General features: G+C 42.0%; 19 protein-coding genes and 2 long non-coding RNA genes across 33 annotated transcripts; 10 read left to right on the top strand and 11 right to left on the bottom strand.

Moving 5' to 3' along the window:
* The first annotated feature begins 354 nt into the window (after window positions 1-354).
* LOC134207975 (tRNA dimethylallyltransferase) lies at window positions 355-494,788 on the top strand. The gene is made up of 7 exons (XM_062684077.1): window positions 355-1,009; window positions 42,170-42,307; window positions 99,450-99,988; window positions 471,868-472,006; window positions 491,176-491,279; window positions 491,377-491,632; window positions 491,881-494,788. The coding sequence occupies exons 1-7, from the start codon at window positions 782-784 to the stop codon at window positions 492,175-492,177; spliced, it is 1,701 nt and encodes a 566-aa protein (XP_062540061.1). The 5' UTR covers window positions 355-781; the 3' UTR covers window positions 492,178-494,788.
* On the top strand, window positions 287,225-288,449 carry LOC134218095 (uncharacterized). Of its 3 annotated transcripts, XR_009981258.1 has the most exons (4): window positions 287,225-287,479; window positions 287,538-287,780; window positions 287,834-287,901; window positions 287,966-288,449. XR_009981258.1 is itself a non-coding variant. In XM_062696968.1 (2 exons), exons 1-2 carry the CDS (start codon window positions 287,650-287,652, stop codon window positions 288,264-288,266), a joined length of 564 nt encoding a protein of 187 aa, XP_062552952.1. In that variant the 5' UTR covers window positions 287,225-287,649; the 3' UTR covers window positions 288,267-288,449. The 3 variants fall into 3 exon arrangements, 1 of the variants encoding a protein (XP_062552952.1); XR_009981259.1 differs by having other exon boundaries at window positions 287,538-287,597; window positions 287,660-288,449; XM_062696968.1 differs by having other exon boundaries at window positions 287,225-287,780; window positions 287,834-288,449.
* Window positions 494,789-514,094: 19,306 nt separating the features above from the next.
* Window positions 514,095-521,114, bottom strand: LOC134218090 (sodium-dependent neutral amino acid transporter B(0)AT3). Its single transcript, XM_062696957.1, has 9 exons — window positions 521,022-521,114; window positions 520,253-520,533; window positions 519,592-520,196; window positions 519,284-519,531; window positions 519,112-519,216; window positions 518,654-518,857; window positions 515,043-515,200; window positions 514,716-514,979; window positions 514,095-514,654 (listed from the first exon to the last, which is right to left on the bottom strand). The coding sequence occupies exons 1-9, from the start codon at window positions 521,112-521,114 to the stop codon at window positions 514,453-514,455; spliced, it is 2,160 nt and encodes a 719-aa protein (XP_062552941.1). The 3' UTR covers window positions 514,095-514,452.
* A 34,528-nt stretch (window positions 521,115-555,642) lies between these two features.
* LOC134218079 (methionyl-tRNA formyltransferase, mitochondrial) lies at window positions 555,643-557,510 on the bottom strand. Its single transcript, XM_062696949.1, has 5 exons — window positions 557,229-557,510; window positions 556,952-557,158; window positions 556,663-556,801; window positions 556,446-556,608; window positions 555,643-556,379 (listed from the first exon to the last, which is right to left on the bottom strand). The coding sequence occupies exons 1-5, from the start codon at window positions 557,405-557,407 to the stop codon at window positions 556,030-556,032; spliced, it is 1,038 nt and encodes a 345-aa protein (XP_062552933.1). The 5' UTR covers window positions 557,408-557,510; the 3' UTR covers window positions 555,643-556,029.
* A 15,521-nt stretch (window positions 557,511-573,031) lies between these two features.
* LOC134207974 (uncharacterized) lies at window positions 573,032-576,972 on the top strand. Of its 2 annotated transcripts, XM_062684075.1 has the most exons (5): window positions 573,032-573,339; window positions 574,061-574,178; window positions 574,240-575,151; window positions 575,242-575,886; window positions 575,978-576,116. In XM_062684075.1, the coding sequence occupies exons 1-5, from the start codon at window positions 573,236-573,238 to the stop codon at window positions 575,984-575,986; spliced, it is 1,788 nt and encodes a 595-aa protein (XP_062540059.1). In that variant the 5' UTR covers window positions 573,032-573,235; the 3' UTR covers window positions 575,987-576,116. The 2 variants fall into 2 exon arrangements, with proteins under 2 accessions (XP_062540059.1, XP_062540058.1); XM_062684074.1 differs by having other exon boundaries at window positions 573,033-573,339; window positions 575,242-576,972.
* Window positions 576,973-585,941: 8,969 nt separating this feature from the next.
* On the top strand, window positions 585,942-595,843 carry LOC134218068 (uncharacterized). The gene is made up of 3 exons (XM_062696937.1): window positions 585,942-586,065; window positions 586,751-587,065; window positions 595,204-595,843. Exons 1-3 carry the CDS (start codon window positions 586,010-586,012, stop codon window positions 595,217-595,219), a joined length of 387 nt encoding a protein of 128 aa, XP_062552921.1. The 5' UTR covers window positions 585,942-586,009; the 3' UTR covers window positions 595,220-595,843.
* A 13,220-nt stretch (window positions 595,844-609,063) lies between these two features.
* Window positions 609,064-687,696, bottom strand: LOC134207971 (rab11 family-interacting protein 5). 6 transcript variants are annotated; one of them, XM_062684069.1, is made up of 5 exons: window positions 687,496-687,696; window positions 634,031-634,175; window positions 624,491-626,062; window positions 609,846-609,900; window positions 609,064-609,716 (listed from the first exon to the last, which is right to left on the bottom strand). In XM_062684069.1, the coding sequence occupies exons 1-4, from the start codon at window positions 687,524-687,526 to the stop codon at window positions 609,870-609,872; spliced, it is 1,779 nt and encodes a 592-aa protein (XP_062540053.1). In that variant the 5' UTR covers window positions 687,527-687,696; the 3' UTR covers window positions 609,064-609,716; window positions 609,846-609,869. The 6 variants fall into 6 exon arrangements, with proteins under 6 accessions (XP_062540053.1, XP_062540054.1, XP_062540052.1 ...); XM_062684070.1 differs by having other exon boundaries at window positions 609,854-609,900; XM_062684068.1 differs by having other exon boundaries at window positions 609,864-609,900.
* Window positions 687,697-726,925: 39,229 nt separating this feature from the next.
* On the bottom strand, window positions 726,926-727,962 carry LOC134218037 (uncharacterized). The gene is made up of 3 exons (XM_062696912.1): window positions 727,720-727,962; window positions 727,362-727,628; window positions 726,926-727,290 (listed from the first exon to the last, which is right to left on the bottom strand). The coding sequence occupies exons 1-3, from the start codon at window positions 727,810-727,812 to the stop codon at window positions 727,279-727,281; spliced, it is 372 nt and encodes a 123-aa protein (XP_062552896.1). The 5' UTR covers window positions 727,813-727,962; the 3' UTR covers window positions 726,926-727,278.
* A 3,764-nt stretch (window positions 727,963-731,726) lies between these two features.
* Window positions 731,727-733,735, top strand: LOC134207970 (small ribosomal subunit protein uS11). 2 transcript variants are annotated; one of them, XM_062684065.1, is made up of 3 exons: window positions 731,727-731,826; window positions 732,091-732,342; window positions 733,352-733,735. In XM_062684065.1, exons 2-3 carry the CDS (start codon window positions 732,106-732,108, stop codon window positions 733,568-733,570), a joined length of 456 nt encoding a protein of 151 aa, XP_062540049.1. In that variant the 5' UTR covers window positions 731,727-731,826; window positions 732,091-732,105; the 3' UTR covers window positions 733,571-733,735. The 2 variants fall into 2 exon arrangements, with proteins under 2 accessions (XP_062540049.1, XP_062540050.1); XM_062684066.1 differs by having other exon boundaries at window positions 731,742-731,826; window positions 732,096-732,342.
* A 2-nt stretch (window positions 733,736-733,737) lies between these two features.
* On the bottom strand, window positions 733,738-736,788 carry LOC134207969 (dynactin subunit 4). The gene is made up of 3 exons (XM_062684064.1): window positions 736,551-736,788; window positions 735,291-736,492; window positions 733,738-734,098 (listed from the first exon to the last, which is right to left on the bottom strand). Exons 1-3 carry the CDS (start codon window positions 736,677-736,679, stop codon window positions 733,870-733,872), a joined length of 1,560 nt encoding a protein of 519 aa, XP_062540048.1. The 5' UTR covers window positions 736,680-736,788; the 3' UTR covers window positions 733,738-733,869.
* A 2,233-nt stretch (window positions 736,789-739,021) lies between these two features.
* On the top strand, window positions 739,022-743,924 carry LOC134218029 (uncharacterized). The gene is made up of 3 exons (XR_009981224.1): window positions 739,022-739,123; window positions 739,206-739,315; window positions 743,603-743,924. It is a non-coding gene; the product is annotated as an uncharacterized LOC134218029 (long non-coding RNA).
* A 642-nt stretch (window positions 743,925-744,566) lies between these two features.
* On the top strand, window positions 744,567-750,239 carry LOC134207968 (glucose-induced degradation protein 4 homolog). Its single transcript, XM_062684062.1, has 6 exons — window positions 744,567-744,723; window positions 744,785-745,351; window positions 745,464-745,631; window positions 745,697-745,810; window positions 745,870-745,988; window positions 748,717-750,239. The coding sequence occupies exons 2-6, from the start codon at window positions 745,205-745,207 to the stop codon at window positions 748,778-748,780; spliced, it is 612 nt and encodes a 203-aa protein (XP_062540046.1). The 5' UTR covers window positions 744,567-744,723; window positions 744,785-745,204; the 3' UTR covers window positions 748,781-750,239.
* A 6,481-nt stretch (window positions 750,240-756,720) lies between these two features.
* On the bottom strand, window positions 756,721-760,801 carry LOC134207967 (uncharacterized). The gene is made up of 3 exons (XM_062684061.1): window positions 760,499-760,801; window positions 758,718-760,432; window positions 756,721-758,611 (listed from the first exon to the last, which is right to left on the bottom strand). Exons 1-3 carry the CDS (start codon window positions 760,595-760,597, stop codon window positions 756,754-756,756), a joined length of 3,672 nt encoding a protein of 1,223 aa, XP_062540045.1. The 5' UTR covers window positions 760,598-760,801; the 3' UTR covers window positions 756,721-756,753.
* Window positions 760,802-773,103: 12,302 nt separating this feature from the next.
* Window positions 773,104-857,462, bottom strand: LOC134207973 (protein spitz-like). The gene is made up of 4 exons (XM_062684073.1): window positions 856,835-857,462; window positions 812,207-813,720; window positions 776,377-776,984; window positions 773,104-776,312 (listed from the first exon to the last, which is right to left on the bottom strand). Exons 2-4 carry the CDS (start codon window positions 812,274-812,276, stop codon window positions 776,295-776,297), a joined length of 696 nt encoding a protein of 231 aa, XP_062540057.1. The 5' UTR covers window positions 812,277-813,720; window positions 856,835-857,462; the 3' UTR covers window positions 773,104-776,294.
* A 7,179-nt stretch (window positions 857,463-864,641) lies between these two features.
* Window positions 864,642-875,417, top strand: LOC134207966 (DDB1- and CUL4-associated factor 7). Of its 2 annotated transcripts, none has more exons than XM_062684059.1 (5): window positions 864,642-865,008; window positions 865,083-865,188; window positions 866,549-866,691; window positions 866,841-867,158; window positions 873,064-875,417. In XM_062684059.1, the coding sequence occupies exons 4-5, from the start codon at window positions 866,968-866,970 to the stop codon at window positions 873,905-873,907; spliced, it is 1,035 nt and encodes a 344-aa protein (XP_062540043.1). In that variant the 5' UTR covers window positions 864,642-865,008; window positions 865,083-865,188; window positions 866,549-866,691; window positions 866,841-866,967; the 3' UTR covers window positions 873,908-875,417. The 2 variants fall into 2 exon arrangements, with proteins under 2 accessions (XP_062540043.1, XP_062540044.1); XM_062684060.1 differs by having other exon boundaries at window positions 864,642-865,012.
* An 8,030-nt stretch (window positions 875,418-883,447) lies between these two features.
* LOC134207962 (aminoacylase-1B-like) lies at window positions 883,448-908,726 on the top strand. The gene is made up of 4 exons (XM_062684055.1): window positions 883,448-883,697; window positions 907,389-907,877; window positions 907,937-908,124; window positions 908,247-908,726. Exons 1-4 carry the CDS (start codon window positions 883,580-883,582, stop codon window positions 908,679-908,681), a joined length of 1,230 nt encoding a protein of 409 aa, XP_062540039.1. The 5' UTR covers window positions 883,448-883,579; the 3' UTR covers window positions 908,682-908,726.
* LOC134218024 (uncharacterized) lies at window positions 896,067-896,685 on the bottom strand. Its single transcript, XR_009981221.1, has 3 exons — window positions 896,542-896,685; window positions 896,253-896,467; window positions 896,067-896,189 (listed from the first exon to the last, which is right to left on the bottom strand). It is a non-coding gene; the product is annotated as an uncharacterized LOC134218024 (long non-coding RNA).
* Window positions 908,712-910,373, bottom strand: LOC134207964 (uncharacterized). Its single transcript, XM_062684058.1, has 2 exons — window positions 910,027-910,373; window positions 908,712-909,088 (listed from the first exon to the last, which is right to left on the bottom strand). The coding sequence occupies exons 1-2, from the start codon at window positions 910,213-910,215 to the stop codon at window positions 908,735-908,737; spliced, it is 543 nt and encodes a 180-aa protein (XP_062540042.1). The 5' UTR covers window positions 910,216-910,373; the 3' UTR covers window positions 908,712-908,734.
* A 432-nt stretch (window positions 910,374-910,805) lies between these two features.
* LOC134207963 (max-like protein X) lies at window positions 910,806-912,152 on the top strand. Of its 2 annotated transcripts, none has more exons than XM_062684057.1 (3): window positions 910,806-911,236; window positions 911,307-911,432; window positions 911,496-912,152. In XM_062684057.1, exons 1-3 carry the CDS (start codon window positions 911,227-911,229, stop codon window positions 912,089-912,091), a joined length of 732 nt encoding a protein of 243 aa, XP_062540041.1. In that variant the 5' UTR covers window positions 910,806-911,226; the 3' UTR covers window positions 912,092-912,152. The 2 variants fall into 2 exon arrangements, with proteins under 2 accessions (XP_062540041.1, XP_062540040.1); XM_062684056.1 differs by having other exon boundaries at window positions 910,811-911,236; window positions 911,493-912,152.
* Window positions 912,153-912,601: 449 nt separating this feature from the next.
* LOC134207961 (tRNA:m(4)X modification enzyme TRM13 homolog) lies at window positions 912,602-914,061 on the bottom strand. Its single transcript, XM_062684054.1, has one exon. It carries the CDS (start codon window positions 913,942-913,944, stop codon window positions 912,637-912,639), a length of 1,308 nt encoding a protein of 435 aa, XP_062540038.1. The 5' UTR covers window positions 913,945-914,061; the 3' UTR covers window positions 912,602-912,636.
* A 10,626-nt stretch (window positions 914,062-924,687) lies between these two features.
* On the bottom strand, window positions 924,688-930,914 carry LOC134207960 (actin-5C). Of its 2 annotated transcripts, none has more exons than XM_062684052.1 (2): window positions 930,703-930,914; window positions 924,688-926,095 (listed from the first exon to the last, which is right to left on the bottom strand). In XM_062684052.1, the coding sequence occupies exon 2, from the start codon at window positions 926,085-926,087 to the stop codon at window positions 924,957-924,959; it is 1,131 nt and encodes a 376-aa protein (XP_062540036.1). In that variant the 5' UTR covers window positions 926,088-926,095; window positions 930,703-930,914; the 3' UTR covers window positions 924,688-924,956. The 2 variants fall into 2 exon arrangements, with proteins under 2 accessions (XP_062540036.1, XP_062540037.1); XM_062684053.1 differs by lacking the exon at window positions 930,703-930,914 and adding an exon at window positions 927,591-927,775.
* Window positions 930,915-975,175: the final 44,261 nt, after the last annotated feature.

Here is a 975,175-nt window from a genome sequence, read left to right as displayed (position 1 = left end):
AATATTATGCAACCCATATGAGTTGCAAAATGTTCATTAAAGCATCCATTTCGTTGGTATGGAAAAGTAGGCCGTTTTATCACTCAAAGACGATATCTGGTTTACAAGATATTATGATCCAGAATTGCAAAAAAAATATTATTCCAAGGGTTTCTTTGTTATTTTATCACTTATTATACCAACTGCAATTTATTTTTAGTGTTTTTAGATGTTGCTTTATTTTAGTTATATGATATCTGAATTATGGTGTATTGAATGTTTGAGATACACACTGATCCTATTGTATGACATTTTTAACTGCTGCAAACCTTAAAATGTGCGGAAAACAATCTTACCTAAATATTAGATTTGCGAATGCAAGTTGCATTCATATTTTCCACCTAATCTTTACGAAGCTTAGCTCTTCGTCATAAATTCGCATTCATGGACAACCGGTGACCGTGGCCTACTGTGCCGGTTCACAACAAATCCACGTGCATTTTTCGCAACGGTTTTGTTTTGATTCCTCTTCCAATCTACAGCTACTCCATCGGCGACGCTTGTACTAGGTATATCTTTCTTGCTCGTACACTCGAACCGAAGCCGGTTAACCGTCAACAGAATGAGTTATTTTCTCTCCCGTTTCTCCATCCACGTCGAGGTCTCGAGCATTGGTGCTGTGCATGAGAGCGCTATAGTGATGGCGTCGCAGCTTGCCGCCAGCCAGACCGGCCGGCCGGCTGCCGTGCCGTCGTCGTCCGACGTCGCGGTTTTGACAGTTCCCGCCGCGTGCGAGTAGAGCATGTTGTGGCTACGCGGGGATTTTCGTGCCGTTTTGCGTTCAGGTTTTCCGCTGCGGAGTGCAAATTTTCCGGTGTTTTCCGTCGCGAAGATGGCCACAACGTCCGCGGATACGCGTGTGAAACCGCTGGTGGTGATTCTCGGCTCGACCGGTACGGGAAAGACGAAACTTTCGATCGAGCTGGCGCAGCGCTTCGGTGGGGAAATAATCAGCGCCGACTCGATGCAAGTGAGTATTGTGTTTGTTTGTGTTTTGACTATCAGTTCGCGCGGCGGATGTCTGACTGGACTATAGTCTGGTAGAGATTGGCGGTTTGGTTGGTTATTTCTATGCATGGAATTTGAATTTCATATGTCGTGACCCGCACACTATTGGTGATTCTATGTTGCATGAAGAAGAAGAAAGATGTTATGATAACTTTAAGGGGAAGCAGTGTTTTTATGCACTTAAAAGCTTGAAAATCAGGGCGATTCGCAATGTTCACAATGTCGTATCCCAGCCGAATTAGTTGGACGAATCCGCCATTGAATAGCGCATTGACTTGTAGAGCACACCAACAGCATCCGTTTAAAGGTTGTTGCGATGATTTTTTGCGTTTATAGGGTTATGCGCTAATTCGTCCATGGCGCTAGCATTCGTCATATCAAATTCTAAATCACTAAATACTCGCGAATCGTAAACTAAAATAATGAACTAACCATCTGGCGAGATAGAAAAAAGTGTACACTACGATCTGCATTCATTTAAATTACATTCCGGTGTTACTTACTTGAAATACAGATAAATTTAACTTTGCGGCAGTGACTTTTTCACAATTTCCTACGTTACCCGTGCGACGAAGGAAAATCCAGCTCGTTCACTGCTGCAGAAGACGCGCAACACCGTCACCAAAATCAACTTAATTCACTGCTTTTCACCGCACTTTTTCACATAAATTTCTCACGGCGCACTAAATAAAAGCAATGTTTATTGCTTAAGTGAAAAATAATTGAAAAATAACTACCGGAAGGCGTTCAAATGATCTGTTTTTTCAAACTTTGGAGCGTTTGAAATTTATTTTCTTCGTCGCCTTGTTTATAGTCGAAAAACGCGTTGCCAAACTGGCAGCTTGAACTGAAATAATCTTATGTTACACATCTGATAATACATCATGCAGTCAATAAAAGTGGGTTTTTCAAAAATTTTCCGCTAGTGTAATAAAAGAAAAGTCTTCCAAATAAATATTTTTCATACACACTCGTCATTCACACTAAAATTTTCCACTATTCCAAAAGTTTGAAACAGGAGAAATAATTTCATAACAGAAATCAGTTGGCAGCACTACCCACGTACATGTGAAGCATGTGTGTTAGTTGTTTGACAGACTGAGGCATTTAACTGAATGGCAGCACAATCGAAACCATTTTTATGCGGTCGAAATGGGATTGCAATAGGAAATTTTTGTTAACTGGAACCGAAGTAAACTTTTAAGTTTGACTTTCAAAATTGACCGAAACGAACGTTATTCTGCATAAAGTCACAGATAGGTCGTCCAGTTATCCAAGAAATGGCTTGAGCTCAGGAACAAAGATTTGCAGTCCTGTTTTAAGTATGGTACATGCTCCTTGTGGTACAGAGAAAATATATGGTAGACCTCGTGGTAGACAGCATATGTTCTTGGTCATCCAAGAAATCCCTGGAGTAAGGCCTTTCGATCTACACGTGTAACTGAAGATCAATTTTCCGGTTTCAAATATGGTACATGCTCTCTGTAGTACAAAGAACAGAATGCGTTCACTGCATATGTTCTTGGTCATCCAAGAAATCCCTGGAGTAAGGCCTTTCGATCTACACGCGTAATTGAAGATCACTTTTCCGGTTTCAAATATGGTACATGCTCTCTGTAGTACAAAGAACATAATGCGTTCATTGCATATGTTCTTGGTCATCCAAGAAATCCCTGGAGTAAGGCCTTCCGATCTACACGCGTAACTGAAGATCAATTTTCCGGTTTCAAATATGGTACATGCTCTCTGTAGTACAAAGAACAGAATGCGTTCACTGCATATGTTCTTAGTCATCCAAGAAATCCCTGGAGTAAGGCCTTCCGATCTACACGAGTAACTGAAGATCAATTTTCCGGTTTCAAATATGGTACATGCTCTCTGTAGTACAAAGAATAGAATGCGTTCACTGCATATGTTCTTGGTCATCCAAGAAATCCCTGGAGTAAGGCCTTTCGATCTACACGCGTAATTGAAGATCAATTTTCCGGTTTCAAATATGGTACATGCTCTCTGTAGTACAAAGAATAGAATGCGTTCATTGCATATATTCATGGTCATCCAAGAAAACCCTGAGTAAGGCCTTCCGATCTACACGAGTAACTGAAGATCAATTTTCCGGTTTCAAATATGGTACTTGCTCTCTGTAGTACAAAGAACAGAATGCGTTCACTGCATATGTTCTTGGTCATCCAAGAAATCCCTGGAGTAAGGCCTTCCGATCTACACGCGTAACTGAAGATCAATTTTCCGATTTCAAATATGGTACATGCTCTCTGTAGTACAAAGAACAGAATGCGTTCACTGCATATGTTCTTGGTCATCAAAGAAATCCCTGGAGTAAGGCCTTTCGATCTACACGTGTAACTGAAGATCAATTTTCCGGTTTCAAATATGGTACATGCTCTCTGTAGTACAAAGAACAGAATGCGTTCACTGCATATGTTCTTGGTGATCCAAGAAATCCCTGGAGTAAGGCCTTCCGATCTACACGCGTAACTGAAGATCAATTTTCCGATTTCAAATATGGTACATGCTCTCTGTAGTACAAAGAACAGAATGCGTTCACTGCATATGTTCTTGGTCATCAAAGAAATCCCTGGCGTAAGGCCTTTCGATCTACACGTGTAACTGAAGATCAATTTTCCGGTTTCAAATATGGTACATGCTCTCTGTAGTACAAAGAACAGAATGCGTTCACTGCATATGTTCTTGGTCATCCAAGAAATCCCTGGAGTAAGGCCTTTCGATCTACACGCGTAACTGAAGATCACTTTTCCGGTTTCAAATATGGTACATGCTCTTTGTAGTACAAAGAACAGAATGCGTTCACTGCATATGTTCTTGGTCATCCAAGAAATCCCTGGAGTAAGGCCTTTCGATCTACACGCGTAACTGAAGATCAATTTTCCGGTTTCAAATATGGTACATGCTCTCTGTAGTTCAAAGAACAGAATGCGTTCACTGCATATGTTCTTGGTCATCCAAGAAATCCCTGGAGTAAGGCCTTTTGATCTACACGCGTAACTGAAGATCACTTTTCCGGTTTCAAATATATGGTACATACTCTCTGTAGTACAAAGAACAGAATGCGTTCACTGCATATGTTCTTGGTCATCGAAGAAATCCCTGAAAAAAGGCCTTCCGATCTAAACGCGTAACTGAAGATCAATTTTCCGGTGTCAAATATTGTACATACTCTCTGTAGTACAAAGAACAGAATGCGTTCACTGCATATGTTCTTGGTCATCGAAGAAATCCCTGAAAAAAGGCCTTCCGATCTACACGCGTAACTGAAGATCAAATTTCCGGTTTCAAATATGGTACATGCTCTCTGTAGTACAAAGAACAGAATGCGTTCACTGCATATGTTCTTGGTCATCCAAGAAATCCCTGAAGTAAGGCCTTTCGATCTACACGCGTAACTGAAGATCACTTTTCCGGTTTCAAATATGGTACATGTTCTCTGTAGCACAAAGAACAGAATGCGTTCACTGCATATATTCTTGGTCATCCAAGAAATCCCTGGAGTAAGGCCTTCCGATCTACACGCGTAACTGAAGATCAAATTTCCGGTTTCAAATATGGTACATGCTCTCTGTAGTACAAAGAACAGAATGCGTTCACTGCATATGTTCTTGGTCATCCAAGAAATCCCTGGAGTAAGGCCTTTCGATCTACACGTGTAACTGAAGATCAATTTTCCGGTTTCAAATATGGTACATGCTCTCTGTAGTACAAAGAACAGAATGCGGTCACAACATATGTTCTTGGTCATCCAAGAAATCCCTGGAGTAAGGCCTTCCTATCTACACGCGTAGCTGATGATCAATTTTCCGGTTTCAAATAAGGCAAATGCTCTCTGTAGTACCAATAACAGAATGCCCTCACAGCATATGTTCTTGGTCATTCAAGAAATCCCTGGAATAAGCAATTTGATCTTCACGCGTAGCTGAAGATCAATGTTCCGATTTTAAATATGGTTTATGCTCTCTTCATATTGAATACATTTGTGTTGAACTTGATGTTAAACTTAAAAAACACACAAATAAAGGGATGATTCAAATATGACGTCCACTATTTTTTTAGATTTCTAGACCCCCCTCCCTCCTCTGTCACGCTTTTTTGTATACCTTGTATATGCAGTGTCACAAAATCTTACAAACCCCTGCCCTCCTAAAACCTGTGACATCATTGTTGAACGACCTCAAAGAAAAAAAAAACCCAACTTAGTTCACCGAATAGTGATACTGCCTTTCTCGCATTTAGTCAAGACACCAACCTTATATGTCGCTTATATGGCTCGGTTTAATTTTCGTAATAACTTTCAAACGCGATCAACTAGGCGTTGCCTTCTATCGAATAAAACTTGTTGCGAGAAAATCGGCTAAGGATTGCTATAAGAAAAGTTGTCTAATGTTTTTCTTAGCTTTTGTGCACACATACACACACATACACAAACACATACACACACATACACCACCGGAACTGTCGGACCACCTCTGCAACCCGAAGACGAAGACGGCGCAATGTGCGAAAGCGTCCCCTGCGATAGCCGCCGGTAGTCGGGGCACCATCAGTGCGGAAGTTTCCTTCACCGGAACTGGTGGACCACCCTCGACGCCGGGGGAAGTCAGGAGGATTCGAGTGAGGAAATTTGCGGCACGACCGCCGAGGGATCGAGACAACGTAGAAGTGGATCTCAGCAAGCCAGTCGGCGAACTAGCCTAAGCTAGGGGCCGGGATTTTAGAAGAAGTGCATGAGCACAGCCCCTCCCCCCCCCCCCGAAGTAGTCGCAGCATCCTGTGGTTTCGGGGGGATCGAGGCAAGGAGGATAAGGGACCCGGTTTATCCGGGAGGCACATTTTTAGCAGGTCGGGAGGAGCCCATCCCTGTTCGCCTTCGAGCATAGTGTGGATGCTCGAGGTGTCTGTAGCGCAGATTTTTGAAGGCCTTTAACCCTTGTAAAAAAAAAAATGAAAAATACACACACATACACACATGCATACAGTTCGTTGAGTCGAGTTGATTGGTATATAACACTATGGGTCTCCGGGCCTTCTATAAAAAGTTCGTTCTTGGAGTGAAATGATAGCCTTTCGGTACAACTTTGTTGTATGAGAAAGGCAAAAATAATGGGTACATTATATATTCAAAACAGGCCTTTATATCGTTATTTACGCGTGTCGATCTGAAATGATCCACTTCAGATATTTCTTGGATATCCGCGAACGGCTTTCATGCGCAGATTCTGTTACTGTGAAACCTCTATGAGTCGATATTAAAGGGACCTTACATTTACAAAACCATCTTGTAGATCATTGGTTATGCATGTAGATCTGAAGGCCTCCACTTCAGGTATTTCTTGGATAACCGCGAACGTCTTCCATACGCAGATTCTGTTATATGTACTACAATAGGTACATAACATTTAAAAAACAAGCCTGTAGATCATTGGTTACGCGTGTAGACCTGAAGGCCTTCACTTCAGGTATTTTGTGGATAACCGTGAAGATCTTCCATACGCAGATTTTATTATATGTACCACAATGGGTATATTACATTTACAATGCAGGCCTGTAGATCATTGGTTACGCGTGTAGATCTTAAGACCTCCACTTCAGGTATTTCTTGGATAACCGCGAACGTCTTCGATACGCAGATTATATCATATGTACCACAATGGATATATTACATTTACAAAACAGGCCTGTAGATCATTGGTTACGCGTGTAGACATGACGGCCTTCACTTCAGGGATTTCTTGGATAACCGTGAAGATCTTCCATGCGCAGATTCTGTTATATGTACCACAATGGGTATATTGCATTTACAAAACAGGCCTGTAGATCATTGGATACGCGTGTAGATCTGAAGACCTCCACTTCAGGTATTTCTTGGATAACCGCGAACGTCTTCGATACGCAGATTCTGTTATATGTACCACAATGGGTACATTACATTAACAAAATAGGCCTGTAGATCATTGGTTACGCGTGTAGATCTGAAGGCCTTCACTGCCGGTATTTCTTGGATAACCGCGAACGTCTTCCATACGCAGATGCTGTTATATGTACTACTATGGGTACATTACATTTACAAAACAGGCCTGTAGATCATTGGTTACGCGTGTAGACCTGAAGGCCTTCACTTCAGGAATTTCTTGGATAACCGTGAATATCTTCCATACGCAGATTCTGTTATATGTACCACAATGGGTGTATTACATTTACAAAACAGGCCTGTAGATCATTGGATACGCGTGTAGATCTGAAGACCTCCACTTCAGGTAATTCTTGGATAACCGCGAACGCCTTCGATACGCAGATTCTGTTATATGTACCACAATGGGTACATTACATTAACAAAATAGGCCTGTAGATCATTGGTTACGCGTGTAGATCTGAAGGCCTTCACTGCCGGTATTTCTTGGATAACCGCGAACGTCTTCCATACGCAGATGCTGTTATATGTACTACTATGGGTACATTACATTTACAAAACAGGCCTGTAGATCATTGGTTACGCGTGTAGACCTGAAGGCCTTCACTTCAGAGATTTCTTGGATAACCGTGAAGATCTTCCATATGCAGATTCTGTTATATGTACCACAATGGATATATTACATTTACAAAACAGGCCTGTAGATCATTGGTTACGCGTGTAGACCTGAAGGCCTTCACTTCAGGAATTTCTTGGATAACCGTGAAGATCTTCCATACGCAGATTCTGTTAAATGTATCACAATGGGTATATTACATTTACAAAACAGGTCTGTAGATCATTGGATACGCGTGTAGATCTGAAGACCTCCACTTCAGGTATTTCTTGGATAACCGCGAACGTCTTCTATACGCAGATTCTGTTATATGTACCACAATGGGTACATTACATTAACAAAATAGGCCTGTAGATCATTGGTTACGCGAGTAGATCTGAAGGCCTTCACTGCCGGTATTTCTTGGTTAACCGCGAACGTCTTCCATACGCAGATGCTGTTATATGTACTACTATGGGTACATTACATTTACAAAACAGGCCTGTAGATCATTGGTTACGCGTGTAGACCTGAAGGCCTTCACTTCCGGTATTTCTTGGATAACCGCGAACGTCTTCCATACGCAGATTCTGTTATATATACTATAATGGAAACATTACATTTACAAAACAGGCCTGTAGATCATTGGTTACGCGTGTAGATCTGAAGACCTCCACTTCAGGTATTTCTTGGATAGCCACGAACATCCTCCGTACACATATTCTATTCAATGTTTCACAATGTACACATATCATATTCAGAACAGGCCAATATTAATTGAATTTATGTTATTTTTATTTAACACGGTATGATACCGCATAAAAAACTAATTTGGTGTACTTGTAGAAATCGCACACCAATACCAACAGATTTATTTGACAGCAATCCATCGAGTTTTAGACTGGACGAATGAAAATTCTCATGGACGTAATCAGATTTTCATAAGACAAATTTGTAAAATTTGAAGGGTATTTTTGATTAGTTAGAGTAAGTAGTTGGGCTGGCGTATAAATTAGATTTGAAAACCAAGCACTACCTACTACGACGGAAATTAGCTCACTACCCTATCTCTTGTTAGATTTTTTTTTCAGAATTGGAAATAGCACAAAAACACAAAATTGACTTGAGCCACCTAAAAATGTTATCCGTATTAGCTGAAAAATTGACAGGAGGCTTATTTTAACATAATAATTGTGATTCTGGGGTGACCGGTTGAACTTTTGATACTTTTTGAAAACATGAAGAGGTCTACTAGCTAATACCAATTTAATGTCAATACATTTATCAATGCTTCAAAGGAGATACAATCAGCGAACGATTCTTACTCTAGCGAGTTTTTAGCAATTGATAATTTGGATATGTGATCGCTTGAGAGTATTGTTCATCCTCGGATCAGTTGAAAATTTTATTTTTATCATCCTTCTCAAATTTTGGTCTAAAATTCTCCAGGGTTCGTAATGCTAGTTCAATCTCAGGAGCACAGGATGAACAAAAACGGATTCACCCTGGGCTTGAAAAACACTTGCTTTGTTTGGTCTCATCCTGAGACGAGACTTGCAAAGACGCTGCTTCTTTTCCCTTGTTTTGACACTTGTTCTTTTTTACATCACAGTTGACCATCGAGTTTAAACTGCGTTAAACTTATTTTCATACGGATTTTCATACCAGGAACAAAACATATGTTTATAACTGATATTTGGCTAACCGGATGATTTGGAATACTCGTTAAAAAAATGTAGGGTTGTATACAAGATACGACCCCTCGACGTAAACTACGTAGAACCAAAATTTAATATTTAATATAGTACACTGAACTAATTATTCCGCTCTATATCTATAGAAGAGAAGGAACCATCACACCGACACTACTACCCTGCTTTAGTAGCATCTTCCACTCTGTGCGGGAGTAGGGACCTCACTGTCTAGCAGCTGGGCCACCCCATTCATACACCCCAGTTAAATAATTGATAATACCCTAAAAGTAGGCAATTACCAAGGTTTGGAACGCGCTGTAGAGTAGAGTGGGGCAACCCGGGCAGAAGTCATGAACAGAATAACAAAACATGATATGGACTTGATTGATATAAGAGATAAAAGATCAGACAACAATATCAAAAATTTGCACCGAAATATCATTTAAATAGCAAAATATGCTATGGATAAGAACAAACTAATGGCACATGATATTCATCACTTATTACAAATAGCATAACTTGATATTTAAATGATATTTCAGTGTAAATTTTTGATATTTTTGTCTGATCTTTTATCTCTTATATCAATCATGTCCATATCTCATTTTGCTATCTTATCAACATTTGATATTATTGAGCTATTTTCGTCTACTCGGGAAGAGTGCGCGTGGGGTAAGAGTACGTTTTCGATTTTTTGAAATAAGAAAAAAAGCTGAGCTAGCAGCCCTGCATCAGTTTGACAGGTATTCTGGCCAACTATTATCATGTGTAATTGTAAACGATTTGAATAAACAAGGGAGATATGTAGTTAGATAACTTTTTGGACATTTTGCTAAAAATAATTGGATTTCCGCAACTAGTATTTCATTACCATATATACGTTCAATCAGGTGAACATTATACCATTTCGATAACCTATTGTATAGAGTACTTTATGGTACAGAACACCAATCCGGTTGGTTTTCCAAGAAGTCAAAACCATTACTTGAATATTTTTTGGGTAAAAGTACGCAGGAGCCGGTGGGGCAAGAGTACGCATATGAATCTTCAAGTTATGATGTCAAACCCGTATCTCCGGCCGAAATAAGACTTCTTCCAAAGCGTAAAGATCCACAACTAAGAAAAAAGGGACAGAATTTGAAATTATCACAAGTTTTGAGGATAAGTTGAAGTAATTCGGTAGAACAAAGGACTTAGCGAACAAAGCACTGAAGCGAAATAATGAAATTGTATCAGGACTTGTTGTACACCTAAGCATAGTACGAAAACACAATTTCATCTAAATGATAATTTCATTTAATCAAAAGAAACATTCATAAATTACCAAACGTTTAGCTGGGAGGGGTTGTGAGATGTGTGACGATCCATATAATTTTTAGAGGATTCATACAAATAGTGTAAGAAAGGGGGGGGGGTTGGTTGATGAAATAGCCAAATTTTGCGTTACGTGATTGGTGGACTTTCTTTAAGGAAAATGCCTTTGTATACGCCACGCGAAACCTGATATATATTTTTACCTCTGTATTTTTTTGTATATATTAAAAACAATGGTTTTTCGTATGAAAGTGCACATTTTAGGACCCTCCCCTTTGAGAGTTACGTTATCTTTAAACATTCCCTAATATATGCTCATTAAACATCAATTAAATGTTATTAACTCTTATTTGTGTTAATATATACTTAAAGCACATGATTGGATAAATGCGTACTCTTACTTATTGATGCGCACTCTTACCCCACAGGTGGGGTTTTTCACTTGTCTTGCAATAAGGGTTCTACTAAAACGAATCTCAATAATTTCAATATTATTTCCACTGGGTAACATAAAGGAAGAGTATATGAATCATCGACACTGATTTGATATGCAGAAGCTTGCTTCATAAGGGCCACATGATCGATTGAAAACTAAGTGCGTACTCTTGCCCCACTCTGCTCTATAAGGGATGCATGATGAATGAAAGAACTAAAATTTTCAATAGTTTAGCGTTGATGATCAAAAGTTTCAATACTACTGGCAAATTGGTGGAGAGTTTGCGAATCGATTGATATATAAATCTTCCAAATCCATTGAAAGATAAAGGACCTATTAATGTTACAAATCTTACATGATTTCGTGACGGTCCCCAATTTTGAAATTTTCATTTTACACCCTGCATCCGAATCTTCCCCTTAGACGTAGTTAACGTCAAAAGACTCAGTAAAACAAAAATCATGCGGAATATTTTATTTGAGATACCAATACTTTCACACAAAACGCTGCTGGCTGTCCCGTCTTAGGTCTCATCCTATAGAAAAGTAGAAAACCTGTACATTACATACAGCTACGTAGTTCAACGTCACCTTTGCGTACAACTCGATTGGGGTGCACCTTTTGACGTTTTGACCGGGATATCATTTTTTTTACTTTACAGCCACAGAATTTGAAACTGAGTGTGTAGCATTAGATAACGGACAGGGAATTCAATTCACACAATACCCAGTGGACCAGTGAAAAATTGGTCGCTTTACGAAAAGTTTTCTCCTTACTAGGGTGAATCTCCCTTGGGAAAAAACAATGATTTTTCGATAATTCCGAAATGCAATGTCCGATTGGACCAATTTTTTATAGGAAACAATGGGACTGTATTCCCTCGAATTCTACTTGTTGCGAGTAAATTGGATAATGCTAAGCTTTAACATTAGAATTAGTATTGTTACGGTGTAATTCGTAAATTGGAAACTAGTGAAATTTATGTTTTTCTTTTGAAATCCGTATCTAGAATGCTATCAGGAATCAAGAAGGGAAAGGATCCTTGATTCCAGTTGACGATAAAATTAGCAAAAGCATGCGGATAACATTACTCCTGGCCCAACGCCCATCTTCACCGTAACTAGGGGCACGAAGGAAATATTGATGTGGTACTTAATTAAGAGAGGCCACCGACTTGGCGACACCCCCATAAGTCCAAGGAGTTGGATATTTGGGAAGGTATCCGTTGGATCAGGATTTGCCTGAAGCTGGATATGTGACCATGCATGGTAGATCTTACTCCGTAACACACCACGTTAAGGTGTCTACCCGGTGTTATGGGACGAGTAAATCGGGTAATGCTAAGTTCCAAAAAGTGTGTCTACAAAATTTGTACACATACGCACATACACACACACATACATTCACACATATAGACGTCAGCTGGAGGCAGCAGGGACTTTGTCTTTACGACTCCTCTTCGCGACATCTGTGGGTTAGGGTGCCTGCTTGGTGGGGCTTGGTAGTGGAATCTGTTAAACCTCTGCAAAAAGCTGCATGTGTCCGCAAGCAGGCCCCATCAGAGCGACCGTGTGTCGCTTAAAGCGCACAGGAGCCCAGAGAGTGCCAATTGGCGCATCAGAACAAATATCAGTGAGATCTGATGATTATGATTATGGCATTCTGGTCGTGTGTTAACGGACCTTGTCTTGGATATCGGAATATTGTAAGTGTAAGTGTCAACCCTTGCATGGCATGGAATGGCATGGCATAAGACATGCAAAGATAACCATGGGATCATTAAAGGCGATTACTCCAGTAGGATTCAAGGGCAGCCACAAGGGGAACCCAACTACAATGAGTGAAGTAAAAAAACAATTCTTTTGACGATGCGTTAGGCATGGAGGTGGTAAACCCCTTTGTCAAGAGGGGTTTGGCGAGGTCTCCTCCCAGGGAGGCGGAGAGTGGAGTGACGGAGGCTGCAATCAGCAGCACCGGAGTCTCCCCAGCAGTGATGGGGTATAGCCCTATCAGCATGCTCGGCGGGCCACTACCTGGGATGCGGGTGGTCGTCGAGCAACTCGATGATATCATCGAGTTCGCGAGCGCAAGACAGAACATCAGTAAGGAACTGAAACAGAATCTTCGGACGCTCCGCCAGGCTCTTCGACTCGCAAGATAAGAACAGGGAGCATTTATCAGGCGGGTGGTAGGAAGCGAGAAGGCCGACAAAGGTGCCCAAACTGATGCCTTCTCCTTCCTTGTAGGAGTGACTATTGCCCAAGAGTCGATTGATGTCGCCCTGACGGAAAAAGGAAGAAAAGACTGCGCCTAACCCGAAACGGCACAGGCAGCAATCCAGCGAGGGCGTTCAAAGCAAAGCCAAACGACGTGCGACCATAAAGGCCAAACGACGTGCGACCATAAAGGCCAAACGTCGTCTGGAAAGCAGATCGGGGTGCAGAGGCACCCGAAGGGCGTCGACCCGAGAAGGTGATTTATCGGCCCTAAAAGGCAAAAGGCACCAACCAGGCGCAAGTCGCCGTGCCGCAAAAGGGTACCAGCCGGCCTGTGCCATCGGTACAAACGACCGAAAATCAGTGACAGCTGGTCAGTAGGGCAAAGCAAACTTCGAACGCATCCCGACCCGCAAAGAAAGCTAAGCACAGACACGATGCTTTGTGGGTGAAAACTGATAAGGAAAAGTCCTCAAATCGATGCTGGTGGCCGAAAAACTTTCAGCGCTAGGTCAGGACGTGCGAAGCGTCAGTTGCACCAAGACCGATGGAATGATCTTGGTTCTGAAACTCGGGGCTAAGGCTAGTGGGACTGACTAAGGAAGCTGGCCCAAGAGGTCTTGGGTGATGACGCCGATGTGAAATCATTGGGGCGGAAGTGACCCTCCAGTGCAAGCAACTGGATGAGGTCGCGAACGCGGACGACGTCGTCTATGATGTCAGAGACAAGTGCGGTACTGAGGTCGAGAAGACGAGAGGTGGTCCCTTTGGCACGCAGGTAGCCTACCTTAGGTTATCGGTGGCGGAAGCCAGAAGGGTAATGAAGCGAGGTAAGATGAAGATCGGCTGGTCAGTATGCGCAGTGAGCAAACTCCGGCCGCCTTCAGTGGACAGGTGATATCGCTGCTTAGAGTTGGGACACAAGTCCTACAACTGTAAGGGCCCAGACCGTAGCAACCTGTGTCGTCGTTGTGGTGAGGAAGGGCACAAGGCGCGGGAATCCGATAAGGCACCAAAGTGCCTCATCTACGCCAGCAAAAAGCAAGCCTGTAACCACGTTATGGGTGGATCGGCGAGTAAAATAAGAATAAGCCGTGCAAGTAACACAGCTGAATCTTAACCAACTGCAACTGTCCAGCAGCTGCTGCGGCAGTCGGTCTTGGAGTCGAGGACCGATGTCACCCTTCTATCTGACCCGTACAACGTCCCATATTCTCTCTTCTTACGGGGAAGATGGGCGTGGCCAGTAGCAATATTCCTCATGCTATTGTTATTTTTTATCTTTTCTTGATTTCTGATATTATTCTAGATAAGGATTCCAAAAATAAAATACTAGTTTCCAAGCTACGAACTGTACCGTAACAATGCCAAGTTGCATTGGCATACTGGCATACTTGGTATACTCAATACCCGGTTGAAAACTGCATACAAAAGTCACTATTTGGTCACTTTTTCTGAAAATGAAAGTCACAATTTGGTCGCTTTTTCGTGATTGTTGGTCACTAAAGTCACTATTTTGAATGACATTCATCGCTACCAACCCTGTTTATAATGCTTGAGAGAGGGACCATCACTGCTAGGTGGATTGATCAAGGTTTTTTTTTTAATTCTTGCAATTGCAATTTTTGCTCTTAAAAGTGTTAATTTGTTTATGTTTTGTGGAAAATTCTTATTTGTTTATGGAAATTTTGCATTATTTGTGGAAATTTCATATTTATTTATCGCTCATACCCTGATTTCTTTATTGGTACTTTCTCATTTTTTTATGAGATATTTCTTGATGAGAGAAAATTGTTATTCCGTATTCTCTGCAAATTTGATGTTTAGAGTTGTCACTTGCAAAACATCCAGGAATAGTCATAATTAACGCCGCTTCGACGACAAAAAGTAGGTATAGTAGCCAAGTATGGTTGAAGAAGTCGAAAAACCTGTTGAAAACCGCCAGGAATGCACTTTGGTGTCTTCAAAATAAGGACAATCGTCGCCCACGAATATGTAACGACGCATAATGTGTGCAGGGCTGACTATTATATATCGATGCACTTTGCATGTTACGTTGAGTTGCTGCATGCCAGGTTCCACTGATGCTTCCATAACAACGCAATCGCAGTCGCCCATGAAATTGTGACCCTGAGGTAGAAAACTGAACAGATACCCTATAAGGTAAATTTTTTTCTCTTCGAAAAAAAAAAGAATCTCCAATCTGCTCCCAAACTCGAAGGGACTAATAATAAGATGATGAATTTCATCGCATCCACTTTCTGGACAGGTATCCGCCACCCACCTGATACCCTTCGGTCGCGTTTATATGCAAATAAGGCGATCCAGCTTCCAGAAACATTCCAAAATTTTCCACCCATTTGTTTTGTTTTGTAAGACGAGCCGAGCAGGGAGATATTACGTACGTCGTCAACAACACTCCGGTTGCCGTGGTGATGGATCTAATGGACGCCCGAATCGAATGGACTATCAATCAAGTTAGCCATGGAAATGAATTGATTATCATCTCCATATGTGATGTTTACTCTACATAGAAAGTGGCGTTGCTTTGTTCGATTCCGATTTGATCCCGCATTCGTGGTATCGGCCTTGACGGATGAGATGACTTGGAAAATTGATTATGAGATCTCGTCTGCCGATGAAATTTCTCACGCGTTTCTTCTTTTCAGTCTGCCCACTCGACATTTTTTTTACATAAGTCGAACAAGTTGTAACTATCGAAAGTTCCGACAAGTGTACAATGTACGACCTTAATTCGATCGTTTTGCGATGGGACCGCCCCTTCCGATTGCCGCTCAGCTCATACCAGTCAATTACATACATTGTGCTTCCTTCCGTTTACCGGCGGTTGTAATTTACAAAATAAGCCTACTGTTGTCGCTGCGTGGTCGCATGGAAAGTGCAATTTAATAACCCATTATCACAAATAAATGCTAGCGGGGCGAAAGAATGTCACATAGGCTTTTGTCCATCCGAAGTGTAATTTTGCCGACATCCATCGGAATGATAAGTACCCGACCCGCACCTGTGCAGTCCAACATTAGCGGCCGCATTGTTAGTCAACCAGCTGCCAGCGGAACGATAGGCCACGAAGTTCACACCACAGCTCAAGCGCCGTTGGGAAGTCGCATTTTTTGTCTGAATGAATGAGCAATATTCTGAATGACACGGTTAAAGAATAGAGGTAGTAAACCATTACCTCTATTGGTTATAGCCATCATCAAGCATCAACACCAACGTAGCAGCCCCGGGAAATTGAAAATTAAAATCGTATTTAGTTCTAGTCGCCATCCGCCATTTATAATTTTGTTTATTGGCGGAGCGTCCAACCGCCCGGGCGGTTTGAAAGGTTTTGATATGGGGCCCTAAGCAGGCATCATAAAACGGACGGTTCTCACGACGTGATTCTCGTTAGAACGAATCAACCGTAGTTTATGAATATTAGTATCGATTACGATGAATGGGATTTTGATGGGCGCTTCGGGACCGCCTGGAACGCTTTCCTAAGGCAATTATGATTTTCCTTTGTTCAAATTTATGTGAATCTTGGGAATGTGTGATGAGCTCACACTCTTTGGCTCGAATAAGTTATGAGCCTTTTTTACGATTATTGATTAGGGAGGCAGATTTCCTTTTTCGAGTAGGTACATCACCTTGACTAGGGCCTACCTTCACATAGCAGGAAGCATAAAAATTATTTCCTATCAATTCCAGTTTCTCAAAGCTGCTAGAGCAAAAAAAAGTCGACTGGTCAATTACAAGAATATATAGAAAGTAATATTATTGATTATGTCAGTCTTAAAAACACACTTTAGGAAGCACGCAAATTTAATCTTGGCAGCAATGCTGATAAGGGTGATCCGTACTTACTTCTTACTTCGGGAACTACCTACGGAACTTAGTAAAGTACCCCACTGCAACTTCATGAAAAAATTCTGTAAAAACTTCCTTAGGGTTTTTTGGAAGGATTTCCAAATGAATTCCTAGACTTCCTAGCGACTACGGTGAGAATCCCTGACGAAACTTCCGAAGGAATTCATGGTTGAATTTCTGAAGGATTTCCTGGCAGAACTATCGGAGGAATTCCTGGCGAAACTTTTGGGAGAATTCTTGACGAAACTTCCATAGGAAATCATGGCGGAACTTCCTAGGGAATTCCCGGCGGAACTTCTGGAGGAATCCGTGGTGGAGCTTCCGGAGGAATTTCTGGCTGAACTTCCGAAGGAATATCTGGAGGAACTTCCGGAAGAAATCCTTAGGGAACTTCCGGTGCAATCCTTAACGGAACTTTTGAAGGAATTCCTGACGAAAATTTTAAGGTAATTGCTGACGGAACTTCCGGACAAATTCCTGCCGGAACTTTCGGAGGAATTTCTGAAGGAGCTTCCCGAAAAATTCCTGACGGAATTTGCGAGGGAATTCAAGACGGAACTTATGAATGAATTCCTTACGGAGTTTTTGGAGGAATTCCCGACGGAACATTTAAAGTAATTGCTGACGGAGCTTCCGGAGGAATTCCTCACGGAACTTCCGGAGGAATTCCCGACGGAACATTTAAAGTAATTGCTGACGGAACTTCCGGAGGAATTCCTGATGGAACTTCCGGAGGAATTCCTGACGGAACTTCCGGAGGAATTCCTGACGGAACTTCCGGAGGAATTCTTAACGGAACTTCCGGAGGAATTCCTAACGGAACTTCCGGAGGAATTCCTAACGGAACTTCCGGAGGAATTCCTGACGGAACTTCCGGAGGAATTCCTGACGGAACTTCCGGAGGAATTCCTGACGGAACTTCCGGAGGAATTCCTGACGGAACTTCCGGAGGAATTCCTGACGGAACTTCCGGAGGAATTCCTGACGGAACTTCCGGAGGAATTCCTGACGGAACTTCCGGAGGAATTCCTGACGGAACTTCCGGAGGAATTCCTGACGGAACTTCCGGAGGAATTCCTGACGGAACTTCCGGAGGAATTCCTGACGGAACTTCCGGAGGAATTCCTGACGGAACTTCCGGAGGAATTCCTGACGGAACTTCCGGAGGAATTCCTGACGGAACTTCCGGAGGAATTCCTGACGGAACTTCCGGAGGAATTCCTGACGGAACTTCCGGAGGAATTCCTGACGGACCTTCCGGAGGAATTCCTGACGAAACTTCAGGAGGAATTCCTGATGGAACTTCCGGAGGAATTCCTGACGGAACTTCAGGAGGAATTCCTGACGGAACTTCAGGAGGAATTCCTGACGGAACTTCCGGAGGAATTCCTGACGGAACTTCCGAAGGAATTCCTGACGGAACTTCCGGAAGAATTCCTGACGGAACTTCCGGAGGAATTCCTGACGGAACTTCCGGAGGAATTCCTGACGGAACTTCCGGAGGAATTCCTGACGGAACTTCCGGAGGAATTCCTGACGGAACTTCCAGAGGAATTCCTGACGGAACTTCCGGAGGAATTCCTAACGGAACTTCCGGAGGAATTCCTAACGGAACTTCCGGAGGAATTCCTGACGGAACTTCCGGAGGAATTCCTGACGGAACTTCCGGAGGAATTCCTGACGGAACTTCCGGAGGAATTCCGGACGGAACTTCCGGAGAAATTCCTGACGGAACTTCCGGAGGAATTCCTGATGGAACTTCCGGAAGAATTCCTGATGGAACTTCCGGAGGAATTCCTGACGGAACTTCCGGAGGAATTCCTGACGGAACTTCCGGAGGAATTCCTGACGGAACTTCCGGAGGAATTCCTGACGGAACTTCCGGAGGAATTCCTGACGGAACTTCCGGAGGAATTCCTGACGGAACTTCCGGAGGAATTCCTGACGGAACTTCCGGAGGAATTCCTGACGGAACTTCCGGAGGAATTCCTGACGGAACTTCCTGAGGAATTCCTGACGGAACTTCCGGAGGAATTCCTAACGGAACTTCCGGAGGAATTCCTAACGGAACTTCCGGAGGAATTCCTAACGGAACTTCCGGAGGAATTCCTGACGGAACTTCCGGAGGAATTCCTGACGGAACTTCCGGAGGAATTCCTGACGGAACTTCCGGAGGAATTCCGGACGGAACTTCCGGAGGAATTCCGGACGGAACTTCCGGAGGAATTCCTGATGGAACTTCCGGAGGAATTCCTGATGGAACTTCCGGAAGAATTCCTGATGGAACTTCCGGAAGAATTCCTGACGGAATTTCGGGGGGAAATCCTGACGGAACTTCCGGAGGAATTCCTGATGGAACATCCGGAGGGATTCTTGACGAAACTTCCGGGGGAATTCCTGACGGAACTTCTGAAGCAATACTTAATGGAACCTCCCGAGGGATTCCTGACGAAACTTCTGGAAGTTTTCCTGACGGAACTTCCTGAGGAATTCCTGACGGAACTTCCGGAGAAATTATTGATGAAACTTCCGGAGGAATTCCTGATGGAACTTCCGGAGGAATTCCTAACGGAACTTCCGGAGGAATTCCTGACGGAACTTCCGGAGGAATTCCTGACGGAACTTCCGGAGGAATTCCGGACGGAACTTCCGGAGAAATTCCTGATGGAACTTCAGTAGGAATTACTGATGGAACTTCCGGAAGAATTCCTGATGGAACTTCCGGAGGAATTCCTGACGGAACTTCCGGAGGAATTCCTGACGGAACTTCCGGAGGAATTCCTGACGGAACTTCCGGAGGAATTCCTGACGGAACTTCCGGAGGAATTCCTGACGGAACTTCCGGAGGAATTCCTGACGGAACTTCCGGAGGAATTCCTGACGGAACTTCCGGAGGAATTCCTGACGGAACTTCCGGAGGAATTCCTGACGGAACTTCCGGAGGAATTCCTGACGGAACTTCCGGAGGAATTCCTGACGGAACTTCCGGAGGAATTCCTGACGGAACTTCCGGAGGAATTCCTGACGGAACTTCCGGAGGAATTCCTGACGGAACTTCCGGAGGAATTCCTGACGGAACTTCCGGAGGAATTCCTGACGGAACTTCCGGAGGAATTCCTGACGGAACTTCCGGAGGAATTCCTGGCGGAACTTCCGGAGGAATTCCTGACGGAACTTCCGGAGGAATTCCTGACGGAACTTCCGGAGGAATTCCTGACGGAACTTCCGGAGGAATTCCTGACGGAACTTCCGGAGGAATTCCTGACGAAACTTCCGGAGGAATTCCTGACGGAACTTCCGGAGGAATTCCTGACGGAACTTCCGGAGGAATTCCTGACGGAACTTCCGGAGGAATTCCTGACGGAACTTCCGGAGGAATTCCTGACGGAACCTCCGGAGGAATTCCTGACGGAACCTCCGGAGGAATTCCTGACGGAACTTCCGGAGGAATTCCTGACGGAACTTCCGGAGGAATTCCTGACGGAACTTCCGGAGGAATTCCTGACGGAACTTCCGGAGGAATTCCTGACGGAACTTCCGGAGGAATTCCTGAGGTATTTCTGACGAATTTTCCTGAGGAATTGCTTACGGAACTTACGTAGGAACTCCTGAGGGAACTTCCGGGACTTCCAGAGAAATTCCTGACGGAACTTCCGGAGGAATTCCTGACGGAACTTCCGAAGGAATTCCTGACGGAACTTCCGGAGGAATTCCTGACGGAACTTCCGGAGGAATTCCTGACGGAACTTCCGGAGGAATTCCTGACGGAACTTCCGGAGGAATTCCTGACGGAACTTCCGGAGGAATTCCTGACGGAACTTCCGGAGGAATTCCTGACGGAACTTCCGGAGGAATTCCTGACGGAACTTCCGGAGGAATTCCTGACGGAACTTCCGGAGGAATTCCTGACGGAACTTCCGGAGGAATTCCTGACGGAACTTCCGGAGGAATTCCTGACGGAACTTCCGGAGGAATTCCTGACGGAACTTCCGGAGGGATTCCTGGCGGAACTTCCGGAGGAATTCCTGGCGGAACTGCCGGAGGAATTCCTGGAGGAACTTCCGGAGGAATTCCTGGCGGAACTTCCGGAGGAATTTCTGGCGGAACTTCCGGAGGAATTTCTGGCGGAACTTCCGGAGGAATTTCTGGCGGAACTTCCGGAGGAATTTCTGGCGGAACTTCCGGAGGAATTTCTGGCGGAACTTCCGGAGGAATTTCTGACGGAACTTCCGGAGGAATTTCTGGCGGAACTTCCGGGGGAATTCTTGACGGAACTTCCGGACGAATTCCTGACGGAACTTCCGATGGAACTTCCGGACGAATTCCTGACGGAACTTCCGGAGGAATTCCTGTACGGAACTTCCAGACGAATTCCTGACGGAACTTCCGGAGGAATTCCTGACGGAACTTCCGGAGGAATTCCTGACGGAACTTCCGGAGGAATTCCTGACGGAACTTCCGGAGGAATTCCTGACGGAACTTCCGGAGGAATTCCTGACGGAACTTCCGGAGGAATTCCTGACGGAACTTCCGGAGGAATTCCTGACGGAACTTCCGGAGGAATTCCTGGCGGAGCTTCCGGAGGAATTCCTGGCGGAACTTCCGGAGGAATTCCTGACGGAACTTTCAGAGGAATTGCTGACGGAACTTTCAGAGGAATTGCTGACGGAACTTCTGGAGGAGCTGCTGATAGAACTTCCGGTGGAATTCCTGACGGAACTTCCGGAGGAATTCCTCCGGAAATTCCGTCAGAATTCCTGACGGAACTTCCGGAGGAATTCCTGACGGAACTTCCGGAGGAATTCGTGACGGAACTTCTAGAGGAATTCCTGACGGAACTTCCGGAGGAATTCCTGACGGAATTTCCGGAGGAATTCCTGACGAAACTTCCGGAGGAATTCCTGACGGAACTTCCGGAGGAATTCCTGACGGAACTTCCGGAGGAATTCCTGACGGAACTTCCGGAGGAATTCCTGACGGAACTTCCGGAGGAATTCCTGACGGAACTTCCGGAGGAATTCCTGACGGAACTTGCGGAGGAATTCCTGACGGAACTTCCGGAGGAATTCCTGACGGAACTTCCGGAGGAATTCCTGACGGAACTTCCGGAGGAATTCCTGACGGAACTTCCGGAGGAATTCCTGACGGAACTTCCGGAGGAATTCCTGACGGAACTTCCGGAGGAATTCCTGACGGAACTTCCGGAGGAATTCCTGACGGAACTTCCGTAGGAATTCCTGACGGAACTTCCGGAGGAATTCCTGACGGAACTTCCGGAGGAATTCCTGACGGAACTTCCGGAGGAATTCCTGACGGAACTTCCGGAGGAATTCCTGACGGAACTTCCGGAGGAATTCCTGACGGAACTTCCGGAGGAATTCCTGACGGAACTTCCGGAGGAATTCCTGACGGAACTTCCGGAGGAATTCCTGACGGAACTTCCGGAGGAATTCCTGACGGAACTTCCGGAGGAATTCCTGACGGAACTTCCGGAGGAATTCCTGACGGAACTTCCGGAGGAATTCCTGACGGAACTTCCGGAGGAATTCCTGACGGAACTTCCGGAGGAATTCCTGACGGAACTTCCGGAGGAATTCCTGACGGAACTTCCGGAGGAATTCCTGACGGAACTTCCGGAGGAATTCCTGACGGAACTTCCGGAGGAATTCCTGACGGAACTTCCGGAGGAATTCCTGACGGAACTTCCGGAGGAATTCCTGACGGAACTTCCGGAGGAATTCCTGACGGAACTTCCGGAGGAATTCCTGACGGAACTTCCGGAGGAATTCCTGACGGAACTTCCGGAGGAATTCCTGACGGAACTTCCGGAGGAATTCCTGACGGAACTTCCGGAGGAATTCCTGACGGAACTTCCGGAGGAATTCCTGACGGAACTTCCGGAGGAATTCCTGACGGAACTTCCGGAGGAATTCCTGACGGAACTTCCGGAGGAATTCCTGACGGAACTTCCGGAGGAATTCCTGACGGAACTTCCGGAGGAATTCCTGACGGAACTTCCGGAGGAATTTCTGACGGGACTTCCGGAGGAATTTCTGACGGAACTTCCGGAGGAATTTCTGACGGAACTTCCGGAGGAATTCCTGACGAAACTTCCGGAGCAATTGCTTACGGAGCTTCCGGAGGAATTCCTGTTGGAACTTCTGAAGAAATTCCAGCCGGAACTTCTGAATAAATTCCAGCCGGGATTTCCAATGAAATTCCTAACGAAACTCTTGATTCCTTACGGTATTTCCGAAGAAGTTCCTGACGGAATTTCCGGAGGAATTCCTGACGAAACTTCCGCAGAAATTGCTTAATGAACTTCCGGAGAAATTGCTGACGGAACTTCCGGAGGAATTTCGATGGATCTTCCGGAGAAATTCCTGACTGAATTTTCGAAGGAATTCCTGACGAAACTCCCGGAGGAATTCCTGGCGGATCTTCCGGAGAAATTCCTGAGATATTTTTGACGAATTTTCCTGAGGAATTGCTTACGGAACTTACGTAGGAACTCCTAAGGGAACTTCCGGAGGAAGTCCTGACGGAACTACCGGAGGGGCTTCTGAAGGAACTTCCGGAGGAACTGCTGAAGGAATTTCCGGAGAAACTATTGACGAAACTTCCGGAGGAATTCTTGACGGAACTTCCGGAAGATTTCCCGATGGAACTTCCGGAGAAATTCCTGACGGAACTTCCAGAGGAATTCCTGACGAAACTTCCGGAGCAATTCCTAAGGTATTTCTTACGAATTTTCCTGATGAATTGCCTACGAAACTTACGGAGGAACTCCTGACGGAACTACCGGAGGAACTGCTGACGGAACTTCCGGAAGAACTCCTGACAGAACTTCCGGAGGAGCTCCTGAAGGAACTTCCGGAGGAATTCCTGACGGAACTTCCGGAGGAATTCCTAACGCAACTTCCGGAGGAATTCCTGACAGAACTTCCGCAGGAATTCCTGACGGAACTTGCGGAGGAATTCCTGACGGAACTTCCGGAGGAATTCCTGACGGGACCTCCGGAAGAATTCCTGACGGAACTTCCGGAGAAATTCCTGACGGAACTTCCGGAGGAATTCCTGACGAAACTTCCGGAGCAATTCCCAAGGTATTTCTGACGAATTTTCCTTAGGAATTGCTTACGGAACTTCTGGAGGAACTCCTGGCAGAACTTCCGGAGGGGCTTCTGAAGGAACTTCCGGAAGAACTGCTGAAGGAACTTCCGGAGAAACTGCTGACGAAACTTCCGGAGGAATTCCTGACGGAACTTCCGGAGAAATTCCTGACGGAACTTCCGGAGAAATTCCTGACGGAGCTTCCGGAGGAATTCCTGACGGAACTTCCGGAAGAATTCCTGACGGAGCTTCCGGAGGAATTCCTGACGGAACTTCCGGAAGAATTCCTGACGGAACTTCCGAAGGAATTCCTGACGGAACTTCCGAAGGAATTCCTGACGGAACTTCCGGAGGAATTCCTGACGGAACTTCCGGAGGAATTCCTGATGGAACTTCCGGAGGAATTCCTGACGGAACTTCCGCAGGAATTCCTGACGGAACTCCCGGAGGAATTCCTGACGGAACTTCCGGAGGAATTCCTGACGGAACTTCTGGAGGAATTCCTGACGGAACTTCCGCAGAAATTTCTTAACGAACTTCCGGAGGAATTGTTGACGGTAGTTCCGAAGATATTGCTGACAGAACTTCCGGAGAAATTGCTGACGTAACTGTCGGAGGAATTGCTGACGGAAGTTCTGGAGGAATTGCTGACGGAACACCGGAGGAATTTCTGACGGAACTTCCGGACTAATTCCTGACGAATCTACCGCAGAAATTTCGTAACGAACTTCCAGAGGAAATGCTGACGGTAGTTCCGGAGATATTGCTGACGGAACTTTCGGAGAAATTGCTGACGGAACTTCCGGTGGAATTCCTGACGGAATTATCGGTAGAATTCTTGACGAAGCTTCCAGAGGAGTTCGTGACGGAACTTATTGGGGAATTCCTGACAGAACATCCGGTTGAATTCGTGACGCAACTTCTGAAGGAATTCATGGCCGAACTTCCAGTATAAAATCTCGTCAAGTTCGTCTCTCTGTTGCTTGTGTACGCTGTAGGCTTGAGACGATTTTAATCAGGTAAAGCACAGATTGCTTGTAATTTTTATAATTGTTTAAAAAGTGGTTAGAAGCATCGATTCGCATTATATCGAATCCTTCATCAAAAGTATTTTAGAATTATGTTTGATTATTTCTCACGCCTTAGAAAATAATCGATCTGGTTGATGTATATTGCTAGACAAAAAAAATGAACTACTTTGCACTATTTCACATTCCCAGTCCTTTCGTATCTCATATTGTTGACCCCGAGTCATGAGAATCGCTTAAGGCACAAACCCGAAGCGCAACAGATGGCATCCATTGCGCGCAAGAAGTAATCAAGTTCATCAGCCACCGCAGCCAAGAGGAGAGAAAAAAACGACGTAAAACGGTTGAGCACACAGAACCAAACCCTTGAAATTTTGTTGCCCCGACAGGTGCAAGGCATGAAACTGCATACGTCATTGCCGCCGTTCGGCCCAAGCGGATTGGCTTCTTCATCCATACACCGAGTCATAACGTAAACTGCTGCTCAGGTACCCGAATTCTGCATCCATCCGATCCGCTTATGCTCTATGGAATCTGGTGGTGGGCGATGACTTCCATAATCAAATACGTTCAGAACGATACCGTGATCGAATTCCGGCGTTAAACAGAGCCGATCGAATCTGCATCGTGTGTGCTCCCCGTCGCAACACTTAACCTCAATCTTGCGAGTTGTTGTGCCCCCGGCCCGGTTACCTCGGACTAACTGCACGCGCACGGTACAGCTACAAGAAGAGGAGCCCGAGTCGGGAGACTCAATTGAGCTTAATACGTTTGATTAGAACTTGATTGGGAGATTCGTTTCAGTTAATTTTCCTCTCCCAAGCGAGAGGCAGGAAGGGGGCGGAGAATGGTGATGAAACAAAACGCATGCCTAGTTCTGCGCTGTCTGTGGCCGTGTGTTGTCCGACCGGATAGGAAGCAATTGAGCTTTTGGTTTGAGGAAATTAATCGTGGCGGCGGCAGTCCCCATATTTCATAGTGCCAGCCATACATTTGTTACTGTTATGGGGTTCGCGTTTGGTTTCTTAGATCCCATACCGATCGTCGTCGCGTGGGAATTTTCTTGGTTTTCCCATCGCCTAGAATCTGTCGGGTCCGCGAATTAAATCAACGAACGACTGTAATCAATGGTTGTAAATTTTTAAGAATTGATACTTCGATTCCTGTTTGGGTTCGATCGTTGGAGTTGGCAATTTTGTACCGATCAGGTAAACAAATTGATAGGTGAAGAGATTGCCGAACGAAGTCGAGATGCTTGATTGTGAGATTTTAAATGAGGGGGTCAAACGCAAAGGGGTGTAAGTGACAAAAAGTTGGTTTTGAGAAAAATGGGTGCAAAGTTATTCAATATTTTTTTTTGCTTCATACAAATTGTATGGAAGTTTAAAAAATTACTAATTTTTTGTGAATTTTCACATTTTTTATAAACAAGACGAACTTGGTGGTTTAGTGGCTACCGCTTCTGCCTTATAAGCAAGAGGTCGTGGGTTTAATTCCAGGCTCGTCCCATCCCTACTTTGTTTTTCTATCTTAGTTCTTTCTGTGTTTCACGTTCTACCAAAACGATTCTTACTGTCATAACCTTCCATAGAATCCCTAAACCTCCTGTGGCACCATCGTAGAGTTCTCTGCATCTTTCTTAAGTAGGTGTCCAACTAATCATCCTTCGCCTTCCTCAGCATTCGAAAGGACGTGGCCAGGACAAATCTCGACTATTGGTGAGTACATTGCTTCCATCTTAGAGGTAGTGATTAGTCCCAAATCATTATCTGTAGTAACGGATGAAAGTGATGCTACTCTCGTACAATAGTTTTGGCTTGTACCACCTACGAATTTGTGCGAATGGCTCAATGCTAATGCTAATGCTAATTTTCACATTTTTTATAAACATTGTACAAACTATATCAACATATTGCCGCAAAGCTTGAGAACCAATGTTTTGCTGTAGTGAACTCAATTTTAACCAAAATGTCACTTACATCCCTCTGCTTCTAACCCCCTCAAATATTCACACTATCCACACTATCCAATTTCCTTCACATTGGGTAGTGTCAACTACTACTACTTGTTAACTACAGATACATTTTCTTCATTTTATGCATCTGCAACAAATCGACCTCGAAATCACGAGACCATTCAGAATTTACAATTTTAATTGCATTCTTCAAGAAGTAGTCACATGTACCCATGGATTTTAAACACCAAACTTATGGTCTAGGAGTGTGAAAAAAATGTTGTAGCTCAGAAAAAGGCATTCTTTTGAATGAATAAGTGAAATCAGCATGTTTTTCAAAATTGAAAAACCCAATTAACACAATTTTCTTCTCGTAGTAATTGTGGAGATGCAGACGTATTTTCGGTCTCTAGTGGCAACAATAACTAAACACTGACATTCCTTTCCTTTCCCAACTGACTGTAACGACTTGGCCGGCGCCGATATTGTTCAACAAGCGAGCTGCTGAAATGTGCACTTCGAGAACAGTTGGTAAACCCTAACCACAATTCACTTTGATCGAAGTGCAATTTGCAAAAGTTCTGATCAATAACGGAGTAGCAACCATTGGTATGTACAGTTAGTCTAATTTGTCTTATTTTGTCTGTTTAGTCTTATTTGTCTTATTTGTTTTATTTGTCCTATTTATCTCATATGACTTATTTGTTCTATTTGTCTTTTTTGTATTATTTGTCTTATTTGTCTTGTTTGTTTTATTTGTTTTATTGTTCTTGTTTGTCCTATTTGTCTTATTTGTCTTATTTGTCCTTTTTGTCTTATTTGTCCTATTTGTCTTATTTGTCTTATTTATCTTATATCTCTTATTTATCTTATTTGTCTGATTTGTCTTATTTGTTTTATTTGTCGGTGTTTCTGTGGTAAGTAGGTCCATTCTCCTGGAAAGCCGCATCGAGCTGTACGGTAGTACAGATTTCCACCAACCTCTCGTGGGCATCAAGAGGCGCCGATGTAAATAAGGTAGAGCGGATTAGGAGGAGTACGAGTGCGCTATGCCGTCTGTCTGCGCCAACCAACCTCCCTCGTCGCTTACCGAGTTCACCAGCACGATTCTAGCTGCCGCCTAACAAGCTATCCCCCAACCCTGGTCCCGGTCGTCGAGCACTTAAGTGGTGTACCGAGGAAACTCGGCATGCTGTTAAAGCCAGACGCAAGGCGTCTAAGGAGGCTCAGACCACCCCCTTAGACCTGACGCCCTGGAGTCTTACAAGGAGAAGCATCGGCAATGTAAGATAATCATCAGGGAGGCGAAGTCCAAGCAATGGGAGGATTTCATCGACAGCATCAACCCGTCCCAGACCTCCGCCGAACTTTGGAGGCGGGTAAATGCAATTAGTGGAAAATCGAGGGCGGCTCCCATCCACCTCGATCAGGGCAACCGCACAATTTCTGACCCTGCACAAGTTGCCAATGCTCTCGGTGACTACTTCGCCTCCCTGGTAGCAGTCTCCCAGTACCCAGCCGAATTCCAGAGGACTATCGCTACTCGTAGTCTACAACTCAACACTACCCTTATTCCCGCGGACCACCGGCTGCCTGCTGAACCAGCCTTTTTCAACAGGCGAGGTTGCCCATGCGGGAACTCATCCGAACCTGATGAGTTGGGGTATCCCATGATTGAACGGCTCTTAAGGTCTTTTTCTTAAACTCGTCAACGACATTTGAGAAAACCGCACATTCCCTGGCGAGTTTAAGAAAAGTTTCGTTGTGCCTCTCCCGAAGAGCAGCGTGACTAGCCGTGATGCATGCCAATCTCCCTGACCTCGTGTGCATCCAAAACCGTCGAACGGGTGGTCAATCGGCGACTCAGGGAGAACTAAAAGCCGACGGAAGGTTTGGCTACCGTCAACACGCTTTTCGCCCAGGCTATGGCACCGGCACATAATTCTCCAATATGGGTAGTGTGCTCCAAGAAGCGTATGAGGAAGGCAAGCATGTTGAACTTGTGTCACTCGATATCGCCAAGGCTTTTAACCGGACCCGGACCCCTTTGGTCCTTAGAATACTAGAAAACTGAGGTATCACAGGCAACATGTTTGCTTTCGTAAAAAAATCACAAGTGCTCATTGGTGACACAGCATCGGAGGAGTACCCTGAAGATTCCTCATCCCTATGGACGGAGTTTTCAGCGTTTTACCTGCGAACGTATATATATATTTGTATAGGCCGACGTCATTTTATTGGTCATGGTCGGCAGAACGCCTGGAAGGGCCAAGATTCAGACTCAGACGGCGGTAAGTTCTATCCATCTCTGGGCTTCTTCCGGCGTTGGTTTTGTCATGAACGCCAGTAAGTGTTAACGGGGACACGACTGAAGCGGCTAGCATCAGCTAGCAGGACCCTCCATAATGCTTGACACGGATGCTATCCCCAACCGGAAGGTCGTCCGGGTCGACATCGACCGGAAACTAAACTTTTTACCGCACTTCCAGGCATGTAATCCCTCATTAGCCTCAATAAAACCATCTCGAAAAAACACCGTGCCAATAATAGGAGTACCAGACTGAAAGTCGGGCAAGCTATCGTCGACAGTTGCTTGTTTTACGGCCTTGAGCTAACTTGAGCCGTCTCTTTCGCTGCTGCCACCTCAGGAAATGACACGATCCCTCTCCACAACGAGGCTGATCCTGAGTGACTGAATCTGGTCACATATAAGTTGCAGTAACTTATGTGAAATATGTGTGCTGTTAGGGGGGTTCACTGGCACGGAGCAAAGGGCTGGCTGATGCCTCCTGTTAACATCGACCGCACCATCGCCTCCCGGTTCAAAAGAGGTAATAACACAGATGAACTCCAAAGATCCGTATTGGAACTCAACACGCTTCTGAATTAGCGAGATTCGGTATACCGACGGATCTGTCCCCAGCCTAGGAGTTGGCTTTGGAATCTGCAGCCTAGGAGTTGGCTTTGAAATCTGTGGACCTAATCTGACCAAATCGGAGTGCCTACCTCACCAATGTAACATCTTTTCCGCCTAAGTCGTCGCCGTTTCTGTTGCGGTCACCCAACAGCGAACAAGCCAATCGTGGTTTTCACGGACTCCGCAACTGTGATTTCCACCCTTCAAAGCGAGACTCCAAAACACCCCTGGATCCATATATGGATGAATATAAAAATCCTTCCGGGTATAATCCCCGGTGCCACCTTCGCCTGGACTCTCGGCCCCTGGGGCAGTAGGGGTAATCCCGAAGCCTATGTCCTGGTCAGTGTCGGACACGAGGGACTACCCTAAGCCCGCTTCCTCTCGCTGGCCAACGTTAAGTAATGGACGAAGAGCGTCGTCGGCTCGGACTTGGAGTAATAGCAGATGACTCTTTTTGAGGAAAGAGTCGGCCCCTGGAATGATCCTGTTACTCAAAAAGAACATCAGATTGTATCGAGGCTTCGAACCGGCTATACAAGTGTCTCCCATAACTTCGGTGGAGCCCCGTCCCGGTTCCGCTGTGCGAAATCGAAAACAGTGTGGCGCACTTTATCTGCGGTTTAGGGTCATTTGGCCGAATGCCGTTTGGCCCATGTGTAAAAAGAGAAGTGAATAGTGAGTAGTGAGATATAAGAGAAGGGAGAAGGAAGCGTAGTTGCCACTGCCATTCGTAGTTGCCACTCCGTTATTGACTAGAACTTGCGAAATTGTACAGAGAACGCAATGAATGTGGCTTGGGATTAGCTACCCATTCTCAATGTACACGTTTTGGGAGCTCAAATATTTTAAGTCAATAACGGCGCCGGGTACGTCCTTACGGTTATATAGGAAGGAAAGGATTCACTTTTCATAAGACGAGTTTGTACATTGATTCCACTTAATTACATCATGACAGATACGTATTTCGACCTCAACAGTAAGGCCGTCTTCAGTGTCTCGTACTTGACTCGACTCGACTGACGAAGTCGAGTCAAGTACGAGACACTGAAGACGGCCTTACTGTTGAGGTCGAAATACGTATCTGTCAAGATACAATTAAGTGGTGGAATTCAATGGGATTGTACAAACTCGTCTTATGACAAGTGAAGACATTCCACTAAAAAGCTCAAAATAATTTTCTTAATAAGGAAAGGATGGTTAGTCCGACTCTCGTTGCTACTAGAGACCGAGTATACCTCTGCATCTCCACGATTGTTTTGGGATAGGATATCGTTTTAGTTACAAAGGATGAAGTATCTGGATTCACTTCGGTAAGCGATGCGATCTATGGGATGGGATAAAATACTAATTATTTACTTTTGCTGTCTCGAGACGAGAAAAAAAAACACACTCCGTGGCATATGAAAACTGAGGAGAATCGCGCTTTGTAAGTCCGAAACGACGCGCAATACTAACACACAATTCTCCAAACACCAGCTTATTACCTTCGCTCTCTCGCGATGAGAAAAACCAGTTTAGCATTTAGCACGTCCGGTGGCATATGCAATCTGTGAAGAATCGCGTTTTGGGCGACCGAATCGATCGCGCTTGTCTCAACTGGATCACAGCGCAATAAAAGCGCATTTTCCGCCGAATATCGAAAAGATATTTTTTCTCTTGCTCAGAACGAATAACACACGCACTGCATTCGAAGAAGGAAAAAAAAAAAGGAAAAAGAAAGGAGGAAGAAGAAAGAAGGAAGAAGAAAGAAGGAAGATATAAGAAGGAAGAAATAAGAAGGAAGAAATAAGTAAGAAGAAAGACGGGAGAAAGAATAAAGAAGGGAGATGGAAGAAGAAAGATGTAAGATTAATGAAGAAAAAAGACAGAAAAAATAAGAAAGAAGAAAGAAGAAAAAAGAAGAAATAAGAAAAAATAAAGAAGAAAGAAAGAAAAAGACATTTTCAGGAAGAAGAAGAAGGGGGAAAGAAGGAAGTAAGAAGAAGGAAGGAGGAAGAAGGAAGAAAGAAGAAGGAACAAGGAAGAAGGTGGAATGTAGAAGGAAGAAGGAGAAAGTAGAAAGAAGAAAGAAGGAATATATAAGAAAGAAGAAAGAAGAAAGAGATGGAGAAATTAAGAAGGAATTAATAAGAAAGAGGAAAGAAGGAAATAAGAAGAAGAAAAAAGAATAAAGTAGAAAGAAGACTGAAACAGGAAGAATAGAGAAAGAAGAAGGAATAAGAAGGAAGTAGGAAGAAGTAAGAAAGGATAAAAAAAAACTAAGAAGGAGGAAGAAAGAAGATAGAAGAAGAAAGAAGTGCTCCGTTATCAGTTCTCAGTTCACTTTTCTCTTCCCACTTTTCATTTCTCACTTCTTTCTTCTCATTTCGCACTCTTCACTACTCGTAATCTGAGGTAAATTTTTTAAACTATTCGGCCAAACGGCATTCGGCCAACAACACTAGGCCAAATGGCCTGAGACCTAAGTTGCAGATGTCCCAAGTATGACCACTTCCGAAATATTTATTGGATCCCGGGTAGTATTCGGGGCGCACTGGTAGAGGACGAACCTGCAATGGCGTCCATTTTTTGCTTCTTGAAGAATGCTAGATTGAACAACGAAGTTTAGTTCTCCTATCGGGCCCCTCGATCACAAGGATAAGTTCCTTACCGAAGGCCATCGGACATTTTTTGAATGTAAGTCCCAACCCCCAGTGATCGTCTTCCTTCGAATCAGCGGGGGTGGCATGTCTTGCTATTAGTACCTCCCCAGCTATTTTTCTCTTTCCTTTATGAGAAGGATATCGATTAAAAACCAATCGAGCATATTCAGTCTCCTTCCGATTTTTTCGTATTTCGAACATCGCCCTAAGCTAAAAGAAATTTTCTGACCCAAGCAGCAAGTACAACATTTTTCAAATAGCTGATGGTTCCTAGAAGTTGCAAAGATTCTGTAAATACACTTGCCAGTTTCAGAAACACATAATGTTGCATTTCTGTTACACTGATATCGCATTCTGCCTCTAAAATGACTTCTTGAATGATTAGGAATTGAACATGCGTTGTGCATAATTTAGACCTTTAGTAAGCCACATCATAGCTGCTGTTGCTTATTGAGAAACAAGTGGTGCTGCTTGGGGATCTTTCTCAAAGAAGAAAGGTCGAAAAATCACAGGATTTTCTGTTTTTTGGCAACAAATTTTGGCGTGGATTTTAAGGGTTAGATCGTTACTTCAACTTCGATCCTTCAGAAGCAAATTATGTACGACCGGAGAATAGCGCACAAATAGTATTGTTGCAGGACACCTAACTTTACCATTCCGGGAACCAATGTCTTCCACTACTAGAAAATGCCTACACTGCCAGACAAAACCCCGACTACGTCTTTTTTGTGTTCATTTTATTACTGTTTTGTTTTTTTTTCCTTTTAAAGTTTCGATTATTTTTAAGTGTCTAGATTATGGACGCTGCAATTTTTTGACCGAGCCGCCAAGGCGAGCCGATGAAATAATTTGGCCTTGGGGGTTCATATCCCTCGATTTGTTAGAAGAAAAATACCGTTCAAACCCGTTTGCGTTTGAAAAATTTTGGCTGTGCCGCTGAAATAACATGTACATCAAACCTCTTTTTACGTCACTTATTGGGAGGATGTAAAACGAATAATGATGAGGAAAGAATTTTGGTTCATATTACTTGTTCTTCACTTAATGCATGGATCTTTGGATTCATTTAAATATGATACTACGTTCACTAGTTAAATATGTTACCGCTAATATATTTCATTCAAGATAACCTAAGAATTCCCTGAAGTATAGGCCTTATAGTCTATACGCATAACAAAAGATCAATTGACCTGAAACATGCTCTTAATGATCATTTGAATCAAATTGGTTTTTATTTCATTCCAAAAAATCCAAGAAGTCCAAGAATTGGAGTACAGGCCTTAAAGTCAATACACGTAACGAAAAATCTATCAAATCCTTTTAGAACATGTTCTTCATTTAAATCAAATTCTATATGAATTGAGCTTTCCGGTCAAAAATTTTTATTTGGTTAATCGATTCTTTAATTTTTTTATGATCAACTTTTCCAAAGAATCCATTTTTAACGCTTCTAACTATTTAAAAAAAATTAAAACAAAAATCGGAAAATGCTGTTTTTTAAGTTTGCCCCATCTGGAACCAACATCAGTTTAATTCTTCAGGCCGGTTCATACGTGAAGCACTTTTTCATCTTTTGGTTTCAATTTTTAAAATAGTTAAAAGGTTAAAACAATTTGAGCTCTTGGGAAAAGTTGACCTTAAATAAGTCAAACAATCGACTGAAACAATAAAAACGACACTCCAGGAAGGGTCAAGTGAATTCCTGTTCCATTTCAAGTCAAAATTTTCTAGATTTGGAGTACAAGTATAAAGGCCAATAAATAATAACGAAAGATCTATTTGCATCTTTCAGAAATGAACATTAGGTTAGTGATCTTCTAATTAGCATTACATATCTATATATTACTGGGGCATCACCGACTCGCAGCTTAGTACTCATCAAGCACATCCACAGTTATTAATTTCGAGGTTTCTAAGCCAAGTTATCCTTTTTTGCATTCGTATATGAGGCTGAGACGATAATACTTTCATGCTAAGGAAAGTTGAGAAAACAAAAAAGTTTCCCAGATCAGACAGCAAATCTAACACAGCCACCTTCAGCTTGGTCTTGCTTTATAGCTAGACATCTTACCGCATGGTTAAGGAAGACCTCGCTGTTTGTGATAAATTCAATCAAATAGTATTTGACTTCATATTTACGGCTTATCCAATTAAGTTATATGGATATGGATCATGAAGAGCATGAACCATCTTTAGAAAAAAAAAAAAAATGAAAAAAAGCAGCCAATGTATTATACTCCAAGGAATATCTCAGAGGATCTGGAAAAATATACTTTTTGAGGGCATATCCAATTTGGTTCTATAGATTTTTTTTTGTTGGGGCGTAGAACCACTGCGTCCATTGAGTTGAACTTTTGTGGTATAAAGATTATAGATTATCTATAGATTACAAGGCACATTGATTTCTTAAAACGTGGTACGCTGGAGAGGGTATTAAAAATCCTATAAAACGGTATAAATGTTTCTTTCACTTTTGCGTTTGTAAATTGTGATTGTTTTCGAAAACATCTCGTGGGGTAGGTTGGCCGACTTTTGTGTGGTCTGTTAGGCCGAGTTGAAAATTTAGTAAATACCAATGCTATCAGATTCTTAAGAACTACTCTCAAAGAAGTTTGAAGAATTGCCGCTTTGAGAGTTTGGAAACTTCCTTTTTCCTTAACTCGGTGCAAATCCTCTTAATGCTGCGAAACTTCTTCTTCAGGGATTCTGGGAAACTAATATTACTATAAAACAGGGTTTTTTTTCTGCCTTATGAATTATGGGGAATCCCTTCCCAGTAGTTCTTCGTAGTAGTAGTAGACACCTTCGGATATCATAGAGAATTCTTCCTCCAAGGATTTTTGGAAACTTTGGACTCCATCAGACTGTATTTTTTTCTTGCATTCCGTACAAATTCTTTCTCAGGTATTCTAGAAAATTCCTGTTCCATGAATTCCGGGAAAATGGTTTTCCAATCTTCTTGGTTTTTCCTTTTTAAAAATTCCTCCTCAAGAGTTCTAAGGACTTATCCCATCCGGAATTATGGGAAATTATTGTGTGTGTGTGCGTCATCCTCTACCCCTCACCCAGCTGGGGGTGTTGGTCAAGTAGTACTACGAATAATTTGATCAGATCTCATGCTCCGTAATGGTGCCCTTTTTGTTACGAAGACTAGTACTACAAAAAGGATTCACTTCTGAAGCAGAAAAGGATTCTTCAGAAAGTGTAGGGAATAGGATGTACTAGTCGTCCATAACAGGTACAGCAGAACTTCACAAGGACGCCCTTATTCGTAATAACTACTCAGGGAATAGAAGGTCTAGAAGAGCCACCGTTGCTTACTAAAGCGTGAACCGGATATCTGGGACTCCCACAATATCCGCGGCAATAGCAGCAAACGATGCCCTGTACGTATTTAGTCAATTTATAAAAGCAATTAAACAGTTTAAAAATCAATCAATAAAATGAAGGTAAAGAATTGGAACGTGCTCACCAATTTAGTTCGCCCACTTGCTCCAGTTTTGAATAGGACGTCGACCCACTAAGGATATCCAGGAAGACAACATCATTTTCATGCATTTTGGATTTCTTCTTTTCTTTGCTTTCATCTGCCGCAATGTCCAACCGTGACTAATTTTGCGGCTGTGAAGATTCCCTTGAGGTTCGTATCTATAGATGTACATGCATTGTTGCTGTCGGTGGAGCAGTTGAATTGGTTCATCTCTGCAAATATTTCGGGACGTTTACATTGAGTCTAGTAGTATGAATCTACTCCTCGAAAGAAAATGACTTTACTGAATGACGCTCTTTACAAGTAAACGACATTTGAAGTTTTACAGTGATTTTAAGATATGTATTTTCGATTCATAAATCAAACTTGCAAATGTGAATTTTGATCCTATTAAGTTTTATCGTATTGTTCAGATGCAGAAAGTATATGTCAGAAACAACATTATGAAGTAAAATCTGTTTGTTCAAATTCCACACACTTACATACAAAAATTGCCTTTTTTTTCTAAAGGCAGATTTATACGTTAGAAAAACCTCAATTCCAAACTGCAAATACTAGTTTGTGCAACTAGTTGCAAAAAACTTTTTTTTTCAGCACGAGGTGTACGTTTATCCTACAAGTCTTGGAAAAAGTCGTGTTTTGTAACAAGCCGCATTTTTTTTCATGATGGAAAAGGGAGTTTTAAATCAAAAATCGGAAACAAAACAGTCCAGTCTAATTTACTTTAGATAACTCTACTTGCCAATAATTCAAGGTTGTGCCGAAAACAATAAATATCTATATCATTAATGCACTCATTTCTTTAGTATGTAAAATAGACCATTTTATCACACTGACAAGAAACTGTAAAACCAGGTATTATGATCCGGAACTACAAAATAGTAGATTTTTTTATTTCTCTTTCTAAGGAAAAGGTTGATAGGATAATAAAAATACAAAAAGCATAGTATGAACCTTGTTAAAATATTAAATGGAGTTTCAGATAAAAATATATCTATACGGCCATTACTTTACAATTGGAGGAATCATCCTTCTGGTTTTGAAATTTAGATAGGTTATTATTCGATGCTTTTCAGGGCAAAAAGGATAAATTTTAATGTTAATGTTGTCAATATGTTTGCAATTAATCAGTATGTAAATAAAGGAAAATCATATAAATTCATAATGCGTTAACAAAACATCAAGAACCCCTGTGGTTTTTTTTTCGAAATTGTTATTCCTATTAATAACTGTTCATTGTGTTATTCGGAAAGAAAAACATGTTAAGTATTAATGTGGCAAAATAAATGACTCATATTGGATTGTGGTCACGAAATAAAGTTTTTATTTTTGCTATATAGTGCCATTAGCAATAATTGAACGAACTGGAAAAGGAATTTAAGACGTTGTACAATTAAACTTGCTATTCGCAATGGTGGAATTGTTAGAGATATATCGTGATGTGCCATAGCGCATAATTTAATAGGATTAAGCTGTTCAGCATGATCTAAAATTCTAGAAGAAAATTTGGTGGCATAAAATTTGAAATATTTTCATTCATAATTTACAGTAAAATCAGCCTGTTATTACATTAGCTGGTGAATTATTAAGTGGTTAAGAAAGAGTAAGTAATTAAAAAAGATGCGCGGCTACAAAGCAAAGCCATGCTGAGGGTGGCTGGGTTTGGATTCCCGGTGCCGGTCTAGACACTCTTCGAATTGGAAATTGTCTCGACTTCCTTGGGCATAAAAGTATCATCATGTTAGCCTCATGATATACGAATGCAAAAATGGTAACTTGGCTTAGAAACCTCGCAGTTAATAACTGTGGAAGTGCTTAATGAACACGAGTTGCGAGGCGGCAATGTCCCAGTGGGAGATGTAATGCCAATAAAGAAGAAGAAGAAAGTAATTAAAGCGGAATATTTATATTCCGATCTTTGAAGACATCAAGTTATCACAAATAGAAACAGTTTAAGCTTGCGGATTTTTTTTCCTATCTAGACTTTCGAAAATTTTGATATTCATCATAAAATAATTCAAGCCAAAACGGTAAAAATAATTTCGTGAAATTCATTTGTTTGATGTATCATTTTCAAGAGGAGAAATAACGTCTCAAATTTATGGGATTTCATACGATAGCAACCCAAAATTTGTAAACCAAAAATAATCCCTACTTTAATGAGGAATGTGTTTTCATTATCAAAGGGTCGAAGATTTTTTGAAGATTTGGCAAAGCGAGAAGAGTTTCGTTTGTAGTATTTGTATTATTTTCAGTTTTATCATTCACCGCTATTATTGAGAAAAAAGAAATAGATAGAGAAGATAAAGAAATTAACTAATAGGATATAACATAAAAAATAAAATTGATACTCAATGATTCCTGTAACAATTTCCAATCACGGAAGATCTTGACGAATCGATTGTTTATAATACATCAACTGCAAAATCAATGCATTGCGTTCATCCGTTCTTCTATCCCCGGCGCAGCATCGATTTGTCGAATGGAACTAGTTCTTGCAGGGCATTCAGCATCGGGATGTGAGAATCATGATTGCTTGACCGTCAGATTTTGAATTTTCCCCCATCTCCATCAGCGGATTGCCAACTGTTTGATTTGATGAATGGATCAAATTCAGTTTCACACATTGGCTTGGCTTGGCTTGGTTTACAACTCTGTCTCTGTGGCTTTTGATCAAACTTCCGAAAAATAGTATCAGCCGATTATCATTCGAATATTTGTAAAAATTTTTTATCAGCTCGAAAAAAACGTCAATCGCGCAGCACGGCTTACTGTGCTCTTTTTTCATCCGGAATTATGGGAAATTATTTCACAAAAAAATAAAAACATTGTAGGACTACAGCCTACCTTCTCACATCAAACCAAGTATTCCTTTTTCTTAAATTTCTGTGGAAATCTCCCACCAAGATATGTTGGAGGAATTCTTCTTTAGGAATTATAGGAGCTCGATATACAAGAATTGTGATATATTTGTGCTTTGGAATTTTAGAGAATTTAGTCTTCAGAACTCAGAGAATTTCATCTTACAAGAATTTCTGCTACGAAGATTTTCCGGAATACTCATAGAGAACTTTTGGGGAATGGCCCTTCCAAAAGATCATGCCAATCCCTCTTGCTAGAATTTTTCGAAACCTCTTCCCCAGAAATTAAGAGGAATTTCTCCTTCAGGAATTTGAAAAAATGTATCCTCTTATGTTCCTGGTGAATTTCGCACCATTGGCCAGATAATTCTTCTCTCTGATAACTCTAAGAAATTTCTCCCTCATGAATTATGAAGAAATATTCTCCTATAAATAATAAGAAATTCTTCCGACTTGACTTCTACAAAGTTTCTTACACAAAAAAAATACTTTGATACTCAAGAATTCTAGGGGGCTTTATTCTCCCAGATTTTTTTATTCACTACAATTCCTTTCCTAGGAGTTTTAGGGATTCCCTTATCCAGAAGTTCTGCGGAATGAACACCCGGAAAAGTTCTCAGAAAATGTCTTTGGGATTCTCACGTATGTCCTGCTGACATTTTCTCATCTGAACTTTTTGGTTGGTATTACATTCCCCATTTGAACATCGCCATGTCGAAGCTTAGTGTTTATTAAGAATTTCCACATTTATTAATTGTGAGGTCTCTAAGTAGACTGTTTACTTAGTCACGATTATCGATTACACGATTATCCTCATAGGCACAGGGAAGTACCAAAAAACTTACACCGTACCATGCTTGGCCTTGCTTTGTAGCCGTCAGGCTAAGGAAGCCATAATTCAGATTTTTTGCTAGTGTTCTCACTAGGAATTACACAACCTCCTGGACGAACTATTGAAGAATTAAAAATGAATAAAATTCAAGAAACATTTCTGGATAAATCACTGGAGGAAACCGTAAAGAAATTCCTGAAGAAAGTTTGAGAGAATTTTGAAGGAACCTTAGATGATTCTTCTCATGGTATTCCCGAAGGAGTACTTTACAGCGTATGTACAATATAAACTATGTATACTTATTGCGATTAGGGCACGAAGACCAAATATTTAAAGATGATATTTTCGTCACTCAGCGACGAAATGTTGAAGGATAATTTTGAACCGCGCCGGTCCGAGCCGCCACCGCCGTTAGCAAATTGCGGTCACGCCGCCGCCGGCTCAAAGTAGATCGGCACACAGGTCTATAGGGTGGCCCCTCTGGCCTACCCTTTCCCTTAAATACGTTGTTTCCACTGCATCTTGCGGGACTCTAGGTTGGCCCGCAAAGGAGACTCCTCCAGTTTCCTTCGATCCTAGTGTTGAACTTAATCCAGAATTAAAAAAAGACGTTAATAAAGATTAAAAAAAAAATACCTGAGTCGAAGTCTTTAGGCAGATTTTTTCTTCAATCTTGCAGGAAGTATTCGAATTCATTATTGATAATAAAATTATTTTGAGCTTTTAGTGGAAACTATTCACTTGTCATAAGGTGAGTTTGTAATAACCCGATTTTGTCATTCCCCGATTTTGTCTACCCCCAATTTTGGACCCAAAAAATTTTTGAAAATTTTATTTATTTTTTATTTTTGTAAATAATACCGCAAAAAACAATGATTTTTTCAAAATAACTTCCACCGCCTGTGGTTTATTAAAATCATTTCTGAGTACCTGTAAGCATTTTGTAAGCCCTTTCGACAAAAAAATATGGGTTCCGATTCATATTTGTTTTGGTTAACAAAAATAATGAAAAAAGATTCGCTTTTGTCACATTTTCCATTTTATTACCCAAACATTCTGGATATTACTGTATTCCATAGAATTGCACCACTTTATTGTTCCCGTGACAGATAAATATTTCGACCTCAAACAGTAAGGCTGTCTTCAGTGTCTCGTATTTGACTCGACTTAGTCAATTACGAGACATTGAAGACGGCCTTATTGTTGAGGTCGAAATACGTATTTGTTAAAGGTTCATTAAAATGGTGCAAATAAATGGAATAGTTTGTTATTGATAATTGGCTGGTCGACTAACCATTGACAGACAGAATTGTACATGACTGATTGATAAACAAACGGTACATGATCAATATATTCATTTTTGACTTTTCTTCTAATAAACTATTACTTTCGACTGTGGTTTAATGCTTTAGAGATGGCTTTTCAGTCTTGACAAAAATCAAAAACACTGTTATTTAATCTTGTCCAAGATTTTCTTCTAATATTCTGTTCATATTGTGGTAAATCCGCTTGACAGTTTAACAGGATGCTAATACCGATCGAGCGCAGCAAACATCCAATTCGTTCTAAATGCGTCGTAATCAGCTTGTTATCGGAATCCACCACAGGTGCAGTCAAACTTCTGAAATCCCAGAACCCCAAACCATCACAAGCCCCGGCTTAATTTATTGATAAATCAATTTGGATGAATGAAGGGAAAACCAGATACTTTTCGAAGTAGCTTGACTAGCCAACGACCCCCAATCCAAAGTCCGTGTCAAGTTTCGAACGACGCCGCCAGTAGATTTTCTTTACAGTGCACAATCCAGGCAGGCTATGAATGTGTAATCAAATAGCTCTAAAAATTAACCTGCCCTGCCATTCGTTTCGTTCGGTGTGCCGATCACTTAGTGACGCGATTAACGATTCTCGTGGCATTCTCGCACCCGGCCCCATCATCTATCGTAGACAACCAGTCAGCTAGATTCGACGATGGACCGTCATCATTGAGGCGTTCAACTCTTTACGAGCCTATCAGCCTAACCCTTCTCGAATTTCGTGTATGGCAGCCGGCGATGATGCGATGCCGAAGCCTACTTTGCTGCGCGACACTGAAACGAAAACAATGATTATTTAACGACCCGGAATGATTTGGGTAATCGTTCTGTTTCTTCTTCTTCTTTTTGGTAGAATTTTAATAAATTCCTCTTGTTCTTCTCCGTTCCGTTCGACAGGTTTACCGTGATCTGGACATTGTGACGGCGAAAGCGACCAAAGCGGAGCAATCGCAAGCCCCCCATCACCTGCTGGACGTGACGACGCCGGACCATGCCTTCACGGTGATCCACTTCCGAGAGCGAGCGCTGCCAATTGTATCCTTTTTTTCTCTCTATCTCTATCTGGCAAAGACCTCCGACCGGTAGGTACGGACGAGTAATCGGTTTTAATTCGCGTAAAACAGCGGAAAATGAGCAGCGTTTCATTTCATTCATGAGCGGAGTCGGGCGAGTTTTCGCGTGTCGGGGAGTAATATCAGCTTGTGTGTGGCCGGCTGTTCCGGGGACTGCTGTAAGGTAGGGAAAAGTTTCAATTCAAGCGTTACCGGCTGCATTACTTCGGTCGATGCTTATTTAGTTGTTATTTGGGTAGAACAGACTTGTGCAGAAAGTTTATGGCTTCATGCGAAAATGATATTTGCCTTTTTGATAGGAGGTCCGGAGTGTTGACTTTCATACATCAATTGATTCAGTTCGACGAATTGAGGTGATGTCTGTCTGTGTGTATGTATGTGCGAAAAAACTCACTCACGTTTTAGGCTCTATAATCCTTAACCAATTTACTTGCAACAATTTGCATTCGACGGGGAATCCTGTCCTATTGTTTCCTAATAAAAATTTGCTAGTTCGGACTAGGGGCTTAAAAGTTATGATTAATCAAGCTTTTTTTGTAAGATTGGGAAGCTTTAGTTTTTTTTCAATTTTTTTCAAGTGTTTTACAAATCGGTGAAAAGTTTTCGGAATCGCCTAAATAGACTGAAATTCGACAAATAAAGATTTTAGGTAGATTGGTCTGCAAGTTCATCGGAATATGGCAGACATCCATAATAGGGTAAGCATTTCTTATTCATCAAGTTCCAAGTTTCATCCAACTGCTACCGATGCGAAACGAATCTCGTTTAAATGAAATTGAAAATTTTCAAGGAAAGTGAGTACTCACTGGTTCTTCCTCCGCGCATGCACATCATGCTTGCGAGCATAAGATGGACCATAAGCAACATGTATTTGCATAATACATAAAACAGAGAACATTAACGACGATTCGCCGGCTGTAGCAGCCTGTCGCATTCCTCAAGAACGAAGGATTCAGCGCAAGTTGTCCAAAGGGGGGTGATCGTGTTGGCCTTGACAAAAGAAAATTTATCGATACAGGAATGTGGCTACTTTCGTTGCATAATGTGATGCGCCTACTGCGTGCTGTCGTCCAGGGTTGATGCATTACCACTTTACCACACATGTCACAGTTGGCGTTGATAAATGCCCTGGGCTGAAGTTAGTTTTTGAACGGGCGCTAATTTGATTTCGATCGAGGTGCAACAAATAATTTGGGTTTTTCCTAACTGCTGCCCATGGGCCCCACCGTAGAATGCACAGCATTTACACAACCAATCGTCTGGGGATACGTCGAACATAATCCCCAGTCATGAACCCGGATTGCCAAAATCTACCGCCGTATGTTCAGCGGAAAATATCCATGGCTAACGTCCGAGAAATTGGCGAAATCTGCCCTGCAGAAATGGCGACACTACGACGAAGAGAAAAAAGTAAACAAGTCAAATTTAATTTGAGCTCACTTCTTGCACTATGATGCGAAAGCAAAGCAAAGTGATGGTTGCAGTAGCGAAAAAAACACGGCTAAAGCGTGAAAGGAATTCGCGAAGAAAAAACCCAATCCGCTTACCTGTTGTTGAATTTAGTTGCTTTTTTTTTCTCCTTTACTTCCATTGCTTTGCTGGCCCAAAACAGGAAGCTATCATAATGGAGATTGTTTGATTAAATGGTCCTAATGAAAGAAAAAAAATCGCAATCTTATCACCAGCCTCGGATTTGGGACGCGATTTTGTTGTATTGCGCTACATAGCCTAACAACATTACTTTCAATCGGATGTTGGGAATCAAATATGCTCGTCAAATAATTAATGATTGTACATTTTGAATATAAGCAATCATTCTTTCGATTGATGAAGTGTAATCGTAAAATGTAAATTGATGTTACCTCATTCCGTTGTTTTATTGTTAACGTAGGACTACACAGGGTCGTAGTGAAATGCGCTGTTCGGTGTTTCGTTCCCATTTCATCGCGTGCTCCACACACAGCGGATTGAAAAGAATCGCGCTCCTAGCAGCAAACAGGTGCAATAAATATTGCTGCAACTTATATATGACCAGATTCAGTCACATTCAAGTTACAGCAACTATTTCAACCTCTGGAAACCTTGATCGATGTTCTGCAACTCGATGAAACTTAAAGTCCCTTGAATCTAGCATACTGCGCTCACTCTGTAAGTCAATATCTCCCTTACTCGATATTTTTTAAGTCGAAGCAATTTTCCAGAAACAGTTATATGCACTATAAGTTAGAAGTGAAAAGTGATGAGCGAGAAGTAAGAAATGAGAAGTGAGAAATAAGAAGTCAGATGTGAGAAATGAGAAGTGAGACGTGAAAAGTGAGAAATTAGGAATTAGAAGGGAGAAGTGAAAATTGGAAAGTTGGAAGTCAGAAGTGAAACGGATAAGTGAGAAATGAGAAGCCAGAAGTGAGATGTAAGAAGTTATAAGTGAAAAGTGAGAGGTGAAAAATGAGAAGTGAGAATGATATGTGCGAAATGCGAAGTGAGAAATGAATAGTGAGAAGTGAAAAGTTAAAAGTGAGAAGTAAGAAATTCGAAGTGAGGAGTGAAAGGGAAAAATGAGAAGTGAGAAGTGCGAAGTACGAAGTGAGTAGTGGGAAGTGAGAAATGAGAGGTGAGAAGTTCGAAGTGAGTAGTAAAAATTGAAACGTAAGTGGGAAAAAGTGAGAAGTGAAACGATAGAAGTTATAAGTGAAAAGTGATAAGTAAGAGATGAGAAGTCAGAGGTGAGATATAAGAAGTTATATTCATTCATTTCATTTATTTAGTTAACATCTAAACAGATAACACTGAATCAACAATTTGACGCCACAATGCACGGTTCGAGGCCGCATCTCTCCATCCTCGGATACGCCCCACGCTCGCCAAGTCGTTCTGCACCTGGTCTGCCCATCTCGCTTGCTGCGCTCCACGCCGTCTCGTACCTGCCGGATCGGAAGCGAACACCATCTTTGCAGGGTTGCTGTTCGGCATTCTTGCAATATGTCCTGCCCATCGTACCCTTCCGGCTTTAGCTGCCTTCTGGATACTGGGTTCGCCGTAGAGTTGGGCGAGCTCATGGTTCATTCTTCGCCGCCACACACCGTCTTCTTGCACACCGCCAAAGATGGTCCTAAGCACCCGTCTCTCGAATACTCCGAGTGCTTGCAAGTCCACCTCGAGCATTGTCCATGTTTCATGTCCGTAGAGGGCAACCGGTCTTATAAGCGTCTTGTACATGACACATTTGGTGCGGTGGCGAATCTTTTTCGACCGCAGTTTCTTCTGGAGCCCGTAGTAGGCCCGACTTCCACAAATGATGCGCCTTCGTATTTCACGACTAACGTTGTTGTCAGCCGTTAGCAAAGATCCCCGTCTATCGTAACACTGCTTCCCAGGCGGGCCCTGTCGCGCTCGGTTCCGCCCACAAGCATGTACTTTGTCTTTGACGCATTCACCACCAGTCCAACTTTTATTGCTTCACGTTTCAGGCGGGTGTACAGTTCTGCCACCTTTGCAAATGTTCGGCCGACAATGTCCATGTCATCCGCGAAGCAAATAAATTGACTGGATCTGTTGAAAATCGTACCCCGGCTGTTGATCCCGGCTCTCCGCATGACACCTTCTAGCACAATGTTGAACAACAGGCACGAAAGTCCATCACCTTGTCTTAGTCCCCGGCGCGATTCGAACGAACTGGAGTGTTCGCCCGAAATCTTCACACAGTTTTGCACACCATCCACCGTTGCTTTGATCAGTCTGGTAAGCTTCCCAGGGAAGCTGTTCTCGCCCATAATTTTCCATAGCTCTACGCGGTCTATACTGTCGTATGCCGCCTTGAAATCAACGAACAGATGGTGCGTTGGGACCTGGTATTCACGGCATTTTTGAAGGATTTGCCGTACAGTAAAGATCTGGTCCGTTGTCGAGCGGCCGCCAACGAAGCCGGCTTGATAACTTCCCACGAACTCGTTCACTAATGGTTATTATGAGAAGTTATAAGTGAGAAGTGAAAAATGATAAGTGAGAAGTGAAAATTGATAAGTGAGAAGTGAGATGTGCGAAGTGAGAAGTGAGAAATTAATTGTTAGAAATTAGAAGTGAGTAGTAGAAAAAGAGAGGGGAGAGGAAGCGAGATGTGCGAAGAGGGAAGTGAGAAGTGAGAAATGAAAAGTTAGAAATGGGAAACGAGATTATTCCTCTTTCTTTCTTTCTTCTTCTGTCTTCATTCTTCTTTCTGTCTTATATCTCTCCACTCACTTCTCACTACTCAACATCTCGCTTCTCACATCCTAATTATCATATCTCACTTCTCACTCCTTGCTTCTGTTTCTATCACCACTCACACACCACTTCTCACTTCGCAACTATCACATCTTACTTCTCACCACTTATTTTCCACTACTTATATGTTACTGCACACATCTCACTACTCACTTTCTCATTACTCACTTCTCACTACTCTGTACTAATGTTGAACATCTCATTGCTTACTTCTCAGTTCTCGCTGTTCACTTCACTTAATAAGTAAACAAATTTAAACTTCTCGGCTGAACGGCATTTGGTTGAATATAAATGTGCTCCCCATCTCGATGGTCCCTTCAATATCGAGTAACATTATAATGAAGAGCTTTTCTCTTTCTTTGTTTTTCAAATCATTCGTTTGACTCCAAAGCATTCCAGATTTAATACAAATAATAACAACAAATAATAAATAAATTGTAATCACCACAAATTCCTCCAGGATTTCCTCCGAAAGTTCCTCAAGGAATTCCTCCGGAAGTTCCTCCAGGAAGTTCCTCCGGGAATTCCTCCGGAAGTTCCTCCGGAAGTTGCTTCAGACTAATTCCTGGAGGAACTTCCAGAATAATTCCTCCGGGAATTCCTCCGGAAGTTCTTCCGGGAATTCTTCCGGAAGTTCCTTCGGATATTCGAAGTTCTTGCGGGGATTCCTCCAGAAGTTCCTCTGGGAATTCCTATGGAAATTCCTTCGGGAATTCCTCCGGAAGTTCCTCCGGGAGTTCCTCCAGGAATTTCTCCCGAAGTACCTTCGGAAGTTCTTCCGGTAATTCCTCCGGAAGTTGTTCCAGACTAATTCCTGGAGGAACTTCCGGAGGAATTCCCGAAGGAATTTCCATAGGAATTCCAGGAGGGACTTCTGGAGGAATTCCCGGAAGAACTTCGAATTCTCGAAGGAACTTCCGGAAGAATTCCTGGAGGAACTTCCGGAGGAATTCCCGAATGAACTTCCGGAAGAATTCCCGGAGGAACTTGCGGAGGAATTCCCGGAGCAACTTCCGGAAGAATTCCCGGAAGAACTTTTCTGTGGTGGCTACAATTTATTTATCATTTGTTATTATTATTTGTATTAAATTTGGAATGTTTTTGAGTCAAACGAATGTTTTAAGAAACTAAGATAGAGAAAAACTCTTCATTAAAATGTTACTCGATATTGAAAAGGCCATTGAGATAGGGAGTTTAGCCGAGCAGTTAAAATTTGTTTATTAAGTGAAGTGAGAATCGAGATGCTCGGAGTTAGTAATGAACAGCAAGAACTGAGAAGTGAGAAATGAGATGTTCCTCCAGGAATTCCTTCGGAAGTTCCTTCGGGAATTCCTCCCGAAATTCCTTCTGGTATTCCTCCGGAAATTCCTCCGGAAATTCCTTCAGAAATTCCTCCGGAAGTTCCTCCGGGAATTCCTCCGGAAGTTCCTCCGGAAGTTCCTCCGGAAGTTCCTCCGGGAATTCCTCCGGAAGTTCCGTCAGGATTTTCTCCGGAAGTTCCGTCAGTATGTCCTCCGGAAGTTCTGTCAGTATGTCCTTCGGAAGGTCCGTCAGGAACTCCTCCGGAAGTTCCTTCAGGAATCCCTCTTGAAGTTCCGTTAGGAATTTCTCCGGAAGTTCCGTCAGGAATTCCTCCGGAAGCTCCGTCAGGAATTCCTCCTAAAGTTCCGTCAGAAATCCCTCCGGAAGTTCCGTCAAAATTCCTCCGGAAGTTCCGTCAGGAATTCCTCCGGAAGTTCCGTCAGGAATTCCTCCGGAAGTTCCGTCAGGAATTCCTTCGGAAGTTCCGTCAGGAATTCCTTCGGAAGTTCCGTCAGGAATTCCTCCGGAAGTTCCGTCAGGAATTCCTCCGGAAGTTCCGTCAGGAATTCCTCCGGAAGTTTCGTCAGGAATTCCTCCGGAAGTTCCGTCAGGAATTCCTCCGGAAGTTCCGTCAGGAATTCCTCCGGAAGTTCCGTCAGGAATTCCTCCGGAAGTTCCGTCAGGAATTCCTCCGGAAGTTCCGTCAGGAATTCCTCCGGAAGTTCCGTCAGGAATTCCTCCGGAAGTTCCGTCAGGAATTCCTCCGGAAGTTCCGTCAGGAATTCCTCCGGAAGTTCCGTCAGGAATTCCTCCGGAAGTTCCGTCAGGAATTCCTCCGGAAGTTCCGTCAGGAATTCCTCCGGAAGTTCCGTCAGGAATTCCTCCGGAAGTTCCGTCAGGAATTCCTCCGGAAGTTCCGTCAGGAATTCCTCCGGAAGTTCCGTCAGGAATTCCTCCGGAAGTTCCGTCAGGAATTCCTCCGGCAGTTCCGTCAGGAATTCCTCCGGAAGTTCCGTCAGGAATTCCTCCGGAAGTTCCGTCAGGAATTCCTCCGGAAGTTCCGTCAGGAATTCCTCCGGAAGTTCCGTCAGGAATTCCTCCGGAAGTTCCGTCAGGAATTCCTCCGGAAGTTCCGTCAGGAATTCCTCCGGAAGTTCCGTCAGGAATTCCTCCGGAAGTTCCGTCAGGAATTCCTCCGGAAGTTCCGTCAGGAATTCCTCCGGAAGTTCCGTCAGGAATTCCTCCGGAAGTTCCGTCAGGAATTCCTCCGGAAGTTCCGTCAGGAATTCCTCCGGAAGTTCCGTCAGGAATTCCTCCGGAAGTTCCGTCAGGAATTCCTCCGGAAGTTCCGTCAGGAATTCCTCCGGAAGTTCCGTCAGGAATTCCTCCGGAAGTTCCGTCAGGAATTCCTCCGGAAGTTCCGTCAGGAATTCCTCCGGAAGTTCCGTCAGGAATTCCTCCGGAAGTTCCTCCAGGAATTTTTGCCGGAAGTTCCTTCAGGAATTTCTGCCGAAAGTTCTTCCAGGAATTTCTGCCGGAAATTCCTCCAGAAATTTCTGCCGGAAGTTCCTCAAGGAATTTATGCCGGAAGTTCCTCCAGGAATTTCTGCCGGAAGTTCCTCCAGGAATTTTTGCGGGAAGTTCCTCCTGAAGTTCCTCCTGAAGTTCCGTCAGGAATTCCTCCGAAGCTCCTCCAGGAATTCCTCTTGAAGCTCCTCCAGGAATTTTTCCGGAAGTTTCTCCAGGAATTCCTCCTGAAGTTTCTCCAGAAATTATAAATAAATTAATTTGTGGAATTGATAGGGCTAGAATATTATATTCCACAAATATGTTGCTAATTTATGTATTCACGTCTAGTTATCTATCTACTTAATCTCAAGTTGAAAAATCCTAGGATAAAACTAAGGGAATTCAGAAAGGAAAAATCTGATAAAATTGTGAGTACACTATGCGAATTGTAAAACTAAAGAATTGAAATTGAAATAAATTTGCAGCTAAAGCTGTTCCCATCCAACCTTGAGTTTTGTGGGACCCTAAAAGAAGTCTGCTTCGTTACACTTATTCAACCAGATTGGGTACATATAGATTTTGAGGACATCTTAAAAGCCTTGGTTGATCCGGTAGATACCTTGGGTTGAACTTGAGAACGTTTTGGAGAACCTGGAGCATCCCGATTTCCTGAAAATTGATCACTGTCTAAACGATCTGGATGACTAAACTTGATTGAGTGTTTGGAATTTTCAAACAACGTGGTATAGGATCCAAACATTTCAGATTCGTCTACATGTACTCAGAAGCAAAATCTTCCCAAGGTTTCGAATATCTGGGTCTTCAGGGTACAGTCAAACTTGACCTCCGATACTTTTCTTGGTAAGCTGTCATCCTGATGAACATTTTTGCTGGACAAAGTGGGGTCCTAGTTCTCTTCGGTGACTTTTCATAGCCAATCTGAAATGCTGGGCATGTTTGACCAATCCGTTCCGAAAAGGTTAACTAAAACTTAGTGTTCAACATTTTAATTGACATATCCTTCATCAACATAAAATCCCCTAATTAATTTTTCATGCAGTATCAAATATAGTAATTAAGTTATTGAGTTCGATAACTTATTTGCCATGTCCCTTTTTTCCTTTCTCGTATGCAAAGTATTTAGTAATGGTTTTTAAACAAATTGTCCTCCTTTGTAAACATCCAATTTGGTCACACTACACGGAACTGGCAAAAGACCAAACGAACCCGGGGGTAACAAACAAAGCTCCACCGTAGTTCTACTTCAATCCAGTAATGGTCATGTCTAATACTCAACCCATCGAGCGTGTGTTTTTTTTAGCTGTGCATTGCTCCAACAGATGCCGGCCGGCATCGCGAATTTTTGGCACTGCAGTGCAACGACCCCTCGGTCGCGTTTTCAAATGAAAGAAAGGAAAGGAAACGATTGAACACAGTCAGTCGGAGCTGCACCGCAGTTTGCGAAGTAAAAATCGCTTGTAAAATCGGAAACCCCTACCTGTGCGGTGGGTACGTCCGACAGGGGATGCGCGAACCAAGGGGGGGGGGTTCTATTTTTAGCCCGCGTATGGCTGAGCGAGCGAACGACCAGCTTTCCGATTTTGACCGCGGGAAAGGAGAACATCCGAAAGATGATTGATCACGAAGTTCTACGCAATTAAATACGAGATTCGCTGATTCGCGATTTCGAATGGTTTGAAGCTGGTTGAGTACTTTTTTTTCGATGCTCGTTTGGCTAATCACAGTAAGCCGACTATAGAATTTTATATATCAACGTTTTAATCAAGTTAATGGCCCTAACGCTCGGTAGGCCATGATTCGAAGTATCGTCCCAAACGGTCTTTCAGTGAATTCTTCAACAGCACTAAAACCCATTTTACAATGTAGGTGTTATCGAACCGAACTTGTGCTAAACAGCCCAATTTGAGCTAATTTTCGCGTGTTTTCTGTGCACTTCTCGGTTAACTCTGCGGCGATGATGAGCAACCGCCAAAAACAACGGCAAATCATATAAAAGTTGCTAATCATCACTGTCGATTTAGGCACGGCTGAGCGAGTAAGTGGTCATCATTATTCGGGCGTTTTCGGCCGTCCCAGTAGTGTCGGCAAAAACGAGATCACAGACCGATTAATGGCCCCGAGCTGGTCCAATTCGAGTCGAATGTCCACCGCAGCAAGGGAAAACTGTTCAATCATTCTAAGTGACGAACCTGCCCGAAACAACCGGATGGATGATGAGTTCGCAGCAATCAAAGCAAATGCACAAATTATACCGCGCAAGTGCAAGCGACCGTACCTGGCTGGCTGGCACCGACTCTAAGTAGGTTTAAGGGGCTAAGTAAACATAAACAGACAAAAAAGTCGTATACCGAGTCGGACTTTTGAATTGGTTGAATCAAGCGGACAGCCCGGTACGCAGCATGCCATGAAGTCATCAAAAAGCGGGTGACTGGACTTGGGCATTCCATCCATCCAAGATACCTTGTGGAATTCAAAGTAGTTCCTTTCTTTTTACACGTTTTTTGTACACAAACCGACCGACCAACCAACCGACCGACCGGTTGAACCAATCTGTCTTTGGCGATCGTTATTCGTTCCTTTCTCATTTTTCTTTTTTTTGCGATTGATTTGCGAACGATCGCGCGCCATCACCGTTCGATTGTAAAATATTTCTGGAATTCCCCAACACTGACTGGTTGTTGGTTGGGGCTGTGAACGGTTCGCTCGATAGTTTTTTTTCGCAACTCTTTTCACCGAGGTCTGCACAGTCAGCAAGCGCGCCGCGCCGTGTGTGATTTGCAACGCACTTTTCGCGATAGACGTTTTTAAGGTTTGCGTCCAGTCCATGCCTTTCCTATTGGATCCAAGTAGACTGCGGGTGCTCTGCGGGCCGATTAGAAGCACTAGAACGGCTCGGCCTACTGCTGTTTCGCCGCTATAAAGCCATATGGTATCAATCCAGTTTCGGTGATTTATAGCCTTTGAATTGGAGAGACTGCCGCAGCGCTAATCTGGTCTCACTTCAGTACATCAGCTCGAGGCTTCTTGGCCGTTGATGATGATGTCTGGCACGTTTTACCGGAAGAACCACATGTAGGGCCGGGGTGTTGCTCATTGTGTGTAACTTGCTCATTTTTTTTTATCTCGAATTGTACGATCGGAAGGATAACTGCCACCTAATTTATGATCGTGGTTTACCTCGGTGCCAAGTTGTACTACATGTGTTTCTGAGTAAAATGTGCTTTACTAGATCATGCCATTGTCTGCGATAGATGACATAAAATTTAAGCGGATTCATGCGTCAAGTGAGACATATTTCAATTTTATAATGGGATACTTGGCAGTTGGCATTCAGATCTTATAATGGCAATCATGTTTATGGTGTTGAATGAATGATCATTCATAGTGTGTACTGAACTTACCAACAAAGGCTGACAACATCTAAAATGAAGAAAAATAAAAAATGTAATCCTAATCGATTTCTATTAAAACGATTGAAAAAAAAAATATGCAAAAATATTGAGTTCAATGAAGCACACTTTTGATCGAAAAATTCCAAGCGGATTTTTATATAATTGGATTTAAATTCGATTGCAGTAAGATACTGGTTGCGTTTGAAGTGGATTCCATTCCAATTTGAATGCAGTCACACTGAAAAATATGAAGCATTACAATTTATAAATTTGGATTGGATATGGAATGGATTTGAATTAGTTTAGATTGAATTTTTATTGGATTTGAATTGAATTTGAATTGCATTTGGATTAGATTTGGATTGGATTTGGATTGGATTTGGATTGGATTTGGAATTGGATTGGATTTGGATTGGATTTAGATTGGAATTAGATTGGATTTGGATTGAATTTGGATTGGATTTGGATTGGATTTGGATTGGATTTGGATTGGATTTGGATTGGATTTGGATTGGATTTGGATTGGATTTGGATTGGATTTGGATTGGATTTGGATTGGATTTGGATTGGTTCTGGATTGGATTGGATTTGGATTGGAATTAGATTGGATTTGGATTGAATTTGGATTGGATTTGGATTGGATTTGGATTGGATTTGGATTGGATTTGGATTGGATTTGGATTGGATTTGGATTGGATTTGAATTGGATTTGGATTGGATTGGATTTGGATTGGATTTGGTTTGGATTAGGATTGGATTTGGATTGGATCATTTTGGATTGATTGGATTTGGATTGGTTTGGTTGGAATCAGATTGGACTTGGTTGGTTTGGATTGGATTGGATTTGGATTGGTTTGATTGGTTTGGATTGGTTTGGATTGGTTTGGATTGAATTTGAATTGGTTCGATTGACTTTTATTGGATTTGTTTTGGCTTTGGATTGGTTTGATTGGTTTGGATTGGTTTGAATTAGATTTGGATTGGTTTGGACTGGTTTGAATGGTTTGGTTTGACTGGATTTGGATTGGATTTGTATTGGATTTGGATTGGATTTGGATTGATAAGGATTGAATTTGGATTGGATTGGCTTTGGATTGGATTGGATTTGGATTGGAATCAGATTGGATTTGGATTGGATTTGGATTGGATTTTGATTGGATTTGGATTGGATTTGAATTGGATTTCGATTGGATTTTTATTGGATTTGTATTGGCTTTGGATTGGATTTTGATTGGATTTGGATTAGATTTGGATTTAGATTGGATTTGGATTGGATTTGGATTGGATTTGGATTGGATTTGGATTGGATTTGGATTGGATTTGGATTGGATTTGGATTGGATTTGGATTGGATTTGGATTGGATTTGGATTGGATTTGGATTGGATTTGGATTGGATTTGAATTGGATTGGATTTGGATTGGATTTGGATTGGAATTGGATTGGATTTGGATTGAATTTGGATTGGATTTGGATTGGTTTGATTGAATTTGAATTGGTTTGGATTGGATTTGGATTGGTTTGAATTGTATTTTGGATTGGATTGGATTGGATTTGGATTGGATTTGAATTGGATTTGGAATTGATTGGATTTGGACTGGTTTGGATTGTATTTGGATTGGTTTGGATTGGTTTGGATTGGATTTGAATTGGTTTGGAATTGATTGGATTGGATTGGTTTAGATTGAATTAGATTGGATTTGGATTGAATTTGGATTGCATTTGGATTGGAATTGGTTTGGATTTGGATTGGATTTGGATTGGTTTGGATTGGTTTGAATTGGATTTGATTGGATTTGGTTGGTTTGGATTGGTTCTGGATTGATTGGTTTGGATAGGAATTAGATTGGTTTGGATTGAATTTGGTTGGTTTGGATTGGTTTGGATTGAATTTGGATTGGATTGACTGGATTGATCTTTGGATTGGATTGATTTGGATTGGATTTGGATTGGAATCAGATTGGACTTGGATTGGATTTGGATTGGATTGGATTTGGATTGGATTTGGATTGGATTTGGATTGGATTTGGATTGGATTTGGATTGAATTTGAATTGGATTTCGATTGGATTTTTATTGGATTTGTATTGGCTTTGGATTGGATTTGGATTGGATTTGGATTGGATTTGAATTGGATTTGGATTGGATTTGGATTGGATTTGAATTGGATTTGGATTTGGATTGGATTTGGATTGGATTTGGATTGGATTTGGATTGGATTTGGATTGGATTTGGATTGAATTTGGATTGGATTGGTTTTGGATTGGATTGGATTTCGATTGGATTTGGATTGGAATCAGATTGGATTTGGATTGGATTTGGATTGGATTTGGATTGGATTTGGATTGGATTTCGATTGGATTTTTATTGGATTTGTATTGGCTTTGGATTGGATTTTGATTGGATTTGGATTAGATTTGGATTTGGATTGGATTTGGATTGGATTTGGATTAGATTTGGATTTGGATTGGATTTGGATTGGATTTGGATTGGATTTGGATTGGATTTGGATTGGATTTGGATTGGATTTGGATTGGATTTGGATTGGATTTGGATTGGATTTGGATTGGATTAGGATTGAATTTGAATTGATTTGATTGGATTTGGATTAGTTTTGGATTGGATTGGATTTGGATTGGATTTGGATTGGAATTAGATTGGATTTGGATTGGATTTGGATTGGATTTGGATTGAATTGGATTTGGATTAGATTTGGATTGGATTTGGATTTGGATTGGATTTGGATTGGATTTGGATTGGATTTGGATTGGATTTGGATTGGATTTGGATTGGATTGACTTGGTTTGGATTTGATTGGACTTGAATTGGTTTGGATTGGATTAGGTTGAACCTGAATTGATTTGATTGGTTTGGATTGGTTTTGGATTGGAATTAGATTGGTTTGGATTGGTTTTGACTGATTGAACCTGACTGGATCTGACTGGATTTGACCTGGACTGGATCTGGACTGACCTGACGATCTGGACTGACCTGGACTGGATTTGGCTTGACCTGGACTGACCTGACTGACTAGACCGATCTGGATTGACTAGGACTGGATCGATCTGACCGGATCTGGACTGACCTGGATGACTGAATTTGGACTGGATCTGACTGAACTGATCTGGATCTGGATCTGACTGACTGATCTGGACTGGATCGACTGGACTGGATCTGATTTGATCGACTGACTGGACTGACTGGATGACCTGACTGGACCTGGACTGATCGGACTGATTTGACCTGGACTGGATCTGGACTGATCGATCTGACTGACTTGATCGATCGACTGATCTGACTGACTGACCTGGACTGATCTGACTCGATCGATTTGATCGACTTGGACCTGATCGATTTGACTGACTGACCTGATTGATCTGATCGATCTGATCGATCGGATTGGATCTGACCTGACTGGATCGACCTGGATCTGATCGATCTGACTCGATCTGATCGATCTGACTGGATCGACTGGATCGACTGACTGATCTGATCCACCGATCTGACTGATCGATCTGACCTGACCTGATCGATCGATCTGATCACCCGATCGATCGACCGATCGACTGAACCTGACCTGATCGATCTGATCTGATCGACTGACTGACTGATCTGATCGATCGATCTGATCCTGATCTGATCTGACCTGATCGATCACTGATCGACCTGATCGACCTGACTTGATTGACTTGACTGATTGATTGACTGGATCGATTTGACTTGATTTGACTGATCGAACTTGACTTTGACCGAACTGGATCCAAACCAAACCAAACCAACCGAACCAACCAAACAAAACCAAACCAACCAAACCAACCAAACCAACCAAACCAACCAAACCAATCCAAACCAATCCAAACCAACCAAACCAACCAAACCAATCCAAACCAATCCAAACCAACCAAACCAATCCAAACCAACCAAACCAATCCAAACCAACCAAACCAATCCAAACCAACCAAACCAATCCAAACCAATCCAAACCAATCCAAACCAATCCAAACCAATCCAAACCAATCCAAAGCCAATCCAAACCAAACCAACCAAACCAATCCAAACCAATCCAAACCAATCCAAACCAATCCAAACCAACCAAACGCAATCCAAACCAATCCAAACCAATCCAAACCAATCCAAACCAACCAAACCAACCAAACCAATCCAAACCAACCAAACCAACCAAACCAACCAAACCAATCCAAACCAACCAAACCAACCAAACCAATCCAAACCAATCCAAACCAATCCAAACCAATCCAAACCAATCCAAACCAACCAAACCAATCCAAACCAACCAAACCAATCCAAACCAATCCAAACCAATCCAAACCAACCAAACCAATCCAAACCAACCAAACCAACCAAACCAATCCAAACCAACCAAACCAACCAAACCAATCCAAACCAATCCAAACCAATCCAAACCAACCAAACCAATCCAAACCAATCCAAACCAATCCAAACCAACCAAACCAATCCAAACCAATCCAAACCAACCAAACCAACCAAATCCAAACCAATCCAAACCAATCCAAACCAACCAAACCAATCCAAACCAATCCAAACCAATCCAAACCAATCCAAACCAACCAAACCAATCCAAACCAATCCAAACCAATCCAAACCAATCCAAACCAATCCAAACCAATCCAAACCAATCCAAACCAATCCAAACCAATCCAAACCATCCAAACCATCCAAACCAATCCAAACCAATCCAAACCAACCAAACCAATCCAAACCAATCCAAACCAATCCAAACCAATCCAAACCAATCCAAACCAATCCAAACCAACCAAACCAATCCAAACCAATCCAAACCAATCCAAACCAATCCAAACCAATCCAAACCAACCAAACTAATCCACCAATCCAAACCAATCCAAACCAAACCAAACCAATCCAAACCAACCAAACCAATCCAAACCAATCCAAACCAATCCAAACCAATCCAAACCAATCCAAACCAATCCAAACCAATCCAAACCAATCCGAATCCAATCCAAACCAATCCAAACCAAACCAATCCAAACCAATCTAAACCAATCAAACCAAACCCAAACCAATCCGAAACCCATACAAACCAATCCAAACCAATCCAAACCAATCCAAACCAATCAAACCAACCTAAACCAATCAAACCAACCCAAACCAATCAAACCAATCCAAACCAATCCGAAACCAATCCAAATCAAACCCAAACCAATCCAAACCCCAACCAAACCAATCCAAACCAATCCAAACCAATCCAAACCAATCCAAACCAATCCAAAACCAATCCAAACCAATCCAAACCATCCCAAACCATCCAAACCAATCCAAACCAATCCAAACCAACCAAACCAACCAAACCAATCCAAACCAATCCAAACCAATCCAAACCAATCCAAACCAATCCAAACCAATCCAAACCAATCCAAACCAATCCAAACCAATCCAAACCAATCCAAACCAACCAAACCAATCAAACCAACCAAACCAATCCAAACCAATCCAAACCAATCCAAACCAATCCAAACCGATCCAAACCAATCCAAACCAATCCAAACCAATCCAAACCAATCTAAACCAATCCAAACCAATCCAAACCAATCCAAACCAATCCAAACCAATCCAAACCAATCCAAACCAACCAAACCAATCTAAACCAATCCAAACCAATCCAAACCAATCCAAACCAATCAAACCAACCAAACCAATCCAAATCCAATCCAAATCCAATCAAAATCCAATCCAAATCCATCCCAAATCCAATCCAAATCCAAACCAAATCCAATCCAAATCTAATTCAATTCCAATTCAAATCCAATCCAAATTCAGACCAAATTCAATCCAAATCCAATCCAATTCTAATTCATATCCAATCCAATTTCAGACCAAATTCAGTCCGAATCTAATCCAAAGCCTATCTCACTTAAAATCCATCCCAAAAAAATCAAGGCAAATCGCAACCAAATTCATACCAAATCCAATCCAAATCAAATTTAGATTCATTCCGCACCCAATCCAGATTTAATTCAAATTCAGGTTTAAACAAAATTCAATCGAAATTCTCTCCAATTGGATTTGGGTTATATTTGGTTTGGATTTGGATTTAGATTGGATTTGTTGTGGATTTGTGTTGGATTTGGATTGGGTTTCGATTGGATTTTTGTGTAAAAGAATTTATATGGCATATCAAACATTTAATATGACCTTTGCTTCACGAAGTCAATTTGAAGGTTGATATTAGACAGTTATCTGAAGGTGTTTTAATTTTTTAAATTTAACTAAAGATAAATAATCTTCTTCTTCTTCTTCTTATTGGCATTACATCCCCACACTGGGACAGAGCCGCCTCGCAGCTTAGTGTTCATTAAGCACTTCCACAGTTATTAACTGCGAGGTTTCTAAGCCTAACCATTTTTGCATTTGTATATCATGAGGCTAACACGATGATACTTTTATGCCCAGGGAAGTCGAGACAATTTCCAATCCGAAAATTGCCTAGACCGGCACCGGGAATCGAACCCAGCCACCCTCAGCATGGTCTTGCTTTGTAGCCGCGCGTCTTACCGCACGGCTAAGGAGGGCCCCATAAAGATAAATAATGGTGACCATAATTATTTTCAAATTGGTAGTCTGGAAACATGTTTGGGCATCAGCTTCCATCGATTTTATAACTTACTTCAGCCTTTTGATCAAGAAATTGCAATGGATCGTTTTTGTTGATATAATCGTTATCTATTTGCATTGATAATCAGTTTCATCACAAGTTTTGTATGTTCAATTTACCTTTGGTCTTCTGTCGTTGTTGGGAAGGGTAAATAGGTGCTTCGAATTGAATATCAGATATCCCATTATGGATTATGTGGCAATATCATCTATCAAAGTGATCACCATTAGACAGACAAATTCACGTTTGCAGTGTCATTAGTTTGCCGGAATAACTCCACAAGACAAACTACGAATCAGGAACTAACATCTCGATCCGGCGAAAGCAAGTTGTCTCGGCAATCTTTTCTCCTCCACTTCATCATCGACTTGTCGTCGATCGTCCTTCTCCGATCCAAGTCCAAATACAACGATCGCGATACTTCAGTAAAACTACATGCATTGGGCCCTCTCTGTGTCACCAACAGAGTCGGGCCGCCACCTCCGCCCTAATTATACGCCAGAAAAAAAAGTATGTAATGCGCGTTGCGTTGGGTTGGCTTGGACCCCCTCCCTGTACGCGATCGCGTTGTTGTCGTCATCGCCCGCACGGATAATTGCGGAATTCATATAATGACAGCAGGGGCCGGCGATTGTGGTTTCATTAAATATACACATTTAAGTACGATCCAGTTGTCGGAGCTGTTGAGAAATCGATTTGGAAAGTGATCCGTTTCGTGAATGCGTAACGATCGGTCCGACCTACGGAGAAAGATTGATTAAACCCTGTGACGGGCACATACGTTGTGCGGTTTAATGCAAATCATTCTCATTATCCTGGAGTATACGAACTCAGATAAGAGGGAAGCTTATGATGCTTATAGGAAATCCGTATTTGATCCAAATGCATGATCACATTCTTCTATAACCACAGTAATTCCCTCCAAGAGCGCAGATTGAAATTCACACTTTTGGATCCGGTGTTGGTGCTGATGCCGAGAACCAATCTAAACACAATCATTATCTGTAAATGATTACAAGCCCCCCATAAATACGCCAATTTACCAGATTTCCATTTCAAATCAATTGTTTAATTGCGGGCCACGTACCTCCCTGTTCGCTTTTGGAACTGAGGAAAAACTACGATAATTACGGGATATCAGCCGGGCGGTTTTGGGAGTCTCTGACTCTCCGCGCGCTGCTGGCGGGTCTCCGATCGATATGATTTCATTGTGCCACCGCATCCCATGAGGGCACTCAGAACTGGATCGACAGCTTTGAATAGATATGTATGGAAAAAAGTAGGATTTTCCTACTCATAACCAACATAGGGGCATGCTTCCAGAACGAACACGAGAGGGAATACCGAAAACGATTAATTCGATTCGAAGGTCGTTACATGGCGCTGTGCTGCAAGCGCTATATTTAGGCCGGAAATTTTTCTACAATTTATGGTATTTTGGAGGACGGTGACCCATACAGCCCAGAGGTGAGCTATTAAACGTTAATTCGAACCTTTTCTCGTTGTTTATTCCCTATTCATTATTGTTCTTTTTATCCAGCTGTTATACGTACGTTTGCCGAAAAAAGACGGAAACAAATAAGAAGAACATTCACGTAGATATTATTTGAGTTTTAATTGTTTGTATTTTGTAATGAACAATGATTGAAATTCAAATCAAGAATTGCAGGACCAACGTAGTTGAGAAAATGTATAAAATCCATATAAAGTAATATTTATTTCAATCTTCATGTATCCTAATAGTCACTACAAAGTGCAATGCACGAATAAACGTAATCATGTGTTACATAAACAGCATGAATAACGTGAAATAATATTTTTTCGATTTATTATTTTTGCACCACCGAAAACTCTGCCAACGTCGAAAGTAGTTATCGATTACCTGGACTTTGCGTAATACAATGTCGCTTGAAATCTCGCCGTGGCGATAATTCGAGGTCGTTGACATCGGTTTGACGACGTTGACGGAAAGGGAGGGGTGGTCGGCCGCGCGGGTAAGTGTCTTTATGGATTATGCTAATATATTGATTTTTTCGTCGAATTCCTACGACAGGTTCTCCGACCGTTCTCCTTAGTCTGACTGTTTCTCACGTCGTCGTCTGCGTTGTGTGTACGAATGTCGATGATGTGGTACGATGATGGGTGCGTGTTGGGCGGCATCGCGTAGCGATTTTAACCCGGCTCCGAGCGGTCAAGATGATGATGTTGTATTTGCTTGCGTTGACAACCGAAATTCGGTGCGGTGGGAGATGGGGATAAAATTCGGCGCACGATCAATCATTAATCAAGTGGGCGGTGAAACAACTGAATTAAGAACACCACTGACTGGGAGGATAAGATTTGACCCAGGTTTGGAAAGAAGAGTTAGAGTAGGCGGTGAGGAATTTCATTGACTTTTTCGAGCGTTATTGATTAAACGTCGAGGTCAAAAGTGACCTACTGCGATGTACGGGATTACTTTTCTGTGAAATCTTCATTTTCTTTCATTGGCATCGCTTCTCTCAAATGAGATGTTGCCGCCTCGCAGCTAAGCGTTCATAAGACAATTCCACACTAATTAAAAGCAATATGTACTTCTTTTCAAAGTTACCAAGACGTTTGATTCGCTTTGAAGTCTAGCCACAATTTCAATTTTCTTACCCAATCTGAATAAATAAAACACCTGCAGCCTTAGTTTCGCCGCTGATAAGGAGTAAAACTTCCGCGAAAGAATTACGCACAATAAAGATCATTCATCCATTCAACTGGCTATAATCATTTCAAAATCATCAAAATCATCATGCTTATGAAATTATTGCCATTTTACGTAATGGTAAATTTTCGAGAAATATATCACTGTCAAACCAACGAATTTTTAACCGTCTCCGAGCGTCTCGGAAGAAGTTTTCTGAGCATGTTGAAAGGATGCTTCAGACGAGCCTCTTAACAGAAAGCTTCTGAGTACCTTGAAAGAGGGCTTCCAAGTATCTTGAATTAGGAATTTCACGCCTCATAAAGGAAGGCTTACGAGACTTTTGAAAGGAAGATTCCGAACCCCTTGAAAGGAGACTTCCGAGCCTCTTGAAAGAAGGTTTCCGGGCCTCTTGAAAGGAAGTTTTCGAGCCTCTTGAAGCGAGACTTCCGAGCCTCTTGGAAGGGGGCTTCCGAGCCCCTTGAAAGGAGCCTTCCGAGCCTCTTCAAAGGAGGCTTCCGAGCCTCTTGGAAGGAGGCTTCCGAGCCTCTTGAAAGGAGGCTTCCGAGCCTCTTGAAAGAAGGCTTTCGAGCTTCTTGAAACGAGGCTTCCGAGTCTCTTGAAAGGAGGCTTCCGAGCTTTTTGTAATGAGGCTTCCGAGCCCCTTGAAAAGTGACTTCAGAGTCTCTTCAAGCGTCTTGAAAGGAGGCTTCCGGGCTTCCTGGAAGGAGGCTTTCGATTTTCTTGAAAGGAGGTTTCCGAGCATCTTGAAAGGAGGCTTCCAAGCCCCTTGAAAGAAGATTTCCGAGACTCTTGAAAGGAGGATTCCGAGTCTCTTGAAAGGAGGATTCCGAGCCTCTTGAAAGGAGGCTTCCGTGCCTCTTGAAAGGAGGCTTCCGAGCCTCTTGAAAGGAGGCTTCCGAGCCCCTTGAAAGGAGGCTTCCGAGCCTCTTGAAAGGAGACTTCCGAGCCTCTTGAAAAGGGGTTTCCAAGCCTCTTAAAAGGAGGCTTCCGAGCCTCTTGGAAGGGGGCTTCTGAGCCCCTTGAAAGGAGCCTTCCGAGCCTCTTCAAAGCAGGCTTCCAAGCCTCTTGCAACGAGGCTTCTGAGCCTCTTGAAAGGAGGCTTCCGATCCTCTAGAAGGGAGGCTTCCGAGCCTCTTGAAAGGAGGCTTCCGAGCCTCTTGAAAGGTGGCTTCCGACCCTCTTGAAAGAAGGCTTCCGAGCCTCTTGGAAGGAGGCTTCCGAGCCTCTTGAAAGCAGGCTTCCGAGCCTTTTGAAAGGAGGCTTCCGGACCTCTTAAGAGGTCATTTCATTTCAATTGAAATGAGGCTTCCGAGCCCCTTGAAAGGAGGCTTCCGAGCTTTTTGTAATGAGGCTTGAGCCCTTGAAAGGTGACTTCCGAGCCCCTTGAAAGGAGGCTTCCGAGTCTCTTCAAAGCAGGCTTCCAAGCCTCTTGCAACGAGGCTTCTGAGCCTCTTGGAAGGAGGCTTCCGATCCTCTAGAAGGGAGGCTTCCGAGACTTTTGAAAGGAGGCTTACCAGCCTCTTGGAAGGAGGCTTCCTGACCTCTTGGAAGGAGGCTTCCAAACCTCTTGGAAGGAGGCTTGAGAGCCTCTTGGAAGGAGGCTTGAGCCTCTTGGAAGGAGGCTTCTGAGCCTCTTGGAAGGAGGCTTGAGCCTCTTGGAAGGAGGCTTCTGAGCCTCTTGGAAAGAAGCTTGAGCCTCTTGGAAGGAGGCTTGAGCCTCTTGGAAGGAGGCTTCTGAGCCTCTTGGAAGGAGGCTCTGAGCCTCTTGGAAGGAGGCTTCTGAGCCTCTTGGAAGGAGGCTACTGAGGCCTCTTGAAGGAGGCCTGAGCCTCTTGGAAGGAGGCTTCTGAGCCTCTTGGAAGGAGGCTTCTGAGCCTCTTGGAAGGAGGCCTGAGCCTCTTGGAAGGAGGCTTCTGAGCCTCTTGGAAGGAGGCCTGAGCCTCTTGGAAGGAGGCTTCCAGGCCTCTTGGAAGGAGGCTTCCGATCCTCTTGGAAGGAGGCTGAGCCTCTTGGAAGGAGGCTTCCGAGCCTCTTGAAGGAGGCTTCCTGAGCCTCTTGGAAGGAGGCTCTGAGCCTCTTGGAAGGAGGCCTGAGCCTCTTGGAAGGAGGCTTCTGAGCCTCTTGGAAGGAGGCTTCCAAGCTTCTTGGAAGGAGACTTCCAAGCCTCTTGGGAGGAGGCTTCCAAGCCTCTTGGAAGAAGGCTTCCAAGCCTCTTGGAAGAAGGCTTCCAAGCCTCTTGGAAGGAGGCTTCCAAGCCTCTAGGAAGGAGGTTTCCGAGCCTCTAGGAAGGAGGCTTCCGAGCCTCTTGAAAGGGGGCTTCCGAGCCTCTTGAAAGGAGGCTTCCGAGCCTCTTGGGAGGAGGCTCTGAGGCCTCTTGGAGGAGGCTCTGAGCCTCTTGGAAGGAGGCTTGAGCCTCTTGGAAGGAGGCTCTGAGGCCTCTTGGAAGGAGGCTTCCAGGCCTCTTGGAAGGAGGCTCTGAGGCCTCTTGGAAGGAGGCTTCCAGGAGCCTCTTGGAAGGAGGCTCTGAGCCTCTTGGAAGGAGGCTCTGAGGCCTCTTGGAAGGAGGCCTGAGCCTCTTGGAAGGAGGCTTGAGCCTCTTGGAAGGAGGCTCTGAGCCTCTTGGAAGGAGGCTTGAGGCCTCTTGGAAGGAGGCTTCTGAGCCTCTTGGAAGGAGGCCTGAGCCTCTTGGAAGGAGGCTTCTGAGCCTCTTGGAAGGAGGCTCTGAGCCTCTTGGAAGGAGGCTGGAGCCTCTTGGAAGGAGGCTTCCAGAGCCTCTTGGAAGGAGGCTCTGAGCCTCTTGAAGGAGGCCTGAGCCTCTTGGAAGGAGGCTCTGAGCCTCTTGGAAGGAGGCCTGAGCCTCTTGGAAGGAGGCTCTGAGCCTCTTGGAAGGAGGCTTGAGCCCTCTTGGAGGCTTCAGGCCTCTTGGAAGGAGGCCTGAGCCTCTTGGAAGGAGGCTTCCTGAGCCTCTTGGAAGGAGGCTCTGAGGCCTCTTGAAGGAGGCTTCCTGAGCCTCTTGGAAGGAGGCCTGAGCCTCTTGGAAGGAGGCTCTGAGCTTCTTGGAAGGAGGCCTGAGCCTCTTGGAAGGAGGCTCTGAGCCTCTTGGAAGGAGGCCTGAGCCTCTTGGAAGGAGGCCTGAGGCCTCTTGGAAGGAGGCTTCCGCGCCTCTTGGAAGGAGGCTTCCGAGCCTCTTGGAAGGAGGCTTCCGAGCCTCTTGGAAGGAGGCTTCCGAGCCTCTTGAAAGGAGGCTCCTAGGCTCTTGAAAGGAGGCTTCCAAGCCTCTTAATGGGAAGCTTTCAAGCCTCTAGAAACTAGGTTTTCAAGCCTCTTGAAACGAGGCTTCCAAGCCTCTTGAAAGGAGGCTTCCGATCCTCTTGAAAGAAGGGTTTCTGAAACTTTCGAAAATTATCTGCCGAGCCTCTTGGAAAAAGGCTTCCGAGCATCTTGAAAAGAGGCTTCCGAGCCTCTTGAGAGGAGACTTTCAAACCACTTGGAAGGAGGTTTCCGAGCCTCTTCCGAGGAAGGAGGTTTCCGAGCCTCTTCCGAGGAAGGAGGTTTCCGAGCCTCTTGAAAGGAGGCTTCCGAGCCTGTTGAAAGGAGGCTTCCGAGCCTCTTGAAAGGAGGCTTCCGAACCTCTTGAAAGGAGGCTTCCGAGCCTCTTGAAAGGAGGCTTCCGAGCCTCTTGAAAGGAGGCCTCTGAGCCTCTTGGAAGGAGGCTCTGAGCCTCTTGGAAGGAGGCTTCCTGACCTCTTGGAAGGAGGCTTCCGAGCTCTTGGAAGGAGGCTTCCGAGCCTCTTGGAAAGAGGCTCTGAGCCCTCTTGGAAGGAGGCTTGAGCCTCTTGGAAGGAGGCTTCTGAGCCTCTTGGAAGGAGGCTTCTGAGCCTCTTGAAAGGAGGCTTCTGAGCCTCTTGAAAGGAGGCTTCCGAGCCTCTTGAAAGGAGGCTTCCGAGCCTCTTGAAAGGAGGCTTCCGAGCCTCTTGAAAGGAGGCTTCCGAGCCTCTTGAAAGGAGGCTTCCAAGCCTCTTAAAGGGAAGCTTTCAAGCCTCTAGAAACTAGGCTTTCAAGCCTCTTGAAACGAGGCTTTCAAGCCTCTTGAAACGAGGCTTCCGAGCATCTTGAGAGGAGACTTTCGAACCTCTTGGAAGGAGATTTCCGAGCCTCTTGAAATGAGGCTTCCGAGGAAGGAGGTTTCCAAGCCTCTTGAAAGGAGGCTTCTGAGCCTTTTAAAAGGAGGCTTCCGAACCTCTTGAAAGGAGGATTCCGAACCTTTTGAAAGGAGGCTTCCGAGTCTCTTGAAAGGAGGTTTCCGAGCCTCTTGAAAGGAGGCTTCCGAGCCTCTTGAAAGGAGGCTTCCAAGCCTCTTAAAGGGAAGCTTTCAAGCCTCTAGAAACTAGGCTTTCAAGCCTCTTGAAACGAGGCTTCCAAGCCTCTTGAAAGGAGGCTTCCGATCCTCTTGAAAGAATGGTTTCTGAAACTTTCGAAAATTATCTGCCGAGCCCCTTGGAAAAAGGCTTCCGAGCATCTTGAAAAGAGGCTTCCGAGCCTCTTGAGAGGAAACTTTCAAACCTCTTGGAAGGAGGTTTCCGAGCCTCTTGAAAGGAGGCTTCCGAGGAAGGAGGTTTCCGAGCCTCTTGAAAGGAGGCTTCCGAGCCTCTTGAAACTAGGCTTCCGAGCCTCTTGAAAGGAGGCTTCCCAGCCTCTTGAAAGGAGGCTTCCGAGCCTCTTGAAAGGAGGCTTCCGAACCTCTTGAAAGGAGGTTTCCGAGCCTCTTGAAAGAAGGCTTCCGAGCCTCTTGAAAGGAGGCTCCCGAGCTTCTTGAAAGGAGGCTTCCGAGCCTCTTGAAAGGAGACTTCCGAGCCACTTGAAAGGAGACTTCCGAGACTCTTGAAAGGGGAATTCCGAGCCAACTGAAGGGAGACTTCCGACCCTCTTGAAAGAAGACTTCCGAGCCTCTTGAAAGGAAACTTCCGAGCCTCTTGAAAGAAGGCTCTCAATCCTCTTGAAAGCAGGCTTCCGAACATCTTGAAAGGAGGCTTCCGAAAGGAGTCTTCAAAGATTCTTGAAAGGAGGCTTCTGAGCCTTTTGAAAGGAGGCTCTGAGCCTCTTGAATGGAAGATTCCGAGCTTCTTATAAGGAGGCTTCTGAGCCTCTCGAATGAAGGATTCCGATCTTCTCTAAAGAAGATTTCAAAGCCTATTTTAAGTAGACTTCCGAGCCTCTTGGAAGGAGGCTACCGAGCCTCTTGAAATGAGGCTTCCGAGCCATCTGAAAGGAGACTTCCGAGCCTCTTTAAAGGAGACTTCCGAGCCACTTTAAAAAAAAGCTTCCGAGCCTCTTGAAAGGAGACTTCCGCGCCTCTTGAAAGGAGGCTTTCGAGCCTCTTGAAAGGAGGCTTCCGAGCCTTTTGAAAGGAGGCTTCCAAGCCTTTTGAAAGGAGGCTTCCGAGCCTCTTGAATGGAAGATTCCGAGCCTCTTGAAAGGAGGCTTTCGAGCCTCTTGAAAGAAGGTTTCGAGCTTCTTGAAAGGAGGCTTCCAAGCCTTTTGAAAGGAGGCTTCCGAGCCTTTTGAAAGAGACTTCCCAGTCTCTTGGTAGGAGGCTTCTGATTCACTCGAATGAAAGATTCCGAGCTTCTTGAAAGGAGGCTTCCGAGCCTCTCGAATGGAGGATTCCGATCCTCTCGAAAGGAGTCTTCCAAACCTCTTGAAAGGAGACTTTCGAGCCTCTTGACAGGAGGCTTTACGAACCTCTTGAAAGGAGACTTCCGAGCCTCTTGAAAGGAGACTTCCGAGCCTCTTGAAAGGAGACTTCCGAGCCTCTTGAAAGGAGACTTCCGAGCCTCTTGAATGGAAGATTCCGAGCTTCTTGAAAGGAGGCTTAAGAGCCTCTCGAAAGGAGACTTCAAAGCCACTTGAAAGGAGTCTTCCGAGCCTCTTGAAAGGAGGCTTTACGAGCCTCTTGGAAGGAGGCTTCCTAGCCTCTTAGAAGGAGGCTTGAGGCCTCTTGGAAGGAGGCTTGAGCTTCTTGAAAGGAGGCTTCCAAGCCTCTTGAAAGGAGGCTTCAAAATTCTTGAAAGGAGGCTTCTGAGGCCTCTTGAAAGGAGGCTCTGAGCCTCTTGAAATGAGGCTCTGAGGCCTCTTGAAAGGAGGCTCGAGCCTCTTGAAAGGAGGCTTGAGAGCCTCTTGAAAGGAGGCCTGAGCCTCTTGAAAGGAGGCTCTGAGCCTCTTGAAAGGAGGCTTCTGAGCGTCTTGAAAGGAGGCTTCCCAACTCTTGAAAGGAGGCTTCTGAGCCTCTTGAAAGGAGGTTTCCGAGCCTCTTGAAAGGAGGCTTCCTGGGCGCTTGAGATGAGGCTTACGAGCCTCTTGAAAAAAGGCTTCCGAGCCTCTTGAAAGGAGGCTTCCGAGCCTCTTGAAAGGAGGCTTCCGAGCCTCTTGTAAGGAGACTTCCGAGCCACTTGAAAGGAGACTTCCGAGACTCTTGAAAGTGGAATTCCGAGCCAACTGAAGGGAGACTTCCGACCCTCTTGAAAGGAGGCTTCCGAGCCTCTTGAAAGGAAACTTTCCAACCTCTTGAAAGGTTGCTTCCAAGACTCTTGAAAGAAAGTTTCCGAGCCTCTTGATAGGAGGCTTCCTGGGCGCTTGAGATGAGGCTTACGAGCCTCTTGAAAAAAGGCTTCCGAGCCTCTTGAAAGGAGGCTTCCGAGCCTCTTGAAAGCAGGCTTCCGTACATCTTGAAAGGAGGCTTCCGAACCTTCCGAAAGGAGTCTTCAAAGCCTCTTGAAAGAAGGTTTCCGAGCCTTTTGATAGGAGAGGCATTCCACGGGGCATGTCAGTCGATCCTGAGCGACCATTTCGGAAATATTTGAAACTCTGCACAGTTTTTCAATTTCATCTAAACCGTCATTTTTCGATATCAAATCTTCATATTGAGTCACGACTAACTTTTCAAAAGGGTGTATGTGAAAATGGTTCAAAAATATTTAAAAAGCTGCACAGCAAAAACGGAATGTTCGATTGTTATGATTTTTTCAGCAACTAAATGGTGATTCTTAAGAAAATGTGCACAGTAAAAAAAAAATTTTTTTGCCTTTAAAAATATCATTTTTGTCACAAAAACTCAAATATCTCAAAACCCTATCTTTTTTCGAACGTTATTTTTTTAGGGAAAACGGTCCATTATATTAGCTATCTACCATAAAAATTTGGTGATGGTAAACTAATAAACAAAAAAGTTATGACATTTCAAACATTTCACAATTTTCACATTTAGTAAAAATATTTTTTTTCTGTGTAAGTTATTTTGAGAATTGCAGTTTGATGCAGATTTTATTGTTAAGGGACGTGATTTAAACAAGTTGTTTTCATGATATTTTGATTTAATTATTCATAGCATCTATAAGAAACTTAGACACGATCCAGTGTTGTGATCAAAAGTATTGATAGTGTCATAATTTTCATTGCACGTGACTGGCGAAAAATTCTTTTAATAGTGTTGAAACCTGTTGATAATAACGTTGATAGAAACATATCAGAAATGTTATTTTTAAGACAAAAGCTGCAAAATCAAAGATTTATATACACGTGTACGTCTATAGTTTACCTGCAAAAATATACCTCTTAGAGAATAGACTTTATGATCGGGAGGAAACAGGTATCTTCAACAACAACAAATTCATGATAGGTACATACCATGACAATGCTTCACGAAAAAGCAAAAAAATACTACTACTAAGGTTGTTAAAGATCTTATAGTAATTTTTTTCTTCAGTCAAGCAAATGACACCAAACTAGTCAGTAAAAACTTAAAAGTGATTTTGTTTATTGAAATATTACGAACAACATGAGTAGCCGCTTTCTCAACTGTTGTAGGCCGTTTGATGGAAAAAAGTGTTCAAAAGAGTTACGAAATCTCACCGAAAGCACCATAGATAAACTGAAAGCGACTGGTTATGCTCCAATGTTCACATTGAATACAAATTTACGCATTTGCACGTCCTGCCGTCTAAACTTTGACAAAAGAGCAATCTGTATATCATCGGTTGAGCAGAGCGCAGGAAGTTCGAAAACGACAGCAACTGAGGAATTGCCAGATGTATCGACAACAACTGAGGAATTACCAGAAGTATTAAGTGCTGAGAGCCTTGCCACCGTACCATCAGCGATATCTGTTTCAACAAATCAATCGGAAGATGAGTGTATCCAAAAGATCCACATCGAACGCTTCAGCGAGGGCATAGCTGGGATAAAAGTGACTCCGATTAAATGGAGGAAGATGGACTACGTTTATTACCCGGAGAAAAAATACCGTGAAATAAACGAAGCTGTACGAAGAAACCTCTTCAAATTAGGACCTGAGGATGTGGAAAATACAGACTACGATGAGGTAATTATAAATATGAAGGAATGGTTCTCGAATCCAGCCACGACAAGGAAAGAAAAAATATTGATTTTGTCGAGTTCCTGCCAAGTTCGTGGTCTATTCAGCATGCCATTAATGAGTTCAAAACCAATAGAAATACAGTAAAAGAGGCAAAACAATTGAAGAATAACTGTCTTTCAACCAAAAATACCAGGTCTAGTACTGCATTAACAGATGAGACAAAAGAAATAGTAGTTCAATATTTTGAAGATGATGAAGTAAGTCGAGCTATGCCTGGTCAAAAAGATTATGTATCATTAAAAAAGGATGGAAAGCGTCAAGCAATCCAAAAACGATTAATGATGGCGACTTTGAAAGAAGCGTACACACGCTTCAAGGAAATTCACGATAATATTAAAATAGGTTTTTCCTCATTTGCAAGCCTTCGGCCAAGGCAATGTAAGCTTCTTTCCAATTCAGGAACACATAATGTGTGTGTGTGCACAACCCATGAGAATATTAATCTTATTTTACATAGTTTGAAAAGAATCAATTTAACAAAGGATATTAAAATGTTAACTGGTAGTCTTTTGTGTGAAAATACAACATCAAATTGCTATCTACGATCTTGTTCGGATTGTCCAGATTCTTCATCATTGGAAAATACTTTATTCGCTGAGTTTGAAGAAAAATATATTGATCAGTTATCATTTGAGCAATGGGTGACCACGGATAGGTGTGACATAGAAACTATTGTAAAACCTGTAGATGAGTTTGTGTCATATTTTTGCTTGAAATTAGAAAGTTTAATCCCTCACGATTTCATTAAAACAGAACAATCCAGCTTTTTAAAAATACGAAAAATACATTACAAAATGGTGAATTTTTAATCATTTGTGATTTTTCTGAAAATTACAGCTTTGTATTGCAAGATGAAGTGCAGTCCCATCACTGGAACGTACAACATCATCCATTCGTTATTTATTTTAATGGAAGTACGCAAATTGAACACTTAAGTTTTATTATAATTTCCGAAGATTTAAGACACGATTCAGTATCCGTAAACTTGTTCATTGAAAAAATGATTAACTTTTTACGCGTTGATAAGCATAAAGAAGTCAAAAAGATATATTTCATGTCTGATGGAGCAGCGTCGCAGTACAAAAATCGTAAGAATTTTTCGAGCCTATGTCAATTTAAATCAATGTACGGAATTGATGCAGAATGGCATTTTTGCTACATCACATGGCAAAGGTCCTTGTGATGCTATTGGAGGAACAATAAAGCGCATGGCCACAAGAGCAAGTTTAGCCAAAGAACGTGAGCATCCAATTAAAACTGCGAAAGAACTTTTTGATTGGGCAAATCGTAGAAAAGAAAAGATTTAACCAAATTATCATTTTGTTTTACTACTACTGAAGAGTACGAAATAAAGGCTTCAGAGCTCAGCGAGCAATTTAATAACGCGAAAACGATCCAAGGAACCCAAAAATTTCACTGTTTCATTCCATTGTCGGAAAATAAAATTAAAGCAAAACTATACTCAAACTGTGCTGATAATAATTCAAAAGTGTTCGATATTTTAAAAAATTTGAATAAAATTTTTTTTTTGTTTACTATATGTGAAAATTGTGAAATGTTTGAAATGTCATAACTTTTTTGTTTATTAGTTTACCATCACCAAATTTTTATGGTAGATAGCTAATATAATGGACCGTTTTCCCTAAAAAAATTACGTTCGAAAAAAGATAGGGTTTGGAGATATTTGAGTTTTTGTGACAAAAATGATATTTTTAAAGGCAAAAAAAATTTTTTTTGACTATGCACATTTTCTTAAGAATCACAATTTAGTTGTCTAACTTTGCTGAAAAAATCATAACAATCGAACATTCCGTTTTTGCTGTGCAGCTTTTTAAATATTTTTGAACCATTTTCACATACACCCTTTTGAAAAGTTAGTCGTGACTCAATATGAAGATTTGACATCGAAAAATGACGATTTAGATGAAATTGAAAAACTGTGCAAAGTTTCAACTCAATAGAAAATCATGAATTAAAAATTTTCTTAAATTTTGATGCTGTTGCTTGGAATCGCTCAGGAGGCTTCCGAGCCTCTCGAATGGAAGATTCCGAGCTTCTTAAAAGGAGGCTTCCGAGCCTCTCGAATGGAGGATTCCGATCCTCTCTAAAGAAGATTTCAAAGCCTCTTTTAAGTAGACTTCCGAGCCTCTTGGAAGGAGGCTTCCGAGCCTCTTGAAATGAGGCTTCCGAGCCATCTGAAAGGAGACTTCCGAACCTCTTTAAAGGAGACTTCCGAGCCACTTTAAAAAAATACTTCCGAGCCTCTTGAAAGGAGACTTCCGAGCCTCTTGAAAAGAGGCTTTCGAGCCTCTTGAAAGGGAGCTTCCGAGCCTTTTGAAAGAAGGCTTCCAAGCCTTTTGAAAAATGGCTTCCGAGCCTCTTAAAGGGAGGCTTTCGAGCCTCTTGAAAGGAGGCTTCCGAGCCTCTTGAAAGGAGGCTTCCGAGCCTTTTGAAAGGAGACTTTCGAGCCTCTTGAAAGGAGACTTCCCAGCCTCTTGGAAGGAGGCTTCCGAGCCTCTCGAATGGAAGATTCCGAGCTTCTTGAAAGGAGGCTTCCGAGCCTCTCGAATGGAGGATTCCGATCCTCTCGAAAGGAGACTTCAAAGCCTCTTGAAAGGAGACTTCCGAGCCTCTTGACAGGAGGCTTTACGAACCTCTTGGAAGGAGGCTTCCGAGCCTCTTGAAAGGAGACTTCCGAGCCTCTTGAAAGGAGACTTCCGAGACTCTTGAAAGGAGGCTTCCGAGCCTCTCGAATGAAAGATTCTGAGCTTCTTGAAAGGAGGCTTCCGAACCTTCCGAAAGGAGACTTCAAAGCCTCTTGAAAGGAGGCTTCCGAGCCTCTTGAAAGGAGGCTTCCGAGCCTCTTGGAAGGAGGCTTCCGAGCCTCTTGGAAGGAGGCTTCCGAGCCTCTTGGAAGGAGGCTTCCGAGCTTCTTGAAAGGAGGCTTCCGAGCCTCTTGAAAGGAGGCTTCCGAGCCTCTTGAAAGGAGGCTTCCGAGCCTCTTGAAAGGAGGCTTCCGAGCCTCTTGAAAGGAGGCTTCCGAGCCTCTTGAAAGGAGGCTTCCGAGCCTCTTGAAAGGAGGCTTCCGAGCCTCTTGAAAGGAGGCTTCCGAGCCTTTTGCAAGGAGGCTTCCGAGCCTCTTGAAAGGAGGCTTCCGAGCCTCTTGAAAGGAGGCTTTCGAGCCTCTTGAAAGGAGGCTTTTGAGCCTCTTGAAAGGAGGATTTCGAGCCTCTTGAAAGGAGGCTTTTGAGCCTCTTGAAAGGAGGAAGCTAGGCTTAGGCTGGAGTGAAAGTCCCTGCTGAAATTCAATTTGGCGAATGCTGTGGCCAGAGTGATTTAGGAGTGTATGGCTGAAATGTTTATTTTTAATGAATCCAAAAGATCTAATTAAAATAGTTCATTTTCAATATATTTGTAAATTCATATGTGCTTTTTTTATGTATCCGTATGTATGTGTAAGTAAAGGCTGCTTTTCCACATTTCCAATTCCGAAATACGCTGGAGAATTCTTGATTAAGCTCGATTTTCGCCTCATCTGGAACGAGCTGATCCATTTGACGGGACCGTCAACGGAAAATTAAGACAGTCAAGAATCTGCCATTCATATGTGGGGCGCGCCGTGTCGTGGGAAATTGCTGCGAATTCATTCGTTAATTATACGTTCCTCCACTCAGAGACTGACATTTTCCAACGCCATCCAGTCCATTCAAGAGAACGCTCATCATCGCACGCATAAAGGAGTAAAGAATTCGCCCGCGTCTGAGACAACTTTTACTCCGAACCGCAGACGGCGGCGATGCACAGTGCTCCGAAAGTGCGTGAATGCGAGACAAAAATGGATCTCTTAATATTCGCAAAAACCGTAAAAAATATGAAAGCCTAAATTATAACTAATTTTACTCGGTTCACGTCCCTCGTGAGCCACATTTGAATTATGTATGAATATCAAGGCCGTGATTCCATTGAATTGGGATGGGATGTTTTTTTTTTCTTTCTACATATCCACTGGATGAGTCTTGTGCGACGGTTCTCTGCTCCTTCCGCGAAGATATCTTTCACCTCTCAAGCCTACTAATGCCGAGAGTGCCCCGGGCGTCTTTGGACGACCCCTTTTTGTATGAGTTTTGTTTTTTGTTATGCATGCTCCGAGTAACCTAGTCGCTGAGAACGGGTTCGGCACAGATCCCCTTCTTGCCTCGTTCTTCAACAATATCGCCTGAGGAGCAGAAAATGGCTCAACCAGGAACAGAAACAACGCGACGTAGGGAACAGGCCACCACTTGACGCTGCAATCGGTTTTTTATGCAAATGTGCTCGCGGAACAAGAATTTCTTGGATGTCTTGTTTGGTTGTACGCTGGAGAATTCCCTGTCAACTATGATGGGGCAGAAGATATCGCACCACCATCACCGTAAACACATGTTTGAATATTAATGCGAAATGGCGATACCGAAAAAAAACGGAGTATGCCGTGAAACGGTCTGTTGTTGCTAGGCGACGCGGAATCTAAGCGGTGGCTATAATGGGGAATTAGTGGTGGAATATTACGCAGAATAAAATGAGCATTTAATTAATCGACCTACGATAAAATATCGGGTTGCAAACTTTAAATTACGTGTTTTTATGAAACAGACTGAGTGAGAAATCGAGCGTCACGGTTAGTCAGCTTCTGCAAAAAAAAAATGGTGTCGGGATCCTTTTGCCTTTCTCGTACAATAAGGAGTCAAGTAAGAATCATTGAAGATATCCTTGCTGTTAAGTACGTATCGGTAAAGTTTCAATCAAGTGGTGAAACTATTAGAAATGAAAATGAATTTAGCTTAGCATCAATATTTGCTTCGTTATCCAATATTTTTTTCAATTCTTCTCAACTACGAACTGTGATAATTAGATAGTAAAAGTAAGTAATAGTAAAAGATGCACATAAATGTTGCATGGTTTTATAATAGAAATTTCGCAAAATGGTCACCATCATGCTTTGTGTTTTGTTTCTTGGAAAACGAATATGAAAATAATCTTGAAATTTTCTAAAGTCAAATTCTGTCTGAAAATCGTGGCCAAAAGGATCCCTTGATCACATACATAATATGGTTTCCAACATATATTTATTTCCAAAATCGTAAACAAATCTCTTCAAATCTTAACATCTCTTGATTAGAAGCAAACCTCTTTCAGGAAGGTCTTGTTTAGCCCGTCCTCCTTTCCGTTGAGCTACGCCGAAGACTTTCGATCCGTAACAGTTTTTAAAAAGCACAAATATAATTTGGACCCACATAAAGTCTTTATGGAAACCATAACAAAAGCTCAACCCCTTTCCCTCCGCCGTGCACCCAAGTGATGGGAGCATCTTCGCGTCCTACACGCCAAACCCCCAGTTGCCAGAACGTTCAAGGCCAAGACAGGCGCTTTGCAAAGTTCATTCATTCATGAACGGACCACGAAAATTCTCCCCTCCGCTCGTCACTCAGCACGTTCCCGCACTCCACTCGAGTGGGCTGGGGGGCCTGATGCTTTTGGGTCCAGTGCTCATCAAATTTGATTACCATCCAAATCTAAACGCCCGTGACTGCTGGCGATGATGATGCCGTCGCCGCCGCAGCGCAGCTCGCCAGAGCGGTATCGATGAAGCTCTCCACCTCCGTTCGAGGTACGCCACCACACCGTGGCGCACCGTGTCGCAGAATCGATGAACTGTTTCAACTGAAATCGCGGTCCTCTTCTCGGCACTCTCGTGAAGACTGTTACCTACTGATGGTTCGCACGTTCCTTCGGTTCGAATTCTCGGGTTTTGGAGCCAGTCCGACGCAGAAAAAAAAATTGACTTATTCCCACTTGTTGATTCCCTTCTCGTGCAGCCCACTTTGGCAGAGAGCCAGCGAAGAGTGTTGCACTGCGGACCGGAATTGGGAGTGATGATGAATCAACGCATTTTTGTCTACCGGTTGGCTTGAATTTGCTTCAGCTCGCTGTTGGCAAGTGTTTAGAGAGCGTTTAGCTGTGTGGTGAGATTCGATTTTTTTGGGAAAATTGCAATGCACGGAAATGGGGAGTGGAAGGGAGCAAAAGTGGCGCTATACCCAAAAGGCGGTTCAATATCGTCGAAGGAAGGAATAATTCTTGGATTTCGAAGCTAGCAAAATTGATAGGTGCAAACTATTGAACGTTGCAAATTAGAATGTTACTGATCAACGTCTTCTTGGAAGAACTCTTGGTTGAAGGGTTATTCAATTAGGTATGCAGCGATTGCTCTTCGATCGACTGCGCATTCTCTAACCCAAAGAGATGTTAATTGATTTTAGATTGATTGTTGAATGAACAGGTACACATTTGTTTTGAAATATTTGTGAACGGCAATAATATATCCAATGAGCATGTCGAAGATTGTAATGTACTTTGAGCTATTGTTGAATAACCAATCGGATAGATAGAGACCAAACAGAATCAGGTTTGAGGATGATGGACAAGCTAAAGCTGTTTGAAAGCTTAAAAGCGGTAAGGTGGCTGGGAAGGACGGAATCCCGGCCGAGCTTCTAAGAGTCACGATTGATCGGCTGAACGAAAAAAATCACCTGATGATACAAATGATTTGGAAGGGAGAAGAAATGCCTTTGAGCTGGCTGGATGTCCTCTTATGTCCTATCTGTAAGAAAGGGCACAGACTCGATTGTACTCATTATCCAGGTATAACACTTCTCAATATCGCCTACAAGGTTGTAAGACTCTAAATTTTGTGGCCCCGGAACCGCTCAGTTCCAGAAGGGAACTGGCCTAAACCCCTAGCTGCTGGTCTAGCCACGGCAGCCGTCTAGGGTGGACTCAAAAGGCCTCTTTTGTTCCGGGTCTCAGTGTCACTGATGGTTTGGGAAGGTTTTCGGGAGCGTGAAGGACCTAACCATGAAATTGGATAATACAGGTTTTTATTACAAAAAAAAAACACTTACAAGTGGGTGTTAATAATGCAGCCGTCGGGTGATCGAGCGATGGAGCTGCCGACTAGAGGGCCGGCGGTTGGGTAGCAGGGAGGCTTCCGATCGAATATTCCGCTAGGTGCAGCCGCCGGTACGTCGGCTGCGGAGTAGAAAAGCTATCGGTGTGGCTGGACGGTGACGCCGCAGCAGCAGCGGAAGCAGCTCACGGTTCTACCCAGGCGACGAGGCGACCGACCGAAAATTCGGGGTCAAAAATACACTAACTCGTGGCTTGGGACAATGCTACAAATTACCACTTTTCACCATAAACACCTCTCGTGCTCTCAAAGCCAGAAGACTCACTGTCTAGTCCCTTGCTTTCGTTTTTTTCCTCCAGCCTCTTTTTTTGGTACTCATTTGTCCACAGAAAGCATGCGATCCATATTTCCGCCTTTCAATGTCGTTTCATACTGGGCAAGGCGCTCATTTTTTTGGCTTGCGTTTCGACCACCCAACGCAAGATTTAAACCCACCGTATGGAAGATTAAACAAATCTAACAAAATCTTCACGCTCGAATTAGGGAAAAAAAAGTTCAAATGTTACCCGCCGGTAACAAGGTAATCTCCCGGGTTCTGTTTAGCAGACTACGCCCATTTGCGGAGACCTTTGTCGGCGAGTATCAAAGCGGTTTTCGAGAAGGATGATCAACAACGGACTGTTTGTGGATTTCGAGGCATCGTACGACTCAGTGAAATGGAACGATCTATGGCATATAATGCTAGAACATGGCTTTCCGACAAATCTTATTAGGCTGATTCTTACTACGCTAGATGGATCCGAATCGAGCGTCAGAATATCTGGGTTGTTTGTTTATTTAATTACCGACCTTTTATCCAGTTTGGTCGTTTTGGCCGGAAACGAAAACGGTATTACCAATTATCAATTTCACTGCATTGAGATGCCTAAACGTTAAATACGTCAAATGTGGCATAATCGTATTCAGGAATAGGTTTAGCTTCAGGTCGTGATCCTTCAGAATTCCGAAGAGCACTTCCTGTTCCCCGAAGATTTCTAATAGGTGTTGTCTTTTCGCATTTCGTAGTTCTCCTATTTTTTTTTAAATAAAAGAATGATTTGAGGTTGTTAGTCGTTTGAGTAATACTGGAGCTTTTCTGATGCTGTTTTGTTAACTAAATGCGGGTTTATAGTTAACAGTCTTTAAAAATTGTTTTGTGTTCATCAGGCTCGGGAGCCTCCTTTCAAGAGGCTCGGAAGCCTCCTTTCAAGAGGCTCGGAAGCCTCCTTTCAAGAGGCTCGGAAGCCTCCTTTCAAGAGGCTCGGAAGCCTCCTTTCAAGAGGCACGGAAGCCTCCTTTCAAGAGGCACGGAAGCCCCCTTCAAGAGGCACGGAAGCCTCCTTTCAAGAGGCACAGAAGCCTCCTTTCAAGAGGCACGGAAGCCTCCTTTCAAGAGGCACGGAAGCCTCCTTTCAAGAGGCACGGAAGCCTCCTTTCAAGAGGCACGGAAGCCTCCTTTCAAGAGGCACGGAAGCCTCCTTTCAAGAGGCACGGAAGCCTCCTTTCAAGAGGCACGGAAGCCTCCTTTCAAAAGGCTCGGAAGCCTCCTTTCAAGAGGCTCGGAAGCCTCCTTTCAAGAGGCTCGGAAGCCTCCTTTCAAGAGGCTCGGAAGCCTCCTTTCAAGAGGCTCCAGCCTCCTTTCAAGAGGCCCGGAAGCCTCCTTTCAAGAGGCTCAGGAAGCCTCCTTTCAAGAGGCTCAGGAAGCCTCCTTTCAAGAGGCTCAGAAGCCTCCTTTCAAGAGGCTCAGGAAGCCTCCTTTCAAGAGGCTCAGGCCTCCTTTCAAGAGGCTCGAAAGCCTTCTTTCAAGAGGCTCGGAAGTCGCCTTTCAAGAGGCTCGGAAGCCTTCTTTCAAATGGCTCGGAAGCCATCTTTCAAGAGGCTCAGAAAACTTCTTTCAAGAGGCTCGGAATCCTCCTTTCAAGAGGATCAGAAGCGTCCTTTCAAGAGGATCAGAAGCCTACTTTCAAGAGGCTCGGAAGCCTCCTTTCAAAATGTTCAGAAACATTCTTTCAAGAGGCTCGGAAACCTCCTTTCAAGAGGCTCGGAAGCCTCCTTTCAAGAGGCTCGGAAGCCTCCTTTCAAGAGGCTCGGAAGCCTCCTTTCAAGAGGCTCGGAAGCCTCCTTTCAAGAGGCTCGGAAGCCTTCCTTCAAGAGGCTCGGAAGCCTCCTTCCAAGAGGCTCGGAAGCCTCCTTTCAAGAGGCTCGGAAGCCCCCTTTCAAGAGGCTCGGAAGCCACCTTTCAAGAGGCTCAAAGCCTCCTTTCAAGAGGCTCAGAACCTCCTTTCAAGAGGCTGGAAGCCTCCTTTCAAGAGGCTGGAAGCCTCCTTTCAAGAGGCTCAGCCTCCTTTCAAGAGGCTCAGAAGCCTCCTTTCAAGAGGCTCAGAAGCCTCCTTTCAAGAGGCTCAGAAGCCTCCTTTCAAGAGGCTCAGAAGCCTCCTTTCAAGAGGCTCAGAAGCCTCCTTTCAAGAGGCTCAGAAGCCTCCTTTCAAGAGGCTCAGAAGCCTCCTTTCAAGAGGCTCAGAAGCCTCCTTTCAAGAGGCTCAGAAGCCTCCTTTCAAGAGGCTCAGAAGTCTCCTTTCAAGAGGCTCGGAAGCCTTCTTTCAAGAGGCTCAGAACCTCCTTTCAAGAGGCCTGGAAGCTTCCTTTCAAGAGGCTCGGAAGTCTCCTTTCAAGGGGCTCAGGAAGCCTTCTTTCAAAAGGCTCAGGAAGCCTTCTTCAAGAGGCTCTGAACCTCCTTTCAAGAGGCTCAAGCCTCCTTTCAAGAGGATCAGAAGCCTCCTTTCAAGAGGCTTGGATGCCTCCTTTCAAGAGGCTCGGAAGCCTCCTTTCAAGAGGCTCGGAAGCCTCCTTTCAAGAGGCTCGGAAGCCTCCTTTCAAGAGGCTCGGAAGCCTCCTTTCAAGAGGCTCAGAAGTCTTCTTTCAAGAGGCTCGGAAGCCTCCCTTCAAGAGGCTCGGAAGCCTCCTTTCAAGAGGCTCGGAAGCCTCCTTCCAAGAGGCTCGGAAGCCTCCTTTAAAGAGGCTCGGAAGCCACCTTTCAAGAGGCTCGGAAGCCACCTTTCAAGAGGCTCGGAAGCCTCCTTTCAAGAGGCTCGGAAACCTCCTTTCAAGAGGCTCGGAAGCCTCCTTTCAGAGGCTCGGAAGCCTCCTTTCAAGAGGCTCGGAAGCCTCCTTTCAAGAGGCTCGGAAGCCTCCTTTCAAGAGGCTCGGAAGCCTCCTTTCAAGAGGCGCGGAAGCCTCCGTTCAAGAGGCTCGGAAGCCTCCTTTCAAGAGGCTCGGAAGCCTCCTTTCAAGAGGCTCGGAAGCCTCCTTTCAAGAGGCTCGGAAGCCTCCTTTCAAGAGGATCGGAAGCCTCCTTTCAAGAGGCTCGGAAGCCTCCTTTCAAGAGGCTCGGAAGCCTCCTTTCAAGAGGCTCGGAAGCCTCCTTTCAAGAGGCCTCAAGCCTCCTTTCAAGAGGCTCAAAGCCTCCTTTCAAGAGCCTCAAAGCCTTCCATCAAGATGCTTGGAAGCCTCCTTCAAGAGGCTCGTAGGCCTCCTTTCAAGAGGCTCAGAAGCCTCGTTCAAGAGGCTCAGAAGCCTCGTTTCAAGAGCTGCAGGAGCCTCCTTTCAAGAGGCCTGGAAGCCTCCTTTCAAGAGGCTCAGGAAGCCTCCTTTCAAGAGGCTCAGGCTTTCTTTCAAGAGGCTCAGAAGCCTCCTTTCAAGAGGCTCAGGAAGCCTCCTTTCAAGAGGCTCAGAAGCCTCCTTTCAAGAGGCTCAGAAGCCTCCTTTCAAGAAGCTGGAAGCCTCCTGTCAAGGGGCTCAGGAAGCCTCCTTTCAAGAGGCTCAGGAAGCCTCCTTTCAAGAGGCTCAGAGCCTTCTTTCAAGAGGCCTGGAAGCCTCCTTTCAAGAGGCTCAGGCCTCCTTTCAAGAGGCTCAGGAAGCCTCCTTTCAAGAGGCTCAGAAGCCTCCTTTCAAGAGGCTCAAGCCTCCTTTCAAGAGGCTCAGAAGCCTCGTTTCAAGAGGCTCAGAAGCCTCCTTTCAAGAGGCTCAGAAGCCTCCTTTCAAGAGGCTCAGGAAGCCTCCTTTCAAGAGGCCTGGAAGCCTCCTTTCAAGAGGCTCAAGCCTCCTTTCAAGAGGCTCAAGCCTTCTTTCAAGAGGCTCAGGAAGCCTCCTTTCAAGAGGCTCAGGAAAGCCTCCTTTCAAGAGGCTCGGAAGCCTCCTTTCAAGAGGCTCGGAAGCCTCCTTCAAGAGGCTCAGGCCTCCTTTCAAGAGGCTCAGGAAGCCTCCTTTCAAGAGGCTCAGGCCTCCTTTCAAGAGGCTCAGAAGCCTCCTTTCAAGAGCCTCAGAAGCCTCCTTTCAAGAGGCTCAGAAGCCTCCTTTCAAGAGGCTCGGAAGCCTCCTTTCAAGAGGCTCAAAGCCTCCTTTCAAGAGGCTCCAGGAAGCCTCCTTTCAAGAGGCTCGGAAGCCTCCTTTCAAGAGGCTCAAGCCTCCTTTCAAGAGGCTCAAGCCTCCTTTCAAGAGGCTCAGAAGCCTCCTTTCAAGAGGCTCAGAAGCCTCCTTTCAAGAGGCTCAGAAGCCTCCTTTCAAGAGGCTCAGAAGCCTCCTTTCAAGAGGCCTCGGAAGCCTCCTTTCAAGAGGCTCAGAAGCCTCCTTTCAAGAGGCTCAGAAGCCTCCTTTCAAGAGGCTCAGGAAGCCTCCTTTCAAGAGGCTCCAGCCTCCTTTCAAGAGGCTCGGAAGCCTCCTTTCAAGAGGCTCAGAAGCCTCCTTTCAAGAGGCTCAGGCCTCCTTTCAAGAGGCTCGGAAGCCTCCTTTCAAGAGGCTCAGGAAGCCTCCTTTCAAGAGGCTCAGAAGCCTCCTTTCAAGAGGCTCAGAGCCTCCTTTCAAGAGGCTCGGAAGCCTCCTTTCAAGAGGCTCAGGCCTCCTTTCAAGAGGCTCAGAAGCCTCCTTTCAAGAGGCTCAGAAGCCTCCTTTCAAGAGGCTCAGAGCCTCCTTTCAAGAGGCTCAGAAGCCTCCTTTCAAGAGGCTCGGAAGCCTCCTTTCAAGAGGCTCAGAAGCCTCCTTTCAAGAGGCTCAGGCCTCCTTTCAAGAGCTCAGAAGCCTCCTTTCAAGAGGCTCAGAGCCTCCTTTCAAGAGGCTCAGGAAGCCTCCTTTCAAGAGGCTCAGAAGCCTCCTTTCAAGGCTCAGAAGCCTCCTTTCAAGAGGCTCAGAAGCCTCCTTTCAAGAGGCTCAGGAAGCCTCCTTTCAAGAGGCTCGGAAGCCTCCTTTCAAGAGGCTCAGAAGCCTCCTTTCAAGAGGCTCAGAAGCCTCCTTTCAAGAGGCTCAGAAGCCTCCTTTCAAGAGGCTCAGAAGCCTCCTTTCAAGAGGCTCAGAAGCCTCCTTTCAAGAGGCTCAGAAGCCTCCTTTCAAGAGGCTCAGAGCCTCCTTTCAAGAGGCTCAGAAGCCTCCTTTCAAGAGGCTCGAAGCCTCCTTTCAAGAGGCCCGGAAGCCTCCTTTCAAGAGGCTCAGAGCCTCCTTTCAAGAGGCTCGGAAGCCTCCTTTCAAGAGGCTGGAAGCCTCCTTTCAAGAAGCTCAGGAAGCCTCCTTTCAAGAGGCTCAGAAGCCTCCTTTCAAGAGGCTCAGAAGCCTCCTTTCAAGAGGCTCAGAAGCCTCCTTTCAAGAGGCTCAGAAGCCTCCTTTCAAGAGGCTCAAGCCTCCTTTCAAGAGGCTCAGAAGCCTCCTTTCAAGAGGCTCGGAAGCCTCCTTTCAAGAGGCTCAGAAGCCTCCTTTCAAGAGGCTCAAAGCCTCCTTTCAAGAGGCTCAAGCCTCCTTTCAAGAGGCTCGGAAGCCTCCTTTCAAGAAGCTCAGGAAGCCTCCTTTCAAGAGGATCAGAAGCTTCCTTTCAAAAGGCTCAGAAACCTCTTATCAAGAGGCTCGGAAGCCTGCTTTCAAGAGGCTTGGAAGCCTCCTTTCAAAAGGCTCGGATGCTCCCTTTTGTGAGGCTTGGATGCCTCATTTCAAGAGGGTTGGAAGCTTCCATTCAAGAGGAAGCCTCTATTCCAGTGGCTTTAATGCCATATCCCAAGAGGCTCGAATGTCTCCCTTTTAGCTTAACTTATCCATAATCCAAATAATTTTCACCTCGCATTTTCAAAGGTACCAATCTCAACGAAGAAGTTACGAAGTTACGTCATCTTTTTATTTTAGGTTTGCTGCATAGCAGCAGGCGCAGAATAAAAAGATGACAGCTGACCGTTGCTTCATTATTGAAAGTGGAGACCTTGAAAACGCGAGGTGGAATAAAATTGGATCCAGAAAAGTTCGTTCCTAAGATGCTCGGAAGTTTCCTTTTAAAAGACTGGAAGCTTTCAAGAGGTTCGTAAGCCTCCTTTTAAAGGCTCGGAAGCCTTCAAAAGTCCTCAAAGACTTATAGGACGCTTGATGTAAAAATCTAATTTAAATTGTAAGCTTCACGGAATAACTTTTTGGTGAGCCATATAACCAGTTAGTTTTCTGTCTTTTCTGTCTATGTCTTAAGTAATGCTTATTTTCATTTACAGCAAAAAATACGGGGTACGTCATTGCTCGAAGGAGTACCTCTCATGAAAAAGGTTGAGAACCGCTGCTCTAGCAGCAGCAAAGGTTACAAGTCGCAGACCATTATCGTTGGGAACGGAATGGAGGCTGTCCGTACTAATGACAGGGAGACAGAAACTTTCTCTTCGGATCTGCGCATTTGCATCCCCGATGACAATCTTCACATCGTGTGTTGGGCACTCTCCGTAGGCCTTATCAAGGCTCTCATAGAACTCATCCTTCACGTCATCAGGCTTATCGTTCGTTGGGGCATAGACGCTTATCGGCTTCCACCGGATAACACGCTTCATCTGCTTTCGTGGATAACCATGAAGCCAACTCCTCGTTCTGCTCTGTCACCGCCGCTATAGTAGATGTTGTACTTGAATGAAGTGTTCTATGGGACACTATGGGAACCACCGCCTGGAATTCACTTTCTACATTTATGATTGAATTAACTTATCAAATATAAGGCGTTTTAAGTCCGTCTGGGGCGTTTCTATGTCTATTGGTCATTGGATGTTCAAGTGTTGCACCAGTTTTTGCAAGACCATCTGCCTTTTCATTACCAGGGATGTTTACATGTGCTGGAACCTAGCAAAGTTCTCTGTTGTCTCATTTCTCCTGTAGAATGTTTCTGATGTGATCCACGGGTGGTTTGAATTTTGATTAGCAACAGCTTCCAGTACACTTTTAGAGTCACCTAATATTACGCAAGTTAAAATTTTCCGCGCCGGGATTTCTTTTTAAAAAAGAACAACCTACAACCTCGTTCTGGCGGCTTCCGTTGCCAATTCGATGCGACGGGGTCGTCAGCATTTTTCTAGCGCCCATCGGTTAGCTCCGTTGCTAACTCGCATAAATCTCTTGGAAAACTGTTTATCGCTGTGATTATCGCGAATGCTTTAGCGCTGTGGTCTACAGTAAATTTGTATTCTATTATTTATTTATTCAGACTAAGGCCGAAGTGGCCTGTGCGGTATATAAGAGTCTTCTCCATTCGGCTCGGTCCATGGCTGCACGTCGCCAACCACGCAGTCTACGGAGGGTCCGCAAGTCATCTTCCACCTGATCGATCCACCTTGCCCGCTGCGCACCTCGCCTTCTTGTGCCCGTCGGATCGTTGTCGAGAACCATTTTCACCGGGTTACTGTCCGACATTCTGGCTACGTGCCCGGCCCACCGCAGTCGTCCGATTTTCGCGGTGTGAACGATGGATGGTTCTCCCAACAGCTGATGCAACTCGTGGTTCATTCGCCTCCTCCACGTACCGTCCGCCATCTGCACCTCACCATAGATGGTACGCAACACTTTCCTTTCGAAAACTCCAAGTGCGCGTTGGTCCTCCACGAGCATCGTCCAGGTCTCGTGTCCGTAGAGGACTACCGGTCTAATGAGCGTTTTGTAGATTGTCAGTTTGGTACGGCGGCGAACTCTATTCGATCGGAGCGTCTTGCGGAGTCCAAAGTACGTAGATTTCCAGCCACTATGCGTCACAAATTCTTCTACCACCTCGATTTCGTCACCACCGATGCAAACTCGCGGTGGGTGGCTCACATTGTCTCTCTTGAACCTCTTCCTATCATGCACTTCGTCTTCGACGTGTTGATGACTAGTCCGATCCGCTTAGCTTCCCTCTTCAGTCTGATGTAGGCTTCCTCCATCTTCTCAAAGTTACGTTAAGTTTTTTTTTCTAATAAAGCTTTAAAAAAAAAAGTTACGTGCCATAATATGTCGTCGGCGAAGCCAAATAGCTGAACGGACTTATTGAAAATTGTACCACTCGTGTTAATCCCTGCTCTTCGTATTACCCCTTCCAAAGCGATGTTGAATAGCAGACACGAAAGACCATCACCTTGCCGTAATCCTCTGCGGGTTTCGAAGGGACTCGAGAATGCCCCTGAAACTCGAACTACGCACATCATCCGATCCATCGTCGCTTTGATCAACCGTGTCAGTTTATCCGGAAAACCGTGTTCGTGCATTAGCTGCCATAGTTGGTCCCGATCGATTGTATCATATGCGGCTTTGAAGTCGATGAATAGATGATGTGTGGGCACGTTGTATTCGCGGCATTTCTGCAGTACTTGGCGGATGGCGAACACCTGGTCCGTGGTGGAGCGTTCGCCCATAAAACCCGCCTGGTACTGCCCCACGAACTCCCTTGCAATTGGTGCTAGTCGACGGCATAAAATTTGGGAGAGTACCTTGTAGGCGGCGTTCAGCAATGTGATTGCGCGGTAGTTGCTACAATCCAGCTTATCGCCCTTTTTGTAGATGGCACACACGGCACCTTCCATCCACTCCTGCGGCAAAACTTCCTCCTCCCAAATTTTGGTAATGACCCAGTGCAGCGCTCTAGCTAATTCCTCACCACCGTGTTTAAATTGCTCTCCTGGTAGTTGGTCAACCCCAGGGGCTTTGTAGATCTTCAGCTGGCCAATCTCCTCCTGGATTTCCTGGAGATTCGGAGCCGGTAAGATTATGTCCTGCGCACGTTCTCCCAGATCCATCACCATGCCACCATCTTCGTCTGCCACATCGCCATTCAAGTGTTCTTCGTAGTGCTGCCGCCACCTTTGGATCACCTCACGCTCGTTCGTAAGAAGGTTCCCGTTTATGTCCTTACACATATCAGGCTGTGGCACGTGGCCCTTACGTGAACGGTTCAACTTCTCATAGAACTTTCGTGTGTTATTAGCGCGGTACAGTTGCTCCGTCTCTTCACGGTCTCGATCTTCCTGCTGACGCTTTTTCCTCCGGAAAATCGAGTTTTGTCTGTTCCGCGCCTGTTTATATCGTGCCTCGTTCGCCCTCGTGCGGTGTTGCAGCAATCTCGCCCATGCTGCATTCTTCTCTTCCACTAACTGCTCACATTCGCCGTCATACCAGTCGTTTCTCTGATCCGGGAGCACCGTGCCAGGTGCAGTGGTTGCGGTGCTACCAATGGCGGATCGAACATCTCTCCAGCCATCTTCAAGAGACGCTGCGCCTAGCTACTCTTCCGTTGGGAGTGCCGCTTCCAGCTGCTGCGCGTATTCTTGGGCTAGTCTACCGTCTTGTAGCCGCCCAATGTTAAGCCGCGGCGTCCGACTTCGACGCGTGTTGTACACCGTCAAGAGTTTTGAGCGCAGGCATACTGCAACGAGGTAGTGTCGGATTCAATATTCGCACTGCGGTAAGTGCGGACGTTCGTGATGTCGGAGAAGAATTTACCGTCGATTAGAACGTGGTCGATTTGGTTTTCCGTTTCTTGGTTAGGTGATCTCCATGTGGCCTTGTGGATATTTTTGCGGGGAAAGAAGGTGCTTCGGACTATCCTTCCGCGGGAGGCTGCGAAGATTATCCATAGTTGGCCGTTGTCATTCGATACGGTATGCAGACTATCCGGTCGGATGACCGGTCTATTTATTTCCTCCCTGCCTACCTGAGCTACCTGTCGCCGATGACGATTTTGCCGTCCCGCAGTGGGCATTTATCGTATGTCTGCTCCAGCTGTGCATAGAACGCTTCTTTCTCGTCGTCGGGTTTCCCTTCGTGTGGGCAATGCACGTGGACGCTATAGTTAAAGAAACGGCTCTGCTTGCACATCCTTGCGTTGATTGGCTGCCACCCAATCACACGTTGGCGCATCTTACTCAGCACTATAAGGCCGGTTCCCAGCTCGTTAGTGGTGCCACAGCTTTGGTAGAAGGTAGCCGATTGATGCCCGCTTTTCCACACTTTCTGTCCTGTCCAGTAAATTTCCTGCAGCGCCACGACGTCGAAGTTGCGGGGATGTAATTCATCGTAGATTATCCTGTCGCAACCTGCGAAGCCTAGCGACTTGCAGTTTTATGTTCCAAGCTTTTAATCGTGATCATTTATTTGTCGCCTAGGTTGTCGTTGCCGATTGTATCGAGTCGTATAATCTTCTATGTCGTTCGTAAGGGTTGTTTTTAAAGGCGGCTTATTGGGCCTGCGCAAATCGGAGGGCCGTCGTGTCAGGTATGTTTAGCATCGCACCTAACACCAGGACTTGGGCTTGTGCGCTTTGAGCGGCACACGGTCGCTTTGGTGGGGCCTACTTGCGGATACTTGCAGCTTTTTATAGGAGCTTAACATGGCCGACTTTCAAACCCCACCACATCCTAGGCAGGCATCACAACTCGCAGATGGCCTCGGGAGGGATCGTCAAGCCCTTGGACGTAGTCCCTGCTACCCACACTATGGCAGGCAATTCAATTACACTGTCTTCCAGTTACAACTTCAATGATGCTTTGATGCAACATCTCGGTGTGACAGGCTTCTCCATAATAATTTCAAAGTTCTATCACAACTAATGATAGCACTCAACTTCCCGAGCAGCACACATGTTCTAAACAGATTGCTGCAACTTGTATATGACCAGATTAAGTCACAATCAAGTCGCAGCAACCACATTCTCTTCAATTGTGTTGCTTGGGTTATCACCTCCAGATATTCTGGAAAATTGCTTCATCAAGAGTTCTGGAGTGTGCCTTCTTGTTTAAGTATAGAGAAAATCTTCCATCAAGAATCCTGCAAAATTCCTTCTCTAGCAATTCAGGGAAACTTATACTACAAGAATGCAGAGTTATTCTAAGATTTCTGGGGAATTCTTCCCAGTAGTTCTGAGAATTTACGCCTTCAGGATTTATGAAGAATTTTTGTCCAAGGATTTTGGGGAACCTCGCCCAACTCCAGACGTTAATTTTTCTTGAATTCTGAACAAATACTTCCTTCCGGAATTCCTGTTCCTTGAAACTGGTTTTCCAAGTATTCTGTGTTCTTCCGTCTCTAAGAATTGGGAAATTGCTGGGAAATTGCTTTTTGTTTTAGGATTTTTGGGTAATTTCTCCTTCAGAAGTTCTGGAAAATTCCTCCTTCAAGAATTTTCCTTACAGAAATATTTATTCAGAAATTTTGAAGAATTGCCCCAGGAACTTGGAGGAATCCCAACTCCGGGGATCCGGGCAATTAACCACCTTAGCCTAGATATTCAAGATAATTCCTTTCTCTGTCAACTTTGGGGAATTTCTCCGTCACGAATTATGATTGAATCTTCATCCATAAATTATAGGAAATTTCTTCTCCTTCAGAAGATCTGTCAACAGAACTTCTGAAAAGTGCCTTCTACAAGGATTCCTGTGAAATTCGCACCCAAGAATTCTGTAGGGTTTTATTCTTTCCTGATTTTAAATTCACCCCAAGAATGCCTGATCTAGGAGTCTTAGAGATTTCCTTATCCAGAAGTTCTGAAGAATGGATAGGTAATTGAATTTATGAATGGAAAATCTCTTGAAAAATTTCTTCACCAGTACTTAAAAATATCTGCTGGTATTCTCTCTTCTGTTCTTTTTCGTTGGCATTACATGCACCGTTTGAGAATTACCACATTGCAGCTTAGTGTTCATCACGCACTTCCACTCATTATTCTCATTGGCTCATAGGGGAAGTACTGAAAAAAACTACACAGTACCTGTAATGGAATAATTGTTGAATGCGTATCCAATATGGATCTATGGATCAAAATGGGATGAACCATTTAAAAATAATAATCCTGTATTATCACTATGTTATAGCACTGCTCTCCGGACAAACTGTTGAACAAATTTATGAAAAATTACTGTACAAAACACTGGAGGAAATCGTAATAGAAACTATTGAAGATTTTTTTTAAGTACCCTTAGGTGAAACTTTTAATGGCATTTCTGAAGAAATTCCTAGAGAAATTAAAAAAGAAATCTTGAAGAAGCTCGTAGAGTACGATTTCCGCGGAATTCCTGGAACGATTCTTGGAAAAATTCTTTTAAATTTATGAAAGAAGCTTCCCAGAATTTTCAAGAAAATTGATGATTTTTAGGGAATTTCGGAATTCTCAAAAATTTTGAGATGGAAGAAAGTCTCGAAGAATTTTTTTTTCATATTCATGTAATAATTCATGGTGAATAGTGGAAGTAAATGGAAGAATAATAGTCTTTTAACCTTGTAGCATTTCCTCTAAGACGCTCTAAAATAATTAATCATGTAATAGTAGTTTGTGCAACAAGTTGCAAAAAGATGATTTTTTTAGCACGAGTTGTACGTTTATGTGTGTGTGTGTGTGTGTGTGTGTGTGTGTGTGTGTGTGTGTGTGTGTGTGTGTGTGTGTGTGTGTGTGTGTGTGTGTGTGTGTGTGTGTGTGTGTGTGTGTGTGTGTGTGTGTGTGTGTGTGTGTGTGTGTGTGTGTGTGTGTGTGTGTGTGTGTGTGTGTGTGTGTGTGTGTGTGTGTGTGTGTGTGTGTGTGTGTGTGTGTGTGTGCGCAAAAAATGTCACTCACTTTTCAGGCACTTACCCTTAACCGATTTGCTCGCAACAAGTTGCATTTGACGCAGAATATTGTTCCAATGTTTCCTATTAAAAATTGGTCAGATCGGACTATGGGCTCGGAAGTTATGGCCAAAATACCCCTCTTTTATAGAAAAATTGATTTAAAAATGTCACTCATTTTTCAGGCATTTATCCTTAACCGATTTGCTCGCAACAAGTTGTATTCGACGCAGAATCCTGTCCCATTGTTTCCTATTGAAAATTGGCCAGATCGGACTATGGGATCGGAAGTTAAGGCCAAAATACTTTTTTTTACGGAATAATCGCGTGAAAAAGTGTCACTCATTTTTCGGGCACTTATCCTTAACAGATTTACTCGCAACAAGTTGCATTCGACGCAGAATACTCTCCCATTGTTTCCTATTGAAAATTGGCCAGATCGGACTATGGGCTTAAGAGTAATGGCCAAAATACTATTTTTATAATGCACGAGAAAGGCACCATCACCGCTAGGTGGATTAATCAGGGTTTTTTTGAAACATTTTGCATAATTTCTTGACATATTATGGCGTAGAAATACACAATCCTAGCATCATATAAATAGGATAGTTCTACACTCCGGGCAATGGAATAATAACAATTAATAGGTTAATGATCATTATGATGGGATTAGTTTAAAGTATGACTATTCATACAAAAATCTCTGATAATTAATAATTTAGTAATTAATGGATTTTTCCTTACCGCCATCAGTACACGGGAAATGCAACCATTTGAAAAAGATATTCTTCATCACCCACTGACAAAATGTTTGGTAAATAATGTTAAACCGCCACCGTTAGAAAATTGCAATCACGCTACTGCTTCGTGGTTCAAAGTAGATCGGCGCTCAAATCTCAAATCTCAAATCTTTTAAATTGGTTTCTTTTTTGATCTTTTGTAAACATTTCCAAATTATTTTAAATCTTTTTCAACTTGAGTGCAGTTAATTTCTCCCTACGTTCTTGTTTCAGTTTACTATTTCTATCGAACAATCAAAATTGTTGATAAATTAGTAAGTGTAGGTCTTTGCGAAATGAGGATCGTCTCAGATCAGCGATACATATATTACCCGAGTTCCAAGATGCAAATGAATCGAGCCCTGAGATATAAATTGTCGGAGTTGCGCAAATCGAATTGTTCCGAGAAGTATTTTCTCATGTTTCGATATGAAATTATTCGCGTTCAAAGAATGGATTAAGACTTTTGGTCGAATAGGAAATTTGACCGAATAGGACATTTGGCCGAATAGGTTATTTGGTCGAGAAGGTTATTTTGGCCAAGTAGATCTTTTTGCCGAATAGGTCATTTGGCCCTCCTTAACCGTACGGTAAGACGCGCTGCTACAAAGCAAGACCATGCTGAGGGTGGCTGGGTTCAATTCCCGGTGCCGCTCTAGACAATTTTCGGATTGGAAATTGTGTCGACTTCACTGGGCATAAAAGTATCATCGTATTAGCATCATGATGTACGAATGGAAAAATGGTAACATGGCTTAAACCTTAAACCTCGCAGTTAATAACTGTGGAAGTGCTTAATGAACACTAAGCTACGAGGCGGCTCTGTCCCAGTGTGGGGATGTTATGCCAATAAGAAGAAGAAGGTCATTTGGCCGAATATGTCATTTGGCTGAATAAATCGTTTGGCCGAATAGGTCATTTGGCCGAATAGGACATTTTGACCGAAAACGTAATTTGGCCGAAAAGGTCATTTATCAGAATAGATTATTCGACCGAAAAGGTCATTTGCTCGAATAGGCCGAATGTGTCATTGTACGTCTCACAACTCATTTCTAACTTATAGCTGGAAGTGATGAATGAGAAGGGAGGCTTCTTCCTTTTCACTTTGCTCTTCGCAAAGTGATAAGTGCGAAATGACGAGTGAAAAATTACGAGTGTAAAATGAGAAGTGAGAAATGAGAAGTGAGACATTTCATTTTCCACTCCTCATCTCATGCTTCTCACTGTTAGAAGTGAGTCATTACTCACTTCACGTCCAACTTCTCACTTCGCACTACTCACTTTTCACAGTGAGAAGTGAGAGATGAGGAGTGATAAATGAGTAGTGAAACGTCTCACAACTCACTTCACACTTCTGATTTCTCCATCTCATTGTGAAAAAGGGAGAACTGCAAAATGAGAAGTGCGACGTCTCGCTACTCACCTCGCTCCTCTCACTTTTTACCATAAGAAGTGAGAAGTGAGACGTCTTACTTACCATTCCTCTCTTCTCACTGTAAAAAGTGAGAAGCACGAAGAAAGTAGTGAGATGTCTCATTTTTAACTCCTTATTTATCACTTCTCACTATAAAAAGTGAGAAGTGCGAAATGAGAAGTGAGACGTGTCACTTTGCACCCCTCATTTCTTATTTCTCACTGTGAAAAACGAGAAATGAGGAGTGAGTTGTGAGACGTCTCACTTTTCACAGTGAGAAGTGGCAAATAAGTAGTGAGAAGTGAGATATCTTTTCACACCTCATTTCTTACTTGTCAAATGTCCTATTCGGCCGGATGACCCATTCGGCCAAATTACTTTCGGTTAGATGGGTTTCGGCCGAATGGGTTTTTGGCCAAACGATCCTTCCCCCTATTTTTATAATGGACGAGAAAGGCACAATTACCGCTAGGTGAATTAATCAGGGTTTTTTTTATAATATCAAGTCACACTGAAAAAAACATTTTCAAGGCGAGAAGATCTTGAAAAAACAGATTTACTCCGTTGAATAATTCTAAATCCCTTGTCATAAGACAAGCAAGTACTGTCCCATTTAATTTCACCACTTGATTGTAACTTGACTATACTTTACGTCTTATAACAAGTAAAGACTTTCCATTTCAAAGCTTTAAATACTTTTCTTATCATTTAAAATTATTTCGAATCATTTCTAATTATTTTGGATGATTTAAAAAATGATTCATGTATCTTCCTCCTGTTTTTTTTTTCGGTTGAGGACATGATCCTATCCGTAACTCTATTTATAGCTTCAAGCTCAGCTGTTAGATGACCTATGACCTTTTTGTTGTTAATTTCCATCATATATTACCTTTTTTTCACTTTCCATTAGTGGTAAATTTGCGTGAGAAAAACCCAGCAAACCAACTTATAAAAAAAAACATTACTCATATTCCACAGTCGTTTTTATTCAGCGCCTGTTCGAATCTACGTAGGTAGACGCTTCAATGAATAAACCTTTTCGGTGTGGAGCCTCACGCAATAGCATATTTTACCTTTTTGTACAATTATAGTTACTGAAGGTTATTCCCTCGAAAAGTGATCTCCTGTTTCGATTTTTGAAAGGTAATTTGTCTTATACAAATGTGCCCAACTCGACAGTATGAAACGAAACATTTCAATGATTATAATAAATCGATGAAAAGTTTTTGTTTCGTTGGCCAACTATGAGAAAACCCAATGTACCAGTAGGAGAATTATTCACTTTTTATCAGCAATCTACGGAGCACATATTTCTCCACTTTTGTTGTCATACGACTTCATCACCGTATAACAAAAAACCCCAATTGTAGCAAAAAAAGCATGACCCAGTTCCTTTCACTTTCTAATACATATTTTTTTGTTCCCGACTCACACCGTGCGGAAATTCTAATAAGCTCATTGATTATTTACTGGAAACAGCCCCTTTCTTCCCTGTCTAGTACGGAACCAGTGCGTGCGTTTAAACTCAGAACCGTATCGCCAATGGATGACTATAACCACAGGTACGCAATGCTTCCTTGGGCATTTGTTTCGAATCGTCTTTTTCTTCTTCGTCCGTTGGCTCCTGGATTTGTCCAAGAAACTGGCCAGAACCTTGAAGTTGCCTCTTGTTAACTCAAGAGGAAAGTGTATGCATATTTCAAAATCTACATACAACACCAAGCCATGATTACGCAACCCTGCGAACGAAGGGAGAGAAAATGGCTTCCTGTTTCTTTCGACTTTTTTTTCGCTCTTGAAAAGGTCCAGCAGCAGCGCGGCTTCTGCTCTCGGGTTTCCCATTAGGTTCCCTTCCTTCTTGTGTTTTGCTTTCCTGGAGTATGGGCTATCGATGACCCACTCGATGCAAAGTGGGGCGCTATCCACCGCCCGCCCGGGCGTGATGGAGGGGAACCGTGAAGCAGAACTTAAAGAAGACGGGGAAGAAGCTAAAAGGTGCTTATGTAAACATTAGCATGATGTGATGTTTGGTTTACTGGCGTTGGCCCGTCCGTACTTTGTCCGTCTATCGGAGGGAGAATGAAGGAACATGACCAGTCAGCCGGGGTGCGCGCGGGGTCTGATAAAAACTGTAGCAGAGTGATTATGATTATTCGTTCACCTGTATGCAAAGGCTTTGAAAATGGGCGCGAAGTGATCAGGTGAATGAGAATAGACCTGTTTGACTGACTAATCTTATACCGAGGAATCATATTACAGGGCCTGCCATTTTATGGTAGCACGAGAAAAGATTTTTTTAATGTTAATCGAGCTTTACTTTACTTATGTTTACTCTTTCAGATCTCTAGCAAGCTTCGCGGAATTCCTTTTGGATTTTTTGTTTTGGACCTCCTTGTCCAGGTATTCTAAGAGAGTTTTTTTTACTTCGCACTACCAATTTGGCGTCAAATTTGGTAGGACTTCTAATTTCTCTGAAAGAATCTAACAGACAGAGATGTGGGATCTGAAATTTTCTAACATTATTATAAACTTAACTGCTTCGGTAATTCACGTAACTAAAGTTCCTATTTAGAGGGGCATGGCACCAGTTGGTGAGGGTACGAGTTTCAAAAGTTTTTCTTAAGTTTTTGTTGCTAACTTGTCTTCGTTTTGTTATTCACATCGCAAATTCATGAAAAATAATAACAAGGAAATTCGGATGAATTTCCCAAGGAAATTTGGATGATTTTCCCATGGAAATTCGGATGAAGGATTTTCCCAAGAAAATTCGGATGATTTTCTCAAGGAAATTCGGATGAGTTTCCCAAGAAAATTCGGATGAATTTCCCAAGGAAATTTGGATGAATTTCCTAAGAAAATTCGGATGAATTTCCCAAGAAAATTCGGATGAATTTCCCAAGGAAATTCGGATGAGTTTCCCAATGAAATTCGGATGAATTTCACAAGGAAATTCGGATGAATTTCCCAAGGAAATTCGGATGAATTTCCCAAGGAAATTCGGATGAATTTCCCAAGGAAATTCGGATGAATTTCCCAAGGAAATTCGGATGAATTTCCCAAGGAAATTCGGATGAATTTCCCAAGGAAATTCGGATGAATTTCCCAAGGAAATTCGGATGAATTTCCCAAGGAAATTCATCAATTCATTTCCCAAGGAAATTCGGATGAATTTCCCAAAGAAAATTCGGATGAATTTCCCAAAGAAAATTCGAATGAATTTCCAAAGGGAAATTCGAATGAAATTCCAAAGGGAAATTCGAATGAATTGCCAGAGAAAAATTCGGATGAATTTCCAATTCGGATGAATATCCAAGGGAAATTCTGAAGAATTTCCAAGGGAAATTCTGATGAATTTCCTAGGGAAATTTGGATGAATTTCGCAAGAAAATTCGGATGAATTTCCCAAGGAAATTCGGATGAATTTCCCAAGGAAATTCGGATGAATTTCCCAAGGAAATTCGGATGAATTTCCCAAGGAAATTCGGATGAATTTCCCAAGGAAATTCGGATGAATTTCCCAAGGAAATTCGGATGAATTTCTCAAGGAAATTCGGATGAATTACCCAAATAAATTCGGATGAATTTCCCAAATAAATTCGGATGAATTTCTCAAGGAAATTCGGATGACTTTCCCAAGAAAATTCGGATGAATTTCCCAAGAAAATTCGGATGAATTTCCTAAGAAAATTCGGATGAATTTCCCAAGGAAATTCGGATGAATTTCCCAAGAAAATTCGGATGAATTTCCCAAGGAAATTCGGATGAATTTCCCAAGAAAATTCGGATGAATTTCCCAAGGAAATTCGGATGAATTTCCCAAGGAAATTCGGATGAATTTCCCAAGGAAATTCGGATGAATTTCCCAAGGAAATTCGGATGAATTTCCCAATGAAATTCGGATGAATTTCCCAAGGAAATTCGGATGAATTTCCCAAGGAAATTCGGATGAATTTCCCAAGGAAATTCGGATGAATTTCCCAAGGAAATTCGGATGAATTTCCCAAGGAAATTCGGATGAATTTCCCAAGGAAATTCGGATGAATTTCCCAAGGAAATTCGGATGAATTTCCCAAGGAAATTCGGATTAATTTCCCAAGGAAATTCGGATGAATTTCCCAAGGAAATTCGGATGAATGTCCCAAGGAAATTCGGATGAATTTCCCAAGGAAATTCGGATTAATTTCCCAAGGAAATTCGGATGCATTCCCCAAGGAAATTGTGATGAATTTCCCAAGGAAATTCGAATGAATTTCCCAAGGAAATTCGAATGAATTTCCCAAGGAAATTGTGATCAATTTCCCAAGGAAATTCGAATGAATTTACAAAAGAAATTCGGATGATTTTCCCAAGGAAATTCGAATGAATTTCCCAAGGAAATTCGAATGAATTTCCCAAGGAAATTTGAATGAATTTCCCAAGGAAATTCGAATGAATTTCCCAAAGAAATTCGAATGAATTTCCCAAAGAAATTCGAATGAATTTCCCAAGGAAATTCGAATGAATTTCCCAAGGAAATGCGAATGAATTTCCCAAGGAAATTCGAATGAATTTCCCAAGGAAATTCGAATGAATTTCCCAAGGAAATTCGAATGAATTTCCCAAGGAAATTCGAATGAATTTCCCAAGGAAATTCGAATGAATTTCCCAAGGAAATTCGAATGAATTTCCCAAGGAAATTCGAATGAATTTCCCAAGGAAATTCGAATGAATTTCCCAAGGAAATTCGAATGAATTTCCCAAGGAAATTCGAATGAATTTCCCAAGGAAATTCGAATGAATTTCCCAAGGAAATTCGAATGAATTTCCCAAGGAAATTCGAATGAATTTCCCAAGGAAATTCGAATGAATTTCCCAAGGATATTCGAATGAATTTCCCAAGGAAATTCGAATGAATTTCCCAAGGAAATTCGGATGAATTCCCCAAGGAATCCGGATGAATTCCCCAAGGAATCCGGATGAATTTCCCAAGGAAATTCGGATGAATTTCCCAAGGAAATTCGAATGAATTTCCCAAGGAAATTCGGATGAATTTCCCAAGGAAATTCGGATGAATTTCCCAAGGAAATTCGGATGAATTTCTCAAGGAAATTCGGATGAATTTCTCAAGGAAATTCGGATGAATTTGTCAAGGAAATTCGGATGAATTTGTCAAGGAAATTCTGATGAATTTCTCAAGGAAATTCGGATGAATTTCCCAAGGAATTTCGGATGAATTTCCCAAGGAAATTCGGATGAATTTCCCAAGGAAATTCGGATGAATTTCCCAAGGAAATTCGGATGAATTTCCCAAGGAAATTCGGATGAATTTCCCAAGGAAATTCGGATGAATTTCCCAAAGAAATTCGGATGAATTTCCCAAGGAAGTTCGAATTTCCCAGGGAAGTTCCAATGAATTTCCCAAGGAAATTCGAATGAATTTCCCAAGGAAATTCGAATGAATTTCCCAAGGAAATTCGAATGAATTTCCCAAGGAAATTCGAATGAATTTGAAAAAAGATGAGAAAAGTTTAATCATTTTGCAGGTGAAATGATCGCCGTCCTAAGCTAATTTAAATTCCCTCTTCCTAAACGCAGTAAAGATCTTAACAAGCTCGGGCTCAATCATAAAATAGTCTATTAGGAAGCAGATTTTTGTCCTTGGGCTCTGTTCAAGACTACAAACAACCTCACGTTGACAGTTGAAGGGTCGTAAAATGCTAATTCATAGCCTCACAACTCATTCCTATTCCAATGCCCGTTTGGATGCTTCACGTTCCAGTTTCCCTCTTGAACAGTCCATCACTACGCGGATCTTCACTTTTCCATGCTTTTTTTCGGTTAGAATCGATCCTCATCCAACGAGAATTCGCTTCCTATAGGAACCAATTAGAATTTAAATCAAAACACCAAATTTCCAACAAGAGCATTCGTTTCCATCCATACATATTTTGATTTCCTTCGCTTCCAGCTTTCTATACAAAAAAAGATCCGCGCTGCTTTGTGTTGATGTCCGGATGACCGCCAGAACCTAGATCTCAATCCTCCAGAATAATTTGCGTCTTCGCTTGACTTCTGGTTTGGCTTCCCGCGCGTTCTGCACACGCCTCCCTATCATGGAATTGGAACCGGCAAGAATGTCAATAAACTCGCGCGCGCGAATCACCGGCGCGCTCGGGCAAATGACTTCTGTCAAGGTTATCAAAATTTTAAAATATTCCTCTACCCATCCAATACGACTGCCTTATGTATAGAGGTAGAACACGCCAGACGGAGCGCACCTCCAGAATGAGAATTAGAACTATCGCCCCAATCCAAACGCGAAGCACTGCCAAATTCACACAAACAGTGCGAATAGTGGAACTCAAAACTAGCAACGTAGACACCTACTTGCGCAAAATCCTCCTCAGTAAATAGCGATTTGAGATCGACAGCCGATCGACACGAATACTCAAGCACCTGTTGCTATGGCAGCCACCGGTTACAAACGATCGCATCAACATTCAAAGATTTGCCGGCCGGCACAAGAAACTTTGTTGCGTCGAATGATTGCGTTGTTTGGGTTTGCTTTCTTATAGGATAATCGTTTTTTCTCAACGCTTTACGAGTTAGCTGATTTCCTGTTGACTTGTTCGTATATTAATTAGCGCACGCTGAGAGGGTCACCTGAGAACGGATTTATGATATCGATAAACTATGATTATATCTTTTTTCTTGAGTGTGGTTTCATTGGTGTGATAAACCAAATTTATTCACTTTTTTTTTGCAGCTAGGAAATTTTATTTTTTAATCACCATTCAAAAATACATTTCAAATTCACTGCAATGATCCTTAACCCAAATCACTAGATCGATCGTCTCATGTCAGAAAATCGAATGCCGATCATCGTAGGCGGAACCAATTACTACATCGAAAGTGTCCTCTGGCAGGTGCTGGTCGGAAGCGGGATTCGACAGGAGCGACTCCGTCGACGTCGCCACCACTCTGAGGACGATCCGAAAGCGATCCAATCAGACGAGCATCAACCGGACAAAGTACCAAAAATAACAAACGACGATGAGTCACCGCCATCGTCATCATCCGTCGGTAAACCGGAAGAAAGCAAAAGTTGTGCCGAAAGCGAGAGTGAATCGAAGTCGGCCGCGGAAAAAGTGCGTGCCGCAGCAGAAGAACAACATAAAAGTGAAAATAGTGCCGGCGAAGACACAGCAGTAGTGGGGAAGCATAAGGCGAGCGAGATTACAGCCGATGAGGCGGAACAAGTGTTGCTAATGACAACGCAGCAAATGGAGCAGCTCGAGTCGCGGGCTCTGCACGGTGCGCTGCGACGGGTCGATCCGGTTACAGCCAATCGGTTGCATCCGAACAACAAGCGGAAGATTGTCAGGTGAGTGAGTTGATCGCATTTTGTTGACTTTTTCAGGTTCTAATTGGATGTTGGATGAGATGTGTTAATGGAGTTTGGACCCGGAAATTTCAAAATTTACATTTACCATCCGAAACAATTTCACAAAATGGGTATTATGGGTATCCAAATAAGCGCACCTCTCCGTGTGCGTTCTACTGAGAATCCATCTACAAAAACCTATATTTATAAAAGTTCGATTGGTCTTTGCATACGCGTGTAGATCTTTGGGCCTTCATTTCATTTGTTTAGTTAACATCTAAACAGATAACACTGAATCAACAATTTGACGCCACAATACACGGTTCGAGGCCGCATCTCTCCATCCTCGTTCATCCTCTCCAGTCGTTCTGCACCTGGTCTTACCATCTCGCTCGCTGCGCTCCACGTCGTCTCGTACCTGCCGGATCGGAACCGAAAACCATCTTTGCAGGGTTGCTGTCCGGCATACTTGCAATATGCCCTGCCCATCGTACCCTTCCGGCTTTAGCTACCTTCTGGATACTGGGTTCGCCGTAGAGCTGGGCGAGCTCGTGGTTCATCCTTCGCCGCCACACACCGTCTTCTTGCACACCGCCGGTAGCTGTTCAGTTTCCCAGATTTTGACTATTAATTTGTGCAGGAAAGTCCATCTTGATGAGCTCAGCTACGATACCATCCTTACCACCTGCTTTATTGGTCTTTAGCTGTTGGATGGCATCCTTAACTTCCCTCAAGGTGGGGGCTGGTTGGCTTCCATCTTCCGCTGAACTGACGTAGTCATCTCCTCCGCTGCCTTGACTTTCACTGCCTGTACTCTCAGCGCTATTCAAATGTTCCTCGTAGTGCTGCTTCCAACTTTCGATCACCACACGTTCGTCCGTCAAGATGCTCCCATCCTTATCCCGGCACATTTCGGCTCGCGGCACGAAGCCTTTGCGGGATGCGTTGAGCTTCTGGTAGATCTTGCGTGTTTCTTGAGAACGGCACAGCTGTTCCATTTCCTCGCACTCCGCTTCTTCCAGGCGGCGTTTCTTCTCCTGAAAAAGGCGGGTCTGCTGTCTCCGCTTCTATCTATAACGTTCCACGTTCTGCCTGGTACCTTGTTGCAGCGTGACCGCCCGCGCTGCGTCCTTCTCCTCCAGAATCTGTCTGCACTCTTCGTCGAACCAATCGTTCCATCGACTTTGCCCCATATACCCGACGTTGTTCTCCGCTGCGTCGTTAATGGCTGCTTTACCTGTATTCCAGCAGTCCTCAAGAGGGGCCCCATCGAGCTCACCCACTTCCGGCAACGCTGCCTCGAGATGCTGCGCGTATGCAGTGGCCACATCAGGTTGCTTCAGTCGCTCTAGGTCGTACCGTGGCCGTCGTCCGTACCGAACATTGTTGATGACGGACAATTTTGGACGCAGTTTAACCATCACCAGATAGTGGTCAGAGTCGATGTTAGCGTCACGATATGTCCTGACGTCGATAATGTCGAAGAAGTGCCGTCTATCAATCAGAACGTCGTCGATCTGTGATTCTGTCTGCCAAGGATGTTATCGATCATTTAGTGATTTGCGTTCGATCATTTAGTAGTTTGTGAATAACTCATTACAGAATCTGAATTTCAAAATGTGTCGTATGGTGGACTTCTAGTGCGAAGGTTTCTCTACAACTCTGCCTAATGGATTGTTGTTAGAATTCCACTAATAACGGAGTTATTGCGCTAGTTGCAGTAGCTTAAACTAAATGATTGGAGTTTTGGTATTTATTTAGTCTAAGTTACTGATACTAAAGCTATAACTCGGATTACTAGTAGATTTCAAACAACGAACTATTTGGCAGAGTTGTAGAAAAACCTTCGCACTAGGGGTCCACCATACAACACATTTTGAAATTCCGCTTCTAGAATGAGTTATTCACAAACTACTAAATGATCGAACGCAAAATACTAAATGATCGATAACATCCTTGCTGTCTGCAGTGGTGATCTCCAGGTGTACCGATACGGAAGGCTGTGTTGGAAGTAGGTGCTGCGAATGGCCATATTCTTGGAGGCAGCGAAATCAATTAGTCGTAGTTGTGTGACCTCTTATTGGCATAAATTTGCATCCTAAGCAGTTCTTGTTGTTGTCATGGGTTCTAGGTAGTCGATGAACTCCATAGAGTCAAAATTTTCAGATCAACCTCCGCAACGGTGGCAGTTATTAAAGAATTAACAAATTGATTGGCCTCATAACGATATAAGTTTGCAATCTTAGCAGTTCTTGTTGCTGTCATGCGTTCCAGGTAGTTTACGAACTCCATAGAGTCAAGATCTTCGGATAGACCTCCGTAACGGTGGCAGTTATTGAAGAACTAACAAGTTGATTGGCCTTACAATGAAATACGTTTGCAATCTGAGAAGTTCTTGTTGTTATCATGGGTTCCAGGTAGTCTATAAGCTCCATAGAATTAAGGTCTTCAGATCGATCTCCGTAACGTTAAATTAACAAGTTGTGAGACCTCTTATTGACATAAATTTGCATCATAAGCAGTTCTTGTTGTTGTTTGAGGAAGTCTACGAACTTCTAATGTTGTGTGACACCTTCTTGGAATATGGTTCTGTCACGTTTCCATATAATCATTTTAAGTGTATGCCAAATACGATGATATCTAGCCGAATGCGTGATGAAACCGGGGTAGGCAAAATATGGCCCAAATTTGGCATATACCACATTTGAAACAGGCTGATAGATTTTTTGCTACGCTAGTAGACTGTGAGGCCTCACGTTAGGGATTTTTTTTTGGATAACAAAAGGCATATGCAATATTTGAAACAACTCCACAGATCTCTATGCTTGTAGATCGCACGGTCTTACTCTCGGCATTTCTTGAAGGACATAGACCATCTGCCATGAAAGCATTCTATTTGATGTATCACAAATGACTTGCATCATATTCGGGCTTACTCCAGGCATTTCTTTTTGGGAAACTATGATTTTATGCTAGGAAAAAAAATTATTCTATGCGCCAAAAAGTGCCTTTATCACTTTTAAAACATGCAGATAGATCTTGAGGCATTTTTCCTCGATTTTCATGGATTACCACAAAAATATTATAAAGCCACATTCCATTCTATACACCATAAAGAGCATGTACCACATTTGAAACAGGCCAAAAGATCGCTGGTTACGCGTGTAGATACCAAAGCCTCACTCTATTCTATTCTATGTTCCACAATGGACATGCATAATTTTTCAAACATACCGAAAGACGCGTATAGATCTCCAGGGTTTTTTGGATGTCCACGAGCATATGCAACGGACGCATGATAAGTGATCAGTGGCGGCGGCAAGGCGGCGTGGGTAAGCGTGAACCTGTTTCAAGCGCCGAAAATTTCACCGAAGTATCTTTAGAAAATCTTCAACGAATTCATCAGGAAGCTTCTCCACAAGTTCGCTAGGAAGTTCAAGAAATTCCTTTGGACATTCATCCAGATATTCCTCCGAAAGTACCTCTGGGAAGTTCCTCCAGGAATTCCTCCGGAAGACCCTCCAGGGATTCCTCCCGAAGACCCTCCAGGGATTCCTCCAGAAGACCCACTAGGAATTCTTTAGGAAGTTTCTCCAGAAATTCATCAGGAATTTCTCCGGATATTCTTCCAGGAATTACTCCGAAAGTTCCTCCAGGAATGCCTCAGGAAGCTCCCTCAGGAATTCCTCCGGAAATTCCTCCGGGAATTCCTCCGGAAGTTCCTCCGGGAATTCCTCCGGAAGTTCCTCCGGGAATTCCTCCGGAAGTTCCTCCGGGAATTCCTCCGGAAGTTCCTCCGGGAATTCCTCCGGAAGTTCCTCCGGGAATTCCTCCGGAAGTTCCTCCGGGAATTCCTCCGGAAGTTCCTCCGGGAGTTCCTCCGGGAATTCCTCCGGAAGTTCCTCCGGGAATTCCTCCGGAAGTTCCTCCGGAAGTTCCTCCGGGAGTTCCTCCGGAAGTTCCTCCGGGAATTCCTCCGGAAGTTCCTACGGGAATTCCTCCGGAAGTTCCTCCGGGAATTCCTCCGGAAGTTCCTCCGGGAATTCCTCCGGAAGTTCCTCCGGGAATTCCTCCGGAAGTTCCTCCAGAATTCCTCCGGAAGTTCCTCCGGAATTCCTCCAGGAAATCCTCCGGGAGTTCCTCCGGAAGTTCCTCCGGGAATTCCTCCGGAAGTTCCTCCGAATTCCTCCGGAAGTTCCTCCGGGAATTCCTCCGGAAGTTCCTCCGGGAATTCCTCCGGAAGTTCCTCCGGAATTCCTCGGAAGTTCCTCCGGGAATTCCTCCGGAAGTTCCTCCGAATTCCTCCGGAAGTTCCTTCTGGATTTCCTCCGAAACTTCCTCCGCGAATTCCTCCGGAAGTTCCTCCGGGAATTCCTCCGGAAGTTCCTCCGGGAATTCCTCCGGAAGTTCCTCCGGGAATTCCTCCGGAAGTTCCTCTAGAAGTTCTTCCGAGAATTCCTCCGGAAGTTCCTCCCGGAATTCCTCCGGAATTCCTCCGGAAGTTCCTCCCGGAATTCCTCCGGAAGTTCCTCCGGAATTCCTCCGGAAGTTCCTCCAGAATTCCTCCGGAAGCTCCTCCGGGAATTCCTCCGGAAGTTCCCCCGGGAATTCCTCCGGAAGTTCCCCCGGGAATTCCTCGGGAAGTTCCTCCAGAATTCCTCCGAAGCTCCTCCAGGAATTCCTCCGAAGCTCCTCCGGGAATTCCTCGCGAAGTTCCTCCGGGAGTTCCTCCGGAAGTTCCTCCGCAAGTTCCGCCAGGAATTCCTTCGGGAATTCCTCCGGAAGTTCCTCCGGGAATTCCTCCGGAAGTTCCTCCGCAAGTTCTTCCAGGAATTCCTTCGAAAGTTCCTCCGCAAGTTCCTCCGGGAATTTCTCCGTAAGTTCCTCGGGGAATTCCTCCGTAAGTTCCTCGGGGAATTCCTCCGGAAGTTGCTCCGGGAATTCCTCCGGAAGTTCCCCCGGGAATTCCTCCGAAAGTTCCTCCGGGAATTCCTCCGGAAGTTCCTCCGGGAATTCCTCGGGAAGTTCCTCCGGGAATTCCTCCGGAAGTTCCTCCGGAATTCCTCCGAAGTTCCTCCGGGAATTCCTCCGGAAGTTCCTCCGGGAATTCCTCCGGAAGTTCCTCGGGGAATTCCTCCGAAGTTCCTCCGGAATTCCTCCGGAAGTTCCTCCGGGAATTCCTCCGAAGTTCCTCCGGGAATTCCTCCGAAGTTCCTCCGAATTCCTCCGGAAGTTCCCCCGGAATTCCTCCGGAAGTTCCTCCGGGAATTCCTCCGGAAGTTCCTCCGGGAATTCATCCGGAAGTTCCCCCGGAAGTTCATCCGGAAGTTCCTCCGGGAATTCCTCCGGAAGTTCCTCCTGGAATTCCTCCGAAGCTCCTCCGGGAATTCCTCCGGAAGTTCCTCCGAATTCCTCCGAAATTCCTCCGAATTCCTCCGAATTCCTCCGGAAGTTCCTCCGGAATTCCTCCGGAAGTTCCTCCGGAAGTTCTTCCGAATTCCTCCGGAAGCTCCTCCGGGAATTCCTCCGGAAGTTCCTCCGAATTCCTCCGGAAGTTCCTCCGGAATTCCTCCGGAAGTTCCTCCTGAATTCCTCCGGAAGTTCCTCCGGAATTCCTCCGAAGTTCCTCCGGGAATTCCTCCGGAAGTTCCTCCGGGAATTCCTCCGGAAGTTCCTCCGGGAATTCCTCCGGAAGTTCCTCCGGGAATTCTTCCGGAAGTTCCTCCAAGAATTCCTCCGGAAGTTCCTCCGGGAATTTCTCCGAGAGTTCCTCCGGGAATTCTTCCGGAAGTTCCTCCAAGAATTCCTCCGAGAATTCCTCCGGAAGTTCCTCCGGGAATTCCTCCGGAAGTTCCTCCGGGAATTCCTCCGGAAGTTCCTCCGGGAATTCCTCCGGAAGTTCCTCCGGAATTCCTCCGGAAGTTCCTCCGGAATTCCTCCGGAAGTTCCTCCGGGAATTCCTCCGGAAGTTCCTCCGGGAATTCCTCCGGAAGTTCCTCCGGGAATTCCTCCGGAAGTTCCTCCGGGAATTCCTCCGGAAGTTCCTCCGGGAATTCCTCCGGAAGTTCCTCCGGGAATTCCTCCGGAAGTTCCTCCGGGAATTCCTCCGGAAGTTCCTCCAGGCTTTCCCCCGAAAGTTCCTCCAGGAATTCCTCCGGAAGTTCCTCCGGGAATTCCTCCGAAAATTCCTCCAGGAATTCCTCCGAAAGTTCCTCCAGGCTTTCCCCCGAAAGTTCCTCCAGGAATTCCTCCGTTCCGTTCCGTTCCTTCCGTTCCTCCAGGAATTCCTCCGGAAGTTCCTCCAGGAATTCCTCCGGAAGTTCCTTCAGGAATTTCTCCGGAAGTTCCTCCAGGAGTTCCTCCGGAAGTTCCTCCAGAAGTTCCTCCGGAAGTTCCTCCGGAAGTTCCTCCAGGAATTCCTCCGGAAGTTCCTCCGGGAATTCCTCCGGAAGTTCCTCCAGGAATTCCTTCGGAAGTTCCGTCAGGAATTCCTCCGGAAGTTCCTCCAGGAATTCCTCCGGAAGTTCCTCCAGGAATTCCTCCGGAAGTTCCTCCAGGAATTCCTCCGGAAGTTCCTCCAGGAATTCCTCCGGAAGTTCCTCCAGGAATTCCTCCGGAAGTTCCTCCAGGAATTCCTCCGAAGTTCCTCCAGGAATTCCTCCGAAGTTCCTCCAGCAATTCCTCCGGAAGTTCCTCCGGGAATTCCTCCGGAAGTTCCTCCGGAATTCCTCCGGAAGTTCCTCCGGAATTCCTCCGGAAGTTCCTCCGGGAATTCCTCCGGAAGTTCCTCCGAATTCCTCCGAAGTTCCTCCGGGAATTCCTCCGGAAGTTCCTCCGGGAATTCCTCCGGAAGTTCCTCCAGGCTTTCCCCGGAAGTTCCTCCAGGAATTCCTCCGGAAGTTCCTGCGGAATTCCTCCGAAAATTCCTCCAGGAATTCCTCCGAAAGTTCCTCCAGGCTTTCCCCCGAAAGTTCCTCCAGGAATTCCTCCGTTCCGTTCCGTTCCTTCCGTTCCTCCAGGAATTCCTCCGGAAGTTCCTCCAGGAATTCCTCCTGAAGTTCCTTCAGGAATTTCTCCGGAAGTTCCTCCAGGAGTTCCTCCGGAAGTTCCTCCAGAAGTTCCTCCGGAAGTTCCTACAGAAATTTCCTTGGAAGTTTTTCCAGGAATTCCTCCGGAAGCTCCTCCAGGAATTCCTCAGGAAGTTCCCCCAGGAAATCCTCCGGAAGCTCCTCCAGGAATTCCTCCGAAGTTCCTCCAGGAATTCCTCCGGAAGTTCCTCCAGGAATTCCTCCGGAAGTTCCTCCAGGAATTCCTCCGGAAGTTCCTCCAGGAATTCCTCCGAAGTTCCTCCAGGAATTCCTCCGGAAGTTCCTCCAGGAATTCCTCCGGAAGTTCCTCCAGGAATTCCTCCGGAAGTTCCTCCAGGAATTCCTCCGGAAGTTCCTCCAGGAATTCCTCCGGAAGTTCCTCCAGGAATTCCTCCGGAAGTTCCTCCAGGAATTCCTCCGGAAGTTCCTCCAGGAATTCCTCCGGAAGTTCCTCCAGGAATTCCTCCGGAAGTTCCTCCAGGAATTCCTCCGAAGTTCCTCCAGGAATTCCTCCGGAAGTTCCTCCAGGAATTCCTCGGAAGTTCCTCCAGGAATTCCTCCGGAAGTTCCTCCAGGAATTCCTCCGAAGTTCCTCCAGGAATTCCTCCGGAAGTTCCTCCAGGAATTCCTCCGAAGTTCCTCCAGGAATTCCTCCGGAAGTTCCTCCAGGAATTCCTCCGGAAGTTCCTCCAGGAATTCCTCCGAAGTTCCTCCAGGAATTCCTCGGAAGTTCCTCCAGGAATTCCTCCGGAAGTTCCTCCAGGAATTCCTCCGAAGTTCCTCCAGGAATTCCTCCGGAAGTTCCTCCAGGAATTCCTCCGGAAGTTCCTCCAGGAATTCCTCCGGAAGTTCCTCCAGGAATTCCTCCGGAAGTTCCTCCAGGAATTCCTCCGGAAGTTCCTCAGGAATTCCTCCGGAAGTTCCTCCAGGAATTCCTCGGAAGTTCCTCCAGGAATTCCTCCGGAAGTTCCTCCAGGAATTCCTCCGGAAGTTCCTCCAGGAATTCCTCGGAAGTTCCTCCAGGAATTCCTCCGGAAGTTCCTCCAGGAATTCCTCCGGAAGTTCCTCCAGGAATTCCTCCGGAAGTTCCTCCAGGAATTCCTCCGGAAGTTCCTCCAGGAATTCCTCCGAAGTTCCTCCAGGAATTCCTCCGGAAGTTCCTCCAGGAATTCCTCCGGAAGTTCCTCCAGGAATTCCTCCGGAAGTTCCTCCAGGAATTCCTCCGGAAGTTCCTCCAGGAATTCCTCCGGAAGTTCCTCCAGGAATTCCTCCGGAAGTTCCTCCAGGAATTCCTCCGGAAGTTCCTCCAGGAATTCCTCCGGAAGTTCCTCCAGGAATTCCTCCGGAATTTCCTCCAGGAATTCCTCCGGAATTTCCTCCAGGAATTCCTCCGGAATTTCCTCCAGGAATTCCTCCGGAATTTCCTCCAGGAATTCCTCCGGAATTTCCTCCAGGAATTCCTCCGGAAGTTCCTCCAGGAATTCCTCCGGAAGTTTCTCCAGGAATTCCTCCGGAAGTTCCTCCAGGAATTCCTCCGGAAGTTCCTCCAGGAATTCCTCCGGAAGTTCCTCCGAAAGTTCCTCCAGGAATTCCTCCGGAAGTTCCTCCAGGAATTCCTCCGGAAGTTCCTCCAGTAATTCCTCCGGAAGTTCCTACAGGAATTCCTCCGGAATTTCCTCCAGGAATTCCTCTGCAAGTTCCTTCAGAATTCCTCTGCAAGTTCCTCCAGAATTCCTCTGGAAGATCCTCCAGGATTTCCCCAGGAAGTTCTTCCAGGAATTCCCCAGGAAGTTCCTCCATAAATTCCTCCGGAAGTTCCTCCAGAAGTTCCTTCTTGAATTTCCATAGAAATTTCTCCAGAAGTTATTCCAGGCTCAAAAAGTTCTTCCATGAATTCCCCCAGAAGTTATTCCAGGAATTGCTTAAGAAGTTCCTCCAGGAATCCTTCGGGAATTTTCTCCCGGAATTCCTCGGAAATTCTTTCCAAGAGTTCTTCCCGAAATTCCTAAAAAAGATCCATCCAAATTTATCCAGCAATTTCGCATGAAGTTTTTTCCTGTGGAAGTTCCTCCAAGAATTAGTTTAGAAGTTCCTCCATGAATTATTCGGGAAGCTCCTCCAGGAATTCTTCTGAAGGATATTCCAAGAAATATTCCCGAGAATTCAATATTTGTTTTAATTTGGAAGCTCTGAATAGTTTTTTTTTCCAATTTCTTTCAAACTCAAGAGATTTCTTCAACAATTCTTCCATATTTTTTTTGAGAATCCCTTCAAAAAATTCATTGAGAAATAAATCAGAAATTTCATCGAAACCCCCCCCCCCCCCATGCATTCATTCTTTCCATCCATCTTTCTTCTATTTTTCTGTTACTTGATTCCTCCTTCTTTCTTTTGTTTTGCTTCATTGTGCCTTCTCTCCTTCTTCTTCCTTCCTTCTTCCTCCCTTCTTCTATTTTCCTTTTCTTCCTTCTTCCATCTTCCTTCTTCTTTCTTTCTGTATTCTTTTTTCCTCTTCTGTTTTTTTTCTTTCTTCTTTTCTCTTTCTCAGTATATATGTTTAATCCTTTCTTCTTTCTTCCTTTCCACTTCTTGTTCACATCTCACTTCTTACTTCTCCGTTCCTTACTTCTTACATCACATTTCACATTTGTCACTTCTTACATCCAATTTCTTCCTTTCCACTTCTCGCTTTTCAATTTTCACTTCTCATTTATCTATGCTCACTACTTCCATCTTGCATCTCACTTGTCACTATTCACAACTCCCATCTCATTTCTTGTGTTTTTGTTCTTTCGACCTTTTGTCCTTCCACCTTTTGACCTTTGTCGTTATGACACATATTCGACCTTTTGACCCTTCGACCTATTGTCCATTCGACCTTTTGTCCTTTCGACCTTTTGACCTTCGACCTTTTGACACAGATTCTGTGCGAAAGAATATTTACACTGAGGAGAATTCTATATATCGGAATATCTTGAGTAGTCATACAGCCATACAATAAAAAAGTTATAGCAATTTCAATTTGGGGTCAATTTGACCCCAGAGCACAGACAACGTAAGTTTTTTTGAGCACAGACAGAAGGTTAAGAAATATTTTAGGACTTGTTCCAAAATTAAAAATATTACCTATGAAAAAGTAAAAGAACTGCATCACCTATTTCGGTTAAATCTTCTTCTTCTTCTTATTTCTTCTTATCTTCTTTTTCTTCTCTCCGGTTAAATACTAAGCTGAAAATCGGTTAACGCAACCAGCTTCGAATAATTATGGAGGCAACTGAGATTGATTGATTGTTGCCTAAATATTATTGAAATTTCACAGTAAATGACAATGTCTGCTCGAAGTTATCTTAATTAACCGAGGGACTTCCGGAAGAACTCCCTCAGGAACTTCAGAAGGAATTCTTGGCGAAAGTTACGAAGAAATTCTTGAATAAATTTCCTGAAGAATTTCAATGGAACTTCTGAAGTACATCATGGAGGAACTTTTGGAGGAATTCCTGGAGGAACTTCTGTAAGAACTCCTAAAGAAACTTCTGGAAGAACTCTTAGAGGAACTTCCGAAAAGAAACTCTTGAAGAGGGTTCCTGAGGAATTGCTAGAGGAATTTGAATGGACTTTTGTCTTTCTTGTTTACAAAGTATACGTAAAGGCTATATGTTCACTCCGAAAACGAGCTTTTTATAGGAGGCCTGGAGTAGAGACCTATAGTGTTATATACCGATTGACTCAGCTCGACGAATTGAGGTGATGTCTGTGTGTATGTGTATGCGCAAACTAATCTCACTCATTGTTCAGGCACTTATCCTCAACCGATTTGTTCGCAACAAGTTGCATTCAACGCGGAATCTTGTCCCATTGTTTCGTATTGAAAACTGGACTAATCGAACAGTCCATAGTCGGAGTTATGGTCAAAATATATTTTTTTACAAGAAAAAAAAAATCGGCGGCGTGGGAAATTTCTATGCGGCGACGCGTTGACTCATTTTTGACGGCAGCGGTGGCGTGAGAAGATCAGCGGCGGTACACAGGTCTATACTCCAGCTGTTTCTTGGATCGCCATGAATTAATAAAATGAACGCATTCTATCATATGTATCACATAAAACACAGGTTCAGGCTCTAGGAGGTTGTCGAAAAACTTGAAATACTAGAAAATGCTGATGAACTGCTTATTGTGCGCCGACATATCAACATGAATCTTCATAAGAAAATAATTATGAGCTTTATAGTGGAATGTCTTCACTTGTCATAAGACGAGTTAATACAATCCCATTGAATTCCACCACTTTATTGTATCTTGACAGATACGTATTTCGTGGTGGAATTCAATGGGATTGTATTAACTCGTCTTATGACAAGTGATGAATCTTCAGCACTTATGAATTCGTTGGAAATGCTTGCAGATAAGCTGGTAGATTTGAGGTCTTAACTCCATAACTAATAAAGAAATTGGTAAAAGATACATCTTTAAACTAAAAGTAAGTTTAATATCAAACTTTGCTTTTGCAAACTTTTTTGACTCTCCATTCTGATTAAATTTTCGCACCCCCGTGCACATTTACTTAATTCATCGAGCACTATTTAAAAGTCACCCGGCCTTCGATCGGAAATTAGTTTTGGAATGAATATTAACTCTTTTTGTAACGCTTTGGTGTACACTGGAGTCGGTTTTTACCGTGGGTATACGTGCTACGTAAAAAAACGCGTAATTCCCAAAAAACCGCGTGCATTCCAAAATCCGCGTAAAAAGTGACTCCAATGTACAACAAAAGCAATAATTCTCGAATACTGGACACAGAAAGAGCCACGAGCTCAATCAACTCCACTGCAGATGATAAGGAAAACGGGAAGCGATTTGCACAAGACTGCTAAAGAATTTTTAATATCCGGCAATTGCCATGCACCAACAAGTTGTGTTTGTTCCTCATAAAGCATCAAGTGAGTATTGCCATCTTGCGTTTTTTTTTTCATTGCATTGGAAATACTTTCCAAGAAACCATCGCTTCGTCTGCCACCCAAATGATCCTCTCGCACGACAGATGAAAAGTTGAACCTTCACCCTCTGGTTCGACTACCGTATTATTTTATTTTCCGTAGCTCTCAGTGCTGAGAAATTCCAACTGACAAACCGCCTTTGAAATTCATAACATCACCGGCTTCGGTCGCCTAGTCTGCCCGCCAAGTCGGTGGGATAAGGTTGCATACCTTAATGCGGTAAATGCGTCGCCGTCGTCGAGTCGAAACCACCCACATATCGCCATTTCCATTCCCCCCCGAGGTGATCGGTGAAAGGTGAAAAAAGGGGAACAGACAGCTAGTGCTCTATGCCGCAACTACTACCGATGTCGTCTACTTTCCTATCTTCCGTATACCCTGGGGGAGTTTGTGGGTGGCATGCAGCGGATGAAATGCAGTCACCGTCGTCGTTGTCGTCGTCGCCGGTGAAATGTGCAGCGCATGAACGATCACTACCCCCTGCAATATGTCGGATGCTGCACCAAGTGCGCGCTGTGGGTTCAGCGTCTAACAATTTGGCCAAAACTGATTCTTGGTTTGCAATCGCGCGATTGGTGGAAATTGTGATTCTGGTAAAATAAGACATCGTCACCTCTTGCACTGGTCCACACTGTGCGCGCGTGCCCCGAAGGAGTATAAGAAACGCATAAAAAAGCCATTCACTGCTGCACCGTCATAAAGTCATTCCTCGGGACACCGAACCCCGACGCCAGAGCTGGGACTCGCCTCGGATTCGGGACAGCCGGCAGTCATCCGGGAGGGGTGTGGAGAGTGACGTCCAAACCGGACCCCCAGTCCGTCCGGTCCGTGGAGCAGCGGAGAGCATTTTCGTACGAAATGGTTATTTTGCTCCCGTTCTTCGTCGTCGGTCGCGTCGGTTGGAAAGAGATTTCTTCCCGAGTGAAGAGACTTTTGTGTTCCGGAAAGGTTAATAGCATTTTCCTGCTAGCCGCTGCTGTTGCGGCGAGTGTTTGTCCCTTCTTTTCTACTTTTTGGTTGATGATGGCGCACTGCCAGGCCAGCCAGAGTGCATTTCGTCGGACAGGACGGAAGAGTCTCACGGACGACGTCGCAGTACCTAGTCGTCGTCTGGCGCGCTGACGACGACACGACGACGACGGTGACTGCGCTAAAACCAAACCGAACCGGACAGGCATCTCGGTGAGTGCCGTTTTCTGCACTTTGCACGAACATATCGGACAAATTTATTCATAATAAGGTACAACCTTCCGGGTTGATTTATGGGGTGCTATATTGTAGGGGCAATCGATTTTAGAGGCCAAGGATGGATAGGGTTGAACGGTTTTACAGTATTTCAAATTGATGCTGCATACGAAGGTAACAGCTCTGACAGATATGTAGTTTCCTTACTGCACATCAATTATCACCCATTGCAGTGTTATGCCGTTTTTTTTTAATATTGAATAATTTAGGGACATAACTTCTTCTTCTTCAATAGCTCTACATTCCCAATGGAACTTGGTCTGCTTATCAACTTAGTATTCTGTTAGCATTTCCTCAGTTATTAATTGAAAACCTTTCTATGCCCGCCATTGCATGAATTTATTTTGTGTGGCAAGTACAATGGATACACTATGCCCAGGGAGTCGAGAATGTTTCCCATCCGAAAACACCCGGACCGACCGAGAATCGAACTCGCCATCTCCGGATTGGTAATCCTACGCCTTTGTTCACAAGGCTAACTGGAGACCCCGTTGGCCTTAATGACATAAGGTTTTCAAAATAAATGTTTTTTTAATACTTCATTAGAGTGATTTTTAAGTTTTTTACAAAATTCATCACTTAAAATAAATGTTTCTGTGACGTGGTAGTGTATGATTTTGCTATGATTTTTTAATCGGACTATTACTTACTATTTATCAGATTTACGAAGCTACAGCTACAGTAGGTTACAATTTTTATATAGGCAGTTTAGGGTAATTCTGTTACATTGGGAATGGAATGCTATTTTTTGGATGCCGCACGCAAAATGAAAGCGTTTATGAATTCCGGAAATAACAAGTTCACGGTGTGTTTTTACTCACGGATTCAGAAACAACAGTCACGTTTTCTGGAACGTTCTGGAAAACCTGACTGATGTTCCCTAATCCATGAATTAAATCATGGTGAATTTTTGCAGGCTCACGAATTCGGGAACCATTTTTTTTTCGCATGCATGAAAACAGGGCTGAAATTATTTTGTCATCTGAACAAGCAACATTTTGGTAAAAATTGCTCCGTAAATGTGGTTTAATATTTCTTTTTTCTGGAAGTTACGTCAGGAATTCGCTTAGTTGTTTCGTCAGGAATTCCCTCGGAAGTTCCGCCAGGAATTCCTTCAGAAATTCCGTCAGGAATTCTTCCGGAAGTTCCGTCAGGATTTCCACTGGAAGTTCCGTCAGGAATTCCTCCGGATGTTCCGTCGGGAATCCCCGCGGAGGTTCCGTCAGAAAATCCTAGTGGAATTCTTCCGGAAGTTCTCCCGGGAATTCCTCCAGAAGTTCCTACAGGAATTCCTCCGGAAGTTCCTCCTGAAGTTCCTCCAGGGATTCCACCGGAGGAATTCCGTCAGGAATACCTCCGGAGGTTCCGTTAAGAATTCCTCCGGAAGTTCCGCTCGGATTTTTTCCGGACGTTCCGTCAGGAATTTCTCCGCAAGTTTCGTCAGAAATTCTTCCGGAAGTTTCGTCACGAACTCTTCCGGAAGCTCTGTCAGTGATTCTTTAGGAAGTTCCGTCAAGAATTCTTTCCGAAGTTCCGTCAGAAAGTCCTCTGAAAGTTCTTTCAAGAATTGCTCTGAAAATTCCGTCAAGAATTCCTCCGGAAGTTCCGTCAGGAATTCCTCCAGAAGTTCCGTTAGGAATTCATCCGGAAGTTCTGTCAGGAATTCCTCCGGACGTCAATGATTCCTCCGGAAATTCTGTCAGTTATTCCTCCGGAAGTTTCGTCAGAAAGTTCTCCGGAAGTTGCGTCATGGATTCCTCCGCAAGTTCCGTCAAGAATTCCCAGTTTGGTCAGGAATTGCTTCGGAATATCCGTCAGGGATTCCTTTGGAAGTACCGTCTGGAATTCTTCCGGAAGTTCCGCAAGGAATTCCTCCGGAAGTTCCGTCAAGAATTCCTCCGGAAGTTCCGTCAGGAATTCCCTTGGAAGTTCCGTCTGGAATACCTCCGGAAGTTCCGTCAGGAATTCCTCCGGAAGTTCCGTCAGGAATTCCTCTGGAAGTTACGTCAGGAATGCCTCCGGAAGATCCGTCAGGAATTCCTCCGGAAGCTCCGTCAGGAATTCCTCCGGAAGTTCCGTCAGGAATTCCTCCGGAAGTTCCGTCAGGAATTCCTCCGGAAGTTCCATCAGGAATTCCTCCGGAAGTTCCGTCAGGAATTCCTCCGGAAGTTCCGTCAGGAATTCCTCCGGAAGTTCCGTCAGGAATTCCTCCGGAAGTTCCGTCAGGAATTCCTCCGGAAGTTCCGTCAGGAATTCCTCCGGAAGTTCCGTTAGGAATTCCTTCGGAAGTTCCGTTAGGAATTCCTTCGGAAGTTCCGTCAGAAATTCCTCCGGAAGTTCCGTCAGGAATTCCTCCGGAAGTTCCGTCAGGAATTCCTCCGGAAGCTCCGTCAGGAATTCCTCCGGAAGTTCCGTCAGGAATTCCTCCGGAAGTGCCGTTAGGAATTCCTCCGGAAGTTCCGTCAGGAATTCCTCCGGAAGTTCCGTCAGGAATTCCTCCGGAAGTTCCATCAGGAATTCCTCCGGAAGTTCCGTCAAGAATTCCTCCGGAAGTTCCGTCCGGAATTCCTCCGGAAGTTCCGTCAGGAATTCCTCCGGAAGTTCCGTCTGGAATTCCTCCGGAAGTTCCGTCTGGAATTCCTCCGGAAGTTCCGTCGGGATTTCCTCCGGAAGTTCGGTCGGGAATTCCTCCGGAAGTTCCGTCGGGATTTCCTCCGGAAGTTCCGTCGGGAATTCCTCCGGAAGTTCCGTCAGGAGTTCCTCCGAAAGTTCCGTCAGGAATTCCTCCGGAAGTTCCGTCAAGAATTCCCTTGGAAGTTCCGTCAGGAATTCCTCCGGAAGTTCCGTCAAGAATTCCCTTGGAAGTTCCGTCAGGAATTCCTCCGGAAGTTCCGTTAGGAATTCCTCCGGAAGTTCTTCGTGGTATTCCTCCGGAAGTTCCTCCAGGAATTCCTCCGCGCCACAGCTGATTCCGAGAGAGCATTGTCAGTGTCTGGCAATTTTGCTCTCAGTCTGGCATTGAAGATAATACTTTGAACGTTTTGTGCATTCTGAAAGCCTACTTCATTAATCAATAACTGTTCCCGCGTAGCACAATTTAGACCGATTTGGTTACTACAACTCATATATGAGGGAATTTGGTCGAACATAGGTCACAGTTACTCGTCTATGACAAGTGTGCTGCTTGGGTGTCAAACGTTACCTAATAAATATATATTCGTTTTTTATTTCCATCATATCAAATCGTTATTCTTGTCCAGTCAAAAAAAAACTTAAATTCGTAAGTTCTTGGTGCCAGTACCGGTACTACCCGTACTGTCACTTCCAGTACCGAATTATCGGTTCCCGAAAAAATCAGTCGGTACTATCAACCCTTATTCTAAGCATAGAATCAACAGAAATATTCATCATGCGTGTTTGCGAAGTAAGACCCGCTTTTTCTTCCAATCCTTTGATTATCTTGGCACCCCACTTGTGATTTTGGCCTTCAATTCACCGGGTGCCGTCACGAACCCTATGCTTGCGTCTTGTGAAATAGGGAGTTTCTTGATTTGCCACGGTCACCAAGCTTCCACCCTTCACTTACGCCGTTTTAGTTTTACGCCGTTTTAGTGGAGAGGGGAAAGGTCCGTTCTTCTGGTATTTCTTGAATAATTTCACGCGCCCGAAAGAGGAGTTTTCTGTCAAGCATTAGTCCAATGTAGCGGACCTCGTCGGCCCATTCGATTTCCACGTTCTGCAACCTGATTTTGGTGGACGGTTTCAAACGATCGGAGTTGCGATGAGGGAACACTATCGTCTGTGTTTTGGCTCCATTGACCCGTATCTTCCATTCTGTTAGGTACTTGGTGTACGTATCGAGACCGCATTGCAGTTTCGATACGAGCGTCCGCATGACACGTCCTGTGTAGGTGATAGCTGAATCATCGGCGAAGAGTGATAGAGTGCCTCCACCCGGAAGAGGAGGAATATCTGAGGTGTATAAGTTGTACAGCAAGGGTCCAAGTATGCTTCCTTGGTGGACACCGGCGGTAACCGGATACGGATCCGAGAGTGCGGAGCCAACGGAAACTTGAGAAGATCGACCGTCGAGGTAGTCGGAGATGATTTTCACCAAGTACACTTCATGCCAGACATTGTCTAAAGCCTTTTCAACATCTGGCAGGGCCATGACGGTCGTCTTCAAAATCGCCTTCGCTTGCTTGATGGAGTTTGTCACCCTCTGAAGCTGGTGCATCGTCGAGTGACCACGAAACAGGCTTCCGAAACTGTTCATCCGGGAAGATGTTGTTCGACTCGGTATGGGAGTGAAGTCTGTAGTAGTGAGTTTGTCCCAGATTGTGCGGCCCAGATTGTGCGAAGCCAGAAAGTGTTCAGAAAGAGAGTTTGCTTTTTTCTGCACCGATCAGATAGATTTCATCACCACTTTTCAAAGGGGGATAGGTTTAGGTTTGTTTTTAAGCACCTTGGCTACGCGCCAGAAGGACTTCGAGTAGCTAGGCAAATTACGAATGTCTTTTTGGAATTGCTTGTTCCTGATTTTCTCTACTCTAATCGCAACGATTTTGTTCAATTTTTAATATAAGATTTTCCTACCTAGGTTTTGAGTTCTTTGGAACTGGCGCCGGGTGGCATTACGGAGCGAAATTATTCTTTTCGTTTCTACGTCAAGCTTGGTAAACTTACGTGTGACTGGGGATGTTGGAATGAACCTCGGTGACGCCATCGGTGAGGCAGCGAAGCACGTCGTCGATTTCTTCCGCCGTTGTCAGCGGAGGGTCTTCGGGAATACGGTCCTCGATGAAACGCTGCAACCGTGGCCAGTTCACACGATGGTAATCACGCCGCTGGTGTTGTTGGCGTAGGTTGACTTTCTTATCTAGGTCAAACACCACCGGAAGGTGGCCGGAGGACATGTCGGCCAGGGTTCTCATGACAGAGCAATTGTTCGCCATGTTGGTCAGCACGATGTCGAGGGTGGATCCCGTGCCGGTTGACGAGAAGAACGTCGGTGATTCAGGGTGGATAACAACATAGTGCCCGGCTTGGAGGTCTTCAGCCAGCACCGTGCCATTCTTGTTGTTCCGAGAGTTACCCCAGAGGCCCTTGCGACGATGAATTTTTGTCTCCAGCGGGTCAGCCTCTGGATGTCGTTCTTCAGACGCTCGGAAGATCCATCTGAGTCCCTGTCCTGAACCGGGCAGTATGCAGCAATACAGACGATTGGGCCGTCGACCAGTTCGACACCAGTTCGACACCGTCAGAACACCGTGGACAGATGGAAGTCCGGGAGTATCCTGTACTCCAGACCTCTTTTTATGGCGATGGCTACACAGCCACTGGGTTGGTCGTTGATCCGATCGAGTCGTACGATAGAATGATGCGGGAGACTGAAGTTCTTGGTTGTCTTGAGCTTTGTTTACGTCGGTGTCAATTTTTTCGGTTTGCAGAAAGTCGATAACTTCCGGCTGTTTTTTCGCCACCGAGTTGGCGTTCCAATTAAGGACCTTGAGGGCGAATGTTGCAGCGCATGAAAAATTGCATCATTTGCATGAGCATCTTCTGCATTTCGGTGACGAGAGACGCTAGTTGATTGATGGCCTGCGACAGGCCATCCGGGGGTGGAGGCGCTGGCGATTGAGGTCCTTGCTGGCAAGATGTAGTCGACGGCGGTGCATTGTCCCAAAATCCTGGGGGCGGGCTGGCGAATACTTGCTTCTGAGCTGGCTTGGCTCCTTTGGGTGGGAGTAACTCCAGGAATGAGTCGGGGCCGAGGTCGATGTTGTCTTGCTGCTTCTTCGGGCGACGGTTGTGCTGGTTAGCTTGCTTGTGAAACGCTTCGGGCAGGACCGGCTTTTTGATGAGTATTCCTGGTCGCAGTTCACGCATTTCGTCGCGGTGTCTTCAACAGCGCAGGTGGCCGAAGCGTGATTCTCGCCACAGTTGGAGCAGCGGCTCTGGAGATGGCAGTTTTTGGTCCCATGACCAAAATTCAAGCAGTTTGCGCACTGCGTAACCTCGCGATGCACTGGCTTGTATCGCTCCCACTCGATGATGTGATGAAACAGAGCTCTTTTGCCGTGCAACTCCTTCATCGTCGTTGTTGCCTTCGGGAAGTGAAGCAAGTACAGCTGGTCGCGGTAGTTTTTGTTCACGTTGTGGCGCTTGATCTTGAAGACCTTTTCCGGGTTGAGACCAGCTTCCTTCAGCTCTTCCTCCAGCTTGCTGATTTCCATATCGTCGAGACGCTCAGGATAGCTTTGAAGGGCTTCTCAGCCTCCTTGTCGTGGGTGAAATATTCCACCGACAAACGATTCAGGAGAGTCTCCACAGCACGGTAGTGATTGATGGAGGGGACGGTTATTTTGTAGCCGCCCGTGCACCGGCGGAGAGTGACCTGCAAGCCTCGCTTGACGTTGTAATCAATGTCCGAATACAGCTTCTCCGGAAAGCCTTTCGTATAGAAGGGCGGAAGCCGTTCCTCCTTTTCCACGCTGTCCGTCGCGAGCACCGCGAAACGATTGCTTTTCAATACACGTTTGCTTGTAGGATGGGTGTACCAATTGTCGCCATACATAAGAACAACTATATTTAAAAAAAATAAGTAAAAGACATGTGGGTGGACTTTATATGTCAAGCGAAAGGTTTTACTTCCTGCGCCTTAGAACAGCTGTGAAAACCACAATAAAATTTGTTATTGGCCTCAAAATTGATTAATCCCTAATAGGAACGCTTGCACCAGTTGTGGTACTATTCGTAATTTTGGTTCCTTATTTGGCAAATCCCATTGTTTTCTTATGGGATTGGCCAAATTGGGACCACTAGTGCGAAAACTGATAAATTAATCATATTCCTTGAATCCGACGAGTTGAAAGCGGTAATAAGGCCGTTACAAATATTTAATTAACATTTTGTCCTACTGTTCTCCGAAAGGTCAAGGGGGGATAATAAAAAATAAATATTAAAACGAATAAAATCAAAAAACATCGGATTTGTTAAAGTATGTTTTAAAAATCCTCAAAATTATCCGAATTTTATTTTGTTGCCCCCTCAAAATATTATTTTTGCTAAAAAAATCGAGGGGGGAGACGAAATAGTTTTTAAATATTTGTATCGGCTCAAACACAATAATAAAGCAGATATTGCAAACTTTCATGTCCTGTTACGGAATAAAAATTGGTGAAATTTTTGCAGCATGCCTTCCATTCTTCGCGTTTCAATAGAGAATGAGATATGTTAAACATCGTGTGACATCTCTCATTGAAATTAGGAAATTGCAGTACTGCTCTTAATCACTCACTCACTCTTAGTCTCTCACTCACTCATTCACTCTTGCTCACTCTCTCAATCTTAATCACTTGTTCATTCTTACCACTTACCACTCTTACTCACTCTTATTCACTTACTCACTCTTACTCACTCTTATTTACTCATTCACTCTTACTCACTTACTCGCTCTGACTTACTCATTTTCTATTACTCACTCACTCTAACTCACTCACTTACTCTTACTCACTCACTTACTCTTACTCATTCGCTTACTCACTCTTACTCACTCACTTACTCTTACTCATTCGCTTACTCACTCTTACTCACTCACTCGCTCGCTCCTACTCAATCACTCACTCTTACCCATGCGCTCAGTTACTCTTACTCACTCACCCACTCTCTATTACTCACTCACTCTTACTCTCTCATTTACTTTTACTCATTCGTTCACTCACTCTTACTCACTCACGCACTTTAATTCACTCACTCACTCTAACTCATTCGTTCACTCACTCCTACTGACTCACTTACTCTAACTCACTCACTCATCCACTCACTCATTCACTGTTACTCATTCACTCGCTCTGACTCAATCACTCACTCTTACCCATTCGCTCGGTTATTCAGTTACTCACTTACTTTCTATTACTCACTAACTCCACTCCACTATTACTCACTCACTCACTCTGACTCACTCACTTACTCTTACTCATTCGCTCACTCACTATTACTCACTCACCCACTCTAAATCACTCACTCACTCCTACTTACTCTTACCCATTCACTCACTCTTAGTAATTTCTAACTCACTCCTACTGACTCATCCGGAAACCGGTGCTTTTACTATAGCGACAAAGGAGCAACTTCAACTTTGTTGCCTTTGTAGCCTTGCTGACGTGGACCGCAGTGAATCGCATTGGGTGTAGTTGACCTCCTCAATCGTCAAATCTGAAACACATGCAAGTTGGCGGCCATTACCATTCACGGAAAATTTGATATTTAGTTCTATACTGGGTTGAAACAATTCCAGGTGAAGGGCAAACTATTGTTGATTCATATGAATTCTGAATAAACTTTTTTGAGTAACATTTTTTTCACCGAAATGAAGTATAAACAGGAAATAAGGACTTATTCGGGGTACTGGCTCATTCGGGGTAGTGTCCCATTAAGGGTAATGGTATTCGGGGTAGTGACTCATTTGGGGTAATGACATTCGGGGTAGTGGCCTTCGGGGTAATGGCATTCGGGGTACTGGGGTGGAACCCAAATAACACATCGTCGTTATTTGGTATACTTAACCACGCCTACCAATGCAGTGAGTCAAACTTTGGTTTTGTTGATACACCTCTTGTGATGTAGCTCAAGAAGCTCCCTGTTTCACAAGACGCAAGCATACACTGCCAATATATATATATATATATATATGATATATGTGTCGCCGTTTAAAATTTTTGCAATAGCTCCACCCTAATATAATCGATATAGAACCACACATAAAATAAATATTTGCTAATTCGAGACACACATAAAGTTTATTTGGATATATATTTTATTGCATTCGTTGAGGGGTACTAAACCCATTAGTCATTGAGAATTTGGAGAAGCTGCTTGAACGTAATTCTCAAACTCGTTTAATGAATGTGTACTACCGGTACATGACGTTGGAGGTAGCCCCCTCTTCGGTTTACACCAATCGTGATAACTTCTCTTATTCCCTGTAGTGTTTGATACAACCATGAAACAGGAGCTTCATGAAATATCCGATTCCCATCGTTCGATGGTGATACCTAGAATATTTGCAAACAAGTACGGGCATGTCAGCGCAGACAGAAGGTTTTTCACAGACGGATCAAAATTTGAGGTTTCCAATGGTTTCGGTGTGTACAACAATTTACATAGCGCCTCCTCCAAATTGCAGGAGCCATGTGCAGTACACATTGCTGAACTAGCTGCTATATACTATGCACTGGAGTATATTGCAACACTTCCTGCTGAGCACTTCTTCATTTTCGCCGACAGTCTAAGTGCTCTGGAGGCTGTTCGGTCGATGAAGCCGTATCTCTTAAGAGGGATACGAAAAGCATTGAGTGCTTTATCGGGTCCCTTCTCATTGCTCGATTCCGGGCTAAGGTGGGGGATATGAAAGGCGATATTTACGAGCGGCAAATCGCCTTTGATGATTTTTTTTGCAATAGCTCGTCAGAAGACCTTGATCATTTGGCAGCGGAAATGGAAAAGTGGAAACATGGATAGATGGCTGCATTCTATTCTCCCTCAGGTATCGAAGAGACCATGGTTCAAAGAGTTGAATGTGGGACGTGATTTTATTCGAACCATGTGTAGACTAATGTCTAATCACTACTCGCTAAATGCACATACGTTTCGAATTGGGCTTTCTTGAAGCAATCTCTGTGTCTGCGGCAACTATCAGGATATCGAGCACGTCGTGTGGGGGTGCGTTGAGCATCGTGAAACCAGGTCAGAGCTGACTGAAACTGTTCGGGTCCGAGGAAAACCAATAAAACCCGTTAGGGAAGTGTTGGTGGGCCTTGATTTAGAGTATATGAACTTTATCTATCTTATTTTGAAAGAGATTGATGTTAGAATTTGAATCTTTGTGAGCCCCCTGTATGTAGCATTCCCCCTTAAAAGTATTATTATTTAATCAGACTAAGGCCGAAGTGGCCTGTACGGTATATAAGAGTCTTCTTCATTCGGCTCGGTCCATGGCTACACGTCGCCAACCACGCAGTCTACGGAGGGTCCGCAAGTCATCTTCCACCTGATCGATCCACCTGGCCCGCTGCGCACCTCGCCTTCTTGTGCCCGTCGGATCGTTGTCGAGAACCATTTTCACCGGGTTACTGTCCGACATTCTGGCTACGTGCCCGGCCCATCGCAGTCGTCCGATTTTCGCGGTGTGAACGATGGATGGTTCTCCCAACAGCTGATGCAATTCGTGGTTCATTCGCCTTAAAAGTGTCCTCCTCTTTTCGTTGTCTCCTTTTTTTGTCTCGTCCATTACAGATCAATGCAAAATCCACCATCAAACCAAGTCAACAACATCGTAATCAATAATTTTTATATCCTAAACCCCTCCTTTTCCTATTGATATTGTGTATTTGTAATCCCTAAGCTCGAGTCAGTTGCGAGTACGTCTTCTACCCAAACTAGTTGTAAGAATCGCAAGAATTGTATAAAAAAAAAACATATTTCCGGCTCCGTAACGCCAAATGGCAAATGAGCCTTCTAAATAAACGCAAGATTTAAAAAAACTGTGTTATTAGTAGTTAGCGTGGAGAATTGTTATGTGTGCGTTGTTATACATCATAAGTTAAAACTATGAATTTTTGCCAATCAATATGTGTGGATTTTTAGTAGTGTAGGATTCGTGACGGCACTCGGTGAATTAGGGGCCAAAATCGCGACAAGCAGCAGCAGCTCTCCGGTATCTTTCTGAAGCCAAAAAATTATCTCACATGGGAATATTTTAGTCGCAGAGGAGTTCCCCATCCACTTCGCTATCAAAAGGCGAAGGTGAGCACAACAGCCCCACAACTCCGTATCCTTATCCCCACCCTCCCACTGAAAATTGAATTCTGGTTATAGTGGAAGCACCTCTCCAGCAGCTCTGCTTTCCTTGGGTCATCAAGTTGCAGGAGGTCAACCGTGTTTCAACAACATCCTTAAATCATTCCCAATAGTGGCATTCCGATCTAGACGATGTACTTTTCTTAATACATTTTACAATGCACCACGAAGGTATCATAACATTAGATTCTTTTCTATTTTGAAATGTTTCGGTCAAATTGATAATTTAAGCGAATTGCTTAACACATTTTAAAAATAGCAAAATTTTGGAAAATCGCAGGTATAGCAAAAATGCTACAATAACTGCGAAAGTGCATATGGAATTTTAAGCTACACAATGGCACTCTTTTTCGAAATTTAAGAAATGTTCTAATTCACTACAAAACTAAAAAAAACTTATTAATCCCATCACGGTGCAAAACACTGTCAATCAGTCTGATAATTTTAGTTAATTTTAATGAGTTTAACCATTGCAAACGAGTTGAAGTGGAACTACTGACCGTTATCCGAAAAAAAACCAACATTTGAATCACCTGTAAGCATTTGGGGGAACTGACTATGCTTGACTTGCAACCTTGGCGAGCTGTCAGCACTTTTCAACAATGCTGACACTTTTCCAGCACACGTCAAACGAACGCAACTGGACGACAAGAGCGAACCTTTCTTCCTAATTGTATCCACTCGAGCGCGTTTTAATTGCATTTCGAAAGGAAGCACTCAGTGCACTGATAGCGATCGCACGGCAGACTGCAAAAGGAAGAGGCACAGTCTCTTCCTGAGGTCTCGTGTCCATCCATGATGCAGCTGCAGACTGCAAAGAAAACTCTGTTATCAGACGACTTCTCACGGAAGGAGTTTCCTCCCAGCACGGTCCAACGCGAGGAGGGGCCCAAGGGAGGAGGCATACATACATACAAAGTTACATTCGTAATCGTAGATCGCCCTAACGAGATATACAATTAGCAATCATCAACAGTTTTCACGCTGGCCGTTATTAATGGCAGCGCTATACGATATTGCCGTTCGAATCATTTTTCACTGGAATCGAACTTGGTCTTCACGCCACACAATGCGATGGGGTGCAAAGTTGCTGGCCTTTTTTTCTTTCGCTGCATAAAGTATCACTAGTTTGATTACGAGCCCCATCTTCCCGACGACGACGCACGAAGCAGTCGACGACCACACAGCCACGGAAGGAAGAATTATGAAAGACTTTTAATTAAAGTTAATCAAGTTTTTAAGGTCTTTACCCCGTCTCGCCGTCGACAAACCATCCTTCTGTGCCAAGAGGAGTTCCTTTCTTCCAGACTGATGTGTCTGGTCCCTCTCCCGGGACCGTTGAATATTGAATGTGGAAAAAATGGGCACGATAGGAAATTTATGCTCATGTGAATCCGTGTGTCCGAATAGGGAAATGGTTCCAGTGTTTGACGCACGATGTGACACGTGACCCACTAGATCAAATATTTTCTCTAAAATGTAATTATATACGCCAAAATTGTTCTGAAAAAACTGATTTTTCTAGAATTTCTTAGAGTTACTTTCGATTTTTTTTTTGGAGAAATCTATGAATTTGTTTGGAAATTCTTATAGGTATCCGAAAGTTTTATTGGAAGTTACTTCGTAAATTCCGGTTGTTATGAAATCCTTTTGCAATTTTTTTCGAAAGTCTTTCAGGCTTATCTTCGAAAATTTTAATTCATTGTGAAGTTTTCCCAGGATTTTCTTCGATATTTTTTTTTTGAAAATCCTTCAGAAATTCTTCCCACTCCAGGAATGATTTTGAAAATAACGCCATCAATTTCTTTCTGACATTCCTCCAGGGATTCCTTCGTAAAATCCTCTGAAAAGGTCTTTGTGTATTCATCCAGAAATTCCATTGGTACTTCCTTTTGCTTTTCGTAAAACCATACAAAATTCTCTTGCAGGAATTATTCCGGAAATTTAGTTGAAAGATTTCTTCCGGAAATTTATAAAAGAATAAAATTGAGTTTCTCACCGAAATGTCAACGAAATTCCGAATTTTTGAATGATTCCTAAAAGAATAATTTCTGATAAGATTTTCGAAAGAATTTCTCAAGACATATCCGAAGATATTTCTAATTAAATTTCCAGAGGAATGTCCGAAGGAATTCCTGAAGGAATGTCCGAAGGAATTCCTGAAAGAATGTCCGAAGGAATTCCTGAAGGAATTTTCGATAGAATTCCTGGAATTCTGAAGCTATTCCCAAGGTAAATTTCCAGCGAATTCCAATTCCAATTCCTAATTCAATTTCGGCTGGAATTCCTAAAGCAATTCATGAAACGATTTTTCCTAAAGACATTTAGAAAGATTTTTCTAAAACAATTTCAGTAGATATTCCTCAAGGAATTCCTAAAAGTTTTTCCGAAGGAATTTCTAAAAGAATTTTCAAGAAGAGTTTGTAAAGATTTTTTTGAAATAATCCTTAGGAGAATTTTCGAATTAATTTGGAAAGATGTTTCTGAAAATAATTTTGACTTTCCGAGGAGTTCCTAAGGAAATTTCCAACTTCAGGAGTTGCTTTGGAGGTTCTCCAGTATTCATCCAGGTTTCATAAATTTATCTAAAAGTTTGTTCGGAAAATCATCCAGATATTTTTTTTTGTAAAACGTATTCTCAGGAATTAATTCGGTTAGTCTTCCAGAATTTTATTCTGGCATACCTTCAAAAAATCCTCCAGGAATTCCATCGCAAATTTTGTCTCTCTCCTCAAGGAATTCCTTCAAAAATCCTTCTTAAATGAATCTAGAAATACCTTCAAAAACTCCTTAAGTATTTATTTCGAAAATTCCTTCAAAAATTGTCAAAGCATTCTTTTAGAAACTCCTCCAGAAAGACCTTCAGGAATTCCTTTGACAATACTTCCAGAAATTCTTGCAGAAAATTCCATACCCTCGGCTCCCGTAATTCGACCGGAATTTCTTTCAGGAATTTTTTTTCTTAAAAAAAAAATCTTCACTCCTGGAGGAATTTACGAAATTTCCTTTTTCTGTGCATTGCCTCCAGGGATTCCTTCGGCAAATTCTCCGGAAATTATTTCAGAGATAGATCCAGAAATTCTTTTGGTAATGCATCAAGAATCAAGATAATCCTTCAAAAAATGCTATGGGAAAACCTTTAAAAAATCCTTAAGGATTTTGGTCCTTGAGAATTTCTTAGGAAATTCTTTCCAAGATTTCTTTGGAAATTCCTTTCAAGAATTGCAGCGCAAAAACAACGGGAAATGTTTCAGTAAACTTTCCGAAATTTGCTTAGGAGAATTCCTGCGGCAATTTCTTTATGATTTCTCCTCCGGAAGTTCCTCCGAAAGTTTCTCCAGGAATTCCTCCGGAAGTCCCTCTAGGAATACCTCCAGAAGTTCCTCCAGAGATTCCTCCGGAAGTTCCTCCAGCAATTCCTCCAGTAATTCCTACGGAAGTTCTTCCAGGAATTCCTCCGGAAGTTCCTCCAGAAATTCCTTCGGAAAATCCTCCAGGAATTCCTCCGAAAAATCCTCCGAGAATTCCTCCGCAAAATCCTCCAGGAATTACTCCGGAAGTTCCGTCAGGAATTCCTCCGGAAGTTCCGTCAGGAATTCCTCCGGAAGTTCCGTCAGGAATTCTTCCGGAAGCTCCGTCAAGAATTCCTCCGGAAGTTCCGTCAGGAATTGCTCCGAAAGTTCCGTCAGGAATTCCTCCGAAAGTTCCGTTACGAATTCCTCCGGAAGTTCTTCCAGGAATTTCTCTGGAAGTTCTTCCAGGAATTCCTGCAGTAGTTTTTCCAGGAATTCTTTCAAAAGTTTCTCCAGCAACTCCTTCGAAAGTTCTTTCAGGAATTTCTTCGAAAGTTCTTCCAGGAATTCCTTCAGAAATTCCTCCAAGAATTTCTGCGGTAGTTTTTCCAGGAATTTTTCGGAAGTTCCTCCAGTAATTGCATCGGAAGTTCCAGCAATTAATGCGGAGTTCCTCCAGGATGTACTCCGGAAACTCCTCCAGAAGATCCTCCGAGAATTCCTGCGGAAGTTCATCCGTAAATTCCTCCGGAAGTTCCTCCAGGAATTCCTCCGGAAGTTCCTCCGAGAATTCCTCCGGAAGTTCCTCCGGGAATTCCTCCGGAAGTTCCTCCGGGTATTCCTCAGGAAGTTCCTCCGGGAATTTCTTACGGAAGTTCCTCCGGGAATTTTCCTTTTTGCCAATTCAAAAATTGAAATGCGGTTCAAATAAGATCATCTTGGGCAAAGTAAGAGCTGCGGGATGAGGCGTGAAGAAAAGTAGCGCGACTTTCGTATGAATCTCCGAACAAGCCACCGATCGCTAGAACTGTTCTCATGCGCCGAATAGCATAATAGTAGGTTGAAATCGCTGTTATTTTGCCTGTCTTGGTAAGAGTAGTCACCATGCTACTACCCAAGCCGTTCCTGGGTGGACGTTAGGCAGAATAACAGCGATTTCAACAATGCTTTTCTCACAACTGGCCCTCTACTAAAATTTCAATTTCTGTTCGCTTCATACTCGTCGCTCGCTTGTGACACCTATCCATACTGTTCTTCATTGTTGCGCTCCCTCTTACTTTGAGCTTTAGATGTTGTACTCACCGATAAATGCCAATAAAATCAATAATGATTGAGTCATGTACGGTGATCAAAAAAAAAACTTTCCCAAGTTCCTCCGGAAGTTCCGCCAGGAATTCCTCCGGAAGTTTTGCCAGGAATTCCTCCGGAAGTTCCGCCAGGAATTCCTCCGGAAGTTCCGCCAGGAAGTCCTCCGGAAGTTCCTTCGGGAATTCCTCCGGAAGTTCCTCCGGGAATTCCTCCGGAAGTTCCTCCAGAAATTACCTCGGAAGTTCCTCCGGGAATTCCTCCGGAAGTTCCTCCGGGAATTCCTCCGGAAGTTCCTCCGGAAGTTCCTCCGGGAATTCCTCCGGAAGTTCCTACGGGAATTCCTCCGGAAGTTCCTCCGGGAATTCCTCCGGAAGTTCCTCCGGGAATTCCTCCGGAAGTTCCTCCGGAAGTTCCTCCGGAATTCCTCCGGAAGTTCCTCCGGAATTCCTCCGGAAGTTCCTCCGGAATTCCTCCGGAAGTTCCTCCGGAATTCCTCCGGAAGTTCCTCCGGAATTCCTCCGGAAGTTCCTCCGGAATTCCTCCGGAAGTTCCTCCGGGAATTCCTCCGGAAGTTCCTCCGGGAATTCCTCCGGAAGTTCCTCCGGGAATTCCTCCGGAAGTTCCTCCGGGAATTCCTCCGGAAGTTCCTCCGGGAATTCCTCCGGAAGTTCCTCCGGGAATTCCTCCGGAAGTTCCTCCGGGAATTCCTCCGGAAGTTCCTCCGGAAATTCCTCCGGAAGTTCCTCCGGAAATTCCTCCGGAAATTCCTCCGGAAGTTCCTCCGGAAATTCCTCCGGAAGTTCCTCCGGGAATTCCTCCGGAAGTTCCTCCGGATATTCCTCCCGATCTTCCTCCGGGAATTCCTCCGGAAGTTCCTCCGGGAATTCCTCCGGAAGTTCCTCCGGGAATTCCTCCGGAAGTTCCTCCGGTGATTCCTCCGGATTTTCCTCCGGGAATTCCTCCGGAAGTTCCTCCGGGAATTCCTCCGGAAGTTCCTCCGGGAATTCCTCCGGAAGTTCCTCGGAATTCCTCCGGAAGTTCCCCCGGGAATTCCTCCGGAAGTTCCCCGGTGAATTCCCCCGGAAGTTCCCCCGTGAATTCCTCCGGAAGTTCCCCCGGGAATGCCTCCGGAAGTGCCCCCGGGAATTCCTCCAGAAGTTCCTCCGGAATTCCTCCGAATTCCTCCGAAAGTTCCTCCATGAATTCCTCGGGAAGTTCCTCCAGGAATTCCTCCGGAAGTTCCTCCAGGAATTCCTCCGGAAGTTCCTCCAGGAATTCCTCTGGAAGTTCCTCCAGGAATTCCTTCCCGAAATTTCCCCCTAGAACATTTTTTGGAAGTTTAGTTTGGGGATTCTTCTGGAAGTTTAGTTTGGAAATTCTTCATAAAGTTCCTTCCTGAATTCCTCCGGAAGTTCTTTCCAAAATTTCTCTGGAAGTTTCCCCAGGAGTTCCTCCCTTCAACGAAAGTTCCTCCAGGAATTCCTCCGTTAGTCATTGCTCGGATTTTCCTCTGGGAAGTCTTTCAAAAGTTTCGCCAGAAAATCCGCTAGGAGCTATTCAAGAAATTTTACAAGAGAATTCCTTTAGACTTTTTCACAAACACAAGAACTTTTTATAAATTACTTCTAGAACTCTCCTGAAAGCCATTTAAATTCCTTTCGAAATTCACATGGAATTCCTCTAAACTAACCTCCCATCCAGCTCCTAGAAAATAAACGGAAAATTCCTTTTGGAATTTCTCCCTACATTCCTACACGAGTTCTACTCTAACATCGTCTAAGAATTCTTTAGAAGTTCCTTCAGGGTTTCCTCTTGCCATTTTATAAAAAGTTCCGGAAATTTTTCCGGTTATTCCTACAGAGATTGCCACAATTTTTTTTCGAAATTTCAGGAAACTCATTTTTTTAGAATCCACGCGGAATCACTAGACATTATGTAAGGAAATACTCCCACTGTGATAGCAGCCGTAATAAGTAGCAAATGAGGTTCGACTAAATGAAATATCGGAGCAAAAAACGTATTTGCTACTTATTAAAACTGCTTTAGGCAAAAAAAATCAATCTTAAAAGTGCAACTTCAGTCGTCAACTCCTATATAGCTTCTCCAGAGATTACCGCCAAAAGTCCCCAAAATAATTCTTCAGATACTTCCCCCATATTCCATGAATGGTGTCGGTGTATTCTTCTTTTAGAAGAATTAACGATGAAACTTTTGTAGAAAAATCCAAAGGAGTTCCTAAAGGATTTCACGAAAGAATTCCTGGGGGATTTATTGAAGAAATTTTGTTTCAATCCCTGGATGATTGTTTGATGATTATTGAATGAATGCGTGGATTTCCCAATGGATTTACTGGAGGAATTCTTGGAAAAATCCTGAAAAAATTGTTGAACAAAGTTCTTTCATACAAGTTTCCTGTGGTGCTCTAGAAGCAATTCATCAAATAAAGAACTGAAGAACGATTCCCACATTTTCTGAAACTTTGAGTGTCAGGTGGATTTCAAATTTTGTTTTTTTTAATATATTTTGCCATTGTTTATCAAGGGATCTAGTGACCAAGTTGGCCTTACAAGTCATTTTCCAGCACGGTTTTTGCTATAATTTAGGTAGAAATCAATTCCATCCTAGATGAATACAATTGTTGATAGATTGCCATTTAATAATCTCGATAAAGACTTTCTCGGAAATGAGAATAAAATATTTGTACTTGGAAGTAAATGAAGGGGGTCCAAGATTTTGTGACAGTGCATGTACTAGGTATAAAGAAATGTGTGTCAGAGGTTAGGGGAACGAAAAATCTCAAAAAGTAGTGGCCATCATATTGAAATTGTGTTTTTTTCGGCAAGAACTAGATAAAACTTTTGAAAAAATGTACGAAACCCTACTGCTTCAATAGTCCTTCAATAGCCATCGGCGTGGAAAAAACATACTCGGCGGCGTGGTCAATTTTCAGACGGCGCTGCACAGAAGGACCAATCTTCAAAAAGACGGTCAAAAACCATTTTTTCAAAATGATCCAAATTGGTAACTTGAGTCATGGGTTGTTAGTAGAATACTTGACGATGATGTAAACATAGTTTTGAGTCATTTTATTCGGGTGGATCTTACCTTTACAGTCAATACAAGTTGAAAATGTTGTCGATTTTTAATTCTTTTGAATCTTGTAACATTTATCTTATTGCTTCATTATGTTGGCCACAACGTATACATCGCCCAAACCTATTATATTTGGCACCATTACAAAGTGTAGCTCTAAAACTGGTAAAGCCACGCTTAAACGATCGTAAATTATTTTTGATCGCGCATAAAGTACTCGATCTTTATTATGTATACAATTTTTATTGTATTATCTTTTTGCTGTATTCATCGTAAAATTCAAAAGGGTACCCAACAATGAAATTCACACTGAAGCTTATTTTTTTTTTGTCAGGAATCCAATCCTGAAGAAATTAGGTTCCGCCACCCTCCGCCCACTCAGTTATTTCGGTTTTACTGACGGTGGTTCTTTCGGTCTTGTCAATCAATTTTGATAAGTGCAGCAATGCATAATTTATTTGTTTTCACTTCTCTTTCTACTTCTCATTTGCCCGAATGCAAAGGTCATCAGCTTAAAATTGTCTAGGGGTCGTACACTTATTACGTGAGCATTTTTTCTAGAGTTTTCAACCCCCCCTCTCTCATGTAAGATATCTTTCATACAAATGTTTTTTTTTATTAACATGGTGCGTAAGAAAACGACAGAGGCCACCCCCTCCTCCATAAGTGCTTACGTAATATGTGTACGGCCCCCTAGCACCATTTGTTCTTGTCTCACGCATATTTTTGTTAAAAAAATCCCACGTGATCATTAGTTCTTACAGGCTCCTGCGCTCTGAAATTTTGAAAATATTGATAATAAAAGTAGGATGAACTATCAAGTCATGTTATGTCTAGTCGCAATGGATAATTTCGGTAGAGGATTTTATTTTATCTCTCACTTCTAATTTTCCAAACGTAAGCGCATTTTACACCTCCCGTGAACGTGAACGTGAACAAACTGTTTTTCGATAATAACTTCTTGATACATACTCAAATCGTGAGGGAATCATGTTCAAATGAAAGACAGATGCTGCATTTAGGAGTGAGATGCATAAAAACATGAAAAACATCAATAATATCAGATTTATGAGCATTCCACGGTCATGCCTGTGAAATCATCGTGAAATCGTATCTGCGGTGAACTCATCGCAAGTGTAAACGCGACGGTGAACATGAACGTGGAGCTGTGGTGAATTCAAAAATACAAGGAGAATAGATTGATTTGGATTGGGAGTTCACACCGACCGAGAGTGTTTACTGTTCTCGTTGAATCGGTTTCGGTGGGTTCCTGCTTTGTGTGTCGCTGTCGCTCATTTTAATACTCGTATCGGTTTGGTCGGAAGGAAACTAACTCAGTAGTTTCTCATAAATGAATTGTATTTCTTTTTCATTATTCGGTAATATTATTTTTTCTTTTTAAAAATATTTTTTATTTTAATACTTCAATCATTCGTATATTCAATCGAAAAAATTATATTTTCATAGATAGATTACTTCATTCATAAAAAAGTAATTCATACTTTTTCTTCTTCTTCCTCTTCAATGGCTCTATATTACCACTGAATCTTGGCCTGCTTCTTTACTCAATATTCCATTAACATTTCCACAGTTATTATTTGATGTTTCTATTCTGTACCCGTCTATTGCATGGATATGTGTCTTAGATACTCTATGGCCAGTGAGTCGAGATTGCCGAAAACCCGAAAAAAATCTTTTAGACCGCAACGAAAATCGAGAATACGCCGCCTTTGCCGACAAGGCTAACTAGAAACCATCAGGTATCAGGTATCAGAACGTCGGCTCCAGGGGCACGTTCACCTCAATTTGGGAGATTTGTGCCATCGCCTTCACAGCCTTTTTCATCACACACCTGACGGAAAAGGAAGTGAACAAAAGGAAAGGAATGTGGATGGGAGAACAAAGGGAATGTTTGGAAAAGGGCCCTTGAAGAGGGCATACAACGCATTAGCGTACAAGAGCTTATAGCTCCATAACCCGGAACAACAAAATACTCTGAAGGTTCAGGTTTCTGAAGTCAATTTCACTAAGTAAGTGTTTACCAAATATTTGGAAGCGCAATTGTGCATAGACTGGGCAGTTACATATTAGATGATAAGAAGTTCCATAATCGGATTCACAACTATCACAAACAGATGATTCAACGCGTTGAATATTTGCCATGTGATAGTTCAGTCGGCAGTGACCTGTCAAGGCCTTGACTAAGACACTGCAATTCTGTTTAGACAGATTAGCTAAATAGCTTGCTACTACCGGAGATGGCTCCCGGATGTACAATTTTGTTTGATGACATGAATCCAGACTACTCCAATGCCATTTGTGCTGAGTGACAGCCCAAGAGTTGATCAAAAGCTTCACCCAACACTTGGATATTGGAATAGCTGGCTCAGGACCAATAAAGTCATGCGATGCTCCATTACGAGCTAACTCATCAGCCAATTCGTTTCCAGCTATGGAAGAATGGCCAGGTACCCATATAAGGTGTAAAGTATTTACTGAATTCAGTTCCTCAATTTGAGTTCGACATGCGATTACTAACTTCGACCTTGAGTTGGCCGAGGCGAGAGCTTTAATAGCTGCTTGGCTATCTGAACAGAAGTATATTACTTTGCCCATAATGCGTTGCTGCAGTGCAGATTGCACTCCACACATATTTCCGCTTGAAAGACAGTGCAGTGTGTACCCAGTGAGTGTGACTGTTCCAATCTCAGCTCACGCGAATAGACGCCTGCACCTGCTCTACCTTCGAGGAGGGAGCCGTCAGTGTAACAAACAATGCTGTCCGACATACTTCTCTCCAAATAGCCAGATGTCCACTCATCCCGCGAGGGGAATTGTGTTGAAAATGTCCTATAAGGAAAACTACTAACGTGTGTGAGATCACTTGGAGCAAGGACAATTTTGTCCCAATTAACCATAAGCGGTAACAACGAAGTGTGTGTAGAACTGCGGTTTACAGGATTCTCTTCCATAAAACCGAGTACCCATAGTCGGTAAGTACAAGAAAATGCTTCTTGTTTGAGATGTATGTGTAGTGGGGCCACGTCGAAGAGAACTTCGAGAGCAGCCGTGGGAGTTGAAGAGAACGCACCAGTCATTGCCATTAGGCACATCCTTTGAAGATGGCCTAATTTAGACTGAATTGTCCTCACGTACAACTGTTGTGTAAATCCATTTGATATATTTGGGTTTAAGACCCCAAGTTTTACCAAAGGTTCGTCGGCATTGGCCGAAAGCCATACACGCCTTTTTGATTCTGAACTCAATGTTAGGAGTCCAGGAAAGCTTTGAATCCAAAATTAGACCCACATACTTTACTTGATCAGTTACATTGATTTCAGAACCAAAAAGATGTAATGGACGAATACCATTACGATTACGTTTTTCCGTGAAAAGAACAATAGATGTTTTATTCGGATTGACCGAAAGGCCATATTGGCGACACCAACTTTCAACTACCTGAAGAGCATTTTGCATCAGGTCGAATAAGGTAGTAATGCACAAACCCACTATCAATGTGAGATAGTCGTCGGCAAATCCATAGGTAGGAAAACCGCCATTATTGAGTAACCTCAATAGCGTATCTGCAACGAGATTCCACAAAAGTGGAGATAATACTCCCCCTTGAGGGCATCCGCAGACACTTAATTTCCTAATCGCTGCTTGACGTAATGATTAGGAAATTAAGTGTCTGCGGATGCCCTCAAGGGGGAGTATTATCTCCACTTGCCGACAAGGCTAACTAGAAACCATTGTATTTATTCATAATTTTTTTTATTTATGATTCATATTTGATGTAATGGTTAATTTATATACAAAAGAAATACGACTGGAAGATTTGTTTTTTTATTGGTGTTTTATTTTTATTAAATTATATTAATTTATACGGGTCTCCAGTAAACCTTGCGAGCAAAGGCGTAGGATTCCCAACACAAATGGCGAGTTCGATTCTCGGTCCGGCCTAGAATGTTTGCGGTTGGAAACATTATCGGCTCCCTTCCAGTGTATCTATTTTACTTGCCACACAAGATACATACTTATGCGATTGACAGCTTTCAAATTATTACTCTAGAAGGTAAGCCAAGTTTCAGTGGAATGTAGAGCCAATGCACAATGGGAAAATCCGATTTCGAAGAAGGAAATTTTTTTAACTTTCTTTACGAGCTATTTACAGAAGAAATCAAGGGCTTATTCGAAAGAGAATTTTCCAAGAAAATTCTGTGTGTGCTGTTTCTTTGGACGTGGAACACTTCTGTATGTAGATATTGAGCATGTTTTGCCCCAATGTTCCATATATCACGAGTTTTATATTTTTTCTATATTTTATCTTTAGGAAATTTCTCTAAAATTGTGTTAATCTCTTCACTGTGGATCCATAGAGGTGCACTAAATATGGTAATAATTAGAAATTTAAGGGATTTAGGGGTCAAATAGGCATCAAAGTGCATTTTATGTGAATTTTTAATTTATTCTGTAAAAATAAATAATATTTACAGATAATTGTTGATATTATTGTCTAAATTTATTATTATTTGAGAGTCGATGTGACAATAGATAGGATGAGATCGGAAATATTATTTTCTCATGCCTTCTCGCCCAAATTCCTCTATGCAATTATAAAGCTCAATAATGGTGAGTTAATAGATGATGGAGTAATATTAATTTAATGATAATTTGTCAATTATACTATGAAAATAACAAATATTCGTACATTACATTGGAAAAAAATGATTCCAGGGTTTTTTTTAGGTCAAACAAGCTCAGAAGCTTATTTTATATCAAAAATACATTCACATAAATGCGATTTGATGATTATTTTACCCCGAAAACACTTTCATTTTCAACTTTTGCCAACAAAATATGTATAGTGCTTTTTGAGGATCCACAATGAAGAGGAAAACACAATTTTAGTACAATATTTTAAAGATAAAAGGACGAAAAATATGAAAAAAAAATTGATGTATGGGACATTGGAGTAAAACGAGCTCAATAACTACATACAGTAGTATCCCGCGTCTATAAAAAATCACCCACTGAATTTCTTTGAAATTTTTTTCTAAATAAGCTCTCATTCTCCTCTGTCGTCCGTGAAAAAAGTTATCCTATTTTGTAAAAAAATATATATATATTTAATGAGCTTTTAGACTTGTATGACCCCAAAGTCCCCTATAGTTCAATACATTCAATGAAATATATGATTATTTGTTATTTTCATTATATCATTGGCAAATATCATTTAAATTAATAGTATTTTCAGTTTCGCTGGTAACAAATCGCGTCGATCACTTTTTATGCACCTTTAAAATCGTCGCCAATATCTTCAATTTAAATCTGTGTTAATGCAAAGCCAAATCATTAAAACATGCAAAAAAAAGTACTCAACTTCTGGAAATAATCTGATTATTGAAATCAAACAATTTTGTTCGTAGTTGATCTGACAGATCTTATGGCCATGTTTGCTGGCGACAATTTGCTTTGCGACGATTTCAAATTGACGCGGCCGGAAAATTCAAATAAAATGCATTTTGACGCTTATTAAACACCAAAATCCCTGAATTTTTCAACTTTTTCCAGCAAAATATATGTAGTGCCCTTCTGTCGATCCACAGTGAAGAGATAAACACAATTTTAGAGCAATGTCCTAAAGATAAAATGACAAAAAATATGTAAACTCGTGATGTATGGGACATTGGGACAAAACGAGCCTCATAGCTACATACAGAAGTGTTCCACGTCCTTGATTCTTAAATTCTTTAGAAAATTCCTTTTTGAATAAGCCCTTAATCTCTTCTGTAAGTTGTCCGTAAAGAAAGTTAATATTTTTTCCTCTTTTGAAAGTGGATTACCTAGTGTGCAATGAAGGAAAAAATATATTTTTTTTGTGTATTTTTTACAACACCATCATTATTGTTCATTAATTATAATTTGTTAATTTGCCTATTTATTGAGTCACTGATTTACTAGGTTTCAAAATAAGTTTATTGATTTATTATTTTTTGTTGTTGATATATTAGATTTTTGAGTGATTATATTTATTTTTTTTTATTCAATAATTTATAAATTCATTCATTTCTGAATTTATTAATCTAAAAAATTATCCATTTATTAGTTTTTCAAATCAATAATTTTGTAATTTAATCGATTGTTCATTTTTTAATTTATCAACCCATTAATTTGAAGTCATTTATTTATTTATTAATTCTTTTGTTTATTCAAAGTCTTAGCTACATTAGTTATAAATGCTTGGCATACTTTTTCTGCTTTGCTACTACTGAATCATTTGATATGCTTCCGATATGCTTGTGCATCGTCTCTGTCGTTCACGGTGAACAGATTTTCAGAATGCTTTTGCCATTCGAACGTGAACGAGCTCCGTGGAATTTTTTTACCTGATTTACCAGAGAAAGCTTCTCTCCTCTCTGATATATACACCATATACGCCATATATCCACCACAGCAATACAGGGAGAATGAAGAATCTAACAAGATGTGTAGAATGCCTCTCTATCGTTTTCATCCTGCCTGTCTGTCTGCCCTTGTTTTTTTTGGTACACACATGCTCGTATGCTCTTTGCGTTATGACCATCCACGAGGTACAGATATTAATAATAATTATTATTCAGAATGTTTGTGATTAGGTATACCTATATGAGTTTATTCAATAAAGTTGTTTATTTGAAACAGTTTATGTGAGTAATTTACATAATTTGGATAATGACTATCAACAAAATCTTAGTACAGCAAAAATTATTGAATACATATTAAGACTTTCAATAGTAAACACAACAATTAAATACGGTACGAATATACGATACGTGATCAATTGAATTTTAAACACGAAAACTTGAGCGAAAATTGGGATTTTTATTGGCGAACTGGTAAAATATTCAAACATTAATTAACACTATTCGAACAAATGAATAATAAATTTAAAAAAAAATGAGATGAAGAAAAGTATTAAACAAATGTAAGCCAAAAGAGAAAGTCAAAAATTATATCTAGCAAAAGTAAGAAAAAATTAAATAGCTTCTCATTAAATTAAACTTGTTACTACATGTCAAAATCAATCGTTCAAATGGGATAGAAGTCACTAGAAAATTAGAAGAAATTTCTTCTCTTTTCGTAAATTCGTATTTTCTTAACTATAATTGCATAATTGAACATAATTGTATTAATGTGTGGAATAGAATGAATCAAGTGAATTACATGCTTCGTGGGTAGTTTTGCCAGAACTTCTTTGATGCGAACCAGTCGAAAGATAATATTTGGATTCAGCTCAACTGATCGAACTTGTTAATTCAGCTTTGAACGGTGCCAAATGTATACATTTGGTAGCACAGTTGAAAATTTTCCATTCAGAAATCATTAAGTTATAAGACCTCTTTTCGACCCCGGAACCGCTGGGCTCGATTTCAGAGGGAAATCGGCATCAAACCCCAGGCTGCTGGTCTAGAGCCAACGGCAGCCTCCGGGGCTCTTTTGGCTCCGGGTCTCAGGGGGTATTAACGCTGGGGAAGCTTTCGGAATGCGGAAACCTATCTTTAAAGTTTTTACTTACGGTCAACCCAATACTTTTATTTGTCCTAGTCACACTTCCGTGAGGGCAAAAATAATTCACTGGACTGCGGCTCAGAAGGCCGGATGGCGGCAGCGACGACGGCGGAGTTGGAGACGGAGGTGAAGATGGAGGGCGGTGGCAGGCGGCTTCAATGATCGGTAGCGATTTTCGACGATGCTGGCTGTGTAGCGTGTTGATGGCGTGTGTCCGCCGGGGCGGTTTCGTTGACGGTTTGGAGGTTCTGACGTTGGCACGTGACAGCGGACGACGGCTTCGAAGGTGGCTTGAGGTGTTCTGGTGGTGCGGCTTGCCTTGCTGATCTTCCAGGCGGCGGGAATCTGCGACACGTGGCTTGGTGCTTTGCGGTAATACTTTGCCGGGTTTTCCGGAGCCGAATTCTGACCGGAACGGGTGGATAACTGCCGGCTGTAGACACCAGTCACTTGCAGCAGTGGATTGCTGGTTATTTTCTGCACTACATATTAACACTCCGGGTATTATCCACGAAAAACCGCACGACCAACACTGGATCGGAAACTTGATCCCTCGCACTCGAAGAAAAATGATCTTGACCTCTAGCTTTCGTGACTTCTCAAGCTCTACTGCCTTATGCCTCCCACTCGTACATTGCCTTCCCTATCAGACGACACGACAGTAACTCCCCGAGTCGTTTTTGCTGTTTCCTCCACTTCAGTTCAGTGCCTCCAGTCACCCACCAATCACCCATCTCTTGGCGCAGTTCATTTGCGCGCCTTTATCGACTGCCCATGCGTAGGCATCCAAAATGACCGTTGGGTTTACGCGTCTAACTGTATAAACTTAGTCCCTCATTTTCCGCACTCTAGTGAAAACAACAATCAAATGTTACCCGCCGGTAACAAAGTATATGTCCCTACTGGCTTTTCATAACAAAATTCCCGAACATTTAAACGAAAAGATCATTAAAATTAAACAACTTGATCAACATCGTTCCGTAGATTACCCACTCAAATAATTCATATACATATATGCGACAATATGTTTCATTTTTATTTTCTTCGTTTACTATTGCACACTTACTTGCTGCCTGCATTCGTGGGCAATAATTCAACACTTCCAACTAGACTGGATTGTCCACGACGATGTTCACTGTGAAATTATCGCTTTTTCTCACCTCTTGTTCATGTTCATGTTCACGGGAGGTGTACAGAGGGCTTTACTCTGTAAAAATATCATGAATCGAAATATCAAGTAATAACTTGCGCCTCTACAGCTTTACTTTGTTTTGGGACAAAACAAAACTTATTCCATATGTTTACAATTTCTAACGATGAAATAAATTTTTCGTTGGCACTGTGGTGAGGCGGCTGAAATCGGTAATTAAATACCTGTGAAAATGCTCATAGAAAGAGAACTCTACATTGGCGGCGCCAGCCATTGATACTTGATGGTGGACCATTTGGTGCAAGCACGTTGTCTTAGAGAACTATAGCGTGCTTGCGATGACTGGTGCCCCACCACTAGACCTGTGCGCCGGTCATATAATCAGCGGCGGCGGCGTGGTGGTCACTTTTGCCCCGGCGACGGCGGCGTCACGGCGGCGCGCCGTTGACTTTCATCGGCGGCGGTGGCGGCGGCGGCGGCGTGAGCCGGCGTGGATGAAAAAATCAATGACTGGAAAAATCAATTTTAATGCTTTGGATTGGATTCATGCGGTTTTGATTTACACGGTAGGAATCGCCCTATACAAATCGATTTCAGTGGATTAAAATTGCAATATTCTACGTTTGCCGATCATCAAGCAGCACATTCAAAATAGTCAATTGTCGCCGACACTAATCAAAACATGATTTCAAAATGTTATTTATGTTAAAATGTTATGATCAACATAAATAAAAATAAATACTAGCTGAGTAAAACTGGGGATGACCAACCAAATTGATTTTTTTCCTGAAATTTGGTTAAATATGCCAAAAAAGTTCTTGGTATAGTCCCTGGAGGAATTTCTGGAGGAAACTAGATTTTTTTAATGAAATTTCTACAGACATTTCTTAGTAAACTTCTTAAGGAATTCCTTCGTAAAATTCTATGAGAACTCCTACAGAAATTTGTATAGGTATTCTTTCTAAAATCCATTCACGTTCTCTTTGGGAAATTCCTTTAGTAGAGCTAATCCTGCAGGAATTCATTCGAAAATTTATTCAACAAAAACTAATTTCCGATGGAATTCCTAAAAGAGTTTTCCATAGAAATTTCCAACCGATTTCCTGAAGTAATGTCGGATAAAGTTTTTGAAGGCAATCCGGCAACATTTTTGAAGAAATTTCCGAAAAAAAACTGTTAGAACTGAAGGAATTCCCAAAGAAAAATCAGTAGGAAAATCACAGACATTTTTAAAGTAATTCCTAACAGAATTTCAAATAAATTTTCCAATAAATTTTTAAAGGAGCTTTGAATGAATATCTGAAGGGATCCTTAAAAAATTAAAAGAAATGGAGAACGTCGTGAAGAAATTCCTAAGGAAAATGTCCAAAAATTTCATTCTAAATTTACCAATACCTATGATGGTCGTACACTCCGTGTTGTCCGGAGGAAAACCGAATTTGATTTCTTATTCCAGGTGGCTCGAACCCAGGAAGGGCCGCCGGTCGCCAGTCTCCCTGCACATCGGCTGCACGAGCATCTTCCTCGATTGCACACAGCCACCGAGTGCACCCCGGAGCCAACGTCGTTCGTCTGCGCCATTTACTATTCTCCACCGCGCAGTATTTTCTGCTCAAACACTCCGAGAATTCGATAGTCTGCATCTTTTTGCCAATGGCATTTGGCCGAAAGTTGTTGGGCCGAATATACCATTTTGCCGAGCAGACCATTATGCCGAAAGTCATTTGGGAGCGTCCACAAATTACGTAACGCTTAGAGGGGGGAGGGGGATTGGGCGAAATGTGACGACCCATACATAATTTTTAGATGCTTCATACAAAAAGTTTGACATAGGGGGGAGGGGGGGTTGAAAATGACCAATTTTTGCGATACGTAATTAATGGATCTTCCCTTTGGCCGAAAGGGTCGCTTGGCAGAAAGGGTCATTTGGCCAAAAGGGTCGTTTGGCAGAAAGGGTCATTTGGTCAAAAAGGTTGTTTGGCCGAAAGGGTAATTTGGCCGAAAGGGTCAATTGGCCAAAAGGTCATTTGGCCAAATGGGTCTTTAGGCTAAAATGGTCATTTGGCTGATGGGGTTTGGCCGAATAAGACATTTAGCCGAAAAAGACATTTGGCCTAATAGGTCATTTGACCGAATAGGTTATTTGAAAAGTGAGAAATTAGGAATGAGAAGAGAGACGTCTCAATTCTCATTCCTTATTTCTTACTTCTCACTGTAAAAAGTGCGAAGCATGAGGTGAGTAGTGAGACGTCTCATTACCCACTTCGCACTACTAACTTTTCACAGGGAGAAGTGAGTCGTCTCACGTCTCACTTTCTACAATGAGAAGAGATAAATAAAGAGTGAGAAGTGAGACGTCTCACTATTCTCTTTTTTGTGAAAAGTGAGTTGTACGAAGCGGGTAATGAGACATCTCACTATTCATTTCATGCTTCTCATTTTTTACTACGATAAGTGGTAAATGAGGAGTGAAAAGAGAGACGTCTCAATTCTCACTTTTTACAGGGAACAGTGAGAAATGAAAGTGAGTAGTGAGACGTCTCACTTCTTTTTCTTCATTTTTCTCTTCTCACTGTAGAAATTGAGAAGCGCGAAGTGAATAGTGAGACGTCTCACTGCTCACTTTGCGCTTCTCATTTTTTAGTGAGAAGTGAGACGTCTCATTTCTCACTCCTCATTTCTCTTTACTCACTGTGAATAGTGAGTAGTCCGAAGTGGGTAGTGAGACGTCTCACTACTCACTTCACGCTTCTCTCTTTTTACAGTGAGAAGTGAGAAATGAGGAATGAGAATTGAGACGTCTCTCTTCTCACTCCTAATTTCTCACTTCTCAAATTACCTATTCGGTCAATTGTCTTATACGCTCATATGTCCTATTCGGCAAAACGACCGTTCCGGCCATATGACCCTTCCGGCCAAATTACTCTTTCGACCAAATGACTCTTTTGACTAAATGACAATTTAAGCTAAACGACCCTTTCGGCAAAATGACCCTTTCGGCTAAATTACACTTTTGGTCAAATTACCCTTTCGGCCAAATGACCCGTTCGGCCAAATGACCCGTTCGTCCAAATGACTCGTTCGACCAAATGACTCTTTCGGCCTGATTGGTTTTGGCCTAATGGTTTGTTCGGCCAAGTGGAATTCGCCTTTACAGAGGTAGTTTTGTCAGTGTCTGTAGGTAGCTTCCTAAAGTAACCAAAGAATTTACTGGAGGAATTTTCAAAGGATTATCCGGAAAAAAATCTTCAGAAATTGCCTAAGGTAGATTTGAAAGAATCCCTATGGTAATTTCAGGAAAAATGTCTTGCTAAGGAACCCCTAGAGGAATTTCCAAAAAAAATTCCAAAAAGTATCTTCCGCTGGAATTTCACAATTAATTTTCGAAGAAATTCCTAAGCAAATTTTCAAAACTTGATGAAATTTCCAAAGTAATTCGTAATTGAATTTCTGTAGGAGTTTTTAGAGAATTTTTGGAGGAATTCTGAAACAATTTCCTAAGGAACTCCTCAAACATTTTCCGTAGATATTTCAAAAAGAGTTTGTGAAGGATTTTCAGAAGGTATATCCGTGTTTCTGAACGAAATCTTCCAAAGGAACTTGCGGAGAAATCTAAGAATATCAAAGTTCATTCACGAGTTACTTTGAAAAATCCTTCAGGAGTTTCTTGGATATTCTTTCTGGAACTTTTTCAAGAATTCTTAAGGAAATTTTATCCTAGAACTTTGCAAGGTATACCAAAAGAGTTCTTAGAAGAATTTCGAAGTTTTCAAATAAATATCTCAACGATTTTTCCAAGGTTTTCCTTAATAAATTTCTGAAAGAATGCGTGGATGAATTTCCGAACTAATTCCTCAGGGAAATTCCAAGGAATATCCGAAAGAATCCGAAAGACTTTCTGGAATTCGTTTCCGGATGAGTTTTTGTAGGACTCCCTGAGGCAAATTCCGAGGGAAACTGTTAATTGATTTTCTAAAAAAATTCCAACGGAATTCCTGGATTTATCTAGGAATTATTTCAGACATACCAGAAGGCATTTCCTCTGAAATTCTGTTAGGAATTTATTCATAAATTCCTTCAAAAATACCTTCAGACATTCCTTTATGGATTTCTCTGGAAATTCCTTTAGGAATTATTTGGGAAAGTCTTTTAGAAATACCTCCAAAAACTTTTTTAGCAGTTCCAACGGAAATTATTTTAGAAAATCAATTCAGGCTCTCTTTAAAAAATGCCTTCGAAAATTCATTAGGAAACTCCTGCACCAGGAATTTCTTCAAAAACTTCTTCAAAAATTCATTTGAGAACTCCTTACGATTTTTTCCTTAAATAATCTAAAAAAAATCCGCCAAGAATTCCTTCTGATATTTCTCCATAGATTTTTTTAAAAGTTTCTTCGGAAAGCTTCCAAGGTTCCCTCGTAGATTTCTTAAGAAATTCTTTCGGATTTCGGATTTCTTTCCGGAAATCCTTTGAAAAATAATTAGAGAATGAAATAGTTTTCGATGGAGTTACTAATTGAATTTTCGAAAGAGTAAAACAAAAAAATAAACAATAAACACTGAAAAATTACCAAGGTATTACTGAAAGAATTTCGGAATGAACTCGTGAAAGCATTTTCGGAGGAATTCCTGCAGGAAGCTCTGGAAGGATTCCCGAAGAATTTTTTGAAGGAATTGCTGGTAGAAGTGAAATGTTCTAAGAAATCTTTAATGTAATATCTGGAAGAATTAATTTAAGGAATTCATGGAATAATTGCCGAAAAAATTCATAGGAGAAATTTCCGAAGCAATTCTATAAAAAAATCCGAAGGCATTGCTTAAAAAAAGTGTTGATAAACAATTTCCGAAGAAATTCATTATAGAATTAGGAATTCCTGAAATTTTTTTTTGTATACATTCCATAAGGAATTTCCTAAAGAAATTCGTAAAGGATGTTCTGAAGAAAATCGTAATGTAAATTCTGAAGGAATTTTCGGAGAAAAAAGAATTTTTAAAGTAATTTTCTTAGGTTTTTTTTTTTTTGAAAACTTTGGAGGCATGTACAAGGAAATATACCAAACGGTTTTGTCAATAATATTCAAACATTGATTTCAAAATAAAACATAGTTATATTGGACAAAAATCTAGAAAATCATTCACAGTAGGGATTTAATTATTTTGCTGAATTGGTTTCCCAAATAAGTCAACTGTGCTCATAACACAATAAAAAAAAGAAAAAAAACTGATTAAGTGGCCTGGTTGATTTTAATAAAAAAAAATATTGTCAAGATAATTAATGTGCTAACTTACCTTGAAATTCCTACACTGCAATAAACTGCCTTCACAAATGCCAGATCCTATAAGATTGGGGGTGCTTTGGGCATGTATCCAAGCCTTCCCAAAAGCTTACGTGCCACATCAAACATAATTTGCGAGTCACTTACAGGTTTAGGTGCCCGACTGAATGCCAAAGCCAAGGCTTAGCTTAGACGAATTCCAAAGATCAGTTAAACATTGTATGTGTTATTCCACTTGTTAGAAGAAATCCACTAGATAAAGCCTCATGCAAACTCATAAACTAATCAACCAACATATTTATTAATCCAGACAATGTATTGTCGCGCTTACCTTTTTCTAGACTTTCGCGGCGGTCTTACTCTCGCAGGCTCGACTGCGAAGGTAAACGTCAAGATAGCCGCCGGGTTAAAAGATAGGGAAAATTTTCCCTCTCAAAACAAAACCACGTGCTTTTCGCCAAATGACAGCAGTACTCGATTGTATTAGTGAGAGGCAACCGGAGTCACTGAGTACATGGAGAGTGTTTATCATGACAAGTGCATACGGTGGGTAAGATTTTTATTGACTCTGTCGTGTTTAGTGACTGTGGCGATTACCTGAGAAGCAGCCAGCAGGACGCCGTAGTATTCTATATTTTCTCGAGATGCATAATATTTCACCACACTGACTTAGAGACACCATCTCGTAAGGTAGATTTGAAATTGAATTCTGACGATTTCCACCTTTTCACCATTTATGAACTATCATAAGGCGAGTTTGGTACTATTCCAATAAATTCCACAACGTTGTATTTAAGGCCATTTTCAGTTTGTACTTTACTCGACTCGACTTAGTTAATTGATTTTTTTTATTGCGATTAGTCATCGGCGTGGCAAAATTATGATCGGCGGCGCGCCGAGCCAAAATTGTCGGCGGCGGCGGCGTGTTAAAATCACCGGCGGCGGTGGCGCACAGGTCTACCCACCACTCGCTCCGATAGTTGAACTTTAGCTTACGGGTCGTTGATGCCGAGAAGATAAACCATCTATCCAATGTAAAATCACAATATGTGGCCTGCTAGACCATTTTATTCACTTATAACATTTATGACCGTCTTTTTTGGAATTGGTCCCACCGCGGTGAGCCGATTTATTTTTGACGGCGGTGGCGGCGCAAGAAAATCATCAGCGGCGGCGCATAGGTCTAGTTCAGAACTTCATTAAGGAATTCTTTCGAATTATTTTTAGGACCTCCATCGAACATACCTCTGTCAATTTAAGTAGAATCTCCTTAAGGCCCATCCGATATTCATGTAAATGTTTTTTTGAGAATTACTTCAAAAATTCATTCAGAATTTTTTTGAAAATCATTCGGAAATTACTTTGAGAACTCTTCAGGAAATTTAATCTTGAAATATTCATTAGAAACTATTCAGAAAATTCCTTTCGTATTTCCTTTTTTATTGTTTAAAAATGTCCCAAAAAAATCATCAAACAAAGACATTTCATATGCCTTTATCAAAAGGATTTCCTAAGGATTTCCTGGAGGATGTTGTTTTCATTTCCAAAGAAATTTCTGAAGGATTCCTGTGAGAATCTGAAATAATCCAGAAAGGAACCACCTACCTAGATGCCACGCGTCTTACCTGTCCGCCGGTGTGCAGTCGAAAGTGACAGATTGGCTTGCTGCCTGTGTGAGCCTACTGCGATGACACTCGTGGTGAGTGCCGAGCAGACAGTCGTGAGTAGCGGATGTTAAGCCCGATGTACACCAGAATGTAAGGGCTCTTTCACACCCACACATCCACTTCCCACTACAAAATGAAAAAAGGATACGTTTCGAACGAATTTGGATTCGTTTAAAGTTTCGGTCAATCGTAATCAAGAATTAGGTTCCTAATAAAGTACTAAGAGGAAGACAGCTCTCGAAATGTTTGTGATATCTTTGTTGCTACTGGATTGATCCCACTTTTATTGTATTTTCTTCTCTTCTTCGTATAAATAAACATGTTTTTCATATTAAAATCATGAGTAAAAACTTCCTCCAATGCAGGACAACGTCTGCTGGGTTAATTTGATTATTTTTTTTTCCATTAACGTGCATTTTTAGATTTCATCAGTTATTCACTCATCGAAATTATCAAGGCCGGGACAACAACTTGTATATTATACTTTATTAATCTACTGATAAAAGGTGTTTACGAATAACTGTGTTTAGGACATAAGGTTAGTGATACTTCCTAAGCAGCACACATGTCATAAACGAGTTACTGTGACCCATGTATTACACACAGTTATTTTTTTACACGGGTGGGTTTTAGTCGATTAAGACCTTTAGCGTCGATGTAACTATGAGTCAACCCCACGGAAAACTTCACAAAAAATCAAAGAATATTCAGGTGAGATTCAAAAAGCTGTGAAGGTTCAGAACCGAGAAATTAATAAATACCAACCAAATTCAGTCATATATGAGTTGCTGCAACCAAATCGGTTTAAATTTTAATTTATATGATAATGTGATCCTCAGATTGACATTTTTCCAAAAAAAAGTAGTTATATTACGATTTAATTTAGGGTCAGTAAGATAATCGATTATTGTTCTACAGAACTGAACATATCTGAAAAGATAACCCACAAGTATCGGGAAATGCAACTACTCTCATTGCTCTCACGATCAAGAATTCGAATTTGGGCCAAAATGGATCAAGATCATCTATCTTTGTTGACTGTTCCTCGAGGTGAACGTGAAGTTATCTTAGAAACAAAAAACTATAAGACATTTGGATCAAGGAGTATCCCTTGGGACATTGAAAAATGGAGATAACATCAAACCTTTCCACACGAGTATTTTTTTTTTTCATTTTCGATAATTTGCCGCAGATATCGAGAATCATCAAAAACGTCAGAGTATACAGCTTGGAACAATGTCAAAATTTTGTTGAAGTAACATATGCAGAAACATTAAAAATTCAGCAACGTTTCAAATTATTCAACCTGCGTTTCTTCAGCTTAGCTTAGCTTAGCTTAGACTTCAAACTATTCAACCTGCGTTTCTTTATAGAAAAACGCTTGGATAAAACACGGTGAGGTTCTCAAACTACGATCGAATGCTAAAGGTAACTGCCTACTTCGTAGATTTATCCAACATGTTCGACGAATTTGGGTCCTAAAGCCCTCGCTTATAGTTTCAAACGACAGTGCATAGAATACATGAACCGATGTTATATAAATACTGATAGTCTAAGTCAGTAAAAATGGTATTTTTGAATTTGAGGCTTTTTAAGACATGTTTTAGGCTGAGCAATGTCTGTTGCTGAAAGCATTGCACCAAAATTTCGCCTCTCCGGTTCACATATTGTCGGCGTAGCACCAAGTTAGAATTCGGAAGTCGGGACTTCCAAACCGAACTTTCTTCCGAAGTTTTATTTGTCAAACTAATTGATGCGTTGTTTAGCGCATCTTTATGCGAATCTAGCGCACTACTTCCGAAGTTGGGAAAGTTGCCTGTATCTGGAGAAAAATCCAACTTCGGTATAAAAAGCGGTATAAATTTATTCCGGATAGACAATATTTATCCGTAGCCGAATGACAGCAAGCATTAAATTGTGATTTTCGATTCACATCGTCTCTCCAAGTTGCTAGTACGTTCACAACATGAAATTCATCGGCATGCAGTACCACAGCTGCTGTTGACCATCCTAAGTAGATGCATAAGTATTAGATCGCTAATGGCGCTCCAATTCTTGTGATCACCATGTTTTGTCCAAAGCGGTATTTTATGAGTAGATGTCCTTGTTTTCCATCACCTCAGTCCAATTTCCTTACTGGAGACCGAGCAGACAAAAACAATAAATTTGACATTCAAGGTATCGATTAAACTCTTCATGCAAAATCCGGATTACTATATGGTTGACTCATGTTGATCACGGCCGTAACTTCTGGAGCAAATTTATATCAAAGCTCTCTGTTTTGTTCATGACAGCTACATTTCTTCGTTAGTGCATTTTATTATTGAGGTCCGTTTTCTTTAAAACGAATGCATTGCCGAATTGCACCACACAAAGCGTTCTCCTCAGTATTTGTGTGTTTCTCTACCCGCGCTGTACACCTCGCTGGTCGCTGATTTGGGAACAGCACGATTTCTCCATGCATAACATCATCGGCAAGTCGCTCATGAATGCACCTACCATGACGTCCGTTGGCATTTCAACCCATCAAGAGAATTTTGCTTCGACGAACTCTAGTAGGTACCAAAACGTTCCGAACAGAAGCATTTTGTTCGAGTGCTTGGCATCCATACTCAAGCGCAGAACGATATGGACACGTTACTGACCTGCATTGAATGCTGCCTAAATTCTCGACCCGTAGTTGCATTCAACGATTAACCTACTGATTGCCAACCCCCAACATGACGACAGTTTCTTGTCGAGCCCACATGGACGGCTGTTCCAGACACACGTTTCCACAATAATTTGAAAACATCGGCAATCGGAATATTTATCTACACTTCAAACTCACATGAAGTGGTTCAACTCTTTGGTTGCTACTTTGGTGATACTCCAATTTTCTGGTCTGGCCTAGCAAAGATGACTGCTAGAATCGTAGACATTTATATCTGGTCCCGATGGTACTGTTCGAGAAGAAACCGTACAAACTCCAAACGGTCATTTTCTCGCTATGTGAACAAACTTTGCCGATACTGGCGATACTTTAGATAACGATTTCACTTAGAAGTACAAGAGGATAAAGGCGAATGAATCTACCCAACCATCTGCAACATCTGGATTTGATTCTAAATCTACTGTGTTAGTTCTACACCAACTTCTCGTCATGGCGATGCATTGTTTACTCAAACATGTAACGATTTAGTTATCTAAGCTATCATGTTTTGATCCGCTTCTATAGTAATGTCCTATACGATATATACGACGTTCCGTCCGCATCTTAAATACGCGCGCTTCTTTTTGCTGCACAAAAGCACGCATCTTTGATAAACTTATGTCTCTATTGTTCGTATCTTGCATTCGGGACCTGTTTGTTCATCTCAAATGCGCGACACTTGCATCCGCCGTTTGTTTGCGCGACGCTTGCATCCGCCGTTTGTTTGCGCGACATTTGCTTCGTGAGCTTTACCTCAATATCCGCTTCTGAAATGCGCGACCCACGTGTCCGCTTCTGAAATGCGCGACCCTCGTGTCCGCTTCTGAAATGCGCGACCCTCATGTCCGCTTCTGAAATGCGCGACCTTCGTGTCCGCTTATAAATGCGCCACTTATATGTCCGCTTCTATCATGCGCGGCTTGTATGCCCGCTTCTTGACTGCGCGACTTTTCGTCCGCTATTAAAATGCGCGACACTTTTATCCGCTTTAACCTAGCGCGATACTGCTATCCGCTTTTTTCAGGAGCGCGGTCTGTTACCCGCTTCTTATGCGCGACAACCGTGGTCCGCTCAGTGCGCGATCGTGATAATCCGCATTTTAAGTAGATTTTTGTTCTCTACTATTTTCGCATCGTAAACAGGTGGTTCCTTTCTTTTTTTTAGGTTCTTACTATAATTATGTAATGCGAATACTGGCAGGATCGCCATTGTGAGAATCTGAAATAATCCAGAAAGGAACCACCTACCTAGATGCCACGCGTCTTACCTGTCCGCCGGTGTGCAGTCGAAAGTGACAGATTGGCTTGCTGCCTGTGTGAGCCTACTGCGATGACACTCGTGGTGAGTGCCGAGCAGACAGTCGTGAGTAGCGGATGTTAAGCCCGATGTACACCAGAATGTAAGGGCTCTTTCACACCCACACAATTCCCTGGGCGAATGTTAAAAGTAATTCATGTTGGATTGTCTAAATAATTCCTGGGCGAAGTTCGGGAGGAGTTCTCAAAAGAATTTTTCAAGGATTTTCTCAATGATATTCCGAAGAAATTGTGAAATCAATTTCCCAAGACGTTCTTTCTGTTTCTGTATTTCTGAGGAATATCCGAAGAAGAATTTTTGAAGGAGTTTCTGGATTTATCTCCAAAGTTATTTCCGGAGAAACTCGTGGGGTAATTCAAGAATGTCGAAAATGCCTTCAAGATTTCTCTTATAAATTCCGTCAGGAATTCGTTCGAAAACTCCTGAAGCAATTTTGTCCTACACCCAAACAGCGACTGTTAGATTTTCCTACAATTATGTATGAGAACCTACCATAACCTGTATGAGAACTGGGCATATGCGAAATTGTTAGATTCTCATACAAAAAATATAAGCTCACAAACAAATATTGTAAAAAAGCTTGCAAAATTGTAAGGTCTCATACAATATTTGTATAAGAATCTACACACTTTTTTTTGCCGGGATCTCAGCAAAATGTCAAACTTTTACCGAGAATCGCACAGCCGTGCCCCAGCAAACATGTTTTTGATTTCTGTCAAAACTGCTGATAATCGTCAAATAATTTGCCGAAATCAGCTAACAAACGTCATTTTTGCCGGAATATCTGTTATTTATTTTGCTGGCGCACAGCTGTGCGGAATTTTGCCGAGCTGCAGAAATAAAAACTAAGTGTGTAGTATTTTCGCATATGCCCATTTCTTATACGGGTTGTGGTAGGCTCTTATAAAGAATTGTTGGAAAATTTAACAATCACCTGTTGCGTGTAGAATTGTGAGAAGGATCTTTGCTTGAAATTCTGGAGGAATTACTGGAGAAATTTCCGGGGGAATAAAATTTCCGATTGTATCCAAAGGAATACCTCAAATACATTTCGAATTGGAAGGTTTGGAAAGAACATTCCGAAAAATTCCTAGAAACCTTTTCAATAAGTTAGACAATTAATTCAGAGATAAACCTAATAATAATTAAAAAAGGACTTTAATAAAGATTAAAAATATTAGACGTTTTCAATGCATTTTATAGGAAATGCAATAATGCAATAAATAATAGTAACATTTGGAACAGCCTAAATTTAAATTTAACTCCAATTATAGTTCTTACTACTGACGCCAAATTATAAATGAATCAATTGCGCCAAAAATGCTGGTGCACCACCATTACCCGAGCTCTGGCGACGCCAGTGGCTGTGATAGATTGAAGGACTATCAATCACAAGATTGAATCCATTGTTAAATTTTTGTTTTATTTTTTGTCCGATGTACTATTTTGCAACATTATTGCAAGTTCATTGCAATCTACGGTTGTTTCCATAGGCGCTTTTTAAATTGCAAGAAAGTTATATTTAAAGGCGCATAATCAAAAATTGTTTTTTAGATGGTTGCAACGCAGCTAAATAAACAAGTAGGGAAACAAAGCTTGAGCTTGGGATTAACCGTGAAGTATGAATAGTCGAATAATACCCGTACCAACCCTATTTTGCACTTTCTGCGGTCGTCATGCAAGCACTTCGAACTCACCTGTTGTTGGCAGCAATTGCATTTTACATTCGTGCGATCAATGGGTTCTTCACTGGGTGAAGACGAATGCTTATGGTCTCTCTACTGACTGGGGCGGTGGTACTTACCATAAACGTAATCTTCTCCACTTGACTGACCGCAAGCGTTTCCCCTCCGGTTGGGCCAGGAGCCCGCTTGAATGCGGCGGCCCTGCTCTCCAACCACGACGAGGCGATGAAGTGAGTTCAAGTTTTCACCCTTCAAAGAGTCGCGCAAATAGATTAGGTGCCTCTTCCCCTCGCTGTTGCTCGCCGGTGCCCTTTTCGCTTTCCGGCGGCGTTTAGGCCATTACGTTGCCCAAACATGATATCCATAAATCTGACAATATGACATGTGTTTGCCACGTCTCGCAGCCAAATCAAATAGTTACACATTAGGCGCGGATGGCGGCCGTTTATGTCTTTAGTAAGCCGTTTTTTTGGTGTCCCTTCTACTTACCTCCATCGCCCTTCGACTTCATAGTTGTACTAATCGCACTGTCGGGAGGGTACTTGAAGATGGTGGACAAAATACAGCCTCAATGGTTAATATTCATACTGTGTTCACAAAGTTAGCATTAGTTTTACATAGATTTCCCCGCGATATTGTTTGTCCACCTCAAGTAATAAATTGTACTACAGAAGTTCGGTATTTTAGTTGATCGATTCTTTTTCATACAAAATCTAATCGACTATGATTTTCGATTCAATAATGTCCACCGTCCGTCCCGTAGTACACTGCCAACCGGCAACATTAGTAGTTTCGGTGCGTTCTGTTGACATTCAAAATCGAAAAGGAGACCACTATGGCGAAACAGTGAGAGTAAGTAAGGGAGGGTGCGGATAAACGGCAACCTAACTAAGCTAACAAAAACCCTGTACCGGAAACGGCGCAGACTAAGTCGCGCTTGCAAAATGAGTCGGCGCGACGCGACGGTTAGTATCGATAGTGTGTTACCCCCCAAAATGAAAAAAAAAAGAAAAAAAACGTCTGGTACGACTGTTCCGTTTAGTAAATTTGAAATTATGCGCAACGGTCATGGAAACGTCACTTCTCGAAATCAATGTTGTGTTTAGTTTCCATGCTGCGTGCGTTACTGATGTTCAACATAGGCTGGGTAACCAGCCGGCAGTTTCAGCCTTTTTTATGATTTAGTGTGAACTTTGACGACAGCATGTGAAATGAATTTCAAAATTTCTAAAACGAGCTCATGTGACCGTTTTCGATTGAATAAACGATTTGGATTAGTACCTAGAGTACGTATGGATAAGCTGTTATAGCATTGGTGTAGGGCATTGTTGCTGGAGCATTGTTTTATCTTTAAGTTGCAATTATGAAAAAAGTATCAGAATTAGCAAAGTAAGGATTTGCCTATGACCTACGTGATTTGGCAACGACCGTTGACTTTCTTTTAAAAGTTTGTATTATTTTCTTTCACAGGCACCATTCGATTTTGGCAAAATTCGATTTTGTCAACCCATCAAAACCATTCAATTTTGGCAAGACAGTTTTTATGAAGTGAAGAACTGATGTAATCTTAACAGGAATAAAGAAAAAAACATTTTTTATTCTTGAAATTCCTTCCAATTCGCGTACAAAATGGTTAGCTCCCAAAACAAGCGTACAAAACTTTACGAACGTGTTATAGGACAAAACTTTGAAATCTTGCAAAAAAAAGTATTTAATAATTTTTAAATTTAAAAATCAAGAAAAATAAAAATTTATAAACTAAAATTAAAAAAAAAATAAAATTTAACAATTTTAAAATTTGAGAATTTGAAAAATTAAAATTTTGTAAAATTAAAATTTAAAAATTTAAAACAATTTAAAAACTTTAAAAATTTTCAAAATTTAAAGATAAAAAAATGAAAAATTAAAAAAAAAACTACAATTTTAAAATTTCAAAATTTATAAACTTGAATATTAGATAATTTAAATACTTAAATTTTAATTTTTTTTAATTTAAAAATTTAAAAATTTAAAATTTAAAAATTTTAAAATTTAAAAATTTAAAAATTTGAAAACTTAAAAATTAAAATAAAATTTTAAGATTTAAAAATTTTAAAATTTCAAAATTCAAAAACTTAAAATTTTAAAAATTTAAAATTTTAAAAATTTAAAAATTTGAAAAAATTCAAAATTTGAAAAATTTGAAAACTTAAAAATTTAAAAATTTTGAAATTTAAAAATTAAAAGATTTAAAAACTTAAAAATTTTAAAATTAAAAAATTAAATTTAAAAATTTAAAAATTTAAGAATTGAAAAATTTAAATATTTAAGGACATAGTTGGAAGAGTACCACGATGGCAGCCAATATGGCACCGGACCTTCCACGGGCCAACCCCACACCTCCCGCACTCCTCTCCCACCAACATTCGAATGCATCGAACAGCACCGAACAAAAGTTTAATATTCAAATTACTAACCTGTTCACAGCATATTTCCTTGCTTCCCGTGATAATGAACATGCTTCTTCAATGAATCCTATGTATTCCGGCTCGAATTGTAGCATAAATTAGCAGTTTCGTGCCAATTTAATAGCCGTTCGCGATTTGTTGGGTTCATCACTGCACTTCACTTCTTCTCAAAGGGCATTGGAAAAATCAAGTTTTTACTCATTTCTCCGCACATGAGCAGCCCGAAATGTTGATAGAATGCAAATTAAACACCACTTTTTGATATCAGTCACTTATTTGAACCGAAAACTTAGTATAAACTGCTAGATTTGCCCGAAAAAAAAACGATTAAAAACTGATCGCGGAGCGAATGTAAACACCGCGGTGCACCGGCAGCAGCAAACTAATAAGTAGGGTGGCTCAAAAAATAATTTTGCTTCGTCACGCTCAGTTGATTATGATTTATAAATTGGGTGTCATCCAATGGTTTGGGCTGGTTCGAATAGGCTTACCATGCGCAGGGCGTTTCAGGTTTGTATGACAGTTGATATGGCGAGGTTGAATTTAACATTATACTGATTCTGGCACTACGTCATTGGGCAATGGCGAGGGGGGAGACCATATGACGGGATGAAATAGTTAAGAGCTTCAACTCCATAGACAATCCATATTGAATGGTCGTTCCAATAGTTGGGAGTCGATTTTAATCGAGGTTGCGATTCTTTCGCATGATAATTAGGCTTCTCAGAAGGCATCAGTGAAACGTGCAATTCAACAAAATACCCAGAATTTGTATGTGATATCTATCGCACCAGGGGCAGATACTTCTAGTCTAGTCTAGTCTACACTATCGTACCAGGGGCAGATACTTCATACAAAAAGTGTGACATAAGGGTGAGTGGAGTATAAAATGCTATATTTGCGTTACGTAATCAATGGATCTTTTGGAATGTTGCTTTCAGCTATGTGGGTTCTCTTTTCGCCAGCGTTTGGAGGGAAAGCGCCGTAGTCAGTGTAATAAAAGGTTTAGTTTCCCATTCTAGTTTTCATAAAAACTTGAACCGGATTGCGCTCAACCAGTTTCTGTTCGATTCGGTTTTTTAGGACACTCGGAGCATGGGACGGAATCGAGTGAGCGTGATGGTGCTGGGTCGTTTTTTGAACCACCCTACTAATATTCTTTGTTTTTTTATAAATACAACACCAATACTACTACAGTATATGAAAGTTTTTACTGTACCAATACTATCAAAGCTTCACCTTAAAAATTCTAAAACTTAAAAATTTTAAAATTTTAAAATTCAAAAATTTGAAAAGTTTAAAAATTTAAAAATTTTAAAACTTAGAAATTTAAAATTTTAAAAATTTTAAAAATTAATTCATAATTCATAATTTATTGGCTCGTTGCTTAGGTCTAATTTGATACATTATGTTAACTGAGATTTGGTGGTCCTTTCAGCAGTAATATTGATTCATTGTAATTGACATTATTTTGGGTTCTATAACAAATTTAGCATGTAAGGAAAAATGCTGAGAAAAAAAACCTTATCAATTGCTTTTAGTAGATGGGATAGTTAGAGGAAAATTTTCTTAAGATATAGTATCACAGTAGGCGGGGGATGGTTCGTAGCAATGGATTTTCCGACGAATCGCAGCTACTCCAGAATTTCGGTTCGACACAGTGGATCCAGTTGTCGATTGTGTCGATTCTTGCTAATTTGTGCAGCTCATCTGTTGGGTAGTAGGGGTCCAGATCCAATATCATTTTCAGCACTCGATTCTGCTTTATTTGGAGTTTTCTACGATGGGTCCTGGCGCAATTGCTCCATGCCGGAAAGCCATAAGTGATGGTAGGACGAATTATAGCTTTGTAGAGTAATAGTTTGTTGGTGACGCGCAGGCGAGATCGTCGACATACCAATGGGTATAGGCACTTTATGAGCTTATCACATTTTTTGAGCGTTTTCTAGACGTGCACACTAAACTTCAGTTTCCGGTCTAGGTTTAAACCGAGATACTTGACTTCCGTGGACCAATCCACTTCGTGTCCTCCTGCAATCACGCCGTGTTGGGGAAGGTGTCGTGGGTTACGACGATTGGTGAAAAAAATTCCTTGGGTTTTGGTGGGATTAATTTTCATTTTCCATTTCTGTTGATATCCTTCTAGTGCATTTTGTGCTGCTTGTAATTTGGTGATCACGACTGCAGGATCTGAGTCTGTCGCTATGAATGCAGTATCATCAGCAAATATATAATAAGACCATTACGATATCTGCTGTAAATATGCTGTACAGAGTTGGGCTAAGGACTGAACCCTGAGGGACTCCATAGGGAATGGCTCTTTTAGACGATAATGCACCGTTCACGTTGACTAGAAAGCTTCGGTTTTTAATGAAGGATTGAACGATTTTTGTCAAATGGATCGGAAAGTTCGCACGTGCCATTTTATGCAGTATGGCATCTTGCCATACTGAATCGTATGCTTTCTCAACGTCTAACATTATCATTCCCGATAATTTTTTGTTGGAGAGACCAGTTTTGACATGAGAGACTAGGCGAACTAACTGATGGGTCGTCGAGTGACCTCGTCTAAATCCAAATTGTTCATCGGGGATTAATCGAGCAGTATCCAGGTGCCGTTCTATTCTGGAAAGGATAATGCGCTCTAGTAGCTTGCTAAGAGACGGGAGCAGGCTGATAGGTCGATAGTTCGAAGGGTTGGTAATGTTATTGCCGCGTTTGGGAATTGGTATTATAGCAGCGTGTTTCCAAGCATTAGGGAAGTAACAGAGCTGTAAGCACGCTGTAAATATTTTAGCCAGCACAACAGTAGCCTTTCGCGGTAGGTGTTTCAGAAGTTTATTACAAATTTGGTCACATCCAGGTGCTTTTTTATTTTTCAGCCTAGCGATTAACTGTTTTACTTCCTTCGGTCTGACTAGACAAGTTCCATTCGGGTGATTTGGGGATACGTCAATCAAACATATCGATTCAGCCACTGCTGATGTCGTTGTATTGTCGCTGTCCAATGTATTATTATGTGCTGAAGCAAAGCTGTCGGCGAGTAATTCGGCTTTACTGTACGGAGATGCAATTAGGACTTCGCCGTTCCGCAGAGGGGGAGTAAACTTACAGTTGTTACGAAGTGCTCTACTAATTTTCCACAATTTATCTTCACCAGGAGCTAAGTCACTAATAACATCACCGAACTTATCAAAACGGGACTGCGCGCATTCTTCCCGGATTCTGTTGTTGAGTGCTTCAACGATGACTTTGTAGAGTGGATCTTTTGATCTTATCCACTGACGCCGCCGCACGTTACGGAGGTGGATGAGATTTCTTGTATGGGGCGAAATTTGTGGAATGTCAAATGGACGATCTGGTCGTCATGGAATGGAAATACTTTCAGCATAAAGAACTGTGTTACTGAGAAATGCTATTGGATCATCGACTGAGGCCACATCGTTCCTATTCAGGATGATTGGGGTTGTGAGGTTTATCGAATTGTTGACAATTATCTGGAATCCTGACCAATTTGCTCGAGCGTAACAGTACCGGGTATTTGGTGGTGCAGCTGAAAGGCTGGAATCGACGAAAAAAAACTACCGGCAGCTGGTCGGAGGATAGTTCGTCGATGACTGTTGGTGCTGTCATGTCTACCAAGTTGTTGGAGAGGATAATGTCCAGGGTAGATGGATTTCCTCGGCCGGTGGAATAAAATGTTGGTGATTCTGGAGCGTGAATGAAGCAATTCTCTGTAGTTGCCATCTGACAAAGTTGAGCTCTTTGCTGCTTTGTTTCCTTTCCTGCAGTTCCACAGACGACTTCGCGCATTGAGGTCCCCAATCACAAATGTTGGAAAGTCTCCTGCTGTGCTTGTAGCTTACGATTAGCACATGCACGTTCCTCGATCGATTTCAGGTACGATTTCCTGACTGGGCATGTTTGCGGTGTGATTTCCGCTGCAGTTTGCACATTTAATGTGGTATCGATTTGAGCGATCACTGTTACTAAGCCTTGCTTTCACCGGTAGTTTACACTGGTTAGTCTCGTGTCGTTCACCACATTTAACGTATAGTGGAATCATGTTGCAATTTGTTTTCCCATGGCCAAAACGTTGGCAACGATGGCATTGAACGACATCTGACTTCTTTTTCACATAGGGTCTCCACTTCACGATCACATTGAAAAGTGCCCGGGTCTGCCTAAGGTCTTGTAGCTTTACCGATCCCTTTCGGAAATGCAAGAGATACAGAACACTGTCCTCTACACTGTTCTTTTTCACAGAGAATACTTTCACTTCCAGTGGGTTTACACCGTGATTCTTCAACTCTTCACTCAGATCATTGAGATCAAATAGCGGTAGCCCTGAGAGGATAATCTTCACAGGGACTTCTTCAGCCGGAACATAACTGTAGAACTGAATACCTTCGCGTTTCAGAGCGGAGATAGTTTGTTGAAAGAATTGTTTACTTCCAAGGATGAGTTGGACTCCGTTCTTAGTTGTCTTCATGTGATATTTGTCTTGCGGTATTCTCTGTTCAGCGAAGAATTCGCGAAGATTGTTTGTGCTTTTTCCCACAACAGTAATTGGAGGACACTTGTAGCTTTTGGGTTCATTGGTGTTTGCGGAAGGCGAACGAATATTTGCTGTAGTATCAAAATAATCTTCAGCATTATCAGGTAATTCACTGTAGATGTTATTTTGGAAGGAAGAACTCATGTTCGAGTGACTCATTTTTTGACGTTTTGGGCACTCAGGGTTAGCTTCTTCTTCTATGATTGTATTGACCGAAGTATCATGTGGTTTAGAATAGTCGCATCTTATCTGAATCCTGGACTTTCCGAGGACATTTAGATGAGATTTATTGGCCGAAGGGATTGACTTTTCCAACGCGAGTTATTGGATTGTTTTCTGATAGCAAAAACGCGGAGATTTTCACGTAACAGGCGGACTAGAGAAAACGATTGCAATTTAGAAATTTAAAAATTTGGAAATTTAAAAATATAAAGATTTAAAAACTTAAAAATTTAAAAATTTTAAAAAAAGTTTTATAAATTTGATAAAATTTAAAAATTTAAAATTTCAAAAGAATTTAAAAATTCAAAAATTTAAAGATTTAAAAATTTAAAAGGATTTAAAAATTTAAATTTCTACTTCAAAATTAAAATCTTAAATGATTAAAATATTTCAAAATTTTGAAAATTTTTAAAGTTTTAAAATTGAAAATAAAAAAAAAAAAATTGGTTTTTATTTTTAAATTGCTTTTAATCCACGTAGAAAAAATTGTTAGATCTCAAAGCAAGCGTAAAAACGTTCCGAACGTGTTAAAGGACATAACAAAAAATTAAAATATTTAACAATTGAATAAGGCCGTTTCAAATATTTAATTAACTTTTTGTCCTACTGGTCACCGAAAGGTCAAGGAGGGGGATAATTAAAATAAATACAGTGAAACCTCCATGAGTCGATATTGAAGGGACCATCGACTCAAGGAAATATCGAGATGTGGAATATACAAACCTTGTGATGCTGTTTGAAGGGACCATCGTAGTAACCCAGAAAATATTTTTTAACGTGGAATAATTTGCTTCTATGAGTCGATATCGAGTCATAGAACATCGACTCATGGAGGTTTAACTGTATTAAAATGGAAAACATCAAAAAACTCCTCGGATTTGTTAAAGAATGTTTTGAAAATCCTCAAAATTATTCGAATTTTATTTTGTTGCCCCCTCAAAATATTATTTTTTGGCGAAAAAAAAACGGGGGGGGGAGACAAAATAGTTTTTAAATATTTGTTCCGGCCTAAATTTTGAATTTAAAAATTTAAAATGTTTGAATATTTAGAAAAAATATAAATTTAAAAATTTAAAAGTTTAAAACATTAAAAAAATTAAAAATCTAAAAATTCAATAATTTAAATTCAAAAATGACAGTTTTATGTTTTAAATTGCTTTTAATCTTCGCAGTAAAAATTGTTAGATGCCAAAACAAGCTTAAAAACGTTCCGAACGTGTTATAGGACATAGCCTTGAAATCTTGAAATAAATTAAAATATTTAAAAATTGAAAAAAAAATTTAGTTTAATAAAAACAAAAAATTTCAAAATTTTGAAACTTAAAATATTTAAAAAATTGAAAAATTTAAAAATAAAACTAAAAATTTAAAAATTTAAAAGGTTAAAAATTATGGAAATTTAGGAATCTAAAAATTCAAAAATTCAAAATATTTGAAAAAAATTATAATCCAAAAATTTTAAAATTTTAAAAATTAAAAATTAAAAGTTTTCATTTTTTAAATTGCTTTCAATACACGTAGAAAAAAATGGTTAGATCCTAAAACAAGCGTAAAAACGTCCCGAAGGTGTTATAGGACATACTTGAAATAAATTGAAATATTTTGAAATTGAATAAATTTTAAGTTTAATAAAAATAATTTTTTTTTAAATTTAAAAATTTGAAAATAAAACTAAAGATTTAGGAATTTAAAAGTTTAAAACTTAAGAAAAATTAGGAATCTAAAAATTTAAAAATTTAAAAAATTCAAGATTAAAAGTCGAGTCAATTACGAGACACTGAAGACGGCCTTACGTATCTGTCAAGATACAATTAAGTGGTGGAATTTCAATGAGATTGTACAAACTCGTCTTATGACAAGTGAAGACATTCCACTAAAAAGCTCAAAATAATTTTCTTAAAAAGATTAAAAGTTTTATTTTTTAAATTGCTTTCAATACACGTAGAAAAAAAGGTTAGATCCCTAAACAAGCGTTAAAACGTCCCAAAGGTGTTATAGGACATAACTTTGAAAACTTTCAATAAATTGAAATATTTAAAAATTGAAGAAATTTAAAAATTTAAGAGCTTAAAATTTTACAGTCTTTATTTTTGAAATTGCTTTCAATCCACGTAGAAAAAATTGTTAGATCTCAAAACAAGCGTATAAACGTTCCAAACGTGTTATGAGACATAACTTTGAAATCTTGAAATAAATTGAAATATTTAAAAATTGAATAAATTTTAAATTTAAAAAAATTAAAAATTTAAAAAAATTTAAGATTTAAAATATTTAAAAATTTAAAAAATTTAAAAATTTTAAAATTTAAAAGTTTAAAACTTTAGAAAAAATAGAAATCTAAAATTTTACAAACTTTAAAATTTAAAAATTTATAAAAATAAAAATCTAAAAATTTAAAAATTTAAAAATTTTGAAATTTAGAAATTTAGAAATTTGGAGATTTACGGTTTATATTTTTTAAATTGCTTTCAATCTACGTAGAAAAAAGTGTTAGATCCCAAAACAAGCGTACAAACGTCCCGAACGTGTCTTAATCTTAAAATACATAAATTTTATGAATAAATTTTAAATTTATAAATTAAAAAAATTAAAAATTTAAAAAAATTAAAGAATTTAAAGTTTAATAAATTTAAAAATTTAAAGAAATTAAAAATTTTAAAGTTTAAAACTTTAGAAAAATTAGAAATCTAAAATCTTAAAAATTAAAAAATTTTAGGAATTAAAAATTCAAAAATTAAAATTATTTTCTGATTACCGATTAAATTTTTTTAAATTTTTAAATTTTTAAGATTTTAGATTTCTAATTTTTCTTAAGTTTTAAACTTTGAAAATTTAAAATTTTTAATTTTTTTGATTTTTTTTATTTTTAAATTTTTTAAACTTTTGATTTTTTTATTTTTTTTCATTTTTAAATATTTAATTTTTTAAGTTTTTAAATGTTTTAAATTTATTAAATTTTAAATTTTTTTAAATTTATAAATTTAAAATTTATTCATAAAATTTATTTATTTTAAGATTTCAAAGTTATGTCCTATAACACGTTCGGGACGTTTTTGCGCTTGTTTTGGGATCTAACAAGTTTTCTACGTGGTTTGGAAGCAATTAAAAAAATAAAAACCGTAAATCTTTAAATTTCTAAGTTTTTTAAATCTTTAATTTTTTAAATTTTTAGATTTTTATTTTCTTAAGTTTGTAAAATTGTATATTTCTATTTTTTCTAAAGTTTTAAACTTTTAAATTTTAAAATTTTTAAATTTTTTAAGTTTTTGAATTTCTTAAATTTTTAAATATTTTAAATCTTAATTTTTTTAAAGTTTTAATTTTTTGAAATTTAAAATTTATTCAATTTTTAAATATTTCAATTTATTTCAAGATTTCAAAGTTATGTCTCATAACACGTTTGGAACGTTTTTACGCTTGTTTTGGGATCTAACATTTTTTTCTACGTGCATTGAAAGCGATTTCAAAAATAAAGACTGTAAAATTTTAAATTCCTAAATTTTTAAATCTTTAAATTTTTTAAATTATTAAAGTTTCTAATTTTTCCAGCTTTAAATGTTTCATTTTTTGGATTTTTAGATTTCTAATTTTTCTAAAGTTTTAAACTTTTTTTTATAAATTTTTAAATTTTTAAATATCAAAATTTTTAAATTTTTTAAAGTTTTAAATCTTCTAAATTTTTTTTTATTTTTAGAAATTTTTAAATGGGGGAACAGACGGCTTTGGCAGGTTTTGTTCTATTATTACCAGGGGGTTTTTGTCGACCGAATTTTATGAAATTTTTCCACAATATTCATTGATATGCAAATAATGTTTAGTCCAAATTTGAGCATAATCAGTCATAAAACCCCCCTGACAATAATAGAACAAAAACTGCCAAAGCCGTCATTCCCCCTATCTCATTTTTTTTTTAATTTTTAAATTTAAAATTTATTCAATTTTTAAATATTTCAAGTTTCAAAGTTATGTCCTATAACACCTTCGGGACGTTTTAACGCTTGTTTTGGGATCTAACCATTTTTTTCTACATGTATTGAAAGCAATTTGAAAAATAAAAACTTTTAATTTTTATTTTTTTAAATTTTTAAATGTTTAGATTATTAATTTTTTCAAATATTTTAAATTATCTTTAAGTTTCTTTCTAATTTTCTTTAAGTTTTAAACTTTTAAATTTTTAAATCTTTAGTTTTATTTTTAAATTTTTAAAATTTTTAAATGTTTTAGGCTTTAAAATTTTAAAATTTTTTGTTTTAATTAAACTTAAAATTTATTCAATTTTTAAATATTTTAATTTATTTCAAGATTTCAAAGTTATGTCCTATAACACGGTCGGAACGTTTTTACGCTTGTTTTGGGATCTACAAATTTTTCTACGAGGATTGAAAGCAATTTAAAAAAATAAAAACTGTAAGTTCTTAAATTTTTAAATTTGTAGATTATTAATTGATTCAAATCTCCTAATTTTTTAAATTTTTTAAATTTTTAAATTTTTTAAATTTTTAAATTTTTTAAATTTTTTAAATTTTTTAAATTTTTAAAAAAATTTTTTAACTTAAAATTCATTTAATTTATAAATATTTTAATTTTTTGTTATGTCCTACAACACGTTCGGAACGTTTTCACGCTTGCTTTGAGATACAACAAGTATTAAAATTTTAAAAATTTAATTTTTTTTCTGATTACCGATTAAAAATCTTATAATTTTTAAATTTTCAAATTTTTAAATTTTTAAATTTGTAAATTTAAAAAAAAAATGTATATTATACTTAAAACATGTTTTTTTTTAACTCCTTAATTTTTTAAATTTTTAGATTTTTTTTTGTTTTTAAATTTCTAAAGAAGTTTTGTCGTGTTTTTGTTCTTGTTCGAATCATTCACATCCTGAACACTTAATTTTAATGATGATATGGAAATGCTAATATCATCTTCCAAACTTAGACGTACATGTTCATAATAGAATTAGAGGCGAAAGTATAGAATTGATAGTTCCGTTAGGATACGGCAGGCATGAAGAATGTTTTTATAGAAGTCGATTTGAAAGCGAGCGGAGGGCAATATTTGTGATGGCATATATCGCACGACCTTCCTTCAGCCAAGCTCCCGTATGAAGGGGGAGGGAAGAATATCAGTGTGGAAGCTGATGTATCTCCACTTAATTTTAATTTTTATTTTTTACTTTTATTGTTTTTATAAGTTCGAAATTTTTTTTTCAAATTGCATTGTTTGCATTGTTTACTAAATTTTGAACATTTTGTAAATTTGGAAACGTATTTCGAAAGCTTTTACTGTAGTTTAAGAAATAAGGCATTGATTTATTTTCAATTTCTTTTCGGCTCGGTGATTATTATTTGGAAACAATCTCTTTCACATAGAATTGTCATTCACATTTGAATCCACAATTGAACTTTGAAGGCAAAAGTTCAAACTATACCAAAACTCCCTCAGATAATAAAACAGCAATTAAAATCAAAACAAGTCGTCAATGATAATGTTCGCTGGTCCGTCCATTCCATTTGATAGCCCCGGAGCCGAATCTAAATATTCTAGAGCAAACGAAAAACGTTTGAGCAAACATTCACGTGCACACACTAAAGAAAACTAATTGAAAACAGGCCGCAACGGTCGACAGTCTCACGCATGAAAAGCTGATCCGTTGCCATGGAATAACACTGAATGGTCGCCGGCTACTTAGCAGTCCCTTCAACGTTGCCTAATTCCAGAGCACACAACACACACGGACCGGGGTTCAATCGAGCATTCACGTACACGCACTGAAAATTCCAGTAAAACCCTTTTGATTAATTCATCTTCTGACTGGCAAGGAGAAACTACTTTAATGAAATTTAAAAAAAATCTCTGTTGTAATTTTGTAATAATAACCTTATGAGGAAAAATCACTTTTCCGATAATATATTTCCCAATTGCTGCGATTATTCTTCGGCGAATTTTTGCATTTGTGTAGAACTATGTCATTTAAATTCATTATTATCAAGAGATAACATAAATCTTCACTAAACTCACTTTTATTACCCTACAGTAAAATAGCCCTGAACCTCGCACGTCCTTCAAGAAAAAATATACGCAATGTAAATGAATGAAGATACCTCCAGACATCATTTCCATACAAAATTCAATCTGTTCTTTCATTCTTGGCTTAGGCCTAATGTGCGTCGTCGCAGATCGTGGTCTGATAGCTTCCCAAGGGAATCTACGGCGATAGTCCGAGAAGGTGACGACGGCTTCAGTAACGAATGAAAAAACTCAAAAAATTAGAATTTCAAAATACGTACGCATCACATTTGGGGGTCTGGTTTCTGTTTTCGCTTTGAAGACGACAACACGTAACGAAATTCTGTTCACATTTTTTCACCTACATAAAAAGTTACATTGATTCGTTTTAATCGGAACGATCAACGGCTTCCCAATGCGAATTATTGTTAGTTGGGCTTGTGCCTCCTGGGCAAACGTTTGTCGTCATTAGTATGTCTGATTACCGGTGCTCTCCTAATCTAGGTTATATGTATGTATGACGATTGAATTCGAAACCGATTCCTATGGGGTGGCAGCGGACCGATAATGGATTTTGATTAGCATTTTTTCGTTGTTTCGAGCAAGCTAGGAACCCGGCGAACTATCATTCCAAGGACACTGCGAACGCCGCAGAGGGGTCGTTGCTCCGACAGCGCTGATAGCGTCTAATTGTGATTTCGGATTCTTGTTCTTGCTAAACGGACGAAATGACGACCATCATGACACGTTGTCATATGCTTGAGCAAACAATAAAAGCAAAAACTAACCTCAGACTATCTTCAGGCTGCTTAGAGATAGATAATGGGCGATCGCGGAGTAGACGGACAGGTGCTTCCCGGTCACGACGCAATCGGACTTCTCAGTAACGTGCAAACGCCCGCGGAATCGTTAATTAATCCGGCAAACAATCTCAAATGACCGGCGAGAACCATCCTCCGCTATGTTACCTTCGTCGATGAGATTTTAGTCCAAATACGGAAAACTACGCACGTTTAGATTCTCCAAACCTGGCGATAGTGATCCAAGTAGGCGCTTGAAGCGATTCAGATTTCTTTGGAAACAAGACCTTGGGGCGGTTGATTATCTCACGCTCATGATGGTCGTCAAATATTGGAGCGACATCCTGTAGCAAATATTGGTTTCCGATGGACAGACAGCCCGGTGCCCTTTCGTGACGTTGTGGATTAGCCACTAAGCTGCGAAAAATGATATTCACAAAAATCTGTCTCTATTTGCGGTGTCAATGTTTCAGCATCCAAATCTTCGAGTTTGGAGATGTAAATTTTCGTCTCGGCTTAATTTGCGGACTGGTACGACGCGGCTTGTGCACATAGACATAACGTTTGTACAGCACACATTACTTTCGTAGGTCGTAATCGCAGTTATCCTCGTTGCCATGGCAACCACTAAGCTAACTTTGTTTGGCGTGTGGGAAACCGAGAGTCGGTACGGTGACATAAACTCAAGTGGATTAAGTACAAAATGATGGTGTCTATAGAACTGAAAAGGAATGTCAAAGAATTTTTACTCGCGACCAACCCAGAAAAAAGTGAATTTCCTAGGCGGATCTGGCGCGATACGATTCGGAAGACATCCGAAATTAAAACACAACAAGTGTATAAAAATTAAATGTAAATAAGAAACATCTTGCGCACAACTGTACAGTAGGTAAATTACGCCACGAAATGTCCAATTTTGTTTAATTTTGTTTCAACAATTATCATTATTTAAAACACAGTGTACGATGCACGAAATACATTCACCTAACCAGCGAATGTAAATTTTTCAAACAATTCTGCATAAGAACTGTAACAAAACCTGTATAAGAACTGGGCATATGTGAAATTGTAAATTCTAAACTTCTGTAAAGTGTAAAGGGTAAAAAAATGTAAGGTCTCATCCAATATTTTTTATACAGATTTTGGCACGTTCTTATACAGAATTATAAGAAATCTGACATTCTATTGGGTGTTTCAATTTTCAAGGAAATAATGAAAACATATCAAATAAAAATAAAAAATAATCATGTGGAAACCCGATTATGCATATAGAACTAATATTGAACATTTGATCAGTTTTGGCCACCCTCTGATGAAAAAGCATCCCATTGTACTGCGTTCTGGGGAAACTTCTTCAGCAGAATGCACATAAAAACAAAACATTCGAAATGGATGCCAACATTTTGCGCAAAAAAAAAAGCGAAAGCACTTGTCAAAGGCGAGACGACAGAAACCGAAATGAAGCCATCAGAGAGAGAGAATGCTCGTGTGAAATTTGCATCGTCAACAGCGAAAATAACGTTTATCGCATTTTCCCACGAGTTTCGCGGGTGCGCCCACACGGGATTCGGAATCTGACCTAACTGAATGACGGACCGACTTCCACCAACTGCCATTCGGGATCTGGCGCTCTTAGTAATGATGGTGTTGTAACGGCGAGCGATTGTGGATCGCAGACAGACGAGGGAAAGTCACGTTTCGGTAAGAAGCAATAATTTCCTGTTGATATTAGCGCTGCCAAACTTTTCCTCGGAATCTTTTTATGGAATGCCTAACATTTGTTTGTCCAATAAACATCAATGTAGCACCGCTAGTATTTGCATGGTTTATTTGGCAATTTTGAACATTTTGAAAATTTAAAAATAAGTTTATAATTTATTTATTTTTTAATTTAAAAAATTGAGGGCTCAAAAATTCAAAAATTTAAAAATTTAGTGATTCAAAAATTTAAAGATACAAAATTTTAAAAATTTAAAACTTTAATTTAAAAATTTCAAAATTTAAAGACTTGAAATTTAAAAATTTAAAAATTTAAAAATTAAAACATTTAAAAATTTAAACATTTAAAAATTTTAAAATTTAAAAATTTAAAAATTTAAAAATTTTAGGATTTAAAAATATAGAAATTTAAAAATTTAAAAATTTATAAATAAAAAAAATAAAAAATTTAAAAATTTATAAATAAAAAAAATAAAAAATTTAAAAACCTAAAAAATTTAAAATTTAAAAATTTAAAAATTTAAAGATTTTAAATTTTAATTTTTTTTGATAAAATCAAAAGTTGAAAAGTTAAAAATTTAAAAATGTAAAAATTTAAAAATTTCGAAATTTAGAAATTTTAAAGAATAAAAATCAAAAAAAGTTAAAATTAAAAATATAAAGAGAATTAAAATTTTAAATTAAAAATTTAAAAATTTGAAAATTTAAAGATTTAAAATTTTAGAAAACTGAAAAAATTTAAAACTACAAATTGAAAATTTGAAAAATTAATGATTTAAGAATTTAAAAATTTAATGATTTAAAAATTTAAAAATTTAAAAATTTAAAAATTTAAAAATTTAAAAATAAAAAATTTAAAAACTTAAAAATTTAAAAATTTAAAAATTTAAAAATTTAAAAATTTAAAAATTTAAAAATTTAAAATTTTAAAAATTAAGGATTTAAAAATTTAAAAATTCAAAAATTTAAAAATTTAAAACTTTTAAAATTTAAAAAATCTAAAATTTTAAAGAGTTAAAAATGAAAAAGGTTAGAACGTTTAAAATTTAAATATTTAAAAATTAAACTTAAAAATTTAAAAACATTTAAAATTAAAAATTTAAAATTTAAAAATTTGAAAATTTGAAAATTTAATAAGTTCATAATATTTTTTTTAATTTAAAAAAATTAGAATTTTAAAATTTAAAATTTAAAAACGTAAAATTTTAAAAGTTCAAAAGAAGAAAATTTTAAATTCTAGAAAACTGAAAAAATTAAAACTAAAAAATTGAAAATTAAAAAAATTGAAAATTTGAAAAATTGAAAATTTGAAGCTTTGAAATTTTAAAAATTTTAAATTGAAAAATAAGGTTATATTATAGTTTTTTTTTATTTCAAAAATTGAGAATTTCAAAATTAGAAATTTAAAAACGTAAAATTGAAAAATTCAAAAATTTAAAAATTTAAAACTTTAAAAATTTGATTCAAGAGATTTCAAATTCAAAAGATTCAAAATTTAAAAATAGAAAAATTTTAAAATTAAATTAAAAAATTTAAAAATTTAAAAATTTTAAGATTTAAAAATTTAAAAATTTAAAAATTTCAAAATTTCAAAATTTAAAAATTTCAAAATTTCAAAATTTCAAAATTTCAAAATTTCAAAATTTCAAAATTTCAAAATTTCAAAATTTCAAAAATTAAAAAATTAAAAATTTAAAAATTAAAAATTTGAAAATTAAAAAATTCTAAAATTTAAAAATTTAAAAGTTTAAAAATTTAAAAATTTAAAAATTTAAAAATTTAAAAATTTAAAAATTTAAAAATTTAAAAATTTAAAAACTTAAAAATTTAAAAAGGTAAAAATTAAAAAGGTGAAAAGTTAAAAAAAATTAAAAAATTTAGAGTTTTAAAATTAAAAATTTAAAAACGTAAAATTTTAAAAGTTCAAAAGAAGAAAATTTAAAATTTTAGAAAACTGAAAAAATTTAAAACTAAAAATTGAAAATTAAAGAATTTAAAAATTTTAGGATTTAAAAATATAGAAATTTAAAAATTTAAAAATTTAAAAATTTAAAAATTTAAAAAAATAAAAAATTTAAAAATTTAAAAAAATAAAAAATTTAAAAACCTAAAAAAATTAAAATTTAAAAATTTAAAAATTTAAAAATTTAAAGTTTTTAAATTTTTTTGATAAAATCAAAAGTTGAAAAGTTAAAAATTTAAAACTGTAAAAATTAAAAATTTCAAAATTTAGAAATTTTAAAGAATAAAAATAAAAAAAAGTTAAAATTAAAAATATAAAAAGAATTAAAATTTTAAATTAAAAATTTAAAAATTTGAAAATTTAAAGATTTCAAATTTTAGAAAACTGAAAAAAATTAAAACTACAAATTGAAAATTTGAAAAATTGATGATTTAAGAATTTAAAAATTTATAGATTTAAAAATTTAAAAATTTAAAAATTTAAAAATTTAAAAATTTAAAAATAAAAAATTTAAAAACTTAAAAATTTAAAAATTTAAAAATTTAAAAATTTAAAAATTTAAAAATTTAAAAATTTAAAATTTTAAAAATTAAGGATTTAAAATTTAAAAATTTAAAAATTTAAAATTTAAAAATTTGAAAATTTAAAAATTCTAAAATTTTAAAGAGTTAAAAATGAAAAAGGTTAGAACGTTTAAAATTTAAATATTTAAAAATTAAAATTAAAAACTTAAAAATTTTAAATTTAAATTTAGAATTTTGAAATTTTAAAATTTGAAAATTTCAAAAATAAGTTCATAATATTTTTTTTTAATTTGAAAAATTTTAAATCTCAAAATTAAAAATTTAAAAACGTAAAATTTTAAAAGTTCAAAAGAAGAAAATTTTAAATTCTAGAAAACTGAAAAAATTAAAACTAAAAAATTGAAAATTAAAAAAATTGAAAATTTGAAAAATTGAAAATTTGAAGCTTTGAAATTTTAAAAATTTTAAATTGAAAAATAAGGTTATATTATTTTTTTTTTATTTCAAAAATTGAGAATTTAAAAATTAGAAAATTAGAAAAAATTTAAATCAAAAATTTAAAAATTTAAAACTTTAAAAATTTGATTCAAGAGATTTCAAATTCAAAAGTTTCAAAACTTCAAAACTTAAAAAATAAGTTCATAATATTTTTTTCTAATTTTAAATCTCAAAATTAAAAATTGAAAAACGTAATATTTTAAAAGTTCAAGAGAAGAAAATTTTAAATTTTAGAAAACTGAAAAAATTAAAACTAAAAAATTGAAAATTAAAAAAATTGAAAATTTGAAAAATTGAAAATTTGAAGGTTTGAAATTTTAAAAATTTTAAATTGAAAAATAAGGTTATATTATAGTTTTTTTTAATTAAAAAAATTGAGAATTCAAAAATTAGAAATTTAAAAATGCAAAAGTTGAAAAATTCAAAAATTTAAAAATTTGAAACTTTAAAAATATGATTAAGAGATTTCAAATTCAAAAGATTCAAAATTTAAAATAGAAAAAATTTAAAATTAAAATAAAAAATTAAAAAATTTAAAAATTTTGGAAGGAACAAGGAGGAAAGAAGAAATAAGGAAGAAGAGAGAAGGAAAACGGAATATAGAAGACAGAAGAAGATGAGAGGAAGAAGGTAAAACAAAGAAAAGAAGAAGGAAGAAAGATAACGATAGAAGGAAAAAAGAAAGAAGAAAAAACGGTATATACAAGACAGAAGAAGCTATGGGGAAGAAGGAAGTGGAAAGAAGTAAGAAACAAGATAGATAAGGAAAAAAAAACCATTTCTCACTTACCACTTCTCACTTATATTCTTTTTGTAGTAAAAAATGGGAAATGAGAAGCGAGTAAAGATTAAAAAATAAGAAGCAAAGTAAAGGGCCGCTTAGCCGAAAACCATTCGGATGAATGCCACTTGACTGAAAGTTGTTTAGCCGAACAGATCATTAAACTGAAAATGTCTTTAAGCTGGAGAAGTAATTTGGCCAAATAGGCCGAATGGGCTGAATAGGTCATTTGACCGAATTGGTTATTTGGCCGAATTGGTCATATATTACGTCTCACTTCTCAATAATCATTTATCGCGCGAGGTAAGTAGTGAGACGTCTCATTACTGCGTACAACTCACTTTACACAGTAAAAAGTGAGAAATTAAAAGTCTCTTTTCTCACTTCTCACTCCTTTTTTGTAAAACAATGAGAAGTATAAAAAGTAGAAGAAAGAGGTTAGAAGTGTCAAGTGAAAAGTAATGAGATGGAAGTAAGAAGTGAAAAGTAACAAGCGAGAAGTAAAAACAAAACGAGGAAGGAGAATGCAATGAGAGGCTCGGAAGCCTCCTTTCAAGTGGCTCGGAAACCTCCTTTCAAGAGGCTCGGAAGCCTCCTTTCAAGAGGCTCGGAAGCCTCCTTTCAAGGGGCTCGGAAGTCTCCTTTCAAGAGGCCCAGAAGCCTCCTCTCAAGAAGTTTAGAAGCCTCCTTTCAAGAGGCCCAGAAGCCTCCTTTCAAGAGGCTCAGAAGCCTCCTCTCGAGAGGCCCAGAAGCCTCCTTCCAAAAGGCCCGGAAGCTTCACTTCAAGTGGCCCAGAAGCCTCCTTTCAAGAGGCTCAGAAGCCTCCTTGCAAGAGGCGCAGACGCCTCCTTTCAAGGGGCCCAGAAGCCTCCTTTTAAGACCCCCAGAAGCCTCCTTCCAAGAGGCCCAGAAGCCTCCTTTCAAGAGGCTCAGAAGCCTCCTTTCAAGAGGCCCAGCCTCCTTTCAAGAGGCTCAGAAGCCTCCTTCAAGAGGCCTGGAAGCCTCCTTTCAAGAGGTCTGAAGCCTCCTTTCAAGAGGCCCAGAAGCCTCCTTTCAAGAGGCTCAGAAGCCTCCTTCAAGAGGCCCGAAGCCTCCTTTCAAGAGGTCTGAAGCCTCCTTCAAGAGGCCTGGAAGCCTCCTTTCAAGAGGCCTCGAAGCCCTCCTTCAAGAGGCCTGGAAGCCTCCTTTCAAGAGCCTGGAAGCCTTCTTTCAAGAGGCCTGGAAGCCTCCTTTCAAGAGGCTCGGAAGCCTCCTTTCAAGAGGTCTGGAAGCCTCTTTTCAAGAGACCCAGAAGCCTCCTTCAAGAGGCCCAGAAGCCTCCTTCAAGAGGCTCAGAAGCCTCCTTCAAGAGGCTCAGAAGCCTCCTTCAAGAGGCCCAGAAGCCTCCTTCAAGAGGCTCAGAAGCCTCCTTTCAAGAGGCTCAGAAGCCTCCTTTCAAGAGGCCCGGAAGCCTCCTTTCAAGAGGTCTGGAAGCCTCCTTCAAGAGGCCCGAAAGCCTCCTTCAAGAGGCCTGGAAGCCTCCTTTCAAGAGGCCTGGAAGCCTCCTTTCAAGAGGCCCGGAAGCCTCCTTTCAAGAGGCCCGGAAGCCTCCTTCAAGAGGCCCGGAAGCCTCCTTCAAGAGGCCCGGAAACCTCCTTTCAAGAGGCCCGGAAACCTTCTTTCAAGAGGCCCGGAAGCCTCCTTCCAGAGGCCTGGAAGCCTCCTTTCAAGAGGCCTGGAAGCCTCCTTCAAGAGGCCTGGAAGCCTCCTTTCAAGAGGCTCAAGCCTCCTTCAAGAGGCCTGGAAGCCTCCTTTCAAGAGGCTCAGCCCTCCTTTCAAGAGGCTCAGAAGCCTCCTTTCAAGAGCCTCAGAAGCCTCCTTCAAGAGGCTCAGAAGCCTCCTTTCAAGAGGCTCAGAAGTCTCCTTCAAGAGGCTCAGAAGCCTCCTTTCAAGAGGCTCGGAAGCCTCCTTTCAAGAGGTCTGGAAGCCTCCTTCAAGAGGCTCAGAAGCCTCCTTTCAAGAGGCTCAGAAGCCTCCTTTCAAGAGGCTCAGAAGCCTCCTTTCAAGAGGCTCAGAAGCCTCCTTTCAAGAGGCTCGGAAGCCTCCTTTCAAGAGGCTCGGAAGCCTCCTTTCAAGAGGTTCGGAAGCCGCCTTTCAAGAGGCTCGGAAGCCTCCTTTCAAGAGCTCGGAAGCCTTCTTTCAAGAGGCTCGGAAGCCTCCTTTCAAGAGGTTCGGAAATTTCAAAATTAAAAAATTTAAAGAATTAAAAAATTAAAAATTTAAAAATTTAAAGATTTAAAAATTTAAAAATTTAAAAGTTTAAAAATTTAAAAATTTAAAAGTTTAAAATTTAAAAATTTAAAATTTTAAGGTTTAAAATTTAAAATTTAAAAACTTAGAGTTTCAAAATTAAAAATTTAAAAACGTAAAATTTTAAAAGTTCAAAAGAAGAAAATTTAAAATTTTAGAAAACTGAAAAAATTTAAAACTAAAAATTGAAAATTAAAAAATTTGAAAATTTGAAAATTTAAAAATTTTAAAATTTTAAAATTTTAAAATTTTAAAATTTTAAAATTTTAAAATTTTTAAATTTCGAAGTTTCAAAATTTCAAAATTTAACAATTTTAATTATAAAAAATTTAAAATTTAAAAATTTAAAAATTTAAAAATTTAAAATTTTAAAATTTTAAAATTTAAAAATTTAAAAATTTAAAAATTTAAAAATTTAAAAATTTAAAAATTTAAAAATTTAAAAATTTAAAAATTTAAAAATTTAAAAACCTAAAAATTTAAAAATTTAAAAATTTAAAGATTTGAAAATTTAAAAATTTTAAAACTTAAAAATTTAAAAAGTTAAAAATTAAAACGGTTAAAATGTTAAAAGTTTAAATATTTAAAAATTTAAAAAATTTAAAAATTTAACAATTTAAAAATTTAAAAATTTTAATTTTTTTTTTAATTTTAAAATTTTAAAATTTTTAAATTGTTTAAATCTTGAAAAATTTAAATTTAAAAATTTTAAATTTAAAAATTTAAAAATTTAAAGATTTAAAAATTTAAAAAAATTGTTAATTTTAAATTTTATTATTTGAAATTTTATAAATTTAAAAAATTTAAAATTTAAAACATTTTAAGTTCTTTAATTTATAAGTTATTTTTTAATTTTTAAAAATATGAAAACCTAAAAATTTAAAAATTTCAAGTTTTTTAAATTTTTAAGTTTTTAAATTTTTAAATTTTTAAAATTTAAAATTTAAAAACTCAAAAATTTTAAAATTTGAAAGTTTAAAAAATTTAAATTTTAAATAAGGTACCCCGGGGCAAGTGGGATCTTAAAAAACGCTAGTTCAGCAAAAATTTTAACGCATACTTAGAAAACAGGCATTTTAGAACATTAACCACTGATGCATTATTATATGCTCCCATTTTTGAAGTGTAGAGGTGTTGGAAGCCAGTTGTTCAATTACAAAAAATTTGGTAGTGCAAGAAATAAATTTTCCTTCATGACCCACTTACCCCTTCAAACGGGGCAAGTGAGACCTTTTTTTGTTTTCAACAAATCGAACGAAACTAATTTGAGGAATGTAGATATACTGTTCTTATTATTTCTGAGTATTAATATTTTCAGATCATGGATGGAGATTGGTTGCATGTCGGACTTGCAAGACAACAACCGATTTACTGTTTATTTGGCTGTTGTCTTGTTTTCATTAGCTTACTTTTGTACCAAATGTTTTAGGTGGCAAGGATAAGCAAATCTTTATTCACTTTCGTATGAATAAATATTTCTCTTTTTAGAACACAAATTATTACATAAATCACTACTTCAGAAGAAAAGTTTTCTTTCAGGCGATGCGCAGTTTTTTTTATTATTTATAACAGAACAAAATAGCCAATTTAGGTTTTAAGCACTTTATCTATCTGAAAATCTGATGCGAAGTTTGATTATAACAAAACACAAGTTTGATTATAACAAAAACAAATCCTGTTGACCTATTGTAAAATAAAGAGATTATTGGCACTGTAAATGGAAGAATATCGCATAGTTATAGCCATTGCTCTTCTTCATGCGGGAGATGATTTTCAGAATGTAAAATACACATTTGGTAAATAACTGTACAATACTTTTTAACAACGAAATCAAACTGCATCTGATTCAGACCCATATGATATATGAATGACGAAGTTATTTTTCACTAGACAACCATCTAAAAACAATTAAAATAGCTTTATCGAAAATGTTGTTCAAATATGTCCCACTTGCCCCATGTATGTTAAAACTCAAGGGCAAATGAAAATGGCAGACTTCGGCTTCAATTAAAATTTTTAAATCGTTTTCGATGTCACACAATTATTTATTTGCTCACAATATTCACTTTCCACATCAATGATAAATTTAGAAACGAATATTTAGTTGGAAATCCATTGAATAAAAATATAAATAATAGATTTTCCTGGTAGTCTACAGTCATGATCAAGCAATAGCATTAGTATGGTGCCTTAAATGGTTTTGATTCCAAATATTTTTGTGTCGGGAGAATTCGTTTATAGTTCTGCTTCATCTTCCTAGAACATTGTTACCATTAAAAACGTCCATCAATTCATCTGCAGCGATAGTACCCACTTACCCCGTATTTTCACTTGCCCCGGGGTACCTTATTTGAAAATTTGATAAGTTAAAAATTTAAAAATTTAAAAATTATAAAGCTTAAAAATTACAAATTTACAGAATTAAAACCACCCGTTCGAATAGGTCAGTGAGAAGTGAGACGTCTCACTCCTTACTTCTCATTTTTCACTTCCCACTGTAAACAAGAGGAGCGCGAAGTGAGTAGTGAGACGTCTCACTACTCACTTCGTGCTTCTTAGTTTTTACAGTGAGAAGTGATAAATGAAGAGTGATAAAAGAGACGTCTCACTTCTCACTCTTCATTTTTTGTTTCACTTTTGACAGCGAGAACTGAGAAATGAGGAGTGAGACGTCTTACTGTGAAAAGTGAGTAGACGTCTCACTACCCATTTCGCGCTTTCTCACTTTTTACAGTGAGAAAAAAAAATGAAGAGTGAGAAGTGAAACGTCTCTTTTCTCATTCAAAATTTCTCACTTTTCAAATTTATTCGTCCAAATGTCCTATTCCTTTCGGTCTAATGGCCCTCTCGGTCGAAGGACTCTTTTGACAAAATGACCTTTTTGGCCTAATGACCCTTTCGGCCAAATGAACCGTTCGGCCAAATGACTTTCGGCCAGATGGTTTTCGGCCTAATAGTTTGTTCGGCCTAGTGGCATTCGGCAAAATGGGTTTAGGCTAAACGACCGTTATCAAAGCTTTTTGAAAAGGCAATTCATTGCCGGCTACTTGATTTTGCCGATGAAAACAACATCATGCTCAAGGAACAGTTTGGATTCCGACGCGGTCGATCAACTGTGCACCAAATGACTCGAGTCACCAACATCCTCAGACGGAGCAATTTTGTCTCCAAAACCTCCGCCGCCACAGCGTTGCTCGATGTCGAGAAGGCATTTGACAATATATGGCATGATGGACTGGTGTACAGACTACGTCGCAACAATTTTCCCAGCTACATCGTAAAGATTATCAAAAACTATCTGTCGAAAAGGACATTCCGGGTCACAAACAGCGGCAGGCGTCCCCCAGGGCAGTATCCTCGGTCCCCTGTTGTTCAACCTGTTTACCTCCGACATGCCAGTACTTCCTGAAGACGGCACTTTGTCACTGTTCGCAGATGACACCTCGATCGTCTATAAGGGACGAGTGATCAAAGCCCTTGTGGCTAAGCTCCAACGTGGCCTGGATGTCCTGACAAGCTACCTCACCAACTAGAAGATTTGTATCAACGCGGAGAAGGCCCAGGTCATCATCTCCCCCTACTCCAAATCGCCCAGACTTGTTCCGCCTGGGGATTGTAAACTGCTGACTACCTTGGCTTGACCCTCTACAGCAAGTTTATTTTCCGGCAACAGGTTGACAAGACGGTGACAAAGTGTAACGTTCTGTTAAAACTACTGTACCCTTTGATAAACCACCGGTCGTCATTGTCCCTGAAGAATAAACTTGCTGTCTACAAGCAAATCGCCAATACTGCGCCAATACTCATCATCTGAAACTCCAGCGAGTACAGAAAAAAATCCTGTGGATGATTTTGACAACCTCTCCCAGGACTCGAAATTCTGAGGTCCATCGTCTGGCCGGGATGAAAACAAACGACGAACGCTTTGAGGTGTCGAAGGAGAAGTACACGGTCCCTTGCCAAGCCTCGGAGCAACCCTTGATTCTCGATTTGTTAGGTCATCAAATTTTGTAAATAGAATTATAAGTGTAGGATTAGTTAGGATATCAAATTCATAAAAGCCAGCGTCACTTCAAGACCATTATGAAATATTCAATTTTATCTCAAAGTAATAATTTAGAAATAATTAAAATAAAAACTAGAGCTGAAGGGCCAAATCGGCCTGAACACTCAAAAACCTGCAACGAATAAAATGAATTAAAAAAATGAACCGAGGTAAAGGCATTTTTTTTTTTCAAAGTTTAATCCATAATCGCTTGGCATCGGTGGCAGCACAAGCGATCGTAGGAGGGAGACGCTGCACAAATTTATTCGCATGGATGGCGTCTCAAATCATCGATTGGCTAACGTTGGTGTCAATATCAGTCAACTCTTTAGTGTCTAGATTCTGATTTCGGATTTGGTGCTGTTTATGATTGGAAAGGCGCATTATTGAAACAAATCGGTTATTTTCGAAACCGTCATTTTACACAAGAGAAGGTTTAGCCGAGACAAGTAAGTCCAAAACATAATCGCATGAACAACCGATCAAGATCTTTCCCAACGTTTCGGCAAGTTTTTTTAGGGGGAAAAAACTTGAATGATGAAGGCAACAAAAACTTGTCGAAACGTTGGAACAGATCTTAAACGTTTGTTCTAAAAATATCCAGACTGAAAAGCCAAAACCTCGCAAATAGTTTACCATAAGCAGTCGAACCCTCAATTTACTGCATAATCGCATGGCTACGGCAGATATTTGCCATCGATAGCCGAATCACAAGCGATCATCAAAGGGGGAAAATGCATTCGCATGTCGTTAAATTCCAACGGCAATTCATCAAGTGGCTGACGTTGGCGTCAGTAGAAGTGAAGTGCGATTTTTTTCACAAGATTCTGACTTTGGTTTTGCTTTTAGTTTTAAGAAATGCGCGTTATTCGAAACTAATCGATCCCTTGTTTGGACCGTCAATATATACAAGAGAAAGTTAAATAAATTTTCCTTCAAATTAAAAATCACAACCGCAAAGAATTTATGACGCCCGGAGGAAAATACACATTTTCATTCTCTTATAATGAATGATACAGAAAAGCCGCATGCTACCTACGTCTTATTAAAGCAGTTTAATCACAAAGATGAATTCGATAGTGGCCGCAGCAGCCTAAGATTAGCGTCAGTAAGCATGTTCAGAATTCCAAATTAAATATTTACACTCTACGTAATTCTACGTCCAATTGGCGATCTTATCTCAGATACAACCTTCTACCTTTCCATCAAAATGGGTGTTGGAAACGTACACGGTCGTGTTTTCAATTGAAAGCACAACGATCGCGCGATCATCGAAATGCTTGGTTCTCCTTTGTGTGGGTCAGCAAATTACTGTGACATAACTTCGTACAAAATAACCATTAAGTCGCTTACCAAGGCGATTTCCTATCGATCACCGTTTTATCTAACCAAGTATACCTTTCCCGTGGCGCTCACGGAGATGCAGAGGATTCTTTGGTGTCTTGTAGCAATGAGTGTCGAATCAATTTTCGTCTTCCCTAAATTGACTGTGAGAACGCGCCCGGGAGCGTTATTGGTCTTGAAACTCCAAAGCATGTACAGCGAGAATAATTTTCTAATCCCAAGAAGGCTTTTCAATTGAATTCATAATTTCATAAAAAAAATATTCCCAAATCAACGGTTTATCTCGAATACACTGATCCACTAACGCCCTCATAAAAGTCGTTATTTAAAATATTAAATTGAGTAAATCCCAAGACACATATGGGCACAATTCGTTACAACGCATTTCTTTCCCATTCTCGTCATTTCAATCCCACTTATTCGCAGACAAAGTACGCCACAAAGTTGATCCTCATTGTCGTCTGCTCTGCTCCCAAAGTTAGTGGAAAGCCAGTCGTCGCAGCAAATATTTATTAATGTCAATCATAACTTCTTTCAGCGCACGTTGTGATGTGATGGTGGTGCATTTGCTGTTAATTACCGTCAACTAACAGTCTGCTTATTACTTTTTCTTCTTCCACTTTCCTCGGTTCAATTTATTCCCAGCAACGCCGAGGCCAAAAAGAATATGCCACTTTTCCCTTACTGAGCACTCCTAATAGGGTCAGCTACCCTCTGTGAGAGACAGATATTGAATAAAATCTAGACACGTTTTCTTCACGGTTCGTAAAACCGAATTGAACCACGCGAACTAATTAACGCCATACGGGCACGGGAATGATTCGTGCACTGCTGATACATTGAAGATCGTTGCAGTCTGATACTGCAATCCACAATCACGATGGTGATCGGTCGGAAAAAAGTATCCAAAATGTTGGCAAGTCATAGCATTTCGAACAGTGGCCACCAAATGCAATTTTTCATCATGTCATAGCCGAATTTGATCACCAGCGATTGCTGCTTATTAGCTTTTATTGCGAGCGCACTCGGTACGTCTTTTGGCGCTTAATTTCACCGAGTAGAACATCCGTCAAGTCGTTGGTAAATCCCTCGGACGTGAAAGATGAATCGGATTGGAACAATTTCCGATTCCGGTATGGGCGCTGACTTTTAATTTTGCGAAATTTTTAATTTTGTTCGCTTGGCCAAATTAAGTTTCTTTCAGTTTTCCAGCAACGTCCGGTGGAGCTCAACGGTGATTTTTTGCTGCATCATAAAATTAGATTGTATTTTTTAGCAACATTCCTCCGAATCGGAATTTTAATATTTGTAATTCAAAGTATGTTGCGTCAATCAGTAAATAGCTTTCTTGCCGTTCCATTTTTTTTAATCTCTAGGAAATACAATTCTAAATAAATAATAAGTTTGCCAAATATTTTATTTTTAGTTTATAAACGAAACATGAGAACAGTAATAGTAATATGTGAATGGTAAATATTGATGTAAAATTGAATAACGTAGTAACAGAAGCTGCCAGTTTTGCGCATTTCATTCATCGTAAAGTGCTTCGCGTGGCGGGGGGTCATGGCTGTTCAATAGGAAATGGGAGCATGCATTCATCGATAGGCAACATTGTCAACAAACCGGCAGCCGGGAAGTTTGGTAAACAATTCGCCACACGGGCGGCAAAAATCGTGCTGACTAAATGGCTACACATATTTTTGAAATATGACAAACAGACGACGCGGCCATTACTGAAACCGGGTTACTGGCTGCACCGGGGACTGCAGCGCGCCGAATGGTGAGAAATTAACACGTTTTCATCTGTTTAATAAACAAAACGGAATGCCGGCAGGCGAAAACCCCATAACCGGCATCGTCGTCGTCGTCGTTACTCAAATCATCGTCATTTTTTCTCATGCGCGCAGTTTGAACTCATAAAGTTCAGCACCCACTGACTGACTGACTGAGCTGAACAGAACCGAACTGAATGAATATGCAACTCTGTCGCCACTTGCTGATAACCTTGAACTTGGCGCTACTTTTTCAATATCGCATTGCCACGCTCGCTCCTCGCCACTGCACACACAAAGCACGGCGAAACGAACGAATCATGCCGTCGAAGCCGCATCGCATCGCTATCGTCGTTTGCGGGACCCAAAAAATGCAAGTTCCCTTTTCATAGTAGTGTCGTCGTCGTCGTTGGCGTAGTGGCCATCATCACCATTATCATTAGCATTTTCGATTGTACGGTCATCGCGGAAGCCAACAAAAAATGGAAACGCACTTTGACATCCGCCAGTCGGTTGCTATCACGCTGCATGAGGTTCCAAAAAAGCGCGCGAATTCAAACTGCTTTGGGTGGCGATGCGATCCAAGCAAGCGGAAGCGTTTGGCAAAGCCCACGCTGCAGAGTGTTCGATTTCGTCGATTTCAGGATCAAAATTGAATAACTTTTAAACCGTTGATTTTGGATGTTTGATGTCTTCTACAAGGTTTCTAGAGATGAAAAGACGCATCTTTTGATGTAATGAGTTTGATGATTAATCCATGATTAAATGAATAGAGGATCGATTTGTTTAGAAGAGGTGTAGAGTTGGGTATTACGAGAAACTTTGTAGAACATTTCGAAGCTCTACCTATTATATAGTTATATAAGCGTTGTCTGGAGATGACCCCCTTAAAAACAGTTTTGCCTTTCTCGTATACAAAGTACAAAGTACAAAGCAATATGGTTCGGAGGCTTGGAGACCCATAGTGTAATATACCAATCGACTCAGCTCGACGATTTGAGGTGATGTCTGTTACACTTTTTGAAACTTAGCATTGGCCATATAACTCAGTTCCACTCGACGAAGAATTCTGTCCCAAACAATATTGAAAATTGGACAGATCGGACTGTGGCATCAGAAATTATGGCCAAAATACTTTTTCTTATGCGCAAAACGCGCTGAAAACATTCATGTTTTCAATAATTTCCCACAAGAAAGGCACCAACACCGCTAGGTGGAATAATCAGAGTTTTATCTTCGATATAACTTTTAAACTCGATTTTTTACATTTTTGTAGTCTTTAACAAAGATATTCGGACCAAATACGCATTTTGATTGCTATGGAGAGTTTCTAACTTTTAAACTATCAGATCATTTTTAGCCAGCGTGGATCGGCGTCACACCATTGGTAATCGGCGGTGAAGGCGCGTGACATCTCCCATCAACAATTGTATCTCCTTTTATTGTCTCAGTCGATTCTTTGACTTATTAAAGGTCGACTTTCCCAAAGAACCCATAATTTTTGAAGCCTCTAACTATTTTTAAAATCGAAAGCAAAAACCGAAAAAGTGCTGCACGTGTGAACCGGCCTGGAATGTTCATTCAAATTCGGGCCAATCTTAGAAAAACAACACTTTTCCGATTTTTGTTTCGCATTTTAAAAAAACTTTGAGGCGTCAAAAAATAAGGGTTCATTGGGAAAGTTGACCTTAAATAAGCCAAAGAATCGATTGAGCGAATACATTTTTTTGAAAATCTAGAAGGACCTGCAGGAGGAAATCTTGAAAAACCTTCCGGAGGAATCCATGAAGGAACTTTCAAAGGAAATCCTGAAGGAACTACCGGAGAAAATCTTTGAAACACTTCCGGAAGAATTTCTGGAGGACCTTCTGGAGGAAATCCTTAAGAGACTTCTGTAAGAATTTCTTGAAAAACATCTGGAGGAATTCCTTGAGGAACTTCCAGAGGAATTCGTGAAGGAACTTCCGGAGGTATTCGTGGAGGAACTTCCGAAGAAATTCTTGGAGTAACTTCCGGAGGAATTCCTGGAGGAACTTCCGGAGCAATTGCTGGAGGAATTTCTGGAGGAACTTTCGGAGCAATTGTAAGAAGAAATAACGGAGGAATTTCTAGAGGAACATTATAAGACATTCCAGGAGGAACTTCCGATGGAATTCCTGGAAAAACTTCCAACGGAATTCCTGGAGGAATTTCTGGAGGATGCAACTTTCGGAATAATTCCTGAAGTAACTTTCGGAGGAACTCCTGGAGAAACTTCTGGAGGAATTTCCGGAGGAATTCCTGGAGGAATTCCTGGAGGAACTTCTGGAGGAATTCATGATGGAACTTCCGGAAGTTCCTCCGAAAGTTCCTTCGGGAATTCCTCCGGGAATTCTTTCAGAAGTTCCTCCGGGAATTCCTCCGGAAGTACCTTCAGGAATTTCTACGGGAGTTCCTCCAGGAATTCCTCCGGAAGTTCTTCCGGGAGTTCCTTCGGAAGTTCCTCCAAGAATTCCTTCGGAAGTTCCTACGTGAATTCCTTCAGAAGTACCTTCAGGAATTTCTACGGAAGTTCATCCAGGAATTCCTTCGGAAGTTCCTCCGGGAATTCCTCCAGGAATTCCTACGGAATTTTCTCCAGGAATTCTTACGGGAGTTTCTCTAGGAATTCCTACGGGAGTTCCTCCAGAAATTCCTACGGAAGTTCGAGAGGAATTCCCGGAGGAACTTCCGGAGGAATTCCCGAAGGAACTTCCAGAGGAATTCCCGGAGGAACTTCCGGAGGAATTCCCGGAAAAATTTCCGGAGGAATTCCCGGAGGAACTTCCGGAGGAATTCCGGGAGGAACTTCCGGAGGAATTCCCGGAGAAACTTCCGGAGGAATTCCTACTTCCGGAGGAATTCCCGGAGGAACTTCCGGAGGAATTCGGAGGAACTTCCGGAGGAATTCCCGGAGGAACTTCCGGAGGAATTCCTGGAGGAACTTCCGGAGGAATTCGGAGGAACTTCCGGAGGAATTCCCGGAGGAACTTCGGAGGAATTCCCGGAGGAACTTCCGGAGGAATTCCCGGAGGAACTTCCGGAGGAATTCGGAGGAACTTCCGGAGGAATTCGGAGGAACTTTCGGAGGAATTCCCGGAGGAACTTCCGGAGGAATTCCCGGAGGAACTTCCGGAGGAATTCCCGGATGAACTTCCGGAGGAATTCCCGGATGAACTTCCCGGAAGAACTTCCGGAGGAACTTCCGGAGGAATTCCCGGAGGAACTTCCGGAGGAATTTCCGGGGGAACTTCCGGAGGAATTCCCGGAGGAACTTCCGGAGGAATTCCCGGAGGAACTTCCGGAGGAATTCCCGGAGGAACTTCCGGAGGAATTCCCGGAGGAACTTCCGGAGGAATTCCCGGAGGAACTTCCGGAGGAATTCCCGGAGGAACTTCCGGAGGAATTCCTGGAGGACCTTCGGAGGAATTCCCGGAGGAACTTCCGGAGGAATTCGGAGGAATTCCGGAGGAACTTCCGGAGGAATTCGGAGGAACTTCCGGAGGAATTCCGGAGGAACTTCGGAGGAATTCCGGAGGAACTTCCGGAGGAATTCAGGAGGAACTTCCGAGGAACTTCGGAGGAATTCGGAGGAACTTCCGGAGGAATTCCCGGAGGAACTTCCGGAGGAATTCCCGGAGGAACTTCCGGAGGAATTCCCGGAGGAACTTCCGGAGGAATTCCCGGAGGAACTTCCGGAGGGATTCCCGGAGGAACTTCGGGAGGAATTCCAGGAGGAACTTCCGGAGGAATTCCCGGAGGAACTTCCGGAGGAATTCCCGGAGGAACTTCCGGAGGAATTCCCGGAGGAACTTCCGGAGGAATTCCCGGAGGAACTTCCGGAGGAATTCCCGGAGGAACTTCCGGAGGAATTCCCGGAGGAACTTCCGGAGGAACTTCCGGAGGAATTCCCGGAGGACCTTCCGGAGGAATTCCCGGAGGAACTTCCGGAGGAATTCCCGGAGGAACTTCCGGAGGAATTCCCGGAGGAACTTCCGGAGGAATTCCCTGCGGAACTTCCGGAGGAATTCCCTGCGGAACTTCCGGAGGAATTCCCTGCGGAACTTCCGGAGGAATTCCCTGCGGAACTTCCGGAGGAATTCCCTGCGGAACTTCCGGAGGGAATCCTGTCCGGATTCCGGATTCCGGAGGGAATCCTGTCCGGATTCCGGATTCCGGAGGGAATCCTGTCCGGATTCCGGAGGGAATCCTGTCCGGATTCCGGAGGGAATCCTGTCCGGATTCCGGAGGGAATCCTGTCCGGATTCCGGAGGGAATCCTGTCCGGATTCCGGAGGGAATCCTGTCATTCCGGAGGGAATCTGTCCGATTCCGGAGGGAATCCTGTCCGATTCCGGAGGAATCCTGTCCGGATTCCGGAGGAATCCTGTCCGATTCCGGAGGAATCCTGTCCGGATTCCGGAGGAATCCTGTCCGATTCCGGAGGAATCCTGTCCGGATTCCGGAAGGAATCCTGTCCGATTCCGGAAGGAATCCTGTCCGATTCCGGAGGAATCCTGTCCGGATTCCGGAGGAATCCTGTCCGATTCCGGAGGAATCCTGTCCGATTCCGGAGGAATCCTGTCCGATTCCGGAGGAATCCTGTCCGATTCCGGAGGAATCCTGTCCGGATTCCGGAAGGAATCCTGTCCGGATTCCGGAGGAACCTCCGGAAGGAATCCTGTCCGGATTCCGGAGGGAATCCTGTCCGGATTCCGGAGGGAATCCTGTCCGGATTCCGGAGGGAATCCTGTCCGGATTCCGGAGGGAATCCTGTCCGGATTCCGGAGGGAATCCTGTCCGGATTCCGGAGGGAATCCTGTCCGGGTTCCGGAGGGAATCCTGTCCGGGTTCCGGAGGGAATCCTGTCCGGGTTCCGGAGGGAATCCTGTCCGGGTTCCGGAGGGAATCCTGTCCGGATTCCGGAGGGAATCCTGTCCGGATTCCGGAGGGAATCCTGTCCGGATTCCGGAGGGAATCCTGTCCGGATTCCGGAGGGAATCCTGTCTGGATTCCGGAGGGATTCTCGGAGGAACTTCCGGAGCAACTTCCGGAGGAATCTAAGGAGGAACTTCCGGAGGAATTTCTGGAGGAACTTCCGGAAAAATGAGGAACTTCCGAAGGAACTTAAGGAGGAACTTCCGGAAGAATTTAAGGAGCAACTTCCGGAGGAACTTCCGGAGGAATTTTCGGAAGAACTTCCGGAGTAATTTGCGAAGGAACTTCCGGGGGAATTTCCGGAGGAACTCCGGGAGGAATTTCCGGAGGAATTCCCGGAAGAACTACCAGAGGAATTTCTGGAGGAACTTCCGGAGGAATGAGGAACTTCCGGAGGAATTTAAGGAGGAACTTCCGGAAGAATTTCAGGAGGAACCTTCGGAGGAATTTCCGGAGGAACTTCCGGAAGAAATTCCGGAGGAACTTGCGGAGGAATTTCCGGAGGAACTTGCGGAGGATTTCCCGAAAAACTTTCGTAGGAATTCCCGAAAGAGCTTCCGTAGGAATTCCCGAAAGAACTGGAATTGCCGGAGGAACTTCCGTAGGAATTGCCGGAGGAACTTCCGGAGGAATTCCCGGAGTAACTTACGGAGGAATTCCCGGAGAAACTTCCGGAGGAATTCCCGGAGGAACTTCCGGAGGAATTCTCGGAGGAACTTCCGGAGCAGCTTCCGGAGGAATTTCCGAAGTAACTTTAGGAGTAATTTCCGGAGTAATTTTCGGAGCAACTTCCGGAGTTATTTCCGGAGAAACTTCCGGAGGAATTTCCGGAGCAATTTCCGGAGGAATTTCCGGAGCAACTTCCGGAGGAATTTCCGAAGCAACTTCCGGAGGAATTTCTGGAGCAACTTCCGGAGGAATTTCCGGAGCAACTTCCGGAGGAATTTCCGGAGCAACTTCCGGAGGAATTTCCGGAGCAACTTCCGGAGGAATTTCCGGAGCAACTTCCGGAGGAATTTTCGGAGCAACTTCCGGAGGAATTTCCGGAGCAACTTCCGGAGGAATTTTCGGAGCAACTTCCGGAGGAATTTCCGGAGCAATTTCCGGAGGAATTTCCGGAGCAACTTCCGGAGGAATTTCCGGAGCAACTTCCGGAGGAGTTTCCGGAGCAATTTCCGGAGGAATTTCCGGAGCAACTTCCGGAGGAATTTCCGAAGCAACTTCCGGAGGAATTTCTGGAGCAACTTCCGGAGGAATTTCCGGAGCAACTTCCGGAGGAATTTCCGGAGCAACTTCCGGAGGAATTTCCGGAGCAACTTCCGGAGGAATTTCCGAAGCAATTTCCGGAGGCATTTCCGAAGCAACTTCGGAGGAATTTTCGAGCAACTTCCGGAGGAATTTCCGGAGCAACTTCCGGAGGAATTTTCGGAGCAACTTCCGGAGGCATTTCCGAAGCAACTTCCGGAGGAATTTTCGGAGCAACTTCCGGAGGAATTCTCGGAGCAACTTCCGGAGGAATGTCCGAAGCAACTTCCGGAGGAATTACCGGAGCAACTTCCGGAGGAGTTTCCGGAGGAATTTCCGGAGCAACTTCCGGAGGATTTTCCGGAGCAACTTCCGGAGGAATTTCTGGAGCAACTTCCGGAGGAATTTCCGGAGCAACTTCCTGAGGAATTTCCGGAGGAATTTCAGGAGCATCTTCCGGAGCAACTTCTGGACGAACTGCCGGAGCAACTTCCGGAGGAATTTTCGGAGCAACTTCCGGAGGAATTTCCGAAGCAACTTCCGGAGTAATTTTCGGAGCAACTTCCGGAGGAATTTCTGGAGCAATTTCCGGAGGAATTTCCGGAGCAACTTCCGGAGGAATTTCCGGAGCAACTTCCGGAGGAGTTTCCGGAGCAATTTCCGGAGGAATTTCCGGAGCAACTTCCGGAGGAATTTCCGAAGCAACTTCCGGAGGAATTTCTGGAGCAACTTCCGGAGGAATTTCCGGAGCAACTTCCGGAGGAATTTCCGGAGCAACTTCCGGAGGAATTTCCGGAGCAACTTCCGGAGGAATTTTCGGAGCAACTTCCGGAGGCATTTCCGAAGCAACTTCCGGAGGAATTTTCGGAGCAACTTCCGGAGGAATTTCCGGAGCAACTTCCGGAGGAATTACCGGAGCAACTTCCGGAGGAGTTTCCGGAGCAATTTCCGGAAGAATTTCCGGAGCAACTTCCGGAGGAATTTCCGAAGCAACTTCCGGAGGAATTTCTGGAGCAACTTCCGGAGGAATTTCCGGAGGAACTTCCGGAGGAATTTCCGGAGCAATTTCCGGAGCAACTTCCGGAGGAATTTCCGGAGCAACTTCCGGAGGAATTTTCGGAGCAACTTCCGGAGGAATTTCCGAAGCAACTTCCGGAGGAATTTTCGGAGCAACTTCCGGAGGAATTTCCGGAGCAATTGCCGGAGGAATTTCCGGAGCAACTTCCGGAGGAATTTCCGGAGCAACTTCCGGAGGAGTTTCCGGAGCAATTTCCGGAGGAATTTCCGGAGCAACTTCCGGAGGAATTTCCGGAGCAACTTCCGGAGGAATTTCTGGAGCAACTTCCGGAGGAATTTCCGGAGCAACTTCCGGAGGAATTTCCGGAGCAACTTCCGGAGGAATTTCCGGAGCAACTTCCGGAGGAATTTCCGGAGCAACTTCCGGAGGCACTTCCGAAGCAACTTCCGGAGGAATTTTCGGAGCAACTTCCGGAGCAACTTCCGGAGGAATTTCAGGAGCAACTTCCGGAGGAATTTTCGGAGCAATTTCCGGAGGAATTTTCGGAGCAACTTCCGGAGGAATTTCCGGAGCAACTTCCGGAGGAATTTCTGGAGCAACTTCCGGAGGAACTTCCGCAGCAACTCCCGGTGGAATTTCTGGAGCAACTTCCGGAGGAATTTCCGGAGCAATTTCAGGAGCATCTTCCGGAGCAACTTCCGGAGCAACTTCCGGAGGAATTTTCGGAGCAACTTCCGGAGGAATTTTCGGAGCAACTTCCGGAGGAATTTTCGGAGCAACTTCCGGAGGAATTTTCGGAGCAACTTCCGGAGGAATTTCCGGAGCAACTTCCGGAGGAATTTCCGGAGCAACTTCCGGAGGAACTTCTTAAGGAGCAACTTCCGGAGGAACTTCTTAAGGAGCAACTTCCGGAGGAACTTCTTAAGGAGCAACTTCCGGAGGAACTTCTTAAGGAGCAACTTCCGGAGGAACTTCTTAAGGAGCAACTTCCGGAGGAACTTCTTAAGGAGCTTCCAGAAGAATTCCTGGAGGAACTTTCTAAGGAATTCCCGGAGGAACTTCCGAAAGAATTCTGCCTCAACACACTTGCAACGCTGCACATTTCTTAACTGGAACTGATATTTGATTCGGACGCCTGAAAATTTTATCGTTACTCGTATTGAATCCTTTTTATCCTGGGTTATGTTGCCCATCTTCTATCTCCATTTTTCGTGGTATTTGAGAGGCTTCAGTAAGCTACCTTACCGGGGTCGCGTTACCTACATCGCGATGATGGGGCTGCCACCTTAGGTATAGCTGACGCGATACAGCATTTCGTTAGTCAGCCGCTGGGTACCAGTCAGACGCTGTTTGAGCCGCACCTCCTGGTGAACAGACGCTCGAGGCGTACCTTCTCACTCTAGCTGATGTCAGAAGGACAACACAACCCTTAGCTGGCGGTCTTTTGTCATCGGACGACCCGTGGAAGCGTGAGATAGGGACTTGTGGGGACCAGAGCTCTGTTGGGCGCTCCTTCCTTGATGTCAACCCACCATTTTGCAGCCCACGGACTTCGTAACCAGCTTAAGTCCCGTAGTCTGCAAACGAAAACAAAACTCGCGCTGTATACTACTCTGATTCTTCCGGTGGCTTTATACGGCCATGAGACATGGACGTTAAAGGAGGCTGATCGGAGAGCTCTCGGAGTGTTTGAGCGTAAGGTGCTGCGGACAATACTCGGCGGTAAACAGGAGAACGGTATCTGGCGGCGTCGCATGAATCACGAATTGTACCAGGTGTATAAAGGGCTGGATATTATTGCTTATACAACACGGCAGACTACGGTGGGCTGGTCACGATGTTCGTATGCCGGAAGAACGTCAAGCGAAGATAATAGTTAGTAGAGAACCCGGAAGAGGCCGCAGGCTTCGTGGAAGGCCGCGTACACGATGGCTTTTTGCAGTTGAAGAGGACCTGAGGGCGCTCAATGTTCAGGGCGACTGGAAGCGATTGGCCCAGGATCGAGTCCAGTGGAGAAGGATACTCCATTCGGCGTAGGTTCATCGAAGAGCTGTAGCCCATCAAGTATCAAGTAAGTATGTTGCCCATCAGCCCATGCCAGAGAGAATTTTCTGGTCCAACAATATCCAAATCAAGTGACAATCCAGCCTGTATGAGTGTTGGTTGCATTCCATCGTCAAAGAATGTAAATATCTTCACAATCCACATCTCTCACGTTCCTTTCGAGTATCACTGGCCAATAGTGGAAGAGGCAAAAGTTCAAAGATTTCCACCGCCCGTATAAATCTACCACTTTGAACTGAGGCCAATAAACTACTCTGGTTGTGGAGCTCCTTTCGACTTGTTGATCATACTTATTGCCGACAAGATAGGTTCTCCGCATATTTGAGCCAACATGCCGCAGTGCTGTTGAAGAACGATCTGCAAAGTAATGGCTCATATTGGGATCACCGGAGAATGTAGTCTGTTCACCTGGCATCACTTTTCTCGCTGCTAACCTATAGTGAACACTGATTGGTAGGTACTGATTTACTCTCCCGATTGGCAATGCATTGCGTCCTATTGGTAGCCCCGGATTCAGTCGACGTGAGCCTGCTAAGCCCGCTTGAAAAGACCCACCCCTGAAGAACAAATGACTCCCAATGATGGAAAACATGCTGCAATATACGACACTGAATTCGGATCTGGCACAACGGTTGGTATTGCGGACGCACCCACGAGCGAAGGATGCGTTGTTATTTGTGGGCCGAAGCTACTGATGATGTCCTCCTGCTATGAGAACTTTCGAGCTGTCGGTTGAATACTACTGATCGCTCCGGGGCAAACAACTGTGTCCTCTGCCCTGAGAAGGTCACTTCCTTTAAACTACCGTGTGGCACTGGTGATAAACTGTATTGCAAATGGGTTTTTGGAAAGATATAAACCGGACGGATCGAAACACTTCTTTCTTAGTGAGGCCAATCAATCACTGAATCCGCCCCCAGCAGGCGGGCCATAACTCTCATATCAGACATATTCAAGAAAAAGTCGCAAAGGGTGTAATCCAATGTCTGAAACGCGTTCCTTGACCTACAGAGAAACAAATATTAGAACGCTGAAGTACGATAATCGGACTGCTCCACGGCAAGAGTACCCGACCCAGCTCTTGATAAGCTCTTTATTGACAACTTATCATTTTTCATGAAAAATGTATAATTTTTCATAGGGGACTTTTTATTCTAGTCGCAAAGGACTGAATCATCTCATAGACTTTTCTTATGGAATGAAGTTCAAGTTTATAACTCATACCTGTTTAATAGTCAAATTGTTATCTACATCAAACCAACTCCATGAAATCAATTGGTTAATCATCATCTTACCGTTATCGATTAGGGAGTTTGTTGACAAGGTTGATGCGAACTCTCCTGGATGCAGATGAAATACATTCGTGACACCACACTTTAAAACAAAATAGAATAACGACGTGTTGCGGACAAACACCAACTCCACTAACTCCGCATATGGATAAAAGGAAATATCGACACGAACCAATCATAAACTTCTCCCTTCCCCCGCACCTGTCGCAGAAGGCCATGAGAATCCAAAACGATGAAAGTGGAAAAATTTATGGAAAAAATATTCTCCAATACAGCCGTCGCCTACTGCCTTCGCCCCTTCCCCTTTCTTTAGAGCCTGCTTGAGTGCACGCCGATCCAGCGCCAAGATGATATTTTAATCGCTTTCCTTTCGATACGAAGCGAACTCCGCAAGTTCACCGAGGAAGGTTTCCGTTTTCGCTCACCTAGTTTCCGGTCGGGTTACCGGCGCGGCACCTCCTAGTTTATAAGTTCTGAATACCCCCGCCACAAATAGTACGTATCTGGCGAGTAAAACTAATTAAATTACCTACCAAAGCGAAGAGAATGGAACTTTTTAACGGTTTCGTGTCGAAACTTCACGCTTCTCTTGATCACGTCTCGAGAGGTGCAAACGGAGGTCTCGCTCGGAAACTTAGGGTGAGGTTATAAGTCGGCAATCACGACAACTCCTACCGCGCAACTCACTTTCGTCCGAGCGCGCGGTGCGATGCAAGGAAGATCAGCGGAGGGAAAAGCGAGAAATAAGACATTAATGCTAAAATTGCGGGAAGTTTGTGGTGGATAAATCACCGGGGCCATTGCAGTCCGAATGGGTTTTGTGCGGTTTTCCTTGCGCCGCGGTAACCCACAGGAAGACCGATTGTATTGGTTCTGTTTTGGGGTTTTCATTGAGAAGTCCAACTAATTGAAGTTCCCGCTCAACCGGTAGAACGTTTCGCACAGCTTATCGGTCGGAGCATCTTCGGGTCGACACTAATTAGGCCCCCGAAAAAACCCTTGGGTGATCCATAAATCTCGAGGAAACACCCGACAAACGGGCATACATATTCAATTATGAAGCGCAACGCGGTTACCTTTCCTTGCAGAAACGAAAGGCCATAGAACTTCGACGATAATCGAGTTTCGGTTCAGCGAGCATGGATCGCTGGCGGCTTCTCGGTGCGCTCTTCGACGCGTCGCCGAGGAGCTCAGCTTATCTGCCGAAATTGATCGGAATTTTGATGAACTAATTTCCTTTCACCGTAGCTCGTGCTGTGCCCGGCTTTCGTGACTCATCCCAAATTAGTGATCTGTACGAAAAATTTATTACAGGTGAAGAAGGGCAAAACAGGTAATTAGGGTGCTTTACGAACCTGGTAACATAAGTAAGCAAGTGCGCTAAGTCGGATCGATTGGGCTCATGAATTATTCAACTCCCGGGCAGAGTGGATGGTGTGGCTCGGAAAGATGGCACAGCTTTAAATTTCACTCCGAGAATATTACCATTAATGGACGTCATAAACTTACAAAGTTCTATCACATCGAGAATTCAAGTATTGAGGCCAAGAAAACTTGAGCTTTGAATATGCTCTAATGTATCCACCCAGGTTGGAAGAGAAGGCAAATCTGTTGTGCTATGTTGCCTGCTGAATACCAAGGTACTCAATAGTACAGTACAGTATAACACATCAATACAAATTATTATCTATGCTTAATCACAAAAAGCAGCAGATAAATGTGAGATAATTATACGTTCCAAGCTTTTGACGCAAAACATCGTTGATTAAGGTTTTTTTTTATCAATTGAGCTGCCGTTCAGTTCAAGGTTCATCATATTAGCATCCCAACAAAATGGATATTGTCCTTAACTTATTTTTTGCCCTCTAACAGTGCCAACAGTGGAAACATAATTGAATTCATGAATCGTAAATCACGAAAACTGCCTCCATTATGCTGCCGCCGCCGTGCCGATTTCAACACCTTGGCTGCGATAATCGCCACTCATCGCCCTTCGCACCGCGCTATGTTCGAGTTGATGCTTCCCGTCATCATTGCCAGGCCCAGCCAGCTATAGTTAGCACATCCACCGAAAGTCGATTGACAGTTCATGATGTGAATATTTTTGAGGTCTGGTTTGGCTCAATTGCGTTTGCAGACGTAAATCGAGGTACCGTAAAATAGGGTATTTTTGAATACATTTGTTTTTTAATGCAGTAATATCCCGATTTTATCAACCCTCTGGTTAATTTTTTGGTGATAAAATAGGAAATGTGACAAAATCAGGAAAGAAATATTTTTCACTTTTTTTATATTTATTTCATGTTTTGTTTTTATACCTTGGAAAGGTTATTCCACAAAAATCATCATTGTTTGCGGTGTTATCGACTGAGATTTTCAAAAAAAAAAATTGCGGTGACAAAATCGGGTCGAAAACATGAATCAATCGGGAAGTGATAAAATCGGATCGAAAACGTGATAAAATCGGGGAGTGACAAAATTGGATAAATTTAGTGTTTTCTGAGTCCAGCCGCAGCCCAGTTCCAGCCCAGTCCCAGCTCAATCCAAGCCCAGTCCAAAATCAGTCCCAGTCCAGTTCCAGCCCAGTCCCATCTTAATCCCAGCCCAGTCCAAAATCAGTCCCAGTCCAGTTCCAGCCCCGTCCCAGCCCAGTCCCATCTTAATCCCAGCCCAGTCCAAAATCAGTCCCAGTCCAGTCCCAGCCTAGTCCCAGCTCAGTCCCAGCTCAAGCCCAGCCCAGTCGCAGCTCAAGCCCAGCCCAGTCCAAAATCAGTCCCAGTCCAGTTCCAGCCCAGTCCCATCCCAGACCCAGTCTAGTCCCAGTCCATTCCTAGTCCAATCCCAGTCCTGTCGCAATTCAGTCCCAGCTCAGTCCAGTCCCAGTTCAGTCCTAGTCCAGTCCCAGTTCAGGCCAAGTTTAGTCCCAGTCCCAGTCTAGTCCCAGTCCAGTCCCAGTCCAGTCCCAGTCCATTTCCAGCCCAGTCCCAATCCAGTCCCAATCCAGTCCCAGTCCAGTCCCAGTCCAGTTTCAGCCCAGTCCCATCCCAGATCCAGTCTAGTCCCAGTCCAGTCTCAGTCCAGTCCCAGTTTAGTCTCAGCCCAGACCTAGTCCATTCCCAGTCCAGTCCTTGTCCAAGTCCCGTCCAGTTCCAGCCCAGTCCCATCCCAGACCCAGTCTAGTCCCAGTCCATTCCTAGTCCAGTCCCAGTCCAGTTCCAGCACAGTCCCATCCCAGACCCAGTCTAGTCCCAGTCCATTCCTAGTCCAATCCCAATTCAGTCCCAGTCCTAGTCAAGTCCCAGTTCAGTCCTAGTCCAGTCCCAGTTCAGGCCAAGTTCAGTCCCAGTCCAGTCCCAGTCCAGTCCCAATCCAGTCCCAGTCCATTCCCAGTCCAGTCCCAGTCCAGTTCCAGCCCATTCCCATCCCAGACCCAGTCTAGTCCCAGTCCATTCCTAGTCCAATCCCAGTCCAGTCCCAGTCCAGTCCCAGTCCCAGTCAAGTCCCAGTTCAGTCCTAGTCCAGTGCTAGTCCAGTCCAATTCCAGTCCCAGTCGAAGTCCAGTCCAGTCCCAGTCCAGTCCCAGCCCAGTACCAGTCCAGTCCCAGTCCAGTCCCAGTCCAGTCCGAGTTGAAGTCCAGTCCAGTCCAGTTCCAGCCCAGTCCCATCCCAGACCCATCCCAGTCCCAGTCTAGTCCCCGTCCAGTCCAATCCCAGTCCTGTCCCAATTCAGTCCAGGTCCCAGTCAAGTCCCAGTTCAGTCCCAGTCCAGTGCCAGTCCAGTCCAATTCCAGTCCCAGTCGAAGTCCAGTCCAGTCCCAGTCCAGTCCCAGCCCAGTACCAGTCCAGTCCCAGTCGAAGTCCAGTCCAGTCCAGATCCAGCCCAGTCCCATCCCAGACCCATCCCAGACCCAGTCTAGTCCCAGTCCAGTCCTAGTCCAATCCCAGTCCAGTCCCAGTCCAGTCCCAGTCCAGTCCCAGTCCAGTCCCAATCCAGTCCCAATCCAGTCCCAGTCCAGTCCCAGTCCAGTTCCAGCCCAGTCCCATCCCAGACCCAGTCTAGTCCCAGTCCATTCCTAGTCCAATCCCAGTCCTGTCCCAATTCAGTCCCAGTCCCAGTCAAGTCCCAGTTCAGTCCTAGTCCAGTCCCAGTCCAGTCCTTGTCCAAGTCCCGTCCAGTCCCAGTTTAGCCCCAGCCCAGTCCCAGCTCAATCCCAGCCCAGTCCCAAATCAGTTCTAGTCCAGTGCCAGCCCAGTCCCATCCCAGACCAGACCCAATCCAGTCCCAGGTTAGGCCAAATTCAGTCCCAGTTCAGACCCAGTCCAGTCTTAGCCCTGTCCCAGCACAGTCGCAGCTCAGTCCCAGTTCAGTCCCAATTCAGTCCTAGTCCAGTCCCAGTCCAGTCCAGTCTCAGACCAGTCCAAATCAAGTTCAGCGCCAGTCCAGTCCCAGTCTGCTTTTTTTTGCTGCTAAAAATTATTTAATCATATATTTTTTTGTCTCTATCTTACCGAAAGTTTTCAGAAGATAAAATACTAGCATAGTCCGCATTTCAAGACGTGATTTATGCTGTAATTATTTTATTTTCATTTGCATAACATATTCAAGAACCATCTGACCGGAATCGGGTACTTCACGGTACGAGCTATTGAACCGTTTCTAACGGTGGCCAATGAATTAGCGTAACAAGCCAAATGACCATTAAAGGTTTCGAAATGACGCCTAATGATATGTGTTTTGTTCGGTTCATCTTCCGGGGGGATCCACTTGTGTTCAGCGCCAGCGCAGCAGCGGTTTCATGTGAAGCAGACCTTGGTGATGGCGGGAGATGGGCAAATAGGGGTAAGTACGTACCCATCGTAAACGATCTCCGACAGGGCTAAATGCCAGAAAGAGTACAGCAGCAAAAAAAGGGCTTTCAATTACTCAACAGTCTGTGTCGGAAGAGTTGATTTAATTTGCTGTACGGATAAGGCACGTAATTATTGGTCTTAATTATGGAAATTATATTTTTACTTTTTGTTGTCAAAAATATCGAATGTTGGAGCAAAAGCGTTGATTATCGAGTGGTGTATTAGGATGGAAGATCGAAGTGGACCTGAATGTTTCCTTATGCGTTTTAAAACATTATGAAGTAGGAAGAAGTAGGGATTGTGTACAAATCAAATCCGGCTTCATTTATTAGTCATAATAATTGTGCCTACTTATTTTGAAGTAAATTAAGTTTGAAACTTAAAATTAGAACAAATTGAATAATCTTTTCACGAAACATGGAATGCTTAACTTGACTTTTTATATACAGACTTGACATTGACAATATTCTTTTCATCAAACTTCTCTTCAATATGTACAGTGATTAGTTGGCATGAGCGCTGCTGAACAAAATCAGAAGGGTTTTGCACAAGACACGACCACAAGGTTGGACAACATAAGGCCATCGTTGCGAATGATCTTCCTGTCGTCGAAGAAATTTCTTCTTGGTCTGCTTTCTTTTGTATAGTAAGTGAGTTCTTCGACCCAACTAGGTCCGATAGCGATTCCGGCAATCGGCCAATTCATTCCAGAGTTGGATTTTTTCGACCCAACTAGATCCTAGACCCTCCCTCCTTAGCCGTGCGGTAAGATGCGCGGCTACAAAGCAAGACCATGCTGAGGGTGGCTGGGTTCGATTCCCGGTGCCGGTCTAGGCAATTTTCGGTTTGGAAATTGCCTCGACTTCCCTGGGCATACAAGTATCATCGTGTTAGCCTCATGATATACGAATGCAAAAATGGTAACCTGGCTTAGAAACCTCGCAGTTAATAACTGTGGAAGTGCTTAATGAACACTAAGCTGCGAGGCGGCAATGTCCCAGTGGGGGATGTAATGCCAATGAAGAGAAGAGAGAGAGAGAGAGAGATCCTAGACCATTACGGCCATCGACCAACTCGCCCCAAAGTTGTATTTCTTCGGTCCAACTAAATCCGATGGCGATTCGATCAACTCACTCCAGAGTTGGAGTTCTTCGACCCAACTAGGTCCGATAGCGATTCCGGGTATCAACCAACTCACTCCAGAGTTAGATTTTCTCGACCCAACTAGGTCCGAGGCGATTCCGGCCATCGACCAGCTCGCTCCAGAGTTGGATTTCTTCGGCCCAACTAGGTCCGAGGCGATTCCGGCCATCGACCAACTCACTCCAGAGTTGGATTTTCTCAACCCAACCAGATCCGAGACCATTCCGGCCATTGACCAACTCACTCCAGAGTTGGGTTTCTTCGACCCAACTAGGTCCGATAGCGATTCTGGCCATCGACCAACCCAGACAACCACACATCGCATAAAAATGTACGATTAAAATCGTTTATCGATCCAAATTTCATCAAAATCGCATTGTGGTGCGAAGCTCATCAGTTTATTTATAAACTTTCCCGCATAGTAGGCTATTTTGCGAGTTTATTCCAGCTTCATATGTTGACATCGCATATTCCTGCAAACAAACTCAAACGAAATCTGATTATCTGTCAAACAGAGTTTGTTATCACAGACTACATCGCAATGCATAACGAACAAACTCGCATAAAAATCGTGCATATCGCATACACTGCCGTTCAACGTCGGATAAGAAATACACATATATCGCCTCCAGTTTTGTACGCAAAAAGCGTTTTCGCGACTGCTAAGCGATGAAATTTGTGTGCATAGGCATCGCATAACAGAAAAACAATTCTTTTATGCATGCATTCTGGTTGTCTGGTAACTCACTTCAGAGTTGGATATCTTCGGCCCAACTAGGTTCTATGCGATCAACTCGCTCCAGAGTTGGACTTTTCGACCCAACTAGATCTGAAGCGATTTCGGCCATCGACCAACTCACTCCAGAGTTGGATTTCTTTGACACAATGGTATAATGACTATTTCGGCTATCTACCAACCCTTTCCTGAGTTGTTTTTTTAAACTAATTTGTTCCGATTGCCATACATTTTATACCCTGCTTTTATTTGATTAATACAATTAAACATCAGTGAATCTTTTTGTTAGGAAAATTATTTTGAGCTTTTCTTTCACTTGTCACTTCTTCTTGTTCTTCACTTGTCATAAGACGAGTTTGTACCATCCCTTTTAATTCCACCACTTGATTGTACCTTGACAGATACGCATTTCAACCTGAACAGTAAGGTCGTCTTCAGTGTCTCGTACTTGACTCGACTTCGTCGGTTACAAGCCACATCTCGTCATATCCACATCAGCAGTTATTAATAACTAGCTGACCCGGCAATCGTTGTCATGCATGGTGATCGAGAATGTGTAAACTTCCCATACAAAACTGCTATGCAAGAGAAACATGACTAAACGTCAGCAAGCCTTATAGAATATGTACCAAGTTCCAGATGAAATGTAGAGCCATAGAAGAAGAAAACTATGAGGTGCATATGGAAAACTACTGGAAAATGTTTTATGATCTTAAAATTACAAGACCTTGAGAACATTGGTTTTGGTTAAAATAAATTTAGATTTTTGGTGGTGCTAGTGTAAGACTAACAGTTGAGCTACATATAACGAAATCTGAGAGATAGGGTACTGAGCTAATTCCCGTCGTAGTAGGTAACGCTTGGTTTTCAAATCTAATTTATAAGCTATCCCAACTACTTACTCTAACTAAGTTGTATGTAACACGTATTTTAGAGTTCCTAGTTTTCATTGTGTACTATTGGCGCATTGAACAAATCATAGTTTATTGAGAATCGGCAATCAAAAACACTCTTCAAAATTTTTAAATTTTTCTCATGAAAACCTGTTTACGTCCATGAGAATTTTCATTTGTCCAGTCTAAAATTCGATGGATTGCTGTCAAATAAATCTGTTGGTATTGGTGTGCGATTTCTACAAGTACCGTCGTCGGGGGTGACAATGGGTCAAATGGGGGTGAGAATGGGTCACTGTTTCAACTACTTAGAATGCTTGTAGAATGGATTGAATGTATCTGAGGGCAAGAAGACTAAAATATGATAGACCTTTTTGAACGATTTTGCTCTACGACCTCCAGGCTGCCGGTGAGAGCGATGACCCACCCCAGCAGCACCGTTCTGACCGAATTGGTTTCAGCAACTCTTATATGACTTAATTCGGTTGTATATAAGTTACAGAAACTCATCTATGATAAGTGTGCTGCTCGGGCATTGTCACCCCCCAGACCCATTGTCACCCCCGGATGGCGGTACACCAAATTAGTTTTTTATGCGGTGTCATACCGTGTTAAATAAAAATAACATAAATTCAATTAATATTGGCCTGTTCTGAATATGATATGTGTACATTTTGAAACACAGAATAGAATATGTGTATGGAGCATGTTCGCGGTTATCCAAGAAACACCTGAAGTGGAGGCATTCAGATCTTTACGCGTAACCAATGATCTACAGGCCTGTTTTGTAAATGTAATGTACCCATTGTGGTACAAATATCAAAATCTGCTTATGGAAAATCTTCGTGGTTATCCAAGAAATCCCTGAAGTGAAGGTCATCAGGTATACGGGCATAACCAATGATCTACAGGCCTGTTTTGTAAATGTAATGTACCCATTGTGGTACATATGATAGAACCTGCGTATGGAAGATCTTCACGGTTATCCAAGAAATACCGGAAGTGAAGGCCTTCAGGTCGACACGCGTAACCAATGATCTACAGGCCTGTTTTGTAAATGTAATGTACACATTGTGGTACATATAACAGAATCTTCATATGAAAGCCGTTCGTGGATATCTAAGAAATACCTGAAGTGGAGGCCTTCAGGTCGACACGCGTAACCAACGATCTAAAGGCCTGTTCTGAATATGTAATGTACCCATTATGAAGAGAGCATGTACCATATTTGAAACTGGAAAATTGATCTTTAGTTCCGCGTTTAGATCGAAAGGCCTTACTCCAGGAATTTCTTGGATGACCAAGAACATATGCTGTGAACGCATTCTGTTCTTCGTACTACAGAGAGCATGTGCCATATTTGAAACCGGAAAACCAATCTGAAGTTACGCGTGTAGATCGAAAGGCCTTACTCCAGAGATTTCTTGGATGACCATGAACATATGCTGTGAACGCATTCTGTTCTTTGTACTACAGAGAGCATGTACCATATTTGAAATCGGAAAATTGATCATCTACGTATCCTTTCTCTGTACCACAAGGAACATGTAACATACTTAAAACAGGACTGCAAATCTTTGTTTCTGAGCTCAAGCCATTTCTTGGATAACTGGATGACTTATCTGTGACTTCATGCAGGTTAACTATCATTTCAGTCAATTTTGAAAGCCAAATTTGAAAGTTTATTTCGGTTCCAGTTAACAAAAATTTCCTCGTGCAATCCCATTTCGACCGCATAAAAATGGTTTTGATTGTGCTGCCATTCAGTTAAATGCCTCAGTCTGTCAAACGACACACATGCTTAACATGTACGTGGGTAGTGCTGCAAACAAATTTCTATTATGAAATTATTTCTCCTGTTTCAAACTTTTGGAATAGTAGAAAATTTGAGTATGAATGACGAGTGTGTATGAAAAATATTTATTTGGAAGACTTTGCTTTCATTACGCTAGCGAAAAATAATTGAAAAACCTACTTTTATTGACTGCATGATGTATTATCAGATATGTAACATAAGATTATTTCAGTTCAAACCGCCAGTTTGGCAGCGCGTTTTACGACTATAAACAAGGCGACGAAGGAAATAAATTTCAAACACTCTAAAGTTTGAAAAAACAGATCATTTGAACGCCTTCCGGTAGTTATTTTTCAATTATTTTTCATTTGAGCAATAAACATTGCTTTTATTTAGTGCGCAGTGAGAAATTTATGTGAAAAAGTGCGGTGAAAATCAGTGAATTACGTTGATTTTGGAGACGGTGTTGCGCGTCTTCTATTGCAGTGAACGAACTGGATTTTCCTTCGTCGCACGGATAACATAGGAAATTGTGCAAAAAGTCACAGTCGCAAAGCCAAATTTAACTGTATTTCAAGTAAGTAATTGTGCGTGGCTAAATACCAACGAAAAGGAATCACTCTGGGCCGACACTATTTATGTATAGGGCACTGCACGGAAACTTCTCTTTCTCTTTCGTTCCTCATAAATTTTGACGTTTACTGGCCTTGTTGTTTTCTAATTTCTTTGCAGCGAGAAAGAGACAAAGCAGTCCGTGCAGTGCCCTATACGTCTTGCCTGCTTGACGTTTAGAAACTGATTGAGGTAAGGTAACACATAGATTACTTGGATGATTATGGAGAATCTCACGGTGAGCTAGTACCACACATCCACCTTCCTCTCGAAAAAAGGTGTACGTCACGGTTACAATCTGACATTCATATGAAATTATGTCCTTTTTTTGTGATTCGAAAACCAATTTAGTCAAAATAATAGTCATATGTCCAGCATTCCATTCATAGTTGATCTTCGTTGGATTGCTAATTAAAGATGTATCAATTCGGACCCAGTTCGAAGCACCTCCGAGACTCTCATGATCAACTGTCTCAGGATACACACTCTTTCGTGTATTTACCTGTCCACGGTAACATTCTCGCTAAAAAAAGAGAAACCTATCCAACTTTGCTTTTTTTCCTTGAAGCTGGTCTCCGGCTAAAAAATGCATTGGGCAGATATCCACATGGTTTTTTATCAGCCAATATTTAAAATAGTGTTGAGATTAAATTGCGTTTTATGTGCATAACACTTTCCATCGTCATCTACAAACGATGGTAACATATTAAAAATCATTCGACAGCTGCACAATCCTCTCAACGGTTTAGGGTTATTTGGCCGAATGCCATTTGGCCGAAAGGGTAATTTGGCCGAACGCCATTTGGCCGAATGCCGTTTGGCCGAATAGTTGAAATACGTTTCCTTATGAAGGAAGAAGAAATAAGGAAGAAAGAAGAAGAAAGAAGGAAGGAAGAAGAAAAAGAAGGCAGAAAGAAGAAGAAAGAAGGAAGAAAGAAGAAGAAAGAAGAAAAAAAGAAGAAGAAAGAAGAAGAAAGAAGGAAGAAAGAAGAAGAAAGAAGGAATAATTGTGCAGGAAGAGGGAAGAGGGAAGAAGGAAAAAGGGAAAATAAAGAAGGAATAAGGAATAAGAAGAAGGAAGAAGGAAGAAGGAAGATAGAAGAAGGAAGAAAGAAGAAGAAAGAAGGAAAAAAGAAGAAGAAAGAAGAAGAAAGAAGGAAGAAAGAAGAAGGAAGAGAGAAGAAGGAAGGATGAAGGAAGGATGAAGGAAGAAGGAAAAAGGAAGAAGGAAAAAGGAAGAATAAAGAAAGAAGAAGGAAGATGGAAGATGGAAGAGGTAAGAAGGAAGAAGGAAGAAGGAAGAAGGAAGAAGGAAGAAAGAAGAAGGAAGAAGGAAGAAAGAAGAAGGAAAAGGAAGAAAGAAGAAGGAAGGAAGAAGAAAGAAGAAAGAAGAAAGAAGAAGGAAGAAGGAACAAGGAACAAGGAACAAGGAAGAAGGAAGAAGGAAGAAGGAAGAAGGAAGAAGGAAGAAGGAAGAAGGAAGAAGGAAGAAGGAAGAAGGAAGAAGGAATAAGGAAGAAGGAAGAAGGATGAAGGAAGAAGGAAGAAGGAATAAGGAAGAAGGAAAAAGGAAGAAGGAAGAAGGAAGAAGGAAGAAGGAAGAAGGAAGAAGGAAAAAGGAAGAAGGAAGAAAGAAGAAGGAAGAAGGAAGAAGGAAGAAGGAAGAAAGAAGAAGGAAGAAGGAAGAAGGAAGAAGGAAGAAGGAAGAAAGAAGAAGGAAGAAGGAAGAAGGAAGAAGGAAGAAAGAAGAAAGAAGAAAGATGAAAGAAGTAGGATGAAGGAAGAAGGAAGAAAGAAGAAGGAAGAAGAAGGGAAGAAGGAAGAATAAGGAAGAAGGAAGAAGGGAGAAAGAAGAAGGAAGAAGAAGGAATAAGAAGGGAAGGAAGAAGAATAAGGAAGAAGGAAGAAAGAAGAAAGAAGGAAGAAAGATGAAAGAAGAAGGATGAAGGAAGAAGGAAGAAAGAAGAAGGAAGAAGAAGGGAAGAAGGAAGAATAAGGAAGAAGGAAGAAGGGAGAAAGAAGAAGGAAGAAGAAGGAATAAGAAGGGAAGAAAGAAGAATAAGGAAGAAGGAAGAAAGTAGAAAGAAGGAAGAAAGTAGAAAGAAGATATAGGATGGAAAAAAGAAGAATGAAAAGGGAAGGAAGAAGGAAAAAGCAAGAAGGAAGAAGGAAGAAAGAAGAAGAAAGAAAACGGAAGTAAAGAAGGACCACTCGTAAAATGAGGTCATTTTTTCTAACTATTCGGCCAAACGGCATTCGGCCAAACGACCCGTTCGGCCAAACGGCATTCGGCCAAACGACCCGTTCGGCCAAACGGCATTCGGCCAAATGGCGTTCGGCCAAACGGCATTCGGCCAAATGGCCTGACACCCTCTCAACACACACGTCCTAGACTACGCAGTGCGGGTTTTATAAACACGAAAGTCTAATAATGTGGATTGTGCAGTTTTTTATCTTTGTTTATGTGTTTTTTTATTTCAAATGGACGGTTATCTGGTATACCTTCATCCAAAAGCTCACAATACGGCTTTCTCTAAAATCGCTGACGTTATCTACGAAGAGCGCTGCTGAAGTTCTTCTTTGTCCACAACAGCCAGGTTAGTGTCCCATGTTAGGGACTGCCCCTTATTAGCCCCAATCTTCATGATCCTCATCTCCAGTCATTGACTTTTCTCAGTTTGCAATTCAACTGCCATCCATTTGTCTCAAACGCAATTCCTTCATTTTTCTTGTGGGTCAATAAACAGTCAATTAGCACTACTAAAAACATGAACATGATGTTTCCACTGTTGCTTATTTTCTCTATATTGAGGTTTGTGCTTCGTCCTAATCGACCCGCTCTCTGCGCGGTCCTTATCGACCCGCTATCAGCGCGGTCCTAATCGACCCGCTATCAGCGCGGTCCTTATCGATTTGCAATGAGCGCGGTCCTAACCGACCCGCTATGAGCGCGGTTCTAATCGACCCACTCTCATCGCGGTCTTAATCGACCCGCTATCAGCGCGGTCCTACTCTACCCGCTCTCAGCGAGGTCCTAATCGACCCGCTATCAGCGCGTTCCTAATAGACCCACTCTCAGAGCGGTCCAAATCGACCCATAATGTGCACCGTGCTGACGATCCGCTGATACTGTCGCTCATAAACATTATTTTCAAAATTTTCTATGAATGTTAATTTCATTCAACTCTATTAATCAAACCAAACTTGTCTAAAACTTTATCGCACATCACACTTATAATAACACTTTGGCTCAGAGTGATCTTTTTTCAGTTGCTCATTTTTATTTCTCTAAAGATTCGAAGTTTGAGTTGCTGTCGTAAAAAATGCAACTCCTGGCAGGATCGCCATTGTGCGTGGCTAAATACCAACGAAAAGGAATCACTCTGGGCCGACACTATTTATGTATACGTCTTGCCTGCTTGACGTTTAGAAACTGATTGAGGTAAGGTAACACATAGATTGCTTGGATGATTATGGAGAGTCTCACGGTGAGTGTTCACTCAAGTTATTCATTCATTCATTCCGAGCTAGTACCACACAGTAATACCGGAATGTAATTTAAATGAATGCAGATCGTAGTGTACACTTTACAGTTTACGATTCGCGAGTATTTAGTGATTTATAATTTGATATGACGGATACTAGCGCCATGGACGAATTAGCTTATAACCCTATGGGGAAATTCTATGCTGCGAAGTTTTCGGAAGCCCATCTTGGAATGCACTGACTTACCTATATTTTCTGCTTTTTTCCTTTGGCCTTGAATATACGAACCTGTAAGACCTATGAAGCTATTGACTTGTATATCATTGTTCTGGGATTAAAACAAGTTGTTTAGACAAGTTTGCTTTAGTGAACATAATTGGTTTCTCAAAGGCAACAAATATTCAACAAATAACCTAAGCATTGCATCCTATGATAGATTTTTTTTTTTGCTTTTTCATGAGAGAAGAAGGGGAATGTGAGGTCTGAGTAACATACCTTCAGCGTGTGTTCATAAATTCACTCCTCAACGTGCCGACCAGCGAGCAGCAAGCCATGACTCGGCCTCTTCTTGTCATCATTATTTCGTTCCGGCCATTTAGGGCCACCCAGGAAGGACTTCTGTTATTCAACAGATTCAATAGTTTTAAATGACGAGACTAAACCAAGGCGACATCCCTTCAGGTGTATCCCTTCAGCTTAAAGAATGCACCTTTTACGATGCCTTTTGGACATGGTCATAGGATTCGACCTTGAGTTCCATGTCTTTGTATACCTGGACGACATTGTAAAAGCCACGAATAAATTCAGCGAGCATGTCCGTCTATTGCGCATCGTAGGAGAGATGCTAGCAAAGGCCAACTTAACAATATCTCTCGATAAGAGCAGATTCTGCAGAAAGAGGGTCTCCTGTCTGGGATTCTTACTCACAGATGAAGGAGTATCCATAGATAACGCTCGAGTCGCCCCGATCCTAGATTATGCTCGGCCTAAGAATGTCAAGGACGTCAGACGACTGTTAGGCAGACTGTTAGGAAGTATTCCAGCGTGGGGAAGGAGTGTTTTGGCGTTTTAATAGCGATATAACACTTCCGCCATTTCGAGAGAACTTGGATCCGGGTGGTTACCAACGCCCGCAGCATCTTATAGCTTTTCACGATAGGCGTAGAGACTTGCAATGCAAAACTGTTAAGATAGGCCCTTAAAATACAGTCGTACGACAACTGCACCCACAGTTCCGTGTATTCTGACCAATTTGGTATATAAGACAGTGCTGAGGAAACCACAGGCAAACTGGCGGCCATTACCGCTCGCGGAAAGCTGGATTAGGTTCTGGTGGGCTCTCACCGTCTTCTTGTATGGTGTGGCTGTCAGGTTGAATGGAAGATAGGGTGGACTAGGGATTCTATAATGAGAGATATGCAAATACTTTTCCAGACGATTTAGCAACGCTGTTACTTATGTAAGCAAACGCTGCTAGCACTTTCCGCAGCGCAAAATATTGAAGCTTGTATATAGCTATTTGGTTTCGCCGACGACATAGATATTATGGCACGTAACTTTGAGAAGATGGAGGAAGCCTACATCAGACTGAAGAGGGAAGCTAAGCGGATCGGACTAGTCATCAACACGTCGAAGACGAAGTACATGATAGGAAGAGGTTCAAGAGAAGACAATGTGAGCCACCCACCGCGAGTTTGCATTGGTGGTGACGAAATCGAGGTGGTAGAAGAATTTGTGTACTTGGGCTCACAGGTGACTGCCGAAAATGACACCAGCAGAGAAATTCGGAGACGCATAGTGGCTGGAAATCGTACGTACTTTGGACTCCGCAAGACGCTCCGATCGAATAGAGTTCGCCGCCGTACCAAACTGACAATCTACAAAACGCTCATTAGACCGGTAGTCCTCTACGGACACGAGACCTGGACGATGCTCGTGGAGGACCAACGCGCACTTGGAGTTTTCGAAAGGAAAGTGCTGCGTACCATCTATGGTGGGGTGCAGATGGCGGACGGTACGTGGAGGAGGCGAATGAACCACGAATTGCATCAGCTGTTGTGAGAACCATCCATCGTTCACACCGTGAAAATCGGACGACTGCGATGGGCCGGGCACGTAGCCAGAATGTCGGACAGTAACCCGGTGAAAATGGTTCTCGACAACGATCCGACGGGCACAAGAAGGCGAGGTGCGCAGCGGGCAAGGTGGAAGATGACTTGCGGACCCTCCGTAGACTGCGTGTTTGGCGACGTGTAGCCATGGACCGAGCCGAATGGAGGAGACTCTTATATACCGCACAGGCCACTTCGGTCTTAGTTTGAATAAATAAATAATAATTGTATATAATTTTGCATTTGATGACAATTAAGAATATGTTTGTTTATCTACTAACAGTGTTTAAATGAGCATTGTCACTAAAATAAAAATGCAATATAAATGAATGAAATACGATGCATCAACAAGATTACTTCTACTTGCGAAAGTAAAACTAATTTTTTTTCGATGAAAATTTTCTTAAAATCTATTTCGTAACAATCGCAATACTTCTCAATTTGAAACAATAACAATGTTCATTTGGCTAACACTTTCGACAGTTCTCAATGCTTGATTGGCTCACAATGGCCGCTTTCGCATATCTCTCATTATAGGATCCCTAGGGTGGACCCAATTTGGCACGTTTCGCTGTACGTCGGCTTCAAATTTCGATGTAACTTTCAAAGAATTTGCCGCGGATTTTTCCTCGGAAATTTCGAAGGATTCCCCCTGGGAAATCTAAAAAAATCCTTGCAAATTTGAAGAATTGTCCGTGGTAATTTCGACGAATATCTCGTGGATATTCTAAAGATTTTGCTATGGAAATATGACCCCGGTCTGTTTCTAACTGTTTTCGGCTGTTTTCTCTCTCGTAGAATAAAAAGGATGAAGGACAAAGGAAGAAACAAGAACGAAGGGTAGTGTAAAGGGGGTAGTAGAAGGAAGGAAGGAAAAGTAATAGAGAAGAAGGAAGAAAGGGGAAGGAAGGAGGAAAAAAGAAAATAGATGCGGAAAGAAAAAAGAAATAGGAAGGAAGAAAGCAGGAAAAAGGAAGAATAAGAACGAAGTTCAAAGAACTAAGAAAGAAAAGAATAAGGAACGAACGAAGAAAATCCAATCACATTCATTGCCCAATTATCTTTGTGTTTGTGTATTTTTATAGTTTCGTCGCAGCTTTTCATTTTCACCTTATCGCAGCTTCGTCTTGTCGTATCCTCGTGGCTTCGCCATTTACACCTTTTGCACTTTCAAGTCTTTCGCATCTACGCGGGTAGATCATCAATTTGTTGTGTTTTGTTTTTCTTGAATGCGAAATAGTTGCGTCGCTGCCTTTTGCATTATCATCTCTTCTTTTCTCATGTTTTCATATCTATGACTTTTTGCGTCTTTAACGCCTCTTCACGGCTTTCACGACTCTTAACGTGCCTTTGCGACATGCGTGTTTAGAAACGTCTTTCGTGAATGTTTGTTTTTTATCTCTCCGTTTCTTTACGTCATGATCTTCTCCTCGCGTCTTTTTCTTTGTCTCTGAATTTCACAAGTAAACTCGATATAATTTCTGTGGAAAATCGAAACAATTTTCAGAATTTGAAAGAGTTTTCGAAGTTTAAAATCGTTTCCTTTGGAAACTAAAAAAAAAATCTGATAAAATTCAACATAATTATTTGGATAACAAGAAAACTTTTCCTTGGATAGCAAAATAAATTTTCGTTGTAAATTCAGAAAAACAATTCTTTGAAATCAAATTGCAGTCTGATGAGTTGATGCTTCGCGTGTGACCAAATTGTATGATTAAATGTCATAACTTCCAAGACCAAGACCACAAAGCTCGTTATCATCGCTTCAAAATATTAGTACCGTAACCGGTTCCCCGGATTTTTCGGAATGTGGGACACTTATCATCAGAATCTTCTCATTCATTTTTTTTTAAAGCTTAGTCGTACACTTCCTGAAAGTCTAAAACTTTCCACTGACCTCATTTACGAAACAAATCGCCTATCTCGTTCGTGAATATGAATCTCGCGATTCGTCCTCCCCTTCCCTGCTGAGGGGTATTCTTATTCAACCCCCTGCCCAGATCTCCCATTTCAGCCAAACTAGCATAACAATTCGCATTCGCCACCGCTCAGTCAGAAGCTGAATGACAATGAGAACGTAGTGTGCTGAATGATATTAGATGAAGCACAGCACAAAGGAAGGCGCACTCGGTTCCTATATTCAAATATGCTGATTGTAGTCGAAAATATGTCTGAGCTTCGTCGCCGCACTACACGCCCCAACTTGAACGAAAGCTGACTCGCATATCGGGGCTAAATTTCTGTACGCGCTTCAGCAGTCCGAGCTTCATGCAGACCGAGCCACGGTCGGCTCCGTATGTTTTCCTGTCATTGATTATGTCTGTCCTTGACTTGATAAAATTTATGAACCGTACGAGATTCGGTGTCTGGCCGGGAGATGCCGAGAGACGAGAGGCGAACTAGACGAAGACGCCATTGGGCGGTGGAGCGGAATCTAGACGCGGACGCGGTTCCCCGAAGGAAGAGTGGTCCGATCATTTTTGCTTCTCCTCGCGGGGCGGGAGAAAAGGTTGGTTTCGGGGGGACTCCGGAATCTACATTGTTTGCATGGTCCTCGCATCCCAGATATGATTTTTTTTTTCATTCCGCTCGATAGATTGGAAGGAAACGATGATATGCTCGCACACTTGAAGAGATCTTTTATGCTCTCGCTGCCATTGATTAGAAGCGAGCAGGCGCGGTTCCTTTTATCCAATTTTAGGGTTTCGCTAATCGAATTCTTTGTAAATCGACGCTTCCTTCAAGGCAAAAAAATGACAGGGAGGGAGGTTGCTTAGTAGGCTATGATTAGAGCTGATTAGTGATGCAGGATGTGTGAGCTTTCTTCCTATTTATGAAACCAAGGAAATCTTATATTCTTGTCTGTTCCGCATGCCTTGGGCGGAAAAATTCTAAACCAGATCAGCCACATATTAAACTCGAAAGTCGATATTTACATTGTTTATGGTAAATGGAAGCCATGTATGGTAGAGGGCAACATTTTTGGAATTTTAAAGTGCGATAGTGTCAGAACTAAATAGCTTGATACCAATAGAGTTACATAGTTTGATTTTGATAGTGAGATGAGATTTAAATGCAAAAACTAAAAAAAAATTCTGAACACTGAACATATATTCATCTCATCGCAGAACAAAGAAAAACGGCATCAATTGGGTTGTTTAGCAGAGAAAAATATGAGGTTTTTATAGCTTAACATGAAAAGCATTCTTTCTGATCTCCAACATATTTTTTATTTTGTTTGTAAACCTTTTATTTACATTTTTGTATAGCAAGAAATAAGCCATTTTAATCGATAGAATGACACTAACATTCACTAACAAATGACAGTTGGGCCATGCAACATAAGAACAAATTTTTAGTCTCATATACATTTAAAATGCAAATTGAATTTTTTTTCCGGGGCTCAAAAAATTCTGAAAAATCGAGATTAGGCTCAGTTTTTCATGCAGATTCAGTAGTTGTAATGTATCTTCTTTTCGTCAACATGTGTGTCAACATGCTCACTGCTGAAAAAATCACAAAAATAAGAAATAAATCAAATACTTTTCCATTGCTTTCCATTGTTTTTAGTGGGAAGAATATCGGAGCCATGAGATGAAATCCAGGAGCATATTTACGAATAACCCTATCTACGAATAACAAAATTATATTTACGAAAATAATTAATCCGATCTACAGAGCAAAAAAAAGTGTAATATCACATCCTTAAATAATTCCTTCAGATTCTTTTTTCCAGTAGTTTATTCGGAAGTATCTTCAGAAGTGTCTCCAGAAATTCCTTCAGGAGTTCCTCCGGAAATTTCTCCCGGAATTACTCTCAAAATTCCTCCACGAATTGCTCCGGAAGTTCCTCATTTGCTATACTTAGTTATGAGTCCAAATATTATTCCTGAATTTTCACCGCCTTCAAAAAGTTTCTCCGCTCTCAGGAAACTTCTTCAGGAGATTTTCTGAAAGTTCTTCCAGGAATTCCTAGAAAAACACCTCCAGGAATTCCAGAAAAATGCCCCCCAAAATTCCCCTAGGGTTTTTTTTTTTTAAATCCCTCGGGGGGTTTCTCCGAAAATTCCTCTAGAAGTTGCTCAATCAATTCCTCCAAAAGTTTCTTCAGAAATTCTTCCAGGAGATCCTCCAGCATTTTCACGTCTATAAACACATTTTTCTGAAAATTACTCCAAAAAGTTTTCAAGGAATTCCTCCAGAAGTTTCTCGACAAGTTACTCCGCAAATTCCTCCAGAAGTTCCTCTGAAAAGTCCTCCGGAAACCCTTTTCAGGAAATTCTCCAAAAAAATCGTCCAGATTTAAAAGCTCTTCAGGAAATTCATAAAGCAGTTCCGTCGAAAATTCTTCCAGGAATTTCTTTAGGAGTTCCTCCGAAAATTTATCCAGAAGTTACTTCGGATTTTTTTTCTTTTTCAGCAGTTCTTTTGAAAACTCTTCCATGGGTTTTATCAAAAATTCTTCAAGGTGTTGTTCAAGAAATTTCTCCAGAAGTCTCTTCAGAAATTCCTCCAAGAGCATACCCCGAAATTCCTCCGGGAACTCTTCCAGAAGTTTAGCCGAATATTGCTCCACGTGTTCCCCCAAGAGCTCCTTTGAAAATTCCTCCAGAATTTCATTAGTAAATTCCCTTAGGTGTTTCTCAAAAAGAAATTCCTCAAGAGTTCCCCCGGTTATTCCCCCGAAGTTGCTTAATAAATTACTTCAGGGATTACTTTAGGAATTCTTTTACGGGTTTCTATGAAAATTTCTCAAGAGTTCCTAGGGAAAGTCCGATATAGTTTTCTCCAGAAAGTTCTCTCAAAATTCCTCCCGGAGTTCATCCGGACAGCGCTCCATGAAGTTCCTCCAAGAACTTTCTAATAATTTCTTTGCAAGTTCCTACCGTGATTCCTTCTGAAATTGGTTCAGGAGTTCGCCCAGGAAATCCTCCAGGAATTGTTCGTAGTATTACTCAAAATAATCCTTCGGAAACTTCCCCGCCCTCCGGAGATTCCTCCTGGAGTTTGTCAGGAAATCCATCCAGGAGTTCCTACGAAAATTCATGAAGAAGTTCTTTCAAAAATCATTCCAGAAATTTCATAAGAAATTAGACCAGAAATTCGATGAAAAAAATTTCATCTGGAAAATCCTCTTGAAGTTCCTCCACAGAACCCTCCAGAAGTACTTTTGGAAATTCCTCCAGCAATTCCTTCACATATACCACCTGGAAATCCTTCGAAAATTCTTGTAGGAGTTCCTCCGGAAATACCTTCAAGGGAAGACCGATATAGTTCCTTCAGGAATTCCCAAACAGAATCTCCAAAAATTCCTCCAGGAGTTCCTCCGTCAATTCCTCCAGGAGTCCTCTGGCAGGATGTATCTCCAGGAAGTTCTCATAAGAAAATCCTCTAGAAGATCCTCCGACAGATCCTCCAGAATCTAAAAAAAATTTAACTCAAAAATTAAAAAATATAAAAATTTAAAAATTTGAAAAATTAAAAAATTTAAAATTTTAATTTGACAATCTCAAAGTTTTTAAATTGCATAATTCATAATTTTATTTTAAAAATTTAAAACTTAAAAATTTAAAAATTTAAAAATTTTAAAATTTAAAAATTTAAAAATTTAAAAATCTAAAATTTTAAAAAGGCCGATACAAATATTCGAAAACTATTTTGTCTCCCCCTCGGAATTTTTTTTGCCAAAAAATAATATTTTTAGAGGGCAACAAACTAAAATTCAAATAATTTTGAGCATTTTCAAAACATTCTTTAACAAATCCGAGGAGTTTTTTGATTTTTTTTCACTTTAATGTTTATTTTTTATCAATCCCCTTGGCCTTTCGGAGACGAGTAGGACAAAATGTAAATTAAATATTTGTAACAACCAAATTTAAAAATCTGAAAATTTAAAATTTTAAAATTGAAAAATCTTAAACTCTAAAAGTTTTAAAATAAAAAAAAACAAACAAAAAAATTAAATATAAAAAAATGTGAAAATTTATCAATTTTTGGATTCAAAAATTTTAAAATTATAAAATTAGAAATCTGAAAGTTTTAAAATTTTAAAATTTAAAAATCTAAAAGTTTTAAAATCTTAAAATTAAAAAAAATCAAAAAACATTAAAAAAACTAAAAATTTTAAAGTTAAAAAATTTAATAATCTATTAAATTAAAATATTTTAAATTCAAAAATTTTAAAATTTAAAAAATTTAAAAACTTAAAAATTTAAAAATTGAAAAATTTGAAAATTTAACCATTTAAAAATTTAAAAATTTAAGGATTTTGAAATTCAAAAATCTAAAAATTTAAAAATTAAAAATCTAAATATTTCAAAAGTTGAAAATTCAAAAATTCCAAATTTTAAAAATTTTAAATCTAAAAAAATAGTAAAGTTTAGAATTTGAAAATTTAAAAATTTAAAAAAAATTTAAATATGAGAATTAAAAAATTCAAATATTTGAATATTTGAAAATCTTAAAATTTAAAGATCGGACAATTTAAAAAAAAATAAATTTAAAATCTGCAAAATTAAAAAAATTAAAAATTAAAAAATAAAAATTTTAAAAAATTAAAAAAAAAAATAAAAATAAAAATTTGAAATTCATAAATTTCCGGATTCAAAAACTTTAAAATTTTAAAATTTAAGAACCATAAAAATTTAAAAAAAATCTATAAGTTTGAAAGTTTGGAAATTTGATAATTTATAAATTTTAAAAATTTTAAAATTTAAAATTAAAATTCGGTTTTTACGTTTCATACATTCAATAATTCAACACTTCTGGATCTCAATTAATGAAAAATTAAAAAAACATTAAAAATCTACAAATTTAAAAATTCAAAAATCTAAAAAAATTGAAAAGGAAAAAAATTAAATTTTAAATTTAAAAATTTAATAATTTAAAAATCTAAAAATTTAAAAATTTTAAAATTTTAAAGTTTTAAAATTTAAAAATTTTAAAATTTTAAAATTTAAAGATTTAAAAATTTAAAAGAGTTTAACAATTTAAAAATTTAAAAATTTAAAAATTTAAAAATTTAAAAATTTAAAAATTTAAAAATTTAAAAATTTAAAAATTTAAAAATTTAGACTCAAAGATTTAAAAATTTAAGAATTTAACAATTTAAACTAGTAAAGATTTTAAAATTAAAAATATAAAGAAATTTAAAAATTTAAAATCTAAAAATTTAAAAATCTAAGAATTAAAGAATTTAAAGATTTGAAAATTTGATTATTTAAAAATATAAAAAATTAAAAATTTGAAAAATAGAAATAAAAAATGAAAATTTTAAAACTTAAGAAAATTAAAAATTTTGAGATCAAAAAAATTTAAAAATTTTAATTCAAAAAAATTAAAAATTTTAAATTTTAAAAATTTTAAAAATTAAAAATTTATAAATTGAAAAGTTTAAAAATTTTAGATTTAAAAAATTTAAAAAATTAAAAATTTAAAAAAATATAAATTTAAAAATAAAAAAAAAATTAAAAATTTAAAAATTTTATAAATTTAAAAACTTAAAAAATTGAGAAATTTAAAAATTTCAAAGATTCAAAAATTTAAAAAAATTAAAATTAACTAATAAAAAAAATTAAATATTTAAAAAATTAAAAACTTAAACATTTAAAAATTTCAAAAAATCGATAAATTAAAAAAAAATCTAAAAAACTAAAAAATTCAAATTTAAAAATCTCAAAAACTAAAAAATTAAAAATTTTAGAATCTTTAACCTTCTTCGGATATTAGAAAAAACTTACGAATAAGATGTTGGGGTCATATTGACCCAGAAATGTAAATGCTTATAAAACAGTCAAATTATAACCGAATTACAAATTTTATATACCGTTCGAAAGATAAACTCATCAATTTTGTGACTATGTGGTGATATGCTGGTTCTGGAGACAATGGCCACCGGGAAACGACTTCCATGGGGACCTTAGAAGTCGTTTCAGGGGAGCATAAAAATCGCTCCATATATGCCTTTCGATCGTTAATTCTTCATGAATTCTCTTGAAACGGTAATGTATGGTCCATGAGAGGGCTTCCGATGAAAGTGGCCACTCCTGGTACATGCAAGGTGCCCCCGTGGAACCCGCAGGAAGGGACATTTCCGTTTGAGCACCAAAATATGCCGTGCGGCGGCCCTATCGTCATGAGTTTCCACAAAATAGATGATAATGCGCTCGAAATCGAAAAGTGACCACATTGGCCACTCTTGGAGCCTATGAGGTGCCCCCGGGGAACCCGTAAAAGGGGACATTTCCGTTTAAACACCAAAATATGTCGTGCGACAGCTCTTTCGTCATGATTTTCCACAAAATAGATGATTGTGTGTTCGAAATCGATAATTGACCACATTGGCCACTCTTGGAACCTATAAGGTGCCCTTGGGGAACCCGTAGAAAGGAATATTTCCGTTTAAACTCCAAAATATGCCGTGCGGTGGCTCATTCGTCATGATTTTCCACAAAATAGATGATAATGCGCTCGAAATCGCTAAGTGACCACATTGGCCACTCTTGGAGCCTATGAGGTGCCCTCGGGGAACCCGTAAAAGGGGACATTTCCGTTTTAAGGCCCAAATTACCGTAATCCAATCATTGACAAGAAAACAGCCACGTGCTTGTACCACCCCCAGGAAAAAATCCGCCCACTGAGAAGAAAATGCATTCCCCAGCTGAATCGGGGAAGCACTCTTGTTTTAAAACTGCATCAACATATAGTGGTGACTTCAATACATCCGTGGGATGCTTCATTTGGATGAATTTCGTAATATTATTTGAAAAAACTGCCTTTTGCAGAAAATATTGCAAAGTTGAAACAATATTTTTCCAGGAGGGGAAACCGTCGATTTACTCTCACGCTCTCTTATACTTTGCAGATACTCGAAAATCATCGTTCAGTGTTGCGTGTTGATTTGTTCTATATGTTATGCTTGTTTTCTCGAATTTGTACGTAAACATCAAGCAATAATCTATGAAAATGATGCTTTTCATGCTATATATTGACACTAAATATTAGATGTGAGCTAGAACTGTAAAAACGCAAGCATTCATAAGCAACGCAGGTTATTTATTTTTTCATAATTCAAGTGTTGATAGTGTAATGTAATGCTAAAATAATAATGTAATGCTCAAACGGCAGCACTTTTCATGTACACAGAGAGAAGACCGATCATATGGTCATGTAAACAATCCATTGAATCTGGACGAACATTTGAGAAGGTAGTCAACTGCATCATAATTTTACATTCATGTAAAATGCATGTAGGAAATTGTGTAATTAGGAGAAGGATGCACAACAAATCAATCTCAGATGCATGTTTGAGGTTGTTTATGCGTATCACTATAATCTGTGCGCTGTACAGGTATTGAAAAGGACGTTAATATTTTGTGGAAATATATAGAGTTTGATACCTTTTGAAATGTTTGTGTACTTTGTACAAAATCAGATCTGAGCGAATGAGTAGGCTCTCCGCAAAAAAAGAAGCGAACAGCAAGAAAAAGAAGTCGATTTGATGTATGACATTTGAACCTTAACACCAAAATATGCCGTGTGGCGGCTCTTTTATCATGATTTTCCACCAAACAGATGGTCATGCGCTTGAAATCGATAAATGATCACATTGGCCACTCCTTGTATATGCAAGGTGCCCCCGGGGAACCCGTAGGAGAGGACAATTCCGTTCTGGCGCCAAAATGTGCGGTGCTGCGGCTCTTTCGTCGAAATCGCAAAGTGACCACATTGGCCACTCTTGGAGCCTATGAGGTGCCCTTGGGGAACCCGTAGAAAGGGACATTTCCGTTTGACACCGAAATATGTCGTGCGGCGGCTCTTTCGTCATGATTTTCCACAAAATAGATGATTATGCGCTTGAAATCGATAAGTGACCACATTGGCAACGCTTGGAACCTATGAGGGGCCCCCAGGGAACCCGTAGAATGGAACATTTCCGTTTTAACACCGAAGTATGCCGTGCGGCGACTCTTGCGGTGTGTTTTCTCATCAAAGAGATGGTTATTCAACTCAAAAACGATAAGTGACCACATTGCCTACTCTTGGAGCCTATGAGGTGCCCTCGGGGCATCCGTAAAAGAGGACATTTCCGTTTTAACACCAACATATGACTCTTTTGGTGTGTTTTCCCACCAATGAGATGGTTATTCAGCTCGAAATCGATAATTGACCACATTGGCCACTCTTGGAACCTATGAGGTGCCCCCGGGGAACCCGTAGAAAAGGACATTTCCGTATTAGCACCAAAATATGCCGTGCGGCGGCTCTTTCGTCATAATTTTCCACAGAATAGATTATTATGCGCTTGAAATCGATAAGTGACCACATTAGCCACTCTTGGAACCAATGAGATGCCCACGGGGAACCCGTAGATGGTGACATTTCCGTTTTTATACAGAAATGAATAAGTGACCACATTTTCCATTTTAGAACCTATGAAGTACCGTCGTGGAGCTCATAGGAGAGGACATTTCCGTGCTTACTCTTACTTAGGGCCGATGCCCACGTAGCGTGTTTTCAAGCTGCGTGCACGCCGCGTCCACGCAAGGTACCCGGCATCAAATGTAGTCGTACACACGTTTACGTGCAAGCAACGTGAAAAAACTTTACGTGGACTTCGGCCCTTAAAGACATGCCGTGCAGCGGCTCTTGAAATCTAATATCAACCCGGGGGAACCCCAGACCCAGTTTCGGTAATTGTGGAGTGCCGTGAAGAATCTGTCTGTGCACACAAAATCTCACTCACTTTTTAGGAACTTTTCCTCAACCGAATTACTCGCAGTAAATAGCACTTATGCTCAAAATTTTAGAATGCTAATAAACAAATATTAAAAATAAGAACTATCTACCTATTACTGCTATATTAGACTTTTCTTATATATTTCTCAACCCTTTTGAACGAACGATAAAGGCACCATCACCACTAGGTAGTTTAATCTTGTTTTTTCTTCTATCAAATAGGTCATTCATTCTGAACTTAATATCTACAACCTACAAGGTACCCGCAGGAGTCTCGCAGAAGGAGAGATTTTTTTATATCAAAATGTTGCGTTTTCATATCATTGTCCACGGTGATCGGTGAAAACCTCAAACTTCTATGAGTCGATATTGAAGGGACCATCGACTAATGGTAATATCGAGATGCGGTATAGAAAATCCTTATAGAGCTGTTCGAAGGAATCATCACAGTAGCCCAGAAACTATTTTTTTTAATTTGACTCAGTACTCAATTTCAAATGAAGAACAATTTCAAGCGCATAACCAACTTTTTGAAGACTTGGTGGAAGATACAGCTGCCGCAAGCGGCCAGTACATTTGATATAACCATGAAAATGTCCTCTCCTACGGGTTCGCAGGGCATCTCAAAGATTCCAAGAGTAGTCAATATCACTAATCAACTCAAAGCACATGACCATTGGTAAAAAATAACAAATAGCCACCGCACGGCGAACGAGCCGCCGCATGACATATGTTGGTGTAAAAATGGAAATGTCATCTTCTACGTGTTCTCCGAGGAAGCCTCATAGGTTTCAAATGTAGACAATGTGGTCACTTATTGATTTCGAGCGCACGTCCATCTGCTTGATGGGAACACACCAAAAGAGCCGCCGCACGGCTTATATTGGTGTAAAAATGGAAATGTGGCCAATGTGGTCACTTATCGATTTCAAGCGTATAACTATCTGTTTGATGGAAAATCATGACAAAAGAGCCGCCGCACGGCATATTTTGGTGCTAAAACGGAAATGTTCACTCCTGCGGGTTCCCCGGGGGCACCTTGCATGTACCAGGAGTGTCCAATGTGGTCTTTTATCGATTTCAAGTGCATTATCATCTATTTTGTGGAAAATCATGACGACAGAGCCGCCGCACGGTATATTTTGGTGCTAAAACGGAAATTTCCCCTCCTGCGGATTCCCCGGGGGCACCTTGCATGTACCAGGAGTGGCCAATGTGGTCACTTATCGATTTCAACCGCATAACCATCTGTTTCGTGGAAAATCATGACAAAAGAGCCGCCGCACGGCATATTTTGGTGCTAAAACGGAAATGTCCCCTCCTGCGGGTTCCCCGGGGGCACCTTGTATGTACCAGGAGTGGCCAATGTGGTCACTTATCGATTTCAAGCGCATAACCATCTGTTTGGTGGAAAATCATGACAAAAGAGCCGCCGCACGGTATATTTTGGTGCTAAAACGGAAATGTCCCCTCCTGCGGGTTCCCCGGGGGCACCTTGCATGTACCAGGAGTGGCCACTTTCGTCGGAAGCCCTCTCATGAACCATACATTACCGTTTTAAGAGAATATATGAAGAATTAGCGATCGAATGGCATATATGGAGCGATTTTTATGCTCCCTTTATATGACCGACAAGGTCCCCGTGGAAGTCGTTTCCCGGTGGCCATTGTCTCCAGAACCAGCATATCAGCACATAGCCACAAAATTGATGAGTTTATCTTTCGAACGGTATATAAACTTTGTAATTCGGTTAAAATTTGGCTGTTTTATAAGCATTTACATTTCTGGGTCAATATGACCCTAACATCTTATTCGTAACTTTTTTTGTGGGGTCGTTCCTGTTGCACCTTAAAATACTTTTTTCATGTCAGATGCTTCATTTCCACAAAATATTAAAAGTCAAGAAATTTCAGAACGATCGGATTATCAGGTAAAAAGTTATTCTACTTTGAAGTTTCGTTTTGGGTCATATTGACCCCAACATCTTACTAAGGTTAAAATTTGAAAATTTAAACATTCATAAATTATTTCAATTAAAGGTATACTGCCGCTAACCGCAAGTCGAGCACATCTGTATATGGAGGCCCATATACAGATGTGCTCGACTTGCGGTTAGCGGCAGTATAGGAATTTAGGGTACACAAATTAATAAATATTAAGATTTGGAAATTTATGTATTAAACATTATAAAGGTTGAAAAATTTATAAAATGAGAACCACATTGGAAAAAAAAAATTCAAAACCGATTTTTTTTCAAGAACTGCTGCAATGCATTCAGAAGAAAGCAAATATTCAAATTTACACAAATTTTCACAAATAGCTGAATCTATCTCTCTAAAGTCCAATTTTGACCTCTCCTATGTGCTTTTTTGTAAATCTTATGTGTTTTCTTGTTTTCTAATATACGCGGAAGGCATCATCACCGCTAGGTGGATTATTCTGGGTTTTATAAATTTTATTTGAAAATTTCTATTTCTTTAAATTTGTAAGTTTCAGATCCCAACATTTTTTTATTTTCAAATTTAGTTTTTGATTTTTTTACTTTTAACGTTTTTGTATTTGTCAATTCCATTTCTTCTTTTCAATTTTTAATTTTAATTTATAGGATAGAGAACCATAGGGTAGAGAACCATTTTGTACCCCCTATTCCAGTCAGCAACGTTCATTACTCGAGCGTATTACAACAGAATTACTTGTTTTGTAGTACATGGTTAGTTCATGTCGGTATCTAGTGATGTACAAACAATTAAGCCATTTGGTTGGAACGCGGTCGAGTTATTAACGATGTGGACGGGAAAGGGGGTGCTGCCCAAATGGTCGCGCTCCCTAGTGTCGAATTTTTATTTTTTATTTTTTGTCTGTTTTTAATTTTAATAATACAGTAATATCCCTATTTTATCACCCCCTGGTGAATTTTGGGGTGATAAAACAGGGTATGTGACAAAATTAGAAAAAATATATATTTCCAATTTTTTAATTCATTCCACAAATATGAATCATTTTATGCCTTTGAAAGGCCAAATGCGTGAACAAAACCCGTTATTTCTTCTTGTTCTCGGTATATCAATTGCATACAGAATATTTCCAAGGTACTCTGAAGTCGTTCGTAATAAACTACAGGCGGTGAAAGTTATTTCATGAAAATCAATGTTGTTTGAGGTATTATTTACGAAAATAAAAGGAATGACATTTTTTTTGGGGGGGACAAAATCGGGACGTGATAAAATCGGGTCGAAAACGTGATAAAATCGGGGGTAGACAAAATCGGGGAGTGACAAAATCGGGTCAATACTGTAGTTTAATAATTAACTCTAATTTAAAATTTGTAATTTCGTGTTTTTGAATTTTTAATTTTCAATAGGATAGTTCACCTAATGTTGAATGGCTTATTTTTTCGCCAATTGTTGAACGCACGTGTATTTCTTATGAATGTTCAACATCAGGCAAGAAATTTATCCGTTCAAAATTTGACAATTATTATATTCCTCCAAGTTATTTTTTGTTTATTATTTTAAATTTTTAATTTCTTAATTGAAATAAAATGTTTTCTTTCTAATTTTTAATTAAAAATTTTCAAGTGATAATTTATTTAAAAGTAGTCGACTTGGCGTAGTAGGCGAAAAGCGCATTGTGCCCATGGAAAACTTCCATATGAATCTTAATTTTAGTTTTTCACGATTTACTCAGCTCTACTCGTGATTTTCTCATGAGGAAATATCATAGAAACCCGTCGGATTCGACAACAAACAACAGCCGTTTTCGAGTTATGCGGACACGAACACATACCATTTAATTTTTTGTATATATGGACGAAATAATTATTAAAATTAAACAGCAGACGGTAATTTAATTCTTCTTCGTAATACGCAAGTACAACTAAGCGCTTCATTTGCTGTACCAAATACCAATACGATGTTGGATTTTGACTTTCTCTCATCGGCATTATTTACGTTTAGGTAAGGGAAATAACGGCTTTGCCAGGTTTTGTTTTATTATTGTCAAGGGATTTTTCTATAACTAATCAAATTTGGCCTGAACATTCTTTGCATATTAATGAATATTGTGGCCAAATTTAATAAAATTTGGTCAACAAAAACCCCCCTGACAATAATAGAACAAAATCTGCCGAAGCCGTAATTTCCCTTACCCCTTTATAAGGCAGACGAATCTAAACAATAAATTAACAAAAACCACAATAGGACCAGGCATTGCAAACCATCCCATCATTCGATCTTTTGAGCGAAGATACTGATGAAATGATGGGATATCGATCTTAGTTATCTATCCGCTCAGTAAACAAAGTGCAATGTTCGTCATGGAGAAACATTTTTTCACAGCTTTTGTTGTAGCAACACCTTCGCAACGCGAAGAAACCCCGAACTGCGCTGGCTATCCGGATCAAGATGAATACACCACTAGGTGTTCCAATCTGCCAAATTCACGATTCAGCCATCTTGGATTTTAGTATGGGAGAGCCAGCCGGTTTGTTTATGTTTTGCACCGAAAATGAATTTTTCACCCCCGCCTTCTTCTCGTCCATAAATTGGGCAGACTGCAACACCTAGCTGTGTATTCATCTTGATCCGGATCATCATCAAATGCTCAAATGATAATATCTTTCCAGAGTGCTCTTTGATTAGGGATAATATCCTGTGCTCAGATGATATTGCAATGCCTGAATAGGACTCAGAAACATTGAAAAATTGGTGGCAATATAATTGCCACTGCTTGGCAAGCGAGACAACAGGCAACAACAAAAATAAATAAAAGATTTTTAAAAATTAGGTTTTACGTAAAACCAGTCAAATCAAGGCACGTTCCTTTTTTTTGTGAAGAGTCCTAGTCGGAAAACGCAAACAATTTCGTCAAAAATCCAAAAACAAATATACAGAAAGGCAAAGGTTTTTTTTTCACACTTATCACGTAATAATCTAACACAGGAGATTCAAAATAATTAATACCAACGGGAAAAAATATATGTTTGTCGTTTTTTTAACGAATTATAACTGAAAATCCTTCTTCCACTCGAAACTTACGATCTGTTCGTAAAAACTGTTCTCAAATTGACATTTTAATTTTTTTATGGCTCAAATTTATCTGGGGTGTTACTAGGAAGCAAATAAAGCCACAACATGGGAAATAATAATTAGAGCTCTTGTTGATAAATAGAAAAACATATAATTTGTTGGTGGCAATATAGTTGCCACTGCCTTATAAAGGGTTACAAACTATTTTCCTGTCAGCTAGGATTCTACAGCATCAGCAACAAAACATACACGGAAGAAATAAACTACCCAATAGTGAGTTTAATTCACCCAACCTCGAACATCCGTACGGGAAGCCAAAATTGAGTAAGTAGGGTCGAAGTAGTTTGCCTTTACTCCCATGTTAAAAAAGTACCCACCGGAAAATTTATTTACCCAAATGTAACATTGGCTTCCCGTATTGAACTGGTGTCGTTGGATTGTTTGGCTCTTTTGTTTTTGACAACAAAAGAAAGAGAAGAGAAAAATTAACTCAAAAGTAAGTTTAAAAATACTTAATTTTGAGTACTTTTTTTCTTCCGTGTAAGGAACATGAAAAAACGTCGTGCGGGGCTTCTTTTGACTCCGGGGACTACTTTGGATTTTTGATTTTCTAAAAAAGTTAAACGATAAAAATACCAAATTTTGAACAGAAAGTTGCCATCCAAATATCAGCAAGGTACTCCAATGGCGGTAGGGGCAATTGAGTAGTAAATAACGTTATAATTCTTGTTACAAAATGTCCAAAGTAGCCCCAGATTTGTCAAAAGAAGCCCCGCACGACGGTATTTAGCAAAACCTTCCCAGATCAGTTCTAAAAATCATTCTTCGAGGGTTTTCTCGAACTGGTCCTGGTTCACATTGGTGATCGATTAACCATTTTGTCTCCTCATTCTCTATGTGCTCCACTGGATCCGATATCTGGTTTGATATCATATCGGTTTTTCCTGGCGCCCCGAGCCCATCAATGCGTCTCCCGTATCATGATTGTTAATCCCCCTAAAATCTATTATTACATAACATTATTGGGTACGTTTTGAGAAGTTGCGTCGTGGCATATTAATATAATGTTTTGCTGTGTATGGTGAATTATTTAAATTTTATCATAATCAACAAACAGTTTTTTTTTTTGCGCAAATCTGGAAGTTCCATTCAAATTACCCTGCATGATTCATTCCGAACAATAAAAACTCAATTATTTTGTACAGCGACTCATCTTTCGTTTACCGCAGACTGCCATCTCAATCAAGCAGATTGCACATTTTTGTTCTCCCGTGTGACATGAACATCCGTTTGTGTGGGGCGTTGGTGAGTGGGCATGTTAACAACACCTTCCAGGTATTTATGAAGCAGATTGCACTGCAGCTCGAACGAGGAGGGCCCTTTAGCTGTTGACAGTTCCTATCATACAGGTAGGTAACTTTGTTTGTCAAATTGCTCCTTGTCAGCAGCCTCCTTTGTTTTCGCTTGTTTGTTCGTTTGGCTTGCAAATAAAAAAAAAAACTCCGAAGACAATGTTGTAAGATCCCGAGAGGGTACTTGGGTGGGACCGTCTCAAGTCAGAGAAAGAACATCGCTGGTTTGCTTGCGTGAAGTCTGCACGCCGTCAGTGTCTCTTTCTTTGCATTTAATTTGTACCTTTCGAATGGGAAGATTGTCAGATTGCAAACAGAGCGCGCGGAGGTCACCAAACTGCGTTGTTACTTAAAGGATGTGTCGATCAACGGTGCCCCTCTGGGTTCATCTTAGGGGACCGTGTCAAACGATTCCGCAGCCTTCGGTTGACGAGACGCTTCCTTTGTTTTACTAAGCTGACTGGTGGAGCTTAGCGCGATCGAATGCTCCCAATAGATCAACAACATTAGCGGACGACACCCGTCACTCATCTGCATCGACTGGTCGGTCCAAAAATAACTGACCTGCTTTCGACTCGAACAAAAAAATCCTCCAAACCTCGTCTATTTCTGGGTAAACCGAACCAGCGGACATGAAGTCTTTAAACATTTCGGACGGACAGCATCATCAACTCGAGTTGTCTAAACATCGTCGCAACGCATCAAACCCAAACCCGGGAAGCCGGGCCGCTGCGTCCGAGAGTTCTAGTTCGAGTTCATCACTCCCGGTAGGCAACAAAGATTGGATTACATTCTATACGCAACGGCACACACCGCACGACAAATGGCAAAACTGTTCAATAATCCCGTAACCGACGCACCGCGGAGACCAATGTGGTCAAAATTCGAAAATTTCGAAATGTGACAAAATGCTTAAACACGTATAACAAATCTTCCTCACGTTAATTTTGGAAGTCATCATATTTTTTGGACCATATTTTTCCGGAAAGTGCCCCAATGTGGCCCGGAAAGCTATTTTCAGCATTGGTAACAGGGCCATGGCGGCGATTTTTCCGTAGACAGCAGACAGCAGACGTACAAAAGAAAACGGAACAAATCGAGGGGGCGACTACTGTGTGGATGGATGATATTTGCACCGGCTGGCCGAATCATCTGATCATTCGATGCGTAATCCCGCACGCGCCACTTTTATAGCAAAGTTTCTCCGGATTTTTTTTATTGTATTGTACATACTCCATAAATTCGCAACCTTGAGTGACTCTGTAACGCAAGGTGGTATAGATGCCGAATGTAAACAGACATTTTCAATATGTGCGGATTTCATTCACCCACCTCAGTAGTTAGGCACGTAAAATGTGTGGAAAATCAGCTTGGCAGATTATGGTTTTTCTACTTTGTAAGTGAAACTGATAGTAGCCAACCGTCTTTGCTTTTGTCATTATGGATTTACAGTTATGAATCGCGTTGGACACTATTTCCATTAGCAGAAGCATTGCATGTTGTCTGTCAGGCTCTAAGGTTATTTTTTCCTCGATAAATTTGAAACAGTTATTTGATGGCTCAAGTGTCTGACACTGGGGGATCTTCTTCTAATTTTCAGTACTCACAGAAACAGTTGTAACAGAAATAATAATCCGATTCTGGAAGGACTTGCCTGCCTTAGTTTTGTTGATATTTTTTTTTGCTTAGTTTCAAATTTCAAAAATAGTTTCATTGTTACATTGTCGCCACTTCGCAGTAAGCCTTGCATATCCTCGCGTTGAAACAATAACGATGGTGTTGACGTTTTTTAGTCCACATTCACGTGAACAATCGCTCACTCTGAGTGATTCATTGTTTATCCTCACGATGGATGAACAATTCAACACGTATTCTAAAAGATCCGATAAAAAAGCTAATTCTGTTATATATAAAAATATCCGTACTAATTAGTTAAATAGAAGTTGCATAGATCACTTCGCTTTCCATGGTGAATCCCGATCTATGTTTCTGATTACCCCACCCAACTAACACAAAATCCTTCCCGTGGTAATTATGGAGATCCAGAGGTACTCTCGGTCTCTAGTTGCAACAATAACCACACACTAACCTTCCCTTTCTTTCCATGACAAACAGTCAAGCTGTTGCATAAAAGTTCGTAGAAAACCTCGTGCACAATAACTATTAGGCTATCAAACCTCCTAAGTTCCAAACCGATGTATTTAGTTTTTAATTCTGAGAAATTACTTCAAGGAATTAGATAGTAAAAATTCTAATGTTAAATTTTTATTTTTTTACAGGTGAGTTACTGGCTGGAAAGAGGAGATGATCTACCGAAACATGCATCTAAAAACAGGTAAACGTGATTACCGTGAAAAACACCTTCCTCCTGTGAAGTGGGTTATGATTTTTGAAAAATATTTGTATCGTCCTAGTTGAAAGTAAAAAAAATTTACCTGTCGGGATGACATATATAGCCACTTTCGAAGCATTCATAAAATATTCCGTTCAGACCAAATTTGGGAGAAAAAAAATCTCGCCCTTAGAATTATAGAGGCGTAACTGTATTGATCGATTTCTCCTAAACGATTTCATATTTTGTTAATAACTCAATCGTTTCAAAGACTACTACCGTGATTCTTGGTTCTGGTGCAAGCTGCAATCAACCTTTATCACACTAAACAATAAAATCTTTGCAAAATTGGGATAGTTTGCCTGAGTAATAAAAAGGAAATATCGACGAACAAAAATCGATCAATGTAGTTACGCCCTCCTTAGCCGTGCGGTAAGATGCGCGGCTACAAAGCAAGACCACGCTGAGGGTGGCTGGGTTCGATTCCCGGTGCCGGTTTAGGCAATTTTCGGATTGGAAATTGTCTCGACTTCCCTGGGCATAAAAGTATCATCGTGTTAGCCTCATGATATACGAATGCAAAAATGGTAACTTGGCTCGAAACATCGCAGCTTAACTGTGGAAGTACTAAATGAACACTATGCTGCGAGTCGGCTCTGTCCTAGTTTGGGGATGTAATACCAATAATAAGAAGAAGAAGCAGTTACGCCCCTAAGCGCAAGACATGTATCTATATTAAAGATATGCAATATTATTGTTTTCAATGTCGAATCAAAACTGTTAACTACCAACACTAGGAATCCGTAGTAAAAACTTGGTTTTATGCTCGTTTTATAACACTCTTCAAGAGCAAATTATAGTCTTAAAGAGCGTTTTAAATCTTAAAATGTTATCTAGGACCGGTTCAGTTAAGAACTTTACGTAACGAAATAGATTTGTGTCAGTGGTTATTTCGACTGAAGAATGTCAATGTTTTACGAATCATGTCAATCTATATATGTATCCCAGCAAGTATGTGATAACTGATAACAATGCATGTAGACGCACATAACGACGATTGTTGGTTTTAAATCACTGTCAGTTTTGAAATGGGATTTAGGAAATGAATTCAATCATTATCACTGGCGGATCCAGCGTTCCACTATGGGAAAAGTGGTGGCCAAAAATCGAAAAATTGACTTGCTTTGAATGACTACTTTGAATGCTTTGATTGACGAATAGTTCAAACCTAGATTTCCAAAATTTCATCGCCGCGATTCTATCGTTGGGTGGATGCTGGCAATGTTCCATTTGCGCTTCCATACCAACGACAACAGAATCGCAGTCACCAAGCGATAGAATCACGTCGCGATTGTCTCGTCGCGTGTGTTTGAATGAACCTTAATACCCGCCAGGTGTATTTGATATGCGGCGTGCGCCATTTTGAGAGAACAAAGTGACATTTAGAAAACTCAAACATCCATCTATTAGTTGTACTCTTTGAATGAATTTTATTTAATTGTTAAAAATTGTGAAAAATAAACGAGCAGGTTTTGCAAATTGTGTAGGGCAAAGTTGCGAGATTGATTCTCTCCGTTTCAGATTCTTGTCCATTTCGACCTTTTGTCCCTTTTGACCTTTTGATCTTCTTTTGTTTCTATCGACCTTTTGTCCCGTTCGACGTGTTGTCTTTCGACATTTTGTCTATCGATCTTTTGTCCCTAACCCCTCTTTTTTGAAAATGGTTCATGACTTTTTCAATCCGTAGAATACAACTGTATGCGTCCTCAATAACTGTTTCGTCTTATATCGTTCAGGAATTCCATAGAGTATAGGCTTTAAAGCCTACATGCGTTTCTAGATGGTTCATAGATGATGCAGAAAATTTAAAAAAATCTTCAACGTAATCTACCTAATTTAAAGGTTTGGATGACTCTATTTGAGAGACATAATAGATTCCTTGCAAGAAGCTTGAAAGCTTCCTTCTAGGTATCTCGGAAGTATATTTCCAAAAAGCTCGGAAGCCTCCTTTCAAGAGGCTCGGAAGCCTCCTTTCAAGAGGCTCGGAAGCCTCCTTTCAAGAGGCTCGGAAGCCTCCTTTCAAAAGGCTCGGAAGCCTCTTTTCAAAAGGCTCGGAAGCCTCCTTTCAAGAGGCTCGGAAGCCTCCTTTCAAGAGGCTCGGAAGCCTCCTTTCAAGAGGCTCGGCAGCCTCCTTTCAAGAGGCTCGGCAGCCTCCTTTCAAGAGGCTCGGCAGCCTCCTTTCAAGAGGCTCGGCAGCCTCCTTTCAAGAGGCTCGGCAGCCTCCTTTCAAGAGGCTCGGCAGCCTCCTTTCAAGAGGTTCGGCAGCCTCCTTTCAAGAGGTTCGGCAGCCTCCTTTCAAGAGGCTCGGCAGCCTCCTTTCAAGAGGCTCGGCAGCCTCCTTTCAAGAGGCTCGGAAGCCTCCTTTCAAGAGGCTCGGCAGCCTCCTTTCAAGAGGCTCGGCAGCCTCCTTTCAAGAGGCTCGGCAGCCTCCTTTGAAGGGGCTCGGCAGCCTCCTTCCAAGGGGCTCGGCAGCCTCCTTTCAAGGGGCTCGGCAGCCTCCTTTCAAGGGGCTCGGCAGCCTCCTTTCAAGGGGCTCGGCAGCCTCCTTTCAAGAGGCTCGGCAGCCTCCTTTCAAGAGGCTCGGCAGCCTCCTTTCAAGGGGCTCGGCAGCCTCCTTTCAAGAGGCTCGGCAGCCTCCTTTCAAGAGGCTCGGCAGCCTCCTTTCAAGAGGCTCGGAAGCCTCCTTTGAAGAGGTTCGGAAGCCTCATTTGAAGAGGCTCGGAAGCCTCCTTTCAAGAGGCTCGGAAGCCTCCTTTTAAGAGGCTCGGAAGCCTCCTTTCAAGAGGCTCGGAAGCCTCCTTTCAAGAGGCTCGGAAGCCTCCTTTCAAGAGTCTCAGAAGTCTACCTTCAAGAAGCTCGGAAGCCTCATTTCAATAGGCTCAAAAGCTTCCTTTCAAGTGGCTCGGAAGCCGCCTTTCAAAAGGTTCAGAAGCCTCCTTTCAAGAGGCCCGGAAGCCTCCTTTCAAGAGGCTCAGAAGCCTCCTTTCAAGAGGCTCAAGCCTCCTTTCAAGAGGCTCAGAAGCCTCCTTTCAAGAGGCTCAGGAAAGCCTCCTTTCAAGAGGCTCAGAAGCCTCCTTTCAAGAGGCTCAGGAAGCCTCCTTCAAGAGGCTCGGAAGCCTTCTTTCAAGAGGCTCGGAAGCCTCCTTTCAAGAGGCTCAGAAGCCTCCTTTCAAGAGGCTCAGGCCTCCTTTCAAGAGGCCCGGAAGCCTCCTTTCAAGAGGCTCAGAAGCCTCCTTTCAAGAGGCTCAGGAAGCCTCCTTTCAAGAGGCTCAAAGCCTCCTTTCAAGAGGCTCGGAAGCCTCCTTTCAAGAGGCCTCAAGCCTCCTTTCAAGAGGCTCAGAAGCCTCCTTTCAAGAGGCTCGGAAGCCTCCTTTCAAGAGGCTCAAAGCCTCCTTTCAAGAGGCCCGGAAGCCTCCTTTCAAGAGGCTCAAGCCTCCTTTCAAGAGGCTCGCAAGCCTCCTTTCAAGAGGCTCAGAAGCCTCCTTTCAAGAGGCTCAGAGCCTCCTTTCAAGAGGCTCAAGCCTCCTTTCAAGAGGCCTGGAAGCCTCCTTTCAAGAGGCCCGGAAGCCTCCTTTCAAGAGGCCCGGAAGCCTCCTTTCAAGAGGCTCAGAGCCTCCTTTCAAGAGGCTCAGAAGCCTCCTTTCAAGAGGCTCAAGCCTCCTTTCAAGAGGCTCAGAGCCTCCTTTCAAGAGGCTCAGAAGCCTCCTTTCAAGAGGCTCAGCCTCCTTTCAAGAGGCTCAGAAGCCTCCTTTCAAGAGGCTCAGAAGCCTCCTTTCAAGAGGCTCAGAGCCTCCTTTCAAGAGGCTCAGAAGCCTCCTTTCAAGAGGCTCAAGCCTCCTTTCAAGAGGCTCAGAAGCCTCCTTTCAAGAGGCTCAGAAGCCTCCTTTCAAGAGGCTCGGAAGCCTCCTTTCAAGAGGCTCAAGCCTCCTTTCAAGAGGCCTGGAAGCCTCCTTTCAAGAGGCTCAGAAGCCTCCTTTCAAGAGGCTCGGAAGCCTCCTTTCAAGAGGCTCAGAAGCCTCCTTTCAAGAGGCTCAGAAGCCTCCTTTCAAGAGGCTCAGAAGCCTCCTTTCAAGAGGCCTGGAAGCCTCCTTTCAAGAGGCTCAAGCCTCCTTTCAAGAGGCTCAGAAGCCTCCTTTCAAGAGGCTCGGAAGCCTCCTTTCAAGAGGCTCAAGCCTCCTGTCAAGAGGCCCGGAAGCCTCCTTTCAAGAGGCCTGGAAGCCTTCTTTCAAGAGGCTCAGAAGCCTCGTTTCAAGAGGCTCGGCTTTTCAAGAGGCTCCTTCGGCTTTTCAAGAGGCTCCTTTCAAGAGGCTCGGAAGCCTCCTTTCAAGAGGTTCGGAAGCCTCCTTTGAAGAGGCCCGGAAGCCTCTTTTCAAGAGGCCCGGAAGCCTCCTTTCAAGAGGCCCGGAAGCCTCCTTTCAAGAGGATCAAGCCTCCTTTCAAGAGGCTCAGAAGCCTCCTTCAAGAGGTTCAAGCCTCCTTTCAAGAGGCCTGGAAGCCTCCTTTCAAGAGGCTCAGGAAGCCTCCTTTCAAGAGGCTCAGAAGCCTCCTTTCAAGAGGCCCGGAAGCCTCCTTTCAAGAGGCCCAGGCCTCCTTTCAAGAGGCTCAGAAGCCTCCTTTCAAGAGGCTCGGAAGCCTCCTTTCAAGAGGCTCGGAAGCCTCCTTCAAGAGGCTCAGAAGCCTCCTTCAAGAGGCTCAGGAAGCCTCCTTTCAAGAGGCTCAGGAAGCCTCCTTTCAAGAGGCTCAGAAGCCTCCTTTCAAGAGGCTCAGAAGCCTCCTTTCAAGAGGCTCAGAGCCTCCTTTCAAGAGGCTCAGGAAGCCTCCTTTCAAGAGGCTCAGAAGCCTCCTTTCAAGAGGCTCAGAAGCCTCCTTTCAAGAGGCTCGAAGCCTCCTTTCAAGAGGCTCAGAAGCCTCCTTTCAAGAGGCTCAGGCCTCCTTTCAAGAGGCTCAGAAGCCTCCTTTCAAGAGGCTCAGAAGCCTCCTTTCAAGAGGCTCGAAGCCTCCTTTCAAGAGGCTCAGAAGCCTCCTTTCAAGAGGCCTGGAAGCCTCCTTTCAAGAGGCTCAGAAGCCTCCTTTCAAGAGGCTCAGAAGCCTCCTTTCAAGAGGCTCAAGCCTCCTTTCAAGAGGCCTGGAAGCCTCCTTTCAAGAGGCTCAAGCCTCCTTTCAAGAGGCTCAGAAGCCTCCTTTCAAGAGGCTCAAGCCTCCTTTCAAGAGGCTCAGAAGCCTCCTTTCAAGAGGCTCAAGCCTCCTTTCAAGAGGCTCAGGAAGCCTCCTTTCAAGAGGCTCAGAAGCCTCCTTTCAAGAGGCTCAGAAGCCTCCTTTCAAGAGGCTCAGAAGCCTCCTTTCAAGAGGCTCAGAAGCCTCCTTTCAAGAGGCCTGGAAGCCTCCTTTCAAGAGGCTCAGAAGCCTCCTTTCAAGAGGCTCAAGCCTCCTTTCAAGAGGCTCAAGCCTCCTTTCAAGAGGCCCGGAAGCCTCCTTTCAAGAGGCCTGGAAGCCTCCTTTCAAGAGGCTCGGAAGCCTCCTTTCAAGAGGCTCAGAAGCCTCCTTTCAAGAGGCTCAGGCCTCCTTTCAAGAGGCTCAGGAAGCCTCCTTTCAAGAGGCTCAGAAGCCTCCTTCAAGAGGCTCAGAAGCCTCCTTTCAAGAGGCTCAGAAGCCTCCTTTCAAGAGGCTCGGAAGCCTCCTTTCAAGAGGCTCAGAAGCCTCCTTTCAAGAGGCTCAGAAGCCTCCTTTCAAGAGGCTCTGGAAGCCTCCTTTCAAGAGGCTCAGAAGCCTCCTTTCAAGAGGCTCAGAAGCCTCCTTCAAGAGGCTCAGAAGCCTCCTTTCAAGAGGCTCAGGAAGCCTCCTTTCAAGAGGCTCAGAAGCCTCCTTTCAAGAGGCCTGAAGCCTCCTTTCAAGAGGCCCGCAAGCCTCCTTTCAAGAGGCTCGGAAGCCTCCTTTCAAGAGGCTCGGAAGCCTCCTTTCAAGAGGCTCGAAAGCCTCCTTTCAAGAGGCTCGAAAGCCTCCGTTCAAGAGGTTCGAAAGCCTTCTTTCAAGAGGCTCGGAAGCCTCCTTTCAAGAGGCTCGGAAGCCTCCTTTCAAGAGGCTCGGAAGCCTCCTTTCAAGAGGCACGGCAGCCTCCTTTCAAGAGGCACGGCAGCCTCCTTTCAAAAGGCGCGGCAGCCTCCTTTCAAGAGGCTCGGAAGCCTCCTTTCAAGAGGCTCGGCAGCCTTCTTCAAGAGGCTCGGCAGCCTCCTTTCAAGAGGCTCGGCAGCCTCCTTTCAAGAGGCTCGGCAGCCTCCTTTCAAGAGGCTCGGCAGCCTCCTTTCAAGGCTCGGCAGCCTCCTTCCAAGAGGCTCGGCAGCCTTTTTTCAAGAGGCTCGGCAGCCTCCTTTCAAGAGGCTCGGCAGCCTCATTTCAAGGGGCTCGGCAGCCTCCTTTCAAGGGGCTCGGCAGCCTCCTTTCAAGAGGCTCGAAAGCCTCTTTTCAAGATGCTCGGAAGCTTCCTTTCAAGAGGCTCGGAAGCCTCCTTTCAAGAGGCTTTGAAGAGTCTATGCAGCCTCCTTTAAAGGGGCTCGGAAACCTCTTTTCAGAGGCTTGGAAGCCTCCTTTCAAGAGGCTCGGAAGCCTCCTTTCAAGAGGCTCGGAAGCCTCCTTTCAAGAGGCTCGGAAGCCTCCTTTCAAGAGGCTCGGAAGCCTCCTTTCAAGAGGCTCAGAAGCCTCCTTTAACAGGGTTGGAAGGCTCTCTTAAAGAGGCTCGGAATTATTTTTTCAAGAGGCTCAGAAGCCTCCTTTAAAGCGGCCTGGAAGCCTTCTTTCAAGCAGGTCGGAAGCCTCCTTTCAAGAGGCTCGGAAGCCTCCTTTCAAGAGGCTCGGAAGCCTCCTTTCAAGAGGCTCGGAAGCCTCCTTTCAAGAGGCTCGGAAGCCTCCTTTCAAGAGGCTCGGAAGCCTCCTTTCAAGAAGCTCGGAAGCCTCCTTTAATGAGGCTCAGAACCTTTCTTTAGGCTAGGAAGCCTCTTAAAATCCTCAAAGTCTTGTAGGAAACTTCATGAGTACTGCCGCTAACAGCAAGTCAGTACATTCTGTATATGACATCAGACAGTACACATTTTTTTTAGATCTTTATTATCGGGACTGACTTGTTATTAGTGGCAGTTTAAACTTAATCTGAATTGCAAAATTTCAGACAACGTCTTAGAGAGCCATATATTTCGTTAGGTTTCAGATCCGGGTTTCATTTATTTTATGAGCTACGCTTATTTTCATTTACAGCGAAAAAAATAGTCAATCATCAATCAATTAAACCAAATAAAATATGCCTTCAATAGCTGTTCCCCTCCAGGTGCACCAAGAATCACTGGAATATGGGCCTCAGATCTATACGCGTAACCAAAGGTTTGTGTTTTAATGGTTAAGTTTATGCTTGGAGGCCTGCAAACCCAAGCTCCAGAGAACTCTTGGAAGCCCTAGAACATGTGATAATAACATATCCAATTTGAGTCATTGCATTGCTATGATTATGTATCGTATTGAAAATTATCAAAATATCATTAGTGACAAACTATTAATTTAAGCAAAAAATCTTTTTTCGTCATATTCTTTTTAGCTACCATCATAGCTACCTAAAAACGCCATCTGAAACAGGTCTAATTGATAGCCAGACATCGTACGACTAGTGAAACCAGACAAACGGCGAAAATTAACATTCAGGGTCCATATCGCGTTAATTTACTTATCGCAGACGTATTTCGTCCGAGAGGTATAGAAAGATCGTTTGGGGTACTGAAGCGATAATAGTGCATAAACCGTAATGAATCATGACTCGGTTAATCGCTAACCAGCCATCCAATGTATTTTTTATGTAATAATTTTTCATGAGAGTACCTTTCTCAAGTTACCTGAGAACCCTCGGGACGTCTGCGATAGTTTCGCGTTTACCTGCGGAAATATGCGGTGCTTGTCGAAAGGGTTCACATTCGTTTCCCACCTTAACGATTGGAGTCTACGAGCTGCAACCTAGAAAAAAAATCACTATGCGATAAAAAAAGGTTCAGTAGACAGTTTTATACTCGGTAAAATAGTTGAGGAGAAAACAGTTTTGCAAGTTGCATCAAGTTTCCTGCCGTGCAAACTTAATGTAGCTGTCAATTTTTCTTTTATCTCTATACCTATCCATGATTTTTGTTATACAGTTGCTGACCATTTGCAGGCCGCATACAACTCCAATTTTAGTACGTCAGTACTTCAGTAAGTTCATCATAAGTCATCGTAGGTCAGTAACCTTTCGGATCAAGTAAATTACAAACATTACCAGATCCACCACTGTCCCTGCCTACGATCATGTACCACGTATGAGAACATTGTAACCATTTCTTTACAATTTGCCAGACAACCAAAGAATGACATGGTAACGAATCATCAAATAGACGACTGCGACAGTCATCACCAAATTTCGAGATGATCGAGAACCGCGGAAGCCGAAAGTGTCGCGATCGTAGGTGGATAATTTGGCACCCGGTCTCTACGGACCGCTTATTATTTCTATTGCCATCATTGTGTGAAAGGAGGGCGTTGTTGCGAAAAACTGGCAGATGACTATACACGAAGGCGATTACGCATTCATTTGATCGAGGCCATAAATCGTGGACCACACCACCCCCGGCGTTGACGCTGCTGACGCGATCTGGTCAAGTTGCTGGGCAGCGAAATTCGTGTTTTTTTTTTCTTGCGAATGACCTTCAGACGCGTCGCGGAATTATTGCGGCAAATTTATCACGTTAAAATTAGATCATAGCTTGTGACAGCGCGATATGGCGGGCTTTTGATTTCACTTGGATTAACATGGCACATGGACTGAAATAAAAACGCCTCATAAAAATGTAGAGAATTTTCCATGAAGAACGATCCGCCCACACAGCAGCAACGCGGAAGTTGTACCAAAGCCGTCAATTTGTCATCAAAGCAATCAAATTATGTCGACCGTTTTGTAGATAGCGGATCAAGATAGGAACCGCGCCAGGAAGAAACACGCAAAGGGTGGAGTGAGCCGACGAGCAACGATCGAAATATTTATTGGCCGTTGACCGAAACTATGTGTCAAAAGTCGTAAATTGCCACACCGTCTGTCTGTAGACGCCGCCGCCGCCCGCCATTGAAGAATTAATGCGAATCCCAGCCCCCAGATGCTCATTGCTCATTCATGCGCCCCAAACTGGCCGTTTCGTTTTGTTTCTAGGAGCATATCTTTTTTCGTTTAGCAGTCCATTGGATTTATTCGCACCGCCTGAGTCGGGTCTGGTCCGGCGGATGACAATGTTGTTGATTCGACAAAATTAACGGGATGCGACTAATGAGAGCGAAAGCCGAGCAGGATCATGGTCAGCAGATCGGACGATTGTATCATCCCGTTTTGCAACGGTGGCCTGTGGACAATTATGGTGTTTTTCAAGGTTGTCACGTCCACAGGATAAGCTGATGTTCTATTTGCGAAAAATGAGCAATGGCTTAGATTAGCGTGGAATTTGTATGTACAACCTTGTGCTGTTTCTCAGATTGCGGAGATATGTTCAAGCAGTTCAACCTGAAGGTCGTGGGTTCAAACCCCACCGAAGAAAATTGGTTACCTTCATCATATTATTCGAAATAAATCTTTCACATGCTATGTATGTGAAAGATGCACATCATATCAAGTTTTCAAATACATGAAATTCGTTTCAAAACTCTGGAGGAGTGTGCTTGAGTTTTTACGGTCAATCATTTTGAATGTTCAAAATGTCTTCAAATTGTCAAAACTAATATTCGAATTTTTACTGGAAGTTTGTTGAAATGTTCACACGCAAATAGCTCTAAACTTGTATTATTTTAGATTTAGTATTTTCCCTGATCGTTAAAAATGTAATCGTGGATACATCTTAGAAATTCTGAGCAGAACTTCTTTTGAAATTCAGAAAAAAAAATCAGTTCGAATCTTATTAATTCACAAACAAATTCGTTCATATTTCCACTGGAAATTATTTTGAATGTCCACGTAAAATTCATTCGTAAATCTTTAAATAATGTTCATAATGCGAATAAATTTAATTTCTCGGTTCGGTATGGGCGGATTGCGTTAAAATTTGTATACAAATCGTAGAGCTTTCTGGGGAATGGTGCAATGGTGTCTATGTTCACTGCACGAAGCTGCAGGCCTGGATTATTTGCTGGAGTAGCTTACGGACAAATTCCTGGAGGAACTTCCGTAGGAGTTCCTGAAGGAACTTCCGGGGAAATTCCCGAAGGAACTTCCGGAGGAATTCCCGAAGGAACTTCCGGAGGAATTCCCGAAAGAACTTCCGGAGGAATTCCCGAAGGAACTTCCGGAGGAAAAAACGAAGAAACTTCCGGAGGAATTCCCGAAGGAACTTCCGGAGGAATTCCCGAAGGAACTTCCGGAGGATTTCCCGGAAGAAATTCCAGAGGAATTCCCGATGGAACTTCCAGAGGAATTCCCGAAGGAACTTCCGGAGGAATTCCCGAAGGAACTTCCGGAAGAATTCCCTAAGGAACTTCCGGAGGAATTCCCGAAGGAACTTCCGTAGGAATTCCCGAAGGAACTTCCGTAGGAATTCCTGGAGGAACTTCCGACGGAATTCCTGAAGGAACTTGCGGAGGAATTCTGAAGGAACGGCCGGAGGAATTCCTGAAGGAACTTCCGGAGGAATTCCGAAGGAACTTCCGGAGGAATTCCCGAAGGAACTTCCGGAGGAATTCCTGAAGGAACTTCCGGAGGAATTCCTGAAGGAACTTCCGGAGGAATTCGAAGCAACTTCCGGAGGAATTTGAAGCAACTTCCGGAGGAATTCGAGAGAACTTCCGGAGGAATTCGAAGGAACTTCCGGAGGAATTCTGAAGGAACTTCCGGAGGAATTCGAAGGAACTTCCGGAGGAATTCTTGAAGGAACTTCCGGAGGAATTCTCGAAGGAACTTCCGGAGGAATTCCCGAAGGAACTTCCGGAGGAATTTCCGATGAAACTTCCGGAGGAATTCCCGAAGGAACTGCCGGAGGAACTCCAGAAGGAACTCCGAAGGAATTCCCGAAGGAACTGCCGGAGGAACTTCCGAAGGAACTTCCGGAGGAATTCTCGAAGGAACTTCCTGAGGAATTCCCGAAAGAACTTCCGGAGGAACTTCCGAAGGAACTTCCGGAGGAACTTCCGGAGGAACTTCCGAAGGAACTTCCGGAGGAACTTCCGAAGGAACTTCCGGAGGAACTTCCGAAGGAACTTCCGGAGGAACTTCCGAAGGAACTTCCGGAGGAACTTCCGAAGGAACTTCCGGAGGAACTTCCGAAGGAACTTCCGGAGGAACTTCCGAAGGAACTTCCGGAGGAACTTCCGAAGGAACTTCCGGAGGAACTTCCGAAGGAACTTCCGGAGGAACTTCCGAAGGAACTTCGGAGGAACTTCCGAAGGAACTTCCGGAGGAACTTCCGAAGGAACTTCCGGAGGAACTTCCGAAGGAACTTCCGGAGGAACTTCCGAAGGAACTTCCGGAGGAACTTCCGAAGGAACTTCCGGAGGAACTTCCGAAGGAACTTCCGGAGGAACTTCCGAAGGAACTTCCGGAGGAACTTCCGAAGGAACTTCCGGAGGAACTTCCGAAGGAACTTCCGGAGGAACTTCCGAAGGAACTTCCGGAGGAACTTCCGAAGGAACTTCCGGAGGAACTTCCGAAGGAACTTCCGGAGGAACTTCCGAAGGAACTTCCGGAGGAACTTCCGAAGGAACTTCCGGAGGAACTTCCGAAGGAACTTCCGGAGGAACTTCCGAAGGAACTTCCGGAGGAACTTCCGAAGGAACTTCCGGAGGAACTTCCGAAGGAACTTCCGGAGGAACTTCCGAAGGAACTTCCGAAGGAACTTCCGAAGGAACTTCCGGAGGAACTTCCGAAGGAACTTCCGAAGGAACTTCCGGAGGAACTTCCGAAGGAACTTCCGGAGGAACTTCCGAAGGAACTTCCGGAGGAACTTCCGAAGGAACTTCCGGAGGAACTTCCGAAGGAACTTCCGGAGGAACTTCCGAAGGAGGAACTTCCGAAGGAACTTCCGAAGGAACTTCCGAAGGAACTTCCGAAGGAACTTCCGAAGGAACTTCCGAAGGAACTTCCGAAGGAACTTCCGAAGGAACTTCCGGAGGAACTTCCGAAGGAACTTCCGGAGGAACTTCCGAAGGAACTTCCGGAGGAACTTCCGAAGGAACTTCCGGAGGAACTTCCGAAGGAACTTCCGGAGGAACTTCCGAAGGAACTTCCGGAGGAACTTCCGAAGGAACTTCCGGAGGAACTTCCGAAGGAACTTCCGGAGGAACTTCCGAAGGAACTTCCGGAGGAACTTCCGAAGGAACTTCCGGAGGAACTTCCGAAGGAACTTCCGGAGGAACTTCCGAAGGAACTTCCGAAGGAACTTCCGGAGGAACTTCCGAAGGAACTTCCGGAGGAACTTCCGAAGGAACTTCCGGAGGAACTTCCGAAGGAACTTCCGAAGGAACTTCCGAAGGAACTTCCGAAGGAACTTCCGGAGGAACTTCCGAAGGAACTTCCAGAGGAGCCTGAAGGAACTTCCGGAGGAACTTCCGAAGGAACTTCCAGAGGAGCCTGAAGGAACTTCTGGAGGAATTTCCGTATGAACTTCTGAAGGAACTTCCGGAGGAACCTCCGGAGGAACTTCCGAAGGAACTTCCGGAGGAACTTCCGAAGGAACTTCCGGAGGAACTTCCGAAGGAACTTCCGGAGGAACTTCCGAAGGAACTTCCGGAGGAACTTCCGAAGGAACTTCCGGAGGAACTTTCGAAGGAACTTCCGGAGGAACTTCCGAAGGAACTTCCGGAGGAACTTCCGAAGGAACTTCCGGAGGAACTTCCGAAGGAACTTCCGGAGGAACTTCCGGAGGAACTTCCGTAGGAACTTTCAAAGGAACTTCCGGAGGAATATCCGAAGGAACTTCCGAAGGAACTTCCGGAGGAACTTCCGAAAGAACTTCCAGAGGAACTTCCGAAGGAACTTCCGGAGGAACTTCCGAAAGAACTTCCGGAGGAACTTCCGAAGGAACTTCCGAAGGAACTTCCGAAGGAACTTCCGGAGGAAATTCCGGAGGAACTTTCGAAGGAACTTCCGGAGGAACTGCCGAATAAACTTCCGGAGGATTTTCAAAGGAATTTCCGGAGAAATTCCCAAAGAAACTTCCAGAGGAATTCTCAAAGGAACTTTCTGATTAATTCGTAAAGGAACTTTCTGATTAATTCGTAAAGGAACTTCCGGAAGAATTCCCAAAGGAACTTCCGGAGGAATTCCCAAAGGAACTTCCGGAGGAATTCCCAAAGGAACTTCTGGAGGAATTCCCAAAGGAACTTCCGGAGGAATTCCCAAAGGAACTTCCGGAGGAATTCTCAAAGGAACTTTTTGATGAATTCGCAACGGAACTTCCGGAGGAGTTCTAGAAGGAAAGTCTGGAGGAATTCCCAAAGGAACTTCCGGGGGAATTCCCAAAGGAACTTCCGGGGGAATTTCCAAAGAAATTTTGGAGGAATTCCCAAAACTTCCGGAGAAATTCTCAAAGGAATTTCCGGATGAATTCCCAAAGGAACTTCCGGAGGAATTTCCAAAGGAACTTCCGGAGGAATTTCCAAAGGAACTTCCGGAGGAATTTCCAAAGGAACTTCCGGAGGAATTTCCAAAGGAACTTCCGGAGGAATTCCCAAAGGAACTTCCGGAGGAATTCCCAAAGGAACTTCCGGAGGAATTCCCAAAGGAACTTCCGGAGGAATTCCCAAAGGAACTTCCGGAGGAATTCCCAAAAGAACTTCAGAAGGAATTCCCAAAGGAACTTCCGGAGGAATTCTCAAAGGAACTTTCTGATGAATTCGCAACGGAACTTTCTGATGAATTCGCAACGGAACTTCCGGAGGAATTCCAGAAGGAATTTCCGGAAGAATTTCTGACGGAACATCCGGAGAATTTCCTGATGGAACATCCGGAGAATTTCCTGACGGAACTTCCGGTGGAATTCGCGAAGAAACTTCCGGAGGAATTCCCGAATTAACTTCCGAAGGAACTTCCAGAGGAATTCCTAGAGAACCTTCCGGAGGAATTCCTAGAGAACCTTCCGGAGGAATTCCCGAAGGAAGTTCCGGAGGAATTAACGGAAGTACTTCTGGAGGAATTTCTGGAGGAAATTCCGGAGGTGTTCCTTGAAGAACTTTCAGACGAGACCTGGAGGAACTTCCGGAGCAATACCTGGAGGAACTTCCGGAGGAATTCCCGAAGGAACTTCCGGAGGAATTCCCGAAGGAACTTCCAGAGGAATTCCCGAAGGAACTTCCTGAGGAATTCCCGAAGGAACTTTCGGAGGAAATCCCAAAAGAACTTCCGAAGGAATTCCCGCAGGCACTTTCGGAGGGATTGCCGAAAGAACTTCCGGAGGACTTCCCGAAGGAACTTCTGGAAGAATTCCCAAGGAAATTCTAGATGAATTCCTGAAGGAATTCCCGAAGGAACTTTTAACTGCATATTTTTTATCATGCAACTTCAATGCATCTTTCAAAATTGAATTGTTTGTTTAAATTAAGTTACAGATAAGTTGAGTGTATCTTCATGTTTGGTTTAGCATCGTTCAACGTTTTGACAACTCACAACTTATTCTGGTGATGATGCAATCAAGTAACAGGAAGCGCGAGTGCAAAACTTCTTAATCGTATGGTTGAATGGTGCTGTGGTAGAGTGAAGGACTATCAATCACAAGATCCATAAATCGAATCCTGTTTTATATTTTTATTTTATTTTTTCGCTGTAGTGTTTTGCAACATGATTGCAATTTTACTGCAATCGAAGGATGTTTTCGTAGGCTCCACCCCTTGCGCTTTTTTGATTGCAAGAGAGTTATATTTGATGGCACAAACGCAAAGATTGTTTCTTTCCGAATAGTTGCTACCCAGTGAAATGTTCAGTAGTGAAACAAGTTGTGCTGCTTGAGAAAAGAATGGTTGATTAAAACTCGATGTTTTGCCCAAATTTTTTCGACCTTCAACCTTTTGACCTTCGAGTTTTTGATCTTCAACTTTTTGGCCTTTAACCTTTTGTCCTACAACCGTAATTTCTATCCTGTTCTTTCGACCTTTCATCCTTCGATATTTTTACTTTCGACCTTTTGTTCTTTGACTTTTTTACTTTCGACCTTTGTTCTTTGACTTTTTTACTTTCGACCTTTTGTCTTTCGACATTTAAATTCGGATTTTTTGTTTCGACCTTTTGTCCCTTTGACCTTTTGTCCTTTCGATCTTTTGTCCTTTCGACCTTCGACCCTTTGTCCTTCGACCTTTCGACTCAGATGTTTTGTTTCGACCGTTTGTCCCTTCGACCTTTTGACCCTTCGACCTTTCGACTTTTTGACCTTTGACCTTTTGTCATATGGACTTGAGGGATAGCGGCTACGATTTGTGATCAATTGGTTTTGCTACACGAAAAATTGGACAAAAAACGTGACGTTGAATGAAGTGAGGGCTCGCTATATGCATGAATCCGCCTGATCTAAACATTAGTAATCTATGCAAATTCATTCGATTTTCTATGGAAAATCAATTTTAATTTCTACGAGATATTAGTTTTTAATTCCAAAGGAAAATTCGTTCGAACTTTCAAGAGAACTTGGTTTGAATATCCACTGGAAATTCGTTTGAATTTTCTCGAAAAATTTTCTTTGAACTTTTACGGAAAATCCCTTTTACTATCCATAAAAACAAGTGAATTTACCATTTACAAATTCCTTGACAATATCAATAGCAATATTTAGATAAAATCAAGTTCATAGAAATGGTGCAGACTAGTATTTGACCAAGCATAACAGGTTTCCGAAGTTCTTTAACAGTAAACATATCAAACCCCTTCCAAATACCTTGTTTACAAACAGTTTATAGAAAACACCCCGCTCCTACGAACCGTATCAATGAAATCCAAATCAACCGTAATCAGATGCGTATCTTTGGTCGGCAATTGGATATCAAATGGCATGCAATTCGTTAAATGATTTCTCAAGTAGCTTTCTGTTATTCTTACGCCCCCCAAACCTCACGAACCATAGCAAGCCAAAACGACAACGGACCGGACGCATTAGCAGTGCCCAAGTTGTGCCCATCTCCAATGGCAACGGAAACATCATCGTCACCCACCCCGCCTGCGATTATCCGCCCATCCTTCTTCGCCAGGACCGTGCACGAACAACGACCTCCCATGATTTATGTCGCTTGTCATTTTGTTCTATTGTCGATTTTGGGGTGTCACCCTCATTAGGGGTTGGGGAAGTCGGCAGCAGCGCGGTCGCTGGTTCCATGCGATACTTCCAAAAGGGCTCCAATTATCGAACTGGAGATGTTTATCTTGTTGGCGATTGCCGAATAGGCAATTGTTTAATGGGCCGCGGATAGTTTTTTTGTTATTTTGCGTATTTTAGATTGACCCCTGGACAGTTCAAGGTTTTTTTTTTTCTGTTGGTTCGAAACATTTGGAATGCGACGGTTCAAAGTAGGCGACGAATTTTTAGGAGGCAGTTTTGAAAGGAAAGTGAGAAAGCAATTTCTATGAGTGACAAGATGATGCCTTTTCGGTCGCGGGTATTTCACTCTTGACGTGTTGGCCCATTTCTACTATTTTGGGCGATCGGTTACAGTGCTGGTCTCCTAGAGTTAGGGAAGGCGAATCATTGCTAAGCACTTTATCTGGCGCCCAGTAGGAGGTCTTGTTGATGTGTCCTGATCGTGTTTCGCACAATAATTGAGCTCAACATCGGAGTGACACACAGTAGGCGATTCGGTTTGATCGCAATTCGAGCAGCTTAGCAACACCCCGCTTCCCCTTTTGCTCTCGAGTTCCGCTTAAACGATCGTCAATTTGTGTGAAAATATTAGTTGCTATGCTGCCACATTCTTTCGAATACGATCTTCTATTTAAATAGCATACTTTGAAACGATACAACTCGAAGCAAATTATGTTCCCTAAAATAAATCCAACAGCGATCAGATCGAGGCATCATTAGCCGAATGAGCAAAGAACATTGACCAAAACAGAATTCCCCAAAAATAAAAGCAAAGAACACAGTTAGAGAAAGATCATGCGTACGCAGGGAACAGTTAGGCTCAAAAACTGAGGAACCAGCAAATATGCGTAACGCATTGGATGCGACGATCGACGGCGGTGTTGGCGGTGCGACGGTCGAAGCAGAGAAACCCAAAACAATAACAATGAAACGATGATTATGTCAAAATTACTTTGCGTAGGTTTTTTCGTTCGTTCCGTCGTTTTCGAGATTTCTATAAAACCGTGCCAACCTGTGCGTGTAAAGAAAAATACCTTTGCCGTCCCCATGGAGCACTACCAAGTGCTACCGCTCGAGAACTACTGGAAGGGAATGTCTATAAGGCAATGTCGTTCCCAAGAATGGATCTCTGCTCAGAACGTTCAGTTTTTTTTTTCGATTCTAACTTGTGCGTAGGTTGGCTCTATTCAACCGTGCCTACAACGGAATGGGAATGTGTTTCTTGTTTGTTCTAAATAGCGATCGCCAATAAATCTGCGTCGAGAACTGTTTGTCGCGCGATGTTGTGATGTTGAGTTGGATATCCGATCCCCCCTTCCGATCGCTGTAAATGGCTGACGGTTTGTCACCGCTAACGATGGGCCTAATTAATCTTGCTCAAAGTGTAATTTCGGCGGCTTGTTCCGTGCTTTGGCGTGGGGCTAATGGAAAGGTTCACTTATACTGAAATTTGGGTAAACATAGCCTAAATGCTTCCTGGATTGACGAAGCTAACTGCGCAGGAAGCTTAAGAGGTATGACATTTGATTTTGATTTACAGAAATTTGATAGCCATGTAAAAAATACGAACTACGTAAATTTCCCTACGAATTAATCCGAAATCTGTATGTCATACACCAATTGACTCGGCTCAACAAATTAATTGCTTTGTGTCTGTAAGTGTGTGCGAGATACGAGCTTATTCATATTGGCAGATATTCAGAATAGAAAACCTCAGAAAAAAAAACAGAAGTCAATTTAAGCTCAATTTAAATTTCAAAACTAAATATTTGCGCCAATCGATATCGAACCGCAAAGGAAATTCCACTGATGTTTGTTCTGCCCGATTTTCATGAACGTTTCCCGCAACGTGAAGTCTTTGGCTAATAATCCGTCCGAGATGTACCAAAATACAACATTTTGACCTTTATTTATTGTTGTTTCATAAATTACCTGTCAATCCTTTCCGAGTCCCTGACCAGCTGGCTGTTGCCCGCTGCGACCTGGTCTGGCTCGAGTCATCCGGAGCAAATACACCAAATGTACAGTTCGTCTGTCATCATCAGCCAGCCTCTGGGTATGGCCCTCGCTCGCTCGCTCGCTTGCAACCGACGACGGCGAGGAGTGACGGATGTTGACAGCCAGCAGCGCGGCAGCAGCATCTTCAGCAGACGCGCACTCGTCGTTTGGCCCCAACAACGCAACGGTAGGGGACGACGACAGCGACAATATTTAGGAAGGATGATGTTGGTGTTTGACCTAGAAAGATTATTTTTGGGTTCGAAAACTTTCACGTCGCTTGAGTTTTTCCGTAAGGTATTGAGGGGTGACCATTTTTCTTCGAGCTAAATGATGGGTTGGATCTAGTGTTAATTGCATTTTATCTCTACGAGATTCTCCTCCGAGAATCTTTGCTAGTTAATAGTGATCAAGGGTTGTAAATCACTCAACAACGATCGGATAGAGTGATGAGGGGTTAGTTGGAAGTCTTTACGTTGAATCTCATTTGAAAGCGATTTTTTTATGTAAGAAACAAAATGAAGGCTGTCGAAACTCGTGCAGGAACGTTCCAATGCAGTTTTTTTCTGAAAACATTTGTTTTGATTCGCCCTAAGACCCTAAACTACAAAACATCATTGATCAAAACCTGTGAGCCTATTTTTTCACTAACAAGTTCAACAAGTAGATATCTCTTCTACTACTCCACCATAGCTGAAAAAAATAAATAAAAATCAACGTCTTATTAGCTAAAAAAAATGTAAAAACAATTCTATTTATGTCGTATAAAAATTTCAGCTTGGCATTAGATGCACTATGATTGTACACTGACCATTTTTTGAACGCATCTTGTCAAAGACTCGTCAAAGCCACATAGGCACATAGTTGAAACATTTGAATGTCTTCGCTTGGACCGTCGCTGACTGCCTTTATGCCCTTGCTATGACGCAGAGTGATCATCGATATGCTGCGATTGAACGCTATTTGGCATAGGCAGCTAAAGGGTCGTCCGTTCGATTTTAACTTTGATTAAAAAGTTTTATAATCCAATCAAAATCTGTATCAAATCCAATCAAACTCCAACCAAAAAAAGTTCAAATTCAATATGATCCAAAAACAATCTGAACTAAATCCATTTCAAATCCAATCCATATCCAATCAAAATTCAACCAAAATCCTAATCTAACCCTAATTTAATCATAAATCCATTCCTTATCCAATCCGAATAAAATTTGAATACAATCAAAACATATCTAATCCGAATCTATTTCAAACAAATCTAATCAGAATCCAATCCACATCTAACCCAAATCTAATCCAAATATATCCAATCCGAATCCAATCCATATCAAACCCAAATCCATTCAAAATCAAAATATTCAAATCTAATCCAAAACCAATCCAAATCCAATCCAAATCCAACTCAAATGCAATCCAAATCCAACTCAAATCCAATCTAAATCCAATCCCAATCCAAAACCAATCCAAATCCAACTCAAATCCAATCCAAATCTAAATCCAATCCAAACCAATCCAAATCAAACCAAACCAATCCAAACCAATCCAAACCAATCCAAACCAATCCAAACCAATCCAAACCAATCCAAACCAATCCAAACCAATCCAAACCAATCCAAACCAATCCAAACCAATCCAAACCAATCCAAACCAATCCAAACCAATCCAAACCAACTTAAACCAATCCAAACCAACCCAAACGCAATCCAAACCAACCCAAACCAATCCAAACCAATCCAAACCAATCCAAACCAATCCAAACCAATCCAAACCAATCCAATCCAAACCAATCCAAACCAATCCAAACCAACCAAACCAATCCAAACCAATCCAAACCAATCCAAACCAACCAAACCAATCCAAACCAATCCAAACCAATCCAAACCAATCCAAACCAATCCAAACCAATCCAAACCAATCCAAACCAACCAAACCAACCAAACCAATCCAAACCAATCCAAACCAACCAAACCAATCCAAACGCAATCCAAACCAATCCAATCCAAACCAATCCAAACCAACCAAACCAATCCAAACCAATCCAAACCAATCCAAACCAATCCAAACCAATCCAAACCAATCCAAACCAATCCAAACCAATCCAAACCAATCCAAACCAATCCAAACCAACCAAACCAATCCAAACCAACCAAACCAATCCAAACCAATCCAAACCAATCCAAACCAATCCAAACCAATCCAAACCAACCAAACCAATCCAAACCAACCAAACCAACCAATCCAAACCAATCCAAACCAATCCAAACCAATCCAAACCAATCCAAACCAATCCAAACCAACCAAACCAATCCAAACCAATCCAAACCAATCCAAACCAACCAAACCAATCCAAACCAACCAAACCAATCCAAACCAATCCAAACCAACCAAACCAATCCAAACCAATCCAAACCAATCCAAACCAATCCAAACCAATCCAAATCCAAACCAAACCAATCCAAACCAATTTAAACCAACCAAACCAATCCAAACCAATCCAAACCAATCCAAGTCCAATCCAAACCAATCCAAATTTTATCCAAACCAACCAAACCAATCCAAACCAATCCAAACCAATCCAAACCAATCCAAACCAATCCAAACCAATCCAAACCAATCCAAACCAATCCAAACCAAACCCAAACCAATCCAAACCAATCCAAACCAATCCAAACCAACCAAACCAATCCAAACCAATCCAAACCAACCAAACCAATCCAAACCAATCCAAACCAACCAAACCAACCAAACCAATCCAAACCAATCCAAACCAATCCAAACCAATCCAAACCAACCAAACCAACCAAACCAATCCAAACCAATCCAAACCAACCAAACCAATCCAAACCAATCCAAACCAATCCAAACCAATCCAAACCAACCAAACCAATCCAAACCAATCCAAACCAACCAAACCAATCCAAACCAATCCAAACCAATCCAAACCAATCCAAACCAATCCAAACCAATCCAAACCAATCCAAACCAATCCAAACCAATCCAAACCAATCCAAACCAATCCAAACCAATCCAAACGCAATCCAAATCCATTCCAAATCCAAACCAAACCAATCCAACCAGTCCAAACCAATCCAAATACAATCCAAGTCAAACCAACCAATCCAAACCAATCCAAACCATTCCAAATCCATTCCAAACCAATTCAAACCAATCCAAACCAATCCAAATCCATTCCAAACCATTCCAAATACATTATAAACCAACCAAATGCAATCCAAATCTATTCCAAATCCAATCCAAATCCAATCCAAATTCAGTCCAAATCCAATCCAAATCCGATCCAAATCCAATCACAATCCAATCCAAATCCAATCCAAATCCAATCCAAATCTAATCCAAATCCAATCCAAATCCATTCCAAATCCAATCCAAATCCAATCCAAGTCCAATCCAAATCCAATTCAAATCCAATCCAAATCCAAATTCAAACCAAATCAAAATCCAATCCAAATCCAAACCCAATCCAAATCCACTCAAATCAATCCAAATCCAAATCAAATTCAATTCAAATCCAATCCAGATCCAATTCAAATCCAATACAAATCCAAATCCAATCCAAAACCAATGCAAATCCAATCCAATCCAAGTCCAATCCAAGTCCAATTAAAACCAACCAAACCAATCCAAACCAATCCAAACCAGTCCAAACCAATCCAAACCAATCCAAACCTATTCAAACCATTCCGAAACCAATCCAAACCAATCCAAACCAATCCAAACCAACCAAACCAATCCAAACCAAACCAAATCCAACCAAACCAATCCAAACCAATCCAAACCAAACCAAACCAATCCAAACCAGTCCAAACCAATCCAAACCAATCCAAACCATTCCAAACCAATCCAAACCAATCCAAACCAATCCAAACCAATCCAAATCCATTCCGAAACCAATCCAAACCAATCCGAACCAATCCAAACCAATCCAAACCAACCAAACCAATCCAAACCATTCCAAACCAATCCAAACCAATCCAAACCAATCCAAACACAATCCAAACCATTCCAAACCATTCCAAACCAACCAAACCAATCCAACCAATCCAATCGAATCCAAACCAATCCGAACCAACCGAATCCAACCAAACCAACCAAACCAATCCAAACCAATCCAAACCAATCCAAACACAACCAAACCAATCCAAACCAATCCAACACCAACCAAACCAATCCAAACCAATCCAAACGCAATCCAAACCAACCAAACCAATCCAAACCAAACCAAACCAACCAAACCAACCAAACCAAACCAACCAAACCAACCAAACCAATCCAAACCAATCCAAACCAATCCAAACCAACCAAACCAACCAAACCAATCCAAACCAATCCAAACCAACCAAACCAACCAAACCAACCAAACCAATCCAAACCAATCCAAACCAACCCAAACCAACCAAACCAATCCAAACCAATCCAAACCAACCAAACCAATCCAAACCAACCAAACCAACCAAACCAATCCAAACCAACCAAACCAATCCAAACCAACCAAACCAATCCAAACCAATCCAAACCAACCAAACCAATCCAAACCAATCCAAACCAATCCAAACCAACCAAACCAATCCAAACCAATCCAAACCAACCAAACCAACCAAACCAATCCAAACCAATCCAAACCAACCAAACCAATCCAAACCAACCAAACCAATCCAAACCAATCCAATCCAAATCCAACCGAACCAATCCAAACCAACCAACCAAACCAACCAAACCAATCCAAACCGATCCAAACCAATCCAAACCAACCAACCAATCCAAACCAATCCAAACCAATCCAAACCAATCCAAACCAACCCAAACCATTCCAAACCAATCCAAACCAATCCAAGTCCAATCCAAACCAACCAAACCAATCCAAACCAATCCAAACCAATCCAAACCAATCCAAACCAATCCAAACCAACCAAACCAATCCAAACCAATCCAAACCAATCCAAACCAATCCAAACCAATCCAAACCAATCCAAACCAATCCAAACCAATCCAAACCAATCCAAATCTAATCCAAACCAATCCAAACCAATCCAAACCAATCCAAACCAATCCAAACCAACCCAAATGCAATCCAAACCAACCCAAATCCACCCAACCAATCCAAACCAACCAAACCAATCCAAACCAATCCAAACCAACCAATCCAAACCAATCCAAACCAATCCAAACCAATCCAAACCAATCCAAACCAATCCAAACCAATCCAAACCAACCAAACCAACCAAACCAATCCAAACCAATCCAAACCAATCCAAATCCAATCCAAATACAATCCAGATGCAATCCAAATCCAATCCAATCCAAATCCAATCCAAATCCAAATTCAAACCAAATCAAGATCCAATCCAAATCCAAACCCAATCCAAATCCACTCAAATCAATCCAAACCAAACCAAACTAATTCAAACCAATCCAGATCCAACCAAACCAACACAAACCGAATCCAATCCAAACCAACGCAAACCAATCCAACCAAGTCCAATCCAAACCAATTAAACCAACCAAACCAATCCAAACCAATCCAAACCAGTCCAAACCAATCCAAACCAATCCAAACCTATCCAAACCATTCCGAAACCAATCCAAACCAATCCAAACCAATCCAAACCAATCCAAACCAATCCAAACCAAATCAAACCAACCAAACCAACCAAACCAATCCAAACCAAACCAAACCAATCCAAACCAGTCCAAACCAATCCAAACCAATCCAAACCATTCCAAACCAATCCAAACCAATCCAAACCAATCCAAACCATCCCGAAACCAATCCAAACCAATCCGAACCAATCCAAACCAATCCAAACCAATTCAAACCAATCCAAACCATTCCAAACCAATCCAAACCAATCCAAACCAATCCAAACCAATCCAAACACAATCCAAACCATTCCAAACCATCCCAAACCAATCCAAACCAATCCAACCAACCAACCGAACCAAACCAATCCGAATCCAATCCGAATCCAACCAAACCAATCCAAACCAACCAAACCAATCCAAATCCAATCCAAACGCAACCAAACCAATCCAAACCAACCAACACCAACCAAACCAACCAAACCAATCCAAACCAATCCAAACGCAATCCAAACCAATCCAAACCAACCAAACCAAACCAAACCAACCAAACCAATCCAAACCAAACCAACCAAACCAATCCAAACCAACCAAACCAACCAAACCAACCAAACCAACCAAACCAACCAAACCAACCAAACCAATCCAAACCAACCAAACCAATCCAAACCAATCCAAACCAATCCAAACCAATCCAAACCAACCAAACCAATCCAAACCAACCAAACCAATCCAAACCAATCCAAACCAATCCAAACCAATCCAAACCAATCCAAACCAACCAAACCAATCCAAATCCAACCAAACCAACCAAACCAACCAAACCAATCCAAACCAATCCAAACCAATCCAAACCAACCAAACCAATCCAAACCAATCCAAACCAATCCAAACCAATCCAAACCAATCCAAACCAATCCAAACCAATCAAACCAACCAAAACGCAATCCAAACCAACCAAACCAACCAAACCAAACCAAACCAACCAAACCAATCCAAACCAAACCAACCAAACCAACCAAACCAACCAAACCAACCAAACCAACCAAACCAACCAAACCAACCAAACCAACCAAACCAACCAAACCAACCAAACCAACCAAACCAACCAAACCAACCAAACCAACCAAACCAACCAAACCAACCAAACCAACCAAACCAACCAAACCAACCAAACCAATCCAAACCAACCAAACCAATCCAAACCAACCAAACCAATCCAAACCAATCCAAACCAATCCAAACCAACCAATCCAAACCAACCGAATTCAATCCAAACCAATCCAAACCAACTGAACCAATCCAAACCAATCCAAACCAAACCAAACCAAACCAAATCCAATCCAAGTCCAATCCAAACCAATCCAAACCAAATCAAACCAATCCAAACCAACCAAACCAACCAAACCAACCAAACCAATCCAAACCAATCCAAACCAATCCAAACCAACCAAACCAACCAAACCAACCAAACCAATCCAAACCAATCCAAACCAACCAAACCAATCCAAACCAACCAAACCAATCCAAACCAATCCAAACCAATCCAAACCAATCCAAACCTAATCCAAACCAATCCAAACCAACCAAACCAACCAAACCAATCCAAACCAACCCAAACGCAACCAAACCAACCCAAACCACCCAAACCAACCAAACCAATCCAAACCAATCCAAACCAACCAAACCAATCCAATCCAAACCAATCCAAACCAACCAAATCCAATCCAAACCAACCAAACCAACCAAACCAATCCAAACCAACCAAACCAACCAAACCAATCCAAACCAATCCAAACCAATCCAAACCAATCCAAACCAATCCAAACCAATCCAAACCAATCCAAACCAACCAAACCAACCAAACCAATCCAAACCAATCCAAACGCAATCCAGATGCAATCCAAACCAATCCAATCCAAACCAATCCAAACCAATCCAAACCAATCCAAACCAACCAAACCAATCCAAACCAATCCAAACCAATCCAAACCAACCAAACCAATCCAAACCAACCAAACCAATCCAAACCAATCCAAACCAACCAAACCAATCCAAACCAACCAAACCAATCCAAACCAATCCAAACCAATCCAAACCAATCCAAACCAACCAAACCAATCCAAACCAATCCAAACCAATCCAAACCAACCAAACCAATCCAAACCAACCAAACCAATCCAAACCAATCCAAACCAATCCAAACCAATCCAAACCAATCCAAACCAACACAAACGCAATCCAAACCATCCCAAACCAAACCAAACCAATCCAAATCAAGTCCAAACCAATCCAAATACACCAAACCAATTCAAACGCAATCCAAATCTATTCCAAACCAATCCAAACCAATCCAAACCAGTCCAAACCAATCCAGATCCCATCCAAATCCAATCACAATCCAATCCAAACCAATCCAAACCAATCCAAATCTAATCCAAATCCAATCCAAACCAATCCAAACCATTCCAAACCAATCCAAACCAATCCAAGTCCAATCCAAACCAATCCAAACCAATCCAAACCAAACCAAACCAAATCAAGATCCAATCCAAACCAAACCCAATCCAAATCCACCAAATCAATCCAAACCAAACCAAACCAATCCAAACCAATCCAAACCAATCCAAACCAATACACAAACCGAACCAATCCAAAACCAACGCAAACCAATCCAATCCAAGTCCAATCCAAACCAATTAAAACCAATCCAAACCAACCAAACCAACCAAACCAGTCCAAACCAATCCAAACCAACCAAACCAACCAAACCATCCCGAAACCAACCAAACCAATCCGAATCCAATCCAAACCAATCCAAACCAACCAAACCAACCAAACCAAATCAAACCAACCAAACCAATCCAAACCAAACCAAACCAATCCAAACCAGTCCAAACCAATCCAAACCATCCAAACCAACCAAACCAATCCAAACCAATCCAAACCAATCCAAACCAATCCAAACCAATCCAAACCAATCCAAACCAATCCAAACCAATCCAAACCAATCCAAACCAATCCAAACCATCCCGAAACCAATCCAAACCAATCCGAACCAATCCAAACCAATCCAAACCAATTCAAAACCAATCCAAACCATTCCAAACCATTCCAAACCAATCCAAACCAATCCAAACCAATCCAAACCAATCCAAACACAATCCAAACCATTCCAAACCAATCCAAACCAACCAATCGAATCCAAACCAATCCGAATCCAACCGAACCAACCAAACCAACCAAACCAACCAAACCAATCCAAACCAATCCAAACGCATCCCAAACCAATCCAAACCAACCGAACCAACCAAACCAATCCAAACCAATCCAAACCAATCCAAACCAATCCAAACGCAACCAAACCAATCCAAACCAACCAAACCAATCCAAACCAACCAAACCAATCCAAACCAAACCAACCAAACCAACCAAACCAATCCAAACCAATCCAAACCAACCAAACCAATCCAAACCAATCCAAACCAATCCAAACCAATCCAAACCAATCCAAACCAATCCAAACCAATCCAAACCAATCCAAACCAATCCAAACCAATCCAAACCAACCAAACCAACCAAACCAATCCAAACCAATCCAAACCAATCCAAACCAATCCAAACCAATCCAAACCAACCAAACCAATCCACATCCAATCCAAACCAACCAAACCAATCCAAACCAATCCAAACCAATCCAAACCAATCCAAACCAACCAAACCAATCAAAACCAATCCAAACGCAATCCAAACCAATCCAAACCAATCCAAACCAAACCAAACCAACCAAACCAACCAAACCAAACCAAACCAACCAAACCAATCCAAACCAACCAAACCAATCCAAACCAATCCAAACCAACCAAACCAACCAAACCAATCCAAACCAACCAAACCAATCCAAACCAACCAAACCAACCAAACCAATCCAAACCAATCCAAACCAACCAAACCAACCAAACCAATCCAATCCAAACCAACCGAACCAATCCAAACCAATCCAAACCAACCGAACCAACCAAACCAATCCAAACCAAACCAAACCAAACCAAACCAACCAAGTCCAATCCAAACCAATCCAAACCAAACCAAATCCAACCAAACCAATCCAAACCAATCCAAACCAACCAAACCAATCCAAACCAATCCAAACCAATCCAAACCAATCCAAACCAATCCAAACCAATCCAATCCAAACCAATCCAAACCAATCCAAACCAACCAAGTCCAATCCAAACCAATCCAAACCAATCCAAACCAACCAAGTCCAATCCAAACCAATCAAACCAACCAAGTCCAACCAAACCAACCAAACCAAACCAACCAATCCAAACCAACCGAACCAACCAAACCAATCCAAACCAACCGAACCAATCCAAACCAACCAAACCAAACCAAACCAATCCAAGTCCAATCCAAACCAATCCAAACCAACCAAACCAAACCAAACCAAACCAAACCAACCAAACCAACCAAACCAATCCAAACCAATCCAAACCAATCCAAACCAATCCAAACCAACCAAACCAATCCAATCCAAACCAACCAATCCAAACCAATCCAAACCAATCCAAGTCCAATCCAAACCAATCCAAACCAATCCAAGTCCAATCCAAACCAACCAAACCAATCCAAACCAATCCCAATCCAATCCAAACCAATCCAAACCAAACCAAACCAATCCAAGTCCAATCCAAACCAATCCAAACCAATCCAAACCAACCAAACCAAACCAAACCAATCCAAACGCAACCAAACCAATCCAAACCCCATCCAAACCAACCAAACCAATCCAAACCAATCCAAACCAATCCAAATCCAACACGAACCAACCAAACCAATCCAAACCAATCCAAACCAATCCAAACCAATCCAAACCAATCCAAACCAACCAAACCAATCCAAACCAATCCAAACCAACCAAACCAATCCAAACCAATCCAAACCAACCAAACCAATCCAAACCAATCCAAACCAATCCAAACCATCCAAACCAATCCAAACCAACCAAACCAATCCAAACCAACCAAACCAATCCAAACCAACCAAACCAATCCAAACCAATCCAAACCAACCAAACCAATCCAAACCAATCCAAACCAATCCAAACCAATCCAAACCAATCCAAACCAATCCAAACCAATCCAAACCAATCCAAACCAATCCAAACCAATCCAAACCAACCAAACCAATCCAAACCAATCCAAACCAACCAAACCAATCCAAACCAAACATAATCCAAACATAATCCAAACCAATCCAAATACAATCCAAACCAATCGAACCAATCCAAACCAATCCAAACCAATCTAAATCCAAACCAACCAAACCAATACAAACCAATCCAACCAATCCAAACCGATCCAATCCAAAACCAATCCAAACCAATCCAAACCAATCCAAACCATCCAAACCAATCCAAACCAACCAAACCAACCAAACCAATCCAAACCAATCCAAACCAATCCAAACCAATCCAAACCAACCAAACCAATCCAAACCAATCCAAACCAATCCAATCCAATCCAAACCAACCAAACCAATCCAAATTCAAACATAATCCAAACATAATCCAAACCAATCCAAATACAATCCAAACCAATCGAAACCAATCCAAACCAAACCAATCCAAACCAATCCAAACCAATCCAAACCAACCGAATCCAATCCAAACCAATCCAAATCCAATCCAAATCCAATCTAAATCCAATCCAAAATCCAATTCAAATCCAATACAAATCTAATCCAAATCCAATCCAAATCCAAGCCAATATAAACCTTCTCCTAATACAAACCGAATCTAATCCAAACTCAAATCCAATCCCAAATCTAATTCTAATCCAATCGAATGTAAATTCAAATCCAAACCAATGCAAATTTAATCCAAATTCAATCCAAATAAAGAAATTTGTGATGATATAAAAGGCAAAATGATTATTCAAACATTTTGGATGATGAAATACAGTTTCAAAAGGATTTCACGGAAGAGAAGTGAAAGTTGATTCAATCTTCATATAATCGAATCTCCAGCAAAGTTTCATCAGGTTAATAATCCAATTCCTCATCGAAGGCGCATTATTATCCGCAAATTAAATTAACAGATTCGCTCTGGCGCCCTTCTTGCCTCCACTAAACGACGCCTGCGGTAGCTGTAGTGCGCCCAGAAGAAGATTTCGCTCTATTTTCCTAATTGCTTCTCGGTTAATGGCGTCTGTGCTGGGCCTACCGTGCCGGCCGGACGGGTTTCTAGGGGGCCAAGAGAAAGACAAATATTCTTCCAACTAATTAGCGTTGACGGTCTAATTCACCGCTTGAGCTGAGTTTCGGGATATACGGTTACGTCTCTGTCCATTATCGCTCGCGCACACACGTATCACGCGTCATATTCGGAAACGGCCCATCCCTGATAGTTGGATTCGAAAGCATTCTAATGCCACTCCAGAACTTGACTTTGTGAGATAATCGACGGAGTTCAATATGAGTCACAAATTAAGCTCCAAATTATTTCAGAAAAAAAGAAAGAGTTTGCTTACCAATCATAAGCCCTTCAGAACAGTAACGCAAGAGTTGTCGGAACCATCTGACCGGTTGAGGTTAAAAACCTTACGAATGATGGCATGTCGATGGCAACGAGATACAGTTCCCCGGTACCAAAGTTCAACGGAATTTTTGCTGCTCTCATTTGCTTGAAATAACTTTGTAAGTTAATACTGAATACAGTTACAAAGTTGGACTATTTATTTTGTCTTTCCGACTCAATAGTTTGAATCAGCCAATCTTAATTTTGCTTAACGTGCTTTGTTAATTTGTAGCAGAAAATGTTGAAATAGGAATGTTATAAGTCATTCGACGTTTCCAATTTCTATACAAACAATGAACTAAAGATAAATTCATTACTTCGATTGTAATATCTAATCAATTAATTGTACAAAACCCCGATCGTATGACTCACCCATAAAGCTGCACCTGGTAAAGCCCTTCCCAGACATTGCTCGGTGCGGTAATTTTTGCGTTATCGATAAAAAGATTTGCACGTGTTTTTTTTTCTTCCTAATTTGCGAACAGTGACCGTCATCATGGGTGCGACATCATTCTCGGTAGCCGCGCCATTATCAGCTGTCCAGGGTGCCACTTCTAATCTAAAGTGAGCCACGTTACGCCAATGCTAATTTATGGGCGAAATCGTTTGGCGCCATGACGCCATCTTATCGGCAATTTGTCTAATGTCCGTATTGGTTTTTCCTTCTAATCTAAAGACTTGGTCAGCGAGACTTAATTTTTGCGCCCTGCCCTGATGGTGGTTACGCCTTTACTTCATTACAAGGCCAGATGCAACTGATTAGAATAATAAAAGTGATATTCAGGTAACAGCATTATTGAAATGACGTGGCGTTTGTTGGTTTGGTTTTTGAAATCTGTTTGTTTCCAACATTTGCCAATTTCTTCTGACTCCCAAAAATTTACCATCTCTGATCTAACCGAATTAGCAAAATTACCCAGAAATTAATTCAAACTGTGCTATCTGTAAAAATTCGAACTCACTCCACTGAATTTAAATTTGTTTCTGTTCATAATATTATATCGGTTAATATCCTTAAGTTCAAGTGGCAGAGAACGATCGTTGCAGAAAAGTCGACTCCCAAACACTTCACTGTCCCAAACGACCTATGCCTCAACTAAGTGTAATAAGAACAGCGCATAACCCAAAAACGTTCGTCCTTTATCAGTCGTTGATGCATCGATTGGATGTGGACACATCAGCATGCCCTTTGAGTCATCTATGAATTTGATTTATACTTTTCAGAATTAAGGAAATTTGAAAGAAATTCTCCAAAAGTTTCATTCAAAATTCGAGGAATTTTTTTTTCTCAAAATTCGGAGAAAATTCTTTCGAAAAGCTGATTCAAATTCGGAGAAAATTTCTATTGAATTTTAAAAAGTTACTTTAGAAATTCAGAGAAAAAAAACCTATCAAAATTGGCATAGAATTTCTTTTGATGTTCGGAGAATTTCTTCCGAAATTCGATTTTTTTTTTGCAAACATTGAAGAATTTCTTCCAAAATTCTAAAAATTTTCATTCAAATTCGGAGAATTCCTTCCAAAGTTTAGAGAAATTAATCCTAAATTCTGAAAAATTATTCCGATATTCGGTCTTCTAAATTTCTAAATTAGGAAAATTTCTTCCGAAACTCGAAGATTTTTTTTCCGAACCTCAGAGAATCTCACGGAATTTGTTGAGATATCAAAAAGGATTTCGTTTGAAGTTTGCAAAAAAAAACTTTGAAAGTCGGAGAAAATTTTTTATTGGAAGTGCCAAAAAAATCGAAATTCGAAGAATTTCCTTCAAAATTTTATGAATTTCTCTCGAAATTCAAAAAATTTCTTCCAAAATTTGATTTCTTTTTCAAAATTAGAAGAATATTTTTTGAATTCAAAGGGAAATTGTTCCGAACTTAAATTAGGTTAGAACTCTTTCGAAATTTGAATAGTTTCTAATTCGGAGAGTTTTTTTTCGAAATTTGAAGATAATTTGTTTTAAATTCGGAAAAAAATCTTTCTAAATTCGTATCTTCCACATTTGTAGTTTCTTTTGAAATTGAGAGAATTTCGTCCTTAATTCAAAAGTATCTTTCGAAATTCGAAAAATATCTTCTAAAAATTGGAATTTCGAAATTCGGAGAATTTTTTCCAAAATTCGGAGAGTTCCTTCCAAAGTTTAGAGAAAATAGTCTGAAATTATGAGAAATTATTCAGAAATTTGGTCTTTAGAAATTAGGAAAAGAATTCGAAGAATTCTTCTGAAATTCGAAAAAAAAAATTTCGAGATTCAGAGAATTTTTTTCAAATTTCGCAGAAATTTCAAAATGTCAGAAATTTATTTTGAAATACAAAGAGTTTCTTATTTCTTCCGGAACTTTTTTATAATTTAAAAGGAAATTGTTTCGAAATTTAGTAAGATTTTTTTTGGAAATCAGAAGGAAATTCTTTCGAAATGTGAAGAACAAATCGAAATCGAAGATAATTTCTTTCAAAATTTGAAGAAAATATGTTTCAAATTCGGAAAGAATTTCTTTATAAATTCGTATCTTTCACTATTAGAATTTCTTCCGAAATTCGAAAAATATCTTCCTAGAATTGGAATTCTGAAATTCCGAAAGATTTTTTCCGAAATTTCCGGGAGATTTTTTTTCTAAAACTCGAAGAGTTCCTTCCTATGTTTAGAAAAATTAATCCGAACTTTTGAGAAATTATTCTGAAATTCGGTCTTCCGAAATTAGCAAATGAATTCGAAGAATTCTTCCGAATTTCGTAAAAAAAAATCCGAAATTCAGAGAATTTCTTTCAAATCCGGCAGAAATTTCAAAATTTTGAAATTTGATGAAAATTTGTTTCTAATTTGGAAAGAATTGCTTTTCAAATTTGTATCTTTTACCATTAGAATTTCTTTTAAATTTCGGAGAATTTCTACCGAAATTCGAAAAATATATTCCAAAAATTGGAATTCCTTCCTAAACTATGGAAAAATTAGTCCGAAATTATCAGCACGACCATGCTGAGAGTGGTTGAGTTTGATAGGGGCCCTTCTTAGCATGCCTTTCGGGCCATCTATGGATTTGATTATTAATTTCTAGAATTAAGAAATGCGGAAGAAATTCTCCAAAAGTTTAAAAATATTTTTTTCTAAAGTTCGGAGATTTTTTTTCGTTTTTTATTCCAAAATTTAGAGAAATTTTTTAAATTATTCCGAAATTCGAAGATTTTTTTCCGAAATTTAGAAATTCAGAGCATTTCTCTTCCCTAGCAGCACAAATATTTCACTTAGGTTTCTGCAACTCGTATGTGACCAAATTTAGTCACAAACAAGTTGCTGTAACTGATTTTGTCTGACTTGTGCTGGTCGGGTTGAATCTCGGAAAAAATGGTTGAGATTTTAAATAGATTTTTCTTGAGGTTCGCATAAAAATAACTTCGAAAGTCGGAGAGAATTGGCTTTGTAATTCAAAGAATTTCTTCCGAAATTCGAAGATTTTTTTTTCAAAATTTGAAAAATTTCTTTCACAATTCGAAGCATTTCTTTCGAAATTCGTATATTTTCTTCCGAAATTCGAAGATGTTCTTCCAAAATGAGAGTATTTCTTAGAAAAATTGGGAAAATTTCTTTCAAAATACGAAGAAATTCCTTAGAAATTCGAAAAGTTTCTGCCAAAATTCGGAGAATTTCTACCAAAATTCGAAGAATTTCTTCCGAACTTCGGAGAATTTTTTCCGACATTCGGAAATTAGAAAAAAAAAATCTTTCAAATTTCGAAGCATTTCTTTCAAAATTCGAAGAGTTCCTTTTTTCTTTCGAAAGTCTGAATTTCGATGAATTTCTGTTTTTTTTTTCGAAATTTGTAAAACGATGTGGTGGAACTAAATCGTATATTTCTAAACTCGTCTTTTGACAGTGCATAATTTCTTTCTAAATTCCGAGAGAATTACTTTCAAAGTTGAAGAGCTACTTTCGAAATTCAGAGAAAGTATTTTTCAAAATTAGAGAAGAATTTCTTTTAAAATGCTTCTTCCGAAATTCAAAACATGTCTTCCAAAAATTGGAGATTCGGAGATTTTTTTCTTCCGAACTGCGGAGCATTTTTTCAAAGTTTAGAGAAATTATTCTGAAATTCGGTCTTCAGTTCAGTCTTTCGAAAATAAAAGATTCTTCTCGGAAGGTTTCTTTCAAATCACGGAAAGATTCTTTCGAATCCCAGTTAATTTTATTTTGATTTCAGGAAGAATTTCTTTTAAAGTTTGCAAACAAAACTTCGAAAGTCGAAAGAATTTTTTCTGACATCCGGGAATTCGAAAAATTTCTTTCAAAGTTTGAAGAATTTCTGTTTATTTCGGAGAATTTCTTCTTAAATTGGGAGAATTTCTTCGGAAAATCGGAGATTTTTTTCCGACATTCGGGAAATCGAAACTTTTTTGGGTCTGTTCAAATATTACGTAACGCAATAGGGGGTGGGGGGTTGTTTTATTTTTGTTACGATTTGTTACGCAAAATATAGGGGGTGGGGGTCCTTCGAGAAATTGTTACGCGTAACAATGAGAAAAAATATTTATTTTTTTCAAAAAATAGTTATTGTCTTCAAAATAGCATAAAATACACAAAAAATAATAATTTATTGTATCGTGGTTCAAATTCTACCAAAAACAAGATTTTAAAAAAAAAAATGCATTTGTTACGCGTTACGCATGGGGGTGGGGGTAGCTCAAAATTTTGTTACAAATTGTTACGGGGGGGTGGGGGGTTCTTAAAAAAAGCGTTTTCCGCGTTACGTAATATTTGAACAGACCCTTTTTCAAAATTCAAAACATTTCTTTCGAAACTCAAAGAATTGATTTTTTTTTCGAAGATCCGAAAAATCTTTATCTAAATTTGAGAAATTTCTTCCGAAATTCAAAGAATTTCTTTCAAAATTCTGAAATTCTGTTTTTATATTCAAAAGGTACTTTTTTTAATTTAGGAGATTTTTTTTCAAAATTTGGAGATCATTATTTCGAAGTTAAGAGAAAATTTATTTCAAATTCGAAGAGAATTATTTTTGAAATTTGAAGAGTTTCCAAAAATTAAAGAATTTCTCCGAAATTTGGAGATTTTTTTTCCGAAATTTGGAGAATTCCTTTCAAAGTTCACAAAAAAAATCGTAAATCGGAGAGATTTTTTTCGAAATTCGGAGAAATTCTTTCGAAATTGGGAGATTTGTTTTCATCGGAGAATTTCTTCCGACATTCCGACTTCCGAATTTCTTCTGAAATTGAAAGAATTTCTTCCGAAAATCGAAAAAAAATCCGACATTCGGAAATTGGATTTTTTTAAATTCGGAAAAAATTTGTTTTTGTTCCGAAATTCTGAAAAACAAATCTTTCAGAGAGAATTATTTCAAAATTCAGAAAATTCGCAAAATTTCTTTTTCGGACATTCAGAAATAGTTTAAAAAGTTTAAAAATTGGAATATTTTCCTTAGAAATTCGAAGAATTTCTTTTTTCTTCCAAAATTCGTAGATTCGGCGAAGTTCTTCCAAAATTCATAGAATTTCTTACGAAATTGGGAGAATTTCTTCCAAAAATCAAAGAATTCCTCTCGGATTTCGAAGGATTTTCTTTTTTTTAATTTCAAGAGATTGCTTTCAAAGATTTTTTTTTAAATTCGGAGATTTTCCTCCGGAATTGGGGAAATTTCTTCTATCGGAGAATAGTTTTCGACATTCGACAATTCAATTAGTTTCATTTTTCTTCCTAAATTCAGAAATTAGGAAAATTTATTTCGAAATTCGGAAAATTTATTCCAAAATTCGGAAAATTTCCTCCGACATTAGGAATTTCGAAAAATGTACTTCAAAATGCGAAGATTCTTCTTAGAAATTCGAAGAATTTCTTTTTTCTTCCGAAATTCCGAAAAATTTCTTTCAAAATTTTCTTTCGACATTTCGAAATTCGAACTTTTTCTAAATTCAAAAAATTCCATTAGAAATTCGAATTTTTGTTTCTTACAAGAGAATTTCTTCTGGAAATCCAAAACACGGAGAATATCTTTCGGATTTCGAAGAATTTCTTTTTTCTCGGAATTTCGAAAAAAATCTTTCACAATTCAAAGCATTTATTTCGAAATTCGGAAAATTTCTTCAATTGGAAATTTTTTTTCGTCTTTCGAAATTCGGAGAATTTCTCCCGAAATTGGGAAATTTCTTCCGAAACTTGGAAAATATCTTCAGGTGCTCGTAAAATTTCTCCCGACATTCGGAAAATCAAAAAAAAATATCAAAATTTGAAGAATTTCCTTAGAAATTCCATTAATTTCTTTTCTCTTCCAAAATTCAGAGATTTTTTTCCGAAATTCGGAGAATTACTTCTGAAAGTGGGGGATATTGTTCCGAAAATCGGAGAATTTTTTCCGGCATTCGGAAATTCCAAAGAATTTCTTTAAAATTTCGAACAACTTCTTCCGTAATTCCTCAATAGAAACTAAACTTCACAATTAAGTCCTGCATCCTTCAAGAAGTAGATAGGAGAAAGAGCTGCAGTTTCATTATGAGTATGTGCGTCCTGAATACTGCCCGTCACAGATATCGCAGTTGGACCGAAATGGGCCTTCACCACAGTCCTGGGAGACCCTAGTACGACCGGTCGGGAACCTGGAAATCACGATTTGCTCCTTTGACGGGTCGGGGTGCTCCAAGGACCAATGGACCCATTAATCTTCCTTGAAGTCCCAAAGCGAAGCCCAATCCTGGCCGACGACTTTTTTTGTCCACTTTTTCACTTCGGCCAGCGGAACGGAGTTAGACTAACGTAGTCCTGAGTGTCTGGTACCGGCAGCACGTCGGCAATAACGTTTCCCCTAACGACGCAATGGCCGGAAATCCAGGTGAAGGTGGTACCAGAAATCATACCGTCGAGAATTCCTCACATCCAGGGGTGCTTGGGGTACTCACTTTGGAGAGCCGCAGCTACACTGGCAGAGTCGGAGAAGACATTAGTCGGCGTATTTGCCAGGTGAGTAGCGGCAAAAAAACGGCAGCAGCACGATGCACAGTGGCTAAATTCGTCAGCGCGTTTATTTAATAGTTCCTTTATTATGCCATTTAGCGTAATGGTGTCTTCGAGACATTTTATCAGTAAGTTAATGCGCTTCTTTGGAGGTATTCAACTCACTGATCAATCCCCCTAAAAGTGAGATGAAAAAAATATTTTTTCAACTTCACAACATATAAGGTTTAATTCTTCATAAAAGTTCTCCTGAAAAACTTTGTCGAAGACACCAAGTTCCTAACTCCGTTACTTTTGGAGATTTTTTACGTTTTCTGCCGACAACCCCTTGAAAATAGTTTTTTCATCATATCTTTTTAATTTCATTTCTACATTTTTTGTATGTTCTAGAGTTCTAGATAATATGAAAATACGTCGTTTGGTGGCTATTGTGACTTAAAAAGTTCAAAAATAAAAAAGCTATAACAGTTTTGGGCAAATTGTGTCAGTTAATCTCATACGTATAACAAAGTACAAGTAATGAACTTTAAATTAATACCTGAACTGTAGAGTTGTAAGCGAATGTAAGAAATGTTTCATCAAAAACTATTTCCTACTATGCAAAGCAGAAATCAATAACTCATCACAAGGAGTTGATGAACCAATGCACCATGCGTCTCCATATGCTTGTATGTTTGTACATCGAACATGTTCAAAACTTGTTGGCATAAAGAGCAATAAATCTTTAAAAGTAATGAAATTACGAACTTGGTGTCTTCGACAAAGTTTTTCAGGAGAACTTTTGCTACAACTCTCTCGAAGACGTATACCTTCCATATGTTGTAAAGTGGGAAAAATAAATTTTTCATCTCACTTTTAGGGGGACTGATCGTAAGGCTGAATACCTCCAAAGAAGCGCGTCGACTTACTGATAAAATGTCTCGAAGACGCCATTACGCTAGATCACATAATAAAGGTACTATTAAATAAACGCAAGTGTCTCCATAACGCTTATTCGAGCCTTGCAAGCTACTTTTACAGCCCGGAAGTGTGGCATAAACGTGAGTTTCCAGTCGATGTCGACTCCTAGGATCTGGACGACTTTTCGGTTGGAGATAGCTTCCATGCCAAGCTTTATTGATGGTTCCGCCAACTGATGTCGGCCGCTGCAGATGTAACCCTTACCCTTACCTTGTGACATTTACTGGCGTTCATGATTATGATAAACCCGACGGATGAAGCCCAACGATGATTGGTACTTACCACCGCCTGAGTTATAATCCTGGTCCTTCCAGGCGTCGACCACGACCAAGCGAATGTCGTCTGCAGAGACGAACAGGTATACATTCGCAGGTGAGACGCCAAATACCTCGTCCATAGCAATGAGGAAAAGCCTCACTGCTAGGGCCGTTCCTTGGGGAACGCCTATTTCTTCGGGAAACGTCAGATGCGGTGCCACAAATCAGTACATGGAAGGTACGTCCAATGAGGAAAGTTTTAACGAAAGCAAGCATGTTGGCTGTAATACCACACTCTTGGAGCTTGCCAAGGACCGAGGGTGTCCAGGTCCTGCTAAAGGCCTTTGCTATATCGAGTGACACCAGGTCAACATGCTTGCGTCCTCATATGCTTTTTGAAGCACGCTACCCAGGTTGGTAAAATAGGTGCTAGTGCCGTAACCCGGGCGAAAATCGTATTGACTATGGCCGAACCTTCCGTCGGCTTCCAATTTCTCCCTGACTCACCGGTTGACCATTCTCTCGACGGTTTTAGACGCGCAAGAGGTCAGGGAGATTGTCCTACACTTGGTTGTATTCACGCTGCTCTTCGGGATGGGGACCACGAAGCTTTTCCTTTATTCGTTTGGGAATGTGCGGTTGTCCCGAAATTCGTATACGAGCTTGAGAAAATGCTCATTAGCGGCTGGAGGAAGCCGTTTTAGCATTGGATACTCCAACTCACGCAGGCGAACAATGCGTCTCTCGTCCGTCTATCCGATAGTGTCGGAAGTTGTTCCCCAGTTCCGGTGTGGGTAAGATGTCTTCGTATTTTTTTCGTCCGCTGGATGTCGAGGATAACCCGATCGTTCCGGTTGAGTCTTGATGTCCAATCTACCGGCGCCCCTACGATCCAGTGCTCCACACTTCGATTATACGGCAGCGAGGTAGGGAGATGTACTGGCAATGCTTCTCTTTCCGGCGACTCTAAACCCGAAGGTTTGAGTTGAAACTCTTACTCTGATGGTCGAATTTGCGGTTGATGTACGTTCGGCGTTAATTTTCTTTTTGGTGTAACATCTCCGGAACGGACTGTCTACTTTATGGGGTAAGGAGAGAGGAAGGCGGCGTCAAGGGAGACCTGAGGGTCAACTTGGTAGTCAGCTTTGGCCAAGATCTGAGGGGTGGGTTCGACAGTGGTGAAGAAGTTATCGTAAACGGGGCTAAAGGTGTTCCAAGTTTTTTCTGAAGCAGCTGATTTGTTTTCAGCAGTGCTGAACTGTAATTTATTTACAAGAAACTGTTATTTCTCTGTATCTACCACTACAATCACGCGCAAGCTGTCATGTTGCAGCTATGTTGCGCGTAAGGCCTACTCGACGCTAGGACTGTTCAATGCGGCGTCGCAACACTCCAGCCCGTAACACCCGGCTTTTCCGTATTTACTTAATCTCTAACGCCGCTATGTTTACTACACCTCGTCTTTGTATCTTACCGTCAGCCATCCTTACGTCGGCTTGTCGCACTCGTCCGCTCGTACCTCTGATCACCGCTTCGATGACGCCTCTCCTCCAAGACCTCCGGTTCATCCCGTCTACCACGAATACCAAGTCGCCTTCCTGGAGCGGCTTTTGCTATTCGTCAAATCATTTCGACCGTTGATTAATTGTCGGGAGGCACTCCTTACTCTATCGTTCCCACATTCGCTTTTCGAGCAACTGTGAGCGCTTGTACATTTTCCAGAGTTTTTGCAGGATCTGTTGGCCTCCCGTCCCACTTCACATCCCCGAATAAAATGGTTCGGAGTCATCGTTTCGTCGGAGTCCTGCGGCAAGTAGGTCAGCGGACGCGTGTTGATTATGTCGGCCGCTTCTGCCAGTGTCGTCACCAGGATCTCGTCCGTCAGCTTCCTTCCATCGTCGAGTGCCCGCATTGCCTTTTTCACCGACCGCACCATCCGTTCCCAGCCACTTCCCATGTGTGGGGTTCACGGCGGAATGAAATGCCAGGCGGTTGTCGAGCTGCTTACGGCTTCGGCGCACTCTTCTTTGTCTTCTCCATCTTGATCATCTCATTGTTCGCTCCTCGGAAGCAAGTGGCATTGTCGGATAATATATGACTTGGTCTACCGAAATTGCTTTGGAAACGAGTAATGGCCATTCGACAAGACTCGGTCGTGAGACTGTGCACAACTCCGCACGCACGGCCAAGCAAGTGAAAACCGCCACCCAACGTTTCTCTTTACGCCGTCCAACTGTTACTTCCACCGGACCCAAATAATCGACGCCGACAGAGCTGAATGGCCGACAACGAGGCGTGACTCGTTCGCCAGGAAGTGGAGCCATCATCGGTGAACGTGGCCGACACTTGTTCACTTTACACCAGACGCATTTACTCACTACCTGTTGTATTGCCGGACGCATTTTCGGAATCTGGAACCGCTGCCTCATCTCGTTAAAGACGGTCTCCGAATTGGCGTGTCCGAACTGGTCGTGGTAATAAGTTTGTGTGTGACGTCATGGAACCGTGACAAAATGATCGGGTGCTTCTTGTCGAAGGAACTCTTCGCAGAACGCCGTCGTCGTCCAATACCGGCGAACTTTGTACACCGGGCTCCCCTTTTTCAACCTTTCCATTCGTTCTCCCGGCCGGCGCTTCAGGTTGTTCGTGAACGCACTCATCTCGTCCGGAAAACTATCCCATTGCGCCTGACGCCAGAGAACCGCTTCCGCTTAGTTTACTGCAGTCGTTTCAATCAGCTGCCGCTGCTTCGCCGTAGCTCGTATGGTCACTATCGGCTCTCCTCTCCTCTTTCGTCGGCAGTTGGCGATAAACCGTAATACGCTGGCGGTCACCCGCAACAGTTTCGTCCAGCGGGAAATCGGTTCGGAGTCGATCACCTCGTGGAACAGTACAACCCCTCTCGCTTCTACCTCCGTCTCTTTGGTCTCCGGCTCTTGCGCTGGCCACTCTTCTTGCGGCCGATACAGGAAGAACGGTCCGTTGAACCACTCACCTTCGCTTTGCAACGGCGGACCTGTTTTCCCCCACTTTGTCACGACGTCTGCGATGTTGAGCTGCGTTGGAATCCATCGCCAATCTGCCACCTTCGTCAGCTCTTGGATTTCTCCGACTCTGAAACCAACGAATTGCTTGTATCGGTGTTGGTCGGAATTGAGTCAGCTGCACACGGTGCTGGAATCGGTCCAGAAGACGGTTCGGCTAATATTGTAGGAGTGATTGCCAAGCACGGTTTGGCTCATCCGGCTCCTATCAGCTCCAGACGGGGAATCGACTGACGTTTTATCGGTGCCACCTTTATTGCTCGGAACGTCACCAGACCGCAGCCGTATCCGTGTTCGCTGGCATCGGTGAAGATATGCACCTCCAGCGAATCAACTTCGGCGGAACTCGTGCCACCGAGATAGCATCGGGGGATCCGGATCTCCTCTACTTGCGGCAACAGTTTTGTCCACCGCTTCCACAAATCCCAGGAATCAGAGTACCTACGATTTCCTTGCCCCAGTCACATTTAGAGCGCCAGAGATGCCAGAGATGGGGGCAGCAGGGACAGTAGGGACAGCATGGACCATGTCCAAGGGCTTGACGACCCCTCCCCAGCTGTCTGCGAGTCAGGGAGAACTGCCTAGGGCGTGGTGGGATTTAGCAGTGGGCTCTGCTAAAATCCATTCCAAAAAACCACAAGTGCCCGTAAGCAGACTCTATCAAAGCGACTGTGTGCCGCTTCAAAAGCACAAGCCCAGGGAGTGCCATTGGCACATCAGGATTGATCCCAGTAAGATCCTGATTATGGTATACTGGTTGCATGTTATTGGTCTTGTTTTTGGATATTGAGATATTGTGAACGCCAGGGCTGGTAGTCTGGTTATTCTATTCTCTTAGTAAGGCCGGGTGACGCCGACCTGAAACGGCGAATGGGCTAATGGCCAGGCTGTCTTCCGTCCCTAAAACCGTGGCGGGCCTTGTGGCACGCGGTACAATCCTGTGGCTCAGCTGGTAGCTGAGTGGGAGTAGGCTCAGATGCTCCTTCCTGACTAGCGCTGATCTGGCTCTGAACACGAAAGTGTCAACCCTCGCATGGCCTCCCTGCATGCCGCAAGGTATGTATAGATAATCATGGGATCGCGAAGGCGACTACACCAACAGGATTCGACAGCAGCCGCAAGGGGGACCCAACAAACATGAGTTTCCCATTAAAAATTTCAAAAACGACGAAGGAAGGAGGTGAGGCGAATGGCGACAAGGAGAACCCTTTCGCCAGGCGCAGTGGCCTTGATCGGTCACCCCAAAGATCGCCGGGGGGAGGCGATGGCGGAGCACGTGGTGGGTCGGAAGAGGTGCCGGTGGATGTTAAGATGGACGGCCCCACTCTGACCAAAGTCATTAACTCGGTGATGACTAACCACGGTGAGGATGGAGTCCAGACGATGGAGGTGATTACGGACGTTTCGGACGTAATCATGTCCTTCCTGGACAACCGAGTGAATTATAGTAAGGACTTAAAACAGGCCGTACTAACCCTCTGCGCTCTAGTCGTGGAGGCGAAGTCGGAGTGGAAGTCCTTGCTGGAAGCCAGTAAGGAGGCGGAGCACAAGATCCGTCTTCTTACTGAAGAAAAGGAATTGGCGGTTAGCCAAGCCAAGAAGGCCTCGAAGGAGGGAGAAGCTGGCGGAGAGCCAGACTGCAGAACTTAAACGGCGTATGGCTAACAGCGGAGCAACTCCTAAGCTTAGTAGGGTCACGCAGGAGGCGGACCTGAAAGTAGCTAATAAAGCCTCGGCACGGACCGCAGAAAAGGTCCGAGTGGAGACTGAGAGGAAAATGGTACCTCCACCTAGGAAGATACCAGAGGACCGCCGGGAGGAAGATCTACCATGGACAAAGGTAGTGAATCCTAAAAAGGAGAAAAGAAGCCGCCAGCAGGTCGCAAGGAGTGCGACCAAGGGAAAGGATCCAGCCACCGCCAAGAAGGGTAGAGCCCGTGAGGAAAAGGGTGCGCCTTCTAGTGGGAGTGGCAAGCGGAAGGATAGAGGTGAAGCGATCATTGTCAAGGCTGACGATAAAAGCTACGCCGAAGTCCTAAAGACTATGAGAGGCACTGAGAAGCTCTCTAGTCTAGGAGGGATGTCAACTGCATCCGAAGAACGCGCAAAGGCGAGATGATTCTCGTCTTGAAGCGGGATGCTGCACGGCGGAGTTCCGAGTATAAAAAGTTGACGGAAGAGGTCCTGGGTGACAGGGTCCAGGTTAGAGCCCTGTGCCCAGTCCTGAACATCCAGTGCAAGGGCATGGATGAAATAACCGAAGCCGGAGACCTGGTAGACGCACTGAAGGATCAGTGTAATGTCGAGATCCAGGAATCCGCGATTCGGTTACGCAAAGGCTTTGCGGGAATGCAGGTTGCCTCATTCCAAGTACCTATGGCTGAGGCCAAGAAGGTGCTGGATAAGGTAAAACTGAAGGTGGGTTGGTCGGTGTGCTCGCTGAGCACAAGCCAACCCAATCAGGCCTGCTACAGGTGCCTTGGCCACGGTCATAAGTCCTATGACTGTAAGGGACCTGACCGTAGTAAGCTGTGCCGTAGGTGCGGAGCCGAAAACCACCAGGCTCGCACCTGCCAGGCTGCACCGAGATGCCTGATCTGTCCTACGGGGGCAGACAACAGGCATCTCACTGGTGCGCAGGCCTGTCCGGCCTCTAGAAGGGTCCAGACATGCAAGTAACACAGCTAAACTTGAACCACTGCGAGGCGGCCCAGCTGCTGCTACAACAGTCGGTTATCGAGTGTAAAGCTGATGTAGCCTTGTTGTCCGACCCATACCGCATCCCTGCTGGAAACGGCAGCTGGATTGCGGACAAGTCCGGTATGGTGGGAATCTGGACTTGTGGGCGCTACCCCATCCAGAAGATAATATCTTCGCCTAACGATGAGGGTTTCGTCATAGCAAAGGTAAACGGTGTTTACTTTTGTAGCTGCTACTGTCCTCCTAGATGGAGTATAGAGCAGTACACTAGGGTAGTTGATAGTCTTGCGGCGAAGCTAACTGGCCTTAAACCAGTAGTTGTAGCAGGTGACTTCAATGCGTGGGCAGTGGACTGGGGTTCCCGGTTTACTAACGCTAGAGGTCATATCCTGTTAGAGTCACTAGCGGTATTGAACGTAGTTCTGCTGAACGAAGGTCAAGTGCCAACGTTCAGAGGACCGAGCGGTGATTCATGTATCGATGTCACCTTCTGCAGCGCAGGATGGACTGAAGAACCGAAATGGATGGTCCACGAGGGTCATACTTCTAGCGACCATCAGGAAGTACGTTTTATGGTCGAGTATACCCGGAGAACTACGATGAGAAGAGGTGGTGCATCGGATCCCGGATGGCGCACGTCACAGTTCAATCAAGAGCTGTTGGTGGAGGCACTGCGCTGGGAGAGTAGGACTACAGGACTAAGCGGTAACGACCTGACGGAAGTACTTACACGTGCTTGCGACGTGGCGATGCCAAGGAAGACCCAGCCCCCAGGAAATCGACAACCAGTGTACTGGTGGTCTGACACGATTGCAGATCTTCGTAGAACCTGTCTTAAAGCTAAAGAAGGTTGCGACGTGCTAGAACAGACGCTGAGCGACTCGATAGACGAGGAGTATTCCGGACAGCGAGCAGAGCCCTGAACTACGAGATTAAATGTAGCAAGCGAGCCTGCTTCGAACAGCTGTGCAGGATGGCGAATTACACCCGTGGGGCGATGCATACAGGATAGTGATGTCTAGGACCAATAGCACACCTCCTGAAAGATCCCCAGAGCTGTTAGCCAGTATAGTAGAGGGACTGTTTCCGACACATGAACCATCGGACTGGCCCGCTACACCGTACGAGTCAGTCGACGTGGTACCGCTAGTGACTAACGAAGAGCTTATCGTAGCCGCAAGAAAACTTAAGCTCAATAAGGCGCCAGGCCCGGATGGTATTCCAAACCTGGCCCTTAAACACGCCATTCTTGCCAATCCAGATATGTTCAGGAGCTGCCTCCAGAGATGCATGGACGAAGGAAACTTCCCAGATCGATGGAAACGGCAGAAATTGGTGCTATTACCGAAGCCTGGCAAACAGCCGGGGATCCTTCGGCATACAGACCAATTTGCCTACTCGACACAGCTGGAAAGCTGCTAGAGAGGGTCATTCTGAATAGATTGTCGGCCTATACAGAGTGTGCTGGTGGCTTATCTAGCAACCAGTATGGCTTCCGTAAGGGCCGTTCTACCATCGAAGCAATTCGAGCGGTAACGGATACGGCCAAGATAGCGAGAGGTTTAAACAGAAGAGGTATTAGGTACTGCGCGTTGATTACACTTGATGTAAAAACGCGTTTAACAATGCTAGCTGGGCAGCAATTGCTGACTCCCTGCACCGATTGAGAGTTCCGGATTACCTGTGCAGGATACTGAAAAGCTATTTTCAGAATAGGGTGCTGTTATACGACACTGATGCCGGTCGAAAGTCGATCGTAGTGTCAGCGGGTGTTCCACAGGGATCGATCCTCGGACCGGTTCTGTGGAATATTATGTACGATGGAGTATTACGCCTAAGTCTCCCGGCCGGAGTGAAGATAGAAGGCTTCGCGGATGACGTAATGCTAGAAGTAGCAGGTGACACTCTCGACGAAGTTAGATTGAAGGCTTCATACGCGATTGGCAGAGTGGAGGAATGGCTCAACTCGAGACGGTTATCCCTTGCACACCACAAGACGGAAGTCGTGGTAGTGCATAACCGTCATGGGTTGCAACAGGCTAGGATAAGAGTAGGGACCTGCACAGTTAACTCCGTGAGGTCTCTCAAGCATCTGGGCGTGATGATCGATGATAAGCTCAATTTTACGAGCCACGTCGATTATGCATGTCAGCGGGCTTCATTGGCGATAAAATCTTTATCACGAATGATGTCCAACAGATCGGCGGTGCATAGTCAAGTGCGTAGGCTGATAGCTGGCGTAGCATTGTCTATCATCCCTTAAAGTAAAGAAATTGATCAGAGTACACCGGCTGATGTGCTTACGTGTCGCGAGCGCATATCGCACCATATCATATGAGGCGGTGTGCGTTATAGCTGGAATGATGCCGATCGACACACTCCTAGAGGAGGATGTGGAGTGTTACAACGAAAGGGACTCGGTGCAAGTGCGACGTGTCAAGAGAGCAGCTTCGTTGCTCAAATGGCAAAGAGCATGGGACACCGCAGTCAAAGGTCGTTGGACCCACAGACTGATTCCAGATGTGTCCAACTGGGTTGATAGGAAGCATGGTCAAGTCAACTTCCACCTAACACAGGTGTTGTCTGAACATGGCTGCTTTAAGAAATTCCTACACAGGTTTGGCTTCGCAGATTCTGCGGAGTGTCCTGAATGTGTAGGTGAGGTAGAATCGGCAGAGCATGTGATGTTCGCATGCCCGCGATTCGAGGTAGAACGCAATACCATGCTGCTTATTAGTGGTATGGATACAACCCCGGACAACCTCGTCGAGAGGATGTGCCGGGAAGAAGCTATATGGAATGCGGTGAACACAGCATCTCAACAGATCATGTCGAAACTGCAGCGGTGGTGGCGTCTTGAACAAAACCAACGAGTGCAGTAAGGGCACCTGTGATGCAGTGAACATTTGCTCACCGACAACCAACATGTCGCGGGTGGGCTGCGGGGACCTCAGTATGTAGATATAGAGGTCATTGCGGTTCACGCGCGGTGGTTGTTGTCGGGGTGCTCGTCTCCAACGTGAGATTATGATACGGACCGTTAGGTTACTATCATAGCTTGCGATCGACGGGTGGTGAGGTAGCCACCCTCGAAGTCGATGTTGTGTGTATTGACGTCAAGTGCGTTAGCATAGGCGTGAGCGTTCTCAATAGTCCCCCCCTGATGTATTGCTTAATTGCGGGCCGGGGGTACGGACTGGCGAAAGGGTTTTGGTTTTAGTGGGTCGGGTAAGAGTTACATGACATACCCATCCCAACACTACCTGAGTACCTCCTCAGGTGTCTGGTTGCAGATTTCCGTTTACCCTTGCTCAAGAAAAAAAAAAAAAAAAAGAGATGCTGGATGATGATTTTGCCGTGGATGGTGAACGGCGACAACAGTCCGAGCGGATTAAAAGAAACCCATCACGCAGCTTGCAATGAGTCGTTTCGTATGACGTTTTTCCTCATACAGACACGGCAACAGCAAATTCGTCCATACTCCCAGAACTCTTTCCTTTGACGTCTGTTTATCGCAGCCGAAATGCACCGGCGCCGCCGGTTTTTCCTCTCCCAGACTTCGTAGAACTTCTAGCGAGTTGGACACCTAACTACGGATCTCAAAACCTGTTTTTCGGTGAACTAATCTAACACTTTGTTTGTAGTATTCAGTAGCTGTTATCCAATTCAAAAAGATTTCATCCCTCTAGATATAAATATGTTAACATTGATTATACAAGTATCACACCAATTATACAATTGCAAGTCCCCAATGTGCCCTACAATCCAGTACGGTTTGGAATTGTTATGTTGCACAATCATCATCATGCAGTTTGGTATGGCAACGAGGGTTACTATGGGTAACGACATGAGGTTTCGATAATTGATTTGGTTTGAGAAAACCATAGTTTGAGTTTATTGGCGACTTTTGCAACGCTCGCATCGGCGAACGTCGACACTGTCGAAGTAGTCATCTACGTAGTGTTTGTGAATGATGGCTGCCGACGCTTTGGGGTATTGTGCGGCGAACTTTTCGACATTCCGATTCTTCACAAATTGGGCAGAACAGGGAGAGCTTGTCGATCTGAATGTCGCCACGTCCATGACTTGGTCATGCTTGGTGGATCCTCCGGCGTTTTCCGGAAGATGAACCGCTGCCTCTGCTTGTCCTCTGCGCGTGTCTTAGGCTGGTGGAACATCTCCTTCAAATCTCCTTGGAGGACCTTGATCAGCGGTACGAGCATGTCCGGTCCTGTTAGCAGCTGAGAGTTTAGAGAGACTCCTCGGGAGATAGCACACTTGGTCGCCGGCGACAGTGCCCGCTAATTCCTCAGCAGTAGCGAGATGTGTGTACCCTTTCTGCTGGTATACCTCGATCTGTTGACCTACGTTTTCTCGCAGCTTCGAATTCTTGTCGAGCCGCTTCTCTAGCTGCCTCATTCTCCGCAAGGCCATTGGATAGCTGTCCGAGAACCGTGGGACGTCTGTCTTCCACAGCAACCCGGTCCCGTAGCGATCGCTGATACGTTTAGAAGTGCGTTCACGTATTTCCCGGGCACGTCTTTCCTCTTTCGTTCCTTGCGGTATCATCACCACCAACTCCTCTAGCTCGCAGTGGCGTTTGAGAAGCTTCAACGGCACTATGGTCACCCAGAGCAGCTTCTACAAAGTCTGCTGGACAAGGTGGATCGTTTGGAGCTTCCGAAACCGGACAATCACAGGAGTTTTGTTCCTTGTCTGGTTTTTCGACGGGTCTAAGGGTCCAGTTCATCTGCAGAGTCCCTTGAGTTCAGTTCATCTGCGTTGCTAAAAGGTGCTGGCTATCGATAATTCTGTCGAGCTTGTTCTGTATCTATGCGTTCCTCCGGAGGCTTTCCTCCAATCTGGTTTCGAGTTTCAGGATTCTCCTTCTTTCAGCAAAGAGTGTAGCAATTATCGGTTTTCCTGATCCACTTAACGGCGAGCGCTTCTCAGGCATGCTCTGCGTAACGTTCCTTGTGGAGGCTTCACCTATGTTCGGCAAAAAACGGTTCTCCTCTTTTTTCCAGTTATAAGTTACGTTGAGCTTCGGGGTAAGTACAATCCCGGTTGACCTCTATCCGTTGGACGTTATTTTAAAGTCTATATGCTGGATAGGCTCTACTTCTGTGTTCATGCTGGCCAGTGATACATTTGGAGCAGAAAGGCGTCCACTGCGATCTGGTGAGAACACGAGCACTTCCCACATGTGGCATTGGAGGCTTTGCACCGAGTTTTCATGTGACCAGCAATTAAAGCACTGCATGGGAGACGGATATTACGGTTGAGTCGGGAATCTCAAGAAACCGAAGGAAATATACTCCGGTCCTCAGGTTTCGTTTGATGTTACGACGAGGGCAGGAGGATAGGAAGAGGGCAGGAAATTTCCCTCCGTTCATCAGCGTTGCTTGTGATCCGATGGATCTGTGTCACATTTTGCTCTCTCATTTTCTCTTATCACTGATCCTCAAGGAGGCCGATAACATCTAGACAGTAACTGGTATTGTGAACCGGATGAGGTACCCTGTTTTGAAGTGACCAGAATTTCTCACTTTGAGATCGTATAATCGTTCTCCTTCTTTGGGGAAGACGGAGTCGATATTCGTACCCAGTAATTGATGCACTGTCTTCTTGATTAGAAATGTTGCAGATGGTGAAGATGCTCCATTAACTCCTTTTAATCGAAACATCATCAACTCCTAATATTTAAAAAATATTTTTATTTAAAATTCTTTCCAAATTTTTCGAATTTCGAAAGAAATTCTTCGAATTTTGAAAGAAATTCTTCTAATCTTTAAAGAAATTTTTCAAATTTCGAAAGAAATTCTTTGAATTTCGAAAGAAATTCTTTGAATTTCGAAAGAAATTCTTCGAATTTTGGAAGAAATTCTTCGAAGAAGATATTCTTCTAGAGAAATTCTTTGAATTTCGAAAGAAATTCTACGAATTTCGAAAGAAATTCTACGAATTTCGAAAGAAATTCTACGAATTTCGAAAGAAATTCTACGAATTTCGAAAGAAATTCTACGAATTTCGAAAGAAATTCTACGAATTTCGAAAGAAATTCTACGAATTTCGAAAGAAATTCTACGAATTTCAAAAGGAAATCAACGAATTTCGAAAGAAATTCTACGAATTTCGAAAGAAATTCTACGAACTTCGAAAGAAATTCTACAATTTCGAAAGAAATTCTACGAATTTCGAAAGAAATTCTACGAATTTTGGAAGAAATTCTACGAATTTCGGAAGAAATTCTACGAATTTCGGAAGAAATTCTACGAATTTCGGAAGAAATTCTACGAATTTCGGAAGAAATTCTACGAATTTCGGAAGAAATTCTACAATTTCGAAAGAAATTCTACGAATTTCGAAAGAAATTCTCCGAATTTCGAATTCTCCGAATTTCGAAAGAAATTCTACGAATTTCAAAAGGAATTCTACGAATTTCGAAAGAAATTCTACGAATTTCGAAAGAAATTCTACGAATTTCGGAAGAAATTCTACGAATTTCGGAAGAAATTCTACGAATTTCGGAAGAAATTCTACGAATTTCGGAAGAAATTCTACGAATTTCGGTAGAAATTCTACGAATTTCGGTAGAAATTCTACGAATTTCGGTAGAAATTCTACGAATTTCGGTAGAAATTCTACGAATTTCGGTAGAAATTCTACGAATTTCGGTAGAAATTCTACGAATTTCGGTAGAAATTCTACGAATTTCGGTAGAAATTCTACGAATTTCGGTAGAAATTCTACGAATTTCGGTAGAAATTCTACGAATTTCGGTAGAAATTCTACGAATTTCGGAAGAAATTCTACGAATTTCGGAAGAAATTCTACGAATTTCGGAAGAAATTCTACAATTTCGAAAGAAATTCTACGAATTTCGAAAGAAATTCTACGAATTTCGAAAGAAATTCTATGAATTTCGAAAGAAATTCTACGAATTCCGAAAGAAATTCTACGAATTTCGAAAGAAATTCTACGAATTTCGAAAGAAATTCTACGAATTTCGAAAAAAAATCTACAAATTTCGAAAGAAATTCTACGAATTTCGAAAGAAATTCTTGATTAGAAATGTTGCAGATGGTGAAGATGCTCCATTAACTCCTTTTAATCGAAACATCATCAACTCCTAATATTTAAAAAATATTTTTATTTTAAATTCTTTCCAAATTTTTCGAATTTCGAAAGGAATTCTTCGAATTTTGAAAGAAATTCTTCGAATTTTTAAAGAAATTTTTCGAATTTCGAATAAAATTATTTGAGTTTTGAATGAAATTCTTTGAATTTTGAAAGAAAATCTTCGAATTTTGAAAGAAATTCTTCGAAGAAGATATTCTTCGGAAGAAATTCTACGAATTTCGAAAGAAATTCTACGATTTCGAAAGAAATTCTACAATTTCGAAAGAAATTCTACAATTTCGAAAGAAATTCTACAATTTCGAAAGAAATTCTACGATTTCGGAAGAAATTCTACGAATTTCGGAAGAAATTCTACGAATTTCGGAAGAAATTCTACGAATTTCGGAAGAAATTCTACGAATTTCGGAAGAAATTCTACGAATTTCGGAAGAAATTCTACGAATTTCGGAAGAAATTCTACGAATTTCGGAAGAAATTCTACGAATTTCGGAAGAAATTCTACGAATTTCGGAAGAAATTCTACGAATTTCGGAAGAAATTCTACGAATTTCGGAAGAAATTCTACGAATTTCAGAAGAAATTCTACGAATTTCGAAAGAAATTCTACGAATTTCGAAAGAAATTCTACGAATTTCGAAAGAAATTCTACGAATTTCGAAAGAAATTCTACGAATTTCGAAAGAAATTCTACGAATTTCGAAAGAAATTTTACGAATTTCGAAAAAAATTCTACGAATTTCGAAAGAAATTCTACGAATTTCGAAAGAAATTCTACGAATTTCGAAAGAAATTCTACGAATTTCGAAAGAAATTCTACGAATATCGAAAGAAATTCTACGAATATCGAAAGAAATTCTACGAATTTTGAAAGAAATTTTGAAAGAAATTCACCGAATTTCGAAAGAAATTCTCCGAATTTCGAAAGAAATTCTCCGAATTTCGAAAGAAATTCTCCGAATTTCGAAAGAAATTCTCCGAATTTCGAAAGAAATTCTCCGAATTTCGAAAGAAATTCTCCGAATTTCGAAAGAAATTCTCCCAATTTCGAAAGAAATTCTCCGAATTTCAAAGAAATTCTCCGAATTTCGAAAGAAATTCTCCGAATTTCGAAAGAAATTCTCCGAATTTCGAAAGAAATTCTCCGAATTTCGAAAGAAATTCTCCGAATTTCGAAAGAAATTCTCCGAATTTCGAAAGAAATTCTCCGAATTTCGAAAGAAATTCTCCGAATTTCGAAAGAAATTCTCGAAATTTCGAAAGAAATTCTCCGAATTTCGAAAGAAATTCTCCGAATTTCGAAAGAAATTCTCCGAATTTCGAAAGAAATTCTCCGAATTTCGAAAGAAATTCTCCGATTTCGAAAGAAATTCGAATTTCGAAAGAAATTCTCCGAATTTCGAAAGAAATTTCCGAATTTCGAAGAAATTCTCCGATTTCGAAAGAAATTCTCCGAATTTCGAAAGAAATTCTCCGAATTTCGAAAGAAATTCTCCGAATTTCGAAAGAAATTCTCCGAATTTCGAAAGAAATTCTCCGAATTTCGAAAGAAATTCTCCGAATTTCGAAAGAAATTCTCCGAATTTCGAAAGAAATTCTACGAATTTCGAAAGAAATTCTACGAATTTCGAAAGAAATTCTACGAATTTCGAAAGAAATTCTACGAATTTCGAAAGAAATTCTACGAATTTCGAAAGAAATTCTACGAATTTCGAAAGAAATTCTACGAATTTCGAAAGAAATTCTACGAATTTCGAAAGAAATTCTACGAATTTCGAAAGAAATTCTACGAATTTCGAAAGAAATTCTACGAATTTCGAAAGAAATCTCCGATTTTCGAAAGAGATTCTACGAATTTCGAAAGAAATTCTACGAATTTCGAAAGAAATTCTACGAATTTCGAAAGAAATTCTACGAATTTCGAAAGAAATTCTACGAATTTCGAAAGAAACTCTCCGAATTTCGAAAGAAATTCTCCGAATTTCGAAAGAAATTCTCCGAATTTCGAAAGAAATTCTCCAAATTTCGAAAGAAATTCTCCGAATTTCGAAAGAAATTCTCCAAATTTCGAAAGAAATTCTCCAAATTTCGAAAGAAATTCTCCAAATTTCGAAAGAAATTCTCCAAATTTCGAAAGAAATTCTCCGAATTTCGAAAGATATTCTCCGAATTTCGAAAGAAATTCTCCGAATTTCGAAAGAAATTCTCCGAATTTCAAAAGCAATTCTCCGGAATTAGAAAAAAATTCTTCGTATTGCAAAAGAAATTCTTCGAAATCCGAAAGAAATTCGTAAAAATACTTCAAATTTTGAAAAAATGTCTCCGTCTTTATTCTTTAGAAAGAAATTTTCCTATATCCAAATAAATTTCCCTTATTTTGAAAGAAATTCTCCGAATATCTAAAGAAATTTTCCGAATGAAATTCTTCTCGAACTTCAAAAGAAATTTTGTTCGAATTTCTAATTAAACTCTTTTCAAATTTCGAAAGAAACTCTCCGAAAATAAAAAAAAACAATCATTGAATTTCGAAATATATTCACCGAATGTCGAAGGAAGTTCGTTCGAACGAAATTCTCCAAATTTTAATATAAATTCTCCGAGAAAGACAAGTAAAAAATACGCCTGAACGTTTGGCATATTGTCAGATCTCGATGTTTCCGGAGATTCCCCATTCCGACGAAACGACAAACCATTATAAAGTATCATGACTCATACACCGGAAGATGGTTCCGCGGCTGGACGGACGATTCTTGTTCGCATAAAATTTACTCAGGAGACACCACACAAAAAAAGAATAGTGAAGAATTATCGATATTTTATTGTATGCATTTTAAGTGCCGAACTGCCAGCGATTGGGCCGGCGTTTATGGCCCATCGACAACCGGCATAAGCCGCCAATAAAGCGCTGGAGGACGGTCGGTGTTCCGCTTCCGCTGCGCGACGTAACTCATCAAGATTTGAAAGGTGGCCAATTCTTTCCTTCCCATCATCGCCCAACATTCCGGTATAGGCTTTCGGGCGACGACGAAGAAAACCATGACGACCGAGCACCTTACCTGGCCGGATGTCATACTTTGATCTGATTTGTGTTCATGATGAACGAGCTGCATTAGGGCGAGTTTGGCAGCGCAGTAAAAGCGTCTGAATGACGGAATTATTATTCATGGAGAAGTGGCCAAATTAATTCGATTAGCTGGTTTTTCGCCGGTTGTTCAGGTATCGGACTGACGGTTGAAGCCAATAAAAAAAGTAGACGACCATCAGACGTGAACTCATTTGTGATAAGTGAGGCAAACCTACAAAAAAAACTTTTGGGCGACTAGAAAGTGCATTCGTTATAAAGGCTATGCAAATAACAAACAAAAAACGAGACTGCATATTATTTAAGTTATTTCAGTGGCCTGGTCGTTTAAAAAAAGAGTTAATGGACTAATTTTGGCACACGGAAGCATATCTCATTTAAATGGATTTCGATACTCAGAATTATCATTTTATCGATTTCATATTACTTCTTCTTCTTCTTCTTATTGGCATTACATCCCCACACTGGGACAGAGCCGCCTCGCAGCTTAGTGTTCATTAAGCACTTCCACAGTTATTAACTGCGAGGTTTCTAAGCCACGTTACCATTTTTGCATTCGTATATCACGAGGCTAACACGATGATACTTTTATGCCCAGGGAAGTCGAGACAATTTCCAATCCGAAAATTGCCCAGACCGGCCCGGGAATCGAACCCAGCCACCCTCAGCATGGTCTTGCTTTGTAGCCGCGCGTCTTACCGCACGGCTAAGTAGGGCCCCCGATTTCATATTACATTTTTGTTTAATTTTTTTTTTAAACTTTATTAAGGTGTTTTTTTAATCTACAGACTAAGTTCAACACATTTTTGTTTAAAATTTCATTGGTGTCTTCCAGTTTTTTTAGCTTGTAGAATTTATAATCAATGAATAACACTAAATTTTGGTTAGATATCACATCTTTAATCGCACAGTCGTCAAACAGACTTCGGTCACGAACGTCACAGGGAAGTTTCTTCTAAGTGAGTTCAAAACGAAAACATGACTTCACATCCGGCATCCCTGGTTAGTACCTTCCAACAAGACAACTGCTGCAGATGCTCTCCATCGAATGTTTATATAAATAACCATAGTTACGCGTAGATGGAAACGCCCGCACCACCTCCTACCTCTGCTACTGCACCAACCCATTTACCCTTCATACTTCGCGCACAACCACAGTAGGCCAGGAAGGTGCCGTGGAAGAGAGGATGCAACATTGGGAAATGTTTGAGCACGACTTTCGGTATTTTTTTAACACCCAAGCGCCAGCCCAACACAGCTGATTCCGCAAACAATTAGAGCAACTTTCGGCTTACGACACGTCCGTCTATCAGCTCCCTCTCCTCCATGTTGCGATGCGTAGTGCGTTCCTATGCTGCCTTATTTGATGTTTAACTCGGGCGACAACAACGCCGTTTGTGGGATGGCGTTGATGGAGTTTTGACGGACACGATACGATAGAGTTGATCGGGAGGGGCGCCCTTTTGAACATATCTTCTGCATACCTAGTTTGAATAGGTGGGGATAATGTTAGAAAACCTGAACAAATTTGTTGGTTAGCACTTCTTTCGGAATCGTGCTTATCTTTTTATTGCATCAAAGACAATGCTATGGAAAAACACCACCACCACAGAAGATGGTTACTCCCTTCGCAAATGGCTTGTTTATCAACACATAAATTATGACCCCCGAATGAATGTTTGGCTTTATGTTTCTCAAAATTTATGGGTAATTAAATGAGTGTAATTGTTCATTTGGGACGGTTAACTTGAGAGTGTCATTGGAATGGGGTTCTAATAGAGCCGTCAAGTACTTGGGCATTTAATTTTGACAGAATTGATGTTCAGTCTGCTCATTAGATTGCGTTTGAATATCCATTTTGAATACATTATTTTGAGATTTTTTCTTATTCACTGAGTATTTACAAAACAAACAAATTAATTCACCTTAACCCAAAAACAAATCCTGCAGTTATTGTATAAAATGTTGGCATATACAATTCTGCAAGTTAAAACCAAGAAATGTAAGCTTTTGTTTATACAAACACTGTATTAAAATAATACAAAAATGTAAGATTTCAATACAATGGTTGTAATAAAATCTTCCGAAATTGTATATGCCAAAATTTTATACACTTTCGTTAAGGTTCTTATTCAGAACTGTATCAAAATCTGCCATCCGCTGGTTAGGTGTCAACATTTACTCTTTGGGTTTTTTTTTCAGAAAATACTCTGGTAATTACGTCGTAGATAAATCCAACAATTCCTTTGGAGATTCCTCAAGACATTCTTTTAAAAATTTAAAGAAGCAATTCTAAGAAAATTTCTAAAATTTCTTCGGAAATTCCTTTACGAATTCATTTCGAAATTTCTCAACAGATTCTTTTAGAAATTCCATCCGAAAACCCTTTAAAATTCCTTTGAAAATTACTTCGGAAATACGTTATACGGAAATACGTCGTAAATTCATTTAGTAAAACCATATAAAATTTTTACTGTTCCGGAAATTTTGTCGGAAATTTTTTCTGATTTTTTTAAGAATGAAATAGGAAATACTAAAGGATTTTTCAGAAGAGTTTCTAAAGAAAATTTCAAAGTTTGAACTCCGCGATTGGCTGGAACTCGTGAAATTGAACAAAGAATCAAATGAATTAGGCTTGGGGTAAGGTACCGTGTACTATCGTATACGTTTCGGAAGCTCAAATATTTTCAGATAATAACAGCGCCGGTCACGTCCTTCCGGTCATATAGTAAGGGAATGATTGTTAGTCCGACTGTCGTTGCTACTAGAGACCGAGTATACCTCTGCATCTCCACGATTAACTTGGGATAGGATATTGTATTAGTTACAAAGGATGATTTATCTGGATTCACTTCGGTAAGTGATGCGATCCCATCCCATAGGATATGGTTATGCGCTTTAAGAATATTCTACTCACATTCAGTGCTATTGAACCGGCGTGCTAACCTCAAATACGACCAAAATCGCACTATTAATATATTTATCGCTCGATCGTATCATCGCTCGATTGTTCTACATATTTCTCGAAAACACGAATAAACACGCACTCGATACGAAACACGTTCAATCACAAACTAATTATTTGGCAATCCGATCGCACAAAACAGAACTAAACACCTGGATCCTCGTCTCGTTGAAAGACGAAAACAAGGAAGAAAGTAGAAGGAGGAAAGAAGAAGGAAGAAAGAGAAATGAGGAAGAAGAGAGAAGGAAAATGGAATATATAAGAGAACAGAAGGGGCCCTCCTTAGCCGTGCGGTTAGATGCACAGCTACAAAGCAAGACCATGCTGAGGGTGGCTGGGTTCGATTCCCGGTGCCGGTCTAGGCAATTTTAGGAATGGAAATTGTCTCGACATCCCTGGGCATAAAAGTATCATAGTGTTGTTAGCCTCATGATATACGAATGCATAAATGGTAACTTGGCTTAGAAATCTTGCGGTTAACAACGTCATACACTAAGCTGCGAAGCGGCAATCTCCCAATGGGGGATGTAATGCCAATGAATAAGAAGAAGAAAAAGAAGAAGAAGAGAAGGAAAAAGAAAAAGAAGAAAATAAGAAGAAGAGAAAAGGAGGAAGAAGGTAAAACAAAGAAAGGAAGAAGAAGAAAAAATGGTATATAGAAGACAGAAGAAGGTAGGAGGAAGAAGGAAGGAACAAGATAAAAAAGGAAAGAAAAAACCCATTTCTCACTTACTACTCCTCACTTCTATTTTTTTCATAGTGAGAAATGGGAAATGAGAAGCGAGTAAAGATTAAAAAATAAGAAGTAAGACGTTTCACTTAAACAAAAAAATTCCCAACGGGGAAAGGCCGTTTAGCCGAAAACCATTCGAGTGAAATTTGTTTGGCCGAGAATACCATTTTGCCAAAAAGACCATTAGGACATAAATTCATTTGGCCAAACAGGTTATTTGGCCGAATGGGTCAATTGGCCTAATAGGTCATTTGACCGAATTGGTTATTTGGCCAAAATACTTACTCCTTACTCCTCTTACTCCCTATTTTCACTACTCACTGTGAAAAGTGAATAAAGCGCAAAAGAGGAAGTGAGAGGTCTCACTACTCACTTCGTGCATTTTACTTTACGCAGTGAAAAGTGAGAAATGAATACATAGTAAGTAGTGAGACGTCTTTTTTCTCACTTCGCAGTTTCATCTCTCACTTCGCAACTCTCACTTTTCACAGTTAGAAGTGAGAAATTAGTAGTGCGAGGTGAGAATTCACTTCTTCTCACTTCTCATGAACAATTTTTACTTTTTTCTTTTCACTGTAAAAATGAGAAGTGCGAAGTGAGTAGTGAGACGTCGACTCACTACGCAAAACTCACTTTACACCGTAAGAAGTGAGAAATCTTTGAGAATGAGAAAAGTCTTTGTTCTAACTTCTCACTCCTCTTTGTAAAAAACTGAGGAGTATAAAAAGCAAAACTAAGACGTTAAAAGTGTCAGGTAAAAAGTAATGCGATGGAGTAAGAAGCGAAAAGTTACAAGCGAGAAGTAAGAACAAAACGAGAAAGGGAAATGAAATGAGAGGCTCGGAAGCCTCCTTTAAAGAGGCTCGGAAGCCTCCTTTCAAGAGGCTCGGAAGCCTCCTTTCAAGAGGCTCGGAAGCCTCCTTTCAAGAGGCTCGGAAGCTGTTACAATTTTTGAGATATTGCCGACAAAATGTACAGTAAATTTCCCGGAGTGGACACCGGTCAATAAACGCAGACAGTCGTACGATATCGCCTCTAATCTCTTTCGCACACCGTAAGTTGACCCCTTCAATAATAGCGCACAAAAACACATACACTAATGGCTCGAAGCAAGATAGAACATCTCGCACAATAGCCACATCAGAGTGATTTGATCAACCAAGTGTGAAGTACCTGGATTGAATAGTGCATGCAATCCTGAAAGGTGGCACAGGTTGCGTATTAAGATCCCTCTAAAACCATCACCAGCATCACGTTTTCGAAAACCAGAGGTAAATTAACGAGATTCTGCCTCATTTTTCCATTTCTAATGGGCATGATTCACCATAGGAAAGTGCTTCAAACCACAACCACGTGCAGTCAATCGGTCCGAGAAGCCAACCATAAAAGGTAAAGTGCATATCAATGCCTTTTGATGCATCATACCTAGCTCCAATATTACATGCTTTCAGGCTCGGTTGCATGTCCCGAGCGACTATCCGGCTCGATTGTAAAAGCGCTGACAGGGTCTAGTCCTCCAGATTCGGACACTGCTAAGGGTGACAAACGTAGATGCCAACACATCCGACACAGGTAGTATTCGCACTCTGCTACCTAGAAAGTGGTCATCAACTATCCGTTTACAGATTCCACAATATACGGTTCACACGATTGGCACTCGTTGGCAGCCAAAGACACAGAAGGCCTTCAATAGGTAAGCTCACGATCAATGCAATACCGAGTACAGAAGCTAATTGCGCTCGATGGCCCTTCAATAGAAGGCCTTTTGTTTGCAGCCTTGCATTTGCCGGTGAATCGACATCTGTACGCTCGTCGAGCGAGTATCGCACGGCGATCCCAAGCTGGTGGTGCAACTTTGAGGTGCAGGGAAGTCACGGGTGGTGCAGCAGACGATACGCATTGTGCGACATTGAACCGGGTACGACGCAACAAAAGGTAGTGCGACGGAGAGCGTGCGACATCAAGGAAGTAGCATCGATTTGCAGTGTGCATTCTGCTCGTCCGAGATTGCCAGGTGATGCTTCATGCAACAAAGGCACACTAGCGAATGTGCGCTGATAGCGATAATGACGATGCACCAGATGCAGCAAGGGGCCCCATCGATGCTGATAAACGACGGACGGAGGATGAGAAAATGTATGTACGTTAGGCAAAGTAGCTGTAAGAACATTATGTGAAATGAATACTCAAATGAACCATTATTGCCAATTCTCCATTATTGCCGATTTCATGTTTTCTACTTTGAGTCAATGAGCTGGGGTTTGAGACACAGTAACACTTTGTGCAATTTGTGTAGCTGGTCGGGAAAGAAATTTTGAAGTTTTACAATAGCGAAGAAGATTTGCGGGAAGAGCCGTGTGTCCTACGTTATCGAATGCATTGTGTGCTAAGCCGCGTGACTGAAAATCGTAACAAAGCCTCCTTTCAAGAGGGTCGCAAGCCTCCTTTCAAGAGGCACGGAAACCTCCTTTCAAAGGCTCGCAAGTCTCCTTTCAAGAGGCTCGGAAGTTTCCTTTCAAGAGGCTCGGAAGCCTCATTTCAAAATACTTGAAAGCCTCCTTTCGCAAGGCTCGGAAGCCTCCTTTCACAAGGCTTGGAAGCCTCCTTTCAAAAGGCTTGGAAGCCTTCTTTCAAGAGGCTTGGAAGCCTTTTTTCAAAAGACTTGGAAGCCTCTTTTCAAAAGGCTTGGAAGCCTCCTTTCAAGAGGCTTGGGAGCCTCCTTTCAAGAGGGTCGGAAGCCTCCTTTCAAAGGCTCGCAAGTCTCCTTTCAAGAGGCCTAAAAGCCTCCTTTCAAGAGGCCTGGAAGCCTCCTTTCAAGAGGCTGGAAGCCTCCTTTCAAGAGGCCTGGAAGCCTCCTTACAAGAGGCCTGGAATCCTCCTTTCAAGAGGCCTGTAAACCTTCTTTGAAGAGGCCTGGAAGCCTTCTTTCAAGAGGCCTGGAAGCCTCCATTCAGTATGCCAGGAAGCCTCCATTCAATATGCCTGGAAGCCTTCTTTCATTAGGCCTGGAAGCCTACTTTCATTAGGCCTGGAAGCCTCCTTTCAAGAGGCCTGGAAGCCTCCTTTCAACAGACCTGGAAGCCTCCTTTCAAGAGGCTCGGAAGCCTCCGTTCAAGAGGCTCGGAAGCCTCCGTTCAAGAGGCTCGGAAGCCTCCGTTCAAGAGGCTCGGAAGCCTCCTTTCAAGAGGCTCAGAAGCCTCCTTTCAAGAGGCTCGAAAGCCTCCATTTAAGAGGCTCGGAAGATTTCTTTCAAAAGGCTCGGAAGCCTCCTTTCGAAAGGCTCGGCAGGCTACTGTCAAGAGGCTCAGAAGCCTCCTTTCAAGAGACTCGGAAGGCTTCCTTTGTGAAACTCGGAAGGCTCCTTTCAAGAGGCTCGGAAGCCTCTTTTCAAGAGGCTCGGAAGCCTCCTTTCAAGAGGCTCGGAAGCCTCCTTTCAAGAGGCTCGGAAGCCTCATTTCAAGAGGCTCGGAAGCCTCATTTCAAGAGGCTCGGAAGCCTCCTTTCAAGAGGCTCGGAAGCCTCCTTTTAAGAGGCTCGGAAGCCTCCTTTCAAGAGGCTCGGAAGCCTCCTTTCTAGAGGGTCTTGTTCGGGAAATCCCGGGATTTCTCGAAAATAAAAAATACATGATAACAAAAATATTTAAGATAAATTAATGAATATATGTTCTTCTGCATAATTGCACCGATTCTAGTTTGTTAGCCCATCGGCTTTTATTTTCCCGCATATCTTATGCACACCCATACATACAAACATACACAAACAAGCAATCACAGATATCTTCTCAATTCATCGAGAGAGTGATGAATAACACTATAGGTCTCCTAGCCTTCTGACTATTTTGTTTTTGGAGCGAACATACAGCTGATGAAAATAAGGAATCAGCTTTCCAGATTTCACAATAATCGAAGCGCCATCCGATGTGCGATCAACTGCGGCTACGAAATTGTGTTCAATGTCACAACTCGTTAACAGCTGTTCCACGGATTGCTTTATCTTCTCCGCCGGAAACGATCCGTAAAGCCGAAGTTGTCCCAAGTTGTCGCACCTCGCTATTAATGACGTTCTTCATCGAAGTCCCCAAGTCCAAGACGATTATGTCGGAATAAAAATGTTCAGATAATGATTACGACGATTGTTTCAACGACATCAATGGTAGTGGAAAATCAGATGACGAACTCAATTCGTTCTCATTTGGTAATATCTGAACTTATATTATATTGATTTTCTTAACCAATTGTTGAATTTAATTCAGATTATATAAAACCGATTTTGGAGAAACTTTCAAACGAATCCGAAACATTGTTCGAATTCCAGAGGAAGGATGAAAACCGGTTTAGGGATCAACTTCAACTCGTTCAGGATGTTCTGAAAACTAGTGAACTGTGAAATCGCTCCATAAGAATAAAAGTACGTACATAATCAAAAATTATCTGGATCTGGTTCAATCGATATTCGACGCTCCCCAGCCTGTTGGGGTGATATCGGAGGCGCTGAAGGGTCGTGACGTAATGTTGTTGACTAGACTTTTTGCTATCTGAACTGAATAGACAGCAAAACCCTTCCACTTCGAATTTGCACGATGCAATTCTAAAACGAGTAGATGAGTGTCGAGACATCAAGAGATGAGATGGCTTCAAAGTAAAGAAAGGCAATTTTCGAATTCTGCTGGGCTTTCGATCGCTTCCCGTCACCAGCTGATTAAGTTTGTTTAAGTTCCGATCCACACATCATTTTCTGAATCTGACGGGAACAAGGCTTCATCTCCATAGAAGAGTTGTAAGCTATGGACCAAAAACAGAGAAATGCGTCGTAGCTTGAATAATTTCATCAATAAGGAGCATGCTCTGTTTGAAGTAACTGATGAACTAGTATCGAGTCTGGAGAAGGTTTTCATGGCATTGAAGTCCATTAAAACCACTTCGATTGATATACCCAACCAGCGACTGTTAGATTTTCATACACTTCTGTATAGAACTTACTAAAACCTGTATAAGAACTGGGCATATACAACATTGTTAGATTCTTATACAATATAAGATTACAAACAAAAATTGTAAGAAAAGCTTGCGAAATAGTAAGGTTCATATAATATTTATAAAAGAATCTAGCGTTTTCGCATATGCCCAGTTCTTATACAGGTTTTGGTAGGATCTTATACAGAATTATTTGAAAATCTACCAATCACCGGTTGATCGAGCGGGTGTTCTCTGATTTTAATTCTGAAATAAATAATAAGAATTATTTATTGTCGGATTCAAGCATCAACGCCTTAACATTTATTAAACCGTATTACAAGCAGCCCGGTGGCATTCCGATCTCACACAGTAGGTTTGTTTTACAGCCAACTTTGCGCGACCGTATCCCACCGACAGTTTTGTATCCTGAAGAGAATCATATGTGATGTTAGAAAACAAAACACATACTATCATGAATTTTACACTGAGATGTTGCAAATATGCAAAAACAAAAAGAAAAACATGGCTGCAAAAACATGGCGTCGTGCCACCCACCAGATTGCAAGCGAGTAGACAAGGGGCGAGCCGTTAGTAATTTGACCTGATACATATTTTACCATTCTTAAAAATGTAATAAATACATAAAATTGAAATTTGCAAGTATTTTTATTTTTATCCCGGGATCCCGGGATATCCCGGGATAACGAAAAATTCAATCCCGGATCCCGGGATTTTTTATAGTCCGGGAAACAAGACCCTCTACTCCTTTCAAGAGGCTCGGAAGCCTCCTTTCAAGAGACTCGAAAGCCTCCTTTCAAGAGACTCGGAAGCCTCCTTTCAAGTGGCTCGGAAACCTTCTTTCAAGTGGCTTGGAAGTTTCCGTTCAAGAGGCTCGGAAGCCTCCCGTCAAGAGGTTCGGACGCCTCCTTTCGAGAGGCAGCCTTCTTTAAAGATGCTCGGAAGCCTCCTTTCAAGAGGCTCAGAAGCCTCCTTTCAAGAGGTTCAGAAGCCTCCTTTCAAGAGGCTCGAAAGCCTCCATTTAAGAGGCTCGGAAGCCTCCTTTCAAAAGGCTCGGAAGCCTCCTTTCGAAAGGCTCGGAAGCCTCCTTTCAAGAGGCTCGGAAACCTTCTTTCAAGAAGCTCGGAAGCCTCCTTTCAAGAGGCTCAGAAGCCTCCTTTCAAGAGGCTCAGAAGCCTCCTTTCAAGAGGCTCAAAAGCCTCCTTTCAAGAAGTTCAGAAGCCTCATTTCAAGAGGCTCGAAAGCCTCCATTTAAGAGGCTCGGAAGCCTCCTTTCAAAAGGCTCGGAAGCCTCCTTTCAAGAGGCTCGGAAGCCTCCTTTCAAGAGGCTCGGAAGCCTCCTTTCAAGAGGCTCGGAAGCCTCCTTTCAAGAGGGCTGGAAGCCTCCGTTCAAGAGGCCTGGAAGCCTCCTTTCAAGAGGCTCAGAAGCCTCCTTTCAAGAGGCTCGGAAGCCTCCTTTCAAGAGGTTCAGAAGCCTCCTTTCAAGAGGCCTGAAAGCCTCCATTTAAGAGGCTCAAGCCTCCTTTCAAAAGGCTCAAGCCTCCTTTCAAGAGGCTCAGAAGCCTCCTTTCAAGAGGCTCAGAAGCCTCCTTTCAAGAGGCTCAAGCCTCCTTTCAAGAAGTTCAGAAGCCTCATTTCAAGAGGCCTGAAAGCCTCCATTTAAGAGGCTCGGAAGCCTCCTTTCAAAGGCTCAAGCCTCCTTTCAAGAGGCCTGGAAGCCTCCTTTCAAGAGGCCTGGAAGCCTCCTTTCAAGAGGCTCAGAAGCCTCCTTTCAAGAGGCTCGGAAGCCTCCGTTCAAGAGGCCTGAAGCCTCCTTTCAAGAGGCTCAGAAGCCTCCTTTCAAGAGGCTCAGAAGCCTCCTTCAAGAGCTTCAGAAGCCTCCTTTCAAGAGGCCTGAAAGCCTCCATTTAAGAGGCTCGGAAGCCTCCTTTCAAAGGCTCGGAAGCCTCCTTTCGAAAGGCTCGGAAGCCTCCTTTCAAGAGGCTCGGAAACCTCCTTTCAAGAAGCTCGGAAGCCTCCTTTCAAGAGTCTCAGAAGCCTCCTTGCAAGAGGCTCGGAAGCCTCCTTTCAGGAGGCTCGGAAGCCCCCTTCAAGAGGCATGGAAGCCTCTTTTCAACAGGCCTGGAAGCCTCCTTTCAAGAGGCTCGGAAGCCTCCTTTCAAGCGGCTCGGAAGCCTCCGTTCAACAGGCTCGGAAGCCTCCTTTCAAGAGGCTCGGAAGCCTCCTTTCAAGAGGCTCGGAAGCCTCCTTTCAAGAGGCTCGGAAGCCTCCTTTCAAGAGGCTCGGAAGCCTCCTTTCAAAAGGTTTGAAAGCCTCCTTTCAAGAGGCTCAGAAGCCCTCCTTTCAAAAGGATCGGATGCTTCCCTTCGAGATACTCGAAATTTTCTTTTCAAGAGACTCGGAATTCTTCTTTCAAAAGGGTTGGAAAACTCGAAAAAAATTTGGAGAGCCATATATCCCTCTTAGTGTTCAATACAGAGCATTAGTGATTAATCATAGATTTAAACATAAATAATGAATAATGGGTTATTTAATTATTATTCTTTAATCATAATCATACAAAGAATACAATTCAATCATTATTCACTAATCGTTAATCATAGATTTTTGCATTTAATCATTAATCACTAATCATATTCATGATTGTTTTGAGTTTATTCATTAATCATCAATTTTATTCATTGCATACATCGCTTTTATTCATTAATCTTTAATCATAATCATACAATTTTTATACCTTTAATAACATAATTTGGTAGAAAGGTTATTTGATTATTGATCATTATGCAAATCATTTAATTTGATTATTCATAATCGTTAATCATTAATCATACACATATTGTGTCAACATTTAATCACGATCGGTAATCGTTAATCAAACTTCAAACGTTTTATTCATTAATCATAATCATTAATCATTGTCGAAAATTAATTTAATCGTTAATCATAATCATTAATCATTGTCAAAAATGAATAAATCATTAATCATAGAGTTGAATGATTTAATCATAACAAATTTAATCATTCATTGGAAGCTTTATTCATTAACGCTCTGGTTTCATATACCCTATGAGTGACGATTTTTTTCATTTACAGCTAAAAATTAGTGGTACCTCAATATGCAATAGTTCACAGAGGTACCTCTCAGGAAATAGGTTGAGAAGCGCTGGATTAGATGCTGTCTATTAATCGGATCAATCGATTGGCACGAAAAACATAATCGATTTCTCGCTTAACTTTTCAAAAGGACCTAAGTAACATTTTTTTCATGATTTAATTTGAGTATTGCAATCAAAAGCTTTCATGCTGTTCTGTTGATTGCGCTATTCAAATTAATTCATGAAAAAAATGTTACTTAGGTCCTTTTGAAAAGTTAAGCGAGATTTCTCGATAATAAATTGATTGTACATCCGACATCCATACTCGTCGTTTCTTTTCGCTAACACGGGTGGTCACTACTCAAAAAAAATCAAAAAAAAAAAAAACAAACCAAATTCTTTTTCATTACTTTGTTTTTCATGGGATAGACATGGGAGTTATGAGATGAAGTATCAATCAGTTCCCCTACTTGGACAAAAACTTTTAAATATATCTATTAGCTGAGGGTATCAAAACGAATATTGGTGTTAAAATCACTCCGTACGAAATGATCAAACCAATAAAAATGGTGCGGCCGCACTTTATTTTACTTTGATCAAATTGTACAAGGTGATTTTAACACCAATATCTGTTTTAATACCATCAGTAATTCTTATCAACAGCGGATTTGAAATGTTCCACTCTCAAGGAAAATCTTGACGTAGGTCCTGATAGAAACAACCAACTCAATTGAATTCCATCAATAACGCTGCCGCCTATAGTTCGCCAGTTCCTTCCGGTTCTGATAGTAACCGTCGTCGTCGTCATAATTCAGAACAGACAAATCAATTCTTAGTTCGATGAAGCGGCGGGGTGGCTTCAGCTGAACTGTCAAATACAACCAATCACGCAAATAACGATTTCCTCCATCGTACGCTAGTAGGTACTTGGAAAATTCATGAATGAAGTTGCATTGAGCCGTTGACCAAAGCTCATAGAAAGTGACGCGTGACACGCCATAAACGTCACAAAAGTCGTGTAGCCACCGCAAAATTGCTTAGAATTACCATCCTTCCCCCCTTACAAACAGTCGTCGTCGCCACTATCCTCCCTGTATAAAGTATTCAAATTGGTCAAAGCAGGCCATTGTGTTCCGTTGTTTGTCGGTAGCTTCCTCTCCGTGTCGTCGCTGCCGGTCGGGGGGCTTGCTTGCGCATACTCATTATACCTATGTACCTACTCTGGGTGTTGTCACGGTTCGTTAATCGGCTCGCTTCGAGTATGAGCAGATTTGATAATTGATTTGTGCTTGGCTGGCCCCGCAGCCTTCACATAGCCAGTCGAAACCACAACAAAGTATAGTAAAATAATGTTATCAATGGAAGCAAAAAAAAGAGGGAAAATGTAAATTAAATCCCTCACGCCTTACCTAATTTTTCAGGTCATCATTTTTCGGTTAGCTAATTTTGGTTCCGCTCCTGTGGTTCACCTGCAGTTTATCCCAGGGCTGGCAGTTCGTCCCCTGTTGCATTTTCCCCATTTAGTTATTTGAATTTTCTCTCACGTATTCAAATTAAATACTTTCAAATTGGATTTCATAAATGCGGTGAGCGTGAATCGACTTCGGGGTTGTCAATTTTTACATTGCATCTGTCGTTTGTGCCGATTGATCGTCGGTTTACCGAGTCGAGTTCGAATATATTGTCATATTAGAAAAGATTCGATGATACTGTATTGGGCAATTATGTAATTTGTATTTGACATGTTGTGTAATATTATCCCAATAAAATGTACTGATAATAAATATTCTTACTACCAGCCCTGTCATCGCTGCTTGGGAAGGGAGTGTCCACTCGGCGTACCCACTGTCCAGTCTATCAATGATAGCAGCTCATTTGTCAATTGGTTGGCTGGGTGTTGACCATTCATCACTGCGGGAATTGTTAGAACCTTCCACCAATGCGCGCGCGGCAGATTGATTGATACATTTCAACCAACGGAAAATTGAATCACGAGCCGCGCAATCCCATTGAGCAGCTTGGCTAATTGAGACGTCCCACCGGTTAATTGACATCAAATTACCAAACGAAGCGGTGCAGTGTGAATAAAAAGCAACACTCGTTCGCTGGTGGCTGTGCACCTGTTCGAATGTCCCGCTGCATTCCGGTTTGAATGGAAAGGCGCATTCGATAAGTGGCAGAAGCCGGTGGAGGGCATTTTGCATTCGCGGCATCATAGTAAACCATGAGTATGAATTGGCTTTAAAAATTTCCAAAAAAATCGTAGAAAATACTCAAGACTTTCAAGAAAATTTTGAAACTTCATCGCTAAACCCGATTTTTTTAATCGAAGAGTCTTCTTCTTCTTCAATGGCTCTACATATCTACTAAAATGTGGCCTGCTATTGACCATAATGTTCAATCGACATTTTAACAATAATTATCTATTGATCTCGTTTTGGCAAGCACCAGGGTACACTATGGCCGAAGGCCATAACACATGGTGGTAGAAATACAAGATGCAAAACAGAAACTCAAGATGGCCGTCATAGTTCGATAAAGCATGCAATAAAATTATTACTCGGAAGTCTCCTTTCAAGAGGCTCGGAAGCCTCCTTTCAAGAGGCTCGGAAGCCTCCTTTCAAGAGGCTCGGAAGCCTCCTTTCAAGAGGCTCGGAAGCCTCCTTTCAAGAGGCTCAGAAGTCTCCTTTCAAGAGGCTCAAGCCTCCTTTCAAGAGGCTCAGAGCCTCCTTTCAAGATGAGCCTCCTTGAAAGGAGACTCAGAGCCTCCTTTCAAAGGAGGCTTGAACCTCCTTGAAAGGAGGCTTGAGCCTCCTTTCAAAGGAGGCTTCTGAGCCTCCTTGAAAGGAGGCTGCGAGCCTCTTGAAAGAGGCTCAGAGCCTCTTGAAAGGAGGCTGAGCCTCTTGAAAGGAGGCTCTGAGCCTCTTGAAAGGAGGCTCTGAGCCTCTTGAAAGGAGGCTTCTGAGCCTCTTGAAAGGAGGCTTGAGCCTCTTGAAAGGAGGCTTCTGAGCCTCTTGAAAGGAGGCTTCTGAGCCTCTTGAAAGGAGGCTTCCGAGCCTCTTGAAAGGAGGCTGAGGCCTCTTGAAAGGAGGCTCTGAGGCCTCTTGAAAGGAGGCCTGAGCCTCTTGAAAGGAGGCTGAGCCTCTTGAAAGGAGGCTTCCTGAGCCTCTTGAAAGGAGGCGTCTGAGCCTCTTGAAAGGAGGCTTCCTGAGCCTCTTGAAAGGAGGCTTCTGAGCCTCTTGAAAGGAGGCTTCTGAGCCTCTTGAAAGAAGGCTCTGAGCCTCTTGAAAGGAGGCTCTGAGCCTCTTGAAAGGAGGCTTGAGCCTCTTGAAAGGAGGCTTCTGAGCCTCTTGAAAGGAGGCTTCTGAGCCTCTTGAAAGGAGGCTTCCTGAGCCTCTTGAAAGGAGGCTTCTGAGCCTCTTGAAAGGAGGCCTGAGCCTCTTGAAAGGAGGCCTGAGCCTCTTGAAGGAGGCTTCTGAGCCTCTTGAAAGGAGGCTCTGAGCCTCTTGAAAGGAGGCTCTGAGCCTCTTGAAAGGAGGCTCTGAGCCTCTTGAAAGGAGGCTTCTGAGCCTCTTGAAAGGAGGCTTCCTGAGCCTCTTGAAAGGAGGCTTGAGCCTCTTGAAAGGAGGCTTGAGCCTCTTGAAAGGAGGCTTCTGAGCCTCTTGAAAGGAGGCTCTGAGCCTCTTGAAAGGAGGCTTCTGGGCCTCTTGAAAGGAGGCTTCTGAGCCTCTTGAAGGAGGCCTGAGCCTCTTGAAAGGAGGCTTCTGAGCCTCTTGAAAGGAGGCTCTGAGGCCTCTTGAAAGGAGGCCTGAGCCTCTTGAAAGGAGGCTCTGAGCCTCTTGAAAGGAGGCTTCTGAGCCTCTTGAAAGGAGGCTTCTGAGCCTCTTGAAAGGAGGCTTCTGAGCCTCTTGAAAGGAGGCTGAGCCTCTTGGAAAGGAGGCTTCTGAGCCTCTTGAAAGGAGGCTTCTGAGCCTCTTGAAAGGAGGCCTGAGCCTCTTGAAAGGAGGCTTCCGAGCCTCTTGAAAGGAGGCTTCCGAGCCTCTTGAAAGGAGGCTTCCGAGCCTCTTGAAAGGAGGCTTCCGAGCCTCTTGAAAGGAGGCTTCCGAGCCTCTTGAAAGGAGGCTTCCGAGCCTCTTGAAAGGAGGCTTCCAGGCCTCTTGAAAGGAGGCCTCTTGAAAGGAGGCTTCCAGGCCTCTTGAAAGGAGGCTTCCAGGCCTCTTGAAAGGAGGCTTCCAGGCCTCTTGAAAGGAGGCTTCCAAGCCTCTTGAAAGGAGGCTTCCAAGCCTCTTGAAAGGAGGCTTCCAGGCCTCTTGAAAGGAGGCTTCCAGGCCTCTTGAAAGGAGGCTTCCAGGCCTCTTGAAAGGAGGCTTCCAGGCCTCTTGAAAGGAGGCTTCCAGGCCTCTTGAAAGGAGGCTTCCAGGCCTCTTGAAAGGAGGCTTCCAGGCCTCTTGAAAGGAGGCTTCCAGGCCTCTTGAAAGGAGGCTTCCAGGCCTCTTGAAAGGAGGCTTCCAGGCCTCTTGAAAGGAGGCTTCCAGGCCTCTTGAAAGGAGGCTTCCAGGCCTCTTGAAAGGAGGCTTCCAGGCCTCTTGAAAGGAGGCTTCCAGGCCTCTTGAAAGGAGGCTTCCAGGCCTCTTGAAAGGAGGCCTCTTGAAAGGAGGCCTCTTGAAAGGAGGCTTCCAGGCCTCTTGAAAGGAGGCTTCCAGGCCTCTTGAAAGGAGGCTTCCAGGCCTCTTGAAAGAAGGCCTCTTGAAAGGAGGCTTCCAAGCCTCTTGAAAGGAGGCTTCCAAGCCTCTTGAAAGGAGGCTTCCAAGCCTCTTGAAAGGAGGCTTCCAAGCCTCTTGAAAGGAGGCTTCCAGGCCTCTTGAAAGGAGGCTTCCAGGCCTCTTGAAAGGAGGCTTCCAGGCCTCTTGAAAGGAGGCTTCCAGGCCTCTTGAAAGGAGGCTTCCAGGCCTCTTGAAAGGAGGCTTCCAGGCCTCTTGAAAGGAGGCTTCCAGGCCTCTTGAAAGGAGGCTTCCAGGCCTCTTGAAAGGAGGCTTCCAGGCCTCTTGAAAGGAGGCTTCCAGGCCTCTTGAAAGGAGGCTGGGCCTCTTGAAGGAGGCTTCCAGGGCCTCTTGAAAGGAGGCTTCCAGGCCTCTTGAAAGGAGGCTTCCAGGCCTCTTGAAAGGAGGCTTCCAGGCCTCTTGAAAGGAGGCTTCCAGGCCTCTTGAAAGGAGGCTTCCAGGCCTCTTGAAAGGAGGCTTCCAGGCCTCTTGAAAGGAGGCTTCAGGGCCTCTTGAAAGGAGGCTTCAGGGCCTCTTGAAAGGAGGATTCCGGGCCTGTTGAAGGAGGGTTCCAGGCCTCTTGAAAGGAGGCTTCCAGGCCTCTTGAAAGGAGGCTTCCAGGCCTCTTGAAAGGAGGCTTCCAGGCCTCTTGAAAGGAGGCTTCCAGGCCTCTTGAAAGGAGGCTTCCAGGCCTCTTGAAAGGAGGCTTCCAGGCCTCTTGAAAGGAGGCTTCCAGGCCTCTTGAAAGGAGGCTTCCAGGGCCTCTTGAAAGGAGGCTTCCAGGCCTCTTGAAAGGAGGCTTCCAGGCCTCTTGAAAGGAGGCTTCCAGGCCTCTTGAAAGGAGGCTTCCAGGCCTCTTGAAAGGAGGCTTCCAGGCCTCTTGAAAGGAGGCTTCCAGGCCTCTTGAAAGGAGGCTTCCAGGCCTCTTGAAAGGAGGCTTCGGGGCCTCTTGAAAGGAGGCTTCCAGGCCTCTTGAAAGGAGGCTTCCAGGCCTCTTGAAAGGAGGCTTCCAGGCCTCTTGAAAGGAGGCTTCCAGGCCTCTTGAAAGGAGGCTGGGCCTCTTGAAAGGAGGCTTCCAGGGCCTCTTGAAAGGAGGCTTCCAGGCCTCTTGAAAGGAGGCTTCCAGGCCTCTTGAAAGGAGGCTTCCAGGCCCTCTTGAAACGCGGCTTCCAGGCCTCTTGAAAGGAGGCTTCCAGGCCTCTTGAAAGGAGGCTTCCAGGCCTCTTGAAAGGAGGCTTCCAGGCCTCTTGAAAGGAGGCTTCCAGGCCTCTTGAAAGGAGGCTTCCAGGCCTCTTGAAAGGAGGCTTCCAGGCCTCTTGAAAGGAGGCTTCCAGGCCTCTTGAAAGCAGGCTTCCAGGCCTCTTGAAAGGAGGCTTCCAGGCCTCTTGAAAGGAGGCTTCCAGGCCTCTTGAAAGGAGGCTTCCAGGCCTCTTGAAAGGAGGCTTCCAGGCCTCTTGAAAGGAGGCTTCCAAGCCTCTTGAAAGGAGGCTTCCAAGCCTCTTGAAAGGAGGCTTCCAGGCCTCTTGAAAGGAGGCTTCCAGGCCTCTTGAAAGAAGGCTTCCAGGCCTCTTGAAAGGAGGCTTCCAGGCCTCTTGAAAGGAGGCTTCCAGGCCTCTTGAAAGGAGGCTTCCAGGCCTCTTGAAAGGAGGCTTCCGAGCCTCTTGAAAGGAGGCTTCCGAGCCTCTTGAAAGGAGGCTTCCGAGCCTCTTGAAAGGAGGCTTCCAAATAAAGTTTTCAAAACATTGGGTGTTTGTCAAACGATTTCGATATGCAGAACTCAAAAACTTATGATTTATATCACATGGGAATTAATCCTTCACTTTCCGCATTGCTTTCACTTAACGCTTCTTAACTCATCACTTCTCATTTTTTCTTCTCTTGCTTTTTTCACATCTCATTTCCAACTAATCATTCCCCACTTCTGACATTTAATGTCCTGCATTTACCCTTTCTCGCACTGTTTTTACTACTCGCTTGTTACTTTTTGCTTCTTACTTCCATCTCATTACTTTTCACTAGTAACTTTTCACATCTTAATTTTACTTTTTGTACTTCTCACTTTTTCCCAAAGAGGAGTGAGAAATGAGAATTAAGACGTCTTACTTCTCACCCAGCACCAATTGACTTTTCCGGCTAAATAACCTGTTGGCCAAATGAATGTCGGCCTAACGGTCTATTCGGCTAAATGGTCCAATTAAGTGGTGGAATTAAATGGGATTGTACAAACTCGTCTTATGACAAGCGAAATTATTTCTTTTGCTTTGTGCAGACGATAAATCAATTAAAAGTGCGATTTTGGTCGTATTTGAGGTTAGCACGGTTCAATAGCAAGGAATATGAGTAGAATATTCTACAAGCGCATAACCATATCCTATGGGATGGGATCGCATCCTTTACCGAAGTGAATCCAGATAAATCATCCTTTGTAACTAACACAATATCCTATCCCAAGTTAATCGTGGATATGCAGAGGTATACTCGGTCTCTAGTAGCAACGACAGTCGGACTAACAATCATTCCCTTCCTATATGATCGTAAGGACGTGACCGGCGCCGTTATTATCTGAAAATATTTGAGCTTCCGAGACGTGTACGATAGTACACGGTAGCTAAGCCCAAGCCTCATTTATTTGATTCTCTGTACATTTTCACGAGTTTCAACTACGAACTACGAACGTCGAACAGTTTTGAACGAATAGCCCTTTTTGCCACTTTTTACCATTATTCCAAATTGACTGTGAGAACGTGGTCGGCCTTGCCTTGAATTATTGAAACAGCAAAGCAAGTACAGTGTGATTAGTTTTCCAATCCAAGAATAGGAATAGGCTATACAATGGGTTTGTTGTTTGCGACTAGCCAGTGAAGAGAAAATATTTATATTATAATTAGACCGATCCCCACCAAAGAAGACATCCCGCAAAGAAACTTCTGATACTTCTTCGGAATAATTTTGTAATATTATATCCAATGTTTTCGGCTCCGTAGAGTTTTTTGAGCCCAATAAATAAACGCACTGTAGTTTCTCGGTCAATCACGACTACGAAATGTACCGTCAATCAAACTTAACTAAGCTAAGTTTGTCTCTTCCAGATAGAATTTTCGGCCAAACCGTTTTCGGCCTAAGAATCGTTACGGCAAAACAGCCAATTCGGTCATAAAATGGAATTCCACCAGATGACTTTAGGCACAACGTGTTATTCGTTCAAGTGGTCTTCAGTCAAACAACCATTCTATATATTGAAATGTTGTAAGAAATTTTAATTTTATTTTTAACATATTAGTAAAATGTCTGTTCCTATGCCCATGAAACCTATTTTGCTCAGATTTTGAATTGCTTTTAGTTTTGTGTATAGATACTCCCAAGTAAATATTTAAATCAAACACGCAACCATTTCTGGGGTTTCAAACTGTAAAAGCAGCCCGAAACAATTCATGAGCAACTCTTACTTGGCTTTCATGGCGGGTCAAGTGTCAAAATTGGAACAGAATCTGCTGTTAGTTCCATACAAAATTGAATGTGTGTTTCAATGTATGGTACTCTTATTATAGGACTCTAATGACGAGCACATTCAACAGCGATGCAACGGGGGGTTGCAAAAAAAACCAAAGCTGCAAAAAATAAAATTTGTTTATTGATGAGAGACTGGTTTCAATGCATGCACGCCGAAAAATATTATTCGAAGGCTTTGGATTCGTTAATGCGATTTGAATTATGGATCGTAGTAGTCGAGGTATGGCAAAGCAAACTTGAAGAAATTGCTGGTCCCGAAATTGATTACTTAGCTGATCACTGATCAGGGTTTTTTTAGCGTGTACGTTAAGTGCATGGAGGCGGATTACCAGCAGACGGCAATGGTGATGCACCAGACCAAAATATGGCAGCCACACTTGCCGAATGTGGAATTGGCGGGTGTGAGAGAATACTTCTTTCTGTGTTTGGATAGCAAGTTACATTAGCCGGGGAATCAAATCGGTGAAATATGAATCATGTAGAGGCGTGGGAACAACATTTGAATGTTGATGGTCAAAACGTGAAACAAGTGCATTTAAAACCCATTTGTTCAATTGAGATCGGAGAGTGTTAAGTGAATCATAAAACTATGACGCATTCTCTATTTGTGTAATTTATTGTAATCAACTGTACGAACTCTATGTAAAGAAAGTTTAAAACAATCGTATAGGTGATGAGTATCAGAAGACGTAGTATGGATCGTTTCAAATAGATCTCAGTGTATTTACAACTTTGTTCAAATCGTTACGCAAAATAAAATTCAGTATGCTTCGACAGCAGTATGCTTATAAGATCGCTGTTTCACGAATGCGGAACATTAAGATTTTCCAATGAAGCTTCCTTATTCCATTCACCTTCTCCTGATGACGCAACAAACTTCCCGGAAGGCGAGGAGCAAACCTACGCATGAAGGTTTTTTTTAATGAACATTTCTATCGTACGAAGCAACGGTGACTAATTTTCAACGGCTTCAAGACTCAAAATCACTGACTATAGTAGCAGCAAAGTTGCATCCACTTCCCTTCCCTCGAGTTCAGGAGCCAAAGAGCATTCACATACAGCCAGTTATGTTACGTCACCATGAGACCGGTTCAATATTAACAAAATATTGTACTGAGTCGATTTTTTTGTTAAAATTTACTCATACTAGGTAAGAACATCGTTTTTGGAAAATGTGCATCGATTGTTCTATTTTACATGGAACCAGTCTATTCTCCCTCGTTCCCTACTGGGTTCGCATAAGACATAAGAAAAGGCAGTGGGCAGGCGTCATATGGATTTCCCTTACGCCATCTGAGTATGCCGGCATGTCGCCGGTAACTTGAGCATCGAGTCGTCCTTGAGCGAAGGAAAACTGTTTCAATGAAAATCGATTTTTCACCGCCTGCTGTCACCCTGCCGGATGACGTAAGTGTGCCGGCTTCTATGACGATGAGGAAAGTGTCACAGTGTAGGAAAAGTAGTTTTGACCTGCCGGAACGCTGTAAAGTGCCAAATAATACATCGCCATTCCAATAGGGTAGAATTTCCCATGACACACCACAGGCAATTCTCAAAAGGCAGCTTAATTTCTCGAAAACAGGTTTATTTTTATTCAAGTTTGGAAGTTCTCTGATACACTGATTAACGCCGTCACTGAATATCTTCCAGCTACATCGCCGAACTGAAATAACCACAAAATTAATGAAGCAATCGCACCGGCAACATAAAATTATTGATCGGTTGGTGCTTGGGGTTCTGAACGAGTAAATTTAATCGATCGTTCACCTTGTTTCGAACAGTTTTATGATCTCGTATTTTACAGAATCCGGCAATGACGTTAACACATAAAAATGAAGTAGTGAAACGACTGGTAAAGCGATTACTATATTCGCGATTTAATCACTCGTCACGAAAAAATGGCGTCCGGTCGTTTGGCCGAATAGTTGGAAAAATCTTCTGATTGCGAATAATGCGAAAAGAGAGTAGCGAAAATTACATGAAGCGGACAGCGAAAGGTGATGAATGAGGAATTTCTCACATCTTATGAGAAATAAGACGTGAGAGGTGAAAAGTGATCAGTGAGAAGTGAGATGTAGAAGTGAAGAGTGAGAAGTAACAAGTGAGAAGTAACAAGCAAACATTGAGCAATGAGAAGTAAGAAATTTGAAGTGAGGAGTGAGAATAGAGAAAAGAGAGGTATAAGTGAGAAGTGAAAATTGAAAACTGTAACAAGTGAGAAGTGAGAAGTAACAAGCAAACATTGAGCAGTGAGAAGTAAGAAATTTGAAGTGAGGAGTGAGAAGTGAGAAAAGAGAGGTATAAGTGAGGAGTGAAAATTGAAAACTGGAAAGAAAATGGAAAAAATTAAAGTTAATAGATAAAAATGGAAAGTGATTAGAGAGAATTATGAAGTGAGAAGTAACATGTGAACATTGATAAGTGAGAAGTGAAAAGTGAGAAGTATTATGTGAAAAATGAGAAAGGAGAAGTAAGATGTGAGAATGCAAGGTATGAGGGAAGCTCTTTCGCGGTAGAGCGCTTTTTTCGTACTAAAATGTCTACAACTCCGAATTCGTAACGAATTTCGCTTATCTCAACTGATAATCTCTTTGAAATTTATCAAGGAATACTCCTAGAAAATTTCGTGGACCTATTCTTTTCCAAATTTGAGTTACGCTCTAAATACTGAACTATTGTACAATTGAAATTTTCGCTTCTCCGTATCTCGCTCCGATGATGTGAGGCATAAAGGAACCGAATTTTGTAAAACCCAACTGACACAAGTTTCGAAATTTTACAACAATCATTTTGATGTAATAAAAAGTATATGTGACCGCATTAAATTTTGAAGGAAAGTTTTATTACTTCAGCTAAGTTCCATACAAAAATTATCATTGCTGTAGAGCTGCCAACAGCATACTTTCTTGTGGCGCACGGCAGGAAAGGAGCGATTAGAGGGATGGAAAGTCCGTCAACTTTGTATCTAGCGCAACACTAGAAAAAAGCGTAATTCTATTTGTAAACAAGAAGATACCAAATATATGAAGTGCAATCAAATATAGAATGGGAAGAAATAAATAAATGATAACAAATTAGACAAATAATACAAATAAGACTTATTTGTCAAGACAAATAAGACAAATAAGACATATAAGACTAATAAGAAAAATAAGAAAAATAAGACAAATAAGACAAATAAAACAGACAAATAAGACGAAAAAGACAAATGAGACAAATAATTATGGGAAAATCTTCCGAAGGAATTCCCGGAGAAACTTCCGGAGGAATTCCCGGAGGAACTTCCGGAGGAATTCCCGGAGGAACTTCCGGAGGAATTCCCGGAGGAACTTCCGGAGGAATTCCCGGAGGAACTTCCGGAGGAATTCCCGGAGGAATTCCCGGAGGAACTTCCAGAGGAATTCCCGGAGGAATTCCCGGAGGAACTTCCGGAGGAATTCCCAAAGGAACTTCCGGAGGGATTCCCGGAGGAACTTCCGGAGGAATTCCCGGAGGAACTTCCGGAGGAATTCCCGGAGGAACTTCCGGAGGAACTTCCGGAGGAATTCCCGGAGGAACTTCCGGAGGAATTCCCAGAGGATCTTCCGGAGGAATTCCCGGAGGAACTTCCGGAGGAATTTGGAGGAACTTCCGGAGGAATTCCCGGAGGAACTTCCGGAGGAATTTGGAGGAACTTCCAGAGGAATTCGGAGGAACTTCCGGAGGAATTCGGAGGAACTTCGGAGGAATTCCGGAGGAACTTCCGGAGGAATTCCCGGAGGAACTTCCGGAGGAATTCCCGGAGGAACTTCCGGAGGAATTCGGAGAAACTTCCGGAGAAATTTCTGGAAGAACTTGCGGAGAAATTTCCGGAGAAACTTGCGGAGGAACCTCCGGAGAAATTTCCAGAGAAATTTTCGAAGGAACTTCTGGAAGAATTTCCGAAGGAACTAACGGAGGAATTTCAGGAGGAACTTCTGGATGAATTTCCAGAGGAATCTTCAGAGGAAATTCCGGAGGAATTCCCGGAGGAACTTCCGGAGGAATTCGGAGGAACTTCCGGAGGAATTCCCGGGGGAACTTACGGAGGAATTCCCGGGGGAACTTACGGAGGAATTCCCGGGGGAACTTACGGAGGAATTCCCGGGGGAACTTCCGGAGGAATTCCCGGGGGAACTTCTAGAGGAATTCTCGGGGGAACTTCCAGAGGAATTCCCGGGGGAACTTCCAGAGGAATTCCCGGGGGAACTTCCAGAGGAATTCCCGGGGGAACTTCCAGAGGAATTCCCGGGGGAACTTCCGGAGGAATTCGGAGGAACTTCCGGAGGAATTCCGGAGGAACTTCCGGAGGAATTCCCGGAGGAACTTCGGAGGAATTCGGAGGAACTTCCGGAGGAATTCCCGGAGGAACTTCCGGAGGAATTCCCGGAGGAACTTCCGGAGGAATTCGGAGGAACTTCCGGAGGAATTCCCGGAGGAACTTCGGAGGAATTCGGAGGAACTTCCGGAGGAATTCCGGAGGAACTTCCGGAGGAATTCGGAGGAACTTCGGAGGAATTGGAGGAATTTCCGGAGGAATTCCCGGAGGAACTTCCGGAGGAATTCCCGGAGGAACTTCCGGAAGAATTCCCGGAGGAACTTCCGGAGGAATTGACGGAGGAACTTCGGAGGAATTCGGAGGAACTTCCGGAGGAATTTGGAGGAACTTCCGGAGGAATTCCCGGAGGAACTTCCGGAGGAATTCGGAGGAACTTCCGGAGGAATTCGGAGGAACTTCGGAGGAATTCCGGAGGAATTCCCGGAGGAACTTCGGAGGAATTCTGAAGGAACTTCCGGAGGAATTCGGAGGAACTTCCGGAGGAATTCGGAGGAACTTCCGGAGGAACTTCGGAGGAACTTCCGGAGGAACTTCCGGAGGAATTCGGAGGAACTTCTGGAGGAATTCGGAGGAACTTCCGGAGGAATTCGGAGGAACTGGAGGAACTTCCGGAGGAATTCCCGGAGGAACTTCCGGAGGAATTCCCGGAGGAACTTCCGGAGGAATTCCCGGAGGAACTTCCGGAGGAATTCCCGGAGATACTTGCGGAGGAATTCCCGGAGGAACTTCCGGAGGAACTTCCGGAGGAATTCCCGGAGGAACTTCTGGAGGAACTTTCGGAGGAACTTCCGGAGGAATTCCCGGAGGAACGTTAGAGGTTTTGGCTTTCAGTCTTTTGGGATCAAAACGGGGTTGTACGTTTTCATCCTTAAGGATGGATGAAAACATAAAACCCCGTTTTTGATCCCAAAAGACTGAAAGCCAAAACCTCTAACGTCGCCATCTTAGTCGAATCAATCCCGGAGGAACTTCCGGAGGAATTCCCGGAGGAATTTCCGGAGAATTCCCGGAGAAACTTCCGGAGGAACTTCCGGAGGAATTCCCGGAGGTACTTCCGGAGGAATTCCTGGAGGAAATTCCGGAGGGATTCCCGGAGGAACTTCCGGAGGAATTCCCGAAGGAACTTCCGGAGGAACTTCCGGAGGAACTTCCGGAAGAATTCCCGGAGGAACTTCCAGAGGAATTCCCGGAGGAACTTCCGGAGGAATTCCCGGAGGAACTTCCGGAGGAATTCCCGGAGGAACGTCCGGAGGAATTGGAGGAACTTCCGGAGGAATTCCCGGAGGAACTTCGGAGGAACTTCGGAGGAATTCGGAGGAATTTCCGGAGGAATTCCCGGAGGAACTTCCGGAGGAATTCCCGGAGGAACTTCCGGAGGAATTCCCGGAAGAACTTCCGGAGGAATTCCCAGAGGAACTTTCGGAGGAACTTCCGAAGGAATTCCCGGAGGAGCTTCCGGAGGAATTCCCAGAGGAACTTCCGGAGAGATTCCCTGAGGAACTTCCGGAGGAATTCCCGGAGGAACATCCGAAGGAATTCCCAGAGGAGCTTCCGGAGGAATTCCCAGAGGAACTTCCGGAGGAACTGCCGGAGAGATTCCCGGAGGAACTTCCGGAGGAACATCCGAAGGAATTCCCGGATGAGCTTCCGGAGGAATTCCCGGAGGAGCTTCCGGAGGAATTCCCGGAGGAGCTTCCGGAGGAATTCCCGGAGGAGCTTCCGGAGGAGTTCCCGGAGGAGCTTCCAGAGGAATTCCTGAAGGAACTTCCGGAGGAATTCCTGACTTCCGATGGAATTGCTGGAGGAACTATCGAAGGATTTTCTGGAGAAACTTATCTTATTTGTCTTGTTTTTCTTATTTGTCTTATTTTTCTTATTTTTCTAATTTGACTTATTCTTTTCAAAGCTTATATGAAAACCTTGCACAGAAATTCTCTCACGATACTTTCTAATGTTGTTCTGGAAACAGCTCATGTTTTCATTTACCAAAACCTCATTGCGTGATTGGTCGGCGCTGCTGCTGTTCTTTCGCCGAACCACTACGTGAATGATGTCTTCCCCATTGTTGCCAAATCCTTTTAGTCCTTGTTTACTGCAAATTCTAAAGCATTTGTAAACTGCAATATGATGAAATAATTTTGGCGACAATGATAGCGTCATTTTGGCGGTCTGAATTGGGCGATTTTCTCTCTTAGAGAGTGCTATCACGAGCTTTTTTAACGGAAAACCTTTCCCTTTGACCTTAATATATTCCTTTTCACTACGTTCCCTTTTCTTACTTTTTTCTCTCTTTTTCAATGTACTTTTTTCTTTCATTCATCTTTTTTCTTCTTTCTTCCTACGTCCTTCTTCGTTCTTCCGTTTTCCTTCTTTCTTCTTCCTTCCTCTTCCTTCTTCCTTTTCCTTGCTTTTTTTCTTCTTTCGTTTTTCTTCTTTCACTCTTCTTTCTGCTACCTCCCTCATACTTCCTTCTTTCTTTCCTTTCTCCTTTTTCCTTCTTTCTTCTTTCGTCTTACTCTCTCTTCTCCCTCTTCTTTCTTCCTTCTTCCTTTTTCCTTTTTTTCGTACTTCCTTTTTTCTTCTAACTCTCTTTCTTCTTCCTTCTTTCTTCTAACTCTTTCTTCTTCCTTCTTCTTTCTTCTTTCTACCTTTTGCCTTCTTCCTCTTCCTTCGTCCTTCTTCCTTCTTCCCCCTTTCTTCTTCTTTCTGTCTTCTCCCTTCTTTTTTTTTCGTTTTTCTTATTCTTTTTACTTACTTATTTTGTCCTTCTTCCTTGTTTGTTCTTCGTTTTTCCTTCATCCTTTTTTATCTTTCTTCTTTTTTATTCTTCTCTCCTGTCCTTTCATGTTATTATTATTTCCTTTTTTTCTTCTTGCTTCTTTCTTATTCCTTCTCTTCTTTTCTTCTTTCTTCTCTCTGTTCTATATGTCAAACTAGCTTCTCACTTCTCAACATCTGGCTTCTAACTTACCAATTTTCTGCTCTCACTTCTCATCTTTTTCTCACTACTCCTTTCTACTTCTCACTTTTAAATTATCACATCTCACTCCTCACCATTCACTTCTCATTTCTAATTTTTCACTTCCCACTACTCACTTCTCACTTGTTACTGCACACATATAATTAATCAGTACTTACTTCCATTTCGCATTACTCACTCCTCACTATTTTGTACTCACATCGAAACATCTCACTTTTCACTTCTCTTAATAAGGAATCCAAAAAACTGGACCGTAGAACCTTTTCTCCATTGGTAGGGATGTGATCCACATCCCCATAGAGTGCAGCATTAAGCCTGATGACGTTATCTTGTACAACCGATTTGTTTTTTACACGGGGGATGCGTTCCGTTTGAAAAAAGTTTTCAGTTCAAAATTTGAAAATCCCTGTAAAAAAAAGTTTTTGTATGGGATTTTTTTCACACGGTCGTGTAAAAAAATCCGTGAAAAAACAGAATCGGGTGTACAACTGTAGTACTTTAAGCAGGTACGAGTGAAGTACTGAGTCATATTGTCAGATTTTCTGGATATGATACACACACTGCGCGGCGTTTGTAATGTTCCCAAATGGGTACTTGCACAAAACTTCACGCGGCGAATGACTGTCGAAAGGTACGGCCGCGCCATGAGTCGATATCGATACACCGCAATGCAATTCACCCATAAAAATCAAGTGAACGGGGTGCAGAAAGCGCGGCGGTACCTTTCATGAAGGGTTCGCCGCGTGCAATTTTGAGAAAATCAGGCAATACGCCTACTTATAGTCGATATACGCCAGGCTCAGGTTCCTTTGATTGTGGGTGGCCTGCCCAACAACGACTGCATCAATAATGACCTTATCCTTGCAGCCTCGAGTGTTGCGTCGACATCCCTTTTTTCCACTCACTAACAGAAGCAAAACGAAAGTAAGAATTTGGCAAGAAAATTTGATAATCAATACTTTCAATACAATTGGCGAATTCGTAGAAAGTTTTCGAATTGATTAATTAATAAATCTTAAAAATCTATCGAAAAATTAAGTCGCTATTATCATTTGAAATCTTGCATGATTTCGTGGCTATCCCCAATTTGGAAGTTTTCATTTTGCAGACTATATCCTAGGCTTCCATTCTGCCAAGATCCCGTATGAAGGGGGAGGGAAAAGAAGCTTCCACACTGATATTCTTCCCTCCCCCTTCATACGGGAGCTTGGCAGAAGGAAGGTCGTGTGATATGTGCCATCACAAATATTGCCCTCCGCTCGCTTTCAAATCGACTTCTATAAAAACATTATTCATGCCTGCCGTATCCTAACGGAACTATCAATTCTATACTTTCGCCTCTAATTCTATCATGAACATGTACGTCCAAGTTTGGAAGATGATATTAGCATTTCCGTATTCCGATTAGCGACCACATTGGCCACTCTTGGAACCTGTGAGGAGTCCCAGAAATACCGATAGCTTCCCTTGACGAAATTCATATCGATTCTGGGATTCCTTAACATTATTAATGAATCCCAGAAATAGAAATAAACTCCAACTAAAACTTGGTTCAATTGTTAATTGTTCTAAACATAGAATGTCGAAGTTTATTTAAGTTTGAAATTTTTTTTAAACCTCGAGAATTTTTTTTACTTGATGTAATTTTAACGCTCAAGACCATAGCATGTTTCGACATATCATAGACCTCTAAGCATCAGCTAGTTGGATACAAGCATCTTCTTAATTATTATGAAAAATATTTACTTGGATTTCTGTTCCTGGATCCTTCGATAAGCTTCTAATTCATAATGAATCAAATAACCTATAATCGTCCAAAGCCCAGAACAGAACATAAAACCTTAAATAATCCAGTAGAATACAAATTGGGAAAATCCGACGAGAATCCCCGATCAACAGTTGATTCCCAAACGTATAACTCATTTTGTCTAGCTGCCAATTCTTACATCACAGAGGGGGGCATTGACCCCCAAAACGGGAGCCAAGGGAGTTGCACGCTGCCAAACGATAAAACTGACACAATCCGGTAAGACAGGGCATCCGTGGCAATCTGTCACCTATAAATAACGTGCATTCCCGACAATAGAGTCATGCCGGCTCGGTTGCTGACACACGCACACCCTAGCAACGAAGGTATTGGACGAGAAGACGTTCCCAGCTGCCGGACTATATTTAGAACGGGTCGACAACGCCGGCACATCCCCTCAATCTTACCACCCCGGCCCACCTTGCAGCGGTTACCATCGTTCGACCAGCTTTCCAAATGACAACAGCTTGATCTTTAATTGTGTTCTCATTCTAAACCACATTGTCACAGGAATTAATTTCTTTTCTTCTAGCCCACGATGACGTTGCACACTGGGATGGGAAGCTTTTCTCGTTGGACAAATTATGATACAAACTGTTTCCAGTGGTATCCGTGGAAAAAATAGTAAAGTTTAATCAAATTTATCTCATGGATAATAAGGAATCAACCATTTGAAATATTTATTTTGAAAGGGCAATATTGATTTGAATGAACGATAGTTGAGTTGGTTTAAGTCAACTAAAAAACTCTAAAAAATGTTCAGAATAAAATTTCTTGTAAACAGAAGACTGAAACCTTCAAACGAATCCTATTCTTTCGCTTTTTGAACGATAACAAAATTATGATATTGTTTCCTATGCCGCAAAGTTGTCTAAAGTTTTAGATGTACTAGAATCCAACAATTACAGAGCTTGCACCCAGTGTGCGCCGGTGGGATGGACCTACCACCTCGGCGTAAAACAACGACTTTCTCTGTTGTTGAATCGCCTTCTTACCTCACCCTCGCATTCGCAAGAAGTCACAAATCAAAGCAATCCTCTCGTCGCGCATCATCATCGGACCGAAAGAAAGATCACGTTCTGGCGGACTGCTTGGGTTTGGGCCTTCGTTCATATTGTCAGCGAGGGAGCGCAGCGTGCAGATGCTGCGGCTGGGCGGAAAATTTATCGCTTCATTTGTCGCTGCTTGAGAGTTTTCACGCACATTTCCGCACAACTTCTTCCGCAAGCGCGCGCTCCCCCGGTGGGAGCACCATCGGCACGCAATTTTGAAGTTAAATCAAACGGGAATTGAAATGCATTTGGATCACTGACTGGTAGGTTGCTGGGCAGAGGTCGTTCGTTGCTGGGCGGGCGAAAGCAATCATAAAAATTGTCACTACAGTGTCATCCCGTGTTTGGCAACGATGAGTGAGAGCTTAAATATTTTTTCTGAACGAAGAGTGATCAAGTTTCGGTAATTGTGATCGTGATTCGTGTCAACTGAGGTTCCTATCATTAATTACAAATTTCAAATAAATGGACAACTATCTAATCCGTGAAAGTGACGTAAGCGCCAAATTACAACATTCATGTTTACTATTTTTCTGTTAAACAGCTCGATGAGTACTACTCGTTAACACCATTTTTGTAAAATGGCGTATACGTCACTTTTTCAGATTACGGCAGTGTGACCTCAATTTCTAGTCAATAGTCAATAAACTGTAAACATCGATTTGTCTCATGTAAAACAACGGCTATTATAGACATAGTGATGATGAGATACACTAACCGATAATGCATTTTCGCGGCCATTCGTGTACTGATAAATCTGATTATATACAGGTTTGTTAATAAGCTTCTTGAGGTTGAACGTCAAAGTCAATGCATAGAAACTTGATCAAAACTTCATCAATCTTTTGATTGCAGCTCTGCAAGCAATTGTATTAGTCGGCGAACATTCAGCCTTGCGTTTTTAAACCCCATTACAAGCCCAGTTGCGTGAAAGCGGCAAGTATCGTATCCATGACCGTTACTATTGACGAATGTCATGTTCATAAGAGTAGAGAATCTCGTGCTGATGATTCTTTATTCGTCTGGGAAATCGACCGATAACAATTAGGAAAACAGTTAAATACGGCTTCCAAATGTAATAAAATCTTCTTTAACATGATCACCGTTGATGATGCGCCGCTGTTCTCTTCCGCTATGTATCATTAATAGTAATTTGTGCAACTAGTTGCAAAAAGATGATTTTTTTAAGCACGAGTTGTACGCTGCAGGCAATCTTCAGATTCCATGTTATCGTGCCTCGTGGCATAGCTCGACAATCCACGAAGCGATAGATCAACCTGCATTTGGAGAATGTCAAGTCCAAGATGAATACACCACTAGGTGTTCCAATCTGCCAAATTCACGATTCAGCCATCTTGAATTTTAGTATGGGAGAGCCAGCCGGTTTGTTTATGTTTTGCACCGAAAATGAATTTTCCACCCCCGCCTTCTTCTCGTCCATAAATTTGGCAGATTAAAACACCTAGCTGTGTATTCATCTTGGTCAAGTCCATCAAATTATTTTATTTATTACGCGACGCAAAGCATACACTATTTGAACACACACCTAAGCCAAAATTAGTGCCATGTAACTACTGTTCTCATGTTGATTTTCCATTATAAAAGCACCCAATTGAGTGCTATAATGACTTTCATGCAACTCATTTAAGTTGCATAATGTTCATTAGAGCATCAATTTCATTGGCATGGAAAAGTGGCCGTTTTATCACTCAAACACGAACTATAACGCAAGGTTCCTGCTCCCACCCACTCTTGAAAGGAGGCTTCCGGGCCTCTTGAAAGGAGGCTTCCGGGCCTCTTGAAAGGAGGCTTCCGGGCCTCTTGAAAGGAGGCTTCCGGGCCTCTTGAAAGGAGGCTTCCGGGCCTCTTGAAAGGAGGCTTCCGGGCCTCTTGAAAGGAGGCTTTCGGGCCTCTTGAAAGGAGGCTTCCGGCCTCTTGAAAGGAGGCTTCCGGGCCTCTTGAAAGGAGGCTTCCGGGCCTCTTGAAAGGAGGCTTCTGGGCCTCTTGAAAGGAGGCTTCCGGGCCTCTTGAAAGGAGGCTTCCGGGCCTCTTGAAAGGAGGCTTCCGGGCCTCTTGAAAGGAGGCTTCCGGGCCTCTTGAAAGGAGGCTTCCGGGCCTCTTGAAAGGAGGCTTCCGGGCCTCTTGAAAAGAGGCTTTCGGGCCTCTTGAAAGGAGGCTTCCGGGCCCCATGAAATGAGGCTTCCGGTCCTCTTAAATGGAGACTTTCGGGCCCCATGAAATGAGGCTTCCGGTCCTCTTAAATGGAGACTTTCGGGCCTCTTGAAAGGAGGCTTCCGGGCCTCTTGAGGCTTCCGGGCCTCTTGAAAGGAGGCTTCCGGGCCTCTTAAAAGGAGGCTTCCGGGCCTCTTGAAAGGAGGCTTCCGGGCCTCTTGAAAAGAGGCTTTCGGGCCTCTTGAAAGGAAGCTTCCGGGCCCCATGAAATGAGGCTTCCGGTCCTCTCAAATGGAGACTTTCGGGCCTCTTGGAAGGAGGCTTCCGGGCCCCATGAAATGAGGCCTTCGGTCCTCTCAAATGGAGACCTTAGGGCCTCTTGAAATGAGGCTTCCGGTCCTCTCAAATGGAGACTTTCGGGCCTCTTGGAAGGAGGCTTCCGGGCCCCATGAAATGAGGCTTTCGGTCCTCTCAAATGGAGACTTTAGGGCCTCTTGAAAGGAGGCTTCCGGGCCTTTTGAAAGGAGGCTTCTGGGCCTCTTGAAAGGAGGCTTCTGGGCCTCTTGAAAGGAGGCTTCCGGGCCTCTTGAAAGGAGGCTTCCAGGCCTCTTGAAAGGAGGCTTCCAGGCCTCTTGAAAGGAGGCTTCCAGGCCTCTTGAAAGGAGGCTTCCAGGCCTCTTGAAAGGAGGCTTCCGGGCCTCTTGAAAGGAGGCTTCCGGGCCTCTTGAAAGGAGGCTTCCGGGCCTCTTGAAAGGACGCTTCCGGGCCTCTTGAAAGGACGCTTCCGGGCCTCTTGAAAGGAGGCTTCCGGGCCTCTTGAAAGGAGGCTTCCGGGCCTCTTGAAAGGAGGCTTCCGGGCCTCTTGAAAGGAGGCTTCCGGCCTCTTGAAAGGAGGCTTCCGGGCCTCTTGAAAGGAGGCTTCCGAGCCTCTTGAAAGGAGGCTTCCGGGCCTCTTGAAAGGAGGCTTCCGGGCCTCTTGAAAGGAGGCTTCCGGGCCTCTTGAAAGGAGGCTTCCGGGCCTCTTGAAAGGAGGCTTCCGGGCCTCTTGAAAGGAGGCTTCCGGGCCTCTTGAAAGGAGGCTTCCGGGCCTCTTGAAAGGAGGCTTCCGGGCCTCTTGAAAGGAGGCTTTCGGGCCTTTTGAAAGGAGGCTTCTGGGCTCCATGAAATAAGGCTTCCGGTCCTCTCAAATGGAGACTTTCGGGCCTCTTGAAAGGAGGCTTCCGGGCCCCATGAAATGAGGCTTCCAGTCCTCTCAAATGGAGACTTTAGAGCCTCTTGAAAGGAGGCTTCCGGGCCCCATGAAATGAGGCTTCCGGTCCTCTCAAATGGAGACTTTCGGGCCTCTTGAAAGGAGGCTTCCGGGCCCCATGAAATGAGGCTTTCGGTCCTCTCAAATGGAGACTTTAGGGCCTCTTGAAAGGAGGCTTCCGGGCCTCTTGAAATGAGGCTTCCGGGCCTTTTGAAAGAAGGCTTCTGGGCCTCTTGAAGGGAGGCTTCCGGGCCTCTTGAAAGGAGGCTTTCGATCCTCTTGAATGGAGGCTTCCGGGCCTCTTGAAAGGAGGCTTGAGCCTTCGGGCCTCTTGAAAGGAGGCTTCCGGGCCTCTTGAAAGGAGGCTTCCGGGCCCCATGAAATGAGGCTTCCGGTCCTCTCAAATGGAGGTTTCTGGGCCTCTTGAAAATAGGTTTCCTGGCCTCTTGAAAATAGGTTTCCGGGCCTTTTGAAAGGAGGCTTCCGGGCCTTTTAAAAGGAGGCTTCCGGGCCTCTTGGAATGAGGCTTCCGGGCCTCTTGAAAGGAGGCTTCCGGGCCTCTTGAAAGGAGGCTTCCGGGCCTCTTGAAAGGAGGCTTCCGGGCCTCTTGAAAGGAGGCTTCCGGGCCTCTTGAAAGGAGGCTTCCGGGCCTCTTGAAAGGAGGCTTCCGGCCTCTTGAAAGGAGGCTTCGGGCCTCTTGAAAGGAGGCCTGGGCCTCTTGAAAGGAGGCTGGGCCTCTTGAAAGGAGGCTTCGGGCCTCTTGAAAGGAGGCTTCGGGCCTCTCGAAAGGAGGCTTCCGGGCCTCTTGAAAGGAGGCTTCCGGGCCTCTTGAAAGGAGGCTTCTGGGCCTCTTGAAAGGAGGCTTCCGGGCCTCTTGAAAGGAGGCTGGGCCTCTTGAAAGGAGGCTTCCGGGCCTCTTGAAAGGAGGCTTGGGCCTCTTGAAACGAGGCTTCGGGCCTCTTGAAAGGAGGCTTCCGGGCCTCTTGAAAGGAGGCTTCCGGGCCTCTTGAAAGGAGGCTTCCGGGCCTTTGAAAGGAGGCTTCCGGGCCTCTTGAAAGGAGGCTTCGGGCCTCTTGAAAGGAGGCTTCCGGGCCTCTTGAAAGGAGGCTTGGGCCTCTTGAAAGGAGGCTTGAGCCTCTTGAAAGAAGGCTTCTGAGCCTCTTGAAAGGAGGCTTGAGGCCTCTTGAAAGGAGGCTCTGAGGCCTCTTGAAAGGAGGCTTGAGAGCCTCTTGAAAGGAGGCCTGAGCCTCTTGAAAGGAGGCTTCTGAGCCTCTAGAAAGAAGGCTTCTGATCCTCTTGAAAGGAGGCTTCGGAGCCTCTCGAAAGAAGGCTTCTGATCCTCCTGAAAGCAGGCTTCTGCTCCTCTAGACAGAAGGCTTTCGAGCCTCTCGAAAGGAGGCTTCCGAGCCTCTTGAAAGGAGGCTTCTGAGCCTCTTGAAAGGAGGCTTCCAGGCCTCTTGAAAGGAGGCTCTGAGCCTCTTGAAAGGAGGCCCGGGCCTTTGAAAGGAGGCTTCCAGGCCTATTCAAAGGAGGCTTCCTGGCCTCTTGAAAGGAGGCTTCGGGCCTCTTGAAAGGAGGCTTCAGGCCTCTTGAAAGGAGGCTTCCGGGCCTCTTGAAAGGAGGCTTCAGGCCTCTTGAAAGGAGGCTTGAGGCCTCTTGAAAGGAGGCTCTTGAGGCCTCTTGAAAGGAGGCTTGAGGCCTCTTGAAAGGAGGCTTCCAGGCCTCTTGAAAGGAGGCTTCTGAGCCTCTTGAAAGGAGGCTTGAGGCCTCTTGAAAGGAGGCTTCCAGGCCTCTTGAAAGGAGGCTTCTGAGCCTCTTGAAAGGAGGCTTCAGGCCTCTTGAAAGGAGGCTTCCAGGCCTCTTGAAAGGAGGCTTCTGAGGCCTCTTGAAAGGAGGCTGAGCCTCTTGAAAGGAGGCTTGAGCCTCTTGAAAGGAGGCTTCCGGGCCTTTGAAAGGAGGCTTCCAGGCCTATTCAAAGGAGGCTTCGGGCCTCTTGAAAGGAGGCTGGGGCCTCTTGAAAGGAGGCTTCCGGGCCTCTTGAAAGGAGGCTCTGAGGCCTCTTGAAAGGAGGCTTGAGCCTCTTGAAAGGAGGCTTCAGGCCTCTTGAAAGGAGGCTTCTGAGCCTCTTGAAAGGAGGCTTCCAGGCCTCTTGAAAGGAGGCCTGAGCCTCTTGAAAGGAGGCTTCCAGGCCTCTTGAAAGGAGGCTTGAGGCCTCTTGAAAGGAGGCTCTCTGAGGCCTCTTGAAAGGAGGCTTCTGAGCTCTTGAAAGGAGGCTCTGAGCCTCTTGAAAGGAGGCTTGCGAGCCTCTTGAAAGGAGGCTTGAGAGCCTCTTGAAAGGAGGCTTGAGAGCCTCTTGAAAGGAGGCTTGAGAGCCTCTTGAAAGGAGGCTTCCGAGCCTCTTGAAAGGAAGCTTCCGGGCCTCTTGAAAGGAGGCTTCCGGGCCTCTTGAAAGGAGGCCTCCGGGCCTCTTGAAAGGAGGCTTCCGGGCCTCTTGAAAGGAGGCGTCCGAGCCTCTTGAAAGGAGGCTTCCGGGCCTCTTGAAAGGAGGCTTCCGGGCCTCTTGAAAGGAGGCTTCCGGGCCTCTTGAAAGGAGGCTTCCGGGCCTCTTGAAAGGAGGCTTCCGGGCCTCTTGAAAGGAGGCTTCCGGGCCTCTTGAAAGGAGGCTTCCGGGCCTCTTGAAAGGAGGCTTCCGGGCCTCTTGAAAGGAGGCTTCCGGGCCTCTTGAAAGGAGGCTTCCGGGCCTCTTGAAAGGAGGCTTCCGGGCCTTTTGAAAGGAGACTTCCGAACCACTTGAAAAGAGGTTTCCAAGCCTCTCTTAAAAGAAAGGCTTTTGAAAGGCGGCTCCGGGCCCCTTAAAAGAGGCCTCTGAATACTTTTGAAAGTATGTTTCCGAACCTCTTGAAAGTCCTTCGATCCTCTTGAAACCAGTCCTGCGAGCTGTCTCTAAATTTTAGTTCAGAAGCATATTCTTAACATATCATTCAACTTTTTGCCTTTCTCGTACACCAAGGTGTAACGAAAAGGCTATATATTCACTTCCAAGACGATTTTGTGATAGAAGGTCCGGAGACCCATAGTGTTATATATCAATCGACTCAGCTCGACGAATTGAGATGATGTCTGTCTGTGTGTATGTGTGTGCGTGTGTGTATGTATGTGCGCAAAATAAAACTCACTCATCTTTTAGGCACTTATCTTGATCCGATTTTTTCGAAGGGGAATCCTGTCCCATTGTTTCCTATTGAAAATTGGTCAGATCGGACTATGGGATCAAATCTTATGGCCAAAACACAATTTATTTACAAAAAACACTTACATGTACGAGAAAGGCACAAACACCGCTCGGTGGATCAATCAGGTTTTTTTCTTAGTATTTAGGTTTTCAGCTATTTATTTTCAATCAGGTAGATAGTATAAAAGATTTTTTAAATTTTTTCATTCATTTTTCTGTCCTTTTGATCTTTTCTCCCACAGCCTTTCATCTACTGTGCTAGTTGTGGAGGGAAGGATACAATAGTCTTTGAGTTACTGATCGCGATGCATATTATGTACTAGAAAAAAAATTAAAATACATATATCAAATCTTTATCAATAAGTTTTGATTAAAATCAGCCATTATGCATTTTTGTTCGAGGTACCCCCTGGGCTTGGCGAAGGTACCCCCAGGGGTACATGTACCCCAGGTTGAGAACCGCTGCTTTATAGAATTGTTCTGAAAATTGACTTGTTTTTTCTAAAGAAAACAAAAGAAAAAATGAAAAATAGTAGTTTTAAATTGGTCATCACCTGAAACATTGAATTTATAATTTGATTATAACAATAAGCAGAATGAAAACATACAGTTATTATTTACTCATTGTGTACGAAAAATAGCTTGTGAATGACATTTCTGATATGTGAAATGCAGATTTTCTTGATACTTCCCAAATAAAATAAGAAAAATCCTATTCAATGTCACATTTTTCAGCCCTTTCAGTTTTTTTTACAAAATTCTGGGTCACTTTTGAAAAAGCCACAGTATGCAGAATGTTTTTGAGTATTGAAACAAAATTTGACAATGTATAAACTTTGAAAAAATGGGCTTTGGTCCAGGTTTTGGCCACGAATTTGTTCTGCGCTTGGTTTAAAATTCGTGCAGTTTCAGATAAAGTTTCAGTGTCCTCTACAAACTAATAAGTTGGTCGGTTGAAGTAGTTGAGGTCGAAATATGTATCTGTCAAATGTACAGTCAAACCTCCATGAGTCGATATTGAAGGGACCATCGATTCATGGAAATATCGAGATGTAGAATAGAAAATCCTTGAAAAGCTCTTTGAAGGGACCATCACAGTACCCCGGAACATATTTTTTAGTATGCAATAATTTGCTTCCATGAGTCGATATCGAGTCATAGAACATCGACTCATGGAGGTTTGACTGTACAATAAAGTAGTGGAATTAAATGGAATAGTACAAACTCGTACAAACGTCGTCGAAAAGTAAACACATTCCACTAAAAGCTTAAAATAATGTTCGTATAAAAAGTTGGTGATGAACCGCTATGGGCCGAGCGTAATGAAGAATGTATCAAAATCTTCTAGCTCTTTAATATCAAAATCCCGAAAAGAGGGTGCCTAAATCAGAAACGCTCTGTATTTTTATTCATTTCTCCTGTTTAAAATGCACAAAGTGGTGTAAGAAAGAGAATTTCTATTATTTTTTCTGTTCGAACGCACGTCGTGGCCGTAAGTCGGTATGCGTAATTGAATTGTCTGGGGATTTTTTCCTACTGACGGGATTGCCCCATATTCCTGGAACCGGACTTTGGAATTCCAAGAGAAGGGCAAAAACTAACCCCCTGGCAGCAGTCACTTGCAATAATATTAATTGACGCAGTATTCCCTGCATTAATATTCTAATCCGATCTCATCATAAACAAGGGTGATATCGGGGAAAGGGGATTTTAGTCAATTTATTATCGCATTTGAATCTAGCGGATTTTCCATTTACGCAGTCGATAGAATATAAAACAGAACAATGCATGTGATATTCTAATCGCTACGTACATTATATTCATTTTTTACTCCACGGTCATTGATCTGTCTGGAATCTTGTCTACGTTAACTCGAATTATGAAATGAGACCGACCGTGTCCTAAGTTGACAATCAATCATGAATCTATCGCTAAGCCGCCAAGCAATCTAAACAAGCTCACACGCTTGGAATAATTTTCATTCATACGCTTTTGCCCATTTATGTACCCCGAGCCGAGATGAGGTTGTTAACAGACGTATGACTGACACGCACAGGACCGGACAGAGAAACTGGGCCCAACCGGTTTGCAATCAAAGATCGCTCATTAGAAATTAATCTCCCCTGATTTGACAGCGGACACGCAGTAATTCAGCAATAATTCTGTCAAACGGAGTTCGCCTTCTCCAAAGGATTCCTCACGTACGCACTTTCGCCTACTGCGAGATGCCCTTTTACAATCCGATGCGACGACAATCTCAGTAGGCGCATCCACCACCCATCCATCCAAACATCTGCGATCAAAGTGCAATCATCATGAAGTGCTATTTTTAGGTCGACAGACAGCTTCGTTCGAATATCGCACGCGGATGCCGTCAACCGATTGCGAGGGACTCCCCCGCTTCGCGAGTGTGAGAGAAAAAAAAAATCACAAACTAATCAACAAAATGCATTCAGATTGTATCTGGTGCATGATTTAACGCCTCATCACGATGCAGTGATTCTGGTCGTGAATTCAACATTACGACTACGGAACACGACCTAAGGTCTACGGATACCAGACATAAATGAACTTATAGAACAATTAATTTCAAATGCTTGATATTTAGTATTGTGGTGTGCATGCAATCGGCATATTATACCTAACGTTTGTTATTCCTATCGCCCGTACACCCAATTTACATATTCCTAACATCAACACAAACTATTTACATTCCTCAGAATTACGGGTTCTTGGGGAAGTCCACTGCGGGTGTTTGAGAAACTAGTTTTAGCGCTCGTGCTGACGTAGGTACAGTTTCAAAGGTTAGCTCCTCGTGCAGCGTCGATAGAATGATATTAGCTTGCAACTGGTTATCGATGACTGTCCCTCAATAACGACAGAATAATGTGTTGTATTGCATTCGATCGAATGCTACTACACAGGAATAAATAAAAGAGCAGTTTATTGATTATCAACGTTGGAGGTTCCGGCATGCTAGAGCTGATCAACTTTCTACAAGCTGGCCATCAATGTTCAATATTCAATATTCCGCGGAACATCTGTTCTAATAATATTTGCAAACTAATTTCCATTTGAATTTCGAAGGAATTTTCATGAGAATTCTTAAGAGTTTCCCCGTGGAAATTAGAAGGAATTGAAAAATCGAAAAGGATGGTAATTCCATGGAAAGTCGAAAAAATTAACTGAGGAAATAAATTCCTATTTTTACGGAAATTGTTTTCGAACTTTCAAGGAAAATTCGAAAAACTTCCCCGTGGCCAATTGATGCAATTCCCCGAGAAAATTCTGAAAATTTCGGAGTAATTTGTCTACGTATTATAATTCTACATTTACAAGCGCTGGAATAAAACCCGTCTGACTGCAGCTGTAAAGACGAAAAAATCCTGAAATCCTATCCTGAGTCAGATTCTCACATCAAAATCTACAAGCAACACTTTCCATGAAAGCCGTCAACATGGAAGGTCTATCAAAGAGTTCTTATATCAGGGCTCACTTACTTCGACAGTAGATGGGAGAGATTAGCGAGGGTGAAAAATTCATTTTCAGTGCAAAACGTAAATAAATTCGGTAGCTGTCCCAAACAAAAAACCAAGATGCCCGAATCATGATATTAACATACTGACAACTAAGTGGCCCAAAAGGGTTGTTTCAGGCTGCGATGTATAAAACTGGTAATATTTGACGATTTAATGGTCCGTTTATTAGCCCGTATGAACAGATCTATTTAATATGATTCACTTGTATGAGATTTGTGCAAATAATAAGAACTATCTTAAGGCATCCAATACATCTGGAAGATTATGGCGATGTTGCTCTAAGTCAGGGCCGGATTTAGCCGAAAGGGGGCCCCGGGGCCGACAGCTTGTGGGGGCCCCAAAATGTGCAAATAGGTTGGTTTTTGGTACATAAGATTTGTCGGGGCCCTAGGTTCTCCAAATTGTCCGGGAGATGAGTTCATTTGGTCTAGCAGGTCAGCTACGCATGGTATCGAACCGATAGCAATTCAGCGTATCCATATAACTCTTTAGAGCCCTGGCAAATGCTTTGCCTTTCAAATAAGAAACAGTTGGTGTTGCTTGGGTAGAGACTTATATGAACAATCCAGAAATCCAGTATTTGATATCGGTTTGATGCCAGGCGTAGTTGATCTGGTAGACCAATTGAACTCAACTCCCGGACAGTTTGGAGAACCTAGATCATTTGCGTTGGACATCGGAGTGAGTAAATGAGACGATTGTAACAGATATCAGCGTCCATTGTCTAATCGTCTCTACATTAAAACAGAGTAGCACTATTGAAATTAGAGTGTTGCAGAAGAAAATTGTCGATAACAGACGTTTTAGCGAATGCTTTTCAGCTGCAATCAATGAGTTACCGGGAAACATGACAGCTAGTGACAAACTTTCCCACGTTGTAGACTTGTATAGTACGCTTTTAGCGCAATGCACTAGAACTGTTCGCATGAACGCTAGAGTCAAAGGAAAATGCCCTTGGATGACTTCAGATATTTGGCAGCTGATACGCATAAAAGAGAATCTTTTGAAAAAGAACAGGCGGACACCTGGCGACACCGACACTAGAGAATTATTAGCATACGTGTCTAGTTTGCTGTGCAGCAAAAAAGCGCTGTGCAGTAAACCTGATTATTATCTAAATTTACTATCAAGAAGCGGTCACAGAGATGCATGGAAAATCGTTAACAGTATACTGGGGAAAGATCAACACCGAACCAGGACAATAGCTATCAATGATGGAGACCGAATGTTGTGTGACATGAACGAGATTTGTTCTGCATTTAACGACTTCTTCTGCCAGGTGGGAAGTAATCTAGCTGCGTCAATCCCCAGCGTTTCGAACAGTATTTGTTTGAACACGCCAATCCCCCCACCCACATCAATGTACATGCGCCCCGGAACAGTGAATGAAACCATCACTTTGATAAACAATCTTGACTTCAACAAATCTTGTGGGCCAAATTTGATAAGTCCATTGTTCGTGAAGGATCATTACCTTTTCTCGCAATGCTTTTGACGGATGTATTTAATGAAATCATACAACCAGATCATTATCCAGGTTGCTTAAAAATTGCCCGCGAAGTCCCAATTTTCAAGAACGGTGATCCGAAAAACCTAAACAACTATGGACCAATCTCTGTTATTAACAAGATAATAGAAAAATTGCTGGTGAAAAGGATCAACAACTATGTTAGCCACTTCAACTTATTGTACGCCCATCAATATGGATTCCGGGAAGGATCTAGTACATTAACTGCTACCTGTGACCTTGTGGAGGACATCTATGATTCTTTGGATAACGGGAAAATAGCTGGAACTCTGTTTATAGATTTAATGAAAGCCTTCGATACAATCGACCATCGAATTTTATTACAAAAACTGGAACTTCTTGGCATTAGAGGGATTTCAAAAGACCTTATACATAGTTACCTCAGCAATCGGCAACGAAACGTCGCAATCGGAGAAAACAAAAGTGATCTTAATTATGTATCTACGGGGTACCACAAGGCCGCAACTTAGGACCTGTCTTATTTCTACCTTTCACCAACGACATATCTCAATTCTCAGTTGCCACTAAAAGACGACGACGATTGCCTCCCAATGATCCTTTAGAAGTACATGGACGTGTAATAGAAGAAGTGAAAGCGTATTCCTTCCTAGGACTGACTCTTGACTCCACCATGAGCTGGTCCACCCACATCAACAACCTCAAAGCAAAACTGTGGATTATTAAAGAAAATCTCACCGTCTCACCGAAGAACTGGTTAATATACTTTGCTATACTTTGCGCTCATCAACTCCAGACTCCAATATCTGGTTGCAATATGCGGTACCGCCGGCAAATTTCGGCTAAAGGAGCTTCAAGTGCTGCAAAATCGATGACTCAAAACGGTACTGAAGAAGCCTTATCTTTTCCCATCTGCTTCACTCTACGATGACCCAAATAATTCTGTTCTGCCAGTAAGAGCGTTATATGAAATACAGCTTATGACTATTATCAAGCGAATGCCGTCAACACCAGACACATTACACCATAATTTGACATTAAGGTGAAGGTGGATTGAGTACCAAAACAAAGCTTTGAAAGTATTGGTACAATAAAAACTGTCATATACCGTAGTAGTATTGGTGTCGTATTTATAAAAAACAAAGAATATTAGTACGGGGGTTTAAAAAACCGCCCAGCACCACCACGCTCACTCAATTCCGTCCCATGCTCCGAGTGTCCTCCAAAAACCGATTTGAACAAAAACTGGTTGAGCGCAAGCCGGTTCAAGTTTGTATGAAAACTAGTATGGGAAACTGAGCCTTTTATTACACTGGCTACAGTGACTCCCCTCCAAACGCTGGCGAAAAGAGAACCCACATAGCTGAAAGCAATTGAGTAGATTGAGTAGACTAGACTAGACTAGAAGTATCTGCCCCTGGTGCGATAGATATCACAGACAAATTCTGGGTATTTTGTTGAACTGCCTAATAATCATGCTAAAAATTCGCAACCTCGCTTAAATCGACCCCCAACTATTGGAACGACCATTCTATATGGATTGTCTATGGAGTTGAAGCTCTTGATTATTTCATTCAGTCATATGGTTTCCCCCCTTGCCATCGCCCAATGACGGAGTGCCAGAATCAGAATAATGTTAAATTCAACCTCGCCATATCAACTGCCATACAAACCTGAAACGAAACCTCACCATCGAATAACACCCAAATTATAAATCATAATCGACTGAGTAAGAGGTGAGCCAGCCTAGGGCTGAAAGCCTCTAAAATAAAGACAATAATAATAATAATAATCGACTGAGCGTGGCGGAGCAAAATTATTTTTTTGAACCACCCTGTTTATTAGTTTGCTGCTGCCGTTGTTTACATTCACTCCGCGATCAGTTTTTAATCGTTTTTTTTTCGGGCAAAAATAGCAGTTCATATTAAGTTTTCGGTTTAAACAAGTGATTGATTTCGAAAATTGATGTTTAATTTGCATTCCATCAATATTTCGGGGTGTTCATGTGCGGAGAAGTGAGCAAAAACTTGATATTTTCAGTGCCCTTTGAGAAGAAGTGAAGTGCAGTGATAAACCCACCAAATCGCGAACGGCTTATAAATTGGCACGAAACTGCTGATTTATGATATTATTCGAGCCGAAATACATAGGACTCTTTGGATAAACATGTTCATTATTACGGGAAATGAATAAATATGCTGTCAACAGGTTAGTAATTTGAATATTAAACTTTTGTTCGATGCTGTTCGAAGCATTCGAATGCTGGTGGGAGAGGTGTGGGGTTGACCCGTGGCAGGTCCGGTGCCATCTTGACTGCCATCGTGGTACTCTTCCAACTATGTCCTTAAGAACTGTCAATAACCATCGCGCTTCTAGACAAACAAAACGTCTAACTTAACCTAACGTAACGTTTACCTAACCAGTCCAAGGACAGAGATGGGAAAGAAAAAAATTTCCTATGTGGCCAGTAAACTATACAACGCCCTGCCTACGTCGTATAAAGCATCCGATAGTACCAAGATTTTCAAGAAATTGTTGAAGACATCTTATAAACAAAACAATATTCGTTATTTAAATTGACTTCACCGCTGACACAATTTTATTTTCTGTTTCCTCCACCCTACCGTCACTAGCCACCCGCCGCCCTATTTGTTCAACGCTCGCTCTTTTGAGAAAGAAGCTCTGGATTGCTGAGGATGGCCGAAGGTTTCCGAATGTGACGTCAAGTTTGGCATACTCAGTTCATTTTTTTTTTCCGGGAAGCTCCCTTCAAAGGGCTCGGAAGCTTCTTTCAAGAGGCTCGAAAGCCTCCTTTCAAGAGGCTAGGAAGCCTCCTCTTAGCGGCTTGGAAGCCCCTTTGAGAGGTCTGGAAGCCTCCTTTTAAAAGGCTCGGGGGCCTCCTTTCAAACCATGGAAGCCTCCTTCCAAGCAGCTTGTAAACCTCCTTACAAGAGGCTCGAAAGCTTCCTTCAAAAGGCTCGGAAGCTTCTTTGAAGAGGTTAGGAAGCCTCCTTTCAAGAGGCTCGGAAGCTTCCTTTCAAGAGACTAAGGATCCTTCTTTCCAGAGACTGGGAAGCCTTCTTTTAAGAAACTCAGAAATCTCTTTTCGAAAGACTCAGAAGTATCTTTTCAAGAGGCTCGGAAGCTTCATTTCAAGAGGCTCGGAAGCCTCATTTCAAGAGGCTCGGAAGCATGGGCGTAGCCAAGGGGGGGCAGGGGGGGGCCGTCGCCCCCCCTAAATTGTGGAAATATTGAACGGGTACTGAAATGAATTCCCTCAAACATGTGAACTTTACGATCCAATCATATACAGAAATAGGTGGTTGAAATTCAAAAAATTCCCAAAACTTATTAGGGCATCCAGGATCCATAATATATGAGAGTTCAAAACAACTCGAAACATTTCGGGCTCAAAAATTCTACTTGAAATCCTTCTAGAAGCTCCCCTGGGAATTTCTAAATTCCTCCGGAAAGTTATCCACAAATTTCTCTGAAAATCGTTCGAAAATCCTTCTCATGTATTTAATTGTAATTTCTCCTTATCTAGAAACCCCCACTAATTTTTTTTAGGAAATTCACGAGAAAATTCCTTGAAGATATCTTTTCTTCTCTCCAAGATTTACTTCTAGATATTTCTTCGGCTATTCTCTCTTCAGGAAGAATCCGGCATTTCCTTGTGGCAGGAAATGCATTCGAGAGTTCCGTCAAGAATACGTGTTACATTTCGCACCTCATTACATAATACTCAATCAACCACTTTAGATATGTAAGGAATAACAACAAAACCTCTTGTTTAGCGAGTGTGGAGGTTCTGTTGGCAAGGAGGCAATCGGCTTCAGACAAATCACCGAAATTGTGAGTTATACATTATTTCTAATTATGTAAATAACTATCAATAAATATATTATTTCAGCTTTTAAGCTAATGAATTACAAATATGTATTTTATTTGCTGTAAGCATCGGTTCGAAGCCACCTGCCAATAGCTCCCGCAACAATACATACGGAATTTCTTCCCAAAATTCTACCAGAAGTTTCTTCAAAAATTTCTGACGGAAGTCCTCCGATTCAGCTCCATAATTTCACTTGTAAATCTATAAGAAATTCCTTCGGAAATTCTTCTAGGACCTTCGCGGGGCATTCCTCACGGAACTCTTCCTTTAATTCCTACGGGATTACTTCCAGAAAATTTTCCGGGAATACCTCCAAACATTCAATAGCGAAATCATCCAGCATTCCAATCTGGAATTCTTTTGGCAATTACTTCAGAGTATCCTTCAAGAAATCCTCTAGAAATATCTTCATGAATTTCTCCTGGAATTCGTCCAAGTATTTCCCCAGAAAGGGCCCTCCTTGGCCGTGCGGTAAGACGCGCAGCTACAAAGCAAGACCATGCTGAGGGTGGCTGGGTTCGATTCCCGGTGCCGGTCAAGGCAATTTTCGGATTGGAAATTGTCTCGACTTCCCTGGGCATAAAGGTATCATCGTGTTAGCCTCATGATGTACGAATGCAAAAATGGTAACTTGGCTTAGAAACCTCGCAGTTGATAACTGTGGAAGTGCTTAATGAACACTAAGCTGCGAGGCGGCTCTGTCCCAGTGTGGGGATGTAATGACAATAAGAAGAAGATTTCCCCAGAAATTCTTACAGGTATTTCTTCAGGTATTTCTCCAAGAATTTCTCCGGGAGATTTTCCGCGGAAGTGTACTGGAATTCCTTCCGGACTTCACTCGGGATTTACTCGGATGTCTGCCAAGAGTTCTTGCAGAAATTTCTTCCAAACAATCCGCAGAGATTTTCTTCAGCAATTAATCTGGGAATACTTTCAGGATTTCATCTGGGAATTTCTGCATTCATTCCTCCTGGTATTTTTCTGGGAATTCGTTCAGATATTCTTTTGGAAATTCCTTTAGGAACTTCTCTAAGAATCTTCTCTTTTATTTCAGGACTTCTATGTGGGAATTCCTCCGGAAGTGCTTATGGGAGTTCCTCCGAGAGTTTTTCCAGGAGTTTTTCCAAGAAATTCTCCGGTAATACCTCCAGGAACTTTACACAGAATTCCTGGACGATATTAAGCAGGAATTTCACGGGAAATAGGATTTTGGAAGTTCCTTCAGAATCATATTTTCTCTTCCTTTAGGGTATTCCACCGGATGTTCCTCTGAAGTTCCAGCAGTAGTTCCTTCGGGAATTCAATCAGGCTTTCTTCCAGGAATTCATTTAGAATTTCTTTAGGCAGTTATCTACAAATTCCTCCAGAAGTTCCTCGGAGAATTTCTCTGGGAGTTCTTACGGGAATTCCTCCGGGAGGTTCTTTTAAGAATTATTCCAGGAGTTCCTCCTGGAATTCTTACGGAAGTTCCTTTGGGAGTTCATCTTACGAGAGTTCCTCCATGATTTCCTACGGAAATTCTTCCTGTAGTTCTTCAATAAATTCCTCCAAAAGTTCCACCGGCAGTTCCTCCGAGAATTCCTCTGATAATTTCTCCGGAAATTCCTATAGAAAATCCCCCGGGGGTTCCTCCGGAAATTACTCTGGGAGTTCCTCCGGAAGTTCCTTTTCAGAGAAACACCAAGAGAAACTGCAGGTGAAACTCCCGGAGGGATTCTCGTAGAAACTGCTGGTGGATCTCCCGGAAGAATTCCCGAAGGAACTGCCGGAGGAGCTCCCGTAAGATCTCCCGTAAGAACTCCCGGAGGAATTTCAGGAGGAACTCCTAGAAAAATTCCAAGAGGACCTCCCGGATGAGCTCCCAGAGAAACTATCGGAAGAACTTCGGGAGGAATTTCCAGCTTAATTTCTGAAGAAAGCTTTAATAATTTCCTGAAAAAAGCCTGAATAATTTCCTGGAATAGCTTCTGGTGGAACTCCCGGAGGAATTTCCGGAGAAACTCCCGGATGAATTGCTGGTGGAATTCCCGGAGGAACTCTCGAAGGAATTTTCTGGAAGAATTTATGAAGAAACTCCCGGTAGAATTTTCAAAGGAACCCTGGGGAAACTACCAGAAGCATTCTCGGAAACAAGAGAATTCATCTCATAGACAAATCTCGTCTAGCTGAAACCTTTGTTGGGGTATGTAGCTGGACCATCATCATCATCATCAGAGGACCTCCCGGAGAATTCCCTGAGGAGCTCGCAGAGAAATTCTCGGGTGAGCTTCTGGTGGAAAATCTATATAAATTCCTGAAGAAACCTAAATAAATTCCAATTCTGCCGAAATTCCCGGAAGAATTTTCAGAGGAATTGCCGATAGAACTACCAGAATAATTCTCGAAGGAAATCCTAGAGAAATTCTTGGTGCAAATGCCGGTGAAACTCCTGGAGGATCTCCCAGTGGAAATCTTGAAGTTTCCACCGGAATTCTTTCAGGATTTCATTGCAAATTAATCTCCTCCGAAAATTCCATTGTTGATTTCATTTTCGGTATAATTTCTGTATAAATTTCCGGTGGAATTCCTGGAGGAATTCTTCGAAATTTTCACAAGAAATTATTCGAAACAGTTCACGGAAAATTTTATAGAATTTACACAAGAAATTCGATGATTCTTCGGCCCCCCCCTTCTCGAAATTCTGGCTACGCCCATGCTCGGAAGCCTACTTTCGAGAGGCTCGGGTGCCTCCTTTCAAGAGGCTTGGACGCCTCCTTTCAATAGGCTCGGACGCCTCCTTTCAATAGGCTCGGAAGCCTCCTTTCAAGAGGCTCGGACGCCTTTTTTCAAGAGGCTCGGACGCCTCCTTTCAAGAGACTGGGCATCCTTCTTTGAAGAGACTGGGAAGCCTTCTTTTAAGAGGCTCGGAAGGCTCTTTTCAAAAGACTTGGAAGTCTCTTTTCAAAAGACTTGGAAGCCTTCTTTCAAGAGGCTCGAAAGCTCCTTTCAGGAGGCTCGGACGCCTCCTTTCAAGAGGCTCGGAAGCCTTCTTTCAAGAGGCTCGGGTGCCTCCTTTCAAGAGGCTCGGAAGTCTCCTTTCGAAAGGCTCGGGTGCCTCCTTTCAAGAGGCTTGGACGCCTCCTTTCAATAGACTCGGACGCCTCCTTCCAATAGGCTTGGACGCCTCCTTTCAAGAGACTGGGAATCCTTCTTTCAAGAGACTAGGAGGCCTTCTTTTAAGAGGCTCGGAAGTCTCTTTTCAAAAGACTTGGAAGTCTCCTTTCAAGAGGTTCGGAAGTCTTCTTTCAAGAGGCTCGGGTGCCTCCTTTCAAGAGGCTTGGATGCCTCCTTTCAATAGGCTCGGACGCCTCCTTTCAAGAGGCTCGGAAGCCTCCTTTCAAGAGGCTCGGACGCCTCCTTGCAAGAGGCTCGGACGCCTCCTTTCAAGCGACTGGGAATCCTTCTTTGAAGAGACTGGGAAGCCTTCTTTTAAGAGGCTCGGAAGTCTCTTTTCAAAAGACTTGGAAGTCTCTTTTCAAGAGGCTCGGAAGCCTTCTTTCAAGAGGCTCGGAAGCCTCCTTTCAAAAGGCTCGGATGCCTCCTTTCAAGAGGCTCGAAAGCTCCTTTCAAGAGGCTCGGAGGCTGCTTTCAAGAGGCTCGGAATCATCTTTCAAGATGCTCGTAAGCCTCCTTTCTAGAAGTTCGGAAGCATCCTGTCAAGAGGCTCCGACGCCTCCTTTTAGGAGGGTTGGGCGCCTCCTTTTAATAGGCTCGGAAGCCTCCTTTCAAGAGACTCGGAATCCTTTTTTCAAGAGACTGGGAAGCCTCCTTTCAAGAGGTTCGAACACCTCCTTTCAAGAGGCTCGGACGCCTCCTTTCAAGAGGCTCGGACGCCTCCTTTCAAGAGGCTCGGAAGCTTCTTTTCAATGGGCTCGGAAACCTTTTTTCAAGAAACTGGGAATATTCATTTAAAGAGGCTTGGAAGCCTCCTTTCAAAAGGGTCGGAAGCCTCCTTCCAAGAGTGTCAGAAGCCTCCCTTCAAGAGGCTCGGAAGCTTCCTTTCAGAGGCTCGGAAACCTTCTTTCAAAATGCTCTGGAGTCTCCTTTCAAGAGGTTCGGAAACCTCCTTTCAAGAGGCTCGGGCGCCTCCTTTCAAGAGGCTCGAAAGCCTCCTTCTAAGAGGGTCGGAAGCCTCCCTTCAAGAGGCTCGGAAGCTTCCTTTCAGAGGCTCGGAAACCTTCTTTCAAAATGCTCGGAAGTCTCCTTTCAAGAAGTTCGGAAACCTCCTTTCAAGAGGCTCGGAAGCCTCCATTCAAAAGGGTCGAAAGCCTCCTTTCAAGAAGCTCGGAAGCTTCCTTTCAAGAGGCTCGGAAGCCTTTTTTCAAGAGGCATAAACGCTTCCTTTCAAGAGACTCATTTAGACATATTTAGTTAGTTTTCAGGTCCGTTTTTCATATATTTTATAAGTAACGCTCATCATCATTTACAACGAAAAAATAGGGGGTGCCTTAATATACACAAATGTTCGAAGGGGTAGAGAACCGCTGTTCTTGAGAAACTTTCGGAGGAACTTCCGTACAAAGTTTCGGAATAAATTTTCGTGGAAAATTTTGGAGCAACTTTCAGATAAATTTCCGTAAGAACTTTTGGAGGAAGTTTCAGAGAAACTTGCATAGGAACATCCGGTGGAATTTCCGGAGGAGCTTCTGGATGAACTTCCGTAGGTACTTTCGGAAGAAATTTTGCAGAAATTTCCGTAGGAACTTTCGGAGGAACTTTTAGAGGAACTTTCTGAGAAATTTCCCTAAGAACTTTCGGAGGAACTTGTGGAGGAACTTCCGGAGAAAGTTTCGAAGTAATCGAATTCGGTCACATATAAATTATGGTAACTGACTTGCAACATGTGTGCCACTCGAGTTAAGTTATCGGGTTATGTTATGTTCTCCAATTTGGAAGATTGGTACATCAACCTTCAAAGGATGATCCATTATTGGCAGGAAAAACTCTTTGCGAACTATTCGGTGAACGCCCTCTATAGATTTTTCTCATGCATCCTTATTTCTTTGAAGACAGCTACCGAACGAAGATTAGCATTAGCATTGAGCAATTCGCACAAAATTCGTAGATGGTACAAGCCTGGGCTATTGTATGAGAGTAGCATTCCTTCCATCCGTTAATCAACTCTTAGATGGAAGAGATGCACTCTCCAATAATCGAAATCTGTCCTGGCCACGTCCTTGCGAATGCTGAGGAATGGGAAGGATGGTTAGTTGGACACCTACTTAAGAAAGATGCAGAGAACTCTACGACCTATCATAGGTGCCACGGGAGGTTTTTGGATTTGTTAGTGTGGAAGGTTATAACAGTAGGAATCGTTTTGGTAGAACGTGAAACACAGAAGGAACTAAGATAGAAATACAAAGTAGGGAAGGGACGAGCCTGGAATTGAACCCACGACCTCCTGCTTATAAGGCAGAAGCGGTAGCCACTAGACCACCGAGCTCGTTGAAGACAGTTACCGAACGATTAATCAATTAACTTCCGTACAATATTCCCGAATACATCGGTTGCTACTGATTCATCGATTAGCCGCAGGATTCAATGAATCGCGTCGTATTGAGACGACAGTTGTAACAGAGGGATTATTTTCCCACAATACAATGTAATTTGGCAAGTATTGAATTTCTTACTTATTGAAAAAATCACTGAATAAAGAAAAAAAAATGTCTAGTTAGTGCGGCTCACTTATCTTTGTGAAAAAATCACAAAACCTCCCAAAAAAATTCTTTCAAAATAGCAAATCGCTTCTGGAACATAATGAATGGAATCCATTTGAAACGTGTTTTTTTTTGTGATCAAACGAATGATACAAGTAGTTATTATTTCCAAAACAATTTAACCAAGCACAGAATTATAGATTGTTGAAACATTCATTAGCGATTTTTACTATGGGAGTATCTTTTTTATAGGCATCTTTTTAGCAAGCTCATTACCCCATTTCTCTCATCTGTCCGGAAATATGCCAAAAGACAAGACAAGCGAGGCGGCCTTTATTCATCAATGTCTATGATTGAATACGTCCGTCAAGTTAAAAAAAAAACAGGCAACCGACGATTGAGCTCAAATAAATTTGGATAAATCTAATTGAAATTAAATTATTTTTGTGTTCGTTGAGTATACTTTACCGCTTGTTTAACCAAAAAAAATGTATTATTTCGTAGAAAATTCTTTATTAATTATTGCTGCTACTACTTTTCAATTATTCAAACAACTATTTTTTTTTTTCATTTTTAGAAGAAAGTTTTGAATTAATTATGACACTTCTTCTCTTAAATATGGCCAATATCTATCTGGTTTGAAAAATAAGTTGGTCTGGATATTTCATTTAAATTACTTTAAATTTCACAAAAAAAATGTATATCCACAAACCCTGCCTTTGAGGAAAAAAATCATGAAAATTTGACATCCTTCGGCCCTACTTATCCGATAATAAATAGAAATTCAAGATTATGTGATTATCCGGATTTTCTCGTGTTCAACCTTAAAGCAATAATCAAGCATAATTTCGGTGGAAATCGTAAAGCTCATAACCCACAAAACCACATCACCAACCATCACTGTTTCTGTTTCGCGTCTGGTGGTTGGGACCAAAACGACGATCCCAATGACGCCGACGATGATGATCACAATAACCTACGGACACAGCACCAGCAGAACCAGCAGCAGCGTGGTGGCCGGGCGGCGGTGGTGGTGGTGCGTTTCTCGAGAAACACCTCGGCGAGAAGGAATCAAAAATCTATTAGGTCGTAAAAAGTAGAGTTGAAGATTCCTTCTGGGATTTCGCTCTATTACATTCGGCGTGTGGTTTGGCTTTTATTGTTTTCCACGCGCTCGCGTCAAAGCCGCCACCCACAAAATAAGGGATTTTTATTGCCATTTCAAGGGACGAACCAGACTATTTCGCTCGATTACTGGTTGCCGTCGGTCCATAGGTAGGGGCAGGCGACGTGGGATAAAGGATCGACGTTGTTAATAACATTTTACGAATATGAGATTGAATCACAGTCCCACTCATGAGATTAAATCCATTTTTTTTGTTGTTTCGACTAGAACATTTTTAGCCCCGAATATGTTTTAAATATATTTTAGAGTCTGTAATAAAAACACTGGTGGTGCCAGAGCGAGGCACCAGCATTTTTGGCGTAATTGATTCATATTTTAGCGTCAGTAGTAAGAAAGTTTGAACTACAATTGACGAAGTAATCAGTCAAGCGATAAACCAATTAAAAAAATGTCAGACAATTTCAAATATTACGAAATTTTTATTGCATTTATTGGAATGCAATGCAATCGTCTACTTTATTGAAAAGGTCTCTAGAAATTCTTTGAAATTTTTCTATTCCCTCGAAAATTTCTCCTGTAATTCTTCCGGAATTTCCAGCAAAAATTGCTTCTACAAATGCAGAACCAAATTTCAAGAATTTCTAAGTGTTTATGAACGAATTGCTAACGGAAGGGATAGTGGAACTCCTGAAGGCATTTCCGACATTAAATTTGCCCAAGAATATCTTTGTACATTCCTCCAAGATTTATTCGAAATTTTGACTGAAAATTACTTCGAAGATAAGTTGAACAAATTACTTTGGAGAATCTGCAAGCCTTATTTTCAAATTCAAAGAAGCAATTCTAAGAAAATTTCTAGAATTTCTTCGGAAATTCCTTTACGAATTCTTTTAGAAATTTCTTTGGAAATTCTTTGGAAAACCCTTTTAAATTCGTTTGAAATACCTTAGAAACTTCCTCCTGGAAATCCTTCGGAAATTACTTATGAAATTTCTTTCGAAATTCTTGCAGGAACTATTCCGGAAATTTAGTCAGAAGAATTTTTCCGATAATTCATCAAAGTATGAAATTAGAAATCTTCTTCTTCTTGGCATTACATCCCCACACTGGGACAGGCCGCCTCACAGCTTAGTGTTCATTAAGCAATTCCACAGTTATTAACTGCGAGGTTTCTAAGCCAAGCTACCATTTTTGCATTCGTATATCATGAGGCTAGCACGATGATACTTTTATGCCCAGGGAAGTCGAGACAATTTCCAATCCGAAAATTGACAGGAGTACCTCGAGACAATTTCCAATCTGAAAATTGCATACACCGGCACCGGGAATCGAACCCAGCCACCCTCAGCATAGTCTTGCTTTGCAGCCGCGCGTCTTACCGCACGGCTAAGGAGGGAAATTAGAAATACTAAAGGAATTTTCGGACGTGTTTCTAAAGAAAATTTCAAAGAAATATCCAAATGAAATTTACGAAAGAACTCTTAAAGTAATTTCCGAATGATCCTGAGAAAATTTTAGAAGTGACTCCCGAAGACTCAAACTATTTGAGCTATTCTCGCTGAGATCGGGCCACTATTTGCACGAGGTTTTTAAAAATTTCTAAATTAATGTTCATTCGAACGAGCACATTAAGGATCTGAGTTAAATTCTTCAGAAAGATAGACCCCTCGATAGCTATACAGGGTGTTCAATAAGTTCGAATACACTTTCAAAAATGTTTAAAAATTGTAATTAAATTATTTCTTTTCCCGGTTACATTTCATTGAAAGTATTGTTTATAAGGAACGTTTTTTAACATTCTTCTGGAATGACCTTTATTTTGTACTTCTTCACGAACTTCAAACGTTTCTGAAATCCATCGCAAGCGGCACGCACGGTCTGCATGGGCATTTCGTTCCAGATTTTGAGAATTACGTTTTGAACTGGTCCAAGTTACTGGCCTTGTATTCGTACAGCTTTAACATCATAAAGGACCAAACAAGAAAGTTAAGAGGGTTCAAATCCGGGAAGCTGGGAGGTCGTAAAATTTTGTTCTAAAAGTCGATGAAATTGTCCCCATATAAGGCTTAAATCGCATTTTCCGTATATAAAGGGTTATCGTCCTATTAGAACATGTAGGGATGATCTCCGTCTTATCACCGGGCCACTGGGGGTATCAATCGTCCCCAAAATCTCAGTTTTGAAGTACACCGCAATGATTTTGACCTTCAAAAAATGCTGTTTACAATGTCCCAATCCATTTTCACCGCGCGTGAAAAACAAACAACAAGTTTCAGAATGTCAACACCACACACATCCGGTAGCGTATATATACCGCTAACGCTGACACCAATACTTATACAGAATATGTACATTGGGCTAACAAACACAATGATCAAACATTTGTATTCGAACTTATTGAACACCCTGTACACGAAATCACGTTTATGGACCCCTCGATTTTTGTCAATTCTTGACTCATTAAAACTGTCATAACTCCAACATTTCTCAACCGATCTTAGAGCAGCATATCGTTGGAAAGAGGATTTTCAATAATAAAAATAGAGTCAGCCATATTGAATTTGGCCGCCATCTTGGATTTATTTTTGAAAACTTTTTTTCCGCTAGATTCGCGACCACCGATTTTGAATATCAATAAATCGATGGAAAGCTTAGTTTATATTGTGCATAGTGTCCAAAAATGAGTATGTTTTTTCTATCAAAAGTTAAGTAAGATGGCGGCCAAATTCAATATGGCTGTTGGAGTTATGACAGTTTTGGTGAGTTAAGAATTGACAAAAATCGAGGCGTCCATAAACGTCATTTCATGTATAGCTATCGAGGGGTCTATCTTTCTGAATAATTTAACTCAGATCCTTAATGTACTCGCCAAAAGCTTTCGAATTAATATAAATTTAGGAATTTTTAAAAACCTCGTGCAAATAGTGGCCCGGTCTCAGCGAGAATTACTCATTTCTAATTAAATTTCCGGAGGAATATCCGAAGGAATTTGAAAAAATTTGAAAGAATGCCTGGTTGAAATTCTGAATAAATTTCGTAAGAACTCCTATAATAATAATAGGAATACTGGAAAAATTTATTTACGGATTATCCGAAATAATTGCTGAAGCAATTTCCAAAAAAAAAGTCGAAGGAATTCCTATACTAAATCCATTTCCAAAAGAAATCATAAAGAAATTTCCTAAGGGAACTCTGGAAGATTTTCCTGAAGCAATTTCCTTAGGTATTTCCGAAGAATTTTTCGTTGGAATTCCGACCAAATTTTCAAAGCAATTACCGATTAAATTTCTAAAAGATTTCCGAAGAAATTCTTAAAGCAATTGGTTGAGTGATTTCCAAAGAAATTTTCTAAGAAATGTCGGAAGGGATTTCTGAAGAAATTCTCAAGACGGAAGTATTCCTTAAGGATTTTTAAGGGTTTTTCTAAAGGAATTTCTAGATCTATCTCCAACGTAATTTCCAGGGACTTTGCCGAAAGAATCCCTGGAGGAAATTCCGACAGAGAAATTCAAGAATTTCGGAAAATCCTTCACGAGTTTCCTCAGAATTTCCTCTAGGAACTCGATCGAAAATTTCTGAAATAAATTCCAGTGGAATTATGGGAACCGACGGTATGAAATTTCCGAAGGAACACTAGAAAAAATTTCTGAAAGTATTGCTAAAGGAATTCCTAAATTGTATTCCGCAGAGGTTTCTAAAATAATGAAATTAAATAATTTAGACACATTTAAAAAAAAATCGCGAACCTTTTAGAAGAAGGCTTCCCAGCCTCTTAAAAGGATGTTGAAAGGAGTCTTCCGAGCCTCTTGATAGGAGCCTCTTGGAAGGAGGCTTTTGAGCCTCTTGAAAGGAGACTTTTGAACCTCTTAAAAGGAGGCTTCTGAGCCTCTTGAAAAGAGCTTCTTGAAAGGGTATTGAAAGAAGCCTTCCGAGCCTCTTGAAATGAGGATTTTGAGCCTCTAGAAAAGGAGGATTTTGAAACTCTTGAAATGAGGCTTCCAAGCCTCTTGTAAGGCTTCCGAGCCACTTTAGAGCCTCTTAGAGGGAGGCTTTTGAGCCTCTTTAAAAGGATGCCTTTGAGTCTCTTGAAAGGGATTTTTGAGCCTCTTGAAAGGAGGCTTCCGAGCCTCTTGAAAATAGGCTTCCGAGCCTCTTGAAAGGAGGTTTCCGAGCCTCTTGAAAGGAGGCTTCCGAGCCTCTTGAAAGGAGGCTTCCGAGCCTCTTGAATGGAGTCTTCCGAGTCTCTTGAAAGGACGCTTCCGAGGCTCTTAGAAGGAGGCTTTTGAGCCTCTTGAAAGAATGCTTTTGAGTCTCTTGAAATGAGGCTTCCGAGCCTCTTGGAAGGAGGCTTCTGAGCCTGGAAGGAGGTTTTTGAGCCTCTTGAAAGAAGACTTCTGAGCCTCTTGAAAATAGGCTTCTGAGCCTCTTCAAAAGACTTCCGAGCCTCTTAAAAGATATTAAAAGGAGGCTTCCGAGCCTCTTGAAAGGAGGCCGTTGAGCCTATAGAGCCTATATGAGAAAATAAGTCTTTTGAGCTTCTTGAAAAGAAGGCTTCCGAGCCTCTTGAAAGGAGGCTTTTGGGCCTCTTAAAAGGGATTTCTGAGCCTCTTAAAAGAGGCTTCCGATCCTCTTGAAAATAGGCTTCCGAGCTTCTTGGCAAGAGGCTTTTCAGCCACTTGAATGGAGGCTTCTGAGCCTCTTGAAAAAGGCTTCCGAGCCTCTTGGAAGGAGGCTACCGCATCTCTTGAAAGGAGGTTTCCATGCCTCTTAAAAGAAGGCTTACGAGCCTTTTGAAAGAAGGCTTCCGAGCCTTTTGGAGAAGGCTTCCCAGCCTCTTAAAAGGATGTTGAAAGGAGTCTTCCAAGCCTCTAGATAGGAGCCTCTTGGAAGCAGACTTTTGAGCCTGGAAGAAGGTTTTTGGGCCTCTTGAAAGGATCTTAAAGGAGACTTCCATACCTCTTGAAAAGAAGGCTTCCGAGCCTTTTGGAGGAAGGCTTCCGAGCCTTTTGGAAGAAGGCTTCCGAGCCTTTTGGAAGAAGGCTTCTCAGCCTCTCAAAAGGATGTTGAAAGGAGTCTTCCGAGCCTCTTGGAAGGAGGCTTCTGAGCCTCTTGAAAGGAGACTTCTGATCCTCTTAAAAGGAGGCTTCTGAGCCTCTTGAAAGGAGGATTTTGAGCCTCTAGAAAAGGAGAATTTTGAGCCTCTTGAAAGGAGGCTTCCAAGTCTCTTGTAAGGCTTCCGAGCCTTTTGAAAGAAGGCTTCCGAGCCTCTTGAAAGAAGGCTTCCGAGCCACTTGAATAGAGTCTTCCGAGTCTCTTGAAAGGGCGCTTCCGAGCCTCTTAGAAGAAGGCTTTTGAGCCTCTTGAAAAGATGCTTTTGAGCCTCTTGACATGAGGCTTCCGAGCCTCTTGAAAGGAGCCTTCCGAGCCTCTTGGAAGGAGGCTTCTGAGCCTGGAAGGAGTTTTTTTAGCCTATTGAAAGAAGACTTAAGAAGAAGAAAAATATTGAAAGGAGGCGTCCGAGCCTCTTGAAAGGAGGCTTCCGTGTCTCTTGGAAGGAGGCTTTTGAGCCTCTAGAAAAGAAGTCTTTTGAACTTCTTGAAAGAGAGGCTTCCAAGCCTCTTGAAAGGAGGCTTTTGGGCCTCTTAAAAGGATTTCTGAGCCCCTTGAAAGGAGGCTTTCTATCCTCTTGAAAATAGGCTTCCGAGCCTCTTGTGAAAAGGGCTTCAAGCTGCTTGGAAGAAAGCTTTCGAGATGCGTACAAGGATGCTTCTAATTCTCTTGCATCGAAGCAACCGAGCATTAGTGAAAAAAAATTAATTTTGTTAATTCGACGTTTTGCTCGTTCGATCTTTTGTTCCGCAGCCCTTTATACATTGTGCATGTTGTGGAAGGCAGAATTCATTTGGGATTTATTGATCGCATTGCATATTATGTACAATATATTTTTTTAAATAAAAATACACAATTTTCAAAACTATATCAATGGGTTTTGATTGGAATTGTTATACGTCCGCCATTACGCATTTTTATCCGAGGTACCCCCTAGGGCCAGCGAAGGTACCCCCAGGGGTACATGTACCCTAGGTTGAGAACCGCTGCTCTAATAGCTACCAGTCGTAAAAATATATTTCGCATATTCGAAATTTATTAGAAAAAAAAACTATTCCCGATTGGGCCTATAATGTGTTATTTTCAAAATATTTCTAGATCCACCCTAAAAACGGCCAAGCCACTCGTTTTTTTCTGTCTGGGATAAGCGTTCTCCAACTTCGGGCCGATAACGAATTTTTTTTCTGAACCATTATCGGGCCGACCTCGGAGAGAAAATTTCCCCTCCCGAAAAGCCACCCCGTGTTTACTTTCGAAAAATGCCATAAACAAAGGGTCTAAGAATGACAAGCAAATGCAGAATGACTTATCAAGAAGGCCTATTCCGGAGAAAAAAATGAAAATAGACTTAAAATTTTATTTTAACGATTTTGACACATTTTTGCATGTTTTCGATGCAATTAAGGTTATGGATGGATAGATAGTGTTGATTATGTGCTTTTAAGAGTTTTCGCTGCTTAAAATATCATAAACCTGAGAAATAAGAATAGAAATTGTGATGCATTTTTCTCGAACGGCATTTTCTCAATGTTTACGTTTTGGCTGTTGGCCCTTTTCAAATGTTACGCGAGAAATGTCCTGTTTGGACAAATGACTCTTTCGGCCAAACGACCGTTTCAATCAAACGACCTTTTCGGCCAAGTGACCCTTTCGGCCAAACGACCATTTCGGCCAGATGACCCTTTCGGCCAAATGACTTTCGACCTAATGGTATGTTCGGCCAAACGGTATATTCGGCCTAAAGACATTCGGCCAAATGGCATTTGACCGCCACGCGAATGAACTTCAAACCGAAGGGATCTTTAATATGATGGTTCTGGCCTTCCAAATAATTTCTTGAATAAACCCTTCTTATCCTCACAAATTACAAAAAGCCGCAGATCAAATAAATTCCTTATTAAGCCGATATTTTCATTGATTTCCAACGTTCCAACCTTTTATGTCCAATCTATTTGAAGCGTTTATGAACCCCACTTCTAATCATCTGATTTCATTCTGATTTTCTAATCATACGATTCCCATATTCCCATTCATTTTAGTTTTGTAATAACTCTTCAAATCCAACATCAAATCTATTTAATCCATGTTTCAACTTAAATCGTTTTCACTTTGTAGCTTATCATATATTTTTTTATCAACCATTTTTTTACAGATATTTTTTTTCACTTCATTAATTTTTATTTTAAATTTTTTTTGTTCAACAAAACATACATCCTTGTTCAGTTTCAAACCTATATTCATTTTCACTTTGTAGATCATTTGGTTTTTGTCATTACCGAAACCTTTTTACATTTCCACTGGTTCTGCTACCGACTGTACCATGTCGTAACCAGCCGATCGATTGCACGGTGCAGAACGAAACGGCAGCAACGGCAGGCGTCAGTATTGACAGCTGTCAATGGAGATGACTCTATAAATACATGTGCGTGTGATAGGAGTTAAAAAGTCGTAAACGCTCCGAGTCGTAAGCCTTTGTGTATAAATCGTAAATATTCTGGAATCATAAAAAGTTGTTAAAATTGTAGACGTGTTCATAAATTAGTGAAATCACGGTGTAGAAAATCTTCCACCCATAAACCGAGTAAAAATTTCAGCATTGCATCGTGAGTTTTAGGTTAAAACGTCTAGGTTAGGATCCGAAATAATCTGAAAGGACATAATTTTTATTCTAGGGTTGTGGTTCGCTCGTCTGGTGTCCGAAGTTCCTGAAAAGGAAAGAAGACTTGAAATAAAACCTAAAAAGAAAAGTAAGCAAATGTGGGGGCATAGAATATAAATGAAAATCATTCTTGAGAAGGTACAAATATCGTTTGGCTAAGACATGAAATCTTCTTCTTCTTCTTCTATATACATAAAAATGAATTTCTGTCTGTCTGAACCTTATAGACTCGAAAATTACTGAACCGATCGGCGTGAAAATTTGTATGCTAAGGTTTTTGAAGCCCAGGAAGGTTCCTAAGATGGTTCGAGACCCCTCCCCACTTTGGAAACGGGGGCTCCCATACAAATGAAACACCAATTTCTTCATAGCTCGAGAATTAATCAGATAATAAATCAATTTTGGGCGAAACAAAGTTCGTTGGGTCTGCTAGTAGTTAATATAATTTGATTAATAATGGATGCCAAATAGAATAAATTTAAGTGCTGCAGTAATCAGCAGCGTAATTAAATCAATGGAGTGGGCGATCTGAGCCCCACCGAATTGTAAGGAATCGAATTCCATGTAGATAGAATTAACTGTACTTACCCATGGGCCATTTGTATTAATTGCAGTTGAAGCCAATGTGTCATAGTTCGTTATCAAAATGGAACGTCCTTTCCTTACACCCTCCCCTTGACAAAAGGATTTGGTAAAATTATTATTATTATTATTATTTATTTTATTTGCAATAACCCGAAATTCTAAGAAAATCAGTTTTCTTTTCAGAGCAATTTTAGCGCATATAATTAAATTTCAGGTAAAATTTTCGATTTGGTGGGTTACGTGCCCTATCGTGCCCCAGTTCAGCTCCGCCAGTAAATACAAAAGGCTGTCGAATATATTCGCTTTAACACGCTCATGATTAGTTTAATTCAGAAGATGTTGTCGTAAATTCCTTTTCTTGCGCCTGTGTCAGAATCCAATAATTAAGCGTCTTGATTGTTTAGATGAAACTATCAACAGTGTGTCCAAAAATAAAGTTGAGAAAGACTTCTCAGAGTTTTTTAAATCACGGTGATCTGCTGCTTGAAAAATACGATCTGTCCTCAATTGAAGATATCCATTTTTATGTGTGTAATGGTCGATTATGCTGAAAAAAAACCCACCGTGAAATGAACTCGAACCGCAAAAATGAAAATCAACTCTTCCAGCTCCGGGAAAGGCGATCCAAGTACAGGCCGAGAACACGCATATCGGGGAATAGGGAAACGAAAGAACCCAACCGGAAGCTCATTAATCATTCTGGAGTTGGCGTTCCGTTTCACTTTCTGCCTGGACGGCCGCTGGCGACTGGCGACTTCTTATTGTCGTGACCGTCGTCTTATTTCCCATTGCCATCATCGCCGTGGTGCTCTTCGTCTTCGCTGTCCGGCTCAGTCAGCTGGTGGATTTATTCGGTGGTATAAAGGGAGGATGTATCGAATGCATCCAAGTATGCGCTGCACAACGTACTTCCTGTTCTGATCACAGCCATCTGCGATTCGCGTGCTCCACGCGGATCACGTGCTGATTTTTCCATCGCTTCAGGGGGGGTGGTGTATCCGCTGCTTTCAGTATAATTTTTATGTTGTTTTGACGTAACGAGTTTTATATCAAAATCGAAAATTATTCTTGCACCATTATCCTCAGCTCGCCGCATCTTCAACGAGATCGTAAAATCTCCGACTGCGCCAATGAAATTATGACTTCTGGTTTGGCACAACAACTGACCTACCGCCTGCTACGATTCGCATCTAATAAATCTGGGAATGCTGCGCGGAAGATAAATAAAATCGTGCAAATCGGATGATATACAGTTTCATAAATATTAAATTTATTGCATGTCTTAATTCAGCGTCTCATACTCATTTCGTCTCGGGTATCCGCCTTCGAGACGGGACGCGCATCGTTTTGCTTTCAGTAGTGGGTGGGAAGTAATCGCAGAACCGCCAGACCCATATAAGCACCAGGGAACCGAAGACTGAATTGATCGCACTCGTAGAATTTTAATGCGATTTGGCGAAATGAGCAATACCCAGTGCGGCGGCGGAGCAGTCAGTCAGGTGGAATCAATCCGATCCGCACCGCACAGCCGTTCGTTGACATCCTATTTCTTCCAGCAGTGATGGACGATCCCCTTTCGTGAATGGTAATGATAATGAATCGGACAATGAACAGCAAAGCGCGATATCATGAATATCTGATTGATCTGTATGATAGACGTTATTGTGATAAGTAGTGCCTCATGTGTCATATTAATTAGGGTAGAGAATAATGGGCAAATTATTTCATAACACCTCCTGAATTTAATTCCAGAAGGCTTTGGATGTTCTTTGAAAAACTTCCATACTCTACTGTTGAATGTTTGAAATAGAGTCGAGGTATTTCGTGACATTTATGATTCCAGTTCTTCATATAAAGGAACTAAATACGAATAGAGACAGTCGATGAGATAAATTTAATAACCGTGAAAAATTGAAATAAATTCGTGCATTCCGACTTCAACAGTAAGTTCGTCTTCAGTGTCCGGACTTCGATAGACCACCCCCACTACTCCTCTCCCTCTAGGTCTAGCCCTGCAGATATTTAAACGTGCGTGGTTCAACGCCCGCACTCTACAATATAAACAATCCCCCGTCTACCAGAAACAAATTTTCTTCAGAATCTCACCGAATGAAATCAGTCCAAGACCACGACGAAACGTTTGGCAGTAGGCGGCTGGGACTGGTCTTACATACGCGAAACGAACCCGATTCGGTGCTGTACAAACCGCGACAGAATCTGTCAATGTCCGTAATGGGTGGAAAATGGGACCACTTTTACCGACTTGCGTTGCCCAACACGGAGACAGAGGCCTACTAAAAATAGCCACACACCGCACGGAATACCCCTGCCTAAATCGAGTCGAAAGTCGTACCCAGAGGCTGATGACATTTGAACATACACACACACAACATTCCTCCTCCACCGTACCGCACCGGGCCGGGTCCATCCAATCCGGCAAGCCACCCGGTTGGCCCCAGACGACAGTGATGGCGGTACTAAAAGTTTTCCTCGTCTGATGCCACGACCCGAGCGGAAGGGAATGGTTGAAGCATTCCCAAATTTGGTATATATTTTGTAATTGAAGTAATTTTATTTTTTTTATTGCTTTATTTACGTGATTTGTAGTTATTTTATATTTGGCATGATTTTATACAGTTTTTTTATGGTTCCTATACAGAACTTGGTAATGGAGAATGGCACGAGCTATTCCAACCTTAATGGGAGAAAAGAAATGAAATACAGAACTAAGGAGAAGGACTATTTGGCAATGTTTATAAATCAATCCGGAACAAGAAGGACTTCGAGGCACTTTTAGTTTAATCCGGAGCGAGAAGGACTCCACGGCACGTTTAGTTTATTCAGGAGCAAGAGGATCTCAGAGACAAATTTCATTTATTCCAGAGCGAGAAGGATTCCGAGGACTTTTTTTTTTCATCCGGTCCGAGTAGGGGATTTTTGTTTATTCCGGAGCGACAAGGACACCGAGGCACCTTTTGCTTATTCCGGAGCGAGAAAAATTCCGAAGTACTTTTTGTTCAATCTGGACCGAGGGGGACCAACAGAATTTTTGTTTATTACGAAGTGAGAAGGACTCCGAAACACTTTTTGTTTATTTCGTAACGAGAAGTACTCTGAGGCAATTTCTGTTTATTCCAGAGCGATAATGACTCCGAGGTACTTGTTGTTTATTACGAAGCGAGAAAAACTCCGAGGCACTTTTTGTTTATTCTGGAGCGAGGAGGAATTCGAGGCACTTTTTGTTTCATGCACATCAAGAAGGCCTCTTGAAAGGAGGCTTCCGAGTCTCTTGAAACGAGGGCTTCCGAGCCTCTTGAAACGAGGCTTCGAGCCTCTAGGAAGGAGGCTTCCGAGCCTCTAGGAAGGAGGCTTCGAGACTCTTGGAAGGAGGCTTCGAGAGCCTCTTGGAAGGAGGCTTCCAGGCCTCTTGGAAGGAGGCTTGAGGCCTCTTGGAAGGAGGCTTCCGAGCCTCTTGGAAGGAGGCTTCCAGGCCTCTTGGAAGGAGGCTTGAGCCTCTTGGAAGGAGGCTTCCAGGCCTCTTGGAAGGAGGCTTCCGAGCCTCTTGAAAGGAGGCTTGAGCCTCTTGAAAGGAGGCTACAGGCCTCTTGAAGGAGGCTTGAGCCTCTTGAAAGGAGGCTTCCGAGCCTCTTGAAGGAGGCTTGAGCCTCTTGAAAGGAGGCTTTCAGGCCTCTTGGAAGGAGGCTGAGGCCTCTTGAAGGAGGCTGGGGCCTCTTGAAGGAGGCTTCCAGGCCTCTTGAAAGGAGGCTTCCAGGCCTCTTGAAAGGAGGCTTCCAGGCCTCTTGAAAGGAGGCTTCCAGACCTCTTGAAAGGAGGCTTCCAGGCCTCTTGAAAGGAGGCTTCTGAGGCCTCTTGAAGGAGGCTTCCAGGCCTCTTGAAAGGAGGCTTCCAGGCCTCTTGAAAGGAGGCTTCCGGCCTCTTGAAGGAGGCTTCCAGGCCTCTTGAAGGAGGCTTCCGAGCCTCTTGAAAGGAGGCTTCCGAGCCTCTTGAAAGGAGGCTTCCAGGCCTCTTGAAAGAGGCTTCCGGGCCTCTTAAAAGGAGGCTTCCGGGCCTCTTGAAAGGAGGCTTCCGGCCTCTGGAAAGGAGGCTTCCGGGCCTCTTGAAAGGAGGCTTCCGGGCCTCTTGAAAGGAGGCTTCCGGGCCTCTTGAAAGGAGGCTTCCGGGCCTCTTGAAAGGAGGCTTCCGGGCCTCTTGAAAGGAGGCTTCCGGGCCTCTTGAAAGGAGGCTTCCGGGCCTCTTGGAAGGAGGCTTCCTTGCCTCTTGAAAGGAGGCTTCCGGGCCTCTTGAAAGGAGGCTTCCGGGCCTCTTGAAAGGAGGCTTCCGGGCCTCTTGAAAGGAGGCTTCCGGGCCTCTTGAAAGGAGGCTCCTGGGCCTCTTGAAAGGAGGCTTCCGGGCCTCTTGAAAGGAGGCTTCCGGGCCTCTTGAAAGGAGGCTTCCGGGCCTCTTGAAAGGAGGCTTCCGGGCCTCTTGAAAGGAGGCTTCCTTGCCTCTTGAAAGGAGGCTTCCTTGCCTCTTGAAAGGAGGCTTCCGGGCCTCTTGAAAGCATGCTTCCGGTTCTCTTGAAAGTAGGCTTCCGGGCCTCTTGAAAGGAGGCTTCCGAGCCTCTTGAAAGGAGGCTTCCGAGCCTCTTGAAAGGAGGCTTCCGAGCCTCTTGAAAGGAGGCTTCCGAGCCTCTTGAAAGGAGGCTTCCGGGCCTCTTGAAAGGATTGAAAGGAGGCTTCCGGGTCTCTTGAAAGGAGGCTTCCGGGCCTCTTGAAAGGAGGCTTCCGGGCCTCTTGAAAGGAGGCTTCCGGGCCTCTTGAAAGGAGGCTTCCGAGCCTCTTGAAAGGAGGCTTGGGCCTTTGAAAGGAGGCTTCCGGGCCTCTTGAAAGGAGGCTTCAGGCCTCTTGAAAGGAGGCTTCCGGGCCTCTTGAAAGGAGGCTTGGGCCTCTTGAAAGGAGGCTTCCGGCCTCTTGAAAGGAGGCTTCAGGGCCTCTTGAAAGGAGGCTTCCGGGCCTCTTGAAAGGAGGCTTCGGGCCTCTTGAAAGGAGGCTTCCAGGCCTCTTGAAAGGAGGCTTCCGGGCCTCTTGAAAGAGGCTTCCGGGCCTCTTGAAAGGAGGCTTCGGGCCTCTTGAAAGGAGGCTTCCGGGCCTCTTGAAAGGAGGCTTCAGGCCTCTTGAAAGGAGGCTTCCGGGCCTCTTGAAAGGAGGCTTCCGGGCCTCTTGAAAGGAGGCTTCCGGGCCTCTTGAAAGGAGGCTTCCGGGCCTCTTGAAAGGAGGCTTCGGGCCTCTTGAAAGGAGGCTTGGGCCTCTTGAAAGGAGGTTTCGGGCCTCTTGAAAGGCTTCCAGGCCTCTTGAAAGGAGGCTTCCAGGCCTCTTGAAAGGAGGCTTCAGGCCTCTTGAAAGGAGGCTTCCGAGGCCTCTTGAAGGGAGGCTTCCGGGCCTCTTGAAAGGAGGCTTCCAGGCCTCTTGAAAGGAGGCTTCCAGGCCTCTTGAAGGAGGCTTCCGAGCCTCTTGAAAGGAGGCTTCCAGGCCTCTTGAAAGGAGGCTCTGAGCCTCTTGAAGGAGGCTTCCAGGCCTCTTGAAGGAGGCTGAGCCTCTTGAAGGAGGCTTCCGAGGCCTCTTGAAGGAGGCTTCCAGGCCTCTTGAAAGGAGGCTTCCAGGCCTCTTGAAGGAGGCTGAGCCTCTTGAAAGGAGGCTTCCGAGGCCTCTTGAAAGGAGGCTTCTGAGCCTCTTGAAGGAGGCTTCCAGGCCTCTTGAAGGAGGCTTCCGGGCCTCTTGAAGGAGGCTTCCAGGCCTCTTGAAAGGAGGCTTCCAGGCCTCTTGTAAGGAGGCTTCCGAGCCTCTTGAAAGGAGGCTTCCGAGCCTCTTGAAAGGAGGCTTCCGAGCCTCTTGAAAGGAGGCTTCCTAGCCTCTTGAAAGGAGGCTTCCGAGCCTCTTGAAAGGAGGCTTCCGAGCCTCTTCACTTTTTGTTTATTCTGGAGCGAGAAGTACTTCGAGGCCGTTTTTGTTTACTCCGGAGCTAGGAGGACAAACCCACTGACGCCGATGCTGAGCTAGTCGTTTGTTGACGGGGCAACCTACAAACGGCACCCGATACCGATTTACGTGACATCCCTGATAACCATTTGGATGCTTAAGACGTACTCCAGAAGCATCTTCCGAATATCTGCAACAGCTGCAGTCACGAGCATTCAAAGGCTGCAACCATAGGTCACAGTTGAGGTGGGCCGCCTTGTCGTTACGAAGGAGGACAACCACTCTTCTGCTAGTTGGTTGCTTGGTAAGATCTTGAAGTTGCATTCGGGCAAGGATGGGGTCGTCCGACTCATAACTCCACGTTCTGCTCAGGGAAGAATTAGAATTAAGAATTAAGCCAATTAAGAAATCAGGGTGAAAATTATAAATAAAAAAAATTGTAAAATTTATATAAACATAAAGGAGTTTAAAAAAAAGAAAGGGTGAGAACCATTTGGGCAGCACCCCCTATTCCCGTCAGCAACGTTCATTACTCGAGCGCATTACAATCGAATTGCTTGTTTTTTAGTACATGGTTAGTTTCTGTCGATATCTAGTGATGTACAAAAAATCAAGCCATTTGGTTGGAACGCGGTCGAGTCATTAACGTTGCGGACGGGAATAGGGGGGGCTGTCTAAATTGTCCCGCTCCCTATATTTGTACTTTCAGACATAAAAATTGCAAAAAATACAAAAGTTTCATAAAAAAAAGTTATTATTAGCAGTAAAAAATTGTACGAGAAAGGCAAAAATTGTTTATTTTTACACACATTTTTTATTTCCCCAAAGCCTACAGAAACCCAATAAAACCTATCAAAATATTCATACAATATAAAAATACAATAAAATTGATTAAATTTTCCATGAAAAATTAATGAAGGGGTCATCTATGTAAAAATGCACAATATGATGAATTTAATATCGGATTCTTGTTTAAAATATGTATGAAGCTTGAGATTGAAATTATTGCAACCAAATTTTCGCAGTTTATAAAAGTATGTGTTTCTCACTACGCAATATTTTTTTCCCCAATATTACATCATCTTCCGACACTCGGGTTACGAAGCGCAGATTGAGATGTCGTGTAGCATTTGTCATTGTCTAGCACGCTCTCTGAGGGCGGGGTCATTAGCAGCACTTTTTTTCCTCGAATTTCGAGATGAAAACTGCCACCAGTCGAGCCGGCGAATGTCACCGTACGAAAATCCATTACACTTCCGTGTTCCATGGGGTGGCAAATTCCAGTAAAGAAAAGAATCAATTGCAATAGGCGTGCTGACGTACTTTCCAGATATTTCGCTTTATCGGGAAATAAAGTTGCCCATGAATGGGCGCGAATGGGAACAACGCTTTTCCTCCTTCAAGTTTTGTTGGAGCAGAGGGTGGCCAATGGAAACAAAAACAAAAGTTTATTACCATTGACGTTTATTGACACTAAACGAACTCTGCAACCTTGTTCTCATAGCCCGCCTCAGCCCCTACGTAGGTGAGAGGGAATATTGCGTTTGCACATTTTCTTCCTGGAATTGTATACAAAAAAGGGGAGAGAAAATAATTTGATTCGCGTGAACAATACTTTTTTTTACTATTTTCCATTTGCAAACTGTCAAACGTCACAGATTCTTACAGATTGCAATCACAATAACCAATTATAATTATTCTTCCAGGGTCACAGAAGTCATTTACCCTTAGATTAGTAGAATAATGTCTGTCGTCAGTCCCGTGTGCAAAAACATGTTTCTTTTTGGAAACTTTCCACCGTGCTGTCCTAAAATCCTTAGCAACGGCGGTGGCCGCCGCAAATTTGAATAGTAATTATATTTTAATACATTCCGCGACCTTCCGGGAATCCTAGAGGCTTTCTGACGTTATTCATCAGCATAAAATAAACCCAATCGCGGATTCATATCTAATTTTTTTGTTACCTACACCGACCGCCGGGTTGCTCTTTCTGAATAATTCGAACAGACATCGGCCAGACGGAGGCGTTTCATCGCTGAATGGACAAAGCAGGCCATGGATTCGCAAACAAAGAATAAGAAACTGCGGCAATAATCGGGGACCCAGACGGTGAATCTTTTTTTCCTCAATGGAAATTAAGTGAAAAGGACTGCAATCCGCGTCTAGCAGCGACTGACTACCTGAAATTCGAGTGGCCCCGTTGACAGACCGCGCTGCGGTCGCGGTCAAACCGTCTAGTCGCTCCTGCCCTCGGGGTTTAGTAATGTACCCACCGTCTTATTTCGGTCCACTAGCTGCTGGTCCGGAATAATGTCAGTTTTGTAGTTTGACGGAGGTTATTTGGAAGCAACGCTAATCCACCTAGCAATTGAACCAGTTTGACTGTTTTTAACTGAGGAACTTATCTTCCACACATACGGACTTCAGTTTTAGTTTGATAAAGTTGATCGTTTTTTCTTGCAATCAATGTTCATCAGCATGATTTCAATACCTTAGCACTGTGACAAGAAATAAAATAAACCCATGCAAAATCCAGCCGTACGTAAAGGATTTCAAACAAAAGTTTAAGGTGCAGCTGAGATAAGTTACAAACAGTTTGCTCTTGCGGTAAGCCGAGTGTGAGGCTAAGATCAAGATGACAAGCAGAATTCGGAACATGTCTGCAATGGGAGACTAATTATATGATAGGAATGCACGATTTGTTAATTTTAGGATGGTTCCATTAAATGTTGAAATTGGATGATCAAACAGCTATAAACATTTTCTCACGTTTCACGAATTCTCTGGGAATTCGCTCTGAAGTATTGTAAAAATGCCATAATAATTTCTTGAAGTATTCAAGGTTACAATTTGAAAATTTTGCTCAAATAAGAACAAACCCATAAGCGTTCTTGTTTCTGTCCAAGTTTCTACTTGCTCTACGAACAAGTCACTATCTATAGATTTATCATCTTGTGATGTTCCTCAATTAGGACCAGCACCGAGTATCTTTCCAGTGATAAGAAATATCTCCAAAGTAACTACAAAGTTATGTCATTTCCAAGCGAAAAATAATCAAACGTTATATCATATCAGACGTTGACACATATGGTGATGATAACCAGCAGGAAAGTTGTGTCCCGGAGATAGATTCTAATTTTTACGCTTCATAGCAACCAGCCGGAGGCCGTTGACCTTCGCCGTTGGCCAGAAGAAGCTATCCGACGCATCTAAATAGGCGCCAACCAGCACAGATGGAAGATAAAAAATTACAGAATAAACCACCTGGTGGCATTGAAGCTTTTCTTGATTATAATCAAAATTGCGAATCCTCAGAAGAAATCTTTTGGCTGAAAATTCTCCTGAGTTTAGAGTGCAAATTTGAAACCAGAATTTCTAACTAAACTTGTCTGTAAATCTTGGATTACTGTAACTTCAAACAACGTTAAGTGCTATGATATTGAACTCTTAAGAAACATTACAGGTTGAAACTTTTGATTTCGTACATATAATTCTAGTATTAGCCTCGTGCCTAGAAGTACCATCAAGCTGACCTTCAACATGGAAATGGAATTTTACAAAATTAAATGGCATTCATCAAAATTACGCAGATTGGGAGATTTCATACCTTAATGAGATTCTAACGTAAAATAGTAGGTTTTACTAGTTAATGACTCAAACTTAAAATAGTTTAGTAACGCATGATAGCTTCAAAGTCCTGAATAGCTTTGTGCAAATGGCAATAACATTTTTTATTCTATTTCAGGTACGTGGATGATGCGTTAGATAACCATACTTGGAATGGTTTGGGAAATTGTAAGTATGAAAATAAGAATTTTGGAATATGGGTCATTCCATACCAAGTGACCGAACCACTTGTAATCGACTTACACCGATTTTTATCAAATTTTGTGTATTTGTTTATCTACCAATTACATGTAAAAATCCAAATTTATTTGATGATTGGACAACCCCTTGGCAAATGCGAGCACCCCCCGTTTTTGACGATTTGTAAAAAACATATTTTTGAACGACTCATATCTCGGACAGTTTTAAAGCTACAAATAACTTCTTTTTATGCATTTTGAAGAGAATTCTTCAAACTTTTTGACAAAAATATTGATTTTCAGTAGAAGTGTTGCCGTCTGTATTGTTTTTGCGTTTTAAATATAAAATTGTATTTTTCTGCCAATGAGTATATTTTTATTTGAAAAATAACACCAGCATCGTGTTCTCCAGAGAATTTTGCATAAGAAACACTCGAAACCCCAAGGTATTATGAGCCGTTCTCGAGTTATAGAGTTTTGAATGAAATATGATTCATATGGAACTTATCAATCACATAAGATTTTGTTATGCATACCTAACCTTTACCCTTTTTGCTAGAGTATTTTTATGGAATTGCCAAGAATTCAAAGATATTGTTTTCTTAGGAGAAAATGTAAAACATGTAACTTTGAAAAGAAAATAATGTACTTGGCAACGTATTCACTATATAGAAATAGCTTTTCTGTATTGTTGTAAAGCGTACTATTAAACTATTACTCACATAGGTACTATAGTATTTCACCTGTTATGGAAAGATTTTTTTTAAATTTTATAAATCATTAATTAATTTCAAAAGCTTTCGGCTCATATGCTGTTAAGCGTTACGGAGCCGAAATATTTTTTATGCTATTTTATTCTTACAAAATAACGTTAGATTAAGTAAACCGAAAGACTCGTGTTTTTTTTTACCATTTCATTTATTTGGTAGGCTCAGTCGTGTGTGACACTTTGCGGAGCCGCTATTCTTAAGTATGATATTTTTACAATCAGTATCATCTTATCATTAACAGTTAGTAGGGAAGGGGACGAATTGTGCGTTTCTCGTGCATTTTGAAAATAGTATTTTGACCATATGTTTCAAGCCCATAGTCCGAACCAATCAAATTCAAATAGGAAACAATGGGACAGGATTTCCCGTAAAATGCAACATGTTGTGAGCAAATCGGTTAAGGGCAAGTGCCTAAAAAGTGGGTGAAGTTTTTCTACGCACACACACAGATATCACCTTAATTTGTCGAGCTGAGTCGATTGGTATACAAAACTATGGGTCCCCAGGCCTTCTATAAAAAAGTTTGTTTTGGAGCGAACATATAGCCTTTCAGTACGCTTAGTGTACGAGAAAGGGAAAAATAAAGTAGCTCATAAGGAAGAAGACTTTCACTATGTTATTGTGGAAAAATAGTGTATAAAAAGGCAAATCATTATGTAAAAACCCAGATTAATCCACCTAGCGGTGATGGTGCCTTTCTCGTTCGTTCAAAAGGTTTGGAAAAATCTCAAATAACACCAATATGTGGATTGGTCTTATTTTTCATATTTGTTTATATGCATAAAAAAAATTCTCGCCAAACGCAATTTGTTGCAAACAAATAGGATGAGCATAAGAGCAAAAAATGGCATTTTATTTAGTAGTTTTAAAATTAGTATTTTCGCCATAACTTTTGACCCAATTGTACGATCCGGCCAAGTTTCTATAGGAAACAATGGGACAAGATTCTGCGTCGAATGCAATCTGTTGCGAGCAACCTGAGAAGCACACATATTGCACATCAATCACAGTAACTTATATATGACCGGATTCAGTCACAATATGGTTACTGCAACCAGATTTGTTGAAATTGTGTTGCTTGGGGAATAGATGAAGTGCTAAGAAAGTGCTAAGAAAGTGAGCTAGACTTTTTTGAACTCTTTTTCACAATAAATAGTAATTTGACCATAACATCTAAGCACATAGTCCGATCTGGCTAATTTTCAATAAGAAAATATGAGACATTCTGTGTCAAATGCAAATGCGAGCAAATCGGTTGAGGAAAAGTGCCTGAAAAATGAGTGACATTTTTTTTAGCAATTTATTAATAAAAAAACCCAGATTAATCCACCTAGCGGTGATGGTGCCTTTCTCGCTCGTTCAAAAGGTTTGGAAAAATCTCAAATAACACCAATATGTGGATTGGTCTTATTTTTCATATTTTCAATTGAAAACAACGGGACAGGATTCTACGTCAAATGCAACTTGTTGTGAGCAAATCGGTTAAGGATATGTGCCCGAAAAATGAGTGACATTTTTTACGCGATGTTTTTGTATGAATTTGTATTTTGGCCATAACTTTCGATCCCATAGTTCGATCTGGCCAATTTCAAATAGGAAACAATGGGACAGGATTCTGCGTGGAATGCAACTTGTTGCGAGCAAATCGGTTGAGGATAAGTGCCCGAAAAATGAGTGACTTTTATACGCGATTTTTTCGTATGAATTTGTATTTTGACCATAACTTTCGATCCCATAGTTCGATCTGGCTAATTTCAAATAGGAAACAATGGGACAGGATTCTGCGTTGAATGCAACTTGTTGCGAGCAAATCGGTTGAGGATAAGTGCCCGAAAAATGAGTGACATTTTTACGCGATTTTTTCGTATGAATTTGTATTTTGGCCATAACTCTTGATCCCATAGTCCGATCTGGCCAATTTCAAATAGGAAACAATGGGACAGGATTCTGCGTCGAATGCAACTTGTTGCGAGCAAATCGGTTGAGGATAAGTGCCCGAAAAATGAGTGACATTTTTACGCGATTTTTACGTATAAATTTGTATTTTGGCCATAACTTCCGATCCCATAGTCCGATCTGGCCAATTTCAAATAGGAAACAATGGGACAGGATTCTGCGTCGAATGCAACTTGTTGCAAGCAAATCGGTTGAGGATGAGTGCCCGAAAAATGAGTGACATTTTTTACGCGATTTTTTCGTATGAATTTGTATTTTGGCCATAAATCTCGATCCCATAGTCCGATCTGGCCAATTTCAAATAGGAAACAATGGGACAGGATTCTGCGTCGAATGCAACTTGTTGCAAGCAAATCGTTGAGAATAAGTGCCCGCAAAATGAGTGACATTTATTACGCGATTTTTCCGTATGAATTTATATTTTGGCCATAACTTTCGATCCCATAGTCCGATCTGGCCAATTTCAAATAGGAAACAATGGGATAGGATTCTGCGTTGAATGCATTTTGTTGCGAGCAAATCGGTTGAGGATAAGTGCCCGAAAATGAGTGACATTTTTACGCGATTTTTCGTATGAATTTGTATTTTGGCCATAACTCTTGATCCCATAGTCCGATCTGGCCAATTTCAAATAGGAAACAATGGGACAGGATTCTGCGTCGAATGCAACTTGTTGCAAGCAAATCAGTTGAGGATAAGTGCCCGAAAAATGAGTGACATTTTTACGCGATTTTTACGTATAAATTTGTATTTTGGCTATAACTTCCGAGCCCACAGTCCAATCTGGCCAATTTGAAATAGGAAACAATGGGACAGGAGTCCACACCGAATGCAACATGTTGCAAGCAAATCAGTTGAGGATGAATTCCTGAAAAATTAGTGACATTTTTCTACGCGTTTTTTCTCGTAAAAATTTGTATTTTGGCCACAACTTTCGATCCCATGACCCGATCTGGCCAATTTTCAATAGGAAACAATGGGACAGGATTATGCGTCGAATGCAACTTGTTGCAAGCAAATCGGTTGAGGATAAGTGCCCGAAAAATGAGTGACATTTTTACGCGATTTTTTCGTATGAATTTGTATTTCGGCCATAACTCTTGATCCCATAGTCCGATCTGGCCAATTTCAAATAGGAAACAATGGGACAGGATTCTGCGTCGAATGCAACTTGTTGCGAGCAAATCGGTTGAGGATAAGTGCCGAAAAATGAGTGACATTTTTTACGCGATTTTTCGTATGAATTTGTATTTTGGCCATAACTCTTGATTCCATAGTCCGATCTGGCCAATTTCAAATAGGAAACAATGGGACAGGATTCTGCGTCGAATGCAACTTGTTGCGAGCAAATCAGTTGAGGATAAGTGCCCGAAAATGAGTGACATTTTTACGCGATTTTTACGTATAAATTTGTATTTTGGCCATAACTTCCGAGCCCACAGTCCAATCTGGCCAATTTGAAATAGGAAACAATGGGACAGGAGTCCACACCGAATGCAACATGTTGCAAGCAAATCAGTTGAGGATGAGTGCCCGGAAATGAGTGACATTTTTTACGCGATTTTTTCGTATGAATTTGTATTTTGGCCATAACTCTCGATCCCATAGTCCGATCTGCCCAATTTGAAATAGGAAACAATGGGACAGGATTCTGCGTCGAATGCAACTTGTTGCGAGCAAATCGGTTGAGAATAAGTACCCGAAAAATGAGTGACATTTTTTACGCGATTTTTTCGTATGAATTTGTATTTCGTTAATTTGTATAATTTTTTAACTCTTGATCCCATAGTCCGATCTGGCCAATTTCAAATAGGAAACAATGGGACAGGATTCTGCGTCGAATGCAACTTGTTGCAAGCAAATCGGTTGAGGATAAGTGCCCGAAAAATGAGTGACATTTTTCACGCGATTTTTTCGTATGAATTTGTATTTTGGCCATAACTCTTGATCCCATAGTCCGATCTGGCCAATTTCAAATAGGAAACAATGGGACAGGATTCTGCGTCGAATGCAACTTGTTGCAAGCAAATCGGTTGAGGATAAGTGCCCGAAAAATGAGTGACATTTTTTACGCGATTTTTTCGTATGAATTTGTATTTTGGCCATAACTCTTGATCCCATAGTCCGATCTGGCCAATTTCAAATAGGAAACAATGGGACAGGATTCTGCGTCGAATGCAACTTGTTGCGAGCATATCAGTTGAGGATAAGTGCCCGAAAAATGAGTGACATTTTTTGAGTAGTTTTGCGCACACACACACACACACACACACACACACACACACACACACACACACACACACACACACACACACACACACAGACATCACCTCAATTCGTCGAACTGAGTCGATTGGTATATAACACTATGGGTCTCCGGGCCTTCTATAAAAAGTTTGTTTTTGGAGCGATCATATAGCCTTTACCGTATACTTAGTATACGAGAAAGGCAAAAAGGTAGTTTGGCCTTAACTTCCGACCCATAGTCCGACCTGGTCAATTTTCAATAGGAAACAATGGGAAAGGATTCTGCGTCGAATGCAACTTGTTGCAAGCAAATCGGTTGAGGATAAGTGCCCGAAAAATGAGTAACATTTTTTACGCGATTTTTACGTATAAATTTGTATTTTGGCCATAATTTCCGATCCCATAGTCCGACCTGACCAATTTTCAAAAGGAAACAATGGGAAAGGATTCTGCGTCGAATGCAATTTGTTGCGAGCAAATCGGTTGAGGATAAGTGCCCGAAAAATGAGTGACATTTTTTTGCGTCGTTTTGTGCACACACACACACAAGGGGCAGCAGGGACTTTGTCCAAGGGCTTGACGACCCCTCCCCATGGCCACTGCGAGTTAGGGGGCCTGTCTAGGATGTGGTGGGGTTTGACAGTGGGCTCTGTTGAACCTCTATAAAAAGCTGCAAGTGTCTGCAAGCAGGCCCTATCAAAGCGACCGTGCGCCGCTCAAAGCACACAAGCCCAAGAGGAGTGCCAACCGGCACATCAGGATTCACACCAGTAAGATCCTGATTATGGTATACTGGTCACGGCAAACGACATTGGACGATTCTCGGTTTTTGGATAGGATTAGGCGTATATGGGCTGACAGTCGAGCTATTCTGTTTCCTGCGTAAACAAGAGTGACCTCTTTTTGAAATGGCAGGCAGGTTAATGGTTCGACTGCCTCCGTCCCGGTAAACAACCTGGCAGGCCTCCGGTAACGCTCAACACCTGTCACCTAGACTGGTGGGTAGTAGGTTCAGATGTAACATTCCTGATCTACGTCGATCCGGCTCTGAACACGGTGCTATAAGGCACCGGAGTCAACCCTTGCATGGACCTCACTGTTTACAAAGGCACCCATGGGATCACAAAAGGCGACTATCTACAACAGGTAGAGATAACGGCCCGGAGGGGGGACCCTTTTAACATGGAAACGAAATTAAAAATCAACGAAGGAGCAGGCGGAGCGATTGTTTTCGCAAAGAGTGGGAAGCTGCAGCGATCTCCAGTGATGGCGCAGGCAGCAGTAGCAAGTACCAGCAGTTTGGCCAAGACTTCTGAGTACCAGGCAGGCCAACAGGAGCTAGGATCCGAGAATAGGGTGTCCACACCAAAATCGGCAAGTAGTGTTATTCAGGAGGAACTACAACTTGGGAGGTCCAACCTGATGGAGGTGCGGAAGCGAGTCAACGAGCTTTATGACTTCGTGAAGGACAAACACAATGTCCACACTAAGATAAAGGTTCTAGTGACGAGCATCAAATCCGCCGTTAAAGCTGCCGAGCACGAACAGAACGCGCTCAAAAAAAGAGCTGAAGCAGCTGAAAAAACGCTGAGAGAGGGAGCGGAGCATACAGCAGACACACAGCAGACACCAATGAGCATCCAAAATACTCGCACGGAGAAGCGAAGCAGGGACTCGCCAGGAGAGCAGGAAGTCCCGAAGAAGCAGCGGAACGTGCACGATTGTGCTAGCGTACTGAAGGATGGCGCCAAGAACCGTGGAAAGCCAGCGAGAAAAGAGGAAGAAGCAGAAGGTGACTGTGGAACAGAAGAAGAAAGAAAAGCATCGATATCCTCAGGAGAGGGTCAAGGACAACGCCCTGATCATCGAAGCGAGTGACAGGACGACGTATGCAGCAATCCTAAGGAAAGTTAGAGAAAACCCGAATCTCAAGGACTTGGGAGAGAAAGTAGTGAGGACTAGGCGTACCCAGAAGGGGGAGTTGCTGTTCGAGCTGAAGAAAGATCCAACAATCAAAAGCTCGGCCTTCCGGGAGCTCGTTGCCAATTCCTTGGGCAGTGAAGCAAACGTAAGAGCTCTTACACAGGAGGCAGTAGTGGAGTGCAGAGACCTGGACGAGATTACGTCGGAAGACGAACTGAGGGAGGCTCTTGTCTCACAATGTATGCTGAGTGAGGTGCAGATGACGATCCGGCTGAGGAAAGCGTACGGTGGTACACAAGTAGCAGCGATACGATTACCAGCAGTTGCTGCCAACAAAATGGTGGAGGTGGGCAAGGTGAAAGTCGGATGGTCGGTGTGCCCGTTGAGACTCACTCCGCGGGTCACCAAAGAGATGGAGAGATGCTTCAAATGCATGGCGTTTGGACACCAGGCGCGAAACTGCAAAGGTCCGGATAGATCCGGTCTATGTAGAAAATGTGGCGAAGAAGGACACGTTGCTAGGGACTGTACGAAGCAACCGCGATGCCTGCTCTGCAAACCGGAGGACGGAAACGACCATACGACGGGTGGCTTCCAATGCCCTGCATACAAGAAGGCGATGGCGGGCCGAGATTAATGGAGATCATCCAGTTGAATCTCAATCATTGCGACACCGCACAGCAGCTGTTGTGGCAGTCGACAACAGAAGCAATGTGCGACGTGGCAATTATTGCTGAGCCGTACCGGATCCCTTCTGACAACGGCAACTGGGTGGCGGATGCTACGGGGATTGCGGCTATCAAGTGTTGGGCAGATTCCCTATCCAAGAGGTGGTAAACAGCTCTAACGAAGGTTTTGTTGTCGCCAAAATCAACGGGATCTTCGTGTGTAGCTGCTACGCACCCCACGGTGGACTTTAGAGCAGTATAACAGGATGCTGGATGCACTCACGGAGAAGCTGATCGGCCTTAAACCCGCAATCATCGGAGGCGACTTCAATGCTTGGGCAGTGGATTGGGGAGCAGGCTGACCAACGCCAGAGATTACATTTTGCTGGAGGCGCTTGCAAAGCTGGAAGTCAGACTGTGCAACGAAGGTACCGTTAGTACATTTCGCAGAGACAGCAGGGAGTCCCGTCGCTGGTGAGAAACATGAACTGGAGAGTTTGTGAGGACTACACTCATAGTGATCACCAAGCTATCCGGTATAGTGTTGGAACACGGCTACCGACGACGCGGAGAGGGATAAGGACTACCGGGCGAAGATGGAAAACGAAGGACTTTGACAAGGAGCTTTTCATCGAAGCACTTCGAGTTGACAGCGGCGCAATAAATCTGGAAGCAGATGAACTGACGGAAACGTTAGCGAGGGCTTGCGATGCGTCGATGCCAAGAAAACTGGAGCCATTAGACAGCCGACGCCCAAATTACTGGTAGAACGAATCTCTTGCCAATCTTCGTGCTGCCTGTCTCAGGGCCAGGAGACGTTTTCAGAGGGCAAGGTCTGAAACGGTAAGAGAAGAACGTAAGATAGTTTTCCGGGAAGCTAGAGCGGCTTTCAAACGGGAGATCAAAGTCAGCAAGTCCAACTGCTTCAAGCAGTTGTGCCAAGAAGCTGACGCTGATCCTTGGGGCAATGCTTATCGGGTGGCAATAACGAAAATCAAGGGTCCAGCGACGCCAGCGGAGATGTGTCCGGACAAGCTGAAGATCATCGTGGACGGTCTTTTCCCGCAACATGATTCTACGATGTGGCCGCATGCACCGTACGAAGATGAAGACCGTGTCACCAGTGCAGGTATGCAAGTCTCCAACGACAAGCTGTCATCAGTGGCGAAAGGTCTGAAGAAGAAGAAAGCTCCGGGTCCGGATGGAATTCCAAACGTGGCTTTAAAAACTGCGATACTGGCGTTTCCAGATTTGTTCAGGATGGTGCTGCAGAAATTCCTAGCAGATGGCTACTTTCCGAATAAGTGGAAGATTCAGAAACTGGTGTTACTGCCGAAACCAGGAAAACCGTTGGGGAGTCCAGCTTCGTATAGGCCCATATGCCTGCTGGATACACTGGGGAAGCTTCTGGAAAGGATTATCCTTAACAGGCTGACGCAGTTCACGGAGGGTGAGATCGGCTTGTCGGAGAAGCAGTTTGGATTCGAAAAGGCAGATCGACGGTGGATGCAATTAAGGCGGTCGTTGAAGTTGCAGAGAAAGCATCCAAGAAAAGAGGTGCGGCAATTGGTTCTGCGCCGTAGTAACAATTGACGTCAAAAACGCGTTCAACAGTGCCAGCTGGGAGGCCATCGCCGTCGCGCTGCATGGAATGCGGGTTCCTGGCTATTTGTGTAGAATCCTTAAGAGCTACTTCGAAAACCGGATTCTGGTCTACGATACGAACTCGGGGCAGAAGTCGATTAGGGTTACGGCGGGTGTTCCGCAAGGCTCCATACTTGGCCCAATGCTGTGGAACGTTATGTACAACGGAGTGCTAAAGCTGAAGTTGCCCAAAGGCGTGCAGATCTTCGGATTCGCGGATGATGTCGTTCTAACGATAACCGGAAAGTCGCTGGAAGAGGTAGATATGCTGGTGGCGGAGACGACCGACGCAGTTGAAAACTGGATGAATGGGGTCAAGCTGCAGCTTGCTCACCACAAAACGGAAGTGATGCTGGTCAGCAACTGCCGAATCATACAGCGAATGCAGATTATCGTCGGAGAGCACGACATACCGTCCGTGCGGGCTTTGAGACATCTAGGAGTGATGATCGACGACCGTTTGAATTTCAACACCCATGTCGACTATTCCTGCGAGAAGGCGGCAAAGATGGTCAGTGCGCTTGCTAGGATCATGCCGAACGTTGGCGGACCGAGAGGCAGCTGTAGGCGTCTTCTGGCGACCGTATCATCCTCAATACTTAGGTACGGCGTTCCAGCCTGGGGAGCTGCGCTCAAGACGAAACGTAATCGCAGGAAGTTGAATAGCGTGTTTCGTCTAATGGCCATTCGAGTGGCGAGTGCGTACCGAACCATTTCGTCAGAGGCAGTTTGCGTTATCGCAGGGATGATTCCAATCTGCATAACCTTAGCAGAGGATATCGAGTGCTACCAACGGAGAGGTACCAGAAATGTGAGGGAGACGATGAGACTGGACTCAATGGTGAAGTGGCAGCAGGAGTGGGACAATGCAGATAATGGAAGGTGGACCCATCGGCTCATCCCCAATGTGTCGACGTGGGTGAACAGGGAGCATGGAGAGGTGAACTTTCACCTCACTCAGTTCCTATCCGGACACGGTTGTTTCCGCCAATATCTGCACCGATGTGGCCATGCGTCATCGCCATTCTGCCCGGCGTGTATCAACGTAGAGGAGACTCCAGAGCACGTGTTATTCGATTGTCCGAGGTTTGCGGAAGCACGTAGAGGAATGCCTGCCCTAAGCGTGGACAACATCGCAGAGCGAATGTGTCACGGTGAAGATACGTGGAATGTGGTAAGCAGAGTCGTGAGGCAAATACTGTCAGAGCTGCAGCGTAGATGGAGAAGGGACCAGCAAACAAGCGTCGGCTCGGAGGAAAATCCAGCATAGTGAGCAGTGTTGGCCTCAGGTCGTCAGGGCGCCGGTGAACCGGAAGTTTTCTGCCAACCGGAATCGTCGGACCGACTTCGGCACTCGATCAGTCAACCTGCTGAAGAAAGAAGAAAGAAGAAGGAAGTGCTTCGGGTATGTAGGGCACCGCCAGTGCGGACGTTATCCACCACCGGAACTGTCGGACCACCTCTGCAACCCGAAGACGAAGTCGGCGCAATGCGCGAAAGCGTCCCCTGCGATAGCCGCCGGTAGTCAGGGCACCATCAGTGCGGAAGTTTCCTTCACCGGAACTGGTGGACCACCCTCGACGCCGGGGAAGTCAGGAGGATTCGAGTGAGGAAGTTTGCGGCACGACCGCCGAGGGATCGAGACAATGTAGCAGTGGATCTCAGCAAGCCAGTCGGCGAACTAGCCTAAGCTAGGGGCCGGAATTTTAGAAGAAGTGCATGAGCACAGCCCCAGAAGTAGTCGCAGCATCCAGTGGTCCTGGGGATCGAGGCAAGGAGGATAAGGGACCCGGTTTATCCGGGAGGCACATTTTAGCAGGTCGGGAGGAGCCCATCCCTGTTCGCCTTCGAGCATAGTGTGGATGCTCGAGGTGTCTGTCGCGCAGATTTTTGATGGCCTTTAACCCTTGTAAAAAAAACACACACACACACACGCACATACACACAAAAAACACACACACACACACACATAGACATCACCTCAATTCGTCGAATTGAGTCGAACGGTTTATAACACCATGGGTCTCCGGGACTCCTATAAAAAGTTCGTTTTTAGAGCGATCATATAGCCTTTACCGTATATGTACTTAGTATACGAGAAAGGCAAAAGAAAGGCTATAACTTCCGATCCCATAGTCCGACCTGGCCAGTTTTCAATAGGAAACAATTGGACAGCATTCTGGGTCGAGTGCAACTTATTGCGAGAAAATCGGTTGATGATAAGTGCCTGAAAAATTAGTGACATTTCTTACGCGATTTTTTCGTATGAATTTGTATTTTGGCCATAACTCTCGATCCCATAGTCCGATCTGGCCAACTTCAAATAGGAAACAATGGGATAGGATTCTGCGTCGTATGCAACTTGGTTGGCGAGCAAATCGGTTGAGGATAAGTGCCCGAAAAATGAGTGACATTTTTTGAGTAGTTTTGCGCACACACACACACATACACACACATACACACACACACACACACACACGCGCGCGCACACACACACACACACACACACACACACACACACACACACACACACACACACACAGACATCACCTCAATTCGTCGAACTGAGTCGATTGGTATATAACACTATGGGTCTCCGGGCCTTCTATAAAAAGTTTGTTTTTTGAGCGATCATATAGCCTTTACCGTATACTTAGTATACGAGAAAGGCAAAAGGATTACATAATAATTACAGATAAGATTACATACAGAAGGAGAGGGTAAGTGATTTGTGACTATTTGTGACAAGTGGGTGGTAAGAGGGTTGAAAATGGCAAAGAACGTTGGATGCTATTTTCAAACGAATTTTGTAATTATACACAAGGCAGAAGAAAAGCTTAATGTTAATACTAGTCAACCAGAGGAGAATTATCCACGAAAAGTTTTTATCTTACTACCACGGCAATAAAACCCACACTTCACAGCACGCAAATGAGATTTGACGACAGCCATGAGATCTCAGTCAATCACCAAGGAATCGAAAATTGTCAACTGTGTATGTATATTATCAAAATATGAAAATAGTAGGGGAGGAGGTTCGGTTGTGGGCACCGTTCGGTTATGGGCACCCCTATGTATCTTTTGACAGATAAGAGATGCTGTCATTCTGACAACCGTCATTTGTTTGCTGTAATAGCATGATGTTTTGTGCTCAATATCAAACCGGATAGGCATCTCTACTTTGAACTAGAAACAAATAAATTTTTCGTACAAGAAAAACAACACGAAAGTTTTTTTGGCCTTTTTCAAAGTGTCATAAATTAAAGGATTTAATTCAAAACAGTGAGTTCTAATGCGTATTTACACAGTAAATTTAATCTATGTCGATTGCCATCAAAATTTTAGCGCGAATTTTTTTTTCTTCTCGTTCCAAAAAGGCTGCGAAATTCGGTTGTGGGCAACTTTATTGGTTCGGTTATGGGCACCCTCATTTTATTGATAAATCATTCAATATCGTTTTACTTGTCCCTTAACTTATTTTTAATAACGTTTTAAGGCAGTTTTTATAATCAGTTTGACATAATTGTTCGAAATAATGAGTTTATTTAATATTTTTGTTCTTTGGGCATGTTTAGTCATTATACACACACTTTTTGGAACAAAGCGTTGACCGATTTGCTTGCAACAAGTTGCATTCGACGGGGAATGCTTTCCCATTGTTTCCTATTAAAAATTGGTCAGATCGGACTATGGGATCAAAATTTATGGCCAAAATATTATTTTTTGAAATGAACGAGAAAGGCACTATTGCCGCTAGGGTGATTAATCAGGATTTTTTTGACTGTGATGCATACCAATGAAACGTAAATCAATGAAAAATTAAAACCCATTTACCTAAAGTGCTATTTTAGACCTTTCTTATGTGATTTTTGTCAACATCCTCCTTAATGCACCGAGGGAGGCATAATCACTGCTAGGTGAATTGATTTGAGTTTTTAGCGTCTCCTGGCTTTTAGAATGAATAAACTATTCCTTGTCTTTAAATCTGGGTGGTTTTTATTCATGCTTCTTTATTTTTAGCTAAGTTTTCAAGGGTGCCCACAACCGAACCACGAAATGAAAATGTCCAAAAATGTCAAATTTTCTAAATTGTCTATATTTTTTTCTAAATCGATGAAATCATATTAATTTCTTTGCTAGTAGTAAGGTTATAAGTTTAGCTTTCGATTGCTATGCAAATGTCGACATAAGATCAACCAGGGCCAAAGTTATGGACCAAACACAAAAGGGTGCCCACAACCGAACCTCCTCCCCTAGACCAAAAACAAAAATCATAAAAATGGTCTTCTTTGAGATCATGATTTTATTTTCTGTATTTTGAAATTAAATGGATAATATTTGCTATTCAAGTTTTTTGTATTTATTGCACTCCTAGAGAATTCAGATTTTCTTAAACCATGTGACATATTGCGTTAAAGGTTGATCTCAAGGATGCCGAAAACTTTGCAGATGAAGGATCCTTGCTGAAACCACGACCAAAATTGTTTATTCTGCCAGCACTGCCAAACTACGTGTACCAATCATTCAACTGAGCGTTATTTCAAAAATTTCAATCTTTTAGGGATGAGGAACAAATTGTAGTTATTCGGATTAATTTTTAAAGGAAAATTCCGGAAAGAGAAATGATTTTGCCGTCTAACGACCACAGTTCGCCAGATAGTGCTGGCAGAAACATTGATTTTTTGCATATGATTTCAATAATCAATCTTCGAAGCGTTGTAGTATTTCCAGCAATGCTTATTCTTCAGCAAACTCTTTCGGCATCTTTCAGACTATATGGTAATGTATTAAGTGAGATGATTGAATTAACGATAAAATAAAGCCTCTAGGAGCAAAAATGCAAAACAAAATCCATACTAATCTTCATATAAATTCCAATCGCGATGCGGAAAGTGGGGGAGCAACCAATCGAGCTGTGTATGTGTGTATGTGTCAATGCGAATGTGTGTGTATGTTCGGAAATTAGTAAAAATATTCAATGTTCATAATGAAAAAAGGACTTTTCATTTTTAAAATCCTGTATCTCAAGATCGGAACATAATACCTCGGGGTTTCAAGCGTTTCCAATGTAAAAACGGCTAAAGAACACATTGGTGAGGTCATTTTTTAAATCGAAATATACTCATTGGGTGAAAAATGCATTTTTCGAACAAAAACTTAAAAATTGTTCATTTGGCAACACTGCACATTCACAAAATATTTTTTTATAAATTCTTTGAAAAATCTTCTTTCGAGTGGTTACCTTAGGTTGATTATAGACCTCACAGTTCCAGAGATATTAACAAATCAAAATGATGGGTTTCATACATTTGTCTGAAAAGGGGGATGGTCGTATTAATCGGTACATAAACAATTGGTCAAAATTTCATTTAATTCTAAGAAAGTCGATTGCACGTTTGTATTTTTTCTCGGTCACTTCATATGGAATGACCCATATGTCGATTTGTTCTCCAATTAGAATTCAAAAAGACTCGCTAGCTCACGGGGATGATATTCTGCAGGGTCGTTCAGTACACAATACCCAAGTTTAGGATGAGATTTTCGGTTCTTCGCAGGAGTCTATATTAGGGGTCCAACATGTTGTACAACTTTGACCCCGCCTCCAAGTTAGTTCGGCCAATTCAGTCTATACAACCGTCTGACGAACAGTTTTGCTCCAACCAAAACAACAACGTACAATAATATCAGCAAACGTCATTTCCCTAGTAACTTAGTGGTTACGCTAATGGTTTTGTTGCTTCCCCACGGAATTTCCGACCATGGGGAATCAGGTGGCCGAAAATCAAAAATCGACTTTCTCCGATTTGTAATTCACGTTAACCTACTAGAAGCTAATGATTTTGAGCATTGAACCTCAGAATATCAGCACTCTGAACCATATCTCGCGCTTAGTTCCATAGGAGCGTAACTGTATAGATCGATTTCTCTTCGTCGATGTTTTCTCTTTATTATTGTATCTTGCAGCAGAATCATTATTCAAGGTTGTAGCTTTTGAAACATTTGAGTTATTAACAAAATATAGAATCGATTAAGAGAAATCGATCAATACAGTTACGCTAAAACTAAACTAAACTAAGCTCGAGATATGGTTATCAAGATATAGGAATCAGAACCAAAAAGTTTTTAGTTTTCGAAAAACCAATGCATTGTTCAACTTCCAATATCTTCGGCTACAGTATCTTTTTTCCCACTCTATAAAAAGTTTTTGAAAGCTTTATAGTTTTAAAGAATTTGTAAGAGCGGGAAAATAACGGAAAAATAGATAGTAAAACAGTCTAAAAAGGCCCGATGAAAAAATATTATTTTTTCCGAACAAAATGTTCTAAACAAAAATAAGTTTCTCAAAATTTCGCCTAGAGACTACCACTACGTCTTTCTTTGGGCTTGCCAGAAGGCATTAAAACAAAATCCAGCTGCTTATGGCTATCTCTCCACTAGCTGATATCAGCTTTCACACTGATACTCTTCCCTCCCTCTCCATACGGGAGCTTGGCAGAAGGAAGGTCGTGATATTTATACCATCACAAGTATTGCCCTCCGCTCGCTTTAAACGGACTTCTATGAAAGATTCTTCATGCCTGCCGTGCCCTAACGGAACTATCAAATCTATACTTTCGCCTCTAATTCTATCATGAACATGTACGTCTAACATGTACGGTTAACCTGAAGCCGATCATGAGCGGGACGATCCGAGCATAACATTAAGGTGGGGATCTTCCCATCTAAAATCGAAAGATATGTAAGGTTCCGACGGGTATCGATCGATCGGGGTTTATCCTACCTGCTATATTTCCAAGCAGTTAATGTGTAAGACGAGGGTAAACCTAAACCAGTGTAATATTTTATTCGCCATTTTCCGCCATGTCAAGTAAGCCAATCTTTATACTCACCGATTCTGCTAGCGTTATCTCAGTGTGGCACGGTGAGCAGAACCCGACTTTCACCTGAATTACGGGGTGCTGCAGAGAATGAGGGAACGTCACAGCCGATCTTCTTGTGAGAGTCGACTACCGAAGCCGGTGCTTTGCAAAGTCTGTACCCCTATTCGATACCAAGGCCTGGGGCCTTATTGCGCATCTACTTTCGATAGCTCTTTCGTATGGCAGTTTGCATGGTTTGCTCGTTTCGAGTCGAGATGCGCAATGCCACCCCTGGATTAGCAAGATTGAGGGGATTACCGCTTTCTTTGAAGCACCAGTAAATAGTCTCCAGGCTACGATGTACTTGGCTCTCACATAGCTGCGGTGGAGATTTTTTCGGGATTTCTCTCGAAGTCTGCGGGATATTCAACACGTTGGAACATTTTCTGTGTCACTGCCTTAGCTCTAGATACCTAGGGATGCCTACTGGTTACCCATCAGCATCAGAGATACTCTTGCGGACGACGTCACCAGTCTCACGACCCTCTTCTTTTTTAACATTAGGACTGTACAACCTGTAAATTACGATTCCTAACAATGAGCTAACGGGCACAGTAGAAGCACCGTCACAGCAACTCACCTGCTGGGGGAGACTGTACGATTTTGGAATGTTGTGCGTCCCCTAGCAGCACACATGTTCCACATAGGTTTCCGTAACTTCCGATTTAGCCACAATCAAGTTGCTGCAACCAACTTTGTCTGACTTGTGCTGCTCGGGTCGGGGGTGGATTCTCAGGTTTGGCCACATTCAGGATCCCGCCAACGACACCAAACACTTACAGACCCCGAACACAGTGCAGAATCACAAAGGCAATTTACTGATGGCAATTTTCTCACCGTTCGATTAATATTAAATAACTTATTAGTTTTAGAATAGGGGGAAAGACGGCTTTGGCAGGTTTTGTTCTATTATTGACAGGGGGTTTTTTTTTTGTCTTTATTAAGGAGACTTTCAGCCCTAGGCTGGCTCGTCTCCGCGGCAGGGGGGTTTTTGTCGACAAAATTTTATGAATTTTGTTCCACAATATTCTTTGATATGCAAAGAATGTTTAGGCCAAATTTGAGCCTAGTCAGTCATAAAAAACCCCCCTGCCAATAATAGAACAAAACCTGCCAAAGCCGTCATTCCCCCTACTATTTTATTTTAGAATAAGTTAGATTACGTACAATTAAATTGCTTCTGGATGGCTTGAACTTCTTGATAAAAGTGCGTCGATTTTTTTAGATTTTCATGCATGGCATACTTAGATGGTTGTTGAATTGGTTTCCATGACGACACGTGGATGCGGCAGACGTCGACGCCGTGGCAACTTTTATCTCGGACGCCTATGACGTCACAGATGTTCCCGCTGCTGCAGTGTTGGCAACATTCTCAGGTCCCAGGAACCGAGGTGATAGCTTCAAGCAACACGATTTTGCTGACAGGTCGCTTATTGGTTGATTTGGTCATTTTGATTTCAATAGTTCTTATATTTCCATCTGGTCTACGATAGTTTTTTTCCACTAGACCCTTTGGCCAATTGCCACGATGTAATGATTCGTCCACAATAGGGTGGCTCAAATTAGTATGGGAAAAACTTTTTTCAACTTTTTTGATGGGTCGCCCTCTTATTCGTTTTTTTTTTGATGCCCTGATGCTCTGGACAAAATTTCAGCCAAATCGGTCAACGTTTGGGCGGTGCTAAACTCGTTGGAAGTTTATATGCAAAAATGTATGCAGAAACATCCAAAAACAGTAAATTGCAGATGGAATACACAACTTACGATAAAAAACTACGATACTCATTCAGATCTTGGAGAATTTAATACAGAATGTTATGCAGAAAAAAGCGAGAAGATTAGAGTTTACCCGGCTAAGTTATTAACATTTCTCTAAAGTGGGGTTTGAGCAAATTTCGTTTCTTTTACCTTTGAAAAGAAATAAATTCACCCCTACAACACTTCAGTAAAATGCTAATATATTTGCGTAATAATCTTCTCACGATTTTCAGCATAAAATTCTGTATTTAATTCTCATTAAGAACTGAATGAGTATCATGGTTCGTAAGTTATGCCGTCCAACTGCAAATCACTGTTTTTGGATGTTTCTGCATACATTTTTGCATATAAACTTCCAACGAGTTTAGCACCGCTTAACCGATTTGGCTGAAATTTTGTCCAGACCATCAGGGCATCAAATAGGCCTATTAAAAAATTTGAAAAAGTGATTTTTCAGCCACCCTAGTCCACAATCATCACAAGGTCGCCAACTTTGTATTAGTAGCAGCTCCGGATGGTACGCTGCTATCCACCTGCGCCAGAAACGGTCAGTAAATATCTGCGAATGTTCCCTTTCGTCGAAATCGTGATTAAACTAAATTATATTATTACGTCCCATCAGTAACATGTTTGGCGTTAACGGTTCCGGATCCAGAGGGTCATCGGCAACGCGTGTTAGCGGTCGATTATTGACAGTATTCATTGCTTCGCACAGTGCTGTCCGGAGCACTAAATCCGTAGGGTGTTGTTTCCGCAGCGATTTTGATGGAACGCACTAGTCGCTCCCCAGCAACCTCCGAAATGCAGAGCGCCAGGCGGTATAAATTTCCACTGCACACCTCTAACGCTCAAGGAACTTTCGATCTGCGGCTGTTCGAATGTTTTACCAGTATCTTTAACTCTTGGTCAGCACCGGTGAAGTTAGTCCCATTATCGGTCATGATGAACTGCGGTAGACCACGGATAGCCATAAAACATCGTATGGCCATTAGACAACTATTTGTATCGAGTGACGGCACAACCTCTAGATGTACTGCTCTTGAAGTCATACAGGTAAACAGCACTATCCATCTCTTCTCTAGATGACGGCCGACCTTCACAGATAGCGGTCCGAAATAATCGATTCCGGTACAGGGGAACGGATACGCGAACGGAGTCGTTCTTTCCGGTGGTACATTTTCCATTCGCGGAACAGTTGGTTTATCTCTCAGTTGTCGACACCTCACACAAAACAGTGCATACTTTTTTGCTTGCGAACGGATCTTCAGTATACGGTGGCGTTCCTTGACGTTATCGATGACTGCCTCCAACCCCTGATGCGCGTTCGCAATGTGATCCATACGAATGATCATTATCGAAAACGGATGATTGTCAGGTAGAATCACGGGGTTGTTTAACTCGAACGACTGGTTGTTATCTTGAACACGACCTCGCATGCGGATGATTTCATTGTAAACAAATGGTGAATACGTTCTTAATCGACTGTTAGCTTTCACGTATCCTGTCTTCTTCAGATTAAACAGCTCTGGTCCAAAGACTTCAGCTTGTACTTTCTTGTACTTTAAAATGTCGGGCAGCTCAATCGATGCTTCTTCGTGTACAGTGTAACACAACAGATTGGTGCTACTATCGACGATGATTTCAGATTGAAAATTCACCAACTCTGCAGTAGACATCGCCTAAGGTTCATCAGTAGGCCAGTACATACTGTCACGATGAAGGAAGTCTGGACCTCGCAACCACTCATGCATATTGCCAAACTTTGAACATTTCGTGGTCAAATCCGCCACATTCAGCTGTGATGGAACCCAGCGCCACAAATCGTTTCCTTGTCCATTTTCTTTAATCCGCATCACACGTGCGCCAATGTACGCGGTCAGATTTTGACCTGTCTTCAGCCAACTCAAGCAGATCTTAGAGTCGGTTCAGAAGTACACCCGCGTAATATCCATGCAGTACGCTCACCATGTGACTTGCGAGAACACATCCTTGTAGTTCCAGGCGTGGTACAGTTTGTGACTTTATGGGCGCCACTCTTGACTTGGCATATTCCAGGGCCACGTGAGCTTCACCTTGAATACGATGAACCATATATACCACGCAAGCAAAAGCCTTGTCACTCGAAGGCATGTAACACCACATCGGAAAAAGAAGAAACCGCGGGATAATAGTACCTTGAGAAACAAATTTCGTTTAACTTCCTAGTTTCGACCAGCCAATCCATCCATCTGGGAAACAGTTCGTCGGGAATTTCATCGGCCCAACCGGATTGCAAACGCCACAGTTCTTGGAAGATAATCTTCAGTTGTATCGTTATTGGACTGAGAAAACTAAGTGGATCAAAGATACTCATCATGAACCTCAACAGCTGCCGTTTTGTTGGAATGGCTTCGCCACTTTGGAAACACTCATCCAGGTTTGAGAAAGTCAATGGAAAAACAAATTCATCGGACTGCAGGTCCCATCTAATTCCGAGAACGCGAACCTCACCTTCTCTACAGCCGGCCACAATTTCAGGATCGAGCGAGTCGATTACAGTTTTGGAATTCGAAGAGAACTTCGCCAGCTTGAATCCGCCTTGCTCGTGAACATTTATCACGCGTTGGATCAGTTCGATTGCCGTTGGATCAGTGCAGTCGAAATAATCGTCAACATAGTGTTGTTTACCAACTGCTCGTTCGACGCCAGGATACTTTTCTTCCAGCTCCTTCGCATTGAAATTCTTTATTAATTGTGCCATCGATGGGGACGAAACCGCGCCAAATATCATAACCTTCATCACGTATCGTATACATCTGGTGGAACCGTGCGATTCATACCACGCCATAGAAAACGTTGGGAATTTTGATCCTCAGGACGGATGCGCACTTGGTGAAACATTTCCCGGATGTCAGCTACGAAAGCTATCTTCTTCATCCTTGCTCGTACCATGATTTCAAACAGCGCAGAAACGAAATCCGGACCCTTGAAGAGCGGATCGTTCAAAGAGAATCCATGCGACTTTGTTTTTGCGTCCAGGACCAAACGAAACTTCCCTCCACTCGCCACGCTGAAGTGAGGTAGATACCAGGTGTTAGATTTATCTGACAGTTCATCAGGCTCAAGTTTCCTGGCATAACCCTTATCGAGGTTGTGTTAAATCTTGCTACAGTATTTTTCTGCAAATTCAGGGTTCGAGTCTATCTTCTTCTCAATGGTTTGAAGCCGACGCAGAGCTAAAGGTTTACTATCCGGGAAGAAGAAATTGTTGTATTTGTAAATCTGCCCTACCTCGAAGCGTTCCACTCGGCGTGTGATTCTGCGATTCATGATATCTATTGCACGTTGATCTTCATCAGCCATTACCGTCGACTGACCAGAGATACCAAAGTCTTCTACCTTATGCATCTGTTTCACCAGGTCTGTAAGCTCGATGTCATCGTTATCGGTACACAGCAGCGCATGTTGACCGCCCGATCTAGCAACGGCAGGGTCAATTACTCCGTGTACGGTCCATCCCAGGTGGCATCGTGTCAACTGTAAACCGTTGAGCGAGTATTGCACAGTCTTCAGAGGTACAATAAGACCCGCGTTGTTCGACCCAATCAGCATACAGGAACGGGCACCTTGAATTGCAGCTAATTTGTCCTCATCCAGCATTGAATACATTCGCTTTACTTTTGCCATGTCGAATTTCAGCGGAGGTAAAGCTATATTGTTAACAGTTTGAATATTTTTCAATTCGTACCACTTCGCTTCTTCCGATGGTCTAGAAATATGGAATGAAAGCAGCATCGATTGCTCCTCCTTGTGCAATATTCCGGTCGTCCATCTGTACGCGAAGAGCCTTCATCGATTTTTTTCCTTGCCGACGCGGAGCAGTATGTTCATGTTCTTTCCGTTCACGTTGCACACGTTTCTTTGATGTTCGGTGCGATAGTATCTCGGACTTCTTGTGGATTCGTCGGAATGTACTAGCTCGTGATGATTCTTCTTGCAGATCGAACACTTCTTATCGGACTTGCAGTTTTGTCTGGCATGGTCCTACTTCAGGCAACACGCTCGCACACTAATGTGCAATTCGTCATGTGTAAAAACCAGCCACCTGGCACGACGCCATGTTTTTGCAGCCAACATCTCAAAGTAAAACTTATGGTAGTATTTGTGTTGTTTACCAACATCTGATTTGATTCCCATTGGGATACAGAAATGTCAGTGGGGACCAGTAGTGCAATGTTGGCTGCAAAACAAACCCATTGTGCGAGATATGGATGACACCCACCTGGCAAAAACATGTTTGTTTCCCTTCTGCTCATAACCTCAAAAATGATCGGGTCATCACAATGATTTCAAAAGAGTCAAAAAATATATGGAAATATACTCATTTTTACCCAATCTTTGCTGAGTTGCACCATCTAGGAGTGTTTGTTTTCCTTTTATCGCCACTCACACATTCGGACGTGAGAATCTCAATAGCAAACCTTGCAGGAATTTGCGGTATACCGGTCTATAGACCGACAGTTTACAAGCAGGCAGTTTATCAGCCAGGTGACAGATGAGCTCGGGATTCATCAGATAGTTATCCGCCTTCGCGTTTGCCGTCGCAATCTTGGTACCAATTACCGCATTGTAAAAGATACGAAAGGATTCTATGCGTCCCTCCTTAACGTTGTCCAGATTTCTCAATGCTTCCAGTCTATTTGCAACTACCCACTCGGTGCGACCGAAATTGGACTTCAACATTCTCAAGATTTGATTCATTGTGGGGGACGAGAGCAGGGCTTCTACGGTCTTACGTGCTTTTCCCTGCAACGCTTTATTCAATCGTCTCAGATTGTCACGGTCAGTAAACTGGAACTCCTCGGTAGACGTTTCAAATTCGTTTTCAAATACCGTCCAATCCATAACATCGCCTGTAAAGAATGGCAAGTCATTGATAAGTCTGCTTTGTAGTGCTTTGAAAGCTTGTGACAAAACGCCATTCACGTCAAGTATGGCGATTTGTGCTTGATTAGCGCCGACTGCTGATACGTTCCTCGCTCCAGGTGGCGCACCAGATACAACCCGTGTTCCATGAAACGTCCAATGGTTTGTCTTTCTCTGTATTAGCAAGCCAATCCACAAAACGTCGCGATGCATTGCTATACAAACTACACAGAAAAAAATAATGAAAACTAAGAAGTGCGTAAAAAATAAAGACGTGGAAAATTAAACTATTTTGGGCGTACATGGATATTTTCCAACAAATACACCCTAAATGTATGCAATTTCTATAGCATTATGTCAGTTCCTATAGCATACAAAAAGTGACATAATGCAAAAGAAATTGCATACATTCAGGCGATAAAATCGTTTAAATTAACGTTCTTTTTGGCATTCCCTTTATGTGCCTTACTTTCGTGTAAATTTCAACAACTTTTTCTATCTACGTAGTTCCGTACGTGGTACTCGAACGATGACCGGAGTTCGACTGCAGCGCAATCTTCCTCATATCACGTTCTAACTTCCGCTTCTGGAACTCAGGCGTCCGTTGTTCCGTCGTCAATGCCAAGTCATGTTGAATCTGCAGCTCCGCTAGTCGTAGGGTACATGTACTCCTGGGGGTACCTTCGTTGGCCCCATGGGGTACCTCGGACAAAAATGAGTAATGGCGGATGTTTCACAGTTCCAATGAAAACTTTTCAATAAAGATCTGTTTGAGACAAAAAAATGTTGATTGATATGTTAAGGATAAGCTTCTGAACTAAAATCGAGAATCTGAAGGATCGGAAGCACCCATTTAAGTGGCTCAAGGGCAATCCTCGCGTCATCCAAATTTAAAAGTACCCGCAAGACACTCAATAGCCTCCTGTCCTATAAACTTTAAGAGGCTCGGAAGTCAATTTTCAAGAGACTCGAAAACCTTCTTTCAAGAAGCTCAGAGCCCTTCTTTCAAGAGGCTCGGAAGCCTCCTTTCAAGAGGCTCGGAAGCCTCCTTTCAAGAAGCTCGGAAGCCTCCTTTCAAGAAGCTCGGAAGCCTCCCTTCAAGAGGCTCGGAAGCCTCCTTTCAAGAGGCTCGGACGCCTCCTTTCAAGAGGCTCGGAAGCCTCATTTCAAGAGGCTCGGAAGCCTCCTTTCAAGAGGCAAGGAAGTTTCCTTTCAAGAGGCACGGAAGCCTCCTTTCAAGAGGCACGGAAGTTTCCTTTCAAGAGGCTCGGAAGCCTCCTTTCAAGAGGCTCGGAAGCCTCCTTTCAAGAGGCTCGGAAGCCTCCTTTCAAGAGGCTCGGAAGCCTCCTTTCAAGAGGCTCAGAAGCCTCCTTTCAAGAGGCTCAGAAGCCTCCTTTCAAGAGGCTCAGAAGCCTCCTTTCAAGAGGCTCAGAAGCCTTCTTTCAAGAGGCTCAGAAGCCTCCTTTCAAGAGGCTCAGAAGCCTCCTTTCAAGAGGCTCAGAAGCCTCATTTCAAGAGGCTCAGAAGCCTCCTTTCAAGAGGCTCAGAAGCCTCCTTTCAAGAGGCTCAGAAGCCTCCTTTCAAGAGGCTCAGAAGCCTCCTTTCAAGAGGCTCAGAAGCCGCCTTTCAAAAGTCTCAGAAGCCTTCTTTCAAGAGGCACGAAAGACTCCTTTCAAGAAGCTCGGAAGCATCCTTTCAAAAGGCTTAGCAGCCGCCTTCAAAGAGGCTCAGAAGCCTCCTTTCAAGAGGTTCAGAATCCTCCTTTCAAGAGGCTCGGAAGCCTTCATTCGAGAGGCTCGACAGCCGCCTTTCAAAAAGCTCGGAAGCCTCCTTTCAAGAGGCTCGGAAGTCTCTTTTCAAGAGACTCGAAAACATTCATTCAAGAAGCTCCGAGCCCTTCTTTCAAGAGGCTCGGAAGCCTCCTTTCAAGAGGCTCGGAAGCCTCCTTTCAAGAGGCTCGGAAGCCTCCTTTCAAGAGGCTCGGAAGCCTCCTTTCAAGAGGCTCGGAAGCCTCCTTTCAAGAGGCTCGGACGCCTCCTTTCAAGAGGCTCGGAAGCCTCATTTCAAGAGGCTCGGAAGCCTCATTTCAAGAGGCTAGGAAGTTTCCTTTCAAGAGGCACGGAAGCCTCCTTTCAAGAGGCACGGAAGTTTCCTTTCAAGAGGCTCGGAAGCCTCCTTTCAAGAGGCTCGGAAGCCTCCTTTCAAGAGGCTCGGAAGCCTCCTTTCAAGAGGCTCGGAAGCCTCCTTTCAAGAGGCTCGGAAGCCTCCTTTCAAGAGGCTCGGAAGCCTCCTTTCAAGAGGCTCAGAAGCTTCCTTTCAAGAGGCTCAGAAGCCTCCTTTCAAGAGGCCTCAGAGCCTCATTTCAAGAGGCTCAGAAGCCTCCTTTCAAGAGGCTTGGAAGCCACCTTTCAAGAGACTCGGAAGCCTCCTTTCAAGAGGCTCAGAATTCTCCTTTCAAGAGGCTCGGAAGCCTCCTTTTAAGAGGCTCGGTATCCTCCTTTCAAGAGACTCGAAAACTTCCTATCAAGAAACTCAGAGCCCTTCTTTCAAGGGGCTCAGAGGCCTTCTTTCAAGAGGCTCAGGAAGCCTCCTTTCAAGAAGCTCAGAAGCCTCCTTTCAAGAAGCTCAGAAGCCTCCCTTCAAGAGGCTCAGAGCCTCCTTTCAAGAGGCTCGGACGCCTCCTTTCAAGAGGCTCAGGCCTCATTTCAAGAGGCTCAGGAAGCCTCATTTCAAGAGGCAAGGAAGTTTCCTTTCAAGAGGCACAGGAAGCCTCCTTTCAATAGGCACGGAAGTTTCCTTTAAAGAGGCTCGGAATCCTCCTTTCAAGAGGCTCAGAAGCCTCCTTTCAAGAGGCTCAGAAGCCTCCTTTCAAGAGGCTCAGAAGCCTCCTTTCAAGAGGCTCAGAAGCCTCCTTTCAAGAGGCTCAGAAGCCTCCTTTCAAGAGGCTCAGAAGCCTCCTTTCAAGAGGCTCAGAAGCCTCCTTTCAAGAGGCTCAGAAGCCTTCTTTCAAGAGGCTCAGAAGCCTCCTTTCAAGAGGCTCAAGCCTCCTTTCAAGAGGCTCAAGCCTCATTTCAAGAGGCTCAGAAGCCTCCTTTCAAGAGGCTCAGAAGCCTCCTTTCAAGAGGCTCAGAAGCCTCCTTTCAAGAGGCTCAGAAGCCTCCTTTCAAGAGGCTCAGAAGCCTCATTTCAAGAGGCCCGGAAGCCTCCTTTCAAGAGGCTCGGAAGCTTCTTTCCAAGAGGCTCGGACGCCTCCTTTCAAGAGGCTCGGAAGCCTCCTTTCAAGAGGATCGGAAGCCTTCTTTCAAGAGACTCGGAAGCCTCCTTTCAAAAGGCTCGGAAGCCTCCTTTCAAAAGGCTCGGAAGCCTCCTTTCAAGAGGCTCGGAAGCCTCCTGTCAAGAGGCTTGGAAGCCTCCTTTCAAGAGGGTCAGAAGCCTCCTTTCAAGAGGCTCGGAAGCCTCCTTTCAAGAGGGTCAGAAGCCTCCTCTCAAGAGGCTTGGAAGCCTCCTCTCAAGAGGCTCGGAAGCCTCCTTTCAAAAGGCTCGGAAGCCTCCTTTCAAGAAGCTCGTAAGCCTCCTTTCAAGAAGCTCGGAAGCCTCCTTTGAAGAAGCTCGGAAGCCTCCTTTCAAGAGGCTCGGAAGCCTCCTTTCAAGAGGCTCAGAAGCCTCCTTTCAAGAGGATCAGAAGCCTCCTTTCAAGAGGCTCAGAAGCCTCCTTTCAAGAGGCTCAGAAGCCTCCTTTCAAGAGGCTCAGAAGCCTCCTTTCAAGAGGCTCAGAAGCCTCCTTTCAAGAGGCTCAGAAGCCTCCTTTCAAGAGGCTCAGAAGCCTCCTTTCAAGAGGCTCGGAAGCCTCCTTTCAAGAGGCTCGGAAGCCTCCTTTCAAGAGGCTCGGAAGCCTCCTTTCAAGAGACTAGGAATCCTCCTTTCAAGAGGCTCGGAAGCCTCCTTTCAAGAGGCTCGGAAGCCTCCTTTCAAGAGGCTCGGAAGCCTCCTTTCAAGAGGCTCGAAGTCTTTTTCCAAGAGGCTCGGAAGCCTCCTTTCAAGATGCACGGCAGCCTCCTTTCAAGCCTCCTTTATTTTACAATAAGTTAGATTAAGTACATTTAAATTGCTTCTGGATGGCTTGAAGTTCTTGATAAAAGTGTGTCGATTTTTCTAGATTTTCATGCATGGCATACTTCGATGGTTGTTGAATTGGTTTCCATGACGACACGTGGATGCGGCAGACGTCGACGCCGTGGCTACTTTTATCTCGGACGCCTATGACGTCACAGATGTTCCCGCTGCTGCAGTGTTGGCAACACAACCTTTTATAAAAGTGATGCACCATGCATCTGTCCCATTCCCATTTTCTACGACATTCTCACCAACGGGGGACTTCATCTCTCCCCGCACGTAAACTTTAAAAAAATCGATGATTAAAAGAAATCTACCTGCGTAAAAAGCGACCCCAGTATCCGCGTTGAACATGTTCTTAAAGTTCAAAGCACTAACTGTTTACACTGATAAGAGATGAGCTTACGCATAATCTGTTTAAAAACTCTAGCCAACAGTCTACATATATTTATCCAACAACAGAACATCACAGATTTCTTGAAATCTCATCATACTAAGACTTAATTTGCCACATTTAAAATAATTATGTTTAAATTTGAATGCATAACCCATCAGTGCCCAAAACAACACTCAAGTGATAATAAATTTGTGCGTCTTCGGATGCTCTGTTTCCAAGTGGCACACCAATTGTCGCTTATCATCCCCAAACCTGACGAACAAATTCCGATTCGCGAGGTGTGCTCGCAAGACGACACGCAGAATTGAAAATTAGCACCTTTTTGTTGATAAATTGCTCGCTGCACGCATATGATAAGGATTCTCTATTATGTATGTGCGGGACAATCAGCGCCAAAAGTGGAAAATCATTTTAGTCTCAACACAAATTTCCGCGATCAGATGAAGAAAACGTGCCCCAAAAATTGCGTCAAGTGGGATGATATTTTTGAACTAGACGTTGACCTACTTTCCGCGTGACAATTTCTGCTCTTCTACTCGTGCCAATCAGGGTAACATTACCAGTGATGGTCCTGGTCAATTGGCGTTCATTAGCATCTGACAATCCAGGACACACCGAAAGGGCACATTGAAATTCGAATCGTTATCATCTTTTTGTCATAGCTCCACTAAATGTGCGTTTACCCTGATGAACTACCGTTCTGAATGTTTGACGGCTCGCCCCCATTGCGGCCGCGGTTGCGTTGCGGCATTGCCTTCATCACATTGCGAACTTATCAGCCGTGTGCGCGCGGTACAGCGCAGGTGCTTAGGGGCACTAAGTTGGGTCACATGCATCGATTGTCACATTGGGACAGAGTAGGCCGACGTTTTTTTTCGCACTCTCGCTGCCGGTCATTGCAAGCTGTCAATCATAATCGGCTTCGCCCCATTGCCGGTCGCGACGTCGTTTTCTTCGTGCATGACCGCAAACTACCCCCCAATCAGGGTCGGGAGGCCGCCGGAACGGTTACAAAGCAAAGGTGTGTTTTAGAATTTGGCCGCATCCCTCTCCCGAATGAACCAGGATTTTGATTGATGGCCTTATGCGTAGAGGCGTGCTGCGCGTGTATCACTTGATGATCGATTCCAAAGATAGCGAATTGAGATAGCTGAAACCGATAATTGGACACCTTAGCCATTCGATTCGAAGCAATCTTCTATTTAAAGCTAACTTCAGGAACTATTCCATTCCCAAATAACTTACACCCATATTTATTTAATCTGAAACAATTAAGCAACTGGAAAATTCAAAAGAACTCCTATAAATGTTTCGATTGAAATCCTTGGAAAATTTTTAATGGAATATTTGAGTTTTCTGAATGAAATCCGGAGAAGATACCGATTGAAATCTGGAAAGAAATCCGCATGGAATCCGGAAAGCTTCCGAATCAAATCCAGAGAGCATTTTTGCATCGAACTCGGAGATGATTTCAAGTCGAATCTGAAGAGAATCAGAATCAATTTCTGAAAATGATGTCGAATCAAATAAAACGGAGATAATTTCTAATTCAATCATGCGTGGATTCTGATTTAAACCTGTTTAAAATCCTATCAAGAGCCCATATGGCCACGAATAACGAGAAAAGGAGCGAAATCCGGAGATAATTCCAAATGGAATCTTGGAAAGATCCAAAATGCCATCCGGGAAGATTCCGAACGGAGACCGGTAAAGATTCCGAACGGAATCCGGAGAGAATTCCGAATGGAATCCGGAAAGGACTCTGAATGCAATCTAGATAGGATTATAATGGAAACTGAAAAGTTTTCCAAATGGAATCTTGGGATGATTCAAAAGCAGTCCGGAAAATACTGAACGAAATCCAGACAGGAATCCGGATGGAATTCCGGATGGGATTCCGGATGGGATTCCGGATGGGATTCCGGATGGGATTCTGGATGGGATTCCGGATGGGATTCTGGATGGGATTCCGAATGGAATCCGGATGGGATTCCGAATGGAATCCGGATGGGATTCCGAATGGAATCCGGATGGGATTCCGAATGGAATCCGGATGGGATTCCGAATGGAATCCGGATGGGATTTCGAATGGAATCCGGATGGGATTCCGAATGGGATTCCGAATGGGATTCCGAATGGAATCCGGATGGGATTCCTAATGGAATCCGAATGGAATCCGCATGGTATTTCGAATGGAATCCGGATAGGATTCCGAATAGAATCCGGATGGGATTCCGAATGGGATTCCGAATGGAATCCGGATGGGATTCCGAATGGAATCCGGATGGGATTCCGAATGGAATCCGGATGGGATTCCGAATGGAATCCGGATGGGATTCCGAATGGAATCCGGATGGGATTCCGAATGGAATCCGGATGGGATTCCGAATGGAATCCGGATGGGATTCCGAATGGAATCCGGATGGGATTCAGATGGAATCCGGATGGGATTCCGAATGGTATCCGGATGGGATTCCAAATGGAATCCGGATGGGATTCAGAATGGAATCCCGAAAGGATTCAGATGGAATCGAAAGGATTTCGAATGGAATCGAAAGGATTCAGAATGGAATCCGAAAGGATTCGAATGGAATCCCGAAAGGATTCCGAATGGAATCCCGAAAGGATTCAGATGGAATCCCGAAAGGATTCGAATGGAATCGAAAGGATTCGAATGGAATCCCGAAAGGATTCAGAATGGAATCCCGAAAGGATTCGAATGGAATCGAAAGGATTCGAATGGAATCGAAAGGATTCAGAATGGAATCCCGAAAGGATTCCGAATGGAACCGAAAGGATTCCGAATGGAATCCCGAAAGGATTCCGAATGGAATCCCGAAAGGATTCCGAATGGAATCCCGAAAGGATTCCGAATGGAATCCCGAAAGGATTCCGAATGGAATCCCGAAAGGATTCCGAATGGAATCCCGAAAGGATTCCGAATGGAATCCCGAAAGGATTCCGAATGGAATCCCGAAAGGATTCCGAATGGAAGCCGGAAAGGATTCCGAATGGAAGCCGGAAAGGATTCCGAATGGAAGCCGGAAAGGATTCCGAATGGAAGCCGGAAAGGATTCCGAATGGAAGCCGGAAAGGATTCCGAATGGAAGCCGGAAAGGATTCCGAATGGAAGCCGGAAAGGATTCCGAATGGAAGCCGGAAAGGATTCTGAATGGAAGCCGGAAAGGATTCGAATGGAAGCCGGAAAGGATTCGAATGGAAGCCGGAAAGGATTCGAATGGAAGCCGGAAAGGATTCTGAATGGAAGCCGGAAAGGATTCTGAATGGAAGCCGGAAAGGATTCGAATGGAAGCCGGAAAGGATTCGAATGGAAGCCGGAAAGGATTCGAATGGAAGCCGGAAAGGATTCGAATGGAAGCCGGAAAGGATTCGAATGGAAGCCGGAAAGGATTCGAATGGAAGCCGGAAAGGATTCCGAATGGAAGCCGGAAAGGATTCGAATGGAAGCCGGAAAGGATTCGAATGGAAGCCGGAAAGGATTCCGAATGGAAGCCGGAAAGGATTCCGAATGGAAGCCGGAAAGGATTCCGAATGGAAGCCGGAAAGGATTCCGAATGGAAGCCGGAAAGGATTCCGAATGGAAGCCGGAAAGGATTCTGAATGGAAGCCGGAAAGGATTCCGAATGGAAGCCGGAAAGGATTCGAATGGAAGCCGGAAAGGAACCCGCGTGGAAGCCGGAAAGGATTCCGAATGGAAGCCGGAAAGGATTCCGAATGGAAGCCGGAAAGGATTCCGAATGGAAGCCGGAAAGGATTCCGAATGGAAGCCGGAAAGGATTCCGAATGGAAGCCGGAAAGGATTCGAATGGAAGCCGGAAAGGATTCTGAATGGAAGCCGGAAAGGATTCGAATGGAAGCCGGAAAGGATTCGAATGGAAGCCGGAAAGGATTCTGAATGGAAGCCGGAAAGGATTCGAATGGAAGCCGGAAAGGATTCGAATGGAAGCCGGAAAGGATTCTGAATGGAAGCCGGAAAGGATTCGAATGGAAGCCGGAAAGGATTCCGAATGGAAGCCGGAAAGGATTCCGAATGGAAGCCGGAAAGGATTCCGAATGGAAGCCGGAAAGGATTCCGAATGGAAGCCGGAAAGGATTCCGAATGGAAGCCGGCAAGGATTCCGAATGGAAGCCGGAAAGGATTCCGAATGGAAGCCGGAAAGGATTCCGAATGGAAGCCGGAAAGGATTCCGAATGGAAGCCGGAAAGGATTCCGAATGGAAGCCGGAAAGGATTCCGAATGGAAGCCGGAAAGGATTCCGAATGGAAGCCGGAAAGGATTCCGAATGGAAGCCGGAAAGGATTCCGAATGGAAGCCGGAAAGGATTCCGAATGGAAGCCGGAAAGGATTCCGAATGGAAGCCGGAAAGGATTCCGAATGGAAGCCGGAAAGGATTCGAATGGAAGCCGGAAAGGATTCTGAATGGAAGCCGGAAAGGATTCGAATGGAAGCCGGAAAGGATTCGAATGGAAGCCGGAAAGGATTCGAATGGAAGCCGGAAAGGATTCTGAATGGAAGCCGGAAAGGATTCGAATGGAAGCCGGAAAGGATTCGAATGGAAGCCGGAAAGGATTCCGAATGGAAGCCGGAAAGGATTCGAATGGAAGCCGGAAAGGATTCGAATGGAAGCCGGAAAGGATTCAGATGGAAGCCGGAAAGGTTTCGAATGGAAGCCGGAAAGGATTCCGAATGGAAGCCGGAAAGGATTCCGAATGGAAGCCGGAAAGGATTCCGAATGGAATCCGGAAAGGATTCCGAATGGAATCCGAAAACGATTCCGAATGGAATCCGGAAAGGATTCCGAATGGAATCCAGAAAAGAATCTGAATGGAATCCGGATGGGATTCCGAATGGAATTCGTATGGTATTCCGAATGGGATTCCGAATGGGATTCCGAATGGGATTCCGAATGGGATTCCGAATGGGATTCCGAATGGGATTCCGAATGGAATCCAGATGGGATTCCGAATGGTATCCGGATGGGATTCCGAATAGAATCCCAAATGGAATCCAGAAAGGATTCCCAATAGAATCCAAAAAGGCTTCTCAAATGGAATCCAGAAATGATTCCCAATAGAAACCATAAAGGATTCCCAATTGAAACCAGAAAGGATTCCCAAATGGAATCCAGAAATGATTCCCAATGGAATCCAGAAAGGATTCCGAATGGAATCCAGAAAGGATTCCCAATAGAATCCAAAAAGGCTTCTCAAATGGAATCCAGAAATGATTCCGAATGGAAGCCGCAAAGGATTCCGAATGGAAGCCGGAAAGGATTCCGAATGGAAGCCGGAAAGGATTCCGAATGGAATCCAGAAAGGATTCCGAATGGAATCCAGAAAGGATTCCGAATGGAATCCAGAAAGGATTCCGAATGGAATCCAGAAAGGATTCCGAATGGAATCCAGAAAGGATTCCGAATGGAATCCAGAAAGGATTCCGAATGGAATCCAGAAAGGATTCCGAATGGAATCCAGAAAGGATTCCGAATGGAATCCAGAAAGGATTCCGAATGGAATCCAGAATGGATTCCGAATGGAATCCAGAAAGGATTCCGAATGGAATCCAGAAAGGATTCCGAATGGAATCCAGAAAGGATTACGAATGGAATCCAGAAAGGATTCCGAATGGAATCCAGAAAGGATTCCGAATGGAATCCAGAAAGGATTCCGAATGGAATCCAGAAAGGATTCCGAATGGAATCCAGAAAGGATTCCGAATGGAATCCAGAAAGGATTCCGAATGGAATCCAGAAAGGATTCCGAATGAAATCCAGAAAGGATTTCGAATGAAATCCAGAAAGGATTCCGAATGGAATCCAGAAAGGATTCCGAATGGAATCCAGACAGGATTTCGAATGGAATCCGGTAAAGATTCCGAATGGAATCCGGATATGATTCCAAATGGAATCCGGATAGGATTCCGAATGGAATCCTGATAGGGATCCGAAAGGAATCCTGATAGGGATCCGAATGGAATCCGAAAAGGATTCCGAATGAAATTCGAAAAGTATTCCGAATGGAATCCGAATAGGATTCCGAATGGAATCCGAATAGGATTCCGAATGGAATCCGAATAGGATTCCGAATGGAATCCGAATAGGATTCCGAATGGAATCCGAATAGGATTCCGAATGGAATCCGAATAGGATTCCGAATGGAATCCGAATAGGATTCCGAATGGAATCCGAATAGGATTCCGAATGGAATCCGGATAGGATTCCGAATGGAATCCGGATAGGATTCCGAATGGAATCCGGATAGGATTCCGAATGGAATCCGGATAGGATTCCGAATGGAATCCGGATAGGATTCCGAATGGAATCCGGATAGGATTCCGAATGGAATCCGGATGGGATTCCGAATGGAATCCGGATGGAATCCGAATGGAATCCGGATGGAATCCGGATGGAATCCGGATGGGATTCCGAATGGAATCCGGATAGGACTCCGAATGGAATCCGGACAGGATTCCGAATGGAATCCGGATGGGATTCCGAATGGAATCCGGATAGGATTTCGAATGGAATCCGAATGGAATCCGAATAGAATTCCAAATGGAATCCAAAAGGATTCCGAATGGAATCCGAATAGGATTTTGAATGATTTCGAATGGAATCCGGATAGGATTTCGAATGGAATCCGGATAGGTTTTCGAATGGAATCCGGATAGGATTCCGAACGGAATCCGGATAGGATTCCGAACGGAATCCGGATAGGATTCCGAACGGAATCCGGATAGGATTCCGAAAGGAATCCGGATAGGATTCCGAAAGGAATCCGGATAGGATTCCGAACGGAATCCGGATAGGATTCCGAAAGGAATCCGGATAGGATTCCGAACGGAATCCGGATAGGATTCGAATGGAATCCGGATAGGATTCCGAATGGAATCCGGATAGGATTCCGAATGGAATCCGGATAGGATTCCGAATGGAATCCGGATAGGATTCCGAATGGAATCCGGATAGGATTCCGAATGGAATCCGGATAGGATTCCGAATGGAATCCGGATAATAATGCAAAAAGATGAACCGATAACAATCACATTATTTTAGCATTCATATTAAATTCTTTGCCAAATTACAACTTACAATTACAAGCAGCACATTATAATTACATTACGGCTTTTACAATTGATTTATTGTGAACAATGCCTCAATCGTTCATGGGATTGCAAGATATAAGTACACAATTATTGTTGTTTTTGTAATAACCAAATAACCTTATAACCAAAAGTAAGCAAATCGTCTGGTGGCATAATTTTGGTTGGAGCTTGAATATATGAAGATTTACAACGATGGATGTGCATAATTACAGCATACACAGGGTTCTGTTTTTTACACGAATTTTTTTCGCTCGTATTTTTGATCGTGTGACTTCAATTTACCACCAAAATCTTTGCAACATGTTTCAAAAAATCCTGAATAAATCAAAGAGAAATCACATGATAAGTAATATGCGTTAAACATTCAGGATGAGTGCGAAATTGAGAAAATGAAAATCGTGGAAAAACAGAATCCAGTGTATTAGGATAAGGTTTCAGCCATATAACCCTTCAGCAGCCATCATTCCTTGTCGAGATGATCATAGTGATGTTAAAGTTAATTTTTAACACTAGCTATTATTTTTGCCCCATAAAATAGTATCTTCCAATTGCCCATAATTTATTAACAGATTATCAACTATCCACAAATGAACCAGGTCAACCATAATAAACCAAAAACTCGGCACTGTATTTACCCAACGCATGCGGCGATTAGATTCATGTGCCTCCTTCCATACGTTATCTGAGTCGAGCGCCGTTAGCAACCGTTGTTACCGTCGCACAAAGTACCCAGCCGACTATGGTTTCGTTTTCGGTTGATTTCTGTTTCGTAAACAAAAGACTCCCCAGGGTGTTCGAAATATCGCGGACCGCGAACCAAAGAAGCAAATGCCGCCCAAACTCCCATAACAAATACGGTGCCCAGTGTCCGCCTTTGCTCGCCAGACTGCCCGTATATCTTGATCCTCTTAATTTATTTCTAGACAATCTAATATGCGAAACCGACTGCTCGATGCTCTCAGATGCGATGCTGTGGAATATCAGTCAGCTGGTTTCGCGCAGTAGATTGTCCCAAGCGACACCAGTCGGTTGTTTCGGCTAGAAAGGGTTCACATATCAGAATCCGATAATCCAATTCAAATAAACCTAATCAACTATGCAGGCTCGCCTTTCCAGTGCCATATAGATGATGTTGGTGGCCATCATATCAGTTTGTTAGACGGTCGAGTTAGAGGACAGCACCAAACCAGACTGGTTGCTAGGCGGCGAGGTGTGTAATAAATAAATTAGCCGCTGAAAGAGAGCTTTCGATACATTGTGCGGACGAACCTGTCGCAATCACCATCCGCTCCGATTCGTGGGGTCCTTATCGGTCCTCCCCAATCGGCACCAACCATCATCTCTGATGGTCTAGCGGAATAGTACTGGACTGGCGGTAAGAAACCGGTTGGTCTGACCGTTCCTGGTCTCCTCCAGCTGGGATCCTTCATCGACCAGCTAATAACAGGTTGTGGGTAGGGAGGGAGATCAGCTGATCTTTCGCACCGTTTGAAGTATGTTACCACCGCGACGGCTAAATCGCAAAGCAACATCGGCCATGGGTGGTAATCGATGCGGTATTAACCCATCCATTTGGTCGGAGTCCAAGTGGTTGAACAACTCCCCGCCTTCCGACCCGACGACACGTTGCGTACATATACGCGTTTGACATTTAGCATCGTCTCCCACTTTGCATGTCTGCGAGTTGTCTACGAGAGCGCGGGTTAGTTCCATCCGAATCCTAAGGTTGCTTGGTTTCATTGTTTAGTTATGCGATGCGTGCAGCATAAATTACACCGCCTGCTGCCATTTCCTGTCAAGGCAGCGGCCGCCTGCTCTCGAGTTATTTAACGATGGAACCCACAGTGGCTTCGAGGCCAAATCTTTGACGGCAACAGCAATTCGATCGCCACGATAAGAGGCCTTGTACTACTGTCTCGCTTTTGCGCTACCAGATTAAATTGTCGTTTGGCCAGGCTTCGGAATTCTCACTCATATGAATAAAAACCTGTGATAAATCCATTTAGCGGAGTGTGATTTTTCATGGTCCCCCTGTGAGGAAGTATTCTCACACAACATTTTTATCCGGATAGAATGGCGGGTGATAAATTCGTGAGCGCCGGATCGCCGGATAATTTAATTTTAATCCACAAATTTTCCTTCTCGTCGCCTCACCAGATAAATTTTACAAGCATATTTACAAAAATTTAGGACCGCAACGGGATTCGAACCCAAAACAATTTTAAAATGTTTAGAGCGCCCACTAAAACCACGCCACCACATGAATTGATTGAAAGCGAAGGGAAAACTGCTGTATTGAACCTTCTGCTTATCGTGGCGCATCGTCAGATTCAATCAGCTTGGAGAGGCAAAGTAAGCAGCATTTGATTTTCGCGAAACATGGGAAGAAGGATAACAATTTTTCGCACCATCGCTTGTGCCGGAGTTTATCGCACTGTAATTTATCCGGATAAAATGCATGGTGGAGTGATCAGTTGTCGCGTGAGTGAGTGAGAAATCCGAACCCTGCGTTTGGCAAATGAAAAATAAAATCATTTCTAGCACCTATCAGATTTCCTAATAGAGTCTTGCAGCAAGCGGAAAGGATCGATTTTGCTTTAGTTGTGGCGATAAGGGTCGCACCTTTTTTACCCCATCGCGTTGCTGCAATGCGCGAAACCTAAGCAGCAGATTTCACAGTTTGCTGCGCACGATCATTACTATCCAGCTCAAACCCAGACAGGTTGTTATATTTTCATGGCCTCGAGACAAAGTTCAGCCTTATCAGCTAGCAACGATCTAAGGTGATATAAATTGTGAGCGGACACGGATGCCATACGAGAGAAGCCAATGCTGCGAATTACTTTTGACGGCTTAATTAGCGGCAAATTGTGCTCCACACGTTGGTCAATTTAGACCGAACTAAACTACGACTAATCGTCGCCGTCTCTATGAATCAATATGCGGGTGAAGCAGTGCGGCAAATTTGGATGGTTGATAGGCGCTGTGGGTCCCGGATCCAAAGTTAAACGAAGAAGTTAATCAATTCGTCATAACTCATCTCGTTGTAAGGCGTGTTAATGCCACAGACAATTCGGCCAAGCTGAACGATATGCCCGGCAATGTGCCATGTTTGCAATCAAGTCAATTCACGGAAGCAATAAATCTCTTCTAATAATTTGTTACGAAATACAAACTAACACTTGCTGTCTAGATGTCGATGATCTGAACACCTTATTGGAAGATTTTAAGCTGTAACGATTTCGAACATTGATATAATTATTATGATTATTATTCTCAGAAAATTTCCATCTATACATCTTACTTCCAGTATAGTTGCCGAAATTATTCCGGAATACAATCCAATCTGTCAGATGGAATCCGGATAGGATTCCAGATAGGATTCCAGATAAAATTCCGTATGAAATACGGATGGAATCCTGATTGGATTCCGGGTGGAATCCGGCTGGAATCAGGATTGGATCCCCAACGGATTCCGAATGGAATCCCGAACGGATTCCGAATGGAATCCCGAGCAGATTCCGAATGGAGTCCCGAACGGATTCCGAATGGAATCCCGAACGAATTCCGAATGGAATCCCGAAAGGATTCCGAATGGAATCCCGAACGGATTCCGAATGGAATCCCGAACGGATTCCGAATGGAATCCCGAACGGATTCCGAATGGAATCCCGAACGGATTCCGAATGGAATTCCGAACGTATTCCGAATGGAATCCCGAACGGATTCCAAATGGATTGAATGGAATCCCGAACGGATTCCGAATGGAATCAGGAACGGATTCCGAATGGAATCTCGAACGGATTCCGAATGGAATCCTAAACGGATTCCGAATGGAATCCTGGACGGATTCCGAATGGAATCCCGAACGGATTCCGAATGGAATCCTGAACGGATTCCGAATGGAATCCTGAACGGATTCCGAATGGAATCCCGATCGGATTCCGAATAGAATCCCGAACGGATTCCGAAAGGAATCCCGAACGGATTCCGAAAGGAATCCCGAACGGATTCCGAATGGAATCCCGAACGGATTCCGAATGGAATCCCGAACGGATTCCGAATGGAATCCCGAACGGATTCCGAATGGAATCTCGAACGGATTCCGAATGGAATCCCGAACGGATTCCGAATGGAATCCCGAACGGATTCCGAATGGAATCCCGAACGGATTCCAAATGGAATCCCGAAAGGATTCCGAATGGAATCCCGAAAGGATTCCGAATGCAATCCCGAACGGATTCCGAATGGAATCCCGAACGGATTACGAATGGATTCCAAATGGAATCTCGAACGGATTCCGAATGGAATACTAAAGGGATTCCGAATTGAATACTGAAAGGATTCCGAATGGAATACTGAAGGGATTCCGAATGGAATACTGAACGTATTTCGTATGGAATCCCGAACGGATTCAGAATGGAATCCTGAACGGATTCCGGAAGGAACCCCAATCGGATTCCGAATGGAATCCCGAACGGATTCCGAATGGAATCCCGAACGGATTCCGAATGGAATCCCGAACGGATTCCGAATGGAATCCAGAGTGGATTCCGCATGGTATCCAGAGTGGAATCCGAATAGAATCCAGAGGGTAGTCCGAATGGAATCCCGAACGGATTCAGAATGGAATCCTGAACGGATTCCGAATGGAATCCAGAACGGATTCCGAATGGAATCCCGAACGGATTCTGAATGGAATCCCGAACGGATTCCGAATGGAATCTCGAAAGGATCCCGAATGGAATCCCGAACGGATTCCGAATGGAATCCCGAATGGATTCCGAACGGAATCTCGAACGGATTCCGAATGGAATCCTGAACGGATTCCGAATGGAATCTGAACGGATTCCGAATGGAATCGAACGGATTCCGAATGGAATCCCGAACGGATTCAGAATGGAATCCGAACGGATTCCGAATGGAATCCTGAACGGATTCCGAATGGAATCCTGAACGGATTCCGAATGGAATCCCGAACGGATTCATAATGGAATCCCGAACGGATTCCGAATGGAATCCCGAACGGATTCCGAATGGAATCCCGAACGGATTCCGAATGGAATCCCGAACGGATTCCGAAGGGAATCCTAAACGGATTCCGAATGGAATCCCGAACGGATTCCGAATGGAATCCCGAACGGATTCCGAATGGAATCCCGAACGGATTCCGAATGGAATCCCGAACGGATTCCGAATGGAATCCCGAACGGATTCAGAATGGAATCCCGAACGGATTCCGAATGGAATCCCGAACGGATTCCGAATGGAATCCCGAACGGATTCCGAATGGAATCCCGAACGGATTCCGAATGGAATCCCGAACGGATTCCGAATGGAATCCCGAACGGATTCCGAATGGAATCCCGAACGGATTCAGAATGGAATCCCGACGGGATTCAGAACGGATTCCGAACGGATTCCGAATGGAATCAGAACGGATTCCGAATGGAATCCTGAACGGATTCCGAATGGAATCCCGAACTGATTCCGAATGGTATCCCGAACGGATTCCGACTGGAATCCCGAACGGATTCCGAATGGATTCCCGAACGGATTCCGAATGGAATTCCGAACGGATTCCGAATGGAATCCTGAACGGATTCAGAATGGAATCGAACGGATTCAGAATGGAATCCCGAACGGATTCCGAATGGAATCCCGAACGGATTCCGAATGGAAGCCCGAACGAAATCCGAGTGGAATCCGAACGGATTCCGAATGGAATCCTGAACGGATTCCGAATGGAATCCTGAACGGATTCCGAATGGAATCCTGAACGGATTCCGAATGGAATCCCGAACGGATTCCGAATGGAATCCCGAACGGATTCCGAATGGAATCCCGAACGGATTCCGAATGGAATCCCGAACGGATTCCGAATGGAATCCCGAACGGATTCCGAATGGAATCCCGAACGGATTCCGAATGGAATCCCGAACGGATTCCGAACGGAATCCCGAACGGATTCCGATTCCTTCCAAGGGGCTTGGTGCCCCCTTCCAAGGGAAGGAATCCCGAACGGATTCCGAATGGAATCCCGAACGGATTCCGAATGGAATCCCGAACGGATTCCGAATGGAATCCCGAACGGATTCCGAATGGAATCCCGAACGGATTCCGAATGGAATCCCGAACGGATTCCGAATGGAATCCCGAACGGATTCCGAATGGAATCCCGAACGGGTTTCGGATAGAATCCCGAACGGATTCCGAACGGATTCCGAATGGAATCCCGAACGGATTCCGAATGGAATCCTGAACGGATTCCGAATGGAATCCTGAACGGATTCCGAATGGAATCCTGAACGGATTCCGAATGGAATCCTGAACGGATTCCGAATGGAATCCTGAACGGATTCCGAATGGAATCCTGAACGGATTCCGAATGGAATCCTGAACGGATTCCGAATGGAATCCCGAACGGATTCCGAATGGAATCCCGAACGGATTCCGAATGGAATCCCGAACGGATTCCGAATGGAATCCCGATCCGATTCCGAATGGAATCCCGAACGGATTCCGAATGGAATCGGGAACGGATTCCGAATGGAATCGGGAACGGATTCCGAATGGAATCCCGAACGGATTCCGAATGGAATCCCGAACGGATTCCGAATGGAATCCCGAACGGATTCCGAATGGAATCCCGAACGGATTCCGAATCCCGAACGGATTCCGAATGGAATCCCGAACGGATTCCGAATGGAATCCCGAACGGATTCCGAATGGATTCCGAATGGAATCCCGAACGGATTCCGAATGGAATCCCGAACGGATTCCGAATGGAATCCCGAACGGATTCCGAATGGAATCCCGAACGGATTCCGATTCCTTCCAAGGGGCTTGGTGCCCCCTTCCAAGGGGCTTGGTGCCCCCTTCCAAGGGGCTTGGTGCCCCCTTCCAAGGGGCTTGGTGCCCCCTTCCAAGGGGCTTGGTGCCCCCTTCCAAGGGGCTTGGTGCCCCCTTCCAAGGGGCTTGGTGCCCCCTTCCAAGGGGCTTGGTGCCCCCTTCCAAGGGGCTTGGTGCCCCCTTCCAAGGGGCTTGGTGCCCCCTTCCAAGGGGCTTGGTGCCCCCTTCCAAGGGGCTTGGTGCCCCCTTCCAAGGGGCTTGGTGCCCCCTTCCAAGGGGCTTGAGTGCCCCCTTCCAAGGGGCTTGAGTGCCCCCTTCCAAGGGGCTTGAGTGCCCCCTTCCAAGGGGCTTGAGTGCCCCCTTCCAAGGGGCTTGAGTGCCCCCTTTCAAGGGGCTTGAGTGCCCCCTTCCTTTCAAGGGGCTCGAGTGACCCTTCCGACGTACTTACTTACTTATGGATCCTGTACACCTCCGGTGGTGCAAAGGGCCGACTCCATCCTGAGCGTTGCCCGGCTATCGCTTTAACCTGTTGCCAGGTTAGATTTCGGTCGACTTCTTTTATTTCTTTATTGAGGCTTCGCCGCCATGAGCCTCTGGGTCCGCCTCTGCTGCGATGTCCCGCTGGGTTCCAGTCTAATGCTTGTTTACAGATTTCGTTTCCGCCCCTACGTAGAGTGTGGCCGACCCAGTCCCACTTCCGATCCCGAATTTGTGTTGCTATCGGCCTCTGGTGACAACGACGATGGAGCTCGTTGTTTGAGATCCAGTTGGGAGGCCACCAGGCCCGAATTATATACCGCAGGCATCTATTAATGAACACCTGCAGTCGTTGAGTGTTCTCCACTGATACACACCATGTTTCGCTAGCGTATAACAGCACAGATTTCACGTTAGAGTTGAAAATTCGTATTTTGGTGCGTTCACTTATCTGCCTGTTTTTCCAGATATTTCTTAAACTCGCAAAGGCAGCCCTTGCTTTCTTGATCCGTGCGCCTATGTCGATCTTGGTACCGCCGTCTGACGCCATTTGGCTACCAAGATATTGGAAGCTTTCAACATTCTCCACTGGTTGCCCGGCTACTGTGAAACTGGAAGGCGTCACCGTGTTTACATCCAACGATTTGGTTTTGTTGACATTGATGACTAAACCTGCCGAGGAGGAGCGCTCGGCAAGGTCGTTGAGCTTACTCTGCATATCAGAGCGCCGTTGCGCGAGGAGTGCAACGTCATCCGCCAATTCGAAGTCGTTTAGGTGCTCCATGGTTATAGGCTGCCATAACAGCCCGCGGTTTGGTTCGCGGTCAATCGCATCTACCAGAATCTCATCGATTACGATGAGGAACAGTAACGGTGATAGAATACATCCTTGCCTCACACCAGCTATAGGATCGGACAATTCCCCGTTGTGCAACAATCTACACGAAAAGGCCTCGTACTGTGCTTCGATGAGGCTGATGATTTTCTCAGGAACCCCCTTGCGTCTTAGGGCGCCCCACATATTCTCGTGATTGAGACGGTCGAAAGCTTTTTCGTAGTCAATGAATACCAAGTAAAGGGACTCTTGGAATTCGTTGACCTGCTCCAGAATTATGCGGAGCATGACAATATGGTCCACACAGGATCTTCCGGCACGGAATCCGGCTTGCTGCCGCCGGAGAGTCGCATCGATCTTCTCCTGAATCCGGGCTAGGATAATTTTGCACAGAACTTTGAGAACGGTACACAGCAACATAATGCCTCGCCAGTTATCGCATACAGTCAGGTCATCCTTTTGTGTACCTTCAATAAGATACCTTGCATCCAGTCGACCGAGAAATTTTCGGTGTCCCAGATATTACGAAATAAACGATGCAGTAGTTGAGCGGATGTCATGGGGTCAGCTTTGAGCATCTCGGCTGATATGCGGTCGACCCCTGGGGCTTTATTCGATTTCATGCTTTGGATGGCTGTTTGAATCTCTAGCAGTGATGGAGCTTCGGTATTGACGCGTGTTATACGTCGGATCGTAGGCAGATCATGCCGAGGTGGTGATGGCCTGGTTGGCACTTGAAAAAGTTGTTCGAAGTGCTCGAACCAGCGTTTCAGTTGGGTCGGTCAATAACTGATCATTCGACTGGAATCCCCGTAAAGATTCCGACTGGAATCCCCGTAAGGATTCCGACTGGAATGCTGAAAGGATTCCGACTGGAATCCCGAAAGGATTCCGACTGGAATCCCGAAAGGATTCCGACTGGAGGATTCCCGAAAGGATTCCGACTGGAGGATTCCCGAAAGGATTCCGACTGGAGGATTCCCGAAAGGATTCCGACTGGAGGATTCCCGAAAGGATTCCGACTGGAGGATCCGAGAAGAATCCCAATGAAATCCGACGAGGATTCCAAATGAAATGGGGACTGGATTCTGCATGGATTCTGAAAAGGATTCCAAATGAAATCCACAAAGAAATCCAAATGAAATTTACAGATGATTCCCATTAGAATCCGCAGAGATTTCTTAACGAATTGATAAAAAAAAGAAGATTTAGAATAGAATTTAGAGGATGTGGAATGGTATCTGGATAAGGTTCCGAATGAAATCCGTAATGGGTTTCGTTTGAAATCCACAGATGATTGGAAAAGAGATATGAATTACATCCACAGGATATTGCAGATCATTTTCGCTAAATATTGCGGATGAAGTACGAATAGGGTTCTAAATGGAGTCTGGCGATGATTCAAATGGATTCCGGGGATGATTCCGTATGAATTGTGGATAAGATTTGTAATTGGTGTTCTGAGCTATTTCCGATTGAATTTGTTAGCAGATTCCAAATGGAACCCGGATAGGAATCTGAACGGAATCCGGCGAGGATTATGTTTGAAATCCTGGACCGATTGTGAATCGTATATCAAGAGGATTCCAAAATGGATGTTTCGAAATAATTTTTCTCCCTTATTTCTTGTACTCCCTTTTTAACTTTTTCTTCTTTATTTTTTAAATTATTTTATCTTTCTTTTGCTTTCTACTTTCTTCATACTTCATTCATTTCATTCATTTCATTTATTTAGTCTACATCTATACAGATAACACTGAATCAACAATTTGACGCCACAATACACGGTTCGAGGCCGCATCTCTCCATCCTCGAATACGCCCCACGCTCGCCAAGTCGTTCTGCACCTGGTCTGCCCATCTCGCTCGCTGCGCTCCACGTCGTCTCGTACCTGCCGGATCGGAAGTGAACACCATCTTTGCAGGGTTGCTGTCCGGCATTCTTGCAACATGCCCTGCCCATCGTACCCTTCCGGCTTTAGCTACCTTCTGGATACTGGGTTCGCCGTAGAGCTGGGCGAGCTCATGGTTCATTCTTCGCCGCCACACACCGTCTTCTTGTACACCGCCAAAGATGGTCCTAAGCACCCGTCTCTCGAATACTCCGAGTGCTTGCAAGTCCTCCTCGAGCATTGTCCATGTTTCATGTCCGTAGAGGACTACCGGTCTTATTAACGTCTTGTACATGACACATTTGGTGCGGTGGCGAATCTTTTCGACCGCAGTTTCTTCTGGAGCCCGTAGTAGGCCCGACTTCCACAGATGATGCGCCTTCGTATTTCACGACTAACGTTGTTGTCAGCCGTTAGCAAGGATCCGAGGTAGACGAATTCCTCGACCACCTCGAAGGTATCCCCGTCTATCGTAACACTGCTTCCCAGGCGGACCCTGTCGCGCTCGGTTCCACCCACAAGCATGTACTTTGTCTTTGACGCATTCACCACCAGTCCAACTTTTGTTGCTTCACGTTTCAGGCGGGTGTACAGTTCTGCCACCTTTGCAAATGTTCGGCCGACAATGTTCATGTCATCCGCGAAGCAAATAAATTGACTGGATCTGTTGAAAATCGTACCCCGGTTGTTACACCCGGCTCTCCGCATGACACCTTCTAGCGCAATGTTGAACAACAGGCACGAAAGTCCATCACCTTGTCTTTAGTCTCCGGCGCGATTCGAACGAACTGGAGTGTTCGCCTGAGATCTTCACACAGTTTTGCACACCATCCACCGTTGCTTTGATCAGTCTGGTAAGCTTTCCAGGAAGCTGTTCTCGTCCATAATTTTCCATAGCTCTACGCGGTCTATACTGTCGTATGCCGCCTTGAAATCAACGAACAGATGGTGCGTTGGGACCTGGTATTCACGGCATTTTTGAAGGATTTGCCGTACAGTAAAGATCTGGTCCGTTGTCGAGCGGCCGTCAACGAAGCCGGCTTGATAACTTCCCACGAACTCGTTCACTAATGGTGACAGACGACGGAAGATGATCTGGGATATCACTTTGTAGGCGGCATTAAGGATGGTGATCGCTCGAAAGTTCTCACACTCCAGTTTGTCGCCTTTCTTGTAGATGGGGCATATAACCCCTTCCTTCCACTCCTCCGGTAGCTGTTCGTTTTCCCAGATTCTGACTATCAGTTTGTGCAGGCAAGTGGCCAGCTTTTCCGGGCCCATCTTGATGAGCTCAGCTCCGATACCATCCTTACCAGCTGCTTTATTGGTCTTTAGCTGTTGAATGGCATCCTTAACTTCCCTCAAGGTGGGGGCTGGTTGGCTTCCATCGTCCGCTGAACTGACGTAGTCATCTCCTCCGCTGCCTTGATTTTCATTGCCTGTACTCTCAGCGCCATTCAGATGTTCCTCGTAGTGCTGCTTCCACCTTTCGATCACCACACGTTCGTCCGTCAAGATGCTCCCATCCTTATCCCGGCACATTTCGGCTCGCGGCACGAAGCCTTTGCGGGATGCGTTGATCTTCTGATAGAACTTGCGTGTATCTTGAGAACGGCACAGCTGTTCCATCTCCTCGCACTCCGCTTCTTCCAGGCGGCGTTTCTTCTCCTGAAAAAGGCGGGTCTGCTGTCTCCGCTTCCGTCTATAACGTTCCACGTTCTGCCGGGTACCTTGCTGCAGCGCGACCGCCCGCGCTGCGTCCTTCTCCTCCAGAATCTGTCTGCACTCTTCGTCGAACCAATCGTTCCGTCGACTTCGACCCATATACCCGACGTTGTTCTCCGCTGCGTCGTTAATGGCTGCTTTGACTGTATTCCAGCAGTCCTCAAGAGGGCCCCATCGAGCTCACCCTCTTCCGGCAACGCTGCCTCGAGATGCTGCGCGTATGCAGTGGCGACATCAGGTTGCTTCAGTCGCTCTAGGTCGTACCGCGGCGGTCGTCGGTACCGAACATTGTTGATGACGGATAGTTTTGGGCGCAGTTTAACCATCACCAGATAGTGGTCAGAGTCGATGTTAGCGCCACGATATGTCCTGACGTCGATAATGTCGGAGAAGTGCCGTCCATCAATCAGAACGTGGTCGATTTGTGATTCTGTCTGCAGTGGCGATCTCCAGGTGTACCAATACGGGAGGCTGTGTTGGAAGTAGGTGCTGCGAATGGCCATATTCTTGGAGGCGGCGAAATCAATTAGTCGTAGGCCGTTTTCGTTCGTCAGCCGGTGAGCGCTGAACTTTCCAATAGTCGGTCTAAACTCCTCCTCTTGGCCAACCTGAGCGTTCAAATCTCCTATGATGATTTTGACGTCGTGGCTTGGGCAGCTGTCGTACTCACGTTCCAGCTGCGCGTAGAATGCGTCCTTATCATCATCAGTGCTTCCGGAGTGTGGGCTATGGACGTTGATTATGCTGAAGTTGAAGAACCGGCCTTTGATCCTCAACCTGCACATTCTCTCGTTGATCGGCCACCACCCGATCACGCACCTTGCATTTTGCCCATTATTATGAAAGCTGTTCCCAGTTCGTGTGTGTTGCCGCAGCTCTGGTAGATGGTATGATTACCTCTAAACGTTCGCACCATTGATCCCTTCCAACAAACCTCCTGCAGCGCTACGATGCCGAATCCACAGTCCTTGAGCACATCGGCGAGTATGCGTGTGCTCCCGATGAAGTTGAGAGATTTGCAGTTCCACGAGTTCTTCATACTTCTTTTTTCAATTGCCTCAGGCAGAAGAGCAGCTCTTTCAGATTTCCGGTGGAATTGGATCGGATAGATTCCAATTGCAAAGCAACTGCAACGTTGTCAATTTATTCACATCCAGCCACACTATTTATTGGATCTGTCATAATATTATTGATCACTGTCGATTATCTTTGCTTCTTTTCGAGTAAAAATTATCAAAGAGACCGTCCAATTAATCAGTTTTGATCTGCCGTAAGCTGAAAAAGTAACGTATACGCGAATTTTCCAAAAATGGTGTTAAACCAAGTTGAACTCTCGCTTAACTTTTCAAAAGGACCTAAGTAACATTTTTTTCATGAATTAATTTGAATACTGCAATCAATAGCTTTCATGTTGTTCTGTTGATTGCGCTATTCAAATTAATTCATGAAAAAAAATGTTACTTAGGTCCTTTTGAAAAGTTACGCGAGAACTCTTCAAGAATAAAATGGAACTCTTGTGTGTTGTAGTTTGGCGTATACGACACTTTCCAGATTACGGCAGCGATGACGTGATGCTTTAGGCATCCGGAGATCTGTAATAAAATATCTTTCGTGCATCACATCAATTCACAACTTGTCACATATAATGCAATGTGATGAGCTGATTGTGGATATACTTTCCAGAACAGTTCTTGGTGTTGATATTTTTTACCATGCAATTAGCAACTCCATTGTCACCGCAAAATGGTGCTATTGACCCAACCCATTTCCGTTTATTTCAGTTGACTGCCAACTATGATACGTTATCAAACTTGGGTATCATTCAGTTGTTAAACTCAATCAATAAGTCGACCCAATTGGTCCCTCTTGGGCCTGCTATTTGCTTATGGCTGAACTACAGTATTTTCATGTTTTATCACTTCTATCAAAACATTTCGACAAGCCAATCCAGAATCATTGGACAACTTTCCGGGCCGGGTTCGCGTTCATTGACAGACAATTAGTCATTTTCGTTAACTAATAACGGCGGGTATCGCTCGGTGACAGCCCTATCGGCTCGTCACGATCAGTTAGTATAGTAGAGGTATGTAGTGCAGTTTCCACTGAGCTAGACAGACGACCAGCGACAATTGCGGTGTTGATTGTTTATTGTTTATTTATTGTAAACACTGGAGCAAGCGGAGCCACAGCATATTGGGAGTGACTTATGGAAAGCAATCGCTTTACCACCCGTGATTAGATTTTCATCAAATTTAGGGAGGGCCCCACATCGCAGGCGGCCATGGCGGTGATTGCAATGGACGTGGCCGACCGATTGGGGGTATTGTGGCAACGCACCGAGAATGATTTATCGCCGGCCAAATTTGTTCGGTTCGATTGTGAGCAGCTGTTCTACTTGTAAACTTTGGTTGCTTCTAAAATGGTTATTTTATTGCCTTTGGCTTCGAAATGTCGACGGCTTTGTTGCGGGCTGTGTCGAACAACGTTTGCCTTTCGAGCGAATCAATCATCTGGATTGTTTCGTCTGATTTGTCACTTCCGGGGTGTACGGCTCTTGGAAGTGATTTCGACCTTATCATCGTCCCGATTGGCATCTAAGGAGTCCGTCTCCCGTTTGGTAATAAAGAAAAATAATATTATTCAAGTTGGCAGTTGATTGCCATGATTCTTCTCCTCTGCCGTGAGAATCCATGGCCTACTGAAGGGTTTGTTGAAAGTCATTCATTGTCTCAAGTAGCTCATTTTGTCGGCCGCAACCCGTAATTATCAATCAATAGGCAAATGAAGCCCAGAAAAGTGCTCGCTCTAAACGATACAACGCTTAAATATTTCGCGCGTAATCGAGCAATTTACTCCTCCCGTCTGACCTGTCTGCCTTCTTCAGACCCACACGCACACGTCGCTCATTCATGAAAAGACAACAATGGGCCTACTTCTGTGAAGTCTCTTTATGCTTCAACATAGGTCTCCTCTAAATATCAAAGCTCATTGTAGCGAGCAAACAGCGGCAATTTATGGAAAAGTTAAGGAATAAAAAGCAAAATTTACTTAACCCTTGATCGGATCCATGTCCTAGATTCAAGACTTCACCATCTTCATTTATTCTACCAAAATTGATTGATTTTTAAATTGTGTTGAACATAGCATAAGCTGAAACAAATCCCGCAACATCGGGTAGACACCTCAACGTGCTGTTTTACGGAGTAAGATTTACCAAGGTCACATTGCCAGCTTCAGACTAATCCAACAATGAGGGTGTCGCTAAGTCGGTGGCCTCTCTTAAGTAAGTACCACATCAACATTTCCTTCCTCTCCCTACTTAAGCTTAGTATGCAGATCTCAAGAAAAACGGCCAAGGAAAATTTCGTATAATTACCAAAGTAATTGTGGTCACCTGTGGCAACTGGTGAACGCAATTAAATAAAGTAGGCGAAGAAACAAAACATTTCTCGCGCTCAGATTCATAGGGGCGTAACTGTATTGATCGATTTCTCTTCGTCGATGTTTTCTTTTTATTATTGTACCGAATTGCGCTAGTTTGTCAATGATTTAATGGTTTGGTGTGATAAAGGATGATTGTATCTTGCCCCAGAATCAATAATCACGGCTGCAGCTTTGGAAGCAATTGAGTTATTATCAAAATATAAAATCGATTAAGAGAAATCGGTCAATACAGTTACGCCCGTATGAAACTAACTAAGCGCGAGATTTACTGCATTCATTCGGTGACCAATTTACGAAGTGTCTTCCAGAAGGTGAGTTATTTTTGGAGATAATAAAATAAACAATTGTATTTCATATGTTTTGCACAATTGCAGCATCATTTTTTTCGGCTCTACAAAACATTGCCTAATGGATCTTTTTTGTCCGCCTTTCCCGTGCCCAGGAGATCTGAAGAGACCATACCCGTTCGTGTACATTACTAGGATCGAAATGGTTCCGTTATTGACCACGGAAGGATGGAAATGGTTCCGTTATTGACCACCTTTGAGCAGACACCAAGAGATTTACGGAACCGGCTTCAATGTGACCAATCATTACAATTCATCAATTTTGCGTGTACTACAGCAGTGATGACACAATCGCCTTTTTAAATATTGGAATATTATGTTTAATTGAGATATTATTTTGTTTGTATTTAGATGTTTTGTTTTATTTTCAAAAACAGACTATTTTAACCGCATTTGACCCAAGAACGGCCGCAAGAACTTTCTGATTTTGAAGATATTTTAAACTTGACTTTCTTGGCGATTCTTGGCCTCAGTTCATGTGTTCATGTGTAGATCACGTGTCGATGAATCGACTGAAGGATCGTCTCTCGTCGATGGAGGGAGGCAGCCATATTATTGAAGGTGATTGCGCCATGTTTGGTAGCATAATCATCAAAATCTTTCATGGTTTTCGAATTAAACGTTTGCTGAGGATACCTTTAACCAGAATGTTCTCCGAGCTGCTCAGGATTCATAAATTTGCCTCAAACTTGTTTACTAGGCTATGGAGGTTCGTGGCTGGATTACGATTGAGAGCGACAAATTCAAAAAGAGAATCCACATAGTTTTGCTTCTAATGATTCGTTTTCTGATAGTGATCACCTGTGATCACGTAGAACATTCAACGACACTAGTTAGTTGATGACATTGATTGCAATTGATTGACTTAACTGTAATGCGGCATTGGACAACGATATTAAATAGCAGATATTAAAGTTTCTAAATATGATTCAAACCAAGGGTTCTATAGGCTCTTCAAAGAGGTTCTATAGAGCTACTTCTTCTAGCAATTGACAAGATTTGAGCGTTTCTTTTTCCAGAAGAAATTCTTAGAGGAATTCCCGGAAAAAATCCCATAAAATGCATGGACGTAGAATGTCTTCTGGGATTTTTTCCAAGAATTCCTCGGGGAATTCCACCAGGGTTTCTTTCGGGAATTTCTTCCGGGTTCCTCCGAGAATTCCATCGAGATTTCATCCTGGATTTGGTTCGGAAGTTCCTCCTAGAACTTTTTCGGGAATTTCTCCAAGAAATCATTCGATAATTCCTTCAAGTATTCCTTTAGGACTTCCTCCGGGTCTTTTGCTTGGAATTACTGCCACAATTTTCTCAGGAACTTTGTCGGTAATAATTCCAGAATTTCTTCCGGGAATTCCTCCAAGAATACGTTTGGAAATTCTTTCCAGAATTCCTCTAGAATTTCTTCAGGAAATCCGTCCGAGAATTCCTTATACGATTCTTACGGGACATGATGAAACAACTTCTATGGACTTTACTCTATGGACTCCCTTGAGAAATTTTCCTTGATATCCCTCAGGAAATTTTGGTTTGGGGAAGAGGGAGGGGTAAAGCTATTAGGAGGGGTTGGAGGAAATCTTCTAACACTTCCTCCAGGACTTCCATTTGTACGTTCTTTAGTATTCCCTCCGAGAATCCCTCCAGGAGCTAGACTGGGAGTTCCGCAAAGAACTTTACCGGGAATTCCCCAATTTTTTTTTGCGGATATGCTTCGAGAATCCCTCCAGTAATTTATTAAAGAATTCCACCAGGAATTCTTCCGAAAATACTATCAGAAATTCATGTGGGACTTTCTCCAGAAACTCCTCTAAGAATTCTTTGAGAATATATTCCGGTAATTCCTTTAGAGTTTAGAAAATCCTCCAGAAATAGAACCATCAATTCCTCCAGAAATTCATCACGAAATTCCTCCGAAAATCGCTCCGGAAATTGCTCCAAAAATTCCTCTCGAAACTTCACTGGGAATATCTCAAGAATCTGAATTCATCCGAAAAATCCAACATTACTTTCTTGGAGAATTCCACCTATTTCAGTATCTCCAAGTATCTCCAAGAATTCCTCCACGATTTTCTATGGGAATTCCTCCAATATTTTTTCCGGCATTTCTTCAAAAATCTTCTCAGATACTTCTTTCGGGAATTCCTCAGAAACTACACCCAGATTTTCCCCTGGAATTCCTCCAGTAACTCCACCGAGAAATCTTCCAGGCAGTTCCTCAGGGATTTTTTCCAAGAATTCCTCAAGGTTTTCTTCATGCATTTATTTAAAATACTTCTCAGATAATTCCTCCAGTAATTTCTCCGGCAATTCTTCCGAGAGTTCTAGGGAGAAATTAATCCAGGATGCTTTCCAGGAATTCTTTCGGGAATTCCTCCAGAAATTCCTTCAAAAATTCATCTAATAATTCCTCTGGGAATTTCTCTAGGAATTCCTCCAACAATTCCTCCGAAAATTCCTCCAGGAATTCCTCTGGAAATTCCTCCAGTAATTCGTCTGGAAATTCCTCCATAAACTTCCCCAGATATTCCTCCGGAAATTCGGAAAGAAAATTCTTCCGGAAATTCTTCCAGGAATTTGTACGAATATACCTCCAATAATTCCTCCGGAAATACCTTCAGGAATCCACGTAATTCCTCCAGGAATTCCTCCGAAAATTCCTCCAGGAATTCCTCTGGAAATTCCTCCAGGAATTCCTCTGGAAATTCCTCCAAAAGCTTCCCCAGATATTCCTCCAGAAATTCCTCACTTCTGGGTAAGCTATATGCCCCATGGATCCTCGCTAATTTGTCCAACCCTGAAAAATGCATATTCTTCAAAAAATATTTATCAGTTTCAACAGCGAAGAAAGATTAGTGATATCACTAATCTTTCTTCGCTGTTGAAACTGATAAATATTTTTTAAGAATATGCATTTTTCAGAGTTAGTCTGTTAGAGCTTATAAAACCCTTGAAAACTGCTTTACTTTTGGAGTTATGCAAGAAACTGGCCAAATTAGGAACATGGCCAAAACTGGTACAGTTACCCTACTTATTAAATTCCACCACAATTCCCCCGAAAATTCCTCCAAGAACTCCTCCGAAAATTTCTTCAGGAAAGTCCGCAAATTTCTCCGGAATCTCTTCCAGGAATTCCCACGGGAATTCCCACATTCAGGAACTCCTCCGGGCGTTCCTCCGCGAATTCCTCCAGGATTTTCTCTGGGAATTCATCCGGAAATTCTTTTGGGAATACCTCCCTAAATTCCTCCACGAATTTCACTACGAATTCCTCCACGGATGCCCCATGGATCCTCGCTCAATTTGGCATGAAAATTGTCCCTCGTCCACTAAGACAACGAAGATTTTTGAGGCTTCAACAACACAGGACATGCTTAGAATTAACCAATCAGATCCATATGTTCTTTGTCCAATTTAAATTATCATTTATTAAACTTCAACGATAATGCTAGAGCTTTTCGAGTCCGACTGTCCGACTAACCTGGACGAAACCCTGGTGGAATTTTCGGAGGAACTCCCGAAGGAAATATCTAAGAAGATATAAGTCCTGGAAGAAATCCTGGACGAATTCCTGGGGGAATTCCTGAAGGAAGTCTTGGAGGAATTCCTGGAGGAACTTCCGGATGAATTCCTGGGGGAACTTCCGGAGGAATTCCTGGGGGAACTTCCGGAGGAATTTCCGAAGGAATTTCCTGAAGGAATTTCTGAAGGAATTCCTGGAGGGATTTCCTGGAGGAGTTTCCGGAAGAATTTCCTGGAGGAATTTTCGGAGGAATTTCTGGAGGAATTTTGTGGAGGACTTTCCGGAGGAATTCCTGAAGGAATTTCAGGAGAAATTCCTGGGTGATTCCGGTATTCTTGAAATAAATCCTGAAAGAATTCCCAGCGGAGTTCCTCGAGTTATTTTCGAAGAAATTCATAGAAAAAGTCGCAGAGGAAGTTACTGATGAATCTCCGTAGGAATTCCGGTAGGAATCCTCCAGAATTCCTTTAGAACTCGTGAATGAAAATTTGAAAGAAAAAAAAACTAAGGAGAAATTTCTGGACAAACTCCAGGATGAATCCCTATGGAGAAACTGGAGAAACTCGCGGAAAAACATCAGGAGGAGTTCATGAATTTGGTGGAATTTATGGAGTGGCTAGTCTCTGAAAGACTTCCTTGATGAGAGAAGAGATCTAGTATGAATTAAGGGAAATCTCATGGAGGAATTCTTTAATGAATTTCTGGAAGCGATCTCGGATATTTTTTGAATATCCTCATAGAGAAATTTATGGAAGAACCTCTAAAGCACCTGATGGCACCTGATGGACCCGATCTCATTTATCACTTCGCAGAGCGATAACAAAACTTAAAACTGTAAATTTCATTTATGAACAAAAACCTAAAAATATAATACATTATAGAGAATTAGTGTATTTTATTTGAATAATTTATTGTAAATCATGCTTTTGTTAATTTTATCGTAGACTGGAATCATGAACCCCTCCCTTTCTTAATCGATGCAAAAGAGCACACATGGATTCAATCATCGAGTTAAACAATTCTCGAGGAATATCTGCCATTGTTCCCATTTCGCATAGAAATTAATACTGCATTGAAATGAAGCTGACAGAAACGATTCGCCACAGACAAACAGACGTAACACAGACAAACAGACCCAAGCGTTTGACGCGCGAAAAATAAATTCTTCAAGCGCCGCTTTTTTAACATCGTAGCATGCGCTTCTCGGTGTAGGAACATCAACAAACAACATGTTGTCACATTTGTTATTGTTAAACTCGTTAGTGTTAAATCTCGTGCCAGATTTTGGATGCCGCGGCTGATGGCCAATAGTGACAAAAAAAGGTGAGTTGAAGTATTTCACCCAGAAAATTAATAATATTCGCACCATAGTTTTCATTCCAGAAACTCATCCTTTCCTTTTCAATATATCAATCCCATCAGTGGCGTAGCCACGGGGGTGGTTTTGGGCCTAAACCCCCCCTCCCCCCAGCGACAACATTTTTAGAAGAAATTTTCGTTTTCGAAAAAAAAATTTTCAGGAAACCCCGCCACGACCAAGTGTCTAGCTACGTCACTGAATCCCATCCTTTTCAATATAGGGTAAAATGCCCAATAGTGGACCCCCTAGTAGCGGAATTTTTCTCTTCCTGGCATACGAAGTAGAAATTTTCAACATATTATGTCTGTAGTATATCTAATAACAAGATCTGCATCTCATCTTCACGATACATACATAAAACTCTTAAATACACGACGTTATTCGTTGAAATTAAAATTTTAAAGTCTGACTGAATTCGCCCTATAGTAGACTCTCTGAGTGTCCATAATAGGAAATTGCTTCCCTATAGTCGACACTTCATTCGATTTTCATGTTGCATTTCGTGATGTTCTTCTTCCCTATTATGGCCCCCCAAAATATTCCTCTCGTGTTTATTTATTATAAAATTGTAAAAAAATCATCTAATTTTACTTTCCATAGCATTTCTAATGCATGTAATCAAATCATAGGACTGTCAGGTAGGTTATCCCGATGGAATTTCATAGCAAAATGTTAAAATTGTGCTATTGGTTGGGGGTCCACTATTGGGCACATTACTCTATTTGCTGCATAGAAAAAACTTTTGCGGAAGATATTTTCATGATGTACCCGTTTTGGATGACCAAAGCACCCTGAAGTTCCCACGTTTAAAAGCGAACAATTGAAGCAAGAATATAGGGAAAAATCACATCGTAATACATCTATTAAGTGAAAATAAATGCATGTTCTGCGTCAAAATTTCGATTGATCAAACGCGATTTATTTCTCAATTAAATTATTCCATTTTTTTTATAATATGATAAGGCAGGATTGTATTTTCCGACAGTTTTCGGGATTCGCAAACGGCCGGGGACACTCTATTGAGTCCTAACACCTTTGGGCTTTTCACTGGGCACAACAAGGTAGGTATATTTAGGTAGGAAATAAACAAATTAAATTATTAAAATCCTTTCCGAGAGTTTGTGGGAGCTTTATTAGGTTGCTTTACTTTTGGCGGTTTGACTCTAATTGGAAAACAATGAAGGTTTCCACCTGAGAGGGAGAAACAGAACAATCGGAAAAACTTCAATTTAACTGGTCGGCATTATCGTAATAATTTTCATAAAATCGTAGAGATATTCATAATTCAATGAATTCAATTTAACAAACAATAACAAAGTACCCCCATAGCAGCACTGAATAACGATAATTATAAACGTAGGCGTTGCATTGGAAATTTAAGATCAAGGCGTTGCGTCAAACGCCAAATTTGAATCCACTGAGTCGAGTAGATTGTGCAACAGATGGCGCTAGTGTCCCGAAGGCGATGAATTTTCAATTGATTTGAACTGAGAGTTACGTCTGTTTGTCTGTGGATTCGCGTTAGACATTTGCGACGATCTTTCAAGCAATCTCAGTTTGTGGCACCGATGGAGCCGGGTAGGCCAACCTTATTTTGCACACTGACTCGTTAACAATAAATCTATAATTCTTAAGCCACCTAAACTGGACGTCATTACAGGGTTTAAAAGCCAACCGAGGATGTTGAATAAGTTGCAAAAACGAGCGCTACTCGTCTGAAAGCCTTCAGACACGTCTAGCAATTCAATTTTTGGTTGTTCGATTGCTTCTGCGTCGATTGTTTGGGGCAGGGACTTCTTTCTCGTGATTTTACTCTTCTTCTGCGGTGGACGGTCGAGCACGGCCGGTGCGTAAATGCCGGCCGGTCAATCTGCTGGCGGTAGAGGAAAAAAAATCACCCGTGCGTCGCCAACGGATGGTGCAAAAAGGTACAAATTGGTTAAGCACGATCAACCGAAACCGCGCCGCCAACCCTCGATCAATCGCGCGATCGCGAACCAAAAGGAACGAACGATCGACCGGTCTCACTCGAAACATTAGACTCATATCACACGCACTCTTGGACGTAGGTAGGTTCCGTGGTCTGATGCGGCCCCGGTACGTTTGTGACCCTGATTTTATGTGCGGTAATAACGTCTACCCCATTCGTCTTTTGCCGTGGTCCTCCATCCCCCGTCATCGGGAGGACACTTTCTGTCTGGCATCGCGCGCAGGTCCAAATTGGAACCTTTGGTGAGACGAAAGCGTGAGAAGCATAACCGTCGTATATTTATTTACGCATTTGCACACTATGTAACGCAGACTGTTTCTGAATATGTTTTGTCTAAGACGTGAATTGGTTTAAAAATATTCATAGGGTCCACTCGCAAATTATGTAACGCTTTAGGGGGTGTATGTTATCCGAACTAAGCTCGAGATCAAATCGATAGCTTGTTTTGATGTTGTTAAATTGCTGATTATGATAACCCAGGTTGTTATCATTTTGGTCGTTTCAACGGTGTAAATAGCAAAATCGACAGCAGAAAAAGCTTACTGTGACATTTGGGAAATATTTGGCTTCGCAGTCTTGGAGGGAATTGAAAACTGTGTTTTTAATCTTTTCCCGACGTTTCGGTCCATTTAGGGTAATTTTCAAGGGGTCGATTTGTTAAAGTTTCGACAAATCCACAAATCGACCACTTGAAAAAGGCCCTAAATGGACCGAAACGTCTGAAAAGGTCAAAAACATAGTTTTCAATTCCCTCCAAGACTGCGAAGCCAAATATTTCCCAAATAAGCTCAATACCGCCATCGGAGATGACAATGGGTCTGGGGGTGAGAATGGGTCATCGCTCTCACCGGGAGCCTGGAGGTCGGATAGCAAAATCGTTCAAAAAGGTCTCTTATATTTTAGTCTTCTTGCCCTCAGATACATTCAATCTATTCTACAAGCATTCTAAGTACTTGAAACAGTGTCCCATTCTCACCCCCATTTGACCCATTGTCACCCCCGACGACAGTACTACAGTCGAGTGAAAAAGAAATTCAAACACCATGGCTGGATCTTACATCAAATTGAAAACTATTTCTGCTGTCGATGAAAGCAAATTGAAAACTGATGTTGATGTTTGTTTTTGATAACCCCCCTCCCACCTTGTTTTAAGTCATCCCCCTCCCCTCGAGTTTCCAAAAACATTGAGGGGGCGAAAAAACTTTTTTTTTCAACGATCTGTAAATAAAAACTACGGAAATTTGAAAATTTCTGCGGAAATCCTGTCATGAGGATTCTTTGGGCTGAACTTGAGAAGGTTTTGGAGTATCCTGAAGATCTCGTATTCAAGAAAATTGAGTTTGAATAATGCGTTTGTTTCTAGTGCTCGTGTATGCCGACGATGAGAACGTTGCATAAGCCTTGGTTGATCTGGTAGATATCATGGGGTGAACTCGAGAACGTTTTGGAGAGCCTTGAGCATCTCGTATTCCTGAAAATTAATCACTGTCTCAACGATCAAGATGACTAAACTTGATTGAGTGTTTATAATTATCAAACAATGTGGTATTGCAACAGTTAGGGAACGATAAAAAAGGGAACCGCAGCGACAATATTACCTTTAGATCCACAATGATCAAAACCTGTCCAGTAGACAGTGTCCGCCTTGTGTATGGACCGGACAACCTCGAAGAATATTTATAGGAGTATGTACTGTGGGGAATAAAGTGAGCCTGACAAAAACATTTGCAGTTTTTGGTTACATTGATAAATAAAATAGAATTGAAATAGAATAAAATGATAACGAATTTGAAATTCTATCGTAGTAGGCATTTGAAACGCTAGCATACTAAGAAGCTAATGAGAAGAATTTCCAGTCAGCCTACTGAGATTCAATTTTAAAATTCTTCCCATTAGCTTCTTAGTATGCTGGCGTTTCAAATGCCTAGTACGATAGAATTTCAAATTCGTTATCATTTTATTTTATTTCAATTGTATTATATTATATTGTACGCTGTTAAGTAATCCTTCGGAAATACAATGCGATAATTCATCTAAGATTCCTTCAAAAATATTTTCTCTAAAATATTTCTTCACTACCTAATCCAATGATTTCTCCAGGAATTCTTCTTGAAATTTCTTCATAAATTTCTTTAACAGTTAGTCCGGAAGGGTTTGTAATTCTTAGTGAAAATACTTTCAAAATCCTAAAGTACGCCTTCCTTATCCTGGCGACCACAAAACAAGGCAATGTAGAAGGTGAATGGAGCCATTTCATGGTACGGTGAAGGTTTTTTTATTTCCTTATACCGATGAGCGTCATCGTGTTAGTGTTATGACAAACGAATGCAAAAATAGTGAATCTACTTAGAAACCCTGCAGATAAAATATGTAGAAGTACTTGATAAACACAGCAGTGGGGGCAGCAGGGACTATGTCCAAGGGCTTGACGATCGCTCCCCAGGCCATCTGCGAGTTGTGGCGCCTGCCTAGGATGTGGTGGGGTTTGACAGTGGGCCCTGTTAAACCTCTATAAAAAGCTGCATGAATCCGCAAGTAGGCTCCGCCAGGAGACAGGAGGTTTGCGCAGGCCCAATAAGCCGCCTTTAAAATCAACCATTACGAACGACATAGAAGATAATACGACTCGATACAATTGGCAACGACCTAGGCGACGAATAAAGGATCACGATTGGAAGCTTGGAACATGGAACTGCAAGTCGCTAGGCTTCGCAGGTTGCGACAGGATAATCTACGATGAATTACATCCCCGCAACTTCGAAGTCGTGGCGCTGCAGGAGATTTGTTGGACATGACAGAAAGTGTGGAAAACCGGGCATCGAGCGGCTACCTTCTACCAAAGCTGTGGCACCACCAACGAGCTGGGAACCGGCTTCATAGTGCTGGGAAAGATGCGCCAACGCGTGATTGGGTGGCAGCCAATCAACGCAAGGATGTGCAAGCTGAGGATAAAAGGTCGTTTCTTCAACTATAGCATCATCAACGTGCACTGCCCACACGAAGGGAGATCCGACGATGAGAAAGAAACGTTCTATGCGCAGCTGGAGCAGACATACGATGGATGCTCACTGCGGGACGTCAAAATCGTCATCGGTGACATGAACGCTCAGGTAGGAAGGGAGGAAATGTATAGACGGTCATCGGACCGGATAGTCTGCACACCGTATCGAACGACAACGGCCAACGATGCATAAACTTTGCAGCCTCCCGCGGAATGGTAGTCCGAAGCACTTTCTTCCCCCGCAAGAATATCCACAAGGCCACATGGAAATCACCTAATCAAGTTACGGAAAACCAAATCGACCACGTTCTAATCGACGGTAAATTCTTCTCCGACATCACGAACGTCCGCACTTACCGCAGTGCGAATATTGAATCCGACCACTACCTCGTTGCAGTATGCCTGCGCTCAAAACTCTCAACGGTGATCAACACGCGTCGGAGTCGTCCGCCGCGGCTAAATATTGGGCGGCTACAAGACGGTAGGCTAGCCCAAGACTACGCGCAGCAGCTGGAAGTGGCACTCCCAACGGAAGAGCAGCTAGGCACAGCATCTCTTGAAGATGGCTGGAGAGATATTCGATCCGCCATTGGAAGCACCGCAACCGCTGCACTAGGCACGGTGGCTCCGGATCAGAGGAACGACTGGCATTATGGCGAATGTGAGCAGTTATTTGAGGAGAAGGATGCAGCTTGGGTGAGATTTCTGCAACACCGCACGAGGGCGAACGAGGCACGATACAAACGGGCGCGGAACATACAAAACTCGATTTTCCGGAGGAAAAAGCGCCCGCAGGAAGATCGAGACCGTGAAGAAACGGAGCCGCGCTAATAACACACGAAAGTTCTATGAGAAGTTAAACCGTTCACGTAAGGGCCACGTGGCGGTATGGTGATGGACCTGGGAGAACGCGCGCAGGACATGCAACTTCCGGTTCCGAATTTCCAGGAAATCCAGGAGGAGATTGGCCGGCTGAAGAACAACAAAGGGGCCATCCACAAAGTACGTCACGCTCATAGGGGGGAGGGGGGACTCCGAACAGCGTGACGACTCATACAAAAATTTTAAAGGTTTAATACAAAAAATGAGACGAAGGGAGGAGGGGGGGTTGAAAATATCCAAATTTTGCGTGACGTACTTTATGGATCTTCCCAAAGCCCCTGGAGTTGACCAACTACCAGGAGAGCTATTTAAACACGGTGGTGAGGCACTGGCTAGAGCGATGGACTGGGTCATTACCAAGATTTGGGAGGAGGAAGTTTTGCCGCAGGAGTGGATGGAAGGTGTCGTGTGTCCCATCTACAAAAAGGACGATAAGCTGGATTGTAGCAACTACCGCGCAATCACATTGCTGAACGCCGCCTACAAGGTACTCTCCCAAATATTATGCCGTCGACTAGCACCAATTGCAAGGGAGTTCGTGGGGCATTACCAGGCGGGTTTTATGGGCGAACGCTCCACCATGGACCAGGTGTTCGCCATTGGCCAAGTACTGCAGAAATGCCGCATCGACTTCGTACTGGAAATCGTACGTACTTTGGACTCCGCAAGATCGAATAGAGTTCGCCGCCGTACCAAACTGACAATCTACAAAACGCTCATTAGACCGGTAGTCCTCTACGAACACGAGACCTGGACGATGCTCGTGGAGGACCAGCGTGTACTTGGAGGTTTCGAAAGGAAAGTGCTGCGTACCATCTATGGTGGTGTGCAGATGGTGGACGGTACGTGGAATAGGCGAATGATCCCCGAGTTGCATGAGCTGCTGGAAGAACTATCCATCGTTCACACCGCGAAAGTCGGACGACTGCGGTGAGCTGGGCACGTAGCCAAAATGTCGGACAGTAACCCGGTTAAAATGGTTCTCGACAACGATCCGACGGGCACAAGAAGGGCAAGGTGGATCGATCAGGTGGAAGATGACTTGCGGACCCTCCGTAGACTGCGTGGTTGGCGACGTGTAGCCATGGACCGAGCCGAATGAAGAAGACTCTTATATACCGCACAGGCCACTTCAGCCTTAGTCTGAGTAAATAAATAAATAAACCTAGCGGAAAAATAGTTTTCAAAAATAAATCCAAGACGATTGTAAAGTTCAATATGGTTTCTTTCATATTCTGCAAATTGTGGACACACTCTTTCTCTTTCCAACGGTTGAGAAATGTTGGAGTTATGACAGTTTTGATGAGTCAAGAATTGAATAAAATCGAGGGGTGCATAAAAGTGAGTTCGTGTGTTACTAACGAGGGGTCCATCTTTCTGAAGATTTTAACTCGCCGAAAGCTCTCAAATGAACATAAATTTAGGCATTTTTAAGAACCTCGTACAAAAAGGGCCCGATCTCAGCGAGATCGATTACTCTGAGCACCGCTTTGCAGTCCTGGACATCCTGAACAATTTTGCCGAATACAAGTTGGCGACAGGGCTTGCCTGGGAAGTACTGTTACGATAGACGGGAATACCTTCGAGGTGGTCGAGGAATTCGTCTACCTCGGATCCTTGCTAACGACGGATAATAATATTAGTCGTGAAATACGAAGGCCAGCGCCGTAGCGTGTGGTTGGCCAGGTTGGCCCCCGCCAAGGGCGCCAGGCCTTGGGGGGCGCCGAAATCCAGATTTATGGGAAATGATGAAAAATCTCATCAAGCTTTTTTACGTGCTCGGATACCACTTGAATTGAACAGGAAATACAATTGAAAAAAAGAATGGAACAAGTTTCTGGAGAAGAAGCCCTAGATGAGGAATTCAATACGCCAAAGACGAAGCACAGAGTAGACTGTAAAAAACCGCGTATGATTTTTGTTCGATGCTGATGTTCACATAGGTGCCATTCTTGACAATGTCTCACTTCTGTAATGGAACGAACAAACATTTTCTTGGGAGACAATACCGAGAGGAAGACATATGAAAGGGAAACGACAGACATTTAACTGGAAAACAAGAGGAAGATATTCGTGATGGGATATGGTAGGATGGGCGAACTATGATTGCATTCTTACATCAGAATCTCTCAAAAATTGGTTATTAAGGGACATGTAATTGAGATCAAGCCCAACAAACAATTTAAGTTGAATAAGCTAATTTTTCCAAGACTATTTTTAACCGAATAAGCGCTTCACCCGCTTTCAAGTTTGTTAGGAGACTTTGGTTGTTTTCTTCTGACCCGGAAATATTCCTTTAACGCAGATCTGGGGCCACGATGTTCCTTGCACGCCCACACGACGTAAGCAATATCCTGATATTCCTCGCTGCAAACAGATTGTCTTCCGAGAGCCTCACTCTGAAAAGATGTGCATTTAGAGTGTAGTGATTGGACAGTAGACGACACAAGTTTCGAATGAAGTCTCGTCCCTTGTTAAATTTTTTGAACCATGGACGCCATTTTTCATTTCTGTTGGTTTTGTTTCAAGATTCCTGAGGCTAGGTCCTGACGAACTAATAGAAAAAAATCATCGAAGGTTATTTTCTGGTCGTAAACATCATCGTACAAGCGCTCACCTCATCAGCGCTCACAAGGTCCGGTCCGCTCTCTCATTTTCCGGGATCGAGCAATGAGAAGAGACCCAGACCAATTGATTTTCAAAGTATCCCAGCTCTTATCATGCTTTTTGTTTTGAACATGCCAAGACAGTAAGGGGCGCCTAATAACGGTTTCGCCAAGGGCGCTGGAAGTCCATGCTACGGCTCTGACGAAGGCGCATCATCTGTGGAAGTCGGGCCTACTACGGGCTCCAGAAGAAACAGCGGTCAAAAAAGATTCGCCACCGTACCAAATGTGCCATGTAAAACACATTAATAAGACCAGTTGTCCTCTACGGACACGAAACATGGACAATGCTCGAGGAGGACTTGCAAACACTCGGAGTATTCGAGAGACGGGATCATCTTTGGCGGCGTGCAAAAAGACGGTGTGTGTCGGCGAAGAATGAACCACGAGCTCGCCCAGCTCTACGGCGAACCCAGTATTCAGAGGGTAGCTAACGGCGGAAGGATACGATGGGCAGGACGTGTTGCAAGAATGCCGGACAGCAACCCTGCAAAGATGGTGTTCGCTTCCGATCCGGTAGGTACGAAACGGCATGAAGCACAGCGAGGTGCAAAACGACTTGGCAAGCGTGGGACGCATTCGAGTATGAAGAGATGCGGCCTCGAACCGTGTATTGTGGCGTCAAATGGTTGATTCAGTGTTATCTGTTTAGATGTAAACTAAATAAATGAAAAAAAATGACCCCAGAACACAGACAACGTAAGATTTTTTTAGCACAGGCAGAAGGTTAACCATTGTCCTAAACCCTAAAAAGAGATCTGCATGATTTTGAGAAAACAAAGCCAGTAACATAGCCAAACTGGATTCTCTCCAATGGGGGAGGCAGAGATGTCCTATACAGTTGGCAAAAAATCTGGTCTTTTATTTTTTACTATTGTAATACACGCCGGTGTATTTGCTGCGCACGCGCCCGCGTGTATTTGTACGTGCACCATTTTGTCAGATTGAAGTGACATTTCGGAAGCTCAAATATCCATCAATTAGTTGCACTCACGAAATGTATTTTATTTGATTGTTGAAAATTGTAAAAAATAAAGAGCAGATTTTTTGACAACTGTGTAGGACATCTCTGGGGGGAGGTTCCTTCATCAGTGCTGCCACCTGGAAAAGTTTCGAGTAGTAGTAGAATCATGGAAATTTGACATGGCATGACAATGAAAATGGGAATTAAAATGCCGTTATACAAAAATTTTAGTCAAACAGTTTTTAGTTTGTGGGGTTAGAAATTCCACAATCTAAAGCATTAACTGCTTATTCGGAAAAAAATATAAAAATCGAGATATCATGTCTATTTTGTGTGCTTTTAAAATTCTAACTCCTTAAACCAAGATTTTTTTTTAAACGTATTTAATTTTTGTTTTATAAAAAAAATATACTTCATTTCCTATATTACACCGTGTGAAATTTCAATGATTCTACCTTTTCTCTCAATGAGAGCTGGTGGTCTTCTCCTCCCCTCTAGGCACAATCTGTAGAATGGATCCATTTGTATTTGATCTGTACCATCTCATGCTTACACCTCCTTGCGGAGCTTAAGCGATGAACTTCACCCAGCGAAAAAATCACTATAATGAAGAAAAAAAATCGTAGCGACTACTTGTCATCGGAACATTACCGATAATTTGAAATGTTCTGCGAAATAAGAAGTTCTTAATATTAAACTGAGTATATTACGAAATTTTAACAGAGTTCAAGTTGACTCTGACAACTTTGGATTTTAGATTTTCAAACTAAGTATAAACAGAGAGTTGCAATCCAACTATTAACAAGACACCAGAATGGTGATAGTGGTAATTTGATAGTAATTTATGCCCAGGGTCCTAGAGACCTACACGAGTTGCTCAAAAGCCACTTTGCGTGCTCAGGAAATAATGGAGCGTACAACGAAACATACAACGGACAGCTTCCAAATTGCCCTGCGAAAGATGAAGCAGCTGGAGAACAAACTCGGCAAAAATCCGGTGCTGCATGAAAACATTTGCCGTCAAATTGAGGAGTACCAGCAGAAAGGGTACGCATATGTCGCTACTGCCGAAGAACTGGCAGATACCTCTTTCGATCAGACCAGGTATCTGCCTCTCAACATCGTTCAGAACCCGAAGAAGCCCGGAAAGATCCGTCTCGTTTTGGACGCTGCAGCGGCGGTGAGAGGTGTTAGCCTTAACTCTCAGTTGCTGTCAGGACCGGAAATGCTCGTTCCTCTGGTCAAAGTCCTCTCCGGTTTCCGCGAATGGCGGATTGCTTTCGGTGGCGACTTGAAGGAGATGTTCCACCAACTAAATATTCACCTCGAGGACAAGCAGAAGCAGCAGTTTATCTTCCGGAAATCTCCGGAGAAACAACCCAGCGTTTACGTCATGGACGTAGCGACTTTCGGGTCGACAAGTTCCCCATGCTCGGCGCAGTTTATGAAAAACCGGAACGCGGAGGAATTTGCTGCACTATCTGGAGGCATCGGCGGCTATTATCCACCGTCATTACGTCGACGATTATTTTGACAGTGTCGATACTGTGGAAGCGGCCATCAAGCTGGCGCAAGAGGTTAGATTGGTTCACAAGAAAGCAGGATTCGAGATCCGGAACTCGGTGTCCAACTCGCCTGCGTTTCTACCGGATCATAAAAACGTGTCTACTGGATCCTCCCGGGTGTGAGTCTTGCATTCCGTTTTCTTTAAACCTTATGCGGCCGACGGGGTACCCGTGTCCCTTTTTCAACTTCAAGTGGTGATATTTCAATGTCTTTTTATAGCAGAACTCGGTGACATCTAAGAACTCTATAAAATGTAGCATCTGTGAGAAAATCATGTTGATACAGTGAGGAGGGACGTAGGGAGGGGCATCTGATTTTTTTTTTACCACGTGGATGGACGACGGGGTACCCGTGTTCCCATAAATTGATATTTTCATAACTTTAACAATTTTCAACCGATTTAGATAGTTTTGACAGTTTTAGAAACAGAAACTCATATACTTTTTGCCCGTTATCAAGGTTTACAGCTTTTGTCTACGATTATACAAGAAATCTTTGAAGTAAGGCTTAAGAGTCAACACGCGAAACAAACGGACTATCCACCAGTTTCAAATTGATTACATGCTCATTGCGCTTCTTAGAATAGTCGGTGTTCACAGTATATATTCTGGGTCTCCAAAAACGCCTGGAGTAAGGCCTCAGTCATCAAAAAAATCCCTGGAATAAGATCTTCTGGTCTGCTACGAACTCCATAGATTCAAGGTTTGTTGATCAACATCCTTAATGGATGCAGTTATTGAAGAATAAACAAGTTGTGTGACCCCTTCTTTGTATATGTTTGTATTCCATGTAGTTCTTGTTATTGTCGTGAGTTCCAGGTAGTCTACGAACTCCATACAGTCAAGATCTTCGGATTAATCTCCGTAATGGAGTCAGGGCCCAACCCTGACGACCAACTGGCACAATCTCACACAACCCTACTACATCGAGCGCCTTTGGTAATGAAGCAAGTGTGTAGGAGCCAGATAATACTAAATACTCATCCTATTTGGTTGACACTGTACAAAAACACATATTAGACTATTAGAGAGTTAGTTCTGAGAATGTATTGCGAGAGTTCGGCTACGGGCCCGGTGCTGTGAATTTGGTTTGAACAGTACTTGCACAGTTGCGGAGGACGACGGAGATCCTTCGTAGCTTAGTAGGAAAAGCACCTGTCTAGCGTACTGGTTTCGTGGGATCAAACCTCACCGGAGCTCTGTAGATCAATCTTCGTAATGGAGGCAGTTTTCGAAGAATAAACAAGTTTTGTGACCCCATCTTGGTATATGTTTGTATTCCTTGTTCTTGTTGTTGTCTTGAGCTCCAGGTAGTCTATGAAATAGAGTCAAGGTCGGTGGATCAACCTCCTTAATGGAGGCAGTTATTTGAAAATAAACAAGTTGTGAGACCCCTTCTTGGTATATGTTTGTACTTTAAGTAGTTATTTTCATTGTCGTGGGCTCCGTAATGAAGGCAAAATACGTGAATGGAATCCGTAATTCATTGTCGAAGAGACTTACAAACTTCTTAACAGGTACTCATAAATGATTCATAATAAGCTGCAGGCAGTGAAAGTTATTTCATGAAAATCATTGTTGTTTGCGACAAATTGGGTCGAAAACGTAATAAAATCGGGTTATGCAAAATCAAGGGTAGACAAAATATGGGAGTGACAAAATCGGGTCAACCTCATCTGAGTGAATGTATGCATTCCTAGTAGTTTTTGTTTTTGCACTAGGTAGTCTATGAACTCCATACAGGAATGATCTGCAGATCAACCCACGAACGGAAGGCTATTGGTATATGTTTGCATTTCAAGTAGTTCAAGTTGTTGTCATTAGCTCTAGGCAGTTATTGAAGAATAAACAAGATGTGAAAAATCATCTTCATATATTTGCATTCCAAGTAGTTATTGTTGTCTTGTTGTTGTTGGTTCGAGGTAGTATACAAACTACATTCATATCACTAATATGAAGTTGTCTTTTCTTTGGAAATGCAAAATGTGAATGAGAACGTGAGGGAAAAAACGGGCTAATATCGCAAAGATCATGTACCATATTGAAATTAGATTAAAGACCCTCTAGATATTCGTGTAAACCTAGAAGTCTTACTCCATAAATTTCTAGGATGACCATTAGCATATGCTATGAACGCATTTTGTTCATGGACCCTGTACCAAATTTAAAATAGGCTGATATATCTCTGATGTAGATCCTAATTCCTTACTTCAGTGTTTTCTTGAATAACCATGAACATTTGAAATGGGTGCATTCTATTCTACGTACCATAAAGGGCATGTATAACCATTGGTACTTCGCGTATCTGAAGGAATAAAATAGATCCCATCTCGCGGTCCTTAGCCTCTTACCCAGCAACTCCTCTCCCTACCTCCCCGCGGTGCTGGCCGGGATACGAGCAACCTTAGGGAAGATCGGGTAACCAACCCCGGTGAAAACTATAGTCGTATGCTGACAGGGAAGGGGGGTTTGCTCCTCTCCGGAGGTGCAAATCTTACTGAGCGTCTGTTCTCCATGCCAGGATCGGCTCACAACAGCGTCTGTTCTCCATGTTAGGGGCGGCTGATCATCGTCCGAGTGCCAGCGAGGGACTCTAAGTGAAACTGTGCACCATGGTCCACCGGAAATTTAGGGGGTTTGGTGTCAGGCCCTGCAAGCCAGCCAAAAAAACCTCACGCAACGAATAATCAACAAGAGAGTACGGACCGGAACCATCGGCGAAGACCACTGCGACGAAAAGGGACTAGCGATTGGAAACTCGGTTCGTGGAACTGCAAATCTCTCAACTTCATCGGGAGCACACGCATCCTCGCCAATGTGCTCAAGGACCGTGGATTCGACATCGTAGCGCTGCAGGAGGTTTGTTGGAAGGGATCAATGGTGCGAACGTTTTGAGGTAATCATACCATTTACCTGAGCTGCGGTAACACACACAAGCAGGGAACAGCTTTCATAGTGATGGGCGACATGCAAAGGCGCGTGATCGGGTGGTGGCCGGGTGGTGGTTCTTCAACTTCAGAATAATCAACGTCCATAGCCCACACTCCGGAAGCACTGATGACATGCATAACCGCCCCCAAAAACAAAATTTTTAGAAGAAATTTTTTTTCGGAAAAAATTTCGGACAACACAACACCGACGACCGCCGCGGTACGACCTAGAGCGACTGAATCAACCTGATGTCGCCATTGCATACGTCCATAATTTTCCATAATTAACGATCCAGCATCTCGAGGCAGCGTTGCCGGAAGAGGGTGAGCTCGATGGGGCCCCTCTTGAGGACTGCTGGAATACAGTCAAAGCAGCCATTAACGACGCAGCGGAGAACAACGTCGGGTATATGGGTCGAAGTCGACGGAACGATTGGTTCGACGAAGAGTGCAGACAGATTCTGGAGCTGTGCCGTTCTCAAGAAACACGCAAGTTCTACCAGAAGCTCAACGCATCCCGCAAAGGCTTCGTACCGCGAGCCGAAATGTGCCGGGATAAGGATGGGAGCATCTTGACGGACGAACGTGTGGTGATCGAAAGGTGGAAGCAGCACTACGAGGAACATTTGAATGGCGCTGAGCGTACAGTTAGTGAAAGTCAAGGCAGCGGAGGAGATGACTACGTTAGTTCAGCGGACGATGGAAGCCAACCAGCCCCCACCTTGAGGGAAGTTAAGGATGCCATCCAACAGCCAAAGACCAATAAAGCAGCTGGTAAGGATGGTATCGGAGCTGAGCTCATCAAGATGGGCCCGGAAAAGCTAGCCACTTGCCTGCACAAATTGATAGTCAGAATCTGGGAAACTGAACAGCTACCGGAGGAGTGGAAGGAAGGGGTTATATGCCCCATCTACAAGAAATTGTCGCTGGAGTGTGAGAACTTTCGAGCGATCACCATCCTTAATGCCGCCTACAAAGTGATATCCCAGATCATCTTCCGTCGTCTGTCACCATTAGTGAATGAGTTCGTGGGAAGTTATCAAGCCGGCTTCGTTGACGGCCGCTCGACAACGGACCAGATCTTTACTGTACGGCCAATCCTTCAAAAATGCCGTAAATACCAGGTCCCAACGCATCATCTGTTCGTTGATTTCAAGGCGGCATACGACAGTATAGACCGCGTAGATCTATGGAAAATTATGGACGAGAACAGCTTCCCTGGGAAGCTTACCAGACTGATCAAAGCAACGGTGGATGGTGTGCAAAACTGTGTGAAGATTTCGGGCGAATACTCCAATTCGTTCGAATCGCGCCGGGGACTAAGACAAGGTGATGGACTTTCGTGCCTGTTGTTCAACATTGCGCTTGAAGGTGTCATGCGGAGAGCCGGGTGTAACAGCCGTGGTACGATTTTCAACATATCCAGTCAATTTATTTGTTTCGCGGATGACATGGACGTTGTCGGCCGAACATTTGCAATGGTGGCAGAACTGTACACCCGCCTGAAACGTGAAGCAACAGAAGTTGGACTGGTGGTGAATGCGTCAAAGACAAAGTACATGCTTGTGGGCGGAACCGAGCGCGACAGGGCCCGCCTGGGAAGCAGTGTTACGATAGACGGGGATACCTTCGAGGTGGTCGAGGAATTCGTCTACCTCGGATCCTTGCTAACGGCTGACAACAACGTTAGTCGTGAAATACGAAGGCGCATCATCTGTGGAAGTCGGGCCTACTACGGGCTCCAGAAGAAACTGCGGTCGAAAAAGATTCGCTACCGCACCAAATGTGTCATGTACAAGACGCTAATAAGACCGGTTGTCCTCTACGGACATGAAACATGGACAATGCTCGAGGAGGACTTGCAAGCACTCGGAGTATTCGAGAGACGGGTGCTTAGGACCATCTTTGGCGGTGTGCAAGAAGACGGTGTGTGGCGGCGAAGAATGAACCATGAGCTCGCCCAACTCTACGGCGAACCCAGTATCCAGAAGGTAGCTAAAGCCGGAAGGGTACGATGGGCAGGACATGTTGCAAGAATGCCGGACAGCAACCCTGCAAAGATGGTGTTCGCTTCCGATCCGGCAGGTACGAGACGGCGTGGAGCGCAGCGAGCGAGATGGGCAGACCAGGTGCAAAATGACTTGGCGAGCGTGGGGCGTATCCGAGGATGGAGAGATGCGGCCTCGAACCGTGCATTGTGGCGTCAAATTGTTGATTCAGTGTTATCTGTTTAGATGTTAACAAAATAAATGAAATGAAGTGAATGAAATGAAATCAATGATAAACTTAGAAACGACTATTCTGTTGGAATTCCATTGAATTAAAATAAAAGTAATAGCTTTTCCCGGTAGTTTAAAGTCATGACCAAGCAATAGCATTAGCATGGTGCCTCAAATGGTTTTGATTGGTCCTGCTTCATCTTTCTAGAAGATTGTTACCATTCAAAACGTTTATCGGCAGCCATAATCGCTACTTTGCTACTTCCTATCATTGGTGAAAACGAAACTTTACAGTCACTTTTTGATAAATCTAGTCAGTTGGGATTAAATCAAGTGAATCATGTCAGTAACGACCGTAATGTCCATTTAGATCTTCTCTTCACTAACTGTACGGAAGATTTCAATGTTGATAAGGCCCAGCATCTTTTGTGGAAAAACGAACAATACCACACAGCAATTGAATACTGATTAATAATAAATTCTGCAGGCACTCCTTGAATAAATGTGCATTTGAAATGGTGAATGACTTCAACAATTGTGACTTTGATAAAATGAGAAATGAACTTGACGCAGTTGAGTGGCAAACAATACTCAATAGTAACTTAGATATAAACAGCAGTCTACATTTTTTTAATCAAACACTGTTTGCGTTAGTAGATGAGCTAGTACCTAAGAAACGCAAAAAAGTTTTCAACAATTCTAAGAATCCGGTCTGGTTCACTCGTGAGATAAGAAATCTAAGAAATCGTAAACAAAAAATGCATAAAACATATAGGAAAAATCGAACTTCTGATAATCTGAAACAATATATTGAAATATGCCTATATATTGAAATATCCCTGACGATCAAATATCAGAAGCATACGAAAATTATAATAGGATTTTAGAAAATAATATAAAAAAGGATCCTAAAACCTTCTTTAACTTTGTCAAAGAGAAAAAGAAATCGGATACTTTTCCATCATGCATGAAATTTAAAGAATTGGTTAGCCATGATAGCCAGGAAATTTGCAATTATTTCATGAATTTTTTCCAAAGCACTTACAAACCTCTTGGTGCTGTTTATGATCGTGATTATTTTCATTATTTACCTGATCAGACAAATGATATTTCAATATCCGGTATTACTGTACATGAAATTGTAACAGCATTAGAAGCATTAGATGCGTCCAAGGGTCCTGGACCCGATGGAATTCCCCCTTTATTACTAAAACAATTAGCTACTTCATTTGTAAAACCATTATTTTGGCTTTTTAATAAATCATTAGCTCATGGAGTACCGTGCAAACTCAAATTTCGGACGCTTAAGCACTTTCTGAAATACAATCATCCTGTTAACTCACATTTTAAATCACACCGTTTAAATCACCATTCCAATCACTAAGTACAGTATTCATCTTTGAACTAAGAATTTAATATGTGCAATATTTTGCGAAGAATGTTTGCAATTTATGAAAATGTACGGCTTCTGTATGATTCAAACCTCGGTCACCGGCGGGGTTGGATTCATATTTCGGACACAAAGATTCAAACTTCGGACACCTGATTACACAGTATCGGGAAGAATAATTGAAAACAATTTTCACTGCACAGTTCAGACTGTCTTTTAATCATTTCGTCGCATTGTTTTAACATGTCTTTTTAGAATGTAACTATACTAAAACAAGCAAAAACTATTAGTCTTTCCGATGTAGCTTGACGAAACATTTCGATGAAATATTTCAGAAAATTTCCCATACGAATTGAAGCGTCCGAAGTTTGAGTGTGTCCGAGTTTTGATTATCCACGGTATTCCCACATTTATGGAAAAAATCTTATCTTCTTCCAATTTTCAAATCAGGCAAACGCTCAGACGTACAAAATTATCGGGGCATTGCAATTATATCATGTATACCGAAATTGTTTGAATCTATTGTGAACATGAAACTCTTTGAACAGGTTAAGCACTTGATCACAAATCGCCAACATGGTTTCTTTAAAGGCAGATCCACTGCCACTAATCTCTTAGACTTCGTGACATTTTCACTTGCTGCAATGGATAGAGGTAACTCTGTTGAAACTTTGTACACGGATTTCAGTAAGGCTTTCGATAGAGTTGACATCTCTTTATTACTCTTTAAGCTTCAGCGATTAGGTTTTTCGGAATATTTGGTTAGATGGATTGAATCATATCTTAGAGATAGAACACAGTTAGTGCGCTTCCATAATAAATTGTCTTCGCCAATTAAAGTTACTTCTGGTGTACCACAAGGATCACACTTAAGTCCATTATTGTTCATTCTTTTTGTTAATGATATAACACTCATATTAAAACGCCTTAAGGTCCTTATTTATGCCGATGACATGAAATTGTACATGGAAATTTGTGATGATGCTGACTTAGCCGTATTTCAACAAGAAATTGAAGGTTTTTATAACTGGTGCTCAAAAACCTTCTCGATATAAACGTGAAAAAATGTAGCATAATTTCATTTACTAGAAAGCAGATATTACAAAACATTACCTGTAAGCTAGGCCAGGAACGAATTATACGATGCACAAAAGTGAGAGACTTAGGGTTATTATTAGACTCCAAGTTGACCTTTGTAGAACATTATAACGTCATTATTCATAAAGCACATAACATGCTTGGATTCATTAAACGTTTCAGTTATCATTTCAATGACCCTTACACGATAAAAACACTCTATGTGTCCTACGTCAGATCAATATTAGAATACTGTAGCATTGTCTGGTCACCCTATCAAGAAGTCCACTCAAATCGAATCGAATCAGTACAAAAACAGTTTTGCTTTTTGCTCTTAGAAAGTTAGGTTGGTCAACCCTACCGCTTCCGTCATATGAATCTCGGTGCCTACTAATTAATATCGAAACACTTAAGAAAAGAAGAGAAGTTGGTTGTGTAACATTCGTTAATGGTTTAATCTCACATCAGATAAAAGCAGAAAGCCTTCTGTCAGGCTTGAACTTTTATGCACCTACGCGTACCTTGAGAAATCGTGACTTATTTCAACTAAATCTGCAACGCACATCCTATGCTAAAAATGGACCGCTCAACTCTATGATGAACATATATAATAAATATTGTGAGGTCATCGACATATCAATGTCTAACACGCTAGTGAGGAAAACAATGAATAGTATTGCATAATAGTTGTCTAGTGATTAAAACAGATAGTGTTTAAGTGAAACAATGTGTTTGTAGTCTACAATGCTTGACGAAATAAATAAATAAATAAATAAATAATACCTACTTACCCCGAATTTTCACTTGCCCCGGGGTACCTTACTTGAATTCAACTCACCTCATGAAATCAGCGACAGGATCCAAAAAATAGACTGTCAGGATCGCAAAAATGTGGGGTCGTAAATGGCCGCAACGAAGTTATGAGAGCGACTCTCCGTGGCTGCGTCTGGACGCCACGGAGGTCTGACTAGAAGGGAGTAAACGTAAAGTCATGGCTTGCTGTTCGCCAATTGACACGCTGATATGTGAATCCATTAACACACACAGTTTCATCAGTGGGTTCCACTACCCAAAACATAGCCAAATGGTTAGTAAAGGAGTTCCAAAGTATGCCGAAACCATTCCCCAGCAGGTCAGTCATCAACACCCAGGAGTCTTAGACGGATGATGTATTGAAAAAAAAAATCATTAGAAATGTCAAGGAGTTCTCGGATGACCTACACAGTTTGTAAATGATTATAAACCATCCAGCGTGTTTCTACGGGCCAGGGGCTCGAAGTCACATATAAAAAGTCCATCATTTCGTAGGTTGATCCGTATAGGTCTATACTCCAAGGAGTTTTTGGATTACTTACAAACCTTGTTAATGATTATTAACCACCCAGCATGCTTCTAAGGACCAGAATAGGGCTATTTCGCTAGAAGTCATGAGTGAGTTAGTTCATCGTTACGCTGGTTGATCCATAGGGTTTTTCTTCAAAGAGCTCTTGGATGACCTACAAACTTGTAAATGATTGATTATAAACCACCTAGCGTGTTTCTGTGGATTAGAATAGGGCTTATCAGCTAGTAGAAGCATAAGTACTAGAACGCTAGTGGCGCTGTAGTCAATTAAATTATTTTGCTAAATTATGCTTCAACAACCTTCAATTGGCCATAATTTATACATCATGTTGTAGTGCATGTTTTGTTTCATCACCAACATCGGTTTGACACTTGTAGTACCAGTACTTTGGCTGCCAGGTCGAAGTGACCTAGATGTTAGTCACGCGAACAGGAGCGACATTAGCAATCTAATACTTATGCATCTACTAATCAGCTAGAAGTCACATATAAAAAGTCCATCGTTACGCTTGGTTGGTCTGTAGGTCTATTCTTCAAGGAGTTCTTCGATGACCTACAAACCTTGAAAATGATGAAGAAGCACTAAGGGTGCTTCTATAGATCAGAATGGGGCAACTACGCTGGAAGCCATATTTGAAAAGCTCGTCGTTACGATGGTCGATCCGTAGGTCTATTCTTCAAGAAGTTCTTGGATCACCTAAACTGCCTATAAGGCAGAGCCTGCCCCCTTACACACAAACTCATGCAGATATTGAAATCTTATGCTTGAAATGGCAGTATTATAACTATTGTAGTGCTAAAGAATTCGACATTTTACTTTTCAACATACAAATAATTCAATGAAACTCGTCAGTTTATGTATGTGCGCCACCTGGTGACTAAATTCCAAAACAAAATGTCCAATGAATTAAACCTATGGGCCTACGGAACAACTCAGTGAAAACCGCATCTCGAAATATTGTGTCAAACCCGAGGAATCAGCATTACAAGTACTGTCCTATATACAGGACGCTGGGACTTTCAAGCATCTGCATCCAGGGAAAGACGTTGATTGCATGAAAAACAGACACAATTTTATGTTGTTTGCTACATATACGCAAATCTAGATGCACTCAGTAACATACTAAAACTTTATTTTCATCTGTTCTTACACTCCCGTCAGATAAAAAAAGCAAGTACCCTTTTGTCTCAGTACTTAGTCACTAAGTAAATTCAAGTTACAGCGTAGATATTAAGATTTGGAAGGCAAATATTATACAATTGGATTATGGTCATAAATAACGCGACATCGTGAACGTGACAATTTTTACCATCTTTTGCGGACGTATATGGGAGAGTTGTGTGGTTTTGATCGTATAATGAAAGCATGCTGATAACGCTGATAACATTAAAACATTGTCCAAAAAGAGTTTGCATCGCAGTTGTCAACTGCTTTCGTTGGAAAATCTAATAAATGTTTCCCAAGATTACATAATTTATTCGGATCGATTGAAAGCGCGCTCCGGTTGACAAGCCGAGCCGAATCGTAATCGCCTATGGCGACGATAAGATACGCGTACGGGATTGTCCCGCCGCCAGGTGTACCCGCGGGTCACAAGCTTTATGATCCGCGCACGCAGGATTGTCCTAAAACACGGGCGCGCAGATTGTGTTCTCGTGCGTGCTCTTATCTATTTGGGTCATTCCGTGCTTACACTTACGTTGTCCAGCGCTCGGGAGATGGAATTTCGATGTTTGACTGCGATGATTGTTCTGCTGGGTGCTTGTCACTCACCGAGCGGGAAGAAGCTCACGCGCGGGCGATAAGCGAAACGCCACGTCCGGAGAGCAATCGTGTGTTATCAGTTGGGTTTAAAAAAAAAATGGGCGTCTTTCATCAAGCTGATTTGTATGATGATGGAATGCATTTTTGGTTATATTCACAGTGAACTCGATGTTAATCTCTTTCGTCAAACTTATTTCAAAATTGTATCTCTCAAACTCGATATCCTCCACTATTTGGATCTCGGACCAACCTCCAATATCGCGTAAGGAAGAGTTGACTGTACAACTTGTTCTTAAGCGCTGATAAAGAAAAAGGTAGTCATCATCAGTCAGTTACGTAACACCCATTTAAATGCTATCGACTTGTATCTCGCAAGCCTTTAATACTAGAATACCCGTGACTTCGACATGTGACTAACTGACAACCTGATACATAAATTGCAGCGAACATTTTTTTCGAAGGTTTTGTTCTTATTTTTCATATTTTAACGATTGAATCGCTCAAATGAGTTTCGTTTAGAGTTTTGGGGAAAATCTTTAATTGGTTACACATTTACTATCAATATTTTGATTAATTTCAAGGGCTACACTATCAATCAAAGTCGCGAAAAAGGGCTAACATATTTCTATTTACGGTTGTTGGTTCATTTGATCTTATCGGTCACTTCCCTATTTGGTTTTGCCCAACTCGACTGGCGCCACGTCTAAAATCAGAAATTAACTGTCATTATCATCTGACAGGCCGCCCAAGGACATCAGAAACCACGGTTCGTCAATAAAACGTACCACAATTGAAAATCTTATCAGGAACCGAACGAGCAACGAAACCAAATCTGACGATGACGACGCCAATTTGGGCAAGGATTAGTTTCGGCTATTGCAAAATGTTCCCCGATTGCGGTAATCAGATTCCAATCGATGGTGAGCAAGAAAACTAATTGGAAGCTGGTAAAGGAAGAGGCGCGCAATTGGCGTAGATGATTACACACCGAAGATAAGATAGTGTGCAGCGTTAATTTTTGGGGAACAAAAAAAATAGCGCCCGGAACAAAGTCGGATATTCTGCGATTCACTTTGTTTTTCTTCAGGTGCATACGAGTCGTGCAAATATTTGGAGATTATTTCAGCTTTTTGCACACTTATCACTTTTGCTATATGGCGGCATGACAGTTGCGTGATAGGTTTGTTTCTGCGCATTCGAAGAAATATTTCATCATCTGGGGTGCAGCGTGTGAGCAAACTGTCGTCACCATGGAGATTGACTGATGCAATTTAGTACAATAACAATTCAATGTGAATCATTTTAAAAAATGCGAAGCGTCATTTCTCATTTTTAGAATTTTGTTAATGAATGCATGAAACTTGCCACCGAAAGTTGATTCGCAGATGAACGTTTTCCTTTTTGCATGATTTTGTGTATTTTTGGAAACATATTGCTTCCGAGCCTCTTGAAAGGAGGCTTCCGAGCCTCTTGAAAGGAGGCTTCCGAGCCTCTTGAAAGGAGGCTTCCGAGCCTCTTGAAAGGAGGCTTCCGAGCCTCCTGAAAGGAGGCTTCCGAGCCTCTTGAAAGGAGGCTTCCAAGCCTCTTGAAAGGAGGCTTCCAAGCCTCTTGAAAGGAGGCTTTCGAGCCTCTTGAAAGGAGACTTCTGAGCCTCTTAAAAGGAAGCTTCCGAGCCTTGTGAAAGGAGGCTTCTGAGCCTCTTGAAGGAGGCTTCCAGGCCTCTTGAAGGAGGCTTCCAGGCCTCTTGAAAGGAGGCCTGAGCCTCTTGAAAGGAGGCCTGAGCCTCTTGAAAGGAGGCTTCTGAGCCTCTTGAAAGGAGGCTGAGCCTCTTGAAGGAGGCTTCCAGGCCTCTTGGAAGGAGGCTTCCAGGCCTCTTGGAAGGAGGCTTCCAGGCCTCTTGGAAGGAGGCTTGAGCCTCTTGGAGGAGGCTTCTGAGCCTCTTGAAAGGAGGCTTCCGGGCCTCTTGAAAGGAGGCTTCCGAGCCTCTTGAAAGGAGGCTTCCAAGCCTCTTGAAAGGAGGCTTCCAAGCCTCTTGAAAGGAGGCTTCCAAGCCTCTTGAAAGGAGGCTTCCAAGCCTCTTGAAAGGAGGCTTCCAAGCCTCTTGAAGGGGGCTTCCAAGCCTCTTGAAGGGGGCTTCCGAGCTTACGAGCCTCTTGAAAGGAGGCTTCCGAGTCTCTTGAAAAGAGGCTTCCGAGCCTCTTGAAAGGAGGCTTCCAAGCCTCTTGAAAGGAATCTTCCGAGCCTCTTGAAAGGAGGCTTCCGAGCCTCTTGAAAGGAGGCTTCCGAGCCTCTTGAAAGGAGGCTTCCGAGCCTCTTGAAAGGAGGCCTGAGCCTCTTGAAAGGAGGCCTGAGCCTCTTGGAAGGAGGCTTCCAGGCCTCTTGGAAGGAGGCTCGAGGCCTCTTGGAAGGAGGCTTCTGAGCCTCTTGGAAGGAGGCTCTGAGCCTCTTGGAAGGAGGCTTCCAGGCCTCTTGGAAGGAGGCTTGAGCCTCTTGGAAGGAGGCCTGAGCCTCTTGAAAGGAGGCTCTGAGCCTCTTGAAAGGAGGCTCTGAGCCTCTTGAAAGGAGGCTTCCAGGCCTCTTGGAAGGAGGCTTCCAGGCCTCTTGGAAGGAGGCCTGAGCCTCTTGGAGGAGGCTTCCAGGCCTCTTGGAAGGAGGCTTCTGAGCCTCTTGGAGGAGGCTTCCAGGCCTCTTGGAAGGAGGCCTGAGCCTCTTGGAGGAGGCTTCCAGGCCTCTTGAAAGGAGGCTTCCGAGCCTCTTGAAAGGAGGCTTCCGAGCCTCTTGAAAGGAGGCTTCCGAGCCTCTTGAAAGTAGGCTTCCGAGCCTCTTGAAAGGAGGCTTTTGAGGAGGACTTTCGGAAGGAGGCTTCTCAGCCTTTTGAAAGGAGGCTTCTCAGCTTCTTGAAAGGAGGCTTCCGAGCCTCTTGGAAGAAGGCTTCCGTGCCTCTTGAAAGGAGGCTTCCGAGTCTCTTGAAAGGAGGCTTCCGAGTCTCTTGAAAGGAGGCTTCCGAGTCTCTTGAAAGAAAGCTTCCGAGCCTCTTGAAGGAGGCTTCCAGGCCTCTTGAAAGGAGGCTTCCTGAGCCTCTTGAAAGGAGGCTTCCAGGCCTCTTGAAAGGAGGCTGCTGAGCCTCTTGAAAGGAGGCCTGAGGCCTCTTGAAAGGAGACTTCCGAGCCTCTTGAAGGAGACTTCCAGGCCTCTTGAAAGGAGACTCTGAGCCTCTTGAAAGGAGACTCTGAGGCCTCTTGAAGGGACTTCCAGGCCTCTTGAAAGGAGACTTCCAGGCCTCTTGAAAGGAGACTTGAGCCTCTTGAAAGGAGGCCTGAGCCTCTTGAAAGGAGGCTTGAGCCTCTTGAAAGGAGGCCTGAGCCTCTTGAAAGGAGGCTTCCGAGCCTCTTGAAAGGAGGCTTCTGAGCCTCTTGGAAGGAGGCTTCTGAGCCTCTTGGAAGGAGGCTCTGAGCCTCTTGGAAGGAGGCTTCCGAGCCTCTTGGAAGGAGGCTTCCGGGCCTCTTGGAAGGAGGCTTGAGCCTCTTGGAGGAGGCTTCCAGGCCTCTTGGAAGGAGGCTTGAGCCTCTTGGAGGAGGCTTCCGAGCCTCTTGGAAGGAGGCTTCCAGGCCTCTTGGAAGGAGGCCTGAGCCTCTTGGAAGGAGGCTTCCGAGGCCTCTTGGAAGGAGGCTTCGAGCCTCTTGGAAGGAGGCTTCCGAGCCTCTTGGAAGGGAGGCTTCTGAGCCTCTTGGAGGAGGCTTCCGAGCCTCTTGGAAGGAGGCTTCCAGGCCTCTTGGAGGAGGCTTCCGAGCCTCTTGGAAGGAGGCTGAGCCTCTTGGAAGGAGGCTTCTGAGCCTCTTGGAGGAGGCTTCCAGGCCTCTTGGAAGGAGGCTTCCGAGCCTCTTGGAAGGAGGCTCGGGCCTCTTGGAAGGAGGCTTCCTGAGGCCTCTTGGAGGAGGCTTCCAGGCCTCTTGGAAGGAGGCTTCTGAGCCTCTTGGAAGGAGGCTTCCGAGCCTCTTGGAAGGAGGCTTCCAGGCCTCTTGGAAGGAGGCTGGAGCCTCTTGGAAGGAGGCTTCTGAGCCTCTTGGAAGGAGGCTTCCTGAGCCTCTTGGAAGGAGGCTTGAGGCCTCTTGGAAGGAGGCTTCCAGGCCTCTTGGAAGGGCTTCCAGGCCTCTTGGAAGGAGGCTTCCAGGCCTCTTGGAAGGAGGCTTGAGCCTCTTGGAAGGAGGCTTCCAGGCCTCTTGGAAGGAGGCTTCCAGGCCTCTTGGAAGGAGGCTCTGAGCCTCTTGGAAGGAGGCTTCCGAGGCCTCTTGGAAGGAGGCTTCCAGAGCCTCTTGGAAGGAGGCTTCCGGGCCTCTTGGAAGGAGGCTTCCGAGCCTCTTGGAGGAGGCTTCCGAGCCTCTTGGAAGGAGGCTTCCAGGCCTCTTGGAAGGAGGCTTCCGAGCCTCTTGGAAGGAGGCTTCCGAGGCCTCTTGGAAGGAGGCTTCTGGGCCTCTTGGAAGGAGGCTGAGCCTCTTGGAAGGAGGCTTCCAGAGCCTCTTGGAAGGAGGCTCTGAGCCTCTTGGAAGGAGGCTTCCAGGCCTCTTGGAAGGAGGCCGAGCCTCTTGGAAGGAGGCTTCCAGGCCTCTTGGAAGGAGGCTCTGAGCCTCTTGGAAGGAGGCTTCCAGCCTCTTGGAAGGAGGCCTGAGCCTCTTGGAAGGAGGCTTCCGAGCCTCTTGGAAGGAGGCTTCCTGAGCCTCTTGGAGGAGGCTTCCGAGCCTCTTGGAAGGAGGCTTCTGAGCCTCTTGGAAGGAGGCTTGAGGCCTCTTGGAAGGAGGCTTCCAGGCCTCTTGGAGGAGGCTTGAGCCTCTTGGAAGGAGGCTTGAGCCTCTTGGAAGGAGGCTTCCAGGCCTCTTGGAAGGAGGCCTGAGCCTCTTGGAAGGAGGCTTCCAGCCTCTTGGAAGGAGGCTTCCAGCCTCTTGGAAGGAGGCTTCTGAGCCTCTTGGAGGAGGCTTCCGAGCCTCTTGGAAGGAGGCCTGAGCCTCTTGGAAGGAGGCTCTGAGCCTCTTGGAAGGAGGCTTCCGAGCCTCTTGGAAGGAGGCTTCTGAGCCTCTTGGAAGGAGGCTTCCAGGCCTCTTGAAGGAGGCCTGAGCCTCTTGGAAGGAGGCTTCCAGGCCTCTTGGAAGGAGGCTTCTGAGCCTCTTGGAAGGAGGCTTCCAGGCCTCTTGGAAGGAGGCTTCCGAGCCTCTTGGAAGGGGGCTTCCAGGCCTCTTGGAAGGAGGCTTGAGCCTCTTGGAAGGAGGCTTCCAAGCCTCTCGGAAGGAGGCTTCCAAGTCTCTTGGAATGAGGCTTCCAAGACTCTTGGGAAGAGGCTTCCGAGCCTTTGAAAGGAGGCTTCCGAGGCCTCTTTGAAAGAAGGCTTCTGAGCCTCTTGAAAGAAGGCTTCCGAGTCTCTTGAAAGGACCGAGCCTCTTAAAGGAGGCTTCCAAGCCCTTTTGAAAGGAGGCTTCCGAGCCCCTTTGAAACGATGCACTCTTCTTTAGAGTAAGTACGGAATTTGTTAAAAAGATTGAAGCTTCGACGAGCTCCAGAATGATGTGCTCCTTGCGAAATTGGGGGAGGACCATAATTAGTTTTCGACTTGCTTTCATCGATAGCAGAATTAGTTTTCAATTTGATGTCACAGTAAGATTTTTCCTTACGTTTTGTTATTTTAACCGCTAAAACGATTAAAACGATATCAAATTAAGTAATCATATTCGGTGATTTCACAACATCAAAACAAGTTATCGATTTGCTCTCAAGCTTTGCTCGGGTTGCGTTTCTCAAAATCCAGGGAATGTGACAATTTGTGCCTACACGCAGTGACACTGGCTGGCTGATCGTTTTTGAAAGTTGAAGAAATCGTATTGAGGGCCGATGACGACAATCGAAAATGCTGGGTTCGAGCGATTATTGAAGAAGAGAAGCGAAAAGTGATAAGACGGTGATAAGAACAACGAAAGGAGTCTACCGACGTTCGGTTGGTAAACTAGCTGTGCCTGACGTTCGGAGCCATATACACTGGGTCCGCGACGTTAGGCATAAGTACGTTAGGCATAAGAACGTTAGGCATAATGGACGTTAAGCATAACGGACGTTTGGCATAATTCTGCCTTCTTTATGTCATGGGCTGTTCTTTGGGTCATTTTATGCCTAACGTCCATTATGCCTAACGTCCGTTATGCCTAACGTCCATTATGCCTATCGTACTTATGCCTAACGTCTTTATGCCTAACGTACTTATGCCTAACGGGGTATACCCATCGACAGTTAGATCTCGCACAATTTCCAGTGTGATCCCAGCTGTAGTTGGGCGTGGATCGTTTGATGATCGAACATCCGACAGCGACATGGTTTATGAGAGCTGCATCCTCAAAGATAACCGATTTTGCATTAGACTGTCCATGTTTTGTGGTATGATGCAAAATATGTCGCGTCATTGAAAAATTATTTTCACAGTTATCAACTCTCGCGTGATTTTTTAAAACGTCGTAAGTCCAAATGAGAGACTCTCTTTCATTACGCTCTCTTTTGTTAATATCTAGGCTAGTTTAAAATTTGTTGCAATATTTTCACCTCAGCACACTAGATAAATCTATTTTCTTCAGATCGGTGCTGGAAAATCCAATGTAAATATTAGAATGCCTTTGTAATAATCGAAAGAGAAAGTAAACAAAGAGAGTGGACTTACGACGATTTCGAAAATCACGCGAGAACTATTCGTGTATCTGTAAGAACAATCTTTAAAACTGAATATTTAATGCCGGATTGATTAAATTCGAGCGCTATGTATGTTTGTCCTTGTTACTGCAATAAGATTCGTCAGGCATTTTGTAAGGTTTCTAATAACATTTTTCTCAGCCTACTACGTCTTTTCACACAACGAGACAACATATTTATTTACAACACGACTGTCACATTATTTCTGCTGCCAAAATAGTAATTAAATATTTTAAACTGATTAACGACCACGTTCCACCCGTCGCCTTGCGTCAGTGACAAATAGGTTCGGATCATACAAAAGTTATCGCCTGCCCACGTTGCTCTCCCCCGAGCAACCCACTCTTCATTGCCCTAAACTACAACACTATGCGGTGCTCGACTTTCATTCATAACTCCCCAAAGTGCGATGACAAAGTGGGTGCGAGGCGAAACGAATGAAGAGGGAGCCAAAACAAAATATGAATACTTCGCGTCTGCTATGCTGCTTCTATAGAGTTGGTTGCCATTGCCACTATCATCATCAGAGCGCTTCAGCATGTAGATCGCGCTATGAATTGGACCCATTTATATTCCACACAATAGGCCCATTATCACAATCGTGGTCATATGACCTGGTAGAATCATTACCAAAAAAAATCAAGGTGAATGGAATATTCATTGCTTCAAGGGTCTTACTGGTCTTGAATTTAGTTAAGAGATGCGTGGTTCGGCGTGGAAACGCTGAAATTCGCCAACATTCGAGGTTACAGCCTCCTAGAACTTTGCCCTAACTTGTAAGCCAACGTCTTAGACCATCTTCCCCCACCGGACGACGCAATGTTTAGAGAGTCTAATCATTACAACGCCACCGTTTGTGTTTGACCTTCGTTTAGGTTGTCAACCCCCCCTTTTGACGAGATTTGCTAAAGTCTACGCAGGATTTCACCACTTGATGTAAGCATTCTTCAGTGTCATTCGCATCGCATCGGAATCTCGCAAAAATTCCTGTTCGTTCTTGTCGAATACGCATCAGCAAGAGCTAAATTGACACTGGCTATTAGCGGGCTTGTGCAACTTTTTGAGAGTCTGGAAGACAGCTCACCCTTTGGGGCATTCCTACTGGAATATTTACTCACTTTTTATACCGGACTGAGTAGTGTCGATGGATACGGTGCGCAGTGGCTGTTATTGAAAATTGTTTTTTTTAAATGACTTATGAAAACAGAATTTTCAAAGATATTCAAAGACAGTCTCAAAGAAAGTATACAAGAATTTCCTGTGGAATATCAAACGACTTTCCTTAAGAAAAACGAATCTTGTTTAAATTGAAAAAAAATGTTGAAAATCGCCTAAGAAAACCATACCTCCAGAAAAAAGCTACTTTGACATTGTTGAAAATTTTGCCGCCACGCGGTGGATTCTGGCGATGAATGACTTTATAGCACGTGCTATTTGTACTGTGGATAAATATCACGCATCTTGTCAGAGCATTGAAAAATAATCACAAAAGTTGTCAATAACAACAATAAGGCAAGGCACAATAACCCACTGGAGCGTAAAAAACCGAGCAAATACCAAAATACGCCTACAAAACGCGTAAATCCAGAAATCCGGGTGAAAATTTCGTGTTAAAAGCGATCCGCGTAAAAAAAACAAGTAAAAAACTAATTCAGTGCACATCGGGTATAAAGCGTTGACTCTTTCTTAATCGAATGGTCCAAGAAAATTGAAAATCCATCCGGACACAACTGAGATGTTAATGGTCTATCATATTTTCGTAACAGTTTTTGATTTTTCGCAATCGTAAAGCCCCAATACCCCCAATATAGAAAACACAGACATTATCCCACGTCAAAAATTTAGAGTGGGATTCGGAAATGCAAAACAATATAACACAGAAATTCGAACGTATACTCTTTTTGAATTCAAAAGAATTTTAGTGAAAATTCAGAAGAGCTTTTTGTGGAAATCCATACAATTTATTAGCTAAAATTACGAAATTGATTTCTAAAATCAAATTAATTTTCTCTGGATATGAGAAATTTGTATATTATCTATTTCTATTTCTCTCTCAATTTTCTTTCAAGAGCTTGAGCTTGAGCTTGATTGGCTACCCGTAGTTGCTACTCCATTATGACCAGATCAGCTGTTCCTGTACAGAGAACCAATAGATGTTAGCTGGGGGCTAGCACTCATCTTCAATGTACAAGTACTGGTGATCTAATTTGTTGAATCATAGGTAGGTTAGTTAGGGAAAGAGGAGGAAAAGATGATGTAATCACTCGCCAACTGCAAGCCTAATATACCTCTGCACTTGCCACGAGATCATACGGCATTTATTGGATTTTTTTTGTGTTAGGTTCGAGAGGCAGAGATTCGTCTTGATTAACGAGCTGCCAATGTTATAGACTGAAGAAAGAAACTGAAGGAATTTCTAGTTGGATGTAAGAAACGAGCTTTTCAGTTCATTTCAAATTCTAGCAGCTACTGCTAGAATAGTCAAGTTGGAGGTTGCAGGATAGAAATGCAAACGGTATGGAAGTCCATTTCCAGTTCTAGCAATTGCTGAAACATGAGAAATATAGAGAAAGTTGCAAAGTAGAAGAATGGAACGGACCAGGGATTGAACCCACGACCTCTTGCGTATGAGGCAGAAGCAGTAGCCATATAATTACCAAGCCCGTTCTATTTCTCTCTCTCTTTCTCTCTCCTTTCAAGAGTGCCGAAAGCCTCCTTTCAAGAGGCTTGGAAGTCACCTTTCAAGAGGCTCGGAAACCTCCTTTCAAGAGGATCAGAAGCTTTCTTTCAAAAGGCTCGGAAACCTCATTTCAAGAGGCTAGGAAGCCTCCTTTCAAAAAACTCGAAAGTCTCCTTTCAAGAGGATTGGAATTCACCATTCAAGAAACTTGGAAACCTCCTTTTAAGAGGTTCGGAAGCTTCCTTTCAAGAAGCTCGGAAACCTCATTTCAAGAAGCTCGGAAGCCTCCTTACAAGAAGCTCGGATGGCTCCTTTCAAGAGAAAGTCATTTTCAATTTCTATTTCTGCTAATTCTATTTTTCAGAGGCTCGAAAGCCTCCTTTCAAGAGGCTCGGAAGCCTCCTTTCAAGAGGCTCGGAAGCCTCCTTTCAAGAGGCTCGGAAGCCTCCTTTCAATAGGCTCGGAAGCCTCCTTTCAAGATGCTCGGAAGCCTCCTTTCAAGAGGCTCGGAAGCCTCCTTTCAAGAGGCTCGGAAGCCTCCTCTCAAGAGCCTCGGAAGCCTCCTTTCAAGAGCCTCGGAAGCCTCCTTTCAAGAGGCTCAAAAGCCTTTCAAGAGGCTCGGAAGCCTCCTTTCAAGAGGCTCGGAAGCCTCCATCCAAGAGGCTCGGAAGTGTAGTAACGACTTTATCGGTTGAAGGGTGGTTCCAGAATGGTTTATTGACAGCTTGGTATAACTGAACTACATTCCAAGGCCTATTCAATTAATATCGGTAATGAATGGCTTACTATAGACCAATATTCTACTACAACTCGGCCATCCTGAAAGAGACTTCGACCCGAAGTGCATTACAGTCGCCTCTCCACTTTTCGATATTGAAGGGACCATCGAGATAGGGAGAGATCGAGGAATGGAAGGAAAATTGTAATGAGTACTAGATGCAAAAAAGCTCGTTGCTATGAAAAACGACAACAAAACAAATGTCGTTTGCTGTTGTTGATATGTTTGTTATTGTCCAAAGATGGTCTAGTAGCAAAAAGTTTGATCATATCGACATAAGGAGAGTGAATCCTGAACAAAATATGATCAGAACATATCGAGATAGAGAGATATCGAGATAGGGAGGTTATCGAGATGTGGAAAACCCAAATTTATGTAGATTGAAGGGACCAAGAAAACCATCAACATAGGGAGAGATATCGAGATATAGAACATCGAGATGTAGAGAGTCGACTGTATTAGATATCAGTTGGCGTCCAAAGCCTCAAATTGCACGGATCGAAAACCGAACTGAACGGAACCCAATTTGTTTGTAAACCATCAATATCTGCAACTACAAATCTGTTATTTGGTAGAACCTTCTTAGTTCTGTACGGACCTTTAAATTGTTTTTGAAGTTTACGAGCTACTCCAGATTCAGGCCTATTTGGAATGAACACCAAATCACCAACATTAGAAGTACTATTAATTTTACATTTCTTATCATACACTTTTTTGTTGTTTTCTTGAACTGTTTTAATCTTTTCTGCAGCATTTTGTCTCATTTCAGTTAAATCTCTTTCCGAATTTAATTTTGCTTCTAGATAACTCCTTATTTCATCATCAATGTTACATCGCTGATTTACTCCAAATAATAACATCGAGGGAGTTTCGCCAATACTTCTATTGACGCTGTTATTCATCAATAATTCAGCTTGCTTCAAAATTGTAGTTGAGCCTTTAAAGGGAAACGAATCAATCAGCTTTGCCAACAATGGTGTTATTGTTCTATTGAAGCGTTCAATTTGGCCATTCGATTTTGGACATGCTGATGCAATTAATACATGTTTGACGTTGGAATCATTCACAAAAGCTTTGAAACTATTGGCTGTAAAACAAGTACCTCTATCGGAAACAATACTAGTTGGGATTGATTAGCTGGAAAAATAACTACGTAAATGTTTTAATACTTCACTCGTGTTAGTAGTTTTACAAGGAAATAGTTTTATAAATTTGGTGAATCCATCTACAATTCCAAAAATATACTTAAAATTTGAATTGGTTAAATTTAAAGGACCATAATGATCAATATGAATTGTCTCGAAAGGAGTATTACCTTTATCAATGTTTTGTAATTCTCCATCATATTTATTTGATTTTTTAGTAAACATTACACATTTAAGACAACTTTTAACATAGCTAATTACCTTTTCTTTCATTTTAGGAAACCAATAACATCTCAGTATGATTTCACAAACTTTATCGCACCCAAAATGTCCTAAATCATCATGGCACGATTTTATAACACGATTAATCATATCATGAGGAACATAAAACAATAATCTATTTTTAAATTTACGGTAAACCATTCCATCACGCAACTCGTAAAGTTTATGTTCTGTTACTTGAAGTTTATCCCGGATTTGATTAATATCAGAATCTCTTAATTGACATGCCAACAATGCTCTTTCAAAATCATTATTATTATTTTCAATAAAATAAATTGAACTATAAATTCTTGACAATGCATCTACATGCCTCATATTATTAGAAGATCTGTGAACTGGTTCAAAATCGAATTCTGAAAGAAAAATTTCTCATCTCGCGATTTTTGGATTTATGTCTTTCTTTTTCAAAGTTCCCGAAAGAGGATTACAATCAGTTACTATTTTGAAATGAATGCCGTGTAAGTAAACTTGAAATCTTTTGATACTGTTATATACTGCTAATGTTTCTAATTCAAATGAATGAAGTTTTGCTTCTGATGGTGAAGTACGTTTACTAAAATACATCACAGGATGAAATTGTTCATCAGATACTCCTCCGAAACTATGACTACTAGCATCAGTGTGTAGTTCGGTTGGTGCTGTTGGATTATAAATTTTCAAAACAGGTTCACTAATCAATTTTGTTTTTAAAAGTTCAAAAGCTTTCATTTGTTCAACTCCAAAATCAAATGTTTTGTTCTTTTTATTGATTAAACTATATAAAGGGCTTGCAATTATAGAAAATTGGTAAATAAATCTTCTGAAATAACTAGCCAAGCCTATAAAACGTTGTACTTCAGTTTGGTTCTTTGGAACCGGAAAATGTTTTAAACATTCTGTGTGACGATCACTTGGACAAATTCCTTGATTTGATATTTTATGTGTGTGTGTGTGTGTGTGTACAAACTAACCCCCACTGTCTGGCAGTGATGTTATGGAAGAAAGCTGTCTGTTTATATAGTTCAGGCAGATTTAATCCGGGAGTTAGAAAGTGCTAGCTCTACTGTAGCTCCAGTAACCCATTTCAGACTGCCTGGTATTTCATGACCAGTCCGAGGTCACTTTTGCTTACAATAAGCCCCGCCTGTTTATGCTACCATTATCAATTGGATAATGGATCCATAAGCAAACTTCTGGATTTTTTATATCCAGCAGCGTATTTAGTTTTAGTTAATAGAAACATAATAAAATACATTTTGAAACAATCTCACCAAATTAGTCCATATCCAGAGGCAAGACACTTCACGATTAAGGAGTAACAGCTGTCGCGCAACTTCAGGATTGGGCAAGAACCGATGCCTAAACACCGCCACCGGATAACCGGATAGCAGACTGCGATGGTAATGGCTACTCCCTCGACCAGGTGGATTATCGTTGAGACACGCTTCCTCCGATTTTCCTCGTTTGGGTACTCAGAAACAAAGCGTGTGTCGGGCGAAACTTGGTTGCATCTGAGAGCTTCTGGCGCACATGCAGTTAAATTGCTGCATCAGCATTGGAATGGTGCTCAGCGGATAGATTTCAACTCATAACACACATCTCGTAGGTACCAATTTCGACTCTCAATTCCTTGATTTGATATTTTATAACCCAAAAACTTAGTTTCTGTTTTCATGAATGAACATTTGGTCAGTTGAAGTACAAGTAAATTCTTATTTAATATTTCGAACACCTGTTTCAAAATAATGATATGTTCTTCAACAGTATCTGTTGCAATTAAAATATCATCCAAATATATTACCAATTTACCAGTTTTAATCAATTTTCGGAAAACATGGTGGATGAATCTCATAAAAGCAGATGGTGCGTTACATAATCCAAAAGGCACCCTTTTATATTCGTATTGTCCCATATGTGTAATGAATGCAGTATATTTGGTTGAATTTTCAGAAAGTCTTAATTGATGATAGCCACTTTTCAAATCTAAACTAGAAAAATATTGTTTCCCTCGCAACTGATCAAGAAGACCATCAATTAGTGGAATTGGGTATCTATCTTTGACGGTTTGTTTATTCAATTTCCTATAATCAACACACATTCTAAATGATCCATCTCTCTTTTTAACTAACACAACTCTGCTGGCTTAAGGAGAGTTACTTTCAACAATTATGCCTTCCTTTAATAATTTTTCAATAGTGCTTTCAATTTCCTTTTTCTGTTGACAAGAAAATCGTCTTGCAGAAAAATGAAATGGTTTGTAACAATTTAGTTCAATACTCATTTGATGTATTACTTCCGGATCTGTTGATCTAGAAACATTTAAATAATGTGCAGCGAAAAAAGATTTAACCTGATTAACAACGTTAATATCTATTTTATTATCACCAATATCCAAATCATCAACAACATGAACACTAGTTGGTGAATTGTTAAGTTCTGTAAATTAAAGTTCATTAAGAAAATTCTTAGCTTCATCAATATTGTCATATTTGTTTTTGTGGAAAAATGATTTTCGTTGAATTGTTATCAAGTCCCGCTCATGAATAATTTTGACATCATTTTCTCGAATAAAATCGCGTCCAATAATACAATTCGGGTACATGGTCTCGTCCGGGACTACCTTAGCCTGTAATTTAAAAATAACATTGTTTACCATCATTTCCGTATCAATTGTACCTAATATTCTCAAAACTGATTCATTCAACCCTCTGAATTCCATATTGTCTGTAAATGACGTAACTTTAAATGGAGATGGAATCAGACTCGCTTTGATAATACTAATTGAGCTACCTGTTTCGAGTATGGTTACAAATGGTTTAGAATAGTTATCAAATCTTAAGCAACATATGAAATGCTCTTCCTCTAGTTCCATCCTAACTATACTACCTAGCTGATTTGTATCAGATTCAATACGACCTGCAGTGCTTCCTCGATTACCATCAGCAGCTTGAAAACCAAATTTCGATGTGTAGACGGTGGTCGTAGGTTTGGAATGTCCTAAGTCCAAATTCTGATTAAAATGATTTGGGGCTCCACCACGACAGAACTTGAAAAGATGACCAGATCGACCACACTGTGAGCAGTTGACAGCCGTTTTCATACAGTTTCTAGAAATGTGACCAACTTCATTGCAATTATGGCAAACCCAACGGTTATCTACAGTTGACTGTTGAAAATTTTGAGGATGCTTCATAACATTCAAAGACTCGAACCGTTTCAAACAAGCAATTATCTCCATGACCGAATCAAATTTCTGCATAGACAACATCGCTTGAAGGGAAATATCTTGAATTCCATGGACCACATATTTGACAAGAGCTGATTCGCTGAGGTTGACTGTTCTCCCGATTGCCATTATTTCGTACACGTATTTTTCATAACTTTCGTCTAACATTTTTAAACGCTTCATCAACCGAAAATGAACATCTGCTTCGTCAACGATATTTGGAAATCATTTTCTTAATTCTGTTTTAAAATCTTCCCAACTAGCAATCTTAACACGTACGGCTTCATACCACAGACGTGGAACCTCTCCTAACCTGATCACAGCGTAATGAAGAACAGAAGAATCTGGCCAAGCATAAATTTTCTTCAAATTTTCTAAAACATCCAACCACAGATTTGACGTAGTTTCATCAGGGTTGAATAACGGAACCAACTTCTTAGCATCGTCCGGGTGCATTGGAGTTTGATTATAATTATTCATTATTTGCGCAGCGGGTGAAATGAGCGACATGGGAACTTGTTGAACCTCGTAACCGGTATTTCGTATTGCTTGGGTGTCGGCAATTTGATTTGCTGAATCTGAAGGGCATACATTCTCAACTTCTTCGTCGATTTCAAGAAGATCAGTTGGCTCTTGACGGATTCGAGTTAGACTTCTACGATGGCGAGACATTTAAACCGAATATCGTTTCTACTTATAGGGAAAAAAAATAGGGTATCCCACTTCTGAAATTGTAGTAACGACTTTATCGGTTGAAGGGTGGTTACAGAGAATGGTTTATTGACAGCTTGGTATAACTGAACTACATTCCAAGGCCTGCTCAATTAATATCGGTAATGAATGGCTTACTATGTACCAATATTCTACTACGGAAGCCTCCTTTCAAGAGGCTCGGAAGCCTCCTTTCAAGAGGCTCGGAAGCCTCCTTTCAAGAGGCTCGGAAGCCTGCTTTCAAGAGGCTCGGAAGCCTGCTTTCAAGAGGCTCGGAAGCCTCCTTTCAAGAGGCTCGGAAGCCTCCTTTCAAGAGGCTCGGAAGCCTCCTTTCAAGAGGCTCGGAAGCCTCCTTTCAAGAGGCTCGGAAGCCTCCTTTCAAGAGGCTCGGAAGCCTCCTTTCGAGAGGCTCGGAAGCCTCCTTTCAAGAGGCTCGGGAGCCCCCTTTCAAGATGCCCACGAGCCTCCGTTCAAGAGGCTCAGGAGCATCCTTTCAAGAGCTCAGGAGCCTCCTTTCAAGAGCCGAAGAAGCCACCTTTCAAGAGGCTCAGAAACCACCTTACAAGAGGCTCAGAAGCCCCCCTTTCAAGAGGCTCGGAAGCCTCCTTTCAAGAGGCTCGGAAGCCTCCTTTCAAGAGGCTCGGAAGCCTTCTTTCAAGAGGCTCGGAAGCCTCCTTTCAAGAGGCTCGGAAGCCTCCTTTCAAGAGACTCGGAAGCCTCCTTTAAAGAGGCTCGGTAGCCCTTCTTTCAAGAGGCTCGGAAAACTCCTTCAAGAGGCTCGGAAGCCTCCTTTCAAGAGGCTCGGTAGCCCTTCTTCCAAGAGGATCAGAAAACTCCTTCAAGAGGCTCGGAAGCCTCCTTTAAAGAGGTATGGAAGCATTCTTTCAAGAGATTCGGAAGGTTCCCTTTAAGATGCTCGGAAGGCTCCTTTTAAGACACTCAAAAGCTTCCCTTCAAAATGCTCAGAAGCCTCCCTTCATGAGGCTCGGAAGCCTCCTTTCAAGAGGTTCGGAAGCTTCCTGAAGCCTACTTTCAAGAAGCTCGGATGGCCCAAGGGGCCCAAAAACCTCATTCGGAAAGACTTGGAAGCCTCATTTCAAGAGACTCGGAAGCCTCCTTGTTCGGAAGCCACCTTTCAAGAGGCTCGGAAGGCTTCTTTCAAGTGATTCTGAAACTTACTTTCAAGAGGCTCGAAAGTCTTCTTTCAAGAGGTACGGAAGCATTATTTCAAGATATTCGGAAGGTTCCCTTCAAGAGGCTCGGAAGCCTCCTTTTAAGAGGTTCAGAAGCCTCCCTTCAAGAGGCTCGAAAGCTGCATTTCAAGAGAATCCGAAGCCTCCTTTCAAAAGGCTCGGAAGGCTTCTTTCAAGAGGTTCCAAAGCCTCCTTTTAAAAGGCTCAGAAGCCCTTTTTTCAAGAGGCTCGGAAGCCTCCTTTCAAGAGGTTCGAAAGTTTCCGTAAGCCTCCCTTCAAGAGGCCCAAAAGCCCCATTTCAAAAGACTCGGAAGCCTCATTTCAAGAGACTCGAAAGTCTCCTTTCAAGAGGTTCAGAAGCCACCTTTCAAGAGGCTTGTCTCCTCCTTTCAAGAGGCTCGGAAGTCTCCTTTCAAAAGGTTTGCAAGGCTCCTTTCAAGAGGTTCAGAAGCCTCCTTTCAAGATGTTCAGAAGACTCCTTTCAAGAGACTCGAAATGCTTCAAGAGGTTCGGAAACTTCCTTTCAAGAGGCTCGAATGTCTCCTTTCAAGAGGTACGGAAGCATTCTTTCAAGAGATTCGGAAGGTTCCCTTTAAGAGGCTCGGAAGGTTCCTTTTAAAAGGCCCAGAAGCTTCCCTTCAAGAGGCTCGGAAGCCTCCTTTCAAGACTCATTTCAGGAGACTCGGAAGGCTCTTTTCAAGAAGCTCGGAAGGCTTCTTTTAGGAGGTTCAGAAGCCTGCCTTCAAAAGGCTCGAAAGCTTCATTTCAAGCGACTTGGAATCCTCCTTTCAAGAGGCTCGAAAGGCTTCTTTCAAGAGGTTCCGAAGCCTCCTTTCAAGAGGCTCGGGAGCCTCCTTTCAAAAAGCTCGGAAGCCATTTTACTAGAGGCTCGGAAGGCTCCTTTCAAGAGGTTCGGAAGCTTCCTTTCAAAAAGGCTCGGAAGCCTGCTGTCAAGAAATTCGGAAGCTCTTTTCAGGTAGCTTGGAAGCCCTTTTTTCAAGAGGTTCGGAAGCCTTCTTCAAGACGCTCGGAAGCCTCATTTAAAAGACTCTAAAAGCAACTTTCAAGAGGTTCGGAAGCCTCCTTTTAATAGGCTCAGAAGCCTCCTTTTAGGAAGGTCGGAAGTCATCTTTCAAGAGGTTCGGAAGGCTCCTTGCAAGAGGTTCGTAAGCCTCCTTCAAGAAGCTCAGAAGCCTCATTTTCAAGAAGCTTGTAAACCTCCTTTAAAGAGGCTCGGAAGCCTCTTTTCAAGAGGCTCGGAATCCTTTCAAGAGGCTCGGAAGTCTTATTTCAAGAGACTTGAAAGCATCCATCTAAGCCTCCCTTTAAGAGGCTCGGAAGGCTTCCTTCAAGAGGTTCGGAAGCCTCCTTTCAAGAGGTTCTGAAGCGTCCTTTAAAGAGGCTCGGAGGGCTTTTTTCAAGAGACTCGGAAACCTACTTTCAAGAGGCTCGGAAGCCTCTTTTCAACAGGCTCGGAAGTTTACTTTGAAGAGGTTCGGAGGCCTTCTTTCAAGAGACTTGGAAGTCTTCTTTCAAGAGGTTCGGAAGCCTCCTTTAAAGAGACTTGAAAGTCTCCTTTCAAGAGGCTCGGAATCTTCCGTTCAAAGCTCCTTTCATGAGGCTTGGAAAGCTCCTTTCAAGAGTCTCGGACGCCTCCTTCCATGAGGTTTGGAAGCCTCTTTTCAAGAGGCTGGAAACCCTCCTTTTTAGAGATTTGGAAGCCCCCTATAACTTGGCTGGGAACCCTACTTTCAGGAGGATTGGAATCTTGCTTTCTAGAGATTCGGAAGCCTTCAAAATTCTTGTGGGAAGCTTGACGTATGAAATTAGTTTGAATTGAAAGTTTTCCGGAAGAACGAAAATATAGACAAATTTTTTAGAGAGCCTTTTCCTTTTTTTAAGAGCCATTTTCAGCGCAAAAAATAGTGGGTAACTCAATGCAAGCATAAGCGTGAGAGGGTAGCACTCAAAAAAAATTATCCTCAAGTTCATAGCTTGATAATTTATATAGTCAACATGAAGATATGCGATGTCCCACCATTGTTATGAGTTGGATCAGCTCCTTGGGACGTCATAATACCATTATAGACGCTTAGGTTATTATTAGAAAACCTACGACAATCCAAAATGTACTCAAGTTAAGATCTTTATATTCTGAAAAATCAACATGAAGATATATGATGTCCGCATCATTGTTATGAGTAGAGTCAGCTCATAGGAACATCATGATACCATTATGGACACTTTACAATATTATCAGATTATCTACGACAATCCTAACTGTCATCAAGTTCAGATACTGATATACATGCGTGTTGCTAGGGTATGCGATGCCACCACAATGAGTTGGATTAGCTTCCGGAAACATTATTACATCATTATAGACGCATTCCACTATTCGCAAAACATCTATGATTTCCCAAGTTAATTGAAGTATTATTTTGGGAAAATTGTGACTTGTTTATGATAGACAAATGACTGAACTCGATAATAGTTTGTAGTATCACTGGTGTTCTGAGAATACTTTGATATGTTTATAATAGGGAAGTATAGCTAAGAACGCTTTGTTAACCATACAGTCCTTCAATATCTGAACTCAAGAATAGTTTGCAATACGATTGATGTTCTGCGAATAATGTAGCATGTAATAACATGTAATACAGGCATACCTCGATAGTACGTACCCTCGATAGTGCGTACCCTCGATAGTACGTACCCTCGATTGTACGTACATTTTACCTCGATAGTACGTACACAAAAAAAAATTGTTTTCGTTCAATTTTCTGTACGATTTTAGTAAAAATTTGAATATGCTTTGATCATGGCACATGCGGGGGTCCTTCATATGTTACGTAATAATTTCACAACTGATTTAACGGAAAGATGTCTTATGGAACTATTTCAACTCAAAAGAAAGGCCGTCACCTCGTAGATCGTTCTGTTGACCATAAAGACCTTCAAGATACGAACCCAAGAAAGGCTTAAAGTACCCTTGATGTTTGTTGAAATCTGTGGCATGTTCAAAATACCGAAATGGTGTTTTGTGGAGCTATTTTAACTCAAAATTTCATTATTGTTAACTGGTGCCTTACGGAGCAGCTCCAATTGAAACCTATGGCGAAGACGTCGTAGAACGCTTTGTAGACTATACCGATTTTTAATAACTGTACTCAAGAATAGTTTGGAGTACTATGAATGTCCTGGGAATACTGTGACATGTTCATAACTGGTAAGTGATGTGCTATGGATCTGTTCCTTTTTAAACGTAAGGCTGATAGCCCGTAGATTCCTTAGCAGGCCATACCTACCTTCAAGATATAAACTCAAGAATAGTTTGGAGTACCGTAGATATTCTGGACATACTGTGATATATTCGTAATAAAAAAGTGATATCCCACGGAGCTATTCTAACTCAAAAATGTGACCAAGACTCTGTATAACGCTTTATTGATCATATAGACGACAAAGACCAAAACTCGACGATTTTGTGGAGTATTGGTTGAATGTTTATGTTCTGAGAATACTGAAATTCGTATGTAATCATGTTATTTTGTCAGGAAACGCTATAATTTTATTTTTGCATGTTAGTTATAGGGTAATTTCAATATTTAACTTCTTCTACTTACATAAATCTGTTTGCACGTATAGCTTTAAGGACAGTTCTACCGTACTATATGTGTTCCGTGTGAGTCCTGCATGATTATTTTAGGTTAGGTTAAGTTTTAACAATAGCTATAGTACACTTACTAATTGCATGGAATTCACACGATTTTATAGAGAACAAACCACTAATTTTAGTTAAGGATATTTAGCTCGTATTTAGCTGTAGGATGAATTCAATTTTATAAAAGTTTCCTGAACAACAATATTTAATTAGTTCACCTTTCTGAAATGATACCGTTCGCTGCACGTTTTCGTTTCAATAAACAGCAAGAAGCCGAATCAATAGTAGACAGGTTACCTTCATCTACATGTCATCCTCCGTCATCCTGACAGGTCTGTCAACGGGTCAACCTGCCGTATCGGCCGTCACATTAGCGTGACCAGCAGTGCTGCCAGTGTTAACATTAGTCATGTAGAGCATCAGGGTCAAAACTTAAAAATGTTTTGGAAGGTCTAGAACATCCTAAAAAATGTTTTTCCACTGTGATGAAACGCTAAAAAATCACTTTTATAAAGTATTTAAAAAAGGTATTAAATGTGAAACTCGGGAAAGAAATTATCAAGGATTGGTTTTGTGATTAGAATTTGTCCAGCTTTTGCACGATGGCTTGCCACTCTGCGCATGTAACACCAACCACCCCACACGAAACGCAAATCATCGATTCACAAACACCTCGGACTTAGGCGGCTAATCGTGCAATCGTGTGTGCGATATTATTCCTAGAAGTTTTAAAATTCTCAAGGTTAGAAACGTCCTACCGGTTGTTGCTCTCGCTATATCTCGCACCTCGCTCGCACCACCAACCGCCGCGCCGCCGTCGCACACCATCAGTTACCACCCAGTTTATAACTCCCTCCCTCCGCCGGCAACACACCCCCATCGACTAGGGCCAAATCGTGCTGCGCCGAAAATTCTAATCTAAGCCAGCCGCGGTACGGCAGTCTGTCGTCATCGTCGTCATGGTACCGCACCGTCGTCGTCGTCCGCGGTGTTAGGCTGATGCCATACTGGGAGAGAAGAGAAGCGATTAGAAGAGTTGAGAGGGAAGCGAAGCGTCCGCGTGCAAGCTACCTCAATGAACGATGTATGGAAATCGCTCATACCTGGCATAGTGGAAGCGATGAGAAGAGGCGAGAAGCGGTAACCAAAGAGGTGAAGCAGTTCGTAGAGTGCTTTGCCGCGCGAGATTGCAAAGGATCACTTCTGTATGTTTGTTGATTTGAGTTTATCCTCGTTCGCAGTTGTGTAAAATGGCTGGGTGAAAAGTATTGCAGGAGAGGAAAGTAACATTGTTTTTTTTTGTTTATTTTGTTAATGAAAACATTAAAATATGTATGGTTTTAGCTACATGTACGGAGCAAATCTGATGTATTTCGTAGTAGCGGTACTCATAAACACAAAAACACTTTGAAACAAAAAGCACGTATTTTGCTGTTACCACAGACAAACGGATGTAGAACTTGTTATTTTAATATCTTTTTCGTATTTAGGATTAGTTTTAAATGATAGATTTTTCACGCATCTGTAATGCGCGTTTGAACTGAAAGAAATTGAAAGAAACGCGGGAGATACATACCGTGTATCTTGAAATGCCCGTTAAACTGCGTAAATGTAGATAACCACAGAAAAAACAACTTCAACGAAAATTGGGTTGAAACTTCGGGAGCAATGCTGGCCATTGGTAGGAAATGGTTTTCTTTTTTTTCTGCGGATTTTGGAATTTGCGTTTGTTTCTGCAGTTTTTTAAAAAGGTTGGGAGCCGAGACAAAACGATTTTTGTGGAAGTTGTTTTCATGATGTACGCATCTCCCGAGTACAAATCAACTTCAGTGTATAGAAATATCGTATGAGGAACATCCATAAATTACGTAACGCTTGAAGGGAGAGGGGTGTTGTCGGCGAAGTGTGACGATCCATAAAAAAAATTTCAGATGTTTCATACTAAAAGTGTGACGTAGGGGGGGGGGGATTGAAAATTCTCCGTTACGAAATTAATAGATCTTTCATAGGAGCAAACGTAAAATAGGAATAAAACATGGTCCAAAAAGTTTTACCATAGCTACGCCCTACGTCTGTTTGTATGTGGTGATAATCTATCGCTCACATCATAAAATCGGTTTTCAATTACAACATTCTATAAATCTCCCCAACACTCTTCTTCTTTGTGCTAAATTTGCTTGGAGAAGCAAAATATTCTCCATCTGACAAAATCCGAAATGTATTTGTTGCGAGATCAACACTCTGAAAAACGCTTTCAGTATGTCATGGCTCACTTTGATCGCCGCTCCACTTCGCTTTGCTTATCTCCAACCTCTTCGCTTCGCTTCTCCTCGCTCTCAGTATGGCATCAGCCTTAGCGATATTAGCGAGCTGCCTTAGTGTCGTCTTTCGCCTCGGATCGCTGGTAAATGGACTACTTGGATCTGGAAGATGATCACGATGACGACGGTGATGGCAGTGATGACGAGTCCCAGGCAAAACCTTGCGGCAACTATCCACTGCCATAGAGCCTTGGGTATTCGGGGAAGGTGTTGTCAAATCACGTTCAAATGCCACACATCAACTAGGAGGCAATTCTTTGGCATATACTCTCGCATTAACGTTTGGGAACCACCGAAACGTATACAATAAACCGAAATAGCCAACTGAAACTTCACTGAGTATAGTTCTTCCATTACACATCCCAACCGGCAGACAGTACAGTCAGTCGGTGGCGAAATCGCATAACTCACCAAAATGCTCTTAATATTGCTGTCAATTAGTTCTCCGGTTACGCTTACCGATTCACATTTGACGGTTGGATTGCTCCAACCGAAGTGGTTCGGGTACGTCGCCGCCGCCGCCGCCGCCGCCATCGGATCGGATGGTTATGCCGTTTACTGCCGGGCAGACCCGGCTCCGGTTCGATAAATTATGATCCATGCGAATGACTAATATAATACTTAGCGCTGGTAATTGGCCGACATGGTTTTTGGGGGACTTTACTTTTCTACGCCGGTTCGATTGGTTAGCATTTGCCACAGTCAGCGTCGTCTTGGCTGACCGGGCACTGAAACGGATGCCCGGCGCGGCTTAGCAACAGGTTGCTCGGACAGACCTTGGCACAAGCGCTTGACCCCGATTGGCCCGGAGCAGGGCGAGAGCTGGATAATTGGGACTCTATCGCCGGACAGGTGTGTGCGATCTTAAAGAAACGAGGTGTTTTGTGAGAGAGAGACTAAAAGATCATGATTTGGACGTGAGATGACTTTAAACAGCCGGAAGATTCGATCGAATATGTGGACCATCGGATACGCACCTTATAATGTATCAGATGAATAAGAAGACGCAACCAAAATATATTGTCCTTGAAGTGCTCGTTTTAATGAATATTAAATATCGGTCATTGGTATCGATAGATTTAGATCGAATTCGACGGATTTTATGGTTTTTTCTCAAAGATGGATATTCAAACCGTCTTCCGAGATTAAAAAAATGATGTGAGAGAAATTAGATTGGATTTGGATTGGATTTGGATTGGATTTGGATTTGGATTGGATTTGGATTGGATTTGGATTGGATTTGGATTGGATTTGGATTGGATTGGATTGGTTTTGGACTGGATTAGACTGGATTTGGATTGGGATTGGATTTGGATTGGATTTGGATTTGGATTGGATTTGGATTGGTTTGGATTGGTTTGGATTGGTTTGGATTGGTTTGGATTGGATTGGTTGGTTGGATTGGTTTGGATTGGTTTGGATTGGTTTGGATTGGTTTGGATTGGTTTGGTTGGTTTGGATTGGTTTGGTTGGTTTGGATTGGTTTGGTTGGTTTGGATTGGTTTGGTTGGTTTGGATTGGTTTGGATTGGTTTGGATTAGTTTGGATTGGTTTGGATTGGTTTGGTTGGATTTGGATTGGTTTGGTTGGTTTGGATTGGTTTGGTTGGTTTGGATTGGTTTGGATTGGTTGGATTGGTTTGGATTGGTTTGGATTGGTTTGGATTGGTTTGGATTGGTTTGGTTGGTTTGGTTGGATTTGGATTGGTTTGGTTGGTTTGGATTGGTTTGGATTGGTTTGGATTGGTTTGGATTGGTTTGGATTGGTTTGGATTGGTTTGGATTGGTTTGGATTGGTTTGGATTGGTTTGGATTGGTTTGGTTGGTTTGGATTGGTTTGGATTGGTTTGGATTGGTTTGGATTGGTTTGGATTGGTTTGGATTGGTTTGGTTGGTTTGGATTGGTTGGATTGGTTTGGATTGGTTTGGTTGGTTTGGTTGGTTTGGATTGGTTTGGATTGGTTTGGATTGGTTTGGATTGGTTTGGTTGGTTGATTTGGTTGGTTTGGATTGGTTTGGTTGGTTTGGATTGGTTTGGATTGGTTTGGATTGGTTGGTTTGGATTGGTTTGGATTGGTTTGGATTGGTTTGGATTGGTTTGGTTGGTTTGGATTGGTTTGGATTGGTTTGGATTGGTTTGGGATTGGTTTGGGATTGGTTTGGATTGGATTTGGATTGGTTTGGATTGGTTTGGATTGGTTTGGATTGGTTTGGATTGGTTTGGTTGGTTTGGATTGGTTTGGATTGGTTTGGATTGGTTTGGATTGGTTTGGATTGGTTTGGATTGGATTTGGATTGGTTTGGGATTGGTTTGGATTGGTTTGGATTGGATTTGGATTGGTTTGGATTGGTTTGGTTGGTTTGGTTGGTTTGGATTGGTTTGGATTGGTTTGGATTGGTTTGGATTGGTTTGGATTGGTTTGGATTGGTTTGGATTGGTTTGGATTGGTTTGGATTGGTTGGATTGGTTTGGATTGGTTTGGATTGGATTTGGATTGGTTTGGATTGGTTTGGATTGGTTTGGATTGGTTTGGTTGGTTTGGATTGGTTTGGTTGGTTTGGATTGGTTTGGTTGGTTTGGATTGGTTTGGATTGGTTTGGATTGGTTTGGATTGGTTTGGATTGGTTTGGTTGGTTTGGATTGGTTTGGATTGGTTTGGTTGGTTTGGATTGGTTTGGATTGGTTTGGATTGGTTTGGATTGGTTTGGTTGGTTTGGATTGGTTTGGATTGGTTTGGATTGGTTTGGATTGGTTTGGATTGGTTTGGATTGGTTGGATTGGTTTGGATTGGTTTGGATTGGTTTGGATTGGTTTGGATTTGGTTTGGATTGGTTTGGATTGGTTTGGATTGGTTTGGATTGGTTTGGATTGGTTTGGATTGGTTTGGTTGGTTTGGTTTGGTTTGGATTGGTTTGGATTGGTTTGGTTGGTTTGGATTGGTTTGGATTGGTTTGGATTGGTTTGGTTGGTTTGGATTGGTTTGGATTGGTTTGGATTGGTTTGGATTGGTTTGGATTGGTTGGATTGGTTTGGATTGGTTTGGATTGGTTGGATTGGTTTGGTTGGTTTGGATTGGTTTGGTTGGTTTGGTTGGATTTGGTTGGTTTGGATTGGTTTGGATTGGTTTGGATTGGTTTGGTTGGTTGGATTGGTTTGGATTGGTTTGGATTGGTTTGGGATTGGTTTGGATTGGTTTGGTTGGTTTGGATTGGTTTGGATTGGTTGGATTGGTTGGTTTGGATTGGTTTGGATTGGTTTGGATTGGTTTGGATTGGTTTGGATTGGTTTGGATTGGTTTGGATTGGTTTGGATTGGTTTGGATTGGTTTGGATTGGTTTGGATTGGTTTGGTTGGTTTGGATTGGTTTGGATTGGTTTGGATTTGGTTTGGATTGGTTTGGATTGGTTTGGTTGGTTTGGATTGGTTTGGTTGGTTTGGTTTGGTTTGGATTGGTTTGGATTGGTTTGGATTGGTTTGGATTGGTTTGGATTGGTTGGATTTGGATTGGTTTGGATTGGTTTGGATTGGTTTGGTTGGTTTGGATTGGTTTGGATTGGTTTGGATTGGTTTGGATTGGTTTGGTTGGTTTGGATTGGTTTGGATTGGTTTGGATTGGTTTGGATTGGTTTGGTTGGTTTGGATTGGTTTGGATTGGTTTGGATTGGTTTGGATTGGTTTGGATTGGTTTGGATTGGTTTGGTTGGTTTGGATTGGTTTGGATTGGTTTGGATTGGTTTGGATTGGTTTGGATTGGTTTGGATTGGTTTGGTTGGTTTGGATTGGTTTGGATTGGTTTGGATTGGTTTGGATTGGTTTGGATTGGTTTGGATTGGTTTGGATTGGTTTGGATTGGTTTGGATTGGTTTGGTTGGTTTGGATTGGTTTGGATTGGTTTGGATTGGTTTGGATTGGTTTGGATTGGTTTGGATTGGTTTGGATTGGATTTGGATTGGTTTGGATTGGTTTGGATTGGTTGGATTGGTTTGGATTGGTTTGGATTGGTTTGGATTGGTTTGGATTGGTTTGGTTGGTTTGGATTGGTTTGGTTGGTTTGGATTGGTTTGGATTGGTTTGGATTGGTTTGGATTGGTTTGGATTGGTTTGGATTGGTTTGGATTGGTTTGGATTGGTTTGGATTGGTTTGGATTGGTTTGGATTGGTTTGGATTGGTTTGGATTGGTTTGGATTGGTTTGGATTGGTTTGGATTGGTTTGGATTGGTTTGGATTGGTTTGGGATTGGTTTGGATTGGTTTGGATTGGTTTGGATTGGTTTGGATTGGATTTGGATTGGTTTGGATTGGTTTGGATTGGTTGGATTGGTTTGGATTGGTTTGGATTGGTTTGGATTGGTTTGGATTGGTTTGGATTGGTTTGGATTGGTTTGGATTGGTTGGATTGGTTTGGATTGGTTTGGTTGGTTTGGATTGGTTTGGATTGGTTTGGTTGGTTTGGATTGGTTTGGATTGGTTTGGATTGGTTTGGTTGGTTTGGATTGGTTTGGTTGGTTTGGATTGGTTTGGATTGGTTTGGATTGGTTTGGATTGGTTTGGATTGGTTTGGATTGGTTTGGATTGGTTTGGATTGGTTTGGTTGGTTTGGATTGGTTTGGATTGGTTTGGATTGGTTTGGTTGGTTTGGATTGGTTTGGATTGGTTTGGATTGGTTTGGATTGGTTTGGATTGGTTTGGATTGGTTTGGATTGGTTTGGATTGGTTTGGATTGGTTTGGATTGGTTTGGGATTGGTTTGGTTGGTTTGGTTGGATTTGGATTGGTTTGGATTGGTTTGGTTGGTTTGGATTGGTTTGGATTGGTTTGGTTGGTTTGGATTGGTTTGGATTGGTTTGGATTGGTTTGGATTGGTTTGGATTGGTTTGGATTGGTTTGGATTGGTTTGGATTGGTTTGGTTGGTTTGGATTGGTTTGGATTGGTTTGGATTGGTTTGGATTGGTTTGGATTTGGTTTGGATTGGTTTGGTTGGTTTGGATTGGTTTGGATTGGTTGGATTGGTTTGGATTGGTTTGGATTGGTTGGATTGGTTTGGATTGGTTTGGATTGGTTTGGATTGGTTTGGATTGGTTTGGATTGGTTTGGTTGGTTTGGATTGGTTTGGATTGGTTTGGATTGGTTTGGATTGGTTTGGATTGGTTTGGTTGGTTTGGATTGGTTTGGATTGGTTTGGATTGGTTTGGATTGGTTTGGATTGGTTTGGATTGGTTTGGATTGGTTTGGATTGGTTTGATTGGTTTGGATTGGTTTGGATTGGTTTGGATTGGTTTGGATTGGTTTGGATTGGTTTGGATTGGTTTGGATTGGTTTGGATTGGTTTGGATTGGTTTGGATTGGTTTGGTTGGTTTGGATTGGTTTGGATTGGTTTGGATTGGTTTGGTTGGTTTGGATTGGTTTGGTTGGTTTGGATTGGTTTGGATTGGTTTGGATTGGTTTGGATTGGTTTGGATTGGTTTGGATTGGTTTGGATTGGTTTGGATTGGTTTGGATTGGTTTGGATTGGTTTGGATTGGTTTGGATTGGTTTGGATTGGTTTGGATTGGTTTGGATTGGTTTGGTTGGTTTGGATTGGTTTGGATTGGTTTGGATTGGTTTGGATTGGTTTGGATTGGTTTGGTTGGTTTGGATTGGTTTGGATTGGTTTGGATTGGTTTGGATTGGTTTGGATTGGTTTGGATTGGTTTGGATTGGTTTGGATTGGTTTGGATTGGTTTGGATTGGTTTGGATTGGTTTGGATTGGTTTGGTTGGTTTGGATTGGTTTGGATTGGTTTGGATTGGTTTGGTTGGTTTGGATTGGTTTGGATTGGTTTGGATTGGTTTGGATTGGTTTGGATTGGTTTGGATTGGTTTGGATTGGTTTGGATTGGTTTGGATTGGTTTGGATTGGTTTGGATTGGATTTGGATTGGTTTGGATTGGTTTGGATTGGTTTGGATTGGTTTGGTTGGTTTGGATTGGTTTGGATTGGTTTGGATTGGTTTGGATTGGTTTGGATTGGTTTGGATTGGTTTGGATTGGTTTGGATTGGTTTGGATTGGTTTGGTTGGTTTGGATTGGTTTGGATTGGTTTGGTTGGTTTGGATTGGTTTGGATTGGTTTGGATTGGTTTGGATTGGTTTGGATTGGTTTGGATTGGTTTGGATTGGTTTGGATTGGTTTGGATTGGTTTGGTTGGTTTGGATTGGTTTGGATTGGTTTGGTTGGTTTGGATTGGTTTGGATTGGTTTGGATTGGTTTGGATTGGTTTGGATTGGTTTGGATTGGTTTGGATTGGTTTGGATTGGTTTGGATTGGTTTGGATTGGTTTGGATTGGTTTGGATTGGTTTGGATTGGTTTGGATTGGATTTGGATTGGTTTGGATTGGTTTGGATTGGTTTGGATTGGTTTGGATTGGTTTGGATTGGATTTGGATTGGTTTGGATTGGTTTGGATTGGTTTGGATTGGTTTGGATTGGTTTGGATTGGTTTGGATTGGTTTGGATTGGTTTGGATTGGTTTGGATTGGTTTGGATTGGTTTGGATTGGTTTGGATTGGTTTGGTTGGTTTGGATTGGTTTGGATTGGTTTGGTTGGTTTGGATTGGTTTGGATTGGTTTGGATTGGTTTGGATTGGTTTGGATTGGTTTGGTTGGTTTGGATTGGTTTGGATTGGTTTGGATTGGTTTGGTTGGTTTGGATTGGTTTGGATTGGTTTGGATTGGTTTGGATTGGTTTGGATTGGTTTGGATTGGGTTTGGATTGGATTTGGATTGGATTTGGATTTGGATTTGGATTGGATTTGGATTGGATTTGGATTGGATTTGGATTGGATTTGGATTGGATTTGGATTGGATTTGGATTGGATTTGGATTGGATTTGGATTGGATTGGATTTGGATTTGGATTTGTTTCTACTTTTCCGTTTTTTTGTTGATTTTGTTTGTTTTATTCTTCGTTTACCTTTATCGTATATCTTTTTCCTGTGGTCGAATTTCTTTTTTCTCTGTCTTCTTTTATCTTTTGTTTTTTTTTCTTGTTTTTCCATTTTATCCTTTATTTTTTTCCCTTTTGTATTGAACCTTGCACTTTTTACACCTTTACCTTTTACCTTCTATTTTTAGCCTTTTACCTTTTACCTTCTGCTTTGTACCTTTTATCATTTGCCTTTTACCATTTGCCTTCTATCATTTACCTTTTATTTACCTTTTACCTTTTACCTTTTAGTGTTTACCTTTTACCTTTCACCTTTTATCCTTTACACTTTACCTTTTATCTTTTACCTTTAACCGTTTACCTTTTACTTTGTACTTTTTATCTTCTACCTTTTACCTTTTACCTTTTACCTTTAACCTTTTACCTTTTACTTTTTACCTTTTACCTTTTACCTTTTATCTTTTACCTTTTACCTTTTACCTTTTACCTTTTACCTTTTACCTTTTACCTTTTACCTTTTACCTTTTACCTTTTACCTTTTACCTTTTACCTTTTACCTTTTACCTTTTACCTTTTACCTTTTACCTTTTACCTTTTACCTTTTACCTTTTACCTTTTACTATATGCCTTTTACCTTTTACTTTATGCCTTATAAAAGTTTTACGTTTTACCTTTCACCTTTTAACTTTTAACTATTGTGTTCTACCTTTTACCTTTTCTTCTTTCCCCTTTATCTCTTTTTCCATTTTCAAATTGTTACTTTGTTTTTCGGCTTTTTTTTCTATACTCCTGTATCTTCTTCCTCTTTTCTCTTTTCATTGTTTCTTTTTTTCACTTTTTTGTTCTCCCAATAATCAGTAATTTAACCATTGTCTACCATGGTGAAACGTGTTTTTACCATGCCAAACTAAACTATTGAGAAGATTGTGATCGACCTGATGGCTTCTTCGGTTAGTGTTCGGTCAGCCAGTGTTATTTTTTTTAAATCTCTGGTCAACGAATAGAAGGCCATGAGTTTGAAGTGCGGTTAATTTTCGTTACGCAGCGCTGGTGGTTTGACACTGCTATATCATTGCAATCAGTTCGTAACATTATTTATGTTCAATATCGTAACGTTAGCAATGTTCAAATCAGATATGGATGACGCTAGATTTTATTCTTCGCTCTTCGAGGGGAAAATCGTAATAAGACAGAGACTGATAATTGCATTGCTATGAGACAAATTTGAATAGAAAACAACGGACAATTTAACATCACCATCATGAATTCAACACAAGGTAAGGCACAAATTTATCTGAATTTGTATCTTATAATGTTATTGCCTAATTTGAGCTGTTATTCCTAACCATTTTTTTAAAATACCTGTGCGATATAATTTTTACTAAGTCATATGTACTTCCTATGTACATCCCTATCTGAAAAAAAGAATACAAGGAAAATGAGACATCAGACTTCCATGAGAATATCATTCACGATCATGTTGTTCAAAACTGCTCTTTTTTGCAAGCCTCTTCAAACTAAATCTGCATTCCTCAGACATTGGTCATTCTTAAATTCAGGGAATTTTGCCCAACCTCAAGTATTCTAACGAAATTGTCGATGTGTCACGACAAAGTCTCACATTTCGTGGAATTTACATATGCACGATCGCAAACTAAACTTACTGTACAACATCATCAACATCATCATCACTATTTGGAACGGGACCGACATACCATCATAACCCTTTGGGTTCCCTTTTTTGCTCGTCAACTCTAATAAACAAACCGCACATACCGCGCTCACAGAGGACATAGAGAGAGGCATTCCATTCGAGTCAGCTTTATAATAGTTGGTATGCCGTGTCTTGTCTAGTCTAGACCTGTTTAAAGCCGTCGGATTCCCTTTCACTAACCAAGCGATCGCGTCAGATGTTGGTTCTCGCTTTCGTGGCACTTTTGCTCAGCTAATTTCCCTCCCTGTTCCAATACGAGGCCACCTTGGCCGTTTGCCGCACGCCAATCTTAGCAGCCCGTGTCTCTTATCAGGACTCAAGATCGGCCAAACACATAATAAAGAACGTGGCACACTGCGATGCTTGGCTTTCTGTTCTATTCCAGTGCCCTACCTTTCATTCTTACCTTGTTGGTCATTATTTCTATTTTCTAAACAAAAACATTTGTTTAGAATGGAAACGCAGAGGAGAAACCTCACCAAATCCCGAAAAATGGTGCGAAATCCGTTGTTTGCTCGTTCCTCAGGGAATTCCAGTTTATGGTCCACCTTCATCCGACAAATTTTGATTCAAACATCCGCGCGCAAATTTATGCGTACCTACCCACTGACGCATTCAAATACATTCAAAACATACATTTGAACACCGAAGCGCGGCTTTTTTTTCATTGAAAAATATTAAAACCCCGACTTTATTACGATTCATGCTGCATAAATATGTTTATTATCCATTTTAGCCTTTGTTGTTATTATTGCTGTTCCACTCTGTGGCGGTACCAACACCATGATCGAGTGACCCCAGCGACGACGAGACTACCTCCCCCTTTCGGCCCACAACATTCCACGCCAACGTATAGAGCATCAGGCGCGCTGAGATCACGCTGAGAGAGAATGTTGAAGTTAATCTTTGCGGCGCATGCAATGTTCACACCAACAAGCGGACCGGTCTCTCCTAGCAACCATTTCGCAGCGCAGCGATCTTTCCTGATCTCGACTATAGGTATTTGAATGGACCATAGCGCGATATTTTATTCGTATGCGCGCAATGTATTGCTACGCCAAGTTAAATGACCCTCAATTTCGCGCCAAAAAGTTCGCGTCCAAATCGGCTATGTTTATCTCACACACCTTTACCGGGGGTGAGATGGTGTGCTGTGGAGCTTTATATACAGTGGACCCCCCTCAATACCATAGCAACCAAGGAAAATCTCAGAGAGTGGCGCTTACAGTTTATACTCCATTGTAAAAAGACACACTCTTAAAATGTTTGATTCGAATTGATGTTAAGTTTAAAATTAAATTATAATGTATGAATATTTCAAAAATTGTTCGGCATAACTATCATGAAACAATTTTGCATACAAATTAAATAAAAATCGACAATGATTTCACATTGCTGGTTACGAATTACTGATTTCGTAATCGAAACCGTAGAGAACGGGTACTATGCTCTCCGACACCAAACATGGAGAATCGCGACGTTACGAAAGCGCCCGTGCGCTTGTGTGTATGTGTGGGTCAAATGGGGTTGGGTTGAAGAGGGTGGTTAGGCAGGAAAACTCAAACACAGCAAGCGGCGCAGGCATCGTATTTCAGATTTGTATATAAACAAAAATTGCTCGTCGATTGGCGGTCGGTCAGTGGTGGTTGAAATTCCTCTACCTGTCCCATGGGTAGGTTACTTATGATAAGTAAGAACATTTTCGCTAGAAGCAACGTAAACACTCGTTTTTTAAAGAGCAAGGTGGCATTTTTTCTCCGCGGCTGTCTGTAAAGTTGACCGCGTCTGCTGCATCGACATTTGATTTGTTTGATGAAACCTTCGATCGCCAATTAACCCTTCAGTACCGAAGCCGGTTGATCATAAACAAAACTGTTTGAAATACGATTTCTGGGTGGTTTAATTCAAGTCGTTACCAAAATTGATCTAGTAGTTAAATATTTATTGAAAATCACAATAAGGCCGTTACAAATATTTAATTTAAATCATGTCCTACTGGTCTTTGAAAGGTAATAAAAAATAAGTAATAATATGAAGAAAAAAACCAACTTAATTCACCGAAAAGTGATACTGCCTTTCTCGCATTTAGCCAAGACACCAACCTTATATGGTTTAATGAACCATTTTCTTAATAACTTTTGAACGCAACGGCCGATCGTCACAAAATTCAATAGTGATCTACAAGGCTTTACCACCTTTCGAATGCAACTTGTTGCGAGAAAATCGGTTAAGGATTACTATATGAAAAGTTGTCTAATGTTTTACTTAGCTTTTGTGCACACACATACATACACACGGACAGACAGACATGTGCTCAGTTCGTCGAGCTGAGTCGATTGGTATATAACACTATGGGTCTCCGAGGCTTCTATAAAAAGTTCGTTTTTGGAGTGAAATGATAGCCTTTCGGTACAACTTTGTTGTACGAGAAAGGCAAAACATCAATAAAATTTCTCGGATTTGTTAAAGAATGTTTTGAAAACCATTTTGCCAACCATGCGTGCCCCATCAAAATATTATTTTTGGGCAAAAAAACGGAGGGGGTAGACAATTGTTTTTAAATATTTGTATTTTTCCTAAGTTACTTGTTTTTGCATTTTGTGGTGCAAAATCTTTTGTTTTTAAGACCTGCTCTGCCGTGATAAGTATTGTTCCGTGTGGGGATACTGGAAATCTCTTTAATTAAATAGGTTTTATGCTTAAATAGGTTTTAGGTAATGCTTCCGTATGAGGCAGAGATCTTACGGTGATCTGCTCAGCTATTCCCGAGTCTTGGTTGATTCTTGGAGGCTTCACCTCTCACGGTATGACCTGGAAAGAACTTACCGATGACAACCATTCTTCGTTAAATAAATTTGGGGAAAAAAAGTAGAAGGTTGTATCAAAGACACGACCGTAAATTGAACGTAGAATTACGTATAATGCGATAGTGGATTCGAAATTCGATCATCAACATTTTGTGCATATTCATGCCGGATGGGTAATAGCCGAAATGTAGGCAATTACTGAAAAGTGAGGGCCTTCTTTGGATATAAGTCCCACCCCCTCAGTGAACCCCTTTAAGTTCAGCTGAGGGGGCCTCAGCCTCCTCTTGTTCCCAGCCATTATATAAAACGACAACTGCCATGCCATCGAACTTTTTTTCTACGTTGTTACCAAGGTTTTCCACGTTCTAGAAAAATAAAATCCCTTCCGAAAAATTCGGATTCTGAAATTTTCCAAACTCTTAAGGTCACTCCTGACGGAATCCAAGTTTCAAAGTGCTTGCGTTTTCGGGGGCACACCACTCAATACGGAAGCAACGCACAACTGTCATTTTTGTTGATTTAGTTTTGCCGCGTCGCAGCATGCGTGAAAAAAATAAAAATGACAGTTGTGCGTTGCTTCCGTATCGAGTGGTGTGCCCCCGAAAACGCGAGCACTTTGAAACTTGGATTCCGTCAGGAGTGACCTTGAATGGCATTCGAACCTTTCCAACGAAAGGGCTGAATTCAATAAAGGATCGTATGGCTGATGAAATGGGAACATATATGGCAGTCCAATCTAAACCCCCATCCTTCAACCAAATAGACAACACCGGAGAACAGGAAAGACCTACACTGGAAAAAGACCCTATCCACATCGGAACCCCTCTAACAACTCGGATTTTTTTTGAACAACTGTGAATTTCTTTTATTATTTTACTATTATTCCAAGTTTTTAAAGTGTTAGGATTAATTAGTTTTAGTAAAATTAAAACGTCAACTGGCGATGCCCTTGGTTGGCACGCAGGGCGGCCCCTCCGGCTCCTTAATGTAGCTCTGCTTCATCACCATCGATGGGACCCAAGGTTGGCCCGCAAAGGGCTCTCCTCAAGCTTCCTTTCATCCGGTGTTGGAACTTCCGAAGGAATTGCTGAAGGAACTTCCGAAGGAATTCCTGGAGGAACTTCCGAAGGAATTCCTGGAGGAACTTCCGAAGGAATTCCTGGAGGAACTTCCGAAGGAATTCCTGGAGGAACTTCCGAAGGAATTCCTGGAGGAATTTCTTAGGGAATTCCTGGAGGAACTGGAGGAAACCTTGTACAGAAATCCTCTCACGATATTTGCTAATGTTGTTCTAGAAACGGCTCATATTTTCATTTTTCAAACCCAGCTGGAGTTTGTTTATTTTGATTTTCTCATTGCGTGATTGTTCGGCGCTGCTGCTGTTCTCTCGCCGAACCACTGCATGAGTAATATATTTCTTCCCCATTGTTGCCAATTCCTTTTGTTCTTTGTTTACGGCAAATTTTCAAGCAATTGTGAATTGCATAATGATTAAATAATTTTGGCGACACTGGCAGCGTCATTCTGTCGCGCTGAATTGGGCAATTTTCTTTCTCAGAGAGTGCTACCACGTGCTTTTTAACGGAAAACCCTTCCCTCAGACCTTAATCTGTAGATTAAAAAAAAACACTTTAATAAAGTTAAAAAAAACTGAAAAAGGGAAATTTCAACACTACCTGACGAAATTGATTTTTTCAATAGTGAAATGCATTTAATCAATTATTTACTTGTCCTAAGACGAGTTTATACCATCCCATTGAATTCCACCACTTAATTATTTACAATAGTTGTATGAAATCTCCCGAATTCACTTTTCGTGACGGTCCCAAATTTGAAACTTTGGAATGAACCCCCTATCTTACCGAAAGACGTAATTCTACGTCAAAATCCACGTATCTTGACTCGAACTCGAACCATCAACCTCCTACTATCTAGATAGGCGTGATAACCCCCACACAACCCTTGGAGCTCCTTCACGGTTAGCGCTTTTTTGCAAATTGAATATCTTGATGAGTATGACTATTCTGTCTCCAGTAGCCTTGCGAGCAAAGGCGTAGGATTGCCAATCCGGAGATGGTGAGTTCGATTGTCGGTCCGGTCTAGGATGTTTTCGGGTTGGAAACATTCTCGATACCCTGGGCATAGTGTATCTATTGTACTTCCCATACAAGATACATACTCATGCATTGGCGGGCATAGAAAGCTTTCGATCAATAACTGTGGAAATGCTAATAAAATACTAAGTTAAAAAGCCGGCCAAGTTCCAGTTGGAATGTAGAGCCATTGAAGAGGAAGAAGAAGAAGACTATTCTGTGTCGATTGGACAACAACTTTTTGTACAACTTGTTGTCTGAAAAACATATGAGCGTTTGTCACGGAAAATCAACAACTGCAGGAATTAGTTACATGGGTTTCTCCCCAGTAATATTTGAGCCGATGCTGGGTCATTAGGCTGAAGGCCATTAGGCCCAATGGTCATTAGGCCGAATGGCCATTAGGCCGAACGGTCATTAGGCCGAATTAGAAGTACGAGGTAAGAAGTGAGGAATGACAAGTAAGACGTGAGAATGGAGTAGTGAGAAGTAAAAAATGAGCTATTTATATTAGGAACGACCAGGGTAGATAACGAAAAATCCCTCTGTTTTGGCTTTTCTGGTCATAGAATTTATAAAGCGGAGTGATTCTACAACATCCGACGTTTCGACCCTTGGTTTGGGCCTTCTTCAAAGAAGGCCCTGAAGAAAGCCCAAATCAAGGGTCGAAACGTCGGATGTTGTAGAATCACTCCGCTTTATAAATTCTATGACCAGAAAAGCCAAAACAGAGGGATTTTTCGTAAAAAAATGAGAAGTAAAAAGAAGTGAGAAGTACGAAATGAGATGTGAAAAGTGAAAAGTGAAAAGTGAAATGTGAAAAGTGAGAAATGAGAGGTGAGAAGTGAGAAGTTAGAAGTGAGAGGTGAAAGGTGAGAAGCGAGAAGTGTGAGAAGTGTGAAGTAATAAGTGAGAAGTGAGTAATCAGAAGAAAGAAGGAAGAAAGATTAGAAAAGAAGAAACAGAGGTGGAAGAAAGAATGAATAGAGAAGGAAGAAAAAAGAGTGAAAGAACAAAGAAAAAAGATAAAATGAAGAAAGAAGGTAGAAAGGAAAAAAAGAAGAAAGAAGGAATAAAGAACGAAGAAAGCAGGAGGAAAGAAATAAGAAAGAAGGAAGAAAAAAGGAAAGAAGAAGGAAGAAAGAAGGTAGAAAGAAAGAAGGAGGAAAGAAGGAAGAACGAAGGAAGAAAAAAGGAAGAAAGAAAGAAGAAAGAAGGTAGAAAGAAGGAAGAAGACAGGAAGAAAGAAAGAAGATAGAAGGAAAAAAGGAAGAAACAAAGAAGAAGCAAGGAAGAAAGAGGAAAGAAAGAAGGAAGAAAGAAGTAAGAAAAAAGCAAGAAAGAAGGGAGAAAACGAGATGGAAAAAAGAAGGAAGAAAGAAAGAAAAAGAAGGAAGAAAGAAAGAAAAACGAAGGAAGAAAGAAAAAAAGGAAAAAAGAAGGAAGAAAGAAAGACAAAAAAGAAGAAAAAAGGAAGAAGGAAGGAAGACATAAGGAAGAAAAAAGGTAGAAAGAAGAAAGAAAAAAGGAAGAAAGAAAGAAGGGAGAAAAAAGGAAGAAAGATAGAAGAAAGAAAGAAGAAAGAAGGAAGAAAGAAGGGAGAAAAAAGTATGAAAGAAGGAAGAAAGAAGAAAGAAAAAAGGAAAAAAGAATGAAGAAAGAAAGAAGAGAGAAGGAAGAAATAAGGAAAAAAGCAAGAAGAAAGAAAGAAGAAAGAAGGAAAAAAGAAAGAAGCGTGAAAGAAGGAAGAAAGAAGGAAGAGAAAGGGAAAAAGAAGGAAGAAATAAGAAAGAAAGAACCATTTCTACCATTTCGTTTATTTGTAAGGCTCAGTTGTTTAATATAAAAACTCTACGGAGCCGAATACATTGAAAATAACATATGCAAATTATTCTGAAGAAGTATTCCTGCGTGAGCTCTTCTTTGGTGGGGAACGGTCTATCGATCCTACTGAAACTAAATGGTCCCGTCGCTGACTCGTCGACTGCGCTTGTTGCCTTCTTTCCTCATCCTCTTTCATTTTTCGGTAGTTATCGGTGTAATCCATTATCCCCTTCTTAACAAACCAGATCCTATCTGTCTTATTTTTAAATTTCATCGTCTCCGCTAGTTTTTCCCGTTCTACCATAGAGTTGGGAATTTCAAATGTTTCCATTCGCTCAGTTGAGTCGGTATCCAATTCGACTACTTCTTCCTCGGGCACTTCAAGTGCGTTCTTCTTTGCTTCTGCTGATGCCCTGCCGGTAGCTGCTTCAAATCCGATAACAACACCGGAGTATGATTTCCGTTGTTCTTCTTGCCTAATCGTCCCTTCCTTTCCGACCGTTTGTTTCTTCTGTTGGTTTAATGTTTTCCATTGTGGGCATTAGACTGGCCCAGATTACTATGGGGAGAAAAAAATGTTGTCGAATTCCACGGGGCACCCCCCAGAATTGTGTCTTTGGGTGAGAAAATCAATCTCTGAAAATTTCAGCTCAATCGCTTGTTGCATAAGCTGGCGCATTTGATTTGAAGTTTGTATGGGGATTTCAGCCAAAATGTATAGGAAAATACACTTCCGTCACTCATTCGATCTGGAAATTGGTTCTGATTGCTCGATTGACCTCAGAATTGCAAAAACGGCAGTTGGTATGCTACAGAACAATTTCACAGAACATTGCATGATGATTAAATAAACTTTTATATAATTTTCGGCTGAATTATTAGGAGCTAATTTATGTATTTTTGGGTTTTTTGATCGAATCGCATCAGCCGAAGCACATATAAAAGTTCATTTAATCATCATACAATGTTCTGTGAAATTGTTCTGTAGCATACCAACTGCCGTTTTTGCAATTCTGAGGTCAATCGAGCAATCAGAACCAATTTCCAGATCGAATGAGTGACGGAGGTGTATTTTCCTATACATTTTGGCTGAAATCCCCATACAAACTTCAAATCAAATGCGCCAGCTTATGCAACAAGCGATTGAGCTGAAATTTTCAGAGATTCATTTTATCACCCAAAGACACAATCCTGGGTGGTGCCCGTGGAATTAGACAACTTTTTGTTTCCTGGGCCAGTCTAGTGGGCATGCGTCCTTCCGATGGCCTTCCGCTCGACACACAAAACATTTGTTCCGCAAACTCTGGTAAAACACCTTCCCATTCCAATTCGAAACTTCCAGCGATGGTGTAATATCCTTTGTGACATCTATGTACACGCCTCTCACGCCGGTGTACAAATGATCCAGACCTAGGTTTGGCGGAAATTTTTCCCGGACCACCCGATCCACTTTCCCGTATTCCGAAAGACTTTTCTTTAATTCGTCGTCCGGCAGCTCTGGTGGCAAGTCAAAAACTCGGACGTATTGAACATTGCTTCCGGCAACCGTCATGTACACTTCCACCGTATTCCCGTTGGAATATTGGAATTTCCTCGGATCCGTGTTTTTCTTCAGCGATATCTGCATTGCATCCATAGAAACGAATTTCACAAACAGCGAACGATCCATCGCTGTTTTATAAACTGTTTCGAATTGAGATACATCAGTTTCCAATTGTCGAACAAACCCGGCGATCTCAACCCATGTTGGTCGGGGAGCGGTAGATGGAAAACGAAATTGAACGGTGTTGACTATCATTTCGCACAATCCAACCGCACGCAGCAAAGGTACCAAACCGTGCGAAAGAGAACGATCGAACAAAACGACGAGAGTAAAACAACAACTGAAAGAAAGAAAGAAGGGAGTATAAAGGATGAAAGAAAGAAAAGAGAAAAAAGAAATAAGAAAAAAAGCAAGAAGAGAGAAGGAAGAGGGTTGAAGATAGTGAAATAAACGAAGGAGGAAGAAAGAAGAATGGAGGAGGAAAAAGGAAGAACTGACTTCTTACTTCTCATTCGGCCTAATGGCCATTCGGCCTAATGACCATTCGGCCTAATGGCCTGACACCGTTCAAGCCTCCATCTTTAAAACGTTTTTGTCAGAGACATCGTTTAATGCCTCGTGGGAAATTCCTTCGCTAAGCCAGCTAGCGGATGACATTAGACATCTGTTCCATGGCTTTATTGCGACAGTTCGTCGAGTCAAATGAAATTTCGTCGAATGACGTTTAATCTAATGACCAATCAGTTGAATGGACATTTAGTCGAATGAAAATTTAGTTGAAAGCGAATTTCAGCATAATAGGTCGGAAATAAGAAATTTTGTAAAATGGATAGTTAGTTAATGGATTTTTGATTAAATTTTTCTTATCAAAAATATAATAAGAGAAAATAACAAACTAAGAACAAGATACACCGAATTTTAAAATAAGCCTATTTTATTCAATCTAACAAGGCAAATTGTCAATACATGAAAAAGCATGCAAAAAAATAAATCTTTTCTCGCCATGTACTAAAAATGTCCCTTGTTCAAACATCCGTGATTTCGGGAACTAGTTTAATGTGACCAAGCGACAACTATTCCACCATGAACTTTTCATAATCTTCCTTCAGTCTAGAGTCGTTAACAAATCTGCGTTCTAGTAACTCAAAACGATGCTTTGTAGCCGCGCGTCTTACCGCACGGCTAAGGAGGGCCCCAAACGACTTATTCTGCCAAATGTCCCATTCGACCAAATGGCCTACTCGGCCACATAACCTATTCGGTCAAATAACCTATTTGGACAAATGACCTTTTCGACCAAATTACCTTTTCGGTCAAACAGCCTATTCTGCCAAATAACTTCCTCGGCCAAATGGCCGAAAAAGTCATTTGAAAAAGTGTGTAGTGCGAAGCGGCTAGAGAGACGTCTCACTACTAACTCGCGCTTCTCACTTCTTATAGTGATACGTGAGAAATGAGGAGTAAGAAGAGAGACGTTTCACTTCTCACTTCTCATTTCTCGCTTCTCCCTGTGAAAAGTTATTAGTGTGACGTCTTAATTCGCACTACTCATTTTTCACAGTGAGAAGTAAGAAATGAGATGTGAGAAGTGAGACGTCACACTTCTCACTCTTCATTTCTCACGTATCACTGTAAGCAGAGCGTAACTAACTTCGTGCTTCTCACTTTTTATAGTATTTTTATATGTCCTGTTCGACCAAATGTCCTGTTTGGCCAAATGTCCTATTCGGCCAAATGTCGTATTCGGCCAAATGACCTTTTCGGCCAAATGACGTTTTGACCAAACGGCCTATTCGGTCAAATGGTCTATAGGGCTCCCTTTCGGTTAAATGACTTTCGGCCTAATGGTCTGTTGGGCCAAATGGTCTGTTCGGCCAAATGGTATATTCGGCCAATAAATGGCATTCGGCCAAACGGCCCTTCCCCAATGACCAATGTGCATTCTTGAATTTTCACTCATTATGAAATCTCAAAATGTGATGAGTTATCTTAACGTCGAAAAACACATCATAGACAATTATGATGTGAGGAAGATCGAGAAGAATAAGAATACGAAACTCTGTTAACCCTCAAAAAATCTCTAAACTCAACATGAAATTTTCAAAACAAACAAATGATTTATGGATTCCGAAAGAAGATTATGGAAACTGGAGGGTCAGCTTTTATTTAATTTGGATTCTGGTCACCCACTATTTTTAGAATTCTTCGAAATTCTTTCAGATACACACATCATCCCATAAAAAAATCTTCATATTTTTGTACAATCTTTTTATAGTCCACACCTGTTACTCTCACTAACGTCCTTGCCTTTTGTACTACTTACAGAGCCCTTGAGGTGTTCCAGCAGGAAGGACGTGCATTGAGCAGCATTCTTAGCGACCAGCGTGCTCTGTCCGACGGATGTAAATTAGGTGGACCACTGCGTTATCGGAACGTAGTATTGCTTTGGCTTCGCTGCGAACAGGTTAGTTGTTTATTGCTTAGTGGACCATATTTGCTTGATTTCGATATCTATTTGCATTTAAAAGTTATGAAGAAAATGATACATCGATCCCTATTAGCACCATATAAGGTTGGTGAATTAAGTTGTTTTTTTTTTGCTGCAGTCAAATTTCATTGAAGTATCTTCATGTACCAAAATAGACCCTATTTTAAAAAGAACGGTGCAGATTATAAAGATAACAATGTGGACAGTGCATGACAAATCAGCAAGAGTATCCAGTAAAAAATGCAAGGCAGCGAAATGCTTAACTTTTTGACACATTTTCTCTAGAAGGGTGTGTCGGCTGAACCTAGGCTTTGAAAAGTATCATTACTAACGCTTTATGAACGGAGTTTGCCAGTCATAAAAATTAGGTAACAATATGACCTTTATTCATATGGACATGCTTTGTGTCAAACAATTAAATTATTTAAATTTGTTTTGACAAATAAAAATCAATCAAACAAAAAAGTGCCGGTGAAAGGAATTGGTAGAATGCAGCGTTCGCCAAACCCACATCTGCATCGAAAGTATAATGTCGAAGCGGATGGCGCGCCGGGACGCCAATTCAGAAACGGTACCGCAAAAGCTAATAAAAGTGAAATTAACGTCGTCGTCGTCGTCGTCGTCTGACGGCTTTGCTAGTCTCAGCTCTCTCGGTTCAGTTGACTGGATCAAATCGAATCAACCCACGACCACGAGATCCTGTGCTGCATTCACAGCACAATGCCTCCCACATGGTGGGGCTGCGACCAGCGCAGCGACGTTGGTTGTCGGCCGGCAGCAGCCAGTGACTACTAGATCCATTAGATCAGATCCAAGTCGTTGTTCGCTCGTGGATTATTGTTGGCGAAAAAAAAAGCATGAATGAAATTTCCTTCCCAAACGAGTACAACCGCGAGCGATGCAGCGCGTGAGTAATTGGTGAACAGTCGGTCGTATGCCGGACCAGGGCATGCCTAGTTGGCGGAATGATTCATTCATAAAATCCGGTCGCTTACTATTAAAAACTATGCACGGTGCATGTACCGTACAAGTAGGTATCGTGTTCGTACGAAGAGCACTATGACGCCCACGATACGCCATTCGCTGACGTTTTTGATGGAACAAGCCTTTCAGTCGCACGAATGTATAAATGAATGAATGGAAAAAATCGAATAAACGGTTTCCACCTCTGCGCTCTGTTTATTTTTTTTTTTTTTCGTGACCCCGGCTAACAATCATGGGAATGTTCGAATTGTTTTGGACGAACTTTAGGGCGCGAGAGGGAAGTGCACAATACGTGGGGCGCAACGAGACAAGAACCTACGACAATGTACGATTCGTGTTGCACTCTGCAGATCGCTACGGCGTGGTGTACAACCGCACCGCAAGCTTTGCATTCGATGATGACGTACGTAATTCCGATGATAATATCTTCGGAGAGTAAATAGCGAGTAGTTAATCACCATCACGACTCTGTGGCTCTCTGTGTCACTGTGTCATGGCGCAATGACGGAAAAAGCCTCATTCAACTAATGTACTTACCGTCAATCATCATGCATTGAATGAGAATTGTGGCAAGCTCATCATCATTTCGGGGTTCTGTGTTGCAAGAATCCTAAAAAATACGCACTCTACATGATAATTTGGGTAATTTCAGTGATTTAAATTTCACGGTAGCTGATCGAAACCTATTTACGCAATCCATATAGAAAATTTTTACCGAAATGCATAACGTGCACTTGAGCTAATATTTATATGTGTTTGGGAACTGTTTCTTCTTTCTAAATGTGAACTATATTTGTTTGGTTGGATGGTGATTCAGTGTTGTAGAGGTTAATACGGATTAAGGGTGGACTGGGTGGCATTCTGCACCTTTTGCCTCCTGTGGTACTTCAGGGGAATTTTTCGAGGTACACAACAAAATTTTACATTTCAATAGCTGAAATTGAAAAAAACATCTATATACATAAAAATGAATTTCTGTCTGTCTGACCCTTATAGACTCGGAAACTACTGAACCGATCGGCGTGAAAATTTACATGCAGAGGTTTTTGGGCTCGGGGAAGGTTCTTAAGATGGTTTGAGACCCCTCCCCGTTTTGGAAAGGGGGGCTCCCATACAAATGGAACACACATTTCTGCTTAACCCGAGAACTAAACAGAGAATAAATCAATTTTAGGCGAAACAAAGTTCGTCGGGTCTGCTAGTAAAAAAATAAAAGAAACGTCTCGTACACATGTGAAATTACCGAACTGATTCCACCATTGGTTCTTGTCTTGGACGCCTAGCTTTCCAAGGTATACCTTAAAAATTCTACGCATTTTCCGTCTGATTGATGGCACGTTATTATCCCAAAGAACGACCTTTTAGACGCCAACGCTACGCCGTGCCTTGTAGTTGCGTTAAATACTTCTTGCGATAAAACTTCTCCTGGGTTGCCTGAAACTTGGAATATTTATTCATTGAAATCGATTAAACATCTCGGTCCGAGAGTTGATGCAGTGAAGCTCCGGTCAGGAAATATCCTGTAGTTAAGGGCTCCAAATCGTTCAGGACATCTAACACCGGTCTCAAACTCGAACAGAATGCAGAATACCTCAGGCATAACATACTCTGTTATTACAATTCTGACCGTGTAACAAATTATTATTCGTTTGGTAATAAAATACTTGAATATTTTATGCCTGATGTATTTTGCATATTAATTTCTGGTATTATTTTTTTTGTATTTTGGTGGCAAGCCAAGTTCATACCAACCTCTGTTATCGAGGTCGTCGTTCCTGCTCGGGATGTCATCAATCGGATGGGCGGAAGCATCAATTCAGTGTTTCATTTATTTTGGTTAGAAAATATGTAACTTCATTATTGTTTATTGTAAAACCAATTTTAATTATGTATGTCACCTTCCTGTTCCATAGTAGAGCCAAACCTTCCTCCTCTATTATAGCCAAATTATTTCAATAAATTGTTCATCGACAATTTTGTGAATTCTCTGTTAATACTTCCGTGACAACCAGATCGATACATGTTTTTTGGTTCTATTGATATGATCTTTGATTATCTTTTAGATTTATCCGATTGCATACCTTCATACATACACTACCCGGATCTCGCGAAAGTTCTGCGTCCGATGCGAAATACTTTTGATTGCGATATACTGATTGATTCACTTTCCGACCGAGCTGACTGATTCACTTTCCGACTGCACAAAACAGAACCAATCAGCCGGATCTCGCGGAAGCTCCGGTACAAAACACGTATTATCGCGCAATCTCTGTCACGGAATACGATGGATTCACGAGCGTAAACAATCATGAATAAAAACTATCAGATATGTTTAATAAAGTGGAAAAAATATTAATGATATAAAAATCCAGAATGAAAAAAAAATCAAGCTATCACAGTTATTATAAAAATCCAGCATTCTTCCATAAGTATTAGAAAACTAGAACCATATATCTGAATTGCGAAACATATCACCTCTGAAATAATATTTATTATGAAATAGGCAGAAAATAGGCCTCCAGCGACTTCTTTGGGAATGTCCTAAGGAATTCCATCAGAAATTTCTCTAAGAATTCCTTCACGAACTCCTCCAGAAATACGTAGTTAATTCCTCAGGCAATTCTTTCGTGCTATTTATCGTGAAAATTTCTGAAAAATTATACCTTGATTACTAATTCTTGGACGAATTCTGGGAGAAACTCCCGAAGGAATTTTCACATGAACTACCGGAAGAATGCTCGGAAGAAATGCCAGTGGAACTCTTGGATGAATTTCCGAAGGAACTTCCGGAAGAATTCTCGGATGAACTACCTCAGGAATTCCCGAAGGAATTTCGGGAGGAATCTCGGAGGAACCACTGTTCCATGTTCCGATGGAACTACCGAAGGAACTACCGGAGGATTTCCCGGCGACACTCCCGAAGGAATTCTCGGAGGAACTGCTAGTGGAACTATTGGTTATATTTCTCGGAGAAATTTCCGAAAGAACTCCTGAAAGAATTCTAGGAGGAACTACCAGTGGAACTCAACGGAAAATTCTCGGGAGAAATCGCGTAGAAACTCACGGGTGAACTTCCGGAGAAACTCCCGAAGGAATTCCCAATGAAATTCTCGGAGGAAATTCTGGAAGAAGTCTCGGAGGAATTCCTGGAGGAATTTCCTGAAGATTTTCTGGAAAAATTCCTGTAGGATATCCTTGATGTATTCCTAGAGGAATTCCCGGGTGCATTCTTGGAGGAATTGCCTGGAAGATGTCATGGAGTAATTTTCAAATGAATTTCCGAATAAAAACCTGAATGAATTCTTGAATGAAGTCATGGAGGATCTCCAGGAGCATTTCCCGGAAAATATCTGGAGGATTTCCCAGAGAAAATCCTGAAGTAATTCCTGGCGAAATTACTGAAGGGACTTCTGGAGGAATTCTCGGAGAAATACCTGGAAGAAATTCCGGGGGGAATACTTGGACTAATTTCTGAAGAAAATCCTAAAGGAGGAATTCACGAAGAACTTCCTAGAGGAATCCTCGGAGGAATTACTTATGAATTTCCAAGGCCGTTAGACTAAAAGTGTTTGAATTTGTTAAATTGGGAGCTTAGTAATAATCAATGAATAGTAGGCGAGGAGTGAGATGATAAACAAACGAACGAACGGACGTGTAGAAGTTTGCTTGGAGGACTAGACTCAACAATTTGGCGCATCCGGTACGATATTAGAGTGAGTATGGCATTTTGTTGCGTTTGTGCTTGCGGCTACGAGTTAGGAAAATTCTTCTGATTCTGGTTTTGATTGCAACGATGAGTTTGGTTACGAGGCTGATTAACATTGTGATGATAAGATCGGGGTTTCCCGTAGTTTCTTGTAATACACGACGAGGCGAATCCAGGTGTAACTGTAGCGCCGAATGTAGTGCGAGTCCGGTATTGACCGTAGTGCCACCATTACCAAAACTGACAAATTAGCGAGTCCGAAAGAAATTCGAAGCGCAAGAAGATATGCCAGTCCGGTATTCACAGAAGTGCCAAATAATCGCAAGAAAACGAGCGAGTCCGGGTTTCACCGCAGCGCAACCAGAACAATCAAAATTGCAGGTCCGGAAAATATCTGCAGCGCAAGAAAAGATGCGAGTCCGGTATTTGGCGAAGCACCAAACAAATATCAACATAGCGAGTGCGGGATATTTTCCCTATCGCAAGAAAAGATGCGAGACCGGTTTTTACTGCAGCGCCACCAAAATAGACTAAATAGCGAGTCCGGAAGATATATCTGTAGCACATGAAAAAAAGTTAGTCTGGAATTCACCGAAATATGTCGCAAGTTATCACAACTCTACATCCCTTCTTGGGCCCAAAAAAAATCAGGAAGATTTCCTTCATGAATTTCTCGACAAACTTCCGGAAGAATTATTGGAGGAAATCCCGCATGAATTCTTAAAAGAATTCTCGAAAGCAATCGTGGAAACGCCGAAAAAAAAAATTGAATGAATAGCTGAAGAAATTTCTAGAATAAACTCTTGGAGGAAAGGACAGAAATCTTCAAGGAATTCCCTGATATATTTCCAGAAGTAATTTTTATTAGAGATTTATTGGAATAAATTGTTGGAAAAGTGTACAATTTCTGGAGGATTACATGAGGATTTTTAGAAGGTTTTTCGAATGATTTTCATATTTTTTTGTAGAAGGTAGAGAAAAGGAAAATATCACAGCAAATAGATGAAATATTCAAAGAGAAAACGAGGAAACAGTAAAGTAATACAATAAAAATGTGATTTTTTAATTTTTTGGCAGGCACCAGGAAAGACCTTAGACATCCATTGGAGAAGATTTAAAATTAGATTGGATTGCTCGCAACAGATTGCCTTCGACGCGGAATCCTTTCCCATTGTTTCCTATTTAAAATTGGCCAGATCGGACTATGGGCTCAAAAGTTATTGCCAAAATACTATAATACTATTTTCATAACACACGAGAAAGGCTCCATCACCTGGAGTAGTAATCTGGGTTTTGATTCACTTCAACTTCCTATTTAAGACTAGTACCATAAATATAATTATCAAGATGGAGATGAACCAACCTAGGAATGAAAGTCTAAGTCTAAAGACAAGTGCAAATTAGTATGTACGTTGCCGCGTTTAAAGGCCTAAAGAACTAAAGGGGTTGCCTAACATGCTGGTCGGTTCGCTTCTTCGGCGACAATCAATGATGTCGTCAGATAACGCTATTGATGTTGAAGTGTTCATTAGATGATTTGTAGAATCCGCGGCCCGGTATCCCGGGTTCGACGGAGATTGGACTTCCGATAGTGTTCGACAGAAGATACGCTTTCATTGCACTCGAATGATTTTCACGATGGCGTCGACAGATAATAGCTAGCCGCCCTTTCTGTCCGCAGAGAGCACGAGACGCTCTTCATTGGCGGGTTCGAAGCCTTCAATCGTTTGGCTACCACATCATCGACCAAAGTCACCGACGACCCTTCGTCCAGGAACGCGACGGTGTCGTATTGACGCTAGACAACGTGTATCGGCATCATCCGGAAAACCACCGTGCAGTCAGATATCGCATTCTGCAATTGCACAGATCCTTCCACGCGATGTAACAGAGGATGATGGTTTCCTTGACAACCTAGCACCATGCACCGGATCTTCGACAAGCAACGACATCTGCTATGTTCGTTTAGGCAGATGCCGCACAGTTTCTGCCTCTGTTCAAATTAATGCACATTCATAAAACCCTTCATTCCGTGCCGATAGCTTGAACGAGCCAGACGTGTGTGCTGTGTCTCATCGCGGATTGTGTTCGGTAGTGCAAGTATTGTGTGGTGCTATTCCTACCTACGGATCCAAGGCGATCGCTGTCGGCGAGGGAAGTAGCTGCTTCTGGCGACGCCAGTGAAGCAGGCTATTGTTACTGCTGCTACCTACAGCAGCAGGCGCAGATAAGTGGAAGAGATTGCTTTATTGTTCTCCCGTCACAGAGCGGAACTAATAGAAACAAATTGAATTAGTTTTTTTTCTTGATATTTTTTTTAATAAGCTATTAGTTGTAAGTTAGCATAAGCAATAATTATCCTTCCACCTTGCGAGGTGAGAATGGAGGCAGAGACAGTAGGAGGCAATGGGCCTCCAAAAGATAGTACTCGCACACGATTGTACCATGCGGCTTCGCCTGGGCCTTGGGTTGTTTACTTTCGGCAGAAAGTGAAGAGCCTAGATTTCCTGGGCATAAAACGAGATTTGACGCGTCGTTTTACGAAGCTTGAATTCAGTCAAATCAACAGAAACAAATTACGCATCACCGCACCTACATACCAGGTGGCGAATGAAATTGCGAAAGACAAGGCGTACAATATTGAATATTTAGTTTATGTCCCTCGCGGGAGGTCGAGATAGAAGGTGTAATCAACGCAGCGAGCCTGACTTGTAAGGATGTGCTTGCAGGAAAGGTCGCCTAAAGAATGCCCTGCAATCTACCGTGGATATTCTTGACTGCAAGGGATTGCCTTCAGCAACCACGGTAGGTGGGAAAAAGGGATATTCTAAGGCAGGCTCTCTTCGGGTGGCATTCGCCGGTTCGATGCTCCCCAAATATGTCGATATAGGAAAAATGTTGTTTCCGGTGCGCCTTTTTGTGCCAAGGGTATTTAATTGTACCAATTGTAAACAACTTGGTCACACTGCCGAGTTTTGTGACAACAAACCACGTTGTGCTAAATGCTTCGAAAGTCATCGGGAGGAGTCCTGTCAGCAACAAGCCACAAAATGTGCTTATTGTGGTATGGCTCCAGCCCATGGTTTGCAAGATTGCCCGGTGTACAAAAAGCGAAGTGAAGCGCTCGTTGGTACAGCGCTCCAAGCAGACTTATGCGGAGATGGTTAAAGCGCAAGACTCATCCGCCGATACCACTGCAAAGGCTGCTATTTCAGCTACCGTTCAAGTAAGTGATTACTACGATTCCATTTCCATTGACGAATTGGACTCTGATGTAGCCGACATGGATGATTCTGCGGAGGTACACGTGCCCGAAAAGAGGAAGCAACCGTCTTCCCCGGGATCGCGCCGTAAGAAATCAAAAGTCATCCATAAAAGCTTGCCAAAATCTGAAGGCAATGGGGGATTATTTAAAATCCCGAAGCAACCTGTCTTCACTGCTCCTTTAGATCCTAGTTGCAGCAAGACATTCCCGCCATTGCCAAAAACCGATGTTTCAAAGAAACATCCGATTAGGACTATCAACGAAAAAAAGAATGTTACTCGCACTTCTAGAAAAAGAATTCCGTCCAAGCGAGGGTTGATCTCCTTTAAGGACCTTGTGGACCGTTTTTTGAATCTATTCAATATTCCGATTTCATTGAGGCCAATCATTGACCTCTTTATACCAACAGTGGAAAGTTATCTGAAGCAATTGACTTCTTGCAGGAATTGTATCTTTCGATGGATAATACGGCTATTACACAAGATACAATCACTGTGCTGCAGTGGAACTGTCATAGTCTTAAAAATAAATTAGACGTGTTCAAGTTTTTGATTCGCAATTCCGATTGCGATATATTTGCACTCTGTGAAACATGGCTTTCTTCTGAAGATGAAATCAACTTCCACGATTTTAACATTATTCGCCAAGATCGGGATGACCACTATGGTGGCGTTCTTTTGGGGATCAAAAAATGCTACTCCTTCTACAGAATTCCCATTCCGACTGTTCCCGGCTTAGAAATCGTCGCATGCCAAGTAAATGTGAAGAATAAAGATCTTTGCATAGCTTCAGTGTACATTCCTCCAAATGCCTCTATTAATCGTCGACATTTTTGGAGCGCAGTCTCCTCCTATCATCTCCAGTATTGATATTGGGTGATATGAACGCACATGGTATTGGATGGGGCGAAACGTATGACGATTATAGAGCGCCTATTTTCTATGATTTGTGTGACGATTTCAATTTGAATATTTTGAACACTGGTGAAGTAACTCGAATAGGACCAAATGGTCAACAAAGCCGTATTGATCTGTCTTTATGTTCAAATTCACTATCATTAGATTGCACGTGGAAGGTAATTCAAGATCCCCATGGTAGTGACCATATGCCGATAGTCACCACAATTAGGAGTGGCTATCAACAATCTGAGCCAGTTAATGTTCCTTTCGATCTCACGAAGAACATTGACTGGCAAAAATTTGCATCGGCGGTAAAAATTGGTATTGACTCAACTGATACTCTTCCACCTTTGGATGAATATCGATTCCTTATTGAGTTGATTCAAAAAAGCGCACTAGAAGCTCAGAAACGACCCGTTCCAAGTGCATCTGTCATCAGAAGACCAGCCACTCCTGGATGGGATGATGAATGTACTAAGTTGTATTCTGAGAAATCTGATGCCTTCAAGGCCTTCCGTAAACACGGAAAGTCCGAGCTTTTTGAAGAGTATTTGAGGCTCGAAAGAAAACTCAAAAATCTTCTCAAGGCAAAAAAACGTAGCTACTGGCGACGTTTTGTTGAGGGACTATCACGAGAAACCTCAATGACAACACTTTGGAAAACGGCTCGCAACATGCGGAACCACATTTCCACCAATGAGAATGAAGAATACTCCAATCGATGGATATTCAACTTCGCAAAAAAGGTCTGCCCAGATTCCGTACCAGCAGAACCGCTATTTCGAGAATCAGTAACTGATCCCGGTTCTTTGGGTGGACCATTCTCAATGCTGGAACTTTCTATGTCTCTTCTTTCATCGAATAACTCTGCTCCGGGATGCGATAACATCAAATTCAATCTTCTGAAAAACCTCCCAGATATCGCAAAAAGACGATTACTTGACCTGTACAACTGTTTCATGGAGTACAACATTGTGCCACCTGAATGGCGACAGGTCAAAGTAATAGCTATTCAAAAGCCTGGGAAACCAGCGTCTAATCACAATTCATACCGACCGATTGCCATGCTATCATGCATGAGAAAGTTATTGGAAAAATGATCCTTTCAAGAGTCGACCATTGGGTCGAACAAAATGCATTGCTTTCAAATACTCAGTTTGGATTTAGAAAAGGGAAAGGAACAAACGATTGTCTAGCGTTGCTCTCTTCAGATATTCAGCTGGCCTTTGCGCACAAGGAGCAATTGGCTTCAGTATTCTTGGATATTAAGGGCGCTTTTGATTCAGTTTCCATAGAAGTACTGTCAGACAATCTGCACAGTAATGGATTACCCGTTATTTTGAATAATTTCTTGTACAATTTGTTGTCAGAAAAACAAATGAACTTCACACTCGGCACTCTGACAACTTCCAGAACTAGTTACATGGGCCTTCCCCAAGGTTCATGTTTAAGTCCCTTGCTTTATAATTTCTATGTTAAAGATATTGACAATTGTTTGGAAGAACAATGCACGCTGAGACAACTTGCAGATGATGCCGTGGTCTCTCTAAGAGGTCCATGTGCAGATGTCTTGCAAGGACCATTACAAAGTACCCTGGATAATCTGACTGTTTGGGCCAGACATTTAGGGATCGAGTTTTCACCGCAAAAAACTCAGTTGGTTGTGTTTACTAGGAAGCGGTACCCTGCTCAACTGAAACTAAAGCTGTTGAATGATGACATTAACCAATCTTTATCTTCTAAATACCTTGGGGTTGTGTTTGATTCCAAATGTACCTGGAAACTCCATTTTGAGTATTTGATAGAAAAATGCCGGAAAAGGATCAATTTTCTACGTTCTATCTCCGGAACATGGTGGGGTGCTCACCCGGAAGACCTCATCAAACTCTATAGAACGACTATTCTCTCTGTTTTAGAGTATGGCTCTTTCTGCTTCCTCTCAGCAGCTGATTGCCACCTGATCAAATTGGAACGTGTTCAGTATCGTTGTTTGCGTATTGCCCTTGGCTGCATGCATTCAACGCATAACATGAGCCTGGAGGTGCTTGCTGGAGTCACTCCTTTAAAGCACCGTTACTGGGAGCTCTCACTAAGAATACTCATCAAATGTGGAACAAGTAACACACTTGTCCTAGATAACTTCGAAAAAATGCTTGAACTGACTTGCCGTTCAAGATTCCTTAGAGTTTATCTCAACTACATATCAACAGATCTTTGTCTTCCGTGTTATAATCCATCTCGAGTTCACTTCACCAACGACAGTTCCTCCATTGAATACGATCTATCCATGAAACATGCCATTCAAGGAATACCAGATCATCTTCGAAAAATATCCATTCCCTCTCTTTTTTCCGAAAAATATGAACATGTCAATTGCAACAACAGATACTTCACTGATGGTTCTCGCATTAACGGATCCACTGGCTTCGAAAACCACCTTCCGAAAACTTCAGGAACCGTGTTCGGTTTATGTTGCTGAGCTGGCAGCAATTAACTTCGCTTTGGGGATAATTTCCAATCAGCCCGTAGACCATTATTTCATCTTCTCGGATAGTCTTAGTTCTATCGAGGCACTCCGGTCGATGAAACCTGTTAAGCACGCATCTTACTTTCTTACAAACATAAGAGAGCAGATGTGTGTTTTGGTCGAAAGATCATTCAAGATTACCTTTGTTTGGGTCCCATCTCACTGCGCAATCTACGGCAATGAGAAGGCGGACTCGCTAGCAAAGGTGGGCGCACAGGAAGGTGAGGTTTATAATAGACAACTCTCGAACAACGAGTTTTTCCCATTAGTCCGTCAGAGTACTCTTCAGAGTTGGCAAAGGAATTGGACACACAACGAACTTGGACGGTGGCTATTTTCTATAGTTCCTAAAGTTTCTGCGCGAGCGTGGTTCAGAGGTGCGGACTTAAGTCGAGGCTTCATTCGCACGATGTCGAGACTTATGTCCAATCACTATTCACTAAACGCACATCTGTACAGAATAAACCTTGTCGATAGCAACTTATGTAGGTGCGGAGCCGATTATGATGACATCGATCACGTAGTTTGGTTCTGCTCGGAAAACGACGCCTCCAGAGAGCGACTATTGGATACCCTTGTGGCCCGAGGTAAACAACCCTTCAGGGAAGTTCGAGGTGTTTTGGGAGATCGTGATGTAGTCTATATGCAGGCCATTTATGGTTTTCTTTGTTCTTCTAACATCAAAATCTAATACTTTGTTTTTTTTTCTTTCTTCAAAGTTTTTTTTTTAAGTCTCTGCCTGTCTGTTCCGTAGAGCTCCGTAGCTCTGGCCATCCGGAAGATGCTCCCAGTCGAACCATTCTTCGAGCACGACGACACACCACATCGTAACTGACACCAAATAACCGGATGAGCAGCTGACATTCTTTGATTATGATGATTCCCTGATTTCCGAATCCTAATCCCCTTCCATCCCTGAACATTGTAAACCTAACCTCGAGTCACCACGAGTACGTTGGCTTCTTCCCTTCTCTTATTAACTTCATAAAAAATGATATTGATTGTACATATCCCAAGAACCATGGCTCCGTAAAGTGTTATACACGCCTGAGCCTACCAAATAAACGAAATTGGAAAAAAAAAATTCATAAAACCCTTCTTTCTAAGGCACTCTCTTAGGACACACTCGCTCGTTCACTGACAGTAGTGTGAACTCCGTAACGCATCCGAAAAGATTTCAGTGGTGAAGTTTGTAAACATCCTCAGCGCACTCTCCACTTTTCCGCACTTGAACCAAACCCAGTCCAGTTAGTAGCTTGATGGCAGCTTCTCGACCAATTACTGTACCAGCATCGGATTGTTTAGATGGTCTCTGAGTTGTGCAGCTTCAAGATGATCGCACAGTTGCTTCACCGTGATTCCGAAGTTGATGAAGGTCTCCAGCCGATCACCCTTCGGCGCTGGAGCATTTCTCACATTTGTCAGCAGCGTTTTCAGCAACTTCTCCGGCCTTCCGAATATACAGGGTCCGTCAATTGAAGTGCTAAGTGAGTAAAAATAGTATAATACAAAATAGGTATTGGGAATTATTTCTACAAAACGTCGTCGAACCTAGGGCACGTCTCTATTTTGATACCAGGGGTTGGGTTTTACGACAGGATTATACGCTGGCTGTTTTTTGTGCAAGTCTTGAGGCGACATCTGGTGGTATCTGAAAAATAACACAAGAGCACCTGCGGGACTCGTACGATGCGTTCCTCAATCGTCTGCGACGAGTTGTTGAGCTTAGAATAGAGTAGCGACCCAGCGTGTTCATATAATTTCTAAGAGCCCATGCGAACGCCTCATCATTCAAATAAATACAATGCAGATATTCAATGTTCTCCAAATTGTCCGGCCGTTGAGTTCAATTGGTCTACCAGGTCAACTACGCCGGATATCAAACCGACACTAACCCATCGTGTCCATAACAGTCCTAAGAGCGCATGCAAATGCTTCACCATTATATATGTCCAACTCAGATGCTCTAGGTTCTCCAAGTTATCCGGGAGTTGGGTTCAATTGGTGTACCAGGTCAACTACGCCTGATATCAAACCGACAGCAACCCAGCGTGTTCATATCGGTTCTAAGAACCCATGCGAATGCTTCATCATTCTAATAAGTACAACGCAGATGTTATAGGTTCTCCAAATTGTCCGGGAGTTGAGTTCAATTGATCTACCAGGTCAACTGCGCCTGACATCGAACCGACAGCAACCCAGCGTGTCCATATAAGTCCTAAGAGCCCATACGAACGCTTCATTATTCAAATAAGTACAACGCAGATGTTCTAGGTTCTCCAAATTATCCGGGAATTGAGTTCAATTGTTCTACCAGGTCAACTGCGCCTGATATCAAACCGACAGCAACCCAGCGTGTCCATATAAGTCCTAAGATTCCATGCAAACGTTTCATTATTCAAATAAGTACAACGCAGATGTTTTAGATTCTTCAAATTGTCCGGGAGTTGAGTTCAATTGGTCTATCAGGTCAATTACGACTAGTATCCAACCGAGAGCAACACATTTAGAAAATTAAAATATCCTTCTATTAGTTAAACTTACTTAGTTAACGGTTGGTTGGTTAGGTAACATAAATTACCGAAACCGTCGAATGCAGAAGTAAACTTGTTTTTGCTGCGTTACAAGACTGCTACAGCCGGAAAATTACACGTTCCGTTATATACCCACAGTCGTCAAGCATTAATTCGTTACTTAGTTAAGGCTATAAAATCGTTAAATTGTGTAAAATCAAAGAGCAGAATTTTTTGCACTGAGTGCAGGACAACACTGTCCGACATCGACTCCGACATTGAGCAGAACAAACATAGCTCATTTGCCTAAGAAGAGGAACACTTGCGGCACCAGCTATTGCTAGTTGGTGGGGCATCACTCAGCGTAAGAACAATAATAGCCTTTGAGAACAATGGTGTGATTGCATCGTGTGATGCACCACAGTCTCAATCGTCCTCTTTGACCTTTTCTATCGATTAATTCAACTCTTTATATATTTTCACTAGTCTATTTTAGCGTGTACTGTGTTCTACCTGTTTGTCGTACTCGATTTTTTTGTCGTTCGTCTAATTATCGTCTTACAGGTCCGTAGGCTGTCCGCAATAGTTTAAGCACAGTGGTGCACATTGTCCTCTGTCAGCTGTTCATAATGTTATAACTTTACTAGAGGCCTTGAAAAAAGAAACGCTTGGTATGTGCCGCCAATCAAACCGTATGACTCCACAATACACGGTTCGAGGCCGCATCTCTCCATCCTCGAATGCGCCTCACGCTCGCCAAGTCATTTTGCACCTGGTCTGCCCACCTCACTCGCTGTGCTCCACGCCGTCTCGTACCTGCCGGATCGGAAGCGAACACCTTTTTTGCAGGGTTGCTGTCCGGCATTCTTGCAACATGCCCTGCCCATCGTACCCTTCCGGCTTTAGCTACCTTCTATGCTACCTTCTGCACACCGCCAAAGATGGTCCTAAGCACCCGTCTCTCGAATACTCCGAGTGCTTGCAAGTCCTCCTCGAGCATTGTCCATGTTTCATGTCCGTAGAGGACTACCGGTCTTATCAGCGTCTTGTACATGACACATTTGGTGCGGTGATGAATCGTAGTAGGCCCGACTTCCACAGATGGTGCGCCTTCGTATTTCACGACTAACATTGTTATCCAAGGATCCAAGGTAGACGAATTCCTCGACCACCTCGAAGGTATCCCCGTCTATCGTAACACTGCTTCCCAGGCGGGCCCTGTCGCGCTCGGTTCCGCCCACAAGCATGTACTTTGTCTTCAATGCATTCACCACCAGTCCAACTTTTGTTGCTTCACGTTTCAGGCGGGTGTACAGTTCTGCCACCTTTGCAAATGTTCGGCCGACAATGTCCATGTCATCCGCGAAACAAATAAATTGACTGGATCTGTTGAAAATCGTACCCTGGCTGTTACACCCGGCTCTCCGCATGACACCTTCTAGCGCAATGTTGAACAACAGGCACGAAAGTCCATCACCTTGTCTTAGTCCACGGCGCAATTCGAACGAACAGGAGTGTTCGCCCGAAATATTCACATGGTTTTGCACACCATCCACCGTTGCTTTGATCAGTCTGGTAAGCTTCCCAGGGAAGCTGTTCTCGTCCATAATATTTCAAAGCTCCACGTGGTGTATACTGTCGTATGCTGCCTTGAAATCAATGAACAGATGCACTATGGGGAATCAGGTGGCCGTAAATAAAAAATTGACTTTCTCTTAGTCGTAAATCAAGTTGACCTACTAAATGCTAATGCTTTGGAGCATTTAACACCAGCATATCAGCACTCTAAGCCATATGGTTATCAAGATATAGGCATTAGAGCCAGACACTTTTTAGTTCTTGAAAAATCAATGCATTATTCAACTGTCAATATCTTCGGCTACAGTAGCTCTTTTCCAACTCTTTAAAAAGTTTCTGAAAGCTTGTTTCATGGACTTGCGAAGAACGGGTTAGTTATGGGAAAATAGGTAGTGAAACATCCGAAAATGACCCGAAAAAAAAAATTTTTTTTCATGCAAAAAGTTCCATACAAAAAAAGTTTCTCAAAGTTTCGCTTAGCGACTACCACTACGACTTTCTTTGGACCTCCCAGAAGGCATTAAAACAAATTCCAGCTGCTTATGGCTGCAAATCTGCGATTCCGATCACTTTTTCGAAAAAAAGTCATTAATTTTGAAACATTAAATGTAATTATTCTCATAATACACGGCAGACTGTGATGGGCTGGATACAAATCCCATGCGTATGACAAAAGAGCATCAAGAACAGTTAAAATAGAGATAGTAGATAACACGAAAAGTGTCGTAGGCTGCATGGTAGGCCGTGTACACGATAGCTTATGCAGCTATATGATACTCCATTTGGCGTAGGCTCACCAAGAGGAGGCAACTCATTATCTATCAAGTATCAAGCAAATAAATATAAAAAAAAAAAAACAATATACTCTTGAGGGTTACGAAAATACTCTAGGCTTCATTTGAAATTATTTCATAAAAAGTAAAAATTTGATATTAATTTAAATCCAATATGTGAATACAAGAAGCAAAAATGTCTGTACCTAAGGACATCTTTCGATAATTATTGGTATGTACCTAGGTGAAATAAATAAACAGAACATTTATGAATGTCTATCTGAGTGCATAGTGAGCTGTGATTGCGAAGGTAAATCGTGTGAAGTGTTTGTACTTATTATTTGGTGGATGATGAATTATAGGCAACTCATTGAAGTATTTAGAGCTCACGAGCGTTTTCGAATCCAAATCTGTTAAGTGAAGCATTAAATGTCAACGAAGAGCTAATTCACCGGTTCTGGAACATTCTGATCGCGATAAACTGCCAAGAGCCAATCAATCCTGAAAAGCTAGACAGTTATTGTTAAGCAACCTACCGGTTATATTTGCAGCTGTATGATTGGTATAAAATTCCTGCTACGGTGCATAAAGTCCTTGCCCATGCTGGGGATATAATTATTCATTCACCAGCACCACTTGGACCTTAGAAGTAATAACGACCTGCAAAACAAGTATTTCACATCTTTTAGACATTATTCTACAATATAAGTGTGAAATATTGCAGAAATGAAATGAAAATATTTTCGGCCACCTACTTGTATGGAGCCGCCCCATAGTGAGATGGTGCGTTGGGACCTGGTATTCACGGCATTTTTTGAAGGATTTACCGTACAGTAAAGATCTGGTCCATTGTCGAGCGGCCATCAACGAAGCCGGCTCGATAACTTCCCACGAGCTCATTCACTAATGGTGTTAGACGGCGGAAGATGATCTGGGATATCACTTTGTAGGAGGTATTAAGCATGGTGATTGCTTAAAAATTCTTACACTCCAGCTTATAGCCCCTTCCTTTCACTCCTCCAGTAGTTGTTTCCCAGATTCTGACTATCAGTTTGTGCAGGCAAGTGGCCAGCTTTTCCACGCCCATCTTGATGAGCTCAGCTCCGATACCATCCTTGCTGGTTGGCTTCCATCGTCCTGACATAGTCATCTCCTCCCCTGCCTTGACTTTCACTGCCTGTATTCTGAGCGCCATTTAAATGTTGCTCGTAGTGCTGCTTCCATCTTTCGAGGTTTCTAATGTTAAGTACACGCAGGCAAAAACACTTAGGATTTTCATAAGTAAAACTTATGAATGAGTGCTTTTTCGGTTCCATTGAAGACTTATGCGTTCCATAAAAATGGCTTTTGAATTCCATAACTATGACTATGATATCCATAGCTCTTTCTCATGATGTTCATAAGTCTGGTTATGATAGTTGTAAGTAATTGAAAATGCATTTCTCCTTCTGAATCATAAATTACACTTATGGTTTCCACATATAATCTTTGTGGCGCCAAATCATAAGTGGTTTTTATGAACCTCCTAAGTATTTTTGGCTTGGTGTAATCCCTGCATGAAATTTGTATAGTTTTACCACGTTTTACTAAAAAAGGAATTTCTGGATGAATTAACAAAGGCTTTTTTATAAAATTATCCGAAGGATTACCAGGGAAGAACGCAAAAGGAATCAATGAAGAAATTTTCTAAACTATTCATGGAGGGATTCCCTGAAGTGGAAAACAATTCTGAATGATATTTGGAAGAAATTTTCGAATAAATTCTCGAAAAAAATTTCTAAAGAAAAGCCTGAAAGATTTTCGGATAGATATAAGCAAAGAAATTCTTTAGTATACATGAATTTATGATGGAATTTTCAATAGTATTTTCGGCGAAATACCGATTGGGTTAATCAAACTACTAAGACAATTGTTTTTCTCAGAACTATTTTAGCGTATATAATTAAATTTCAGAGAAATAATCGATTTGGTGACGTGCCCCATCGTGCCGCAGCTTAACTCCGCCAGGGGAAAGACTTTTTTTCAGATCAATGGTAGTTTCGAGCATCATTGTAAACATTACAGTTACTACGGAAAACTTTTTCGCTTCGTATACTTTCATCCCAACTGGTCTCGTTGCCTATTTAACAGTGTAAAAACAACCTTAAATTTTGTTATCAGTACAATCATTCCAGTACGTAGGGTGGACTTTATCATGTTGTTAGAATAATTGTCAAGCACCACCTCTAAGGAGTTTGTCAATTGCGCCGAAAACACGAGTGTTGAAAAGAACATGCCTTACATGATGATAATGCAGCATTTGATGAGCATAGTGGGTAATTCGATTCGTTGATGTTGTAATTTGTTAAATTTGACATGCTTCACACGAGAATGTTGGCTCGGCTTTAGACGGTCTTAGGTATTAGAGGATCAATATTAATAGATTCAGATGACAAGCATTACATTACATATATTATTCCTCATTTATTATATTGTACTTCAGGTGGTAATAATGTGAATTCAATAAAAGATATACCCGTTACCCAGAAGGAGTTTGTTATTCAATCTTCCGGAAAGTCGAGTCAGATACAGGTCAAACGTAATTGCATTTTTTTCTGACAAATCTCACACATCATACCAGACACATCCTCTACAGGTACTTGCACTTTCATTTTCTCAATTGAAGCATCAAACCGCAGTTTTGTGGTTTTCAATCAAAGCAATATGATTGGCTCTGCACTCACAGCATTGGTGGCAGTGCTCGGTAATGAATTTCGATACTTGAACCGGCACAAGTCATTTTCCAATATTAAAATAATCATCTTGTTCATACGATAAATTTATGACTGCACGGCAGCAGTGTTCTCCGTTCACACGAAAGATTAACTTTCCTCTCATCTCTCACTCGCCACTGATTGCAGGAAACGCTCAATGCCCGACTGGACGCTCGAGTGGATTCGATGGTCGCGCAAGGCCTGCTCGCCGAGATAAGGCAGTTCTACGAGCGCTATGTGAAACCCTACGAGTAAGTACTTGACATGCATTGATTGCCGCAACAAAGCAACCCATCGAGCGTGGGAAATTGTACCAGCGGGTTACACGCGCCTACTTTGTCGTTGCAGGGATAACGACTTCCATCAGGGCATTCTGCAGAGCATTGGGTTCAAGGAGTTCGTTCGATACCTTGAGAAGTACGATCATGGGCACGACCAGCTGATCACCGATTATATGCGACAATTGGGTGGGGACAGAGCTGTCCCGGAAGGAGTGCCATTGCTCCAGATGTGCCTCGACAATTTGAAACAGGTGACGCAACGATATTCCAAAAGACAGATTAAATGGATAAACCATCGATTTTTGGGTGATTCACGCAGAGAGGTAATAAAAATTTTATTATATACGACAAGGCCAACGACACAACTGGTGCAGACTGTATTACGTGATACATTTCGATTTTCCATTTTTTTCCCTCTGCAGCGGGTAATAAAAGAAAAACCAAACATGTCATGTTGCGTGTCAGAACTCTGTTGTATCGAGCCCACCATACATCAATTTAATTATCTCGTTAGCGTTTCAATACTAAATCTCCATCGAATATGAATTGGGTTTCCCTTCCATTTCGGTAGGTTCCTCCAATTTACGCGCTGGACACGACCGATGTTGCCAAGTGGACGGAGAATGTTTTCACCCAAGCTGAACAGGTCGTCCAGTCGGTGCTGGCTGGGGAAATTCCATCCAAGCAGCCTCTGCCCAGACTGACCACGGCCCGGGAAGGTCTGAACGAGGAAACGTCATTCTTCTGCGACGTATGCCAACGCACAATAGTGGGCGAGTACCAGTGGCAGCTGCATATGCGCTCCAACAAGCACAAAAAGTGCGTTCAGAGCAAATCGAAACAGGCGAAACTGTCGACCGTTGATTAGCCGTTAGTGGGATTTAGTTACGCACGATGTCAGGTAAGTAGTGGATTGACTGATAGAAAACAATAGATTTTTTTTCTATTGATATGATGAGTGAAATTTAATTTATGCCGAAATCTCATCGACATGCAACGTGACTCAGAAAAATTGATTCGCTCCTTTGAGTAAATACCTACGGAATTGCAAATATCTGTTAGTTGTGGTTGTGATTTTTTATCAATGTGAGAAAAAAACATACAAAAAAGATTTTCATTTCATACCGATTTATTTTCATGTGAGAATTACTTACATTTTAGAAATTATATTTGAAACGTAAAAACTTAACAATCAAGCTACACATATTAAATGCTTTTATTTGACACTGACGACAAGGAACCCAGATTCACTTCAAAATCACATAACAACTGAAAGCCCATATCTCACTGATTATGATATAATTGCTTCATGAAAGTTAACATCTACAGTTAAACAAATCGATCGATCCCTCCCCTTAATACCACCCATTTCAGATTAACCGTAACGGAACCTAGTAGTTATCACTCCTAATCCTGATTCGCTTTATTTTAGCTTTCGGCTATCTGAACAACATCTTAACTGTACGATTTAAACTTCGTTTGCTGGCAGTCGATGGTCTCGGCTCTTCGTTTCAATTCTCTCAACTTTAATTAATACACTTTTTCAATTAACTTTCCACCCTTTTTTCAGCTGGTTCATTCGGTATCTCTGTGATGTGTGTAAATATTAGCTATACGCCGTACCATAACATGAGTTTCCATATTCGTTCGTCATTCACAACTAGGCTAATGGTTTTCTCCCATCGTCGTGTGTCTTTTTGTTTTGCTTCTTTCTAGTAGTTATGTCTAAATAGATAGTGGCCTCAGTTTTCCCACCGTATATCAGCGGTGATGATTATGGTTGTAGTTATTCGCTATCTTGCTGGTATTGTTTTGGATTTGATTAATCTTCACCAAAATGAGTGTAGATATTATTGTCGCTAGTTGGCGCTCATAGCCGGCTGATAAATTGCTGCCCATCAGGGCCGCTGTTGTTGGCATCGAAAGGGATGCAAACTGTTTTGTGCTTCATTGATGCCGGGGTAACACGATCGGAGTAGGCTGTGGATTTCTCATTGTACGTAGCGGTAATGACAGCGATTTGTTTTCGGAGATTATAGCCCAAGATTTCATGTAATGGAAAAAACTTAAATATCTAATGCAACAAGCGATGGTGGCGCTTTTCGCGTGTATTAGGGTAAAAGTACCGATAGTTGTGGTTGTTCCTAAAGTAGCGGTAGTGTAGTTCATAGAGAATCTACAGATCAAACGTAGCAACCCATATTGTTGATCATTTGGGTGAACTGTCATACGAAACAAGTGAAAACTACCTTGGAATATCATCGAAAACGGTTAATTATCCTGAAATACCTTTTTCCTTGCCATTGCACCAATAGTATAGCATCATCGACAGATTCCTTTGCGATTGAAACATATTTCGCATAAAATAGTGGTGATGAGCTTTTGGATACATCCTCAAGGTAAGTAAAATACAGTATCGATTGAGTGTAACCGATAAAATAATGATAACGCGTCCTTATTGCCTCCACTATTGGGTCTTTTACTTTTACCCTAGAAGAAACAAAAAAAAAAACAATAAAAGCATATAAATTTTTAAATTAAGTAAAATGCATAATTTGGTATCGAACAGCTTGAATGTTGGGGATTTGAAGAAAGGGTTTTTGTTCAGCAGAGAGTCCAACAATTTCTGTCATTAGAGACTTCAGAGAGCCTTAATCAATAGTAGAGGTGAGATGTTTTCCAGGACTGGTAACATACTTTAGTGGATTCATTCCCTATCTGAATGCTAAAATGGAGTATTTGAGGAAGTTACTTCAAGCTGGTTTATGTTTTCAATGGAAGTAAGAACAGAAAGCTGTTAAATGCTATTAAAGAAGTTGTAACTGCACAGCGGGTAAAACTTGACATGCGGAAATTTTCGCTATTCTAAGCTGAAATGGTCCTCTTCCCGACAGAATTGCTTACAACTTGTATTTTTGTTGCTTTTCTATAACTAAACGCGTCTGAGTTTGAGGGGGGGCGTCCGGGGAGGCACACAGAACCTTATGTACCAAAATTAACATTTTTCGTACATTTAGATGCTCCCGGAAACTGTCGGCACCTGGGCTCCTTCCGGCAAAATCCGGTCCTGGCTGAACGCAACACCAATGATAAAATCATTCCAAATTTCATTCATCGAGCCCTCGTGCCCTAGCAAAATTTTTATTTATATTTATTTATTTTGATTTAAATTTTGAAGGAAAGTATCGTGCTTGAGTTTTTCATACAGAATAAACTTGTTTCAATCATTTACCGAAAAATCCTGCGGTGAGTCAATTGGACGATTCGGATAACGCAAGATTCCGCGACTTCGGATTTTGAATGTTTCTAAACAGACTTAAAGTCACTATTTGGTCGGAAACCCATTTGGCCGAAAGGGCCACTAGGCCGAACAAACCATTCCGCCGAAACACATCTGGACATTTTTCCGAATAGATCATTTGGCCGAGTAGGACATTTGATCGAATAGGACATTTGGCTGAATAGGAGATTTGGTCGAATAGGAGATTTGGCCGAATAGGAGATTTGGTCGAATAGGACATTTGGCCGAATAGGAGATTTGGTCGAATAGGACATTTGGCTGAATAGGACAATTGGCCGAATAGGACATTTGGCTGAATAGGACATTTGGCCGAATAGGAGATTTGGTCGAATAGGACATTTGGTTGAATAGGAGATTTGGTTGAATATGACATTTGGCCGAATAGGAGATTTGGTCGAATAGGAGATTTGGCAGAATAGGACATTTAGCCGAACAGGACATTTGGCCGAATAGGACATTTGGCCGAATAGGACATTTGGTCGAATAGGACATTTGGCTGAATAGGACATTTAGCCGAATAGGACATTTGGTCGAATAGGACATTTGGCCGAATAGGACATTTGTTCGAATAGGACATTTGGCCGAATAGGACAATTGGCCGAATAGGACATTTGGCCGAATAGGACATTTGGCCGAATAGGACATTTGGCCGAATAGGACATTTGGCCGAATAGGAGATTTGGTCGAATAGGACATTTGGCCGAATAGAAAATTTGGAGGATAGGACATTTGGCCAAATAGGACATTTGGCCGAATAGGACATTTGGCCGAATAGGTCATTTGGCCGAATAGGACATTTGGCCGAATAGGTCATTTGAAAAGTGAGAAATGAGGTGTGAAAAGTGAGACGTCTCACTTCTCACTACTTATTTCCCACTTCTTACTATGGAAAGTGAGTAGAGCGAAGTGAGAAGTAAAACGTCTCAGTACTCACGTCGCACTACTCACTTTTCACAGTGAGAAATGAGAAATGAGGAGTGAAAAGTTAGACGTCTCATTTCTCACTTCTTACTGTAAAAAGTGAGAAGCGCGAAGGGAAAAGTGAGACGTCTCACTATCCACTTCGCACTACTCACTTTTCACAGTGAGAAATGAAAAATGAGGACTGAGAAGTGAGACGTCTCACTTTTCACTCCTCATTTCTCACTGCTCACTGTGAAAAGTGAGTAGTGAGAAGTGAAACGTCATTATTCACTGCTCAGTTTTTACATTAAGAAATGAGAAATGAGAAGTGAGTAATGAGACGTCTCACTTTTCACTCCTCATTTCTCACTACTCACTGTGAAAAGTGAGTAGTGTGAAGTGAAACGTCATTATTCACTGCTCAGTTTTTACATTAAGAAATGAGAAATGAGAAGTGAGTAGTGAGACGTCTCACTTTTCACTCCTCATTCCTCACTTCTTACTGTAAACAGTGAGAAATGAGAAGTGAGTAATGAGACGTCTCACTTCTCACTTCATACTACTCACTTTTTACAGTGAGACGTCTCACTTATCACTCCTCATTTCTCATTTCTTACTGTAGAAAAAAAGAAGTTTCACTTCTCGCTTTGCATTTCACACTTTGCACAGTGCGATGTGATAAATTAGGGGTGAGAAGTGAAACTGAGACGTCTCACTACTGAGTTCTTACTCCTCATCTCTCAAATGGCCTATTCGCCCAAATGACCCTTTCGGCCAAATAACCGTTTGGGAAAAATGACCGTTTCAGTAAAAGGACCTTCCCTAATAGCACAGTTCGGATCGAATTAGTTGCAGTAAGTAACTCCAATGTGACTGTATTTAGTCGCATATGTGTCACAGTGACTAGTATGTGACAAGTGTGCTACTCAGGTATTCGGCCAAACGGCCCTTCCTCATTTTGAACGGCATTGATCGCTACCAGCCCAGATCTAAGCCAAAATTTTGACCAAATAAAAATGGCGAAGCATCCGAAGGAATGAAGGAGGTTTCAATCAGGAATCCTATCAATACCGAATTTTCAAAACGACTTATCTGCTTTTCAAACAAGGATTCATACGTCGATTTGGGGAAAAAGATAGCACTCCAACGCAAACAACACCAACAGGCAATCAACAGGTTGCAGAAGTCTTCACCTAAATAAGTCATGATGGTGTTGGTTTGCGTGGGAGCAGTGGCGTAGCCACGGGGGCGGTTTTGGACATAAACCAACCCACCCCCCCCCCTTCCCCAGAGACGAAATTTCAAGAAGAATTTTTTTTTCAAACGTTCTCGAAATAAAAAAAATGTGATAAGAAAATTATTTTGAGATTTTTAGTGGAATGTCTTCACTTGTCATAAGACGAGTTTATACAATCCCATTGAATTCCACCACTTAATTGTATCTTGACAGATACGTATTTCGACCTCAACAGTAAGGCCGTCTTCAGTGTCTCGGCCTTGACTCGACTTTCCGTCAAGGCAAGTCAAGTCAAGGAAGTCAAGTCGAGTCAAGTACGAGACACTGAAGACGGCCTTACTTTTGAGGTCGAAATACGTATCTGTCAAGATACAATTAAGTGGTGGAATTCAATGGGATTGTATAAACTCGTCTTATGACAAGTAAAAAAAATGTTCCAATACCGGACACTTCTTAAAACGACACTACTTGCAGAGGTCCCTCCTTCATCTTATTAAGTACAAAAGGAAGCTATTGAAAAGGCTTCTAACGGCAAGGAATATCAGATCTTCATGTGTCTGATGTACTACACCCCTTTAGTTGGATCATGATACATCGCGTAGCAGCTTACGTATTTCGTTTCATCGACTACATCCAACGCCAGGAAACAGGGAAGACATTAGAACTCGGAGTCCTCACCAACGAAGAACTTGTACGAACAGAAGAGGTGTTGTGAAAGACAGCGCAGAGGGACGCATTTCCGGACGAAATCTCACTTCTCATCAAAACCCAAGGTCCTCCCGGAACACGACACAACGTCGTTGGTAAATCCAGCGTCATCTACACTATGTGCCCGTTTATTGACGAAAGGGGTGTTCTTCGCAGCCGTGAATGAATCGATGCTGTACCTTATGCACCAAACGAATCTAAATTCCCAGTGATTCTCCCAAAGCAACACATGATTACTTTTATTCTTGTGGATTCGTTTCATCGCCGATATCGCCATTGGAGAGAAACGCAATAATGGCACACTACGTGGCAATCGCCCAGAAGTTTACGACCACTTGGAACAGCTTGGAAGTTCATTCCACCAGCATCACCTCCGGTTGTTGTTCGGTTGTTCGGTTGTTCGAAGCGGAAGCTATGATAGATTCAAGGCCTTTGACTTACATCCCTCTGGAGTCTGCGGATCAAGAATCCCTAACACCAACCATTTGCCGCCAGCCTGCTGCGCTCTTCGGGATGGATTCAATTTACATGGTTTTACTCAAATCAACACCTATTTGAACCAAAACGAACGTCTGCTGGATCTTGTGCTGGCAAACGACTCCGCCTTCTCGTGCTCTAAAAAACGAGCCCCTGGTTGACCTTGACACTAATCATCCTGCTCTACACCGATTGTCTATGAACCGTTGACTGAGTACATTGCTCTGGATTTTTCTCGAGCTGATCTTGCTGCGTTATGTGAAATGCTTTCCGAAATCGACTGGAGTTTTCTCGACTCGTCTGTTAATGTTAACGACGCCGTGGATTTTTTTAGCACAGCGGTAGAAGAAGCAATTTTCAATATTGTTCCAGCGAAGAGGACTCCACAAAAAACTCTATGGTCTAATCCCCGTTTGCGCGCTCTAAAACGACAACGATCAGCTGCCCTTCGAAGATACAGCAACTGTCGACTGCCGTACTACAAACGGCTATTCTACCTTGCAAGTAATCGCTATCGGAAGTACAATATTTTTCTCTACAATTGCCACGTCAAACGCACGGAAAGACTGCGAACGAACCCAAACTCCTTTAGTTAAGCTGTTTAATCTCTCGGTTCAGCAATGCGAATTTCCCGCCCGTTGGAAATTCTCTTATATGTTCCCAATCTACAAGAAAGGAGACAAACCAAACATTCTAAAGTATCGTGGAATCACCTCTTTTTGCGCCTGTTCTAAGATGTTCGAAATAATTGTTCAGAAATCACTCTTTTCGTGCTTTAAAAACTACATCGACGCTGAGCAACATGGATTTTACTCGAAGCGATCAGTCTCATCGAATCTGATGCAGTTCGCCTCCAACTATTTGCGGTGCATGGATTCGGGGTGAGGACTGATGCTACGTATATACGCGTATATGGCGGCATTCGATTCAGTGGACCATGAAATCTTTCTCGCTAAACTGGATAAGCTTGGCGTTTCATCATGCTCTGTACTTTGGTTCCGACACTACCTAATGAACCGCTCGGTACGAGTTAAGATAGGCTAGTCGGATCGGACATATTCTGCAACAACTCGGGAGTTCCGCTGGGCAGTAATCTTGGTTCTCAGCTTTTCTCGATTTTTGTAAACGATGTCTCGTTAATGTTGCTACCTACCGGCTGCCGCTTGTTTTACACAGATGACACAAAAATATACAAAGTAATAAAATGTAAGACGGACTGCTTGGAGCTTCAACATATGGGTGCGTACCTTTGCCGATTGGTGTTTTCGTAATTTGTTGTGCCTAAGTGTCGAAAAATGGAACATCATTTCGTACCACCGTAAGAACATACCGATCATCTTCGACTACAACCTCTCCGGACGTAGTCTCACCCGAGTGCAGCACCTAAAGGATCTTTGTGTAACTCTGGACAGTGGACTTACCTTTCGAGATCACTACAATGATATAATTGCCAGAGCTAATCGACAACTGGGCTTCATGTTCAAAATTGCTGACGGGTTTCGTGATCCATTTTGTCTCAGAGCCCTCTACTGTGCGCTGGTACGATCAATACTGGAGTCGAATGCTGTCATATGGAGCTCATTCCATGCCAGTTGGATTGCCCGAATAGAAACTATTCAAAAAAAAGTTCGTTAGATATGTACTTCGGTTCCTCGGGTGGCGCGATCCGATGAACCTGCCAACGTCTTCTGCAAATAGAACCTCTTTAGGTTAGATGGTCAATTGCTCAAGCCGCTTTTGCTGGGAAGTTACTAACGAGAGATATCGGCTGCCCGGCTCTGCTAGCTAAGCTCAATTTGTACGCTGAGAGGCCACTGCGTCGACGCGATTTTTTGTACTTGAACCCACAAAGCACAGACTATGCTCTGCACGAGCAAATTCATTCAATTAGCTGCCAACTAAACACGGTTTTTGACCTATTTTTTTTTTAATGTTTTTGCTTTTTCGCGCCACTGATCGTTTCCAGTTAGGTTAAGTTTTATTCATTGAGACATCATTTGTCAGTTGGATTATTAATGTTATAAATAAATAAATTTTCTTTTGGGGAACTCTTCTGGCGCTAAGAGTAACATGAAAGATCACCCGAAGCAGTTTTGGACATATTTGCGTAACTGTACATCAACTCGCGGGACTTCTCAAACAGTGGTGAAACATCTTCAACACTGATCGAGTCAGCAAATCTATTCTCGTCATTCTTTCAAAGCGTGTTAAGTAATAACTCACCACCTTTGGCTGAAGCGTACTTGAACGGACTGCAGACTTACGATCTCAACCTAGCTGCTACAACTTTCACGGAATTGGATGTCCGGAAGAAACTTCAAGATGTCGACAGCTCCAAAGGACCTGGTGAAGATGGACTCTCACCATTACTCATCAAGGAGTGCTTGCTCTACCAGCTGCACTGCTTTTCAATCGCTCACTCGTCGAGAAAACCTTCCCTTCAACGTGGAAAAGCTCCTCAATAACTCCCATTCATAAATCCGGAAATGTGCACGACGTTCAGAATTACAGGGGAATCTCAATTCTCAGATGTCTCGCCAAAGTTTTTGAAAGTATGATGCTGGATTTTATTTACCCAGCAGTTCAACACATCATAGTTACCGATCAACATGGATTTATTAAGAAACGTTCGACTACCACGAATCTTATGAGTTATGTGTCTATGCTAATCGACAGTATAGAAAGGCGACAACAAATCGATTCTGTGTACGTGGACTTTTCGAAGGCTTTCGATCGAGTACCTCATCAACTTGCGGTGGAGAAACTCCGAAGAATCGGCTTCCCTGACTGGTTACCCACTTTAGAGATGGTCGGGTTTTCAGATAGTCGGGGTCGGGTTTGAGAATTTTATTATCGAATATTTTTTTATTCGTTTCTGGTAAATTTGAGGATTTTTCGTTATTTGGGCCAACATCCTTTTTGATGTAAAGGGAAATATAAAATATCCAGTTTGAGTTTTCCGGCAACAAAATAGTTCGGGTCCAGATCGGGTTTAAAAAGTTGAATTAATTCGGGTTCGGTTCGGGTACGGGTTTAAAAAGGTTTTTTATTTCGGGATCGGGTCGGGTCCGGGTTTAAAAGGAATTTATGAATCGGGTTCGGGTCGGGTTCGGGTTTGCAAAATGTGAAACCCGACCATCTCTAACCTACATGGATCGCTTCATACCTCAGCAACCGCTGGGCATCTGTTAAGTCGGTTCCTTTCCGTATTACGTCTGGGGTGTCACAAGGAAGCCCCTACTTTTTGTGCTTTTTGTGAACAATTTATGGAGCGAATTGAAATCTTCAAAATTAATGTATGCCGACGACTTGAAAATGTTTCGAGTTGTAACGTCGCTGGTGGATTGTTGCGCGTTGCAAGCAGATGTTAATAGGCTTTTGGACTGGTGTGACAGGAATGGAATGGCAGCGAATGTAAACAAATGTAACATTATCACGTTCACACGTCTGCGCTCTCCAATAATTTTCGAATACACTATGCATGACCTAACTTTGAACCGAGTCTCGCTCGTCAAAGATCTAGGTGTTTCACTGGACGTAAACTTCGTTTTAGTGAACGCATCTCAACCACGACAGCTAAAGCTTTTGCTATATTGGGACCACTGAAGCGCAACACCCGAGATTTCAGCGATATTTACTGCCTCAAGACGTTGTATACATCGTTGGTGAGCAGCATTCTAGAGTATGGCATAGTCGTATGGGCTCCGTATCATGCAACGCAAATAGCGAGAATCGAACGTGTCCAGAAATCTTTCATCAGATTTGCGCTTCGAAGGCTTCCCTGGCGCAATCGACGTGAGCTGCCGCCATATGAGCACCGCTGCGAACTCGTGAGTCTTCCTACTTTGAGGAGTAGGAGAATGCTTCTTCAGAGGCTCTTCGTATTTGACCTACTGCAGAACAACATTGACTGCCCTGATCTCCTGGCGAAACTCCGTTTTAATGCCCCCGAAAGAGCAGTGAGGAGAGCAGACTTTTTCCGACGCCCTGCACACCGTACATTATATGGGCAAAAAAATCCGTTTGACGTTTGTTGTGAATGTTTTAATGTAATCAGTAATTTGTATGATTTTAATTTAAGTAAACGGATGTTCAAGTCGCGTATTAGTTTTTAAGCTTTTTAGTCTGTACGATTAATATCATAGTCGATGACTGTAAATAAATAAATAAATAAAATCTTCCCAACGAATACAATTGACAGTCAATCAACTCTACGAAGCAGTTGGAAGCTGACAAGGTTTATTACGGACGAGTTTTGTCGTAGATGATTGAAGGAATACCTTCCGACTTTCACCCGCAGATGTAAGTGGTTCCAGGATGTTAAAGATTTGGAGGTATGAGATTTGGTCTTGGTGGTTGGTGGGACGGTGAAGAATAAGTGGATTCGAGGACGGATTGAGAAGGTGTTTCCTGGTAAGAATGGTCGTGTTCACCAGGGGATAGTACGAACGTCGACGGGGATCCTGCGTAGACCAGCAGTGAAGCTTGCTGTTTTAGCCGTCAGAGTAAAGTGTAAACCCTTTTCCAGTACTCCGGAAGCTCCAGAGCCTCACCAAGGTTTACAGGCGGGGGTATCAACCGACAGTACCCTCGTTGATGAAAAATTAACTGATTTAAGCTTAATAAAATAATTTAGCTTTAAGCTAACGTACCACACGATATCTGCGTTTGCTGGAAATGAAAATGAAATTGGGAATCCGAATAAACTTTCTTAATTGATTCGATTAAGATGGCGACAATAGAGGTATTGGCTTTCAGTCTTTTGGGTTCAAAAACGGGGTTTTATGGTTTCATCCGACGTTTCGAACATATGTATTGTGCCTTTTTCAAGGAGTTAACTAGTTGCTGTGCTATGCAAACATCGCTGCTGAGGCTGAGGCTTTCGTTTCTGAAAATGTACTGTAAATCAGCGGTTCTCAACCTGGGGTACATGTACCCCTGGGGGTACCTTCGCTGGTCCCAAGGGGTACCTCGAACAACAAAGCGTAATGGCGGATGTATTACAATTCCATTTAAAGCTTACTGATAAAGTTTTAATAATTGGGTAATTTATTTTTATTTTTAAACTTTGTCTTGTACATAATATGCATGGCTATCAGTAAATCGAAACTTATTGAATCCTGCCCTCTAAAACTAGCACAGTGTATGAAGGGCAGTGCTGTAAAAGGACAAAACGTCTACTGAATAAATTTTGAAAATGTTCAAATCTTGCATAAAAACAAAATATTGGATTATATATGCTTTGTAACTAAAATCTTGAGTTTGAAGGTACGAAGAGGCATGAAGCATTTTTTTTTTCCGAAATGCTCAGTTGCTTAGTTGCAAGAGAATCGGAAGCATTCTTCTACGATTCTCGGAAGCCTCTTTTAAAGCCACCTTCCCAAAGACTCTAGGTATTCTTTTCAAGAGATTCGGAAACTTAATTTGAAGAGGCTGAGAGTCCTCTTTTAAAGAGATTTGGAGTCCTCCTTTCAAAAGGTTTGGGAGGCTCCTTTGAATAGGCTCGGAAGGCTCTTTCAAGGGGCTCGGGATGCTCCTTTCAAAAAGTTTGGGAGACTTCATCCAAAATGCTTGGAAGGCTCCTTTCAATATGCTCGGAAGGATCCTCTAAAGAGATCCTCCTTTCAACAGGTTTGGAAACTTTCCTTCAAGAGGCTCGGAATTTCCTTTCAAAAGGTTCAGAAGCGTATTTTCAAGATGATCAGAAGCCTTCTTTTCAAAGCATTGGAAGCCGCCTTTCGAAGGCTTCTCGAGCAGTACAAGTCAGACAAAAATGGTTGCAGCAACTTCATTGTGACTAAATCTGGTCACATATGAGTTGCAGTAACCCATATGGAACAAGTGTGCTACTAGGGTTGGAAGGTTCAAATCAAGAGGCTCGGAATCCTCCCTTCAATAGGCTCGGAAGCCTCTTTTCAAGAATCGCGAAGCCCACTTTGAAGAGGCTCCGTGGCGTCCTTTCAAGATGCCCAGAAGCTTCTATTTAGGTGGGTCGGAAGCCTCCCTTCGAAAAGATCGGAAGGGAGCCTTCAGAAGACTCGGAAAGCTTCTTTCATGATGCTCGGAAGGCTCCTTCAAGATGCTCGGGAAGCCTGCTTTATAGAGGCTTGAAAGCTTTTTTTTGAGAGGCTTGAAATTTTTCTTTCTGGAATTCTGAAAGCCTACTTTCATGAGGCTCAGAAGCATTTTGAAAGCGGCTCGAAAATCACCTTTCAAGAGGCGTGGAAGGCTTCTATCAAGAAGCTCGGAAGTCCCCTTTCAAGGGCTTCAAAGTCGCCATTCGGAAGCCTCCCTTCAAGAAGCTCGGAAGGCTCTTTTCAAGATGCGCAGAAGCTTACTTTTAGGAGACAAGTCCTGTAGGAATGTATAAACCTAACAAAAATCATTTCACGTACTAATGAAAATATCAGCCAACTTTCTGAAGAGTTATACTGCCGCTAACCGCAAGTCGAGCACTTCTGTATATGGGCCTCCATATATATATGTGATCGACTTGCGGTTAGCGGCAGTATACATCCTGTTAGTTTTCAGGTCCATTTTTCATATACCTTATTTATACTTATTTTCATTTACACCATAAAAGGGGGAGGGGTACCTCAAAGTATGCAAAAGTTGGAAGGGGTACTTCTTATGAAAAAGGTTTAGAACCGCTGCTGTAAATGAAACTATCAGAATTTGAAATTTGATAGATTACCTGTAAGAGCTGGTGTTCCCCAAGGCAGCATACTGGGGCTCATATTGTATAACATTTATACTTCTGACTTACCTGATTTACCACCAGGGTGTCAAAAATCTTTGTTTGCAGATGACACGGGCCCTTCAGCCAAAGGGCGAAGCCTTCGTGTCATTTGTAGTAGATTGCAAAAAAGTTTGGATATTTTGGATATTTACTTGCAAAAATGGAAAATTTCCTCGAAAACTTGCAAAACTCAGCTTATAATTTTCCAACGTAATCCGAGAGCTTCTTATTTGAAACCTTCCAGCAGACATATTGTCACTGTGTATGGAGTACCAATTAATCGGTCTAGCGAAGTTGAATATTTTGGACTTTTGCTAGATCAAAAATAAACTTTTAAAAATCACATTGAAGGCATTCAAGCGAATCTATACCATTTCGTCGAAAGACATTTCGTCGAATGACATTTAGTCGAATGACATTTGGTCGAAAGGACATTACGTCGAATGGACATTTGGTCGAAGGGACATTTAGTCGAAAATGATTTTTTAATCCAGTAGAGACGTAGGACATTTGGTCGAATGACGTTTGATCGAAAGGACACTACGTTGAATGGACATTTGGTCGAATTGACATTTAGTCGAAATAAGATTTTAAAAAGAAGAATCTTCGTACATTTGGTCATATGACGTTTGGTCGAAAATGGATTTTCGAATTAATAATCTTTGTACATTTAGTCTAATGACGTTCCATCGAATGGTCATTTGAAAAAAAAAGAACTTAAGCCAATAACAATTAACAAATAAATGATTTACTGCGGTGTTCGTAAAAGTCTTATAATTATGATTCCAATATTGTCCAAAGAATGATGGGTTGATAAAAAGAATTATTCTTATTCTCGACTGGATATTGACTTCCGCGAACCCCTCTAACCGACTACATTGAATCTATACCACCTGGTCAAAAGAAATGTAGTCGAATGATGTTTCGTCATTAGACATGAAGCCGAATAGACATTACTACCGTTACACTCATAACTGTCCCATGTACATCGGAAATTCCAGCAAATATGGGACGAATATGCAAGTGATGGCAGCTTAGATTATAAGATCATTTAATCGAAATTAAGTTTTCGGTCAAAATCTATCGAATTATGGTTGAAAGACCATTTTATACTGAACTAATTATTGTATACATATTGAGTGAAAGAAAGAGTATCAATGAAAAGAATAAAAAAAACCATTTCAATTTGACCAAATGTCAATCAACGAAATGTTCCAAAGCCGACTGCGATGAAGTATTAGCAAAATAACATTGATATTATTGGTTTTTGACCATGTGCCGAAAAATAGAATAGAGGGTATATATTTTGCTATTCCTGTAGATTTTCAATTTTTCAATAATTCACCAGGGGCTCCAGAAGTTTCTGTTAGCTCAAGTGAAAAATCCTCATTGGCTTCCTTATTCGTTTCTTCGTCTGCTGATTGAATTTTTTCATGTCCACTAAATTCCTCTAGCCAGTTTATTCATGTATCTTGTGGATTATTTATTAAAATTCAACCAAAAATGTCTAAATGTCCTTTCGACTAAATGTCCATTCGACCAAATGTCCATTCGACTAAATGTCCATTTGACTAAATTTCCATTCGACCAAATGTCCATTCGACTAAATGTCCCTTCGACCAAATGTCCTTTCGACTAAATGTCATTCGACTAAACGTCATTCGACGAAATGTCATTCGACGAACTGTCCCAAAGCCAAATGTAACAAATATATTAAGTTGCAACTTAATAGAAAATCAAAACTTTGTCATAAGAACAAAATGTTGTATGCTGTGCCAATATCGCCAAAAAGGACTAGTTGCTGCAATACCAGAAAGAAGCCACGATTAGCTTCTGTACCCTTAGTATAAATTAGGTTAAGTTTATTTTAAATTTAAAACATTGTAATTCCTACATGGTTCAATTTAACCATAGGAAAAATCCTAACTGCCAGAGGCAATTGAAATGTATTAATAATAACTAAAAATGTAGCATAGCAAATAAGGATGATAGTGTTAAGAAAAGATGGAACACCTAGTCTAAGAGATAAATGCATGTAGGTATTAGATAATCAGCAAATTAAAAATTAATTAAAAGAAGGAAAGGGTGGATATTAGATACGTATGTGATCCAACTTATCTTTTACCACATGATACATCTAACCTATTACAGAAAATGTTTCATTTTCCCCCATTTGTGTCATTAACCGTAGCCGACAACCCTCACAGCCTACCCGAAAGTGGGGAAAATTCCCTCTACCCCAATTAGCAGCACCATGACAAACTGAGCTAAAACAGAACTCACGAACTGGCGGCATAGGCGCATAGGCCTCTGATACCCATCCAAATCACATGTCGTGCCCCCATCATCTAAGGTATGTCGCGATATCACCGATAAATCGATTTGCACATTGCTTCATCATTATACGTGGCAGGGGGGGACGTGGTGCCGCAGCTACAAGTAGTTGGCCATGATTGTAGGACAGCATAAACACATAATGGTTATTGATCGCAGCAGGCGGTCCGGCCTAGCTGCTAAAGAGGACATAATTAGCGTTCCCCGCACAAACGGACCGGACAGTGAACGGTAGTGTCTGTATGGCCGAGAAACAGAGATTGCTTTGGGAAAGTAATCTGATTAACACCAGCAGCTGACAAACGCACTGAATTGTTGGACCCTGACAGCCGCACACGGTCCGGCCCGAACTGGTCACAGATTTATGCATTTTATGCGTTTTTTTATCTACATAACTATCCATTTCAACAGACGCTAACGTAACAATTACTGTAATCAACCATTATCACCACGTAACTGTGCGTTACTGCAGCGATAAAGACGGAATCGGTTTCACGTTATCAAGAGGGAAAGAAAAAGGTAAAAAATAGTTAGGAAAATATCGAGTACGAGTGTATACTTAAGTGGTAAAGGCCTTTGGCATAATAAGGTCGATTATCATCGATTTTAAAATATGTATAAATTACTAATCAAGTAAAAGTCAACCCGTCGCTTTTGATCAAGCACCCTTTTTACCCTCTGTTTTCGTCTTACGTACGTATTCTAATCTGGTGAGTTATAAACAAGTAACAGTATCAGCCACGTTTAGTGATAAACATCTATTAGTTTGGTATAATATTTCTCTCGTTCTTATGACTATTTTTACAGTAGTTATAGGTGTATTGCCTATCCAGTAGTCGCCCGCGGTGTGGCTCTCTTCACTTTCTAATATTAGTAAATATGCATCTCGATGGAGTACTGGGGCATGAGGCTTCGCAGTTTTCTCTTTTTTCACTTATCCTAATAGCAACCAGAATGTAACTCATTCTAATAAAATGGTTAAAATGTTTTTTTCTTCTTCTTTGTAAACACGGTGTACAGTTTTCGGTATATGTGTTCTTAAAAGTAAAGTCTGACGGGATAGGTTGGGAAACCAATCTCTCACTTTGAATGTTGGGATTACGAGTCGCTATCTTATTTGCTTCGGTTTCCTAAATTTTGATATGAAGGGATGGCGCTGTTTTAGTTGCATTGATTACTTAACTTATCAATCTATCTGCTAAGATCTGTTTGTATATATATAATGTAGTTTTAGGTATGTATATATTTTTAATAAGTATATAGTCTTGTGTTCTGTATTCAACTTTTCGATCGTAATTACGTTCAACATATACTTTGAGTGCGCGTATGACTTCTAGAGTGGATTGTTTTGAAGAACGTTTCTCTTAGTTTATAATTTATTGTGCACTAAAAGGATGATCGTTCTACTGCTGCTAAAGGCAGAACAGGTTAGATTTATTGTGTTTGAAAAAGGACTGGACGAGCTTATGTTCTCGATCATTGCATAACAATCTTCAATTGTGCTGTAAAATGAAAATATTGCGTCGACTAAACTAGGCACAAGCAATGTTACTTCCAATTTCCAACGTAAATTTTACCCAGAGTTCCTTTTTTTCGGAAATTTTAGAAGGAAATACATATAAATCTTTTTTTTGTCTTTATTATCGAGACTTTCAGCCCAAGGCTGGCTCGTCTCGTATATATAAATTAACAAAGGAATTCAGTTCGAATTTCCTCCAATTTATTCGAATTTCCAAAGGATATTCATTCGAATTTCCGAAAGGAATTCATTTGAATATCCAAAGGGACTTCATTTGAATTTCCGAAGGGAATTCATTCAAATTTCCGAAGGGAATTCATTCGAAGTTCCGAAGGGAAATTCATTTGAATTTCCGAAGGAAATTCATTTGAATTTCCGAAGGGAATTCATTCAATTTCCGAAGGAAATTCATTCAATTTCGAAGGAAATTCATTCGAATTTCCGAAGGAAATTCATCTGAATTTCGAAGGAAATTCATTCGAATTTCCGAAGGAAATTCATTCGAATTTCGAAGGAAATTCATCTCAATTTCCGAAGGAAATTCATTCGAATTTCGAAGGAAATTCATCTCAATTTCCGATGGAAATTCATTCGAATTTCCGATGGGAAATTCATCTGAATTTCCGATGGGAAATTCATTCGAATTCCGATGGGAAATTCATTCAATTTCGAAGGAAATTCATTCGAATTTCGAAGGAAATTCATCTGAATTTCGAAGGAAATTCATTCAATTTCCGAAGGAAATTCATCTGAATTTCGAAGGAAATTCATTCAATTTCGAAGGAAATTCATTCAATTTCGAAGGAAATTCATCTGAATTTCGAAGGAAATTCATCTGAATTTCGAAGGAAATTCATTCGAATTTCGAAGGAAATTCATCTGAATTTCCGAAGGAAATTCATTCGAATTTCCGAAGGAAATTCATTCAATTTCCGAAGGAAATTCATTCGAATTTCCGAAGGAAATTCATTCGAATTTCGAAGGAAATTCATCTGAATTTCCGAAGGAAATTCATTCTGAATTTCCGAAGGAAATTCATTCAATTTCGAAGGAAATTCATCTCAATTTCGAAGGGAAATTCATTCGAATTTCCGAAGGGAATTCATTCGAATTTCCAAAGAAATTCATTTGAATTTCCGAAGGAATTCATTCGAATTTCCGAAGGAATTCCTTCTGAATTTCGAAGGAATTCATTCGAATTTCCGAAGGAAATTCGTTCGAATTTCGAAGGAATTCATTCTGAATTTCCGAAGGAAATTCGTTCGAATTTTCGAAGAGAAATCATTCGAATTTCCGAAAGGAATTCATTCGAATTTCCGAAGGGATTTCATTCGAATTTCCGAAGGGAATTTATTCGAATTTCCGAAGGAATTCATCTGAATTTCGAAGGAATTCATTCGAATTTCGAAGGAATTCATTCGAATTTCCGAAGGAATTCATTCAAATTTCCGAAGGAATTCATCTGAATTTCGAAGGGAATTTATTCGAATTTCCGATGGAATTCATCTGAATTTCCGAAAGGAATTCATCTGAATTTCCGAAGTGAATTCATTCGAATTTGCGAAGGAAATTCATTCAATTTCGAAGGAAATTCATTCGAATTTCGAAGGAAATTCATTCAATTTCGAAGGAAATTCATCTGAATTTCCGAAGGAATTCATTCGAATTTCGAAGGAAATTCATCTGAATTTCCGAAGGAAATTCTTTCGAATTTCGAAGGAAATTCTTTCGAATTTCCGAAGGAAATTCTTTCGAATTTCGAAGGAAATTCTTTCGAATTTCGAAGGGAAATTCTTTCGAATTTCCGAAGGAAATTCATTCTGAATTTCGAAGGAAATTCGTTCGAATTTTCCGAAGGAAATTCGTTCAATTTCCGAAGGAAATTCGTTCGAATTTCCGAAGGGAAATTCCTTCGAATTTCCGAAGGGACATTCCTTCGAATTTCCGAAGGGAAATTCCTTCGAATTTCCGAAGGGAAATTCCTTCGAATTTCCGAAGGGAAAATTCGTTAAAATTTCCGAAGGGAAAATTCGTTCGAATTTCCGAAGGGAAAATTCGTTCGAATTTCCGAAGGGAAAATTCGTTCGAATTTCCGAAGGGAAAATTCGTTCGAATTTCCGAAGGGAAAATTCGTTCGAATTTCCGAAGAGAAAATTCGTTCGAATTTCCAAACGAAATTCGTTCGAATTTCGAAGGAAATTCATTAGAATTTCGAAGGAAATTCATTCGAATTTCCGAAGGAAATTCATTCCAATTTCCGAAGGAAATTCATTCGAATTTCGAAGGAAATTCATTCGAATTTCCGAAGGAAATTCATCTGAATTTCCGAAGGAAATTCATTCAATTTCGAAGGAAATTCATTCGAATTTCGAAGGAAATTCATCTGAATTTCCGAAGGGAAATTCATTCGAATTTCCGAAGGAAATTCATCTGAATTTCCGAAGGAAATTCATTCGAATTTCGAAGGAAATTCATTCAATTTCCGAAGGAAATTCATTCCAATTTCTGAAGGAAATTCATTCGAATTTCGAAGGAAATTCATCTGAATTTCGAAGGAAATTCATTCAATTTCGAAGGAAATTCATCTGAATTTCGAAGGAAATTCATTCGAATTTCTGAAGGAAATTCATCTGAATTTCGAAGGAAATTCATTCTGAATTTCGAAGGAAATTCATTCGAATTTCCGAAGGAAATTCATTGAATTTCCGAAGGAAATTCATTCAATTTCGAAGGAAATTCATTCAATTTCGAAGGAAATTCATTCGAATTTCCGAAGGAAATTCATTCGAATTTCGAAGGAAATTCATTCGAATTTCCGAAGGAAATTCATTCCAATTTCGAAGGAAATTCATTCAATTTTCCGAAGGAAATTCATTCGAATTTCGAAGGAAATTCATTCGATTTCCGAAGGAAATTCATTCGAATTTCGAAGGAAATTCATTCGAATTTCCGAAGGAAATTCATTCAATTTCGAAGGAAATTCATTCGAATTTCGAAGGAAATTCATTCGAATTTCGAAGGAAATTCATTCGAATTTCCGAAGGAAATTCATTCGAATTTCCGAAGGAAATTCATTCGAATTTCGAAGGAAATTCATTCGAATTTCGAAGGAAATTCATTCAATTTCGAAGGAAATTCATTCGAATTTCGAAGGAAATTCATTCGAATTTCCGAAGGAAATTCATCTGAATTTCGAAGGGAAATTCATTTGAATTTCGAAGGAAATTCATTCGAATTTCCGAAGGGAATTCATTCGAATTTCCGAAGGGAATTCATTCGAATTTCCGAAGGGAATTCATTCGAATTTCCGAAGGGAATTCATTCGAATTTCCGAAGGGAATTCATTCAAATTTCCGAAGGGAATTCATTCGAATTTCCGAAGGGAAATCATTCGAATTTCCCAAAAACAATGTTGGGTTCCGAAAGGAGTTTAATCCAATTTACGAATTCTAGAAAATTCCCATTTCTGAATTTCTTAAGGGATTCCATTCAAATTTCCGAACGAAGTCCATTCGAATTTCTGAATGTAATAAATTGTTCTACTCATTTTAATGAGTAAATCCCTTTTTCTTCCAAAATGGGTATTTTTTAACAAAGAGAATAAGTACCAATCAATGAGTAAACGATTTTTTCCGGGTAGGAGATGGATTCGAGTTCGGTGGGATTCCGCTCGGAATTTGGTCGGCCTGAATTGTAGGGCATCGAACCATTGATTCATGGTCACGAACTAGGACCAGCATGCGTGTCTTGTAAATACTGCAAAGAGCAAATTCACACTTGCATATCTTGTGTGCAAAACGAGAAGCAAGAAGGACTAGGTATAAAACCCCTGAACGCTAATCCGCTCGATCAGCTTTCTGTCGTTCTACCACCAGCATCGCTGAAAGCATTTCCCGAGCTGCCGAAGCCGGCGAGTCAGGCTGACTGGCTTTAAAAACAACCAACAAGTCAGCCGACTACAATCATCATACGAACGATGTCCTCCATTCGAAATGCGAGCTAATTTGAATAGCGCAATCAATAGCTTTCATGTTGTTATGTTGATTGCGCTATTTAAATTAATTCATGAAAAAAATGTTACTTAGGTCCTTTTGAAAAGTTAAGCGAGAATTCATCAGCATGATCGTCACTGTCAACGTGTTGACGATTGGGACAACTTCGCTTGCAAATGTGTTAACCCGCCGAAAAAAGAAGGCTTGAAAGACAATACAGTAGAAATTCTGTCTGTTATCAAGACAAAATACACCCAAACGATCCTCCGCGTACCGACAGAATCCTCGCGTATGATTCTATATCCGAATGTTCGCCGTAATTCACCGTGGATTAAACTTGCTTCCGCACTTACTGGAAATGTCCCCAATGCTTTCGTATCGCCAGTGTCCGTCATCGCTGCGGCGCATCAGCTTACAAAATTAGGTTTCGCAGCGGCCTCGGGCTGCAAGTCTCCTAAAAAAAGACAAAAAAAAGGTTCTGCAGCGTCTGCCCCTAACCGCTGTTTGGTGACAGTTGAACTTTCAATGAAGTTCATCCGATTCCTTATTATAAATCCATACACGTGAACAAAACCAACATTGTCGTGCACATATGCCTAAAACCACGGGGATGACAAGCTACGCCATCTTTGTCACATCTTTTCTGAATCACCAATACGAGTGCACTTCGAATGCAACATAAACAATTGCGAGGGTGAAAATGATATAAAACGAACAAAGGCATAGGCAGTACCTTGTGCAACTAGAATTCTAAATAATTGAGCAAATAAGTTGAACAGTCTTAAGTTTGAAGCATGGAATCGAGTGTAAAATTGTTTTAATTGATAATTCGTTGAATTTTTCTCTATTTTCTCATGATTGTATCATGTGGCATTATTGAGTGGTATGGGCGTTTTGCATCATATTCTCCTGTAAAAACGTAAACATTCAAAATTCACGCACATACTATTGCAAAATAAATCAGTATTAGGGTAATTTGACACTGGGGGATAAATTTATCCCCCAAAAGAACGAACAGGCAAACCTGTCAAAATCCATAGTAAAAAATTGGATGTCGCTCCTATGCCTAAAACACTCCTGCACAAATGCTGAATCTGCGCTCGTGTCAGCCTGGCATGGATTGTAGCTTGCCCGCTACACTAACTAACGTTTGAGGACCCCACAACGCCTGGAAGAGCTTGCTTAAAAAATATATCGGCACTGTGTACAAATCTCGCTTAACTTTTCAAAAGGACCTAAGTAACATTTTTTTCATGAATTAATTTGAGTACTGCAATCAAAAGCTTTCATGTTATTCTGTTGATTGCGCTATTCAAATTAATTCATGAAAAAAATGTTACTTAGGTCCTTTTGAAAAGTTAAGCGAGAAATGTAACGATAGAATTGATGTAGCCGCTTTTAAATTCCAACTAGATTCGAACACATTTTGGAAATTTTTAATTTCCATTTAAACATCTGTACTTAGATTGTCTAAATGAAACTGGATTTTAAACCACAAGTAAAGAATTAAAATATATGTAACGACTACACCACACTTCCGCTCTACAATGAACTGTTGCAGTATCTACTCCCGCCATTTTTTTTTAATTTTATTACCAGACTAAGGCCGGTGTGGATTGTGCTGCACATAAAAGTATACTCCTCCCGCCCCTCTACTCCCGCCATATAAGTATTATAGGAAAATGAAGAAAATGTCGCGTAAAAAGCTTCAATCCAGAACATAAGCTCGCAGCTTCCTATTTAGTATTAATCCCTATGGAGTATAATTTGAATATGTTAGCTCAGAACTCCTTCAATCACGCTACGCTAGTCTAATTGTCCTTCTAACTAACTATTGTCCTATCTTCGCTGCCTTTTCTCCCCAACGCTTGCCCTAAAACCTGGATAACGATTATTGTCTTCTAAAGTGGACTATTTTCCATCATCACAATGTTTACTCCTCTTCCTCGTCTAAGGGCTGCTCCCGCGGCCCATACGTTGGACAGCACAAGCCCTCCGAACCATCCGGTCGTATACAGAAGAGCGATATTTCGATGTCGGTTGGTTCATGCGGCACGATGCCATGCACATCCCGTAGCTCGGCCGTTGGGAACCACGCTGGTTCCGAATCCTCAATGATGTTGATGCCGCATAACCTAAAAATTGGACAAAATCATCCATGTTTCTTGATTTTTATATTGTCTGGTTGTCACTCACCGACAAATGGCCACTCCTGGAATCCATATGATCGATACGCCAACCAAAAGTATCGCCACAACGATGCACCAGTGCGGCCACTCCAGTTTATCGGTACCTCCGGTCAGAGCGTTCCACCCCGGGTAACTACTGCCTTCGGATGCCAGTTCGATGAAGGAAGCCGTCAAAATGGTAATCATGGCGATCGGCGAGATATATTTCCAGCAGAGCATCCAATACAAGCTCGGTCGTGACCCCGTCATCAGCTCAATATCGTCGGCAAACCTGAAATCGGACAATTCTACGTTGGACCAACAGTGGCGCAACATATGATGAATGGCTTCAAACCTTTTGATACCGTAAATGTAGCTCACTCCGATGCATTCGAAAAATGCAATTATCAGCAGTGTGTAGTTTCCTGCAAAGCTGTCCATCAGCTGGAAAATATAGCTGCCCGCTCCGTTCGCGAAGCACATCGACAGAATACTGCACGATAGGCAAAGAGCCTTTACGAATGTAAAACGGAAATCGTTAGAATTGATCCGAAGTTGAATTCGATCAACGGGATTTCCACATAAGGCTAAAAACTCATAAGGCTGGAAATGTGAAAATCTTACATAAGGCTGAAATAACAGAAGGCTGAAAATCGTGAGAAACACATTTTAATGCTACAATTCTTATTTGACATTAATAGGAGCACGAACGAAAATAAAGCGAACTCTTCTTCCGGCTGTCAACTTTGACATGGATTTTTTTTTTGTCTGCGAAGCACAAGATTTTTTTTTCCTTCTTTTTCCAGCCATGTTCTTTTTTCTTCCTTCTTCCCTTTCTCTTCGCACTTTATTCTTCATTATTCCTTATTTCTTATTCTTTATTCCTTATTCCTTATTTCTTATTCCTCATTACGTATTCCTTATTTCTTATGCCTTGTTCCTTGTTCCTTATACCTTATTCCTTATTCCTTTTCCCTTATTCCGTTATTCCTTATTCCGTTATTATTATTCCTTATTCCTTAGTTCTTAGTCCTTAGTCCTTAGTTCTTAGACCCTAGTCCTTAGTCGTTAGTTCTTAGTCCTTTGTCCTTTGTCCTTTGTCCTTTGTCCTTTGTCCTTAGTCCTTAGTCCTTAGTCCTTAGTCCGTAGTCCTTTGTCCTTTGTCCTTTGCCCTTAGTCTTTAGTACTTAGTCCTTAGTCTTTAGTCCTTCGTCCTTGGTTCTTAGTCCTTAGTCATTATTCTTAGTCCTTAGTCCTTAGTCCTTAGTCCTTAGTCCTTAGTCCTTAGTCCTTAGTCCTTAGTCCTTAGTCCTTAGTCCTTAGTCCTTAGTCCTTAGTCCTTAGTCCTTAGTCCTTAGTCCTTAGTCCTTAGTCCTTAGTCCTTAGTCCTTAGTCCTTAGTCCTTAGTCCTTAGTCCTTAGTCCTTAGTTCTTAGTCCTTAGTCCTTAGTCCTTAGTCCTTAGTCCTTAGTCCTTAGTCCTTAGTCCTTAGTCCTTAGTCCTTAGTCCTTAGTCCTTAGTCCTTTTTCTTTATTATTTACTCTTTACTCTTTATTCTTTATTCTTTATTCTTTACTTTTTACTTTACACTCCTTACACTTTACTCTTTACTCTTTACTCTTTACTCTTTACTCTTTACTCTTTACTTTTTACTCTTTACTCTTTACTCTTTACTCTTTACTCTTTACTCTTTACTTTTCACTTTTTACTCTTTACTCTTAACTCTTCATTCTCTACTCTTTACTCTTTACTCTTACTCTTTACTCTTTACTTTTACTCTTTACTCATTACTCTTTAAACTTTACTTTTTACTCTTTACTCTTTACTCTTTACTCTTTATTCTTTACTCTTTACTCTTTACTCTTTACTCTTTACTTTTTACTCTTTACTTTTTACTCTTTACTCTTTACTCTTTACTCTTTACTCTTCACTTTTTACTCTTTACTCTTAACTCTTCATTCTCTACTCTTTACTCTTTACTCTTTACTCTTTACTCTTTACTCTTTACTCTTTACTCTTTACTCTTTACTCTTTACTCTTTACTCTTTACTCTTTACTCTTTACTCTTTACTCTTTACTCTTTACTCTTTACTCTTTACTCTTTACTCTTTACTCTTTACTCTTTACTCTTTACTCTCTACTCTTAATTCTTTACTCTTTACTCTTTAATCTTTACCTATTTACTCGTTACTCTCTTACTCTCTTTACTCTGACTCTTGACTCTCGACTCTTGACTCTTGACTCTTGACTCTTGACTCTTGACTCTTGACTCTTGACTCTCGACTCTTGACTCTTGACTCTTGACTCTTGACTCTTGACTCTTGACTCTTGACTCTTGACTCTTGACTCTTGACTCTTGACTCTTGACTCTTGACTCTTGACTCTTGACTCTTGACTCTTGACTCTTGACTCTTGACTCTTGACTCTTGACTCTCGACTCTTGACTCTTTACTCTTTACTCTTTACTCTTTACTCTTTACTTTTTACTCTTCACTCTTTACTCTTTATTCTTAACTCTTTACTCTTCACTACTCTTCTTTACTCTTTACTCTTCACTCTTTACTCTTGTCTCTTTACTCTTTACTCTCTACTCTTTACTCTTTACTCTTTACTCTTTACTCTCTACTCTTTACTCTTTACTTTTTACTCTTTAATCTTTACTCTTCACTCTTTACTCTTTAATCTTTACCTATTTACTCTTTAATCTTAATTTTTATTTTTACTCGTTACTCTTGTTACTCTCGACTCTTGACTCTTGACTCTTGACTCTTGTCTCTTGACTCTTGTCTCTTGACTCTTGTCTCTTGACTCTTGACTCTTGACTCTTGACTCTTGACTCTTGTCTCTTGACTCTTGTCTCTTGACTCTCGACTCTTGACTCTTGACAATTGCTTGACTCTTGATTCGTGTCTCTTGACTCTTGACTCTTGACTCTTTACTCTTTACCCTTCACTCTTTACTCTTTAATCTTTACCTATTTACTCTTTACTCTTTACTCCTCACTTTTACCCTTTACTCTTTAGTTTTTAATATTTGCTCTTTACTCTTTAATCTTTACCTATTTACTCTTTACTCTTTACTCCTCACTTTTACCCTTTACTCTTTAGTTTTTAATATTTGCTCTTTACTCTTTAATCTTTACCTATTTACTCGTTACTCTCTTACTCTCTTTACTCTGACTCTTGACTATTGACTCTTGACTCTTGACTCTTGACTCTTGACTCTTGACTCTTGACTCTTGACTCTTGACTCTTGACTCTTGACTCTTGACTCTTGACTCTTGACTCTTGACTCTTGACTCTTGACTCTTGACTCTCAACTCTTGACTCTTCTTGATCCTTGACTCTTCTTGACTCTTGACTCTTCTTGACTCTTGATTCTTCTTGACTATTGACTCTTGTTGACTCTTGACTCTTCTTGACTCTTGACTCTTCTTGACACTTGACTCTTCTTGACTCTTGACTCTTCTTGACTCTTCTTGACTCTTCTTGACTCTTGACTCTCGACTCTTAACTCTTGACTCTTGACTCTTGACTCTTGACTTTTGACTCGTGACTCGTGACTCTTGATTCTTGACTCGTGACTCTTGACTCTTAACTCTTAACGCTTAACTCGTTACTCTCTATTCGTTACTTTTTATTCAATATTCAACAACTCAACTCTTGACTTTTGACTCTTGTCTCTTGACTCTTGACTCGTGACTCGTGACTCTTGACTCTTGACTCAACTCTTGACTCTTGACTCTTGACTCTCGACTCTTGACTCTTAACTCTTAACGCTTAACTCGTTACTCTCTATTCTTCACTTTTTATACAATATTCAACCACTCAACTTGTGCCTCCATCAAAAGGTTGGTGGTTTATTTCACCCCCACTAATGTCAGTCTTTCAATACGTATCAGCCTTATGAGGATTTAGCCTTATGTGTTTCAGCCTTTCGTCGGTCACCCTCGATCAACATCGCTTACCCCTGTAATGACCTCCTTGGGCAAGTTCGGAAACAGCTTCATGTCAACCAGAGACGTTGTAACGCCCTCCAGTGTACCGAACTGTGAATCGATCCCCAGCGTGAACAGCATCATGAAAAACAACACTGCCCAGAACTGTGCCGCAGGAAACTGGTTGATCGCCTCCGTGAAAATGATGAACGCCAGTCCCGTTCCGGAAGCACTCTGTGAATCAGTAAGTCGATTAGGTTAAGATGCAATATGAACAAAAGTTTTTGAACAGTGATCAACGTCTATAAAGCTACATGCTATTGATAAATACGGTAAGCGTACAGCTGCAATACAGTTTTTGAAACTAAATCTAAGTCATCGTAACAGTAAACCATTCGGGTTATTCCTTTGGGTAACACATACACATGTCCATAAACAACATTGAACAACAACAATTGGGCTACAACTGGCAGACGATTGGTGTTTACATTTTTAAGTTCTTCCTGCAAATCGCAAACCGGTAGATTCATCGTTTTGTTTGCCGCCACTAACGCATCACGCTCACTAACGCAAGCATCGAATATCGAAGTAGCCTGAGAAAACATTGAATGACATCATTATTCTAAGTTATCTAAGCAACCCACTCGAGTCCTACCATACCTTGAAACCTATCACGGAGAACACAACCACCCCCGCGAACATCGACGTGCTGCAGTTGGTGAAGGAAACGACCAGAGCGTCCCGATAACAGTTGTTATTCGCCGGATTGTAGGAACTGAATGCGATCAGTCCACCAAATGCAAGACCCAGCGAAAAGAAGATCTGCGTTCCGGCCTCAAGCCACACCACTGGTTCCAAGATCGACTCCCAGCGAGGCGTGAACAGATGCATTACGCCATCGGAAGCTCCTGTAAGACAAAACAAAAACTAGATCAGTGAACTTAGTCTTCTATCATTTTAACACTTACCCTTCAGCGTAATCCCACGAAAGAAGAAAATGATCAGTACCACGTATGGGAAGATGGCGGTGACGTACACAATCTTACTGGACTCAGTGATCCCTTGGACCATGCACATGTACACCAAAAACCAAGCGGTGATCAACGCTATCGCAACATTATAGTTGATCTCTTCAGGTTCGTTAACACTTGGTGAAATTCTCAGCGTTTCTCGGTACCAATAGTACTTCGTAGGCGACGAAACCACGCACTCCGGTTCAATGTCGTAGGTGAAGTTCTTGTAAAGTCTTTTGGGACATTCTGCCCAAGGCAGTGGCGACTCAAAGCTGTGCAGGAGATAGATCAAGCACCACGCGATGATCGTGTTGTAATACAGCGCCACTATGTAGCTGACGAACGCGGACGATATCCCGATGCCGCCCAGATATGCGGACACCTCGTGCCACACGCCGATCGCACCTTTCCGCAGCCGCTGACCTATCGCCAACTCGAGGTAAAAGATCGGAATCCCCTGAAGTAGTAACATCACAAAGTACGGAACCAAGAAGGCTCCTCCGCCGTTCTTCTGCGCTAGGTAGGGAAATCGCCAAACGTTGCCCAGTCCGACCGCATATCTGCAAAACACACGATCACACCGGTTCAACGACCTTCCAAACCAACCCCCACTTACCCGATCGTGGCCAACAGAAAGGTCCACTTGCTATCCCAACTTTCCCGCTCATCCTCGGGCCTCTCCGGAACAACCGTTTCCTCCACCACGGTGTCTATTACGGACGTCTGCGATGGCAACTTTCCCGGCGGTACTCGAGTCGTGGGCGGTGCCGAGCTCGGTCCCAAATCCAGGATCCGTGCCATCGGTGGATCGTCATCGGAGATGAACGCCTGATTGGTAGCACCGTACACAACATTGCGGTTGCCATTCTCCGCTCGAACCAAACGACTTCGAAGCTCCTGCGTTTTCAGTCAAAAGTTTGAAATAAATGAACAAAACATTTTAATCAGTTAAGTTTATTTGACATCAACAAATTTTATTTGGTATGAGTCACGGGAAAGGTACTGAACACGCTTGGTCTGGGGTGGAACACTTCCGCCTTCTCCAGCGGACGCATGGAAAAACGGCCAACGACTTGACTTGAGGTCGCTGGGAACGGTGGCCATTTTGTATCATAGTTCATTTCCGCAAGTTTGGTCAAATTATCCGCCGGACGTCTAGCATAACCCGTCGTTTTGTAGAGCTCGGATATTTTCTTCTGTGTGGCTTCCTGTATGGCAAGCACTTCGCCCCAATTTTTCGTATATTTTGTTCGAGCCTTGCGATTTGCGTCGACACGTTCCCGGTGCCACATATCCTCTAGGATGCGCGTCGGATACGGCATTTCCACGTCCCACTAAATGTCAATAAATGGTCAACAGTCAAAGAAAACCCAGCGCCTACTCACCCTTAACTCGAGCTCATCCAAGCTGCGAACCGTGGCCTGCTGAATCAAATCCCGCGAGCTCTGTCTGCGAAAAAGATGCGCCGTGTTGGCCATGTTATTCAGCAATCACTTCCTGAACTGACTGTGTCTGAACTCTGTGTTTGTGTGCTACTGTTTCACAACGCTGTATCAGGCTGCTTGCACGTGCACCTTACTGTTGCTCACACGTGCAGTAATAGGAAAACACACACACAATACAAACGAAGTAACCGATCGTGCAACTATATAACCTATTCAAACTGGAACTTCGGACCAACTCAGGACTCGTCTCTGAGCGGTTCTGGAGGGACACACTCAGGGGTAGCTACGGTGCGCTAGTGTTGGTGCTCCTTGTTCGGATATACAGCCATTGCGGTGGTGCGATTGTGTCGATCTATCCTTATGAAGGTGCAAACAATAGTGTTTTGTGCGTTCAACTGTGGAAAGTCGTGCTGGAAGACTGCTTTTTTGGGTGCCTCCGAAAAATGTGCTTGTTAGTGCTTGATGAAATTGTGCATAAGAAAATATATTTATTTGCTGTGCTTTGTGTAGTAGTCACATATTAGGAAAAGCGATTTTTACAAATAAGAAACGTAAATGCAATACAAGGGAAATATTCAAATATGCAAAATTATAAAAAAATAATGGGGTAAAAAAAATTGAGAATTCAAAAATTGTTGATTGAGATTTCATTGGCTTCTATCGGTAGTATTGGAACTTAGATCAAAGTATATAGCAGTAATGTAATGTAGAATTGTTTGCCTATTTTAGTATGTATTTATATTAGTATCCAAGCATTTTTTTCAAAAGGACTTCGACGTCGTCGCGTTGCAGTAAATCTGCTAGACATGACAGAAAGTGTGGAAAAGCCGAGATCTGCTGAAGAAGACTACTTTTGGCTGTACAAGAGTTTTCCCTGTCTCCAATGTTTGTTGGGTTTCTTCCCCCCGCAATGATATCCACAAGCCAGTACGAATATTGAATTCGACCACTACCTCGTTGCAGTGCAGCTGCGCTCAAAACTCTCGACGGTGTACAACACGCGTCGAAGTCGAACATTGGACGGCTACAAAACGGGTGATTAGCCCAAGACTACGCGCAGCAGCTGTAAGTGGCACTACCAACGGAAGAGCAGATAGGCAGAGTTTCTCTTGAAGATGGCTGGAATCGCATCAGAAAAACGACGTGAGCAGTTAGTGGAGGCGAAGAATGCAGCATGGGTGAGATTGCTGCAACATCGCACGAGAGTAAACGTGGCACGATACAAACGGGCTCGGAATCGACAAAACTCGATTTTCCGGAGGAAAAAGCGCCAGCAGAAAGATCGAGACCGTGAAGTTACGGAGCAACTGTACCGCGCTAATAACGCACGGAAGTTCTATGAGGGCCACGTGCCACAGCCCGATATGTGTGAGGACATGAACGGGAATCTTACAAACGAGCGTGAGGTGATCCAAAGATGGCGGCAGCACTACGAAGAGTGGTGTCGCGGCCGAGAGAATATCCTTAAGATATCCGTCGAATATCTGAATTATCTTGGGCTGTGTACTCACAAGTATGCCCAGCACGAACATGTGGCTCTAGTGATACATAGGCAAAGTATCATCAATTCGTATCTGAATTGTCTTTTTTATTTATCTCGTTCTGTCAATCGAGCTCACATTTAGATAATGATGGCCGCATATGCATTCAGAAACCGATTGCTTTGATCAACATTTTCATTTGGATTCAAATAACTCATGCTTTACGGCAAAAAATTTAATTTTAATTTCATTACAATCTGCTACCACAGGTGACAGTATGGTAATGAAGTAATGGACCTAGGAGCACGCGCGCAGGACATACGACTTCCGGTTCCGAATCTCCAGGAAATCAAAGCGGAGATCAGGCAGCTGAAAAACAACAAAGCCCATAGATTTGACCAACTACCAGGAGAGCTGTTTAAATACGGTGGCTAGAGCGCTGCACTGGGTTATTACCAAGGTTTGGGAAGATGAAGTTCTGTCGCAGGAGTGGATGTAAGGTGTCTTGTGTCCCATTTATAAGAATCTGTGTCAAAAGGTCGAAGGTCAAAAGGTCGAAGGACAAAAGGTCGAAAGGACAAAAGGTCGAAGGGTCAAAATATTGAATGGACAAAAGGTCGAAGGATCAAAAGGTCGAATTTGTATCATAACGTCGAAAATCAAAAGGTCGAAGGACCAAAGTTCGAAAGGACAAAAAGACAAGGAATGAGTAGTGAAAAGAGAGACGTAAGAAAAAAGAGGTAAGCATAGGTAAATGAGAATTGATAAGTGAGAAATGAGAAGTGAGAAGTGCGTAGTGAGAAGTGAAAAGTAGAAGGAAGAAATGAGAAGTACAAGTAGAAATTGACAAGTGACAAATGTGAGGAGTGATACAAATGAGAAGTGAAAAGGTAGAAAGAAGGAGGGAGGAAAAATATACGGTGAGAAAGAAAAAAGAAGAATGAAGAAGAACAGAGGAAAGAAAAAGAACAAAAAAGAAAGAAGAAGGAAGATGGAAGAAGGAAAAAAGAAGGACGAAGGAAAAAAGAAGAAGGAGAGAAGATACAAGGATGCAAAAAAAAGACAGAAGAAAGTAACAGGGAGTGGAAAAATAGAAAAGAAATAAGGAACATAGAAGAAAGAAATAAGTAAGAAAGAAGGAAGAAAAAGGAAAAAAAGAAGAAAGGAAGAAGAAAGAAAGAAGAAAAGAAGAAGGAAAAAATAATGGATGAAGAAGGATGAAAGAAGAAAAAAGGAAGAGAGAAGCAAAAAAGAATGAATGAATGAAGAAGGTAAAAAGAAGGAAGAAAGACAGAAGAGAGAAAGAATGAAGAAAGAGAGAAGAAAGAAAGAAAGGAAGAAAAGTAGAAAATATAAGGATAAAAGAAGTTAAAAGGAAAAACGGAGGAAGAAAGAATGAGGAAAGACGGAAGAAAGAAATAAGCAAGAAAGAAGAAAGAAAAAAAAGGAACAAAAATAAAAAAGGCGGAAGAAAGGAAGAAGAAAAAAAGAAGGAAAAAAGAAGTTAGAAGGAAAGTAGAAGAAGGAAGGAAGAAGAAAGGAGGCACAAGGAAACAAAAAAAGAAGGTAGACAGAAGAAGCAAGTAACAGGGAAGGACGAAAGAAAGATGGGGGAAATAAAAAGGAAGAAAAAAGGAAAAAAGTAGGTAGAAAAAAGAAAGAAGGAAGAAAGATGTAAAATAGAAAGAAGGCAAAAAGAGTGAAGAAAGAAAGTAGGAAGAAAAACTGTTTCCTGAAAAACTGAAAAAAATAAAGAAAGAAAGAAGGAAAAAGGAAGAAAGAGAGAAGAAAGAAGTTAGATATAAGGAAGATGAAATTTGGAAGTAAGAAAGAAGTAAGAAAGAAGAAAGAAGGAAGAATAATGAAAGGAAAGAAGCATATGAAGTAAGAAGGAAGAAGGAAAAAGAAAGAAGAAATAAAATTGAGGTTAAAAGGGAGACAAAATAATAAAGAAGAAAGAAAAAAGAAGGGTCTTTCTTCATTTCGACCTTTTGTCCTTCGACCTTTTGACGCATTTTTTTTCGACCTTTTGACCGCAATTGCAAGAGAGTATGTGGGGCAGTACCAGGCGGGATTTATGGGTTAACGATTTACCAAGGACCAGGTGTTTGCCGTACGTCAGGTATTGCAGAAATGCCGCGAAGACAACGTGCCCACGCACGTTGACGTGCCGTGTGCCGTGTGAGAAAATAAATAAAACAATCAAGCGTAATTGGCCTGGGAGACCAAGGTTCTGAACTCCAGAATGGTTTGGAGATCATAGAACATCTGAAATATTTACTGCATTCGTTATTCCTCATCTCTGAAATAGTATTGGAAACTTTTTGAAAAAAAAAAAAAACAGTAATAAAATCGTTCATGTTGAAAATAATTATCTTGCCTAGCTCGGACGAATCTTAACCTCAGGGTCAACACTCACTTGCTTCGAGAGGACACACTTCAGACCAAACAACTAAAAACGAAAGCGAACCAATACGAGAAGAACATGACCCTTTTCCAAAAACATTTTTTTTGCAGACGCAAAGAATAGGCTTACATCTATTTATTTATCTTTTCTTATACATAAATTGAAAGTCTCAGGGGTTTCGTTACGGCCGATCCGGATGTGTTGAGGCCCATGGCCTGGCATGCATGCAATAAGAGAGATAGAGGTTGGAGTAGTGGTGGTGTACCTTGGCTGGATGCCACGTCGATTATCACTGAAGCGCTCACAGGTTGACTATCTCCGAAACATGGTTTTGTTCGACGTTCCACGTGCTCGCTCACGATGCGGTGACTCATCGGATTTTGGATTCTAGCAAGCGGGGTAGAGCCCGCCGGACCTCACTAGACCCTCACCTCCAAGACTTCGGCTACTGCTTTCCGTGGCGTGTGGCGTGGCAATTGCGTCCGGCTCAACGACCACCAGCACGGGACTCGCCGAAACTCGCCAAAGGACGTATCTCACTTGCTAGGGACACCTCAGTTCCAACAGGCTGGTCTAACAACGGAATGTATTCTATGTGCATGAATTGGCATAACATACTTTCCGTTTTCCTTTTGCATACAAAATATTATACGTCATATGTTATAGGATATCCTCAGTTATGGCGTTGAACCATGTTCGGTGCGAATTGTGAATAATTGAATCTGTTACACGAAAACTTTGACACCAAAATTGGACATTTTTAGGAGCTTGGTGTCATTTAACAGAACCCCGACCCTAACAAAGCTACCCTAAGGCCGCTAACAAAATTGTTCAGTTTCTCATACCGCAATTCTTAATTGTGCGTTTGCACCAGGATGGAGACGGATATGTCCGGCAGACCGGCGATGCTGGAGATGTTCAATGAGAGGTTCACTCGGTTTGCACCACAGCTTGACCAGTTGTACACAGTTGTTGTTGTACACACCCCAGAAAACTATTATGTCACATAAATTGCTGACTCCAGAAGACGTAGAGTACATCAAGCTGGAAGTGCAGATGGAACTAGGAGAGGAGGAGGCAAGATCGAGCGATACGTCGAGAAGGAGTTCTGTTGGGTTGGATGTATCAATCGCAAGTAACCGTCGCGATTCGATTACACCCGCCGCTCTAGGACCAACAGTAGAATTGCCATAATTGAAGGACGAACTAGCCAATCATATGGGCACAGCAGTTACACAGTTCCATTGGACAGACCCCATGTCCCGGCATTGGATACCCAAGTTGCAGTACTCCTATCGGTTGACGAGTACAGTAAGCATCCTTAACTAGGATATATTGCCATAGTACTTGGAAATCGTGAAGAACCTTGAGGAGCTGCAGTTCATCGTGTATTCGGCTGCAGTGGCTGTTGTAAGGACGTAGGGGAACGCGCCCGCAAGGTGAGAGTGATGGACGCGCACGCCCCGAAGTACAAAAACCCGCGTGGGATGTGACGTCTAGAGACTCTCATCGCCACACTACGGTCCAAGATTGGTCGATTAACACAGTACAAGCAGGAGAATCGAACAATGAATCTAGTCCGGAATGCTGCCGACGTTATGGAGAATGTTCGAAGAGGCTCCACCCCACAACCCCGAATGCCAGTACCCCGAACGTCATTACCCCGAAGGCCAATACCCCGAATGGGACAGTACCCCGAAACCCATCACCCCGAATGGGACACTACCCCGAAATCTATTATCCCGAAAGGCAGTTACCCCGAAAACGTTTCAAATCTGTCATATTCTATTATTATGTTTAACACTACATTAACAAATATCGAAGAATCGCGAAATGACAATCTTTGCAAAGAATAAAAAAAAAGAAATACAGATTTGTTCTTTCTTCTAATTACCTTAAACTATTTTTACGTTTTTATTATCGTAATAAAAATACTTGAACTGTCATTCCTGTCATCATAACTTGGAAAAGTACTATTCTACGAAATGGAGTAAGAGAGCCTTTTTTTAATAGAACGCTTTTTCCCGGTATAAGGTTAACGGAGGAGATGATGCCTTCTTTAAATGAACTAGTTTGCCCGGTATAAGGCGCATAGGGGAAATAATGCTTTATTTAAATGAACGCGTTTGCTCACTATAAGAGGAAATAATCCCTTATCTAAATGAATGCGTTTGCCCGGTATAAGGCAGAGAGAGGATATGATGCCTTCTTTAAATGGACGTTTTTGCCCGGTATAGGGCACACAGAGGAAATAATGCCTTCTCGAAATGAACGCGTTTTCCTGGTATAAGGCGAACGGAGGAGATGATGCATTGTTTAAATAAACGAGTTCGCCCGGTATAAGGCACACAGGGTAAATATTACCTTCTTTAAATGTACGAGTTTACTCGGTATAAGGCACACAGAGGAAATAATGCCTTCTCTAAATGAGCGCGTTTGCCCGGTATAGGACTCACAGAGGAAATAATGCATTCTTTAAATGGACGCGTTTGCTCGCTATACGAAGGCACACAGAGGAAATAATGCCTTTTCTAAATGAACGCGCTTTCCCGGTCTGGGGCATTTAGTCATTTACTCTCAATCATTCGCTCAATCTTTTTCACTCACTCTTACTCGCCCACTCACTCTTAAACACTCACTGAATCCCCTGTTACACACTTTTACCACAGAAAACAGACATGGAGGCTCATATAAAATTTTGTTGAAAACGTGTGTACAGGTCCGCAGCGCCGCCAACGCAGACTGCCCGACATACAAACTCAATATCACCAAGCGATGGCGTTGGCTTACACTACGTAAACAAGGTGATACTACCATCTAGTGACAATACGGACTGAACAATAGCCACCACTAGCGCTAAAAAGTAAAATACGGCAAAATTTTCACCCACATTATTAGCACACTAGCACCGCGTAACTGGAGCATAACGACATACTTCAAAATGACCAGTATAAAGTCTTACACTTTGCGACGACGAGATAAACGTCTGTTCTCTTTGCTTTTACAAACTCACTTACACTAACTCACTCCTTCCTCCTACTCACTCCCTCACTCTTGCTTACCCACTCACTCTTACGCACTCACTCACTCTTGCTCACTGGCTTACTCCTACTCACTCTTCCTCACTCTACTCGCTCACTCTTACTCACTCATTCACCAACTCGACGATTCTGAGATTTAGACCACGCTTCATCCAGAATCCGTTGCTTTCACTGCCTTACTTCAACCTAGTTGCCCTTGTAGCCATGCTGACGTGGACCGCAATTGCATCCAACTCTCTGCATTGTGCATGACATGAGAACGTGTTGCATAATCTCCACCTACCCTTCAGGACTCTTGAAGGGTGCCATAAGAAGTGGAACGGGATCTTACGGAGTGAGAATACTTAGTTCTATACTGCATTGAAACAGTCCCGGTTCCAATTATTGTTCATTCATATGAATTATGAATATTTTTTATTGAGTAACATTTTTTCATTGAAATGAAGTATAAACTTGAAATAATGACTATTTCGGGGTAGTGTCCCATTAGGGGTAATGGAATTCGGGGTAGTGACTCATTCGGGGTTGTGGCGTTCGGGGTAGTGGCCTTCGGGGTAATGGAATTATGGGTAGTGTCGTAGAGTCGTTCGAAGAAGAAGGAGCAAAACCGAATGTTCAACATCAACGAAAGGGAGCTCTACAATCACATCCAAAACGACAAAGCCGACTTTGGCAAAGGCCTTCCGGAGATTGGAGAGGTCACGTAGTATCACATCTCTTCTGCCGAAGGATGTGGAGCATATTCCTACACATTACCGATGGGGAAAAGGTGTTACTCAGGACTCTCAGCATCAGGAGGGGCATATTCCAAGGCGATACCTTTAGTCCTCTATGGTTTGCCTCTTAGCAAAGCACTCAACTAATACAACGATTTGAAGCTGTTTGCGGAATCTGTGGAGAAGCTGCACCAATTCAGCAACGACATACGAATGGAGTTTGGAATCGATAAATGTCGATCCATACATCTACGCCGGGGTCACCTGGTGGACGCCGACAGCTTCCGTGTCAACGAACAGGAGGAGATTTGAAACATGGTTGAAGACGAAACGTACAAGTTCCTAGGTTTCCTGCAACTGAAAGGAATTCGCCACACGATGATCAAGAAAGAGCTGCCGGTAAAGTTCTTGCACCGTGTCAACGGTATTTTAAAGAGCTTATTGTCGGCCGGCAACAAGGTAAAGGCGATAAACACGTTTGCCGTGCCCTTGTTGACATACAGTTTCGGGGTGGTGAAGTGGACCAAAACTGGTGAAGTCCATTGAGAGAGTCACCCTACCACGTAAAGTAGGAGGAAGAGACGTCACCGATATACAAACACTATGTGTATCCCAGATCCAATAGTCGCGTAGATACTTCGTGGAAAGCCAAAACCTCCACAAAATCAATCGCGCTGTGTGTGAAGCTAACCACGAATTCAGTGCCCTGCAACTGGCTCAGGAGGACTATCAGCTGAATTACGACATCAAAATTGTCGGAAGCAGAAGGAGTTGCATCGACAAAGTGGCGTCGAATACGTGGCTGGTGCGGGGCGAATTCTTCTCAGAAACAGAAACATAGCCATTCAGGACCGGGAAATTGCGACGAAGAACTATCGGCACTATATATTGCACGAAAACGTGGAGGACCGCTGCAGTAAGTGCAATTCAGTAGGAGGGACGATCGTATCCGGGTGTTCAGCCTATCTCTGCCGCCATACCGAAGTAGCCACGATTGTGCACCAACAAATACTACAAATATGTGCCTAACTCGGTTCTAGAAAATTGTTGTGTGAAGCTGTACTGGGATCGTGAGATCATAACGGATGTCCTCATTCGTGCTCCCGATGTGGTCTACGACAGCGCCTAATCCGCTTTGGCATTCAGATTGCCCGTGGTAGGTGAAAATTCCCAGCACGTTTGCTGAGGAAGTGCCAAAACTCTATAATAATAAAGTTAGGCTTTTCTGTTGGATAATACAAGTTCGACTTGTTGATCCTTGCCTTGTTGCTTTATGTTCAAGTCATTGATATGTTTGGTGCTATATAATAGAAAAGCTAAGTTATCACTCATTCAGGGTCATTCAGCTCGAGCATGGGTTTCCCCTTGAGGTTACCTTAATCTTATAAAAATAGTGCGATTTATTTTCAAAGTGTTCAAATCTCTTTAGCACGGTAACACGGATTTGCAATAATACAGCGTATTCTGCTTCCATTTCCATTAGCATCATTTGGAATTGGTGGTGGTTGAGTTCAGTTGCGTTGATAAAATTGATTGTTTTAATGACGAGCGTCAATACATCAGGAATATTGACCGTTGACCGTTGACCCACATGGATTTTCTAGGTGAATAATGCAATGTGCAGATATATATATCCTCTGTGATTTGAAGATGATCCTTAACACGCCGAATACCGAGATCAGATTTGAAGGAAACTTAAAATTTGAATCGCTGAATACCAGCAGCCCGATAAACCAATTTTCAAAATTCTTTTTTTGATCTTTTACCCATCTCATGTAGTTTCATAGTATTGGTGTTTTTCGTTTCTAGGGGTTTCTAAGTTTTCTGCTAAAATGTCGTGAGTCAGGACGCTACCAATCAAAAAATTGTAAAATTCGGTTTACTCAAGGAACTGCCAAACTCCATGAAAAAATGCCAAATAAACTTTTTGAACGTCTGCAGATACCTTTGGAAGGGTCTACTATGTTGGAAAATAAAACAAAACAGCGTTCCAAATGACTATATTTCAGCTATTTCTCAAACGAATATTAAAATGTGTTTAAATTTTTTTCCTGAGGAGATAGATTACGTAATGCAAACAATATTCCTACAGAAATTCCAGGTTCTCCAAGTCGTACTGGAGTTCAGATCAATTGATTTAAAAGGTTTACCACTCTGTATCACACTGCCGTCAACCCATCAAGCCTACACATGTCCATTGAGCCTTTATGTATAACTCGCAAATCAATCATGCCTGAATCAGGTGTTCTAAGTTCTCCAAACTGTTCCAGAGTTCAGATCAATTGGTATATCAGATAAACTATGTGCTATATTACAACGACATCAACCCATCAAGCCCACATATCGCCATATGGCCTTTGTGTATAACTTACAGTTCAATCATGCCTCTACCAGGTGTCTACCATGTCAACTACGTCCTGTACCACAACGATGTCAACCCATCAAGCCCACACATGTCCATAGGGCTTTTGTGTATAACTTGCAGTACAATCATGCCTCTACCAGGTGTTCTAAGTTCTCCTAACAGTTCTCCTAACAGGTTCAGATCAATTAGTCTACCAGGTCAACTACGCTCTGTATCACAACGACCTCTACTTTCAGAACCGAGTATCGATTTACGAGGCAGACAAAGGCTTGGCTAGCGCTCCCATCACGACTGGTGTCCCACAGGGATCAATTGTGGGTTCATTGCTGTGGAACGTGATGTACTATGGCGTGCTGAGGTTGAAGCTTCCACTAGGAGTCAAGTTAGTGGGATTCGCCGATGGCGTAATGCGTACGGACATAGTCGTGCACGGATAGTCCGTCGAGGACGTCGAATTGATTCTTTTAGTTTGGTTGAAGAATGGTTGCACAGCAAGAATCTACATTTAGCACATCATAAAACGGAGAAAATAGTCGTCAACAATTGAAGATCGGCAAGGAATGTAATTGTCGCTGAAAAATGCGAAAAACAAGCGACAAAAGAGAATAGCGATAACTCTTTGTCCCCATCTGCAGAGGATAAAGACATTGTTGCGTTCCATTTTATTTGCAACAAACATGGAGAGGTAATTGTTGTAAACTTTTCAAACTGCGATAACTTGTTTATTTCAGAAGTAAAACGCAAATCATGTCAACAGATGGTTAAGTTTATGTCTAATCTATGATAACTGATACTAATTTAACCAAAAACATCATCGGAAACCGACTACTTCTCAAAATGCGTGGCAGGCGATAATTGTCCTATTCTGTTGCAGTTTGGGACAAACGCTTATTGCGAGTTGAGTTTGTCCCAACATTTACAAGAGAGGATAATGTCGTTGTCATTGGCAATGTTGTTATTTTACATTCCTTGAAGATCGGTATTGAGCGCAAACTGTAGGCTCGAAATCTGGAGCGTACTCATAGGATAATGTGCCTGAAATTCACCAGCGCGTATCGCACCGTATCTCGCGAGGCATGTATTCGCGGGCATGATGCCTATCAAACTGGTGGTGAAAGAAGACGAGGAGTGCTACGTCCTCAGGGACATCAGTAATTCCCGTAGGAATATCAAGGCAGCAACGTTAGCCAAATTTTAGAAGAAATGGGACAACTCGCCTAAAGGCAGGTGGACCCATCGCCAAGTCCCAAGTGTGTCGGCATGAATTAGTAGACCTCATGTAAAGCTAAACTTTGGTTTGACCCTGTTTTTAACAGGCCACGAACGCTTCATGTGGTTCCTTCACAGGTTCGGACAAACGGCTCCCGGCCTGTTGCAATGCCCAGACGTGACAGAAACGCCTGAACACACTCTGCTCACGTCCCCGGTTTTAAAAGGAGAGGAGTGCGTTGAAGGCATGCGAAATGAACGCTACCACCGATAAAATCGTCAGAAGAATGTGCCAGAACGCAGAACAGTGGAGTGCGGTGACGGCATGAGGTGAGGACAGATATATTTCTATAATAAATGGGAACGCCAGCGCCAGCTACTAAGTAACGTAGTGTTCGAATCTTCTACGAAAACTTTTACTCTTCATTGTGTTCCGCGACAAATTAATGTGGAGGTTTTTTCCTTAGGAAACACGATGTCAACAACATGCAATCCTTAACAGGTTCTCCGTGCTGGCCCGTACTGCATTTTCCGACATCGTGTTTCCCAGAGTAAAGAAAGCAAACAATACAATCCAATGATCCACCAATAATATGAACCAATACCCAATGGAAATTTAAATTAAATGAGTGCCTCACCTTTGAAGCTCTTTTAACTTCTGTTTTCTTCCTGGTCCAATGTAAATATAACATTTCGTAGAATGCTTGATCTCGTAATGTCGTTTCAGGTCATATTCCTTCAACACACTTGCCGAACAATGTATAAAATAACACCCTTTTCAATCTTCATTGAAAACGCGATGTTCTACATCAACTTTTAGTTTCTTGGGATCACTCAATGAAACAATTTAAAATTATGTTGATTAAAATTGTTTGTTTCAAATTCAGAAAATGATTTGCAAGCAGTATTTCTGTTCTGTTTTCTCAAGGATTGAATTCTTTGGTAAAGGGAGGCGCCTTTAATGAGATTGCTCTCTCCTAAGTTATCATGATCCTCTTGAGAGAACAAAACAAGAACTGTATACTCATACGAAACCGGCAGTGCATTACTCATCAATAGTGTTGGAGTAATTCGAGATTCACTTATACAATAAGGATACGGGGAATGCTGCGATATTTTGTAGTTCTACGTTGGTCTTTAGTATCGGAGATGTTTGAGGTGTCGGAAAACTGACCTGTTTATAGTACTATGTTGACCTTTTATACCATGAAAACCTGTTTCCAGAACCTGCTCCGTGGTGATCGCATGCCCAGTTTTAGCCTACCCGGAAACTAAGGGCCTTCCAGAGTAAGGGTGCGGCCAGAGTAGACGCGAAGTGCGAAGCGAAGCGAAGCGTCCATACGATTTGACAGCTCCTTATTATTGATTGTTATTCCTTTGTGTGCAATTTTCGCGCCGCGTCGCGTAGACGCGTCTACTCTGGCAGGCACCTAAACGCGACGTGCGATGCGACGCGACGCGACTCATGTAAAAAATAATAATCATTAGGGAGCGTCCACAAATTACGTAACGCTTAGAGGGGGGAGGGGGTTGAACAAAGTGTGACAATCCATACAAAATTTTCAAATGTTTCATACAAAAAGTGTGACATAGGGGGAGGGGGTTGAAAATGCCATGTTTTTGCGTTACGTAATTAATGGATCTTCCCTTATCAACATTACTCTTGCTTGTCCGAAAGGCACTTTCTAAATTACTCATAAAATTCTGAAAGGATTGAGGTGTTGGAAGTCTGATTTGTTTTGTAGTTTTATGTTGGCTTTTTGTACCGCAAGTTCCGGATTTCCGGAACCTGTTCCATGATTATTGCATAGTCAGTTTTACCCTAGCAAGAAACTATGTCGTTTTATAGATTACTCATAAGATTCTGAAAATTTTGAGGTGTCGGAAGCCTAATTTTTATGTAGTTTTATGTTGGCCATTGTATCGAAAATTCCAGGTTTCCGAAACCTGTTCCTTGGCCATCGCATGGCCAGTTTTACCTTACTAAGAAACTAAGATGTTTTCTAAATTACTCATAATATTCCGAGAAGTTTGAGATGTCGAAAGACCGATATTTTCCGTGATTCTATATTGGACTTTTATACCGGATATTCCGGGTTTCCGGAACCTATTCGGTGGTCATCATCTTCTTCTTATTATTGGCATTACATCCCCACAATGGGACAGAGCCGCCTCGCAGCTTAGTGTTCATTAAGCACTTCCACAGTTGTTAACCTTTCCGTCCCCAACGTCTGTTTTTAAGGGCTTTCAAAAATCTAAACTGCTGTAAAAACCACATTTCTTGACCGATTCTTTCGCAACAAGTTGCATTCCATCCGGATGGATCCCAGTTTTCCATTTATACTAGTTTCGAGGCTATCCACAGGCTATCCAGAATAATTCTAGATTCCGTTGAGGTCAGTTGTTCCCGGAATAAGTGGCCATTTACAATTTTAAGTCAAAACAGGTCGTGCGAAACCTTAAACTTCATGATTTCACAAAGCAATGATGGGAATGATACTTTTAGGGTTCCTGGCCCACGCGGATTCAATCCGGTCACATCGGTCACAGTCCAGGGACCCAGGAATTCCACCGACAATGTATACAGAAATTATACCGTAAATGATATCAACAATGAAACTTTCGGAGGAATTTCTAGATTAATTCCTAAAGAAATCCTGGAAGAATTCCGGTGGAAACTTCAAGATTTCTACTGGGAGATCCTCCAGGAGTATTTCCGAAAATTTCTCATGGAGTTCCGGGAATTCCACCGGCAGTTCCTCAAAGAGTTCCTGCAGAATTTTCTCCGAGAATTATTCCCCAAGCAGCACAAATTGCTTCACTACTGAACATTTCACCACAGACAAACAGACATAACACTTATGAAGTTCTCATCGTTCACTGATTTACTGATTAATTCAAATAATCATCAGTGGGCCAATCTGTCACAAGAGGCGCGCCCATCGGATTTGCTCGAGTTTGACGTTTTCCCACTAACGCCATCTGGTTCGTGATTTGCCCAACTATGTGAAAACAACAGATGTCGTTAGTGTTCGTACGACGATAAATTTGATGAGTAAGTGTTCAATGTGTTATGTCTGTTTGTCTGTGATTTCACTGTGTTGCAACTATTTGGAAAGAAACAATCTTTGCGTATGTGCCATTAAATATAACTCTCTTGCAATCTAAAAAGCACAAGAGGTGGAGCCTACGGATTGCAGTAAAATTGCAGCAATGTTGCTGAATACTACAGCGGAAAAGAATAAAATTAAAATATAAAACTGGATTCGATTTATGGATCTTGTGATTGATAGTCCTTCACTCTACCACAGCACCATTCAACACTTCGAAGGGACTGCAACATGAAGTGCCGTATTCTTTGTTTGTTTGTTTCCAAATGTCAAACACGTGCTGCAATGCAGTTTTGATGAAACATTGATCACAATTCGAACGTGTTTGACATCTTGATGCAACTTTTTTGTGCTTTGATGTTTTTCCAATGCCTTTAATGAAACTGAATAGAAACAAGGTGCTTTTAGGAAGATGTTGCGTGTGCTACTTGGCCGGTAGTTCTATCGGCAGATCCTACGGGGGTTCCTCTGAAAATTCTTATAGGAATTTCTCCAGAATTTCCTCCGGGAATGCATTCAAGCTTTCTTTCTGGAATTCATTTAGGCTTCTTCAAGAATTTATATAGAAATTTCTCCAGAAGCTCCACCGAGAATTTCTCTGGGAGTTCCTCAAGGTATTCTCCGGGAGGTCCTCTGATGATGATGATGATCCAGCTGCATACCCCTAGAAAGGTTTCAGCTAGACGAGATTCGTCTATAAGATGAATTATCCAAGATTTATTCCAAGAATTCTTCAGGTAGTTTCACTGGCAGTTCCTTCGGGGGTTCATTTGAAAATTCTCCCTGGAGTTTTTTTCAGAAATTCCTCCGGTAGTTATTTCAAGAATTCCTCCGAAAGTTCCAGGCAATTCATCCGGGTGTTTATCCGGTAATTCCTCCGGGAGTTCCACCAGTAGCTCTTCCAGGAAATCATTTCGGCCTTCTTCAGAAATTTAGCTGGAAATTCCTCCCAAAGTTCTTCCAATAGTTTCTCTGGGAGTTCCTCTAGGAACTCTTCTAGGAGTTCCTCCTGAAATTCCTCCTGGAGTTCTTACGGGAGCTCTTCCGGCAGTTTCTACAGGAATTCCTCCGGGAGATCCACCGGCAGTTTCTATCAGCATTCCTCCGGAAGTTTCTACAGCAGTTCCTCCGAGTGTTCCTCTAAAAAGGAACTCCTGGAGTAATTTCCGGAGGAGCTCCCGGAGGAATTTCTTGAGGAATTTTCGGAAAAATTATCAGAGGAATTTTCGGAAGAACTTCCGGTGGAACTTATGGAGGAATTTCTCAAAGAACTACAGAAAGAATTTCTAGAATAACTCTCGTAAGAACTCCTGGATGAAGTCCCAAATGAACTTCCTAAGAATTCCAGGAGGAACTCCTGGAAGAATTTTCAAAGGACCTCCCGGAGGAACTCCCAGAGAAATTCTCCGAGGAACTTCTGGAGGATTTTGTAGATAAATTCCCAAAAAAAAAGCCTGAATGAATTCCCGGAGGAGCTACTGCTGGAACTCCCGGAGGAATTTTCAGAGGAACAGCCGTTGGAATACCCGGAGTTGAATTTCTAGAGGAACTTCCGAAATCCCATTTCCCGTGAAATTCCTGCCATATATCCTCCAGGAATTCCCTGTGAAGTTCTTGGAGGGATTCCCGGAGGAACTCTTGGAAAAACTCCTGGAGGAGCTCCCGGAGGAACTCCCACAAGCACTTCCGGAAGAATTCTCACAAGGAAGTCCTGAACTAATTCTTGGAGAAGTTCATGAAGGAATTTCTGGATAAATATCTGAAGGAATTCCCGGAAAAATACCAGGAGGAATTAATGCAGAAATTCCCAGATGAAATGCTGAAGAAATTACCGGATGAATTCCTGGAGGTTTGTTCTGAAGAAATTCCTGGAAGAACTCTTGGAAGATATCTTGGAGGAACTCTCAAATTAATATCCGAATGAAATTCCACAATTCCGCGGAAAAATTTCGGGAGAAATTCCTGAAGGAATTCCTGGAAAAGTACCTGAAGCAATTCCCGGAAAAATACCTGGAATAATTTCCGAGGAAATACATGGATGAATCTTGGGACGAATTCCTGGAGAAATGTCGAAATAAATTTTCAGATGAATTCTTGAAGAATATTCTGAAGTGATAACGGAAAGAATTCCAGAATGAAATCCTAGAGGATTTCGCTATTAAATTCATGGAGGTATTCCCGGAAAAACTCCTGAAAGTTATCCAGAAGGAATTAAAGGAAGAGTTCCTGGAGTAATGCCCGGAGAAGTTCCTAGAAGAATTTCCGAAGGAATTTCTTATAGATTTGCAAGTGAAATTATGGAGCGAAATCGGAGGATTTCCCTCATAAATTTCTGAAGAAACTTCTAGCGGAATTTTGGGAGGAAATTCCGTTTGTATTCTTGAAGGAACTCTCGAATGTATTCCTGAAGGAAATGCCCGAGATTTTTCTGGAAGAATAGCCAAAAAAATGTCTAGAAAGAAAAATTGGAGAAGAAAAGAAATCTTCAAGGAATTTCCTCATGAATTTCCTAAAAAACAAATTTAGTGAGGGGTTTCTAGATAAGAAGAAATTACAATTACATGAGAAAGATTTTCGAACGATTTTCAGAGGAATTTGTGGATAACTTTCCGGAGGAATTTAGAAGTTCCCAGGGGAGCTTCTAGAAGGATTTCAAGGAGAATTCTTGAGCCCGAAATTTTTCGAGTTGTTTTGCCCCAACCTGCCCCCTCTGGCTACGCCCTTGTATCATTCCCATCATTGCTTTGTAAAATCATGAAGTTTGAGGTGTCACACGACCTATTTTGAATAAAAAAAGCCATTCCGTATAGGTCCCCGGATTGTGACCGATGTGGCCGGATTGAATCCGAGTGGGCCAGGAACCCTAAAAATATCATTCCCATCATTGCCTTTGTAAAATCATGAATTTTGAGGTGTCGCACGACCTATTTTGAATCAATTTAGAAAATGGCCATTCCGTAGGTCCCCGGATTGTGACCGATGTGGCCAGATTGAGTCCGAGTGGGCCAGGAACCCCAAAAATATCATTGCCATAATTGCTTTGTGGAAGTTTGAGGTGTCGCTGGACCTGTTTTGACTTAAAATTGTAATTGGCCACTTATTCCGGGGACAACTGACCCCAACGGAATCTGGAATTATTCTGGAACCGTAATGTGGATAGCGTCGAAACTAGTATAAATGGAAAATTAGGATCCATCCGGATGGAATGCAACTTGTTGCAAAAGAATCGGTCAAGAAATGCGATTTTTACAGCAGTTTAGATTTTTGAAAGCCAGACGAAACAGACGTTTGGGACGGAAAATGGGATCCTCTACGGATTTCATTTCTTCTTCTTATTGGCATTACATCTCCACACTGGGATAGAGCTGCTTCGCAGCTTAGTGTTCTTTAAGCACTCCCACAGTTATTAACTGCGAAGTTTCTAAGCCAGGTTACCATTTTTGCATTCGTATATCATGAGGCTAACACGATGATACTTTTATGCCCAGGGAAGTCCAGATAATTTTCAATTCGAAAATTTCCTAGACCGGGAATCGAACCCTCAGCATGGTCTTGCTTTGTAGCCGCGCGTCTTACCTTATGGCTAAGGAGGGCTGTCATCCGGAGGTCAATTTATGTCTATTTGGCTATTGTTGTCAACCATGCACATTGACCATTAATTACTTATATCAAAACACCTGTCTAACGTTAGAAATTTCCAAATGCTGAACATTTGCTCAAAAATGACTTATGCCACACTTCAAAACTCCCCCCTCTAAAAAAGGGAGGGTAATCCTGGACATTTTACCAATCTACTTTCTGGACCTACTATTCCCCTTGATCACAGTTGAAACCGCTTGCAATTTAGTTGAAAATTGACCGAGAACGAGCTGTTCTAAGCTGTTAAGATTCGTTTCGGCAGTTGAGGGGTTAAGAGAAAAGAACTCTGCCTTCGTGAAAATAAAAGAGAACATTGCTTTCGATTCTGCGAACTGTAACCGAAATGGGTCTTATAAAAATGATTCTAGACAGCACCCTAATGAAGCGTTTTCCTTCGACACACAAGAAAAGCACTTTGCGCTAGTAACCTATTCCAATTGTATGGAAAGGATTTCAAAGCTATTCAATTAATTTCGGAGCCAACTGCCGGAAGGACATGAACCCAGCGGGAAGGCAATCAACCGTCGTTCGTGGCTTATCCCATCTCTATTGTCTTCCAGGCTGCCTAAGTAGGCTGTTTATGTTTGCCCTATTTTCCCAGCGCCTGCTACAATCCACCGACCGGACATGAATTGGATTGCGAATTTACTTTTGTTTTCCCTCTCTTGCCATTATTAGCTCCCGTCGAGGCAATAAACACCGATGCTTTTTTTACTGTTCTGGGGGCAGAATACAAAAGCAAAAATCAATACTCATGGATAAACGAAGCAATAATAATGAGAAATTATTCAAACCGGTTTATGCAAAAAGGATATAAATAGAAATTGTAAAGGCATTCAGTGCGATGAATATAAATCAATCAGTTTCAATCATGTAGTGAGATCTTAAAAGAATCTTTAATTTACCGTTTCTATTCCAATAGATGTCTATCCTCATCAAGATACTCAATCACAGCTTACACTATTCACTGCTTTTCTTTGACAATTTTCCACCTCGCAAATCACGGGAACAACCCACACAAGAAACGAATCTTGCCTTTTTGCCTTCTATTCACTCTCTACTTAGAAGGTGACAGCCCCTAGAATTATGTAACACTCTCCGCGCCACCACTGATTTTCGCCTTAATGATGGCCGTACGGTCAGATGCTCTTTTTCTTCGAGAGTTGTTTGCCTGGATGCAGGCGATTTAGCGAAACGGTGGCACCCTTGACTCGTTACCGTTTATCGTTTCGCAATCCTTCCGAATATGGCTTACTGAATTCCTTCACACCACATCTCGCACTCACAAATGCAAATTTCCACACACAATTTTCCAGTCTAATGGTCTTCCGACTACTCTGCTGGAAAACAACGATGTTCACTAATTTGTGGGAGTCTCTGCTCAAGTGGTACTCCGCCCTCGGGTTCACTGTAGAGGATAGTATCCGTTGCGTATTCCTAAAGCGAACGATTTCGCTCAGCAGCCAGACAGCGAATGAATGAAAAGCTAGTTCTGAATGGACCCAGTCGGTGAGTGTGGCACAGAGAAACGTTCGAAACGCCTAAATGTAGGCTGGCTGTTGTTATAGAGACCGACAACAGGTTTCTCTCGCTCTCCTTCTCCTGCATGAATATTCATATCTTGCGTTCTGCTGTGCTCTCGTGTATAGAATACATTCTGGCGTTTGCATATATTTAGTTATATCCGCGTATTTTGTCAATTAAAACTGTTGTACGTGGAACGAGGGGATTTAGTAGTTGATAAAATGATAGTACAGCAAGTTGTACAAAAGCGCCTGTTTTTGCTACAAAAACAAATCTTTGGATTATACTTTAAAATTTATACTTAAAATTACAATTTTTTTTTGTTTTATATTATCGGATGTATGATGAATGTACAGTAATGTCCGAATTTTATACCCCTCCTGGTGAATTTTGGGATAATAAAATAAGAAATGTGACAAAATATTTTCAATTATTGATTTGTTTCAGAAATATGAATAAGTTTATGACTTGGAAAGGCAAAATACATGAACGGAACCCTTAATTTCTAGTCGAAATTACTAACAAAATTCTTGACAGGTACTCAGAAATGAGTCATGATAAACCACAGACGATGAAAGTTATTTCATGAAAATCATTGTTGTTTATACCGCAAAATAAAAAGGACGAATATAATTTTTAAATTTTTGTGAGGTGATAAAATCGGGGAGTGACAAAATAGGGTCAATACTGTAACATGTTATATGTTATCTGTTTTATGTTGCATGCAGGGCCAGACTTGACTTTGTCGGAAAGGGGCCCCGGGGCCGACAGTTTTTGGGGCCCCCTTAATGTACGAAAAAAGTTGTTTTTGATAAATAAGGATATGTGAAAGCCCGGGGCAATCATAAGGAAATATTTTAAGACTCCAGTATTTAAAACGAGATAAAACTTCCCAACTTCCCACGGCGATTGAACGTGTAAAGACAAATTAATTGCCTACCAAGGTGCCTATCTATCAGGCGCTCACCGGATTGAAAAGCTATTGTAACATGGTTAGTAACTATCGTAACGCTGGTAGCATGTATACTCGTATTTATTGATACATATTAATCAATCCAGAACTAACTAAATCTGTCATTCATCTGAATGAAACTCAATAGCGTTCAAAAATCACATATATTTCGTTTTATGGATCCCTTATTTTGCAAAACTAATCTTGTTTAATTTCTTAAAAATGAGTAAGATTTAAATGGTGGCAAATTTCAGAATTTGCACACATACATGCAAATAAGTGGTCTTTTAGTGTCTCAAAACATGCTCACATTTGCTATCTAACTTCTACTGAAAAAAAATTAAGAAATCCCTTTTTTGGTACCGTAATCCGGGGAAACATTGATCATTTTTTTAATTGCTTTGTAAATAGTTCCCCAGTAAGTGAAATTATAGCTTTTTTCATATCTTTAAAACGAGTACTGTTACATGTAGAACGTATAAGGTTGTTGTTCTTGATCATTTGATAATTTTAAACTCATTTTAAAAATGTTTTTTGTCGCGTTTTTTTTATTTCCAATTTGGGGTAACTTTGATCAATCATTTATCTCTAAAGAAAGCGTACGCAAACGCCTTAAGGTAGGCAATTATAGTGGAAATCTCTTACGCTGAAGCAATGTGCATCGATTGTTTCGAGAAAAACATCATCACCGCTAGTGGAATTATCTGGTTTTTCAGCAATATATAAAAAAAATTCGAAACAAAAACTATGGATTAATCAAGAAAATAAAATTACTTATCACATAAATATAGGTACGAGCTTGAATTTTTTGTTATTATACTTTGTTTGGTAATCAACCTTAACACAGGATGATCAAAAATTTTAGTTTGTTCTCCTCCTTCAACTCTCGTCTCAATCGTCCACATCGACTGGTCTGCCTGCCAACTCACCTCTTGCAATATTTTTTTTGGATTCGCTACTAATTCTATTTACTCAACTTCGGCCATTTGTTTATATTTTCCCTTTTTATCTCTTCAGCGTATACGTTTCTCCCTCGCTTCAATTTCATCTTTCACTCTCATCATCTGACATTTGAACTGAACTTGAACTGACCTAATCGGCCAAATGTTACTTGTGACGCGGCTGCGTCTGGGCAGGGTTGCCAGAACATTCCCCGGCCCGTAACTCTGACCCGAATACCACTTCCGGCTCAGGGTTACCTTCCTCAACTTCTATCACGGCCAGCCTCGCTGACGCTCGCTTATACCTTCCGGTGCTAGTACGCACCCACGCTTGACGGACCCTTCCGTCTCCGGACACTATAGGTTCTTCTACCACTCCACGAACCCAACACTTCCGGTTGGCACCATCTACGATATATACCAAATCTCCTGCTAGCAACGGTCTTGACTCACCGAACCACTTGGACCTCTGGTTCAGCAAAGGCACGTACTCCTTGATCCATCTATCCCACATCACGCTGGCTATTTGCTGGGACTGCTGGAAGGCATCCCGGAGAGCCTGCTGGATTGCTGGATTGGGTGGCGGCGGCGTACCGCTTGGCTGATTCGGTGACCCGACCCTCAAGAAGTGGTTTGGGGTAAGTGCTCCTGCCTCGTTGTTCTGTTGCGACACATAGGTGAGAGGACGAGAGTTGACGATGTCCTCAGCCTCTACGATTACCGTCTGCAGAATCTCGTCGGTCAGTCGCCTTCCATCGTTCATCGCTGTTGGCGCCTCCTTCACGGAAGGCACCAACCTCTCCCAGACGCCCCCTATATGAGGCGCAGCGGGAGGATGGAACTCGTCCTTGCATTCATCAGCTGGTGTGCACAGTCATCTCTGATGCCCTGTACAACCTCTACTACTTCCTTGCTTGCTCCTAGCAGATTCGTCCCATTGTCGGAGAAGAATTCAATGGGGCAGCCCCGGCGACCGATCAATCAGTGTATCGCCATCAAACAGGACTGTGTTGTCAGTCCGTGTGCTACCTCCAAATGTACCGCTCGTATCACCATGCAGGTGAACAGTGCTATCCAACGTTTCTCTGTTCGACGCCCTACTGTCACGTCAAACGGCCCCAGATAATCAACGCCCACGTAGCTAAATGGCCGAAGATTCGGCGTAATGCGCTGCACTGGTAGTGGAGCCATCCGTGTAGCAAGAGGACGACATCGATGTACTTTACACCACAATCAGGCCGCCGACACTTTTCTCACCACTACATCTACATGCGGAATGTAGTACATCTGCCGCAACTCGTTTTTAACCGCCTGGCGATATCCATGGCCACTCCTCTCATGGTAATGCTGGACTATCTGCTTCGTAATTCTGTGGTCGTTCGGAAGAATAACTGGGAACTGCAAGTTGAACGGTAGAAACTCCGCCCGCTCCACGCGGCCCTCCATTCTAATTAAGCCATACTCATCTACCAGCGGAGTCAGCTTGTATAGCGGACTAGACTTCTCGAGTGCCATCCACTGGCTCGCCGGAAGATCTTTGTTCCTCGACAGCACCTTCAGCTCATTGATAAAACTCTCCAACTGCGCTACCTACTGCAAACATCGCTCTGCTTGCTCGTACTCCTTCAGCTGTAGTGGTAGTAGAACCGACGCAACCGCATTCGATATATGCGGGCTGCGAAATGGCGAGTTGACATCAGGAGCGACCTACACAGTTCTGGTTCACACAAGTTCCAATCTCACGCTTCCACGGGTCTTCCGATGACAATCGACCACCAGCTAAGGGTTTTGTACTTAGCTGGTAGTGCAGCCTGGGCACTGTTGTCCTTCTGACATCAGCTAGAGTGAGTGGGTACGACCAAAGGTACTATCGTCCCTAACCCTTAATCACAAAGCGTTAAGCGACCCGTGCCGAGGGATGCCTGGCCACTGGCCAGGGGTGAAATAATGAGCTAGGCTTCTAACGGAGCCTGTGGGGTACCTGGGCACCTTCCACAGTAATTGTCCCTTACCACGTCATGCTGGGCTCTGTCGTGGTGGACCTCTTTTCCTGAGCAACTCTTGGGACCAAAATGGAAAACCAAGTCAATTCTTCAATTAGTGGTAGTAGTGTAGACGACAACCCCTTCGCAAGAGGTGGGTTGTTCAGGTATCCGCCTAGGAGGCCAGAGGCAATAGAAGGTAGCTCAGTGCGCAGCGCCAGCGTGGGTCACTTAACCTTCATCTCGGCTAAAAGAACGCCGGTAGAGGTTATTGACGGCCCATGGCTTGTGGAGGCGATGAACCGCAAACGCGATGGACTTTCGGCCTTCGAGGTGGCGACGGAACAGCTGGACGCCATCATCGACTTTGCGTCATCGAAGCATAATATCAGTAAGGACCTCAAGAGGAGCTTGCTGAAACTTCGAAAGTCGATGTTGGACGCCAAGCTGGAGAGGGCGGTCGGGACGGCCAAGTGTAAACCCGTGAAATCCATGGAGTCGAGGTCTACCCAGACTGAGGCCCAAGGATTCGCGGACTCGGGCAAGGTCGAATCGACCGAGGGCGTGCCAGCGAAGACGGTGGTGCCAAAGTCTACCCAGACTGAGGCTCAAGTATTCGCGGGCACGTCGGGGGTCACTGCTCCAACGGAGCAGACACAAAAACGGGGGAGACAGTCTCCAGGCGATGAGCTCCCTGGGGGCCGCTCCAAAACGCGGAGGGTTACTACCCCGAACAAGGGTAGTGGGGCTGGGAAGCTGAACCCCGGCCAGGTACCTCCCAAACCGGGGGAGGAAGGACCTGTAAAGGTCCGTCCACCCAGGAAAGACGGTGGTAAGGGGTTACGGCAGGCTGAGAACTCTCAGCCGCCCAGACCAGGGAAATAGAGGGGGATGACGCCTCCTGGACCCTGGTCAAGAACAAGAGGAAACCGAAGACGTCAAGGGCCGAAAAGAAGGCCCAGGCGAAAGAGGGTAGCAAGAAGTCTAGGGTAGGCGCCAATCGCTCCAGGGGCGATGCCCGATGTCATCAAGACGGACGAGGCTAAGTACTCGGACGTCTCGCGCCTTCAAGAGTGAGGAGTGACGTCAAGCTCGGTGAACTCGGCACCGACGTACGTCGAATAAGACGTACCCGAATGGGTGAGATGATCCTCGAGCTGAAGCGGGGCGTCTAGCAAAAGGGCGCCGCCTACAAGAAGTTGGCGGAGGAAGTCCTAGGCGAGACGGTCAAGGTGAGGGCACTCACGACGGAGGTGAATCTAAGGGTTAAAGACCTGGACGAGATCACCGAAGTCGAAGAGCTCGTCACGGCACTGCGGCGACAGTGTGAAGTGGAGACGCCCACCGCAGCCATTCGGCTACGGAAAGGTCCGGCAGGGACACAGGTAGCATTGGTTCGGCTATCTGCAGCGGACGCCTCCAAGGTAGTCAAGTTAGGGAGCGTCAAGGTGGGATGGTCGGTGTGCCCTGTGGGCATATACGAGCAACCCGAAGTTTGCTTCAAGTGCCTGGAACCGGGGCACAAGCAATGGGACTGCAAAGGTCCTGACAGAAGCAAGCTCTGTCGACGCTGCGGATTGGAGGGACATAAGGCACAATGCTGCACGAACCCTCCCAACTGTTTGATCTGTTCCAGCAAAGCTGCGAACAGCAAGCACCCCATGGGGGGTTCGAAGTGCCCGGCGTTTAAGCGTGTTGCAAAATCACAGTGCAGGTAACGCAGCTAAACCTGAACCACTGTGATGCAGCCCAGCAACTGCTGTGTCAGACAGTTGCTGAATGGGGACGGATATCGCCATCATAGCAGATCCTTACCGGGTACCCACCAGGAACGGTAATTGGGTCACCGATGGTTTTTAAAATGGCGGCGATATGGACAACGGGGAAATACCCAGTTCAAGAGTTGGTGTCTTCGACACACGAGGGCTTCGTCATTGCCAAAATCAACGGGGTCTTCTTCTGCAGCTGCTATGCGCCTCCTCGATGGTCGATCGAGCAGTTCGGTCGAATGCTAGATTGTTTGACGGCTGGGGCGTAGGCCGGTGGTGATAGCGGGGGACTTCAACGCTTGGGCCGTGGAATGGGGAAGCCGATCCACGAATCAACGGGGGCAGATCCTGCTGGAATCACTGGCCATGTTGGATGTGGACTTGGCTAACGTCGGTACCAAAAATACCTACAGCTGGAACGGTGCCGAGTCGATTATCGACGTTACGTTCTGGAGCCCTGGCCAAACGAGTAGTTCGAACTGGAGGGTAGATGATGGCTACACTCACAGCGACCACCTGGCGGTTTGCTACAGTATCGACTATACGACCAGCATTCAGCGGACGAAAAGGGGCGAGGCCTAGTCCTCGTATGTGGAAGACATCATACTTCGACGACGAGGTGTTTAAGGAAGCGCTCCGCCGCGAGCACAATACTCTCGGTCTGAGCGGCGAGCAGCTGGTAACAGTACTCTCGCGTGCATGCGATGCCACCATGCCCAGGAAAGTCCACCCTAGGAATGGGAGACCACCGGCTTACTGGTGGACTCAAGCAATTGCGAACCTGCGCCGCGCCTGCCTACGGGCAAGGAGGCGGATGCAGCGAGCACGCACAGAAGAGGAGCGTGTTGAACGACGGGTGGCGTTCGTGGCTGCTAGAGCCGCTCTGAAGACTGAGATTAGATCAAGCAAAAAAGCCTGCTTCGAGGGCCTGTGTCAAAGTGCCAACGCGAATCCATGGGGTGACGCCTATAGGGTCGTAATGGCCAAGACACGTGGGGCGATGGCCCCTACAGAGCGGTCTCCAGAGATGCTGGAGAGGATCATCGCGGGGCTCTTCCCAAGTCCCTGGCCTCCCTTTGTGGAGCTGCCACGGGCCAGGGTGGCCCACGAGGGAAGAGTAACGGTGGCGGAACTTGCGGGGATTGCACAGTCCCTTAGTGTAGGTAAGGCGCCAGGACCGGATGGTATTCCGAACCTGGCCATCAAAGCAGCCATTGCTGAGGCTCCCGAGATGTTCAGATCTGTCATGCAGAGATGTCTGGACGAGGGAGTCTTCCCTGAAGCATGGAAAAGGCAGAGCTTGGTCCTATTGCCAAAAGCGGGAAAACCACTGGGGATCCGTCGGCATATAGACCAATATGCCTGCTTGATACGGCGGGGAAGGTGCTCGAGAAGATCATCCTCAACAGGTTGTTGATACGCATGGAGGGTGCGGATGGTCTATCGAGTAACCAGTTTGGCTTCCGAAAGGGTAAGTCGACCGTAGACGCTATCTTGTCGGTTACTAAATCCGCGGAGATAGCTATCCAGCGTAAGAGGAGGGGAGTTCGCTATTGTGCAGTAGTGACTCTCGACGTGAGGAATGCTTTCAATAGTGCCAGTTGGGCAGCTATTGCAGATGCGCTCCTGCGTCTTGGAATTCCCGAGAACCTGTACAAGATTCTCGGAAGCTACTTCCAGAATCGAGTACTGGTATACGACACGGAGGCGGGTCGGAAGTGCGTTGACATAACCTCAGGGGTTCCGCAAGGTTCCATACTGGGTCCGGTGTTATGGAACGTCATGTACGACGGTGTCTTGAGGTTGAAGTTCCCGGTGGGCGTGGCAATCGTCGGCTTCGCTGACGATATTACGCTGGAGGTCTACGGCGAATCGATCGAAGAGGTGGAATTGACTGCAGCCCACTCGATCGCAATTGTGGAGGAGTGGATGAGTTCCAGGAAGTTAGAACTGGCTCACCACAAGACTGAGGTGGTTGTTGTTAACAACCGAAAGTCGGAGCAACAAGCGGTGATAAGGGCAGGCAACTGCACGGTCACCTCTGAACGCTCCATCAAACTCTTGGGGGTAATGATCGACGATAAGCTCACCTTTGGTAGCCACGTCAATTACACCTGCAAGCGTGCCTCCACAGCTATAGCGGCATTGTCCCGGATGATGTCCAATAGCTCTGCGGTTTATGCCAGCAAGCGCAAGCTTCTGGCTAGCGTTGCTCTGTCCATACTGAGGTATGGGGGGCCAGCTTGGGGCACGGCCCTGCGTATTAACTGCTACAGAACGAAGTTAGAAAGTACGTATAGGCTCATGTGCCTAAGAGTTGCGAGCGCGTACCGTACCGTGTCGCACGATGCACTTTGCGTCATCACCGGTATGATGCCTATTGACATCGTTATCGTTGAAGACATAGAGTGCTTCGAAATGCGCGGCACGAGAGGCATCCGTAGGACCGTCAGGTTGGCCTCAATGGTCAAATGGCAGCGTGCGTGGGACAGTTCCACTAAGGGTAGATGGACACATAGGTTGATACCGGAGATAGGTACGTGGGTCAAGAGGCGCCATGGGGAAATCACTTTCCACCTGACCCAGGTCCTTACAGGCCATGGTTGCTTCAGACAGTACCTACACCGGTTCGGACACTCGGCCTCGCCCGAGTGTCCGGTGTGCGTAGGTTTAGAGGAAACGGCGGAACACGTGTTGTTCGTGTGCCCACGTTTTCGCACAATGCGCGACCACATGCTTGCCACATGTGGTCTGGACACTACCCCGGACAACCTAGTCCGGAGGATGTGTAAAGATGAAGTTGGCTGGAACGCCGTTTTATCGGCTATCGTCCAAATCGTCTCGGAGCTACACAGAAGGTGGCGCGTGGACTCGAGGAATGGCTAGTTCAGGCGCAAATAAGAGGTGGCCCAAGGGTTCGGAGTCGGCTTCATGGGTCATACCGGTGGTCATGCTCTGTGGTCGAACTCGATCCTTTTATCAAACAAGTGGCCGCGCGAAGAACAACATGGTATCGTCGCTTTCGCGGCGTCGGTCAACCGGGCGGGTTCCGAGCCCGAGGACGGAAAGGGGTCCTCGTCAAGGCTGGGGCAGGCGTAGGCCCCGCGTCGGCAAGTCCCTCGCAGAAAGGTCAATTTGGGGTGCATCCCTAACCTGAAGTGCGGACAACCCAGGATGTCTGTTGAGCAGATTTCCCCTCCATTGTTCAGGAAGAAAAAAAAACACACACACACAGGTGGTGGGCGATAAGGCACCGGTGAGAGCTATGACGCCTGAAGCGTGCCTCAAATGTGTGGACCTGGACGAAATTACCACGGCAGCCGAGATAACTACCGCAATGAAGGAGCAACTCGAGTTGGGTGATAACAATCCGACTAAGAAGGGGCCATCAGACACGCAGATCGCTGCTATAAAGCTTCCGGCAGATGCTGCTGACAAAGAACTGCGAATCGGCAAAATAAAAATCGGTTGGTCGGTGTGTTCGTTGAACCTCTCTCAGCAACCAGAGGTGTGCTTAAGGTGCCAAGAGTTTGGTCACCTGGCACGGAACTGCAAGGGCCCTGATAGGTCCAAAACTTTGTAGAAGATGCGGTGAAGAAGGTCATAAGGCACAAAGTTGCAAAAAGCCACCGAAATGCCATATCTGTAGAAGCGATGGACGCAGAGACCATGTTACTGGTGGTCAAAAATGTCCAGCGTTCAAACAGGCGATGTCAAGTAAATTACAGTCGAGGTAATACAAATTAACCTCAACCACTGTGATACTGCGCAGCACCTGCTGTGGAGATCTGCGAGAGATTCGAAATGCGACGTTGCAATCATCTCTGATCCATACCGGATCCCACCAGTAAACGGTAATTGGGTAGCGGATGAAGCAGGAACTGCCGCTATACGGTAGGAAGATACCCTTACCAAGAAATTGTGTATCGCGCAGCTGAAGGCTTCGTGATGGTCAAAGTTAACGGAATCTATATATGTAGCTGCTACGCACCGCCACGTTGGACGATTGATCAGTTCAACCGGATGCTGGATAAGGTAGCAGGAGGCCAGTCGTCATTGCTGGGGACTTCAACGCCTGGGCAGTAGAGTGGGGCAGTCGTTGCACTAACCCTAGAGGTTGGAGTCTACTAGAAGTACTTGCCAGGCTCAATGTAGACTTGATTAATGAAGGTTCGACGAGACCATATCGTAGGGATGGCAGAGAGTCCATCTACCTTAGCAAGGAACACGAACTGGAGAGTCTGCGAGGACTATACGCATAGCGACCATCAAGCGGTCCTATATTGTGTCAGAGGGAGGGTACACTCGGACCCACGTGAGAGCAGTATCAAGGAGCGAAAGTGGAAGACAGAAGCCTTTGACAAGGATGTGTTTGCGGAAGCAATGCGATTCGAGCACAATCTTCAAAATCTGAGTCCAGACGAGCTGGTTGCAGCATTGACCCGAGCCTGCGATGCAACTATGCCCAGAAAGGTACAGCCACGGTATGCCACGTAGCCACGTAGCCAAATCTATTAATGGAATGAAACGATCGCAGAACTCCGTCGTAGCTGTTTTCGAGCAAGGAGGAGGATGCAGAGAGCCCGCAGCGATGTAGAAAGAGAAGAGCGCAGACCAGTGTTTAGGGCGGCTAAAACCGCTCACAAAAAGGAAATTAGACTCAGTAAGGCAGCTTGCATGAAAGAGCTCTGCCACAACGCGGAAGCAAACCCATGGGGGATGCATACAGGGTTGCTATGGCCAAGATTAAAGGCTCAACGATACCGCTAGAGAGGAGCCAGGAACTGTTTCCGCATCACGAAGAACCAGTCTGGCCTCCCACACCGTATGGTGAGGCCAACACCAGTAGAGATGAAGCCCGTGTCACTAACCTTGAACTGGTTACGGCAGCAAAAAGCCTAAAAATTAATAAGGCTCCGGGACTAGATGGTATCCCCAATCTGGTCTTGAAAACGGCGATCCAGGTCAACCCGGACATGTTTCGCACCACATTGCAGAAGTGCATAGACGAAGGAAACTTTCCCGAGTGCTAGAAGCGGCAAAAGTTAGTACTGTTGCCGAAGCCGGGTAAGCCACCCGGAGATCCATCGGCCTACAGGCCTATTTGCCTGCTAGACACGGTCGGAAAACTCCTTGAGAGAGTCATCCTTAACATGCTGGCGATCCACACAGCGCTGTGGTAACCTTAGACGTGAAAAATTGGTTGAACAGTGCCAACTGCACGCAAAAAAAGCGTTCATGAATTCGTGAACTAACAAGTTCACGGTGTATTTTTTCGGGAACAACAGTCACGTATTCGAGAATACAAACGTGAAATCGGAAAACGTGACTGGTGTTCCCGAATCCATGAAATAAATCATGATGTATTTTTGCTGTTTCACGAATTCCGGGACGCTTTTTTTTTGCGTGTGGGCAGCAATATCCAGCTCCCTACACAGGATGGGGGTTCCAGGGTACCTGTGCAGAATTCTGAAGAGTTACTTCGAGAATAGGACGTTGTTCTACGAAACACACGAAGGCCTGAAGAGAATAGCCATAACAGCGGCTGGGGCCGACGTTGTGGAACGCGATGTACGATGGGCTGTTGCAGCTAACACTACCAAGAGGTGTGAAGATCGTTGGGTTTGCGGACGACGTGGCTCTCATGGTATTCGGTGAAACAATAGAAGAGGCAGAAGTACGAGCAGGGCAGGCGATAGAAATATTCGAAAAATTGGATGTGCGGAAAAAAGCTGACATTGGCCCATCACAAAACCGAAGTAATGATGATCAGCAACCGAAAGGCAGTACAGCATAGTACGATTATGGCAGGAGAAATCACCATCGCCTCAAAGCGAGAGTAAAAGCACCTTGGGGTAATGATCGACGACCGGCTCAATTTCAATAGCCACGTTGATTATGCTTGCGAAAAGGCAACTAAAGTGATCACAGCGTTGACCAGAATCATGTCAAACAGTTCCGCGATTGGGGCCCTCCTTAGCCGTGCGGTAAGACCCGCGGCTACAAAGCAAGACCATGCTGAGGGTGGCTGGGTTCGATTCCCGGTGCCGGTCTAGGCAATTTTCGGATTGGAAATTGTCTCGACTTCCCTGGGCATAAAAGTGCTAGCCTCATGATATACGAATGCAAAAATGGTAACCTGGCTTAGAAACCTCGCAGCTAATAACTGTGGAAGTGCTTAATGAACACTAAGCTGCGAGGCGGCTCTGTCCCAGTGTGGGGATGTAATGCCAATAAGAAGAAGAAGAAGAAGAAGTTCCGCGATTAGTAGCAGTAAAAGAAGACTCCTGGCCAGCGTATCTACGTCAATTCTCAGAAGGTGGACATATCGGCTCATTCCGAACCTGTTGCTGTGGGTCGACAGAAAACACGGGGAAGGGAACTTCTTCCTGACACAATTCCTGCCGGGCCATGGATGTTTCCGGAAGTATTTGCACAGATTCGGACACGCAGAGTCCCTCCTTTGCCCGGCCTGTCCAAACTGCGAGGAGACGCCGGAGGACGTGTTTTTCGACTGTCCTCGATTCAGGACAGAGCGAAGTGTGCTCTCAGCAGACATCGCTAGTAATATAAACCCCGAGAACATCGTGCAAGAAATGTGCAAGAATGAGAATACGTGGAACGAAATAGGAAGAGCGGTAACGCAGATCATCAAATCGCTGCAGCGAAAATGGCATGAAGACCAGAGGGTTTCTTGAAGCGATCATAATAGCACGGTGGGTTACGGGAAATCTTTCGTCGTCGGGGAACTTCCTGTCGGGGTAGGATAGATCCGCCGCCGGGGACTATCTGAGTAAACCGCGATCAAGCTGGGAGCTTAATGGCTCCAGAATACAGAAGATTGGTTTCGAAAAGCTTCCGCCGCCGAGGAGCCTTTAGTCGGAGTAGGCTAGATCCGTCGTCGGGGACTAGGCCGAGTAGAACGTGACGCGTTCGGCACTTGGATCGGTCACTCGCTGAAATAAGAAACGCCTCCAGACCTGCGCCGATCTGGAAAACACCAGAAATGTTAAAAGTGATAAAAGATATTCAACAAGTCTTACACAGAAGCGAGTCGTCGGTTCCGAGGGAAATTCCAATGTCGGGGAACTCCATGTCGGAGTAGGATAGCCGCCGGGGATCATCCGAGTAGCCCGCGATTTAGCTAGGAGCTAAATGGCTCAACGAAAAAGTCAAGAAAATTATGCTGGGAGTCGAACGGCTCAATGTTAACGAAAGTTCCTTTCGGGGGAGTTTCCGCTACCGGGAAGCTTCTAGTCGAAGTAGGCTAGATCCGCCGCCGGGGACTATGCCGAGTAGTTCGTGACGCGTCGAATAATCGGCTTTGGGTAGTCGAAGCGCCAGTGACCCGGACGTTATGCTCCACCCGGAATCTCTGGACCGATTTTGGCATCCAACCGGTTTCCCGTTGAAGTGAGAAAGTGGCTCAAAGTGCCTCGGACTATCTAGGTGAGACATTAGAGTTGGACACGCAATAAACTTCCACGGGTCGTCGGTTTTCGGGGAAGCTCTCGCCGCCGGGGGACTTCCCGTCGGAGTAGGATAGATTCGCCGCCGGGGACTATCTGAGTAGGCTGCGAGCACGTCGAGAGTTAAATGGCTCAAAGATGCAGTGGTGCTGAATGGCATGAGGAAGAGAGACAGTGAGCGTCAAAGATTAAAAAACCGAATAAAAAATGCTTCGATGAGAAAAATTTAGCGAACTAGCTGTGCTTGCTAGAGGCTGAACACGTGAAGTGCATGAGCACAGCCCCCCTCCGAAGTATTGACATCCAGTAAGTCCCGGGGGGAACAGGGCCCGCCAATCTGCTGAAGGAAGAAGAAAAAAGAAGAAGGCGCTTCGGGTATGTAGGGCACCGCCAGTGCGGACGTCATTCACCACCGGAACTGTCGGACCACCTCTGCAACCCGAAGACAAAGTAGGCACAATGCGCGAAAGTGTCACCTGAGATAGCCACCGGTAGTCGGGGCACCATCAGTGCGGAAGTTTCCTTCACCGCAACTGGTGGACCACCCTCGACGCCGGGGGGAGTCAGGAGGATTCGAGTTAGGAAGTTTGTGGCACGACCGCCGAGGGATCGAGACAACGTAGCAGTGGATCTCAGCAAGCCAGTCGGCGAACTAGCCTAAGCTAGGGGCCGGAATTTTAGAAGAAGTGCATGAGCTTCGACGATTTAATTTGAGCAATTGTGGGTTTGATCCCTTCTTCAAAATCAGTCAATGTTTCCAAAAGTTGTTTTAAGTAAAATGATTAAATATCAATAGGTAAACACAATTACCCTGTTGATCAATTGGATTTAATGTTTTCCCATTGTGAAATCAAATTGCGAACCAAACTGGCAAACGAACCAATAAATGTGAACATAACTAAGTTAGTCAGTAAATGAGGTTTTGTTTTTCGGAAAAAAAAAGTTTTACTGACTGGACAGTATATTTAATCAATGTTCATTTGCATGAAATGAAAGTATGGAGAAATGAAGACTTTGGCAGATCTTGATTTACTAATGTCATACTGAGAATGAATGAAAAGAAAATCTCTTATTATCATCAGATATTACGATATTACGAAATAAACGATGCAGTAGTTTAGTGGATGTCATGGGGTCAGCTTTGAGAATCTCGGCTAATATGCGATCGACCCCTGGGGCTTTATTCGATTTCATGCTTTGGATGGCTGTTTGAATCTCTAGCAGTGATGGAGCTTCGGTTTTGACGCGTGTTATACGTCGGATCCTAGGCAGATCATGCCGAGGTGGTGGTGGTCTGGCTGGCACTTGAAAAAGTTGTTCGAAGTGCTCGAACCAGCGTTTCAGCTGGTCAGTTGGATCGGTCAATAACTGATCATTTGTGTCTTTCATAGGCATCGTTGCATTCATCTTCGCCCCGCTTAAACGTCGTGAGACATCGTAGAGGAGGCGAATGTCCCAGGTTGCTGCGGCTCTCTCTCCTTTGTCGGCCAGAGAGTCTGCCCACGCTCGCTTATCCCGTCGACATGAGCGTTTTACTTCCTTCTCAAGAGCCGAGTATCGTTCTGTGACTGAGTTTCACAAAAAAGTTCACTTTTGGAAACGCATGTCTAACCAGCGTGACCGAAATATACTACAAAATGATTTTTAGCTCAACAGGTGAGAAATAAGCAACAAAATAAGAGCGAGAAGTTCTACAACCGCGTTTCGTATTGTTCAAAGGCTAGTTGGTAAATTTCCATTTTTCACCGGGGCATCCATCCACAAAGTACGTCTCGCTTCTAGGGGGAGAGGGGTTCCGAGCAGCGTGACGAGTCTTACAAAAATTTTAGAGGTTTAAAACAAAAAGTGTGACGAGGAGGGGAGGGTCGAAAATCGCCAATTTTTGCGTGACGTATGGATCTTCTTTTTCCGGGATCAATTCGAGAAAAAAATGTAATGTAATGTAATTAAGCTGGGTTTTTCTTAAAATATTTACTTTGTAACAAAAAATCAACCTTTGGAAAAAGTGAATAAATTTCAAAAACTAAGGAAACATTCATAAATAACGTAGCGCTTAAAAGAGGGTTGTCTGAAGTGTGACGATACATATAAATCTTTCAGATGCTCTATACATAAAGTGTGACATAGGGGGCGGGGGGATGTTACGAAAAATGTCAATTCGATAAACATGGAATTGATAAACATGGCCTGGTGTATTAATTATCATGTTTTGCCATAGATTGTAATCAAGGGTTAGGATCATCATCTGCACCAAAGGGTTTAAACAAAATAAAATTAAAAAAAAATCAAGAGGGAATGAAACAGCAAATATAGTGTTCGACTTTCAGAATTCCTTCTATTAATCTACCGAAACACTCTATCAGGGGGTTCTATTTTACTAAGAAAACCATTGCTGAATTCTTGAGCACTCATAACTTTTTTTCCTCCAATAGACAGCTGTTCGATAACGACCGTACTTCTATCTTGACAACCGACTCGTAATCGCTTGGTTTTTCGACAGTATCGAATAAATCCTGCTTGAAGCTCCGAATCTCGTTCGGATGAGTAACTGAGCCTAAATATTTTCACCGGATCTTTTCCCAATCGTGTGATCAATGGTTTGTACGAATACAAAGAACGATACAAATCATAAACCTGTTTGGCGGTCATCTCTGCCCATCGAACTTCGCAGAACTTGGCCTCTATTTTTGGAGCTGAAACAAAGGGGAATCATGTTGAACCTTGTCATTTAAGTAATTGAATTGCAAAAACAATAATACCATAAGTAGCATCCGGACTATTTTGAACCTTTGACTTGGAATAGTACCGATCCAAATTTTCGATGCAATGAAGTAGCGTAGAGGCACCGATATCTGCTAATTGACTATGAAGCTCCGGCATCAGTATATGTTCCGATATTGGAACCCTTCTTTGGGTCAGTATCTGTTTGAATAAAATTATGTAATGCGTAAAACTTGCGCATAATAGTTTTGTTACCTCTCCGATATCGAAATGCCTGGGTTTGATCTTCATGATGGTGATTCCCGTTTCCGTATCACCATTTCGAATAGCGTGCACAATTGGAGCAGCTCCCCTTAGTTTTGGTAACAAACTAGCGTGAACGTTCAACATTCCCCTAAAATTAAATTACCAGAATGTACGTAATACAAAAGTAAGAATAAGGCCGCAAAATAGAATACAAAAATTTATGTGGAAAATTTTCGGCTGGAAAGCCTACATGAATGAGATTTTTGTGTGTTCAAGAAGATAATGAAACCCTACTTACAAACGAAATGCAGATATCAAAGATTCGGGAATCAAGTGCCCAAAGGACACGACCACACCGAGATCAAAATCCACTCCTACGGATGGCCGCTTCAGAGGCCAATCATGCAGCTGCAACTGTTCCGCTTCCGAGTACAGCTTGAGTGGGTTCTGTTTGGCCTTGAACGATGTCACCACTTCCAGGGACGATACGGTTCCGGCCGATTTCCTGCAAAGTTATGGAAGCATTAGACATACATAACTAAATTTATTCCTAGATTTGTAAGCGTTCGTCGTACAAGTTTTCATTGAGAACCTTCAGGCTGGGTAACGAAAAGTTGTCTGTTCCGAAGAACAGAATCCGTAATCTTGATGTACCGGTTTGTGAGCACCACTGACGAGTTGTGAATGGCAGCAGATGTGGCAGTTTCCTCCGGAACGCAAACACATTGTGGCACATACTGTTTAATATTTTCATTGATTTTGAACCAATTTCAGGTGTCTTTTATAAATATTTGGTGCCAGAGACAATACCGGCACTGATGGTGTTCAACACTGAAGCAGCTGATTTTTTGATAACGCGTAACAGCGCGTAACCAAAACAAAAGACACGCAGGAAAATATGCTGTTTGACAGTGTTATCAATTATAAGGCGCACGCTAAGATAAAACTATAAAAATTTAATTTAAGGTTTAAGCAGGGGGGGAGTAAGCCTGTCATCCACGAACAAATCAAGACAAAATTTTCAAAACGACTTATCTGCTTTTGTAAACAAAGATTCAAACGACGATTTGACGAATCTGATAGCTCTCCCACGCAAACCAACACCATCAACAGGTAGTGGAAACTTTCACCTACCTATTGGTGGTGTTGGTTTGCGTGGGAGAGCTATCAGATTCGTCAAATTTTCGTTTGAATCTTTGTTTACAAAAGCAGATAAGTCGTTTTGAAAATTTTGTCTTGAAATCAAGCTTCACCTAAGATGTATTATCCGGGCCTCGCCGCTTGGGAAAGGCGGGCCACCCCGCTTGGCAAGTGTAACATTTTTCGAACTGGAATCTTGTAGGATATTGGTTAACCTACGCTACTGCTGACTAACGAAAAAAATGTGGGATTGTTTATTTACATTTGCTTCATACTACATGCAGAGGAGGCGCGATGCACCGCATATTACCCCCCTGGGTTTAAGGTTTTATTCACGCGCAAATTAAAAGACCGAGTAAATTTGAAACCCACTGACCAGCGTTGCCAGACCTGTCGATTTTTCGGTAATTTCAACAATTTCAACCGCTTCTCGGAGAAAAAACGATTTAGGGTCTGTTCAAATATTACGTAACGCGAAAAACGTTTTTGAGAACCCCTCACCCCCTCGTAATAATCTGTAATAATTTTCAGAACTACCCCATCCTATGCGTAACGCGTAACAAAAAGTTTGAAAAAAAAAGGATAGGATTTATTGTATTTATTAACGCATTTGCCCAAAAGTACACGCGGCGCTGCCCACAGGAAACGACGCACCGCGCTTTTTGCTGCCCGTATACTCGATTCTTATGGGGAGATAACATTGCGGCGTTTCCTAAGGTGCGGTTGTTCCTTTCGAATGTGGAACGCCGCGTGGAATCTTGTGCAAATGCGCTTTTGGAAACATTACAACAGCCGCGCGGTGTATCGTTTTGACAGCACCCTACAATATGACAATTGACTAGATTCGCTCGACGAAATTCAAGAGTTGTTAATTTTGTCTTTATAGGCATTTTCAACATTTTTTTTATATTACCTTGAATCATGAGACTGAATGTAAACATCGAAGCACCCGCTGGTAAACATGATCAGCTGGAGAGCTGAGAACAATGAAAAACTACGTAGATTTTTTCCACTTGAATTTCACGTAACTTTTACCTGATTTTTCGATAGAATTTTCATTCTACGTGAAAATCAGGCAAATTCTACTTGATCGAAATTAATTCTCGCTTAACTTTTCAAAAGGACCTAAGTAACATTTTTTTCATGAATTAATTTGAGTACTGCAATCGAAAGCTTTCATGGTTTTATGTTGATTATTGCGCTATTCAAATTAATTCATGAAAAAATGTTACTTAGGTCCTTTTGAAAAGTTAAGCGAGAATTTATTGGCTTTTTTCGGTGATAATTATACTACTCAAAGCGAAAGAGAGTAGATGAAAGTAATGAAGATACAGATTTGATTGACACCGCAAGCGAGCGGCAAGTGTGAAATGAATAGAAACTGAAGATTAGCAGGGGGGCATATGAGAGAACAAGCATTGTTGGCCTGTCTTGGTACAGTGATCACCACGTCACTATCCCCCCCCTCAAGGGGCTCGGATGCCCCCCCTTTCCCCCTTCCCCTCTTTCAAGGGGTTTGGGTGCCCCTCCGCCCAAGCAGCTTGCCCTCCTTCAAGGAGCTCGGCTGCCCCCCTCAAGGGGCTTGGGTGCCACCCTCAAGGGGCTCGGCTAGCTCCCTTTCAAGGGGCTTGGGTGCCACCCCTCAAGGGGCTTGGGTGCCCTACTTTCAAGGGGCTTGGATGCCCCCCTCCAGGAGCGTAAGTGCCCCCCCTTTCAAGGGGCTCGGGTGCTCCCCCTCGGGTGTCCCCCCTCAAGGGTGCCCTCCTTTCAAGGGGTTTGCGTGCCCCCCTCTGAGGGCTTGGGTGCCCCCCTCTAAGGGCTTGGGTGCCCCCCCCTTTCAAGGGGCAAAAGCGCCCCCCCTCAAGGGGCATGGTGCCTCCTTGCAAGAAGGGGGGGGGGGGGGCAGCTTAGCCCCTCGAAAGGAGGGGCACCCGAGCCCCTCGAAAGGAGGGGCACCCGAGCCCCTCGAAAGGAGGGGCACCATGCCCCTTGAAAGGGGGCACCATGCCCCTTGAAAGGGAGCACCATGCCCCTTGAAAGGGGGCACCATGCCCCTTGAAAGGGGGCACCATGCCTCTTGAAAGGGGGCACCATGCCCCTTGAAAGGGGGGCACCATGCCCCTTGAAAGGGGCACCATGCCCCTTGAAAGGGGGCACCATGCCCCTGAAAGGGGCACCATGCCCTTGAAAGGGGGCACCATGCCCCTTGAAAGGGGCACCATGCCCCTGAAAGGGGGGCACCATGCCCCTGGAAAGGGGCACCATGCCCCTGAAAGGGGCACCATGCCCCTATGAAGGTGGGCACCATGCCCCTTGAAAGGGGGGCACCGTGCCCCTTGAAAGGGGGCACCATGCCCCTGAAAGGGGCACCATGCCCCTGAAAGGGGGCACCATGCCCTTGAAAGGGGCACCATGCCCCTGAAAGGGGGCACCATGCCCCTGAAAGGGGCACCATGCCCCTGAAAGGGGGCACCATGCCCCTTGAAAGGGGCACCATGCCCCTGAAAGGGGGCACCATGCCCCTTGAAAGGGGCACCATGCCCTTGAAAGGGGGCACCAATGCCCCTTGAAAGGGGGCACCAATGCCCCTTGGAAGGGGGCACCAATGCCCCTTGAAAGGGGGCACCAATGCCCCTTGAAAGGGGGCACCATGCCCCTTGAAAGGGGACACCATGCCCCTTGAAAGGGGGCACCAATGCCCCTTGAAAGGGGCACCATGCCTTGAAAGGGGCACCATGCCCCTGAAAGGGGCACCATGCCCCTTGAAAGGGGCACCATGCCCCTGAAAGGGGCACCATGCCCCTTGAAAGGGGCACCATGCCCCTGAAAGGGGGCACCATGCCCTTGAAAGGGGCACCATGCCCCTGAAAGGGGCACCATGCCCCTTGAAAGGGGGCACCATGCCCCTTGAAAGGGGGCACCATGCCCCTTGAAAGGGGGCACCATGCCCCTTGAAAGGGGGCACCATGCCCCTTGAAAGGGGGCACCATGCCCCTTGAAAGGGGGCACCATGCCCCTTGAAAGGGGGCACCATGCCCCTTGAAAGGGGGCACCATGCCCCTTGAAAGGGGGCACCATGTCGAGGGGCTTTCGAGGGGCGTGGTGCCCATTCGAAAGGAGGGGCACCCGAGCCCCTTGAAAGGAGGGGCACTTACGCCCCATGCCCCTTGAAAGGGGGCACCATTCCCCTTGAAAGGGGGCACCATGCAGGGCACCAGGAGCGTAAGTGCCCCCCCCCTTTCAAGGGGCCCCTGGGGTGTCCCCCCCCTCAAGGGTGCCCTCCTTTCAAGGGGTTTGCGTGCCCCCCCCCCCCCCTCCTCTGATATGTGACAATAAACGCTCATCGCTATTCTTCTTTCTTCCTCACCTCTCCGCGGGCGGTCCGCAACCAAAGCAATTGAAACGAAAGGTTTCAAATTGCACAACTGGGTAGGTCCAGTAAACTCGCCTAATTTTAACTGATGTAACAAAATGCATTTTAGAACAGTGAACAGTCGTCTCTCTTAAGTATACTTAAGATTTAGGATAAGAATAATTTTGAACACCTATATAAGCGATATGTAAACCAATAAAGAACGATTCTATGACCAGAGACTTTACTCGAATAGTCTTTCGGTCCTTACTGGTGGATACTCTAATGAGTCTACCAAAGTTTGGATACCGATTTGTCTTTTGAGAAAGCCTTCTCCAAACAAGGTCGAAGCGGTGCCGTCGTCTTACTACACGATACTCCTTCCGCCGAAAATCGCTGGATATTGTAACGCATCGATCGCTATGAGCTTTCGTTCGATACAGTGGACAACCGTGATCGAATTTTTCTGACTTCGAGATAGTGATCAGAGTCAATGTTCGGACCTCTGAATGTCCGCACATCGATAACATCCGATAACAATCTCGTAAAACTCTTATAAAGTGCAAAAAGCGCAATAATTTATTAATATTTTTGCCTTTCTTGTATACTAAGTATACGTAAAGGCTATATGATCACTCCAAAACCAAACTTTTGATAGAAGGCTCGGAAACCCATCGTGTATATCCAGCTTTTTACGCTGGCCATAAATTTACAAGGGGTGAATCGAATTTGACATATGCTGTGTACATAATTTTTTATCAATGTCTTAGTAGCCATGAATTAGTTGTAGATCTGTCATATTTTTATGTTGTGAAAATTAGGTGCGATGCAGTTAAACGTTTGGAGTTTTGTATAGGCATTATCATTTATTCTAATACGAATCTAATCTTATACTATTTTTAGGACTGGCTTTTATTATGCAGGGCAAACGATCGTCCGTTTATTTCACGGCACGTTCCAATCAATGGTATTTTAACGGACGTTCCGAATGATAGTGTATCAAAGGAAATCTCAAAATCACAACGTGCGCTTTTTGAAGACTTTCTCAAGAATCCAAGAGAAAGTATTTTTTAACAAAAGTAAAGTTATCTCCTGTGGATAGTATTTTTTAAATTTCTGGAATAACGAAAATGTAATTATTAAAGCTGTTGAAAATACATTTGCAGAATGATATGAATAAGTAAATAAACCGTTTTTACTGATAGACAGCCGATGATTACCGACGGTCACAATTTAGTAATTTGAGTGGCTTCACCCTCAGATAATAGGAAAAGCAAAAACCGTTTTGTTATGTACCAATTTTGATTTACCTCTGATTTTTATTAGATTTGATTAAGACAAAAAACGCGTTACTTTAAGCCAAAAGAGCCCCACATTATGGATTTAAACTACGTCAAACTTATGAAAGCTATGAGGCTGCACTCGGAAGACCATGTAATGCTGCTATTGCAGCTTATAAATGTTTTCATGTCTCCTGGACGAGATATCCGAAGACATCATGTAGATATTCCACAATGACATAACTATTCTATTCTTCATACCGCATGTTGAATAAGTGAAAATCGAAAAGATTCATCCAAAGCTGGATACCAATCGACTCAGCTCGACGAATTGAGGTGATGTCTGTTTGTGTGTAATGTGTGTATATATGTGTACAAAATTTTGTAGACACACTTTTTGGAACTTTGGCCGAATTACTCGCAACAAGTTCCTTTCGACTGAGAATCCTGTCTTATTGTTTGCTATTGAAAATTGGTCAGATTGGACTATGGGATCAGAAGTTATGACCAAAATACTAAATCCCCTTGAAAGGGAGCTCCCATGCCCTTTAAAAGGGGCTAAAGACACCATGCCCCTTGAAAGGGGGCACCATGCCCCTTGAAAGGGGAGGCACCCAAGCTTCTTGAAAGGGGAAACCCAAGCCCCTTGGAAGCGGGTGCCCCCGGGCGCCTTGAAAGGGGGGGCACCCATGTCCCTTGGAAGGGGGGGCACCCAAGCCCTTAGAGGGGGGGCACCCAAACCCCTTGAAAGGAGGGCACCCTTGTGGTGGGGGGCACCCAAGGGGGAGCACCCGAGCCCCTTGAAAGGGGGGGGGGCACTTACGCTCCTAGAGGGGGGCACTCAAGCCCCTTGAAAGGAGGGCACCCAAGCCCCTTGAGAGGGGGGCACTCGAGCCCCTTGAAAGGGAGGTAGCCGAGCCTCTTGAGGGGGGAACCCAAGCCCCTTGAGCCGAGCTTCTTGAAGGAGGGCAAGCTCCTTGGGAGGGGCACCCAAGCCCCTTGGAAGGGGGAAAGCCGAGCTCCTTGAAAGGGGGGGGCACCAAAGCCCCTTGAAAGTGGGACAGCCGAGCTCCTCGAAAGGAGGGGCACCATGCCCCTTGAAAGGGGGCACCATGCTAGCTCCCTTTCATTTCGAAGAGCTCAGCTGCCCCCCCATTCAAGGGGCATGGTGCCCCCTTTCATGGGGCATGGTGCCCCCTTTCAAGGGGCATGGTGTCCCCTTTCAAGGATGCCCCCTTCCAGGAGCGTAAGTGCCCCCCCCTTTCAAGGGGCTCGGGTGCTCTCCCTCGGGTGTCCCCCCTCAAGGGAGCCCTCCTTTCAAGGGGTTTGCGTGCCCCCTCTCTGAGGGCTTGGGTGCCCCCCTCTAAGGGCTTGGGTGCCCCCCCTTCCAAGGGACATGGGTGCCCCCCCCCTCAAGGGGCAAAAGTGCCCCTCAAGGGGCAAGGGTGCCCCTCCCTCAAGGGGCATGGTGCCCCCTTTCAAGGATGCCCTCCTCCAGGAGCGTAAGTGCCTCCCCTTTCAAGGGGCTCGGGTGCTCCTCCTCGGGTGTCCCCCCCCTCAAGGAACCCCTTTCAAGGGGTTTGCGTGCCCCTCCTCTGACAGCTTGGGTGCCCCCTTTTAAGGGCTTGGGTACACTGCCCCTTCCAAGGGACATGAGTGCCCCCCCCTCAAGGGGCAAAAGTGCCCCCCCCCCCTCAAGGTGCCCCTCCCCTTCAAGGGGCATAGTGCCCCCTTTCAAGGGGCATGGTGCCCCCTTTCAAGCCTCTTTCAAGGGGCATGGTGCCCCCTTTCAAGGGGCATAGTGCCCCCTTTCAAGGGGCATGGTGCCCTTTTCAAGGGACATGGTGCCCTCTTTCAAGGGGCATGGTGCTCCCTTTCATGCCCCTTGATGCTGGGCATCCCTTGGGATGCCCCGTTTCAAGGGGCTCGGGTGCTCCCCCTCGGGTGTCCCTCCCTCAAGGGTGCCCTTCTTTCAAGGGGTTTGCATCCCCCCCCCTCTGAGGGCTTGGGTGCCCCCCCTCTAAGGGCTTGGGTGCCCCCCCCCTTCCAAGGGACATGGGTGCCCCCCCCTCAAGGGGAAAAAGTGCCCCCCTCAAGGGGCATGGTGCCCCCCCCTTTCAAGGGGCATGGTGCCCCTCCCCTTTCAAGGGGCATGATGAGCCCTCGAAAGGAGGGGCACCATGCCCCTTGAAAGGGGGCATCCCAAGGGATGCCCAGCATCAAGGGGCATGAAAGGGAGCACCATGCCCCTTGAAAGAGGGCACCATGTCCCTTGAAAAGGGCACCATGTCCCTTGAAAAGGGCACCATGCCCCTTGAAAGGAGGCACCATGCCCCTTGAAAGGGGGCACCATGCCCCTTGAAAGAGGCTTGAAAGGGGGCACCATGCCCCTTGAAAGGGGGCACCATGCCCCTTGAAAGGGGAGGGGCACCTTGAGGGGGGGGCACCTTTGCCCCTTGAGGGGGGGCACCCATGTCCCTTGAAAGGGGGAGGGGTGTACCCAAGCCCTTAGAAGGGGGAGGGGCACGCAAACCCCTTGAAAGGGCACCCTTGAGGGGGGGACACCCGAGGGGGAGCACCCGAGCCCCTTGAAAGGGGGGGGGGCACTTACGCTCCTGGAGGGGGGCATCCTTGAAAGGGGGCACCATGCCCCTTGAAAGGGGGCACCATGCCCCTTGAAAGAGGGCACTTTTGCCCCTTGAGGGGGGGGGCACCCATGTCCCTTGAGGGGGGGGCACCCAAGCCCTTAGAAGGGGGGCACCCAAGCCCTCAGAAGGGGGGCACGCAAACCCCTTGAAAGGGCACCCTTGAGGGGGGGACACCCGAGGGGGAGCACCCGAGCCCCTTGAAAGGGGGGGGGGGCACTTACGCTCCTGGAGGGGGGCATCCTTGAAAGGGGGCACCATGCCCCTTGAAAGGGGGCACCATGTCCCTTGAAAGGGGGCACCATGCCCCTTGAAAGGGGGGGGGGCAGCTGAGCTCTTCGAAATGAAAGGGAGCTAGCATGGTGCCCTCTTTCAAGGGGCATGGTGCCCCTCCTTTCGAGGAGCTCGGCTGTCCCACTTTCAAGGGGCTTTGGTGTCCCCCCTCCTTTCAAGGAGCTCGGATTTCCCCCTTTCAAGAAGCTCGGCTTTCCCCCTTTCAAAGGGCTTGGGTGCCCCCCCCCAAGGAGCTTGCCCTCCTTCAAGAAGCTCAAGGGGCTTGGGTTCCCCCCTCAATGACTCGGCCTCCCTTTCAAGGGGCTCGAGTGCCCCCCCTCAAGGGGCTTGGGTGCCCTCCTTTCAAGGGGCTTGAGTGCCCCCCTCTAGGAGCATAAATGCCCCCCCCCCCCATTTCAAGGGGCTCGGGTACTCCCCCTCAAGGGTGCCCTCCTTTCAAGGGGTTTGGGTGCCCCCCCTCTAAGGGCTTGGGTGCCCCCCCCCTTCCAAGGGACATGGGTGCCCCCCCGTTCAAGGTGCTAGGGTGCACTCGCTTTCAAGGGGCTTGGGTTTCCCCTTTCAAGAAGCTTGGGTGCCTCCCCTTTCAAGGAGCATGGTGCCCCCTTTCAAGGGGCATGGTGCCTTTAGCCCCTTTTAAAGGGCATGGGAGCTACCTTTGAAGGGGATTTAGTATTTTGGCCATAACTTCTGATCCCATAGTCCAATCTGACCAATTTTCAATAGCACAAAACAAAACAAAACAAAAAGACAGGATTCTCAGTCGAATGGAACTTGTTGCGAGTAATTCGGCCAATGCTAAGTTCCAAAAAGTGTGTCTACAAAATTTTGTACACATACACACATTACACACAAACAGACATCACCTCAATTCGTCGAGCTGAGTCGATTGGTATCCAGCTTTGGATGAATCTTTTCGATTTTCATTTATTCAACATGCGGTATGAAGAATAGAATAGTTATGTCATTGTGAAATATCTACATGATGTCTTCGGATATCTCGTCCAGGAGACATGAAAACATTTATAAGCTGCAATAGCAGCATTACATGGTCTTCCGAGTGCAGCCTCATAGCTTTCATAAGTTTGACGTAGTTTAAATCCATAATGTGGGGCTCTTTTGGCTTAAAGTAACGCGTTTTTTGTCTTAATCAAATCTAATAAAAATCAGAGGTAAATCAAAATTGGTACATAACAAAACGGTTTTTGCTTTTCCTATTATCTGAGGGTGAAGCCACTCAAATTACTAAATTGTGACCGTCGGTAATCATCGGCTGTCTATCAGTAAAAACGGTTTATTTACTTATTCATATCATTCTGCAAATGCATTTTCAACAGCTTTAATAATTACATTTTCGTTATTCCAGAAATTAAAAAAATACCATCCACAGGAGATAACTTTACTTTTGTTAAAAAATACTTTCTCTTGGATTCTTGAGAAAGTCTTCAAAAAGCGCACGTTGTGATTTTGAGATTTCCTTTGATACACTATCATTCGGAACGTCCGTTAAAATACCATTGATTGGAACGTGCCGTGAAATAAACGGACGATCGTTTGCCCTGCACAAGGGGTGTCTCACATAGATAAAATTGAATTTATTTGCTAAAAATTAACCAAGTAACCGAAGCGACTTTATTTCGATGTAAATCGAAATTATTCAGAGCTCAAATAGTTGATTTTAGCAACGCAACGAGTAGACCATCTGTCAAATCGAAAAGTGACAGATTTCCAAAACGTGATGACGCCGGCACTGTAGCTGGAATTTGTGAAATAGTTCCGATGGAAGGCCCGGAGCTTCTCGGGCGATACCGTATTTTCTAAGATGAAATATTGAGGTTCTGCCTGATGACTGCAGTGTTGGTAGCCACTTTTGATCGAATAGCCACCATACAGAGTCCTCAGAAATTAGATGTTTTGGGAGTGTCCAGCGGACGCCGTCTACAGCCGTGTACTCTTGAGCAATTACATTCAGTCCGTAATACATTGCAGGTTTTTAAGTCCGTCTTTGCTGCTCGTACACAATTCTGTTCTTTATAAATACAAAACAGAGCAGCATCCTCGCACATAAATCACTACGCATTCCAGATATTTAGTTGAATAAACTCAACCACTACACGAAATGTATTAGAAACAGCTAGATTAATTTCGCTTATAATACGGAAGGGCACTGTCTTATCATGAGTCACTCTCATGTAATTTTTAGCTATTCCTTTTTTATGCACTGGCGGTCACCAGAAGTATTTATCAATTGGTACAACTAGAATGGATTGCTGGCATCTAGCCATGATGTATGATGTAGAAATATCGCGCATGGAAACAGGCCCCACCAATAGCGCCATGGGAATGGAATCGTAGAAAAACGACATGAGACAACTATGATTAGCGCGGCAGTATAACGTAACGTGAATGTAACAATCATTGAAATAAGATGAATTAATGGGCCTTATCTAACTAAAATGTTTTTTTTCTTGCATTTTCAATGAGTATGTCATATTACATTTTATTGCGAACAAAAATAATCTTGGTTGCCGACCAATAACACATTGAATTCTCACCGCACCGTTTGGAATGAAGCCCCACCAGAAAAGAAATTACTTTTCATTTGCCTTTTACAGGATTCAGTTGTACTGCAATTATACAACTCAAAAGCCGGACAATAAAATAACACATTTGTGGCCACCGGTTGCAAAATCTTTTTCTAAGATAGGTTTTAGTAAATGCAATAAAACGTTCAATACTATGATTTCAGTAGTTTTTCACATTAATCAAATTGCTTGCGTCTTTCTGGGGTATACTTTATCAATCGAAGCCTAAAATAAGAAAGCAGATTATTATTAATTGGTATGAAAAATAAAAATGATTAATTCATAAACCATGCCCATTGTTGTATTTGTTGATAGAAAAATAACAATTCAAATGATGTCATTGGTAACGTATATAAAATCCATGCTTACTTAGTCAAAAAGTACAACTCAACCGCATAGGAGGTGTGTTGCAATATTGATCAATTAGTACCTTCGTAAAAATCGACTTTATTTCGATTGAAATTCGCTGCCATAGTTTGCTGTGAGACACCCCTTGGCCCTGCATAATAAAAGCCAGTCCTAAAAATAGTATAAGATTAGATTCGTATTAGAATAAATGATAATGCCTATACAAAACTCCAAACGTTTAACTGCATCGCACCTAATTTTCACAACATAAAAATATGACAGATCTACAACTAATTCATGGCTACTAAGACATTGATAAAAAATTATGTACACAGCATATGTCAAATTCGATTCACCCCTTGTAAATTTATGGCCAGCGTAAAAAGCTGGATATACACGATGGGTTTCCGAGCCTTCTATCAAAAGTTTGGTTTTGGAGTAATCATATAGCCTTTACGTATACTTAGTATACAAGAAAGGCAAAAATATTAATAAATTATTGCGCTTTTTGCACTTTATAAGAGTTTTGCGAGATTGTTATCGGATGTTATCGATGTGCGGGCATTCAGAGGTCCGAACATTGACTCTGATCACTATCTCGTTGTCAGAAAAATTCGATCACGGTTGTCAACTGTATCGAACGAAAGATCACAGCGAACGATGCGTTACAATATCCAGCGATTGTCGGCGGAAGGAGTATCGTGTAGTTAGACGACGGCACCGTTTCGACCTTGTTTGGAGAAGGCTTTCTCAAAAGACAAATCGGTATCCAAACTTTGGTAGACTCATTAGAGTATCCACCAGTAAGGACCGAAAGACTATTCGAGTAAAGTCTCTGGCCATAGAATCGTTCTTTATTGGTTTACATATCGCTTATATAGGTTTTCCAGGTTATTCTTATCCTATATCTTAAGTATGCTAAAGAGAGACGACTGGAGTGACTGTCCCAAAAATGCATTTTGTTACATCAGTTAAAATTAGGCGAGTTCACCGGACCTACCCGGTTGTGCAATTTGAAACCTTTCGTTTCAATTGCTTTGGTTGCGGACCGCCCGCGGAGAGGCGAGGAAGAAAGAAGAATAGCGATGAGCGTTTATTGTCACATATGGTTGCAATTATCTTACTATGCTTTTTCGGGTACATTGGCTGGATCGAGGCTGATGGCCGTTCGGTTTGTTTTGTTGTTTTGATTTGTTTATGATTTCAAATTAACAGTGGTTTACAAACGCACATTACAATCGGCTGAGTACCGCCAGAAGCTCGACGAACGGATAAGTGCAATCAACGTTAGCGACAACATCAACGATCTATGGGAGTCGATCCATGGAGCGGGGAGCACAACAGCACGAGAAGTGGTAGGCACTGCACAGAGGCGACCCAGGACGGGTTGGTTCGATGTGGAGTGTCAGAGAGTGACAGACGAGAAGAACGTTGCCAGAAGCCGGATGTTGGTGTCGGGTACCCGATCGAATAGAGATCGGTACAAGGAAGCAAGAGCAGCCGAAAAAACGAACCCACCGCAGAAAGAATATTAAGAATATGTGATAAGCGTGGCGCAGGAAAAAATAGAGCAGAACGATATGCGGAGGTCCTATGAGTCTGTCAATGGCGTACGGAGAAAGACAGCGTCGTCTCCAGTCATGTGCAACAACAAGGGAATTGCAAGTCATGTGCAACAACAAGGACCAACAAGGGAATTTGTTGACAGATAAAACTGAAGTGGTTGCCAGGTGGAAGCAATACTTCGAGACTTTGTTGAATAGTGGAAGTGACGGTGCATCGGTGAACAGAATTAATATTAACGAGGATGGACAAGCCGTGGAGTCGCCAACACTAGATGAGGTTAAAAAAGCTGTTAAAGAGCTGAAAAACAATAAGGCTGTGGGGAAGGACCAGCTCCCGGATGAACTTCTCAAACATGGCAGTGAGCAGCTTCATGAAGTTCTGCACCATATTATCTCGAAAATATGGAAAAACAAAGAAATCCCAAGTAACAATTTCCATGCTTCTTGGATTTATCTAATTCTTATTGCGGACTTATGACAGCAATCACGAAGCTGATTGCTCAGTTTTATTGGCGCTCTTATTGCTATCAATGAACCTCCCATAAATCTGCTGAAAAATGCTTCAAACGTCAAATGCCTATTGACCATATGAACAGATTTATGGTAGTGATGAAGAGCGTAATAAATCCAATTTTCAACGCTCGAATAAAGCTACAATTTTTGGTCATAATGTGGTCAAATGAATTACTCCCATAAGAATGTTTGTATTGCGAAGAGTTTATGACGGTGTTTTATAAAAGCAAAATTTTTCTGATCAAATTCCATGATGGCCATATTGAAAACGGAAAAGCATTTCGCAGTCAGTGAAATATATCACTGAAATGCATGATTTAACGAAATTCACCGCTTATCATACTTTTTCCGATAAATAATTTTATTAATTAATAGTTTGGGCAAAATACTAATCGATTTAGTGGACATCCTAGATGTTGTGGTAATCAATATTTTCGATTTATTTCCCGGAACTACGTTATATGGCCGGCGCGTGGTGTTCAACCTTATTTTTTTCACAACATTTGACCATAAAATCGGAAGCGCACTTCTTTTTAATGGTAGTGAATCGAATTAACAACCTGAAATAAAATATTATTTTGTTGTCATCATCATAATTTTCATCAACAATCCATTTTGTTATTATTTTTCTGCAAAGATTTGTTTCTCTTTTTTTAATGCAACATTTTGACAGCTGCCGCAGCCAAATTCCCTTTTTTTGCGGGTGGTTTAAAAAGGGTTTCTAAATGCTCTTATAATAGGTTTATAGTGGTTATCTGGAGAGGGCCACTTGGCAATATCTTACTCTTATAGTGGTCATCAGAAGGTTGCCGTGTATTACTCGGTTTTATTGTTAGATCTTATAAATTGATCTTGAAAACCATTCTTAGAGCGGAATAAAACTTAAAATGTTACTTGGGATGCCTGCTAGCATGTTGGACGGCCTCATTTGCCCTCACTTTAAGAAAGGGCACAGACTGGAGTGCGCTAATAACCGAGGAATAACCCTTCTTAATTCGGCGTACAAAATTATGTCTCGTATTCTGTTCAACAGATTGAGACCGCTTGAAGAGTCCTTCGTTGGCGAATACCAAGCAGGTTTTCGTGAGGGCCGATCAACGACGGATCAAATGTTTACCCCGAGACAAATCCTTGATAAATTCCGGGAGTACAACTTGCAGACACATCATCTGTTGATTTCAAGGCGGCGTACGATTCAGTGAAACGGAATGAATTATGGCAAATTATGCTTGAACATGGTTTTCCGGCGAAACTGATACGGCTAATTCGTATAACGTTGGACGGATCGAAATCAAGTGTAGTGGGCCAAACACAATGGATACGTTTGCGTGCGTTTTGACAGTTTTTCCATGGGAAAACTGTCAAAACGCACGCAAACATAGCCATTGTGTTTGGCCCATAAGGGTTGCGGACAAGGTTGCGGATGAAATATCGACGTCATTTGTTACCTTAGATGGATTAAAGCAGGGTGATGCACACTCGAATCTACTGCTCGAGGGAGCGATTAGGAGAGGTGGTGTGCAAAGAAGTGGTACCATTATCACAAGATCGCATATGCTCCTTGGATCTGCGGACGATATCGATATTATCGGGATTGATCGCCGTGCCGTGGAAGAGGCTTTTGTGCCTTTTAAGAGGGAGACAGCGAGGATTGGACTCACGATCAATACCAGCAAAACAACGTACATGGTCACTGGAAATCAACGTGGGTTCATTAGTGGTGGTGGTAGCGAAATGGTGCTGGATGGTGAAAAGTTTGAAGTGGTAGAAGAATTTGTGTATCTCGGAACATTAGTGACGTGCGATAATGATGTTACCCGCGAGGTGAAAAGGCGTATTGCAGCTGCAAATAGGGCTTATTACGGACTTCGTAACCAGCTTAAGTCCCGTAGTCTGCAAACGAAAACAAAACCCGCGCTGTATACTACTCTATTCTTCCGGTGGCTTTATACGGCAATGAAACATGGACATTAAAGGAGGCTGATCGGAGAGCTTTCGAAGTGTTTGAGCGTAAGGTGCTGCGGACAATACTCAGCGGTAAACAGGAGAACGGTATCTGACGGCGTCGCATCAATCACGAGTTGTACCAGGTGTATAAAGGGCTGGATATTATTAGGCTTATTCAACACGGCAGACTACGGTGGGCTGGTCACGTTGTTCGTATGCCGGAAGAACGTCAAGCGAAGATAATATTTAGTAGAGAACCCGGAAGAGTCCGCAGGCTTCGTGGAAGGCCGCGTACACGATGGCTTTTTGCAGTTGAAGAGGACCTGAGGGTTTGCCGATTGCCCCAGGATCGAGTCAAGTGGAGAAGGATAATCCATTCGGCGTAGGTTCATCGAAAAGCTGTAGCCCATCAAGTATCAAGTAAGTAATTTGTGAATGAGCTTTTATTATATTTCGCCTTCATGTAATTAATTTTACATTGTACCCTTTCTCTAAAAGGGATTTTATAACTCCCTTCTATTTCCATATACGGTTCGAGGGAATAAACAACGATTGCTACTCCAACAGTACCATATGGTACGATACGATTTGAATTCGATTTGTAAATTAAATATCATATCCAGTCTACCGATTTTTCTACAGTCAAGTTACCGATTTGTCGAAAACTAATCTGGCCACCCTGAAACCGACTGAAAATGGCTTGACAGTTCAGAAGGTTGTCAAAAAATTTCTTCGACGGTCTGATGGCCGCGCATTTGTCTCGCTTTTCGCAGATGGTGTAAAATATACAAAAGCCTAAAAATTGCATAAAAATAGACAGTTTTTTTAGTAATACTATTTGTGTGAATTGTGGAGCATATGAACTCAACTACCCTAGTAAATCTAACTAAATGCTGACCGGCTAAGCTGGCCTCTTATGGATATGACATCACTGGAGTTTATCGCCGCAACGGTCGTGCCGGTGTTAGCGCTGCTATTCGTGGGAACTATCGGATTTGTGAACCTTTTCCACATCGTGCGGTAAGCAAAATTACTAATCAATGGGACTAATAATTTTAATTATGTTGGATACCAGACATAAAAGATTTCCCAAAAACTTCAATATTTTTTTTTAAATACTGCAACATAACCTTCAGCGATGGAATCGAACTGTTTTTATTTAGAGTAATGTGGGGTAAAACAGTCACATCGAATTCGATAGAAAAGAGTTGCTTTAAAAATTCTTAATTATCTTTATATGGAAATAGTTGTTTATTGGTTATGGAATCTGTTTCGGATTGGATATCGGCACTAACGTTTCAAAAAATGGCCAAACTGCTTTTGTAAATAACAGCTTCTCCCGTCGCTTGTGCCCACCAACGCAATCCAGTAAACTGTAACAAAAGAAGAGAATTCGCTGCTTCAAATGACCTTACAAGGGACGAGAAACACTTGTTTACAAAAGCAGTATCGCCCTCTTGAAATATTGGGGTCCAAATTTTCTTTTTTATATGATTGTTGAAAATATTGTTTAGTTTGAGTTTTAAAAAACTTAACTGATTTTCTTAATTCCCTACAAGAGTAGATTCTACTAAGATCAGTATTAACAATAGTTTGAATAGAGAATTTTTAATTAATTTAATTTGTATTGTTTCAATAGTGATAATAAAAAACTAATCAATTGTTATCAAGTTAGAAATATATTAGCGCTAATTTATTTTCCCAGCATTACATTATGACCAAACCTTCCCATTTTATTTAGAAAACGCTTTCCGATACGCGTAAATTGCTGGTTTTGTAATACCAATACAAGAGTCCCTTACGAAAGCAACAATTCCTGGTTTTGTCCAAGCTGCACTCAGTACAACGGATTTACGGAGGTAAATATTCTATATTCAATGCCAAACTATTTGCAATTAATTCAACCTTCTACGCAAATAGGATGGGGACTACAACAGGGAAATCCCAGCCCAGTATCAAAGCCGACTGAATCCCCAGGCGAACATCACCGACGATGACAAGATCAGCTACTCGGCCCCGCAGAATGGCCTATGTTTCGGTTGTAATCGCAATCAGGAACTGAAAATACACCAACTGGCTTCGTTCGTCCCGGACGTGGACGAAAACTACGATGAGGAAGTGGAGGAGTACAAACGGCAGTTGGAGCAGACATATAAACTGTGTTCACGCTGTGAGCGAGTTGTGAAGCGCACACTGAATGATGTCAAACGAAATATTCTTGGTTCCAAGTTAGCTCAGATCGGCACCAAAGGCCTGAAAGTGTTTGACATGCACATGGAAGCAAATGATAAGCAAAATTCAGCCCGGCGACGCAAATCGATTGCGAATGCATGCCTGGGCGTTATTACACTGTTGCTGTTGATGAAAATTGTCCAAGTGGCAGCTCCGTTTGCGCTTAACTTGAAACGACTCGAATCGTCGCTTCATCCAAACATTTCACAAGCAGTTCTTATTGTGGTCTCGTATATAGTGGCAGTCAAGGACACTTTTCTCGCTCAATGGAATGGAATCGTAGAGAAACCCACCATAGTGGATAGTGTCAATCAGCTGGAGAGTGTCAAAAACGTCTTCTCTTATTATTGGAAGGAGAAAGTGAATTTCCCGGAAAACTTTAGTGATGCACTACGCGAGAGCACCGAAATGATCATCCCAAGGCATATTCTATCCAACTTAGCTCTAATTGGCCTATCGGCAACAATGCTGACAATGAAGCTTCATGTGGGAAACCTAAAACCAATCGTTGTTATCACTTGCAGTATGATAGAAATTATGCTTAAGGCGGATTTGGTTCGGCAGATCGTTAACGTTGACACAAATCTTGATTCGGTTTGGGTAAGTTAATCATTGGAATCAATTTGATTGTACGACACATGAAATTCAGTTTGATGTTTGTGTTATAATAAAATATTTTTTCAATTTCAGGTCCTGCTGGCATCGATCTCACTAGTGGCCGCCCTCAGTTGCATCGGAAAAACGACGCCCAAGGTAAACCCCTCAGACAACGTCAATTCCAGCTTCCACAAAATCTACTCCCAGCAAGCAAACGATGCCGACTGCTCGGACACGATCGACGACAGCAGCTCTATACTAGAGGATTCTTCTATTCATACACGTAAGGAATATCAGCCAGAGAGGCCGCCGCCGGTGAATAATCTAAGTGCCAAATCGATGGATACCACCAAGTCCATTAGTCCTTCCGCTCTGAGCGCTTCCACCTTGCGCCCATTCCTCGACAGTTCGTTCAGCAGTCAGATTCAATCGCCTAGATCCCATTACGGATCAGCATTGAATGTGAATCGACTGAATGCCACTTTCCAAGAACAGTCCTTCCGCAGCATTAGTCAGCAAGGCCTAAAAGCACAAACTCCGTCCATTTCGGTAGACAACTTCCACTCTGCCATCGCTGGACCGAATGATTCTTCTCTCGGGTATGGTTTCAGCAAATACGGCTACTCTACAAACTGCCTTAACAAATCGGCCATTTTTGAAGAGGACCGCTTCGGTGACGATATCGATCGTCTTAGCATAAGCGGCCACTTATCGGTATCTCGAAAAGATCTCACAATGGTAAACAATCCTTTCGCTACGCATCACGTAGACCCCGATCACGGTTTTGCACTGCGCCAACGGAAGGTAACCATCTCTCCTCCCCAACTAGGTAACGTAGCTGAGTCCGGGAGCTCTTGGATCGCCGGTGGCTATTGGGGAGGTTCTCCGCCGAAAAACCCCTCGCAAGACAGTGGGGTCCCACAGGATACAACATTCACACATCCGTACATGTCGCGGACATCGTCTCAAAGTTCCGGATTCGAATCTCAGCCAACACGTCGCCCCACACCGGAAGAACCTCCAGCCGTCGACCTAGACCGCGTGTCACTTTTCTCAGAGCCTGCCGGAATATTCACTTCTAACGCAAGCAGCGTATCTGCAGCTTTCCAACCAACAACCCCTCGTCTGAATCAAACTTTCCATTTGCCGCTGCCACAGTCTTCGCCAAAGCCTTCAACTCACGTGTCTTTCGGTAATCGAACCTCGAATCAATGGACCAGCGGTCGCAGTTTGTTCGGGGAAACCAGTCTCTTTCATCCACAGCACCAGCACGGTTCGACTCTAGTTCCTTCGGTAATTTTCCCACCACATCACTCGCAAACGCCGCTATTTGGGGCCCATTCCAACAATCTACCTCCTTCTCATGGAGGAAGTTATTCTTCGGTTGCTTCCTCTTCTTCCTTTCTGGCAACTGGACAGATGGGACCGAAGAACGGCTCACGGCGCAGTCTGTTGAATCTGAGCAAACTTGGTGGACTGACGGAGGAAAAGCTTGCCGAAAATTAGATCAATTTTGTTTTTGTTTAGTTACAGTTCATAAGTTTGTATTAAGTCTTTTTATAAAAGTCCAAAAAAGCTTTGTTCTTTATTTTCGGTGTGATATTTAGACTGATTAATTACAAGGTATAACGCTAGACTTCGAATGGCGCGTGTTAACAAATCTTATCATGATCAATAACCCGGTATCAATGGCCATAACACAATAAGTTTAATACCGTCTTAAATAAGTTAACTTGTAAAATAGAAATTAACACTGCCCATTTTTACGTGAAACTAAGAAACATCTACGAGTCTATTATAAAAATAAATACTTGTTAAAACAAAGAGTTTTGCTTCATAAAATATCACAAAGCACTTGCTACTGACAAACGCCGTACATGAAGTAACTACGTGAGCGCCAACTTAGCGAAATTTGAACTAAGCGTCACACTAAGGGGTAACTGGACCAAAATCATGGCCAAAATTATATTTCGGCGTTTTCTGGTAGGTTTTGCATTTATGGTGCAAAAACATAGTAACAATCGATTTACGAACATTTTTACAGGTGCAAATTCACCTACCAGTGAGAAATGACCTTTCTTGATATGTTCAAAAATGAAATTATAAACTGATACAGAAGCGAAAGCTCCATGACAGTTCATTTTTCTCACACTTTTGTCCTTAATTCACATGGGCAACGGGGAAAATGGAATATCTCGCGTAGCATTTGATAAGGGCCTATTACAGAAAGGTAAACATGAATCGATTTAAAACAAAACATTAGATTCTCAGCTCCCATTTCACAAGTTTATTATATTTTTAAGCAGCGAAAGCTACCCAGAACGTACAATCAACACTGATTACTCACACATAACATCAGTTGCATCGTCAAATTTGAAATTGATTAAACAAAAGTCTGGCTATTGTTTTTGCTTGTTCATAAACTTTTTGCTCAAAACATCTTCATCTTACAATAACATAGGGTTGATTATTTTTGGAGAGGAAATGTTTCTTTCTATTTCCTGTTTTGGTCCTATGTACAAGGTTGCCTCATATGGTTACTTCACTTAAGACCAAGTAGACTGCTTATTCGAATTGTTTCTATTTAGCTTGAAGTGGCACTTGCCCATTTTTTCCCCTACCCCATATTATTTCTTTGCTTCAACTTGTCTACATAATATCAACTATTATGTTTTTGAGTTATATCGAGTTTTACATATCTGTTGTCAATGCAATCGCCAAATTCAATACAATCGATATTTGGATTTTTCATAAGATTGGTTAGTGGGAAGGAGATGAAAGATAATAGAGCATTCACTATGCTTTGTAGAGATTTAAATGAGTAGCAGATGCCCCAAACTAACATTACTATTTGAGGGTTAGGTTACAAAATTGTATTAAAAAGTATTTTTTTAATCGGCTCCGTAACGCCCTACAGCATTTGAGCCTACCAAATTAACGAATGAATAACAAAAAACAGAGTATGTTACTGTTGTATTCAATCATGTCTATGTGTCAAATGCCTCGAAAACCAGAAAAAGCTATCTGCGGATTTTTTCTGCCTATATACTGTTGAAAACAATGGCGGAAAATATGAAAACAACCTATTTTGAAGTTACTCGCAAATTCGTTTGCGGACGAGTGCGGATGATCTTTAACCCGCAATGGAAAGATGAAAGCCTATATTTTCATGTGTGTACAATCTCGTAGCGGAATACGAGGGAGTACTTCTACTTTTTTAATAATGAAGTTTGTTAAAAAATGTCAAAAACTCCATGTTATTTATGTTTATGAAATAATATCTTAATGTTAAATATAATTCATTTCAACTCATGGAGGTCCTAGGGCAGTCTATAAATGATGTTTTGTGTACTATAAACCTAACATTTTATGTGTTGTTTAGATTAGTCAGCAGCGGTAACCGATCTTTGTCTTACGGCACGCTAAAAACCATCAAATTAACATGATTTTTGATAGGTTGTCATTAATACTAATAAGGAACAAACGTAAAAATTTCAATGACACATAATGGAGATAATATTGAAGAATATTCTAAAAATATAATACTATGCAAAAGTTCGAAAAACGATAAAAGGGTTTTTGGCCAGCCATTTGTTCTAGCTACTACACCGTGCGTCAGTAGGCTATGACTTACAACACGATTGCAAAGCAACCAGTTTTTCCTCTGATTAGTTACGGACGACAAGTAAGTACTATTTTGTCCCCAACAATTACCTAACGTATTCGGTTGGTCCTTTTCCGATGGCACGAGGCCACACAGACAGGTGGTACACAAGTAGCAGCGATACGATTACCGGCAGATGGTGCTAACAGAATGGTGGAGCCGGGAGAGGTGAAAGTCGGATGATCGGGGTATCCATTGAGACATATTTGGCCCATCGCCGAGATCGTGTTCGTTCGCTCACCAGCAATAGAATGTGCCAAAAGATCCCCAGTTTTTGTTTCGTTCGAGGTCATTATACATACTACCTGTATATGTCTCTAGGTTAGAGTCTCCCCGCATAGCCTCTTCTCTTCTCATTGGCATTACATCCCCCACTGGGACATTACCGCCTCGCAGCTTAGTGTGAAACGTTATGGAAAACATGTGATAAAGTAACCCGGGACTGCCGAGACCCGCGTTAACCATCGTTGTCAGGTTTACAACAAACAACCGAGCGTCGTCAAGGTAGCCATAGCAACAAGTAAACAACCAAAGGGTATAAAAGGAAAATTTTCACCCATGCTTATCCAGTTCAATTTAAACCAAGTAATAAGTTGTTCCTAATAAACCTAGTTCTAACCGTGTTAAATCCGTGTTAAGTCATACCTACAAGAGGTTATGGGCACCCAGAAGGAAATTGCGCACGGAATTCCCCAGTATTCCGGTGGACCTGGTTTTGAAAACTGGAGTTTTCGCGTGAAGATGTTTCTGGATTCGGCTGCGGACCCTGACGGAAGATTTGCCAGAAGAGCGAAGCACGATCGTTGGATACTTGGCGGATGAGGTTCTGGAAGTCGTCCGGGTCAAGGGCAGCGCGAAGGAAATGTGGTCAAGCTTGAGCGACGTTTTTACAAAGAAGTCTGTGGCCAGTCAAACGCTCCTGCGGAAACAGCTTGGGCGCCTACGGATGTGTTATGAGTGCAACCACCATGCCACCTAGCAACCCTATAACCAGAGACCGGCGGAGTGAAAAACTGTCGAAATGGCAACGTATGAAAAGGTGTGATATCGTGGAAATAATATTGGCATCACTTGAACTTTTTGCTTGACTCTTATGGGTGAAAAAAGTAAACAAGTCGATTTGGAACCGCTTTTGATGGTTCGATTGGAAACAAGATGGCGTCTTTGCCGATCTCTTATTCTAGTATTTCTAATGCCACCCTATTTGTCACTTAGTGACATTGTTTTTCAGTGTATCTTTGTCTTCAGTAGTGGCAACACTGTACAGAGCGGATGCAGTAAGCGCCGAAGGCGCCATTATTCATAAGTGTGCTATTCGTTGCAGCGTCAACATCGTTTCTTCCAATTTGAAATAAATCTCTTTCGTTTGTGAACTAAATTCGTCTTTTAATTTCGCTGGTGATCTCTGCCCAAGAGGTTATGTGGCCCAGGAATCGCGGAAAGTAACGAATTTTGCGGTTTGACATCGCGGAAAAGTGATATTTTTTGCAAAATCTGTGTATCGGTAGTGAACGTGTTCGTGTCTGTATAAAACAAGATGGCGGAATCTCACATCCATATTGAGAAGCTAAGTGATCAAAACTACACAATATGGAAGTTCAAAATGGAGCTTTTATTGTCACGTGAAAAAGCGTTAAAAGTCGTGAAGGAAGTTGCACCGGCGGCTCCTGATGCTTCGTGGCTTGCTAACGATGAGAAGGCGAGGGCGCTGATCGGTCTGGCGTTGGACGACAGCCAGCTAATTCATGTGATGCAGACAAAAACGTCGAAGGAAATGTGGGACGCCCTAAAAGGATACCACGAACGTTCATCGCTGTCGAGTAAAATCCACGTGATGCGCCAGATGTTTGCCACCAAGATGCCGGAAGGTGGAAACATGGGAGAGCATCTGAAGCAGCTAACGTCTTTGCGGCTCCGACTGATTGCACTTGGCGAGGAACTGAAGGATCCGTCGTTTGTTGCCTTGATGCTGTCGAGCCTACCAAAATCGTATGGCGGTTTGGTAGTGGCGTTGGAGAGTCGACCGGATGCAGATCTGACGGTCGACTTCGTCAAATGAAAGCTTTTAGATGAAGGTCGACGTCGAACTCAAGATGGTGTGGAAGAAGAAAAGGCGCTGGTTGTGGTAGTAGCGGATTGTGTTAATGGGCGCCTACTATTCGAACGCCGATTGCTTCGATTTAGAAATTCAAATTTCATTCAAATAATCCATGCTTTCATTTCGTATCTCCGATTATTATTTTGACACAATCCGCTACTACCACACTGATGTCTAGTGGTTTTAGTGAGAGAAGCAAATTCAGAAGCGAAAATGGCAAGAAGAAGGAAAAGCAGTGTAATTACTGTAAAAAGGAAGGTCATTTCCGGCGAGATTGCCGAAAGTGGGCCGCCGATAGAAAGGGAAAAGAAAACAATGAAAAAGCAAATTTGGGCGTTGTATGCAAAAGATAGAGTGGATCTGTGTTTGTTCATCGGGAAGGCTGAAGAAGCTGGGCTGTGGTATTTCGATTCAGGTGCCACTTCTCATATGACAAACGACGTGTCTATCTTGAAGAGTTTGGATAAATCGAGAAAATCGACAATTTCGTTGGCTGACGGCCAATGCATCAGTTCAGTTGGTGCAGGAACTAGTGAACTTGTGTCCGTGGATGGGAATGCTGGCCGAGTGAACGTTTTACTGGACAACGTGTACCATGTGCCTTCGCTCGCAACAAATCTGCTGTCTGTCAGTAAAATAACTGATTTGGGGTTTGAAGTTGCGTTCGATAAGAATGGGTGCCGTGTTCTGAAAGGCGAAAAAGTGATGTTAGTGGGTCAACGCAAGGGTGGGCTGTATCACCTTAAGCGATTTCCAGAGCAAGTTATGGTAGCGGACTTGAACCATGGATTTTCTTGCTTACATCTGTGGCATCGTCGATTTGGACACCGTGATACAGAAGCAGTTTTGAAGATTGTGCGAAATGATTTGGGACACGGTTTGAAGGTGGATGCTTGCAACGTGAAGTCGATTTGTGAATCGTGCTGCGAGGGAAAGTTGAGCCGTGATTCATTTCCAAAGTTTTCTTCTTCTAAATCATCATCCGTAGGTGACTTGGTGCACACAGATTTGGGAGGTCCCATGGAAGTGCCAACAGCACGCGGCAGTCGATTCTATTTGACAATGGTGGATGACTTCAGTCGTTATACTGTTGTTTTTCTATTGCAAAAGAAGTCAGAGGCCGAAGAACGAGTTCGAGAGTACTGTGCTTTGATGAACAACCAGTTCGGGTACTACCCTAAAGTTGTTAGGTCGGACGGAGGTGGTGAATATGCGAGCAATTCGTTGCGGAAATTTTTTGCAGCTCATGGAATAGTACATCAGCGTACGGCTCCATACTCCCCGCAGCAAAATGGGGTCGCCGAGCGTAAAAATAGGTACCTCGTTGAAATGATGCGCTGCATGTTGGCGGATTCAAAACTGGAGAAGGTGTTTTGGGGTGAGGCAATTACGACTGCAAACTATCTGCAGAATCGGTTGCCATCGTCGTCGGTGGAAAGCACGCCGTATAAACTGTGGTACCAGAAAAAGCCGGCATATGGACATCTACGAGTTTTCGGGTCGAAAGCTTTTGTGCACATCCCAAAGGAAAAACCCCATAAATTGGACAAAAGGCTCAAAAGTTGGTGTTTGTTGGTTATGCGGAGGGGCAGAAGGCCTATCGGTTTGTGAACCTGGAAACGAAAGGAATCACCATTAGCAGAGACGCAAAATTTTTGGAACAGTTTGACGTTAAAGTTGTGCAGCAAGAGCCTTCTACGTCAGGAGGAGTAATGGTAGTGCCACTTGAACCAACTCCTCTGCCTGAAGAAATTAATGCAGATGCAGGTGATGCTGATCTTGATGAAACTCAATTCGACAGTGCGACTGATGATGATCTGATGGATGAATCCTCGTTCCACGGGTTTCCTCTTGATGAGATCGCACGCAGATCCGCACGTGCCAATAAAGGAATTGCACCTGTTCGGTTAATTGAAGAGGCCTATGTAGCGGGAAGTGTGGATTCAGCAGTAGAACCAAGAAACCTGAAGGAAGCTTTAACCTGTAAAGCACAAGCAGAATGGAGGGCGGCAATGTTGAGCGAACTGAAGTCACATGCGGAAAATGGTACTTGGGAGCTTGTTCAGTTACCTGCTGGACGGAAGGTGGTTGGTTGCCGTTGGGTTTATAAGTTAAAACGGAACGCAGCTGGAGAGGTGATCAAACATACGGCTCGTCTGGTGTTCCAATGCTAATCGCAACGGTTCGGTGAGGATTATGATGAAGTTTTTGCTCCGGTCACAAGTCACACCACTCTTCGGGTGCTGCTTGCTCTTGCTTCGAAGAAGAAAATGACACTTAAGCATTTCGACATAAAACGGCCTACTTATACGGAGAGCTCGATCAAGTTTTGTTTATGCGGCAACCACCTGGATACGAGGAAAAAGGCAAGGAGCACTTGGTTTGCCTTTTGAAACGAAGTATATACGGACTCAAACAGTCAGCACGTTGTTGGAACCAGAAGTTACACAGTGTTCTTTTGAAGATGGGTTTCAAGCAAAGTGGTGCTGATCAGTGCTTATACACGAAGGTCGAGAACGGAAAGATGGTGTACCTTTTAGTGTATGTGGACGATATTATGGTTGGATGCGTAGATGAGAAGAAAATTGACTCTGTGTACCAATCATTGAAGAAACATTTTGAGATCACCAATCTCGGAGATACAAGTTATTTTTTAGGACTAGAAATTAAGCGAGAAAATGGTGATTACAGTGTGAGCCTGGAAGGCTATATTGATAAACTAATTGATAAGTTTGGCTTAAGTGATGCAAAAGTGGCTAAAACACCGATGGACGAAGGTTTTTTGAAAGTTGAAGACACAAGTTCAGTATTGAGTGACGAGACGAAGTACAGAAGTCTTGTTGGTACTCTTTTGTACATATCGGTGTGTGCAAGGCCGGATATTGCTGTGAGCACGGCCATTCTTGGTCGAAAAGTGAGTGCCCCTACAGAGTCATGTTGGGTAGCAGCGAAACGCGTTTTACGCTATTTGAAATCGACTAAGCACTGGAAGCTGACGTATAACGGTTCTGGTGGTGGTTTGATCGGTTTCGCTGACGCCGATTGGGCCGGCGACGCAAGCTCGAGGAAGTCTACTACCGGATATGTGTTTTGCTATGCAAACGGTGCTATTTCATGGGCCAGTCGTAAACAAGCGTGCGTTACATTGTCTTCCATGGAGTCAGAATATGTGGCTCTTAGCGAGGCTACTCAGGAGTTAATCTGGCTTCGCAAACTGATGGTGGAGATGGGCGAACATGACGATAGGCCTGTAAAGTTGATGGAAGATAATCAAAGCTGTATTAGTTTTGTGAACTCTGAACGAACTAATCGTCGTTCTAAACATATTGAGACCAAGGAATACTTCGTAAGACAACAGTGTGAGCTGGGGCTTTTGGAACTGGAATACTGTCCTACAGAGCACATGGCTGCCGACGTTCTTACCAAACCCCTGGGAACTATGAAGCAAAGAAAGTTTTCAGGAATGCTGGGACTGACGACCGACAGTGGCACTGTACGTTGAGGAGGAGTGTTATGAGTGCAACTACCATGCCACCCTATTTGTCACTACATTGTTTTTCAGTGTATCTTTGTCTTCAGTAGTGGCAACACTGTACAGAGCGGATGCAGTAAGCGCCGAAGGCGCCATTATTCATAAGTGTGCTATTCGTTGCAGCGTCAACATCGTTTCTTCCTATTTAAAATAAATCTCTTTCGTTTGTGAACTAAATTCGTCTTTTAATTTCGCTGGTGATCTCTGCCCAAGAGGATGAAGGATGAGGGAGCATCGATGCGGTCCCACCTTTTGGCGTTCGACGATTTGGTAAGGCAACAAAAAAAGGGCCGGTGCGAAGCTTGAGGATGGAGATCTCGTGTCCCAGCTGTTCCTAAGTATACCGGACTCGTACGATCCCCTTGTAACGGCGCTGGAAAACATTAAGGAAGAGGACCTCAATTTGCATTTGGTCAAGCAACGGTTGCTCGCGGAAGAGCAAAAACGTGCGGACCGCATGGACGAGACCGTTGACGACAGGCCGGCGGCGTTTGCGGGCCACCAGCGTCACAAGCGTGGTGACAAATTCAAGGGAAAGTGCCACAAGTGCGGCCAAATCGGCCACATGAAGAAGGACAAGGAAGTGCATACTGCCATGAGCCAGAAAGGGGTGTTTTATGGTAAACCGTGACCAGCCTTCCACGTCAAACGGTGACGTCATTCATTTCAAGCTGGATTCGGGCGCAAGTGACCATTTGGTGAACGAGAAAACGTTTTTCCATTCGGTCGAAAGGCTGACATGCCCGGTGGTCATAAAAGTGGCCAAGGATGGAACGGATCTGGTGGCGAAGGAAGAGGGCGATATAAATGGTTACAGCAACCACGGTGTACTCTTGAATATGCAAAAGGTGCTTTACATCGCGGACCTTCGCAACAACCTGCTCTCTGTGAAAAAGCTGGCAACTGCTGGCGTTGAAGTGCTGTTCCTCAAAGGCAAAGTGGTGCTAAAGAAGGATGGCAATGTAATCGCTACCGCTCCGATGAAGGGCAACCTGTACGAGCTTGATATTAAGTTGAGTAGTGTAGTAGATAAGACAGAAGATGCTAGAATAAATAAAACATATTAAAAATAACTAATGATTTACTCACCGATTGCTTTGATTCTGCACCTGTTCTGAACTAATCAAAATGACAAACCATTTCCTATAGATCAAAACAAACGCGAAAGAGACTGACAGATACTAGAAAAATATGCGCGTTCATAAATTGCTGAATAAATGGGAGTATTGGGCGTTCATGGTTATTTATATCGAATCATTCAAAGTTTAATCTGTGAGGGGAAAATTGAAAGCTTTGAGGTGAAAGTTAGAAAGACGTTAGAAAAAGTTCTGTGAGTAAACTTTCTGATTTAGAAGATTAAATATGTATATAACTTGAATTGCGTTCAAATAAAAATGGATTCGTTCTGATAGTTTGTGTAACCGTATTGGTTGGATAACTTTAGGGTTGTGTGTGTGTGAAAAAATCAAGGGTTCGTGCAATTTGAGTTGGACGAGTACAGTCATTCTGAAAACTAGTTTAGGAGAGACAAGACGGTACTCGACGTTCAACGTTTTATTGAGTGAAAATGGAAGGAAATTCGGAAGAAAATCACCACAATGGCGCTGCGTACGCTCCCACATTGTAAGTATTGCGGCCATGTAACAGTTAACGAACATTTGCATTTAACATAGAGTTATTACGAATAATAAATATATATATATATATATCGCAGTAACAATGGCGACTATATGGTGAAAAGTTGAATATTTAAAATAGTAAAGTAAATGTGGTGTTAAGTGACTGAATAAAGGCTTAACATGACACAACGCATAAAAAAACGATAGAAACGATCATGTCATATTGATGGCGATTTAGACATAAAAAAGGAAAACAACTCGCTATGACAGTCATATTTTTCTTATAAAAAAAAACAAAAGACGCTTATTGTAACAAGTTTCATGCTGGTAGTTGAGTAATAATAATAAAAAAATACTGTTGCGATGGTGTTGAGTAGGCTGGATAACCAGTAGGCTTAACATGACACAAAGTTAAGAAAATAACATAAAATAGGTTTGCTCATCATGGCACAGTTGTGGTGATGAAAAGCTCGAAAGACAAACTTGCTATGCTTTTGTGTTTAGAGCATAAAAAAAAAAAAAAAAAAAAAACATTACGAGAAATGAGCGAGATATATACTTTACAAAAAAAAAATCACTGGAATAGCGATAAGTTAATGGATGAATGCAAATTAACCGCAAATTACACTGTACCGAGTATGAACATATGTGCGTAGGGAGCAAGTTCTTATATGTATTTTTTCCTACAGGAAAATGACAAACAAGAAAAAGAAGTCTAAAGCGTGTGGATTCTTGGGAGGAGAAAAGAAAGTGCCGATAACGAAAGGTGGCGCGCTAAAGATGAAAGACGAGAGAAAGCAGGCAGACGACCATGTTTCCAAGGATTTTGATGCAATGGCAAGTGAATTGGAAGCTGAAAAGTCTCTAACTGCTGAGCTACGTAAGGAGTTGGAGAAAATTCGAAAGGAAAAAGAGCTGCTTGAAACATCAAACAAGCCTTCGTCTGTGACAGCTGGGACGACCAGTGAAGTCGATGATCAGAGCTTGAGCGACATTAGTGTTCTGTGAGTAAACTTTCTGATTTAGAAGATTAAATATGTATATAACTTGAATTGCGTTCAAATAAAAATGGATTCGTTCTGATAGTTTGTGTAACCGTATTGGTTGGATAACTTTAGGGTTGTGTGTGTGTGAAAAAATCAAGGGTTCGTGCAATTTGAGTTGGACGAGTACAGTCATTCTGAAAACTAGTTTAGGAGAGACAAGACGGTACTCGACGTTCAACGTTTTATTGAGTGAAAATGGAAGGAAATTCGGAAGAAAATCACCACAAGTAGCTCAACTGCTAACCTTTGCCAGGTGAAACGAAACGAGCTGTGGCATCGTCGCCTGGGGCATCTCGGCCAAGGAGGAATGGCCAGAATCAATTTTGCGATGCGTGCGCCCAGGGTAAGCAGTGTCGGGACCCATTCGATGGAACTCGTCAACGAGCGAAGCGGCCCCTCGAGCAAATTCACTCGGACGTTTGCGGCCCCATCGATCCACCGTCTTGGGACGGATCAAGATATTTTGTATCGTTTATCGACGACAAGACGCATTTCCCCATGATCTATCTGATGAAACGGAAGTCGGAAGTCTTCGAAAAGTTCCAGGAGTATGAAGCACTGGTGACCGTGCATTTTGGTTTGCGCATCTCGAAGCTTACCGTGGACCAAGGCCGTGAGCATGGTTCGACCGTGCAGAAAGGCTTCTACACAAAGAAGGGCATCCAGGTCGAAGCAACTGTTGCTTATACGCCTCACAGGCCTGGTAGCAGGTCACTTTTTAGTGACTTGGTCACTTTTTTCGGGCAAGTCACTAAAAAGTCTCTTTTTTCGACCTCAAGTCACTAAAGTCACTTTTTCTCGCAAAAAGTCACTATTTTCAACTATTTTGAAACTATTGAATAAGAGTTATGAATGAAGCTTTATGTATCCGTCGGATGATGCTTTGTTCATGGCGGAAATTAAATTACGGATCTTGGGAAAACTCTGATTGCTCTGCCAGCCATTTTACTCGCTGCTCTTATTAGTATTTCACCAGTAGCTAATTGAAGGTAATTGAAGAATAATTGAAAGTGTTTTACGTCAGAATTCATGAATTGGTATATGGTCATGCAAGCAGGAGACCTGACTATTTGGATGTTTTTAACTATCAGACTTTCTACAGAAAGGGAAGGTGGGGAGACTTGATTCCTTGAGAAACTTGAACCCTTGGGAGACTAGCGTTCTTCTTCTTCTTCTTATTGGCATTACATCCCCACACTGGGACAGAGCCGCCTCACAGCTTAGTGTTCATCAAGCACTTCCACACAGTTATTAACTGCGAGGTTTCTAAGCCATTATAGGGGCCCTCCTTAGCCGTGCGGTAAGATGCGCGGCTACAAAGCAAGACCATGCTGAGGGTGGCTGGGTTCGATTCCCGGTGCCGGTCTAGGCAATTTTCGGATTGGAAATTGTCTCGACTACCCTGGGCATAAAAGTATCATCGTGTTAGCCTCATGATATACGAATGCAGAAATGGTATCCTGGCTTAGAAACCTCGCAGTTAATAACTGTGGAAGTGCTTAATGAACACTAAGCTGCGAGGCGGCAATGTCCCAGTATGGGGATGTAATGCCAATGAAGAAAGTTTCTAAGCCAGGTTACCATTTTTGCATTCGTATATCATGAGGCTAGCACGATGATACTTTTATGCCCAGTCGAGATAATTTCCAATCAGAAAATTGTCTAGACCGGCACCGGGAATCGAACCCAGCCACCCTCAGCATGGCCTTGCTTTGTAGCCGCCCGTCTTACCGCACGGCTAAGGAGGGCCCCTAGCGAGGGAGACTAGCGTATTTTTCTAATAAATCCTCTAGACAAATGATCGTTATGTGGCGAGTTATTTTATGGATTGATTTCTTATTTACTCTATTATTTACTGTGTTTTGTCCCTCCTGAAGATTTTTTTAGCGGCTGCGAAAAATTTGAACAACTCCTCCCAACAATGACCAAATGCTATCATTTTTTCACAGCACAAAGCCATCAGTATGCTAAATTGTTTTTACTGATAAAAATTCCTACATTCCATTACAATTTCAGGATATTTGGATTTTTAATTGTTGCCCGAATATGAGGAGACTTGATCTCTCATTAGTCACACATAAAATTGGCGAGAAAATTCAAGAAAATATAAATTGTGCTAAAGCGGATAATTTTTTGTAGATATAGATGTAATGAAGGGTTCGCTCGAAAAAAATTTATTGAGTAGATATCATTTAAAGGGATTAAGACTCCCCAATTTTGAAGATTACATGCGCTGTCGAATTCCATAGCAAAAATCATTCATGAATATGCACATATGGGATCATTCATTAGGTAGCATAATGAAGAGTATAAGTATTTTCGAATGGTTTTTTGCCATAACATATAAGGTTATTTTTTTACGTGTTCGTTCACTTCCAGTGGCACAAACATTTGATTTGCTAGCAGGATTACTAATAATTTTGAGTAATCCTGCTTTTCACTGACTGACTGATATTTAGTTTCCGTGGGATAAAAAAAAGAGCGGCCAATACAATTTTACTTAGTAACTGAATAGATAAAAGTTAGCTTGCACGATTTACGTTTCCTTTCTGAGTTCGTTATGAGATTGTGGCGAGTGAAAGTTGTTCTCCGCCACAAATTACGAAAAAAGATTCTTTTTCGACCCAAAAAACGCTTGAATTCGTTTCATCAAACTTGCAACTGAAACTAAAAGTCACTATTTGGTCACTTTTTCTGCAACTGAAAGTCACTATTTGGTCCCTTTTTTCGTTAGCTTTGGTCACTAAAGTCACTATTTTGAGCGGCATTGGTCGCTACCAGCCCTGGCCCTCAACATAACGACGTGGCCGAGCGAATCAATCGGACGCTGGTGGAAAAAGTGAGGACCATGCTGATTGATTCATCAATGCCGAAGTCAATGTGGTGTGAAGCAGCCCTGACAGCGGTGTATTTAATTAACCGCAGCCCATCAGCAGCGCTGTCGGAGGGTACCACACCGGCGGAACTTTGGATTGGATCCAAACCGGATCTGTCGAAGCTACGCGTGTTTGGATGCTAGGCATAAGCGTGGGTCCCCGGCAAACTCCGCAAAAAGTTGGATGCCAAGATTCAGGAGATTGTCATGATCGGCTACGGTCTTAATGGATACCGCCCCTAAAGCAAGAAAAGCAGGAAGATGGTGATTGCTCGTGATGTCCGTTCCGACGAAACTTGTTTTCCGTTCGCTTCTGAAACCAGCGATAAGAAACCGTTAGTAGTGCTACCATTGTACGAGCAAGAGGAGGGAAAAAAGAAAAAGTCACTGACGAGCCTGCGATTCCAGAGCCTGCCGGTGATGAAGAAAATTCGGACAACGATGAAGAAGACTTCGAGGATCCGGAAGTGGACGAGTCAATCGAACCAACAACCGTCGCGTTCCCTTCGCCAACAGATAGACGCGATGCTCATGGCGAGTCATCGAGGCACAGCGAACGGGAGCGCAGGCTACCGGGTAAGTTGCTTGATTATTTTACTGGTTTCCATGCACCCGCTTTCCCCCCCACACTAGATGTTCCTGAAAGCTACCAGGAAGTCTTGGACCGAGACGATCGTGACGAGTGGCTAAAAACCATTAAAGACGAGCTGCAGTCCATGGAGAAGAACCAGGTGTGGCGGCTAATGCCATGTCCTGCCAACGTGAAGCCGTTGAAAACGAAGTGGGTCTTTCGGATCAAGGAGGACGAGAACGGACGTGCCGTGCGACGCAAGGCTCGACTCGTAGCGAAAGGTTTCCTGCAGAGACCGGGGCTGGACTACGAAGAAACGTACGCTCCGGTGGCCAAACTAGCGACAATCAGAATCATCCTGGCGGTAGGCGTTCACGAGAGATTCTTCTTCCACCAGATGGACGTGAAGACCGCTTTCCTTCACGGCGAGCTGAAGGAAACCATCTACATCAGTGCCCCGGACGGTGTAACGGCAGCACCGGGGACGGTGTGCAAGCTGCAGAAGTCGCTGTATGGGCTGAAGCAATCGCCGCGGTGTTGGAACCAGAAGTTCACCAGCCAGATCGAGAAGCTGGGCTTTGTTCGATCGAAAAGGCCTATACGTCAGGTGCCGAGACGGCGACGAGGTGTACATTATTCTGTACGTCAATGATCTCCTGATTGCGGGAAGAAACTTGAGTTCCATCAACGCCGTCAAGAAGAAGCTGGCATCCGTGTTCGCAATGACAGACTGCGGCGAGTTGCGGCATTTTCTTGGTATGCGGATCGACTACAACCGTAGCGAAGGAACGTTGAGACTGTCGCAGGAGTCTAGCATCACGAAGGTGCTGAATCGTTTCGGGATGAGCGAGTGCAATCCGACCAGGACTCCGATGGAGAAAGGCCTCCAACTGCCACGTGGTAGACTTAATGCCGGCGAACCCTATCGAGAGCTACTCGGAAGCCTGATGTACATTATGCTTTGTGTCAGGACAGATGTGTGTTACCCTGTCGGGTACCTCGGGCGGTTCCAGAAAGATTCGTCGACCGTACATTGGAACGCCTTGAAGCGAGTGGTGCGATACTTAAGCGGGACAAAAACCCTTTGTCTCGAATACCAAAGGAACAGCGAAGCAGAAGTGCTCGTCGGCTTTGCTGACGCCGATTGGGCGGCCGACCTTCAGGACCGAAAGTCGGTAAGCGGGTTCATCTTCAAGGTGTATGGGTGCACCGTGTCGTGGAGCAGCAAAAAGCAATCCACCGTATCGTTGTCGTCAAGCGAAGCGGAGTATGTCGCTCTTAGTGCAGCAGCGGCAGAGGCCGTATGGATCAGTGGCGTCTTGGAAGATCTGCATGTTGCTGCCAAACCGGTGACCATTTTCGAGGACAATCGTGGCTGTGTGTTCATGGCCAAAAACCTGGAGAGTAAGAGGACCAAACACATCGACGTGAAGCATCACTTCATCCGAGATCTGGTCGATAAAGGTACGCTGAACGTCGAATCCATTGGCACTCGTGATCAACTGGCTGATCTGTTCACGAAGCCTCTGGAAGCCACCCAATTCCAACTGCTGACATCAAACCTAGGAATGTCGGATTGAGAGGGGGTGAAAACATGTGAAAAACAAAGTAACCCGGGACTGCCGAGACCCGCGTTAACCGTCGTTGTCAGGATACCAACAAACAACCGAGCGTCGTCGTCAAGGTAGCCATAGCAACAAGTAAACAACCAAAGGGTATAAGGTACCCCGGGGCAAGTGAAGATACGGGGTAAGTGGGTACTATAGCTGCCGATAAATAGGTGAACGTTTTTAATGGTAACAATTGTCGTATTCCAGCCGAAAACGGCTGAATGGAATCCGCCGTTGAAGAGCGGTGCGACTGTTCGTTTTAAAATTCGACAACAAACTGACGGTGCCATCTTCGTCGTTGCTACTCAACCCGATGGCGCTACCAACACCATCTCACACTGCGGTGGCAGCAATGCGCTAGCTCTCAGCACCTCACAAGCTACCGATTCATTGGCACACGCTTAAATGAAGCAAAGTTCGTCAGAAAATTCAATATGTTGCTCTCCATACTCTCAAATACTCAATCATGCACAGATTCTTTCACGATAGAGATCAATATTAGTGCATATGCAAAATTGAGAGTTCGAATCAAGTCTAATGTAAAACTTGCCACATTGTACGGTAAATTGGGGCATGCGAAATATGTGATTTCACGATTGGTATATTTGATTGCTTATGTTTAATGTAGTATCCGCCATAGCAGAATCAAATCATAGTCTAGAATCACTTATACAAACTAAAATCATTAGCCACTTACTCTGAATACTACAACAATGTTCTAGAAAGATGAAGCAGAATTATCAACGAATTCGCCTGAGACAAAAAAAAATGGAATCAAAACCATTTGCGGCACCATACTAATGGTATTGTTTAATCATGACTTTAAACTACTGGCAAAATCTATTACTTTTATTTTAATTCAATGGATTTCCAACAAAATAGTCGTTTCTAAATTTATCATTGATATGGAAAGTAAATATTTTGAGCAATTAAATAATTGTAAGACATCAAAAACGATTTAAAAGTTTTGATTAAAGCCCAAATCTGCAATTTTCATTTTCCCTTGATTTTTAGCACACATGGGGCAAGTGGGACATATTTGAACAACATTTTCGATAGAGCCATTTTACCTATTTTTAGATTGTTGTCTAGTGAAAAATAATTTCGACACTCATATATCAAATGGATCTGAATCAAATGCAGTTCATATCGTTGGTTTAGTTGTTAAGAAGTAGTGTACAGTTGATTTACCAAATGTGAATTTTACTTTCTGAAAATTATCTCCCTAATGGAAAAGAGCAATGGTTATAACTATGCAAAATTTAGATCAACAGGTTTTGGCTTGTGTTTTGTTATTTTTATACTTTGCATCAGATTAACCGATCTTCAGATAAATAAAGTGCTTAAGACATAAATTGGCCATTTAGTTCTATTACAAATTTACGAAACCGCCTGAATAAAAACGTCCCTTTGGAAGTTTTAATTTATGTAATAGTTTGCGTTAAACAGAGAAACATTCATTCGATGAACAATGAAATAATGTTCGCCTGAATAAAAACGTTCCTTTGGAAGTTTTAATTTATGTAATAGTTTGCGTTAAACAGAGAAACATTCATTCAATGAACAATGATTTGCTTATCTCTTCCATCTTACACATTTGATAAGAAAGTAAGCTAATGTAAAGCCAGACAACAGACAATTAAACAGTATACCGACTGTTGTCTTGTTTTTATATCTGCTAATATTGTAATCCCTTTCTTCAAAAGTCTGACAAAGTGTTACACAAAGTGTTACCATTCCGTAACAAGTGTTTCTAAGGTTTCTAAGCCAAGTTACCATTTTTGCATTCGTATATCATGAGGCTATAGCTATAGAACACGATGATACTTTTATGCCCACAAAAAAAAAAGAATACTGTTTTGCTGAATATATTATACTTTACAATCAAAAAGTGCTTAAATTTGATTAAATTAAAAGTTAAATTGATTAACGCAAAAGTAGTTCATCATTCTAAAAGTATTTTTTGTCAGTTCATGACTGTATATTGACTTCTCCAAATAATTGAAAGTGTGCTTGACTTCGCTGTATTCCTGTCAATGTGTGCTGTCTTCCTCCAAAAGTATTCGTGATATTTTTGCCGCAACAAGATTACCACCCACTTTTATTTTGTATATCCTATACAGTGACGTTGGTGTGGGAAAAACTGCGCTTGGAGAACTCAATTTGAAAGTTTGTACTTTCATTATTAAAACTGTAGAACTGTCAAATCATGCAACAACGCGGGGCATCAGATTGACGCACCCAAAGAATAAATAAATGCAAATATTTTTAAATCAATACAATTTTGATATCGACAAAATTCGAATCATGAAGTGAAAAACACTTCAAAATATTATAAAATCTATTCTAATATTTATTGTATTATACTTTAATTCTAATCCTATTCTAATCTAATCCGAAGTTGCCATTCGAAATTAGTCGCAAAGTTTTAAATAGTGGAAAGCAATTGCACTTATGTCGAAATGCCGAATGCATTTCCTCCAGTGTATCCATCCGCAGTCAAAATAGTGGAATTTTCGATGGTTTTCCCGACCGCTCTTCAATATTTTTTCCGCAAAGTCACACACGCATTGTTGGATTGTGAGAAAGAAGGACTATCGAAATTCAAACTGAAGCAGGTACGCTTGAATAAAATATTTAAGTTTATTTATATTTCATTGATAGACTAAATCTATGCGGTTACCCGTGTAGAAAAAAACCTCAAGTTGAATGGTGTGAACTGTACAAAAACAATTCAATTTATGGTAGACAATAAAAAATATTGTTTTTGTATTGTACAAATTCTTGTACTAATAAACCAATCTATTGTATTTACAATAAATTAACAATAATATTTATTTCTCCGACAGAGTTTATTGTTCATACTAAAGATTTACAATATTTTCTATTGTCCATGAAAATTAAATGATAATACGATTTTCAAAATGGCTACACTGTCAGAAATCGAATGTTTAGGTACCCGTGCCAATTTTAAGTCTTGGTATGTTGTTCATTTTTTCAGTTTTCCTGATTATTTATAACTGTATTATTTTCTTTTCAGTGATCATCATGTTTAATTTTGCAGTGTCAGCTACGTTGTGGTACGGAAAATAAATACGACGGTCCAGGCCAAACCATCCAGATCCGGATCAATCAGTTTAGGAAGCTGCTGCTGTCTGGCAGCGAGCTGAGATGGGTAACAATAAACGACTCTCTGGGCTATACGCAACGCTCAAATATAAGACGACAGACTCGCAGTTGATGGAATCCAGGATGTGAACCGTAAACCTCGCCGTAAACCGACAATCGAATTGCAAGTCGTAATAGTGGAGGCCCTATTGTGTGGAACTTCAACGAAGATTAGGGTGCCAGCGGTAAATCCAGTTGGATATTCTCGTCGGTGTGAGAGTAAGTAACATCTCGTACCAAACTAACCTAGGGCCACCAGGTATTTGCTCGCCACTAAAAGACAGGCATCAACCGGTGTACAGATGTGAGTGACCGATAACAACAATCCGAAACTGCCTTCGAACAAGTGGCAAGGAATGTGTCTCCGGAGTTTGTCATTCGATACTCCTGTCTCGACTCCTGTAGCATGGTCAAGCAACGGCAATAATGTTCACGCTGGAGGAAACTTGTTGCAAAAATGTTGCCAATGTTGCCACTAGCACGTCAGGCGGGTCAGCAGCACTTCACCCGGATGTTCCACACCATCCTATCTTTTGAAAAACTAGCACACTGATCCTTATAAGGCGATCGCCGCGATATGATGTAAATTCCGTTGGAATTTATCACAGAAGTTTCCCATGACACTGCGGAACTGAACTTAATTACCAACGGGGTCGATATCAGTAGCAGTAGAAGTACCGTCGTCGTGGGTAACAATGGGTCAAATGGAGGTAAGAATAGATCACTGTTTCAACCACTTGAAATGCTTGTAGATTAGATTGAATGCATCTGAGGGCCAGAAGACTTAAATATATATAAGTTACAAACGGAATCGATCAGCAACCATCTATCCCCAGTATAGAAGACATCAAAGAACGGATAAAAATCATTCAACAGCAACAACAACAATTATCATCCGCTTTAGCTGCATTGAGCCATCAGACCTGAAACCATAACCCTGCAGTCATCATGTTGACGACCCATGTGTCGCCAACACAGCACAAACCACACTTCACCGGACGGCGAGGTCTTATTTCGCTACGTTAGCGTCTTTAACTCAAGTTAGGGAACATTAGCTAGGGACGTGAGGCCTTTGTACAATTCATTTGATTTGCAATAAATCAGTCTGTTCTAGATATTAACCGCGTACACATCGGAGTTAGTTTTGATAAAAACGTCTCCCGAAGTCCCTACCCGTAACTGGCTTAGGTCGGTAGGATTTCTCTAGTCGCGTCTTGTGCAAAAGTGAAGTGATTTCGCCCGTGAACTGAAAGAACGACAGCATATCGTCTCTGGAAGGACACATCCCCAACGGATTATTGAGGAATTGCGACGATTTCCATCTGGAGCACCGGAGACAACGACTAGAGAGGCCCGCTTCCATCATCCCATCCTTAGTGCCGGAATAGCACAACTCATCCACCCGCGACGGCTTATCGCGAAAAAACCGTAAGTTAAGTTTTCCTACATTTAATAAGTGAAAAGGCGCAGTCGAATAATTAAATAATTGTGTTATCAAGTGTGTAACGAATTTAACAAAGTAACAATCGTAATCAAATCATTTAATAATTGTGTATTTAAGTGTGCGGTAAATTTAAGAAAACGAAGGCGCAGTCGAATAATTCAATAATTGTATAATCAAGTGTGTGACAAATTTAATGAAATTAAAATCGAAATCGAATTATTTAATAATTGTGTAATTAAGTGTGCGGCAATTTTAATAGAACAAAGGCACTGTCGAATGATTAAATAAAATTCTAAAAGAGTGTGTAAGAGAAATTGTGTGCGTACTCGTGTGTGAGAGTATTAACTTTTGAAAATATTTTTGACCAGTGGTGCAGGAGACAATTTTGATAAGAAAATTCTAATTGCAAACCAGTGTATGATAACTAGAAATATGACTGAAGAGCTATCACGCCAAATAGAGCAGCTCACAGTCCAACTTGCAGAACAGAGGTCGCAAATCGCCTCACTCTCGCAAGGGCGTGACATCGACGAAGACGATGGCCCACGCAATATTATTGAACAGCTAGCTGCGCAACTCGAACAGCAAAGGCTGCAAATAGCCTCGCTGATACGAGACAGGCATGATGCCATAGAAGCCGGACCATCTGGAACGGCAGTAGTAACAAACAGGGTACCTTCTTTTGATACATCTCGTGTCCCGGAGTCGATTAAGTTAATCGTTCCCTATAAAGGCGATAAGAAAACTTTATCCGCATGGGTCGCTTCTGTAGAAAAGAAGCTCGAATATGCAAAAGGTTTATGTTCAACCCAAGCGGAGATTGATTCTGTGATGCCACTATGGGTGAGCGTAATAAGAGATAAAATTATTGATGAAGCAAGTCAAGCGCTCGTATCGAGGCATACCGCTTGTGAGTGGGATGCAATAAAAAAGGTGCTCACCGAATATTTCGGCGATAAAAGAGACCTATGTGGTCTCGTTTCACAAATTGCCTACTTACAACAAAATGCTAGAACCATTACAGATTTCTATAATGAATGTCAGGAACTATTATCCGACATAATTGATAAGTTAGCACTCGATAGTGCTACAAAACACTGTGTTCCAACTCTCTCCCAGAGTTACGAACATATGATTATGAGTTCTTTCATAGATGGTTTAAATGAACCATATTCCATGCTCACACGAGCAACCTGTCCTAATACCCTACTAGCAGCTTTCCAAAACGCGTCGGCGCAATATAATGCTGCTCAACGGAAGAAAGAAAAATTTTCGAGGCAATCTCCCAAACTTCCGACTCATACTTCTAATAAACCACCATTCCAAGAAGGGTATTCTAATAAACTCCAAAATCCACATCAAAGATTTGATCATAATTTCGGTAGACCTCCATATCAGAGCTATAACAATTATCAAAACAGAGGGTATAACCAAAATATGCAATATAGGGGTAATTTTGCTCCTCCGCAAAATAACCGAAGTAACTTTTTCCCACAGCAAAATAATCGCTTCAATCCACAACAAGGTAGACTCCCAATTAAAGCAGAAGCTATATCTCAACAAACGAGACAAAATCCTCATCAGAATCAGAATCCTCAGCATGTCAGTGCTATTCATCACCACGATTCTTCTTACAATCCATACGAGCAACCAATCAACGAATACTATGAAAATCAATTCCCTGGGTATGAGCCTGCAAACGAACAATTGACTCATGAGGAATATTCAAGTAATATTCCGATTGAAAATCCTGAACCACACACCGAAGGTGAAAACCTAAATTTTCATACAGCTCTGGACATTCCCCAGGAGGAATGACTAACAATTTTCTGCCATACATAATAGTTAAATCATCCAAATTTGGTGTGATTAAATTTCTTATTGACACAGGTGCCAATAAAAATTACATCTCACCGAAATTGGTCTCATCAAATAGTGTTGAGATTGGTGCAAAACACAAAATCACCAACATAAGTGGTACGTGTATTGTTGACAAATTTACATATTTAAACCCGTTCATGGTCCATGATGACAACCTTCCACTTCAACGATTTTTCCTGTTTGAGTTTCACAACTTCTTCCATGGACTGATAGGATACGAATCTTTGAGGTCATTAGGGGCTGTTATAGACACAGCAAAAGATGTGCTGAAAATCGGCTTCACGTCGATACCTCTTCACAAAAAATATCCAGAGGTGATAAACCTTAATGCAAACGAGACCAAGGCTATCTTTATACCAACATCCAGTTCGGATGGCGATTTCCTCCTAGAGGAAGAGGTCGAATTACTACCTAAAGTAAATATCTTAGCTGGAGTTTATACCAGTAAGAATCGCAAAGCCAAGATACTAATCCATAATTTTGATAGCGAAACCAAAGAGATTAGTCTTGGAGACGCTCTCAATGTAGAGGTAAACAATTTCGAAGCTATCACTTCAAAATCAAAACCAAACATTCAGGCGAATAAATCTCATATCGAAAAGATACGACACCATCATTTGAATAGTGAGGAGAAACCTAAGCTCCTCAAACTTCTAAATGACTTTTCCGATATCTTCTTCAACGAAGACGAAGAACTAACTTTCACCAGTGCGATTCGTCACCATATAAACACACAGGATGAACTTCCTGTCTATTCTAAAACATATCGCTACCCTTTCTGCCATAGAGAAGAGGTCCAGCGACAGGTAGACAAAATGTTGACTCAAGGAATTATCCAACATTCGGATAGTCCCTACAACTCGCCCATATGGGTCGTGCCAAAGAAGCCTGATGCTTCTGGCAAACAAAAGTGGAGATTGGTTATCGACTATCGTAAGCTGAACAGCAAGACGATAGATGATAAATACCCAATCCCAAACATCACAGAGATCTTGGATAAACTTGGGAAATGCCAGTACTTTTCTACTTTAGATCTGGCCTCCGGGTTCCACCAGATCCAGATTGATCAGAAAGACATACGGAAAACAGCCTTCAGTGTCGATGGTGGACACTATGAGTTTGTCCGAATGCCTTTCGGCTTGAAGAACGCCCCTGCAACGTTCCAGAGAGTGATGGATAACATCCTCAGAAAACACGTTGGCGTTCGCTGTCTAGTATATATGGATGATATTATCATCTTTTCAACTAGCCTCCAAGAACACTTACAAAATTTGAAAATGATATTGGAAACTCTTAGAGAATTCAACATGAAAATTCAGATTGATAAATGTGAATTCTTACAAAAAGAAGTCGCTTTCTTGGGACACGTCGTAACCCCTGAAGGAGTTAGACCCAACCCAGACAAAATTAAGATTATCCAAGAATGGCCTATACCTAGAAACGAAAAGGAACTCAAGGGGTTCCTTGGAATAATAGGATACTATAGAAAATTCATCAAGGATTTCGCGAAAATTGCGAAACCCCTAACTCAGCAACTTCGCAAAGGGGAAACAATCAGGCATACCCCCGAATTTGTTTCAACCTTCGAGCGTTGCAAAAGAATATTGTCTAGTAGTCATGTACTACAATATGCAGATTTATCGAAGCCATTTGTATTAACTACAGATGCTTCGAATTACGCATTAGGAGCGGTATTGTCGCAAGGCCCCATTGGGCAAGACAAGCCTGTAGCCTTCGCTTCACGCACCTTAACTAAGACCGAAGAGAACTACTCGGCTATCGAGAAGGAACTTTTGGCCATAGATTGGGCGTGTAAATATTTCAGGCCTTATTTGTTCGGTAGTAAGTTTACCCTTTACACCGATCATAAGCCTCTAACATACGCATTAAACCTCAAAACCTCGAACGATAGACTCATAAGAATGAAGCTACGTTTAGAGCAGTTTAACTATGAGATTAAATATCGGCCTGGCAAGCAAAATGTCGTCGCCGATGGTTTATCTCGAATCAAACCTGAGATAAATGCAAATGAACAACAACAGCAAGAAACCTCATCATCCTCTGATGATGAAAATGACGAGAGCGATAATGAAACAGTCCATTCGGCAACATCCGACAATACAGGTTACATACAAATGACGGAAAAACCTTTAAATTATTTCAGTAACCAAATTTTTATAAAAAGGGGAGATGTAAATAACGAAGAACTTGAGACTATATTTCCAGGAATCCAAAGAAGGACGATAACGAGGGTAACCTTTGGAGTCCCTACAGCAGTGAAGATATTTAAGGATTACATGAACCTTTCGCGAGTAAATGCTATCCTCTGCCCGGAAGAATGGCTAAATATCCTTCAAATTACATTCAAAAATCATTTTTCCCGTTCTAAATGCTTTAAAATCTTACTAACACAGAAATTATTGCAGGATATAGTGACAATAGAAGACCAGAATTCGATAATAGAGGAAACGCATGACAGAGCCCACCGTGGAATAGACGATAACCTAAGAGCCATCAAGAAAGGTTTCTACTTCCCTAAAATGAAATCGAAGGTAACATCTTTTGTAAATATGTGTCATATTTGTTTAGAAAACAAATACGAGAGGAACCCCTATAGGGTCAAATTTGCATATACACCTAGCCCAACTAGACCTCTCGATATTTTGCATGTGGATATATTCATATCCAGCCCAAATCTTTTTATTTCTGGTGTAGATAAATTGTCGCGCTACGCTATACTTATTCCGGTAAAATCTCGGTCTATCCCAGATATAAAAAGGGGTATCACTAAACTACTCACAAGTTATGGCACACCAAAGATGATCGTGTGCGATAATGAAGTTGCCCTAAAATCTATAGAAATACGTGGTCTTCTTCAAAGACTTAACGTCGAAACCTACTACACGCCATCAGATCATAGTGAGGTGAATGGAATCGTAGAGCGATTTCACTCAACTCTAAGCGAAATTTTCAGATGTATCAAACCAAAGTATCCCGATTTATCAAACAAAGAAATATATAAAATTGCTAATACATTATACAACACAACCATCCATTCTGCAACTAAAATGAAACCTATAGACGTATTTTTGGAATTAAAGAGGGAGATGAAAGACCCTAAATCTCCAGAGAATACTAGAAAATAGGAATGAGATCATAGACAAAATTGTGCTAAATTTGGAAGACCGTCAGAAATAACTTACTGATAAACATAATAAGAACAGGGAAAAGGAACCAACTTTCTCAGTAGGCGACCCCATATACATAAAAACCTCAGGCATCCCCGATAAAAGAAGGCAAAAATTCAAAAAACAAGTAGTTAAAGAAAATAGGAGAAAAACACTCATCGATCGTAGAAACATCAAGTTACATAAAACTAAGCTAAAAAGGAAAAGGAAAACCTAGAACTCACTAAATGTCGTCTGAAACCCTTTCAAATTTTACTTACTCACATACGAATAATTTTAATTTCAGAAAATGATCGTTTGCTTTGTTGTAATGCTTGTCCAATTCACCACCGCTCATCTTCTAACAATAGAGAACCTATATGAAAACCCGCTACTGCTTATTAAAGAAAGATCATGCAAAGTTCAAATAGGAACAATAAAAATAGTTCATCCCATAAATATGACCCTAATAGAAGAAGCAATCGAAAAGCTAGCTAGTTTCTCCCACATGAAAGTTTCAACCACCAACCCTCTAACACACCTAGTGAAAACTAAAGTACAGCAGCTATACGCCACGTTCTACGGATTGAGACCGAAAAATCATCGCAGCAAAAGATGCGACGTTATTGGCACTGGTCTCAAATTCATCGCCGGAACTCCTGACGCGCATGACCTCAGGCTAATCAATTTAACAATGAATGAGCTGATAAGTCAAAATAATGAGCAACTGAAAACAAATATGCAACTTAACGAGAGAATTACGCATCTCACCAACAGTATCAACAAGATCATCGAAAACTCTTATATCAACAAAGTAATCTTAGATGAAATTGAGACAATGGCAACATTGTTTAACATCGAAAGTATCAACCATCTAATGGAAAGCATCCAAGACGCAGTAACCCTTACAAAAAGTTCACTTGTAAACAGTAAAATTTTATCTCTACGGGAGTTGAACACCATAAAAACACTTCTACAAGACCAAGGAGTAGAGATAAACTACCCGGATGAAGCGCTCCAGTTTGTTATCCCGAAGCTAGCATGGAAAGATGATATCTTACTATACTTGCTCAATGTTCCACAATTGGAAGATACCACATCAAGTATCTTAAGGATCTACCCTCTGGTGATCGGCAACCGGACCTTACATCAATATCCAACCCACATAGTCAAAAGGAACTTTAATCTTTATACAACCAAAAAACCTGAAGACTTCGTTCAAAAATCAGCATTCCTAAGCGAACTACGTGACGAATGTTTAAGATCGCTGATTCATGGAAAGAAGGCAACATGCAGTTATACCACACAGAACAACACAACACAGGATCTCATAACGGAGAATTCCATATTGATTTCTAACGCCCGAAATCAAACTCTTCATTCTAACTGCGGACCGGATAACAGAACTTTAAACGGGAATTTCTTAATTTCATTTGCAAACTGTACAATACTGTTCAATAACCAACACTTTAAAAACGGAGAGCTGGTGAGCGAAGTAGAAATTATCCAGAGAGCTTTCCATAATCTCGAAATCAATTGGAAAGGACATAAAACTTACGACTTGGAAAAAATCAACAGCGAAACTATCAGCAACAGGAAGAAACTGGAACACGTATACCTGAAGCAGAATCATCTCAACCTTAAATTTTGGAGTATCCTAGGAGGTTACACTACAATACAAATTCTCGGTATAGTTGCAGTCATCCTTTTTCTACGTAAAAAGATTCTTGGACCAGTTAGCTCTAATGCCATAGATTCCGGAACGGGACGTTCCTCACTTACGGGGGGAGTAGTTACAAACGGAATCGATCAGCAACCATCTATCCCCAGTATAGAAGACATCAAAGAACGGATAAAAATCATTCAACAGCAACAACAACAATTATCATCCGCTTTAGCTGCATTGAGCCATCAGACCTGAAACCATAACCCTGCAGTCATCATGTTGACGACCCATGTGTCGCCAACACAGCACAAACCACACTTCACCGGACGGCGAGGTCTTATTTCGCTACGTTAGCGTCTTTAACTCAAGTTAGGGAACATTAGCTAGGGACGTGAGGCCTTTGTACAATTCATTTGATTTGCAATAAATCAGTCTGTTCTAGATATTAACCGCGTACACATCGGAGTTAGTTTTTTAAAAAACGTCTCCCGAAGTCCCTACCCGTAACTTATATATATATATATATATATATATATATATATATATATATATATATATATATATATATATATCATAATTTTGTTTTATTCTGATTGATTGACAAGAATTTTGATAATATAATTAATGCATATAAATTGCAATATATCTTGCTGACGTCTAAACATCTTTCTCTTTTAAGCGCATAGGAAAAATAGGATTTATTTTCGTTGGGAAACGTTTCCCGACGAATAAGTACCTATAAGTATATTATTTTGTTACGGCAGTCTACCCGTTACAGGACTTCTAGCCTATGCTTTCTACGTGCTTGAAAGAGAAAGATGATTATATGTCAGCAAACTCTATGAATTAATAATGAGCCATTTAAATTGTAGAAACAGTTGTGAAACAATACATTTTATTGTTTAGAACAGAAATTATGACAATAAGTAAACATTAGAAATTATTGTTTTGTGTTTCAAAATGTATGAGAAAAAACGAATTTTCTTACTGTTACGGTAACTAACAACCATACTTTTCTATTGTAAAAGTCTCAATAACAATAAATTTTATGGTGTATCACATTAGATTGTATTGTCTATGTATTGTAAAATTCACATCATTTCTTATTGTTATTTTAATGTTTTTTATTTAATTGTAACACAAAAAGTTACTGTTTTTTTATGGTAATTTTTATTCGGGTATATTTTTGTTTGCAGCATTACCACTGGCGAAGTAACCGTCCGTATACTCGGTTTACTTGAAGAGGTAAACGATCGCCATCATCGCTTATCGGAGAAATGGACACTCTTTGCGAAAATTGGTTATCGGAATTGTGGGAGCCGAGGTGGATGCCGTATCTTATGATTAGGTTCGTACCAGAGACGTTGTATATAATATTATCAATTCGGTGCAAAACCGAATTATAGCCATAACAAAGTTGGATTTTTCACAATCCATACGTTAAACCTAACTTCGGAAGTGGTGCGCTGTTTTCATTTGGTGATGTGCTATACAGCGCACTACTTCCGAAATTAGGTTTAATGTATGGATTGTGAGAAAAATCCAATTCCGATAGCGGCTATAATTCGGTTTTCTACTGAATTTATAATAACATCGTCTCTGGTTCGTACGATGAAAAAAATGTTATGCTTTTCTTTATTGACACATTATTTTTGACAGGCTAAAGCCTGCAAACAGGAGAACCTTACTGATGGAGATGCAGATAAAGCTTAGGAGATATTTCTCAGCGGCGAATAACCTACAAACTATCAAACTGATGGAAGTAATAAAATAAAAAGATAAAACTTTGAATAATTATATTTCATTTGAAAAGGAAAATTAAATGGAGGGGTGAGAGGTTTCATTTTGGGCAAATAAAAAGTTTGTTTCTGAATTTACATATTCCATTCTCTTCTATTTAACAGTGTAACCATTTTGATCTGACATCTGTACAATTTGTTTTGAAAGTTCAAACTTTTAATTTTCGGGTGGTATGTGGCTTTCAAAACCATGGTTGTTGGCGTACTTTCGTTTTGAACATATGCAACTCTCTACGAAAAAGAACCAACACAACTTTTTATTTTAACCAATGTTTCTTTTAATTTGATCAATGATTTTTCTTTCTGTGCAGGGAAGTTGAGAAAATTTCCCACCCGAAAATTTCTTAGATCGGACCGGGAATCGAACCCAGCCACCTTCAGCATGGTCTTCCTTTGTAGTCGCGACTCTTACCGCACGGCTAGGGAAGGCCCCATGACATTCTTGTACATATGTATCCGCTCGTCGTCGCACAACACACGCACACCCACCCTTAGATTCCAGTCCGACGGCGATGGTCATCCCGGCCGTCCGTGTTCGTGAGTGCTAGATTGCTTAATGCTTTCCCGGTCAGCTGGCTCGAGCCGGACAGCGTGCCCCATGAAGCGGAATATCGGTTGAATGGAACCCTTCGTGTGTTTCCATGGTCAGGCCGGATTCCAGTGTCTACTAGCTTTCAACTGTTGCTGTGTTGGATTCGCTTCCCTCCGACCGACCGTGTACTCCCCAGAGAGGTTTTCGGGTTCAGAAGATGTCACCTCCGGCATTTAGCACTCTCGCGCCCCTCTGCTGCAGCAGCAGTAGTAGCAGGTACCTGCGTGGGTGGCTAGCTCAACTGACTGCCTGTCTGACAACGACAGAAGTTACGGTTTGCTGGAGACGCTGGCAAAGTTCGAAATCAGACTGAACAATGAAGGTATTGTTAGTACATTTCAAGAAGTCGGCGGGCAGACTAAACGCTCTGTAGTCCGTCGCTAATAAGAAAGCTGAACTGGAGACTTTGTGAGGATTATCCCATAGCGGATCAGGTATAGTGTTGGAACACGAATGCCATCTTCTGGAGGTTCTGAAGAGGAGGCAAATGCAGTACACTAAAAACTAGACCGGGTTTTCGAAAAAGCAGATCGAATTACGAGAAGACAGATCGACGGTGGATGCATTCAGGCTGGTCGTTGAAGTTTCAGAAAGCAGCCAAGAAGCAGCGGCGCGGCAATCGGTTTTGCGCGGTGGTAACGATTGACGTCTAAAACGATTTTAACAGTTCCGGTTGTGAGGCCATCGCCGCAGCCCTTGTTTAGGATCCTTGAGAGATACTTCCAGAATCGGACTCTGATTAACTAAACAAATTCATGGCAGAAGTCGGTTACGGCGCGGGGTGATGCATAAAACTCCATACTCGACCCTGCTTTTATATTATCGCTAGGAATGCTTCCGATCTGCTTAGCTCTAGCAGAGGATATCGAATGCTACCAACGGAGAGAAACCAGAAATGTGAAAATGATGGCCAGACTGGACCATATGGTCAAGTGATACCAAGAGTGGGACAATGCGGAGAATGAAAGGCTCATACTCAATGTGTTGAAGTGACTGAACAGGGAATATACAGATATGAACTTCAATCTCTCACAGTTTCCTGTCTCGACACGGCTTTTTCTGCCAACATCTGCACCAGCATGGCCATGCGTCGTCGCCCTTTTGCCCGGCGTGTGTCCATGTAGACGATACTTCAGGGCACGCCATATTCAATTGCCCGAGGTTTGCGGAAGTAGGCAAAGAAATACCTGCCCAAAGAGCGGATAAATCGCAAAGCAAAAATGTCACGAGGAAAACACAAGGAATGTGTAAGCAGAGTTGTGACCCAAATACTGTCGAAGCTGCAGCGTAGATGGAGAAAGGATCAGCGAATAAACGCCGGTAGTCTGCCCTCCGACTCGAGTCAAGTACAGTTAATATACTATTCCATCACTTGTTTGAGTAAAAGCATGAGTACTAGAACGCTAGTGGCGCCGTAGTCTTTTAAATTATTTTGTCAAATTATGCTACAACAAGCTTCAATTGGCCATAATTTATGCATCATGTTGTAGTGCATAAGTGTTAATACCAATTAAAAGAAGAGGTGGTTGTTGAAAATATTATAATAAAAAAAATAAGCGATTGTATGTCATACCCCAGAAACCCATTGCCCAGAAAGTGATTCCCTAGAAATTAATTCCCCTGAATGCACTACTCCCCAGAAAATCATTCCCCAGAATACCACAATCCCCAGAAAGACATTCCCCAGAATACCCCTATCCCCCGAAAGACATTTCCCAGAAAGCCTCCATCCCCCGAAAGACATTCCCCAGAATGTCCTAATCCCCAGAATACCATACCCCAGAATGCACCATTTCCTAGCTTAGACTAAATACTTCGTAATCCCGGGAAAATGCGTATTTTTAAAGAAGGAGTCATCTACACTTTTGCCTTATTCCGGGCAAATGCATACTTTTAAAGAAGGAGTCATCTACTCTTTTGCTTCAACCCGGGCAAATGCGTATTTTAAAGAAGGAGTGATTTACTCTTTTACCTTTTCCGGGCAAATGCGTACTTTCAAAAAATGAGTGATTTACTCTTTTACCTTTTCCGGGCAAATGCATACTTTTGAAGAAGTAGTTATCTACTCGTTTGCCTTTTTCCGGGCAAACGCATACTTTTAAAGAAGGAGTCATCTACTCTTTTGTCTTATTCCAGGTAAATACATACTTCTAAAAATGGAAATCATATATTCTTACGACCCATTGCATTTCATACTCTTTTCAACGATTATGCCAAGTGGGCATTATGCCAAACAGCTTTATGCCAAACGGCATTATGCCAAATGGCATTATACCATATGGGCTTCCCCCAATATGAACAACGAGTATAATGGATTATATGCGCCTTCGTATTATATGTGAGCCCTAACAAACATATCAAATGGGCTCCATTCCGGGCAAATGCGTGCATTAAAATAAGGCAGCATATGTCGTTTTGCCTTATTTCGGGCAAATGCGTACTTCAATATAAGTATTTTTGCATAGAAATATAGTATCTAGTATTTTTAATTTATAGAAATGACAGCGAAAAACATAGTTTCTTAGACTGATACCTTTTTCTGGGAAACGGGTCTTTCTGGGTTTTTGGTTTCTGGGGAATGGGTCATTCGGGGTTTTTTTTTCTGGGGGATGGGTCACTCTGGGGATTTCTTTTCGGAGAAATGGTGCATTCTGGGGAATATCATTCTGGAGAATTGGTCGTTCTGGGAAATGGAATTCTGTGAAATACCATTCTGGGGAACTGATTCTGGGGATTCGTATTCTGGGCATTGACATACAACCAAAATAAGCCATACAATTAGATACTAAGGATGAATGTCATCAAAAATAAAACAATTTGTTTACTCATAACTCAACGCTAAATAAATGTATTTCCGATCATACTGTTGAATCAATGGAAAAATCAATGTGTATAATTGTATCCGGCTGTGTTCCTGCATGTTATCATATTGTCTAGCTATAAAGGTTTCCCAGCCCGCACAGTTGATGCACAATGAATAGACGTATAAAAAAACTTGTATGTGTTTGAGTTTTCATCTCTATGTTCGCTGGTTGAAAATATTCCTTCGCTAACTTTATGTAATAAATCATTACAAAAGAAAATGAATGCACATAAATCAATTAATAAATTCCATCTTAGGTACGACATTTCTGTTCAGCAAAAAACCAATCTCGCGCCAATATCAATAAATACAAGGCCCTCTGTGGTACTGAGTTTTATTCACTTTTCGAACAATGCCATGCACAATACGCGTACATTTCTGATATTTTAAATGTAAATCTTATTTTAACTTGATATAATCTTACTAGAGTGGAAAACTGTTGCAGAACGTGAAAATAATAATATTGTTTAAAAGTGATTCGTTTGTAGTTATAGAATAAAATTAATAGGTTTTTAAATATACATTTTTTTGTTTACCATAACTTTCAATAATCTTTCATTTTCCGTATGATTCAACTTTGAAGGCACCATAAATTGTATCAAAAAGTGGTACTTAAAATATTGTCTTTTTAAATTTTTGTATAAATTTGAAAATATTTCGAAACATCAGTTAGTAAGAGGAAAAGTACGTGTATACAAAATGGGACAGAGGTAAGGATTGGGATTAGGCAATTTTTGTATGGGTATGCTTACCGCGACAATGAACAACATGGTCACAACGCTACACGAATCAGTTCTGTTGTTAGTATTTTAGGTGGTAGGTAGTAGTGGACGATTGACATTCGTTAACAGGTGGATGGGTAGCGATGACAGGTGTATCATACTTAGAGCCGCACTCGTTGCCGGACTACAGATAAACGCACTCCATCAGCTGCTTGCTTATACCGCTGTAAGGAAGAAGGGCAAATCATCCACTGTAAGTAGAGAAATGGGTGTGATTCCGGTTTAATCCACGCAGGCAGCAAAACAGATAGAATAGTTTAGATGTGTACTGATAGGAGAAAATGTTAGATAGGAAAAGAATTAAATCTAGTTTTACTAACATATTTACATGAATTTACCCTTCTCTATTCCTTTATATAAACGGTTTTGAGCAGGCTAAAAAGGGAAGTAAAATAAAAATAAATTTAAAGAAAACCTTATACTCTATGATTGTTAAAACTTGCATACAATATGATTTGAATGACTTATAGAATCCGATGTTTTTTCAATAAAAAAATATAATCAAATTCGACCTTATCGTGTTGATTCAAATTTTGTACTTAACAGGATACATATTGCTGGTAAAAAATTACAATTTTCTGTTACTCAATTGTATCAATATGCCATGAGTGAGTGCCTACAGGTAGTATCTACAATGGCGACAAACGAGCCAACATTGAGTTGGCGATGAAGCAAGTTCTTTGGTAGAACACGATAAATGACCGAAAAACTGACAAATTCTTCAGCAACAGCCTGATTTGCATTTATGTACCAATAAACGATAACCGGAACTATAGTTCCGAAATTACATATGTTATGCTCCTGTGGTGCAACAAAGTAATATGCGGCATGGTGTCTCCTACGGTAGACTTTTCTCTTCAATGTCAACAGTTGGCAGTTGTGGTCGGGCGGCATCTAGCTTGTAGGCTGGCTAGCTGGCGAAGCTCATCGGTCCGTCAACGCCAACGTCCTACGAAAGGAGAAGTGGACTAAGTCACCGCGATGAGCACAGATGCTCGTAGATCGTTATTCGTACGAACTACGGTTCGAAATAATCCACAAACGGCCGAAGGAGGTCGAGGTGAACCCTCTGTTTGTTGACAAAGATACAGGTCGCTGTCGCAAGAATTCGATCAGTAGAATGCCGTCATCTGCTTAGCGGCCCAATGTCCAGCTGCCACTTACTTACTTTTACTTATGGATCCTGTACACCTCCAGTGGTGCAAAGGGCCGACTTGAAAGATGCCCGGTTATCGCTTTAACCTGTTGCCAGGTTAGATTTCGGCCGACTTCTTTTATTTCTTTATTGAGGCTTCGCCACCATGAGCCTCTGGGTCTGTTTCTGCTGCGATGTCCCGCTGGGTTCCAGTCTAATGCTTGTTTACAGATTTCGTTTCCGCCCCTACGTAGAGTGTGCCCGACCCAGCCCCACTTCCGATCCTGAATTTCTGTTGCTATCGGCCTCTGGGGACAACGACGATGGAGCTCGTTGTTTGAGATCCAGTTGTGAGGCCACCAGGCCCGAATTATATACCGCAGGCATCTGTTAATGAACACCTGCAGCCGTTGAGTGTTCTCCACTGATACACACCATGTTTCGCTAGCGTATAACAGCACAGATTTCACGTTAGAGTTGAAAATTCGTATTTTGGTGCGTTCACTTATCTGCCTGTTTTTTCCAGATATTTCTTAAACTCGCAAAGGCAGCCCTTGCTTTCTTGATCCGTGCGCCTATGTCGATCTTGGTACCGCCGTCTGACGCCATTTGGCTACCAAGATATTGGAAGCTTTCAACATTCTCTCTACTGTGAAACTGGAAGGAGTCACCGTGTTTACATCCAACGATTTGATTTTGTTGACGTTGATGACGAAACCTGTCGAAGAGGAGCGCTCGGCAAGGTCGTTGAGCTTACTCTGCATATCAGAGCGCCGTTGCGCGAGGAGTGCAACATCATCCGCCAATTCGAAGTCATTTAGGTGCTCCATGGTTATAGGCTGCCATAACAGCCCGCGGTTTGGTTCACGGTCAATCGCATCTACCAGAGTCTCGTCGATTACGATGAGGAACAGTAACGGTGATAGAATACATCCTTGCCTCACACCAGCTACGACCCGGATAGGGTCGGACAAGATCCCATTGTGCAGCACTCTACACGAGAAGGCCTCGTACTGTGCCTCGATGAGGCCGATGATTTTCTCAGTTGCGTCTCAGGGCGCCCCACATATTCTCGTGATTGAGACGCTCGAAAGCTTTTTCGTAGTAAATGAATACCAAGGAAAGGGACTCTAGGAATTCGTTGACCTGCTCCAGAATGATGCGGAGGGTGACAATATGGTCCACACAGGATCTTCCGGCACGGAATCCGGCTTGCTGCCGCCGGAGAGTCGCATCGATCTTCTCCTGAATCCGGGCTAGAGGTGTGCGCCGGTCCAAAAATCGACGGCGGCGGCGTTTGTCAGAATTTTTGTCGGCGGCGGCGGCGTTTTCGGCGTCACGCCGAAGAAAGCCATTTTAACCGGCGGCGTGAATCGGCGTGGTGACGTTCCCGAAGATTTTTTTTTTTTTTTCATTTTTTCGGGATATTTCCAAGACACCAACAGGAGCATCTTTTCCAGATTTTTTTTCTCCAAAATATTCATTTTTGGATTTTTTTTTTTCGATTTTCCACAGGAACTACTTTGCAGCTCTTTGTAATTCCCAAGGAAAATTGTTTGGAATTTCAGGGGAAAATAATTCAAAATTTGCATGAGAAACTTTTCAGAATTTTCATGAGAAATTGTTCTAAATTTTGTACTCCAGAATACTCAACAAAATATTTTGTCAAATTTATACTGAATATTTTTCGGAACATCCACGGGAGACTCTAAGTAGTTTTTACGGGATTTTTTTTTAAATTGCCATGGAAAGTTCTTCGGAATTTTCCAGAAGTTCCACAGGGTGACTACTACTTGGAAAACCTGGAAAAATGATGGAAGTATCAGAGTATTTCTGACACAATCAGGGAACTTTCAAACATAAAAAACAACAAATTTATGAATTGAACACGTATGGATCGTGGTTCCGACGTTTATCCAGCTTCAAAGGAATATACCTAAAGAAAGCTAAGCATTTATTCGGGAAATCAATTAGGTTTTGCTTGTGAAATCTTCTGAGAATTCGCTCGGAAACTCTACATGGTAATTTCCAAGATGAGTCCTCGAATAAATTCCAGGTGGAATTTCTAAAGCTAATTCAGGAGGAATTTCCGAAAGGATTCTTTAAAGAAATCCCGCAGTAGAATATGAAGAGATTTTCAAGAAAAAAAAAAATCTTAAGGAAATTGTGAAGGATTTCTGCTGAAAAAATTTTCGATGGAATATCGAATGGATTTTCCAAGGAATTCCCAGAAGAATTTTCAAAAGAATTTCTTAAGGTATTCTCGAACTAACTCTCAAAGAAAGTCAAAGAATTCCTCAGAAGGATTCCAAAATTAATTTATGAATTGATCCCGAAGGTATTTCGAAATCGATTTCTATGTAAATTTTAAGAGAACTTCCGAATGTTCAAAGGAATTTGTAGAAGAGAAACTCTCTAAAAATGACCGAAAAAAATTCCGGAGAAGTTACTCGAAGAATTTCTCAAAACAAATATCTAAAATAATCTCCTCTAGGAATTCTAGAAATAATTTCCAAAGAAATTACTGAAGGAATTTATTAAAAATTTCTAAAGAAATTTGTAAAGAAATTTCCGAAGGAACCTCCAAAGGAATTTTCCTGAAAATATCCAGAACAATTCCTTAAGGTGTTTTCTAAAGCTTTCGTAAATAAATTCTCGAAAGAATTCTTAAACAATCCCCAAGGATTTCAAAAAAATCAGAAGCATTTTCCGAATGTATTCCCAGTAGAGCATAAGTATTAAAACGCTAGTGGCGCTGTAACCATTAAAATTATTTGGCTTCAATAAGCTTAATTTGGCATATGTTGTCTATCATGTTGTAGTGTATGCTTGGTTACATCAACAACATCGGTTTGACCCTTATACTACCGGTTTTTTAGCTGCTATGTTTGAGCACAATTCCATTTGACTTTTTGTCACTTTTGAGTTAACCCAATGAATGAGGTTCATTTCTTATGTACTTCCATAAATCATAATAAAAACTGCGATTTTGTATGCCCATGAGTGAAAAAAAATACCAAGTCATAGTTCCATATTGAAAGTACCCGCATAACAGAATTTACATGAACCAATTGCTCAAAACTAAACAATGTTTCGATCAAACTAAATCGCTTCACGGTAATCCAGCGAATGATGAACAACTTAGCAAAATTTTAAAAGATACGAACTTTTTCATCATCTGTATTTCCGAACGAATTTCTAAAGGAATTCCTCAAAACATTTCCGATGAATCTGATATGAGCCAGCCGTGGGCTGAAAATCTCATTAAAAGACATTAAAATTTCCGAGGAATGTGTTAAAGGATTTTGTAAAAGAATTTACAAAGAAATCGTCAAATGATTTTCTGAAAGAATATCCGTACGAAGTTTTGAAGAAATTCCCGAAGAAAGTCCCAAACAAATTTCCAGAACAATTCTTGAAGAAGTTTACTAAAGTTCCACTAAAGAAATTACTAATTAAAATCGATCGAATTTTCGAAGAAATTTTAAAAGAATATCTTCAAAAATCTCCAAAGTATTTTACGAAGGATATCCGAGCAGCACACATGTTGGAGAAAAGTTGCAGTAACTTATATGCAACCAAATTTGGTCACATTTGAGTTGCACCAACCAAAATCAGTGTGAATTGTACTACTCGGGTACCTAAAGGATTTTTTTATGGAATTCTGAAGGAAGTTCCTAAGGAATTTCTGAGGGAAATTTTTTCGAAGCAATTCTTAGAATGTCTCTTTGAAGGAATTTCCAATTTCATTTCCTGGAGGAATTTTCAAAGGAATACCTGAAGGAATTTTTGATTGAATGATTGAAGCAATTTCTAGATTAACTAATTCATAAATCAGGGCCATAAAGCAAAACCATGCAGAAGGTGGCTTGGTTCGATTCCCGATCAGGTCTAGGAAATTTTCGGGTTGGATTTTTTTTACCTCCCTGGGCATATAAATGTATCATCGTGTTGGCCTCACGAAGTGCTTAATTAACACTAAACTGCGAGGCGGCAATGTGCTAGTGGGATATGCAACCTCTGCCAATAAGAAGAAAAAGATGACGAGAAAAAATGTTTTGAGGCTACCAATAATTTCTTTTGAAAAACGTGTTTCGTTTGACTTGTTTGAATTGATTATCTTGCTGCAAAAATCTGAATATTACACGTTTGTTTTTATCTTAAAATTAATGTAGAGTACCTGAAAAAAACTGGAAAAATTAGGGAATTTTGTTTTCACAGTTGAGTAGGCACCTTGTTCCACTAAAATTCAGAATTTTTAAGTGAAATTTTAGAATTTTCACGGAAAATGTTCAGTATTTCAACGAAATTTTTTTTGGAAGGATTTTGGATTTCTACGGGAGGTTCTTTGTATCGTCTATGAGAAATTCTTCAAAAGTTCAAATGGAAAACATTTAAAACAGGAAAGGGTCGTCGACCAAATAACTTTGGGCTAGATGGACTTCGATCAAATGATTTGCTTGGTCAAACTACATATTCAGCCTAACAACTTTCGGCTTGTGGCTTTCCTCCGAATTACTTTCTGCCAAACGAGAAAAATTATATTTCAGCGGGAAATTCTTCGGAATTTCCACTCACAGTTTTTCACTTTTTACTGAGAGGTTTTCGGAATTTCAACGGTAATTTTCAAGGAAATCATTGGTATTTTCACGAAAAATTCTCTGGGGTTCCAACGTGATGATGGGGAGATCATTCGGGAAATTCTACGGAAATTCGACTGAATTTTCAAAATTTCCACGGAAAATTCTGCGGACTTCTTCAAATTAGAATCGGCGTGGAAAAATATGGATCAGCGGCGTGGCAAAGTTTTAAACGGCGGCGCGCCGATGTAAAAATGCCGGCGGCGTGGCGCGGCGGCGCACACCTCTAATCCGGGCTAGGATAATTTTACACAGAACTTTGAGAACGGTACACAGCAACATAATGCCTTCGAGGAGGGAGCCGTCAGTGTCACAAACTGCTGTTCGGCATACTTCTCTCCAAGTAGCCACTCATCCCGCAAGGGGAATTGTGTTGAAAATGTCCTGTAAGGAAAACTACTAGGGATTGTGAGATCACTTGGAACAAGGACAGTTTGTCCCAATTAAACATAAGCGGTAACAACGAAATGTGTGTAAAACTGCGATTTACAGGGTTCCCTTCCATGAAACCGAGTACCCATAATCGGTAAATACAAGCTTCTTGCTTAAGATGTATGTGTAGTGAGGCCACCTCAAAGAGAGAACTTCGAGAGCAGCCGTATAAGTCGAATAAAGAAACGCACCAGTTAGGGCCCTCCTTAGCCGTGCGGTAAGACGCGCGGCTACAAAGCAAGACCATGCTGAGGGTGGCTGGGTTCGATTCCCGGTGCCGGTCTAGGCAATTTTCGGATTGGAAATTGTCTCGACTTCCCTGGGCATGAAAGTATCATCGTGTTAGCCTCATGATATACGAATGCAAAAATGGTAACCTGGCTAAGAAACCTCGCAGTTAATACATAACTGTGGAAGTGCTTAATGAACACTAAGCTGCGAGGCGGCTCTGTCCCAGTGTGGGGATGTAATGCCAATAAGAAGACCAGTTATTGTAATTATGCACGCAAAAAAAAAGCGTTCATGAATTCGTGAACTAACGAGTTCACTGTGTATTTTTTCGGGAACAACAGTCACGGATTCGGAAATCCGACGCAATTCTTCACAGTCCCCAAAATGGCAACAGTTGGGCATTATGCGTCCACAGTTTTGATGGAAGTTGAAAAGGATGGGAAGTAACTTCGATGTCTTATTGGATATACTTGCTACGCCCTGTTTAAACCTGGAGCTATTGAAGAACTAAACTGGTGAGCACGTTCCAATTATTTACTTTGATTTCTTCAATCGCTGTATAAAATTTTAAAAATTCCTGAAATTGATCACTAAATGCGTACAGGGCATTGTTTGCTTCTATTGCCGTGGATATTGCGGGAGTCTCAGATATCTGGTTCAAGCTTTAGCTAGCAACGGTGGCTCTTCTCGACCTTCTATTCCCTGAGTAGCTAGTACGAATAAGGGCGTCCTTGTGAAGTTTTGCTGTACCTGTTATGAACAACTAGTACATCCCATTCCCTACACTCACTTAAGAAACTAGCCTTGTTTCAGAAGTAAATTCTTTTTGTAGTACAGCAACAGTTCGCTAACTGGGCGCTTTTTAACTGGACTGTTTTTTAACTGGGCGTTCGCTAACTGGGCCAAAGCCCAGTTAAAAAGCAGTTATCCGTCAAAAAACAACAACAAAGACTCGGTGACGAGGGGATTCTGAATGGTATATTATTTAAGCTTCATATAAAGCACGATCACAACAATGCATCGCGAATTCCCTCGTCAGTCCAGTTAAAAAGCGGCGTTCGTTAACTGGGCTGGTGTTTTAGCCCAGTTAGCGAACGGTTGCTGTACTAGTTTTCGTAACAAAAAGGGCACCATTACGGAGCATGAAATCTGATTAAACTATTCTTAGTACTACTTGACCAACACTCCCAGCCGAGAACACGGATTCGGAAATACAGTCACGTTTTCTGGAACGTTCTGGAAAACGTGACTGGTGTTCCCGAATACATGAATTAAATCACGGTGTATTTTTGCTGGTCCACGAATTCGGGAACGCTTTTTTTTTGCATGACCACATCCTTTGAAGATTACCTAAGTTAGACTGAATTGTCCTAACATCACTCTTTTGACGCTACATAAGACATCCATAAACCAAAATTGGCCGTACAGTCTTTGTGTAAATCAATTTAATATATTCTGGGTTAAGATCCCAAGTTTTACCAAAGATTGGCCGAAATCAGGTTCTTTTTTTTTGCCTTTCTCGTATACTAAGTATACGTAAAGGCTATAATTTCACTCCAAACCAAACTTTTGATAGAAGGCTCGGAGACCCATAGTGTTATATACCAATCGACTCAGCTCGACGAATTGAGGTGATGTCTGTTTGTGTGTATGTATGTATGTGTGTGTGTATGTGTGTATGTGTACAAATTTTGTAGACACACTTTTTGGAACTTAGCATTACCCGATTTACTCGCAACAAGTTGCATTCGACGGGGAATGCGGTCCCATTGTTTGCTATTGAAAATTGGCCTGATCGGACATTGCATTTCGGAATTATTGAAAAATCATTGTTTTTTCCCAAGGGTCCCCCCTTGGAAAAAAAATTTCAAAATCGAAAAAAAAAAAATGTTTTCAAGAATGGTGGAAATGCATAGTAATTAATGCAAAAACATGCAAAATGATAGAAAATATGCGATCTATCCCCCTAAAGTGCTTTTTTGACCTTTCCTATGTGATTTTTTCAGTACATTTTACGATGCACGAGAAAGGCACCATCGCCGCTAGGTGGATTAATCTGGGTTTTAATTTTTATTTAGGTGTTTTTTTAATTCTAGATTAAGTTCAACACCGGCCGAAAGCAGGTCTGGTAGCGAGTGACTTTTTAGTGACTTGGTCACTATTTTGAGTCTAGTCACTAAAAAGTCACTATTTGCATTCCAAAGTCACTGAAGTCACTATTTTTGCATCGCCTATTGCAAAAAAGTTCAAAATAAAAATCATTTGTATCTACTACTTATTATAAACAACCAAATCAAATGTGAATCTGGTAGTAATATATAAAATTTGGAAAATATGTTTTTTGGTCCAAGCATGTTGTGAAAATCGTGAGGTTAGGTTACTTCCGATTCATATCAACTATTATCTTTTTCTTCACGAATTATTTAAAATGCGCTGACCTGGAGTAAGGAGTATGTTTTGTATGTTTCTCAACGTAGTCAGGATGGATGATGAGCGATAAGGACATCGATGACAGATGATAGCGACATGATTTTCGCTTTGAAGCGGGATGCTGCTCAGAAAAGTTCTGAGTACAAAAAATTGACGGCGCATGGGGTTCTATTGAGAGCCTTATGCCCTGTCTCGAACATCCAGTGCAAGGGCCTGGATGAAATAACCGAGGCCAGAGACCTGGTCGATGCACACCAGTGAAATGTCGAGATCCAGGAATCTGCGGTTCGGCTACGCGGGAATGCAGGTTGCCTCATTCCAAGTACATCTGGTCGAGGCCAAGAAGGTAATGGATAAGGCTTAACTGAAAGTGGGTTGATCAGTATGCCAGCTGAGCATAAGCCAACCACTTCAGGCCTGCTTCATGTGTCTTGGTAACGGTCAAAAATCTTATGACTGTGAAGGCCCTGATCACAGTAAGCTATGCCGTAGGTTTGGAGCTGAAGGCCACCAAGCTCGCACCTGTCAGGCTGCACAAAGGTGTCTGATCTGTCCCCCGGGTACAGACAACATACACCTTACCGGTGTTTAGGCCTGTCTGGCCTCTAGAAGGGTCCAGACACGCAGGTAACACAGCTAAGCCTAAACTACTCCGAGGCGGCTCATCTGCTGCTACAACAGTCGGTTACTGAATGTAAAGCTGATGTAGCCCTGCTGTCGATACCCTTGCGATACCGCATCCAGGAGATATTATCATCACCTGATGATAAGGGTTTCTGTAATAACCGAGACAAACGAACGAATTGCGAGTGGAGTTAAAATTAAAACACATGTTGTTAGGTTGGATATCGCAAATCAACTGCGATCATCGTTTATTCGATAGAGTTTATCTGACGATTACTCTTTATCTCTCATCATTCTCGGGGTGCGTTCGTAGGGCTGATACAACAACTCCTACACCCTTTAGTTTTCTGCCTATGTCTCACTTAATCAATTAGATGTTTGTATTTACAATTTCAAAACAGAACAATACGTAGGAAGTCTCAGAGAAGACATTTACTAGTAAATTATGTTTTATATACACTACATCTTTTATTACACAATAAAGTTATAATAATCTAATGACTTCTAAAATATCTATTTTGTCAACTTATCGTCATTTTAAACATCATTAAGCACAAATACATACAAAATATCCACAAAACTATTTTTTTAAATCCCTAAATACTCTCAATACGTAATTGTAGGTATAAGATTATCACAAGCGAATACAAACCAAAGCGTTTTTCTCACATAATATCTTTTTGTCCATTCGTAATGGCTATGGCCATGGCGCTCATTCTTCCTTGAGCACCAGAAACAATAGTCGTGTTCATCCATTGCACAAAGAAAATCACGCACAGCTTTAATTATTCCTCTCTATCCGTAACTAATGGTTAAGGATTCTACATTTATTCTTTGGAGTCAATATAAAAACAACAGAAATGCTTTTCTCTATCACAAACAAAAATGTACAAATTACATGGTAATCTACGTCATACCAAAAAAATGCAAAAAACGAACATATCATAACGTGACTGCAACACAAAAAAATCTTTCTCAATAAAATGTATATAGTGTTGAAAAACAAATGCTTCACAAACCGAAACGGGCAAACACGCAGAGCATTGATCAGATGAAAATCATGCAAAACCCGCCAAACGAAGCAAAAAATCACATCAAATGTCGACCTTGTGAGGTTTTCACTATAAAATAATAATTAGCGCCATTTCACATGCAAAAGCAATTTTTCACGCTATGCTATTCCCACACATACACATACACTAAAACATACAAAACTACTTTGGCAAACATTTTAAAATTGTGAAGAAAAAATAGTCCAATTTGCGCGGTAACACTATTCACCAAACAACTTAAGTAGTTACTCCGGAAAAAAAATCACGCCAAAAGCACCATTGCCGGCGGTCGTGAAAATACAAAATAATTGCGCGCAGTGCACGCACAATAAACGCCTATTTCATCTTCGTCGCCACTGTAATAACCGAGACAAACGAACGAATTGCGAGTGGAGTTAAAATTAAAACACATGTTGTTAGGTTGGATATCGCAAATCAACTGCGATCATCGTTTATTCGATAGAGTTTATCTGACGATTACTCTTTATCTCTCATCATTCTCGGGGTGCGTTCGTAGGGCTGATACAACAGTTTCATCATAGATAGCAAAGGAAAACAGTGTGACGATGCCTAGGAGAACCAAACCTCCCGGAAATCGACAACCAGCGTACTGGTGTGCAGACACAATTGCAGATCTTCGTAGAACCTGTCTTCGAACTAAAAGAAGGTTGCGACGTGCCAGATCAGACGCTGAAAAGGTCGACAGACACCTGGTGTTGACAGCGAGCAGAGCTCTGAACTACGAGATTTAATGTAGTAAGAGAGCCTGCTTTGAACAGCTGTGCAGGATGGCGAACGACAATCCATGGGGAGACGCATACAGGATGGTGATGGCTAGGACTAACAGCACGCCTCCTGAGAAATCCCCGGAGATGATGGCCAGAATAGTCGAAAGGTTGTTTCCGAGACATGAATCAACGAACTGGCCCGCTACACCGTACGAGTCAGTCGACGTGGTACCGCTAGTGACTAACGAGGAGCTTATCGTAGCTGCAAGAAAACTTGAGCTCAATAAGGCACCAGGCCCGGATAACATTCCAAACCTGGACCTTAAACATGCTATTCTTGCTGATCCAGATATGTTCAGGAGCTGCCTCCGAAGATGCATGGACTTCACAGGTCGCTGGAAACGGCAAAAATTGGTGCTATTACCGAAGCTCGGCAAACAGCCGGACGACCCTTCGGCATATAGACCAATTTGCCTACTCGACACAGCTGGAAAGCTGCTAGAGAGGGTTATCCTGAATATATTGTCGGCTTATACAGAGTGTGCTGGTGGCTTATCTAGCAACCAGTATGATTTCCGTAAGGCCCGTTCTGCCATCGAAGCAATTCGATCGGTAACGGATACGGCTAAGATAGCGAGAGCATTGAATAGGCAAGGTATTAGGCACTGTCCATTGATTACACTTGAAGTTAAAAATGCGTTTAATAACGCTAGCTGGGCAGCTATTGCTGACTCCCTGCATCGATTGAGGGTTCCGGATTATCTGTGCAGGATACTGAAAAGTTTTTTTCAGAATAGGGTGTTGATATACGACACGGATGTTGGTCAGAAGTCGATCGAAGTGTCGGTTCTGTGGAATATCATGTACGACGGAGTATTACGCTCAAGTCTCCCGGCCGGTGTGAAGATTGAAGTCTTCGCGGATGACGTAATGCTAGAGGTAACAGGAGACACTCTAGGCGAAGTCAAACTGAAGGCTTCATACGCGATTAGCAAAGTAGAGGAATGGCTCAGATCGAGGTGGCTGTCCCTTGCACATCACAAGACAGAAGTTGTGATGGTGCATAACCCCCATGGGTTGCAGCAAGCGAGGGTAAGAGTAGGGACCTGCACAGTTAACTCCGTGAGGTGTGTTAAGCATCTGGGCGTGATGATCGACGATAAGCTCAATTTCACGAGCCACGTCGATTATGCATGCCAGCGGGCATCATTGACGATAGAATCCTGATCACGAATATTGTCCAACAGATCAGCGGTGCATAGTCAGCTGCGTAGGTTGATTGCGAGTGTTTTTTTTTTACAGGGAGTGATGCTACTGCACTGACCCAGCACACGCGTAGTAGTTGCCAAGCTACCACATGGCAGTCTCACCCACTAAACCCTCCTTGGGGTCCAATCCTTATTTCCCCTTGGGACAGCTTTTCAGCATTACTTCGGGAGGATAGGCTGTACTTAATGTACACATTCACACACACTATTTGAGACAAGGCAAGTGAATTGAGCAAGTCGCTTAAATCGAACGCGAACTGAACGTGTACAAACGCGTAAACACCTTATTTCAATTCATTTGAACGAAAATAAAGTTGAACATGTTCAACTTTTGGCAAGTCAATTGAATTCAACTAAGTTGTTCAATTCACTCGCCCTGTCAAAACGTAGCTTGATACTGAGATAAAAAACAGTTCACAGTATATGTCATGTTTGAATCACCCCTTTTAAGATTTATGGCTAGCGAAAAAAAAACTGGATACGTCAGCAAGCTCTATGTAAATAAAATAAGCTTAATGATACACTTTTATTTTAAAGAAGCGGAGATAAATATCTCTCTATAAAACATTGTATTATTGCTGAATTTGCGTGATGAGCCAACATTCCATCCAAGGTTTTGTTACCCTATCAGCATTAATAAAAACAACGATGGAACCAAGACGAGCTCGGTGGTCTAGTGGCTACCACTTCTGTCTTATAAGCAGGTTCAATTCCAGACTCGTTCCTTTCCTACTTCGTATTTCTATTTTTAGTTTCTTCTGTTCTGCGTTGAAACAAAACAATTCCTACTGTTATAAATAGCCTTCTACACTTCTTCTTCTCCATTTGCATTACATTCCCCACTGGGACGTTGCCGCCTCGCACCTAGTGTTCATTAAGCACTTGCACAGTTATTAACGGCGAGGTTTCTAGTCCAAGTTACCATTTCTGCATTCATATATCATGATGCTATAACACGATGATACTTTTATGCACAGGGAAGTCGAGACAATTTCCAAACCGAAAATTGTCTAGACCGGCACCGGGAATCGAACCCAGCCACCCTCAGCATGGTCTTGCTTTGTAGCCGCGCATCTTACCGCACGGCTAAGGAGGGACAGATATTAGAGAGTGCATTGCTTGTGATTAGTCCTAAATCAATATCTGTGGTAACAGATAAAAGTGATGCTACTCTCATACAATAGTCTAGGCTTGTACCAGAGTCTATTATATATAGAGTTACGCAAAGAGTGAAGCCAAATCTACCTATTGAACTGTCAAACCATCTACCTATCGAGCAAAGTCAACAAATGCTTGTTGGTAAGGCGGAAGTATTGTTATCGCCTAATGATTATTATGGCGAATTAAAACGCATGAATTGAAATGTATTAGATTAGTTCTAGAAACAGCTTCAGAAAACTTCAATACACCCCCCAATAAAGTAGCAAACAAGAAACTCACGTGTTTGCACTCTGTGGGTGACTTGGTTATCGAATTAAAAAGCTTTAGCAGTGAACACTCCCGTGAAGTCACTTTAAGGGTTGAACAAAAATGAAAGTTGCAAACACAATAGACGAATCCAAGTAAAAATAAGAAATCACACGACGGTGTTAACTTTGACAGATCCTACAGCGCAGCATAGGAAGATCGTTTTAAAATGCTTATAATAAATTCTAGACAAATTGTAATTAAAATCTGATTGATGTATGAGTATGATACGGAAAAAGTTCCGAAGTTTATGATAGATACATTTTTGGAAAATATACAAAAAAATGAGATAAGCTTCCAAATAAGTAATTCAGAACTTTTTCCGTATCGTACATCAATCAGATTTTAATTACAATTTGTCTAGAATTTATAATAAGCATTTTAAAATAATATTCCTATGCTGCGCTGTAGGATCTGTCAAAGTTAACACCGTCGTGTGTCTTCTTCTCATTTTTACATGGATTCGTCTATAACAAGAGGATCATTCAGAATAAGTGTAAGAAGATCCTCTTTGCGGAACTCTATATAATAGACTCTGGCTTGTACCACCTACGAATTTGTGCGAATTGCTTAATGCTTATGCTAATAAGAACAACGATGGAACAAAATCGGTATCGTTAAAGAACGTTAAAGACGAAACACAGAGTACGCTGTGAAAAACTGTGAATCCATATAGGCGACAATTTGTTGAAATACCAAACAAATCTCACCCTTGTTGTCCCTCAAATTGAGATTGGAGCTTTTTTAGCGAATTATCTTTACTAAGTACAAAATTTGAATCAAAACAGACACAGTCTATAAGAACGGAAAAAAAAAATTTAGCTAGGATTAAAGTGAATAACATGTCATGTCAAGATACTCTACATCACGCCCGGTGTATCCGTGAGTAAGTAAATAAAACCAAACAAACTAAAAATCATCCAGCCTCAAAAGCACACACACGCAAAAACACACTCACCTCTTGGTGGGATTCGCCTTCTGGTAAGGATTCTGCAGTATCCGCGGATGGCATTCCATCACCTTCAGTAGCAAACTATCGAGATAATCCTCCAGCTCTTTCACCTTCTGCTTCTGGTAGCTGACCTCATTTTCCAGATTGTGGGCAATCTTCATCATGTCCTCACGCGTTTTGCCCTCGTACTTGGCGAGAATCTCCGGCGACACTTCCGTGACCAGCTTGCTCTGGCGCGCCGTCAGGAAGGCTACGGGCAAATCGCCCGTTCCGTTGCTCCCATTCTCGCCCCCGATGATGATTCGCTCGTTCACGTGATGCTTTGTACCGTTCAGCTGCTTCCTGCTGCCGGAAAGGTTCTCCATCGATTCCGCTCGATGTTCTTTGATAAAGTGTTTCAACTTCTTGGTGAACGAAGTGCTGTCTTGTTTCTCCATCTTGGGCGATGGTTGATTTATCGACTTGCGACTGTTGCTCACGCTGTTACTCTTCAAGGGTCCATTATTGACGATCAGCTTGTCACTTACTTTGCTGATGTCTTGCGATCCGGCACGAGGAAGTGGTTTTGGTTTATCGAGTCCTTCCGCGTCATCTTTATGGGACTTATCGGTGAACACTGGAGAAGTTGGTGCCGTGACTGAGATGGGTGCTGAAACCGTTGATTCCTGAGGTGTTTTCTTCTGATGATGTTCTTCGTCTTCTTCCTGCTGTACGGAAAGCATAACACGTGAACTCTCCCATGATCGTCTTTTCAACGAATCTGTACTGCCTATTTCCAGGTGTTTGCCATAAAGTTTCTGTTCCCATTCATCGACCTTAGCGGTAGGCGCTGTTTCAGTTTCATTTTCCGATAATAGTCTGGGTGGTTTAGATGGCGGTAAAGAAATTGTTTTGTGTTTCCTCGTTTCATCTGGCGTTGAGGAGCTTGATTGCGTTGTTGATTTAGCCGAAATGTGACCAGCCCCACTTTGGGCCCTGATGTTCAATGAGCTTCCGGAACTCTTATGTGAAAGATTGTCAAAAACGAATTCATCTTCATCTTCACTGATCACTCCTGGGTCTGCGTCGCCGAACGTTTGACGTGATTGTCTGGACTGCAATCCACTAGGGGTTCCGATACTTGAATAGCTGCCCGAAAATGACCCATCGTCAGCTGCCATATCTGATGCCTTATTCTTCTTTTTACCAATCCCACTTATGTGTACTTTCGATCCTAGAGATTTGGCGAACTTTTTCAAACTCTTTCTTTTTTCAATTGCGCCGATACTGAGCAAGGAACCCCCAACGTTGGACGCCAGATTGCTGATGGAACTTTTGTTCTTCTCTTTCTTGCTAAGATCCGTTAGCGAACCAGCCTTGACGGTGAAAGCTATTCGAACTTCCAGTTCGCCTCGTTCCTTTTTCTTTTCCTTTCCGGGTTTGCTCTGAAGTTTGAACCACCGGGAGCGTGGTCGCTCGTACACATCGATCTCCTTGAGGGGAAGCACGACTTGGCCGAGAAACTCATCGATGCCGAGCGTGTTGTGGTGCAGGGCTGTGAAAACCAATTCCGCCCGGTTGCCTTGCGATGGGATTTGCCTGAAAATGTGGAGTACGATCATTAGTGGGTAACTAAAAAGTGAATTAATTTGTGAAGGTTTTTATGTGTAAGTAGAAGATCCTCGAAAACAGATATTTTTGGATGATTTTTACAGGTAGGTTTGAAGATTAAACCAGATTTTGATAGCTATCGTAATAATGTGATCTATCTCGACACTTTCTCAGCATGAGTTTCAAGCGATCCATAGAGTTATCATTGGCTAATGGAATCTAGCTTGGTTTTAAGAATTTTTGTCGTCTGATCTAGAACCAATCCCAACTGACTTGATGATGGTTGTGCCGTATCCGGATATCTAGTCTATTGACAGAATCCTCACATTCAACACATTTCAACACCAAGAAATAAAACTGCTAACCTGATAAAAACCATCTCTCGACATCATCGATCCAATAGTCTTTTATCCGGCTAGTGATAAGACAAGCAATGGTCGACTTCTACATATATGACATCAAAATAACGTGCATTGTCATTGGAAACACAAAACAAATACTTTCCTCAGTGTACAATAATAACCTTGATAATAACGTACCAAAATATTTCTGGACTATACCCTAAACCGACTGATTGTGCCTGCGACGAACTCGGAGTACTTCCCCTAGACATCCGCAGTATGAATACAATCCGACCATTACTTCAATGCAGTATGCTTGTGCTCAAGACTCGTGACGGCATTCAACCTGCAGCTACAATAGGGAAAACTGTCTAAGGTCAAGACTACACACGTAGCAGCTTCTTTTGGTGTCAGGACCTGCAAGCCAGCCTTTGAAAAAAAAATGCAATAATCAACAATAGAATACGGACCGGAACGATTGGCGGAGACCACAGCAACGAAAAGGGACTAGCGATTGGAAGCTCGGTTCTCACTCACTCACTCATGTGTCCTGAGCACTGAGTCAGATTTCTGTCAACTTCCTTTAATTAATTGCTGATGCTACGCCGCCACGAGCCCCTGGGCCTCTGCTGCGATGTCCTGCTGGATTCCAGTCCAGCGCTTGCTTGCAGTTTTCGTCTTCGCTGTTTCGTAATGTGTGGCCGACCCACCTCCATTTACGCTTTCGAATTTCTGTCGATATTGGCATCGTAGATGGAGCTCAGCATTCGAGATCCAATTGTGAGGCCACCAGGCCCGAATTATAAAACGTAGACATCGGTTGATAAATACTTGCAGTTTCTGCGTAATTTCTCCTGATACACATCCCACTGACGTATAACAATACAGATTTTACATTTAAGTTGAATATTCGAAATTTGGTGTGTTGACTAATCTGATTTGATCTCCACACATTTCATAAACTCGCAAAATCATCCTTAGCCTTCCTGATCCGTGCTCCTATGTCGATCTTGGTATCACCGTCCGACGCTAACAGGCTACCAAGATATTAAAAGTTTTCGACCTTCTTCACTGCTTGCCCGGCTACCCTAAAGTTAGAGGGGTTGTTTATGTTTACATCCAACGATTTGGTCTTGTTGACGTGGATGATAAGACCCGTTGAGGAGCAAATCAGAGCGCCGTTGTGCTAGTAGAGCAATATCGTCAGCCAAATCGAAGTCGTTTAGATGCTCCATAGTATAGGCTGCCAGAGCACGGTTTGGTACACGATCTATAAGCACCCACCATTATCTTCAATTACGATGAGAGGCAGTAGCGGAGATAGAATACATCCTTGCCTCACCATAGCGGCTACCCGGATGGGATCAGACAAAGCTCTGTTATGCAGGACGAGGATGAGGCCGACGATTTTATCTGGAACTCCCTTGCGTCGTGGTTCAGATGATCGAATGCTTTCTCGTAGTTATTGAATACCAGGTAGAGGGACTCTTGGAAATCTTTGACTTGCTCCAGAATGATTCGGAGCGTGACAATATGGTGCACACATGGTCTTCCGGAATCCTGCCTGCTGCCGTCGGAGGTTCGAATCTATTTTTTTTTTCCGGTATCCGATTTAGGATAACTTTGCACAGAACGCATAGAGCAGCTGATGGTTGGTCGGGCGTCAAAATTTGAACGTTTCAGTTTTCACCGACATCCTTGCATTCATCCTTGCTCCACTCATGCGTCGTGTGATATCGTATAGGAGAGGAATATCGCCAGTTGTTGCAGCTTTCTTCCCTCCGTCGGCCAGATAGTCCACCCATGCTCGCTTGTCTGGTCTGCAGCAGCGTTGAACTCCCTTTTCTAGACCCCAATACCGTTGACGGGACTCGTATTTGGCTGCTCTGGTTCTTGTCCGCTTTATCGCGGTCTTTTCTTCTCTACGCTCCTCGATTTCCGCCAGGTTGCATCCGTAATCCATTCCTTCCGCTGAGTGCGCAGCTCACCTAGCTCACGAGTGCCACCTTCCAGAATATCCGCTGCCCGAGTTCCAAGTTCTTCAATGAACGATCTCTTTACAGCTGGATCTTCTGGTCAGCGTGTGGAATCGCCGTCCGAGTTTCTCCTCCCGTTACTGAATCCGTGCAATGCGTAATTGGATCTCGCCAAATAGAAGGTAATGGTCAGACGAGTCGTCTGCGGACACCAAGAAGGTTCCGTATCCATTTCCGGCTGATGCAGATGTAGTCGATTTGATTTTCAGTTTGTCCATCACGAGAGATCCACGTGGCTTTGTGCACTGGTCGATGGGAAAAGAGCGATCATTCAATCATCATATCGTTATTGCCACATAATTCTGCCAACAGATCACCATTTTCACTCATTTCGCCAAGACCATGACGTCCCATGATACGCTCATTGTCTGTGTTGTCGGAGCCGATCTTCGCCTTGAAGTCGCCCATGAAGATCTTGATGTCACCTTTCGACGGCATTCAGTTCACTGTAGAAATTCTCCTTGTCCTGTAACTCGGCAACATCGGTCGGCGCATAACATTGGATTATCGTGAGGTTCCTTACCCGTGTTCTGAATCTGGCAATGATTATTCTCTCATTAATTGGTTCCCACTTGATGAGCGCCGCCTGTGCATGGGCGCTAAGCAGGAAACCAACTCCTCGGTGCCGGGGAGCGTTGTTCCCTCGAATACCGGAATATAACAATACCTGTCCCGATGGTAGTTTGTGTTCTCCAAAGTTTGGCCAACGGACTTCACTCAGTCCCAGGATTCCGAGCTTCATGCGCCGTGCCTCGCTGGCGAGTTGTGCCAGCTTACCTTGCTGAGCTAACGTTAAAACATTCCATGTTCCAATTCGTGTCCTTTGTTTCATGCCAAAAGTCGTCGCCGTGTCCACCGGGATGGGGCTGCCATCTTAGATATAGCTTCCGGGGAGAAGCATTTCGTACTCAGCCGCTGGATGGCAGAATAGACGCTGTTGGAGCCGCACCTCCTTGGTAAACAGACGCTCGATCAGTCGGGTCAAATTTGTTTAAAGCCAACTGAACACCAGGGCTAGGCTAGTGCACTTTGAGCGGCACACGATCGCTTTGATACTTGTAGCTTTTTTTAGAAGTTCAACAGAGACCACTGTCAAATCCCACCACATCCTAGACAAGCCCGGTTCGTATGTTCGAAGCACGAGTCGTGGAACGGCAAATCTCTCAACTTCATCGGGAGCACCGGGAGCACACGCATACTCGCCGATGAGCTCAAGAACCGTGGATTTGGCATCGTAGCGCTGCAGTAAGTTTGTTGGAAGGGATCAATGGTGTTTTTTTGAGCGAGGGTAAATGGAAATCTGCAAACAGACACCTGAGGATATTAACTAAGGTAGTGTGTGGATGGGCTCACCCGACACACTAAAATCAAAACCCTTTCGCCAACCCGTATCCCCCGGCCCGCAATTAAGCAATACATCAGGGGATGACTATAGAGAATGCTCATGCCTCTGCTAACGAACTGGACGTTGTAACACAAGATCAACTTCAAGGGTGGTAAACTCACCACACGTCGATCGCAAGCTATGGTAGTAACCTGAGACGTAGTAACCTATCTGTCTGCATCATAAACACGGGGGGAGACGAGCACCCCGACAACTCACACCGCGTGGGAACCGCAATGACCTCAATATCTACATAGGTACGAATGTCACCACAGCCAACCCGCGACGTTTTTGTTGGTGTTCACTGCTTCACTGTAGTCTCTACTGCAGCTGCTGGTTTTGTTCAACACGCCACCAGCACCGTAGTTTCGACATAATCTGTTGACACGCCTGTTGTTTACCGCATTCCATATAAGCTCTTCCCGACACATCCTCTCAACGAGGTTGTCCGGGGTTTTATCCATGCCGCTGACAAGCAGCATGACATTGCGTTCAACATCGAATCTGCCTGCCGGTTCTACCTCACCTACACATTCCGGGTACTCCGCAGAATCATCTTGAAATGTGTGAAAATAAAATAATTTCGAATAAATCTCGCGTAACATTTGAAAAGGGCCTACAGCCAAAACGTAAACATTGAGAAAATGCCGTTCGAAAAAAAACATCACAATTTCTATTCCTATTTCCCAGGTTTATGATATTTTTAAGTAGCAAAAACTCCCAAAAGCACATAATCAACACCATCTATCCATCCATAATCTTAATTGAATCGCAAACACGTAAAAATGTGTCGAAATCTTTCAAATAAAGTTTTAAGTCTGTTTTCATTGTTTCTCCGGAATAGGCCTTCTTGATAAGTCATTCTACATTTGCTTGTCATTCATAAACCCTTTGTTTATGGCATTTTTCGAAAGTAAACACGAGATAAGGGAAATCTTCACTCTCCGAGGTCGGGGCCATGACGGTTCGGAAAAAATTCCCGTTATCGGCCCGAAGTTGGAGAAGGCTTATCCCAGACAGAAAAAAACGAGTGGCTTGGCCGTTTTTTAGGGTGGACCTACACATATTTTGAAAATAACACGTTGTAGGCCCAATCAAAAATTAGTTTTTTCTAAGTAATTTAATTGAAGATGCGGAACATTTTTATACTATTAGTAGCTATTAGAGGATGCCATCGAAGGGTGTTAAAATTGAATTTGTTTACTTTTCACTGTAGGCCCTAATCAATTGTTAAGCGAGAAATAACTCAAAAAGCAAAGAAAAATGTAAATGGTGGACGGGCTTCGGCAGCGATTTGAAAAAAAAAATGTAAAGTACCCACAAGCGTGTGTAGTGAGATAGCATTTGGTGAATACTTCTATTGGTTCAAAATATTTTGTTTTCATAACGGTTGAGTAAAACCGCAAGAGAGCAATAAAAGATCAAATAATTGTGACAGAAGCGGCTCGGGATGACCGCAATAAACTTCTTCATAGCGGACCGGTTTGGCTGCAGGTGACTTTGACGGTAGCGGTTCGGGACGAATGCGATGTTTGTTTCAAATCGGACCAGAATGGCCGCGGAGGATTGTGATGGTAGCGGCTCGAGATGGCCGCGTTTAATTGATTTGAGATCTAACTAAAATGTCCACAGTGTATCTCAGTGGTAGCATGGATGGTCACGATTATTTCTTGTTCGCAAACAGATTGGTTCTAGCGATTGAAACGCTTGGTTTTTGTTCTAGGTTAAAACTTAAAAACGATTTTCTTCGCATAATTCTAATTTGCTTCTCACTCGTAACTGTTGCATTTTGGGAGAAACTTATCGTTGATTTACGATTATTTCAGGCTAAGGTAGTATTCATATGCTACCTCAAACAACGCACACGATGTCGAGTGAAGGTAAATACGTACGTGCTCCGGAGTTCCATAGCGACTCAGAGGATCCGGAGGAATGCAACAGTGATTGGTCAACCGATGAAACAATTAGCATAAAAATTGAGGAAACTGACGCTTCTGAAGCTCTGGATCCCGAAAACGATCAAAACAACGGAGAACAATCGAATGTCAACGCATAAACGGGAACAACCTGCAGCGTACCAGCAGGGTCGAATGGAAATCAGGATTACGTGAGAAGGATGAATGAAATGCAGAGCACATTAAACAGGCTGGCACAGGATTTAGATACATATCAGCAACGCACTACAGTCATTCCAACAAACCAAGATGATGACCGCAGCTGGAACACCAGAGTCTATACGCCAGGATCCACCAGTGTCTGACACGCTCTCCATGGGAGAGAAATTGCAAGGAATAGTGAGAGTGGCTAGCCTTCGTCCAAGCCTACAATAACCTGGCTGCTACAACACTTTTGTCAAAAACATCGAAAGCTACTTGCAATCAATGGTCGACATAATCGCCAAGCACGAAACGTTTTCCAACTTACGTCAAGGAACGTTCGAGCCTTCGATAACTTTTCATGGGATACTGATGAAGAAAATCCGCCTGTGCCGTTACAGTACCACCGACGAGGATCGATTCATCAGGATGCAGCTTCACAAAGGTATGCGTAATAAGGAGTTAGCAAAAACTGCGCGCACATTTGGCTACGAAACAGCCTGCACGATAAAGGCGACACGCGAAGAAGCATTTGAAGCAGAAGCGACTTTGGAACCCCCACGTGCGTTCGTTGTATCACGGGGTCGCCAGGCCCCGTATGCCGATAGGCATCGATACTTATCCTTAGGTGACGTCCAGTCTCAAGCTGAAAGACAAAACAAGGAAGATGAAAACAGGTACCGTGGCGTGGGTCGACGCTTCCGGTGTTCAAGATGCTACCGCTTGTACCACAAGTTCGGAACTTGCCCTGTGCAGAATCGAAAATGTAATGCGTGCGGAGAAATCGACCATTTTGTCGTGGCCTGCCGTAATGGCCCAAGCAGCTCAGCGAACCAAATTCAAGCAATAAATGATCACATTGCCGGTTGGACAGACGAGGAAGAAGAGAAGAAGGTAAACAATGATTAATTTACTTGTTATTTGATTCATTGATAACGTTTCATTGCTATAATGTTTGATTAAGTGTTTTTGGATAAAGCAAAAATTATTTAATATGGTTTTGTTATTTATTGTTTCCAGCAAATCCATGCACTCTCCGTCACAGATGCATTAATCGATTGTAGTGTAAGAATGTCAGACCCCATCAAGTTCCTAATCGACTCCGGTGCCGATGTAATTATTATCGGCGGTAGCGATTGGGTTCTGTTGAAGCGACAGTACCATGCAAGGCGCGCAAAACTTGACCCAATTAAGTTGTCGAATAAAGGTGATCTTCGATCGTATGCCGCTAGCCAACCTATAAATGTGAAATGCAAATTCAGAGCAGATATCAAGGTCATTGATTACGTTAAGCCATCAGTCATAACAGAGTTTCTAGTCGTTGCCGAAGGCCGTCGTTCCTTACTTGGCCAATCGACAGCCAGCGATATGAAGTTATTGCAAGTAGGAGCATTGTGAGACAACGGAGAAACCCGTAGCACTATTCCCGAAGGTCCCAGGTGTGTTGATAAAATTCAGCGTTGAATAATCTGTCCCACCTACGAAAAACGCTTACTACAATGTACCAGCAGCTTATAGAGAGAGCGCTCGAAGGAGATGGCAGGTTATGGAAGGTCAAGGCATTATCGAACGCGTGACGACAGCACCGAATTGGATAAGTGGCATGTCGGCGGTGACAAAGGGAAAAGATCACTTTCAGGCTGGTCGTCAACATGCGCGCACCCAATAAAGCGATTAAGAGAGAGTACTTTCGCTTTCCGTTGATGATGAAATGAAAATTTAACTCCACGGGGCGAAATTCTTCTCCAAAATCGACCTGACAAACGCATTCTGTTATTTGGAATTCCACGAAGACTCAAGGGATTTAATTACATTTATATTGAAGGACGGGATGTATCGGTTCACACGGGATGTATAGGTTCTTCCAAAGGGAAATGTCTAGGATGCTTGCAGGTGTGGATAATATAATAATATATATCGATGATGTATTGTTATTCGCAGACACCCTGGAAAAACTTCAAAAAACTGTCGCAAAAGTATATTAAGCATCTATAGCCATAATAAAACTAATACTTCAAGCTTTACGACATGCAAAATTTTGATTGATTGTCATCTATTGACTTAGTGATGATATATTTGTACTATTCTTAACTACTTACAGTTCACATTCCTCGTGCCAATCGACGGATTCCGGTGCTTTTTCCTTGACTGACGTCTGGTACTTCTCCTTGCCGAGTGCGATGATGACGAAACAGTTGTTGGTTCCATGTTTGCCTTTTATCAGCAGGCCTTTTGCTCGTTGAACTGCCAAGACGACAACGGAAGGAATTTTCGTTTGCCGCAATCGAATAGGTTTGCAGAAATGTAAGAAAGAAGAAAGAGAAAAAAAACCAAGTCAATCATAATGCTGATAATGCTTTGTGAATCTTATTGTTATGAAATATGCAGCCGGGTAAATGCGTTTGCATTCCTAATAAGAAAAGTTGCGAGTCGAGAAAAACTAATGGACTAATGGAGTCGAACAAACAAACTGAGGCTTTTCCTAGCGTAAGCGAAATATGAGAGAAATCAAAAAGTCATCAAAACAGACAAAAAAGTATAAAATCGTCCGTTTGTGTCTGAAGTCGGAGTCCAAAAACTGTAAACATCTCTCTTAAACCATTATCGTGAGAAGCAATGAAACTGAAAGTTCATTAGCTATTTGGATCTTCGACTCAACTGCATATGTGTACAGATTCCGTTTTGTTCCGGATCGCACCGGTTGTTGCCATTTCTCACCTTAGGAACTGGACAGATGGAGTGATGGGAATTCCTAACATCTAACTGAGCGAAAGGAGAACCGCTTTTACGCTGATCACAGAATGTAGCCTTTCTACCGGGCCACCATAGACATATGCATTGTACCTATGTGAGGTATGAGAAGCGATCCAATCAACTAACTAATAAACCTTAATTGAATCAGCATCGGGTATCTAATTGAGGGCAGTCTGCTGATCCCAAGAGTATTGGAGACTGGGTTTTCACATGTAGGTATTCAAGTTCATATAGTCATATCGCAAAACTTGCACGAGGTGTTTATATTTTTTCGAGAAATGAAATTTTTAAATTGATCTTCGCCTGTCGACAGCTCAACAACCGCCAAAGCCACACATATTTAGATTGGGGAAGTGATAAATAGCATCACATTTTTCTCCTCAGAAATATCCGCAATTATAAAAACTAGATGTTTTAACAAAACATTATTGATTTTGTCCAATTGAACTAAATGAGCAAAATGAGCAAATCACAGCATTTTTGCAACTCCAACTTTGAGGTTGGCGTGGAACAATTAGACCCAGAAAAAAACTACGTTTAAGAGAAAGTATAATGCTATTTGCGGTTAACCGACAACTGACTGTTGCTACTTTTAGCCGGAGCTTATAATGACTTACTCAGTTTGTCACGTTTATTGCGAATAACCGGCGAAAGCGAAAATTTGGAAGCTTAATGCAGTTATGTAGTGGAGTCAGTACAATACGTTCAAAAAGATGAAAAATACTGTAATTTTGGCATAAATTGAATAATATAAAATTAGATGAAAGACGGAATAATTAGAATGAGATGGTAAAAAAAACCTTCAGTAATTTTTACTTTTAATTAGTATGAACTAACTAGTGGTTTATAGACGGATTGCTCACTTCGATTAAAAAGGAATTGGATCGCGTTATGGTTGTCCAGATTGGTCGCCGGGTCCACGTAATAAACAATGGAAGTGAAAGTGTTTATTAGTTGGAATTATTGTGTATTCCGTTCCGTTTGCATCCGCTACAACAACCACGACAAGTGTAAATGGGAAAAACGGAGAACGCGATATGGCTCTTCAGTTGAGGGTTGAGTTGGGAGGCAAATTGTTTCCAAAAAGAGTTTAACTGCTGACGGTATTGCCGCTGTGGATTTTTTTATGACGAAGCAACAGCGCATAGCTTCCCACCCACACTACGCAGCGGTTTGGTTTCAGAAGTTTGGTGCGCGAGAGTTAAGCCACGTTCAGCTGAGTTTCGCTTGGTTTTGATGCGATTACGTAACGATGTTTGATGCACAAACCGGTGAACGTTTTGGTTATAGATGAATGAAACGTAGAGGAGTAAATATGCAACGATTTACTTTTTGAACTTTAGAACCGATGAATATGTTGTACGGATTTTTTTTTTGGCAGAGCTTCGTCAAGCCTATCATTACAACGTTTATGCGGTTGATTTAATGGACACACTAGTAGCCTGTCAACGACAAAATTCATCATATCGCTTATGTCATCAATTCAGCAAGAAGTGATACATCATCGCGACATTCAATAACAGCGGTTCTACAGATTCATTTCATTTACAGATATTTCTGATTGTTTCCTGCCAATTGTATTATTTTTTGTAATAAGAAATGTATGAAGTATGAACATTGAAGCACATAATAACATTATGAAAATATTACAAGTAACAGTTCACAAAAAATTGTTTATGTGTTATTGATTACAGATTCCATAGACGAGCTTTCAAGGGCCTTTCATTGGGTACCGAATGCTTTTTCTTCTTCTTCTTATTGGCCTTACTGAGACATTGCCACCTCGCTGCTTAGTGTTCTCCCGGCACTTCCATAGTTATTTACTGCGAGGTTTCTAAGCCATATGTTACCATTTTTGCATTTATATATCATGAGGCTAACACGATGATTCTTTCAACCGAAAATTGCCTGGACCGGCACCGGGAATCGAACCCAACCACCCTCAGCATGGCCTTGCTTTATAGCCGCACAGCTTACTGCTAGGCTAAGGAGGGCCCCTTAGATATTGTAAGGTCTCCAAATTGTCCTGAAGTTTTTATCAAATGGTCTACCAATCCAAACACGACTTCCATGATGTCCCCAGCCGCATTACCAACCAAAACATATCCTCCAAGTATCTGTCTTCCATTTGCGTCTAAAATTCTTTCATATGAGATGTTCTAAAGTATCCAAATTGTCCTGAAGTTCTTATCAAATGGTCTACCAAATCAACCACGACTTCCATGGTGTCCCAAGCCGCGGTATCATTCCTATCATGTCATTCGAGCATATGTCTTTCATTCGCATCTTAAATCATGGCGTATGAGATATTGTAGGATTTCTAAATTGTCCTAGAGTTAGGACCAAATGGTCTACCGAATCAACCACGACTTCCATGATGTCCCCAACCGCGGTATCAACCCAATCATTCGAGTTTTCGAGTTTTTGTCTTTCATTTGCGTCTTTATTCCTGATTGTTCTTTAGTTTTGATCAAACGATCTCCCAAAAAACACGTCCAACGTCCTTAGCTTTGACATTAAACCATTTATGTCCTCAAAGTATGTGTCTCAAACTTGCGTCTCAAACCTAGGTATATGAGGTGTTGTAAGATATCCAAATTGTTCTGGAGTTTTAATTAAATGGTCTACCGAATCAATCCTTGCTTCCAATAAATTCTCAAGCTCAGCTTGAAGCTAATTACATTCTCCAATTATATATTGTTCACTGAGAGTCGTACATGAGATCTTTTAAGATCCTCGAATTGCCCTGGAGCTTGAATAAAATGGTCTACCGAATAAACCACGACTTCCGTAATGCCTCTAGTGTTCGGTGTTGAACTTAGTCTGTAGATTAAAACCCGACTTAATCCACCTACAGTGAACGCAACCCTTCTTACACTTTTGAATGGTTGTGTGTGCCCAGTGCATATTACAATTTCTATGCATATGACCTTCAATTGAATGTAAAATAACTGATATTATCATGCTTTTAACGATTTCAAAATAAAAAAAGGAATACTTCTGGAAATTTAACAATGGCAATGGCAGTTCAATGGCAAAGTCATAGCTTTCGTTTAAAGATAAAATCATGCAAATTGGTTTACAGACGGCTGAGATATTCATGTGACAGTATTTTGTTAGTTTTCTGAAAATACACTTCATGTTCGTATTTCTCACATATCTCTGGAACCAAATGTCCGATTGTAGAAAAAAATCAACGCGTTCAATGGCACAGACATACCTTCCATTTAAACATAAAATTGTACAAATCGGGCCGCAGATAGCTGAGATCATGATGTGATATTATTTTGCCAATGTTGTAAATAAAATACGTCTAATGGTTTATGTTCGTATTTCACAGATATCTCTGGAACCCAATATCTGATTGCAGAAAAAATTTATGTGTTCTATCGCGAAGCCATAGCTTTCGTATAAAAATGAAAGCGTACAAATCGGATCACATCAAATATATATATGGCATGATAAAAAAAACCTAATTTCATAATTTTATAATATATTATAATATTATATTATATTTATATTTCAATAAAATTTATTCAGGCAGCATCAAGACACAATTAAAATAATTATATATAATTAAAATAAAATAAAAAAAGGGATATTTCATTTTAGTATTTCACAGATATCCGATAGCAAAAAAATAGTGGTTCAATGGCAAAGCCATAGCTTTCGTATAAAGTTAAAGCATGCAAATCAGTCCACTGACGGCTGAGATCTTGATGTGACATTATTTTGATAATTTTCTGGAAATATGCTCCATGTTCGTAAATCTCACATATCTCTGGGACCAAATGTCCGATTGTAGAAAAAAAATCAACGCGTTCAATGGCACAGACATACCTTCCATTTAAACATAAAATTGTACAAATCGGTCCACAGACAGCTGAGATCATGATGTGATTTTATTTTGCCAATGTTGTGACAAAATACGTCTAATGGTTTATGGTCGTATTTCACAGATATCTCTGGAACCCAATATCTGATTGCAGAAAAAAAATAATGTGTTCTATCGCGAAGCAATAGCTTTCGTATAAAAACAAAAGCGTAAAAATCGGATCACATACGGCTGAGTTGATTATGTGACATTATTTTGTTAGTTAAGGTACACTGGGGGAAGTGGAAAAAGGGGGTAAGTGTAAAAATCGACTCGAAAAGTTGTAATTGTACATACTTTACAGTTTTTACCACATCATAACATTATGCAAGAATATACTTTGATGCTCACACTAATACTGTGTTGAAATTTGTATAATACATACACTAACACGGTTAACGCTTGAACTGTAATTTTAGGTTTCGCAAAAAGTTGATTTTTGCATTCATAAAATCAATTCTTATTTGCACCAATTGTTCTTTTTTCAAGTGAATTTATATCACAGGTGACCATTCTAATACAATTAAACTAATCCCATTCAATTGGTAGTGGTTTGTACCAAGAAAGCAAATAATTCAAAGATTTTACACTTACCCCAGGTATCAAACACTGCGGGGGAAGTGGATAATGTTCTAATTACGCAATTGTTTTCTTCCCTCCAGGGTTTAGTTCGATAGTTGTGAATCTTAATATGTTCCTTCTTTGTTATCATTGTGATTCCAGTGGTGATTGGACTCATATAAATGAGAAAATGACTGACAAATCCACCTATCGGTATTGATGCCTTTCACATGTTTTACATATGAAAAAAATGTATAAGAAATTTAAAAATAGCACTTGTAGGTAAACATATTGTATAATTCACATTATTTTTTATTCATAACAAGTTTCGCCGTTGAATGCATTTTTTTGCGAACAAATTGGTTAAGGACAAGTGCTTAAGAATAGCTGATAATTTTGTACGTGCTTTGCGCACACACATACATACAAATACGCACATACAGACATCATCTCAATTCGTTAAATCAAGTTGATTAGTTTATAGCCATGTAAGTCCCATTTTTCCTTTAAAAAGTTCATCTTTGGAGCGAACATATAGACTTTACGTACACTAAGTGTTCGAGAAGGCAAAACCAGCCCTCCCCTAGCTATTACGAGAATTCATTGAAGATCTATTCCGTTAAGATAATGAAATTATTCCACAAAAGATAGTCAGAGCAATTATCGTATTGATTTTAGTTATATGAAACTACACATCACTATTGAAGGTCAAGGTAACATGGATTTTCCACTTACCCCATCCCTCTAGGGTAAGTGGAAAAACAACTCCTAATTTTAAAATCTATTTCCATAAATTTCAAGCGGCCAAAATGGTATCAATTACCGCACAGTTGGTGCAAAATTGACTGTTTTTGATAGTCCATTTTGATTGAACGCATTTAAATCATTTGAACTGGTTTTACACTAATTCAAACATGCACTATCGATTTTTCCTTTTCCACTTCCCCCAGTGTACCTTATCTGAAAATACACTTAAGATTCGTATTTCACGAATATCTCTGAAACTAAATATCCGATTGCAAAAAAAAAATCAATGCGTTCAATAGCAGAGGCATAGCTTTCGTTTAAAGATAAAATCATGCAAATCGGTTCACAGACGGCTGGGATCTTGATGTGACATTATTTTGCACTTAATGTTTGTATTTCTCAAATATCTCGGAACCTAAATGTCCGATTGCAAAAATATTTCAATGCGTTCAATGGCAAAGGCATAGCTTTCGTTTAAAGATAAAATCATGAAAATCGGTTCACAGACGGCTGAGATCGAGATGTGACATTTTTTTGTAACGCACACACGCACACACGCACACACACACATACATACATACACATGCTCAGTTCGTCGAGCTGAGTTGATTGGTATATATGACTTGGGTCTCCGAGTCTCGGATAAAAAGTCGATTTTTCAAGTGATCTTAATACCCTTCTTAGGGTGTAAGAAGGGTAAAAAACACCTTAATAAAGATTAAAAAAAAAAAATAATGCCTCTAGCAACGATATCAATGCAACTATACTATGTACAAGTATTTGTAGCTTGTTATTTATGCGCGTCAATGACCAATCGCGTTAATTTCAGTTTCTACAGCAAAGTTCTCAACTCAATCGTACTTTTCAAACCTTTTCATCAATGTCAAGTCAATCCGAAATCCGGAAGACATTTATGTAGTTAGACTTCCAGAATTGATTCCTGATAAATTTGGACAATTTTGGAAGAACTTCATGGGGGACCGCCGCGTTTTTTTGATAGAATCTAAGAATGAATTTTCTTTGGATTTTTCAAAAAAGAATTGTCTTTAATTTTCAAAAGAATAGTTTTTCTTCTAGACTTCTTCTTGGTGTTATCTTCCTCATAAAAAAACATACTTGTTTGTAATCCATTCCGAAGCAGAGCAGCCTATTACTATATAACAGCTAGCTTTCTATCACTCAGATAGGACCAAAACGCCCAGAAAGTTACTCGAGACATCATGAAAGCTGTGGTTGATTCGGGTCTGCCGATTGACCCGATTGACCTAAAGATTGGGTCGATTTAAAGATCTTAAAAAATCTCATATGCCAGGATTTGAAATTTAAATGAAAGACAAATACTCGAATGATGAGGTTGATACCGCGGCTGGGGACATCATGGAAGTCGTGGTTGATTCGGTAGACCATTTGATTCAAACTCCAGGACAATTTGAAGATCTTTAAACAAATCACATGCGCGGATTTGAGAAGCAAAAAATACTTGGAGGACATGATTGGGTTGATACAGGGGCTTGGAACATTATGTAAATCATGGTTAATTCGGTAGACCATTTAATTCAAATTCGAGGACAACTCGGAGATCCTAGAACATCATAGTATATCATCATACATGTTGTAACGTTTTACGTTCTTACGATCAATTCTGATTAAGTCAAAAAAAAATGTTTGACCGTTTTTCTCTTTTTAAATTGAAATCATAAATTAAAATTATTTGGAATTAATTAAATAGTGAAATACATTACGTAAATAATTTGCAAACCGGACGAAACGAAATTTGAGTTTTTAGTTGTATGTCGATTACGAGGTTTAACAGTTATCGTAGCAGACGTCATTAAGACGTGTTTTTTTGAATTCCGCGAACACCGTGTTAGCTAGTGAAACGTACAAAAAGGTAAAACGAATTATAATGTTAAATGCAAAGTTGTTGTTAATGAAACGAATTCTCGTTGGACTTTTCCAGCGCATTGCATTTTGGTACGGGCTGGATTTTGAGTATTCGACCGGAGTCGGGTACGGGAATACGTGTGGCGTCTACAGGGCCCGCCATTTCGTCCAACGGACATCGAGAGCTCAAGCGTGCGTTAAGGCCCGCCTGAAAAGGCAGTCAAACGGAGGAGGAGTGAAGTCGCTCGTCAAAAAAGCGAAAACTCGGCGGTCGCCAATCAACCGTCGAAGGTAAGATCCCCAAGCCAATTCCCGTGGATCATTCCCGAGAGTGCGGTCCCCGTACGTCGTCAATAATCGTACGCTGGACCGAACCTGAACCGACGGTTAGTAGTTTTCCATTTAGTCCTCGCTCGGTGAACCGGAAAGGTACGCAAAGCCGGGTCGTTAGGGAAAGGAAACTACTAGCTTGAGGGAACGGTTAATCCGGTTTCGATTCCGAAATCGGAAGCCTTCCGTCCAGCCGCCACTCCCTACGCATCTTTAGTTTCGGCCATATCGCTCGAGCTCGACCTCCATCGCTGCGCGCCAATCTGCAACATCTGCGGCAAAGCCAATCGGCCGCCATCGCCACAACCTGGTCGGAGGACATCGTCGCCATCTTCTCGGCGGAGTACTTTCTACGCATCAGTGTATCAAGAAACAAAAACCTGCGCAGGTATGTGAGCTTGTTATTTCATGGCCATGATTAGCTTTTTTTCCCATTCCGTACCGATTAAAGTAGTACAACCCGAATCTATATAATAAAAATGAAATGGTCTGTGTTCGAATCCGCATAACTCGAAAACGGCAGGATGGATTTTCTTCATTTCTTCAGCAGATATGTTCGATACCGTTTCCGACGGGTTTATATGATATTTCCTCATGTGAAAATTCCGAGTAAGGTTGTGTAAATCGTGAAAAACTAAAATTCAGATTCGTATGTAAATTTCGTATGGGCAGTTCACAACGCACATTTTCGCCTACTATGCAGGACAACGTCTGGCGGATCGACTAGTGGTATAATAAATGTGGTATAGTAATTCGAAGTTAGCTTGAGGTTTTAATTTTGTATTGCGTTTCACGGGACTGGGAAAATTCACTCCTATTGCGTTGGCCATGGCTACAATTTCTCGAGTTCACTTCGTAGATTGCTTTTCGTTTACACTATAGCGGGTTGAACGATCAGGTAGGTGGGTAAAAGTAGAGTATTCTAAGCGTAAGTAATTTTGGAGCCAGCGACCGTTGGAGAGTCCCCAGAGGTAAAGGGTCTGTTTAAATCGGGCAAATATAGAACACGACCGGTGGTCTCTCTTCGAGAGTGGCGTTTAAGCCACCGTGTTTAAAATCACCTCTAGAACAATTCGCGAACGGTTACAATGTTTCTTGTTTAGTTTACATTCAATTTAACAAGTTCACAGTAGACAATCGACGGAAAATTTTTCTCCGACATCACGAACGTCCGCACTAACCGCAGTGCGAATATTGAATCCGACCACTACCTCGTTGCAGTATGCCTGCGCTCAAAACTCTCAACGGTGTACAACACGCGTCGAAGTCGGACGCCGCGGCTTAACATTGGGCGGCTACAAGACGGTAGACTAGCCCAAGCATACGCGCAGCAGCTGGAAGTGGCACTCCCAACGGAAGAGCAGCTAGACGCAGCGTCTCTTGAAGATGGCTGGAGAGATATTCGATCCGCCATTGGTATTCGATCCGCGAACCGCTGCACTTGGCACGGTGCCCCCGGATCAGAGAAACGACTGGTATGAAGCAGGAAGATCGAGACCGTGAAGAGACGGAGCAACTGTACCGCGCTAATAACACACGAAAGTTCTATGAGAAGTTAAACCGTTCACGTAAGGGCCACGTGCCACAGCCTGATATGTGTAAGGAAATAAACGGGAACCTTCTTACAAACGAGCGTGAGGTGATCCAAAGGTGGCGGCAGCACTACGAAGAACACCTGAATGGGGATGTGGCAGACGAAGATGGCGGTATGGTGATGGACCTGGGAGAACGCGCGCAGGACTTAATCTTACCGGCTCCGAATCTCCAGGAAATCCAGGAGGAGATTGGCCGGCTGAAGAACAACATAGCCCCTGGGGTTGACCAACTACCAGGAGAGCTATTTAAACACGGTGGTGAGGTACTGGCTAGAGCGCTGCACTGGGTCATTACCAAGATTTGGGAGGAGGAAGTTTTGCCGCAGGAGTGGATGGAAGGTGTCGTGTGCCCCATCTACAAAAAGGGCGATAAGCTGGATTGTAGCAACCACCGCGCAATCACATTGCTAAACGCCGCCTACAAGATACTCTCCCAAATTTTATGCCGTCGACTAGCACCAACTGCAAGGGAGTTCGTGGGGCAGTACCAGGCGGGTTTTATGGGCGAACGCTCCACCACGGACCAGGTGTTCGCCATTCGCCAAGTACTGTTGAAATGCCGCGAATACAACGTGCCCACACATCATTTATTCATCGACTTCAAAGCCGCATATGATACAATCGATCGGGACCAGCTATGGCAGCTAATGCACGAACACGATTTTCCGGATAAACTGACACGGTTGATCAAAGCGACGATGGATCGGGTGATGTGCGTAGTTCGAGTTTCAGGGGCACTCGAGTCCCTTCGAAACCCGCAGAGGGTTACGGCAAGGTGATGGTCTTTCGTGTCTGCTATTCAACATCGCTTTGGAAGGGGTAATACGAAGAGCAGGGATTAACACGAGTGGTACAATTTTCAATAAGTCCGTTCAGCTATTTGGCTTCGCCGACGACATAGATATTATGGCACGTAACTTTGAGAAGATGGAGGAAGCCTACATCAGACTGAAGAGGGAAGCTAAGCGGATCGGACTAGTCATCAACACGTCGAAGACGAAGTACATGATAGGAAGAGGTTCAAGAGAAGACAATGTGAGCCACCCACCGCGAGCTTGCATCGGTGGTGACGAAATCGAGGTGGTAGAAGAATTTGTGTACTTGGGCTCACTGGTGACTGCCGAAAATGACACCAGCAGAGAAATTCGGAGACGCATAGTGGCTGGAAATCGTACGTACTTTGGACTCCGCAAGACGCTCCGATCGAATAGAGTTCGCCGCCGTACCAAACTGACAATCTACAAAAGACTCATTGGACCGGTAGTCCTCTACGGACACGAGACCTGGACGATGCTCGTGGAGGACCAAGGCGCACTTGAAGTTTTCGAAAGGAAAGTGCTGCGTACCATCTATAGTGGGGTGCAGGTGGCGGACGGTACGTGGAGGAGGCGAATGAAGCACGAGTTGCATCAGCTGTTGGGAGAACCATCCATCGTTCACACCGCGAAAATCGGACGACTGCGGTGGGCCGGGCACGTAGCCAGAATGTCGGACAATAACCCGGTGAAAATGGTTCTCGACAACGATCCGACGGGCACAAGAAGGCGAGGTGCGCAGCGGGCAAGGTGGATCGATCAGGTGAAGGTGACTTGCGGACCCTCCGTAGACTGTGTGGTTGGCGACGTGTAGCCATGGACCGAGCCGAATGGAGAAGACTCTTATATACCACACAGGCCACATCGGCCTTAGTCTGAATAAATAATAATAAACAGTAGACAACATGCTTTTTAATATTTTCAGTGTTTTTATACACCCTATAGTGTAAGGCGGTTTCATCAGGCACCTAATTATCACCGTATGTATATTAGGGATGCTCAAAATATGTTCCATTGCTCCAGGTGATGTCCTTCTAATGTTATGTCAATATTTTCATCATCACTTGATGAATAGATCTCATTTTCGGAAATAAAATAAAATATAAGTATGTATATCACAATAAATTGCATTCTTCAGAATCCGTTGCATTACTTCCACAGCTCTAGCAAACACCCCTAGACACAATATTTTGTAATGCCCAAAAATTAGAAGAGATGGCTAAGAGATTGGTAGTGTTGAACTTAATTTTAAAATTAAAAAAACACTTTAATAAAGATTTAAAAAAAAAAAGCTAAGAGATTGAAAAACCTGAGAAAATCTATTGAAACCCGACTGAGGTATAGTCATTTGAAAATTTAGTTACAACGATTTTCGGCATAAATGTATCCGCCTAAGTTTTTTAAGACGAGCTCGGTGGTCTAGTGGCTACCGCTTCTACCTTATAAGCAGGAGGTCGTGGGTTCAATTCCAGACTCGTCCCTTTCCTACTTTGTATTTCTATCTTAGTTCTTTCTGTGTTTCACGTTCTACCAGAACGTTTCCTACTGTTGAACCTTCAACACTAACAATCCAAAAGCCTCCCATGGCACCTATGAGAGGTCGTAGAGTTCTCTGCATCTTTCTTAAGTAGGTGTCCAACTAACCATCCTTCCCCTTCCTCAGCATTCGCAAGGACGTGGCCATCTAAAAGATAGCGATTAGTCCCAAATCTATATCTGTGGTAACGGATGAAAGTGTTGCTACTCTTTGTTTGTACTACCTACGCATTTGTGTGAAATGCTCAATGCTAATGCTAAATGTATCCGCGTAAGTTTGTTAGCGAATGTATCCCAGTGGTAATAAGAACTATGTGGAAAGCCGTTAGAGGAAAATGAGGAGTGAGAAGTACAAAGTGAGAAATAAATAGTGAGCAGTGAGAAATGGAAAATTGGAAATAAGGTGTGAGGAGTGAAGTATGCGAAGTAAGATATAAGAAGCAAAAAGTGAGAAGATAGTAATAGTAAGAGAGACGGAGTAAGGAATGAGAAGTGAGAATTGAAATGTTAGAATAATCTTTATTCCTTTCTTCTCTCTTTAAAGGGCTGGTAGTAACCAATGTCGTTCATAATAGTGACTTTAGTGACCAACGCTGACGAAAAAGGGACCAAATAGTGATCTTTATTTCCAGAAAAAGTGATCAAGAAGTGACTTTCAGTTTCAGTTGCAGTGACAAAAATTGACTTTTATATAACTCTTGTATGTGGAAATGGAAATTTTTATCATAGCAAATTAATTGTTTAATTCTTCGGCATAGCATCATTTCGAATCACAAAGTTGAAATGCTTTCGACCTTAAAGTATATATTTATTAGAAGAACTGTTCCGTTTCACTGAACAGATATTCATCTCATCGCAAAACAAACAAATGCAGCACCACAGTGATCATAATCTTAATTTAAAAAAAAAAAACACCTTACCCTCAAAGACTCAGGACGAACGGATTTTCTTTTTTTCAGATGGCTCGTATTCAGCACCTGATTGACGGAATTCCTCGCGGTTCCTTTTGTTCAATGCTATATTTTTTATACATTTTAAGACTGAAATTCTTGTTCAGATCCGAGTTATTGCAGAAAATAAGTGTGCGCGGGGGTCTTTCTCCTATAATTCACGTGTTCAAGCCCGAAAAGTATCAAATCAAACATCAAACCATCTCAGAAACACTATTTCACTATTTGAGTAGGGCAGGATTGACCGAATTCAGGACCAGATTCAGGGGTCCCAATGGTAGAGTATGGGCAACACAAGCAATTACAATGAAATATGCATGCGGAAATGGGCATGTGGCTGCTCAAACTTTACAAATCAGGAGTTTTTTTTTTCTTTCTTACCAGGCCCGATTTATAGATCAAAATTTGAAGAGCAGGAGCCATAACACCAATAACTATGCAACAGCGCATGCGGATGCTCAAACTACATGAAAACACATTAGGAGCTCGAAGAATTCTATTTGCAATTGAAATCGACCTTCTAAATTTTCGGCCAGGTTCAGATTCAGGGATCAAAATGGGGAGAGCAGGGGCCATAACACCAATTACAATGAAACTTGGATTGCGACTGCTCAAACTTCATGAAAATACATAAGGAATTCAAAGAACTCTGTTTACAATTGATATTGGCCTTCTGAAATTTAAGACAAGGACGGAATCAAGAGTCAGAATTGAGAGAGCAGGGATCATAGCACAAATTACAATGAAACTGGACATACTCAAACTTCATGAAAACACATCAGGAGCTCAAAGAATTCTGTTTGCAATTGAAATTGACCTTCTGAAATTTTGAGCAGGGCCGGAATCAGGAGTCATAATGGAGAGAGCAAGGGCTACAACACCAATAACTATGAATCTGGGCAAACTCAATATTTAAGACGTCAGGCTCAAAGTGTAAATGTAAGCAGATGAGTAATTCTCGCTGAGACCGGGCCACCATTTGCACGAGGTTCTTAAAAATGCCTAAATTTATATTCATTCGAAAGTTTCGGCGAGTATATTAAGGATCCAAGTTAAATTTTTCAGAAAGATGGACCCCTCGTTAGTTATACACGAAATCATTTTTATGAACCCCTTGTTTTCGCCAATCTTGACGACAATCTTGATCACCAAAACTGTCATAGCTCCAACATTTCTCAACCAATCTTAGAGTTCAGTATATCGTTGGAAAGAGGAAGAGTGCGTCCTCAATTTGCAATAATAAAAATAAAGGCAGTCATATTGAGTTTGGTCGCAATCTTGAATTTATTTTTAAAAACTACTTTTCCGTAGGGTATAACTAACGAGAGGTCCATCTTCCTCAAAAAATTTAAATCGGATGCTTAATATACTCGCCAAAAGCTTTCGAATGAATATAAATTTCGGCATTTTTAAGAACCTCGTGCAAATAGTGGCCCGGTCTCAGCGAGAATTACTCACATATGAATCAGATCAGTACAACTTTGTCAAAGAGGCAAAGCCGTGACGTGTATTCCATGAGGCCTTTGTGAAGTATTTTTAGAGCGCCTCTTTCATATTAAAGGCCAACTTATTCACCTCTTATGCCTCAAACCAGGTTTAAGCACATGACTATGCACCGCTTAAGAGTTAAGAAGGCCCTATAGAAAACATTATTATTAAACGAAGCACATGATTTTGCGTTGGATTGATTTGAAATACGGTTTTCGTCTTCAAGTTTTTTAAATAAATTCGTTTACAATAAATATTCGGTCGCTTACCAAAGTGGCTTCACATGAATTACCTTTTCAACTAACCAAAGATTCCTTTCCTGTGGCGACTTTGGAAGGAAATGATATTCTTTTGTTACAAGTTTTTGTATGAAAAGGAAAAATTATTTCTTTACCTGGCAAACTGCTGCCGTAAAAACTTTGCGATCACATTTCTAAAACACAATCTGAAAGACATATCTTTGTGCAATGCATTTTAGAAAGGTGCAGAAGATTTGTCTAGCGAGCAAATGTATGCTATTAACAATTCTCTATCTGCGTATACGCCTGGCAGATATATAAATGAGTATCCCACTAGATAAAAAATAAAATCTATGCATTAATTTTCTGGTTTTGAGTTAGCTCAATACCATAAAACCACGCTGATAAGTCAATATGAAGTATGCTTCAGCATAATCACATTTTTTTTAATGAAATAAGGTTTTCAACCGAATTTGAATCAGAATACAAAAAAAATCACAATTCCTATATTTTTATATACTTAGGGGAAACTGGACACACATGATCCCCGGGGACACATGTTCCCCCCCTGTTTTCTCGAAAACTAATCACATTTTTATACTAGATGTGCAAACGGATCCATTAGATAGATTATTGAATCTGAGTAACATTTGATATTAGTTCAATCAAAGGTAATTGCCTATTTCCGGGGATTAAACCACCCGACTTGGACGTTAATTTACAATGTTATGAAAACTCATATGTGAATATGTACGTTATGTGGAAGATATTGATTTGGAAAATGTATTGGAGGTAACCACTTTCCCTTCGATGGGACTCGAACCCATGACCCTACAGTACGCTTGACTGGTGCTTTAACCAACTAAGCTACGAAGGACCTCCGTCGGCCTTCTAAATACTCACGCTCCTCTAATGTGGACGTGTACAATACACATGTGGAAGTATTGGCTTGAGAAATGGATTGCGAGTGATTTGACTATGCGTCCAATTTGGGAATCTCGAGCTCGTTCAGTAGCCGCTAGGTTGCAAAGGCCGTCGGAGGTCCTTCGTAGCTTAGTTGGTTAAAGCACCAGTCTAGCGTACTGTAGGGTCATGGGTTCGAGTCCCATCGAAGGGAAAGTGGTTACCTCCAATACATTTTCCAAATCAATATCTTCCACATAACGTACATATTCACATATGAGTTTTCATAACATTTGATATTAGTTACTTTATGTATATGGGTTTTAGAGAGGTTTTATTATTTAAGCATTCTCAATCCTTTTTTTCTTCAAAGGAGAAAAGTTTAATAACTTTGAATATGTCCAACCAAAACGTACCAAATTTTTACTGGACAAAGTTTTATTATTGTAGAATTGAATAAATCCATTCAATTAACTATTGCTTATTTTCCATTGAATACAAAAAACAAAACAAGATAAATACTCAACATGGACACACTTGATCCCCCACAGTTTGGACACACTTGATCCCGATATTGCATATATTAAGGCGTTTGTTGTATACCGTCGCATATTATTGTATGTAACTAATTGATCTGTTAAAATTCTTTTCTAGTTAAAAAGTATAAATAAATTTAATTTCTCTTTAATTTTGTCAATCAGACGATACATGCGAAATTTAAATTAGTCAATAGCCTTATTTTATTAACCAGAACAAAGTGTAGTTGAATATACTTGAATATAGTTTTGATCAGTTTTATTCAATGCATTTTAACATTATTTTCAATGAAAAAGAGTATAAACTAAACTTTAACAATACTCAACAAATCAAAGGGCTTAAAATTAGTATTGTTCGATCAGGTATTAAATTCTTTCCGTTTGAACTAGAGGAAGTTTGCTTACAATCACCATTTATTTGTAAATCTTCTTAAAGAATTTTGAATAATAGGCTCATTCAACAACTTTTGGTCAGTCGTTTAAGAGAAATCGCATTTGTGTAATAATAACATGCACTACAAAAATGATGATGTGTGACAGTATTAAATCGTAATGCGTGACAGTACCATATTAATGTATGAATTCACCATCCTGGTATGATAACGGTTGTGGCATCGGTAGTAGTCTGGCGATCTCGATGTATCACAGTCTTTTTTTATTGGTCCCAACACATGTACTCAGGGATATTTACCATTGGCCATGGCATTTGCACTGTGGACAATTTTCAGAGATTTAATAGAAAATTTTTCAAACTTACAAAGATATATTTATGTATCGATCAATCATTTTTGGTATCATAACTGTATCAATCACAAAGAGAGATCCTCTTGGGAACATCATATTTGTCGTGATATGACCACTGTCTTTTAGTGGAGTGAATGGTTTGCAGATAAATCATCATCACCATGCCAATTTTGTTGCTATAGCAGACATTCTATCTGTCACTATTAGGTACTCTATTCGAGAACCAAAATACTTCCCTTACTTAATACCGACAATATTTAATTTTCGCACGACTGCTATTACGACAGACTATGAAGAATTGTTAAGATTTGAGGCTAGATCAATTCGACCTTTCATTAGACTTGGAAGAACCTGAACATGTTCAGCTCATAAAGGGATCAATTTCCCCCTATATGAGGATCAAGTCTCCCGCAAGTTTTGAAAATGCCAAATTTTCTATCTTTCGGCAAAATCGATTTTTTGGTAACTTTCATGAACAAATAATTGCTTCCAATGACGTTTTTGAATAGCTAATTAAATTCTTTATCAAGTCCATCAAGAAGCGTGCAAATCTGTGCATGTTACATCGAGAAATATCCTAAACAAAAAGTGGGGATCATGTGTGTCCAGTTTCCCCTACTGATATAAAGCTGAAATTATACAAAATTGATCAGATGCGGGAACACACACTCCACGATGAATTCCATTAAAAGCGGCACAAATGCTGGGGTATTGCCTTATCGCCAATGTTAAGCGGGAACGTGGCGATTTATCACAGACTGCTTCTTCTGTTACTATAACTATTTTGGTCGCAAAGCAGTTATTTGACTTTGAAAAAATGAAATCATAATTGCGTACATAATGTAAAATCAATTCAATAAAAATTCCGCGGTCCAGGTCCAGGTGATGTTGAGAGCGCTGCTCTCCGGAGATCATTGAAATGGCTTGAAGCGGGAGGCGACAGTAATGGAATTGGGGGAGTGCGAAGGGTGGCGAAAATGACGCTGGCAGCTGCTTCGGCCGAGGAAATGCCGCGCATATCCGGAAGGCTGTCTGAGATGGTAAAACCGGTTCCGAATATAGCTCCCGCGACCCAAAACCGACCCATCCCGTGTTCTAAATTGTGGAAATCTCTGTTAAGGAGCTCGGCCACCGACCTTCTAAGAGCCACAGAAATTATTCATTAATTTATTTATTGTAATCACGTATATGGCTATATGGCTGACGAAGAGTGCCAGCAGTTTGTGGGTTAAAATCCCGAACATAAGAATTGAAAGTCGGTCGACGACGTTACGGTGGGCGATACAGGTCAGTTCCAGGCCATAGAACAGGCGACTTTCAATGATAGCCTGCCTGATTTTTAACCTGAGGTTCCAGTTGTTGGTTTGACGTGGCTCAGACAAGGTATGAATGAACCATATTGTCTAATATTGACTCTAGTCAGAAAACTTATATAAGAAAATTATTTTGAGCTTTTTAGTGGAATGTCTTCACTTGTCATAAGACGAGTTAGTACAATCCCATTGAATTCCACCACTTAATTGTATCTTGACAGATACGTATTTCGACCTCAAATGTAAGGCCGTCTTCAGTGTCTCGTACTTGACTCGACTTCTCGAGTCGAGTCAAGTACGAGACACTGAAGACGGCCTTACATTTGAGGTCGAAATACGTATCTGTCAAGATACAATTAAGTGGTGGAATTCAATGGGATTGTACTAACTCGTCTTATGACAAGCAGAAAACTTACTTTGACTTCGCCGAAGGTCAGTGGAGGTCAGTGAAATAGGCTGGTACTTCGTGACATCTCATAAGGAAATGCTGTTCTTGGGATGGCTTTTTCGCTACTTCCGGAAGGATTTGATAAAACCCTTGCTTGGTTGATCAACTCCAGAAAGCGGAGTTTGGCGAAGGGAGGAAGGTTTTTGATCATGGGATTATTAATTCTATCGGAATCGGATTATTTTCTGTTACTCCTTGAAAGGGGAAAGGATAGCTCAGGAACGGAAAACGGAGTATTAAATCGACGTTTTGTGAATCCGGTGGACTTGCAAATTGGAGAAAGACGAAGATCTGTTGGTGATGGAGTCACTTCGGGGGGATCGGACATGGTACTATGCTATAAGAGGTGAGCCAGCCTAGGGCCGAAAACCTCTCAAATAAAGACAAAAAAATTGGTACTATCCGGTGTGTCGAGCTGGTTTGGGGAAAGATCTTCGATTAGCACAAAGCGCGTCTACTTTTTTCCAGAGTTCGACGGCAGATTGGCCGGGGTTTACCGAGTCGAGAGATCCTCCCACTGTTTCCTCTTTGCTTCTGGAATCACAAACCAGCATTCATTTTTTTTTTGCCCCTTAGGATTGCTATGATTGGGGTGGGTTTTTGAAAGTTGACAAGTGATTGTGCCGGAAGAACTAGTCTACTTTGACCAAATGAACACCGGACTGTGGGCATCGGGTTACACAATCCTCTTCAGAACTTTCAGAAATGTTGTTTGGTTAGTCAAGTCAGACACATAGGACAAAGTCTAGTCAAAATGTAAATTTGAATATGTCAGTATTGTTTGTATGTACATTAGGCGTTGTTTATTTTTTTGAGTCATTTCTATAATTTTGAGTAGTATATTTAATGTAAAATACAACTTATCTTCTATATTTTAGATCTGTTATTGTCACTGTGTTGTTGTCGGTTGTCTGTTAAGTTTCAACATAAAGGTCTTATATAACTTGGTCTTATTAGTGTTTTATTCATTGTTAGATACAGTATGTATAATTCTACAAAAGAATTGTTAATGATTGCCTTACAAATCCTATGTCCTTCCTCTATCTATCAATATCTGTTTTCTACTTTTATCAATCTCTATTATCTCTTTTATAGCTCAATCTTCACTTTTTTCTTCTGTCTCTTCTATCCAATAGTCTTTTTCTACAATTAATTGCATATTATTCGGCAACTCGGCCGTACGAAAACCATTTTTTTGTTAAATATCTTGGCTGTGCATATACACAGCATATGTTTCGAAATGGACAAATTGATATGAAATTTGCGAAAAAGAATCCACGTGTCTTGGAGGGACTCGAACCCTCAACCTCCTACTCTCTAGATAGGCGTGATAAGTCTTTTTCTATCCAATAGTACAGTACACTTCTTTCTTGGCTACTCTAAAAAAAAATTCCATTACAGGACAAAGAATGTCGCTGTCGTCACTGTCCGGAAAATCACATTAAGGAAAAATACATACGATTTGAGAGTTCGGTACCCAACATGTTTCGGACAGCAGAACAAACTGAACTGAAGCGACAATCTCTATCCTGTAACTAAAATATCTTTTACTTTAAACAATTTCTCAAACACAAATAAAAAAATAAAAAATCCTATCTAAATATCTTAATCTAAAATGTTTAATATTATTATGTCATTTTATGATCAATCTAATTTTTTTTAATCTTACGTTTTTTCTTGGCTGATTTCTGAAGTTATGAAGTTATGACTTATCATCAGATCCAATGCAAAGTTTATGTAAGAAATATTCATTGTTATGGAGAAACATAAATTCAGATTTATATCATTAAGCTGTTTGCTATTCATTTAATTGCATCGACATTACTATTTTTGCAAATCATGATAAGTCGTTCTCCACTCCCAATTGAAAATATTCTGAAATTTAGATATCTCTAAAATATAAGAATAATCTATTGGGATTCATGACTTCTCAATTTCAATCTATATTACAACCTGGGTACTGCGGATAGAGCCGCTTTTCTGCGCTCAAGCGAGCAGAGGGATATTTTGAAATCACTCCCATAAACAAAATTATTTTGCAGTTACTTGGCTGTCAAACATTTCCCGCTCTTCGAATTTCTCTTTCCACGCTGCATGAGAGCGCACAAATGCGCTAGACTCTACATGACTTTACGATTGTTTACATACATTCATGCTCCAATCAGCTGCTGAATCTCGTGAAATTTCGTAACGAGTGCTTTTTAGTTGCATTCCCACTAATTTTCCACTCGAAATATAATGTGAGAATATTTGTTACAAAGAATACAAAACTCAAACAAAGTTTATTTTTATTTTTTCCCAACATAATAACAATACTTCTCAATATTAGATCAGAAACGAACATAACCACAATCTTCAATGTTTGGCTCCGGCACAATAGAAAATTTTGGCTTCAGTTTGACAACCAAATCGATTCTATCCGCACCACCCAGATTACAACCTATCCTATCCTACCTGTGGCCACGCGTTGGCTTCGCTACTTCCAGTTGACGAGAAATTGGTTAATTTCCCGACCCCTTGGAGAGTGCTAATGAGCCCTAGCGGATCCTCCATGTAAAGAGCTATCACCTGATAAGTATACCGGGACATACGATCAGGGGCTCAGTATGCAAAGCAGCCGATCCAATGTGAATCGTTAGAGGTGCACTGAAGTGCTCCAAATGTGATATGATACACAGATGAATATTATCTTCAGTGCCGTCAACCACCGTGACCTTGGCTAGGGAATCACAAACCAGCATTCATAGTGTTTTATTTATAGTCCTGAAAGGCACTTATCTTGTAGGGTATACAAATTAATTAGAGCGTGTTTTCGAAAAAATCGATGAACGATCGGACGATCGTCCGAAATAATTTGTTCTGCTTTGTGCGGCCATTAAAACAAACTTTTAGTACGCGTTTGTTTTTTGTTTCAGTAAAGTACGCAGAACGATCGCGCGATCAACCGTAATAGTTAGTTCTGTTTTGTGCAACAAGTAAATAAATTAAACAACGCTCCAGTTTCATTAGGAAGAACGTAAGTAGAATATTTTCAATGCAAATAATTATATCGCATCCCACAACATGCGACCGAAGTGAATTCAGATAAAATATTTTATGTAACTAGCACAATATCCTATTCCAAGATAATCGTGGAGATGCAGAGGTCTACTCGGTCTTTAGTAGTAACGTGAGTCGTTCTAACAATCCTTCTCTCTTCATATGGATGTAAGGACGTAGCCGGCACCGTTATTGTCTAAAATTGTGTAAGCTTCCGAGAAGTGTATATGGATAGCTAAGCCCAAGCCCTATTCATTCGGTTCTCTGTACAATTTCGCTTGTTATAGTTCACACTTTTTACTACTTTACATACTTCGACCATCTCACTTCTTACTTCTCACTCCTCACTTCTCAATTTTTATTTATCACTTCGAATTTCTCACTTCGAATTTCTTACTTCTCACTTTTCACTTCTCACTTCACACTTCACCACATGATGAAATGATTGACAGTTGAAATCTGTTTCGGCCAAAATGGAATTCGACCAAACGGCTTTATTCAAATGACCCTAAACACTGCATTGACAAACATTAGCGAATAATGACTTCTAAAGTAACTGGAGATGACCCTCAAGTAGCTTAAAATTACCCTTAAGCAGAATATTTGTCTAAATTCTCAACATCTGAAGCTTTTTTTGGTGCGTGACCGACTTCAATTCTACGTGCTTTACCTAAAGTTTTATTTGTTCATAATGGACTTACCACTTTTCCCCTGTCATATAAAACCAGGAGAAGTAGCTCTAAGGTACATGTACTCCAGGTTGTGAACTGCTGTTCTATAAAATGCCACATCGTATAATTAATGACAACGTTGTTGAACCAAGCGTCCACTTCAAATATGACCTTTGTAAAACAAGGCCTCCGCTCAACGGTATGCACAGATTTGGTTTCTAATCTTGTGTTCAAGCTGTTTTTGATAACAAAGGTAATTAAGCCGATAGCAAGAGATTGATTCTAATACGTTTGATTTTATTTTCATTTCATCACATCCAATAACAGAGTTTGCTTCAAATCATTGTCCAGATCCGTAATCAAATGAGCTGCAGCCCCGCCAGACGGCGAATGGCGAATCTCTTTATGGTTACAAATAGCGCTTTGTGTACCCATTGGAATTGAATTTACAACACCATTGCCGCAGTTGTGCGCCACACCGCTGACTGACTGACTGGGCTGGTGAAGTTTGTGTAAGTTTGTCAGTGGTGTAAGTGTATTTCATGACCGTGTCGCAGAAAAGCTCACACGATGTGCAAAATAAAATATCGTCAAAGGTACACCCATTCCATCACCGGCAGCATCGCATTCAAAGCTGGCGTAATCTCGCGTGCTCTCCATCGGTCGGGTCTGCCCGGCGTGGCGGGCGGCTCTCGTTGAATATTGTTGAGCTAAGCAGGCCGAAAACAAAACTCGTGGCATGCTGTGGCGCGGCACGTTGAAGCACTGTGGAATGCATGGGTGGCTAAGTATCACATTCGGTCGTAGTAGGCAAATCGAATTGACTGCTGTTCCGTGGGCAAAATTAGCTGTTTGCTGAAATTGAAACCTGTGGATCGTTGCAATTGAAAGAAGCATGGGAACTAAAAAAATATATAAAACTGATGGGTGGTTCCACTGTATTTGATAGTTATTTTTCTTGAATGCATTTCAATACTGTTTGACAATAAATACTTCAGTTCCAATTAGAAATTAATAAAATATTGTAGAACAAAAACTTCAATTCATGGAAAGAGGAATATAAAAAAAAGCATTGCGTTTTAGTTCGGGTTGCATTCAGTGTGACTCAAGATCCTCACAAATTTCGACATCATTACTTCCACTGGTCGTAAAATGAGAAATTCAGTAAAAAGCTGTCCTTTAAAGCTCAACTAAATTGATAAGATATGCCCCTTTGCTTGGGATCGTAGAAATTTTAACAGAGGCAGGTTCAAAATGCATATTATAAAAGTCTACTGTAAACCTGCCAACAGATCGATGGGAAGCAATCACATCACTTATTGCACCTCATTACTTATTACCATGAAATAAACGGTCTGAATGATCAGACTACATTTAAAAGTAAGAGGTAAAATTCAATGGAGCCGAGGGAAATCTACTTGTCAGTTTTAATACTTTTCTCGTGTCCTTATGAAAGATCATAACCCCATGTAGAAAACAGTATTAGTTGCAATTTCAAAATTCCATTTCCTGCTGCCATTAGATCCAGCTTGAAAACTGTTCCCGTACTTTTTTACTATTTCACTGGCGTAACTATCCCCACAACAACGAAAATTACCCAAGCGTATTATTGTAAAACAACTGCTCGAACGCAGAGATTACCCTACTCGCGTGAACAGAGGAAATTTGTGCAATGCTTTCCTACTTTCCCGCCTTGAAGGAAGTCGGTTCATAATTACCGTTGCCCATATCCCATCCCTCGGGCATGGCCTACTTCAAATTGCATCGATCGCAATGCACCGCACTTTCAGTGTTGGTATGTTGGGTGTGATCTTTGCCAGTCAGTGGCTACTACGGTACCCATCATCGATGTCATGTTACCGACTTGGAACATAAATAGCCACATGCTCACCTAATGCGGCTTGCCTGCTATGCTGGCTGTAGGCCAGGCTCAACGTACTTGTGTCGTCTTCCACCGCAATTCATCCTAATAAACAGCACTTCGGTGCTGTGCTAGTTTCAGCTTGTAAACCGCGAACAAAAAAACTTCCCCTACTCTACTGTTTCTACATCTTGTGGGAATCTTCAACTAACATATCCATTGATGGACAATAGCGCAAAAAATCGAGAAAAAATCCATTCAAGTAAATATATATTAGTCATACTCTACTCAGCCAATCAGTCAAAGCTATGAATATGCAACAGGCACCAATTTTAGAATGACCTATCCGTTCACTACGTTAGGTACATTACACCACATCGCCGGACCAAACTATCCGGGTATGGTATGTAAGCAACAAAAGTGAGGCGGAGGAATGCGCCGTCTTGCGTTACTGAGTTATTGAGTTAGATATTTATATTATAATATTTTATTCCACACACAGCAAAGTTCAAATTGACTTCCTTCAGCTGCGAAAACGGATTCATTCGAATTGGCTTCATTGATGTATATTGCTTCATTCGCATTTATGTTGGCAATCGGTTTACCATTTTTTGATGTAAATATGGAGGCCACTTTCTTGAGATCCGCATGTTTTACAATCACCGAAGCCATTCAGTAAACAGATGGAAATATTAGATACATCATCTTTGGTCAAGTTTTTGTTACTTGAATTCTGTATACAGGTATACCTCGATAGTATGTACAACTGCGTTATTTTAGTGTACGTACTATCGAAGCAAAAAAAAAATCAGAACAAAAATAAAATTGTTTTGAATATACATCCTTTATGGCCAAAAAACATTATCTGCATCATTGGTTTGCCATTTTAACTCTGGTGTAACTTTTGACAAGGGCCTAACAAAAAACACATTGCACACTTTCAAAACAATAGAACTTGAAAACGGCTTGTCTGATCATTCTGGAGTCTTTGGCAAAGTTTTAGGTAATCAATGGGGCTATGTAAAAACCTGATTAATCCACCTAGCGGTGTTGGTGCCTTTCTCGTGCAAAAAATACTAAGAAATATGAGTGACTGCTTTTTAGTGTGTTTTGCGCATAGAATATAGTATTTTGGCCATAGCTTCTGACCCCATAGTCCAATCTGGCCAATTTTTAATAGCAAACAATGGGACAGGATTCTCAGTCGAATGGAACTTGTTGCGAGTAACTCGGCCAATGCTAAGTTTCAAAAAGTGTGTCTTCAAAATTTTGTACACATACACACATACACACACACACACATACATACATACACACAAACAGACATCACCTCAATTCGTCGAGCTGAGTCGATTGGTATATAACACTATGGGTCTCCGAGCCTTCTATCAAAAGTTTGGTTTTGGAGTGATCATATAGCCTTTACGTATACTTAGTATACGATAAAGGCAAAAAAATATAACTGTGAAAAAAAAAATTCAAACAGTGAAAATAAATATATGTAATATAATGAATATATGTATTATTTTGCACTATGAGTCATTATGGAGAAATGATGGACAAAAAATTTATAATTAATTGCATATTATTCAGCATTAATTGCATATTAGCCTCTTACCCAGCAACTCCTATCCATACTGGCCGGGATACGAGCAACCTTAGGGAATATCGGGTAACCAACCCCGGAGGGAACTATGGTCGTATGCTGACAGGGAACGGGGGTTTGCTTCATGTCAAGATCGGCTCACAACAGCGTCTGTTCTCCATGTAAGAGGTGGCTGATCATCGTCCGAGTACCAGCGAGGGACTCTAAGTGAAACTGTGCACCATGGTCCTCCGGAAATTTAGGAGGTTTGGTGGCAGGCCCTGCAAGCCAGCCTTTAAAAAACATAAGCAACGAACAATCAACAAGATAGTACGGACCGGAACCATCGGCGAAGACCACTGCGATGAAAAGGGACTAGCGATTGGAAACTCGGTTCGTGGAACTGCAAATCTCTCAACTTCATCGGGAGCACACGCATACTCGCCGATGTGCTCAAGGACCGTGGATTCGGCCTCGTAGTGCTGCAGGAGGTTTGTTGGAAGGAATCAATGGTGCGAACGTTTGGAGGTAATCAATCCATCTACCAGAGCTGCGGCAACACTCACGAACTGGGAACAGCTTTCATAGTGATGGGCGATATGCAAAGGCGCGTGATCGGGTGGTGGCCGATCAATGAAAGAATGTGCAGGTTGAGGATCAAAGGCCGGTTCTTCAACTTCAGCATAATCATCGTCCATAGCCCACACTCCGGAAGCACTGATGATGATAAGGACGCATTCTACACGCAGCTGGAACGTGAGTACGACAGCTGCCCAAGCCACGACGTCAAAATCATCATAGGAGATTTGAACGCTCAGGTTGGCCAAGAGGAGGAGTTTAGACCGACTATTTGGGAAGTTCAGCGCCCACCGGCTGACGAACGAAAACGGCCTACGACTTTCGCCTCCAAGAATATGGCCATTCGCAGCACCTACTTCCAACACAGCCTTTCGTATCAGTACACCTGGAGATTGATGGACGGCACTTTTCCGACATTATCGACGTCAGGACATATCGTGGCGCTAACATCGACTCTGACCACTGTGATGGTGATGGTTAAACTGCGCCCAAAACTATCCGTCATCAACAATGTTCGGTACCGACGACCGCCGCGTTACGACCTAGAGCGACTGAAGCAACCTGATGTCGCCACTGCATACGCTCGATGGAGCCCCTCTTAAGGACTGCTGGAATATAGTCAAAGTAGCCATTAACGACGCAGAGGAGAACAACGTCGGGTATATGGAACGAAGTCGACGGAACGATTGGTTCGACGAAGAGTGCAGACAGATTCTGGAGGAGAAGGGCAGGCGGTCGCGCTGCAGCAAGGTACCCGGCAGAACGTGGAACGTTATAGACGGAAGCGAAGACAGCAAACCCGCCTTTTTCAGGAGAAGAAACGCCGTCTGGAAGAAGCGGAGTGCGAGAAGATGGAACAGCTGTGCCGTTCTCAAGAAAAACGCAAGTTCTACCAGAAGCTCAACGCATCCCGCAAAGGCTTCGTGCCGCGAGCCGAAATGTGCCGGGATAAGGATGGGAGCATCTTGACGGACGAACGTGTGGTGATCGAAAGGTGGAAGCAGCACTACGAGGAACATTTGAATGGCGCTGAGAGTACAGGCAGTGAAAGTCAAGGCAGCGGAGGAGATGACTACGTCAGTTCAGCGGACGATGGAAGCCAACCAGCCCCACCTTGAGGGAAGTTAAGGATGCCATCCAACAGCTGAAGACCAATAAAACAGCTGGTAAGGATGGTATCGGAGCTTAGCTCATCAAAATGGGCCCGGAAAAGCTGGCCACTTGCCTGCACAAATTGATAGTCAGAATCTGGGAAACTGAACAGCTACCGGAGGAGTGGAAGGAAGGGGTTCTATGCTCCATCTTCAAGAAAGACGACAAGCTGGAGTGTGAGAACTTTCGAGCGATAACCATCCTTAATGCCGCCTACAAAGTGATATCCCAGATCATCTTCCGTCGTCTGTCACCATTAGTGAATGAGTTCGTGGGAAGTTATCAAGCCGGCTTCGTTGACGGCCGCTCGACAACGGACCAGATCTTTACTGTACGGCAAATCCTTCAAAAATGCCGTGAATACCAGGTTCCAACGCATCATCTGTTCGTTGATTTCAAGGCGGCATACGACAGTATAGACCGCGTAGAGCTATGGAAAATTATGGACGAGAACAGCTTCCCTGGGAAGCTTACCAGATTGATCAAAGCAACGATGGATGGTGTGCAAAACTGTGTGAAGATTTCGGGCGAACACTCCAGCTCGTTCGAATCGCGTCGGGGACTAAGACAAGGTGATGGACTTTCGTGCCTGTTGTTCAACATTGCGCTAGAAGGTGTCATGCGGAGAGCCGGGTGTAACAGCCGGGGTACGATTTTCAACAGATCCAGTCAATTTATTTGTTTCGCGGACGACATGGACATTGTCGGCCGAACATTTGCAAAGGTGGCAGAACTGTACACCCGCCTGAAACGTGAAGCAACAAAAGTTGGACTGGTGGTGAATACGTCAAAGACAAAGTACATGCTTGTGGGCAGAACCGAGCGCGACAGGGCCCGCCTGGGAAGCAGTGTTACGATAGACGGGGATACCTTTGAGCTGGTCGAGGAATTCGTCTACCTCGGATCCTTGCTAACGGCTGATAACAATGTTAGTCGTGAAATATGAAGCCGCATTATCTGGAGAAGCTAGGCTTACTACGGACTCCAGAAGAAACTGCGATCAAAAACGATTCGCCACCGCACCAAATGTGTCATGTACAAGACACTAATAAGACCGGTTGTACTCTACGGACATGAAACATGGACTCTGCTCGAGGAGGACTTGCAAGCACTCGGAGTATTCGAGAGACGGGTGCTCAGGACCATCTTTGGCGGTGTGCAAGAAGACGGTGTATGGCGGCGAAGAATGAACCACGAGCTTGCCCAGCTCTACGGCGAACCCAGTATCCAGAAGGTAGTTAAAGCCGGAAGGGTACGATGGGCAGGGCATGTTGCAAGAATGCCGGACAGCAACCCTGCAAAGATGGTGTTCGCTTCCGATCCGGCAGGTACGAGACGACGTGGAGCGCAGCGAGCGAGATGGGCAGACCAGGTACAAAACGACTTGGCGAGCGTGGGGCGTATTCGAGGATGGAGAGATGCGGCCTCGAACCGTGTATTGTGGCGTCAAATTGTTGATTCAGTGTTATCTGTTTAGATGTAGACTAAATAAATGAATGCATATTATTCGACAATTCGGCCGAACGAAAACAATTTTTTTGTAAAATATCTTGGCTGTGCATATGCACAGCACATGTTTCGAAATGGACAAATTAATATGAAATTTGCGAAAAAGAATCCACGTGTCTTGGAGGGACTCGAACCCTCAATCTCCTACTCTCTAGATAGGCGTGATAACCCCTACACAACAAGACCACTTAAAGGTCACGTTTGCGGAAAAGCTATCAGAATCCGAGTACCAACCTCCACTCTTTTTTGCAAATTAAATATCTTTCGGATGCTTGATTTGTCCTATCTTCACATGTGATTTAATATGATTTCAGTAACATTTGATTCTATGTCAAATAGATTTGAAAAACATTCGAAAAAGACTGGAAATTAAAAAAATCGGTATGTTTTTATCTTCAAACCGTTGTATCTCACAAACAGCTGCACTTAGAAAATAAGTGACGTATACCTTTTCCATTGGAAATTTAACGTACTTTCATAAAATCGAATTGATAAAAATGTAAAAATTATATTTCTACCATTTTTAAAAACCAACTTATTGTAATTTTTTTGTCCATCATTTCTGCAAAATAATACATATTATTATCTACAACAACATGTCAAAAAATAAAAAATATTGAAAAATTCGTTTTGAGAAAATTGAGATTTGAGTTTTATTTTCAATGTTTGAAATTTTTTTCACAATGTATATTTTCAAAAGCTACACCAGAGTTAAAATGGCAAACCAATGATGCAGATAATGTTTTTTGGCCATAAAGGATGTATATTCAAAATTTCAGGGTAATCAAAAAATACAAAATTGAAATCTTGAAAAAAAAATCGTTATTTCACAGAGAATTGCTCCACTCTCGTTGCGACTCTATTGGCTCTATTGACGCTTTCTTACCAAAGCGACAAACTGTCAACTATAGAAATAGTCACATGGCGTTGGTTTGGAGCAGAAGCCACCTTTCAAGCGGTTTAGAAGCCACCTGTCAAGAGGCTTGGAAGCCTCCTTTCAAGAGGCTTAGAAGCCCTCTTTCATGAGGTTTGGAAGCCTCTATTCAAGATGCTTGGGAGCCGCCTTACAAAATTCTTGGAAGTATCCTTTCAAGAGGCTCTGACGCCTATTTTAACCCTTGTGTGGCCGGCTGGGTACCCGGGTACCTTTTTGGAATTCAATTCGCGATATCTAAATGAATTTTCATAGTAGGAGGTTGAAACTCTGTCATATCCACAATAATGACGGCCAAAATCGATTGTACGGGTTAACTGAAATTTTGATTAAGGAGGGGTGGAGGGAGGGGTTCCGACATTTTTTTACCCTTTAAATGGCCGGCAGGGTACCCGGGTACCCACGAAACTAAAATGCCTATATCTTAGGCAATTTTTAACCGTTTTCAACCATTTTGGGCTCATTCGATTAAGAATTTTGTCCTTTATTATGCTGTTTTAGGATTGGACCGATCCGGTCCTTTGGACTACCGGGAAATCCGGATTTCTAGGGACATGTCCTCCATAGATTATACTGATCGTGGATTTCGAAAGGTAAATAGCAATATGGGTATCAAACTTCTTGATATTTCATCAGCAGGTTGATTTTTATTGATGTAGATCCATCAGACGTGCAGATCTTCAATTGGCCATTCCAGAACAGGTTCCTCGAGGGGTCATAGGTGGCCATGGACACTTTTCAAGGGAACATCAACAATATGGGTATCAAACTTCTTGAAATTATTTCTAACGTGTGTTCTTGACCAGTTGAGTTCGGTGTGGCCATATTGGAACAAGTTTCCAGGGTTGGGAGGGGACGGCGGGGTGTTTGGTCAAGGTTGGCCAAAAACATTTCTCATTGGATCCCCAACAATATGGATGTTAAAATTCTTGAAACTTCCACAGCATGCTGTTGTTTATTATCTTGGTTCCAACAGATGTGTGAAAATTTGAGTGGCTATTTCGGAACAGGTTCCCAGTGGGGCCAGAAATGGTCATAAACATTTTTCAATGGAACCTCAACAATATGGGCATCAAACTTCTTGAAATTGCCTCAGCAGTTGTTTCTGATTGTTTTAGTGCCACCATGACTGACTTTATAGTTTCCATTGCAGCAGAACAGGTCCCCGTAGGGTGATATAGTGACCATAAATATTTTTCAATATAAATAAATATAAATAAAAAAATAGAAAGCTGCAGTTTTTTTGTAATCCGTGTGTTGAGAGCCAAATCATTGCAAGGACCACCCTTTGACACCAGAAGGCAACTAAATGGACTGCCGAAAGCTCCGAAACATCCGGAGAAGTTGCCGATTCTGAAAGTTTATCCTAGAAAACTGAGACTTTTTAGAATTTTAGTGTTGTAGCAATGAGCGAACAAAATCAATACAAAGACTACTCATTCATCCCGGATGGCCACTAAGTGGTTTTAGAAAGTTCTGGAACATCAGGAGAAATGACCAGGTTTAGAAGATTATATTTTGAAGTTGCGATTTTTTTTATAAATCTATTATTGGCGTAATGCCAATTCTGGAAATCCTAAAAACTATTACTTGTTGTAGCATTGTGATAGTAAAATCATTGCATGACCAACGCATTGACCAACCATTGGTCATCTGGCGCTGAATGTCCGGAACACCCATAGTAAAAACAAATTCTTGAATATCGTCCTAGAATACAGTGGTTTGTTATGAATGTGAGAGCAAAACTCCGGTAAATGGTCCTCCGGGAACTCCGGAACATTCTGAGAAAAGGGCCAATTTTTAAATTCATCCTCGTAAACCGTACTGTTTCACAAAACGATTTATGCATCAAAATGAGAGCAATATTATTTCAAGAACCAAACGTTGACCCCGGGAAGCCACTAAGTGGTGTTCCAGAAGCTCCGGAATAGCCGTAAAGTAATCAATTCTAGAAACTCGCCCTAGAAAGCTGCGACTTTTTTTTGTAGTTGTGTGCGATCAAAATCAATTCGAGGATCATTCATTGACACCGTGTGGCCGTTAGGTGAGCATCTGGAAGCTCCGGAACTTTCGAAGATGTGCCAATTTTTAAGTCGTCCTAGAAAGTTTTGAGCTTTTAGAAATCGCTTGTTGAGAAATGTGAGAGCATGATTGATGCAAACTAAATGGATAGCCACAATACATCCAATAATGCTGCGACTTTCAATAAAACGTTCGTTCACTTCAAGTGGTGGAATAAAATGGGATAGTTCAAAATCGTCTTATGGCAAGTGAAGACACTCCACTAGAAGCTCTAAACAACCTTTGACTACCGTATTGTGGAGCTCCATAATTGTCAATCTTGGGTGATGGTCCGATTCCACCGCGTGCAGCAACCACGAAGTCGCTGGCCTCTATCCGGATCTCTGGTGAATATTGTTTTTGCTATTCTTTCTTCCGACATTCGCACTAAGTGACCGGCCCTCTGGAGTTTGCCGTATTTTATACGATTCACAATATTTTCTTCTTTATACACTTGATACAGCTCGTGATTTATGCGTCTGCGCCACACATTTTTTTCTAATTTCCCATCGAGAATTGTACGTAGCACTTTTCGCTCGAAAACCCCAAAAGCTTTCCGGTTCACCTCTTTAACCGTAAGGATGTACGAATCAGAGAAAATTTCGTTTCGAATATTCGAGGAAGACCCTATTCGTAGCAGCAATACGTCTTTTCACTTCACAGGAAACGTCATTGTCACATGTTACATGTCATGTGTTCAAAGATAAACAAATTCTTCAACAACTTCCCCATCAAGCACTACCTCAGCACTAACACCAATAGGCCTACCTTTATCTTTACCCGCAACCATGTACTCCGTCTTGGTAGAGCCGATGATTTAGCCTATCTTCGCCTGCTCCCTCTTCATTAGGGCAACAGCCTCCACTACTGCCCTGTGATCGTTACCAATGTAGTCAATGTCATCCGCAAAGATCAGGAGCATATGCGACCATATGATGATAGTGCCCTTCTTCTGCACACCAGATCTCCTAATCACCCCATCGAGTGCAATATTTACAATAAATTTGAGAGCGCATCACTCTGCTTCAATCTCTCCACGGTCACAAACGCGGTTGATACGTCGTCTGCAACCCGAATACTTTATTTCGAGCCATCAAGCGTTGCACGTATCATCGTAATCAGATTTGCCGGAGAATCGTGTTCAGACATTATCTGCCATAGCTAATTTCTTTTCACTGAATCGTACGCTACTTTGAAATCAATTGACAGATGGTGAGTCTGCAAGTTGTACTCCCGAAATTCATAAAGGATCATCTTCAGGCTAAACATCTCATCCGTCGACATCTCATCGGCCTTCACGGCCAGACAGGTAAATTTTGAACTGGAACGACGAAACTGATTAGACTAGCCAGTTTCTTCATCTACTGAGGGAGCGCATCTAGTTACCGATTTTTGTTTCAGGTCCGTCTTGGAGGCAGAGGTCCGTCTTGGTTAACGAACTGTCAATGTTATAGATAGAAAGCAACTGATGGAATTTCTAATTGGATGTAGGAAACGAGCTCTTTAGCTCATTTCCAATTCTAGCAGAAATGGCTAGAATAGTCAAGTTGAAGGTATAGGAAAAGAAATGGAAATGGTATGGAAGTCCATTTCCAGTTCTAGCGATTGCTAGAGATAAATTTAAAGAAAAATTCAAAGTACGAGAATGGAACGGACTGGATTGATCTCACGACCTCCTGCGTATGAGGCAGAAGCAGTAGCCTTGTGACTACCAAGCCCGTTCTCTTCTCCTTCTTTTTTTACTTTGTTACAAAAAAATTGTTCACGATTACGCAACTGTTGAAAACAAAATGTAAGAAATGACGATTGCTTCGGGAATTCCGGTATTTCAGGAGGATTTCTTGGTGGCCACTCGGGATCAATGAATGATATTCGCAATCTCGCGCTTAGAATCATAAGGGCGTAACTGTATTAATGGATTTATCTTAGACAGTTACGCCCCTATGATTCTAAGCGCGAGCAAAGACTCTGCTACTATACTGCTATTACAAACGATTTTCGAAAGTTTCTAGAACGAACTGCAATAATTGACTACTGCTCCGGATGCCTCTGCACTTCTGGAGCACCATTTGGGGACCACCAGGTAGCCCTTGCATTAATTTTGCTCTCACAACAAATGACGAATTTCAAGAATTAACCACTGCTCTGGATGATTCGGAGCTTCCCAAGGATAACTTAGTGTCCACCTGGAGTCAATTAATGGCCCTGGACATTACTTTACAACGGATTGTTTATAAGAAAAGGCGCAAATTTCTAGAACAAACTTTTGTAGTATCAGATAGAGGCCACCTAGGATCGAAGAGTAGTGCATGTATTGGTTTTGATGTAACAATGTTATAACAAACGGTTTATGAAAAGTCACATCTGTTTAGAAGAATTTCTGGAATCAATCATATCTCCGAGTGTCCGGAATCTTATGGTGGGTCTCCTGCTGGTCAGCCGGCGTCAATGAGTGGTCCTTGCATTTATTTAGCACTCACATTGCTAGATAAATTGATTTAAAACAATGAGCTCTGAAAATGTTAATGAACATTCCTCAGGGAACCTATTCCGGAATTGGAGATCCGGGGTGAACTTGTTTGATGAACCTAAATAGATCAGAAATAAACGCTTGAGACAATTTCAAGAAGTTTGACACCCATATTGTTGGGGTTCCAATGAGAAATAATTTTGACCAACCCCTGCTCCCGAGGAACCTGTTCCAGAATGGCCACTCCTAAGTCAACTTGTCTGGTGAGCCTAGGATCATTAAGGACATACGCAAAAGTTAATTTCATGAAGTTTGATACCCATATTGTTGATGTTCCATTGAACAATGTTCATGGCCACCTATGATCCCTCGAGGAACCTGTTCTGGAATGGCCATGGCCAATCAAAAATCTGCACCTCTGATGGACCCAAATTGATAAGAAATAATCTACTGATGAAATTTCTACAAGTTTGATACCCATATAGCTGATTAGCTATCGAAATCCACGATCAGTATCATCTATGCAGGACATGTCCCTGGAAATCCGGATTTTCCAGGAATTTAATTGACCGGATCGGTTCATCCTTGTAACATCTTTATAGAAGAGAAAATTCTGAATCGAATAAGCCCAAAATTGTTGAAATCGGTTGTAAATTTCCAGAGATATAAGCATTTTAGTTTCGTGGGTACCCGGGTACCCTGCCGGCCTGTTAAGGGTGTTTTTTTTGCCGGTCACACAACGGTTAAAGAGGCTCGGAAGCCTCATTTCAAACGGCTCGGAAGCCTTCTGTAAAGAGGTTTTGAAGCCTCCTTTCAAAAGGCTTGGAAGCCGCCTTTCAAAAGACTCAGAAGCTTTCTTTCAAGAGGCTCTGAAGCCTCCTTTCAAGAGGTTCGGAAGCCTCCTTTCAATAGGCTCGGAAGCCGCCTTTCAAATGGCTTGGAAGCCTCCTTTCAAGAGGCTCGGAAACCTCCTTTCATGAGGTTTGGAAGCTTCTATTCAAGAGGCTTGGAAGCCGCATTACAAAAAAGTTTAGAAGCCTCCTTTCAAGAGGTTCTGACGCCTCCTTTCAAGAGGCTCGAAAGCCGCCTTTCAAGCGGCTCGGAAGCCGCCTTTCAAGCGGCTCGGAAGCCTCCTGTCAAGAGGTTTGAAAGCCTCCTTTCAAGATGCTCGGGAGCCTCGTTTAAAAAGGTTCGGAAGCCTCCTTTCAAGAGGCTCAGAAGGCTCCTTTCAAAATGCTTGGAAGCCTCCTTTCAAAAGGCTCTGACGCCTCCTTTCAAGAGGCTCGGAAGCCTCATTTCAAGAGGCTCGGAAGCCTAATTTCAAGAGGCTCGGAAGCCTCCTTTCAAGAGGCTCGGAAGCTTTCTTTCAAGAGGCTCTCTTTTCAAGATGCTCGGAAGCCTCCTTCAAAAAAGCTAGGAAGTCTCCTCTCGAGAGGCTAGGAAGTAGGATGGTTCAAAAAATCGATTTTGTTTCACAGTGCTTATCTGATTCTGTATCATGTTCTGAGTGTCCTCTGAAAATTTGAGCTCATTTGGATTAAAACTGATTTAGCACAAGCCGTTTCAAGTTCCCATGCAAATTAGTATGGGGAAATTAATTATACTGTTAATGACGCTTCCCCATTCAGCGCATGTTAAAAGAAAACCTACATAGCTAAAAGGAATACTCAAGACTCAACAGCTAATATATATTATTTTAACACTATGATGCATATAAAGATAACAAGGAAACTAATTTGGAAGATGTAAAAAAGGAATTAATGTCTATCTAAGGTGTAACGAAAAGGCTATATGAGGGTTTATGAAACATTGTAATCTTTTATTGTAAAACTGTTAATAAAAAATAATGCTTCTTATCGCTAAATACACGCCAGAATCAAGAGGATTGAATGTTGATTCAGGAAGTGGGAACACACTCATTATGATATGTGGGTGTAACCATGCGGGACTTATTGTACACGACTATGGCTTCGGAATACATGCGTTTATAAGAGTTACAATGGAGCTGTCATCTTGTAGCTTCCGAATCAAAGGTTCTTGAAATTATATAAATATTTAATAAAATAGTTATAAAGATATTTTTTTATATGTGGGAATTGTTCTTCAGGAAACTGAAGAATTTCTCCTGGAATGCTCCATGAAATTCCTATTGCAATCTCTTTCGTATTTCAGTCTATTGTTGCACAACTTTATTTGAAAATTGTTTAGAAATTCTAAAATATTTTCCTCTAAAAATTCCTAATGAACTTCATTTGAAAAAACCTTCTTGTTTTAGAATTTCTCCTAGATTTGTTTAATACTCTTTTAGGAATTCCTGTAAGAATTTCCCCAAGAAATCCATCAAAAATTTATCCGAAAATCCTTCTCTATTGCGATTTTCTTCAGGAATTACTTTAGGAAATTCTCCTACAAATTCTGTGGGACCTCCTTCGAATACTCCCACAAAAACTCCTTCGGAAATTCTTCCTGAAAAATGAACACCCCGGAGCAGTTCTCGAAGGAATTGTCAGCAGAATAGCTTGGAAAACTTCTGTGGGAATTACGAAACGAAATCCTGGGGAATTCTCGGAGAAATTTTCGGGGGAGCTTATTATTTCTGGAGAAATTCTTGAAGTAGTTTCCGGGGAATTTTTTTACGGAATTTTTGGGAGAATTCATGGAGGAATTTCTAGAAGAAAATGAGGAAGAGTTTCTAGAAGAATTCCCGGGGTTAAGGCAGGGCTTTCTGGATGTTATTTTTTTGTTGAAGTTTTAAGGAAAGTACCAGCAGAAATTTTGTGTATTCCAGCAGGATCTTCCGGGAGAATTTCTTTATTAATTTCCTGAGGTATTTCAAGGGGAATTTTTACAGGTAATTCCGAAAGAAATTTGACGAAATTTTCGGAAGAATATCTGGAGAAATAGCCAGATTAATTTGTAGACGAATTGCTCAAGGAATGGAGAATTCCCGTAGAAAAACACCTAAACACTTTCCCGGGAAAGTTCTTGGAGGAAATTTCGGAAGAATTCCCGGGGCGTGGGTGGCAGGTACCTTTTTTTGGATACTTTATTAACGTGATTTTGTATCTTAAAAATAAGTTCATCATGAAGGAATTCTGAGAACTGTTGGAGGAACTTCCGGAGGAATACCTTGAGGAACTTCCGTAGGAATTCCTTGAGGAACGTTCGAAGAAATTCCTTGAGGAACTTCCAGAGGAATTTCTGGAGGATCTTCCGGAACAATTTCTGGAAGACCTGGAGGAATTCCTGGTGGAACATCCGGATAAATTCCGAAAAATTTATAATGCACGAAATTGATTCGCTTGCTGGAAATGATTTTTTTGTCCCAGCAAGTGAAAAGATTGGAACTAAACTTACTATAAAATGAATTAAACAATTGAATCATTTGTTTGAGAAACTGCATATATCCATTTTACAGAATTTCGAGAAAACAACAAACAACTGTTTTTGAACAATTTGGCACAGAATCTTTCGATTTACTCGACACAGATCAATAGTTTTTGGCAAAACTCAACACCCTGGGGCACTTCCAGTGCAAAAACTGTAAGCAGTACTCCATAATTGCTCTTCAAAGTGCGTGGACATATGTAGTTTCTCAAACAAACGAAGCAAATTTCATACATTCCTGAACAACAAATTTGTTTTCGTATTTTTTGCCAGAATACGTATTTTTGGACGAGGATTCAGAATATATAAACATCTTATACAATTTAAATCATTGCTGATAATACTCTTATAGTATGTACTACAGAGTCTGGCAATTGATGGGCTACATTAGAACAATAAACAGATAAATTGATCAGAACAAAAATATTTCATTTCAATTTCATGAGCTTAATCGATTGTCGCAGACGATCGAAGAACGTATCGTACAAGGCCCGCTTTTGTGTTATTTTACCAAATTCCACCAGATGTTTTATGGCAGACGCGTCCTTCAACATTCTCCAGACAGTGAAATTCATGAAGTTCAGGTACGGCGAACTAGTTGACCGCTCTTAGCCTTAGCTCGAAATGAACCCTGAAAGCCCCTTAGTTGAGCTTTCTTCACTTTTTGAACCAGCGTCCAATTTTGTCGTAAGACCCAACCCTTGGTATCAAAATGACGACGTGCCCACGGCTCGACGACGTTTTGTAGGACTAGTTCCTGATAGATACGTGTTTTGTTTTATATTATTTTTACTAACTTACGTAGCAGTTCAATTGCCTGACCCTCATCAGCTGTTTCAGATGTTTCTTGAATTATTTAAAATAATAGTATAATTTTTAAAGTTTTGTTACTAAATTAATTATAAACTCTCGATGGTGTTTAAATCACATGTGACATTATTACGTATCACAGAAAGGACCACCATCCAAGTTCCATGCCATAGTGGCTTTTTGAATGGATTTTCCTGTGCTCCATACGGGAAAATCCCGTACCATAAACTCAGACTAACCTGGTGATTTAAAATAAACGTGAGGGGCTTTGATTGGTAAAATATTAGCTCAAAGACACTCCAGTGAAACGAATGCTGTAAAAATCCATGGACCTAAATAGGAAACATGTGAGGACTTTCTGTAAGAAATTAATTCGTACGAGTTTCCACGCATTGGAGTTGAGAAACAAAAGGCAAATGGAATAAAACTACGTCTACTAACAGGCTATTCCCGAAATCCTTTTATTAAGTTGTGTTCATTTTAAAAGCAAAGTATCATGAGATAGTCAAAAAGCCGCTTGGTGCGGTTTAGATGCACCACCGGCCATGTACTTCCGTGATTTCCGTGACATGTACACTCAACTTTTACCAGTCGGCCAATCCCACTTTCGAAATCGCGAATTTTATCAGTTAATAGTCGATGTCTATGATATGCTGACTCAGTGTTTACTACTTTTACCAGCACCCCCGCAGTTCCAAAACAGTTCAGTCATCTCCTGCGCGGGATGGCAACCGAAACGAACGGCGAGCCTCTCTGGTGACTGGTACTGTCTGCATTCAAGGCCGCCTTCGTTCACTTGGGGTCGGAGGAACTGTGCGCCGATGTTTTCTCATTAGACATTCCGAGCCGCTTGCTGCGATGATTGCTGTTCGATTCGATGGATGGATGACGGTTCAAGGCGGCAAACGTGTTTGCTCGGAACGGAACGCAATGTTTGCGATTTTTCCTTTTTATTGTTTCTCAATGCAGCCGGATCGAACCAAGAACGGCTCCGCCGCTTGTTGAAATTTATTGCCCTTCAATGAGGTGCGTTCGGAAGGGGCGAAAAGTGCCATAAATGATCACGCTAGTGATCGCTTGATTGAAACAATTTTATTATAGAATTTATCAAATATTGACCAATAATTGCACATACACATTTTGCAATTTAGGTTGTTCCAGAAGTTCGTGATCTAGTTGAAAAAATGTGTTTTGTTTAGTTTGAGTCATCCATGCCGTGATGAATCTAATTCACCTAGAGAGAGTACGTCGATTTGAAACAAGAAGAGTGAACGTTTACACTGTCGATCAATGATACCGTTACGATTTCTCTCTGCCTGCATTTCATCGTATCGTTAAACCAATGCTGAATACTAAATAGCAAAAACCGGCGATCAGCCACATTCACGCCAAACCCCGATTAGGCCATTATGCTTGCTATTCGATTCGGTGGAAGAGAAAAATGGAGACTGTTGTACTAAAACGCTGCTCAATGTTGGGCGCCAATTTGTCGTTCATACCAATTTCCGTTGCATTGGGGGGACAAAAACAAGGAAGACGCGGTGGTAATTCGTTTCTAACTGTTACTTGATCTTGTTCACGGAAACTGTCACACTTTTCCCTATTATAACTCATTCCGCAGAACATTAATATCGAATAAAAACGTCTTCCAGCTGGCTTTGGGGACAAATGTTTTGTGAAATATAATAGTTGATCAGGATTAGAGTTAGAGTTAGAACTTGAAAGGTATAACCCCGAAAAGTATGTTTTCAGACCATTGTCGGAAACTACACGTATGTTTGCCAAGCAAATGCGACTCAATCAGCGTCAATTTGCCGCGTAGAGACTGTAAAGGGTGTTTTCGATAATAATGGCAAACACATATTTTTTTATTTATTTATTTATTTATTTATTGCTTTCCATTAACTTAAGACAATGTCTTTTATGTTTAAGATTTATGATGGTAACATGAAGTGCGTCGTTTAGAAGATTTGAAAATGAGTTACTTCTTTAATTATCTTAACGGGTTCAATTCACTAGCTGATAAACTGCTTTCTTGAATGCTGATATCGAAACGAGATTTTGTACACTTGATTGTAAACTGTTCCAATTCGTGAATTCAAAACTCTTTGTTGATCATGTTATTCATTATTGAATTATCTGATTGCCAGAGAATTATGAATTATCTCCCAATTTCAAGCCTGCACGGTGGGCCTGGCCATTTTAATATTTGTGTCATATTTATGATATGCTGTAAATATTAATGCTGACAAGAAAATGCTCGGAAACACAACCGACATTTCCAGGATGCTTTTCCATACTGGCTGTGCATGTGCTAAGACAAGACAAGACAAGAACGTAGAACATTCGGAGATCGCGTCCAGACGTGTTTTCTTCAGTAAGCAGAACGATCGGCCGGTCATTGAAATTTTGTTCTGCTTTGTGCGGTAAGCAGAACGATCGGCCGATAACCGAAATTTTGTTCTGCTTCGTGCGTGTGTGTAAATTAATTAAAAGTAAAAGTTTAAATCGCGTCTAGACATGGCTTCTTCAGTAAGCAGAACGATCGGCCGGTCATCATAGTTTTATTCTGCTTTGTGCGGTGAGCAGAACGATCAGCCGATCACCGAAATTCTGTTCTGCTGTTAGTATTGTTTTTATCGATCAAACTACACGTTATACACGGCATACCGTTTACCAAAACGAACCCTGCCACACTTCCTACCCCATATATCCAACATCCCAGTGATCTCTCGTGGAAGTGCAGATGACTCGTCGGCTTCTATCAAAGCGAGTATCACGTCAACAATTTCCTACCTATTCCCTAATTGACCTGCATTCGGACACGGCCGGCGCTGGTATTGCTTATTTTTGGGTCACCAGTTCTTACACATTGAAGATGATGTTAGTCCCAAACTTCATCTTTTGGTTCTCTGTGTAATTACAGCTGACCTGGCAATAACGGAGTAGCAACCGTGGGCGGTCAATCATGCTCATGCTCATGCTCACTTGATTGTAAACTGTTCCAATTATAAATTTTACTCATCAAAATCAAACCGATTATCGGATTTTCTTGAAATTTTCAGGAAATGAAAAACTTTCAATCTGTCATGACTTACATTTGTTTTATTCAATTTCATTACCCATCCCGAATGCGCGCACATTCCTTTTCACTCCACCCACCAAATTTTGTGCAATCGATTTGCCCAATGTTTTTGTTGTTTTTACCCAAATTTTCTTTAACTCCAGCTCTATTTTACTAAGTTTGGGATGTTTGCGAAGTTTTGTCGTCACCATTGCCCAGAATTTTTCAATTGGACGAAGTTCCGGTTAATTTGGTAGGTTCATATATTTTGGTAAAAAATTAACTCCGTTAGCTTATACTCCAACACGTTTTAAGCGTAGTGGCAGGGCGCCAGATCAGGCCAAAACAGAGTTGATACTTTGTGTTTTCTTATGAAAATAGTAAAAGACGCTTCTCAACTCTTCGGTGTAAATCGTACCGCTGATTGATCCGGAAGTAGTGAAGGGAGCGCTTACTTCACGACATTCGCAAATTATCTGCCTTCTTTGCAAATTTTGATAATTTTTTCGTTCGGAAATCCTCCGGAATATCGAACTTAGACTTGGCGACGAAATATTCTTGCCCAGGATGTTGACGGAAGTCAGCCTTGACGTAGGTTTCATCATCCATCTCGAAGCAACACGATTTGGTGAACAACTTCGTGTAAAGTTTCCGGGCGCGGGTTTTTGCAGTGGCGTTTCGCCTTTCATTTCGGTTTAAGGCTTTTTTACCTTGTAAACATATAAGCTAGCACGCATCGTGGTTTTCTGCACAAAACCAACCGACACCTTGGACTTGTTAGCGACATCTCGGATGGACACGTTTTGAAACTTCTTGAGTTGTTGTACCACTCCTAATTATTGTATTGTCCATTGGACATTCACTTCCTTCATTTGAACACTCAGACGCTCCTTAAAGGTTCTCATTACACGAGATACAGTTGAATTTGCAATCCCAAGCTTGTTAGCGATCGATCGGTGGGATGCCTCCGGATTTTGATGGTAGATGCACAAATATTTTTCCCTGGCAATTTCTTGTTCTGACGACATGATCGGAACCACTGTATGAATAATTATGAAATTCTGTAGATGTAAACAATATACGTGAGTCCATTGTGTCAATTTGTCCGTGTCGTGATTCCAATGATCGTTGCATTGTTCGGTTGCCTTTTATCCGGGTAACGTTGGAGGAATGCCTCCGAGAAGAACAAGTTGTCAGTCGTCATCAGAGGCAGCCGTGACGGTAAGGCGCGTACCCCAAACGCCACCGTATGGGCTGCGGATCCGGCGACTGACGAGGGTTTGGTGGAGGGGCTGGGAATCGAACCCATGACCATCCGCTTGTAAGGCGAACGTGTAGCCAACTACGCTACGGGACCCCCAAGCAACAAGTTGGTTAATTAATCCTCTACCACATACAAACAGACATAACACATTGAACATTTACTCATCAAATTAATCGTCGTTCAAACACTAACGACATCTGTTGATTTCAGTTAGTTGGGCAAATCACGAACCAGATGGCAGTAGTGAGCAAACGTCAAACTCGAGCAAAAACGATGCGCGCGCCACGAGTGATCGATTGGCCAACTAATGATTATTTGAATTGACCAGTAAATCAGTAAACGATGGAAATTTGACGAGTGTTATGTCTGTTTGTCTGTGCCTCTACCATTGAGGGTATTTCTTCGGAGCAAACCTTTATAATATCAATGTTTAACTAGTTTTAAACTATTTCATTCTATTTCACTTTCTTTGAACTATAATTACCGTGTCGTATCCATAATTAGCGATTTGTCACACTCACGGTGAATAACCAATTATAATTATTATAATAATTTGTGATTACTAACTTCGAGTTTTCTCCTTTCTCTAACTTTTGGAATTGTGTTTTTGTTTTTTCATCTCTCTTTTCCTATCCTTTGAAGCAGTCCACCAACAATAGCGTCTCGTATTAGACCGGCATTAGAGCCAAACCGTGTGGCCATACTAGTAGATTTCGGTACACCCCAGCCCGAGACTCCGTTTCCGGTTTTACCAGGAATCTCGCTAGGTTAGCCACTGCTCTTCTAAACACTCCTTCAGTAGTTCGAATCATCACCTGCCGGACGATTCCGTCTGCTCCTTCAATAACTGCTTCGAACACTCCGCGGGTCCAGTTCTTCCGCCGGCTTCCGTCCACCAGGTCTCCAACAGTCAACTTTCTTTGCTCCTCGTTCCACTTTACCTTTCGATTGATACCTGGTAAGTACTCCTTGCACCATCTCTGCCACATCTTGTCAGCCAAATACTGCGACCGCTTGTAAAGATTCCGTAACATCTCTGACTGATCGACGCCTTCGACTATTTGATCTGCTTCTCTGACCACGCCCCGCAATAAAATATTTGGCCCAATTGCCTCGACTCCTGAGCTTTGTGATGAATATGTTAACGGACGGGTATTGATCATATCCTCTGCCTCGGATAAAGTGGTCAGAAGTATCTCGTCCGTCAACTGCCTACCGTCATCTATTGTCTTCATTGCTTCTTCACCGATCTCACCATTCTGTCCCACGCTCCGCCCATACGAAAGGTCCCGGGAGGAATGAAATTCCACTTGATTGTCGAACTTGAGACGTTTTCCGCACAATCCAGTGAGATCTTGTTTGTCACCTTCTTGATTTCCTTATATGCACCTCTGAAATTCGTCCCATTGTCTGAGAAGAACTCGTTTAGCGAGCCTCTTTTACAAATAAACCGCCTGATCGCCATCAGGCACGATTCTGTGGTTAAACTAGGCACTACCTCAAGGTGAACTGCGTGAACAATGCAACCCATCTTTTTATGCTTTTCCGGCCGACTGTTACCTGTATAGGGCCCAAATAATCGACTCCGACTGAACAAAAGGGCCGCATTTGCGGCGTTACACGTGGGATTGGAAGCGGAATTTTAGGCCCACTTCTGTTGACACGACACCAAAAGCAATGTTTTACAACTGCCGCCTATTACCACTCGGAGTTTTGGGATGTAGAACCGCTGACGTAACTCATTGAACACTGTCTCCCGACTTGCATGGCCAAATTTTTCGTGGTAGCTTTGTATAATCTTGTGGGTTATTTCGTGTTGACGCGGAAGAATGATTGGAAACCTTTTGTCGAAGGAAATCGCTTCTGATAACGCCAATCTTCCATCCATTCTGATGACGCCGTCGGCATCAATTATCGGACGTAGCTGGAAAAGCCAACTTGATTTAGCAATTGAAGCGTTTGAGTTATAATCTCTTCTGGCCTCCAACACCTTCACCACCTCCGGAAAACTGTCCTGTTGTGCTTGTTTCAGCAAGATTGTTTCCCCTGCTTGGAGCTCTTCTTGGCACAATGGGCTCAGTATGAAACATTCTTCTGAACTGTCGGCTTTTGACACCAAAATTGGTTCGTTATTCATCTTTCTCCGACAATTGACGATAAATCGAACAACGAAGGCAGCAATCCGGACCAACTTATTCCAGCGTGACGTCGCGTGGACGTTAATCAACGAATTGAGGATCTCTGTTTTGTAAAACAGCATGCGAGCCTTCATTTCTTCGGGAACTTCCACACTTGCACTGACTTGTTCCGGCCACTTGTACTCCGGCTGGTATAGAAAAGATGGTCCATTAAACCATGGCACTATGGGGCGGCTCCATACAAAGTGGTGGCCAAACATATTTTTTTTGTTTTTCCGCATATTTATGCATTTTCATCGCATCCGGAAGGTGTAACTAGTATTTAACCCAGTAATGAGCTACGTATTCCTAAACAATAAACTTGAACGATTGTTTTTAATTTTAGGGGCAGTTCAAATGCAAATTAAAACTAGAATAAGGTTGCTATGTATAAGATTAAACAGGAGAAGTGGAGGTGGAAGACCCCCCTAACCAAGATTTGACCCCTTCCCCATTTTTTTAACAATGTCGTATAAGAGTATTCTTTTATCAATCAGGTATTTTGGTGAAGAATTATTTGTCTTCCGAACCTCCCCCTCCCCCCACACAAAGTTATCTGCCCCCCCCCCTATGGAAATATTTTTTTCCTATCAAAAAAATCAATCAAACTAGTCGAAAGGATTATTTTTTAATATGTTTCCGTTACTTTTACTGAACATATATCAACATCTTTAACAAAGTTGATGATTTGTCTCCATTTTTCATACTGCAGGGATGAATATAAAGGAGCTGTTCCGATCTCCATCTCATTGAATATATATTTATCTCATCGCGAAACAAAGAAATACGGCATCAATTTAGTCGCTTCTTTTTGTCAACATGCGTGTTCACTGCTGCAAAAAATCACAAAAATAAGAAATAAATTTCATTGCTTTGTACAAAATAAAACCTTATTTTTATTGATAAATTGTCATAATAAATTTTAATTATTAACTTTCTCTTAAAACTAAATCAAATTGACAAGCAATTCTACTCATTTTCTACATTTTCATCGAGAGCAAAATCATCATCAAGTTGTTCAACATCATCCATTAATTCGTGTTTACATTTTCAGAGCTGTAAAGCTCTTCGAATACTAAAAGTGATTTTACAACATCTGGATATTCATGTGATACTTTCTTTCGCATTCTGCTACCTAGATTTATTGAACTTATCAAAGGATCAGATGAGTTCATAGCTCGAATAAAGACGTCATGTAGATTATCAACTCGTGACCTTTTTCTAGCATGATGGGTACGACATTTTTTTAATAGTTTATGTTGGCATTCTGCTGCTTCTTCAGCTAACATGCTAACATGTACTTCTCAAAGCGCTCTTGTTTGCGGTGAGCCTTTTGCCACGCATTGTAAAAATGTTGTGCTACGTATTGCAACTTTTTAAATAGTCTTTCTTCTTTGACAAGATCAATATTATATTTTGTTTTGATGTATTCAAATGCTTTTGTTGCATTGACTATTTGAGATTTTTTTGGATCAAAAAGTAACACGATGCTGCTATGTTCCATATTATCACAAACAATTCTTTTCAGATTTTATTCCATTAAATAACTACACAATGTACCCGTTGTTAGCGTTAAAGCTGAAAACAAACTCATGATTTGAAAATGTTTCCCCCGTTCTTTTTCATGCAAGTAGGTTAGGGTGGCTCAAAAAACACTTTCAAATTTTTTGATGGGCCGCCCTCTTATTCGGTTCTATTTGATGTCCTGATGCTCTGGACAAAATTTCAGCCAAATCGGTCAACGTTTGGGCAGTGCTAAACTCGTTGGTAGTTTATATGGAAAAATGTATGCAGAAACATCCAAAAACAGTGATTTGCAGTTGGATGGCACAATTTACGATCAAGAACCATGATACTCATTCAGTTCTTCTAAAATAAAATACAGAATGTTATGCTGAAAACCGCGAGAAGATTAGAGATTATTACGCAAAGATACACAGAAAGAACAAACATTATTTTATCAAATATATTGAACTTTCTTCTTAAGAAGTGATATTTTTTCTTTAAAATAAAAGTAAAAACTTTGAAATCTAAAGTAAAGTGTTTAATTCAAAAATATTTTTTGTCGGGTCTGGGTGTCAACTTTGAAATTAGTCTCATGAAAACAAAAGTTTTTAAACTTTTATTTTCAAAACACACAATGTTTAAAAAAATGCGCCGTGACAGATTACCACGAAACAAAAAGAAGTTATACGATTGGTTCTGTGATTGTTTGGAGTTGCAATCACTTGTTACAGATTTAATTGCAGTGATTTATGAGGTGAGTAACATTAGTAACAGTTTAACGATCATATAATCGATTGCTATTAATTATATTTATAGCTACGGCAAAACATAATTTCTTTATGCATTATTTTTCATTGTCACTTTTGTATTTGTCCCCCAGATGTTGAGCCGGAACAATCAAAACTGGCTAGGATCTATGATACCCCATCATTTGCGATAATGGCCTTGGACACATCGCTTCATGGAGTTATTTCCTTTTGGGCGGAACACAGATGAGTGGTAAGTACATACAAATGTTACGGCCAAAACGAATCGCTCAATATCCTATTATTTTACGATCAGATGACGCCATTTGGAACCCCAAGGGACAGTTTCTGATGAACTCGACCAAGTCGTTGACAGCAGGTGCCGTCGGTTCAACATGAAAGGATGGATCAAGCGATATACCTATCACCGTCGGATCGAGAGGTCTGGTCTACTAGAACAACCAAAAAAGGCTTCTCCCGAAAAAAACATAATCGCAACCCGCTGTTTATGTGAAAGAAGATTTCAATTAATCAAATTTGTTTAATAAAACGTGTCTTGGTTTAAAAAATTTCTCTTGATTTTATGATTCTGAAAAGAAATCCTATCAATATACTGTCATTTGAAACAAAACTAAAACTTTAACCTCAACAGTGTACCTTTTTTTTATTTGACAGTTTTACAAATTGTTTTGGAAAGTTCAAACTTTTAAGTCTAGAACAGCGGATAGCTAATTTACTCTTGATTGAACCAAAAGTTGACGGACTTTCATTCTGAAAATATGCAACTCTCTACGAAAAAGAACCAACGAAACTTTTTATTTTAACCAACGGAATTTTTATTATTAATAATGATTTTTCTTTCTGTGTATTAGCATTTTACTGGAGTGTTGTAGGGGTGAATTTATTTCTTTTCAAAGGTAAAAGAAACGAAATTTGCTCAAACCCCACTGCAGAGAAATGCTAATAACTTAGCCGGGCAAACTCGAATCTTCTCGCGGTTTTCTGCATAACATTCTGTATTAAATTCTCCAAGATCTGAATGAGTATCATAGTTCTTCATCGTAAGTTGTGTAGTCCAGCTGCAATTTACTGTTTTTGGATGTTTCTGCATACATTTTTCCATATAAACTTCCAACGAGTTTAGCACCGCCCAAACGTTGACCGATTTGGCTGAAATTTTGTCCAGAGCGTCAGGGCATCAAATAGAACCGAATAAGAGGTCGGCCTATCAAAAAAATTGAACAAAGTTTTTCCCATACTAATTTGAGCCACTCTAAAGTAGGTAGATAATATTTATTAGGAAAATAAATATACCTGAGTATAGTTGGTACAAATTGTAAAATGGCACATGAACAGAGAATTATAAACAAGGTTATCGTGAAACCATTGAAAACTTTTTAGTCCAGTTGGGTAGATCAAGTTTCTATATGGAATGATAATTTTCGGTTTGTTTTTACCCATTTTCACAAAAATAATAATAAAGTGGGTAACATTTTTAAGACTAAATTTGACATTTAACAGTTCCACATTTAAAACAGTACGATTTTTTTTTGTTTGTGCTCGATAATTGTTATTAACAAAAAAATCCATTTTTTTCGACTTCGTGCCAAAATGACGCTCATCCGCAGCTATGCGCAGCTGGATTCTCGTTCCGCAGATAGTATAGACCCCAAACTAAACTGTGGTGGTGGTCTCTTGAGACTGCTCGGCCCTGCTTGTTAGATATAGTCCAACTTGAACAAAAAACACATTTTTTTTCAATAATTACCCATTTTTGACTATTTTTTATCAACCGTGTAAGCTCAACAGCATACCCATTTTAAAGCTTAGACAATTATCTTTCCAACGGTGTATTAATTTCCAAAATTGGACCGTTATTCGCTAAGAAAATTGCATTTGTTTGAGATGCATTTTTTTTACAATTTTCACAATTTTCCTAAGTTTGATGTCTGTGGCACAATGAGTTTTCATCACAGAGGGCTGAAATTTTGGAAATCTAGGTTTGAATTATCCTTCTTACAAGACACGTCATTCAAAGCAAGTCAATTTTTCGATTTAGGCCACCACTTTCTCCATAGTGCATGGACTGCTGGACACCAAAGGTTGTCCTGATCCCCACTGCGTAACGACGTCAGCAATGTTATTATCCAATGGAACGTATCTCCAATCGCTTGCGTTTGTTGGTTCCACAATTTCACCAATTCTGAAGTTTGTTTGTACTTGTGCTGGTTAGAACGTATCCAGCTTAGAACCGTTTGGGAATCGCTCCACAACACTTGTCTCACTATGGGAAGCGAATGGTTGATTTTGACAGTGTGTAGCATTCTAGCTCAAAGTACAGCCGCCATGAGTTCAAGACGCAGAATTGATTGGAGCTACCTTTGACCGAGACATGACGAGCGAGCACCTCACATTTCCATCGATCACCACTCGAAAGTAGGCAGCGCAACCATAAGCATGGATGCTGGCATCTGTAAAGATGTGAAGACCCACTGAAGACGAACAGATTCCAGTGAAATAACAGCGGGGTATACGTATTTTTGTGACCAACGGCAGAAGTCCGATCCAGCGATCCCATTTTGCGAGAGCATCATTATCTATCTCCTCGTCCCATTCGCATCCGGTTCGCGACAATTGTTGAACAAATATTTTCTCTTTGGATCGTAAAGGAAGTGAGCCCCATTACGCTGCTTAGGACGATCCTCTTCGTCGGGCGTATATCGTCCAGAAGGTAAGGCTTCACGTTTTGCCGATGTTCCATTGAGAAGGAAAACATGCTTAGGATCCTAGACTATACCAAGCACCCTTTCGGACTGATTCTCCTTGTCTTGGTTAAAATGTACGGATTGCGACGTTTTCACTTCACCTAGCTCATTTAGAAATACACCAGAGTTGGAAACCCAGTTCCTTATTTCAAAGCCATCCTTTGCATGGATCAACCGAACCTCTCTCGCTCTGTTGATGGCTTCCTCGACTGTTTCTACGCTATCGAAATAGTCGTCGACATAATGATTTTCAATTATAGCAGCCGCAGCCTCAGAGAACTCCATCGCATTCCGGTTTTTCACGAACTGTGCTTGACTCGGAGAACACCCTTTCTGGATCCAAACGTAGCGACATCCATGACGTATACATTCGGAGCTTGATTTAAAGAGTTTCTGAAAAGAAACAACTGGGTTTTCTTGTCAGTTGGTCTTATTAACAGCTGGTGGTACATCTCACGTGTATTACCACCGAAGACTATTGGGCGTTCACGAAAGCGATTGATAACACTGGGAAGAGAAGTGAGTAAGTCAGGACCTGTGAGTAGCTGAGTATTCAGGGACACGCCATCGCTGCCGCATCCCACACCAATCGCACTTTTCCTGGCTTTTTCGGGTGCAATACTACGTTTATTGGAAGAAACCAAGATGAATCCTGGTCAAACGATGACAACTATTCCGGTGTCTGCTGGTACTCCTCAATTTGCTTATGTACATTGGCGAGCAACTCTGGCGCATTTCCTAATTTGTGCTCTAACTGCTTCATTCGACGCAATGCCATTGGGTAGCTATTTGGATACTTCGGGTTATCCATTTTCCACAGCATACCGACCTCGAAACGATCGCCGATACGAATTGTTGTTCGCTCCAGAATCTCGCGAGCTCGTTTTTCATCTTTCGACTCATGTGGCACTGCCACTACGGACTCCTCAAGTGTGTAGTGCTGCCGTAATAGTTCATGCAGCTGTTCATTGCAGGTGATGTGCGACGAAATTCCGCTCTACTGACGGCTTTTAGTAGTGCCCAACCGAGCTTAGACCGGACAGCAATTGGTTCTCCCAGATGACCAACCTTAGCTTCTAATGGCACGATAGCGTATAGGTTGTTCAGTCCAATAAGCATTCCAGGTCGCTGACTTGAATACGACGAAAGGGGAACATTGCGAAGATGCCGGTAAACTTCTCTCATTTCGGTGGCATCAATGAATTGCTTGGGTAGAAGAAGCTGTTCCACCGTCTGCACAGATTTCAGAAGTAGTTTCCCTTCACTGCCTGAGGAGCAAACTGACAGGTTCATCCTAGTCGAATTTCTCTCATTTCGCGTATCATCAGCGGTCCAGGTGATCGTGAGGGGCTCATGAACTCCTTCTACGCCTAATCGATCGGTTAATGACCGCTCCACCAACGTAATTGATGCCCGTTCGTCCAAAAATGCCAGTGTTTTCACCACGCGATTGCCGCAGTGCAAAGTAACTGGAATCATCCGAAATAGGATCGCTCCTTGCACTTGGAAATCCGCAGCCTCGAGGTGGTCGCATAGCTGTTCAACTGCGTTTCCAAATGGAATGAACGTGTCCAGTCTTTCAGATCTCGGGGGCTCCAAACGGCTAACCTTCTCCAGGTGGTATTGTAAAAGCTGCTCCGGTCGGTCATAGAGTTGCCGCAGTTTCCCTATCACCTTGGGAACCGATTTCGGTAGGAGTAGTTGTCCTCTAACACTCTCAAGTGCTGGACCTTTCAGACATTCTTGCAATCGAACAAGGTTTTCGATGCTGCTGTATCCGCAAGCTTCGTTTGAGGCCTCGTAACTGCCGATGAAGAGCGGCCACTCCTCGGGTTTTCCACTGAACATTGGGAGTTTCCTGGAAATGCCATTTCGCGCTGCAATTTGTGCTTTCGCAGGTCCCGACATTTGTCGCCCCAGCCCGTGTGCTACAAATTTGCCAACTTGTTTCGTAATTTTCTTCTTCGATTTTTCTTCTTCCTCGGAGCTATAATCCTCGGACTCCTCATCGTACCCTCCGATTTCTTCGTCTTCTTCAGAGTAATATAAATCTTCGCACTCTTCATCTGAACATTTGGCTCCATTATTTTCTTCTTCTTCTTCTCTCTGCTTCTATTCGATCCACCTAGTTTCTCCTGCAAAGCTAGAGTGTTCTAAGGCGATTTATTGAATCATGTTCCTTCTCAAATACTTTCTTATTCGTTCCAGTTGCATCTAATTTTACCTTAACGTCGGCCATCTTCATCTGGTATTGCTCCCGCATCATACTCATTTTGTCTATATGATCTTGTTGTTCCTGAAGCGTCAGGTCCTGTAGCCGTTCCTCCTGTGCCATTTCTCGTTTCCGCATTTCTGTTTTTATTTGCACGATAACATGGAATATATTTGTTTCCTGCAGCAGCATGATATTTTGGGAAGATTGATCATGTGAAGTAAATAAAATTGTACCATTTTGGTACAGATTTATCATGTTAAAGCCCAGTTCTAGTCATTGCAAAAAATAATAGCGTGTGCAACTCGTTGCAAAACTCGATTTTTTCAGCACTCGTAGTATTTATACAATTAACAATTAACGTACAACTCGTGCTGAAAAAATCATCTTTTTGCAACTAGTTGCACAAACTACTATTGCGGTATTTTATAGAACATAGCTTCCCAAAGTTGGGGGGTCGCGACCCCTCTTCCATAAGATTTACACAGGCTGGGGTGTCGCGACCCACCACCCACGATCCTATTTCGGATGATTCCAGTTACTTTGCACTGCGGCAATCGCGTGGTGAAAACACTGGCATTTTTGGACGAACGGGCATCAATCACGTTGGTGGAGCGGTCACTATGCTATAGAATCAATAGCAGCTTTGATTCCGATTAAATGTATCAACACAATTAAATAAAATCATCGTCGTAGAGTAAATCATACTGCGACAATGTTTATTCGAATTATTTGTATTTAAAAAAACAAATTGGCATTCAATAAGCTTTCAAAAATATAAAGATAGGCAATGTAAGAATGAGTTGGGAGTCAAGTTTTAGCTTGTGACTGCTCCAAAGTTCTGATTAATAAACACGAAACAGCAGATTTTTAGTAGTCATGATCAGAGAAAGAGTGTTTCTGTCGTACGCTTTTTTTGTACAAGATTGTATTAATTAAATTCCAGATAAACCAAAATAAAACAACAGACGAATTGTAAAACCACAGCCCATACATGCCTTCGCGATAAACGCTGCATGATATTTGCTACATAAATGACTAATCAAATTACTCACCAGTCACTTGGATATGTGTTGGATCCCACATCTCGTTTGGGGGGAATGTGTTCTTGGCAGTGCTTCAGTAACCTCCGGGTCGTTTCTCTCTTACAAATACCGCTACCTTACTCGATCACCAATCATTCACAATTTCTTCACAAAAGCACTTGCCAAATTTTCAAATTCAGCCAACATCTGCCCATTCACCAAAAAAATAATCGACGCTGACGACGTTGCAGTCAGCCACCCAGACGGATTGCGCACAGCGATAAGTTTCACTCGCCTGGTGCCTAGCAGCCGAGGGACTAGGAAAATACGATGGACGATTTCCTCCGCGCGCCGTTCACTCTTTGCCAAATGGTCAGTCAACCATTCAGCCTTCCCGTTTCACTTAGTGGCCTCTCCTCTAGAAAATGTAATTCGTTCACACTTCCCCCCAGTAACCCCACCATCCAACTTCCCAATACAAATTCCTCCAAGATCAGGTGTGTCTTCGCTGGCCCCAGCCCTCCTCGGATTCAACACAACATTCTAATGATCGGATCACGGAACGGATTCTTCCACTGCTGATCTCCGGATGAAATCGCGATACGATGAATGGTGGAATTAGCGAAAGCAAATAATATGACTCATCGAATGAAGGAATTCGGACGGTGGCGAAAAACAATGGAATTCAATATCACGGGACCACCAAACGGAGAAACAGAACGCGAACGGAACGAGGTGACGAATCAAACTGACTGGCTGGCTAGTGGCCACGGGGAACGAAACGGCCGAGCTCGCGAACACAACACACAACACAACGAACGGAGAAAAGAAATCTACTGATCAATTCACCTAGTGTGGAAATAAGGAAACGAGTGTACTATCTGAACTGTATTAAATTTTTAAACGCCAACAAACATCGACAAAAAAGAAAAAAAATATTTCAAAGTTTTGAAACCAAAAATTTTATATTTTGATTCATTTAGTATTATATTTCATAATATAATTTTAATTAAAGTTCAATATTATTGGACTATTTTATTTTTCATTAAAATTTTGATTGCAATACTTTCAGAAATAGTTCCCACTGCTCTGACATGTGTCACTTGTCAAATTGCTGTACACTGAAACAAAATCGCACATGTTTTCGTTTGCAAAAGTTTAAATTAGGGTGCGACTAGGGCTCCTATAAATATTTAATTAGGGTCTCGCCGACATTTCTCACCAACCAAGGGGCACGACACAAGACAATTCTCAAAAAAATTCCCATACTTTTCATCGGATTTTTTGAAATATTTTTTCCGAACGTTACTTTCAGTGTCTTAGATGAAAATAGCTTAAATTAACTCAAATTGGGCTATCTTTCCTGCGAGTAGAAATGCTTAGAAACGGATATTTTAGGATATTTCCGCGTGTAGCACTGTCAAGATGCTGTCAGAATGACAAACAAAGAGGAAATAATATCGTTGGTTTTCTTTTGATACTGTTCTATACAATAACCTCTTTAACATTTTTTGCCAAAAAACAGGATGTCTCCGCATCTGATAATTTTTGTATCAGTTTGTGGCGACGCTTGTGGCTGGAACTTATAACCTTATTATTATTAGTTCCTGCTTGTGGTATTGCTTTCCAATTTATCTTTCTTTTTAATTTCTCTTGCTGTTGCGGTCGAGGTTCCGGCTTTTAATGTCGTTTTCGATCATTGATTAGGGAGACCTCGAAAAGCACTGTTTATTCGCATAGCTGTGCAAAACAAATCTCGGGTACTTATTCAAAAGGACGTATGTGATTTTGTAAACAAAGATTCAAACGTCGATTTGTCCGATCTGATAGCCATCCCTCGCAAACCATCACCATAGACAGATTGGGGGAGGCTTCGGCAACCTGTTTTGTGGTGTTGGTTTGCGTGGGAGTGCCATCAGATTGGACAAATCGACGTTTGATTATTTGTTTACAAAATCACATACGTCCTTTTGAATAAGTACCCGAGAAATTATTTAAATGCATCATCCGTACCGATGTTTTCACATCTGCGGCATTTGAAGAAATTCATCATGATGAACTTGGCCAACGGTACAGAAACTGGAACAAGAACGGAAGAGTTTGCGTCCCCCGCGGGTGTTTCAGTCCTGTACTGTTGGCTGGGTTCACGAAAGATTCTTGTTTGTTTTGGTCTATCTCTTTTGTATCATTTCATCACATTTCATGCGTTGTCATAATCAGCTGTTTTTCTAACTTCTCGTGAAAAGGCCTTTTGCCAAAATTGACAAAAACTTGGAAGGGATATAAAAGATTAGAAACAGATATCAAAGAATAGACGATGATAATGCACGCTTAGATGAATTTGATAGGATATTTGAAAAAATGTTTAGTTTGATAGGTTTTTTGGTGATTTTTTCCATAAAAGCGGAAGTGTCGTGCCCCTTGGAGAGTGTTTATCATGGCAAGTGCATACGGTGGGTGAGATTTTCATTGACTCTGTTGTTGTAAGCTACTTCCTGGTAGCGAAACGCGGGGACAGTGCTCACCTGCGGGAGAAGGACCAAAATGTAAGCTACTTCCTGGTAGCGAAACGCGGGGACAGTGCTCACCTGCGGGAGAAGGACCAAAATGTAAGCTACTTCCTGGTAGCGAAACGCGGGGACAGTGCTCACCTGTTGCATTAAGCCTATTCCGCTGATGAAGGGACGGTCCACACCACAGGGTATCAAATTGGGCCAATCACTTTTTCGTTTTATTTTTATAGATTAAATACTAGTTTTAAACTTACTAATCATTTATTTAATTTTAGCAGATTTCAATTTTATTGATAGAAAAATGTTTTTACACGTGCGTCTTACACAGCAGAAAGATGTGGAGTGAGTGAAAAATTCAAATTAAAAAAAACGCCTACTTCGACGCACCACGTTTGCCTACCGCGATGTACCATACTCGCCTACTTCGATGTGCGCTTAGGTCGTCATGGTAACAACGGTCGCATCCTGGGTGATGCGGATAGAATCGATTTGGTTGTCAAACTGAAGCCAAAACTTTCTATTGTGCCGGAGCCAAACATTGATGATTGTGGTTATGTTCGTTTTAGATCTTATATTCAGAAGTATTATTATTATTTGGGGAAAAAATAAAAATAAAGTTAGTTTGAGTTTTGCATTCTTTGTAACAGATATATTCACATTATATTTCGAGTGGATAATTAGTAGGAATGCAACTAAAAAGCACTCGTTACGAGATTTCACGAGATTCAGCAGCTGATTGGAGCAGGAATGTATTTTAACCATCGTAAAGTCATGTAGAGTCTCGCGCATTTGTGCACCTTCATGCAGCATGGAAAGAGAAATTCGAAGAGCGGGAAATGTTTGACAGCCGAAGAACTGCAAAATAATTCTGCTTATAGGATTGTTTTTTCAAAATATCCCGCTACTCGCTTGAAAGCAGAAAAGCAGCTCTATCCGCAGCACCCAGGTCGCATCGTGGCATTCACCGTACCCGAGCAAAAGTGGTTGTACTGCTGACAGGGTTGGTAACAGTTGTGTTTAGTGACCGTTGCGATTACCTGAAAAGCAACCAGCAGGAAGCCGCAGTATTCTATTTTATCTCGAGATGCATAATAAGCATTATCACTAAAATAAAAGTGCAATATAAATAGGCGAAACACTATACATAAACTAGATTACTTCTACTCGCGAAAGTAAAACAAATTGTTTATTCGATGAAACTTTTCTTAAAATCTATCTCAATACCTCTCAACCTCGTCTCAATCTGCAACAATAACAACGTTCATTTGGCTCACGTTTTGACAGTTCTCAATGCTCGATTGGCTTACAATGGCCGCTTTCGCATATCTCTCATTATAGGATCCCTAGGTGCGACGAAATACTTTAGGTGTGAACCAATCAGGGGACTGAAGAGAAGGATAATACGCCCGAGAATACGCCTACCCACCATTCATTCAATATGGCGTACAATGTTTTTGTTTTAATTTCGTTTAATTCATGATAACAAAACTTCGAAAGTATCGACGAGCTATTGTTCGACATAATTGTAAGTTTTCGCCAGGAGAAGTTAATTACCGATAATTGGCACTAACTGCGTACGAACCAATCACCTAAAATAAGCGCCGAATTCGGGTATACTACCCAGCAACTTACCAAAAACGATGTTGGGTAGAGTTAAAAGATATTTTAGTTACCAGATAAAGATTGTCGCTGTAGTCGCTGTCCGGAACATATTTTGCTGGCGAGGATAGGGGAGCTAAATGTCAAAGAAGAAAAATCCATACGATTTGACAGGTATGTACCACACATGTTTCGGACAGCAGAACAAAGGGAACCGAAGCGACAATCTTTATCTAGTAACTAAAATATCTTTTGTAGAGTGCCATTATACCGCGGATGACAGGCGTTTCACCCTCCTGGAACCAATCCACCGATTCGTTTAACTTTTAGGCTGTGAACCATTCCACCGATTCGTTTAACTTTTAGTTAAAATTTGACACTTCGATGGTTATTTCTAGATTGCTTTGAGAATAGGTCCTATGTGCAAAGAGAGTCTCTCTTTGGATCTATTCTCTTTCAATTATTACGAAACTATACAAAGGTTTACTTCAAATTTCTTGGCAGATATCCAAAGACAATAGCTTTGTCTATCATGCTGAAGTGGACATGTAGCAAAACATGCAAAACTACCCGATATATTAGCGAAAGAGAGCGTGATCAAAGAGAATCTCTCGTTTGCACATACGACCTATTCTCAAAGCAATCTAGATTTTTCCATCGTGGTTGAAATTTTACTCCGAAGCCGACCCATTTGAGTTTTGACAGATTGATAGTTATACGGAACGAAATGGATTTGGCGCCAATTTTCTCGCGAACATAGTTTAACTATTGAACTGTCAAATCTAACCATGCTCCGGAGCAGGGTTATTTTTAACCACGGCGAAATAACCATCGAACTGCCAAATTTTAACTAAAAGTTAAACGAGTCGGTGGAATGGTTCACAGCCTTAGCACAGATAAACAGACATAACACTAATGAAATTCTCATCGTTCACTGATTTACTGGGTAATTTGAAAAATCATTAGTTGGCCAATCGGTCACAAGTGGCGTGCGCATCGGATTTGCACGAGTTTGACGTTTGCCCACTAACGCCATCTGATTCGTGATTTGCCCAACTAAGTGAAAATAACAGATGTCGTTAATGTTTGTACGACGATGAATTTGATGAGTAAATGTTCAATGTGTTGTGTCTGTTTGTCTGTGGCCTTAGTAAGTTATTTAAAATTGACAGTTCGATCACAGACAAACAGACATAACACTTATGAAATTCTCATCGTTCACTGATTTACAGGGTAATTTGAAAAATCATTAGTTGGCCAATCGGTCACAAGTGGCGTGCGCATCGGATTTGCACGAGTTTGACGTTTGCCCACTAACGCCATCTGATTCGTGATTTGCCCAACTAAGTGAAAATAACAGATGTCGTTAATGTTTGTACGACGATGAATTTGATGAGTAAATGATCAATGTGTTATGTCTGTTTGTCTGTGGTTCGATAGTTATTTCGCCGTGGGTTAAAAAAAACCTGCTCCGGAGCATGGTTATAGATTTGAAAGTTCGATAGTTAAACTTTGTTCGCGAGAAAAGTGGCGCCAAATCCATTTCGTTCCGAATAACGATCAACCTGTCCAAACTTAAATCAAGCATAATTTTTCATAAGGACGTATGTAACAAAAGTAAACAAAACGAGGTTTTTAATACACCGTGACAATCACACGCTACTCTATATAATACGCATCGATTTTACTGACTTTAGATCTTAAAATTCTTTAATTCAATCTTTTTTCGAATCGACGTATGTAGAAATTTCTATTTTTGAAATCTCACTGTTACATACGTCGCTTTAATATATGGAAACTAAGAGCGAGCTATGTAACAAAAAAGCAAAACAAAACAAAACTGCAGTTGCGTCAATCGTGCACTATGGAAAACCAATGTACAGCGACGCAAGGGGCACGACACTTCCGCTTTTATGGAAAAAATCACCAAAAAACCTATCAAACTAAACATTTTTTCAAATATCCTATCAAATTCATCTAAGCGTGCATTATCATCGTCTATTCTTTGATATCTGTTTCTAATCTTTTATATCCCTTCCAAGTTTTTGTCAATTTTGGCAAAAGGCCTTTTCACGAGAAGTTAGAAAAACAGCTGATTATGACAACGCATGAAATGTGATGAAATGATACAAAAGAGATAGACCAAAACAAACAAGAATCTTTCGTGAACCCAGCCAACAGTACAGGACTGAAACACCCTCGGGGGACGAAAACTCTTCCGTTCTTGTTCCAGTTTCTGTACCGTTGGCCAAGTTCATCATGATGAATTTCTTCAAATGCCGCAGATGTGAAAACATCGGTACGGATGATGCATTTAAATAATTTGTTTTGCACAGCTATGCGAATAAACAGTGCTTTTCGAGGTCTCCCTAATCAATGATCGAAAACGACATTAAAAGCCGGAACCTCGACCGCAACAGCAAGAGAAATTAAAAAGAAAGATAAATTGGAAAGCAATACCACAAGCAGGAACTAATAATAATAAGGTTATTAGTTCCAGCCACAAGCGTCGCCACAAACTGATACAAAAATTATCAGATGCGGAGACATCCTGTTTTTTGGCAAAAAATGTTAAAGAGGTTATTGTATAGAACAGTATCAAAAGAAAACCAACGATATTATTTCCTCTTTGTTTGTCATTCTGACAGCATCTTGACAGTGCTACACGCGGAAATATCCTAAAATATCCGTTTCTAGCATTTCTACTCGCAGGAAAGATAGCCCAATTTGAGTTAATTTAAGCTATTTTCATCTAAGACACTTATTAAAAGTGTTTCGGATGATTTCGGATAAGTTGCAATTTCGAACAAGATTGAATGAATTCAGGGCTAGTCACCAGCAATTTGGTTCTATGCTTCCTGAAGATTAAATCAAGTTCTTCAAAGGCAACTGTGAGCAACGGAATTTTCTCTTGAAGAGAAAGAAAGTGATTCACTTGATGGATAATAATGACTACCTTTATTTCCCAAACCGCTAGTACTATTTATACATGATTTGGGAATAATCCTTAACATATACATATTAATTATCCTACACGTTCAACCAATTCTAATTGGTATTCTAAATTCTTATTGTAAGAAATTCTAATACAGATGGCACTCTTATAATTTAGGTGCCGACCTCTAAAGGCACCTAGCTAAAGGACCTGCTATTCTAATTAGAAGTGCCTCAAATTGCATGCAACATTTAATGCAATTTCTCAATATGGCGACACCTATCGTGCAAATACTTATGAATGGTGCCATCTGCTTTCTTTTAAGGGTATAATTTAACGCAAGTATGCGACACTTGCAAGCAAAACGAATCGAGTGGAAAGTACTAAGTAATAAAACTGCATCTGCATCGTGGGAACGTTTTCCTACCTCCCCTGAGCAAGCGTTAGACAAACATTCCCAGCCCGATATAGCTCTTCCAGGGAGGTAGAAAAACATACGCCATATGGAGTTTTATTACTTTGAAGCTAACATAGAAATCTAATCTTAGCCTGATTATTTGAAGCTGAACATAGAAACCTAATCTTAGGAAAACATTCCTTGCTTGATATGGCCCTTCCTGGGAGACAGAGTAAACATATGCCACAGGAAACATTTTATGGTTTTGAACTAAACATTCCTAATCTGTTATTTATCCTGGCACATGGCTCTGATGAATTGAACAAATCTTCTCTAGGAAAAATGATATAATTTGAACATTAATGTAATTTATTTTTTAACATTCTTGCCCCTGTAAATTTATTTATAGATTTACACCTTAATGGTTGTTCAAATTGTTTATAATAGGGTATGTCGGTTTAAAGGGGGTTTCTGCTTCGACATCTCTTATCTGATCTAAAGGAGCACTGAGTGGTGCTGTTGGTGATACCAGTGCGGGTTGCTCTACGTCGAAATCCTGGGCTGTCGGCCTTCTAGTAGCATGACGATGCGATAAAAAATTGGTGAATGAATCCCACAATGAAGCGATCAGCTGCCATCCAAATCCATATATATCGTAAAGTATCCGTCCATGAATTAGCGTGTCGATGATGAACTTCAGAATCCGCAATATAAGATATGCTCCTAAGACCGTCGACGATAGATGTCCAAACCAGTGGGACCAGGTAAAAAACTTTTCCCAGTATTGGCTAACGATTCCTTCCACCATGTGTTCCGCAATCAAGGCTTCGAATCGAAATCCTTGATGATTTGGGCTCTGGTTTGTCAAAATCCGATGTATAACTGATGATGCGATACGTCGGTCTCCTTGCTCATAAATCATGTTCTTCATCTTTCTGACACTGTCCTCATCGTAAACGCCAGATTTCATCAGGTTTGGTAAAGAGGTGTATGTCCAACTAGTTACAATTTCGGTTGATAACTTTTCCGGAGCGGTTGTTTCCCGGAACTTTCCGTCCGTCGTATACCATCTTCCTCCGAACATAAACTTTGCGGGAAGCAAAGGCGTACAATCAATTTCTGTTCCTCTTTTCTGAAGTACTCGAGTAACAGGCGCAATAAATACTGATTCGTTGTTGTAGTTCGCTGGAATCTCCTGATAGCACCTATTGCTTGATCGTGGTAGCACATATACTGGTTTACATTTTAAGACATGCAAAACTTCTCCAGCTACTACGGCCGTAAATCCTTGTTCCTTCGTAATCGCTGTAGCAAACTCAGTGGGGTTGAGTCTCGCAAGAGTGAGTTTGGTTTCCATCAAGGATTTATCCAACTTGCAAATTTCTGATATGATGGAATAGTACATATCATTAATTTTTTGTCCAAAGTAGCTTTCCACAAACGTAATTTTCGAATTGAAGTATGTGAAGATGTCGTAATTCTTTGAAGAGGTTACTTTCCTGGTGAACGGCGATCTTATAGTATTGGTTTCCAATATTAGGATACGATGGTGATCAGTCGTATAGCCGTTGTATCCACAAATTCTCGTAGCATCATTAGCTTTTATTGAAAAAGGTGAGAGTCTGAGATTGTACTGTAAACGGTTATGGAACGGTGATTTGGCTTGTCGAATTTTTCCTTTGTCTTGTTGACAATTCCTTCATAAATCACCTCAAACTCTGTATCTTCGCATCGCTTGTTTAGATCTACGTCCCATGTTAAGTAGCCTTCTTCTGCGTCCAAGCATTTTCCGGTAGAGTATGTGCAAACCAATCCTTTCCGAAGCAGGATCTGATCAAGCTCCATATCAATGTTAGCTGTATAATCGTTTAGCGTAATTTCGTATCTATAGTACACTAGAGCCTTTGTCCACGTATATGCTGGTGTTCGGTACGTCTCACCATTGCAGTTACTTCCATGCACGCTCCCGACTATCAATACTTCTCCTCGTGTAGTGCTGTTCATTTTTAGCTCCTGAATAACTGCTTGTTCCGAGAGAGAAATGGTCGCCAGTTGATGCGCTCTAATGCACTCCTCCGTAGTAAACTCCTTTACTATATACGCATATCCATGTTCATAATCCGATATATGGGAATGCATACCACAATGTCGTATGAAACGCTGTATTATCACCTTACACTGCGTGACCTTGGTAATAGATTTCGCATTCCGTTGAAGCACTTGAATGGTTTCCTCGGTGGTTATTAGTTTAGAGGATGGAGGTACGCAAGATGCAACTTCTAACAATGAATAACTTGTCAGGTTGACTCCTGGATCCGCACAGTCGTAAGCTATTAGTCCAGATGATCCTAGTCCGAATGCAGCGCCAAGTAAGAAGAACAAAAGCAGGATTTGCAGCATCAGAGAGGGCGTGAATGATATTCGTCTTACTTTGCTTGATTTGAGTTCCGACGCCTCTATTTCTTGTTGTAATTTTTTCCTTTTTTCCTTGACCTTGTCTTCATTGACTTGTTGTCTCTTGCCCCAGTTTGGAAAACTCAAATCTACTAATTTTCGTTTATCCTGTTTCGATATATGCAATATGGCCTTACTGGACTCGCCATCCTTGGTTTCGGGGATGTTGGCCTTGCTTGAAACATTTTCGATTTCTTCTTGTATATTAAGAATGGCTAACCTGAATGAGGGGCGTCTCGGAATTATTTTGTCTCCTACTTTTATGTCGGCAAATCGAACTTGTCCATCCTTATCAGGATAAACGTGTGTTATTCTCCCTTTCTTCCATGTTCCTGGTGGAACATTCTGATCCTGTTCTATATACACGACTATATCACCAACCTTTAAGGGAATAACCTTGTCAGTCCATTTACACCTCTTGATGATTGTTGGCAGGTAATCTTTTTTCCATTGATCCCAGAAGAATTTCGAGTAATGTTGTACTTTTCTTAAATCTCCTTTTCCGAAGGGTTGTAGATTGGGTGAAAAAGGTGGTGCGTATTCTCCGGCTCTACCAATCAAGAAGTGGAATGGGGTTAATACTTCATCAGTAATGTTCTCTACTGGAATGTATGTCAGTGGCCTAGAATTCAAAAAGAATTCCGCTTGAATGAGGGCGGATCTCAGAACGTCCGGTGATGGATGAGTGTTCTTGTAGGCTTTTAACATTTCGTACAGACAGTTTTTTATTATTCGTATCAATCGTTCCCATACTCCTCCGAAATGAGGAGCGGCGGGAGGGTTGAAAGTCCAATGTACTTCAAGTGAAGCGGCAGTTCCTCTCCCCATTCGATGATCAATTTCCGCGACTAATTCCTTCAGCTCTCGTTCTGCTCCAACGAAATTTGTCCCGTTGTCACTGTACATATGGGAGATTTTCCCGCGCCGATTTTGGAAGTTTCGAAAACATGTGAAGAAGGCATCGGTATCGAGTCTCTCTGCAAGTTCGATGTGTACTGCTCTGGATGTCATACATGTGAATATAACTCCCCATCTCTTTTCCGTAGAACGTCGCACTTGTACTTCGAAAGGACCAAAATAATCCACTCCTGTATTGGTAAACGGTGGTGCATAGATGTTCAATCTCGAATCTGGAACGCAGGCCATTTGCGGATAAACAGGCTTTGCCTTTAACAAGATACAACGAGGGCATCTTGATTTAATGAAGTTCAACGAACTTCTAATTGCAGGGACGTAATACTTTAGTTGGAAGTTGTATATTACTATGTTGTCCCCTTGATGCCAGTATCTCTCGTGGTACATGTTCAGTATCAAGTTAGTTATAACATGTTTTTTAGGCAAAATAACAGGATACTTCGGTATATCCGGTATGGATGACTTGGCTAATCGTCCGTTTACTTTCAATAATCCATGTTGATCAACTATCGGGTTAAGATGGCAAAGCTTGCTTCTCTTGGATAATGGTCTTTTGGCCCGAATATCCTTTAATTCTTCTTCAAAGGCTTCCTGTTGGATTCTTCTGAATGTGACTTTTTCCATGTTGAGTCGATCAGTATACGTAATTTGCCGTTGAACATCCTGTTTACGTATATAGTCCACAAACTTTCGATAGATACATAAATGATATATGTATTTTTCCCATTTTGAATATCTTTCTTGTAGTGGGATTATCTTGGTATCGTCATGCAACCCTATGTGCTTTGATTCTACCGTGGTTTGTGGAGTTGCTTTTCTGGCTGGCCACTGATCCTCCGTATGTTTAAGGAACTCCGGTCCGTTAATCCAAATTGAACTTCTTGTAGTTTCCTTTGTTGCCTCATCCGCAGGATTGAATCTCGACGGTACCCATCTCCATTGGGATATTGTTGTTGAATCGAGAATCTCGCCAACACGAACAGCCACAAATTGTTTGTAGTTCCTTTGGTCACTTGAAATCCATGATAAGACCGTTTGAGAATCAGTCCAAAAAACGATATTTGATGGCTTTATTCTCAACTCCTTTCTCACTTGGTTGAGAAGTCTAGTGCCTAAAATTGCTCCTTGCAATTCAAGCCTTGGAATCGATAAAGTTCGTATTGGAGCAACTCGAGACTTTGCACAAAGTAACTTGGATACTGCCATGTTTCCAAATATACTCCGAACATATACACAGGCAGCAAATGCCTCCTCAGATGCATCCGTAAATGTATGCAATTCGATATCCGTTGCTCCAGGTACTGAAATGTGTCTGGGTATCGATACATTTTCCGCTTGTTTAACCAACTCCAGCCAATGGAACCATTCTTCTTTCAGCCGTTCAGGCATCCGAAGATCCCAATCTTGCTTTTCCTTGTGTAACTTTTGGAGCAGGATTTTTCCATGAATTGTGGTATTCGAAATTAAGCCCAGAGGATCATATACACTCATTACGAATGAGAGTACTTCTCTTTTCGTAGGTAGATACTCTCGTTGAAGAACCTCGGCGGGTAATTTTCCCAGATTTATCGTGTATCCAACGGAGTCGTTGGATGTATTCCAATAAACTCCAAGAACCTTTTCGTAGGTTGAATCCTTTTCACAAAATTGCTTTAGAGACACATTGGTTACACGATCCTTTGGTAACGATCCAATAACTGTTCCGCTATTCGAGATGAAGTTACGAATGAAAAATCCTGCTGCATCATGAATGTGGATTACTTGTTTTGAGATTTGAGAAGCCTCTTGCTCTGTATCAAAACTGTCCAAGTAGTCGTCCACATAATGTTGATCCACGATCGCTATTGCTGCTTTTGGATATTTTTCCGAGAATTTACTTGCATTGAAATTCTTAACGGCTTGAGCGCATGAAGGCGAGCAGGTGGAACCAAATGTCATAACTTGCATGACGTATACTGTTGGTTCCTTTTCGGTGTTGCATTCGCGCCATAAGATTCGTTGAGCATGTTGATCCGCTGCATTAATCTTCACTTGGTGGAACATTTCTGCTATGTCTCCGCTCACAGCATATTGTCCTTCACGAAAACGAATTAATACTCCGAATAGGGAACTAGTTGCATCTGGTCCGCTAAGTAATGTCGAATTTAGAGACGTTCCTTGAATCTTTGCGGCTGCATCAAATACTAATCGCGGTTTTGGCTTGTTCGCGTTAATCACGATGAAGTGCGGCAAATAGAAGGTCCGAGGATGTGTTTCTCTTAGCTCAGCATCGGTGAGTTTCCTGATGTAACCTTTCCTCTCATAATCCTTGAAAGTGTTGATTGCCCAGTTTTTGAGATCCGCGTTTTTCATAAGTCCATTTTCCATTGATGATAATCTCTTCAATGCATAGTGATAGGTATTCGGAAATCTAAAAGTTTCTTGTTTCCACAGAAGGCCTATCTCATACCGTCCATCTTTATATTTCATAGTGCGATTGATTATCTCAATGGCACGTTTCTCTTTATTCGACTGGGGCAGGGTTACTACAGGTTTCACTCCGAAATCCTCAGTTGAAAAATAGTTTCGGAGCATATCATCTAGATTGCTTGAATCTACAACCATTGAATAAATGGGTTCGTCAGTGGATGATGTTATGCTTCCAAGCAATGTCCAACCTAATTTGGTTTTTATTGCGTATGGTCCTTTTCCGCGCCATTCCAATGGTAGTAACAGGTGCGTGTTGTCTATCCCGATCAGGATTGTTGGCTTTGCGTTCTTATATCCTTTCAATGTAACATCATCAAACTGTTGGTCCTTGAATTGGTCCTCGAAATTTTTAGGTCAATTGATTGGGTTGGCAAATGGAGATTTTAACAGTTTGGACTCCTTTCATCGTATATTGTCGATTCGTTGTTCCTTTTATCATTAGTGAAACATATCGACTTTCAATGTCCTTACTTATGTTTTGTTTGAGTCCAATTGAGGGTAATCATTTCCTTTTGCCTTCCAATTTCAAGAAATCGGCAATTTCTTGATCGATCAGCGTGGATGACGATCCTTGGTCTAGGAAAGCGTAAGTCTGAATTTTCCTAGCTCCGTTACTTAATTCCACCGGAATAATCTGATATATGATCTTCCTTTTGAATTCCTGGTGATAGTTCGCCGTTTCGATTTTCTCCTGGACAATTGGCTTGATTGGCCTTTTCTCATGAAGTGTCGAGTTATGCTTTTTGTTACAACCTTTTACGATGCATCTCAGAGAGCTTCTGCACTGAGATGAACGATGTCCTGGTTGTAAACAATTGAAACAAAGAGTTTTGGAACGAACAAATTGAATCTTCTCTTCATTTTTCAATTGCTTATAGTTTTCGCATTGGTCGCAAGTCGCAAAGTCGATGTTCGTTGTTGCATAACACGCATGAACTTCGTGACGCTTGATGGATATTAATTGAGGGTTTTTTTCTCGATTTGCTGCCTCATCGATTTCAAAACTCGGAGGCTTTTGCTTTGAGAGTTCATCCAGTTGCTCAAATCTGCCAGGGATGGAGTTGCCGCATTAGCATTACCGATTAGTACATCTGCCCACTGCAGCTGCATTGAATGCGGTATTTTTTCTACGATGTCTTGTATCAGCCGGTGATCGTTAAGATAATCCATCTTACCTAGCGCTGCCATATTGTTGACCAGGTTCTCCAGTGCTTCCGAGATTTCTAACACTGAGTGGCTAGATTCCTTCTTTATTCTCTGGATGTTCGAGACTAATTCCCGGTATATTATTTCCGGGTTTCCATAATTTTCTTCAAGTCTCTTCATAATTTTTGAAACATTGATGGGATTTAACATCAAATGTTGCACGCATTTGGCCGCCGGTCCTTGAAGAACCGCTACGAGCCGTGAAAAATTCTGGATATCATCGAATTTTCCTTCTCTGGTTGTATGTTCATAAATTTGTTTGAACTTTGGCCAGTCTCTTGCCGAACCCGAAAATGTCGGAAGTTGTACTAAAGCTTGACGCTTCAGGTATACAATTAATCCATCATCCACAACTGCTTGGGATGTGGATGGTATCGGCTTGACGTCCTTTGGAGGGTTATCGATGATCGATGATTTTGACAGAGCCTCACTTAGCTCCGCCACCTTTTTTGCTAGTGCAGCCCGCTCACTGCACTTAGCACAAATCCATTGTTCCTTTTTGCTCGGTTTTTCCTCGATTCCGACACAGCAAAAATGGAACCATGTCAGGCACTCGTCGCATGACACCATGTCGTCTTTCTTATCATCTTCCTTGCACAAACGGCAGTTTCCCACAGGGTTAATGACGAATTTCACTGACGACATCTTGAGTTGTTAATTTATTCAATCAACACACAGTTCAATCACTCTGTTAATCTGGCACGTTGCTATCCACTTATGCTCCTCCGAAGGTGTTTCCAAATCCAATTTGCGAAGCCGTGACCCGGATAAAAATGTACTATTGGTTCAACATTGAGGATACTGAGGATACAATACATCAACATATTTCTCTAATGTAACTATACTTGCAATTGTTTTTGGAACGTTTTCCTACATAAGTTTCATACATTGATAATTTTTTAAACGTTTCTTTACATTGGATATAAACTATATAACAATATTTGCCTCATAGCGCCAAATATGCATTTTTTCCCTTTAAATTGCATTGTTGAACAGTAAAGCTGTCACAACTGAGAAATTTAAAATCGTATTGTTTTACTATACAAATACAATACAATCCATTGTATTTTGAACAGTTTTGTTCGGATATTTCAACAATATATTAACCATACACTCTATTGTGTGACGAAAAAAATGTATGGAAAAATCTCAGATTTTGTATAGTTACGATACTTAACAACCCGTACATTCTATTGCGTAAACTTCATTTACGTTTGAGTAAATGGTTCATAACAATGCATTCTAATGTATTTCTATGGTTTCATTTACAATATAATCTATTGCCAATTTAATGTCATTAATAGTAGTGTTACAATAAATTGTATTGTAATTCTACTGTATTTTTTATTCGGGGAGTCACTTTCTGATCCTCCTTTCCTCCTTGGAAAGATTTCCAAAATTCCGATTCGATCCGTTCCGCGAAGGTGTGAGTTAATTTATCCTCTCTGGAGGACACCAATATTAAAAATGTTTCGGATGATTTCGGATAAGTTGCAATTTCCGAACAAGATTGAATGAATTCCAGGGCTAGTCACCAGCAATTTGGTTCTATGCTTCCTGAAGATTAAATCAAGTTCTTCAAAGGCAACTGTGAGCAACGGAATTTTCTCTTGAAGAGAAAGAAAGTGATTCACTTGATGGATAATAATGACTACCTTTATTTCCCAAACCGCTAGTACTATTTATACATGATTTGGGAATAATTCTTAACATATACATATTAATTATCCTACACGTTCAACCAATTCTAATTGGTATTCTAAATTCTTATTGTAAGAAATTCTAATACAGATGGCACTCTTATAATTTAGGTGCCGACCTCTAAAGGCACCTAGCTAAAGGACCTGCTATTCTAATTAGAAGTGCCTCAAATTGCATGCAACATTTAATGCAATTTCTCAATATGGCGACACCTATCGTGCAAATACTTATGAATGGTGCCATCTGCTTTCTTTTAAGGGTATAATTTAACGCAAGTATGCGACACTTGCAAGCAAAACGAATCGAGTGGAAAGTACTAAGGCTCTGTCTCAATTGGATAATTAAACTAAAATTAAACTTAAAAGTGACATTTCAATAATTATCAAATAACCCTGCTCGCAGAGCAAGACTTTTGACAGATATCGAATCATTTTCCATCGATGTCCTATTGGAATTGGTGGGTAGCACCAGCCATTCTTATAACGGGGTGATTTTTTAATTTTCGAACTGTCACTTTTAAGTTTAATTCTCCAAATGAGACAGACCCTAAGTAATAAAACTGCATCTGCATCGTGGGAACGTTTTTCCTACCTCCCCTGAGCAAGCGTTAGACAAACATTCCCAGCCCGATATAGCTCTTCCAGGGAGGTAGAAAAACATACGCCATATGGAGTTTTATTACTTTGAAGCTAACATAGAAATCTAATCTTAGCCTGATTATTTGAAGCTGAACATAGAAACCTAATCTTAGGAAAACATTCCTTGCTTGATATGGCCCTTCCTGGGAGACAGAGTAAACATATGCCACAGGAAACATTTTATGGTTTTGAACTAAACATTCCTAATCTGTTATTTATCCTGGCACATGGCTTTGATGAATTGAACAAATCTTCTCTAGGAAAAATGATATAATTTGAACATTAATGTAATTTATTTTTAACAACACTGAAAGTAACGTTCGGAAAAAATATTTCAAAAAATCCGATGAAAAGTATGGGAATTTTTTTGAGAATTGTCTTGTGTCGTGCCCCTTGCAGCGACGTATGTGCAGCATACCAGTGTATGTATAATTCTATAGTTTTTCACAGGGAATATGAATGAACTGAGCTATGATGTGAAGCACGCTTATTATGTGTTATGTAATGATGCATGCCAGCTGTGACAACCGGCCGAATCGACCAGCCGAATGCTTGCGTCTCTAATGTGCAGCACGAACGATAGCACACGTCTGCATGCTTTGCTGTGTCTAGCTCAACTCCTCGATCCACACTCGATGTATAATGCAACACTTGATCAGGTCTCACATACATGCGAACCAGCGCACCTATGCATGTGTATAAACAGTGCCAACAGATCATCCGAGGGAGCTCACACTCGTGCCTGTTCTGTGCTTTCAATATGACCGTTACATCCCTCCCTTTTTTTAGAATCCTATTTAGTTCTCGAAGCGTAGTTATACAAACACTAATGTCACTGTGTAAGACGCATACAATAATAGTGGGTCGTAAAATACAGTATGTATATCACAAAGACTATGAGCGGAAGATGGCAGCTTCTTGCACATCTTTGTTTATCTAGAGGGCTCAATAACGTGTCAATGATATGAAAATAGTATGTTTAACATTTATAATAACTCGGACGTACATAATCTTAATTATATAATTAATTATGTATGTCACTATTCAAACAACAATAAGCTTGAATCTCTGTACAGTAATCCAAGCTGTGTGCGCACATCTTCCAAACGACCAATCCTCATTCAATTCACGTGTTCCACTCATATGATCTGAAATTACTTTAGTTACTTGTCATAATACGCGACAGCTGCAATTCCTCCCACTTGCCTTGACTTACATTAGCATTAGTCGCATCATCCACTCATCCCTCTGAAATATCATTCCCACCTGCACACCGTTAGTTATCCATACTACACTACTCTACTAGATCATCAGATGCGAAGGCAGGTTATCCTCCGGGTTCATACCCTTAAAATGCTCCTCCTTTTTCCACCGGTTTTTTTTTTTTGCTCTACCCAATGAATGTACATCTCGACCCGTAATGCTGGGTAGACACCTTTAAGTAGTGTGTTACGGGGTAAGATCTATCACGGTTACATTGCTAGCTATGGGCAAATCCTGACCCAACGATTACCTTCCTCACTCCGTGGGTACTTATGAGGGTGTCGCTAAGTCGGTGGCCTCTCGTTAAGTAAGTACTACATCAACACTTCCTTCCTCTCCCTAGTTACGGTGAAGATGGGCGTGGCCAGGAGTAGTAATCCTCATGCTTTTGTTATTTTTGTTTAAGACTGGAATCAAGGACCACTCCCCTTCTTGACTTCTGATAGCATTCTAGATAAGGATCTCAAAAGTAAAACATGAGTATCACTAGTGTCCAATCTACGAATTACACCGTAACAATGCTAATGCTAATGCTACCCAATGAATGTACATCTAGCCTTTTCTTTAATTCTGCTCATCACATAGGTTCCATTACATAAAGCAAACTAATCCCAAGTAACATTTTAAGTTTTATTCCGCTCTAAGAATGGTTTTCAAGATCAATTTATAAGATCTAACAATAAAACCGAGTAATACACGGCAACCTTCTGATGACCACTATAAGAGTGAGATATTGCCAAGTGGCCCACTCCAGATAACACTATAAACCTATTATAAGAGCATTTAGACACCATTTTGAAACCACCCGCAAAAAAGGAAATTGTCAAAATGTTGAAAAAAGAGAAACAAAACTTTGCAGAAAAATAATAACAAAATGGATTGTTGGTGAAATCTATGATGATGACAACAAAACAATATTTTATTTCAGGTTGTTTTTTCGATTCAGTACCATTGAAAAGAAGTGCGCTTCTGATGTTATGGTCAAATGTTGTGAAAAAAATAAGGTTGAACACCACGCGCCGGCCATATAACGTAGTTCAGGGAAATAAATCGAAAATATTGATTACCACAACATCTAGGATGTCCACTAAATCGATTAGTATTTTTGCCCAAACTATTAATTAATAAAATTATTTATCGGAAAAAGTATGATAAGCGGTGAAAATTTCGTTAAATCATGCATTTCAGTGATATATTTCACTGACTGCGAAATGCTTTTCCGTTTTCAATATGGCCATCATGGAATTTGATCAGAAAAATTTTGCTTTTATAAAACACCGTCATAAACTCTTCGCAATACAAACATTCTTATGGGGGTAATTCATTTGACCACATTATGACCATAAATTGTAGCTTTATTCGAGCGTTGAAAATTGGATTTATTACGCTCTTCATCACTACCCTAAATCTGTTTATATGGTCAATAGGCATTTGACGTTTGAAGCATTTTTCAGCAGATTTATGGGAGGTTTATTGATAGCAATAAGAGCGCCAATAAAACTGTGCAATCAGCTTCGTGATTGCTGTCATAAGTCCGCAATAAGAATTAGATAAATCCAAGAAGCATGGAAATTGTTACTTGGGAATCACTATTGTATGCCTAAACTCTCATGACTACTCCCGATAGCCTATGCTATGCAGGCAACACATTGGTACACTCATGCTGCATCAACAAGTCTACCCAAATCTATACTTTTATACTATACCCGTATTGGCTGAAAACTGAACTAAATCCTTAAAACCCTGAGTAACTCCTTCAGCGGTGTAGGTGTTTACCTAGTGTTTTACGCTCGATAGTTGATTCCACTCTAGTACACATTTGTCTCAACTCCACCTGCATCTGTCATTACCGAATAGCATACCGGAATACAACTTTTATTTTTGTTTTACCTATCAGAAATGCCTGCAAAACTGCCTTACATTGCGATGATATGATAAAAAAGAAGAAAGCAACGTAAACAGTGTTGACCCTCTAAACTGGGATCATGAGTTGTTCATTTTATCTCAACTTCACAGTCTCCTGCGCAGACAGAAGGACACACTCACTACACTCCACTATATCGCTCAAACTTCAGATGCCTCAAACATGAGATGCCAGATATAAACACAAATAAATAACAGGTTCAATGCTGGAACAATATTATTAATGTTTAATAGGTTTTAAGGCCACACACTTAACTCATTTCACCGTATTCGGTAAATTTTTTACCGAAATCTCAACAGCGGAACTGGTCGGTAATTGATTTTACAGATTTTTTGTACTTTTCTCCATTGCTCAACGGGCAAAAGCTCCGAAAATCAGTTGAATTATTTACCCAACAGTTCTGTTGTTCCGATTTCGGTAAAATTTTACCGAATTCGGCGATTAATTTTAAGTGTGCACGTTTCTCTTTTTACATTCGTATTATGTGGTGGCTATAACTGTAATACGGTAATACTCAATGCCTTTGGGAGTCGAAGTATTCTTACATGAAAGTTTCCTCGTTTGAAACAGGATATTAACCCAGTCACTTTCAGTTTGCTTCGTAAGGGTGCATCTTAATGTTGAGTTCGTTGAGCTACAGAAAGCCCTGGTTACCATAAATTTCATTGATTGATTTGATAACCTTGCCGATTAAGACTTTTAAACATAGCTCCGTTAATACTGAATTTACTGTAATCATTTTACAAGAAAGAAGGAATAGTAATTAAAGTTGTATCAGAGACATCATCGCACCAAATATTACCAACACTTTATTAATTTAGAAAATCCAAAATACTATACCAGACGCCTACTGTGTGGGCCTGACTGCTCCTTTAAAAAGTAGATTCTCTACCAAAGAGCGCCCTGCACGTTTTGGAGTTCGGTATGCTTTCTCGGTAGTAAAAGAGTCCAACGGAACTCGTACCGATGCGCTGCTGGTAACGGAGTGTCTTTATTCAATCCAAGTATAACACTTATATACTAAATTAATCCTAAGAAGTACATGTTCCGAAAGGGCCCTGTCGACCCCATGGAAAGAGCAAACAATGTCTGTGATTTATTTTTAACCCCACAGAAAGAACAAACAGTATTTATTCTAGACTATCAAATCAACCGAAAACCTAAGCCAAAGTCATTGATCTTATTTTAAAGCGTTCGGGTGGCTTTCATTAAGCATCATCTATGCATTTACACCAATTTCCATCTCCGCCTTGGGTCATAAATGCAACTGTAAAAATAGAAAAGGCTCGGTACATGCTTGGCTGACATCTGTTTTCCTACTTTAAGCCGAACGGCTGCTACGTTGTTTATTATTATTTACGACTATTCGATGTTGGAATATCAGGTAGTGTGCGACGCTTCGCTGTAGATCGAAGATGGTTAAGAAGCGGGCGCCGGTTAGTTGTAGTTGCTCTTTGGTATAGATTAAGGAATATTGTTATGGTTGTATTGTATATACCTATTGTTAAATAAAGAGAACTGCAACTGCTGGCAGAATTATCAGTCAGTAGCCTGCCGTGGTGTAGAGAGGGAACTCTAGTTGTTATTCTTTGTGAGGGGGTTCCCTTCTCCAGCCAACAGGTTATGGGCCCAGGAACGATTCCCGTCCTCCATCTTAGTGGGATGTTATTGCCGTCGACGTTATCGCAGTGGGATCATGGATCGGCCGCATAAGTCGCGTGGCGCAGTGGGATCATGGATCAGCCACGTAAGTCTTGGGTAGCGCCGGACGGAATTCATCAGGAGGTTGGAACGTTCGGTGGGATGCTGGCTGGTCAGCAAGCGTCCAGGAGGAGCGTCGAGAAATTCAGGAGCTGGTCAACAGAGGGTGCTGTGCAAACGTCGGATAGAGGCCATTTGTACGGGCAACGGATTGGGCCAGGAGAGGAATTGTTCGGCGAGGAGGAGCTCTGGACGGGAGGCTCGGTGTTAGAAGGAGCCAGGAGAGTTGCGAGGCGTGCACACTAAGGAGGAGTGTTGGAATATCAGGTAGTGTGCGACGCTTCGCTGTAGATCGAAGATGGTTAAGAAGCGGGCGCCGGTTAGTTGTAGTTGCTCTTTGGTATAGATTAAGGAATATTGTTATGGTTGTATTGTATATACCTATTGTTAAATAAAGAGAACTGCAACTGCTGGCAGAATTATCAGTCAGTAGCCTGCCGTGGTGTAGAGAGGGAACTCTAGTTGTTATTCTTTGTGAGGGGGCTCCCTTCTCCAGCCAACATTCGAGTGTCAAGTGGTTTTGGTTCCTTACTTCTTACTTAGGCTAATATTTTATTCTCTGTTTTGGGGTCAATAAACTGAACGTCGGTTCCGTGCGTGGTTGAAATTTTCTCATACTTGATCAATACTCTAATTAATTAATCTCGCGAAGCGACATTCCGGGGCCCGTAAATCATCCCCGTGATTTACCGATCATTTATATTTGGAGGAAGGTTAGGATAGATTGGTTCTGGAGTCCTTTCTGCATGATTGTTTTCTTCATCAATTTCTTGAGCGACCTTGGTTCTTCTCATAACATCTCTATGAGATAAGAAATTAGTGACTGAGTCCCAAAAGGACGCTAGCAGTTGCCAACCTAGCCCATAGATATCATACAGTATGCGTCCATGCATAATTGTATCGATAACAAATTTAAACAATCTTCCCATCATATATAACCCGATGAATGTAGAAGTTATATTTCCCAGCCAAGTAGACCAGGTCAGTAGCTTTGACCAATATTTTTCGAAAACAGTTTCGATCATCTGAGCTGATATCAAAGCTTCAAATCGAAATCCTTGAACATTTGGTTGTTGTCCAATCAAAATTTTATGAAGTATATTTGAGGCAATTCTTTTGTCTCCTTGTTCATAAATCATACTTCTCATTTTTTCAACACTCTCTGCGTCGTATACTCCACTATTCATTAAGTTAGGTAAGGGAGTATATGACCAGGTTGTAAGTACATCCGTTGTAAGTTTCAAAGGCGCTGTAGTCTCTCTAATTCGGCCGTCAGCCGTATACCATCTACCACCTATTTGGAATTTTGCCGGGAGAAGAGGAGTGCAGTCAATTTGCGTACCTCTATTTTGTAGAATATGTGTTACCGGCGCAATGAACATTGATTTATTGTTATATGAAACAGGTATCTCTTGATAGCATAGATCTTCTGCTCTTGGGGTTACATATACCGGTTTACATTCGAGAATATGTAACACTTCCCCTGCTACAACCGCCGTAAATCCCGATCGTTTTATAATGCTTGTTACAAACTCCGTCGGGTTGAGTCTGGATAGTGTTAACTTTGTCTCCATCAACGTTTTGTCGACCTTGCACATTTCCGTCATAACGGAATTATAAAGTTCTGACATACTTTGTCCTATATAATTCTCAACTAAAGTTATCTTAGAATTAAAATAGGTGAACAAATCAAAGTTTTTTCCAGATCGTGCTTTTTTATTAAACGGAGAATTAAATGCACCAACTTCTACGATAATGATTCGTGGATGGTCAGTAGAAAAACCAGTATGCCCACATACTTTAGTTTTTTCCTTAGCTCTAATGGAAAATAGATGAGTGTTGGAAACCGTACTATAGACTACGTTCAGAGATCTCCTATCCTCTCCTTGGATCTCACTATACGTCTTATTGACGGTTCCTTCATATATAACCTCGAATTCCGTTTCCTCACATTTCAGATTATAGTTGATATCCCAGGTGATATAACCGTCTTCTGAATCTATACATTTTCCTTGTGAAAAAATGCATGATAGATCATTTCTTAGGTGTATAGCGTCGTTTTCGTAATCAACTGTTGCGACATAATCATGTAATGTAATTTCATATTCGTAGTATACTAGAGCATCTACCCATGTATACAATGGGGTCCTGTAGGTTCCGCCCTTACAGCGGCTTCCCCATACCGACCCAACGATAAGAGTTTCCCCACGTGTTGTAGCATTTCGTTTAATTTCTCTCAACTGCTGATCATACGATATTCTTATGATTCCTAATTGTTGAGACTGGCGGCATTCTTCCGGGGTAAAGTCTTTAACTATGTACTGATATCCTCCCTCATAGTCGGAGGTATGCGAATGCATCCCACAATGTCGAATATTCCTCTTGATAATAACCTTACATTGATAAACTCTTATTTCGCTTTTTACGTTTTTCTGGAGCACCTGAATTTGCACTTCTCTCGTTGATACATTGTTCGACGGTGGTATACACGACGCTACATCCATTAACGAATAACTAGTTAGGTTTACCTCCGGATTTCCACAATCGTAGGCAATCAAACCATGATTATCGAAACAAAATACTTGTCCTAATATCAAAAGGAAATAATATATCATTACACCTAGATGTGCCCAATCAGGCGCTCTAATTCTTTTCCTTTTGGTTTGCGGTTCGGGAATTCGTGAAACTAATTCCTTTACCTTTTTGTCATCTGTCTGCGCTCTTTTCCCCCAATTAGGATTAATTTTCCTTTGTTTTTTCTCGAACCTGGGTTTATCTACCATTGAATTGTTGGTTATGACAGGCTCAGGCGTTTTCATCTTGTCTAGCGTTCCTGGTGGTGTTCGTACATCCAAAACTGCTAATTTACAGACGGGTCGTTTCATTTCTCCGTCTACAGTTTTCACAATGGCAGATCTAATTAACCCATCTATTCCAATATGAATTTCCTTTATTATACCTTTTTTCCATTTGCCTTTATGATCGTCATCCATGATCATAACAATGTCGCCGACCTCTAAGGGTGGAGTGTCTTCATTCCATTTCGATCGCTTTCCAAGCGAAGGAAGATATTCCTTTATCCAACGGTCCCATAGAGATCTGGCATAGTACTGGATCTTTTTCCATTGTTGTCTATTAGCCTCGGAAATTGTTACATCATTTAATGAGGGCTCTGAATCACCTGAGCAACCCATTAAGAAATGATTTGGTGTCAACGGTTCATCATCCCCATTTTCTAATGAGATATTCGTAAGCGGCCGGTTATTAATTAGTTTTTCTGTCTCGATCAACAGGCCATGCAGGACATGTTCAGGCATGGTGTTATTAGGTAATAAGCTTTTCACCTCTTTTACCAACCTCTCCCATGCGCCTCCGAAATGAGGAGATGCAGGGGGATTGAAATGCCACTGAATTCCTTTATTGGCCATTCGGTATCGTATTTTCTTCATCTCGTTGTCTGCACCCACGAAGTTTGTTCCGTTATCACTATATAACTCAGATACTCTTCCTCTACGACACTGTAAGTTGTTTAGACATATGAGAAATGAATCCGAGCTTAAGTCATGAGCTAAATCCAGGTATATTGCACGGGTAGTCATACACGTGAATAACACTCCCCATCTCTTTTCCGTTCGGCGTCCTATTGAAACAGTATAGGGTCCGAAATAATCAACTCCGGTAAAGGTGAATGGTTTGTGATAAGGCTGCATGCGACATTGCGGAAGTGCTGCCATTTTTGGTACCTGAGGTTGTGCTCTTTTATTTTTACAATATTGGCAGTTAGATATAATGGATTTCATCATTTGTCTCAAATGAATAACGTGATACCTTTGGGTTACTTCGGTTATCACTGTTCCGGTCTTCTGATGCTTGAACTTTTCGTGGTAGTGTTTTATAATTAATTTCGTGATATGATGTCTCTTAGGAAGAATGCATGGATACCTTGTCTCATAAGGACTACATTGTGCATTCTTAAAGCGTGTTTCTGATCTCATTATGCCATCTGGGCACATTATAGGAGTGAGGTTACGTAGGTGACTTGTTCTTTCAAGCTGCAATCCATGACATAAATTAAATACTTCATCAGGATAACTCTCTCTTTGAGCTTGTTTAATCAAATATTTTTCCGCCTTAGCCATATCAATGGCGGTTATTTCTGAAACAAATTTGGATCCTTTAGCTTTTGACTTTAGCCAGTCTACGTACTTGATTGCGATACATATGGCTCTTTTAAGTCTGGTCCAATCAGAGCACCAGTCTACGTTGAATAATGCATGCTTAGAGACCTTCGTGTCTTGAATAACATACATCGGTCTCAACTCTTCGTAGCTATTCCCCTTGATTGTTTTTGTTGGCCAATGTGATTCTGGTTGTTTCAAAAAGGCTGGCCCGGATATCCATATCGAGTTGCTTGGTTTTACCTTAGTGCCTTCATCAGCTGGATTATTTTTGGAATCCACATAGCGCCACTGATTTTCCGTAGTGGTTTCGAGTATCTCCCCAATTCTATGTTGAACGAACGGTTTATATTTTCTGGCTTCGGAGTTGATCCAACTTAAAACCGTAGTGGAATCAGACCAGAATGTTATCTTATTCACTTTTAACCTCAGTTGTTCGGAGACAGTATTTGTTAATCTGGTACCAAGGACTGCTGCCTGTAATTCCAATCTCGGGATGGACAAGGGTTTCGTTGGTGCAACTCTCGATTTCGCCGCTACTATTGATACATTTGTACCAGTTTCACTAGTTGTCACTAAATAGATAACGCACGCAAATGCTCTTTCAGAAGCATCACAAAAAACATGCAAATCTCTTCTGATTACATCTTTACACTTTGAATAGCATCGATCAAGGCAGACGTTAGTTGTATCTTTCAACCGGCTTAACCAATTTTTCCAATTTTCGAAAATTCCGTCAGGTATCTTTTCATCCCAGCCGATTCCTGATCTCCATAATTCTTGCATAATAATGCGCGATTCTATGGTAATATTCGAAATGAGCCCTAGTGGATCATACACGCTCATAGCAGTTGATAAAACCTTCCGTTTAGTTGGTCTGTCATAATCTTCATCCTGTAGTTTAATGTTAATTTTTATTGTGTCATTTTTGAAATCCCAGTTCATCCCAAGGATTTTCTCATGCACCTCGTCCGGATGCCCCAATAGCACACATTCTGATTTGGACAATCTGTCAGCAGGAATTTGTTTCATTAACTGCACTGAGTTGGAAACAAAGTCTCTGATACGGAAATTAGCATGTTCGTGGATTTCAATGACATCGTTAACAACCTTGGTAGCTTGGTTTAGGTCTTTATAGCTGTCCAGAAAATTATCAACATAATGGCTCTTGATGATCGCTGCTGTTGCTTCAGGGTACTTATCCTGGAATTTGATTGCATTAAAATTCTTGATGTACTGCGCACATGCTGGAGAACATGTCGCCCCGAACGTCATTACGTTCATTACATATACATCTAGTCTGACGTTTGAATCATGTCTAAACAAGAATCTCTGCGAATCTTGATCTTCTTTGCGTATAGCGATTCGGTGAAACATTTCTTGTATCTTAGCAGCCGCGTCGAAAACCAGTCTATTTTTCCGATCTTGCTTATTGATGTTTACGACCACGAAGTGAGGCAAGTAGAATGTTCGTTCAGTTTGCTGCATGTATTCATCTGGGCTTAATTTTCTTGCATACCCTTTTTGTACATATTCGTCTATCCTTGAATTATACCATTCTCTCAAACAAGGGTTGGATTTCATCTTTCTTTCCTGTATTAGTAATCTGGACAGCGCTGATTGAAAACTGTCGGGGAAGGATATTTTTTCCTGCTTCCATAAGAGTCCGATTTCGTATCCTTTATCGATAGCTTTCGTAGTATTTCTCATTATTGCCAATGCTTTTTCGTCTTGTTTGGAGACCAGTTGCTCCTGAGGTACTTTTACCCCAAATTCTTCAGTAGTAAAGTATTTCCTCATCATTTCCTTCATTGCTAATTCATCATCTGATTCCTCGTAAGTGTGATCATTAATCACGAATAAGTGCTTCACTTGATTTATTTTTGAGTTTGTATTGAGTTGCCCATGTACAACCCAGCCTAGTTTAGTATTTCTGGCAATAGGTTCATTGAATCTTCTAGACCTTCCTTCGGATGCAACCATTAGGTATGCATGGGGTTGTCCAATTAGCAATTTAGGTTTGGCATCGGAATATCCCTGTATGCCAATACCTTCTAAATATGGGTACTGTTTTATAAGGCTGTCTATATCCAACGATTGTGTAGGCAAAGTCAACTTCTCTATAGTATTGATATGATTCATGCGATAAATTTTGCCCTTTAACCCGCTTATCTGAACGCTAACATCTTGACTATTGTCCTCGCGGATTGTTTTTCCATTGGTCCAACCCAGAGTCATTGGACTATTAACTCCAGTGACTCCCAGTGCCTTTATTAAATCTGCTTGGATCAATGTAGCAGACGACCCTGAATCCAAAAAAGCAAATGTTTGAATATGTTTTCCCTTGTGCTTAAGTATGACAGGGATTATTTCATAATATATTGCAAATTTTGCGCCGTGTTCGACTCAATGCAGAAAATATTGTCCCACCAAAATATGTTCCCACCAGTTTCTCCATATATGGATGACGTCTCAACTGCAAGAAAGAGCTTTTGGGGTGTGAAAAAGGTGCAATAATGATGTTTTGGGATTGTGCTTTCGCTAATTTCTATACAATTCGACGTGTGAGCATTTGTCTTGGTAATTCGACAAATTTGCACGGTAGTATATTCTTCGGTGAGAAAAGCAATATTTGATTTCGTTTTTGAATGATAGTTAACGACCTCTGGTCGAGACTCTGCTACGCGATCCTGGTTACTATGTAGTAAGCGATGATGTCTCTGACCGCAACCATCTATGTTACATGGTCGAGAGTATTTGCAGTTGCGAGCCACATGGTTGGTAGCATTGCAGCAAGCAAAGCATAGTTTCTCTTTTAATGCAAACTCGCGGCGTTTCAAAACATCAAACTGTTTAAATTTAAAACAATCAGAAGTCTTATGCGCCGATTTGCAAATAATACATTTTTGAGAATATGTCTTTTCTCATGTATGTTTATCCGATTAACTTTTTCATATTTTGGGACCCGATCCGACATCATGATAGTCGCCAAATTCTCCTGGGGTTTTAGCCAATCATAAAATTCTGATATTGTAGGAGAAGTAAACGGGGCTTGCGGTGTAGCCAGTGTCTTTTGATCCTCCAGATATTCTAACCACTTTCCTCTAAGGCTTCCAGGTAACTTTGCCGTTAAGTCGCGGAGTAACCTCTGATCGTTGAGGTACTCAGTTTTCTGTAGGCTCTGCATATTTGTTACCAAATTCCCAATTGCAGCAATAAATTCAATTATTGTTTGTGGATTTTCATAGGAAGGAGATTTCAATGCAAATATATCTTTTAACAATCCTGCATAGACTGTTTCTACCCTTCCAAATCTATTTTCGAGGCGATCCATTATTGCCTTGACATTGTTGGGATCTAGTAAGAGAGCATTAACTGATTTTAACGCTTCTCCCTTCAAATATTTCTGAAGTCGGTTCAAATTCTCGAGGTTTGAAAAACCTCCTGCAGCAATAGTTTGTGTAAAGGTCATTTTAAATCTTGGCCAAACCTTGTGGGAACCATCGAAAATGGTAATTCCATTAAGGATGGTCTACATAATGATTTATTGATATGTTGATACGGATCACCGATAACAGTCTTTGAACTTGTAGCTGCCTGAGTGTCAATCTTAATGGAAAGCTTTTTCATCAAATCTTCTATGTCGGTGCATTTTACACAGATCCAACGTTCAGTTTTTGATGGAGATTGCGAAAGGCCAACACAAGTTCCATGAAACCAGCGATCGCATTCATCGCATGATACCATGAACTTGTCCTCCTTATCTGCCTTGTCGCATAATCGACAGTGGCCTGACTTATTACTAACAAAATATGATGTCTTCATTGTATTACTCACTCGGATTATCTAAATTAGATGTTCTTGTTGATAGATGGTGGGGTCGGCGGGTAGCCGACAGGACTATCGGATGCTAACACCGTCTGGCCGGCCTGCTCTGAGGCGGGAGCTCGAGACGATGAATTGGGTTGCGCACCCCGTATAGCTGGCCTAAACACCGAGGCGGAAGCTGACACGGTTGCGTTTTTTCTTTCTAATTTATGACCACACGCTGCTTGGCTGGCCTGCACCGAGGCGGGAGCCAAGGACGACTATTCCGTTGCGCACACCGCTTAGCTGGCCTGCACCGAGGCGGAGCTAACACGATTGCGTTTAACTAATCACCACGCGCTGCTTGGCTGGCCTGCACCGAGGCGGGAGCCCAGGACAACTATTCCGTTGCGCACACCGCTTAGCTGGCCTTCACCGAGGCGGGAGCTAACACGATTGCGTTTAACTAATCACCACGCGCTGCTTGGCTGGCCTGCACCGAGGCGGGAGCCCAGGACGACTATTCCGTTGCGCACACCGCTTAGCTGGCCTTCACCGAGGCGGGAGCTAACACGATTGCGTTTAACTAATCACCACGCGCTGCTTGGCTGGCCTGCACCGAGGCGGGAGCCCAGGACGACTATTCCGATGCGCACACCGCTTAGCTGGCCTGTACCTGAGGCGGAAGCTGACACGATTGCGCTCCTTATCTCGGATATCTTCTCACTTATTGCAACTTCACTGCTACATATGCGAAGGGAGCTCTTTGCATAGAGGACTCCCAAATGGCTCTATTGGCCCAAATTTGCACTCCTAATTACTTATCTCACTGACACTGTCCCTTGTGGGATTGTCTTCTTGCTGACTTATTATTAGGTGTCAGCACACCTTCACAAACGAACTGACGGACTCCGCACCACAAATGGTTCCAAAAACTAAGTCCTCCCTTAACAGCCACCAAAGTGTGACGGAGGATAGTTTTTTATTTTTTCCTCTCTGGATTGCCACCAAAATGTGTGGGCCTGACTGCTCCTTTAAAAAGTAGATTCTCTACCAAAGAGCGCCCTGCACGTTTTGGAGTTCGGTATGCTTTCTCGGTAGTAAAAGAGTCCAACGGAACTCGTACCGATGCGCTGCTGGTAACGGAGTGTCTTTATTCAATCCAAGTATAACACTTATATACTAAATTAATCCTAAGAAGTACATGTTCCGAAAGAGCCCTGTCGACCCCATGGAAAGAGCAAACAATGTCTGTGATTTGTTTTTAACCCCATAGAAAGAACAAACAGTATTTATTCTAGACTATCAAATCAACCGAAAACCTAAGCCAAAGTCATTGATCTTATTTTAAAGCGTTCTCGCTTCCCTACTCAGCGGGTGGCTTTCATTAAGCATCATCTATGCATTTACACCAATTTCCATCTCCGCCTTGGGTCATAAATGCAACTGTAAAAATAGAAAAGGCTCGGTACATGCTTGGCTGACATCTGTTTTCCTACTTTAAGCCGAACGGCTGCTACGTTGTTTATTATTATTTACGACTATTCGAGTGTCAAGTGGTTTTGGTTCCTTACTTCTTACTTAGGGTCTGTTCGCAGATTACGTAACGCAAAAATCCGAGTTTTGACCCCCTCCCCCCCTCGTAACAAAAAGTAACACTACTAAAATCCACACATATTTATTGGCAAAAATCCATAGATTTAGCGTATGATGTATATCAGCTCACACATAACCATTCTCCACGCGAACTACTAATAAAACATATATCCAAATAAACTTTATGTGTGGTCAAATGTTTGAATATGTTTTCCCTTGTGCTTAAGTATGACAGGGATTATTTCATAATATATTGCAAATTTTGCGCCGTGTTCGACTCCAGTTCAGAAAATATTGTCCCACCAAAATATGTTCCCACCAGTTTCTCCATATATGGATGACGTCTCAACTGCAAGAAAGAGCTTTTGGGGTGTGAAAAAAGGTGCAATAATGATGTTTTGGGATTGTGCTTTCGCTAATTTCTATACAATTCGACGTGTGAGCATTTGTTTTGGTACTTCGACAAATTTGCACGGTAGTATATTCTTCGGTGAGAAAAGCAATATTTGATTTCGTTTTTTTGAATGATAGTTAACGACCTCTGGTCGAGACTCTGCTACGCGATCCTGGTTACTATGTAGTAAGCGATGATGTCTCTGACCGCAACCATCTATGTTACATGGTCGAGAGTATTTGCAGTTGCGAGCCACATGGTTGGTAGCATTGCAGCAAGCAAAGCATAGTTTCTCTTTTAATGCAAACTCGCGGCGTTTCAAAACATCAAACTGTTTAAATTTAAAACAATCAGAAGTCTTATGCGCCGATTTGCAAATAATACATTTTTGAGAATATATCTTTTTCTCATGTATGTTTATCCGATTAACTTTTTCATATTTTGGGACCCGATCCGACATCATGATAGTCGCCAAATTCTCCTGGGGTTTTAGCCAATCATAAAATTCTGATATTGTAGGAGAAGTAAACGGGGCTTGCGGTGTAGCCAGTGTCTTTTGATCCTCCAGATATTCTAACCACTTTCCTCTAAGGCTTCCAGGTAACTTTGCCGTTAAGTCGCGGAGTAACCTCTGATCGTTGAGGTACTCAGTTTTCTGTAGGCTCTGCATATTTGTTACCAAATTCCCAATTGCAGCAATAAATTCAATTATTGTTTGTGGATTTTCATAGGAAGGAGATTTCAATGCAAATATATCTTTTAACAATCCTGCATAGACTGTTTCTACCCTTCCAAATCTATTTTCGAGGCGATCCATTATTGCCTTGACATTGTTGGGATCTAGTAAGAGAGCATTAACTGATTTTAACGCTTCTCCCTTCAAATATTTCTGAAGTCGGTTCAAATTCTCGAGGTTTGAAAAACCTCCTGCAGCAGTAGTTTGTGTAAAGGTCATTTTAAATCTTGGCCAAACCTTGTGGGAACCATCGAAAAATGGTAATTCCATTAAGGATGGTCTACATAATGATTTATTGATATGTTGATACGGATCACCGATAACAGTCTTTGAACTTGTAGCTGCCTGAGTGTCAATCTTAATGGAAAGCTTTTTCATCAAATCTTCTATGTCGGTGCATTTTACACAGATCCAACGTTCAGTTTTTGATGGAGATTGCGAAAGGCCAACACAAGTTCCATGAAACCAGCGATCGCATTCATCGCATGATACCATGAACTTGTCCTCCTTATCTGCCTTGTCGCATAATCGACAGTGGCCTGACTTATTACTAACAAAATATGATGTCTTCATTGTATTACTCACTCGGATTATCTAAATTAGATGTTCTTGTTGATAGATGGTGGGGTCGGCGGGTAGCCGACAGGACTATCGGATGCTAACACCGTCTGGCCGGCCTGCTCTGAGGCGGGAGCTCGAGACGATGAATTGGGTTGCGCACCCCGTATAGCTGGCCTAAACACCGAGGCGGAAGCTGACACGGTTGCGTTTTTTCTTTCTAATTTATGACCACACGCTGCTTGGCTGGCCTGCACCGAGGCGGGAGCCAAGGACGACTATTCCGTTGCGCACACCGCTTAGCTGGCCTTCACCGAGGCGGGAGCTAACACGATTGCGTTTAACTAATCACCACGCGCTGCTTGGCTGGCCTGCACCGAGGCGGGAGCCCAGGACAACTATTCCGTTGCGCACACCGCTTAGCTGGCCTTCACCGAGGCGGGAGCTAACACGATTGCGTTTAACTAATCACCACGCGCTGCTTGGCTGGCCTGCACCGAGGCGGGAGCCCAGGACGACTATTCCGTTGCGCACACCGCTTAGCTGGCCTTCACCGAGGCGGGAGCTAACACGATTGCGTTTAACTAATCACCACGCGCTGCTTGGCTGGCCTGCACCGAGGCGGGAGCCCAGGACGACTATTCCGATGCGCACACCGCTTAGCTGGCCTGTACCTGAGGCGGAAGCTGACACGATTGCGCTCCTTATCTCGGATATCTTCTCACTTATTGCAACTTCACTGCTACATATGCGAAGGGAGCTCTTTGCATAGAGGACTCCCAAATGGCTCTATTGGCCCAAATTTGCACTCCTAATTACTTATCTCACTGACACTGTCCCTTGTGGGATTGTCTTCTTGCTGACTTATTATTAGGTGTCAGCACACCTTCACAAACGAACTGACGGACTCCGCACCACAAATGGTTCCAAAAACTAAGTCCTCCCTTAACAGCCACCAAAGTGTGACGGAGGATAGTTTTTTATTTTTTCCTCTCTGGATTGCCACCAAAATGTGTGGGCCTGACTGCTCCTTTAAAAATAGATTCTCTACCAAAGAGCGCCCTGCACGTTTTGGAGTTCGGTATGCTTTCTCGGTAGTAAAAGAGTCCAACGGAACTCGTACCGATGCGCTGCTGGTAACGGAGTGTCTTTATTCAATCCAAGTATAACACTTATATACTAAATTAATCCTAAGAAGTACATGTTCCGAAAGAGCCCTGTCGACCCCATGGAAAGAGCAAACAATGTCTGTGATTTATTTTTAACCCCACAGAAAGAACAAACAGTATTTATTCTAGACTATCAAATCAACCGAAACCCTAAGCCAAAGTCATTGATCTTATTTTAAAGCGTTCTCGCTTCCCTACTCAGCAGGGTGGCTTTCATTAAGCATCATCTATGCATTTACACCAATTTCCATCTCCGCCTTGGGTCATAAATGCAACTGTAAAAATAGAAAAGGCTCGGTACATGCTTGGCTGACATCTGTTTTCCTACTTTAAGCCGAACGGCTGCTACGTTGTTTATTATTATTTACGACTATTCGAGTGTCAAGTGGTTTTGGTTCCTTACTTCTTACTTAGGGTCTGTTCACAAATTACGTAACGCAAAAATCCGAGTTTTTGACCCCCTCCCTCCCCCTCGTAACAAAAAGTAACACTACTAAAAATCCACACATATTTATTGGCAAAAATCCATAGATTTAGCGTATGATGTATATCAGCTCACACATAACCATTCTCCACGCGAACTACTAATAAAACATATATCCAAATAAACTTTATGTGTGGTCTCGAATTAGCAATTATAGAATTTATGTGTGGTTCTATATCGATTATATTAGGGTGGAGCTATTGCAAAAATCTATAACGGCGACACATATATCTTATATAGATATTTTTGGCAGTGAACATTTTTGGTACCCCCTCCCTTACCCATGTAACGCGTAACTGAGAAATTTTTTTTTCCTTCTCTGAAGCATTTGGGTTTTGGTATTTTTTTGAACAATGTTAGAATAGGGACGGCACATGATCAAAAATCAAGGATATCAAGAATGCAGCTAGTAGAAACGAAAATAGAATTTGCGATCATAACCATTTACATAGTTTTGCGGAACTGTGCGGAACGAGGAATACAATATTCGCTTGGTATTTTACGCATATCAGTCCCGCTATGTCAGAATGCTTGATTTCGATAATGACTAATATACGATAACGATAAACAGCAATCAGTGATTAAAAAAACACATTCAAATAAATTTTCATTCGCGTTATGCGTAACATTTGGTAGTACCCACCCCCTCCCCCATCTTTTAGTGTAACAAAGTATAACGCAAGTTGGACCTCCCCCCTCCCCCCAAAAGCGTTACGTAATTTGTGAACAGACCCTTAGGCTAATATTTTATTCTCTGTTTTGGGGTCAATAAACTGAACGTCGGTTCCGTGCGTGGTTGAAATTTTCTCATACTTGATCAATACTCTAATTAATTAATCTCGCGAAGCGACACCTACTTACAATGTCTCTGAACACACCAGGGGACCCTCTATAACCAATCCATAACACAATGTATTGTGTTTAATTCTATTCCAAGAATTTGGGTTCATTTCGCCTGAACATGTTCCATACTTGATAGTTGACATGTTTAACAAATGAACGAAATACTAATATTTTATAAGCATAACTATCCTATGAAACTTGGTATATAGGCCATTTCAAACACATAGTATACAGTACAGTCTGAAGTGAGGTCCCCACAGAACTGGACGACGTACGAAGTTTGACGTTGCTTAAGGTCATCAAAAAAGAATATTGAAATCTCCGATTATTCTCCGTGCTACAAATAGCACCTTATCTTATCCAATTACGTAACTCTTTGAGATTTAGAAATTACACGAAGCATTTCCCTTTCGAAACATATCCATTTTCCATTAACCATCTGCATAATGCATGCAGAATGCCAAATTGTAGCATTTCGTATTGCATAAAGCATCTCATCACTTTGTATAAAAATCTACAAATTACATAAAGCATCTCCACCCTTGCATGACGTTTTCCCAGTTGATAAAGCGTTTCTCAATGAAGCATGAATCATTTTCATTCCAGGAAACATCTTCTGCACGAAGTATCTAAACATCAGTCAAAGCATTATCCCAAGGAATATCAGCATTACAAAATTATTACCACGCACGTAATTTGAAGATTATGCTTTATCTCGAAACAATCTCCACATTTCTTCATTGCACGAATCATCTCCAAACTGCATAAAGCATTTCCGCATTGTACACGAAGTATCTTCATTTAGCACGAAGCATTTCTCCATTGCACGTAGCATTTCCATATGGTATAATGCATCTCCGCTTTTCACAAACCACCTCGGCTTTGCACGAAGCATCACTTCATTGCATGAACCTTAACTGAATTGTACAAAGCATCTCTATTTCGCGCCATGCATTCCTATATTCCATAAAGCACCACTTCCCGTATAGAAAAAAACCTCAAGTTGAATGGTGTGAACTGTACAAAAACAATTCAATTTATGGAAGACAATAAAAAATATTGTTTTTGTATTGTACAAATTCTTGTACTAATAAACCAATCTATTGTATTTACAATAAATTAATAATAATATTTATTTCTCCGATAGAGTTTATTGTTCATACTAAAGATTTACAATATTTTCTATTGTCCATGAAAATTAAATGATAATACGATTTTCAAAATGGCTACACTGTCAGAAATCGAATGTTTAGGTACCCGTGCCAATTTTAAGTCTTGGTATGTTGTTCATTTTTTCAGTTTTCCTGATTATTTATAACTGTATTATTTTCTTTTCAGTGATCATCATGTTTAATTTTGCAGTATCAGCTACGTTGTGGTACGGAAAATAAATATTGTGTATCCGGAATAAATTTATACCGCTTTTTATACCGAAGTTGGATTTTTCTCCAGATATAGGCAACTTTCCCAACTTCGGAAGTAGTGCGCTGGATTCGCCTAAAGATGCGCTAAACAACGCATCAATTAGTTTGACAAATAAAACTTCGGAAGAAAGTTCGGTTCGGAAGTCCCGACTTCCGAATTCTAACTTGGTGCTACGCCGACAATACGACGGTCCAGGCCAAACCATCCAGATCCGGATCAATCAGTTCAGGAAGCTGCTGCTGTCTGTCTGAGATGGGTAGCAATAAACGACTCTCTGGGCTATAAGCAACGCTCAAATATAAGACGACAGACTCGCAGTTGATGGAATCCTGCGATCAGGATGTGAACCATAAACCTCGCCGTAAACCGACAATCGAATTGCAAGTCGTAATAGTGGAGGCCCTATTGTGTGGAACTTCAACGAAGATTAGGGTGCCAGCGGTAAATCCAGTTGGATATTCTCGTCGGTGTGAGAGTAAGTAACATCTCGTACCAAACTAACCTAGGGCCACCAGGTATTTGCTCGCCACTAAAAGACAGGCATCAACCGGGTGTACAGATGTGAGTGACCGATAACAACAATCCGAAACTGCCTTCGAACAAGTGGCAAGGAATGTGTCTCCGGAGTTTGTCATTCGATACTCCTGTCTCGACTCCTGTAGCATGGTCAAGCAACGGCAATAATGTTCACGCTGGAGGAAACTTGTTGCAAAAATGTTGCCAATGTTGTCACTAGCACGTCAGGCGGGTCAGCAGCACTTCACCCGGATGTTCCACACCATCCTATCTTTTGAAAAACTAGCACACTGACCCTTATAAGGCGATCGCCGCGATATGATGTAAATTCCGTAGGAATTTATCACAGAAGTTTCCCATGACACTGCGGAACTGAACTTAATTACCAACGGGGTCGATATCAGTAGCAGTAGAAGTACCGTCGTCGGGGGTGACAATGGGTCAAATGGAGGTAAGAATGGGTCACTGTTTCAACCACTTGAAATGCTTGTAGATTAGATTGAATGCATCTGAGGGCCAGAAGACTTAAATATAAGAGACCTTTTTGAACGGTTTTGCTCTACGACTGGCTAGATTCGTTGTATAAACTTTCAACTCGTGTGAAAAAAATATCCTTTTGCAAGTTTCATAAAGAACTATAGTTATGCATATCGTCGGATAGCGCTACTTTCGACTCTGGTAAATTAAGAAGAAGACTCATCGGATTAAATCCAGGAATCCGTTTCGAATCATTCTCTCAATTGATTTTGCTGGCAATCGAACGCAACCAAGAATATAGGGTTAATATGTACAGTTGAATAAATAAAATTATTACAATAGCAACAATTATATCATAATTTTGTTTTATTCTGATTGATTGACAAGAATTTTGATAATATAATTAATGCATACAAATTGCAATATATCTTGCTGACGTCTAAACATCTTTCTCTTTTAAGCGCATAGGAAAAATAGGATTTATTTTCGTTGGGAAACGTTTCCCGACGAATAAGTACCTATAAGTATATTATTTTGTTACGGCAGTCTACCCGTTACAGGACTTCTAGCCCATGCTTCCTACGTGCTTGAAAGAGAAAGATGATTATATGTCAGCAAACTCTATGAATTAATAATGAGCCATTTAAATTGTAGAAACAGTTGTGAAACAATACATTTTATTGTTTAGAACAGAAATTATGACAATAAGTAAACATTAGAAATTATTGTTTTGTGTTTCAAAATGTATGAGAAAAACAAATTTTCTTACTGTTACGGTAACTAACAACCACACTTTTCTATTGTAAAAGTCTCAATAACAATAAATTTTATGGTGTATCACTTTAGATTGTATTGTGTATGTATTGTAAAATTCACATCATTTCTTATTGTTATTTTAATGTTTTTTATTTAATTGTAACAATAAAAGTTACTGTTTTTTTATGGTAATTTTTATTCGGGTTGTCACGAAGAATTTCCACTTTGCACGAAGCGTTTCATCATTGCACGTAGCATCTCCAAGTAACACGAATAATTTCCAGATTGCACAAAACAATACCTCTTAGGCATTTCCTAATTGCACGAAGCATTTTATAGACAAGCATCACTATGACCTCGCTATGACCAGCATCTTTTCAATCAACTGTAATTTCTACTTCGTCATTGGCATTACATCCCTTACTGGGTCATTTCCGCCTCGCAGCTTGTCTTTTTTACACTTATTAACTGCAAGGTTAAAACTGTAAATTAATATACACAATTAAAGCCGATGATATACTAATATAATACTAAAGGATTCCTACACCGAGGCAAATATCCTCATACCTATTATGTGTGAAACTACATAGATTTTTGCAATTTGGGTTATCAAATAGGTAATATGTTTACGAAACATAACTGTTAATAGATTTCCTTCTAATAATTGTTAAGAGAAGATTCATAACATTTATTGGTCTTATTTCAAATAAAATTTATGTGTGGAGTTTATAACTTTTATTCTCCAATGACTCATAATGTTGATGTAGGATTTTCATAACTTCACAATAATATATTGAAATTAAAAACAATAATTTAGTCTGATTTTTTATTGACGGACATCCTAAAATAGTCCCACCTTATTCCGGCACCAAGAAAATATAATTCATTCGAGCAATTTAAAATAAAAACACTTTGAGCTCAGCCACATTCCATGTTTGAAAGATGCCTTTTTCTGCACCGGCGAATAATTGATTGATCCGGCACCGGTAAAAATCAAGGGTTCAACCGATTTCAATCCATCCTGGGCACGAGCACAGCACCCTAATATCCTATCATCTGCGTTTTATGTTTAGGTCGCATCCTTGAAGTTCGTTGCATCTTATTGCGGTTCCTGGAAGGGAAATTTAAGGAACGAAATATAATTACAAAATCGGAGAAATGGGAAGTTATTTAATATTTTACCATTTCCCGATAACAACAGTTAACTTCGTAGGAGTTCCGTCTATCACACTGAGCGTTCTGACACATTGTTCCAAAATTTAAAAGATGCCTCTTTCTACGCCGGTGAATTGATTGATCCGGCACCGCAGTAAAAATCAAGAATTCAACCGATTTCAACCCATCCTGGCAAATCATTGGGCATGAGCACAGCTCCCTATATTCCATCATCTGCGTTTGCATGTTTAGATCGATGTCCATGAAGTGCATCTCATTGCATTTCCACAATTGCTATGGAAGAAAAATTTCATCCATTTTAAGAAACAAAATATAATTACACAAATAACAAATCGTAGCAATAGAAAGTTATTTAATCTCTTACCATTTTCCGATAGTGAAATTTAACTTCGGAGGAGTTCCGTCCATGCGGCCATAGATCTTCAATTTTCTTACTTCCATTTAGAACGGCAAACATACGAGTTATGTGTAAGACTATATAATTTTTGACTATTAGATTTCAAACATAATGTTTATGTTTGCGATTACATGATCAATATAAGTTAAGTCAATATGTGTTATATTGTACCCTATAATGAAGAAAGGGTATAACATGAGGTTTATTGTTAAATACATAAACTTAATGTTCGCCATACTTCATAAAAGTTATAGTTTTCAAGCAAATAAATTTTATGATTGAAATTTTATTAGTGTATTACTGTTATTCTGAATGAGACGCATTCCACATCGCACATAATCATCCTCGTAAACGTGTATCAATCCATTCCTACTCGTTTTTGCATGAGTCACGAGTCTCATTTATCGGCAACCACTCCTAAAGTAAAATCTATCAAAATGGCCATTGCATCATTGCACGAAGCCAGCCTTCCATAGTCTTCGTAGAGACAGAATCATCAACATTGCACGAAGGCTACTCCCTCATTGTTTTCAAGTCATCAACCCTGCACGAAGCAAATATGCTACATCTTTACACGAAGTCAGCCTTTTCTGGAATTTTAGTGAACTTGACGCAGCCAACATCAATTAATAATATCCATCAAGTTTGCACGAAGCCAGTATTTCATAATTTTCACAGAGCCAAACTGATTGTTCGGAACTGTCTCAATTTATACCAAGTAAACATTTTCATCTTATGTCGTTTTCGGTTATTGCTGGGTCGAACCTAGTTCTGCCCCGGATCCGCTGTAACAGCTGTCAAAACGTTCGGTTATTCGTTCAGGTTGGATCGCGATACGCACCAGATCCGACCTAAAACGAACGAGGTTCGCTCTGCCGATTTATCGAGATCGAACCTAGGTTCACCAATACATTCGAACACAAACTGTCAAACAGGTGTTTATGTTTACGCTAAAGGAAAATGAAAACATGAAAGACACGGAAGGGTGCGGATGGGTATTTGACTTTTAATCGTTTTTGTTTCATTTGTTGAATTTATCAATTTTGTTGCTGTCTTGCACGTAAAATGGATTATTTTAATTGTGTGTTGTCTTCAAGTTTCTCTGATGGTGAAATGGATTCAGATACCGACATATTTTTTTTGCTGATTACTTCAGACGGTAGCTCCGTTATAAACAAAATGATGGTTAAAAATGTTGATGAAAATGTGATTGATAAATGTAATGACGAGAAAGTAGCTGTGGCTGCTATTTATTCACTATTAAGGTAGCCTCACACCTCGGGAATTTTGACCACGGATTATTTCCCCATGCATTTTTACATATGCGATGTTTTCGGGATTTGGGCACGAAAAATCAAAATCCCGGCCCCATTTAAAATGCACGGGGAACAAAATCCGGCAGAAAATTTTCCCGAGGTGTAAGGTGGCCTTTACGTTGTGCATTCGATTATATGCTTTGGGTATAATTGCTCTCTCTTGCTCTATTTGCCTTTCTTGTATACTTGGTTGTTGCAGTTTTGGCGAAAAAGGATCCCCTCTTGGGAGGAAAATACAAAAATGTTAGTCAACTCTTGTGCGATTTGATTCTTTGTTTTAAAATAAAAGGCCCCAAATCTCAATAATTTTTCTATTGGATTTTTTACAAAGTGTTTCCATATTTTCTTGTTCTATTACATTTGAATGGCATAATTGATAATTCAAATGTAACACAATCACTGTTATCCAGAACGCCACTTAGAACCAGTATAACAGTTTATCGTGGCATAATTACCGGAAATGTTCCAGAGCGCCAAAATTCCTTCACGGCAATCAACATTGCCGTCGCCATTCATCACAAGCTTGTAATCACATAAATTTATTGATGGATTAACTGTCATTTTTAAAATAAACAATTAACAGAAGAAAAATCTGACTTCCCCATTCAATTTATATAATAAGAAACAAAATAACACTAATAACAAAATTCAAAAGATAAAATCTGTATAAAATCTGATAAAATATTTTTATTTCTGCCTATCAGCTGGCAGTGCGAACTGAAAACAAAACAGATAATGGGGCTTGAGATCTCACTAACACCATCATACTGACTCGATCCCGATTCGTTTTTCGTTCGGTTATTCAGAGTCGGGGTCGGACCTGACCCAGGTCTTAAACCGAAAACGACATTAGTGCGAAGCCTTATCAACCTTGTAACTTTATACAAACATCATCGTTTGGCAAACATCATTAACGTTCGAACACCTTCCGTCTTCATATCTTGTGAACAACATTGCACGAATCATACTACAATATGTTTTGCTTCTAACAAGGCACAATACTAGAAGAGCTACTTTTCAAACAAAATTGGACGGAACTGTTTTCATGTTTAAATTACACGCGATCACTAATACCACAGAACTGGAAAACATTTCAATGTCGACTTTTTTGTTTACTAAATTCTGTTTGATACACGATTCCATTACTCCCCCTCTTCATCATAACAAACACAAATGATTCCAAAATTCCAAGCTATATGCGGCCATTTTGTTTTTGTAGCGTCCATTTCACGACAAATTGTTTCAGCTTTTTAACACTTTTTACTTTTTTCCACGTTGTCCATCATTCATTTTTTCTTCTTCAATTTTTCAATTTATTTCCCTTTTGTATTTATTTAGTTTCAAATTATATTTTCGAACCACCACTTTTTTGTTTTGTTTTCATCCTCGTCGCCATTTGTAACAACCGGCCGAATCGACCAGCCGAATGCTTGCGTCTCTAATGTGCAGCACGAACGATAGCACACGTCTGCATGCTTTGCTGTGTCTAGCTCAACTCCTCGATCCACACTCGATGCATAATGCAACACTTGATCAGGTCTCACATACATGCGAACCAGCGCACCTATGCATGTGTATAAACAGTGTCAACAGATCATCCGAGGGAGCTCACATGTGCCTGTTCTGTGCTTTCAATATGACCGTTACACCAGCGGAAAAAAATATTGAAAAAAGATTCAGTTTTAAAACAGTTTTAAAACAGTTTTGCCAACTTTCTGCAAAGGATTATTCGATTCCTCATAATTGTTACATACGTCGTTATGAAAAATTATGCTTGAAATGGGTCGGCTTCGGAGTAAAACTTCAACCACGATGGGAAAATAACCATCGAAGTGTCAAATTTTAACTAAAAGATAAACGAATCGTTGGAATGGTTCACAGCCTTAGTTAAACATTGTTCGCGAGAAATTGGCGCCAATTTTTTTTTTGCTCCAAATAACTTTGTCTGTGAAATAATTATCTGTCAAAACTCAAATGGGTCCGGCTTCGAAGAAAAATTTTAACCACGATGAGAAAATAGCCATCGAACTGTCAAATTTTAACTAAGGGTTGTCTCATTTGGAGAATTAAACTCAAATTAAACTTAAAAGTGACATTTCAATAATTATCGAATAACCCTGCTCGCAGAGCAAGATTACTTTTGACAGATATTGAATCATTTTGCAACGATGTCTTATTGGAATTGCTGGGTAGCACCAGCCATTCCTATATGAGCGGGTGATTTTCTAATTTTCGAACTGTCACTTTTAAGTTTAATTCTCCAAATGAGACAGATCCTAAAAGTGAAACGAATCGGTGGAATGGTTCACTGCCTAAATCAATTGACCTTTTCGCGAGACGTTCAAGACTGCTCTGAAAATATGATCACGCTCGTCCGGCTTAGCTCAACCCGCAGAATTCGACACAGTCAGGGTCAGAGTGTAAAATAAACGAATTTTTTTTTTGAGGTCCAACTTTCTTCACTTGTCAGTTCACTTTCAGACACATTCATGGTCGGCTCTGGACAGTCAATATTCAAAATCCGGCGGAAAATTTTCCCGAGGTGTAAGGTTTTGGAGTTTTTTACTGTGCATATGGTGATTTCTTCCGTGTGTAAAAAGAGGTGAAAGAGGCCTTTTGTCGATTCACATTCCATGCGTTCCGAAACAAAGAGAAAACGAAATAATATGACAGCGCAAAGGCTCTTTCTCAAACGTCAGCCGACACGAAGCCTTTTCTACACTTCCGTTTCTCCAGAGCAAAACAGAGAAATTTTTAGGTAAAGGAAATTTTTACGATTTTTCAACTTTTAGAGTTTAATAAAAGTATATTGCAAGTGTTAAAGTGTGTACATATGGCAGAATTAACGATGTATTATCGATTCGATTTAGTTCATCGGTTATTTATCGCAAAATTAATCCGTAATAGTCATCGACTTCACCCTCCTGTTGACGATCTCTGACGGGAAGCTTCCCTAACCTTCAATGAACCGTTGTTATGGACCGCTTTAGAACTGTTTGGTAATTATTGTTTCCCATTTTAGCACAGCTAACAAATAATGGCACCCCGCAAAAACAAAACCGTAAAGGAGGAAGTCCAGGTCTCGCTGGGTCCCCAGGTCCGCGAGGGTGAGATTGTGTTCGGAGTGGCGCACATCTACGCCAGCTTCAACGACACCTTCGTCCATGTTACCGATCTGTCCGGCAAGGAAACCATTTCCCGTGTAACCGGTGGAATGAAGGTCAAGGCCGATCGTGATGAGGCTTCGCCCTACGCCGCTATGTTGGCCGCTCAGGTGAGTGTTTGAATTCGTATGTATGTTTATTTTCGTGATTGCCTGTGTTCACAACAATTTGGAATAGGAAGATAATGATTTGGGTATACCACCCCCGATTCCAGTCCGCAACGTTTACAACTGTGCCGCATTCCAATGAAATGGCTTGATGTTTTGCATACCAGTAGAAATCTACAAATACTATACCTTGTACAAAATAAAACAAATAATAATTCGGTTGCAATGCGCCTGAGTAATAATTGTTGCGGACGGGAAAGGTGCTGCTGTCCAAATGATTCTTTACCCTACTAAGTACAGTAGTGGCGTAGCCAGAAAATTGGTCTGGGGGGTTTTCTGAACATTTTTTTTAAACAAAATTCCTTCTAAAAATTTTGTCTCGGGGGGCGGGGGGATGTTTATGTCCAAAACCACCCCCGTGGTTACACCACTGAACACTGATGTAGTGCGGTGTTAAATTCACGCGTTTTTACGTAAATTTTGGGGTTTGTGCACGGATTTTTACGCGATTTTTCTAAAAGGTTAAAAGATTCGTGATTTTTGTTGAAGGTGAAAACGACTTCAGGGTTATGGGTAACGAATTTTCATCTTCCATCACTTAGGCTTTGGTCCGATTCGCGAAATAAAATCAAATTAAACTTAAAAGTGACAGTTCGGAAATCTTGCTCTGCGGGCGGGGTTATTTGGAAATTATTGAATTGTCATTTTTAAGTTTAATTTGATTTTAATTCGCGAATCGGACCAAAGCCTTAATTGTAACTTTACTATGTCAAGTACGAACCAATAAGGATGGACTTCAATCATGTGGTGAAATTAAATGGGACAGCACTAACTTGTCTTACGCCAAGTCAGTCGTCGCTGATCAAAAGTCTTGTACTAGCAGGCTATCGTTTTTAATAAAGCATCAATTACCAATTTGGGAAGGGGAGACTCGGGGCGTCCCTCACCCTCATTTTCCATGATTTTGTCTTATTGAACACTATTAACAATAACCTTTTTCTTTCATCTACAGGACGTCGCTGAGAAGTGCAAGTCTCTGGGAATCACCGCACTGCACATCAAGCTGCGTGCCACCGGAGGAAACCGCACCAAGACCCCCGGACCCGGTGCCCAGTCCGCTCTGCGTGCTCTGGCCCGTTCGTCGATGAAGATTGGCCGCATCGAAGATGTTACTCCAATCCCATCGGATTCCACCCGCCGGAAGGGAGGTCGCCGCGGTCGTCGTCTGTAGGGTGGCTGCTGCTACTACTGCTACGTTGTGGTTCTTTCGTGTGTGTTTCTGGGTTTCGCATTAGAAGGCAACGGAAGACATATTCCATGTTTGCGAAAGAGAAAGTGCGGAGATTGATCGTATTCAAAAAAATGTTGAATAAATTCGGATAACACAAAAAAATAATGTTGCCTTTACTTAAAGCGAAAAAAGCCGATAACTTTATTATTGATTAAATATGAACGATTACAATAATAAGTGATTGATTATAAATAGTATTGTGAGTGTGCTGCATGAGAAAACATTATTTTGCGCATTATTTACGACGAAGCAGATTCGGATAGTTGTCCCAACTTGACGTAAACCCGTGTAGTAAGTGCCTGTTTCTGAGGTCCCTTCGTCGGAGTGCTGCTCTTCTCAACGACGGTGTTCACATATGTGTACTGTAGGGAGAATCCAATGACGATCTCGTCGCCCGGATTGCAATCTTTGTTCGGCTGGACGGCCAATTTTATTGCAATCTGATTTGCCTTGCGCCAAATGATGAATCTACGGAACAATAAAACCTATTTAAAATATTTTCTTTGAAAAGGTGTGGAGCAGTGTTCAATATTTGAAATTTAGTTATTTTAATTTAAAGAATTGGCTCATTTTATCACACTCTGGATCCTATAAATATGACTATCGGAAGTTCATTACGCATCAGTTGCAACGATTCGAGATTCGCAATGACATCCCATGTGTTGGCATTACAACATACCCCACTGAGACATTGCCGGTACGCTGTTTAGTGTTCATTCACCATTTCCTCAGTGCTTGACTGCGAGGTTTCTATTTCAAGTTTCCTTATTTGCATTCGTATATCATGAGGCTAACACGATGATGACTTTTATGCCTAGCAAAATCGAGGAAATTTCCAATCCTGAAGCTTCCTAGGCACCGCGAATAGTGCCCAGCCACCCTCAGCATGGTCTTGCAGTGTAGCTGCACATCTTACCGTTACTTTTATGTGTTATTCTACGTCATGATCGAATGCTCTTACGCTCCGCTAATTTCGAATACAGTCAAACCTCCATGAGTCGATATTGAAGGGACCGTCGACTGATGGAAATATCGAGATGTGGAATAGAAAATTGGGAAGCTTTTGAGAAGGGACCACAGTAACCCAGAAAATATTTTTTAATATGGCAAAATTTGCTTCCATGAGACGATATCGAGTCATAGAACATCAACTCATGGAGGTTTGACTTTATGCCAAATACATTTTGTTCTATTTTCTTCAATGACAAATCTTTCCTATTGAATAAAAAAATCGTGGGTAGAAAGGCGTTAAGATCAAATGGGAAAACCAATTTTGATGGTTGATATGTTGATATCCTACCCATCGGCAATTCTACCGTTAGTGCGGTTTGAATTAAACAAAGCTGCGTCATGAAATATTTGATTCAAGAAAAACCCTAATTAATCCATCTACCGGCGATAGTGCCTTTCTCATGCAGTATGGTAGTACAATAAAAAAATGCATAGCACCATGGCATCTATGAAATCATGAGCAATGAAAAATATCGCTCAAGGCTAACCAAGAAGGAACAACCTGTTATAAAGCCGATTATAGAAAAAGAAAACCTTTACTTGAAGTTAATTCTCAAGGTATTCCAAGAGCATCATCTACAAGAAATCGAATCTAATTACCATTCAAATACACTATCAGTCAAAAATACCAGCCCAGAAAAGAATTTACCTCGGATCTTCCTGTTGCGATTGGACCACTTCATCGAACTCGGCCGAATCGTCACGATGGTTTACAACAAACGATGAATCGGGCAGCCGGAATATTCCGTTCGTTTTCGTTTCCACCATCCGCGGGTCTTCGAGCAGTGTGGCTTGCTTGCTCAAGCTCGTACTCAACCCACTAATCATCAGTGATGAGGAGGCGCTGCTTTCGGCAGCCAATTTAAGTTCTTCGATCATCAGCTTCTCGTCTGCTTCCATTGGCAGCTCCATAATCGTAATCGTCATATCATTCGTGGTAGGATTGATGACTTTCATGGTCAGAAATGAGTCTTGGCCCTTGAGCAGTGGCTCACAGCGGACGAACCTCACTTCCGGAACGTGGTACGCCGCGAACATCGCAATTCGATACTTGATCGAACTGGGATTGTACTCCGACTTGATAACATTGTGGTCGCATTGCCGGCACCGCAATGACCTCTTTATGGAAAGCAACTTATGCTGCGGAAAGAGCTTGTTGACCGTAAACGGTTGCTTGGCCGGATGTGACAGGCGTTGCTCCAATGTAGTGATGTTCTTTAAAGTCAATCCCTTGGTAAAGATATCTCCTGGCAATTCATCCACGTTCTCGCTGGCAATTGATTTGTTGATCGGCAAAGGCGTCGATTTGACCTGAGCTTTACTATCCGCCCATCCCATTTGCCGTCGGATTATTGCCACTGTTAGACCAGTGCGCTCCGTCAAACTCGGGAATTTGCTTTGCTTGGGGGCTTTCCGACGCCAAAGTTCCTGTTTCTCTTGCTTGTCATGAAGGACAACCGACTGGTAATGTTCCAAAAGCAATGAAAATCTCGTAGCATTGGCATACTCCGGTTCAGGCCATTGCCCAGTGGCGACGGTCTGATCCGGGATACCAACGTCTCTGGAACTCCAACGACAATTTAAACAAGCCAGATAGTACATCTTCCTAGAAACAGGCTTCCCGGAAGAAGGTTCCGGAGTATTCTCCTTTTTTAGGCCATCACCAGAGGAATCGCCTTCTGGCTTCGCTGATTCCGGAGCCGCAGCTGGAACAATTGTCGTCGATGCTCGTACCGAAAGCGTGTGTTGACAACTTGGACAATTAAAGCAAGTATTACAACGATTTTTTCGAATTTTCGCCTCCGACGATGGAATGTTCTCCAGGCAATTGGAGCAAAAGTGCGAGTCCACCTAAACGGGATCAATGACATCATTCAGGTAATGGAGACTGAAAAGGAACAAAACTCACCTCATGACAAACGCAAAATCCGCAGCGCAGCTTCATGCAGTAACGACAAAAGTACAATTTTGTCAAAGGATTCAACAAACCACATACGCAGGCATACTCCACGACATTTAGCGACATGAAAAAGGCCATTTTCAACACCTATTAAAAAAAATCAGCTCGATTGTTGAAATTTTTAGAGTTTTGACATGGATTTTGTTTTGTTTCGCACGCATCATCGCAGGTTTCGCACGTCACGTCTGTCATCATGAACTTGTGTGAATATACCGACCATGTTTTGTCAACCGAATTTTTATTAGAAAAGCCTTTTGGGTCTGTTCAAATATTACGTAACGCCCGTCTCAAACGTCATTGTGTTCCTTGTGTTCATTCGGTGCATTGGACCATTATACGACACCTTCAAATGGTCCAATGCACCGAATGAACTAATGACGTTTGAGACGGGCGCTATTTACTAAAATGAACACTTGCATGAACTCGATGAATGAAAAATATTCATTCTTAGTAAACAGCGCACCGCTCAAACGTCAATGATGAACTCGGTGCATTGGACCATTACACCGAAACAAATTCATTATTTTCCATTATACTTGTGACACATATGTGATACCAATATCACTGTACAGCATAAAATTATATGTCTGTCACCCAGAATCACGCTGGTATCACGATAGCACGATGAGTTCCGTACCCTGCCCTTCGACCGTTGTATTGTATGAAACAGAACATAATTTGTTGTTTTGAAATGTCAAATACGCCGTTTGACATATGAAATAAAAACAAACATTTGCAAGCTGACTGAGTAAAATTCGTTTTTCTGCAATTCAGTTTGATATTTTTCACAACATTGGCAAAATACAGTGTTGACCCGATTTTGTCACTCCCCGATTTTGTCTACCCCCGATTTTATCACATTTTCGACCCGATTTTATCACGTCCCGATTTTGTCACGTTTTCGACCCGATTTTGTCACCCCAAAAAAATTTGTCATTCTTTTTATTTTCGTAAATATTACCAAAAACAACATTAATTTTCATGAAATTATTTTCACCACCTGTATTTTATAACGAACGACTTCTAAGTACCTGGGAAATATTCTGTAAGTAATTTCGACAAGAAATAATGGGTACCGTTCACGCATTTGGTCTTTCCAAGGCATAAAATGATTCATATTTGTGGAATGAATAAAAAAAATGAAAATATTTTTTTTCCAATTTTGTCACATACCCTGTTTTATCACCCCAAAATTCATCAGGGGGGGGTGATAAAATCGGGATATTACTGTAATTATTCGTAAGCCCAAGGTTTGCTACAATTACGCTATGAAGATGTCTTCCTATTGATTTTGCCAGTTCTTGGGTTGTTTCCGGGAAATCTGCCGTTACTTTTGCATGATATTCAGTGGTTTGAGTTCTGTATCGTGTAATTTCGAACATTTTGTGCAAGGATCTCATGGGTTTTAATTGGAATGAGGTCTGGGGATTGGAAAGGATGCGGGATCTTTGAGCTGCCATTAGTTAGCATTTACTTTTTAAGATGTAAAGAATGTTTTGTACCGTTGTTTAGGACAAATTTAAAATTGGATCTATAACCAAATAAAACGGTGTTGGTTTATCCTTCAGAATTTCCAAATGAAATAAAACGATCATTGCCGTTTGCACTGAAATCACCTCAAACCATAGAATAGAGTGAATAACGTCAGCAGAAATATTTGCCCTGCGGAATGTTTGCAAGAACACGCATATTTCTGCTAAAATACCTATACGAAGAATTGGAAAACTATGACTTTTTCATATCGATGAATGAACTGCTGACGCGAATTCACAATTTATTCAGAAATATGGGTAAATTTTGTGTAATGCCCATAAAAACAATAGTAACATGCGAGACGAGCCAGCCTTGGGCTGAAAGTCTCGATAATAAACATAAAAAAACTTTAGTAACAGTTTATGATTTCTATACATTTTGATAAAAAATATAGTTTTGGAAAGCGGTAGAATCAGTTTCAAAACAAGCTGGCAGATAGATACAACGGTAGAAAGAAAAGATGTGTGTCATCTCGTCACTGTACGCGTACAGCGTGATACGAAAATCATTGTGGGGAAATCAGATGTCTGTCGATAGTATTATACTAATGACACACTGGTGGTATTCGTACCATGGTACAAGTTGTACCACTAGTGTGTCATCTTGTACCATGCTGGTACAACGTGGAAAGCCATGGTACAGTATGTACTAGGGTATATAACCGTGGTACTTGTACCACAAATGTGTCTTTAGTATTACATTACATTTGTGTAATATTCTAGCCTTGAAGCATTGAATATTACACAGAAAAAGGTGCAACCCATTAACTTTATTACGGGTGTGTGTGAAAATATGCAGATTGAATGTAAAATCGCATTTATTGAAGATACAATTTTCTCGCAACACTGTTTACTGCTTCATCTGACCGGCGATGGTCAGTGACGATGCGACCTGCGACGATGCGATACTGGCATTTGAGTATTGAGTAATAAATTTTAAGATTACTGTGTCCGAAACAGTAGAATACATTTCTAAATAGCTGACGAATGGTAAGTCTAAAAGTCGTTTGTTCCTGAAACATAATAATGTTATGTATATTTATTGTTCAATTGATTAAATGATTCATTTCAGAAATCCGATTTGCTGCTGGAACTGCTTTGGTATTTCCATATACATACGAAGCAAGGCATAGAAAGCCCGCTGCCGGAAGTTTTCAGCCTCGGGCGCAATGGAATGGAACGGTAAGTATTATTGTAATTAGCCGTAGGTCGATCAAGCATAAGAATCAACTTGTTCGTTTGGGTGTTGAGAACAGAATGAAAAATTCTTTATTATGTCAAACTTTCCTTAATTATTATGGTTACTTAGTTCAACAAGCGCCTACTTTTCTACACTCCTCCTCGATTGCTGAACTCCTATTGCGTCTCGAAATTTTTCTAGCTTCTGCGTTGTTAATGGTTTCGTAAGCATGTCTGCTATCATTTCATTAGTTGGACAGTAGCAAACATCGATTGTTTCATCTTCATATAACTTACGGACAAAATGGTATTTTGTGTCCACATGTTTCGAACGATTGTTAATCTTCGCTGATTCCAACTGCTTAATGCATGATTGATTATCTTCATGTATCATAACTGGGGTTTGCACATCTACGGAAAAATCTTGAAGCAATCGTACGATCCATTTAAATTCTTGACAACATTCAGCTAGCGCTACGAATTCAGCTTCAGTACTACTTAGTGCAATGCAGGTTTGCTTACGTGATGCCCAACATATAGGCCCACCACCGAACAGGAAAACGTATCCAGAATTTGATTTTCGGTTAACTGCATCGCTTGCCCAATCTGCATCGACATAAACTTCTAAACAGGATTGTTCTGATTTCAATACCAGATTGAGATCCAAAGTTGACTTCAGGTAACGAAGAACACGTTTGGCTTCTGTCCAATCAGCTTGTGATGGTGCACTAACTGAGCGTCCCAAAATTGATACAGATACTGCTATGTCTGGTCGAGTATTTACAGCCACGTATAACAGACTTCCTATTAAACTGGCGTATTGATGATTGTTTGATAGTTTTTCTTTCTCCTCCTTCGGTTTTAGGTGGCATGGATCTAGGGGATACTTTGATGTTTTGGCTTGTTCCATTCCAAACCTTAGTAACAGCTTCTGAATATACGACTTTTGATTAAGCGAAAACGACTTACCATCGTACTGTACTTGAATGCCAAGAAAATGCTTGATGTTGCCCAAAGAAGTAACGGTGAAATGCATATTCAAGTCTTTCATGATGTTCTCGTACTCCTCTTCGTTGTAACACGCAATAACGATGTCATCCACATAAATCACGAGATATATGTTTCCTTTACTGCTGCTTCGCATATAAAGACATGGGTCGTCAGAGGACTGAACGAAGTTTATCCTCTTGAGAACACTATCAATCTTCTTGTTCCAAATACATCCGGCTTGTTTAAGTCCATTCAGACCTCTATGGAGCAAGCGAGCAAGCATACCGCATTAGTATGTACTGATGTATATCCAGGTGATTATTTCATGTAAACTGCTTCTTCCATTTCACCTTGTAGATATGCAGTTTTCACATCAGCGTTTTTCTCAACATGTTCCTCTGGCCTGCAACGGTCAGTAAAGTTCTAAAAGTTACTTGGCGAACTACTGGAGCGAACACTTCGTCGAAATCTGTCCCGTACATTTGAGAAAAACCTTGAGCCACTAAACGGGCCTTGTACCGTACGATGTTCCCATCCTCGTCGAGTTTGCGCTTGAAAATCCATTTACAGCCCACGACTTTACGATTTTCGGGTAAGTTCGTCAGGGTCCAAGTTTGGTTTTCAGTCAGGGATTTCATTTCATCGTTCATTGCTGCCACCCACAGTTCTGCTTCTGGGCTTTCAATCGCTTCCTTGTACGTTCTTGGCTCTGGATCAATTTTCCGCACCATGCCCGTTGTCTCACGAAAACGCTGAGGCAATGTTCCTCTTGTGCTGCGGCTTGATCTTCGTGGCGTTACTATTTCAATTTCGTTTACATCATCTTCTATTTCACAGGTTGAATCATACAAACTTGAATCGGAAGACGTTCCTCCTCCTCAAAAGTATGATCGACATCCTCATTATCTGGATTCGGCTCATTTTCTTCTGGCGTGTCATGATAAATATTCGACTGATACTCTATGACTGTTGGGAATGGTTTACTTTTATGATTATCTGCTTCTGCATTTTCAACGAACCGCGCATCTCTACTAATCACTATGTCATTCGTAGCTTGGTCGATAAAACGGAAAGCCTTGTGATAATCAGAATATCCGACAAATGTTAGCTTGATAGCCTTTGGTTCAAACTTAGTCCGCTTCACTTTGGGCACGTGGACAAACGCCGGACATCCGAACCTTTGTAGATTTCCATAGTCTGGTTTCTTGTTGAACCATAGCTCGTATGGAGTCTTGTTTACTGAACGTGATGGCAAGATGTTTTGCAAATGTACCGCTGTATTTACTGCTTCGGCCCAAAATCGAAAATCCATCTTCGCATCAAGGATCATACAGCGTGCCATTTCGACGACAGTACGGTTCTTTCGTTCGGCAACTCCATTTTGCTGTGGAGTGTAACTTGCGGTGTATTGTGGAACGATTCCATTTACTTTGTAGAACTGGCCCAAACGTTTCGCTTTATATTCTCCGCCTTGGTCTGAACGAATGATAACTGGGTTTCTTCCAAAACGATTGTGTACCATGCTCACATACTCTTCGATTTTGTCAACGGCTTCTGATTTACGCTTGAGAAAATATACAAAGGTGTATCGACTGAAATCATCGATCATTGTAAGAAAATATCTTGAACCTCCGGGTGACGTTGTATTCATTGGTCCACAGATATCTGTATGAACGAGATCCAGTATATTTGATGATTTTCTTGTTGCTTTTTTCGGAAACGGTAGTCGTGGTAGTTTACGTCACATTTGCGAATGGTAATGCCCGTAGCTAAATCTTCACTTACTACTTTCCTAATTGCTTCGGGGTTACGATGCCCTAGCTTCCGATGCCACATATGGATACAATCATCATGTTCAACTGCATGCATTCCTTGTTGCTTTGCTAATTCCAGGTAGAACAGTCCACCGGCTTTACGTGCGACGACTACAACGCTTCCCCTGCTCTTGATAAGACACCCACTGAACTTCGTAAAATGACTTCTGCTTCTTTGTCAATTAATCGGCTTACTGATATCAGGTTTGACTCCAACTCAGGAACGTAGTATACGTCGGACAATTTAATTTCATTTTCTTCGCCTTGATCGTTACAGCATAACAGTTTACCGGAACCGATACCCTTCACGTACGTCTCGTTACCGTCGGCCAAAGTGATGGATACTCCCGAACTGTTCTCCAGTTTATCAAAAAATGTACGGTCGGCACACATATGCGATGTCGCTCCTGAATCAACGATCCATGCCTTGGAAAAGTTTTTATCTCCGCCGGCCATAAAAGCGAACGACGTATCTTTGCCGATTCTTGCACTTTTGCCCTTGGATGTAGTTTTTGACTTCTTTCCATTTTGCGGATGATTGGGATAATTTCCGGACTTCAGTAAGGGACATTCGCGCTTCATATGCCCTGGTTTGTTGCAGTTATGACAAATAATGCTTCCTTTTCCTCTATCCCCACCTGCCCGTAAAATGGTTTCTCCATGATGAGATTTTTCAGCTCGCTTCTGAGCTTCATCAAGCAGCTTTCTTTTAACCAAATCCATAGTTAGTTCTTGATCGGATCGGCTTTCGAGTGCTGTAGTGAGAGTATCGAAAGAGTCCGGCATGCTCTTCAGCACCATCGCAACTTTGAGACTTGGTTCCATTCTAAATATGTGACCTTCCATATCGCCATCATCCCTATACTCCGCCTTGCATAGTTTCTTCAGTACAGAGACTCTGGTGCACATTGTGGTCTTCTGGTGGTGGGCTTCAAGTGCTTTCCACGTTTCGCTTGATGTCTTGCAATTTCTGATGAGAGGGTGTTGGCTATCGTCGACAAGTAGAGCAATCGTGGCACGAGTTCTTGCATCTCCTTCCTTCCATGGATCCGTCAGAGGTGCAGGGGCGGCCGCATTGACATACTTTCACAGATTCTCATGGATCAGCAGCATCTCGACCTTGAATCTCCAACTTTCGTAATCTTCACTTCGTAGCTTCTCAACGCAAAATTTGCTTCCATCCATTTAGAAAGTTTTGAAAAAAGACAAAATGAATCTTGAATCTTCTATTAAAAATGGCCCATAACCTATTGTAATTAGCCGTAGGTCGATCAAGCATAAGAATCAACTTGTTCGTTTGGGTGTTGAGAACAGAATGAAAAATTCTTTATTATGTCAAACTTTCCTTAATTATTATGGTTACTTAGTTCAACAAGCGCCTACTTTTCTACAAGTATGAGTTTATAGGATCAAGTCGGGAACTGCGATTAAAGAAATTTGAATGTTTTAAAGCATATCTGAAGTGCTCTATTTCTTGTTCTTCCAGAAAGTCAATCATACGATCGTCGATCAATTAAGAGTGGAAACTTGCAGAGCATTAACGACGGTACCACCGACGAAACGGTACGATGATTGCGGTTTTGGAAGAATACCAAGCCATTGCCGAAAATCTTGTCTTGGACGTTCGACTTCGTCGGTGGTTCGCCTACCACAATCCTAGCCCTCGTTTCGCAGATTGACCCAATAGATGGGGAGAAGAGCCCGCCCTTTATCCACGAGATGTTAACAATAGGAAGTTTTCGATTCCACTCTTCCTATCCAAATCGCTTCAATCGGGTGCCCTGATGGTTTTTTCATGGTATAAATCATATAGTTTCAATATAATTTGGTACCGCCATCGGGGGTGACAATGGGTCTGGGGTTTGTTTTCCTTCTGCTCATAACCTAAAAATTGATCCGGTCATCACAATGATGGCAATGGAGTCAAAAAATATATGGAAATGCTGAGGAGTGTTTGTTTTCCTTTTATCGCCACTCACACATTCGGACGTGAGAATCTCAATTCTGCATGGTGTTCCGACTATAGATAGTAGAATCTATAGATGAGCGAAAGCATGGCTGAGTCGATTTTTTTGCCCGTGCACACGCGCATATGACGTCACAGCCCTTAACGTTTCAACGTTTCCATTGAAATCGTGACGTCATGCTCGTTTGGAGACACGTTTGACAGTTCGTTTGGAGACAGAGGATTTATCTTCGCTCATCTATATAAGGCTTGCTGACGTTTAATCATCTTTCTCTTGCACGCGCACAGAGTGGATAGGATTTGTTTTCATCGGGAAACGCTTCGGAAGCGTTTCCCGATGAAAACAAATCCTATCCTCCCCATGCGCTTGAAAGAGAAGGATGAGTAAACGTCAGCAAGCTCTATAGTTCCGACCTTGTTTCCGACACTCATGAAAAGGCTTTTTATGGCTTAAAAAATAAAACTGGCATCCATGCCTTTCACGCTAGCCCCTTTAGATTTGTACGACGATCTTTTATTTGATTTTGTCCTTATCGAGGAGGCGAGCCATCAGCGAGCTCTTCGAGTGCACTTTCTTCCACAAAATTTCGTCGCAAAAGCAAACAAAACTCTCAATAAACAACGCCACCGTAATCCCCAAAGTACTGCAGAAACAGCAAGTTAGAAAAACATATTACAATCGATTATTTCATCATCTTCCAGGTAGGTGCGTACTTCCGAAAAGCCGTCAAAATTAAACCCCAAGAAGAGCAACAGCAGCAGCTGGCGGAAGAAAGGACGGAAAGAGAAAGTGTGTCGTCGTCCTCAGAGGACACTTCATCGTCCTCTGCTTCCGCCATACCGCTGCATCAGCTGTCTACCGGAACCTCCCAGCAACAGGACCAGGGCTGTTCATCACATCAGCCCACGGACCAGGAGGACTCCAACGCAAACAGCGACTCATTGTTGGTGATTCAAAACGAAGACGCAGTTTCTGCTGTTGACGGAATAGAAACCCCCCAGTATCCTGATACTAGGGATAGTACGCCGGCAAGCACTAACGGACAATCAGACCCAGAGCCGGAAGCCAGTTCCGATAGTAGTACCAGCTGTGTACGGCACGGTAGTCCATCAAAAAACACAATGCCTGTCCGGGTTGACATCGTACCGCCACCGCCTAACAATTCGAAACAACTGGGTGTCACCAAATCGCTCCTCTACAATGGATCCAAATTCCGAGGATTTCAGAAGTCAAAAGGCAACTCGTACGAGGTTGAAGTTGTACTGCAGGTTAGTTAGAGTCCAGTTTGAAAGGTTCTCAACTTCTGAGTAGATGTACCTTAGATGACAAACTATAAAGTATTTAGTACATGTAGAATAATTTTCATTTTTATTCCCACAGCACGTGGACGAGGCCAATTCGTACCTTTGTGGGTACCTCAAAATAATTGGACTGACGTTTGAGTTTCCCACACTCACAACCTTTTTCGATGGGGAGATAATTTCGAAAAAGTATCCCTTCCTCACGCGCAAATGGGACGCCGACGAGGAAGTCGATCGGGAGCATTTTGTGCGTGGTTTTGTTCTCGAGGATTTATAACTGTATGATGAATAATGTTTTCTCCTTCCTTGCAGGGTAAATTTGCCGCTTTTGTCGATTACCAAAAGAATTTCAACTCGGACGAGTTCGACTACGACGCTCTGCAGAAAAGCGATTACGTGTTTATGAGATGGAAAGAGCATTTCCTGGTGAGAATATAGTTGTGAATAGTAATATAATTTTAAACTATGCTATAATGCATTTTTAGGTACCTGATCATAAAATAAAGGATATCTCTGGAGCCTCGTTTGCCGGATTCTATTACATTTGTTTCCAGAAACCGCGGGCAGTAATGGAAGGATATTATTACCACAGAACCTCTGAAAAGTGAGTACAGTTAATGTTCATTGTTCATCCCTACGATTTTATCATACCTAGGTATACCAATGTAACTCAGATGTAAATATGTACATTATGTGGAAGATTTTGATTTGAAAAATGTATTGCAGGTAACCATTTTCCCTTCGATGGGACTCGAACCCACGACCCTCAGTACTGAAAGTGAATAAGTCGATGATTCCTTCTTTTTAAAAGTGCCTTTTTCCGGAATAAGAAATAATTTGGCCGAAATTGAGCACACAAATAGCTCTGCTCTAAACTCCCCTCCCCCTAGAAGTGTGACGTACTTTGTGGATGACCCCTTGGATGGCTGTTTGAATCTCTAGCAGTGATGGAGCTTCGGTATTGACGCGTGTTATACGTCGGATCCTAGGTAGATCATGCCTAGGTCACAGAGAACAGACATGGATGCTCGAACAAAATTTCGTTAAAAACGTGTGTAAAGATTTAAATCGAACCTCAGCGCCGCCAACGCAGGCTGCCCGACATAAAAACTCAATATCACTAAGTGATGGCGTTGGCATACACTGCATAAACAGTGTAGTGCTGCCACCTAGGAGTGAGCCTAGGAGCAATTCGAAATGAACACTAGCGCTCAAACGTAAAACACGGCAAATTTTTACCATATTCATCAGCACACTAGCACCGCGCAACGGGGGCATAACGACATACTTCAAAATGACCAGTACAAACTTTACACAAGCACGCGAATGAAGATGAACGTCTGTTCTCTGTGCCTAGGTGGTGGTGGCCTGGCTGGCACTTGAAAAAGTTATTCAAATAACTCACCATTCTCGTCTTTCACAGGCATCGTTGCATTCGTCTTCGCCCCGCTTAAGCGTCGTGAGATATCGTAGAAAAGGCGAATATCCCTGGTTGCTGCGGCTCTCTCTCCTTCGTCCGCCCACGCTCGCTTGTCCCTTCGACATGAGCGTTTCACTTCCTTCTCTAGAGCCGAGAATCGTTGATAGGCGAAGGCTTTGGCTCCTCTGGTTTTTGTTCGCTATATCGCGATTTTGGCTTCTCTTCGCTCCTCTATTTTAATTCCAGGTTTCATCGGTGATCCATTGTTTTATCTGGGTGCGCAGTTCGCCCAGATACTTGTCGCTGGTGAAAGCATTCTTGATGGCAGTCCATTGGCCTTCCACGCTGTCATCTTCTGGAATATCTGCAGTACGCGTCTCCAGTTCTTTAACTGGACCGTTTCACCATGGCATCTTCCAGTCGGCGTGTGTTGAACCGTCGTCCAACTCTCCCCACCTGGCGACGGCTCTGCGTAATGCGCAGGCGTATTTCGCCGATGATCAGACGCGATATCGGCACTACGTTTATTCCGTACATCAAGAAGGCTGATCACCAGCATCGGTTGGCGCATAACAATAGATTATAGTAAGGTTTTGGACCCGTATTCTAAATCTGGCAACGATTATCCTTTCACTTATAAGTTCCCACTACATAACCGCAGAGTGTGCCTGGGCGCTTAGTCGGAAGCTAACTCCGCGATGCCGCGAAATCAGAGTATAGCGGAATTTGTCCTGACGACATTCTGTGTTCTCTAAAGTTTGGACAACGGACTTCCAGGTTGGTCGGCCAGGACGGCCAGTTGTGCCAATTTACCCTGTTGGGCTAGGGTTAAAATGTTCCATGTTCTTATTCATGTCCGTTGTTTCGCGCTAAGAGTCGTTGCCGTAAAATCAGTCCCTATTCTTTCATTTTCGGTTTCACGAACAAACTGATGTTTCGGGAACAGTCGGTTGTTGGCCCAATGTTCCTTATTCACCGGGATGGGGCTGCCATCATAGGTATAGCTTCCGGGGAATAGCATTTCATACTCAGCCGCTGGATGCCAAAACAGACGCGCGACCAGTCGGTTCAAATTTGTTTGAAGTCCCACTCAACACCAGGACTAGGCTAGTGCGCTTTGAGCGGCACACTGTTGCTTTGATAGGGCCTGCAGCTTTTTATAGAAGTACAACAGAGCTGACTGTCAAACCCCATCTCACTCTAGCTGACAATGTCAGAAAGACTACAGTGCCCAGGCTACACAGTACCAGCAAAATACGCAACCTTTAACTGTCAATCAATTGTTCCGTGGAAGCGTGAGAATTGGAAATTGTGAGGACCAGAGCTATATTAGGCGCTCCTATCCGGATGCCAACTCACCTTTTCGTAGCCCGCATTGGCGCTGCATACTGGGGGCTCGAACAGGGCCATCCAAAATATATGATGGGATAGATTTGTATTAACGTGGAGTGTATGGAGATATGAAATGGTTTCACGTACAACATGTAATGGTATAGCGTTTTTTTTGGACAAATTTGATGTCTCAAAACCCCATAAACAATGTCTTCACTTCATTATTTATTTATTAAGTAGATATTAGAGATGTTACCAATAATTCATGTTCTCTTGTTTATGAGCTTCGTGGCCGTGTGGTCAGCGACGTCAATCGTCTAGACGCATGTGCTGTAGAGTGTGGGTTCGATTTCCTCCCTAGTAAGAAGAAAACTTTTCGTAAAGTAAAAAGTTCTCCACTGGCTCCATGGGTACTGTGTAAATGTCGTGTAGATTGTCTCATGCTAGATGTTCTGTTCAGTCTGTGCGACCTCTGGTCGAAGACGGTGATTTTGTCTTATGCTGGTAGAAATCTCCTCGCCCGTTTTGTTATAATTCAACATAATTATGCCCACCAGCTAACGAATTATTTTTCTTTCAGGTATCAATCGCTCACCCTGGAGCACGTCCCCGAGTCCTGCATTCAAATCTACGAGTTCAGATAAGTATATTTCTGGAGGGTCTGAATGTCTCATTCTACAATTATAAAGCGAAGCGAAAATCTACATCACCTGCTAGGTAGATTGACAAACAAATTTTATTGATCTTTTAAATTATCTGTAATAGCTTTTATTTGGTCATACCACTGATGTTTACGTAATCAACATGCATTGAGTACATTTCACAACATACGCAGCTAAGGAAGTTACAATCGTGCCAGTAGGGTTTTCTACGATAGAAGGCATTTAATGCTCTCGCAATCCCGTTGAATGAAAAAGATAGAATCTTAAATGAGTTCTCTGGTAGAGTGACCACTAGGTAGCCTTAAGCTAATGTCTAGTAACGCCCGTTTTATATTTTGAAATACTTGACATGCGTCGTCTAAATCGATTACTGATACTATTAATTAGAGCATATATTGAATAAACTATTTCGATAGTTAAAATAAATGAACAATAGCTATTCTCGATTTTAACTGCTAATCGATGTATCAAACATCTTTGGTAGAACAACTAGCGCAAAAACGGTTCTCCACCCCGTTTGGCATGATGACCTGTTGGCTGAAATAGAATTAAAAACCTCCAAAGCTTGCTGACATAACAATCTAATTATTTCATGAAATACATTTCATAAGTTCAACAATCTGCGCAACAAAACTACACAAAAAATACATCCTATACAAAATTAATAAAAATTATCACATATCTAACGGTCATTATGTCAAAGCGGGGTATAGACCAACAATAACGTTGCAACAACATGTTGAACCTAATGCATAATACACTCTACTTATATTTTAAGAATTCATGAATGAGCGTTTTTTCGTCCCACAAAAAAATAATCAAAAAATAATAAACTTACTATACTAAAATATAATACAAAGCACTACCTGAATGCCATGTTATTAACTTTACGGATTATTTAATATGTAATTTTGTACTAGCGTATGAGAATGGAAATAATAATCACAATACTTAAGTCGATCGAACGTTAAACCATTAATATCGGTGATCGAGGATAATACATTTGGATGTATAGAAAATGCAAGATGCAAAATTCAGCCGCCGAGTTGTAGAATGGGGCATTTTTCAAGCGCAATAAAATTCTATTAAGTTACGAAATTTGAACCGGTAAATATTGTATAACATCATGACAACTGGTACGGTGCGAAATATGCACGATTTGGAATCTTGACTAAGTTGTCTGGATTTTAACTAAACCATCTATTACATGAATTGGGAAAGAGAAGTTCGAGTGTGCCCTTCCTGTAAAGAAGGGATTCCAATAGTGCTCTCAAAAAGTGAAAGATTTGCTTACGTGGTGTACAATGGTATTGACAGACGCATAAATAACGAACTACCTTAATTCCATAAAAATATATATTCAAATGCTGTTTGGGTCAAAAGTTTCGTATATATTTTCAATAAAAATTAATATTCGCACTTAAAAATGTGCGCACACACATAGGCATGTGACTCCTTAGTATTGTTAAAAATAATATCCGAAATCCTTTGTTTTATGTCGCTTCTTTTAATAAATTTTGTTCTGGCCCAAACAGGGTGGGACAAGAATGCAGTGGACTGTTTGGAGAAAAAAATCCTCGAAAGTTAACTTGACGTTGCCCACGATGCGCTTCAGGTGGGTCTTTGCGGACTTGACTGCGGCCTCCCAAAGGCCGCCGAATTCCGGCTGGAATGAAATGCCACTCAATCTCACGGGTGCGGCAAAAATCTTCAATGGCGTCTACATTTTGTTGATCGTGAAATTGTTGAAATAGCCTGTTTAGTTCGGGATGTGCTCCTTGGAAATTGGTAGCGTTATCCGAGTGTAGTTGCTAAACCCAAACCTCCCCGACTAATAAACGGTTTCAGGGACGCTAGGAAGGCATCAGTACTTAAGTCGGCTTCCAGGTGGACGGCTTTAGTTGTCATACACACGTAGACGGAGACGTATGCTTTAATCAATGCTGGACGCCGTACTCACTGGATTAGTTCATTTAGTTCATTCATTTATTTATTACATCAACAGACTTGATACAGCCCCAATGATGGTTTAAAAAAATATATATAAACTAGTTTATTTGTGGACGCTGTAGCGCCCGTGGCAAGTGTTTTTTTTTAATCAAAATTTTCCACGTCTGTTGTCTGTGATTTTTTTCATCAAATGCTGTGTCTGGTTGTCTAAGGTTGTCACTGGTTTTGTTTTATACATCTGATAGAAAAAAAAGAATTGAAGTGTCAAAAATTTTATTTTTTGTGGGAATTTCCCCGCGTGCTGCGTCTGGTTGGCTAGTCACCGGACAGACAAACAGGGCTATTATATATATGATGATACAATATCACATCACTACATTGAAAACATTGTCAAGGATTAAAATACAATACAATCACAAATACATTAACTATAGTCTATGTGCGTCAATTGTTCTGGTCGGTAAAAAATGATGTGAAGAACCGGCGGAGGACATCTCACCGACGCCACTCTATTGAAGACACGCTGCAAACCATGGAGAGCACTACGCAGCCTATAGTTTGTGCGACGAAAAGTAAGTCTTAGCATTAGGTTACTCCGCAGTTGTCGGGGTTGTGCGTTGATGTTTATTTGCCGCAGAAGAGTGTCACAATCTATTCTTCCTTGCAAAATATCGGCGACGGTTAATGCTCTGCATACATCCCTTCGGATACACAGAGGTTCTAAGCTGATCAGCTGACAACGGCTCTCGTAGCGAGGAAGTCGTAGCGGATCTCTTCAGGGAAGGTTGCGGAGTGCGTACCGTATAAATCGACGTTGAACGGATTCGATGCGTTCGACACCATTATTATAGTTTGGACTCCAGACCGCAGAGCAGTATTCTAACGTAGATCGCACGAGAGAGCAATACAGTGTTTTCAAACAGTAGATGTCTGTGAAAGTCTTTGTCACTTTGATCACAAATCCAAGAGACCTAGATGCTTTATCAACATGTGATCCGAGTATGTCAGTTTGGAGTCCAATAGAACACCGAGATCTTTCACACAGTGCACTCTTTCAATAGTCGTTCCGAACAGGCAGTAGTTGAAGGTAATCGGTTTTTTCTTCCGAAAAAAAGTTATGATCGAGCACTTTTCCGGGTTAACTACAAGTCGATTTAGATCGCACCAATGAGCGAAAGCATCGATCTGGTCTTGTAGTAAGTGACAATCGGCTATTGAGCATAGCATAGCATAGCATATGTGATTGTACAAATCGTGGGTGGCTATACAATGCTCAATTGAGCAATCTACTGTATATTGTCGCAAATTGGTACTTGGGATTAGTACCTTTTCCTATACAGTAGCAGTTATATACCTGGCCACGTCCTTACAATCACGGAAAGAAGGGAAGGAATGTTAGTTCAACATCTACTAGTGAAGATGCAGGTAACCCATACTACCTTCATATATGTCTCGGGAAGGAAAATTTGTGTTAGTGGGAAAGGTGAATAATAGGGAACTCTATTCGACAATATAGAGCGTTTGTCAATAACAGTATATGCTGTAAAAATAATAAAATATATTCATCAATTTACTTACGAACCGTCCTAAGGAAAACAAAACAAAACACAAAATTTCGGCAAATCGCGCGTTCGTTCTGCCGTCCGGAACAAGAGCCAACACGCACTGAACTAATTAACTTTATTACCGGCCGCGCAATGCAAAACACAAAATTTCGGCAAATCGCGCGATCGTTCTACAGTCCGAAACAAGAGCCAACACGCACTGAACTAATTAACTTTATTACCGGCCGCGCAATGCTAAACACAAAATTTCGGCAAATCGCGCGATCGTTCTGCCGTCCTAAACAAGAGCCAACACGCACTCAAGTGACAATCGGCTATTGAGCATATGCGCAAAAACATTTTAAGATCATCTGCAAATGATAATCGCGGTCCTTTTAGAACTAGATGCATGTCGTTGAAGTAGAGAAGGAATATCAACGGTCCCAGATGACTACCCTGCGATATGCCAGACATCGCAAAGAAGCTTTCCGAGCGACAATCGCCTAGAGCAACTATCAGCTAGCGCTCAGTAAGGTACGAACCAAACCATGCAAGTAGGCTGCCTCCAATTCCCAATCTGTCAAGTTTGGCAATCGCAATGCTGTGGTTCAACTTATCAAATGCTGCAGTTAGATCCGTATAAATTACATCTGTTTGATTACAAGCAAGCATACTGTCTGTAACGTATGATGTAAGACCCAGTAGATTCGTTTATGTAGAACGTTTTTCTATAAAGCCATGTTGATCGGTACTGATATAATGTTTACAGTGACCATTTAGAGAATCCATGACGACCAGCTCAAACAACTTCGATACAGCGCATAGCGACGTGATTCCTCGATAATTATTTATATCGCGCTTGCTTCCTTTTGTACACAGGAAACATTTCAGCTGTCTTTCAGCAGGACGGAAATACACCATTAGAGAGGGAGAGCTGGAAGATTCGATGAAGTGGATCCAGAAGGCAGGAAATGTTTTTTAGGAAAACCGACGGAACACCGTCAGGTCCCGATTTGTACGACGTTTTTAGCCGCGTGGCTGCTCTCGCTATGGCATCTGTACTTACATCGACAGCGTTTAGCGTTTGATTCGTTAAGGGTACATTACCCGCTGCGCTGGTTATGGAGTCATTGGAGAGGCGCTCATTGACAAACACGCTAGCAAACTTGGCCTAGAATAGGTTACAAATCTCTGGTTGAGTTGAAGCCATGTCTCCATTGTATCCCATGGACGATGGGAGACCTATTTCCTTACGCTGCTCGTTTACGTAGTTCCAAAAGGATTTCGGATGGGTTTTAAGCCGTTGCTGTATCCTCCGCTGGTAACTTTTAAAATAGAAACGACTTAACCATTTGTATTCGTTGTTCAGCCTAGCATAATGGTGCTTCAAGGGAAGAGTGTGGAACCTTGTGAACCTTTTCAGGACGGCCTTTTTTGTCCTTTTCAACGAACGAAGGTCATTTGTCATCCACGGAACCTTAGAGTCGGTATGGACAATCTTCTTTGGAACATGTCTGTCAATGACATATGCCAAGACATGAGAAAAAGTCTGTGCAGCGATATTTGCATCAGCCGAGTCGAGGATACTCTGACAATCCAAGTTAGACAGCACTTCAGCACTACTGCAATAATTCGCCTTGCGAAAAGCATATGACACAGTCGTTGAAGTACCAACATAGTCACGGACGTCATCATTCTCAACTCCAATTACAAGAGATGGATGGTGAGGGGAAGCCTTGACCAAAGGAACAGGTGCAGTGGAAATAAATGGAGCGGTGTAACGACCGCCGACGAAGCACAGATCCAGCAAGCGATTATTCTGATTCACGATGCAATTAACTTGAGATAACGTTGCAGTACTGTAATTATCCAGCAACCTGAGAGCTCCCGGATGAAACGAGGAATGCTTCTGATCAGGGCGTAGGAAACCGTTGTGAGTTGGAACCCACGCGACTCCTGCTAGGTTGAATTCGCCCAGAACGATGATTTCATCGTTGGGAGACGCTATTTCCGACGCAAAGAAGACTGATCGGCAGTGCGTGTCGATGAGTTCCAAGTCTCAAGTTCGGTCTGGAGGAATGTACACCGCACAAACAAATAGTTTACGGCCTCCGAGCTGAATAGATACCCAAACCTGCTCCACGGTGTTGAACGAATCGTCTTCGATTACTGATGCCTTCAGCCTAGAACTTACAGCGATTATGATGCCACCTCCTGTCGATTTCCTGCTGTTATTCGAGTTTCGATCACATCGAAAAACCTCGTACCCAGTTCTAAAAATATAGCTTGAAATTGTGCGAGAGTCTAGCCATGTTTCGGTCAGAACTACGATATCGTAACAATGATCCATGACCGCTAGTCGATAATCTTCCACTAGACCATTCATTCCGCCAACGTTCTGATAGTACATAGTAACGTGCGATTTCGGACGGGGGGCTGTTGCTCTGGAAATCGGGATAATATCAGGAAGAGAGGCGGTGATTGATTGATCGTACTTGCCGGTAATAGGAATTCGGAAGACCCGTCTCCCTTCCCATGCGAAGGACCGGGACGGCTGCTGGACGCTGACAGGAGGGGCTCGACTGCGATGGGAGGAATAGGGGCTTCCTTAGGACTTGTGACACTGAAGCGTCCCGGTGTTCCGTTAGCAGCAGACTTGGTTTGGCTTGACGAAGTTCCACTGGAAACGATAATCGATTCAGGCAAGGAATTGTTCGTAATAACGACGTACTTGCCTGCAGGAGGAGTTCGGAAGACCCCGTCTCTCAACTCAAACGCAGGACCGGGATGGCTGATGGTCGCTGGCGGGAGGGGCTCGACTGCGATGAGAGAGATAGGGGCTTCCTCGTAGCTAGGGGCAAGAGTGCATCCCGATGTACAGCAGAATAACGGTTGTTGATTGCTCAGTTGTCCAAGACAACTTCTTTTGTCAGATGACTCCATAGATTCGCACACAGCAGTGGGTTCGGTCGTAGAGATTTCGCGGTTCACGTGATTGCATACAGTGTCCAAAGGATACAGTTGTTTCATAGAACTTGTTGTACGCTTGTTGTCGAAACGGTTAGAATTGAAGGCGGTTGTTCAGTTGATAGTCGACTGGAAACAAGGATTTTTTCAAGGAATTAAGGAATTAGGGAAACAAGGATTAGCTGAACACTTACTTAAGAAAGATGCAGATTTGCTATAGATGCCAGCTAATTGTATGATGCTCGAAGTTAGTGCGCGCGCGAAATTAGAGCCCATCACGGTACTTGTCGTAATAATCAAAGGTAGACAAGTCGCCTAATATTGGTTAGAGCTCCAATAAGGGAAAGTGGGGAAAGATGGCCATACTAAGCGGTAACCCTTGTAAAATAGTGACACTGCTTCAAATTCTGCTGATTCCTCCATGAAACACCTTTATGATGACCCGTCTTTGACATAAGTATCAATAAACACTGATTAATATAGTTTCAGTATTTTATAAACTGGTTTTAAAAAGGCTGTTTTTATTATTCCTATATTTACCATATGGGGCAATATGACCACCCCCTCGGGGCAAGACGAGCCTGGACCAAAAACTATATCAAAAGTGTGCTAAATTTATTTAGAATAGGGGACACATTTCTTGCGCTTCTATGGATTATGTTCAAATGATGCTTCGTTTAAAAATGTCGTATTTCATGCTGATTTCTTGACAACTGGCACTACGACAATATCAGAATTTGCCTAAAACTAATTTCGACTGTTAAAACCATATCCTTTGTTTTAAATCATCTCTGATTCACGCAATAACTATTTTGATCATTTTGTAAATGCATTTAAGTGTTAGGCGACTCTTAATCCTGGAGATGACCTTGTTCCTATACAGTTGGCAATACCGCCCCAAGCCGACGTGTATTCAAAGATTTATATCCTATCGAACCTAATTACTGTGAATCTCCTCAAATTATTATTGTATATATGCTATAGTTATATAAAAGCTTCTGTAAATATCAATTTGTCCTGAAAAATGAGTAATTTAGGCTTCAATTGTTAAATTATGTAACTAGAAAATTATAAGAAAATTCGAATTTCAACTAAACCATCTTCAAATCAATATTACAAGAACAAGTGAGGTTGTCAAAGTGCATTTTTCAGTTGTATAGCCCTTTTACATTATTGTGAACCATCCCTTGTAATAATAATGTGAATATAATGCTCACACAGGCACACAGGCATAATTAACGTAGGCTGTCTTGCCCCATATGGCCATCTTACCCCACTTTCCCCTATATGCTGATGTACAACAATAAATATATCAAACGCAGCATAATAGGCTAAGGTTTGAGCCATATACCTTACGCTGAGAAAAATGACTCGTACATTATTCAAAGAAGATGCATCAAAACGACGAAACGTTTGACCCTAGAATTTTCTCAAATAATAACCTCTAATAGATCAACTAACTTATGTTTATGTTGATTCCAAGTCTTATATATTTCAGTCATCCTCTAAACATTCTTCTTTCCCATCACCTTCAATAATAACCTCATACTCCATAATCCGATCATGGCCGTTATTCACGGCACTATCTCCCCTGTTATAGAAAGCATTCGTTCTCATCAAGTACACGTTCAAGCCAAAATTATTTTGCGCCAATCTGTTGAACACCTGATCCACTACAACGGCATCCATTTTCTTGAAGCCAAGATATAGCAACAAGTCTAGTAAATGGCACCGTAAGCGATAGCTAGCTTTAACGCCATCGTCCAGCACACAATACTTAACAATATATTGCCTCATTTGTACCAGGTATTCCTCGCCATTAAATTCCTTTCCGAATACCAAGCGTGCGTTCGTCATACGTTTCCGTACCATGAAATGTATCACCTTCAGTAAACCGTAGCGGAAATTTTCGTTTTTTCGTGCCGTGAAGAAACATATTATGAGGTTCTCCATTAGGCGAGGTATCTCTTCGTAGAAATCATGAAGTTGTGTGAAACAGGTTGCCGCAAGTGTACGAACCTGGTCGTTCTCGTGCCGCAGGTAGCGCCACATCATTGCTCTATACTCTGCGATGATTGACTTCTGCCCAAGTACATTGTAGCAGCGATACTCAACCTTAGAGAGAAACTCCAGAACCAGTATCAGGAATGGTGTCGACACCCGTTCAGTAGAACGAAGTTCCTTCAAAATGTATTTGTTCGTCTTGACTAGCTTAAAGATCAGCTCGTTGAGGGACACGTAAACAGGAAGCCAATTGCAGTCCGAATCAGAACACTGCTGACGCTGCCCTACCAATTTGGTAACTATAGATGAGTAGAGTTGAAGAGCTGCGTTACGGATCGGCCAATCGGTTGATTTGAATCGTTCCAATGCGATCATCATAAGATCATCGATGTACTCCAGGATGATTTCGTTCATAGTTGCCTCTCGGACCATCATGTTCAGTTGATGCAGTTGAATGACAGAGATTTTTTCAATGGCCTCCACAGTCATGGTTGGTTGGTATAGTGGTAGACGATTGATCTCTATGTAGATCCTCAGGTATGATCGTTCGGCATTGTTGTTCAAATCTGATTTGATGAAACTGTGGATCAGCCACAGATAACCTCGGCATCGCCTGAAATCGTTGTCCCGTAGATCCAATCGACCCAAAACACGGAACATCCTCTCTGCTAGTTCTACTATCTGTTTAGCCTGACGGTTGCGATGATCGTTACGTACTACCAGTCGTTCCTTGAATGCGGCAATCTTTCTGATTACCTTCCCAAACGCAACTCCGGTTACTTCAACCGCCCCCCGATGGCAACAATTCAGTAAGATCATCACAAATGCTCGCAAACAGATCGAAAGTTGCTGCACAGTGTCGAGCCGGGTTTTGTAGTTGTCCAATACCCAGAGGGCATAGTTTTCCAAAAAAGAAGCTGCTGCATGGAGTGCCTTCCACAAAGCTTTGAGCATTGTTTTCTTATCAATCGCTAAATTGGTGGAACGTTGGGATGACCGATCTAAAAGCAAATGGAAACTGTTGTCCATAATTTCGAAGCTAGAACCGATCATTTGTCGCTCTTCCTTCGATTTGGCACAGTTGAACGATCGTAGTACGAATTCTACCACTCGGTTCACCAAGAGCAGCATACCCGGGAACGCCTTGATGCCCTCCAGTATTTTCAAGTTGCGAGATTCCGGATAGCCAAAAAATGCCTCATTGATTATGTCGATGTGCGTGTATAGCTGGCAGTCGTTCTTCATCATAGCAAAGAAGTCTCGTTCGTGATCGCGGAGTGATGTGAGTAGAGCGGTGTGCGCTTCGTCGTAGAAACTGATCATGGCTTCCAGTATGGCAGAGGGAGTGCTAAAATATGAAGGAAGGGAAGTAGGAATAAAGAACTTGACATATTGGTATTCGTCCAAGATTTCGATGACCATGCTAAAAAATTGTAAGAGAGCATGGAACATACCTATAAGAATAAATCAGCGATAGCTTTCCCTGCAAAGCCGGTCCATAATGGTACCCGAAATTTTTGTTGTACAACAATTTAAGGGCCGTCATTTTTACATCGTCGAATTCTGACGTCAAAAGATGCTCTACTCCGTAAATCATGTCGTAGAATGTGTCCGACTCTACCGGCAGTAGATGGGTGGTTTGATTTGTTGTCGTTGATTCTTTTTCCTGCAACCGGTACGGTGAAGCTGCGGTGAATTCTAGGAAGAGCGAAGCGAATGATTGGAACATGCGAAGGCTGGTGATGACGGCATGGTAGTTGCTGGTGGATTGCTTTTGCAAATGCTGGTGAAATACCGAGGATCCCATCAGTTCGGATACGATTCCGTACGCATCTTCGTTGGATTCATAGCGTTCCAGCGAAAGTGTTGCAATATGACTCAAAAGTTTTGTGCACTGCGTAACAATTGTATTGCTAACGTGAACCGATGGCACTCCCAGTTGCTGAAGGATGTACTCCTTCAGTTTAAAGATGTAGAACACACTTGTCGATGGATGAATGTTTGCATTCGGAGTTATTATATGATGTACAAGAGTTTCAATCAACAACGCAATCGACGAGTAATCCAGGTTGATCTCGGTAGTAATTTGTAGCAAAAGTACTAGCAGGATGTTCAAGTCTTTAGATGATTGGAACTCTCTCCTGAATAGGTTCATGTATTGAAAAAACTTTACGTAATTGTTCTCTTTCAAATAAACAGGCATGAACTTTCGATTTTCGCCGACTTTTAGTTGATCAAGTTGCATCATTCTGAATAGCTTTCTGAAATCACTCACAGTAAGATTGGAGAACCACTGTTTTATCATTGTGCGCACTAATTCAATATTTCCTTCTTGTAGTATTTTCACTTGCAATTGAAAGATGCAATCATCTTGCTGCTTTTGAAGCACTCTAACTATTCCTTGGCTTCCGGAAAACAGATGTTTGTAGTGCAGAGATAATTCCAATGCTTGGTACAGATTGATTCTTTCGTTACTCATTTCTTCCAATAAATCCAAGCGATATCTGCCCAGGAGAGCCATCAGCACATGAAGTTTATTGCGATTCATCCAGCTCCATTTGAGTATAGTAGGTAAAACAACCACCCGAACAAACTTATCATCATTCAATAGATTCTTGAGTATTCCCAGCATATACTCCCTCGTTCCTTTGTATGGAGATTCTAGATTCAGCAGTACTATATGCCATATCCTGTCCTGTCTTTCAGTGAAGAATTTATCGTAACAAGCCATTCTTTGCAAAGCTATGGTATTCTCCGCCAGCGTGTTGAAACAGTTACTATAACAGCCCATAGTTTGAAATAGTTCAAAATTCCGAATGGCAATTCCTGCCACATTGTCTGTCCCGGTTACTGCGAGAAATCCCGAGAATATCATTCCGTAAATTGCGATCGTATTTTCCGACATCATAGCGCCATTGGGAAGTACACCTTCCACGGGGAAGACCATTCGTGAATACCGAAAATTGTGAGCGTAGATTTTGAACAACGATTTTGATATAATCCTTCTCTGGACGAAAGTACTTTTTGGACTCTCTAGAATTGTTTTCAAGCGTATCAGCAGCTCATTATTTAGATACAAACGGGTGCCCCATACCGCTGATCCCGGTGGGACTTCTGCGAGTTCCGCTTTCTCGGCACTTGTTCGCCGTTCGACCAAGTTGCAGATATCCTACAATAAGAGGAAATCAACCGTTATGTAAGATTATTTGCCGAATAAACTGCTTCGTTAACGTACCTGGCATATCTGCAGTACTTCTAGTGATCCGCCGGCTCTATCCAAGCGCTCCAACCACTCGACCCGCCGCACTTCATAACCATCAACTTTTGAATCCATTGAATTCCAATTGTAGGAACGTAACCCGCAGCTACAAATATACCTCTAGCTTCATTGAACACACGAATTGTCTGTATTTCTACTCAAATAAGTTAAAATTGATTGTAAAATGAATGAATTATCAACTGAAGAAAGTTCGAAGATACAAAAACACTAAACACGTTGCGAATGCCAAAGATTTCATGCGTGCGCACCAATGTTTTTGTTTTGACTGGAGCTTTGGTGCTGCAGAAATTCGCTTTGACGCAGCCGCGCTGTTGCCATCTAGCGGCGACGGACGTGTGCGTGAAATCACTGTTTTTCAACATGGTGAAGTATAGGAAGTGTATTTTAAAATGCTTTTAAAATGTTATTAACAGTGATATGTTGAAAACTTTTAAATACATATGGTTAGAATTTTGAAAAACTACATGTTAGGCTCCTTATCTAGACATGTTTTTTTAATCAAAATAATTCAACTTTCGTGTTACCTATATAAAAGTAAATTGAATTTCTAAACCAATAAAATGAACATTTTTCGGCTAAAATGTGTTTTAACGCTTTAATAAGCATTTTAAAAATGACTTCCTATATCCCTTGCTGAGTGAAATAAAAAAGCATCAGCCGACCCCCATTTTGTTTTCTCGCTTTCGTCAGGGCCAATAGAAACAGAAAGAGGACGTTTTTACACGGGAAAGGATTGGCGCTTTGATGTTGCATGAAGAAGAAGAAGAAGCAGAAAGATGATAATCGAAAAATTCTCCACGGGAAACCATACGAAGAAGTTTTTAATACTCTTATCAAAAATTTTAAAAGCATTTTAATTAAAAACGGTATTATCAATTCGGTGCAAAACCGAATTATAGCCGCTAACAAAGTTGGATTTTTCTCACAATCCATACGTTAAACCTAGCCACCCTATAACCAGAGACCAGCGGAGTGAAAAACTGTCGAAATGGCAACGTATGAAAATGCATGAAATCGTGAAAATAATACTGGCATCACTTGAATTTTTATCTTGCGTCTTATGGCTGCAAAAGTAAACAAGTCGAATTGGAACCGCTTTCGATTGGAAACAAGATGGCGTCTTCGCCGATCTCTTATTGTAGTATTTCTAGTTAAACCTAACTTCGGAAGTGGTGCGCTGTTTTCATTTGGTGATGTGCTATACAGCGCACTACTTCCGAAATTAGGTTTAACGTATGGATTGTGAGAAAAATCCAATTTCGATAGCGGCTATAATTCGGTTTTCTACTGAATTTATAATAATAAGTACGGGGTTGAGCTTTTCTTATACTGTGTTTTAAGTGTAACATTACAAAATAAAATTTCGAGTCGAATTATTGTGTAGAAGAAAAGTCCAACCCCGTACTGCTTACCGTTTTTAATTAAATTGCTTTTAGAATTTTTGAGGAGAGTTTTAAAAACTTCTTCGTATGGTTTCCCGTGGAGATTTTTTCGATTATCATCTTTCTGCTTCTTCTTCTTCATGCAACATCAAAGCGCCAATCGGAAAAATCTCCACGGGGAACTATACGAAGTAGTTTTTAAAAGTCTTCTCAAAAATTTTAAAAGCAATTTAATTAAAAACGGTAAGCAGTACGGAGTTAAACTTTTCTTACACTGTCTTTGTGTATTAACTGTAATATCACAAAACAAAATTTCGAATAGAAATATTGGGTTTTTATTATGGCACGGCAAATGCTGGGTAAAGCGTACACTCTGAAAAATCTTCACGTCATATTTACCTGAAAACAAATGTGGTTCTCATCCACCATACTTTTCACGTAAGAGTGACCTGAATGACATGTAACCTGAACAAAGTTTAGCTTCGTTGAGTTACGTGATTTATCCGGTGAATCTGACTGGATTTTCCAGTACTAATGACGTGAAGTTTGAAAGTAGTTACGTGTTTGATCAGGTGAACCTTACGTGAATTTTACGTACCGGTTACGTGAACTTTTAGTGGGCTACATGAAATCAGGCAACCACTACATGGTTTGAAATATATTGCAAAAATGTTTTTTTTTAATGAATACAAAATAAGTTAGTGACGCCCGCAGCCGTAAAACGGAGACCTCTTCGCATGTGGATGTGTTGAAAATCATTTGATGCAGAACGATGTTTTTATCATTAGACAGAGAATGCTGTCATTCGGCCATTGCACTTCGAAGTTATCGCAAAAACACTGTTGGAGAACAAATCAAAGTTACTGACGAATATCGAATAAAATTTATCATATTTGTTGAGAAATGATGAAACTAGTTTCTTTCTCGGAAATTGTTGCTATTTCCGCTGTAAAATAATTCAAAAAGTAGTCCACCCTCGGAAGCTGAAATCTGGAATAACATTTCAAATTAACGCTATCGAAAAACTGTAATTTCTATCTTCATGTAGCTTCGTCTTCTTCCATATCACTACGAATCTTATAAATTTCATCCGACTTCCGTTGATGTTTTTTTTCAAAATCCCCGCCTAGTTGCACTTGAAATATCGCTTACTTCTGCGAAGCCTAAATATTCGTACGTGAGTGTCAAGTCAATCTCACGTGAAAAGTATGGTGGATGAGAACCATATTTGTTTTCAGGTAAATCTGACGTGAAGATTGTTTACAATGCTGTTTTTCCGCAAATACCGAAGCTGCAATCACACGAACACAATCTCACTTAAATTGTTTACGAGTACATACAAACATATTCACCATGATTTTTAGTACAAGTTACGTGAATTTCAGGTGAACATTACTAAAGTCACGTAACAATCGTCGTTTGTTCAAGACAGATCAGTTACGTGATTTTTCACGTGAATATGACGTGATGATTTTTTAGAGTGTACCATTGGTAGTTCGCGTACCTGAACCATCTCGCGGTCCTTAGCCTCTTACCCAGCAACTACTATCCCTACCTCCCCGTGGTGCTGGTCGGGATACGAGCAACCTTATGGAAGATCGGGTAACCAACCCCGGTGGGAACTTTGGTCGTATGCTGACAGGGAAGGGGGGTTTGCTCCTCTCCGGAGGTGCAAATCTTACTGAGCGTCTGTTCTCCATGTCAGGATCGGCTCACAACAGCGTCTGTTCTCCATGTTAGGGGCGGCTGATCATCGTTCGAGTGCCAGCGTGGGACTCTAAGTGAAACTGTGCACCATGGTCTACCGGGAATAAGGAGGAATGGTCCTCCGGAAATTTAGGGGGTTTGGTGTCAGGCCCTGCAAACCAGCCTCTAAAAAAGAATCCAGTCTTTTGCGCTCAATAATGGCGACCAAGTGAGTGCTTTCTTGACATTCAAGAGGTAGAAAATATTTACATTTTTAAATCAACGTATGGTATGATTAAATGAAAAACGTTGGCACTCATTCGGTATTTATAAACAAACGAACGTCAAAAAAATCAAATTCAAGAATTTGGTAGTTAGCTTCATTTTATATTCCAGGATTCTGAAAGCCACAAGATATCGACGAATTTATAATGATAATTATCATGATCAATGGAAAAAAAATCTGCAACCAGACACTTGGTTGAAGAAATGCACAGATGGTGTGAAGTGCAGTTTTTCCATGGGAAATGTGTCAAACGCAACGCAAACGTATCCTATATATGTGCTGGTCTCTTAAGGCAGCATTCACAACGTTGGACTTACTAAAACCTAGACTACAACCAACTTCCACTAATCAATTTCCTACGATTCACAATTAAGCAATACTTCAGGGAGTCACTGTTGAGCATTTCGTTCACTACTTTGTGTCCAACGTTAACGCATCTTGTATTCCACAGGTACATCCCTTGCACAAAAACATTCCGGCACCACCTGTGCCGCAACATTTCTCTGCCATGATGACGGTATAGTATTCGTAGCAAATGGTTTGCTGGTTAATCAAAGGCGTGATCCACGCAATGATCAACAGTCATTCCTTGGTGGAATGTCGGAGGAAATTGGCTAGTGCAAAAAAAATTTGGTTTTAGTCAGTAGGTCCTGCCTTACTACCTGGGTATCGCCTCATCCAGATTTCCTTGTCTCTTAAAGAACACTTATCAAATCCATTATAGATTTGTCCATATTTTGTAACTTTCGTATTCCTAGAAAATAAATCAAAATAATTATAAAAATGAATGAGAAAAATACCTTGAATAACATAATGGAAAATATTTTGCATTTTTGTTTGTTTTCTAGATACCAGATGAGTGCCGAATCAAGGCCTACGAATCTACGATGATTTAAATGTGTAAATATTTTCTACTTCTTGAATGTCAAAAAGGCACTCACTAGGTCGCCATTATGGAGCGCAAAATACTGGATACGCAACGAACAATCAACAAGAGAGTACGGACCGGAACCATCGGCAAAGAGCACTGCGACGAAAAGGGACTAGCGATTGGAAACTCGGTTCGTGGAACTGCAAATCTCTCAACTTCATCGGGAGCACACGCATACTCGCCGATGTGCTCAAGAACCGTGGATTCGGCATCGTAGCGCTGCAGGTTTGTTTGTTGGAAGGGATCAATGGTGTGAACGTTTAAAGGTAATCATACCATCTACCAGAGCTGCGGCAACACACATGAGCTGGGAACAGCTTCTATAGTGATGGGCGATATGCAAAGGCGCGTGATCGGGTGGTGGCCGATCAATGAAAGAATGTGGAGGTTGAGGATCAAAGGGCGGTTCTTCAACTTCAGCATAATCAACGTCCATAGCCCACACTTCGGAAGCACTGATGATGATAAGGATCCATTCTACGCGCAGCTGGAACGTGAGTACTACACTGCCGTGAATCGCATATCTGTCCCATCTTTGCTGGGTTTCCTATTCATATGGGACAAATATGCGATTCACGGCAGTACAGCTGCCTAAGCCACGACGTCAAAATCATCATGGGAGATTTGAACGCACATTTTGGCCAAGAGGAGGAGTTTAGACCAACTATTGAGAAGTTCAGCGCTCACCGGCTGACGAAAGAAAACGACCTTCGACTAATTGATTTCGCCACCTCCAAGAATATGGCCTACTTCCAACACAGCCTATCCGTATCGGTACACCTGGAGATCACCATTGCAGGCAGAATCACAACTCGACCACGTTCTGATTGATGGACGGCACTTCTCCGACATTATCAACGTCAGGACATATCGTGGCGCTAACATCGACTCTGACCACTATCTGGTGATGGTTAAACTGCGCCCAAAACTATCCGTCATCAACAATGTTCGGTACCGACGACCGCCGCGGTACGATCTAGAGCGACTGAAGCAACCTGATGTCGCAACTGCATACGCGCAGCATTTCGAGGCAGCGTTGCCGGAAGAGGGTGAGCTCGATGGGGCCCCTCTTGAGGACTGCTGGAATACAGTCAAAGCAGCCATTAACAACGCAGCGGAGAACAACGTCGGGTATATGGGTCGAAGGCGACGGAACGATTGGTTCGACGAAGAGTGCAGACAGATTCTGGAGGAGAAGGACGCAGCGCGGGCGTTCGCGCTGCAGTCAGGTACCCGGCAGAACGTGGAACGTGATAGACGGAAGCGAAGACAGCAGACCCGTATTTTTCAGGAGAGATACGCCGATACTACCTCGGATCCTTGCTAACGGCTGATAACAATGTCAGTCGTGAAATACGAAGGCGCATCATCTGTGGAAATCGAGCCTACTACAGGCTCCAGAAGAAACTGCGGTCAAAAAAGATTCGCCACCGCACCAAATGTGTCATGTACAAGACGCTAATAATACCGGTTGTCCTCTTGCAAGCACTCGGAGTATTCGAGAGACGAGTGCTTAGGACCATCTTTGGCGGTGTGCAAGAAGACGGTGTGTGGCGGCGAATGAACCATGAGCTCGCCCAACTCTACGGCGAACCCAGTATCCAGAAGGTAGCTAAAGCCGGAAGGGTACGATGAGCAGGGCATGTTGCAAGAATGCCGGACAGCAACCCTGAAAAGATGGTGTTCGCTTCCGATCCGGCAGGTACGAGACGACGTGGAGCGCAGCGAGCGAGATGGGCAGACCAGGTGCAGAACGAATTGGCGAGCGTGGGGCGTATTCGAGGATGGAGTGATGCGGCCTCGAACCGTGTATTGTGGCGTCAAATTGTTGATTCAGTGTTATCTGTTTAGATGTAAACTAAATAAATGAACAAGTGCGAAAAACAGAATCGGATAGGCAGCCCCCACAGAAAATGGTGATTCTCGCTTTGTTTTCGCTCATTTCGTGTTGGCTACTGCACAGCTGTGTAGAACAAGTTGAAATGCATCTTCAAAGCCAGTGCTCCCCGCATTTGGAGCTTTCTAAAATAAATTTATCATGGGGTATAACATCCCTAATCAGTTCACTGACCACTATAATCGACAAAATTAATTCCCGGGTTTTTCCCGGTTTTCCCGGTAGGTTGTCCAAAATTTTCCCGGAAAAACTAAAAAATACCTGATCATGTTTTGATCACTTTAGTCCATATTATGTAAAAAATGTATTTTATTTGAACGAAGAGAGTTTCTTGGTATGTACAATGTTCAACATCATTTGTAAATATCAATTAAGGAAAGATCCATAAAGTACGTCACGCAAATATTGACGATTTTCAACCCTTCTCCCCCCTTTGTCACACTTTTTGTATTAAAACTCTAAAATTTTTATATGAATCGTCACGCTTCTCGGAACCCCCCCCCCTCTCCCCCCTAAGAGCGTGACGTACTTTGTGGATTGCCCCTAAGTTATTTTATAATAAGCATTGCGTTTTAACATTCTAACAGACTGCTGCAAAAGACTAAGTTCTAACTGCTTCTTCCCAAAAGCTTTTGAGATATCGATTGTAGTCTAGAACCTCACAAAGACTCACAAAGGTTACAAATCTCTGATAGGATTATTCGTTTGAAAAATATAAAGTAAATAATATAATAAAGAAATTGAAAAAAATACTTTCATAAACGGATTTAACAACCATTTAACAATCATAATGTACCTTCTGTTATCGCCCTTATCGGTCATTATTCTCCCTGACGTTGAGAAACATCAAACCAAGACAAAATTTTCAAAACGACTTATCTGCTTTTGTAAACAATGATTCAAACGACGATTTGACGAATCTGATAGCTTTCCCACGCAAACCAACACCATCAACAGGTTGCGGAAACCTTGACCCTACCTATTGGTGGTGGTGGAATCATTGTTTACAAAAGCAGATAAGTCGTTTTGAAAATTTTGTCTTGAAACATCATTGTCATGTGATAAAACTGAGGCAATTCACGGAGGGTATAACCGCTCACCAATAGACGTTGTTCTAGTTCCAACAGTCCTCAATTCTGTACCCTATACTCGGAATCATCCTTTCGCATTTTAACCGAGATTTTATACAAATTCCATTCATGAAGAAAAAGATCATAGTCAACATGAATCGGACATGACCTCACGATTTTCATAACACACTTGGAACTTCTTTGGTGCATATTTTCCAAATTTCGTATATTGCTACCAGATTCACATTTGATTTATATTACCGCCATCGGGGGTGACAGTGGGTCTGGGTGAGAATGGATCTTCGCTCTCATCCGGAGTCTGGAGGTCTTACAGCAAAATCGTTCAAAAAGGTCTCTTATATTTTAGTCTTCTGGCCCTCAGATACATTCAGATTCAATCTATTCTACAAGCATTCTAAGTAGTTGAAACAGTGACCCATTCTCACCCCCATTTGACCCATTGTCACCTCCGACAACGGTAGTTGATAATAATAGTAGGAACAAATGATTTTTATTTTGAGCTTTTTTACAATAGTGACTTTAGTGACCATTTTCCGAAAAATAGTGACTTTAGTGACTTTTGGATGCAAATAGTGACTTTTTAGTGACTAGACTCAAAATAGTTACCAAGTCACTAAAAAGTGACTCGCTGCCAGGCCTGCAATACGGACTAGTTGCTGCAATATCAGAAAGAAGGCATTTCAGAGGATTTAAAATAACATTTTGAAAATTATTCTGAAGTTTGCTCCGTGATATAGTATCAATGAACTTTATAGAATTTTCAACATGAGACATTGCAACAAATCTTCTGCTACCCTTAGTATAAATTAGGTTACGAACATTGTTGTTTAGAACATTGTAATATGGTTCAATACAACCAGAGGAAAAATCCTAACTGCCAGAGGCAATTGAAATGTATTAATTATAACTAAAAATATAGGGGAAAAGACGGCTTTGGCAGGTTTTGTTCTATTATTGTCAGGGGGGTTTTGTCGACCGAATTTTATAAAATATGGCCACAATATTCTTTGATATGCAAAGAATGATTTACAATGTTATGAAAACTCATATGTGAATATGTACGTTATGTGGAAGATATTGATTTGGAAAATGTATTGGAGGTTACCACTTTCCCTTCGATGGGACTCGAACCCATGACCCTACAGTACGCTAGACTGGTGCTTTAACCAACTAAGCTACGAAGGACCTCCGTCGGCCTTCGCAACCGGGACATCCCGGGACAAAAAATTCCGGGATTTAGGAAAATTCGGGATTTCCCGATTCCCGGGATATTATTTTTGAAATCCCGAAAATCCCGGGATACCCGGGACAAAAATACTGTTTCATTTCCGGATCGCAAACAGTGTAATTTTTCTTCTTACAAAACTTATTTGTTTTGAACGCGAAACCCAACTTGATAACTTGGTGATAAACTCATATAATATTTTATACCTCCTATCAGACATGATTTTTTTTCCAAGTTCGTTTATTTGGTAGGCTCAGGCATGTATACGGAGCCAAGGTTCTTTGTGATGCGCAATCGATATCATCTTATTATTAAATTAGTAAGAGAGGAACAGACATGAAAATATCGGAGATAGTTAATAGAGCACCTTCACAAAAAATATTAGATTCCCCTATACCACTCAATGGAGGGCTATTGACTGATACTTTTTCCAGCAGCTATCTTTAGTACAAGATCAGCTACATCTATTTGGCGCTTGCTTCTTACCCATCTCCCGTCTACAGCGAGGTTGTGTGTACACTAGCTGATATTCGCCTTCAAAGCAAATAATTTTGAAAATTCAACGATGTGTAAAATTGCAGCTTATCCCATCAAACGAATAAACATTCGATATTCTATTAAATTTGATGGAATTTTACAAGCAAGCATCGTTTACATTTATTTCGATTTAAAATGATAGAGAGATCGATTGAGTTTTAAGTTTATTTGCATGCTCCAAATATGTGCATGAAAATACATTTAAAATCACAACATATTTTTATCTGTGTTGCTAATCTGCTCGCGCCGCCCAACATTGAGTTAGGCTTCCTGAGCTTTTTGCCTCCCAAACAATTCTTGATCCAATTCATGTCTTTCCAATCGAAGTTCGTACAACAAACTTTCCAACACATGCGTAAGTACAAGTGGTCCGACCCCGATGCTCTGCCTATTTTTTTTTGGTGTATCGCTTCGATCAAAATCAACTCTGGTCAACAAGCTGCAATCAATTTGTCCAAGTCCAAAAATTGTATACCAACTCTATTTTTTTAAGCTTTATTAAGGTGTACCAACTTTAATCGCGTAATCTATTAACCCCATTATCGTTAAATTATCGAGTTAACTTACGTTAAATTATCGAACTCCGATAATAATAATCCAATAGGCTATGGGCCCAGTACGATTCTACTGCGCATCTTCCATCTTTCGTCATTGAATGGGGTATTGAATGCAATCCCAGCAACTGTCTAAACCCAATGCATATTCAAAACAATGCAAACAGTCAAGCCGACTTCAACCGCCAGCGAACCCTTCATCTCGGACTCGGCGATCATATATTCCAAAAGGGTACTCTACCTTCCGAGAAAAACGTGAATATTATTTGCTTCTTGAAGTCGTTGTTTATTTCGAAAGAGTCGATTCAAATTTAAATTTGAATTGAGTTCCAATTTGAAATCTGTATTATCTGGCCTTTCTAAAATATGAACTTTACCCCTGAACATTGAACAAAATCGTTTTTAAATCAAAAAATAAGTTTTCTAAGGAAACATCGAAAAATCCCGGGATTTCCCGGGATATACGAACAAAATCATCCCGAATCCCGGGACAACGAAAATGGCCGGGAAATGGAAACTCTAGTACACGTCCACATTAGAGGAGCGTGAGTATTTAGAATGTCTGGGTTCTTCATCAGCAACTGTACTGATCAAGTGAGGTTGTGTAAGCTATTTGCCAGTCGCATTTGCAATTAACTTTGATTGAACTGAACCTGAGTTGCGACCGACTGGCAAATAGCTTACACAACCTCACTTGATCAGTACAGTTGCTGAAGAAGAACTCAGACATTCTAAATACTCACGCTCCTCTAACGTGGACATGTACTATACACATGTGGAAGTATTGGCTTGAGAAATGGGTTGAGAGTGATTTGACTATGCGTCCAATTTGGGAATCTCGAGCTCGTTCAGTAGCCGCTAGGTTGCGAAGGCCGACGGAGGTCCTTCGTAGCTTAGTTGGTTAAAGCACCAGTCTAGCGTACTGTAGGGTCATGGGTTCGAGTGGGAAAGTGGGAAGGGAAAGTGGTTACATCCAATACATTTTCCAAATCAATATCTTCCACATAACGTACATATTCACATATGAGTTTTCATAGCATTGTAAATTAACGTCCAAGTCGGGTATTTAATTCTGAGTCTCTCGACGTTTTGCAAATGATCTGCGCTGGGATCTCTAGACGATAAGGAATCCGGCTGACGATTAGCTTCGAAATCCCGCGAAGAATTGCTTCGGAATCATTCGACGTTTCGTTTCGGAATACATCGACGGATTACTTAAGAATTTCTCATAGATTTTGTTCAGTCCCTTAACGAATTTTTTTTTTGGAACCATTCGACGATTTGCTTCGAAATCCTTTGATGATTTGCATCGGAATCCCTCAAAGATTTTCTTCAACATCCTTGGGGGATTCCCTTCGGGATCGCTGGAGGATTCTTTTCGAAATAACTGAAGGATTAATTCGGAGTTGCTCGACGATTTGCTTCGAAGTCTTTCGACGGATTGCTTCGGAATCCTTCGACGATATGCGTCATCCCTGGAACATTGCTCATGAAATACCTGGAACCATCATGTTGAAATTCATGGAGGGTTTTCGACGAAATCCCTGGAATATTCCCCTTCAAATTTCTGAAATATTCCCGTCGATTCTCGGCGGAATCCATGGAAAGTTGCACTATTTTTTTTTTCATTTGAGATAGATAGAATATTTATGAAGTATGCAAATATATCCACTGCCTGACGCTAGTCGAGCGCAATTAAACATAGACTGTGAGTTGTGCTCACACGTGCACACGTGCACGTGCTTGAGAAAAGAGAATAATATGAATGAGTGTGATTGATCCGCAATTGCCTTAGGTGGTTGGACTGCATTTGTCACATTACCGCTGATAAGAGAGATGTTGAAATGTTCGAGTATTTTTGAAAAGAGGGTCAATTTCGAGAAAAAATATAAAGGGACTATAGCCCCCCCCTAGGCATCGGAGGTAGTTACGCCAATGCTTTGATTGAACTGATGCAATACGATTAGGCCAAATTTGAGCATAATCAGTCATAAAAAATCCCCCTGACAATAATAGAACAAAACCTGCCAAAGCCGTCATCCCCCCTATCAAAGCAAATAAGGATGATAAAGTTACAAAAACACGAGGCTCCTAGCCTAAGAAATAAATGCATGTATGAGATAATTAGCAACTAAAATTAGTAAAAAAAAAAAAGCGTTGAATATCTCAGCATGTATTGATCACTGCTGCCCTGAAGCTTTGTACGATGTAACGCTTTGGATGGCTTTTAGATCTCTAGCAATGACGGAGCTTCATTACCAAGACGGATAAAGACGAGTTAGTATAGGCCTGGCTGGCACTTGTAAAAGTCGTTCGAAGTGCTCCAACCAGCGTTTTAGCTGATCAGTTGGGTCCTTAAGTGGTTGATCACTCACGTTTTTCACACTCATCTTTGTATTCATATTCGCCCGCTCAGGTGCCGCTTGTTCCGTTGACATGACCGCTTAAACTTCCTTCTCCGGAACTGAGCATCGTAGACGGCCTGATAATCTGGCACCTCTGCAACTTTGTCTTTTTTCGCGTTCTTCCAGATTTCATCGGTGGTCCATTGTTTTCTTTGGGTGCATCGTTCGCTTAGACTATTCTGGGTGATGAGGGCATGTATTATGGCTATCTATTGGGATATCTTGTGGCACAAGTATCTAGTTCTAGTCGGCGTGTGTTGAACCGTTGTTCAATTTTCTCCTCCTGTTGACGTGCAATATTAATCTTGTCTTAATCCTATGAAAATATCACAGGATTGACCGGATTTTCTTTGTCATTCTATGATTTCCCAAGCCAGCCGATCTATGTTCGCCATACTGTGAACAGATGTTCCCTGATGCCAAGTAAGATAATAATATGTCCATTGTCCGTACTGCTTCGAGATAATACTTCTGATCACTCTGCAAAACCGATGATGCCACACTCTCGTCTCCCCAGTTTCCATGGATTTCTCAAATCGTATTTCCAAAATTCAAACCAAGTTGGATGATTTTTAATATATTTTTAATATTTTTTTTTAAATAATAATTATCAATTGTGTAGACTCTTGACCTTCTACGATTTTTTATTTGCTTTGCCAAAATTTGTTACTTGATTTTACTGTTATACCTTATGTGTTATACTGTGTTATTGTCAATTTAGTTTCTTTTCTTTATATACTAGTTTCGCAAAAAATCGCTGCATTAAAAAAGATCTTCGTTGTATTTTTCATGTCACTGAGATTCAAGAAAATAATGAGATAAGGTGTAGTGTTGTTTTAGTTTACTGCGCTCTCTCGGTTCACTTTAAATAAGTTAAGACATATACATCAGTCTTTATCGTATTCCTTATAATTTTCGTGTAATATATTCCATTTTAGATCCGTTTCTTTTTATCCCATTTTGCCATAAACAATATAAACAAATAAATTGAAGTGAATTTGATTGCGTGGTAATTTTAAAACATGTGAAAATAGAAGCCCATTAGTAATTTGTTTACCTGTAGCCAAAAAATACTAGGTGAAAAAAATGACTAATTTACGGTTTTACATATTCGCCTTTTGCATTACTGTCGGCAAGACAAATTTTTGAAGTTTGAAACATCAACTGTAAATTGCATCCCTTTGTTACTCGACCAGCAGATTTACTTACAAGAACAGATTTTATTTTACAAAAAAAGGGAATAAAAATGAATGGGCGGATCTGTTGTTTTAATAGTTCACCATTTTTGTCGTTAACATTAAGAATCGTTGTAAGATAAATACAGTGTATATTTAATTTTATCATAATTTCAGTAAAGGCAACGTCATGTTATTTTCTTGTTTTGATTTTGTTTTTTTCACATTTGAGTAAGGCTTAAAGCGTGCAATCTTCTGCTATGATAATATATGCAGTAATGGGTGTGTTTTATGCATGTGAAATATGAGTGTCTGGTGTATGAATGAGTTGTATTTTACAACGATGGTTCTGTGATTTAGTAATAGTTGCAGATCAACAGAACCGATGTTCATAACAAAATATTCTACTCGCATAAGAATATTAGCGACAATATATAAAGTAGACTTTGTTGTCAAATATATAATAATTTTAAGCATAAATGTACATACATTAGGGGTGGAATGTTATGTGCTTTCAGAGATTTCTCCCATTGCGACTGGAAGAGATTGAGTTCTCAAGATAAATTGTGATACAATGTTTTCGATAAATAAACTCAACTTATCAGTTGATAGGAACCAAATTCGCTTTAGAAATCCGCGTTATACTTTCTCAGTTTGAAAAAAATCAGTTTTGATAAAAAATTTGTCAATACAGGATATAACAATCTTTTAAGACGATAAATAGAGTAACAATAAAAGTCATGATTAATTTCCCAATTCGGCGTACGTGCTAAATAGATGCTTTATTTATTATAACTTCCCTTAATACAGTGCATTTTACTCTCCTACTCGACATTGGGAATCATATAGTTTGGAAATCAAGAATAAGACATGAAAATTTATGGAATAAAATTTATTTAAACAGTATGGAGAAACCGATCAAGATGTGCAGAATAGTTACAGAACATAGAATGAGGGATTATTTATAGTATCTAATTTACATCTTGGAATAAATATGATAAAAGGCAAGGAGATGTTAAAATATACCATTCGGAATAATTTTAAAATGCACTATAATAAAGGAATAAATATAGGACTCAATTGAATCATCTGTAAGATCTAGAGGGACCATATGTATAATGTGATGTATCCAAACTATTTAATATTCTCCCACAATACTCGTTATACGAAGTGTCAGAAACAAGACGGCCAAAATCGTTTTAGCATTAAAGTTCCAAGTCGCCATATCCTGTAATTTGTTCCATTGTTGGACACTTTGAAAATGAAGACCAAAATGAAATCAAATTCTTTTTAAATATGTTGCTAAGAAAGTGAAAATTAAGACGAATCGACTGGTCAACGCAATAGTAGTGATTGATGAATGGGATGTAATGATGATTATGAGAATGCATTGTTCTCAATTGATAATTTAATACTGATCCGATACTCTCATGCTATGATCAGACTATTGGCAAGTTACATGTTTTTCAGCAAACTTGAATTCATTTATCTTGTCGATAATGGGAATGACATATGTTATTCACCTTATAGTCTGAGCATGGCATTAGTTGTGATGACCCTTCGCTGAACCTCTTGGTTTACACAACTAACTTCTAACGTGTTTGTTTATAAATATGTTGGTATATCTTTGTTATACCGAGTATGTAACATGTCCGCGGGTGAGTGTGATGCATATGTGATAGTCCATCCTGGAGTTGTTCAATGATCTCTTTATTCTATATAATGTAAGGAATACTATGACATAATATAAGTGGCAACTTACCAATTCTAAAAGTACTAAAACGTACTCTTTGGCTCATTAGTTGGGTGAATGGAAAACATTTCTCCTATTGTAAGTAACCTATGGTTTGTCCTGTGAGTTTGGCGGGAATGGATGTGTTCGTTATCTATTGCAGTTTGTTGAAGGTTTGTGGTTTGCAAATGAAATTTCAAAATGGTTTGGTGTTTTGATCTGTTATTGGCAATTATTTGTTGCTCTGTTCTATAGTCTGATTCGTGATGATTTTGTTCTTAACTACCTTAAATATTATTCCTTATAAAAAACGATACTTTTTCTTAAACGCTATTGCACTTAAGCAACTATTTTTACACTTGGAACGGAATTTGAATTCTGATAGAGAAATTATCGAGTATTCTATCCTCAATCTATCTTTAGCCGTATGGAGATTCTTGATCTGTAAAGTTTCGCAATTCGACATTCGATGTGTATCTTTTTCATCCCAATAATCATTCCCATGCAATGAGCCTGCATGCAACAAAATCTAAACACTGGCCTATATCGATATCACTTCGAATGACACGATTGTAGCTGCTTTCAGATTGAATCAATCTATGTCTGGATAGGGGGTGGTCGTATTCGAGTGTTCTGCATCAAACAGAACTATTTATAATCTAGCCCCTCGCCTGGAGGGGCTCATAATGACTACATAGATAAGCAAACTGTCTAAATTTGTCCGTAATTTACCGTCGGTTTCGGAATCAACTTTCCTACTTCTACTAGCCTAACCAACATGAACATAACAACGAACAATACGACCTGTCGCGGTGTACTTTCCATAATATTGAAGGGCGTGCGGATTTGCTTAGGGAGGAAGAATCATCTAAACAAAGAAAAGTGTAACCAACAACACCCTTAAGGAGAAGGCGAAAAGATAGCTAACTCACCACCTTTTTGCTCTTCTTTAGCAATTTGCTTCCTGCCGCTGAGGACGATGACTGCATACAATGGAGGCAGTATAGCAATACTAGCACCACTATCAGTGCCAAAAAAGCGCCATAGTATATGCTGGCCGTTTCGATGTGAATCTTGGACTTACGCATGCTTAGGTAAGTCCCATCTAAGTACTTTGACTCGCACCGTTCACCCATGAATCCGTCGGCACATTCACACGTTGGCATCGTCGAGTTCGCGATCGTAAAGTTGTAGCACTTACCACCGTTGAGGCAGTAGTTCTCCTCGAACAGCAATGAGCACTTGCCCATTCGCATCAGCTGGTCCTTGCTGTTGCCGCCGTTGGTGTTCGTTCCACCGCCGGGGCTGTTGGTGCCACCGCCTGGACCGGGACCACTCCGAGGGTCCGTCACTGTCGATGTTGTTTCCGACTGTGCTTCACTGATGGTCGACGTTGTCTTGGTTGTTATCAGGGTGAATGTAGTCGAATCGCCATTGCCATTGGTGGTCGTAATCTTTGCCGACGAGGTCGTGATGACACCACGGAAGTGCGACACGGGCCGTGGACGCGATTTTGGCATGGATCTGCTTGAACAGCAGTCTGGAATGGAGAATTAAAATTAAAATTGAATCAGTTGAAGTGTGGAAGGTTTTAATAAAATCATGTTCTCTTCAAAAATAAATACATTCCCTTCCTGTTTATGGCCTAATTTTCCTCCCGTTTTTGACTATACGTTAAGACGATTCAAGAATTTCATTTTTCAAATACTTTTTTTTTTTTTCGAGAGTTGACCAGTTGTAGTCTTAATAGACTGGTATCTCGACTGGGCTCTCCATGTGATACACAATACTAGCAGACGACTCAAGCTATGTTGCTCACTAGGTCACTGCGGTCTGGGTTCGTATTGTGATCATACCGATACATTTCCCTTCCCGCAGTCTGTCAGTTTAAAAACAAATAATAATAATAATAATGAAAGCTCATCACGCGCATGAATGTTTTCCGAATAATTAACATGTAAAGTAGATTTAATGTGCTCTTGGAGCCGACATTCAATACCGAATAGTAGTCTATGTTGACAACGGGTGGTACTGATGCCATCTCCAAGTAAAGGCCGTTCTACAGCGATTAACGCAACGGCGCATCTTGACATTCTGTATTCTCTGTCAAAACGCGTCACCGCGCCCACCACCGCAGCCGAGCCATAACACTTTGATGTAATGTGATGGGATCATACTAGTGGACTTTGTTTCAACATGGAATAATTTAAATGATATCGTAAATATACAATAAATTAATTTAAGTACTATTGCAATAAATCGACATATTAATCTGAGAGCTTCCATTATTTTGGCGGTTGATCAAGATTATGGCGTCATATCCTTTACAGTACTGTCTGATATTATAAATTTCAGTAGTCAAATGGTCATGTTCTATTCCGTCCTTCAAAATTCAAGTCTTTAAAGTCTGGCCCAAGATTCAGTTATCAATGGTATGTTAATGCTTCATTGCGTCTATTTCCTAGCTAAATGAATGAATTTTACGATTATGAAGCATTGATTTATATGAATAACATCATTAAAAATATGTACTACTCGTTGGATAGTCATTTCTATTATTGTGAGTTGTATAATTAATGTAAAACACTACTTGTCTTCTATATTTTAGATCTGGGGCCTGTAGCATAATCGAAATTTTACTAATAATATTAGTAGAGTAGCTTGTAACTTGTATTTTTCTGTTGCATAATGAATCTACAAGTATCAATTTACAAGTCTAATATTACAAGTAAAGCGCCCTAATAATATTAGCAGAATTTATAAGTAACTGTTGCATAAAGAAAATACAAGCACAAATTATTTGCGTTGGCTTGTAGTTTCTTTTACAAGTATGAATGGCGCTGTAATTTAATTTACAAGTGGCTTTTATTCAAGGATGGTATCGATCATTTAGTAATTCGCGTTCGATCATTTAGTAGTTTGTCAATAGATCATTCCAAAAGCTGAATTTCGAAATGTGTTGTATGGTGGACTTCTAGTGCGAAAGTTTTTCTACAACTCTGCCTAATGGTTCGTTGTTTAAATACCACTAGTAACGGAGTTATAGCTCTAGTTTCAGTAACTTAGACTAAATGATTACAAAATACCAATCATTTAGTTTAAGCTACTGCAACTAGCGCTATAACTCCGTTGTTAGTTGAATTCTACCACCGAACCATTAGGTCGAGTTGTAGAAAAACCTTCGCACTAGAAGTCCACCATACAATACATTTCGAAATTCAGCTTTTGGAATGACCTATTGACAAACTACTAAATGATCGAACGCGAATTACTAAATGATCGATAACATCCTTGCTTTTATTTTATTATTTCAACTGTGCAAAGTAAATATACATCGTTTTATTGTTTTTAACGACTTAACAAAGAAAGAAATTATTATTCAAAGTGCTTTAAATTACCAAACAGTGAAATACTATGGACTACGTTCCAATACAAAACTGAGAATTATGATTTTTTTTTTTCAAATAACTCTGGAGAAAGTAGAAATACTTTACGTGCTGACATCAAGTATTCAAATTGTGGGGCGCTAACTCAATAAATGGGCTGTTTCACTTAAATCGTACTTTGGCCCAATAACCCATTTTTGTGTAAAATAACTTTTCTAACACCACGTAGTTTACATTAATCCACGTAAAAACATATTACCCAAAGCAAAGTTTAGTAACTTTAGTTTACCTAAAGTTGAAGTCAAGCCAAACCCGCAAAAGTTCCGCAAAACACGTAAATTGAAACCCGCAAGTACAAATCGCAATAATTAAAACCCATGTCAATCTCAAAATCCGCATATAAAAACCACATAAAAAATCACTCCAGTGTGCATTACTTTTTCTTTGTAAAAAATGCCAATACCACAAAACCGGATTGAATCAATAAATTAAAGAGAGAAGGATAATAAATTCGTGTTCCGTGTATACCTATCGCAGTATTCCATGCACAAACTTGCAGAAAAACATAAACAAATCATTTATCTCCGCATTGACAGTGAACTGTCGGATGAATTTTGACAGGTAAATGAACCTGACAGACTTGTCATTTCAACCTTACTAATAATACAAGTACTAATATTATTAGTTGGCGAATCACTTTTATGCAACACAAATTACAAGCACTTGTAATTTTTTGACTTGTAACTTGTAACTTGTAGCTAATATTAATAGTCTGATTATGCTACAGGGCCCTGTTATTGTCATTGTGTTGTTGTCGGTTGTCTGTCTGTTATGTTTCAACATAAAGGTCTTTTATATCTTTGTCTTGATAAGAAAATTATTTTGAGCTTTTTAGTGGAATGTTTTCACCTGTCATAAGACGAGTTTGAACAATCCCATTGAATTCCACCACTTAATTGTATCCTGACAGATACGTATTTCGACCTCAACAGTAAGGCCGTCTTCAGTGTCTTGTACTTGACTCGACTTAAGTCGAGTCAAGTACAAGACACTGAAGACGGCCTTACTGTTGAGGTCGAAATACGTATCTGTCAGGATACAATTAAGTGGTGGAATTCAATGGGATTGTTCAAACTCGTCTTATGACAGGATCTTTGTCTTTTTAGTGTTTCAGTCATTGTTAGATACAGTATGTATAAAACTATAAAATAATTTTTAATTAGTGCCTCATAAATCCTATGCCCTTCCTCTATCTATCAATATTTGCTTTCTCTTTTTATCAATCTCTCCTTTTTTCTTCTGTCTCTCTTCTATCTCAGATTTTCAATTTAATATTTTTCTATCCAATAGTACAGTAAACTTCTACCTTGGCTGCTCTAAACCATTTCTGAAGCAAAAATAAAAATAAAATTCTGTTTAATTACTGAATCTAAAATGTTCAATATTATTATTTCATTTTGTGATCAATCTATTTTTTTTTAATCCTACGTTTTTTCTTGGCTGATTTCTGGTTTGCTATGACATTACTATTTTGAATTTTTCAACCTGATGTGAATCCTGGAAATTCTAAATAGTTCTCCACTCCCAATTGAAAACATTTTGAAAATTGAATGTCTCTAAAATACAAAGTAGACTTCTCAATTTCAATCTATATTACAACCTATCCTATCCTACCTATGGCCACGTGTTGGCTTCTCTACTTCCAGTTGACGAGAAATTGATTAATTTCCCGACCCCTTGAGGAGTGCTAATGAGCCCTAGCGTATCCTCCATGTAAAGAGCTATACCTGATAAGTATGCCGGGACATACGATCAGGGGCTCAGTCTGCAAAGCAGCCGATCCACTGTGAATCGTTAGAGGCGCACTGAAGTGCTCCAAATGTGATATGATACACAGATGAATATTATCTTCAGTACCGTCAACCCCCGTGACCTTGGCTAGGGAAGAATTTCATTTTTCATTTTTCAAATATTGAACACTTTCTGATTTCTGATATTGGCTCCAGGTTTTGCAGAAATCGCTCTCATTAGATAACGAACAAGGATAAATGAGTTTCTCAAGAGTCAAATGAGAGAGTAAATGTATACAGAGATGATAAGTGAGAGACTTTCTCATTCTCTTTTGGATTCAATCTCTGTCCTAAACAGATAACACTGAATCAATAATTTGACGCCACATCTCTCCACCCTCGGTTGCTTCACACACTCGCGAAATCGTTTTGAACCTGATCCGCCCACCTAGCTTGCTGCGCACCCCACCTTCTTGTTCCTGCCGGATTGGAAGCAAACACCATCCACCATCGCCGCCAAAGATGGTCATAAGTGTCTGCCAGCAGGTTCTCCTCGATAATTCATAGACCACCTCGAAAGTATCCCGTAACACTGCTCCCAATGCGGACCTGTCGCGTACTAGCATGTACTTTGTCTTCGATGCATTTACTACCAGTCCCACTTTTGTTATTTCACGTTCCAGGCGGGTGTACAATTCTCGGGAACTTTTTCAAATCGGCGTATGTAACATTTTGATCAAGCTGAGAAAATGAGCTTGAAAGTTTTCAGATTTCATTTTTATTCCTATTTAGAAACTAATCATTTTATTGCAATTGAATACACCTCAACGATACATTATGAAAAGGTTCATCGTCACTGACCTTGAAATCTGCACTGCGTGTGAACATTTCAGTTATTTTGATAAAAATATATGTTACAACGTTCTGCAACAGATAAATCACATACGTCGTTTTGATACGTCAGTATGACCGAGGTCATGCTACTTTCGTCGAAATGTTACGCTGCTCCGTACGCTGCATTGTTGATACGTCGAAATGTTGCGTCAAGTTGAAACGTTTCACGCACATGCGACAAAAAATTGCAACACTTACAACACGACGTAACAACATTTGCTGCAGAAAAACAACGTAAAATGTTTTTCTTAACGAAAATCAGAATATTTAAGCGACATGCTTAATTTTGAAATCAGTGATGAAAAATTACAAGCAGATGCACGTTTTAAACTATTTAGTTGTTCGAAAAAACTTTTTAAAGTACATTTTCTGCTAAGTAGTGTATGTGCAATATTTTCAACAATGATGTTACACCGTTTTGCAAAAAATTGATTTACATTTTTAAAAACACATTTTCATGTAGCTTTGAAGATATACACATTTTTAGCTGAATTTGATGCCATATGCTGTTGAAAACGGGTTTGTTTACAATTTGCGACATACGTCGTTTTGAAAAAGTACCCGAGAATTGACCTTTCCCGTCAAAAATTGTATCTCGTTTTAATGTCTCAGTCGATTCTTTGGCTTACTTTTCCAAAGAAACCATATGTTTTGAAACCTCTAACTATTTTTAAAATCGAAAAAGGGCTGTATTTTCTTAGGATTGTCCCGATTTTGAACGAACATCGGTTGAATTTTTCAGACCGGTTCACACGTGCAGTACTTTTTCGGTTTTTTTTTCAATTTTAAAAATGGTTGGAGGCGTTAAAAACTATGGGTTCCTTGGGAAAGTTGACCTTAATTTAGCCAAAGAATCGATTGAGCGAATAAAAAATTTTGACGGGAAAGGTCAATTCTGCTACCTTTGCAATGTTTGGCCGACAATGTCCATATCATCCGCGAAACAAACAAATTGACTGAATCTGTTGAAAATCGTACCCGGTTCTCAGCATGACAACTTCTAGCGCAATGCTGAACAGCAGCCACGAAAGTCGATCACATTGTCTTAGGGCGATGACATACTGACGCGTCGAGCGATGCGGAGTGCGTCCAAGCACTCGTAAAGCAGAATATCAGCAAGGTCTTGGACGCGTTCGCACACACACGCGTGAGTATGTCATCAGCCTTAGTCCCCGGCCCGATTCGAACGAACTGGGGTGTTCGCTCGAAATCTTTACACGGTTTTGCACACCATCCACAGGCACTTCTCGAACGTCAAAACCTTCGTACACTTTTATAATAAAAGTTGATAGACCAAAGTCTTGTCTAATGAGCAGCTTGAAGTAGCTCAAAGTTATACCCATCCCGCTCTATTACATTTGATGACTTGAGAGAACGAGCAGGATAGGAGAAGCTTCCGATTTGACTTAGCTCAGGAAGCAGTGTAGAAGGAGTTGGAACAGGCGCCATTCAGCAGGGACGGATTTTTTCAAGTTGGCTCGGAAAGCTTACAAGAAGGCTCTACGATCTGCTGAGCAATCCGGCTGGAATTTTCTATGTACAAATATTACCAATTTGAAGACAGTCGATTGAATAAAATCCTTGCGAGATCCAAGGATTTCCAAGTTCGCAAGCCAAATGGCGACTACACTTCTTCTGATGAAGAATCGTTAGAGCACTTATTTGATACGCACTTCCCTGATGTCTCTTCATGTAGCTATGAGCTCAAGCACGTAGAATCATTACTACTGAATCGATTCAATGGGTACCTAACAGCCTCCGCTCAATAGAATCAAGCTACACCAAACGTCAAGAAGCCGCATCCCGTGACTATGTCGCTCGCCTGGAAGAAACTGCTAAAAATAATCCATCCTCGTTTTGGTCGTTCATACGCAATCGTAGGCAACCAAATGTCATTCGTACGCTTGACGTTCAACGTTCAGCTGATACACCGGATGATTCTGCAAACCTTTTCGCCGATTTGGAGCGTTCCCGAAACTCTAAGAAACTTCCTTTCGATGTTAACCTACCACCTTTAGCCGTTTCGCAAAACGATGTCCTCGCAATATTGAAGAAATTAGACATTTCAAAAGGACCTGGTACGGATAGGCAGTGATCTTCAATAAGTCACTGTATGAGGGGTCATTCCCTGAACTATGGAAAACGGCCGTCATCACTCCGATATTCAAATCAGGTGAAAAACACGAAGTCGAAAACTACCGAGGTACATATATTTATTTTATGCTGATTGGGAAAAGTCTTTGAAGAGCTTGTCCATAACGTATTGTACGCCACATCCGAGCCACTGCAGTGCACTGCTATTCGATTTTCAACAACAAGAAACGATTGACCACATCGAACCTAATGTCGTATGTGAATTATATTTCGAAATAGATCGAGGCTCGACATCAAGTAGATGCAATATATCGCTGGTCATGTTGAAAACCGGAATGAGGGACTTTCTTTCTTCTTTCTTATTGGCATTACATCCTCACACTGGGACAGAGCCGCCTCGCAGCTTAGTGTTCATTAAGCCCTTCCACAGTTATTAACTGCGAAGTTTTCTAAGCCAGTTTACCATTTTTGCATTCGTATATCATGAGGCTATAACACGATGATACTTCTATGCCCAGTAGGGTGTCCCAAAAAAAATCGATGGTCGAAAAGTCATGGTGCTCAACCCTGAAATGAAAGATGTACCTGTCTGGATAATTTTTGTAGAACAAACCGAATTTCTAAAAAATCGTTTAGAGGTCGCGCCAGATCGATTTTTGAAAATGACCTTTTTAGGTAAAAATCAAATATTGGGTCCTTTCACAATTTTTTGAAGATCACCCATTTGTTTTATATTTTTTTATTTTTCTGTTGATCTTTGCCCATTGTCTCCATGAATTAGTTTTTGGTTTTATGTGTTTTTACAGTCTGCAGAACTTTTTAAATATCGAAAAAAGCACATTTTTTTGACTAATTTTCGAAGTTATTTCATTCTCACACAAAAAATATTTTTTTCTCATTCAGAAAAACTTACATACTACAAAGAGCTATTTATAAGGAGTATTTTCATAAAGAAAGATCCAAGAAATGTTGTTCTGGGGCTGAGATATAGCAGTTTTAGTAAATAGTCAAAAAGTGTACAAATTCGGCTTTTTCTTTACATGTTATAATTTCATCAAGATTGCACCAATATTTTAATTTAAATTAAAAACAATTCAAAAGCAAATAAATGGGAATATTTTCTAGGTAACAAAGCTTTTCTTTCCGATGGAGTTCGTTACCTGAATTACAGGATTTGGTCGGAGTATATGGATGGAGCCAGTTATAAAATTATATCACACCCAACAGTTAATATGTAGCAATATACAAGTAATTAGGTTTACTATGATCTCTTTATTAGTTTTGATTCAATCATAGGATGCTTTTCACGGTATATAAAAAACAAGGCAGGCTCAGTACGTATGTAAACATTCAGTTTGAACGTAAACATGTGTCGTCACTACTATTATCGCACAAGTTGAACTGAGACGATGCTCTACGGTCTCAGCATGCTTAATTTTGTACTCTAACATGTGGCACATATTTCACTTGAAGTGTCATTTTTTCGTTTTTACTTCAAGTTTATTCCATTTTTACTTTTGCAATATCTCAAGTGAACTCATGGAAAAGCTGTCGAACTGATACGACGAAAAAAATTGTTTGACTGTCATATGACATATCAAAAGCATCACGGTATGCAGACAACAAGGTAGACTCGTAAGAAAAGTGACACGTCAAGAGTGACGCATATTTCATCGCCACATGTTAGAGTACAGAAGTAAGCATGCTGAGACCGTAGAGCATCATCTCAATTCAGCTTGTGCGAAGATAGTAGTGACGACACATGTTTACGTTCAAACTGAATGTTTACATACGTGCTGAGCCTGCCTTGTTTTTTGTAAACGGTGAAAAGCATACTATGATTGAATCAAAACTAATAAAGAGATCATAGTAAACCTGATTACTTGTATATTGCTACATATTAACTGTTGAGTGTGATATAATTTTATAACTGGCTCCATCCATATACTCCGACCAAATCCTGTAATTCAGGTAACCAACTCCATCGGAAAGAAAAGCTTTGTTACCTAGAAAATATTCCCATTTATTTGCTTTTGAATTGTTTTTAATTTAAATTAAAATATTGGTGCAATCTTGATGAAATTATAACATGTAAAGAAAAAGTACCGAATTTGTACACTTTTTGACTATTTACTAAAACTGCTATATCTCAGCCCCAGAACAACATTTCTTGGATCTTTCTTTATGAAAATACTCCTTATAAATAGCTCTTTGTAGTATGTAAGTTTTTCTGAATGAGAAAAAATTATGTTTTTTGTGAGAATGAAATAACTTTGAAAATTAGTCAAAACAATGTGCTTTTCTCGATATTTAAAAAGTTCTGCAGACTGTAAAAACACATAATATCAAAAACTAATTCATGGAGACAATGGGCAAAGATCCACAGAAAAATAAAAAAATATAAAACGAATGGGTGATCCTCAAAAAAATTGTGGAAGGACCCAATATTTGATTTTTTACCTAAAAAAAGGTCATTTTTCAAAAATCGATCTAGCGCGACCTCTAAACGATTTTTTAGAAATTCGGTTTGTTCTACAAAAATTATCCAGACAGGTATATCTTTCATTTCAGGGTTGAGCACCATGATTTTTCGAACATCGATTTTTTTTGGGACACCCTAATGCCCAGGGAAGTCGAGACAATTTCCAATCCGAAAATTGCCTAGACCGGCACCGGGAATCGAACCCAGCCACCCTCAGCATGGTATTGCTTTGTAGCCGCGCGTCGCACCGCACGGCTGAGGAGAGCTATCGAAGGAGGGAATGAGGGACTATCGAAGTTTGATTTTTCTCGCAATCCATACGTTAAACCTTTGCTCTAAGGCCCTAATTAGACTAGCGCGCCACTAGCGAAGTTAGGTTTAACGTATGGATTGCAAGAACTTCGCTTGTCCCCTATTCCGGTTTTCAACTTAATTGAGTATATTTCGACTTCTCTAAGGCTGATGACATACTGGGAGCGAAGAGAAGCGAAGCGAAGAGGTTGGTGATAAGCAAAGTGAAGTGAAGCGGCGATCAATGCGAGCTATGACATACTGAAAGCGTTTTCCGGAGTGTAGATCTTGCAACAAATACAAGTGTAAAAACATGGATTTCCTCAGATGAAGAATATTTTGCTTCTCCAAGCATATTTAGCACAAAGAGAAGAGTGTTGAGGAGATTTATAGAATGTCGCAATTGAAAATCGATTTTAATATGTGAGCGATAGATTATCACCACATACAAACAGACGTAGGGCGTAGCTATGGTTAAACTTTTTGGGCCATGTTTTATTCCTATTTTACGAAAAGATATTTTAGTTACTAGATAAAGATTGTCGCTTCGGTTCCCTTTGTTCTGCTGTCCGAAACATGAGTGGTACATACCTGTCAAATCGTATGGATTTTCCTTCTTTGACATTTAGCTCCCCTATCCTCGCCAGCAAAAGATGTTCCGGACAGCGACGACAGCGACAATCTTTATCTAGTAACTAAAATATCTTTTATTTTACGTTTGCTCCTAAGGAAAATCCATTAATTACGTAACGAGAAATTTCCAATACGACCCACCCCCCCTTTTTGTATGAAACATCTGAAAATTTTGCATGAATCGTCACACTTCTTATGGATGTTCTTCTTACAACATTTCTCTACACTGAAGTTGATTTCTCGGGAGCTTCGCACATCATGAAAACAACTTCCACAAAAATCGTTTTGTCTCGGCAACCTTTTTGAAAAACGGCGTAAATAAACGCAAATTCCAAAAATCCGCAGAAAAAAGGGAAACCATTTCCCACCAATGGCCGGCAAAAATTGGGACAACAATGTCCTTATCTATCGGATTGTTCCCGAAGTTTTAATATGCGGACATAAGCAAAAATTGCGCAAAACCGATTTTCGTTGAAGTTGAAGAGCTTTTCAAGATACACGGTACGTATCTCCCGCGTACAAACCGACTCCAGTGTAAAATCAAATATCAAAGCGATTGATCACAACAATTTCATTCGGTTCAAACACGCATTACAGATGCGTGAAAAACCTATCATTTGAAACTAATCCTAAATACGAGAACGATATTAAAATAACAAGTTCAACATCCATTTGCCTGTGGTAACAGCAAAATACGTGTTTTTTGTTTCAAAGTGTTTCTAAATGTATGGACTGCACCAGAATATTCCCAATTTTAATGAGTACCGCTACTATGAAAAACATCAGATTTGCTCCGTACATGTAGCTAAAACCATACATATTTTAATGTTTTCATTAACCAAATTAACAAAATAAACAATGTTGCTTTTCTCTCCCGCAATACTTTTCACCCACAGCCATTTTACACAACTGCGAACGAGGGTAAGCTCAAATCAACAAACATACAGAAGTGATCCTTTGCGATCTCGCGCGGCAAAGCACTCTATGAACTGCTTCGCCTCTTTGGCTGCCGCTTCTCGCCTCTTCTCATCGCTTCCACTATGACAGGTATAAGCGATTTCCATATATCGCTCATTGAGGTAGCTTTCACGCGGACGCTTCGCTTCCCTCTCAACTCTTCTAATCGCTTCTCTTCTCTCCCAGTATGGCATCAGCCTAAGAAGGCCTTCGCTTCGACAAAGTTCCCCACGAGCTCACCATCCAGAAATTCAAATATCTGGGTTTTCCCTACTGGATAACGTAATGGCTGCACTCATACCTAAGTGGAAGAAATGCCTTCGTCAGATTGAATACATCCGGTATCCCGCAAGGAAGTGTACTTGGACCTTTAATCTTTGATCTTTAATCTGTTTATAAAGGACCTCGGCTAAAATCGGGCCAGTTACGGTATGCTGACGACCTAAAAATATTATAAAGTAATTTAATAAAATATTATATAAAGTAATTTCATCGCATCTCGATTGTTGTGCGCTTCAAGCCGATATAGACGAACTCCGAATGTGGTGTTCGTATACGATAGGTTCCACTCAGTAAGAACGTGTAGAATTGATCTGCGATTTGCACTGTACTGTTCAACGGTGCGAAGTATCTTGGAGTTTGCAGTATGTATGCGGTCCCCATACCACGCGACACAAGCTATCAGGATTGAAAAGGTTCAACGATGTTTCATCAGATACGCCATCCATCGGCTTCCTTGGAATGACCCTGTCAACCTCCCGGACTATTCCAGCCGCTGTAAACTTATAAGCCTGGAGACACTTGCGCTTCGTCGGACTAATCTGCAAAGGGTGTTTGTTTTTTATATTTTAAAAATGACGTGCAGTTAGGGGCCCTCCTTAGCCGTGCGGTAAGATGCGCGGCTACAAAGCAAGACCATGCTGAGGGTGACTGGGTTCGATTCCCGGTGCTGGTCTAGACAATTTTCGGATTGAAAATTTTCTCGAATTCCCTGGGCATAAAAGTATCATCGTGCTAGCCTCATGATATACGAATGCAAAATGGTAACCTGGCTTAGAAACCTCGCAGTTAAGAACTGTGGAAGTGCTTAATGAACACTAAGCTGCGAGGCGGCTCTGTCCCAGTGTGGGGATGTAATGCCAATAAGAAGAAGAAGAAGAAGAGTGCAGTTATTGCAAAACGTTACGTTTTACGCTCCTTCTCGGCATTTGCGTGAACGCGATCTTATTATGATTCAGCGTCACAGGACGTCATATGGTTTTATCAACCCTCTGGAAAATTGTTTTCGGTCGTTTAATAGTGGAAGTGCTGTTTTTGATTTCAATGTGTCTAAACTAGCTTTTAAGCATAGAATAAAAAATATTAGATAAGAAGCAGTCTGAGGTGTTTTTCATAATTCAAGACGAAGAAATAAATAAATAAATAAAAAGTTTTGGTCCCTGGAAATCTTCAGGGGAGGATGGGATTTATCCCATTCTACTTCAGAGAGGTTTTGAGCATAAAAAAAAAGTTTTGAAAAAACTTCTAGTATGCAGTTTTGCTGCTGGGTATGTTCCCATATCCTGGCGGGATGTCACTATAGTTTGCCCCAAAAGGAGGACGTGCTTCGTATGAAGAAGCGAAGAGTTTTAGACCCATCAGTCTGACCTCATTTCTTCTGAAATGCTTAGAACGTATTATCGATCATCACATTCGTGCTTACAACGTGCTTACCAATCTGCAACCAACCTTCTACACAAGGTTGTTTACGATATCGAGAAAGCATTCGCTCAAAAGCAATCGTGCTTGGTGCTTTCTTAGATATTGGGGAAAATTCGACAACGTGTCTTTCGATGCAATATTGGAACCCGCACGTTGTCATGGGCTACCTGATATTATTACCAAATGGATTCACCAGATGCTTAAAAACCGACATCTCTACTCGACATTATGTCAAGCAGCGATTAGGAAACTAAGTGTCTGCGGATGTCTCCAAGGGGAAGTATTATCTCCACTTTTGTGGAATCTCGTTGCAGATACGCTATTGAGGTTACTCAATAATGACGGTTTTACTACCTATGGATTTGCCGACGACTATCTAACAGTGATAGTGGGTTTGAGCATTACTATCTTATTCGACCTGATGCAAAATGCCCTTCAGGTAGTTGAAAGTTGGTGTCGCCAATATGGCCTTTCGGTCAATCCGAATAAAACATCTATTGTTCTTTTTACGGAAAAACGTAACCGTAATGGTATTTGTCTATTACATCTTTTTGGTTATCAAATCAATGTAACTGATCAGGTACGGTATGTGGGTCTAATTTTGGATTCAAAGCTTTCCTGGACTCCTAACATTGAGTTCAGAATCAAAAAGGCGTGTATGGTTTTCGGCCAATGCCGAAGAACCTTTGGTAAAACTTGGGGTCTTAAACCCAAATATATCACATGGATTTACATAACAGTTGTACGACCAATTTTGGCTTATGGATGTCTTGTGTGGTGGCAAAAGGGGGAAGTGAGGACAATTCAGTCTAAATTAGACCATCTTCAAAGGATGTGCCTAATGGCAATGACTGGTGCGTTCTCTTCAACTCCCACGGCTGCTCTCGAAGTTCTCTTCGACGTGGCCCACTACACATACATCTCAAACAAAAACATTTTCTTGTACTTACCGACTATGGGTACTCGGTTTTATGGAAGAGAATCCTGTAAACCGCAGTTCTACACACACTTCGTTGTTACCGCTTATGGTTAATTGGGACAAAATTTTCCTTGCCCCAAGTGATCTCACACACGTTAGTAGTTTTCCTTATAGGACATTTTCAACACAATTTCCCTCGCGGGAGGAGTAGACATCTGGCTATTTGGAGAGAAGTATGTCGGACAGCATTGTTTGTTACACTGACGGCTCCCTCCTCGAAGGTAGAGCAGGTGCAGGCGTTTATTCGCGTGAACTGAGATTCCACTGTCACTGTTTTTCAAGGGGAAATATTTGCAATCATGTGATTATATGGAAATATTTGCCATCTTGCCAACTGAGATTGGAACAGTCACACTCACTGGGTACACACTGCACTGTCTTTCAAGCGGAAATATTTGCCATCATGTGTGGAGTGCAATTTGCACTGCAGCAACGCATTATGGGCAAAGTAATATACTTCTGTTCAGATAGCCAAGCAGCTATTAAAGCTCTCGCCTCGGCCAACTCAAGGTCGAAGTTAGTAATCGCATGTCGAACTCAAATTGAGGAACTGAATTCAGTTAATACTTTACACCTTACATGGATATTTGGCCATTTTTCCATAGCTGGAAACGAATTGGCTGATGAGTTAGCTCGTAATGGAGCATCACATGACTTTATTGGTCCTGAGCCAGCTATTCCAATATCCAAGTGTTGGGTGACGCTTTTGATCAACTCTTGGACTGTCACTCAGCACAAATGGCATTGGAGTAGTCTGCATTCATGTCATCAAACAAAATTGTACATCCGGGAGCCTTCTCCGGTAGTAACTAATCTGTCTAAACAGAATTGCAGTGTCTTAGTCAAGGCCTTGACAGGTCACTGCAGAATGAACTATCACATGGCAAATATTCAACGTGTTGAATGTGAATCATTTGTCTGTGATAGTTGTGAATCCGATTATGGAACTTCTTATCATCTAATTTGTAACTGCCCAGTCTATGCACAATGGCGCTTCCAAAGATTTGGTAAACACTTACTCAGTGGAGTTTCCCTAACCTCAATCTACCTGTGCACTGAGTTTAAATTTAAGGAATTGGTGTGCGGAAATGCCTAGAATAACTAGATTTTGATTAGTATAAACGACTCTGATAATTTTCTTTTCCATTTGGGCTGTCCAAATATCAAAATTTTCACTTTTTGGGTCAGTGCACAGGTAAAAAGTGAGGTTACGCGACGCCACTGCACTTACTTAGTGAAATTGACTTCAGAAACCTGAACCTTCAGAGTATTTTGTTGTTAATAACCCGTTGTGGTAAGGAGCTATAAGCTCTTGTACTTATGTGTTGTTGCCCTATTCAAGGATACTTTTCCAAACTTTCCTTTTGTTCTCCCATCCACATTCCTTTCCATTTTCATCACTTCCTTTTCCGTCAGGTGTGTGATGAAAAAGGCTTGAAGGCGATGGCACATCTCTCAAATTGAGGTGAACGTGCCCCTGGACCCGACGTTCTGATACCTTATACATGTCTAATGAGCAGCTTGAAGTATTATTTATTATTATCGGAACGGTCTATAATGCGCCAACTTGACAGAGCTATATCAAATTTTAATTTTAAAATATATCCATCAAGGAAAAAAAAAACAATACATTTTCTGGAGAAATTTTCGAAGGGATTCCCGAAGATTTTTCCAGAGGAATCCATGGATACATTTTCGGAGGAATGCCTAGAGTAATTCCCGGAGGAATATCTGAAGACAATATTTGGCAATATTTGGCGCACTATTATGGATTCATCAAGATCATCATTAATATGTTCTTTTCACATTTATTTTTTATGTTCATTGTTTCCAGGGGCGACTCGTCCATACGTTCTACCTGTTCATGGAACAGGTAACCATTTTTAGGTCAGAAGAAAGAAATTAATGTCTTGGCAATTAATTATTAGGGCAAATAATTTATCCAGTAAATTTTTTAAACAAAGCTTCACGTAATATTTCCAATGATTTTAACATCTAAACATCTAAAAAACAAAATATTTCGTAGGCAGATCAAGTTAACGCCACATGCTTGGCGTTCAGTCAAATTGCAGCAGAATGTGTGTTTCTCCGAAAAACCACACCCCATCACATATAAAGCATTTGCCTGTCGTACGATCTATAATGAAGAACCAACAGCAGCGCTGCCGGAAGTCAAATTTTAAGTTTTGAGCCATGACAAATGATTTGAAATAATTTCCTCCTTGGTATGCTCACTCGTTCTCCGCGCGCAGAGAACCAGCGTGAGCGTTGCCAGCTTTCTCCGTTTTCTCACATCATCCTCTTTCGCAAGCGAAGCAAGTACGTTTAGATGCAAGTTCTGCTATGCGCGCAGGGGCCTGTAGCATAATCGAAATTGTACTAATAATATTAGTAGAGTAGCTTGTAACTTGTATTTTTCTGTTGCATAATTAATCTACAAGTATGAATTTACAAGACTAATATTACAAGTAAACCGCACTAATAATATTAGTGGAATTTACAAGTAACTGTTGCATAAATAAAATACAAGTAGAAATTATTGGCGTTGGCTTGTAGTTTCTTTTACAAGTATGAATGGTGCTGTAATTTAATTTACAAGTAGCTTTTATTTTATTATTTTAGCTGCGCAAAGTAATTATGCATAGTTTAATTGTTTTTAACGACTTAAAGAGAAAGAAACTATTATTCTAGTTGCTTCAAATTACCATATAATGAAATAATGGGCACTAAGAATAAATTTCTCGTTCCCATATAACACTGAGAATTATGAAAATTGTCAAATGACTTTGCATATAGTAGAAGTAATTTAAGTGCTGACATCAAGTATTCAAATGGTGGATCGCTAAATATCATTAGCAATGATGCAGTACACAGAAACCCAAAATTACTTTATTCTAATGAATTATTGGCAGTGGCTGATTTTCTACTCGCCGCTATCACATCCCGGCGCTATAATATATGCGCAAAATAGCCAGCATGAGTTAACCGCCAGAAATGTGTATGGCGAAAGACATCTAACGCGGGATTTTTCAAAATTAGGAACTTTTCATGAAAAACTATTTGGTACCGGTTATGAAGAATGGTGTCCGCTACTACGCCTACCAAATATTTTTTTGATTAGGGTGCTTAATATTGAGAAATCAAACCTTAGATGCCTTTCGCCATACTGATTTCAGAAAGTTAACTCCTAGTGTGCCGCTGTAAGCACGCTCAAAGCAGGCGATTCATTACTATTACTTTATTCATCTCAAAATTGAGAATATATTAATTTACTGAAATTTGTATTATTGTGGTATTATTGTATTATTATACTAAACAATCTTGTTTAAGACCATACATATTGCTTTATGTTTGACAACAATCATGGGAAAGTAAGAAAAACGGAAAAACTACCTAAATTCTGAGTAGACTTTATTACGATATTTTCATCAGTTAGTATTTTGAACTAAAAAAGAAATCGTCCAAATTTAATAATCGTATTAGAAGCAAAATCTGAACCCGCATAAGTCTCACAATACACGTAAATTAAACCCTCTTCAAAAACCCACAACAAACAAGTCTAGCGGGATTCGATTTATCATGGAGGATATGTTCACGTAACTTACAAATCGCCTTAATTAAAACTTGAGTCAATCTCAAAGACCACGTAAAAACGACTCCAGTGTACATTACATTGGCTTGGTTAAAAATGCCAATATCACGAAGCCGGCTTAAGCCGCGGAATCAATAAATTTACAGAGAGTGTTCCGTGCATACCTATCGCAATCAAAATATATATTTTATCCACAAATTTGCAAACAAACGTAAACAAATCGTCTACCTCCGCATTGACAGTGAACTGTCGGATGAATTTTGACAGGTAAATGAACCTGAGGGACTTGTAATTTCAACCTTACTAATAATACAAGTACTAATATTATTAGTTGGCAAAACATTATTATGCGACGCAAATTACAAGTACTTGTAATTTGTTGACTTGTAACTTGTAACTTGTAGCTAATATTATTAGTCGGATTATGCTACAGGGCCCAGGAGTCGACGCGCTGCGAGAACAACCAATGATGCGCACCTTCGGTTAGGCTCGATCGTAGTGTCGGGCTGTGCTTTGCCGAAAGGCGCACCGCGCACGCTTTCGCGTCGATGATTGGAAACAGTTCTCGGGTACTTTTTCAAAACGGCGTATGTCGCAAATTGTAAACAAACCCGTTTTTAACAGCATATGGCATCAAATTCATCTAAAACTGTGTATATTTTCAAAACTACATGAAAATGTGTTTTAAAATGTAAATCAATTTTTGCAAAACGGTGTAACATCATTGTTGAAAATATTGCACATACACCGCTTAGCAGAAAATGCACTTTAAAATTTTTTTTCGAACAACTAAATAGTTTAAAACGTGCGTCTGCTTGTACTTTTCATCACTGATTTCAAAATTAAGCATGTTGCTTGAATATTCTGATTTTCGTTAAGAAAAACATTTTACGTTGTTTTTCTGCAGCAAATGTTGTTACGTCGTGTTGTAAGTGTTGCAATTTTTTGTCGCATGTGCGTGAAACGTTTCAACTTGACGCAACATTTCGACGTATCAACAATGCAGCGTACGGAGCAGCGTAACATTTCGACGAAAGTAGCATGACCTCGGTCATGCTGACGTATCAAAACGACGTATGTGATTTATCTGTTGCAGAACGTTGTAACATATATTTTATCAAAATAACTGAAATGTTCACACGCAGTGCCGATTTCAGGGTCAGTGACGATGAACCTTTTCATAATGTATCGTTGAGGTGTATTCAATTGCAATAAAATGATTAGTTTCTAAATAGGAATAAAATAAAATCTGAAAACTGAAGCTCATTTTCTCAGCTTGATCAAAATGTTACATACGCCGATTTGAAAAAGTTCCCGAGAGTTGTTTGCGTTTTCAAAAGAGAGATTAAATAATGCTTTTTTACGAATACTCAAAATCAATCAACATAGAAAAAAATGTATAGTTTTCACTAAATTTGAAGAATTAAATAACTGGAACACATTTCAACTTCTAAATGTGACTCATTGGTCGTCACAATCTGGGGTCGAATCAAACAATAATTCTCGGGAACTTTTTCAAATCGGCGTATGTAACATTTTGATCAAGCTGAGAAAATGAGCTTGGAAGTTTTCAGAATTTATTTTTATTCCTATTTAGAAACTAAACAATTTTATTGCAATTGAATACACCTCAACGATACATTATGAAAAGGTTCATCGTCACTGACCCTGAAATCTGCACTGCGTGTGAACATTTCAGTTATTTTGATAAAAATATATGTTACAACGTTCTGCAACAGATAAATCACATACGTCGTTTTGATACGTCAGCATGGCTGAGGTCATGCTACTTTCGTCGAAATGTTACGCTGCTCCGTACGCTGCATTGTTGATACGTCGAAATGTTGCGTCAAGTTGAAACGTTTCACGCACATGCGACAAAAATTGCAACACTTTCAACACGACGTAACAACATTTGCTGCAGAAAACAACGTAAAATGGTTTTCTTTACGAAAATCAGAATATACAAGCAACATGTTTAATTTTGAAATCAGTTTTTTTTTTTTTTTTCGAGAGTTGACCAGTTGTAGTCTTAATAGACTGGTATCTCGGCTGGGCTCTCCATGTGATACACAATACTAGCAGACGACTCAAGCTATGTTGCTCACTAGGTCACTGCGGCCTGGGTTTGTATTGTGTTCATACCGATACATTATTCTTTCTATCTACAGTCTGTCAATTATAAACCGAACAAATAATGGAAGCTCAACATGTACATTAGAGTGGGGCGTCATGGTCATTTTTTCAAATCAATGGTTTTTCGAAGCTATTCTGGGTCCTGAACAACTGTGCAGAATTTGGGACCGATTGGTTGCTTCCTCGCTTTCCGCATCGCGTTTGAAGTTTGTATGGAAATTAGTATGGGAGAACGAATATTTTTGCATTTCTACTACTAGAGGTTTCAGTTCATGTTAAACCAAGTGGCACATTGCGTTAAAGTATAACCCAAAGGATGCCGAAAAACTTTGCTGAAGAAGGCACGTTGCTGGAACGTCCACGAAAAAAGTTATAACGCTTCGAACATTGTGAACACTCACCATATGCAAAAAATCGTTTATTCTGCCAGCACTGCCGTACTACGTAGACCAATAATTTAACTGAGTGTTATTTCAAAATAATTGATCTTATAGGGCTTTAGAGCTAATGGGAGCTATCCGGAATTATTTCACAAAGGAAAAAATCGGACAAGAAGATAGATGGGTTTTGCCATTCGATAACCATAGGTTGTCCGGTAGTGCTGGCAGAAACACTGATTTCTTGCATATGGTTTGAACGATCAATTTTCGAAACGTAATAACATTTTTTGTAGACCTTCCAGCTATGTCCGTTCTTCGGCAAAGTCTTCCGGCATCTTCCAGACTATATGCTAACGTATTGAGTCACGTGATTGATGATAAATTGAAGCCGCTAATAGCAAAAATGTAAAAAAGTACGTTTTCCCATACTAATCTCCATGTAAATTTAAATTGCGATGCGGCATGCGAGATCGCAACCAATCGAGCCCATATTTTGCACAGTTGATTGGGGTCCCAAAATGATTCAGAAAAACCTTGATCTCACTTGATCGGGCGAAGTTTGCGTTTTTCCATACAACTGCGCCCCGCTCTAATGTACATAGATGTTTTCTGAATAAGTAGTTAACATGTAAATTTAATTATTAGTTACTTGGAGCCGACATTCAATACCTAATAGTAGTCTATGTTGACAACGGGTGGTACTGTTGCCATTTCCAAGTAACAATTTCGAATAAAGATGTGATATGATATGATATCATTCTGGTAGGGTAGTTTCAAAATAGATTAATTTAAGTACTATTGTAATAAATGGACACATTGAAGAGCTTCCCTTATTTTAACACGGTTGAGTATCGGATGTTTGTCAATACGTCGTCGAGTTAATTGTATCCTATCAGTCACAGTAATGTCATATGTTAAAGTTTCAGTAGTCTAATAGTGATCATTATACAAAATTTCTGTCCAGTTGTTCCGTAATTGCTTTTTTTTTGGTCAAGTTCTATTCACTTTTCTAATATTCAAACCTTTATTATTTATTAAAATAATGAGGTCTAAAATTCAGTTATTCAGATTCAGGGTATACAATATTCAATATAATAGTGGATAAACGCATCATATGGTCTATCCTCATTTCCGTAAGTGGTCAAGTTATTAGTCTTGTAGCAATAATAGTGGTACTAGTTATTCTCTATCTTGTGAGTGCAATGGTCTCAATTAACTATTCTAAACAGAACTCTGTCTCTTGTCTTTCTGTCCACCGATGGTCATGTATTTATTTTCGTTTTTTATTATTTATTTGATATCTTTAAATTTCAGTCATTTACTATCGGTCATTTATTTTATTATAAGGTAAAGGTCAGCGAATTTGTCTTAATACGAGAAACACTAAGTCATGTCCCCTATATATCCGCTAATTTTTCTAACTAACCTAATAGAAGGAAGAGAGAAACAGTTTTTTGCGTTGATCCATGCAGCTAGAGAGACTAAAATAAAAAGATTATCGAGAAGATATAATAGATACATTCACTATCTCCAATGCCAAATTAGTAAATCTACAAATTCTACTTTTCACTACTAAAATTCTACTTCAGCTATACGGGTACAAAATGAATTATTGTTAGCTACTACTACAAGTATAAATAGATGTATGCTATTTGGATAAGCGTTTGTTTCAGGGTCTTGTTAGTATTAGAGTTATGTTAGTTAGACCCCTACTGAGCCCTGCCGGCACCTCCAAATTTACCAATAGGCAGTTGTTGTTAGATCGTGCGACACTAACCATTAGTTAACTTGGAGGCATGGTACCTCAAGTGTTTGGTATAACTGTTGACCTTATTTAAGTAAGATGTGATAAAAGTTTCTCTATGGAGCTTATTTTCAAACCATTACCATTAAAATAACGATATTCTTGTGAAGGAGATATAAAAAATGGAAAAATATCTTAATTTTTTAATTTAGTGTTGAACTTAACCTTTGTTTGTAAAAAGCACTCTATTAAACAACAAAAATAAAAATAAAATAAAAATCTTTTTAAGACACTTGAAATATCAACGTCAAGCCCCTTATCCATGGACAGGAAAAAATCTATGTACAAATATTACCAATTTGAAGACAGTCGATTGAATAAAATCCTTGCGAGATCCAAGGATTTCCAGTTCGCAAGCCAAATGGCGACTACACTTCTTCTGATGAAGCACGTTAGAGCACTTATTTGATACGCATTTCCCTGATGTCTCTTCATGTAGCTATGGGTCTTGGGCTCAAGCACGTAGAATCATAACTACTGAATCGATTCAATGGGCACCTAACAGCCTCCGCTCAATAGAATCAAGCTACACAACACCAAACGTCAAGAGGCCACATCCCGTGACTATGTCGCTCGCCTGGAAGAAACTGCTAGAAATAATCCATCCTCGTTTTGGTCGTTCATACACAATCGTAGGTAACCAAATGCCATTCGTACGCTTGACGTTCAAAGATCGTTCAGCTGAAACACCGGATGATTCTGCAAACCTTTTCGCCGATTTGAAGCGCTTCCGAAACTCTTAGAAACTTCCTTTCGATTTTAACCTACCACCTTTAGCCGTTTCGCAAAACGATGTCCTCCCAATATTGAAGAAATTAGACATTTAAAAATGACATGGTACGGATAGGCTATCGGCGATGTTCATCAAGGAGTGCGCTGTGTCATTGCAGGCACCGTTGGCAGTGATCTTCAATAAGTCACTGCATGAGGGGTCATTCCCTGAACTATGAAAAACGGCCGCCATCACTCCGATATTCAAATCAGGTGAAAAACACGAAGTCGAAAACTACCGATGTACATATATTTATTTTATGCTGATTGGGAAAAGTCTTTGAAGAGCTTATTGACAGTTATTGCAAAACGTTACGTTTTACGCTCCTTCTCGGCATTTTCGTGAACGCGATCTTATTATGATTCAGCGTCACAGGACGTCATATGATTTTATCAACCCTCTGGAAAATTGTTTTCGGTCGTTTAATAGTGGAAGTGCTGTTTTTGATTTTAATGTGTCTAAACTAGCTTTTAAGAATAGAATAAAAAATATTAGATAAGAAGCAGTCTGAGGTGTTTTTTATAATTCAAGACGAAGAAATAAATAAATAAATAAATAAAAAGTTTTGGTCCCTAGAAATCTTCAGGGGAGGATGGGATTTATCCCATTCTACTTCAGAGAGGTTTTGAGCATAAAAAAAAGTTTTGAAAAAACTTCTAGTAAGCAGTTTTGCTGCTGGGTATGTTCCCATATCCTGGCGGGATGTCACTATAGTTTGCCCCAAAAGGAGGACGTGCTTCGTATGAAGAAGCGAAGAGTTTTAGACCCATCAGTCTGACCTCATTTCTTCTGAAATGCTTAGAACGTATTATCGATCATCACATTCGTGATGATCCAAACATGCCTCTTCATGTTAATCAACGTGCTTACCAATCTACAACCAACCTTCTACACAAGGTTGTTTACGATATCGAGAAAGCATTCGCTCAAAAGCAATCGTGCCTGGTGCTTTCTTAGATATTGGGGGAAATTCGACAACGTGTCTTTCGATGCAATATTGGAAGCCGCACGTTGTCATGGGCTACCTGATATTATTACCAAATGGATTCACCAGATGCTTAAAAACCGACATCTCTACTCGACATTACGTCAAGCAGCGATTAGGAAACTAAGTGTCTGCGGATGCCCTCAAGAAGGAGTATTATCTCCACTTTTGTGGAATCTCGTTGCAGATACGCTATTGAGGTTACTCAATAATGACGGTTTTACCACCTATGGATTTGCCGACGACTATCTAACAGTGATAGTGGGTTTGTGCATTACTATCTTATTCGACCTGATGCAAAATGCCCTTCAGGTAGTTGAAAGTTGGTGCCGCCAATATGGCCTTTCGGTCAATCCGAATAAAACATCTATTGTTCTTTTCACGGAAAAACGTAACCGTAATGGTATTTGTCTATTACATCTTTTTGGTTATCAAATCAATGTAACTGATCAGATACGGTATGTGGGGTTTGGATTCAAAGCTTTCCTGGACTCCTAACATTGAGTTCAGAATCAAAAAGGCGTGTATGGTTTTCGGCCAATGCCGACGAACCTTTGGTAAAACTTGGGGTCTTAAACCCAACTATATCAAATATATTTACATAACAGTTGTACGACCAATTTTGGCTTATGGATGTCTTGTGTGGTGGCAAAAGGGGGAAGTGAGGACAATTCAGTCTAAATTAGACCATCTTCGAAGGATGTGCCTAATGGCAATGACTGGTGCGTTCTCTTCAACAACCACGGCTGCTCTCAAAGTTTTCTTCGACGTGGCCCCACTACACATACATCTCAAACAAGAAGCATTTTCTTGTACTTACCGACTATGGGTACTCGGTTTTATGGAAGAGAATCCTGTAAACCGCAGTTCTACACACGTTGTTACCGCTTATCGTTAATTGGGACAAAATTTTCCTTGCTCCAAGTGATCTCACACACGTTAGTAGTTTTTCTTATAGGACATTTTCAACACAATTCCCCTCGCGGGATGAGTGGACATCTGGCTATTTGGAGAGAAGTATGTCGGACAGCATTGTTTGTTACACTGACGACTCCCTCCTCGAAGGTAGAGCAGGTGCAGGCGTCTATCCACGCGAGCTGAGATTGAAACAGTCACACTCACTGGGTAAACACTGCACTGTCTTTCAAGCGGAAATATTTGCCATCATGTGTGGAGTGTAATCTGCACTGCAGCAACGCATTATGGGCAAAGTAATATACTTCTGTTCAGATAGCCAAGCAGCTATTAAAGCTCTCGCTTCGGCCAACTCAAGGTTAAAGTTAGTAATCACATCGCATGTCATTAGCATTAGAATTAGCATTGAGCAATTCGCACAAATTCGTAGGTGGTACAAGCCAAGATTATTGTATGAGAGTAGCATCACTTTCATCCGTTACCACAGATATAGATTTGGGACTAATCACTATCTCTTAGATGGAAGCAATGCACTCTCCAATAGTCGAGATCTGTCCTGGCCACGTCCTTGCGAATGCTGAGGAAGGGGAAGGATGGTTAGTTGGACACCTACTTAAGAAAGATGCAGAGAACTCTACGACCTCTCATAGGTGCCACGGGAGGTTTTGGGATTGCGTGGCAGGTTATAACAGTAGGAATCGTTTTGGTAGAACGTGTAACACAGAAAGAATTAAGATAGAAATACAAAGTAGGAAAGGGACGAGCCTGGAATTGAACCCACGCCCTCCTGCTTATAATGCAGAAGCGGTAGCCACTAGACTACCGAGCTCGCCCAGTAATCACATCGCATGTCAAACTCAATTTGAGGAACTGAATTCAGTCAATACTTTACACCTTATATGGGTACCTGGCCATTCTTCCATAGCTGGAAACGAATTGGCTGATGAATCAGCTGGCATTGGAATGTCATTGGAATAGTCTGGATTGTCATCAAACAAAATTGTACATCCGGGAGCCATCTCCGGTAGTAGCAAGCTATTTAGATAACAGAATTGCAGTGTCTTAGTCAAGGCCTTGACAGGTCACTGTCGACTGAACTACCACATGGCAAATATTCAACGCGTTCAATCATCTGTTTGAGATACTTGTGAATCCAATTATGGAACTTCTTATCATCTGATATGTAAACTGCCCTGTCTATGCGCAATTGCGTTTCCAAATATTTGGTAAACACTTACTTAGGGAAATTGACTTCAGAAACCTGAACCTTCAGAGTATTTTGTTGTTCATAACCCGTTGTGGTAGGGAGCTATAAGCTCTTGTACGCTTATGCGTTGTTGCCCTATTCAAGGATACTTTTCCAAACTTTCCTTTTGTTCTCCCATCCACATTCCTTTCCATTTTCATCACTTCCTTTTCCGTCAGGTGTGTGATGAAAAAGGCTTGAAGGCGATGGCACATCTCTCAAATTGAGGTGAACGTGCCCCTGGAGCCGACGTTCTGATTAGAGCATGAAATATTCACTTTCATGAAGCATATTCGTTCCGACTTTTGACAATCGTGTTTTGATTATTCAAAACATAGAATGACTTACTCAGTTTACTTCTTTATAGATTCATTCAATTGATTACCACTGAATATGGTAGCTGCGCGCGAAAAAAACATAATTAGCCTTGATTGTACTGAGACTTTCCGCAAAAAATGCCCCTCAATTGAACGTAAGGATTGGATCTATGCGTGTATTTATTTAAATCATCAAACATGTGTTCAGTTTTACGATAATTTGATAATTTGTGAAATTCAAATAAATACTCACTGACCCATATTCATTCCGAAAATTGACTGTGCAGAGCCGAATATGAATATGTTTAGAAGTGAAGTGACAAAGAAGGCCGATGGGCTTCATAAAAAATATTCGAATATTTAAAGCTCTGGTTCTGATACCTTATACCTGTCTAATGAGCAGCTTGAAGTTTTATTTATTATTATCGGAACGGTCTATAATGCGCCAACTTGACAGAGCTATATCAAATTTTAATTTTAAAATATATCCATCAAGGAAAAAAAACCAGTACATTTTCTGGAGAAATTTTCGAAGGGAATCCCGAAGAATTTTTCAGAGGAATCCATGGATACATATTCGGAGGAATGCCTAGAGTAATTCCCGGAGGAATATCTTTTTTTTTTTTTTTTTTTTCGAGAGTTGACCAGTTGTAGTCTTAATAGACTGGTATCTCGGCTGGGCTCTCCATGTGATACACAATACTAGCAGACGACTCAAGCTATGTTGCTCACTAGGTCACTGCGGCCTGGGTTCGTATTGTGATCATACCGATACATTATTCTTTCTATCTACAGTCTGTCAATTATAAACCGAACAAATAATGGAAGCTCAACATGTACATAGATGTTTTCTGAATAAGTAGTTAACATGTAAATTTAATTATCTGCCCATGATCACATAGTTGACGTATAAGCCAAAATGATCAAAACACACTTTTTTGCGGATATGGATTCTTCGTACGGTTATACATATGCTCCGTGAAAAAATATTCATGTTTTGTTCTGAAACATTCGAGTTATGGCGATAATTGTTTTTGGAAAAATGGTCATTTGATCGCATAAGCTGACGTAGCTCCATTACCTGCTGCAATATGGTGCAAAACCCTGTCTCATATTTTTTTCGACATTCACAATCCACTAAATAAGCACAACATCGGTTTTCGTTTTACTTTGTCGTATTTCAGGACTACTTTATGATTTGGGCGTAACTGATTTTTTAATCAAAAATTAATATGCAAGTTCCTGCTAAAGCAAGCATTTCTTGTTAAATCCACGGTATAATCCGACAAAATAAGCTTTCATCCATCGAGGTGTAGGTCTGGAGATAAACGTTTAGATTCTTTTGAATCAATGCTAAATATTGTCGCCAAAAGTTGTGATTTAAGACAATCGCGATCATTCAAAAGGAAGTATAATATAAAAGAAGAATGAAAATCCATTAATTATGTAACGCAATGATTACCCATTTGTGTCACACTTTTTTTTAGAACACGCTTAGTTCGGCTCGACATTTTTTTATTCTTTTACCGAGATCCGCACAGCCGAGCGCTCGGTTCGCGACTATCTGCTGATATCTCAGCTGAAAAGGCAATTTGTTTACTGTGGCAGTCAAAGGAGCCGCCGTAATCATACGTCGATTCAGCCGATATTTCAGCTAACGAACTTTAACCGAGATTTGCACAGCCGAAATCGGTGGAAAATTTTAAGTGTGAAGCATATCAAAATTGTGTATGGAAAATCATACTTATCTAAATCCCCATTTCTCCTCTGAAGTGTAGTATTTTTTGGGTATTTTCTAAAAGTGCTTATCAGAACCAATATCTAGCTTCATTTTTTGCGTGACAGGAGAGGTCTGCCACTGAGGACTTAACACATAAGAATTAGTGCGTGTTAAATAGCTTTTTATGTGTACCTCAGCTTGATAATATTGGTATGTATATTTCGAGCACATTTACCGGGAAGGATCCTAATATATTCCACGGCTGTTATTTTAGTTTTTACAATTGTAATGCAATTCTTATTCATGTTTTTCATTACCTTACCCGGACAGAACTGAATTATAAAACATGATATGGACTTTGATGTAAGATTCAAAAGAGCAGGCAAAAATATCAACAACAAAAATGCACCGAAGTGTTATTTAAATATTAAGATGTGTTATGGATAAAAACAAACTAATAGCTCGAGATATTAATCACTTCTTCCAAATACCATTAACTGATAACCTCATGATATTTCAGAGCAAATTTGGATATTGTCGTCTGATATTTTGTGCTTTTATATTCTACATATAAATCAGAAACTACAATCATTTTGCAATCTAATCACGATTGATTTACTTCTAATCCTTGTCAACTCGGGTATTTTAAAATAGGAATTGGAACCATTTTTGCTTAAAATTTGGTTGGAACGAGCGCTTTGGCCAATACATGAGAACGGCAACTGCTTGCGCACTTGATACAGAACAATTCTAATGCTGTAATAGTGCAAAAATACCCAGTCGGTAATTCTTTGCAACATGAACTCTTCCACACATAATTTTATCTTTACCACATAATTTTAATTTTCACGGCAAGAGCTATCCGAAAAACCTTTACCGGAAACTCGAACTTTTCAAAAGATTTCCCTTCTTAAATCAATAAATCGTTGGAACTAACTAAAATTATTCTTTAGCGCTATATAACCACACGTAGTAGCCTGGTTTTTACGCCATGTTATGGGAACAAACATTTTACAAAACGTTTGTTTGATCGCATAAACTGTCGTATGCATATTTTGACCACTTCAATCAAAGGAATAATAATTAATTCCCCGCGGCCTTAAATTAACTACTAATATTGTCCATTTAGACAGATTAGTTCATGTATTTTGTTGATTGATATGATAATTCGGGTAAAATTAATAAAAATGCGTTTTCCCAACATCGATGGTGCTGGTTGTTACGTCAACTATGAAATCATGGGCAGTTATTAGTTACTTGGAGCCGACATTCAATACCTAATAGTAGTCTATGTTGACAACGGGTGGTACTGTTGCCATTTCCAGGTAACAATTTCGAATAAAGATGTAATGATATCATTCTGGTAGGGTAGTTTCAAAATAGATTAAATTAAGTACTATTGTAATAAATGGACACATTGAAGAGCTTCCCTTATTTTAACAAGGTTGAGTATCGGATGTTTGTCAATACGTCGTCGAGTTAATTGTATCCTATCAGTCACAGTAATGTCATATGTTAAAGTTTCAGTAGTCTAATAGTGATCATTATACAAAATTTCTGTCCAGTTGTTCCGTAATTGCTTTTTTTTGTCAAGTTCTATTCCCTTTTCTAATATTCAAACCTTTATTATTTATTAAAATAATGAGGTCTAAAATTCAGTTATTCAGATTCAGGGTATACAATATTCAATATAATAGTGGATGAACGCATCATATGGTCTATCCTCATTTCCGTAAGTGGTCAAGTTATTAGTCTTGTAGCAATAATAGTGGTACTAGTTATTCTCTATCTTGTGAGTGCAATGGTCTCAATTAACTATTCTAAACAGAACTCTGTCTCTTGTCTTTCTGTCCACCGATGGTCATGTATTTATTTTCGTTTTTTATTATTTATTTGATATCTTTAAATTTCAGTCATTTATTTTACTATCGGTCATTTATTTTATTATAAGGTAAAGGTCAGCGAATTTGTCTTAATACGAGAAACACTAAGTCATGTCCCCTATATATCCGCTAATTTTTCTAACTAACCTAATAGAAGGAAGAGAGAAACAGTTTTTTGCGTTGATCCATGCAGCTAGAGAGACTAAAATAAAAAGATTATCGAGAAGATATAATAGATACATTCACTATCTCCAATGCCAAATTAGTAAATCTACAAATTCTACTTTTCACTACTAAAATTCTACTTCAGCTATACGGGTACAAAATGAATTATTGTTAGCTACTACTACAAGTATAAATAGATGTATGCTATTTGGATAAGCGTTTGTTTCAGGGTCTTGTTAGTATTAGAGTTATGTTAGTTAGACCCCTACTGAGCCCTGCCGGCACCTCCAAATTTACCAATAGGCAGTTGTTGTTAGATCGTGCGACACTAACCATTAGTTAACTTGGAGGCATGGTACCTCAAGTGTTTGGTATAACTGTTGACCTTATTTAAGTAAGATGTGATAAAAGTTTCTCTACGGAGCTTATTTTCAAACCATTACCATTAAAATAACGATATTCTTGTGAAGGAGATATAAAAAATGGAAAAATATCTTAATTTTTTAATTTAGTGTTGAACTTAACCTTTGTTTGAAAAAAGCACTCTATTAAACAACAAAAATAAAAATAAAATAAAAATCTTTTTAAGACACTTGAAATATCAACGTCAAGCCCCTTATCCATGGACAGGGAATTCCCGGAGGAATATCTGAAGACATTTCCAGGGAAATTCCTGAATGATGGATTTTTTTTTACCAAATAGTAGATCTTGGAATTCCCGGAAGAACTTCTGACGGAATTTCCGGAAGAATGTCTGGCTGAACAAATTGAGAAATTCAAGGAGGAATGTCTGGTAAAATAACTGAAGGAATTCTTGGTAGATTTTTTGGATGAATTCCTGGAGCAATGCCCGGATGAATATCGGAAGATATTTTCAAAGAAATTCCAGATGAATGTTTCATTGGAATTTCCAAATGATATATAGAGAAATTTCTGAAGAAGCTGTTGGAAAAAAATACTATAGGAAGAACCGCAGGAATTTCTAGAAGAATTTTCGAATGAATTCCTTGAAGAATTTCCGGAGGAATTCCTGGAAAAATTTCTTCATCATCTTATTCTTCATCATTCGAGTTATCGCACCGCGTCACAACGTGAATCCCACAGTTCGGTGGCGGCCCGACAATATTGACCGTCAAATCAAAACAAACAACGAATTCAACATAAATAAAATGAATAACTGATGACTTTTTCCTCGATTTTTTGTTAATTTTCATAAAATTCTTGACTTATTTCGTATTTCTCGTCACTTTCTTCTTTGGCATTACATCCCTCACTGGGGCCTCGCCGACTCGCAATCAACTGCGGAGTTCTTACGACTCTGCATTTTTCGTAAAGACTTTCAAGTCCCGCATATTTCTCCTCCTTAGCCGTGCGGTAAGATGCGCGGCTACAAAGCAAGACCATGCTGAGGGTGGCTGGGTTCGATTCCCGGTGCCGGTCTAGACAATTTTCGGATTGGAAATTGTCTCGACGTCTCTTTTTTTTTCGAGAGTTGACCAGTTGTAGTCTTAATAGACTGGTATCTCGGCTGGGCTCTCCATGTGATACACAATACTAGCAGACGACTCAAGCTATGTTGCTCACTAGGTCACTGCGGCCTGGGTTTGTATTGTGATCATACCGATACATTATTCTTTCTATCTACAGTCTGTCAATTATAAACCGAACAAATAATGGAAGCTCAACATGTACATAGATGTTTTCTGAATAAGTAGTTAACATGTAAATTTAATTATTAGTTACTTGGAGCCGACATTCAATACCTAATAGTAGTCTATGTAATAGTAGTGGTACTGTTGCCATTTCCAAGTAACAATTTCGAATAAAGATGTAATGATATCATTCTGGTAGGGTAGTTTCGAAATAGATTAATTTAAGTACTATTGTAATAAATGGACACATTGAAGAGCTTCCCTTATTTTAACACGGTTGAGTATCGGATGTTTGTCAATACGTCGTCGAGTTAATTGTATCCTATCAGTCACAGTAATGTCATATGTTAAAGTTTCAGTAGTCTAATAGTGATCATTATACAAAATTTCTGTCCAGTTGTTCCGTAATTGCTTTTTTTTGGTCAAGTTCTATTCCCTTTTCTAATATTCAAACCTTTATTATTTATTAAAATAATGAGGTCTAAAATTCAGTTATTCAGATTCAGGGTATACAATATTCAATATAATAGTGGATGAACGCATCATATGGTCTATCCCAAGGTCTATCCTCATTTCCGTAAGTGGTCAAGTTATTAGTCTTGTAGCAATAATAGTGGTGCTATTCTCTATCTTGTGAGTGCAATGGTCTCAATTAACTATTCTAAACAGAACTCTGTCTCTTGTCTTTCTGTCCACCGATGGTCATGTATTTATTTTCGTTTTTTATTATTTATTTGATATCTTTAAATTTCAGTCATTTATTTTACTATCGGTCATTTATTTTATTATAAGGTAAAGGTCAGCGAATTTGTCTTAATACGAGAAACACTAAGTCATGTCCCCTATATATCCGCTAATTTTTCTAACTAACCTACCGTGGAGGCACCATATTTGACGCAGGTCCAAACTTAGCGCACTCTCAAATCAAATGATACAGAAAACCTATTTTCGCCAAAAATATATCAACGAATCAAGCTAGATGGCTTTATTTGCTCTTCTTCTTTGCATATATGGCATAAAAAGCATATTATTGATGAAGAATCAACGTACCCGAATAAAATATATGGAAGTCATACTCATAATGCGTTCGTTTTTTAGCCACAATTCTAAGGATCGAATGATCATTTTTCACGCAAAATAACTTTTGTGAGAATCTTTTACCCCTACCTACAAACAGCTGAGCATTATGAGTAAGCTTTACCTTTTACGTTGAACATTGCAACATTCGAACGCATTTTTCAACCCAAAATGTTCTGCGTCAAATTAGGCTCACAGTGCATTGTGATGTTCCTAATTAATCTTATCATACGAATAGACAAGGCAGTGCTAATAAACCTCAATAATAGTATTAGGAAAAGCAATATGTATTCATTAAGTTTTAACTAACTTCAACTACTTTAAATATTAGTCAACATTGGATCATTCCACTAAGTGTCCAGCCCATGATAGTATGCCTTATGCTGCCTTCGATTTTGATGCGTTTATTTGACGCGTTTCTTACAGGTATTTGGTAATTATGCTGTTATAATATGCTAGTGCTAGAATTCTTGCGGGAAAACAATATTTTAATATAAATTAGTATCATATAATTCAATCTACTTTCTTTGTACAAAATTCTAACAAACCAAAACAATGAACACATTTTCAATTTGTTACTCTGTCGATTTCCTGTCGCTACTAGTCAAACAAAAATATGGCTGTCTTTCTCATATAAGCTTCAGTTTATGTTAATAGTTTATTGAAAAAATGTATATAGATGGGCAGCTCATATGTTTTTAGATATATCTGCCGGTCACGTAACACTTGCAGATTGGTAGCTTCAATGTGGTTCTAAAAGCGTTCATATACAAGTTGCGTTTTCTGTATCCTTCTCAGTTTAGACAGAAGCTATATGAACTTCTCAGTTTATAGATTCAAAATTACAGATTACCAAAGAAAGTTATTTTTTATTACAAATACAACATACCATGGTAGGCTGGTTATGTAATGAAATGTAAAAGTTAATTTTCCCGTAAATATATATTTTGACATGATTCTAACACCTAAATAAGAAGCATTTTGAATGATGTGCAGGATTCATGAAACTAACAAAACACTTACAAGCCACAGAGCATATAACTTGCAGAACAACTGAACAATTAAAAAAAATGCCTCTTTGTATAGTTAATTAACTTTTTACACTGTATTTATATAATAATAAAAAAAGGCATTTAATTGATTGAGTTTTAACATAGTTTTAAAGTGCGTCAAATTAGGAACAACTTTGCGTCAAATAAGGAACATAGTAAAATTAGTGCGTCAAGTTGGGCACCTCAAGTACTACATAAAAACAGATTAAAAAACTAAGGAATAAACTTATATTTCGAAGTTTCATTATTTCTACACATTCTATAATAGTAGTAAGCTCGTTATGCAGAATATTAAGCGAATCCATATTGGAATTATTTTTTAAATAATGATTTTTATTTTTAATTTTCTTAACTGCGTCAAATATGGTGCTTCCACGGTAATAGAAGGAATAGAGAAACAGTTTTTTTGCGTTGATCCATGCAGCTAGAGAGACTAAAATAAAAAGATTATCGAGAAGATATAATAGATACATTCACTATTTCCAATGCCAAATTAGTAAATCTACAAATTCTACTTTTCACTACTAAAATTCTACTTCAGCTATACGGGTACAAAATGAATTATTGTTAGCTAATACTACAAGTATAAATAGATGTATGCTATTTGGATAAGCGTTTGTTTCAGGGTCTTGTTAGCATTAGAGTTATGTTAGTTAGACCCCTACTGAGCCCTGCCGGCACCTCCAAATTTACCAATAGGCAGTTGTTGTTAGATCGTGCGACAATAACCATTAGTTAACTTGGAGGCATGGTACCTCAAGTGTTTGGTATAACTGTTGACCTTATTTAAGTAAGATGTGATAAAAGTTTCTCTACGGAGCTTATTTTCAAACCATTACCATTAAAATAACGATATTCTTGTGAAGGAGATATAAAAATGGAAAAATATCTTAATTTTTTAATTTAGTGTTGAACTTAACCTTTGTTTGAAAAAAGCACTCTATTAAACAACAAAAATAAAAGTAAATTAAAAATCTTTCTACGACACTTGAAATATCAACGTCAAGCCCCTTATCCATGGACAGGGGAAATTGTCTCGACTTCTCTGGGCATAAAAGTATCATCGTGTTAGCCTCATGATATACGAATGCAGAAATGGTAACGTGGCTTAGAAACCTCGCAGTTAATAACTGTGGGAGTGCTTAATGAACACTAAGCTGCGAGGCGGCTCTGTCCCAGTGATGGATGTAATGAAGAATAATATTTCTCACATTTCCCGATTTTTCGAATCGGCCATTGGTAGACACGATTTTTCATGCAGATGGAAAATTTATCACCTGTTAAACCTAGTTGTACGAATGTAATAGATTTATAACTCTATACCTTATAGAAAAAAAATACAATATGTTCTTTTCACATTTATTTCTTATGTTCATTGTTTCCTTTTTGCAAGTCCACCAATTTATGGGAGTGTTACCACCGTCTTATTCAACAGCGAAGAGCATTCGAATTAAATAGTTACTTGACCCGTAATCGAAATAGAATAATAATAGTATAAAAAATATAATTTACCAGTCAGAGGTGGCCACACAAATGAAAGCTTACTTGCTATCTATTTAGTGATTTAATCGTCAATCAAGCTGTCAACAAATGGGAAGCACAACGCGTGAGGTCGTGCGAATAGATGCACCCGATGATAAGCAAGGCATAACGATGTAGGTATAGGTAAAAAAACTGTGCGTTGTTCACACCTCCGGAATGTACGGCGAAAAATGAGATCACTGATAAGCAAGCGGCCGAAGACGGAGACCAAGTCGGTAAAATTAAATACAACCCAAACACACGTGGACCGTGTAAATACCAGAGGTGTTAAAAACAAACTTCCCCAAAAAAAACCTAAACAAGGACAGTGGACTCACCTGTGATTAACACAACTGATGACAGCATGATGAATAGTAATGCATAGAATTTTACTATATTCCTATTCATTGCTTATGAATGAAGAAACGTGTGATTCTTGGCGTCGTCTTCTACTTGTTTGTCTGCTTTCGATTCTTCTTCTTCCTCGTTGTACGGGGCAATCTCACGTACGTTTCTCACGTTTATATTTCGCTTCTGACACTTTGTTTCTTGGATCTCTTTTCACTCGGTATTTCTTATTGCTTCCCCGTATTCACTTTCACGGTGGAGTCTTTCTCCGTTTTTTTTGCTTCCTTCACTTCTGTTCCGACGAGTCTCTTGCTCTCGTTCCAATGCACACAGTAGGGGGTAATAAACTATTTTGCTTTTCTTTTAATAAACATACACCCTCAAAAAAAAAACTATACACAATTTTTCGATGCACTTTTTCCTTTTCCTTCCTATACAACATAAAGCAACACTGGCTGCTTTTGGGTGGTCAGTTTTTGCTTGTTGCTATAGGCCCTAGTAATTTAATTGACCGAACGTATTCCACTGAGGGTGGGTGGTGATGGAACACCTGCAGTGCCGCTGAAACTGTCGAAGATATTCCCTGTATGCTTTGAAGGGGCGGCAGGGTAGCTGTTGGGGTTTTCTGAAAGAACACCAACGGTCTTACACCGGCAGCAGGGTTTGGATGAGAACTGGATGATGCTACTGCGGCAGGTGGTAGCACTGCAACCTGCCAACGTTGCGGCTATTACCGTGGATAATCGACGACACGCTTGACGATTCCTCAAGAACCAATAGCTCTCGCACTTTGGGTTGCTGTTTGTCGTTTTTACAGCATTGCTGACAGTCTCGAATTTCGTCGGGGCAGAATGTCTGACTCTGCCGACTGTAGCAGCAGAAGGAGGAACAGGAAGTTGCCTTAGTGGTAGCAGATGACAACCAACGTTCCTGGAGGGCAACGACAGCATTCTCACTACGGCAGCCTAGCAGCAGTTGATCGTTGTTGCCGTCGTTGTCGTTGCAGCACAAGAAAAATCGATCTCGATACACTAGTTTCATTTTATTTCACACCTTTTTCTCACTTGTTTTCGCTGATCGATTTCCCCTTTCCCCTTTCTGTTATTTTCGAAAATTCTTCCCACAGAGGTATAACCTCTCAACGCACTTCACACACCGTAGCGAAAACAATTACATCTTCCCTCATTTACTTCCTCGGCTTCCGCATCTTCCTATCGGTGCCGTGACCTTTCCGAGCGGCAACTTTGTCCCATGAATTCCTTATTCTGATTCGGATGTTGATCGACGACCGACGGCGGCGACGACGGGTCCAAACCATCCAAGATGAACTGCAGCCAAAAAGCAACGGGTTCGCTTATCCGCACACAGAAAACCAGTCGGATGGTGTGAGTGCAGCAGTCTCGTACGTCCAGCAGCTCCTCCGGTGGTGGTCTCCCAGACACGGACGACTGTGACGGCGACGGTGATGATGATGACGATCGATCCGGTGCTGGGAGTTCTCTTTCTGTAGGAAATCGAGAGAAACAGAAAATGAAAATAAGAAGTAGGGAAATAATGACGGTGGTACACAGGGTTTCTGAAATTAAAGAATTGAATGAAGGCTCATGTACGGGGCGTAGCAGATTTTCCCCCCTGGGAAAATTATCATGGGGACAAGTTTGGAATGAGGGAGATCTCCAAAATTAATTAATATGTAGATAAATATATAATATACGCCTTTTCCTTATCATCATTTATAAAACTATTTGACTCCCAGATTAAAATAATATATTAAAAGGTAAAAAAGGCTTATGTTGTAATATTAGAAAGGAATGAGCTTTGCGTTAATAATTATAGAGCATGTAATGCCAATATCAACAATCTGACTAAGCTCAGAATATGCAAATTGAAATATATATAGAAACGAGGGGGCAGCAGGGACTATGTCCAAGGGATTGACGATCCCTCCCCAGGCCATCTGCGAGTTGTGGTCCCTGCCTAGGATGTGGTGGGGTTTGACAGTGGGCTCTATTAAACCTCTATAAAAAGCTGCATGTATCCGCAAGTAGGCTCCGCCAAAGCGACCGTGTGCCGCTCAAAGCGCACAAGCCCAAGTCCTGGTGTTAGGTGGGACGCTTAACAGCCCTGAAGCGACGGTCCTCTGACGAGACAGACAACAATAAGCCGCCAAAGCTGTGGCACCACCAGCAAGCTGGGAACCGGCTTCATAGTGCAGGGTAAGATGCGCTACATGTGATTGGGTGGCAGCCAATCAACGCAAGAATGTGCAAGCTGAGGACAAAAGGCCGTTTCTTCAACTATAACATCATCAACGTGCACTGCCTACACGAAGGTAGACCTGACGACGTCGACGACGACGTCAAAATCGTCATCGGTGACATGAACGCTCATGTAGGAAGGGAGGAAATGTATAGACCGGTCATCGGACCGGATAGTCTGCATACCGTATCGAGCGACAACGGCCAACGATGCATAAACTTCTCAGCCTCCCGCGGAATGGTAGTCCGAGGCACTTTCTTCCCCCGCAAGAATATCCACAAGGCCACATGGGAATCACCTAATTAAGTAACGGAAACCCAAATCGACCACGTTCTAATCGACGGTAAATTCTTCTCCAACATCACGAACGTACGCACTTATCGCAGTGCGAATATTGAATTCTACCACTACCTCGTTGCAGTATGTCTGCGCTCAAAACTCTCGACGGTGTACAACACGCGTCGAAGTCGTCCACCGCGGCTAAACATTGGGCGGCTACAAGACGGTAGACTAGCCCAAGACTACGCGCAGTAGCTGGAAGTGGCACTCCAACGGAAGAGCAGCTAGGCGCAGCGTCTCTTGAAGATGGCTGGAGAGATATTCGATCCGCCATTGGCAGCACCGCAACCGCTGCACTAGGCATGGTGTCCCCTGATCAGTGAAACGACTGGTATGACGGCGAATGTGAGCAGTTAGTTGAAGAGAAGAATGCAGCATGGGCGAGATTGCTGCAACACCGCACGAGGGCGAACGAGGCACGATACAAACGGGCGCGGAACAGACAAAACTCGATTTTTCGGAGGAAGAAGCGCCAGCAGGGAGATCGAGACCGTGAAGAGACGGAGGAACTGTACCGCGTTAATAACGCACGAAAGTTCTATGAGAAGTTGAAACGTGAACGGTTCACGTAGGGGCCACGTGCCACAGCCTGATATGTGTAAGGACATAAACGGGAACCTTCTGACAAACGAGCGAAGAGCACCTGAATGGCGATATGGCAGACAACGGTGGCGGCATGGTAATAAACCTAGGAGCGCGCGCGCAGGACATGTGACTTCCGGCTCCGAATCTCCAGGAAATCCAGGAGGAGATCGGCCGGCTGAAAAACAACAAAGCCCCTGGAGTTGACCAACTACCAGGAGAGCTGTTTAAACACGGTGGTGAGGCACTGGCTAGAGCGCTGCACTGGGTGATTACCAAGGTTTGGGAGGATGAGGTTCTGCCGCAGGAGTGGATGGAAGGTGTCGTGTGTCACATCTACAAAAAGGGTGATAAGCTGGATTGTAGCAACTACCGTGCAATCACATTGCTGAACGCCGTCTACAAGATACTCTCCCAAATTTCATGCCGCCGACTAACACCAATTGCAAGAGAGTTCGTGGGGCAGTACCAGGCGGGTTTTATGGGCGAACGCTCCACCACGGACCAGGTGTTCGCCATTCGCCAAGTACTGCAGAAGTGCCGCGAATACCACGTGCCCACACATCATCTATTTATCGACTTCAAAGCCGCATATGATAGTATGATACAATCGATCGGGACCAGCTATGGCAGCTAATGCACGAAAATGGATTTCCGGATAAACTGATACGATTGATCAAGGCGACGATGGATCGGGTGATGTGAGTAGTTCGACAGATACGTATTTCGACCTCAACAGTAAGGTCGAAAGTGTCTTAGTCGAGTCAAGTACGAGACACTGAAGACGACCTTACTGTTGAGGTCGAAATACGTATCTGTCAAGGTACAATCAAGTGGTGGAATTAAATGGGATTGTGCAAATTCGTCTTATGACAAGCATAACTTGATGTTAATTGTTATTCAATACAAATTGATATCTAAACGTGCTTTCAATATGCATTCCTCAGTTATCATAATGATATCAGTTTTTTTTTTTTTCAATAAAAGTATGTTTATTTATTTGCTTTGATTTTACATCTAGTGTACATTGTAAGTGTTTGGCCACACGGCCCTTCATCTTTGTTATTAGTTTTTTATTATTATAATTATTTTGAAAAGGAAGTAATTTGAAAATTCTCTAGTATGCCATGGAAGCCTATTACAGGCATTAGTTCATTTTGAAAAATTTGATAACCTAACTACTATGTACACTAATATTTACAATAAAAATTTGATAACCTAGATTGGAACTAGCGCCCTAATTGGAGCCTGATCCGAATGCAAGCAACGGACCCTAAACTTTTCTTTACACTCACCAAAGCGTTCATGTAAGGTTTTTATCCCGGCCAGACGGTGGACCTCGGATGTTCTTGTCCTGGGAGGGGTGTTGAGGATCATCCTCAGGAATTTGTTTTGGACCCGTTGAAGTTTGAGGTGGTGGGTTTTGGCGCAGCTCTCCCAGACCGGCATGCCATATTCGATCACAGGGAGGATGATTTGCTTGTAGACAGCAAGCTTATTTTTCAGGGACAATGACGACCGGCGGTTGATCAAAGGGTACAGTAGTTTCAACAAAACGTTACACTTTGTCACCGTTTTGTCAACCTGTTGCCTGAAAATAAGCTTGCTGTCGAGGGTCAAGCCAAGGTAGCCGGCCTCATTGGCCCATTCCACAGTCGTGCCATTGAGGATGATTTTACAGTCCCCAGGCGGAACAAGTTTAGGGGATTTGGAGTGGGGGAAAATGATGACCTGGGTCTTCGCCGCGTTAATACAGATTTTCCAGCTGGTGAGGTACTCTGTCAGGGCATCCAGGCCTCGTTGGAGTTTTGCCACTAGCGCTCTGATCACTCTACCGTTGTAGACGATGGATGTGTCATCTGCGAACAGAGACAGAATGCCGCCTTCTGGAGGTTCTGGCATGTCGGAGGTGAACAGATTGAAAAGCAGGGCCCGAGGATACTGCCCTGGGGGACGCCTGCGACGATGTTGTGCGCATTGGAACTCGCTCCGCTGATTGAGACCCGGAATGTCCTTGCCGACAGGTAATTGTTGATGATTTTCACCAGGTAGCTGGGAAGATTGTAGCGTTGTAGTTTGTACACCAGGCCATCATGCCATACATTGTCAAATGCCTTCTCGACATCGAGTAAGGCCATGGCGGATGTTTTCGAGACAAACTTGTTCCGTCTGAGGATGTTGGTAACTCGGGTCAGTTGGTGTACAGTTGACCGACCACGTCGGAAACCAAACTGTTCCTCGAGCAAGATGTTGAGATTTTCGGCAGAATCAAGTAACCGATGATGAATAGCTTTTTCGAATAGCTTGGATAACCCTGAGAGAAGGCTGATGGGTCGATAACTTTTGGGGGAGGAAGGATCCTTCCCAGGCTTCCGGATGGGGATGACTTTCGCTGACTTCCAGGACGATGGGAAGTAGCTGAGCCGGAGACACTGATTAAAGATCAGCGAGAGGTGCTCAAAGAACGGAGCACTCATGTGTTTGAGCTCGAGATTCAGGATGCTGTCGAAGCCTGGGGCCTTCATATTCTTCGATGATTTGATATAGGCCGTCAATTCGCCAGCTGAGATCTCCAACTCCTCCGAGAAGTCGTTGGGAATCAAATGGATGTTGTTAGCATGCTCGTTGACGGCTGCTTCGTGTGGACTGACGATGTTCTGCCCAAGATTGTGTGAGCTGACGAAGTGACGACCTATTTCAGCGACCTTCTCTGCAGGAGTTATCAAGCGATCCTTAGAGCCATTATTGTCTAGTGGGATCAAAGGTGGAATGGGCCGAGGCTTTGATTTTAGTATTTTGGTCATTTTCCAGAACGGCTTAGCATAATCTGGGAGAGTGCGGATCTTATTCGAGAAGTCGTTATTTTTGAGGTCCACCATTCTGGCCTTGATAATTATTTTTGATTCGATTGCAGCGTGCCTTAAGCTCAGGCAGTCCTGTACGCTGGAACTGCCTGCGAGTGACATTCCGCAATCGAATCAAATCTTTGGTGAGTGTATCGATGTTTAAGGAGTTGCTTACCTGCCGAGCCTTCGGGACATGCTGCTCCCGGGCCACCGAGATTGCCTCTTCGATGGCGCACAGCTGGCGGTCGATACTTTCTGGCGTCTCCGGACGCATGGTATCAGTTTTACGTTAAATTATGCTTAGCTTATCTTGATTGACTGTACACATCGTAGTTGCTAGCCGTGATTGGCCGAGAATCAACAAATAATACACAGTTCATCAATTGAATAGTTTTCTCGGGACTAGAAAGTTATTCTCACACTACATGCTTCGGAGTTTCTTTAATTCAAGACCAATAACGATGCCGGCCACGTCCTCACAGTGAATTAGGATAAGGGGAGGAAAATTAGTTCGACATTCATTGCGACAAGAGACCGAGGAATCCTTTGCATCTCCACGAGCGCACTGGAAAGGAATAGTATGTTACGTGGTAAGGAAATCTATTGGAAATCGCACTGGTAAGCGACGCCATGTTCATGATGATTTCATTTTCATTTATTTAGTTAACATCTAAACAGATAACACTGAATCAACAATTTGACGCCACAATGCACGGTTCGAGGCCGCATCTCTCCATCCTCGGATACGCCCCACGCTCGCCAAGTCGTTTTGCACCTGGTCTGCCCATCTCGCTCGCTGCGCTCCACGCCGTCTCGTACCTGCCGGATCGGAAGCGAACACCATCTTTGCAGAGTTGCTGTCCGGCATTCTTGCAACATGTCCTGCCCATCGTACCCTGCCGGATTTAGCTACCTTCTGGATAATGGGTTCGCCGTAGTGTTGGGCGAGCTCATGGTTCATTCTTCGCCGCCAAACACCGTTTTCTTGCACACCGCCAAAAATAGTCCTAAGCACCCGTCTCTCGAATACTCCGAGTGCTTGCAAGTCCTCCTCGAGCATTGTCCATGTTTCATGTCCGTAGAGGACAACCGGTCTTATAAGCGTCTTGTACATGACACATTTGGTGCGGTGGCGAATCTTTTTCGACTGCAGTTTCTTCTGGAGCCCGTAGTAGGCCCGACTTCCACAGATGATGCGCCTTCGTATTTCACGACTAACGTTGTTGTCAGCCGTTAGCAAGGATCCGCGGTAGACGAATTCCTCGACCACCTCGAAGGTATCCCCGTCTACCGTAACACTGCTTCCCAGGCGGGCCCTGTCGCGCTCGGTTCCGCCCACAAGCATGTACTTTGTCTTTGACGCATTCACCACCAGTCCAACTTTTGTTGCTTCACGTTTCAGGCGGGTGTACAGTTCTGCCACCTTTGCAAATGTTCGGCCGACAATGTCCATGTCATCCGCGAAGCAAATAAATTGACTGGATCTGTTGAAAATCGTACCCCGGCTGTTACACCCGGCTCTCCGCATGACACATTCTAGCGCAATGTTGAACAACAGGCACGAAAGTCCATCACCTTGTCTTAGTCCCCGGCGCGATTCGAACGAACTGGAGTGTTCGCCCGAAATCTTCACACAGTTTTGCACACCATCCACCGTTGCTTTGATCAGTCTGGTAAGCTTCCCAGGGAAGCTGTTCTCGTCCATAATTTTCCATAGCTCTACGCGGTCTATACTGTCGTATGCCGCCTTGAAATCAACGAACAGATGGTGCGTTGGGACCTGGTATTCACGGCATTTTTGAAGGATTTGCCGTACAGTAAAGATCTGGTCCGTTGTCGAGCGGCCGTCAACGATCCGGCTTGATAACTTCCCACGAACTCGTTCACTAATGGTGACAGACGACGGAAGATGATCTGGGATATCACTTTGTAGGCGGCATTAAAGATGGTGATCGCTCGAAAGTTCTCACACTCCAGTTTGTCGCCTTTCTTGTAGATGGGGCATATAACCCCTTCCTTCCACTCCTCCGGTAGCTGTTCGGTTTCCCAGATTCTGACTATCAGTTTGTGCAGGCAAGTGGCCAGCTTTTCCGGGCCCATCTTGATGAGCTCAGCTCCGATACCATCCTTACCAGCTGCTTTATTGGTCTTTAGCTGTTGAATGGCATCCTTAACTTCCCTCAAGGTGGGGGCTGGTTGGCTTCCATCGTCCGCTGAACTGACGTAGTCATCTCCTCCGCTGCCTTGACTTTCACTGCCTGTACTCTCAGCGCCATTCAAATGTTCCTCGTAGTGCTGCTTCCACCTTTCGATCACCACACGTTCGTCCGTCAAGATGCTCCCATCCTTATCCCGGCACATTTCGGCTCGCGGCACGAAGCCTTTGCGGGATGCGTTGAGCTTCTGATAGAACTTGCGTGTATCTTGAGAACGGCACAGCTGTTCCATCTCCTCGCACTCCGCTTCTTCCAGGCGGCGTTTCTTCTCCTGAAAAAGGCGGGTCTGCTGTCTCTATTCATGATGATACAGAAATGGAAAAGCGAGGCGTGACTAACGTATTTCCCGAAGACTAATTTAATATATTAACTACTTCGCGACGACTAAAACACGCACTGTACTTGCTAGCTCGATGGCTACTGCAAACTATTGAAGATCGCGCTTGTTTCGACCGAACACAAAATGGATATTTTATTATTTTCCCGACGACTAAAACAAGCACTGCACTTACTTGCTCGATGGCTGTTGCAAACTATTGAAGATCGCGCTTGTTTCGATTGGAGCAATACATGCGCATGAGCGGCCGAACACAAAATGGATATTTTATTATTTGCCCGACGACTAAAACACGCAAACTCGCAGTTTACATCAAATTATGCTGTCGATTATCTAAAGTGTGTGTTTTTTTGGAAAATTAGGAGCAATCTGCAAATAAAATATACTGTTGTTATGAATGCGCATAAGAATAATCTAATCAAATCTGTGCTCATTTTGATATCAAATTAGGAATCTTATGATATCAAATTTAGTAATTATGTTGATTTCATTGACAGCAAAATTTGTTTTCAGTATAATACCTTAGTGTGAAAATATGCTCTCATTTTTGCTGTGTTAACCGTTAATCCATACAAAACTAGATCATGTGGAGTAATAAAAAAATTGACATCATGGCAGCAAATTTTGATTTCAATTTAATTTAAAACTCGGGTAGCGTCCATCTACTGATCTGAAATTTTTAGAGGTTTCATTTTTCATTAGTCCTTAGCGTCATCATTCCAACATTGAAGCAGTTAATTTCCAGCTTTGGAGCAGCTAGGAGCGTGTCAACACAATATCCACAGGAAAGTGAACAAAAATAGATTTTAATACATGATACCACATCGTTCCGAATCTTTCCCGAAAAAACATTAGTCAAATATTTGTTTGCCATACAAATTTCTTTGTCAATCTTTTACAATCTTAAAATTTACGAGCCACGAAACGAACGATTTTTTTTTGGTCCGGGTTTCCGCCATTAAGGTAATAGAGCAGTTGACCTTTTTTCAAAAGTATGAATTTGGTCGAAATGAAGCAGCAAAGAAGATGACTCTTTTTTTTAAAGTACCGTCGTCGGGGGTGACAATGGGTGAAATGGGGGTGAGAATGGGTCACTGTTTCAACTACTAAGAATGCATGTAGAATAGAGTGAATGTATCTTAGGACAAGAAGACTAAAATAAAAGAGACCTTTTTGAACGATTTGGCTCTACAACCTCCAGATAGCTAGTGAGAGCGATGACCCATTCTAACCCCCAGACCCATTGGCACCCCCGATGGCGGTACGCATTGAATTTTTTTTTTTTCAAAAGTATGCCTTTGCCCGGAATAAGGCAAACCCGTAGATGACCCCTTTAAAGGTATCAATTTGCTTGGAGTATGGTGAAGCGTGTGTGATTTCTTAGTTAAAAGAACACATTCACCTTGAATAAGGCATATGACCCATTCTTCAAAAGTACACATTCTACTGGGGTAAGGAGAAGAGGGTATGACCCCTTCCTCAAAATTACGCAATTGCCTTGAGATAGGCAAAGAGTGTTTCAAAGTACACATTCACCCGAAATAAGGCAAAATAGTAGATGATCTCTTCTGTAAAAGTATGCGTTTACCAGGTATAAGGCGAAGAGTAAATGGTTACTTCTTCAAAAGTATGCAATTGGGGCTCAGAAAAATATCGAGTTTTTAAGTTAACAGACAAAGCACGGTTTTCCTGATTTCCAATCCAACATATTTTCATTTTATTTTTTAACCTTTTATTTTTATTTTTAAATATTAAAAAAATTTAAAAAAATTATTCAATTCAATAAAACTAACATTTATGGCATGAAAATTGGCCCATACAGGGTTAAGCCCCGCATTCGAAATGTTTTCTTTTCTTTTGATGAGCTACGATGTGTACAGTCAATTAAGCTAAGCTAATATAATTCCGTACCGCCAGTTTTTACACAAAAGTTGTTTGTTTTTTTTTTTCATAGATTGAAAAGCGGCATGTAAAAGAGGCTTGGTTTGGTTTTACTTATATCCGGATCTAACTACGTTAGACTCGCTTCATGGGAAATTACAATTTATCGACACTAAAAAAAATGTATATAACGTAACATTTGAAGTACATTCAACTACAGTACAATATTTGTGTCCGACCTAACAACAGCAATCAGCATGTGGAAACAAGTTTTTGTTGCACTTATCCTTGTTGTGTTTGCCCTAACGCAAGTTAAAGCGATGGAAGAGGAAAGCCCACAAGGAAATCCTGGAAATCCACCTCCGTTTTTTGGTGGCTACTAGTTTTGAACTATTACTGTTGATCAAGCATGGACAAGGATCTGTATGTTAAATGATGATATATTATTTTCTGAATAAAGTTTACCAATAACCAAGAAACGAAATATGTGAAACTTATTATGCATTACTACTACTTGATGATCGAAACCATCCTTAGCGGCTGTAATATTTTCTAGAAAAGCTGTGTAACCAATCAATTTTTAGCACCAGCAGCAAATTTCGTGTGTATTATACTCAGGAAGGTCTTCTCCGTACTATTGTTCATCTGACATGTTGGTCAAATTTGAGTCTACTATACCCAATAATGCTTTGATTTTAGAATTTTGAGGCTTTATGTACACTGTTCGAACGAATCATGTACATTTACATCAAATATCATGCACATAATTGGAGCATGATAAACGATAGAAATTTCCATTTCATTTTATCTTTACATCACTTATCATCTGTTTTTTTAAATTTACATTTTCTATTTTATGCTATATAAATAAAAAAAATCGATTAACATGAGAATCGAACTTGGGTCCGCGGAGTGATAGCCCGTTCTGATACCACTCTACCGTCTTCACTTCTTGAAACCGACGATGCCCAAAGAGTAACAGGTTCTGAGTTATGGCGATTCAAACATAAAGTATCGAACCCGTCGTGATCGGGTTCTGGCTAGGTAATGTAAAGTTACATGCACTGAGTAGGCGAATGCGCATCGTCAAGGGGGAATATCTGACTGAATGAAGTGCAAGATTTTGAAGTTTTTCCATCGATTTAAGTAAACGCCTGATGAAGTACACCGATGAAATGCAGCATCATGGATGCTGCTTTATAGTCGTAATGAAAAATCTTTACTTTAGTATGACGGTGGTCGAAAACGAAGGTTTCCCGCTGCATTTGCAGCTGCATTGATGGAATTGTTTGTTTTGTTTACCGAGATCGTCGCAAGCGTGGCCATCTTTAGTTTTGGTTCACATAATATCATGTAAACTTAATTGTTTATAAATGAATTTTCAGGGTGAATAAAGTATTGTTTTCAACAAAATGTAGTCATAATGGTAAGGTGCTGTATTTATACGGTTTAATTCATGCTCTGTTTATGTGCATGATTTTCAACGCATAATTACATTGAGAAAACGATTACATGATCTGCATTTACATTAGTTTTATTGATTACATTACCAGTAAAAGTCAATTTTTTTTGCTGTGTACTTAATTTACAATAAATGTTCACAGAAAATAAAACTTTTTATAGAAGACTAAGAGACCCATGGTGTAATATATCAATCGATTCAGCTCAACGAACTGAGCAATGTCTGTTTGTCCATGTCTGCTAGATGGATTAATCTGTTTTTTTTTTCTTCGAAAAATTAAGTTTCTATTACTCACACCCCTTAGAGTTTAACAACACCCCCACCACCCCCCTTTCCTAGTTGTTAATTTTGGAATAGCGCTGATTCCTTAATCACTGAATCTTTGGAGACCAGACTTGTTCATCAAACCTCCTTTCTACACCACCGGCCAGAGAATACTCGAGCCAAAGCATAAACTAGACGAACATACGGACTGATGAAGGATGAGAATGGTCTTCACTCTTCGGCAGTCGACGTCGTCGGTCTGTGTGCCTTTGGTCAAATACACAACAAACTGCATGCGGAGGACTGGCTGGCTCGGGCTGACTGGCTGTCTGTGGGTATTTGTATGCCAGCGAAGCGAGTACCGAACCCAGCAACAATAATACCGACAAAAACAACATCTATAACAGCAGAAAATGAAATGGACATAAAAAGCAATGAAACAACGAAAAAAGCAGAAAGAAGACAATTATAGTGGATCGAAATTGGGCGCCGTGTCGGTATGTTGTGGTATAGAGGATTTTGCCAGCCATTGGGAAGGCATTGAGTAATTTTTATGACCACCTCTTGTTTCGTCGAATAATATCGTATCGGATAGGCACAACAACAGCCGTCGGCACCGACGATGGACAGTTGCTTTTCCAGCCCAAGCTGCAGCCGAATCCGATGGTTGGGAATGGTTCCAACGAGGCATTATTTGCTTGTATTGAAAAATGCACCGATTGAGCCAAGTGAATCGTATGCTAATATTTTCAAAGCGGATTATAATAAATTGATATACAATAACGAATAAGTTATGTTGAAGTTATACTGAACTAAATTTAAAGAATACGAACGCTGCTGCTTTGATCTATTCTTGATTTTTTCTCGTAAATGACTAAAGATTTCCTCAACAACTGACAATGATTATCGATTATGTATTAAGTGTCCCTAATTAATCTATTATACAATTCACGATTCAAATATGAAACGATTGTAATAATAGAATTTATTTATTTTATTAGCTTACATCTAAAAAAATATTTAATAATATTTAATGCCAGCATACTCGGTTTGCAGCGTCTTGAAATTATCCTAATCCATATACCTTTTTGATATTAAATAGAAACTTAAGTCCTTTAGAAGTTTGTGGATGCACGTTTCGATCTTTTATACATATGTACAGTGGCGTCTCGTAGCCTCACTTTTTACCTGTTCAACGATACAAAAATGGAAAATTTCGATATTTCGGCAGCCCAAAAAGGAAATAAAATTACCAGATTCAATTGAGCTAATCAAAATTTACTTATTTTATGCATTTACGCGCAACATTTTTGCAGTCTTTGTGGTCTCTTTATCGAAGCCGATTGTTTCGATGAACCTTTACCAGGGTCATCAATGAACTGATGACCAGCCATGCGGAGGTCGGTGAACAGGAGAAGAGGGACATTATTACAAGCAATACGGATGCGATGGGACCAAAACCGGCAGAAACTTTGAATACGCCATGTTGACCCTTGGCAATCTAGTCGTGGAGGCGAAGCAGTAGTGGAAGTGATGGCTGGAGGCCAGTAGGGAGCCAGAACACAGGATTCGCATTCTCACTAAGGAGAAGAAGTCGAGGGTGAGCCAACGTCTCCTTACTGCAGAGAAGCAACTGACACAATATCAGACTGCCAAGCTCCGTAGACGTATGGCTGTCACTGAAGCAATCCATAAGCTCAGTAAAGTCGGGTTGGTGGCTGAACTAAATGTAGGTAATGGCAAACTAGTACCTCCGAAATGCAAAACCGCTGAAACGTGCCGAAAGAAGGTCGAGCAGGTTGCCGACCCTAAAGAAAAGAAAGGAAAAAAGTAGTGCCTTCATCGAAGAGGATTTCTGCTCTGGTTACAAGTCGTGAATACCAAAAAAGCGTAAAGAGCGGAAAATAAAGACGCAAGAGTTGCGGCCGAGGGGGCAAATGAGATAGCGGCTAAGAAGTGTAACGACCGTGGAGCAAAGGATGTACTGACGGTAAGACCTACGCCGATGTCCTAAAGGCCATGAGGAGCGATGAAAAGCTCTCTGGCCAGAGTGAGGAGGACGTCAACCGCATACGCAAAACGTAGAAAGAGATGCTGCAAGGAAGATATCTGCGTACAAAAAGTTGGCTGAAGAGGTGCTGGGGGATGGTATTCAGATAAAGCGTTCCATTGCCGAAGCCGGAGACCGGGCGGCCGCACTGAGAGATCAGTGTGGCGTTTAAATTCAAGATACCGCGATTCGATTAAGGAAGGAATACACAGGATGCCTTATTCAAGGTATCTCTGGGGGATGCCAAGAAGGTGCTGGATAAGACCAAGCTAAAAGTGGGTTTATCACCCGATCAGCAATGCATAACAAAATTATAACTCAATTCTATCATTGGTTGATATTTAAAACATCGTGTGTTATAATTAGATAATTTGATAAAAATGTGTCTTCGGCCAGTTTTATTTAATATCAAAATTATAACAACATTAGTTTTGTATATTTACACAAAATAATTGCCTACATTTTTTGTAGATATTGGAAAACAGCGGAGGTAAACACCTCCAGTATAACTTGAATCTATGTTCGATATTAATAGCTAGTACAAAGTTAATTGCCTACATTATGGATGGAAATCCGTCGTTGAAGCGTACCAAATTTTTATACGTGATGCAGGTAATTACCTTGAGAGTAGATTTTTAACAGGATAATTATATCAACGTTTGTTATAATGTTGATATGAAGGTATATTTATTCCGTGCCAGGGCATGAAAGTGTGCAATATCTGCTTTATTTTTGTGTTTATTACCATTTTCAACTCGGTGAGTTAAAGGAATATGATTAATTTATCGCCTAGTCATTATTCTTTGCATGATATCTATAAAAATAATTTAGAAATTTTCATTTTAAAAACGAACAGTGGGTAATGTCTGTGACACAACCGCTAAGTGGACGTAGGACTTGACTTGACCATGCCTTTAAGATACATAATATGTCCAAATTTCTCACGTCAACTATTTTGGATAAATAATTGGCGTTGCATACCATTCCTTGGCAAAATCTTCTCATCAAACCGACACAGAAATCAAATCTACCTCGAACAAGAATCATCAAAAAAAATTCAGGAAGTATCTGTCCGGTCACGAAATATTAGCCTCGACAGTGGCAACCTTCCCACTGAAGGACTGCCTGAAATAAACCACAAGTTGACTCAGCAGGGGATGTAGACTGTATCTCAGCCCTTCCACTAAAGAGCCTTCTAACACGTGCGATAGCGACTGAAGGAGAACATTATTTTTAACTCTTAGAGCCTTGAAAAAGGCTGTTTGCTTCGGCTAAGTGCAAAAAGTAAGAAAACGATCGTTTCAAATAACCGCGAATTTCTAGTGATGGTATAAAAAAGAATGAATGCTCTGCGAGCGAATGCACTTTTCTTTTATACCTTATTTTGAATCTTCTCTGCTTCCCAATTGGTGGGCCAATCAGCTAGTGTCTTGTATCCCGCTCCTTTGTCAGCCAAAGCGTCATCATCATCAACGCGTTCGAGAAGGGCTTCTTCTTTTTTACGCTTGTTGCTCGCTGCTGGCGTCTATTTCCTAACGGGACTTTTCGCTAGATACAGGCCAATAAGCCGGGCAAGCGAGCTTAGAATTGCAGTTCAGGTGGGAAGTACGTGTTCTTTTCTGAGACAACATTGTTAGTAGTAGAAGGAAGGAAACACCCGGACATGGGATTTCTGGTGATAAGATTTAGAATTGGTAACATGGGACGATCATTCAGTCACGTTCGCTTTGTGTGAGGTCAGTATCAAACAATGTTTATCTACATATTTTTTTATCAATGCCAAAAAATCCAACATTTGATGAAAAATCGATTGATAGTTTATTAATGTTTGAGCTGTTATCTGTTTTTTTTTATCCAAATAAGATTATGTGAGAGATTTGGACATCTTATGAATCTTTAAAGGCATGGTCAAGCGAAGTCCTTCGTCCTTCGCGGTTAAATCAGAAAAATTATCCACTGTTAGTTTTGACGCTATTTATGAAAATCACGCTTAAAATTTTATCTCTAGAATATTGGATTTGGCTCCCAAGTACAATTTCTATCCCGAAGGGTATTGAAAGCATTGATATTGATCTCTATTATTGGCTCTCTGAAGAACCGTTTGTTTTTTGGACATACATGCTGCATCATGTGGCTTTTCTTCAGCCTGTCTCGGCTCAGCACCGATGCCGGCCGGTCTCGGCTCGACTCTGCTGCTGCTGCCGGTATCTGCTCAGCATTGCTGCTTTGTCGGGTCTGTAGGGTGAACTGCTGATGTACTGGCTAGGTTTCGGCTGATGATGGTTGCTTCGATGGTGTCGAGCCGAAAAAGCGGTCGGTGCAGACTTCATTCCCTGCTAAAAGGTGTGAGTGCTGTTCAATCGATGATGCGGTTGCTTCGCTTGTCCCGGTCAGAATGAAAGGAAAAAATCGCGTTGCGCTATTTTATGGCTTCTCGGCAGACCCAGCGGCTGCTCATTCGCTGGTGTCTGCACCAATCAGAACGTGGTAATGGAATGATGCAAGAATTATGCGGTACCCATATTTATAGGTTCCCTTGATCTCAATGTTTTTCATTGAAAACAGTTTCATGCCTATTGAAACAAGTTTTTTGGGTCTTATCAAGCATGGACATGGAAGGCATACTTGAAATCTGTCGATTGAGGGGCTTACCGCAGAAATTCGTCCACTGAGACGAACGCTATTAACGTTTAAAATCTTTCAACACAGCGTAACGCGGGCGATTTGAATATTTTGAAATGACACCCGGTATAGTAAAGAGAGACGTAAGTCCTACGTCAAAAAAAGCACATCATCCTCTCATGACTGCTTTTCTTTCATTTGGTCGCCTGAGATAGAAAAAGGCGCTTTGCTCTCTATCTTATGACGATCACGACCTTTTGCAGTACTGCCCAGGAGGACTAAATCAACCGGCAACCGGTGTACCGACCTCCGCACAAACGGTCTAGCTAGAAGAAGGATGCGTCGCACCTGAACCAATGCTGATAGATAGGAAGAAATAGCAAGAAATGCAGAAATCTTAGCTACGAGATAAAAAAGAGAGCTTGTTTTAAGGATCTGTGTCGATATGGTATTGACAGTGAAGCGACTACGATAAATTTATCGTTGGTTCAAGAAAACTTAAGCTGAATAAGGCAATAGGTCCTGGTGGACTTCTAAACCTGCAGCATAGCATAGTTACGGTGTACTTCGTAGATTGGACACTAGTGATACTCACGTTCAGAAATCAAGGTGGGTGTGGTCCTTGATTTCAATCTAGGATAAAAATCACAAAAACATGAGGATTACTACTCCTGGCCACGCCCATCTTCACCGTAACTTGGGAGGGGAAGGAAGTGTTGGTGTGGTACTTACTTAACGAGAGGCTCCCGACTCAGCGACACCCTCATAAGTACCACGGAGTTGGATATTGGAGAAGGTATTCGTTGGGTCAAAATTTGCCTGTAGCTGACAATGTTACCGAGGAAGATCTTACACCGTAACACGCCACGCAAAGGTGTCTACCAGTCTTGCAAAATTTCGTGACCATCACCAGATGATCAGATATGAAAACAAAAACCACCACGCTGACCATCACTGCAAGCGCATCATGACATGTAGAAGCTGACACGTGAGTACCTTAGGTAAGCGTGACAACCACAAGCTGAGAGCCATAAAGAGCATCAGGTCGGTCAGCTGTCAAAAGTGCAGGTGAGCACCGTTATTGATTGATTTTGTTGTCGTTTGATTGGACTGACGTCGTTTTTAATTGATAAATCAATAGTTAAATTAAGGGTTCATTCACAAATTACATAACGCTAAAATGGACCATTTTCAGCCCCCACCCACCCTCTCGTAACGTATTTTGTATGGAAGGGTTCTAAAATTTGTATGGGCCGTAACGCTCGGACAGACACCCCTCCCACCCCTAAAGCGTTATGTAATTTGTGAATGGCCCTTAACTAAGTTTTTCCAAATTCAATCTAGACTATCTTTTGAAAAGGGCCAAACTTTGTTTTGCTGAATTTTTCAAATGGATATAATCGAAAAACAATGCATCCTACAAAAAAGTGTTGTATGGGTGACTATCGCAAAATCAGTCAAAATTTCTAATAAAGATATACAATTCAAATTGAGCCCCACACTGAAAAAAATCAGTTTTAAAATTAAAACTCGATTTGCGAAAAGCCCCTTTTGATTTGATTGTAATTGTGTCTCAAGATAGGTGATTATGTTCCCTACAAACCGTCCATACATCGCAAACTGGGCACATTGAAGGAAAAAAGTTTTTCTAACAAAAACTTTTTCGGGTCGGAATTATTTTCAGTGTATTTTTATCCGTTGCGACCATTAACGACCTAAACATTGTACTCTACTTGACTGTACATTAATATTTTAATATATGTATGTATGTATATTATGGTGGCTCAAATTAGTATGGGAAAAATTTTGTTAAATTTTTTGATGGGCCGCCCTCTTATTCGGTTCTATTTGATGCCCTGATGCTCTGGACAAAATTTCAGCTAAATCGGTCAACGTTTGGGCGGTGCTAGACTCGTTGGAAGTTTAAATGGAAAAATGTATGCACAAACATCCAAAAACAGTAAATTGCAGCTGGACTACACAACTTACGATAAAGAACTATGATACTCATTCAGATCTTGGATAATTTAATACAGAATGTTATGCAGATAACCGCGAGAAGTTTCGAGTTTGCCCTGCTAAGTTATTAGCATTTCTCTGCAGTGGGGTTTGAGCAAATTTCGTTTCTTTTACCTTTGAAAAGAAAGAAATTCACCCCTACAACGCTCCAGTAAAATGCCAATATCTTTGCGTAATAAACTCTAATCTTCTCGCGGTTTTCAGCATAACATTCTGTATTTTATTGTACAAGAACTGAATGAGTATCATGGTTCTTGATCGTAAATTGTGCCGTCCAACTGCAAATCACTGTTTTTGGATGTGTCTGGATACATTTTTACATATAAACTTCCAACGAGTTTAGCACTGCTCAAACGTTGACCGATTTAGCTGAAATTTTGTCCAGAGCATCAGGGCATCAAATAAAACCGAAAAATTTGAAAAAGTGTTTTATGAGCCACCCTAATGTATATGTTAAATCCACTGACACTGAAAAAAAATCAATTCCAAAAAAAAAAAAAAATGTTAGAAAAACTTTTTTCCCTTAAAAGTGTCAAGCTTGCGATGTATGAGACACAATATCATTCAAATCAAAAAGGGCGTTTTATCGCAAATCGAGGTTTAATTTTTGAAACTGATTTTTTTCAGTTCAGGGCTCAATTTGAATTGTTTTCAATATTTTTATTAGAAACTTTGACTGATTTTGTGATAGTCACCCATACAACATTTTTTTGTAGGATGCATCGTTTTTTTATCGTATCCATTTGAAAAAAACAATAAAAAAAATTTGGCCTTTTCCAAAAGATAGTCTGGATCAAATTTGAAAAAACTATGCATGTAATTTTCTTTTTACAGCATCTCTTAAAATATTGATCAAAAAGTCAACATAAACAATAAGAGCACTTAAATGTTCCCAAAAGTTGCATTTTGGCTTCATGCATTTTTATTACAGCAAAAATCCATTAATTTCCGCTAAGTGGATTATTCCATTGCTGACGAGCGTCAAGTGATCATCACGATAGTCAAGAAGATGACACGGATATGACAACCACAACATCAGGAAAGTTTTCCTATCATTCATGCTGGTTATCACAGGCAGAAGAAGAGAAGACATGGTGAGTGACCCAGCGCTAGTTGCTAAAATGACACTTTCATGGTGATCGTTACACCAAGCATGTGAGATCCACATTGAGCATCACAATTGAGTACTTGACACATGACCTGGATTTTGTTATTGTCAGGCTTTGCGTGACTTGAACGGTGACACTTTGCAGCACTGGTGTCTACCCAGCGTTACGGGGGGGGGGGGTCCTGATGGACTTCTAAACCTGGTCCTCAAGCATGATATTCTCGCTGATCCAGATATGTTCAGGAGCTGCCGCCAATGATGGCCGGATGAATGTTACTTTCCAGATCGTTGCAAACGTCAGAAATTTATGCAATTGTCTAAGCATGTGAAACCCCTTGGGAGACATACAGACCAATTTGTCTACTCGACACAATACATATTTATAAAATAAATAGTTTTGCATAACTCTCTCTCACGCGTGGGTCGATTTCAACCAAAATGGGGATGGGAGGGTCATTTGGAATGCGGGAGGTTATTGGGGTTGGATATTGTTTAGAAAACAACAATTCTATATAACCATTGACAGATTTTCACCAAAGTTGGGACACATATTCTCTTTCCTTAGCACACGATTATAGTGCAAGGTTATGCAAGTCTTGAAACTTGAAAAATATCCGAGCTTCTTGAAATGAGGCTTCCAAGATTTGTGAAAGGAGGATCCCGACTTTCTTGAAAGGAGGCTTCCGAGCTTCTTGAAAGAAAGCTTCTAAGCCCCTTGAAAGGAGGCTTTCGATCCTTTTGAAAGGTGGCTTCCGAGCCGCTTGAAAGGAAGCTTCCAAGCCTATTGAAAGAGTTTCGAGGATCTTGAAATGAGGCTTACCAGATTCTTGAAAGGCACGGCAAATGCTGGGTAAAGCATACCATTGGTACGTCGCGTACCTGAAGGAATAAAATAGACCCCATCTCGCGGTCCTTAGCCTCTTACCCAGCAACTCTTATCCCTACCTCCCCGCGGTGCTGGCCGGGATACGAGCAACCTTAGGGAAGATCGGGTAACCAACCCCGGTGGGAACTATGGTCGTATGCTGACAGGGAAGGGGGAGGGACGTTTGCTCCTCTCCGGAGGTGCAAATCTGATCGAGCGTATGTTCTCCATGTAAGGAGCGGTTTACAACAGCGTCTGTTTCCGTGCTAGGGGCGGCTGATCATCGTTCGAGTGCCAGCGAGGGACTCTAAAGTGAAACTGTGCACCATGGTCCACCGGAAATAAGGAGGAATGGTCCTCCGGAAATTTAGGGGTTTGGTGTCAGGCCCTGCAAGCCAGCCTTTAAAAATCATAAGCAACGAACAATCAACAAGAGAGTACGGACCGGAACCATCGGCGAAGACCACAGCGACGAAAAGGGTCTAGCGATTGGAAACTCGGTTCGTGGAACTGCAAATCTCTCAACTTCATCGGAAGCACACGCATACTCGCCGATGTGCTCAAGGACCGTGGATTCGGCATCGTAGCGCTGCAGGAGGTTTGTTGGAAGGGATCAATGGTGCAAACGTTTAGAGGTAATCATACCATCTACCAGAGCTGCGGCAACACACATGAGCTGGGAACAGCTTTCATAGTGATGGACGATATGCAAAGGCGCGTGATCGGGTGGTGGCCGATCAATGAAAGAATGTGCAGGTTAAGGATCAAAGGCCGGTTCTTCAACTTCAGCATAATCAACGTCCATAGCCCACACTCCGGAAGCACTGATGATGATAAGGACGCATTCTACGCGCAGCTGGAACGTGAGTACGACAACTGCCCAAGCCACGACGTCAAAATCATCATAGGAGATTTGAACGCTCAGGTTGGCCAAGAGGAGGAGTTTAGACCGACTATTGGAAAGTTCAGCGCTCACCGGCTGACGAACGAAAACGGCCTACGACTAATTGATTTCGCCGCCTCCAAGAATATGGCCATTCGTAGCACCTACTTCCAACACAGCCTCCCGTATCGGTACACCTGGAGATCACCACTGCAGACAGAATCACAAATCGACCACGTTCTGATTGATGGACGGCACTTCTCCGACATTATCGACGTCAGGACATATCGTGGCGCTAACATCGACTCTGACCACTATCTGGTGATGGTTAAACTGCGCCCAAAACTATCCGTCATCAACAATGTTCGGTACCGACGACCGCCGCGGTACGACCTAGAGCGACTGAAGCAACCTGATGTCGCCACTGCATACGCGCAGCATCTCGAGGCAGCGTTGCCGGAAGAGGGTGAGCTCGATGGGGCCCCTCTTGAGGACTGCTGGAATACAGTCAAAGCAGCCATTAACGACGCAGCGGAGAACAACGTCGGGTATATGGGTCGAAGTCGACGGAACGATTGGTTCGACGAAGAGTGCAGACAGATTCTGGAGGAGAAGGACGCAGCGCGGGCGGTCGCGCTGCAGCAAGGTACCCGGCAGAACGTGGAACGTTATAGACGGAAGCGGAGACAGCAGACCCGCCTTTTTCAGGAGAAGAAACGCCGCCTGGAAGAAGCGGAGTGCGAGGAGATGGAACAGCTGTGCCGTTCTCAAGATACACGCAAGTTCTATCAGAAGCTCAACGCATCCCGCAAAGGCTTCGTGCCGCGAGCCGAAATGTGCCGGGATAAGGATGGGAGCATCTTGACGGACGAACGTGTGGTGATCGAAAGGTGGAAGCAGCACTACGAGGAACATTTGAATGGCGCTGAGAGTACAGGCAGTGAAAGTCAAGGCAGCGGAGGAGATGACTACGTTAGTTCAGCGGACGATGGAAGCCAACCAGCCCCCACCTTGAGGGAAGTTAAGAATGCCATTCAACAGCTAAAGACCAATAAAGCAGCTGGTAAGGATGGTATTAGAGCTGAGCTCATCAAGATGGGCCCGGAAAAGCTGGCCACTTGCCTGCACAAACTGATAGTCAGAATCTGGGAAACCAAACAGCTACCGGAGGAGTGGAAGGAAGGGGTTATATGCCCCATCTACAAGAAAGGCGACAAACTGGAGTGTGAGAACTTTCGAGCGATCACCATCCTTAATGCCGCCTACAAAGTGATATCCCAGATCATCTTCCGTCGTCTGTCACCATTAGTGAACGAGTTCGTGGGAAGTTATCAAGCCGGCTTCGTTGACGGCCGCTCGACAACGGACCAGATCTTTACTGTACGGCAAATCCTTCAAAAATGCCGTGAATACCAGGTCCCAACGCACCATCTGTTCGTTGATTTCAAGGCGGCATACGACAGTATAGACCGCGTAGAGCTATGGAAAATTATGGACGAGAACAGCTTCCCTGGGAAGCTTACCAGACTGATCAAAGCAACGGTGCATGGTGCGCAAAACTGTGTGAAGATTTCGGGCGAACATCAAGTTCGTTCGAATCGCGCCGGGGACTAAGACAAGGTGATGGACTTTCGTGCCTGTTGTTCAACATTGCGCTAGAAGGTGTCATGCGGAGAGCCGGGTGTAACAGCCGAGGTACGATTTTCAACAGATCCAGTCAATTTATTTGTTTCGCGGATGACATGGACATTGTCGGCCGAACATTTGCAAAGGTGGCAGAACTGTACACCCGCCTGAAACGTGAAGCAACAAAAGTTGGACTGGTGGTGAATGCGTCAAAGACAAAGTACATGCTTGTGGGCGGAACCGAGCGCGACAGGGCCCGCCTGGGAAGCAGTGTTACGATAGATGGGGATACCTTCGAGGTGGTCGAGGAATTCGTCTACCTCGGATCCTTGCTAACGGCTGACAACAACGTTAGTCGTGAAATACGAAGGCGCATCATCTGTGGAAGTCGGGCCTACTACGGGCTCCAGAAGAAACTGCGGTCGAAAAAGATTCGCCACCGCACCAAATGTGTCATGTACAAGACGTTAATAAGACCGGTAGTCCTCTACGGACATGAAACATGGACAATGCTCGAGGAGGACTTGCAAGCACTCGGAGTATTCGAGAGACGGGTGCTTAGGACCATCTTTGGCGGTGTGCAAGAAGACGGTGTGTGGCGGCGAAGAATGAACCATGAGCTCGCCCAACTCTACGGCGAACCCAGTATCCAGAAGGTAGCTAAAGCCGGAAGGGTACGATGGGCAGGACATGTTGCAAGAATGCCGGACAGCAACCCTGCAAAGATGGTGTTCGCTTCCGATCCGGCAGGTACGAGACGACGTGGAGCGAAGCGAGCGAGATGGGCAGACCAGGTGCAGAACGACTTGGCGAGCGTGGGGCGTATCCGAGGATGGAGAGATGCGGCCTCGAACCGTGCATTGTGGCGTCAAATTGTTGATTCAGTGTTATCTGTTTAGATGTTAACTAAATAAATGAATGAAAGATTCTTGAAAGGAGGCTCCCAAGCTACTTGAAATGATGATTTCAAACCTCTTGAAAGAAGGATGCTGAGACTTTCGAAAGGAGGCTCCCAAGCTCTTTGAAAGGAGGCTTCCAATCTTCTTGCAACAAAGCTACTGAGCTTTTCGGCTGTCATGTCTTTCAAAAAGACGCTTCCGAACCTTTAGATTCTAAATTTTAGTTCAGAAGAATATTTACATTTTGCCTTGATCAGATAGATTTTTTTTAAATTTGCTCATTCGACCTTGTGTATCACAGCCCTTCACATACTGAACTGGTTGCGGTGGACAGGATTCATTTAAGTCTTTGATTTACTGATCGCCATGCATATTATGTACAATATAAAGTATTAAAATTAAAAAAAAAAACTTTATCAATGAGTTGGAATTGGAATTGTAATACCCTTTGGTATCCTTTAGGGCCAGCAAAGGTACCCCTAAGGGGTACATGTACCCCAGGTTGAGAATCGCTGATCTAGGGCAACAAACACTGGAACTATTTGATTTGTGTACCTTACAACACACGTACTAAAAAAACATGCAATTCGATTGGCATGAAGTAGATATAAAAAGAAGAATTCTCAGGTACTTATTCAAAAGGACGTATGTGATTTTGTAAACAAAGATTCAAACGTCGATTTGTCCAATCTGATGGCACTCCCACGCAAACCATCACCACAGGCAGGTAGGGGAAGCCACCTGTTGGTGGTGAGCATGAGCCATAGAGAGTTAATATTTTTCTTATATCAAATTCATTAAAAATCTATATACATAAAAATGAATTTCTGTCTGTCTGAACCTTATAGACTCGAAAACTACTGAACAGATCGATGTGAAAATTTGTATGCAGAGGTTTTTGGAACCGGGGAAGGTTCTTAGGATGGATCGAAACCCCTCCCATGCAAATGAAACAACAATTTATTCAAAACTCGAGAATTAATCAAGCAAATGGAACCAAATCTGGTATGTGGAGGTTTTGGAGGGGAACATATGTTTCTGTGGTGGTTTGAAACTCCTTCCCCTTCTGGAAAGGTGGGCTCCCATACAAATGAAACATAAATTTCTGCATAACGCAAGAACTAATCAATGAATAAATCAATTTTAAATTTTAGGCGAAACGAAGTTTGTCGAGTCTGCTAGTTTGTAATAATTTGGAATGCAACTTGACGAAAAATTGCAATTTACCCGTTTTTCCGGATCGGGGGTGGTACATGAACACCTTACCCGGCTCTGAAATTTTTACTGGGTTAAAAAAAAAAAGAAATTATAAATAGTTTCAACGTTGATAATCAATAGTTTCAATAAATTTAGAAAACTGCTGGATAGATTCAGAATCGTTTGATAAGAAAATCTTGTAAATCAATTGAAATTAGCGTTTCAAATGTCGCCTAATTTCGTGACGGTTTCGAATTTGGAAATTTTTGTTTTACACTATGAATTCGAGCTTTCCCCTTAGACGTAGTTTACGTCAAAAAATGTAGTCAATAAAGATGAAGAGAGGTCTCTAGATCCCTTGCAAGTCTCCAAAAATCTCAAAAAATCAGGCACTTTTTTTCCCCGCGGAGATATGTAATTGAGGATCATAATTGGGATGTGTACTTTCAGATTCCCGTGGAAAATCTTGCGCAAACCTGCGCCATTTTGAGAAAACGCGATTTAAAAAAAACACGTTTGTCTAAAAACTTGTCTTTTTTTCGTAGTGTGCATCATAGCAACACAAATTTCATTTTTTTTACTACAATTCTTCCCTATTTGTTCTTGATATTTTGTGAAAATTTCATGTCGTTTGGATTTTTTTTGTTAAGGAGTCAAAATATTAGATCCTTTTTGAAGCTTAGTCGCGAAATGACTGAGAATGTTGCTAAGCAACATCAAACAACATCAAAAACGTCTTATAAGCTCGAAAAAAGGATGAACATATTATTGTCCGCTTGTTTGTATGAGGAGGCCTCATAGTGCATTGTTGGTGTCGCATTGTTTATAATCCGATACGGTGTGCCAGCATGGCCAAAAGAGGCTAAGCACAGCGTTGAGCAATTGATTAGAGTACACCGGCTGATGTGTCTGCGGGTTGCAAGCGCATACCGCACCATATCGTATGACATACTCAACACGCAATAAGTATGGGACACCTTGGACTGCGTTGGACCCACAGGCTGATTCCGGATGTGTCAAGTTGGATTAATATAATAGAAAACATCTTCAGAACAAATTCCACCCGAAACACTCATGTGCTATGCTCTCCCTACAGAATCGCAAGCGAGTTAGTCCTCGATGATTAAGATCTGAGTATGATTTTACGAACACTACTTAAGAGCAAGTATTGTCCTACAAACCCTCTCATATTATTGACCTTCATACACCTCGACACTTATTATGAAGCCAATTAAATTCCCTGTTAGGGGCCGTACACTATTTACGTAAGCAATTTTTCGGTGTTTTTCAACTCCCCTCCCCCCATAAGTGCTTACGTAATTAGTGTACGACTTATCAAATTTCACCAACAATAAATTATCCCAAAACAGATTGGATTGATAAAACTGACAAAGCTAAATGTAAGAGATTTATGTACTGTAGTATAAAAATTATCGCCTCACACAAGTCAAACGATGGTTAGAAGCCACACTTGCTGAGAGGTTGTCATTCAATGCTTTTCAAAATTTATTGAATAGTCATTTGTTATCACTACATCTTGGATCACGTAATAACAAATTAACAGGATTTATACAAACAATCAACAAAACACGAAGTCGTAAACATGATGGATTATGAACATGAGTTTGTTCTGATTAGCCGGACTGAGCGTTCAAAGAAGCGACATCAGTGTTGGATACGGTTAGATGTCGATTATTTTACCGAATGTTGTTCTCGATATCTTTTTGAATAGTTACCGATTAAAAAAAATAATGCTTTATTTTCCTTAAAACATGCTTCTAATTTGACAAGAGTCTAGTTTTCCAATAAAAACATTAGGCGGAACCACAATTCACAAGAAATGTCTAAGTCTACATAAATATGTACCGCTCAACCAAAAATTGAGAACAGCTGTCCGGTATGAATGAAAAGTGAAACAAATGCACTTGACAGTCTCTTTCAAAAACTCCTATATCTGAAAATCCGTCATTTCTTTTGTTCTTCTTCAAAAATACTGTTGATCCCAATTCAAATTCGCGTTCATCGCTGTCAAACTCCGTAATCTAGTTCTCATGGCCGTTCGCTTTTCCAAAACTAACTTTTCCCATGCGCAATGCACCTTTTTTTTGGGCAGTAACCGCGCGGTGCACTGCTCACTCGTTCGTACCCAACCCAAGGCAAACCGCCATCTCACAGGTGGTACGGCCGATCATCCACCCGGAGCAGATTCACACTGCCGCTGGGCTGTCGACAACCGCCCATGGACAAACCGTACCGCATAAGCTATCTATATTTCTTCGTCCAATAGCACGGATCGGATGCGTAACACGGAAGTGGGGTTGCGGAGGAAGCAAACGGCGAATGAAGCAAAAGAATATCGGAATCTCTTTCACGCTCATTTTTGTGGGTAAATTAGAGAAGCCTTTCTCGAGGCTGGGTTTGGGTCAGAGTTAGGGTAACTGATCATTATTGAAACGATGCGAAATCGAAAGGTCTTTGACTCTGTGCTCATAATTGTACTAATTTAATTTTAACCGAAATAGAATCTGTTAAATAGAATAGGTACAAATATGATGGCAAATCAAGCTTCGTTAGTAATAAATCAAGAAACGCATTTCTTTTGGGTCAACTTTGTGAACAGTTTCGACCATGCTCAAATACCCTACTCCTGGATTCCACTCCGTGTGGCAGCAGCAGGCAACCGAACGCAGCTACGTAATGGAGCTTCAGTCCCCAGATCAGAAACCGTCGCAACTGTTCGGAGGCCAGTCAACTGGCGAGTGGGTTCGGTCGTTTGATGAATAGGTGGATGATGGTTGTAAAGGAAGATGATGAGTACCGCTTATTTTTCCTCCATCAAGCGCGCCGATGCACATCATCGTGTGACAGCGGATGGTAATGACGGCGCGACCAAATCGAACTTTTGATGGCTCCACGGCTGAGCGAGAAAAGGTCTCACGGGGCCACTTTGCTTCGTAAATGGATTGGATTTGTACTGTTACTACCGATGTTTGTAGTGGTAGCGAGCGAAGGTGGACCTGTATTGAATCTTGCATTTTAACGGGCATGGCAGTTTATAATTTCTCATCTATAAGGTGATTAAATTCTTAAAGTGATCAAAAATATGTCTGCATTTGTTCAAATCTTCAACACTTTTCCGCTCATGGTGTCTAGAGCACAAATAAATTTTGCATTTTCAAACCTTCAACGAATTAAAGGCAATATTTGGCTCACTATTATGGTTTCATCAAGATCATCATTTATCAATTATTGTATATCAAATTAGTAAAACTAATAGAAACAATCAAAGGGGCTGTCCATATACCACGTGGATAGGTTTTGGTCGGTTTTAGATACCCCCCTACCAACGTGGACAACCGCTCATATAACAAAAATGTATGGATTTTTGACCACGTGGTATATGGACATCCTCTAAATACTAACTCAAAACATTTTTTTCGCTATTTTCGCCTATCCAAATATTTTTGTATACAAAGTATAAGTAAAGGCTGTATGTTCGCTCCCAAAACAAACTTTTTATAGATGTCCCGGAGACCCATAGTGTAATACACCCGATTCTGTTTTTACACGGATTTTTTTTACACGGCCGTGTAAAAAATCCCATACAATTTTTTTTGCAAAGTTGCTCCATTTTGCATGATTCGTCGAGAAATCATAAAACTTTTTTAACACGGATTTTCAAATTTTGAACTGGAAACTTTTTTTTACACGGAACGCATCCCCGTGTAAAAAAAGAATCGGGTGTATACCGATCAACTCAGTTCGACGAAATGAGGTGATGTCTGTGTGTGTTTTTTTGTTTGTAAGCAATGGAAGGGGAATCTGCTTAACAGACATCCTGGGTTGGACGTTCAGGAAGTGCGGGGTTAGGGACCTTCGGTACAACAAGAAAGCACAACGCACCCTCGAGGTTAGCTGCGTGTCCTTGAAGCACCGAACATCGTGACTACTTTCAAGAGGCCCGGGCTTTTTTAGAAGAACACCGTGGTATCGTGCCAGCGCATTGCCGGTTTTCCAGGTGGCCTTACCACGCCCTGTGTCCTCGGAAGGTGGGAAGGGTCGACTTCGCGCCTGCTTCCCTCTGCACGGCTGGTATCAAGAATGATGGTGCCGCGTGCACCCCAAATTGACCTCTCTGCGATAGGGCCAATTCGCCATCACACAGAGGGACTTGCCGACGCGGTACCTACGCCTGCCCCAGCCTTGACGAGGGTCCCTTTCCGTCCTCGGGTTCGGAACCCGCCCGGTTGACTGACGCCGCGAAATCGACGATACCATGTTGTTCTTCACGCGGCCACTTGTTCGATAAAAGGATCGAGTTCGACCACAGGGCACCGGTATGACCCATGAAGCCGACTCCGATCCCTTGGACCACCTCTTATTTGCGCCTGAACTAGTCATCCTTGAGTCCACGCGCCACCTTCTGTGTAGCTCCGAGACGATTTGGGCGATAGCCGATAAAACGGCGTTCCAGCCAACTTCATCTTTACACATCCTCCGGATTAGGTTGTCCGGGGTAGTGTCCAGACCACATATGGCAAGTATGTGGTCATGCATTGCGCGAAAACGTGAGCACACGAACAACACGTGTTCCGCCGTTTCCTCTAAACCTGCGCACACCAAACACTCGGGCAAAGCCGAGCAAGCCAGCTGCGTTACCTGCACTGTGATTTTGCAGCACGCTTAAACGCCGGGCACTTCGAACCCCCCATGGGGTGCTTGCTGTTCGCAGCTTTGCTGAAACAAATCAAACAATTGGGAGGGTTCGTGCAGCATTGTGCCTTATGTCCCTCAGCGTCGGCAGAGCTTGCTTCTGTCAGGGCCTTTGCAGTCCCATTGCTTGTGTCCCGGTTCCAGGCACTTGAAGCAAACTTCGGGTTGCTCGTATATGCCCACAAGGCACACCGACCATCCCACCTTGACGCTCCCTAACTTGACTACCTTGGAGGCGTCCGCTGCAGATAGCCGAACCAATGCTACCTGCGTCCCTGCCGGACCTTTCCGTAGCCGAACGGCTGCGGTGGGCGTCTCCACTTCATACTGTCGCCGCAGTGCCGTGACGAGCTCTTCGACTTCGGTGATCTCGTCCAGGTCTTTGACCCTTAGATTCACCTCCGTCGTGAGTGCCCTCACCTTGACTGTCTCGCCTAGGACTTCCTCCGCCAACTTCTTGTAGGCGGCGCCCTTTTGCGAGACGCCCCGTCTCGCCCGTCCGGGTATGTCTTATTCGACGTACGTCGGCGCCGAGTTCATTGAGCTTGACGTCACTCCTCATCGCCTTTAAGACGTCCGAGTACTTACCCTATTCCGTCTTGATGACTAGGGCATCGCCCCTGGAGTGATTGGCGCTTACCCAGACTTCTTGCTACCCTCATTCGCCTGGGCCTTCTTTTCGGCCCTTGACGTCTTCCTCTTGTTCTTGACCAGGATCCAGGAGGCGTCATCCCCCTCTATTTCCCTGGTCTGGTGAGGCTGAGAGCTCTCAGCCTGCCGTAACCCCTTACCACCGTCTTTCCTGGGTGGACGACCTTTCCAGGTCCTTCCTCCCCCGGTTTTGGAGGTACCTGGTCGGAGTTCAGCTTCCCAGCCCCACTACCCTTGTTCGGGGTAGTAACCCTCCGCGTTTTGGAGCGGCCCCTAGAGAGCTCATCCCCTGGAGACTGTCTCCCCCGTTTTTGTGTATGCTCCGTTGGAGCAGTCACCCCGCGCCCGCGAATACTTGAGCCTCAGTCTGGGTAGACTTTGGCACCATCGTCTTCGCTGGCACGCCCTCGGTCGATTCGACCTTGCCCGAGTCCGCGAATCCTTGGGCCTCAGTCTGGATAGACCTCGACTCCACGGATTTCACGGGTTTACACTTGGCCGTCCCGACCGCCCTCTCCAGCTTGGCGTCCAACATCGACTTTCGAAGTTTCAGCAAGCTCCTCTTGAGGTCCTTACTGATATTATGCTTCGATGACGCAAAGTCGATGATGGCGTCCAGCTGTTCCGTCGCCACCTCGAAGGCCGAAAGCCCATCGCAAAACGTCATGTCACAAGTCATGGGCCGTGCATAACCTCTACCGGCGTAGCCGGGGAGAAGGTTAAGGGCACTCCTTATGGAATCCAATTTTCGAAGTACTCGCGTTTTCAAGGGCACACCATTCGATACGGAAGCAACGCACAAATGTCATTTTTTTCAACTTTGCTGCGTCGCAGCATGCGTGAAAAAATAGAAATGACAGTTGTGCATTGCTTCCGTATCGAGTGGTGTGCCCCCGAAAACGCGAGCACTTTGAAACTTGGATTCCGTAAGGAGTGGCCTTAAGTGACCCACGCTGCGCATCGAGCTACCGAGTATTGCCTCTGGTCTCCTAGGTGGCGACCTGAGCAACCAACCTCTTGCGAAGGGGTTGTCGCCTACACTACTACCACTAATTGAAGAAGAATTGACTTGGTTTTCCATTTTGATCCCACGAGTTGCTAGGGAAAACAGGTCCACCACGCCAGAGCCCAGCATGACGCGGTTAGGGACAATTACTGTGGAGGGTGCCCAGGTACCCCACAAGCTCCGTTAAAGGCCTAGCTCATTAGTTCACCCCCTGGCCATGCATCCCCTCAGCACGGGTCGCTTAACGCCTTGGGATTAGGGGTTAGGGACGATGGTCCCTTTGGTCGCACCCCCTCACTCTAGCTGATGTCAGAAGGACAACAGTGCCCAGGCTGCACTACCAGCTAAGTACAAAACCCTTAGCTGGTGGTCGATTGTCATCGGAAGACCCGTGGAAGCGTAAGATTGGAACTTGTGAGGACCAGAGCTGTGTAGGTCGCTCCTTCCCAGATGTCAACTCACCATTTCGCATGTGTGTGTGTGTCTGTCTGTGCGCACCAACCCAAAAAAAATGTCACTCAATTTTCAGGTACTTATCCTTAACCGATTTACTCGCAACAAATTGCATTCGACGTAGAATACTCTCCCATTGTTTCCTATTAAAAATTGGCCAGATCGGACTATGGGCTCAAGAGTAGTGGCCAAAATACTAGTTTTATAATGCACGAGAAAGGCACCATCACCGCTAGGTGGATTAATCACGGTTTTCTTCTTGCAGTGGGTTCGTTTTTCGGCTGCTCTTGCTTCTGGCAACGTTCTTCTCATCTGTCACTCTCTGACACTCCACATCAAACCAACCCGTCCTGGGTCGCCTCTGTGCAGTGCCTACCACTTCTCGCGCTGTTGTGCTCACCGCTCCATGGATCGACTCCCGTAGATCGTTGATGTTGTGTCGCTAACGTTAATTGCACTTATCCGTTCGTCGAGCTTCTGGCGGTACTTGAGTTTGAGTTTGTTGAGTTTGTAACTGCTCGTAGTTGCTACTCCATTATGACCAGATCAGTTGTTCTTGCACAGGGAACCAACAGATGTTTGCTTGGGACTAGCTCACATCTTCAATGTACAAGTACTGGTGATCTCATTTGTTAGGTCATACTGGCGCCTGCCACGTCAGAATGCAAGTCAATGTAGCGAAAGGGGAGGAAATGATGATGCAATCACTCGCCCACTGCAAGCCGAATATACCTCTGAACTTACCACGGGTTCATGCGGAATTTGTTGGAGCTCCGTCTTGGTTAACGAGCTGCCAATGTGATAGATAGGAGAAAGCAACTGATGGAATTTCTAATTGGATGTTTGGAAACGTGCTTTATAGTTCATTCCCAATTCTAGCAGATTACTGTTAGAATATTCAAGTTGAAGGTATAGGAATTGAGATGGAAACGGTATGGAAGTCCATTTCCAGTTCTAGCGATTGCTAGAACATGAGAAATATAGAGAAAGATACAAAGTAGGAGAATGGAACGGACCTGGGATTGAACCCACGACCTCCTGCGTATGAGGCAGAAGCAGTAGCCATATGACTACCAAGCCCGCTTCTGTTCGTCGAGCTTCTGGCGGTACTCAACCAATACTCCTTCCGCAGACAATCGCTGGATATTTTAACGCATTGTTCGCTGTGATGTTTCGTTTGAACAACCGTGATCGAATGATACCCACAACGAGGTAGTGATCAGAGTCAATGTTCGGACCTCTGAATGTGCGCACATCGATAACATCCGAGAAATGGCGTCCATCCACCAGAACATGGTCTATCTGTTTCTGCAAGTTTCACCATTTGGGTGTCTCCAGGTGTGCTTTCAGATGTTCTTTTGTGTAAAGTAGGTGCTACTGATGGCTATCCTTCTGGCAGCAGCCAAATTTACTAGCCGTAGGCCGTTGTCGTTGGTAGCGGAAGGCTCTCCCTACCGATTATGAGATGGGAAAAGTCTTTTTTAACGACCTAAGCGTTAGTGTCTCTGATAACAATTTTCACGTCATGAATTGGGCACTCTCCATAGGCTTTATCAAGACATTCATAAAACGTGTCCTCCATTTGAACCGTATTCTCAACACACAGATTCGTTCGCTAATGGGTTTCCACCGCATCACTCGCTTCATCTGCTTGCCCATCACTATGAAACCAACTCCATGCTCTGCTTTTTCGCCGCCGCTGTGATAGCAGGGCTGGTAGCGAAAAATGTCGTTCAAAATAGTGACTTAGTGACCAACGATGACGAAAAAAGTGACCAAATAGTGACTTTCAGAAGCAGAAAAAGTGGCCAAATAGTGACTTTTGTATGAAGTACCAACCAGGTAGTGAGCTGAGTTACATTCGTATTGTTCATTGGTCACTCGTAGTAGATCGGAAACTAGGGATATCATGTTTTTTTTAATCCTTATTGGAATCCTATCAGAAATCAAGAGAAGACAAAAAATACAATATCATGAGAATTACTTTACTACTGCTGGCCGTGTGCATCTTCATCGTAACTAGGGAGAGGATGGATCTTAGCAGGGGACAACCGACTTGGCGACACCATCATAAATACCACATAGTTGGATATTGAGGAAGGTATTCGTTGGGACATCCAAAGGCATATTGCTAGCCTTCATGGAAAACCTTATTCCGTAACACACAGGAGCAGGTAACAAATTACAAGTTGTTACACTAAACCAGGCTTATAATTTCAACAACGATTTTGAAGCAAGTTCTACAGCATTGTGGTAATAAAGTTTAACATGAGCTCGAAGTTTTTCGTGAAACTGCAGTTCGTGTATGAAAAGGCAGAATGAAGTATAACAAATTTTGCGCTGTCTTTTACTATCGATCAAAAATATTGTCTTGTCAAAATATATTCCCAAAAGTTTTACCATATACAGTAATACCTCGATATAACGTAACCTCGATATAACGTAACCTCGATATAACGTAACTCGATATAACGTAATTTTTACCTCGATATAACGTAACTTTTTTTTTGCTCCCGTTTTTAACAGTTTACATTATAAACGTGATTCATTGAGTATAGAAATATTTTTTCAATTCTAGGCCACTATAGGACCATCCTCAACAGACATAGGGTGGAGGGAAGAATCTAAGATTCTGAGACGTGACGTCACATTCCAGATGTTCGCGTTCCGACATATCCTCTCTATGACTGTCTGGGTTCATTCATTTTCATTCATTTAGTTTACATCTTAACAGAAAACACTGAATCAGCAATTTGACGCTTCAAAACACGGTTCGAGGCCGCATATCTCCAACCTCGAATGCACCCCTCGCTCGTCAAGTCGTTCTGTACTTGGTCAGCCCACCTCGCTTGCTGTGCTCCATGACTGCTTGTACTTGCCGGATCTGAGGCGAACACCATCTTTGCGGGGTTGCTGTCCGGCATTCTTGCAACATGTCCTGCCCATCGTACTCTTCCGGTTTTAGCTACCTTCTGAATACTGGTTTCGTCGTAGAGCTGGGCATGCTCATGGTTCATCCTTTTTCGCAACACAGCGTCTTCTTGCACACCGCCAAAGATGGTCCTAAGCTGGGAGGGAGCTCTCGATACTACACACCAAATTAATATATACTGTCGTCATACAACAAGTAAATTTTCAACATGAAAAAACAATCAGCCACTTGAAAAAACTAAATTTCGTTTTGCGTGTTATTGTTGTTATATTGCCTTCAAAAATTTTCTTGCCGAGAGATTCGTTTTCGGCTCACACTGACAGCTGGATTTCGGCTTGGCTTGACACACACATTTTTTGAATCTGTTTCTCCCTCCCAGGTCCTAAGCAGCTGTCTCTTGAATACTCCGAGTGCTTGCAAGTCTTCCTCGAGCATGGTCCAAGTTTCATGTCTGTAAAGGACTACCGGTCTTATGAGCGTTTTGTACATGATACATTCGGTGCGGGTGTGAATCTTTTTTGACCGCAGTTTCTTCTGGAGTTTGTAGTAGGCCCGACATCCACAGATGATGCGCCTTTACCAATATTATTTTCACACCAACATTATTTCCAGCCGTTAGCAAGGATCCAAGGTTGACGAAATCATCGACCACCTCGAAAGTGCCCCCGTCTATCGTACAATTTCTTCCCAGGCGATCCCTGTCGCGCTCAGTTTCGCCCATTCACCAACAGAGTAACTTTTGTTACTTCACGTTTCAGGGGGTGTACAGTTCACCACCACCTTTGCAATTTATCGGCCGATAGTGTCCATGTCATCCGCGAAACAAATAAATTGATTGGATCTTTTGAAAATCGTACCCCGTACCGGCTGTTACACCCGGCTCTCCGCATGTCACCTTCTAGTGTAATGTTGATCCACTGGCAAGACCTTGCCTGGAGTTTTCGCCCGAAATCTTCTCACAGTTTTGCCCCCCATCCACCATTGTTTTGATTGGTCTGGTAAGCTTCCCAGGGAATATGTTCTCGTCCATAATATTCCATAGCTCTACGCAGGCTATACTGTCATATGTTGCCTTATTCTTATAATCGATATACAGATGGTGCGTTCGGGCCTCTGGTATTCACGGCGTTTTTGGAAGATTTTCCATAAAGTAAAGATCTGATTCGTTGTCGTTAGGCCATCAACGGAGCCAGCTTGACAATTTCCCACCCACTCGTACCCATCTTGATGACGTCCTTATCATCATCAGTGCTTCCGGAGTATGGGCTATGGATGTTGATTATGCTTAAGTTGTAGAACCGGCTTTTGAACCTCAACCTGCGCATTCTCTCATGAATAGACCACCACCCGATCACGCGCCTTTGCCATCACTAATCAAGCTGTTCAAAGCTCGTGTGTGTTGCCGCTGCTCTGATAGATGGTATGATTACCTTTAAACGCACCATTGATCTCTTCCAACAAACCTCCTACAGCGCTACGAATCCACGGTCCTTGAACACATAACCGAGTATGCGTGTGCTTCCGATGAAGTTTCCCTAGGTGGGCACCACCGAGTTTCAGTAAACATGATTTTTGCTGAGATCTCAGTAAAAGTGACGGTTGCTGAGAAATGTAAATATTTTGCTGAGAATCAGTACTAAACGAAATTTCCTGCCGAAGTTCAGTTCTGAAATGACTTATGAGCGTAGCCGAAGCACTTGTAGCAGACCACAAGTGGTTAGTGTATGATCACGTAACATACCATTAATCCTACCTTCAACTTGGTCTTATCAAGCAACTTCTTGGCTGCCGCCAGACGTACCTGGCGGGCACACATGGTGTCAGGCCATTAGGCCGAAGGCCATTTGGCCAAAGCTCATTAGGCCGAATGGTCATAAGGCCGAACGGTCATTAGGCCGAATGGCCATTAGGCCGAATTAATAGAAAAAATCGAAAAGTGAAAAATGAGAAGTTCTTTCTTCACCTTACCCTTTCTTCCTTCTCCCTTCTTGCATCTTCCTTCATCTATCTGTCTTCTTCCATCTTCCTTCTTCTTCCTCCTCCCTTCTTCCTTCTTCCTTTTTCTTTCTTCCTTCTTCCTTCTCCTTCTTCCTTCTTCCTTCTTCCCTCTTCCTTCTTCCTTCTTTTTTTTCTTCTTCCTTCTTCCTTATTCCTTCTTCCTCCTCCCATTTTACTTCTTCCTTTTTTTCTTCTTCCTTCTTCCTTCTTTGTTCTTCCTTCTTCCTTATTCCTTCTATCTTTTTCATTATTCCTTCTTCCTTCATCTTACATATAGGCACATATAGGCTCATCACCTGCGTGTCCGCATAGCTCTTTCGAAAAACAAATAGGATCTCAACTCTCCACTGATCTTTTAATGTATCAACCAGCTCACCGGCTTTAGACATTTCATCCAAACCCTTACATGGGATGACTTCGACTGGGCATAGGACTGCGACATGAATCCCATCAACCAGCCCATCTACTCATCTACTCAAGTTTTTGTACGCCGAGCTCTTCTGAGCAGGATTTCGAAAATCATCTCGTCCTTCTGCATCCTATGGATGCAGTTGACATCTTCTACTTGACCAGAGAGTATTTGCTCTCCTCTCATGGACTTTGGGACATCCGCGTAGCTCCGTCATAATATCATACTTCTACAAGCACCTCTTTTTTGCCGCAGCTACCTCCTCTGCCGCTTGTTTTACGACTCACTTCGTTTTCATTTTCGGCTTTTTAGGGATGGCAATTTCCCACCAGGGACGGTTGTCCTACCGATGAAATTCAGTAGGTGTGAGTACTACACTTAACGTTTTGGGGCGGCATCCTGCACAATCTTATAAGTATAAGTATAAGTGAGTATACTCACTTTAAGAGTCGCACCACCAACTCCTTCTAATCAATAAGTAGGCGTTTCTCACGTTCCGCCTCCTTACTAGACATTAGCAGAGACTTCCACTGCTGCCTATCCATTGTAACTAGTTCGCAAAGAATCAGCACGACGAGTTTGAAATACTTGCTGAAGGTCTGGAGGCCTCCATGAACGGCATGATTCTGTCCATAATTTCCGTTACCACGTCACCTTTGGGTGCTCCACCTCTCTACATGGATGGTCAGCACGTTTTTAGAGATTGATCAGAGTGGTTTCGTCTATTTTCGAGTCCGCGGGACCTCCTCTAACCAATCTACCATAGACCACCATCATAGAAGATCTTTTGGTCGCCAAAGCGTGGGAGGTAGTTCCAGCTGACTCGATTCGAATATCTTACAATATTCTTTAAAATGCTCCAAAAACTCGAGAATGAGGATGATGTACTGACAGTGGTACTTAAGTGGTCTTAAGAGGCACACTGAGAAGCATTCATGAGAAGGTAGCATACCGACCCAATGCCGGTGACAACAAAAGGCAGTCAATGTCAACGCAAGAAGAAGCATGTCACAATCTGCGAGTTTTGGAAATGATAACGAATATGTAAACGAGTTTGAACAAGCAGCCCTCAATGGGTTATTTATGGTAATCAGATACTCGGAATAGAATAATTCTCGCGTGATTTTTGAAAACGTCGTAAGTCCAAAAGAGAGGCTCTCTTTGTTTACTTTCTCTTTCGATTATTACGAAGCCATACTAACATTTACATTGGATTTTCCAGCACCGATCTGAAGAAAATAGCTTTGTCTAGTGTGCTGAGGTGAAAATATTGCAACAAATTTTAAACTAGCCTAGATATTAGCAAAAGACAGCGTAATAAAAGAGAGTCTCTCATTTGGACTTATAACGTTTTCAAAAATCACGCGAGAATTGACCACTGACTAATCAGTTCTCGCTGCGTCAGATGCGTACTTATATCATGGACATCGTAATTAAAAAGCAGCACTAAAAAGGCTTCAGTGCAGAAATGTTGTTTTGCTATTTCGAACTGGTTTGAGAATTGTTATGAACTTGAGTTCTACTTTCATGAATAAAGAATGGTAATCTAGAATAATATTAAATTTAGGTTTATTTTTATTTATAAATTATTTAATTGAAGTAATATTCTAAGATAAAAAGTAAATATGAAAACAGAAATGAAAAAAATAGATAAGCAAATAAAAAACAAAACAAAATATCAAAAAATAAAAAAAATTAAAAAGTTAAGTAAGAAAGGTTGGAACACCCTGGTGGATGAATAACATTGATTTTAGGTTAAAATTCTTTTATAAAAAAAGATTTAAAAAAAAATTTGAGAGAAAAAATTTTGCTTCGATATAACGTAACCTCGATATAACGTAACGAAAATAAAAATTGAGTTACGTTATATCGAGGTATGACTGTATAGATGATTCAGCTGCAAGACAGTATGAAAAAGTGCTAGAACGATGTTTTGGATTGGGGTTTCGCTAATTTTTATGTAGTTAGACGTGTGAACATTCGTTTTGGCACGTTGAAAAATTAACACGGTTTTTCGGCAAAAAAGAAATAAAATGATCTAATCAATTACTAAACAGAGTAATCACAAAGTTTATGAATCTTTATAAGGAAAAATTGTTAAAAAAAACTTTAAGAATCCAAAATTATGATGACATTTTTAAAATACGATTTTTATTAATGAAAAATAACATTTTTAATTGAAACAAATTTAAATACATATAGTATAGAGTCCATTAGCCATTTGTTTTTTCGAGACCCTGATCTCGGGTTCATTAAAAACAATAACTCATATATAACATGAATTTTACCGAACCTAAGTTTCCTAAGTTTCAAGTTTCGTAAAATGTGATCCAAAATCTTGAATTTGATGCAGAAATTGCTTTGGAAAGTCTAAAAAAAATTCAGAAATTTCAGCGGAAGTTGATTTTTGTGGAAAACCTTGTGAAAATTTCTAGGATTTTTTTTTCAGAAATTGTGCAGAAGATACTTCAATCCTTATGAAATTTATCTCCAGAAGTTCAAATGGAAATTCTAACAGAAATCCGATGGCGAATATCAGCACAACAACTTCCGGAAATTCTTTTATACCATAAATTCAAGGCAGAATATTTTATAGACATTCCTGCTGTCTTTCAGGAATTTCCACGGAAACTGCACGTCAATTACTATTTCTCTGCGAATCCCTGAAAAAAAATCTCCTTCAAATACAAGCGGATTATTTCATGAATTCCGGTAGAAATCTTTTTGAGAATTCCTTCAGATATTGTTTGGTGAATTCCTAAGAAAAACCTTCCGAAAATTATTTCCCAAATTAGAGGCGGAATTTTTACGGAATTTTACATAAAGATTTATGCGGTCATCGCTACAGAAATTACAGTGAAAGTTCCTATAAGAGAAACAAAGTTAGGAAGCTTTTTATAACGAAGGTGGATTTTTCTCTAGATACAAGCAACTTACCCAACTTAGGAAGTAGTGCGCTGGATTCGCATAAAGTTGCGCTAAACAACGCATCAATTAGTTTGACAGATAAAACTTCGGAAGAAAGTTCGGTTCGGAAGTCCCGATGTCCGAATTCTAATGTGGTGCTACGCCGACAATATCATGTTGTGTGATTCGTTGTAGAGGGGTTAATCAATCAGAAACTAAAAAATATCTCGGAATTATGTCAAAATTGACGTGACAAAAAATGGATATTCAGAAACGATAAAAATGACAACAAGTGAAGTTCTTACCCTTAAAATGCTTATTAAACGAGTGCTCAAGAGTATAATGCATTCAATAATGGCTTGGAAATATCCAAACAATTGGGTAGGCATAGACTTCAAATGTGGAGTCCCTTCTCAACGACATTTTGCTATCGAAAACAAAACCCTACGCTCCTTATTTATTAAACTTCCACCTAAAACTAAATCCGTTATGTAAATCCGCATCAAATCCGCGAGAATAGCAAAAACCGCGAAAATCGCGAAATCCTCGTACCGCCATCGGGGGTGACAATGGGTCTAGGGGTGAGAATGGGTCAACGGTCTCACCGGCCATCTGGAGGTAGTACAGCAAAATCGTTCAAAAAGGTCTCTTATATTTTGGTCTTCTTGCCCTCAGATGTATTCAATCTATTCTACAAGCTTTTTAAGTAGTTGAAATAGTGACCCATTCTCACCCCCATTTGACCCATTGTCACCCCCGACGACGGTAGTCGTAACAATCCTGCGCTTTATATACGGCGCTGCTTAAACGTATGCCCAAGCTTCGCTGAGTGGTCTGTCTGTGTGTCTCTCGATCCCGAAGTCCATGGTTCGAACCCACTCTGCCTTTCATAAGACGGCCTTGGAGCAATTTTTCAAACTTTATATATTTTGCTAACAGATTTACATTTGATTTGGTTGATGATAATGGTAGATACAAATGATTTTTTTTTACAAACGGTGGTGCGAAAATAGTGACTTTAGTGACCATTTTCCGAAAAATAGTGACTTTAGTGACTTTTGGATGCAAATAGTGACTTTTTAGTGACTAGGCTCAAAATAGTGACCAAGTCACTAAAAAGTGACTTGCTACCAGCCCTGTGATAGATGTTATATTTGAATGCAGTGTTGGTCGTGGAGTCCACGGCTTGGAATTCACGTTCTCTGGATCTAGGCAGAGGCATCTTCTGCAGTTCTCGAGCCAGAATGCTCACTCGTCCAGGTTTATTTAGGGTCCTGACATTCCAGGGACCGAATTTCCAATCATAGTCCTTATTTCGTTGCCGGGTCGGTTGCCAAAAAAAACGTTATCTTTTTTTCTATCTTCATTTTCGTGGTATTTAAGAGGCTTCAGTAAGCTACCTTACCAGGGTCGCGTTACCTACATCGCGACTTGGATCGTTAGCTCATAATTACAAAAGTATGGAAACCAAGCCACGAAGCCAAGAAACAACAGAATGACCCAAACGATCTAACGCTTGATAGTTGAACAGTACCATCAGAAACTATTACGAGAGGATAGAAATTGCTAACGGATCTATCTATTCTGTTTGGTCGTTAATACCCTACATTAGCGGCGCAGAGCCTAAAATATTCAACTTCATGAATCTACTTCGGTCCGAATTTTGACAAACATCGCATGATTATTCAAAACATAGAATGACATACATAGTCAGACGATTACTCCACCATCTCATTCATTTTACTGCCACTGCGTGTGGTTACGATGTGCAGAAAAAAACACAATTAGCATTGTTTTATATTGATGTTTACCGTTGAAAGTGCCACGCGGATGAAAATCGGATTCAGTTCTATGTGATAAATGAATTTACTCATTTCAAACGTGTTCAGATTTCAGAAAATTTATGAATTTGTAGAATTTGCATAAATATTCAATGACTAATATTCAACCGAATATTGACAGTCCAAGGCCGACTATGAATGTGTATTTATTTAATCTTTATTAAGGTGTTTTAATTAAAGATTAAATTGATTTTAACAATAATGATAAAATTAAAACTATGAATGTGTCTGGAAGTGAGCTGACAAGTGAAGAAATGTAGACTTTACTAAAAAATTTCGATTATTTTACACTCTTGCTGCAAGATTTGTAAACCAATTTATTGGCCATTTTTGCTATTGTTTATCATGAGGGGCTAACACGATAGTGTTATGTCCATCAAAGTCGAGAAAATTTGCAAAACTCGATCCAGGGCCAATCGCTTCTAGCCGCCCTGAACGTGTAGCGCCCTCAGATGTACTGCAACTGCCAAAAGCCATCGTGTACGCGACCTACTAGAAAGCCTACGAGCTATTCCGGATTCTTTATCGAATATTAAGTTTCCTGGACGCTCTTCCGGCATACGAACATCGTTTTCAGCCCACCGTAGTCTGCCGTGTCGTAAACTTCCTTGCAGACGCCACACGTATTTTCACGTCGCGGCTAAAATTACTAGCACATGTAACGAGTGTTCTAAAAGAGACAGTGTCGACCTGATATTGTCACTCGCCGATTTTGTCTACACCCGATTTTATCACGTCCCGAATTTGTCATTCCAAATAATTTTGAAAATTTCAGTCGTTCTTTTTAGTTTTATACACAGGATTTTGTTTTTACACGATTTTTTTTCGCTCGTATTTTTGATCGTGTGACTTCGATTTGCCACCAAACTCTTCGCAACATGTTTCAAAAAATCCAGAATAAATCACAGAAAAATCACATGATAATTAATATACGTTAAACATTTAGGATGAGTGGAAAATTGAGAAAATGTAAATCGTGTAAAAACAAAATCTAGTGTAAATAATACGGCAAACAAGAATGATTTTCATACTTTCACCGCCTGTAGTTCATTATAAAGCATTTCTGAGTACCTGTCGGGTCATAAAATAACGAGTACCGTTTACGTATTTTGCCTTTTCTTGACATAAACTGATTCATACTTGTGAAAAGAACCTCAAATGCATTTCCTAAGAAAACCACGATATGTTTGCGACAGAATAAGGGAATTCCGCATGCAGACAAAATAATAAGTTTTGGAGAAACACGCTTGCATTCTATGGATTTGATAAATCAATGATTGTTTATAAAATAAGTTACGCCCAACTAGCAAATCAGTCCCGAAGTGTCATATCAGCCAACAACTATTGAAAGATGTTTTAGTTTTAAAACTATGTAAAACGTTTGCCAACTTTCTCCAATAAATGTGACGGCTTTGGCAGGTTTTGTTCTATTATTGGCAGGGGGGTTTTTTATGACTGACTAGGCTCAAATTTGGCCTAAACATTCTTTGCATATCAAAGAATATTGTAGCCAAATTTCATAAAATTTGGTCGACAAAAACCCCCCTGCCAATAATAGAACAAAACCTCCCAAGGCCCCCTTCCCCCTTACTTGACACATTCCACTAAAAAACTCTGAATAATTTTCTAATGCAAAAATGAACCAGATAGGTACCTAGGAGTTGGGGGTTCGGGGCGTAATAAAGAAAACACGCTATTAGAATCGAGAATATAATCTCAAACATAACCGTTTGTGATGAAAATCAGTCCTGCAGTTATATACATTATTCCCGGGGCGCAATAAAGATTCTGTAATTTGTTTATTTACCTTATAAACCTGTAAGTCAGGACTTTTAATCAGATTATCTATTGTAATTTGTATTTTATTAGTGAACGCAAATCTGGTTTGTCACAACTTTTTTCGGGTCAACTTTATTGAAATTTAATTCATAAGTTATACATATTGTTAAATTATTCAATTTGATTATATGTTGTTTTAGTAGAAAAAAGTATCAGTAGATAAAAATAATGTTATGGGAATTTATTGAACTCGACTCTTAGACCTTAGGTATAAACTATGAATCAGTGGCAACAAATTCCACAAGGTTTTCCAATGCGAAATCTGCTTTATTGCAGTTTAAAAAAACTGGGGTTTCCTCGACATTATACGGCCATTCAAAAAGCGCTGTAAAATATTGCCCAAGAACACCTGGCATCTCTTTCGATTCGAACGAAAAAGACAGAGAGAATTGAAGAAAAAATGCCACAACTTACTTCGTTCTCCTCCCGATCGGAACACACCTTCCGTCCTCCGGTGCTTCACTGCTGGGGCTGGCTCGCCGTCTAGCTGAGCCGTGCTGTGTAGGCTTCAGTCGGGTCACTTTTCCACTGAGACTCTTATTATTCCCAAACAGTGTGTTCCGCTGTCGACTGCCTACTGACAATGATCAATGATGATGACGATGAGAGCACACCGCACACAATGAAAGAGTGGCGTGAGAAGAGGCGCACTACACACTGGCTTCGGCATTCAATACGCGAGTAAAGAAGAGGGGGTTACGAGACACTCCACTTTTTTTCTTCAGATATTCGTCAGACGAAGGGGGGCATAAGGGAAAAAAACTTCGAGGCACTTTTCCACTTTGAATCGATGCATAATTTCACCCAAATGCGACTGAAAAGGCACGCGACTATTAGCTGGAAAATTGATTTAACTTTACTTCCACATATCTTCATCGGCACATGCGAGGCATTTTTTCACTTTTCCACGATGCCATTTGAAGAATAATCACTCTCTTTTAGCACACGAAATTCCGCTTCTTTGCGATTCAATGGCAGGGAATATGTACAATGTAGTTCAGTACAAAGGTGCGATCGAGGCTCACGCATGAAAAATTCAACTGATCAGTGTTCCCAACTGTTTTTATTTGAGCTGGCGTTTTTGAGTGACATTGAGTTTCGCCTTTTCGCCCGACTAGTGTTCACCGAGCTGAAAATTTCGCGTAACATTTGCAATGAGTCTATTAGGGTCTCGCCGACATTTCTCACCAACACAAACGCAGGTTCGTGGTTGCAAACAATCCCATTTGATTTTGCCGTGACAGCTGCTCGTGGTTGCAAACAAACCGAGTAAAAGTGTGAGTGAAACGTGCGTGTACGTACACGATCGCTGAAAGCCTAATTGCGAGAAAAGAGAAAAATTCTCGCTTAACTTTTCAAAAGGTCCTAAGTAACATTTGTATCATGAATTAATTTGAGTAGCGCAATCAAAAGCTTTCATGTTGTTCTGTCGATTGCGCTATTCAAATTAATTCATGAAAAAAATGTTACTTAGGACCTTTTGAAAAGTTAAGCGAGAATTAATTTGAATAGCGCAATCAAAAGAACAACATGAAAGCTTTTGATTGCGCTATTCAAATTAATTCATGAAAAAAATGTTACTTAGGTCCTTTTGAAAAGTTAAGCGAGATATTCTAATTTTGCGGAGCAAAGAAGAAGAATCTGCTAGGGGCCCTCCTTAGCCGTGCGGTAAGACGCGTGGCTACAAAGCAAGACCATGCTGAGGGTGGCTGGGTTCGATTCCCGGTGCCGGTCTAGGCAATTTTCGGATTGGAAATTGTCTCGACTTCCCTGGGCATAAAAGTTATCATCGTGTTAGCCTCATGATATACGAATGCAAAAATGGTAACCTGGCTTAGAAACCTCGCAGTTAATAACTGTGGAAGTGCTTAATGAACACTAAGCTGCCTGCGAGGCGGCTCTGTCCCAGTGTGGGGATGTAATGCCAATAAGAAGAAGAAGAAGAAGCAGACTGAGTGTCGGAAACTTCAAAATGGCATGCACTGTACGAAAAGTGTTGATATTTTCTGATATCAAGAATATTCGAGAAATCTAAAATGTTTCAAAATCACATAAATATATGACAAAATGCCTTTGAAGTACCATAAAATTTGTTTAACCCTTAAATGCGCAATGTTGTTTTAAAACAACAAACCGAAAATAGTTTTAATGTTAATAAATTCAATGGTTATTTACGTCAAAAATATTTCCGACGATTTCTAAGAAAATCGTCTTGCGCCTTTAAGGGTTAAAAATATAGCGGCATGTAACACTCGTTTAAAGTTGCATATTCTCGTTGAACCTCGTTGGCACGGCAAATGCTGGGTAAAGCGTACCATTGGTACTTCGCGTACCTGAAGGAATAAAATAGACCCCATCTCGCGGTCCTTAGCCTCTTACCCAGCAACTCCTATCCCTACCTCCCGCGGTGCTGGCCGGGATACGAGCAACCTTAGGGAAGATCGGGTAACCAACCCCGGTGGGAACTATGGTCGTATGCTGACAGGGAAGGGGTTTGCTCCTCTCCGGAGGTGCAAATCTTATTGAGCGTCTGTTCTCCATGTCAGGATCGGCTCACAACAGCGTCTGTTCTCCATGTTAGGGGCGGCTGATCATCGTCCGAGTGCCAGCGAGGGACTCTCAGTGAAACTGTGCACCATGGTCCACCGGAAATAAGGAGGAATGGTCCTCCGGAAATTTAGGGGTTTGGTGTCAGGCCCTGCAAGCCAGCCTTTAAAAATCTTAAGCAACGAACAATCAACGAGAGAGTACGGACCGGAACCATCGGCGAAGACCACTGCGACGAAAAGGGACTAGCGATTGGAAACTCGGTTCGTGGAACTGCAAATCTCTCAACTTCATCGGGAGCACACGCATACTCGCCGATGTGCTCAAGGACCGTGGATTCGGCATCGTAGCGCTGCAGGAGGTTTGTTGGAAGGGATCAATGGTGCGAACGTTTAGAGGTAATCATACCATCTACCAGAGCTGCGGCAACACACACGAGCTGGGAACAGCTTTCATAGTGATGGGCGATATGCAAAGGCGCGTTATCGGGTGGTGGCCGATCAATGAAAGAATGTGCAAGTTGAGGATCAAAGGCCGGTTCTTCAACTTCAGCATAATCAACGTCCATAGCCCACACTCCGGAAGCACTGATGATGATAAGGACGCATTTTACGCGCAGCTGGAACGTGAGTACGACAGCTGCCCAAGCCACGACGTCAAAATCATCATAGGAGATTTGAACGCTCAGGTTGGCCAAGAGGAGGAGTTTAGACCGACTATTGGAAAGTTCAGCGCTCACCGGCTGACGAACGAAAACGGCCTACGACTAATTGATTTCGCCGCCTCCAAGAATATGGCCATTCGCAGCACCTACTTCCAACACAGCCTCCCGTATCGGTACACCTGGAGATCACCACTGCAGACAGAATCACAAATCGACCACGTTCTGATTGATGGACGGCACTTCTCCGACATTATCGACGTCAGGACATATCGTGGCGCTAACATCGACTCTGACCACTATCTGGTGATGGTTAAACTGCGTCCAAAACTATCCGTCATCAACAATGTTCGGTACCGACGACCGCCGCGGTACGACCTAGAGCGACTGAAGCAACCTGATGTCGCCACTGCATACACGCAGCATCTCGAGGCAGCGTTGCCGGAAGAGGGTGAGCTCGATGGGGCCCCTCTTGAGGACTGCTGGAATACAGTCAAAGCAGCCATTAACGACGCAGCGGAGAACAACGTCGGGTATATGGGTCGAAGTCGACGGAACGATTGGTTCGACGAAGAGTGCAGACAGATTCTGGAGGAGAAGGACGCAGCGCGGGCGGTCGCGCTGCAGCAAGGTACCCGGCAGAACGTGGAACGTTATAGACGGAAGCGGAGACAGCAGACCCGCCTTTTTCAGGAGAAGAAACGCCGCCTGGAAGAAGCGGAGTGCGAGGAGATGGAACAGCTGTGCCGTTCTCAAGATACACGCAAGTTCTATCAGAAGCTCAACGCATCCCGCAAAGGCTTCGTGCCGCGAGCCGAAATGTGCCGGGATAAGGATGGGAGCATCTTGACGGACGAACGTGTGGTGATCGAAAGGTGGAAGCAGCACTACCAGGAACATCTGAATGGCGCTGAAAGCACAGGCAGTGAAAGTCAAGGCAGCGGAGGAGATGACAACGTCAGTTCAGCGGACGATGGAAGCCAACCAGCCCCCACCTTGAGGGAAGTTAAGGATGTCATTCAACAGCTAAAGACCAATAAAGCAGCTGGTAAGGATGGTATCGGAGCTGAGCTCATCAAGATGGGCCCGGAAAAGCTGGCCACTTGCCTGCACAAACTGATAGTCAGAATCTGGGAAACTGAACAGCTACCGGAGGAGTGGAAGGAAGGGGTTATATGCCCCATCTACAAGAAAGGCGACAAGCTGGAGTGTGAGAACTTTCGAGCGATCACCATCCTTAATGCCGCCTACAAAGTGATATCCCAGATCATCTTCCGTCGTCTGTCATCATTAGTGAATGAGTTCGTGGGAAGTTATCAAGCCGGCTTCGTTGACGGCCGCTCGACAACGGACCAGATCTTTACTGTACGGCAAATCCTTCAAAAATGCCGTGAATACCAGGTCCCAACGCACCATCTGTTCGTTGATTTCAAGGCGGCATACGACAGTATAGACCGCGTAGAGCTATGGAAAATTATGGACGAGAACAGCTTCCAGACGGGAAGCTTACCAGACTGATCAAAGCAACGGTGGATGGTGTGCAAAACTGTGTGAAGATTTCTGGCGAACACTCCAGTTCGTTCGAATCGCGCCGGGGACTAAGACAAGGTGATGGACTTTCGTGCCTGTTGTTCAACATTGCGCTAGAAGGTGTCATGCGGAGAGCCGGGTGTAACAGCCGGGGTACGATTTTCAACAGATCCAGTCAATTTATTTGCTTCGCGGATGACATGGACATTGTCGGCCGAACATTTGCAAAGGTGGCAGAACTGTACACCCGCCTGAAACGTGAAGCAACAAAAGTTGGACTGGTGGTGAATGCGTCAAAGACAAAGTACATGCTTGTTGGCGGAACCGAGCGCGACAGGGCCCGCCTGGGAAGCAGTGTTACGATAGACGGGGATACCTTCGAGGTGGTCGAGGAATTCGTCTACCTCGGATCCTTGCTAACGGCTGACAACAACGTTAGTCGTGAAATACGAAGGCGCATCATCAGTGGAAGTCGGGCCTACTACGGGCTCCAGAAGAAACTACGGTCGAAAAAGATTCACCACCGCACCAAATGTGTCATGTACAAGACGCTTATAAGACCGGTAGTCCTCTACGGACATGAAACATGGACAATGCTCGAGGAGGACTTGCAAGCACTCGGAGTATTCGAGAGACGGGTGCTTAGGACCATCTTTGGCGGTGTGCAAGAAGACGGTGTGTGGCGGCGAAGAATGAACCATGAGCTCGCCCAACTCTACGGCGAACCCAGTATCCAGAAGGTAGCTAAAGCCGGAAGGGTACGATGGGCAGGACATGTTGCAAGAATGCCGGACAGCAACCCTGCAAAGATGGTGTTCGCTCCCGATCCGGCAGGTACGAGACGGTGTGGAGCGCAGCGAGCGAGGTGGGCAGACCAGGTGCAGAACGACTTGGCGAGCGTGGGGCGTATCCGAGGATGGAGAGATGCGGCCTCGACAAGGATGTATTATATATAATTTAAGTCTTATTAGCACTGTTGACCAGGTTTTTAATGTGACTATAGAGCCGAAATAAAGTCGATTTTTACGGCTTAATGGTTACTTGGGTTTGAATCATATTATTCCGTACGTCAAACAAAACCGAAAATGTCGAAGAAGCATTGTTCAAATTTCAAATTAAACAATGTTCAAAAGGAGTCAACAGAAAAACTGACGCGTTCAGGATAATTATTGCCTGATTTTCTCAAAATTGCACGCGGCGTACCCTTCAGAAAAGGTACCGCCGCGCTTTCTGCACCCCGTTTACTTGATTTTTATGGATGAATAGCATTGCGGTGTACACTCTGAAATAAAACTAATCCGAGAATGGTTTTAAATTAAACTTTTCCGTCATTTCTGAAAGTTATACTAAGCTAGTGTAAAAATGTATACTATCAATGATTATAATTTAAACTAAGCGGGTTTAACGTAGAAATATATGTTGCTAGTATTCTGTCTTTTGCAGAATTTATTATTTTCTTCTAGCGCGTGGTCCACATCATTTGTACCGTACACTTTTCAATTAATTACTTATTTAATACAACAGCATTTGAGGCCGACAAAAAGGTGAGAAAGTGAGCATTTTTGTAAAATATGTTTATATATTGACTTTTTCTTTTAGATCGGCTGTGAAAAATGATCAAATACCAAATCACGCATTTCCAGAGGACGTTTTACGGCTGCAATTCGCGACGCTCGACACTGTTGTTTACCATCAGCTTGGATGCTGCTTTCCACCGGGAAGATATAACCTGTTTCATCGCCCAACCACTCCTCAACCCTCAAACATGTTCCAAGCAAAACTTCCGCCGAGTTACTAAGTGCCGGAATACCAAATTAAGTCTGTGCGGGGCGTTTGCGTTGCGTCATCTGTTCTCAAGCGATCCGGAATCATGTACGCAAAGTGCAGAATACATGAAAGTTCCACACTCAACAGGATCTCTAATCAACTTTATGGGGCGGCCGGCGTAACACTGAAAACCTTGGTGGCAGCCTAAGACATTCGCAAAACGACCACGCATTTTCGGAAATCATCATTACGGATTCGGGGAATGCACCGGAGGTGACCTTCCAAATAGTTGCGGGGCTGGGGTTAAGTTGGGGAGTGACTATGCTAACGAAAGGTTGGTAACGAAATTAATAATCCGGTCAAACGCATTGATGGCGTGTGTGGCGTACAACAACGCCGAAATTTTCACGATAAAGAGACGGCTTTAAAGTTAGCCAGAAAATGGCTCGAAATATGTATTGTATATTACATTACCAAAAATGAATAAAAAGATAAATATATTTTTTTTGCTTTGATTTTTATTTAAATCATTTTATAAGTGAATTCAAAACAACAACATAACCTACAAATTTTGGATCCAAAATTATACGGCAGGATAATCTTAATAATATTGCGCATAAGCCCCAAAATTTTATTCCCACCTTTGGGTTTCCGCGCCGAGCACTCAGCGCCAGACTCGGCGACAAGGAGATAGTGGTCAAGTTGGTACTCCTGATTTTTTGACAACTGATGTCGATTGGTTGTGTGAGTGCCCCGGTGTCAAAAAATAGATCTTTTAGCTGAAAATTTAGTTGTCAACTGCACATTGTGACAGAAATATAGATGTATTGAATACAATGTGCAAATGCTCTATCGCGGAAGCAGTCGCTGAAGACAAGTGTTAATGGTTTCAGTGTCGAAACGAAAAGTTTCAATGCAAAAAGCAATAATAAATCCTATTTATACTAATTCACGATTTTTTCAAAGTTATACTATCCCGGTATTGTTGAATCAAATACGAGTATGGGGTCAACCAGGCGAATAGCCATTTAGTATGACTTTTAACCTATTTAGTTTAAATATATTTCTGAGTGTATCGTTTGGCGCGGCCGTATTGCCTGATTTTCTCAAAATTGCACGCGGCGAACCCTTCATGAAAGGTACCACCGCGCTTTCTGCACCCCGTTTACTTGATTCTTATGGGTGAATAGCATTGCGGTGTATCGTTTGGCGCGGCCGTACCTTTCGACAGTCATTCGCCGCGTGAAGTTTTGTGCAACCACCCATTTGGGAACATTACAAACGCCGCGCAGTGTATCATATCCAGAAAATCTGACAATACCTTTCGACAGTCATTCGCCGCGTGAAGTTTTGTGCAAGTACCCATTTGGGAACATTACAAACGCCGCGCAGTGTATCATATCCAGAAAATCTGACAATAACTTTATCGTTCCCGACAAGAAACTCCAATAGGGCACTGCACGGACTACTTTGTCTCTTTCTCGCTGCAAAAAAATTAGAAAACAACAAGGCCAGTAAACGTCAAAAGTTATGAGGAACGAAAGAGAAGGAGATTTTTTCGTGCAGTGCCCTATATATCGATTCTACATTTTAGGACCCAATTAAGAGAGTTAAGCACAGTGTACACTACTGTTTGTATATACAAAAAATGTTTCGCGCACGTGAATCTGACAACCCTAATATTTCGCCCTTATCTACTCCTTTTTATTGCATCTTTTCGCGTGTTTGACGGCCGTCCGCGACGTTTGAAAGATTTTCAGTGCTGGCGAAAAAGTGAATTGGAAGTGATTTTTCTCGCAGACGAGAAAATCCTTGAAGAAAACAAAACATTATTTTTGGACTAGATTCCCGGAAGTATCAATCAGTGTTCGTGACTTCAAACAATCAAATCGGTAGAAAGCATAATGCTTCTGGGCCTAATGCTAGATTTTAGTCTGAGTCTGAGAAAAATGGAAGCTGTTAAGTAGAACAAAAAAAAGTGCGTGGAAAATTTGGTTCTACTTGTGCGGTGCGCTTTCAGGGAAGTGTTCTCAAACGCACGTCCGCAAATATAGAACCGGCCGAGGGGCGGCGGACTGCGAAGGTGGGTAAGCAGCGCTGATGATGCGTTCGATGGTGATCGACTAAAATGACGAATTTCTATATTTATGCTTACAGCTTGACTGCACGCCACTGTGGATGTTCGCGTTACAGAATAAACAGAGCAAACAAGCCGGGAAAACTGCAAAGCTGGTCAAAACAGGGCTCCAAAAAGCTGAAACTGGTAAGATTTTCATGACACTTTCTAGTCGGTCTGTATCTTTCTCGCCCCTTAGGAATGGTATAAGTAACAAGTGGTAACACATATTTGCTGTCCTTGAGTCCTTGAATTCTCGGGTACTTATTCAAAAGGACGTATGTGATTTTGTAAACAAAGATTCAAACGTCGATTCGTCCAATCTGATGGCACTCTCACGCAAACCAACACCACCAACAGGTAGCCGAGGGCTTCCGCTACCAGTCTGTGGTGATGGTTTGCGTGGGAGTGCTATCAGATTGAACAAATCGACGTTTGAATCTTTGTTTACAAAATCACATACGTCCTTTTGAATAAGTACCCGAGAATTATTATTGTAATTGTTTTTAAATCAAATATGATAACATGTTGATAACACCTTGTGTTTAAATTTTATTAGAAAAATAGCTGACCCGTCGAGCTTTATCTCGCATAAAATTAATTTCCACATGCCGAATTGGACTCGATTTGCTTGATTATTTCTCAAGTTATGCAGAAATTAGTTTTTTTTGTGTATAAGACCCCCCATAGAAACATTTCTCGTCTTGAAAAATCTCTATATATTCCAAATTTGGTTCCATTCGCTTGATTTGTTCTCAAGTTATGCAGAAATTTGTGTTTAATTTGTATGAGCGGGGAGGGGTCTCAAACTGTCTTAAGAACCTTCCGCGGTCCCAAAAACACCCTACATACAAATTTTCACGCCGATCGGTTCAGTAGTTTCCGAGATATTTATAAGGTTTAGGCAGTTCAGACAGACAGAAATTCATTGTAATCAGCTCTCAATTTAATTAGACGTATGATTACATCTTAGTGCACTCGACATTCAGTTGTTAAGGTCAGAATATCATACAAAAAAATCAGATTTTGAAGAACTTTCACTTGACTAATTAATTCAAGAATAACATAATAATAGGAATTATGTAGGACGTAGGTAATCATAAACTTATTTCTACTAAAAGTATAATTTTGTTGAATACATCCAGCTTAAAATATTTGTTCCCTATAATTTGTCGTCAAATTTTTGAAGTTGAAATTATGGCATGAATGTTTTTTATACCAAATCAACTCAGCTCAATTAAGTCACTGAAAAAAAAGATCGGGAGGAGCGGTAATGCACACAAATATGAATTAATCGAAATTATGCAGTCTATCTCATTGAAGTTTTATTATAACCTCTCCAATACATCTTGTTATCAAACTCTATAATTCATAAAAAAAAGAACAAAAACCGCTAAGTGGCAGATTGAAAGTTCTTTTTTTCATCCTTTTTCTTCATTGTCATGGTTTGGAGGTTTAAAGAAATGTTCAGTGTCAGTTTAGGTAGATTATTTTTTCCTTATTGCAGGCAGCCCACTGTTTAGCGACACAGCATCGTCTTGAAATTGCTCGTTGTTTTGTTTTCTGCGCTGCACACATCTGAAGACCTGCATCATACGTGAAAGCAGGACAGGAACGCGTGTGATTTGCCCGGATATAAATAGTTCGTGGGTGAGTATAATTTGATTGGCTTGCTGCGAGCTTCCGAATCGATGTCAGTCTTTGGGTAGACAACTGTTCGACAGCACCGCCAATATTATCTCTATCGTGATAAGAAAACGCAGGATGGAAAATTTAAGGAAAATCATTCACCTTTCCAGAAGCCAACCGGATATTCCCACGAGTCATCCGGTTCAAAGCGGACTAGGCCACGGTGACGAAAACAGCGCCAGACTAAGGCGCCATCGGTCTCCAGGGGGAATCGTAGGCTTCAGAGATCATCACAGAATGTCCGGAACGACGGGAAAACGTAAGGAAATCTATAAATATCTGGCCCCATGGCCACTGTACTCGATGAATTGGTCTGTTCGACCGGATAAACGGTTCCGACTCGCCCTCGGTAGTTTTGTTGAGGAGTATAACAACAAAGTGCAGATCATCAGTCTCGATGAGGATACGAGCGAGTTCAGCGCAAAAAGGTTAGTATGTATTTCCTTTCTTTGTGATGCATTGATGCTTCGATGCAAACAGTGAGAACTGTGTCGCAACTATTCAAACTTTCATTGATAATGTTATTTATAGTTCCTACGGTTTGTTGTTTGCTTGAGTTTTATAGATCTGATTCGATAATGACTGCTCTAACAACGATGAATGTTTTTGTATGGGTTCGGGTTTGGAACATCGCCAAAATTAGATGTACAAGACATGTTCTTTGGAATTATCTTCCGCATCGTTTTTTTTTTCTTTTTCTGCTACCAACTAGAACTTGTGAGCTTATTCTACGTCTTGTATGAGGTGAGGCGTTTCGAATTAAGTGACAATTGTCGATACCTCCCATTTAAATTACACAGTCGTTTCACGTGAAACGTGTCGATATCGACGGTTCTCGAGTCATTCGAGACGCAGGATAAGCACATTTGACTTTGTTCTAAAGGGTAGGATGGGACAAGATCGGTAGCCTAAAGCGAACTATAAATCCCTCAAAACAAAAACATTCTAATTTAATTTTCAACATGGATCTATAAAAAATAGCTCATAATATGTATGCCAAGGGTATGGAATAACGAAAATTCAATTTGTTTATATCATTTTGAGTTATTAAAGTAGAAGTCAATTTTTTGTCACTCAAAAAAGCTGGGGTAACATGGGTCAAACAGCGAGGAAAAATGGATCACCTTTGAATTCTACAATTAATATTGTTTTTATTCACAATATTAAATTACATATACATATTTGCCAATGGTTTCATTGACCAAAGAGCTTTTGTCGAGCTTTTGATGAAAAACTGACCTTACATTTATTAAATGTCTGCAATTTCTTAAGAAACCAAGCCGTCCGTTTAATTACTTTCATAAGACAAATCTCTCAATTTCATCGCAAACACACGCATACTCGCCGATGTGCTTAAGGAGATTTGTTGGAAGAGATCAATGGTGCGAACGTTTAGAGGTAATCATACCAGCTACCAGAGCTGCGGCAACACACACGAGCTGGGAACAGCTATCATAGTGATGGGTGATATGCAACGGCCCTTGATCGGGTGGTGGACGATGAGAATGTGCAGGTTGAGGATCAAAGTTCGGTTCTTCAACTTCAGCATAATCAACGTCCATAACCCACACTCCGGAAGCACTGATGATGATAAGGACGCATTCTACACGCAGCTGGAACGTGAGTATGACAGCTGCCCAAGCCACGACGTCAAAATCATCATAGGAGATTTTAACGCTCAGGTTGGCCAAGAGGAGGAGTTTAGACCGACTATTGGAAAGTTCAGCGCTCACCGGCTGACGAACGAAAACGGCCTACGACTAATTGATTTCTGACTCTAACCACTATCTGGTGATGGTTAAACTGCGCCCATAACTATCCGTCATCAACAGTTTGGTACCGACGACCGTCGCGGTATGATGTCGTCACTGCATACGCGCAGCATCTCGAGGCAGCGTTGCCGGAAGAGGGTGAGCTCGATGAAGCCCCTCTCGAGGACTGCTGGAATACATTTATAGCAGCCATTAACGAAGCAGCGGAGAACAACGTCGGGTATATGGGACGAAGTCGACGGAACGATTGGTTCGACGAAGAGTGCAGACAGATTCTGGAGGAGAAGGACGCAGCGCGGGCGGTCGCGCTGCAGCAAGGTACCCGGCAGAACGTGGAACGATATAGACGGAAGCATAGAGAGCAGACCCGCCTTTTTCAGAAGAAGAAATGCCGCCTGGAAGAAGCGGAGTGCGAGGAGATGGAACAGTTTTGCCGTTCTCAAGAAACACGCAAGTTCTATCAGAAGCTCAACGCATCCCGCAAGGGCTTCGTGGCGCGAGCCGAAATGTGCAGGGATAAGAATGGGAGCATCTTGACGGACGAACGTTTGGTGATCTAAAGGTGGGAACAGCACTACGAGGAACATTTAAATGGTGCGGAGAGTACAGTCATTCGAGTTCGAGACAGCAGCACGTACGGACGTGGTTTTTGCTCGCGCATTGTTTCCAAGTCTTTTGCTTTCGTTCGCGGTTTACGTTTTCGCTTAAACGCGTTGGCGTTGTTTTCTCCCGGACCCGTCATGGGAGACTCGGTGGCCGATTCGGTCGCGGGAAAAGTGCCTAAGCGTACTGCTCTTGGAGGCGCGGGTTAACCCTCCAAGCAGATTTTGCAGAGCAACGTGTTCTCGTCGTTGCCGCTTGATGACGCCGGCAATCCGCCGAAAAAGAGAAAGTAGCACCAGTCGCAGCAGCCACAGGTGCAAACTGAGCGGATGGAGAAGTGCCCGCCTGTTTTCGTTAAGGGCGATCCACCGGATTTGCGGTCGCAAATTCGCCAGCTTATTGCGAAGGGCCTCAAGTACACGTTCCGGCTTTGCACCTGATGGATGAGTGCGACAAGATGGAGGTGGCCGATCCAAAGTGCGCTAACTGTGGCGAAAAACATCGGGCCACTAAGAAAGGCTGTCCGAAACGCGCGGAGTTCCTGGAAATCCGAAGGAAAGCATCCACCAAAGCCCATTCGAAGAGGAACCGTGCTCCAGTGATCGACGAGGTGAGCCTTCCTGCTATCACGGCTCCCCGACGAGCGGTACCAGTACTTCCACCATTGCAGCCGCACAAGCGACTGGCCGCAGCAGCAGCATCGATTCAAGCACCAACAGCTCCATTCTTCAGCGAATGGCCCCCGCTTCCTCCTCCTGGATTCCGTCGGCAGCCGGAGAATAAAACTGACCGCTCTACACTCCGGAGCATCTGATCCCGATCTTTGCACAGCTCGCCACTCCACTGCGCGGCTGCCGTTTCGATCAGGTCTTCACTCTTGGCATGTTTATTATTGAAAATGACTGCTTTGGTGGGCCTGGTCAACTGGAACGCTTGCTTGTTCATGAGCAAAAGCATCGAACTGGCTGATTTCCTCGAGGAGAAGGAGATCGACGGGCGTTTATCACTGAAACGCACCTTAAACCGGAGGTGAGCGTCCATATCCCAAACTTCCGCATCGTGCGACTCGACCAGCCATCTAGGGGAGGTGGTATGGCCATCGCACTTCGATATAGCATCAAATGTCGCCTAGGCAGCTGCTGCCAAGCTTCCAGCTGAGTATGATCGAGGCCATCGGTGTCGAAGTGACCCCTTCCGTCGGCACAATCACGCTCATCGCGGCGTACTGTCCAACGCAAGCCAAAGCCGGCGATGGATCATCGGCTGCCCTGTGGAGGGACATCGGAGCGGAGGCAAGGCCAGTATATCATTACCGGCGACCAGAATGCCAAACATCAAGCCTGGGGCAACAGTCGCGGCAATCGAAACGGCACCATCTGGAGCAACGACACGGAAGAAGGCCACTACACGATCTTGAGCCCGGATTCCCCCACTCGGCTGAGTCGGTCCGGTGTCCACGCAACCCTTGATCTATACATAACCAACATAAACGACCACGTCTCGCAACTGGTCGTCTACCAGGAGCTCAGTTCGGATCACTATGCTGTGGTGGCGGTCAATAGGTCAATCGGCATCAGCAGTTCCGGCGAAACTACTACCGAGTCGACTGGGGCCGGTTCCAAAGGTGCGTTGACAACAACGTCTACTACGAGGCGTGGCCGGAAACGCCTGAAGAAATCGATCGGCAGCTACGTTCCATCGAGGAGGCGATTTCGGTGGCCCGGGAACAACATGTACCAACGGCTCGGCAGGTAAGCACCTTCCTAAAGATCGATACAGTCACCTAAGATCCGATTGCGGAATGTCACTCGCAGGCAATTTCAGCGTACTGGACTGCTTGAGCTTAAGGCACGCTGCAATCGAATCACAAAAATTATCAAGGCCAGAATGGTGGACCTCAAAAAAAAAAAACGATTCCTCGAATAAGATTTGCACTCTTCCAGATTATGCAAAGCTAATGTGACCAGACCAGCTGCATTTTTCAACTTCGTTTTACAAATTTATTCCAATTCATACAGCCTTACAAATATTTTTCCATTTTTTTTGGGCCAAAATCTATGCGAAATGCACTTTTGGAGAATCCACTTTCAAGACAGTGACGCAATCCAGATAGGCGTCCCGCGTTTCGCAGAAAATGACCAAAATACTAAAATCCAAGTCGGCCCATTCCACCTTCGATCCCACTAGACGACTCTAATGACTCTAAAGATCACTTGATAACTCCTGCAGAGAAGGTCGCTGAAATAGGTAGCCACTTCGTCAGCTCACACAATCTTGGGAAGAACATCGTCAGTCCACACGAAGCAGCCGTCAACAAGCATGCTAACAACATCTATTTGATTCCCAACGACTTCTCGGAGGAGTTGGAGATCTCAGCTGGCGAATTGACGGCCTATATCAAATCTTCGAAGAACATTTTTTCGTTTCGGTCGGTCTACCGTACACCAACTGACTCGAGTTACCAACTTCTTCAGACGGAACAAGTTTGTCTCAAAAACTTCCACCATGGCCTTACTCGATGTCAAGAAGGCGTTTGACAATGTATGGCATGATGGCCTAGTGTTCAAAAAACAATTGCCTGTTGGCAAGGACATTCCGGGTCTCAATCAGCGAAGCGAGTTCCAATGCGCACAACATCATCGCAGGCGTCCAGGGCAGTAACCTCGGGCCCCTGCTTTTCAATCTGTTAACCTCCGACATGCCAGCACCTCCAGAAGGCGGCATTCTGTCTCTGTTCGCTGATGACACCTCCATCATCTACAACGGTAGAGTGATCAGAGCGCTAGTGGTAAAACTCCAACGAGGCCCAGGTTGACAAGACGGTGACAAAGTGTAACGTTTTGTTAAAACTACTGTATCATTTTATCAACCGTCGGTCGTCATTGTCCCTGAGGATAATCCTCAACACCCCTCCCAGGACAAGAACATCTGAGGTCCACCGTCTGGACGGGATAAAAACCTTACATGAACGCTTTGTTGAGTGCAAAGAAAAGTTTAGGGTCCGTTGCTTACATTCGGATCAGGCTCCAATAAGGGCTAGCGCCTGTTACAATCTAAGTTATCAAATTTTTATCGTAAATATTAGTGTAAATAGTTAGATAGGTTATCAAATTTCAAAATTAACTAAAATGCCTCCTCAAGATTAAACTGTAAAATTGGTAATTGTTTGTTTTTAATTAGGCGTTTCCGTTTGCGATCAATCAGAAGATTGAAATTGAAAATAAAATCAACGCTTCTAGTGGTGCCATGTCGGATTAGCGCGCGTCATACTGGGCACTTGCATTGATTCCTAAAACATCGAACCAAAACTCCAACAAGAGCAAATACCGTTCGATTCACGACCCGCCTTGGAAACTGTATGATGATAAATGGGGATACCTTTGAGATGGTCGTTGAATTAGTCTATGCTTTGAATCTGATAATAATGGAGGTGCACCGTTTGTGGTCGTTAGGCTATTTATAACATCTCTACATATAAGAATGATATCCGGTCGGGTAATCAAGGGTCGCGCTATCTCGAATATTTCCCAGCTTGGTAGAGGAATGTTCAAAGTATGAATTTGCTTTTAAAGAGTGGACCTATGCACGACTACTTTTCCTTTATTTGTTATGTAGAATACTGGAGGCGGTTAGTGTTGAACTTAATCTAGAATTAAAAAAAAACACACGGTATAAAAAAACTGGAGTCGATTTTTACGCGGTCGATACTTACTGCATAAATCCCAAAATTCTCGTTAAAAAAACGACTTCATGGAGATTTTTCGCGGTTTTATCGAGTTTCCCGACCTTTTTAAAAAATTGCAGAAAAACCACTTTTTTGGAAAATCCGCGTAAAAAACGCGTAGATCCTGAAAACCGCGTAAATCCCAAAATCCGCGTAAAAGATGATCCCAGTGTGCTAATGCTAATTAAATAACGCAAAAAAACCTAATAATGATGCGCTCTATTTCTTTCACAGCACATTCGATCATCCCTACCCGACAACGAAGATTATGTGGATTCCTGATTCGAAAGGAGTGTTTCCTGATCTGTTGGCCACCAGCGGAGACTATCTGCGAGTTTGGCGTGCCGGAGAACCGGACACTCGACTGGAGTGTGTTTTGAACAATAACAAGAATAGCGACTTCTGCGCTCCGTTAACTTCGTTCGACTGGAATGAGGTCGATCCCAATCTGGTGGGAACGTCTTCAATCGATACTACATGCACCATTTGGGGCCTAGAAACAGGTCAACCATTGGGTCGAATAAATCTGGTGTCAGGCCATGTCAAAACTCAGCTGATTGCCCACGATAAAGAGGTTTACGACATTGCATTTTCGCGAGCAGGTGGTGGCCGAGATATGTTCGCGTCCGTGGGAGCTGATGGTAGCGTGCGAATGTTCGATTTGCGCCACCTGGAACACTCCACGATCATTTATGAGGATCCAGCCCACACGCCGCTGCTGCGGTTGGCTTGGAACAAACAAGATCCCAACTACTTGGCCACGGTGGCAATGGATTCGTGCGAAGTAATCATCCTGGACGTACGGGTCCCTTGCACCCCGGTGGCCAGGTTAAGCAATCACAGGGCCTGTGTGAATGGCATCGCCTGGGCACCGCACAGTTCGTGTCACATTTGTACGGCAGGCGATGACCACCAGGCACTGATATGGGACATCCAGCAGATGCCGCGACCAATCGAGGATCCGATCCTTGCGTACACGGCGGCGGAGGGCGAGGTCAATCAGATACAATGGGGAGCAACGCAACCGGACTGGATTGCCATCTGCTACAAGACGGCTTGCGAGATTCTAAGGGTCTAAAATGTTGGGGAATTTCTACTGCTTTGTACTTTTTTTAGTTTATTTTGTTTTTTTTTTGCAGAAAGTTTAATTGATGGTTTTCAATAGCTGTTTCAAATATATTGTTTTTCGGGTATTGGTTGAACATAATATGCAATATAAAAAAATTAGTTCAAACTCAAAACAGCCCACGAAGCTAATTAATTTTAAATATACCATTGGATTCCATCAATTATGCATTTCTGCAAATAATGTATATAAGACTGATTTGATTTCTTTTCAATTAATTATCCTCGTACTTTTTTCAATTTCCATTGACATCCACTTATAGGTTGCAGCTAACTATGGCAAGACTGGAGATATGCACAGAGTCATGCTCAGATTCATATCAAGAGATATGTTCTGAAATAGTTTCCATTCAATTCCACTACTTGATTTGTGTCTTGAATCTGGATAGATATGGGTATTTCCAATTCTGTAATGTTTCGTTATTGAATTCGTATTGGTTCTGAAATCGAGCATTTACATCCTATACAGCAACAATTCGTTAACTGTTTCCGTCAGTAACAAAAATAAAGAATTGGCTGCGAAGTTTAAAATTGTATATTATTCTCGTTAAATTTAAAGCACCTATTCTAACATTGCATCGCAGATAATTTGATAAGCCCAGTTCAAAAGCGGCAATCGTTAACTGCAATGATGTTCTAGCCCAGTTAGCGAATGGTTGCTGTACTTATCTCCAATCTTCTTTGCGTATTACAAGATAAATGTTTTCATTTGTACATATATCTCTATCCAAACATTCTCCCTAACACACTTGTATCGTCCCAAACGCGAGAAATTGCAAGCAAACAACCGCCAATCGGCGCGATAACAGATGTGAGCGAAACGTAACCGCAGCCACCGCACCGTCCGGTTGGATTTGGATACGTATATTACATGTAACAACACACATAATTTTTGTTCGATTCTTCCGAAACCGCAATCAGCGGCAACACCAAGGGCAAGAGTGGTCGAAGCATTTCAACAAGCGGCCTAGCCTCCTAACACCCTACCGATAATCACAAACATAGTTCAACACATCTCGAAAAGATTTGCTTTCTATCGTGTCCAACGAGAAACGGTCTAAGGATGGGAAAAATGACGAAAGAGTGTTCCAAGAGATAAGGTGGCTGCCTGTTCCATTCATTGCTTCTAATTGTAGCATTACAATAGGCACAAACCATTACATATGCTATTAGTTTGATTGAGTGAATATTCAATAGTTTAGTGATTAAGAATTATACAAGCTTAGCTCTTAATACAAGCTCTTAATATAATGTATCTGAGCAGTATGTAGATGTGGTAACAACACGTGAAAGCTAGTAAAACAATTTGAAGCATAGTTCAAAACATGAGAAATTCTAACTTATCGGTGAATATTACTAAAATATGATTAACATTTCTAATAATTTAGTGTACGAAGGTAACATTCTCTAGAATAACATTTATATGAATAATGCGGAACAAAATAAATTGCGGTATAACCGAGTCCTTATTTTTTACATTGCACAAGTCTTCGAAAAACCATCCAATTCCAAATATCATGAAATTCAATAAGAACAAATATAAACAAAGGAAGAAGCGATAACAACGGAAATCATTTTCATCTTTGATTTACAGTGGTGTTCTTACAGAGATATCTGCTACCGAAAACTCTAGCCCCTTAATACCCAAAAAATGTGTTCGATATTGCTTCAAGTTTCGAAATGCAAAAGGTGGTTATCAAGTGGAAGTTGAGGTGGAGCCAAGTTACCAGCATGGATTTAAAATTCAGGTTATCCATCATGATGCATGGCCCAGGCCATCTGCGAGTTGTGGGGCTTGCCTAGGATGTGGTGGGGTTTGACAGTGGGCCCTGTTAAACCTCTATAAAAAGCTGTATGTATCCGCAAGTAGGCCCTACCAAAGCGACCGTGTGCCGCTCAAAGCGCACAAGTTCCAGTCCTGGTGTTAAGTGGGACGCTAAACAGCCCTGACCGACGAGACAGGAGATTTGCGCAGGCCTAATAAACCGCCTGGAAAACCAATAATTACGAACAAGTCGAGTCGAGTCAAGTACGCGACACTGAAGACGGCCTTACTGTTGAGGTCGAAATACGTATCTGTCAAGATACAATTAAGTGGTGGAATTCAATGGGATTGTACAAACTCGTCTTATGACAAGTGACAAAAATCGATTTTCCGGAGGAAAAAGCGCCAGCAGGAGGATCGAGACTGTGAAGAGACGCAGCAACTGTACCGCGCTAATAACACACGAAAGTTCTATGAGAAGTTAAACCGTTCACGTAAGGGCCACGTGCCACAGCCTGATATGTGTAAAGGCATAAACGGGAACCTTCTTACGAAAGAGCGTGAGCTGACCCAAAGGTGGCGGCAGCACTACGAAGAACACCTGAATGGCCATATGGCAGACGAAGATGCCCAACTAACAATTTTGGTGCTGAAAGCTTCAACTTCTAGCCTTTGGCTGTATAATATTTGAATAAAAGCAGCCAATGCTAAATAAAAGAAAAGCCTCCGCAAATAATCCCTTAAACTTCAACTCGACTATTACCCAAATATCTATCAGCTAGTCAGTGTGCGGAATATATTTAATCTTTTATCGTTTATACAGCTTTCATATAGTCATAAAACAGCTCTGTCTGAATTAGCAACAAAGCTTATCGGTTAAGAGCTCATTATGTAATTGAGTTGCTTGTTAGCCACTTCCCATATTACGGTGAGTAGCATTCACAATGAAAACGTTTTTGATGTTGTTATAGCACTAACAATATAGCGTAATGGCGCTATAAATGAACTAACGAAGCTTTTAGGCAACTTCTGTATCTTTGAAGATTACACAACGTTTAAGTAAACCTTTTACTGCTTCTTTTAATAGATTATCAGCATGGAACGTCAAAACCGCAATGTTTACATTTGATTTTTGTTGCCGGAGCCGTGTATGAGCTATTGATTTCTGTAATGCTCTTATAGCAACTGACAAAGCGTTGTCATTAATGCTAGCAGATAGCGTAAGAAAACAAGCCATTTAGAAGCGATATTTCTGTTGACGGCTACTGTTAAACGATTAGCAGCAGAGTAGCATCTATACAGATCGAGAAAATGTTGCCTAAAAACAATTTCAGCGATTGATGATGCATAAAAGTTAGCCAACAGAACATGCTGATAGATGTTTGAATAATGGTTGAAATAATGCTGAAAGTATAATTTTTAAGCTTATGTGCTGAAAGCAGTATGTAGGCCTCTTACTAACGTTTATACAGCATGAATCTGAAAATAGCGTTAGTAAAACAACCTATAGGGTATGCGAAGAAGCACATCCATAATTTTCTTTGTTATTTACATACACGGTTAGATGACTTTACCCATTAATGGGTACTGTGTTATTGTTGATATTATTCCCACCGTGAAAAATTCACCCATTTTCTTCAAAAAGCGCCACTACTCATTAAAATGGGTAGTGGCACTTTTTCAAGAAAATGGGTGAATTTTTCACGGTGGGAATAATATCAACAATAACACAGTACCCATTAATGGGTAAAGTCATCTAACAGTGTATGTCAAAGTGACGGTGATGACAGAGCAGCGGCCATTGAATCAGGAGATCAGCAGTTCGAATCTAGGTAGCAACAAAAAGTTTTCACAAAAAAAAAAACATTGAATAAACTCCGACATTTACTCTCCTCTCAAATAATATTTAATCAAATTGAATTCAGTGGCTGTATAAAACTTATTTAACAAATTCAAAAAATCTGAATAAGTGCCATTGAAGCGAATTATATATTACTAAATGGTTTAGTAAAGATTGAGAAAAAATTGTGTAACATGCTGTAAAGTAGTTGTGCAGACACGTCAAAAACAGCTGAATAGATTTGCTGGTAAAAGCATTGAATAGAAGTTCTTGATCATATGTATAGCACACATATTCAGCTTGAAACCGTATAGACGAGTTGAAATAACATTTACATTGACATTTAATGTTAGTTGGGTGGCGGTATGGTGATGGACCTGGGAGAACGCGCGCAGGACATAATTTTACCGGCTCCGGATCTCCAGGAAATCCAGGAGGAGATCGGCCGGCTGAAAAACAACAAAGCCCCTGGAGTTGACCAACTACTAGGAGAGCTGTTTAAACACGGTGGTGAGGCACTGGCTAGAGCGCTGCACTGGGTGATTACCAAGGTTTGGGAGGATGAAGTTTTGCCGCAGGAGTGGATGGAAGGTGTCGTGTGTCCCATCTACAAAAAGGGCGATAAGCTGGATTGTAGCAACTACCGCGCAATCACATTGCTGAACGCCGCCTACAAGGTACTTTCCCAAATTTTATGCCGCCGACTAACACCAATTGCAAGAGAGTTCGTGGGGCAGTATCAGGCGGGATTTATGGGTGAACGCTCTACCACGGACCAGGGGTTCGCCATTCGCCAAGTACTGAAGAAATGCCGCGAATACAAAGTGTCCACACATCATCTATTCATCGACTTCAAAGCCGCATATGATACAATCGATCGAGACCAGCTATGGCTGCTAATGCACGAACACGGATTTCCGGATAAACTGACACGGTTGATCAAAGCGACGATGGATCGGGTGATGTGCGTAGTTCGAGTTTCAGGGGCATTCTCGAGTCCCTTCGAAACGCACAGAGGGTTACGGCAAGGTGATGGTCTCTCGTGTCTGCTTTTCAACATCGCTTTGGAGGAGGTAATACGAAGGGCAGAAATTGACACGAGTGGTACGATTTTCACGAAGTCCGTCCAGTTATTTGGTTTCGCCGACGACATTGATATCATGGCACGTAACTTTGAGAGGATGGAGGAAGCCTACATCAGACTGAAAAGCGAAGCTAAACGGATTAGACTAGTCATCAACACGTCGAAGACGAAGTACATGATAGGAACAGGCTCAAGGGAGGTCAATGTAAGCCACCCACCACGAGTTTCTATTGGTTGTGACGAAATCGAGGTGGTTGAAGAATTCGTGTACTTGGGCTCACTGGTGACCGCCGATAACGATACCAGCAGAGAAATTCGGAGGCGCATAGTGGCTGGAAATCGTACGTACTTTGGACTCCGTAAGACGCTCCGATCGAATAGAGTTCGCCGCCGTACCAAACAAAACACTTATAAGACCGGTAGTTCTCTACGGACACGAGACCTGGACGATGCTCGTGGAGGACCAACGGAGTTTTTGAAAGGAAAGTGTTGCGTACCATCTATGGTGGGGTGCAGCTGGCGGACGGTACGTGGAGGAGGCGAATGACCCACGAGTTCATCAGCTGATGGGAGAACCATCCATCGTTCACAACGCGAAAATCGGAAGACTGCGATGGGCCGGGCACGTAGCCAGAATGTCGGACAGTAATGCGGTGAAAATGGTTCTCGACAACGATCCGACGGGAACAAGAAGGCGAGGTGCACAGCGGGCAAGGTGGATCGATCAGGTAGAGGACGATTTGAGGACCCTCCGCCAAGGATGTTATCGATCATTTAGTAATCTGCCTTCGATCATTTAGAAGATTGTCAATAACTCATTCCAGAGGCTAAATTTCAAAATGTGTTGTATGATGGACTTCTAGTGCAAAAGTTTATCTACAACTGTGCCTAACAGTTCGTTGTATATACCTGGTACAGTTCGTGATTCATGCGACGCCGCCTGATACCGTTATCCTGTTTATCGTCGAATATTGTCCGCAGCACCTTACGCTCAAACACTCCGAAAGCTCTCCGATCAGCCTCCTTTAACGTCCATGTCTCATGGCCGTATAAAGCCACCGGAAGAATCAGAGTAGTATACAGCGCGAGTTTTGTTTTCGTTTGCAGACTACGGGACTTAAGCTGGTTACGAAGTCCGTAATAAGCCCTACACACTTAAATTATTTTGTAGACCTCGGCAAAATTTTTGCCGAGATTCCAACAGCCGAGATCTTGGTAATATTTTTTACTGAAATTCGGTAATTTCTTTACCGAAATTTCGTTAATATTTTGCCGAAATTCGGCAAAGTTGATTTTTTGCCGAGATCTCGGTAACGATTACCGATCACACCGAAATCTCGGTAAAAATTTTACCGAAATTCGTCGAAATTATTACCAATATCTCGGCTGTTGGATTCTCGGCAGTCGGTAAACTTAGAATTTTAAGTGTGTATTTGCAGCTGCAATACGCCTTTTCTCCTTGCGGGTAACATCATTATCGCACGTCACATGTTCCAAGATACACAAATTCTTCTACCACTTCGAATTTTTCACCATCCAGCACCATTTCGCTACCATCACCACTAATGAATCCACGTTGATTGCCAGCGACCATGTACTTCGTTTTGCTGGTATTGATCGCGAGTCCGATCCTCGCTGTCTCCCTCTTAAACGGCACAAAAACCTCTTCCACGGCACGGCGATCAATCCCGATAATATCGATATCGTCCGCAAATCCCAGGAGCATATGCGATCTTGTGATAATGGTACCGCTTCTTTGCACACCAGCTGTCCTAATCGCTCCCTCGAGCGCTATATTGAACAGTAGATTCGAGAGTGCATCACCCTGCTTTAATCCATCTAAGGTAACAAATGACGTCGATATTTCATCCGCAACCCTTATACTTGATTTCGATCCGTCCAACGTTATACGAATCAGCCGTATTAGTTTTGCCGGAAAACCATGTTCAAGCTTAATTTGCCATAATTCATTCCGTTTCACTGAATCGTACGCCGCCTTGAAATCAATAAACAGATGCAGAGCTTGAAATATTCATCTTCATGAAGCAACTTCGGTCCGAATTTTGACAAACATCGCATGAATATTCAAAACATAGAATGACATAGTCAGACGACTACTCCACGAACTCATTCATTCGACTGTCACTGAGTGTGTTTACTATGTGCAGAAAAAACATAATTAGCATTGTTTATGTTGATGTTTGCCGTTGAAAGTGCCTCACGGATGAAAATCGGGTTCAGTCCTGTGTGATTAATCACTTTACTCATTTGAAACGTGTTCAGATTTCAGATAATTTATCAATTTGTAAAATGTGCATAAATATTCAATGACTAATATTCAACTGAATATTGACTGTCCAGAGCCGACTATGAATGTGTCGGAAGTGAACTGACAAGTGAAGAAGAATGGACTTCACCAAAAAATTTCGATTATTTTACACTCTGAACAGATGATGTGTCTGCAAGTTGTACTCCCGGAATTTATCAAGGATTTGTCTCAGGGTAAACATTTGATCCGTCGTTGATCGCCCCTCACGAAAACCTGCTTGGTATTCGCCGACGAAGGACTCTTCAAGCGGTCTCCATCTGTTGAACAGTAAGTAATTGGCGCACTCCAGTCTGTGCCCTTTCTTGAAGAGAGGGCAAATGAGGCCGTCCAACCAGCTAGCAGGAATTTCCTCGTCTTCCCATATTTTCGACATAATATGGTGCAGCACTTCATAAAGCTGCTCACTGCCATGTTTGAGAAGTTCAGCCGGGAGCTGGTGGGCGCTATGGAAGGTGATATTTACGATCGGCAAACTACCTTCGATGAATTTTTCTCATTAGTTCGTCAGGAAAACTTGATCAGCTGGCAGCAGAAATGGACAAATGGGGAGCTGGGTATATGGCTGTATTCAATTCGCCCGCAGATGTCGAAGCGTTCATGCTTCAAAAAATTGAATATAGGACGAGACTTCATTCGAACCATGTGTCGTCTAATGTCCAGTCACTACACTTTAAACGCACATCTTTTCAGAGTGGGGCTCTCGGAAAGCAATCTCTGTGTTTGCGGCGAGGATTATCAGGACAATGATCATGTCGTATAAGCGTGCGAGGAGAATCGCGGTCATCTGCATTAACTGAACATCTCCGGGTCCGAGGAAAACAACCAAAGCCTATTAGAGAAGTGTTGGCGGGCCTTGATCTCAATACATGTCCCTCGTTCACCAATTTGTGAAAGTTGCTGATGTACGATTGTGATCTTAGTCTGCCCACCCCCTTGTCTGTCGTACCCCATATCGAATGTCTTCCTCTTGTTGTCCATTTCAATGTCTGTCGTTAACCCCTTTCGTATGTCTTCCTCTCATTGTTGTCTCCCAAAAAAATGTTTGTCCCGTTACAGATGTGAAACATCGCCAAGAATGTCAACTATGTAAACATCAACAACCTAATTACTTAAGGTCACTCCTGACAGAATCCAAGTTTCAAAGTGCTTGCGTTTTCGGGGGCACACCACTCGATACGGAAGCAACGCACAACTGTCATTTTAATTTCTTCACGCATGCTGCGACGCAGCAAAGCTGAATCAACAAAAATGACAGTTGTCCGCCGCCTCCGTATCGAGTGGTGTGCCCCCGAAAATGCGAGCACTTTGAAACTTGGATTCTGTCAGGAGTGACCTTAAGCCACCTAAATTCCTTTCCTTTCCTACTATATTGTTGTATTCCCTAACCTCGACTAAACCGCGAGTCTTTCGGTTCCCCAAAACTAACATTATGTATAAGATTTAAAAATGAATTGTTAAGCTTGATTTCGGCTCCGTAACGCTTCACGGCAATTGAGCCTCCAAAATAAACGAAAGATTAAAAAAAAAAGTTCAATTAAGTGGATAGCTATTCTACTTTCTGAGAAAATCATCTATTGGAGACCAATAGCCTCAATCATTGCTGATAAAACTCTTAGTATATAATCAGTTGTTTCAGATGTTTCTTGAATTGTTTAAAATAATGGAATTATTTGTGTGGGGGCCTTCCATAGCCATGCGGTAAGATGCGCGGCTACAAAGTAAGACCATGCTGAAGGTGGCTGGGTTCGATTCCTGGTCCGGTCTAGGAAATTTTCTCGACTTCCCTTGGGCATAAAAGTATCATCGTGTTAGCCTTATGATATACGAATGCAAAAATGGTAACTTGGCTTAGAAACCTCGCAGTTAATAACTGTGGAAGTGCTGAATGAACTCTAAGCTGTGCAATGTCCCAGGGGGGATGTAAAATCGAGGTAAAATGTATAAAGATCATTATCAATTGGAAGCGAGTTCTGCATACACTGATGCCCAAAGTTGATTGTGTCCAAAACATGAATTCAAACGGTATATTATCAAACAAATGAGGTCACACCCTAATGAAGCATACTGCTGGCTGCTGTGTGGGAGTAGCAATGTACTTTATTAAGTATAGCACCGGCGATCATAGTGGACACAGTGCGAACAGCATAGATCGGACAGTACATTATGGTAAGTAGACAGCCGGTATGCTATACGGAATGAAACGATCTCACTGTACACTGTACACCTACCGGTTTCTAACTGTGTGTGTTGAACGACTTTCTCATGCAGTGCGCAAGATTGATGTGGCTTAGGGACTTGGACTCCCCCAAAAAATGAGAAGTAGCATGCACTCGTTGCGCAGCGCATTATGTGTGGTCAGCTATACAATCATAAGTATCACCATATCAAGTGCAAGCAAATAAATGGAGGAACCGAGAGAGAAAGATAGAAAGAGTGTCATTCGTCGGCTCAGAGTTGATATAAAGACCACTGATAGCGGCTAGAATTATGATAGTCTGGTACTGATTGCTGACTGAAGGTGACCGACACAGTCCAATTTGTGTATCCCCAAACGCTGTGGTGGCAATTACAACTTGTTGCAGCTCTAGAAAAGAATCAAACGGTGCAATGTGCGAGCGTGGATCGGAGTGCTACAAGAAGTACCAAGAGTGGGAGAATAATGAAGAGATCAAAATATTCCGCGAATATTTACGCATTCCAACGGTGCATCCCGATGTGAACTACGGTATGTTTGTTGATGGTAGATAATCCAATCAAGCTACGCAATAGCAAGCTCTTTTTCAATTACTACCAATCTGTGCTGATGATGTGCAAAACGACTATATCCGGAGTGGGCAGTATCCGTAGTGATTGTGGTGTTCAACAGAATTGTTAAGTTCTTTATTTTAGACTCTCTATGTCGACATTGCAACAGATTGCCACATAAATGCAAAGCACTTCGTAGTTATTGACAGTTACCAAAATCGTACCAACATTCAAACACAGCCATTATCAGCGTGGTGTGCTTTGTAGTCGCGTATTTAGACCCTGAGCGCCACAATTTAAATAATTCTATTCCATATTTCATTTTTGTCTCTCGAGATCAAATGATAAGAGTTGCGAGTCTGGAAAATGAGTCTGTTTTGTTTTATTTAATCCCTCAGCATCACATTTGTATCACGAAAGATACAAGTGTATCAACATCAGCTGTAAAGTCAACTCGAGGTCCAAATACGAGATATAAACGAAGTGGTAGTACTATTATTTTTATCTTCAGCGATAAGAGTTAAGAAACAGTTCTGAAGAACATTCAAATTCCACACAAACAGATAAGACAACTGTAAAATCGCTATCTTTTTTATAAATTGCTTCTTCAGATCAAATAGGGATGACTATCAGGTAGACATGTAGATATTCTGATGCAGATATTAAGATGATATTCTGAAGCTCCTGCTATAAAATAGATAATAACTCAAGCGGGGCCCTCCTTAGCCGTGCGGTAAGACGCGCGGCTACAAAGCAAGACCATGCTGAGGGTGGCTGGGTTCGATTCCCGGTGCCGGTCTAGGCAATTTTCGGATTGGAAATTGTCTCGACTTCCCTGGGCATAAAAGTATCTAAGCTGCGAGGCGGCTCTGTCCCAGTGTGGGGATGTAATGCCAATAAGAAGAAGAAGAACTCAAGCGAAGTAGGTACGCAATACTGCTGTATTTGTGTAGTGTATGTTCGACAACCTGTTCACCTGTTGGGTTGGGATGGGAGGCTTGGAATGTATGTGACTTAAAAAGCTTCTATCTTGCGTGTCAAATTACATTGAATCAATTTTAAATACATTTTGAGGACTGGAAGACTCACTAGCCAATTTATAACAGGTGCCAGGTGTTCTACATAGCCTTACGAGCAAAGGCGTAGGATTGCCAATTAGGAGATGGCGAGTTCGATTCTTAGTTCGGTCTAGGATGTTTTCGGGTTGGAAACTTTCTCGACACCATGTGTATAGTGTATCCATTGTACTTGCCACATGATACATACTCATGCAATGGCGGGCATAGAAAAAGCTTTCAATTAATAAGTGAGAGAATGCTGATAGAAAACTAAGTTGAAACTCAGGCCAAATTCCAGTTGGAATGTATAGCCATAGAAGAAGAATTAGGTGTTCTACGTAAGTGACATAATAGGTTCCAGGCTACATATCTGCATATTCCTGACAGATTCTTGATCTGCAGCCAGCTATTACATTTTACGGGATTGATTGTTGGCTTTTTGGTATGCTTACTTACCAGGGCTGCGGTACCTAGCCACGTGATGGGGCTGCCATCTTGTGAATAGCTGACGTGACAACACATTTCTCGTTCAGCTGCCCGATACGGCACACGGTCGCTTTCATAGGGCCAGCTTGCGGACACATGTAGCTTTTTATAGATGGCCAACAGAGTTTACTGTCAAACCCCAGAACCCCACCATATCCTAGGCAGAATCCAAAGGACGAACCCTCTCACCCTAGCTGAAGTCAGAAGGACAACAGTGCCCAGACTGGCGGTCTATTGTCATCGGCAGACCCGTGGAAGCGTGAGAATTTAAACTTGTTAGGACCTATGCTGCCTGCCTGCAATCGCATATTTATCCCATATGAATAGGAAACTCAGCAAAGATGGGACTGATATGCGATGCCGATCATAGGCAGTATGTTTGTCGCCCCTTCCCAGATATCAAGTCACCATTTCTGCAGCTAGCATTAATCGGCAAATCGATTTTTCTCTTTCCATTGTGTTTGCCTTTCTCGTATACTAAGTATACGTAAAGGCTATAGGATCACTCCAAAACCGAACTTTTGATAGAAGGCTCGGAGACCCATAGTGTTATTTACCAATCGACTTAGTTCGACGAATTGAGCTGATGTCTGTATGTGTGTTTTTGCCTTTATAGTATACTAAGTATATGTAAAGGCTATCAAGTTTTCCGCAAGCGGTAATGGCTGCCAGCTTGCCTGCGGGTTAGTCTCTGATTTGAAGTTTGTGGAGGTCAACTGCACCCACCGCTCCGAGCATTCTGACCAATGTGGCATATAAGAAGGTGCTGACCCTTTCGATACCGTATCCTCTGGCCCGCAACCAAGTAATAGGGAGACTATTGAGAACGCTCACACTTATGCTAACGCACAAGGCATTATCGCAACCCAAACACATCGACTTCTAGGTGATAGCCTCGTCACAGTTGATTTAAAAGTATAAGATTGCTAATGTCGTTCCGGTCGTTCCTGTTCGCGTGACTAACATCCAGGTTACTTCGACCTGGCAGCCAACGTACTGGTACTACAAGTGTCAAATCGATGTTGATGATGAAACCAAACATGCACTACAATATGATGCATACATTATGGCCAATTGTTGTTTGTTGGAGCATAATTTGGCAAAACAATTTAAATGACTACAGCGCCACCCGTCGATCGTAAGCAATGCTAGAATCCTAAAGGATTCTTTCACTAACTCACGTTTGGAGAAGAGCACCCCGGCAACTCATCCGAGCATGGACCGCAGTGACCTCCGTATCTACATACAGTGGTCCCCGCAGCCCGTCCGTGACATCAAATATATTTATATATAATAGTACACAGCAAAAAAAGTTGTTGAATATTACATCGAAATCGCTGCAACCAACTGAATCCATCGGTTATTGAATATTACACGACACGATGTACTCTAGAGCTTGCTGTGTAATAAACAGTAGCGATGTAATTTCTTCCGACGTACTAAATAAAACGACGTAATCAAAGCGATGTAGATAAATGCAACGTAAAGCAACCCGATATGCATGGTAGGAAATGTGAATTCAGTTATTTTGGTGATTTAATGTTCATAAGATGCTATTTTCAGTTTTTTAAACATATTTTTTTATTATTCAAATTTGCTCACATAATTTTTTTTTCACAGGACTCGAACAAAGGAAATTCATTTATCCCAATCTTTAGGGTTTTTCCCATACAGCTATTGACGCACATAACGGTACTCTTCAGCGGATTAGAATCTATCATTGTTCGCCGACTGGAACCCTAGACAGATGTGTTCTTATGAGAAGCCGCTATCAGCCCGTTTAATTATTTGTCCATACGAAGCAAAATCAGCCAGGGGCAGCAAGTCATCTAAACAGTGATTCAGTGAACTGGTGTGGCGACAGCTCCTCACCTGAAACTCGCAGGCCAGTTTCGGACGAATAACCATGTTGCACCTTTCAAACCGAGCGACACGAAAATCGATGATCTAGGAGAACTTCGAATGCTGAAAAAGAGAAAAAAAAAGTTCAGCGGGGTTGGTGAGTGAAGATGATGTTTGTGAAATCGGTAAACTTCTGGAATTCCGATTGAACTCCATACTGAATCAAAGGCGATTTCCTTCAAGATCAACGAATCCTTTGGGAATACAAAAAAAAATCCTCTGGAAATTACGAATTGAATTCTCCGGGGGCTCCGATTCACTCCCAAATTCCCAGAGGATTCCCTTCGGAATCCTCCATGGATTCCGAAGGAACTCTTTCAAGGATTCCAAAGGAACTTCTTCGTGGATTCCATATCCATTCCAATCTATCAAGGATTCCTAAAGAACTCCTTCGGAATTCCGAAGGAACTTTTTCGGAGATACCGAAGAAACTCCATTAAAGATTCCGAAGGAGCTGCTTCGGGGATTCCGATAGAATTTCTTCGGAGATTCCGAAGGTACTTCTTCGAGGTATCCAAATGATATTCATCGGGGATTCCAAAAAGAATCATCTGGGTTTTTAAAATGTATCCTCCGGGGACTCTTTCGGGAATTCCGAAGGGACTCTTTCGAGTATTCCAAAAGAACTCTTTCGAGGATTTCGGAAAAACTCCTTCGGAATTCAAAAGGAAGTCCTTAGGAGGCACCGGAAGAATTTCTTCGGAATTCCGAAGAAACTCCTAAAAGGATTCAGAAGGAACTCATTCGGGAATTCCGCAGGAACTCCTTTGTGAAATCCAAATGAGCTTCTTCGAAGTTTTTGGAAGAAATCCTTTGGAATTCCGAAGGAACTACTTAGGGGATCCTGAAGCAACTTCTTCAGGGATTCCAAAGGAGCTCCTTCGAGGACTCCAGAAGGAACCCAAAAGGAATCCTCCGCCGTGGCTTCCGAAGTGAATCCTCCGTAATTTCAATAGGGATTCGCTCCGGGAACACGAGGGATCTCCTCCGTAGTACTCGGAGGATTCCGGGGGACTCCAAAGTAACACTTTCGGGAATTCCGAAGCGACTCTTTCGAGGATTCCGAAGCAACTCCTTCGAGGATTTCGGAAAAACTCCTTCATAATTCCGAAGGAACTCCTTTGTGAATTTCAAATGAACTCCTTCGAAGATTTCCGAAGAAATCCTAGGAGGTTCCAAAAGGAATGCTCTGAGAATTCCAAAAGAAATCCTTCGGGGATTCCGTAGTTATTCACTCCGAAATCTCGGAGGATTCGCTCTACAGTTCTTTGTGGATTCCCTCCGCCATACTCGAAGCATTTCTTCCGTAATCCACCGTATATTTCGGATTTCCTTAAGAACTTCTTGGGGGATCCTGAAGTAACTCCTTTGGGGATTCCGAAGGAGCTCTTTGGGGTATTCTGAAAAAAGTTTCTTCGGAATCCTTGAAATAGATCTTTTGGAATCCTTGAAGAAGTGCCTCCGGAATCCTTGTAGGAGTTCCTTAGGAATCCGTGCAGGAGTTCCTTCCAAATCCTTGCAAGAGGCCCTCCAGAATACCCAAAGGAATTCTTTAGGAATTCCGAAGGATTTCCTCAGGTTTTCCCGGTGGTTTTCTCCGGAATCCCAGGAGAGATTTCCTCAGCGATTCCCTTCTGAATTAAAGAAGCATTCCCTTCTAAATTAAAAACGCATCCTTTCGAAATCAAAGAAACATTCTCTTCTTAATCAAATAAACATTATCCTTGGGAATCTCCGGAGGATTCCCTTTGAAATTCCCGGATAATTCCCTTCGGAATTCTCGGAAGAATCCTCCGGAGTCGTGTGGAAATCCTGGAGATCCTTGGGGATTCCGGAGGAAATTCCTTCGAGGATCCCGGAGGGCCCTCCTTAGCCGTGCGGTAAGACGCGTGGCTATAAAGCAAGACCATGCTGAGGGTGGCTGGGTTCGATTCCCGGTGTCGGTCCAGGCAATTTTCGGATTGGAAATTGTCTCGACTTCCCTGGGCATAAAAATATCATCGTGTTAGCCTCATGATATACGAATGCAAAAATGGTAACTTGGCTTAGAAACCTCGCAGTTAATAACTGTGGAAGTGCTCAATGAACACTAAGCTGCGAGGTGGCTCTGTAATGCCAATAAGAAGAAGATCCCGGAGGGAGTCTTTCGGAAATGCATAAGGAATCCTCTGGATTCCGGAATCACTCCGAATTCCACAGAGAATTCCCTCGGAGATAGCGAAGAAATTTTTTCGGAGATTCCAAAAAAATCTTATGGGGATTCCGAAGGAACTCCTTCGGAAAATCCATAGGAAATCCTTCGAGGAGTCATAAAAGAACTCCTTCGGAATTAAGACGGAACTTCTTCGGGGATACCGAGGGACTTCCTTTGAAGATTCCGAAAGATCGTTTTCGTAAATTCCTAAGGAACTTCTTCGAGAATTCCAAGCGCTAATAAATACGAGGAATCCTCTGGGTTTTCAAAAAGGAACACTCCGTGTATTCTGAAGGAACACTTTGGAGATTCCACAAAAAATCCTTCGAGGATTCCCAAAGAACTCCTTTGGAATTATGATAGAACTTCTTGGGGGATCCCGAAGGAATTCCTCTAGAGATTTTTTTTAGAATACCCAAATGAGCTCTTTTGGAATATCCGAAGAAGTTCGATCAATCTTGTGGACATATTTCAGTGTGAACATCACTTAAAGGTTCCAAAAATGTTTTATAACATTATTGTATTATTGACTATACTATGTGGGAACAATATGTTTCTACTGGACATCTCTAGCGACTTCAAAATGAACTCTATGACTGATGAAAGATTATATACAAATTTTGCCGAAGGAAACCACGTAAACCCATGCCAATGGAAACCCGTCATGTGCCAGGAGGAATTCCTAGAGGAACTTCCGAATTAATTCGTGGAGGAACTTCTGGAGGAATTCATGGAGGAATTTCCGGAGGAATTCGTTGAGGAACTGAGGAACTTCCGGGGGAATTCCTGGAGGAACTTCCGGAGGAAGTCCTGGAGGAACTTCCGGAGGAATTCCTGGAATAACTTCCGGAGGAATTCCTGGAATAACTTCCGGAGGAATTCCTGGAGGAATTTCCGGAGGAATTCCTGGAAGAACTTTCGGAGTAACTTCGGAGGAATTCCTGAAGAAACTTCCGGAGGAACTTCCGAGGAATTCCTGGACGAACTTCCGGAGGGATTCCTGGAGGAACTTCCGGAGGAATTCCTGGAGGAACTTCCGGAGAAATTCCTGGAGGAACTTCCGGAGAAATTCCTGGAGGAACTTCCGGAGGAATTCCTGGAGGAACTTCCGGAGGAATTCCTGGAGGAACTTCCTGGAGGAACTTCCGGAGGAACTTCCGGAGGAACTTCCGGAGGAATTCCTGGAGGAACTTCCGGAGGAATTCCTGGAGGAACTTCCGGAGGAATTCCTGGAGGAACTTCCGGAGGAATTCCTGGAGGAACTTCCGGAGGAATTTGTGGAGGAAGTTTCGAAGGAATTTGTGGAGGAACTTTCAGAGGAATTTGTGGAGGAACTTCCGAAGGAATTTGTGGAGGAATTTTCAGAGGAATTTATGGAGAAACTTCCGGGGGAATTCCTGGGGAATCCTCCGGAGGAATTCCTGGAAGAACTTCCGGAGGAATTTCTGGACGAACTTTCGCAGGAATTCCTGGAGGAACTCCCGGAGGAATTCCTGAAGGAACTTCCGGAGGAATTTCTGGAGGAACTTCCGAAGGAATACCTGGAGGAACTTCCGGAGGAATTCCTGGAGGAGCTTCCGGAGGCATTCCTGGAGGAACTTCCGGAGGAATTCCTGGAGGAACTTCCGGAGGAATTCCTGGAGGAACTTCCGGAGGAATTCCTGGAGGAACTTCCGGAGGAATTCCTGGAGGAACTTCCGGAGGAATTCCTGGAGGAACTTCCGGAGGAATTCCTGGAGGAACTTCCGGAGGAATTCCTGGAGGAACTTCGGAGGAATTCCTGGAGGAACTTCCGGAGGAATTCCTGGAGGAACTTCGGAGGAATTCCTGGAGGAACTTCCGGAGGAATTCCTGGAGGAACTTCCGGAGGAATTCCTGGAGGAACTTCCGGAGGAATTCCTGGAGGAACTTCCGGAGGAATTCCTGGAGGAACTTCCAGAGGAATTCCTGGAGGAACTTCCGGAGGAATTCCTGGAGGAACTTCCGGAGGAATTCCTGGAGGAACTTCCGGAGGAATTCCTGGAGGAACTTCCGGAGGAATTCCTGGAGGAACTTCCGGAGGAATTCCTGGAGGAACTTCCGGAGGAATTCCTGGAGGAACTTCCGGAGGAATTCCTGAGGAACTTCCGGAGGAATTCCTGGAGGAACTTCCGGAGGAATTCCTGGAGGAACTTCCGGAGGAATTCGTGGAGGAACTTCCGGAGGAATTCGTGGAGGAACTTTCGGAGGAACTCGTGGAGGAGCTTCCGGAGGAATTCGTGGAGAAACTTCCGGAGGAATTTGTGGAGGAACTTCCGAAGGAATTTGTGGAGGAACTTCCCGAGGAATTTGTGGAGGAACTTCCGGAGGAATTCCTGGGGAAACTTCCGGAGGAATTCCTGGAAGAACTTCCGGAGGAATTTCTGGACGAACTTTCGCAGGAATTCCTGGAGGAACTTTCGGAGGAATTCGTGGAAGAACTTCTGGAGGAATTCCTGGAGGAACTTCCGGAGGAATTCCTGGAGGAACTTCCGGAGGAATTCCTGGAGGAACTTCCGGAGGAATTCCTGGAGGAACTTCCAAAGCAATTCCTGGAGGAACTTCCGAGAAATTCCTGGAGGAACTTCCGGAGGAATTCATGAAGGAACTTCCGCAAGAATTCCAGAATTCCTGAAGGAACCTCCGGAGAAATTCCTGGGGGAACTTCGGGAGAAACTTTCAGAGGAATTCCTAGAAGAACTTTCAGAAGAATTCCTGGAAAAACTTCCGGAGAAATTCCTGGAGGAACTTTCCACCAATTGATCCAAACTTCAGAACAAATTTGAAAACCTAGGACATTTGGCTCGGATATAACTGAGTTTCAAATTGGAGAACTTAGACCATCTGGAGTGCGTATATATAAGATGCAAATCATACGCGTAGACTCTGCGAACTTGTATGGACTTGACTTATTGATTTGAGATAGCTATCGAGCGCAGTTGACCTGGTAGGCCAATTGATCCAAACTCCAGAACAGTTAGGAAAACATAGCACATCTGATTGGGATAGGTATAACTGAGTCGCATATCATACGCATGGGCTCTACGGACTTGTATGGACATGACTGGTCGACTCCAGATAGCTATTGGGCGCAGTTGACCTGGTAGACCAATTGATCCAAACTCCAAACTGGTTTGGGCAAAACTATATGGCCTTTATGAAGTGGCATGGACATGACGGGTTCCCATTGGTACGGGTTTCCGTAGTTTTTCCCGGCAATCATCCTTCATCAGCCGTAGACGTCATTTTGGAGTCGCTCAGGGATATCCAGAAAAAGCATATTGTATATTGGAAACTGTAAGTGATGTTCACACTGAAATATGTCATGTTTATAATAGTGCTGTCCAATGAGAGCTTGAAGTAGCTCGAAGTTTCTCCCTGTCCTGCTCATGCCGATTTGTTGCCAAAAAAGAACGAGCAGGACGGGAACAACTTCGAGCTACTTCGAGCTGCTCATTGGACAGCACTAATATGTTTATCACCTCAGAGCGATAGAAAACAATGCAGACTTGCATTCTGAGATGATAAACGGCAAAGAATTCTTCTGATTTTCATTTTTTTTCAAAAGAGGGGAAGTCGACGAAGATAATTCTCTCTTGCGACATTCGCCCTTTTACCAGATAGAGCTTGAAATGAGCATCCTTAAAAATATAACTCATCAATATGGTAAAACTAGATGAGATGGATAAGACATCCGTAAAAGAATTGTGAAAATCAGTCAAAAGACGCCTGAAAATCAGCTGTTTGAAAATTTAGTTCCCATGATTTCCTTATCACGGTAGTCCGTGTTAGTAATTTTATAACAGTATTCGTAGTGTTTATTATGTGCTTTTAGAAATGTTTGCTGCTCGAAATATCATAAGCCTGCGAAATGGGAATTGAAATTGTGATGCATTTTTTTTCGAACGAAATTTTCCCAATGTTTACGTTTGTGATGTAGGCCCTTTTCACAGAGAAATGGGAAGTGAAATGTGAGCAGTGAAAATTAGGAAGTTTGAACGAGAAGTGAGAAGTAGGCCACATTTCTGTCTCACTCATCCTCTCTCACCTACTCTCTCTCATTTACTCAATCTCTCACTCACTCGCTTTAACTCTAAAGCCCCAAACGCAATATAACGGAACGGCGACGGAAACGGCAAATTTGACAGAAAACATATGGGCTGTCAACTGTCAAATTTTCCGTTTCCGTCACCGTTCCGTTGTATTGCGTTTGGGGCTTAACTCTCATTCATTCACTATATCTATCACTCACTCACTCAATCTCACAAACACACTCATTCTCACTCACTCGTTCAATCCTACTCACTCGCTCAATCTCACTCACTCTTTCACTCTCATTCACTCACTCACTGCCACTCCCTTACTTACTCTCACTCACTTACTCATACTCACTAACTCTGGCTCACTCACTCACTTTCACTCAGGCTCTGTCTCATTTCCCGAATTAAATTTAATTTTACTTAAAACTGACAGTTCAAAAATTAAAAAATCACCCGGCCATAAGAATGGCTGCGTGCTACCCAGCAAATCCAATAAGACATCGATCAAGAATGATTCGATATGTGTCAAAAGTAATCCTGCTCATCCAGCAGGGTTATTCGATAATTATTGAACTGTCACTTCTAAGTTTAATTTGAGTTTTATTATCCAATTGAGACAGACCCTCAATCACTCGTTCCCTCACTCACTTATTTACTCTCGCTCACTTACTCTTACTCACTCTCTCTCACTCATTCTCACTTACTCAATCACACACACACACTCATTCTCACTTCATCATTCGATCACTCTCACTCACTCACTAACTCTCACCCTCACTTTGACTCACTCAGTCACCCTCACTTACTTACTCTCACTCACTTGCTCACTCATTTCTTCTTTTTTCTCTCCCACTCAATCTCTCTCACTCCCCCTTTCTCCCCCTTCTCGTTATCTTTCCCTTTTGTCGCTCGTGTGTGTTTGTATAAAGAAATCCAAACAAAACCCAGAAGAGTAAACTCAAACACGGGCGCGGATACGCAGATTCTCAATACCCGAAGCAAAATCCTGAAGTGTAAACCCAATCACGAAAAATGTTTTGACAGTGGAGACTTATAGGCGGAAAATTTTCCCTGACAAAACCCGGACCACAATGTATTGTGGAGTCAAAATATTGATTCAGTGTATCTGTTCAGATGTTAGCTAAATAAATTAAATACATGTTGTTTTAATGGTATTTAAAACTTTTTCATTGCGCCACCTAAACATAACTCATTGGATATACCTTCTTTTTCCTATAAAATAAATTTAGTTTTGCGCGAAATTATGAATTATTCTATTTTCATAAGCGAAATAGCAACATAAATTATTTCAGATTCATACAGACAATTTTCGTAAATACACAGCAAAACAGTATACAGAGGCTTCCCATCCCCAAAAGATTCTCGTCAAGATCCCCAAACAATTTCTGTTGGAATCACCAAAGCATTGCCGTCCGAATCTTTAAAGGATTCCTATCGGCATCATTAAAGAATGCCTGGCAGAAACTCCAAAATATGTGCGTCGGAATCCTAAAAGAATCTTCGACAGGAAACCTTCCGGAATTCCTGAAGGTTTTCCGTCGGGAACGCAAAAGATTCCTGTTGATATCCCTAAATAATTCTAATGTGAATTACCAAAGAAGTGCCGTCGGAATTATTAAACCATTCCTGTCAGAATCTCCAAAAGACTCCCGTCGGAGTACTCAAAGGATTCCCGTTGGAATTCCCGAAGTATCTTCGTTGAAAAGCCCAAAGGATTCACATTAAAAACTCAAAACGATTCTCATCCCCAAAGAATTCTCATCACAATGGAAATTCCATCTCCAAAAGATTCGCTTCAGGAATTCCAAAAGGATTCTCATCCCCAAGAGATTCTCGTCGAAATCTCAAATTAATTACCGTCGGGATCCCTAAAAGATTCCCGTCGATATCTGAAAGAATTTCTGTTTGAATCAGCAAAGGCTTGCCGTCCGAATCCTCAAAGGATTCCCGTCAGAAACATTTAAGGATTCCTGTGAGAATCTCCAAAAGATTTCCGCCGTAGTACCCAAAGGATTCCTGTTGGAATTCATGAAGTATACTCGTTGGAAAGTAAAAAGGATTTCCATTCCTGAAAGATTCTTGTAGGAATCCTCAAAGAATTCTAAAGAAATACCCTAAAAATTCCTGCTCAAATCCCTAATGGAATCTCGTCGAAAACGCCAAAGGATTACCATCGGATTCTCAAAAGGATTGCCATCCCCGAATATTTCCAACGGAAATCCCCAAATATTCTCAACGCAACCCTCAATAAATTCACGCTAGAATCTTCGAAAAATACTGATTGGAATCCACAAAAACTGTGGTCGGAGGCCCCAAAGGATTCTCATCGGAATCCTCAAAGGATTCCCATCGGGATCTTGGAATATGTTGAATATGTGAAAAACTCTACTTGTACTTACGGTATGTTCCGTGGACATCCTTTGGTCCAATCCATGGCGTTACCTTCGTTCACCGCTTCCGAGATGTTCGATGAATGTTCAGCAGCTGACGGCCACGATTGCCAAGATGTTGGTTATGAAAACGTTTTCCGGTTCCCCTGGTTGAATTGACGAATCTACGGACAAAAAGAAAATAATTTGAATTGAAATACTCAATAATACAAATAATATTAATAAAATATATAAACTTACCTTCATTTTATTCGAATTCCTGCCGGAATCCCCAATGGATTCCCGTTGTGGCGAGGTTATCCCGCAACGATTTCCGACGGATTATCTCAATCCACCTGAACTTCTTTGTTGTTGCAATAATACCTGTTGCAAAGAGCATTCCTCTTGGAATATGTCGAATATGTGAGAAACTCTACTTGTACTTACGGTATGATCCGTGCGTATATCCTGTGGTCCGACGTTACTTCGTTCACCGCTTCCGAGCTGTTGAATGTTCAGCAGCTGACGGCCACGATCGCCAATTTGATTATGAAGACGTCTGTTTATTTCAGGCCGATTTAGCTGCGCCCCAGGTATCCATATTCCTGACGGTTATATAAAACCGTGACGGTTTTCCGGTTCCCCTGGTTGAATTGACGAATCTACGGATAAAAAGAAAAGAATTTGAATTGAAAAACTCAATAATACAAATAATACTAATAAAATATAAACTTACCTTCGTTTTACAAGGAAGCAACAAAATTCAATATGGCACACCGTCGCCAACCAGATCAAAACTGCGATGAGCAAAAGTCTGGTCAGTGTTGCCAAGATTTAATATTGTATAGCAGATGATTGTAATATTACACACAAAGATATGTTATTTTATACATCAGGTTTAGAACCACTTGGTTGCATCTGAATCGATGTAATATTGATCGTATTTAAATTCAGATATTACACTGATGCAATGTAATGTGAAAAGGTACTTCAGAACATGTGTAATTTCAAGTCGATGTAATTTTACATCTGAAGTAGTGTTCATTTGCATTTGATTTTTGTCACTACATCGAGTTTTTTGATGCGTCGTTGAATTTACGTCGTTATACATTACAAGATTTTTTGCTGTGTATATTTGATGACATGTATGCTGCCGGAGTGAGCGAGCTGTTAACGGCATCACAGTAGTCTCTACTGCAGACGTTGGTTTTGTTCAAGACGACACCACCGCTGCAGCTTCGACATAATCGGTTTAGCTGCCATGTTCACCCCATTCCAAATAACCTCATCCCGGCTCCGCAATAACGTGGTAAGGGAACGTTATACTGTAAGATCCCTAAACTATAAAATCCAGAATAATTCACCGCTAGGTTCCCTTTTCCAGCACGGTTTGCCAAACTCAATAGATGTTTGGAAGATTACCTTGTTTTTTGCTCCTTGTCTATCAAAACAGATGTCAAAACATCGGAAAAAGAAAGAGAAGTCCGAGAGAAACAGCAAAAAGCACGTGAACTTGTCAGTTTTCACAGATTTTACTATGAAGACGGGTGTGAAGGTGAAAACGGCGATTTCAACGACCGTTCAAGGAGCGACTACCGTGGACCCCCGGTAATATGACCGCTTTTAATCTGAACACTTTTTAATTTGAACCCCGTTCGTTTGAACATCGTTCAAATTAAAAATGGTTCAAACGTCATTTAACACGTGGAATCGAGGAAAGAAAAATGGAACATCGTAGAACGGAATGCAGAATCAAAACAAACCAGCAAAGAGAGCAGCCAGAAACAAGTTTTTCTGATGCAAATAGAGAGTAACCAGAAGTTCAAATTAAAAATGAACCCCGTTAATTTGAATGAGGTACCGTTCAAATTATCGGGGTCCACGGTATTTCGAACGGTCGGGTCCAATAGGGAAATCCACGTACAATATTTTAAACGAGATAAAACTACTCAACTTCCCACGGCGATGACCAATTAATTGCCTACCGAAAGGCGGATTGCATGGGTTGAGTTACAACAAAACGAATGCTAACGCACTGTACTTTGAGCTGCCTATCTATCTGGCGCTCGTCGGATTGAATAGCTATTGCAACATGATTAGTAACTATCGTAACGCTGGTATCATGTATAGAGTAGAGTGGGGCAAGAGTGCGCGTGGGGTAAGAGTACGTTTTCGATTTTTTGAAGTAATAAAAAAAGATAAACTAGTAGCACTGCACCAGTTTGACAGGTATTCTGGCCAACTATTATCATGTGTAATTGTAAACGATTTGAATAAACAACAAAGGAGATATGGAGTTAAATAACTTTTTGGTCATTTTGCTAAAAATAATTGGGTTTCCGCAACTAGTATTTCATTGCCATATATACGTTCAATCAGGTGAACATTATACCATTTCGATAACCTATTGTATAGAGTACTTTATGGTACAGAACACCAATCCGGTTGGTTTTCCAAGAAATCAAAACCATTACTTGAATAATTTTTGGGACTGTGGGGTAAAAGTACGCAGGAACCGGTGGGGCAAGAGTACGCATATGAATCTTCAAGTTATGATGTCAAACCCGTATCTCCGGCTGAAATAAGATCTCTTCCAAAGCGTAAAGATCCACAACTAAGAAAAAAGGGACAAAATTTGAAATTATCACAAGTTTTTAGGATAAGTTGAAGTAATTCGGTGTTAGAAAGGACTTAGCGAACAAAGCACTGAAGCGAAATAATGAAACTGTATTAGGACTTGTTGTACACCTAAACATAGTACGAAAACACAATTTCATCAAAATTATAATTCAAGCAAAATTTTTCATAACGACGTATGTAACAATTATGAGGATTCGAGAAATCCTTTGCAGAAAGTTGGCAAAACTTTTTCTAAAACTGTTTTAAAACTAAATCTTTTTTCAATACTTTTTTCCGCTGGCATGCATCATTACATGACACGTAATAAGCGTGCTTCACAGCAAAGCTCAGTTCATTCAAATTCACTGTGAAAAACGATAAAATTATACATACACCGGTATGCTACACGTACGTCAGTGTACATTGGTCGGTTTTCCATAGTGCACGATTGACGCAACTGCAGTTTTGTTTTGTTTTGCTTTTTTTGTTTCATAGGTCGCTCTTAGTTCCCATATGTTAAAGCGACGTATGTAACAGTGAGACTTCAAAAATAGAAATTTTACATACGTCGGTTCGCAAAAAGATTGAATTAAAGAATTTTAAGATCTGAAATCAGTAAAATCGATGCGTATTATATAAAGCCGCGTGTGATTGTCACGTTGTATCAAAAACCCCGTTTTGTTTACTTTTGTTACATACGTCGTTATGAAAAATTTTGCTTGAATTTCATTTAATCAAAAGAAACATTCATAAATTACGCAACGTTTTGCTGGGAGGGGTGGTGAGATGTGTGACGATCCATATAATTTTAGTGGATTCATACAAATAGTGTAAGATAGGGGGAGGGTTTGATGAAATAGCCAAATTTTACGTTACGTGATTGGTGGACTTTCGTTAAGGAAAATGCCTTTGTATACGCCACGCAAAACCTGATATATATTTTTACCTCTGTAGCTTTTTGTATATATAAAAAACAATGGTTTTTCGTATGAAAGTGCACATTTTTAGGACCCTCTCCCCTTTTAAAAGTTACGTAATCTTTAAACATTCCCTAATATATGCTCATTAAACATCAATTAAATGTTATTAACTCTTATCTGTGTTAATATATACTTAAAGCACATGATTGGATAAATGCGTACTCTTACCCCACCTAATGCGCACTTTTACCCCACCGGTGGGGTAAGAGTGCGTTTTTCACTTGTCTTGCAATAAGGGTTCTATTAAAACGAATCTCAATAATTTCAATATTTTTTCCACTGGGTAACATAAAGGAAGAGTATATGAATCATCGACACTGATTTGATATGCAGAAGCTTGCTTCATAAGGGCCACATGATCGATTGAAAACTAAGTGCGTACTCTTGCCCCACTCTACTCTACTCGTAATTTCCAAAGACCTAGATTTCAATTAATCCAGAACTAACTATACATCAGTCATTGATCTGTACGAAATTCAATAGCGTTCATTCTCAATCATAACATGTATTTTGCCTTAGGGTCTGTTCACAAATTACGTAACGCAAAAATCCGAGTTTTTTACCCCCTCCCTCCCCCTCGTAACTAAAAGCAAATTTTATGGTACTCCCTCCTTCCACCATGTAACGCGTAACTGGGAAAATTTTAAAGGCAGATTTTTTTTCCTTCTCTGAAGCATTTGAGTTTTGGTATTTTTTGAAAACTGTTAGAATAGGGACGGCACATGATCAAAAATCAAGGATATCAAGAATGCAGCTAGTAGAAACGAAAATAGAATTTGCGATCATAACCATTTAGATAGTTTTGTGGAACTGTGGTGTCGAGAAATACAACATTCGCTTGGTATTTTTACACATATCAGTCCCGCTATGTCGCTAATATACGATAACGATAAACAGCAATTACTTCAATCAGTGATTAAAAAATAGACATTCAAATAAATTTTTATTCGCGTTATGCGTAACATTTGGTAGCACCCACCCCCTCCCCCACCTTTTAGTGTAACAAAGTATAACGCAAGTTGGACCCCCCCCCTCCCCCCAGAAGCGTTACGTAATTTGTGAACGGACCCTTTTTTTAATCTTTCGTTTATTTGGAAGGTTCATTTGCCGTGAAGCGTTACGGAGCCGAAATCAAGTTTAACAATACATTTCTTGATTCTTATACATAGTGTTAGTTTATGGGAACCGAAAGACTCGCGGTTTAGTCGAGGTTAGGGAATACAATAATACAGTAGGAAAGGAAAGGATTTGGATGCTTGAGTAATTACGATGCTGATGTTCACAAAGTTGACATTCCTCGCATTTTTACATCTGTAACGGGACAAACAAACTTTTTTTTGGGAGACAAAGACAAGAGGAAGACAAACGGAAGGGATTAACGACAGAAATGGAAATGTACAACAAGAGGAAGACATTCGATATGGGGTACTACAGACAAGGGAATGGGCAGACAATGATTACAGTTTTATATCAGCAACTTTCAAAAATTGGTGGACCAGGGACATGTAATCAAGATCAAGGCCCGACAACACTTCCCTAATAGGCTTTGGTTGTTTTCCTCGGACCCGGAGATATTCAGTTAGCGCAGATCTGGGGCCACGATGCTCCTCGCATGCCCACACGACATGATCGATGTCCTGATAATCCTCGCCGCAAACACAGAGATTTCCTTCCGAGAGCCCCACTCTGAAAAGATATGCATTTAGAGTGTAGTGATTGGACATTAGACGACACATGGTTCGAATGAAGTCTCGTCCCATATTCAATTTTTTGAACCATGGACGCAGGGCCGGATTTATGGGGGGGCCGGGGGGTCCATGGCCCCGGGCCCCCACAAATCTTATGTACCAAAACCCACCTTTTTTGTATATTTTGGGGCCCCCACATACCGTCGGCCCCGGGGCCCCCTTCCGGCTAAATCCGGTCCTGCATGGACGCTTCGACACCTGCGGGCGAATTGAATACAGCTATCTACCCAACTCCCCATTTGTCCATTTCTGTTGCCAGCTGTTCAAGATTTCCTGACGAACTAATGTAAAAAAATCATCGAAGGTGATTTTCCTATCGTAAATATCACCTTCCATAGCGCCCACCTTAGCCAAAGAGTCCGCTTTCTCATTTCCCGCGATCGAGCAATGAGAAGGGACACAAGCCATGGTGATTGTGTAAGACCGTTGTGACAAGGCACTCAAAGCTTTTCGTATCCCATTCAGAAGATACGCTGACTGCTTAACCGGTTTCATTGACCGAACAGCCTCCAAGGAACTTAGACTGTCGGTGAAGATGAAAAAGTGGTCAGGAGGTAGGGATGCGATTTGCTCGAGTGAATAGTGTATAGCTGCTAGCTCAGCAGTAACACGGAACAAGGCTCTTAAAATAGGCGCTACGAAAAACGTTGAAAACACCGAAACCAGTGGAGTCATCCATTTTTGACCCGTCTGTAAAAAAGCTTCTCTCCTCACTGGCGTGCCCGTATTTGCTTGCAAATAATGGAGGTATGACCTCCGCACACAGAAAGTCTGGTATTCCATGAACCTCCCAAGTAACAGAGGAACTGTAAGAGTCTAAGAAGTTAGCACGATTGGTGTCAACCAAAGATGGGCTTACCTCCAGCGTTATGTACCAGTGGTAAATACTCATGAATCGAGATTGAGAGTTTTGTTCGAGCAGCTTCTCGAAGTTGTCAATGACCAATAGATTGAGAACCTCACAGCGGATGAGCAACCAGAGCGATAATTCCGCGAAACGATCTGTTAGTGGCAGTACTCCAGCACAAGATGAATACACAGCTAGGTGTTTCAATGTGCTCAATTTATGAACGAGAAGAAGGCGGGGGTGAAAAATTCATTTTCGGTGCAAAACATAAACAAACCGGCTGGCTCTCCCATACTAAAATCCAAGATGGCTGAATCATGAATTTGGCACATTGGAACACCTAGTGGTGTATTCATCTTGCTCCAGCAAGTACTTCCAAGCTCATCGTATGTGTCGAATTCATACATCCTAACGCGATACGAAGACAGCGGTATTGAATCCGTTGAAGCTTCAGCATGTGTGTTTTAGCCGCGTACTGGAAGCAGAAACTACCGTATTCGAGGCAAAATGGTTGTTCTATACAACGTCATAAGATCTTCGGGATGCGCTCCCCACCATGTTCCGGTTATTGCTCGCATGAAGTTGATCCGTTTCTGGCATTTTTGTGTCAGATACACAATGTGCTTCCCGAAGGTACATTTCGAGTCGAACCAGACCCCGAGGTATTTAGAAGACATGCTATGAGTGATTGTCTTACCCATCAGTTGGAGCGGGAACTTTGCCGGCTTATGTTTTTTTGAAAAGACAACCATCTCAGTTTTCTCCGGAGAGAATTCGATACCCAGCTTCGTAGCCCAAGTGGACAAATTGTCCAGAGTATCTTGCAACGGTCCTTGCAGATCAACTGCGGTTGGCCCCGAAACGGATACAACGCAGTCATCTGCAAGCTGCCTTAGGCCCGATGCCCACGTAGCGTCTTTTCGCCGCAGCGTGCACACAGCGTTAAAATAACGCAGGTGTGCATCGGAGCGGTGACGCTGCGTTAACGCTTTTTTCCGATACACACCTGCGTCTTTTTAACTCCGTGTGCACGCAGAGTTGAAAAGACGCTACGTGGGCATCGAGCCTTAACGAGCAATTTGGCATGAGACATTCATCAATGTCTCTGACGTAAAAAATGTAAAGAAGGGGGCTTAAACATGAGCCCTAGGGGAGACCCATGTAGCTAATTCGTGAAGTTGCCGAGTCACCATGAGAAAAACTCATACGCTTCTCTGACAACAAATTGTACAAATAATTGTTCAAAATTGGTGAAAGTCCACACGAGTGGAGTTTGTCGGATAAGACATCAACGCAAACTGAATCAAAAGCCCCCTTAATGTCCAAAAAAACTGAGCCCATTTGCTCTTTTTTAGTGAAAGTAAGCTTAATTTCTGAATAAAGCAACGCAAGACAGTCGTTCGTTCCCTTGCCCCTGCGGAAACCAAATTGTGTATCTGACAAAAAAACTATTCGATTCAACCCATTTGTCTAGCCGGAAGAGAATCATCTTCTCCAACAACTTCCGAAGACATGACAGCATCGCGATGGGGCGATACGAGTTATAATCCGACACGGGTTTTCCGGGCTTCTGGATGGCTATCACCCTCACTTGCCTCCAATCATCCGGAACAATGTTGCACTCCAGAAACTAGTTGAACAGGCTCAATAAGCGCCTCTTCGCGACGTCTGGGAGGTTTTTAAGCAAATTGAACCTGATTCTATCCATCCCTGGAGCGGAATTGTTAAATGAAGGGAGATTAAGTGAGAATTCAATCATCGAAAAGGAGCGATCCATGTCATCCGTGTCAGCAAAAGCATCACGAAGCTCTTGTTGCACCGGCACCGAATCCGGACAAACTTTCTTTGCGAAGTTAAGTATCCACCGCGACGAGCTTTCACGATCTTCTTTACGGACGACGCGTTGTGCATTCTTCTCCCGACGGTCCACAGAGTTTTCATTGAAGTCTCGCGCAATAAACCTTCAACGAAAGTGCGCCAATATCCACGTTTCTTCACTTTGACCAGTTTCTTGAACTGGATCTCGAGCGCGATGTACCGTTTGTGAAGAACGATCGAACCGTGTTTCCGAAATTCTTTGAACGCGGCGGATTTCTTGCGATAAAGTTGTGTACACTCGACATCCCACCACGGACTGGGTGGTTTCCTACGAACCGAAGCTCCTGGCACTGGCCGGCTTTGTGCCTGAAGAGCACTGTCAAGTGGATCCTTGTGGATTCCATCTGGAATCCTTGTGGATTCCGTCTGGAATCCTTGTGGATTCCGTCTGGAATCCTTGTGGATTCCGTCTGGAATCCTTGTGGATTCCGTCTGGAATCCTTGTGGATTCCGTCTGGAATCCTTGTGGATTCCGTCTGGAATCCTTGTGGATTCCGTCTGGAATCCTTGTGGATTCCGTCTGGAATCCTTGTGGATTCCGTCTGGAATCCTTGTGGATTCCGTCTGGAATCCTTGTGGATTCCGTCTGGAATCCTTGTGGATTCCGTCTGGAATCCTTGTGGATTCCGTCTGGAATCCTTGTGGATTCCGTCTGGAATCCTTGTGGATTCCGTCTGGAATCCTTGTGGATTCCGTCTGGAATCCTTGTGCCTTCCGTCTGGAATCCTTGTGGATTCCGTCTGGAATCCTTGTGGATTCCGTCTGGAATCCTTGTGGATTCCGTCTGGAATCCTTGTGGATTCCGTCTGGAATCCTTGTGGATTCCGTCTGGAATCCTTGTGGATTCCGTCTGGAATCCTTGTGGATTCTGTCTGGAATCCTTGTGGATTCCGTCTGGAATCCTTGTGGATTCCGTCTGGAATCCTTGTGGATTCCGTCTGGAATCCTTGTGGATTCCGTCTGGAATCCTTGTGGATTCCGTCTGGAATCCTTGTGGATTCCGTCTGGAATCCTTGTGGATTTCGTCTGGAATCCTTGTGGATTCCGTCTGGAATCCTTGTGGATTCCGTCTGGAATCCTTGTGGATTCCGTCTGGAATCCTTGTGGATTCCGTCTGGAATCCTTGTGGATTCCGTCTGGAATCCTTGTGGATTCCGTCTGGAATCCTTGTGGATTCCGTCTGGAATCCTTGTGGATTCCGTCTGGAATCCTTGTGGATTCCGTCTGGAATCCTTGTGGATTCCGTCTGGAATCCTTGTGGATTCCGTCTGGAATCCTTGTGGATTCCGTCTGGAATCCTTGTGGATTCCGTCTGGAATCCTTGTGGATTCCGTCTGGAATCCTTGTGGATTCCGTCTGGAATCCTTGTGGATTCCGTCTGGAATCCTTGTGGATTCCGTCTGGAATCCTTGTGGATTCCGTCTGGAATCCTTGTGGATTCCGTCTGGAATCCTTGTGGATTCCGTCTGGAATCCTTGTGGATTCCGTCTGGAATCCTTGTGGATGGTGTCTGGAATTTTTCTGGAATCCTTGTGGATTCCGTCTGGAATCCTTGTGGATTCCGTCTGGAATCCTTGTGGATTCCGTCTGGAATCCTTGTGGATTTCGTCTGGAATCCTTGTGGATTCCGTCTGAAATCCTTGTGGATTCCGTCTGGAATCCTTGTGGATTCCGTCTGGAATCCTTGTGGATTCCGTCTGGAATCCTTGTGGATTCCGTCTGGAATCCTTGTGGATTCCGTCTGGAATCCTTGTGGATTCCGTCTGGAATCCTTGTGGATTCCGTCTGGAATCCTTGTGGATTCCGTCTGGAATCCTTGTGGATTCCGTCTGGAATCCTTGTGGATTCCGTCTGGAATCCTTGTGGATTCCGTCTGGAATCCTTGTGGATTCCGTCTGGAATCCTTGTGGATTCCGTCTGGAATCCTTGTGGATTTCGTCTGGAATCCTTGTGGATTTCGTCTGGAATCCTTGTGGATTTCGTCTGGAATCCTTGTGGATTCCGTCTGGAATCCTTGTGGATTCCGTCTGGAATCCTTGTGGATTCCGTCTGGAATCCTTGTGGATTCCGTCTGGAATCCTTGTGGATTCCGTCTGGGATCCTTGTGGATTCCGTCTGGAATCCTTGTGGATTCCGTCTGGAATCCTTGTGGATTCCGTCTGGAATCCTTATGGATTCCGTCTGGAATCCTTGTGGATTCCGTCTGGAATCCTTGTGGATTCCGTCTGGAATCCTTGTGGATTCCGTCTGGAATCCTTGTGGATTCCTTGTGGATTCCGTCTGGAATCCTTGTGGATTCCGTCTGGAATCCTTGTGGATTCCGTCTGGAATCCTTGTGGATTCCGTCTGGAATCCTTGTGGATTCCGTCTGGAATCCTTGTGGATTCCGTCTGGAATCCTTGTGGATTCCGTCTGGAATCCTTGTGGAATCCGTCTGGAATCCTTGTGGATTCCGTCTGGAATCCTTGTGGATTCCGTCTGGAATCCTTGTGGATTCCGTCTGGAATCCTTGTGGATTCCGTCTGGAATCCTTGTGGATTCCGTCTGGAATCCTTGTGGATTCCGTCTGGAATCCTTGTGGATTCCGTCTGGAATCCTTGTGGATTCCGTCTGGAATCCTTGTGGATTCCGTCTGGAATCCTTGTGGATTCCGTCTGGAATCCTTGTGGATTCCGTCTGGAATCCTTGTGGATTCCGTCTGGAATCCTTGTGGATTCCGTCTTGAATCCTTGTGGATTCCGTCTTGAATCCTTGTGGATTCCGTCTGGAATCCTTGTGGATTCCGTCTGGAATCCTTGTGGATTCCGTCTGGAATCCTTGTGGATTCCGTCTGGAATCCTTGTGGATTCCGTCTGGAATCCTTGTGGATTCCGTCTGGAATCCTTGTGGATTCCGTCTGGAATCCTTGTGGATTCCGTCTGGAAGCCTTGTGGGTTCCGTCTGGAATCCTTGTGGGTTCCGTCTGGAATCCTTGTGGATTCTGTCTGGAATCCTTGTGGATTCCGTCGGGAATCCTTGTGGATTCCGTCTGGATACCTTGTGGATTTCGTCTGGAATCCTTGTGAATCCCGATTGATTGTATCATATGCGGATTTGAAGTCGATGAATACATGATGGGTGGGCATGTTGTATTCGCGGCATTTCTGCAATACCTGATATCGCTTTCTCATTATGTAATACCAAAATCTGGTATACTTGTGATAGGGATCTGTCGGATCTATTGCTCGTGAAATGCCGTCCATCTATCCGAACGTGATCAATGTTTGATTCTGCGAAGCTCCACTAATGTGGAAATAAGTCATTCTTGAGCAAATAAACACACACAGAATCTGTGATATACATCACCTCATTCCATCGAGCTGGTTCGATTAATATAAGGGTTCACTCACTATTGGTTTCCAGGACTTCTATTCTTACTAATTTGTTAGGAAGTCATCTAACTGCTAAGTGATATTCAAACTATGTAGACAATGATCAATCCATTTTTCATTATCGTTCGTTCCAAATATAGATGACTGCGTCGAGTTTCTACGCCGCCAAGCCCAGGCGTTGGAGCTCCCGGTTGAGGTGGTCGAGGTGAACCCAGGAAAGCCGATCGTTATCATCACCTGGGAAGGTACAGATCCGACGGAGAAGTCCATCATACTGAACTCGCACATGGACGTGGTGCCGGTGTATCCGGAACTGTGGAGTCATCCGCCGTTTGCGGCCGATATGGACTACCAGGGAAAGATCTTCGCCCGTGGCGCACAGGATATGAAGTGTGTCGGTATGCAGTTTCTTGGCGCCATAAGGGCGCTGAAACGGGAAGGAGTCAATCTAAAGAGAACGATCCACGCCACATTCGTACCGGACGAGGAGATTGGTGGCAAACTGGGGATGAAGGAGTTTGTTCACAAGGAGGGCTTTCGCAAGTTGAACTGCGGGTTCGCGATAGATGAGGGAATCGCCGGACCAGAAGAAGAGTATCCGCTGTTCTATGGCGAGCGGAGCGTGTGGCGTAAGTTTAGGGTGTGAATGTTTTGTTTGGACAAGATTCAAGCAATCCGCTTTTCGCAGATATTATGTTCCACATTTCGGGGACACCCGGGCACGGTTCGCTGCTACTGAAAAACACAGCTGGTCAGAAAGCGCGTTATCTTATAGATAAGCTCATGGATATGCGTGAGCAGGAAGTTAAGAAGTTGGAGAACAATCCGGAATTTACGATCGGAGACGTGACTACAATCAACATCACCATGATGACGGTAATATAATTAAATAGTTTCTTATATCAATTTTCTTACTAGATAACCATTTTTTACAGAAACAAAATATGTTGTTACTGCTTTAAAAAAACTTAAACTTATGCTCTATTATTATTTTATAGGGTGGCGTTCAAAGCAACGTAGTGCCCCCGGAGCTGATGGTATGCTTCGACATTCGCTTGGCCGTCGACGTGAAGCACTTGGAATTTGAGAATCAAGTTCTGGATTGGTGCCGCGAAGCAGGTGGTGGCATCGAGCTTGAGTACGACCAGAAGTGCCCCTTTGTCAAGCCAACTACCCTCGATGGCTCGAATCGGTACTGGGTTGCGTTCAAGGATGCTCTTGACGAGCTAGGATTGAAAGTGAAGCCGCAGATTTTCCCTGGCGGTACCGACAGCCGATACATCCGCGGTATCGGAATTCCTGCCATTGGTTTCTCACCGATGAACAACACTCCTGTGCTACTACACGACCACGATGAGTTCCTTCAAGCAGATACCTATCTCAAAGGAATTGAGATCTACAAGAAGATCATTTCCAATGTTGCTAACGCTTAGGACTGGTGATAACAAATTAAACTTGTCAACTAAATTAAATACAAAGATTCTTTTTATTTCAACAATTTGTCCATGTACGCTCCCTGAATTAAATCTTTCTCTTCGATTCCGAACTGTTTCATCATTTCATCAGCAATTATTGTTCCATCATCTAAGCTTTGTTCCGGTCGCAAAACGACTTCGAATTCCAAAAAGTAGCCCAACGCTTCCACATCGTCTAAGTGTATGCGAGTTTGACCGTGCAGGAACAGGTGCCGATGTTTCTTGACCTCTCCCTTGATACCGATGCTTTCGGCCAAAATCTTCTCCATCAGCTTCGGCTCGTCCAGATCGATTTTGTGATAAGTAGACAGTTTCGGACCTTCTACATCTGGGCGGAAGTACTGAATTAGTTCAGATTTTTTGGTCTGCAATGGAACAAGGGGGGGATGTCCGGATCAGTAAGTTAGTGACGGTAGAGTTCCCCGGCAGATTTCCGATCGGCATTGACATGGAATAGAACCGTTGATTTGGTCCTGAGAACCTCCGCCGCTATAATCGAAAAATAACTCCTCCCCTACTTGGACATCACGCCGTGCAAACAGTCCAATTCTTGGGGGTGGTGCACCGATATGAACAGACACCGTCAGACAGTTTGGATCACAGCTGTGGTTCATGTAGCGACCAATGTTACCCTTATACTGAGGGTCAATAAATGTTTGGGTTTGAGTTTTTCGATCCACTGACAACTCATTAAGGCAAAGAACGTAATTTTTCTTGCCTTGTAAATCGTTGGAGCTGTTCCTTCTTTCCGCCTCCTGTCTGGTAAGAATTTCACCTGCATATTCGCAAATAAATGCTCCTTTCGGGATTATTGCTTTTGTGAACAGTCCTAGCTGGCCCGGTACTATGAGACTATCTTTTATCTCCAGCTGTTTTCGGGGACCAAATTGAACCAATCTGTTGAGGCAGGTCGCCTGGCACCCACATGACTCGGAACATTCGAAGATAATATCCATGCTATCAGATATAAGCAAGTCGTTCCCACTTGCGACGTAATTCCCCCCTAAGGCACATCTGGCTTTGTCGTAGCATGAATGCTCCGAAGAACAATTGCAATGAGTGGAATAGCCGTATTCTAGATTCATCATGAGTTCCCTGAACTCGTCACTTGAGTCGCTAGCTTGCGGTTGATTCTCAACCAGATATTCCACCTCTGGATCCACATGTTGGTAGTCATCCTCCAGTTCAATTGTTTTTCTACCGTCAACAATTTGCACAATACCCGTTCCCCGATTGAACAAATCTGCCACTCGTGTGACATTAAACATAATGAATAGAACCAGATGGACTAATTGCTGCTTACCTCGAGATAGCGCAACTTCAGACGACTTTTTTCCGCGTTGAAGAACACGTCGTGTTGCTTGATGATTTCGCCGCCGGAACCGGTCAACTGTTTGGCAACCTCAACCAATCGCCGGAATGTTTCCTCGTTAGGGATTTTTGCCTTGATTTCGATGTTACGCGATGGAATGGTTTCGTCGATCTTGGACATTGCGCTGTTTTGTATTTAGAGGAAGTAAACTTCTAATACCTAGGCATCCAGCAAACTTTCGCGATTAAAAGGATTAGAATTAAGAGCACATTAGAGGATACTCGCAAAACCAACCATGATGGGAGCGCGCCACAACTTTTGTCACTTGCGCGCTGTACACAGTAAAAATATATTTACAAAAAAAATCCCACAAGGAGTCGCACAAAAAAAAAAGTTTCTCGCTTCCTCTTCCAGTCCTTCTAAAAATTTGGTTTCCCAGTATCAATTTTGAAATGTTGTAAACCTAATTTTGTTTTATTCAACCAAAAGGACCTATTCGAATATTACGTAACTTTTCAAGGGGGTGGTTGGCCAATTTCAGCGTTCCGCAATTTGCGAATAAACCTTTGGAAAAGATCCCCCTTCAATTTATTCACATTTATTTGCGTCTAAATTCTTAATTCTAAAAATTTTAGAAGCCCCTGAATTCAAAAGACAAACTTGACACCCCTATTTACGATGGGAAAAGCGTCATCGAATGCATCATCACCATCATCATCCGATCAGCTGTCAAAAAGTTGTTATTGTTTTTCCGCAGAACAGCAAACAGCACCAGTGTTGTGCGTTTCCAATTGGATTTTCCTTTTGTTGCGTATACACTCTGTTTATTGCGCTCCGAAGTAGTCGTTCGTGGCTGGTTCGCTATCGCTGGCTTACCTGCCAAACGGAATCAGCCTGCCTCGTCGTGCGAGTATGGCCTTTTCTTATCAGTAGGAACGACGTTATCAGAGTGTCGTTCAAAGGAAAAACAAAGCAGGACGGTTCCATCTCGAAACAATTTCGCTTCCATCACCTTCGTCTGCATCATCATCATCACCCATTTGGCTGGCCAATTTATTGTTTGCGGAGTGGTGTTGATTAGGCGTTATCATCGTAGTGAGCTTGAGCGCTTCAGGGGAGCAGCTAATGTGCGAAAGATAAACCCTTCGGTGATTAAGTGGAAGTATCTGCTAGAGGAGAAGCAGCTGCAGAATGTCAGATAGTTAGTAGTAGTCAGGCTGGTGTGGTTGTTGTCTGATATCGCTCTTTTTTATCGTTTTTCTCCGTGAAAGGCATCAAGTATGAAGTGGACATGAAAATGGAGCCATCCAGTCCATCGGAAAAGGAACGCAGCATGTACTCCCGCTGTTCGAGTGCTGGAAGTGTCCATACTCCAACTTCTTCTGCTCATAACACAGGTGAGTGGAAAATGCAGCGTCATGTGTGATGGTGATTATAAAAATGTACAAACTTTTCAGAAGATGAGGAGGATTCTGGCGACAACAATAAAAGTAGCACAATGAGCTACAAGGAACGTCGTCGGGAAGCTCACACCCAGGCCGAACAGAAGAGACGTGATGCCATCAAAAAGGGCTACGACTCGTTGCAGGAGTTGGTGCCTACTTGTCAGCAAACGGATGCATCCGGGTACAAACTGAGCAAGGCTTCCGTGCTGCAGAAGTCCATCGATTATATTGGATATCTCCATCAGCACAAAAAGAAGCAAGACGAGGACTGCGCGTCGCTTCATAAGGAAGTTATGGCTCTGCGGATCATTCAGAAGAACTACGAAAATATGCTTCAGCAGCAGCAACAGTCGCCAGGAAGAACCGAGGCTCGGTTGAGTGATGACGTCAAGTTCCAGGTGTTCAAAGCGATCATGGATGAAATGTTCGTAACATTCGACCAGCTGCCCATGAACGACTTTGCCGAGCTGACGTCCGGGGTGATTCCCTGGTTAGAGGAGCATTGTAAGCCTCACATGTTGCGGGATGTGGTCAACCGGACGCTGGGAGGCATCACGTCGGCCTATGTAGCTCAAGTCAATAGTAAGGGGCATGATGTTAAAAGGGAATGAACATATTTTTCTTGTAAAATAATTGTAATACAAACTTCTGTAGCTATAATGTTGAATAGAATAGCTGCAATTTGTGTGAAAGTCCGTTATGTCATCAGGGGCTCTCAAACTTGTGTGGATCACGCAACATAGCTGGATAATTATCACAAGGTTAACTGATGAAGGTTACGCATGAAAGCAAATAAATCAGCTTGAAAAGCAGCATTGTCGCTGCAAGGAAATCGAACGCAACTATGGTAAGCTCGAGGAGCTTTCTTACCTTCTTCGAGGCGCAACCATGGTAAGTAGAATCAATACTGCACTTGGCAGAGCAATAAGAATTCATATCTCGACTCTTGAACATGCATCAGGCTGTGAAATTCAGTCCAAATCAACTTGTCAAACAGGCTAAGCAACAATAGGTTTTCGATCCATTATTTGCTGATCGAATCAAATCTAGTATAGGAAGATCAGAGTACTCTACCAGATTTGTTTGTTTTTAAGTCGTCTAGAGATGAAATGAAATTCAGGTATTTTTCTATCAACAAAATTTGTTTAATACATTTTTATTTTATATGTCCAATCAGACATACATTTTCTAAAGTAATTTCAGTTTTAGCATAAAACTTGAGCTCTGCCTCGAATCCATTCTCTTTCAAATACTGAATGCGACCCCAATCCAACATTCGTTTGCACTTCCATCCTATCTCTTCGCGTTGAGCCCTGCTCAGTCCATATTTAATGCCTTCCCCACCATCTGTGTCGTTATTCCTCCGTTCTCGGCTGGTGCCTGTACCGCAAACCGCCCAACTAACCATCTTTACGACCAAATCAAATGCCTTCCTACTAATCCCCTTCGCCAGAAGGAATTTCTTGCCCGCGTATGTCTTCCAGTCGCACCGATGATGGCAACACAGTGCAAACACGAATCCCTCCGACTGCAACTGGCCGCCCTCCGATTTGTCCAAATTGGCCCGTATGAGACACCGTAACGCCAGATCGGTGGCCCCGCCACAAAGATGCTTTCCCACGCCGACAACCTTTTTGCTGTCCTTCAGAACGTCCAATTTGCGCAGCACAAGATCGCCGATGTCCGCCCGAACCCGCTGGATGATTTCCCGATCTTCAATCTTATTGTCCTTCTTATGTCGATGGGAGGCCCTGTCCACGAGAAAAACTTTTACGTTCGTCAGATCCGACTGCTGCAGTATCGTGGCCAACCAGAAGGCCACTTGTCCCTTGCCGGCTCCAAATTCCACGAAAGCCACATCGTTTTGGAAAAAGTTCTCTCGCTCTACAATTCCCAGCAGAGAGGCCGACTGCACCAAATGCTTCAACGTTTGTGGCCCGTAAGTCTCGTTTCCCAGTTCTTCTTTAAATGCGTCATGCTCCAATATCAACTCGTCTATCACCCCGATTTGAATCTCTTCAAACACAGTCTCAATCTTATTCACCAGTGCCATTAATTCATCTTTTGGAACATCCGAGAGCTTGAGGTTTTCCTCTGTGTTGAGTAGGTCACTGCCTTCGCCATCCGAGCTGGCGTTAATTCCCACCTGAACGTACGCTGGTAATTCCTTTGGCTTGGCGTTGCAGATCTTCAGATGCTTTTCCAGCTTGGTCGCCGCAATAGAATGTTTCGGGTCCAGTGGGCACGGAATACGTCCCGGCGAAGAACCAAGAGCTTCCAGTGATGGGAGGTTGTCGTTGCCGGAGTGCACCTCATGTTCGCCACAGTATTGCTTACCTCGACCCACAGTCATCTTGCAGTAACGCTTTTTCCGTTGAACAAAATGTTTGCAGCGAATTGGTTCGGTGGTGTCTTCAGCAGAAGTTTTTGGTCGTTTTTCGGCGGGTCCGTTGGAAGGATCCATATCGTGGCTAGGTGGAGTCGGACGAATAACCCGGAGACGTCTCAGACGTTTTTTGTGGTTTCGATTCTGACAAGTGGGTGGTATGCCGTGTGGGTGGTATGAAATGAATGTTGCGGATAAGACCAAAACAAAATTGGATTTTTGTAGTGTGAACGCAGCTTAATTATATGATTTGTCATTAAAGGTCATTAATGATTGTCTGATGATGCGTCATTCGCAGCATAACTCGAGGGGTAAACCGACGCTTTTCTGAAAACTGCCTGTAAATTTTATTTTTTTTTATTATTTTAAACAAAAAAATTAGAAAGGTTCAAGAATGAACATTAAACCTGGGATGGGATTTACAAAGAGGAAAAAATGTAACTTCATCTGCTGCCAGTCAACTGCTATAACGAACTGTCAGATGCAGCCAGCAGCTTTTTGTGTGAAAGTATTTTACATACTTACTTATGGGTCCTGTACACCTCCGGGTGGTGCAAAGTGCCGACTTGAAAGATCTCCATCCTGAGCGATGTCCATCTATCGCTTTAACCTGTTGCCAGGTTTGATTTCAGTTGACTTCTTTAATTTCTATTTCTTTATTGAGGCTTCGCTGCCATGAGCCTCTGGGTCTGCTTCTGCTGCGAAGTCCCGCTGGGTTCCAGTCTAATGCTTGTTTACAGATTTCGTTTCCGCCCCTACGTAGAGTGTGGCCGACCCAGCCCATCTTCCAATCCCAATTTTCTGTTGCTATCGGCCTCTGGTAACAACGACGACAGCTCGTTGTTTGAGATCCAGGCCAGAATTATATACCGCAGGCATCTGTTGGTGAACACCTGCAGCCGTTGAGCGTTCTCCACTGATACACACCATGTTTCGCTAGCATATAACAGCACAGATTTCACGTTAGAGTTGAAAATTCGTATTTTGGTGCGTTCACTTATCTGCCTGTTTTTCCAGATATGTATTTATTAAATTCGCAAAGGTAGCCTCTGCTTTCTTGATCCGTGCGCCTATGTCGATCTTGGTACCGCCGTCTGACGCCATTTGGCTACCAAAATATTGGAAGCTTTCAACATTCTCCACTGATTGCCCGGCTACTGTGAAACTGGAAGGGGTCACCGTGTTTACATTCAACGATTTCTGCTGTTTTCGAGAAATTTGTGACTCTGGATACTATTGCAACTACAAGTGAGTGATCTGCGTCAATGTTCGGGCCTCCTGGATACCTGGATACCTGGTTGGCTACAGCGTCGATACACCTATGCCTTGCGTATTGTAGAGCTCCATAATCGTCGGTCTTGGGCGATGTTCCTCCAGTTTCCCCGAATGTTTAGGGTCCCCAGGTCCGATTCCACCGCGTGCAACCAGCGTGCATGTATCTGATTCTCTGTTGAATATTGTTTTCGCTGTTCTTTCTTCCGAAATTCGCACTAAGTGATCAGCCCACTGAAGTCGTATTTTATACAATTCACAATATTTCCTTCTTTGTATACTTGATCCATGCGTATGCGTCACACACCATTTTCTAGTTTCCCTCCGAGTATTGTACGCAGCACTTTTCGCTCGAAAACCCCGAAAGCTCTCCGGTCCGCCTCTTAATATCCATGCTTCATATTCATAAAGGGCCACTGGTAGAATCAGAGTTTCGTATAGAGCAAATTTCGTTTCCGTCTGCATGTTGCTGGACCTAAACTGGTTACGTAATATTCGCAGCAGCAATACGTCTTTTCACTTCACGGGAAACGTCATTGTCACATGTCACAAGCGTTCCAAGGTAAACAAATTCTTCAACAACTTCAAACACATCCCCATCAAGTACTACCTCAGCATCAACACCACTAGGTCTTCCTCTATATATACCTGTCACCATCTACTTTGTCTTGGTAGAGTTAATGGTTAAGCCTATCCTCGCCGTCTCCCTCTTCAGTGGGACTAAAGCCTCCACTACTACTCTGCTATCGATTCCAATGAGGTCGATGTCGTCCGCAAAGCCTAGGAGCATATGCGACCGTGTGATGATAGTGCCGTTCCTCTGCACGCCAAATAGCGCCTCCGAGTGCAATGTTGAACAATAAATTCGAAAGTGCATCACCCTGCTTCAATCCGTCTAAGGTCACAAACGAGGTTGACATTTCGTCTGCAATCCAAAAACTTTATTTCGAGTCATCCAGCATTGCACGTATCAGTCTAATCAGTTTCGCCGGAGAACCACCTTCGAACATTATCTGCCACAGCTCATTTTTTTCACTGAATCGTACGCTTCTTTAAATCAATGAACAGATGATTAGTCTGCAAGTTGTACTCCCGGAATTTATTAAAGATCATCCGCAGGCTACACATCTGATCCGTCGTAGATCGGCCCTCACGAAAACCTGCCTGGTATTCCCCGACGAAGGACTCCTCAAGCGGTCTCAGTCTGTTAAATAGGATACGCGACAGGACTGTGTACGCCGAGTTCAGAAGGGTGATCCATATGTTATTGGCACACTCTAGTCTGTGGCGGGCAGCGTAGTTCGCCTCCGCGCGGTGCTCGCTGGAAACGATAGCGTATCAACGACGGTTGAAGGGCTAGGCGGCTAAATGAACTACAAACGAGGGAGCGCGGTAGCGCATTGAGGTTGACGCCAGTAAGGTCTCTATTATGGTTCTGGCAGGCAGTTCTGGCATATTGTAATGTTGTGAAGCGAGGGCTGGCAGTCGGATTATTCTACTCTCCTAATAGGGCCGGGTGATACCGACCTCAAACGCCGAGTGGGCTAATGGCTAGGCTGTCTGCCATCCCATAAAACCGTGGCGGGCCTTGTTGCCCAATCCTGCCATCCAGTTTTGCCTACTGGGTGGGAGTACGCTCAGATGCCCTTTCCTGACTTGCGCTGATCTGGCTCTGAACACGCAAGTGTCAACCCTCGCATGGCCTCCCTGCTTGCCGCAAAGCAGGCATAGATAACCATGGGATCACTAACGGCGACTACTCCAGCCGGATTCGGCGGCAGCCGCAAGGGGGACCCATATAGCAATTGAAAGACAAAAATCTTTGGAGATGGAGGTGGTGGACTCCTTTGCCAAAAGGGGTCTAGCGTGGTCCCCTATTAGAGAGGGGAGAGCGGAGTGACGGTTGCTGCAACTGGCAGTACTGAAGAGTCTCCAGTGGTGGTGGGGAGTAGCCCTGCTTGCACGCCTGATGAGCCACTACCAGGGATATGGGTGGTGGCCGAGAAACTCGATGAGATCATCGAGTTCATAAGCGGTAAGCAGTACACCAACAAGGAGCTCAAACAGAGCCTGTTGTAATTTCAAGCTGTTCGAGTCGCAAGACAAGAACAGGACGCTTATATCAGGCGTGTAGCGGCAGCAGAGAAGGTAGCCAAAGGTATCCAGACCAAGGCCCTCTCCTCCCCTAGCGGTGTTACTACGGCGAAAGAGGCGACCGCCCTTACGGCCAGTGAGGGTAAGAAAAGGCAAATCTCGAAGCGACCCAAACGCGCTACCATTAAGGCAAAACGTCGCCTGAATGATGCACCGGAGCCAGAAGAGCCAAGAAGGTGAAAGGCACTGGACAGGCACAGGTTGCTGAGCCACAAGCTGGCCCCAGCCAACCATTGGTATCCGCCGAAGGGGATGCAAATCCTTGGCAACTGGTCAGTAGGGTGCGGAAGTCGAATACCCCTCGACCTGCGAAGAAGGTGAGAGACAGAGGCGAGGCCTTGCTGGTGAAAACCGACAAGGACAAGTACGCCGATGTCCTCAAATCGCTGCGAGCGGCCGATAGCCTATCGGCCCTGGGTCAGGATGTGCGCAGTGTCAGATGTACCAAGAACGGTGAAATGATCTTGGTACTGAAGCGTGGCGCACAATCCAGCGGTGTAGCTTACAAAAAGCTTGCCCAGGATCAGGAGGTCTTGGGTGACGGCGCTAAGGTCAGGTCGTTGGGTGCGGAAGTGACCCTCCAGTGTAAGTAACTGGACGAGGTAACGACCGCGAAAGACGTCGTCTCTGCCGTCAAAGAGCAGTGCGGCACAGAGGTTGAGTGGTCCTCTGTACGTCTAAAAGGGGGATTCTTTGGTACGCAGGTAGCCTATCTCAGCCTATCAGTAGCCAAAAGGTCATTGAGAAAGGGAAGCTGAAGATCGGCTGGTCAGTATGCCCAGTAAGTCCGGGCACAAGTCTTATGACTGCAAGGGCCCAGACCGAAGCAAGATGTGCCGTCGCTGTGTCGAGGAGGGACACAAGGCCTCATCTGCGCCAGTAAGAAGCAGGCTCGGAACCATGCTATGGGCGGGCCTGCGTGTTCCTTCGTAGAGGCCAATAGGAAAAAGCCGTGCAAGTAACACAGTTAAACCTGAACCACTGTGCACCTGCCCAGGAACTGCTGTGGCAGTCGGTCTCGGAGTCGAGGACCGATGTCACCCTCCTGTCCGAGTACAACGTCCCTGTCGACAATGGCAACTGGGTGGCGGACGGGTCTAGGTCGGCGGCAATCTGCACAACGGGAAGGTACCCGGTTCAAGAGGTTGTACACTCCTCCGCGGAGGGTGTCGCGATAGCCAAGATCAATGGTGTGTTCTATTGTAGTTGCTACGCCCCACCAAGGTGGCCAATGGAACAATTCAACCAGATGATCGACAGGCTATCGTCCGACCTAGTAGGTCGGAGCCCGTTCGTTATAGCGGGAGATTTTAATGCTTGGGCAGTGGAATGGGGCAGCCGCTGCACCAATCAGAGGGGACAAGCGTTACTCGAGGCACTTGCAAAACTCGACGCAGTGCTTGTCAATGACGGAGCCAGTAGCACATTCCGTATAGGAATGGGTCCGAGTAATGGATATATGCAACGTTTGTCAGCCCCGGTCTGGTCCCTGACCTGGACTGAAGGGTAGACGAGGGCTACATCCATAGTGATCACCTAGCAATTCGCTTCAAGATCAACTATGCGTGCTTCGACAACCTGTGCGAGGGTGCCAACGCGAATCCTTGGGGTGATGCCTATAGGATCGTTATGGCCAAGACCAAAGGGGGCTCTTCACCCTCGAACGGTCACCGGTTGGCGAGGATTATCGAAGTACTCTTCCCGTCCCAAGCCACAAGTCCCTGGCCTCCTGCGCTGCAAGGCGCTGGGAGTGAGACCGAAACGGTGACGAACGAAGAGTTACTCGCAGTGGCTAATTCCCTTGCGATGAACAAAGGTCCAGGGCCTGATGGAGTTCCAAACAGTGCACTCAAGGCAGCGATCATAGCGAACCCGAACATGTTCAGGCTAGCTATGCAGAGATGCCTGGATGAGTGTCGTTTCCCTGAGAGATGGAAAAGGCAGAAGTTGGTACTGCTGCCGAAGGCCGGGAGGCCTCCGGGCGACCCATCGGCGTACATACCTATTTGCCTGATCGACACGACAGGTAAACTGCTCGAGAGGATCATCCTCAACAGGCTCACCCCGTACGCAGAGGGTACGGATGGCCAGTCGAGTAACCAGTTTGGTTTTCGGAAGGGTAAGTCCACGGTGGACGCTATCAACTCAGTGCTAAAGACTGCAGAGGTAGCGATCCAACGGAAAAGGCGAGTAATTCGATACTGCGCGTTGGTGACACTGGACGTGAAGAACGCATTCAATAGCGCAAGCTGGGATGCCATCGCGCTCTCGTTACACCGGCTTAGCCTGCCGGTGGGACTGTACCGGATCTTGGAAAGCTACTTCCAGAACCGTGTGCTGCTATACGAGACCGATGCCGGTCAGAAAAGTGTTCCCATTACCGCAGGAGTCCCGCAAGGGTCAATCTTGGGCCCGGTACTATGGAACCTGATGTATGACGGGGTTCTGAAGCTAAAGTTCCCTCCTGGTGTGAAGATCGTCGGCTTTGCTGACGATGTAACCCTAGTGGTCTACGGGGAGTTAATCCCCGAAGTAGAACTAACCGCAGTGCACGCGATCAGCACGGTGACAGACTGGATGAGTGCGAGAGGCTTTGAGCTCGCTCAACATAAGACGGAGGTGGTTGTCGTCAATAATTGTAAGTCGGCACAACCTGCAGTTGTTCACGTGGGAGACGTCGCGATCACTTCAAAGCGAAGTCTGAAGATTCTTGGGGTCATCATAGACGACAGGCTTACCTTCGGTAGCCATGTCGAATATGCGTGCAAGAAGGCTTCGACTGCTGTGGCGGCATTATCGAGGATGATGTCCAACAGCTCCAAGGTGTGCGCCAGTAAACGTAGGCTACTGGCACTTGGCAGGTGTTGCCGCATCTATCCTTAGGTACGGCGGCCCGTCCTGGGCAAAAGCACTGGGGGTAACCAGTTACCTGCAGAAACTGGAGAGCTTGATGAGTCTCAGAGTGATATCGGTCTACCGCACGGTATCGCACGACGCATCCTGCGTGATAGCGAGTATGATGCCAGTCGGGCTGGCCATCCGAGAAGACGAGGAGTGTTTTGAGCTACGTGGCACCAGAGGAGCCCGCGAGCGTACCAGGGTGACTTCGGTTGCCAGATGGCAACGCGAGTGGGATAACTCCACTAGAGGTAGGTGAACCCACCGGCTGATTCCTAACATATCAAGCTGGGTGGGGAGACCCCATGGGGAAGTTCACCTTTATCTGACACAATTCCTGTCAGGCTATGGCTGTTTCCGACAGTATCACCACATGTTTGGGCACGCGGAGGTCCCCGTCTGCCCAGGTGTTGACGAAACTGCAGAGCACATACTGTTCGTATGTCCTCGCTTCGACGTCGAAAGAAGAGCAATGCTAGACGTTTGCGGCCGGGACACAACTCCGGATAACCTTATCCAGAGGATGTGTCAAGCGGTGGAGAAGTGGAACGCAGTCTCGACTGCAACCACTCAGATTGCCTGCAGCTTGCAGAGAATCTGGCGCGCCGAGCAGCAATCGTCAGACTCACATGGCATGATAAAGGTGGGCATACAAGTCAGACCCACATGGCATGATAAAGGTGGGCATACAAGTCAGACTCACAGGGTGCGACAGGGAATGTAGGGTGTGTTAGAGGGTGCGATAGAGGGAGCACCCAAGTAAGACTCGCATGGGACGGGTGCCTGTGTGAGCAAGAATGAGCGAGTACGTTAAGTACTGCCATCCCCCAGTACAGAAGTAGTACTGGAAGGTAGGCGGAGCCCAAGGGAGTTTAGTCGGTATTACCGGTACGCTCGAGTCCGACACTCCAGCACACTTCCGTGTGGTAGTTTGGCAACTACAATGCACGTGCCGTGCCTCTGAAAGACCTTACGGGTTTAACTTGCGAGAAAAGCTGTCCATTGAACAGCACGTGGCCTTTCTGTGAGTCAGGTTTGCCAGATGTGCTTACGGATTCTTTGGTTGTATGTCAATGCCCAGAATACCAATCCCCAGAATCAGTTCCCCAGAATGGTATTTCCCAGAATTCCATTTTCAAGAACGACCAATCCTCCAGAATGATATTCCCCAGAATGCACCATTTGTCCGACAAGAAATACCCAGAATAACTCATTCCCCAGAAAAAACAACCCGAGTGACCCATTCCCCAGAAACCAAAAACCCAGAATAACCCGTTCCCCAGAAAAAGGTATCAGTCTAAGAAACTATGTTTTTCGTTGTCATTTCTATAAAATAAAAATAGGATACTAGATACTATATTTCTATGCAAAAATACTTATATTGAAGTACGCATTTGCCCGGAATAAGGCAAAACGACATATGCTGCCTTATTTTAAAGCATGCATTTACCCGGAATGGAGCCCATTTGATATGTATAGGCTCACATATAATACGAAGGAGCATATAATCCATTATACTCGTTGTTCATATTGAGGGAAGCCCATATGGCATAATGCCATTTGGCATAATGCCGTTTGGCATAAAGCCGTTTGGCATAATCGTTGAAAAGAGTATGAAATGCAATGGGTCGTACGAATATATGATTTCCATTTTTAGAAGTATGTATTTACCTGGAATAAGACAAAAGAGTAAATGACTCCTTCTTTAAAAGTATGCATTTGCCCGGAAAAGGTAAAAGAGTAAATCACTCATTTTTTTAAAGTACGCATTTGCCCGGGATAATGCAAAAGAGTAGATGACTCCTTCTTTAAAAGTACGCATTTGCCCGGGATAATGCAAAAGAGCAGATGACTTCTTCTTTAAAAGTATGCGTTTGCCCGGAAAAAGGCAAACGAGTAGATAACTACTTCTTCAAAAGTATGCATTTGCCCGGAAAAAGGCAAACGAGTAGATAACTACTTCTTCAATAGTACGCATTTGCCCGGGATGAAGCAAAAGAGTAGATGACTCCTTCTTTAAAAGTATGCATTTGCCCGGAATAAGGCAAAAGAGTAGATGACTCTTTCTTTAAAAGTACGCATTTGCCCGGGATGAAGCAATTACGAAGTATTTAGTCTAAGCTAGGAAATGGTGCATTGTGGGGTATGGTATTCTGGTGAATAGGACATTCTGGGGAATGTCTTTCGGGGGATAGGGGCATTCTGGGGAATGTCTTTCTGGGGATTATGGTATTCTGGGGAATGGTTTTCTGGGGAGTAGTGCATTCAGGGGAATTAATTTCTGGGGAATCATTTTCTGGGCAATGGGTTTCTGGGGTACGACATACAATCGGATTCTTCTACTAGCAAAACTGGTACTGCTGATTGCCGTCCTTCTAACAGCAGCAAAACGCAGACCATTGTCGTTGGTAGCGGATTGAAGGCTTTCCGTTTCAATGACAGAACGAAAGGAGCTTTCTCTACCGATCTACCCATTTGCGTTTCCAATGACAATCTTTACATCTTGTGTTGGGCACTATTCGTAGTCACCAAGGCTCTCATATAATGCATCAGAATTATCGTTCGTTGGGGCTAAGAATAAGATGCTGATCAAACTGGAGTCTGCAGTTGAATATTTTTTCTGCCATTCTCATCATGCGGCCGCCTATAGGCTTCCACCGGATAAATCACTTCATCTGGTCACTTTATCTGGTTTTAGGGCAGCGTATTTCCTGGATTGCTGCCACGATTGTGCACAATTATGGACACGAGAGATGATCAATGCTCGTAGAGGTCCAATGCGCATGGTTCTATAAATCGAACCGACGGGCATAAGAACACATTCACATGGTACGCAGAGAGCAAGGTGGATCGATCAGGTGGACAATAATTAACAGATCATCCATCGAGTGCGATGGGGACATCTGTCCGGTTTGATTTGTCTTCAAAGAAAATAGCCGAAGACCACCGAAGAATAGAATCGCTGGATAATGGATGCATTCAGGGGAAAGGCCAGTGATACAATGCGCGACTACGGTAAGCACTACCGCGCTTATGGTGCGTGGGCTCAAATCACCATCAAACAGATAGATTTCGGACTGATTTGCCTAGTATGATTAACTTCTAAGCAACGAGTGGCGTGAAAACTATCGAATAAATTTTCGGCTATTTTCACTCGAATCAACTAAGTAGTTAAATAACGCATGCCTGATATGCCATGATCAGTTTTTTCGCCAAAGATCTGAAAAGTCGATCAACTTGGCACAATTATCATACATTTCAGTTGGCCGACGTTGAAACTGTAAGCTAGGAGCGGAAGAATCTCAAGCTATCAGTACACTGTTTGTCACGACAAATATTTGTCAAGTCAGCCATGTCGCTTTCTAGTCAGTCTGATAGATATCCGGATAAACTTGACGAATATTTGTCATCATGACAAATAGTGGACCCGATTCGAGTACAACGCAATGAGCACGAGAACCAAAACAATTGAAAACCACCAGATTATTTTTTTAAATTCGAATGATCATCCCAAGGGGAAGCAATACCCCAAGGTGCGCATTGCACCTTGGGAGCAACACTTCCCCCGTTATGTATGTGTATTTATTCAGATTTTTCTTCGTCTTGTCTGCATTTGATTATCTTTCTCTCGATTATAATCCTATATAATTAGAGGGGACTTTTTCATCACTTTTATCTCTGCCTGTTAGGTTGGAACGCAATCAATCTCTCTCGGACTCTTCCTTCCCCTGGCCGCGAATATTAAGCAGAGGCTGTCCAGGCACGATTTTTTATATGGAAGGTGATGTTAGGGGTTTCGCGCCTCGCTGGTTTTAATGGAAAAAACAACCTCTGCAGGACAGAAGGGGAAGGCGATTTAAAAGTGAAAAAGAAATCCAAACGTTAAAGAGAAAAAAACAAACACTTAAATACTAAAACACGTGAAATAAATCCATAATAAATTAATTGACTTAGCGGTAATAAATATTCAAACGCACGATTGATCCGTTAAATACATGATTTCAAAAGCAAAGTGTAATTTTTCGCGCGGGGAATTGACCATTCGACTTTTTTTTTCTCCGTTTGTTTAGCAAATTTCATCCTATTTTGTTGTGACCTCTATCGCGGCAACATTTACAAAATAAGTTTTCTTCTTTTTATTTTAGTTTAGTAACTTTTTGGTTCTCTCTCTCACTCGCACTCGGTTCGTCTCGGGTTTCTTCTTCTTCTACTAGTTTAAATTCCTTGGAAGGGTTGTTTTTTTTTACGAAAATAAAGTACTACAAGAGGGACTAAGTAGTTTTGCTCGCACTACTTCTCTCTTTTAAAGAGCATTGCCTTATATCCTAGGTTTTATGTATGCGTAAATAATTAACTGGCTACACATGTGTAAAATATGCAAAATACACAAAAATAAACTGATCTGGATTATTAACATGCGATGCGATGACATGCGACTTATAAATGAATTAATGAAGTGTTCTTGTCTTGAAGGGAAATAAACATTACTCGCTTCGATTATTATAAGTAATAATACAGGAATTGTCTTTTTATTTTAAGTTGTTTTTCGAATGTTTATGTCTTTTTTCAACTTCTTGCTGGAATTGGTTGATGCTGTTGTTCTTGTAATCTCTCTCTTACTCGCGTTTTTTGTCTCATCATTACTTTGCGCTGTTGCTGTTGATGTTGTTGATGCTGCTGTTGCTGTTGGTTTTTCATTGTTGTTGTTGATGTTGGTTGAAGAGTGTTGTGTTGTTATTATTAGTAATAATAAGATAAGAAGATGCTTAGAAGCACTTCCTGTGGACGATGGATGGGCCGGACTCGTCGTATTCCTGCTTGGAAATCCACATCTGCTGGAAGGTGGACAGCGAGGCCAGGATGGAGCCACCGATCCAGACGGAGTATTTGCGCTCTGGTGGGGCGATGATCTTGATCTTCATGGTGGATGGGGCGAGGGCGGTGATTTCCTTCTGCATACGATCGGCGATTCCTGGGTACATGGTGGTACCGCCGGATAATACTGTGTTGGCGTACAGATCCTTTCGGATGTCGACATCGCACTTCATGATCGAGTTGTATGTGGTTTCGTGGATACCGCAGGCTTCCATACCCAGGAAGGATGGCTGGAAGAGAGCTTCCGGGCAACGGAAGCGTTCGTTTCCGATGGTGATGACCTGTCCGTCGGGCAGTTCGTAGGACTTCTCCAGGGAGGAGGACGAGGCAGCGGTGGCCATTTCTTGCTCAAAGTCCAGGGCGACGTAGCAGAGCTTTTCTTTGATGTCACGAACGATTTCACGTTCGGCAGTGGTTGTGAACGAATATCCACGCTCGGTCAGGATCTTCATCAGGTAATCGGTCAGATCGCGACCGGCCAAATCCAGACGCAGGATGGCGTGGGGCAGGGCATAACCTTCGTAGATGGGTACTGTGTGGGAGACACCATCACCGGAATCGAGCACAATACCGGTGGTACGACCGGAGGCGTACAGGGACAGCACGGCCTGGATGGCGACGTACATGGCCGGTGTGTTGAAGGTTTCGAACATGATTTGAGTCATCTTCTCGCGGTTAGCCTTCGGGTTCAGAGGGGCCTCTGTGAGCAGGACTGGGTGCTCCTCGGGGGCAACACGCAGCTCATTGTAGAAAGTATGATGCCAGATCTTTTCCATATCGTCCCAGTTCGTGACGATACCGTGCTCGATCGGGTACTTCAGGGTCAGGATACCACGTTTGCTCTGGGCTTCGTCACCGACGTACGAGTCTTTCTGTCCCATACCGACCATCACACCCTGGTGACGTGGGCGTCCGACGATGGACGGGAAGACGGCCCGGGGGGCATCGTCTCCGGCGAAACCGGCCTTGCACATACCGGATCCATTGTCGACAACGAGCGCGGCAACCTCTTCGTCACACATGTTGATATCTGTTCAGGTGATGGGCGAGAGATAAATGGAAATAATGAGCAAGGGGCTAAACGGTAGAGCAGGTTCCATATCTTCAAGGTGAACGGTACTTTTTCTCCCTTTTGTGTACCTGTTGGCCTGGCCTACCCACACCGAACACGCACGAGCATAGTACCGTTTGTGGAAACAGTACCAAACTGTGCAAGTGCCGGTGGCGGCGAGTGCCATCAGGGACACAGGTGCTTACGTTATCTAAATCGCTCGTGCAAGCCGCCGACGACGAGATAAGATATTTAGCTCTTTTCTCACATGACCTGACCAAGCAAGGCAGATTGCTAACAATTATTAGCCACGTGGGCCTTCTTCTCTGAGTAATTCCTTGCTTCGGTGGTTATTGAGGTCTGCGATTTAGAAAACGTAGACACATACGAAAAGTACCTTTCTTGAAGAGCGGGATCAATGGGATAAAACAAGTGTCGTAGGAAATGCTGGACTTGTACCAAAGTGATTTCTATCTATTTTGATTAAGTACTAATTAATCAGCTTTTTTTTGTCTACAAGTTCCTTATTTTTGTTTACGGGCGACCGAAATTTTCGATCAATTCCGAATCGTTCAACACATTTCAATTTGCGTAAACCATAAAAGTTCATTTGAACGTAAACACGAATACGGGTAATTAATACATTCAAAACTTTACAGATGCGTATTTCGACCACAACGAAGAAGCATTGAATTCGGCTCCAAAGTCGATTTTAGGAACGCAATTTTTTTACTTTCTTGTGATTCAACCCTTTTATTACCCCCTGCCGACGACCCTGGTAAACATCTCACTGCAGCAGTCACGGGATCTTCTTCAATGACGAAGGGGAAGAGAATTTGAAGGCTTCGACATCTCTATTCTAGTACTACGCAACAATTTCGCAACTGTAGTTGTGCGACAATGATTCATTTATAACAAGTGTGTTGGTGAGCGATTCCAATCACTATGGTGGTTGCTCTGAAACGGTTTTTTTCGCCCAAAAACTTTTAAATTATTATCTGGCTTTGAGCCGTCTCACACTTTGCTTTGAATGAAGATCACAAAAGCACCGACTTGACCATCGGTCAATCGATCTCTCACCGGACATGTGGTTTTCCGTTGGTCAGTTTTTCCCTACAAAAAACCACCTGAAAATCGATCGATGATGAAATTGATAGCCGGCATTTTGTCTTGGCCGGCGGTGGCTCCGAGTGGACAGAACAGGATCCTTGCGGAAAAAGAAAACGAAAAAACCACAGGAAACCCATTCGCCTCGTCTTGGGAAACACAAAATGCCGGCCAACGCCCAAGAACAAAAGCCTCGGCTGTGCTGCCTCTTCCAGAAACGGTCGCACCATTTTTCGAACAAAAACCGAATTTTCTAATTCAATTAACTTGCACTGCGGCGTATCCGGGACGTGAAGAGTTCGTTACTCACATCAGCAGAATTCGGAACAAAACCCGGAAGGAAATTATGTTACCAAATTAAACGCACCGGGGAGCTTTACGGTTCTGAGTCCTGGTTGAAAACTGAAGAAGGTTGCACGGCAGCAGAGCAGGCAGGCAGCAGCAGTAATAAATCCTGTTTTATTCCCGGTTTGCTGGAATCGGTCACACAACTGAACAGCACTCGCGACTACCTGGTCCGAACGTACGCGAACGAATGAGCGATCGAACCGTTCGACTTTGGCTGGAAAGTGACGCTGTGTGGTGGCTCTGACTAACGGCTCTTCGATTTCCAGTGAGTGTCGCTCCGGGAGAGAGGGAAAGCTTTTGCCTTCGGAAAAGCTCCGCTCGATTGGGTCGCAAAAGCAAAGGAAAGGCTCGTCATGGATGGCGATGATGACTCACCCACTGGAACCAAAAGCTCTGATGGCGCTTCGCTGGAACTCGCCTCTCACGAAACGGACCAATCGCGTGAACATGACCATATAAGGCAATGTTTGAAAAATGCTCAATTTCCACGTAAAGTCATCGTCGCGACGACCGGCACGGCAGCAGATAGCGGTCGGTACCCCGCCCCGCCCGGCCCGACACTCAAACCAACCCTTTGCTTTTCATCAATGAGAAGTGGGCTTTCGTCGTTGGATCGAGTTCGAGCCGGTCGGTGTTTCTTCTTCGCCGTCGTCACCCGAGAGCCATCATGGACAGAGCGAGAAGGTTGGATCGTAGAAGGCGAGTGGGTGGGTGGCAAAGACGGAGAAACAGCGATGAGTGTGCGAACTTGAAAAATCAGAAGTGGGTTGAAGAACAAGAGCCCACTGAAAGGTGTGCGGAAGGCGCAGGGAAAGCAACCGACTCGTCATTCGAGAGCTTTGCTGGGGTGGTTCTCGTGGGATTTTGAAATATTTACGAGCGGATGTAAAGACTCGATAGAAAATTCGTTTTAAAAATGGGAATCTAAAAGCGGGGTTTTCTTGAGGTTCATGATTTGTGAAATAAAATATTTCTTTTAATTTTGATCATGATTCAGAAGTTTTAGTTGAACAACGCTTTCGATCATAACTATTCGAGGAAAATATGTATGACAAGCTTGAAAGATTTGATTAGATTAGTTAAATAATTTAGCCGATAAAAATTAAATGACATCATTGCAACTAGCAATGAGTAATAAAAAGTCATTAAAGGCGTTTGAAAAATCTGTTAAAGATATTCCCGTAAACAGGTAGTTACGTTTGTTATTATAACATTGTAACTCATACTTACAACGCAATGCGTGACTTTCTAGTAAACTACTCAAATGACCAAGGGTGCTATTAAAACTAACGGAAGACATTTGACAGTTGTAGATAATCTGAGCTACTTTATTATGAATTCCAACTCGTAGTAGTTGATAAACGGACCGCAAAAATATGTCTTAAGAAGACAATGCAAAAGTTCTGAAGGCATTCTGTACAATTATGACAAACTCAAAAATAATGATTTCCGTTCTTATGTTCATGCCAGCCATAAGTTTTTTTGCTTACACAGCTGACTCTACCTCTTATTTACCAACAATCATCAGCAAATAAAGTTTACAAAAGAGCCTGTGCTGCGTTTTCCTTGGCCGTGAACCGTGTTCAAATTATACAAGGTTCACAAACGAAAAAAAAACATCATACCGGTTGTTGTTGTTGCTTGCACACACAGCATGTTTGTGACTCGTGTCAAATGCACCTTCGAAACACGTGTACAATAGCGTTTACAGGCCGGTCAGTGGGATCGATTTGTTTACAAACATTTCACCGATTGCAGCTGAAGAATGCTGGTGATTTTTGAATCGACTTATTATGGTATATTTAGAAAAATCATCATAACCGTAGTAGAATGTGATAATTGATAAATGTGTCAAATTCGAATTATTTAAAATGCTAATAAATGAAATATAAGTTATGTCATAACTACACTCAGTAATTTATGATCAATATTTTTTTTTGATATCAAAGACCTTAAGGGATGAATCCTATTTCAAGTAGGTATGATAACAAAAGTTCTTCCACAAATTTAAATCTGCTTTGATCTAAATGTCAGTTTACACTGGGACTTATCTTTGTTTTAATTTTCATAAATTTACTTCAATCATCACATTCACAGAGCTAAATCGGATATAAACTGCTCAAAAACTCCCCAATAAGATCCGTAATGCCGAACAATGGCAGTTGCACTTGTGGAAAAATCACACCCAAATCCAGCCACGTCGATGCTCGACGTGGTGCGCGTGAGAAAGTTCCAAATTAGCCGTCTCCAGCTTTCCCACCCAACTACTGCCAATTCGTGTGGCACCGGAGTGCAACTTTCTCGTCGTGCTGGCAGGTAGCACTCTCTTTCACTAACTTTACGACTGATCCGCACTGCAGCAGCGCAGCATTTCCAATGTGCAGCAGCAGCAGCAGCCCGGTGGGAGCAAATTCTTCGAATGTTGGAGCCACCCAAATAGCGGACACATTACCCCGAATGCCGAACCACTTCCGTTGATGTGATGCTCCCCCATCTCCCAGCCTGGATTCCACTGCCGTTAGCACCATTGATTGACTGCGGAGGAATATGCTGCTGCATTCCACCGCACAGCCTCCGCACTTTTCGTGATTCCATCATCAGCACCGCCGCTGCGCTACTCTGTATGATCAATCCGAATGATGGTTGAATGCGGAGGCCGCTGCGGCAGTTTGACACAACGCCCCTGCCAGTCCGAGCACAGAAACAGTCGTTGGAAACCAATTCGAGGAAAGTTCCGGCATCTCATTGAAAACCTAACAACGGGATTCGTATATTGAAACCGTTGCGTAGGTCGTAAGCAATTGAATACATTCCTGGACTGCTACCGCTGCTGCTGACTGCCGTGGCACATAAAGGTACTATTATTTAGATCTTTGAAGCAATGCACAATTGAACCCCAAAACTTTCATCGCCTTAATCCAATTTCCCCAGTTGAAGTCACTTGTTTGAATATCTTCCGATTGATTTTTGATTTAGCAATCACAGTTCATTATTGTTGTTACTTTCGTAACTTCACCATTTGAGCACAAAACGTCCTTTTTAGTCCTTATTCGGGTTGCACTTGTCGAACAATTTCCATTGGCACTTGTTTCATTGTTCTTATACGATGGTATCAAAGCACGTTTACTTACATTTGGTTTATTAAATATAAAAAATCCTAAATTACAAATAAATTAATTGTGTGTGTAATTCTGCGTGTGGTGTTCCTTCGAGGAAGAGACAGGATCAGCGTAGCTTTTAGTTTTCACAGAAAATGTTAAGCTACGGCTTGCAGACACTCTTCGAACCACTCTTTGTCTCTTGTTAAACTAAATAATGTTCACAGCACGATTACAAGAACTGTAGTGATACAATTTTTAAACAACACTCAGATTATAAATAGTACCCCTCCATTGGAACCGTTGGCAGCATGCCCAATCGCTTCGCTTTTGACCATATATGGTATTACTGGCTGGATGCACGGAGAACCACCACAAGCGAAGCTTTCCGAGCAGATCTCGCACTCACCAACACAGTTTGAGCGACGCCGATATGGGAACGAGCTTCCAAATCGAAAATCCAACGGTCGGTCGTTGCTGGCGCGTATCGCGTGGACGCAGCATCGAACGGAAGTATGCCCTCCGAAAGCGCTAGCCGTTCGCGGCGTCGGCGGAGGTGAAGTGGAGAACGTGCGAGTGTGAGTGCAGTTTGCGAGCGCCGCGGTGTGCCGAGAACGAGAGTGTCTGCGATGCACGCGAAGAGGTGCACAGTGGCGGACCTCCAGACGAAAGTTGAATTATACTTCGGAAGTTTTTAATTCAATCTATGACGAAAGATGTTATATTGAAGAAACCCCCTTACGCAATGCAGCGTATCGGCAAGAATTGATAATTAGCCCATATATTTTCTGTCAAATATTACCGAAAGGATAAAAAGCATAAGGATTTCATGAGAAATCTCTCGGACTTTTTTAAACGAATTTCTTTGAAGAGTCAGTCCTTCGATCTTTATGAATTATTTAAGGAATTTCTTCCGGAATCTCTTTAAGAATACCAACGGAAATTGTTTCTGAAAAAAACTTCCAAAACTCCCTTAGAAAAATTCCTTTTATGAGTTTCTTTATGAATTCCTTTGGAAAATACTTCAGGAATTCCTCCAGACCTTTGGATATTCCTTTAGAAATTCTATGGCTTTCGTTTCGAAGTAATTTCAGGATGAATTTACAAAGGTCTTCACAGAGGATTTTTCGAAGGGAAATTACACTCTTGATGCAGGGCCTAACGTGGATAAGGCCTGTTTCATCGGCGGTCGACTGTCCAGCGTTGCTCTGCTTGCTGGACATCAATACTGGCCGCCGTAATCTCCGATCACACTCGTTCATCAATCTCCCTGCAGCCAGAACTAACTATGGACTACATGACCGGTCCGAAGCATGTCCCGTTTATTTAATATGTGTTATTCTGTGTTTGATTTTAATGTGTCGCGAGAAACTTTTGACTATAAAGTTAACGTATGTACGTAGTAAACGTATTTATTTTAAGATAACGGTCATTGGGTGTCTATTTCACCTGTTGACAAAAGTCATAATAATAATAATAAATGAAACGTATAGACATGCTGTAATTCATGAACAAATTGAAAAAACGGTATGTTATATTTTATTTTTTATTAACGGTATTTTACTATTTCGAATCCTACTGTTATGAAAATGTAGAGGTACCTTTTTTAGATAACGTTTAAATACAGAGAGATATTAAAAAGAAAAGCTTCTTCAAGCGTGTGCACTTCCAGTAGAGAGAGAGTAATGGATTTGGATCAGTTAAATGTCATAAGTTTAGAACAAAAAATACAAGAACAACAATCCTAAAGGTAGTATACTCTTCAAAATTATAATTTAATTGATGGATTATCATTATTTAAGACCGAACAGTCAAAAATCGTGTACTAAGTGACTTCTTTGGGATTCCAAACATTTAAGAAACGTCTCACCAAATCCCATTTATTTAACAGACGTCATTGTCACCGGCTGCACGATTTATGGGCCAAACACAATGGATACGTTTGCGTGCGTTTTGACAGTTTTCCCATGGGAAATCTGTCAAAACGCACGCAAACGTATCCATTGTGTTTGGCCCATTATACTCTCGTAGCTGCGTTTTCTGTTTTTGGACTTTATTGTGCCTTAGCCAACGTTTCGCCCTCTTCAGCTCGATGAATTCATTTCCAATTACTTTGGCCTGTCCTATCTTGAACAAATATTTGCAGCGTGCTTCCAGAATTACATTTAATATCACATCTGAATGTTCTATGCGTAATATATTTATATTCTTCATCTATACTTCATCGGAAAAACATCAGCCATGGAAAAATGTCAATTTCCGATCCCAAGAATTTCTTTGAAAGTTCTTCAGGAATAATTAAAATTCTAGAAAAACCTTTTTTTTTCAGAAAAAGTTTTGCGTAAATTTCAGAGAAAATATCCTATTTGGTGGGTCATGTGCCCCATCTTAGCTCCGCTAGTGATTATAAAAATTGAGGAACCTATTTTTTTTCTCAGAGCACAAACCCTCCTTAGCCGTGTGGTAAGACGCGTGGCTACAAAGCAAGACCATGCTGTGGGTGGCTGGGTTCAATCCCCAGTGCCGGTCTAGGCAATTATCAGTTTGGAAATTGTCTCGACTTCCCTGGGCAAAAAAGTATCATCGTGATGGCCTCATGATATACAAATTCATAAATGGTAACTTGGCTTAGAAATCTCGCAGTTAATAACTGTGGAAGTGCTTAATGAACACTAATCTGCGAGGCGGCTCTGTCCTCAAACCTTAACCTATGATGCTGCGGTTGAGCATATTTGAACCGTTTGTTTGAGAATCTGCATATGTAACATTTTTGGCCAAAATGAGATTTTTATATATTCTGAATCGCGGCGTATTTCGGTTTTCAGTTGTTTGATGTAACTGCGAAATGGATACAGTTTTGGATAATTGTCCCTGTTCCCGAAGGGAACCACAATTTTTAAAGCAGCCAATTAATTTTTGACAACGCTTAAACTAGAATTTTATTTCATGTTAATTATCAGTTCATCTACACATTACAATTATTACTTACAAGAAGTGGTTTCCTTTTGCCCACTGGCTCAATCAATTCTCGTATGACAAACTATGTTTCGATAGACAGCAACATCGCCACCGAATCTGTAATTTAAAGGTAGGGTAGTCGAACCATAGTTTGTCATAGGAGAATTGATTGAGCCAGTGGGCAAAAGGAAACCACTTCTTGTAAGTAATAATTGTAATGTGTAGATGAACTGATAATTAACATGAAATAAAATTCTAGTTTAAGCGTTGTCAAAAATTAATTGGCTGCTTTAAAAATTGTGGTTCCCTTCGGGAACATTCTTAAAAAGAAGTGACACAAACCAAGTGTCCAATTAAGAAATCGGACCTGTTTACAAAATGGCTTCGGATTTAGTAAATGTTGAGCAAACAAGCCTGGATTATACAGAAACTGCGTGCAGCATCTGTGGTCCGTCAACACAGGATGAAGAAATGGTAAGGTGTGACGATTCCATTCTCGTTGCCTGGGTATCGTTGAGGGTAATTTGCCGAAAAGGTGGTTTTGTCCAAGCGAATCCTGTCAGGAGATGGCCAAGGAGTCCCGAAAGAAGAAGACCGTAAAGAAGGCTACGGGTCTGATCGTAGCCAAAAGGAAGCTGATGACTTTGACAAATCCAGCACGAATGCCCATTTGGTCGCGTCTAGTGTGGAAGCAAAGGTGCGTGCACTGGGGGAGCGACAAAAGCGGCAAATGGAGAAGCTGGAGGTTGAAATGCAGATGCGGAAGAAGGAGAAGGAGATGCAGCGTGCTCTAGAGCGGAAGAAGGTTGAAATGGAGTTGCAAATGCATGCCGAAGAAGAAGAAGAGCAGAGGGCCTGGCAAGCCGAGATGCTTCAGAAGAAGAAGGAGCAGATGGATCGAATGAAGGCGAGCCAGAAGACTTTCGAGCAGCAAATGGCGGCCATGGACAAGGAGATGGCGGATCTTTCGACTTCCAAGGCGACCAAGTCGTCGAAACTTAAAGCTGACGATTCGCGAGCGGGAAATTCCAGCAAAATCCAACAAAATGTGTGGAAGCTGACCCAGAAGCAGGTCAAAATGCTGGAAGAAGACGACGAAGACACCGAAGAGGAGGACGAGGATGCTGATAAGGAAGGAGAAACGGAATCTTCGAGCCGGAGCTCCGAGAAGGGAGCCAAATCGCACAATTCGCGGAAGATCAGGAAGCTGTTGGTGAAAGTAAGCCAAGACGGGCTGGGGCTACAGCAGACTCGACCTACAAAGGCTCAGTTGGCCGCAAGGAATGGTCTAACGTGCAAGCTTCCGAAGTTTTCGGGAAAACCAGCGCAGTGGCCATTGTTTTACGCGGCCTATAAAGCATCAAATGATGCCTGTGGCTACATGAATCACGAGAACCTGATGAGGCTACAGGAAGCGCTCGAAGGTGACGCCCTTGAGCTGGTATCTGGTCAACTACTACTGCCGGAGTCGATCCCGAGGGTTATCGAGAAGCTGCGTCGGCACTTCGGTCGCCCGGAGCAGCTACTTGAGAGTCTGCTGGACAAGGTCAACAGGTTGGACTCCCCTAAGCGGGACAACCTCCGGAGCTTTGTTCCTTTCGGAAATACGGTGGAACAACTCTGCGGCCATCTGGAAGCCGCCGATCTGCGGCAACACCTTGTAAAGCCGCTGCTAATAAAATCATTAGTCGCTAAGTTGCCGGATCGAAAAAAACGAGAGTGGATCCACTATCGCAGGGGTCGTGGAGAAACGACGTTGCGAACACTTACTGACTTCCTGATGGAGATTGTGGACGACGCTTGCGAAGCGAATGTTGACTTCGACTTCAACAAGTCGTATTCGACTCAATGTAGCATAGAGGATGAGATGAATGACTCAGAGGAAGATGATGCGTCATGCCGCCACTGCAAAGTCAGCAGTTTCAGTAGAGTATCTGAACATGAAAGGATGGCCTCGTGTAGACTTTGTCAATCCACAAACCATCATATAAGGCAATGTGCAAGCTTTAAGAAGCTGCAGTATGGCGAGCGTTTGAAAGTAACAACACGCAAAAAGCTGTGTCTTATATGCCTGAATGAGCACGTTGGACAGTGTAAGTTCAGAATTCACTGTAACGTAGGTGATTGTAAAGAGCACCACAATCCGCTAATGCATCCAGTTGAGAATGCGACAGGGTTGAGCGCACACATGAACACAAAATGTGATGTCTTATTCCGGATCGTACCGGTAAAGATACACTGTGGACAAAAATCGGCTACGGTGCTAGCGTTCCCAGACGAAGGTGCTTCCGTCACTCTTATCGATAAAAAGCTAGCTGATCATCTAGATGCCGTGGGATAGCCAGAGCGGCTAACTATTCATTGGACAGGCGATGTGTCTAGAGTGGAGGAATCTCAAAGGATCAGGCTATGTGTCTTCTTCTTCTTCTTCTTATTGGCATTACATCCTCACACTGGGACAAAGCCGCCTCGCAGCTTAGTGTTCATTAAGCACTTCCACAGTTATTAACTGCGAGGTTTCTAAGCCAGGTTACCATTTTTGCATTCGTATATCATGAGGCTAACACGATGATACTTTTATGCCCAGCAAGTCGAGGCAATTTCCAATCCGAAAATTGCCTAGTCCGGCACCGGGAATCGAACCCAGCCACCCTCAGCATGGTCTTGCTTTGTAGCCGCGCGTCTTACCGCACGGCTAAGGAGGGCCCCTATGTGTATCCAACACGAGTTCCGGCACCAACGCCAAGATGTTACTGCATATTGTCCTTTAGGTTGAAAAGTTGAAACTTCCTCACCAAAAACTGGGCTATAAGGAGCTTGTCGCACAGTATAAAGACTTGCGAGGACTTCACATTGAATTCTACAATGGACAGCCGCAATTATTAATCGAAGCTAACAATATTCACACGTTTGTACCAACTGATGCAAGGGCAGGTGAATTATTAGAACCTATCGCTGTGCGTACCAATCTTGGATGGACGATTTATGGGCCTAAACAATCAATAAGGGCAACAGCTGGTCATTATCTAGGGCATCATCAACTAGAAAACGATAAAGTTATGGTGAAGAAAGCTGCTGTAACGATAAACTTGAACAAACCGCCGTTGTCAAAGAAGTCGGGGAATAAAAAGAGTAAAACGATCGAGGATACAGGTAACATTGAGGCAAGAGTTTCTAAAGTAGGAACAATCGGTTGCGCAAACGAAGATCCAGCGTTCAGATCGAATATTTTTAACAAGAAGCGTAAGCTCCGCAGGAAGTGCATTATAGATCGTCTCACATATTTTAGTTGTACTTACGACTACACCAATGCCCGCGTTAATCGTCCGAATTTAACCACGGGGGAATAAGTATATCGCCGGGTCTACAGGTAAGTATTTTTGGTTTATATTTGTAATTAACTACGCTTTTTATTTTCAGGTTTTAGTACTCACTGATCTTGCACTATGATTCTAGATGGAATTCAATAATTATTTCTCCCCATTTAACTTTCACTCGTATCTTTGTTGTTATACTTTCTTGTTTACCTTCTGTATGTGCCTACCACAACTAACGCACTTTCTCTCTTCTTTCGTTACTACAGTGAACGTTCGCTAATTGGGTTTTTTCTAGTTGGGGCGCTTTTTAGTTGGGGGTTCGCTAATTGGGGCGAAACCCAATTAAAAAGCAGCTAAACGTCAGAATGTGATGTCAAAAACGCGTTTACGTTTTGTTTCCATGTTTGGCGGACTTGCTATTTTCTGGCGCGTAAAATTTGTTGTTCAATGCAAAAAGTAAGCAACTTTGAAGCTTGTCAAAACCCCCAATTGGCGAACAGCATTCGCTAGTTGGGGTGAGGTCGTGCGAACGAACAACAACGAACAGTTGTACATGAGCTGTCAAATTGATCGCTGCTGCTCAACCAGGGGTTCACAAGCGGCTTCGCAACAGTCCCAATATGAGCACTATAGGTGGATGCTTTCTTCAGCCCACTTGGGACAAGTAGCTGTTGATTTCGAACATACGAAAGATAAGGATGGGTTGCTGTTTAGTTGGTTGCAATTTTACTTAAGTTGAACAAAGGCAACATGTAAACGAAAGCAGAAAATCAAAACACTTGCTCTCATGGAGCGTTGCTACCTAGAGATTTTTTTTATAAACGTAAACAATGCGTTTGGTGGGATAGCCGCAAAAACGCACCAACGGAGAAATTCAATTCTAAACCTTATTCAAGGCAATGACTTGCTCATTATTTTGCATAAATGGTTTCAGTTTAGTAATTGCGTCTATACCACTCCTCTCTATATCGATCAGCTGTTGTGAATGCTTTGCTTTTTCCCATATAATATTTCAGATCAAATTCTTTTTGCATGCGAATTGTCTGAATTATGATAGAAGAATAAGACTAAAAACTGTCCGCATGAAATGATCTTTAAAGTGCTTCGAATAAAATAAGTGATCCTGATCCATTATATAGTCCGGTTATTATATGAGCAACATGTCAATATAATCGAGTTGTTTTCGTCGGGTTATCGTTAGGAATGTTTTGCTTTTCGAATAGTCCGAATAGTTTTTTAGCTGAAGAAGCCATTTATTGGCTTAACAAGCGTTTCACTCGTCTCCAATGTTTGTTGGGGTGTTATCGATAAATGATTGATTTGTGTGCGTGATGAGCAAACATTTGTAGGGAAAATATTATATTTGGTGGGTCCCGTGGCAATCGTGCCCTGCTTAACTCCGCTAGTGATTATTTTTTATTCGTAGCAATTTTGGTGTATGTTATTGAATTTAGGGAAAATATTTGATCTGGTGCCCCATCGTACTCCAGCTCAACTCGATCGTACTCCAGCGGATCCGCCAGTGGCGAGGTGGAGGCGCAAGGCGATTTTTTTAGAAATCGTCGAAAATATGTTTAACGTAAATGACCATTGAAATCATTAACTATAACCGTATTTTCGGTTTGTTGTTTTAAAACAATATCATATCATTTTTCAGTTAGTAATAGAGGGGTGGAATCCAACGAAACCATGGTGACTCGAGGTTAGTTAGGATGGACGGGTTGCGTAGTAGAGGAACGGGTGCTCTAGCATGTGTAGTAAAAAAATCCTCCCCGATTGATTTGAGTGAAATAATATCAAAACAAATGGGTTATATGCGACATTAAAGTTGGAAATTAAATTATGCAACTGGAAGTTGTACTAATCAAACTCTATTTTTCTATTCTGATGAAAATGTTTATAATTAAGCGTACCTGCTTGAATATTTTTATAAGTTGTAATTTATAATTCGTAATTCTGGGAAAACCCCATTCATGAGGACATCTCGCATATCGGCGTGAGTTAGGGTAAAGTGACCAATAGTGGACCCCCAACTAATAGTGGACCCTCCAGCCCTTTTTGGATTATTACTGCACAATGTCAACATTTTGCTATGAAATTCTACCGGGAGAACCTACCTTACAGTCCTATGATTTGATTACATGCGTTGGAAATGCTATGGAAAGTTAAATTAGATGATTTTTAACAATTTTATAAAAAATAAACACGAGAGTGTCCATTATAGGAATATTTTGGGGGGTCCATAATAGGGAAGAAGAACGTCCCGAAACGAAACATGAAAATCAAATGAAGTGTCGACTATAGGGAAGCAATTTCCTATTATGGACCCCCAGGGGGTCTACTATAGGGCGAATTCAGTTAGACTTTAAAATGTTAATTTCAACGAATAACGTCTCGTATTTGGGTGTTTTATGTATGTATCGTGAAGAGGGGATGCAGAGCATGTTGTTAGATATCAAGCAGAGTTAATATTTTGAAAATTTCTAAGCCGTTTGACAGGAAGAGCAAAATTCCGCTACTAGGGGGTCCACTATTGGGCATTTTACCCTATATTGCCTCGAAGAAAATGTAAACTCATTTAATGTACTAGACGAACCGGCCAGACCTTGCTCGGGTTGTTTTTGTTTCACAATATCAATCATTTAGTTGATTGTAGCGTCGCACTCTAGATCGATTTCAGTGCAAGTTTGATTGTAACAGATTCACTTAATCGTAAATCGCATCGGACATCGTTCAACGCCTTAGAATCTCCTACAACGAATGTACGCACGAACTGACACGAAATACTTTCCGTTTTTCTTTTGCGAATACAATATCACAAGTAAGTCAAAAAGCCGCTTGGTGCGGTTTGGCTGAACTCCGACCAATGCTGAGTGCATTGGAGCGCTGTACTCTAGATCATTCCTTGTGCGATTGCATTGGGTTGTCTCCTAATGCGCCCTAAAATTGTATTACGACATTTGTTCAACTTTCCTGTCAAATTTGTAAACTTTTTGTATATACAAACGCTGTGTTTGTATTTTGTTTGTAATTCTTTCACTAATCGATTCGTCTTTAGGTCTGCTGTAGACCTAAAGACGAATCGATTACTGAAAGAATCTTGCAAATGCTTGCAAATGCAATGCTACGTTTAGATTAGGCAAGTGAATTGAGCAAGTCGGTTGAATCGAACGCGAACTGAACGTGTAAACATCCTAATTCAATTCACTTGAACGAAAAGAAAGTTGAACATGTTCAACTTTTGGCAAGTCAATTGAATTCAACTGAGTTGTTCAATTTACTTGCCCTGTCAAAACGTAGCATAAGTGATGAACTTCTAAACACTGAAAAAACCACTCTAATAATGATAAAAAAAAGTTATATTGCCTCAAAGGGAATGCAAACTCATTTTTATATATAGAAGATAGAAGAAGATAGAAGATAAGAAGAAGATAGATTTTATAGGTATATAGATTAGAAGATAGAAGAAGAAAAAGAAACGAAGAAGAGAAGGCTAGTAAAACGTATCCTATCTTTCTCGGGGTTGTATTATTTTGCATTCTAACTGTGAATTGTTGAGTTCATAGCAGCTCCTCACTTTAGATATTTTTTTGTGCGATCGCATTGAGTTTTCTCCCAACTCGCCCTAATATTGTAATTTGACATTTTTTTAACTTTTCCCGTAAAATTAGCCAACTTTATATATTTGTACAAACATAGCTGACCTCAAGACGAATCGATTAGTGTGGAAATCTTGCAAATTGGTCCATCCGTTCGTGACTTGTATTGCGTCAAAGGAAATGCAAACTCATTTTTTTTTAGAAAAAAAAAAGAAAGAAGAAGATAAGAATGGAAAAAGAAAATCGGACGCTGCGTTGCTCAGAATCAGTTTTTTGCCTTGCAGATGTCAAACATTGCAGCACCGCACTCTAGATCGATTTATGTACAATCATTTTTGAGTTTATTGACATCTCACCCACTTTTTGCATATTGTTGTCTTTCGAACCTGAGATTTTCGAACTATCCCTGCGAAAATTCATATCTTTTCTACATGTAAACACAGTCCATGGGCTAGGAGAACTGGATGAATGCTGTCATCAGAGAAAAAGTAGAATCACTAAAATTTACAACGGCAAGTTATAGCCAACGGAATTCAAAATAATTTTAAAAATTACAAGCTGATTTATTTTTGAAAAAGGTTTATTGCGTGAGATTAGAAATTAAATAAACATCAAAAATAGTACCTTTTCCGGTATCAAATCGAGAAAAACATTTATTATCATGAACAATCAAATAATTATATGTACAATGTAGATAATCAAAAGTCTCATCCGGTGCTTCAAAATAATTACAGAATTGTATTCCATACCTCGCTGTGGAAATTTTTCCGTGATTCTACTTTTCCTTGTTTGACATTTCTCCTAACGTATTCTGAAACGAATCGAACCATGCATAAAACATGCTAATTGTCTCACCCTTTCGCCTCAAAGATAGAGATAGATATAGAAGATAACAACAATATCGCCTGGTCATTTTTGTTTGTTCGAATTTAATCATTTAGAAACCCAGATTCGGAAACGAAGAAGAGAATTATTCCTTAATGAATGCTTGTCATGCGACAAATACAAGTAGTTCACGAAATATATGTTGGGAATGTTTTTAAAATCAATCCCCCCCCCCTTTCTTGCTTTCGCATGATGATCCAACAACTATGATCAGTATTGGCCATTTTTGGATAGCACCATATTCTTCACAAAGCGGCCACTGTGCCGGTCGCTGCTTGGTGGTTGGCGTACGGGCTGCTCGTTTTGGACTTTTCGCGTGTTCGGATTTTCTAATAGGGACCCAAACGAGAAGAAACTGAACAAATAGAGACGAGTCAAAGATGGAAAAGGCAACACTCAACCACAACAACCATTTCTACTGGAAGTGCACATGCATAAATGCATGGGCTGGTGTGTAAAAAGCATATCGCATTATCATCCCCGGCCAGGAGCGAGAAAGCCCTCCGCCGCGCACTCGTTCCACGTGACCGACCAGCCGCAGCCACGCTTGCCGTTCGTTGATCGTGGCTGGTCTTAGTTTGGCGGCGCGACTGCTGCCTGCGGTTCGAACGATCCCCGTTCGAATATTTTTATTTGAGGTTTTTATTGTTATTAGCCTCGAGCGGGCCTTTACCCGCGATCATCCAGGAGGGAGTATGCTGGTTTGAGGTCTTCAATAACAATCATTTGATTATCTCCTTCACCTCCAATGTAGTAGTAATTCATATCAGCTGGACAATCAGTCACCCAGTCAACGGAGCGGTGCGATACGTACGTTTTCTCAAATCCAGTTTTTATCATTTTTTTTAATTGTTCGAACTAAAAATGTCAGCAACAACGCGGTTAGGTCATAAAGTCCAGGCTCGTCGATACATTGTGGAATTTCTAAGAAGAATTGCAGGAGCCATATCATACTGATAAGAGCGCCAATACCCAGTTCCGTTCGGACCGATTTGTGTACTCGAGAATGACAAGGCTATCGATACTCCATGTACGTAATATACATGTTGGGAAAGACAAAACATCATCGTTTCGATCAAGGCTGGGTCTTGTGTCACTTTTATTCAAGGAAAATAGTGATAAAAAAGTGAGTGTACGACAAAGCAACAAGCAAATTGTGTTTATGCAAACCTTGTGCATTGAATGCTTTGCTTATCTATGGAGTCGTAGTTTCTATAATCTGAAAAGTCATACGTTTGTTGAGATACTTTCAGTCTTTTGTGAATAGGGTAATCGTATACATAGTGGAGGTGGTGGGATTCTACATACAGCACGATTCGTATGCAGATGAGTATTTATCAGATGTGTACTTTCTCCTCACATAACGAGATTAGTTTTTATGGAGAGCGTCAGCAATTCTTACGACCGGTCGATTTCTTCAAATTTTAAACTATCAAATCCAAATTTCTTTGAAATTTAATTCGGAAATGAGAGGCAGCATTTGTATTTTTTTTTAATATTTTAAGAACGTTGTCTTGAAACTATCAAAAGGGTTTTACCAGAAACTGCTGTATTTATTAATTAATTCAAAAGTTTAAAATGCCATTCAGTAATTGAAAAGTGAAATTTTCGGATGTTCCGATTGTTTTCGAAGAATAACTTAGAACTTTATTCCAAAATAGCAACGGAAGTTTCTCTGAAAAATTGAAGTTATTTTTTGTTTCATCACAAAACCAGGAGTTATTCTCCATATACTTCCAAAAGTTCTTTCAACCCATGTTACTCGCACTGGCGGAGTAAATCAGGGAAACGATAGGGCACTGGACCTATCAAATCCAATGTTTCCCTGAAATTAAATTATATACGTCCAAGAATTTTGATAAATCCTGGAGAGAAACTTCCAAAGTTATTCTTTGAGTTATTTTCGAAATAACTTCTTCAGAAATTCCTTTTCAAAATCTATCTAAAAATCTTTAAGGTTTTCCTTTGAAAATTAACTTCGAGAATTCATTCTGAAGTTTCTCAAGGAATTTCTTGGGAATTTTTAGAAAATTACGCCATTAATTCCTATTAATATTCCTCCGGGGATAACTTCGGAAAATCCTCAGGAAAGGCCTTTGAAAATTTCTCCGAAAATTCTCCGGAACTTCCTTTTCCTTCTAGTAAAACCATGCAAAATTTCTACAGGAGGTATTCCGGAAATTTTGTTTGAAGATTTTCTCCGACAATTTATTAGAGAACGAAATAGGAAATCCTAAAGGAATTTTCAAAAGGGTTTCTAACAGAAATTCCTTAGATACAATTTTCGAATGTACTCTTGAAGTAATTTCCGAATGATTCCTAAACGAATTTCTGAATGAATTACATTTATTTATACATTTCTGAAGAGATTCTCGAAAGAATTTCTCAAGGAATATTCGAAGGTTTTAAGAAATTTCTAATTATGTTTTCGAAGGAATGTCCGAAGGAATACCCAAATGAATTTTCAAAAGAATAGCTGGATGAAGTTCTGAAGAAATTTTTAAATGAAATTTAAAAGGAATTCCATTAATTTCTTCCCAGAGATTCGGAAGCGATTTTTTAAGGAATTGCTGGAAGAATTTGTTTGAGAAAATCCTGAAATATATGCTGATGCAACTCTTTAAAAAAAAATGAAGGAATTTATAATTCAATTTCGGCAATTTACAAAAGAATTTATTAAGAAATTCATAAAAGGAAATCTCCTGATACAAACATGAAACAATTTTCGTAAGTATTCTTACAGGAATTTCTAAAAACATTCCGTGGAAATTGCTAAGAGAATTTGTAAAGGAATTCTCGAAGGAATTCCTGAAAGAATTGGCCCATAGCAACTCCTTCACCACTGCCGAACCCACCCCCAGGCCTCGCCCAAAGCTGACACCCAAATCAGTACCAGGGTATAACCCGACCCCGTCTTTCTCTCTCCCCTCCCTATCCGGGAGAGAAGAATATCAGGAGATATTACACCCAAAAAGACCGTTTCAACCGGAAACTTAACTCCAACTAGCATCACAAAGGTCAATGTTTCCTCTCATACTCCTGGTTTCAGAGTTGCCGGTAAAAGAAGCATAGCCAGTACATCTCCTGACCTCGTCACTGGGGTCCCAAACATTTCGAAGACACAGCAACTAAGCTCCAAAAACGGCGGATCCTCGGCCAAATAATTAGAACATTTAATCCAATAATCATAGCCTCCAACGTGTGCCTCAAATACCTCTTCAACACCAGCACCTGTGAGCCAACGTCCGACGTAGGTAGCCGACGCACCATTGGACCGGAAGCTATACCTCTACCGGAATCTCTGGATCGACCCCGGTGCCTGGTATAGATCGAGGACGAAGAATCTGAGTGTGGAGCCCTGGATCTTCGGGGTGCTGGACAACCCTGACGTAAAGACCCAACCGGAACAACCGGAATGACCGGACCGACCTCGATGAATATAAAAAAAGCCTGTCCAGATCCCTTGGTCATCCCCCAGGCGGACGTCTTTCCCACACCGGAACTGGGGAACAACCTCCGGCACCATTGGATAGACGGAAGAGGGACGCATTATCCCCCTGCAAGCTTGTCCAGCGCAAAGTTCCAAGCCAGCGCAAAGTTCCAGTCGGCGTTCTCGGGTCGCGATTTTATCCCCCGACGGACGACGTGGGATGTCAAGCACAAAGCAGAAATCTCCGAGTTAGTACGAAACTCTCCCTCTCACCAAGGCCGCGCTCCTGGCAACCCGGGGACCTCCACCCGGGCCATAAGTCCCAACCGTTTCAGCGTCCAGAGTTCCCCCGGGCAGTAAGTCCTACATACATCGTTTCTCTCCCACTTCCGGCGGCTCTAGCAGAGCAGGCCCCTCCCGGCCGCGCAACGTCCAGTGGTTCCAGCTCCTCCTCGTCGTCATCCTTCGACGCATCGAGCTCCGGGACAGCCAGTGGATCTCCTGCTTCCATTGGCTCTGGCCTAGTATTCTACCGTCCCCTTTCCCAACCCCGGCCCTTCCACTGGAGGTCATGTTTTGCCTCCAATGGAACATCAACAGGTTTTGGAACAACTTTCCAAATCTCGAGCTGCTGGGACACCACAGAATCCAGGGCCATTGCTTTTTAAGAGGTCAACCGTGTATCCAACACCCTCATGGATCAGACCCTCGGAGACAAATACCATTGGTCCAGCAAGGTTGAAATTACCTTCAGGCACTCCGTAGCCATCGGGGTACTAAAGGATGTTCCCTTTGATGTACTCGACATCAAGGAAGATCTGCCAGTTGTCGGTGTCCGGCAGAACGGCACTTTCCCCGCCTTCAGAAGAAAGGTAAGGTAACAACCTGATAGAAAATGCTACTCCCCACTGCTTCTCGACGTGGATATGAACTCCCACCATCCCATGTGGGGAGGGTCAAGGGCCGACCCACGAGGCACCGTCCTTCTTCTTCTTCTTCTTCTTCTTATTGGCATTACATCCCCACACTGGGACAGAGCCGCCTCGCAGCTTAGTGTTCATTAAGCACTTCCACAGTTATTAACTGCGAGGTTTCTAAGCCAGGTTACCATTTTTGCATTCGTATATCATGAGGCTAGCACGATGATACTTTTATGCCCAGGGAAGTCGAGACAATTTCCAATCCGAAAATCGCCTAGGCCGGCACCAGGAATCGAACCCAGCCACCCTCAGCATGGTCTTGCTTTGTAGCCGCGCGTCTTACCGCAGGGCTAAGGAGGGCCCCCAGGCACCGTCCTAGGCGAAGCGTTTCAAGAAGGTGACCGCGTCACCCTCAATGACGGGGGTACCACCTTTTTCAACGGGCACTCTGCCACTGCCATCGATGTTTCGGCGGTAAGTAGATCCATTCTGCCACGCTTCTCCTCGAAAGCCGGCACCAATCTGGAAATACGGTGAAGCGGACTTGCAGGAGTACGAACGCACCACGTCGACTGCCTGCGCGGACCAGCCTCCCTCGTCAATCTCCGATTTCACCATCATGATTCTCGCTGCTGCCCAGCGAGCCATTCCCCCAGGTCTAGTGGTCATTCAAGCCGTCGTGCACACAGATGGTGGGCCGAGGAAACTCGGCGTGCGATCAAAGCCAGACGCAAAGCATTACGGGAATAGGGGAAGTTCAGCACCAACCACCCTCTCAGGCCAGACGCCCTGCACTGTTATAAGGAGAAGCATCGCCAATGAAATATTATTATCAGAGAGGCGAAAACAAGCAGTGGGAAGAGTTTGTCGACAGACGAGAGCGACGCCTATCCACCTTGACCAAGGCAACCAAACAATCTCCGAACCCGCACATGTTGCCAACACTCTCGGGGAATGCTTCGCCTCCCTGGTGGCCACTTCCCAGTACCGAGCCGACTTGCAAAACATCATTGCCACCCGTAGTCTGACTCTTAGCGGAAGACTGCAGGAATGGGACATTACCAGTAACATGCTTGCCTTTATTTAACACTTTTTGACAGGAAGGACCTTCACGGTCTTCATTGGTCAGTGAAGAACTTTATTTATTATGTAATTAGTAAACCATTCTTTTCGATCTATTTTTTTCACAATTTGAAACTAACGTGGTTTCAAAATAGATAGAGTCATTTTGGGTGATTATTAACCAGAAACTGAAGATGAAGGGAGCAGTCACCACTGACATTGGCCGTATGAAGAATTGGTGGAATCAGCTAGCCAAAATCATAACTGAAGAAGTTGTGCGCCGACTGACAAGCGGCATCAACAGAAAAGTGCGAAATAACGATATTCAAATACACAGGATTTTATTTTTACACGATTTTTTTTCGCTCGTATTTTTGATCGTGTGACTTCAATTTGCCACCAAACTCTTCGCAACATGTTTCAAAAAATCCAGAATAAATCAAAGAAAAAAAAAATCACATGATAATTAATATACGTTAAACATTTAGGATGAGTGGAAAATTGAGAAAATGTAAATCGCGTAAAAACAAAATTCAGTGTATTCAGTTATTTAAATAACTGTTGTCCCATTCTTAGAAAGTTTTTCGATCAAACTAAAAAAAAATACACGCATTTGAAAGTGCCCCATTTCTAAATGGTCTGATCTATTCAGAGATATTCCTCTATTTAATTTAAAAAAGATTTTTAGGCTTCAACTAAAATTTTAAAAGTTTACATATTTCGACATAAATTGATTGAAATTGATTTATCGATCATTTTTGTCGATTTTGAAAATTTGAAAAGAAAATAAAAAAAAACGGTCAGTTAATTATATCATAAACAGGATACGATTGATCTTTTGGAATCCTCAAAAATCGTTTGGGACACACATTAAAATTTCTGTAATTAATTGGGCATTGGTTTTCGTTTCTGAGGAAAATTTATTTTATTCTCGAGCTTTGATATTATGGAGGAGAAAATCCGAAAATTTGGAAAATTTGATTTAAGCAATTTATGAATAATTTAGGTTATCGTTCTCGTAAGCGAGCTCGGTGGTCTAATGGCTACCGCTTCTGCCTTATAAGCAGGAGGTCGTGGGTTCAATTCCAGGATCGTCTCTTTCCTACTTTGTATTTCTATCTTTGTTCTTGTTCTGTGTTTCAAGTTCTACCAAAACGATCCCTACTGTTATAACCTTCCACACAATCCTAAAAAAAAACCTCCCGTGGCACGTAGAGTTCTCTACATCTTTCTTAAGTAGGTGTCCAGCTAACCATCCTTCCCCTTCCTCAGCATTCGCAAGGACGTTGCCAGGACAGATCTCGACTATTGGAGAGTGCATTGCTTCCATCTAAGAGAGTCCCAAATCAATATCTGTGGTTACGGCTGAAAGTAATGTTACTCTCATACAACAGTCTTGGCTTGTACCACCTACGAATTTGTGCGAAGTGCTCAATGCTAATGCTAATTTATGTTATCGTTCTCGTAGTCTTTAAAAATGAAACAACAAACATAAAATAAATCGACAACCAACGAACTGTTTTGTTCGCCTGTTTAAAATGTACCAAATGTACTGTGTTTAGTTTCCAAATTATCTTTATCAATTCTATATATATATATATATATAGATCTATATACATAAAAATGAATTTCTGTCTGTCTGAACCTTATAGACTCCGAAAGTACTGAACCCATCGGCGTAAAAATTTGCATGCAGGCGTTTTTGGGGTCGGATTCGAGACCCCTCCCTCTTTTGGAAAGAGGGTACATACAAATGAAACAGAAATTTCCGCATAACTTGAGAACTAAGCAGAGAATAAATCAATTTTAGGCGAAACGAAGTTCGTCGGGTCTGCTAGTACATACATAAAAATGAATTTCTGTATGTCTGAACCATATAGACTAGGAAAGTACTGAACCGATCTTCGTGAAAATTGTATGCAGAGGTTTTTGGGGCCGGGGAAGGTTCTTAAGATGGATCGAAACCCCTCTCCCCCCTTTGGAAAGGAGGGCTCCCATACACATGAAACACCAATTTATTCATAACACTAGAATTAATCAAGCAATTGGAACCAAATCTGGTATGTGAAGGTTTTGGCAGGGAAGATATGTTTCTGTGGTGATCCAAAACACCTCCCTCTTCTGGAAAGGGGGGCTTCCATACAAATGAAACAGAATTTCCTCCATAACTCGAGAAAAAATCAGAGAATGAATCAATTTTAGGCGAAACGAAATTCGTCGGGTCTGCTAGTAATAAATAAAAGTTAACAAATCAAACTGTCCGTTTTTCAGTATGTTATGAAACTGTTTACAGTGTAAGTTTAGCCTATTTAGGTTTAATTTATATATTCAGTCAAAACATAGCAATACGGATGTCGATCCCTTGCTACAACATCTGTCCACGGTTCTTGCGCTATTTTGATTCAGGGGTCAATATCAATATTCTAACAAACTTTTCATGATTCTAATATGTGAGAATCAGGCCTCTATGCAACTGTGTTAACGACGAATGATTTATTTGCTTGCGATTTTGATCTTTGTAGGAACTACAAACTACATTGATAATTTGAGTTACTTAAGTATAAGGCTTTCAGTATCCCTTGGTAGAAGTTTTTGATGCTTTTTAATTTAAAAATTTTTGTGTTTTTGATTGGGAATCTGGAATTGTAATACTGTGAAGTGAATTCTGAGTGATATGATTTAAATTTCAATAATGTTTCAGGTAACTTGGTTGAGATTTAAAAGTCAATTGAAAGTCAATTTATTTATTATGTCAATTTACATAGGAAAATGTTTAAATCGTGGTACAACTTTCAAATAGTGACGAATTTGATTGTTCAAGTACCAAAGTACCAAAACAAGCCTCGTCTGCCGGTAGTTCCTTCTAGAAGTAGACACTGTGAATTATTCAACAAGCTCATTATGTGTAATTGTATCACAACTGTGTTAAAATTGAAAATCAAGGATTTTTTCATATTTTTTTTAAGTTCAATACAATATCCTTTTTTTAAGTTCAATATAAAATCCTGAGGAAACAGGCGTCCCTCAAGGGTCGATTCTTGCAGTCACCCCCTTTTGATTGGAATGAAAGGCGTCCTACCGGCTAATGTCCATCTCTAGGAACTTTTTTCAAATGGGCGTAATTGATTCTGACCTTGGTTTTAGGAACGTCGATTGTGCTCTTCAGTCTAACTATTTTGGTGAAATTTTGTGTCCATCAGAAAGAATAGATTCCGGTCTATCTCGTAGAAACATCAGTTGTACGAAAAGTGCTGAATTGGGAGAGTATTAGCCGTTCTAAATTTCAAGGTCAAATACAGTTACGCCTATTTGAAAAAAGTTCCTAGATCTCTTCGTTCACGCCGATGACATCGTCCAGGTAGTTGGAGGAGGATCTCCCGGACGAAACAGGGTAAAAGCGCAGGCAACGGTTAGCGGCATTTGCATCCGGGGCCGCGTTTGCCATGGCCGCCATCAAATCGGAGGTCCATCCATCACGCTCAGCAATGATCCCATACTCAACCGAAAAATCGTACGTGTTTTCGATGTAGACATCGACCGGCGGTTCAACTTTCTACCACATTTCCTGCAAGCCACGGATCAATTTGATGAAAACCTAAGCCACAAAACACTGCACCAACAACCAACACACTAGGCTAAGTATAGGCCAAGCAACAATAAAAAGTTGCGTGCTCTATGGAGAGGAGCTAATCTGTTCGGCACGGAGGGACTCATCGCGACAACGAGAGGCGACAACTCCTGAGGTGAGAAGGTCGGTTGTCGAGCTCATCGCTACTCGCTTCCGGAACCATACCATCAGGTACAGGGATGGTTCTGTCCCTAGCAAAGGGGTAGGTTTCGGCGTTTCCGGTACTAACTTAGCCAGGTCCAAGAGCCTACCTCCTCAATGCAGCATTTTTTCCGCTGAAGCCGCAGCTATCTTCGTCGCAGCCACCTTCCAGCATAGCGATACTCACGGATTCTGTGTGTGAGCTACACCCCAATACATCCATGGATCCAAGAAATCCTCGCAGGTATGGAACCAAACACCTGCTTCGCCTGGATTCCCGGCTTTTGCGGCATTAGGGGAAATGTGAACGCCGAAGCCCTCTCCTGCGTGGGACATGAAGGCCTACCTTACACCCATTCCGTCCCGCTGGCCGACGATAAAAAATGGAGAAAAAGGGTCGGCGGCCAAGACTTGAAACAACAACAATGTATTACCCCTAAGGAAGGACCGGTCATACTAGGGTCTCCCACAACTTCGGTGGGGGCCTTTTCCGGTCGCGGTCAGTGACTTTTGCGAAATTAGTAATAGTGTTGAAGATTTTGTGTGCACATGTCCAAAATTCGACCCCCCATGAATTGTTACGGAATCCACTACATTCCAACTGGAACTTGGCCTACCTTTCAACTTAGTATTCTATTAGCATTTCCATAATTATAATTTGAAAACATTTCTATGTCCACCACTACTGCATGAGTATGTATCTTATGTGTCAGGGAGTAGAGAATATTTCCCACCCGAAAACATCTTAGACCGGACCGAGAATCTCACTCGCCGTCTCTGGATTGGCAATCCTACGCCTTCCGCAAGGCTAACTGGAGACCTTACACGGGAAGTAAGGGTACTGTTGACGTATTTTTCATAGACCGAAGTGTTCAGCGTTCGCCGCGTCATCCGTCGAGGCGCCATTCGTCTTCCTTGAAAACGTCTTCTTAGCGTGGGTACAAGTCGTTGGAGAAAAATGCTCCATCCAGGTTAAATTCAAACTCCTGGATTGCACTGACCAAAGACTCGATGATTTTCTCGGCGCCGTCAGTCGTTCTGTTCATCCGTTGAAGGGCTATTGCTGCTGTTGGCGAGAAATCAGCTCGGTCAAGCGTAGAATGGGGCAGCAGTGACTATGTCCAAGGGCTTGACGATCCCTCCCCAGGCCATCTGCGAGTTGTGGTGCCTGCCTAGGATGTGGTGGGGTTTGACAGTGGGCCCTGTTAAACCTCTATAAAAAGCTGCATGTATCCGCAAGTATGCTCCGTCAAAGTGACCGTGTGCCGCTCAAAGCGCACACGCCCAAGTCCTGGTGTTAGGTGGGACGCTAAACAGCCCTTACACGTCGGCCCTCCGACGAGACAGGAGATTTGCGCAGGCCCAATAAGCCGCCTTTAAAAACAACCATTACGAACGACATAATATGACTCGATACAATCGGCAACGACCTAGGCGACGAATAAAGGATCACGATTGGAAGCTTGGAACATGGAACTGCAAGTTGCTAGGCTTCGCAGGTTGCGACAGGATAATCTACAATGAATTACATCCCCGCAACTTCGACGTCGTAGCGCTGCAGGAAATCTGCTGGACAGGACAGAAAATGTGGAAAAGCGGGCATCGAGCGGCTACCTTCTACCAAAGCTGTGGCACCACCAACGAACCGGGGATTGGCTTCATAGTGCTTGGAGAGTTGCGCCAACGTGTGATTAGGTGGCAGCCAATCAACGTAAGGATGTGCAAGCTGAGGATAAAAGGCCGATTCTTCAACTGTAGCATCACCAACGTGCACAGCCCACACGAAGGGAGACCCGACGACGAGAAAAAAAGCGTTCTATATACAGCTGGAGCAGACATACGATGGATGCCCACTGCGAGACGTCAAAATCGTCATCGGTGACATGAACGCTCAGGAAATGTATAGACCGGATAGTCTGCATACCGTATCGAACGACAACGGCCAACGATGCATAAACTTTGCAGCCTCCCGCGGAATGGTAGTCCGAAGCACTTTCTTCCCCAGCAAGAATATCCACAAGGCTACATGGAAATCACCTAATCTAGTAACGGAAAACCAAATCGACCACGTTCTAATCGACGGCAAATTCTTCTCCGACATCACGAACGTCTGCTCTTACCACTACCTCGTTGCAGTATGTCCGCGCTCAAAACTCTCGACGGTGTACAACATGCGTCGGAGTCGTTCGCCGCGGCTAAACATTGGGCGGCTACAAGACGGCAGACTAGCCCAAGACTACGCGCAGCAGCTGGAAATGGTACTCCCAACGGAAGAGCAGCTAGACGTAGCAGACTCTTGAAGATGACTTGAGAGATATTCGATCCGCCATTGGAAGCACCGCAACCGCTGCACTAGGCACGGTGGCCCCGGATCAGAGAAACGTCGATGGCGAATGTGAGCAGTTAGTTGAGGAGAAGCATGGGCGAGATTTTTATGTATGTATGTATGTATGTATGTAGAAGACTTTTATGTATGTATTGCACAGGCCACTTCGGCCTTAGTCTGGTAATAAATAATAAAGCGTAGAATGGTGTTTGCCAAATGGTCAATTCTGCTGGTAAAGTTTTGAAGCTTGCATGAATTGCCTCACTAACCAAGGTGAATCCGTTGACAATGGGTCAAATGGGGGTGAGAATGAGTCACTGTTTCAACTGCTAAGAATTCTTGTGGAATAGATTGAATGCATCTGAGGGCAAAAAGACTAAAATATAAGAGACCTTTTGAACGATTTAGCTTTACGACTTCCAGATTGCCTGTAAGATCGATGACCCATTCTCACCCCCAGAGCTATTGTCAGTCCTGATGGTGGTAGTTCTAAAATCGTCCCACTAACAGCTACCAACCTCTGTGACAACTGTGGGGATGCGGTAACTAATTACAAAATACAAGACGACATGAACGATGTAGTTATTGATACTTCAATGTCTTGAACTTCCAATCTGTGCACATTAAGATTGGAAAGCTAATACCAAGTCCTATTGTTGTTTTTTATTGTTCTGATCAATCACGAAGCAGTAACTACGAGTTATACGATCATCAAGCCCTCAAGTTAATAAAGTTAGCTGCAACTATTCTAAGCTTATATTGAGCAGTAAATATAAATAGCTTCCATGAGCAAACAATTAACAAACTGTTTGGCTGTATCAAAATATAAAATATGTACGACCAGACCCTTCTCGTAGGTTCTGTAATTTTGCGATTGTTATGCACCGTCCCCCGTCCCGTGTGACCATGGAATCGTCGCCATCATCGTATGTTTCCTCAATATGGTAAACGGCCGCCGCGTCCGGAGCAGCACTCATAAATGCATACCATTTTTCTGTTTCATTTTCGTTGATATCAACTGCCTGGAACGAAGAGAAATAAATATTGTCATCGTTTGCACATGACTCAAACACATGTGGTCTACACGACGCGGCTACGGTTCTCGACGACTCAGTGCCAAGCCGGTATGGATACAGCCGCTTGGTGCGGTTACGATGATGATTCATAAACGCACTAAAAATTCAAAACAAATCATTCCCGGTTGTCACTTTCCATGGTGGAATAATGCCGATTGATGGCTAGCCTAGTCATAACATGAAGCTATTTGTTAACATAACAAGAAGGGATGCTAAGACACATCGTTCGCCCAGACCGTCTTGAAGCATGTTTCAGTGCATAAGTATTAGATTGCTAATGGCGCTTCAACTCTTGTGATCAACATGTTTCGTTCAATGGGGTACTTTCTGTGTCAGATGTCCATGTTTTTCGTCGCAGTAGGCAATTTTAATACTTGAGAACAAGTGAACCCAATCAAAAAAATTGACATTCAAAATCGGTACCTTATGCAAATCCGGGTTACTATGGTTGAATCATGTTGATAAAAAAACCCAGATTAATCCACCTAGCGGCGATGATGCCTTTCTCGTGCATAGTAAAATGTACTGAAAAAATCACATAGGAAAGGTCAAAAAAGCACTTTAGGGAAATGGATCGCATATTTTCTATCTATTTTTTTTTTATTTTTTTTTATTTTGAAGTTTTTTTTTTTCCAAGGGGGACCCTTGGGAAAAAACAATGATTTTTTCAATAATTCCAAAATGCAATGTCCGATCAGGCCAATTTTCAATAGCAAATAATGGGACCGCATTCCTCATCGAATGCAACTTGTTGCGAGTACATCGGGTAATGCTAAGTTTCGAAAAGTGTGCCTACAAAATTTGTACACATACACACATACACACACACATACATACATACACACAAACAGACATCACCTCAATTCGTCGAGCTGAGTCGATTGGTATATAACACTATGGGGCTCCGGGGGCCCTCCTTAGCCGTGCGGTAAGACGCGTGGCTACAAAGCAAGACCATGCTGAGGGTGGCTGGGTTCGATTCCCGGTGCCGGTCTAGGCAATTTTCGGATTAGAAATTGTCTCGACTTCCCTGGGCATAAAAGTATCATCGTGCTAGCCTCATGATATACGAATGCAAAAATGGTAACCTGGCTTAGAAACCTCACAGTTAATAACTGTGAAGTGCTTAATGACCACTAAGCTGTGAGGCGGCTCTGTCCCAGTGTGGGGATGTAATGCCAATAAGAAGAAGAAGAAGAAGAACTATGGGGCTCCGAGCCTTCTATCAAAAGTTTGGTTTTGGAGTGATCATATAGCCTTTACGTATACTTAGTATACGAGAAAGCAAAACTGTATGAGATAAAAGCGATTCTAATTCTGATACTGTTTCAGTAGTCATCATATCTGCATAAAAGGCCATGTGAAAAAGTATGATGGTACAGATCTGCTAAATAATCAGAAGGAAATATCAATTCATACAATTTTAATGTAGAAATTATCCTTTGGGTTTTTGTTCTTTGTCTGCGTATTCTGTCTAGATAAAGATCTTCATCAGTTGATCATCGGCAATTAAACATTGGAGCTGTACTGCAAGTGTAAATAAACGACTTCCGGTAATTCACGCCATAAGCCTTTTCCATTCAAGGGTAGTCCGAGAACCCGCCCAGAACATCTTTCGTGGAATGAATGGAATAATAATTAATTTCAACTGCTTTTATCATAGTTGTATATGCATCCATTTCTCAGTGGAAGGACTTCCGGTGCCGAACGGTTCGACTATTGCCTGTGTTAAGCCACATATAGGCCGAAACTGGACTCAGTTGAATCGTCGATCGTAACACAAGTAGGCGATCGACTTGATAAATTTAATAGTCCGCTGCATTCGGGAAACCCATTGTAAAGTAACACCCCCTTTTCCTACGTTCTTCAAACACTAATAGACCTCAATTTCATCTTATTTTTACGCCTAATTATTAATACACTTCTTCCATTTCTCATTTGTTGTTGTCTAGATTATTAATGCAGGTCACTATAACTGGAAAATCCAGGTGCTTCCTGTGTGGCAAGATACACTGATTTCATAAATATAACATCAGTTAAATTGTTGAAATTCCGAACGGTAGAAGCGATACCCGAAAAATAGAAGGTGAGTAAATTTATTGCCGATGGTGCCGATTAAATTATCGTTTGCAACAATACAAGTGGATTAGAAATTTCAATTGATCGCAGCACGCACCACCACGATGGTAGACGCACCCAGCCAGGGGGAGAGAAAATAGCCCACGACGACGTTATGGGAGACGGCAATGACAACGATCGGAAACTGGTTTGCTTGATGGTTAACTCCGTTGGCCGAACCGTGGACTGGTTGTCCAGCCTTTGGTGCTCGGTGTTGTAAAGTGAAGCTCATTACGTCACATAGCAAGATCGAGTCCGATCGACGTTCGTGGCATATTCGATACAGGAGGGACTTGATGACGGTTACTCTTAACGAGACAGCCACCTCCATCAGGCGCCTTCTGCATATGACAAACCAGATGTGCGTGGGAAAACCAGAATATTCAGGCTACCACTTAGTTTAGTAGGTTTATTATTCATTTGCTGTTTTGACATGCGACACAATCGTGGTGCGTCATCTGGAGATCATAGCAGTCTAATTGTTGGAAACTTGCAAAGTGGAGCGCATTTAGCTGTGGAAAATAATCGTTCTTCCTTCCAAATGTGTCAAATGTTAGGCCTAGAACATGGATGTAACAAAACAGAATGCGTAAATTGTACATAATTTGGAGCCAAACCGATTGTTCATCCAAGTTTCAGTTCCATTCAGTAGCTCGCTTTGTTTACAAACAAGAGAGGGTGTGATCACCATGGGAAAACACATAGCCTACTAAGCTCTTCGTAATGAGCATAACTATTTAGGAACGCTGAGTCGCGGCTCATTGTCATCGGCCACTCCGCAGCAGAGCCATTCAAATTGTTCAACATACCAGAAAAACGGCACTAAATGAGCGAGCTCGTCGGTTAAATATAGGTACGCCAAATTTGAGCTGCATTCTTGCTGTTCGACCGACTCGCACGCCGATCGGAAGGTCTCTACACACATTATTATATGTGACATAATAAATGAGATCTAGGCAGACCCATCATCATGCTTCCGAGCTAAACGAAGCGCGTAATTTAGGGCATGCGTTCGCCATATACCGCTATTGTCATTGTGGAACGTGGTTGATCATAGCTTTAATTTGCCGATCAGAGCGACGGCATATGTTGCCGGTTGATTGAGCTCATTCATTATGGAGTTTTTCGGTATTGATGGGGGAAGCGAACGGATTGGAATCAGGTGTATTTTATTACCTTATAAGGCTATTAGATTGTGGAATTGTGGAGCGATGAAAACTTTTTAGCTTGATGATCATTGATTTAACGAAAGATGGTTGTAAACTTTAGGAACAAATTCGGTTAAAGTATAATAGGAAATTTCGATTCGTAAACTGATTGAAACATTTTTGTAGCTTTTGGAATTCAAATTTGTTATAAGTCTAAGTTAATTTAATTCCCATCGGAATCGTTTTCAGATTAACTTCGGAATCGTCGACCGATTTCCTTCGTGACTGTTATCCGATTCCCTTCGGAATCGTTACAAATTCCCGTCGTAATCGTTGACCGATTCCTTTCGGAATAGTTGACCGATTCTCTCCGAAATCGTTAACCGATTCCCTTGGGAAACGTTGACCGATTCTCTTCGGAATCGTTGACCGTTTCCCTTCAGAATCGCTGACCGATCGCCTTCGGAATCGTTTACCGTTTCCCTTCAGAATCCTTGACCGATTCCATTCCGATTGTTCGATTCCCTTCGGAATCGTTGTCCGATTCCCTTCGGAATCATTCCCTTCGGAATCATTCCCTTCGGAATCGTTGTCCGATTCCCTTCGGAATCGTTGTCCGATTCCCTTCGGAATCGTTGTCCGATTCCCTTCGGAATCGTTGTCAGATTCCCTTCGGAATCGTTGTCAGATTCCCTTTGGAATCGTCCGATTCCCTTCGGAATCGTAGTCCGATGCCCTTCAGAATCGTAGTCCGATTCCCTTCGGAATCGTAGTCCGATTCCCTTCGGAATCGTAGTCCGATTCCCTTCGGAATCGTAATCCGATTCCCTTCAGAATCGTAGTCCGATTCCCTTCGGAATCGTTGTCCGATTCCCTTCGGAATCGTTGTCCGATTCCCTTCGGAATCGTTTTCCCATTTTATTCGGAATCGTTGTCCGATTCGCTTCGAAATCGTTGTCCGATTCCCTTCGGAATCGTTGTCCGATTCCCTTCGGAATCGTTTTCCGATTCCCTTCGGTATCGTTATCGCATCGTTGTCCCTTCGGAATCGTTGTCCGATTAAATTCGGAATCGTTGTCCGATTCCCTTCGGAATCGTTGTCAGATTCCCTTCGGAATCGTCCGATTCCCTTCGAAATCGTTGTCCGATTCCCTTCGGAATCGTTGTCCGATTTCCTTCGGAATCGTTGTCCGATTCACTTCGGAATCGTTGTCCGATTCACTTCGGAATCGTTGTCCGATTTCCTTCGGAATCGTTGTCCGATTTCCTTCGGAATCGTTGTCCGATTTCCTTTGAAATCGTTGTCCAATTCCTTCGGAATCGTTGTCCGATTCCCTTCGGAATCGTTGTCCGATTCCCTTCGGAATCGTTGTCCGATTCCCTTCGGAATCGTTGTCCGATTCCCTTCGGAATCGTTGTCCGATTCCCTTCGGAATCGTTGTCCGATTCCCTTCGGAATCGTTGTCCGATTCCCTTCGAAATCGTTGTCCGATTCCCTTCGGAATCGTTGTCCGATTCCCTTCGGAATTGTTGTCCGATTCCCTTCGAATCGTTGTTCGATTCCCTTCGGAATCGTTGTCCGATTCCCTTCGGAATCGTTGTCCGATTCCCTTCGGAATCGTTGTCCGATTCCCTTCGGAATCGCTGTCCGATTCCCTTCGGAATCGTTGTCCGATTCCCTTCGAAATCGTTGTCCGATTCCCTTAGGAATCGTTGACCGATTCCCTTCGGAATCGTTGACCGATTCCCTTCGGATCGTTGTCCGTTTTCCGATTTCCTTCGGAATCGTTGTCCGATTCCCTTCGGAATCGTTGTCCGATTCCCTTCGGAATCGTTGTCCGATTCCCTTCGGAATCGTTGTCCGATTCCCTTCGGAATCGTTCCCTTCGGAATTGTTGTCCGATTCCCTTCGGAATCGTTGTCCGATTCCCTTCGGAATCGTTGTCCGATTTCCTTCGGAATCGTTGTCCGATTTCCTTCGGAATCGTTGCCGATTCCCTTCGGAATCGTTGTCCGATTTCCTTCGGAATCGTTGCCGATTCCCTTCGGAATCGTTGTCCGATCCCCATCGGAATCGTTGTTCCATTCCCTTCGGAATAGTTGTCCGATTCCCTTCGGAATCGTTGTCCGATTCTCTTCGGAATCGTTGTCCGATTCTCTTCGGAATCGTTGTCCGATTCCCTTCGGAATCGTTGTCCGATTCCCTTCGGAATCGTTGTCCGATTCCCTTCGGAATCGTTGTCCAATTCCCTTCGGAATCGTTGTCCGATTCCCTTCGGAATCGTTGTCCGATTCCCTTCGGAATCGTTGTCCGATTCCCTTCGGAATCGTTGTCCGATTCCCTTCGGAATCGTTGACCGATTTCCTTCAGAATCGCTGACCGTTTCCCTTCAGAATCGTTGTCCGATTCCATTCAGAATCGTTGCTCGATCCCTTTGGAATCGTTGACCGTTTCCCTTTAGAATCGTTGACCGATTCCCTTCGGAATCGTTGTCCGATTCCCTTCGGAATCGTTGTCCGATTCCCTTCGGAATCGTTGTCCGATTCCCTTCGGAATCGTTGTCCGATTCCCTTCGGAATCGTTGTCCGATTCCCTTTGGAATCGTTGTCCGATTCCCTTCGGAATCGTTGTCCGATTCCCTTCGGAATCGTTGACCGATTCCCTTCGGAATCGTTGACCGATTCCTTTCGGAATCGTTGACCGATTCCCTTCGGAATCGTTGACCGATTCCCTTCGGAATCGTTGACCGATTCCCTTCGGAATCGTTGACCGATTCCCTTCGGAATCGTTGACCGATTCCCTTCGGAATCGTTGACCGATTCCCTTCGGAATCGTTGACCGATTCCCTTCGGAATCGCTGTCCGATTCCCTTCGGAATCGTTGTCCGATTCCCTTCGGAATCGTTGACCGATTCCCTTCGGAATCGTTGTTCGATTCCCTTCGGAATCGTTGTCCGATTCCCTTCGGAATCGTTGACCGATTCCCTTCGGAATCGTTGACCGATTCCCTTCGGAATCGTTGACCGATTCCCTTCGGAATCGTTGTCCGATTCCCTTCGGAATCGTTGTCCGATTCCCTTCGGAATCGTTGTCCGATTACCTTCGGAATCGTTGTCCGATTACCTTCGGAATCGTTGTCCGATTCTCTTCGGAATCGTTCCCTTCGGAATCGTTGTCCGATTCCCTTCGGAATCGTTGTCCGATTTCCTTCGGAATCGTTGCCGATTCCCTTCGGAATCGTTGTCCGATCCCCATCGGAATCGTTGTTCCATTCCCTTCGGAATAGTTGTCCGATTCCCTTCGGAATCGTTGTCCGATTCTCTTCGGAATCGTTGTCCGATTCTCTTCGGAATCGTTGTCCGATTCTCTTCGGAATCGTTGTCCGATTCTCTTCGGAATCGTTGTCTGATTCCCTTCGGAATCGTTCCGAAGGCCCTTCGGAATCGTTGACCGATTCCCTTTGGAGTCGTTGATTTATTCCCTTCAGAATCCTTGACCGATTCCCTTCGGAATCGTTGTCCGATTCCCTTCGGAATCGTTGACCGTTTCCCTTCGGAATCGTTGACCGATTCTTTTCGAAATCATTGACAGATTCCCTTCGGAATCGTTGACCGATTCCCTTCGGAATCGTTGACCGATTCCCTTCGGAATCGTTGACCGATTCCCTTCGGAATCGTTGACCGATTCCCTTCGGAATCGTTGACCGATTCCCTTCGGAATCGTTGACCGATTCCCTTCGGAATCGTTGACCGATTCCCTTCGGAATCGTTGACCGATTCCCTTCGGAATCGTTGTCCGATTCCCTTCGGAATCGTTGTCCGATTCCCTTCGGAATCGTTGTCCGATTCCCTTCGGAATCGTGTCCGATTCCCTATTTCCGCAGGAATGGTTGTCCGACGAATCTGTGCCAAAATTCGAAGGTCAGAAGGTCGAAGGTCAAAAGGTCGAAGGACAAAAGGTCGAAAGGACAAAAGGTCGAAGTGTCAAAAGGTCGAATGGACAAAAGGTCGAAGGGTCAAAAGGTCGAATTTGTGTCATAACGTCGAAGGTCAAAAGGTCGAAGGACAAAAGGTCGAAGGACGAAAGGTCGAAAGGTTAAAAAGACAAGGAATAAGTAGTTAAAAGAGAGACGTAACAAAAGAGTAATGAGCATAGGTGAATGAGAAGTGAAAAGTGAGAAGTGAGAAATGAGAAGTGAGAAGTGAGTAGTGAGAAGTGAAAAGTGAGAAGTGAGAAGTGAACAGTGAGTAGTGAGTGAGAAGTGAGAAGTGGATAGTGAGAAGTAAAAAGGAAGAAATGAGAAGTAGAAAGTGACAAGTGAGAAATGTGATATAAGGAGTATTAAAAATGAGAATTGAAAAGATAGAAAGAAGGAGGCAGGAAAAATAAACGGTAAGAAAGGGAAAAGAAGAACAAAGGAAGAAAAAACAAAAAAGAAAGAAAGAAGAAGGAAGATGGAAGAAGGAAAAAAAAGGGCGAAGAAAAAATCAAGAAGGAGAGAAGACACAAGGATGCAAAAAAAGAAAGAAGCAATTAACAGGGAATGGAAAAATAGAAAACAAATAAGGAACAAAGGAGAAAGAAATAAGTAAGAAAGAAGGAAGAAAAAAGGAAAAAAAGAAGACAGAAAGAAGGAAGAAAGGAAGAAGAAAGAAGGAAGAATAGAAGAAGGAAAAAAGAAGGGATGGAGAAGGATGAAAAAACAAGGAAGAGAGAAGCAAAAAAGAATAAATGATTGAAGAAGGGAAAAAGAAGCAAGAAATAAAAAACAAGCAGAAAGAAAGGAAACAAGAAGAAAGAAAGAAAGAGAGAAAGAATGAAGAAAGAGAGAAGAAAGAAAGAAGAAAGAAGGAAGAAAAGAGGAAAAAAGAAGAAAGTAAGAAAGAAGGTAGAAACAAAAATAAAAAAGGCGGAAGAAAGGAAGAAGAAAAAAAGAAGGAAGAAGGAAGTTAGAATGAAGAAAGAAGTTAGAAGGAAAGTAGAAGAAGGAAAGAAGAAGGAAGTAAGACACAAGGAATCAAAAAAAATAAGGTAGACAGAAGAAGCAAGTAACAGGGAGGACGAAAGAAAGATAAGGGAAATAAAAAACAAAGGGGGGAGAAATAAGGCAGTAAAAAGGAAGAAAGAAGGAAAAAAGAAGGAAGAAAGAAGGAAGAAAGAAGGAAAAAAGAAGGGAGAAAGAAGGAAGAAAAAAGGAAAAAAGAAGGAAGAAAGAAGGAAGAAAGACGGAAGAAAGAAAGAAGCCAAAAAGAGTGAAGAAAGAAAGAAGGAAGAAAAACTGTTTCCTGAAAAACTGAAAAAAGAAAGAAAGAATGGAGGAAGAAGGAAAAAAGAGAGAAAAAAGAAGTTAGAAATAAGGAAGATGAAATATGGAAGGAAGAAAGTGTATGTATGAAGTGTATGTATGTATGAAGTAAGAAGGAAGAAGGAAATAGAAAGAAGATTTAAAATAGAGGTTAAAAGGGAGACAAAATAATAAAGAAGGAAGAAAAAAGAAGGGTCTTTCTTCATTTCGACCTTTTGTCCTACGACCTTTTGACGCAGTTTTTTTATTTTCGACCTTTTGACATTCGACCTTTTGTCCTTCGACCTTTTGACCTTCGACCTTTTGTCCTACAACCTTGTCCGACACCCTTCAGAATCGTTGTTTTCCGATTTCCTTCGTAATCGTTTTCTGAATCACTTTGGAATTGTTGTCCGTGAAATTGTTTTCCGATTTCCTTCGGAATCGTTGACCAATTTCATTCGGAATCATTGTCGGATTTTCTTCGGAATCGTTGCCCAAATTCCTTTGGAATCGTTGTCTGATTCCCTTGGGAATCGCCTGATGCCCTTGAGAATCGTTGTCCGATTATCTTCGAAATCGTGTTTTCGTTAGATTCCCTTCGGAATCGTTATTCAATCTACCTTTAAAATCGTTTTACGATTCCCTTCGAAATCCTTTTGGAGTCCGATTTTTTAAAATATTTGACTTTGTCGGCTTTTGTTCAGATGGTGTGCAACGAAGACACATTCATCACGTCAACTTATCCTCATTCTTTCGCATCACTCTCCCGCGTATTCAACCTCGATAACCTCGTTCTATGCCATTGTCGCAAAGCTGGTCCCGCTGTGCAGCAGCACTCATTTCCATTGTAGAAGTTCTTTGCTGTGCTTATTCTGCTGACGGTTTCGGTGTCAGTAAGCTCTGAATCGATAACATCCACCTCGTAGCTGCATAGATGCCTTTACATTTTAAAAAGTTTTTCAGAGACATCGAGACATCGGATGTGGAGGTGGAGACGTCGTAGACGAGTAGGCTGCTGCAGCGTCAGCAGGACCAGACAATGAGTAAAATGTTTAGCTATATAACTGCCGCAATGATGACGATGAGAGTCAGTATCAACAAGAGCACCCGCTCTTTTCCATATATGGTAATGTTTTCGCTTTTATTTTGTGTTGTTTTCAACGAACATTTTTTTCTTCACTATCCATTTTTGCTCCCCATTCGCAGCCCCGAGAGCGCCAAGCCAACCGACAAACCAAAGCACAGCCCGACTGAGGAGTGGAGTGCATAGTTGGTGTTGTTGCAGTTGCGTTTTTTCTTCTTCAATGCCTCGCCACCATCTCAATTTCCAATTTAATGCGTTATTAAACGAGTCTCTTACCATGGAAGGCATTCGACGAGTGACCGAATAAAGCATTGTATGCGACCGCAAAGTTGGCCCGATGGGCGAGGGCCACACAAGGGGAGGAAACTGCGAACCGAGGTGCTTGACGAGTGGACCCATTTGGGCAGTTGACTGTTTTTGGTAGCAGCAAGCCGCTTTTAATTGGCAATTTCGTTAAATAATTATACAAAACGGCTGCAGAGGGAGCTCCGAGTGGACTGAAGGATCGCATTCGCAGCAGCAAACGTTGAACTCATACTGACTGTAGCGTGCTGAGCACTGCAATGAATTTCGACGATTCTCCCAATCACGTAAGTGATATGATATGACCAGAGCGATGGATGCGATGCGATTTTCCAGTTCCTGAACTGTAATCTGATCACGTACCTCGGGCCATACAGAGTCTACATCCGCAGGCCACCTAAACGGAGGAGATTCATTGCTATTTAAGGTTCGGTTGAGATGGAGACGCGACCGTGCGTTAGAAAGGGGTATTGATTGGCGGCGCTCATATTTTTGCTATCGCCGGTGGGCATTACACGCACGTATTGATGACTATGTTTGGATTAATTGTCAATATTGACAGTTCGGGGATGTAGAGTTCTGTCGCTCATAGTGACAAAAGTTGAATGAGTTTTTTTTTCTGCTCTGTGGAAGAGCCTTCTAGGGTTAGTAAATTTGCTGACCTTCTACCGGTGGTCAAGCTCTTTTTAGGCGAATCTGTCACTCGGACGTGTACCTGAGCTGTTGCGATTAGTGTCGTCGGAGTTGAAGGTAGTTTATCATTAATTTGCCAAACATGATTGAAAAACAAACGTGAGAAATTTTCCGAAAAAGCTTCCATGGTGTTGTCGTGCCTCTCACTAAGTTAGTTGGGGAATTTTCCGATATTGCAATTTATATACCTGTGTGTTAGTGAGTGAAAATCAAAGGTAGTGGCTTTAAATGCCACTCACTAACACACAGTCCCGTCCATTGAGAATCATTCGCCAATGGAAAACAAAAGTTACCATAGGTCATTGATTCTGGAAAACGCCTCATGCCACCACCCTCAGTTCGATGGTGAGCACACCGGCCCAGACTATACCGCCCGGCGCCAGTCGTGCTTTCTGTCGTTCGGATTTGTTGATGTAGGGTGCGGAGCACACGCGGATTACAACCCTCCTTACGCGTGGTATATTATTCTTACTTGTGTGGTCTTCTTCTGGCTCGTCTCCCCTTGTTGTCAAGCCGAGTGTCGCATCGCCAGAGACACTCAGAACCTAGCTGGTTGAGAATCGTGCCATTTATGGCAAACGAAATTTGCCGCTTTTCTCTCAAATGGGTCGCGCCCCTTTGCAACGTACTTTAGCACGGCATGCAACTTTCTGGAACCAATATCTAATGCAATTAGATCGAGACACACTCTTCATGCCAGACTTCATTCCCCCTTGAGATGAAAACACCTTGCTCCCGAGTAGCGATGAGGGTGGACAGAGTGCATTGTCCGATTCGGGGTTTGCCATTTTTCGTATGATGACTCAGCGTTGTTTTTGCGAAAAATTTGAACCACCCTTCCCTAATGTTGGTCCGGACGGCGACCGGATTATGGGAAGTTTTACTCGGTTATTGGTTCGATGAAAGGAGTTGATACAAGTTGTCTGGCTGCTACTAGCGGAGGCGATGATTCATCCTTATTTGGGGAATCCTGGTATGTCATATTCAACAAGGGTTTCTGTTGCTAATTTTGTCAATATTACGAATTACGAATTACGACTAAAATACGAACCGTTTATGACAACAATAGAGGTTCGATAGCTGGAAGGCGTTTTACTGCGATACTTTTCAAATGCAATTCGATAAGGTTATCGGATCGCTACTTGTAAACCTTTCGAGCAATCTCATAAATCTTAAATAATCAAAAATCATAAATAAAATATTCGAAAAACACGTCAATCGTTTTAAGACTACTAATCAAAATATCACTACTGATTTATGATTGTTTCCATATCATATTCCATCATATTTCTTATGGCATATACTTTTTTAAAGATGTCAAGACTGAGGTGAACATCCCAGAGCCTAAAAGCTCATTAAAAAAAAAAAGACAAAGAAAAACGTCAAGATCAGGGTTTAATATATGCATCTTAATTAATTGTAATGGGAGTTCCGACCATTTTTCGGGTCTTCTGACTTTCCCCTTTTTCCTTTCAGGGTAAAGTCAGAAGACCTGAGGAAGACCCGAAACGTTAGGATAAAATCAAAATTATCGTTTGGTTACCAAGACTGCGTAGCATAATATCTTCATCAAGCAGTTACAACTAAAGTTCTCTTTAATTTTCAATTATTCAAAACATAAAGCTAGTTCAGTTAATTGCCTATGTTCCGGGTATTGAACCCGACTTGGACATTAATTTACAATGTTCTGAAAACTCAGATGTTAATATGTACATTATGTGGAAGATTTTGATTTGAAAAATGTATTGGAGGTAACCTTCGATGGGACTCGAACCCACGACCCTCAGTACGCTAGACTGGTGCTTTAAACAACTAAGCTAGGAAGGACCTCCTAAGGCTAGTTTTTTTCAAGGTGTCAGTTATTTCATAGCCTATGAGTGACTTCATGCTCTTAAGGACACTCCTCACGGAATCCGAGTTTCAAAGTGCTCGCGTTTTTTGAGACACACCACTCGACACGGCGGCGGCGCACAACTGTCATTTTTGTTCATTTAGCTTTGCTGCGTCGCACAGTGCCTCGAACGTATGGAGCTACGGGACAAAAATCATAACTTACATTCTACACATTCTAACTCAATGGTGTCTTTGGGAAAATGGTTGTAAACTAGTTTTTCTACTAGTTGCATTACTGACCTATGTGAGTGCGTGATCTCTCATGTTTCGGACAGCAGAACGATCGCGTGGTCGGACGAAATATTGTGTTCTGCATTGCGCGGCCGGTAATAAAAATAATTAGTTCAGTGCGTGATCTCTCATGTTTCGGACAGCAGAACGATCGCGCGGTCGGTCGAAATATTGTGTTCTGCATTGCGCGGCCGGTAATAAAATTAATCAGTTCAGTGCGTGATCTCTCATGTTTCGGACAGCAGAACGATCGCGTGGTCGGACGAAATATTGTGTTCTGCATTGCGCGGCCGGTAATAAAAATAATTAGTTCAGTGCGTGATCTCTCATGTTTCGGACAGCAGAACGATCGCGCGGTCGGTCGAAATATTGTGTTCTGCATTGCGCGGCCGGTAATAAAATTAATCAGTTCAGTGCGTGATCTCTCATGTTTCGGACAGCAGAACGATCGCGTGGTCGGACGAAATATTGTGTTCTGCATTGCGCGGCCGGTAATAAAAATAATTAGTTCAGTGCGTGATCTCTCATGTTTCGGACAGCAGAACGATCGCGCGGTCGGCCGAATTATTGTGTTCTGCATTGCGCGGCCGGTAATAAAATTAATCAGTTCAGTGCGTGGTCTCTCTTGTTTCGAATCGGGCTTGCTAGTCATATGGCTACTGCTTCTGCCTCTTACGCAGGAGGTCGTGAATTTAATCCCAGGTCCGTTCCATTCTCCTACTTTATATCTTTCTCTTTATTTCTCATGTTCTAGCAATCGCTAGAACTGGAAATGGACTTCCATACCGTTTCCATTATTATTCCTATACCTTCAATCTGAGTATTCTAACAGTAATCTGCTAGAATTGGAAATGAACTCATAGAGCTCGTTTCCTACATCCAATTAGAAATTCCATCAGTTACCTTCTCCTATCTATCACATTGGCAGCTCGTTAACCAAGACGGACCTCTGCCTCTCCAACCTAACCCAGAAATTCCAACAAATTCCGCATGAACTCGTGGCAAGTGCAGAGGTATATTCGGCTTGCAGTGGGCGAGTGATTGCATCATCATTTCCTTCCCCTTCCCTACATTGACTTGCATTCTGACGTGGCAGGCGCCAGTATGACCTAACAAATGAGATCACCAGTACTTGTACATTGAAGATGTGTGCTAGTCCCAAGCAAACATCTGTTGGTTCCCTGTGCAAGAACAGCTGATCTGGTCATAATGGAGTAGCAACTACGAGCAGTCAATCAAGCTCAAGCTCAAGCTAGTTGCATTACTGACCTATGTTAAATTGATAATTGCATAAGTGGCGTAAACGCCTAATTTTATAACATATAATATGCTTCGTATAATCGAGATCCATTTGGGAAAATTGTAACTTATGATAAAAACTAATATTTGCGTAATTGACCTATGTTGAATAGATAATTGCATAAATGCCGTAAACGCCAGATTTTACGATATGCCTCAAAGAATCATTATCTTTTTTGGAAAAATATGAGGTATGATAACAGTTTCTATTACAACAATTGACCAATTTCCAATTGACCATCTCATAAGTGACGTAAACGCCAGCTTCAATGTTTTGTACTATAGAATCAGGATATCCTTAGAAATGATTTGAGAAATTGTTTTTATAACAACGGTATCAGGAATCATTGGAATTTGTTAATTTTTATCCAAGTTCGTTTATTTTGTAGGCACAGGCGTGTATAACGGAGCCATGGTTATTGATACGTACAATCAATAACATCTTACAAAGTTAGTAACAGAGGGGTAGAAGCCAGCGTATTCGTGGTGACTCAAGGTTAAGTTTACAATGTTTAAGGATGGGCGGGGATTAGGATTTGGGAATCATGGAATCATCATAATCAAGGAATTTCAGCTGCTCATCCGGGCATTTGGCATCAGGGACGATGTGGCGTGTCTTCGTGTTCGAGAAATGGTTCGACTGAGAGCATCTTCCGGATGGCCAGAAAATGAAGGAATGAAGACATGAAGTGTTACTTTTAATGTCGATAATTTTTAATGGAACTTGAGCCACGACAAGCAGGCTCTCATCTGAGCTCTCAGTCTTCGACAATTTTTGTGTGTAGGTGCTATGTCCTGAGCGTCCATAAAAAGCCCATTAGCATACAAGTTTTACCGTCCTTGAGCTCTCTACCGAAAGTTGTTGCATAATGCTAAGCGAGGTACAATTCATTAGGTCTTGCAAATCAACCTCATCGGACGTTTCAACGCGTAAAGACTAGGAAGCAGATTTGCATGTACCTCGTTTAAAGTACTTCGAAGCAGATAAATCAAAGTCAATGTACAACGTCAGTGCTTGTGCCGCTGTCATAACCTTTTTCTGATTTGCGCTTCAGCTACTTGATATATTGGCCGCAAATGCTAGCTCCTCAGGTTCATTATTATTGATAAGGTCTTCAACACGTTGTTTCTTTGTTTTATTTGAACATTCCTGAAACGGTTTTTGAGGTCTTCCCTTCGCGATGTTGAATGAAGACTCGGCAATTCTTTCAATATTTGTATTCGGATTGCGAGGAAGATTTACCAACGAAGACAATCAGCGAGAGTTTTGCTTCTCAAATTTCTCGGATGATCGAAAGCTCTGTGACCATTTTTGATCAATTCTCAAACAAAATAATTTGCAAAACTGCTTTAGTTCTTTTTCAAGTTACTCTGAGAAATTATCTGAATTATATAAATCCGACAGAAACTTCAACACATGAGCTTTTCGTTGGGACGGATCAATGGAAAGCTATTGTTTGTATATATCTATGTTATTGAGCGCAAGAGTATCACATAGAAAATCATTAACAGCTATTAATAGAGCAAATAAGAGCAGCTGGAATCACTTCCATTCTCTTAAGAATACTATTAGTGAGCTCTGGTGCGATTTTCAGAGATGAGTAATTCTCGCTGAAACCGGGCCACTATTTGCACGAGGTTCTTAGAAATGCCTAAATTTATATTCTTTCGAAAGCTTTCGGCGAGTATATTAAGGATCCGAGTTAAATTCTGCAGAAAGATGAACCCCTCGTTATTTATACACGAAATCATTTTAATGGACCCCTCGATTTTTGTCAATTCTTGACTTACCAAAACTGTCATAACTCCAACATTTCTCAACCGATCATAGAGATAAGCATATCGTTGGAAAGAGGAAAAGTGTATCCTCAATTTGCAATAATAAAAATTTAAGCATCCGTATAGAATTTGGCCGCCATCTTGGATTTCTTTTTGAAAACTATTTTTCCGCCAGATTCGCAACCACCAATTTTGAATATTAATACATCGATGGAAAGCTTAACTTGTATAGTGAATTGTGTCCAAAAATCTCAGATGTATGTTTTTTCTATCAAAAGCTATGTACGATTTACCAATACCAAAATTCTTGAATTATTTAATACAATAACTTGATTACGGCTCCGTTATGCTCAAAACTTTTGAGCCCTTCAAATAAAATACTGTTGTAGATATGCTTTTCATTTTTGAAACATATTTGGCTTAGAATAGTGTATGAAATCAAGGAACTGACGTCGTAGTACTATATTAACCATAAAAATAATGTTCGTTGGTCAGATGGCCCTTCAAAATATAATTTGATAAATCGTACATAACTTTTGATAGAAAAAACATACACCTGAGATTTTTGGACACAATGCACAATATAAGCTAAGCTTTCCATCCATGTATTAATATTTAAAATCGGTGGTTGCGAACCTGGAGGAAAAATAGTTTTTAAAAATAAATCCAAGATGGCGGCCAAATTTAATATGGCTGCTTGTATTTTTATTATTGCAAATTGAGGATACACTCTTCCTCTTTCTTACGATATTCTGATCTCTATGATCGGTTGAGAAATGTTGGAGTTATGACAGTTTTGGTGAGTCAAGAGTTGACAAAAATCGAGGGGTCCATTAAAATGATTTCATGTATAACTAACGAGGGGTTCATCTTTCTGAAAAATTTTACTCGGATCCTTAATATACTCGCCGAAAGCTTTCGAAAGAATATAAATTTAGGCATTTCTAAGAACCTCGTGCAAATAGTGGCCCGGTTTCAACGAGAATTACTCAGATGTGTTTTGATGCACTTTTTTAAAAAGCTGTTTGAAGTTGTAGATTATTTCTTCCTATACAACTTCATGCCCATGACTTGGAAGCTTTACTGATCACAATAATCGAGAAATGTCCAACTGAAACACATTAAATTGGATCTTACTGACTTGATTTTACGCTTTCCATATCGATTTTCACAGTGAAAGATACCGTTCGAAAACTTAGGCAATGCAAAAGATGCTTTTCACTAACAGGTGATAAATCATCCACTTTCGGCGATGGTTATGTTTACAAACACGAATTGTTTTGATCGTCCCAGTGACCTCACAAAGATACTAATGCGCATACAGCATAATTGAAACATATATTAACATCATGGTCTACTTGATTCGACTAAATACGAGAGTCGATTTTTCCATTTTTGTCCAAGGGACAAAGCACTGTGCGTCGCAGCATGCGTGAAATAATAAAAATGACAGTTGTGCGTTGCCTCCGTATCGAATCGAAAACGCGAGCACTTTGAAACTTGGATTCCGTGAGGAGTGACCTTAAGGATACACAAACCTAGAGGAGTTAGATTTTTTTATTTTGTTATTGCATTTCAAAAAGAACCCTTCGAGAAGTATCTAATTAAATTCAGGTATTTAATTAGATACTTCTCGAAGGGAACTTTGCTATTAATTTTGAAGAACACGTGAAAATCCTTTAAATCTCTGAAGAGATCCTTGACTGAAAACTACAGAATATATCTGGGGCCATCAGCAAGTGAATCGCTCAAGGGCACCTCAAAATCTTTGCAAACCTATGTGATTAGATCATTTAAGGAGCTTCAAGAGAAATGTTCTTGGGAATACCTAAAAGAATTTACAAAAGATCACTTAACAACTCTCAAACAAAAAATTAAAAAAAATTCTTTAACTTCTCTCTCGAATTTCATGAGAAATTTTCCATGGACCAGTGGAGGTTGTAAAAAACTACAATGGGTCAGAACATTTCAATTTCCGTCTTGGAGCAAAATCTGGTGGATGAACTGGGCGTAAAACGACTAAGAATGTTGTGGGAATTGAGGAAGTACCTTCAGCCTGTTTTTATAGATTTATTCCTCAACGTGTCAATCGGTGAGCAGCAAACCATGACTCAGCCTTTTCTTGTTAGATCTCCGTGGCGTGCCCAAACATTCATTTGGCAATCCTACCAGTTAATTTTGTTAGTAGAATTCAAGTGGTTAATGGATTACTGCAAAGCGCATGGGAAAATGGCTTGTGGTTTGGATCTATCGTGGTCACATTGTCAGTTACAGGTCAATCCTGACCCAACGAATACCTTCCCCAATATCCAACTACGTGGTACTTATGAAGGTGTCACTGAGTGGGGGCATCTCATTAAGTACTACATCATCACTTCCTTCCCTTCCAAGTTACGGTGAAGATAGGCGTGACCAGGAGTAGTAACCATCATGCTTTTGCAGTTATTGTCCTAGACTGAAATCAAGGACCACACCAACCTTGATTTCTGATTGCAAAACCCTAATAAATCTACCTAGCGGTGATGTTGCCTTTCACATACGTTCAAAAATGTTGAAAGACACTAGGAATTCAAAGCAACCTGTGAAATTTTCACGCAAGATGCTGAATTTGTCTATGAGCTGTTAATGATCCAAAATACGTTTTGTTGAAAACAGTAACAAAATAAATTTGATCCAAGACGTTTTTCATAGTACAAAACATTATCGCTTGGCGATTGTCGGTCTGAACGACGTAATTAAACCAGTTCAGTTTGAAGTTATTGGCTAGAAGTACTAGTTAACCTTTCCGTCGCTGTCTGTTTTTGAGGGTTTTGCTGTAAAAACCACATTTGGTCATTTCTTGGCCCAGGAACCCTTAGATAATATTCCATCCTTGTTTTGTAAAATCATGAAGCTTGCGGTGTCACACGATCTGTTTTGACTTAATTTAGAACTATTCCGTAGGTCCTTCAAGCCGATGTGACTGGATTCAGGGTGTCCATTCAAAAACGATTTTCAGATTCCCGGTTTTTTTCCCGGTTGGAGGAAAAATACTAAAATATCATAACCGCGGATCTTAACAAGAAATTAACCGGTGTCCGAATCATTTCACCCATTACGCTTCCTGGTCGCGAATTGGTCGGATTGTGAGTTTTTCAGCGTTCGAGAATGGGCGACAAGAAGGAACTCTGCTACCGCGTGGCGATGTTCGACGGGACGAATTTCCCCGCTTGGAACTTTCGGATGCTGACATTGTTGGAAGCACGACTTGTTGGGATGCATCGATAACAAAATTGCGGAATTGCAGGTCCGATTTGCGGACTCGGCGGAGGTGCGGCAGCGGAAGAAAATATCCCCCGAGAAGCGGCAGAAGAAGGAAAAACATTGTAAGTCGATTATCGTTTCCCGGATCCACGACGATCAGCTCGAGCACCTGCAAGGGAAGGCTACACCCAAGCAGATGTGGGAAGGGCTGGTGAAGATGTTCGAGCGGAAGATCGTATCGAAACGAATGCACCTGAACAGCCAGCTGCATTAGCTGAAATCCGCTGCAGGAGCACTTCGTGAAATTCGATCGTGCGCGTTGGTCCTCCACGAGCATCGTCCAGGTCTCGTGTCCGTAGAGGACTATCGGTCTAATGAGCGTTTTGTAGATTGTCAGTTTGGTACGGCGGCGAACTCTATTCGATCGGCGCGTCTTGCGGAGTCCAAAGTACGTACGATTTCCAGCCACTATGCGTCTCCAAATTTCTCTGCTGGTATTATTTTCGGTAGTCACCAGTGAGCCCAAGTACACAAATTCTTCTACCACCTCGATTTCGTCACCACCGATGCAAACTCGCGGTGGGAGGCTCACATTGTCTTCTCTTGAACCTCTTCCTATCATGTACTTCGTCTTCGACGTGTTGATGACTACTCCGATCCGCTTAGCTTCCCTCTTCAGTCTGATGTAGGCTTCCTCCATCTTCTCAAAGTTACGTGCCATAATATCTATGTCGTCGGCGAAACCAAATAGCTGGACGGACTTATTGAAAATTGTACCACTCGTGTTAATCCCTGCTCTTCGTATTGCCCCTTCCAAAGCGATGTTGAATAGCAAACACGAAAGACCATCACCTTGCCGTAACCCTTTACGCGTTTCGAAGGGACTCGAGAATGCCCCTGAAACTCGAACTACGCACATCACCCGATCCATCGTCGCTTTGATCAACCGTGTCAGTTTATCCGGAAATTCGTGTTCGTGCATTAGCTGCCATAGCTGGTCCCGATCGATTGTATCATATGCGGCTTTGAAGTCGTTGAATAGATGATGCGTGGGCACGTTGTATTCGCTGCATTTCTGCAGTATTTGGCGATTGGCGAACACCTGGTCCATGGTGGAGCCACAGACAAACAGACGTAACACTATAGAAAATACCATCGACCATGAATTTGACGAGCAATTTGAATTTGATTTATTGAGCGTTTCACAGCTAGAGGCGTTAGCGGCGGAATTCTTCGGGTTTGACATTTCACTCTAACGCCTTCTGGTGACAATGTCATACCAAACATTGTTTCGTGTAACATGCTTGCAAGATGGTGATAGAGGAGTTAAGCTATGGATTTTTCAGAAAATGTTTAAGCTGTTACGTCTGTTTGTCTGTGGTGGAGCGTTCGCCCATAAAACCCGCCTGGTACTGCCCCACGAACTTGCTTGCAATTGGTGCTAGTCAACGGCATAAAATTTGGGAGAGTAACTTGTAGGCGGCGTTCAGCAATGTGATTGCGCGGTAGTTGCTACAATCCAGCTTATCGCCCTTTTTGTAGATGGGACACACGACACCTTCCATCCACTCCTGCGGCAGAACCTCATCCTCCCAAACCTTGGTAATTACCCAGTGTAGCGCTCTAGCCAGTGCCTCATCACCGTATATAAATAGCTCTCCTGGTAGTTGGTCAACCCCAGGGGCTCTGTTGTTCTTCAGCCGGTCAATCTCCTCCTGGATTTCCTGGAGATCCGGAGCCGGTAAAATTATGTCCTGCGCGCGTTCTCTCAGGTCCATCACCAAACCGCCATCTTCGTCTGCCACATCGCCATTCAGGTGCTCTTCGTAATGCTGCCGCCACCTTTGGATCACCTCACGCTCGTTCGTAAGAAGGTTTCCGTTTATGTCCTTACACATATTAGGCTGTGGCACGTGGCCTTTACGTGAACGGTTTTACTTCTCATAGAACTTTCGTGTGTTATTAGCGCGGTACAGTTGCTCCGTCTCTTCACGGTCTCGACCTCCTGCTGGCGCTGGCTCCTTCGGAAAATCGAGTTTTATCTGTTCCGCGTCCGTTTGTATCGTACCTCGTTCGCCCTCGTGCG

Source organism: Armigeres subalbatus, chromosome 1, assembly GCF_024139115.2.
Source record: "Armigeres subalbatus isolate Guangzhou_Male chromosome 1, GZ_Asu_2, whole genome shotgun sequence".
NCBI classification, from domain to species: domain Eukaryota; kingdom Metazoa; phylum Arthropoda; class Insecta; order Diptera; family Culicidae; genus Armigeres; species Armigeres subalbatus.
Note: the sequence above shows the minus strand (reverse complement) of the source record. Positions and strands in the feature narration are given on the sequence as shown.

Bases quoted from the DNA above. Each gene is read 5' to 3' on its own strand.
- LOC134207962 (XM_062684055.1), top strand. From the start codon at position 883,580: ATGTGCGAGCGTGGATCGGAGTGCTACAAGAAGTACCAAGAGTGGGAG. The intron at 907,878-907,936 runs GTAAGTTTAGGG...CGCTTTTCGCAG, and splicing joins TGGCGAGCGGAGCGTGTGGC to ATATTATGTTCCACATTTCG. The intron at 908,125-908,246 runs GTAATATAATTA...ATTATTTTATAG, and splicing joins TCAACATCACCATGATGACG to GGTGGCGTTCAAAGCAACGT.
- LOC134207969 (XM_062684064.1), bottom strand. From the start codon at position 736,679: ATGGCCTTTTTCATGTCGCTAAATGTCGTGGAGTATGCCTGCGTATGT. The intron at 736,493-736,550 runs GTGAGTTTTGTT...GATCCCGTTTAG, and splicing joins GATTTTGCGTTTGTCATGAG to GTGGACTCGCACTTTTGCTC. The intron at 734,099-735,290 runs GTAAATTCTTTT...ATTGTTCCGTAG, and splicing joins TCGCAACAGGAAGATCCGAG to ATTCATCATTTGGCGCAAGG.
- LOC134207966 (XM_062684059.1), top strand. From the start codon at position 866,968: ATGTCCGGAACGACGGGAAAACGTAAGGAAATCTATAAATATCTGGCC. The intron at 867,159-873,063 runs GTTAGTATGTAT...TTTCTTTCACAG, and splicing joins AGCGAGTTCAGCGCAAAAAG to CACATTCGATCATCCCTACC.
- LOC134218037 (XM_062696912.1), bottom strand. From the start codon at position 727,812: ATGTTTGCCGTTCTAAATGGAAGTAAGAAAATTGAAGATCTATGGCCG. The intron at 727,629-727,719 runs GTAAGAGATTAA...TTTCTTCCATAG, and splicing joins AATTTCACTATCGGAAAATG to CAATTGTGGAAATGCAATGA.
- LOC134207961 (XM_062684054.1), bottom strand. From the start codon at position 913,944: ATGGATCCTTCCAACGGACCCGCCGAAAAACGACCAAAAACTTCTGCT.
- LOC134218068 (XM_062696937.1), top strand. From the start codon at position 586,010: ATGGAAGGAAATTCGGAAGAAAATCACCACAATGGCGCTGCGTACGCT. The intron at 586,066-586,750 runs GTAAGTATTGCG...TTTTTCCTACAG, and splicing joins GCTGCGTACGCTCCCACATT to GAAAATGACAAACAAGAAAA.
- LOC134218090 (XM_062696957.1), bottom strand. From the start codon at position 521,114: ATGGCCAACACGGCGCATCTTTTTCGCAGACAGAGCTCGCGGGATTTG. The intron at 520,534-521,021 runs GTGAGTAGGCGC...CTGAAAACGCAG, and splicing joins TGGATGAGCTCGAGTTAAGG to GAGCTTCGAAGTCGTTTGGT. The intron at 514,655-514,715 runs GTGAGTGACAAC...TCCAATTTTTAG, and splicing joins CCAGGAGTGGCCATTTGTCG to GTTATGCGGCATCAACATCA.
- LOC134207964 (XM_062684058.1), bottom strand. From the start codon at position 910,215: ATGTCCAAGATCGACGAAACCATTCCATCGCGTAACATCGAAATCAAG. The intron at 909,089-910,026 runs GTAAGCAGCAAT...GTTCCATTGCAG, and splicing joins TGAAGTTGCGCTATCTCGAG to ACCAAAAAATCTGAACTAAT.
- LOC134207974 (XM_062684074.1), top strand. From the start codon at position 573,236: ATGGATATGACATCACTGGAGTTTATCGCCGCAACGGTCGTGCCGGTG. The intron at 573,340-574,060 runs GTAAGCAAAATT...CATTTTATTTAG, and splicing joins AACCTTTTCCACATCGTGCG to AAAACGCTTTCCGATACGCG. The intron at 574,179-574,239 runs GTAAATATTCTA...CTACGCAAATAG, and splicing joins AGTACAACGGATTTACGGAG to GATGGGGACTACAACAGGGA.
- LOC134207968 (XM_062684062.1), top strand. From the start codon at position 745,205: ATGCCTGTCCGGGTTGACATCGTACCGCCACCGCCTAACAATTCGAAA. The intron at 745,632-745,696 runs GTGCGTGGTTTT...CCTTCCTTGCAG, and splicing joins AAGTCGATCGGGAGCATTTT to GGTAAATTTGCCGCTTTTGT. The intron at 745,989-748,716 runs GTGAGTACAGTT...TTTTTCTTTCAG, and splicing joins TACCACAGAACCTCTGAAAA to GTATCAATCGCTCACCCTGG.
- LOC134207967 (XM_062684061.1), bottom strand. From the start codon at position 760,597: ATGGATTCAAAAGTTGATGGTTATGAAGTGCGGCGGGTCGAGTGGTTG. The intron at 760,433-760,498 runs GTACGTTAACGA...CTCTTATTGTAG, and splicing joins AAGTACTGCAGATATGCCAG to GATATCTGCAACTTGGTCGA. The intron at 758,612-758,717 runs GTATGTTCCATG...TTCATATTTTAG, and splicing joins TCGCTGATTTATTCTTATAG to CACTCCCTCTGCCATACTGG.
- LOC134207971 (XM_062684067.1), bottom strand. From the start codon at position 687,526: ATGTGGGATCCAACACATATCCAAGTGACTG. The intron at 634,176-687,495 runs GTGAGTAATTTG...TCGTCTTGGCAG, and splicing joins AACACATATCCAAGTGACTG to TTCAACGAGCAAAAGGCCTG. The intron at 609,690-624,490 runs GTGAGTGTGTTT...TCTTCCTTACAG, and splicing joins AAGGCGAATCCCACCAAGAG to CGGTATAAGCAAGCAGCTGA.
- LOC134207973 (XM_062684073.1), bottom strand. From the start codon at position 812,276: ATGAATAGGAATATAGTAAAATTCTATGCATTACTATTCATCATGCTG. The intron at 776,985-812,206 runs GTGAGTCCACTG...TCTCCATTCCAG, and splicing joins ATCAGTTGTGTTAATCACAG to ACTGCTGTTCAAGCAGATCC.
- LOC134218095 (XM_062696968.1), top strand. From the start codon at position 287,650: ATGCTTTCAGGCTCGGTTGCATGTCCCGAGCGACTATCCGGCTCGATT. The intron at 287,781-287,833 runs GTAGTATTCGCA...ATCCGTTTACAG, and splicing joins TGCCAACACATCCGACACAG to ATTCCACAATATACGGTTCA.
- LOC134207970 (XM_062684065.1), top strand. From the start codon at position 732,106: ATGGCACCCCGCAAAAACAAAACCGTAAAGGAGGAAGTCCAGGTCTCG. The intron at 732,343-733,351 runs GTGAGTGTTTGA...TTTCATCTACAG, and splicing joins CCGCTATGTTGGCCGCTCAG to GACGTCGCTGAGAAGTGCAA.
- LOC134207960 (XM_062684052.1), bottom strand. From the start codon at position 926,087: ATGTGTGACGAAGAGGTTGCCGCGCTCGTTGTCGACAATGGATCCGGT.
- LOC134218079 (XM_062696949.1), bottom strand. From the start codon at position 557,407: ATGAAAATATTAAACAGTATGTGCCACAATGTGTTTGCGTTCCGGAGG. The intron at 557,159-557,228 runs GTACGACGAACG...ATAACTTTGCAG, and splicing joins AAGGTTCTCAATGAAAACTT to GAAATCGGCCGGAACCGTAT. The intron at 556,802-556,951 runs GTAAGTAGGGTT...ATTTAATTTTAG, and splicing joins TTGATATCTGCATTTCGTTT to GGGAATGTTGAACGTTCACG.
- LOC134207975 (XM_062684077.1), top strand. From the start codon at position 782: ATGTTGTGGCTACGCGGGGATTTTCGTGCCGTTTTGCGTTCAGGTTTT. The intron at 42,308-99,449 runs GTATCCTTTTTT...CCAAATCACTAG, and splicing joins GAGAGCGAGCGCTGCCAATT to ATCGATCGTCTCATGTCAGA. The intron at 472,007-491,175 runs GTTAGTTGTTTA...CACTGATTGCAG, and splicing joins TTTGGCTTCGCTGCGAACAG to GAAACGCTCAATGCCCGACT.
- LOC134207963 (XM_062684056.1), top strand. The intron at 911,433-911,492 runs GTGAGTGGAAAA...CAAACTTTTCAG, and splicing joins TTCTTCTGCTCATAACACAG to AAGATGAGGAGGATTCTGGC.